At 45.3% G+C, this 1,031,427-nt stretch overlaps 4 protein-coding genes, 1 long non-coding RNA gene and 1 other non-coding gene across 18 annotated transcripts; 4 read left to right on the forward strand and 2 right to left on the reverse strand.

Moving 5' to 3' along the window:
• Nucleotides 1-352,074: 352,074 nt before the first annotated feature.
• Nucleotides 352,075-769,153, forward strand: TPK1 (thiamin pyrophosphokinase 1). 12 transcript variants are annotated; one of them, XM_084857754.1, is made up of 10 exons: nt 352,075-352,155; nt 359,539-359,605; nt 420,015-420,089; nt 492,151-492,220; nt 508,867-508,971; nt 536,181-536,253; nt 582,014-582,109; nt 610,537-610,683; nt 654,598-654,709; nt 767,789-769,153. In XM_084857754.1, the coding sequence occupies exons 2-10, from the start codon at nt 359,563-359,565 to the stop codon at nt 767,911-767,913; spliced, it is 846 nt and encodes a 281-aa protein (XP_084713880.1). In that variant the 5' UTR covers nt 352,075-352,155; nt 359,539-359,562; the 3' UTR covers nt 767,914-769,153. The 12 variants fall into 12 exon arrangements, with proteins under 12 accessions (XP_084713880.1, XP_084713881.1, XP_084713885.1 ...); XM_084857755.1 differs by lacking the exon at nt 767,789-769,153 and adding an exon at nt 657,116-658,151; XM_084857759.1 differs by lacking the exon at nt 610,537-610,683.
• LOC146344627 (uncharacterized) lies at nt 352,144-356,719 on the forward strand. Its single transcript, XM_084859807.1, has 2 exons — nt 352,144-352,619; nt 356,229-356,719. Exons 1-2 carry the CDS (start codon nt 352,144-352,146, stop codon nt 356,236-356,238), a joined length of 486 nt encoding a protein of 161 aa, XP_084715933.1. The 3' UTR covers nt 356,239-356,719.
• A 375-nt stretch (nt 769,154-769,528) lies between the features above and the next one.
• Nucleotides 769,529-774,793, reverse strand: SEC61G (SEC61 translocon subunit gamma). Of its 2 annotated transcripts, XM_084857767.1 has the most exons (4): nt 774,725-774,793; nt 772,575-772,674; nt 771,788-771,890; nt 769,529-769,669 (listed from the first exon to the last, which is right to left on the reverse strand). In XM_084857767.1, exons 2-4 carry the CDS (start codon nt 772,666-772,668, stop codon nt 769,660-769,662), a joined length of 207 nt encoding a protein of 68 aa, XP_084713893.1. In that variant the 5' UTR covers nt 772,669-772,674; nt 774,725-774,793; the 3' UTR covers nt 769,529-769,659. The 2 variants fall into 2 exon arrangements, with proteins under 2 accessions (XP_084713893.1, XP_084713894.1); XM_084857768.1 differs by lacking the exon at nt 769,529-769,669 and having other exon boundaries at nt 771,784-771,890.
• A 58-nt stretch (nt 774,794-774,851) lies between these two features.
• LOC146344629 (uncharacterized) lies at nt 774,852-778,974 on the forward strand. Its single transcript, XR_014792269.1, has 3 exons — nt 774,852-775,239; nt 775,606-775,764; nt 778,311-778,974. It is a non-coding gene; the product is annotated as an uncharacterized LOC146344629 (long non-coding RNA).
• A 616-nt stretch (nt 778,975-779,590) lies between these two features.
• LOC146344630 (uncharacterized) lies at nt 779,591-965,410 on the forward strand. The gene is given in 5 exon segments (XM_084859808.1): nt 779,591-785,921; nt 805,392-805,836; nt 812,206-812,208; nt 959,335-959,411; nt 965,288-965,410. Coding segments are annotated over 5 exon segments (6,873 nt in total). The 5' UTR covers nt 779,591-779,696.
• On the reverse strand, nt 833,726-833,800 carry TRNAP-UGG (transfer RNA proline (anticodon UGG)). Its single transcript has one exon. It is a non-coding gene; the product is annotated as a tRNA-Pro (tRNA).
• Nucleotides 965,411-1,031,427: the final 66,017 nt, after the last annotated feature.

The following is a 1,031,427-nucleotide window of genomic DNA, read 5'->3' on the forward strand; positions in this document are numbered from 1 at the left end:
CTGTTATCGACAGGTGCCCTAATATTTAATTTCTCTTTTGTTTTCTGCTTATTTTAAAAGAGAGAGAGAGAGAGAGAGAAGTCTTCTTTGGTAGCATTGCAAATTCCCATAAGAGCTTTGTTTTAATAAAAGAGAAAATTAAAGGGCTGCTGCAGGACACAGGTGAGCATCATGCAAAGTCACGGCTGGATATCCCTGATCAAATCCAATGCAATTATAAAGGGTGGGTGTTGTGGGGAGTGCCAAGGGGTTACGTCTGTTGATTATCCTGCTTGGCAAAAACTCTGCTTAGTGTTTGCATGTTAAACAGCTAAGGATTAAAGTGACAGCAATGCATTCAAAAGGGCCCACCTGCTCCATAATGCTTTGGTTTGCTTATACAGGCTGAAGGTTTGACCTTTGCCTATGAAATCATTTCTAACCAGTCTTGGCTGAAGCTGTGGAAAGTATGGCTGTGCACCACTTCAGCCCAAAGCTCAAGCTCCGAGTTGAAGCAGGGTGCTTCAAGTTGCTTTGGGCCACCTCCAAGGCAAGGTGGAGGAGGCACAAAGCATCATGAAGTGGGTCAGGTCACTCCAAAGTGCTTCAGTGTGATCCGGAAGCCCAGCCGCTGCACTGCCACCTCTCCCCAGCCCTCAGCTCCTTACCTCAGCTCCTGCAGGATGTATTTCCAGAAATACAGGGAGTTGCCATTTTAAAAATGGTTTCCCCCCCCCCAGAACAACAAGACAGCTGGCAGACTACAGGTCCAGGCAAGGAACTGGAGGATGGGCAGCATGGGGGGGAGGGCAAAGTGGGATTCGGATGTCTGAATCCCACTTCAGCTCCATAGGCTGAAGTGGGTCAGGGCCCCCGAATCAGCCCAAAGCAAATCAGAAGCCCTGAAGCGGCCTCCAGGGTGGATTGGGGAGTCCATGCACAGCCCTACTGGAAAGCCACAAGGATCTGCAATTTTCCTCACCCAATATAAAAACCATACATATGCTATTCCAGAAAGATACATGTTTTGAGACTACTATTGTCAAATCCACCAGAAGGAAAAGGGGCAGTTGGAGATGCAAGGCTTACCATGGAACCCAGAGCGCACACGATGCACAACAATGTCTCAGATCTATATTATTATTATTATTATTATTATTATTATTATTATTGCTTTCAGAGAACTTTGTGCTTTTCAGTGGCGAACATGACACATAATTCCGTCTAGTGGAGATGAAGGCTGCATTTAATGTGCAATGGTGCTTTGGATCAGAAGGGTGGAAACCAGTGGAGGCTGGTAGCTCTGATTCCAGTGGGCCTGTGAACCCGTGCTGAGTTTCAGTCAGAACCAGCCAGAACTCTAAAGGAGCTATCCAAGGTGCTGAATCTATCTTGGGGTATAGGTTTCAGTGCCTTGGATAGCTTCTTTGGAGTTCTGGCTGGTTCTGACTGAAACCCAGCATGGATTCACAGCCCCACTGAAACCAGAGCCACCAGCCTCCCCTGGTGAAAACTGCACATGTGTTTGGGTAACTGTTTGTGACTAGGATGCATCAGGGGACACTAGACAATCACCGAAGTATTCCTGGTTGCCTAGCAGCACTAGCCAGCCAGTTAGGGCTGGTTAAACAGAAGAAAGGGGAATCAGAGCAGGGGCTCTTCAAATGGATCCAGGACTCTGAGGGAGAAGGAAGAGGTGGGGCAGAAGCACAGGATAAAAGCCTGAAGGCTAGAAGCTCAGGGAAGGAAGGAAGATGGAGCTTGAGTCAAGAGGCTCAGGAGGAGGGGTGAAAAGAGCAACTAGAAGGAACTAAGACTGGAAGGTAAAGGAGGGGAGAAGAGTAGCTGAGCTTCCTTGAAGGCCAGGGGCCTAAAGCAGAGGAAGGGTTGCTAGCAAATCCAGAAGAGGCCTACCTATGCAGTCAGAAGCCCACAAGAACAGGTGGATGAGAAAAGACTTGCTTAATTCCCCCACAAGCTCAGGAACAGTCTGAACAGATAAGAACATGAGAAGAGCCCTGCTGGATCAGACCAAGGGTCCATCTAGTCCAGCATTCAGTTCACAGTGGCCAACCAGCAGGACATGAGTGCAACAGCAGCCTCCTGCCCATGTTCCCCAGCAACTGGTGTACACAGGCTCACTGCCTCTGTACTGGAGGTAGCTCATGGCCATCCTGACTCTGCAACTACTCACCAACCGCAAGCAGCAGTATGTAAGCAATCCCTCAGATTCTACAGCTACTGCTCTGGGGTTATACACTCCAAACCTCCAGCTACCTGCACTTCAGCTTGCTCCAGCAGCTGCTTACCAGCATTGCCCCGAAAGCGTCCATCCCAGTCCTGCAGCTACTTACCTCATGCTTGACTTACCTCATCCAGGACCCTGCAGATATTTACTGTTACTGATGGAGAGACTCTGAGCCTTATCCTGGAACTACTTACTACAGATACTGAGAGGAGATCCTGACCCTGCAGGTACTGATTTGACTGATAACAGGAACTAATAAAGTATATAATTGCTGCATTTGGGATGGGGACAGAGGGACATGTTCCCCTTGGCAGAGGGGGCACGCTTTGTGACACTGTTCTAAAGATGTGATGCCCTTTGAAAAGTAGTTCACTGTTATTCCCATTTCACGGATGGGGCACATAGGCTGTGGACAGATAAGAAACAAAAGCTGAGTAACATTGACTGTTCCAAGGCTGGAGGTAGAAGTGAGATTCAAACCCTTGCCTCCTGTCCAACTCTCGTATCCCTGTGCTACACTCACAGGGCATCCCCACATTTCTCTGCAAGGTGCCTGAAATGTGAGACCTTTAGCCAGGTTTGGTTCATGCCTTGGCTTATCTCTATGTGGCCGCTTTGCTCTGGAACTTGCCCCTTCCTCCAAGTCTCTCTGATTTCACCCCCCAAGGTAATATCTAGGAGTGCAAAGATGCTCACATATGAGAAGTGTCTTCCTTGTTTACCAGTCTTTGCTCTGACCGAGTCTGAAACGCATCCACGTGCTCTCTTTCTGTATGTGCCTCCTAGGCATAACCCCATCAGCAATCCCTTGTTGTGGAGAGACCTGGGTTCTGACTGTAGTACAGGGATGTCGAACCTCTTTCAGCCCCAGACTCAGTTCAACTGTAGAGAAACTCTCAGGGGCCACATTCCAGTGGTGGGCTGGGCTAAAGGCAAAGGGGGTTGGGTGAGGGAAATACCAGCATATTTTAGCTGGAGGGAGTAATCCTATGGGGACGTTTGTTGCCTGTCATATGTTTATGACTTATCACTGTTGAAATAAACACACTCACTTATATGCAGGTGACTGCTTGGCACTGTGGTCATCAAACGATGGACGTGCATTTGTGAAACAGTGTTAAGTCTGGTTCAACAGCCTCCCTGCAGGGATTGCTTTCTGGGGGAAGTTCTTTCTTTATCCAAAATATGACATTAAAATAGTAAGGGTGCAATCCTATGGGGATAGGCAGCTGCCTCCAAACTTGGAGGCTAACGCCTATCCAATGCACAGTGGGAGGAGCGAAGAGGGGATCATCTCCTCTGCACTCCAGCTGCACAGCATTTGCAGCTAGATGGTCAGTTTGGGCTGTCTAGCCACAGGACCTAGGAGCAGGGTGGGGGGAGGCCTGGTGACACATAGGAAGCGTCATAATAGCACTTCCACACGCCCTGTCCCTCCCTAACCCCCCCCTTTGCCCCATTCCATGCTGCTCTTCCAAGCTCAGAACCTAGGGATGCTCTGTGCTACCTTTGAGGCAGGGGGGAGGGGGAGGGGAGGCAGTTCTCTGGGAACCAACCTTGCAGTGTGGGCTCTGAGGTTGGTTCCTGGAAAGTGACTGATCCTCTGGCTGTCTAGCCACTGTCTAGCGGCCATAAGCCTGCACCCTAAAGCTCTTATATGCAGTAACTAAGCCTTAGGAGATGCATTTAGAATGGAGGGGGGACTGCACAAAAGCCAGGAAACCACCAAGCAATCAACGGTCAGGGGAAAAGGGGCAAGGTCAGGGGAGGGGTGTGTGGCCATCTGGGGGATCCCAAAGGGCTGGGTTAGGACCCCTGCTTTAATAGGATGGATTCCAGGCCCCTAAAAAAATCACATTGTGCCTCCGACCCACCAGCCCCATATTTTCTGAAAGGCTATAGGGGAAACACCAGTGGGCAACTTAACAGAACAGGGAAATGACTCCAAGAACACGGATTTATTTAACAAGGAGGGGGAGAACAGTGTCCCAGATTCTGAAAGAATTGTTGATTTAGCTTTTTCTGGAATTGCTAAGAAGGCCACTAAGAAATGGACAATTTAACTCTTTCAGAGCGCTATAGCCTATAAGATGTCTTGTTATGAAATGGATGACACAAAATGAAATGAAGGGAAGAACAACTGAATATGCTTAATGGGAATTAATTAAGAATTTGGAGAACTAGATGAGTAAAAAAAGAAGTAACAATTATGTTAAAGGGAATACAGACAAAGCCACAATCAGTTTCAGAGCAATTCTGGGTAACGTATCAACCTAATTGGAGGCACACTGGGGGCATCCAAGATGAAGCTGGACAGCCATCTGTCAGGGATGCTTTGACTTGGATTCGTGCACTGAGCAGGGGGTTGGACTCAATGGTCTTATAGGCCCCTTCCAACCGCTACTATTCTATGATTCTATTCTATGTGATTGTAATTTACATGTTTCACAAGGTGGTCTATATAATATTTATGGAAGGAAGGAAGAACCCTAGATGGACCCTGGGTCTGATCCAGTATGGCTCTTCTTATGTTCTTAAGAACCCTATTATGCAGGACCAAAAGGATATTTGAGTAATGATGAGACATAAAACTCTAATGGTCAAGTCAGAAGTTTATCTGATTTTTTTTTAGTGCATTTAATGTGTAACGGTGCTTTGGATCAGCAAGCTAAAAAATGCATCCATCATTCAAGGTCAAAAGTGTTCTTTAAGCTTGCTTATCAGTTAATAGTCAAGAATTAATGGTTAATAACTTTGTGTTAAGGAAAGCAAAAACACATTAACTAGATATATGTATGTTCTACTTATCGTAATAGTAAAAGTTGAATTAAGACTTGTCATCCAGAACTCCTTATCTAAATGAAATGTGTGTGTCTCCTTGTTTATGTCTAATCTCCTTAAGAAAGTTTAGAAACAATGAGAGTCTTAGGGCGCAATCCTATCTGGATAGTTGCCAGCCTCCGAAATCAGAGGCTGCCGACTATCCTATGCAGGGTGGCTGGAGCACGGAGGGCATCCTCCCCTCTGTGCTCCAGCTGCCCTGCATTTTTGCCTAGATACGCAATTTCACCAATCTAGGTGTGGCTTGGGGGGAGGGGCCTGTAGACTCGATAGGAAGCTGCGTAAAGCAGCTTCTGCAGTCTCCTCCCCTCCCAACCCCTGCCACTGCGCCCGTTTCCCCATCCCTATGCTCTCTTTATGAGTGGGAGACATAGCCAGCATGGAAAGAACCACACTAACTATGAAGGGGAGAGGGCAGGGAGGATGGTTTCTGAGAACCTAGGTCAGACCCCTGGCTCCGATCTCAGTTCCCGGAAACCGAGCAGTCCTATGGCCCTCTAGACAGTGTCTAGTGGCCATAGGATTGCTCCCTCTGAGTGCAATCCTATGCATTTGTAGAAAGAAAAAAGTCCTATAATACCCAGCATTCCCCAGCCAGCCATGCTGGCTGGGGAATGCTGGGAATTGCAGGTCTTTTTCAGTCTAAAATGCATAGGATTGCACTGTTGGACTGTGAGCCTTACTGATGGGACAGCTTTATGATGATGATGACGATGATGATATACATTTATATCCCACCTTTTTTCCTCCTTAAGGAACCCAAGGTGGCGTACATAATCCTCCTCCTCTCCATTTTTATCCTCACAACAACAACCCTGTAAGGTGGGTTGGGCTGAGAGTCTGTGACTGGCCCAAAGTCACCCAGTGAGCTTCCATGGCCAAGCAGGGACCACAACCCAGATCTCCCGACTCCCAGTCCAACACTCTCACCACTACACCACACCGACACTCTTACAGAGGAGATGTACACATGGCCCCTCCAAGAAATTCCTGACTTGTGTTGCGGATATCTTCCTCCTACAGAAAGTAGAGGAAGGAACTAGAGGATCGGCTATCCTTGACTTGATCCTAACCAATAGAGATGACTTAGTGGATAAAGTAGCAGTTACAGGAACTCTGGGGGAAAGCAGCCATGTTATACTTGAGTTCTTGGTTCTAAAGGAAGCAAAAGCCAAGAGTAGCCAAACGCATTCCCTGGATTTTAGGAAAACCCATTTTAATAAACTCAGAACAATGATAAGCAAGATGGGGGATACTTGGCTCAACAACAATACAAGCGAGAAGGATCTTGGAATTGTGGTAGATCACAAGCTGAATATAAGCCAACAATGTCATGTGGCTGCAAAAAAGGCAAATGCTATTTTGGGCTGCTTTAATAGAAGTACAGCTTCCAAATCACATGAAGTACTAGTTCCTCTCTACTCAGCACTGGTTAGACCTCATCTGGAGTACTGTATCTAGTTTGGTGCACTCCAAGCGGAGAGGGTTCAGAGGAGGACAACAAAGATGATCAGGGGACTGGAAACAAAGCCCTATGAAGAGAGACTGAAACAGCTGGGCATGTTTAGCCTTGAGAAGAGAAGACTGAGAGGAGATATGATAGCGCTTTTCAAGTACTTGAAAGGTTGTCATAGAGAGGAAGGCCAGGATCTCTTCTCGATCATCCCAGAGTGCAGGACACAGAATAATGGGCTCAAGTTACAGGAAGCCAGATTCTGGCTGAACATCAGGAGAAACCTCCTGACTGTTAGAGCAATACGACAATGGAACCAATGATCTAGGGAGGTAGTGGGCTCTCCCACACTGGAGGCCTTCAAGTTCAGGCTGGACAGCCATCTGTCGGGGATGCTCTGACTTGGATTCCTGCACTGAGCAGGGGGTTGGACTCGATAGCCTTGTAGGCCCCTTCCAACCCTACTATTCTATGATTCCATGATTCTATGATTCCCCCTTTCTCCTTCCTCCTGCTTGCATTGAGAAGGAGATTGTTTTAATATGAGGTAATATACTTCACAAGTATGTATAATACGCTCTGTTTTTGGAATGAGGTAGCTCTCATAAGCTGCGTAACACTTGTTAGTAGGGATGTCAGAAAAATCCACTGTGGATTCAAATGAGGCTACATTCTTTGGAATTCAGCCTCAGGAATCTGAAGGGGATCGGGACCACTTACATCCACTCCAGGAAGACTGGAGGTGGAACAGCACTCGGCTGCTTCTTGCCAGCCAAATCCATTCGCCGCCGCCTCCCTGTCCCTGCCGATTGCCATGTCTTTAAAAAAAAAAATTTTGAAATGGTGATTGACAGGATGTGCCCATAGACTTAGACTCAGATAGAGTCATGAATCTTGCATCTAAGTCTATGTGTCCGTCGGCTTATATGCAAGAGTCATGGCTCTGATTTGCATATAAGTCTATGGGCACATCCTGCTGATCGCCATTTATTTATTTATTTATTTATTTATTTATTTATTTAAGAAAAGACATGGCAATCGGCAGGGACAGGGAAGAGGCGAATGGCTCTGGCTGGCAGGAGGGATGGTAAGCAGCCCCCAAGCCAGTCCCCCCCCCCCAGAATCCTTGCGGAACTGCTCCAGAGGATTCCGGGGGGGGAGGAATGGATCGCCTCGCCCCACCATCAGATTCCCCACCGGAACAGACGGTGGGGAATCCGTACACCCCTACTTGGTAGGTATATGAAGCCTCTTCTATTGAACTAGTAGGATCTTGAAATTTTGATATTGATGTTTATTGAATATTTATGTTTTTAAAATAAAAGTGAAAAATATTTATAAAAGTTTCTCCCCTTATTAACTCTTTTTAGGTCAAAACCAAAATTGCACCCATCTAAAACAGTTCTTGGCATAGATGGTTAACTGGCAGCCAAAGGCTTCCGAAATACTCAAACTAGAAATCAATCATGCTCAGCACAGTCAAACATTCATCTAGGGATGGCACAAGTGTGTCAGGGTGGACACTGAGCCCATAGAATCCCAGAGTAGTTCTGATTCTGAGGAAGAGGAGTCACTCCTGGGACAGGAGTGCGCTCCTCTTTCCCAACGCCAACAGCTGACGGAGATTCCTCCCACCAGCATTCCTAGCTTAGATAGCAGTCCTGGGAGTGACAGAGCATGGGAAGCAGACTTGATGGACGTGCGACGCTGACGCAGAGAGCGGCGCCAAATGGAGGGTGCAGAAAGGAGGCGTAGTGCCCGGTTGGTGTGCAAACAACAGCTGCGCCCAGAGGATCCAAGGGAAAAGGGGAGGGACTCTCCCTAGTCCTTAAGTTCAGGGGTCTGCCAGTAATTCCCTTTCAAACGGGGACCAACTGTTCCAACGTAGGGCATAGATACTCTGCTGCTCATATCTAGTTGCTAACAATAGAGTTATTAAGTTGTAAAAGAGGAATAAAGCTTTGAAAAGAATCCCTTGGTCTGTGTCTGGACTTGGCTACTGGATTAGACTGAGAGAGGCCTCCAAGGAGCCCTTGACAAAGTGCCTGATTCAGTCCAGGAGTCCAGCGTCCCCCCATCCCCCTGAACCATACCTGCTGAGCCCCTGCCCTGCTTGATCCCACCCCTGTCCTCACCAAGCCACCAGCACTCACCCAAGTCCTGTCGGCAAGCGCCATTTTACAAAAAAAAAAAAAATGGAGATCGTGATATGTGCATATCTTGTTGTATGCAACATGGCGCCATGAATGGCCTACATGTGCAAGTTTTCAGGTAAAAATGGCCCATTTACACCTGTAATCTTGTGTATGTGGGCCATTAATGGCACCATTTTTCATACAACCAGATGTGCGCGTATCGCGATCGCTTTTGCAAGATGGTGATTGCGGCGCTCGAGGACGGGTCCTGGGTGGGTGCCAGTGGCCCAACAAGTGGCAGGGAGCTCAAGAGCAGGTCCAGGAGTGCTCAACCACAGGCAGGGGCTGGGTGGGCACCCAGAGAACCTGCATTCGTCACACAAGAAAGACGAGCAAGAAAAACCATTCAGATAAATGCCAGTCAAGAGAATGCCATTCAAGAGAATTCACAGATAGCATTCGAGAGAATTCACTCGATTAAAAAAGAGAGAGGAGGTGTCCAATAGAACAGTCATCCACAGATGAGAGACTAGAGTCCCTCAGACTTTCTGCTGTCACAGCATCCTGCACTGCTGATGGTGTCATTCCCTGGCTCTGGAACCTCTGCTCACTGGAGTCTACGTAAAGGCACATGGTTGCTGTTCTCTTCTCTACAGTCTTCCCAGATGGTTCTCTTTTTTCCTCATGTGACATACCTGCCCCAGGTTCTGCCTCCTTAAGCTTCCACCTGTTGAAACTGAAAACCCCCTCAGGAGGTCTGCCTCCACTTTGGTCAGTTGTCCGCACTGACACACAAAACCTCCACCCCTTTTTATTCTCTGGGTTAAGAGAGACACCCAATATACCTAATCAGTTCCCTCTACCCAATACAGGAGAAGCAACAAGGAAAGAGATGATCTAATGTTTTGGCACAATAAGCCAAAACAAACACATGGGATTTTGTATTAAAATCAAACAAATAGCATTTTATTAAACACAAGAAGAGTTACAACTTATTATTACTCAATCCATGCTTGGTCCTAACCTACCCTCCCCCTTCTAAATCCTGGGTCCCCAAACCCCACTATGTCGCTTCTTCAATCCCCAAGGCCCTCTCTGCCTAACTAACTGTCCACTCTCTCTTTTTATAACCTCAGAATTCTCACACACAGGAGTCCCTCCCACCTTTCACTCACTCTCAAATGTTCTTTTAACCCTAACTTACCTGGTTATACTTAACAATGCAAGCACATACATTAATATAACAAGCATAGGTTACACTCAGCAGGGTCAGCACCAGACTTGGGTTGGCCTTCAACATAGGCGGGTCCAGAAGCTGGAGCTAGTGCAGAATGCAGCAGCTCAGGTGTTCTCAGGAGCTGCCCCATTTCAGCGTGCAACTCCTTTACTGAGGGAACTGCTCTGGCTGCCTATTCACTACCAGGCCACGTTTAAGGTATTAGTACTCGACCTTGGGGGAGCTGGGGGTGGTGACGGCCGACAGGAAGCTCTGGCATGGGCTGGTCCATGAAGTCACGAAGAGTCAGAAGCAACTGAACGAATAAACAACAACAAACTAGTGTACAAAGCCCTAAACAACTTGGGACCAGGATACCTGAGAGAGTACCTCCTTCCTTACCCACCTGCCCAGTCACTGAGGTCATCAGAGGACATGTTTCTGGTGGTTCCACATGGACCCATGGCCTGGTTGAAGTCCATCCAGAGAAGAGCCTTCAGCATGGTGGCCTCCTTCCTGTGGAACTTGGCGGTCAGGCAGGCACCAACGTTGTGTTCCTTCTGGCACCTCCTGAAGACCGAGAGGCTTTCCTTGAGTGACCAGCTGAGGGTTATGAAATTCAGCCTTATTGGAATTTGTCTTTTTTAAATGTTTTAACTGTTTTAACGTGGTGTTTTATTCTTTTATCTTGCTGTTCACCGCTCCGAAATCATTTGATGTGGAGTGGTATAGAAATATTGTAAATAAATGAGTAACATATTGCCACCAATGCCCCCCCCTCCAGCAACCACCGCCCTGCGACACCCCCTGGTGTGACTTGCCGCCTGGTGGCAGCAGAGCCTCCACCACCTCTGCTGGTTACCTGCTTCTGAGCAGTAGCTCGCCTGTGGGCACCACGTGTGAACAGGAGATGCAGTGAAGTGAGCGAATGCTGACATTTTCACAGGGAGCTGTACATATTACCAGTGGGTAAAAAGAGTTTCCCCTAGTGAGAATGATTTTATAGCTGCTAGCCTTTGGCCGTACATATCCATCAAGCTAGACACATTTGAGGTATTTCTTAATGGTTCTTAAGTGGAGAGAAATGGGCAATTGCCTCTATAAACTTTGAGCAAACAAATCTTTTCCTGCTCCCTTCAAAATGTGATTATGGATCTCATCTATTCTGTCACTATTCAGATGGGACAGCATGCTCTCAAGCCCCACAAAAGGGGTTTTGTGTTGCTTCAGATTTATGGGAGAATTCTTCAGAATTTGCCCAGGCTCTGACAGGAAAGAAATCTACAAAAGAAGGGAGGATAAACTCTACAAAAGTGAAATCTACAAAAATGAAATCTACAAAAGAAGGGAGGATGAACTCAAGCCTTCAGATTTATGGGAGAATTCTTCAGAATTTGCCCAGGCTCTGAAAGGAAAGAAATCTACAAAAGATAAGAAGGGAGGATGAACTCAAGCCTGCAGATTTATGGGAGAATTTTTCAGAATTTGCCCAGGCTCTGACAGGAAAGAAATCTACAAAAGAAGGGAGGATGAACTCAAGCCTGCAGATTTATGGGAGAATTCTTCAGAATTTGCCCAGGCTCTGACAGGAAAGAAATCTACAAAAGAAGGGAGGATGAACTCTACAAAAGTGAAATCTAGAAAAATGAAATCTACAAAAGAAGGGAGGATGAACTCAAGCCTGCAGATTTATGGGAGAATTCTTCAGAATTTGCCCAGGCTCTGACAGGAAAGAAATCTACAAAAGAAGGGAGGATGAACTCAAGCCTTCACCAAACAACTAAATGAACTTTGATGATGATGATGATGAGAGAATAGAATAAGATCTTATGTTGAATGTTTAACAGTCCTACTGAAATTTGCATTTTTGACAAAGGCAAACCTTTTGTCAAAATATGCAAATCACAAAGAAATATAAAGCACAATCTTATGCATGTTTATACCGGGGGGGGGGGGACTCCTACATCTCTTACCATAGGTGGCCAGGAAATGCTGGGAGTTGTAGGAAGGTTTTTTCCTGTCTAAACATGCAGAGAACTGTGCCCTTAAAGTGTTTCTCACTGTTATTCATCCTTGGACCCCACACTAAGAGCTGCTCACAGAAAGCACCCAAAGGGGCTGTTTTTAAGGCTCTAGGGAGTTCCAGAGGCCCTCTCTACCTGCTTGTGTCCAGAACGTGGATGAAATATATTTATTTATTATATTTCATTTCATTTCTATACCACCCAGTAGCCGAAGTTCTCTGGGCGGTTCACAAAAATTAAAACCACAAAGTGCAGCATAAAACAATATAAAATATAAAAGCTTAAAACCACAATATAACAGTTCAATCAGAATACAACCTAGCAGCAATGCAGAGATTTAAAATATAGTTTTCAAACACCAGAGCTAAAAGATTAGGAAACTAAAATGCTAAAATAAAAGGTCTTCACATGGTGCCAGAAGGAGAACAATGTAAGTGCCAGGTGAACCTCTCTAGGGAGCTCATTCCACAGCCGGGGGGCCACAGCAGAAAAGGCCCTCCTCATGGTAGCCACCAGCTTCACTTCCTTTGGAAAAAGAAAAGAAAAATGAGGGAGCTGTCAATCCTATTGGAAAGTGTAGACTTTTTTGTTTGTTTGTTCACATTAGCAAAAATGAAATTAAAGAAGACTCAACTCTGCATGGGATGTATTGATATTTTTTTATTATTTAAGAACATAAGAAGAGCCCTGCTAGATCAGACCAAGGGTCCATCTTGTCCAGCATTCTGTTCACATAGTGGCCATCCACCTGTCGACTGGGAAGCCACAAGCAGGGCATGAGCACAACAGGACCCTCTCACCCATGTTCCCCAGCAACCAGTGTACATAGGCTCGCTGCCTATTTCTTTGTTTGTTTTGGTATAGTCATATTCCTTTGCACTCAACATTTTTTGCCTGTTAATAACTGTGAAAGGTAATTAGCAAGAAACCCTAGTCTTTTTGCTATGCATCCACATTTGTCAGCTCAAGTTCACAAGAAATAAAATGTTCCTTATTAGCCAAGGGAAATTCCTGTCCTGTTTGGCTTTTTCTCACAATACAGCTACTTGGTTGCAATGATCAGAATCACTCATCATTTCTATGCACTCATCTTGCCAGCTGTTCTTTTTGACTGGCATTTGTTCTGAGCCTTGATCTTTCGATTGGCCTTATCCTTCCACTTCTCCCCAAATAACACTAATGTATATCATGGTGTGATTTACGGAATGAACTTGGGGTCACTTCACACATGCGTCTGTATCTCTTGATTACATGATCCATGGTGACTCACAGCTGAATATGCTGAACTGACTCAATCCGTGCTGTGCCGAAAATTTCTCCCACATTTTTTTCAACCATTCTCATTCAATGTGATAGAAGATTAATTGCTTTTGAAAATAAATTCAATGTTGAAGAAATTTTGGAGAAATTCTCATGGGTTGGGTTTGGGTTTCTTGGGCTTCCCTTACTTAGGAGGTGGCTGAGGAGTAAACACAAGTGTCCTGTTATAAAACATCCTGAATGAGGCAAAACAATAGAAGTCTCTTTCATGGGGAGAGAAAACCTTCAGGAAATTGGAGGACAGATTTTGGCACTAACTCCACCTCATCCCTGGAGCCTGACACAACACCGTGCCCACCTGCTCTGCAGTGGATGCAAACTGGGGTCCAGCCTGCCAAGGCATTTGATGCTATTGCAGCATGACCCTCTCCCCCCCCCCAAATGTTACCAAAACAGAAAGAAGCTGTGCTACAAGCCCTGCTAATGGGGACACCTAGCTGGGAGAAATTGCTGACAATTTCTCCTTCCCCTGAAGAAATTTGGTGAAATTGTCTGCCAGTTTTCTCTGCCCACAACCACAAGTCACTTCCGCACAGCTCTAGACTCAATTGTCAGGCACTGTTTGTAGGTATCAGAATGCTCTGTTGATGGTGTTTGATCTGTGATGATTCAGTGAAAAACACAAGCTGTGCAAATCTATATATCAGTGGTAGGGAACCTCAGACCCAAGGGCCAAATCCAGCCTTCCTGGAGTTCCAATCTGGCCAAGATTAGCCATGCCCTTCTCCCCTGGCTCCACCCCCTTTCTCCCAACCACCAATAATTTGGTGGTTTCCTGGTTTTTTTGCAGCTTCCCCCCATTCTGAAAGGTTGAAGTGCCTCTCCTAAGGCTTAGTTCCTGGCAGTACAAACTTCAACGTGCAATGTACTGGTCCCTCATGGAGTTTGCCCCTACCCCGTTTGTCTTTCGCCCTGCCCTCTTTGCCTTCAGCCCTGGAATGTGGCCCCTGAGAGCTTCTCCATGGGGGGGAGGCGCCTCGTCCCTCCGGCCGCGAATCTTGTCTCCTGCCAGGACGCAAATGGCGGTGGCCGTAGCCGCCACCGTTTGCATCACTGCAGTCAGCCATGATAGGCTACGTAAATCCTTACGTAGCCTATCACGGCTGACTTTGGGGGGGGAAGCATGTACGCAAATGGCGGCGCCCATGGGCGCTGCCATTTGCGTTCCTTATTTGGGCATGTGTAGTCTACGTAAACATTTACATAGACTACAGCGAAAATAAGGGCAACGCTATTTGCGTTGCCCTTATTTTCACCGTAGTCTACGTAAATGTTTAGGTAGACTACACGTGCCCAAATAAGGAACGCAAATGGCGGTGCCCATGGGCGCCGCCATCTGCATACGCGCTTTTTTTTTTCACTGTGTTTTTTGAAAATCTAGCCATGATATGCTACATAAATCTTTACGTAGCCTATCACATTTGTTGTTGGGGGTTTTTTTTAACTTGGAAATGGCAGCGGCGGCAGCTGGTCAGAAGACCAGCCGCCGCCGCCGCCAAACCGCCGCCAAACCGCCGCCGGGAGCCGCCAGCGCCAGGGACATTCGACAAAGGTAAGTCCCAATCTGGGGGGGGGGTGGACCATTTCTCCGCCATTTTGGGGGGGCCGAATGCATTGGCATTCGGCCTCCCAGAGATTCATGGAGAAATTCTCCAACATCCCTAGTATTGTTATGACTTATCACTGTAGAAATAAGAACATAAGAAGACCATGCTGGATCAGACCAAGGGTCCACCTAGACCAGCATTCTGTTCACACAGTGGTCAACCACCTGTCAACCAGGAACCCACAAGCAGGGCATGAGCACAACAGAACACTCCCACCCATGTTCCCCAGCAACTGGTGTACACAGGCTCACGGCCTCTGGTACTGGAGGTAGCACATAGCCATCAAGACCAGTAGCCATGGACAGGCTTTTCCTCCAGGAATTTGTGCAACCCCCTTTTCAAGCCATCCAAATTGGTGGCCATCACTACATCCTGTGGTAGCGAGTTCCATAGTTTAACATATTCACTTATATGAAGGTCACTACTTGGTACTGTAGTCATCAAACAATGGACATGCATGCATGAAACAGTGTTAAGTCTGTCTGGTTCAAGTGCTTCCATACAGGGATTGTTTTCTGGGGTAAGTTCTTTTTTTATCCAAAATGTGACATTGAAATAGTAAATTATGTTTAAAATTCACAGTATAGATACTTTTCCCTCCCCCCGCCTTTTAACTTCTGTTTTGCTTCTTAGGTTTTTATGTTTATAACAGCTTGCAGTAATATGTCTTTTTAATTCCAACGTAGGCTTGCTTATAGCACTGAGACTAATCATCCAAGGAAAAGATACAATCACTGTAAATAAATTTAATGTAAGAAAATAATGAGTTCTACTAATTGTGTTCACCTCTGTAATTTAATAAAACTGTATCCAATAGATTAAAAAATTAGATTTTGTTTTCCCTGTGTAGCATATGCACAGATCATTAATTCCGAACTTCATGACACTGTGGGCACAGGTGAGCTCTAATGAATTATTGCACGACTAAAGTAAATTGCATTTTGAGTAAGACATAGCATGGTTTTAATCATTCCACCATGTCAGTTAAATACTTTAGTTAGTTTATTAACCTTCAACAATTAATGTGATATGTTATTGCATTGATGAAGTCTACTGTCTTTCAAATTTAAGCCACATTAACACAGGTTTTGTGTATATTGTTCTCTGCAATGGCATGCCAAGTTGCTCATTCAAAGATGTCAAAGGCACTGAAGATCAGAATCAATGTTGCTCATCACATGTGCAAAGTGCCTCCCCCCCACCGTTGATGCCCCGGAACAGAGTCAGGTAAGTGTTTCATACATCCCTACTCTTCATTGACTCCACAGAATTGCTGGCCAGCTCCATTCTGCCAGCAAAATGGCCACCATTGCCATCCATACCGCTGCTGGGGTGAAACAGGAAGTGATCTGGATGCAAATGGCATCCGTGACGCCATTTGCATCCCTGTATTTTCTCGTGACAGGCTACGCATTTGAATTTGCATAGATAGTTGCGTAGCCTATCATGTGAAAAAGCAGGTATGCAAATGGCAAATCACTTCCCGAATGGAGCTGCCAGAAGGAAGGATTCAGTCCGCCTGGGTCCGGGAGGCCGAGATGAGTACATCCGTTCTGCAACAGACTCCAAGGGGCTGAATTCAATGGAATTCAACCTCATTTGAGTCCATGGCGGATTCCGCGGACATTCCTAGCTCTACCCACCAAATGGATTCCTCTGACATCTCTGCTCCTATCTTCCTATATCCTTATTTCCTTTCCCAAACAATGTTCTTTTCCTCCATTGGCAGCTAGATTATGTAGCTCCACTCCAGTAGCCATATTTCATAGCTCACCAGAGTAAAAGCAGCATTTAAAATATATGCATACATGTGTGTGTGTGTGTGTGTTTGAGTTAGGGATGTACGGACTGTGTAAAATCCGCTCTGTTTGTGTTTCACAGATTGTCAGGTGCGTTTTGTTCTGTCACACAGATGGATGCAACTTTCTTTTTTTTCATCATGCAGAAAAATACACAAATAATTACGCCAGTATTTACCTAAGTATTTACGTAATTTACCTTAGTACATAACAGTTAGCATATTGGCCCCCATTTCATTCAATGTTTCTCAACAGAAACTTATGTATTTTCCTACAAATTTATATGCGTAAATTTTGGGAAAGTAAAAATATCGTCTGAAAGTCCACGGACTCCATGCGGCCTGAGGCTGTCACTCCGCAGTGGATTCCTCAGGTATGATCCATAGAAATCCGAGCTCATTTTAATCCATCTCAAATTTCTCCAGCATCCCTAGTTTGAGTATTAGCAGCTTTGAGCATTTAAGAATTTAGTTCTTTGAAAAGGTTGGAGCATTTTCCCCCTTTGCACAAGAAGCAAAAATAAGTCAAGTTCACTTGAAATGTTCACTTATAAGGAGAGACAGGTAGCTTTTAAAATATTCATAGTTTTTGCCTTGCTAACCATACTTTTCCAGAAAGTGCTCCCTCCCCCCATCCCTCACAGAACAGATTTAAGGCCTTTATTGCTCTCTTAACTCCATGAATAGATATAGGAAATATAAAAGCAACACTCTGACTGATCTTATTTAGCAGATTCTTCATCTCTTTGTCAGTGGCTGCTATCTTGGATTTTTCAGGTGCTTTGTGTGTGTGTGTGTGAGAGAGAGAGAGAGAGAGAGAGTGTGTGTGTGTTGGTGTTTTTTTTAAGTTATTTTAGACATTCAGAGTTGTTTGCAACAGCAACCTCAACCTCACCTTGAGTTGAGACTGTCACCAGCAGTAGATCAGTTGTTTGCTAAGACAACAGTTTAATCCTATGCCATGGCCCACTGCTGCAAGAGCGTAGCAGGATTCATGGTCCTAACTCTAGTACAAAAACACATCTGGTTGGTACCATAACGGCTAGGCATTTCTGTGCCCAGACAAGGCTCCAAATTCTACACCATCATCCCAGGACCAGCACCAGGCCAAGTTAAGAATTATTTCAAACTCTCAAAAGCCCTGCTAATGAAATTCCAGGTACACGTGATACAGACAGACTGCTTCTGCTCAGAATTCATTATCCAGAAAATGTGTTGGCTGCTGCAGTCCAATGTCCTTGGGGGTTGGACTCGATGGCCTTGTAGGCCCCTTCCAACCCTACTATTCTATGATACTATTCTATGATTCCTAAGTCTCCAGTTTTTGCCTCCTCCCCACCACTAGCAGTACTCAGTGGCTAAATGTGTCATGCTGTCAGGCCTAACTCCAGTGCTGCTGTGAGCCCTACGGTTTTGGAATCCGAATCAGATTCAGACCTAGAGCAGAATGATTTTGAACCCAGCCCAGTCATGAGAAGCTCAGGACCTGAGAGCTTGGCTCTGTCTGCCTTCCAATCTGGTTGCAGGCCAAAGAAGGAGGATACTCTCTGCCAGCCACAGCTGCAAGAGTCAATCTGGAATGAGGCCTCTGATTTACAACCTGGGATTGTGAGAACGGAGCAGGAGGAAGGTTTTGCACTGGAGTGTCACTCACAGGTGTCATCCGGTTAAGACATCAACTGAATAGGGCAGAACAGAGACACTCTCTTCAATGTAGTGCTCGCTTACAGGCAAGATTCCCCAGTCAGGAACTCAGGATAGATAGTAAGAAGGGGTTTTTTTAGCAGCTGCTCACCTGTATTTAAACTTGGTGCTCAGGCTGAAGAGCCTTTGCTGGGAACAACATCTTAAATGCCTGAAATGCTTTCTTCCCTGGCCTTATAATGGATCTTGAACTCTTATCTGCCTTGAACCCTTTACTGTTAAGGTTCTGTCTGGGAATGTGTTGCTGGACTTTGGACTCTGCGACTCTGCATGACTTCTAGCCTTGGGACTTTCTCTTGAACAAAGCAACATGCCGATAGTCTTTTGCCTATTCTATCTGGTTTATTAGGGCTGTAATCATGTAAGCATCGCCACGATACCTGGAAAGCTGGTCTCTGGAACCTGATCTGCTATAATAAAAGTTCTTGGTATTCTTAGTGATCTGTGTGAACATGACACAGCATGTCAGAAAGTCAGGCCTGACACATACTGTGTTAGGCTGCAGGCACAGAGGTTGCCACTGGTGTCATCCTGCCTGGCCCACTGCCCTCCCTAAACCTCTGAGCAAGCTGGTGTCTGTCTTTTCATCTACCACCTTGAAAATACAACTCTTCAATAATGAAAAAATAATTGGGTTCTATGATCCAATGATAGTCCTACTTACAGCAGACCCATTGCAATGAATGAGTTAGTCATGACTAACTTCAGTCCCATTCATTTCATTGAGTCTATTCTAAGTAGGACTAACATTGGATATAACCCTTTGATGGTTCTTTAATAACTTCTCACAAATGCATCTTGGATTCCTCTGTTGTCCTTTTATCCAGATGATGCTCATAGAACCAGTGGTAGCATTGCACCAACATTATACCACTGCAGCTGGTACATTTCCACCAGACTTGGAGCCGTTTCTAGTCAGACTTCAGCAGAAGCTCATAGTGCCACTGCATCAGCACTTACTTTCTGCTGTATCATAGAAGTCAATGTCATGGAGGGGACAAGGGCATAGACAAGGGGCATTGAACCTCTTTCAGCCCAAGGGCCAAATTCCATTTTGGAGACGCTCTTGAGGCCTGTATTCCAGTGGTGGATGGGATCAAGGGAAAAAGGAGTGGCCAGTGTGTTTTAGTTTAAAGCTCTTACTGCCAGCAGTAACTTGGCCTTAGGCGAGGCAATTCAACCTTCTAGAATTGGGAGGGCAGGGACTGCACAAAAGCCAAGAAACCAGTGGTTGTGTCACGAATGAACCTGAGCATGTGGAGATGTCTGACAGCTCAGATTCAGAATCTGAATGGGAACAGCCAGAACACAGGGAGGCAACCTCCCTGGTGAGCCCAGGTATGGTGAGACTTCCCAAGACCTTGGCACACAGATGGCCCAGCCTGAAGGCTCCCCCATTCCTCCACCATGAGAGAACTCAAGTTTTGGAGGGAGAGGAGGAGGGCAGGGGCATGACTTGAGGGATGCTAGGGTCCGTCGCAGAGCGAAGTGGGAAAAGTTAAAGGCAGCACTCAGACACTCTGCCTGGTTGGCCACTCACGGAAGCCAGTGTAGGAGGGAGTCACCCAAAGGGAGAGGCATCCCTGTGAAGTAAATCTGGCTGAGAAGTTCATGCCCAGACTGCTGGCAACTTCTCTAACTTCCACTTCATCCCTTCTATTGATATTAGAGATAGATGTGTGGATTAGCTGTTTCATTCCACATGATAGATGTGTGGATTAGCTGTTTCATTCCACATGATAAATGTGTGGATTAGCTGTTTCATTGCAGTCCAAGAGTTTCCTAGAATCTGCATTTGTAAAGAAGCTAGTCATTTACTAATAAAGTAGTGTAGCCCAAAGCCTTGTTTCCTGGAGTGTGTTGATTGTGAAGGGGGAGGTCAAAGGAATGTGACAGGTTGCAGGGGAAGGGGGTCTGGCCAAAAGAAGTTGATGTGGCCCTCTGGGGAACCCTGTAGGGGCAGATTTACTCCCCGGATCTGAGCTTCTTCACCAGTGTCCTAGATGGACCCCTCCGCATAATCCTTTCAGCACTTTGGCTGTTCCAGAGTTGGAGCCCTGCCTATACTTCTGCCCAGCTTTCTCACAAATACCAAGCTAGAGAGGGGGTTCTGTTAGCAAGTTGGCTTCCAAGAACAGCTTTGCACCCAGTGTTTTGAATCCTTCAATGAAGCTTCAGGCTCATATTTTACTTTTGTGTGCTCTGGCTTGCTTTTCCTGGCAGTCGGGATGTGACATTCTATAATCAGATCATAGGATTATATATCGACAAATCACACTGGCCATGTTTGCTTGGTTACATCATTCTAGATGACTCGCCTATCATTGGTTCACCGTTTTTGCTTGCTGGTGGGCCTAGCTTCAGTTCACTAAAGTGTTACTTGCAAAGCTCTGAAACACAGTGGAAACCATGGATGGGCAGTTTTATCAGCAACATAAGCTTCGGTAAATATTTAGTTCATCTCTACACATAAGTAATCTGAGGAAAATGGGTCTTCACTATGTTGTTTTTAATATGTAAGCAGTACTATACAGCAAGTCATTAAACCATCTCAAACAAGTTCCATTGCACTTTATTTTTCCTGCCTGTTTAGAGCAAGAGTCAACAACCTGCAGCTCAGGTTGCATGACAGATGCCAACTGGCCCCAAAGGTGCCATTTTGAGAGGGAAAGGGGTAGAGTACCCCCCACACACAAGTTTCAGACCTTGTATGATTATTCCTCAGGAGCACTTATATCCCTTGTTATTCTGTGGTATATTTAAAAAAAGTAACCATAACAAAAGCTCTTAAAAAGCACTCCTTTTTTGCCATTTAACCTGGATTATATCCAGGAGCAGTACTTTGACTGTGGCTGTCCATCTCCCACCACCAATATCTTGTTTTTTCCCCTCTGGGTACCCCTCCATGTACAATCTCAGAGGGAAAGGGGGTGTACATGAACAGCATCTATGACAAATGGATTTGTTAGCCAAGCTTTCTGGAGTATGGGCCACAGAGCTCTTGCCTGCCATTTCTTACTTTCAGAGCCAAAGTACGCATTATGCTACTCACATAATATGTAGTTCAGGGTTATCTTTTTATTTGCTCTAGTGTAAACACACATGGCCCTGATTTGGATTGGGACCACCACACTGGGAGAGAAGGATTAAACCTTTTCCCCACCACCACCTCCTCCATTTGCTTCCTGAAATTCCCCTCCTCATGGAGGGGTTGCTAACAAAAGAAAAAAAAGACTTCCATTAATGCCTAAGGAGATGTTATTATTTTGTCATAGACTTATACGTGTTCATATGTGTTCATAGGCTTATATGCAAGATTCACGGCTCTATTTTGCGTATAAGTCTATATGGGCACATCCTACCGATCACCTTTTTTTTTGTAAAGAAAGAAATGGCGATCGGCGTGGAGGAGGTGAACGGCTCCAGTGGAAGAAGCAGCCAAGTGCCATTCTGCCTCCAATCCTCCTGGAGCAGAGATAAGTGGTGCCAATCTGCCCCAGATTCCTGAGGCCAGATTCCAAAGAATCCAGCCTCATTTGAATCCGCAGCAGATTTCTCTAACATCCCTAGTTATCCCCACTATTCTGTGGAGGGAATTTCTGGAAGCAAATGAGGGGAAGGTTTAATCCTCCCCTCCCAGAGCAGACAAATTCATGGATGAGAAGGCTATCAATGGCTACTAGTCCTAATTAGGGATGTCAGAGAATTCCACCATGGATCTTGGCGAGGCCGAATGCCAGTGCATTCGGCACCCCGAAATCCATGGCGGAACAAAGCCCCCCACCCCCCCACTCCACGAAAGGCATGTGAAACGGAGCACTTACCTGCTGCCGTTTGCACTACTTTGCAAATGGCGGCCGCATCTGCGGCCGCCATTCGCTTCTTCATTATAGCCATGATAGGCTACGTAAATACGTAGCCTATCACGGCTAATGCAGGGATGCCATTTGCGGACATCTGGCTGCTGGGCAGCCTGCACAGGGACGCAAATGGCGGCCGCCATAGCCGCCACTATTTGCGTCCCTGCGGAGGCCGTGATAGGCTACGTAAGTATTTCTGTAGCCTGTCATGACAAAAAAAAGGGAACGCAAATGGCGGCCGCCGTAGCCGCCATTTGCGTTCCCCCTTTTTTTTTTTTTTTTGCTGTGATAGGCTACATAAATATTTACGTAGCCTATCATGGCAAAATACAGGGACGCAAATGGTGGTGGCTATGGCGGCCGCCATTTGCGTCCCTGTGCAGGCTGCCCAGCGGCTGGATGTCCGGCTGTGGGTGGCCCCGGCCTGCAGCTCCTCAGAGTCACCACGGAGCCGAGCCGACTGGGGAGAATTTCTTGGAGAGGGACGGAGCACCTCCCCACCCCACCGCGAATGTCACTCTTCAAAAAGGTAAGTGACTTTCGTACATCCCTAGTCCTAATGGCTATATGCTATCTCCAGTATCAGAGGCAATAATGCTTATGTACACCAGTTGCTGGGGAACATGGGTGGGAGGGTGCTGTTGCACTCCTGTCCTGCTTGTGGGTTCCTGGTCGACAGCTGGTTGGCCACTGTGTGAACAGAATGCTGGACTAGATGGACCTTTGGTGTGATCCAGCAGGACCCTTCTAATGTCCTTATGTTCTTAGCATGGTAGTCCTGATCTGTATTGGGACCACACTTGCGTAAATGAAATTGTAACCCTGAACTGCGCACTACATGATTAGCATAACATGTATTTTGGCTCAAAGCAGCAAAAGTAGTGGCTGGTCAGAGTTTTAGAGCTCCTTATATAAACGTTTTCCCTTTTCTAAAATGCATACATGTTGTTTTTCCATATACCTTCATAAGAAATGGAAGAGAAGGTGTTTTAAAAAAACGAAAAGAAAACTATTTTCCAACACCCTTTTTTCATCTTCTTTTCACTCCATTCATTGTTTATCCTTTGCCTTTTTATCTGCTAAACCTCCATGCATTCAGTCAAAGAGACGGATTAACTTGCAGCATAATAGGCACATGATTCAAAACCCATCTGATGTCAGGTTTGAAAGGGGGACTGGAGAAGTCAATTTATATGCCCAAATATAGAGGACCTTGAAAACAGAGTCAGGAAAGTGGATGATGTCATCTTGAGATAGTGTTTTTTAATCCAAATTCAGAGCAGGTGTGTGGATATGGGAGAAGAGGCTTACAAGAGAGGCTTGCTGTGCCAGGGCTTGCTTTGAAGCAGAGTGGAGTGGAGATGGGAACATCTCTTTTTGCATCCTCATGATCTCTAGCTCTTAATTCAGATCTGTAGGCTTGAAACTGATTGAGAATGGCCATGTACCTCCAATTGTTTGGGGGACAGCTATTCAGCTGACAGCCATCACCACAAGATGCAGCCTTTTTATTCAAATAAGCAAAAGAAAAATGAATTCTTCACTCCGGGAGCTTTCATCACACAACAAACATCTGTGGGTCTCTTTTTTTTATTTGCAGAGCTGTGTGATACCTGACCAATGTCTACCCAGATGGGGTCTCACTTTCCAATACAAGCAAGACTCCTGTTGTGTTGAGAGTGGCATGCCATGAAAATATATGTCAAACAGTAGATTTGGAGCAGAATTAATCAGGGATGGCCAGCTTCTGAATTCTAGGGCAGTCACTCTGTTCTTCAGACAGTGGTTGGGGGGACCACAACCTGGCCTTTTATAGGTGGTTCAGGCTTTAAAAAATAGAGAAAATGCCACCTAGCAGAAATAGCATCACAGTTATGGAGAACGTACATTTCGGAGTTATATGCAAACCCCATAATGCAGCATGATGTTAAAGTGTGGAACATTTGTTTATCTTGTGTAGTATATATGGCTTCTATGGGCCAGATAAAATTGCTTTGTGCACCAGATTTGTTCCATGGGCCACTGGTTGCCATCCCTGAGACATATAATAGCCAGAGGGTGGCTTGTGCTGTATTTTGGGAATTGAGACCCACCAAGGAGTAGACTTTAACAATGATGGCATTTGCTGTAGAACAGACCTGATCTATGGGCTTGGGGTCCCCAAATTATCTCCTTTGGGTCGAGGAAATTTGGCTAGCAATAATGATTTATAGAGCCAGCATTGGATCCCCAGAAAGCCTCTCCTAAAGTGTCTTTCTGTGCCACTTATACATCGCCATCTTTACCCTTGAACTGTCAGCTGTATTCTTCAAGGCTGTCATTACCCTCTCCATTTCTGCACAAACTAAATCTCATCCAGCTCGTTTTTATGCATGAAGGAAGATCTCTCATCTTACCCAGGCTTTCAACTCGCTATACCACATCAGCCTTTGGAATATATATCCTTCAAGATGATAGTGGTTCACCTTTACCAATATATAATAAATCCCTCCTGCTATCAAACTCTGGATTACTGCTGCATTGGATGCCTCATGTTTTGACTTTTATCTCAGTACTTCAGCTCTCAAGACCTGGAAATGATTAGACTCTGTCCACATCTAATAAATCTCCAGAGACCAGAACAATAGCTTGTTCCCTTTGCCAAAATGATGTTTTAACCCAGCATTAGGGCATCTTTGTGGGTGTCCTTCCTGGCAGTCACACAGTGTGCTACATGATGATTAACCATTTCTACATTAATTGAAGATTCAGCTTGTGCAATTGTGTATGAACAGGTCCTCTGTTATAATAATGGTTGTGATCCCAAAGGTACTTGGAATCTTCTGATGGTTTCTATCTTAGCAGCTGATGCCACAGAAGAATCTCCACTATGGGTGGCGGAGAATTTCTCCCCGAAACTTCGGGGGGCCGAGCGCCAATGTGTTCGGCCCCCCGAAGACGTTTCGGGAAGAAATTCTCCGCACCCCCCCCCCCGGGACGGGACTTACCTTTCCCGAATGTCCCTCCCGGCGGCGGGTCCGGCCGGCGGTTCGTCGGGTCTTCGTCAGGGGCGGGAGCGGCAGCCGGTCTTTCGACCGGCTGCCGCCGCCGCCATTCCAATAAAAGAAAAAAAAAACGCCCCCATGATAGGCTAAGTAATGATTAACGTATCCTATCATGGCTAGATCTGCAAAGTCAGCTGTGATAGGCTATGTTAATCGTCACGTAGCCTATCACAGGTGACTTTAAAAAAAAAAAAGTGCGTACGGCTAATGGCGGCCCCCATAGGGAGCCGCCATTCCCGTTCCTTATTTGGTCGCTGTAGTCTACGTAAAGATTACATAGACTACGGCAAAAATAAGGGCAATGCTATTTGCATTGCCCTTATTTTCGCCGTAGTCTACGTAAAGATTTACGTAGACTACAGCGACCAAATAAGGAATGCGAATGGCGGCTCCCTATGGGGGCCGCCATTTGCGTACACTCTTTTTTTTTTTTTAAGTCACCCGTGATAGGCTATGTGACGATTTACGTAGCCTATCATGGCTGACTTTGCAGATCTAGCCATGATAGGCTACGTTAATCATCACGTAGCCTATCACGGGGGCGTTTGTTTGTTTTTTACTTTTTATTTCGCGGCCGGGTGAGGTGAGGCGCCTCCTCCCTGGCCTGAATTTCGGCCGGGCGAGGCGGGAAGCCTCCCCCCCGGCCTGAACTTTGCGGGGAGAGCAGCGAAGCACCTCCCCCCCACCACAAAAAGCTGCGAGACCAGGTAAGTGACTTTCGTGCACCCCTAATCTCCACAGAATCAGAATCTGAATAATCAAGCATGGATTGGGTTCTGGCTCTGATGTTTCTATTTTTGTAACTTCCTGTCTCCACCCAGAAACTTGCCTGTGGGGGTGGGCCCAGAGGCCCACTGTGGCAAGCTCAACCTCCACCCCCATTTTTCTAGAAAAACCTTTGAACAAAGAACGTGGCCAGGCTAGACACCCAGATATACATCTCTATATATTCCAGGCTAACTCTCCAGCTTCATTTCCCTCCTCCCCCATTACTCAGCTTTCACAGAAGTACTATGAAGATACCAACCTAGAAGATACATGGCCAGGTCCTACCGCCATTGATTGGTCAGTCTGAATTTCCCTCACTGGGAACTGCCCAGCCCCATAGAACATCCTTTGACATCTTCCTTGGTCTTCACATGGAAAGCAAAGAGGCAACATCAGCCTAGCTATGCCAGGTAGTGCCAGGTATGGGCTTCATCCCTCCCCCTACCAGTAAGCTGTTTGGGAGAGTTACTCTTAGGATCTTGATAAGTAAGGCTTAGTGAGCTAGCTTGCGGCTTCATTTTATTTTTGAAAGCAACAAATCATTTTTTCAACCTCTCTCTGCCTGGTTTTTAAATAAATCTATTCAACTGGAGACTGGCATTGGATTTGGTTCTTTTAACTAGCCTGTAAGTTGCCACATCCATGCACTGGACTGCTTGTCAAACATCCTGGACCAGCCAGGTTGTTACTTGTTAAGGAGTTTAAAGGATGCAATGAAAAGGGGGCCTAAAAGCCAAAGACAGGAAGGATAAAGTTTATTAAAAAGACATGGCAATGGTGGAGGTACTAGCCAGGTTCACGCATAATGAGAAGCCACATGAGTGAATTTCCCCCTGGGACTTTTTGTTGCAGCCACCACTGCATTTTGGATATTCAGGGTGTGCCGTAGCTTCTAATTATGTGTGAACCTGGTGAGAGTGGGTTGTTGGGGTAGTTGACAAGCCATCCACAACCCCAAAACAGCCATGGGTTCTGGCTGGCTTGTCAACTACCACAATAACCCAGCCTTGCCAGATTTGCACATGTTAGAAAAAAAGGAGACTCCATAACCATTGGCGTCTCAAGTTACGTAAGAGCCCGAGTGGCGGGAAAATATAGGCGGAGCAAAAAGGGAATCATACTGACGCACTCATGACTAACGGCTTGGTAAGCTGATAGTGACTGTTTATTGGATATTAACTTAGTGAGCCGATGTACTAACTGTTTCATTGGTTACTGGTAAGAACAATAGAAGCGATATGATATAAAGGGCTTTTGCACACGTGTCTCGGGGTCCAGACTGCTCTGCACCCGTTTTGCAAAACGTTCAATAAAATAGTGTTGGATCCACTGCTGCCTGCCTGGCATTCCTTTCTTCTAAACCGAAAGCAAGGACTTTTTATCTAACAATTTGGTGCCGTGACTCGGATCCTGCTTCGGGGCGCGTCCCCTTCGCGCTGAGCCGAGGGGCCGCGGAGGAGAAGTGGCCACAGGCGGTTGTTTTATACTGCCTTCTCCTCACGACAGTGGCGGCAGAAGCGCCTGGGGACCAACGCCAGAGGAAGAGGGAGACGTGATCACTCCTTTTAGGCACCGGCAGTGGATCAATAAGCAGCTGGACGCAACTGCGGGCGGGACAGAAGAGGCTTTTGGGGTAAGTGAAACAGCTTACATTAGGGGATAAATGCGGGACGGTGGTGTGTTTGTGATTGTGTGAGACGCCTACGGGCGAAGCGAGTGAGGAGCCCCGATCTGCATTTCCTTACCCCGGAGACGGGCTAGGTCAGAGGAGGGCGAAGCGCAAGAATTGCTGACTGAAATTCCCACCGTCATGGGCGGGTCCCAATCTAAGTCTGCGAAGAAGTCCCATACGCCCTTGGAGTGTTGTTTGCGCAATTGGTCACATTTTAAGCAGGATTATGGAACTAAGATGACAAAGGATCGTCTTGTCTTTTTTTGCACCCGGGAATGGCCAATATTAGAACCCAAATGGCCACCCGAGGGGGCTTTTGACCCAACCTCGGTATCTGATGTGCGAACAATAGTAGCACAGAGGGGAAGTTGGGACCAGTTCCCTTATATTGATTCGTGGGCAACTTGTGTGCCCCTTGGCGGCAGGCCTGCTCCGTGGGTTGTTGAATGCATGTCCCTTGCCCTTCCCATGGTGGTCAAAAGGAAACCACCAAAAGAAGGACCACCCAGGGTCGTGGCCACGGCACCGGAGGACCTACTGCTTCCTCCTCCCTACGGGACAGCCGTCGCAGGGCGCTCGTTGCAACCACCACCCTCTCCTGAGGGGCCCGCCCAGCGGTTAGATGCCCCCGAGAAGGACCCCTCTCATGAAATAGTACCAGAGGACCCCACCCCTCTAGTTGAACGCCAGGACACTCTCCAAGATCGTCTATATTCCCTAGAGGAAAGATTGGAGGTCCTACAGAGAGAGGCAAAAGGGGGACCTAACTACAACCTGCGAAAGGACCCCCAACCACCGGTGAAGTTCACCTTCCCCATCAGAGAAGTCCCCGACCCTACCGCCCAACATCCTCAAGGGACGATGTTTGTTTATGTTTATTTATGTTTGTTTATGTTTATTTATGTTTGTTTATGTCCCATTCACGACATCTGATTTGTATAATTGGAAACAATTTAACCCCTCCTTTGAAGAGGATCCCGGACCACTCCTGTCTCTGATGGAGAATGTGAGGCTTACTCACAACCTCACATGGGATGATACACAAATGCTGTTAAACACCTGTTTCCTCAGCCAAAAGCTAACCATCCTTGCGGGGGCACGAGCCAAGTATAGGGAGGAAAATCCCCAGGTAACTGAAGAGGAGACGGCGGAGGTTCTGCCCACAGGGCGACCCAATTGGGGGGTGGCCACAGCGGCACATAGACGCTTACATGCTGTCTATTTTCAGCTCATTTTAGCAGGCATGAAGCAAGAGGCGAGAAGGGCCCCCAATTTGCAAAAAGTCCTGACTCTAAAGCAAGACAAAAACGAACCTCCTGCCGTGTTCCTCCAAAGGCTGAGGGAAGCCTTCGCTAAATATACTGACATTGACTTGAATGATCCAAATAATTTAAGGATCCTCACGACTCAGTTCGTGGGAAATAGCTGCCAGGACATCAGAAAGAAGTTGCAAAAAGTTGAAGGAGGGTTGGCAGCTGACTTAGGAGTTTTAGTTGAAGTAGATCAAAAGGTTTATGAGAGGCGAGAAGAAGAAGAAGGAAAAGAAAAAGACAAGAGGCAGGCCAAGCTCCTTGCTGCGGTTCTTAAACCTGACAAGGAGGGAGCTAGGAAGGGGAGGAAAGGGGGAAGGAAAGGATCTCCCCTGGGGAAAGATCAATGTGCCTTTTGTAAGAAAATGGGGCACTGGAAGCGTGACTGTGAGGCTTTGAAGCAGAAAGAGAGAGGGGAAAATACGGGAGAAGCGCAGAGAGTTCTGTATGAACAGGAAAGAGATTAGGACAGACCGGGGCCCGGCCCCCTCTTAGCCGTCTCTGAGGCAAGACGGGACCCCATGGTCAAAATAAAGGTTGGGGGCCGCTCCTACAAAGCCCTTGTGGACACAGGGGCCGCCCTGTCCGTCCTCCCCCTCAGTGAGCCCCCAACGGGAGGTGGGGGGTTCACCACCATAATGGGGGTCGAGGGAAGGGCAACCCAAGTGCCCCTCTCTCGTCCCCTGTTCACCAAGGTTGGGAAAACACACCTAGAACATGCATTTGTCTGTACCCCCTCCTGTCCGGTGGCATTGCTAGGGAGGGACTTATTGACTAAACTCCAAATTGAGATTGCTTTTACTCCTGACGGAAGGATGGAGATACGGCTCCCTAAACAGCAGAGTAGTAACTACCAAATGGCCCTTTTGAAGGTTGCAGAAGAATCCACCCCAGAGGCCACCGAGGACTGGAGCTTAATAGAAAACAGAGTCAACCCTCTAGCTTGGGCCGGGATTGGAGGGGCCTCTCGTGCCAAGTCGGCAGCACCATACAAAATTCCCCTCAAGGAGGGAGCAAGGCCTGTTCATGTGAAACAGTATCCCCTTTCCCGCCAAGGAAAGGAGGGCCTACAACCAGTAATAACAAAGCTCCGAGAAGAAGGCCGGCTCATTGAGATAATGTCCCCCTATAACACGCCCATCATCGCTGTGCCAAAAAGGGGAGGGGAGGGCAAGGGCTTTCGCTTAGTGCAAGACCTCCGGCTCATTAATCAGCAGATCGAGGCCCCCCATCCTGAGGTGCCTAATCCACACACCCTCCTTGTAGGAATTCCGGAAGAGCACGCCTGGTTCACTGTCATAAACCTAAAAGACGCCTTTTTCAGCATCCCCCTCCACCCTGATTCAAGGCCTTTGTTCGCCTTTGAATGGGAAAGCCCGGGGGGGGTCAAAAGTTCAATTAGCATGGACAGTCATCCCTCAGGGGCTGAATCTCTCACCAGTGGTCTTTGGCCAGCAGCTCCAAAAGGATCTCGAACCCTGGGTCCACCAGCATTCAGAGGTGCATCTCCTCCAGTACTGTGACGACCTCCTGATTTCAGCCAAGGCCAAGAATGCGTGCCTGAGTGGGACGGTTTCCCTCCTCAACTATCTAGCAGGGAGGGGGGTATAAAGTGTCAAAAGAAAAAGTACAGTTGGCCCAACCAACTGTAAAATTCCTAGGCTACCACATAACTAAAGGGACTCGGAGCCTAGGGCAAGAAAGAGTTGAAGTCATCCGTGACACTCCTGTCCCTAAGTCCCCCCGCGAATTGAGGGCCTACCTGGGGTTGACCGGATTCTGCCGACTATGGATAGCAAACTATGGGGAGACAGCGCGGCCGCTGTATGAGGCGCTGCAGAAAGATAGACTGGATAAATGGAAATGGACTAAGGAAATGAATAAGTCTTTTCTCAGTCTTAAAGCTGCTCTTGTGTCACCACCTGCTCTAGCCATACCAAATCCCAGCCGGCCATTTAGACTTTATGTGCATGAAAATAAGGGCATAGCTTCGGGAGTGCTTTGCCAGCGAAAAGGGCCCTCTTGGAGACCAGTGGGATATTACTCCAAGGTCCTAGATGTCGTAGCGCGAGGATGGCCAAGTTGCCTGAGGGCAGTAGCGGCAACGGCTCTGGTTTGCGCTGAAGCGGAGAAAATGACAATGGGAGGACCCATTGAAGTTTGGGTGCCGCATGGAGTGCCACAAATTTTGGGATCAGGAGGAGGAAGCAAATTTCTCAACCCAGCCCGGCATTCCCGATATGAAATAGGTTTACTAACAAACGAAAACCTCACTTTTAAGGCTTGCTCCAGCTTTAATATCGCCACACTACTGCCAACATTACTGGGCACAAATGGATCAGGACTCCCAGATCATGACTGCCTTGAAGTATTAGACCTAGACACCAGAGGCCGACCGGACCTTGAGGATGAACCAATAGAGGGAGCCAGAGATCTGTTTGTAGATAGGGGTGAACGAAAGTCACTTACCTTTTCTCGCAGCTTTTTCGCGGTGGGGGGAGCGCTTCGCTGCTCCCCCCGCGAAGTTCAGGCCGGGGGGGGAGGCTTCCCGCCTCGCCCCGCCGAAATTCAGGCCGGGGAGGAGGCTTCCCGCCTCGCCCGGCCGCGAATACGAAAGTAAAAAAAAAAAAGTCCCCTGATAGGCTACGTGACGATTCACGTAGCCTATCACGGCTAGATCTGGAAAGTCAGCCATGATAGGCTACGTGAATCGTCACGTAGCCTATCACGGGTGACTTTAAAAAAAAAAAAAGCGCGTACGCGAATGGCGGCCCCCATAGGGAGCCGCCATTCGCGTTCCTTATTTAGTTGCTGTAGTCTACGTCAATGTTTACGTAGACTACAGCGAAAATAAGGGCAACGCAAATAGCGTTGCCCTTATTTTCGCCGTAGTCTATGTAAACATTGACGTAGACTACAGCGACCAAATAAGGAAGGGGAATGGCAGCTCCCTATGGGGGCCGCCATTATCCGTACACACTTTTTTTTTTTTAAAGTCACCCGTGATAGGCTATGTGACGATTCACGTAGCCTATCACGGCTGACTTTGCAAATCTTGCCGTGATAGGCTACGTGAATCGTCACGTAGCCTATCAGGGGACGTTTTTTTTTTTTTCTTTCATTGCAATGGCGGGGGCAGCAGCCGGTCGAAAGACCGGCTGCCGCTCCCGCCCCGCTCTAACACCGGACGAACCGCCAGCCGGACCCGCCGCCAGGAGGGACATTCAGGGAAGGTAAGTCCCGTCCCGGGGGGGGGCGGGGGGGCAGAGGATTTCTCCCCGAAACTTGTTCGGGGGGCCGAACACGTTGGCGCTCGGCCCCCCGAAGTTTCGGGGAGAAATTCTCCGCCATCCCTATTTGTAGATGGATCTAGCTATATGCTGGATGGAAGGCGCTACACAGGCGCGGCTGTCGTTACTCTAGAGGAGAGTGTGCGTGAGGAAAGGCTGCCTCCTCATTTCTCCGCCCAATCCGCTGAACTGGTAGCCCTGACAAGAGCCCTGCAAGCCAGCAAGGGAAAGCGAGTAAATATTTATACCGATAGCAAAAATGCCTTCGCCGTTGTGCATGCTCATGGGCAACTGTGGAAAGAGAGGGGATTCCTTACAGCAAACGGATCTCCAGTGGCTAATGGCGGCCTAATAGTGAATCTTCTGGATGCCCTCCAGCTACCCTCACAAGTAGCTGTTGTCCACGTCCGAGCCCATGGGAAAGAAAAAGAGGAAAAATGGAGACAGGGAAACCAGAAGGCAGATGAGGCCGCAAAAAGAGCAGCCAGAGAGAGAATCCAAGGAACATTCCTCATTCTACCCAAAAGAAAAGAGCGCCCCACATACTCCCCTGCTGAGTTACGGATGGCACAAGAACACGGAATAAGTCCCTGCGATGACGGATGGATCCAGATGACAGATGGAAGACTGCTTCTTCCACAGACCCTGCAGAAGGTTGTTCTAGAGCAAGTTCACCATTCTCTTGGACACCCTGGAGCATCAGCCATGATCGACTATTGCAAGAGGCTGTTTGTCTCCCCTGGCTTAACTGTATGCGCCCACCGACTAGCCGCAACCTGTGAAGTCTGCCAGAAAACCAACCCTCCCAGGGCACCCCCTCCTCCAAAAGGAGGGCGACCATGGGCCTACTATCCTTTCCAGAGGGCGCAGATTGATTTTGCTGAGATGCCACCATGTAGGGGTTACAGGTATTTGCTTGTAATAGTATGTCAAATGACTGGGTGGGTAGAGGCGTTTCCATGTAGGAACTGCCAAGCTAAAACTGTTGTTGCTAAATTGTTACAGGAGGTGGTGCCCCGGTTCTCCCTGCCTGAAGTTATAGAGTCCGATCAGGGCTCACATTTCACCTCAGTTATTACACGGGGGCTGGCAGAAGCTCTGGGAGTAGAGTGGCATTTACATTGCCCCTGGAGGCCCCAGGCAAGTGGACAGGTTGAAAGAATCAATCGGAGCCTCAAGGAGACTTTAACCAAACTCCAACGAGGGGTGAAGCTCACTTGGGTTGAGGCTCTGCCAATAGCTTTAACGAAGCTTCGAAGGATGCCAAGAAAGGACATAAAATTGTCCCCCTTTGAACTGATGTTTGGGTTCCCGCCTCGGGTACACTGCGGAAGGAGGGAGGAAGTCAAGTGGGAGGTGGGTGATCAGATGCTAAGGGATCAGTTGACTTCTCTACAGTCTGTTCTTTCACAGCTACGAGCTTATTCCGTTCCGTTTCAGAGACTGCCGTTAGATGCACCTATCCATCTCTTCCAGACGGGAGACGAGGTGTTGCTGAAAAAGTGGAATAAAGAAGCTTTAAAGGAAGGGTGGGAGGGGCCTTATTTGGTGGGACCAACCAGCCACTCGTGTGTAAAGCTTGTGGGTTCTAGTAAATGGACACATTGCAGCCGGATAAAGCCATTTAAGCTAATATGTAATAGCCTATTACATAGGCTATGTAAATCGTCACGTAGCCTACCACGGGTGACTTTGAAAAAAAAAAAAAGCGCGTACGCAAATGGCGGCTCCCATGGGGACCGCCATTTGCGTTCCTTATTTTGGCACGTCTAGTCTATGTAAAGATTTACGTAGACTACGGCGAAAATAAGGGCAACGCAAATAGCGTGCCCTTATTTTCACCGTAGCCTACGTAAATCTTTACGTAGACTAGACGTGCCAAAATAAGGAACGCAAATTGCAGTCCCAATGGGAGCCGCCATTTGCGTATGCGCTTTTTTTTTTTTTTTCAAAGTCACCCGTGGTAGGCTACGTGACGATTTACATAGCCTATCACGGCTGACTTTGGAAATCTAGCCATGATAGGCTACGTAAATCGTCACATAGCCTATCACGGGGTCTTTTTTTTTTTTTTTACTTTTTGTTTCACGGCCGGGGAGACAGGGCGCTTCTCCCTGGCCTGAATTTTGGCCGGGCGAGGTGGGAAGCCTCCCCCCCTTGCCTGAACTTTGGGGGGAGAAGCGAAGCACCTCCCCCTCACCACGAAGCCAAGCTGCGAAAAGGTAAGTGACTTTCGTACATCCCTAAAAGTGGGTTAGATGAAACAACGATCTGGTGGATCCACAGTTGGCTACAGAATCGGACTCAAAGAGTGCTTATCGATGGGACCTTCTCAAACTGGGAAGAGGTAACGAGTGGCACACCGCAGGGCTCAGTCCTGGGCCCAGTGCTCTTCAACATTTTTATTAATGACTTGGAGGAGGAGGTGCAGGGAATGCTGATCACATTTGCAGATGACACAAAATTGGGTGGGATAGCTAATACTTTGGAAGACAGAAACAAAATTCAAAGTGATCTGGATAGACTGGAGCGCTGGGCAGAAAACAACAGAATGACATTTAATAGGGATCAATGCCAAGTTCTGCACCTAGGAAAAAGAAACCAAATGCACAGTTAGAAGATGGGGGATACGTGGCTCAACAACACTACAAGTGAGAAGGATCTTGGAATTGTTGTAGATCACAAGCTGAATATGAGCCAACAATGTGATGTGGCTACAAAAAAGGCCAATGCCATTTTGGGCTATATTAATAGAAGCATAGCTTCCAAATCCTGGGAAGTACTAGTTCCCCTCTACTCAGCACTGGTTAGGCCTCATCTGGAGTACTGTGTCCAGTTCTGGGCACCACACTTTAAGAAGGATGCAGACAAAATGTAGAGGGTTCAGAGGAGGGCAACAAAGATGATCAGGGGACTGGAAACAAAGCCCTATGAAGAGAGACTGAAAGAACTGGGCATGTTTAGCCTTGAGAAGAGAAGACTGAGGGGAAATATAATAGCACTCTTCTTCAAGTACTTGACAGATTGTCACAGACAGGAAGGCCAGGATCTTCTCGATCATCCCAGAGTGCAAGACATGGAATAATGGGCTCAAGTTACAGGAAGCCAGATTCCGGTTGAACATCAGGAAAAACTTCCTGACTGTTAGAGCAATACGACAATGGAACCAATTCCCTAGGGAGGTGGTGGGCTCTCCCACACTGGAGGCATTCAAGACGAGGCTGGACAGCCATCTTGTCAGGGATGCTCTGAGTTGGATTCCTGCATTGACCAGGGGGTTAGACTCGATGACCTTGTAGGCCCCTTCCAACCCCACTATTCTATGATTCTATGATTCTATGACCAAACTGGGAAAATTGGGAAACCTAGTAGACAGGCAGATAGCAGACTTTTTTAACCTTGTTATACAAAGTAGAATAAGAATGGGCTAATTAAACTGACATGAAGATTTGCTACTTTCCTTGGATTTTTTCCCGCTCTCACATTATTTAATTTAATGTAATGCTTCCAATTTCCTAGTCTTGCTTTTCTGTCAAACACACGACCCTGAGTGAAATGGTGATTAAGTTAAAGGTACTTGGATAAACACAGCTTTATTTTACACATTTCATAGGACAGTGTTATTGCACAGACACTAGCAAAAAAAAAAATAATCTTCGCTAGCACATCTCCATAAAATCAACACTCCCTTTCCCAGTTTTTTGGTTCTTAAAGATGTCACCAAGATTATAACATCTTGTTTCTGCTACTACCTTTTCTGTCTTCCAGTGACAGTCCATACTGAATCTTTTATTTCCAGTTATCTCCCCTAAATGATCTTAGCCGCCAGCCATCTAAAATTGTTGTAGAGCTCATTGCAAGAAGCACAACTCAGGGCTTTATGTGAAAGTGAAGAGCAGAAAAGTCACTGTCTCTTCAGCATGCCGTCTTGCCATTCAATTGCATTTTTTAAAAGCTTCACAAGGCAATTATCTTCAAAATTGTGGGAAACATATCAAGCCTTGCTTTTAAAAACCCAGCACTAGGGATGTACGAAAGTCACTTACCTTTTCGCAGGGGTGATTCGCGGTGAGGGGGAGGCGCTCCGCACCTCCCCCCAAAATCCTAACCCAGCTGGCTACACTCCGTGGCAACTCCGTGGAGCCACCGGCCGGGTGCATTCGCAGGCGTCTGGAGCCTGCGGACACAAATAGCGGTGGCTACGGCGGCCACCATTTGCGTTCATGTTTTTGGCCGTGATAGGCTACGTAAATATTTATGTAGCCTATCACAGCGAAAGACAGGGGCACAAATGGTTGCCGCTACGCCATTTGCACCCCTGTTTTTTTACCGTGATAGGCTATGTAAATATTTACGTAGCCTATCACAGCAAAAAAACAGGAATGCAAATGGCGGCGGCTACAGCGGCCGCCATTTGCGTTCCCTTTTTTTGCCGTGATAGGCTACGTAAGTACTTATGTAGCCTATCACGGCCTCCACAGGGACGCAAATGGCATCCCTGCATTAGCTGTGATAGGCTATGTAAATATTTACGTAGCCTATCATGGCCTAAATGGGGAAGTGAATGGCAGACGCAGATGCAGACACCATTCGCAAAGTAGCGTGAATGGCACCAGGTAAGTGCTCTGTTTCACGCACCTTTTGTGGGGTGGTGGGACGGGGGGCTTCGTTCCACCATGGATTTCAGGGGCCTGAATGCGCTGGCATTTGGCTTCACTGAGATCCATAGCGGAATTCTCTGACATCCCTACCCAAAACCACCATTCACAACCACCAAAAAACAATCCTTTATATAGAGAAATGAAATATATTTTGAGATGTCTTGGATAGTTTCCCAGGGGGGACAACCATAAGCCTCCTACCATTCAGGCTTCATTCACCAGAGGATTGAACTTTACCACTTCATACTGCAGGGAAATGACATGGCCCTGTCCTCATTGCCAAGAAAGAGGAAACACAACCCTAAGGAAGAGGACAAAAGAGGGCACAGATGTGCCTAACATTTGCATTTGCTAATTAATTTCCCTAACATTTGGATATGCTAATTTATAAGAATAGATGGAAATTTGGAAATAATTACTATCATTTCAATAAAAAATACAACACATCTCACTGTAGTGGAGAAGACTGTGACCAGGTGACCTGTGTGCCTGGTCTGCTGTCTGCTGTCCAGGTGTTGATGGACAACTTCAAGGCCCTTGCTCTCCCTGCTGTTAACATCATTGCTGGTTTTATTGTTGGTTTTAATTGTTGCTTTTATTGTTGTCTTTTACTGTTGTTTTTATTGTTTTTATCACTTTTAATATTTTTAACTGTGTTACGCATTGTATTTTTGTAAGCCGCCTTGGGAGGGCTTCTGCCCTGAAAGGCGGCCCAGAAATATTTTAAATAAAGAAATACTTATGGTTCTTTATTTTTTAAACCAGACTTGGACTGGACAGCCCTTCAAATAGAGGACACCTTTAAATACAGAATTGTCCACAGACAACCCTTCAAATAGAGCACTATCCTCTGTAAAGTAGGACACATGGGCACCGTAGTTTTAGTTTAGCCTTCTCTCTCATAGGATAGGCCCTACCATTAGGCAGAGTAAGGTGCTCTCCTCAGGCAGCTGATTTTGAGGTGTCAAGAAAAGGCAGCAAAGTGATAGCTATTTAATATAGTATTATTGTATTTGTACTGCCATTGGTGGGGAGAGACGCTTGTGGGATTTCCTGCCTCAGGTGCCAAAATAACTTGGCTGGTCTTGGGTAGTATGCCTCTTGACTTAGAGGGTGGAGTGCCATTTGCCTCAGGTGACTAAATGTCTCCCTAACAAGCTAGTTTTCCATCTATAGTAATATTTGTGTGTGTGTTCACATTCCATCCTGTGAACTCTCACAAGATATCTAAAGCGGTACAATGGGCCACATTATCTGCTGATTGTGAGGATTAGGCCTAAAACTAGGGGATCCTCTCTACTGCTCTATTTAATGGTATTCCAGTTCCTTTTATGGAAACAAAGCATTTCACTTTGCAAATGTCCTCGGGAAGCATCACCTGAGATATATAACCAGTGTCTTGAAACATTTTTCTTTATTAGTAGATAACAAGCCTTTTAAAAAGGAAAAGAGTTACGGTGGGACTCTCCACAAGTAGCAAGGCTTCAATTCATATGTTAAGCAGAGCTTTATTCTTCAGTCACTGGCACAAAACATTCCAGAAGACAATGAAAAAAGGCTCAGTCAACTCTGTCATGTGCAATGATGTTGACCGTATTTAATACGCAAGGAGACAGGAAATGGACAGTAAATCACCCGATTAAAGCCTAAAGCCACTTTTTGTTTTTACATTTATTGATTCTCCTTTCTAATTTTGTCTAGCTCTTTCAATCATCAGCCTTTTGCTTGCACTTCATGACCCAGAGACAAAGTAATAGACTTCTGCTGAACAAGAAGTTCAGTCTATAGGAAGGACTAGGAATACCATTATGTATGAAAGAGGCCACTTTCCAGTGAAAGGAAGGGCATATATTTCTTAGATGTATTTGAGGCTTGGGGGTGGGTGGGTGGCATTACAAGAAAGACTTTCAAATATTTCAACAGGTCTTTGAAGGCATGAGCCCCAGCCAGCATGGTCAGGGGTGATGGAAGTTGTAGTCTAAAACATCTGAAGGGCACCAGGTTGTAGAAGGCTGCTCTAACCACTCCTTCATGGGCTAAAATATATAATTTTAAGAAATATCACCTATAATCCATATAGAGCCCAAATCTCAAGCAGAGTTAAATGTGATTTCTATTGGCTTAAGCATACTGAACTCTTCATAGAACCGGGTTGTTCATCAAGTTACAGTTCTGCCATTTTGGCTAGGGAAGATTGAGAAAGTCATTCCATTGTTGTTGTTGTTGTTTTCCTTTCCTTTCCTTTTTTTTTTTTTTTTACAAATTTGCCTGATCTGTACATTCCAGAAGTGAGCTCAGGTTCCAACATAATTCACGGTTGGAAATCCGTGTTTCTGAGCCGTTGATGCATTCCACAAAACAAACAAACAGAAGTATTCATTAACGTATGCACATTTGAAAAATGGGCAAAGAAAACAGCACACATGGTAAAAATGCACACAGACACATGGGTATGCAAATGCATACATTTGAAAAATGTGCACAAAAATGCATATGCATTTCTGTGCAGGGAAAAAAAATCTTATGGAACCAGGATGGAATGAGCTTGGCAGTAGAAAAACAAGAACCTTGACAAAATTGTACTTGACAGATCCACCCAACCCTAACTGTGGCCTATACTGGAGATGTCCCAAAATATAATGGGGCAGTCCTAGTGTTATCTATATTCTGCTGTTTATTCACATATGTGTGATGGTGGAAAGCAGGCCATGTTCCTCCCCTCTGCCAAAGCCCAGTAGAGCAGCCAATGTTCACGCTAGTAGGGATCCACTGAGCCCTCAGCCAACCCCTGCCCCCTGAAGTGATTGCTGGAGTTCAGCTTGAGCTGAACTTGTGCTTCCCAGAAGGAGCTGTTGAATTTGAGGGAAAATTTGTGGGGGTCGTTTGACATTATTGTTCTGCAAAAGATAGGGGGTCCTGAATCCACAACTTCTGTCCTTGGTTGCAACACACATTAGGTTGGATCCAGATTTATGATGGATCAACTGCACTGTTGAGAGTGAACAGCCACATGAAAATGCTATCTAGAGAGTCAGGAGACCCAGCTGAATGGGGTGAGCTGTGGTATGGGCAGAAGGGGAGGATCCCGAAAAGACAGGCAGAGGGACTTTCCACAAGAGGAGCCCTTCCTTTTGGAGAAGGTCCCTTCCTCTTGAGGATCCTGGTTCCAACTCACAGAATGACTGAGTTGAGTCTTGAGAGTGTTTCTGGCTGAGGCTAACTCCTTGGGCAATATCCAATGGTGTCATTCCTCAAAGTCAAACAGCACTAGCAGAGCTCCTCCAAATCTTTGCATTGCTCAAGCAGTTGCCCATTATGCTTATGCAATGGGTTGTGCAAGCAGTTGTACAACTGGTGGCAAAATGGGTTATGCAAGCGGAATGCACAACCAGTCGCACAACCAACTGCACAAGAGTTATGCAGAACTACAACGGGTTGCACAAATGTAATGCACAACCATTTACCATGCTTCTGCAAATGTAACTTTAGTTGGATTCTCCTCTTGTGCATAGTTCGGAACCTAGTTTCCGCTAGCTCAACATCATTTGCGCTAACGGAATGACCCACTTGGATTCTACCCATTGTCCCAAGGCATGTTATTTAGAAACTCCTCAAGGCTCTTTTAATTGAATTGGAAGATTACTCACAAACACACCAGCAGATGTGGAGTTGAGGCCAGAAATTGCTTCTGGTTTTTCACTCCCTCCTTAGCAAGAACATGAAGGAGGCACTTTATGATCCAATTAGTGCCTCAAGGAACTCTCTAATTGCTTTATAAAGCAGTACAGCACAGAGGGGGGAAAAGACATGAAAAGAAACACAAGATGGTTAAAGTTTTGAAAAATATATGTAGGTATTCCTTTCACTGTGCTACCTTCTCACAGCAACCTCAGCAGGGGAAACCCTCAGCTGCTATCCTGTAAGGCCTTTTTTGACAAGTGTGCCATTGAGAGCTCCTCAGAAATATAGGGAACAGCATTATTTATCCCCACTGGGAAAATCTGTTCTCCTCAAGTTTCATCAGTAAACTCTTTTACCTTCCAAAAGAAGTTTCCTGTCAGAACGAAGTCTTCCAGTGCACAAGAAAGGTGCCGGAAGCTACATTGGTGATGCATGAATCATTGCTTAGTGGTGACCAAACTAAATGGTCATATTTTAAAGGTTATTTTGTAAGCTATGTTGAGTGTCAATTGTTATGCCCTCCAGTGCCATTATCCCAGACAGTACATGAAGAACAGTTTTAGTGTTGCACCAGTGAGAGGGCTGCCTTTCATCTCAAGACGTGGGGCAGTTTTTCACCACTTTTCTTCAGATTTACACATTGCATTTTTAAAAATATTTAACCAAACAAAGGGTGTGTGTGTGTGTGTGTGTGTGTGTGTATACACACACCCCTTAGAAATGTGTTCGGAAACAGGTGGGAAATACCAGGGGCATTCACCAGAGAACCATGCTTGGCTAGGGCATGCTGTTGAGTGCATACTCCAGGATGTGGAACCATCTGGCCGTGGGCCTAATTTGGGCCTGCGGGGCACCCCAATCTGGTCCATGTCACCTCCTGGGGCTTCTCTAGTGGGTGGAGCATAGGCTCCAAGCCCCACCCCCTGAAGGAATCCCCTCAGAAGACATCCCTGCTGCTGTCTCTGATCCAAAATTGGAGATAACAGCAGGGATTTCCTTGCTGGCGCACGCCAGCAGAGGAATCCCCACTGCCATCTCCAATCTCAGATAGCATTATCTCCAACCTCATGTTCTTAATGTCATGATCATGGCTTAATCATAACGCTATGCTCTGCATCCAAGGCCCTGTTTTGGGTGCCTCCTCCAAGGGAGGCTCAGAGGGTGGCAACAAGGGATTATATTTTATACGATCTATTTTAATGGTTCTATAGTGCTTCTATATGAGGCAGTATAGAAATATAATGAATGAATGTTCTTAATGTTATGTCATGGCGTAATGTTATCTCCAGTCTCAGATAGTGTTATCTCCAGATAATGTTATCCCCAGATAATGTTATCTCCAATCTTGGACAGCAATCTCAGATTGCAGATAGCAGCAGGGATGTCCGGTGGCCTGGGCCTGACCCACCTGAACCAGGGAGAGCAGCCATTCTTCTCCATGTGGGTGAGTCCCAATGCCCTTAATCCCCGCTGCTGTCTCTGATCTGTGAGATAGGAAACAGCAGTGGGGATTGGGGGCAGCCTGGATGGCAGAACTCACCAATGTTGGGGGAGGGAGAACAAGCACTCTTCCCCAGGCACAGGCGGGTCCCAACCCTTGCTGCCCATTATTCCCACTGCTTTCTCCAATCTGAGATCAGAGATAGCAGCAGTGGTGGGGGCATCATGGCAGGACTCTCCAGTGCTGGGGAGAGTGGCCACTCTTCCCCACATAGGTGAGTCTCAGCACCAAGGCTGTTCCACATTCCTGTGGTGTATGACAGGCTGGCCTGTATCTGTGCAGGGAAGATGTACAGTTCTGTGCCTCATTCCAGTGTGAAGAAAGAAGAAAAGAAAAGGGGGGGTAATTTCAGAGGGTGGGGCCATACCCCTGCCATGATGTCAGGTGTTGGGCAACACCCCCTGATGTCATCCGGCTCATAGGTGTGAGGGGGGGGCAAGCCACTCCCCATCCCAAAACAGTTCTGCACCCCCGGCATTCACTGTGACAACCTGATTTGCCACATACTGTGTTGAAAGACCATAAGTGCTGCCATTTTTACATGCACTTTATTGCTTGCTTGCTTGCTTGCTTGCTTGCTTGGTTTTAAACATTTACATATTGCCTGTGTACATTGATTCATTGTTGTTATTATTTAATACTTATAAAGCACCCCAAATGTTCTAAGTGTTGTACTGACATTGGAAGATGAGACAGTCCTTGCACACCCACAGGCTCACAGTCTAACAGACATGACACAAAAGGAAAAAAGGAATGGGGAAGGTAGAGGAAAATAAGCAGTGGAGAAGCTCCTTCTCTGTTTGATGGAGGAGGCCAGCCAGTCTCTCCCTTGCTATATTGTTCTTCCTGGCAGGCAGGAGGTGCAGCCTACCAGTGACCTTTGGTTTCCTGACTGATGATTAGAGATTACTTTCAGTTGTTTATTCCTAGACTTACCCAGTTCACAGTGCACAATCTTCAGTCCAAGCTCATACATGCAGTCATGTGTGTGTGTGTGTGGGGGGGGTCCTTCGAAAAATGCGTACATAAAACAAATACGCACAAAAAGCATTTTTTAAAAAAGTGTGTGCAAACACACTCTCTCTGATAAATGGGAGAAGATTGCATAGCTTTGAATGCACACCCAAGGATGTGCCCAAGTACATACCATGATATGATACGGACATAAGTTGGACTGATATATAATATAATATTATCCCAAACCTAATTTGCAACAGATAGCCTTTTTATTTATTTAATTGCACAGTATGTCATGTGCGGTTGTGCATCCTAGCTGCACACTCTCGTCTCCTGTCTTGGGTATCTTCTGACATTCATTGTATTTCTGAGAGCCAATTGCTGTGAAGTGGCAAGTGTTGGGGGTTTTGGCAGGTTTACTCGTTCAGGTGGTTCTCCTCATGGTCTCTTCCATTTCACACAGAGTTCGGAAGTACTTTTCTAGCTGCTTATATTTTTTATATTAAAAATTGGCTTTTGCCTGCACACCTTTGCAGTTGCGCAGAAGCGCACAGACCTAACCGCAGTATTAATTTTCACATGTGCAGAGACCAGGAAATGTAAAAATATATATATATATACAAATGGGGATGCAACACAGGATTTTGCAAAGGACACCTGATGGAGTGTGTCTTTCAGATGACCATCCTATTGTTGCAGTATGAGTACTCAGATGACAGCCCTATTGTTGCAGTATCAGTACTCACTTAAAGAAAATGTGGCATGTGCTAATGGAAGAAAGGATTTAAAATATCACAATAGATGACATTGTGTGCGCTACGACGTAAAGTTGCGCAAGAGGGATGTAGCGTCACCATGATGGGATCGTATCGATATGACACGAGGTGTAGATCCAGCCCATGAACTGGGCTCAGTAACGGGGCAGCTGCCACCAGTGAAGCTGTTACAGACATTCTCATCACAAGGTCAATATTTCTATGGTGGAATGAGCACGTCCCATTCATTATAAGTTGCTGTTCAAAGATTTGACTCCAAACTGTCAAATCCTTGCTTTCCTTTCAAATAAATGCTTTTCGCTCACTAGGGTTTCATTCCGCTTCTGCTGTCAGATGGTGTCATTTCCCATCTGGCATCAAATCAAACCTGAGGTCACATTCTGATGGCCCTCTCAACTATTCTAAATGAAACCAAATGTAAACAACCCTCCGTGCGGTCCACATGCACTATAGGAGAAGCACATCGAAGTAATTCAGAGCTAAGTAGAGAGGAAAGGTTATTTCCAGTTCCATTAGCAGCAACAAATGTTGTCTGTGAGCAGGGAACCTAATGTTAAATGAGCTTTTGGCAACTTTTAAGATTCTCCAAGCACATCTTTCACATTCTATTTCATAGACACAACTAGAAAACCCGCCCGGTTATTGAACTTGCTCTACATCTTCAGTCACATGTCCCTTGACATTATATGTTTCAGTCTATAAACCAATTTAGAGTATTTACCAAAACTCATTTAGGTCAAATAGCTTGACCTCTGGTTTTATAATGCCCAAACTAGGGATGGCGGAGAATTTCTCCCCGAAACTTCGGGGGGCCGAGCGCCAACGTGTTCGGCCCCCCGAACAAGTTTCGGGGAGAAATTCTCCGCACCCCCCTCGCCCCCCGCACCCCCCCCGGGACGGGACTTACCTTTAGCGAATGTCCCTCCTGGCGGCTGGTCCGGCCGGCAGTTCGGCGGGTGTTCGTCCGGGCGGGAGCGGCAGCCGGTCTTTTGACCGGCTGCCACCGCCGCCATTCCAATCAAAGAGAAAAAAAAACGCCCCCGTGATAGGCTACGTGACGATTAACGTAGCCTATCACGGCTAGATTTGCAAAGTCAGCCGTGATAGGCTACGTAAATCGTCACGTAGCCTATCACGGGTGACTTAAAAAAAAAAAAAAGCACGTACGGGTAATGGCGGCCCCCATAGGGAGCCTCCATTCCCGTTCCTTATTTAGTTGCCGTAGTCTACGTAAATCTTTACGTAGACTACAGCAACCAAATAAGGAACGCAAATGGTGGCTCCCTATGGGGGCCGCCATTTGCGTATGCGCTTTTTTTTTTAAGTCACCCTTGATAGGCTACGTGACAATTAACGTAGCCTATCACGGCTGACTTTGCAGATCTAGCCATGATAGGCTATGTTAATCGTCACGTAGCCTATCACGGGGGCATTTTTTTTTAAAAAAAAAACTTTTGAGTTCGCGGCCAGGCGAGGCGCCTCCTCCCCGGCCTGAATTTCGGCCGGGTGAGGCAGGAAGCCTCCCCCCCCGGCGTGAACTTCACGGGGGGAGCAGCGAAGCACCTCACCCCCACCGCGAACAAGCTTCGAGGACAGGTAAGTGACTTTCGTCCACCCCTATCCCAAACTTGTGTAACAATTGCTCCTTTAAAAAAAACAGCAACAACATTGCAACCCCCAAAGAATAGAGTTCTTTGTGATTCAGCATAGATGTTTAACATGCACCCATCTTTCCCAGTGATTTATTACATTGTCTTCTGGGCAGAAGGTCTGATCAGTAAGCAAACCACTTTGTCAGGATTCATGGACCCTGTTATAATGAATGCAGAAAGAATCGGTGACAGGGAGCCTAAATGAAAGAGAAGGGAAAGGGAAGCAGTAGCATTTGAATTTAAAAAAAAAAAAAAAGCAGTCACATGCTGAGAGCCTCCAGGTGCATGTCATTTGAGATGGAACAAAATGTAAGAAGAAAGGCAGGCCTGCTGCTGAAAATGGCAGTTGCCTGTCCAGCTCCTCATTTATTTCTTCACACAGTGCATAGTTAAACTATGGAACTCGCTACCACAGGATGTAGTGATGGCCACCAATTTGGATGACTTTAAATGGGGGTTGGACAAATTCCTGGAGGAAAAGGCTATCAACGACTACTAGTCTTGATGGCTGTGTACTACTGCCAGTACCAGAGGCAGCGAGCCTATGTACACCAGTTGCTGGGGAACATGGGTGGGAGGGTGCTGTTGTGCTCATGCCCTGCTTGTGGGTTCGCAGTTGACAGCTAGTTGGCCACTGTGTGAACAGAATGCTGGACTAGATGGACGCCTGGTCTGATCCAACATGGCTCTTCGTATGTTCACATGCATGTCCCCCTCCATTACCTGCAGTACAACATAATCACATAAACTGATGTTATTACATTGTACATTTTGTCACCTCTCTTTCACATCATCAGTTACAGATGGTGGGGGCAGGGACCACACAATAATGCTGTCAGAAGACAAGGTAAATTGTAGGACACATTATGGATGGGTGTTAGAAAAAGACTGTCCTCTTATTCTTTGACTGTCAGCTCTTTGCTGGACCTTTGAGCTATTAGCCATAACTATTGAGCCCACCGGACACACATGTCCAGTGGCAGTGTACATCCGCTAAAAAGGGAAGTCGTAAAACATGGTTAAGACAGTCACATAAGCATAATCACAAAAATAAACATGCCGACATTATCTCATTGTACATCTGCAGGTCACGCTTCTGCTGTGTCAGCTAGTAGCTCAGTCTGTTAAAATGTCTTATCACTAGCAAAAATGTATAGGGGGTGGAGGTATAAAAAGACTTATGCATGCTTAGCTCGGGGTCCAGACTGCTCTGTACCCGTTTTGCAAAATGACTAATAAAATAATGTTGGATCCACTGCTGCCTGCCTGGCATCCTTTCTTTCATCCGAAAGCAAGAACTTTTTATCTAACAATTTGGTGCCATGACTCAGATCCTGCTTCGGGGCGCGTCGCCTTCACGCTGACTGAGTGGCACGGAGGAGAAGTGGCCACAGGCGGTTGTTTTACACTGCCTTCTCCTCACGTCGGCGGCAGTGAAGGCGCTTGGGGACCAACGCCAGAGGAAGACGGAGACGTGATCACTCCTTTTAGGCACCGGCAGTGGATCAATAAAGCAGCTGGACGCAGCTGCGGGCGGGACAGAAGAGGCTTTTGGGGTAAGTGAAACAGCTTACATTAGGGGATAAATGCGGGACGGTGGTGTGTTTGTGATTGTGTGAGATGCCTACGGGCAAAGCGAGTGAGGAGCCCCAATCTGCATTTCCCTACCCCGGCGACGGGCTAGGTCAGAGGAGGGCGAAGCGCAAGATTTGTTGATTGAAATTCCCACCATCATGAGTGAGTCCCAGTCCAAGCCTGCAGAGAAGTCCCATACGCCCTTAGAGTGTTGTTTGCGCAATTGGTCACATTTTAAGCAGGATTATGGAACTAAGATGACAAAGGATCGCCTTGTCCTTTTTTGCACCTGGGAATGGTCAATATTAGAGCCCAAATGGCCAACGGAGGGGTCTTTTGACCCAACCTTGGTATCTGATGTGCGAATAACAGTAACACAGAGGGGAAGTTGGGACCAGTTCCCTTATATTGATTCATGGGCAACTTGTGTGCCCCTTGGCGGCAGACCCGCTCCATGGGTTGTTGAATGCATGTCCCTGGCCCTTCCCATGGTGGTCAAAAGGAAACCACCAAAAGAGGGACCACCTAGGGTCATGGCCACAGCACCGGAGGACCCATTGCTTCCTCCTCCCTACGGGACAGCTGTCGCAGGGCGACCACGCCTGTTGCAACCACCACCTTCTCCTGAGGGGCCTGCCCGGTGGCTAGATGCCCCCGAGGAGGACCCCTTTCACAAAATAGTACCAGAGGACCCCACCCCTCTAGTTGAACACCGGGACACTTTCCAAGATCATCTGCATTCCCTGGAGGAAAAATTGGAGGTCTTACAAAGAGAAGCAAAAGGGGGACCTAACTATAACTTGCGAAAGGACCCCCAACCACCGGTGAAGTTCACCTTCCCCATCAGAGAAGTCCCTGACCCTACCGCCCAACATCCTCAAGGGATGATGTTTGTCTATGTCCCATTCACGACATCTGATTTGTATAATTGGAAACAATTTAACCCCTCCTTTGAAGAGGATCCCAGGCCACTCCTGTCTCTGATGGAGAATGTGAGGCTTACTCACAACCCCACATGGGATGATACACAAATGCTGTTAAACACCTGTTTCCTCAGCCAAAAGCTAACCATCCTTGCGGGAGCACGAGCCAAGTATAGGGAGGAAAATCCCCAGGCAACTGAAGAGGAGACGGCAGAGGTTCTGCCCACAGGGCGACCCAATTGGGGGGTGGCCACAGCGGCACATAGACGCTTACATGCTGTCTATTTTCAGCTCATTTTAGCAGGCATGAAGCAAGCCGCGAGAAGGGCCCCCAATTTGCAAAAAGTCCTGACTCTAAAGCAAGACAAAAACGAACCTCCTGCCGTGTTCCTCCAAAGGCTGAGGGAAGCCTTCGCTAAATATACTGACATTGACTTGAATGATCCAAATAATTTAAGGATCCTCATGACTCAGTTCGTGGGAAATAGCTCCAAGACATCAGAAAGAAGTTGCAAAAGGTTGAAGGAGGGTTGGCAGCTGACCTAGGAGTTTTAGTTGAGGTAGCTCAAAAGGTTTATGAGAGGCGAGAAGAAGAAGAAGAAGGAAAAGAAAAAGACAAGAGGCAGGCAAAGCTCCTTGCTGCGGTTCTTAGACCCGACAAAGGGGGAGCTAAGAAGGGGGGGAAAGGGGGAAGGAAGGGATCTCCCCTGGGGAAGGATCAATGTGCCTTCTGTAAGAAAATGGGGCACTGGAAGCGTGATTGTGAGGCTTTGAAGCAGAAAGAGAGAGAGGAGAAGATGGGAGGAGCAGAGAGAGTTTTGTACGAACAAGAAAGAGACTAGGACAGACCGGGGCCCGGCCCCCTCTTAGCCGTCTGTGAGGCAAGACGGGACCCCATGGTCAAAATAAAGGTTGGGGGCCGCTCCTACAAAGCCCTTGTAGACACAGGGGCCTCCCTGTCCATCTTCCCCCTCAGCGAGCCCCCAACAGGAAGTGGGGGGTTCACCACCATAATGGGGGTCGAAGGAAGGGCAACCCGAGTGCCTCTCTCTCATCCCCTGTTCACCAAGGTTGGGAAAGCACACCTAGAACGTGCATTTGTCTGTACCCCCTCCTGTCCGGTGGCATTGCTAGGAAGGGAGTTATTGACTAAACTCCAAATTGAGATTGCCTTTGCCCCTGATGAAAGGATGGAGGTACAGCTCCCTAAACAGCAGAGTAGTAACTACCAAATGGCCCTTTTGAAGGTTGCAGAAGAACCCACCTCAGAGGCCAATGAGGACTGGGGCTTAATAGAAAACAGAGTCAACCCTCTAGCTTGGGCCGGGATTGGAGGGGCCTCTCGTGCCAAGTCGGCAGCACCATACAAAATTCCCCTCAAGGAGGGAGCAAGGCCTGTTCATGTGAAACAGTATCCCCTTTCCCGCCAAGGAAAGGAGGGCCTACAACCAGTAATAACGAAGCTCTGAGAAGAAGGCCAGCTCACCGGGATAATGTACCCCTATAACACGCCCATCCTCGCTGTGTCCAAAGGGGGGGGCAAGGGGTATCGCTTGGTGCAAGACCTCCGCCTCATTAATCAGCAGATCGAGGCCCCCCATCCTGAGGTGCCTAATCCACACACCCTCCTTGTAGGAATTCCAGAATAGCACGCTTGGTTCACTGTCATAGACCTAAAAGACGCCTTTTTCAGCATCCCCCTCCACCCTGATTCAAGGCCTTTGTTCGCCTTTGAATGGGAGAGCCTAGAGGGAGGGTCAAAGGTTCAATTAACATGGACAGTAATCCCTCAGGGGCTCAATCTCTCACCGGTTGTCTTTGGCCAGCAGCTCCAAAAGGACCTCGAACCCTGGATCCAGCAGCACTTAGAGGTGCATCTCCTCCAGTATTGTGATGACCTCCTGATTTCAGCCAAGGCCAAGAATACGTGCCTAAGTGGGACTAGGGATAGAGGAAAGTCACTTACCTGTCCTCGAAGCTTTTCAAGGTGGGGGGGAGGCGCTTCGCTGCTCCCCCCGCGAAGTTCAGGCCGGGGGGGAGGCTTCTTGCCTCGCCCGGCCGAAATTCAGGCCAGGGGGGAGGCTTCCCGCCTCGCCCGGCCGAAATTCAGGCCAGGGATGAGGCGCCTCGCCTCGCCCGGCCGCGAACTAAAAAGTTAAAAAAAAAAAAATGCCCCGTGATAGGCTACGTGATGATTAACGTAGCCTATCACGGCTAGATCTGCAAAGTCAGCCATGATAGGCTACGTAAATCATCACGTAGCCTATCACGGGTGACTTAAAAAAAAAATAAAAGCGCGTACGGATAATGGCGGCCCCCATAGGGAGCTGCCATTCGCGTTCCTTATTTGGATGCTGTAGTCTACATAAATCTTTACGTAGACTACAGCGACCAAATAAGGAACGGGAATGGCAGCTCCCTATGGGGGCCGCCATTATCCGTACGCGCTTTTTTTTTTTTTTTTAAATAAGGGCTATGCGTTGCCCTTATTTTCGCCATAGTCTACGTAAATCTTTATGTAGACTACAGCGACCAAATAAGGAACGGGAATGGTGGCTCCCTATGGGGGCCGCCATTATCCGTACGCGCTTTTTTTTTTTTTTAAAGTCACCCGTGATAGGCTACATGACGATTTACGTAGCCTATCACGGCTGACTTTGCAAATCTAGCCATGATAGGCTACGTTAATCGTCATGTAGCCTATCACGGGGGCAGTTTTTTTTTTCTTTTATTGGAATGGCGGCAGCAGCAGCCGGTCGAAAGACCAGCTGCCGCTCCCGCCCCGGATGAAGACCCACCGAACCGCCGGCCGGACCCGCCGCCGGGAAGGACATTCGGCGAAGGTAAGTCCTGTCCTGGGGGGGGTGCGGGGGCGGGTGTGTGTGGAGGATTTCTCCCCGAAACTTGTTCGGGGGGCCGAACACGTTGGCGCTCGGCCCCCCGAAGTTTCGGGGAGAAATTCTCCGCCATCCCTATATATAACTAGGGATGTCAGAGAATTCCACCGCGGATCTCAGTGAGGCCGAATGCCAGTACAATCGGCCCCCAAAACTCCATGGCGGAACAGCCTGCCACCCCCCCTGCCCCCCGCAGATCCCCCCCGGGATGAGACTTACCTGGGGCGGATGTTCTGGACAGCGGCGGCTCCAGCGGCGGATCCAGCGGCGGCTTCAGCAGCAGTGGCTGGTCTTCCGACCAGCTGCCGCCACTGCCGCCATTTGCAGTCTTCCCCCCCCATTCGTGATAGGCTACGTAAAGACTTACATAGCCTATCACGTCTGGGTTAAAAAAAAAAACATGTACGCAAATGGCGGCGGCTATGGCTGCCGCCATTTGGGTTCCCTATTTTTGGTTGTCTTAGTCTACATAAATATTTGCGTTATTTGCGTTCCCCCTTATTTTCGCCGTCTTAGTCTACGTAAATATTTACGTAAACTAAGACGGTGAAAATAAAGGGGAACACAAATAGCGTCTGCTACGCTATTTGCATTCCCCCTTAGTTTTGCCATCTTAGTCTACGTAAATATTTACGTAGACTAAGACAACAAAAATAGGGAACGCAAATGGCGGCGGCCGTAGCCGCCGCCATTTGCGTATGCGTGTTTGTTTGTTTTTTAACCCAGACATGATAGGCTACATAAGTCTTTACATAGCCTATCACGGCTGAATTCAGGGACGCAAATGGCGGCAGCTACAGCCGCCGCCATTTGCGTCCCTGCTAGGCAGCGGCCGGATGTCCGGCTGCTAGCGGAGCTGGCCGGCAGCTCCGCAGAATCCCCGCGGAGTGGAGCCGGCCGGCCAGGATTCCGGGGGGAGGGATGGAGTGCCTCCCCCGCCCAGCGGAACCCGGCGGAGCCAGGTAAGGGGGGGTTTCATACATCCCTATATATAACAATGTAATTTAAGGGCATTATACCAGTCAGAATGTTCTGCATGGTTTTTATGTGGATTTAATTGGTATCTGGGCCTATCTATTTTTTTCCTAACCACTATGAGCATTTTGCAAGGATATTTCAAGTAATGTTCTTCCAGTGTTTAATAATAATGCCTTCAAAAATAAAGGCTTCACATTTGGGAATGATAAAGATGAAGGAAGCCTTACCTATGCAGTAACCTGGACTTCCAGCAAATATGCAGTCACTGATAAGCAATATAGGTAAATGATTTGACAAGGAAGCAAGAGGCCGTTATAGTCTGTGCTGTGTTATTACCTACCTGGAAGATTTATTTGGCCAATATACTGACACTGAAGAAGCTTGAAATAGTGCAACAGGCCTAGCGTATGCTTCATTAGTATAGATGCTCCATTTTACTAGTGGGAATTTGCAAGGAGAAACTAAGCTAATTATTTAAAATGACAAAGCTGGTTGTGTGGTACTCTGTACTCATGATTTGTCATAGCTCCAAACGATTGATAGGACTGTCTAAAATAAATGATGAGTGAACCTACATTTTGGGAAGCTCCATTCTCTCACACACCCCTGAAACCACATATATTTCTAGGTATTGGTCCTTTTCCTGTTGTAGTATCCTCTGATTTGGGTCAGTTCAGAGCACCTGCCCCAACCTAGTGTCCTCTCAGTGTTTTGGACTTCAACTTCCATCAGACCCAGCCAATATGGCCAGTGGTCAGGAATGCTGGGAGCCATAGTCTAGACATCTGGAGCACATCAGGTTGAGGAAGGCAAATTTAGAGACTAAGATCCAAATAAATGTTTTAGGCCTCTTCGGCCAAAAACAACTTGGAGATTTTGAATATGGTCCATTTCCAAAGTAGGTTGTCACGCATAATGGGAAACTGCTGTTCAAGTTCTAATTCCCCCTTGGTGTGCAGAACTAATTGCAAGGTTCTCTGGATCCTGCCTGCCTGGATATTACAGATAATGATTTTCTTCTCTGAATGACTGCAGGTTGCATTTCTTTTTCATCAATTGATTGTTCTATTTCTGCTAAGAATAAAACTGAAAATCTTTCAGACAAAGATATGGCTGCTTCAGTCCTGTTGAAATCAATGGGATTTAAACACATCAAACCCTCTTTGAATGGCGCTTTTTAAAATAACATATACATTTATGTCACACCAAAGTTGAAAGAACTCATGAGCTCATTGTTATCTGAAATTTAAATCAATCAAATTTCTTCACACTTAAAAGCAAAGAAATGTCTGAAGAACACAGTTACCACATTTGAGATGCAATTCTTTATGTCTGTTTGCACAGAAAGTCTCATGTTTGATCATTGATATCACTGGTTAAAAGGGTGGTGTTTTTTTAGGATTGGGTAAGACCTTTTTTAGTTGGCATAAACAGAACTGAACTACATGGAACAATTGCCTGACTAGCTATACGGCAGCTACATATATCAATCACTGCACCTAAAGTTTAAATTACAGTTATAACATTGTTAAGAATATTGACCTGGCCATACCCTTTGAAGGCAAAAGCATCTTAATGGCTCCTTGAGGGGACCTTAATGGAGACAATTGGCAAGAACAAGGGTGGGCAACTTGTGGCCCTCCAAATATGTTGGCCTGCAACTCCCATCAGTCCTAGCCAGTATAGCCAATGGTGATGGATGATGGGACTTGTAGGCCAAAACATCTGGAGGGCTACAGGTTGCCCATCCTGGGGCTAGAAAATAGTTGGGATTGTATCCAATGGATTGCATACAATGTTCATCTAATTTGAGTCGCATTCACTTCAGTGGGTCTAATTTAAGTGGGACTAAATAACTAAGGGTGTAATCCTATACATGGAGGTAAGTAAGCCCCACTGAGTTTAATGGGACTCCTCAGTAAGTGTGTATAGCACTGCAGCTTAAAAACTAGGGCTGTGCACCACTTCGGCCCAAAGCCGGAATAACGAGGTGGAGAAGTGGGCTGTTTCTGAGGCACCTCATCTTGCTACAAAGCCGATCAGAACAGCACTGAGGCGTTCCAAACCAAAGCGGTTCACCTACAAGATGCCTCAGTTTGCCTCATATATTCGGAGCTCTTCTTAGGCCTTCTGAGCAGCCCAGACAGGCTGTCTCCGAAATGTATCAACTTGTGAAAGATCATGCCAGAGACACCAAATGTATCAATGTGAGAGAGGTCCGGCCACCAGGAGGGGCAGAAGACGAGGAGGGAGGAGGGAAGGCAAGAGGAGATGAGACACAGAGGGGGAGGAAGCTGAGGAGGAGGAGGGAGTGACTTTTGCTGTGAGTCAGCCTCCATTTGCTCATTGTGAGAGAGATGGTGTTACTGGAGAGGACTGTCTGAACGTTATTTGGCTAGAGCAGTGGTCTCCAAAGTGGGGCACAAGCACCCCAGGGGGTGCACAAGATGATCCATTGGGGTACATAAGCTGCCTGATAATTGAGCAGCCTCCCGCTGCCCTGACAAGCTGCCAGTGTGTGCAATGATGGGGATGGTGGCGGCAGCAGCAGGATGGGATGAGAGCCAAGAGGGAAGCTCCATGGCATTTTTCCCTCAGCTTCAGCCCTACCCTGCCTCTGCTGCAGCCACTGAGAGCAACTGCGCCGGTCTCTGCCAGACATGGTAGAGGAAGCCTTAACCCTTCCCAGTCTCCTTTGGCAGAACGAAGCTGAGAAGAAAGCACGTCTATGACAGCTATGTTAGTGTCTCCCCACCCCACCCTTCTGTAATAAGTTTACCATTCATTCTTGTTGTTTGTTCATTTAAAAATACAGAACATTTCACTGTAGCTGCTTATCTCCCCACCACCACCACCACCTTTTCAATTCTATCTCAACCATTAGTTTGCCCTTAGTTTGATTCTGTCTAGATTTATATTTATATAATCTTTCCTTTCCTTGTTCTTGGCTCCCCTCCACCTCCCCTTCTCAGTTTCTGTATTCCTTCCTTTCCCATTTTTTATCTCTTTCCCCAAAAAAACCCACACCTTTCTCTTCTGTTTGGATTATAGTTATCCCCCCCCCCACCCGGCTTGTTGTTTAGTGTTTGCTTTTCTTTGGCTCATGTATGCGTGTGTGTGTGTGTATGTGTGTGTGTTTGTGTTTGTGTTTGTGCTGTGTGGACAAGCAAACAGTCTGTGTCAATCGACTATACCCAGTCCATATTTCCAAAAACAGTGGGCAGAGGACTACACACATTAACAGCTAATATTTAAATAATATAATACTACACTGCATGTTGCAAAGCAAGCAAGCCCAATATGAGGCATCATTGGGGTCTTGGCAGGGGCAGAGGTGGGCAACGTGCTGCTGTGCCCTCCTGGCAGGGTTGCTGTGTTGCTTTCTGCTTTCAGACAACTGTCATTGCTCTTCATTCAGGTCACTGTGCCCACCTGGCAGGGTTGCTGTCTTTGTTTGCTTCTGGCCTACCAGCCAGTGTTTTCCCAGGAAATTCAGCCAAAGGGACCCTGAGGTTATTGGAAAGTAGTACTATTTGCACTTCAAAGAAACCTACAGCAGAGTTTTGGGACAGTGACCTCCTCACTGCTTCAACACCTAACTTAATTATCCCTTTATGAACTTTGGTTTGGATTTACGAGACCAGCACATTTTACCTGTGCCTTGCACAAAAACTAGAGGGCCAAACTGTCTGAGATTTGGCAGCTGGGATACCCTCCAGGGGGACTGTGGATTTCCCAACTTTCATGCACTTCCGTGCAAGCAGTGAAAAGTTATAGTTCTTTGCTTTGATTTCCTTGAAAAAATCAAATTTCACCTGCACCTAGCACAAAAACTCCTGGGCCACACAGCCTGAAATTTGGCAAGTGGACACTTCTCCAGGGGGGCTGAGAGTTCTCCAAATTTCATGTATGTATCGTGAAAAGTGGAAAAGGTATGGCCATTTGTGTTTTCCCATGAAAGTCAGTGGGAAAACACCAAAAACAAGTGACCAGGATGTCCGAAGCTCACTTTGGATGCAGATCCGAGTCCAAAGCAGCATCCGAAGCAAAACAGGGGTCTGTGCCCAGCCCTACTAAAAACACTTGGCTCCAGCTGACAGCTGCCCTGGAATGGGGAAGAAGAAGGGAAGCATACTCTGGCTTCTGGCATCAACCAAGGGAGCAAGGGGCACTGGGAGTCTGCACCTTCTGCTTCCCAGGAATAACATCAAGCCAAGGGGGAGACCAACCTGGCCCATCCACTGGGCACAGAAGGAGCAGTGGCAGGCAGTTTCCCTGACAGAAAGAACACTGGGCTCCTCTAACTGCCTGTTGCCATGGGGCTGCAGAAGGAAGGGGAAAGAATGCTCTGGTCCCATCCATTGGCCAAAGGAACAAGAGCTTCATTCAAGGAGGGATCCTTCTCTGGGAGACCCTGCCAAGCCAAATGAAGTGAGGCAGGTGGCTACCAGGAAAAGGGCCTTTTCTGCTGTGGCCCCCCGGCTGTGGATTGAGCTTCCTAGAGAGGTTTGCCTGGCACCTACGTTGTACTCCTTTCAGGGCCAGGTGAAGACCTTTATTTTTCCAGCAGTTTAGCACTCTTGTCTTTTTACCTCTGCTGTTTAAAACCTGCATTTTAAATCTCTCCATTGCTGCTAGGTTGTACTTTTATATTGTAGTTTTAAGCTTTCATATTTTATACTGTTTTAAGTTGTACTTTATCTTTTTAATTTTTATGAACTTCCCAGAGAGCTTCGGCTATTGGGTGGCATCAAAATGAAATAAAAAGATAAATAAGCAAGAACACCAGCAAAAGAGAAGATCAGCCTGGATTTAAATGCCCCCTTAGCTCACCACCTTGCTCTGGCCTTGACAAACTGTTCTCCCCACCATCACCCTCTTCCTTTTCCCTCCACTCCCCTTCTGTACTACCTATTGGATCAGTCTGGCCCTGTGATAAAGCCATCATTGTCTCGCCATTTTTACATCCTGGTATTGCCTCTCATCAAACAGGTTTTTCAAGCATTACAAAAATACTAGGTTCGAATCTCTGCCAGGCCATAAAATTCATTGGGTGGCCTTGACCAAAGTCATGATCTCTTAGCTGAGTTTAAAAAAGGATAGCTCTATGTATGTCACACACGCACACCCAAAAAAGAGTACATGATGATGATGATGATGATGATGATGATGATGAAGATAGATAGATAGATAGATAGATAGATAGATAGATAGATGTTGTTTATTCGGTCAGTCGCTTCCGACTCTTCTTGACTTCATGGACCAGCCCACGCTGGAGCTTCCTGTCAGCCGTTGCCACCCCCAGCTCCCCCTAGGTCAAGTCCGTCACCTCCAGAACATGATAGATATAGATAGATAGATAGATAGATAGATAGATGGATGCCAGAAGTGTTGGCCTAATTATCTAGAAAAGAAGAGGCTTATGGGAGATCAGTGGTTCATTGGACATGGAACTGGGGGTGTAACAGCTCAAGTTTAGGACCCTTTCAGGAGACAACTTGCTCCTTCTTGTATTTGTTCTGGAATTAGATGATTTGATTTAATCTAGGAGGAATGATGGGATTGTGGATTTATCTGTGCATTTTTAAAACATTTGAAAGGCTGCCTAGAGTATTATTGTTTGAGAAAAGCCTGGATGAATAAATAAAATTAGAACTCTGGGGATGAGTTCAAAGAGTCTCAGAACCGAAATTAAATTCAGTGCTGACACGTCCTTCTGCTGTGCATGGAAATAAAGTATTTCAATATAGTCATTCCATATCTGTAGGAGACAGCGGAGACACATTAGAGTACCAGATCAGGAAGGTTATATTAAATTACTCCTTTTTAAAAAATGCCATGGAATTAGCCAAGTTTTGCTGGGTTTTATTTAAACAGTATTAGACACACATTTTAAAATAGCAAAGTCTGTCCACTGTGTACAACTGATTTAATGCAAAGTCAATCCTTCTGGACCACAGTTGAGTTTCTCTCCTCCCCACCCCACCACAAAAAAACACCAATTGTAGCATGTCATTAGTCCACAACTCCTTTCAGAATTTCACAGAAAAACATAAGCAGTTGGAATCAGCAGACTGGAACCAGATTCTTGGGTAAACAATATCTTAATGTTTCCTTTTGTCAGCTGCTGTTTGTTAAAGTTGTATCAGCAAAATTGTCACGTTCTTTTGTGGAATATGCCTGCACAACAAGTATAAACCAGTTTCATGGTAATAGCTCCCAAAGTAGAGATCTGAGAACTACACTTCTGCATAGGGGGTTAGTGATCTCTAACAAATAATTCCAAGAACTCTTACAAATCTATAATTCCCAGGTTTCTTTATTGTCAGATATCCTAAAAATTAAACCAAACCAGTTTAAATCTGTAATGCCCACAGACAGAGATGTTTATAAAAGGGTTAAAGACCAATTTACAGATTCAGAGGTATGTAATAAATCCAGGTCAGGCAGCTGCTTTAGTTGCTAGTAAAATATGATAAATTTTACAACACCCCCTTACCCCTCTCTGTTAACAAGCATTGACTATGTTTCCCTCTAGCTTTCTGACCAAGGGCTTTTTAAGTTCTGTTTAAAAACAAAATTCAACAAGCTCCCTAAGTCAGGGATTGGATATTTTGATTGGATTCAAACTTAGTCATACTTACAGGAGACCTATTGATTTCAATGGATCTACTCCAAGCATGACTAAGCCTGGATCCAACTCTTCATTTTTAAATATCCAGTCTAAATTATTTGAACCATTATTTGACACAGTTAAATGATATAGCAAATTTTGACAGAGCCATGGATGTCATGTTGGTGAACCACAAGTTCCTCACTAGAGTGTTGGACTTGGACCAAGAAGGCTAGAGTTCAAATTCCCGGTCAACCATAAAGTTCAGTGGGTGACTCTAGACAAGACACAACCTCTTAACCTCACCTACCTATCATGGTTGTTGGGAAAATAAAGTCGGATATATGGTACCCTGAGCTCCTAGGAAGAAGGGTGGGATGCAAATGGGAGGGCTCACTCCTATGGGGATAGGCAGCCGCCTCCAAACTCAGAGGTGACCACCTATCCAATGCAGGGCAGGAGAAGCAGCTGTCTACCTGAATTTGCAGCTAGACAGCTGATTTCAGCTGTCTAGCCATGGGAAGGCAGAGTAGGGGAAGCAGCTGCCAGATGACACATTGGATGTGTCATACTGGCATTTCTGCCTTCCCCGCCCTGGAATGCCTCCAGGAATGCCCCATTTTTGCCACTCTGCACTCCTTTTCCTAGTATGGAGCATGGGGCCATTCCGAGCTGCCTGCGAGGCAGTGCGGGAGAATGGGGAAGGTCGGTTCTCCGGAAACCGACCTCAGAGCATGGGCTCTAAGGTTGGTTCCTGGGAACTGACCTCTCCTATGGCCATCTAGCTGCTGACTAGCAGCCATAGGATTGCTCCCTACTACATAAATATCTTCCCCTTCATGGATCACTGCCTTGTTGCGGCAAAGGGGCTTGCGTAACTCAGTGAAGCCATAAGCTATGCCGTGCAGGGCCACCCAAGATGGACAGGTCATGGCGGAGAGTTCTGACAAAATGTGGTCCACTGGAGAAGGAAATGGCAACCCACTCCAGTATTCTTGCCAAGAAAACCCCATGGAACGTATCAGAAGGCTAAAAGATATGATGCCGGAAGATGAGCCCCTCAGGTCGGAAGGTGTCCAATATACTACTGGGGAAGAGCAGAGGGTATTTCCAAGTAGCGCCAGAAAGAGTGAAGCAGCTGGGCCAAAGCCAAAAGGACACTCAGCTGTGGATGTGTCTGGTGGTGAAAAGAAAATCCGATGCTGTAAAGAACAATATTGTTTAGGAACCTGGAATGTCAGATCAATGAATCAAGGTAAGCTGGAGGTGGTCAAACATGAGATGGCAAGATTGAACATCGACATCTTGGGAATCAGTGAACGAAAATAGACAGGCATGGGCGAATTTAATTCAGGTGACCATCATATCTACTATTGTGGGCAAGAATCCCTTAGAAGAAATGGAGTAGCACTCATAGTCAACAAAAGGGTGGGAAAAGCAGTACTGGGGTACAATCTTAAAAATGATAGAATGATCTCAGTACGAATCCAAGGCAAACCATTCAACATCACAGTAATTCAAGTCTATGCCCCAACCACTGATGCCGAAGAAGCTGAGGTTGATGGGTTCTATGAAGACCTACAACACCTTCTAGAACTAACACCAAAAAAAGATGTCCTCTTCATCATAGGGGATTGGAATGCTAAAGTAGGAAGTCAAGAAATCACTGGGATAACAGGCAGGCAATGCCTTGGTGTACAAAATGAAGCAGGACAAAAGCTAATAGAGTTTTGCCAAGAGAACACGCTGATAATAGCAAACACTCTTTTCCAACAGCACAAGAGACGACTTTACACATGGACATCACCAGATGGTCAATACTGAAATTAGATTGATTATGTCCTTTGCAGCCAAAGATGGAGAAGCTCCATACAGTCAGTCAAAACAAGACCTGGAGCTGACTGTGGCTGAGATCATGAGCTGCTTTTTGCAAAATGTTGGCTTAAATTGAAGAATGTAGGGAAAACCACTAAACCATTCAGGTATGACCTAAATCATATCCCTCATGAATATACAGTGGAGGTGAGGAATAGATTTCAGGGATTAGACCTGATAGACAGAGTGCCTGAGGAACTATGGACGGAGGTCCGTAACATTGTTCAGGAGGCAGCAACTCAATCCATCCCAAAGAAAAAGAAATGCAAGAAAGCCAAGTGGCTGTCTGATGAGGCTTTACAAGTAGCTCACGAAAGAAGGGAAGCGAAAAGCAAGGGAGAAAGGGGAAGATATATCCAACTGAATGCAGAGTTCCAGAGAATAGCAAGGAGAGACAAGAAGGCCTTCTTAAATGAACAATGCAAAGAAATCGAGGAAAACAACAGAATGGGAAAGACTAGAGATCTCTTCAAGAAAATTGGAGATCTCAAGGGAACTTTTTGTGCAAAGACAGGCGTGATAAAGGACAAAGAAGGCAGGGACCTAACAGAAGCAGATGAGATTAAGAAGAGGTGGAAAGAATACACAGAAGAACTATACAGGAAAATCTGAATGTCCCTGATAGCCATGAGAGTGCGCTCACTGATCCTGAGCCGGACATCCTCAAGAGTGAAGTCAAGTGGGCCTTAGGAAGCATTAGTAACAACAAAGCTAGCGGAGATGACAGTATTCCAGCTGAGCTATTTAAAATCCTAAAAGATGATGCTGTTAAGTGCTGCATTCAATATGCCAACAAATTTGGAACACTCAACAGTGGCCACAAGACTGGAAAAGGTCAGTTTACATTCCAATTCCAAAGAAGGGCAACGCCAAAGAGTGTTCAAACTACCGCACAATTGCGCTCATTTCACATGCCAGCAAGGTGATGCTCAAAATCCTATAAGCTAGGCTTCAGCAGTATGCGAACCAAGAACTACCGGAAGTACAAGCTGGGTTTCGAAGAGGCAGAGGAACTAGAGATCAAATCGCCAACATTCGCTGCATCATGGAGAAAGCAAGAGAATTCCAGAAAAATGTCTATTTCTGCTTCATTGACTACGCTAAAGCCTTTGATTGTGTGGATCACAACAAACTGTGGCAAATTCTGAAAGTGATGGGAGTACCAGACCACCTTACCTGTCTCCTGAGAAACCTGTACGAGGGTCAAGAAGCAACAGTAAGAACCAGACATGGAACAACCGAGTGGTTCAAAATTGGGAAAGGGGTATGACAAGGCTGCATATTGTCACCCTGCTTATTTAACTTATATGCAGAGTACATCATGAGAAATGCTGGGTTGGATGAATCAGAGGTCAGAATTAAGATTGCTGGGAGAATTATCAACAACCTCCGATATGCAGACAATACCACCCTAATGGCAGAAAGCGAAGAGGATCTAAAGAGCCTCTTGTTGAGGGTGAAAGAAGAGAGTGCAAAAGCTGGTTTGAAACTCAACATTAAAAAAACTAAGATCATGGCATCTGGCACCATCACTTCCTGGCATATAGAAGGGGAAGAAATGGAAGCAGTGACAGATTTTACTTTCTTGGGCTCCAAGATCACCGCAGACGGTGACTGTAGCCATGAAATTAAAAGATGCTTGCTCCTTGGGAGGAAAGCTGTGGCAAACCTAGACAGCATAGTAAGAAGCAGAGACATCACCTTGCCAACAAAGGTCCATCTAATCAAAGCTATGGTTTTCCCAGTAGTAATGTATGGCTGTGAGAACTGGACTATAAGGAAGGCTGAGCGCCAAAGAATTGATGCTTTCGAACTGTGGTGCTGGAGAAGACTCTTACAAGTCCCCTGGACTGCAAGGAGTTCAAATCAGTCAATCCTAAAGGAAATCAACCCTGAGTGCTCATTGGAAGGACAGATACTGAAGCTGAAGCTCAAATATTTTGGCCACCTAATGCGAAGAGAAAACTCTCTGGAAAAGACCCTGATGCTGGGAAAGACTGAAGGCAAAAGGAGAAGGGGACGGCAGAGGATGAGATGGCTAGATAGCATCACGGATGCAATGAATATGAACTTGAGCACGCTCCGGGAGAGAGCGCAGGACAGGAAGGCCTGGCGTGCTATGGTCCATGGGGTCACGAAGAGTCGGACACGACTGAACGACTGAACAACAACAACAACACATACATATCTTAACAAGGACAGGGCAATTATAAGAACATTTGATCTCACAAATACAACAGAAGATGAAGTTCCAAACACTGCCTGCTACCCTTCCTCCTCCTGCAAGAAACACACACACACACCTCACTTTGGGGAAGGACACACAGTTGAAAGTAGCAGAGGGCTCTAACAAAGATGAGACAAACCCAGTGATGCTGGCAATGTCTTTTATCGCTGGGGACCATGGGCTTCGAATTGCAACCCCATGATCCCTGATCAGTATGTGGCAGTATCAAATGGTTGCTATGGCTTTTAAAAGTTGTTTTTAACTTTTTACTAAGTTTTTATTTGGTTAGGGCTTTTATTTTCTAAAATTGTTCTAAACTGCCTTGGTTGACTTCATAAAGGTGGTATACAATCCAGTAAATAAATATCAGAGAGATTGAAAGAGCTGGGCATGTTTAGCCTTGAGAAGAGAAGACTGAGGGGAGATATGATAGCACTCTTCAAGTAGTTGAAAGGTTGTCACAGAGAGGAAGGCCAGGATCTCTTCTCGATCATCCATCCCAGAGGGCAGGTTATGGAACAACGGGCTCAAGTTACAGGAAGCCAGATTCCGGCTGAACACCAGGAAAAACATCCTGACCGTTAGAGCAATAAGACAAGGGAACCAATTACCTAGGGAGATGGTGGGCTCTCCCACACTGGAGGCATTCAAGACGAGGCTGGACAGCCATCTGCCAGGGATGCTTTTGACTTGAATTCCTGCATTGAGCAGGGGGCTGGACTCGATGGGCTTATAGTCCCCTTCCAACCCTACTATTCTACGATTCTGTTATCATTTACAGCCAGCAAGTGGGCTGTTGGGTGTGACAGACAGACCACTCCTTGGCTTTAAATGATGGTAGCAGAATCATTTTTTTTCCCCACTGGAAATCATGGGATTTCTACCTGGGGCTGTAGTGGTAAATTTTGAAGTGCAAGGTGCTCGTCATGACATAGCCGGATCCCCAAGGAGAGCCTCAAAATGCAGGCAGCTGTGTTAATCCTCCCATATTGTCTCCTCCCATATCCACCTGTCCAGACCCTAAGATCATCTTCAGTGGTCCTTCTCCAGGAGCCCCTGCCAAAGAAAGTGAGGTGGGTGGTGACTATGAAGAGGGCCTTTTCTGCTGTGGCACACCACAGATGTGGAATGAGCATCCCAGAGGCTCGCCTGACCTTACATTGTGCTCTTTTTGGCACCAGGCATGTTAGTTTTTCAATTTGTTTTAAATAATGTATTTTAAATCTTTGCACTGCTGCTAGGTTCTATTTGGTTATTATTTTTCTTTTTTTATACTATAGTGTTAAATGTCTAAACATTTATATTGTATTTTATCGCCTTGTGTTTTATGGTTTAATTGTTGTCAACTGCCCAGAGAGCTTCAGCTATGGGGCGGCATAGCAATGTAATAAATAAACAATCCATATCAACAAACCAGTTCTAGGGGCTTTTCATCTCCTCTAGGAGCAGGTCTTTTGTGAATCGAATGGGTCTACATTGCCTCTTCAAGACCAAATGTACTTTACATTACAACAGGGAACAGTGTACTATTGCTGGGAAAATCCATCCCCTCCAACCAACTACTGTTAGGGATGGGGGAGAATTTCTCCCCGAAACTTCGGGGGGCCGAGCACCAACGCATTCGGTCCTCCGAAGGTTGTTCGGGGAGAAATTCTCCGCCCCCCGCCCCCCCCCCCGGGATGGGACTTACCTTTCCCGAATGTCCCTCCCGGCGGCGGGTCCCAGCGGCGGTTCGGCAGGTCTTCGTCAGGGGCGGGGGCGGCAGCCGGTCTTTTGACCAGCTGCCGCTGCCGCCATTACAAGCAAAGTAAAAAAAAAAAATCGCCCCTGTAATAGGCTACGTAACGATTAACATAGCCTATCACGGCTAGATTTGCAAAGTCAGCCATGATAGGCTACGTTAATCGTCATGTAGCCTATCACGGGTGACTTAAAAAAAAAAAAGCGCGTACGGCTAATGGCGGCCCCCATAGGGAGCCGCCATTCGCGTTCCTTATTTGGTCCCTGTAGTCTACGTAAAGATTTACGTAGACTACAGCGAAAATAAGGAATTTTTTCTTATTTTCCATAGGGAGCCGCCATTTGCGTACGTGCTTTTTTTTTTTTTAGTCACCCGTGATAGGCTACGATTAACGTAGCCTATCATGGCTGACTTTGCAGATCTAGCCATGATAGGCTACGTAAATCGTCACGTAGCCTATCACAGGGGCGTGGTTTTTTTTTTAACTTTTTATTTCGTGGCCAGGTGAGGCGAGGCGCCTCCCCCCCGGCCTGAATTTCGGCCGGGCAAGGAGGGAAGCCTCCCCCCCCGGCCTGAACTTTGGGGGGAGCAGTGAAGCACCTCCCCCCCACCGCGAAGCAAGCTGCGAGACCAGGTAAGTGACTTTCGTGCACCCCTAACTACTGTGAGGATTTTGAGCTTAGGTAAAAGCCTCACAGTAGCTGGTTGGAGGGGAAGGATTTTCCCAGGGAACAGGGATGCCTGAGGGGGGTGACAGATGACGTCAGCATCCTTGCTAATCAAAAAGTGTCGGTGCTGCCTCTCTGAGACCCCTGGCTCCATGATGCCACTGGGATTGTAGTTCAGCCCCATGATTCCTGTTGGGGAAAAAATATTTCCAGAGTCACTTGTGTGACGATTCCACATGCACATTATGTAAATAGTAAAGGACTGTATATATGTAAGGTGGCTGGTATGTATCTGGAATGATTGACAGGTGAGTGTGAGGCGGGATTTGGCAGTGTGGGCATGAATGACAGTTTGGCAAGTGGAAGAAAGGGGGAGTGGCTGAGTGAGAATGGAATGCAGTGTGATTGGTTGAGAGCTTGTGCAGAAAAAGGTGGGGAGATTGCTTCTAGGGAGTCAGATAAGTTTGGGAGTAAAATAGATTGGGAACAGCTAGAGAAGTCGGAGATGAGATTTGGGAGACAAGGGTGAGAACATCTAGTGAGATAGTCTGTGGGTTAGAGAGTGTGAGAGGTTTTTTTGAACATAGAGCTAGAAGCAATAGTTATATTGTGTCGTTTATAGCGTGGACTCATTTTAATCATCATCCCTGATATCCTTTCCTCAACCCAACCCAGTTCCTATTTCCAGTCCTGTTGTACCAAATAAACCTTCTTTGTTTTCAATTTTAAAAGACAGTTTCCTCTTTAGTTATTAGGAAGGGTTTCGTGGGATAGCGCCCATGAGCTGGCTGCTTGGTCTGTGCTACCAAAAATAAAGAAAGCGGCTCTAAAAGGGTTATTGGTGGCAGCAATTGAGAGAGTGGTGAAGCATCACACTACACAAACAGAGGGTTGTAGGTGAGAGTCTAAAGGTGGCAGTGTGAGGAGAGACACTGACCAAAGCACCTGACCTGGTGACTAGAAGTAGGATTGTGAGGTGGTCAAAAAGGCCTCAGGTCCTCACAACTTGCCTGAAGGAGGAGAGGTTCCTTTGTTGAGGCACTCTGCCTGTTGCTACCCTACCCCATTTCCATAGGCCGAGGGGGTTGTCTTTAGCGGGGGGGGGGGGAAGCAACCAGATAACACCTAGCGGAGGGCTGGGGGTTCCAGCAGAATCGAGGTGGGAGAACTGCGCCAACTTCAGTTACACTTGCAACAAATGAGGCAGTGGTGTTTACACAGTCATCCGCCCCTCCTTTGCATTCTCACCCATCACCTAGTTTTAGTTAATTCAGTTACTGAAATGAAACTGAGGGAGCAATCCTATGTCCCCAAGACAGCATCTGGGGCACACCGGATTTTCCAGTTTCTGGGCCCCAAGTTCAGAACCAGGGCTCTGACTTTGGAGTCCAGAAACCGTGCTCCCCTCCCCTTCCCGCTCCCCCTCATAGCTGGCATGGTTCTCTCCACACCAGCTACATATCTGCACTTGGAAACGGAGCATGGAGATGGGGAAAAGGAGGTGGTCCTGGGGGCAGGGAGGGGAGGAAACTGTTGAAGCCGCTTTATGCAACTTCCTATGCACCACGCAGCCTCTCCCCCTCCCCTTCTGAAGCTTCCCGGGTAGGCAGACAAAATCATCTGCCTAGTCAAAAATGCAGAGTGTCCAGAGCATAGAGGTGACGATCCCCTCCGTGCTCCAGCCACCCTGCATTGGCTAGTCATCAGTCTCCAAGTTTGGAGGTTGACTATCTCCATCAGATTGTGCCCTGACTAATTTAATTTTAACTGTTGTATTAATTTAGACTGAATATACATGCCTACTATCTAGTAGTATTGATACAAAACAAATATTAAATAGCAGATGCTGAAAGACATTCAGACTAATTTTAAATTATAGAAAGGTTTGGTTTCATGTGTTTTTTTACAAAAATAAAATGTTCTCTCATCTGATAGACACTTCACAAACGTTATTTGTTAACCACCTTTTCATTACAGAATGGTTCTCTTGAAAATGTATTTTGGAGTGCAAATAAATTGTGTAATTGTCTTAACCATGCAAAGACTCAGCAGTGATTCAACAGCCAGAATTGCAAAAATCTAGGGATGAACAAAAATCACTTGATTATTTTTTAGTGTCATTTCCAGCAGTGTCCAAAAGTGTGAAATACATTCAGTTCACGATCCCATTTACAGGAGGCAAACTGGGGGAGAGCATTCACCAATTTTTGGAGGTGGGTAAAAATTCATGAATTTTGGAGGTGGGGGAAGCCTATGATTTGTTTTGTGTGTGGGGGGGAGGGATTATATCTTGCTAGCTACCTGACCAATCTGGTAGCTGTGCTTGCTGGCCTGCTGCCTGTCAGCTGGCTACCGACCAACCAGCTTCCTTCCTCTAAGCATGTCCTGTGTACAGCATCCTTAGAAGAAGGAAGCTAGCCAGCAGCAGGGATGTATGGACTGTGTAAAAATCCACTCCGTCTGTGTTTCACAGATTGTCAGGTGCCTTTTGTTCTGTCATCTGCCCACAGTCGGATGGGAATATTTCTTTTTTCATCATGCAGAAAAATACGCAAATAATTACGTAAGTATTTACATAATTTACCTCAGTACGTAACGTTTAGCATATTGTCCCCCATTCCATTCAACATTTCCTCAGCAGAAACTTACATATTTTTCTACAGATTTATATGCGTAAATTTCAGGAAAGTAAAAAAAATCATCCGAAAGTCCATGGACTTGGCACCACCTGATGGGCTCCGTCCATGGCGGATTCTGCAGGTTGGATTCTTAGAAATCCAAATCCAAGCTCATTTTAATCCATCTCAAATTTCTCCAGCATCCCTAGCCAGCACCCAACCACCTGGTTGAGCAACCAGCCACCTAGCCTAATACATATCTAGCAGTATATGGTTTCCTTTCCCCAAACAGACAACAAAGTGTAGGGGAGTAGAAAGGAGCTGCTTTGCCATGCCACATAAGGTAAAAAGAAACCAAAGGATAGTGAAACTTTCCTTCCCCCACCCTTAAACAATTTGTTAATGCTGGCCCCTTCCCCTCCCCTGAAAGTCAGAGGGAGAAAGTTGCCGCTCCTCCACCTCATTTGATGGATGAACCCCACTCATTGAACTAGTTAACACATCTAGCCAAATCAGCTTGGTCATATATGCCTTGTACATGCATTACAAGACCATTAGCATGGAGAGCAGACAGAGGCATATGTACCAGCAATGTGCCCACAACCCACAACCCCATGTTGACAGGGAAGGTGTGCAGTGAGGGTGTAGTCATCTTCAGCTGAACATGGTTACAATCCTCCATGGGATCAGGAATCCACAGAGAGGTCAGGGATGGAGGGAGCTGGATCAGATGCATGCATCTCCATCTGCACTCCATACTTCCAGTTTTGTTACATGTGCATAGGGCGGTTATATCATGATGTCTTCATTAGAGATGGATGGACCTACCCTCGTCTGGTTTCAGCAGGGGCAACTGAGCCCCCACTTGAGCGAGCCCCCTCCCCTTGGACCTGCTTGAGCGCCCACAAGCTTGCCTAGCCGCCCGCACTCACCCTGTATCCCATCCGTGAGCATCCGCCATTTTCCCGAGCTTATTTTTACCAAAAAGGAGGTCTTTAAAATGTGCATATTTAAATATGCACAAATATGGGATGGGAAAGGTTGATATATGCAATATTATAGGTGTAAATGGGCCATTTATGCCCATTTGGGAAGGAAAGCCTAAAGCACCTGGGGGGGGGGGTTCCTAAGTCTGGACTGGAAGGGGGGGTGTCCTTGGCAATAGGGCTCAGAAACTTCCCATCAGCTGGACAGACTAGGGTGACAGCCAAGCAGAAATTATTTTCCTTGGGAATCCATGTAAAGAAGGGGTTCACCAGGAGGAAAGGTTTCCCCCCACCCTCCCAATCTCATAACAGTGACTTTGGGCCAGTCACTGACCCAACCTACCTAACCTAACCTACCTCACAGGGTAGGCCTAACCTACCTCACAGGGTTGTTGTGAGGATAAAATGGAGAGGAGAAGGATTATGTAAGCTGCACTGGGGTTCCTTGCAAGGAGAAAAAGGCAGGATATAAATGTAAGAAGAAAGAAGATGAAATAATATGAGAAAGAAGCATTAAGAAAGAAGAGAATATGGTGCCCAAGCACAATTTTGGAAAATGTTCTTCCCCACTCCCCATCATCACAATAGCTGTTTCCAACTGAAATTAAAAAATGAGATGTCCTACAAGAAGCAGATTTAGTGTGTGCTCTTTTTCAGACTGGCAAAAGGACATGAGTCTCATTTCATTCATTTAAAAAAAAATGATGCCATATATATATATATATATATATATATATATATATATATATTCAGTTTCCATCTGGGGCTAAGTTAAACCACCGATAGAGCAGAAACGTTGCCTTTGCCAATTCATCTTCACTTACTCTTTCTTCATTCAGCCTGTCGGACACTACTGGGAAAAGAAGGCAAAGCTGGAACATGACAAATAGATCCTGTGATTGCTTCCAACGTGCCACAAAAAGTAGCACAAAAATATCTTAATGTTTCCCTCTTTCCCTTCATCCTTCATTCAGCAGAGATTTGCTGTCACTTGTAGAGGTCACTGGCCTGCAAAGTAACCAAGGAAAGTGCTAAACTTTTTTCCTGGTTCTTCAAGTATGACTTTAAATAGCTGTAATATTTAAGCATATGTACACCAATGAGTTAATAATAGTTTCCTTTCCCCAGGGAACCCTGGGAACTGTAGTTCTGTGAGAACTGCTTGGGAACTCTAATAGAGTGCTCTCTACTCCCCCTCACCAAACTACAATTCCCAGGATTCTGTGCAGGGGAATCATGTCCGTTGTTGTTGCTGTTGTTCAGTCGTTCAGTCGTGTCCGACTCTTCGTGACCCCATGGACCATAGCACGCCAGGCCTTCCTGTCCTGCGCTCTCTCCCGGAGCGTGCTCAAGTTCAGTTTGTAGTACAGATATTCAAGAATTCACAGACTGTTCTGCTCAAAACTGTCAAATCAGGATCACTCTCCAATGGTCACAAAACCTTTAGAAGTTTGCAGAAAAACAGCACAGCTGAGCCAAGTAACGCACACCTGTCAGTTCCTTCCTTTTTGTTCAAATTCAGTAATACCAATGTGGGGTGGTATTTATAGGTAAGGTTATGGATAGATGAATCTAGTTTTTTCGATCTTACATTTAGTTTTCTCAAACTTTGAGACTATTTCCAGTCTCAAGTTCAGTTTGTCCTGCACTTTGAGACTTCTTTAAAACATTGCATGAGAATTCATGGCCTGTTTGTGCAAATTTCTCCTCAGACATGCATTTTTGTATGCATTTTGCTTAACATACACATTATTTGCAAGCAGTTTTCATAACATATTTGAACATTTGTTCTTCTAATATGCCCATTTTTGTGCACTTTTTTTGATTGGAGAACTCCCTTGCAAACTTCTGGAAAGTGTGAATTTTGAAAGATAGCTGAGTTTCAGTTCACATAGTGGTTTGAAATTGAGAAATTAGGTAAGTTTGCATTAAAATGTGAACTGAATGAATTTCTCCCCCATCCCTAGTTAGTGGCTGATAATTCTGGATCCCCAGGGCAATCCAAAAATGGAGACCCCCACAGTAATGCTAACTGGGAGAGGACATATAGCTTGGCCACCAAAGCTGTTGGATGAAAATATGGCATCAAGGAAAGATGACAAATGAAACTAGTTCATGAGGATAGATCTTTAAATATCAATTTGCTATGATAGTTAAATCTTTCATTCAATACAATTTTGGGGGAGAAGGATAGAAACCATAATTAGACTTTGATTTTTCTTGGGGTTAAGTCCACAATTTTGTAAGATGCCTGGTTTTGTAGCTTCAGCAGATTTGTGAAGTTGTCAGTTTATCCTGCATATGCTTTTGGGAAGCGTTTTGTCTCTTTGTTCTAAAAATAATCATTGGAATAGAAAGCAGGGGGAGTGACATGCTTAAAATTATACTCCTGCCAAATAGATACAAAGAAAAGCTTGTGGGAGATACAGCTAAAGGAAGATAAAATGTCATGCAGACGTAGATAAAGTTCATGAGCCTTGACATCACAATGCAAAGGGTATGACAGCTGTTCTGACCCAGATGTTTTATAGTGTAGATCCACAGTCATAACTTACTGCAGATCCAAAGGCGATCAGAAGCAGAAGTGAGCAGTATGAAAGCCAAGACACTGGTAGATAATGTCTTGCCATTGTTAACTTTATGTGAATTGTAATAATAGCTATTACATTGAGAGCAGCAATTCTCCCGTGATTAACTAGGAACAATTTATTAATGTGTATAGACCTCTTTGAAAGGTTCCAGGAAGAACTGTGTATTTCTGTAATCAAAGAACAGATACATTGGCTGGTTGCAAACTTGTCCTTGGACCTAGATTTGATCTCCTGTGATCAAGAGAAGATGATGTAGTAATTGATTCCTTCCGTGTGTGTGTGTGTGTGTGTGTGTGTGTAAAGCTGCAAAGCTGAAGTAAAAACTGTTGTAAGCAGGAACAAGGCATTCTGATATTATTTAGTTATTATTCATATTTTTAAAACACCCATTAAACAAGTTCTCTAGGCGTTGTAAAATTAAAAATCTAAAAAAATGCAATACCAACATCACAACCATGGGGCCAATCTACATTACAACTTTAAACTGGTTTCAAACTGGTTTATCTAAAGGGATCCTGCAGTTTCATGAGGGTACTGAGAATTCTTTGCTAGAGACCCCTGTCCCCTGCCCAAGCGGCCCCTCTTCCTAGAGCTACAATTCCCAGAATTCCTGTATTTGGTAGCTGTAATCACTAAAAACAGGTTTGAAACCAGTTTAAAGTTGTAATGTAGATTGCCCCCATGAAACAAGATGATAAGAATACAGAAGCAAATACAAAAGCCAATATGACTATACAAAAGCCAATCCACACCTGAACCCCACTTGAAATGGACTCAGAAAACCAATCTCATCCAAGACAGTCTGGATCTGGTCTGCCACCACTTGAGCACTATGCCCAAGAAGAGGACATTAGCCACTGGCCTATAATTATTGAGGACTTCTGGGTCCAAATAAGGTTTCTTCAGGAGTGGTCATATCATTGCAGGGGTGAGCAGTGCAGTGCCCGCAGATGGACTTGTGCCCACCACCACAACCCCCCCAATGCACCCACCAGACCCCTCACAACCCCATCTTCTCACCTCCTTCCTCCTCCGCAGTGGTAGCAATAGCAGCCAGAAAGTGGTGTAGCAATGGAGGGAAGACCTGTTCATTACATCTTGCCAGATGTAATCAGCCATGAGGGTAAGGATCAAGCAAACAAATGGTTGGCCAAACCCTATCAAGTACCTTGCCCACACCCTCAAGCCCCACAAACTGAAGGTCCTCCAACTAGGGATGTCAGAGAATTCCGCCATGGATCTCGGTGAGGCCGAATGCCAGTGCATTCGGCCCCCCAAAATCCATGGTGGAACGAAACACCCCGCCACCTCGCCCCACGAAAGCCACGTGAAATGGAGCACTTACCTGCTGCTGTTCATGCTGCTTTGCGAATGGCGGCCGCATCTGCGGCCGCCATTCTCTTCTTCATTATAGCTGTGATAGGCTACATAAATACTTAAGTAATACTTAAGTCGCTCAGATTTGCCATGAATTGGACACCACGATTAATGCAGTTCCATTGGTAGAAGCATTCAGAGCACCGTCTGGTCCAGTTCTATTGGATGAGTTTCAGTTATTGAGGCCTGAGGATGCAGACAAGGTGCTTGGCCAAGTCCGATCGAGCACTTGTGTGCTTGACCCTTGCCCTTCATGGCTTCTTAGATCAAATAAGGAGGGGATGTTTGGCTGGGTCCAGGAGGTTGTAAATTCCTCCTTGAGGGAGGGAGTGGTGCTGCCTGCTTTAAAAGAGGCGGTAATCAGACCACTCCTGAAAAAGCCTAACCTGGCCCCAGAGGATGTTAACAATTATAGGCCAGTGGCCAACATCCCCTTCCTGGGCAAGGTGCTTGAACGGGTTGTTGCAGGACAGCTCCAGGCATTCTTGAATGAAATGGATTATCTAGATCCATTTCAATCAGACTTCAGGCCTGGTTGTGGAATGGAAACTGCCTTGTTCGCCTTGTGGGATGACCTCTGCCAGGAGAGGGACAGGGGGAGTGCGACCCTATTGATTCTTCTGGACCTCTCAGTGGCTTTCGATACCATCGACCATGGTATCTTTCTGGATAGGCTGTCTGGGTTGGGAGTTGGACTGCAGTGGTTCTGCTCCTACTTGGATGGCCACCTCCAGAAGGTGGTGCTGGGGGATTATTGCTCTGTGCCATGGCAATTATGCCATAGGGTCCCACAGGGCTCTATTTTATCCCCCATGCTGTTCAACATCTACCTGAAACTGCTGAGGGAGGTTATCCGGAGGTGTGGGCTGGGGTGCCATCAATACGCGGACGACACCCAGCTCTACCTCTCTTTCTCATCAAACCCAGGTGAGGCAATGTCTGTTCTGAATCAGGGCCTGGACACGGTAATGGACTGGATGAGGGCCAATAAACTGAAACTCAATCCAGACAAGACGGAGGTGCTGTTAGTGGGTGGTCTGCCCGGCTAGGTGATATTCAACCTGTTCTGGAGAGGGTTGCACTCCCCCTAAAGGATCACGTTCATAGTTTGGGGGAGCTCTTGGACCCAGAACTGTCACTTGAGGCAGGTGAACTCAGTGGCATGGAGCACTTTTTATCAGCTTAGGCTGGTATACCAACTACGCCCTTATCTGGACAGAGATAGCCTAGCTACAGTTATCTGTGCTCCGATAACTTCTCGTCTGGATTACTGCGATGCGTTATATGTGGGGCTGCCTTTGAAAACGGTCTGGAAATTTCAGCTGGTCTAGGGGTGTACGAAACCCCACTTACCTGGCTCCACTGGGTTCCGCGGCGGGAAGGAAGCGATCCGGTCCTCCCCCCTGAATCCTTGATGGGGGGGAGGCTATCCAGTCCTCCCCCCCGGAATCCTGCCCAGCTGGCTCCGCTCTGCAGCCAGTCTGCGGAGCCACCAGCCAGGCCGATCTGCAGCACGGCCTCCATCCGCTGCCAGGCTGCTGCAGACAGAAATGGCATCCTGCATAGGGGATGCCATTTGCGTCCCCATGCTAGGCTGTGATAGGCTACATATATACTTAAGTAGCCTATCACAGCAAAAGCAGGAACACAAATGGCATAGCGGCCACCATTTGCATCCCTGCTTTAGCCGTGATAGGCTACGTAAATATATACGTAGCCTATCACAGCGTAGTGTAGGGACGCAAATGGCATCCCCTACGCAGGACACCATTTGCAGCTGCAGCAGCCTGGAAGACGACCCGGAGCCACCGCCGGAGCTGCTGCCGCCGCCGAAGCCACCACCAGGTAGGTCCATTCCAGGGATTTTGGGAGGTGGGGGGGGTAGTCCGTTCCACCATGGACTCCAGGGGGCCGGATTCTAAAGAATCCAGCCTCACTGGAGTCCATGGCAGAATTCTCCAACATCCCTAAGCTGGTCCAAAATAGGGCAGCAAGATTATTTGCAGGGACTGGCCAACAAGCTCATATTACACCAGTACTTTTCCAGCTGCACTGGCTGCCAGTCCATTTCTGGGCCCAATTCAAAGTGCTGGTATTAACATTCAAAGCCCTTAATGGCTTGGGTCCAGGTTATCTGAAAGATCGCCTCCTCCCATATGTGCCTGCCTGGACCTTAAGATCATCGTCAGCAGCCCTTCTCCATGAGCCTCTGCCAAAGGAAGTGAGGTGGGTGGCTACTAGGAGGAGGGCCTTTTCTGCTGTGGCACCCCGGCTGTGAAATGAGCTCCCTAGTGAGGTTTGCCTGGCACCTACATTGTATTCTTTCCAGTGCCAGATGAATACCTTTTTATTTTCTCAGACATTTTAGCATTTTAGCTCTTTAGACTTTTTGCTTTGCTGTTTTAAATCTGTATTTTAAATCCCTGCACTGCTGCTAGGTTTTATTCTGGTTTTATTCTGGTTGCATTGTTTACTGTGGTTTTAATGTTTTATATATATTGTATTGTTTTATTGTGTGCTCTTTGGTTTTAATTTTTGTGAACTGCCCAAAGAGCTTTGGCTATTGGGTGGTATAGAAATAAATAAATAAGCCATACCAGCTGCAAAATCCCTTAGAGCAGCCTTCCTCAGCCTGGCACTCTCCACATGATTTGGACTACAACTCTGAGCATTCTAGACCATTAGCCATGCTGGTTAGGGCTGATGCACGCACTGAAGTTTAAAACCTCTGGAAGGCTGCCCTAAAGCTCTCTGGAATCAATTGGAATCCATCAGCCTCCACAGCTGGATCACCCATCCCTGTACAATGAAGCAGCCACCATGAGTCTAAATTAGGGATGGTGCAGACACCTGGCTGGGGCTCAAAGCCTGGCAAGAAATCTCTGGCTCAGCCCCCCAAATGCAAGTCTGCAGCCCCTAGCACCTGCCCAGCTTGGCACACACTCACTGAGCTGGGCAAGTGCATGGGTGTCCGCTCCCTCAACAAGCACCATTTGCTATAAATGTTTGTAATGTTGTGGACATTGCTCCTTTAAGGCTCCCATTGGCATAGATGGGATATTTACGGAAAAGAATGAGCAGCCTTTTGAGTGGCAAATGGCACTTGACAAGGGAGTGGATGCCTGCGTGTCACTGCCAAGCACCCTGTGAACCACCCAGAAGCTCGCCCCGCACAGATCACCTGGGTTGGTTAAGTCCTGGGGGTTCGACGAGCGCTGCGCAGGGCAGGCACAGGGTGATCTGTCCATCCCTACTCTAAATCTCAAGGAGAAGTGATTTGACCATGACATATAAAATCCTTCAGTTTCAGACCATCCTCCTCCTGCCCAATAGAGAACATCCAATCTTGACTGTGATTTGATGTGTGTTAGGCCAGTGACATTTTGGGACAGCTGCATGGTTGTCTTGGTGGCCGTAAAGGGCAGTATCCAACTGTGTCATTCTGCACAAATGATGTTGCGCTAGCAGAAACTAGGTTCTGAGCCTTGCACAACAGAAGAATCCAAGTAAAATTGTGTTTGTGTAAGTATGGTTGTGCAAGCAATTTTTCATTATGCTTGTGTAACCCATTGTGCAACCCATTGAGCGACCTGTTGCACATTCTGCTTGGGTCACACAACTGCTTGCACCCATTGTGAAATGCGTTGTGCAACCCACTGTGCAACCAGTTGCACAACTGCTTGCAGAACTAGTTGCGCAAGAGTAATGGGCAACCGCTTGCGCAACAGATAGATTCAGCAGAGCTCCACTAGCGGTATTTGACTTTGCAGAAAGTCAACATTGGATGCTACCCAAAGTCCTTAACCACCCGAATCTGGCAACCTTGGCATGAATATTGCGGTCCCCTGGAAAAATACTCCTGGGGGGCCTCAACACCAACTTTGCTTGGTACACCAGCTACAATCACTCCTAGACATGGATAGCCTGGCTACAGTGATCCATGCACTGGTAACCTCAAGTCTCCCCTCCATGGATCACTGCCTTGTTGTGGTGAAGGGGCTTGCATAACTCAGTGAAGCCATAAGTTATGCCGTGCAGGGCCACCCAAGACGGACAGGTCATGGTGGAGAGTTCTGACAAAATGTGGTCCACTGGAGAAGGAAATGGCAACCCACTCCAGTATTCTTGCCAAGAAAACCCCATGGAACATATCACAAGGCTAAAAGATATGACACCGGAAGATGAGCCCCTCAGGTCGGAAGGTGTCCAATATACTACTGGGGAAGAGCAGAGGGTGTTTCCAAGTAGTGCCAGAAAGAGTGAAGCGGCTGGGCCAAAGCCGAAAGGACACTCATCTGTGGATGTGTCTGGTGGTGAAAAGAAAATCCGATGCTGTAAAGAACAATGGGGTCACGAAGAGTCGGACACGACTTAACAACTGAACAACAACAACAGACCTCAAGACTGTAGTGTTGCAATGTGTTTTACATGGGGCCACCTGTGAGGTTGGCCCAAAGGCTTCAGCTAGTGAGGTCAATTCCTGGAAAACCACATATCCTATGGCCATCTAGCTGCTGTCTAGTGGTCATAGGATTGCTCCCTGATTGTATATTTTATTTTATTTATTACATTTCTATATCACCCAATAGCCGAAGGCTTCTGGGTGGTTCACAACAATTAAAAGCATAAAATACAACATAAGATACAATATAAAAGTTTAAAAGTTTAAAACTACAGTATAAAATAAAAATTAAAGCCAAAATAAAACCTAGCAGCAATGTAAATATTTAAAATACAGGAACAGATTTAACACTGTGTGTGTGCATGTGCACGTATGCCAAAAATACACCACAGATATTTGAGGTTATATGTTTAACCGTTTTTGTCCCTTCAGGACCCAATAGGGCTAAAATTGATCAGAAAAGATCCAAAATGTATTCAAATAACTTTGGGAAGCATCACTGAAAAGATGAAAAAATGACAAAATCTGTAAATAATGGATAGGAAAAAAAATGTTCTTTAGATTTCACTTATGGATAAATTTTTTCATAAAGGCCAAGATGTCTTCTGCCTTCTGCATATTATACAACAGTTGTTGTTTTTTCTTCCTCCATTCCTCTGTCTGCGTGAAAAGGCAGTCATATTACACCTGGGGGAGTAGCTCAGCCCCAAGCCAGTTTTATTCCCCTCTCCCTTCACAGTCAGGCTTTGCTCTGCCCTCTCCATCCCAACCAGCAAAGCTAACTGAGCTGCTCTGCTTCAAGGAGTGCTCATTGATGCTACCTAGAACAAACCTCAGAGAAAGCCATCTGCCTGTTGCACATTCAAGTACACAGACCACATGAACTTCAGCAGAAGTCACATTTCCAGAAAGACCTTCAGTACTACTTTGGCTTTGGGGTTACATAGTTGACCATGTAAATCCTGGCCTCAACAGGACTTGGCATTTATGCATGTTGGATTTACATATCCCTAGGTACTCCTCCATTTCAAGTGAAAGAAAAAATTAGTGCTTTATTAGGATCTTATCTTTCTCATCTCAGAACTATAACAATCTGTAGTCCCTCGCTTGCCCAATGGTTATAAATTATAGTGGACTGCTAGAGTTGCCCATTCAGTCTAGATGTTAAACATCAGCTAAGTAGGAACAACTCTGGGGGGAAAAAGATATGAGTGAGACCGAGTTCTATTCATATTTTATATTGGAATAAAATGTTTCCCAATGAAAGATATTAGTCCATCTGAAGGTTCTCAGAGCTCAGTCCAACTCAACATCCCTTTTGTAAAAGCACTGAATTATAAAGGCAACCTGATACACTTGGGATATGCCAATAATGGAAGGGCCTAGTTACTCATTCAAGAACAAAATAACATTGTGACGAACATACAGCTCTATGAAGCCTTGTGAAATAGCAGCGGTTAGGTCAGGGAGAGAAAAATTCAGATAGATCTCTCTTGTATTTCATGTTAGGGTTTTTTTTCCCCCCTTCAGTAGCAGCCAGCAAAGATCAAGAAGGTGCCACAAACAGTGTTAGAAATTGACACAGCAGGCCATATTCCACCACGCTCTGTTCCACCAGCAATTGGTCAGATTTTCTATTAATTTACTTCTGATTTATGCTTATTGTACTATGAGAGAATGAAGCCTACGGTTACATCATCACTGCGAGCTGATGTAAAATCCTCTGTCAAAAACACAGGAGCATATACATAATTTAAAAGCAAATGCTTTTCTTTTTGTTCTTCAGGCCTACTGAGGCTCATCGAACAGACCCATAGAACTATTCTCTTTTGAACTGGGCCATTCCTACTCCCTTCACATGTACCCACATGTGAAACAACTTTCCAGGAAGCAATCCCACATTGCTGAGAAATGCAGGTGGCAGCTTTTAAATGTAGTACCTTCAGGCCCTGGCCTAACTCCACCCAACCAGGCTTGCCATTGGATCATCTCAGAAAGGAAAGAGTATAACAGGGCTTCCTGTTCCATTTTAGCCTTGCTTAAGCAACAAGGTCTTCCTGAGCCCTGGCCTGGTCCTGTATCTTTGGTTGTTCTTTGCTCCTGGCTTCTGGTTTGCTCCTTGATTCTGTCTCCCAATTTGTCCTAGTGCTCTTTTCTTTCTTCCTTTCTTTCACAGAAATTTATTATAGCATCACAAAAACACAAAATGAAAAAAGAAAGAAATCCCTTCCAAAATAAACCAGTATCACTTGATATTAACGAAGAGAGAGAATGGATGAACGTTATCTTGGGAGGTACCATTCCAGAATGTAACAAATGTTACCCATTTTTCAATAAACTTATTTTCCAGTGTGTGGTTTTCTTTCTAGTGTTCTTTGGCCCTGACTCTTTGCTTGCTCCTTGCTCCTGCCTCCTTATTTGCCTTTGGTTGTGGTGACTCGCTTTTTGGTCCTGACCCGTCGTATTGCTTCCCAACCTAATGTAGCTGACAGTTGCTCTATTCAGGCATTTGAAAATTCTAAGCATAGAGGGGAAACAGGACATGTGATCTGGCCAGTGGAAGCTGGTGGCTCTGATATCAGTGGGGCGATGGGGCAAAGAATCTGTTCCGGATTTCAGTCAGAACCCTAAAGGAGCTATCCAAGGTGCTTCGGAGCCACCAGCCTCCACTGGCTCTGGCCCAGCCCCCTCCACTGCCAACCTCCACCTGTTGACAGGGAAGGTCTGAAGAGAATGGAAGGTCTGAGAAGGGCCTGTGCAATCAGGATTCTCAGTTGCATGGAGCACCATAACCAATACAGCAAGAGAAATGCGCCTGACCTTGTCTGATCTTGGAAGCTAAACGGGGTCAGCCCTGGGTAGTACTTGGATGGGAGACCGCCTGGGAGTCAGGCTTCCTGCATTGATCAGTGGGTTGGACTCGATGGTCTTGTAGGCCCCTTTCAACCCTATGATTCTATCATTCTATGTTCAGCCACACTATTGCAGACTCTCTTCAGGCCTTCCCCTTCAACACGGGGAGGTCTGGAATGGAGAAAATGGAAGCTCCTGTGGGCCTCACTCTGACCAGCACTGGCCAAAAGCAAAAGGGGCGGGGCCCAAAATATAAAAGAATGCCAGCATATTTAGCTTGAAGCTCTTATTGTCAGTAACTAAGCCTTAGGAGAGACATTTCAAGTTTTTAGAATGGGGGGGGGGAACTGCACCAAAGCTGAGAATCCACCAATGGCTGGTTGTTGGGGGAAAGGGGTGGGGCCAGGGGAAGGGGGCATGGCCATCTGGGGAACACCAAAGGGCTGGATTGGGACCCCAGAAGGGCCAGATTTGGCCTGTGAGCCTGAGGTTCCCCACCCCTGCTGTACTACGACAAGTCCAAAGCCATAAGGGTTCCAAATAATCAGTACCAGTTGGTTGCCCACGAACACAGTTTGTGGAGAAGAATCCATGAAGTACTAGTGGATTGAAGTACTAGTTCCCCTCTACTCAGCACTGGTTAGGCCTCATCTGGAGTACTGTGTCCAGTTCTGGGCACCACACTTTAAGAAGGATGCAGACAAACTGGAGAGGGTTCAGAGGAGGGCAACAAAGTTGATCAGGGGACTGGAAACAAAGCTCAGTGAAGAGAGACTGAAAGAACTCAGCATGCTTAGCCTTGAGAAGAGAAGACTGAGGGGAGATATGATAGTGCTCTTCGAGTACTTGAACGATTGTCAGAGAGAGGAAGGCCAGGATCTCTTCTCGATCATCCCAGAGTGCAGGACATGGAATAATGGGCTCAAGTTACAGGAAGGCAGATTCCAGCTGAATATCAGGAAAAACTTCCTGCCTGTTAGAGTACTACAACAATGGAACCAATTACTTAGGGAGGTGGTGGGCTCTCCCACAGTGGAGGCATTCAAGATGAAGCTGGACAGCCACAAGTCACTTGACTTGGATTCCTGCATTGAGCAGGGGGTTGGACTCGATGGGCTTATAGGCCCCTTCCAACCCTACTATTCTATGATTCTATGAATCAAATCTAATGAAAGGTTTAACTTAACTGTGCTTATTGAAGCATTCAAAGTGTTACATCATTTGTCTTTACAAAACTTCCTTAACTACAATGTTCTTGGTGTCAACTCCAGGGAGCCACTGTAAGGTCCTTGTTCTGGTCCATCAACAACTGGAATCTTGAGGTTTGCCAATGAGCACACATGACTCATGGCAACATAGATTTTTTAAAGTTTGTTTGTTTGTTTGTTTATCCATCCTCATTTCATTTAATTTCATTTCTATACCACCCAATAGCCAAAGCTGTCTGGGTGGTTCACAAGATCCCTTCATGATTTGTTTACAGACCTTATGTTACTGGCATGTCATTGTACTTTGGACTGCACCTGTGTTTATAAAGCAGTACAGAGACTTTTAAATGTTATTTTGTTAAATGTAACAGCTAGAGGCTTCCTTTCTGAGCAACAACTAAACGTTGTCTGGGTGACTTTTAACTGTAGGTGTCTTTTAATTCCTTCATGATTTATTTACAGGCCATATGTTACTGGCATATCATTGTGCTTTGGCCTGCACCTCTGTTTAAAAAGGTGTACAGATACTTTTTTGTGTTCATATTTCACATTGCTCCTGTTTAATTATACTTGACATTTTTGATATTACGAATAAAACCTCATAGTACATTGTTATAGAAGTTAGCCTAATTCTGAAGAAGAAGAAGAAGAAGAAGAAGAAGAAGAAGAAGAAGAAGAAGAAGAAGGAGCAGCAGCAGCAGCAGCAGCAGCAGCTTTATGGACATAAATAAACTCCCAACTTTGAATTGTAGTGAAAATCGTTGTTTCTTGTGGAATCTGCATGTCACGAGCTTCCCAATGAAGTGTGTTTCATGAAAATCGGTCAATGGGACAGCAGTCATAAAGGGATAACCAACTAAATCCCAAATTTGAATTAAATATATAAGATCATCCATGTCCCTCCCTCCCTCTCCCCCCCTCTCAAATTGCACAAAAAAAAAGTGGGGGCTTAGCTTGGTTATGTGAGATCTCCCATTACTTGCAAAGGATCAAGAAGAGGATGGCTAAAATAAGGACTGAAGAGATGGAACAAAGGAAGAGGGAAAGATGAAGGGGGTGGGGGAATTTGCTGATTTTACTGACATATCCCAATCCTGTACTCTAGTATTTATCACTACACTGGAAAAAGATGAATAAAGTTTTAATAGAAAATACAAACCCCGGTCGATCATTTTTAATTTAGGGGGGAAAACACTACTGGGATTGTTTGACAATATTTATGTTCCCCTTGGCAAATCAAACTTTAAACTTGTCTAATATCCTGTTCTTATACATTTTTAAACCCTCTCTGAAAGATCTGATTACTTTGGTTTTGCATTTAAGCTGTCGAATTGCTGGGTTTCTTATTGATTTCAAGGTCTTGTTTATGTACTGTCATTATTAAGCTGACAAAATAAGTCAGCCTCCTGCAACTGGGTGCCTTCCAGGGGTGTTAGACTACTACTACCATTATCCACAGCCACCACGGCAATCGTCCAACACATTTGGAGGGCACTGTTCGGGGAAGGCTGAGTTATGTCCTCATTTTTTAAAGAAAAAATAAATGGAAGAGTCATCCTAATTCAGGCATATTTGGCTGCTATATGAACTCCTCTGCAATTAGATCTCACAGCAGAGGAACTACTGTAAGAAACAGTATGGGAAGTTAAAGTTGCCAAGGGGAACTTGATACTGGTGGTGCACAACAAAGGTGACCTCTAGTGTTTTCCTCTGCCGGCTGCCTCCTTTATTCTAACATATGGGACATAAGGAAAGGAAAGTCAAATAACATGGCGTGGGTGAACGTTGCTTGCTTCTGCTCAAAGTCTGACTGATTGCTGTCACTGAAGTCCAGAGGGAATTGTTTCTTGTGGCATCTGGAGCTCTTTACCCCACAGTCATCTTTTTGAAGTGCACATGATCTCTTCTTGTGGCCCTTTACAATCTGGATGACATAAACCAGGACTAGGCAACCTTTGGATATTTTGGAATACAATTCCCATTAGCCCCAGCCAGCCTGACCAATAGACAGAGATTGTGGGAGTTGCAGTCCAAAACATCCAGAGGGCACCACGTTGTCTACCCATGACATAGGCTGATCAGTAGAAGTGTTGGTATGAGTGCTGGTCGAAGACATTTCGCTATCTGAGCTGAAGGACAAGATGGCACCCTTTCCATTCCAAGCACACAAGCTGACCAGCCTGGCAGCTGCACCTTACTTTGACACTTGTAAGGCCAACATCTTCCATTGCACCTAAATGCATCAAGATAGCTGGGGGGGGTGCAGGGCAGGCCACATGGCACACACACCTCTGTCCTCTAATGACTCACTGCTGCACCTCACCACCCACAATATCTACCGACTGAGGTGGCCACCTCATTTTGTCTAACATTTTGTAGAGATGGGTGGAACGCTTACCTGCTGTTCCGGGGGGGGGGGGGTCCGCAGGGGGGAGAGGCAATCCGTTCCTCCCCCCGGAATCCTCTTCGGCCGGCTCCGCTCTGCAGTGATTCCGCTCTGCAGTCATTTGCAGCTCCAAAGTGCCAGCGATATGGCCGACATGCAGTATCACTGGCTGAAGGGGACTACTGCCTGAGGACGCAAATGGCATCCAGGATGCCATTTGCGACCATAAAGGCCTTAGTTTAAGGTAAATGTAGTCGTAAATGGCTGCATTTACCTTAAACAAAGGCCTTTACAGCCGCAAATGGCATCCTGGACGCCATTTGCATCCGTGCTTTTGATTAACACGATAGGCAACGCAAATATTTGGGTAGTCTATCACGTTAATCCAAATTTACAGCTGCATTTACCTTAAGCTAAGGCCTTTACAGCTGCAAATGACATCGCAGACGCCATTTGCATCCTCAGTCAATCTGCCCAGCCAGCGATACGGCAATGGCAGCCGTATCACTGGCGCCCCAGAGCCAGCCAGAGGGGAGGATCTGGCTGGCGAGGATTCCTCCTGGAGGTGCAGGTAGGAGATCTGATCCTCTGCAGACTTTGGAGGGCTGGATTCAATAGAATCCAGCCTCTGGATTCAATAGAACCCAGCCTCACTGGGTCCATGGAGGATTTCTCCAACATCCCTAACCTTTTGCTGGCACCTGATAGGACAGACGGTAATGTGTTATCAATCATGGCAAGGAGCACCATGTGTTATAGTTTATCATGCATGCCTCTCTGCTCTTATTTGCACATCTGTAATTTATCATCTGCATTTTCCCATGCATCATTTGCATTAGACTGCAGGTAATAGATTGGTAATAGAAAAAGAAATGCAAGAAAGCAAAGTGGCTGTCTGATGAGGCTTTACAAGTAACTGAGGAAAGAAGGGAAGCGAAAAGCAAGGGAGAAAGGGGAAGATATATCCAACTAAATGCAGAGTTCCAGAGAACAGCAAGGAGAGACAATATGGCCTTCATAAATGAACAATACAAAGAAATCGAGGAAAACAACAGAAAGGGAAAAACTAGAGATCTCTTCAAGAGAATCGGAGATATCAAGGGAACCTTTTGTGCAAAGACGGGCATGATAAAGGACAAAGAAGGCAGGGACCTAACAGAAGCAGATGAGATGAAGAAGAGGTGGCAAGAACACACAGAAGAACTCTACAGGAAAGATCTGAATGTCCCTGATAGCCATGATAGTGCAGTCACTGAACTTGAGCCGGACATCCTAGAGTGTGAAGTCAAGTGGGCCTTAGGAAGCATTACTAACAACAAAGCTAGTGGAGATGACAGTATTCCAGCTGAGCTATTTAAGATCCTAAAAGATGATGCTGTTAAAGTGCTGCACTCAATATGCCAACAAATTTGGAACACTCAACAGTGGCCACAAGATTGGAAAAGGTCAGTTTACATCCCAATTCCAAAGAAGGGCAGTGCCAAAGAGTGTTCAAACTACTGTACAAAATTATTGCGCTCATTTCACATGCCAGCAAGGTTATGCTCAAAATCCTACAAGCTAGGAGGTCAAATCAGTCAATTCTAAAGGAAATCAACCCTGAGTGCTCATTGGAAGGACAGAGACTGAAGCTGAAGCTCAAATATTTTGGCCACCTAATGCAAAGAGAAAACTCACAGGAAAAGACCCTGATGCTGGGAAAGATTGAAGGCAAAAGGAGAAGGGGACAGCAGAGGATGAGATGGCTAGATAGCATCACTGATGCAATGAATATGAACTTGAGCACACTCCGGGAGAGCGCGGAGGACAGGAAGGCCTGACATGCTATGGTCCATGGGGTCACGAAGAGTCGGAAACAACTTAACGACTGAACAACAACAACAACAACAACGGACTGGTATTTTTTTAAAATCCCATTTGCATCCTGCCCTACCTGTCAGGATCTCAGGTCAGTGTAAATGAATTTACCCCTTTTATGCTTACAATAACATTTTGAGATATGTTTGGCTGGAAGATTGTGACTGGCACAAGATCATCCAATGAACATCATAGCCGAGTACGGATTTGAACCCAAGTCTCACACCACAACCTGTACCAGAATGGCTCTGAAAGAATCAAAGAAATAACTCTCAAAAATCTTTGGAGGTTTTTTTCCCCAGGCAACCCCTTTACTTTCGTTCAGTAGCATACATATGCTAGCTGAAAAGGTGGAGTTGTTGGGATTTCTTCCTGTTTGACTGTAACTGAAATCAGTTAGACTTATTTCCAAGTCAAGAAGGTTAGGATTGGGTTTAGGATTGTCTGCCAGTGATTGTTGTCATTAATGAATATTTTGTCCCCATTTCTTTTAAAATGTTGCATATCATAGTCAAACTGTAGAAAGTAGGAAATGGGAGCATCTCTAACAATTAGTATGCAAGCAGAATATGGAAGTTCTCACAAGTCAAATAGGCAGATTATATGCCATGCTGAACTGGTTCCAAACTTTTATTTTATTCCTAGACAGAAAAAAAGGCTCTTGGGCTTATATGTAAACCCTCGGTGTAAGACAGCCTTAGAATCTGGAGAAATGAGAAAATAATTAAATCCAAAGTGAGCTTGTTTTCTAGGCAGGCTTCTCCAAAGTCACTCAGCTCTACAGTCATAACAAGTAAATTTACTGTCCCATCCATCATGGCTAGTGTGTGACCCAAACTGAGCAGTATTTCAGCATTGGCAAAAATGCAGAAGTGGCTACCATGCCCTTAAAGTTCCGAATAACTTCTAAAAGTACTGATATGTGGAGGGCTGGAGGGCAATAGAGGCTCTAAATATGCAATTTTATGCATATGTGGATAGAAAAAAAAGTCCTACAATTCCTAGCATGCCCGAGCTAGAGTTCTAGAACTTTTTTCTGTCAAAACATGCATAGGATTGCATCCTAACCATGTTTGGACAGGAAAAAAAGTCCTACAACTCCCAGAATAATTGGCTGGGGAATGTTGGGAGTTGTAGGACTTTTTTCTGTTTAAACATGCATATGATTGCACCCTAAAGCTCTGTGCGACTGACTTCTGAGTCAACGTGATGGAATTGCACAGTAAAAATGCAATTCAGTTTATGTTTCTCTTTAGACCATAACCAAGAGAGCTCCATGAGTAGTTGCCATTAATAAACATTGGTAATAGAGCTGTCATCAAATGTCAGCTAATGCAGAATGTCCAAGCAGAGTTGGAGGTACCTGTTTGGTCAACATCTGACAGATTCTGGGAAACTATAAGACTTTTAATTAAGGTGAGAAAATATCCTCAGTGGGTTTTTGTGTATTTTAGATTGCCACTGAATCCTGCCTGAAGCAAAATTCAGAGCAAATGTGGAGGCTGCTGTGAACAAAAATATAGGGGAATGTAAACAGTTTGAAATCAGTAAACTTTCTCAGGGGAAGGAGAGACACATCCCTGATTTGTCGTATCCATGGTGACTGATTTTTCAGATGTACGTCAGCTTCACCCACCAATGCCTGTGCTCAGCTGCCTCCTACAACCTCTTGCAGTGATCCCCAAATGTGACACACACACTTGAATGTTCACACATATTCGCACTCCCCGAGCAACCCTTACACAGCTCTAAGGATGTCACAGGAGTCTGTCTGAGAGGGGAAGTGTGGCAGACTCCCCCCTTCTCAGCCTCCTGGACTCCAGTCCACAGACCTCTGCACTAGCCCGACTTGGCGCATGCCGAGTTGGGCAAGCGTGGTGGTCCCCACTCCCTCTTCGAGTTGCCATTTTGTGCAAAAAGCCCTTTTATGTAAAAAGAACAAGCTGCCATTTTGCACAAATGGCGGCTCAGCAAGGGAGTGGGAGGCCACACACCACTCGCCAGGCAGCCCTGGGCCAGCCGGAGGTTTGTGCAGCACAGCGAACAGGGTCGCCCAGCTGGCAGGGGTCCATCAAGCAGCACGCAAAGCAGAACCAGGTGAGTTCACCCTTCCTGACACAGCTCTTTCTCACACCATCATTTGGAAGGCCGCTTTCCTTTTTAGCACAATCCAGGGGTGCAAGAAATAGTGACTTAAAGAAAGGCAGGTCCATTTTGTCTCTGAACATGCACAACCTGATTATCAGCCAAAGGTATCTAAAATCCCCCCCCCATTAAAAATAAAAATAGGAACATCACTTAGCAGCTAAGTAAGGAAAATGTTCAAACAAGACTTTGAAATCATTCAGGGATGAGGCAGCGGGGGTGGAGGGAGAGAACGTAGCAGTTCATTCAGTGTAGGGGAGTAATAACTTGTGGACATCATTGCCACAAGATGTGTTGATGATGGCCACTAGCTTAGGTAGCTTTTACAAAGCAAATTCATGGAGACAGAGCTATCTGTGGCTATTAATCAGTGGACCAGTTCGCACAACACAAGGGTGGTTAACAAACCACAGGGGCTTGTTAACCACCCCCGCACATGCAGATCACATTACAGCTGATTTCTCGAATTACCCTCCCTGGGCATGGCTTCTTGTGTTGTCTGATTATGGCAAGAGTGGCCTGTTGGAGTGGTTAACAAACCACTCAGAACCCATGGCCTGTTTTAGGGCTGTGGGATGGTTTGTTAACCACCCCAACAAGCCATCCTCACTTAGGGATGTCAGAGAATTCCGCGACGGATCTCGGTGAGGCCGAATGCCAGTGCATTCGGCCCCCCGAAATCCATCGCGGAATGAAGCCCCCGCACCCCCAACCCACAAATGGCACGCGGGATGAAGTCCCCGCCACCCCCACCCCACAAAAGGCATGCAAAACGAAACACTTACCTGCTCCCGTCCGCGCTGCTTTGCAAATGGCAGCCGTCCTGCGGCCACCATTTGCTTCCTCCTCTCAATAGCCGTGATAGGCTACGTAAATACTTACGTAGCCTATCACGGCTAATGCAGGGACGCCATTTGCGTCCCTGCAGAGGCTGTGATAGGCTACGTAAGTATTTATGTATTTACGTAATTATTTACATAATTATTTACGTAAGTATTTACGTAAATACTTACGTAGCCTATCACGGTGGGGGGAACCCCAGCATACGCAAATGGCGGTGGCTACCGCCATTTGCGTATGCTGGGGTTTTTTTTCCCCCTGCCGTCATAGGCTACGTAAATACTTATGTAGCCTATCATGGCGGGGGGGGGGAACCCCAGCATACACAAATGGCGGCAGCTCCCACCATTTGCGTATGCTGGGGTTTTTCCCTCTGCTGTGATAGGCTATGTGAATATTTACGTAGCCCATCATGGCTCAATACAGGGACGCAAATGGCGGCGGCTATGACAGCCACCATTTGCATCCCTGCAGGGCTGCCCAGCGGCCGGATGTCTGGCTGCAGGCGGCCAGAGCCGGATGGCAGCTCCGCGGCTTGGCCGCGGAGCAGAGCCGGCCAGGCAGGATTCCGGGGGGAGGGATGCAGCGCCTCCCCCCCGTTGAGGATTCCGGGGGGAGGGGCGGAGCACCTCCCCCCCACCGCGGATGCCCCTGCGTGGAGCCAGGTGAGGGATTCGTACATCCCTATCCTCGCTGGGTTTGGATGACACGAGTAGCCACAGTGAGGGCTTGAATTGGCGACCTGGCACCTATGGGAGCAGCAACCCTTCCCCCCACCCCAGGCTCAAAGAAGAATTCAGAGGGGAGGAAGCTGCATTCACTGAGCTATCATCTGCTACTCCAGGACATTCTAGACCTGGGAATGTGGCACTTTGGGGTACTCTGATGCAGTCCTCACTGCTGCCATGCTGTAGAACTCAGTGGCTGCAGAATCAGGCAATGGCCCTTTAAGAAACACAGACAGCTCCTCGGGTGAATTGGGTTAAGAGCAGTTCCAGGCCAGCCTTTAGAAGACCTCTGTATGTTGCTAAGAGAACAGCTCTTAGTGGTTGAATCCCAGGCAGTACCACCTGTTGGAAACCTGCATCACCTAACCTGACCTTGCCTTATTGGATGAGATCTTGCCTCATCAGACATTATCTTATTTTACCAGATATGATCCAGCCTTTTCAGGCAGTAGCACCACTGCAACCCAGTCTCCCATGGGAACCTTACACCAAGCTATGACTAGGGGTGGGTGAGAAATTAATTTCGGTTCATTTTTTACCAGAATTCCTCCAATTCAGAGCTGAACATGGATCCAACTGCAATCTGTAGTCTGAAACCCATACATTTTTGAGCTTGTGATGCAATCCACACAACAACAAACATGCATTCAAAAATGTGTACACTTGAAAAATATGCACATGCAGACAGAGTTCAGTCAATGGCTAAAAAATGTGCACAATTGATGCATACTTTTTAAAAAAATGTGCATGAACATACACATGAATCTTCATGGGGAAAGAAAGAAGCAAAGCTCTCAATCTGATACGGACAAGAGTTGGGACAAGCTTCAGGGTGAAAACTGGAGAACCTCAATGAGGTTTTGCTGATTCACACATCCCTAGCTATGACAAGAGAAGGATAGGCAAATGGGTAGTGGTGATGTAGCAAGGATGTTGGCCCATTCATGGGGGAGGGAGACACTTGGGGCATCTTCCTCCAACCTCAGATCTGGAGCTGACAATGAAAAGCAATATACCTCTGAATACCAGATTGCTGTGGACAGACAGACAGGGTAGAAGCATTTTATATTGATACTCTTCTCTCATAAGCTTCTCAAGATGAATGGCTGATCACTGTTGGAAACAGAAGGCTAGGCGAGGTGGATCTGGATCAGACCCAATGAAATTATCCTTACACTCTTTTGAGACCCATGGGACCTGTAAAAGGGATATCAGGAGAATTCATCAAAGGATGCAAAGAAAGAACAGTCAAAGAAATAGAAGAACCAAGAGATGACCTTGTACAGGAGGCATACACAGTGGCAAATCAAGGACAGTGTTGGGAGCAGCAGTGTCAAAAGCAGAAGATGAATTATAGAGGATGAGCATTATTAGAAGCCCTTGGATTTAAAGTCATTGGAAGCCTTGATGAGAGCAATTTCATTACAAATCCCTACTCCTTTCTCCATCCCACATAGCACTATTCATCTGTAGGTAATAAGAGTCTCTGTGTTAGCAGCCTATTGAATTAATTGACCACAAAAATCTGTTTTCTATCTAAGTATAATGACATTTGAAAATGGGGGGGGGGACACTGTTTACCCTTAAAAATTAAAATACAGCCTTTGAACTCAGAAAAGTAGTTATGATTTCTCATCGTAATTTGAATCTTCTCTCCCTGGAATTGTTTGTAAGTTTAGCTTTCCAAATCAACACTATTTAGCGTGTGTAAGAACACTCATCTTTCCTCCAGGGAAAAACAACTCGAAGTTTATCATTTGAAAACAATCTCTTTTGCCAAGTTTTTAAGAAAATGTTGAGGGGAAATACTTGAAATTTGGTACACATGAAGACAAGATTACTCACAAAGTGACAAAAGGGAGGCATGTGTACAGTTCCTCCTAGAAGCAATTGTGATGTTTCCAGCATATCCCGAAGACTGATACTTGGCAGAAACATTGTCCCAAACACTCCCACTATTAAATATGTATGAAAGGAGGACATCTGTAAGCCTCTTACTAGAAAGGGGGCAAGATATGTACACCAACTATGGATGGCATAGAAATCTGCTGCAGACTCAAATAAGGCTGGATACTCAAGAATTATTCTCAAATAAGGCCAGATTCTCACATCTAGTCCATTATATTTCCTGTGGGGTGGCTCTCCTCCATTCTAAATGGCACAATCGGCTAATGGTGGCCACCATTAGCCAATTGCAGGGAAAACATGGCTGTAAATTGCGTAGTTTACAGCATTTGCGGCCATAAAGCACTTCCTTCTATGTAAGACCAACATGGTAAGCCTTCAGGGAAATCTGCAGAGCCCCAAGCAGCCCAGATTCCCCCACTGTGGACCCCAGTGGACAGGACATTGGGGGGAGGTCATACTTCCCAAACTTCAACATGGTTAAGGTAATTCCGGTCCACTCAGAAAATTGACATTTGATAAGCATACAGCCCCAAACACGTTGATTACTAGAAAAGTCTAAAAAGAGAATATTTTTGCATCATCAAACATTCAAACAGTGAGATATAATTTTTGACTCATAACAGAGGCCCTCATAGCAACATAAAGCAAGCAAAGCAGTACCTAAGATCAATTATTGGCCTCTGGTTGCTCCATTAACTTTTCACACACTTCAATCAGAGTATAATTTGGGAGAGGGGGGGAATTCTGGTAGTAGCTAACAGTATTCTATCCATGCTTGCAGAATGAAATCATCATTTACTACAGGGGTAGAGTGGGTGCCACAGAAAGACCCACTCCTCTGTTTGCCATTTCAGGCCATGGATTCTGAAGATGCTCTGTGATGTAGATGCATTGCAGGATTCAACTATGCATCAGGTCTTGCACAGGGGTCAGTTTATTCAGGAAGCAAGATGGAAAGAGATCAGCACCATGGAAAGTTCTGAGTGGTGCTGGGGCTGTACACTAGATAGGGTTGTCTGTATGTTGCTCAAAAAAAGGATCAGAGCAACACTGAAGCCATATGTGGGTGTTTGCCTGGTCGCGTGTAGGGCTAAAGTGTGTTGGGGGATGTGGGCACACACATAAGCCCCATCCCCGGGGTCCCCACATGCCTGGTACTAGCAGTTACTACCAATAAGTTCCATCAGGTTGATGGGCGTAATGGACAGGGCCTTTAGAGTGGTGGTCCCTGTCATGTTCCTTTCACAATCAACACACCCCAGGAAACAAGACTTCAGGCTCACTACTTTATTGGTTAATGACTCACTCCTTAACAAATGCAGATTCTAGGAAACTCTCAGACTGCAGTAAAAACAGCTAATCCACACAATTATGAATATCAATAGAGGAACCGAAGTGGAAGTTAGAGACGTTGCCAGCAGTCTGGGCAAGAACTTCTTGGCCAGACTCGCTTTGCGGGGATGCCCCTCCCTTAGGGTGGCTCCCTCCTACTTTGGCTTTCACGAGTGGCCAACCTGTCAGAGCGTCTGAGCTCCACCTCTAACATTTCCCACTTTGTCCTGCGATGGACCTTAGCATCCCTCAAGTCACGCCCCTCGCCCTAATCCTCCTCTCCCTCCGAAACCTGGTTCTCATGGAGGATGGCAGGGGAGCTGTTCAGGCTGAGCCATATCATATGTCTGTCAAGGTCCTGGGAAAAAAGCCTTGCCGGTTCTGAGCACACTAGGGACTAGGGAGGGTGCCTCCCCCTGCTCAGGCTGTTCCCATTTTGAATCCGAGCTGCTAGACATCTCCACATGCTCAGATTCATTCCTGACAGCCCCATCCATATTGAATTCCCTTCCACGGGTATGCTTGGCTCCCCACCCCCACCCCCACCCATTTTTAAACAGGTCTTAAATACCTATATGTTCTGATTAATACTTGCCAGTCTATCCTCCAACTTCTGAAACGTTTTCTTTCTCTGAGGAGGAAGCTTCCATTTTTCTGCTTTATACTCAGGGCACTTCAGCTGCAATTCTTGATTTCTTTTGGTGGTGTTTTTGAGCTTACTTATTATTGTGAGGTGACCAAGTGTGGTTTTTCTTCTTTACTACACACCTCTTCATCTTCATCACTCTGCAGCTCCCCAGCTACCAATGCTTCCTGGTCTGGAAAAGCCATGGGGGGAGTTATCACATGGCATCTTACCTGGGAAACCAGGAAGGCTGCAGACCACTTTAGAGATGATTGCACAATGAAAGATAGGACATCCACACACCTCTTGGCCACCTTTGTAACTAGAGCTGTGTGCCAACGGCCTCTTGAAATTCTCCACCTTACTTGTGGGCAGAGAAATTTGGGAGACAATTTCACTGAATTTCTCCATGGGGAGGAGAAATTCTCACCAGTTTCTCCCAGGTAGGGCTCTCCATTGGCAGGGCTTGTAGCACAGCTTCTTTCTGTTTTACTAAGGGTTTGGGGCATCTTTGTGCTGCAACAGCATCAACTGCCTTGGCAGGCTGGCCTCCAGTTTGCATCCACCGCAGTGCAGGTGGGGGCAGTGTTGTATCCAGCTCCAGGGATGAGGTGGAGTTAGTGCTCTGCCAAAATCTGTCCTCCAATTTCCTGAGAGTTTTCTCCCCCCATGAAAGAGGCTTCCATCGTTCTGCCTCATTCAGGATGTTTTATCATTTTTTTGTGGTGTTTTTGAGCTTATCTAATCACAGCTAGCGTCCCAGGGTGCCCACATGTCCTGATCTGAAAAAGCCCTTTGGGAGGAGTTACCTCATGGTGCTTTAAACTGGGCTTTAATTGAAGTGTAGGAAGCTGAGTAGGCTACAGGATGCCAGAGAGGTGACTGTACAATGAAAAACAGGACACTGGTGCCCACTCCTCAGCCACCTCCTAAGTAAGGTAAGCCCAAGAAACCCAAACCCAGCCCAGATTTCCCCCAAAATTTCTTTACCATTGAATTTCTTTTCAAAAGTAATTTTTCTTCTATCAAATCGAATGAGAATGGTAAAAAAAAATGTTGGAGAAATTTTTGGCACAGCACTCTTTGTAACAAGATAAACACAATAATGCTGCCCCTCACCCATGAGAATCCCACCTACGTTATCTTTCTCCTTTGATTTTTTTAAAAGCCATTTCTTTTCCATCAAATGGAAAATTTAAAAAAAGCATTAAAAAGTATTTTTTAAAAAGCAAATGAAAATTTCAGCACAGCACTAAGTCAATCTGCTTTTAGCTGGTTAGGAATGCCGGTCTATATTTTGCTGTAGTTAATGCATAATGTAGTTAATGCAATTTCATTAAGCTGCTCTTTCATTATTATTTTTTAAAAAATATTTTATTATTTTATTTGTTAACTGCCTTGAGTGGACTTTTTGGCCAAAAAGGTAGTATAAAGTAATGAATAAATAAATGAATAAATAATCTTTTTCTCTGGCTTCTGCCAAAATATGAAAGCAAACTGCATGCAAGACATGTATACAGGGCTGAAGCTTTTGTTGACTAACCCAACACTCGCTACTAAGTCGCTTGCTACCATCCGTAAAACCATTCTCTAAAAGGCAGGATTTAGAAGGGTGTGGCTGAATTGAGGGCAGGGAGGAGGGGCGGCAGGAAGAAAGCTTGTATTTTGCTCAGATTGTTAAAAGCTAGCCCTTGAGTCAGAAGCTTCTCTGTTAGAAGGACCTGAAGAAAGTGAGGGCTGGAGAACATGATGAGGATCCCTGCTTAGCAGAGTGGAACAGCCATTAGAACAGTCAAGAAGAGAACAGGGAGAACTCCACCAGAGAGACACTGGAAAGCAAAGGACCTGAAAAAAGGGAGAGAGCCCCAAGGCAGGAATGAGCAGCCATCATAGGGTGGCCACTTATGAACTGCCAAGAAAGAGGACACACATCACACATAAAATGGCAAAAGAGGACAGTGTTCTGCATAATATTTGCATATGGTGATTTATAAGTGTCAGTACCAATTTAGAAAAAAATATATAATTTAAAGAGAAATATAGAAATCTCGCCATAGTGTGGAAGACTGTGACCAGGTACCTGTGCGCCTGCCTGTTTAGGCTATTGTCCAGGCGCTCGCTGTTGATGGGCAACAGTTCTGATGGTTCTTTATCTTGGACTGGACAGTCCTTCAAAGAGAAGTCATCTTTTAACAAGAGGATGAACTTCTGGGAGCTCTTCAAACAGAGGACTGTCCTCTGCAAAAGAGGACACATGGCCACCCTAAGCCATACCGGTAATATAGTTACCTGAAAATAAGCCCTAACATTTTTCCCTTGAACTTTAGAATCCTGGTCATGTATGGAAAATGGGAACTGCTAGCATGTTACGAATGACATAAGGTGTTTTTTTCCCCATCACAGTTGAAAGCTCTTTGGCCTTGGGACTGTTTAGATACATACCAGTGGGATAGATTGGCTTCTGTGTTTCACTTGAAGAGAGAAGCTATATTGTGTCCTTTCCCACTAAAATCAATGTGTCCCTTTGTCTTGTGGGGAGAGGGAAACAGAAGCACTTTAACAACACAAAGTTAGACAACTATATTAATACATTCCCACAGGTCTAGCAGTATGAGACTATTTCAGTCTTCCCCATCCGTACTTGAGAATGTGGATCTCTTGCCTCCTTAAGAGTCCCACCTTCCTTCTTTTAAACTTCCCTCCAAGTAATGTGGAGTTTAGGCTGCTGGTGTGTGGTGATTAACACTCTAGATACACAGTTTAACCACAACAGTTTACTGGTAAATTAAAGCAAACAAATAACAACTAACGGTATTTACACAATAATGCTGAGTGATACAAAAGGCATTAAAAGAAAATAAAAGTTGCAAAATGCAAGTTCCTTTACCCTAGCTGCCCTTAGACTTTTCTAGGCTGCTTCTCCCTGCTCACGCTTCAGACTCTCCTCTCATTTCAGGCTCTGGCTACCTCTCGCTCTCTTTATATACCCTCCTCCCTCAAAACCTAAAGTACTGCTTCAAACCTCTCACTGGATTGTCATTGGGGGCGAGGCGGGGCAGGGCTGTAGGGCCCTAGACTTTAGCCCCACAGTCCACCCAACTGGGGTGGAGGCTAAACTCCTTCTCCCAGTATCTGGGGCAAGGGGCAGGTTTAGTTCTCTGTCTACTCTGATCAAGATTGCAGCGTACTTACTTTCACCCAGAAAACTTAATCTGAACCATGGAGAACGAAGCCTGTTCCCATCTGCATAGTCTCATCTCAAGTTCTGTTTGAGAGGCTGCATCAATCTGGAGGCCTAATCCACTCAGGGCCCAGTCAAAACAGATTCTGGGGTTACCAGGATGGAACAAGACCACTTGTGGAAGAGAATGACTTATAGTTTATTGAATACACAGTTGTAATATGGATGCAGATATAAATAATACATGCGATAGAAAGCTCATACATGCCCCTCCCTTGGAGATCACAATCCCCTTTGATGGGTGTTGCATTGGTTCCTGGAATGCAACGGGGTACCATTCCAAGGTCCCATGGTCTCTGGGCAGGCAGGCAGGCAGGCAGGCAGGCAAGCACCCTTCCTCCTCCCAAAGTGAGATCAAAGAGCATACTAGCCTCCTGGATTGTATAGGTGTCTCTCAGTTCCACACCCTGTAACATAAATTAGGAAACAAATCACTCCCTTCAGGAGAAGGGGGGGTCAACTCCAGGTTCTAACAGGAGAATGAGATCATGCAGCTCAGCTATGAGATCTTCCTTCTGAAGCTCTAAATGTTTGATACCAATTATCTCATGTGCGAACCCTACTTAGTAGGGATGGTGTGAGCATCTGGTTGGGGCTCAAAGCTCCGCAGGTTACTGCCATCTCGGCCCCCCGGACACCAGTTTGCACACCCTCGAGCCTCCCCAATTTGGCATGTGCCGAGTTGGGCAAGCTTGTGGCTTTCCACATCCTGCCAACCCATTGCAGTCTCCTTGATGCATGGGGTTGGTGCATGGTGATGGGACTCCTGCCCACGCTGCCTCTCAACCTCTTGTGGCTTCCTTTCTCACAAAGAGACTGTGAAGGATGGAGCAGCAGTGGGGCAGTAGTCCCATGCCACCAGTCAACCCTTTGTTTACTTCTTGCAAGAAGGAGAGAATGAGAGGTTGGTCGACAGCGATGGGGCTCTGGCTGCTGCCATTTTGTGCAAAATAGTGGCTTCCAGAGCAACAGGAAGCCATGCACCACTTTCCAACTGCCTGTGGACCATCTGGCAGCTCGCTGAGGGCAGCAAATAGGGCTGGGAGGCTAGTGGAGGGCCAGCAAGCAGTGCATGGGTGAGCAGCAGCACGTTCATCCATCCCTACTATATAGTTGACTAAAAGCTGACCATTATGCTAGGCTATACATGTCTCTCTACACTCACCATGAGGTATAGGATGTGGCTGTGGGAGCTCACTGAACCCATCCCCATTCTTCTGGTATCAAACTCACTACAAGGGGCAACAACCAAAATTACACATGTCCTATTCAAACCATTTGATACATTTGTGATCTTACATTGTACAAGTGACTGTAGGGATGTACGAAAGTCACTTACCATTTCGCAGGGGTGCTTCACGGTGGGGGGGAGGCGCTTCGCATCTCCCCCCGAAGTTCAGGCGAGGGGGGGAGGCGTCCCGCCTCGCCCGGCCAAAATTCGGGCCGGGGGGGGAGGCGCCCCGCCTCGCCCGAAATTCAGGCCGGGGAGAAGCGCCCCGTCTCCCTGGCCGCGAAACAAAAAGTAAAAAAAAAAAACCCGTGATAGGCTATGTAACGATTAACGTAGCCTATCACAGCTAGATTTCCAAAGTCAGCCGTGATAGGCTACATAAATCGTTACGTAGCCTATCACGGGTGACTTGGGAAAAAAAAATCGCGTACGCAAATGGCGGCGCCCTATGGGCGCTGCCATTTGCGTTCCTTATTTGGTCCCGGTAGTCTATGTAAAGATTTACGTAGACTACACTGTAGTCTACGTAAATCTTTACGTAGACTACCAGGACCAAATAAGGAACGCAAATGACGGCGCCCATAGGGCGCCGCCATTTGCATACACGCTTTTTTTTTTTTCAGTCACCCATGATAGGCTACGTAACGATTTACGTAGCCTATCATGGCTGACTTTGGAAATCTAGCCGTGATAGGCTACGTTAATCGTTACGTAGCCTATCACGGGGTTTGTTTGTTTTTTTACACTTTACTTTGTAATGGCGGTGGTGGCAGCCGGTCGGAAGACTGGCTGCCGCCCCCGCCCCTGATGAAAGGCCGATGAACCGCCGCCGGGACCCGCCGCCAGGAGGGACATTCGCCAAAGGTAAGTCCCATCCCGGGGGGGCGGGGGGCGGAGAATTTCACCACCGATTTCGGGGGGCCGAATGCATTGGCGCTCGGCCCCCCGAAGATTCGGGGAGAAATTCTCCGCCATCCCTACAAGTGAGACCTGTAACAAAGTGTTGTAGCATGGAGTGTTCCTGTTCAGAGTTCCAGCCAGCCCTCTTCCAGAATATTCAATCACCACCCCTTTCCACCACCACCACCCTGCCAAAAAAACCATTAGTCAGGATTAGGGATGTACGAATTGTGTACCTTCCATGCCGCTTGACTTCCACAGTTTGCATCCAGTGCTCCGTTCCACTGTTCACAAGCTCCCGGAATTCTCCTCTTTTTTTCGCTCCAAAAATTACGTAGATAAATCCGTACCAACAAACGTAATTCCTGTGCCCAGCCGTGTCCGTGAGTCTGCATAACTTCCATCAGAATCACTATTTTTTCATGAATATTTACGTATTTTTTTCCCCCTGCCCTGACATGCAGTAATTACTTTCAGCCAAAACACTTCCTCTTCCTTGTAGGTGCTTCCCAAAAGAAGGCTCTCTTAGGTGTGCCTGGGAGATAAACTATTTGTTTAAAAGCAATGCTGTTTTAAAGAAAGACAAAAACATTTAAAATGACCACACCGGTCCTGGAGCTTAGCAGGGAGAATAACACATCGTGCAGGGCTCCAGGACCTTTTTCTTTCTTTAAAACAGTGTTGCTTTTAAACAAATAGTTTATCTCTCAGGCACACCTAAGACAGCCTTCTTTTGGGAAGCCCCTAGGAAGAGGAAGTGTTTTGGCTGAAAGTAAACTCCCTAATGAAGAAGGAAGATTTCAATTTAAAAAGAACACCCACAAACAAGGCGATAAGCACAATTCATTTTTTTAAAAAAAACAACTTACGTATTTATTATCGGAATATACTAACTTGCATTTTTATTTACGAAAATTTCACGACTCTGTGTGGATGACAAAAAAAAAGGCACATGACTGCTGGCTCCACAGGACCTCATGGTGCCATTCTGCAGAGGATTCCGTGGCATGGACTGAAGGGAATTCGATCCCATTTCAGTCCGTGGTAGAATTCTCTGACATCCCTAGTCAGCATTCTGTGAACTCTGAGCATGCTCAGTCCTTGTTGAGCTATTTGCTGGAGGTTTTCCTCAGGTTTCCCCAATGGTCTTTTGTACTTTCAGAAACTTTGGGTTCCCCATGTCTGCTATACATGTGCATGGATGGCGCTTCCTTGTGCATGGATGGTGCCTTTTTGGCAACAAAGGGATCAATACCTGGAGAATGACTTTGCTATTAGTATACAGTAGTGCTGGGCTGAACGTTGGGGCCAAAGACCAATGTTCTGCAGCCCAGCCCCCACAAAATGACCGCCCAGACAGCGGCATGTGATGAGGGTATCAAGGCAGTTAGTTTTCTGCCCCCCCCCCCATTCTGGTAGAGCAGACGCTGGCTCTGTGGGTGCCAAAGTCTTGGCTCCTATGCCAAAGGCTACTGTTTTTCAAGATAGTGCCTGTTAATGGGTTATTTTTTATGGGGAATCTACAGAACCAGTTGACCTCCAGTTTCGGTATTTGTGAATTTTGCATGGGTGGGCACTGGGTTTCATCTAGTCTATGAAGCTACAAAGGATTGTAGGGATGTACGAAAGGTACTTACCTTTCGTGGATTATGTTTATGGTTGGGGGGGAGGCGCTCCATCCCTCCGCCCGGAATCCTTGCCGGGGGGGAGGCGTTCCATTCCTCCCCCCCCCCCCGGAATCCTGGCTGGCCTGCTGTGCTCTGCAGGGATTCTGCGGAGCCGCCGGCCGGCTCCACCAGCAGCCGGACATCCGGCCGCTGGCTAGCAGGGACGCAAATGGCGGCAGCCATAGCCACCGCCGTTTGCGTCCCTGCAGTCAGCCGTGATAGGCTGCATAAATGTTTACGTAGCCTATCACAGCTGACTAAAAACAAAAAACAAAAACGCACGTACGCAAATGGCGGCAGCCATGGCCGCCACCATTTGCGTTCCTTATTTTGGCACATCTTAGTCTACATAAACATTTACGTAGACTAAAACGGCGAAAATAAGGGGAACGCAAATAGCGTAGATGCTACGCTATTTGCATTCCCCTTATTTTTGCCGTCTTAGTCTATGTAAATGTTTACGTAGACTAAGACGTGCCAAAATAAGGAATGCAAATGGCGGCGGCCATGGCTGCCGCCATTTGCGTACGCGCGTTTTTGTTTTTTTTAAGTCAGCCGTGATAGGCTATGTAAAGATTTACGTAGCCTATCACGGGTTTTTTTAAAAAATCTAGCTGTGATAGGCTACGTAAATCTTTACATAGCCTATCCCTTTTTTAAAAAAAAAACTGGAAATGGCGGCGGCGGCAGCCGGTCAGAAGACCGGCCGCCGCAGCCGCCGCCGAACCAACGCCGGAGCCGCCGCCGGAGCCGCCGCCACCAGGAAGATCCGCCCAAGGTAAGTCTTATCCTGGGGGGACAGGGGGTGGCAGGCCATTCCGCCACCAATTTTGGGGGGCCAAATGCACTGGCATTCAGCCTCCCCGAGATCTGTGGCAGAATTTTCATACAACCCTAGGATTGTGGGATCAACAGCAGCAGGCCCTGGCTATGCACTTGCAGCACAACTGTATGGGAAATCATAAAGCTGTCTCCAAACTGGCATAGGTATGCTCAAAGCATTGATGCACTGATAAGCCTAAGAAGCAGCCAGTGGTGAGGAATCAGAGAGAGAAGAGGAGCAGTGTGTGTGGAGGGGAGAGCATTGCTCCCCAGTCAGGATCAGAAACCTACTGGGAGAACCAGAAAACTCTATCTAAAGACATCAAAACATAGCACTGGAGGTGACATTCACCCCAGGGGTGGCAGTATCGACCCATCTCTAGATACATAGTGGAGAACAGGCACCCTATGGAGAGCAGAGCACAAACCACGCCGAAGATCTTATCATAACCTTCTTTTGATTGCTGAAGCACACAGAGAGAAAAGTTTTCGGTCAGCTATAACAGGTAGCTCAGGGCACCACAATCTGTAAGAAAAGGCGGAGGAGGAGGAAGAAAAGATGTTGATGTGGAAGTATCTCTCAGGAATGTTTTGCCTTTCTAAAAATAGCCCATATACTGGGGGAAAAATAGTAGTTTTTGTTACCAGATCCAATTCTTACATTTAAGTCTTGGCTCCTGTGCCAAAGACTACTGTTTTTCAACATAGGGCCTATTAATGGGTTATTTTTTATGGGGTCTAGAATCAACAGAGCCAATCGATCTCCAGTTTCAGCATGACTGTGAATTTTGCATGAGTGGGCACTGGGTTTCATCTCGTCTATGAAGCTACAAAGGACTGTGGGTTGGAGGGTGGGGTTACAACTTGCCACCTCTTTCTTTTTAAAACCTTCAGGTTCTTTGAAGAATCGAAGATCCAGTCTGCAGATGCTCTTCAGGGTCACGGATGAACAACATAGATTCAGACAGCAATTACAGTACTGCTCCTCAGGAAAGGTAGTGAACATAGGAGATGCTCCTTCCTTCCTGTATCCCTTCCTCCTCCTTTTGTCTCTTACTCATCCTTTAGTCTCTTACTCAACAGAAAAAGAGACCTGGGTTTTTCACTTCTTTTAGGGATGTATCCATGATAACTTCTCCTAGAGGCCACCATTTATGGAGGCAGGGCTGGCAACAAGGGTAGGCATGGTTGGGCACCTGTCAAGGGCCCACATCCCAACAGGGGCCCACTGACAAAAGCCCCCCTGGACTTGCCCCTCCTCTTCATCATTGTTCCCCTGCAATGGTGGTGGTGAGAAGGAGGAGCAGTAGATGCCACTGCCAACTTGCTCACTGGGTCCCTGCCTGTCAAGCAAGTGAATGGTAGCAATGAGGAGAAAGAGGATGAGGAGAAATAGCAGTAGGGATGAACAAAAGTCACTTACCTGGTCCCGCAGCTTGCTTTGCTGTGGGGGGGAGGTGCTTCGCTTCTCCCCCCGAAGTTCAGGCCGGGGAGAAGCGCCCCGTCTCCCCGGCTGCGAAATAAAAAAGTGAATTTAAAAAAACACACACACACCCGTGATAGGCTACGTAACGATTTACGTAGCCTATCACGGCTAGATTTCCAAAGTCAGCCGTGATAGGCTACATAAATCGCTATGTAGCCTATCACGGGTGACTTTGGAAAAAAAAAAGCGCGTACGCAAATGGCGGCGCCCATGGGCGCCGCCATTTGCATTCCTTATTTGGGCCCAGGTAGTCTACGTAAAGATTTACGTAGACGACGGCGAAAATAAGGGCAACACTATTTGCATTGCCCTTATTTTCACCATAGTCTACATAAATCTTTACGTAGACTACCCGGGCCCAAATAAGGAAAGCAAATGGCGACGCCCATGGGCGCCACCATTTGCATACGCGTGTTTGTTTGTTTTTTTCAAAGTCACCCGTGATAGGCTACGTAACGATTTACATAGCCTATCACGGCTGACTTTGGAAATCTAGCTGTGATAGGCTACGTAAATCGTTACGTAGCCTATCATGGGTGTGTTGTGTTGTTTTGTTTTTAATTCACTTTGTAATGGCGGCGGTGGCAGCCGGTCGGAAGACCAGCCACCGCCACCGCCGAACTGCCGCCGAACCGCCGCCGGGACCCAGCCGCCGAGAGGGACATTCGAGGGAGGTAAGTCCCATCCCGGGGGTGGTGGTGGAGAATTTCACCGCCAATTTCGGGGGGCCGAATGCGTTGGCATTTGGCCTCCCCGAGATTCATGGAGAAATTCTCCGCCATCCCTAAATAGCAGCCAGTGATAATCCCAGTGAGAAGGTAGACCTACTGAGAGAGGGGGTCTATTGAGGGTGCCTTGCCCATGGGCCCTCAAAAACCTGGAGCCAGCCCAGCACTGTGTGGAAGGCAAGGGGATCATTACCTCCCCTTTGACTTTTGGACAACATGTAGCACTTACATCTCTGCCCAACTATGTGGCTGAATGACTATTGTTACATCCAGAGTTAAATGGGCTGATGCATGAGGCATGCGTATCAAAGGCTCAAATCATTTTGAGCCCAAAGAGGGGATAACTTTGTCCCATATTAACACTGCTATGGTTATTGTGAGACTATATATAGAAAATAATCATAAGAAATGTCCTTAAAATATATGGTGCTTTATCATTTCAGCCTTGAATAGCACCTAAGACTGAGCCTGTTGATTTTCACCTCCCCAGAAATCTCTCCCTGGATACTGATCTAAAGTAGTGCCCCTGAATGCAGGTCATCTTTCTTGAGTCTCCATATGCCTCTTAAACCTGGTTGCTCTGCAGTTGCTGGAATTCTATCCAAATCTTGCCCATCTCATCTCATCTGCTCTGCCTCCTGTAGTGGATATGCAGAAGCCTACTGCAATCTCCAGGAGTTAGTGGTGATTGTGAACAGCAATTGCTCCTTTCATGCCTAGATCTCTTTTTGGGTCTGGGTTCTTTCAGTAGACAGCTATGCTTTTACTTTTTATTCTTGCTTAATTCAGAGTTAGCTATCTGGCTGTGATGGTATGACTTGGGAGTTTATTGTTTACCTCTAGATAGTCCTTGGCAGAATCTCAAGGTTGACCACCTGTTGAGAGAGTATCTAGGATGGTCACGTAATTATCTATGCCAGTTGCTTGCCACATGCTAAGGTTAATCATCTGACTTAGCAAGGAAGTATAAACATTGTCAAAGCTACTGGTGTGTAACAAAAATATGGGTGAGATTAATGTGATTATACAGTTATATAAGTCTCTGGAACATTCCAAATGGACAACCTCGATGTAGACCTGGACCACAGAAGATGCTACATGTTCGGCCATTTGCAGGAGTCTATTTGTTGTCATTCTCTGGGGGGTTCCTGGTGACTGAAGGGATGTAAGCATTGTAATCTTGCTCTGTAGATTATTCTTGATTAATACAAATCTTTAGCCTTCACCCATGAGTGCATTCATTGTCTCCGAATCCTAGAAGAATCACTGCCTCTTGAGAACACACTTCCCTCCCTCCTTACTTGTATGCTGATGTTATATTTGTTGAACTGACAAGCTAGGAATGTCCATCACTGGGAAATCTGGTTCTGTTTTACTCGACAGAGTTCTCTGACATGTACAACTTGATTTGTGTTTGGAAGCCAAGCTGTGGGCTTTCCCTCAAATTCCAGGCACTTTTTAGTGCATTGTTCAGTTTTTCTTTTCCAATTTGCACAAATTTCTGAGCAAGTCCAGAAATTACAGCTGAATTTGTGCAAAGTTGCACAAATTCAGCCATAATTTCTTCAAATTACTCAGAAATTTGCACAAATTGCAGAACCTGTAGGAAAAAAACTGCAAAATGCCCAGAAAATCTGCAAACTGGCCCGACTCACTGCAGACAGAGTTGGCCACCACAGGAGGAACCAGAACAAAGTCCAGGGGGCCAAACCTATGAAAACACATCAAACTCCACCCCCCAAATAGATTTCTCCAACATCCCTGTGATCAGCCCTGGGTTGCAGGATAGCTGAGGTCTTTCTCAGTCTGCATTTCCGAACAGATAATACATGATTGAAAGTTAGAGGAAAGTCTAACTGTTGGCATGATGCAGTGATGGAGAGGCAATTCCACAAGTCATGAAGTTGTACCCTAGACTGACCTGATGTTGCCATCTGCCATCACTGTTCCACAGCATTCAGTGCTTTTATGCATCCCCAGATTGACTCTGGGGTCCACATTTTGAGCTGGTGCAGGTCATGGTATGAACGAAGCCAAAGCAAGCACACACTCTAGAAAATCCGGTCACAACCTATTGTCGACATAACTCCTAATTAATTATCCCACAAGGCACTTTCCAGCAGGGTAACATGCTCAGCAGTTGACTAGAACCAATTATCAGAACACACGGTTCCCAATTTGTGGAAAGCTAGATTTATCACGGAAACTGTGGCTGGGTAACTGTTCCGCCTGCCAATGCACTTCATGCATAGCCACAGCTGTTGACTCTCCAGTTTTGCAGAAGGAAAAGAGGGACTCGTCACATCAGTATTCAGCTAATGATGGCTCCTTTCCTTAAACGTCCTGCTTGCCCATGGTAGAAAACAGATGAAACGACAAGCAACAGAATGTAAAGCTTTCATATACATGCATCTGGGCTACATCCTTACACAGTAGGGGTCATGTACCTGAATGTCTGTCACAGTCAAACATTTGTTTGACAGTTCCCCCTTTCACATACATGGAATAGCAAAAGCTTTAAGACAATAGATCATAGACTGAAGAGCTTTTTCTTTCATGCATAAAGCCCCAGTGGTGCAGTCCAACTTCTTTCGTAGGCATTACACTTTCAGTACTCAAAGGCTGCCTTCCTCAACATGGTGCCCTCTAGATATCCTGGACTGCAACTCCCATCATCCTCAGACTGGGAATGATAGAAGCTGCAGTCCAATCACTGGCCATTGGCCATGCTGGCAGGGAATGATGGGAGTTGCCATCCAATCTGGCTGGGGATGATAGGGGATGCAGTCTGGAGGGCACCAGGTTGGTGAAGCATGGATTATGGGATCCGGGAGATCCCACCAACAAATACGTGTGGTACAATCCAGTGGGTACAAATGTGCATAGAGCTCCTCTCTATTATTGCACTGACTTTTTCTACTGAAAAGTCACATTCGGCAAAGCCCAAAGTCGGTAAATAACAAAACAGAGAAACGAGGGAATTCCCTAAGAAGCCACTTTGTAAATCTTTCCAATGTGCAAGAGGAATTTGCTCAGATATATAAAAGTGTAACATAGGCCAATTTAATAAATATGAACTTTTCTTCAAATATTCATTTCAGCTCTAATATTAAGATGGTATACTGTGCAGCATCTTTATAGCTTTGTTAAGCATGTGAATTTTATGGGACTAATCCAGCTGAACATTGTAGGGGATTGCAAATCACAAAATAAAATACCTTTCAAAGATGGGAATTGCCTCATTGGGGCATCTTTTATTAAGCTATTGAAAGAAAGCCCAAGAATATAAAATTATTCTTTCTAAACGGTTGGAAGAAAACACTGGCATGGAAAAGATTGTGAGATGTATAATTTTTTAAAGAAAAGAGTTGAACAATTTCTACAAACTATTCCAGAAACTCATTTTAAATCACACCAGAAATCTACATTTGAAGATGATTTTTTTTTTTTAAAGGAGAAGAACAAAAAGCAAGATGAGTGTAGAAAAAGAAAATGTTAATTTGGGCTAGACCCCATCACAATTACTTTATTTCACTTGGGCAAAATTGCATTTAATCTGCTTTGCTTTGTAGAGGAAGATACTGGTATATTTTAATGGTGCCTTGAACTTTCTGTATAGTAACTATATTGTAATAGCTGCCATCTTAATATTAAAAGCTAATTTCCCTGATGATACAGCTTTCTACAAATCATATGGCTGACCTTGTGGAAAAAATAACTGAGATTATTTTTCAAAATTGTCCAGCATTGCATGAGCCCACGAACACATGCAAACATGCACACTCTGGTGTAGAATATATCAATAAAAAGGCATTTGTGTTGCGGTCCTCTGTTCACTACCTGGGATGCCCCAATGAACATAATGGCACTTAAGTCTGAAGTAAGGCCTCGGATTGTGCTCTTAATGATTCAGAAAAGGTATTAAAATCCTATGAAAAGAATTTCTTCATAGTGCCCCATTCTCTTCTTCCTCAACCGCCCAGAGAGCTTTGGCTATGGGGTGATATAGAAATGTAATTAACAACAACAACAACAACAATTACAACAACATGATGATCATCATCATGATCATCATTTAATTTATATGCCGCTTTTCCACAAAAAGTGCCCAAAGCGGCTAACAAAACAGCAATGCGACAACAAGAAAGCATACCGATTCATCATTATAATAGGACCCCATTACAATCATAAACAACTCATTTCACTGATATTAACATAACATTTCAGATTGATTGCAAAATAGGCAAAATCAAACATTGCAACACAATATCTACTGATAGAAATGTGGAGAACCACCAGAATCAATAGAGTTTCATTCCTGTTAAACTAGCACAATACAGAAATTTGCAAGATACTTGGATCGTAAAATAAAAAATAAAAAGTATTCTTACAGAACTCATGTATCTACCATGCCTATATTTCAATGGAAAGTAAAGCCTTTTTATTTGATGGCCTGCTGGTTAGCACTTATTCATTTTTGATCCATAGCCTGCTGTTTAATTATGTTTTTTGCTGTTGTTTTACTGCTGCTGCAGCGTACTGAGGCTTTCACTAGTGGTTTGTTGTTGTTTTGTATGTATGTCTATTTTATTACTCTCATTTTGTTATGTTATGTTCTCCTGTTATTGTAAACTGTTTTGGTTATTATTTTAATATCAAAACAGGATATATTAAATCAATTAAACCGTCTATCAAGAGCAATTAGATTGGTGGGCACTAGAGACAGGGTCTTTTTGGTGCTAGCTCCATGTTTGTGGCACTCCCTCCCAAGGGATATACATCTTCTTTACCAGCTTTTAAAAGGGCCTTGAAAAACTTTTTTGTTTCTGTCTACTTTTAGTTAATATTCTGGGTCAGGTATTCAAATTGTTTAAGATGTTGCTGTCCCTTTCTTATCTGTTTTATCTGATTAGTTATGCTGGGCTGTAGAGTGTTTTAGACTGTTATTTCTCTTTTGTAATGGGTTAGTTTTACTGTTGTAATTGCAAATATGTTATTTTAGTTGTATTTTTTAATTTTTTAATCATGTATGTGAGCTGCCCTGGGAAGGCTTGCCCTAAAAGGTGACATAGAAAAACTGGAAATAAATTAATACACTAACTAAGGCTGCAGTCCTACAGCTAGGGGTTTATGAACCCCACTTACTGTTCCTCTCCAGGGTCCGCTGAGGGGGGGAGGAGATCCATCCCTCCCCCCGGAATTCTCCCTGGCCAGTTCTGCTCCGCGGTGACTCCACGGAGACACCGGCCGGGGCCACCCACAGCCAGACTTAAGTCCACTGCTGAGCTGCTGCCGCAAATGGCGTCCGGCATAGGGGATGCCATTTGCATCCCTGCCCTTTGCCATGATTGGCTTAGGGATGGCAGAGAATTCCTCCATGGATTCCAGTGAGGCCGGATTCTTAAAATCCGGCCCCCGGGAATCTGTGGCAGAACAGCCTCCTGCCTCCCCGCCCCCCTGTGGAATCCCCCCGGGATGGAACTTACCTGGGGCAGATGCAGTGGATGCGGCAGCGGATGTGGCGGTGGCGGTGGCTCCGGCAGCGGCAGCGGCAGCTGGTCTCCAGGCCAGCCACGGCCAGGCTGCTGTGGCCTCCATTGGCGTCCTTGCAGCTGTGATAGGCTATGTAAGTATTTACGTAGCCTATCACAGCTAACCCCCCCAAAAAAAGGAATGCAAATAGCACCCACTATGCCATTTGCATTCCCCTTTTTTTCGCCGTAATAGCCTACATAAATATTTACATGGGCTAGAACGGCAAAAAATAGGGAACTCAAATGGCGGCCGCCGTAGCCGCCGCCATTTGCGTATGCTGGTTTGGGGGGGGGGTTAGACGTGATAGGCTATGTAAATACTTACGTAGCCTATCACGCTATGCTATGGCGGCCGCCATTTGCATCCACACCAGCCCATCTGCAGCCGGAAGTCCAGCCAGCAGCCCTGGCTGGCTGCTCTGCAGAGCCGCCGCGGAGCGGAGCCGGCCAGGCAGAATTCTGTGGGGGAGGACCGGATCACCTCCCCCCCATCGAGGATTCCGGGGGGGGCCTCCCCCCCACTGCAAATCAATTCTGCGAAAAGGTAAGTGGCTTTCGTACATCCCTAGATAGGCTATATAAATATTTACGTAGCCTATCACGGCAAAGAGCAGGGACGCAAATGGCATAGCGGACGTAAATATTTATGTAGCCAATCATGGCGAAGGGCAGAGATGCAAATGGCGTCACCTACACCATTTGCATCCCTGCTCTTTGCCGTGATAGGCTATGTAAATATTTATGTAGCCAATCACAGCAAAGGGCAGGGACGTAAATGGTGTCCCTTATGCCGGACGCCATTTTGTTCCACAGCCCGGCAGAGGATGGCTGTGGAATGAAGACTATGGACCCAGACCAGCTGCCGCCAGGTCGGTCCATCCCGGGGGGTTTTCGGGGGTGGCGGGGAGGTAGTCCGTTCTGCCACGGACTCCAGGAGCCCAGATTCTAAAGAATCCAGCCTCATTGGAGTCCATGGTGTATTTCTCCACCATCCCTACCTACAGCCCATCAGCTGGCCTTTGACGGACTAAGGATATAGTGGAAGTACTGCTCCATCAGCAGGGTAGCACCTAAAACTGCTGGAGGTGCCCTCAGCAGTCCCCGTTACACCAGCAGAAATCTCTGCCAGCATTGTTTTACTGCTGGTAGTAGGGAAGGAAAGGATTTTCCATGATCAGAGTGGCCACATATGAATCACCATAAAAGAGAAAATACATGAACCACCCCCCCATAGAATAAAAGAGGACACCGTTTTGCATAAAATGTGCATATGCTAATTTATATGTATAGCTGCAAAATTATAAATTATTTTTATAATTTAAAGAGAAATACAGTGCATCTCACCATAGTGAGGAAGACTGTGACCAGGGGGGTGTCTCCACGACTACGGAAGGAGAAGCCAATGGTGGCTTACCCGTATTTTTCAAGAAGCTGGCTTTGGGCTGTGCAGGGCTCCACAAATGAGTGCACCGCACCATTGTAAGTCCCTTCACAGGAACATACTTCCAGGTGCGGTGGGGGGATTGGAATGAACATCATCAGACTGTCAGGGGCTGATCAACCAATGCGAGAGGCTTCTGCCATCTTTCCTTACAGCTGACAAAGCTGCGAACGATCAAAGCTTCACATTAATTACTCCAAAGCAAACACTGAAGAAACACAGGTGCAGCCTTCTTTCTCCCCTGAAGCTCCCTATGCTATGAACTATCGAAGCTCCACATTAATTACTCCCTTACAGTTGACTAAAAAAAGCAGCTTCCACATAGCGCTTCACAGCCTTTAGGAGAGTTAACCCTCTGAATTCTTAAAGCACTGTGGCTCCAATCAGCCCCCTTTCTAATCCCCTTTCTCCTTTCTACTGAAGCTCCAGATGCTACAAAGCATCGAAGCTGCAAATTAATTACTTCCAAAAAGCAAGGAAGCAAACATCAAGGACACACAACTTCGACATCAAGGCTCCTAAATGTGTTATTTCGATGCATGGGAATCTCAGTAACTTCTGGAGCATGCATTTTGGGAACAAGCCTCATTGACCACAATGGGAGTTACTTCTGAGTAAACACACATATGTTTGTGCTGGGAAAGACAGGGACGGGAAACACAGGGACAGGAAACACCCCTTAACCGGGAAAAGGCAAACCCCTGGGCAGGGCTAGCATACTTGAGGTAAATGCAGGGGCTGGGGCACACAAAAACTATACCTCAGAGAACTCAACTTAAGGAAAAGAATCAGACTTAAAGTAGTCTCAGGAAATCTGTTTTTTTTGCAAAAAGCACCAGGGTAGCTGTGGGATGACCACAACATCATGTGCCCCAAATGACCTCAAAACAGAGCCAGCTCCCAGCAAATTAACCATGGAGACACCCCCCACCCACCCCAGGTAACCTGTAAGCCTTTCTCAGTCTGGTATCCAAGTGTTGTTGATGGGAAACTTCAAGGCCCAGCATTTTCTTGTCCTGATTCTTTATCTTTAAACTACACTACACATGTTTAGACACACTAAAGAAAACTCTTGCCTATGCATGTTTAGACAGAAAAAAATCTTACAACTCCCAGCATTCCCCAGCCACCATGGCTGGCTGGGGAATGCTGGGAGTTGTAAGGCATTTTTCTGTCTAAACATGCATAGGATTGCACCTTCAACCTTTGAAAGTTGGCAAACTTTCCCATGTTAGGTGGAGTGTACAACTGAGACCAAAGTAATCAAAATAATGAATTACTTCTGTAATACAAATAGTGATTGCAAATATGTCAAAGAATCCCCCATGATTAACCAAACTGGTCACCCATTTGAACAAGAAAACAAAAAAGAATGCATAAGTGAAATAATTGATTTACTGTTACTCACAGTAATTTCATTCCTGAGCACCGGGATCTGAGTCCTTAAGATGCTTCTCACAAAATATAATCTGCTTATTTATGATGGCGAAAGTCATTTTTAAATTATTTACTATTTTCAATCATTTATGACTTAACTTTACTAGTGAATATATAGTTGGATCTTGTTTGAAAATAGTATCAGTGATACTTCAACTCTGGCCTCTGAAAACTTTGATGATAAACTAAGAGTTTTGTTTTGTTTTTAAAGATATTTGGGTTGGATATTTCCCATGCATGCCAATACCATATAAGATAGCTTAGGGTGCAACCCTTTGCAGGTTTAGGCAGAAAAAAAAATGTGTAATTCCCAGCCAGCCTGCTGGGGTATGCTGGGACTTCCTGAACATTTTTTTCTGTCTAAACATGCATTATTCAAAAAGGCCATCAGCTTACACTAATTAGGGCTGTGCACCCCTTGGCCCAAAGCCCAAATTCTGAGCTGAAGCAGGCTGCTTCAGGCCACTTCTGAGGTGAGGTGGAGGAAGCATGAAGCAGCATGAAGCAGGTAGGGTTGCTCCAAAGTGCTTTGGTGTGCTTGGAGCGATCTGGAAGCCCAGCTACGCCACTGCCGCCACCCAGCCTCCAGCTCCTTACCTGGGCCTTCAGGATGCGTGCCAGCAGCCATCTTCTTGTTCCAGGGAGTCACCATGGCGACTCCCTGTATTTCTGGAAATAGATCCTGAGCAAATGGCGGCTGTCAAGCATGCAATATCAATGTAGTGTACTTGATGGCTTGATGGCTGCCATTTGCGCAGGACCTATTTCCAGAAATACAGGGAGTCACCATGGTGACTCCCTGGAACAAGAAGACGGCTGCCGGCATGCATCCTGAGGGCTCAGGTAAGGAGCTGGGGTCTCGCACTGCACGGCGGGGGCATCCAGGGGGATGAAGCGAGATTCAGCCATCTGAATCCCACTTCAGCTCTGGAGGCCAAAGCAAGTCAGGAGGGGGAGGGATCAGCCCCAATAATCGGGCCTACCTCGGAAGCCCCAAAGCGGTCTCTGGGGCTGATCAGGGGGTCCCTGCACAGCCCTAAGTCTAATAATTCCCAAACTCTTCAAATCCTGGGACTAGCAACTTGAAAGCTGTGAGCGCCCATGCTTGTAACATAATATTGTACACCAGGTACATTTTTGAAAATTTTGAAAGACAGATAGTACAATGCTATCCTAAATGTGTATAATCAGAAATAAGTCAAACTGATTTCAGTGGGGCTTTCTCCTAGGTAAGTAGGTATAGAGTTGCAGCCTTGGTTTTGCAGGTGGCTTGCAAGAAGCAGCCTTTGAAAGTTGTAAGGGCATGATGTTGCTTTGGAGGGATTGGTTCTGCTTTAAGAGTAGCATGGCTTCTCTGGGGCTGACTGTCTGTTCCTTCCTCTTGCTCAGCATGTCTATGTGTAAATGAACACATATTACAAAAATACTATCTATCTCCAGTACGCACCACTCATGAGGATATTGACTCTGTGATCACAGAAGGAGGAGGAGGAGCCTTTGACGCAGTATGATCTGAAGATATCAGCAGGCAAAACTCTTCATGACTGGTGACTGACCAGGAAAGAGATCTTGGGGTTGTGGTGGATAGCTCAAGGAAAATGTTGACTCAGTGCAGTGAAAAAGGCAAATTACATGTAGGGATGTATGAATCCCTTACCTGGCTTCATTCAGGGGCATCAGCGGTGGGGAGGAGGCGATCTGTCCCTCCCCCCGGAACCCTGCCTGGCCGGCTCCATTCCACAGCGAGTCCACAGAGCCACCAGCCGGGCCCATCCGCAGCTGGACTGCTGTCTGCTGCCAGGCTGCTGCAGCCGCAAATGGCGACTGACGTAGCAGCCGCCATTTTCATCCCTACATTAGGCCATGATAGGCTACGTATATATTTACAGATCACCGTACCTAAAAAAGGATATTGCAGAACTGGAAAAAGTGCAGAAAAGGGCAATTGAAGTGATCAAGTTGCTGGAGCAACTCCCCTATGAGGGAAGATTTCAATGGCTGGGATTGTTTAGCTTGGAAAAAAAAGGAGGGTAAAGGGAGACATGATAGAAGTCTACACAATTATGCATGGTGTGGAGAATGTGGATAGGGAGACATTTTTCTCCCTCTCTCATAATACTGGAACCCAATGGAGTCATCCCATGAAGCTGATTGGTGGGAGATTCAGGAGAGATAAAAGGAAGTCCTTCTTTACAAAGAGGCACATAGTTAAACTATGGAATTCACTTCCACAATATATAGTGATGGCCACCAATTTGGATGGCTTTAAAAGGGGGTTGGACAAATTTCTGGAGGAAAAGGGTATCAGTGGCTACTAGTCTTGGTGGCTGTATGCTACCTCCAGTATCAGAGGCAGTATGCTTATGTACACCAGCTTTGGGGGAACATGAGCATAGGGGTGCTGCTGCAGTCATGTCCTGTTTGTGGGTTTCCCACAGGCAGCCGGTTGACCACTGTGTGAACAGAATGTTGGTCTAGATAGACCTTTGGTCTGACCCAGTATGGCTCTTCTTACATTCTTATGAGATTATCATCACCGGCTGATATCTGCAGATTAAACTTCCCAGAAGCTGGAACCAGAAAAAATTGTGGCATGCATTGCTGGGAAAAGAGGAGAGTGTAAAGTCAGACTTGCTTCTAAATTCCTTGCCAAAATGTTGAGGAACTCAAAACATATCCCCCGTATGCTAATAATCAAGTTTTCTATTCTCATTTCTTTGTGATCTATGGCTGCAATCCTAAACATGTTTACTTGGGAGTAAGCACCATGAAACACAGAGGGACTTAATTCTGAGCAATCAAGCGTAGGCTTGGGCTGCAACGATAAGGCCATGATCCCAAGCATCCTTTCGCAGAAATAAATCTTTCTGAAATAAAGGGTGCAACAATCCTAAGCATGGCTGGCTGGGTAATGCTGGGAGTTGTAGGGAGTTTTTTTCTGTCTAGACATGCAGAGGATTGTGCCCTAAGAAAACGCTCTTTGAAGTAGATTTATATACAGGATATTATAGGGATCATGATATAAGTCTTAAGTATTTCATCCCCTCTGCATCTGTAGGAGGGGATCTCCGTAAAGTCAATCAAGACCACAGGGAACCTCCACTGTGCACAAATGCCTGGCATTCTACCATATCCCATATTATAATATCTCCAGCCATTACTGTGAATGTGAAGTTCTTCTACACGTCACATGGGGGACTCCAGTTCTTAGACCGATTGTGAAAGGGGGGATGTATGACGCCTACAAATGGGTGAGAATTTCATTTCAATATGGTTTTCATAAGAACTTACCAAGATTCACAAAGTTCTCTATAATCAAGACAAAAAGAACTTAAGATTTAAAAAAAAATTCAAATGTGGGAGAAACTGAAACTGACAGATTCATCTATCCAGACATAGTGCTTTGCACTTAAAAGCCTGGGTTTGAATCCCTGTGTATTTGACCATGTTTGTGGTGCTAAATGAGGATTGCCACCTCTTTTTTTCTGGCAAGCTTCTCATGTTTAACAGCTACATATATGGCAGGCAGGTACATCATGCTGGAAATAACTGTACCTATAGAATTTGGCTGGGGAAGATAGGTGAGAATTTCATTTCATGTTGTTTTTTATAAGGTTTTACCAACTACAGAAATTTCTTTGTATTTGGAAAGGAAAGAATTTAAGATTTTAAAAATGTGAATGTGGGAGAAAATGAAACTGATAGGTTTTCCCATCCCTAATGATGCCTATTATCCTTTCTTCTTTGTCTGGGGGATCAGTATGATTTAACTTGAGTGCTAGTTTTTTTAGGCACTATGCACATTATAAGTAACAGCGTCTGAATCCAACCTGTTGTTGTTATGGTTAAAACACCAAACAGAACAGCTTTGCAAAGTATCAGCTTTTCTACACAGGGCTGTTAATCCACTGTATCTACTTTCAGTTTCATTGCAGAACTGAGATCTGAGCCCTACACAAAGAGTGTTTCCTTTCCTGCTTTTCTGCTACATAACCTCTAGGTGCCACTGTGGTATAGTGGAATAGTGCAAATACGCAAGCATTTTGTTTCGCTTTCATAAATAATACTGCATTTTCCCTGCTTTAAAAAAAACTTGCTGAAAGAAAGGGCTCTTTAAAAATAGAGGTAGAACTAGAGGGTCATGACATCATCTAAAGAACCCGTAAACAACCATGAGTAGGGAATGGTAAGTGCACAATAAATGCCTCATGTAGAAAGGCTCATTATTTCAGGCCTACACAATTTGTACCCCATCAGTGCCTAGTGCATTCCACCAGCCACAGATGGCATCCCTCCATGGGCTCAATCAACCTCCTGTTTTTGCCGCCTGCCTGAAACTGCAAAAATTGGATATTATCAACTCTCTGGCAGACTACAACACATCACTGACAGTGGGCCGCATTCAGCATGGTGGTCCATATCTTGTGCAGGCTAGTATGCTCACTCACACACATGCATAGAGGCATTGCCTCTGATGATGCCATGGAGTGGAGATTCTTTTTATGCAGAGAGAATTATTCCAGGTTGAGAGAGAGAGAGAGAGAGAGAGTGTTTTCCTTTGAAGGTTGTTGAAACCCCATTCTAGGAGGACTTCAGAAATAATTGCTGTTTGAAATGCTGCTCAACCTTGTTTTGACGGTTTCTTATTTTTTAAGACACTGCATTTGTTCAGCAATGCAGAAACTATTGGGAGAGTTTTAGGGAATGTTAAATGCATGTTTCAATGTTGTTTTCTCTTGATGTAAGGGGCGGGGGGAATCCTTCAAGAACATTTGAATTTTACAATGCTCAGTTGCTCTCCAAGAGTGTCGTGTTTTGTTTGTCATTACCTGTATGTGGGTGGACGCAGCTCTCTGTGTGACATTAGAAACTATGGCAGTTGTGTTGCTAATCCATTTGGGCAGGATTAGGCTTCCACTGCTGTTTCTGGATAGGACTTAGAAATACATTGTCATGCAAGGAAGCCCCCCTGTGCCATGTTTGATGAAGCAGCCTTGGCTTTTAAGACACACATTTCCAGATGTTGAGCCATAACCTCTTTTATATGAGCCCAGGAATTCTGTGTGTAGGAGAATGTATAATCATCTCCATGATGTGTGAACACAATAGAATAAACCTGTGAGCATACCAGGACTGGCTAATTATGTGCTGTTTTATTCCTTGTTCTATTGTTCTATTGTTTATATTTTATATTTTTAATGTATTGTACACTGCCCAAAGAACCTGGGTGATTGGGCAGTTTAAAAGTATAATAACCAAACCTCCTGGAACAACTTCATGGCACCAACTCTTCCTTGTAATGCTGCACCAAAGCAATTAACCCTTACAGTGGGAACAAGTTACGTTTGTTACCCCAGCAAACATGGGGCTCCTAAATATGTGTGGCCTAATGGTAGGGGCATTTGTGGGAGAGAATCGATAGCTGGGAGCAGTGGTGGCATCACCCTTCCCCTACCCATCTGGGAAGAGGAGGCTGTAGGGGGAAAACATCAGACAGAGGAAGGATTAAGCATGACTTCCTGCCAGATAAGTCATGGCCAAGCGCCAACGTGTTCGGCCCCCCGAAAAAGTTTCGGGGAGAAATTCTCCGCCCCCCCCCGCACCCCCCCCCGGGACTTACCTTTGGCGAATGTCCCTCCCAGCGGCGGGTCCGGATGGCGGTTTGGTGGGTCTTCGTCCGGGGCGGGAGCGGCAGCCGGTCTTTCGACCGGCTGCCACCGCCGCCATTCCAATAAAAGAAAAAAAAATGCCCCCGTGATAGGCTACGTAACGATTAACGTAGCCTATCACGGCTAGATCTGCAAAGTCAGCCGTGATAGGCTACGTAAATCGTCACGTAGCCTATCATGGGTGACTTTAAAAAAAAAAAAAAAGCATGTATGGATAATGGCGGCCCCCATAGGGAGCCACCATTCCCGTTCCTTATTTGGTCGCTGTAGTCTACATAAATCTTTACGTAGACTACGGCGAAAATAAGGGCAACGCTATTTGCGTTGCCCTTATTTTCGCTGTAGTCTATGTAAAGATTTACGTAGACTACAGCGACCAAATAAGGAACGTGAATGGCGGCTCCCTATGGGGGCCGCCATTTGCGTACGCCCTTTTTTTTTTTAAGTCACCCATGATAGGCTACGTGACGATTTACGTAGCCTATCACGGCTGACTTTGCAGATCTAGCCGTGATAGGCTACGTTAATCGTTACGTAGCCTATCACGGGGGCGTGTTTTGTTTTGTTTTTTACTTTTTAGTTCGCGGCCGGGTGAGGCGAGGCGCCTCCTCCCCGGCCTGAGTTTCGGCCGGGCAAGGCGGGAAACCTCCCCCCCGGCCTGAATTTCGGCCGGGCAAGGCGGGAAGCCTCCCCCCCAGCCTGAACTTCGCGGGGGGAGCAGCGAAGCACCTCCCCCCCACCGCGAAAAGCTTCGAGGACAGGTAAGGGACTTTCGTGCTCCCCTAACCCAGAGTCAGCAATGGGGGACATGGTCTGGCTTCGTATTTAAAAGCTCCTCCTTCCTGTTCTTAGATTAGACACTGGGGGGTTATGGAAGTAAGACATTTTTCACATTCATCCCAGCTCAAAGGTTTTATTTCTTTATTATGTATTTATTTATTTAAACATTTTTATCCTGCCCTATATCATTAAGATCTTAGGGCGGCATACAGATAAAATCAATGTAAACAGTACAAAACAATAAATAATTTAAACACCTAAAAACATATTAAACTATTAAACAAGCTCAAACCAGTTAAAATCTAAAAGAATAAACAGTTAAAACAATGTGCTAGGGAAAGCACTTAGCCCTCAAAGGCTCTGGTAAAAAGCCACGTTTTTACTTGGTGCCAAAACAAGAGCAATGTCTGCGCCAATCGGGCCTCCAAGGGGAGGGCATTCCACAACTGGGGTGCCACAGCAGAGAAGGCTTTCTCCCATGTCCCACCATAGTGTATGTCTCATACTGGTGGGACACAGAGGAGGGCCCATCCAACAGATCTCAGTCCTTGGGCAGGCATATATAGGGAGAGGCACTCCCTCAAATATCAAGATCCCAAGCCACTTAGGGCTTTAAACGTCATCACCAAAACCTTGAATTCCAACCAGAAGTGTATTGGCAGCCAGTGCAATTCCTTTAAAACCAGTGTTATGTGGTTTTTATGGGGTGTTCCGGTCAGCAATCTGGCTGCTGCATTTTGTACTAGCTGCAACTTCTGAGTCGTCTTCAAGGGCAGACCCATGTAAAGTGCATTGCAATAGTCTAATCGGGAAGTTACCAGTGCATGTACTACTGTGGCTAGGTTATCCCTGTCCAGGTAAGGCCATAGCTGGCAGATCAGCCGAAGCTGGCCCCAAGTACTCCTGGCCACGGGGTCCACCTGCGGTTCCAGTGACAGGGATGGATCTAGGAGTACTCCCAAGCTACACACCTGCTCGTTCAGGGTGAGTGCAACCCCATCCAGGACAGGTCGCTTCCCAATTCCCAGACTCAGGAACGACCAATCCACAAAGCTTCCATATTGTCAGCATCCAGCCCATTATAGCCTCCAGGCACTGGTCCAGCACCTTCATCACCTCAGCCAACTCCAATGACAAGGAGAAATAGAGCTTAGTATCATCAGTGTACTGGTGACACCCCACCCCAAAACTCCTAATGACCTCTCCCAACAGCTTCATGTAGATGTTGAACAGCATGGAGGATAGAATAGAACCCTGCGGCACCCCACAGCTTAAAAGCCATGGGGTATATGGATGTACGAAAATCACTTACCTTTCGGGAATTATGCTGGTGGGGGGGGGAGGCGCTCCGTTCCTCCCCCCCCCCCCGAATCCTGGCCAGCTGGCTGTGCTCTGCAGGGATTCTGCGGAGCCGCCGGCCGGCTCCGCCAGCAGCCGGACATCCGGCCGCTGGCTAGCAGGGACGCAAATGGTGGCAGCCGTAGCCGCCGCCGTTTGTGTCCCTGCAGTCAGCCGTGATAGGCTACGTAAATGTTTACATATCCTATCACGGCTGACTTAAAACAAAAAACAAAAACGCGCGTACGCAAATGGCGGCGGCTATGGCCGCCACCATTTGCATTCCTTATTTTGGCACGTCTTAGTCTATGTAAACATTTACGTAGACTAAGACGGCGAAAATAAGGGGAACGCAAATACCGTAGCGTCTACGCTATTTGCATTCCCCTTATTTTCGCCGTCTTAGTCTACGTAAATTTTTACGTAGACTAAGATGTGCCAAAATAAGGAACGCAAATGGCAGCGCCCATGGCTGCAGCCATTTGCATACACGCATTTTGTTTTGTTTTAAAGTCATCCGTGATAGGCTACGTAAACATTTATGTAGCCTATCACGGTGTTTTTTTAAAACCTAGCCATGATAGGTTATGTAAATCTTTACGTAGCCTATCACTTTTCTTTTTTTTTTTTAACTGGAAATGGCAGCAGCGACAGCCGGTTGGAAGACCGGCCGCCGCCGCTGCCAGGAGATCCGCCCCAGGTAAGTCCCATCCTGGGGGGGGCAGGCCGTTCCGCCACCAATTTCAGGGGGCCGAATGCACTGGCATTCGGCCTTCCTGAGATCCGTGGCGGAACTTTCATACATCCCTAATGGGGTAGAACAGGAATCCCCCCAATACCACTCTCTGGAATTGGCCCTGCAGGTAGGAGCAGAACCACTGTAGCACAGTGCCCCCAACTCCCATCCCACAGAGCCAATCCAGTAAGACACCATGATCAATGGTGTCAAATGCCACTGAGGGATCCAGAAAGACTTAGACAGCGAAAATAAGGGGGACGCAGATAGCATCTGCTACGCTATTTGCATTCCCCTTATTTTCGCCGTCTTAGTCTACGTAAATATTTATGTAGATTAAGACGGCCCAAAATAAGGAACGCAAATGGTGGCGGCCATAGCTGCCGCAATTTGCGTACGCAGTTGTTGTTGTTTTTTCCCCAGGGCCTTCCGCGGCTGGAAATCCGGCTGCGGATGGCTCTGGCCTGGCTGGGCCTGGCCGGCTGCTCCACAGAGCTGCCGTGGAGCACAGCCGGCCGCGGAGGATTCCGGGGGGAGGAATGGAGCGCCTCCCCCCCATTGAGGATTCCAGGGGGGTGGGACAGAACGCCTCCCCTCCACACACCATCAACTTAATCCGTGAAAGGTAAGTGACTTTCGTACATCCCTACTTTCACCCAGAGCAGGTCATCAGTCAGAGCAACCAAGGCCATTTCAGTGTCGTACCCTGGCCTGAAACCAGACTGAAATGGGTCCAGATAATCAGTTTCCTCCAAGAAAGTCTGAAGCCACCAGACGCTCAAGCACCTTGCCCCAAAAGGGGATATTAGCAATGGGGCGATAGTTCTCACACACCTCTGGGTCCAGGGAGGGCCTCATAGGAGAGGATTCACTACAGCCTCTTCCAAGGCAGCAGGACAGAGCAAAGCACTTACCACTCCCTGGATCCACCCAGCCAGTCCACCCCTGCTAGATCGTATAAGCCAAGATGGGCAAGGGTCAAGCTTACATGTGGTGGGCCAGACTGATTCAGGTGTCTTGTCCACATCATCAGGCTGCAACAACTGAAACTGATCCCAGGAAACACAACCAGACGGAACATTGGACACCTCCCCAGACCCTGCAATAACTGTGGCATCAAGTTCTGAGCGAATATGAGCGACTTTCTCCTCGAAGTGCCTAGCAAACTTATCGCAGCAGATGACCAAGGGTTCTGATCCCAGTTTCTCTGAGCCTGAGCAAGATCCCAATAGACCCTTCACCACTCAGAACAATTCTGCTGGATGACATTTCGAGGATGAAATAATAGATGTATAGTAAGATTTTTTTGTCATCCTTATTGCCACATAATAGGCACAATGAAGAGCCTTTGCTAATCGTCGATCATACTTGCTCTGAGACCTGTGCCACCTGCACTCTAGCTGTCATCCAGCCTGTTTCATTGCCCATAGATCTTCTGTAAACCAAGGTGAATTATGGACTCCATAGCACCTGAGCGGGCACTTGGGAGCGATTGTATCGATGGCCCTTCCCATCTCACCATTCCATAGTGAGACCAGAGCCTTGACCAAATCGCCAGCCCTATCAGCGGGAAAATCCCACAGAGCATTCAGAAATCCATAGGATTCCATAAGTCTCCAGGGGCAGACCATCTTAATTGGTTCCCCACCGCTGCAGGGAGGATCTGCTACTGCCAATCCAAACTTCACAAGGAAATGATCTGACCATGACAACGGGGTTGCTGAAACACCCCCCAAAACCAGATCATCCCTCATCAGCCCAACAGCAAAAACCAGGTCCAGGGTATGTCCTGCCCCACAGTTGTCATGGTTGCCATGAATTCCCAAGCAGGTCCTGTCAGGATAGCCTTGGCATGGATGTTGAAGTCTCCCAGAACCACTGTCCTAGGGTTCTCCAACACCTCCTCCAAGACCATCCCAGCCAGCTCAGGCAGGGAGACTGCTGGGCAGCTGGGTGGGTGCTACACCAGCAGCATACCTGTTCTGTCTCTTTGGCCCAATACAAGGTACAGACCCTCAAAACTGGTACTAGGATGGATGGGTTTCCTCATGAGGGAGATGGAATCCTTATGGATGACAGCAACTCCTCCCCACCCCAACCCTCCAATCTAGGTTGGTGCTGCACTGAGTACCCAAGTGGACAAAGCTGAGACAGATCCACCCTGCCCAGCTCATCCATCCAGGTCTCAGTAATGCACACCAGGTCAGCCCCTCCATTCACAATCAAATCATGGATAATAATTATTTCATTACGGACTGACCTGGCATTCAAAAGCAGCACCAACAGAGGGTGGGCTGATAAGTACCATTCTAGTACCAGTTTTGAGGGTCTGTACCTTGTATTGGGCCAAAGAGACAGATTTTGAAGTACGGGAGAAAGACTGAAAGATGGGACTAGGGATGTATGAAAGTGACTTACCTTTCTGTGGATTATGATGATGCTGGGGGGGAGGCGTTCCGTCCCTCCCCCCAGAATCCTGGCCAGGGGGGGAGGCGCTCTGTTTCTCCCCCCCGGAATCCTGGCCGGCCGGCTCCACTCCGCAGCGATTCTGCTGAGCCGCTGGCCAGCTCCGCCAGCAGCTGGACATCCGGCCGCTGGCTAGCAGGGACGCAAATGGCAGCGGCCATAGCCACTGCCATTTGCGTCCCTGCAGTCAGCCATGATAGGCTACGTAAATGTTTACGTACCCTATCATGGCTGATTTTTTTAAAAAACACACGCGTACGCAAATGGAGGCAGCCATGGGCACCGCCATTTGCGTTCTTTATTTTGGCATGTCTTAGTCTATATAAACATTTACATAGACTAAGACGGCAAAAATAACGCAAATATCGTAGCGTCTACACTATTTGCGTTCCCCTTATTTTCGCCGTCTTAGTCTACGTAAATGTTTACATAGACTAAGACGTGCCAAAATAAGGAATGCAAATGGCGGCGCCCATGGGCACCGCCATTTGCGTAAGCACGTTTTTGTTTTTTTTTGTTTTTTTTAAGTCAGCCGTGATAGGCTACATAAAGATTTATGTAGCCTATCACGGTGTTTTTTTAAAATCTAGCCATGATAGGCTATGGAAATCTTTACGTAGCCTATCACATTGTGTGTGTTTTTTAACTGGAAATGGCGGTGGCGGCAGCCGGTCTGAAGACTGGCCGCGGCAGCCGCCACCGCCAAACCACCGCTGGAGCTGCCGCCGCCGCCAAGAAGATCCGCCCAAGGTAAGTCCCACCCCGGCGGGGCGGGCCGTTCCACCACCGATTTCCGGGGGCCGAATGCACTGGCATTCAGCCTCCCCGAGATCCATGGCGGAACTTTCATACATCCCTAGATGGGACAGATTTCAAATATCTGTCCTATCTTTCCCTTACCTGACACGTCCAACACCCAATGCCATACCTCCCTCTGGCCGAGTTTACCCCAATAGGGGCACCCTGTTTCTCCCCACTCCCCTGGGATTCACCTAAGCACATGTACAACTCTAAAATGATATAAAAATAATAACAAAAGGCCAGTACAGCCAGACAACAAACCAGGCCAGTAAAAACTGCAGCATCAACCTAAAATTAAAATAGGCCTATTCCCCCTCTCCCCTCAACCACACCACACTTATACAGTCACATCAGGCTGTCACCCAGGCTATGGCTAGCCTCTTACCCTACCCAATTGCCCCCACCCCTCAGCTCTCACCTAAGGGATGGTTGGAATTTAGCCTCCCCAGCTATTCCACACTGTCACCCTGGGATAGCTCACTTGCTCACCCAAAACATACACACAGCTCCTCAAGAAAGGAGAAGGTGCCCTCATCACTCCCTAAAGGGCCAACCCAACCAAGCACACACCCATTGATGCCACACCCACCACCTCAGCCAGCCAGTTGATATAGCTCCTTCCAAGAAGAGACAGGTGGAGGTGGTCAGCAACAGCTGGTTCAGTACCCAGGGGCCTGGTCCTGCAGGGAATGGTTGTCTGTCAGGTCCACAGTAGCTCTGTCTAGCCAGAAGTCCACAAAAGAGAGCAGTGCTGATAATAGTGGTGGCACCAGCAAGCAGCAGCAGGCACTCCCTCTTCACTGGGTGGTGGCTTCTCCTCCTTCTCCAACAGGTACTGGGTTTAAAGTGTTTCACTTCAAACTCACCCATTAGTCTACAGTGACTGCCAATAAGTTTACCAAAAATCACTAAACTATGCTACTTTTATGGTCAGTTGTCTAGCATAATCAAAGGTGCTGGAAATATTTTTGGAGGCTCGGCTATCCTCTAGAGCAGCCTCCCCCAATTTGGTGACAGCTAGGGATGGCAGAGAATTCTGCCACAGACTCCAGTGAGGCCAGATTCTAAAGATGTGAGACCAGATAGTCCATGATGGAATGGCCTCCCCCCGCCCGCCACCCCACAGAATCCCACCAGGACGGACCTACCTGGTGGCGGATGCGGCAGCAGCATCTCCGGAGGCAGATGAAGTGGTGGCGGCGGTGGCTGCAGCCACTGCCAGGCTGCTGCGGCCGCAAATAGCGGGCATCGTAGCGGCCACCATTTGCATCCCCACGCTAGCCCATGATAGGCAACATATATATTTACGTAGCCTATCACAGCTAGAGCAGGGATGCAAATGGCATAGGGGACGCCATTTGCATCCCTGCTTTAGCTGTGATAGGCCACTTAAATATTTATGTAGCCTATTACAGGCTAGAGTAAGGATGCAAATGGCATCCCTGATGCAGGACACAGTTTTCAGCCGCAGCAGCACGGCAGCGGGTGGAGGCCCCGCTGCGGGTCGGCCCAGCCAGCAGCTCTGTGGACTGGCTGCGGAGCGGAGCCGGCCGGGCAGGATTCCAGGGGGGAGGACTGGATCGCCTCCCCCCATGGAGGATTCCGGGGTGAGGAACGGATCTCCTCCCCCCACCTGCAGACCCCAGGGGAGCCAAGTAAGTGGGGTTTCATTAGGGGTGTATGAAACGCTGCTTACCTGGCTCTGCCAGGTTCCGCAGGTGGAGGGAGGAGATCCGTTCTTCCCCCCCCCGAATCCTGCCTGGCTGGCTCCGCTCCACGGCCAGGCCACGGAGCCACCGGCTGGGCCAGCCCGCAGCAGGGCCTCCAGCCGCTGCCGGGCTGGTGCAGACGCAGATGGCGTCCTGTGTATGGGACGCCATTTGCGTCTCTAAGCCAGCCCATGATAGGCTATGTAAATATTTACGTAGCCTATCATGAAAAAAAAAACAGCGAACGCAAATGGCGGTGGCTACGGCGGCCACCATTTGAGTTCCCTTTTTTTTCCGCCGTGATAGGCTACGTAAATATTTACATAGCCTACCACAGCAGGGAAAAAAGGGAATGCAAATGGCAACTGTCATAGCCGCCGCCATTTGCGTTCGCTGTTTTTTTTGTGATAGGCTACATAAATACTTATGTAGCCTATCACAGCTTCCACAGGGACACAAATGGCGTCCCTGCGTTAGCCGTGATAGGCTACGTAAGTATTTACGTAGCCTATCACAGCTATATGGAAGAAGCGAATGGCGGCTACAGATGCAGCCGCCATTCGCAACACAGCCCGGACGGCAGTAGGTAGGTGCTCCATTCCAGGCCCATTTCGTGGGGTGGGGGGTGGGGGGGCTTTGTTCTGCCACAGATTTCGGGGGGCCGGATGCACTGGCATTCGGCCTCACTGAGATCCATGGCGGAATTCTCCGCCGTGGCTAGGTTTCGTACACCCCTAGTGACAGCCGGATGTTTTGAATGACAACTCCCATCAGCCCAAGCTAGCACAGCCAATGGTAAGGGATTATGGGAGTTTTAGTCTAAAACATCTGAAGGCCACCATGATGCAGAAGGCTGCCTTAGAGCAACCGTTCTCAACCTGGTGCCCTCCAGATGTGTTGGACTACAACTCTCATTGTCCACAACCAGTACAGTCATTGGCTGGAGTGATGGGAGTTGTAGTCCAAACTGGTGGGGGACCAGTTTGAGAAAGGCTGCCCTAGAGTCATTCCTGTGTGCCATCCCCCTTGAGAATGCAGTTAGAATCTGAGCTAACACATATTATTGGAACGTAAGAATTTAAGGGGAAGAGGTCAATCATTTTTCTTTAGGCTGAATGTGAAGAAAGCTTCTATTTTTACTCAGTGGGTGATATCTTTCCTCCTGACTCCGGAATGTCTACACCATAGGCTTCACATCTATTAATTAGTCCACATTTTCCTATGTACCTGTGGCACCTCTGCAATGATTTCATTGCTTAGATGTTTTCACTGAGGGTCATAATGCAGTAAATTACAGCAGAAGTCTGTCTCATTTCTATGAAGCTGTGACTCCATGAAAATTCATGGGGACCATGCAGCAATACTTGACAAGTTCTTTGAAATACTGTACTGAAATCCAGAAACATCCTCTTTCTGAGCTGAGCGCTACAAACAACTTCCAGACAAAAGCACTATAAATCTTCCCCCCACCACCAAAAAAAGGCCCAAAACAGAACCAAAAAAACCCCAAATGCAGAAATGCTAGGATTCTGTTTCAGTGATGAGTTTAAAAACAAAACAGAACCATCATGTTGTAAATCCAGCTAATCTTCTTTTTGAAATGCTTTTGAATGTGAAAAGGCTCAATTGTGTTGCTCAGGCTCATTTTATGATGGGAGGCAGATGCATGTTCTGTGAGTTGTCTGCAAAAGACCACATGAATTTTAGGGGTGGAGTTGGGAATTTGAGGCCAATGGACCATGTGCAGCTCTCAGCCTAATTTCATACAGCCCTTCACCTGATTTCCAGAGCTGCCTCCAGGCTGACGGGAGCACCCTTGCTGCCTTCTGAAATCCTCAAGTAGCCAGAATCAACATGCAGACGATAGGCCTCTTTTCCAAGGCTTTATTTCCATTCAACTTAATGGCGCTTATAGATGCTAATTGCAGGAGCCTAATGAGGGAAACTTAAGAGAGCTGCCTAGTTGGGGTTCTAGCCTTAGTGAATCAGTTGATCTCCATTTGGAGGTAAAGGTAGGAAGCCTCTGAATTTCAGGGCTAGGAGGCGAAAGTCCACCTCTTTCCCGTGGGCCATCGGGGCACAGCTGTTGATGCCACGCCAAGCGGGCTGAGCACCTCCTCTCTGCACCCTCCATCTCCCGCTTGTCCCAGTGCCTAGCGTCCCGAAGCTCCAGTTGTCCCTCCCCCTCCCTGCCAGGGTCGCTACCACTCTCAGGAATGTGAGCAGGGAGGGGCTCTCCCTCCAGCGGCGCCTCTGAACAGCACGCGGGTCCCTCTCCCACAGTTTCTATCTCTTCCTCAGAATCAGAACTGCTTTGGGGCTCTATGGGCTCCGATCCAACCTTGACTCAGGCTTTGGAAGCCCCTTGGCAAGACACCCTCAATGGTCCCCCTCCACCAGTGAGTCTACTTTCTCACCAGCTGCTATTGCTCTTCCTCCTCTTTCTCGCCATTGCTACTTACAATTGATTGATTGATTGATTGACTGACTGATTGATTGATTGATAGGCAGACAGCTAGTTGGCAGTAGGGATGTTAGAGAATTCTGCCACAGATCCCAGGGGGGCTGAATTCCAGTGAATTCAGCCCCTCGGAATCCATGGCGGAATGGAGCCCCTCGCCCCTCCACCCTGCGAAAGCCCCACAAAATGGAGCCTACCTGGCTGTGGCTCCGGCTGCTGCCAGGCTGCTGTGGCCGCAAATGGCGGCCGTCGTAGTGGCTGCCATTTGCGTCCCTACGCCAGCCCATGATAGGCTACGTATATATTTATGTAGCCTATCACGGCTAAAGTGGGAACGCAAATGGCGTAGGGGTCGCCATTTGCATCCCTGCTTTAGCCGTGATAGGCTATGTAAATATTTACGTAGCCTATCACAGGCTTGCATAGGGACGCAAATGGCGTCCCCTACGCAGGACGCCATTTGCGTCCGCACCAGCCCAGCAGTGGCTGGAGGCCCCGCTGCGGGTTGCCCCAGCCGGCGGCTCCACAGCCTGGCCGCAGAGCGGAGCCGGCCAGGCAGGAATCCAGGGGGGAGGAACAGATCGCCTCCCCCTCCCATCGAGGATTCTGGGGGGAGGAACAGATTGCCTCCCCCCACCTGCAGAACCTGGTGGAGCCAGGTAAGTGGGGTTTCGTACACCCCTAGAACTTGGCAGTGGAATGTACTGCTCCTCCTTCCCACCACCACCACTGTTGCCTGAGCCAGGGTGAGAGGAGGGTGAACAACCAGGTTGCAATGGTGGGGAGGAGAAGCAACTCCAGGGGTCTCTTGTCAGCGGGCCCCTGCTGGAATATGGGCCCTTGGCAGGTGCCTGATCCTGCCTGCCACTAATGCCTGCCTTGCTCATTTCATGTGGGGCAGGTGGCACAGAGAGAGAGAGGTAGAGCGCTATGCAATTCCACAGTCCTGCCACCCACTGCCACCACACCACCACCACCTGATTGCCAGAAACGAGAAACCTAAAGGTAATGCAATTTTATTATGTATATTAGTATTTCTGTACTGCCCTTTTCATACTGCCCTTTTTGCTGAAAAGCCACCAAGGTAGTGCACAACAAATCCAAAGCAAAATAATAAATCCACAGAAGCAAAACGATAATCAATGAAAACATTAAAACACACACAGAAGTAATAGCATACTGTAAATAATTTAAAAGACAAGGATAAAGAGATGTATCTTAACACCTTTTCTGAAAGCCAGGAGAGTAGGACTCAGTTGTAATTTGGGGGAAAGTGTATTCCACGATTTGGGAATGACACAGGAGAAAGCCCTTTCCCACGTGCTCAACAAATGGATCTCTATGGACAACTGTATCCTCATAAAGCCCTCTCCTGCAGTTCTTAATAGCCGGTTCCACACTCCTCTGTTGTGTCAGTTTTTCTTTTAACACTGGTGTAATATGCAGGGCTGGTGCAGGTTCCCTCTGGATGCCAGTCCACAGACCCCAGCCCTTGCTCCGCTTGGTGCCTTTCCTTGCCGAGCGCCATTTTCCACTCAATTGGCTCGTTCTTTTCTGTAACTATCCCATTTATGCAAATAGGGGCCTTAAAGGGGCCATGTCCTCAACAGTACAGGTGTTTATGCCCGTAATGTTGCTGACACGGCCCCTTTAAGGCTCCATATCCTGCCGCCTCCCACTGAGCAACTGTGCTTTCCTCTGCTGGTGCCCAGCAGAGAGAGACCTGCTTGCGTGGCAGCAGCAGCAGGATGGGAACTGAGAGAGACGCGCCATGGCGCTTCCCTCTCGACTCCCATCCTGCTGCCTCTGCCACTGCAATGAGCCACCATTGTGTAACACAATGGCAGCTCGTTGGGGAAGTGGGCACATGCTCGACAGGTGCCCGCAGACCCCTGGGCAGCTCACACACCAGCCCAAGCAGGGCTGTCCGTCCAGTCTGGCGTGGGTCTGATGAGTGGAGGGTGAGGTGGCAACAGGTGAGTTTGTCCTTTCCTAGTAACATGTGTATAGCTCAGTGTGCCATGGAGCATCCTAGCTGCTGGATTCTGCACTAGCTACAGCTTCTGAACCAGAGGCGAAGGCAGCTTCACACAGAGCGCATTACAGTAGTCTAATGGCGAGGTTACAATGAGACTACCATGGATCACAGTGGCTAGCCTATCCCTATCCAGGGACAGGCATAGTTGGTGCATCAAATGATGTGGTAATGGCTGTTCTGGGCTGCTGAGGTCACCTGAGCTTCCAGTGACAAACATGAATCTGGGAGCACCGTCAAACTACATACTTGCTGCCTCAGAGAGAGTGCAACCCTACCCATAAAGTCTCTGTCATATCAGGATTCAGCTATTAGCCCTCATCCAGCCCATAACTGCATCCGGGCACTGGTTCAGAACATGCATGGCCTCTCCTGATTCAAATGTCACAGAGAAATAGAGCTGAGTGCTGTCAACATACTCATGCTGCCCCAAATCTCCTAATGACCACTCCTAATGGTGTCATATACATGTTAAACAACAGTGGGAATATAATAATGCTCTATGGCTCTCCACAGTTCAACTGCCAGGGAGCCAAGGCACCCAATGTTATCCTCAGGGCTCAGAACTTCCTTCAGGCTCACAGAGGAAAGGGGCACACGATATCGGCCACTGAGACTGGCAAGCAGCATGAAGCCTCTGGATTGACCAGCTCTTGTATGAACACAAGGAGTTTGGCCTTTTGTCCCCACTTGGTCAAGAGAGCAGTATCACTGGCCTGCTTGATTTCAGGCTCCAAATTAAGCTTCACCTTCACCTTGCCACAGCTCCAGCTCAAAACCTAGCATCAACTGTAGCCCTAGCCACAGCTTCCAGCTACAGCTCAAGTGTCTGACTCAAGCGACTGGTCCTAGAGATGTTGGGTATGGCTGTCGTGTTCCCAGCCTGGTCCTGACAGTGGCTAGGGTGGGCACTTATGAATCACCAAAAAAGAGGACAAAAGAGGGCAGCAATTCACATAAAATTTGCATGTGCTAATTTATATGTATAAATGCAAATTTAGAAATTATTATTTAAATAGAAATGCAATACATCTCACCGTAATAGGGAAGGCTGTGAATAGGTGACCTGTGTTCCTACTCAGTCTGCGGTCCAGGGGCCAATCTGCATGAACGATTTAGTGTGGGGAGAGAGCAGTTTGAGGTCCTTTGCAACACATGATGTTGTCACAAATGGACAGCCAACCAGCAGCTTCATTCTTGAAAAGCTACATTTTGGGAAAGTCCTTTTACTCTGTATTTTTTTTAATTAAAGCAGCTCCCAGGAGGTTCTGGTTCAGTGTGCCCTGTGCCCCCGCATTAAATCCTGGGCATGCCTCTGTGACGTGGCTGTGACCCAGCAGTCATGTGATCAAGGGGTGGGACTGCCCCTCATTAGTATCTAGCCTATGCAGTTGTTGCTTTCATCTGTGAGAGTAACTAGCCTGCCTGTCTCATTCATAAAAATCGTAACAGCGCTCTTTCTAGCATCCGGAATTGCGCAGTTGTTGTTGAGAGTAACTAGCCTGCCTGTCTAATTCTTAAAATTGCTACAGAATTCCTTCTAGCCTCCAGAATTGCACAGTTGATGCTGAGAGTAACTAGCCTGCCTGTCTCATTCTTAAAATCGCTACAGCGCTCTTTCTAACCTCCAGAGTAGTTGCTGTTGGCAGTCACAGTATGAAGCCTCATTTCCCATTCATAGGAGTGCACTGCAGTTGCAGGGGGGAGCCTGGACAGGGGTGGCGAACCAGCCTCTCCTATTCACTGAGCAGCACCTCCAGGCTTGATGACATTCAGCTCTCCTCTCTGACTCCACTCACCCACCCCTGAAGTTTCAAGTCCTGTGTGACTGGAAAAATGAGTTTTTGGGTGCGATATACTCTGCTTTTCTTGCTCTATGTGCTGCTGATGGACCAAAGTGACTTTAAGAAAGTTTGGATATGAACAGCAAGTGCTTCTGATTCTGTTGCCATGTACACATCCCCCCCAGGTGATAACTGCTGACAGGCAACTTCAAGGACCAGCTCTTCCTTCTGATGGTTCTTGTATCTTTAAACTGGACTTGGGCTGGACAGCCCTTCAAACAGAGAATAACTTCCAAATGGAGGACAGTCCTCTGGCAGTCTTTCAAACAGGGGACTGTCCTCCGTAAAAGAGGACACCGGGCCACCCGACAGAGTTCTACTATAAGTCTTAAGGTGATTAAAAATCATATTTGAGAATCTACTGGTCGGCAATTAGATTTTCAAAGTCCTTGTCCCAACAAGAATTTCTGCGATCTACACAGCTATTTCAAAAAATGATAATCAAAAGCAGTCTGCATTATTAACTCTTGTGAAATTATTTACATGTGTGCTGAATTTGTATATTTTACAGGTTCCAGTGCAGAAATGAGGGCAGCTTTTGCACAAATGGGCTTCATTGGCTCCTTTTGATTGACGTGAGGGCATCAACCTCTCCATCCTCAAGCGAACAAAAAGATCCATTTCATTCAGATCACGTGCCCATTTGTCAAAAATATGAGTCTTTCATGTGCTCCAGAAGTCATTGGATAGTCTGGTTTGTATGAGCAGAAATATCTGTGTCCACCCTCTGCTTTTCTGCAATGACAGTAATGCAAATAATTATTCCACTTCAGAAGCAAATAATGTCAGAAGCAAATAAGATCAAGGAAATTGTCATTCATACAGTGCCTTCTTGCCATCAACACTCTGGTTGTTCAAGCAGGCTTTTAAAATGGTAATGTCAGGAACTTTTGCAAAACTCTGGTCTCCATGGAACAAACAGAACATTCCATGGCTTGGTAACCAACTATATGAATGGGCGTTTAATGTGAGAGCCCTCGTAAAGACTAGTCCCATCAGTACCTGTGCGTTACACAGATCTCTGAGATAATCAGCTTTATGATTTTTTGTAAAAGAAGTGGCAGCACTGAAGATCAAACCAAACAATTATGCCCTAAGCAACCAGTATGACTTTGAATAGAAAATAAGACACTACATAAAAAGAAGACAAAATATATTTTAACCACTGTGGGAAGGTATGCCCAGCTGTCAGATGTAGAGGGTGTGTTTATTTTTGTGTAGATTATTGTGCTCGATATACTAGAAGTACTGAGAGGCGTAATGCACACATAACGTACATTCTGCTGGAATCGAAAGCTGCTTGTGCCACTGGAAATTGAGTTAGCTCATGCAAGGGATACACTGTGTTCTCCCTATCTGCCATGAAAATGGGCACAATCCAGCCAAAGTTAAATCTTCTAACTCGGGTTGATCTTGATGGGAAAATTAAGAATGTGCTTAACTCTCTCCCATTGAACTCTATGGCACCAGAAAAAAGTAAACACTTTTTGGATGGTGTTCATCAGTCATTTTCCTAAGCATGAGCTAGGAGTTCTAGGCCAGTTCACACATCTACATCAACATATGGTGACTGTCGTCCACTAGCAATCATGTTTAATCATGTTTAAGGCATATAAAACATATTATATCCTGGCTATGGATTGTATCCAATGTGAGTCCTACTTAGAGTAGACCTATTGAAATGAATAGGACTAAACTTAGTCATGGCTGGCAGTGGGTAAACTTCTTGTTGTTGTTTATTCATTCAGTCACTTCCGACTCTTCGTGACTTCATGGACCAGCCCACGCCAGAGCTTCCTGTGGGCTGTCGCCACCCTCAGCTCCCCCAAGGTTGAGTCCGTCACCTCCAGAATATCATCCATCCATCTTGCCCTTGGTTGGCCCCTCTTCCTTTTGCCTTCCACTTTCCCTAGCATCAGCATCTTCTCCAGGGTGTCCTGTCTTCTCATGATGTGGCCGAAGTACTTCAGTTTTGCCTTTAATATCATTCCCTCAAGTGAGCAGTCTGGCTTTATTTCCTGGAGTATGGACTGGTTTGATCTTCTTGCAGTCCAAGGCACTCTCAGAATTTTCCTCCAGCACCACAGTTCAAAAGCATCTATCTTCCTTCGCTCAGCCTACCTTATGGTCCAGCTCTTGCAGGCATAGGTTACTACAGGGAATACCACTGCTTTCACTATGTGGACCTTTGTTGTCAGTGTGATGTCTCTGCTCTTAACTATTTTATCAAGATTTGTCATTGCTCTCCTCCCAAGAAGTAAACGTCTTCTGATTTCCTGGCTGCAGTCAGCGTCTGCAGTAATCTTTGCGCCTAGAAAGACAAAGGGTAAACTTACCCTGAGTGAATTTTTTTTTTTACTTAGAAAGTAAAGAATTCATCCATGCAAGTTCAGACAAAGTTCTCCTTTAATGAGAGGTCTCATTCTGTGTGTATGAGCTTTTGTGAAGTGCAGTATCAATGTGAATCTTGGGAGCTATAGTCAGGAAACATGTAGTGTGGAATCATGATGTCCCATGTTATGTGCCACTTTCCTGACTGGTTGATTTTACATGGCCTGCTTATGTGATTATGTCATGTGATGTTTACTCATCGATTGCTGGTATATTGAGGAAAGAAGAAGGACCCGCAACTCCTCCTCCTCGCAGAGCCAGAGCTGTAGCAGCAGCAATGGTAAGGAAAGCAGTGATGAACAGCCCAGATCATTCAAGGATGAAACCAACTCAGCATATGCTCAGAAATGGCATTGTTTAGATGCAGACTGTGCCTGATCTGAAGTTTGCAATCAATTGCAAACAGAATTGCAAATTCATAATACATCGATCCAGGCTCGCTAAAAAGGTGAGTGTGACACTCCTGCCCTGGGTTCTACCTTCTCCAACTTCCACCTGAAGAAACTGAGAAGAAAACCCCCTCAGGACATCTGACTTCGCTGGGTCAGTTGTCCTCACTGACACACACAGTTTCATCCCCTTTTTCTCTCTGGGTTAAAAGAGAGACCCAGTATGCCTAATTGGCTCCCTCTACCCAATACAGGAGAAGTAACAAGGAAATATGTTTTCTAATGGTAGCACGATAAGACAAACCATGTGGGATTTTGTAGTTAAAAATCAAACAAATGGGAATTTATTTAAAACAAGATTATTATCATTAATCAAACTATGCTTGGTCCTAAGCTACCTGCCTATTCTACCCCTTCTAAATCCTACTCCCCAAACCCCACTCGCTAGATACAGCTTCATCAATCCCTAAGGCCCTATCTGATTAACTGTCAGCTCTCTCCTTTTAAAACCTCAGAATCCACACACACACAGAAGTCTCTCCAACCTTTCACTCCCTCCCAAATGTTCTTTTAACACTAACTTACCTGGGTCACACTTAACAATGCAAGCACATGCATTAATATAACAAGCCTTACAAATGGAGGAGTTTTGACCAATCAGCCAAATACTTACAAAATTTGGTGGCATCTAGTCACGACTAACTTAAGTCCCATTCTTTTCAATGGGTCTGCTCTGAGTAGGACTAACACTGAGTAGGACTAACAACCCTATGATTCAGTATACACAAAAGCAGCGTAGAGCTCCATTATGTATTGTGTTAGATTTGTGTCCTCTGATGTGCTTCAAGTAGTGTGCGTGGGGTCATGAGTAGCTCCCATCCAGGTACTGGCCAAGTCCAAATCTGGGTCATTCTCACATTATGCAGATGGAAATATAGGATTGCCACACTCAGCTGCAACCAATCATGGTGCTCTATATGCAGGGGCTATATGATGGATCTGTTTGCAAACAGATGTGACACTTTCACACTTTCCATTTCTAGGTGTACACTTATTGCATCTTCAGAAATACAATGTGCGAAGTTGGCCTTAGCACCATGCTCCTTACACCATTCTCTGAATTAGAAGTTAACCACAATACTGGATAGGTCCTATTTTCTACTCTATGGGACTCACAGCACTTAATGTTCTATGTATGAACAAGTCATCATCATACATATTTGGATTTCTGAAATAACTAGAGCAGAATGATGGAATTACCCACTTGTTTTCCAGTTCATATCCACTGTTTGCAGAATGGCTTTTCAGCTCTTCTCATGAACCCCTTCAAAATGTTAATGCACTGAAAATGGCTGCAGAAATCAGTGACATCAGTAGGTTACTGTGCAATTATATAGCAACAGCACCTTCCACATCTCCCTTTTTTTTTCACCCACATGACTTCATTCATAATGACAGCAATGTGACTATGTTATATATCAGCACTTAATATCACATAAAAAGCCTGCATATCAACACAAAATGCCAACATACTGCTATTTTCCCATCTCCCTCCCCAGAACCACCTATCCAGGTATTAAAAGTCACTGAGTGTGCTAGAGTTTCAGCTTAAGTACAACCAGATGCATGCTAAGATTTTGGCTGCAATTCAAGACAAACTTACCTAGGAGTAAGCCCAATTAAAACACAGTGGGATTTTCAAGTAAACATGCATAGGATTCTGCTAGACTCGTACTATTCAACATTTTAGGGTGCAGTCCCATGACCGCTATTCAGCAGCTAGACAGCCATAGGATAGGTCAGTAGGGATGGCGGAGAATTCCGCCACGGATTTCAGTGAGGCCAAATGCACTGGCATTCAGCCCCCCAAAACCCATGGCGGAATGGCCTGCCCCCCCTGCAGATCCCTCCTGGGACAAGACTTACCTGGGGCGGATGTTCCGGATGGCGGCAGCTCCAGCGGCAGCTTCGGCGATGGTGGTGGCTGGTCTTTTGACTAGGGGTGCATGAAAGTCACTTACCTGGTCTCGCAGCTTGCTTCGCGGTGGGGGGGAGGCGCTTCGCTGCTCCCCCCGAAGTCCAGGCGGGGGGGAGGCTTCCCTCCTCGCCCGGCCGAAATTCAGGCCGGGGGGGAGGCTTCCCGCCTCGCCCGGCCGAAATTCAGGCCGGGGAAAAGAGCCCCGTCTCCCCGGCCGCGAACTTCAAAAGAAAAAAAAAACGCCCCTGTGATGGGCTACGTAACGATTAACATAGCCTATCACGGCTAGATATCACGGCCTATCACGCTATTTGCATTGCCCTTATTTTCGCCGTAGTCTATGTAAATCTTTACGTAGACTACAGGGACCAAATAAGGAACGCGAATGGCGGCTCCCTATGGGGGCCGCCGTTAGCCGTACGCACTTTTTTTTTTTAAAGTCACCCGTGATAGGCTACGTGACGATTCACGTAGCCTATCATGGCTGACTTTGCAGATCTAGCCGTGATAGGCTACGTTAATCGTTACGTAGCCTATCACAGGGGCGTTTTTTTTTTTTTACTTTGCTTGTAATGGCGGCAGCGGCAGCCAGTCAAAAGACCGGCTACTGCCCCCACCCCTGACGAAGACCCGACGAACCGCCGCCGGGACCCGCCGCCAGGAGGGACATTCGTGAAAGGTAAGTCCCATCCCGGGGGGGCGGGGGGGCATGGAGAATTTGTCCCTGAACAACCTTCGGAGGACCGAATGCGTTGGCGCTCGGCCCCCCGAAGTTTCGGGGAGAAATTCTCCCCCATCCCTACTTTTGACCAGCTGCAGCTGCCACCATTTGCATTCTGGCCTTTGCTGTGATAGGCTACGCAAGTCTTTACGTAGCCCATCACGGCAAGCCAATTAAAAAAAAAAGGCATACGCAAATGGAGGCAGCTACGGCAGCTGCCATTTGCGTTCCTTATTTTTCGCTGTTTTAGCCTATGTAAATATTTACGTAGGCTAAAACAGCGAATAAAAAAGGAACGCAAATAGCGCCCACTACGCTATTTGCCTTCCACTTTTTTTGCCCTAATAGTCTACGTAAATATTTATGTAGACTAAAACGGTGAAAAATAAGGAACACAAATGGCGGCCGCCATAGCCGCCGCCATTTGTGTACGCCTTTTTTTTTTTTTTTTAACCCAGACATGATAGGCTACGTAAAGACTTATGTAGCCTATCATGGCTCCCTGGCTGGATGCAAATGGTTCCCAGGAACCGACCTCTGAGGACACACTCTGAGGTCTGTTCCTGGAGAACCAACCTCCACCAACTCCTCTGCTGCCTTGTAGGCAGCACAGATCAGCCCCATGCCCTGTGCTCAGAAGAGCAGCATGGAGAGGGAAAAGTGGGGCATTCCCTCAAGTAGAAAAGAACTACCTGAGAACCTGCCTGGGTATTAGGATTTTTGGGAGAGGCCCTCCTCTATATGCCACCAATGCCTGAGGCCCATTTAGCAGGTCATGAGAAAGGACCTTTTCAATGCCTGCTCTTGGACTTTGGGATGTTTAGCTCCCTCTTTGCTGCTCTTCCTTTGGCAAGTGACAGCCTTCTAGTTTAGACCGGTCTTTGACCTGCTGAGGTAACTGCCTAGTATACCTGCTGGTGGTTTTTATTGGTGGCTGCTTTGATCTTGCTCTGTTGTTTTAATCTGTTCTTTCTTTTTTCATTTTTGTTAGTTTAAACTGTGATTTCATTTGGGGGGTTTATATTTGTTTTATACTGTGCTGATATGTTCAGTGGAGGCTGATGGCTCCAATTTCTGCAGGGCTGTGGATGCATTCTGGGTTTCAGTCAGAACCAGCCAGAACTTTAAGGCAGCTAGCCAAGTTTCTGAACCTATTTTGGGGATTGGGTTTATAGAGTGCTGGCTGGTTGTGGCTGAAACCAGAAGGGATTCACAGCCCCACTGAAATTGCAGCCACCAGCTGCCACTGGATATATTATTAGTGTTAACCTCCTTCAGTCTCTAGTGTAGAAAGATGGGGTATAAATTTATCAATAAAGAAGGGAACAGAATGAAACAGAATAGAAAGGGCATGCAGCAAATAATCTTTGGTTTGAGAACAGGGGTGTTACGAGTATATGAGATGATTTATTGTTATTTATTTTATTTATTTTTACTCAAATTTATATACTGCTTTCCACAGTGGTATCAAAGCAGTGAAGATTTTAAAAATGGCATAAAAACAACAATAAATATAACAATACAAACAATACAATACAAATTAATCAGCAATAAAATCACACACTGTACTGTGTGCTACACAGCACAGATGGCTGGGTCACATTTCAGGGAAAGCCTATGTGAAAGGATGAGTTTTAAGAAGACATCTGAATGCCAAAAGTGTCTAATGTCAACTGGTAAAGTGTTCCAGGCTATCCCTATTTTCCTCTGTGAAATATTGGAGGGATATGAATTTGGCTCATGCAAGAAGGCAATTTTTTTTCCCCAGATAAAATGTGAAATGTCACACAAAAAATTCAGCACAGCTCAGGATAGAATAGTCTACCCTGAAGGGAATAAATGTGATTTTAATGCAGCAAGCACTCTGCAATATGGTTGCACCACAATGCAAGACGCCTTGAATAGGAGAGGAAAAAAACACAGGGTGAGTCATGTTCATCCGATCAGGTGCTCAGACCAAGTGAGCCTCCCTAAGCATTTTATTAATTCAGGTCGTAAGGTTTAATTAGCATATTACAGTTTGGTCAAATGAACTGCACAGAGATGCCAACAACAACAAAATCCTCAAATCCTAAAAATAGAAGTCCATAAATCTTCCTGCTGAGAATGGAGCGCACACGCTGTTACACAATGCCTGGTGGCTGGAAAATGTTTCCTCAGCATCACATTAGGATTCTAAAGAGTAGAGGAATGCAGCCAAACAGCAGAAATCTCTCTCTCCCTCCCTTTCTCCCTCTCATTGTTTCTCTCCCTAGAACTCACATCTTGGCACTGAGTGCTCATCAAGGAGCCCAAGCAGAGGAGCAAGAAGTGACATGACATGATCCAAAAAGAACACGAAGAGGAGGATGAGTACAAAAATGGGAGCAAAGTCTGACATGCCACTGTTTGTAGTAAATGAAAAGACGTAACATCAGTGGGTGGCAGCTACCTATTTCTATTTATTTTTCAGAGAATTATTACAGCAGTGTTTTGTGAGACAAGCCATGAATCCTTCTCAGTGCAGTAGACATTGGGACTCTACTGCAGGGGTGGGGAAACTCAGGCCCATGGTCCCCATCCGGCCTGCCTGCACCTCTGGGGTTCCCCGAATGGCCCTGCCCCTTCCCCACACTTCCCCCAACTCCCATTCATTTGGTGGTTTCCCAGACTTTGTGCAGTTTTTTCACCATTCTAAAATATGGAAATGCCTCTTCTAGGGCGTAGTTCCTGACAGTAAGGGTTTCAAGCAGTACTGCGCTGAAAATTTCTCCCACATTTTTTTTCTACCATTCTCATTCAACCTGATAGAAAATAAATTGCTGTCCAAAAGAAATTCAAAGGAGGAGAAGTTTCAGAGAAATTCTCATGGGGTTCTTGGGCGTACCTTACTTATGAAGTGGCTGAGGAGTAAGCATGAGTGTCCTGTCTGTCATTGTAGAATAACCTCTGTGGCAGCCTGTAGCCTCCTCAGTGTCCCGCACTTCAGTTAAAGCCGTCATGAGGAAGACGCCATGAGGCAATTCCTCACATGGGACTTTTTCAGTTCAGGAAGTGCAGGTGGCCTGGGAGGCTGCAGAGCAATGGAAAGGTGTGCAATAGAGAGAGAAAATACCCCCAGCACCCTCAGCCACCTCTCAGGGATTAGGGAAGTTCAAAAATACCACCAAAAGAAATTCAAAATTCTGTCAGAATAGTGGAAGCCTCAACTTGCAGGAGCAGTGCAATAAACCAAAAACCTTTGGAAAAAAGAAAGGACCTGTACTACAACTGCTGCCAATGGGGAGCCCTAGCTGGGAGAAACTAATGGAGAATTTCTCCTTGCCTAGGAGAAATTCAGTGAAATTGTTGTCCCGCCGCCCCACCCCATTTCTCTGCCCACAAATAGGCTGGAGAATTTTGAGAGGCCATTTGTGCACAGCTCTAGTTTTAAGCTACAACATGCTGATATTTTTAAATTTATTTTGGGCCCCACCCCTTTAGTTTTTGGCCCTGCCCCATTTGCCTTTGGCTCCACCCACCACTGGAATGCAGCCCCCAAGAGCTTCTTTGAAATTGAATTCAGCCCTTTGGCTGAAAGAGGTTCCCCCACCTCTGCTGTACTGGGTTATACTTAAGAAGCAGCTCATAAAACCCACACTGCATCTTCTAGCCACCTATTGGGCCTAGGAGCCATCTGAGGGGCAAGCCTGACATGGCTTTTTTGTTATGAAAGGCGGAGCAGCAGTGGGGAAGTCCGAACAACCTTGGAGCTGTATGGGTGGGGAGAGGATGTTTACCTCATTCTCTTCCTGCCATAGTCCTGACAAAAACCTGCCTCTCCAAAGCTGCTATTCAAATTTCAAGGGAAGCCTCCTTTGCTGCCAATGGGAGCTTTCCTTTAAATGCAAATAGCAGCTTCAGGGAGGAGATTTTTGTCAGGATGGTACCAGAGAGATAGAGCTAAACTTCCCCTTCCCACCCATCACAGTCCTAAGACTGCTTGAGGTTCCTCTCATAACTGCTTTTTTTTTTTTACATTAAAAAAATGTTTGTATTCACACAATTTGAATGGATGAAAGGTTTTTGGGGTTTCAAGCCTTTAGCACATTTCAGCTTCCACATAGCCACCACTGGAAATTGGTTGCACTTCATGCCCTCAAAGGAATATAAAAAATAAAACTCTTATGCTATAAATAAGACTCCATTTTTGTGGTCTTGTTAAAAAACAAAAAACAAAAACATAACCTACAAGGTGTGCAAATCTCTCTGAGAAGTTTCAATTAGTCATTCTGAAATTCTGACTGATGTCAGAGCAGAGCAGAGGTATTTAAGCAGGTACCTCCAGGTTTGCCAGGTTTTCATTCCATTAAATTTGGTGTGAAATCTCCCTCAGAAATGTCACTAATCTTAATAAAATGCTTTCAAGTTCAAATTCACCTTGAATTTCACTTTAGTGGAATTTGGCCGCAACTCTATAAGAACATGGAGCACAGAAAATTGCCTGGTGGTGCAAACACACCCTTAGACTCTGTGACTATGAAGTACCACAATACATGATATAACACATTTATAGAGAAGTGTGTCTGAATAGGTTATGCTTCAAGAGCAATTTGCATGACAGCTTCCTGGAAAAGCAAGTTATTACAGAAATATGGTTATTTATGTAGCATTTTAAAATGTATTGATTCATCTTTGTGAGAAAAAAGAGAGAAAGCATTAGAGTACCCAATCTTGTCAATAGGAAGTCCTAAAAAAAACCTATTTTCCTGGAATGTCCATCAGTAAAAGGAATGAAAGATGACAGATAATGTTGTTGCTTAGTAAGGCCTTGTATTATTTCTAAATTACTCAAGGACATTGGGATTTCTGGGAACAATGACTGGCCCAAAGAATATGGACTGGTGGCACTTAAATTGTTCCCCAAGTACACAGTCTCTATGAGGAAAGGTGTTTGCGTACACAAATTCAGCACACAGACTTAAATTATTCTCCTGAGCAGTCTTTCTAAAAGAGAGCACAGAGAACATTATCCAATCTACGTGATGAACCCTGGGGTTTACTGCATGAAGACAGTTACCACAGGGAGCAATTTAAACCACCTTCCATTTGGCGACCATATTGTAAGAACATAAGAAGAGCCCTGGTGGATCAGACCAAGGGTCCATCTAGTCCAGCATTCAGTTCACACAGTGGCCAACCAGCTGTTGACCAGGAACCCACAAGCAGGATATGATTGCAATAATACCTCCTACCCATGTTCCTGAGCAACTGGTGTACATAGGCTCACTGCCTCTGGTACTGGAGGTAGCACATAGCCATAAGGACTAGTAGCCATTGATAGGCTTTTCCTCAAGGAATTTGTCTAACCCACTTTTAAAGGCATAGTCTGAAGACACAAGAGGCAGACACCTTGCTGAAGCTAAGCAGGTCTGGGTCTGGTCAGTGCTTGGAGGGGAGACCACCTGGGAACGACATGTAGCAACCTTGAGTTCCACAATGGAAGAAAGGTGGGATATCAATGTAAGAAATAAATAAATACCACCCAAATTGTAGGGATGTCAGAGAAATCCGCTGCAGATTCAAATGAGGCCGGATTCTTTGGAATCCAGCCTCAGGATACCGCAGTGGATCGGGACCACTTACCTCTGCTCTAGGAGGACCGGTGGCGGAATGGAACTCGGCTGCTTCATCCAGCCAGAGCCGTTCACCTCCTCCCTGTCCCTGCCAATTGCCTATTTTTAAAAAAATGTGTTTTAAAAAAAATGGTGATCGGGAGGATGTGCCCATAGACTTATATGCAAATACAGCCATGAATCTTGCATATACGTCTATGTGTCCATATAAGTCTATTTTGCATATAAGTCTATGGGCACATGCGATCAGCAGGATGTGCCCATAGACTTATACACAAAACAGAGCGGTGAATCTTGTGTATAAGCCTATGGACACATAGACATACGCAAAATTCATGACTCTATTTGCATATAAATCTATGGGCACATCCTCCCGATCGCCTTTTTTTTAAAGACTTTTTTTTAAAAGGCAATCGGCAGGGACAGGGAGGAGGCAAATGGCTCTGGCTGGCAGGAGGGAAGGTAAGCGCCCACAAGCCAATTCCCCCCCCCCCAGAATGCGAGCTGAGCGGAACCGCTCTGGAGGATTCCAGGGGGGAGGAACGAATCGCCTCCCCCCCCAACACGGATTCCCCACCGGAACAGTAATTGGGGAATCCGTACACCCCTACCAAATTGGTGGCCATAATGCTATATCCTGTGGTACTGAATTCCATAGTTTAACTATGTGCTGTGTGAAGAAGTATTTCCCTTTATCTGTCCTGAATCTCCCACCAGTCAGCTTCATAGGATGAACCCTATGTATTCTAGTATTTTGAGAGAGGGGGGAAAATGTATCCCCATCCACATTCTCCACACCACACATAATTTTGTAGACCTCTTTCATGTCTCCCCTTACCCTCCTTTTTTCCAAGCTAAACAATCCCAACTGTTGTAACTTTCTCTCATAGGGGAGATGATCCAGCCCCTTGATCATTTTAGTTGCCCTTTTCTGCACTTTTTCCAGCTCTACAATATCTTTTTTTTAGGTGTGGTGACCAGAACTGTACACATTATTCCAAGGGTGGTCACACCATAGACTTGTATAAGGGCAGTATGATATTGGCAATTTTATTCTCAATCCCTTTTCTAATTATGCCTAACATGGAGTTTGCCTTTTTTTACAGTGGCTGCACACTGGGTTGATATTTTCATTGAGCTGTCCACCAGAACCCCAAGATCTCTTTCCTGATCAGTCACTGCTAGCTCAGATCCCATCAGGTTATACTTGAAGCTGGGATTTTTTGCCCCAACATGCATCACTTTACACTTGCTTACATTGAACTGCATTTACCATTTAGATGCCCATTCTCCCAGTTTGGAGAGACCTGTCAACCAGGTACTCAAAACCCTGGGCCAGGATGGATGAATCTGTCAGATTCACTTTTGTCCACATTCATTTAAAAAAAATAATCTCAAGTACTTTTGTCCCTAATATGGAGAACTTTGTGAATATGAGTAAATTCTTATCCAAATTTAACTGACTTTCTCACACATCTCTTGCAATCTCCCCAGAAGTATCTGTGTGCTTGTATTCCACCAGTGGAACTTGGACTGTTCTCCTAGGAATACAATGGGCTCTCCATACAAGCTTCTTCCCAGCAGAGCTAGCTGTGTATTGCAATAAGAAAGTTATTATTTATTGTTACAATCATATCCCACCTTTTTTCCTCCATAAGGAACCCAAGGCGGAGTACATGATCCTCCTCCTCTCCATGGTATCCACACAACAACAACCCTGTGAGGTAGGTTGGGCTGAGAGTCTGTGACTGGCCCAAAGTCACCCAGTGAGCTTCCATGCCCAAGTGGGGACTAGGACCCGGATCTCCCAAATCCCAGTCCAACATGCTAGCCACTACACCACACTGACTTTCTTTTTTTCTTTTTTTATCCTTCATTTTTTTGAATATATTTTTATTTATTTTATCTTTATAAATGAAATAAACAATACCAAAATTATCAACAACCTGATCAATACTACAATTTCCCAACAATACCATATTCTGATGAGGACACCACAATAACAAAGAGAGAAGGAAAAAGGAAAAGGAAAGAGGAAAGGAAGTGAAGAAAAAAGAAGATTCTTTCCCCCTCCCTCTCCCTCTCCTTCCCCTTTAAAGAATTAAGTTTAAACTCCAATACTCCCTGGCCTCCAATGCCATTCTATTTTAAAAACTATATCTATAACCATAACAATCTTACAGTTTAATAACCTTACATTTCAATATCATATCATCAATCTTATATCAAAGAAACAGGTCTACAATTCATTCCCAAAAGCCTATATTATTATTATTATTATTATTATTATTATTATTATTATTATTAATAATAATAAATATATATAGTGTTATATAATAATAAAACTTAATATAAACCTTCAACAGTCAGTAATATATTTTATACTAGATATATTATCTATTTTGAAATAAAAAATATAAAGAAAAGCAAGAAAAAATGAAAAATGAAAGAGAGTAGACGAATATATGCATAATCATTTATCTTCTGAGCTAGCCTGGATCATGTAGACTAAACACAAACAGTTAACAAAGCTTGTTTAAAGATTCCAGTTCATGGGGTTGTAACAGAATTCTCATGCATTTTTACGTTCAGCCATGCCTCCGCCATTTCATGATTTTGAAACTTCTTCATCTGACCTTCAGACACAATACAAAGTGTAGCAAGATATTTTAAGTAATATTGTAAGTTTATTTGTTTTGCCATATGTTTTGCTTTGATAAATTGCCTTCTTTTATTCACCACCTCTTTGATGGAGTCTGGAAATAACATAACTTTATCTTGTTTCCAGGAAAGGCATCTACCCTCTCTTGCCAAACGCAGGATATAATTCTTTGTGGAGACCTTTGCAAATTGAACTATGATTGTGTAATCAGTCCCTTTAGCATTTGGCACATGAAATGCCTGCTCAATATCAAGTAAATAATCAGATGGGATAGGGAGTATCTCATGCAAAAGTTTATCCACAAAAATAGGCAATTTTACATCATTAGACAGATTTTTTAACCCAATAATATGTACATTGGATCTCTTCATGAAGGCCTCCAGTTGAGAAATTCTGTGAGAGGCATTTTTAAAACAAATTTGTGTTGTAGTTTCATTTCCTGCCACTTGGTCTTCTAGCTCATTAATTTTTGTCTCCATTTTTTGCCATGACGCATTAATTAAATCTACAGCTCCTTGCAATGGGGTGATGGAATTTTGGATTAAATCCAACCTTTTGGCTTGCTCCGTAAATTGCAAAGATAAGGTCTTTATCAGAGTAAATAATTCCCCCATATTGTCTGTTCTCAAACCTTTTGACACAGGGGATGCGGGGGGAGTTGATGCAGGCAACTTTCTTCTCCCCAGCGCAGACATGTTTCTCTCAAACAGATCTTACAGGTGTTCTCAAATGTTCATTTCAGATGTTCTAAAATATTATAGAATCATAGAATAGTAGGGTTGGAAGGGGCCTACAAGGCCATCGAGTCCAACCCCGTGCTCAATGCAGGAATCCAAGTCAGAGCATCCCTGACAGATGGCTGTCCAGCCTCGTCTTGAACATCTTCAGTGTGGGAGAGCCCACTACCTCCCTAGGTAATTGGTTCCATTGTCATATTGCTCTAATAGTCAGGACGTTTTTCCTGATGTTCAGCTGGAATCTGGCTTCCTGTAACTTGAGCCCATTATTCCATGTCCTGCACTCAGTCTTCTCTTCTCAAGGCTAAACATGCCCAGTTCTTTCAATCTCTCCTTGTAGGGCTTTGTTTCCAGTCCCCTGATCATCTTCGTTGCCCTCCTTTGAATCCTCTCCAGTTTGTCTGCATCCTTCTGAAAGTGTGGTGTCCAGAACTGGACACAATATTCCAGATGAGGCCTAACCAGTGCTGAGTAGAGGGGAACTAGTACTTCCCGGGATTTGGAAGCGATGCTTCTATTAATGCAGCCCAAAAGAGCATTTGCCTTTTTTGCAGCCACATCACATTGTGGGCTCATATTCAGCTTGTGATCGACAACAATTCCAAGATCCTTCTCACTTGTAGTGTTGTTGAGCCATGTATCCCACATCTTGTAACTGTGCATTTGGCTTCTTTTTCCTAGGTGCAGAACTTGGCATTTATCCCTATTAAATGTTATTCTGTTGTTTTCTGCCCAGTGCTCCAGTCTATCCAGATCACTTTGAATTTTGTTTCTGTCTTCCAAAGTATTAGCTATCCCGCCCAATTTGGTGTCATCTACAAATGTGATCAGCATTCCCTGTACCTCCTCCTCCAAGTCATTAATAAAAATGTTGAAGAGCACTGAGCCCAGGACTGAGCCCTGTGGCACCCTGCTCATTACCTCTCCCCAGTCTGAGAAGGTCCCATCGATAAGCACTCTTTGAGTCCGATTCTGTAGCCAACTGTGGATCCACTGGATCGTTGTTTCATCTAGCCCACTTTGAGCTAGTTTGCGAATCAGGATATCATGGGGCACTTTGTCGAAAGCTTTGCTGAAGTCAAAGTATATGATGTCTACAGCATTCCCACGGTCTACAAGGGAGGTTACTTGATCAAAAAATGAGATCAGATTAGTCTGGCAGGACTTGTTTTTGACAAATCCATGTTGGCTTCGAGTAATCACGGCATTGTTGTCAAGGTGCTTACAAATGGATTGCTTTATCATCTGCTCCAGAATTTTCCCAGGGAATGATGTCAGACTGACTGATCTGTAGTTCCCAGGTTCTTCCTTTTTACCCTTTTTGAAGATAGGGAATACATTAGCCGTCCTCCAGTCACCTGGTACTTCCCCTGTCCTCCATGATTTCTCAAAGAAAATAGACAGCGGTTCTGAGAGTTCTTCTGCTAGTTCCTTTATTACTCTAGGATGCAGTTCATCCGGCCCTGGAGATTTGAACTCAGTCAAAGTAATGAGGTGTTCCTTGACTGTATGCCTATCGATCTCAAGCTGCAATCCTGCCCCTTCAGCCTGTACTTCGCCTTTGCCAGGGGGGTCATAGACCCTCTTTTGGGAGAAGACGGAGCCAAAGTAGGAATTGAGCACCTCTGCCTTTTCTTTATCATCTGTTATCGTTTTGCCATCCTTATTTAATAGCTGAACAACCATTTATTTCCTCTGCCTTTTACTATGCATGTAGCTGAAGAAAGCGTTTTTGTTGTTTTTAGCATCCCTCGCTAGCCTCAGATGGTTCTCAGCTTTAGCCTTCCTGACGCCATCCCTGCTACCTGCCTGTACTCTTCCTTTGTTACTTGGCCTTCTTTCCACTTCCTATATGTGTCCGTATTTTGTTTTCAGGTCATCTCTAAGCTTTTTGTGAAGCTACATTGGCTTCTTCTGTTGTCTTCCACCTTTTCTTCTTGTTGGAATTGTTTGTAATTGTGCCTTGAGAATTTCCTTTTTTAAAAGCTCCCACCCATCTTGGACTCCTTTTCTCATTAGAGTCACTTGCCATGGGACCTTACTGATCATTGTTCTGAATTTATTAAAATCAGCTTTCCTAAGATCCAGGGTACACGTTTGACTACACTTGGCTTTTGCTTCCCTTAGAACCAAGAACTCAAGTACAACATGGTCGCTTTCCCCCAGAGTTCCTGTAACTGCTACTTCATCCACTAAGTCATCTCTGTTGGTTAGGATCAAGCCAAGGAAAGCTGATCCTCTAGTTCCTTCCTCTACTTTCTGTAGGAGGAAGTTAGCCACATCACAAGTCAGGAATTTCCTGGAGGGCCCATGTTTTGCAGAATTTGTCTCCCAACAAATATCGGGGAAATTGAAGTCCCCCATTACTACTACATCATGCTTCCTTAAAACATTGGCTATTTGCTTTTCAAAAGTTTCATCCTCGTCTTCTCCTTGATTGGATGGCCAGTAGTAGACTCCGACCACCAGGTTCCTTTTATTCTTTGCTCCATTTATTTTGATCCATATGCTCTTGATGGGGCTACCAACCTCATCCTCCTGTATTTCTGTGCAGAGATATGTATTTTTCAGATACAGTGCAACCCCACCTCCCTTTCTGTTCCTCCTGTTCTTTTTGAACAAGTTATATCCTTCAGTTGTTGTATTCCAGTCATGAAAGTCATCCCACCAAGTCTCAGTTATACCTATCAAGTCATAATTTCCTTCTTGTATTAAGAGTTCAAGCTCATTCTGTTTGTTTCCCATACTCTGGGCATTAGTATATATAGACATCGAAGACCATGTGCTTCATAGTCTGGCTTTCTTCCTACATGTGTCTGAAAACTATTATTGGGCGCTATTAGAGCTGTTCTCTCCGTTGCAGTGCATGAGCCTATGTCCATTGTTACCCCCAACATTATATCTCCCTTCCCCGTAGTATTCAGTTTAAAGCCCTCCTGATGAAGTTCTTCATGCTGTGGCCAAACACATTCTTCCCATCCTTTGTGAGGTGCAACCCATCCCTTGCCAACAGCCCATCTTCCAGGAAGTATAGCCCATGGTCCCAGAATCCAAATCTCTCTCGTCGGCACCACCTTCGTAGCCAGTCGTTCACCCAGAGTATTTTTCATTCCCTTTCTATCCCTCTTCTAACTACTGGAAGGATGGATGAGAAAACTATCTGGGCCCCAAAGTTCTTGAGTTTCCTTCCCAAAGCTTCAAAGTCTGACGTGATCTCTTCGTAGCTCCGCTTGGTGGTATCATTTGTTCCCTCATGGATGAGAAGAAAGGGATACCTGTCAGTGGGCTTTATGAGTGCAGGCAACCTTTCAGTCTAAACCTTTCAGTCAAACTAAATGGATAAGTACAACCAGAGATATGTCGGTATACCATTGGAAGATGGGACTCCCAGGTCAGAAAATGGTCAAAATGCTACTGGGGAGGAACAGAGGATAAGTTCAACTAGCCCCAGATGTGATGACGCAGCTAGCTCAAAGCCAAAAGGATGGCTAGCAGCCGATGGTGCTGGTGGTGAATGATGAATCCGGTGTTCTAAAGATCAACACACCATAGGAACCTGGAATGTAAGATCTATGAGCCAGGGCAAATTGGATGTGGTTATTGGGGACATGTCAAGATTAAATATAGACATTTTGGGTGTCAGTGAACTGAAATGGACTGGAATGGGCCATGTCACATCAAATGACCACCAGATCTACTGCTGTGGACAAGAGGACCACAGAAGAAATGGAGTAGCCTTCATAATTAATAATAAAGTGGCTAAAGCAGTGCTTGGATACAATCCAAAATATGATAGAATGATCTCAATTCGAATTCAGGGTAAGCCATTTAACATCACAGTGATCCAAATATACGCTCCAACCACAGATGCTGAAAAAGCAGAAGTAGATCAGTTCTATGAGGATCTGCAGCACCTACTGGATAGTACGCCAAAAAAAATGTTATTTTCATTATAGGAGACTGGAATGCTAAGGTGGGTAGTCAAACGACACCTGGAATTACAGACAAACATGGTCTGGGAGAACAAAATGAAGCAGGACATAGGCTGATAGAATTTTGCCAAGACAACTCACTGTGCATAACAAACACTCTCTTCCAACAACCTAAGAGACGACTTTATATATGGATTTCACCAGATGGTCGACACCGAAATCAGATTGACTACATCCTTTGTAGCCAAAGGTGGCAGTCATCTATGCAGTTGATAAAAACAAGACCTGGAGCTGATTGTAGTTCAGATCATGAACTTCTTATTGCACAATTTAGAATCAGACTAAAGAGAATAGGGAAGACCCACAGATCACTTAGATATGAGCTCACAAATATTCCTCATGAATATGCAGTGGAGGTGAAGATAGATTTAAAGGACTAGATTTAGTAGATAGGGTCCCAGAAGAACTATGGACAGAAGTTCGCAACATAGTTCAGGAGGCAGCAACAAAAAGCGTCCCAAAGAAAAAGAAAACCAAGAAGGCAAGATGGCTGTCTCCTGAGACACTGGAAGCAGCCCAAGAAAGAAGGAAAGCAAAAGGCAACAGTGATAGGGGGAGATATGCCCAATTAAATGCAAAATTCCAGAGGTTAGCCAGAAAAGATATGGAATTATTTTTAAACAAGCAATGCATGGAAGCAGAAGAAGATAATAGAATAGGAAGGACAAGAGACCTCTTCCAGAAAATTAGAAACATCGGAGGTAAATTCCAGGCAAAAATGGGTATGATCAAAAACAAAGATGGCAAGGACCTAACAGAAGCAGAAGAGATCAAGAAAAGGTGGCAAGAATATACAGAAGATCTGTATAGGAAGGATAATAATATCAGGGATAGATTTGACAGTGTGGTCAGTGAGCTAGAGACAGACATCCTGAAGAGTGAGGTTGAATGGGCCTTAAGAAGCATTGCTAATAACAAGGCAGCAGGAGATGATGGTATCCCAGCTGAACTGTTTAAAATCTTGCAAGATGATGCTGTCAAGGTGATGCATGCCATATGCCAGCAAGTTTGGAAAACACAAGAATGGCCAACAGATTGGAAAAAATCAACTTATATCCCCATACCAAAAAAGGGAAGCACCAAAGAATGTTCAAACTATCGAACAGTGGCACTTATTCCACATGCCAGTAAGGTAATGCTCAAGATCTTGCAAGGTAGACTCCAGCAATTCATGGAACGAGAATTGCCGGATGTACAAGCTGGGTTTAGAAAAGGCAGAGGAACTAGAGACCAAATTGCCAATATCCGCTGGATAATGGAGAAAGCCAGGGAGTTTCAGAAAAACATCTATTTCTGTTTTATTGACTATTCTAAAGCCTTTGACTGTGTGGATCATAACAAATTGTGGCAAGTTCTTGGTGGTATGGTCATCTTGTCTACCTCCTGAGGAATCTGTATAATGACCAAGTAGCAACGGTAAGAACAGACCACAGAACAACGGACTGGTTGAAGATTGGGAAATCTATACTCTCACCCTACCTATTCAACCTGTACACAGAACACATCATGCGACGTGCTGGGCTTGATGAAGACAAGGCTGGAGTTGAAATCTCTGGAAGAAACATTAACAATCTCAGATATGCAGATGATACCACTTTGATGGCTGAAAGCAAGGAGGAGCTGAGGAACCTCATGATGAAGGTGAAAGAAGAAAGTGCAAAAGCTGGGTTGCAGTTAAACCTCAAAAAAACCAAGATGATGGCAACCAGCTTGATTGATAATTGGCAAATAGAGGGGGGAAACGTGGAGGCAGTGACAGACTTTGTCTTTCTAGGTGCAAAGATTACTGCAGATGCTGACTGCAGCCAGGAAATCAGAAGACGTTTACTTCTTGGGAGGAGAGCAATGACAAATCTTGATAAAATAGTGAAGAGCAGAGACATCACACTGACAACAAAGGTCTGCATAGTGAAAGCAATGGTATTCCTCGTAGTAACCTATGGCTGCGAGAGCTGGACCATAAGGAAGGCTGAGCGAAGGAAGATCGATGCTTTTGAACTGTGGTGCTGCCTGGAAGAAAATTCTGAGAGTGCCTTGGACTGCAAGAAGATCAAACCAGTCCATACTCCAGGAAATAAAGCCAGACTGTTCACTTGAGGGAATGATATTAAAGGCAAAACTGAAGTACTTCGGCCACATCATGAGAAGACAGGACACCCTGGAGAAGATGCTGATGCTAGGGAAAGTAGAAGGCAAAAGGAAGAGGGGCCGACCAAGGGCAAGATGGATGGATGATATTCTGGAGGTGACGGACTCGACCTTGGGGGAGCTGGGGGTGGTGATGGCTGACAGGAAGCTCTGGCGTGGGCTGGTCCATGAATTCACGAAGAATCGGAAGTGACTGAACAAATAAACAACAACAACCTTTCAGTCACGTCTCTAATCTGTCCTCCCAGGAGACAACATACCTGGCGAGTCCATGGGTCTTCACGACATACTTGGGTCTCAATCCCACGCAGCAAGGAGTCTCCCACTACTACCACTCTTCTCTTCTTGTTGCTGTAGGCCTGGGTTTCACCGCCTCTGTTTGACTGACCTTCAGCCTCTTGCTCATGTAGGTTCCCCTTTGATTCTTTCTCTGCAGGCTGCCGTCCAGTCACATCTGCAAGTACCTGGAATCGGTTCCAAAGCTCCACTGCATCCACTGATGCAGAGTGGCATCTAGTTCTTCTTCTCCTGTCACCCTTTCCAAGGAGTATCCTCTACTCCAATTTTCTTCACCTCAGCATTTCCCACTTCTGCCTCATCTTGCTGTTGTTCTTCAAGCTTCTGGTCTTCCCTTTGCTACTGTAGTTCCCCCATTCTGTCCAAGAACTCTTCGTGTTCTCTTATTCCCCAGAGGGTCGACAGTCGCTGCTCTAGTCCACTCTAGTCTAGTCGTGGGTAGTTCCCATGGGCATAGGAGACAGAGGGTCTGTCAGTGTTGTTTTATTATATTATTGTCTTGAAGTGGTATCATTTTGCTTTCTACTTTGCCATTTGAAAATAAGATCCTGGTTATGTTATCCCAGTGTTGGTGACTGCCAGCATTAAAAGATCCATGAGATCACTCTGCCAACATTAAAAAAACTCCATCTATCTAAAATGTCCCTTGAGACCATCTATGAGAACTAGAAGTATTCTCATTTAGAAAGTAATAAAAGGACAGAAGTCGCTACTGTTAACACAAAAACAAAACTGAAAACTAAATGTATTTGTGCAAATTTAAAGGCTAGGCAAATTTCCCCTCTATTTACTTCTGAGCCACTAACTTTGCAAAAATTTCCCCTCCATCTACTTCCTAGCCACTAAATTTGCACAAATTCTCCCTCCATTTACTACCCAGCCTTTAAATTTGCACAAATTTAGAGGCTGAGAAGTTAATGGAGGGGAAATTTGTGGCAATTTAGAGGCTGTAAATTGCAGGGAAATTTGTGTGACAAGGGTAACTACTCTGAGAAGGGACTGCGGAAAGGGAGGGGGAGCCAGTAATTCCCCTTTCTGGACTTGATGGAGAAATGTAGGGGTGAACGAAAGTCACTTACCTGTCCCCGAAGCTTTTCGCGGTGGGGGGAGGCGCTTTGCTGCTCCCCCCGCGAAGTTCAGGCCGGGGGGGAGGCTTCCCGCCTCGCCCGGCCGAAATTCAGGCCGGGGGGAGGCTTCCCGCCTCGCCCGGCCGAAATTCAGGCCGGGGGGAGGCTTCCCGCCTCGCCTGGCCAAAATTCAGGCCGGGGAGGAGGCGCCTCGCCTCGCCCGGCCGCGAACTAAAAGGTTTTTTAAAAAAAAAAAAAAAACGCCCCCGTGATAGGCTACGTGACGATTAACGTAGCCTACCACAGCTAGACCTGCAAAGTCAGCCGTGATAGGCTACGTTAATCGTCACGTAGCCTATCACGGGTGACTTTAAAAAAAAAAGCGCGTACGCAAATGGCGGCCCCCATAGGGAGCCGCCATTCGCGTTCCTTATTTGGTCGCTGTAGTCTACGTAAATCTTTACGTAGACTACAGCGAAAATAAGGGCAACGCAAATAGCGTTGCCCTTATTTTCCCTGTAGTCTACGTAAAGATTTATGTAGACTACAGCGACCAAATAAGGAACGGGAATGGCGGCTCCCTATGGGGGCCACCATTATCCATACGCGCTTTTTTTTTTTTTAAGTCACCCGTGATAGGCTACGTGACGATTTACATAGCCTATCACGGCTGACTTTGCAAATCTAGCCGTGATAGGCTACATTAATCGTCACGTAGCCTATCACGGGGGCGTTTTTTTTTTCTTTTATTGGAATGGCGGCGGCGGCAGCCGGTCAAAAGACCGGCTGCCGCTCCCGCCCCGCACGAACACCCGCCGAAGCGCCGGCCAGACCCGCCGCCGGGAGGGACATTCGCCAAAGGTAAGTCCCATCCTGGGGGGGGGTGCGGGGGGCGGGGGGGCGGAAAATTTCTCCCTGAAACTTGTTCGGGGGGCCGAACACGTTGGCGCTCGGCCCCCCGAAGTTTCAGGGAGAAATTCTCCGCCATCCCTAGAGAAATGTTGAAAGGGAGGAGGACACTGACAAGTGTCAATTCAACATTTATGAGCAAGAGGATTGCATTGCCAAGTGGGAGATATTGTCATCCCACCCCTTTGGTGCACTTTCTTTCTTTGCTGTGTGTGTGCGTGTGTGCGCACGCACGCACGCATGCACAAGAGCGTATGTGTGTACATGTGTGTGTGTGCTTCTGAATTGCTCAAATGGGTTCATCCTTTGTCTTACTATTATTTTTTTCCCCCTGGCCCTTCACAACTGTGTACAAATTAGCCTCTATGCAGTCTCGCCTTGTCAGTTTCTTTGTATGTTACCTACTCCACTTCAGTGCTCCTGTTGAAACAAACAAGGAAATTGACAAGGAAAGACTGCACATATTGGACTGCTGAATCTGTGGTCTTGCACACTTCAGAAAGGAGGAGTTAAAAAAAAATCAACTTGCACAAATTTCAAGATATACACACACAAACATCCAATTTCCACACCAAAAAACACCTTAAAATCTGCATATGGGATCGACTTGCTATAGATCAAGTCAATGCCAGTGGGGGGAAATGGAACAAAATCCGCCAGGGCTCAATCGGAAAAATTTGTAGAGTTTTCACCCCCCAAATGGAATTTTCATACATTCTTAGCCTGAAACCCTAGAGAGCCGTTGCTAGGGATGGCAGAGAATTTCTCCACGAATCTCCGGGAGGCCGAATGCCAACGCATTCAGCCCTCCGAAATTGCTGGGGAAATTCTCCGCTGGCCACCCGCCCCCCCCCCCCCGGGATGGGACTTACCTCGTGCGAATATCCCTCTCAGCAGCGGGTCCCGGCTGCCGCCGCCGCCGCCATTGCAAAATAAAAAAGGAAAGTAAAAAAAACACACACACACCCGTGATAGGCTACGTAACGATTTACGTAGCCTATCATGGCTAGATTTCCAAAGTCAGCCGTGATAGGCTATGTAAATCTTCACGTAGCCTATCACGGGTGACTTTGAAAAAAAAAAAAGCATGTACGCAAATGGCGGCACCCATGGGGCGCCACCGTTTGCGTTCCTTAGTTTGGCACGTCTAGTCTACGTAAAGATTTACGTAGACTACGGCAAAAATAAGAGCAACGCAAATAGCGTTCCCTTATTTTCGCCGTAGTCTACGTAAATCTTTACTAAGGAACTAAACTAAGGAACTAAGTTTACTAAGGAACTAAACTAAATCTAAACCAAGGAATGCAAATGGCGGCGCCCCATGGGCGTCGCCATTTGCGTACACGCTTTTTTTTTTTCAAAGTCACCCGTGATAGGCTACGTGATGATTTATGTAGCCTATCATGGCTGACTTTGGAAATCTAGCCGTGATAGGCTACGTAAATCATTACGTAGCCTATCACGGGTGTGTGTGTTTTTTTTTTACTTCCCTTTTTTTTTTGCGGCCAGGTAGATGGGGCGCTCCTCCCCGGCCTGAATTTCGGTGGTGAGGGATGGGGCGCCTCCCCCCTGGCCTGAATTTCGGCCAGGTGAGGCGGGGCGCCTCCACCCCTGGCCTGAACTTCGGGGGGAGAACTGAGGCACCTCCCCCCCACCACGAAGCAAGCTGCGGGACCAGGTAAGTCCCTTTCGTCCATCCCTAGCCGTTGCCAGTTAGTGTCGACAATCCTGGGTGATATGCACCAATGGTCTGACTCAGTATAAGGCAGCTTGCTATGTTCCTGTGGCTGTGCTGTCTCACAGGTAACTGGTCAGGACTTGCCTGTCAGGAGTGTGCGGGGCCAAAGCCAATGGTGGGTGGAGTCCAAACTGGTCTCCCCTTTTCTGTTTCTGCCACCTCCTTTTCTCTCTCTTTCTGCCACCCCGTTATCCCCCTTTCCTCTTCCTTCCCTCCCTCCAGGCTGCCAGGAAAGGGACAGATCATTCTGACTACTGATTGCATGCGGCAGATTTTTCCAGTTATACTGAGGTCTACATACAACCCGATTGCTACAGGTTGGCCACCCCTGCACTAAACACTCTTATAGTCATAAGGGGTGCAAACACACACACCCCTCAAAAAAAGCGTTCCTAAAAAAAGGTATGAGCAAATAGGCCTTCCATGTCTGATGAGGGAATAGTAAAGAAGCATTTCTATTGCCATCAGCTGCGTGGCTTTGATTAGAGAGATTCAAAGAAAAGGCATCTGTTCGCTCATGCTTGACTGTGCAGGGTGAACAGCGCACTTCAGGAGAAGTTTTGAAAACCATGCATTTTATCTCCTCAGGGCATCTTGCTACACCTAAAAGCCATTTGCAGTCTGGTTTGGTTCTTTTTTGGGAAATACGATTAAAACATCCCCTTCACCTTATAGACCTGAGACAGTTCCCTTTGCTGTTTAAAAGCAGCAGCCATGCTAGGGTTTGTCCCTTCCACTACTTTTCTCCCATGGCGTCTACTCCTAATAACTCGGCAATTTGACAGTCAAGTATGGGTGAATTCTTTAAAAGAAAACTAAAAGTGAATTGGAATTCTATGTTTTCCTTCATCTCCTTCTCCATCTCCTTCGCCTTCTCCCCAAAGCTCATTTCTGGTTGCCATTAAACTATGCACAGTCACCACTTAAAACAGCATTTTAATGAACATATTGGCTTAATAATGAGTGTCATTATTTCCTACAGTAGTCAATTCAGCAACTCTTGCACAATTAAATGTTTTCTGTTTGACAAACTAACTTAAACAAAACAAAAGACAGTAATCCATAACATCCATGTAGAGTCGACCCCACTTATAACCTACCCCAAACTCCTAAATAGGACCAGAATGAGAATATGTTAGATGTTACTGAAGTTACTTTTTAGTGTTGTGAAAACTTTCTTTGGAGTTTGTAACTGTTTCCAAACAGCATTCTCTTTTTTCTCATCTTGTAAAGCAGTATCATTAACAGCAAGGTCAAAAACAGTAACTTAGGGAGCAATCCTATGGCTGCTAGTCAGCAGCTAGATGGCCATAGGATATCTGGTTTTCCAGCAACAGACCTCAGAGATCATGGTCCAATGTCAGTTCCTGGAAAACCAATCTCCCCCAACTTCTGCGCTGCCTCACAGGCAGCTCAGAAAACCCCATGCTCCGTGCTCACAAGAGGAGCATGGAGTGGCTGAAAAGGGGTGTTCTGGGCAGCGTTCTCGGGTGGAGAGAGCATAAATCCCTGTACGACACATCCCATGTGTCATACGGCAGCCTCCTCCCCCGCTCAGCCCTCCTGTGGCTAGACAGCCATAATCGGCTGTCTAGCTGAAAATGCAGGGCAGGAGGAGCACAGAGGGAATGATCCCCTCTGTGCTTCTCCTGCCCTGCATTGGACAGGCGGTCACCTCCGAGTTCGGAGGCAGATGCCTTTCTGCATAGGATTGCGCCCCAAGTTGCTAACCAACCAGAAAAACAACAACAGTCTGGCTATTTTACTACTTTGGGGCCAGTGGCCAGAAAAGTCAAAGGCAAGGCCATCTGGTAGTAGAGATGTGCGAACTCACCCCCATCTGGGTTCTCTGGATGCCTGACCAGCCCCTGCCCCTGCTCGCTGGTCCCTGGACTATGCATGAGCCCCTCCCACACTCCGTGAGCAGCCCGCACTCACCCCAGTGGCCTGGTCGAGCTCTGCAGTTGCCATTTAAAAATAAAATAAAATGGTGATCGCAAAAATGCACATCTTTTTCTATGCACGAAAATGCACATTTTTGTGAATGTGCATCTTCTCACTCATAAAATGCGCATTTTTTGTGAAGGCACACATTAGCATCTGTGTGAAAATGTGCATTTCTCAGAAAATGCACATTTTTGCGCATAGACAAATATGTGCATTCACAAAATGCATGTTTTTGCATATGCAAATATGCATATTCGGGGAAATGCACATTTTCACATGTGCACAAATTTGCGCATTTTTGAGATCACCATTTTTTCTTTCTCATAAAACGGTGACCATGAAGCTGGACAAGGCTTCCGGGGTGAGTGTAGGGATGTCAGAGAATTCTGCCACGGATCTCGGTGAGGCCAAATGCCAGTGCATTCAGCCCCCCAAAATCTGTGGCGGAATGGCCTGCCACCGCCCCGCCCCCCTACGGATCCCCCCCAGGACGAGACTTACCTGGGGCGGATCTTCCGGGCGGCAGCGGCAGCAGCGGCTGGTCTTCTGACCGGCTGTCACCACCGCCATTTGTCTTGTAAAAAAAACAACAACAACGTGATAGGCTACGTAAAGATTTACATAGCCTATCATAGCTGGGTTAAAAAAAAAACGTGTACGCAAATGGCGGTGGCTACAGCTGCTGCCATTTGCGTTCCTTATTTTTGGCCATCTTAATCTACGTAAATATTTACATAGATTATGACGGCGAAAATAAAGGGGAACGCAAATAGCATAGTGGGCGCCATTTGCATCCCTTTTTGATTCACCATTTTAGCCTACGTAAAGATTTATACACTACACTATTTGCGTTCCCCTTTATTTTCATCGTCATAGTCTACGTAAATATTTACATAGATTAAGACGGCCAAAAATAAGGAACGCAAATGGCGGCGGCCATAGCCGCCGCCATTTGCGTAAGCGGGGGGGGGGTTCCCCCAGATCCCTCCGCAGCCGGAAATCCAGCTGCGGACGGCTCTGGGCTGGGCTGGGCCTGGCCGGCTGCTCCACGGAGCTGCCACGGTGCACAGCCGGCCGTGGAGGATTCTGGGGGGGAGGAACGGATCGCCTCCCCCCCCGTCGAGGATTCTGGGGGGAGGGATGGAACACCTCCCCCCCACCATCAACATAATCCGTGGAAAGGTAAGTGACTTTCGTACATCCCTAGGTGAGTGCAGGCCATTTTCCAAGTGTGGGCAGGGGGCAAGCAGGGGCAGGCGCTTGGTGAGTTGGGCTCATGGGTTTGGGCAGGAGCGAGTCCGCTGGGTTTCTGGACTGAATCAGGTGCCCACGCCATCAATACCTGGTAATCCCCCTCCCCAGCCCACAGCCATCATGGGGTTCTTTATGTTTATAGCTGAGCTGAACAAACTGCTTTTCAACTAGGAGCTGCCTTGAGACCCGCTCCAGCCCTCTGGGCTCCTGCCAATCAGCTCCACTACCTACCTTCTCTGCACTACTTTCCCTGGCCCAGAGTGCTCCCTGCCAGGTCTTCAGTAAGTATCATAGTTTTTATTATTATTTCATGGATTGAAAAGCCAAGTAACGCATTTACCTTTTACTAGGGAGGGAGGAGAAATTAGTTCAGTTTGCATTTTAATGCGAATTTACTTAATTTCACACTTTCAAACCACTATGCGAACAAAAACTTGGTTATCCTTTGAAAGTCGCTCTTCTCTGAATTTTGCAATGGAGTTCTCCAATGAAAAAATGTGTACAAAAATGTGTATATTGAGGGTAATAAGGTTCGAAATTGCATTATAGAAGGAGACTTGCTTGAAAAAAATCTATCAGGCAAAAATGCATATACAAATGCATATATTAGAAATATGCACAAAAATGCTTATGAATGTTCATGCAACTGTGTGTGTGCGCGCGCGCGCGCGCGCGTGTGTGTGTTTTAAAAAAAAAATTCTCAAAATTTGAGATGACCCGAACTTAACATTGGAAAGATGAGAAACTGAGAAAACCAAAACTGACCAATTCATCCATCCCTAGCTTTTACCTTTTGCTTTGTGAATGCCATACCATGGACATGAGTGTGAGCCCACAGACTGTGAGTTCTCAGGGGACAACCCCATCCACATGGAATTGACAGGATGGTAGTAACTGGTCTGCCCACAGAGTAGGTAAGGCAAGAAGCAGCAATTAGGTTGGGAAGGGTGAAGTAGCTTGGATAGCTCCAAGGCTGACAATTGCTCCAATATCAGTAAGAACAGCAGTCCCCAACCTTTTTGATGCCAGGGACTGGTCTCGTGGAAGACAATTTTTCCACAGACCAGGGGGGGGGGTTCACTGGTGGACTTCCGGCCGCTGGGACACCATTTGCATCCCTATTCTTTGCAGTAATTGGCTATGTAAAGATTTACATAGCCTATTATTTGAAGAACAGGGATGCAAATGGTGTCCGCTATGCGGACGCCATTTGCATCCCAGCAGCCGGAAGTCCACCAGCAGCTGGTGCTGGCTGGCAGCTCCACAGACTCGCAGTCACCGCGGAGTGGAGCTGGCCGGGGCCGGCAAGGATTCCATGGGGGAGGGAAGGATCGCCTCCCGCCCTTTCAGAGCCCTGCAGACCCAAGATGAGGGGATTTTGCACACCCCTGCAGCACAGTTGCTAACAGGCCACAGACCAGTACTGGTCCGCAGCCTGGGGGTTGGGGACCCCTGAGTAAGAAGAACCAGAATGAGCTCTTCTATCTTTGGGCAGGCCCTGAAGATCCAGCCAAACTTTGCCTTCCCAGAGTGAGAGGTACCTCCTCTGGCACTCTGTAGACCAAGGGTAGGCAACCTGGTGCCCTCCAGATGATTTTGAGCCACCACTCCCATATAGCCCACCCAGCATGGTTAATGGTCAGGGATTCTGGGAGTTGTAGGCCAAAACAACCTGAGAGCACCATGTTTCCTACCCCTGATGTAGACTGTGTAGCTCATCTACTGCTGACTCCTCAATCCCCGCATTTGTGTTATATCAAGTCTGGCCATGGTGTTGCCTTCTCTTCTGGTTCTTGATCTGACTCATTGTGTAGGGCCATGTCACCCGCCTCCTCTCAAAAGCTTCTCTCCCTCCCTTTTAGTTCCAATTTGTCCCAGTTCACAATCCTCACTTTGTACTCCCCTGTCCTCCCTAAAAGTCAAACTGGACATGATGGGTTATATCCAGATTTATGATGGATCAACTGCACAGATGGAAGTGGACTTCCCTACCCCTCCTTCCCATTGCAGCTCCTCCAACTCCCTGAAAATGCTACACAGAGAGTCAGGAGACCCTGTTCAATGGGGCAAGCAGTGGGAACCCCCCCAAATTCTGCAAAGGGACCTTCCTCTTGCAGAAGGTCCCTTCCTCTTGCAGAAGGCAGAACCTGGATCCAACTGATGATGTTTGTTTTCATTTATAAAAAGCAGGGGCCAAGGAGAGTATGTCTTCTCAATCTGGACTGCAGGAGAAGGGTTTAACCTTTGCCCCATGCCATTTCCTGCTGAATTTATTTTCCTCACCAGCTATTTGCCCCAAATGAAAACAGTTATATAATTAGAAACTTGTGTGCCTATTTGTTTTTCAATTGGGGCAAATAGCAGCTTAGCAAGGAGAGAGATGTTCGGGAGCAAATAGCACAATGAGAAAGTGTTGACCACTTCCCCCTGTGCCATGTTCCCAATCTGGTTTGCCCCACAACTGTTTTTGTAAAAAGAAAAAGACATCAGGAGTTCCAGTCATGAGACATCCCCTGTGTCGCCACATTTATTCTGACCCAAGTTGACCCCATGGAAGTGTGCATGGCAAATGTGCAAAGCTTTGACTTTCTCTGATTCTCATGCATGATGGCTCTCTTGTAATTGCATGGCTTAATTGAACCGAACTGACTCTATAAAAATGGAGTATGTGTCTGTGTGTGTGTATTCCCCAATGAAAAATGCACAGCATTTGACTTGTATATCTATTCCCATATCACTTGGACAACACTAAATTAGTTGTAGGATTTTAAACAGAAACGTCTCTGAGAATTTTCAGATCTGCTCTCATTTCAAAACATACACACTAGATTACAGTTTCCCTGTGTCTGAAGACCTGTAATGTGCAGAGTGCCTGCCATGCCAATATCATCATTCACGATCAGGCCACAAAATTATAGGTGCCAGATACTGGAGCAGGCATAAATGCAAAAGGAGGTGTACATTTTGTTTGGAAAGAAGCAGGTATGACTGCTGCACTTTAGATTCCCAATGAAGGATACCTCCCTTATTCAACTAACCTGTTTCAATGGCATGATGATTCTAAGCTATGGCAAATATCTCTAAAAATGAGTAGGTGCACCCAAGTGTTTTGCAATGAAGGTTAGCTGTCTGTAAGAGAAGTTCCAAAGCTGCAGATCTTGGCTTGTTATTTTACTTTTAAGAGAATGTTTATTCATTGGAACAAGCACACAACAGCTGGAAATGTAACTATTATGTGGCACAGAGTGAGAGAGCTGGATTGTTTTCCTTCAACGCCTCCTGCAGAACTATTTCTTTCCAAAGTTAAATTTATCAGCCTGGTTCTCAGGTTTTTGTTAAATTCCTGCATTCTGCTCTGATAAGTTTTTTTTTTGGGGGGGGGGTTGCTTGATTGCAAAAAGAAGAAGAAATCTTTGCTCTAAAATGGAAACTGGGGCCAAATATATCAGGATACCCCTGGATGAGAGGTTCCCATAATCCTGAATTGATGCTATACTACTGAAATGAAAGTATGGGGAACAGAAATACAGGTTGTCACTCCTACCCTTTGGCCAGAAAGCAAGCAGAATAGTATAGCTTTCCCAAGGATAGCTTCAAATATTGGGGAACAAAAGCAAGTGCATGAGTGATTCACAGATGTGCAATTGACAGGTAAGACACCAGTTCTTGACACTTGTAAAGTTTAGAATCATGTCTGAAGCATTCCTTCCAACCCTCACTTCCTGCCATGCACAACTCTTCTCTTTGGACATTACAGTGGAACTGTGAAAAGCAGATGTGTGAGAACAGAAATTCATTCCATTCTCATTGTAATGTGAATGTAACTAATTTCACACTTCCGAACTAACATGCGAACCAGTACTACTAAATTCTCACTTCTTGTGCAATGGAGTTCTCCAGTACACACACACACACACACACGCAAAATGTATAAAATGCATACATTAGGGAAATATTATCTATTTATTTATTACATTTCTATACCACCCAATAGCCGAAGCCCTCTGAGCAGTTCACAAAAATATGCACACAAAAATGTGTATTAGTGAAAATAGTGTTCAAAAATGCATTATATTAGGAGATCGTTTACCCCTGTCAAATAAGGTGAGTGAGTGACTACTAAGGACTAGGCCTTTTCAGCAGTGGCACCTCAGTTGTGGAATGAGCTTCCCAGAGAGGCTTGCCTGGCACCTATATTGTGGTGTTTTCAGCATCAGGTGAAGACCTTTTGGTTTCCCAAGCATTTTTAATTATCCAATTTTGTTTTTAAATGTGTATACCTTTTTGATCTTTAAATGTGCTTTTTGATCTTTCCCTGCTGCTGATTTTTACTCTGGTTTTAGTCTGTTTTAACCTTTTAAAGGTTTTATATTATGTTTTAACACCATGATGCTTAGGGTTTTAAGTATTGTGAACCGGCCAGAGAGGTTTGGCTATTGAGCAATATAGAAATGCAATAAAAATGTGTATATTAGGTAAAATAACATACAACAATATTAGGAGAAATGCACAAATAAATGTGGACAAATCTCAACCAAACAATTCTCAAAGTTCAGGACAAACCGAAGTTAAGATTGGAAAAATTCTCAAAGTTTGGGATGAACGAAACATAAGATTGGAAAAATGAGAAACAGGGAGAAAGCAAAATTGACAGATGCATCCATCTGTAGTTGTACCTGTTGGTAAAAGCCGTGTGAACCATGTCCTTTTCTGTCTGTGAATATTTCTGAACCCAATGAAAGTGAGAACTACTTTAAGCTTCATATGTAAAAACACCCTTAGCTTAAAAGGAGCTAAAAAATTTTTTATGTATTTGCAGAACAGTATATTGAGATGGCTTTGTCTGATGAAGCATCAAGCCAGGAAGTGATTGAAGTCTTCAGAAACAGGGACGTTTTATTTATGAGCAGTGAGTTTAATTCATAAGACAGATAGATAGAAAATCTTAATCACTTTGAAAGAACTGTCAAAAGAAAATGTTTGCTTTCCTTGTAAGCTTGCCTTTCATAAGTCTGCCCATGTACAGCAAGGGTGCCTTGCTGTAATTCTGGAAATAATTTGCAGTGACTGGAGACATCTCACTCTGAAAAGAAATGAATGAGTTGCCACCTACACATCTCATTAAAAAAAAAACCTAATAGGCACAGTCTGAAAAGTGACTTCTGAAACCATGGGGTACAATTTCATTAGCTACTGGTATACAGGCCCCTCCAGTCAGAAATTGCAATAGCAAGCAACAAAAACTTGACTAAAAGCTTGTTTCTTCAAGTGCCTCCACTCTCTGGTATGCTTCATGAGTTCATATTTTTGCAGGTGCCCAAATCAGGCCTTACATTTACAGGAACTGCCATCTGATCAAGTGAAGGAAACGTGCAAATGCAGCTATGCCACAAGAAGCTCGCTAAAAACATGTCCGGGCTGTTTTGTGCATGGCATTCCCACTTCTCCAAGCAGTAGCAAGTTCCAAGGGCAGGATAAACTGTCTGCTTTCTTATCAGGCAAGAATACTGGAGACTTACAGAGTAATTCTGTGTCTTCTTAGCGGGTGTCTGAGAAGTCATAGGATGGTGCAATCCCCCCCCCCCCGGCAAGCCAGGGTAGACAACATTTTGGGTCCATGGACACATTTGGCAATTTAATAAATTCTCCTGAGCTCCATGACAAATGGCTGCCATGGGAGTCATGGCAAAGGACAATAACTAGTGGAGGCTGGTGGCTCCGGGTTTCAGTCAGAAACAGTCAGAACTTCACGCCTTGGGTAGCTCCTTTAGAGTTCTGACTGGTTCTGACTGAAACTTGGAGAGAATTCCGCCCCTCTGACATCAGAGCCACCAGCCTCCACTGATAGGAAGCTGCCTAAAAGCTGAGTACAAGGCAGAGAGGTGGGGTCTGAGCCCCAACACCCTGAAGAACTCCTTTGAAACCCACAGTTTTCAGCATCAACAGAAATCTATTTCACAGCAATCCCAGATGTGGGTAAGAAAATGTGTTGTTTTGGATCCGATGTCGCTCTGGCAGCTTCCCCACGTGTTCTCTGTGGGAGCTTTCTCAAACAGCTTTTTAAAAGGTTGAAAAACCTTTTCATCTCCCCCCTGGAATTAAAAGGGGGGGGGCAAGGCAGCTCTGGATAACATCTTGGAGAAAAGTATCCCCCACGAGATAGTGGGGGGGCTGGATTCCAGGATTATCTTCCCAGAGCTTTACCAACACAAAAAGCTGTACTGAGACTCCTATTTCACAGGAGAAAACAGGGATGATGTGTTCTATAATAATATATGCTTTAAGAAATATCAACAACTTCTGAAGGATGATTTAACAAATGTTAACAATATTTGAGAACGTCTGAGGACCTGTAAGATCTGTTTGAGAGAAACATGTCTGCGCCGAGGAGAAGAAAGGAGCTGGCATCAACTCCTCCCACACCCCCTTTGTCAAAAGGTTTGAGAACAGAAGATATAGGGGAATTATTTACTCTGATAAAGGCCTTATCTTTGCAATTTATGGAGCAAGCCAAAAGGTTGGATTTAATCCAAAATTCCATCACCGCCTTGCAAGGAGCTAGATTTAATTAATGCATCATGGCAAAAAAATCGAGATGAAAATTAATGAGCTAGAAGACCTAGTGGCAGGAAATAAAACTACAACACAAATTTGTTTTTAAAATGCCTCTCACAGAATTTCTCAACTGGAGGCCTTCACGAGGAGATCCAATGTACATATTATTGGGATTAAAAATCTGTCTAATGATGTAAAATTGCCTATTTTTGTGGATAAACTTTTGCATGAGATACTCCCTATCCCATCTGATTATTTACTTGATATTGAGCAGGCATTTCTTGTGTCAAATGCTAAAGGGACTAATTACATGATCATAGTTCAATTTGCAAAAGTCTCCACAAAGAATTATATCCTGCATTTGGCAAGAGAGGATGGATGCCTTTCCTGGAAACAAGATAAAGTTATGTTATTTCCAGACTCCATCAAAGAGGTGGTGAATAAAAGAAGGCAATTTATCAAAGCAAAACATATGGCAAAACAAATAAACTTACAATATTACTTAAAATATCTTGCTACACTTTGTATTGTGTCTGAAGGTCAGATGAAGAAGTTTCAAAATCATGAAATGGCGGAGGCATGGCTGAACGTAAAAATGCATGAGAATTCTGTTACAGCCCCATGAACTGGAATCTTTAAACAAGCTTTGTTAACTGTTTGTGTTCAGTCTACATGATCCAGGCTAGCTCAGAAGATAAATGATTATGCATATATTCGTCTACTCTCTTTCATTTTTCATTTTTCATTTTTTCCTGCTTTTCTTTATATTTTTTATTTCAAAATAGATAATATATCTAGTATAAAATATATTACTGACTGTTGAAGGTTTATATTAAGTTTTATTATTATATAACACTATATATATATATATATATATATATATATATATATAATATAGGCTTCTGGGAATGAATTGTAGACCTGTTTCTTTGATATAAGATTGATGATACGATATTGAAATGTAAGGTTGTTTATTAAACTGTAAGATTGTTATGGTTATAGATATAGTTTTTAAAATAGAATGGCATCAGAGGCCGGGGAGTATTGGAGTTTAAACAATTCTTTAAAGGGGAGGGGGAGGGAAGGGGAAAGTATCTTCTTTTTTCTTCACTTCCTTTCTCTTCCCTTTTCCTTTTTTTTCTTTTTCTCTTTCCTTCTCTCTTTGTTATTGTGGTGTCCTCATCAGAATATTGTATTGTTGGGAAATTGTAGTATTGATCAGGTTGTTGGTAATTTTGGTATTGTTTATTTCATTTATAAAGATCAAATATATATATATAAAGAAAATGTGCTGTTTTCTAAAAGGGGGAAGGGGCACCAAGAAAGGTGTCCAGGAGTGCATTGGTGCCTACAGGTGTCACGTTGCCTACTCCTGCCATAGATACATCTATTAGGGCTGTGCATGGACCCCCCAATCCACTTTGGATGCTGCTTCAGATCCTCTGAAGTGACCCCTATCCACCTCGGATCAATTCGGACCCCCTCCACTTCGACTCGGATCAGAATCCAAAGCGAGATTCGGATATCCGGATCACCCATTTTTGGCATTTTCCCATTTGGCCTTGCATGGGAAAACATAAACAGACATAACTTTTTTGTGTTTTTATGACAAAGGCATGTAACTTGGAGACTTCTCCACACCCCTGGAGAGGAGGCCACCTGCAAAATTTGAGACAGTGAGGCCCAGTGGTCTTTGTGCTACATGGAGTTAAAATCTGATGTTTTCCACAGAAACTCTCAAAGCAAAGAGCTGTAACTTCTACCTGTTTCCAGACATGCACTTGACACCTCACTCTGTCCCAGCCCCCCCTCCAGGGCATTGTACCTCCAAAAGCCCAGGCAGTTTGACCTCCTGGCTTGTGTGCTAGGTGCAGGTTGAATCTGATATTCCCAGAAACTCAGACCAAACTCAGAAGGGAAAGTGTGTTGAAGCAGAGGTCACTATCCCTAACCTCTGCTGCAGGTTTCTTTGAAGTGCAAAACAACCCTTATTTGGAAGAATCACTGCCTCAGCCTTTCTATGGCTGAATACACACATTCCCTGGCAGGCAGGCTGGAAGAGGTAATTTTTTTAATCTGCTTTTGTTCATTTCTAGCACACACTAAATGAGTATTTTGAATGCATCTTGAATGAACACGGTCAGTGCCGAGGCCACAAGGGCCACTGATTTTTGAATGCTGGAAACCTCCACCTGGTGGACCCATCCTTCCCCCACCACATCTCCTCCGTGGTGGCTGGCCTAAGCCTCTTGGGGGTGAGAGACAGAGAGCTTGCAGGAGTTCCGGAGCCACTATCAGCCTCATGCTTGCCCCTGCTGCCGGCCTGCTGGGACTGGGAGCCTCTTCCCCGAGCAAGACCGATTGGTGCTGCCTCCTTAAGTGCAGGAGCAGGCTGCTGGTGCTGTCGTGCCCTGGCAGTTTCCCCCTGCTCAGAGACGCCTTGCAGTGGCAGCACACGGCAGTGCTGGGATCGGCTCCCAACTCAAAGTGGTCCCACGCAATGCTGGCTTGATGTTTCAGGGGAGGAGGAGACGCAGAGTGCCTGCCTTGAGTCTTGGGGGGCAACACACGAGCGGGGGGAGCAATGGAAGAGGGGTCGGGTGCTGGAGCCTCTGCCTGCTGCTGCTCCTCCAACACACCCTGGGGGATCTCCTCCTCCTCACCCTCCACCACGCTGAGGACGTCAGACACCTCTGAGCTAACGTCCATCAGCGGGCTCCCCTCTTCCACTACAGAAGGAGATGCTGCTCCGCCTTGGGCAAGGGTGCGACTACTGCACCTGCCCATGCCAGCCTCCTCGGACAGTGACCTCCGAGCACTGTTATTGGCCTCTGCGCTCTGCCGCCCTACTACACCGGGATGAACTATCTGGACTAGGGGACAGACAGCTTGCCTAATGGTGCTGCCAGTTATATGTGTCTCGTGCTTTTTCAACACTGTCTTGAAATTTGGATGTATAGTGTTGGTGGAACAACAGCCCAGCACGCACACACACATGGACACAGACACACAAGAGCTAAAGAAAAGCAGAACTACCTAAGCAAATTATGGGTGTCTTTAATTTATTGTTTTATATTTAATGTTCTTTTATGGATGGCAGGGTAACTTCAAGAAATACAGGACAACAGCGGAGGCGATAATTGCCAAGAGCGATTGAACAATAATTTACAAAACCCTTCTTTAATTTCTGTTTTGGGAGGATAAACACAGGAAAGACATAGATGGTTCACTCCAGCATGGGGGGGCAGGGTGCAGGGGAACCAAACACTACACACATAGGTTGCTATAATATGCCTTTCTTTAAGATTTTAGAAAGCAAGAAAAAACTAAATGCTAGAACATGACTTAAAGGGGGGGGCATGCCTATAAGTCAATGTTTGCTTTTAAAAATTGAAATAAGACTAGGTTTTTAAAAATCTAAAAGAGACAGAGTTGACAGACAAAAATGACAAGGAAATAGAATGGAGAAAGCAGAAGTGAGGGTCGACCTTAACCAACAAATGCAACCTTTTCCAGAGTCCAAGCGACATAAACAAACACAGGAATGGCACGGGAGGAGGGAGCGTAGCAGCAACGAGTGAGGAAAAGCTATGCTAGTTTGAAAAAATATGGAAAGGAGAGATGAATATACCTAATGCAAATAACAAACGAGTCAGAGGTAGAAAGAAACAGGAGAAAGCAGCTGGAAGGGGCAAAGACACTGTCCCAAAGGGGACGGACGAGCAAGGAACGAGGGAACAATCCCACTACAGCCACGCTGTTTCCTTATAATTTAAATATTGAGGAAAGCCTAATAGCGATCAAAAACAAAGAAATAGAAGGAACAACTCCAAGAAATGCACACGCGCACACACACATGACCATCTACCCATACACTAGCCCTCTCCCGAAGACACACCTAGCACAATAACCAAACACAGCCTTTCACTGAAGTATATATACCCCCTTCCTCCACCACTCTCTCTAATTGGAGACTGCTGGCATCAGTTCTGGCCAAGAGTTTCTTTTTGCCAAAGCACACTCCCCCTTCCTCCTGCATTCGCCATCCTGCCTCCCCCCACCTCCCTCTTCCTCCTCCTACCCTTCCACATGAGCTTTCAGAAGTTGATACATTTTGGAGACAGCCTGTCTGGACTGCTCAAGCATTAAGTAGAGCTCTGAATATACAAGGCAGAGAAGACATTTTGTGGGGGGGCACTTTGCCCCGGGGTGCCTTGGTACTTCTCTGACCCACCTTGTATCATGAGGATTTTGCTCTGAATAACTCCACTTCACCTTGTTATTTGGGCTTCATGATGAAGCAGTGCACAGCCCTAACATCTATGACCTTGGGAGTGGGAATCTGAGTGTGGATTTTCCCCACCCCCACCTAGGGATGTATGGATTGCATAAAATCCATTCCAGCTGTGTTTTGCAGATTGTCAGGTGCCTTTCATTCCGTCATCCATCCAGCAATGGAATAGATTTTTTCATTTCCAAATTTGCACAAATGCAAATTTGCAGAAATTTGCAGGTGCAAAATGCATAAATTCCCCCCAAATGCACAAATTCCCTAAAATGCGCATTTTCACACTTTAGCCTATGAGGGGAAATGCACATTTTAGTCAAGTTTTTTTTAAAAAGGGTATTTTTCTACAACAAAATTTGTGCAAATTCAGGAAAGTTAGAAAAATGGTCTGCAAGTCTGCGGAATCTGCCTGGGAGTAGGGATGTCAGAGAATTCCACCACGGATCTTGGGGAGGCCAAATGCCAGCGCATTCGGCCCCCCGAAATCGATGGTGGAACGGTCTGCCACCCCCCCACCCCCACCCCGGGATGGGACTTACCTTGGGCGGATCTTCCTGGCGGCAGTGGCCCCGGCAACGGCTCTAGTGGTGGCGCGGCGGTGCGGCGGCGGCGGCAGTGGCACGGCGGTGGCTGGTCTTCCGACCGGCTGCCGCCACCGCCATTTCCAGTTAAAAAAAAAAAAGTGATAGGCTACGTAAAGATTTACGTAGCCTATCACGGCTGATTTAAAAAAAAACACGCATGTACGCAAATGGCAGCGCCCATGAGCGCCGCCATTCGCGTACCTTATTTTGGCACATCTTAGTCTACGTAAACATTTACGTAGACTAAGACAGAGAAAATAAGGGGAACGCAAATAGCGTAGATGCTACGCTATTTGCGTTCCCCTTATTTTCGCCGTCTTAGTCTACGTAAATGTTTACGTAGACTAAGATGTGCCAAAATAAGGAACGCAAATGGCGGCGCCCATGGGCACCGCCATTTGCATACGTACGTATGTTTTTTTTCTTTTAAATCAGCCGTGATAGGCTATGTAAACATTTACGTAGCCTATCACGGCTGACTGCAGGGACACAAATGGCGGCAGCTACGGCCGCCGCCATTTGCATCCCTGCTAGCCAATGGCCAGATGTCCGGCCGCTGGCGGAGCCAGCCAGTGGCTCCGCAGAATCCCTGCAGAGCGGAGCACGCCGGCCAGGATTCGGGGGGGAGGGACGGAGCGCCTCCCCCCTACCACGAATGTCACCCTTCGAAAAGGTAAGTGACTTTTGTACATCCCTACCTGGGAGGGGGAAAGCCAGCCCGCTGCAGAATCTGTGGGTCAGAGTCATAAACATCCAAATGCATTTGGTTCCATTACAGATTTCTCTGACTTCCCTACCCCCACTCATCACAGCCTCCACAGAAACCACCACAGTGGCTTCACTTCCAAAGACACAACAGTATCCTCAGAAGAGGTCAGGGAGGGTGAAAAGGGGGCATTCTTGTGGGAAGGGAGAGAAGTTAGGAGGAGAGGCCTGGATCCACTTGATCGAGAGCTTCTCTGTTGTCATCCTTACCCACTGCCTGGTAAGGAGCTAGATGGGGTGAGAGACACATCTAGCGGATTTTTTCTTTTTTTTATAGGGAGGATCAGGAGGCTGAAAATACCTCCGTCCTCCTCCTGCCTTGCCTGGCAGTTGCTAGCAGGGCTTTGGATGGACAGAGGGCTCCGAGATCAGAACCATCTCTTTATCAGCCATCAATCCCTTAGGATTGCACCTTAAGCTGGCAAGCATCTGAACAGGTGGTTTTAGCCAGGAAGGAAGGATATGACCGAAGGCACATCTGTGCAGTGTGTAGGGATGTACGAACCCCCACACACACACTGTCCAGTCTGGGGGGGGGGTGTCCGCTGTGGTGCAATTCAGGCCACTTGGGGCCCTGTGGAGTCCTCCAGAGCCCTGCCGCATCCACTGAAGTTGGCAGAGCAGCTGTTTATGGCTGCATTTAGGTAAAAGTAAGTGCTTTACAGCCGCAAATGACATACAATACACCATTTACGGCTGTAACTTTCCTGTGATAAGCTAATGGCAGCCTCCATTAGCATATCACATTTTTTAGGAAGCTGGAGATGTGCCCCGCCAGAACTCCTCCAGACCTGGAAGTAAGTGTGGCCAGTACGCAGCGGACTCCAGAGGTCAGATTCTTTGGAATCCAGCCACATTTGAGTTCATGGCGGATTTCTCCAGCATCCCTAGCAGTGTGTATTTCTGAGTTTAGATGTTCTCAACCAAAATCATTGCTCAAGTTCTTGAATCCGTTATGCAAAAGCAGTCTCCAAAGGTTGGGATCAGGAAGTGAGCCTGAAAGACATGCTCTAAAACAGAGGCAGCATTCCACTGTCCTTATTCTTCCAAGATAAGCTATCCATTCTTCAACAGGGCTCGCTGGGGGCATCCTGCTTCAATATCGCATACTAATATCTCTGCTAAGGGCCCAAGACAGTTGGCATAATCATTTCTGGGTGTTCATGTAGTGTTCATAGGTCATACAAGGATTACTTTTCTATTCACTAAGATATTTCTTTCCATCCCCTGCTAAACATTCCTTGAGTCTGGTGACTTAGCATTTTAGGCTGGTGGGGGCAGGATGTGTAATCTGCAGGCAAGAACATCCATTCCCATGACCTATTGTAACTGGGTCATGAGACAAGTTTCTATCCCCTGTGATACATGGTTCCTTCACAGATGCTCTCTTTCTCTCTTCCTTCTTTTAATGCTGTTTAACATTCTGGTATATTCCCTGGCCTATTTGTTGGATTAAATATATAGCCTTAAGCAATGGAGAAAAAGCCGACACATTTCTCAGTGTAACCTTAAGATGTAATGTGCATTTATCCAAAATCGGTACCATTTTTCTTCTTTACCTGAGACATTTGTCATCAATCTTTTGAAGTGAGTCAAGTGGAAATCTAAGGTGTCATTCATGCATAATATTATACCCATCGCTTACTAGCAGCAAATGTTTCAAAGCAGCTAACTGAAGCCTTGGGCATCTTGTTATTACTAATACAACTTTCCTTTTGTGCCATACTTGTCATGTTAGTGAGGAATACACTTAAAAACGTATCCTTCACTCCTGGTGCACCGATTCTGAAACACACACACACACACACACACGCTGATCCCAGGGTCGCACCATAGATATTCAAGAATCAGTAGGAACAGTGAAGGCTGGTGGCTCCAATGTAAGGGGGAATGAATCCACTCTGGATTTGAGTCAGAACTAGTCAGAACTCTAAAGGAGCCATCCAAGGTGCTTCCACACCTTGGATAGCTCCTTTGGAGTTCTGACTGGTTCTGACTTAAACTTGAAGTGGATTCACCACCCCACTGACATTGGAGACACCAGCCTCCACTGGGTAGGAACACCACACACAGTAGCCCGTACACCCACAGATCGAAGTAACGTCCCTGTGCAGGGCTGATGCCAGAACCTGGCAGATTCAGGAAGCTGCCATGCCTCAGCAGGGTTTGCCATTCATGCCTGGTCTGGGGCAGGGGGCGGCTTTTCCAGCCTGGAACTCCAAACAGGACTGGGTGGATGCATCATGTCATCATTTTAATTTCTCACAATGCCCCAGGGAAGCATTATACCGGGTGCATTGTGAGAAATAAAAACGGTGGCTAGACCCAGCCACCTAGCACTGCTGAGAGTACTGCTACTGCCTGTTGCTGCTTGCCATTAGCTAATAGGGCCAAGGCCCACCTGAGGGTACTTTTCCCAGGGGTCCGTCGAACCTGGAGTGGGCCCTGTCCATTTGAGCTATACCTGAATTATCAGATGTGTTGCTTTGGTGTATCTAATTACTGCATTACACAACACACACAGCTTCTGCTCACTGTGGTCCCCCAAAAGTAAGAACATAACAACACTAGAACAGAAGAATTACCTTACTGGATAAGACAACGGGTCCATCAAGTTCACAGCATTGTCATAGACCATGTTTGAAACCCAGGCACTTCGACATAAGTAGAGGTGTCCTGGGACTCCAAGGATTGGAGAGTAGGGATGGCGGAGAATTTCTCCCCGAATCTTCGGGGGGCCAAGCACCAACGCATTCGGCCCCCCGAAATTGGCGGTGAAATTCTCCGCCACCCCCCTGCCACCCCCCGGGATGGGACTTACCTTTGGCGAATGTCCCTCCCAGCGGCAGGTCTCAGCAGCGATTCGGCGGCGGTTCGGCGCGGGCGGGGGCGGCGGGCGGTCTCCCGAATGGCTGCTGCTGCCGCCATTGCAAAAAAGAAAAACTAAAGTAAAAAAAAAAAAAAAACACCCGTGCATAGGCTACGTAACGATTTACGTAGCCTATCATGGCTAGATTTCCAAAGTCAGCCGTGATAGGCTACGTAAATCATCACATAGCCTATCACGGGTGACTTTAAAAAAAAAAAAAAAGCATGTACGGATAATGGCGGCCCCCATAGGGAGCCGCCATTCGCGTTCCTTATTTGGTCGCTGTAGTCTACGTAAATCTTTACGTAGACTATGACGAAAATAAGGGCAACGCAAATAGCGTTGCCCTTATTTTCGCCGTAGTCTATGTAAATCTTTACGTAGACTAGACGTGCCAAAATAAGGAACGCAAATGGCGGCGCCCATGGGCCGCCGCCATTTGTGTACGTGCTTTTTTTTTTTCAAAGTCACCCGTGATAGGCTACGTGATGATTTACGTAGCCTATCATGGCTGACTTTGGAAATCTAGCCATGATAGGCTACGTAAATCGTCACGTAGCCTATCATGGGGTCTTTTTTTTTTTTTTTTACTTTTTGTTTCGCGGCCGGGGAGATGGGGCGCTTCTCCCCGGCCTGAATTTTGGCCGGGCAAGGCAGGAAGCCTCCCCCCCTTCGCCTGAACTTTGGGGGGGAAAGCGAAGCGCCTCCCCCCCACCGCGAAGGCAAGCTGCGAAAAGGTAAGTGACTTTCGTACATCCCTATTGGAGAGACCCTCTCTCCCTGGTCTTTCTCCTCAAGAATCAGCCTGAGGCAGCCCCTCAGCTAGAGGAGGAAGTATTTTGATGGATTGTTATGCCTCCATCTCCTGCTCCCAAGGAGATTTCCTTGCCCATGTCATTGCTGGTCTCTCCACAACCAATGGAATAATCGCCATGTGACATCTCGAAAGTGGGCCTTCTCAGTATGGGCACTCATACTCTGAAACTCTTTTCCTCATGCAGTTCAGGAGGCAGAAAAGGATGAGTTTTAAATGCCTCCTGAAAATATACTTGTTTCTGCAAGGTTTTCCTGGCTTATATTTGATTATCATGATGCCACTCAATTTCATTGTCTTCTATTGTTGTTGTTTTAATTGTTTCATTGTTTCTGTTACTTATTTATCTTTGCTTGTTGTAGCTATAATTGAGTATATTAATAGTGATTTTTAATACTTTGGCATATAAACTGCTTAAAAACCAAGCACTATCCAAGTATTAATTAATTAACACTTCCAACACCCACCAGGCTTTCTTTCAGTTCCGCCCACAGCTCTCTTCAAAAATCTCACAATTGCAGAGACTTATAAACAAGGATTACCCCCTTTCTTTGCACATATGTATGAAGTGCCATCTACGAATGTGTCACATATCCAGCAGCAAACAGCTGAAAAGATTACCACATTGGGACATAAATGATGGAGAGATCTCCATATATAAATCCGAACAGGTTTGATTGGGGACATGGTATTTCAGAGCTTCTGCTTTTTAAAAAAAGACATGAAGTTGCAATTTGGCTCTGTGGAAGTGTGGGATTCTGCCTGTGTGAAGTCCAACTGCTTCTGATGGGACAGCTAAATATGGATTTGGTTGCCAATCAACAGATAGATCAGTTTACAAACACTGTTGGAGGGAGTCCACTTTTCATCCCTTAATATAGATGTTGCTGTATGACTTTTCTTCATGCTTGGACAATCTTCTCACCACCAGCCAAACAGCAGCCTTGCTGTGGCTTTTGTGTTTTATTTCTTGTTGTAGTGGGACTCCGTGGCCTTGCCCTCCCATCATTTCCAAAGTATCTCTTCTACTCCTCTGTGTCCTGGATAGGGGTGCACGAAAGTCACTTACCTGGTCTCGCAGCTTTTCACGGTGGGGGGGAGGCGCTTCGCTGCTCCCCCCGCGAAGTTCAGGCCGGGGGGGAGGCTTCCCGCCTCGCCCGGCTGAAATTCAGGCCGGGGGGGAGGCTTCCTGCCTCGCCCGGCCGAAATTCAGGCTGGGGAGGAGGTGCCTCGCCTCTCCCGGCCGCGAAATTAAAAGTTTTTTTTAAAAAAACGCCCCCGTGATAGGCTACGTGACGATTAACGTAGCCTATCACGGCTAGATCTGCAAAGTCAGCCGTGATAGGCTACGTAAATCATCACGTAGCCTATCACGGGTGACTTTAAAAAAAAAAGCATGTACGGATAATGGCGGCCCCCATAGGGAGCCGCCATTCGCGTTCCTTATTTGGTCGCTGTAGTCTACGTAAATCTTTACGTAGACTATGACGAAAATAAGGGCAATGCAAATAGCGTTGCCCTTATTTTCGCCGTAGTCTACGTAATCTTTACGTAGACTACAGCGACCAAATAAGGAACGGGAATGGCGGCTCCCTATGGGGGCCGCCATTATCCGTACGCGCTTTTTTTTTTTTTAAGTCACCCGTGATAGGCTACGTGACGATTTACGTAGCCTATCACGGCTGACTTTGCAAATCTAGCCGTGATAGGCTACGTTAATCGTCACGTAGCCTATCACAGGGGCGTTTTTTTTTTCTTTTATTGGAATGGCGGCGGCGGCAGCTGGTCGAAAGACCGGCTGCCGCTCCCGCCCCGGACGAAGACCCGACGAACCGCCGTCCGGACCCGCCGCCGGGAGGGACATTCGCCAAAGGTAAGTCCCGTCCCGGGGTGGGTTCGGGGGGCGGGGGGGCGGAAAATTTCTCCCCGAAACGTGTTCGGGGGGCCGAACACGTTGGCGCTCGGCCCCCCGAAGTTTCGGGGAGAAATTCTCCGCCAACCCTAGTCCTGGAGACTAAAGAGAGTGATGTGCCACAGACCTCTGAAAGAAACAAATTGTATTTTTGCCTGACAGATGTAACTTCCAAGACAGCATGTATTTTGCCATCAATGGCAGATAATTTTGATAGACGCTCCTGTGGGTAAAAATGCTTCCCATAATACTTCTAATAGATGTTATTGTATTTTAAACATACTGCCTGTCTTTGAATGACACTAGGCCCACTGTGAAACAACAGGTACAAGCAGGCTTCATGTGTGACACTTATATTTAGTTGCAGTGCAAAAGAGCTTTTAACATCATGAGTAAACAGTTCTTTTTGCTCTGTAAAAAAATGTGGGGTGGTGTCTTTAAACAATAAGAATACAGAGGGATTAAAACCCTGGCTTTGATTAAGAACTACTTTATGAACATTTTTTCCTCTGTTGTTGGCTAAAATAAAGGTTTTTGCAGCTGAAATCAATGGTACCATAGCAGCATGTGTATGTGGGGAGATCAGACCCTATGATGAAAGCTATGTTTGTTCTGGGAAGTATGAATTATTCTAATTCAGCCAGTATTATACATGAGCCATAATAAGCATTATGAGATCACTACAGACTAGGGGTGAACGAAAGTCACTTACCTTTTCTTGCAGCTTTTTCGCGGTGGGGGGGAGCGCTTCGCTGCTCCCCCCGCGAAGTTCAGGCTGGGGGGGGAGGCTTCCCGCCTCGCCCGGCCGAAATTCAGGCCGGGGGGGGAGGCTTCCCGCCTCGCCCGGCCGAAATTCAGGCCGGGGAGGAGGCTTCCTGCCTCGCCCGGCCGCGAACACGAAAGTAAAAAAAAAAAAAAAAAAGTCCCCTGATAGGCTACGTGACGATTCACGTAGCCTATCACGGCTAGATCTGGAAAGTCAGCCGTGATAGGCTATGTGAATCGTCACGTAGCCTATCACGGGTGACTTTAAAAAAAAAAAAAAGCGCGTACGCGAATGGCGGCCCCCATAGGGAGCCGCCATTCGCGTTCCTTATTTAGTTGCTGTAGTCTACGTCAATGTTTACGTAGACTACGGCGAAAATAAGGGCAACGCAAATAGCGTTGCCCTTATTTTCGCCGTAGTCTATGTAAACATTGACGTAGACTACAGCCACCAAATAAGGAACGGGAATGGCGGCTTCGTATGGGGGCCGCCATTATCCGTACACGCTTTTTTTTTTTTTTTTTAAGTCACCCGTGATAGGCTACGTGACGATTCACGTAGCCTATCACGGCTGACTTTGCAAATCTTGCCGTGATAGGCTACGTGAATTGTCACGTAGCCTATCAGGGGACGTTTTTGTTTTTTTTCTTTCATTGCAATGGCGGGGGCGGCAGCCGGTCGAAAGACCGGCTGCTGCTCCCGCCCCGCTCGAACACCGGACGAACCGCCAGCCGGACCCGCCGCCGGGAGGGACATTCAGGGAAGGTAAGTCCCGTCCCGGGGGGGGCGGGGGGTGGGGGGGCGGAGGATTTCTCCCCAAAACTTGTTCGGGGGGCCGAACACGTTGGCGCTCGGCCCCCCGAAGTTTCGGGGAGAAATTCTCCGCCATCCCTACTACAGACAAAAATCTGCTTGCATGAGATGCATTTATACTGTCAATGAAACAGCTGAAGTTAACCTGCTTGCACAGTTATATTAGGTGTTCTGAAAATACTATTATTAATAAGAAGTGTAAGTTTACTACACAATGGGAAAAATACGTTTCATATAACATGGGCTATTATAAATGCATGGTGGATTAAGAGTTCTATAGGAAGCTGCCTTAGACTGAGTCAAACCATTTGGTCCATCTAGCCCAGTATTGTCGACACAGACTGGCAGCAGCTCTCCAGGGTTTCAGGCAGGATTTCTTTCCAAGCCCTACCTGGTGATGCCTGGGATTGAACCTGGGACCTTCTGCGTGCCAAGCAGGTGCTCTGCCACTGAGCCACGGCCCCTCGTGGTTCTCCAAGGGCAGATCTGCATGTTCTGAGTGACATGGAGATGCCACTGAAAATATAGGGATGTACAAAACACTTACCTTATTCTGCTCCGGTGCATCTACGGTGGGGGGGAGGCACTCCGTCCCTCCCCCTGGAATCCTCCCCAGCCAGCTCCGCGGAGCCATCAGCTAGGGCCGGCCGCAGCTGGAGTTCCGGCCACTGCCAGGCTGCTGTGGCCGCAAATGGCGGCCTTCGCAGCAGCCGCCTTTTGCGTCCTTGCAGTCAGCCTTGATAGGTTACGTAAGTATTTATGTAGCCTATCCCGGCAAAGAGCACAGATGCAAATGGCATAAATACTCAAGTATTTATGGTGCCATAGCAGACTGCCATAGCAGAGTGTGCTATGGCGGCCGCTACAACGGCCGGAAGACCAGCCGGAACCACAGCCGCCACAGCTGCCGCCACCACATCCCCCTCATAGAATCATAGAATCATAGAATAGTAGGGTTGGAAGGGGCCTACAAGGCCATCGAGTCCAACCCCCTGCTCAATGCAGGAATCCAAGTCAGAGCATCCCTGACGGATGGCTGTCCAGCCTTGTCTTGAAGGCCTCCAGTGTGGGAGAGCTCACCACCTCCCCAGGTAATTGGTTCCATTGTCGTATTGCTCTAACAGTCAGGACGTTTTTCCTGATGTTCAGCCGGAATCTGGCTTCCTGTAAGTTGAGCCCATTATTCCATGTCCTGCACTCTGGGATGATCAAGAAGAGATCCTGGCCTTCTTCTCTGTGACAACCTTTCAAGTACTTGAAGAGTGCTATCATATCTCCCCTCAGTCTTCTCTTCTCAAGGCTAAACATGCCCAGTTCTTTCAGTCTCTCTTCATAGGGCTTTGTTTCCAGTCCCCTGATCATCTTTGTTGCCCTCCTCTGAACCCTCTCCAGTTTGTCTGCATCCTTCTTAAAGTGTGGTGCCCAGAACTGGACACAGTACTCCAGATGAGGCCTAACCAGTGCTGAGTAGAGGGGAACTAGTACTTCCGGGGATTTTGAAGCGATGCTTCTATTAATGCAGCCCAAAAGAGCATTTGCCTTTTTTGCAGCCACATCACATTGTTGGCTCATATTCAGCTTGTGATCGACAACAATTCCAAGATCCTTCTCGCTTGTAGTGTGGTTGAGCCACGTATCCCCCATCTTGTAACTGTGTATTTGGTTTCTTTTTCCTAGGTGCAGAACTTGGCATTTATCCCTATTAAATGTTATTCTGTTGTTTTCTGCCCAGCGCTCCAGTCTATCCAGATCACTTTGAATTTTGTTTCTGTCTTCCAAAGTATTAGCTATCCCTCCCAATTTTGTGTCATCTGCAAATTTCATCAGCATTCCCTGTACCTCCTCCTCCAAGTCATTAATAAAAATGTTGAAGAGCACTGGGCCCAGGACTGAGACCTGCGGTACCCCACTCGTTACCTCCCCCAGTTTGAGAAGGTCCTATTGATAAGCACTCTTTGAGTCCGATTCTGTAGCCAACTGTGGATCCACCGTTGTTTCATCTAGCTCACTTCGAGCTAGTTTGCTCATCAGGATATCATGGGGCACTTTGTCGAAAGCTTTGCTGAAGTCGAGGTATATGATATCTACAGCATTCCCATGGTCTACAAGAGAGGTTACTTGATCAAAAAATGAGATCAGATTTGTCTGGCAGGACTTGTTTTTGACAAATCCATGTTGGCTTCGAGTAATCACGGCATTGTTGTCAAGGTGCTTCCAGATGGATTGCTTTATGATCTGCTCCAGAATTTTTCCAGGGATTGATGTCAGACTGACTGGTCTGTAGTCCCCAGGTTCCTCCTTTTTACCCTTTTTGAAGATAGGGACAACGTTAGCCCTCCTCCAGTCATCTGGCACTTCCCCCATCCTCCATGATTTCTCAAAGAGAATAGACAGCGGTTCTGAGAGTTCTTCTGCCAGTTCCTTTATGACTCTAGGATGCAGTTCATCTGGCCCTGGAGATTTGAACTCATTCAAAGTAATGAGGTGTTCCTTGACCATATGCCTGTCGATCTCAAGCTGCAATCCTGCCCCTTCAGCCTGTACTTCGCCTTTGCCAGGGGGGTCATAGACCCTCTTTTGGGAGAAGACTGAGCCAAAGTAGGAATTGAGCACCTCCGCCTTTTCTTTGTCATCTGTTATCGTTTTGCCATCCTTATTTAATAGCTGAACCACCATTTCTTTCCTCTGCCTTTTACTATGCACATAGCTGAAGAAAGCCTTTTTGTTGTTTTTATCATCCCTCGCTAACCTCAGCTCATTCTCAGCTTTAGCCTTCCTGACGCCATCCCTGCAATTCTGTGCTATCTGCCTGTACTCTTCCTTTGTTACTTGGCCTTCTTTCCACTTCCTATATATGTCCTTTTTTGTTTTCAGGTCATCCCTAAGCTTATTGTGAAGCCACATTGGCTTCTTCTGTTGTCTTCCACCTTTTCTTCTTGTTGGAATTGCTTGTGATTGTGCCTTGAGAATTTCCTTTTTTAAAAGCTCCCACCCATCTTGGACTCCTTTTCTCACTAGCATTGCTTGCCATGGGACCTTACTGATCATTGTTCTGAGTTTATGAAAATCAGCTTTCCTAAAATCCAGGGTACGCGTTTGACTACACTTGGATTTTGCTTCCCTTAGAACCAAGAACTCAAGTACAACATGGTCGCTTTCCCCCAGAGTTCCTGTAACTGCTACTTTATCCACTAAGTCATCTCTGTTGGTTAGGATCAAGCCAAGGATAGCTGATCCTCTAGTTCCTTCCTCTACTTTCTGTAGGAGGAAGTTATCCACCACACAAGTCAGGAATTTCCTGGAGGGGCCATGTTTTGCAGAATTTGTCTCCCAACAAATATCGGGGAAATTGAAGTCCCCCATTACTACTACATCATGCTTCCTTAAAACATTGGCTATTTGCTTTTCAAAAGTTTCATCCTTGTCTTCTCCTTGATTGGGTGGCCGGTAGTAGACTCCGACCACCAGGTTCCTTTTATTCTTTGCTCCATTTATTTCAACCCAGATGCTCTCGATGGGGCTACCAAGCTCCTCCTCCTGTATTTCTGTGCAGAGATATGTATTTTTCAGATACAGTGCAACCCCACCTCCCTTTCTGTTCCTCCTGTTCTTTTTGAACAAGTTATATCCTTCAATTGCTGTATTCCAGTCATGGGAGTCATCTCACCAAGTCTCAGTTATACCTATCAAGTCATAATTTCCTTCTTGTATTAAGAGTTCAAGTTCGTTCTGTTTGTTTCCCATACTCTGGGCATTAGTATATAGACATCGAAGACCATGTGCTTCATAGTCTGGCTTTCTTCCTACATGTGTCTGAAGACTATTATTGGGTGCTATCAGAGCTGTTCTCTCCATTGCAGTGCATGCGCCTATGTCCATCGTTACCCCCAACATTACATCTCCCTTCCCCATAGGATTCAGTTTAAAGCCCTCCTGATGAAGTTCTTCATGCTGTGGCCAAACACATTCTTCCCATATTTTGTGAGGTGCAACCCATCCCTAGCCAACAGCTCATCTTCCAGGCAGTATAGCCCGTGGTCCCAGAATCCAAATCTCTCTCGTCGGCACCACCTTCATAGCCAGTCATTCACCCAGAGTATTTTTCGTTCCCTTTCTATCCCTCTTTTAACTACTGGAAGGATGGATGAGAAAACTATCTGGGCTCCAAAGTTCTTGAGTTTCCTTCCCAAAGCTTCAAAGTCTGACGTGATCTCTTCGTAGCTCCGCTTGGCGGTATCATTTGTTCCCACATGGATGAGAAGAAAGGGATACCTGTCAGTGGGCTTTATGAGTGCAGGCAACCTTTCAGTCATGTCTCTAATCTGTCCTCCCGGGAGACAACATACCTGGTGAGTCCATGGGTCTTCGCGACATACTTGGGTCTCGACCCCACGCAACTAGGAGTCTCCCACTACTACCACTCTTCTCTTCTTCTTCTTGTAGGCCTGGGTTTCATCGCCTCTGTTTGACTGACCTTTAGCCTCTTGCTCATTCTCATGCAGGTTCCCCTGTGATTCTTCCTCTGCAGGCTGTCCTCCAGTCTCATCTGCAAGTACCTGGAATCGGTTCCACAGCTCCACTGCTTCCACCGGTGCAGAGTGGCATCTAGTTCTTCTCCTAACTCTCACCCTTTTCCAAGGAGTATCCTCTATTCCATTTTTCTTCACCTCAGCATTTCCCACTGCCTCATCTTGCTGTTGCTCTTCAAGCTTCTGGTCTGCCCTTTGCTGCTGTAGTTCCCCCATTCTGTCCAAGAACTCTTCGTGTTCTCTTATTCCCCAGAGGGTCGACAGTCGCCGCTCCAGTCCACTTACTTTTTCCTCCAGCAGCGTGATCAACTTGCACTTGTTGCAGGTGTAGGCCATGTTGTTCTCCGGCAAGAAAACAAACATTGCACACACCTTGCAGGTCACCACCACTGGAGAGTCTTGTCCTTCCATAGCCTCTTTTCCCTTTTTGTGTCTAGCTTTGTGATGGTTCTAGACTAGCCTGTGCCTGCTCCTCTACTCAGTAGAGGTTAAAAGCAGAGTCCCACTGGTGTGAAAGTGTGTGTTACAAGACAAATAAATGGAAAAAAGTTAGTTAAAATAAAAAATAAAAATAATTTAAAAAATGTTAGGGGCCTCCCCCTTGACCTCCCCTGCTGAACTCCCCTGGCCAACTCCTGTTTGCTCCCCCTGTTCGCTCGCTCTGTTCGCTCGCTTTCTGGGAGCTTGCCTGCTTCTGTAGTCCCTGGACCAGCTGGAGCAGCTTGCTCTGCTCTGCTCTGCTCAGCTGGGAGGCAGGAAACAGACTGAAGCTTCCCGCCCAGTCAGCTGCTGGGAGTACTCAGGCCACACCCCTCCAATTCAGTTGGAGCTCTCAGAAGCACCTGGTGAGCTCACAGCTAATCAGAAGGATAAAGGGCAGCCCCCTGGGCTTCCTGCAACCCACTTACCTCTTAGCCTCTGTCTCCTTTGTCTCCTTTGTCTCTTCAACCACTGCAACTCCCCTGGCCAACTCCTGTTTGCTCCCCCTGTTCGCTTGCTCTGTTCGCTCGCTCTCTGGGAGCTTGCCTGCTTCTGTAGTCCCTGGACCAGCTGGAGCAGCTTGCTCTGCTCTGCTCTGCTCAGCTGGGAGGCGGGAAACAGACTGACCATCAGGGAGAAAGTGGCAGAGACATCTACTGCTCCTCCTTCTCACCACTGCCATTGTCTGGGCTGGAGCAAGTGGACACATAGGTTGCAATGGTGATGAAGAGGAGAAACTACAGGGGCCTCTTGTCAGTGGCTCCCTACTGTGGTGTGGGTCCCTGGCAGGTGCCCAACCATACCTACCTTTGATGCCAGCCCTGCTAAAGAGGATCCTTAGAACCAGAATTCCAGATATTGGCGCAGGTTAAAGCATATTACCTTAAGGATGGTGTCTTCTCATATGTACCTACCCAGACCCTGAAATCTTCATCGGAGGCTCCAAGTAAGGTATGGCATCTGGCTATGAGTGAAAGGACCTTTTCAGTAATGGCACTCCAGGTGCAGCATGCCCTCCCCAAAGAGGCCTGCCTGGTGCCTATGTTAATATCTCCTTGGCATTGGGTAGGAACAGGGGAGAAATTCGTTTGGTTTGCATTTTAATATGAACCAACCTGATTCCCACCTCCTGAGCTAACTTGCAAATCAGAAATCCTTCCCCAAACTAGGGATGGCAGAGAATTTCTGAGAATTTCTCCACGAATCTCGGTGAGGCCGAATGCCAACGCATTCGTCCCCCCAAAATTGGCGGTGAAATTCTCCGCCGCCACCCCGCCCCCCCCCCAGGATGGGACTTACCTCCTGCGAATGTCCCTCTCGGCAGCGGGTCCCGGCGGCGGTTCGGCGGTGGTTCGGCGGGGGCGGGGGCAGCAGCCGGTCTTCTGACCGGCTGCCGCCGCCGCTATTACAAAATAAAGTAAAAAAAAAAAAACCGTGATAGGCTATGTAACGATTAACGTAGCCTATCATGGCTAGATTTCCAAAGTCAGCCATGGTAGGCTACGTTAATCGTCACGTAGCCTATCATGGGTGACTTTGAAAAAAAAAAGAAAAGTGTGTACGGAAATGGCGGCGGCCCATGGGCGCCGCCATTTGCGTTCCTTATTTTGGCACGTCTAGTCTACGTAAATCTTTACGTAGACTAGACGTGCCAAAATAAGGAACGCAAATGGCGGCGCCCATGGGCCGCCACCATTTGTGTATGCGCTTTTTTTTCCCCAAAGTCACCCATGATAGGCTACGTGACGATTAACGTAGCCTATCACGGCTGACTTTGGAAATCTAGCCATGATAGGCTACGTTAATCATTACGTAGCCTATCACGGGTTTTTGTTGTTGTTTTTTTCACTTTTTGTTTCGCGGCCGGGGAGACGGGGCGCTTCTCCCCGGCCTGAATTTCGGCCGGGTGAGGCGGGGCGCCTCCCCCCCGGCCTGAATTTTGGCCGGGCGAGGCGGGACTTCTCCCCCCCCTTGCCTGAACTTCGGGGGGAGAAGCGAAGCGCCTCCCCCACACCGCGAAGCCAAGCTGCGAAAAGGTAAGTGACTTTGGTACATCCCTACGAATTTCGCAATGCAGTTCTCCAATCCAAAGTGCATACTTTCAGGAATACTGCATACAAGAATGTTTATATTTGCAAAAATATGTGTATATTAGAGGGGAAAATGAGTAAATTTTCATGCATGTAAAATGTGCTTTAATTTTCATGCAGGCTTTTTATATAATAAAAAAACCCATTCACAGACAAATGGAGAAATGGGATGGAATGAACTTGAAAAAATACAAATGTTATACAGGAAGTGAAACAGACAGACTGATTCATCCTTTGCACCAGGCAAAGACCTTTTTGTTTCCCCAGACTTTGAAATCTTTGTTGTGGCTTTTACCTTTGCCTTAGCTCCGCAGTTTTTATTCTCTGTTCTCTGTTTGTTTTGATCTTAATCTGGTGTTTTTTAATTATGTTTTAGAGAGCAATCCCAAGGGATTGACACTGTATGGATGGAGTACTCAGAGATCGGAGCCCTCTATCTATCCTATACCCTGCCAGGCAGGGTGGGAGGAATGACAGTGACGAAAACACCGCCCATTCCTCCTGTCAGCAATTTTTAGCTGGACGGGCCTCTGAGCTTGTCTAGCTGTCTGGTTTCTCTGGGGAAATGGCCAGGAATAGAGAGGCATGTGGATTCTCCACTCCCCACTCAATGGCATGTCCCCTTCCTACCCTGCCCAATCCTTTTCCCAAGATTGCATTAGCAATTTCAGAAGCCACCAGGGAGCTTACCATGGTGGCTGCAAGGTGTGGGAGGGGAGGGTCAAAATCTATTTGAATTTCCCCTCCCAAGGTTATAGTGTCTATGTCCTTGGGAGGGGAAATCATTTGTATCCTGTGGTCCCAGGGACACTCTCCCAGAGACCATAGATTGTTCTGTTAAAAGTATTTTTATTTATTTATTTTGAATGTGTTTGCTTTTTATCTTTGAGTTGCCTGGAGAACATTGCTTTAAGAAGTAGAATGGACTACAAATATCCTAAATAAATATCATATAATATCGATCTCACCAATCGCCATTGTGGATGACCTGTTGAAGCAGTTGCAGAAGATGAAGGAAACTCATTCAGAACTTGAAACAAATTTCCCATAATTAAAGTTTGTCCCCTGCCCCTCCCGGTCACAACAGCTAAGATCTCTGGTATTGTTAGGAGGATGCTGAGGACGCCACACATGCTAAATATGTTACTCTAAGACATATGTGATCAACATCTTTCTGCATGTGGCACTATCTTGGAGGCACCAACCCTCTCTGGTGCCACCGCTACTGCTTCCACCTGTGGGTAGCTTCATAGTGACCCTGAGTCAATCACTAAACATCCACCACAAGGATGACAGAAGCATCTGTGAAACAGGAGGTCACCCTACATGTATATGTGCATGTGGTAGTGGACAGGAGGTACCATCTGCAGGGATGCCCATCCCTGGGAAATCCAGTTCTTTTCTGTCTCGATGGAGTTCTGCATTGTGTATGACTCACCTTGCATCTGCAAGCCAAGCTTCTGGCTGTTCTCCAAACTCTGGGAATGTTTTTGTGCATCCTTAAAGATTGTGTAATTTGCATCATTTTCACAAATTCAACCATAATTTGTGCAAATTGCTCAGAAATTTGCGCAAATTGCAGAACCTTCTCTTTTTTAAGTGCAAAATTCCTGGAAAATCTGTGAACTGGCCCAACACACTGCAGATTGTCTCAAGCACTGCAGCAGCAACCAAAATAAGTTCCAGGGGGTAAGCCTAGGAAAACCCGTTGAACTCCACCCCCAAATGGATTTCTCCGACATCCCGAACCATCCCCAGCCACCTCAGACACAATTGCCAGCTTTTTCGTGATTGACAGCACAATCCTACACAGGTCTACTCAGAAGCAATGAGTCTGATGGAGCATGCTCCCAGGTAAGTGGGTGTAGGATCGTGGCTCTTCTAGCATTCCCCTGGCCTTCTGCTGCCAGAAGGCAGGCCCTTCATGGTAAGACCAACCTAGGTATAAATTTGCATTTCAGCACTTGATTTTGCTGCCCGTTCTCCATTTAAAATCAGAACGTATATGGCATTACAGCAGTCTGCTCCCAAATTATGAATGTACTTGCAATTTTAAATTATGAGTAGAAGCCCTGGAAGTATGGCAGCAGGCAGTGGAAGTGACAAACCAGTATTCCATTAGTTGCCCAAATTCATCATACTGTATACATGAATAAATTTCACTTAAAATGGTAACGTTTCATTCATGTTAAAAACACCACTAAGGTGGGTCAAATAAACAGAAACTGTTAAATGTCATTTTACATATTCATTTCAGGAAGGATACACCATCCATTTTTCACAGTTGATCTGCAGATTTTGCACTACTCAAAAGATGGATGTGGAGCCATCTGGAGCTAAATCTTGTTCAGGTGTTTAGCATCTAATTTAATAGAACTAGATTTGATATCCCAGCAGAAACCTCATTAAGGAAACGTAAGATTTGGAGATTCGAGTATCTTTGTTGCCTGTCAGACAGTGAGATGCATTCATTCTGAAGTCAGATGATGTTTCATCCATTGTCTCTTTTGAAGCATTCTTTTCCATCATCAGTAATTAATTTTACAATGAAATTCTTGCCTATCATTGTCAGTGTGCATTTCATAAAGCAATTCTCCCCCCACCCCCACCCCTGCCCACACACACACACACACCTTTACTCTTGCCTGGAGACAAAATTGAGACTGTTAATTTGCCAGCAGTTCACAAAATGAAAAGAGCATCTAAAGGCCCAATTTTTATGCTGCTATTATATGGTCTACCACTATGCCATGCTGGTAATGCCTGTAAATGCTGATCACATGGGTAAGGCAAAGTTGGTATGGGAAGTAACCAAGTCATTCACCCAAGCCTTCTGCTTTGCAGAAATTGCCATTGTGATGTATAACCAGAGCACATGGAAATAGCTCCTGTGAAGACACTGACATTTTGTGAGGTAAAAGTTTGATCTGTTCGACTGCTATGTTTCAGTGACTGAAGACAAAGAGGTTAACAGTAGAAGGGAAAAATGTGCGCCTTTCACTAGAGGCTTATGAGGCGTGATAGACTGTAAATTTGGTGTGCTGGTGGAGTGACAGTTACTCTTGCCATTCAAAGAGAAATGCGAGGCCAGGTTACTGTCTTATATACAGGACAGTTGGATCACAATTGGTGCCATCTGACTGGGGGATATGTAAACATTCTGAAGATGTCCATTGGTCCTCCTGAGTTTGAACAGAGGTGGTTTGATGGAATGTTGGCCACACCAAAGCTGAGAGGGTTCTGCCAGAAACAAATATAAGGAGCTGCTGAGAGGCATCTGAGAGAGTTTGCCTGGAAGAGTTTGTGAGGAGGTGTCTTCATGAGATGCTGGGAGCCTGAGGAAGACATCAGCCAAGAAGAAGAGTAGCTGCAAGACTGGGAAGCAAAGCTGAGAGCATATGAGACAGAAGCTGAATGAGGTCTGCAAGTGAGGAGAGGAGGCCTCCTGGATAGGGATGCCAGAGAAATCCATAATGAAATCAAATGAGTCCAGAATCTGTTAATCTGACCCATGGATTCTGCAGTGGACCAGCTTTTCCCAAGTCACACAGATTCTGTGGAGTTGTGAACCGGTTTTTGTTTTTGTTTTTTTGCTGTCCAAAATTTTATGTAAATTTAGTCATACAAAAATGTGTACAATTAAAAAAAACACCAGCTGAAAATGTTCATTTCCCCCATAGGCTAAAGCATGAACTCTTGCATGGGGGGGGGGGATTTGCTCATTTTTGTAAGTGCACATTTGCCCAAATCTGGCAAACTGGAAAAAATCGGATTCCATCAATGGGCAGATGATGGATCAAAAGGCATCTGACAATCTGCAAAATGCAGATGGAACAGATTTTACAAGATCTGTACATCCCTACTTCTAGAGTAGCCCTTGGAGGAAAGCGCTGAGCTGGTGGCAGTGGTCTGAAGACAGAGCAACAGCTGGACTAAACTGAAGACTTCAGGGGAAGCCAGGTGAACAGCCTTAAAGGTTCCAGTCTGTAGTCAAACTCTACTAGAGAAAAGACTGCTGTTCTCATCAAGCCCTCATTGCTAGGGCTGTGGGTCAACTGACATGGATCTTGATAGGGGAATAACCTGGTTGGTGGTAAGAATAACAAAATAGAAGCATTTTTTAAAAAAAATTACAATATAGAAACCTTGTTCTTAAAGTAATAGCAACCTGAAATAATGAGCTTTCTTCTTTGATTCCTTTTTAATAAAATATTCTTTATCTTTGTTTATTATATTTGTACCTCTGATCTGCTTGTCTCATGCCTAATGGCTGTAGACTCATCGATTTGTCTCATGCCTACTGACCAGATAGCTTAAGGAAAAGGGGCATATTAAATAAAGGGCTGCAGATGTATGTGGCAGTGGAAGGGAATGGTGTGATTGCCCAGTGGTGAGGGCTGATTTCCCACAAGTGGTGGCAATAGCAGTAGGAAGGCCCCAGCGAGAAAGGGTGCTGCTCCACAGCTCTGGACTGCAATGGCAATGGATAAATCAGGTGTGAGAGAGATGCAGGAGGGTATGTGGCTGCCCTGTCTTCTTCAACAGCCCTCCCCAAACTGGTGCCCTCCAGATGTGTTGGATTACAGCTCCCATCAGCCCCAGCCAGCATAGCCATTGGCCATTCTGGCTGGGCATGATGGGGGTTGTGATCCAACACATCTGGAGGGCACCAGTTTGGGCAAGGCTCTTCTTGGCTAACAGCTGCAGGTAATACCCATTTGTAATGCTTGCCTTCACAGCAAGCCTAGATTGATGTATTATGAATCTGCTATTAAGTTTGGAATTGATTGTGAGCTTCTGAGCATGAACAGTAAAGTGGTATACAGATTCCCACCCCCAAATTTTCAGTCATCCTACCACCTAAGACTCCAAAAGTCTCATTAGCTGCTTCCTTCCTTCATTGTCATCTCTGTGTACCTCTGGCTCCAAGGAGGAGGGCTCTGCGGGTTCATCTTCATACTGGCGATCTGTGACGGTGAGTAAACATCACATGACATCATCACACAGGCAGGCCTTTAAAAGCTTAATTTGGGAAACACTGACTGACATAACAGAATCCACGGACAGTAGCCATTTGCACTCTGCTCATAACGCTTCTCACAGTGGGACATGCCTACCTGGTGTACAGTATGGTGCACAACAGGCTGATGCTATTTGCACATGCAATGGGATAGCGAGCACAGAGCGCCACCACCGAGGTCATGGTCTCCCCAAAGTCTTCTTGCACTTGCTCCACCATCCCGCTGCAGGTGAGCTCTTTGATCCTGCAGGAAGTTGAACAGTTGAGCCCCACAGCACACAAACTCTTCAAGCATAAGCCACCCTGAGCTCCTTGGAGGAAGGGTGAGTTACACATTTGATATATGTAGGATAGGACAGATGGGTTCTTTTTTCTTCCACATCAAGTGATCCATACATTTCAACTGTTTGCTACATGTGAAAACAACTAATCAGAAAGGGGCCATATAACGTGGCAGCACATGACATCATGCCTCACTAAGCGATTCCGAACTGCAGCTCCCAAGATGCACCTTGATATTGCACATGTGCACAAACTCATACACACAGAATGAGATTTCCTATGAAAGGAGAACTCTCATCTGATCTCAAATGGACAAATTCATTACCATGAAGCTGATTTGGTGGGAGATTCAGGACAGATAATAGGAAGGTGTTCTTCATGCAGTGTGTAGTTAAACTATGGAATTTCCTACCACAAGATGCAGCGATCGCCACCAGTTTGGATGGCTTTGAAAGAGACACATTCATGGAGGATATCAGTAGCTACTAGACTGGCTGGCTATATGCACCCTCCAGTATCAGAAGCAGTATACCTATGTATGCCAGTTGCTGGGAAACATGAGTGGAAGGGTGCTATTGTTGCACTCATGTCCTACTTGTGGGTTGACCACTGTGTGACCTGAACGCTGGACTAGATGTCTAATCCAGCATGGCTCCTCTTATGTTCTTATGTTCTCAGGCTTCACCCTGTCCTAAGCCCTACCTGGTTCTTGCTGGTAGGCCATGAGAAACAGTGGAGGCATTTTTTGCCTTTTCATTCTTCCAAAAAAGAAATGTCCATTAGATGGGCCTCAGAGCCCATCTAACATTCCCTTTGTGCCAGGGGAATGATCAGGGGCTGGGATCCTCAGCCACTCCTCTTCTGCCCACCGTACAGCCAACACTCCCATTCCTCCCCCTCTACAAAACTAGGGTTGCACCCTCATAGAGCCAGCCACTGCAGAAACCTCCACAGTAGCAGAGAGGAACCAGGATGTGGACTCTGACTTTGGAAAAACTCCTCTGAGGTCGGAACTCTGTCCAAGAACCCATGGGTGGGACGGGTTCTAGACAATCCTCTCTAGGGACCACAGGATTGCTCTATAAGATATTTGATACTTTCTTCTATACCACAAAAAATGCACTGCTGGTGACATTTTGGCAATATGAAAACGTATTTAAATTTAATCAATTTTCTAAAGCAGTTGGCTAATCAACTAAAATGTATTTAATTGGTCAATAACCCAATATCTACTCTTCAGGTAGCAACATTTTCACATAGACTTCCTGGAACACTTCCTTTTCTTTCATGTGATGAGAAATGAAATACCAAGACCATGAGTGGAACAGCATTGGTATCACTTTTTTCATGGGGGCTTGAGCGAGCAGTTGGCATAATATATCCATAAACAATGTTTACCTTCAGTCTTTTTTAGATGCAATTCCAAGCAGATGAGCAATTTCTGAAAAGCAACCATTGGAGATGCACTTTTGCCTCTTCATCAAGGAGATATAAAAAAGCAATATATTGCAATATTTATTGCAGTGTATCACAAATATCCGCTGTGATCCAGTCGAGGCGCCTCTTTCCTCCATGGTACCGACCTTCAAAGATGATGATGTGAAAAAGCCCTAGATTTTATGACAGCTTAACTCTGAATACGTTACAACCTCTATATTAATATGTATTCCAAGCCCTGCTATAAGCTTTGAATATGAAGAGATGCTCTGTACCTTGTGCTTTGCAGTAAACTTTGAATATGAAGAAAAAGATGTTCATATGGGCAGAAGCGGGTTCTGACAATATTTATGAGAAATCATGTTCCTTCTACCTCTTCATCCACTGAAGGCATAACTCACTTTGTGTGTTCCATAAATTTGACATTTGCTAGATTTGTAAATCGAATCATTCACAATATAAAGACCGCACCAGGAAAATGATATATTAGGATACATCATCATAAAATGACTAGCATCTCACAGTTCCATAGCCAATTGGTATAGTTGAATTTGAAGAGATTTCTTCTGACATCAGTCTTGTAACTGCTGCTCCCTATCAGTCGTACAATGTCTCTGTTTAAATTTTATTTGCCTTAAGTGGATCTAAATGTTCTTTTTATGTTTACAGGTAAGGCTTCCAAGTCAGCCAGAGGGTTGCCAATTGATCACAATTATACTGTCTGGATCAGAATATAATCTTCTTACCCTGTTGCCAGAATAGGAGGTTGCAAAGGCAGAAAAGAATGAGTTCAGTGTTTTGGGTTATGGGGAAGTCCAAAAGTGTAAATAAATCTAGCTATCTAGCTATCCATCCAGCAGCGAACACTTAGCCTTTATTAAGGGGTACAGGTTTGGTAACCACTCTGCACTTGTTCAGAAGTACTCTATCCAAAGGTTCTCCCCCCCCCCTTTTTTTTTTTTAAGGAATAGAAGTTGGTTTCCTTCATAAATGAAGGTACCTTGTACATCCGCGGAGGCCCTGGGTTTTCTTTAAATAAATCATTCTCATTGGAAGAAAGGCACTCTTCAACTGCTCAGAGATATCTATGATGCACATAAGATAGCAACACTAGACAAGAAACATCCCAGAGTGCAGGACACGGAATAATCATCCCAGAGTGCAGGACATGGAATAATGGGTTCAAGTTACAGGAAGCCAGATTCCGGCTGAACATCAGGAAAAACTTCCTGTGAGAGCAATACGACAATGGAACCAATGACCTAGGGAGGTGGTGGGCTCTCCCACACTGGAGGCGTTCAAGACGAGGCTGGACAGCCATCTGTCAGGGATGTCCTGACTTGGATTCCTGCATTGAGCAGGGGGTTGGACTCGATGGCCTTGTAGGCCCCTTCCAACCCTACTATTCTATGATTCTATGAAACAGGTTCAAGATGCTAGATTCATCTTCTCTATCTATGGCATGCCTCTCTTTTTTCCTACCTTCACTTTCTTCACCTCCTCCCCACTTGGAGTTCTCTCATACCCCTCCTTTGGAGAACATCTATGAGTTGTGTGACCTGCTGCAAAGAGGGGAAGATTTGCAGCTGAGCATCATGGGCTGCCCATGACTTTGTGGCTAAGCATCTGTCACCAGCAAAGAGGGAAGCTGATGTCAGAGAAGCAAAAGGTCTTTCTGATGCATCTGCCACCACTTGAGTTGAGGCTGTTGGGCAAGACAGTTGGGGGCTGATGCTATGATCCTACAAGCATCAGCTGTTTTGCAATCAGCCAGAGAAAATGCAAAAAGGTGCGAGTGGACAACAGATGTACTTTATTATTTACACTGTTTCTATCAAGCCTTTCAATCTGTAGATCCACAAGCAGCTAACAAAACTTTTAAAAACGTTACACAAGTTGCTGTTTAAAAAACACACACACATGGCGACACAGACATGTGAAATACCATAACAGATACAGATACTGTTATGGTATAGGGGTACAGATACTTATAGAACCAACAGGACCATCAGCCGCAAAAGAATTAGCAGTGGTAGTCGCACTACAGATGAAAAGAAGCATTGAGTGAGACAGTGAAGCCAATGGACAACAGTAGGTAGCCTCTGTTCAACTGTTTTAAATAGCACCAGATGGAAGAAAATAAGGAAGTGGGGCTAGGGGTACAGATACCCCCCATGCATTTGAGGAATCCCACCCCTCTTTTACTGAACCTTCCTCCTATATGTTCAATTTTGATAACAGGGTGCTTATGTCCCCACGGATTCTCTTGCGCCCCACAGATTCTGTTGCACAAGCGGGACCCACTGCTGGCACAACAGAGATTTACTGCTTCTCACAGGAAGCCCCCAAATGAGCAGATGTGCTCATTGCTGGATCAGAACAGATCAACAAAGCTCCCTTTTGCAAGCTCTGCCGATCTAGCCCATTCTGGTTGCCCCCAGAAGTGCTAAATCTCTGTTCTGCAAGTGGTGGCGCTGTTGGATTCTGCCCGTTGTTTTTCATTGGAAGGTGTCAAGGTTCCCTTATGACCTGGACCCCCCAAGCAACTCCTTAAGGATCTCTTGACTCCTTAAGAGTCCCACCTTCCTTCTTTTAAACTTCCCCTTCCCAGTAATGTGTGGTTTAAGCTGTAGATGTGAGGTGACTGGCACTCTAGACACAGGGTTTAACCACAGCAGTTTACTAGTAGATTGAAAGCAAACAAATTACAACTAAAGGTATTTACACAATAGAGCTGAGTGATACAAAAGGCCTTAAAAAAACATCAAAGTTGCAAAACACAAGTTCCTTTACCCTAGCTGTCCTTAGACTTTTCTAGGCTGTTTCTTCCTGCTCACTCTTCAGACCCTGCTCTCACTTCAGGCTCTGGCTGTGTCGCTCTTGCTCTGGCTGCAGCCTTGTCTTTCTGACTCTTACTAGCTCTCTCCCTCTCTTTATAGACCTCCCTCCCTAAAAACCGAAAGTACTGCTTCAAACCAAAGAAATGAAACTTAACCGGAGAAATGAAACTGACACTTAACCGGAGAAATGAAATGACTCCTCTCAGGGTTACCCCCTCGCAACAGAAAACTCCAGGCCTCTAAGCCTGACCTTTTTTTTCCCTTTGCCTCTGTAGGCCTCAAACCTTCACAGAAGGTAATTATTTACCCCTACCCACCCCCCAAAAAAACCTGCAAATGGGCTCACATTAAAATATTTATTTATTTGTAACATTTATATACTGCCTTATCTGTTAAAAAGTCATCACTTTAAAACAATAAAACCTTGCAACAAGAAAAACAAAAATATTTAAAACACTTTAAAAATCATTAAAAACAACACATTTTAAAAGGCTAAGTTGAAAAGATGCATCTTCAAACCCAAGAAGGCCAAGAGAGTGTGGGCCAGCTGCAGTTCTTGAGGGAGTGCATTCCATAGTTTGGGGGTAACACAAGACAAAACCTTTTCACGCATGCCTGACAAGACAGGCCTCTGCTGGTAATGGGGCCCTCAAAAGGTCCTGTCCTGCAGAGCTTAATATCTGGAGAGGTTCTTAGTGAGACAGGCAGTCCATTGGGTAGCCAGGTCCTAATATTATCAGACTGGAAGGTCGGCAGGACAGCAGTTCGAGACCCGAGTGCTGCATGACGGAGTGAGCTCCTGTCTTCAGTCCCAGCTTCTGCCAACCTAGCAGTTCGAAAGCAAGAAATTGCAAGTAGATAAATAGGTACCGCCTCAGCGGGAAAGGTAATAGCGTTCCATGCACCTCGGTGTTCAGTCATGCTGGCCACATGACCACGGAAGCGTCTTTGGACAGCGCTGGCTCTTCGGCTTAGAAACGGGGATGAGCACCACACCCTAGAGTCGGACATGACTGGTTGGGGACACCTTTACCTTTATATATATATAACTGACAGGAAACCATGTCTCTGCTTGTTAAACAACAAAATGAGTCTGTAGTGGGGGTGGGGAATGTGTGGCCTTCCAGATGTTGTTGCTATCAGCCCTTGCCAGAGTAGCCAGTGGAGCTGCAGATTCCCCACTCCTGATCTATAGGCTGGATGAAAATGCACTGAGCCGTGCTTGCTAACGTTGCAAATAATTAATAATCATTTGTCAGCAGTGACAAAGGAAGCTGTGACAATTCTAGCTCAGGCAGGGGTGTGTGTGCTGATCTTCCTCTCAACTCGGCATGGGGACAGTGCAAGGCCCAGAGAGAGAGAGAGAGAGAGAGAGAGACGCCAAAGAGGGAGGAACTTAGGGCTTTAGCCAAGGGGGGTAGGGGGTGGAAGTCCTAAGATCTAGGAGCCGGACTTCTGTGATCCCACTTGTTATGTATTCTTGGGGGGGGGTACTGTGGGGTAGTTATTGTTTTGAACCTTGGCAGTTCCTGTAGTATTGGGAGTAGCAGCACTTGGTGGGGCTTCTGCTAAGGTCTTCACTTCTGTGTGTGAACTGTCAGTAAAGGACAGTTGTGTTTGAGGTAGGGATGTCAGAGAATTCCGCCACGGATCTCGGTGAGCCCGAATGCCAGTGCATTCAGCCCCCCGAAATCCATGGTGGAATGGCCTGCCACCCCCCCCACCCCCCGCGGATCTCCCCTGGGACGAGACTTACCTGGGGCCGATGTTCCGGACGGTGGCGGCTCCGGCGGTGGCTGCGGCAGCGGCGGCAGCGGCTGGTCTTCCAACCGGCTGCCACCGCCGCCATTTGCAGTCTGGTCGCTTCTGTTGTTGTTGTTGTTGTTTTACATAGATGTGATAGGCTACATAAAGACTTACGTAGCCTATCATGTCTGGGTTTTTAAAAAAAACGCGTACGCAAATGGTGGCGGCTACGGCCGCCGCCATTTGCGTTCCTTATTTTTGGCCGTCTTAGTCTACATAAATATTTACGTAGACTAAGACGTTGAAAATAAAGGGGAACTCAAATAGCGCCCGCTACGCTATTTGCGTTCCCCCTTATTTTTGCCATCTTAGTCTACGTAAATATTTACGTAGACTAAGAGGTTGAAAATAAAGGGGAACTCAAATAGCACCCGCTACGCTATTTGCGTTCCCCCTTAATTTCGCCATCTTAGTCTATGTAAATATTTACGTGTTTGTTTGTTTTTAAAACCCAGACGTGATAGGCTACATAAGTCTTTACATAGCCTATCACAGCTGAATACAGGGACGCAAACGGCAGCGGCTATGGCAGCCGCCATTTGCGTCCCTGCCAGCCAGCGGCCAGATGTCCGGCTGCTGGAGGAGCCGGCCGGCGGCTCTGCAGAATCCCCGCAGAGCGGAGCCAGCCATCAAGGATTCCTGGGGAGAGGGACAGAGCACCTCCCCCCCCTTCGCGAAAGATTCCATGAAACGGTAAGTGACTTTCGTACATCCCTAGTTTGAGGCCTGCTGGGTCTTGCAGTCATTCCTGCTATGTATACAACACCACTGAAACAAGGGGAAAATTGAAACCAAACTGTAAAAGGATATTTAGGCAGGCTTACTTCCCTGTGTATGTAGAGGATGTCCAGATGTTGTGACATTTACTGAAACCAAAAGCCCTGTTCAGGCATTGAACTGCAGACTCTATATATATATATATATATATATATATATATATATATATATATTCCTAGTTGGGCTGTGCACCTCTTCGGCCTGAGGCCCGAGCCCCAAGTTGAAGCGGGTCACTTCGGGCCTCTTTGTGCCCCTTCTGAGGTGAAGCAGAGGTGGCATGAAGTGGCCCGGAGCGGGTCAGGGGCTCACTGAAGTGCTCAGTGCACTTCAGTGCTTCGTCCCCCAGCCCAGCCCCCCCCCAGTGCCTCCAGGTCCTTACCTGAGCCACCTTCCCCACTGTTGCCGCACCGCCGCCTTCTCTGTCACCGCACCACCACCCTGCCACCACTGTGCCATCTTCACCACCGCTGCCACTTCCTGAGGCCTGGACATGCAGCGACTCTTCTTGCAGGAAGTCACCATTTTTAAAATGGCAACTTCCTGGAACTTCCAGGAGGTTGCCATTAAAAAATGGTGACTCCCTGGAAGAAGGCAAGTCGCCACATGTCCAGGCCTCAGGAGGTGGTGGCAGTGGTGGCAGGAGGTGGCGAAGACAGTGGCAGTGGGTGGCGGTGAAGAAGAAGAAGAAGAAGAAGAAGAAGAAGAAGAAGAAGAAGAAGAAGAAGGCACAACAGAGAAGGTGACATGGCATCAGAGGAGGGGGCGTCCCAGGTAAAGAGCTGGGGGGCTGCATGGGGGTGGGGGTGGGGTGGCAGTGGAGGGGCCAAAGCAAGGATCGCCATCTGAACACTCCTTCAGGTTCAGGGCCGAGGTGGGCCGGGGACCCCCCAAATCTGCCCAAGCCAGATTAGGCCCACCTCGGAAGCCGCAAAGCGGCTTCTGAATTGGATTGGGGGGTCCCTGCACAGTCCTAATTCCTAGATCTTTTCATCTCCCAGCTCCCACCAAATGCATTTCCCCTCCTCCCACAATTGTTAAAACAGTTTTTCCTCTCCCCAAAATAATTTAAGTGAGGAGTTGCTCCACAATGTTTTCCTCTCTCTACAGGGGATGGGCTGAGCCTGGGCCCCGTACAAGCGGCTTGTTTCTTAGCCTCAGGAGGCTGTGAAAGCAAGCTATTGTCTGACCAATCTCCAGAATTCACCTACATCTATATTTTCTCCTAGGAAACCTTAACTATGCTTGGGTGAAACCTTAGCTTTTGCTCAGCCCCACTAATTTCAGTGGGCTTCAGCACTGCTAACTCTCAGCTGGATTGTGCTTCCTGTCATGGGGTTTGCACTTTGAACCAGATGAAGACTGCTATCCTATACAAAATTACCCAGGATCAGTTCCCATTGGAGTCAGTGGAACTTACTTCTGAGTATACATACTTAGGATTTCATTGTAAGGTAAGCCCTTTTCAGATGTATTCCTCCATGCTTTCAAACACTGCATGGAGCAGGATCGTCCTCCCAATCTCATGAAGGATTGTAAACACAAAGAACCACCCTTCAGACTCAATGTGCAAAGGTCAGAGTGGTGTCAGTGGGAATGTGGATGCTGGAGGTGGGGCTGGCACATTCAGACCCACCCTCTCCATCAGTTGTTTGAACATGTGGGAGGAAAACTTCAGAAGGGAGAACTCATTCCACTTAGTTCCTATTGGTCAATGGTACTTAAATCATAGGTAACGTTTCACATTGATTTCAGTAGGACTTGTGGAACAACTTGGATCCAACCCAACATTCCCCCCAGTTGCATATCACTTTGTTTTGGTTTTAGATTTCAGTTAGTTAACAATGTATTTCTGAGCATCGAACATATTGCATTTTGCTTCATACATCTTTAATGGTTTCTTCCCTTAAATGAATTAATTTGGTTTAATGACTTCTTTGCGTCTTCTTTTTGCCACAGATACGAATCTCTAAGATAGCAAAAATCACAGTGTGAAGTGAACCGACAAAGCGGTGTTTATCATCAAAATGACCTGGCTACAGTCAGAAAACTCTCAGTGGTTTGTTGGAATGAGATATTTAACTAACAGAGGTCTCATTTAAAATACATGGTGTTAATGAAATAATTTCAATCTCCCCACCAGACAATCAACAAAAACAGCAGGGAAAGAATGGCAGAGAAAACTACAGGAATCCTATAGGCCTTTCATTCAAATTAAGCTCAACAACTTTTCCCTGTAATTGCTGGTTTCAGGAATCACTACTCAGTCCTACTCTCCAGACTTTCAACTAAGCTCAGTTGGGTTGTTGTTTTTTTCTTTTTGCTAGTTCTGATCTCATTAATCACAGTCTCCCAGCAGCCCTTGCAAAAGGGAGCAGGAAGAGGCTCCTGGTAGGCAGGTCAACAGGCTTGTGATTGGTACATAGAGACAGAAAGGTTAAACAGTTAGGTACATGGCTCACCTTTCAGTTTCACTTGGAAATTTCATTCTACATGTTGTAGAATGCAACATCTCTAGATGGATAAGTTTATAACTACATCTGCATGCAGCTGAGTGTTGGCTTTGGACTGGGAAGGATTTAAGTGGGAGTTAACTTTACTAGATTGAACTTTGCTGCAGACCACAGTATGTTTTATATAGGGGCTGTTGTTGATGCTAGAAATCCAAAAGGGCTACCAATAGAAAAGGTGTGGTTAACTTCCACAACAGCATTTTAAAGCATTATTTAATAACTAGCATAAAGCTCATGTTGCCATGGGCGCTAGTAGTCTGAGGCCAAAACAAACTGCAGATTGGCATTCTGGGTGCTGGGTAATAAGAAAATCCGACCCATTGGGAAGCCTGAGAGGAGGTGGACTTTTTAAGTTGCTGTGCCAGCAGATGATGTGGGTGATGTGCTCCTGACTCCATGGAAGAAGTGGCTCAACTAGTCTGGCCTGTTCTGTGCCTGCTCCATACACCTTCTGAGTCCAGGCTGGAGGAGAGCCAGGAGGAGGTGGCGCCGTTGCAGGGCCTGCTGCTTTTTCATTTTTAATGGAAGGAGAGGAAGGAGAGAAAAACCAACCAGCAGGAGCTGCCATCTTTTTATGGCACAAAGGCTTCACTTGCTAACATGGCAAGTAACACCATTTTTGCTTCTGGCGGAGATGGTATTCTTGTTAACATACTGTTTGGATATTAAAGCTTGAGCTTTGAATTTTTCAAAGTTTCCAGAAATTTTGCATGTCTACAATGGTAAAGCTTCAGTTTGAAACAAAAATGAGCAAAATTGGTCTGGTAGATCTCTAGAAATCAGCCTTACACTACTGTATTCTTATAGAGTTATTGCTTGAACTACACATGACCTCAGGATATCAATTATTCATCTCCTGATGTTTTTCTTGTTTATGGGAAATGCATGTGTGTGGGGGGGGCGCACAAAGTTGATTGTAACAGTGTACCGGGGGGATGGGATGATTAACACATCCCTGGTAGATCATTTTTGGGGATCAAAATGATTCCCAGATCCTCCACAAGTTAGTTGCCCACCCACAATGGGGATTTGAGGGGACTACCATGGATGGGGCAGCAGTTTTGATTGCAAAAATTGCTCACTAGGAAGGTCTAAATCACTCCCTCCCCCAGTTTCACTACTCAAGTCAACTTTGCAATCCCCTGAGCTAGCATTCTCCTAAAAAAGAAAAGAAAAATGCCAAGTAATTGATCATGGATATCCAAAAGTCATTTGTAGTTTGAGCCTGATTTTTATACCCCAGGGGTTGAACCCAGACTCAGTAATACTTAGAGTAGAACCAGTGAAATCAAAGGGATTTCAGTTAGTTGTCCCATTCATTTCCACAAGTCCATTGGAAGCATGACTAAGTCTGGTTCCAACTCAAGGGTTGCTATAGCACAAGTTGCTAAGTACACAATAACCTTGGAGTACATTGCAGGGTGGTTAAAACTTAAAACCCACTCTCAGTAGCCTCAGCCCCACTTTTAAACTTCAGTATTAAGAGTGCATTACATTACAAAACTGTCATTTGCCACTAACTCTCACCCACGGCTTCCACAACCTTCAATATAGGAATAATAACTAGAGAATGTATTTACATTCGCATTGGGAAGGCAATTTTTTAAATCTGTAAAGACAAAAATCACATTATTCTCATGAAAGTCAATCTGAGTAAGAAAAGAAAAGAAAAGAAAAGAAAAGAAAAGAAAAGAAAAGAAAAGAAAAGAAAAGAACAGGTTTGCCTCACTTTGCTTCTACCTTTTGTGGGCATCGCTGCCAGTTACAGCTATTCTAAAACCCTAGATTTCTCTATCTCTTCCTATGGGCAACTGTTACTTTTACCCTGCAGGAAGCAGCATGTGTATCTGTCTAGAAGTCTTCTAAAATCTGTCCTATGGTACTCCTTGGCACTTCCTTCTTGTATTCTGTATCCCTGGACCTGCCTATTTTGCTCTCTTTTCCCCCCTTTCTTTATTCCCTTCTCCTTGCACTGTCCTGTCCCTTCCGTTTGTCTCTTTTGCATTTTCAAATTAAATACATGTGATAGTCATCATAGGGTGGTCATGTGTTCACTTTTACAGAAGACAGTCCTCTATTTGAAGGGCTGCCCCGTCCAAGTCTGGTTTCGTGTGCAATCCTATGGCTGCTAGAAATTGGTTGGACCTCCCCTGCGCTCCTCCCGCCCTGCTCCTCCAAGTTCAGAGGTGGCCATCTATCCCTGTAGGATCACTCTCCCCGAAATAAAGAACCATCAGAAGGAAGAGCTGGGCCTCAAAGCTGCCCATCAGCAGCAACTGGGCAACAGACTGAGCAAGGCACACAAGTTACCTGGCCGCAGTCTTACACACTATAGTGAGATGCACTGTATTTCTCTTTCAATTATAATTATTATTTCTAAATTTGCACCTATGCATATAAAACAGCATATGCGAGTTTCACGCAAATCAGTATCCTCTTTTGTCCTCTTTTTTGGTGATGCCTGCCCTCTTTTTCAGCAGTTCACAAGTGGCCACCCTAGAGTCATGCAGATGACATGACCAGCTGCCCTATAGAAGCATGATCATGTCAGTTTGGTCTTGGTAGGGAGTAATTCTGGATAAGGAGGAATTTCAGAGTGTGAGAAAATTGGCCTTTGGGCTAAACCAGAATTCAACTCCTGACTGCTGGACTTAGGTCAGAATGACTCCAGAGAAGAATGAGAGAAGACAAAGACCATAACTGAGTGAGCAAGATTTTGTTTTCTCCTGCTTGTGTGGCTGGAGGGAGTCTGTTGCTTTCCTGCTGGCTCCAAAGTCCAAAGCTATGTCCATGTAGCTCAGGGGTGGGCAACTTGTGGCCCTCCAACTGTTGTTGGACTGTAGCTCCCATCACCCCTGGCCAGTATAGCCAATGACAAAGGATGATAGGAGTTGCAGGAAAGCCACACTTTTCCCCCTCCCTGATATACCTCCTGCTTGCCAGATTGAAAATTGAGGGGAAGGGGGCATTCTAAATTTAAAACCATCTGCAGGTTTTATCGTATTGGATTGTACTCTGACCCTGTAATTCATTTTCTGTGATTCAGCAAATGCCTCTGCTGTGGTGGTCTGGTTGTGGGGTGGTGGGAAATATTTTTGGAGGAGTGCACCACTATCCTTTGCTTACCCTCTCAAATCATCTGGGACCTTAAGGCTTCACTCAGGCTCAGAGGGAACTCTCTAAGGCTGGGGTCTCCTCTATCATGGTGCTCACAGTCACGTCTCTTGGCTACAGTTGGGCGCAATACACTTCCTGACCTCCAATTAAACAGGTTTTTTTAAAAAAAAAATGGCATGCTGCAAAGTGAAGTGTCAGCCTCCAGCACTATCTTTATTTCCAAGAAAGCCCCTGGGCCCTGCGTCTCTGACCCTCAACAGTTTGCTCTCTGCAAAATGAGTGCTGAAACAGAAAAAAAAGGTGTGTTCAAAAGAATGGTTTTGTATTTTGGAGCTCAGGTCCCCTCTCCCCTCCTCTGCCTTGTTCGTTAGGGTGTTGTTGTTTTGTTTGTTTGGCAAGTTACTTTTCTTTTAGTCTCACAAATTTGCCTTCTGGAAAATGCATGATTTGGGATCCATCAGGCCCAACATAGCAGCCATTTTGTGAGAGCATCCACAACACTCAACATTCCAAATGTGCCCACTGACCCAAAAAGTTTGGAGACCCCTGATCGATGGTATAACTGAGATCTCAATTGGAGCTCCTTTGCTACATAGAGGTGAGGCCTATATGTTCCAGAGATCTCCTGGCTTAATCTTAATAATAAATCAAGGGTCATTCCCCCTGCCTCCCCTGGTATTTTTAGTATAGTTAAATAAATAAAATTCTACAACAACGAAAGTCACCCTGAGAAACAGAATGTTTTATGTAGAAATGAATAAAAAAGTTCCATTAGTAAGCCAGCTACTTATTAATCTATGAAGAATGGATCTCTATGCAGGAACAGTAAAGAGGAAAAGTGTGGTTGGGGATACTGGGAGAGGAGTTCTTCTGTACTTTAGGGGCAACTTCCAAGGACACTCAGTTAGTTTACAAGAGGATTCAAACTACATGCACATTAGTGAGAGCTGGTTGTGAGTAAAGGGTGTTACTAGGCAAAGATCAGCATTGATGGGTTTTGTAAATTGATATTCATCTAGATATTCAATTAAAAGGAAAGTTTTTAATTTCCTTTTCCAAGGAAACAAAAGAGATTATCAGTGCAAAATTAATTATGGATTGGTCATCACTCAGGGTTGGCGTACCCCAGGAGAAGGCAGCTTATAGCCATGCTAGCTAGGGCTTCTGGGAGCCAAAATGTCCAGAGGGCCTCAAGTTGCCCACCCCTGGTGTAAACAAACAACAAATCACATGGTAAAACTTTTTCTGGACTGTACCGCTTCAGAGTGCAGGTGGGGGAATCTGTGTGTGAATGATCCACCACCCACCCAAAAAATCCATATACAGAGGAAAGTAGAAGATTACACCAGAAACTTTCCTCTGGACATCTAGAATTCTAAGAGAGCACTCCTATGGACCCTAGACACCATCGCGGGGGTGGGGGGATAGGGTAGTTCAGATTCCTGGATCCAAGGTCGGAGACAACACTCTGACCTTGCCTTGGACCCAGGAGTCTGAGCTCCCTTCCCCTTCCCCCTTGCAGCCAGCACAGAGAGAACTGCAAGCTGCAGGCTGCCTCTGCAAGCTCACAAAGGTGACCCCAGAGAGCAGGAAAAGGAGGCGGTTCTGTGGGTGGGGAGGGGAGGTGACCCGGGGTGGCTTACGAACAATTCTCTGGCTGCCCCAGTCTCTTTCCCTCCCAGTCTGTGACATCTCAGCTAGATGGGTGAAAACACTCGTCTAGCTAAAATGCAGAGTGGAGGAAGCAGAGAGGCAAAGATTGCCTCCATGCTCCTGCCACTCTGCATAGGATGCCTGTCATCCCCCAAACTCAGAGGCTGACAGGCATCCAGAATCCGGATAGGATTGCCCCCTCAGTGTAGGTATTTCAGTCTCAGAATTCCACAGCTGCATTCCAAAGGGCTATAGACTGGGAACAGTTTTACCATGTGCTTTTTTGCTTACATAGACTTTAAAGCCATCTGTGAGAAGTGCTTTAACTGAGACTTTTCCCTGATGTGCTATTTTTCTATTTGCTGGGAGGTATTTTCTGTTTCATGTTGTTGTTTTTTAACATGGAGACCATTCATAGCATGTCACACATCCTGCAGTAAAGGAAAGAGTAGCAAAGTTGTGATAAAGAATTGCTTAGGCATTAGTTGGGCACAGAGCAAAAAAGGTGACAAAGATATTCCCAGTTCTCTAAGCCATTTTCTTCCCACTCTAATCATGCTGTGCACTACACAAACTTATGAGTACTGTATGAGAGTTACTTCACAAGAGAGCAAATATAGTGGCAAGAAACAAACCAGTTCATTGTTCATTCTATTTGCAATGCTCCCCATATAGTTTAGAAATATGAAAGTCCTATGCAAGCATTCACAAAGCATGTAACCTCTACACATGAGGAGGGGGAGCAGGCATGAACATGCTAGCTCTCCCCCCACCCCAATTCCCACCGCCCTCCACAGATGATGGAAAACCATTCTAAATCTCTGGGAAAGCCTCCATGGATAGAAGAGGTCCTCCACTGCATACAGTTGCCGTGCCCAAATCAAGACTGGCTGAGAAGATTCAGTGGAGAGCACAGGCCTCTCCTGGCAACAGCCTAGCAATCTCCTTAGAAGGGCCTCCTTCACGATTTGAGAACTGTGATGATGAATGAACACTAATTCCTCTCAAGAACTAATTTTAAGCAAGACTTTCAAATCCTTGTTGGCTCTTTATGATTAAATTACGAATTTCAAGTTCTTTCACTATATGTCCTTCAAAATATTTTCCCCATGACTATGCATTTTGTAGGTCTGCCCTTGCCCTGTAATAAGGACACAAAGCTCTTGACCTTTTCTAGACCTCTGGAGAACATCCCATCATTAGATGACAGCTTTCTATTCACTTTGCCCCCTGAAAAGGCCAGAGTAAAAATAACTGTTTAACAAATCTTCTATGTCTCTCATTGTCTCCCTTTTTCTACTATCATTTTTTAGTGGACCAATTTTCTCCTTTATGGTCTGTCAGCCAGGAATATATGTGAGGCAGCCTTTATTGTTAGTTGAACATCCTCTCGGGAAATCTCGGCTTTTCCTTGTTATCCGACTAATTTTGAAAAATAAATGAGAATTTGTTTTGAAATAACAATGTTCTCAGACTTTTTTTTTACAACATATAACTGTGATTTCTGTTTCATTTGTTGTTATGGGTTGCCCAACCAGATCAAATGGTCCTACATCTCCAGCTCTGGCTGGAGACAATCATCATTTCAACTTGCTGAAGGTGGAATGATAGAACCATTGTTGTTTATGCACACTCATTTTTTCCTGTTCCACTTAGGATGGAAAGGAAGAGAGTAGTCACAATTCAGTCCGCAGACAGAAACCAGTTTCTTCGGAGAGAGTAGATATGACTAGTGATGCCACTGCAATTCATAATTAATTGGCTTGGTGGTCGATCACCCATCCATAATGTTCACCTTTTTAACGAGCTTGGACCAGCATTTTACGAATTCACTATTAAGTTCAGAATTGACCATGAGCTTCTGAGCAGGCACAGTCTGTATCTAAACAGCTCTTTCTGTGCATGTGCTGAGTTGATTGTATTAACCCTTTTCTTGCTTAGTGTAAACTGTGATGATGTCACACCTTTCCCTTACTCTCATTAGATCAGTTCTGAGTCATCGCTTTTCGTACAATACTTTCTTTTATTTTGTTCAGTAAATGTGTACTTTACTTACTGCTGCTGGTGTGTAGAGTGTAGGGATGGCGGAGAATTTCTCCCCGAAACTTCGGGGGGCCGAGCGCCAATGTGTTCGGCCCCCCGAAGACGTTTCGGGGAGAAATTCTCTGCACCCCCCCACCCCCCGCACCCCCCCCCCAGGATGGGAATTACCTTTCCCGAATGTCCCTCCCGGCGGCGGGTCCCGGCGGCGGTTCGGCAGGTCTTCGTCAAGGGCCGGGGGCGGCAGCCGGTCTTTTGACCAGCTGCTGCCACCGCCATTCCAATAAAAGTTTTTTTTTAAAAAAACGCCCCCGTGATAGGCTACGTGACGATTAACGTAGCCTATCATGGCTAGATTTGCAAAGTCAGCCGTGATAGGCTATGTTAATCGTCACGTAGCCTATCACAGGTGACTTTAAAAAAAAAAAAAAGCGCGTACGCTAATGGCGGCTCCCATAGGGAGCCACCATTCACGTTCCTTATTTGGTCGCTGTAGTCTACGTAAATCTTTACGTAGACTACGGCGAAAATAAGGGCAACGCAAATAGTGTGCCCTTATTTTCGCCATAGTCTACATAAATCTTTACGTAGACTAGATGTGCCAAAATAAGGAACGCAAATGGCGGCGCCCATGGGCCGCCGCCATTTGCGTACGCGCTTTTTTTTTCTTCAAAGTCACCCGTGATAGGCTACGTGACGATTAACGTAGCCTATCATGGTTGACTTTGGAAATCTAGCCGTGATAGGCTATGTAAATCGTTACGTAGCTTATCATGGGTGTGTTTTTTTTTTTACTTTATTTTTTTTTTTTTGCAATGGTGACGGCGGCGACGAACCGCCACCGAACTGCCACCAGGACCCGCCACCCAGAGGGACATTCGCTGAAGGAAAGTCCCATCCCGGGGGGGGCGGGGGGCCGGCAGAGAATTTCCCAACCAACTTCAGGGGGCCGAATGCGTCAGCGCTCGGCCTCCCGAAGATTCAGGGTGAAATTCTCCGCCATCCCTAGTTTTTACGAGGCATTTTCCGGAGGCTTTCTTTCACTGGGGCTGAGTTGTCCACGGAAATCCTCCATCTTTTCTGTTTATTGTCTGTGGAGGTCAGGTCCGGTGAGGTCAGGTGAGGTGAGATCAGGTGACTGGAAGTTACATGGGGAATCCCCACAAAGGGCTTTACTCTTACAGAGACCGAGGGCGCATGGAAAGGATTTTTCAGCAGGAATTACAAAGGTATTTACATAAGTTCTGGAGCCAGGGGGGGAAATAGGGGGGAATCCGGGGCAGGCGGATAGCGGAACAGGGCAGCCCTCAGCTCTGCAGCATCCTCGTGGAGCGGAGCCACTTCGCGAGGATTCCGGGGGGGAGGAATGGATCACCACCCCTCTGCGGATTCCCCACCAGAACAGATGCTGGGGAATCTGTACGCCCCTAGTTTCTAGACGAAATTCAACACCCTGTCTATACTGGTAAGCCAAGCTCTTATTTTAAATGTATATTCTGTATAATTATATTGAATTTGTAAATGTTGTACATGTTTGTGGGGAATTTTGGCTGAATGGGGTCTTCTTTTGATATAAATATGTAGGGTCTTCACTGGCACCAACAGCAACAGTTATTCCAACAATCGATTTTGTAACAAGGTAACACACATCCTTCCTTGGGCCATATAGTCAAAAAGAAAGAGCCAAAGGGAAGTTTCATAAAGCATCAAAGGTGTATTGAATTACCCTTTGAAACCAGCTGTACATGTGCACAGAGGCACTGTGCTTTTGGCTGATTTATCCACAGCGGTCCATGCTAGTGATGGGGGGACAACACACATACTCCCCCCAGATTGGCACTGGAAATCATGGTGGGGGGGACTGCTGAATGCCCTCTACAAATCCAGGAAAACAATCTGTTTCCTTCTGATGTGGATCAGACCCCTAATGTGTCACACCAGTGCAACCCCTTTTCCTGACACCCCCTTTTCCTGAGAACCCCCTTTTCCCTTCCTTACCAGGATGAACTAGAAGTGAGGATTAGCGGTACATCTTTGAACCACATTTCCTGTTGCTCCTGGGTCATCTAGACAGGACACGTTCATAGAAAATCCTGAGTGCCTTCTACAGAGATGCATGAGAAATCCATAATTCATTTCAGTTCATTTTTGATCAGGATTTACCCACTTTGCACCTTCTGGACTGAATATAAACTTGGATGCAATCTTCGGGATGGGCGGATTCTCTACCTGCTAGTCCGTGCCTGCTGGGGGAGGCGATCTGTTCCTCCCCCCAGAATCCTCTTCGGCTGGCTCCACTACTTTTGCCGTGATAGGCTACGTAGATATTTATGTAACTTATCATGGCTTGGCAGGGACACAAATGGTGGCTGGCGTAGCGGCCGCCATTTGTGGCCACAGCCCGGCTGTGGCTGGAAGTCCGGCCAGGGAGGATTCCGGGGGGGAGGGATGGATCGCCTCACCCCTCCCGCGGACCCCAGCGGACAGAGGTAAGTGGGGTTTCGTACACCCCTAGGGATGCCATTTGAGACCATAAAGGTCTTAGTTTAAGCTAAATGCAGCCATTTATGGCTGCATTTACCTTAAACTAAAACATTTACGGCTGCAAATGGCATCCTGGATGCCATTTGCATCCACAGTCAATCCCCTTCAGCCAGCAATACGGCATGGTGGCCGTATCGCTGGTGCTCCAGAGCCAGAGGATCCAGCCAAAGAGGATTCCGTGGGTAGGGATGTCAGAGAATTCCGCCACAGATCTCGGTGAGGCCGAATGCCAGTGCATTCGGCCCCCCAAAATCCATGGCGGAATGAAGCCCCCCCACCCCCCACCCTGCAAAATGGGTCCAGAACGGAGCATCTACCTGCTGCCATCCACACTGCATTGCGAATGGCAGCCGCATCTATGGCCGCCATTCGCTTCTTCCATATAGCCATGATAGGCTACGTAAATACTTACGTAGCCTATCACGGCAAAACTAAGGGAATGCAAATGGCGGTGGCTACGGCGGCCGCCATTTGCGTTCCCATTTTTTTTGCCATGATAGCCTAGATAAATATTTATGTAACCTATTACAGCAAAAAGGGAACACAAATGGCAGCCGCCGTAGCCACCAACATTTGTGTTCACTGTTTTTTGTGGTTTTATTCCGTGATAGACAGGGACGCAAATGGTGGCAGCTACTGTTGCCGCCATTTGCGTCCCTGCAGGCTGCCCAGCGGCCGGATGTCCAGCTGCAGGCGACCCTGGATGGTGGCTCTGCGGAATCTCCATGGAGCGGAGCTGGCCGGAGAGAATTTCAGGGGGAGGGACGGAGCACCTCCCCCCCACCGCAAATGTCACCTTTCGAAAAGTTAAGTGACTTTCGTACATCCCTATCCGCGGGGAGGCGGAGGTAAGTGTTCCATTCCGCCACAGACTCCAGGGGGCCAGATTCTTTAGAATCCAGCCTCATTGGGGTCTGTGGCAGAATTCTCCACCATCCCTATGCAGTCTGCAGTTGAAGTCTGTACATTTCAGAGCTTGCAATGTGATTTGCAGAACAACATCAAAAATGTGTTCAACAGCATACATAGATTTGTAAAATGCACATAAAAAATGCATCCTTTTGAAAAATGCTCACAAGTACACTTTAATCAATGGGAGAAGAATGTATACATTTCAAAGATGTGCACAACTGATGTGTACATTTGGAAAAATATGCACAAAATGTGCATGGATTTTCATGTGAAAAAGAACAAACAAAGCTCACAATCTAATTTGGACTCTAATTGAAATGAGCTTCAAGATAGAATTTGGAGAACTTTGGCAAGCTCAGGCTTTGCTGATTTGCACATCCCTACTTCTACAAGGAGGCTGTCCCTGCCCAGGTAATGTTCTAAATTAGTTGTAAATAGTGGTGTGCCAAAAATTTATCCCACATTTTTTTCGACCATTCTCATTCAATTTCATAGGAAAAAAATTGCTTTCAAAAAGAAATTCAAAGGAAGAGAGATTTTGGCAAAATGCTCATGGGTTGGGTTTGGGGTTCTTGTGCTTGCTTTACTTATGAAGCGGCCGAGGAGTGTGCATGAGTGCCCTGTCTGTCATCATACCATAACCTCTGTGGCAGCTGGTTGCCTCCTCGACTTCCTGCACTTCAGTCAAAGCCATCATGAGGAAGACATCATGAGACAATTCCTCCCATGGGACTTTTTCAGTTCAGGAAGTGCAGATGGCCTGGGATGGTGCAGAGCAGTAGAGAGATGTGCAGTAGAGAGAGAAAACACACACAGCACCCTCTGCCACCTCGCTGTGATTAGGTAAGCTCAAAACCTAAAAGAAATTCAAAATTCTGCCTCAAGTGGAAATGTCCTCAACACAGCTGATGCTGTTCCACTCACAGAAGCAGTGCAATAAACCAAAAACCCTTAGGAAAAAAAGAAAGGATATGTGCTACAACCCTGCCAATAGTGAGCCCTACCTATGAGAAACTGTTGGAGAATTTCTCCTCCCCTAGGAGAAATTCAGCAAAATTGCCCCCCCCTTTTATCTGCCCACAAATAGGCTGGAGAATTCTGAGAGGCCATTTGTGCACAGCTCTAGTTGTAAATACTTCGTTTTATTTGTTTGTTTTTGTGAAAGTTTGGATTGGGATCTTATATCTGTAAACAGCCATGTTTGGATTGTTATGAACTGAAGGCGGCGGGGGGGGGATGTAAATATGGGGGGGGGGAATCAGCAAGGCCTAAAGGCTCACTAACTGATACATCCAAAGTTAAATTTCCAAAATGCATAGTATTTTAAGAACATTAGATGAAATCCTTTTCATTTTTATGCCCTGTAAAAACAATTGCACTGTTATCAGCCCAGGACAAACAGCTACCCTTTCCTGTGGAAGCCAAGATATTTCTGCCTTTGGCCTGCATACCTAGTACACAGTCTCATTTCAGTTATAGAAAGTTAAAAAACAAAAAAAGCTGAATTTCAACACAGTACCAGAGGGAGAATTTAATGAAATGCAAATTCATATGATGGGACACAAATTGGACATTAGAAATGGTAACACAGAGAAACTAGCGGATGAATATTTCAGTCTCCCAGGACATTCCAGTTCTGAAGCCAAGGTCACTATATACATGTAAAAAAAAAAAAAATGTTTAGGAGGTAGGAAAAATATGAGGCTGCTGAACTGGAATTCAGCAACAGATTTAAAACTATTTCTTTTGACTCGAATAGCCTTTAGTTAAGTCACTGCAAGCAATCATTGTAATAACATAATAAATACATGTAATGTGAAGAAGAAGAAGAAGAAGAAGAAGAAGAAGAAGAAGAAGAAGAAGAAGAAGAAGAAGAAGAAGAAGAATTTACAAGTGGTATAATCAAATTGTTGTTATTACCCTCATCGAAGATCTGGCCAGAGGAAATAGATGTTTACCTTATCAGTATTTATTTTAGACATTGTCATTGGTCTAGACTGAGCCTTCAATGCCAACAAAGACAGCTGTCATCACCAGCATGGCCAGCGGCTTTCCACAAGGCTGCCATTTGCTGGCAAAAGCTTCAGCTATGCTCAATAGAATGCAGGTCTTGGATCCAGGATCTGCCTTCCATTGACAGAAGGAGTCTCCTCATGGAAGGTGCCTCTGCCTGACTTTTGGGGATCCCCCCTTCCCTCCACCACCACAGCTCATTCCATTTAGCAGGGCCCCCCCCCCCGACATTCTATAGAGCATTTACAGGAGGCTGGTGGGGCTGCTGTAGGGAGGAGGCGGAGGCAGGGAAGTTTGCTCGCACCTGCCCAGTTACATGTGCCTAAATCTGGATCCAACCCCAGCCAGGTGTACAATGCTGACAACTCTTGGACTTCCATAAGACAATGGCTCTATGGTTAAAGTTTCAGGCACGCATGCACTGCACACTGGGCCTGACATTTTGATTTGACACTGCTCCTTATTTCAAATAGCTGTAAGTGTGAAGACAGACACACACAAGCCCAAAACCTATGACTCCTCTGCAGTCTTACTAATGACTATTGCCACCACCAGCTAGCTGTGCCACCACTAGGCACAGTACCTTTCAAACGGCAAATGATGGTGGCTGTAGGAGCAATGTAAGACCCAAGAGGAATCAAAGAGATAACAAGGGATGGTGGCCAGGATATACAATGCAAAACATTCTCTTTATGAGGAGATTCAAAGGTTTGGATCTGAGACCCAGTTCAGATCATTTCCTTCCCTAGACAAAGTTTCTCCAACAGCCATTTTGTAAATTGTTTTCCCATCTCTGAGTAGGGTGGCCATGTGTCCTCTTTTATACATGGGCTGTCAGAAGACTGCTTTGAAGGCATCCTCTATTTATTATTTATTTGTTTGTTCCATTTATATCCCACTTTTTTTCCTCCTTAAGGAACCCAAGGAGGCATATTCCTCCTCTCCATTTTATCCTCACAACGACAACCCTGTGAGGTAGGTTGGGCTGAGAGTCTGTGACTGGCCCAAAGTCACCCACTGAGTTTCCATGGCCGAGTGGGGACTAGAACCCAGATCTCCCAACTTCCAGTCCAGCACTTCAGCCACTACACCACACTGGCTCTCTTTTTATCAGTATTGAAATGCTGATTTGAAGTCCCATTTGAAGGGCTGTCCAGTTCAAGTCTGGCATAAAGATAAAGAACCATCAGAAGGAAGGGCCAGGCCTTGAGGCTGCCCATCAACAGCACCTGGACAGAAGACTAAGCAAAGCACACAGGTCACCTGGGCCAGATCTACACCGCATGTCACATCGATATGATCCCATCATGGTGACACTATATCCCTCTTTTGCATTTATACCTCATAGCACATATACTTGTTGCAGTAATTTTGGATAATACGGAATAAAAAGTGGGAAATAACACTAGAAAAGTGGTGTACAGAATGCCTAATGTGCTCCAACAGTTATCAGCGCACTTCACTACCGATAAAAAGCACTAGTGTAGATCTAGCACCGGTCACAGTCATAAAATCATAGAATAGTAGGGTTGGAAGGGGCCTATAAGACCATCGAGTCTTCCCTACCATGGTGAGATGTACTACATTTCTATTTAAATTATAATTATTATTTCTAAATTTTCATCTAGCATGTGTACATTTCATGCAATAGGTGAGCTCTTTTTTGGCAATTCACAAGTGGCTACCCTATTGAGTATTGAACCACCTGGCTGCTTGATCGGGTTCCAGCTGGTTCTTTATATGTATCCCTCCTCCCTTTTCAATAGAGCCGCAGTAATTCCATTGACCAGGACAGGTAAAGGAGAAGGGTCTGTGTAGCCCACAATTTGCCTGGGGTGGGGTGGAGAGGCACAAAGCAGGAAGCCAGGCATGGTCTCAGCAACAAGGAGGAAGAGGGGAGGGAGCATTAAAAACACTGGCCCTCCCACCCAATAGACAAGGGAGGTCAGTTCAGCCCTGAAGACCACAGTCCCAGCAAGAATAGGGTTGCACCACTTGTAACTCAAGGAAGGACAAGAATAGACAATAATGAGCACAAAAAGGAGGAAATGACAGGAAGAGGGGGGTGGACTTTCTCAGAGATAAGAAGCTGCTGAAAATGAAAAAGTCAGAGGAAGGTCAGAAAAGATGATGAGAAAGAGGCTATGAGAGGCAAAAGAGCTCCCTAGTGAGGTTCGCCTGGCACCTACATTGTATTCCTTCTGGCGCCAGGTGAAGACCATCTTATTCGCCCAGTATTTTAGCATTTTAGCTTCTGGACTTTTAGCTCTGCTGTTTTAAATCTGTATTTTAAATTTCTGCATTGCTGCTAGGTTTTATTCTGTTTTTATTCTGGCTGTATTGTTATACTGTGGGTTTAATATTTTATATATATTTATATTGTTTTATTGTGTACTCTTTGGTTTTAATTTTTGTGAACCGCCCAGAGAGCTTTGGCTATTGGGTGGTATAGAAATGAAATAAACAAACAAACAAACTCCAAAGCCTTTCCTAGCTTTCTTTCAGAAGCCTTACAGTCAAAAGGGGTAAAATCCTGAGTGATGCTGTAACAAGCTCAAATGCTAATAAAAGCAAGAGAAAACTGTAATGGTATAGATTAGTATATGGGATGAATGGGGGTGGGGGAACAGCACCTCCAATAGTTGAACCAGAATGGAGGAGAAATGCTCTGATGCTGAGTGATGGCAGAAACCTTTATTAATGTAGCTCTACATGTTTTGGAGTAAAAACTCATTATTTAGGAGCTTGGAAGCAAACTGCAAATTCTGGAAGTAAGACACTTGCGTGCTTGCTCAGTATATGAAAAATCTTAGAGAAATAAAGGAACAAAGCTTTCCTGTTCTCTGCATTTATAAGGGCACCAGGACCAGCATGAAGAATAGGCATGGGCTGCCTTTACACTAAAGAAAAACCCTGCAGTCCTCCTGTTCTGGAGCCTTTCTGCATTTACCACAGGCTCCCAGACAGCGACCGTGGGATTGCTGAGAGGAGCAGCTTTCAATTTCCAAGGTTCCATAAAACTAGGGATGTACGAAACTCTTACCTGGCTCCGTGCCGGGCAATCCGCAGTGGGGGGGAGGCCCTCCGTCCCTCCCCCCGGGATCCTCCCCAGCTGGCTTCGTTCCATGGTGACTCTGTGGAGCCGCCGGCCGGAGCTGCCCGCAGCCAGACATCTGGCCACTGGGCTGCACAGGGACTCAAATGGTGGTCGCCATAGCCGCCACCATTTGTGTCCATGTCTTTAGCCGTGATAGGCTATGTAACTATATACATAGCCTTTCACGGCTAAAGACACGGATGCAAATGGCGGCAGCTACGGCAGCCACCATTTGCATTCCATCCTATTGCCATGATAGGCTACGTATATATTGACGTAGCCTATCACGGCAAAAGACAGGGGTGCAAATGGTGTCCCTGCGGGGGGCCCAATGTAGGGATGTAAAACAATGTAGGGACAAAACTCTTACCTGGCTCCGCACCCGGCAATCCACAGTGGGGGGGAGGTGCTCCATCCCTCCCCCCGGAATCCTCCCCGGCTACTACGCCATTTACTCCCCTGTCTTTTGCCATGATAGGCTACGTAAATATATACATAGCCTATCATGGCTAAAGACACGGATGCAAATGGCGGTGGCTACGCCATTTGCGTCCCTGTCCTGAGCTGTGATAGGCTACATAGATACTTACGTAGCCTATCACGGCTTGCCAGGGATGCAAATGGCAGCCAGCGTAGCAGCCGCCATTTGCGGCCACAGCCCGGCAGCAGCTGGAGCCACCAGAGCTGCTGCTGCTGCCGGAGCCACCGCCGGAGCCGCAGCCAGGTAGGCTCCGTTTCGCGGGGCTTTTGCGGGGTGGTGGGGCAGGTTGCTCCGTTCCGCCATGGATTCCGGGGGGCTGAATTCACTGGAATCCGGCCTCCCTGGGATCCATGGCAGAATTCTCTAACATCCCTAGCCGGACGCACTGGCATTCGGCCTCCCCGGAATCCGTGGCGGAATTCTCCAACATCCCTACATAGAACTCAATGAAACAGCTCCATCTAGTGGCTGTTTTAATCGCGTAACATTCCAAGTTAAAAAACATAGTTCATTAGGTCCTGATCTTTTTGAGATGAAATAAGCAGGAAATACCTCTGGATGTGCCCTGGAGGTTGACAACATCATGAAAAGGACCCACAAACATCCATGAGTGAGCAATCTCAATAGCAGGATAAAAGCTCTGTGTGAAGGAGCCCATGGTTGGGCACCTGCTGAGGGCCACACTTTAGCAGGGTCCCACAGGCAAGACCATCCCCCCGGACTTGCTCCTCCTCTTCATCAGTGCAACCTGCTTGTTCAACTGCCTCTCACTCTGGCCCAGGCAACATTGATAGTTTGAGGAACAGTAGATGCCACTGCCTACTTTCTCACCAGCTCTCTGAGATATGATAGTATTGATGATGAGAAAGAGGATGAAGAGCAATAGCAGCTGGTGACAACGGTGGTGAGAAGGTGGACTTGATGAGGGAGGGGGCCCAATTAGGGTCACTTGTCCAACGGCCCTCAAAAACCTGGAGCTGGCCCTGAAAGCCACATTCAACCAGTGTCTTTTAGAAATGCAGAGAATTTAAAAATGCAAAGTCTTCTGCTTAGCAGATTAGCATGTGATGTGCCTACACATTGGAGGTGGACCATGACCAACACACCCACCCCTATTATAGTCTGCAACATTGATTGAGGTGTACCTGTGGCCTGTCAAGCATGTTATGTGACTGCAGCAATGGCCGCACAAGATACCACTTGTGCGTAACTCCTCCTCCCTCTCTTCTGCCAAATTATTATGGAAACTTCAGTCTCATTTTAGTAGGCAGGTTGTCACCTGAATAACACTTTCTTATCTTGTTTTGAAAGACCTCCGTATTGTTTTGCCCTTTCCAAGTGCAAGCCCTTGATCCAAAAGGGCATGCCGGCCTTTTCAATAAAACAAAAGACGTCCCTTCTTCCGAAACTATCATTACAGTTTTGGGTTCTTGACAAACTTGATTACAGCTGTAAGAACATCTCATTAATTTAATTAGCAGCAAAGGGAGTTCACTTTTAGATAATTTTTAGTTAAGTAGAGCTAGATTTTATAAATAAGTGATAGATTTTTTATTGCCAAGAGCTTCTTTGTGACTCAATTTATGCAGATTAAATGATCCTTAAGGAAAATAAATCTTTCCCAACATGAGTGTCATTTATTAACATTCCTCTAACAATTGTCTATCATTACAGCAGCACCAGCTTTACTTGGATTATCTGTACCAGGGGTAGTCAGTGTGGTGCCCATGGGCACTAATGCACCCCTGGACACCTTTCTTAGCATCCACCAATGTGCCCTGCCTTTCCCAGTTGCTGTTGTTTTAATTAATATATTTTCTTACCAGCAGCTGGAATCACTGTGAAATAGGTATCTGTTAGTGCTGAAAACTGTGGGCTCAAAGAAGTTGTTTATTGTGTTGGGGCTCAGGCTGCATCTCTGCTTTGTATTCAGTTTTGGGGGCAGGTTACATGCCATTTGCCACACCTCCCATGGCAGCCATTTTGTGTTGGTGCCCTGGACAGTTTCTCAAATTGCCAAATGTGCCTATGGCCCAAAGGGTTGCCTAGCCCTGATTTACACAGTGACTATTACAGGAAAGCTAGACATACAGGTAGAATTTTAGGAAAACCTGGATGTTTTGGTTTCATTAAGCCTCATAAATGTATATCCATCCTGTCAGCTTTGTATACTCATCTGACTAGTAGGACTTTTTGGTTGTGCCCAATATCATAAACATAAACATGTTCGCTTTGGATGGCAGCAGTACTGTCAATTTTACGTAATTCTTTTCTTTACTCTGTGCATAAATAAATGAAGGAATTCACTACAGAAAGCTGTGATGAGGGCTTATACTGGTATACAAAGCTGACAGGTCTATGTTTATGATACTAAGTGCAAGCAAGCGTTCCTGCTTATCAGAAAATTCCAGCTGTATACAAAGATCGTTACCTTGTCATGGTGCTGGAGCTTGAGCACCTCAATGACGCCATGAGCTAAACCGTGAAGGGACACCCAAGACGGGAAGGTCATGGCAGAGAGGTCTGACTAAATACGATCCCTGGGGAAGGAAACAGCAACCCACCCCAGTATTCTTGCCATGAAAACTAAATGGATCAGTACAACCAGAGGTATGTCGGTATACCATCGGAAGATGGGACTCCCAGGTCAGAAGATGGTCAAAATGCTACTGGGGAGGAACAGAGGATAAGTACAACTAGCCCCAGATGTGATGATGCAGCTAGCTGAAAGCCGAAAGGATGGTTAGCAGCCGACGGTGCTGGTGGTGAACAATGAATCCGATGTTCTAAAGATCAACACACCATAGGAACCTGGAATGTAAGATCTATGAGCCAGGGCAAATTGGATGTGGTTACTGGGGAGATGTCAAGATTAAATATAGACATTTTGGGTGTCAGTGAACTGAAATGGACTGGAATGGGCCACTACACATCAGATGACCACCAGATCTACTACTGTGGACAAGAGGACCACAGAAGAAATGGAGTAGCCATAATTAATAATAAAGTGGCTAAAGCAGTGCTTGGATACAATCCAAAAAAAACAACAGAATGATATCAATTTGAATTCAGGGTAAGCCATTTAACATCACAGTGATCCAAATATACGCCCCAACCACAGATGCTGAAGAAGCAGAAGTAGATCAGTTCTATGAGGTTCTGCAGCATCTACTGGATAATACACCAAAAAGAGATGTTATTTTCATTACAGGAGACTGGAATGCTAAGGTGGGTAGTCAAACAACACCTGGAATTACAGGCAAGCATGGTCTGGGGAGAACAAAATGAAGCAGGACATAGGCTGATAGAATTTTGCCAAGACAACTCACTGTGCATAACAAACACTCTCTTCCAACAACCTAAGAGATGACTTTATATATGGATTTCACCAGATGGTCGACACCGAAATCAGATTGACTACATCCTTTGTAGCCAAAGGTGGAGGACATCTATGCAGTTGGTAAAGACAAGACCTGGAGCTGACTGTAGTTCAGATCTAGAACTTCTTATTGGCACAGCACAACTTAGAATCAGACTAAAGAGAATAGGAAAGTACCCACAGATCAGTTAGATATGAGCTCACTAATATTCCTAATGAATATGCAGTGGAGGTGAAGAATAGATTTAAGGGACTTGATTTAGTAGATAGGGTCCCGGAAGAACTATGGACAAAAGTTTGCAACATTGTTCAGGAAGCAGCAACAAAAAACATTCCAAACAAAAAGAAAACCAAGAAGGCAAGATGGCTGTCTGCTGAGACACTGGAAGTAGCCCAAGAAAGAAGGAAAGCAAAAGACAACAGTGATAGGGGGAGATATGCCCAATTAAATGCAAAATTCCAGAGGTTAGCCAGAAAAGATATGGAATTATTTTTAAACAAGCAATGCACAGAAGTGGAAGAAGATAATAGAATAGGAAGGACAAGAGACCTCTTCCAGAAAATTAGAAACATCGGAGGTAAATTCCAGGCAAAAATGGGTATGATCAAAAACAAAGATGGCAAGGACCTAACAGAAGCAGAAGAGATTGAGAAAGGGTGGCAAGAATATATGGAAGATCTGTATAGGAAGGATAATAATATCAGGGATAGATTTGACAGTGTGGTCAGTGAGCTAGAGCCAGACATCCTGAAGAGTGAGGTTGAATGGGCCTTAAGAAGCATTGCTAATGACAAGGCAGCAGGAGATGATGGTATCCCAGCTGAACTGTTTAAAACCTTGCAAGATGATGCTGTCAAGGTGATGCATGCCATATGCCAGCAAATTTGGGAAACACAAGAATGGCCAACAGACTGGAAAAAATCAACTTATATCCCCATACCAAAAAAGGGAAGCACCAAAGAATGTTCAACCTATCGAACAGTGGCACTTATTTCACATGCCAGTAAGGTAATGCTCAAGATCTTGCAAGGTAGACTCCAGCAATTCATGGAACGAGAATTGCCAGATGTACAAACTGGGTTTAGAAAAGGCAGAGGAACTAGAGACCAAATTGCCAATATCTGCTGGATAACAGAGAAAGCCAGGGAGTTTCAGAAAAACAACTATTTCTGTTTTATTGACTATTCTAAAGCCTTGGACTGTGTGGATCATAACAAATTGTGCCAAGTTCTTGGTGGGATGGGGATACCAAGTCATCTTGTCTGCCTCCTGAGGAATCTGTATAACGACCAAGTAGCAACGGTAAGAACAGACCACGGAATAACGGACTGGTTTAAGATTGGGAAGGGAGTACAGCAGGGTTGTATACTCTCACCCTACCTATTCAACCTGTACACAGAATACATCATGTGACATGCTGGGCTTGATGAAGCCAAGGCTGGAGTTAAAATCCCTGGAAGAAACATTAACAATCTCAGATATGCAGATGATACCACTTTGATGGCTGAAAGTGAGGAGGAGCTGAGGAACCTCATGACGAAGGTGAAAGAAGAATATGCAAAAGCTGGGTTGCAGTTAAACCTCAAAAAAACCAAGATTATGGCAACCAGCTTGACTGATAACTGGCAAATAGAGGGAGAAAACGTGGAGGCAGTGACAGACTTTGTCTTTCTAGGCGCAAAGATTACTGCAGACGCTGACTGCAGCCAGGAAATCAGAAGACATTTACTTCTTGGGAGGACAGCAATGACAAATCTTGATAAAATAGTGAAGAGCAGAGACATCACACTGACAACAAAGGTCCGCATAGTTAAAGCAATGGTATTTGCCATAGTAACCTATGGCTGTGAGAGCTGGACCATAAGGAAGGCTGAGCGAAGCAAGATAGATGCTTTTGAACTGTGGTGCTGGTCTGGAGGAAAATTCTGAGAGTGCGTTGGACTGCAAGAAGGTCAGACAGTCCATACTCCAGGAAATAAAGCCAGACTGTTCACTCAAGGGAATGATATTAAAGGCAAAACTGAAGTACTTTGGCCGCATAATGAGAAGACAGGATACCCTGGAGAAGATGCTGATGCTAGGGAAAGTAGAAGACAAAAGGAAGAGGGACCGACCAAGGGCAAGATGGATGGATGATATTCTGGAGGTGACAGACTCGACCTTGGGGGAGCTGGGGGTGGTGACAGCCGACAGGAAGCTCTGGCGTGGACTGGTCCATGAAGTCACAAAGAGTCGGAAGCGACTGAACAAATAAACAACAACAAAAAGGAACCAAAAAGTCAAGGTTATCAGAAAAGTCTACCTGTATACAAATCTGTGTTCAGGGATTGATGCTAGAAATGGCTGTCTGACCATACCTTGATTAGACATCCACAGCAGGAACACACTTCAGTGATGCCCCCACTTCACACTGAACAGAAGAACATTGACCCTGGCAGGTTTTAGTACCCTTTGGCTGTTAAATAACACATTACGTATCTGAGCCTCTGTCCTCTAATTTAGATTTCTCTTGCGCACATCTTCTAAGGTGTAGTGAAATCTGTTTCCATTTGCGGGAACCAAATGGTCATGGAGCTTCAGCTGCTGCTGGTAAGCATGCGCCATTGCATTTGAGCATGCTCGTTAAGATCATGTATACAGACATGAGAGGCAGATTAAAAAGAGGTGAATACTTTTGAAATATAGGTACTCCCAATCAATGTTCTCTTAGGGCAGGCTTCCCTAGCATGGTGCCCTGAAGATGTTTTGGAGTACAACCGCCCCTCATCTTTGATTATGTTATATACTTTTTTTGATTTTGTTATTTGTTTGTTTGTTTGTCCGTTTTGTTTTGTTAAAAATTGATTTAAAGAAATCTTCGACCATTGGCCATGCTGGCTGAGGGTTGTAGGAGTTGTAGTGCAAAACATCTGGAGGACACCCGGTTGAGGAAGGCTACCATAGGATATGACCATTAGAGGAGCAACTTTCCCCCCCCACCCCCAATCACAGAGTTCAAATCTCCTGAATCTCTGGAGAGCTGCTACCAATAAGAGTAGACAGCACTGCACTAGGTGAGCCAAAGATCTGACTTACACTAAGGCAACTCCTTATTTCTCCTCATTTCTTCAACTCAACCTCTTTTTCTGAACATAGGATCAGGTCCAGAATGCTGTTGCTGCCAAGCACAGTGTTCTCCACTATTTGTCAAGCCACTTTGGCTCCAGGTACCATCACCAAGGCCACTTGGGGACCTTTCCCAGGCCATAAGAGGCCTCTTCTCATCTCCCCACCCACTGGTCAAGTGGCAACACTGTGCACCAGACTCAGACCCTTTGGGGCCTTCCTCCCCATCCCCAGCCACATTGTCCAAGCAAGGTCTCATCAGTCACCAAGTCACCAGGTAGTTAAACCCCAACAGGCTCATTTGGTCCTTGGATCGGGATAGATATTTTTCTCATCACTGAGAGTGTGCTGCTCTACTTAGGGCTGCCAAATCTCCCAGAGTAGGTCCACATTGCTTGCTCTCTCCTCCACATATCCCATTTCCACTCTGCTTCCAGCAGCTGTGCAGTGCACCAGTGCAGCTAGCCAATCATGTTGCTCTTGGCCTCTTCCCCACCCCCACCTAGGGATGTACGAAAGTCACTTACCTTTTCGAAGGGTGACATTCGCGGTGGGGGGGAGGCGCTCCATCCCTCCCCCCCCCGAAATTCTGGCTGGGGGGGAGGCGCTCTGTCCCTCCCCCCCCAAATCCTGGCCGGCCGGCTCCGCAAATGGCGGCGGACGTAGCCGCCACCGTTTGCATCCCTGCAGTCAGCCGTGATAGGCTACGTAAATGTTTACGTAGCCTATCACGGCTGATTTAAAAGAGAAAAAAAAACGTGCGTACGCAAATGGCGGCGCCCATGGGCACTGCCATTTGCGTTCCTTATTTTGGCACGTCTTAGTCTATGTAAACATTTACGTAGACTAAGACGGCGAAAATAAGGGGAACGCAAATAGCATAGCGTCTACTTTGCGTACGCATGGTTTTTTTTTTCTTTTAAATCAGCCGTGATAGGCTACGTAAAGATTTACGTAGCCTATCACAGTGTTTTTTTTTAAAATCTAGCTGTCATAGGCTACATAAATCTTTATGTAGCCTATCACGTTTTTTTGTTTTGTTTTGTTTTTAACTGGAAATGGCGGCAGCAGCAGCCGGTCAGAAGACCGGCCGCCGCAGCCACCGCCGCCAAACTGCCTCTGAACTGCCACCAGAGCTGCCGCTGCCGCGAGGAAGATTCGCCAAAGGTAAGTCCTGTCCCGGGGGGGCGGGGGGGCAGACCGTTTCGCCACCGATTTCAGGGGGCCGAATGCGCTGGCATTCGGCCTCCCCGAGATTCGTGGCAAAATTCTCTGACATCCCTACTCCCACCCCAATTAATTGGCTGATTGCTCCTGGGTTCTCCTCTTCTCCCCCAACCCAGCCAGCCTACAGCTAATGAGTGGCAAGTCTGCTGACTTCCCACCTCTGACAGCTACTTCTGGTAGCCCAGATCACAGCAGCCAGTCCACAGCTAAAGCAAACAACAAGACAAAGCTAGAGAGCCCCTGCTGAGAGTGAGCAGCAACTGCAACAAAAGAGAGAGAGAGAGGTGGAGAGCTGCACTTGAACTAAGCTTCCAGTGTTCTCTTGGGCTTTGCACTGAAGAACTTTAGCCTAGCATTTGCCTTGTTTGTCCAGGGCAACAGGGCACAATTCAGAGATGAACAATGCATCCAACTTGCTCCCTTGTTCTCCTTTGCCTTTTCCTCCTCTCCTTTGAACATGAAAAAACGTTTCTACATCTGCACCTCTATTGCTGTTTGATGGGCTCCTTGATCTTCCCGAAGACATTTAATTGCTGTGTGCAGAGTACTACACAATCCACAGCTACATTATTTATCCTAAATATTAATAGTTACAAGTATTCCAACTGGGTTTAGATGTATGATCTGTGCTTTACAAAGGAGCCTTTGTCAGCTCTGATGGTACGTGGTAAACATCCATCCATCCTGGATTTAGGAGACACTTCAGTTGTAGTTAATAAATGTCCTTCTAATGAATCCAAGGCCGGCCGATTTCCCTTTTATAAGTGTAAGGGGTTTAAATGAAGTGCTTCTCCTTGGCTTGCTTGAAAATTCTTGTGATCTTATTGAAGCCACCGCCATTTTTTAAAGCCTTACAATGATGGGAGGTTTTTGTTTGTCCTACTGAATACTAGTAGTGAGGGGTGAGTCCCCAGGGTTCATATTGAATTACTTCAGAATAAGAAACCAGGGAGATAACAAGGGCTGGGGGCCTGGGATACACAATACAAAGCATTCGCTTTGTGAGGAGATTCTAAGGCAGTGTTAAGTTACTCCCGTCACCCTCCAATCAGGAAACGTCTCGGTTTATTTCCAAGTCAATCCAAATTCCCTCCTGAAATCAATGGGGAACAACATCTCTATTGATTTCAATGGGGAGATGTCAAGAGGCTGCAGCCCCCAATATGTCTGGTGGGTGCAAGCAGCAATCCACTGCTGAAGATCCTATTACCCCAAGAGTTGTCACAGGTGGGTTGGTCAATCAACAAAAAATGTGGACTTCACAGAGTCCCTAAATGCAGAGTCCCTATTCCGCTATACCACAGTGCCACCTAGAGGTTATGTCGCAGAAAAGCAGGAAAGGAAAAGCTCTTTGTGTACTCTACCCTACTCAAAGACACAAGAGGAAATCGCTCTTTCTTTCACGGTCACAATTAAATGCCGCATTTTCCTTGCTCTAAAAAACTCACCAGAAGTGCTTGTTAGAGTTAGACACAGAAGGAAAACTAGAGGGTCACGGCATTGTCTAAAGAACCCATAGACAACCATGAGTAAGGAATGATGAGCGCATGATAAATGCCTTGTATAGAAAAGCCCTAATGCTTCCCCATCATTTGAAGTGAGCATGACCAAGTGTGCCGCACTAGTTTCTGGACCCAAGCCTGGCAAACCTCACCAGCATTGCTACATACTAGAGAAACTTCTGAACTTCTCCTCATCCAAATGTTTCTCCAGATCTCAGAGTTCCAAAATGCCTGATCTTCTTTCTGAAGTGGTACTGAAGCAATAGGAATACTCCATTGTTCCTCCTCATTATTATTTCCACATTTCTACAACAGCACTGTGCATGCACAGCTTGTTGCAGTTTTCACATTCTTCGTGTCTTCCCCCTCCCCCCTCTACATCACCAAAGTCAATATGGGCTTTGAAAAAGCACTGGGAAAACCCCAGTCTTGATGTGACCATATGCAGGACTGCATCGAGAGGATTTCTGTGTGGCATTTTTACCAATGCACATGTGCAGCTGTGGGCACTGATAAAACGCTGTACAAAAGTAAACTGAGTGTAGTTATATGTATGGTTGTGGATGATTCACAGGTTTTATTTGTGTGCTTTTTTACCCATGTGCAGAAGTGCATGTATGTATATCAGGAATATAATATGACACAAAAAGATGCAGTTGAACATATGGTCGCAGTAAGATTGCATTTGGGGGGTAATATTTTATCAAGGCACACAAGGGCATTAGTAACACACAGCGGGAAAACGATGCCAATGAACAGAAGGAACTAGCCTGAGACAAACTGCTCATGCCCCAATTCCAGAATTAATTTTAGAAACTCTCCTAGTTAAGCTGGAATTCAGACAGAGTAGAATGTAGGGCAGGGCAAACTACCCGAGTGCTTCCTACATCAAGGTGGCCAGCCGTTAATTCTCTCCCAGCCCTAATCATTATAACTGCTTCTAAGATTTTACATGACCCCCAGCTGGAAGAAAAATAACCTAGAGGAGAGGATGTGAGTGGGGGAATGTTATGGGTTCAGCACCCTCCTACAGCCCCTCTGATTTCACCTGAAATCACTTCCTCAACATCCTCTTTTACAGATATTTATTGCTGATTAGTGATGGGGTGAATTAGCAATTGAAGAGGTTCAAAATACAAACTCATATTTTCTTGGGAGTGGGTGGGTGATATGGGAATGGTAGTCCAACACATCTGCAGGGTACCAGGTTGGGAAAGGCTGATATATTTCTGTCTCATCTTCTGCTGTTTGAAAGCACAAATAAGAGGCCAGTAAAAAGGTTGGTAACTCTGGCATGGGAAGAAATCCTCAGAACACACACCCAATTTGATAGAACAAGGGAAGCTGAGACATGGGCTGCCTTTACACTAAAGAAAAAAAACTACAGTTATCCCGTTGGGGAGCCTTTCCGCATTTACAGCAGGCTCACAGATAGTGACCGGTTACTGCTGAGAGGGGAAGCTTTTAATTTTCAAGGTTCCATAGAGATTAATAAAACAGCACCATCTAGTGGCTGTTTTAATAGCATAACAATCCAACTTAAATAAATAGTACATTATTTCCAGATCTTTTTGAGATGGAATAACCAGGAAATACCTCTGGATGTACCCTACAGGTTGACGATGTCATGAAAAGGACCCCCAAACTTCCATGAGCGAGCAATCTCAATGGCAGGATAAAAGCTCCGTGTGAAGAAGCCCATGCATAATCTGTCCTTCCTCCAAGGACCTAATGGCAGCACACCTGAGTGTTCTTCATCATATCCTCATAGCAACCTGGTGAGGTAGGTCCAGCTGACAGACAGTGCCCCATGGCTTCATGACACAATGACCCACCTCTCTCCAAATCTAGCATGTTCTCTTAGGGGGCCAGGTGTCGTCTTTTACAGAGGATAGTCCTCTATTTGAAGAGCTGTCTAGTTTAAAGAGAAAGAACCATCAGAACTGCTGTCCACCAATCACTAGCACCTGGCCACAGTCTTCCACATTATGGAAAGATGTTCTGTTTTTCTCTTAAAATGATAATAATTATTTCTGCATGTGCATCTATACATATAAATGTCAGGGTGGAAACTGAGCTGATAGAACCCCAGAGCAGTTCTGATTCTGAGGAGGAGCAGCAATCCGTGGGAGAGGAGCCAGCTCATCCCTCACAGGCACAGCAGCTGGCAGAGATTCCTCCTGCCGGCATTCCTGAGATAGATAGTGATCCTGGCAGTGAGAAAGTGTGGGAGGGGGGCTTGCTGGACACTTGACACAGACGCAGGGAGCAACGAGTGATGGAGGGCGTGGAAAGGAGGCATAGCACCCGTTTGGCGCGCAAGCAACAGCCACCTCCCATGGACCCAAGGGAAAGAGGGAGGATCTCTCCCTAGCCCATAAGTTCAGGGTCTTCAAGTGACTCTCCTTCAAATGGGGATCAACTGCCTACTCGGTGCATAGGCCACTTTGCTGTTCCTTGCTTAGTTGCTGGTGATCAGCATCTGAAAGAGTCATTAAGTAGTAAAAGGATTAAAGCCTTGAAAAGAATCCTTTCGTCTGTGTCTTGAGTTGGCTATTGGAGTCTACTGAAAGAGGCCACTAGGGCGCCTCCTGACAATAAATTATGCCACCATGGTTCTGCTTCTTCTCTAGGATGGTGTGTTCAAGATTCAGGGCTGTGTAGGAGGAACAAAACAGTCCACTTCAGTTTCCAGGGACAAACACAGGGGCGGGATAACAACATTGTTTAAAGGTCATATGCCTTTAATCACTGTGTGACACGTCAAGAATCAACCTGCAAAGCTAATCCGAACATCCAGATGAAGAAGTGGTGGGGAAAAAATTCACCTGCTGAATTTCTGTTTGTCACATAACCATTAAATGTACAAGACCCCTGTCAGACAACATGCTGGTGACCCTAATTAAGCCCATGTTGCTTAGTGGTAGGGGTGAGGGTTCTGTCACAGCACCAGCACTCTGTGTTGTTCCCAGAAGACAAAAGTATGCACAATGCTTCTCAGTACTTCCATTATCATTGCCTACAACTCCCATCAGCCCTAGCTAGTGTAGCCAATGGTGAGGGATGATGGGAGTTGTAGGCCAAATCCTCTGGAGGGCCACAAGTTGCCCACTCCTGGCCTAAGACATATGGCTGTATGAGGCAAAAAAAAATCAAAAGGGCGCCCACACCATCCATTATGGATGATTAAAAAATTGACAGTTGGCTGATCTCCACTGGGGTCTTTAAACATCTGCTGCCTGAATTGGGGCACCTTGCTGTGCTTAATGGTGGGGGCCAGCCCAGCACCCAATGAGAGTTCCTGGTTGAGCAGAGATATAAGCCAAGGCCTTCTGGATCATCCCATGTTCTTTAGAATCAGGCGGATGGGATAATCTTGTTTACGCCAAGAGCCTTCCTGGTTTCCAGTTCATTTCAGGGTGCCCTGCCTCCTTTGTTTTATGAAGCCTCGTAAACTGACTGGCTTGCATTCATGTGAAATAGGATGCTCTTCACCTGAAATAAGAGTCTCCATGCCCACACGTCCCCCTGAATAATGAGAGATGTAAATTGCAACTGGTTTAGGTATTCCAGCCACACTTTGCACTTGAGGTGAGCCCTTTGTCGTGCTTTTTCAGACTGCCATTATACACTCTTTGCCATGAGGCTGTTAAAGGCTCCATTGGCTTACCTCACAGCGGAAAGTGCTGCAGCAAGAGATATACAGGCCAGATTCCCCCCATAACACAGCAATTGCATAAACCTTGGAAACTTGTATTGTGTGATTAGCTTTGCACGAGAGTCCTCAAAATGGAGCCCCATTTGTGTCGCAACAGCAATCGTACAATGCTGTTTACACTGAAATAAATCATAATAAAATCCATTAACTGGGGGTCGGAAACAAAACAAAAATCCAATTTCCTTATTGTTTCCTTTTCAATTTAGCTCCTAGAGAACAATGAACCAGGCATCCAGATGAGGCAAGCTAGATTATAGAGGCCAAACCTTTGCAAGGCGCACAGCAATTTGGAGAACCTCAACAGTCGTCCTTTTGTGCAGCTTCTGAAAAGGCAAACAAGAGCTGTTGCCAGAGCATCCCATTCTCCTCTCTGAGCTTGGCACTTTTAGGGGAGGAGGCTGCCAAGCAACATGGCCTAGAAAATGCCAACTGTTACAAAGCAGATGTGTTTGCTTGGACCCACCGGCAGTCCTGCACTTCCTTGAAGAGGCACGCCATTGCTGTTGTTCTTGTGAATGGTGCCTACTGAGCAACACAAATCCATGCCCATTATAGCAGAAAAACCCATGGAAAGAATGGAGCTTCTTGTGGTTTGTATGTTTGTTTTTGAAGGGGAACAACTTATTTTATTGGAACAATGATAAAAAATATACAAAATAAAAAATAACTTATCATACAAATACATAATTTGTAATACACACTGTCAGGGGACCAGGTACACCCAGATTTGTCTGTGAAGCATGCACATGCACATGCACACACAGATAAAACCATAAGAACAAAAAGGTAAGAAAATAACCAGGGTTTAAATGCATCCAGCTAATTCCTACCTAGATGATGTCCCTGTTTTCTCTAAGTTCTTCCCAGCAATGTCTTACTGTTAGAGTTCTCAGCTCCCCAAACATTCAGCTTCTCTCAAGCAGCTCTCTGATTTTCTTTCTCTTTCTGATTCTTCTTTTCTTCCAGCCTTCCTCTCACTTTCAGCATTTCTCTCCCTCTGTCAATCACCTCTACTCAAAACTAGGGATGTACGAAAGTCACGTACCTTTCCACGGATTATGTTGATGGGGGGGGCCTTCCGTCCCTCCCCCCAGAATCCTTGACAGGGGGGAGGCGCTCCATTCCTCCCCCCCAGAATCCTCTGCGGCCGGCTGTGCTCCGCAGCAGCTCCGTGGAGCAGCCAGCCAGGCCCAGCCAGGCCAGAGCCATCCGCAGCCAGATTTCCAGCCACGGACGGCTCTGGGTAAAAAAAACAAAAAACAAAAACCGCGTACACAAATGCCGGCTACAGCCGCTGCCATTTGCGTTCCTTATTTTTGTCGTCTTAATCTATGTAAATATTTACATAGACTATGACGGCGAAAATAAAGGGGAACGCAAATAGTGTAGTGGGCACTATTTGCATCCCTTTTTGATTCACCGTTTTAGCCTACGTAAATCTTTACGTAGGCTAAAACGGTGAATCAAAAAGGGACGCAAATAGCGCCCGCTATGCTATTTGCGTTCCCCTTTATTTTCGCCATCATAGTCTACGTAAATATTTACGTAGACTAAGATGGCCAAAAATAAGGAACGCAAATGGCGGCGGCCGTAGCCGCCGCCATTTGAGTACGCTTTTTTTTGTTTTTTTTAAACCCAGCCATGATAGGCTATGTAAATCTTTATGTAGCCTATCACATCGTTTTTTTTGGGGGGGTTACAAGGCTACAAATGGCGGCGGCCGGTCGGAAGACCAGCCGCCGCAGCCATCGCAGCTGAAGCTACCGCCGGAGCCGCTGCTGCCGCCGCCGCCACCCGGAAGATCTGCCCCAGGTATGTCTCGTCCCGGGGGGGATCCCCGGGGGGGCGGGGGCAGACGGTTCCACCACAGAGTTCGGGGGGCCGAATGCACTGGCATTTGGCCTCACCGAGATCCATGGTGGAATTCTCTGACATCCCTACTCAAAACTGCCTTTTTGTTAGGGGTGTACGAACTCCACTCACCCATCCTCCCCCAGAATCCTTCCTGGCTGGCTCTGCTCCATTTCCTGGAGCCACCAGCTGGGCCTGTCCGCAGCCAGACTTCCATCCACTGCCACGCAATTGGCGTCTGGCGTAGTGGACACCATTTGCGTCCCTGCCCTTGGCCATGATAGGCTACATAAATATTTACATAGCGAATCACAGCCAAGGGCAGGGACGCAAATGGCATCCACTACACTGGACGCCATTTGTGTCCACAGCCCGGCAGCAGATGGCTGCGGATGGCAGCGGACAGACCCGGACCGGCCAGCGCCAGGTAGGGTCCATCCCTACCAGAAGTTGTGGGGTGGCGGGGGGGAGCAGTCCACTCCGCCACAGACTCCAGGAGGCTGGATTCTTTAGAATCCGGCCTCACTGGAGTTCATGGCAGATTTCTCCGCCATCCCTACTTTTTGTCCCAACTTTGTACACTTTAAAGCTAGCCTATTCTCTTGTAACTGACCGATCAAGAGCACTCACCTTTACCCTAAATTCCTTCATCTGAACTCCACACACATTTTTGCAAAGCCTCTGCATTTTGCAGAACTGAAACCTATCCTGCAAAATTTTACACACTTTGAAGACACAATGAAAACAAAACCTTTTTGCAGCTTTGTATGTCCCTGGGCATCTGTTCAACCTCCAGCCCACTCTCTTTACCTCTTCTGAAGTTCATCAAATGGTATTGAAGAAGTAAATATTTTTAAAAAAACTGATTGGCTGCCGTTTTGTTTCAAGATGGTGGATGAAATTTTCACTATGCCTGAAACCATCCCAGATAGAGGTAGAACAAATCCTCAAAGTTTCATAACAATTGGATGTACAGTTTTCGAAACCACTGAAGACATACAGACCAACACTTCCCTTTATATAGATAGATTAGAATATAGTTCTGTTCCTTCACACATAGGTAAAGGTAAAGGTGTCCCCAACCAGTCGTGTCTGAATCTAGGGTGTGGTGTTCATCTCCATTTCTAAGCCGAAGAGCCAGCGCTGTCCGAAGATGCTTCCGTGGTCATGTGGCCGGCATGACTGAACACCAAGGTGCACGGAACGCTGTTACCTTTCCCGCCGAAGCGGTACCTATTTATCTACTTGCAGTTTCTAGGGATGGACGAAAGGGACTTACCTTGTCCCGCAGCTTGGTCCGTGGTGGGGGGGAGGCGCTTCGGTTCTCCCCCCGAAGTTCAGGTGAGGGGGGGAGGAGCCCCGCCTCACCCGGCCAAAATTCAGGCCGGGGGGGGAGGCGCCCCATCCCTCGCCGGCGAAATTCAGGCCGGGGAGGAGCGCCCCGTCTCCCCGGCCGCGAAATAAAAAGTAAAAACACACACACACACCCGTGATAGGCTACGTAACGATTTGCGTAGCCTATCACGGCTAGACTTCCAAAGTCAGCCGTGGTAGGCTACGTAAATCATCATGTAGCCTATCACGGGTGACTTTGGGGGGGAAAAAAAGCGTACGCAAATATTGCGTACCTTATTTTGGTACGTCTAGTATTGCGTAAAGATTTATTTATTTATTTATTTATTTGGTATTGCGTACCTTATTTTGGTACGTCTAGTCTACGTAAAGATTTACGTAGACTACGGCGAAAATAAGGGCAACGCAAATAGCGTTCCCTTATTTTTGCCGTAGTCTACGTAAATCTTTACATAGACTAGACATGCCAAACTAAGGAACACAAATGGCGGCGCCCATGGGCGCCACCATTTGCATACGCGCTTTTTTTTTTTTCCCCGAAGTCACCCAGGATAGGCTACATGACGATTTACGTAGCCTATCACGGCTGACTTTGGAAATCTAGCCATGATAGGCTACGTAAATCATCATGTAGTCTATCACGGGTGTGTGTTTTGTTTTGTTTTTACTGTACTTTTTTATTTTGTAATGGCGGCTGCAGCAGCCGGTCAGGAGACCGGCCGCCGCCCCCGCGAAACGCCGCCGAAATGCCGCCGGGACCCGCCGCCAAGAGGGACATTTGCCGAAGGTAAGTACCATCCCGGGGGGGCGGGGGGCCAGCGGAGAATTTCCCCAACACTTTCGGGGGGCCAAATGCGTCAGCACTTGGCCTCCCAAAGATTCGTGGAGAAATTCTCCGCCATCCCTGGCAATTTCTTGCTTTCGAACTGCTAGGTTGGCAGAAGCTGGGACTGAAGATGGGAGCTCACTCCGTCACACGGCACTTGGGTCTCGAACTGCTGTCCTGCTGACCTTCCGGTCTGCAGTTCAGCGTCTTAACCACTAAGCCATCATGGCCCCAACACATACATTCAAACTAATGAAAATAATAAGTATCACTGAATATTATCCTGGAATGTATCATTCCAAACTGTAACCAAAAAACTAAATTTCTCAATAAATCTATTTTGAAATTGTGATTCTCTCTTGCTCTTATATAATAAGTTATTTTCATCATAATTGCAAGGTCCCATATGCTGAAAAACCAATCAGACAATGGAGGGGCAATATTCTTTTTGCAATGTGATGCGATGCAATGAACATTTTAGCTGCTGTCAACAACTTAATAACCATATCTACATCAAAGATTTCTACACACCCTTTAAAATAACTCAAAAGCACCATAAATGGATCCACTGGTATTTATAAGGTCAATATAATAGGGAATCAAAGCCGAGTATGGTTTTATTTTACCATAATGCCAAAAAAAATAGGCATATAATCTGCATCTTGCTTACCATACCTCTAACATTTATCATGAGTCAAATTATATATCCTCTTGATCATATATGATATAAAATACCATTGATGTAAATGCTTAAAGAAGTTCTGTTTTAAATACATCACTATCAAATTTGTCCCTATATTGGCATCTATCCATTGCTAGACCTCATGTGGTAGAAAGACTTGGAGATCTTTTCCCCATTTTTCTTAAAAATTAGGTGTCCGTCCCTTCTGTAGGTCCTTCAGCAAAGAAAGAAAGAAAGAAAGAAAGAAAGAAAGAAAGAAAGAAGAATGGAGCTTGTTTTAAAGATATGTATTATTCGGTCCAGGAGTTTTAAATATATATTTATTTGTACTGCAGAATGAACACGATAATTAAAAATAGGTGAAAATATTGGTGATGATAAAAAGCCATTCTACTCACCCATTAATATTTAGCATTTTTAGGCTACAATCCTATAAACACTTACCTGGGAGCAAATCTCAGTGATGTCAATGTGGCTTACATCTGAGTAGGGATGGCGGAGAATTTCTCCCCGAAACTTCGGGGGGCCGAGCGCCTACGTGTTCGGCCCCCCGAACAAGTTTCGGGGAGAAATCCTCCGCACCCCCCCGCACCCCGCACCCCCCCCCCCCGGGACGGGACTTACCTTCCCTGAATGTCCCTCCCGGCGGCGGGTCCGGCTGGCGGTTCGTCAGGTGTTCGAGCGGGGCGGGAGCAGCAGCCGGTCTTTCGACCAGCTGCCGCCCCCGCCATTGCAATAAAAAAAAAAAAAGTCCCCTGATAGGCTACGTGACGATTCACGTAGCCTATCACGGCTAGATTTGCAAAGTCAGCCATGATAGGCTACGTGAATCGTCACATAGCCTATCACGGGTGACTTAAAAAAAATAAATAAATAAGGGCTATTTGCGTTGCCCTTATTTTCGCCGTAGTCTACGTAAACATTTACGTAGACTACAGCAACTAAATAAGGAACGCGAATGGCGGCTCCCTATGGGGGCCGCCATTCGCGTACGCGCTTTTTTTTTTTTTAAGTCACCCGTGATAGGCTACGTGACGATTCATGTAGCCTATCACGGCTGACTTTGCAGATCTAGCCGTGATAGGCTACGTGAATCGTCACGTAGCCTATCAGGGGACGTTTTGTTTTTTGTTTTTTTACTTTCGCGTTCGCGGCCGGGCGAGGCGAGGCGCCTCCTCCCCGGCCTGAATTTCGGCCGGGCGAGGCGGGAAGCCTCCCCCCCAGCCTGAATTTCGGCCAGGCGAGGCGGGAAGCCTCCCCCCCCAGCCTGAACTTCGTGGGGGGAGCAGCAAAGCGCTCCCCCCCACCGCGAACAAGCTGCGAGAAAAGGTAAGTGACTTTCGTCCACCCCTACATCTGAGTAGGGATGTCAGAGAATTCCGCCATGGATCTCAGTGAGGCTGAATGCCAGTGCATTCGGCCCCCCAAAATCCGTGGCAGAATGAAGCCCCCCACCCCCCCGCCCCATGAAATGGGCCCGGAATGGAGCACCTACCTGCTGCCATCTGTGCTGACTTGCGAATGGCGGCCATGTCTGCGGCCGCCATTCACTTCTTCCATATAGCCGTGATACGCTATGTAAATACTTACGTAGCGTATCACGGCTAATGCAGGGCCACCATTTGTATCCCTGCGGAAGCCGTGATAGGCTACGTAAGTATTTACATAGCCTATCATGGCTTAACTAACGGAACGCAAATGGCGGCTACAGCAGCCACCATTTGCATTCCCTTTTTTTTGCCGTTTTAGCCTATGTAAATATTTACGTAGGCTATTACAGAAAAAAGGGGGGGGAACGCAAATGGCAGCCACTACCCCATTTGCATTCCCTCTTTTTTTTTGTCGTAATAGCCTACGTAAATATTTACATAGGCTAAAATGGGGGGGGAAGGGAACGCAAATGGCAGCTGCCATAGCCGCCGCCATTTGCGTTTGCTGTTGTTCTTGGGTTTTTTTGCCGTGATAGGCTACGTAAATATTTACGTAGCCTATCATGGCAAAATACAGGGACGCAAATGGCGGCAGCTATGGAAGCAGCCATTTGCGTCCTCCCTGCAGGCTGCCCAGTGGCCGGATGTCCAGCTGCGGGCGGCCCCAGCTGGCAGCTCTGCGGAATCTCTGTGGAGCGGAGCTGGCCAGAGAGAATTTCGGGGGGAGGGATGGAGCGCCTCCCCCCCCACCGCGAATGTCACCCTTAGAAAAGGTGACTTTTGTACATCCCTACATCTGAGTAGACAAGATTAGGATTGCAGTATGAGAGTGTTCCACTGTTTGGTTTGCTTCACCTATTCAAGGAGAATTTTCTAGACTGGTTAAGCAAAGGAATGAAGTTATTAGAGCTGTCAGAAACTATGCAGTGCTCCTGCGTGTCAGTCATCAGATACGCTCAAATGCTGACACTACTGGAAAATCATTGGATAGCAAATGATGTGAAGTATCAATTATTTGTCAAATACTCTCACACCCAAAGAATATTAGGAAACTACTCCTTATCAATGTCTGCAGAGGAGAATTTTGAAGAGGTTGTGTGGGGGTTTTGGGGGTGGGGGCGGACAAACTCAATTCAGCTCTGCGTCAAAAGCAAATGAAGAGTTTGGTCAGTAATCAAACTCCAGAGGCTGGCTGCATGTTGGCATAAGGCCAGGCTGTCGAACCTCTTTCATTTCAATCCAAGGGGCAAATTCATTTTTGGAGAAGTTCTCTGGGGCCATATTCTGGTGATGGGTGGGGCCAACAGCAAAAGGGGCAGTGCCAAAGATTAAAGGGACAGAGACAGAAATACTGATATATTTTAGTGTAATGCTTTTCCTGCCAGTAACTAAGCCTTAGGAGAGGCATTTCAACCTTTTAGATGGGGAAAAATGTACAAAGGCTGGGAAACCATGAAACAATTAGTGGGTGGAACAAAGGGTTAGGGCTAGGGAGGGGGGAGCATGACCATCTGGGCAGCCCTAGAGGACTGGATTGGGATCCCAGATGGGCTGGATTTGGCCCACAGGCTGAGGTTTCCCAACCCTGGTATAAGAATAACTCATGATATTACTGAATGTTTAAATACATAAATATACACTGACACAGGTTAAATACTTACATACTTACCGATCAATATATCTATACTCCTCTCTTTCCCTACTGTGTTGCCCCATATGAAAAGCCATCAAGGGTCACATTTGTTCAAATGCATTGTTCACTGCAGGGCAGTGGTTCTTGACCCTTCCCAAAGTAACCCAATGTTTTGTGGGTTTACATGTGGTTTGTAGCTAAAACTCCATTTCTGCATGGTTATAAAACAATTCAGTGGCAAGAAGCAGCCCTTGAAATAATAAAAAAAACCAGTAGATTTAAATTACAAGGAAGTGGAATTGGGTGAAAGTTAGGAGAATAACCCTAAATGTTACAGGAGTCCAGCAGTCCAATCAGGTGTGAAGGGATATTGCAGGATCCCTTACCTTGGATGTCTTGAAGAAAGGCTGGAGTGAGCTCTGTTGGGAATGCTTTAGGTTGCAATCCCAAATGCACTCACTACAGAGTAAGTGTCACTGAACAGAGTGGGACTTACTTCTGAGTAAAAATGTAAGATTGTACTGAACAGCAGAGTACCTAGATCCATGAAAAAAGCTGAAGCCTTTCAACAGTATGATTATAACCAAGGGGATTTCTACAGCTGAAATTAAATCTGAATGGAGAAATTCTCATGCTAATTTTCCTTGTTTGGAAAATTTGCTTGAAAAATATTCAAATACATATGATCAGAATTCACTTCCCTCCACCAACATTTCTGGTTAGAGGAGCTGTTATATCAGCCTTCTCCAACCTGGTGCCCTGCCCTCCAGATGTGTTGGACTACAACTCCCTGCAACCCCAGCCAGCCAGGAGTTGAGGAAATGGAATTGTATTGAGTTGGGCAGGTAGATAGTTCATTTCCTAAAATCCATCAGCAAGTCTAAAATGGGAATGTCAGAATCAAATTTCAGGTGTGCAATTTCAGACTTTTTGAAATTGAAAATATTGAATACAAATTGCAAAAATTCGCCACCGCCTTGCACAGCAGCCTGGGTTTCCTCAGCCAAACAGACTTCCTGTGAAAGTGACTGATGAGTGCTTACTATAAGTAGAATGAAGAACATTCACAGAAGTCCCACATGAAGAAGTCCCACATGGAGAGCTTCACTGTAGTCCAATCAAGGTATAAATCATGTATGTATGACAGTGGCCAGAATGAATGCAGCTGGCACACCAACTAAAACTGAGCAAAAGCATTCCTGGCCCCCACTGCCACCAGGGCAGCCAGCAGCAAGGCAGCATCCAGGAGCAAAAAACCTGATCTTTTAGGAGGGGGACCAACCTGGTTTCCAAAGCCATCACAAAACAACCCCTCAAATCCCTATCATGGCAAGACAACCCAGAAGGCTACCATTGTCCAAGGTGGGGGTGGTCAACTTGGGCCCTGCTGGATGTTTTGGCCTACAAGTCTCATCAGCTCTAGCCAGCAAGACCAACAGTGAGGGATGATGGGAGCTGTAGGCAATCTGGAGGGCCACGAATAGGGATGGGCAAATGAACGATGTTTGAGACCATGGAGATTCTCCAAACATTGTCTTGCTGCTCCTCTCGTGCCCTGTTCCCGTTCGTGTTTGTGGTCACTGCTCATTCTGCACCAACAGGAATCTTGTGCAGATTGAACAGAAGATTTGTGCAAATCTCAAATTTGTGCAAATTTCTTCCACAGACTAAAGCGGTGCTGATTCAGTCTAATGTGTTAAATCGCACAAATTAGGAAATTTGCACAAATCGAACTGGGAATCAGGAATGAGATGAATGCGAACATGTGTTTGGCAAGTTGTGAATATTTTTGGTGGACACCTGCTTGCATTCACAGCTTCAAATGGGGTATGCATGCCTACCCCTGGTCAATGGTATCAAAAGCCACAGAGAGGTCCAGAAGAATTAATAGGGACACCGCCTCTTCTAGTTCCCATCATAGATCACCAACTAGGGTGGACAGGGCTGTTTCCATCCCAAAACTGGCTCAAATGTCAGACCAAATTGGATCAAAATATGCTTCCATTCATTGCTTTGACTGCTCCCACCCAACTATTTTCTTTCCCTCCTCAGCGTATCACGAAATCCATTCCCTGTTCCCTACTGGATACAACAGTGAGCCAATTAACAGGTATTCTTCGCCACATTGTGCAAGGCAGAATCATTATTCACAGGCCACATTAAATCCCTAAAGTAAATTTCTTTGCCCCCTTCCCCCACCCCCACCAGCAGCATCCTTGAAACTGGTTCCCCACACACACATTGTTTAAATAATAGGTGTGCGATGAAAGGCTGAGCTAATTCGAGAAGAGTGTAGAAGAAGGGGACAATGTGGAGGACTCGGCAGGCCAAAGGTATCAAGAATCAGGTGAAGGGAACGAGCCAGCTAAGATGGAAATGATTTGTGTTTTTCAACTCTGCTCTCATTACCGTTAATAAAAGTGCCCTCTTTGTCATCAGCCAGAGTTAAGCGAATATACAGTGGAAATAATAGCTAGGGCTATAAAAAGCTTTTAGAAAATGATGGTGCCCAGGGAAAAAAGGAAGAGGGGGTTTTTTGTTTGGTTTTTTAAAATAGGAATCAGGCTTGATGAGTGAATGTGCGGCTTCTGCCACTCTGAAATACAGGCTCATTATGAATAGGATATTTTCGCTCTTTCCTACCCGTCTTTTCACACTGCACAATAGGGTAATGGAAGAAGCCTTGAGCAGCAGGTGAGGGGCTTGTGATCTCATCCGACTGGAGTGCAGAGTTGGAAGGGATTGTGAGTGTGTGTGTGTGTGTGTGAAAGTTCACACAATGCAAAAGGTTTTTCAGACACCGCTTTGGTCCCTTTTTCTTGAGAAAGAAAAAATCTAAATCCTGTGGGCTCAGCATTTCAGGAGTCTCAGAAGTATGCAGGAGCTCTCACAGGGGGCTACCTATCTGTATGTTTGCCACACACACTCACACATCCAGGTGCATTGCCTTAGTCACCGGGTCTTGGTCTTCTGCCCGGAGAAATGTCCCTGCTTGCTTTTATGAACAACACAGTAGTCAGAAGCGCATCATGAAATCACATACCGTTTTTATAGAACTGCTAACACACAGTCCCATTCTGTGTGATATAAAAAGATGTACAGCGTGAAATCTTGCCTTGGAAAACTTGTTTGGTTTTGCCAAGCCTTTGCATTTCATCATACCTTTATTAAGGATATAAGAAGAACTCTGCTTGGCAAGAGCAAAGGTCCACAGCCTCCCTTACTTTTCAAACAAGGCCCTCCAATCAAATTCACTGCAGCAGCAATTGGGACTATCAGAAGCAAACAAGCAAGTTAAGCAACTGTGCGAGTTTAGCAACAGGACGAGGAAGCCAGGGTGGTGAACTCTTCCCTCCCTACTCATAGTAAGTAACTAAATCAGTTCCCCACCTTCTCATAGTAAAGAACTAAATTTTCCAGGGAAAACACACCCAAATAAAAAACCAGTTATGAAGGTAGAAGGCTGATAGTGGGGGGGGGGGGGCAGAGGCTGTCAAGGGTATTGCACTGAGTGCCACATGTATGACTGTCTGCCTGCTGGACAGAGGTTGTGGGTGTGTGCTAAGTGTAATGAGCTCCTGGCTCTCAGGGAACAAGTTTGTTCCCTTGAGGCCAAGGTTGCTGACCTGGAGAAGCTAAGAGAGGCAGAGAGATTGGTGGATGAGACCTTCAGGGACCAATTAGCTGTGTCCTGCTCCCAGAATGACAGCTCCTCTGCTGTCATGGAGAATGTGGGTCTTGGGGAAGGAGGGCATCATTATGAAGAAGAGGGAAATGATCCCTTAGAAAGGACCCATGTCTCAGAAGATGAACAAATATCCTCTTGCACCAAGGATGTGCCTCCAGAGGGAGGGGGGCTTGTGGTAGTGGGAGATTCAATCATTAGACACATAAACAGCTGGTTTGGGATGGGCATGTAGACCGCATGGTCAATTGCCTGCCTGGTGCAAAGGTTGAGGGTATCATGTACCATCTATATAGCCTAGCAAAGAGTGCTGGGGTAGAGTAAGTGGTTGTGGTCCATGTTAGTACCAATGATGTGGGAAAATGTAGTTGTGAGGTCCTGGAAGCCAAATTTAGGTTACTGGGTAGGAGGTTGAAATCCAGGACCACCAAGATGGCTTTCTCTGAAATGCAACCTGTTCCACGTGCAGGGCCAGCTAGACAGGCAAAGCTGAGGAGTCTTAATGCATGGATGAGACAGTGGTGCAGGGAGGAGGGGTTCAGATTTGTTAGGCACTGGGGAACTTTTTGGGACAAACCAGGCCTGTACAAGAGGGAAAGACTCTACTTGAACCAAAATGGAACCAGACTGCTTGGGCTAAACATAGAAAGGGTGGCAGAGCAGCTTTAAACTCAACCCTGGGGGAAAGCCAACAGGAGCTGGGAAGCATCCAGTTCAGGTTCAGTCATCCCAAAGGGACGAAGATGAAAATGTTTTTGATTGCCCAAAGGTGGAAGGGGAGGAAATAGGCCAGGAGTACATGGTAGAACATAATAGCCAATCAAAGGGGCCAATGTCCCATAGCAAAAGATGAACACGCCAGAGGCATCTGGGGAGGGACACCACATATAGCTGTTTCTATGCAAATGCTAGAAGCCTCTGAGCCAAAATGGGAGCATTGGAGTGCATGTGTCAGGAGTGCCCTAGCGGCCTCTTTCAGTCTACTCCAATAGCCAACTCAAGACACAGACAAAAGGATTCTTTTCAAGGCTTTAATCCTTTTACAACTTAATGACTCTTTCAGATGCTAATCACCAGCGACTAAGCAATGAACAACAGAGTAGCCTATGCTCCAGGTTAGGCAGTTGGTCCCCGTTTGAAGAAGAATCACTTGGAGACCCTGAATTTATGGGCTAGGGAGAGTTCCTCCCTCTTTCCCTTGGGTCCATGGGATGCGACCGTTGTTTGCGCACCAAACAGGCGCTACTCCTCCTTTCCATGCCCTCCATAGCTCGTTGATCCCTGCGTCTGCGTCGAGCATCTAGCAAGCCCCCCTCCCGCACTTGCTCACTGCCAGGGTCACTATCTATCTCAGGAATGCCAGCAGAAGGAATCTCTGCCAGCTGCTGTGCCTGTGAGGGATGAGCGGGCTCCTCTCCCACGGATTGCTGTTCCTCCTCAGAATCAGAACTGCTCTGGGGTTCTATGGGCTCAGCTTCCACCCTGACATCTTGATTTTAAAGGAAAACCTGGATATAGTGAGCACTGCAGAAACCTGGTGGAGCAGAGAGAGCCAGTGGGATATGGTCATCTCTGGATATAAACTCTATAGGAAGGACAGGGAAGGGCATACTGGGGGAGGTGTTGCCCTGTACGTCCAAGAGGGCAGAGTGTCGAGCAAAGTAGAACACCTAAAAGGGGTAGGCTCTTCCACAGAAGCACTGTGGGTGACAATACCAGGCTCCAAAACTAATTTAGTGCTAGGAACATGCTGTCGTCCCCCAGACCACAATGCTCAGAGTGACCTTGAGATGGAAAACAAAATCAGGGAGGCCTCCAGACAAGGAAGTGTTGTAATAAGGGGCAACTTCAATTACCCCCATGTTGATTGGATAAATGCATGTTCCAGCCTTGACAAAGAGGTTAAATTTCTCGATGCCCTAAGCAATTGTGCCCCAGAACAGTTGGTCATGGAACCCACCAGAGGGGAGGCGACCTTGGATTTAATCCTAAGTGGTGTTGCCCAGGACCTAGTATGAGATGTAAATGTTGTTGAACCACATGAAAACAGTGGCCACAGTGCTACCTGATTTAATATATATTTAAGTGGGAAATTGCTCAGGAAGTCCAACACAGTCACATTTGACTTCAAAAGAAGAAACTTCTCTAAAATGAGGGAACTGTTGAAAAGGAAGTTAAAAGGGGGAGTCAAGAGGATTAAATCCCTTCAAAACACTTGGAGATTACTCAAACCCTCAATAATAGAAGTCCAGCTAAAATGTATACCACAAGCTAGGAAAGGTAGCATCAAGTCCAAGAAGTTGCCAGCATGGTTAACGAGCAGTGTTAAGGGAGCTATTAGAGAAAAGAGAGCTTCCTTCAGAAAAAGGAAGTCTTGCCCAAGTGACGAAAAGAAAAGGCAGCACAAGCTTGCATAAAGGCGACTCAAGCAGACAATAAGAGGTGCAAAAAAGCATTTTGAAGAGCATATTACTAACAACATCAAGGCCAAGAATAAAGAATTCTTTAAATATATGAGAAGCAAAAAAAATCAGCTAGGGAGGCAGTTGGACCACTGGATGACAATGGAATTAAAGAAATACTGAAGGATGACAAGGAGGCTGCAGAGAAGCTGAATGAATTCTTTTCATCCATCTTCACTGCAGAAGATATAGGGCAGATACCTGTGCCTGAACTGATGTTTTCAGGAAGGGAGTCTGAGGAACTGAGGCAAAGAGTGGTGACGAAAGATGAAGTTCTCGACCTTATTGATAAATTGAAAGCAAATGGGTCACTGGGCCCAGATCCATCCTAGAGTTCTCAAAGAACTCCAATACGAAATTGCTGAACTTCTAACCAAAATATGCAACATGTCCCTAAGATCAGCCTCTATACCAGAGGACTGGAAGATGGCCAATGTAACACCAATTTTCAAAAAGGGATCCAGGGGGGATCCAGGAAATTACAGGCCAGTTAGCTTAATGTTTGTTCTGGATAAATTGGTTGAAGGCATTTTTAAAGATAAAACTAGTAAGCATATAGAAGGACAAGCCCTGCTGAAAAAGAATCAACGCGGCTTCCGCAAAGGTAAGTCCTGTCTCACTAACCTTTTAGAGTTCTTTGAGAGTGTTAATAAACATGTAGACAGGGGTGATCCAGTAGACAACATTTACTTGGACTTCCAAAAGGCTTTTGACAAAGTCTCTCATCACCACAGATTTCTGAGCAAACTTAGCAGTCATGGAATCAGAGGACAGGTCCTCTTACAGATCAGTAACTGGTTAAAGACCAGAAAGCAGAGAGTAGGAATAAATGATTAACTTCTCCCAATGGAGGGAAGTAAATAGTGGGGTTCCACAGGGATCTGTATTGGGACCAATGCTTTTCAACTTGTCATAAATGAACTGCAATTAGGAGTGAGCTGTGAAGTGGCCATGTTTGCTGATGACACCATATTATTTAGGGTGATTAAAACAAAAAGGAATTGTGAAGAGCTCCAAAAGGATCTCTCCAAACTGGGAGAATGGGCCTCTAATGGCAAATGCAGTTCAGTGTAAGCAAGTGTAAAGTGATGCATGTCGGGGCAAAAAATCCCAACTCCAAGTATAATCCGATGGGATCTGATCTAGCAGTGACTGACCAAGAAAGAGATGTTGGGGTTGTGATGGACAGCTCGATGAAACTGTCAATCCAGTATGGGGCCACTGTAAAAAAAGGCAAACTCCATGTTAGGTATAATTAGAAAAGGAATTGAGAATAAAACTGCCAATATCATACTGCCCTTAATCTATGGTGAAACCACACTTGGAATACTGTGTACAGTTCTGGTCACCACACCTAAAAAAGGATATTGTAGAGCTGGAAAAAGGGCAAAGAAGAGGCAACTAAAATGATCAAGGGGCTGGAGCATCTCCCCTGTGTAGGGATGGATGAGCACCCCCCCCCCGTCTGGGTTCTCCAGGCTCCTGCCCAGCCCTTGCCCCCACTCACTGGGCCCCCAGCCTGCCCTCGAGCCCCCCTCTGCACTTGGTAAGCAGCCCACAACTTACCTGGGCCCTTCTGAATCTGGGTCCAACAGATTTGTGGACCGAAACAGGCGCCTGCACCATCCCTACCGCTATGAGAGAAGGTTGCAACAGCTGGGATTGTTTAGCTTGGAAAAAAGGAGTGTCAGGGGAGACATGACCAAGGTCTACAAAATTATGCATGTTGTGGAGAATGTGGATAGGGAGACATTTTTCTCCCTCTCTCAAAATACTAGAACCTGGGGTCATCCCATGAAGCTTTTTCCTGGGAGATCCAGGAGAGATAAAAGGAAGGGCTTCTTCACACAGTGCACAGTTAAACTATGGAACTCGCTACCAAAGGGTGTAGTGATGGCCACCAATTTGGATGGCTTTAAAAGGGGGTTGGGCAAATTCCTGGAGGAAAAGGGTATCAATGGCTACTGATGGCTATACGCTACCTCCATGAGGCAGTGAGCCTATGTACACCAGTTGCTGGGAAACATGGGCAGGAGAGTGTTATTGTGCTCATGCCCTGCTTGTGGGTTCCTGGTCAACAGCTGTTTGACCACAGTGTGAACAGAATGCTGGACTAGATGGACCCTTGGTCTGATCCAGCATGGCTCCTCTTATGTTTTACATCCATCCAGTTCAGAATTTTGCTCCCCACAATGGACAATAGGGTGACCACATCTTTCATTTAATAGAGGACAGTCCTTTAAGTGAAGGGCACCCAGAGGACTGCCTTGTAATTGAAGGAGTCCTCTATTTGAAGGGCCATCCAGTTTAAAGATAAAAAAAAGAAAAGAAATGTTGCTTCTCAAAAGCTGGCACCTGAACAGCAGATTGAAGAGGCAGGGACATAGGTCACCTGGTCAGAGTCTTCCACACTATGAGATGTACTGTATTTCTCTTTATGTTATAATAATTCTTTCTAAATTTGTATCTATACATATAAAATAGCACATGCACATTTTATGCAAATTGCTGTCTTCTTTTGTCAAATGGCAGCTCCTGGCCATGTTCAGCTCATCCCTCTGTTCACTCTCTTTCTTGTCAGACTCCTGCCTCAGCCTTTCTCCTCTTCCTGCAGTATTTTGGACCACTTCACCTCCCAGTGCCCATTTCCTAAGTCCCTCCCCTTGGCCTGCTGCATTTCCCAGGCCAACGTCTCATCTCCCTCTGCTTTCCTAGGCCCTTCTGCCTCTTACCAGAAATGGCTGAGTAAAGCAGATTGAATTCAGAAAGTGAAGGGCTTGGCAAACTTGGCTGAGTCATAAATAGACAGCCATCTGGCTCAGCAGCCAGAATTATAAAACAGCAGAGCAAATCAGGCCAAGCTTCTGGCAGAATGATACCACTACTCGTCTTTTTATACACAGGGGAACCCAAGATAAAAGGAAACTTATTTGGCGCCACCTGGCCGTTAGGTAATATTACGCGCACACGCATAATCCTGTTAACTGTAACCCTGTTTGCACCCAAGGCTCTCTGATGTATCCAGAGCCATTAATTACCGCTGCATCCTGAGTGCCCTTGCCATTGCACTTAATAAACCATCTTTGTCACTTGAAGCTCAGGTGGCCTCAGTCGCACGGAGTGCCTTCTGCCAACTTCGGTTGGTGGCCCAGCTATGCCCCTATCTGGACAGGGATAACCTGGCTTCAGTTGTCTATGCTCTGGAAACCTCCAAGTTAGATTACTGCAATGCGCTCTAGGTGGGGCTGCCTTTGAAGATGGTTCAGAAGCTGCAGCTCGTGCAAAATGAGGCAGCCACGTTGATATCAGGGACCAGAAGGTCCGAACATATAAGACCAACTGTGGCCTGCTCACATTGGCTGCCTATATGTTTCCAAACCCGATTCAAGGTGCTGGTTTTAACCTATAAAGCCTTACTTGGCTCAGGATCGCAATACTTGATGGAGTGTCTCTCCTGGCTCAAACATATCTGTACACTATGCTCAACATCTAAGGTTCTCCTCCAGGTGCCTATGCCAAGGGAGGCTCAGAAGACAGAAACAAGGGGGAGGGCCTTCACTGTGGTGGTCCCCACAATTTTGGAATGATCTCCCCAATGAGGGCCTTCTGGCACCAACATTGTTAACTTTTCAGCACCCAGTCAAGACTTTTCTCTTTTCCCAGGCATTTGGCAGGAATCAGGATGTGATGAGTTTTAATTGATCCTGGATTTGTTTTATGGTTTACGTTGCTGGTTGCTCAAAGTTGTTTTTAGATATATGTTGTCTTTGTGCATACTGTCTGTGTGTTTTTTACCTTTTTAAATTTTGCATATTGTATTTTTAATTGTTTTTAACCTTTGTAAACCGCCCAGAGAGCTTCAGCTATGGGGCGGTATAGAAATGTAAATAAATAAATAAATAAACAAATAAATCCTGCTTGAGGGCACAATCCTATGAATGTTTAGACAGAAAAAATGTCCTACAACTCCCAGCATGCCCCAGCTAGTCATGCTGACTGGAGAATGCTGGGAATTATAGGACTTTTTTCTTTCAAAACATGCATTGGATTGCGCCCTTACATATTCCGAGAACACATTAACCCTTAGCTTGCACCTTTATGTGATTCCCTGCCATCACTATTCCAGAACTGCCCGCTCTCCCTTTTTCTAGCCAATGGCATCAAGTTCAACCAATACCACACAAAAATTATTCTGCCTGTCCCACCCCTATCTGACAGTATGAAGCTCAGGCAGTCACTCCTGGAAGTTTCATCACCATCACAAAATCCTTTAGCACATTCTAATCAAAAATAGCTGATACGCAACAAACTACACGAGATGCACTACTGTATTTTGTACAGAACAACCAGTATTGTGTGAATAGTACTGCAGTTTCACTTCCAGCAGCAGTGAGAAACATGACCCAACGCTAGATCCAGAAACCTTTTGTCTGTTCTGGGATTACCTTTTTTCCCAAACAGCTGGATGCGGTTAACAGACATATATACTCCCTACCAGAGCAAACAAATTAGTAATCTAATCTTCCTCCTGTTTACAAGCTACTGTTGTAACACCACTCTCAGAGCACAGGGTAGATTATTGTCATCTTACAAGTATCTTTTCCCTTTGCAAAGCTGTGTTTAACAGGAGATACTAAATCTGTTTGGGGTTTCTAGGTTGTAGCAGCTTTACTTTAATTACGGTGCTTGCATTTCATGGAGATGAATGGAGGGAAAAGCCTGCAAATAAAACTATCTCTTCAAGATGTTTAAAAGGATCTGCCTATATTATATGAAGGACTGGGGGACAATCTAAATATTCATCCAAACATGCATAGCAGAGCTATGAATCCTTGGATCATTTACTTTAGTGTAAGCACACATTACCCAAATTTGGATTGGGACCATGACAGTCCGGGGGTGGGGGGGATTTAAGGTTTTCCCTCTCCCATCCCAAAATTCCACCATGACCACCACACTTAAACAGTGAAAAAGTGTCTTCATTGGAATCAGTTGAGTTCCCCCCCGCCTTTTTCCTCTTGTGGCAGGAGGGGGGTGGAATTTGGAGATGAAAATGTGATGAGGAAAGCTTAGATTCCCCCCCCCCCCGAGCACCATGGTGCTGATCTAAATTGGGGATGTGCAGTCTTTCACTGAAATAAAAGAGAGCCGGTGTGGTGTAGTGGCTGGAGCGCTGGACTGGAAGCTGGGAGATCAGGGTTCGAGTCCCCACTTGGCCATGGAAGCTCACTGAGTGACTTTGGGTCACAAACTCTCAGCCCAACCTACCTCACAGGGTTGTTGTTGTGAGGCTAAAATGGAGAGGAGGAGGATTATGTATGTCACCTTCGGTTCCTTAAGGAGGAAAAAAGGAGGGGAGATATAAATGTAATAAATGAATAAGAAAGTAAGTAAGTAAGTAAGTAATGCAATCAAGCATAGCTCTGCTATGCATGATTGGACAAACATTTAGCTTGGCCCTCAGGCAGTGACATGGTTTCCAAACTGCCAAAGAGACATCTTTGAATATGTCAACAGATCAAAGCCATGGTGTTGATGTGCTTGGTGTGTTAGGGCTCAAACCCCTGCCTTGTACCCCTGCCACTTGTCCCAGTGGCGGCTGGTGGCTCTGATTTCAGTAGGGCTGTAAATCCACTCTGGGTTTCATTCAGACCAGCCAGAACTCTGAAGGAGCTATCCAGAGTGCTGAACCTATTTTGGGAGTGGAGTTCAGCACCTTGGATAGCTTCTTTAGAGTTCTGTCAGGTTCTGCCTGAAACCCAGAATGGATTCACAGCCCCACTGAAAGCGGGGCCAACAGCCTCCACTGCTCAGTCCTCGTACTCTTGTCCCTTGTGAGTAGCCACACCTCCCATGCCATTCATGTTGTGGTGGTGCCCAAGGCAGTTCCTGAAATTGCCAAATATGCCCACAGGCCCAAAATGGCTGCCCACGTTGGAATAAGCCATTGATAAGCTGCTACCAGGTTTATGGGAGCCATGGAAAAGGTGCCCTCCAGCCTCCCTGAGAACAACCCTGATGGGGCCACTGTGAGCTAACTGGGATGGTGGGGTGGTGGTGAGCAGGACCTCATGGGCAACACCAAGGATGTGGGGGGGGGAGTTTCACACTTGCTTGGGACATGGGTCTTTATACATGTCTGCAGATTGCTTCTCTGTGTTCAGGAATTAAGCCCTTCAGAAATACAAGTGCTTTGAGGGAATTGAGCTCAAATGGTATGCTAGGGGGGAAAATTGCCCAGTGTGACTCTGGTCCTATTCCACCAGAGAACAGCCTGTCGTGTGAGTCCAGCAGAGCCTGGTCCTACTAGCACGCTAACCAAAATACAATGGAGCCAGGCAAGGGTAACTTTCAGGTCATTATGCCTGGGTGGAGGAACTGCTCTCATAAGGTACTCAGAAAGCAATGGAGAGAAGTCATAGTTTTCCAGAAAATAATGTGTTTTTTTTTTCCATTGAGATAAATATGCCAAAATAGCAATTAAAACACTAACCATGAGGCTTTCCCAAAGATAGGAGGAAGAAAGAGGGTGTCATGTCATGCCCCTGCTGGAGGAATCCTCCTCCTCTGAGGAGCAAGAACTCCCACAGAAGGATGACACCAAGAAACCACCCATGTCAGGAGATCTGGGGGAGCCTGGGTCCCCAAGGGAAATGACTGTGGGTCCATCCCTGCAGGAGGAGGGGAGCTCCGCCTCTGAGGTAGAGGCTGGGTGACCGCGTAGCCCGCAATAGCATTGTCACCTCAAGAGGCAGGCCAATAGGACTCCTTTGAGAAGGAGAGCTCAATTACAAAGGAGGACACTTCAAGAGCAAAGCATGCCTCAGGAGCAAGACCCTCCTCATGGGTAGGACATTTGCCAGAGGGCCTATAATGAACTGGGTAGGGTTCTGGAAGCTCTGGCTATAGCACCTTTTAGTCAGAGCTTACTAGCTGATAGAACAACATCTTACTTTAAGTTCTAGTCTGTTACCTTATTTCCCTGACTAGGTCTTGTGACCGAATCTCTGTGCTACTGACCTCTGGACCCCTGCTTTGCTCTGGTGTTTGGACTGTGTTCTGCTTGACTACTCTCCTGTGTTTTGAACTTGGGTGCATCTCAGACTTCTTCTGGAAGCCACCTATTTGCTTCATAATACTGTTCCTAGACCAATGCCTGTATCTTGACTACTCCTGCCTGATCCCGTGCTAGACTAATACCTCTGTGCTTGACTATTTACCTGCCGGGTGCATTTGCCCCTTATTTCCCTACCACAGAATCTGACCTAGCTAGAGCAGGTCAGTGCAGTTGTGGGGTGAGTGGGTGGCCACACTGTGCAGTATAGCTTTGGCCTGGATAAGAAACTGGGGGAGAATGGGAATAGTCATGCTAAAACCCAGCAAATGCAGGAAAATAGGATTAAAGAGGGACAAAGAAGCAGAAGGTAACTTCTCATTATTGCTTTATCTGCGACCGAAAAAGGAGGAACAATCCAAGGGGCACCAACAAGGAGCTTGCACAATAGGGGAAGGGCTGTTCAAGAGAGGGAAGAGCTGGTGGTCCAGAAGAGCAACAGCAAGAGAGAAGGGCTGGTGTGTACAGGCATTTGCAGATTTGAGTGTAGAGAGAACCTCACAAAAGGAGGGGGATGTTCCTAGTTGGGGACCTCAGGCACAAACAAAAGAAAAACATAAGAACATAAGAAGAGCCATGCACCCGCATTTGTGGCTAGATGTGCGTTTTTGTGTGTCTAGCTGCGGCTTCAGGAAGGGGGAGGGAACGGGCCTGGAGACCCAATAGGAAGCTGTCTAAAGCAGCTTCCACAGTCTCCTCCCCTCCCCGCCCCTGAGACCACCCCCTTCACCCCTTCTCTGTGCTCCATCTCTGAGGTGGCGGTGGCACGAAAGAACCACACCACCTACGAGGGGGCAGGGGCAGGGGTGGGGGGAGGTGTTTTGGGGAACCAAAATCAGACAACCTCATTTTCCAGAAATTGAACAATCCTATGGCAGCTGAGACGGTGTCTAGGCAACCAACCACAGGATTGTTCTCCCCAGGAAGAAGATGTATAGCATGACTTGCAGCAGATCGAAGTCTTGGCCTTTTCTCCATAGGAACATAGGGAGCTGCCTTCTACTGAGTCAGACCTTTGGTCCACCTGGCCCAGTATTGTAGACACTGACTGGCAGCAGCAGCTCTCCAGAGTTTCAGGAAAGAATTTTTCCAGCCCTACCTGGAGATGCTGGAGACGGAACCTAAGGGCTTCTGCATGCAAAGCAGGAGCTCCACCGCTGAGCCACAGCCTCTCCATATTTCCAGTATATGCATAACCTGACTGAGCGCTTGCAGGCATTTACTGTGGAATAGCCACACTTTGTTCACCCAATTTTTGTGAGGCATCTGCATGACATCATGAGCCAAACATCCTCCCCCGCCCCCACCCCAGGTTTCCCCTTTTAGCTTCCTCTTTTTTTCTCAGAGTTCAGAAAATTTGACTTTAAAAAAAAGAAAAATTACAGTGGAACAGCTGTGCAGTTTCCCCAGGTGTAGATGAGCCATCATCCAGCTGTTCAATACTGTTTTTGGCTGGTTATGGCCTGCATAGATTACTCTAGATATTTCCTTCTCTATGATCTGTCTCTTGTCTCTAGGAATCAAATCCATCACTTTTACTCTTCCCTTTCCAAATAGCAATGCCTTTGTATCTGTCTCTTTTCTTCCTCCCTTCCCCAGAATTGCAACCGGCGGGGCGGGGGTGCAATCATGACTGGGATTGCAAGGGGGGAGGGATTGTTTAACTCTTTTCCCCACACCATGGTGCAAATCAAAATCTCACACACCCCGCCGCAACATTTGGGGCTGGGTTTGCCCACCAGCTCCAGAATGCTAGAAGGCTGAAAGCAGAGTTCCTATTCCACTTGCAGCTTGAAACAAGACGGCAATGAGCAGGTGCTGCTAAATCACCCACATCTCTGGAAGCACCCTTGGAAAGTTATTCCCATAATCTAACATACTATATTCTTTGTTGGATCTTTACTGCACTAAGATTTCAGATGATGCCTTCTCAGTAGCTGTCAGGTTGTTTCTCGAAGGTTCCAATAAACCAACATTTATGTGTTTGTGGGTCTACTTATCCTGGTCCCAGGAGACCATTTTTGTCTGGTCTACTGGTGGGGATAGCAGAGGCAAATGACTTGGGGACAGTAAAATGCCTCTTGTGCAACTGTGATAAACATGTCATTACAGAGTTGTTCAATTTGCTACAGCAGCCCAAAACCCGAGGAGGCCTTTTATAGCTGAAAACATGATGTATTATCCTGGAGCACGACTGCTTTATCCTATGCCTTGCAATACGACTGACTACTGTTTTTAATGGCATGGTTATGGTTTGACGTTTCTGTGCTCTGTTTAAAAAGGAATTGCTTTTATTATTGAAATAACTTATAGTTAACCAATAAAAGTGTTGGTATTGATATACAGCACATTAATAATCCAGTTTTCAACTTGTCAGGGACATGTGTTGGGTGGGAGGAAGCAGGACAGATCCCCAAAGCCATAAGGTAGAGCTAGTCCCAGGAGCAGAGCTTGACATAAATCTTCCAGGGCTGAGGCCCATTCTCATTAAAGCACTCATGGTCTCTAGCAGGCAGAGAGGGGAGATCCACACAGCAAAGAACAGGTCTCCAAATACAAACAAATCAGATTCCAATATATGGCTTTCATGGGTTCTAGAATCCAAGACCTGGGAAAACAGGACCAGAATTGTTCCAGGAGACAAGGTAAAAAGACATTCAAATCCAGCAGTAAACCTGGCGGTCCACACCATCTCAGTGCCGACATCTGAAAGATTCCAGGACTTCTGATGCAAAACCGTCCTGAATTTTTCAGGAAGCTTGCTAAATAGTCCCAGGATCCAACCAGGCTGCAGCTGTTTGGGATCAGAAAAATACAGCCAAAGGACTTGATCCCAACACCGCCGCTGCATAGTAGTTTGTTTATTTTTGTTATACTTATATCGTGCTCTTCCGTTTTTGAAAACTCAGCGCAGCTTAAATGAAGAGGCACCCAGTGGATTCCCAGGCACTAATTAGGCCCATATATACATAATAGACGTTTATAAAATTATGAATTGTATGAAGAGGGTGGACAGAGAGAAAACGTTCTCCCTGTCATATCATGGCAGAACTTGGAGATCACCCAAGGAAGTTGATCGGCAGTAGGATCAGGAGATAGGGGTAGAATTATTACTTCATATAATGTATGATGTATGGAATTTCACTACCAAAATATGTGGTAGCTTAGATTATTATAATATTTCCTCTCACAACAGACCTGCATCACACACAGAGCTCCTGATGTTGTGGGCTGCTCCATTTTCTTTAGTCTTTTTGTGCACATGGAGCGGTTCCCTCCTTTGAACTGAATGAGGAAAGCATTATGAATAGAGGAGCCTCATAAGCACATCAGAACCTGTGCCCACAGCAACTTCGGTCTTTCTTTGTAGGAAATAGCCAACTTTTAGGTTGCAATCGTACACACATTTAGACAGAAAAAAAGTCAAACAATTCCCAGCATTCCCCAGCCAGCATAGCTGGCTGGGGAATGCTGGGAGCTGTAGAACTTTTTTCTGTCTCAACATGCATAGGATTGTGTCTTTATTTGCTTTCTGGATAAAGAGTTTCTATTAAAACAGCAACAACAACCACCCTATCTTTGATCTTTACAAATGCAGGGATATATGTGCATACATATGCACAAGACATGACACAGATAGGAACACATACATATAAACTGCAGATGTGCCAGAAAGTACCCTGAGGCAGGAGCCTCCAAATTTGTCCCAAATTTTGGGACAGGCAAAATCCAAGGGTATTTCTTCTTGTATTTCAGTTTAGGTGAAGTTCAGTGGCCACTCTAATTTACAACCTTGTGAACTTTCAAACGACTTTGCCAAGAACAAGCATCTAAAAAGTTACGCCACAAATGCACTCAGTTACAATCGTGCTCTGTGATCGCAACAGAGCTAGCTGTCAATATTCCTTTCTTCTCTGTTGGAAATACCAACCGCTTCACTATGGACATTCAGTTGGTGAAAAGTTCACTGTGGCATGGCAAGGTTCTCTTTCACTCTCTTTGCACAAATGTTCAGCCTCTTGCTGGCATTGGAATTTGTATCCATATGCGTGGAGGATTCAAACAAGAAATGTGCCTTTCAAAGCAAATGTGTAGTGTTCGCATCAATTAGAATGGAGTATACAAAGAAGCCTGCAGCTGAGTAACTGGCTGATGAGTTCAAATCAATATATGCCATTCAGACCCTTCATGCTGCTTTTTAGCAGTCTCAGCATAAGGTTGCCAGGTTGTAATGCTGCAGTGATAGCAGAAATTCACAACTGATAGAATTCCTTCAAGTGCCTAGACCAGAGGTGAGAATCTTCAGGCCTAGGGGCCAAATCTGGCCCTATTGGAGCCCCAATCCAGCCCTCTGGGGTTCTCCAGATAACCAGACCTCCTACCTGTAGCCCCATCCCCTTTCCTCCAAAACTGCTCATTTGTTGGCTTCCTGGCTTTTGTGCAGTTTTTCCCCGATTCTAAAAGGTTGAAATGCCTCTCCTAAGGCTGACTCCTAAGGCTACAATATGCTGGGTTGTTGTTGTTTTTAATGTTAGCTCCACCCCTTTACTTTTGGCCACACCCCCTTTGCATTAGGCCCTATCCACCATTGTAATGTGGCCCCCAAGAGCTTCTCTCAAATGGAATTTGGCCCTTGGGATTTTGATGGAGGATTAGCGGCTGTGCTGTCTGTTTTAGGAGTCCAATTGCTTTCAATATGTTCTGCTTGAATAATTGTAAGTAGATATTACAAAACCAACATCAGCCTCCAGAGTCCAGTGCAGGCCCTCACCACAAGTGAACAGATTCTGCAGAGAAGCCTCCACTGGAATTTCCTACCTTTTGGAGAATTGGGATGGCAATGTAAGAAGATGTTAGCAGATGAACAATTCTGCACAAAAGTGTTGTGGGAGGAATGCTTCATCTGCTTAGAACAATTGACATTATCGTGTAAATCTTGACTTCTAAAATTCAATATAAATGTATCTTAAAGAAATAAAATCTGACCTCTATTTAGCAGAATTTTGACACTGATGTGCTCAGACTGCTTCTTGGTAGCTAAATTCAACAAATCCAGAATGGATTCACAGCTCAACAGAAATTGGAGCCACCAGCCTCTCCTGCTGCCTTCTTACAATTTCATTGTTGTTTTTCTCTGTATTTCATCATTTCACTTGTAAGCCACCCTGAATATTTTTTTAATTGAAGGGTGGCATATAAATTCTTCAGATAAATAAATAACAGGCATCTCGAAGTGGGGATAAGAAACATCCATTTTGTTCTATTACACTGAAACAATCCATGCAATTAGTAGAGGAAAAATAAGGCCTATTTTTTACCCAACAATAAAAAAGCCAGATGGCTCCATCTGCAGAATATTTCCAACGTATGACATATGTTTCATTTAGTTCTTAAACTTAGTTCACAACCAAGGAGGAAGGGGGAAAATGCTTTTGTTTTATTCATAGCTTCTGTCATTGGTGTTTTTTAGAGTATTTTCAAAAAAACAGGTGAAGTGTGAAGTTATCTTTACAGCCTACTGTTATGCAGCATTTTAAGAAATGTGCAATATATTTGCTTTATTGTCCATCCCTGGCATTCTTTTCATAGCAGCGTAACTGAATCTTAGTTTTATTAGTGGCATTTTATTTGGCAGCAGCAAGAGTGGAACATATGTTAGAAACCAAATTTTTCTGGGAAGAGTATTTCTAATTTTAGGCACTGCAATCCCATAATTCTTTCACGTTCAGCAACAGTGACATTTGACCATGTTCTGCCACTGAAACTGGAGTACTTTGCTTGAAATATGGATACGAATTTAGCTCACGTGTTCATGGTTTTCAGGGGACTCCAAAACTGGTGACAACCATCAGCAAAGCTGTTGCTAAGATCACAAACCTCTGACTGGATATTATTAGTTGCACACATTTAATAGGTCTGTCACTATACAATAAACATGGAGTTTGAGTTCCACACAGAATTTCTAGCATTTGTAGGATTACAGGAACATAGGCAGCTGCTTTAAGCTGAGTCAGACCATGGGTCCATCTAGCCCAGTATTGTCAACACTGACTGGCAGCAGCAATCCAGGGCTTCAGGCAGGATTCTTCCCTAGCCCTAACCAGAGATGCCGGGGATTGAACCTGGGACCTCCTGCATGCAGAGTGGGGGCTCTACCACTGAGCTACAGCCCCTCCCACAACAAGCATCTCTCAGTTCTCCTGGTCAGGTTAACATGGCCTATATTGCTAAGATGCCATTAAGTAGGGGTGGGGAACCTATTTCAGCCTAAGGGCTAAATTCAATTTTGGAGAAGCAGTTCGGGACCACATTCCAGTGATGGGAGGGGCTGAAGGCAAAGGGGGTAGGGCCAAAATTAGCACTGTGCCAAAAGCAACTCCCACATTTTTTGACCATTCTCATTCAATTTGATAGAAGATAAATTGCTTTCAGGGGGAAATTCAATGGTGAAGAAATTTCGAGGAAATTCTCATGGGTTGGGTTTGGGTTTGTTGGGCTTACCTTACTTAGGAGGTGGCTTACAAATGTGTGAGAGTCTCCTGTTTTTCATTGTACAATCATCTCTCTGGCATCCTGTAGCCTCCTCAGCTTCCTACACTTCAATGAAAGCCCAGTTTAGGGCACCATGAGTAATTCCTCCCATGGGGCTTTTTCAGATCAGGACATGTGGGCAGCCTGGGAGGCTAGCTGTAATTAGGTAAGCTCAAAAACACCACAAAAATACATTATAGAACATCCTGAATGAGGCAGAACAATGGAAGCCTCTTTCATGGGGGGAGAAAACTCTCAGGATATTGGAGGACAGATTTTGGCAGAGCGCTAGCTCCACCTCATCCCTGGAGCTACACACAGCACTGCCCGCCCCCCTGCACTGCGGTGGATGCAAACTGGGCCCAGCCTGCCAAGACAGTTGATGCTGCTGCAGCACAAAAAAAACCAAACCCTGACCACCAAAAGAGAAAGCATCTGTGCTAGAAGCCCTGCCAATGGGGAGCCCTAGCTGGGAGAAACTGTTGAGAATTTCTCCTCCCCCTGAAGAAATTTGGTGAAATCGTGTCCTAAATTTCTCTGCCCACAAGTAAGGTGGAGAATTTCAAGAAGCTGTTTGTGCACAACTCTAAAATGGAAAGCATACCAACAGGCTTAGTAACTGGCAGTTGTCTTCTTCTGCTGGATAACAGCAGAGATTTATGGCTGACCTTATCAGTTGTGGATGCCAGGACAGACAAAACCCTAGCTGGGATTCCACAATTCAGCTGAGATGTCAGCAGAGTTGAATCACACAGCATACAGCTTCTAGAGACAGGTAGAGTCGGGGTCACAGTCCAAGGGGTCTAGGTTCACCAGAGAGTCCAGACTCTCAGAGAGCTGGATGGGCCAAACACTGGCGGGTGAATGTGGTTCCCAGCATAATTCCTGGGCCATTCTGAGTCTTTTGTTCCCTAGTAGCCTGACACCAGATGCTGGTACTGAGCCCTGTAGCTTCTGGATTCTGGCAGACAGCTGGCGTTGATCTTTCACTCTCATGAGCCCGCACTTGGATGGGGTTGGAGGAGCCTCATGTTCCCCTTCATCACTGCCAGACTCTGTTTGCAGGGCTTCAGTCGAGTCTTGCCTGCCCCCTGAAGGTAAGGGGCCTTGTCCTACATTGCTGCTAGTCCCTTGTCCCAGATCTGCAGGAACCTGCCCTTCCCCTTCATCCTCTGATGATGAGGAATCTGGGGGAGGCATGTCAGCAGTAAGAGCTTTACGCTAACATATTCTAGGGGGGCTGTATTTTTGGCTCCACCGCCTTTAACCTTTGGCCCACCCCTTTTTGGTTTTTGTTAGGGATGAGTCCTGGCCCACTGAGATTTTTGAGGACCCTGATTCTGAATCGGAGTTCAAACAGCTAGATCAGAGCACAGGGGAAGAACTTTCCCCAGAGCCCCAGGTGCCAGGAGAGATTCTTCCCCAGGCCTTGACAAACAGATGGCCCAGGCCAAGTCACTGACTCCCCCCACCCCACCATGAGAACTCACGTTTCCGAGGAGGGGTGTGACTTGAGAGACACTAGCGAATTGCACAAGTTGAAGTGGGAGGAGTTAGGGACGGGGCTGAGACGCTCCACCAGGATAGCCACTCTTAGAAGCCAACATAGAAGGGAGCCGCCCTAAGGGAGGGGCTTCACTGCGAGGCATGTTTGGCCATGAGCGTTCATGGGTAAACGGTTGGAAACTTCACTCCCCTCTGGATCATCTCCCCTAATAGAGAGCTGAGATTAGTCATTCAGACCCTGGGGCAGTCTGAGAGCTTTCTTGAATCCGCTTTGCAGAAAGGCTAGCCTTTAGCATAATAAAGCCGTAATAGCTTGAAGCACTGAGTCTCCATGGTGTTGATTGTGAAGGGGGAGGACAACCAATCCTGATACCCACCACTCGACTGTGGCCCCCAAGAGCCTCTCTGAATGGAATTTGGCCTTCAGGCTGAGAGAGGTTCGACACCCCCGCTGCATGCTGGGCGGGAGTGGCAGCTGCTGTGGCTGTTTCTCCTGAACTCCCCTTGGCCATCCTCATCCTCTTGAGGCAGCACAGCAGTGGGAGTGATGCTTGTTGGTAGGGATGGGAGAACCACCCCACGCGCCACTCGCTGGACCCCCACCAAATAGTCCATTCACAACTGTATGTTGTGTAAATGGCCGCTGTACAGCCGCCATTTACTTAAAATGTCTTTTACAGTAAAACAAAAAAACGAGCCACCATTTTTACACAAAATGTCCGAGAGGCCAAACGGCAGGGGGGGGGGATCTGCCAGACTCCACCCCCCTCTTGGACTCCCGCAACATCCCTCCTTGTTGCTGTCTGCCTTGCCTAGTTGTCTTCTCTCAGTGTGTCACAGACAGCACCACTGGTAAAGAGCCCTGACCATGCAAGCAGGCAGAGAGACAGCCAGTCCCAGCCACACACTCCACCAGGCATCACAGACAGGTGCACATGCATTGTTCTCTTCCAGTGTGTCCCATGTTCATGCCACTGCTACTGAATTGCAGTATTTGTTTGAGTGGGCAGCATGCAGGCGCCAGGTGGAGTAGTGAGCGAGGTGTTGGCGCACAGAGCTCTGTGTACAATACGCCCTACCCTGAACCACCTAAGCTAGGCTGCTGCACTCGGGTTCATTGGAAGACACACTTTCCCATCTCCAGTGTGGTGAAGTAATTGCCAGTCTTGGCTGATTACTGTGTGTGGAACAAGGATGTCGTCCCTTTCTGAAAGCAGTGAAATGTCTTGGGACAGCCCTGCTCGCCTCTGCCCCACTTCATTGGGGTTGAGGAAACTCACATTGGAATTAGACCATTTTATAGGGTGAGAGATCCTAAATGTAGCAGGGGAAAGTGGGGGAAGTCACCACAGGAATATTGTTTTGGCCAGCATCACCATGGCACACATAATGAACAGCTTGGCTTCCAGAGGTCTGTTAGCCTCTTTCATGGAAATCGTGAGTACGGCAAGCAACGTGGATTCCCAGCCCAGGTCAACAGCTTAAAAAATGAGCAACAGCTATCCTTAAAACAAAAGTGGGGAAACTATATTTACGTCGTAGCAGGAAAACTGTAAAAATGATGACTGTCAGATCTCTCTGTAGAGTTTTTGAAAATGCACAAGTTGGTGGCTATTTAATACAGAGACATTTCTGCAATTATGAATCATCTCTTCCTTTAATGAATCATCTCTTCCCTCTTTTTTATCCCTATAATCGCCCATGAGGCCATTTGCTCTACTGATACCAATCTCCTAGTTAAGTCTATGATTACCATCTTGGTTCACCATCTGTGCCCCTTTTCCTTGACTGTGCTCCATCACTAGAATTCCTTCCCACCTGGCTCCTTTTCTCTATTACTACCTTCAGGAGACACCTTAAATCCAACCCTGGCTTTGCTGACTGACCCTAATCCATTCCAAATCTGTAGACAGGTTCTGTATTCTCTTCTAAGCATTGCACAGAGCCTAGCAGATATGATCATATTGATGCTTAATATATATATTAAATTATCATGACGAAGAAATACATTATGATGAAGATTTTATTCATTACCAGATAGAACATAAATTCAGAAACATTTATAGAGTAATCAAATCAGGTAGAATTTAGGAGATCCAAAAAGTCTTCGTTTTTACTATTTTTACACCTGGAATTTTACCTCTTTACTTCAAGAGGAATTCTGCAAGGATTTACTATGGGAACAGAGGAATTTTACTATTTATCACTGGAAAGTTGCAAGGAAGGATTAAGCAAAATTCCTGTATGAGAGGTGGCAGAACAGCTCCACAGTGTCAGAGCAAAAAGACAGGAGTGGTATATATACCAGGCTGTTCCGCCACAGATTTCGGGGGGCGGAATACACTGGCATTCAGCCTCCCCGAGATCCATGGGGAACTGCCATCCCTAAATGTGCTTGGGGAAACAGCGCAACAAAGATGGAAAAGAAGTGAAGGCGATAGTGTGGAAACACACCCCAGGATCAAAGCACTGAAGAGGGAAGGAGAACATGTGGGCCCAAAGCTCATTTCCAACTGAAAAAAGTGTGACGTATTCAACCAGGAATATTCTGTCTGAATCAGGATAGTATTTGGGAGCTTTCTGTGCTTGGTTGGAATCTCAGCTGTGAATATTACTAAAGAAACTAAGGATGGCCTTCTTTTTCATGCAATCTTGCAAGACGGTGTTAAAGCAACAAGTCAATCATCCACAATACACAGTGCACCAGCAGATGTGGCATTTACTGCCCCTGTGTTCCTTTTCTTCTGAACAAAAGCATGTTGGAAGTCACAGTCAGTCAGTCCTTGGAAACAATCTGCTCCTGTGAAAGCTTCCCAATTCAAGGAACTGAGCCCGGAAAATAATTTGCACATTTAATTGATCACTGGTTGACTTGTTAGCCACTTCCTTTCATCTGTCCTGACTAGGGATGCTGGAGAAATTCGAGATGGATTAAAATGAGCTCGGATTCTAAGAATCAGACCTGTGGAATCTGCTGCAGAGCGACCCCCTCAGGCCCTGCGGAGTCCGTAGACTTTCGGATGATTTTTTTACTTTCCTGAAATTTACACATATAAATCCGTAGAAAAATACGTAGGTTTCTGCTGAGGAAATGTAGAATGGAAGAGGGGACAATACACTAAATGTTATGTACTGGGGTAAATTATGTAAATACTTACGTAAATATTTATGTAATTATTTCTGTATTTTTCCGCATGACGGGAAAAAAAATCACATGCATCTGTGGGCGGATGATGGAACGAAAGGCACCTGACAATCCGCAAAACACAGACAGAGCGGATTTTACACCATCTGTACATCCCTAGTCCTGGCCACCAAAACAAGGCATTACATTACTTATGCCATGGTTTAAAGCATCAATGCCAAGTTGTATTTGCTTATTTACAGCTTTTGCCAAGGAGAAAAATACATATACAATAAGAATGCTAAAGCATATAAAATGTTGGCACTATGAGACAATATAAAATGTCTGCAGTGTATCTATTTCTGTGAACTCAAAATCATCTTTGGATAACCATTTTACAGCACGTGCTATGGTTGTAGGGAGCCTAATGAAGTATTAAGTTAGAGCACCTATCTATGCAGGAAGAAACAGTGAAATGATGGGTGTTCACCCCGCAAATCAGATAAACTTTACTCAGACTTTAAAAAAATATTGTCAACACCAGCTGCAGTCTTTGAAACTCTTACAGCAATTGGCTATGGGAGCTCTGTTTTCAGTTTATTGAAATGAGCCTTCCTAGCAATGAGCTTGTCTGCTGAGGTGTTATGGAATATGTATGAGCATTCAACTTCTCAGAAGCTTAAAACACACACACACACATCGACACACACATAGGGACACATGGAATTGTAGTTCAGTCATGTCTGACTCTTCGTGACCCCATGGACCATAGCACGCCAGGCCTTCCTGTCCTCTGCTCTCTCCTGGAGTGTAATCAAGTTCATATTCATTGCATCGGTGATGCTATCTAGCCATCTCATCCTCTGCCGTCCCCTTCTCCTTTTGCCTTCAATCTTTCCCAGCATCAGGGTCTTTTCCAGTGACTTTTCTCTTTGCATTAGGTGGCCAAAATATTTCAGCTTCAGCTTCAGTATCTGTCCTTCCAATGAGCACTCAGGGTTGATTTCCTTTAGGATTGACTAACTGGACCTCCTTGCAGTCCAGGGGACTCGTAAGAGTCTTCTCCAGCACCACAGTTCAAAAGCATCAATTCTTCGGTGCTCAGCCTTCCTTATAGTCCAGTTCTCACAGCCATACATTACTACGGGGAAAACCATAGCTTTTGATTAGACGGACCTTTGTCGGCAAGGTGATGTCTCTGCTAGGGAGGGGGGAGAATTTCTCCCCGAAACTTCGGGGGGCCGAGCGCCAACGCATTCGGTCCTCCGAAGGTTGTTCGGGGAGAAATTCCCCGCCACCCCCCTGGAATGGGACTTACCTTTCACGAATGTCCCACCCGGCGGCGGGTCCCGGCAGCGGTTCGGCAGGTCTTCGTCAGGGGCGGGGGTGGCAGCTGGTCTTTCGACCGGCTATCACTGCCACCATTACAAGTAAAAAAAAAAAAAAAATGCCCCCGTGATAGGCTACGTGACGATTAACGTAGCCTATCACGGCTAGATTTGCAAAGTCAGCCGTGATAGGCTATGTTAATCGTCACGCAGCCTATCATGGGTGACTTAAAAAAAAAAAGCACGTACAGCTAATGGCGGCCCGCCATTCCCGTTCCTTATTTGGTCCCTGTAGTCTACGTAAAGATTTACGTAGACTATGGCAAAAATAAGGACAACACAAATAGCGTTGCCCTTATTTTCACCGTAGTCTACGTAAATCTTTACGTAGACTACAGGGACCAAATAAGGAATGCGAATGGCGGCTCCCTATGGGGGCCGCCATTTGCGTACGCGCTTTTTTTTTTCCAAAGTCACCCATGATAGGCTACGTAACCTATCACAGCTGACTTTGCAGATCTAGCCGTGATAGGCTATGTTAATCGTTACGTAGCCTATCACAGGGGCGTTTTTTTGTGTTTCTTTTCTTTTGAAGTTCGCGGCTGGGGAGACGGGGCGCTTCTCCCCGGCCTGAATTTCGGCCGGGCGAGGCGGGAAGTCTCCGCCCCAGCCTGAATTTCGGCCGGGCGAGGCGGGAAGCCTCCTCCCCCGGCCTGAACTTCGGGGGGAGCAGCGAAGTGCCTCCCCACCACCACAAAGCAAGCTGCGAGACCAGGTAAGTGACTTTCGTGCATCCCTAGTCTCTGCTTCTTACTATGCTGTCTAGGTTTGCCATAGCTTTCCTCCCAAGGAGCAAGTGTCTTTTCATTTCATGACTACAGTCACCGTCTGTGGTGATCTTGGAGCACAAGAAAATGAAATCTGTCACTGCTTCCATTTCTTCCCCTTCTATAAGCCAGGAAGTGATGGGGCCAGAGGCCATGATCTTAGTTTTTTTAATGTTGAGTTTCAGACCAGCTTTTGTACTCTCCTCTTTCACCCTCAACAAGAGGCTCTTTACATCCTCTTCACTTTCTGCCATTAGGGTGGTATCATCTGCGTATCTGAGGTTGTTGATAATTCTCCCAGCAATCTTAATTCCGACCTGTGATTCATCAACCTGGCGTTTCTCATGATGTACTCTGCATATAAGTTAAATAAGCAGGGCGACAATATACAGCCTTGTCGTACTCCTATCCCAATTTTGAACCAATCGGTTGTTCCATGTCCGGTTCTTACTGTTGCTTCTTGACCCTCGTACAGGTTTCTCAGGAGACAGGTAAGGTGGTCTGGTACTCCCATCTCTTTAAGAATCTGCCACAGTTTGTTGTGATCCACACAATCAAAGGCTTTAGCGTAGTCAATGAAGCAGAAATTGACTTTTCCTGGAATTCTCTTGCTTTCTCCATGATCCAGCGAATGTTGGCCATTTGATATCTAGTTCTTCTGCCTCTTTGAAACCCAGCTTGTACTTCCGGTAGTTCTCGGTTCACATAGTGCTGAAGCCTAGCTTGTAGGATTTTGAGCATCACCTTGCTGGCATGTGAAATGAGCGCAATTGTGCGGTAGTTTGAACACTCTTTGGCATTGCCCTTCTTTGGAATTGGAATGTAAACTGACCTTTTCCAGTCTTGTGGCCACTGTTGAGTGTTCCAAATGTGTTGGCATATTGAGTGCAGCACTTTAACAGCATCATCTTTTAGGATTTTAAATAGCTCAGCTGGAATACTGTCATCTCCACTAGCTTTATTGTTAGTAATGCTTCCTAAGGCCCACTTGACTTCACTCTCGAGGATGTCCGGCTCAAGTTCAGTGACCGCACTATCATGGCTATCAGGGACATTCAGATCTTTCCTGTATAGTTCTTCTGTGTATTCTTGCCACCTCTTCTTAATCTCATCTGCTTCTGTTAGGTCCCTGCCTTCTTTGTCCTTTATCATGCCCATCTTTGCACAAAACGTTCCCTTGAGATCTCCAATTTTCTTGAAAAGATCCCTAGTCTTTCCCATTCTGTTGTTTTCCTTGATTTCTTTGCATTGTTCATTTAAGAAGGCCTTCTTGTCTCTCCTTGCTATTCCCTGGAACACTGCATTCAGTTGGATATATCTTCCCCTTTCTCCCTTGCTTTTCACTTCCCTTCTTTCCTCAGCCACTTGTAAAGCCTCTTCAGACAGCCACTTTGCTTTCTTGCATTTCTTTTTCTTTGGGATGGATTGAGTTGCTGCCTCCTGAACAATGTTACAGACCTCCGTCCATAGTTCCTCAGGCACTCTATCAGGTCTAATCCCTGAAATCTATTCCTCACCTCCACTGTGTATTCATCAGGGATATGATTTAGGTCATACCTGAGTGGTTTAGTGGGTTTCCCTACGTTCTTCAATTTAAGCCGAAATTTTGCAAGAAGCAGCTCATGATCTGAGCCACAGTCAGCTCCAGGTCTTGTTTTTACTGACTGCATAGAGCTTCTCCATCTTTAGCTGCAAAGGACATAATCAATCTGATTTCGATATTGTCCATCTGGTGATGTCCATGTGTAGAGTCGCTTCTTGTGTGCTGGAAAAGAGTGTTTGCTATGATCAGCGTGTTCTCTTGGAAAAACGCTATTAGCCTTTATCCTGCTTAATTTTGCACACCTAGGCCATGCTTGCCTGTTATCCCGGTGATTTCTTGACTTCCTACTTTAGCATTCCAATCCCCTATGATGAAAAGGACATCTTTTTTTGGTGTTAGTTCTAGAAGGTGTTGTAGGTCTTCATAGAACCCATCAACCTCAGCTTCTTTGGCCTCAGTGGTTGGGGCATAGACTTGAATTACTGTAATGTTGAATGGTTTGCCTTGGATTCGTACTGAGATCATTCTATCATTTTTAAGATTGTGCCCCAGTACTGCTTTTCCCACCCTTTTGTTGACTATGAGTGCTACCCCATTTCTTCTAAGGGATTCTTGCCCACACTAGTAGATATGATGGTTACCTGAATTAAATTCACCCATGCCTGTCCATTTTAGTTCGCTGATGCCCAAGATGTCGATGTTCAATCTTGCCATCTCATGTTTGACCACCTCCAGCTTACCTTGATTCATTGATCTGACATTCCAGGTTCCTAAACAATATTGTTCTTTACAGCATCAGATTTTCTTTTCACCACCAGACACATCCACAGCTGAGTGTCCTTTCGGCTTTGGCCCAGCCGCTTCACTCTTTCTGGCGCTACTTGGAAATTCCCTCTGCTCTTCCCCAGTAGTATATAGAACTACTTCCAACCTGAGGGGCTCATCTTCCGGCGTCATATCTTTTAGCTTTGTGATACGTTCCATGGGGTTTTCTTGGCAAGAATACTGGAGTGGGTTGCCCTTTCCTTCTCCAGTGGACCACATTTTGTCAGAACTCTCTGCCATGACCTGTCCCTCTTGGGTGGCCTTGCACAACATAGCTTATGGCTTCACTGAGTTACGCAAGCCCCTTCGCCACAACAAGGCAGTGAACAGAGGGAGAAGGAAGTAAAGAGTAGGAATCATTGCAATGTTGGTCAACAGTTAGATTTTTATGACAGAGGTGTGTAGATGGGATGTACAAGTACGGTCTGTATACAAGTATTGTGTTGTGTATGAGTACTGTGAATAAGTGTGTCTGTGCCTAGGGGTGTATGAGAGAGAGTGACAAAGAGAGGATATTACATACACAAAAACACATCCAAGGCATAGCTAACCATTCTATGCATATAACCATTTGGTAAGCTGGTCATCTTCCAAGTGGTGAAGGAAGTCTTCGCACACTTTTGCACCTGATCAGAAATCCAAGGATCCAGGGGAGTGGTCAAGTTCTCCCTACCACTTGGCAGGACAATTCAGGGTGCAATCCTATGCATATTTAGACAGAGAAAAGGCCTACAACTCCCAGCATTCCCCAGCCAGCCATAGTGGCTGGGGAATGCTGGGAGTTGTAGGCCTTTTCTCTGTCTAAACATGCATAGGATTGCACCCTCAGTTGATCAGTTTACCAAGTAGTAAGTTACACCTCAGCAAATGGTTCGCCCAGTTCTGTTTGGTATAAAGATACAAACCAAATATATCTATGAAATGCTTTCTCATTTCTTGGACATATAAAGCAACTATCCCAAATGAGTATGATGTAAATAATGGATATGTGATGAATACATGATTAACAATCCAAACAGTTTGACTTTTTTGTGTGGTTCTCACATTCAATTTGCTATTATTATTATTATTATTATTATTGAATATCAGTTTATAATTAATGGATCAAGCTATTGCTCTCACACTGCCTTATAAAGGGCATTTCCAAAAGGTGCTGGTATTATTATATCCTCTGTTTTGTCCAATCATATGGGCAAACCCTACAGACACTGAATACCGCTCCTTCATTTGGATGTATTAAGCCTTTTCTGTGTAAATATTACCATGAGGCAAACTTTGCAGAGGTTATTTTTAGTCCACGGTACTTCTCTTGGCATTTCTTAGCTGTTAGATTTGATGTGCAGCTGACTGAATGCCAGATCATGCTAATGTGCTCTGTTTTGCCCTCTAATGTTTTTCTGCCATTGAGTTTTTAAAGCAACAGACGCTCTCAGGTACCATTCTGTTAGAAAAGTGCTCATTGCTAATGTATCCCCTTGACATTGCTTGTACATCATTAGTTTCTGTGCTTAGCCTGTTGTTGTTGTTTTTCTGTGAATGTGACAGAACAAAAAACTGACTTATGGAAGGACAAATATGCTGTATGATAGCAATATTACAATATTTATGTAGCACTATACATCTGCAAAGTGCTTTGCCAGCATTAGCCAGTTTAATACAGCAATTAAGCATTCCAAACTTGAAAATAATTTGAGGGGGCAGGAACAAGAGCTGACTGAATAGTCCATGCTACAGTTCTCGAACTGTGAATTAACACTTTAAATGGTCGATATTAACCCCACCCCACCCACCCACCCCATTGATTTTAGTCTTCTTAAGTTTGCTGTTTCTAAGGAAACCACTGCAAGTGTTTGGGAGATGTGAATCTAACAGATCCACTGTGAAGGGCAGAGAGACTTGCAAGGGGCTGTCCCCAAGTCAAAACTCAGGATCAGGCCCAGAAGAAGTCACCTGCCATTCTGCATTAGGGATGGACAGACACAGCATTTGGTCTTGCTCAGATGGTTGTTTTTTGTTAAGGCCAGCCGCGTTCCGTCCCATTTCCACACGTGCTTGTATTTTTGACACTCCATACAGAAATTTGTATTTTTTGTAATGCTCGCATGAATGTACTCATTTTTGGATGCATACACCCATTGACTAAAGCATGTCTGTGTGCATCTTGGAAATGTGTGCATTTTCCTTCATTCATTTTTTCAAACGTGCATGTTGCCGAACACTTCCCCCCACCTCCGGGAGAAAGCATTGCAAGCTTGGAAATGTTTGGGTTTCAGACATGTGTTCAGGCCTGCAAGAGGTGAATGGGGTTAATCTAAACTAGGGCTGTGCACGGACCCCCTGATCCAACTTGGAAGCTGCTTCATGGCTTCAGAGGTGGGCCCAATTCGGGGAGGTGGGCCCGATTCGGCCCCGAACCCAAAGAGGGATTCAGATGACAAACCCCCCTTCGGGTCTCCCCAATGCTCCTGCACAGCCCCCCAGCTCCTTACCTTGCTGCTGCCTTCTCCTCCTCCTCTGTTGCCATGGTTGCCTCCGACAACAACAAGGCCGCCTCTGCTGCCTTCTCTTCCACCACTTCTGCCACCTCCGCTGCTGCCTTATCCTCGCCACCGCCTTCTCCGCCGCCAGCTCCTGAGGCCTGGACGCACGCTGACTCTTATTGTTAGGAGTTGCCATTTTTAAAATTGCAACCTCCTGGAAGTTCCTGGAAGTTGCCATTTTAGAAATGGCAGCTCCTTGCAATAAGAGTCAGCATGCGTCCAGGCCTCAGGACCTGGCAGCAGCGATGATGGCAGCAGTTGCGGAGACAGCAGTGGAAGAGGAGGAGGTGGGTGGCTCAGGTAAGGACTTGGAGGTACCAGCGCGGCTGGGCCGGGGGTACCGAAGCTCTGAAGCACACCGAGCGCTTCAGAGCCCTGACCCGCTCTGGGTTGCTTTGTGCCCCCTCTGCTTCAGAAGGGGTTCCAAGTGACCCAAAGCAGCCCGTTTCGACTTGGGGTTCAGGCCTCGGGCCAAAGTGGTGCACAGCCCTATTAAAAACACATGAAAAACACCTTGATTAAGCCAAGTCTTCACACATCCCTGTTCTGCATGTGGAGGGTTGTACACTTTCCTGGCTGCAAACAGAGTGCAAAATATCAGGGCTTTGCTTTCTTACTGGCAAGTACCCCGCCCCAGTGGAGGCTGGTGGTGCCAATTTCGGTAGGGTTGTGAATCCATTCTGGGTTTAAAGGAGCTATCCAAAGTGCTGAAACTATTTTGAGGATTGGGTTCAGCATCATGGATAGCTCCTTTGGAGTTCTGGCTGGTTCTGACGGAAACCCAGAATGGATTCATTGTCCCACTGAAATCGGAACCACCAGCCTCCACTGCCCCTCCCTATGCACAGCTCCTGAAAAGCTCCTGTGTAGTCCTAGAGGCCTCTGAGGCATCCAGCACTCTGGGCAAAACATACTGGATGTGTGAGCAGTGGCACAAAGATAATTTGCTTTCACAATGTGCCCAATGTATCTTCTGGAAATCTGACCCCGCAGTCAGTGGGGCATGCAAAAAAGGGAATGGGGTCAGATTTCACCAAGATATGGATTGAAGTAGGTTGAAATAACACATTCAGCTGGTATCCATGTCTGTGGAAGTAGGTAGGAGAGTTAGGGTAGCCAACACAAAGAATAGCAACTCAATGACACAGCGGAAAGGTACAGACTGAGGGAGCAGCTACTAGGAAGTGACTCAGTTTAACAGTACAGTCAGTGACAACCCTGGTGCAAGCTCTCTTGCTGCCTAAGATGGGAGAGAACTCGCACCGCCACATCATTCCCCTTCCCGCTGCCACTGCATCACCTGCCACTCTCTTCCCCCATCTTCCCCACTCTCATGCCCCCCTTACCTTTGCCACTGCCTGCCCTTTGTTTACCTCATCATGTGGAGAGCTGCGTGTCCAGAAGAAATGGTTGTGGGGGTCTCAGAGCTCACCCGGGTCTAAAGATCTGGGTGTCAGGGTGGACACTGAGCCCATAGAATCCCAGAGTAGTTCTGATTCTGAGGAAGAGGAGTCGCTCCTGGTAGAGGAGCGTGCTCCTCTTTCCCAGGGCCAACAGCTGACGGAGATTCCTCCCACCAGCATTCCTAGCTTAGATAGCAGTCCTGGGACTGACAGAGTGTGGGAAGCAGACTTGATGGACGTGCGTCACCGACGCAGGGAGCGGCGCCAAATGGAGGGCGCGGAAAGGAGGCGTAGTGCCCAGTTGGCGCACAAACAATGGTTGCGCTCAGAGGATCCAAGGGAAAAGGAGAGGGACTCTCCCTAGTCCTTAAGTTCAGGGTCTGCCAGTGATTCCCTTTCAAACGGGGACCAACTGTTCCAACTTAGGGCATAGGTACTCTGCTGCTCATATCTAGTTGCTAACAGTAGAGTTGTTAAGTTGTAAAAGAGGAATAAAGCTTTGAAAAGAATACCTTTGTCTGTGTCTGGACTTGGCTACTGGATTAGACTGAGAGAGGCCTCCAAGGAGCCCTTGACACCGGGCGAGCTCTCATGAGATCCCCGCAGCCACTTCTTGTGGGTGAAAGGAGGGGGCGGTAAAGAGGCGAGACACATGTATATGGTATAAAACTTGTATATTGGTATAAAACAATAAACTTCAAACTTTACTGAAACCTGCCAAATGGAAGACCTAGGTGGTCCATTCACCTGTGCTAGCAACTAGCCAGGCAATATATTGGGCCAGCTATTCTGTGCCTGCTGAGTGGCATCTGTAAGAGTGCCACCCCTCAGGACTACCCCATTTAAGGAAGGGAGGCCTTCCCCTGTCACCTGCTCTTGGGCCACAAAACACAAAGTGGATGAGATGAGTTGGCCTCGCAGGTAACCCTTATCCCCCCTCTGGGGCTGCAAAACCCTGAGCAGGAGGCCACAGGTATCACCTGTCACCGAAATGGTGCCTCAGAATGCTTACCATCCCTGTTCCCACTAATGGTTCCCACCCATACCTGCTAATGAAATGTGACCAAATTGACCTAACCGTCAAATCGTACCTAGATCTACATATACAATACTCCTGCCCCACTTAGGGTGCAATCCTATGCATGTTTAGACAGAGAAAAGGCCCAAACCCCCAGTATGCCCCAGCCAGCATGGCTGGCTGGGGTATGCTGGGGGTTTAGGCCATTTCTCTGTCTAAACATGCATAGGATTGCACGCTTACAGTGTGAAATAGGCAAAAAATCTCATAGCCCCAGCCAGTCAGACTATGAGCCCAAAATTCCTACTTGGGCCCTCAAAAGGATGACCAGCACAGCCCACAGTGAGGGGACCCTTCAGGCTAAAACACCTTGCAAGCTCCTCCCCCAGCTGGTGGCACCATCTGGCAAACACCAATGGGGTTCACCCTCCCCTCTTCCTCACCTGGCCCCCGCACCAACCTCCCCATGGCCAGGCAAGCTGGACACGGTGAGTAGGGATGGCGGAGAATTCCGCCACGGAATCCAGTGAGACCGGATTCTTTAGAATCCGGCCCCCCGGAGTCCATGGCGGAACAGAACAATCCCCTCCGCCACCCCACGAAACCTCCCCAGGACGGGACCTACCTTTTGTCGGCCGTCCGCATGGTACAAATGGCGGCCCCGGTCTGCAGCTGCCATTTCCCTCGCTACATTAGCTGTGATTAGGGGTGACAAAACCCCACTTACCTGGCTCTGCCAGGTTCTGCAGGTGGAGGGAGACGATCCATTCTTCCCCCAGGAATCCTCAATGGGGAGGGGGAGGCGATCCATTCCTCCCCCCCAGAATCCTGCCCAGCCAGGCCACGGAGCCGCCAGATGGGCCAACCTGCAGCGGGGCCGCCAGCCGCTGCTGGGCTGCATCGGACGCAAATGGCGTCCTGCGTAGGGGATGCCATTTGCGTCCCTATGCAAGCCTGTGATAGGCTACGTAAATATTTATGTAGCCTATCACGGGCCGGCGTAGGGCCGCAAATGGTGTAGGGGATGCCAGTTGCATCCCTGCTTTAGCCGTGATAGGCTAAGTAAATATTTATGTAGCTTACCACAGCTAAAGCTAGGGATGTACGAAAATCACTTTTCACGGATTATGTTGATGGGGGGGGAGGCGATCCGTTCCTCCCCCCTGGAATCCTCCACGGCCGGCTGTGCTCTGCTGAAGCTCCATGGAGCAGCCGGCCAGGCCAGAGCCGTCCGCAGCCGGATTTCCGGCCGCGGAGGGCTCTGGGGGAAAAAAAAACCCAAAAACCACATACACAAATGGCGGCAGCTATGGCCACCACCATTTGCATTCCTTAGTTTGGGCCGCCTTAGTCTACATAAATATTTATGTAGACTAAGTCGGCCCAAACAAAGGAACGCAAATGGCAGTGGCCGTAGCCGCCACCATTTGCGTATGCCTTTTTTTTTTTTTTTTACCGAGACGTTTTAGGCTAAGTAAAAACTTACGTAGCCTATCACATCTCTGTAAAACAAAAAACAAAAAATACTGCAAATGGTGGCGGCGGCAGCCGGTCGGAAGACCAGCTGCCGCCACCGGAGCCGCCGCCGCCGCTGCCACCGCCGCCCGGAAGGTCCGCCCCAGGTAAGTCTCGTCCTGGGGGGGGATCCACGGGGGAGTGGGGGGACAGGCCATTCCGCCACAGATTTCGGGGGTGGCAAATGATCCATGATCACCATGATCCATGGCAGAATTCTCTGCCATCCCTAACTAAAGCAGGAACGAAAATTGTATAGGGGACGCCATTTGCATCCCTGCTTTAGCTGTGATAGGCTACGTAAATATATACGTAGGCTATCATGGGCCGGCGTAGGGACGCAAATGGAGGCTGTGATGATGGCTGCCATTTGCGGCCGCAGCAGTCAGGCAGCGGCCGGAGGCAGGTAGGCTCTATTTCATGCGCATTTTGTGGGGTGGGTGGTGGGTGGGCTTCACTCTGCCATGGATTCCGGGGGGGCCGAATGCGCTAGCATTCAGCCTCACTGGGATCCATCGCGGAATTCTCCGCCATCCCTAGCTGTGATAGGCTACATAAGTATTTATGTAGCCTATCACGGCAAAGAGCAGGGACGCAAATAGTGTCCGCTACACCATTTGTGTCCCTGCGTTGCTGTGATAGGCTACGTAAATATATACATAGCCTATCACAGCCACACAGGGACGCAAATGGCAGCCGCTATGGTAGCTGCCATTTGCAGCCGCAGCCCAGCAGCGGACGGAGGTCCAGCTGCAGGCGGCCCCAGCCAGCAGCTCCGCGGACCCGCCGCAGAGTGGAGCCAGCCAGGGAGGATTCTGGGGGGAGGGACGGATCCCCGGAATGGAGCCAGGTAAGTGATCCACCCACCTCTACATGTGAGGCACTTCCAGCTGCTTGGCTGTCTGTACGACAAGGCAAACAGAAGGCAGCAAATGCCATGGTAGGAGAGCGGCTGGTAGGGCTCTCCACAACACCCACTCCAGGCAGTGGGGTCATGCTGGCGGGCCCTCCTGGGGGGGCAGGGAGAGTGGGGCACTTCACCCCTCTGCAACCTGATGCAGGTGCCTCACCCTGCTTCGTGGCAGGGCCGGCCTTTGTCAGTGGTGCTGCCAGGTCTGGATCTTGGAGCCAAAACCTATGTTAAGCTGAATGGGTCCCAAGTTGTGCAGACCTGATTGACACAAAATCTTTCAGCAACATTTGGAAGACATCCCGTTAGGGTGGCTCCTTATGAATCACCAAAAAATAGGAAACGCATCACCAGAAAAAGAGGACAGCTGTTGGCATAAAAGGTGCATATGCTGATTTATATGTATAGATGCAAATGTAGACATTGGTGTTATAATTTAAGTTGGAATACAGAACATCTCACCACAGTGTGGGAGACTGTGACCAGGTGAGCTGTGTGCCTGCCTGCTCCACCTGCTGTTCTAGGTGCTCACAGGCAACAGTCAGTATAGTTCTTTATCTTTAAACTGGACCTGGAGAGGACAATCCTTCAAACAGAGAATGCCTTCAAATGGAGCATGGTCCTCTGGCAACCCTTCAGATAAAGAACTCTCCTCTGTAAAAGGGGACCCATGGCTACCCTACATTACATAAAGGAATGAAAGGCCAAAGATTCAGTTGTTGCTCTTGTCTTCAGAGAGGTGAGGAGCTGAGTCAACCATTCTGGATCTCTGTTTTGCTGCCACCGCCGATTAATATTGCTTTATAAGCTGATCTTTCCATAGTCTCATCTAGGTTTAGACAAACCTGGAAATTACCTATTTGGTAAAATATATACATCTGCCATTGAGAGTAACTGATATACGAGACCAATTTGAAAAGCTCAGGCCCACTCCAGTCTGTAGCCATAAATAATGAATAATGATTTTTCCTCCCCACGCCCCCATCTCCTTATTTGTAAATCTGTGATGTGGCTTTGGCTAATGATTCATCTATCCTCTTTACAATCCACTTGATATGTGAGCAAACACAACAGTGAATTGCACCATAAATTGCTTTAAATCCCAAATCAGAAGATCAACTAGGTCGATATTACAAATAAAATGTGTCCAAGGCTTTCACTAATTACAGTGAGTATTTACCCCTTCCACACCAACGTGAACATTCCAGATCACGCCGCCTTCTGTCCAGCACTTCAGAGTGTAGTTACTGAGGAGTAAGGGAAAGGCACTTTGCACATACTCAGAAACATACAGTATTTCTTTTTGATTAGGGATTGGTGAACTCACCTCAGCCCACGTCACTCACCTGTCCCTTGCCAGCCACCCAACCCTTCTTGCTGTGCATGGTGAACTTCCAGGCGGTTTGCGGGCACCTGTCAAGCAGCACACAGTGTCCTGTTCCTCAGCCAAGCTGCCATTTTGTGGAAAATGGCAGCTCAGCCTTTTCCGTAAAGGGTGATTTTACATAAATGGTGGCCATAAATAGGCCCATTGATGCAACATTACAGGCACAATATCAGCCTTTATGGAAAAAGCCAAGCTGCCATTTTGAACAGAATGGCGGCTCAGCAGAGCAGCGGGGACCACTGCACTTGCCTGACTCTGCACAAGCACAGTGGTCCACAGTCTGCCATCTGGGGGGCCAAGCCAGCGATAAATCGCTGAGCCTCGAGTGAGTCGAGTCCCAACTGGACGCCCATGACATCCCTACTTTTGCTTTTCCAGCACTGAACCCTGGAAGTAAGTCCTAAAACCTTATCCTAATCAAGCTCTGTCCCTTTCCCGCCAGGTCAAAAAGCAACATAGGTAGTCTTAAGTATATAAATCAGGAGTGGGATGACTTTTATCTTTCATGGTCAGCTTACTGTAAAAAACAAACAAACATGGAGTCCATGTGTTTACAGTAAGGTAGAAGTGATACTCAGGATCGCTTACCAGTGAAGGCATCATTAAGTGGCAAGAGTGTTGGACTGGGAGCTGGGAGATCCGGGTTCTAGTCCCCACCTGGCCATGGAAGCTCACTGGGTGACTTTGGGCCAGTCACACACTCTCAGCCCAACCTACCTCACAGGATTGTTGTTGTGAGGATAAAATGGAGAGGAGGAGGATAATGTAAGCCGCCTTGGGTTCCTTGCAAGAGGAATAAAGTCGGGAAATAAATGCAAAAATAAATAAAATAAATATTGTGCATTCAGACCAAGGCCCACGTACTCTTGTGTTCATGCAAGAATCCCAAGAACCAGAAGGTGCTAGACAAGGGAGGAAGGCTCAGCTTCTTTCAGCCCAAAGGCTAAATTCCATTTTGGAGAAGCTCTCAGGGCTATGTTCCAGTGGTGGGTGGGGCTGAATGCAAAAGGGGTGTGTGTGGGCAAAGGATTGGGACCAAAAATACCAGCACATTTTAACTTAAAGACTCTTACTGCCAGAAACTAAGCCTTAGGGGAGGTATTCCAACCATTTAGAATGGGGAAGGGGGGTGGGGAGAGAGAGAGAGAGACTTGCACTTAAGTCAGAAAATCACCAAAGCATCAGCAGTCAAGGGAAAGGGGTTAGGGTCAAGGGGCATAGTCATCTGAGGAACCCTGGTGGCAGGGGGGCAGATTCAGCCCCCAGGCTTGACACCCCTGAATTATGGTGATCACCTCACTCTGCCAAATGATGGAGCCGGACCTTTCAGAAAACTCACAATATAATGATTTCATGTCTCAGGTGAGTCCTCTTAATAGTTACAGGGTATGGGGAAAAATTTGCCATGAGATGTCATTTTCAGCAGCATCCTTATAAGAATGCTCAAATTACCCCCTGACACATTCATTGAGCACATAAGATGAGGGAGTGGGATTGCATTCGCTGCGTCCCCCCCCCTCCAACATTGATGCACCCGTTGGCCAGACACCCCAGCAGCCTTGCTTGCATGGGTGCATGTGAATGTGCGTGTTTGTGTATGAGAGAGTGAGTGTGGGTGGCTACCCGCTTTTTGTTTTTGCCATGGCCACTGCTGACCTGCCCCCACTGGAAAAAAAAAAGGCTAGCCATGAGGAAATGTGGCCATCAGGCTAAAAAATAAAGCTTCCCAAACCATGCTATAGCCCATTCCTCTGTGTGTGCACATCAGGATCTGTGGACCGGAAATCGAAAAATTCCAACATTGGAATTAGACATGGACTATAACCAGGGATGGGCAGACTTCAGGCTTGCAAGACTGACCTTGTTTTTACAGAGCCCAGTGGAAAAGACATATACTTCATAATAAAGAATTCTGAGCCCAGGAATTTATTTTGAGTATCAGAATGGAATGGTGCTCTCAATCCTTCCATACAAAAATCCACTCCTGGTTACCCCAAGCTTTGTTCATTTTAGCGGTATAATTTTGGGTGGTATTGGGGAGTCATTGCATTGCTCCTATGAGATATCCTTGCCAACCTCCTTCAAATCACCCAGATATCTACAGGCCGATCTACGTTGTGCCCGCCATCGCAATGAATTCAGTGTCCCGTTGGGTTAAACGCTCTTGCATTAAAACGTGATTATTCACACTCACCCATTTTCCCCATTGCAGTGCTTCATCAAATGAGCAAGCTCAGTTCACACTCGACTGCTGTGCTGTTTTCCTGCGCGCGCTTGTCTGATCTCGGATGCTAAGCGGGGTCGGCCCCAGTCAGTAGTTGGATGGGCGACTGCCTGGGAATCAGGCTTCCTGCATTGAGCATGGGGTTGTTGTATCTCCTCAAATGAGATTAAGTTTTACCCCCTCCTATCCCCCACTCTGGATGCGTGTGTTTTTAAAAATTCAGGCGTTATCCTCGCAGAATTGGGGCTTCTCTGCAATTTTTTTTCCCCTAATTGAGGCATGATCTTCGAAGCTTAGAAGTTGTGAAGCTTCACAGCTTCGTAGCTCATGCCTCAATTAGGAAAAAAACATCACGGAGAAGCCCCGATTCTGCGAGGATAACACCTTAATTTAAAAAAAAACATCCTGAGCAGCAGATAGGAGGGGGTAAAACTTAGTCTCATTTGAGGGGATAGAACAACCCCCTGCTCAGTGCAGGAAGCCTGATTCCCAGGCATTCTCCCATTCAAGCACTGACCAGGACCGACCCCGCTTAGCTTCTGAGATCAGACAAGCACACGCACATCCAGCCCTTTCTTTGTTGCTGATCAAATGGGGGCGGCTGAGGAAGCTATGTGATCAGTAGCCGGAAGAAGACATGGGGCTGTTGAGAGCTGTGATTGGACAGGAGGGACATACAAACACCACCACATATGGACAGGCAGGGGAGGGGACTACAACTGGATATGGTAGAGAAGGTGGAAAATCAGAGCACATTAAGGAGAAATACCAGGATATTGGGGTATTGAAAGCGGGAGCACGGAAGTGGGAAATTCCGGTTCCAATTCAAGGCGGCTACTGTGTAGTGTGAGAGGTGGGCGGTGAAACCTCATTGGAAGCGAAAAAAGGCGGTAAGTGTAGATCCAGCCGAGCCTACCTCTAGATCCAGATCTATCTTCTGCCCTGATTTCAGAGTCATTCCTAAAACAAGCCAAACAGAGAAAGAGGTGAGTGGGAAGAGTTGTTATGGCCAGATACCCCTCCCAAGTATTTCCTGCCTCTCTGCAGCTTCCACGGTTAATGTAGTCATATGTGTGGCTGCAGTGTTAAAAGGGCTGCTGCTGGAATGATAGGGCTTCCAGCTTTTTGCAGGATCATTTCCTTCCCTGAATCACGATGCCTCCCCCCCCCCGCATCAGGAATGTGCTCCCTCAGGGTCTGCCCCCCAAGTTTAAGAACCACTGCTCTAACCACTTTCATTCTGAAGTCATTTCATGTAAGCAGCTGGGCCTACTCTAGAGGGATTGTCTTGGTAAATTCTTCTTTACGCCTTCCTCATCTCTCCATCACATAAAGCTGGTTTGGGGGTAGAGGATATACTTTTCCAAAGAACGTAAAATATATCTGTTCCAATCTTTGGGAAGACTTGGACTTTCCTAATCTATGAACTTGAAATAAAGATTCCACCTCCAAGTAGCAGAGGGAAGGATAGGGAGGTAGGGAGATTATAAATATTTTTGTGTTGAAGCCATTCCATTACATACATGCATTACATACATGCCTCCTCCCATATGTGCCTGCTCAGACATTAAGATCATCCTCAGCATCCCTTCTCCGTGAGCTCCTGCCAAAGGAAGTGAGGTGGGTGGCTACTAGGAGGAGGGCCTTTTCTGCTTTGGCACCCCAGGTTTGGAATGAGCTCCCTAGCAAGGTTCGCCTGGCACCTACATTGTATTCCTTCTGGCACCAGGTGAAGACCTTTTTATTTTCCCAGGCATTTTAGCTTTCTAGACTTTTAGCTTTGCTGTTTTAAATCTGTATTTGTAATGGCCCCAGGAGTGTAACCAAGTCACCTGTAGTTTTACAGGGGCCTAGAGATCCATAATGCTTTGCTTAGGTTCATTATTGGTGCAATTTCCTTGCTAGTGGGTCTCTGAGCATGTGAGATGAGTCAAAGGTCGATAGCACGGCCTCAGCACATTCCATGCTAACAAAGGCTTATCAGGGCCTAGGATGTGCCTGAGAAGTGAGGCTATGTTTATGCCGAGTTACAGGTGGCTGTGCTGGGAAAGTTCTGATTGTTTTCCTTCCGAATAAGCACTGTTTATGCTAGAAATGAATGCTAATTTACGCTTGCTTCTGTCTTGCTACCTCACTGCTGACATGTATGGTATAAAACCCATTTTACCCCATGGCTCTGGGTTCAGAGAAGCTGTCTGATCCAGCCATTGGGTATGCCTGTGTGCTGTAAGTACTCAATAAAGTCTCCTTGTAAGCAAACCTGGATCTGGCTTATCACTATCTTGGCACCTCCACACCTTAGCAGCCCATGGCCGGAGCATACAGTATTTTAAATCTCTGCATTGCTGCTAGGTTTTATTCTGGTTTTATGCTGGTTGTATTGTTATATTGTGGTTTTAATGTTTTTATATTTTGTGTTGCTTTACTGTGTGCTTTTTGGTTTTAATTTTTGTGAACCGCCCAGACAGCTTCAGCTATTGGGTGGTATAGAAATAAATAAATAAATAAATGCATTAAGAGAACTAAAGGGTACAGAAAATAGCTATGTTTGTTGCTACCTGATGACTAAATAGCAGAAGGGTTTCTTAATGTTAAGCCAAGCCTACACAACTGGTGACTCACCAAGCTGAATGAAGCCCATAAGGAGGTGGGAAATCCTTTCTCTGTCAAGGATATATTCCTTCAAAGAGAATCTGTTGAGGCAATGGAGAGAGCACATGGTGATGGTGGTTAGGGACAGAGGCAAAATGAGGCAAAACCACCCCTTTTCTCTCTTTCTATGTCCTTTTCTCTAAGAATGCAAGGAGAGCCCTGCTGAATCAGACCAAGGGCCCATCTAGTCCAGCATTCTGTTCACAAAATGGCCAACCAGCTGTCAACCAGGACCTCTCTCTCTTCCTGCCCTTCTTTCTTTCCCTCTCTTTCTGACACCCCCTCTATCTCCTTCCCACCCCCCACTGCGGGACAGATTGCTCATGCCAGAGGTCTAAACTGATTGCTTGCAGAGGACTTCTGAAGTTAGGCCAAGGGTCATAGGTTGCCCACCCCTGCCATAAACAGGGGTCAAGCATGGGGGAAGGGTACACTTTACTGGGGCCCAGATGTCTAAGGGGACCCAACCCAGGCTGTAGCCCCATTGCTATGAGGAAAAATTGAGACTAACTTGTAGATCATGCTTGAGGAAATCCGTAGAATCTTATTTCACTGTATCTAACTATTGTCCATTTCTTATGAGGTTTTCTGGAGCCAATCAGAAGCAGTGTAAGAGCAGGATAAGCAACATTCTGACCAGTGAGTTGCTGGAACAGACCCTTCTCTTGAACTGAGAAGATCTGCTTGTGTAGTTAAACTAGGACTTGATGGTGGAGAGGCAGAGAGATTTGTGCTTCCCTATGTGACATGGTCTCCCCAGGAATCACCATTCTCAGAGTTCCTTGTGCTTAGGCAGGAGGGAGGCAGTAAGCACAATAATAACCATGTACATTAATCCCAAGGACAGTGGGAGCCAAAGCTGCTGGTAGGATTTACAGGCCCCAAATGTGTGTGAGTAAATGTCTAGTTCACACACATACATGGTCACACACACACACATACGTATACACTCAATACTGCCATGTCTGGTTAAAAGTGCAAGATAGGCAGCCAGAAGCATAAGGAGGTTAAAGAAAAGGAACTAAAAGAAGCTAAAGGACACTAGTTAATTATCCAGTTTTTCCAGACAGACAAGACCTTTCTGCAGTGCGGCTGAGGACGCAATACACTAACTAGAGAATATATACAGACTAATGATGAAGAAAAGCTGCAAGATGGATCATACAACTTCAATCTAAAGCTTTCAAAAGATAATCAGGTAATATCACAATATGCACCACCACATTAGGAAGGTAGTTTACAAAAAGCAGGCCAACGTAGTGCCATGTTATCCGATCCATGTTTTTTCAAAGATCAAGCTTGTGGCCTAACACGTAACAGATTTTATCCGTCAAAAAAATTGTTCTGACATTTTGACTTTTGAAGAAATGCAGAGGCTAACAAAGTCAATGCCCAAAGACCTTTGTGGGCATAATTTTCCTGAATTTCTTCTCAGATCTAAGACTTCCAACAAGAGGCAAGAAAGGTTAATCCACCTAAGCTGTTTTGTCTGTTAATTGTGAACTTGCAAGAGAAACTGACTTTGGGGAGATAATTCATGATTTTACAATGAAAAAGGCAAGAAAAATAAAGCTTTAAAGTGATTTGCTCTTTTTGTAAAATGTTTGCACCTACATTGGTCCATTAGAATTTTTAAAAATCGGAACATCAACAGGATAATACATTTATTGGGACCAACCAGAAAGTTACAAAACAGCAAACTTTATAGGATTTTTCTTCAGGCTGGATGTTATGTTAAACAAAATTGCAAACAAAAAGAGAGGTGTTTGGGGTCATGGTTTAACAAAAAAAAAAAAAAAGCTCCTATGTGGCCAGCGGCCTTATTTAAAAAATGAAGAAAATGTGGTTTCAGAATTAAAATAGAAAAATTTCATGCCTCATGAGATTATATGGATGGGATGGGATTCTGGTATGTGTGGGAGGGAGAGGGCCCCTTGTTTGTACTGGGCCCCCCCCCCAAATGATGTTTGGTCCCTGGCTATATACCATATGTTGCTGTCTTCCAACTCCTTAACAGCCCTCTGGTTTTTGCAGTCCCAGGCAGGAAGTTTACCGAACACATTGTGGACTGCATGCGTTGGTTTGGATATATTCTTAATTGTTACATGTATATCCCTCCTTTACCACAAAGCTCAGGGTAGAGCACATAGGATTCCCTTCACCTCCTCAATTATTATTCTCATGAGAACTCAGTGAGGTAAGTTTAAGCTGAGACATAATGACGGGTCCAAGGTCATCTAGTAAGCTTTTTAGATAAATGGGAATTTGAGCCCAAATTTCCCCATCTTATTCTATCCACTATACCACATTGGTTTTCTTCAGCTGATGGGTCACTTAATGATTGAACCATACCAAAGGTCAAATGACACTGGCTTAGACAGGAAATGTGTAATTTGCCTCACCCATCTATTTCCTGCATGGTCATATTTCCTGAGTCTGAGCCAAGCAGCCATAGGTTCAAGGGTCCAAGACTTCCAAGGTGGTCAACACCAACAGAGACCAGGCAAAGGGCAAGGTCTCAACAGTCCAGGTCATGGGAAAACAGGTTCCAAGGCAACACGGCAGACAAGGGGCAGGCAGAAAGAGAGTTAGAGTTCAGTCCAGAGGTACTCACACCAGGAATCAATCAAGGAAGCAGTTCTTAGTTAAAGCTGGATGCAGGAAGGTCTGGTCAACATTGTTTCAAGAAACTCTCAGCTTTACACTGCTGTTTTTATGGAGAGGCTGTCAGAGCCATACCCAGGCCTCATCTGTGAGCTGTTAGTGACTGCAGCTGAAAATGTCCTCCTGGTGAGTAAGCCTCCTATGTACAAGTAGACATTTTCTCACAAGGAGGCTTCTGGCTCAGTCTAACACTCTTTCTGAGTTCCTGTCTTTTCAGGCCGTGTCTCTCCTGAGGGCTTGGGGGTTTTCTCTGCCTCCCCTTCTGAATTAGAGTCCTTGTCCTCCACAGGGGATGCCTTCATGGTAGTCATCCCTGAGGGCCTGGGCTCTTCCTGGTCTACTGGCAGATCCTTGGCGTTGCTGGTGGGGGGTGGTTCCTGGTCCTCCAGCTCTCCGGGGAGAAGTCTTCAAGCAGGGGCATGACATGCATATCAACATTACTATAGCAGTGTGGAACCAAGCCACAGGGAGGCAGCTCCCACAAGTAACATGAATCAGGCCTCAGAGATTTGCAGCTGTGAGTATTAGATTACTAAAATCCCACTGTATTATAATTAGGGCTGACCTGAAACTACTGAAAGTGTTTACAAAAATTATGAGCAGTATTGAAAACACACACCTCTTTTTGTCATTTGTTTTTTACACTCAGTATCCATGTTTGGATATCAAGCTACACAAGGGGTAGGCAAACTGGAGCCCTCCAGATGTTTTAGACTACAACCTCTGTAATCCCCAACCATTGGTCACACTGGCTGGACCTGATGGAGGTTGTGACCCAAAACATCAAAAGGGCTAAACTGCAGCTCCAGATGACATGAACTAGCCCAGGTTTCAAGGTGACTTGTTTCAAACAAGCCATAATTAAAATTAATTTGTTGGTTTCGGCAACACAACAAACTGTGGTTACGCAAAATGGAAGCAAAGCTTCCAAATTCCTCCTTGCAGCTTCACTGGAAAAAAAACAGAGGCAAAAATTCAGGTACTGGAGATCAGGGGGGCTAAGTCAGATTTCCACTGGTTATGGAATGGAACCTCAATGCCATATCCAAGCCTAAAACCAGTAAAAATACTAGTGAGATGGCAACATTATTGTTTTTCATGTAGTGTGTGGCTGCTGCTCACAGATCTTGCTGCTCGGAAGACCACATTGCTGCACCTATGAACAAATGTAGCCATGGGTGAATGTGGCAACGTACAACTTGAAAACGGGGGAGGGTGAAAGGAACCAAGTTGCTACAAGTGAAGTCCCATCAGACACTGCAGGAAAGCACTCCTCTGGCATTTGCCCACTGCTTCTTTGAAAAGAGGGCAACAGCTCTTGAGATGAAGTGTGAACTGCACCAAATATTTGCAGTATATTCTAGGGCAGCCTTCCCCAACCTGGTGCCCTCTAGACGTTTTGGACTTCGATGCCCATGAGCCCCAGCCAGTGTGGCCAATCATTGGGAATGTTGGGAGTTGTCATCCAAAACATCTGGAGGGGATCAGTTTGGGGAAGGCTGTTCAAGGGCAAATTACAGGAGAACAGCTAATATAGATATACTCTAAGGGTGCCATTTCTGATTTAAAAAAAAAAAACAAGTGGCATTAATCAGTTGACCCACCCAGCTCTGCCCATCCAGAATTCTTTCTGCTTCAGGATCATTATCACAGTTATCATGCTTATGCTATCCTGAGGGGGGCGGGATCTCTTTATGTGCTCTGTTGCTTAAAGGGGGAAAGGATAAATTAAGAAAGTTATTTCTTTAGAGGAAGAAATAAGTATTTATTTAAAGGAATAAATAAGTGTTCATTATAAGTAGTGGGGAAAACATCTGAACAGAATTGTTCTTATTCCAAGCTCCATCACATGAGGCAAAAATCGCGCCCCTTTACTGAGCTTTCTTCTTGTGAGTTGTGACGTCCTTCCAGAATCACAATGGGCACAATACATGTTCCTCCCCCTTTCCTCCCTGCTTGTTTTTTTGGCTGTTTTCTTTGTGGAAAGTTTCATATGTTCTATTTACACAGCCAGGAGATGGCAATGCAACATAGCCACAATATCACATTATCTAGGAGGTACGCTTCCTTCACACGCTTTTTCATAGTGGCAGATATTTGTTGCTATATTTTCAGTGAGTTAAATTATTGTGGAATAAATCCAAAATACAGCGGGAGAGGCACCGGAGGATGACGACATCATGAAATTAACCTGCAAACTTCAGTGAGTAACTGATCTTGATTCCGCTATGAACGCTCCATGTGAAGGAAGCCTCTATGCATACATTTTTGACGCTCCATAATTCACAGTCACTAAGGTACAGCTAGACGCTTGGGCTTGACAAGTGGGCTATAGACGGTCCTGTAGGTTATGAAGTGAGGAAGCCACTGTTTTATCCATTCATTTATTTGAAGCCCCACTTGGAAATCTGGAAATCCATTCCTGTCTCATGAAGAAGTTGATGAGGCCCTGGGCCCACACAGCAAAGGGAGAAACAGCAGTAGAAGATGAAAAACTTAAACTGGAATGGAACCCTTAGTCCATGTACGTACATGTTGATTTTCCCTCTGTGCAATGGGAATCATAATGTTTCTAACCTTCCATTCATGCCCAACTTATCTCTTTAGCTTTCAATAAAACCCAGTCTGTTCCACAGTGCCATCTAAAGGAAGAGGAGGCCTTGATCTCCTCTGGATTAATTAGGTGAGGCTATAAACCCCTAAACCATACTGGACCAAATTTGGCATCTTCCCAGTACTCCCTGCAGAGTTTTCTTCAGCTAATGAACCAGCGGCACCACATGGAATGGAAGAGATGAGGAGCAGCAGAAGCTTTGTCTTTTTTCTCCAAGAGCAGAGCACAGCATGTCCGTCAAACAGCCAGTGGAGCTCATTCCTAAAAAGAATAGCTGGACCCAGCTGCTTTGAAGGCAGCTATTTCTCCTCCCAAGCCATATTGCAGAGATAATTAGTGTCTTGGTATTCTTGGGCATGTATTATCCACTGATTGAATTGTTTTATTACCTATCCAAAGGTCACCACACAGAAGCCGTTGCAATTAAAACACTCAGAAAGAAGATAAGTAAAAATACAACTTGTGATACAGCATAAAATGTCTCAATGTCTCCTTTTAAGCTCCAGAGCTTGAAATTAAACAATACACAGAGTTGCCGCTGAAAATGGTATCCCCATGACTAGTTCTCCCCAGATCCTTGGTAAAATCTGCTGAAATTCAATATGACATCACAATACTACATGACATCACAATACAATGTGACAGATGATACATTTCCCTGCCCCCACCAGCACTGGCCAATGATGTGGAACAGGAGTGGGGAAACTCACAGTAGGATGCTATCATGTCATGGGGTGAGTTTCACTAGACATGACAGGATATCAGAAGAAAACTAATACATGGATACCATTTTCAGGCCAGCCTTCCTGTGCATCCACTTACACCCTAACAATTAGCAAAAGCAAGGAAATCAGAATGCAGCTTCTAGTTTACTTGTCCAACCAATACCATATGCCTGACAAAACTTTTTGTAAGTCTTCACTCGCCTCTGGAAGAGATGGATGCAGGTGGTGTTCCATATGGTGGGAATTCCAGAAGGTTGGTACAACCAATGAAACAGCCCTCCTATGGTTAGCCTTTAAATACATCTTCCAGATAGATGGAAGATGTAGAAGGACCTCTCCAGAAGATCTTAATGGGCATGGGAGTTCATATTTCTGGAGACGTTCATGAAGATACAATAGACCCAGATGAATGTTTTCTTTGGATGGTCAAACAACCTTTTGTCCCATCCTTTAAGTGGTCAAGTTGAAGTATATAACTGTGAACTCTGTATTGAGCACTTGGTTGTTTCCAAGCTAACAGACAGCCATTGATCCTTTTCTCCAAAACAATACATACTTTGGAGCAGTAATCTCATAATAACAATAGTGTTGGGGGGGTACTTTTTGAATCAGATCCAGCCATACTCTTCAGCAAATCATCTTCCCATCTAACCACAGTCAGCTTCATAGATAATAAATCTCCTTTCCAGACATTCAACCACACAACCCAGCAGATGTTAATTCCTTTCTTATGGTTTCACGGCGACTGTCTTATGGATATTCCATACAGGTAAAATAAGAATTAGAAAATAACTGGGCATTGATCATTATAAGAAATAGCTAAAGATCATAATAAATTTAAATGATCAATGCTACTATAATTTAAGGAAGAGAGGTACATTTCAAAATACATGACCATCATATTTTGCAAGGAAATTTAAAAGTGGATTGGAATGCCTGTTTCTCCAAAGCGACCTAAATCCAATAGGTGCCCATTTCTCATTATGATAGGTTTTAAGCCCAGCTGTGAACATGTTCTGCTGCCTGAGGTGGGTAGATAATTTGTGATCTGGGGAGCAGTCAAACACTGGTAGTACTTGATGTTGATTAGGGACGGTTGAGAAATTCACTCTGTTGAGTTTTTTTAATGGATTTACCTGATTCATGTCTTCCAGACCTGAACATGAACTCAAACACAATTTCTGGTAGGAAATCCATACCTGCCCAAGCTTGCAATGTATTCTGCAAAACAAAAAAATGCATCCGTTAACATGTGTGCATGACAAAATGCACAAAGAACACTGCATACATTTCAAAAATGCGCACAAACATACTTTAGCCAATGGGTGCATGAATACAAAACTGCAAACTTTTGAAACATGCATACAAACATCACATACATTTGAAATATGTACACAAAAATATGTACAAATCTACATTTTGCAAATGTAGGGGGAAGCAAATGGAACTGGGACAGAACAAGCTTGGTGGTTGGGGGGAAAAAAGAACCTTGATGAGATCAAGCTTGACAGAACTATCCATCCCTAGTGTTGATGGGCAAAACACACACACACACAAAGTTTCTATAGAATCATAGAGTTGGAAAGGACTTCAGAGATCATCTAGTCCAACCCCTGCTCAATGCAGACTCTGTATTCCAGAATGCCGCTACACCATCCCTGACAGATGGCCGTCTATCCTTTGCTTAAATATCTCCAGCGAAGAAGAGCCCACCATCTCCTGAGGCAATCTGCTCCACTCCTGAACAGCTCTCACTATTAGGAAATTTATCCTAATGTTAAGCTGAAACCTCCTTCCCTGCAATATCCATCCATGGGTTCTAGTCCTGCCCTCATAGGACTTGGTGTCTGGACCCCTCACCTTCCTGGTTGTTCTGCATGTGCTCCAACTTGTCAATGTCCTTCTTAAGATGGGATGCCCAGAACAGGACGCAGTACACCAAATGTGGCTTGAGTGATGAATAATAGAGTGGAACTATTACTTCCCGTGATCTGGCCACTAAGCTTCTGTAAATACAAACCAAGATTGCATTCGTTTTCTTAGCTACTGCTAAGAAAGGATTAAATGGAGAAAGCCTCATATATGCCACCCTGAGCTCCTTTACTTTCTTACATTGGAATGTGGACATTCTATAGCTCTTGTCATACCTTCTCCATGTGTAGAGCAAACATGAAGAAGAGAGAGTGGGATTGTTCCACTGGCCCTGGCCCTGGCATCACATTGCAGTGTACATCCTGCTGGCTCCACTGTGATTGCCACACATAGTAACAACAGGCTGAAAAGGGGCACCTAAGGGTGTATGTAGGTGCTCCCCATGATCAGGAACTCTGAATGTTTTAGGCTTCCCTTAAGCATATGGAGCAAAGATAAGGGAAAGGGAACAGATCATCACACCAGCTCAACGAATCCATGTCAGAGGCTTCCCTATCACTAGCCCACTGCAGTATAGATGGTGAGACAATTGTTCTTCCATGTATGAAGGGCTAAATGTGTTTGTTTTGTTTTAGATTCACCTGAGATACAGCCAGACCACAGAAGTAACTCTCTTGGAGATTGTTTCCTGATTTAGGCATGGTGGAGAATTTCCCCTGAAATTGGTGGGGAAATTCTCCACTGGCCCCCCGCCCTCCCCCGGGATGGGACTTACCGTGGCCGAACGTCCCTCTCGGCGGCGGGTCCCGGCGGCGGTTCGGCGGTGGTGGCAGTGGCGGCTGGTCTCCCGACCGGCTGCCGCCGCCGCCATTGCAAAAAAAAAAGTAAAGTAAAAAAAAAAAAAAAACCTACCCGTGATAGGCTACATAACGATTTATGTAGCCTATCACGGCTAGATTTCCAAAGTCAGCCGTGATAGGCTACGTAAATCGTCACGCAGCCTATCACGGGTGACTTTGGGGGGGGGGGGGAAAGTGTGTACGCAAATGGCAGCGGCCCATGGGCACTGCCATTTGCATTCCTTATTTTGGCATGTGTAGTCTACGTAAACATTTACGTAGACTACGGCAAAAATAAGGGAATGCTATTTGCGTTGCCCTTATTTTCGCCATAGTCTACGTAAATCTTTACGTAGACTAGATGTGTCAAAATAAGGAACGCAAATGGCGGTCCCCATGGGAGCCACCATTTGCGTACACACTTTTATTTTTTTTTTCAAAGTCACCCGTGATAGGCTACGTGACGATTTACATAGCCTATCATAGCTGACTTTGGAAATCTAGCCGTGATAGGCTACGTAAATCGTTACGTAGCCTATCACGGGTGTGTGTGTGTGTGTGTTTGTTTTTTCTTTTCTTTTCGCGGCCGGGTAGACGGGGCGCTCCTACCCGGCCTGAATTTCGGCCGGGCGAGGCGGGCGCCTCCCCCCCCTCACCTGAACTTCGGGGGGAGAACCGAAGCGCCTCCCCCCCACCGCGAAGCAAGCTTCAAGAACAGGTAAGGGAGTTTCATCCATCCCTAGATTTGGTTTCATAGGGCATCTCTACACCAGCCTAAAATCCTGCATTTAAAATGGGGCTTTCTGCTTCCGTTTTAAATGCAGGATCACAATGACTCCCTTTTTCACATGCTTCCTTTTCCCCCACCCCTTCCCCCTCCTTCTCCCCCCCCCACCCTTCCCCCTCCTTCTCCCCATATCTGAGTCTTCCATCTCTCATTGATCTCGCTCCTCTTCTTGCCACTTTTTCTCTTTTCACCGAGGAAACTGAAGCGGAACACAACGGGGTAATTTGATAGCTCATTATCTGCTATCTATTTAAAAATGGAACAAAGGGCATTTAGTGCAGGAGACACCTTGAATGATCACAGCGTCATGTAAAGAGCCTGCAAAGTTCCATGAAGGAGCAATCTCAATCGCAGGATAAAAGCTCCGTGTGACGGAGCCCTTAGACACTGGAATCCTAGGTTACCCACTGCCTCTCAGCTTTCCTTCTTCATTTACATTTCCTACAGCTTCTCGCATTTCCACTGCCTTCCGGTGGATACTTTTCCGTTAACATGATCATTTGCCTGAGAGCCAGGAATGTTTCCTGCAAACGTAAAAACCAAACATTTGAAAGATGGAATTCATCCACTAATATTGTACCAAAAGTGTGTATTGCATGCTTATCTAGCCTTACAAATGTGAATAAGAATGCATGAATGCTTTTATAATCCTACATCATATCATATACGGCATTATCCTTTTTTTCTAAATCGCATTTACTAGTAAACTGGTAGCTTTTAACTTTTTGTTTCTGTGCTATCTTGGGTAGCTCCTACTTTATGTATTGTTTTTTACTCACGACCATCAGTAGAGCATTTATACCTCTCAATGACAGATGAGCATGTGTGGCTAACTAAGGAGTACATGCACAGTCAAGTGAATGCCATTTCTTGCATGCTTCAAATGTAAGAACATTCCTAAATTGTTTGCCAAAGGACTGCCTCATAAATACTCATGACAGTACCACTGAATCTGGAAGGGAACACCTGGGTGAAATTTACCGATGATACAAAACTGCATGGGAGGCATCACAGGGGTAGAAAATGACCAGAATATTGTACAGAATGTGGGCCAAACCACATGTTCTCCCCTCAGTCACTTTTCACTGCAATGTGGCAAATGCATATCCATAACCCCAGTGTGTGTGTGGGGGGAGTGGTTGGGGGAGTTTCTTGTTGTGGGGGAAGACTTCAACAGCACACACCCTCCTGTTTGTCCGCTGCTGATCACAACCTTTGTAGGTGTTCAGCAGTGCCCCAGGTTCCCAAAACTGGGTCTGCCACCAAGCTGACTTCAGCCCAATACACACAGGGGTATTTAAAATGTTACATGGGGATGCGGTTTCTAGCAACACTTATGAGCAGGAGGACTTAAAGTCATTTCTAGAGGTCGTAAAACACCTTTCTTTTTGAGCTGGCATTTGCTAATCAGGGCCCCCATTGGGTATGGTTCTTAAATGTTGACTTTATATGTCTGATCTGTTTAAAAGCGGGATGCATGACTCACGACCCTTGGCCTCTCCCAGTGTGGCCCATGGAGATGTTGAGACTCCCCCCACTTCCCCCCCACACACACACACACATACACAGCCAAGCTGATCAGATGAACTGCGGGGGGGGGGGGATACAACATTGTTCTGGTCTATTAGCAGTGCCTGGACAGTGAATTTGCTGTGGGGGTTGAGCGAGGCTTTTGTTTGCAAGACCCCTGTTTTCCTGATGCTAGTAGCAGTGAAGAAACAGTTTTCTCCCTGGAGATCACTAAATCCTCTCCCAAACCCCCAGCCATACTTTAGAGCTCAACAGGCCTCAAAGAGAGATTTAATACACCCCATCCCTGTGTGCCAAGATGTGTGCACATGTGGGGGAGAGTGTTTGTAAGGGGGGAAGCGCGTGTGTGCACCTGTCTGTGTGTGAGTGTGCATGTGGGTGTGGGTGTATGCACATGCATGCACATATGCATCCCCTGGCCCCCATCCAACACTGAATTTGGCCCTTGGGGCCAAAAAGGTTGTGAACCCCTGGTTTAAATACATACTCAAATAAACAAAATAAGTAGATGGCCATCATGTTCACTCCAGAATGTATGAGAACAGGGGAATACTAGTACATAGAAGCCCCTCTGGATGCAGTGTCTGTCCACCAATGAAGGGTCAAACCAGAACTCTTTCTTATGTCCTTCTTTGTACCTCTCCTGTGTACCTTATATTGCCTTTATTTGGATCAGGACCACCATAGTTTGAGAGAGGAGAGTTAAACCCTCCTTCCCCAATTGTTTTTTTTTTTTTCAAAAATCCCCCTTAGGGGGGGTTAAAGAAGAAAACAACAGTCCCCTGAAGGTGGGGGGAGTGAAGGTTTGAGGCCTACAGAGGCAAAGGGGGAAATGGTCAGGCTTAGAAGCCTGGGGTTTCTGTTGGGAGGGGGTAACCCTAAGAGGTAGTTTCATTTCTCCGGTTAAGTGTCACTTTCATTTCTCCTCTTAAGTTTCAGTTCTTCAGGTTTGAAGCAGTAGTTTTGGTTCAAGGGAGAAGGGTAGGGGTGCACGAAAGTCACTTACCTGGTCTCGCAGCTTTTCGCGGTGGGGGGGAGGTGCTTTGCTGCTCCCCCCGCGAAGTTCAGGCCGGGGGGGGAGGCTTCCCGCCTCGCCCGGCCGAAATTCAGGCCGGGGGGAGGCTTCCCGCCTCGCCCGGCCAAAATTCAGGCTGGGGAGGAGGCGCCTCGCCTCGCCCGGCCACGAAATTAAAAGTTAAAAAAAAAAAACGCCCCCATGATAGTCTACGTGACGATTAACGTAGCCTATCACGGCTAGATCTGCAAAGTCAGCCGTGATAGGCTACATAAATCGTCACGTAGCCTATCACGGGTGACTTTAAAAAAAAAAGCGCGTACGCAAATGGTGGCCCCCATAGGGAGCCACCATTCGCATTCCTTATTTGGTCGCTGTAGTCTACGTAAATCTTTACGTAGACTACGACGAAAATAAGGGCAACACAAATAGCGTTGCCCTTATTTTCACCGTAGTCTACGTAATCTTTATTTATTCCTACAAATAAGGAACGGGAATGGCGGCTCCCTGTGGGGGCCGCCATTATCCATACGCGCTTTTTTTTTTTTTTAAGTCACCCGTGATAGGCTACGTGACGATTTACGTAGCCTATCACGGCTGACTTTGCAAATCTAGCTGTGATAGGCTACATTAATTGTCACGTAGCCTATCACGGGGGCATTGTTGTTTTTTTCTTTTATTGGAATGGCGGCGGCGGCAGCCGGTCGAAAGACCGGCTGCCGCTCCCGCCCTGCACGAACATCTGCTGAACCGCCGGCCGGACCCGCCGCCGGGAGGGACATTCGCCAAAGGTAAGTCCCATCCCGGGGGGGGTGCGGGGGGCGGGGGTGTGTGGAGAATTTCTCCCCGAAACTTGTTCGGGGGGCCGAACACGTTGGCGCTCGGCCCCCCCAAAGTTTCGGGGAGAAATTCTCCGCCATCCCTAGAGAAGGGTAGATAAAGTGCCAGAAAGACAGTAAGAGGGAGAGGCAGCCAGATCCTGAAATGAGAGCAGAGTATGAAGAGTGAGCAGGAAGAAGCAGCCAAGAAAAGTCTAAGGACAGCTAGAGTAAAGGAACTTGCATTTTGCAGCTTTTATTTTCTTTTAATGCCTTTTGTATCACTCAGCTCTATTGTGTAAATACCTTTAGTTGTGACTGTTTGCCTTAAATCTACTACTAAATTGTTGTGGTTAAACTCTGTGTCTAGAGTGTCAATTACCCCACGGCTACAGCCCAACTCCCCACTTTACTGGGAGGGGGAAGTTTAAAAGAAACAAGGTGGGACTCTTAAGGAGACAAGAGATCCTTAAGGGGTTGCTCAGGGGGTCCAGGTCATAAGTGGAAACTTGGCAGAGGGATTTCAAGAAAAAATGTGGGTGGGGGAGGTTTAACCCTCCCCTCCTGGAACACAGTGGTCCCAATCCAAATCAGGGTCACACACGCTTACAGTAGAGTCAAAAAGCCTCAGCTACAGTACATGCTATGCAATTAGCATAATGTGTAGTTTGACAATCAATCACTCCACCAAAACAGCTGTTTTGAAAACAAAAGGGCATTGGGACTATATTATATTGTTGCTGTTGTTCAGTCGTTCAGTCGTGTCCGACTCTTCGTGACCCCATGGACCATAGCACGCCAGGCCTTCCTGTCCTCCGCTCTCTCCCGGAGCGTGCTCAAGTTCATATTCACTGCATCGGTGATGCTATCTAGCCATCTCATCCTCTGCCGTCCCCTTCTCCTTTTGCCTTCAGTCTTTCCCAGCATCAGGGTCTGTTCCAGGGAGTTTTCTCTTCGCATTAGGGGGCCAAAATATTGGAGCTTCAGCTTCAGTATCTTTGCATATAATGCAAGTATTCTCTTAGATTCAGGGATAGGGGGTTTGCAGCCCTCCAAATCATTTTGTACTATGACTCCCTTCATCCCTAACCACTAGGCATGGTAGCTGGGGCTGCATCTAAAGGGCCATTGGTTCCCCACCCCTGCTTGGATTTGGAAAGAGGAAATCCACAGCGCAGGATCAACACATGAATCCTGATGCCAGTCTTTTTTTTTCCCTATCCGTAGCATGAATTCTTTTGCAGCGCTCATAGTTACCCTCCATTAGACCAATTTTCTTCAAGGTTACAAGATGAGAGCTGAAATTTCATTCATCTCAGCAGGCTAATATGGCTAATACAGATTTAACCTGCCTACTTCTGTGAGCATCTCCTGTCAAACTGTTATCCCTCCTCTGGGCAAGAGCCTAAGCAACACCACAGTGACATCATATGCCAAAATATCTTACTTGGAGAGCTGAGTCTTCAGCATCACTGCTTAATGAAGTAAGTCATCCAGTCTGGCATGCCAAAGTGTAGGTCAACAAGCGATATTAGGAGCGGCAGGAAGAAATGATCTTGTTATCCTATGCCTGTTGCATTTCTGGAATGATATCATGGCTTGGGAGTTGGGAGGAAAAAATAACATGTCCGAGGGCTTTGAGCAGTGCCCATTCCAGGTTTTTGAGAGCTCTCAGGCAAGGCTCCCTCAATGGGGCCACTCCCTCAGTGAGTCTACCTTCTCACTGCCATTGTCACCAGCTGCTATTGCTCCACGTTGTCTTTCTCATCACTGCTGCCGCTTGCTTGCTTGACAGGGAAAGAGACGGTGAGCAAGCCAGCAGGGGAGTCTGGGGTGCTCCTCTTTCTCACCACCACCATTGTCTGGCAAGAGGCAGGTGAACAAGCAGGTTGCAGTGGCGAAGAGAAGGAACAAGTCCAGGAGACTCTTCTCAGGAGGACCCTGCTGGGGTGTGGGCCCTTTGCAAGTACCCAACCATGCCTACCCTTGACACAGGCCCTGACTTTGAGAAAGTTGTTGTTGTAATTTAGACTTTGATCTCAGTAGGTCAGGTTGGGTAGCAATACGCAAAATATCAAGCCACATAAAAATAACAAGGACTTATCAACACACACACACATCTCTTTTCTCTCTTGTACTTGATAGTTGGCCTCAATACATGTCTCTCTTAAACTGAGTTCTTAATCCCACCCAACTTCCAAACTCACCTTGTGATTACGGCCTGTAACCCCTTATGATGAAGTTCAGTCGAGGACAACAGACTGCCTGTTGACCCATGCTCCCCAATCCCAGTGGTAGCATCTTGAAGGAAGAACCATGGGGAGAAATATAGCTGCCCTGGCATCATTGGAGCCAGCCTCCCAGAAGCCCCACAGACTGGTCACAGTTTGGCTCAGCCAGTTGCTTATGCCTCATCGGGACTTCTTGCACCTCCCTGTCTTTCCTCAGACCTCAGCCTCTTCTCACTCTGTCATTCCTTTGAATCTGTCCCTGAGCTTCATGGATGCCCTGAATGCCTATTCTCAGCCTTGTGTGTTTTCCTGCTTCCCACCTCTCTGGGCCAGATCATGCTTTACACCAGGGTGTAGAACCTCAGGCCCAGGGGGAAATCCAGCCCTCCTGGGGTACCAATCTGGCCACCCAGATCCCCTGGCTCAACCTTTTTTCACTGATGACTTATCATTTGGTGGTTGCTCAGCTTTTCTCTGTTTTTTTCACCCTGATCTAAAAGGTTGAAATACCTCTCCCAAGGCTTAGTTACTGGCAATAAGAACATTAAACTAAAATATGCTGGTGTGTATTTGGTATTTTTGGCCATGCCCATTTTGTCTTCAGCTCCACTGACCACTAGAATGCAGCTCCAAAGAGCTTCTTGAAAACTGAATTTGGCCCTCGAGCTGAAAGAGGTTCAACACCCCTGTTACAGCCAGCCATCCCACTGGATTTGATCTCTGTTTTGGCTTTGATCTTCTACTTACTTCCTCTGACAGATGCTTTTGACTGACTTGCTGTCTGGAATTTCACCCCAGACCTGTTTAGATCAAGCCCTAGGATGAATCAACCTGCCTCAGTATTAGGAGGGGGGTCCAGACATCGTTGTCTTCCATTTGCAATCCTCCTGTGTTTTCCCACAGCTTCTTCCATCTTTTTTTTTCTGTCCGCAAAAGAAATCTGTTAAGGAGAGAAAGACAGAATAGCTGCACAATTCCTTTTGATTGGTAGCACTAGGATTCCTCATTCAGGAAGCACCCCTAGCCATTTTTTGGCTTGTATGTGGGCTCAGTTGAGCAAGGGCCACTGAATCTGTGCTGGTTCCTCACACCCTTATGCTTTTCACATATACTTCTTCCTGCATGTTGAAGAGTTCCTGTGTGTTGAAGCAATGTCTATGAATGGATTCCTTTCTGAGGCCAGGAACCACGCCCATAGACTGGAAGAGCCATTGTGGTGCTACAGGCATTGAGTCAAGAGGTATCCAATGCAGCCCATTCACATGTTCCCAAGGGCATTCCTTTACATCTCTTTAAAGCTTGACATTGAAATCCTTATCTGATCATCATTCCATATTGATATAAAAACAGAGCAGAATAAGAGGAGACTTAACACAGTGGACTTAACAAGCCATGATGAGATGAGTTAAGAATGTCACTGAAGAGGATGTGAAATCTAAAAGAGCCTTTCCTCTCATAGGCAGAAAATGTAATTAAATATTTTCCCCAAAGCAGCAACAAATGAGGTCTCTAGCAGGTGTGCAACTATTGTGTTTTCATTTTTAAAAAATAAAGTCCATCTTTCAGATGAAATCACATGAAAGGGAGACCAAATGCTGTAATTACTAATTTACATTCACCAATCATGGTTGTTAGGATAGGAAGCTTAGATGAAGAACCTTGAAAAACATTGGTTTTGGCTCTTGTGTAGAGTTGCATAACTTAGCTTATCTTAAGCTTCTCCATTTGTTATGCATCTCTTTTGGCCCAAAGTTATCCCTGGCTGGAGGTCTTGCCAAGTTGTCAAAGCTGCATCTGGCTGTAAATTGTAACCAATTCAGTGATACCGGTTGGTGCAAACCTCTGTGTGGGTGCATGATAATCCACATGCTTGCATAACTCCAATAACAAAACTGAGTGATGGGAGTAAGAGAAGAAAGCGAACGCTGCCTGAGCCCATGTGGTCTGTACACATGCAGAGAGCATTCCAAAGTGGATGTTACATTTCATTCCAATCCTGAGATCCGTGAGTGCTGAGTGCTCTGACCCTTGAGGGAAAGGTGTGTCTACCCTGAGCCCCCCCCCTCCTCAAAAGGGTTAGGGGCATCCATTTAGGGAAAGAGAGAGGGCATCCCCCATTTCAAAGCACATGTGATTATTCCGCAGCAACACCTATATTTCTGGACCACGTTGCTGGTTCTATTTACACTACATGACTATGAGTAGAAATGATGAAATCGGCCTATGACATCAGGGTGTACATGCTAAAGACACAAAGCCCTGTGCATAAAAAAGGAAGGGGGAATACTGACCTGTGGCTATATAGTCATTGTCAGGTATTTAAACAGTGAGCACAACTAATATCCTTTAAAAGACATCACTTTTTACTGTTTAAGTATGAACCAGGAGCTGAAGTCTTGCGGAGCATCTTCCCATCCCACCCTTACTGAAATCTCTTTGTCATCGCTTACCAAAACCTAAGATAGCAGAAAGGAAAAGGATAGGGTTCATGTGCTATAGTGACTTGTGTGGGAGGGGGAGCACTTACACATCACCAAAAAAAGAGCACAAAAAAGGGACACTGATTTTTATAAAATTTGCATATGTCAGTTTACATGTCTACTGCAAATTTATACATAATCACTTTAATTTGTTTAATTTTTAATTTTCTTTAATAATTGTATTTATTAGAAATACAACACATAGTGACCAGGTATACCTACTCAGTCTGTGTACTGTTTCTGGTTGTGGGTTCTGCAGAAGCCCTGCACTGTAGCCTGGGTTACAGAGATCTGCTATGGATCAGATCTTGAGCAGGGTCCAGGTTAGGTCAGGTTGTTCAGGTAAGCATGATGGGAAGAGTTCAGCACCATGGAAAGCTCCAAGCAGTGTTGGGCTGGAAGTCAGAAAGAGTTGTCTTTGACTTGGTTCACACGATCACTGCAGCCAACCATGGCTTATTTAAGCCACAATGATATCTACCCATAGTAGTTGGGTAAAATCCAACATAAAGTCTACTTAGAGTAGGGTATAAATGAATAGGACTTAACTTCATCACCACTAGCTTAAGTCCTATTGATTTTAATGGGTCTATTATGCATTTATTTATTACATCTCTATACCACCCAATAGCCAAAGTTTACTCTAAGTAGGCCTTATGTTGGATTTTACCACTACATTTACATCCACACATATAAATTAGCAGATGCAAATTTTATGCAAATCAGGGCCCTCCTTCTATCCTATTTTGGTGATGCATTTCCTCTCTTTTTGGTGAGGGGTAAGTAGCCACCAAATCCTCATACCATCTCCTGCTCACCCGGACATTACATCTCAACCTCTGCTAGAGGATGAGTCCACAAATCAAGGATGGTCCTGGGTGGTGTCATTTTTAGGCTGCAGCAAAGCTAGGCAGAGTCAGCGTCTGCCTAGCTTTGGTGAGGCACTGCAGGCTTCTTGGGTGTGGCGACACTTTGATATTTTATGTATATATTTATTACATTTCTAAATGGCCCATTAGCCAAAGCTGTCTGGGCAGTTCACAAGACAAAGCTTAAAACCATAACATACAATAACATAGTAAAACATAATATAAAACCATAACTTTAAAAGAGAATAAAACCAAAGTAGCAACCAGGATAGAAGCCAGCAGCAGTGCAAATTTCTAAAAATGCACCAGCAGAATTTTTAAAACTGAAGGGCTAAAAAGCTTGGGAAAAGAAAAAGGTCTTCACCTGGTGCTGAAAAGACCACAATGTAGGTGCCAGGTAAGCCTCTCTGGGAAGGTCAATCCACAACTAGGGTGCCAGCAATGAAAAGACCCCCTCCTCAGTAGCCACCTGCTCATTTAGCAGAGGCTCCTGGAGAAGGGCCAGTATCAGAGGCAGTATGCCTATGTACATCAGTTGCTGGGGAACATGGGTGGGAGGGTGCAGTTGCACTCATGCCCTGCTTGTGAGCTTCCTGTCAACAGCTTGTTGGCCATTGTGTGAACAGAATGCTGGACTGGATGGACCCTTAGTCTGAACCAGCCTGTCTCTTCTTATGTTCTTATAATCTAAGGGTCCAGACAGGTATATATGGAAGGAGCTGACCCTTTAGGTAACCTGGCCCCAAGCCATTTAGGGCTTTGTAAGGTAATACCAGCACTTTGGATTTGGCCCAGAAATGGACTGGCAGCCACTGCAGATCATCAAGCACAAGCATAATATGATCTTGTTGGTCAGTAACAATCTTGCTGCCCTATTTTGGACCGGCTGAAGTTTTGGGACAGTTTTCAAAGGCAGCCCTGTGTACAACACATTGCAGTTTGTGTATGTATGCATGCAGTCTTTGCCAGACAAATCCCAATGCAGAAAGGGCACTCTAATAGAGTGGTCATTTATGAATTGCCGAGCAAGAGGAAATGCATCACCAAACAAGATGACAGTGATTTGCATAAAATTTGCATTTGCTAATTTATATGTATCGAATTTAGAAATAATTATTATAACTCAAAGAGAAATACAGTACATCCCACCACAGTGTGACCTGTGTGCCTGCCTGTTCAATCTGCTGTTCAGATGATGGGCAACAGTTCTGATGGTTCTTTACCTTTAAACTGGAGTTGGACAGGAAAGCCCTTCAAACAGAGGATAGTCCTCTGGCAGCCCTTAAAATAGAGGACCTTTAAAAGAGGACTCATGGCCACCCCACAAAGGAAAGTTTGAAAACCATGTCCTTAAAGACCAGTCCTTCAAAGATCCCCTTTTCCCCTTGAGTTATTTTGCCTCTTTATTCAAAATGCACTTAGCTGTGATGATACACTTCAGTACAATATTGGAAAGAACACAAAGTCATAACTCTGAAAAAGACCATAACAGCGCTATTTTTAAAAGCATTCACTAAGCATCAAAGGTGGAAAGGGGACAGTCAGTGTGATGGATGACATCTGCCTGTCTCTGCTCCAGCAGAGAAGTCATACTTATGAATATATAAGTGAGTGATCATCATAATTCAAAATCATAGGGTGTATGTTTACATATTTGGAAAACGTTTCAGCTGAAAGGGAAACAGCTGAGTAGCACTAATTGCTTACAGCCATTTCCTGATAAAGGGAGACAGTCAAGAGAAGGAGGAAAGTGGTATGACTAATAACTTGCAGAGCTGTGCCCAAAAATTAAAGCTGCTAATACAGTATGCAGTTAATATAATGCCGGTGGTAGAGGGAGGAGGAAGATCCAGCTTTTCATAGTACAAAGCAATGTGTAGTTCAGGGCAGGGATGAGGAGAGACTAGATCCCCAGATGTCTTGGACTTCAAATCCCAGCATGACCACAGGCCATACTGGCAGAGACTTCTGGGAACTGAAGTCCAAAACATCTGGAGATCTACCTTTTGCCCACCCTGGTACAGAGAACTACTTCTTAAGCTGCCATCTCCTTTCGGAGGTCAGCTATCATTACGGCAATTTTTGTTTTTGACACCACTGCTCTGAATAGTTGTACAGAAGTACAGCTTAACCATTCCCTCAAATTCTTTAACCATGATGTTCATCTTCTTCCTATTGATCTTTTCCCTTCCATTTTCCCTTGTATAATAAATTGGAGTATTGTGTATTTTTCACCTTGGATAATATGACCAAGGTGTTGTAACTTTCTTCTCTTGATGGTCTTTACCAGTTCTGTTTTTGTTTGCTTACTCTGCATAATACGTTCTAATGTGCTATTCAATCAGTCCACGGTATTTTCAGCATGCATCGACATATCCACATTTTGAAGGATTTGATTTTCCTCAGATTGCTCTTTTTAAGTGTCCTAACCTCCACTCCATAAAATTAGACAGACAGACAGACAGACAGATGGATTTATCCAGTTAGCACCTCCCAGATCCAAATGCAGACCAAATTCAATTTGCAAGCAGGAATTCATACATTTTTGAGCTTGCAATGTGTTCCACACATACTCACAAAAGTGGTCAACAACATGAGCACAGTTGAAAAATGCACAAAAGAAAAAAGCATTTATAGTAGCAAAGTAGCTCTGTGGTAGCAAAGTCAGTAGTATGGCATGGCTGGAGGTTTCAAGGTCAACATTATTAGAGCTTCAGTCTGCCTAGTAAGGTGATAGCACTCCTTTCTTAGGCAAGGAAGTAAGCAGGGCCAGATGTTTTCTACCTTGTCAGTAGTGATGATGGAGAAATCTGCAACAGATTCAAATGAGCTCAGATTCCTATGAATCCGACCTGAGGATTCCGCAGCAAACCAGCTTTTCCCCAAGTTGTGAGGATTCCATGGACTTCTAGATCATTTTTTACTTTCCAGAATTGTATGGAAATTTAGTTGTACAAAAATACCCCCCATCAAAAAAAAACCAACCAGAAATGTGCATGAAAATGCAGACCGGGGGGTGGGGTTTTGCATTTGAGCAAAAGCGCATCTTTGGAAATGTGCATTTGCACAAGTATGCATATTCCAATGTGCATGCATGTTTGGGAACTTGAGAAAAATCCAATTCCATCAATGAGCAGATAATGGAACAAAAGACATGGACAAGCCGCAAAACACAGACAGAACAGATTTAACAGAATCCATACATTCCTACTTGTCAGTGCCTATGTAGTTATTCATATTTCACTGAGCCACTTGTGTATAAGAACCAATTGATCTTTAATTCATTGGTTCCTAGGGAGCTGCTCTCAGTGGAGGGAGCTCCTACAAAAGACCACTGCAACAGTGGTGAACATGAATGGTTTGATTGTAAAATAAAGCAACTCCTTTACTGTCCTTGAAGTCTGAGGTGGTGAAAAGCATGTGGCAGAGAAGTGTTTTTTTCTTTTTTTAAATCTTACTGCAGAGAGTTTTCTCCCCCACCCTTTTTTTTAATGTATTACTATCTGCACTAATGCAAATGCCTCCTGTTGTTGTTATTTTCATTTCTATACCACCTCATAGCCAAAGCTCTCTGGGCAGTATGCAACAATTCACAAAAAATACAAACCACAGCATTATACCGCATTACATGACACAACCTTATAATAAAACATTGTCTAAAAAAAAATTAACGTACAACATTTAAAACAAATTCAACAGCGAAAAACAATTTCAGTATTGAAGGAAGCATAGTTAAACGGTTAGGGAACCTTTAAAACAATTTAAATAACTCAAAACTCCAGTTCTGGTACTGGAGTTTCAATAATTTCAGAAGGGCCCACACATGCCCTTCTGAACAACAGTGCTTGAAACTCTGAAACCTATCAGATACGTTTGTTGATTGAGGTCTTTGCTGCCTGTGGATCAGGGATCTGTCAAAGGCTACATTCTGTCATGGGTAATCTGTCAGGGGCCACACCTCAGTGGTAAACAGGGCTATACCCAGCAGTTGGCAGGGCCAGAGTCAAAAGTGGGTAGGTCCCCCCTTTCCTCTTTCTTTTTCTGCCACCCCCTGTTCATTCTCTCCCTCTTCCTTCCCACACAGTGGGCTACCTAGGAAGGGACAAATCGCTCTTGCCAGATGTCTGAGTTGGTTTAATTCAGAGGATTTTTGAAATCAGGCTGAGGGCTGCAGGGTGCCACATTGAGAGAGAGAGAGAGAGAGAGAGAGAAGATTATGCCAATAGCAACCCCCTAATCATTTTCAGCCTAGTTGGTTCAAGCTATTGGGATCCTAAGCAAATCACATGCAAGTAAGCATGTGCATAGGACTGTAGATAAAGTCTGTTTCAAAAGTCCCTACAGGCACAATCCTATGCATGTTTAGAGAGAGCAAAGTCCTACAATTCCCAGCATTACCCAGCCAACATGCTTAGAATTGCACCCTAAGTCTCGGGGTAATCCGTTGTTTGTTTTAAAAGCCATATATGTGCTCTTTTGTTTTAACGCTGGGGTATGTTTTTGGATATCCACACCATTTTTCTGGAATTATTGACACTGACAACATTTCAGACATTCACTAAAACAACACACAGCTGTCCCAGCTATTGCAGACAAGTCAGGAGGTCAAGCAGGGCTTTTAAAAAATGTTGCGACCTTCCTTCAGTTCCCTTTAAATATTCCAAACCTCACAAAATAGAGTAGTTATCAGCTGCTGCCACCCCAACTTTCCCAGGCATATGGGGATGCCTCAAATGTTATAATAAAAACCCAAAATGTGTCTGTCGGAGCATGGGCAGGCACAGGGAATCCAAAACCAATAATGTAGTAAAGTAGAAAAAGAAGTTAAATTTTAGGCACTCAGTACAGCAAGCTAATCCACATACTTCTTTTTCTTGTATTTCAGAAATTGGCTAAACCAAAGCAGTCTGTCTTAGTTTCAGCATGGTGTGTGTGTGTGTGGGGGGGGGGTATTTGCTTGTTTAGAAATTTGCTTGTTTAGAACAGAGGTGTGGCAGACCTCAGGCTTCGGAGATCTAGGGTTGGATCCAGGATCTTCCTTCTGCCAGAGGAAGGGACTTTCTGAGAGAGGAAGGGGTCCACTCATGGAAGGGTCCCTCTGCCCAGTTTTGGGGGATCTCCCCTGCCCCCAACAGCTCACCCCATTCAGCGGGGTCTCCTGACTGTGTAGCATTTTCAGGTGGCTAGAAGGAAGTAGGAGGTGGGGAAGTCCATTTCTGCCAGTGCAGTTGATCCAGAATAAAGGTGGATCCAGTTCCTAGAACTAACCAGATCCTTGTGCAAAAGACATACACTTTGAATTAAAAAATTCTGCGCCCAGGAATTTGAGTACCAGGACTAAACAGAGCTCACAGTCCTTCCACACATAGAAATCACACTCTTGGTTACCACTACCACCTTGCTTTCTTCATTTCAGCAGTATACTTTGAGGATGGGGGGTCATTTTGTTGTTGCCATTGGAGTCAGATAAATTGGCCAATCTACTTCTAATCATCCAGAGGTCTACCAGTAGATCCCAATTTACTTTCTGCCCACCCCTGAGTAAGACCATTCTAAGAGTTAAACATCTATTTTTCAAAGCCTAGCCCAGGAAGAGGAGGTAAATTTTGGCATCCACTTTTGCCCAAGTACATGTTGTCCAGAGCAATGAAGCAGGAACACAGAAGTATCCCACATCAGAAAAAGTCCTACTCCAAACTGGTTTTGCATATCTCTCTGCAGTATCTTGGATTGTGCCCTTTAATAAGGAAATGTGTTGGTGATGGGGTGGGGAATTCACTACTTCCCTGCTGATGTAGACCAAATAATGCTTTGTATTAAGGCAAGATGAAGGGCTTGTGAAAAGCCAACCAACCATGGAAACATATCCTAACAAAACTCCTCCTTTCCTCATTCAAATATGGGGTAATTTGGATTAAGCATTCTGAAGTACTGCACTATTACACAGAACTACCACATTTCTCTTTAAGTCTGCTCTCTGCCTCTCTAAGGGACTTGTGTGCCTAATAAGTGTTGGAAGCAAATCAGAGTAATTGCTAGATGATGATGATGATTTTAATGGGGGTAGGGGTTGACAGCAATCATTGGGTTGGATCCAGACATAGTCCTCCTTAGAGTAAATCAATAGAAATCAATGCTAGCTATGCCTTATTTCCCACTGATTTCAATGGGTCTACTCTAGTCTCTTTGTGCCAGCAGCTGTCGGTGCAATCTGAAACCTATTTTACACTTATCTTGTGGTATGTATGGCCTGTCTCTTTAAGAGAGACGTGATTGCTTGGAGTTACTCCTCTCCCTGGGTGGCTGGAATTGTTCAGTCTGTTGTTGCTTCTAGATGGTGAACAGCTCCTTGCTGTTCTGCTGCTGTAGCTTAATAAAAGTTTCCTGTTGCACTCTGGAGCCCTGTTGCTTCCTCGTCTTAGTGCAGCCACTACAGAAGTAGGTATCCTTATCCATAACCCACAGCAAAGAGGGGAACCTTACATACTTGAGTCTAATCTGTTTAAGGGTTTAATCCTATGCATGTTTAGACAGAAAAAAAATGCATGTTTAGATCTCATGGCTGGCGGGGACATGCGGGGAGTTGTAGGACACTTTTCTGTCTAAACATGCATAAAATTGCACCCTAAGTCTGCCAAACATCTCCTGAACCCCACAGTAAGGTCACAATCCTATGCAGATAGGTGGCTGCCTCCGAACTTGGAGGCAACCGCCTATCCAATGCAGGGCAGGAGAAGCACGGAGGGAATAATTCCCTCAGCACTTCTCCTGCCCTGCATTTTCAGCTAGATAGCCAATTTCGGCTGTCTAGCTGCAGCAGGAGGGCAGAGCAGGGGAAGAGTCTGTTGGATGACACGTTGGATGTGTCATACAAGCATTTCTGCCCTCCCTGCCCTGGAATGCCCCCAGCATGCCCCATTTTGGCTGCTCCACGCTCCTCTTGCGAGCGCGGCACAGAGCTGTTCCTTGCTGCCTGCAAGGCAGCGTGGGGGGGGGGAGGTCAGTTCCCAAAAAACTAGATATCCTATGGCCGTCTAGCCACTGACTAGCGACCATAAGATTGCTCCCTAAGACTGTGACAACCTGTAGAATTTTGGGCCTCCATCACAGCCAGCTTTTTTTCTCTTCCTCCACTCCCTGCCTGCCACACCTTTATATTGTAAAATATTGTAAATGGTAAAAAAAAAAAAAAAGTATACTAACCATTTTTAGTGCATTTAGTTTTTCCTGTTCCACTTCTATTCACATGAACAGATATGAATGCTCATTTTAAGTGTAATATATACCAATACAAATATTTCAGGTGCAATCCTACACCCACTTTTCTAGAAGTAAGTATCATTTAATTCAATGGGACTTTCTTCTGAGTAGACATGTATAGGATTGCACTAAACAACAGTGAAGAGGAGGAGGAGGAGGAAATATGTATATACAAGCTTTATGCTGAGACCAAAATGGGGCCTGGGACACTTTTTTGCTTTTGGACTGATACTGGCCGAATTTTGGAAATCATGGCAATTACTGGCCTGGTTCTTGACTGTGTTTAATAGCATTCAGCAAAATTAAATGATGATCATATTGAGAAATATGGCTTGTCTAGGGCTCTCACCCTATGTATACTTTAATTTGGTTATTTGAAATATTATAATGTTGGCTTTCCACAAGGGTGGCTCTGAAAGGAAAAGGAAAAATAAAAGCAAAAGCCAATAATCCCACATAAAATATCAACATTCATAATAGCAAAAAGAAACTAGACACACAGAAAACAACATAACAGCTCCCCAGCAGCTCTCCTTTGCCAAATAACTTCTGCCATTGAAACGTCTTACATCTTTTCCAGCAGGGCCAGCCCTAGTGACGGGAGAGTGAAGTTATCGCCTCAGGTATCAGATGCTGGATCAACTGCAGTGGTGCCCCACCACCACCACATTCCTCCTGAGACCCTTGGTCATTCACTTCCTTCTGTTGAGGGACAGAGCTGTGTATGCCACATGCCCTGAGGAGAGCCCCCTAAACTACAATAGAGTGCTGCAGCATGGAATAAGATTCAGCTGGCAGTCCAGTGGGCTTCTCTACCTGGCATGGGTGGGAGGCACCATCTTGACCTTTTCCTCAGGCAGCAAAATGTCTTCAGTCAGCAGGGGGAGAACCTGGGAAAAGAAAGGAAAAATCGGCGGCTGCTGCTCCCTTCTATCCTTCATATGGCTTGTTCTATTGGTTTTTAAATGGTATATTTCACTGTTTACATACATTATGGACAGTGGTGTAGAAATGCAGCTAAATGCAGACGGACACACATCCTGGCCTATGCTGATCTTTGATATATTTTAGCTCTACTACTTTTGTCATTCATCCACAGTGCTGCTATTGACATGAGGACCTGCAGGATCAAGCTCTTGATGCAGGAGCATCAAGTAATGTTTCTAATTATAATAATTACCACCATTTGCAGCTTAACATGTTGTGATTTCCAGTGTTAGGTCCTGGTGATTTCTATTAAGATGTGGCTGTTAATTGGACAATTAGTCCTTGCTGAGAGAGTAGGTCCGATTAAAAGAGATCCCAGCTGCAAATGGGGAAGGACTGAGCCAGACTGAGTAAAGGCAATGGGTGTGGGTTATCTTAAGAAAACTAGTTGTTATTCATTTTGAAAAGTCCAATAAAATGTTATATAAAAAGAGTAAAAATGAGAACAACAAAGCCAGCTGATATAAACATCTGTCTGATTAAATATTATCTAAGCATTAATGGTTAAATGCTTTAGTACATTCAATAAGATATGGAGTTGTTGTATTCAAGAGAAACCTTAATGAAGTAATGCTGATTTTTAGAACAGATATGGATCTAGCCCTGGGGTGCTATACTACATTAAGATGACTGATTTTCTGTATATAGGCAGATCCTATCCTATATAATTGCAGAAATTGAGATTTCACCCATCTCCTTAGAGCAAACAACACAAAGTGAACAATCCATGTTTTCCCTGTCCAAATCAATTCAATCAGTGTCAAGAGGAAAGCCCTGCAATGGCAAATGTGAATATAAAATTTAGTTAACATAGATCTTTCTCTCTTTCTCTCTCTTGCAGATTTCACCTTTCGATGGTTTTTCACTGCCTGTTGCAAATGATGGTTTCTTCGTATAATGACACCTCTACTCATTTTAACAAAATATCAAATTCCTATCTCCCTTGATGACTGAGAGGTGAATAATATGTTTGCAGTACTAAATGGGCCAGGTATTGCTTACCTACAACAATCAGTTCCGTAGAGGAGTCTGCTCTGTTTGAGATTTCTAGTTTCTTTGACATTATGCCTTCCCTGAGTACACTCTTCCCTGTCCTTTCTACAGAGTTTATATCCAGAGATCACTATACCCCACTGGTTCGTTCCATTCCACTAAGTTTCCATAATGCCTACTACATCCATGTTCCCTTTTAAAATCAAGCACTCCAACTCCCCTATCTTAACTTGGGTCTCTCTACAAATGTCTCTGACATGTGCACTTTCCCCTGCTGCACTTTGGCCTCTTTAACCTGGCTGTGATGTCCAATTTTACACTCATTGCATAGTTTTATCCCATCCCCACTGGGCAATCAGAAATATTTTCATCCCCTAGGGATTATTTATCTTGAAACAGATGGAGAATGAAATCAGGGAGGCATCCAAGGGAGAAAGTGTTGTGGTAATGGGTGACTTCAGGCTTCTCTACACCAGGCTTTTTATCCTGCAGCTTTACCTGGGCTTCTGCTTCCAGATTTTTGCAGGATTAAGATTGGCCCTTTAAATGTGCTTCCTTTTTTTTCTTCCAGGGATCTCCTTTATCTGCAAGTTCTATATGTTTCATTATACAGCCACAAGATGGCTCTGTGGTATAGCTGCTGGTATAGCACAGCTCTGTCATTACACATTGAGATTCAAATTGCCATTTTTAAATAGCCCATCCCCATTACAAATAAACCCGTGGAAAAAGTCACAAAGCATAGGAGAGGCTCATGTTGACAATATCATGTACAGGACCTGCAAACTTCCATGAGTAACCAATGTCAATTGCAGGATAAAAGCCTCATGTAGAGAAGCCCTTCAGTTACTCTCACATAGACTGGGAAATGCATGCTCTGGTCAAGACACAGAGGCAAAATTTCTAGATACCCTAAATAACTGTGCCCTAGAACAGTTGGTCATGGAACCAACTAGAGGAGAGGTGACTGTGAAATTAATCCTAGTTATAACACCTAAGTGTTGTGAACATATAGGAAACAGGACTGCAGGGCTATCAAACTGGACAATTGCCAAAGGAAGTCCAACATAGTCACATTTGGCTTCAAAGGAGAAAACTTAAAAATGTGAGGACTAGTAAAAAAAGAAGTTGAAAGGGAAAGTCAAGAGGATCAAATCCCTCCAGAAAGCTTAGGGGCTATTCAAATCACAATAACAGAAGTTCAGATCAGAAAAGGTACCAAAAGGGTACTAGCATGGCTAACAAGCAGCTTTACAGAAGCTATTACAGACAAGGAGGCTTTCTTCAGAAAGTGGAAGTCTTGCACAAAAAAGGGAGTATACAAAGAACACAAATTTGCACACAAAATGCAAAAAGAGAATAAGGGGTGCAAAAAGAAAAAAGAGCCAAAAGAATTTGGGGAGCATAATCCAAAAACATTTAGATTAAAAAAAAATAAAATCCTAAATACATCAGAAGCAGGAAACTACCAATGGAAGCAGTTGGGTTAACAACAAAGAAGTTAAATTTTTGATAAAGATTAAAAGAATGCAAAAAAACTGAATAAATTGTACGTGTCTGTCTTCATGGCAGAAGATGCAGGGCAGATACCCATGCCTGAACTGACTTTTTCAGGATGGGAGTCTGAAGAACTGAAGAAATAGTAGTGACAAGAGATGCAGTTTTAGTCCTTACTGACAGATTAAAAATTAACAAGCTACCAGATCCAGATGATATCTTCCCAAGGGTTCTTAAAGAATTCAAATGTAAAATTGCTGACCTAACAAAATTGTGTAACTTGTCCTTAAGATTGTTCTTTGAACTGGAGGATGGAAAGCAGCCTATGTAGCACTAGTTCTTTAAAAGGGATCTGGGGGGATCCAGAAATTACAGGTCAGTTAGCTTAACATCTATTCCAGGTAAATTGGTGGAAAAGGGCACAATCCTATGGGGATAGGTGGCTGCCTCCAAACTCAGAGGTGACTGCCCATCCAATGCAGGGCAGGAGAAGCATGGAGGGGATCGTCTCCTCCACACTTCTCCCGCCCTGCATTCGTGGCTAGACAGCCAATTTCATCTGTCTAGCTGCAGGAAGTCAGCGCGGGGGCAGCAGCGGCCAGACGACACATAGGATGTGTGGTACCAGCATTTCCGCCCACCCTGCCCCCAGGAATGGCCTTTTTATGCCACTCTGCACTCCTCTTCTGAGTGCAGGGCCATTCCATGCTGCCTATGAGGCAGCGTGGGAGGTGGGGAAGGTCGGTTCTCAGGGAAGCGACCTTTAGGGATGTACGAAACATTTGCCTGGTTCCGGTCGGGGCATCCGCTGGGGGAGAGGCGCTCCATCCCTCCCCCCGGAATCCTCGATGGGGAGGGGAGGCAATCCAGTCCTCCCCCCCAGAATCCTGCCCGGCCACCTCTGCTCCATGGCAGCTCCACGGAGCAGCTGGCCAGGACCATCCACAGCCAGACTTCCAGCCGTGGATGGGCTGCTGCAGATGCAATTGGCGGCCGCTGTAGCGGCTGCCATTTGCGTCCTTCCAGGCTGCCGTGATAGGCTATGTAAGTATTTACATAGCCTATCACGGCATGCCCCCCCCAAAAAAAGGCGTACGCAAATGGCGGCAGCTACAGTGCCTGCCATTTGCATTCCCTATTTTTCGCCATTCTAGCACACGTAAATATTTACGTAGGCAATTACGGCCAAAAAAAAAGGGAACCGTAAATAGCGTAGTGGGCGCTATTTGCATTTCTCTTTTTTTTTGCCATAAAAGCCTATGTAAATATTTACGTAGGATAAAATGGCAGGGGGGAAAAGAACGCAAATCGCGCCCACTATGCTATTTGCGGTTCCCTTTTTTTTCACTGTAATTGCCTACGTAAATATTTACGTAGGCTAGAATGGTGAAAGATAGGGAATGCAAATGGCGGCTGCCGTAGCCACTGCCATTTGCGTACACAGGGTTTTTTTGGGGGGTAGCCGTGATAGGCTACGTAAATTCTTACGTAGCCTATCACAGCCGTGAGGACGGCAATGGCGGCCACAGCAGCCTGGCCGCGGCCAGCCAGGAGACCAGCCGCCGCCGGAACTGCTGCCACATCCTCCCCAAGTAAGTACCATCCCAGGGGATTCCGTGGGGGGGATGGGGGGGCAGGAGGCTGTTCCACCACGGATTCCGGGGGGGCAGATTCTAAAGAATTCTGCCTCACTGGAATCCATGGCAGAATTCTCTGCCCTCCCTAGCGACCTTGGAGTGCGGACTCTGGGGTCGGTTCCCGGAAACTGATATATCCTATGGCCATCTAGCCACTGACTAGCAGCCATAGGATTGCTCCCAAACATTTTTTAAAAATTAATCTTTTATTGTGAATTTTGTACAAAACAAAACAAACTGAAAACATTACAAACCCTAAAAAGAAAAAAAAAGTGAAATAAAAATACCAACAACATATTCAAAATCCTCAGTTTCTAATGTTACAATATTCGGGGGGAAAGGGAAGGAAAAAAAGGTTACACATAAACTTCAGTAAAAGCAGATCAAATATCCACAGATAAGTCCATTTGCAAGTTACGCCTATATACCACTCTTTCAAATGTTGCTAGTGTTGTTAAATCTTCAGTCCATTGCATTATAGGCAGTGAGCTTTTATCTTTCCAATATCATAGTATCAGCCTTTTAGCAACCAAAAGGGCGCGAAAAATCCATTTACACTGACCATGTGTTATGTTCCAAGAAGCAGGTAAGTAATTTAAGAGAACATTTACATCAGTAAATATTAAAGAGCTTTCCAATACGAAATGTATCCATACAATGACTTCCTCCCAAAAGGAGGTGGCCATTGGGCATTTCCAAAACATGAATAAAAGAAGCATTGGCTGCATTACACCACCAACAATTAGCCAAATTTGAGAAGCCTTTACTAAAGAGATGTTGTGGCATCCAATTAGACCAAAAACAAAAGCTATTGCTGAATAAGGCATAAGCGAAGATCCATTGAAATGTCCAACACAAACCTCAAAACAGCAGTCCATTGATTAAGCAAAATAGGACATTCCAATTCCCTGTTCCATTCCTGCTGTAAACCACTTGTGTCATATTTATTTATTGATAATAAATGTTTATAAACATGAATTGTAGATCGATACATCTGATCAGCTTTAATAAGTATTTCCAATAGCGAAGGAGACTCCAAGGCAATAAATGCAGCAGGACCGAATCTAGATACCAACAAATGTTTCAATTGAGAATACTGCCATTCTGCTGAAGCTGGCAGCTCCAAGTGATCTAGCAAAACTGAAAATGCCAAAAACTCATCATCAACCCTCACTAATTGATCTAAAGTAAAGATCATCTTATCTGTCCAGGTCCGCCATAAAAACATTTTCTTGCCAATTCTTAAATCTGGATTTCCCCATAAAGTCAATTTGGCATGGGAAAATGGATCAAACTGTAATTGACATGACATTATATGCCAGACTTCCTTAGCTGCCAAAATTGTGGGAGGAGCGTTGTCTACCTTAATATGCCAAGAACCTAATGCCATCCATTTAAAGAGAGGCTCCAAACAAGAAGATTCCAATACTGACCATGTAGGAACATCTAATTTGAGTGGGAAAGACCAAAATTTAGTAGAGGTCAGCAAACAGGCCTGATGGTACATAGTTAGATCCGGAAAACCAAACCTGCCTTCATTAATTGGAAGCTGCATCCTTTTTAAAGATATTCTTGGTGGAGAGGAACCCCAAAAGAATTTATGAAACAAAGCACTGAGTTTTTTGAAATATTTGCCAGGTATAAGTATAGGGATCCCTCGTATAACATAAATAATTCGAGGTATGGTATTCATCTTAACTGTATTCACCTTACCCCATAAACGCAACTTTAAAGATGCCCATTTATCTATATCTAGTGAAATATCATTAATCAACTTATTTAAATTTAAACTAACCATCTGAGATATATCCCTAGGAATAATTATTCCCAGATTTCTCCCAAACATGATTAAAGATTAAATTGTTAAGCATGTCGAAGGCCAAGCCTTGCTGAAGAAGGATCAACATGGGTTCTGCAAAGGTAAATCCTGTCTCACAGCTTTTGGGAGTACTTTTAGAATGTTAATAAGTAAGTGGATAAGGGTGATTTGGTAGACACTATATACTTGGACTTTCAAAGAACTGTTTATAAAGTCCCTCACTCCTGGGTAAACTCAATAGTCATGGGATAAGAGGATGGATCCTCTCATAGATAGACAGTTGGTTAAATAGCAGTAAGCAGAGAATAGGAATTAATGGACAGTTCTCACAATGGAGGGATGTAAGAAGTGGGGTTCCCCAAGAATCTGTATTGGGACCAGGGCTTTTTAACTTGTTCATAAATTACTTATACTTGGGAGTAAGCAGTGAGGTGGCCAAGTTTGCCAACGACACCAAATCATTCAGGGTGGTAAAAGCAAAGAGGGAATGTGAAGAGCTCCAGAAGGATCTCCCCAAAATGAATGAATGGGCAAATGCTGTTCAATGGCAAAAACAAAAAAAAATCTAATTTCATATATATACTGATGGCGTCTGAGCTGACACTGACTGACCAGGAAAGGGATCTTGAGGCCATGGTGAACAGCTCAATGAAAATGTCCATCCAGCATGCAACAGTTGTGAAAAAGTCAAATTCCATATTACGGAACATTAGGAAAAGGATTTGAAAATAAAACTTGCAATACCATAATGCTTTTATTCAAATCTATAATGCAGCCACACCTGGAATTCTGTGTTCAGTTCCAGTTGTTGCATTCAATAACGGTGTTGTAGGGAGATGCATGCCTCTCTGAATATGAGTTGCTGGAGAACATAATTGGGAGGGTGCTATTGAGCTCATGCCCACCTTGTGGGCTTCCTGGTTGGCCACTGTTGAACAGAATGCTGGACTCAATAGGACTTTGATCTCATCCAGCATGGCTCTTATGGTTTTATACAATGTATGTTTCTCTGCCTCCACTACATTTTATTGGCTGCCACTGCTGTTGATGAGAAAACAAACATAATGGCAAGATGTGGCATAAGTTGTATCGCACATTGTTCTTTTGTGGGGGGGCGGGGGGACAGTATTCAATCTTATGTCAGCTTCCACCTGCTGTCTGAACTGGTACAGTATAGAAGTTGACCATGTCAGCCGCTTTCTGTGAGAACTAGGTCAAAATTAATGGATAATTGGCTTCAGGTGTACAGGGACCTCAATGGAGCTAATATAAAAAGTTGTGTTTCAGTATGAGAAAAATAACAGGTATTAATGCTGAGGAACATTATTTGCTTTGCCATTGTTGTTTTTAGTTTTACAAAAATTGTTATTAAAGTTCTATACATCCCATTCCAGGATAGTGTTGAATAAATACTCCACAGTAAATCAGGACAATTATTTTCTCAGTTGCACTTTTCAAACTGAGACACTGGCAGTTCAATCTGTGCATGCTTACTCATAAGTAAGTCCTATTTTGTTTGTTTGTTTTGTTCTATACCGCCCATTAGCTGAAGCTCTCTGGGCAGTACACAACAATTAAAACCACAAAGTACAGCATAAAACAACATAAAATATGAAAGCTGAAAACTACAGTATGAAAGTACAACCAGAATAAAACCTAGCAGCAATGCAGAGATTTAAAATGCAAATTTAAAACAGCAGAGCTAGAAGACTAAAGTATTAAAATTCTGGGAAAATAAAAAGGTCTTCACCTAGCGCTGAGAGGAGTACAACGTAGGTGCCAGGCGACCCTCTGTTGTTCAGTGGGCTTATTTCCAGGTCCATAAACTTTGGGCTGGTTTTCATATGTCAGTCCATCATTTGGCTAGTGTGTGACTGAATCATAACTAGGGATATGCATTGGCCCCAAGAAAGATTCAGTTTGAATCCTGATTCAGAAAGCTGCCTAATTCAGCAGATTCAGGGGCTGCCCAATTCAACTTGGGGACGAATCTGAATCTTGATTCAGAAATCCAAATCTTTGGATTAGACAACCCTGATGAAATCATCCATTGCAAATAGAACGGAGAGCTGTCAGTCACAAAACTACACCCGCCTCTTCCCCTTGACGATTCCCCTCTTATAAGGAGAGCTTGAGGAGAAGTGTATCAATTTTTGTAGCAACATTGTCTTGGTCCCTCCCAATTCCTAATGAAGCTTCAGCAAAGTCTGGATGTTGCTTCTGAGGAGCCCCATGTTGATGCAGACATCTCCTAAATCTTTCAGAATCAGCACAATTCTGTTTGGGATTTGGCTTAATCCGCAGCACCACCCACCCCTACCCCTGTCATAACAGATCTAACATTTCAATTTAATAAACAAAAGCTAAATTATACTTCCTCCAATTATCTCTCATTTATGAGATCTTGGCAGTGTGCACATTTTTAGCAATTTATTAATCAGCTAAACATTTGAGTGAGTGACAGTGCTAATAATTATCCAAGGAGAGGCCAATGTGAGAAGATCAAAGGAACAACAACCTGCTTGAACCATGATAGTTATTTTTATTTATACCAGGAGTTGTTTTGGGGTACAAGAAAGCTGAACATTAAAGCTTCCTTGATGAGACATGTTTTGAAGAGCTCTGAAGGAACATCAGAGAGCTGTGAGAGGAATGGTCACTGACCATTTATTTCCAAAGTTTTATACATCTGTGATTCATTAACATTTTTTTATCTAACAGCAGAATTATTCACATATACTGTAGATCCAATTAAAATCGGCCTAAATGGCCTATCTCCCTTGAAATTACTTCTTTAACTATCCTTTTGTAACCAATTCCTGCATTCAAGGGATGACAATATGTGGCATTTTAAAATCTTTGTCTTTAATGATGCAAGTTGCATAAACAAAACCATAATTCAGAGTGTATCCTTTTGAGAACTTCAGAACAACTTTGGAGCGACTTTATTTTCAAAGAACTATCAGTGCTATAAGATAGGGCTTCCTTTTGCTGCCGTGGCCTTCAGATGACCACTACTGAAGAGGATTTGCATACACCACCAAATATTCTGCATTTTCTTAAGTAAAAACATTCTGCGCCATGGTTTTGATGCACTAGACCCACATGGGATGTACAAGTGGGGGCCCAATTCACACTTCAGCCCTGGTTGAAGGTGTGTTGGGCTTTTATACCCTTCTCCAGTTGCACAGAGCCTTCAGTGTGAATCGAAGGGCACGTACGTGCATGACTACGTAAGCTGGCTCAGTTGAACACAGACAGTTACACGTGTCGCCTCCTCCCAGTTCACTGAAGGCTCTCCATATGGAGAGGAATAGTAGGAACACAGGAAGCTGCCTTATATTGGGTCAGACCATTGCTTCATCTAGCTCAGTATTGGTTACTGAGATAGCCAGGCTCCTTCTCCTGGCTCCACCCCATCCCCCCCACCACCACTCATTGCTTGGGAGTTTCCTGGCTTTCGTGCAATTTTTCCCCCATTCTAAAAGCTTTAAGCTTAAAATGCATTGGTATTTGGGGGCTATATGGCCACACCCCTTTTGCACTTGGCCCTGCCCCTTTTGCCTTCAGTCCCACCCACCACTGGAATGCAGCCCCCAGGATCTTCTCTGAAATGGAATTCAGCCCTCAGGCTGAAAGAGGTTCACAAGTGGTGCGCTGAAAAAAAAAAATGTCGACCATTCTCATTCGATTTGATAGAAGAGAAATTGCTTTCAGAAAGAAATTCACTGAAATTCTCAGGGGCTGGGTTTGGGTGTCTTGGGCTGAATCTACACATAGCAGTTATACCGTTATCATACTGCAGTGATAACTATTGGTGCCCAATGGTGTCATGATGTGCACCAATAGTTATCATTGCAGTATGAGAACGGTAAAACTGCTATGTGTAGATTCAGTCCTGGGCCTCCCTTACATAGGAGGTGGCTGAGGAGTGAGCACAAGCATCCTGTTTTTCATGGTACAATCATCTCTCTGGCAGCCTGTAGCCTCCTCAGCTCCCTACGCTTCAATTAAAGCCCAGTTCAAGGCATCATGAGGTAATTCTTCCCTTAGGACTTCTTCAGGTCAGGAAGTGCAGGCAGCCTGGGAGGCTCGCTGTGATTAGGTAAGCCCAAAAACACCACCAAAAGAAATTCAACATAAATGACAGACTGTCCTGAGAATGAGGCAGAACAATGGAAGCCCCTTTCATGGGGGAAGAAAATTTTCTGGAAACTGGAGGACAGATTTTGGCGAAGCACTGGCTCCACCTCATCCCTGGAGCTTGACACAACACTGCCCTCGTCCCACACCTGCATTGTGGTAGATGCAAAATGTGGGCCGGCCAGGCAACAAAGTTGATGCTGTTGCAGCACAAAAACCCTTACCAAAAAAGAAAGAAGCTGTGCTACAAGCCCTGCCAATGGGGAGACCTACCTGTGAGAAACTGTTGAGAAGTTCTCCTTCCCCTGGAGACATTCGGTGAAATTGTCTCCCAGATTTCTCTGCCCACGAATAAGGTGGAGAATTTTGAGAGGCCACATGCACACAGTTCTATTCAGTACCCCTGGGGTCTGCAATGACTGGCAGTGGCTCTCCAAAGTAAAAAAAAAATGAAGATTTTCTCCTAACACTCAGATTTCAGCTTCAGTCAGTCCCGTAATTGCATTCAGTTACTCAATTGGAGAGGTGGGGGTGGGATTGTTACTGTTAGTGTTACAGTTCTAAAGAAAATGTACTTTAAAGTTAGCCTAGCAACAGCAAACATTGAACATGTTAAACAAAAGCAGAAAAGAGAGTCAAAAGCAACAGAAGAGATCTAAACTTTCTCAGTGGTAACTGAGGGGATGGAATGGTTCTGTCATAATCCTACCTGCCAATAGGGGGCATTTCAGTCCCTCTCAAGGATTTCATCTAACTTTAACAGACAGAGCAGGGGTCTCCAGTCTTTTGGAGCCTCTGGGTGCATTTTGAAATTAGAGAAACTGTTGTGGGCACTCTCACAAAATGCCTGCCATGGGGACCTTTCCTAGTCACAAATGACAAGCTGAGTACAAGGCAGAGGTTGGTTTCGAACCCATATACCAAGCCACCTATGTAACCCCACAAAGTGCAACAAAATTCCATTTCACAGAAGAAAAACATGATACTCAGAGAATCCCAGCCCCCAAAAAGCACACAGGTAAAGCTACCCACTGTACATCCCAAATAAGAAACACACATTTGCTCCTCAAGAGCAAATACATGGGCCAAACTACCCCAACTCACCCCCAAAACCAAAAACACAGGCAACGACATGCCCCCCTAGTTGCTGCTCCCCCCAGGTCCTCCAAACTCAGCAGGTAGCAGCAGGGTCACCTTTCTTTCCTTTTTTTAAAAAATGTGGGACCACAGGAACTCTTCAGAAAGCAAGGACAGGGCAGCTGGAGGCTGGTTCTGCTTTCTAACCACCCATGGTAAAATCGTAATATTTTTAATTAAATAATTTTTAAAATTGGGTAGTGCAGGGGGCTTCAGCAGACCCCCAGGGAGGCATATGGAGGTGCTTGGACACCTGTGGGCACCACACTGCCAGCCCCAAAGCAAGATGAATGATTTTTTTCTGTAGCTCTTGATTAAGCAACTGTTGACAATACACTAGATTCTGAAATTTAAGAAAAATCCCTCCCCTGTCTTCTCACAGTAAATCCACACACACACACACACACACACTCCTTCCAAGGGGAGCATACCAGCTTGGGTGCTATTGCTTGAAGGTGCTCCTCGTGCCTGCACACAGGTGCATCCAAAACCCTCCTCCTGGCCTTTCCCAATCCCAAGGGAAGGCCAGAAAGGAGAGTGGCCTGTTTGTAGGGTGGCCATATACATTATAAGTAGAACATCATATGTGACCCAGGGTCTATAATAGTCTTTCCCAACCTGGTGCCTTCCAGGGGTTTTGGACTACAATTCCCAGCATTCCTGACCACTGGCCATGCTGGCTGGGGCTGATGGGAGTTGGAACCCAACAACATCTGGAAGGCCACAGGTTTCCCATCCCTGGGCTAGGGTGTTGGATAAGAGTGGAAGATCCAGCTTCAGATCCCTGTTATGTAGGAAGCTACTTTAGAGGGAGTCAGGGCATTGGTCCAGCTAGTTCAGTATTGTTTGCACTGACTGACAATATGGTTTCAGACAGGAGCCTTTCCTACCCCTACCTGGAGATGCTGGGGACTGAACGTGAGAACTGAATACAGAAAGCCAGGGTCAGCCCAAGACATTTTGCTGCCTGAAGCAAAGAACAACATGGCGCCCCCTCCCATGCCTTGTATGAAAGCTAGCTGGCCTGCCAGGTAAATCTGTCTTCCACATGGATGATGGGACAGCATCCTGCACTCCACCTGAAGGCAGCAGGTTTACTTAGAGGGCACAGAGCAGGCTGCACGGAACACAGGTTTTTCCTCCAACACCTTGCTGCCAACCTCCCAAGATCTGCCACCTGAGGCGACTGCCTCACTTGGCCTAATGGTAGGGCCAGCCCTGTAAACATGTACTCTACCACTGAGCTGCAGCCATTCTCTAAAGCTTCTTGGGTGGCCTGCTTGGGCTAGTTGCCCCTTCTCAGCCTAACCTACTTCATAGAGCTATTGTGAGGATAAAATGGGGAGGGAGGGACACCACATAGGCTACTCTGAGCTCCTTTGAAGAAGGGTGGGATAAAAAAATAATAAATAGCTGGAGTTGCCAGGGATTGAACCTGGGGACTTCTGCAATGCCCTAACTGCTCTATATGGCATGGGAAGTTTAGTCCCAATGCTATCAAGCATATCATGTCTCCTTTTAACAAAGTTTATCAACAAATATATGTGTACAAGACAGTTAAGCTTCATAAATGATGAGCAAGGGTATTATTAGGAAAGGGCTCACCTGGGCACGGGCCCCGAATCTTTTGAGCTGTCCTAATTGCCTTTTTTTTTTTTACATTTTCCCATTGACTTGCATTGGAAAATAAAAATGGCCATATCTTTTTTAGTTTATATGATACATTCATGCAATTTAGAGGATTGGTGGCCCCCATGGAGCTGATTGAAGAAGCCAAATTTCAGGCAGTTAGGTCCAGTGGCTTTTGTGCTAGTCACAGATAAAAATTGCTATTTTCAAGAAAATCTGTCAAAGCAAAGAGCTATAATTTGTTTGTGCTTCCACATATGTGCATGGAATTTCGGGACCTGGAATCCTCATAGAGCTCACTGAGCCTGCCAAATTTCAGACAGGTAGGCCTAGTGACTTTTGTGCTAGCCAAAAGTAAAATTTGCTTTTTTCAAGAAAATGTGTCAAAGGAAAGAGCTATATATATATATATATATATATATATATAGTGCTTCCACATACGTGCATGGAATTTGGGAACCTAGCAGGCCCTATAGAGCTGACTGAACTTATCAAATTTCAGACAGTTAGGTCCAGTGGCTTTTGTGCTAGCCATGTGTAAAGTTTTCTTTTCTCAAAGTCTAAAACAAAAAGTAAAAACTGTCAAGTCATCCAGGGGATTAGAGATCCTAATCAGAAGGTGTTTAAGGTGAGCACTAGGAGGTCACTATCCCTAATCTCTGGTGTAGGAGTTTTCTGAGGTGCAAAAAACCTCTCCCCCCGCCCTTTTTCTTTTCTGCCCTTACATGCCCACTGTTGTGAGCTTGCCTGCAATTAAATTTTGAAGAGGGAGAAGGAAGGAAAGAAAGAGCTCCATGTGAAATACTGGTATTTCACACAGCATCTGATTTTACAGCCCTGAACTGGAACCTTTGGATTCTGCAGAAGTTTAGTAGCTTCAGTACAGCAAAGGATCCAGTCAACCTCCACAAACTTCTTTCTCCCCCTCCACTTTAATTTCTCCTAAATAGCTGTAGGACTCAAACCACCCCAAAGGGAGGGTTAGGACTATGTGGTGTCATGATCTAGAAACTGCTGGGGCTTTTAAATAGGTTCTACAGTTTTAAAAAAAGCTAGGAAAAGCCCTCAGTCACCTGACCTCATAACATTCATTTAAGTACATGCAAGCCTTGCAAACCCTGCACAGCCTCCTAAATTCCTCTGAAGTACTACCTCTCTGAAAGGAGCCACTTGGCTTAGGGAATTCTCTCTGCCCCCCACCCTCACACACATTTCCAATCACCATTCCTCTTTTCTTCTTCCCTCCCTATCCTGTTCTTTCTTCCTTTCTCATCTTTATTCCACCCAGAGCATATCTTGGGGAATTCTTAAAGAGAATTCTCTTCGGTGGGCAAGGAAGTTCTGAACTGTATTTGACTTTATACAAACAGACAAGAGGGTTGGTTTTTCTCCTCCTCCTCACTCAAGTCTTTGAGAAGAGTGGGTTCACATGGTTAGAGAGAAACAAATCTGGGACTGTTTTGTTCGTCAGTTGCCATTATCCAGCAATAGGAAGGGCTGTGGCCCAGTGGTAGAGCACATGCTTGGCATGCAGAAGATCCTAGGTTCAATCCCCAGCATCTCCAGGTAGGGCTACGAAAAAATCCTGCCTGAAACTTTGGAGAGCTGCTCCTGCCCGTCAGTGTCAATAATTCTGGGCTAGATGGACCCAGAGCCTGACTCAGTATAAGGCAGCTTCCTATGTTCCTATGAACAGAAAGTTTTAATTTTAAAAAATAGGAGTTTGGGGTTTGTTTTTTAAGTGGAGGGGAGATAAATATTGCTAATTTATGCAATCCTATGTATGCCTACTCAGAAGCCTTGTTATGTTTAATGAGGCTTACCTTCAGGAAAGTGTGCATAGGATTCCAGCACAAGTTACTTTTGCAAGGAGGTTTGCACCTTGATATTCTGCATGTTTAAGTCCAGAGTTGTGAGCATGGTACTGCAGGCTTAATACAGTGCCTACCCAATTCCATCTAATGAATTGACTACCCTTTCAGCTCAGTCCTATGCATGTTTTGTCATTTGTGTGTGTGTTTTTCACTGTGCATGAACTCTAGCTTCAGTGGTGAGGGAAAGGCACTTAGTACATGCTCAGAGTTTCTCCATAACTTAACCCTAGTTTTGAAAACAGACTCATTGGCTGAATCCTGGTGAAGTCTTGGCACAAATGAAGTTATGGGGAGGAAGATACAATAAGAGCTTGTGCATAACAAGGAGGTGGTAGAGAGGAGTTGCACAAAACAAGACACCTGTTTTTATGAAGAGTTGCTGGAGGATGGTAGGATGAGGAGGGAATCTTGCATGGAGGGGAATAGAATTGGTAGGGGGAGAATGTAAGTGCTCAGTGGTGAAAGAAAGACATTCTGCACATGCTCAGAGGCACTCTATATTTAAGAACATAGGAAGAGCCGTGCTTCATCAGACCAAGGTCCATCTAGTCCAGCATTCTGTTCACACAGTGGCCAACCAGATGCCCATAGGAAACCCACAAGCAGGACATGAGTGCAATAGCACCTTCCCACCTCCTGCTAACATTGGTGAAATGTAAATAAATTCTAGTAATTCTAAATTTGCATGCATGTATATTCTTCAGAAACTTTGCAGTTTTTTTGCCTGGGGGAGACCTCTAATGATCTGTGCATTTTCAAACAAATTTATCCAAAAACGATTGGGGAAGGGGTGAATGGAAGGGAAAGCAAATCACTCCTTCCCCCAAATTGGAGAACTCCCCTTCCATATGAACTGCTGCACCTTTCCTTCTGAAACTTTGCTGTTTTCTTACTTAGGGACAACTGTAGGCTGTCTGTAATTTTCAGAACAATTGTCCACAAGGAACATAGGGAGATAAGTATGTCGTCTTTTGGAGAAGTCGAAATGTCAAGGCCATCCTTGCACAAAAAACCTTGTGGCTAGCATTCTGAAAATTGGCAGACATGATCTCCTCTGATGGGGCAATGAATCCTGACATTTTTATCCAATTCTTCCAAGGAATAAAAATGCTATTGGCAGTTCCCTTTAAAAGAAAATCAAAATATAAACCCTGCACCTATTTTTCTGACATTGGGCAGGTGTAACCCCCTTCTAGTGGGCTACTATGCCTGAAATGATCATCTCTTGATCATCTGACCAAGAGAAAAATGTTAACAGGTGTTTTTTTTTTTCTAATTTCCCATGGTAGTCAACAGGAAGTATAAAGATTCATTTTTCCAAACATTGACTCAGGTTTGGTGCTGAGCTGAAGTGGTCCGACTACAAATTGGCCAGAGTAGAAGCAGGATGTTTTCCAAACTGCTGAATTGGGGTCTGAGTTGAAGTGGGGGGGTCAGTGCACACTTCTTATGTATCTATGTATGTGTGTATGTAATCTATACACACACCACACACACACACACACATTAAACATGCGCTTAGACTCGTGTGTGTGTGTGTGTGTGCGTGTATATATACAGTATATATATATGTATATATATATATATATATATATATATATATATATATATATGTTTTTGTTTATTCATTCAGTCGCTTCTGACTCTTCGTGACTTCATGGACCAGCCCACGCCAGAGCTTCCTGTCGGCTGTCGCCACCCCCAGCTCCCCCAAGGTCGAGTCCGTCACCTCCAGAATATCATCCATCCATCTTGCCCGTGGTCGGCCCCTCATCCTTTTGCTTTCCATTTTCCCTAGCATCAGCATCTTCTCCAGAGTGTCCTGTCTTTTCATTATGTGGCCAAAGTACTTTAGTTTTGCCTTTAATATCCTTCCCTCAAGTGAGCAGTCTGGCTTTATTTCCTGGAGTATGGACTGGTTTGATCTTCTTGCAGTCCAAGGCACTCTCAGAATTTTCCTCCAGCACCACAGTTCAAAAGCATCTATCTTGCTTCGCTCAGCCTACCTTATGGTCCAGCTCTCGCAGCCATAGGTTACTACGGGGAATACCTTTGCTTTCACTATGCGGACCTTTGTTGTCATTGTGATGTCTCTGCTCTTCACTATTTTATCAAGATTTGTCATTGCTCTCCTCCCAAGAAGTAAACGTCTTCTGATTTCCTGGCTGCAGTCAGTGTCTGCAGTAACCTTTGCGCCTAGAAAGACAAAGTCTGTCACTGCCTCCACGTTTTCTCCCTCTATTTGCCAGTGATCAATCAAGCTGGTTGCCATAATCTTGGTTTTTTTGAGGTTTAACTGCAACCCAGCTTTTGCTCTTTCTTCTTTCACCTTCGTCATAAGGTTCCTCAGCTCCTCCTCGCTTTCAGCCATCAAAGTGGTATCATCTGCATATGTGAGATTGTTAATGTTTCTTCCAGTGATTTTAACTCCAGCCTTGGCTTCATCAAGCCCAGCATGTCACATGATGTGTTCTGTGTACAGGTTGAATAGGTAGGGTGAGAGTATACAACCCTGCCGTACTCCTTTCCCAATCTTAAACCAGTCCGTTGTTCCGTGGTCTGTTCTTACCGTTGCTACTTGGTCATTTTACAGATTCCTCAGGAGGCAGACAAGATGACTTGGTATCCCCATACCACCAAGAACTTGTCACAGTTTGTTATGATCCACACAGTCAAAGGCTTTAGAACAGTCAATAAAACAGAAATAGATATTTTTCTGAAACTCCCTGGCTTTCTCTGTTATCCAGCAGATATTGGCAATTTGGTCTCTCTATATATGTGTGTGTGTATATATATATATATATATATATATGCAAATTTGTGTTATGGGCCTGTGCCCCAGATCTTTTAAGAACCTAGCAATGCCCCTGGATGAGAGTGTTACATTTCACTGGTTTTAATTCTAATTTTTGGGCTTGCTTTACTAGAAATCCACTGGGCTGGTTTCAAAGAGATTAGGAGGCAAATAGTTAGAGATGTCACATTGTCCTAAATTAAATCTCCATTTCATGAGATTTAAGTCAAAGCCATTTAATTCAGAGGACAGGCACCCATTTATACTTGCATGATCACAGGGACAAATGGAGGCATTTACACTGGTGCTTTTCTGTGAAAAACCTTTGCCTTCTGTACACTGTACATATCCCCCCATTAGTGCATTTAACAGAAATGCAAGATGTTAGATAAGAAAGCTGGCATTTGTGGTTTAAATTTGAATCACCCAGCACTTTGGAAATTAAGCTCATGAAAGATAATGGGGCTGATCCATAGAAAGGACTTCAGTTGTACGGCCAGAGGTGACAGGCTATTTGGTGAACAATTTACTGAGTGTCTCCTTTCCTAACCATGGGCATTGCAAGCTCATTCTATTAACCTTAATAGGTTTGCTTTCACAGTGTTTTACTTGGAAGATTAAAATGTAAACTCCATCATATATGTCAGCCGAAAGGGAACCTAAGCCAGAAAACTGAAAAGTGGATGCATTGCATTCATCAGGTGTGTATGTGGAGGGTATAATGGTGGTTCCAGTAAGATGAAGCATGTTTCCTTGGTTTATTGTTATATAGTCAAACCATCAGTGCACGTCACATTTCATTCCTAAGAACATAAAAAAGAGCCATGCTGGAGCAGACCAAAGGCTTTGTCCAGCATTCTCTTCCCAGCTGGGAACCCTATGAGAAGCCTACAAGCAGGACATGAGAGCAATCACGTCCCTCCATTCATTGTTCCCCAGCAACTGGTACTGAAAGGCATGCTGCCTCCGATACTGGAGGTAATGCATAGCCATCATGACTTGTAGCCATTGATTGCCTTATCCTCCTCCTCACATTGGATTGCTAGACACCAATTTACCTGATGGGCCAGTACAGGAGAATGAAGACTTATAAGGCGGGTTCGCATGATCACGGAGGGAAAATAAGCCATGGTGGCTTATTTTCCCTCCCTGCACATGCCTCCTAATTAGAATAATTACCCTCAGTGGGCAAAGATTGTCGTGACGTCCAAACCTGGTGAGGGTGGGTGGCTGGGGAAGTTTACCAACCACCCTGAAACCAATTCAGGCTGGTTTGTAAACCATCCCACCCATCCACCCTCACCAAGGTTCAGATATCACAACAACCTGCACCCGGCAACGGTAATTACGATAATTAGGTGGCTCGCAACTGGCATGTGCGAGGAGGTCAAATAAGCCACTGTGGCTTCTTTTCCCTCCATGATCGTGTAAACCCAGTCAGAAACCTGGTTCATACGACACAACAACCCACCATGACTGATGGTGGATTGTTGTGTTGTGCAAACCCAGTGCGTTCTCTACAGGATGGGTTATTTTTCACAAACCAGCTACTCTGAGAGAACCCATGGCCCAAACCCAATTGTCAGTGTAGTTAGCAAGTGAACAACCAACCCATGGTGGCTTATTCACAGGGTGGCTTAGTGTGATGTGTGAACCTGCCCACTCTTTTGGTCAGTATGATCTCCTAGTCTACTTTCAGTCCCACATGGAAGAGATTATATGCCCTAGTCCTTCCTGTCTCCTCTTCCATACTATCACTCTGCTAAGGCAGAAGGCTTAGGTCTGGAATCCCTAGATCCACTTGCTATCTCTACACAGAATGTAGAAGAGAAAACTCCTGTGGCAAGAAAAACTGGAACTTTCTTTGCTGTGGTTTTCCTAAAACAGTGGTTTTCAAATTGTAACAACACTGGGGTTTATTGGGACCTTTCTGAGGTTCCTAAGGATGAAACTACACATTATTTTAATAGTGTAGGATGTAGTTGAGCCAACTTTTTAAAATATACTTTTGAGTAACAGCGTGAAGCCCTGATTTAGATTGGGACCAGCACACACCAAGAGGGGAGTTTTAAACTTCCCCTCCCACTTGTTCACTTCCCAAAATCACACACACACACACACACACACACACACAGTGCAGGGAAGAGAGACTCCAATGGAGACTTTTCAAAATTCCCTTGCAGGGGGCAGAATTTCAAGTAGTGAATGGATGGCAGAGGAAGGCTTAAAACTTCTGTTCCAGTTCACAATGGTCCCAATCTGAATCAGGGCTACATACAGTTATTCTTAAGTTACGGGGAACAATCAGGCTCAGCTGCATGCTATGCAATTAACATGTTTGACCCACAATGGGATGATTAGTAATACGAGACAGGGGCCATTGAAAGATAAGCTTGCCCAACACTATAACTGTTCCGCTGAAATGCACAGCAACAGGGTATTCGGTTCACGTGGCACAATTGATGAGGTCCAATTAGGGATGTCCAGATTTTGTGAAATCTGTGCCATGTGTGTTTCATGGCTTGTGCAGTGTTGTTCGTTCTGACGTCTGTTCACAGACCAATTCGATTGTTTTTCCTTGTTGTGCAGAAAGATACACAAATAATTCTGTGAGAGGGTTCGCAACATTTTATGTAATTTATGTTCGTACATAACATTTAGTGTATTATCTCCCATTCCATTCCCCCCTGTGTATATTTTCCAGGATGACATATGTCACAGCAGAAACTTGCATATTTTCCTACAAATAAATTTGTATAAATTTTGGGAAAGTAAAAAAGAAGATGCGAAAGTCTGCAGACCCAGCACCAGAGTAGACCAGTCTGCAGCGGATTCTGCAGGTCAGGTTCTTAGAAATCCAATCTCATTTTAGTCTGTCTCGAATTTCTGCAGCATCCCTAGGTCCAATACATCGAGCCAGTTCTAGCACATATTTCAGAACCTTCTGCAACACTTGAGTTCCACAAGAGACAAGTCAATATGAAAAGAGTTCCTCACAGAAAGGAAGTGAGGAATCCATCATCACAAACCAAGAGGTATCAGTGATGGCTCCAGGTTTTTGAGGGCCGTTGTGCAAGACACCCTCAATGGGCCCCCTCCCTCAATGGGTCTACCTTCTCACTGTCATAGTCACCAGCTGCTATTGTTCCTCATCCTCTTTCTTATCATTAGAGCAGGTGCAAGCCCGCCCACACAGCTGCCGCAACCCACTACCATGGCAATGTAGGCAATCTCCAGAGTCACCTCCCCGCCAATGCCTCTCTCTGAGAAAGGACCACTCAGAGTGAGGCGTTTGGGCAGGCTCTCCAGTGTGGCCACCTGCCTATGTCTTACTCAGAGTGACTCATAGGGTATGTGGCAGCTGCAGATGCTCCAGAGAGTGCAACAGCTGCTTTCCTGTGGCAGCATTTGCTGCACCAGGGGAGTGGCCAGCAGGGCTCTCCAGAGCACCTGCCTGCCCTATGCCTCACTTTGAAGGGCATAGGGCGGTGGTGGCATTGGGAATCCCAGCAGCAGGCGCGTCGGATCTGCCGCCCTTCCCAATTTGCCACCTGAGGCAATGGATTCACCCTGCCTCATGGGAGGGCCAACCTACTCATCATTGCTACCCCTTGCTTGCTTGAGAGACAGTGATCCAAAAAGAGAGAGCTAGTCTCGAGATGCTGAAAAAAAAAAATGTTTCGTTCTTTAAGAAGCCCTTCTTAAAGGATAAAGGTACTTTTCCAGCATCTTGAGACCAGCTCTCTCTTTTTGGATCTATTTTAGGTGCTTTCCAGTTCTCTTATACTTGACAGGCAGAGAGCCAGTAAGCAAGTAAGTAGTGATATCTGCTGCTCCTCGCTGCCATCACCACCACCACAATTGCCTTGGCCAGAACGAGAAGCAGTTGAACAAGCAGGTTGCAGTGGTGAAGAGGAGAAACAAGTCTCGGGGGGTCTTGTGGGCATCCTCAGCAGATGCTTGACCATGCCTACCCTTGACGCCAACGTTGATAGGTATTAGAGTCAAGGCAACTGAAAGGTCATGAGAAATCCCTTCTTGTAGAAAATGTCTTCAAGTCATCCATTGCTTCTCCCAGCATTCTTTCGGACCCCTTCCAATATGCACCGGTATGGGGAGGGATCTAATCTTACATGCCTGCCTGCAACAGTTGTGTGGTCTGTTAGGAAATGATGACCATGAGCAGCGATACGAGTCATACGTTACTGGAGCATCATGGGAGCCATAAGGCAACCCTGTTCTGCTCCAGGAGCAGCTGTAGAGGTTAATCACATGGGTCATTGAATGACACATGTTTTCCCCAGGCCTGCTTCAGTCCTCCGCTAGAGGCTGGTGCAGATCCTGGATACATGGTCCTGCCCATTACTTTTGCTCTTCTAATTCCACCGCTGATTACCAAAAGGCCTCTTCCCATTCTCCCTTTCTTCTCTCCTGCAGCTCCCTCTCAGAACTTCATAGTGCCCTTTTCTTTCTCTTCCTTCAAACCCCAGCTAAAAACATTCCTGTTTCATGAAGCCTTTGTCTTAAACCTTCCCCGTCTTAATCCCAATGAACCCTGACTAGCTCACTTTATTCTGTAAAAACAATGAAGAGTCTTGAAGCACCCTAAAGACTAACACATTTATTCTGGCTAGGGATGTACGAAAGTAACTTACCTGTGCGCGGATGTAATTCGCGGTGTCGGGGAGGCGCTCCGTCCCTCCCCCCGGAATCCTCGATGGGGGGGAAGCGATCCAGTCCTCCCCCCCCCCGGAATCCTGCCCAGCTGGCTCCGCTTTGCGGCGGCTCCGCGGAGCAGCCAGCCAGGGCCGGCCGCAGTCAGAGTTCCGGCCACGGACGGGCCGCTGCGGATGCAAATGGCAGCCGCCATTTGCGTCCAGCCAGGCTGCCGTGATGGGCTACGTAAGTATTTACGTAGCCTATCACAGAAGGCCCCCCCGAAAAAAAACAGCATACACAAATGGCGGCGGCTACAGCGGCCGCCATTTGCGTTCCCTATTTTTTGCCATTCTAGCCTACGTAAATATTTACATAGGCTATTACGGCGAAAAAAAGGGGAACGCAAGTAGCATAGTGGGCGCTATTTGCGTTCCTTTTTTTTTGCCATAATAGCTAATGTAAATATTTACGTAGGCTAGAACGGCGGGGGGGGAAAGGAACGCAAATGGCACCCACTACGCTATTTGTGTTCCCCTTTTTTTCACCATAATAGCCTATGTAAATATTTACGTAGGATAAAACGGCGAAAAATTGGGAACGCAAATGGTGGCCGCCATGGCCGCCGCCATTTGCGTACGCTGTTTTGTTTTTGTTTTTTGTTTTGGTTAGCCGTGATAAGCTACGTCAATACTTACGTAGCCTATCACAGCTGCAAGGATGCAAATGGCAGCCGCAGCAGCCCAGCCGCGGCCAGCCAGGAGACCAGCCACCAGAGCCACCACCGCATCCGCCGCATCCGCCCCAGGTAAGTTCCATCCCGAGGGGATTCCGCAGGGGGGCGGGGGGCAGGAGGCCGTTCCGCCACAGATTCCGCAGGGGGGGCGGGGGGCAGGAGGCCGTTCCGCCACAGATTCCGGGGGGCTGGATTCTAAAGAATCCGGCGTCACTGGAATCCGTGGCGGAATTCTCTGCCATCCCTAATTCTGGCACAAGCTTTTGTGGACTCTAGCCCAATTTGTTAGTCTTTAAGGTGCTACAAGACTCTTTGTTGTTTTTGCTGCAATAAATCGTACAAATGAATTGATCGTGAATAAGAAACAGCTACTCCTCTGCAAACTGCATTATTCCATGTTACCCTTTCTTCTTTGCTCTCCTTTCACTCTGTAGTTTCTCTACCATTGAAATTTAGTTTGTAAGCTTCTTGGGGCAGGGAACTATGTTTGTGCTTGTGCGTGTGGTAGCTAACCATGGTTCTGTAGTTTTCTAAATTATGGGGTATTATAGCATGCAAAATCTTTGTAAAAGAATTCAGTGTCTCTAAATGGGTGTCAAGGGCTCCTTGGAGGGCTCTCTCAGTCTAATCCAGTAGCCAAGTCCAGACACAGACAAAGGGATTCTTTTCAAAGCTTTATTCTTCTTTTACAACTTAACAACTTTACAGGTAGCAACTAGATCTGAGCAGCAGCATCCCTATGCCCTAAGTTGGAACAGTTGGTCCCCGTTTGAAAGGCAATTACTGGCAGACCCCTGAATATAAGGACTAGGGAGAATCCCTCCCCTTTTCCCTTGGGTCCTCTGGGCGCAACCGTTGTTTGCGCACCAACCGGGCACTACGCCTCCTTTCCGCGCCCTCCATTTGGCACCGCTCTCTGCATCTGCGCCGCGCATCCACCAAGTCTGCTATCTGTGCTGGGTCACTCCCTGGACTGCTTTCTAATCTAGGAATGTTGGTGGGAGGAATCTCTGTCAGCTGCAGGCCCTGGGAAAAAGGGGCGCGCTCCTCTCCCAGGAGCGACTGCTCTTCCTCCGAATCAGAACTACTCTGGGATTCTATGGGCTCAGTGTCCACCCTGACATCGGGCAATGAACAGTGGTCATTGTTCACTTTGGGGACCTATTTTAAGAAGGAATAGACGTTGCTTAATCAAATTTGATCTGGTCTGAATATGTGTTTAAGTCAAAGAGTTATGATCGATGCCTGATTGTGATATTAAAACCACACAGCCCACGTTGGCAAATTTCACAAAGCTTAAAATGCCTTAAATCCAGTTCTTAGTCACAATAAATTCATTTTATTAGCCTGGTATGATGATTGCATTCTATATTTATGTCAAAGTATATCCTTTCTCCTTACTAATCTTCCTGTAGCTCCTCCTGCCTAATTTGTTATGGTAATGCTTAAGTAGGGTGTTAATAACATCTATGCATTCTGCACAAATTAACCAAATAACTCTAGCAAAATTAGCTAGGCATTAATAGAACCATTTGTCTGAAACATGGCCACAAATTCAAAAGCTGGTATATCCTCATTAAGTCAGTCACATTTCATAGAACTGAGGGGCAGTGCTAGCATAATATGGTTTCCCTATTCTTATGGGACAAGTGGAACCTCAGGGAGACCTGAAAGTAGGGATGTCAGAGAATTCCGCCATGGATCTCGGTGAGGCCGAAATCTGTGGTGAAATGGCCTGCCAGCCCCCTGCCCCCCCGCAGATCCCCCCTGGGACGAGACTTACCTGGGGCAGATGTTCCAGGCAGCGGTGGCTCTAGCGGCGGCGGCGGATGGTCTTCCGACCGGCTGCCGCCACCACCATTTGCAGTCTGTGTTTTTTTCTCCCCCCCCCCCATAGACGTGATAGGCTACATAAAGACTTACGTAGCCTATCACGTCTGGGTAAAAAAAAAAAAAAAAAGTACGCAAATGGCGGCGGCTATGGCTGCCGCCATTTGCATTCCTTATTTTTCGCCGTCTTAGTCTACATAAATATTTACGTAGACTATTACGGCGAAAATAAAGGGGAACGCAAATAGCGTAGCGGGCGCTATTTGCATCCCTTTTTGATTTGCCATTTTAGCCTACGTAAATATTTATGTAGACTAAGATGGTCAGGATCCAGTGCAGTCCCTGCAAAGCCATAATACCAGCAATTGTTCCAATCTCCTACCAGTATTCTCCGGGGGGGGGGGGGTGTGCATGATGGCTCATGTCATGTCATGATTGTTTGTCAGCCAGCTCACAGTGGATCAGATGCAGGAGGGAAGAGACCGTGCGTGTGCACGTGTGCACGCACACGCGCGCGCGCACACACACACACACACACAGTCTTGAAAAGTAGGACTGCATATGTATACAATACAATGTATACTTAATATATTATATGCTTGTAACATGGTATTCTCACACTATGTACACCACCTTATTATCTCATTAAAGATTGCTGCCGGAACTCCCCCACCACATTGCACATTGCTGAAAGTTCTTCTTCGCTTGCTGTATTCATTTACTTTGCAACTGTCTGTCATGCGCCAGTTTCTAAATCAGAGCATGATAATTCCTTAACTATAACAGTCACAAAGTTTAATCTCCCAGTGGATTCAGTTATGTTTATTACAGTCAGTAGAGGCTGGTGGCTCCAATGTCAGTGGGGCTATGAATCCGCTCTGGGTTTCAGTCAGAACTCTAAAGGAGCGATTCAAGATGTGGAACCCTTAGATAGTTCCTTTAGAGTTCTGACTGGTTCTTACTAAATCCCAGGCTGGATTCACTGCTCCACTGACATAGGACCCACCAGCCTCTACTGGTTATAGTGTTGCCCCACTTCTGAGCAGTGAGGAGTTTCAGAGGCAGCATTTTTTGGTTCTAGTTTCCTTTGGCACTGGAGATTTATAGGGTCATCTTTGTTTTATTTACAAATGTTCTGTACATTTTGGAACATCTTTTATTTTCAGACAGTATAGTGGCAGCATAGTGGAAGCAAAAAAAAGGCACTCTTTCAACAGGTAGCAAATATTCCAAGGGAGCCCTTTCACCTCAAGGTGCCTTCAGTGAACTCACAGTTCTCTCACCCTCTGGCCCATTTTGCACATAATGAGAAGCCACCGTGGATTAATTTCCCTGCAGGGCTTCTTGTCATGGTGGTGGCAGCCATTTTGAATATTCAGGGGTGCGCTGTAGGTTCTCATTATGTGCAAACCTGGAGAGGGTGGGTTGCTAAGACGGTTGACAAGCCACCCACAACCCCAAAACAGCCCATGGGTTCTGTGTAGCTTGTCAACCATACCAACAACCCACCCTTGCCACTGGGTTTGCATGTACTGAGAAGCTGTGGCAGTGGGCGTTTGGCTCACCAACCTGGCACCCACAGGCACCACAACCTACCATGGCTAATAAGCCACAGTGGGCCGCAGTGATCATGCGAACCAGGACTCTGCCTCTCTGTATTCTCCATACTGCCAAAAACTATTTTTCACACACAGACCTACAGAGCACTCCGTGGAGCCCCCCACCCCCACCCCACAGTGCGCACTGTAGTGGAGGCTGGTGGCTCCAATGTCAGCGCAGCCGTGAATCTGCTCTGAATTTCAGTCAGAACCAGGCAGAACTCTAAAGGAGCTATCCAAGGTGCTAGCTCCTTTAGAATTCTGACTGGTTCTGACTGAAACCTGGAGTGGATTTACTGTCCTGCTGATATAAGAGCCACCAGCATTTACTGGTTAATTGCCCATTGGGGCAGACTTTGTCAGTCTTTAACCAAAATTCACATTCTTCTGTCAAGGCCCTGGACACTCATTCCCAATGATCGTGCTAAGCAACCCCATGACACCAGTTAAGATGCCCCAAGATTCTTTGCTGCTCTTGCTACAACAGACTAACACAGCTATGTATTTATTTATTTAATGTATATCCCACCTTTTTTCCATTGTGAAACTCAGTGTGGCTCCATGGGGTTCTCAGGTGGTCTCTCCTCCAAGCACTGACGAGACCCAGACCTGCTGCTTAGCTTCAGCAAGATAGCTGTCTCATATGCCTTCAGACCATGCCTGGGACACCTACCCCTCTGGTAATGGTGCTTTGGTGTTCATGAACTGGCATTGTATAGCTGCCACAATTGAGAGATTAAGGGCACAATTCTATGCAAGTTTAGGCAGAGAAAAGGCCTTCAGCTCCCAGCATTCCCCAGCCAGTCATGCTGGGGAATGCTGGGAGATGTAGGCCTTTTCTCTGTCTAAACATGCATAGGATTCCGCCCTAAGAGTGCAATCCTATGCATGTTTACTTAGAAGTTAGCCTCAATGAATTGAATTGGCCTTACTTCCTGGTAAGTGTGCATACGATTGCAGACTTACCTGGAAGTAAGCCCCACAAACACAGTGGGACTTACTTCTGAGTAAACATGCATAAGATTGTTTACATGTTGTTAATTTCTAGATACTTAGGTGGGCAGGGGCACAACAAGCTCTAATGTGCAGTTGCCATGCTGGGAATTAGGGAATTAAATTTCAGGAGAGTAGATCTGGTTTAAAAAGTAGGAATAAATACTTAACCACATTCCAAAATCTACAGAAAGGCAGTATCTTTATTAGGGCCAACCCAAATGTCACAAAATAGTGAGCCAGTTTTTCCCTTCTTCAGAACACTTGATTAGATTGGGTGTTAAACAAAACTTGGGATGAGGGTGTTTTGGGGAGTGGTGGTCTGCAGTTGTAAGCCTAGGGTAGAGTCCTGGAGGAGACTTGTAGACTTAGATTGCTCACTTCCCTGGGATTAAGTCCTATTGACCTCAGTGGGACATACACCTGGGTAGACATGAACTGGATTGCACCGTTAATGAGATTAGCCTGTTAATTGCTAACACATTTCTGGTTGTACCAATGCTGTTGGGATGAAGAAAGAAACAAGCAAGGCAGAGCCCCCATTTAAAATACATATAGATAAAATCCAGCTGTTACTCAGATCACTCTCCAGCTCTAGGCAAAACAACAGCAGAGAACAGATGTAAAGAAAAAGAACCACAGTTGACTTTTATATTAGCAAAACTGGAGATTAATTTTAGGTGGTGCACTAGATAAAAGGGCAATAGGAGCCAAAATGAGTAGCATAACCTAGCTGTAACTGAACACTAGTGGGTGATGATATGTAACCCACCCCACCACTCCCAGGTAAAATGTACTTATAAGAGGTAGCTCAGCAATAGAATAAGCTGCCTGGGAAGGTTATGACATCTTCCTTCTTAGTGGTTTTTAAAGAGAGTTGAAAGATATAGGTAATCCTGTTTTAAGAAGATGTTGAACTATATTAGTGGGGTTTCTCCAGGGGGTTCACATGATCACCCCACATACTGGCTTGGTTCACACCACACGCTAATCCACACTCGGTGGTTGAGTGTGGGTTGTTCTTGAACCATGGGTTGTTAGTTGAACTGAGGGTTAGCATGTTGTCTGAACCCAGGACATTTTACACAGGGTAGCTTGTTAACCATGCAGTTTAGCTTCTTTTTCTCAAACAAGCCACTTTGAGAATCCATGGTTTGTTGCTGGGTTGTTCAGGGTAGTAACAAGCCACCCTGTGGAAAATGTCATGGGTTCAACTTCAGACAACACACTAACCCACAGTCCAGCAAATAACCCACAGTCAACCAGTATGGGATAGCATGTTGTGTGAAAGCACATAGGAAGGAAGATTGCATTGCTGCACCGACTAACCCATCCTCCAATGGTGACTTCATGGCCACACATCCCAACACTCGAAATGCTTCCCCACTGTCCATGTGTTTGGTCAACATGGGAAAGGGCTCTATATGCATACTGATGTGAGCCTGTAGAACTCCTCCACTTGAGTTGGGGGGGGGGGCTGGCCCAGTCAGGATGCCCTCTTGCACAGAGCCCTTTCCCATACTAGCTGAACACTCAGATGGCAGGGAGACTGTTTTCACCATGGATGGCACATATCAACAGCAGAGGGCATGTGGCCCTGCAACCCCCCCCCCCATGTGGGTGTAACCCTCCCTTATACCAGTTTTTTTTTTTTAAATGAATTGATTTGATTTGTTCCCTGCCTTTCCACAGGAAAAAAAAAATGATGCTCATTGAGAATATGGCAACATTTATTTGATAAGCAGAGTGGTTGGGGTACACCTCACTTTTTCAAAACAGTTGTCCTATTCTAGTAATTCCCAAACTGTGTACAGGGGAGCACTAGAGTGCCATGAGAGAAGCAGTAGAATACTGTGAGTCTGAGAAGTTCTCCTCCTCAGGTTTGAAAGCCAGCATCTGTTCAGACCTCCTCCTTCCTGCACAGACTTAATGTGAGGAAAAGACAGCAGGGTCATGCCCACTACATCCCACTGGCTTTTCCTCCAGACCAGAACTCCCTATGGAGAGATGGTTTGAAGAGGGTCACTGTATTGATCAGGGGTTCTTATTCTGTCAAGGCCCAGTCGAGATAGATTCTGTTGGATTACCAAGATGAAACAAAGCCACTTGTGCCAAAGGATGACAGTGTATTGACAGAAAATGGGTGCAGAAAGAAATATGCAAAGAAAGTTCACACATCTCATCCTCCAGTGAAGCTGTCACAGCTGAATGTCTATCTGGGTCCCCAAGACAGACGAGAAGTCATTCCTAGGGCAGGAGAGGACAGGGAGAAAGGGTTTTTTCCTTCCCACGTTAAGTGAAACTTATCTCATCTCCTAGGAGCTGACATCATCTAGCTGACCAAAACAGCTTCAAGGTCAAGCTGTGAATTACTAGCCTGTGTGAACAGGCTTCTTAATTAACTATAAAGCTGTCAGCTAGGCCAAAATACACCAGAAAATGCAAATTTCTTAATGCTAGTAAGATCTGACAGCAGCACTGGGAACGATATGTCCCAGCACTGCTGGTGCACAGCCATAACATGCCAGACCTCTCCAACCTCCTTACATATATCCTGACTCTGCTGCTACTGGAGCAGCAAGCCAAGTGTGTGGAAGGAGGCAGGTAGGTAGATGGGGCTTGGAGGCTCACTGGGAGGGTGGTGATAATGATGACACAACTGGGGGCATGATAGGGTCTGAATTGTCCTGGAATAGGCCTGGAAAAAACAGAGCTTTTTCCCAAGTTTTGGGGAGTTTGGTTGTTCTGGCCCAATTCTGACTTGGAACACTCTTTCCACTCCCTGCAGAAACCAAGATGGTGGCCTCCTCTGGAGGTCGGCAATTCTATTTCTTACCCCTTACACCGGGGCTGGGGAACCTGCAGCCCTTCACATCTCATTGGACTCTAATCCCATCAGTCCAAGCGAGCCTGTCTGATGGTGAGGGATGATGGGAATAGTAGTTCATCAACTTCTGGAGAGCCAATTTCCCCAGGCCTGTCTTACACATTCTACAAATAAAATGTTTGCGATGTGAAGTGCGCCTCCTCCCATTTTAATTCATTTAAAAGTGTTCCTCAGCTCTCAGAAGTTCAGGAAACACTACACTACCCCAGAAGAAGCATTTTATACCTGTAAGAATGTTGTCACACACACAAAAAAAGGCCAGGGGGTAAAAGGACAAGTGAGAAAGGCAGACAGGTTCCTTATCTTGATGAGTTTATCAATACAGAAGCCCTTGTTTGTACCAGAGGCCTTTTGAGAGTCCTTCTGTCAGCCTGCTCACCCCTGACTGATTTCTGGCATGATGAATCTTGCATTACTTTAACTAGCTGTAGCGAGGATACAAATTGTGCTCACAAAAGTAGCTGGCAGGTCATCAACCACTGCACCCAAGCTGCATTGCATTAGGAAAGAATTCAGCAGGAAGAGGTACAAGCAAAAGGAGGCAGCGTCTCGCCATGCGCTGTATTCTAGTTTATTGGCTGCATTACTGTTTTTTTCATCAAGTTTGATTCTCCGTCTAAGAATTCCTTCTCTATGGATTGGGCTTCCCAGTCGTAAGACTGGTCAGAAAACGCAAAGAGGTGGTCTAAGCAGAATATGGTTTTATTACAACGTTAGTATTGAACAAGTACTGAAATTGAGGCCTACCACCAGAATCTTTCATGGCTGCCTCATCAAGCCAAGCTTCTGGAGAGAGAGAGAGAGAGAGAGAGAGAGACCTAAATAATAACCTGGGTGAGAACTACTCCAGGTTCTAGTGTGCTGGAATTGCTAGGTAAACATTGGCGTGCATGTCTAAATATGACAGTATATCTGAGGCGTTGAACTTCAGGCCCACAGGCCAAATTTCAGGGACTTCCCAGATGTTTTTAAGAAACATCAACCTCCTTCCCCCAACCACTGACCATTTGGTGATTTCTTGGCTTTTGATCTCCCCCCCACGCCCATTCTTAAAGGTTGAAATGCCTCTCTCAAAGCTTAGTTACTGACAGCTTTAAGCTAAAATGTGCTCGCATGTTGGCCCCACCCGTTTTGTCTTTGGCCCTGCCCACCAGTGGAGTGAGGCCCCCGAGAGCTTCCCTGAAACAGAATTTGGCTCTCAGGCTGAAAGAGGTTCAACACCCCTGTAGTCGATTATGTCGATTCATCCTCCATCATCAACTTTATCTTGCTCCGTAATGGAAAGGGCCTATAACTCCGTGATAAATCACATGTTTTGTATGAAGAATCCCTGGTAACCCCTGGCAAAAAAAAAAAAGGATCAGGCAGCCAGGCCCAGGCCCAGCATCAGCACAGAGGGGGAAATGTTGGTGCTGATACTGTCATCTTTTCTTTTTTAAAAAACACCTCTTTTGGAGGTGGGGGCCTCGATGCTCTGAAGAGAAACACTGAATGAAGCACCTGCAGCTGCCACCTCCATCTTTATTACCTCAGAAGGCCTCCAGGCCCCAGTGTAGTGTATGTTGAGGCTCAGAGGAAATTTGGGCCAATAAAGATGGTGGCAGAAGCAGCAGTAGCAGCTTGCTCTGCACTTCTCTGCTGAGCACTGGCGACCATTCCCATCTGGCCTGGTATTCTTACAGGGGCAGAGACTGCAGGCAGCGGTGGCAGTCACTAGCAGTGCTCAGCAGAGATGATGGAGACAGAGATGGTGTACAGCATCTGTTCCTGCTTGTGAGGATTTGGCTGGGGTGGAGTTCAGGCAGAACTGGTCTATAGGGAAAACAATTGAAAACTTATGTAGCTGGGGAAGACTCTTTTCCTTATCAGGAATCGTAACCAAGCATATTTAAATTAAGAACCTTTACGCAATCTCCAACTACTATTTGAAGAGTGACATTTTATTCCCTTTTGTAAATCATTCCCCTTAATCTTAATAATCCCCCTTAATCTTAATTTTTGATCATTTTGAAAGGTTGTCTCTAGTGGTGATGCCAATCCCATACCTGTGCCACAGGAACCAGGCTACTGTGTTACTTTTAGGTACAGAGGATTTGTTTTGGTGGCAGCAGTTAAAGCGGTTTTATTGTTCAGGCAGCATTCCCTAATGGTGGGGTCTAATTGGGAATTTTATTAAAAACTGTAGCAGTAAGTTCTTTTTAAAAAAGGAACATAGGTGGGATAACCCACGTGTTCTTTTCTCACATGTGGTAGCCGTGGTGTCTTTCTCTCACATGTGAGTTTTACAACTACATTCATCGACTGCTACAGCACTGAACCAGAACAAGCCCAGGAACAAAGGACAGTACAGAACAAAACCCAAACTGTCAAGAAAACTCATTTTCTTTGCATATTATGATGTGGTGACTCTGGTCATTTGTTGGAAAACTAAGCGAGGGGCATCCCTAATTGTCTACCAGTAAAAGATACATTAGATCAATAATTTTAATAAGGAATGGAAGAAAAACTATGCCAGGTATCTTGCAGAGAGGATTAAAAAAAAAAAATCCTCATGGCTTCAAAACATCCAGATACATCTCTAGGCTCACAGAAAAGTCTTCCTATTACATATTTTTAGAAATCATTTTGGGGGAGTAAAGGCCAGTTAGCAGTATGTGTGAACATCTTGCTGTAAACATTTTCTTCATCATTCTAAAAGAAAGTATTTTGTAATCCAAAATTGTTTGATTTTTCAGAAAAACAGAAAACAGTCTTTGCACGCACCCCCGGAAAAAACAGGGTCCCCCCCCCCATTTTTCCAGGCCTTCACATCTCTGCTAGCACCAGTCCTGCAAGGTAGTAGGAAAGACCTCTGCTTGAGACCCTGAGAGTAGCTGCCGGTCAAAGTACAGAATACCAGGCTAGGTGAACAAACAGTCTGGCCTAATCTAAGGCAGCTTCCTGTATTTGCATCTTCCCTTACTATCGTTTATTTATGCAGCACTTTTTAAGTGATTTTAAAGTTGCATGCTTTACACAGTAGACCCTGACAACAATCCTGTGAGCTGGCTTACTGTCATTCCTGTTTTACAGATGAGAAACTGAGGTTAAGAGATCATAGCTTGCCCAAGTCCACAAACATCTATGGGATCTAGTTTCAGGCTGCCATAGTGATAATCTCCTCCCCTTAACTGCTGGATGTTACCGTCTGTCCCTCAGTTAAGGGGAAAGAGTGTGTGTGGGATCCCAGATACACCTTCCTTTGCACACAATTGACAGTGATGCAGAAGGTGGTATAAAAAAGGCTCTTTTTTCCGATCTAGCTACCAACCCCCAAACCGCATTAAATACTTTCAATCTCTGTCCCTGCAACCCTTTACTTATATATCTCAGAAAGGGAAGAAAAGCTGAGGTATAGATCTGTGTTAACTACCGCCAGGTGCCCTTTCTCCTCTCTTCTTTTGACTGTTACTTGAATTAATGTGGCTTTTCCCAACAAAACAAAGCCATTTATATGTAACATGAAAACAGAAAACAGCAAATAGCCATAGCAGCATATAATATCTTTATTAAAAAAAACCAATAACCCCCCTGCCCCAGCAAAGACACTAGCTAGCTTTAGGGAATGATAAAAGAGGGCACCACTTTTTATATGATTTTGTAACATTTATTAGTTCTGTAAATTATAGTGCACATTCCTTGCAGCCCCCTTCATTGCATAGCATATTTTGGAAAGCTACAACAGAGAACTGTGATCTTGATTTCTCCTCTCCATGATTCTGTACTATTAACATTCCTGTCATGAGATTGTATTAAGCTGTACTTTCTCCTTTAGTTGATATTCTCTGTGTTTTTCAATTTTGAGGGTATGTTTGTTTATACCTAATTAAAAAAAAAAAAAACCCAACTGTAAAAATCTATTTTCTTAAAGAGTGGATGCTAAGCACAACCAAAAAGAGGGAGGGAGAGAACCAGCATTGTTGGTTATGATGGAAAGCCCAAGTCTGCAGTTTGCACATGTTTGAGGGCCAAACTAGATGTATGGGGCAACCGCATGGATGTTTGCCCCATTCATATATACAAAGGGCATAGGGTCTATTCTTTACATAAAAAGGAGAATGAGGAGGCAGGGAGTAAAATCCAACACACAGACTGACACTGCTGGCTCCAGGTTTTTGAGGGCCCTTGGGTATAGCACCCTCAATGGGCCCCCTCCCTCAGTAGGTCTACCTTCTCATGACCATTGTCACCAGCTGCTATTGCTCATCATCCTCTGTCTCATCATTGCTTTCACTTGCTTGTCAGGCAGAGAATCAGGGAGCAAATAGGCCTGTGCACCGATTGCCCTTCATCACCACTGCTGTTGTCTGGGGCAGAGCGAGAGGCAGTGAACAAGCAGGTTGTAATGCCGAAGAGGAGGAGCAAGTCTGGGCAGCTGTTGTCAGAGGGCCCCTGAAGGGGTGTGGGCCCTCAGCAGCTGCCCAACCATGCCTACCCTTGACACCAACCCTGCACCGCAACCCCATCTTACCTCAAGCTGTGCTCCAAAGCTTAAGGCTATGTGCTCCATAGTTTTAAGCAAACCCCTCTGTCTGTTTCATTTCTGGCATCAGAACAGGGCCAGAGAAAAGCCACATAAAAGCAGTGGAGCGTGATAAGGTTAGGTAAGGGGTAGGTTTTGCTCCCCTCCTCCACACACACTCCATTCTGTGGAAGGAATACGCCCCCTGCCCCCGCTTTGTATGTGACTGGGACAAACATGTGTTTAATGTACACTCCGATGCCCGACACATTTAGTTTGGCCATAAGTGGAAGAGAGGAAGTGATACACAGGCTTGATTAGGTCTGGAGGAAAAAGGTCTCAAGTTGCCCCAAAAGCTACTGGGCTGCGTGGTTGCTCTCCCTGTGAAAATAATGACTGCTAGCTTATATATTTTGAGGAGAGAGCAACCATGCTTCTCTGTTCCTGTCCCTTTTTGCCACAACCTGAGACCTTTTTGCTCCAAATGAAGGATGGACGAATCTGTCCATTTCGCTTTCTCCCACATTCAAAATTTTAGAATCTCATGTTGTTTCCATCCTGTATATGAAGATATTTGCAAATTTGAGTAAGTTCTTATTGAAAAATGAACCAGAATTTTCATCCATCTCTACTCAAACACACCCTCACCTAATCCATGTTAGTGTAGTACCTTTATTAGGCCAACCAAAAGATCACCAAAAATGTGCAAGCTTTTGAGACCTCCAAATCTTGTCATCAGGCAAGACGTTAAAAAAAGCAAGTTTACGTAACATCTTTTTCTTTCCATCTTAAACTATCAGAGTGCAGACTTGGCCTTTCTCCATCATGCCCAATGAATGTCCTCCTATCCCCGCCCCACTTTTCCTGGCTTTTGTTTTGTTTTGTTTTGCTTATCATCTGTTGTGATGAACTGCTCACTTCTTTGAGACATTTTCGCTGATCATAATAGAAGTATTTTGCTGCTGCTGCCTTTGGATGTTTTCTTCTAGACAAACACGGCAACCTGCAATTTTCATCTGCTATGGAAATAGCTGCTGCCATTTGACTCCTCAAGCCATGCTCCTTTGCTGCCCTCTACTGCAGAGCTGTGTATAATTTTCCTACATTGTTAAAATAATGACATGTTTCACCCCCACCCTTCCCAAAGTCATGCCAGCAAGACAGAATTTGTTTGATCTTGAGAAGTGTAATGGAATCATAGAGGGGGAAACTATCACACCATTGCTACTGAGACCATTATAAAGACGGGTAGTAGTAACTGTAATATTTCACACATGTCAATTTCAGTGATCTTACAATAACTCTATAGCAGAGATGGGCAACATGTGCCCCTCCAGAGGTTTTTGGCCTACAACTTTCATCAGTCTTAGCCAGCCTAGCCAATGGTGAGGGATTATGGGAGTTCTAGGCCAAAACCTCGGTGGGGGCCACAGGTTGCTCACCTGTTGTTTATAGGATAGGTCAGTCTTATTTATTATCTTCATACTGTAGATAAGGTCGCTATTTTTTTCTTTTACCAGTCTCTGCTCCTGTGCCTTTAGCAGCTGCTAGATCTGTAAAGATATGCAGATGATAACATTTGTCGCTGTGCAGTGAAAAGCTTCACCTGTTGATTTCTGCAGATCAAATTGTTGTTAAAGGCACAGGGGTATGCCAGGTAGACTTTTCCTGGGCAGTGGCAACCCCAGTTACAGGCACAGGGGGGGCTGACACTGAAGAATAGCACCTTGCCTAAAGCCACTTTATGGGAGGGGTGAGATTTGAACTGGGAACCTGGCCTGTACTCTTAGTCACTAGGCTCATTAAGGACACTGCACTTATCAAATAGCAAAATTAAAAAGGAATATGACCCATAAATATCATCCTTGCTCTTTTTATAGGCTGTAACATTATCTTTGATTAATTTGTAATGCATGTGTGAAGCACTGAGTTTGGAGGCCTGTGTGATACAGTATGAATAACTGAATAGAAAACAATGGTGTTGGTGGATTAGATCTTACAGGGTTTGCAGATCTGAAGCTATGGCCCTTACAAAAGATTAAAGGATTTATTTATTTTTTTAAGCCAAAGGCATGGGAGTATGAATGGCTGAGGATGAGTACAATGCAAAAGCCCCAGATATGTAAGCCGAGGCAAGCCACATTAAGAGACGAGACACAAAGCTGGGAGCTGACTCTTAAGTTATAGATGCAAGTTAACCATATGAGCAGGGCAGCATCCCGTACTTGCAAAGCCAAATTATCTCTGACTGAGTAGTTTCTAAAGTGTGTGCTGAGGCATACTACTATGCCACCAGAGAACTACTAGCATGCCATGAGAAATAAATATGTAACTGAAGACTCCTGTGAGCACAAACTACTAATTTACAGAGGGGCCTGCTTGCTGCATCTCTGCATGGTTCGCTGATCTGCCCTTGCCTCACATCAGCCTCTTCTGAGGTGCATAGTTCTGTGCTGTCTCTGCACTAAATGTGGTTGGAACATTCGGTCTCTTCCCCAACCAGGGTGTCTTCAGATCTTTTAGACAACAACTCCCATCATCCCTGTTGGTCACAGTGGCTAGATCTGATGAGAGCTGTAGTCCAAAACATCTGGAGAGACCCAAGTTGGGGAAAACTGCAATAGAGACCCAGCAGAATCACCCACTCTTGAAAGTGGGTGCCTGCAGTGCCTCTGCATGAATCCTTGCTCTAGCTTTGCCTCCTTCTGGGAAGGAAACATGCCTGGAACAGCGAGTTATATTGAAGCACAGAAGGTGGGCTCCTCTGCTGTGTGGTGAGAGCATATGTTTTTGGTTATAAGAATGAAGCATGTCTCCAGTTTTAACTTGGGGAAAAGAAACTGCTTTAGCTATCAGAAATTTGGAAAGCTCTCAACTCTTCGAGGGGAAAGAGGTCTGAGTTGCCAGAGCATATCCGAATGTTACCAGAAGCAGGGCCAGTTTTAGGAGGATGAAACCTAGGTGACCACCTGGGGCACTGGGCTTTGGGATGGGGTACTGGGCTTGGGACTTCTCACAGACTGTCCACTCAACTAACTGAAAAAAGTAATACAAAGGGTTCATATTTAAACTGCCTAGTGTGCTGTGGTTTACTGAATGCGGATCTTTGTGGTTTTTATTTTATTGGTTTATCTGTAATTTTGGGGTTGATCCTACACATGTTTAGACAGAAAAAAGTCCTACAGTCCCCAGCATTCCTCAGCCAACCATGCTGGGAGTTGTAAGACTTTTCTCTCTCTCTAAGCATGCATATATATAAGCTGCTTACCTATGGAGACATATAAATAAATCTTAACTAACCAACATAGTATGAATAAATATAGACCTACGGGCAGGCCCGGCCTGAGGCATGTTGTAGCCTGAAGCAAGCCCCTCCCCACTTCTTTATCTTCTGGCAGTGGCAGCTGTGCCACTGCCTAGCCTGACCTGCTTGGCAGCCAGCTAACCCAGCAAGCTGTTCCCACCTGCTCACCTCCTGCCCACCCGACCTGCTTTGGCAGCCAGCTGGCTGGCCAGCCAACCCAGCTGGCTGCGCTTGCCCATGTGCTGTTATTGGGGCACGCATATGTGTGCCCGCCTCGCTGCCACTCCCACCCATCAGCTGCTTCCACCTTGTGCTGCAGCGGCGGAGCGACTGGGAGAGGTCAGCCGAACTATCTCGGGAATTCCTGAAGTACCACAAGAGGGCCGGGCCTCTCGCAAGTTCCAGGCCTCTTTGGCAGACATCTTCCAGAAACCCTGAAGCTTGGGGACAAGGTGAGAGCAGCAGAGCAGCTAGCAAGGGGGCGAGTGGGAGCCCTGTCCCCAAGCTGTGGGGCTTCTGGAAGATGTCATCCAAAGTATCATGCGAGTTCATGAAGTACCACTCTCATGAGAGTTCCGAGCCTCTTGCAATATTTCGGCCGACACCTTCCAGAAGCCCTGCAGCTTGGGGACAAGGTGGGAGTGGTGGATCAGCCAGCAGGCAGGAGAGGGCAGGCGCAAGCCCCTGAGCAGGAGCAAGCAAGTGGTCCTGCTGGCCTCCTGCATGGCTGGCAGGACCAAGAAGCTGCAGGCCCTTTGGTGGGGCGCAATTCGCCGCTCTTCCCATATTCTACCGCCTGATGTGCTTTCATCAGGCTGCTTCATGGTAGGGCCAGCCCTGCCTACAGATGCACACATGCAATTCAATCATCCTACATCACAACGATAAAGCATGCCTGCAAATGGTTATCAAAATTGTGAACTGGACTATAAATGTAATCACAAGTAAGATACTCAAATGTTGAACTAACTGGGGGGAGGGGGGGCAGCACCAGCAGGGCTGGCCTAAGACATTTTGGTACTGGAAGTAGAACAGTAGATGGTATCCCCAAGTAACTGTACACAGTACCCAAGACCAGTCAAATTATTTTGGCGCTTGAGGCAGAAGATTGTACACATGCCTCTCCCGCTACCTGGCAGTGACAATTTACAAGAATAATAAATAAAATTGCATACAAATGTATACATTCTCCAGTGTATCCACTTGCTAGCTGAAAGGACTTTTTGAAGTGAACATTCAAACACAAAACTCCCCATCTGCATTCTTAGGTGGTATAGTCCTATGAGGACAAATTTCATGTGGTGTTAGCTCAATGCTCATGTGGTACGGCCAAGAACACCTACCATGGCCATGCTATGACATCCATCTTCAGCACAGATGTGGGGTAAAGACTTCAGATATGCTGCCCAAAAAATATCCAGCAAAGAGGCACTATAATCCTACCAAGACAGTGTCCTGCAAATACAGGAAGTTATTAATCAAGAGACATATGAGGAGTGTTAATCAGTAAGGATAGAAGAAAACATTAGCATGCATAAGCATTTATAGGTTCCACTATCTCTGTTTAAGCATCCTGAAAGTGTTTATTGCTGGTCTCCAATACAGTAAATATTCATTAAACAAGCAACAACTGGATAATTAAAATGACACCTATTTTACATTAATTAGTTCTCACAAAAACATCTTATCTAATTACACAAAAACAAGGAGAAACACAAAGGAAAACATTTGGTAAATGTACCATCCAATTAATATCAGCAACTTTTACTTACTTATGCAAAGCTAAGGCTGCAGGCCTGTGGACACTTATAGAGAACACAGCAAGACATACTTCTGAGTGAACATGCATGGCATTGTGCAGTAAAAGCACAACTGACCATAGAGAAGGCTAAAATCCTAAACACAAATACCTGAAATTCTGTGCCATTGATTTACTCCTTAGGCTTGCTTGTGAATAAAGGTGCTTAAGAACGGTCTGGAAACTTGCTTTTTTGATGCCTAGCAGTTTCATAGGAAATAAGATTCCTGATCATTTTCCATACAATGGTCAAAGCACAAATCAGTTATTATGTAATGGGAATTTGAACCTGGGTCTTGCCACTCCAGTCACTACATCACACTCTGAACATAACAGAAGAACATAAGAAGGGTCATGCTGGATCAGACCAAGGGTCCATCTAGTTCAGCATTCTGTTCACACAGTGGTCAACCGGTTGTTGACTGGGAACTCACAAGCAGGGCATGAGTGCAACAGCACCCTCCCACCCATGTTCCCCATCAACCTGGCACTGGAGGTAGCACATAGCCATCAAGATTAGTAGCCACTGATAGCCTTTTCCTCCAGGAACTTGTTCAACCCCCTTTTAAAGCCATCCAAATTGATGGCCATCACTACATCCTGTGGTAGCGAATTCCATAGTTTAACTATGTGCTGTGTGAAGAGGTCCTTCCTTTTTTCTGTCCTGGATCTCCCAGCAATCAGCTTCATAGGATGATCCCAGGTTCTAGTATTTTGAGAAGGGGAGAAAAATGTCTCCCTATCCACATTCTCCACAGCATGCATAATTTTGTTCTACATGTGTGTATAGTTTGTAAAACATGATGGATATCCTTCATCTCAGAACTCGACAACCCCATAAAAACATTTCGAAAAAGATTCACCAGAGAAGAAGAATTAGAAAATGGAATTATGCCAGCCTTGTTAAAAGTGATCAAAGAGACATTTCTCTACAAGGAGAGGATAAAATGCAAAAAAAGGCAATGTGTACAACTTTGGGGTGGGGTAGGGTAAGGTGGATAGAGAATTTTAAGGCTGCAGTCCTATTAGTGCAGGGGAGAAGGGCCATTTTTTGACTGAACCTTGCTTTTCATCATATATAAAGTGTTTTGTTTTTTACATTCTTTTATGATTTTGAGGTGCTGAATCCAAATCTGAAGAGTGCCACTCTTTAAACCTTGGGCAAATGCCACAATTTCAAATCTGAATTTCTTTCTAATGTAGTAGATCAAACCTTTTTGTTTATCTTTTATACTTCATTTTAGTCAACTGCATGAGACTCATCTCATTTGGATTATAAGCATCTCAAAATTATTTCAGAATTTTGAGGACATTGATCAGTGGTGGATCCAAGGATACTGTTGCGGGGGGGGGGGGCACTTTTCCGGGAATGTTAATTATGTTGCCCACTTTCAAATAAAAATGCACAATTCCAATAAAATACAGTAGTTATTAATGCATTAACAATTTTAGATGGTATTTTTAAGCATTAGAAGGTATTCTCATTACTAAATTTAACAATTAAATTACTATAGTTATTTCCATTATTAATTTTAAGTAGCAGCACAAATATCTTCATCACTGTCGTCCAGATCATCATGTATGATTCCATTGCTGTGTTCATCTTGGCAAGTGCAGAATGATGGACACCTTAATTGGACCTTACTGCACCCACATGCATGACTACAACCATTGGTGCATGAACATCTGATAAGATTCAGTACCATGTTCAGTGCTAGAGTGGACCTCATGGCAGCTTGCAAGGTGTGTACTCCTCTGTTGTCATCGACAAAATCTCCCATCCAAAATCCAGAGGGTCCATGGGAGGTGAACTAATGAGATGGGCAGACTTTCATGGTGCTGTTTGAAGGTGTGCTCATTTATAGTGTTGCTACAGTGCACCAGGTGTTGGAGACAACTTGGAAAGCGTTGGCATGTTTGTTACTGTTTTGTTTTGCAGGCCATATGCTTCTTCCACAAATGAGCACTCAAGACTTCTGTCAAAGTCTCCTTTCAGCTGTATAGCTCAGCAACGAAGGTGTCACACTGGTTCATTACAACTGTTTCTTCTGAAGCAGGGTTACCAACAGCTTTAAGCATCCCTTTAAACTTTTGGAGAACGTTCAGCATTTGGCCTTTACCAGTTCCAGCAAGAGATGAGGTTGTGTCACAACCAGTTAGCATGTGGGCAGCTAGCATATCTGTTATATACAGGTTGTGAGTTTGGCTCAACAATACTACAAGCGAGAAGGGTCTTGGAACTGTAGATCACAAGCTGAATATGAGCCAACAATGTGATGTGGCTGCAAAAAAGGCAAATGCTATTTTGGGCTGCATTAATAGAAGCATAGCTTCCAAATCACGTGAAGTACTAGTTCCCCTCTACTCAGCACTAGTTAGGCCTCATCTGGAGTACTGTGTCCAGTTCTGGGCACCACACTTTAAGAAGGATGCAGACAAACTGGAGAGGGTTCAGAGGTGCGCAACAAAGATGATCAGGGGACTGGTAAGAAAGCCCTATGAGGAGAGGCTGAAAGAACTCGGCATGCTTAGCCTTGAGAGGAGAAGACTGAGGGGAGATATGATAGCACTCTTCAAATACTTGAAAGGCTGTCACAGAGAAGAAGGCCAGGATCTCTTCTCGATCATCTCAGACTGCAGGACATGGAATAATGGGCTCAAGTTACAGGAAGCCAGAGTCTGGATGAACATCAGGAAAAATGTCCTGACTGTTAGAGCAATACGAGAATGGAACCAATGACCTAGGGAGGTGGTGGGCTTTCCCATGCTGGAGGCATTCAAGATGAAGCTGGACAGCCATCTGTCAGGGATGCTTTTCCTGCATTGAGCAGGGGGTTTGACTTGATGGTCTTATAGGCCTCTTCCAACACTACTATTCTATGATTCTATGTCAATTACTGAATTTGGACCCACAACATTCTTTCATTGTAATTGGTGTTAATATGCATTGGGTATATACAGTATACATTGTAAGCCAGCAGCAGCGAGACATCAGTGTCATCACACCTTACTCATATCGGACGATCTGTGGCATTTGCTGCCTCCCACACGACTACGTCCACAATATTAGGTCAGCTTCCTCATGCGTTGTTGATGGGCCCCATAACCCAACATTAACTTCCACTGGTTGTGGCTCTGGACCAGTTAAAATCAGTCTGTGGGTTTCGTTGACATCAACATTCATTAGTGCATCAGCAATCAATGTGTTTTCATCTTCAAAGAGTTCAGTACCACTTCTCCTTTTGGCAGTGAAGCCAGAGAGAGTTGGTATGGCCTGGAATTTGTTCCCTGTCATTTCTTTCATGTAGGAGCTTTGCTACTTTTCTCATAGTAACTGTCAAACACTACACGCATGATGGGAGTTCATTTCAGTTCTCGCTCTACCATCGTGTACATTTGCGCAGTTGTGGCTGCGCTGGCCACAACACGCACCAGAGCATGGCACAGCCATCATGAATAACTGTGTGGGGTAGAGGTGGTTTGTTCAAGCACTTCTTGTGACAGCAATATTTCCTTTGAGCACACTCTTTGGTGTCTGCCGCATATCACCATCTTCACTGAAGGGAGCAGTAGGCACTGGGGCAAGTCCATGACTAAGTATATCCTCCGTGTTGATGTCGCGAGATGATGTGAGCAATCCCACTGTGTGAGCATAAATCAGAGTATGCTCCACAACCACTTCATGACTACTTACTGCACTTAGTTTTGCAGATTTGGTGACTGCCATTATTGTTTAAATTTTTATGGTAGTAGTTCCATGAAAACCAGAGGGCTAGTTGCTCACAAATTTACTATACTGACTACTCTCAACAGCTACTGCAACATGCACATTTAAGAAGCAATTTTTCAGGATTTGGCCACTGACTATGTTTACTGAAACATTCACCAGGTGACAGGTCACAACATTCTCAAAATTCCCTTTCTTCATGTCCTCCAAATCTTTCAAAATCTGACCCAAAATGTGTTGTGACAGGGCCCAAACAGCCAAAGTCAACAGAGTGAATCCAATTATGCCTCCAGGGCCATGACCATATCGCATGTATGTTGTCTCAATAAACTGATCAGTTCACAGCCCATTCCAAATTTCTTTCTTGTGCCTGACTATGTGTTCACCCACCATGAACTTTATAAATAGCTCTCGATCAAGTTTTTGCATAGTTTTCAAGTAGTAGGACTCATACCATGCATCGTTGAAGGAAATTACAAAATTCTATTTTTATAAGAACAATCATCAAAATTATGTAAGAACAGTGTAAAAACCTTACATGATGTGAAATGTAATATTGTGAAATTTTCCCAAGGTTTGAAGAGTGGCACTCTTTAAACCTTGGGTTTAAATGTAATATTAAAATCAAGGTTTAAATGTAATATTGTGAAATTTCTCCAAGGTTTACAGGGTGGCACTCTTTAAACCTTGGGTTTAAATGTAATATTAAAATCAAGGTTTAAATGTAATATTGTGAAATTTCTCCAAGGTTTACAGGGTGGCACTCTTCAGATTCAGGTTCAGAGCTTCAAAATCATATAAGAACAGTAAACAAAATTATATATAATGAAAAGCAAGGTTCAGCCTGCTCTCCCCCAGACTATATACATACTTACATGAGAGCAAGTTCCATTGAACTCAATGGGATTTACTTCTGAGCAGACATGTATAGGATTGTGCTGTAAAATGTCATTGAAATAGATCATATCTGTTCACAGATTAAACACTAAAGAAATCAGGGAGGCTGAAATGTCACTGTAAACCCACTCTGCAGACATGGCCATCTCAGTGGATTTAAAACACCTGATATAAATTTTCAGACATGCATACCAGCAGCAGAAGACTCAAAAAGCATTTATTTAATAATGATATTTAATAATAAAAGTTATTAGATGCCTTTCTCAGAAAAAGACTCAAAGCATCTTACAACAGGGATTAAAACATGCAAAAAATTAAAACAGCTAAAAGCAATGAACAAAAAATGTGAAATCGCAGCAACCTATCACTCAATGACTGGGTTTACACAACAAGCCACAGTGGGTTCTTCTGTTGTCTGAACCTGGACCACTTCCTGCAGGGTGGCTTATATTTTGTGCCCTGGCTGATTCCCATTTGCAGTAACCACAGCAGAGAGGGGAGCCACGAAAGGGGGGGTATAGATCTCTCTTAAAAGCACTTGCTGGTGACTTGGGGAAGTGTGGAATAGAACAAGGGCACCCACAAGCATCAGCCCAACACTTAAAACTCAGGATCACCTTGCTAAAGGGCCGATCTGGTTCCCATTTCCCAACCTGTCACTGTAAACGGCTGTGGAATCAGCCTATACGCAGTCTCAACTGGTCCATTTCCCTGTATGTTTCATACTGCACTTCCTTCCCTTTGACAGGTAACACATACAAGGGCATTGACAAGGCCAGGCCGTATATATTTGACATCCACAAGTGTGCACGTGTGCAACTGTGAAAGACTGACCATTTTTTAAAAAAAAAATTACGGACATTTGTGCGAATTCCCGGGGCCATAAAAAAAAGCCGGGGAATGAAAACAGGGTTGCGATTGGAGCGGGGAGGGGCAGGCAAGCTGGATTCTGCTGCACAGGCCCCTGGGATAACAAGTGGAAAGGGGGAAAGCGGGGAAGAACAATCCACGGTGGGCCGCATCGTCTGTCGGGCGCACAGTAGGTTGTTCCGAAAGTAACCCACGCTGCGTAGCTTCACTGCAGGGTGGCCTGTCGCACGGTGTGAGCTCACCCAGTCTGAGGGGCAGCCCTGCTGAAAAGAAAAGAAAAAGCCTTCAACTTCTACCCCTCCGTTGAGGACGAACTGGAGTGACTCATGATACGGGTACAGAGCTGTGGCTTCATGATTCGGTCACAACCCGAAGGTTTAACACACCTCTGACTTCTCTCTCTCTCCCTCTCACACACACACACACGCTGCTACCACGGAGCACCTGATGGCACAGGCGCACCCACCGAGGCAGACGTCGGCAGTAGCCACCTGCTGCATAGGGTGGTGCGTGGGGGGGAGGGGCATTTTGATCAGGTAACCCCGCCCGCGCCCCTCTGTGAAATAGTTGCCCTCCGTTCCGAGGCGGGCGTTTCCCTTGCGTCGCTGGGTTCCTTGCTCGTTTCCACCTTCCCCGAAAAGGGCCCGATTCGCCTTCCTGCTGGAGAATCGGGTCCCTGCCGGTGGCTGTCGCCGCAGCTCGAAATCGATCGCCGAGCCGCGGATCAGGGTGGCGATCGATGCGATCTTCTCGCTCCCTCGCCTAGCTGCCTTCCAGGCGACGTCCCGGACACGGCGGAGCAGGCGGAGAAAGTGCGTGGCGCTGTCTGCTGCGTGCATGCCGCACCAGGTACCCCGCAGGCAGGAGCACGCTCCCCTTTTGCTTCTCGGGCCCTCCTCGGTCTTTTTTGGGGGGTGGGGCGAGGAGGAGGAGGAGGAGGAGGCGGCAGCAGCCGAGGCGCGGCTGTTGCAGCCCGATCGCCTGTGCGTTTACTCGCAAGTAAGCCCCTCCCGGTTCCCTGGGGCTTTCCTCGCCTGCAGAGCGTGCGCACGGGATCGCGGCCTGAAGGAAGAGTTTCTCTTCCCGGCTCACGTTTCCCGTGCAGGGCGGCTGCTCCGCGTGGGCTCCGCATCTCCTCCTTCCTCCTCGGCGTGCCGGGGGAGAGGGCAGCGCGGCGCGGCTGCTAAGAGCGTGGCGCGCTTCCGTCCCCCTTGTGGGTGGTTGATTTCCACAGCGGGCTGGCGGGGTCGGGCTCAGACCTGCCGGGAGGTTTCACGCACGCCTCCTCTGTGGCGCGGGAGCCCTGATCGGGTGTGTGTAAGTTAGATCATGGGAACAGTGCAGGGTGAAGGGTTAAGCATCTCTTCTTCCAGGGCAGCTGCCCGAGCGAATTAATAGCCTCCTGTGGTTGCGCCCGAGTCAACGAAAAACACCAGGAGACCTGGTCATGGGTCTTGTCACAGACATGTGGGTCTTGTCACATGTAGTTTGGTCCTTATGATGTGTCTTCATGGAAGCTTCCTATGCGGGTTCCCTGGGTGTTTTCACACCAAAGAAGAACCCCCTCCTGCAGTTTCCACTAACTCTGTGGAGCCACTGGGGTGTAGTGGTGCGAGCGTTGGACTGGGAGTCTGGAGATCCAGGTTCTAGTCCCCACTCGGCCATGGAAGCTCACTGGGTGACTTTGGGCCCGTCACAGACTCTCCACCCAACCTACCTCACAGGGTTGTTGTTGTGAGGATAAAATGGAGAGGAGGAGGATAATGTAAGCCGCCTTGGGTTCCATGCAAGAGGGGAAAAAGTGGGATATAAATGCAATAAATAAATAAATCTGGGTTCAGTTCACAACTCTGGGAGTTTTTCCTGCGCTGTATCATTCCTGTTCTTTTGGGGATTTGAAAGAATCCACTACAGGGACACATCAGCGTGACAAGATCTGTGTTTATCACATGAACATACGAAGGGCCCCGTTAAATAAAGACTTGTTTGTAACCTTTTGCCAGTCATGAGGGTGTGATGGCTTGTACTGCTTGGGAAAGGGGTGAGAAACCCATCTGTTTACTCTGTTGACTAACATGGGAGGGATGCTCATACTCGGATTTGGCAGAACTTGGTTTTGTCACTAATTTTGAGAAGATTAAAAATCAAACTGGTATATTCAGACATCAAATCAATCTGACATCACTGCCCCAGTGTAGGTGATATTGTTCAAATGCCTTCTGGTTTCTGTAAGGCTGTGGCCAACAATTAGTTTTGGAAGAGGGCCATGGGCCATTTGGACAATGGAGGGAGGAGGGCAAGGGTCTGTGTTCCTCTCCCCCAAATTATTTGCTGCCAAGTCAAATGCCTACTGCTCATCCAAGTCTAGGTCTGATGCTGGCAATAGGGGGGCTGGATGAACAGATTTGGCTCAAAGGCTTCCAGCTGCTGACACCTGTGGTAAATACTAGAGCTGTGCACAAATGGCTTCTCAAAATTCTCCCGCCTATTTGTGGGAAGAAAAATTGGGGGGACAATTTCACCAAATTTCTCCTAGAGGAAGAGAATTTCTCCAACAGTTTCTCACAGATAGGGCTCACTATTGGCAGGGGCTGTAGCACAGATTCTTTTTTTTTTCCCCTCAGCGTTTTTGGTTTATTGCACTGCTTCTGTAGTTGGCAACAGCATCAACTGTGTTGAGGCTTCCACTTTTCTGAGGCAGAATTTAGGATTTTGGGGGGTTGTATTTTGAGCTTACCTGATCTCTGCAAGGTGGCCGAGGGTGCTGTGCGTGTTCTCTCTCTCTATTACACGTCTTTCCACTGCTCTGCAGCCTCCCAAGCCACCTGCACTTCCTGAACTGAAAAAGCCCCATGGGAGGAATTGCCTCATGATGTCTTCCTCATGATGGCTTTAAATGAAGGGCAGGAAACTGAGGAGGCTACATGCTGCCACAGAGATTATTGTACAACGACAGGCAGGACACTCATGCACACCCCTCAGCCACCTCATAAGTAAGCGCAAGAACCCCAAACCCAACCCATGAGAATTTCTCGAAAATTTCTCCTCCTTTGAATGTCTTTTTAAAAGCAATTTCTTTTCTATCAAATTGAATAAGAATGGTCGAAAAAAATATGGGAGAAATTTTCGGCACAGCACTAGTAAATGCATTAAGGGAGCAATCCTACCAGGATTATGCGGGATAGGCGGCTGCCTCCAAACTCGGAGGCGACTGCCTATCCAATGCAGGGCCGGAGAAGCACGTAGGGGATCGTCTCCTCTGCTCTTCAGCCGCCCTGCATTTGTGGCTAGACGGCTGTTTTTGGCTGTCTAGCCGCAGGAAGTCGGAGCGGGGGAAGCGGCTGCCAGATGACTCTTTGGATATGTCGTATCAGCATTTCCATCTTCCCTGCCCCAGAACACCCCCAGGAACACCCCGTTTTCGCTGCTCTGTGCTCCTCTTCTGAGTGCGGAGTGCAGGGCCACTCCGTGCTGCCTACGAGGCAGTGCGGGGTGGGGGAGGTCAGTTCTCAGGGAACCGACCTCAGAGCACAGGCTCCGAGATCGGTTCCCCAAAAGTGACTTATCCTATGGCTGTCTAGCCGCTGACTAGTGGCCATAGGATTGTGCCCTAATAGTAATAATAAAGCTCCTTGATATTCTGCATTTGTATGACCAGTTAATAAGCAAATTTCCCCCTGATTTTTCTTGATTACTACCTGTCCATATCCCTTCATCATATATCCTCCTGTGTTCTCTGTTAAGATGTCAAACATCTGTCAACCTGCAGCTGTTTTGCTTCAGTACTGGATGGGATGTTGTTGCATCCTAAAGTGCCCTTGGTTTGAAGCATTTGTTTTTACAGTTGCAGAATTAGGAAGACAGCAGTTACTCATTGAACACTGCATACTGAGATGTTATGAGTTAGAAGTAGGTCTGGCAGTGCCTGGCAGTGTCAACGGCGTGTAACCCTGCTCAAACTGGCTAACACAGGCCACAAATTACATAGTTCAAAATCTTTAACCTTTTGGGCTCTAAAATCATAAAAGCTGCTTTAAAAAAAGGTGTGTGTGTGGTGGTGGTGGGGAGAGACAGACCAAAATTACATAGGGTATTTTATCACAACAGATGGAAATAAATAACTCGCAGCGGGTATTCGTCAAAAAGTAAATTTCCAAATTTTACAGTACTTATCCAAGGGGATATGCACCGTATACACAGAGAACGGGCAGAGGGCGGGGACCTACAAGAGGAACAACAAATATCCCATAAAGGTCCTCTGTTCCCTCTAGAACATTGAACTTGAAAACCTCTCCTCTTGCTGTTACTGCAGCTTGGGCCTGTACTCTGGAAAAATTGGATGGTGGTGGGAAAAAAAACAGTAGAGGAGGGAACCCCCCAGGTTCACAGTAGATCTGGCTACGTGTGCTTACAGTAGAGTAAAAGAGAAAGGTAACTTTCAGCTACAGAATTAGCATAACGTGTAGCTTGGCTCTCATTTCTACTTTTATAGCAATATTTTTTTAAAAATTCTCTTCACAATGTCACTAATAGCAGCTTCTATCAAGAAGATCCTATTTCTTTATTTTGGGTGGGTGGGTGGAGGAATTCATCCTTGTAATATTAGGGGCAAGTCTCAGTAAATCCCAGCCACAGGTCTTCTTCCTTATGTGGAGTTTCTTCTGCTGCTGGCTGGGCTGACTGAGGTACTCCCCTTTGCAGGTGATGCTGTGGAAGCAGGTTCAGCAAAATTACATGCACTGGGAAGGCTGGTCTTAACGTTTTAAGAACAGTGACAGCCACATCATTTTGCTGTTTGTTGTGTGCTTCTTTGAGGCTGGAGAACAATCGGGTTTTTTTCTTTCAGGGGTCGTGAAGCGGTATGATCACTGCTTTTGGTGTGCGCACTCAAGTCACTGTCATCTCTGTTCACATATCTGCAGGTTTTTGTAAAGCTTTCAAACCTGTTTGGCTAGAGAGGGCAGTGCAACCGAAGAAACGAGGATGTACGCTTTGGGCAACCATGGGTCTGTTGTACCACCTCCAGCGTTTTTAAAAATTACTGACTGTCTTCAGCTACAAAACATCCAGTGACCAGACCACCATTACTGAAGAGGGTACTTGGCTTCGTGGTTGGATCAAATATGACAGTTCTGACAAAGACTGTTGCTGGGGTGTGGGTGTGTGTCCTTCTCTCTCTGACCTGGTTTGTGTGTAATGAGAAGCCACCTTGGGTGAATTTCCCTGCAGGGCTTCTCGTTGCAGTCTTGGCTACCATTTTGAATATTTGAGCCGTGGTGAGGGTGCACAGTAGCTTGTAATTACATGCAAACCCAGCAAAGGTGGGTTGTTGGGGTGGCTGACAAGCCATTGAATCCATTGGCTGTTTTAGGGTTGCAGGTGGTTCCTTGTTAAGTGTGAATCAGGCCACCCTCTCTCATATTTATAATAATTATTAGGCACGGGCCAGGGAATTGCTTCTGTGCAAGTCACAGGCAGATTGGCAAGTACAGCTTTGGTCCTATAGCTGTAGGACAGGGGTTAAGGAGTTAGTAGATCTCCAGATGTTTTGGACTTCAACTTCCAGCATGCCTGACCATTGGCCATGCTGGCATGGGCTTCTGGAAGTCCAAAATATCTGGAGATCTACCTTCCACCCACCCCTGCTGTAGGTGATTGCTTGAAATGAAGCTGATTTCATCTCAGTCATCCTTTGATTTCAATCAAGCCTATTTTCAGAATTCACATTGTCCTAGTATTTATTTATTACATTTCTATGCCACCTTTTAGCCAACACTCCTGGCTAGATTCTGTATGCATATCTACTCAGAAGTAAGCCCCATTAAGTTCACTCCCAGGTAAGTATGTATGGAACCTAATTGATAATTGTTTCTGTAGACTGCATTAATGTGCTTAATTTGTTGCTGTTAGTTTTTTGTACCCTGCCTTGAGCCACTGGATTGATGGCATTAATAATAAATTTTAAAAACCCGAATGAATGAATGAATGAATGAACTGGGGCTTTTGACCAATGATTAATATTTTTTATTTTAAAAATTGTGTGCTGGGCCTTAGGCTTACTTATAAACAATACCTCTCTGAGCCGGACGTTTTTATATTAAAGCTCAGGAATATGTGAACATCATCTGCTTACCTGAGAGCAAAAGGGATGCCTCATGTGTCCAGAGATATTCTTCTCTTTATTCCAGAGTTGAGTTTTAGCATACGGTGTATGTTTGGGGGCTGATGCATAGTTCAAATTAAGCCCTGCTTTTGCCAGAATTCATCCTGGTAGATTATGTCCATGGTGAATAATATAATAGAATATTGTATTTGTTATTTTATGTTTGTGTGTGTGTTTTAAATTTTTTTTTATCTTTAACAATGCAAATAATTACTCTCACAGGTGAAGGCAATCCAGTGGTAGTTTATTTACTGTTATTTGTTTCTTACTTACTTTTTTACCCTGGTTCTTGGCTGCTCATATTCCCCCAAAGCTGCTTACAAATATCCATAAACTACATTGAACAAAACACAATAAAGTACAATTAAAAAGCTAAAAATCAATCACAGAATAAAATAACAGGATGAAGGTGGAAAATAACTATTGATGCCATTAAAACCGAGTAAACAACACAGGATTTTCTAAGAAGAACGGTTATGTAGCTCACTCCTGTGTAAGTTTACTGGGAAGTAATTCCCACTGTGTTTAGCGGAACGTACTTCTAAGTAAAGATGCATAGGCTTGAAGCTGCTGTAATGCTGCAATTCTGTGTATGTTTATTCAGAAGTAAGCCCAACAGAGTTCAATGGGACTTACTCCCAAGTTCAGTGTGCATAGGGTTGCAGCGCTACTCCTTGAAATAAGTCTCATTGTGTTCAGTGGGGCTTACAGGCATGCATATGGTTGTAGCCTTGCTGTCAGGAGTGCCCTGGCGGCCTCTTTCAGTCTACTCCAATAGCTAACTCAAGACACAGACAAAAGGATTCTTTTGAAGGCTTTAATCCTTTTATAACTTAATGACTCTTTCAGATGCTAATCACCAGCGACTAAGCAAGGAACAGCAGAGTAGCCTATGCTCCAGGTTAGGCAGTTGGTCCCCGTTTGAAGGAGAATCACGAGAAGACCCTGAACTTAAGAAGCTGCCTCAGACCAGGACTGGCTGTTTGTCCATGTAGCCTGGACTTCCCCAAGCTGGTTTCTTCTAGAAGCTTTGGACTCCAACTCCTGTCAGCCCCATCCAGGCTGCTGGGAGTTGTAGCCCCAGATGTTTGGAGAACACCATGTTGGTGTGAAACCCAATATTGTCTACCCTTGGGCGGATGTTTTCCCCATCACTTGCTTTTTCCATCACTTGAGGTCTTGGGCAGATGTCTTTCCTATCACCTGCTCTCTGATTATGTTAAGTGGAAATGCCGTGGATTAAACCTAGGAGCTTCTACTGCATGCAAAGCATGTGTTCTACCGCTGAGCTATGATTTCTCTCCTAAATGGGGCCTGGAAAACTCTGTTGTTTGGGAATTGGTGTGCACAGCAAAGGGTTGTGTGTCGCTCATGGCCTCAGGCTGCACACTGGGGATGCTCAGCCACAAGGGGCAGTGCTGAATGAACATTCAGCATCATGCGTCCGTCCATGCATGTGCCTGAAGTTCACAACCCAGCAAGGGAGGTACAGGTAGAAACCACTTTGTTTGAAAATACGTCGTCTCGACAATCATTCCTCTTTTTACAATGTACTCTTCTTTAAAGAGAGCTGTAAATTACGTGGTTTGTACAACCTTTGTTATTTTGCTTATTATTCAGTTTTGACTTTGGGTGGCAACTTTGCTTCTATAAAAATCAATATTTACCCATTAAAAATTGAACCCTCCCAAGCTTGGCTCATTCATTTGGCTGCTTCCCTGCTCCTCCAGAACTCAGCTTTTCCAGTCCCATGAACTGTGTGTCGCACTATCTGTCAATCTGGCCAATGCCAAATGTACTTATAGATTAATCTCTTCACACTGCAGTGCGCTTTTTGCCACCTGCTGTACGTAACGGTCCATGGTTCCGTATAAATCAGCTTTAAATGTATTTATTTTAAAATCAATATTTGTGTGCGCCTGCCAATTTGGGGCAATTTCTGAATTGAGCTTTCACGGGAGTATTACACTTAGAATATAGCTTAAATATAATTAAACATTGAATTAATAAGCAAGGTGCATGCGGTGATTTTTAATACTTTTGTTTTGTTTTGTTTTGTTTCATTTTAGTTTTAAAAGCACAACTAAGCTGCTATGGAGCGTGTGTTTACTCCACTGGAATGTCTGCTTCCAACCGGTATCGTACCTACTGCTTACATTTCCTTTAAGAATGTTTTTGTTGCAAGTGCATTCCTGTATTACCACGTTAAAAGGATGCTTGAGAGATCTGATGGGCAGTGATGGTGGTATGTAACATTTGCAAAGAGTAGTAGTTCAAGGCCGAGTCAGACTTTCATAGCATATATCCATAGTGATGAATATAAAACATAGACAGGGAGTTTAGAAATTGGCATGATCGTGTTCAGACCAGAAGCCAAAGAACATGGCCACTGATTTGGGGTTTAACTCAGAGAACCTACCTTTACCGTTACATTACCAATGCACCAGGAAGGGATGCTACCATTGAGCCAACTGCCCCAATATTCCTGGATCTGGTCACTGTGGATGAATGACAGGACCAGAGAAGGAACAAGGTAGAAAGCACAGTGGCAGTAGAAACCTCTACCATATTGCTACCAGTAAAGGTGGTTTTTTTGGGTTGCGACCTGACAGCCCTACCATGAATACAGAATCTGTATTTTTTTTTTTTTAATGTATTTCTATACCACTTTTATGAAGTAAACCAAGGTGGCTTCCAACAAGTTCAGAAAATAAAAACCACAATGAAATAAAAACATAATGAAACATTAAAAACAAACTTGAAAACTGTAACAGCAGTGTAAAAAGCCAAGCGGGGACCAATTGCAAGTGCAACTCCAGAGGAAATGTGTTCCAGATTGAGGGGGGGGGGCACATAGGAGAAAGTCTTTTACCACATGCCCTGCGAGCGGGCCTCTCTGTAAGTGAGGGGGCCTTCAAAAAGGCATCTCCTGCTGATCTTAGTAACAGAGCAGGTTCCTACCGAGATAGGTGGTCCCTCAGATAGCAAGGCCCTAAGCAGTTTAGGTTGGGGCACAATCCTATCAAGATAGTTGACAGCCTCTGAAGTCATAGAGCGGTGACTGTCCCATGCAGGTCGGGCGGAGCACAAAGCAGATCCTCTCCTCCGCATTCTGCCCACTCTGCATTGTTGGCTAGATGCGCGTTTTTGCGCGTCTAGCTGGTACTTTGGAGAGGGGGCGGGAACGGGCCTGGAGACCCTGTAGGAAGCAGCATAAAGAGGCTTCCGTGCGCTCCTTTCCACCCCACCCCCAGGAAACCCCCTTTTCACCCTCTCCACGCTCCATTTTATGAGCACGGAGAGGCAGCCGCAGCAGTTCTCACCATGCAGGCAAGAGGGGGAGGGGAGTGTGGTTTCCTGGCTCTGAGCTTGGAGCGCTGTCACTGAGTTCAGAGCCAGGAAACAGAAAAATCTAGCCAGTGTCTAGTGGCAAGATGATTGCTCTCTTAGGGTGCAATTCGATGCATGTTTAGACAGAAAAAAATCCTACAACTCCCAGCATTCTCCTCCAATTAGCCATGGTGGCTGGGGCATACTGGGCGTTGTAGGACTTTTTTCTCCTTAAACGTGCATAGGATTGCACCCAGAGGGAGCAATCCTATGGCTGCTAGTCAGCACCTAGACGGCCGTAGGATATGTGGTTTCCGGGGAACCCACCTCAGAGCCCGGCTCCAAGGTCAGTTCCCGGAGAACCGACCTTCCCCTCCTTCCGCACTGCCTCGCAGGCAGCGCAGGATGGCCCCCTGCTCCATGCTCGGAAGAGGAGCGTGGAGCGGCCAAAACGGGGCACTCCGGGGCGGGGAAGGCGGAAATGCTGGGACGACATATCCTTCGTGTCGTCTGGCAGCCTCCTCCCCCGCTCCGCCCTCCCGCAGCTAGACAGCCGAAATTGGCTGTCTAGCCGCAAGTGCAGGGCAGGAGAAGCGCGGAGAGAAAGATCCCCTCCGTGCTTCTCCTGACCTGCATTGGATAGGCGGCCACCTCCGAGTTTGGAGGCGGCTGCCTGTCTCCGTAGGATTGTGTCCTTAGAGTTTTAAAAGGTTAAAACCAACACCTTGAACTGAGCCTGGAAAACAGTTGGCAACCAGTGCAGATTTTTCATTATTGGGATGATGGGATCACAGTACTGTGCACAGCTTAGCAGGCTAGCTGCCTCATTTTGCATCAACCGAAGCTTCCAGACACTCTTCAAAGGTAGCCCCACCTAGAGCACATTGCAGTGATCTAACCGTGATGTAACCGAGGCATGGATAACAACTGTTGCCAGTTGTTCCTGTGGACCCGTGGAAATCTAAGCTTTCCTTAAAAATAGATGAATATGTGAATTAGTTTCTGGTCCCTGTGTCCAAAATACTTGCCCTTCATATTCTTCTTTCATGAATGTCTGTTTTATTTATTTGTTACATTTACATGGCACCTTTCCTCCAAGGAGTTCAGGGAGGCATGCATAGAGCAACCCTATCTTCACATAATGACTTCACTGAATTCCTGAAAATAACTTCTTGTCTGAAAGGGGATTTGAACCCAGGTCTCTGGTCACCCCCACTCCTCCAATTTCCCAGTTTCATTTGTAACTGGACTTGGCAAATCATACTCTTTTTCTGAAAGATCAGAAAACAGCTTGGTTTCTTTCAAGCCCAGTTACGAGGCAAATAGGAACCCTGCCACTCCGAGGTTGATATCTTCAAGCCATCCTTTCATCTGCTGTGAGATTTCACACCTTTCTACTTTCCTCCAACCTGCATATGAAGATGATTCAGGGACTGCAATTAGTCCAAAATACAGCTGCCAGACAGCTGGCCAGGACCAGTAGGGTGGAACGTGTCTCGCCAATTTTACAAACACATTGATTGGCATAATTCACAGTGATCATAGAACAGTAGGGTTGGAAGGGGCCTACAAAGCCATCGAGTCCAACCCCCCTTTAAGAGTGCTCTTAAAGCCCTATACAGCTTGGGACCTGGGTATCTGATGGACTGCCTGCTCCCACATGAACCTGCCCCATAAGTGAGATCCGCATCTGAGGCCCTACACTGAGCGCCCCTGCCATCTGTTAGGTGAGTGGGAACCTGGGAACGGGCCTGGCACCCAGTCTATGGAACAGCCTCATCGGGGTGTGATGTGATCAGAATGAATGACTTGCAATGCCAGCCAAAGACCTTCAGGAAACCCAGGCTTCCTGAAATGTTCAGTTCTGAGGATACTGCTGTCTGACAATTTTATTATTTGTATTTGTGCTGTTCTTTTAGTATTCCTTGCATTTCAAACATTGCTTTATTTGTTCTTTATTTTTAATTTATAAGCTGCCTTGGGAATATTTATACATCAAACGTCCAGGTGAAACTGTTTTACTTTAATAAAAAATCCTCCCACTGAAGGTGAAGCTCCAGCCACTTCTCGCTTGCCCACATACCTTGCTGCTATTTTGGGGAGGAAGGCAAGTTTCTCTTTCTCTGTACCTGGCACTTGAAGCTGCTACAGCAGCTTGTCGGGGGCCAAGATAGCTGAAAAATGAGGTTTTCCCAGTGCCCCAGATGTTCATCAGGAGTTCTGGGGAAATTATATTTCCTAGTACTCCTGGTGTCTGGCTTGCTGAACTACACCAACAGGGGGCACAAAATAGATCTTCTTTTCCTGCCATCGCTATTACCAGTACAACAGGAAGGTAAATTTCTGGTAGGAAGGAGGTTGGAGGAACATTGGGAGTGAATGCGAGGAAGGGGCTAAGTTCTTCTTTGGCACAGATTAACATCTGAGATGGAGAAGAACTTGGGAGTTGTAATGCTTGCTTCATACTTGCAGCGAACGTTAGAGGTTGCCGCAGTTCATATTCCATGCCAAGGAATAGAAACTTCTGCTAGAGTTCAAGTCCAGCACTCTGCTCACAATACCGTACTGGCTGAAAGGTCAAGCACTGATCCTTGCCAGGTCTCCAAGGCTAGAGACACCTCCGTGGTATGATTTTGGCATTTGCTGATTCAGAGAAATGTTTGATATTCTTCCGCTTGACTTCAGCTGAGTTACGGTTTTAAAAGACCGTTTTAAAAGACCGCTATTTTACACACATCTGAGCTATTGATGTTAAAAGGTTTTTTCACTCCCCCATTAGCATCTGTCAATCCATTGCCCTCAATTAAATGATCCAGAGCCATTTAATGGTTTGAAAGAGAGCATGTGCTAGGCAGCTGTCTGTAAACCTGAAAAGTTTTTTCTACTAGAAAAAACATTTTTTCTTCTCTTTTCTGCTGCTTTCCTCGGTACCACTTCCTTACACATTACCATTCATTTGTGTCCTGCTTGAAACCAAGGTCACCTGTTTGCCCCAGGAATTAACAAAATGGTTTACCATTAACTGCAAAAGACTTTGTTGCACCAATGTATGCAGGGGGATTATGAATCTTCTGCACTGAAACATCATAGAGGAGCTATAATGAAATATTGTGCAAAACGTTTGGGGGTAGATTGTAACAATTCTGATGGCCCAGGCAGAAATACTTGGTTAGAGTGTTGTCTTGCAAAGCAGCAACAGTCTATGTATATTAAAGCTCTATGATTTGAAATAAATAAATAAATAAATAAGTAAGTAAGTAAGACAGAAATCAATGGGTCTTAAGTAGTCATAACAAACTGCACACATTGATTTCGATTCTTCTGTTTGCAAAAAGAAAAGCAGTCATGTACCCATCAAAAGGGAATATGAGATAGCCACAACTGTTCTTCTCAACTTGGGGAGAAGACAACAGTTTATTTGTGATTTGTCTTTAGGTAGTTCCATGATTTTAAAGCTTACGAGCACTGTGATTATAGAATCATAGGGTTGGAAGGGGCCTACAAGACCATCGAGTCCAACCCCCTGCTCAGTGCAGGAAGCCTGATTGCCAGGCGTACTAACCAGGACTGACCCTACTTAGCTTCCGGGATCGGACAAGATCAAGCGCATCCAGCCCTCAGCACAGCTAGGGATGGACGAAAGGGACTTACCTTGTCCCGCAGCTTGCTTCACGGTGGGGGGGAGGCGCTTCGGTTCTCCCCCCGAAGTTCAGGCGAGGGGGGGAGGTGCCCCGCCTCGCCCAGCCGAAATTCAGGCTGGGGGGGGAGGCGCTCCATCCCTCGCCGGCGAAATTCAGGCTGGGGAGGAGTGCCCTGTCTCCCTGGCTGCGAAAAAAAAAGTAAAAACAAAAACACACACCCGTGATAGGCTACATAACGATTTGCGTAGCCTATCATGGCTAGATTTCCAAAGTCAGCCGTGATAGGCTACGTAAATCGTCACGTAGCCTATCACGGGTGACTTTGGGGGAAAAAGAAAAGAAAAGCGCATACGCAAATGGCGGTGGCCCATGGGCGCGGTCATTTGCGTTCCTTATTTTGGCACATCTAGTCTACATAAAGATTTACATAGACTACGGCGAAAATAAGGGAACGCTATTTGCGTTGCCCTTATTTTCGCCGTAGTCTACGTAAATCTTTACATAATGAGAAGACACCATGGGCGATTTTCCCTGTAGGGCTTCTCATTACGGTGGCAGCTGCCATTTTGAATATTTGAGCCATGGTGGCGGCATGCCATAGCTTGTTGATACGTGCAGACCTGGCAAGGGTGTGTTGTTGGGATGGTTGACAAACCACCCAGAGTCCATGGGTTGCAAGTGTCTTGTCAACCACCCCAACAACACACCCTCACTGGGATTGCTTGTAACAAGAAGCTACGGTATGCCCCTGCTGTGGCTCAAATATTAAAAATGGCAGCCACCACAACACACACACACCCAATTCACCCACAGTGGCTTTTCATTACATGCAAACCAGGTCAGTGGGTTTTTGTTTTGTTTTTAATCATCGATGCTGATGAATTCACAGTCCCTAAAAGTGTATGTTGTCATGTAAACTCTCAATTTTTTATCAAACAGCAGGGCATTGTTGGCTACATTCTGGTGGTCTGTAATGAACTTACTCATAGGTGGGCAATCTCTGGTGCGTGTGCCACACATGAGACAGGAAGGGAGCAGGTTGTGGCACTCCTGGAGGGCCTGCTTTGACGCAGAATGAGATCTCCATTCCTGCCCGGCTGCCATGTGCTAATGTCTGTGCCCTGGCTAAGTAGACTAAAGGCAGAGCCTCAAGAGAGCGGGACAACCCTTCTCATACTTTGAGCATGACTTGTGGCTCATTTGTGAAAAGAGTTGTCCATCATTGGACTATAATGCAAGGGTAGGCAACCTGGTGCTGTCCTGGAGATTTGGACTACAACTCACATTATCCCTGACCATTGGCCATGCTTGCTATGGCTGATGGGAGTTGTTGGTCAAAGCATCTGGAGGGCACCTGGTTGCCCACTAGTGTGTTCAAAGCACACAGGCTGAAGATCATGGAATCATAGAATAGTAGGGTTGGAAGGGGCCTATAAGACCATTGAGTCCAACCCCCTGCTCAATGCAGGAATCCAAGTCAGAGCATCCCTGACAGCTGGCTGTCCAGCCTCGTCTTGAATGCCTCCAGTGTGGGACAGCCCACCACCTCCCCAGGTAATTGGTTCCACTGTCGTATTGCTCTAACAGTCAGTGAGTTTTTCCTGATGTTCAGCCAGAATCTGGCTTCCTGTAACTTCAGCCCATTATTCCGTGTCCTGCATTCTCGGATGATTGAGAAGAGATCCTGGCCTTCCTCTCTGTGACTACCTTTCAAGTATTTGAAGAGCTGTATCATATCTCCCCTCAGTTTTCTCTTGTCAAGGCTAAACATGCCCAGTTCTTTCAGCCTCTCCTCATAGGGCTTTGTTTCCAGTCCCCTGATCATCTTCGTTGCCCTCCTCTGAACCCTCTCCACTTGGTCTGAATCCTTCTTAAAGTGTGGTGCCCAGAAGTGGACACAGTACTCCAGATGAGGCCTAACCAGTGCTGAGTAGAGGGGAACTAGCACTTCACATGATTTGGAAGCTATACTTTTATTAAAGCAGCCCAAAATAGCATTTGCCTTTTTTTGCAGCCACATCACGATTGGCTCATATTCAGCTTGTGATGGACAACAATTCCAAGATCCTTCTTGCTTGTAATGTTGTTGAGCCACGTATCCCCCACCTTGTAACTGTGCATTAGGTTTCTTTTTCCTAGGTTCAGAACTTGGCATTTATCCCTATTCAATGTCATTCTGTTGTTTTCTGCCCAGCGCTCCAGTCTATCAAGATCACTTTGAATTTTGTTTCTTTCTTCCAGGGCATTAGCTATCCCACCCAATTTTGTGACATCTGCAAATTAAGCTCTGGAGTCTTGAGAAGGCGAGCATAGATGTCACAGCCCCTCTGCAGTTAACTTAGCTTCCCTGGTGTCACAGAGGGCCTGGGCAGGGCAGCTGATGCGTTCACTGGGCAAGGCAAGAGATCCTTAATTCAACTCTCAAGCTCTGTGAGCAACGTCTATTGAATTCAAAGCACATGTTTATTTATTTACTTTATTTTTTTTATCCCTCCTTCCCCCAAGGAGCTCTGGGCAGTGTACATGGTTCTCCCCTTCTCATCATAACAACCCTGTGAGGTAGGTTAGGCTGAGAGATGGTGAGTGGCCCAATGTCACCCAGTGAGCTTTGTGACTGAATAGAGGGGGTTGAACATGGATCTTCCTGGTTTTCACCCAGCACTCTAACCATTACACCACACTGCCTGCATGCAGTGGGTTTTTGAATGATAAATCTTTGGTGCAGATTAATTTAGTAATTTTAGAAGCTTGTGATGAAAAGAGACGGAGGACACCTAATCTGTATATGATGGGGATGTGAGACATGGGCTAGCGTTGGCGAAGCTGTAAGGGGTAGTTGTGTCAACCCAGTGGGCTTCAATGGGATTCATGCCTTGGCTGCCCCCTTTTGGTTAACCAATACCAGTTCTTATCGTTATCCTGATTAAATCTGCTTGTTAATTTTTTTGCAGTATAGGGGGGCAAACATTCACCGTTTGCACTTTTTGGGACTCAGCTGTGAATTAAAACAGTCATCAGAATACCTTTTAATCCATGTAAATTTGGGAGAAAATTATATATTTTGCCCTGCTTGCAAAAATTGGTGTGGATAACAGTAAAAGATGTTGGTGCCAGAATTTAATGGAAGAAGGGTTGTTGTTTGTTTGTTTGTTTTGCAACATTGAATTGCCAGTTACAAATGCCATCAAAATATTCCACCATTAATTATCTGTGGCTTCTAAAAAAACACACATTCAAAATTGTTTAAGGAAGGTGTTGTGTTGCCAGTTGCACTGATTGAACTGCTCTTTGTAATACAAATTGTAGTGCTGTATAATTATTAATAGAACCATCTGGGGGAGAAATGGGATCTTGGCTGACCTGCAGTTGCACCGAAGACACTTTTCGTGCTTACATGATTTTAACAGTCCTTACAACGGCCCTGTAAGGCTGTATTATTATACCTGCATTGCACATAGTGAGGCTAAGGCAGAGAAAACAGCAACTCGTCTTAGGACATTTTAGCTAGTGCCTCTGTTAATATTTGAACTGGAAGATTTGAACTGAAATCGTCCCGGAGAATGTCTGTTGTTGGGCAGATTAAAAAACAACAACAATAAATGCAGAAATTCTCAGTTCACACTAGTAGCTGTTAAGCTACACCAGAAGTGATGGTTGATCATTAGCCAATTATATGGCAAATGAATCTGAAGGTAGCTGTCAGTGTTGTGACCTTATATCAAAAAGAAAAATGGCCATTCAGACCCCATCTACAGTTTTGTTGTCCGTCGGGACAAGTGGCACATAAACCTGGGGATTCAGCTGGCTGAGTCCTTTTCCCCATGCTGAGGAGAGGCACAGAATAAGTGAAAATGGGCAGGGGCCACGCCCCCTGATGCCATCCGGCCTGCAAAGGGCCTGGGGGAGGCAGCCTAGCCCTCACCCCACAGTATTCTTCACCCCTGATGTATGGACATTGAGATGAGGATCTTCCAGCTTGCGGTGAGATTTCTCTTAAAAACTGGCCATGTAAACTGAACCTTAGACAGTCTGAACACCACGATATACTGTTCTGACCTCCTCCTTTGCTCCTTTGTTCTGACCTCCTCCTTTGCTCGGCCCCAGAAATCCTTCCCTATTCTTTATGGAACTGTATTCTCCTGACTAAAGTTGCACCACATCACTGGTGTGGCTTTTGAATAAAAACAAATGGGTTGCTTTTATTGCCTTCTGGAAGAGCTTGGAAGAGTTAGATGCAAAGCATCAGACCTCCAGTATTATTAAGTTCAGAATATCAATATGAGTTAGCTTCTGTGACATTTAAAAGATCTCTGCAATACAGTTAATTTTGTGCGATTGGAAGTTGTAGAACTTGGATAGATTAAAAGAGGAAAACGAACCCTGACATTCTCAAAATTAGTTTGCAGCGACTGAAGTGACGCTGAAGATTAAATTTGAGACAGTCATGTACTAAGAGCAGGATCCTGAGGAAAGGAGCAGACCCTTCATTCACACTGCCACCCGTAAGTTATGTGCATGCTTAGCACTTCCTAGGCAGAGTCCCTTAAATAGAAAAGGTGCAATGATGGCTTCGTCAAAGTTAATAGCAAAAAACTTCTGACTTTATTAGAGTCAAGGTGCATGATGAATAATACTGGCACATTGTTGTTACTTCACCTTGTTAGCAATTTTATGTGCGGGGGGTGGGGGGGAGTTCCCACTTCAAAAAGAGAGAGAATAATGCCTGCTTTATCATTCAACCTCAGCCCTTGCTTGAATTCTGTAGAATGGGGTAGAACATGCGGTTCCTGTGGGCACCAGTGCACCCTCAGACACCTTTTTTGGCACCTGCTGAGGTGCCCTATCCCTCCCACTTTTTTCTTTAAATTAACACATTTTCTTACTGGCCATTGTCATCACGGCAAAGCAAAGTGAGGTGCCTCCAGCCGCTACCATCTCCATTTTCCACAAATGCCTCTAGGGCTCAGAGACTAGCTTGTGCACCCAACAGACGACCAGGGTTGTCGTGGGTTGTTTCCCTTGCTCCTTCTGCCTCGGTCCTCCAGCTGGCTCCACCCAGCATCCCAGGGGACTTGGCAGCAGAACCCATCTTGTCTGCTGCCTGCCAAGTCACTGGCAAGAGGCAGTGCCAGTGCCTTGGCCAAGATTGCTTGGGAAGAGAGTTTCTGTCACTCTTGCTGAGTGGCTTGTTGACCGATGCACTTTACCCATGATGGGTTATGTGTGGGCTTGACATTGGCAGTTCACAACAATTACTTACCTGTGGATGATACCAAGATAGCAAGATGATAATGGTATTTTCAGTTGAAATATGTGTCTGATTCAGCATTATGTTACCTATAATGTTTATATATTCTGCGGTGGTAATCTTTGACCTTTTCAGATAAGGACCTTCCTTTAACCCTACCCTTCAACATGGGAGCCATGTTTCAGTGTTAGCAATATATGTCTGCCTTTCTGCTTCTCTCTCTCTCTTCCCCTCCACTTCCTTTTATCTCTGTCCACGTCTGCTGTCTTTTTGCTTTATCTTCTCTTTCCCCTTCTCTAATTTTCTTTTTTAAAATTAAAAACAGCCAAAAGAAAATGGTGGATGTACCCCTCGTGCAATGCACCTTAAGTTGTCCTGCAACTAGGGATGTCCGGCGCAGGGAAATCTGGCCCTCTTGGGGCTTGATGGATTTCCCCAGAGCCCCCAGCTTGACTTGGATTTATGAGCTGAGCTGCAGGCTTCCCGTCAGAACTTGCAGGTTGCCACCACTGTGGGAACTCTCCCAGTATCCTTACACTGGCAGTGGGGCAGGGGCAGTGGCAGTGGCTGCCGCTGTGCGCACATCTCTGGTTCTCTTTGCAAGGGCACCAGCAGGGAGAACCAGAGACTTGCGCACAGTGGCCAGCACCACAATTGCCCAGCAGCAGCTGTGTGCAAGTCTCTGGTTCTCCCTGCCGGCACCCCTGCAGGGAGAACCAGAGACTTGTGCACGATGGTAGCGGCAGCATGAAGGGCAGCTCCACAGCTCCTTCCTTCCCTACCACCGCTGCCCCTATCGCCCACCGGCCGCTCTGCACAACTCTCTTGCTCTCCTGGCCAGTGCCCAGCAGGGAGAGCGAGAGAGTTGTGCAGCGCGACCAGCAATGGCGGTGACAGCAAAAGTCGAGTCGGGCCAGCTTGTGGACAAGGGAGCTGGAGTCCAGCAGGGCCAAGCTGCTAAAAGTTCAGCTGACTTGACCCTCCAGACGGATTCCTCCGACATCCCTACCTGCAACCCAAGGTTGTGTAAAGTTCCCCTGCTTCGTGACCAGGCAAATAGCTGTTTAACGGCTAGTCCACATAGTTTAGCTAGTTCATTAGCTGTATTTGCTATTATAAATGCATTTACCAGGTGCATTGCAAAACAGTGTAAAGTCTTCACATCTGTGTTGGTGGCCAATCCCTAATCATAGCTTAGGTTAGCCTTTTCCAATTTGGTGCCCTCCAGATGTTTTAGATGACACCTCCCAGCATTCCTGACCATTGGCCCTGCTGGCTTAGGCTGAGAGGAGTTGAAGTTGAAAACATCTGGAGGGCACCTGGTTGGGGAAGGCTGGTTTAGGTATTCAGAAATAATACCTAACCATGGCTAAAGAACACAAATTGGGCCACTGTGGAAATGAATGCAGCTAAGCACATTCAGAATGTGTACAATGGAGATCATCTTCACAGCTAGTAGGCAAAAAAATTTGATCAGGAACACATTAGCTCCTGTGCTTTTTCCCCATTTGCTGAAAGCTTGATAACCTTCCCAATATTGCCGCAAGTTTATTTTCCTCCCTAAAGAAATATACTGCATTTATCAAATCAATCTGGGGGTTTCGACGCAAAATTCTACTTTGAAAAGCGATTATGTGCACATAGCGTCTATCTTCTCACTGAATACTGAGGCTCCATGTATGAATCCATTGTCAAAATCACTATCTTGAGGAATGAAAGTAATCTGTTTAGAGCTATGCTGATGGATGCTACTAAACGAGAAGTGTTATTTTGCATGGAACATATTGTTTAGTTGATACATTTTTTGTCTTTCACAGACACCCCTTCTATGGCTCTTCTCCCCGTTCTTTCACTTGTTGTTTTTCTTGCCACTCTCTCTTTTCTATTATTGCCCACCTAGAAAACTCTGTTTACAGGTGCTGTTTATAGGAAACTCCCCCTGGACTGTGGTAACAGCCTCCTTTCTCTACTTAAATACAAGAGCTACTGTGCTCACATCTCCTTCTGCCTCTCTCAGCCGGTAATTGAGTCCTCAAGAAATGCATAAATTGGGGTCGGGGAGGGAGAGAAACCTAGAGTCAGAAGCAAACCATTATTCGCACTTCAGTCCCGTTGAAATCAATGTAAAAATTAGATGTGACCTGTTGGTTTTCAGTGGGGCCTCTGTGACAAATGTTGCCTCTGTTCAGCCCCTATATTTGAGGTCACGTATACAGAAAGGTTGCAGTATAAACTTGGTACCATATGCCGAGAGAACCTCACAAAAGCAAATAATAAAGTTTGCAGTTCTCTATCATCATTACAGTTAAGGCTGTAAGATAAACTAAAAAAAAACAGCCCAGTAGTAGTAATTGTATTTGTAGAATTCCCTTTCCCCAAGGAGCTCAGGATACCTTTTTGTACTTGGGAACTGATTCCTGAATATTGTTTTTAATTTTATTTTCACTGATTTAAAATTATCTTTTTTTTGTGAATGGAGTCCATACAGCTTTTGCTGGCAAAATACACAAGAACAATGGCCTAGTAAGGATCGGACTCGCTTTGCATGTATCTTGCCAGCAAATGATGCATTTTCTCCATTCGTAAATGGCTCATGTGTTCTCGAGTACAAATGGTAACATGTGAAATCGGACTTAAAATTCTACAGAAAACCCCAGGATTAATTTTTTGACAGTGGCTGATAATGTAGACATCCTAGAAAGAATTCGTAAAACCATCCTCTTTCTTATTCTTTTGAAAACGTAGAGGACAAATGTGGCAATTCCATCATTATTTGGTACGGAGATCTCCTTGGCTGATCCCTTTTTCAGATGCTTCCCTCTCTGCAGTACATGACTTTGGGTCCTGCCGCTGTTTAACTCTTGCCTTTTATCACTCCTGAATTTGTTTTCATATTCATGTCTTATTTTTCATTTCACTTTTAATTAGTTTCATTATATTTGATGGGAAAATGTTTAGTTTATCTCCACTGTTAATAGCCTAATTGTTTCTCTTGCCTTAAGTAATATCTCGTTAACTTTATAAGCCATCTTTTCCACATCATCTAGAGAATTAATTTCCTGTGCATGGAGTTGTATTTAGTCTGCAGCATTTTCCCCCAAACTTTCCTAATTAGCATTTTTATAGCTGCATTGGGTTTTTTCCTTAAGAATTAAGCTTCTGAGGAGACTTAATAAAATAAGTATTATCAGTTGATTATCTCCTTTTAACACCTCTAGAAAGCCAGAAATTGGTTTTGGGGGAAGCGTTTGCAGAATTAAGAGATAGTTTTTAAAATGTGGCAGAGAAATATTGGAAATAAGAAAGTAGTTATTTTATAGTAGTATATTAATCTCTTGTTGTCTGATATAGTCATATGTGTTTTCCGTGGAAATTAGGCATGTTCAGGCATTTTCCCCCCTTTGTAAGTATTTTAGTGCCTTTTGGGGGTTGGATTTGTCAAAAGGAATGATTTCTCATAGGACCACAAACAGATGTTACTCGCAAATGAGCTTCATCACTTGGAATTCTCCTCAATTGCGAAACAATAATTATCTTTGTTCTTAAAATCTCATGATACATAGACACTGGAGCAAACACCAGCAATAGCCCTGCCACCTATGATGGTTAGCTTTCACAATGCCTTACTTAGTGAATAAGCAGTGATGAAATCATGAAGGTAGATATCTGTCATGTTCCTTTGGCCTTCCTCATGCACACACACAAGAGAGGCTTCAGTCCAACGCCTCTAATTCACAATCAACAGGTTCATTACAGATGCACATCCTCGAAGACTCTCAGGCTACAAAGGAATAACAACAGGGGATCCAAATGGGAGTTTGAACAAGGACTTGCTGGCTAGAATAACTTAGGGAGGGAAACCCCTCCCTTCCAGTGATGCTTCCCTACGTCGACCCTCACGCATCGCCAACCAGGTTGACCGTCTGAGCTCTACCTCTAACTTTTCCCGCTTCGCTCTGCGCCACAGTCTAGCATCCCTCAGGTCACACCCCATGCTCTCCTCCTCCTCCTGGGTTCTCGGGGGGTGGGGCGGGGGGCTTCAGGCCCAGCCATCTGGGTGTTAGCATCCTGAGAAGCACGCCTATCCATATCTGAACTCATTCGGGAAGATGCCTCCCCCAGGTCTGGCTGTTCCCTGTCTGAATCTGAACTGCAAACTATCTCCATACGCTCAGAATCAATCCTGACAATATCCATATCAACATTATTTCAGGCCTGTACAACTACACTACTACAAATCAAATTCCCTGGGTTGACCCCAGGTTCTAGTATTGAGCGTGAGGAAGATATCTCTCTCTCTCAGTCTCTGAATTGTAGAAGAATGTATAGTGCAATACTCATTTGAAAAACACTTTTCATCTTTGGGGAGTGCTGCTATTAAACATTTTTCAAACCTCAACTGCTCTATGAGAGAAAATGAAAATAGCACTTCTACAACCCAGAAGCCTTCGCAAAGCGTATGGGAACCCTTGTAACATTCATCTGACTCCTCTTGAGCTATTTCAGTTTGCTCCGCCTTGGAAAGAGCTTTATTGCCAAGTGGTTTATGCTGCATGAACATGCAACCCTTTAAATAGTGGCGTTAGTGATAGGCGGCGACTACCCATTTTTGTAAGAGGCATTTTGTGAAATTCTAGTATTATGCATGAGGGAGGGGAAAAAATCTCTGTCTATTCTTTCCTTCTGAGCTGAAGAAGGATGTATATTGCAATAATATTTTAAAAACACAAACCAAACACTTTCCTTTTGATTCTCTTTGATCTCTCAGGATGTGAGGAGGCATCAGGAGTCGCTGTACAGTCCCCTAGGTGTTTCTGGTTGCTTAGCAGCAGTAGCTAGGGATGTCGCGAGCACAGTTCGGGGTTCGGGAATTCGTCAAGCAACCCCCGCTCACGACACCCAAACTGTGCCCGCCGAGACGCTGCCCTTGTTTGCCCCCCGCTCATGCCTGCTTGAGCTCCCCAGTACTCACCATGAACCCGTTTGGTGAGTCCCGCCATTTTCACGCCTTCGATTTCTGTGTAAAAAAGGAAATTTTAAAAAATGCACATATTCAAATTTGCGCAATTTGGAGCTGGGAAAGCTAAATATGCGCAATATTAGAGGTATAATCCCTCCAATATTGCACTTATTTAGCTTTCCCAGCTCCAAACTGAGCATATTTGAATATGCACATTTTTTTTAACTTCCTGTTTTATGCAGGAATCAAAGGCGCGAAAATGGTAGCACTCACCGAACGGGTTTGCGGTGAGCAGTGGGGAATTCACCGAACTCATGGGTGGCTCAAGCGCAGGTTCACGGGGATGCAAGCAGGGGCGCTGCTTCGCTGAGTGCCTGGAGCACCCGAACTAGGGGGAGTTCTTACATCCGTAGCAGTAGCCAGCCACAGTTAGGGCTGGCTAAACAGAAGAAAAGAGAATCTGTCCAGGGGCTCTTTAAATGGGTCCAGGACTCTGACGGAGGAGGAAGAGGTGGGGCAGAAGCACAGGATAAAAGCCTGAAGCTCAAGGAAAAAGGAAAGAGGGAGCGGGAGTAAAGAGGCTCAGAATGAGGGGCTGAAAGGAGCAACTAGAAGTAAGGAGGACTGGAAGGTAAAGAAAGGGGGAAGAGCAAGAGGGGAAGAGCAGCTGAGCTTCCTTGAAGGCCAGGGACTTAGAGCAGAGGAGGGTCTGCTAGCAAACCCCAAAGAGACCCACCTGTGCAGTCAGAAGCCTACAGGAACTGGTAGATGAGAAAAGACTGGCTTTACTCCCCAGTAAGCTCAGGAACAGGTCATCCTGACTCAGTAACTACTCATCAGCCTCAAGCAGCAGTATGTAAGCAGTCCCTCAGATTCTACAGCTACTGCTTTGGGGTTATGCACTCCAGCCCACAGCTACCTGCACTGTAGACCTTCAGCCTGCTCCATCAGATATTTACCAGCATTGCCCCAAGAGCGTCCATCCCAGTCCTGCAGCTACTTGCCTCATGCCATGACCTGGTATCCAGGACCCTGCAGATACTTACTGTTATTGATCAAGAGACTTTGTGCCTTATCCTGGAACTACTTACTACAGGTGCTGAGAGGAGATCCTGATCCTGCAGCTACTGATTTGACTGATCCTGTGCTGTAACAGGCATTAATAAAGTCTATAACTGCTGCATTTATATGACCCCCATAGTTACTTAGGATGGAAAGAGGACAGAGAGACATGTTCCCCTTGGCAGAGGGGCCACATGTTGTGACACAGGAGCTTACAGTACCATTGGTCATGGTGTCTTTCTGGATTATTATGCAGGGGCTGTGGTGTAGCGGCAAATGTCCAGGCAGTTATCATAACAATTCCCATCGCCATGACCCCAAGGAGAGTTTTAAAATGCAGGCAACTGTGTCAGTCCATATCTATATATGTTTGTGTGCCTATGTGTATGTGTGACCTACACACCAAAGAGCTGTAGTACATAGCATAATATCCAATTTATCCAACACCCCCTGCCTTTTTAGGCGCTTTTTTGACTTTTTTTCATTTTTCCAGTTTCCCTCCATTTTTTTCCCCTTTCACATCTCTAGGAAGGCATTATGTGTTCTGCAGCCAGTGCAAGAAGCAGCAAATGCAGTCTCTCCTCACTGATCAAGCTAGTAAGCTTTTACAGGGGTCAGAGAGTACCATGTGGCCAGCTTTGTGTTCAGAGGCTTCCTTGGTGATGCAGTTAGTCTCCCTTGGCAACACTGAGTGGTGCTCTGTGTAGGCTGAATCCTTACCTGACATCCCTCAGGGTGCCAATTCAAGACCAACTCCAGGCTTCTGTCTCAACACTGCTACACCTGTGATGGCTCCACTCCACTCCATTTTTTTATTATTATTATTTTTGTTGTCGGAGTGAGATCATGTCTTCACTTACACAAGGCAATAGGAGCAGTGGGCTCGTGATAGCCTGCCCTCGACATGTCACAAAGTCGATATGGGGTTATGTCTGTGCTTTATGGAAAAACAGCAGTGCTGTGCAACTTTGGCCACATAAGAAGCTACCTTATACTGAGACAGACCATTGGTCCATCTAGCCCAGTATTGTCAACACTGACTGGCAGCAGCTCTCAAGGGCTTCAGGCAGGATTCTTTCCTTGCCCTACCTGGAGAAGCCGGGGATCAAACCTGCAACCTTCTGCATGAAAAGCATGTGCTCTATCACACTGAGCTATGCCCCTACCCCTGTGGTATTGCCATGGCAGGTCTGCTGGAGCGCATTCTGCTATCTCCTACCTGTGGATGTACTTGATAGTACAGCTCTGTCCTAGTTTGTTTATTTATTCGATCATTTCATTTCTATACCTCCCAATAGCTGAAGCTCTGTGCAGTTCACATAGTTGTTTGATGCTATGGAGGCCCAAATGAACAACCGTTTAGTTCATCCCCCCCCCTTTTTTTTTTTAATCTTGGGGAGTTTTGAACAGTTTTGTCTTCATTCAGTGAGGGGCTTACTAGGACAATGTTTGAAATCGCACACATGCACGCACCCCGTGCCCTAATGGAGAACAGCACTACCCCTTTGCTTTTTGCAAACTCCTCTGGATTCTTTGCACAGAAGATTCTGTAGAATGGAAGGCAGTAGAGTTAGAAGCAAAGGAAAAGAATCTGCCCTTTCCTGAACCCTGGCTTATTCTAGCAGTGGTGTGCTCTTCCTTCATTTCAAAAAAGCTGAAATAAACATAGAACCAATGAGAGCAAATCTTGGAAAGTGTGGAATGGGATGTGGGGAAGAATGGTTTAATTGTAATTCCCGATAGCATACCCACATGATGCCTGAGCTTTTATTATTTAAAGCGTGCATGTGTGTGTTCTATAAATAGTGTCAAAGATTTCAAAACCAATTTTAATATACATATGTATATGGATAGAATAATTGACATTTCTCACTTCAAGATGTCATTAAAATAGGCAGTTTGGTTTGCATCTCTCACTTTTCTCATCGGACAGACTGAGAGAGAGACCATGACACTTGTTCATTGAACATCTCTATATCGAAATGTAAATATATTCATAGTGGAACATGTCACCACAATGGTCTGACTCTTGAAAACACTTCTATGAAATGTGCATCTCAGGAGACTTAATCAGAGCATGGAGCTATGTACCTTTGAGTTAGTTACTGATAGGAGCTTCATAGAGTGAGATGTAAGGTGCACTCCTATGCATGTTTAGACAAAAAAAAGTCCTACAACTGCCAGCATTCCCCAGCTAGCCACGGCAGGAGCAAAACAACAGAGAAACATGTCAGGCAAAATGTACCATCTTTGTGAAATCCCAAATGCGCAAATGAAAATAGAGATGTACAAAATACAGCTGTACCAAATGGACAAAGACCATTTCTTATCTGTTTTGCCCACCTCAAAATTGACATTTTTTTAGGGATGTACAAAAGTCACTTACCTTTTCATGGAATTGATTCACAGTGGGGGGGGAGGCGCTCCGTCCCTCCCCCCGGAATCCTCGATGGGGGGGAGGCGATCCGGTCCTCTCCCCCGGAATCCTGCCCGGCCGGCTCCACTCCGCGGCAGCTCTGCGGAGCAGCCGGCCAGGGCTGTCCGCAGCCAGACTTCCAGCCGCAGACAGGCTGCTGTGGATGCAAATGGCAGCCGCCATTTGCGTCCAACCAGGCTGCCATGATAGGCTACGTAAGTATTTACATAGCCTATCACAGCTGGGCAAAAAAACCAAACAAACAACATACGCAAATGGCGGTGGCTACGGCGGCCGCCATTTGCATTCCCTATTTGTCGCCGTTTTAGCCTACATAAATATTACGTAGGCTATTACAGCAAAAAAAAAGGGGGAACGCAAATAGCGTAGTGGGCGCTATTTCCATTCCTTTTTTTCCCTCCGTAATAGCTTATGTAAATATTTACGTAGGCTAAAACAGCAGAAAAAAAGGAACGCATATAGCGCCCACTACACTATTTGCGTTCCCCCTTTTTTTTTTGCCGTAATAGCCTACGTAAATATTTACGTAGGCCAAAAAGGGCAAAAAATAGGGAACGCAAATGGCGGCCGCTGTAGCCACCGCCATTAGCGTACGCCTTTTTGTTTTTTGTTTTTGGCTTGGCTTGCCATGATAGGCTACATAAATACTTACATAGCCTATCACGGCAAAGACCAGGATGCAAATGGCGGCTGTGGCAGCCGGTCGAAAGACCAGCCGCTGCTGGAGTTGCTGCCGTCCGGAACATCCGCCCCAGGTAAGCTTTGTCCTAGGGGGAATCCGCAGGGGGGCAGGCCATTCTGCAGCAGATTTCGGGGGCCGAATGCCAGTGCATTCGGCCTCACTGAAATCCGTGGCGGAATTCTCCGCCATTCCTAGTTTTGGTAGTATTTTGGGGATGAGGTGAAATAGTTTTGCGGGGCAGACAATTGGAGTGGCTGCCATTTTGTTTTTCCCCAAAAGCCCTGCTCTGGGGTGCTTTTTGAATTTCAGGAAATTCAAAATGTCTGTCACCATAAAACAGACCAAAAAATAGCCAACCCATTTGCCACTTGTTGGGGTCTCCCATGAAAATTGCGGGAGGGGCTATTTCATGGAAAGGTTTATCCTCAAATTACTGCATCACTTTCATGAATTTTTGGTTGAATCGTTGTTTCACTTTAGACTTAGCTACAAAGGGAAGTTGTTACACTTCTAGATGGTACACAGAAATGATAGATACTCCACCTGGAATGAAATACACTATCTACAAAGTGGTCCTTCATCAACTCATTGGGAAACAGAGCAATCGAGTATCGACAGAAGTGATTAAGGAACTATTTGATGTATCTTGCATGCAAATGTATTTCACTATGTAATGGAAAACGTGATGCTGGTGCAGATTATGTAGATCAGAGGAGACAATTCAGCATTCAGTAGTAAACAAATGGTTCAGGCATGCCCTGTATGAAGAACAGTGATAAAACTACAACAGCTAGCAACATTTACCCTCAAAATATAAAGCAGATCTCTATTGGGGAAAATAGCTAAAAATGTGGGGCAAAATTCAGCCCTAGGCATGAATACCCCAATCTCCCCTTTGGTTTCCTTGCGTGCAGTGGCGCTGAGAGCAGGCCTCTGGAATGGCATTTCAGCATTTTGATTAAGTGATAATGAGGGGAACAAAATGTAGCACAATAACGTTTGAGTTATAATACGAGAAAATATATTCAGAGCAGGCACTTCTTGTTCTCAAAGATCTGAAACTTATGTTTTATAAATCAGAAATAATTTCCAACCTGCATATATTGTGCCTTTTAATGGCTTGGCAGAATCAAGTAAAAAGTTCAATTTTCTTTTTAATTGGTTCACATAATTTACTGTGGAATGTAAAAATTAAAAGAAAGAATCCACATACTAGTGAAGTCAAAGGCATATTTACTATTGAATGTAAAGGCTTAGAGATTAGACCCTAAGAAGCTGAGGGACTTCAAAGACTCTTGGGGCAGTGGAAGCGGGCCTCGGCTTTCCTTCTCCCCCAAGTAATTGTGGAGGGGAGGGAGCTGATGGTGGTGGAAGAACAGTGAGAACAGTTCCTTGCCCCCTTCTAATGTTCTGTTTGTATGGGAGGGCTTTGTGCGTGTATAGCCCTCATTGGGAAGGTACTGATAGGTTTTTGTTTTTAAAATCTGGCTTTTTAAAATAAACACTTGGGGGGGGGGTTGAACATCTAAGCAGTGCCTTTGTATTCACAAATCCCTGTTGTAGATCATAAGCTGAATATGAGCCAACAATGTGATGTGGCTGCAAAAAAGGCAAATGCTATTTTGGGCTGCTTTAATAGAAGTACAGCTTCCAAATCACATGAAGTACTAGTTCCTCTCTACTCAGCACTGGTTAGGCCTCATTTTGAGTACTGTGTCCCATTCTGGGTGCCACACTTTAAGAAGGATGCAGACAAACTGGAGAGAGTTCAGAGGAGGGCAACGAAGATGATCAGGGGACTGGAAACAAAGCCCTATGAGGAGAGACTGAAAGAACTGGGCATGTTTAGCCTTGAGAAGAGAAGACTGAGGGGAGATATGATAGCGCTCTTCAAGTACTTGAAAGGTAGTCACAGAGAGGAAGGCCACGATCTCTTCTCGATCATCCCAGAGTGCAGGACATGGAATAATGGGCTCAAGTTACAGGAGGCCAGATTCCGGCTGAACATCAGGAAAAACTTCCTGACTGTTAGAGCAATACGACAATGGAAACAATTACCTAGGGAGATAGTGGGCTCTCCCCCACTGGAGGCATTCAAGACGAGGCTGGACAGCCATCTGTCAGGGATGCTCTGACATGGATTCCTGCATTGAGCAGGGGGTTGGACTCGATGGTCTTATAGGCCCCTTCCAACCCTACTATTCTGTGATTCTATGATTCCATGTCTGTAGGTGGCTCCAGTTCACTCTGCCTTACTTATTAGCATGGGTTCACCAAGTTAGCTATTAGAGGGAGTAATGGGGGGCAGGGGGAGAATAAACACAGGCCATGTCTGCACTTGAATTGACTTCTGCTTTCTGTATATTTGCTGCAGTTTGGCCCACATAGCTTACAACCCTCTAGTTCTTTTGCATTGCAAAGGCATGGTGGTGATGTTCTGTGGGAGCTAGACAGGGCTATAGAAGCAGGCTTGAGAACAGATGTTCATCTGCTCACCTGTGGTGAGTCAACATTGAGCCCAGTCAAGAAAAGTTTATAGATGTTGCTTCCTTTTTTTCACCTTTTCATACAACAGTGATTGACACCAGTATATTCTGCATGGGTAGGATAGTAAGAATTTTGCGTGAAAGTCCCTTTTCAAGACTTCTTTGCAAAACTGTGCAAGGGCATGGTGAAGCCCATGTGCACTCTGTGCAATAATAATAATATAGGCCACAAGGAAATACAAATTGTATCAAGAAAAGTGAAATTCCACCACACGCAAAACATATGCAAATCTAGTACATTTGCATGTTTTGCTTATGTTGCATAATGTATGCTTTTTTTTTTTTGTAGTCATGCAGATGGGGAAAGAGGTCTGTGAACTTCCCCCCAGAACAGTAGATATGCTATTCAGCCTTGCTTCTAGCTTTTAGGAATCCAACAAGCATTGGTTAAGCCCCTGGTCAACAGTTAATTGTAGCAGGAGCTATTTTGGACCTGAGCAAGGGCTTCTGGGCCAGCAACATTGTCTCCACCCACTGATTGTCCTCATTTCTACAGACATCAAGACATGGACAAGGGGCTCTTTAACCCTCTTTTCATTATACATAGCAACAGAGGCTTTGGCAGAGACCTCCCATTACTACACACATCAGTTTCTCACTCTAGGCCCTTTCACCATTCCCCCACACTTAGGTTAAATACATGGGGGGTGGAGTAAGACCACAGCTGCTGCCCTCCCAACATCCACACAGCTATATGCACTCCATGCAACTGCAAACCCCAACTGTGAGGGCTGCTTGCATACATACAGCTGTATATGCGTATGTGCCCCGTTGCAGATGTCTTGCTGAAAGTGTGGCATAAGGGGGTGCGGTCAGCATGGCCCAGCGATGTCAGGGGCAGGGGCAGCAGGCAGAGTCCGTCTCCACAATACGTTTAACCTGTATGTGGGAAAAGGTACCAATGGGCTTCTGAGACACAGGTGAAGATCTGTTTAATCTCATCCTCTACCCAGTGTGAAAAGCTCTAGCAGAGCTGTACTGTTATGCGCCTCACCTGTGTACACTGGAGTCAGAGGAGAGTGGATGGGTTTTGTTTTTAAGTTATATGAACGATGGTTCTGTAAAAAGTTGCACCTCCCAAGTAATGAATGCTTGACAGATATGCCTGTATTTTGGAGCAAAAATTATTATTTGAAACTTTATAATTCAAAGCTAAGACAAAATACTTTCTAAGCAAAGGGCAGTCCTGCACCTCTTTCTTGCAGGCCATTGATAATGTGAAGCAGCAACAATGTCTTGTTAATCTTCAGAGATGTACCTGCCTGCTGGATCACACCAAAGGTATCATCTGGTTACCACATCCTGTTCCTTAAAAATATATATATATATTGTGAAATTTCAACTAAGTAAATAAAAAGAAAGAAAGAATACACACAGAGAGAGATTTGTATATATCCATATCAGTGAATATGTATGAAATGCATATATATGAAAATACAACTTTCTAGCAATCATATATAAGTTTCAACAAAAGCGGGCCATATAGCCATTCAAAGGCTTCGATATCCATTCGACGGTGGCATCTATATGCCACCCATTCAAATGTTAAAAGCATTGTAAGATCCTCAACCCATTACATTATAGGAGGTGTTTATCCTTCCAGTGTTATAATACCAGTCGTTTAGCTGTCAAAGGGCACGGAAAATCCATTTACGCTGACCATTTGTTAATATCCAAGAAGCGGGTAAATAATTTAAAAGAGCATGGACATCAGTGAATATTAAAGACTGTTCAAACACAAAATGTCTCTGTGTAATAACCTCCTCCCCAAAAGAAGCAATTACTGGACAGTCCCAAAACACGTTTAAAAGAAGCATTAGCTAAATTGCACCACCAGCAATTAGAAAAATTAGACAAGTCCTTATTAAAGAGATGCTGTGGCATCCAATAGATACAAAACAAAAGTTTGTGCTGAATAAGACACAGCCTAAGATCCATAGGCATGACAGGTACAGACGCCAAAGCGGCGATCCATTGATTACTATTAGCCAAAACGGGACAATCCAGTTCCCTATTCCATTCCTGCTTAGAACCTTGTATATCGTATTTATTCGCCAATATCAAGTATTTATAGACATGGATTGTGGGTCACTTTGCCTCACCAGCCTCATTAAGTGCTTCCAATAACAGTGGAGACTCTGAGGCTGTAAAAGCAGCTGGGCCAAACCTAGTTACTAACAAATACTGCAGTTGCAAGTGTTGCCACTCAACCATAGCTGACAAATTGTATTTGACATGCAGGATAGAAAACGACAAGAACCCACCCACTGATCCAGAGTAAAAATCGTCTTATCTGTCATTGTCCACCACAAAAGCATTTCTTTACCATTTTGTAGATCTGGATTGCCCCACAACGTCAATTTAGCACAAGAAAATTGATCACAGCATACTCAACATGCCATTAGATGCCACACATCTCTAACAGTAGAAACAATGGGAGGTACCCTATCAGTTCTTGTATGCCTGGAACGTAATGCCGTCCATTTAGAGGGAGCAACCAGAGAAGAAGATTCCTAAACTGACCAAGGCAGAAGATCCAATGTAAACACATCCTGTTCCTAAAGGTGGCCAGCTAGATGCACGGAGTGTCGTGTCGTCCCTGCCCCCCCCCCAGCTTCTCCTTTATTTAATGATGCCGGACTCATAAACTGTGGCACCCTCCTTAGGGAGACCTCACATGCAAAGGTAAGGAGGGTACAGCTTCACTCACATCCTGCTCATCCTTGTTCCTGGCCACCTGTTTGAATGGCCAGACTCCAGGGAAATCCTCCATAGCTGATCCCTATGCTGGCCTCAAGGGCAACTTCACAGGCCAAGAATGCTCTGTGGGTTCCCTTCTTGCGAGACATCCAGGTTTCCTTTGGCTAGGAGCTGTATCTCCATTGCCTGAGCACTAGAGCCATAACTCCGTTTTGTGCTCTCTGGGGTTGTTCCTGTGGCTTTTTCACGGCCTGTGCCTTCTCTCTCCTGCTTCCGGGTGCGGCGGGGGGTATCACACAAATTTATTATATAGTCACAGATCCTTTCAATTTGGTGTGTGTGTATGTGTGTGGGGGGCTCTACTGAGTGGGAGAGGGAGGGCCTTTTCTGCTATGGCACCCAGACTGTAGAATGAGCTCCCTAGAGAGGTTCGCCTGGCACTTACGTTGTACTCCTTCCAGCGCCAGGTAGGGATGGCGGAGAATTTCTCCCCGAAACTTCGGGGGGCCGAGCGCCAACGTGTTCGGCCCCCCGAACAAGTTTCGGGGAGAAATCCTCCGCACCCCCCCGCCCCCCGCACCCCCCCCCCGGGATGGGACTTACCGTTGCCGAATGTCCCTCCCGGCGGCGGGTCCGGCCGGCGGTTCAGCGGATGTTCGTGTGGGGTGGGAGCGGCAGCCGGTCTTTCGACCGGCTGCCGCCACCGCCATTCCAATAAAAGAAAAAGAAAAAAAACGCCCCCGTGATAGGCTACGTGACGATTAACGTAGCCTATCACGGCTAGATTTGCAAAGTCAGCCATGATAGGCTACGTAAATCGTCATGTAGCCTATCACGGGTGACTTTAAAAAAAAAAAAAGCACGTACGGATAATGGCGGCCCCCATAGGGAGCCGCCATTCCCGTTCCTTATTTGGTCGCTGTAGTCTACGTAAAGATTTACGTAGACTACGGCGAAAATAAGGGCAACGCTATTTGTGTTTTAAATCTGTATTTGAAAACTCTGCATCGCTGCTAGGTTTTATTCTGGTTGTACTTTTATATTGTAGTTTTCAGCTTTCGTATTTTATTTTTTTTATGTTGTACTTTTTTATGTGGTATTTTTTATGCTTTTAATTTTTGTGAACCGCCTGGAGAGCTTTGGCTGTTGGGCGGTGTAGAAATGAAATTAAATATGTAAATACTAGGCAGAGGTGTGGTTCAGTCATTTTAGATCCTGGAGTTAATGGTCTTATGCCCTGTCGCTTTAGACAGCCATGTGTATTATTTAAGTTGTAATGCACAGAACTAACATTTCTCCCACGCACCCACCCACCCACCCACCCACCCACCGCAATTCCATGCTTTACAACTTCTTCTACATTCCTGATACGTTGTAGCCCTGATTTAAAGCAAAAACATATACTCTGAGCATGTGCAGTGTTGCATTTTAAGCTCACTTAAATCAGCACTACCATGACTACAGGCAGCGGAGGCTGGTGGCTCTGATTTCGGTGGGGCTGTGAATCCATTCTGGGTTTTAGTCAGAGCCACCCAGAACTCTAAAGAAACTATCCAAGGTGCTGAACCTATTTTGGGGATAGGATTAGGGTTCAGCACCTTGGATGGCTCTTTTAGAGTTCTAGCGGGTTCTGACTGAAACCCAGAATGGATTCACAGCCCCACCGAAATTGGAGCCACCACCCTCCACTGACTACAGGAATACAAAGGCTGTTTGGTGACCAGTGTCAACGCCAATGGGCCCTGGTGCTAAAGTCAGGCCTGTTTGTCACTGCCCCATCACCTGCTGCTCTCTGTATGGCCTTGAGGTGGGTGACCCTGTGCTATGGGGCCCTGGAGCCCCAGCTGTATGACTGCCCCCAGAATAAGGTTCCCAATTCCATGATTTCTCCAAGCTGGAAGTGGAGGCTGCAGCAGGAAGGAGGAATAAGTGAAAATCTCCTCCCCGCTCCCTTCTCCGGTGGTAGTGTCCCATGAGCAAAGTTCTTCTACGGGCAAAAACCAGCATAAGTCCTACTTAGAGTAGACCCATTGAAATGTATGGGAATTGTTAGTCATGACTGACTTAAGTCCCATTCCTTTCAGTGGGTCTACTCTAAGTAGGACTTAGATTAGTTTTTTCCCTAGATCCCCAACCCAAACTAATTTCAGCTAGTTTTAGCAAAAGCATTTTTCCCCTTGTAGTGTATGTCTATGAGAGAGCGAGAGAGAGAATACAGAAAAACTATTTTGTGAGCTGAAAGAATTCATTAGTTTAATAAAGCTTTCCACAAACCACCAGAGTTGTTGGTTTTTAAAATATCATTAAAATATCATAATATAGCCATTATGAAACACGCATTAGGCATCTAATGCAAGTCCTCTAAAGTGAAAGTGTAGCTCTGATATAGTTTTAGGTTGCGAGAGGAAAAAAGAGAAAAACAGAAACACTGAGAATTCACCGCAAGCAAGTAAAATTGATGCTTTTATTGAAGGATAAAGAAAAGGTGGTGGAGTTAATTGCATACACTTCCAAGTCACTTTAGAACTAGCGGCAGGAAATTAGCTGTTGTGCGAAAACAGCATGAAGTGTAATTCAGAGCAGCTGTCTAATTTATCAGCAAGAATAAACTGCTCATGTTCTTAAACTGTACTCAATTACTCCATCCACCTTTTTTTGACCTGTTCAGATGGCTAATATTTGCTTAAATGTAAAAGAAAGTTTGCTAGCCTTTTTTGAAGTAAGCCAAGAAACTCCTTCAAGCCTTCTCTTGTAATATCCTTTTCATTGGTGTCTGAATTTATATCCAGTTTTGTACCGATAGTGACATTCTTCACTTAATTACATTTTTATTTTATTCTTCCTCTAAGGAGCTTGGGGTAGTGTATATGGTACCCCCACAATGTATCCTCACAACGACCCTGCGAGGTAGCTTAGGCCAAGAGATGACCCATTGAGCTTCATGTCATTTGGGGATTTGAACCCATGGGTTTCATAGTATTCTGTGATGGAGATAAAATCAAATCATAGAGGCGATCCAGTACCTCACCACATCCTTTTCTTGCCCTTCAAACAAGCAGAAGTCTTTACCCATGGCCGTTGACTTCTGCATGTGCTGCACGGTGCATGCACATTGCCACATACAAGGGATAGGCCAGACTGAGACTGTCCCTTTAATTTTTAGCGACTAGTTTCAAAATATTGCTCAGCGGGTCACACGCAGTACCCTGCCAAGGGATTTTTATGCCATCTGAACTGACCACAAAACGTTGAGATAAAACTTTTATCTTTCTCTTGTGGTCGACAAGGAGTGTTCCTCAAGTACTCCGCTGGGATGTTTTCTTCCGCTCTGGCCCAGCCTCTCTCCTCAGTGTTTTGTTTTTAAGTTGCCTCTATTTTCAGTCTACGTGGCAGTGTGACAGAGCAAAAGAAAACAGAATTAAAAGGAGTTCCTCTTCAGTGCATGTACACATTTTGTATACGTTCCCACGGGAAAATTCAGATTCAGGATCGTTCTTCCTAGTGTGTGTGTTTTGGAATGCTGTTTCTTTTAACAGTCTCAAGGAGGTCTTAATGTAGAGCATGAGAGGAGAATGTCCAGCCCAGAGGCTTAACCAGGCCCTTGGAGGTTCCCCGTCCAACCCATGGAGCCTCCATGGATTCCTCCAGGGGGAGGAGTTTGGCCTCCAGCAGAGCCAAGCAGGGGATGTGGGTGGGCAAAGCATCCCTAGCTGAGCTGCTGGTACCTGCCACTCCACTGTGGTTTCGCTCCCAAGCATGGATGAAGAGTCCCTGGTTCAGTTGGTGGCTGGAGCTCTCCTCAGTGAGGTGGGTTTTCTGGAAAAAAAAATGTTCCAGTGCAAATTAGGTCAATTTGCATAGAGTCATTTGCATCGGAAGATTATCAGTTTGCATCGGAAAAACACTAGGGAGTGACCAAATGTAGGATGTTTACCAGGCCCGGCCCTAGGCCTGCTGCCGCATCAAGTGAGGCGGCAGTGCTTTCTTCCCCTGGTGCTGGAGCCACCGCCGCGCTTCTTCTGGAGGAGGAGGGTGGCGGTGGGGTGTGTGTGTGTGATTTCTATCAGCACCACTGCATAGTCCGGGGAGGTTTTACACTTTCCTCCCCGGCACAGTCTCTCCAACCACCCCACCGCCCCCGTGCTGCAATTTGTGATAGGAAAATAGCTCCCATTGTTGTCGGTGGGAACTTGTCTTTCTGTTGCTAGTTGCGGTGTGTGTGTGTGTGGGGGGGAATTCTGGGGAAGATTGGGGCTGGGGAGGGAAACATAAAATCTCCCCTTCCTTGCATGCTGCATCCCAATAAAATCGCCCCCACACTCTCTTTAAATTGTGTGGGGAAAAGCAAGCAAGAGACCAAGGCAGTATGGGGGGAGGGGACATTTTCCAGTGCCCATTTCCTGCACTTCCTTCCAGGAAAGTGTATATAGGATTGTAGCCTAAATCTTGTATTTCATGTGTCTGCTTAACTGCCAGTTTGGGGCAGAGTAGATGCAGTGGTTATGATGAAGAATCAAATTAATGCTCATTACAGGCAGAACTCTCATAATCACACAAGCTATGGGAATGTAGTTAGCTGAGAAATATGCATAACTATGTAAAATCTCTTGGTGACTCACTTGCAGCTCCCAACCCCTCCCACTATCTCGCATCACAGCCACAGCACAAGACCCCCAAAATACTTGCACTGATTATTTTTTACTCAAATCATTGCTTCTTTGTTTTGCAGAGCTGGTTTACATCATATTTCAGGCATCTCATTCTTGCAAATTCTTGTTCATGTTGAGTGGTCAGGCGATAAGTGTGATGTGGAGGCTGGAGGGAAAAGACATGTACACGATTACAGCTCTCCCTCTGTGAAGAGGAAAATCATAAGATTAACTGTTTTTAATTGTGGGAGAGGAGACACAATCTCACTGAATTTCAACATCCTTATTAGTGTAATGCCTTTACTAGGTCAAGTACTGCACTAATATGGATTATGAAATTTTTCTTATCGCCACCTTTGCTTTTTGTGTGACTTGGAGAATCTCACTAGAGTCTCCTCTTCGACTTAGACAGTTTACATGAATGGAGCATTCATAATAGTAGTTCTTGATGAGTGAACAATCTAAGTTTCTTGTATCTTCCCAATCTTGAATCTTGGTAGCCCAGCAGCCAGCTTACCACTAAACAAGACAAAGCTAGAGAGTCCCTGATGAGAATGAGCAGTTACTGCAAAGAAAGAAAGAGAAAGAGAGAGAGAAAGAGAGAGAGAGAGAGAGATGGAGAGACGTACTTGAGATGATTGGGAGATGCCAGTGGTCCTTGGGCCTTGCAGTGAAGGACACTGGTCTAAAATGTTGTCTAAACTGCTTTGCATTTATAAGGTACCAGCTGCTGCAAGTTGGGAGCCTCCGTAAATTATGTATGTATGTATGTATTTACAATATTTGTATACTGCCCCACACAGTGGTGTAGTGGTAAATTTGGAAATTCAGGAGCTCATTGTTACAGTCTGCAAGGGCAGTCCAGAAATTTCAGGCAGCTGTGTCAATCCATATCAACAAAACAGTTCTAGGAGTTTTCCTCTCCACCAGGAGCATGTCTTTGGTAAAGCAAGTAGGTCTTAATTGCCCATTCCAGACCAAGTCATCCCAAACATTTTGCATTCCAACATGGAACAATATATTGTTGCTTGGAAAATTCATTCCCGCCACAGCTACAGTGAGGATCGCAGGTAAGCTCAGAGGGAACAGGGCAGTCCGAGGGAGGTGGCAGATGACATCAGAGTCCCTCCTGATGAAAAAGTGCTGGGGCTGCGTCCCTGCAAGCCCTGCCTCCACTACACCACTGGCCCCACATCCAAAGATTTTGGAGCAGTGAACAGCAGATGATGAAAAACCTTCTGAAAATAGTCATGAGAAAACCCTGAAGACTGTGGTTTCCCCTTTATTGGCCACAGCCCAAAGCCTTACCTGGTTTTGGAATACCTCTCTCTTCAACAGAAGGAACACTTCACTTATGCATGAAGGTTTTAATTCCATACAGAAAGTATTTCCTGGCTCATGGAAGAACGAAGTCCCACATGTGCACCAAGTACACCTGTATGATCAGAGCTTTTTGATCAAGGACTATTTCTCAGCTGCAAGAAAGCTGCATGGTCATCATGGGAAATACAAAAGAGAATTCCAGATTACAGCCCCATGTCCTGCCTAACCTTGATGCTGTTTCCATTCATTATGAGATCCTGCGTTCTCAAACTTTATTCTTCTCAAATTGTAAATAACATTATTTGGCAGAAACAGAGGAATGATGATGAGTTGGAAGCTGTACCAAGAAATAGGGAAAAAAATGTTTTTTAGTTATCCATTAACGTGCACGAGCTGTTATAGTCTTCTCCGGCATCTATCAAGAAGCTAGCTGGAAGCAGCAGAGACAGTAAACAAAGTATGCTGGAAGAAAATCATCCCTCATGGGGGATCGTTTTTAAAGTCTCGGGGAAGTGCTGTCTTCAAAAGACAGCATCTTCAGTTCCTCCTGGTATGCTGGAAATGCAAAGTTGCCTTTGGGAGTGGAAGCTTTGCTTTGTAGGCAGTTGTGCAGCTGTTATTTCAGGCTATAATCCTGATAACTGATGTTCAGCTGTACTTGTCTCTGTTCTCGTGCATTAGCACAAACACTCACTGGTTTGTCGAGAATCCTATTTCCAATAGAAGGGCACCTGTTCTTACATGAATCTCAGGATCAGAAACTCTCTGTGAGTCCCTCAGTAGTTTGCCAGTTTGAGCTTGTAAACACAAGTCAGGAAGGATCTAACAGATTAACTTTAGGCACTCCCAAGCCCTTGGGAATTTGGATTTTCATGGCGTGGCACAAACTGCTTCATGGCATACTGTTTTCATGACACAGCACAAAGTCTTCTCAGTATCAAAGTGGGTTGCCATGTTTGCTGATTGAGAAACACACGTTCCACATTCTCTCGGGCGTGTTGAACTAGCTCTGTGTCTTTTTGGATCCTGGGTATAACTCACAATAAGATGACCCACAAACTTTCTTTTCAAAGGAATGTTAATGTGCACAAGCACATTAACTCTCAGGGAGAGACCATAGGTAGTGCACATACCTTGTATGCAGAAGGTCCCAGGTTCAATACCTAGCACCTCCAGTTGAAAGGATCAGATAGCAGGAAGTGGGAAAGTCAAGTCTCCAATCTGTCTGAGAGCTTGGAGAGCCACTGTCAGACAGAGTAAATAATGCTGGGCCAGCTAGACAAATAGTCTGATCTAGTAAAACAAGTTCCTACGAAGCAGGTTCCAGAAGTCTTCATTTTCTAAAGTGAAAGTTGTACACAGATAGGGGTTTCTCTTTAGATGTCTGCAGTCCGTGCATAGATTTGGAGGCAGGGTGAAGATCGTGCCCTACATCCTCTACAAGTGAATGATCCCCATGGAAATAAGTTGTGAAGAGGGATCTAGGGGCAGTGTCTAATGTTGATGTCCCCCAAACTCAGACACTAGTGGAGCTCCGCTGAATCTTTCCATTGCACAAGTAGTTGCCCATTACACTTGCAAAACTGGTTGTGCGAGCAGTTACACAACGCGTTGCACAATGGGTGCAAGCAGTAAAGTAACTGGTTACACAAGCAGAATGTGCATCCCCTTGCACAATGGGAATGCACAACACGTTGGTTGTGTCAGGAGCGCCCTAGCTGCCTCTCGCAGTCCCTTCCAATAGCCAACTCAGGACACTGATGATGAGGAGTCTTTCCAAGGCTTTATTCGTTTATTCCTTTATGACTTTTACAGATACTAATCACTAGCGACTAAACAAGGAACTGCACTGAGGATAGATAGCAGAGTACCCTAAGCTCCAGGTAAGGCAGTTGGTCCCCGTTTGAAGGAGAACCGCGGGAAGACCCTGAACTTATGGGCTATGGAGAGATCCTCCCTCTTACCCTTGGGTCCTCGGGATGCGACCGTTGTTTTAGCGCCAAACGAGCGGAGCACCTCCTTTTGGCACCCTCCATCTGTCGCCACTCCCTGCGTCTGTGCCAAGCGTCCAGAAAGCCCCCCTCGAGCACTCTCTCACTTCCAGGGTCACTGTCTCTCTCAGGAATGCTGGCAGGAGGAATCTCTGCCAGCTGCTGTGCTTGTGAGAGATGAGCGAGCTCCTCTCCCATGGATTGCTGTTCTTCCTCAGAATCAGAACTGCTCTGGGGCTCTATGGGCTCAGTTTCCACCCTGACATGATCCCTGCTCCCATGAGGGCCCCCCTCATGCTCCTCCCCTGGGGCTCCGGGTTTGTGGGGCTACAGCTGGTGGAAACGCCTCGGCAGCAACTGAGCGTGCACATTTTCCGTGGGTTCCCAGGATTGCTCATCTGGCCCGTACCCCTTCCAGTCCACCAGATATTGCAGGTGGCTGCGAGAAAGGCAGGAGTCCAGAATCTCCCCAACCTCAAATCCCTCCTCCCCCTCCACTAGCACTGGTGGCGCGGGGGGAGCCGGCCGAGCGATAAGGGTCACCAGAAACCAGGGGGGACAGCAAGGGCCGATGAAAAACAGGATGGACCTTCATGGAGGGGGGGAGAGCTAGGCGAAAAGCAACAGGGTTAATCTGGGCCGTAATCTAGAAAGGCCCCATGCGACGAGGCGTGAGGTTCTTTGCGGGCAAGTGAGAGGGGAGGTATTGGGTGGACAACCAAACCCAGTCCCCCAGTTGCAGAGATGGACCCGGCTGGTGCCGCCGGTCCACAGAGGCCTTGTAAGCTGGCTTGGCTTGCTCGAGGGAGTCCCGTAAGAGGTGGTGTACCACTCGCAACTCCTCTAAAAACTCATGGGCCACAGGCACCGAAGAGGGAGCTAGGGTGGACGGGAAAGCCTTGGTGTGGTAACCAAAATTGGCAAAAAAATGGAATTTGGCGGGTGAAAGCATGGCAGGCATTGTTATAAGCAAATTCTGTGAGAGGCAGCAAGGAAAACCAGTCATCTTGCTGGTAATTGACATAACAGCGCAAATATTGCCCCAGAGTCGCATTGGTGCGCTCGGTCTGACAGTCCGTCTGTGGATGGTGGGCGGAGGAAAGACGGAGCGTCACATGGAGAAGCCCAAGTAGCTCCCTCCAGAAATGGGCAATGAATTGGGCCCCTCTATCCGAAATGAGACCCTCAGGCCATCCGTGGAACCGGAAAACATGTGCCAAAAACAGCTCCGCCGTCTCCCTGGCCGTGGGCAGCCCAGAGCGGGGGATGAAATGGGCCATCTTAGAAACAAATCCACCCCCACCAGAACAGTGGTCTTACCGTGTCAGTGAGGCAAGTCAGTGATGAAGTCAAGGGAGAGCATTTTCCAAGGTCCTGAAACTTGGAAACTGCTTGGAAACACCCCAGGCAGGGGGTGAAGCAAGCCTGTGGGCTTGCCTGAGGGGGCCTTCGCCCGCTGGCAGGTTGGGCAGGAGGCGACATAGGTCTTGACGTCCCGACACACACGAGGCCACCAAAAATCCCACGTCACTCCGTGCAGGGTCTTGGCGAAGCCAAAATGCCCAGCAGTGGGGGAGTCGTGGCACTGATGGAGGACCTTCTCACGGAGGGGTCTAGAAGGCACATAGACCTGGCCGGAATGGTAAAGCAGGCCACCTCGCAAAGAGAAGGGGGTAGACTGGGGAAGGGCAGAGGCTAGCCCCAATTCCTCCACTTTTGTGTGGACAAAAGCATCCTGAACCTGTTCAGAGTGAAGGAGCTCCTCCCAAGAGCGAGGCACCGCAGCTGCCACCAGGCTCAGGAGGGGAAGAATCAGAGGGGGGGGGATTCCCCTCACCCCCTGGCTGGAGGTCAGGCTTATGAGAAAGAGCATCTGCTTGTAGGTTGTTGGAGGCTTTCACATGGCAAATCTTAAGGTGGAACCGGGGGGAGAAAAGCGACCACCTAATCTGCCGCTGGTTTAAGGCATGGGCTGTCTGAAGAAGTTCCAGGTTGTGATGGTTGGTTCTCACTTCGACTGGGTGCTGTGCCCCCTCCAGAAGATGACGCCAGGCCTCCAAAGCGGACTTGATGGCCAACAGGTCCTTCTCCCAGATATTATAATTCCTCTCAGACATGTTCAGCTTCCTGGAGTGGTAGGCGCAGGGTTGCAACCCACCGCCCGCCTGATCTGGCTGAAAAAGCACATCCCCCACCGCAAAGTCAGAGGCATCAGTTTGCACTACAAAAGGCTTCCTCAGGTCGGGATGTAACAGGATCGGCTCAGAACTAAAAAGCTTCTTAAGTTCCTTGAAAGCCTGTTGGGCAGATGCCGTCCAATGAAAAGGAGATTTCCTGCCCTTAAGGAGGTCCGTGAGAGGAGATGTCAGCCGAGCAAAGCTGGGCAGGAACTTTCTGTAAAAATTAGCAAACCCCAGAAAACGTAGCAAGTCCTTCTTGGTGGATGGAGCCTGCCAGGGAGGACAGCCTGGACCTTTGCAGGATCCATCCTGATACCATCAGCTGAGATAATGTAGCCGAGATAGTACAAAAAGGTTAGGTCAAACACACATTTCTCCAGCATGGCATAAAGATGGTGCTCGCGGAGGTGCTGGAGGATGGCGGAGACATGGTGCTGATGGGCGTGGGGGTCCTCAGAAAATATAAGTACATCATCGAGATAAACAATGAGGAAAGTGTCCAAATAGTCCCGGAAGATGGCATTCATAAAACGCGAAAACGTGGGGGGGGGGGCGCAGGCGAGCCCAGACAGCATCACTAAGTATTCATATGCTCCGTACCGGGTGCCGAAACAGGTCTTTCACTCATCCCCTTCCTGGATGCAAATTAGATTGTAGGCGCCACGCAGGTCCAACTTTGTGAAAATCTTGGCTTGCCCCAGGAGCTCCAGCATCTCTGGTATGAGGGGGAAAGGATACTTGTCGGGGATCAAGACCGAATTCAACGCTCGGAAGTCATGCACTGGGCACAGTTCTCCCGATTTTTTGCGCACAAACATGATAGGGGCGCAGGTGGGGGAGGAGGAGGGGCGAATGAAGCCACGGCTGAGGTTTGTGTCTAAAAACTCCCGCAGAGCTCGAAGTTTGGCTCCAACATTGAATACAGCCGGCCAGCAGGGATGGTTGCCCCAGGAATGAGGTTAATGGCACAGTCAAAAGGGCGGTGAGGGGGGAGCTGGTCGGCCTACTTCTTTTCGAAAACATCCTGAAAAGCCGCATACTTCCCTGGGAGGATCACGGTAGCTGAAGAACTGCCAGAAGCAGATGAGGAGGGGGAGGAAAGGGTTAAGGCCTGGGCTGGGACTGGTGCCTCGGTTGGGAGGCAATGCTCTCGGCAGTAGGGAGATGAGAACTCCACTTGCTGAAGCCCCCAAGAAATCTGAGGATTATGCTTAGAGAGCCAGGAAACACCCAGCACAATTGGGTATTGGGGAACCTTGGCCAAGTGAAACTGAATCTGCTCAACGTGGGACTGGGCGTGCAGAGTGAGCAGAGCTGTATTCCAGGTCACCACGCCTGAAGAAAGGGGATGCCCATCGATGGTCTCCACTGCCAAGGGGGCAGGAAGAGGCAGCGTAGGAATCTTGTGGAGGTGAGCGAATGTTTCATCCATGAAACTGGTCGTAGCCCCAGAGTCCACTAAAGTGAGGGCCTCCACCCCACCCCACTGGGAGGAGCGGAGGTGAACATGCAATAGCAGATGGGAGGGTGACGGGGGATTGCTGAAGGCACCCACCTGGTGGGGAACCGACCCCCACACTGGAGACCCCCAACAGGCTTGGGGGGCAGCCTAGTCAGGCCTGGGGGCGAGGAGGAGAAGGAAGGAGAGGAGGCAGTGGGGCTGCAGTTCTGGCACGGCAGGTTTTGGCAAAATGTCCCAGCTTTCCGCATCGAAAGCATCGGCGCGCCGCGCGCCGCCGCTCTAGTTCCTCCGGCGACAGCCAGGCTCGGGTAACTCCCAGCTGCATCGGGGTCTCCTCCGCCCCCACCACAGGGGCGGGGGAGGGGGCAGGAAACGGGGGGGAATGGGAGGAGGGAAATCTCAGCCCCCAGCGCCCCGCCGGGTGTGCCAGCACCCCTCCAGCCGACTATCTATTTGGAGGCAGGTCTGGATGAGATCCTCCAAAGTACGTGAGGTAGGCATGCATGCCAACTCATCCAAGATCTTGTTGTTCAAACCATCCAAAAACTGAGCCACCAGCATGGCATCATTCCATTGTAAATCCTGCATCAGCAAGCGAAAAGTTGTCGCGTAGATGGAAACTGAGTCCATGCCCTGCCTGAGGCAGCGAATCTCCCGAGAAGCCGTCTGCGTGCGCAGGGGGTCACTGAAAAATCTGGCCATCGCTGTCATGAAACCTTGATAGTCCCCGAGCAGGGGGTCATTTGCGAGAAGAAGTCCTAAAGCCCATTTAGCTGCCACGCCTGAAAGTAGGTTAATGATAAAGCCCACACGAACCTGTTCTGTCATGAAATCCTCAGGTCAAAGGCGCATACAGCTCCGATTGGGCCCGGAAAATCTGAAAAGTCCTTTCTCACCAGAAAACTTCTCTGGCAGAGCCACCGGGCACTTGCGGCGGGGGGAAATCGGGTGTGGTAGGGGTTGAGCCACAGCTTGCAGAGCCTGTACGGCAGTCGGCAGTTGAGCCACTTGATCACGAAGAGCCTGGTTCTCTTGCGCCAGAGCTTGCACCACCAGGTCCCTGGCACCCTCCATTGGGCAGAAGCAGTAGATCTTCTGATCTTTAAAAACACCCAAAGAGCGTCATAGTTTTTCTTTGCAATTTGGCCACAGGGTCAAAGGTATGAATGAGGAACACAATAAACCCATTAGAATCTTCCCTGAATCAAGTGTACTTAACAGGAGATTAGGTTTATTGTTTAACATACACAATGGACATAAAGTTGCAGTCAAAGAAATAAAAGGGGGAACATGGTAAGTTTAATACTTGCTGTAGTTGACAGGCATTTATTTAATAGTATTTATAGACCTCTACATCTAAAAAATTCCCTGAGCAGTGAGCAACAATAACAATGTCAAAATAAAAAAGTTAAACATATTTAAAATATAGCAATTATACCAATAAAGCTGTGGCTGGACTTTCAGTCAGGGAAAATTGCTTAAATAAGGGAGCAATCCTATGGCTGCTAGTCAGAGGCTAGACAGCCATAGGATATCTTATTTTCTGGGAACCAACCTCGGAGCCCATGAGAACCAACCTTTCCCCCACGGAGAAGCCCTGTGCTCGCAAGTGGAGCATGGAGCGGCCAAAACGGGGCATTCTAGGGGGTGTTCCAGGGTGGGCAGGGCAGAAATGCCAGTATGACACATCCTATGTGTCGTCCAGCAGCTTCCTCCCCTGCTCCACCCTCCCGCAGCTAGACAGCCAAAAGCGGCTGTCTAGCAGAAAATGCAGGGCGGGAGGAGTGCAGACAGAATGATCCCCTTCGTGCTTCTCCTGCCCTGCATTGGATAGGCGGTTGCCTCCGAGTTTGGAGGCGGACACCTATCTGCATAGGATTGCGTCAGAATATCTTGAGCACTTGCCCCAAACTGCGCAACATTGGTGCATGCTGAACACAATCACTTGGCAATTTGGTATGGCTTACATGATTACTAGAGATCCTTAGCAAGGAGCAGTTACAAATCAAACTGCCTTGCTGCCTCCTTGGCGGAAAGTGCTGCACTGAATTCAGTGAGCACGGTTTTCACTAGCTCCAAACTGAAGACACCTTGGCTTGTAACAGCCTTGGCTATATTCCTGTGGGAAAACTCAGCTGGGAACTAGTCTAAGGACAAAATCCTTGATCCATTCCAAAGGTAGTGCCTCGACCACTCCATATAAAACACAGGGCAAGGGATGTTCAGGTTTTCTTTGCAGATAGACACTTTTAGAATGTTTTGCCAGTATCTGAAGTTAGCAGAGATGTGCAGTTAGAAGCAGATATGCCACTAGCCACTTGGTAATAGAAGTACTCCGACCCATTCAAATACAAACTTTACAGGATTATATTTCTCTCACACAACATAATACAGTATTTTTCTAATTCTACAGGAAACCTCTTCAGGCATAATTGTATATCTATTTAAATACCCTAGTTTCTTTGTCATTCCTTCTTAGGGTGGAGTTCATCTTGTATTGAACTGTTTTGATTTTTGGTAATTCAGGGCTGTCCCGTTTAATCTGGGTTCTAGTCCCCACTCGGCCATGGAAGCTCACTGGGTGACTTTGGGCCAGTCACAGACTCTCAGCCCAACCTACCTCACAGGGTTGTTGTTGTGAGGATAAAATGGAGGAGGAGGAGAATTATGTATGCCACCTTGAGGTCCTTGGAGGAAAAAAGGCAGGATATAAATGTAATAAATAAGTAAAATAAATAACTATAAGGACATTGTTAAACTCCTGATCGAAACAGATCTAAAAATTATGACCTTTAAACCTGAAGGTAGGTATCCGAGAAAATTGAAACATTTCAAGTTCCTGCAGTTGTTTTTATTATAGTAGCGCTTGGTGCCAAATGAGGCATTTTAATAGCTTTTTTAATGCTGAAATTGCTGGATTTTTTTTAGTAAGAGTGAGATAATTGGATTAAATTATTCATCTGTGTGACTGCAAGAGTGCATTTAGAGTTTAGTTGATCTGTTGTGGGACTAAGTTCAGATTTGTTTAAAACAACCAGGTTGGAAAAGTTTTCTGGGACAGTTCAATATTTGGTCATCAGATTATACTGGCTGTTTGGTACTCTGATGAAGAGGAAATTAGAACAATCATGTGTGTGTATATGTATGTATGTATGAATGTATGTATTTGCAGGCTGTGACTCTAGTTTTATGTTTGGGTTCTTCCATTGATTTTAACCACAGATTCTCAACTTTTATAATTAAATTGCTTAGAACATATCTCTCTCCTCAGATAATTATTTTAATTGGTTCCTCATTAAAATTAATCTCTTAATTTTAAAGAGATTACACTGGGAACTAGTCTAAGGACAAAATCCTTGATCCATTCCAAAGGTAGTGCCTTGACCACCCCATATAAAACACAGGGCAAGGGATGTTCAGGTTTTCTTTGCAGGTAGACGCTTTTAGAATGATTTGCCAGTGTCTGAAGTTAGCAGAGATTTGCAGTTAGAAGCACATCTCTGGACTTCTACAAATCAAGAAGTCCCCAGTCTGAATCTTGCCTCTTCAATGAACTCACTAGGGCCCCATCCATATGGCACCACTTTGACCCCCGCACCCCGTTGCAACTGCGCAGTAAAGCGACTTCGAATCAGCATGCCCTGCAATACACTTCTGAGGTACTGCGTGCTTCCCTAACGGACTCGCTGTGCCCCCTTTTTTGTTGCTATTATACTGAAATACACAGCTGTGCAGTCCCATGAGAGTGGGGGCGCGAGACTTCAGTGGCGGTTTTGTATTTGAGTGGCTCTGCTGTGTCTTTCTGTCCCTTTTTAGGTAAAAAGTGGGTGTTTTGTGCTCCTTTATTTCCGCACCATCAGTTTGCCAGTTCCCCAGCGTGAGACTCTTGCGATGGTTCACACTCACAAGTATGAGTGGTACATGCCTAGCCATCGCTCCAAAATGGTGGCTGGAGCAATGTTGGTCCTCCCCCAAGATCCCCTGCCCGGCCTTTGGGCACTGAGTCCAAAAGCAACTGTTGTGAAGATATGAAGCTGATGTCAGGGTGGAAACTGAGCCCATAGAGCCCCAGAGCAGTTCTGATTCTGAGGAAGAACAGCAATCCATGGGAGAGGAGCTTGCTCATCTCTCACAAGCACAGCAGCTGGCAGAGATTCCTCCTGCCAGCATTCCTGGGATAGATAGTGACCCTGGCAGTGAGAGAGTGCTGGAGGGGGGCTTGCTGGACACTTGGCGCAGACACAGGGAGCGACGACAGATGGAGGGCGCGGAAAGGAGGCATAGCGCTCGTTTGGCACGCAAACAACAGTCGCATCCTGAGGACCCAAGGGAAAGGGGGAGGATCTCTCCCTAGCCCATAAGTTCAGGGTCTTCCCGCAGTTCTCCTTCAAACGGGGACCAACTGCCTTACCTGGAGCTTAGGCTACTCTGCTATCTTTCCCCAGTGCTGTTCCTTGCTTAGTCGCTAGTGATTAGTATCTGAAAGAGTTATAAAGTAATAAAGGAATAAAGCCTTGGAAAGACTCCTCATCGTCTGTGTCCTGAGTTGGCTATTGGAGGGGACTGCAAGAGGCAGCTAGGGCGCTCCTGACAGCTGCAAAAATGTGCGAAAGTGTGATTAAATACATGAAAACACCCCTCTGTGCCTCTGTAACTGCGCAGCTGCGAAGGAATGGGGGGAGGAAAGGGGTGTCACAGAGTGATGCAAGCACTACGCACGCTTACAATACACCCACCGCAAAATGCAAAGTTGGTTTGGGGAAGGGACAAAGAGCTCACAAGTGCAGGGAAACCCATAGCAAATGAAAAACGTCACAGCAAAGCGACTCCTTGGAATGCCGCATTTTCCAGGCGAAAACCACAGATGGCTGCGAAGTCACGACTGAGTCATCTATCACAAGGGAACTCGACTTGCACCCGGCCCGGAGTAAAAGCCGGGTGTAGATGGGGCCTAGGTGTCCCTAGGCAAGCCAGTCTCTCTCGGCCTCAGTCTCCCCATCTGCATGATAAGTATTATCATTATCTCCTGTGTGGTTAGAAGCTCTTGAGAAGAGCTGAAGCAGAATCTAAGTGGCAGGTGAAGGATCTGGATTACCCAGTGAATATGAAAGAATCCAAGAAGACAAAGTGAGGCCATGGTCAAGATGAAGCCAATATGATAGGAGAACAATCAGGCAGTGCTGAGAGATGGAAAAGCAAAGCAGGGCAAGGGAACATGTAAACAGATTAAGTAAATCAAAGAGCAAAACTAGCACGGTAATGCCTGGGCTTGATGCCGTTAGGTAGACAAAACCCATGGAATTAGGAATGTCCAAAGGTGCTTCATGATTGGAAACAACTAACATCTCTATTATAGGGATGGGGGAGAATTTCTCCCCGAAACTTCGGGGGGCCGAGTGCCAAAGTATTCGGCCCCCCGAAGTAGTTTCGGGGAGAAATTCTCCGCCCCCCCCCCGGGATGGGACTTACCTTTCCCGAATGTTGCTCCCGGTGGTGGGTCGCAGCGGCGGTTCGGCAGGGCTTCGACAGGGGCAGGGGTGGCAGCCAGTCTTTCGACCAGCTGCCGCCGCCGCCATTCCAAGAAAAAAAAAAACGCCCCCGTGATAGGCTACGTGACGATTAACGTAGCCTATCACGGCTAGATTTGCAAAGTCAGCCGTGATAGGCTACGTAAATCGTCACGTAGCCTATCACGGGTGACTTAAAAAAAAAACGCGTACGGCTAATGGCGGCCCCCATAGGGAGCTGCCGTTCGCGTTCCTTATTTGGTCGCTGTAGTCTACGTAAAGATTACGTAGACTACGGTGAAAATAAGGGCAACGCTATTTGCGTTGCCCTTATTTTCGCCGTAGTCTACGTAAAGATTTACGTAGACTACAGTGACCAAATAAGGAACGCGAATGGCGGCTCCCTATGGGGGCCGCCATTTGCGTACGCGCTTTTTTTTTTTTTAAGTCACCCGTGATAGGCTACGTGACGATTAACGTAGCCTATCACGGCTGACTTTGCAGATCTAGCCGTGATAGGCTACGTAAATCATCACGTAGCCTATCACGGGGGCGTTTTTTTTTGTTTTTAACTTTTTATTTCGCGGCCGGGCAAGGCGCCTCCTCCCCGGCCTGAATTTCGGCCGGGCGAGGCGGGAAGCCTCCCCCCCGGCCTGAATTTTGGCCGGGCGAGGAGGGAAGCCTCCCCCCCCGGCCTGAACTTCGGGGGGAGCAGCGAAGCGCCTCCCCCCCACCGCGAAGCAAGCTGCGAGACCAGGTAAGTGACTTTCGTGCACCCCTACTATTTAATATATTTGAATGCTGTTCTTGGGAATAGTCAGATCAGAGCTCCAAACTGCCTATAAAAACAAGCACTCCATGTGTCTTTTGGCAGCAGAGCTGAGCTTCCCCTGCCTGGTCTTTCTTGAGGGAGGGAAAGGCTGGGCAAGAGGAGGGAGACCCCTGGCTGTCTTTCTTGCTGTGGAGCAGGAAAGGTCAGTGGTGCTGATTTGTCTCTTGGCCTTGGCCAAGTATGTGCCGTACAATCCCCAGTCTTCCTCCGAACTTGGAGCTGGGGACGGTGTGAGGATCGCTATCCAACTGCCCATACAATCCTCACTCATCTCTCCAGTGTCAACATTGGGAAGAAGGCTGGCTGCTCATCACACTCGCCAGTGGGTGGTGCCACACTCGCAATGGCGAGCGGGTTTATTGAAGCCTTCTCAGAAATAAGGCCAACTGTGTTCACTGGGGCTTACTCCCTAGTAAATGTTTTTAGAATTGCAGCCTGAATTTGATTAAATTCTATTCTAGGATTAATTTTTATTCTGATGCTGGGATTTTGTGTGTTTTTGGTACCAGCCCAAGCCTTTGGAATTGGGTTGCTTATGCATCTAAATTTAAATAGATACGTGAATGAATATGTAGATCTGGTAATCTACACCACTGAAACATTAACTACTGCTTGCGTCCCAGTGTGTGCGTGCGTATGTGAGTGTCTGCGTGTGTGCGTGAGAGAGGGAGGGAGAAGTTACTGTGAAAACAGCTTGAACAAATAAGCAAAAGTATTTGGTATGTGTGGTCTTAAGTGCCAGATGAGGGATTTATAACCAAAGGAACACTTTTCAGTGAAGCATGATGAACAACAAAGACACTGACAGTATTAAGTGCCGGAGTTTCTCTTTCCTTCATTGATTTTTATTGTGTTTATTGTATGGCTCCCAGGCATACTATTTTCATTTTCCATTAGTACAACCAATACCTTCTCTGGAGAGTTAAGCTGACAAAAGTAGCACCCATTTCATTAAAAATGGCTCCCTCTTCACATAACACAGGCTGTGATTATTAAAAAATAAAAGTTAAAAAGGAAGTTGACATTTTTTATTAGGCTTCAAAGCTATTAAGTTTTAAATGCCATTTATTAGTTTTTTCATTAAATGGGCTTTTCCTTTTTAAATCCTTGACTAGAGTTTTACCCAGTGCTGCCTTTTCTTTATGTTTTTGTTTGTATTTGTGCACATTTTTAAAAAACGTTTCTTTTTACTCGACTGTCAAGGAATTGAAGGTTTTCTGGATTCTCTCCCCCCACCCCACCCCAAACTAATCAAATACGGAGTTTTCCAACACCAGCAGTGTTCACATTATATTTTTACCACTCAAACTGTATCTGGGAGGAGAGTGGGCTTTTAGTCCTTCTCTTGCTTATTCTTCACTCCCCCTCCCTATGGTGTGGAAGGAGTGAACACCCAGCAACTGTTCATATAGAACATAGGATTATGCTTATCCTTCAATCCCAAATCTGGTGGAAAGTGTTTAGAAAACATGAAAGACCTAGGGCTTTCTACAACAACCTAAAATCCTGCATTTAAAACGGGGCTTTCTGCTTCCGTTTTAAATGCAGGATCACAACTGACTCCCTTTACATGTGCTTCCTTTTTCCCCTCTCCCCCCCCGCCCCCCGTTATCTGAGTCTTCCATTATCTGTCATTGATCTCGCATCTCTTCTTGCCGCTTTAACTCTTTTCGTGGAGGAAACTGAAGCAGAACACAATGGGGTAATTCGATAGCTCATTATCTGCGATCTATTTAAAAACGGAACAAAGGGCATTTAGTACAGGAGGGTCACAGCGTCATGTAAAGAGCCTACAAACTTCCATGAAGGAGCAATCTCAATTGAAGGATAAAAGCCCAGTGTTAAGGAGCCCCTATTCAGGTGTTTGCCTGAAAATGCAAGCTAAGTTTAGTTCAGTTTATTGCTTATTAAGCAATCAGGCTATACACATACAGACACTTAATAAAATACCACTCTTGTACAGGGAATGATACCAAAACAAAAAGTATTAAGGATGGTAATTATTAAAAAGCTAATCAAAACATTCCCTAGGGTCTATTAAAACATTTCACAGAGTCTGGACAGTATTTATTGACTTACTAAAATATGTTAGCAAGCTTCATCTTCTATGCCTGTCAATAATGTTCATTTCTCCCAAGCCCGTTGGACAAACTTGGCAGTTCTATAGGATGTATAGTAATCTGTACCAGCCAGTAGAAATAAGGTTGTGCTTAGAGAAGATTTGTGACTGAACCCAGCTATTAAGGGCTCAAGATGTTGCTTCCTCAGTGAGAGCAAAGAATGAGGAGTGAGGTGGGGCGTACTCACAGGCCCTGCCCTCAATATGCAGTTTCCTCTTCAGACCTCTGCACATGCAGCATGAAGGTCTCTGGAGAGGGTTTCCAAGTGTGTTCGGCTGGACATGGTTAGAAGCACTTAGAAACCCTCTTGAGACCTTTGTGCTGAACACGTAATGATGAGGAGCTCCCCACTGCATGTGGGGACATTGGTGGCAGGGTTTGCAGTTGTGTTCCCACCTACTGCACACTTTTAGCCCTCATGTGTTCAGGGGCTAGGATCTCTTGCTTCAGTGGTTCCCTTCTTTCTGAAGGGAGGAGCATGCGACTGTGCAGTTGAGGTTGAGGATCACTTCCCATCTATCCTAGGGTACAATTCTCAGGGGAAAATATCATGTGAACAGGGCTTCCGTGTAGCTTTTAACAGAGGAGTGGGGAGCCATCTGGCAAATTCTGCATTTAACCTCTATTTTATTTCCATATGCCAACTCAAATGAAGTTACTGCAGGGTTCCAGCTTAGCCATCTCCTTGAGATGTTAGTCTTGCATAGGCAAGGATTTTTTCTCCCATGTGGGGGAACATTCAGCCATGCAATGGACTTCGAAGTGGTACATTCCGCAAATAGCTTTACCACTTCTTTCTGCAAACAAGGCCTAGAATTGTCAACTATAAGGAACGGAAGCCAGAGAATCACAGTGAGTGAGGGTGGCCATTCATCCTACTTTACAGAGGACAGTCCTCTATCTCAAGGGCTGCCAGAGGTCAGTCCTCTATTTGAATGGCTATGCAGTCCAAGTCTGGTTTAAAAATAAAGAACCATATTGCGAAGGTCTTGATGTTGCTTGTCAACCTGGACAGCAGACTGAGCAGCCACACAGGTTGCAGTCTTCCCCACTGTGCTGAGGTGTATTGTATTTCTATTTAAACGATAGTAATTATTTCTAAACAATTTATACAACATGCATGCTATGCAAATCACTGTGCTCTTTTGTCCTCTTTTTTGGTGATGCATTCCTTCTCCTTTTCAGTGTATTGGTGGCCACCCTACATTGAAGATGCTAACATGTTAACTAGAGAAGCAAATGTTGACGTTACATCTAGACTGAAAGGGCATTTGACTAAGCATTTCAAATAAGTTGGGAGCATGACTGGCACTCCTCAGAGTGATTTATGACCCTCATGCAAAGAGACAGATGTGGCATCAGAAAGACAGCCTTGTGATCCACTCGACCACACACTGCTAAAATTAGCTACGATATAGGGAACATAGTTGTTCTGCTTTGCTTTTCAGGTTGCTAGCACTTCGTCTGTCCATGTAACCAGTGAACCATGGCCACTGGCTCCTTCAGTGTGGGGAGAGAAAAGCCACCTTGTTCTGAGCTGAGAGGAAAATTAAAACAGCGACTTGTGGGAAACAGGGCAGGGCAAGCCCTGCCCCCACGCCCGCCACTTGCTTAATTACCCGCAGTGCATTGCGGGTTGCTGTGTCATCTAAACCCGGTGCATGGCGCGGCGGGGGTGGCTAATTGTTGTGCAAACCCAGCCAATGAAAGCCTTGCTAAGGAGTACTCAAGCACACTACTCCATAGCATATCTAACATTGTGGATCATATTGCCAGTGTGGTGTAGGCATTACAGTGCTGGACTAGAACTGACGGGGGACCTGGGTTCAGATTTGTGCTTGGCCATAAAACCGACTCTGTGACCTTGGGCTGATCATTGTTTCTCAGCCTAACCCAGCCTTCCCAATCTGGTACCCTCCAGACATTTTGAATTTCAACTCCCATCAGCCCTACCCATTGGTTAGGAATGCTGGGGGTTCTAGTCCAGAACATCTGGAGGGCACCAAGTTGGGAAGGCTGGCCCAACGTATCTCACGGGGTTGTTGTGAAGATCAAAAGAGGAAGGGAGAAGAACCATGTATGCTGTCCTGAGCTCCTTGGGGAAAGGGCAGGGTAATCAATCAATCCATTGCTCGTATATCTACTGAAACAAACCCTGGTTTTAACCTATAAAGCCTTACACAGCTCAGGACTGCAATACCCGACAGAACGCCTCTCCCAACCTGAATCTACCCATGCACTATGATCAATATCTGAGGCCTTCCTCTGAGTGCCACCCCCAAGGGAGGCTGAGAAGGTGGCAACAAAGGAGAGGGTTGTTCTGCTTTGATGGCCCCCTGACTGTGGAATGAGCTCCCTCTCCTCCCTGAGGTCCGCCTGGTGCCAACACTGTCAACTTTAAAGACCGCCATCTCCTCCAGGCATTCAATGGCATATGATGGGGCACCTTTGTCTAATGTTTTGAACAGGTCTATTATGGAAAAATTGTTTACTGCAATTGTTTTTTAGCTACTTTAAATGTTGTGTGTTAATTTTTTTAGCCTGTTTTTATTATAATGTTGTATTTTGTATTTTTTATGAATTGTTATAAACTGCCCAGAGAGCTTCAGCTATGGGACAGTATTAGAAATGAAAATCATCATCATCATCATCATCATCATCATCATCTCAGAATACATTATATTATAATTTCCAGAGGGGTAGCCCTGTTGCTCTGTTGCAGCAAAAGCAACACAGTCTTGTGCCACCTTAAAGACTAACACATTTGCTATGGCCTAAGCTTTTGTGGACTAGATTTCACTTTATAAATATATATACCTAAGCTCAGTCTTCCCCATCCTGGTGCCCTTTAGAAGTTTTGGACTACAGTGCCCAGAATTCCTGTCCATTGGCCATACTGGCAGGAGTTGATGGGAGGTGAAGTCCAAAACATCCAGAGGGGAGGAGGCTGGGAAAGGCTGCCTTAGCCCCGTGGAGGCATTTGGTAGCTGAGGGTGCTGATCACGTGAAGGGCCTATTGAGAACCCCTGGGCTAGCCTTGCCAGCCACATCTTGCCAGCCACATCCTCCCCCGCCACACACACACATCGCCACGGATGTGCAATTGGCATTAGTCTCAAGGAAGCCTAGTGTACACATGTATGTATTTAGTGTTCCCTCTGCAGGGCTGCCCCTTCATGGATCACTGCCTTGTTGTGGCAAAGGGGCTTGCGTAACTCAGTGAAGCCATAAGCTATGCCGTGCAGGGCCACCCAAGACGGACAGGTCATGGCAGAGAGTTCTGACAAAATGTGGTCCACTGGAGAAAGAAATGGCAACCCACTCCAGTATTCTTGCCAAGAAAACCCCATGGAACGTATCACAAGGCTAAAAGATATGACGCCAGAAGATGAGCCCCTCAGGTCGGAAGGTGTCCAATATACTACTGGGGAAGAGCAGAGGGTATTTCCAAGTAGCGCCAGAAAGAGTGAAGCGGCTGGGCCAAAGCTGAAAGGGCACTCAGCTGTGGATGTGTCTGGTGGTGAACGGAAAATCCGATGCTGTAAAGAACAATATTGTTTAGGAACCTGGAATGTCAGATCAATGAATCAAGGTAAGCTGGAGGTGGTCAAACATGAGATGGCAAGACTGAACATCGACATCTTGGGAATCAGCGAACTCAAATGGACAGGCATGGGCGAATTTAATTCAGGTGACCATCATATCTACTACTGCGGGCAAGAATCCCTTAGAAGAAATGGAGTAGCACTCATAGTCAAGAAAAGGGTGGGAAAAGCGGTACTGGGGTACAATCTCAAAAATGATAGAATGATCTCAGTACGAATCCAAGGCAAATCCTTCAACATCACAGTAATTCAAGTCTATGCCCCAACCACTGATGCCGAAGAAGCTGAGGTTGATCGGTTCTATGAAGACCTACAACACCTTCTAGAACTAACACCAAAAAAAAAGATGTCCTCTTCATCATAGGGGATTGGAATGCTAAAGTAGGAAGTCAAGAAATCACCGGGATAACAGGCAGGCATGGCCTTGGTGTACAAAATGAAGCAGGACAAAGGCTAATAGAGTTTTGCCAAGAGAACACGCTGATCATAGCAAACACTCTTTTCCAACAGCACAAGAGACGACTCTACACATGGACATCACCAGATGGTCAATATCGAAATCAGATTGATTATGTCCTTTGCAGCCAAAGATGGAGAAGCTCCATACAGTCAGTAAAAACAAGACCTGGAGCTGACTGTGGCTCAGATCATGAACTTCTTGTTGCAAAATTTCAGCTTAAATTGAAACACGTAGGGAAAACCACTAAACCATTCAGGTATGACCTAAATCATATCCCTTATGAATATACAGTGGAGGTGAGGAATAGATTTCAGGGATTAGACCTGATAGACAGAGTGCCTGAGGAACTATGGACAGAGGTCCGTCACATTGTTCAGGAGGCAGCAATGCAATCCATCCCAAAGAAAAAGAAATGCAAAAAAGCAAAGTGGCTGTCTGATGAGACTTTACAAATAGCTGAGGAAAGAAGGGAAGCGAAAAGCAAGGGAGAAAGGGGAAGATATACCCAACTGAATGCAGAGTTCCAGAGAATAGCAAGGAGAGACAAGAAGGCCTTCTTAAATGAACAATGCAAAGAAATCGAGGAAAACAACAGAATGGGAAAGACTAGAGATCTCTTCAAGAAAATCGGAGATCTCAAGGGAACGCTTTGTGCAAAGACGGGCGTGATAAAGGACAAAGAAGGCAGGGACCTAACAGAAGCAGATGAGATTAAGAAGAGGTGGCAAGAATACACAGAAGAACTATACAGGAAAGATCTGAATGTCCCTGATAGCCATGATAGTGCGGTCACTGAACTTGAGCCGGACATCCTCGAGAGTGAATTCAAGTGGGCCTTAGGAAGCATTACTAACAACAAAGCTAGCGGAGATGACAGTCTTCCATCTGAGCTATTTAAAATCCTAAAAGATGATGCTGTGAAAGTGCTGCACTCAATATGCCAACAAATTTGGAACACTCAACAGTGGCCACAAGACTGGAAAAGGTCAGTTTACATTCCAATTCCAAAGAAGGGCAATGCCAAAGAGTGTTCAAACTACCGCACAATTGCGCTCATTTCACATGCCAGCAAGGTGATGCTCAAAATCCTACAAGCTAGGCTTCAGCAGTATGCGAACCGAGAACTACCGGAAGTACAAGCTGGGTTTCGAAGAGGCAGAGGAACTAGAGATCAAATCGCCAACATTCGCTGGATCATGAAGAAAGCAAGAGAATTCCAGAAAAACATCTATTTCTGCTAATAATAGCAGAACCCTATTCTAATCAACCCTGAGTGCTCATTGGAAGGACAGATACTGAAGATGAAGCTCAAATATTTTGGCCACCTAATGCGAAGAGAAAACTCTCTGGAAAAGACCCTGATGCTGGGAAAGACTGAAGGCAAAAGGAGAAGGGGACGGCAGAGGATGAGATGGCTAGATAGCATCATCGATGCAATAAATATGAACTTGAGCACGCTCCGGGAGAGAGCGCAGGACAAGAAGGCCTGGCGTGCTATGGTCCATGGGGTCACGAAGAGTCGGACACGTCTGAACGACTGAACAACAACTGCAGGGCTGGGAACCCTGATTAATCAGGGTTCCTGTCCCATGGAGGGAGTCCTGCACATATACACATGGCCCTCTTCAGACTAATTTAGGTCATGCATTGGCTAGGGAGCATGGCAGCATCTGTGTCAATGTCTAGGGGGCAATGCTAGCTGGTGTGTTCTTGATAACCCGTCCATGCATTTGGTGCCCTGTGCATGCTACTACATGTGTGTGATTGGAGATGATTAGCAACTGGATGCATACTTGAGTACACCGTGAGGCTTGGCACCTTGGCTACCAAAAGCCTGAAGAAGGCTCATGCATAACCCACTAACTCATTTTCATGGCTTTGGGTATTCTTTCTGTGATGACCCAGCGCAAGCATGGAATTTAGTATCTTCCACAAAATATAGCGCTCTGAGAATGTCATCTTTAGCTCCACCCATGAGCAAGGCAAGATTTCTAGTGGTTCAGAGGATTGGGAGGCAACTCAGTGCCAACTCTTATCTGTAAAGACCTGGCCGGATTCTGTTTCTTGTTCATGCCAGAGTGGGACTAAATGTTGCAAACTGATTATGGTATGCAGAAATAGAACACTGGAAAATATGCTGAGGGTTAATGATCCTCTTCCTCTGGCTTTGCAACTTCATGTTTTTAAGTCTCAAGTGTAGTATTTTGCTACATGTGTAGGATTGGAGTTGCTTGGTCATTGGATGTTTACCTGAGTAGTACTGTGAGGCACTGCAGTCTGTCTTAGCACTTCACCTGCTGTGTTGTGCCTCTTAGTTTGTTTTAGTCCAGTAAGAGCAAGTCGAAACAGCCTTCCCTAATGTTATTTGTTAGATTATTTCTAACAAGAGCAATCAGCATCATCCACCTGGAAAATACAAAGCCAAGGAAATCACAGAATGTATAATAACCTCTGAAGCTAAAGTAAAATAAGGAATGCATGTAATATGACTCTGAATTTCAGAGAAAGATCTTGGAATTAAAAACATACACTTATATATTCCCCGTGAATATGATTTGTAAGATCCATGTAGCCTGAAGACCAGTACATGGCAAGGGGCAATATATGAAACATTTATAATGATGTAAATATTTATGAAACACCTAGAGTTGCTCAATATAATGGGGAGAAGACAGGATAGCTGCCACCACCACCAGGCCTTCCCTGTGGACTTCTGCCTGGCAGACCACCAGTCCCTTCAGGACCAGGCCCCCAGGTACGGAGCCAGCTGTGCTGCTCCACCTGCCCCTCCCTGGAGGGGCTACATAAGCTGGCTGGCTGAGGTGGCCTGGGAGAGCCAGGGCCTGCAGGAGAAGCTGCTGCCGCCACCGCCACCGCCACCACCACCACCACCGGGGAAGAGGCGTGCTTGCTGCTGCCGGGCCTGCTGCTGCTGCTGCTGCTGCTGCTGCCGCCGCCGCCACCACCACCACCACCACCAGGCCTTCCCTGTGGATTCCTGCCTGGCATTTTTAAGGGAATTTTAATTGTTTTGTTTGTTTGTTTTATTTTGTTGGGGGGGATTTTGTTGTGTTTTTAGGGGTGGGTAGCCTGCCTGATAGGTGGGAGTGAGGGGGCATGTGTACACCTGATGGAGGCAGTGGGGGGAGTGTTGGGGGCCAGAACATACCGAGGCTGGGCGGCAGGCGCTGGCGGAGCGCTAGGGGCAGGCCATGCAAGGTAAGGGGAACAAGGGAGAGATGTGTAGTATCTGTCCCCCGCTCCGGGCCTGTCCAGAGCCAAAGGATGGCTGGGGGAGGCGTGACCCCATCTTCTGGCCTTCGTTTGCTGCTCTGCAATGCCAGGTCTTGTTACCCAGAAAACCTCCCTCATCCATGACATGATCCTGGATGAGGGTGCAGACCTGGCATGTATTACGGAGACCTGGCTGGCCGAGGCTGCTGCTCCAACCCTTGCAGCCATGTGCCCAGCCGGATTTTCGTATGCACAGCAGCCGAGGCCTGGGGATCGGGGAGGGGGAGTGGCTGTTATCTACCGAGAGTCCTTGGTCTTTACCAGACCCCCTCTCTGGGAGACCAAGGTTGCTGAGTGCATGTACTGGAGGTTGGGCCCGAAGGGCAGTCTGGGGATTCTGCTCGTGTACCGTCCACCCCGCTGCACGACTGACTCCCTGGCCGAGGTGCTTGAGGTGGTCTCTGATGTGCGTGTACAGTCCCCTAACTTACTGGTGTTGGGGGACTTCAACGTACATTCGGAGGCCATCCTCACAGGAGCACCTCGGGACTTCATGGAGACCATGGCCTCCTGAGAGCTGCACCATATTCTAAGTGGGCCCACCCATGTAGCCGGTCATGCACTAGACCTTGTGTTTGTTTCTGGAGAAGCGGGGAGTGATCTGGAAGTCGGGGGTATATCCACCACCCCCTTGTCATGGTCAGATCACTATCTGGTGATGTTGGACTTCTCGGTTCCACAACCCCTCCACAGGGGTGGAGGACCCATTAAAATGGTCCGCCCCAGGCGTCTTATGGATCCAAATGGATTCCTGAACGCGCTTGGGGATTCTCTGGGGCACGCCAACGGCCACTCGGTCGAGACCCTGGTGGGTGTCTGGAATGCCGCAATCACTGGGGCTCCGATCAGGTGGCTCCGAAACGCCCTCTCCCCCTGAACAGGGCTCGGACTACACCATGGTTCAATCCGCGGTTACGAGCTCTGAAACAGGAGGTGAGACGGCTAGAGCGCCGGTGGCGGAAGTCTCGCTCCAAAGACGATCAGACACGGGCTAGAGCTATATCTTCAGCCTATCACGTGGCGGTGAAGGCAGCAAAAAAGGAATATTATGCTGCCTCCATCGCGTCTGCAGAGTGCTGTCCCAGGAGGCTGTTCCAAGTGGTCCGGAGCCTGGTCGGTCCTGTGGCTCTGGAACCACTGGAGCATTCTAAGGCCTCCTGTGAGGCCTTGGCAAGGCACTTTGCAGATAAAATTGATCAGATTAGGTGTGTTACTCTGCACGCTGTGGATACAGTTAGTGAGCAAGAGGCGGCCTGTGGCAAACCGGTTTTGTGGGATCGGTTCCAGCTTCTTCCTCCTGATGAAGTGGACAAGGTGCTTTCATCTGTAAGGCCGACCACCTGCTTACTTGATCCTTGCCCATCTTGGCTCATTATGAGCTGCAGAGAGAGACTGGGTGAGGGGATCAAGGCGGTGGTGAATGCCTCCCTTGAGGAGGGAGTGATGCCATCAGCCCTCAAGGAGGCAGTGATAAGACCGCTCTTAAAGAAGCCCTCCTTGGATCCTCAAGTTCTGAACAACTTTCGCCCAGTCTCAAATCTGCCATTTTTGGGCAAGGTGATTGAGCGGGTGGTGGCGGTGCAGTTGAAGGCACACTCGGAAGAAACTGATTATCTAGACCCATTTCAATCGGGCTTCAGGCCTGGGCATGGGACAGAAACGGCCTTGGTCACCTTGGTGGATGATATGAGGAGGGCTCTGGATAGGGGTGAATGCTCCTTCCTTGTTCTCCTCGACCTCTCAGCGGCTTTTGATACCGTTGACCACGGTATCCTCCTGGACAGCCTGGAGGGGTTGGGCATTGGAGACACTGTATTGCGGTGGTTCCGGTCCTTCCTCTCCAGCAAGTACCAGAGGGTAGCACTGGGAGAGGAGGTTTCGGACCCGTGGCCACTCACTTGTGGGGTGCCACAGGGTTCCATCCTCTCCCCGATGCTATTTAACATCTATGTGAAGCTGCTGGGGGCTATCATCAGGAGGTTTGGGGTGCATGTCATCAATATGCGGATGACACGCAGCTCTACCTCTCATTCAAATCTTCACCAAGGTTGGCCGTAGAATCCCTGTCCAAATGTCTGGAGATGGTGAGTGGCTGGATGGGGAGGAATAAGCTGAAGCTGAACCCTGACAAGACCGAGGTACTTTTGGTGGGAGACAAGAGGAGGCTGAGGGATGTTGACCTGGTGTTGAATGGGGTACGGCTACCCTTGAAAGACCAGGTCCGCAGCCTGGGGGTCATTTTGGACTCCCAGCTGTCCATGGAGGCTCAGGTGTCAGCTGTGAGCCGGACAGCGCTGTATCAACTCCATCTGATAAGGCGGCTGCGCCCCTTTCTTCCCGACCATCTGCTCCCATCGGTAGTACATGCCCTGGTCTCCTCTTGTTTAGACTACTGTAATGCGCTCTACGTGGGGTTACCCTTGAAGACGGTTCGGAAGCTGCAGCTGGTACAGAACGCGGCGGCTCGCCTGATTACAGGCAGCCGCCGGCGAGATCACATCACTCCAGTGCTGAAGGAGTTGCACTGGTTACCAGTTGTTTTCCGGGCCAAATTCAAGGTGTTGGTTTTGACCTTTAAAACCCTATATGGTTCCGGCCCAGCCTATCTTAAGGAGCGCCTCCAGCAACACCAGACAGGCAGCTTAACAAGATCAGCCTCGGATGGCCTTCTCTCTGTCCCATCAGCCAGGACAGCTAGACTGGTGGGGACGAGGGAGAAGGCCTTTTCTGTGGTGGCCCCCACTCTGTGGAACTCCCTCCCTAGGGAACTCTGTCATGCCCCCTCTTTAATGAGCTTCCGTCGTGCATTAAAAACGTGGTTGTTCAGGCAGGCATTTGGGGTGGGTTAGGGTATTTAAAAAAAAAATGTTATGGTAGAATTTTATTGTTTTAAATTGTTTTATGGTATGTTGTACATCGCCCAGAGTGGCTGGGTGACCAGCCAGATGGGCGATTAATAAATTTAATAATAAATAAATAATAAATAGCTGTTGTTAACGTTGCTATGGCGTTGCATAAGTGATAACATTTGGAGACAGTGAAAATAATGGCTAATGGCACGTTGGTGTAAGCAGCTTCACAGGGAGTTTCAAAGAAGTCCATTTCAAATTTCTCTTAAACTTAGTTTGCATTGTTAGATTAATTTAAAAAGAAAAGGGTAAAAATGATTGGCTACTTTTCAGAATATCTGCAGATTATGAGATATGTATATGAAAGTATCTGTATATAAAAAGTATACATACACAACAGATTGTCTAAATTATCTGTAAACTGGAAGATATCAGTGACAGAAGTCTTTAACTCAAATGGTTATGAACTGTTCTATGATGCAGTCCTTAAAGAGCAACCAGTTCTATCCTGTTGAGACCTGGTGCTAACACTTGGTAAAGTCCATTTTGAGAAAAACAGGCAAACATGTTTTGAAATTATACACACACACAACATTTTTTATTTCAATAAGTTAAATATTTTATATTTATAAATATATATTTAATGTAAATATTCATCTCATCGCAGTATTTTTCAGCTGCCCTTCAAAAACCAGTTCCCCAGGAAATTGGCATGCCAGCTAATGCTGTTAGCATTGTGCTCAAGTAATTTATGCTACAGCAACATAATTTACATTAGGGGTTTTACCTTGTTGGATACTGCCCTATATGTTTAGGGAAGTGAATTGTCCTGACCCATCTGAATGAGCAACATTAGGTTTTTGATTGCTGAGAATGTGAAATAGTTTTATACATATTTTGCTAACATTTCCCAAGAAGCTTTTTACAACTGTGCTACCCATGAAGTTTTTCACATTATGTAACATTGCACCCAAAAATAGCAAGTGTTTTATGGGGTGAGAGTTAATTTTCCTTTGACAAATCAGATGTTGGCTACCACCAGAGTCTGCTCTTGCATGTTCTGGGGTCATTCAGCTAAGATGGGCAAACATTTTTGCTAGGTGAAAATGAAAGTAAACATCATAATACCTATCTGGTTAGCTTTGGATTAGGTTAAATTAAACAAGGTCAGAAAATCATTGATGAAAATCCATCTGTGATGACATGAAACTTATATGCTCAGTCGTACTTTCCTTTTCAAGAGTATGGCTAATGTGTTCCATCATTGCAAATTGTACTTGATATATCCATTCTGCTTAGGGAAGATGGTGTTTTTAAAATCTTCTCTTGCTTTTATTTATTATAATCAAAGTTGATTACATCATAAGATTTCACAACCTGGCATACACATTCAAAGCTCCTTTATACATTAGAAGAGAAGAAATCATAAAATACCTCAGAAAGCTATATAACTCTGGATGAATGCCCTAGGAATCCAACCCTGTTGGGAGCAGGTTCTCTGCAGTTTCTGCCCACATACAGGATAATGTTGTCATTAGTCTAACTTCCCAGATGTCTGATGGGTACAGAAATGTAAACTTCTCCTCAGTGTGAGGGGTCAGACTTGCATGACTTACAACCAGCCAACCAGCCATTCAACCATCTCAGACACAGGCCACAAACAGGATGGCCAGACATTCTATCAGTAGGATGGCCAGATGTTCTGTTTTATAGAGGATAGTCCTGTATTTGAAAGTATCCTCTGTTTGATGGGCTGACCAGTCCAAGTCTGATTTAAAGTCAGCTTTTTGCAGTCTCAGGCAAACGCCAAAACCAAGAGATGTGTTGAGTCTCTGGGAGGCCTCAATACATGGCTGATGGGCTATGGTCAACTTTTGTTGTTGTTCAGTCGTTAAGTCGTGTCCGACTCTTCGTGACCCCATGGACCATAGCACGCCAGGCCTTCCTGTCCTCCGCTCTGTCCCGGAGTGTGCTCAAGTTCATATTCATTGCATCGATGATGCTATCTAGCCATCTCATCCTCTGCCATCCCCTTCTCCTTTGGCCTTCAATCCTTCCCAGCATCAGGGTCTTTTCCAGTGACTTTTCTCTTCGCATTTGGTGGCCAAAATATTTGAGCTTCAGTTTCAGTATCTGTCCTTCCAACGAGCAGTCCGGGTTGATCTCCTTTAGGATTGACTGATTTGACCTCCTTGCAGTCCAGAGGACTCATAAGAGTCTTCTCCAGCACCAGTGGTCAACTTGGTAAATCACAAATTCTGTAGGCTATGGACAACCTGCTCCCTTCCACATAATTGTACGCTCACCTCAGTATGTTACCCCATGGTAAACAGTTGTCTGAATTCACTCTCTGTGTTGTACCAAAGGAGATATTGGTTACCAGTATTATTCTCAGGAGAATAGAATTGTATACCTCCCATGAGAGAGATTCACAACTTTTTTTCTTCTCACATTTCAAAGAGTTGTGGAATGCAGAAGCATGAGTGCAGTCATACATCCACTTCTTGCTGCTTGTACTGCGTATTGTAATCTTTAAGTGTGCCCAGAGATAATAGAAGAGTGAGTGAGAAATCCATGTGAGGTATAATTAAAAATGTGTCAGGGATCTGCTAATATAAAGCATGAAAACATGTGATTCAAGGTTCAGAGAACCTCTGAAGTTTAAATAGAAAAGTACACTAAATTGGTACTTATACTCTTAAAATCAGAGGGTATACTGAAATATGCATTTAGGGAAGCAAATCCTGTGTGTGTTTCGTGTGTGGTGGTGGGGGGGGGGATGTAAAAGAGAAACTCACATTTTAGGCTTTATATCTGTTCCCCTTCCACTTCAGATTTATTTTTTTCTCCTCACACTGCAGATGGCTAAATCTGCTCAGTCTGCAAAAGAAGCACATCATAAAAAAGAAGCAAAAAAAAAATATACACTTAAAACACTCAGAGGTTACCTCAGGGAACAACTTTTTCCCTGTGTACCTCAGCAATTGTGGAGGTCAGAAATATATTCTCTTAGAAGAGTTTCACATACACAAAGTTCTAAAAGTTGTCTTTGTATTATTGGTGAGCAATGCAAAAGGCATTTATTGTGGCTAAGTGTGGTTTTTTGGTAGTGCTCCAGCTGCAAAGCATCAGTGGCAATATCTGAGTTTGGAACACTTGGAGGCCAGGAAGTTTCATGAGATTTAACCTCCTGCTGTTGCATTACATCCTTAGAAATAGGGCCAGTGCTGATGTAACATTTCCTAATCTCTTAACCATCACTCCCTCATACTCTCTCCCACATGAATTTCCTTTCCTGTCCCCTTTCAGGGTAAGCCAACATGTAGTATTGTGTCTACACTGATATTAATGCTAACCGTGAGCTCCTTTAACTATGATTTGCAAATAACCTTCAGCCTCTGGTTTAAAGTGAACCAGAGTAAACGTTAGTGCAAATGTCATGTTGCATGTGCTTAATGCTGAAAAGGGGAAAGAGACTGGGGAATTGTATGGGAAAGAGGAAAACCGAGCACTCAGGCCTATGGGGTGGTCCTGATGTCCTGCAATCATGGAAGCTTTACTTCTGCCCCTGATCTTATAAGGAGCAATCATACCCTTCTTGGTTGATTTTTCTTTTGGGGGGTGCACCATTCCAGATGTGGTCTCTTCGGGGTTTGGGGCAATTATACCAGTGTTTCCTATTCAACTGGAAATGCCTCGCCTGTGCATCCAAGATTTGCATTTGCCCTCTTTGTGGCCGCATGACACTGACTGCTTATAGTCATCTTGCAATCCACCCGAACGCCAATCTCTCTCTCTTCCTTGTAGTTTTGAGCCAGTCAGCTGGAGGCACGCAATCCAAACTGCTGGTTGTGGGATAAAACCCATTCCCCGTTTGCTAATTGCACTTGTATCTCCGCTCTAATCCAGAGAGCTCAGTGCAGCATGTTTAGCCTCACAGCAAGCTTGTGAGGTGGGTTAGCCTGAGAGATAGTGACATGCCCACTTTCATTACTTGAGTTTCATAGATTAGTGGGGATTTGAACCTAGGTTTCTGAGATTTAGGATTGCCTAGGATGCTCTAGCTGGTGCACCACACTTCTTATCCATCCCATGGGTTTAGAGAGGCCATTGAATATGAAACCAGAAGAAGATATCTTTCCCATTATCCAGCTTCCTGGCCAGCATCAGCAGGTAGAGTGTGGGATTTCCACAGCCACAGGAAGTATGTACTGTCATTTTGTTCAATATTCTCAGGTTTAAAGGTGGCTACGAAGCTTTAACTCTTTTCCTCCTCTTCCTCTTCCTCCTCCTCATTATTATTACTGTTGTTGTTGTTGTTGTTTATCTAATTCACCTATTTATTTAGTCTGCCTCTCACACATTTGGGGACCAGCAAACAAATATTTCCCTCTAATACTGAACTCAGGTGGTTGACTTCCAACAGGAATGGAGCCACGTTGGGGCAAATGGAAAACAAGAGGGAGATAACAGCATGCTTGGATGATCCTGAGGTACAATTTTAAAAACCAGACAGGCAAAGGGGGCAATTCCCCTCACCTCCAAATGACCCAATGAGAACTAAGCAATTTCATTGGCCTTCAGGAGCCAAGGAATATTGATAGTCAATTGGAAAAGAAAACTGGGAAATTAAGAGGAGTGGGAGACAATGAATTGATCTGTGTGGGCCCTTTACAGGTCATAGCAGGGCTAGGCAACCTGTTGCCCTCCAGATGTTTTGGACCACAACTTGCAGAATTCCTGACAATTGGCCATGCTTGCTGAGGTGATGGTAGTTGTAGTCTAGAACATGTGGAGGGCACCAGGTTGCCTATCCCTGGCTCAAAAAATCCTGGAGGAGAAGGCATGGCTGGCTGACTGGCCAGAGCCCTGAACAAGGAGGAACAACAGGAGCATACCTGTCAGGGGGTGAGGAGGATGCGCTCCAGCATTTTGTTGTGGGTCCCATTTGTATATCTTTAATAATACCCTCCAACATGTCACAAGTCAAGTGGCACCTGTGTGTTCTTGTGGAACAGTCCTGTTCTTGTACCGAGGGACATGGTTCCCCCTTGTACATCACTGGAAGCACTTGTCTGCTTGCTGTATGCATTTACTCTGCATTTACTCTGCAACTTGTAGGGCATTCTGGGAAATCTACAACGTTGGGCACTTTGCAGCAGCTTGCTACAGAGCATGGCATGTTTGCCATCTGCCTGCAGTTGATGCTAAATTCTCCAGGGGGAGCAAAAGGTGTTGGAGGCCCACCAGATGGCACTTTGCTGAAAGGACAGTCAAACCTGGAATCAGCTCCATCCCCAAAGCTAACCCTAATGGCCCAGACATCGCAGCAAACTGGATAATTAACCAGAACGGTGATAGCTGGAAATCTAATCATTCGGGAGCACTTCTTATTTTCCTTTTGATTACATACACTGATCTCACACATGTCACCTGAATAGAAGTGCCATGAATCCCTCCTCTGGTTTTAGACTGAATGTCAAGAAATTAGTCAAAGATAGTCAGAAGACTTTTTGCTTTGCTTTCTAGTAATTATATCACTTCATGCAAAGTGGCCTCCTCTCTCCACAATCATATTGTGGTTTCTGGCTGTGTGTTGACTGGAAAAGGGGTAGCAGGAGAATATTAAGTATTGAAAATTAATTACCAATATCATCTCTCTTGCAGAAAACCTCAAGATTTGCCTGCTGATCCTTAACCAGCCTTTGCACAAAGGTCATTTACATCATCTGTGGAGCAGAGGTAATAATAACTCCATGCATCTCTCCATTCCCTTATTTGCTGCCTGACTTAATGTGCTTTCTGTCCAGTAGTTCTCCACACAAGCAGTTTCAACTAGCAACGTCAGATGCTCAGGATTTGATTTGAATTGGGGACCTAGCTCTCCTTGAGGTGATAAACCTGTGTCACTTCAGAATGCAGAAGGGTCCCTCATGGTGAATGTTCATTCATAGGGCATCTCTACACCAGCCTAAAATCCTGCATTTAAAACGGGGCTTTCTGCTTCCGTTTTCAATGCAGGATCAAAACGACTTCCTTTTTCACCCACTTCTTTTTCCCCTACCCCCTTCCCCCTCCTTCTCCCTGTATCTGAGTCTTCCATTATTTTTCATTGATTTCACTCCTCTTCTTGCCGCTTTTACTCTTTTCATGGAGGAAACTGAAGTGGAACACAATGGGGTAATTTGATAGCTCATTATCTGCGATCTGTTTAAAAAACAGAACAAAGGGCATTTAGTGCAGGAGATGCCTTGAATAATCACGGCGTCATGTAAAGAGCCTGCAAACATCTGTGGAGGAGCAATCTCAATCGCAGGATAAAAGCTCCGTGTGAAGGAGCCCATAGTAAGCATCATTTGTACATAGAAAACAAGTGTGTCCAGGACAAGGCTGGTCTGGCACCAGGAGTGGCCCTAGACTAGCTGCCAGCAACTGGTGCCGTAGGCAAACCATGCAGTCGGCACCCCCAAACCCCAAGGGCAGATCTAGGCTGAGGGTTTTGGTAAACTGGGAAACATTTTGCCAGTTTACCAAACATTTCCCCTATTTTCCATTTAGAAAATGGCAAACCTCCACCTTCAGAAGCAGAAATATTATCATTTATAATAAAACGCACCCCAAATTTTTTTTAAAAAAACTAAGCACTGTATCAGCACAGAAGGTCTGATAAAAACAACGAAGGAGATGAGCACAGCTCTGGAAGAAGGATCACTGGAAGAAGGGTCCCGGTTGCATCCACGGGGCGACATGATCAACAAGGTGCCACCAGCCCTCTGAGGGCAAACGAAATGGCTGCTCTCACCTGGCCTCTCACTCCCTGCCTCCAACTGGGAACAGCAGCAGAGTAGGAGGATATCCTGCATCGCCTGATGGAGGACCAGGTCCCAAAGGTGGGCAGATGGGCAGCCTAACTTAGCCTCATTATCCCCGGTCGGTCCCTCGGTCACCTCCACAGTGTCAGTCATATTCCCTCTGTGCACACACAGGAATTGAAATAATGACATCTTTGTTCTTTTATTTGTTTGTTTTTAATTTGTATTTTCCCCCTCAAATTTGGCATCCCACTTAAATTGGAGCCCTAGGCAACCACCTAGTTCATCTATATGGATGGTCTGCCCCCGTCTAGCATCCTTCTCCCCATCATCTAGCTTTCTACCTTAAGAGAATTGTGGGGGGTGGGGGTATGGAAAAACTAGGATTCAGTCATATGGGCTTCTACCTGTACTCTGAAGTGGAACAGCCCAGATATAGGTTTACCAGCTTAGTGAGAAATAGGCCAGAGAATTATTTCCTTCATTGCCCGACATCTCTAGTGAGCTGATTATGCAAATTCTGCATTTCTTATGTCACTGAGTACTTTATGGACTGATAAGGTCTGAATGCGCTTATGTGGGGAAAAGACTCTCAGGAGTGTTTGCTTATTAAGTTTGTAATAAACTATTGTGGATCGATGCTGCATTTATAATTTAGGGAATATGTGTTTCTGAAAGGTCACCAACAGAGTATGCTGGTTTAATTACAATAAAAAAGAGCTTGTAACCTTTTATCATCAACACTGGGAGTTGGCTTTTTTTTCCTGTTGGAGATCTGTATGATTTGAATAAGCAATGTAGGGAGCTCAGAGTCTTCGGAGATATATAAGTCATGAGAGGCTTGAAGCTATTTCCTCTTTCCATGGGAAAATCAATGCTTGGTATGAATTCTTGCCTCCGAGATTCGTACAGTATTTCAGAGCTGAGCCAAAAAACCTATTTCCAGCAGTCATTTATTGAGTTTCCAATAGCTAGACAAAATTGAGAGTGGGGCGAAGTAGGATTTTCAGAGTGATTAAAAAAAAAAAAAAAAGCTGGCTTGTTGCGAGATCTGTTTATCAGAGCTGTTTATGGAAGTTCGTGTAATGTTGGGGCTAAGGCCCTACCTGCTGCCTTCTTAGGCTGCAGCCCCCATAATTTACTTAAGAACATGCCCCATGGAACTTAGCAGGGCTTAGTTCAGAGTAAGTCTGCATAACATCAGACTGTAATAGCATGTGCTGTGAGTCAGAACACATCCAGTTCAAATTTTAACTTAGCCATCAACTTCCTAGGTCAGGGAAGGTATGAACTCTTGGCACCCTTGGGCAATTGCTGAGGCCTCAGGTCCCACCAGGGCCGGCCCTACCATTAGGTAGAGTGAAGCACTTGCCTCAGGTGGCAGACGCTGGGAGGTGGCAGCAAGGTGTGTTGGAGGAGAAACCTGTGTGCCACGAGGCCTGCTGCGCATCCCCTAAGTTCGTTAGCTTGATGTCTCCAGGTGTGGTGGAGGATGTTGTCCCAACATCAGTGTTGAAGACAGATTAATCTGCCAGTCTGGTCGGCTTTTGTACACGGAATGGGAATGGGTGCCATCTTGTTCTTTGCCTCAGTCTTGGGCCAGCCCTTTGTCCCACAGCTGATGCTTGCTCTGCACCTCCATTAAAAAAGAAATCCAGCCCAGCTGTCTGAGCAGCACCAGCCAGCTGGGTCTAGCTGCCATCTAAATTCCCCACAATGCTGCTGACAGAGCAGCATTGTGAAACTTTAAAATGGCAGCTATCCTCAGATCCCTGCCACCACCAGGTAAGTCACAGAGACCTACTGACAGGAGAGACTCCACCAAGGGTAATTTTGCTCAGAGGCCCCTCAAAACTGGGATTGGCCTGGTATTAGGTGGCCTTGGGAGAGTCATCCTCTGTCAGCTTCACTCCCCTCACTACACACACACACACACACACACACACACACTTGCAATATGAGGATCACAAGATCCTGACCATGTGTGTGTCTGAAACACCTGACACCTTGCCCACAATTTACAGAAGCAATTAAGAGACACTGACAGAGAGGCTAAATGTACCTTAGCATAAAACATTAGCATTGGAACAGTGAAATATAATATTGCTATGACTGAGAGCCAAAAGAGACATTACTTTAAAAACGTAGCTAGCAGCAACATTCCCCCTGCCTTTTTACTGTAGAGGACCCTATTGTGGGGGTATGGGGAGATTTAACCCTTCCCCTCTGCTATGGGCCCAATTTGGCCCAGAGTATGCCTAGAATTGCAGCTCTAGACCATTAGGAAGCTCCAATAGTTAATTAGTCTCTGCTGCATTTTAATAAAAGCAGTGTTGGGAATGTGGTTAACCCCTTATTATCAGGACTTCTGGAGGATCGGAGTATAGTTTGTAGAGTTCTCTGCAAGTTGGTGGTGATAAGTTGAGAAATAAGGGACATCTGTCGTGCACTAACCATGGTTAAGCTAGTGGGCCTGTATAGGCCAGATCTACACCTTGTGTCATATCATTAAGATCTCATCATGGTAACGTTATATCCTTCTTGCGCGTTTATACTTCTCAGGACACACAATGACATTTGTTGTGGTATTTTAGATAATGTGGAATAAAAAGCAGGAAATGACACTACAGTAGCGGTGTATTGAATGTGTAATGTGCCCCAACAGTTATCAGTGCACTTCAATACCACTGTAAAGCAATAGTGTAGATCTAGCCTAGGTGAGGGAGATATGCATAATTCTTTACCATTTTAGAGGCAGGATATGCTGAACAAAAAACAAAATCTTGTTTGTTTAAAGAATTAGTAATTCGTCTTCCGTATTATTTAAAAACAGGGGGAAATGAATAATTAATAATTATCTTTGTGGTACTTTGAAGTGCTGAACCTGGCTGATCTTTAGTTCATAGTAAAAGAACAATTGCAACAGAGAATTGCTTTGAAGTGCTTGAGAAAAAGCCAAATAGATGATTGCAGCAAAAGTAGATTCTTTTTAAAAAATGAAGACCATTTCAGTGCTTTGTACTATTGAACTAGGACAGAAATCCCATTAGGGACTTGTATTGTTCAAAAACAGTTTTGCTATATGGAAGTGCTTGATAGTTGCATGTGTCCTGTTGCTACCGGGTTTTATTGAAGATGCTTGGAACATGCTGCTGATTGAGAATGATCAGTGCAAAAACGGAGGCAAATAGTGAGTAGGGACCTTCTCCATTTTAATTACCTTATTGTCATCAGTCTTGGAAACTGCAGTTCTAATATTGTTTTTTTCCCTTAACTTTGGCCATATAGTGGCTTCAGACTCATAGATGCAAAGACTCTTCAAGATAAAAGGACAAAGAAGGAAAACTGTATCTTTAAGCACAAACTGGAGAGAGTACCAGCATTGTGCTGTCAGGCTAAAAATAGAGAAGAATTATGGGACTAGTGCAGATGTAAAATTAACCAGTCTCTCATTTATGCTTAAGAGGTTGGGAGCATCCTTCAGCCTCGTTCACTCTTGTCCCTTCCTCTTCTCTTGCATGTGAATTTTCCCCTGTCTTTCATATTTTGGGGCCAACCATTGCAACCTCATCGACATTTTTGCTCTCCATGGTTAGCTCCAAACAACCATTTGCAACTGTGGTCAGAGGTGGGCTTGCAAAGTGTGGCTAAGTGTGCTTAACCAAAATGCTAATGCCAGCTTAAAAGTTAACTATAGTTAACTCCAAATATGAAAGTGAGGAGGGAATTTTTGTGCAAGAGAGAAGGAAATAGAGTATCTGTTTGCGGTGTGCTCCTGGTCTTGTTACAATGTTTAGGAGATCGGGCAGCATTACTTCTGTGCTGGACAAAAAGTTATGGCAGCTTTCTAAGAGGTTTAGCCTTCCACTGCCCAAAGCTGGTTGCCTTCTTAGATTACACTTCACCTTCATTGATGTAGCCTTCCCCAACCTGGTGCCCTCCAACTGTTTTGGGGTTCAGCTCCCATCAGCCCCAGCTAGCATGGCCAATGGTCAGGAATTCTGGGAGTTGTAGTCCAAATCATCTAGAGGGCACCCGCTTGGGGAAGGCTGATGTACATGGATGAAAAGAACCCTTTCTCTTGAGCGTCTTATGCAAGTCTTTTATGCCCCGCTAAAGAGTTGCCTCTCTTTATAGTGAGCTGTTTTATGGAGAGTCTTCATACTGGTGCCACGTATTCTTGGTGGCCATGCTGGCATGGAGCCCCTCCATGCTACTGGAGGTATTGTTGCTCAATATCCGTTGTTGATTTATTCCTGTCCTTGAGAAAAGCACAAAATCTCTGCACTTATTTCAACACTGGTTGTGGCCTAATGGTTTTATTTGCATCTTTAATAGCTTTTTTGAACATGGATTGCTATTTTATGGACATTTTGCTATGCTGTCAACACTAGACCTTTAAGAGGTCTGATTGTTTTATAACTTTGGTGCTAATAAATGAAGAACTTAATCATGGAATGTTTAACTAGGTTGTAATAGTTGTGACTTTATTGAGTTTCTTGACGGATAGAGTACCTTTCGCTTGTATGGTCCCTCAAGGAAACCTTTCAATAGATTTTAATTTAAAGGGTTTTATTTATTTGGTTGTTGGTGTTTTGCTCACAACAGCTGACCATTGTATGAAGAAAGCCTGGCTGCACTGGATGCTACTTCCTCAGTGCTATTGCACTGAGCAAGGGGGTGAAATCTTCCTCTCTACTTGGGTTACATGCTGTCACCTATGTGATCATCCCATAGGCAACGCAAGATACATTTTCAATAGCTCCATAAATATGCCAGATGTTCAGGAAAAAAAATGGAGATGAACAAAAAATTAAAAATCAACAAACAATGAATTCTGAGTCCATCACAGGGGGTGTTATGGGGAAGGCTCAAGCTTGCTGGTAGAGCACATGCTCAGCATGTGTAAGGTCCCATGTTCAATTACTGGCATCTCCAGTTAAAGGAACTCACGTAGCAGGTCTGGGAGCAACAGAGAGCCATTACCAATCAAAATAGATCAGGGGTCCCCAGACATATGGGGTTAATTCATTATTACACTTATCTATATCCTGCCTTTTTTTCTCCAAAGAGCCCAGGTTGGCTTACTTACTCCTCTCCATTTTATCCTCACAACCCTGTGAGGGAGATTTGGCTGAGAGTCAGTGATTGGCTGATAGTCACCCAGTGAGCTTCCATGGCCACGTGGGAACTAGAACCCAGATCTCCAAAGTCCCAGTCCAACACTCTCACCGCTACACCACACTGGCTCTCTTGGTTGGTGGACACATTTGAAATTTTTGAGAGAGTGTTGTGGGCACTCTCACAAGATGGCTGCCATTGGGACAGGGCTTGCCCATTTATAAAAATGGCTACCATGGTGGACATGGACAGTCACAAAACACTCATTTCCCAGATGGCAAACTAAAAGAAAAATAACTTGCACAAAAGAAACTTAAGTTCAAGGCAGAAACTGAGTACAGGGCCACCAAGGGAGGTGTCCATATTGGTTTCCCTGAGCACCACTTTGGAAACCCCAGAAGTATACAGTACTGGGCTTGATAGATCAGTGGCATGTCTCAGCATAAAGCAGCCTCCTATAGTCCATGTTCAATATTACCATATAGTAACTGTGTACAGTATCAGAAAACGCTACCCTCCTTCTGTAATATGTAAAACTTCATCTAGTATGACGAAGAAGTGGAAACACACTATGCAGCATGGATCTGCGCACAGAGCACATTGCTTCCAAGATTTTCATGGTGTTGCCAGGCACGTTACCGGCTTGCTGCTGTTATCATCTGTCATGATAGTGCCACCAGCATGTGGGACAAGCAAGGATAGCATGGGGGTAATGTGTCTTGCATTGCTTAGAGCAGCCCTCTCAGAGCTTCCACCACCCCATAGGATGAGCGGGGTTGCTTTTCCTAGTCACAGGGCTCACAACAGTGTGTGGGTGCTGACGGGGATGCATTCTGCATGATGCAGGAACGCATGGAGACACAGGAAATGAGAAGAGGGAAGAACAGTAGCTCTGCCCCTTAAACCACCACCCGTTAAAATCTACAGGCTGCTATTAGCTCTTCCTTTTATACTGTTGTTTTCCCCCTACAGGGAGAAGGTTTTTCTAATAAGTTCTGTCATCCATTGGTACAGGGGTGGGGAACCTGGCTCTCCAGATGCTGTTGGACAGGTCAGGCATGATTGGACTTGTACTCTAGCAACAGCTGGAGGGCCACAGGTTCCCCACCCCAGGTTTTGAAAGATGTTCGGGATTTTTGAGGCGGAAGGATGGAAGACTGAACATTTCCTTGCAGATCCGATATCCTCTTCTGCAGTGTGAATTTATAGAAATATCCACCCGAAGACAGCCATTTCCCCAAATGTGAAGCCATGCCTTCCATTTTATGGAAAATCCAGAACTCTGCCCCAAATCCTACTGGAATCCTACTGAAATTCAGAGCGAGTGAGTAAGGATTTACAAAGATCACCCGATGCAGCAGGTACAACTGCTAACAGATGCATAGGAGTCCCAGAAGCTTCCTTACTCCCCTGCTTGAGATAGTGTTACTACTCAAGGGAATAACAGAAGCAACACCATTGTGTTCTCAGGGTCCATCCCTGAGAGCTGACGGGGAGGGTGGAATACTGGGAGGCAACATTAACTAGAGTCTCCCATAGTTGCAAGGAAGACTCTGTGCACTGTTCTGGGAGCTGATCAAGAAATATATTACATGTCCTCTTTTGAGTGGAAGAGAACGAAATGTGCCTCCAATTTTAACTTGGAAAAACCTGTGCCTCAGGTATCAGAAGTTTGGAAAATACTGATCTAGAAACATGCAAATGTCTTCCATCCCATTGACCTTTTCCTTGGAAAGGGGGGAGCAAGATGTACTTGGCAGGATAAAATAAATAGGTTGCTTTTAGCAGTGACTTTTTGTAGTAGGTGATTTTTTCTTCTTAAAAAACCCTCCAAATCTCTTTCATTGTATTGCCTCCTCTTTACATGTGTAGAACTGGAAAAGTTTGAGTGTCTATATATTACTTAGCACTTGTTAGCACTCTGATGCTCCTTTCATTTGCTTTCTAAAAATCTTTCATGGCAGAGTTTCCTGTGAGGACGGGGAGAAAAGCTGGAGGAAGTATTAAATGCATTTGGCTCACATGGTTCATCATCTTAAAAATGTTCACTGCAAACTTCCTTTGCCATTCTGGTAATTTAAATTACAATGGCTTGGCTCCAGAATTAGGACTCCTTCACACTGAGCTTTTATCCTGCAATTGAGATTGCTCCATCACAGAAGTTTGCTGGCTCTTTACATGACGCTGTGATCATCCAGGGCGTCTCCTGCACTAAATGCCCTTTGTTCTGTTTTTAAATAGATCACAGATAATGAGCTATCAAATTACCCCACTGTGTTCTGCTTCAGTTCCCTCTGTGAAAAGAGGGAAAGCGGCAAGAAGAAGAATGAGAACAATGGCAGATAATGGAAGACTCAGATACAGGGAGAAGGAGGGGGGAAAGGAAGTGCATGTAAAGGGACTCAGTTGTGATCCTGCATTTAAAACGGAAGCAGAAAGCCCTGTTTTAAATGCAGGATTTTAGGCTGGTGTAGAGATGCCTTTAGTCATACTCAGAGCAGACCCATTGAAAGAAATGGGACTCTAAGTATGACTGAGTCTGGACTGTATGGACCGTTCTCATGCCAGCATCATCCAATTCGATGGAAGGCAAATGCTAGAGTAGATAATAGCTGCATGATCTGGCTTATCTATCTGATTGGAATGTTTATGTTCTATTGATGCAACATGGGAACTAACAATGGTGGTACTGGTAGTGAACTTTGTAGTGGCAAACATAGTTCAGATTTAAGGTACAAATCTGGCCCCAAATTATGATTCAGTTGAGTCCAGATTGGGACTAAATCTAAAGTAAACATTTCCTTATTATTATATGGTAAAAGTTTATTGTAATTAGCAGCCAGCCATTACACAACTTCACATAGATGTATTACATCCATCCACTTGGCCTTTGCACGCATGTGCAAGGCTAGTACAAGAAATTTAGCAGTTCTAAAAGTTACATATTTGTTAAAATCATTCAATAAAAAACATAGGAGTGCTTATCAATGGGATCTTCTCAAACTGGGGAGAGGTAACAAGCAAGATGCTGCAGGGCTCAGTCCTGGGCCCAGTGCTCCTCAACATTTTTATTAATGACTTGGAGGAGGAAGTGCAGGGAATGCTAATAAGATTTGCAGATGACACAAAATTGGGCGGGATAGCTAATACCCTGGAAGACAGAAACAAAATTCAAAGTGACCTTGATAGACTGGAGCGCTGGGCAGAAAACAACAGAATGAAATTCAATAGGGATAAATGCCAAGTTCTGCACCTAGGAAAAAGAAACCAAATGCACAGTTACAAGATGGGGAAAACTTGGCTCAACAATACTACAAGTGAGAAGGATCTTGGAATTGTTGTAGATCACAAGCTGAATATGAGCCAACAAGGTGATGTGGCTGCAAAAAAGGCAAATGCTATTTTGGGCTGCATTAATAGAAGCATAGCTTCCAAATCCCGGGAAGTACTAGTTCCTCTCTACTCAGCACTGGTTAGGCCTCATCTTGAGCACTGTATCCAGTTCTGGGCACCATGCTTAAAGAAGGATGCAGACAAACTGGAGAGGGTTCAGAGGAGGGTAATGAAGATGATCAGGGGACTGGAAACAAAGCCCTATGAGGAGAAATTGAAAGAACTGGGCATGTTTAACCCTGAATAGAGAAGACTGAGGAGAGATATGATAGCGCTCTTCAAGTACTTGAAAGGTTGTCACAGAGAGCCCAATTCCTTAAGTGCGATTAAGTGACCAAGCGGGATTACGAGGCTCCGATGAATTGCCTTAGGAGGAAAGTACTTCACAGCTCCGTTATAGATATCCTGTGGGTTACAATGGGGGCTGGTTTCTGTCTTTGTGTTTACTGCTCTCTTTCCCACAACAAACCCATTACTGTCTCATCAGAATTAACTCCCATTGTGGTCAATGAGGTCCTCTGGGTTAAAATGGGGGGCTGGTTTACCTCTTTTTGTCCCCCCCCCTTTCCCAGCACATGTATGGCTACTCAGAAGTAACTCCCATTGTGCTCAATGAGGCTTGCTCCTGAAATGCAGGTGCATCTGGACTTTCAGGGGAAAGGAGAAAGAGGGGGAGAGGGGGGAAGCCTCTCTTCACAGCAAAGCTGATTCCTCTTTAAAAATCCAGCACTCCTCCATTAGCTTCTCCTTCTGTTGTCCTGGAAACATGGCGAGGAGGCCGGAATGCTGGTGAGGTAATCAGACCCAACCCAGACTCCGCTCAGACTCCACTCAGCCATCAAGAACATAATTCAATTAGAGCTCAGTGGAAACAGCACAAGAGCCCCAGGCTACAGCAATGATAAGCTGGGTCTTTAAAGGCTGTAGGAACAGGAAAAGGAGAAGATGTAATTGGGGAAACAGCGCAAAGTTGCAAACAAAGTGAAGCTGATAGCGTGGAAACACGCCCTTTGTCTCCAGATTGAGATGGATCTGAGTTGAGTTGGGTTGCTTCTGTATTGAAAGACCATTCCAGCTGTTAGCGGGCTACCATTTTTCAGTCAGAGAGCGTTTGAAATAAAAGTCAGTGTGGCTGCCCATTTTCATAGGTTACTTAAATGCAAATGGGCAGATATATGGAACGCAGTTTCCGCTTTATTATTACTGTCTGTACAGCAGAAAGGCATAAAGCTGTCTTCCCCCTTTTATCTGCTCAACCTGACATCAAACCTAACTATGTTCTCATTAGTGTTCAGCTGTCATGTACAGCGGATGAACTTATAAACTTGGTTCTGTGCAAGGCATTAAGGATCTCAGCGGCATTCCTCCTTCAAGCCATTGGGACTGTCTCTGGAGCCAGCAGTGCATTTGCATCCAGAGCACATCACTAATACAGGAGTGAACATTTTCACTGTGCCATTGCAGGAAGGTAGGCACATGGATCCATTCCAGCTATAGAAGTTGGTTTTCTTGCCACAGACGATATTTTGTAGAAAAAGGAGACTCGCATACCTTGCCTTGTGGTGGGAAGTTCCAGGGCAAGCTTCTTTGCAGGTCTGCTTTCCTTCTAACGAGATACAGTGAACTCTGGAGGGTATCTTTGTAACGCGGTCTCTTTCTTTGGAAATACACAGAGCGCATTGGAAGTAAGCCCATGCTTCATGCAGGCAGTGCAGGTGCCAATCAGGTCATCAAGGAGGGACAGCGTGTGCCTCTCTGCAGCACCCTCCCCATTCAGCAAGCTCCCGCTGAACTCCCAGCTCTCTGTCTTTCTATATCCCAGTTCAAATTGCAAGCTGCTTGCTTTTCTCCTGCCACATGCTGCAAGCTGTGACATCAAGGGGCCAATTTGGCAAGGTCAGGTGACCCCCGTGTGGGGCGGCGCAGGCACTTCCATCTTAAAGCTCCCAGGTGCAAGAGTAGAGTTATCTTCCCTGGCAGGGACTGGGCAAAGATAATGAGAAAGCAAAGGGCTGAGCGGAGAGAGGAGCCTTCAGGGAAGCAGCAGCCCTGCCAAGGAGGAAGTGGGCAGTCAGCTCTTCCAGTCAGTTGTCCCCTTGAGCCTGAGGGAGGCCTGCTCATGAGTAAGCCAAGGGAGAGCCACATTTAAAAGACAGAGGAAGGGGGATGGAAGGAACTTTGTGGCTCTTCATGGTCAGAGTGAGTGTGTGTGCCAGGAGTCTTAGAGAAGAAGGAAGGAACTGGGTAAGGATAAGCCCTTTGTTCTCGCTGAGGCCAAAAGGAGCCAGTTCTTGCCCCTCCCCCCATCCTCACACATTTCAAAGATAGGGAAGAGAGATTTCCATCTATGACCACTAGACCTTCTTGTTAAGCTCCTGATCTCTGGCTCCTGATCATCGTCACATTTGTCAGAACCATAGGGGTCCCCAACCTTGTGGGGCTGGTGGGCACATTTGGAATTTTGAGAGAGTATTGTGAACATTCTCACAAAATGGCTTCCAGGGGGCTTGCTCATACATGAAGTGGCTGCCACAGTGGGCATGGGCGGTCACAAAAAAACAATTCCCAGAAGGCAAACTGGCGAGAGTAAAAGAAAAGTAACTTTCCCAAGAACCTAAGAAGAAGGCAGGGTTGGGGTCTGAGCTCCAAAACCAGTCTCTGAATCCAGATAAAGATGGTGCTGTAGTCATTATGTTCTTTTTTTCTCCTTTTCTTCTTTATGGGCTTGTTTTTTGTTTTATTGAAATTCACAATAAAAATGAGTAATAATAATAATAATTAATAATAGATGGTGCGGGGGGGGGGCAGCACTTTGCTTTCCAGCGTGCCAGCCTCCCAGTTAAATAATAACAATCCTTTTTTAAGGGGAGCCTTGTGAGAGGTGAGAGCAGGCACATTGGAGCTCATGGGCATCACGTTGGAGACCCCATAGGCCATTTAACACAATCAAGGCCATTTAACACAAGGCGTCCACACTCAGAAATGTGTCAGTTACTTCCTGTGTCTGTAAATGATGATATAATAGACTTTCAGAAAGGTAATGTGAGATTTCAGGGCTCTCTTTCCTGAAAAGCATAGGCCTTGGAAACACCACAGTAAATTTCATGCCGTTCAGAGAGAGAGGGGAAGAGTCATACAGTTTTAAAATGATTCCCAAAAAGAAACACAGCAAAGTGTTCTTTGGCACCTTGAAGGCTAGCCATTTTCATTGTGGTACGTGCTTTTGTGTGCCGAAATCTCTCTCCCTCATCAGATGTATCAAGCAGATCGTGAAGGAGCTGGATTTTTTTTTCTTTTGTTGTTTTTTCTACTAACATGACGATCGTTCTGGCATTTGTCCTGGGAAGGAATGTTTTGTTCAACATTTTCTTCCACCACTGCTTTTGGTTTTCCAAAGCCTTGACCAAAGTATCAGTTGATCTAACAAGTAGCACACACAACAGAACTACACAGAATGATTGAAAATCTTTCTTTGTAAATGTATGTATGAACTGGATGTATAAATACACTCCCATTTGTGGATTGGTGGGTAAAGGAATTAATTTCAAGAAGATTTAGGCATCTTTGTAAATCCAAGCTGCAAAAGACGTGGACACATTTTCGTACAGTGTACAACCCTTGGCATTTGGTTTTGATTCATACCTGAAAGCTATTAACAGAGCTACCATCAGGCTAAGATACAGATGTCTCTAAAGAGCAACTGTGGACTTTTTTTCCCTTGTACTGGTTACTGAGAAGTATACAAGGAATAACGTTCAACATAATTTATGCCTCAACAATGTTTATGGACATTTGGGGGGCAATAAGATAAGAGGCCAACTGCTTGCTGCACCAGTGATGTTTCTACGGGATTGTACAACCGTATATTCTTCACGTTACCTCATTTTGAGGCACAGTTTGTTAGGTACCTCTAGTCTAGAGAATACGGTAGGGATGGGGGAGAATTTCTCTCCGAAACTTCGGGGGGCCGAGTGCCAACGCATTCGGCCCCCCGAAATCGGCGGTGAAATTCTCCACCGCCCCCCCGGGATGGGACTTACCTTTCACGAATGTCCCTCCTGGCGGTGGGTCCCGGCAGCGGTTCGGCGGGTCGTCAGGGGTGGGGGCAGCAGCCGGTCTTTTGACCGGCTGCCACCGCCGCCATTACCAGGAAAGTAAAAAAAAACAAAAAACCCCGTGATAGGCTACGTAACGATTAACGTAGCCTATCACGGCTAGCTCTCCAAAGTCAGCCCTGATAGGCTACGTAAATCGTCACGTAGCCTATCACGAGTGACTTTGAAAAAAAAAAAAAAAGCACGTACGCAAATGGCGGCCCCCATAGAGCGCTGCCATTTGTGTATGCGCTTTTTTTTTCTTTCAAAGTCACCCGTGATAGGCTACGTGACGATTTACATAGCCTATCAGGGCTGACTTTGGAGAGCTAGCCGTGATAGGTGAGAGCAAGCACATTGGAGCAGGCACATTGGTGGGGGCTTTTTTTGTTTTTTTTCACGGCCGGGTAGACGGGGCGCTTCTACCTGGCCTGAATTTCGCCGGCAAGGGATGGGGCGCCTCCCCCCTGGCCTTCGGGGGGAGAACCGAAGCGCCTCCCCCCCACCACGAAGCAAGCTTCGAGGACAGGTAAGGGACTTTCGTCCATCCCTAGAATAGGGATATTCTTTCTGGAAGCCACATTCCTTGGTCACATAGCATTTGATGGAGCCACTGAAGCAACCAGGGACCCATCTACATGGCACCACTTTCACCCCCCCCACCCCGTCGCACCTGCGCAGCATTTCAGCTTCAAAGTAGCTCCTGGTGGTATACACTCATGGTTTATTGCGCACTTCCCTAACAAACTCCGCTGTCCCCTTTTTTTTGCCATTATACTTAAATGCGTAGCTGTGCAGTCCCATGAGTGTGGGGGTGCAACACTTCAGTGGCTATTTTGTATTTGAGGGGCTCTGCTGTGTCTTTCTGTCCCTCGTTAGGTAAAAAGTGGCTGTTTTGTGCTCCTTGTTTCCGCATCATCAGTTTGTCAGTTCTCCAGCCTGAGACTTTTGCAATGGTTCGCACTCACAAGCGTGAGCAGTACGTGCTCCGAAATGGTGGCAAAAGGGATGTTGATCCTCCCCCAAGACCCCCCTGGCTCTTGGGCACTGAGTCCAAAAGCAGCCATTGCGAAGATACAAAGCTGCAAAAATATGCGAAAGTGTGATTAAATAGATGAAAACGCCCCTCTGTGCCTCTGTAACTGCGCAGCTGCAAAGGGATGGGGGGAATAAAGGGGCGTCACAGAGTGATGCAAGCACTATGCATGCCTACAATACCCCCACCGCAAAATGCGAAGTCGGTTTGCAGAAGGGACAGATGGCTCACAAGCATGGAGAAACCCACAGCAAACCACAAACATCGCAGCAAAATGCTTCCTTGGAAATCTGCATTCTCCAGGAGAAAACCACAGATGGCTGCGAAGTGGCAACTGCGTTGTCTAATCAAAAGGACATCGACTCGCACCCACCCCGGAGTAAAAGGTTCATGTAGATGGCCCCCAGGAGGATCGCTGCTTCTACCCCCTTTTGTTTGGCTTCTGCCTTTTTAGTTTTTAAAGAATGACCAGGAAATCTGAGACTGGTGACATTACACAAGCCACAGTCAAATTGTGGCCCCTCTTCTGTCCTGTGCAAACAGCTCCTGCTTGTTGGTTTCCTTCCTTGATAAGGAACTGTGTGTGCAGATCTGAAGTAGGTGAGCAACACGATGTGCTTCTGGACATGAGGTTTCTAACACTTTATTAACCTTAGAAATTCATATTACAAATCTTGTACTGTCCATGAAGGCTCACATTTCTGTCCACGTTGCAGTGAAGTGGAGAACAGGTCCACTGGACCACATTGTCTTCGGGTGTGCACACACTTTTGCATATGACTATGGCTTAGTTCCCAGAAACAGCAGATGGGTCTGGACTGCACCACTTCAGGCTGAAGATGGGGGCTCACTAGATTAAATGCTCTTTCCTACCAAAACATTAATAATCCTTGTTTGTAGAAAACTAGAAACTAGGGTACTAGCCTAGCCTGAGATGCTATGTATAGAATTTTTATTTTTATTTTTGGAGGGAGGGAACATTGCATCATGTGAGCCCACACCTGCAAACACAGGCCTACTTCCTCATTTGCTGTTTTTGAAAACTGGGCAATTGTTGTTTGTTTGTTTGTTTGTTTGTGCCCAGATCCTGATGCAGTCCTAGTTCTCACAAAAAGCAGATGAGGAGGTAAACCTGGTGGGGGGCTCACATGACTGAATGACTGACTAAACACACACACACACACTGCACCTGGAAAACTAGCATGTCAGGGAGAAGTCTAGGCTAGAAATCTTCTCCCTGACTTCTAATTTTCCGCATGCAGGGCAATTGTTTTGTATTTTGTTTTATTTTATTTTATTTTATGTTATTTTATTTTTATTTATTACGTTCTTATACTGTCCAAGAGTTGAAGCTCTCTGAGCAGTTCACAACAATTAAAACCACAAAATGCATAATAAAATACAATATAAAATATAAAAGCTTAAAACTACAATATAAAAGTACAAGCCACAATAAAACCTAGCACCTGTATGGAGGAGCATTCAGTCATGTGAACCATCTTCCGCAGTCAAGTACTAGAAATGAGAAACAGGCTGATGTCTTCATCTGTAAGAACTAGACTAATGTTGTATTGCAGGCAAATGGTAAATCCTGCTGTGTGGCATAGTGCTGTTTGACATGTGGCATGAGCCTGGATTAGCAATTTCTTCAGCCACAGCCACCTTCCTAATGTCACACAAAAGCAGGTGAATATGAGTTTACACCAAGACATATAGAGCCAATTCACACATGACATAGGGGCAAATACAGGTGTACACTCAATAGGGAACTGCAGCTAAACAAGGTTTCCTGCCAATGAGTATTTATTATGTCCACATATTTATTTCATTGGCAAGTAACAATTTTAGGTGTACTGTTAATGTCGGTCTACCCTGAATGAAGCAGATTGTGGACATCTGCTGCGGACATAATATACTTCAACTTAGCAAAGCTTTCGACAATGTGCCCCATGATATCCTGATGAGCAAACTAGCTCAAAGTGGGCTAGATGAAACAATGATCATGTGGATTCACAGTTGGCTACAGAATCGGACTCAAAGAGTGCTAATCAATGGGATCTTCTCAAACTGGGGAGAGGAAATGAGCAGGGTACTGCAGGGCCCAGTCCTGGGCCCAGTGCTCTTCGATATTTTTATTAATGACTTGGAGGAGGAGGTGCAGGGAATGCTGATCATATTTGCAGATGACACAAAATTGGGCAGGGTAGCTAATACTTTGAAAGACAGAAACAAAATTCAACGTGATCTCAATAGACTGGAGCGCTGGGCAGAAAACAACAGAATGACATTGAATAGGGATAAATGCCAAGTTCTGCACCTAGGAAAAAGAAACCAAATGCACAGTTACAAGATGGGGGATACGTGGCTCAACAACACTACAAGCGAGAAAAATCTTGGAACTGTTGTCGATCACAAGCTGAATATGAGCCAACAATGTGATGTGGCTGCAAAAAAGGCAAATGCTATTTTGGGCTGCATTAATAGCAGCATAGCTTCCAAATCCCGGGAAGTACTAGTTCCCCTCTACTCAGCACTGGTTAGGCCTCATCTTGAGTACTGTGTCCAGTTTTGGGCACCACACTTAAAGAAGGATGCAGACAAGCTGGAGAGGGTCCAGAGGAGGGCAACAAAGGTGACCAGGGGACTGGAAAAAAAGCCCTGTGAGGAGAGACTGAAAGAACTGGGCATGTTTAGCCTTGAGAAGAGAAGACTGAGAGGAGATATGATAGCGCTCTTCAAGTACTTGAAAGGTTGTCATAGAGAGGAAGGCCAGGATCTCTTCTTGATCATCCCAGAGTGCAGGACACGGAATCATGGGCTCAAGTACCAGGAAGCCAGATTCTGGCTGAACATCAGGAGAAAATTCCTGACTGTTAGAGCAATACGATAATGGAACCAGTGATCTAGGGAGGTAGTGGGCTCTCCCACACTGGAGGCATTCAAGACGAGGCTGGACAGCCATCTGTCAGGGATGCTCTGACTTGGATTTCTGCATTGAGCAGGGGGTTGGACTTGGTGGTCTTATAGGCCTCTTCCAACCCTACTATTCTATTATTCTATGATTCTCTTCTCTTTTTTTGTCAAAGTAGTGTTTTGCTAATGGAAATTCTATGCAGCCATGACCAATTCTACCTTTCCCTGGCAAGCACTGGGCTTCATATAGCTAGAAACATCTTTTCAATTTCTTTTTAAAAGACTTATAAAAGTCTTGAACAAAATTTGTGGTAATGCCTCTTTAAAAGTGCTTTTTAAGTGTTCAGGGACTTCTCAGGGTCCTTAACACAACCTCTTCCTAAACAGCTCTAGTCTAGTTATCGACTATTTTGATAGAAAGAATCATATTTCCTAGTTTACAATGGCATAAAACAAAATTAGAAATGCATGATGGTGTTAAAAAATACCCGGGCTGGATCTCAGCAAATGCCCTTTGTTGCTTGGCTTCAAATAAATTCTTTTCATTGCGTAGCTTTTACAGGAATTTGTCAAAAGGAAAACCCAGTGAAAACAAGCCAACCTTAGAACTTAGGGTGTTGGTTTTTTTAAAAAAACATGTTCCTAAAAATGTGCATGCATCTTTCCTTCTTTAGAAAATCAGGTGGGTATTTTTATTTCCTTGTTTTTTGTTTTCTTACATATTACCACATGAACTACAGTGCCCTCGATTGTTGGAAGTGCACCAAGTTGTTATGCTTACTCTATCTCTAGTTCCTCTAAATTACTCTAAATATGGAATGCAGAGCTATATGACAATAAAATACAAAAGCCAGTTCTCCTTTTCAGAAGATGGGTGAAGAACAGCTATCTTGACCAAAAAGAAGTGGGCATAATCCAGCCAAAACTATGCACTTAGGAGAGTTTTGAATATGTGTCTAATGATCCCACTGGAACTTATTATTTATTTACAACATTTGTATACCACTCCACATCCAGACAGATTCCAGAGCGGTGAACAATATAGATAGGATAAAAGAAGAAAAACACCGTGTTAAAATAATTACTATTTTAAAAAGAAACAAGAGTTCTCAGAAAACCATGGCTGGTCACTTGAGGAAGGCTCAAAGAATCTAAAGGATTTTTAAAAGCTTAGTTTTGACTGGAGCGTGTGCCCAGTATTTGGCTGCAATTAGGGATGTCAGAGAATTTCGCCACGAATCTCGGGGAGGCCGAATGCCAGCGCATTCGGCCCCCCGAAATCGGTGGCGAAACGGTCTGCCACCCCCCCCGGCCCCCCACCCCGGGACGGGACTTACCTTGGGCGAATCTTCCTGGTGGCGGCGGCTCCGGCGGCGGTGCGGTGGCGGCCGGTCTTCTGACCGGCTGCCACCGCCGCCATTTCCAGTAAAAAAAACAAAACCCCCCCAAAAATGATAGGCTACGTAAAGATTTATGTAGCCTATCACGGCTAGATTTTTAAAAAATACTGTGATAGGCTATGTAAATGTTTACGTAGCCTATCACGGCTGATTTAAAAGGAAAACAAACGCACGTACGCAAATGGCGGCGCCCATGGGCACCGCCATTTGCGTTCCTTATTTTGACACGTCATAGTCTACGTAAACATTTACGTAGACTAAGACGGCGAAAATAAGGGGAACGCAAATAGCGTAGTGTCTACACTATTTGCGTTCCCCTTATTTTTGCCATCTTAGTCTACGTAAATGTTTACGTAGACTAAGACGTGTCAAAATAAGGAACGCAAATGGCGGCGCCCATGGGTGCCACCATTTGCATAAGCGTGTTTTTTTTCCTTTTAAATCATCCGTGATAGGCTACGTAAACATTTACGTAGCCTATCACGGCTGACTGCAGGGACGCAGTCCATTTGCGGACCCGGCCGGCCAGGATTCGGGGGGGGAGGGACGGAGCGCCTCCCCCCCGGCCAGAATTTCGGGGGGAGGGACGGAGCGCCTCCCCCCTGGCCAGAATTTCAGGGGGAGGGACGGAGCGCCTCCCCCCCACCTCGAATCAATTTCGTTAAAAGGTAAGTGACTTTCGTACATCCCTAGCTGCAATGAAGAACAGGCTTGTGCGAGGAAATAGTTTTTTGTTTCTTTACACTTCCTAAGAAGACAGTTTACTGAAAAAGGAGTGGTGATGTGAAGATAAGGAAGGCTTCCCTTTAAAAATGTCCTTTCCTCCTTGACTAAGGAGAAGATATTTCAGAAATGGCTATGCAAATTGTAAGAAGGGTGAATGAAAGAAATGACTTGTAATTCAATAAAAATGCAGAAAGCTTCTTTTGCAAGATCTCTTTCACACTGGCGCTCTTATTAATAATATTTAATCACTCGCTTTGGCATTTACACACTGATTTTTGTTCCACTTCCTTGATTTCATTAGTGCTTATTTGCCATAATTAAAACCCATTGCACAGGATCATAAGGGAGGTGAATGCAAAAGATAATATAAATGCATCTAATCATGTAGGCTTTCAGGTTCTATTTTCCAGTACACAGGATTGCTTTGTTACTGTGTCTTGTAGATGACATTAGTATATTACACTGAGTGCACTGCTCATATACAGGACTGTGGTTAATAAATGTGCTTTCAGAAAAGATTGCAATTCAGATCTCAGAGTATTAACAGGAACATCCTCTAGGTGAATAATGCTTGACCTAGTTCTACAGGCAAGAATCGCTGTTTTTTTTTTAATGGGCATATCTATTTTTATTTTAATTTAAAACATTTTTATACTGCTCTCCAATCATATTCCCCAGGATGCTTTACGATATACATACATACATACATACATATATAGAGAGAGAAAGAGAGAGAGAGAGAGTTTGGAATATTGAGCCTCATTTTTGTACTAGATCTAATGCTTTATTAGATCTAAAGCTTTATGTTCTTCCCCTCTACTCAGCACTGGTTAGGCCTCATCTTGAGTACTGTGTCCAGTTCTGGGCACCACACTTTAAGAAGGATGCAGCCAAGCTGGACCTGGTTCAGAGGAGAGCAACAAAGATGATCAGGGGACTGGAAACAAAGCCCTATGAGGAGAGACTAAAAGAACTGGGCATGTTTAGCCTTGAGAAGAGAAGACTGAGGGGAGATATGATAGTGCTCTTCAAGTACTTGAAAGGCTGTCACCGAGAGGAAGGCCAGGATCTCTTCTCGATCATCCCGGAGTGCAAGACATGGAATCATGGGCTCAAGTTACAGGAAGCCTGATTCTGGCTGAATATCAGGAAAAACTTCCTGACTGTTAGAGCAATATGACAATGGAACCAGTTACCTAGGGAGGTAGTGGGCTCTCCCATGCTGGAGGCATTCAAGATGAAGCTAGACAGCCAGCACTGGGGAAAGATAGCAGAGTAGCCTAAGCTCCAGGTAAGGCAGTTGGTCCCTGTTTGAAGGAGAACCACGGGAAGACCCTGAACTTAGGGGCTAGGGAGAGATCCTCCTTCTTTCCCTTGAGTCCTCGGGACGCGACCGTTGTTTGTGCGCCAAACGAGCGCTACGCCTCCTTTCTGTACCCTCCATCTGTCGTTGCTCCCTGCATCTGCGCCGAGTGTCCAGCAAGCCCCCCTCCAGCGCTCTCTCACTGCCAGGGTCACTATCTATCCCAGGAATGCTGGCAGGAGGAATCTCTGCCAGCTGCTGTGCTTGTGAGAGATGAGTGAGCTCCTCTCCCATGGATTGCTGTTCCTCCTCAGAATCAGAACTGCTCTGGGGCTCTATTGGCTCAGTTTCCACTCTGACACATAGACATAGCTGGTCTCTTTTTTGCCCTGTTCTACATCAATAAAGCCTAGCATTATAGATGAGTTATACTTTAAAAAAAATGTTACTAGAAGTTACCTTTTTGTCAAGTCCCTTTGGACTTTCTGTTCCTGAGGTGTAAGATATATGTGATCCACAGAAAGAGAGTTTAACAGCCCTATAACGTATTTGTAAAATCTATTTGAGGAGAAGTGGGGTGAGCTGTGAACCTGTTGTGGGCTAAGTACATTTGTACAGTCAGCATGATAGATTGCATTTTGTAATGGATGATGGGAACATGGCAGAAAAATCCCTTCACTGGGCAAATGAGACCAATTTTCAGGCTCTTTCTTATGTTACAACTGCAGCATGACATGTTTGCTGCTCAGGTAATATGAGACACCTTGGGTCATGTGGGAGGAGCTCTTTCATGTGAAAGCCAATTTGGTCTTTACCCCTTCAGACTGCAGATGAGATTCCATTATTACTGTTCTCACATGTAAAAAACCCGCAACAACCCACATACACAGAAAACTCCCTGCATGTAGAAAACCAGCACACCAGGGACTTGAGAGAGATTTAGCATAGTCTTTTCACCAGTGTGCTTGTTTACTACTACATACAGGAGCGTTTTGCAGTGTTTTCAAAAATATGTACCCCACAGTCTGAACTGGTAGATGGAATAGCCTTCTATCAGACACGGTATTTTTCTCTGTGTGTGGATTTTTAATATGTGGGAATATTCAAATATGTCAGTTCCCACCCATGTGCAGTGTGAACTGATATAGTCCAGCAAGAGCTGTGCCACCTGATTCTCCTGCTCAGGCACACTGGTTCTCAGTTGGAAACTCTGACATGGTGTTCATTTAGAAGAGAGCATTACTCGTTAACTCCCTCCATATTCCTGACTGTTAACACAAAGGTTCCTCCACATTCTTTTCCAGTGGTCCAGTCTTTTCTTTAAAATCTCTAGTCCAGGGGTACACAACTGTTTTTGGCCCGGCAGCCACATCAGGCATCCACACATGTGCACGTTTGTGCAACACACATGCTCACATGCACGCACAAACAGACACTTACCAAGCCTGTTGTTGGAAAGTTTTCTCCTGCTAGTGCTGGCGCTAGCAAGGGAACCTCCTATCTCTTGGTAAAGATCAGATATAACGGAGGAGTTTCCTTGCTAGTGCTAGCAAGAGAAAAACCCTTCCCTTGTCACTGATCTCTTGAGAAATTGGAGATAAGAGGCAGAATCCAAAGGGGCACTTCTGCCCCCACCGATTCTCTTCCGCCTCACCGCTTGCGCAGTGGTGGTTTAACAGTTCTGGGGCGACCCGAAATGAGCGGAAATGCTCGCTTCTGGAAGGAAGCATGCCAGAGGAGCTTGTATAAGGGAGTTCTGACAACCTGCGTCCTTCCAGAAACGAGCATTGCCACTCCTGTTGGGGCTTCCCTTAAGAAGCGCTAAATCTCCCTTGCCTAAATGGTGGGCCCCACTTGCGCAATGCAGTCAGCAGGACCCACCAATTGCATAACAGAATCGGTGGGGTGTAAAAGAATCAGCGGGGTCATAAGCACCCCAGAAATGGGTTTCCTTGCTAGCACTAGCAAGAGTAACCCCCTCCTTATAAGAAAATCCCTTCCTTATCTCTGAGCTCTCAACAGAGATTGGAGATAGTGATGGATTCCTTTGCTAGCACTAGTGCAGGAAACCTGGGGCAGTGCTGTGACAATATTTCCTGTGGAGGTAGATGCAGGGGGTCTGGTGGGCTGCCAGACTTGGCTTGGCAGGGCCAGTCCTTTTGCACCCCTGCTCTAGTCTGTCAAACCTTTTGAGAGATCAGTAGACTTCATTATTGAACCATATGCCACCAATACTCCTAGTTATATACAGGACACAACTGATTTCCTGAGGAAACTATGATCCACTGATAATCTTCCATAAAAGCATAATCCTAGATACCATGGATACTGAAGATCTTTGCACCAACATCCCCCACAGAGATGCACTACAAGCTATCAGGAATGTCATTGCTAATGGTGTTCTTAGTCAAGAGGCACCTAAGAGGTTCCACCAAGACTTGTAACTTTCACCCCACCTGAGCCTAAACCAATCCATGCAACAGGTTGACTTTCTGAACAGTAGTGTGCCACTACGTAATGGATTATAAGCACCACTTGCTTATAATCTGCTGACTGCTGCACAAAATTACATGCTTCCAGCTTCCACCCAGGATACGCTGCTAAACCCATTGTCTACAGCTAAACCCTATAACCACATCTGTTCAGACTTATCGGTCAGAGACACACAACGATTACATCAGGCATTTCTCAAACCATAATGCCTGCTCAACAGAGAAAAAAACAGATCAACAAAGCCAGAATGATATCCAGGAATAATGTACTTCAGGACGAACACAGAAGGGAAAAACGACAGAACACTTACAGCTCCCATTAAAAACCACTCAGACTTATATCAACAATGATCTTCAACCCATCTTGAACAATGACACTTCACTCTCACAGGCCTTGAGTGAAAGGTCTGTGTTTGCTTACAGACAGGCCCCCAACCTAAAACAGGTACTTACCAACCACAACAAGCCACATAAGAGAGATATGGATCCTGCGGCAGACCCAGATGCGAATTCTGTCCACTTTGGCAACATGGTGATGAGACCTAATAATGTCCTCCACAACATCAGGGGTTCATGCACCTACTCATAATCCAATGTGATATATGCCACCATGTGCAAGCAATGCCCTTCTGCATAAGGCAAGCAGTCCAGTCGCTACACAGTAGAATAAACAAATCCAAATCTGTCTTCAGAAATGGTACTATGTGCTGTTTTTTCTCTCTTGCACTGGCAGTGGTGTTGTCACCACTGGCTTTGGCAGCCCCTCCTGGTAGCCGTTCTTGGTGTCTGCCATCCCCCCCGCCTGCCAAATGCCAGGGCATTTGGTGGGAAGATTAGCATCCTCCAGGAGCTCTCTTGCCACCACCACTAGGTACAAATGAGAAATGAATGGGAAGGAAAGTTTGTACCAAAATGCATACCCATTTGTACCTCAATGCATTTGTTTCATAGAACCATAGAATAGTAGGGTTGGAAGGGGCCTATAAGACCACTGAGTCCAACCTCTTGTTCAATGCAGGAGTCCAAGTCAAAGCATCCCTGACAGATGGCTGTCCAGCTTCATCGTGAATGCCTCCAGTGTGGGAGAGCCCACCACCTCCCTAGGTAATTGGTTCCCTTGTCATATCGCTCTACAGTCAAGAGTGGAACCATTCAGTACGCTGCTTCATTGGTTTCAAAATGAATGCACTCCCCTAGCATATCTTGGCAGAAAGGGGGAACAGCAGGACCTCCCAGTTTTGATGAGCAGGGAGTGGTGAATGCATCCAACATAAAGGCCTACTTCAACTCCTCTTACAGCACATAGTTTGGGAAACACTGTTTAGAATGTTACATGAAGGATCATCTCCTTCCATATATACCTAGCTGGATCCTAAGATCATCCTCAGAATCCCTTCTCTGGGTGTCCCTGCCAAATGAAATTAAGTGGATGGCTTCTAAGGAGAGGGCCTTTTTAGTGGTGGTGCCCCAGTTGTGGAATGAACATAACATAAAATGTAAGAAGAGCCATGCTGGATCAGACCAAGGGTCCATCTAGTCCAACATTCTGTATGCCCTCCCCAGAAAGGCTTGCCTGGCCTCCTATGTTGTGGTCTGTTCAGCATCAGATGATGACCTTTTTATTTTCCCAGCCTTTTTAGTCCTTCAGTTAAAAAAATTATATTAGAGTATTTTTAGATCCATGCTCTACTTCTGGCTTTTACCCTGGCTTTTACTTTGGTTTTATTCTGTTTCAAACGGAAGGTATTATGGTTTACCATGTGATTGTATTTTACGGTTTTATGGTTTGTTTTGTGAACTCCCCAGAGAGCTTCAACTATTGGGCGGTCTAGAAATGTAAGAAAAAAATAAACCAAAGGACAAACACAGGCCTAGATTTCTGCCAGTATTGAAATAGACTGCAAAACAAACAAGAATTGAGATGCAAAGGTTACAGAATCATCATTACCAGGTTGAGTAGTTACAGGACGAAAGCAAGCATACACTAAGACTTATCTATCTGTCTGTCTGTCTGTCTATCAATCACCCATCTGGCTGGTCATCCAGCCACTCTGGGCGATGTACAACAATAAAAACAGTTCATACCAATGCTTCATCATGAAGCCAGTGTGCTGTAGTGGTGTCAGATTCCTACTGGTGAGGCTCAGGTTCAAATCCTCACTCAAGCGTGAAGCTTGGACCACTCTCTTTCAGCCTAATCTACCTCATAGGGTTGTTGAAAGAATAAATGTGGAGTGGGGGTGGGGAAGGGAAGCCATGTATGCTACCTTGAGCTCCTTGGAGGAAAGGTGGGATATAACTGTAAATAAATAAATATGCTGACCCAATACTGCTCTGGTTGTGTGAATCAGTACTTGTTCAGACGTCTTGGAATCCTTCTTAGGAGCTCAGATGTTATCTGCCAAGCATCTAAAACATTAGGATTTGGTGAATGAAATTGCATGCTATCGCTACATTAATGTCTTCCTTTTTAAAACTAATGAAATGAGTTAAAAACCAGTTGCTAGTGCTTTGCTGAAGATAGGTGTGTTAAATTCCTGTTGCAAAGCTCCTCTCTTCAACTCCACGCCTCTGTGAAACAATGGCAGGCCAGGAGGATTCAAAGTGAAACACGAACGAGGGAGGAGAGGAAGAAAATCCTGTCTAACTTTTTTAAAAGTCCATGCGTCTTAACAGTCAAAAATAGCCATAGAAAGCAAACAAGACAGCTAATTGTTTGTTTCTCTAAGGGAAGGAGCTAAACCCGGAATTAATTTGGCTCCGCTTGTGAAGCAATCCGCTTGCTCTGCTTAATTCTGGCAATTAAAGAAGTTTTCTCAGACACAATTAACATGTAAATCAGCCACGGAGTTGAGGGGCACGCGTGGAGGACGCAAGTGGGACAGACGGAAGGAAGGCGAGCAAGGGGGGTCTCTCCTCTTGCGCCGTGCCGCCTTGGCCGCTGGGGGTGCTGGCGATCCTCGTGGCCGGAGTTAGCAGCGTTAAGATTAGCGGCAGCCAGTAGGTTTCCCAGGCTGGGGGGGGGGGGGCTGGAAAGCAGGAGGATTAATTTATGAGCACTGCTGGTGTTGCTGCTCTTCACCGGGCTGATTGGAAAGAAGAAAGCCAACGAGAGTGCTCATTTTTCAATTCCTTTGAAATACCCATGCACCTGCCTCAGCAGGCAACTAGGAAATTCCTGTCTCCCTACTGGGCTGATGTCCACCATCTCAAGAGCCATTTGGAGCTTGCTGCGAAAGTCTGAATGTAGCCTGAAGCTAGGAGAATAAAGTGAGTCTTTTAATTGTTCTGGATTTTGGTTTCTGAGTGAAAATGTAAAATTAGCTGGTGGGAAGAGGAGTGCTGTGGCCTTTTCCTTTGAGTATGGGCTGGCAGCTCTTCTCAGAGGACTCAGCTTCTAAAGGAAACAGCTCTCCCTCCTCAAAAACCCCCCACACACAGGCATTGCTGCCTCACTCCCTAGCCCTTGGCAGCCTGCAAAGTGGCTTTGAACTTTCTTTTCTTTTTTGCTTAAGAAGCAGTTCTCAGTTTTCCACCTTGGGTATAAACATAAAGATAGAAGCAGCCTAGCAGTAGGCGAAGTGCAAAGCTGAAGTGCAGCCAGCTAGCGCTCTTCAAGTACTTGAAAGGTTGTCACAGACAGGAAGGCCAGAATATCTTCTCGATCATCCCAGAGTGCAGGACACTGAATAATGGGCTCAAGTTACAGCAAGCCAGATTCCAGCTGAACATCAGGAGAAACTTCCTGACTGTTAGAGCAATACGACAATGGAACCAATGACCTAGGGAGGTGGTGGGCTCTCCCCCACTGGAGGCATTCAAGATGAGGCTGGACAGCCATCTGTCAGGGATGCTTTGACCTGGATTCCTGCATTGAGCAGGGGGTTGGACTCAATGGGCTTATAGGACCCTTCCAACCCTACTATTCTATGATTCTAGGAGAGAAACTCCTATAGAAACTGTGGATCCAAGATCCTGCTAGGGACCTGTGAGAAATTCACTCCACTGAATAGTTTTTTTCAAGGGATTTACCCAATTTGCACCTCAGTGCAGATGAAATGGAATTTGCAGTTGGAAATCTGTACATTTCTGAGCTTGCGATGTAATCCACAAAACAAAAAATGTTCTGAAAAGAAAAATGTGCACATTTCCAAAATGTGCGCAAACATTTGGGGGGGATGCATGTGTCCAAAAACGAATGCATTTAAGAAGGTGCACAAAAATGCATACATTAATGTATATGAATTTCCATATGGATTAAAAAAAAAATCACAAGCTCGTGCAGATATGGGACGGAATGAGCTTGACCTCAAAAACCTGACTATCTTGGCATGACCGAGATTGACAGATCCGTCCATCCCCAGAACTCGCTGTTGCAGCTGTCAACAAACACAAATTGGAAAAGAGGTCATAAAGGGTGTGGATGTTGGTTGCAAGTCGGTTTACCAACTAGCCGTTATGTTCTTGGTTGACCAGTAAAACCATGTTCTTCTGTCAAGTAATCATACTGGAGTTTGCAAAGTTAGTATATTAATTCTTCCAAATTCTGCTCATGACTCACAACATTCTTCCAGGCTCCAATCATAACATTATCAATTGGCTGGGAGACAAGGAAGAGGAGGAGCAAACTAAATGTGCTTTCAATCTTATACACACTTAACTGGGAGTAAGTCCCATTGAACCCAGTGAGATGTACTTTTGAGTGAACATGTGTAGGATTGCACTGTAATTCTGTTATTTGATTACTATGATATTTTATAACTTCATGTTTTTTTAAACTGATCTATAGAATATTTATTATTTACTTTTTCAATGTAGTGCTTTTTTTTGGATGTTTGGGTGGTTTTCCAGCATTTTCAGGTAACTTACATTTTAAACTGTAAGTTGCCTTGGGGGCCTTTCTTGAGCCGATAAACAGCTCATAAATAATTTTAGAAATAAATACAATTTCTTCCAACTCTCGGTTCCAAGGTACGGGCTGAGGGCACACAAGGTATTGCCAGTGTTTGGATAGAAGACTACTGGGAACCCAATGCATGTCACCTTGAGTTCCATCTCAGAAGAAAGGCAGAATACAGATGTAATACAATAAATAAAATAGAAGTAAACCACTGGGTTCTTTGCTGGCCCTTCTTGTCATGGTTGCAGTTTCCTGGCCCATCTGAATAAAAATCTGTCAACCATTACTTGAGCACCATTTATAAGTTGTGCTGCGTCTAGAGGAGAATTGATGGATACACCCCTTAAATATAGATTGATATGTGTTTATTGCTGTAGAAAAAGGATTGTGAAATTTGTCCCATGATTTCTGCATTTTCTGCTTTTGTACCTTTTCCTTTGGATATCCATGGGAACTCAATGGAGCATCTCGGGTATCCTTGCATTTAAGAACTGTGGAAATAAATTAGATGCGCCCCCAAATGCAGATGATGCATTTGAGCATCCAAATGCAGATGCTGTTTCTTTCAGTGGAATGATCACTGGCTTTTCATGGGATGACTCACCTTGTGTAAGAGTTTGTGCACCCACCTGCTGATAATCCCCCACCCCCAACAGTAGGTAAATCGGATAGAATCAGACAAAGTGGGCTTAAGATAATTGTCCACACCAGCAGAAACACAGTATTGGGAATTAAACCCGGCTGAATTATTAGAGCATTCCTAATTATGACAAATGGAAATTATGAAGAATACCTGTTGAATGGTGTAATGTGATTAATGAAGGAAGGATGTAAAATAAGTGTTTTCTTTAATTTTACTTCTGCTTCAAAAATAATAATTGAGCCACAATTATTCTTCAAGGTTATTTAGAAAAAAAAATAGTATTGTAAATGAACACAGTGTGTTAATTCTAAATGAATACTACTTATTTATTTATTGTAATTGATTGTGTGTTTCTTTGTATAGGTAATTATATTTAGCTGGAATTGTAATGCAAAAGTTGGACATAAAGGGGGGGAGGGTAAAAAGTCGGTGTCTCTAGTTGACAGGCAGTGCAAGGAAAGGGGAATGGCTTGGGAGATTGAGAGAAAGTAAGCAGCAAAAATGCGAGGAAATCCACAACAGGATTTTCAAAATCACACGAAGAGTCTCCAAGGTTTTTCTTAATGAGCAGAACACGCGAGGTCGCCTCACCTCACAGCTCATCAGAGTTGTGCATTAATCAGTTAATAAGGTGTGTTCTGTAGTGCCTGAAAGCTTTAGTAAAGCAGTTTGAAACAATACATTGACAGTTTCTGATTAATTGTTTCTTATTAGTGAGAAAGCTGTGTCATTAAGCTGTGGCAGGTGTTCTGGTTCACAGGACCCCTGATGGATTGTGGGTACCGGGGCTATGTCAGGCCTAACTGTGACTGAGAGAGACAAGATGTTTTAAAGGGCAAAGTAGACTTGCAGTAGACCAGCAAAAACTGGCAGGAACATCACCAATGCAGTGATGCTGGCATCCCATTGGTATCTGGTTTTATTTTTGTTTCAAGTGGATTTACTTTTCTGTGCGTCTTTTAAGCCTGTAAAGCTTAGAAGATTTTAATAATAAAACAAAATCAAAGAAATAAATACTCGTGGATGTGAGTATATGTGGTTCAATGCTAAGTAGACCTAATTAAAGGTCTAATTTTATGATTCCAATTGAAATGAGGCTTCTGTTGCTCAACTGAAGTGCATAAAAGAACTTTAGATGGTGCTTGAGCCACGTTTTACGTAATTTCCCATTTTGGATCTGAACCACTTCGCCGCCACACATCTCAACAGCATTGGGGTCCATTTTTATCTTGCTTTTCTGTGTCCTGAAGGAAGCTTGATACACAAAACACACAACAGCCCTAAAAATAACCATGAGAAAAACCCTGCAGAAAAATCAGTAGCACATATGTACAAACCCATTATTCCATATCAACAAAACAGCAGTAATTCAGCAACCCTGGCATTTACTGTCAAAAGTCTGGAAGAATAAGTAGGCCTTGCGTTTCTCCCTCTAAAAAACTGAACAGGAGGGATGTATGGTTCTATAATCTTGAAACTACAGGTATAAAGGCCTTGCTTTGTAGATGTCCTAACCTTGTAAAGAACTTGGGGTTTGAGGCAAAATCTAACTCTGGTTCCTGGATCGCTGTCGGAATACAGCGGTCCCCAAGAATATAGAAGTTGGCTATCCTTGAACTAAAGAAAAAATGTAAATATAATGGAAGAGACTTGCTCAGCCTAGCGTTTGGGCAGTGTACCAAATGCCTTAGGAGCAACATAGCCACTGTGAGATGCCAGCAGAAATTATGTCTGTTGTCATTTGTGTTTGATCACTGAGAAGTGGTGAGACTGAGGTTTGCACTTTTGATGGATCATTATTTTTTTCCTCCTCAGAGTTTTCCTTCTCCCAGATTTATGTTATCGTTATATTTATTACAACCATCAATGTGTTAAAATGTTTAGTTTTATATCAGTGCATTGGATATTATGTAATTGAATGGCTACTTGCTCTCTTTATTGTTCTACCGAAGGCAAATCTTCTTTTTCCCCCTGCTTGTATCCTAACAATAAATGTCATTGGCCCTTTATTTATTATATCCTTGGTACAGCTTGTTGGGAAAGCATCCTCACTTGTTAGTACACATCCATCTTGAAATTCATGTACTGTATACAATATCACTGTGGGCTTTGTGCCGTGCACCGATAAAGCCAACTTCTAAATGCTTTCTGCATGGATTCCTATCATATCTTCCTTTATCTCCATCTTTGTTATAGTCATTGTTTATCGTTATAACTGATTGATGTCAAAGTTCACCATCTTTTCATTATCTTTATGCAGATACACTGTAAATGCTTTGATACTATAATATCCCCCCAACTCCTGCCATGTTTCTGCTCAGTTTGAAGTAGAGTGTCTTAAGAAATCTTTTAAATATTAAATTGGTAAAGTACATGAAAGAAAAGGAAACTTGAGGTCCATTGGGACACTGTTGTCCTCATGGAGCTTTTTGTGGGAGCATTTTACCCAGCTTTGCTATGTCCACACACACAAATTAATAGTTCACTTATCTCTGAATACGAGTTACAGTTGCTAGCTGACCAGGGGTTGCAGGGGGTAGGGGGAACTGGCACGGCCCACTTCTGGGAATTTAACAACAGGATGGTCTGCAGAAATCAGCAGATGAAGCTTTTCACTGCAAGGAGATAAGTTTTATGCTAATATTTCATTAGCATTATTCTCCATGTTAATGCCTACAGATCAAGCTGTTGTTAAAGGGACAGGAGCAGGGACAAATAAAAAAAATCTGGCAACTCTAATATCAGTGTAATTTGTGGAAAATCCTGGGGAAAAAAACCATTTTCAGCAATCAAATATATGAAATCCTTCCTTACCTGTTCACCTGGAGGCAGTTTATAATCACCAGAGGCAAGTACTAAATGATTTTACCACATGCTCCAGCACATATTTTACCACAATCTGCACCAGAGAGTTCATCCTGGGTTAGGTTAGTCATTGGTATGGACTCCATGTATCCTTCTGTTGTCTTTGTTTTCTTTTTGCAGACACATTGTACTGCACATCAGGACTACCATTTAGGGAACAGTTTCAGACTACATGCTGTTGTTTGTCAGAGTTTCCTGAATTTCTGGCCAGCTCAGTCATTCTTGAAGGAACTATTGTTATAAACAATTAAATAGGCCAGTGTACTAAGTATGCATTATAAAGTCCAACATCTCTTTTGCTTAAAAAAAAAATTATATATAAAAAAAGGGTGGGGGAGGTTCACCTGCATTGATAATATTTGTAATGGTTATCAACCATAGCAAATGTTTCTAAAATACACTGGGTTTTGGTGTATGTGTTTCTAATTTAGTCTTGATTATATGCAAGAATAGGCCTTTGCTGAGATTCTCTTCCCTCTCCCCCAGAATTGGAAATGGTGCCCCATCTTCACATATTCCAGAATGTAGCTGCTGTCAGACTGCAATGTATGAAGGGACCATCTGAATGACAGCACTATACACTGGGCTGTGTAGCCTGTTCAGAAATTTGCCTTCATACGTTAGCCCTACACATACAGGTTGAGTGGGATCGCACCTACCAGCCCTACCTACAATACCATATGCCCTGCCACCCCAACATCTGCATGTTGATCCCTGGGTTGTGCTGTTGTCTTGATTACATGGAGTGCCTATGCATGAACAGCTGTTTACACATTGATGCCCCTTTGCAGTTGTCCACACTCACTGCATGGTCATTGGAGTATGTGACCTTGTGGGCACAGCCCCACTCCATGACTAGGGTTAATGCATGGAGGAAAGTATCTTGTGTAGATTGTTTTTTAGAGCTTGTGTAGATTGGTTTTTAGCCTGTTGTTGTTTAGTCGTTCAGTCGTGTCCGACTCTTCGTGACCCCATGGACCATAGCACGCCAGGCCTTCCTGTCCTGCGCTCTCTCCCGGAGTGTGCTCAAGTTCATATTCATTGCATCGGTGATGCTATCTAGCCATCGCATCCCCTGCCGACCCCTTCTCCTTTTGCCTTCAGTCTTTCCCAGCATCAGGGTCTTTTCCAGAGAGTTTTCTCTTCGCATTAGGTGGCCAAAATATTGGAGCTTCAGCTTCAGTATCTGTCCTTCCAATGAGCACTCAGGGTTGATTTCCTTTAGTATGGACTGATTTGACCTCCTTGCAGTCCAGGGGACTCGTAAGAGTCTTCTCCAGCACCACAGTTCGAAAGCATCAATTCTTCGGTGCTCAGCCTTCCTTATAGTCCAGCTCTCACAGCCATACGTTACTACTGGGAAAACCATAGCTTTGATTAGACGGACCTTTGTCGGCAAGGTGATGTCTCTGCTTCTTACTATGCTGTCTAGGTTGGCCATAGCTTTCCTCCCAAGGAGCAAGCGTCTTTTAATTTCATGGCTACAGTCACCGTCTGTGGTGATCTTGGAGCCCAAGAAAGTAAAATCTGTCACTGCTTCCATTTCTTCCCCTTCTATATGCCAGGAAGTGATGGGGCCAGATGCCATGATCTTTGTTTTTTTAATGTTGAGTTTCAAACCAACTTTTGCACTCTCCTCTTTCACCCTCAACAAGAGGCTCTTGAGATCCTCTTCGCTTTCTGCCATTAGGGTGGTATCGTCTGCGTATCTGAGGTTGTTGATAATTCTCCCAGCAATCTTAATTCCGACCTCTGATTCATCCAACCCACATTTCTCATGATGTACTCTGCATATAAGTTAAATAAGCAGGGTGACAATATGCAGCCTTGTCGTATTCCTTTCCCAATTTTGAACCAATCGGTTGTTCCATGTCTGGTTCTTACTGTTGCTTCTTGACCCTCGTACAGGTTTCTCAGGAGACAGGTAAGGTGGTCTGGTACTCCCATCACTTTAAGAATTTGCCAGAGTTTGTTGTGATCCACACAATCAAAGGCTTTAGCGTAGTCAATGAAGCAGAAATAGACGTTTTTCTGGAATTCTCTTGCTTTCTCCATGATGCAGCGAATGTTGGCCATTTGATCTCTAGTTCCTCTGCCTCTTCGAAACCCAGCTTGTACTTCCGGTAGTTCTCGGTTCGCATACTGCTGAAGCCTAGCTTGTAGGATTTTGAGCATCACCTTGCTGGCATGTGAAATGAGCGCAATTGTGCGGTAGTTTGAACACTCTTTGGCGTTGCCCTTCTTTGGAATTGGAATGTAAACTGACCTTTTCCAGTCTTGCGGCCATTGTTGAGTGTTCCAGATTTGTTGGCATATTGAATGCAGCACTTTAACAGCATCATTTTTTAGGATTTTAAATAGCTCAGCTGGAATACTGTCATCTCCGCTAGCTTTGTTGTTAGTAATGCTTCCTAAGGCCAACTTGACTTCACTTTCTAGGATGTCCGGCTCAAGTTCAGTGAGTGCACTCTCATGGCTATCAGGGACATTCCATGAATAACAACGGTTTTCACTATAATTCAGTCTGGAGTTTATGTCCATAAAGCTTTAAAAAAAAAGAATTAGGCTGTTTTCTTACTATAAAGTTTTGTTTTTAATATCAACAAAGTCAAGTAGAATTAACAAAATAATTAATTGCAAATTGGAGCAAAATGAAATATGAACAGAAAAATGTTTTTGTACACTTTATAAACAGAGGTGCAGGCCAAAGTACAATGAGATGCCAGTAACGTATAGTAACGTATAGCCTGTAAAGAAATCATGAAGGGATTAAGAGACACCTACAGTTATTGCGAAGAACAGTCTCTAGCTGTTAAATGTAACAAAATAACACTTAGAAGTCTTTATACCTTTGGTATATATACCTATAGACACAGGTGCAGGCCAAAGTACAATGAGATGCCAGTAACATACAGCCTATAAATGAAACATGAAGGGATCTACGTTGCCATGAGTCATGTGCTCTCATTGGCAAACCTCAAGATTCAAGTTGTCGATGGACTAGAAGAAGGATGTTACAGTGGCTGCCCTGGAGTTGACACCAAGAACATTGTATTTAAGGATGTTTTGTCAAGATAGAAGATGTAACACTTTGAATTTTTCAATAAATGCAGTTAGTTAAATCTTTTGTTAGATTTTATTTTTCTCTGCCAACTGTGTTTACGAGGAACCAACTGGTCTGCTTCATGTTTTAAAGTACATAGAGCAGGTTGGCAGCCCACGGCTTCAGTTTCACCCCAGGACCTCCCATTTGTCCCCCAGCATTGTCCTTAATCTCAGGGAAACCTTAGGATGAGGCTCTGGCACTGTCCTTTATATACCGAATGGAGAGAATTATGGATTGTTCTGTGGTTTGTGGATGTATGATGCAATCAGTTTTTGTGATATCCTTTGGTTTTAAAGTTTAAACAAATAAACCAAACTGGAAGGAAAACCCAAGGAAGCAGAAATGAAAAGATGAAATGCTTATGGGAAAATTCTGACTGAGTCCCTATATGTTTTCAAATGTGCTGGGAAAGTTAAAGAGCCCTTTGTCTGTGTCTCAAAGCAAAGGGCTGAGCTGCTTCATTAGGCTGGGAGGGTTCTCTCAAAGCCTCTGTTGTTCATACTGGGGAGGAAGAGGATAAAGAGGCCTTTTTTATGTGCCTGGAAGTGTATAATAAGGAGAGATCTCTGGCAACATCCCTGTTGTCATTGACACTAGTGAGGAAGAGGTTAAAGACCCTTTGGCTGTGTATTGATTTCTGCAGGAATGAGTCAGGGCACAGAGCCAATTACCAGCTTGTTGCATTCAAAATACAGCCTCTTTTTCAAAATGAATTGCTGATCAGGAGTTTTTAAGTTAAAAAAAACCCTAAACTGATAATGAATCCCTCTTTGGAATTTATTCACCTGACTATAACTATACTCAGTATGTTAGGGGTTTTTTTATTGTACTGGTTTCTTTTAAGTATGCAAGCCTGAATATTTGAAGATCAAACTCTTTTGTTTTTTAAAGTGCCTTTTACAAATCATGTACTACACGAATCTGTAAATTAAGCTAAAAAGTGCTAACCAGAACAAATGCCAAAATCATTAGCAGTCAGTTAACCTTCTGTGCCTCTCTCCAAATTTAATTGAGGCTCTGGAATCAGCTAGCTCTCCGTGTGCTGATATTAAGAAACCAAAGGAGCCCAGGAGAAAGCAGAATGGCAAGGGGAGGATTGAGTAAGGGAGACAGATGCAAAGAGTAAATACCCCACATTTACATTATTACTACAAGCTGCTCAATCCAGCCATTAGATATGCCAGTGGAAAATGCCCTAACCCCGGCACCAGCTTGTCTGGCAAAAAGGGGGGGGGCGTTGTGGGCAGGTGGGGTGAGAAGAGGTGGCTGCTGCCTATTGGGTGCCCCCCCCATGGCACCACCAGGCAGGGGAGGTGTCAGCAGAGCCCTCTTAAGCTCTGCGCCCCTCCCAAACCAACTCTCTTGCTCTCGTGGCTCCCTCCTGCCCTCCCTTAAGCAGTGTGGGTTTTTGCCGGTTGCCCTTATGGGGGCCATGTAGGAATTTTTGGCTCACAGTTCAATTGGCCTCCTACTGTGTGTATTTTGCTTACTTCACACTGTTATTGGGGTGGGGTGCATCCAGTAGGCGAATATGGCCCAATCTCTCATAGGTCACTTTCCAGTTTGTGGCTAGGACAGGCAAAAGCAGAAAGAGATTAGGGATGGTGTGCATGAAGAGGCACCTTATGGTGACAGGAGACGCCTGAAGCCCCCCAAACGGGTTGTGCGGCTTGGCGGGGGGATAAGGGTTGCCTGGGAGACCAACCCTCCTCACTCACCCAGGTGTTTGGCGGCACCAGGAGGGGGTGACAGGGGAAGGTCTGCCCCCCCAAAAGGGACAGTCTGGGGGGGGGGGTGGCGAGATCGACGCCACCCCTCAGGCTGGGTGTGTTTTCGCCCAAGAAGTGCCAGCTAGTTGCTGGCACAGTCAGCTGTCCGTCCTAGGTGCCCCTTTGTAGATATTTTCAATAAATGTGGCCCAATTTTCAACCCAAGCCTTGTTGTTTGACTCTTCTTTGACCCATCTCTGCTCGCAAGGAGACTTAAAAAGGATGGTCCAAGAAATGCACCCAGACCTAGATAGGTTCTGAAGGTAACATGGTGGGACTTCTTAATAAGTACGTGGGGCCATGGAATTTTATGGGCATGTTGGATATAAGGTATGCTAACATTTAATTAATTTAATTATTAAACATTTATTGCCCTTCTGTCTGAGACATACAAGGTGATGTATTATAAAAAGGTATAAAAAGATATTAAAAGCAATAAAAGAGTAAGAAAAATGTAAAACAAATAAAACAAGCTTCTCCACCTTAATTATCCCAGAAATAGACCTGAGAGTTACAGTTTCCTTCCAGATACCTCCCTGCTAAGTCTCCCTACCTCCCAGCTTATGCTATGAGCATCATACTGGCTAATCAGAAGACTGAACGTACTTGGTAAGGTGTTGTGGCTAATTACGGTGGCTGTATTTATTTATTATTTTATTTATTTAAAATATTTCTATACTGCCTTTCAGTGCAAAAGCACAGGGTGGTATACAAAATCCATTAAAGCAACAATTTAAAAAAAGATAATGATAAAAACAGAAAAATTGATTAGACTAGGTATTAAACTTCAGCAAATGCCTGGGTAAACAGATGGGTTTTTAACAGGTGTTGGAACACCATCAAAGATGGCGCCTATTGTACGCAGGTGGAGAGAATTCTTGTCTTGTCTCCAGACAAGATGGAGGTACTGTGGGAAACCAACTATTTCAGATGGAGGTTTTCAACTGGTCTTTGATGGGGTTGCACACCCCCTGAAAGACCAAGTGCATAGTCTGGGAGTCCTCCTGGACTCTGAGCTAACTGGGGAAGCCCAGGTGGTTGCGGTGTCCAGGAGTGCTTTTTACCAGCTTAGGCTGGTACATCAATGATCTATCTGGAGAGGACGGATCTTGCCTCAGTTATCCACACACTAGTCACGTCCAGGTTGGACTACTGTAATGAGCTATATGTGGGGCTGCCTTTGAAGACGGTTCAGAAACTGCAGCTTGTGTAGAATGTGGCTGCCCGAGTATTGGAGGGAGCGAGGCGATTCAGTCATATAACCCCTATACTACACCAGCTGCACTGGTTACCAGTGTGTTTCCGAGCCCTATTCAAAGTGCTGGTTTTGACCTTTAAAGCCTTAAACGGTAACATATTGGCAGCTGATGCAGTTCTCTGAACAAAGGTACAACATTTTCATAGTAGGCTGCTGTACTGCCTGGATCACAGTGGCCAGATTAACCCTATCCAGGCACTAGCCAGAACTGGTGAAAGGCACTCCTACTCTGGTTCAAGGAGTACACCCAGACTGCAAACCTGATCCTTCACAGGGGAGTGCAACCCCATCCAGAAAACGTTTGATGCACTAATTCAGCCTTTCCCAACCTGGTGCCTCCCAGATGAGTTGGACTACAACTCCCACCATCCCTCAGTCAGCATGGCTGGCTGGGGGTGCTGGGAGTTGTAATCCAACACATCTGGAGGGGATCACGTTGGGAAAGGCTGCTTAATTTTAACAACTCAAGGAAATGTGCATGATATGCTGCCTTGGGAGGGCTTCTGCTCTGAAAGGCGGCCAAGAAATATTTTAAATAAATAAATAAATATGCTGACAACCCCTCATCTATTTCAACATTGTTCAACTCTCTTTCACTGAGATTATCGGAGCATCTTCAGTTTCACTGTCACTATTTATGAGTTCCTTATCACACTGATATATATATGCATTTCAGTGACATGTATGTATTTTCTCTCACATACTTTCTAGGGATAATCACCTGAAAACATTACAATTTTGAAACTGCCAAGCTTTCCAAGTATTGCATTTGCAATTGACACCCATTGGTTGTTACTAATAAGCTTATAAAACAGATTCTTTCCTTGCAGAATAATGAAGCACTGGAAGATTTTCTACCCCACATCACTGCATCCATCCACAGTATCTCCATCTTGTCAGGATTCAGCCTCATCTTATTGGCTGTCATCCAGTCCACCACTGTTTTGAAGCACTGATCTACGACCTGTACAGTCACACCTGATTCAGATGTCACAGAGAATAGAGCTGGGTGTCATCAGCATGCCCCAAATCTCCTAATGACTACTCCCAATGGCTTCATATAAATGTTAAACAGCATTGGGGACAAGATGGTACCTTGTGGCACCCCACAGGGCAAATACCAGAGGGCTGACATCCAGTGCTACTGTAACACTGACCCCACAGGTAGGAATGGAACCACTGCAATACAGTGCCCTCCACACCCCAACCCACCAAGCTGGTCTAGGAGGATACCATGATCAATGATATCAAAAGCTACTTGGAGATCAAGGAGAACCAACATGGAGATCAAGGAGAACAGAGTTGTACATCCCCTGATCTCTCCCAATAAAGGTCATCCACCAGGGCAACCAAGTTGACTCTGTCTCAAACCCAAGCCTGAAACCAAATCAAAATGAATCTCAAATGGGTTTCCTCCAAGAGAGGCTGGAGCTGAGTGCCACGGAAGCTCACTGGGTGACTTTGGGCCAGTCACAGACTCTCAGCCCAACCCACCTCACAGGGTTGTTGTTGTGAGGATAAAATGGAGAGGAGGAGGATAATGTAAGCCGCCTTGGGTTCCTTGCAAGAGGAAAAAAGGCGGGGTATAAATGCAATAAATAAATAAAATAAAAATTCTTCTGGGTCCTGGGTGGGCTTCTTCAAGAGCAGATGCAGTACCACCTCAGCCAGCAGGGCTGTCACTGGGCAGCAGGGTGGACAGTACATCAGCAACATCCCCAATCTGTCTCTTTGGCCCAATACTAGAGACAAACCCCCGAAGCCAGCCCCCAAATGGAGAGGCTTCTTGATGAGGGCACTGGTATCCCTATGGGCCATAGCTACTCCCCCTTCCCCCCCACTTCCTTGGGCTGGTGCCCCACTGAATAACAAGGGGGGAACAGCTGAGTCGGATCCACCCCCCTTGGCTCACCCATCCAGGTCTCAATAATACACATCAAGTCAGTTCCCCGATCCATGATCAAGTCATGGTTGAGAGTGGTCTTATTACATACCAACCTGGGATTAAATAACAGCACCACCAGGCTAAAGGGCCTGATGGTAGAGCAACCAGGCACCTGGGAGATGAAGAAAGGGTCAATAGGAACAGTGGCCCTATTCCAATGGTATAAATTATTTCAATTGCTACCCTTCCTCACCTCATTGACAACAAACAAGCCCCCACCGCAGCACAGGAATGGCAATTACATCTCTGAGCTGCTCACGGAACACCATAGCATCCATATAACAAGTATTTGTTTATTTTTATGTTTTATTTCATAACTGCATTGGAAATAGCCATTTTTAAATAGTAATATTATAGTCTCTTTGAATACCTTTGTATTATACATTAGGAGGAATATAGCTAAACTAACATTTGGCTCTGCATTCAGCAAAACCATAATCTTTTTCAAATCGTACAGTCTTGGCTGAAGAGATGTAGTAGTGGCAATCAATATTGGGGGGTTTTGCTCCCAGAGGAAATTTATATGAAATATAAGCTAGGTTTCCTCTTCCATTTAAGCAAGATGCTAATCTTAAATGCTTAGATGTAGTGTATGCATGAGCACGCACGCGCGCACACACACGCACACACACTATACACACACACACACACACACAAACGTAATAGCATTTATCTACTGGAGATCTCTGCAGATTTTATTTTGCAAGCAGTTTTGTTTCAGAGAAATTAATATGTGGACAAAGGTGAAATAAGCATTTATGAATAAGCATAGAAGTAGATACAAATGGGGTCTTAAGCAAGGTGCCCTTGGGCATGGCTGTGTCCTGTCCAACTTGGTTCAAGGCACCCAGAGGGACTAAAACTAGAAAGGGATGTACAGGCAAGGGCCTGGCAGGTCAGGTCAGGCCAGGCCAGGCCAGGCCAGTGTAAGGGTACTGAATAGCCAGGCAAGTTCAATCAGGCAGGGTCTTCCAGGACCTTGGCTAGCTCCCAGTTAGCTGAGATTAAACCAGAAGAACTGTTGACTCAGCAACAGTCAAAGGCTTTTTGAAGCCTTATAAGGCCAGCAACTCAAGACCTGCAGTTAACTCCACCCGCTCAAAGAAGTAGTTTGTTTCTTAAAGGGCTACTGCCTGATTGGTAGGCCCTGGCTCCTACGGGATGGGGGTGGTGAAGGCTGTGATGGGGGCGTGTCTTCTTCACCAGAGGAGTCAGGTAGCAGCACCTCCTCTGGTCTGGGAGTTCCTGGCCTAGCAGGGACTGGATTAAGGGAGGGAGCCTCCTCTGCCTCTGAGTCCTCTTTGAAGCCAGAGGAGAGGTCAAGGCTGGGGAACATGACAGGGTGTGCCCACAGACACCTCCCTCGGTGCCTGCCAGTGTCCCTGCCCCTCCTGGTGGTTTTAAACAAAAACAACAACTTCAAAAGTTATTTTTAAATACTAAAAAATAACTGAGAGGCCAGCATGCTGCAACACAAAGTGCCACCCTCACAGGGTTGCACCATGCTTATTTCCAATAATGCTTCAGCACCCCATGTGTGGGTATTTTGCCTGTACTGTGTGTGTGTGTGGGGGGGGTTGCCTGTTCTGTTTTAATATACTGTATGTATTAGTGGGTTTGTTTGTTTTATTGTGGTGTGTATTTTGCCTGGAGTGTGTGCATGTGTGTGCACGTGCGTGTGTGTGGTGTTTCGGCTAGATTTTGTGTGTGTTAGTTGCTTTAAAAAAAAAATGGTATGTGCTTGCTTTGCTTGGTTTCCCCTCCTTCCCATCCCATGTGCATATCTCTTTTGCTTGTGGGTGGATGTTTCTCTGAGCACCAACAGTTTGCCTTCTGTGAAACAGGTATTTTTTTGTGCTTGTGGGAGCAAATATTTCATTTGACATTTGGGGTGCAGATCCCACCTCTACCTTGTTCTCAGTTTCTTGGCCTGGGTCCTTGTCTTTGAGCCTCATCAGTTTATGAAATGGGAGTCAGAGCAGAAAACACAGTGTTCAAAAGATTGGTTTTATGTTTTGGAACGCCAACTTCATATCTGCCTTATACTTAGGCTCTTGGTGAAGTTACTTTTCTTTTAGGCTCACCAGTTTGTCTTCTGGGAAATGAATGTTTTGTGACTGTCCGCACCCACCATGGCAGCCGTTCTGTGAAGGGGCAAGCCTGCCTCATGGCAGCCATTTAGTGAGAGCACTCATGCCCATCAGCCCAAAACAGTTGCGAACCCCCGATAGAATGGCATAGATGGTCGCCAGTAGATTGACAGAGGAGACAATCTTTTGCTGAAGAAGTTCTGCAGACCTTTTTCTTTACCCCCTGAAGAAGGCCTAAAATAAGAAAAAAGGCCGAAATGTGTTGGGCTTCTTATAATAAATTCTGTGCTGCAGCCTGAGAACCCGTTTCTCTTCTTTGTGATCTAGATGGGCGAAGACCACCGTGAACAACTTGAGAGCACTATCTGCCTGTATGCAGATGAGTAGTGTTGAGCAGTGGCCAGCAGTTGACTGGATAAACTAAAGCCAACAGCGTGGGCATTTGTGTAAGGCCCACAAAAAGTGAAAGCTAGTTAGTGAGGCTTTTCTAGGAACCAAGGATCTGATCAATATTTGTCCAGGTTTAGTGAATGTGCCTGCCTCAGAGCTAGCTTAGAGGTTGTCTTAAGTAGAACTGATTTTTACTGCACTCTCCTGCCGTAGCAGCAACTGCTCACACTGAAAGAGAGACTCCACTAGCAGAAATAGTCATATGAGCAGCAAAGGTTGAATCACTGAGCTTTAGTACACCTTTGCAAACAACCATGTTCAGTGCACACACACATGTTTGTAATGGATAAATTCTGGCTTGTTTATGTGACAAAGGGTTAATTGGAGGCTGATTTTTTTAAAAACGACCTTGACTAATTGGGGGCGGGGGAACCGTTGATTGTTTCTGGAAAGATGATTGTGTAAGAAACATTCACAAAAGCTGGTAGAACTCAGAATTCTCTGTAAGTGCATAGAAAAAGTAAGCAAGGGTAAGCATATGAAAGACCTCCTGAGATTTCCGTCTCATGTGGTTCAAGTTTGCAACACTGAATAAAAGACCTTCAGAAAGAATCTTGAATAGCTGTAGTTGCATAAACAAACTCATAGCTTGTGGGTGGGAAAAAACAACCTTATGATTATAAGCTTGATAACCTTTGGGGTCTGACACTGATTATGTCTTGGACATAGCTATGAGGAGGGCTGCAGCATGTTGACCTTCATATTTGGTCAGGTTTATTTGGCTGTTTGTATTTATTTTCTGGCTGTTCTTCCATTTTCCCCTGAGCCCTTAGGCCCCTCCATCACAAAAGGTCTGGTTATGGATCTGTCTGTGCCGTTCAGCCTGATATCAGATACCTTTGCCAGTGAGGACAGTTTATATAGATTGAATGTCTGTATTATCAAGCATTCTGGGCCTCAAACCAGAGGCCCTTCAAATTAGGCACTGGCTCCCTGATCCTTCCTGTGCTGTTGGCCAACGGAGGAAACTGCAGACTGTTGAAACACTAGCACAACCACCCAGAATCCTCCTGGTTGTCAAGTGACTGCAGAAGGCCAAGCTCTCTGGTGCCATTGGATAAGATAAAGCAGGGATAGGCAACTTCAGGAGATCTGGGGGGCATTTTTACTCCCTGGGCCCAACCCCTGCAGGCTGCAACCCCCTTCCCCTGCCCACAAATGCCAAAAATGGAAAACATAAAATAAAATGTGCCTGGAGTAGATGCAGAGCACTCAAAGGGTCAAAATTAGCTTACAAACAAGCTAATTTTAACACTTCTGGAGCTCCATAATAGCCCCAGATGCCATTTTGCTTGTGAAAATGGGGGGGGGGCTCCTAAATTTGAGGTGGTGGTGGTGGCTGTACTAGGGGCCTGCTGGGAACACATGTAGCCCTTGGGCCATATGATGCCAACCCTTGATATAAAGCATCCAGATATGCTGACTTCCTTAGCCCTATTCAGGCGCTATTGGAACTGTTAAAATTCAATACGCGAGTAGGAATGGGGTTGAGTCAAGTAGCCCTGCCCCCGATACCATGTCACTATGTAGGTGTGCCCCAAAGCATCCACTCATACAGCAGCAGGGAGGCCTTCACACATACAGTTGTAAGTGCATAGGCATCCATGAGATTCGGAACCCTGATCGCGCAGGGTTCCACGTTGTGTGGAGGCCTCCATGTTTGCAGTGGTACATGTGAAATCCTCCCTGCTACTGGCATTCATGCTGTACGCATGGATGCCTTTGGGTGGAACTACGTACATGGTGATGCAATAGCAGGGACTTTGCTACTCGGAGTGTCCCCGCTGCTGCTCATGTGGGGACCTTTAACAGTTACAGTAATGCCTGAATAGGGCTCTCCAGTCTGGGCAGTTCATTGCTAAGGGAGGCCACCAGGTTCTCCTCCTGTACTGCCAGACATCCGGCCTTTAGCCTGTGGCCTGTTTTTTGGCACAACGTAGTTGTCCTCCTATGAGCCTGAATGCCTGATAACTATGCTTATCGTAAAAATATTACTTCTTTTAAATTCTGAAGTCCTTGAGGAAGATATTTTTTGAAAACTCGATCCAAAGCAAATGCGAAGTACATTTGTGTGTTAATTTTGCATGGGTTTTTTTTTGAAGTTTGCGGATAACTTTCTCCTTCCTTCTCTGATTAAGTAAAAAAAAAAGAAAAAAAAGCAGTTAATGCTGATGCTGCTACTGCACCTGCACTACCGTTGCTGTTTATGGGAAGCAAAGTTACAGCTGCCATAAATATAGAGAACTCGCAGAAGAGGAGGAGGACATGGTAGTGGAATAAACAATTTGTTTTCATGTGTTTGGGATTACCGCATAACTCACAAGTGTCAGAGGGAAGTGGAGTTTAATGGTCATCCTTAGCACATTAAAAAGAAGATAGAATTCCGTACTGAAAGGCTCTTTGTGTTATTCTTATGCTAATGCCACCTTTAATTTAGAATTATGATGAAGCAACATCCTTTTATCGCTCAAGACTTAACTAATATGATAGGTTTTGAAAAAATAATCACATGAAGAAGAATTTCAAGCCAACCTTGAAAACAGGTCTAAAGTCAGGCTCAACGTTTGCTTTCATTACCACAACAGCAGCAGGTTTGTTTCCAGTGAGAAGCAAAGGTTAATTCACATAGAACGTTATTGGCCTAAGGTCTCAGAAAGAGCAGATGAGGTGGCAAAACTATTTTTTGGACTGTACCCAGTGGAGGCTGGTGGCTCCGATTTCAGTGGGACTGTGAATCCATTCTGGGTTTCAGTCAGAACTAGGGATGTTGTTGTTCAGTCGTTCAGTCGTGTCCGACTCTTCGTGACCCCATGGACCATAGCACGCCAGGCCTTCCTGTCCTCCGCTCTCTCCCGGAGCGTGCTCAAGTTCATATTCATTGCATCCGTGATGCTATCTAGCCATCTCATCCTCTGCCGTCCCCTTCTCCTTTTGCCTTCAATCCTTCCCAGCATCAGGGTCTTTTCCAGTGACTTTTCTCTTCGTATTTGGTGGCCAAAATATTTGAGCTTCAGCTTCAGTATCTGTCCTTCCAATGAGCAGTCAGGGTTGTTGGACGGTGTAAAATCCACTCTGTCTGTGTTTCGTGGATTGTCAGGCGCCTTTCATTCTGTCATCCACCCACAGATGGATGTGAATTTTTTTTTCATCATGTGGAAAAAAATACGGAAATAATTACGTAAATATTTATGTAAGTATTTACGTAAGTATTTACATAATTTACCTCAGTACGTAACATTTAGTGCATTGTCCCCCATTCCATTCAATGTTTCCTGCACAGATACTTACTTATTTTTCTACGGATTTATATGTGTAAATTTGGGGAAAGTAAAAAACCATCCAAAAGTCCATGGACTCCACACAGCCTGAGGGGAGCCCTCCGCAGTAGATTCCGCAGGTTGGATTCTTAGAAATCCAAGCTCATTTTAATCCATCTCGAAGTTCTCCAGCACCCCTAGTCAGAACCAGCCAGAACTCTAAGTGATCTATCCAAGGTGCTGAAACTTATCCCCAAATAGGTTCAGCTCCTTGGATAGCTCCTTTAGAGTTCTGGCTGGTTCTGACTGAAACCCAGAAAGGATTGACAGTCCCACCAAAATCAGAGCCGCCAGCCGCCACTGACTGCACCATTTCAGACTGCAAGAAGAGGCTCTTGTGATTAAATGATGTTTCTTTTTAATAGAAAGAAAGAAGCAGGGAGAAAGCTTCTAAAATCCTCCCTGACATTTAGTTTTCTATATGCAGGGATTATATTGATTGACTGGGAACGGGGGAATAGATCTTAAGTTTCTGAATGTTTCATATTTGTTGCCTCCTAGTGGCCAGAAGGCAGTTGCTTTGTTTGTTTCATTAAACTTCCAGTAAAATAGTTAATAACAACTATCTTAAGAAACAAAACAATCATAAAAGTATTTTAAAACAGTTATACATAATGGTTAATGTAATGTCAGGATTGTTAATATCAATAATCCCCCCATATACTCACCTTCCTCCCAACCTCAATAAGGCATACTTTAAAAACAAAAAAGAACATGCTAGGTAGATCAATTCTTATTAAAGATACATCGCAACAATGATCAGTGTATTAAATCTAAACAAATAAGTACATAAAAACAAATACAAATTTAAAATATTTTAAAAGACATTAATTAAAAATAGTAAAAGAAACATTGAAATGTGTTGGAGTCTTGATTAAGGAGGAAGAGAGAAAGAGATGTCATTTCCATCTAGTTTAGCTTAGTTTGTTTAGCAAAGTAAGATTGAACATACTCCCAAAGTTCTGGCTTTTTCCAAGACGGATGGTAGACTGAGGCATGGGTGAACTCGGAACAATATATGATTCAGTTATTACCCAGCATTTCTGGTGGGGCTTCATATATTACCGTGTATGTTCAATTACATGGGATCCTATCTCCAGTCTGAAGTCCAAAAAGAGATTTATCACCTCATCTGTTGTTTGTGCAAACTAGGGCTTGAAAGTACAGGGACAAGGTAGGTACAGTAGGTGCAAAGAAACAAATACCTCAGCCTCACCTCCTTTAAAGGCTTGTTGTGAGCTCATTGGAGGGTGGGATAAAAATGAATGAATTAATTAATAATACAGTTGCTTCAAGTATCTCCAAGAGATAGAATCATAGAATAGTAGGGTTGGAAGGGGCCTACAAGGCCATCGAGTCCAACCTCCAACAGATACTAACAGTTAATCAAAATGGTTGCCTTTGCTTCCAAAATGCATGCAGCGCACCTACATCTTCACATCCCCCATCTTTCTAATAGGCCTTTTGTTCACTGTTTACTTTTGGGAATAAAAGCCAGTGAACTGAGATCTTTTCTACATTTTGTGCTCACTTGCCTCTTTGTGCATACTTTGAAGTCTCTGATACACTTTGTCACATTGGAGGCCTCAGAGCAGATGAAGGGATGTTATACCTTCTCATCAACAATATCACCAGCAATTCAGCACACCAGAGGTCGCCAGACATTAGAAGTGATGTAGTCCTATTGGGTAGAATGGGATATGTTGCACCCACTTTTCATGTATTTCTGGAATGGGCCCTGTTACCAAATGTTTTCGCTAACATGCTTATGTGAACTCGCACGTATACATGTGTCCCTGACAAACCCAGAAATATAGGGATCTTTTACACAGGCATGGAGCATACACAGTAGATCTTATACTGTATGTTGGCCAAAGTGGGGGAAATTAGCTCCCTGACAAAGACTGGGAGTAAATGATACGAGTTCAGTTTAATTCAATGTATTATTTATTAACAATATTTATATAGCACCTTTCCACAAATATCACCAAAGTGTTGACATTTTTTCCATAATTTTTTACATAAAGAGTAAGTCTTGATTAGTATACTAACCCCTAGCACTGGACCAGCAGACTATTTCTAATAATAAAGATAGAAAAAGAAAAGATGGAGGCAGGGAGTGGTGATTCGCCAAATAAGGAATTTGGGGGGGGGGCACAGGGAAATGGTGCCTCAGGGCTTGGGAGATGAAGCGCAATAGGTGGTCCTTTTAATGGCACAGAGTGAACCACGTGAGGGACAGAATAGTTTTAGAGCTTCTTCCCCAACTTGAATCCAGTCTGAAACCATGCTTTCTAGTTGGGGCAGAAGTATTTCCAAACTGGACTTTGGGTCCACCGTTTCTGGTAGATTCCAGAGCTGTTTTGGACATGTCTGAGAGTTGGGTGCAATGTCACTTGAGCTGATTCTGGCTCACGTCCCACACCTAGAAGTATCTAGGACAGTTTTCCCCAACTTGAACTCCTCACCCAATGGCCAGGAATGCTGGGAGTTGTAGTCCAAAACATCTGGAGGGCACCAGGTTGGAGAAGGCTGAGCATGGATGCTGCAGGTATGGTGAACATAAAGATGGGAGGAAGCCACGTGCAGACTGAGGAACCTCACTGAGGCCGAACTAGGGCCTCTTCTTGCTTGCTCTGAGGCCTTTGATGTAACAAGGGGTGTCGGAGACCTTGGAGCATGCACAGAGAAGCCTAGCTGTTTTAGACCTCTCTGCACATGGCCGGAGTAGATTGTGGAATCCATTCTGGATGTCACAAGCCACTCCAGTGCTGGATTCCTTCTATGTTGTTGTTCAGTCATTAAGTCATGTCCGACTCTTCGTGACCCCATGGACCATAGCACGCCAGGCCTTCCTGTCCTGCGCTCTCTCCCAGAGTGTGCTCAAGTTCATATTCATTGCATCGGTGATGCTATCTAGCCATCTCATCCTCTGCTGTCCCCTTCTCTTTTTGCCTTCAATCTTTCCCAGCATCAGGGTCTTTTCCAGTGAGTTTTCTCTTCGCATTAGGTGGCCAAAATATTGGAGCTTCAGCTTCAGGATCTGTCCTTCCAATGAGCACTCAGGGTTGATTTCCTTTAGGATTGACTGATTGGACCTCCTTGCAGTCCCGGGGACTCGTAAGAGTCTTCTCCAGCACCACAGTTTGAAAGCATCAATTCTTCAGTGCTCAGTCTTCCTTATAGTCCAGCTCTCACAGCCATACGTTACTACTGGGAAAACCATAGCTTTGATTAGACGGACCTTTGTCGGCAAGGTGATGTCTCTGCTTCTTACTATGCTGTCTAGGTTTGCCATAGCTTTCCTCCCAAGGAGCAAGCGTCTTTTAATTTCATGGCTACAGTCACCGTTTGCGGTGATCTTGGAGCCCAAGAAAATAAAATCTGTCACTGCTTCCACTTCTTCCCCTTCTATAGGCCAGGAAGTAATGGGGCCAGATGCCATGATCTTAGTTTTTTTTAATGTTGAGTTTCAAACCAGCTTTTGCACTCACTTTCACCCTCAACAAGAGACTCTTTAGATCCTCTTCGCCTTCTGCCATTAGGGTGGTATTGTCTGCATATCTGAGGTTGTTCATAATTCTCCCAGCAATCTTAATTCCGACCTGTGATTCATCCAACCTGGTGTTTCTCATGATGTACTCTGCATATAAGTTAAACAAGCAGGGCGACAATATATAGCCTTGTCGTACTCCTTTCCCAATTTTGAACCAATCGGTTGTTCCATGTCTGGTTCTTACTGTTTCTTCTTGACCCACGTACAGGTTTCTCATGAGACAGGTAAGGTGATCTGGTACTCCTATCTCTTTAAGAATTTGCCATAGTTTGTTGTGATCTACACAATCAAAGGCTTTAGCGTAGTCAATGAAGCAGAAATAGACGTTTTTCTGGAATTCTCTTGCTTTCTTCATGATCCAGCAAATGTTGGTGATTTGATCTCTAATTCCTCTGCCTCTTTGAAACCCAGCTTGTACTTCTGGTAGCTCTCAGTTCACATGCTGCTGAAGCCTAGCTTGTAGGATTTTGAGCATCACCTTGCTGGCATGTGAAATGAGCGCAATTGTACGCTAGTTTGAACACTCTTTGGCGTTGCCCTTCTTTGGAATTGGAATGTAAACTGACCTTTTCCAGTCTTGTGGCCACTGTTGAGTGTTCCAAATTTGTTGGCATATTGAATGCAGCACTTTCACAGCATCATCTCTTAGGATTTTAAATAGCTCAGCTGGAAGACTGTCATCTCCGCTAGCTTTGTTGTTAGTAATGCTTCCTAAGGCTCACTTGACTTCACTCTTGAGGATGCCCGGTTCAAGTTCAGTGACCGCACTATCATGGCTATCAGGGACATTAAGATCTTTCCTGTATAGTTCTTCTGTGTATTATTTCCACCTCTTCTTAATCTCATCTGCTTCTGTTAGGTCCCTGTCTGCTTTGTGCTTTATCTTTGTCCTTTATCTTTATCTTTGTCCTTCACTGCCTTGTTGTGGCGAAGGCGCTTGCGTAACTCAGTGAAGCCATAAGCTATGCCGTGCAGGGCCACCCAAGACGGACAGGTCATGGCAGAGAGTTCTGACAAAATGTGGTCTACTAGAGAAGGAAATGGCAACCCACTCCAGTATTCTTGCCAAGAAAACCCCATGGAACGTATCACAAGGATTCCTTCTATACTCTGCCAAAACTTGTCAGAGTAGAACCTCCTTCAATTGGCTAAATGCTAAACAAATTAATAAAGGAGGATGCAAGCTATACAAAAATTGACAAAATTCCCTTGGTTTCATTTGCCATAAAAGTTGGGTTAGCTTTTATGTTGTAAATGTATTTTCTCCCCTTGAAACAGATAACTTATTTTAGTAATAGAAAAATAACCCTGTTTGTTATCCAGAATGGAAAATAATCCCAGCGGGGATACACGTAGCATATCATACAGTAATTGAATTCTACTTTAATATGTAATAGAAGCTTAATACTGTTTTTGAGATTTTACTACTGGGTTATCAAAAACAAATTTGAGACTGAACAAGCTGACTGATGTGGCTATAAGCCATTTTATTAAAGAGTGCATTACAAGACCTCCATCAAGTCTTAATAATCACGAGCAGGCTCTTTTTAATTATTTTTAATGTGTTATTTTTGTAATTTCTTTACATTCTTTTGTTGTATGAGTCTGATTTCCTTAATGTGTTTTTTGTTGTTCCTTTAAAAAAAGAAGAAGAAGGTGTGATCAAATCAACATTATGATGCCTTGATAGTTTTGGCTGCTTTTGTAATATTAGCAGATTCTGATGAATACTGGTTCGCCCTTCCTCTAATGCCCTGGACTGTTAGTAGAATATTCTGATGGATGTCTAAAATTCCTTTCAGATTTTGCAGTCTTGTATCAGTTCTTATCCCTAGTTATTATCAACAATTTTGTGTTAACTGAACTCCCATCAGATCCTGCTGCTTGTCAGGGCGAGGTTGGGGCCAGGTTGGAAATTCAAACCAAATCTAGTGAGGGGAAACTGGTTATATTGTTATGTTGTATTTTAATGTGAACTGCTTAAGAATGTTAATATATTAAATGGTACAGAAGTATTTTAATAACTAAAAATGCATACATAAACTGGTTGCAGAGACTTGAGCTGGATCCAGAAGCTGGCAAAATTGTGCAGCAGGCAGAAAGTGACTAATCAAAGGCAGAAGGCCAAACTCCTAGTATTTATACCTGTTCTGGCCAATCTAGAGGCTTCATACTACTGGCCAATAACAGAGGTGGTGGGTGTATACCACTTTGTGTTGTGTGTGTGTGTGTGTGTGTGTGTGTGCCTGAGGAAGCCTCTGAGGCTAGAGCACTGATATTCTTAGTATCTTCCTATCTAGGTAGAGGCTATGTTCCTGGAACCATATGGACTAAGGCTGGGACCTGGCCAGATAGATACCTGAGAATATCAGTGCTCTAGCCTCTGGGGCACAATCTCAAAAACGATAGAATGATCTCAGTACAAATCCAAGGCAAACCATTCAACATCACAGTAATTCAAGTCTATGCCCCAACCACTGATGACTAAGAAGCTGAGGTTGATCGGTTCTGTGAAGACCTACAACACCTTCTAGAACTAACACCAAAAAAAGATGTCCTCTTCATCATAGGGGATTGGAATGCCCAAGTAGGAAGTCAAGAAATCACCGGGATAACAGGCAAGCATGGCCTTGGTGTACAACATGAAGCAGGACAAAGGCTAATAGAGTTTTCCAAGAGAACACGCTGATCATAGCAAACACTCTTTTCCAACAGCACAAGAGGCGACTCTACACATGGACATCACCAGAAGGTCAATATCGAAATCAGATTGATTATGTCCTTTGCAGCCAAAGATGGAGAAGCTCTATACAGTCAGTCAAAACAAGACCTGGAGCTGACTGTGGCTCAGATCATGAGCTTCTTATTGCAAAATGTCGACTTAAATTGAAGAACGTAGGGAAAACCACTAAACCATTCAGGTATGACCTAAATCATATCCCTTATGAATATACAGTGGAGGTGAGGAATAGATTTCAGGGATTAGACCTGATAGACAGAGTGCCTGAGGAACTATGGACGGAGGTCCGTAACATTGTTCAGGAGGCAGCAACTAAATCCATCCCAAAGAAAAAGAAATGCAAGAAAGCAAAGTGGCTGTCTGATGTAGGGATGTACGAAAGGGACTTACCTTGTCCCGCAGCTTTTTTCGCGGTGGGGGGGAGGCGCTTCGCTTCTCCCCCCGAAGTTCATGCGAGCAGGGGGTGTCTTCCCGCCTTGCCCGGCTGAAATTCAGGCCGGGGGGGAGGCTTCCCGCCTCGCCCCCGGCCGAAATTCAGGCCGGGGAGAAGCGCCCCGTCTCCCCGGCTGCGAACTTCAACAGAAAAGTAAAAAAAAAACACCACCCCATGATAGGCTACGTAATGATTTACGTAGCCTATCACGGCTAGATCTGCAAAGTCAGCCGTGATAGGCTACGTTAATCGTCACGTAGCCTATCACAGGTGACTTTAAAAAAAAAAAAAGCGCGTACGCAAATGGCGGCCCCCATAGGGAGCCGCCATTCGCGTTCCTTATTTGGTCGCTGTAGTCTACGTAAAGATTTACGTAGACTACAGCAACCAAATAAGGAACGCGAATGGCGGCTCCCTATGGGGGCCGCCATTAGCCGTACACGCTTTTTTTTTTTTTTTTAAGTCACCCGTGATAGGCTACGTGATGATTTACGTAGCCTATCCCGGCTGACTTTGCAAATCTAGCCGTGATAGGCTACGTTAATCGTCACGTAGCCTATCATGGGGGCGTGTTTTTTTTTTACTTTTCTTGGAATGGCTGCCGCCCCTGCCCCTGTCGAAGCCCTGCCGAACCGCCGCTGCGACCCGCCACCGGGAGCGACATTCGGGGAAGGTAAGTCCCATCCCGGGGGGGGGGGGCGGGGGGGAGAATTTCTCCCCGAAACTACTTCGGGGGGCCGAATACGTTGGCACTCGGCCCCCCGAAGTTTCGGTGAGAAATTCTCTGACACCCCTAGTCTGATGAGGCTTTACAAGTAGCTGAGGAAAGAAGGGAAGTGAAAAGCAAGGCAGAAAGGGGAAGATATACCCAACTGAATGCAGATTTCCAAAGACTAGCAAGGAGAGACAAGAAGGCCTTCTTAAATGAACAATGCAAAGAAATCAAGGAAAACGACAGAATGGGAAAGACTAGAGATCTCTTCAAGGAAATCGGAGATCTCAAGGGAACGTTTTGTGCAAAGATGGGTATGATAAAGGACATCTTTGCACGTGTCGGGGCTTGCCCCCAAAAGCCCAATATGGTTGCACACAATAGGGGATGCAAGTGGACCTGGCCTGGTGGGGCTGTGCTCATGTGGACCGGGGCCCTCTGGGGCTGGCCATGTGCACAGAGCCCCTATTGGATACTACCATCTGAACCAATCTGACTAGACTCCTTCCAATAATATAGTCTATAATTCGGATGTATTAGGTGAAGCCTTGCATGAGTAATGTATTATCTACGGAGAACTTTGCATTTTGCCTCCTTTATATTATTGTTGATTGATAAAGATGCGAAAGAAGTCCAAATACACTGCCAATCATCTTTTTCCAATGACTCGCCTAAGTCTGTCTCCCATGCCTGCACGTAGGATGGCTTGTCATCCAATCTTGGCCATTGGAGAATTTTATAAATAGATGATATCAAACCTTTATTTGAAGTAACATCTTCTATTAAAGCTGCAAAAGAAATAAGTGAGCACCTGGCTACCTTCTAAATGTGATTCGGGCTAAGAAAGTGACACAGTTGCAGATACTGATAAAAAGACAGCACAGTTGGTTCAGTTCTTTTCAAAACATCTGCATAGGGGAGAGGTTCCCCTTTATCAGATATTTTTTTAAAAAAGCTATAAACGTTTGCTGCTATCCAAGCACAAAAACCTCAGGGATTGGTATGTGCTGTCAATTCTGGATGATGCAACACTGACATTAATGGAGACAAGTCAGGAGCCAGTCCCCCCACCCACCCCCCCAATGTTCCAAAGTAGGTATAGTGTCTGTAATCACTGGATGCTCAAAGATTCACTTAGGTCAGTCACAATGTCTGACCCATATCAAGGCATCAACTGCTTGTTGTTCTATGAGTGTCCACTGGTCCTCTGAGGAGAAATGCATCCATCCTATAAGAAATCTCAGTTCAGCAGCAGCATAATATAATTTGGAACACAATTCTAAATGCTGGCTATGGCATGCAAGGAGTTGTAGGACTTTTTTCTGTCTAAACATGCATAGAATTGCAGCCTTAATTTATTCTGCCAGGCAAGATTTCAGGCCTTTTAGATTTTGAGGTTGTTAGGCAGGTGAGGAGCAGACCTCTTAGGTATGCTGCTGTTTTATGATGTGACTGTAGCTGGATTCATTTAATGATGGTTGTGGTTATTAATTTTTGTAAACTGCCTTGAGCACTTTGTTGAAGGGGAAAGGTGTCCTAGAAAAGAATTAAAAATACGTAAACAAAAAGCAAAAAGTATTTATAGCATCCTAGAAAGTGCTGCCCTTAACAGTTGCCTAGGGAGTTATCTTATAAAGCCAGCCCTTGACCAGATGGAGCAAATTCTGACATACTTTTTCCATACCCTATCAGATTTTGTTACATCTCGCTACCTCTCATCCTCTGGACCAGCTGTAGCAAGTGCTGATGGATGGATGCCCTGCAAACTCTGTCAGACTTCACTAACTCACACCTGTTCTTCTTCTCTGGAACAGGATAATATTTCTGGCAAGTCTCATAGATCACTGCCAAGTTTTTTTTCTCTCTCTCTCTTTTCCTCTCTCTCTCTCTCTCCTCCTTTTCTAAAACCTCACACTTTTTCTCATGCTCCTCCATAAAAAGTATGCAATAGTGACGAGCACATGACAACAGGTCAGAGGTTGCCACATATTGACTGGCTTAGGAGACATCTGTCAAAGTTTATAACAATTGGCTTCCACTGTGCAATAGGTAGCCACATCTCACAGAGATTGAAAATAACTTTTTGATATCTTCCTTAAGCTCTGCTTCAAAGATTAGGTTTTCTTAGGTTTACCCCTAGGATTTTTTAGAGTCCACCTAAAAAGGTAATGAGTGAATGAGACAAATGTGCACTTTGAAATACATGTATCATACATATATATTTGATGGCGACCCAGAATTGGACAGTTCTCCAAGTGTACGATCAGTGTCACACCTGGATTTCTGCCATGGAGTGGCCCTGAGACAAAAGCCCTCTTCTTCATGTCTTAAAAGAATGTGTGAGGGGAGGAGAGCTCCAGCCCTGCTCCACAGTCGCTTCTGTCACCCTGCACATGTGGAGGGCGTTAGTCAGTGGAGGCTGGTGGCTCCGATGTCAGTGGGGCTGTGAATCCAATCAGGGTTTCAGTCAGAACCAGTCAGAACTCTAAAGGATCTATCCATGGTTCTGAACCCATTTGGAGGGTTAGGTTCAGCACCTTGGATAGCTCCTGATTGGTTCTGACTGAAGCCCAGAGTGAGTTCACAGCTCCACTGAAATTGGAGCCACCAGCCACCACTGGCAATAGACAGTCAAGACTTTCACAATTAAGAGTCCTGGAAGATCTGGGTTTTTAATCGTGTAGAGAGCCTCCATGGGTATAGGAGGTTCTCCTGTTCAGACTGTCACCTTCTACACATACAGGGTGATGATGTGATGTTGGAGGGGGGCAGGGCTGGAACGCTCCTCGCCTTACACATTCTTTGAACGCATGAAGAACACATGAAGAGGGCTACTGTTTTGTCAACGCTGCACCAACAAAAGGAGATCAGAGTTCTGCATCTGTCGAAAATAAAAGAAAAGAAAGAATTCTGTGACCTGTTGAAATTACATATGTCGAACAAATCTGCATACACTTGCTTATTTTACTTAAGTATTTAATGGTGCAATTCTATTCCTGTCTACTGAGGTTACGTGTGAATGGGACTGCAGCTGATGTCATGGAGAGGGAGAGGCAAGGAATTATGGCCAGGCCAACTCAAGATACTTTGGTGCTAGAGATGGGAAATCTAACAGCTCCCTGTCCTGCATTGTATGTGCTAGCACTTCTTCGTAATTGGTGCTATACCCAAATCCATGATTTACTGTTGCTATGCCTCCTTCCCAGTCGTCATGTCAAGGAGCCCATTCTGAGAATATGGTGTAGTGCAGCCTTCTCCAATCTGGCACCTTCCAGATGTGTTGGACTATCATTCCCAGCATCCTCCAGCCAGCATGGCTGGCTGGGGAATGATGGGAGTTGTAGTTCAACACACCTGGAAGGTACCAGATTAGAGAAGGCTAGTGTAGTGGACTTGGCAGGGTAGAACTGGATTTAAATCCCACGTAACTACAAAGCTCAATGAATGGCCTTGGAAAAGTCACTGCCTACCTATCTGCCTAACTTACCTCATAGGATTGTTGTGAGGATAGACATGGGGTAATTTCATGCATATTCCTCTGAACTCCTTGTATTGAACAGAGAGTAGAGAGCCAAGGCAAGCTATAAATGAACAATGGAAATGTGAACTAGTAAAGTCCTTTGCACTTCTTCACCACTTTTCCAAACACCAGCAACGTAACAAGCTTCCAAACGTTTTATAGAACACAGTGTAAAAGGTCCATGTACCTGTTTACTTTTTAAACTTGTAAAAGAAAACAGCTTAACAGCTAATAAAGAGTAGATAAAAGGGAATATGCTGCCATTCATCGTAGCAGCAATACATTTGGGCCTGCAGGAGGCTAAAGGAAGAATAAATAAGAATGCCTCAACTGCCCTTTCCCCCCACGGCTATCGATTTTGATTTGCTAAAAGAGCACCAAGAACAAGAAATTCTTAGGCAGAGAGGCTGGCTGTTCAACCAAATTTTTAAAACTCTATTTCTCTGCCATGAGGACGTTGATAGATTGAACTGCACACAATGTGAGCATATCATGGACTTAAAAAAAAAAGAAAAAAAGATGGAAATGTAGCATTTGTGTTCATTTCTTCAGAAATGTCGAACCTTTACGAGAAATGGCAAAAATATGCTATGAGATATAGATATAGATAAAAATGGTATGGCCATAATAGAAAGCCCTTTTGAACTTTAAGGCAAATTATATGTACCCTTGAAGACCATGGTTGGAATGGTGGATGTGTACTAATCTAGTACAGTCTCACAGGACTGTATGACCTTGGAATACACATGGGATGTCTCTTGACTGAAGCACCTCCGTCTGCATGGTAAGCTAATCTGTTAGATGCTTAGATGAGAAGTCCTCTCTCCAACACGTTAGGCTCCCTTTACATGTCTTGTTAGCGTTGTGGGTGCTTTGCCTCTGCACTTGCTCCCCAACTGGTTGTGCCGTGCGTAAGTGCTTCTTACGCTTAATCCATTGCTGCCGCCATAGTCCTGCTATGTCTAAAAGCTTATGATCCTATGATTTGTCCTGAGCTGTGTTTATATATACCACACACAAATCCTACCACACACAAGCCACAATTGACTGATATCTGCAGGGGCCAGCTGTTGCTTGCATGGTATGTAAATGCTGCTCAGGGTGAACCATGTTGGCTGAAACCTTTACATAGATCCAGGGTGGTGTGGAAGAAACCACGGAGGCAGCAGAGTCCTCGCTTCTAAAGGTGTGTGTAAGGGAGCTTTTCATGTGAAGGGAGATCTTCATTCAGGGTCACACAATCACCACATACATTTTGAGGTACTACAGCCCTTTGAGGGGACTGGGCCAAGTGAGAAACAGTATGATTGAACTATCTGTCAGATTTAGCATGAAGCAACTCATCACCATTCATGTCTGATAGTTCATGGTTCAGAAAACAAACACCTTGTCTCTCTGTGGGATTCTTTTAGACGGGACATTTGAGCCCATCTACTTTTGATTCAGACACCCTTGTCTTCTCTCGAGGGAATGCCTTCCATATGTGTGGAAATTGTGATGGCCTCAGCGGTGGTTTTTCCAGCTGATGCTTTGGTCTGTTTCTGCTTCCATTTTCTCAAGGTGTTTACTGGGATCTTGAGCAGGATTGCTGGGGGGAGGTGAAAGCTTCTCTCTCTCCCGCCAGAGATCCTCATCAATAGGGATGTGTGACTCAGCAAACCTCGAGCTCGCCAAAGTTCTCCGAATTCCTTCTTGGATCTCGTTCCAACTCAAGTCCGTATCAGATTGCAAGCTTTGTTGTTTTCCTTTTCGCATGAAAATCTGTGTATTTTCGTGCGTATTTTTCCAAATGTATGCATCAGTTGTATGCCTCTTTGAAATCTACACATTGTTTTCCCATTGATTAAAACATATTCGTGCACATTTTTCAAAAGTAGGCATTTTTCATGCTCATTTTCCAAATGTATGAGTGCCGTTGAATGCATTTTTTCGATCTGCGAATCACATTGCAAGCTCAGAAATGTATGAACTTCGACCACCGATTGCTTCTGAGTCCGTGTTTTGTCCAGAAGGTGCAAACTAGGTAAATCCCGATCAAAAACGAAGTGAAATGAATTTCTGTTACATCCCCTCTTATCAACAGTGATCCTGCTGAAGAGAGAATGTGTGTGTATGTACTAGAGTGTGTATACTTGAGTGAATGTCAGCACACTTGAGAGAGAGTGTGCTGAAGTGTGCCTGCGTTTTAGATTATGTGTGCATCTGAGTGTGTGTGCATGCACGTGCAGGTGCAGCCCCTGACTTGTTGCAGATCTCTGCATGTGAGTGAGGGGGGTGGGCCAAAAAATTTGCCCACCCCTGTCCTAATCTTTTCTGGAAGGCCTTGTCTAGATTTAATCTTGTGTGGCTCACTCTGCACATATGCTGTTAACGAAATAAATAATAAATTAATCCTGCTCCCTCCAATCCCTGTGTACTACATACTTAGTTTATCCCTCAGGATAGTTGCACCGAGTTGCCCTGAAGGTTCACAAATGCCCTTTCCAGGACTTTCCTCTGATGTTCTCACTGTGTCTCCTCAACTCTTTTTCTCCCAGACTCTGTCCCATCTTAGAGCTGCTTCACACTTCCTGTGGCAATCGTGTTTGCTGTGGCTACACCAGAATTACATTGGGTTTTCCCACAGTAAATAGAGCAAGTGTTTTCTGCGCTCTTACTGATCAGCTGTTTTACCACACATTTGCAGTTGGCATGTGGTAAAATCCTACTTGGCAGGACGATATAGACAAATAAGCTACCCTGGGATGAGAGAGCTCTGCCTGAGTAGTTTGTCCAGTTGTATGGGCTCCAGGAGACACATGTTGACATCTCCAAACATGCAGGGAGTACACGCCAAGGAGCCCTCATTTGCTGCAGCACCTGCCCATGCCATATTCAGAGATGCATGTCGTGCCTTCACTTCACTTCACTGTTACCAGCATAGCAGCCTAGGCCACAATGTGATGTGCGATGTGAATTGTGAAGAAATGGCTAAAGTGACCAAGCTACTTCTCCCACAGTGGATTTAATTCACAAGGTGCACCTGATCAAAATATTCAAGGCTGTTGTTATTTATTGACGGCTAGAATGATTAATCACTCATGCTCTTTAAGCAAATTCTCTGTTGTAGGCGTGAAGGAGCATGATCTTCAATTGATTGTAATGGTTTTATGAGGCAAATATCATAACAGCATTGCTGCTTCTAGTAGCTCTATGTCCTTTTATAGAATTGTTAGAGGAAGTATACAAAAATCAAGTTATTAGACTATACTTAGCAATGAGCTGAATTTTGGAGGCGGCGGGGGAGGGGATGATATTGCAGGAAAACCTTTACGTTGTGAAATGCGCACACACCCTTAGCAGCAATTGGCCAGTGGGGAGGGTGCAAAACTGGAAAGCATGTTCACCTCTTCAGAGTGAGGACAGGAAACATTGCCTCCACTCTAATTTGGCTTTGTGATGTCATCGGATTTGGCTGCATGGTTGTGTCAGAAAGCAGGTAGCAAATAGTGTGTGAATATAGTAAGTGGGCAAGGGGGATTCATGAAACCTCTCTCTCACACACACACTCTTAGGTGAAATTTTGTTGCAGTCCTATTTTTATACATCTCGTAACAGGATGCTCAGGGATATATACATACAGATATTCCTGGGATAGGTTTCTTGTGGCTGCATTGCAGAGCAGCCGGGGGGCTTCTAAATACAATGTTTTACTTAATGGATAATTATGGTCCAATTTGAAGGCCCCAGAAGAGCAAGGGAAACTTTCCTCTATATTTAACACAGTTGGATTTGTGGATCCGAAGGAATGAGAACACTTCAATGTTGAATATGCCTGGAAGGCAAAATCATACAGCTATGCATTAGGTAGTCACAGACCAGCTGTTGTCCATGAAGAATCTTTAAATTTACTATTTGCAAATGGAACCAACTTGCAGAGTAATTGAAACCTGTAGCGTAATTGAAATAGGCAGTTTTGAGCTGGCAGAACTGCATGGGGATTGGGATGGTATGTGTCTGACTTCACATAACTTTGAAAAGGAGTTTCCTTGCTAAACTGGGATTTTGAGTCTGCAAGAACATGATAACAGTTAAAAGGTGATCTACACATTGTGAAGAATGAGGTGGTAGATTTCTCCAGACTACGGGTGATGCGTGTGTGTCATATTTTTGCTCCCCTTCCCTGCATAGAGTAAACTAGTTCATCATGGAGTGCACTACTTTAAACCTTTCATCCTGATTTTCTAGTTTACTATCTGTAAGGAGCTGGGGATAACTGCCTCCCTAGTAAAATAATACAGTCTAGAATGCTACTATTCATTCTTTATAATGTTTAGATTTGCTGTCAGTGATGTTCCTACCCTGCATGACCTTCTATAATAAGATTATCAATTTGCTTTCTTTGTATTGGGTTGACTGAGATGATCAGAAAAGGAATTAAGTGCATATCTACCTTCCACATATATTGAAGCCAGTTTCCATTTTGTTTAACGGTCGTCATTAAATGAAAGCTTTCGTTTTATGCAAAGGTTGAGAATTCTTTATTAGAGATCCCCAGCCCATTGCCAGAATACCAGGTCTTACGGTTCCTTGACCAGAAATTCATGACAGTTAAACAGATCTGAAATTGTTTTAGATTTTCAGTGTCAGGATCATAGTAATGGGAAAGAGGATTCATCAGTCTCCAACAATAACATATCTTTTGTGGGGAGTAGGGGATAGAAAGTGAAGTCTAGCCATTTCACCCTTCTATTTCAGCATAGCTTAGCAAAGGAATTGCTATATGTAGTGCACACATACTAAGTGTTATTACTTGGGAAAAGCAAAGGACAATCATATTTATTCATTTCTTTATTTAGTGTTTATGCCACCCATCCTCCCAGGTGCTGTGGGCGGTATACATGATCCTCTCCCACACTCCTGTTTATCCTCACAACAGCCCTGTGAGGTAGGTTAGGTTGAGAGAAAAAGAGACTGGACCAAAGTCATGCCATAAGCTTTATGGCTGAGTGGGGATTTTTTTAAAAACTAGTTTAGAACATCAAACACACATCACTGGAAGAACAGGTCACATAAAGTTTCAAAATTATCTACAGATAATTGGGAAAAAAATCAAGTAATCAAATAGAAAAAAAGGAGGATTAAGATAATAGTTACAAATAAATGAATTACGTAGATTACAGAATTCTGACTGTAACACTTAAGTACTGAGAAACAAAATTGTATGTTGGGTTATAAACAATTACTTCTGCTGCAATTAATACATGACAAACCAATTTACAATACATTCATCTCAGTTTTGTCTTTTTTCCCCCATGACCCTTATAATAATTGGTTAATTTTGCTGTAAGTGCAAGATCCCACGTCTAGCCATTCTCTTGAACTGGCAGACTCCAGTACTTCACCGACAGAATCCTAGCTGCAGTAAAAAAAATTATGATATTCTTGAATTAGGCCATCGATGTAAGTCAGAAATAGGGAAGAGCAATGGATCTGAAGGAATGGGATATCCCCTCTCTCTCTCTTTCTCTCTTCAAAATCTGTTTTACTAAGCAGCATTCCATATATATATATATATATATATATTCCTTTTCTTTTTTTGACACTTCTATCCTGTGGGATAGTTGTTATTTATTGTATTTATCAGCACTGGTGCCATGTACCAGCTTGGCATTTCTTCTCTGCAATGGCCCCACACCTTTGGAACGAGCTGCCATCAGAGGTCCGCCATGCTCCATCATGGCAGGCTTTTAAGAAGGCCTTGAAAACATATTATTTTACCTTGGCCTTCTCCGATATGACTGCTATTGTTGCTGGTACTGCTGTTAACATTGCTGCTGGTTTTATTCTTGGCTTTTATTGTTGTTTTTATGTTTTTATTGCTTTTAATATTGTAACTGTTTTTATGTATTTCATTGCTGTGAGCCGCCTTGGGAGGGCTTTTGCCCTGCAAGGTGGCCAAGAAATATAATGAAAGAATGAATGAATGAATGAATGAATGAATAAATAAATAAATATCACAATTCTCTATAATTGTCATATTCAAAGAAAATGCATATCCTTTCTTTCCCTAAGTTTCCCCATATCTGCATCGTTATGACCAGGGAACTGGACCCCAGGTCTCCCTGGTATGCGTCTGACATTTAACCTCTAAACCACAAAGGAAGTCTTCAGAATCTTGAGGTGGAATACTCTGCTTCATGAAACGCATGCAAAGGTTCGAGCATTGTAAAATCTGTAGAGGTACCTGACAGTGTCAAAAATATCTGATGGGTAGGAAATTGCCAGGACTTGTCAGCACTCCAAGTATCTTCCTATCATATTCAGAAACACACTAACTCCCAGATATGGTGTTTAGAGGATGTTTGCAAGAGCTGAGGAGATAATTGCCCATTGCTGATGTCTGACTTTCCTAGTGACCTTCTTAAGAGTACACATTTTGTATCTGAACTCCCCTTAAAACATTTTCCATTTTATTGTTAAATCTACTATGAGTCTATGGAAACCAAGTGTGATGAAAAACAGTCTTGATATCCATAGACCCAGGCACTCTTGTCAATGAATTGCCCATTTATGTTCTCATTGGTGGGGCTATATGTATTCTCCACTTCTATGTAGGCACAGAAATGCAGTCTTGGAAGCTTTTCACTGTTGTTTTAAAGATCACTTTGTAGCCCTTTTGGCTGTGAAAAATGTGAAATCTTGGACGATGGTAATAAGAGAGGGGAATGAAGTAGGGATGAACAGATTTTGTTAAATTTGTTCCATCTGTGTTTTGTGGATTCTCAGGTGTCTTTCATTCCATTGTCTGCTCATTGATGGAATCAGGGGGGTTTTACGGATGTATGAGAATTTTGTTCCTTTTACGTAAATGTGCATTAGCACAAGGGCGCACTTGCGCTAATGTCCACTAGCACAAGTGCGAATTTGCGCAATCCTTCCCCTAAGTTTAAAAAAAAAAAAAATCAGTCTGCGGGTTTGCAGAATCTATGTGACTTGGGAAAAGCAGATCCACTGCAGAATCCACAGGTCAGATTCATAGAAATACAAACTCATTTGAATCCATTGCAGATTTCTCTGACATCCCTAGGATGAAGTAGGCACAGAAGGTGGTAATAGGTGAGTTGTTTGATGTGGGGGCTTTATTGAGATTTCCATATATATAATGGAAGCCAATTCTCCACATTCCATACCACTCTCCCAACATTCTGCCATTCCTGGACACCAAGAAATGGAAGCTAGGATTCAGCTATGTAGATAGCTTGGTTCGTAATGGTTTTCTAGTGTTCTAGCTGAAAAAGGCTTCAGTGACTTGCATTATGTCGTCTGTATGCATGTTTCTCTTCCACAGTGGTGTAGTGCTGAATGTTGATATGCAGGTACTCATCATGGCAATCCCTATAGCCACACCCCCAAGAAGTGTCCAAAAATACAGGCAGCTTTGTTGATCCATATCAACAAACCAGTTCTAGCAGTTTCCATCTCCACCAGGAGCAAGTCTTTTGTAAAGCTAGTGGGTCTTAATTACCCATTCAAGATCAAGCCACCCCAAAATACTTTGGATTACAGCAGGGAACAATATGTTGTTGCTAAAATTCATTCCCCCTCCCTTCCACCTACGGTGAGGATTGCAGCTAAAGTCAGAGGCAGCACGGGAGTCAGGGGGCTGGGGGCGGGAGGTGGTGGCAGATGATGTCCGTATCCATGATAATAAAGAAGTGACAACACTGCATCCCTGTGAGCTCCAGCTCCACCACACCACTGCTCTTCCACCCATCGATATCCCTTCTTTGGATTCCTGTGTAGGAGCTTAGTACATGGCCTGTTGTCATCACTGGTAGAAAAAAGAAGAAGCAAGCCAAGACCCTAAGAGTTCAGAGTGGGTCCAGAAATATTCCTCAGTGTATCATGGATTGAAAGGCTTTATAGCACATTTCATTCTTTGGCTCTGTCAGCATTGTTCAACATTGACATTTTATCAGTTCCCCCTCCCTCCCTCCCTCCCTCCCAGTTAAAAAGGATCTGTAACACTTGAATGTAACCAAGAAATAGACCCTGAAACAGAGCTATGCAGGTAGGATCAGGCTTGGGTCTTAATGGCTGAAGACCCCCACCCCATGACACACACACACAAGGGATACCTTAGTGCTACACACACCTTCCTTGTTGTTATGATGGGCATTTTGTTAGTTTATTCCAAAGAATAAGTTGGCAATTTTAAGCGCTTTGTCTTCCCTTATTTCTCAGTTTACTGACATTTCTTCCCTTCCTTTTTATTATTTACCTGCCCTTTTTACCATGTTCTCCCTATTCACTTCTCAAATTCTTTCCCAAACTAATGATGTGTCCAGGGTGCAGAACCATGCATTGCAACGAACTATGAGCATATGAAAACTGAATGAGATCTGAAGGGAGAAATTGCCTCCTTCGACGTGCACTGCAAGAACGTATCAGCTCTATAAAGGCCACTGATGAGAAAAAATATACAGGCATATGTGAAGTGAGCAATAGAGTAGAATGTACCCTGTCAAGGAATTAGAAAATATATTCTAGAAAACAATTCTATGTGAGCTAAAGGATTGTGCTTGCTGTAGTATGGTAGCCACTTGCAACTTGCACATTTTAGTCTCCAGGTAGCTTTTCAGTTAAAATCTTTCATAAGAAAAGCAAGCTGTCTTGGATTATATTTCAGCAAAGTATCAATTGGGTTAGATTTGTTCAATTTATGCATTGTAATATTCCAATCTGCCTCTAAGAAAAATGGAATAATACGATTTTGTTGTTATGAGTTTTGAGAGTTCAGAGAAAGAAAGTCATAATTGACAATAGAGTTGGGGATGAGTCCTGGGGTAGGCGATTTGTAGTGAAATGTATTCTGCAGTGATAAGAAACTGTCCTTTCCAATCATTTGCAGTAGAGTTAATGCACTCTGCATTATTAAATGAAAAGTGCGTAAACAAACAACAGCAGCAACCAGATTTGCCAGTTTGCAGTTCGTGCTCAGTTCAATTTAAGAAAACAAATCAAAGTAAGGAAATCTGTCGGAACTATTTAAACAGTGTTCAGCCCACCTTTTTGTTGTTGCCGAAAATCACAATAGTTAATCTGCCCGCAAAACCATGTCAGACTGAGGAGGAGAGGTAAGGGAGGTATGCTCCCCTGGTATCTTGCAGCTTGTCTCTCAAGCTGCCACCATGGCTGGGCAATGGAAGAGTGAAACTGGAACACTTCTTCAAGCATGACCCAGTCCCTTGCTTAAGCTGTGGTGGTGGTCTGCATCATGAGCAATGAAACAGATTGGGGAGGGTTGTCAGGGACTGTGACGTAGGCGGAGACAGTGCACCCCTGTGTGCTCTGCTTTCCCTATCATCTGTTCTCATTGTACTATGAGACAGAAATCAAGAAATGGTTTCTCTGTATGATATTTTGGGCTAGATTGTAGATGGGCAACAGGGCCACCGTCAAGGGTAGGCATGTTCAGGCACTTGGCAAGGGCTCACACCCCAGCAGGGGCCCACAGGCAAGACCCCCCCAGACTTGCTCCTCGTCTTCACCACTGCAGCCTGCTTGTTCCCCTGCCTCTCACTCCAGCCCAGACAATGATGTTGGTGAGAAGGAGGAGCAGAAGATGCCACTGCCTACTTACTCACTGGTTCTCTGCCTGTCAAGCAAGCAAGTGGTCATAGCAATGATGAGAAAGAGGAGGAGGAGCAATAGGAGCTGGTGAGAAAGTGCATTCACTGAGGGAGGAGGCCCAGTAAGGGTGTCTTGCCCAAAGCCACTCAAAAATCTGGAGTGATACTGATAGGCAGTACCGGGTTTGCTGGCTGTGTGCTTCTTTTGAACCAGTGCTGTGCTTCCCATAGGCTCCTGTTTGAATCCCAAGAATCCCAGCTTCCATTTTAAGAGGAGTCTAGCTCACTTAGTTGTGAAGGAGGGTTTACAAATAGCATAAACACTAAAAGATCAGAACCAGGGAGACGGGTAAAGAGCTGTATGATTGTACGATTGCTGCTGGCTGATGTTCCATGGGTGAAGCACAATCCCCTTAAACCAAGGCTATACAACTTATGACCCACCAAGTTGAGGACAGTTCAACCATCACTTATGGTGTTCTCTTGGAGACATATTGTTGCCTCTATTTTTGCAGTCCTGGGAAAACAGTAAAAGCAGGAAGTTTGTCAAGCCCAGGGTTTAACAACTTGCAACCCCCAAGGGTGCCCTGATGCCCCCCCATTGCTGCCAAATTCCCTGCCACTTGTACTCTCTACTCCCTTCCCCAGAGATTTTCATACAGATCACTCTGTTTCCACTCCTGCTAGCAGTAAGAAAAGAGCAATCTTTAGCCAGATTGCTACTGTTTATGCATGCATGTGTGTGCACATGTGTAGGTCCTCTGACCCCCAAGCCAACATCACATGTCCCTCTTGGGGCCAAAAAGATTATGCATCCCTGATCTAGGCCCTGGCTGGTGGGTTGCATTCAGTTGGGCGGCTGGTGGGTTGCTTTCAGTTGGGTGGCTGGTGGATTGCTTTCAGTTGGGCGGCTGGTGGGTTGCATTCAGTTGGGCGGCTGGCGGGTTGCATTCAGTTGGGCGGCTGGCGGGTTGCATTCAGTTGGGCGGCTGGTGGGTTGCTTTCAGTTGGGCAGCTGGTGGGTTGCTTTCAGTTGGGAGGCTGGTGGGTTGCTTTCAGTTGGGCTGCTGGTGGGTTGCATTCAGTTGGGCGGCTGGTGGGTTGCATTCAGTTGGGCGGCTGGTGGGTTGCATTCAGTTGGGCTGCTGGTGTGTTGCTGTCAGGGTGGAAACTGAGCCGATAGAACCCCAGAGCAGTTCTGATTCTGAGGAGGATGAGCAATCCATGGGAGAGGAGCCAGCTCATCCCTCACAGGCACAGCAGCTGGCAGAGATTCCTCCTGCTGGCATTCCTGAGATAGATAGTGATCCTAGCAGTGAGAAAGTGCGGGAACGGGGCTTGCTAGATGCTCGACACAGACGCAGGGAGCGACGAACGATGGAGGGCGCGGAAAGGAGGCGTAGCGCCTGTTTGGCGCACAAGCAACGGCTGCCTCCTGTGGACCCAAGGGAAAGACGGAGGATCTCTCCCTAGCCCATAAGTTCAGGGTCTTCAAGTGACTCTCCTTCAAACGGGGATCAACTGCCTACTCAGAGCAGAGGCTTCTCTGCTGTTCCTTGCTTAGCCACTGGTGATTAACATCTGAAAGAGTCATTAAGTTGTAAAAGGATTAAAGCCTTGAAAAGAATCCTTTCATCTGTGTCTTGAGTTGGCTATTGGAGTCTACTGAAAGAGGCCGCTAGGGCGCTCCTGACAGTTGCATTCAGTTGGGTGGCTGGTAGGTTGCATTCAGTTGGGCGGCTGGTGGGTTGCATTCAGTTGGGCGGCTGGTGGGTTGCTTTCAGTTGGGCGGCTGGTGGGTTGCATTCAGTTGGGCGGCTGGTGGGTTGCTTTCAGTTGGGCGGCTCACAAGATGTGCATGCCCACCATAGACCTTTGCTGAAAAGTGGTAACCTTTGAGTGCACTTTTTTCTCTTCAAAATTCACAGAGGGCTCCCAAATGTTTCTCATTTCTCTGTGATCATGAGAATAAAGGATCCTTCTCTTTATTTTATTTTTCTGGAACAAGTTTCCTCAACGCAGTTTGGGAAAGTTTCTTTGCTTTTAAAATCCATCTGATGGAAATTCTGAATGGCAATTAAAATCACTTTTAGCAGGGGGCATTCCATCATACTCTTAGCTTCTTGTCTTCCTGGTGTCAGAAATCAATAATGCTGCTTTGGGGGAAAAACAAAGAACCAGGCAATGAAGAAATAAAAAAGTCACATTCAAAACTTGGAGTTTGTGCACACTCACACTGAATTATTAAACAACCTAATTTCAAAACTTCAGAAATACCATCAGTGCTCGAACTACATCTACATCTCACTGTCAGGCTTAAATAATTTCTTACAAGAAAACATCTGCAAGTCATATTTTCAAAGCTTTTTAATTGTCATTCTGTCATTTTTGTTATACCTTTGTTACACTTTCACTAGTGTACTTATGCCTCTTTTGTAAAATAGAAAAAATCTGTTAAAGATTCTATCTGAAAGTTGAAGAGGTGAAGGGAAGGGGGAGAAAGGCAACAGTTGGCAGGAGGATATATTTCCATTTTGTTTGTATTTAAAATCATTTTTAACCCCCCCCCCCCTTAAGGATGGAACTCTCTCAAGGATGGACATAATAGAAGCATATAAAATTATGAACAGTGTGGAGAAGAGTGGGCAGAGAGAAAAGCAATTCCTCTTTTTCCAAAATAACTGAAAATAATTAAGTTGATTGACAATAATTTCAGTATAAACAAAATAAATACTTTTTCACGCGTTGTATACTTAACAGGAAATTCAGTACTACAAGATGTCTTGATGTTTAAGAAGGTGTGGTGTTTCTGGGGTTCTTTAGGGAATACTTAGCCCTGTCTTTGTCCAGGCATTCTTGGGGGGTCAGTAGATAAATCAGATTAAATAGGTGTCCGGTGCCTCCAGCTTTACCACTAGGACAAAAATCCTCATTACCCAAGGAATCAACAGTTACCACCATCTACTGGGTTAAAGGGCAGTAGATGTTAAGGTATTAAAGTGGAGAGATCTAACTGGGGTGCCAAGTTACAACCTTGGTGGTTTCCAATCTCTGATAACACAGCTTTCCCAGAGGGTTTATACATTTCTCCAGTGACTAAGCCAAAAGAAACCAAGGCACCTGCCCTCCCCCCTGCTTTCTGCAACATATCAAGCCTATTTTAAAGTAGGAGTCTGGACAGGTGGTGACACTACAGAGATGGAAAGTGGTGTCCAGTGTGGTGCTCTTGGTGCCTGCCAGGCTCCCTACCCCTCCTGGTTTTATTTTATTTCTTAGAATTAAGAAAAAAATGTTTTGAACTGGGCAGGTTGCATGCATGCTCCAAAGCAAAGTGCTGCCTACCGTGCCATCTTTATTTGGGTTCAATAGAGTGGTTTTGTGTTTTGGAGCTCAGATCCCACCTCCGCTTTGGACTTAGGTTCTTGGGCAAGTTCCTTTTCTTTTAGTCTCACTGGTTTGTCTTCTGGGGAATGAGCATTTTGTGACCAGCCATGTCCACCATGGCAGCCATGTTATGAATGGGGAAGCCCCCCATGGCAGCCATTTTGGGAGGGTGCCCGTGATACTCTCAAAATTCTGAATGTTCCCACTCACCTAAAAATGTTGGGGACCCCTGGTGTAATGTGTGAAATGAACTCACTGTGTCCCAGGATACCTAATCATGTCAACAGGCACCCATGTTTATAGCTTTTTACAACTATTGCCTATTGAAGATTGTAAGCAATATATATCCAAGGTGTGTGTGTTTATGTAAGCCTCTCTTTTGGCTAGCAAACATATATATCACTACAGTATTGTAAGGAATAGTAATAATGTGCAGAAATGAATTATTTCTGAGATCCCAAGGACATTGCGCAGTAAGGTCATTATCGATAATGCATTCTCATATTTATAATTCTAAAAGGCATTAAGTAAAATTGCTATTTTGCTATTTTCTCATTTCCCCATTCACATTTGAAGTTTAGAATTTTTACCCAAACAGTACCGCTAAGTGATGCCAGAGTCTTGATATTTATAATATCTATTGTTTAAAAACATCCATAACAACCAAGCACGATTTGGTCCACAGCTGTGGAATATTAATTTAATTTATTGAGCCCTTTGCCTGTCAGTTAATTGTCCACTACTTAGCTGGAGAACCTTTGCCTCTGATTCATACTGGTGTGAATCATTAACTTGCTGGAAAAAGATCAGCACCTTGCAAATGGTTTTCTAAATAACTTTTAAAGTATAGAATGATTGAAGTATTACGAGTAAATATGTGGAAGACTACTTGAAATCTAGTTACTGTAAGACAAACATTTTAATTTGAGTTATCACAGATTGCTCCTGCCCTGGATGAGCAGCTTCCATGAGCTACCCAACTTTATCCTGGTGATTTCAAGACATAAGATGTATTCCAGATAACCTCAGAAAATATCATGGGAGAATAATGTACTGTATAAGTGCAAGGCTATGCTGGAGTGCTGTGCAATTTAATTAAAACATATCTGAGATCTGATGCATATTTGAAGCATGTTTGAAGTTGGGACAATTATTACTTTCCACTATCTGTCAGAGGCGGAAATGAAAGCTTCATGCAGTGCCACAATATCTTAGTGACAATGCCATAGGCAATGTGAAAAGGGCAAGGAACTGCCAGGAACATTTCAACTCTGAATCTACGTTTCCCTTTCTGGGAGATATAGAATTGAATTCTTGGTGCTTTTTATAGCAGTGCGTTTTTATGCATTAATTCACGTATGACTATGTGTGCATGCGGTGGCTCATTCATGATTTTTGTTAGGGCTGCAGTTGATTAATCATTGCAATTTTAACTAATCAATTAACTGATTTACATATGACCAAAATCTCAATATATTCACTTCCATTGTAGGTGACTTAAGTGATATCAGACTTATAATTTATTAAAGCCAGGAAGTAAATGTATAGAATAGAAAAAGGGAACAGGAAAGGTTTCATAGTCACTTCAAAAATGGGAAGATTTGGATACTGTGCCACAGAATTTTGAACACCTTAGGCCAGACTTCCCCAACCCTGGTGCTTGCCAGATGTTTTGGACTACAGCTCCCATTAGCCCCAGCCAGCATGTTTAGTAGTCAGGGATGTTGAGAGTTGTAGTCCAAAACATCTGGAGTGCACCAAGTGAAGGGAGGCTGTGTTTGGCAGATCAGTGCAGCTTTGCGGTTTCCTTCCCCTGCCTCAAAATGATATCACTGATATCACCTCACAGTGGTGGTGCCATGTTTATGGAACTCCCTGGCCTGAGGGGCCCATCTGGCACCAATATTGCTCTCCTTTTGGCTCCAGATAAAGACATATTTATTCTCTCAGGCTTTTTAATGTGTTTCAATATATTTTCTTTTTAAAACATGTTGCTATTATATTTTTTTATGTGCATTTTATCTTGTTTTTGTAAACCACATTGGGAGCTCTGCCATAAGGCAGTCTTTAAATTTAGTAAGTAAGCAAGTAAATAAATAAATATTCTGGAGGTCCTGGCTGTGCCATGTTGCAAGAAAATATTTCCATGTAAATAAATTCATTACTCGGTTATGATGGCAGCTTCTTGACAGCTTCTTCCTTTCCTTCCAGCTGTTCTGAGAGCATGTGCCGACGGAGGTGCTAATCGCCTGTATCATATCACAGAAGGAAACCATGAAAGGTACATTCATAATAATCTGTTCTGATAATTTTCCCCCTTTCATCTTCACAAAGAGTGTTGATGAGCTTGCATTTACAACTTTCTAAGAATTCCCTTTGCTCATCTGTTTTGTTTGACAGACGTACACGTTATGCACCGCATGGAGCTGCTGCCCCACCCCCTCTGTCAAAATGGCGTCTTCATGACATGCTCTTCTCCTCTTCCTCGTAACATGTAGGGCAGCCTGCCCCCAACCTGATGCCCTCTTGAGTGTTCGGCCTTCCAACTCCCATCAGCCCCAGCTAGCATGACCAATGGTCAGGAATGCTGGAAGCTGTAGTCTCAAACATCTGGAGGGTACCAAGTTGGGGAAGGATGATGTAGGGTCATTTACCCAGGGTCCTGATGTCATAGTGTTGTGAGTTCCCCATTCCCACCAGCAGCTGTCTGTGATGGGGAGCAAGGGGCAGAGAAATGCACAACATGATGACATCACAAGGCAGAAAAGTAAAACTTTTCTGCCCTTTGATACCAATAAATGGTAAATTCTCCCAGTGGAGAGGAGTAAATAGTGGGGTCCCACAGGGATCTGTATTAGGACCAATGCTTTTCAACCTGTTCAGAAATGATCTGGAATTAGGAGTGAGCAGTGAAGTGGCCAGGTTTGCAGATGACACCAAATTATTTAGGGTGGTTAAAACAAAAAGGGGTTATGAAGAGCTCCAAAAGGATCTCTCTAAACTGGGAGAATGGGCCTCTAATTGGCAAATGTCGTACAATGTAAGCAAGCATAAAGCAATGCACATTTAGGCAAAACATCTCAACTTCAAGTATAGCCTGATGAGATCTGAGCTAGCGGTGACTGGCCAGGACAGAGATCTTGTGGGTGTGGTGGAAAGCTCAATGAAGATGTTAACCCAGTGTGTGGCTCCTGTAAAAAAAAGGCAAACCTCATGTTAGGCATAATTAGAAAAAGAATTGAGAATAAAACTGCCCATATCATACTGCCCCTATACAAATCTGTGGTGTGACCACACTTGGAATACTGTGTACAGTTCTGGACACCACACCTAAAAAAGATATTGTAGAGCTGGAAAAAGTGTAGAAAAGGGCAACTAAAAGAATCAAGGGGCTGGAGCATCTCCCCTATGAGAGAAGGTTACAACAGCTGGGATTGTTAAGCCTGGAAAAAAGGAGGGTAGGGGAGCACATGATAGAGGTGTACAAAATTATGCATCGCGTGGAGAATGTGGATGGGGAGACATTTTTCTCCCTCTCTCAAAATACTAGAACCCGGGGTCATCCCATGAAGCTGATCGGTGGGAGATTCAGGACAGATAAAAAGAAATCCTTCTTCCCACAGTGCATACACTTTAGAACTTTCTACCACAGGATGCAGTGATGGCCACCAGTTTGGATGGCTTTAAAAGGGAGTTGGAGAAATTCCTGGAGGAAAAGGCTATCAATGGCTACTAGTCCTGATGGCTATGTGCTATCTCCAGTACCAGAGGCAGTGAGCCTTTGTACACCAGTTGCTGGGGAACATGGGTGGGAGTGTTCGGTTGCGCTTGTGCCCTGCTTGTGGGTTCCTGGTCGACAGTGATGGCCACCAGTTTGCAGTGATGCAGTGATGGCCACCAGTTTGGATGGCTTTAAAAGGGAGTTGGAGAAATTCCTGGAGGAAAAGGCTATCAATGGCTACTAGTCCTGATGGCTATGTGCTATCTCCAGTACCAGAGGCAGTGAGCCTTTGTACACCAGTTGCTGAGGAACATGGGTGGGAGTGTTCTGTTGCGCTTGTGCCCTGCTTGTGGGTTCCTGGTCGACAGCTGGGTGGCCACTGTGTGAACAGAATGCTGGACTAGATGGACCTGTGGTCTAATCCACCATGGCTCTTCTTATTTTCTTATGTACTCCACATCATGGGGAAGAACTCTTCGTGGAGTTGCCATTTTTGTAGTTCTGCTCTTTGATTCAAGTGGTAGCATCAAATCGCTACCAATGCATCTTCCTGTTTTAACACAGCCCAGTGGACTCTCAGGAGATAACTGCACTCAGAAGATTCAGCCAGCCAGAAACATTGGTTCAATGTAGAGATGCTACAGCCCATACTGTTAAAAATAAACAAACACCAAAGCCCAAATATTTAATTGGTTGTTTTTGAAGGAGCTATTTCTTCTTCCCGAACTGAGAAAGGACTTGTGTAATGTTCTTTTCCCTGATTACTTGTGAAGTTAACAAGTTCCTCTTCTCTCTAGAGATGGATGCTTCTTACTTTAACAACTTGTTATAGTCTCGTTCTTTTCTCCTTCAATCTTTATATGATGAGACATTAACTGACAGGCTTAAGGCACAGGGAGAAAGTATAGTAGATGATGATAGGGAAGGTTAGCAATTGCTATTCCTGAGCCTAGCTCTTAACTGCTAAGCGATTTTTTTATTCCATGCTAACCCTTTAAAGTGTTATTTAAATCCTCATAGAGAAATACAGGTAAGGAATCACAGCTCTTATCATCCTAGTACTCTGTTTTGCATAATCACTCTCAGTGTAGCAATTATGGGAATGATTTGTGCAAAAGAAGTACTGTGCCTATGGAGGGAAAATAACCCTTCCCCCCTCCTGCATTTAATAATTTAGCATGTCTGTGTAATATTGCAACCCTAAAAGTACAGAGCCTCTTCATGGATCACTGCCTTGTTGTGGCGAAGGGGCTTGCGTAACTCAGTGAAGCCATAAGCTATGCCGTGCAGGGCCACCCAAGACAGACAGGTCACGGCAGAGAGTTCTGACAAAATGTGGTCCACTGGAGAAGGAAATGGCAACCCACTCCAGTATTCTTGCCAAGAAAACCCCATGGAACGTATCACAAGGCCAAAAGAGATGACACCGGAAGATGAGCCCCTCAGGTCGGAAGGTGTCCAATATAATACTGGGGAAGAGCAGAGGGTATTTCCAAGTAGCGCCAGAAAGAGTGAAGCGGCTGGGCCAAAGCCGAAAGGACACTCAGCTGTGGATGTGTCTGGTGGTGAAAAGAAAATCCAATGCTGTAAAGAACAATATTGTTTAGGAACCTGGAATGTCAGATCAATGAATCAAGGTAAGCTGGAGGTGGTCAAACATGAGATGGCAAGATTGAACATCGACATCTTGGGAATCAGCGGACTAAAATGGACAGGCATGGGCGAATTTAATTCAGGTGACCATCATATCTACTATTGTGGGCAAGAATCCCTTAGAAGAAATGGAGTAGCACTCATAGTCAAGAAAAGGGTGGGAAAAGCAGTACTGGGGTACAATCTTAAAAACGATAGAATGATCTCAGTACGAATCCAAGGCAAACCATTCAACATCACAGTAATTCAAGTCTATGCCCCAACCACTGATGCCAAAGAAGCTGAGGAAGACCTACAACACCTTCTAGAACTAACACCAAAAAAAGATGTCCTCTTCATCATAGGGGATTGGAATGCCCAAGTAGGAAGTCAAGAAATCACCAGGATAACAGGCAAGCATGGCCTTGGTGTACAAAATGAAGCAGGACAAAGGCTAATAGAGTTTTGCCAAGAGAACACGCTGATCATAGCAAACACTCTTTTCCAACAGCACAAGAGACGACTCTACACATGGACATCACCAGATGGTCAATATCGAAATCAGATTGATTATGTCCTTTGCAGCCAAAGATGGAGAAGCTCTATACAGTCAGTCAAAACAAGACCTGGAGCTGACTGTGGCTCAGATCATGAGCTTCTTGTTGCAAAATTTCAGCTTAAATTGAAGAACGTAGGGAAAACCACTAAACCATTCAGGTATGACCTAAATCATATCCCTGATGAATACACAGTGGAGGTGAGGAATAGATTTCAGGGATTAGACCTGATAGACAGAGTGCCTGAGGAACTATGGACGGAGGTCCGTAACATTGTTCAGGAGGCAGCAACGAAATCCATCCCAAAGAAAAAGAAATGCAAGAAAGCAAAGTGGCTGTCTGATGAGGCTTTACAAGTAGCTGAGGAAAGAAGGGAAACAAAAAGCAAGGGAGAAAGGGGAAGATATACCCAACTGAATGCAGAGTTCCAGAGAATAACAAGGAGAGACAAGAAGGCCTTTTTAAATGAACAATGCAAAGAAATCGAGGAAAACAACAGAATGGGAAAGACTAGAGATCTCTTCAAGAAAATCGGAGATCTCAAGGGAACATTTTGTGCAAAGACTGGCATGATAAAGGACAAAGAAGGCAGGGACCTAACAGAAGCAGATGAGATTAAGAAGAGGTGGCAAGAATACACAGAAGAACTATACAGGAAAGATCTGAATGTCCCTGATAGCCATGATAGTGCGGTCACTGAACTTGAGCCGGACATCCTCGAGAGTGAAGTCAAGTGGGCCTTAGGAAGCATTACTAACAACAAAGCTAGCGGAGATAACAGTATTCCAGCTGAGCTATTTAAAATCCTAAAAGATGATGATGTTAAAGTGCTGCATTCAATATGCCAACAAATTTGGAACACTCAACAATGGCCGCAAGACTGGAAAAGGTCAGTTTACATTCCAATTCCAAAGAAGGGCAACGCCAAAGAGTGTTAAACTACCGCACAATTGCGCTCATTTCACATGCCAGCAAGGTGATGCTCAAAATCCTACAAGCTAGGCTTCAGCAGTATGCGAACCGAGAACTACCGGAAGTACAAGCTGGGTTCCGAAGAGGCAGAGGAACTAGAGATCAAATCGCCAACATTCGCTGCATCATGGAGAAAGCAAGAGAATTCCAGAAAAACGTCTATTTCTGCTTCATTGACTACGCTAAAGCCTTTGATTGTGTGGATCACAACAAACTGTGGCAAATTCTTAAAGTGATGGGAGTACCAGACCACCTTACCTGTCTCCTGAGAACCTGTACTGTTCTTGCAACAGTACTTGCAACCTGTACTGTTGCAAGAAGCAACAGTTAGAACCAGACATGGAACAACCGAGTGGTTCAAAATTGGGAAAGGAGTACGACAACGCTGCATATTGTCGCCCTGCTTATTTAACTTATATGCAGAGTACATCATGAGAAACGCCGGGTTGGATGAATCACAGGTCGGAATTAAGATTTCTGGGAGAATTATCAACAACCTCAGATACTCAGATGATACCACCCTAATGGCAGAAAGCGAAGAGGATGTAAAGATCCTCTTGTTGAGGGTGAAAGAGGAGAGTGCAAAAGCTGGTTTGAAACTCAACATTAAAAAAACGAAGATCATGGCATCTGGCCCCATCACTTCCTGGCATATGGAAGGGGAAGAAATGGAAGCAGTGACAGATTTTACTTTCTTGGGCTCCAAGATCACCGCAGACAGTGACTGTAGCCATGAAATTAAAAGATGCTTGCTCCTTGGGAGGAAAGCTATGGCCAACCTAGACAGCATAGTAAGAAGCAGAGACATCACCTTGCCGACAAAGGTCCGTCTAATCAAAGCTATGGTTTTCCCAGTAGTAATGTATGGCTGTGAGAGCTGGACTATAAGGAAGGCTGAGCGCCGAAGAATTGATGCTTTCAAACTGTGGTGCTGGAGAAGACTCTTACGAGTCCCCTGGACTGCAAGGAGGTCAGATCAGTCCATACTAAAGGAAATCAACCCTGAGTGCTCATTGGAAGGACAGATACTGAAGCTGAAGCTCCAATATTTTGGCCACCTAATGCGAAGAGAAAACTCTCTGGAAAGGACCCTGATGCTGGGAAAGACTGAAGACAAAAGGAGAAGGGGACGGCAGAGGATGAGATGGCTAGATAGCATCACCGATGCAATGAATATGAACTTGAGCACACTCCGGGAGAGAGCGGAGGACAGGAAGGCCTGGCGTGCTATGGTCCATGGGGTCACGAAGAGTCGGACACGACTGAACGACTGAACAACAACAAAAAGTACAGAGACATATATTACCCAAAAAATCCTGCAGCTGACTTTATTTTTTCAAAAGCCTTGGCTCTTTCTTTCTCTTTGGCATTTTGATTTTATACTTTGGTGTTGCCTAAAACAGACTTAGATAGACTGTATGTCCTGAACTGACAGCTGATTTCTTAACAGAACTCGGATTTTGAACAGAAGGGCCAGCAACATTGGTTCCACGCACTGAAGGAGTGGTGTATTTTAGGCACCTGTTGAAGACCCATGTCTTTACCCAAGCCCTCCCTGAATGACTGTGTTGCCCAGTTAATTTGTTTACTAATTACTGTGCTTTTGGCTTTGGTTTTAAACACTGTAAGTACTTTAACTAATTTTTGCATTATGATGGATTTTAATTTCCAGTTTTGTAAAACACATAGAGCTATCTTTAGATATGGTAAGCACTATATACATTGGTTAAATAATAATAGTAATCATCATAATTCATGCACAACTCAAGAAACATGCAAAAGGCTCATTCAAGCCCTCCTCTCAGGGCTAAACTACACACCATGTTAAATACGAAGTGTGCAGCTGATCCTCACCATTTTGTTTATCTTTGTGTAAGGAGGACACAGGGGCCCAATCCAGATCAGGACCATCACACATGGGTTGGGGAGGTTTAACACCTTTCATTCAGCCACTCCCCCACCCCCTACGAATTCACCTCCCCCCACTGTGGAGACTGAAAAGGGGGGACCCTCCATTGGCACCAATGCAGTTCCCCCTTGTTTTCATTCTTGCAATGGGGTGGGGGGGGAGGGTCTGGATGGAAGGTTTAAGCCTCAACTACCTGAGCATGGTGGTCCCCATCCAGATCGGGCCTCCGCATGTGTCAAGGTTCCATTTATGACCTGGACCTCCTGAGCAACCCCTTAAAGATCTCCTGCCCCTTAAGAGTCCCACCTTCCTTCCTTCCCCTTCCCAGTAATGTCAGATTTAGGCTGTAGACGTGGGGTGATTGACACCCTAGACACAGAGTTTAACCACAACACTTTTCTAGTAGATTTAAAGCAAACAAATTACCACTAAAGGTATTTACACAATAGAGCTGAGTGATACAAAAGGCCTTAAAAGAACATCAGAATTGCAAAACGCAAGTTCCTTTACCCTAGCTGTCCTTAGACTTTTCTAGGCTGCTTCTTCCTTCCCACTCTTCAGACTGCTCTCCCTTCAGGCTCTCGCTATCTCTGCTCTTACTGACTCTCTCACTCTCTTTATATACCCTCCTCCCTCAAAACCAAAACTAGTGTTTCAAACCTGAAGAAATGAAACTTAAGTGGAGAATTGAAACTGACACTGAACCCCAAGAAATGAAATTACTCCTCTCAGGGTTACCCCCTCCCAATAGAAAACTCCAGGCCTCTAAGCCTGATACTTTTTCCCCTTGCTTCTGTAGGCCTCAAACCTTCACAGCGTGCTTACACTAAGGAAGCAATACTATCAGAACTTGGAGGCGGCTGCCTATCCAGTGCAGGGGGGGCAGAGTGGGGAGCGGATCTTCTCCTCTACACTCTGGTCACCCTGTATTCGCTGTGGGACTTCGGAGCGGAGGGAGGAGGCCGGACGACACATCAGAAGCATTGTACCGGCATTTCTGCACTCCCTGCCCCTCCCCACCCCAGAGAACATCCCCTGTGGCCCCGCTCCGCACTGCTCATCCAAGTGTGGAGCCCAGGGACGATCTGTGCCACCTATGGGGCAGCGGGGGAGGGGAGGGGGGAGGTGGTTTTTTGGGAACCAAACAATCCTATGGCTGTCTAGCCGCTGTCTAGCAGCCATAGGATTGCACCCTAAGTTAAACAAAATGGTGAGGATCAGCTGCATGCTATGTAGTTAAAATAGCATATACATAGTTTAGCCCTGAGTGTGAGCATAGAGTCCCTGGCTTCTCTAGCTGTTCGCACCAAAGAGCCAAACAGGAGTGATTCAGCCACATGGACTACTTTCCTGGCTCGCTCATGGAAAGCTATTTAAAAAAAAAAAAAATCTGGTTTACCATGACAGCCTAATACAGCCACTGTTTTTTTCTCTGCTAGTAGCAAGACAGTGATGTGGAACAGGCTCTGGAAAACCACATGGCAGTGTCAGGAAATGGAATGTTACTGCGCATTATGGAGAGGGATTTCTTGCCACAGGGATGCCATTTTCAGTGGTGGTTTTCATAAACCTAATTCCATTGAAAGAGCAATTGAGAAACAACTTTGGGATAAAATAAAGCAGAATAAAACCATAAAGAATTGCTTTTGAGTGTAGCTGGTTCAAATATGTCCTTGATTTCATCTCTCTGCTGTCCCATGTCTGACCTGAACAAATTTTTTTGTCTCGGTATATCTCAGTTCAGCAGTTTTAGGGCAAAGGTGAAGGTAATAATAGTACTTTTATGACGCACAAAGTAGTTTGGATTAAAATGACCGATGCCAATAGCATGTAACAGAATATAAACATTAACCTTTCATCTCCCCTACACCCTGCTATTATTTTATCTATTCTTCAGTGCTCAATCAAAAATCATACAACTTCAACTTTTGATTAATTTCTGACATTCAAAATAGTCAAATTTGATTTTAAGCAAATGGATTTAAATATTGTGAAATGCAGGTTTTGCTGGTGGAGATCAAAAGTCATATTCCATCTCTCTCTCACACACGGGGGCGGGGGAGAGTCCCCCATTTGGAGCATGTCATTGGTATCATTTTGATTTTTCAAAAATCTTCCTGTTTTATCATTTGTAACTGTAGTTTTAAACTCAGAATAATTTCTCCTACATTTGTTTCTGGTCTAGTTCCTGTGTATGCTGAAGAAGTGATTTTCCATAGGCTTGTAGACACAGCCTATATATGCCTACGCTACTCAGTCATCTGTGTATAAACATTCCCATTGACAAAGGGGGAAAGCAAACACCTGAAACAGGAGAGAGAGGAAAAGTATTGAACAAATACCTGGAAAGGAGAGAGAGAGAGAGAGAGAGAGAGAGAGAGAGAAGGATTGAATTAGTCCATGTAGTAATCTGCTTTTCTCCAGTTGGAGAAAATCACACTGTAACTCACATCTTCTATCGTCCTTTGAAGATACCCACCACTTAGTGATATATTCTGCTAAACAGGAGGATGTGTGTGTGTGGTGCTTATGGTGTTCTATTTCATTTTATTTTTATATTGTTTTTCTACCTCTAGGCTCTAGTTTTATTTTTATACTGTTTTTCTACCTCTAGGCTCCATATGACTTTAAACAATAATAAAATACAACTGAGATAATACTATCATTAAAAATGAGAATATTTAATAAAATATTAAAGGATAAAGTAAGATGGCTTTTGAAAATAGAACATAAGAAGAGCTGTGCTGGATCAGGCCAAGAATCCATCTTGTCCAGCATCCTGTTTCAATAATGCCTGCCAGATACAGCCAGGAAGTCCTCAAGCACTTCTGCTATTGATGTTTAAAGCCCTTAGATGGCCTGGATCCAGGGGATCTAAAGGGCTGTCTTCTTCCACATGAACCTACCAATTTTTGAAGATCTGTCTTGGATGCCGTGCTTTGGGACCCTTCACAATTTGAAGTACAACCCAGAGTTCCCCAGGGTAGGGCCTTTTCTACAGTGGCACCAAGACTTTGGAACTCCCAGGGGGAGTTTGTTCTGCCTCATCGCTGTTAGCTTTCCATTGTCAGGTAAAGGCTGGGATATCCCATAGGGCTTTGGGAGTCCTTTGAGTGTAGTAGAAGGACTTTTTTTTTTTTTACTCTGGTTGTGGTACTGGGCATTTAGCGGTACCGGGCTTTTTGTTCCACTGGGTTTATTGCTGTTCTGCTGATTGGGCTTTTTATGTTTTTAATTGTCGTATTTGATTTTAATTAATGTGAGCTGGCCTAGAATGCCTTTGGTGCAAAAGGTGAGATATAAATATTGTAATAAAATAAATAATGAATTAAAGGGAAGGTGCCACTGCAGATAAGGCCCTGGTACTGTTGGCTGTTGTTAGCTGTTGACCTAGTTTTTGATGAAGAAGACACTTCGAGCAGTGCCCCATTCATAGATCTTGATATACAGGAGGTTCATACCCGCTGATTACAGTCAATGAGATTTACTTGCACCAGGTGTGCAGAGGTCTGCTATATATGGCAGCTCTCTGAAGCCTTGTGCATGCAGGGGCTTCTCTCTTCTGCGAGCAGTATAATTATGGTGTGTGCAGTGGATTCTCATCAGTATCCTGTCCTGTGGATCCTTGAGACTCGGGGCGGGTGGGGGCGGGGGAGAAGTGATAACATATGATATTACTCCGATCAAGGCAGGAAGACAATAGGACCTTAGATAGCTCCAAGTGGGTCCTGCTGGCCAGAACTACCTTCCTATAGGACAATAGGAGAATGTTGACTTAGCAGGGAGCTAAAGCCAACCGAAGCTTTATGTAGGCCATCAACACCTGTAGCATGGTGAGCTCCATCCCTTCTGGAGGAGGTGACTGGATTGTTAAAGGACCCTCATCTGATTTTGTAGTCTGAGACTTCTGCAAGGCTGGGGAGATGGAAGTTCTGCTGGGGACACATCCTCTGAGCCAGAGGAGGAAGGAAGGGCTCTGTCCTCTGGTTGGGAGGGCCCTGAAAAAGACACTGAGTGTCCTACCCCTGTGGAAGTAGCCTGTGCCTCATCCTCATCAGAATCCTATGCTGCACACTGAAAGGCCTGAGGGCTGGGGGGTCATAACAGTCCCTGTGGATGTGAAGTTTCCCTTGTAATAGAAATGAGCCAGAAGTGCACATTGACCTCGGCCCCTGTGCTTTGCACACTTACCTAGCAGGATATGCAATCTGCTATCCGACATATGGAATTTATTTTGGTAGTCAGCAGTTCTGTTCAAGAAACATAATACCTTCTGCAGACAGAATCAACTAGGAAATAATATTTTAAATAACTTATGTTATTTCAAAACTAATTAATGCATACTATACAAATATCACTCCTATGGTATAAACATAATGATGTTAATTGAGTTCCCATAACTGTAAATACATAATTCAGGTTAAACTAGAGCGTTGTATCACAAGTGAATAGTCTGATTCACTCTTCGCTGACTTGGCACTTTATGCACTCTTATCTTAGTTATTATAAGATAATATTATATCATCAAAGTTCAGTTTTTGTACAATAATTCCAGCAAAACTTTGTTATTTGCCTTTAAGGAAACTAAGCCTGCTGGAAAGATTATTAATTTACTTCTGTAACGTATTCCCCTTCCTCTTGTTTCTCAATGCAGTTTTATTAAAGGCTTGTCTGCTCAGAGAACACTGACAAATTAATTAGATTCCCCCCTTAATTCCAGCTAAGTCTCCTCCTCCTCCTCCTCCTCCTCCACAAGTTTCTCTCTTTTTTAAAAAATTCAGAGCCCTTGTAGTATCATAGTTTATGAAACTCATGCAAAAATCCACATATTATTAAATCCAGATACATTGCTGTCAGCATCCTGGCATAATACAGACATCTCTGTATACCATTGGGATATCATTGTCAATATTTTTATGCATTTTTTTTAATTGTCCAACGTTCTCCTGCAGAAGTTTGTCTCCCTTGGCCAGTCCCCTGACAGTGGAATCGGCAATACCTGCACTTCCCTTTTTGGGTTAAACTGCACCTCACAACCAAGATGCTCCAACTCCACCATTCCTTTTGGCTCCAGACCACTGACCTCTTACTTCATTGGGGAAATTTTCATCCTCCACAAAACCCTTGTTGAAGACTAGTTGTCTTCTCCATACTTTGGTTGTATTCAATGATAGCATAACGCAAGTCCCATTCATTTCAATGGGTCTGCGCTAAGTAGGACTAACGCTGGATACAACCCTTTATATTTTGAGGCAGAAATACTTTGTGACTGAACAGTAATTAACCCCATGGTTCAACAGCTTTGGTGTGCACACACAGAATTCCGCATGAGCAGAGGCTACCCCATTCTCTTTACTGCTGCAGAGATTTCCTGGTGTGTAATGGGGATGGACACAGGAAGCATCCTCCCCGATATGCAGAACTCTTGCACATAGCACTTTGGAGCCTGGCAGCATTTTGGATCCTGGCCTGTGCATACTGTAGGACAGCCTTCCCCAATATGCTCCTGGTGGTTCCACATGGACCTATGGCCTGACTGGAGTCTACCTGGAGAAGAGCCTTCAGTGTGGTGGCCCCCTTTCTTTGGAACTCCCTGCCCCTGGAGATCAGGCAGGCACCAACACTGTGTTGATTCTGGCACCTCCTGAAAACAGCACAGTTCCAGGAAGCATTCCTTAACTGACCAGTTATGGTTTCTGTTGGCATTCTGTTTTTTAAAAGCATGATTTTAATATGATGTTTTAATCTTTTTATTCTTTTACTATTTTATCTTTTATGTTCACCGCTCCAAAATGTGGAGGGCACCAGACTGGGGGAGGCTGCTGTAGGAGGAGATTTTGAAAATTCATATTAACTGTTAATTTATTTATGAATATTTCTGAATATTTATATACTGCCTCCTATTTTAAAATTCCTGGAGCAGCTCACAACGTATCACAAAATGATACATCATTAAAAGCAGAACAGCAGTTAGACAACTTAATGGTCAGGAAAAGCCAGGGTAAACAAGAAAGTTTTTAATAACTGTTGAAAGCCCACGATCATTGGTGCCTGACATATTGTGGATTGTCACTAATGTGCAAATCCTTTGCCTTCTTTGCCCTCTTAAACAATCCTTTCAGGTAGGACGTGATTTTCCATTTTAAATGTACAAAGACGGCTGAATGGTAGTGGCCTGTCCCAGGTCCCCCCAGTGACTGCCCAAGAATAGTTTGAAGGCAGGTCCCCAAGTGCAATTCATGTTTTTCTCTAGACTGCGTCTGAGGCTAGTTCCCACATTACACTGTTATATGTGGAAATCTGCTCTCATACAACACAGGGTAGGAAATGGAGACTGGAATTGGTTTCCCAGTGTATGCTTTAGGAATATACCACCACCTCCATCCCCCAAATGCCCACTTTAGAAAATAGGAGAGTAGAACTGTATGTATAAAAATGTAATGTTGGCGTAGCTACACATTTGCCCAGGTATTGAAATGAATGAGGAACTTTCCTTCTTTCTTTCCTTCCTTCCAAGTTGTCTGAATTGGTTGTTCTTATATAGTGGCTGCAAACAAATGACAGTTTAACCACTTATTACGCCTTTGATGGGGCAAGCTAACCTTTGGTCATGCTAACCTGGGGGAAAATAGTCCCAGTGACATTTCAGTTTCAGGTCAGTGCTGCTTGGGACTTGCATTGCCTGGATTTAGTTCTTTCACTTTGGCTAGCATTAAGAGCACCTAGTTGTTATGGCCTTGCTTATGGGAAGGAGTAACCTCTCTCCCCTTCCACATGGTTTATTATCACTCCCTCTTGATGGTACAAGAGTAAAGAGAGGAAATAGGAACAGACTGCACATTGTTATTGATTGTAGATTTTGTGGTTGTAAAATGCATGTAAGGTGGAAGATGAAGGCTAGGAGAAACGCAATTACTGTCACATAATTCTCCTTTCTGTGTGTCTTCCAAAGAGAGCCTTATTATAAACTTAAAAGGCACTGGAGTGCTGGCGTTTGAAACACATCTGTCTGTGAAGTTCCCATATTGAATCACACTGACCTTGATTTGATAGGAGAACATGGGAAGAAATGTTCATTAAACCCAGAATATCTATTATTATTGGCAATCACATGCATTAGTAGGATATTTATTATTTCATTTTAAACAGTTCTACACTGCCTTTCCAAAGCCCATAGTGGTGCACAATCGAACAGATAAAGACCATTGCAGGCGTTACATAAAATAACGCAATAGTTGAGGCCAGAAATAACATACCACCTCATGTTGATGGATGCAGGAGACTGGACTGGCTAACCGTTTTTCTGCTTTATCCATAGTGAAATATTGGTGTCTCTTAAACTCCACTTGGAACAGCACCCATCAAATATGTAAGAGTTAGTCTGTATTTTCAGTAACTAAGGGTGCCATCCTATACATGTTTAGACAGAGAAAAGGCCTACAACTTGTAGCATGCCCCAGCCAGCCATAGGATGGTGCCCTAAGGCTGCCAACCTGCATACCATGAGTGCACAACCTCTGGCCCGTCGGCCAAATACAGCCCCAATGGGATCCCAAACTGGCCCTCCAGCATTCCCTAGAAGGCCATGCCCCTTCCCTTGGCCCCACCCCCTTTCCCAGGACTGCCAATCATTTTGTGGTTTACTGGCATTTGAGTGGTTTTTCCCCCATTCTAAAAGATTGAAATGCCTCTCCTAAGGCTTAGTTCCTGGCAGTAAGAGTTTCGAGTTAAACTATGCTCATATTTTTGGCTATGCCCTTTTGGCCTTTGGTTCAGCCCTCTTTTGCCTTTAGGCCCACCCACCACTGGAATTAGGCCCCAAAGAGCCTCTTTGAAATTGACTTCAGAAAGAGGTTCTGCACCCCTGCTATATGTACTTACCCGGGAGTAGTTTACATTGAACTCAGCAGAAATTACTTCTGCGTAGACATGCATAGGATTGCATGGTAAGAAACTGAACCCATGGCAGGACAATGCAAACAAAGATTGAAGTGCCTCTCCCGACACAAACCTACCCATACACTACGCTCAACATCTAAAGTCCTCCTCCAGCTTCCTACTTGGAGGGAAGCTCAGAAGACCGCAACAAGGGAGAGGGCCTTCTTGATGGTGGCCCCCCTATTGTGGAATGATCACACCAATGATGCCCACCTGGCACCAACATTGTTATCTTTTTGGCGCCAGGTTAAGACCTTTCTCTTCTCCCAGGCATTTGGCAGCATATGATAAGTTTTAATTGATCCTGAATTGTTTTATGGTTATGGTTGCTTGCTTGAGATTGCTTGTTTGAAGTTGTTTTAGATGTGTTCTCTTGTGCATATTGTCCATTCGTGTGTTTTTTATGCAAATAGCTTTTAATCTCTGTATACTGTATTTTTAATGTTTTTAATCTTTGTAAACCACCCAGAGAGCTTTGGCTTTTGGGTGGCATAGAAATGTAATAAATAATAATAATAACAACAAAGAAACAAGATTAGGTTATATAATAGAGGCAAGCTCTTTTCTTTTTAGTTTGAGTTCTGTGGGACAAAATAAATGGGGACACTTGGAACACAGCCTGATGCCCCCTACAAACCTTCCTGCCACACTGTCACTCTCGTTTCCATCATAATGATGGGCTTGGTGCTAAATTAAAGTGAAAGCAGGATCAGCCATGCTGCCTTTTGAAAATATGGTCTCTCATTACTAGAGACTATGAAAATTGCATAGAGACTTTATTTCAAGTGCTAGCAACATTTAAGGGTTGGGGTATAGCTTTTAATAGCTTTACTGCAAAAATGGATTTCAAAACAAGTGGCTTTTGTGTTCTCCAAATCATGGTGTTTAAAAACTGCAAGCGTAAGTAAAGGTTAGCTCTCGGCATCAGCAGGCATTTATTAAAATGAGTAGGTCAATCAAATTGTTAAGCTGTGTAAGCATCTTAGAGGTATGCAGATTCAGAATGAAGTACAAATTTGGCAGTGATGAAAGATAAAATGGCAAGTACATTTGCTAAGGATTTATTGTTGCATTCTTGATATTAAAGGGCAATATAACAAACAGTCCACGAGAATGCATTTATCTTTAATTATTGAGTGAGCCAAGATGATATATGACTTGTCAGTTTGTTATCAGCTGCTCTGAACTGAAGAGCTAACAGTTATCCCTGAATCAGTTTAGAATTAGGAGAGGAACCAAGATCACTCCCAGATCACCATGTCCTCCCAGATCACATACCACAAAGATAAATTCTGAAGGATACATTGCTGACAGCAGCTGTAAATGCTATTTTATAATTGCTAGAGATGGGCACAAATGGCCTCTTGAAATTCTCCACCTTACTTGTGGGCAGAGAAATCTGGGAGACAATTTCAACGAAGTTCTCCAGGGGGAGGAGAAATTCTCAAAGTTTTTTCACAGGTGGGGCTCCCCATTGACAGGGCTTGTAGCACAGCTTCTTTCATTTTTGGTAAGGGTTCTGGGGGCATTCGTGCCACAACAGCATTAACTGTCTTGGCAGGCTGTCCCCCAGTTTGCATCCACCGCAATGCAGGTGGAGGCAGTGTTGGTGTCTAGCTCCAGGGATGAGGTGGAGTTAGCGCTCTGCCAAAATCTGTCTTCTAATTTCCTGAAAGTTTTCTCCCCCCATGAAAGAGGTTTCCATTGTTCTGTCTCATTCAGGGTGTTTTATAAGTTATTTTTGTGGTGTTTTTGAGCTTCCCTAATCACAGCTAGCCTCCCAGGCTGCCTGCATGTCCTAATCTGAAAAAGCTCCATGGGAAGAATTACCTCATGGTGCCTCAAACTGGGCTTTAATTGAAGTGGAGGAATCTAAGGAGGCTACAGGTGGCCAGAGAGATGATTGTACAACGGTAGACAGGACAGTCATGGACACTCCTCGGACACCTCCTAAGTAAAGTAAGCCCAAGAAACCCAGCCGCAGCCCATAAGAATTTTTCTGAAATTTCTTCATCACTGAATTTCTTTTCGAAAGCAAATTTTCTTTTATCAAATTGAATTAGAATGGCTGAAAAAAATGTGGGAGAAATTTTCGGCACAGCACTACTAATTATATTTACTTAGAGGCACTGTTTACAGTTAAATTGATTGATTAACTGATTGATTTGTTACATTTATATCCTGCCTTTTCCTCGAAGGAGCCCAAGGTGGTGTACATGGTTCTTCTCTTCTCGATTTATTCCTCACCACAGTCCTGTGAGAAAGGTTAGACTGAGAGTCAGTGACCAGCTCAAAGTCACCCGGTAAGCTTCCTGGCTGAGTGGCGACTAAAATCCAGGTGTCTCCCAGTCCAACACTCTAGCCACTATACTACACTGTCTCGCATAAAGTGCATTCCTGATCCACTCCCGCAAAAACCACAACCCAAGAAGTCAGAGGGTTGTGTGGCTGTGTGTGAGGAAAACAAGCAGCCCGATCAGTCTAAGATGGGAGTACACATTGTTAGTTACAGCGTTGGAGATGTTTGAAACTGAATTGCTTTGATGGCTGAATGGCTGTGACTCCTGAAGTACACAACACAAATTGCTGACTGTTATCAGCAAATGTCACTGTTATGTATACCAAGGGGTGTTATAGATTAAAGCTAGTGCTTTTCGGCCTTGGGAGGCCCTCACAGGACACATCACTAGATGGACTAGTGATCTAGCTGATGGGCACCAATGTGTCCCCAAACACCTTCCTTGGTGCCCACCAAGACACCCTACTCCTCCCAATTTGTATTTAACAAATATTTTTATATTTTCTTACTGGCAGCTGGGAGCCTAGCAACTAGCAACTGCCATCTTAATTTCCCATGAATGCCTCTAGGCAGGTTACTGGTTCTTTGTGACTGGCTGCCATGGATAAGCAAGGCTATTTTATGGTTTTGCACCCAGGACAGTTTCTCAAATTTCCAAATGCACCCATGAGCCCAAAAGGTTGCCTTCCCCTTCACTAAAAGGCAGCTCCATATGTTCATATCTTTGGCACAGCTGACCCACAAGTGGGCAACCAAGATGACTCCCCACAACCCATAATGCTTACTGAACAAATAGCTCCATGTGATTCAAGCAAAAATACTGCGTACAAACTGTGAGGAAGAACAGGTAAAAGAGTGGATTTAGACTCTTTGCTTAATATACTCCCATGAATGTTCAATGAAATTGATTGCAAAGTAAGGAAAAGGTCAAAAGAAACTTCTGAAGTTTTCAAATTATATGAGAGTTTATAAAAGACTCGCTCTTGGCTTTCACAAAATCCAGTTTTGTTCCAGGCAAAAAACTACTGACAGGCTGCTAATTCCTGCATATATTATAGACTGACACTACAATAGATTAGGTGATTCCTACCAAGTATGCAGAAAACTGCGAATTCCCAGTGAGTTTAGATTTATTTATTTATTTATTTATTTAGTGTACTTTTAAGCTGCCCAGTAACAAAAGTTCTCTGGGTGGTCTACAATACATTTAAAAAGATGACATTATTTAAAATTCTGCTAAGCAAATTTGATAGGTTCAATTTTCTTTTTTATGATATTTTAATTCCATTCTCTTTGCCACTTAAGAAATACAAGTTGGAGAGGGGTTGTAGCTGTATCACAGAACACATGTTTCGCATATATGAGGCTACGGTTCCTTTGAAGGCCCCCTTGCACTTCCCCTCAATGTCCCAAGGCTGCTCCATTATATAGAATAACAATTTATCTTAGATATTTTATATGATGTATTGAAATGCTATTCAGATTCCCTGGGGATGCTCTTTATTATTAAGGTTTATTTTTTTATTTATTTACAACATTTGCATACAGCTCCACATCTGAACAGATTCTGGAGCAGTGAACAACAAGAGATACAATAAATAAAAGATAAAAAGAAGAAACATGATATTAAGATTATTCTTGAAAAAACAGAGTGCCAATAAAACCAAGGCTGGTCAACCAAGGAAGGCTTCCTGGAAAAGAGCTGTTCGTAGTATTGCTCAGATAAAAGCTCTAGCAAACTGATTTCTGCCATTGGGCAGTCTCATGCCGTACGTTTGGGATGCAGATCAGGCTTGTGGCAATTTCCTCATTACCTTGGCAACATCGTTGAAACTCTCCTGTGGCCAGTTACCAGACTATATCAGTAATAGTGTGGTCCAGGTTACTACAATAGAGCAGGGGCTCAAACCTGAGTGGTCATACCCGAATCTAGATTTTGGGGTTCTCCAGCCAGAGCCTGCAAGATCACATTTAGCTTGATCTGAAGCCTACAGCGGAAAAGGCGGTTAGTCTAAGGGTGGGGAATCTCTTTCAGCCCAAGAGATTGCGCCGTAGATATTTTACGGTGCAATCCTATGCATGTTTAGACAAAAACAAGTCCTACAACTCCCAGCTTCCCCAGCCAGCCATGCCTAGGATTGTGCCCTTCATATCTGCTTTCATTGTGATCACATCATTTGCTAATATACAACCCATTTAGGAAGCTTACTACTGATGTGATGCATAGCTGAAGTGTAGACTGATTTTTAAAAAATCCTAGTATATTCTAACTTATTCACTCAGGTTTACCCAATTTTGTTAACTTTACAGAATCCTAACCTTCTAGATCATTATTTCCTCACTAGCAAATGAGCACAAAGGACTTTTGATTTACTTTGGCCTAATTTAGCAGGTTCAGCCAAAACAGGGTAGAACCACCCAGTTATGCTCTAGAAATGGTTCCGCAGACTAGGCTTTTCATTCATATCTGTGCCAAAAATGCTTTCCCCTCTCCGTCTCTCTTCCACACATGTACACTGGCCCTCCAAGACCTACACACATTTGCTCTGTCTTTGAGCGTAATGGGTTCCAAAATGTTCAGGCAGTGGGTTTAGCAACTCTGGAAACATCTGGAAGAAAATAAGCTTCACTGAACATGTTGAAGAACCACTTAGTGTGGCAACATAGCTCACCTTTTCACAACAAATGTACACAATTTCATCAAAGCATCAGATTTACACTATTTGTGAACTTAAACATAGTGATCATGTGATGCAGCCCATGTACTGCATGTGCAGCCAGTTGAAATAATGTGTCTATCTGAGCATAGTAGAATACACAATGGCTGGGTTCTGATAATCAGCGAGGAAGAGAAGCCACAGTGGCTTCTTTTCCCCACCTCGCACATGTCACTTATGCACCCACCATTTCCCAAATTACCCTCGCCACAGCGCAGGTTGCCATGTTGCCCAAACCATGTGAGGTGCATGGCAAGGCTGGCTTCCAAACCACCCCACAACCCATGGCTTGTTGTAGGGGTTACAGGGTGGTTTGGAAGCCATCTCCACCATGCACTTCACCAGGTTCGGATGACACGGCAACCCGCACCACAGCGAGGGTACTTAGGGAAATGGTGGGTGCACGAGCTGCACGTGCCGGGGGCAGGGAAAAGAAGCTACAGTTAGGGATGTATGGACTGTGTAAAATCCGCTCCGTCTGTGTTTTGCGGATTGTCAGGCACCTTTTGTTCCTCCATCTGTTCACAAACAGATGCGAATATTTTTTTTAATTGTGCAGAAAAATATGCAAATAATTACATAAGTATCTATGTAAGTATTTCCATAAGTATTTCCATAATTTCCCTTAGTACGCAACATGTTTCCTCAGCAGAAACTTACGTATTTTTCTACAAATTTATATGCATAAATTTCAGGAAAGTAAAAAATATAATCCGAAAGCCCACAGACTCCGCACGGCCTGAGGGGGTTGCTCTGCAGCAGATTCTGCAGGTTGGATTCTTAGTGTTGGGAGCACCCTAGCTGCCTCTAACAGTCCCCTCCAATAGCCAACTCAAGACACAGACGAAAAGGATTCTTTCCAAGGCTTTATTCCTTTTACAACTTAATGGCTCTTTCAGATGCTAATCACCAACGACTAAGCAAGGAACTTCACTGGGGTAGTTAGCAGAGTAGCCTAAACTCCAGGTAAGGAGTTTGAAGGAGAGGAGCAGGAAGATTCTGAACTTATGGGCTATGGAGAGGTCCTCCCTCTTACCCGTAGGTCCTCGGGACGCGACCATTGTTTTAGTGCCAAGCGGGCAGAGCGCCTCCTCTCGGTGCCCTCCATCTGGCACCACTCCCTGCATCTGTGCCGAGCGTCCAGCAAGGCCCCATCCCCCGCTCTCTCGCTTCCAGGGTCACTCTCTTTCTCAGGAATGCTGGCAGGAGGAATCTCTCCCTGCCGCTGTGCCTGTGAGAGATGAGCGAGCTCCTCTCCCACGGGTTGTTGCTCTTCCTCAGAATCAGAACTACTCTGGGGCTCTATGGGCTCAGTTTCCACCCTGACATTTAGAAATCTGAGCTCATTTTAGTCTGTCTCGAATTTCTCCAGCATCACAAGCTACAGTGGCTTCATTTTCTCCACTGATCATCCAACTAGGGATGTATGAAAGTCACTTACCTTTTCGCAGGTGTGATTCGCTGTGGGGGGGAGGCGCTCTGTCCCTCCCCCTGGAATCCTCCCTGGCCAGCTCTGCTCCACGGTGGCTCCCTGGCCAGGGCCGTCCACAGCCGGAGTTCCGGCCGCGGCCTGGCTGCTGCGGACAAAAATGGTGGCCACCATAGCAGCCGCCATTTGCATCCTACCAGGCTGTGATAGGCTACGTAAGTATTTACGTAGCCTATCACTACAAAGAGCAGGGACACAAATGGCAGCCGCTACTCCGTTTGCGCCGCTGCTCTTTTCGTGATAGGCTATGTAAGTATTTATGTAGCCTATCACGGTAAAGGCAGCCACGCAAATGGATTATTTCAGGTTATTAAACTTAATTGCTGAAGCAGCGCGGAGAAGCCCCATCCTCCATGCTCAGAAGAGGAGTACGGAGTGGCTGAAAAGGGTCAGGGCTGGGGAAGTTCTGGGGTGGGGAGAGTGGAACTGCATGTACGACACATCCTATGTGTTGTACAGCAGCCTCCTCTCCTGCGCCCCCCCCCCCCCCCGGCTAGACAGTCAAAAACATCTTAGCAGAAAAAGCAGGGCAGGAGAGGCACAGAGGGAACGATCCCCCCCCCCATGCGTCTCCTGCCTTGCTTTGGATAGGCGGTCGCCTCTGGAGGCGGCCGCCTATCTACATAGGATTGTGCCCTAAAGGGTGTAGCATATAAGCAACAGATTCAAGCTGGTTATCTGTTCCACACATTTATCCATCATTAACATTAGGACAGAGAGAAATGGGTACCTGAATGCAGAGCGTACTAAGGACTTTGGGACCTGGAGACTGAGGATCATCCCATGATTGTAGCAAGAGCTAATAGGATGTCAGAAAAGAAGATGGATATGGTGCTGAGTGGTAGAAAAGTCTATTTTTAAACAGCTACCTCTATGAAAGAATGACAGGACTGGTGAAGAATGGTTTCTTTGCAAATTCTGTCATCTTATGGCCAATTTATATGTAACATTTAGCCAGTGATTTGCACATTAAACAGCTTGAGTAGTGGCTTGGTGATGTGAGCAGTCTAATGTATGAGGAGAGAACCTGCACAATAATATGGCAGCAACTTCTGTGAATAGAATAGCACATTCTCAAATTCTCACACACAGCCCTATCCTAGAGGATTCTGGACAAATCTAAAAAGTTGGGCACCTCTGTCAAATACTCCTATCTTTGTGCCCTGGAGCAATAGCCTTATCTGATCTGGGTCCCATCTTTAACTCCAATCCTGCAACATAGAACTTAATTGGGGGGGGGGGGTTACTGTATAAATCTCTCTCCATCTCTTCTGCACTCTCTTTATCTTTAACACAGGGGTCCCCAACCCCTGGGCCGCGGACCGGTAGCGGTCCGTGGCCTGTTAGCAACCGGGCCGCAGTAGGGGTGTGCGAAACCCCCTTACCTTGGGTCCGCAGGGGTCCGTGGGGGGGGGAGGCGATCCTCCCCCCCCCCCGGAATTCTCACCAGCCCCGGCCGGCTCTGCTCCGCAGCGAGTCCACAGAGCTGCTGGCCAGCTCCGGCCGCTGGCAGACTTCTGGCTGCTGGGACGCAAATGGTGTCCGCGTAGCGGACGCCATTTGTGTCCCTGTTCTTCAGGTAATAGGCTACGTAAATCTTTACGTAACCGATTACTGCAAAGAATAGGGACACAAATGGCGTCCGCTACGCAGACGCCATTTGCATCCCAGTGGCCGGAAGTCCACCAGCGAAACCATCCCCCCCCCCTCGGTCCGTGGAAAAATTGTCTTCCACGAGACTGGTCCCTGGTGCCAAAAAGGTTGGGGACCGCTGCTTGAACACACTTGAAACTGCAGAAGAAAAGGGTGTCCTGACCCATCAGTTGAAGCTTCATGGCCTAGAGCGAATCTTGCTCCCTCTCTCTAGCTGAGAAGCCTCCCATTTTGCTTGACAGTGACGTGTGTAACACAAAAGCTTTGATACCCTTTTAATCCATCAGAATGTGATCCACTAAATGTCACGGCCTTGCCTGCTTTGTATCTGTGGTCTGATTTTTCCACCGTGGAAAGAAGATTATCAGTGGTGAAATGTATACACGTTCTGTCAGAGTTCAAAACCTGTGTGGACTTTTCATGAATGAATGGGAACTATGATATTTACGCAATTGCACAAATGTCAGAATTGTGCAATTCTGCTGCTGCTGCTTTTACCTAGGCCCCTGCAGTTATAGTTTTATTATGCGCCTTGTTATATTTGCTATTATATATAGTGCAAGCAGCTTTGAGTGTGCTCTATGGACAGGAAAGCAATGTATAATTAATTTATTTCCAACAGGGATTGTGAAGGAGAATATCCCAGTGGATTGTGTCCTTAGTGCATGCCAGTAACTAGCATGCAGAAGAATAATATCGGTATAGATGGAGGGTGTATAAACATTAGGGCTGTTTATATTAACACCCTCACACCTTGATGGGGGAAGTGAGATTGTGCTGGCAAGCCACAACTGTTCAGTGCTGAGATGCTTATTGGCAGGGTTGGTGCAAGGGTAGGCACGGTCGGGCCCCTGCCAGGGGTCCACCCCCCAGCAGGGTCCAACTGACAAGAAGCCCCCCACACACACACTTGCTCCTCCTCTTCACCATTGCAACCTGCTAGTTCATCTGCCTCTCACTCTGGCCGGGACAATGGTAGTGGTGAGAAGAAATAGTGGTATTTGAATACCGCTTCACACCTTGGATTGCTCCTTTAAAGTTCTGGCTGGTTTTGGCTGAACCCCGGGGCAGATTCACTACCCCGCCGACATCGGAGCCTCCAGCCCCCACTGAATGTGTGTATCTCTTTCAAACTGAGGGGGAATGTGGGGCCGCTGAAAGGCGTTGACAACAGATACACCAGCATCTGCAGCACACAGTTTATGGGCACCGGCCCCCCGCCCCTCTCACAAGTCCATTGATTGCATGAGGGCATTTGTCCGAACAACTGTATTGTTATCAAGTAGCATTGCAATGTGTAGGATGGCACCTCTTTCCCGACATTTCAAATGAGACATCTTTTCAAACGCTGCTCTAAGTATGAACATTCAAAATAACAGCTTCGGCATTTGACTTGCTTTGTTCTGGGAACTATGAGAAGAATGTATGGGAAACGATGATGTTCATTAAACTTCGAATAGGAAGAGGTGTCCTTTGTAGAAGGCAAGTTTTATTGCCAGTAAGTGAATGATTGAGCTTGCATACGTAGACAATGTTCTGGCCAGGCCAAGAGGCCAGTATTAATCCATGCTCCTAAATTTTTCAAGGACTGACTGAGTGAAAGCATCCACCATGTTTTGTGAGTCCTTTTCTTGGCCTTGTAAAAAGGTTGCAAATGATTTCCATTTGGTGCCAAATAGTATGAAGTTGGCACCAGGTCCTTTAAGAAAATTCTGAGAGCTGGAATTTCAGTGCTGCTTTGCTTTTCTTTGCACATTCTCCCTCAGCATAATTAGCCTTTCTACTTCCCTCACTGCAGCTGCACTGATTGTCAGCCACCACCAGATAGATGCTTTGTGAGCATTCCATGATGTCACAGTCACTTAGCCAGTGGTTGTGGGGGGTTGTAACATGCAGCCCCCCCCCCCCGTGTGTGTGTGTGTGTGATAGTATTTCTGAGTTACACATGTGTGTACCAAACTGCTTGCAGGTCCACATCTATCTTGTACACAGACTAGTGAATATAAACATATCTCCACATCTTAGTATTTTATCCATGGGCATAAATTTTAGAAGCATTCTCCTGTACATTGAGAAGGCCCCTTATGCCAGCTGTAGTCATATGCACAGTTACTTGGAAATAATTTCCACTAGAAATGAATGAGAACTACTTTCCGGTGAATGTGCTTAGGACTGCACTGTTAATTTAGGTTGTATGCTACATGTCTTAAACCTTGTTTATTAAGCAGTGATCCATGTCTCATTGCACACTTCTACATTTCATTAAATCTGAGGCAAAATTTCCCCCTGGAACAATATTGTTAATATTCCCATTGGCTTTGCAAATGTGCAGAAAGGCCCCAAGGTCAGAGTTTCCTTTGGAAAGGATAATTAAGTCTGAAAGAAAGATATTATGTGGTAATTAAATAGTAATGAGTAAGAAGCCAGGTACGAATACAGTGTGTGACATGGTACCAAACGGCAAAGCTGAAAATACCTACAAATTTAGTATTTTATTACCTTTTCTATTATAAAATTACCCCTGGGTGTCCGGAGTAATTTTTATTCTTTCTCAACTTGCGTCTGACAGAAAAGGAATTGAGTGGTCAGCACTCTGCCATACATATATGAAATCATAATACATCTCTAGAGGAGTTCAAGGAACTTTAATAACATTCCTGACATATTTAAGAGAACTTTCATGAAAATTGCTGTGGCTCTCAAGCTGGGGAGCGCCTTGTTCCAAATCAGACTGGAATGTGCTACTTAAATGCAAGTGCATAGAGGAGAGATGACTTGCATTTTCACCTTGTAAAAAATTTCACATGAAATTATACCGTCGCATTTACCGCCCTTCTTAAGAGCCTCCACATCATTTCCTTCATAGTCCCTGATGCATTGGGATTTAATATTTCAGCATTTGGTGAATATATTTGGCACAAGCTTAGCAAAGAGAAAATGGTTAATCTAATGTGGGTTTTCTTTTTCCCAAATCAAGGGTGTAAATCAGCTCTGAAATGACTCACTTCCTAGTGCCCAGAAATCATATTTCATTCTGTCTGGAACTGTTGACGTCTCAACGAATTCTTCATTAGCATATCTGAAACATAGTACATAGTTCAAAAAGCTTCCATTAAGACTTAATGATTAAGTAGACATTTTAGCTTGTACATTTTTCCACTGGTCAAAGTTTGTCTCTAATTTACCTTAGCATTTGCTTCAAATCTACAAAATTAAAGATACTTTTCAATACATCAACACAGGATAGGCCTTAGAATGGATCAGTCAGTTTAGATTCCACATGGGATACCATATCCCTATCCCTAATCTCTTTGTATGTCATTTTAAAACAAGCTCCACTCCACAGCAAGAGGAGGGATATGCTTGATTTTTATTTACCTTGGGTCTGAAAACACCCACACTTCCATTCATACATTCTAACAGGTGATGCTGAAATAACAAGAAATAATGCTCTCCTTCCCCATCTAGAACATTCATATGATTCGATAGCAACATAAATGCAATATTTTTCAGTGGAGACAGACACACTGCAGCTGTCATCAAGTGGTGGTCTTGTATGTGTGAATCGGGCTGCTGAAGTGGATGGGGTAGCCATAGCTTTTGTGAACCTCCTGTGTTATTACACAGAACAGAACTGCCATTCTGAGCTATCTGCATTCAGATTTGGGGCTTTTTAGTTAGCCATTTTTCATTATTAAATCTTACACTAATGTTCCCATAGGTGGGAATTGGAGTAGGCAATCAGGAGTGCAAAGGATGAAAGAGCCTGCCCTTTTGAAAGGACAGCCCCCTTTTCCTACACTTCATGCAAAGAGAAATGTGAGGCTAGGGCTGTCAGAGAATTCCGCCACGGACTCCAGTGAGGCTGGATTCTAAAGAATCTGTGGCAGAACGGCCTCACCACACCACACCACCACCCCACAGAATCCCCCCGGGACAGAGCTTACCATGCGACAGATGCGGTGGCTCCAGCTGGTCTCCCAGCCAGTGGCTGCCGGGCTGCTGCGGCCGGCATTTGCGTCCTTGCAGTCCGCCGTGATAGGCTACATAAGTATTTACATAGCCTATCACGGTAAAGGCAGCCACGCAAATGCCCATTTGCATGCCCATTTGCAACCGCAGCAGCCCGGCTGCAGCCGGAACTCCGACTGCGGCTCCATGGAGCTGACGCGGAGCGGACCCAGCTGGGGAAGATTCCGGGGGGAAGGACAAAGCTCCTCCCCCCCACCGCAGATTGCCTGGCACGGAGCCAGGTAAGACTTTTGTATATCCCTATGTGTATTTCACTTTAATTGTTTTATATCTTTTATTGCAATGTAGAGGTACATCTGTATCATTAAGTTCTAAGATGTGAACTGTCAGACAAAAAGTATATTAATTTTATCCATGGAATAAGCTGTCTATAACAGTACTTAAGAACATCAGAAGAGACCTGCTGGATCAGACCCAGGGTCCATCTAGTCCAGCATTCTGTTCACACGGTGGCAAACCAGCTGTCGACCAGGAACCCACAAGCAGGGCACGAGTGCAACAGAACCCTCCCACCCATGTTCCCCAGCAACTGGTCTACACAATACACAAACTGGTGCTCACAGCCTCTGGTACTGGAGGTAGCACATAGCCATCAAGACTAGTAGCCATTCATAGCCTTCTCCTCCAGGAACTTGGCCAACTCCCTTTTGAAGCCATCCAAATTGATGGTCATCACTACATCCTATGGTAGCAAATTCCATAGTTTAACTATGCGCTGTGTGAAGAAGTCCTTCCTTTTATCTGTCCTGAATATCCCGGAATGCTTCCTGTAAAACTTTATATTTTAATGCTTCGATATGAAGCAAAGTGTTTCTAAAGATTTTTTTAAAATGCAGTCTTGTAAACTCAAGCTGACAAGAAGCGGTATATGATATTTTTAGGAATAATGAATTCTCCTAAATATCTACTATGGATGCTAGGACAGTGTCAAAGATTTGGACAGTCCACATCTTCAAGACCGGACTCTTTAACCAAGGGTATCGAACCTCTTTCAGACTGAGGGCCCCATTCAATTTCAGAAAAGCTCTCGGGGGCCATGTTCTGGGGCTGAAGGTGGGTGGGGCTGACGGCAAAAGGGGTGGGACCAAAATATTAGAATACATTAGCTTAAAGCTCTTCCTGCTGGTTCTGAAGTTTCATGGGAGGCATTTCAACCTATTAGAATGGGGGAAAAACTGCACAAAAGCCAGGAAACCACCAAAAGATCAGTAGTCGGGGAAAAGGGGTTGAGGTCAGGGAAAGGGTATGTGGCCCTCTAGGGAACCCTGGAGGGCCAGATTGAGACCCCAGTGGGGCTGGATTTCGACCTCCAGGCCTGAGGCTCAACTAGGGATGTGCAAACCCACCCCCATCCAGGTTCTCCAAGCACCCGCCCAGCCCCTACGCCTGCTGACCAGTCCCCAGACCCCGCTCGAGCCCCTCCTGCATTCAGCGAGTCGCCTGCACTCACCCCAGCAGCCTCATCAAGCTCCCCTGATGCCATTTTTGAAAAATAAAACAGGGACTGCAAAAATGAGCGTATTTGCGTATGTATGAAAATCCACATATTTTTGCAAATATATTTTCAAATGCGCATTTGCAAAAATGTGCATTTTGCGCATATGCAGATATGCACGTTTTTGCCATCCCCTTTTTATTTAAAAAAAAAATGGTGACTGCAAGCTTGACGAGGCCACCAGGGTGAGTGCGGGCTGCTCGCTGAGCGCGGGAAGGGGGTGAGTGGGGGCAGGGGCTCAGCGAGCAGGGCTCAGGGTTGCGGGCAGGGGGTTCTGCCGGATTACCAGACGGAATCAGGCACCACACCATCTCTAGGTTCAACACTCCTGCTTAAAACCACTGAATTCAATGGGGACTTCTTTCTGAGTAAACATGCACAGGATCAGGCTTCCAGAAGCTGATTCAGCTCCTTAATCAAAGGGACATGGAGACCCATTTTCAAAGGGCTAAAAAGACATGGACACACACACACACAGAGGTATGTACCATGCGGTTCATATTTTAACATTTTCAATATTAACGTACCAACCACGTGGAGAGCTACTTGTCTTTATGTGTAGGCTGCCTTTACATTAAAGAAAAATCTCACAATCCTCCTGTTGTGGAGCCTTTCTGCATTTACAGCAGTCTCCCAGATGGCCACGATGTGATTGCTGAGCGGGGAAGTTTTTAATTTCCAAGGTTCCATAGAGATCAATGCAACACCTCCATCTAGTGGCTGTTTTAATAGCATAACGATCCAACTTAAATAGATAGTTCATTATTTCCTGATCTTTTTGAGATGGAATAACCAGGAAATACCTCTGGATGTGCCCTGGAGGATGACGACGTCATGAAACTTCCGTGAGTGAGCAATCTCAATAGCAAGATAAAAGCTCTGTGTGAAGAAGCCCACCATCTCCGGTCATAGTAAGAGTCAGTTGTTACTTGTGCTCTCCCACATTCTTGGATATGGCTTGCATGGCAACCAAGAGAATATGGTTAAGTAGAAATGGCTGATGCTTCTTCTTCTCCCCAGCCCCACTCCTATTTCATCCAAGGGACTAGAGTCATCCCCTCCTGCTCATCCTGCTTTCTCAGCATTTGCCAAAAACTGTGTCCAAGCCATCCCTGTGCATTTGTATCACATGTGTCAAATTCCAGCACTCATCAACCATTGGTGAGTCAGCCCTTTGCCCAAGCCCTAAAGTTGCCTGTTGTATGGAGTGTGTAGAGGTTTAAACTCATATCGGGGAACACCTAAAGAGGGCAACCTATGGCCCTCGAGAAGTTTTGGCCTACAGCTACCATCAGCCCTAGTCAACATAGCCAAAAGTGATGGGAGTTATATTTTAAAATATCTGGATGGCCATACGTTGCCCACCCCTGACCTAAAGGGTCTGATAAGGCTCTTTGGTTTATGTTTGACACTCCTGCTTGACATAGTAATTGTTACTGAAACACAAAGAGCGAAAAGAATAAAAAATAACATTTAACTACAGTATTTAATATTTTTAAAATTAAAATAATTAGATGTTGGGTTGTGTGCGAGTGTATTTAAAGACATTTTAGGCATATTGACCTAAATACTGGTAGTTTCATTGACTCGAACAATATCAATTGACACGCGCATAGAAGTTGCCATAGTAGTCAGTGTTATGTAAGCACTGCATTTGTAAAGCAAACTAATACTGCATGCGAGGTGCCAGATGTGGTTTCCTTTTACAACATTCATCCCCAAGGTAAGAAACTACAACAGAAGCTTTGCATTTACAGGGCTGTGCTGTGAGGTTTTCTGAATACTAATATAACATCACAGATATGTGGGCGACCTGTTAATAATAAATTGCAAGACAAGACCTGAACAGCAAGTACAACCTGCTAACAGTCAGAGATGGGCAACAGTGAGCAGGAACCAGGCAAAATATTCTCCTTTGGAAAATGCCAAGACAGTCAACCTGTTTTGTCATGTATAATCTATAACTTCATATTATGCGTATAGGTCATACACCAATATCAAGGCTATAGAACTAGGAATGAAAAATAATAATAGCCTGGCTTCTTGGAAATATTCATAATCTCAGTGAGATTGAAAATAGGATGCAGGATTCCAAATGAGTGATTCTCCCTACCTGAGACAGAAGCAGCCTTGTTCTCAAATGTTGTAATCAATCATAAGCTCACTCCATGTGAGATGGTGAAACCCACTTCTCAATCACAGGTCTTCCAGTAAATAGACTACATTTGGGAAACATTCAGGCTTAGTTTACATGTTACAGTGGTATTATGCAGTGTGGTGTAGTGGTGAGAGTGTTGGGACTGGAGCCGGGAGATCTGGGTTCTAGTCCCGACTCGGCCATGTAAGCTCACTAGGTGACTTTGGGCCAGTCACAGACTCTCAGCCCAACCTACCTCACAGGGTTGTTGTTGTGAGGATAAAATAGGGGAGGAGAATTATGTAAGCTGCCTTGGGTTCCTTGCAAGAGGAAAAATGCGGGATATAAACGCAATAAATAAAATAAATTCTCACCGCTCCCTAAATGAGGAAAGAGAAGCTACTTCAGGAGAGATATGTGTTAGGCCTAGCCCCGGAGCTGCCATGAGTACTATAGTTTTAGAGCCAGAATCTGATTCAGATCTAGAACAGGATGCCTGGGAACCCAGTTCAGTCATGTCAAGCTTGGGACCTGGGAGCTTAGCTGTGCCTTGGTTCCTATGAGGAGGATACTCCCTATCAGTCACAGCCGCAAGAGGCAGCCTTGAAGGAGGCCTATGATTTACAGCCTGGGAATGTGAGGACCATGCAGGAGGAGGACTCCACAGGGGATGGGGGCTCAGGGATGTCTCCCAGGCTATGGTGCCAACTGAAGAGGGCAGAACAGAGATGCCTACTCAGACATAGTGATTGTTTATGGGCCAGATTCCCCTGTCAGGAGAGACCATCAGAAGGGGAGCTTTAGCAGCCCCTCCCCTGAATTTAGCTGGTGCTCAGGCTGAAGAGCTTTTGCTGAGAACATTGTCTTCTTAAGGTGCAATCCTATGCATGTTTAGACAGAAAAAGAGTCCTATAATTCCCAGCATTTTCCAGCCACCATGGAGTTGCTGGGAGTTGTGGGCCTTTTTCCTGTGTAAACATGCATTTGTTTAAAACATGGGTTGTCAGGGCTGCCAGAGAGGGAATGAGTGTGCTAACTCCTGCGCACCCCCCACCACTTCTGCTTTGAAGCAGCTTTACTCCGCAATCCAGGAACATCTGGGTTGTTTAGGGTTAAACAACCCAGAGTTGAACCCAACACTCACCCATAGTTTGTTGTTGGGTTAGAACTCTGAGTTAGTTGTCCCTCAGAAATCTCAAGTTCCAGGTTTGGATGTCAGATTGAACAATCCAGGGACTGGGCATTCTGAGGCTGTTGATCAAAGCTGATTGAAAGCAGAAGCAACAAGTGCAAGAAAAGCAGTATGCTTGTTCCCTTGCTTGCAGCCCCACCAATTCATGGGTTGTTTAACACAGGTATTACCTGTGAACCAGGCTGTCAGAATTTTGCTGGACCTGAGAAGTTCTGCAGCTCCACCCGGTGGCCAGATATAGAAGGTCCACACTGCAGTACTTGCAGGATTAAGCCCTAGGCCTGCAGGTGCTCACCCCTAATGCAGACCAGCTGGGAGCCTCAGAAAGCCCTATAAAGAGCTTCCTCTTCCCTCCAAGCTCTGCCATAGCAACATGAGTCTTTGTAGTGGTGTTGTTTGTGTCTCTTGTTCCTGACTGTGCCATGCCTTTGCTGATCCTTGACCCTGGCTTGTTGCTGATTATGCCTTTGCCTCTGGCTCTGCAGCACCTTGCTGGCAATTGACCATACCCTGCTCTGGACTCTGCCGTTGCCTCTGGCCATGCCACAGCTTGTCTGTACTCTGCCTGTGCTGGTGCTGCCATGTGTTGCCAGTGTTTTTCCCTTGCCTGAGGAATCTTGGCTCACTGCCTATCTCCATCACCCACCCCCCTCAGTATTCTAGTTGAGGACACCTGTTGCTCACATCCTGGACCTGCCAGAAGTCAGTATGTACACTTCCAGCTACCAAAAGTCCTGCTTCTTACTTCTTTCCCTTATGCAGTCACACGCTTTGAAGCTGAGCTCTTAGCCACTACAACAGCCATATCATCATCTCTCTCCTTTTCTTCCAGATTGGTGTTCTCGTTTTAGTTGTTTCTGAAAAGGATGGCCTCAGAGACCAATTCAGATATTATGTTTTGGCAATTTTTTTATGATCTTCCCCCACCCCTGGAATATAACTGAAGGGTGGTGTAAATATGTTTTAATGAAATAAATATGAATAGCACAGCTTCAGTGTCTAGCTGGTTATTCAGACTCTTCTCATGAGTTAAATAGGTGTCTCAAATTAATTGGGGCAGTTGATTTGTTTTTATCCCTATATTTTAAAAATGCAAGTGGTAACACTCAGAGCTTTAGTAATGGAAAGTGAGGGCATATTAGAAGTATGTCCTGGCCAAAAGAACCCCACCAGCAGCAGCAAAGGTGGGTTTGTGGGCATGTTGCCACCCCCATCCCCCAAATGGTCTCATACTCTGAAAGTGGGGGGGGGGGGAATTAGTTTGAAATCATGATTGTAACATGTCAGGTAAATATTGCAGCACTTATTTCCTATTTTACAGTAGCAACAGTATATTAATTTTTTTTTAAGTATGTTTTTCAGACCTGTTTCATTCATATATTCATATACCTATGCATGGGTACTCAGATATAGATCCTGCTGTGTTCAGTGGGGCTTACTCCCAGGTAAGAGTGCACAGGATTGCAGCCTCAGTTAATAAATCATATGAAGTTTAGTTGATGGATCAACTGAAGCTACACTTTTCCAGGAGTAAATCCAATTGAATTCACAGTGGGACTTATTTCTGAGTAGGCAGGCATAGGATTGCACTGTAAGATTTCTTTATTTGGGTGACAGCTTTACATTTTTGGCAAATGCAAGTTTGCTGTCATGTAGATGTGTGGTGGGAACCTGCAGCTAAATTTGGCTCCTTGTCCAGCACCCATACCTGTAAGATATGCACAGTTAAAAACAGGTTTGGTGGGTGCGGGTTACTTGTATGCATAAGTCAAACAGTCCACAAGGTTAACATCATGTATGTAGGACCCCTGTCGGTGACCTCTTTCTTTGGCTTGAAAAAGAAAAGCACTGTATGAATTCTGCTGGGTAGGGGGAGCAGAAAAGCAGCAGGTATAAATCTGAACCCTGAGGAATGGCAGAGCCAAAATCAATTAGGGAAGAGAGTTTTCCTTACAGTGCCTGACTTATTGCAAAGAGGAAACCTGAAGCTGTTGCTGGTTGTTGCTATTTTTTAACCAGCCGTAAGGGATTTTTCTCACTATATTTATTAAAGATAGAGTATCAACACATACCCTTATTTTTTCTTTGAAAATTTCTTGTCTTCGGTGTAAACATTTATTTTCCCATATGCTTTTATGTTTTGTAGGAGCTACTGTAACTTTTAAGTTACCACTTCAGTGTAAGCGGCAACTCCCATTAAACCAACTTACGTAAGGGTCTGAAGAAAGGAACACTTTGGGTGTTCGTTAAGCTTTCCTCTAGAACAGTGGTTTTCAGACTTTGTTCTGGGGAAACCTTCAGTTCCTTGAAAACCTCTGTTCCAGGGTATTTCTCCCTCAAGCTGATGCTTAGAAGTCTTTCCCACTTTACCTTTGGACAATACCTGTTTATGCTCCAGATAGTGTAGACAGAATGCTACATACCAAGCATGGAAAGCATAACGAGAGAATGCAAAATCCACATGAAATAGGCAAGAACCTTAGGCATTGCCAGACCAGATGCTTCAAACTCATTTAATAGTCATGCCCTTCTGTCAGTAAAACCAAGGAATGTCAAGGGGTGCTAGGAATATCTTTTCAGCATTTCTACAGATTGCAATTGAAGTCCCAAAATTCTTGAGGTGGGGGCGGGGGATGTCAGTTCAAAAATGTAGATGTGTCCATTGTTTCATTGCAGATGAGAATTGAGCCCGTCGGAGCTTTCAACAAGTGGAAATATTTCCAAGTGTTTTATTTTCTGAGGAGTCAGCATTTTTCTTAAGCAGCATTGATGCATATTGATGTATGCTACTAGACAGGTGATAGATTGACACTGACCTCTGCATTTGTGGAGAAGTAGTAAGTAACATACCTAAGCATCCTAAGACTCAAATCAATAGACCTTTGCCATAGTGTAAGCGTTTAGTTAAGAACATCTTTGATAAGGCGATTGAAACAACTCTCAGTAAGCAAATGATTTAAGCACAGATGCGTTGCATTAAGTACAAGGGTAAGTGTAATTTAAGTTAATGGAAACAACGTTTTTCTTTAAACAAGGGTTAAGTTAGTATCTTAAGGAGAAGGTAGTACACTGAATCAGGGTTCCCCCACTCAAGCCTATCGAATAATATCTATATAGTAGATGTCAGTTGTTCAAGCATTTTATGTATATTAATAATCTCGTAAATTATTTTCTGATCATGCCTCCAGCTATTTAACAAACAAAATACTGTTCAAGTGACATTGTGGTTCGGTCTTTGTGTACTCATTTGTTTATTCCCTCAAGGCAGTTTATATATGGGGTACATCAGTGTATAACTGTACAGTGTAACCGCTACTGGGATGTATCTAAGATCTGCCTTTCAAGAGAGGAAGGGCTCCACTCACAGAAGGTCCCCCTGCCTTATTTTTGGAGATCCCCCTTCCCCACATACCACAGCTCACCCCTATTCAGCAGGGTCTCCTGACTCTCTGTGTAATATTTTCAGGGGGCTGGAGGGGCTGCCACGGGAAAGGGGGTGAGGAAGTTACTTCCATCAGCGCAGTTGATCCAACGTAAATCTGGCTCCAACCCTATGTCAATGAAGGATGGGCTCACACATGCAAGTTCCAGTAATTTGCTTGATGTGAATGATCATGTGCATGTGTATATATCCACGTAGAGAAATATTAGTGCAAGCCATGTGGCCATTTCTCCATTCACAGCTGTATTTTTTCCAGACACTCTAAAAATGAGAGATTGTCTCCATAATCAACCACCAGAATTATGTGGACATTTCTCCATGTCAAGGAGAAACAAGGACATTTCCAGGAGAAATAAGTCATCCACCATAGTAGTCTACTCAGGCTATAGAACATTTTTCATTGAAGACCATAGTAATCTGCATGCCTACTGCATGGCAACCCAAAGCCCCTGATTCCACCTCTTTGGGCATTCAGTAAACCAGACTCCACATGTCATGCTTCTGGGAGCAAGAATCAACCCTGTATGTGGGAAGGAGCCATAGCTCAGTGGTCATCATCATCATGGCGATCACTCGTGACCCGTGATCATCATGGCGATCACTCGAGTAAGATTGTCTTCCACAGATAGAGTCTATATAGATAACTCTTTAAAAGGATTAGACAGATTCATAGAAGATAGGTCAATCAACAAATTAATTTCTAGCAGTGGGTCTGCAGGTGGCTGTAAAGGCCGATTCTGGATCTACACAGCCCCCCACAGTGAGGACAGTTTTCTAGGTGGAAGGCGGTCATGGTGAGGGTTTGCTTGACGTGCCTTCTGCTGAGCTCATTTCTCCCTTTCGCTCTGTACTCGTGCTTCTTCAGAGTCCATAGTGCCTTTAATATAGGCTGACCTCCAGTTGGAACGCTCATGAGTTACAGCTTCCTAGTTCTCAATGCTTATGTTACTTTTTTTAGATTAGCTTTAAGAACATCTTTAAATCTCTTTTGCTGTCCACAAATATTCCATTTTCCATTCATAAGTTGGGAATAGAGTAACTGCTTTGGAAGACGACAATCACGCATTCGAACAACATGGCCGATCCAGCGAAGTTGATGTTGGAGAATCATTGTTTCAACACTGGTGGTCTTTGCTTCTTCCAGTATACTCACATTAGTCCGTCTGTCTTCCCAAGTAATTTGCAAAATTTTTTGGAGCAGCGTTGGTGGAATTTTTCGAGAAGTTGGGAGTGGCGTTTGTAGATGGTCCATGTTTCACAGGCGTACAGTAAGGTTGGTAGTACGATGGCTTTGTAAACAAGCATTTTGGTCTCCCTGCGAATGTCCCGATCCTCAAACGCTCTACGCTTCATTCGGGAGAATGCTACAGTCACAGAGCTCAGGCGATGCTGAATTCCAGCGTCGACGTCGGCTTTTGTGGAGAGATGGCTGCCAAGATAAGAAAAGTGATTGACATTTTCCAGCATCACACTGTTAAGCTGGATTGATGGTGCTACAGAGGGATTGGTTTGTGCTTGCTGGTAAAGCACTTTGGGTTTTTTGATGTTAAGCGAGAGGCCGAGCTTTTCATATGCTTCTGCGAAGATGTTTAGGATGGTTTGGAGATTTTCCTCTGAATGTGTGCAGGTTACGTTATCATCAGCATATTGAAGTTCTATGACAGAGGATGTAATTACCTTACTTTTTGCTTTCAGCCTACTGAGATTAAAAAGTTTTCCATCTGTTCGATATATGATTTCTACACCAGTGGGAAGTTTCCCTTCAACAAGGTGTAGAATTATAGCGATGAAGATAGCAAACCTTGTGCTCAGTGGTAGAGCACTGAAGGTCCCAGTTTCAATCCCTGGATCTCCAGTAAGGGCTAGAAGAGAAATCCTGCCTGAAACTCTGTAGAGTTGCTACTAGTCAGTGCTGACACTATTGGGCTAGATGGACCAATGGTCTAACTTGATACTCATGAGGAAGTGTGGAGGCCAGGAAGTGGGCAGCAAGGAGGAAGGAGCTGGGTGAAAGTGAATCCAGCTGGGTTGGATTTCTCCCTACCTTCCCCCTCAGTTTCCACTCAGTCCACACGTAGCAGCAGTTTTCATTACTTGCCACTGCCCCAAACTGGCAAGTGAGGGCAAAAGATAGGGAAGAGGAGATGGGTCCAGAGAGCTGGATAGAGCCTTTAGTCTCAATACAGCATTTGGTCATTTGAGACTTCAACACTTCAGGCTCTGCCTTCTATACAGCCTGCTTAAATCAGACTACATTATTTACCTAATCACTGGGCTTTTGAACAATCTAAGTGTTAAGCATATTTGTAATCAATTAAAAATTGACATTGCCTTATGTTAATTTCCCCTTGTTCAGGAATCTAACTAAGGGTCTGTATATCCAAATGGCCATTCATTGATCTTTCCCCTTCTTCCCCAAAAGACATGCAATGCAAACCTGGGCATAGACTTCCCATTTTCATACTTTCCTGAATCTATCAGCTCCCTAGTTCAACACTTTTGACTATGCTGTCAGAATGCTAAGTACCAGCAAGGGCTTTTTTAAAGCTTGTTATATCTAGATCACTGTATATCTTAACCAGAATTCAATAATTCTGCTAGTAGCTCACTATTGTGATCAATGGTTCTGTCATGTGCATTAAAGGAGTGCTCATATAGATCTAAACATATGAAATTCATAGTGGGGAAGCCCCTAGGTGGTTTGGAATTAAAGGAGAAAGAGCAAAAGTTGAATGAACACATTTTAGATGCTTTCATACAGACATACTACTTGATCAGGGTAAACCACAAGAAAGCCAGAAGCCCCTGGAAATGCATGGTCACGAGAAATTGTATTTTTGTGTGGAAACTACTTATGGCTCCTTAAAATCCTGGGGCATTATGGGACACAACATAATCTAATGCAGCAGATTTATGTTGATGGGGTCAAGGTTCTCAGCAAAGTTTAAAGGTCTTCTGGATTGATTCAAGATTAAACTGCAAACAGCAACAAAGCAGTGCATTTTAAAATAATTTGTTGCATTTCACACACCATAGTAACTATGGGTGAGGACCGAGGGAGCATTAAGGCAGTAGTTTTGATGGGGTCTACACATGCACAGGTGTGCACACTGTGAGCCAGGCTTCACAATTTTACACAAGACACACATTCCAGTGACAGAATGTAGGTTCAGCAAAGGAATCATGGATACAATGAATCATCTATAGTGAAACTGCTGATCCCAGGTTGAAACCATGGTCATACGCAGGGCTCGGGGGGTGAGAAGGAATCAGTCCTTTCATGTCCCCATTCAGTGACACAACAGCCTTGGAATAAGCTGAGCTCTTTTCTGGTTTGTTTATTTTTTGGTGTGTGTTGCCTGACGCAACACAGAGTAAGATCTGAAGTATTCATACAGATCTTTCACATGGACCAACTGCAATTCTACTATATCATTTCATGTTTGAGGGGAGGGATTGCAAAAGTTCCCCTGTACCAAAATCTCCCTCTACATAGCAAAGTAGCATGTCATGGTAAAGACTGGGATACAGCCCTTTTTCCTGACATGCTAGCTTCATGAAGAGGAAGTCTTTGACAAGGGGGAGCATTCAATCATGATGTGGTCTACTTTCAGTGATATATCTGAATGGACAGTGAACCATAAGAGTGCAAGGATAAAAATTACCATGAAGTTTCCTAGTCTGGTCCACCATAGAAATCAGATTGCCAGACCCAAGGCAGCTGCTTCCAAATTAGACAAGGGCCTCTTAACTGAGGCTAAAAAAACAACAGAAGTCTCATGGCATCTTAAAAGACTGACTAATTGTACTCTTTCAGACCATGGATTCCGATGATGCTCTGTGATTTAGCCTGAGTTGCAGGGTTCTGCTTTGGTCCAATCTTTAGCAGGGGCCAGTTTAAGTCTGTTTTAGCAGCCTCAAGCTGCAACAACGTGGGAATGGCTGTGGCAGCCAAGTGTTCTCAGTGCCAGAGTCCCAAGATGGCAAGGCAACCTCCTCTGGACACAGAGGAGCTGACCGCTGGGATCTTCCTGGGGCACTGAAAGCCTCATGATTCCTTTCTGTGACCAAATGCTCTTCCTGAGTTCTTAACTCTGGAACCTCCTCAGATGACAAGGCGTTGGGATCCTCTGAGGATGAGGGTCCAGGTCCATAACACTAGTTTGATAGTCAGGAGCCTACTTTAGCCAATGTGTTCTTTGGACAATGAAGATGATGGGTTTTAATATGCACATACACATAAAGAGATCTATAGGTGGGAACTGTTATGAAAAGAGAGACTAAAAATGAGCCATGCATGCATCAAATGAGATTTGCTCACAAGGGGTGGACAAAACCTTAAATGGAGACTGAGTCAGGCACACCTATTCCTTGTTAATTTGCACAATAGCATAGGTGAAATCATGACTGGTGGTAGTGATTTGACCAATTTAGATCTCCATTCAAAAGAAATGTTGTCCAATCTGTCTGTATGTGAACTGCAGTTCAGTAGCCTCACTAACACAGGTAACCTCACTTAACATGACGACTGTTCTAGGATTTAGCTGCAGCAGTAACAATGAATTTAATCAATGTGATTAATATATTCTTTGGAGATTTAAAAGGTGAACTTCAAAAATGCCCACTGTGAAAAGATGTGTAATGTTGATAGCCCTTTAAAAAATAATTTTTGTGCATCTCATGATTGATTACATGCATTTAAAGATGACCTTCCAAAAATAAATGAGATGTCTGTTACTTAGTCAACTGTTACTTTCATTAAGGAACCACAGAATGGTATCTAAATATTAGATTGTGTGGTATTTATTCTAGAGTGGTGGTAGATTGATTAATTCATCAGTTAAGAGCATGAGACTAACTCATCTTTAACCATTTGGCAGCCCCACTCCTCTATACCTGAGAGGAGGAACTTAGTTGCCACACTCCTGTGGATCCAGCCCACATGAGTTCAGTAACATTACAATGCAACAGATCATGGCACTTCCCATACTGGTGTTCTCCACCCTTTATTTGTACCATTACTGGAGTGGTGTTGCATAGACTACTGTTCATCTATTCATCAAACTATCCATCCATCTATTCTAGTATTGTCTATTCTGCCTGGCACTGACTCTCCAGGGACTTAGGCAGAAGTCTTTCCATATATCCCTATCCCTATCTATCTGTCAAACTGGAAGCGCCATGGATCAAGGGGATCTTCTGCATGTCAAGTGTGTTCTTTACCACTGAACCATTACACTCCTACCCAGTATTGGATGGAGTCATGGATGGAGTCATGGTGTAGAGCCGCCTTCCCCAACTTGGTCCCAAATTGGGACCCTAGCAGAGTTAGAGTTGGCCCACAGGCCTGAGGTTTCCCTCCCCTGGTCTCCATGATGGTGGCAAAGGGCTTACATTGCTCCTCGACACACATTATTATAGTATAACGGTAGCTGCATATATGAATGAGAGTTTAGCTGGTGAGATGAATATCGGGAAGGCAGAAGAAAGTAAAGAAATCTTCCCTGGCATTGTCCTGCTACATCTTGTCCTTGATTTAATCAGGAGTGGGAACTGTCCATTAGATATGAGGGAGAAAACATAGAATTTGGCTTCTCTGTTATTATCAGCAGTGGGAGTTTGGGCTGTACTCTTGGCTGCAATCCAGACATGTTATTTATTATGTTTGTATACTGCCCTTCTTCCAAGCTGCTCTGGGAAGCAGTCATTGGCTTCCTCTGATTTTATCTTCCAAATGGCCCTGTGAAGTAGCCTAGGCTGACAAATGGTGACTTGGCCAAGGTCACCCAGGGTTCTCTGTGGCAGAGTCGAGATTTGAAACCCAGATATTCCTAGTCCAAGTCCAACCCTCCATCCACCAACCCACTCTGGCTGTATATATAGAATATACACAGTAACACTGCCGAGAGAATCCACAACTTTCAGAGTATATGTGCAGATGTCCCACTAAAGAAGCTGAGTCATGCCAGTTGGTTTTTAAGTAGAGCCTCCATGCAGAATCTTGTACATCACACTTTCCTTATGTTTTGACCTTTTTCTGCATGCATAATACAGTGTTCTACAGTGCTTTCTATAGAATGTGCAATGGATCATTGTAAGTGCTAATTGGGGGGAAAATAGATTGCACAAGCCATGCCAGGATTCATAAAATTTATAAGTTGATATAAAATACCAAGTGAGGTGATTAAAGTAAATTAAATACCTCAGCACCACAGTTCTTGTGTTGTTTACTGCAAAGATGACATATATTTAGGAGAGATGCCATTAAAGGCTTAAAGCTGAATAAAATGCCCACAGGTCTTGAAGGATTTTTGTTTGTTTGCTTGTTTGTTTGCAGGCATTATGAATCCCAAACATGATGCATCATTAACTTTTAGGGGTAATTTTTACTGGCAACAACAAAGAAGAACAAAGTTACAAAGTATCTCACCCAAAAGAGGGGGGGGGAAACCCATTAATTTCTCATGGGCCTAGATCTAAAGGGTGTTGCATCATCTTCCACACATGTATGCAAGGGGTTTTTCAGCCTCTCCCTTCCACAAGCAGCCTCCTCTACTCCTCAAAAAGCCACCCGAAGGCTGTGATACCCTCTGGAATGGCACTCCAGGAGGTTTGAGTGGCTGCTACCGGAAAGGAATATCCGCAAGCCAATATTTATGCACCTTCCTCTTTGGATCTGGTCTGGCAGTGGCATTACGGAAAACTGGCAGCCCAACTGTAACAATTACAGTTATTGGGACAGGAAATAGTTCTCCTGGTGGTTCCACATGGACCTATGGTCCATCTGAAGTCCACTCAAGAGTGGAGCCTTCATTGTAATGGCTCACTTTCTGTGGAACTCCCTGCCTGTTGATGTCAGGCAGTCACTGATCCTGTTTTGCTTTCGGTGCCTGCTGAAGATATTTTTACTTAAGACTTCCCTGATTGACCAGCTACGGTTTTATTGATATAATAGGTTTTAAATATTCTAAATCTGTATTTTGATTCTTTATCTTTCTTTTATTGTTCACCACTTGGGAATCTTGCTAGATGCAGAGCGGTATATAAATCCTGTTAAATAAATCAATAGCACTTAAAGCGAAAATATTCCACAATTTCGCAGTAGAAAATAGGTTAACCCAACCTTTCCTTATTCTGAATAGTTCTAATCTAGAGTGTTGTTTAGAGAATGAAAACCAAATCAAGTGCTCAGACGCATGCCATGTTATTTAAATAACTAATTTATAAAAGACAGTGTGGCTAGATAGGGAGCTAACTGATAACCGATTCCTATTGGACAGACTGAAAGACAAATCAATCCTGATAACTACCAGCTCACAACAGCTCTGTTGGCTCAGGGATGATCAGCAATTGCATAGGGTATTCAGGATTTTCAAGGGAAAAGTAGACGCATCATCTGTTTATGATGCTTGCTTTTGAACACCGGGAGCCCAACAGTATCCCATGTGTTACTTCTTCAGTGTACCCCTCAGTTTGGAATTGCATTCAATGGCAAAAAAAAAGCTTCACGGCAAAAATATTCCATTAAGTGAAGATTTGAAGCATAAGTGTGACAACTAAAATGCAAAAACAAAAAAACCATCCAACCCTGAGCAATTGCTTCATTGCTCACTTTTGCATTTCCTTGCCGCTGGGTATTTTAATTGTCCTGATCTTAAACCTTAATTTGGCACTTAATGTCACTGTTGAAATCCTCTGTGTTTTTGGAGTGTCAGAACCTAGTAAACCATGCTTAAGTATTGCAAAATGACGCAAGCTGGGAAGTTCTCTCTTGCTGTGGAACGTATTTATTTATTTATTTATTTCTATAGCCCAATAGCCGAAGCTCTCTGGGCGGTTCACAAAAACTAAACCCAAAAAGCACATAGCAGGGTTGTTCAGGTGTAATGCCAAATCATAGAGAGGTGCTTCTCTCTTTTTAGCCTCAGTGAGGGGAGGGTGAATTTAGGAAATCAAGCATCTAGGAGGGGAAGTTTTCAACCGCCCCTATTTGTGCACGGTGGTCCTGATCTGGATAGGGGGCTGTGCACTTACTTATAAGTAAAAAAGGAAGAGAGGGTAAGTAAGCTTCACACTATGTATTCAACATATCATGTAGTTTAGCCAACAAGCTGCTAGGAATTGTACCCTTTGGTCCATGCACCAGTGCATTATGGGTTCATCCATTTCATTTCAACCCACTGACTGCAGTCTGAGGGGCAACAACTGCTGTCTTTAACTCCAAGTAGCTGTAAGCTTTTGTTTGAGCAGAAAGGTAGGCTAACAAAATTTCAACTCATTTTTACACATGCAACTTCAACTTCAGTTCCAAGTGTTCCATGAGGGGAAAAATAGTAATTTCATCAAAAAAGAGAACAGAGACAAAACATTTCTGCATGTACACAGTGTGGGGTGGCAGAAATAGAAGTTCTGCTGTAGATTTTCTTCATGCATTCCATAAAGTGTTCTCGTATGTGGAGGCAATCTCTCTAGTTTCTTGCAACCCTGGAAACCCCAGCATGAAGAATAACCTAATTGTTGTTCTGCAGCCTTTTCAGCTCATCTACGGTAGAGTTATAGGAAAGCTAGCCCTGTCTGTGACAGGAGAGATTCCTTCCTTCCCTAACCATCCCTGATGAATACACAAACATTCCTAGACACCATGAATTATAAAACGGATTGGGGATAGAGTGGAGAATCAGTTAATAAGATTCTGAGGGACTTCCTGACTGCAGAAACACTGTACCCTGAGAAAGAATTGTGATACCTGCTATAATCTTCATTCATTAAATATTTGCGAGGACGAACATTATATATGCACGAGTCCAGCTGATCTCATTCGCAACTGCATGCAAATGATTACATCCTAACTAAGGCATCAGTTTCTTAGAAGGTTAGATTTGAAATTTAGATCCATTCATTTGAAGTTAACTTTGGATATAGATGCTGCTGTTTCAGTTTGCATACCCTGTCCCCCACCGCCCCAGCTCAGAATTCTATTCTCCTTCTTTCTCACCTTTTAAATTTAAAGAAGATAGTTTCATTTTTTTTTAAACTAAAAATTGCTTTTCTTTCAGCTTTTTGCCGGATTATATCAGTGGGGACTTTGACTCTATTATGCCTGAAGTGAAGAAGTATTATACAGCTAAGGTAAGTAAGGTTTTTTTTAAGCCAAAGAACTAACATTTCCTGGAAAACGTCTTTAATGCTCACTTGGCTAGGGCTTTGGGAAAATATATCACCTTATAGCATTGATTTTCAAACTGTATTCTGAATAAGGAACTCTGAGTTCCTTTGAAACTTACACATCAAGGGAGGGATGGGTGAACCAGCCTAGTATTGGTCCATATCACTTTTGCATATGTTCATCCATAAGTTCATTCTGTCTTGTTTCTGCATTAATCTTTTGCGACTAATTTCCTCGTTCACACGTGCATGTGAGCTGCCTGATGAATGCAAAACTGTTGCAGAGGCTTGGGGCACACACGATAGAACTGAAGTATAAAGGTTTTTAGTTTTACCATAAATATTTACAGAACGGAAAAGATAGAGTAGCACGCTATTCCCCAGCACTGGACCAGCACGCCATTCCTAATAACAGTAGGGATGTGCGAATTAGCAAAACCCAAACTTGCCGAAGTTCTCCGAAGTCCATTTTGAAGCTTGTTCTGACTCAAGTCCACATCAGATTGCAACTTTTTTTTTACATGAAAATCCATGGGTATTTTCCTGCATATTCTTCCAAATATATGCATCAGTTGTACACATCTTTAAACTGTACACATTCTTCTCCCATTGATTAAAGTGTATTGTGCGCATTTTTCAAAAGTATGTATTTTTTCATGCATATTTTTCAAATGTATGCATGCTGTTGAATGCAATTTTTTTGGTCCGCAAATCACATTGCAAGCTTAGGGATGTATGGACTTCAACCACAAATTGCATCTGAGTCCTTGTTCAGTCTGGAAGGTGTGAACTGGGTAAAAAAAAAAGACCTGGTAAATCCTAATTAAAAATAGACTGGAACAAATTTCTCAAATATCCCTAAATAACAGCGTTAGAGTAAGAACAATGAGAGGCAGGGTGTTTTGGCTTGCCAAATATGGAGCAGGAAAGGTGCTATGGAAATGGTGAAGGGGGTTTGGGGAGGCCTAAGTGCAGTGGGAAGACCTCAGTTTTAGTGACATGGGGTTGGCCATGCAAGGGGCAGATTGAGAGTTATATCAGGAGACAAAGAGGGAAGTAAGGCCAGAATGAGTATATTTACCTTGTTTCAGAGGAAGGACAGATAAAAGGAAGTATTTCTTCACACAGCACATAGTTAAACTATGGAATTCGCTACCACAAGATGTAGTGATGGCCATCAACTTTGGTGGTTTTAAAAGGGGGTTAGACAAGTTCATGGAAGATAAGACTATCTATGGCTACTAGACCTGATTGCTGTATGGTACCCCCAGTATTGGAGGTAGTATCCCAGTTCCTGGGGAACCCTAGAGGGAGGGTGCTGTTGCATTCATGTCCTATTTGTGGCCTTCCCAGAGGCAGCTGATTGGCCACTGCGCAAACAGAATGCTGGCCTCAATAGGCCTTTGGTCTGATCCAGCACAGCTCTTCTTATGTTCTTATGTACCTGGATTACCTGTGTGTAACTATGGCTTTTCAAGTACTCAAGTCAGTCTAGAATGTTCTGGATATCTGATTACTGTAATCTGTTTCTGCTATTCACCGTCCATCTTAGGAACAGATAAACTCCATTAATTTGAATTTGTATGCTTCACACGCTTTTTGTTTATGCAAGCAACTTGGCCAGTTGTAAGTGATGCAGACTGCCGACACTCCATTTCAGTTGCAACATCATGTTGCAAACAGCCATAACCATGGATTTGCAGACTGGAAGTTCATGAATGCCCATTTTTGAAACAGAGACAGAAATAATGTCATCAGGTTCCAAGAGAGGGTTTGCAAATTAAGAGGGAATTGATGAGTTTGAATTTGTACTGCTCCATGCTCATATTTTCAGGATGTGAGCCTCAGTAAGTAACCAGCAGAAACTCTGGAGGAATCTTATGCAAGTCTGACATGTAAAATTTTTCAAGTGCCCAAAGACACATGATGGGATTACATAACTGTAACATTGGAACAGGCCTCACTTTTACCATGGGTACTTACATCAGTTATATCCCGGAGTGCTTACTGATACTAGCCTGGCTTCTTATGCAACCCAGTATGGTTACTTTTGTGAGCTAGTGCAGTGGTAAAGAGACTGAGCTGCCAACCAGAAAGTCCCAATTCAAATCCCACTTCTGTGAACTCAGTGCTTGGCCTTTGGCAAGACACTATACAGATAACAGTACTGACCTACCTTACAGAGTTGTTGGAGGCATAACAACAAAATAGTGTTATTTAAATAGTGGTTAAAGTGCTTTGAACACTTGAAAGTGCTATATATCAGCACTGAATGTTGTTGTTGTTTACTCTTGGCCCTAATCTGCCCTCTTCTTTATACTGCAGCAGTTCCAGGATTAATTCAAAGGGATGTCCTTGAACAACCTGACAGTGGGACATCCCACCACTCCCCACTTCAAGGATCCTGTGCAGTGCCACAGAAGATGCTGGGACTCAGCCCTCAGATTACGCGCAGGCACACTCCATCCAAGTTTTTATCCCAGCATCTTCTGTGACTGTCACATTGGAAGGGATCTTGGAACACACCTAGGAAACACAGTTCATTGGTGTCCCAAAAATATAACCGTCCCAAGCAGCCAGTCTGATTGCTTGTGCAGTTGAGCCAGCCCTTCCAAACCTCATTCTTTTTATTTTTATTCTCTCCCTCCCCCCCTCCCTCCCTCCCTCCCCCCCTCCCTCCCTCCCTCCCCCTTCAGTAAAGCTTCCAGGGTACTTTTCAGGCTGATGGTGAGATGCAGTTCATTTGCATCTAGTGATTACGAACACTGACTTTACTATTTACAGAAATCTTTGAATTTGACTAATTTGAGAAATGTGCATGTGCTAGCTTACATTAAATATTTGCCAAACAAACAAACAAACAAAACAGCCCACCAGATTTGTTTAGCAAATTGGGAAAAGCTTTTTCATTTCATTTCTGATTAAAATCAAGAACTCTAATACAAACTGATTAAATTAGAGTGGAAGTGATAGAATAGGTTGCCTGGTATTCAGTTAAGTTATATATGGGTGGCTGTTGCCTATGCTAGAAAAAGGGAGATGATTAATGGAATAATTGAGAGTGATTGCCTAAAAAGTTGACTATATTTGCTTGAACCAGGAAGTAATTTTGAAAAGTTGTTCATGTCTGAAACTTTAAAAACCTCATAACATTCAATCTTCTGAGTTCATTTCATGCTGACCTTTTACAGATATACTCAGTAAAAGCATGAAATGCCCACATACAGTCTGATAAATACAGCTTTTTCAGAATGTTTAAATGCAGGGACCTGCTGTTTAAACTGTGTTAAGGCACAATCTTATGCACATTTAGACATAAAGAAGTCCCACAACTCCCAACATTCCCCGAATGCTGGGAATTGTAGGACTTTTCTCTGGTTAAACATGCATAGAATTGTGCACTTAGTTGAGCAATCGAGATGGAGCAATGTATGTGTCAGTGGAGGCTGGCGGCTCCAATTTCAGTGGGTTTCAGTCAGAACCAGCCAAAACTGTAAGGTTCAGCACCTTGGATAGCTCCTTTAGAGTTCTGGCTGGTTCAGACTGAAACCCAGAGAGGATGCACAGCCCCACTGAAATCAGAGCTACCAGCCTCCACTGATCTGGATGTGGAGTTAATTACTATCAGTTGGCAAGCTGAAGACTTAAATGGAAGACGATATTCCACTGGTTAAGAAGAGTTTTAAAGGCCACATTCTGTAAGCATTGAATCAAGGATTACTAGTACTAGTGGAGTACTATTTCCCCTCTACTCAGAACTAGTTAGGCCTCATCTGGAGTACTGTGTCCAGTTCTGGGCACCATACTTTAAGAAGGATGCAGACAAACTGGAGAGAGTTCAGAGGAGGGCAACGAAGATGATCAGGGGACTGGAAACAAAGCCCTATGAGGAGAGACTGAAAGAACTGGGCATGTTTAGCCTTGAGAAGAGAAGACTGAGGGGAGATAGGATAGCGTTCTTCAGGTACTTGAAAGGTTGTCATAGAGAGGAAGGCCAGGATCTCTTCTCAATCATCCCAGAATGCAGGACACGGAACAATGGGCTCAAGTTCCAGGAAGCCAGATTCTGGCTGAACATCAGGAAAAACTTCCTGACTGTTAGAGCAATATGACAGTGGAACCAATTCCCTAGGGAGGTGTTGGGCTGTCCCAAACTGGAGGCATTCAAGACGAGGCTGGACAGCCATCTGTCAGGGATGCTCTGACTTGGATTCCTGGATTGAGCAGGGGGTTGGACTCGATGGTCTTGTAGGCCCCTTCCAACCCTACTATTCTATGATTCCATGATTAAACATAGTTAAGGACTTCATGCTTGCCTTGTGCTAGTTTCATACTGTGATAAGCTCTCTGATTCATAACTGTTACATATGCTGTGGATTTCAGCAGCTACTGATGTAAACCTGAATTTTATTTTATTTTATTTTTAGTATTATTGTTTTGTTCTTGATTGTTGCAGTTTGTGTCTAACTGCAGCATGTGGTCTCTTCTGGATTGAACTTCAGTGATACACTTCTTCATTAGCTCCTTGAGCTAAAACTGTCCAGTCCTTGCAAACCTGAATACTATGGACAGATTGGGAGGAAAGAGGTCTGGCAAGCAATATGGGATTGAGGGAGAGAGTAGGAAACAAAGAGGCAGGCAGAATGCAATCCAAGATCAAGATCCCATAGAACTAAGATGGTCAGATACAGGTTTTTCAGAACCCTGCACAGGTCATAGGAAGCAGAAAAATGAATGCTTATATACTCCCTAGACCAGACTACCCTCAGCTTCTGCACCCTTGCTGAGGGGATGGTATCCTTGCCCAGGACCCCTCAGGGACTGAACTCTCCAGTAACAGTGGCTTTGAGGAAGCACCAGAACTAGTCCCTGGTCATTCTGAACTACGGTCCACTGCTTTGGATCTCATATTCCAGGGACCCCAACCCTTTTTCGAACCATGGATGTATTTGGGAATTTGAGATACTGCTGTGGGCACCACCACAAAATGTCTACTCAGTGGATCGCCGCTTTGGTGTTTACCTTTCACGTCTATGGATCTTAGGCTGCATCTTAATCAGCAAAAACTTTTGCTTTGTGTCTGCCGGACACCGCAACGTCTCTTTACTGCGGGATTGTCTAATTCTGCTCATTGCTGGCAGTGCAATACAGTTAATGCTTCTTTTAAACATATGTTTGGGCAATGTCCATTCGTTGCTGCTTTTTGCAGGGAGGTTATTACACAGAAAAATGGTGTTCCGGAATAGTCTTCAATATTCACTAATATACACACTCTTTTAAATTATTCACCTGGAAATTAACAAACGGTCAGCATAAATGGATTATCTCTATCCTTTTGACAGCTCAAAGACTTATATTACAACATTGGAAGGATAAACACTCACCTCCTATAATGCAGTGGCTTGAGGACCTTACAACACTTTCAGTATTTGAAAGGATGGCATATAGACGTCACCTTCAAATAGATACTTATTTGGATATTCGGGCCACTTTTCTTGAAGCCCCACGTATAATTGCTAGAAAGATGTAACCATTTCATACAAATCCACGTATGTATATTTTTAAAATGACGAATATAAAAGTAAGACATAAGAACATCAGAAGAGCCCTACTGGATCAGACCAAGGGTCCATCTAGTCCAACATTCTGTTCATACAGTGGCCAACCAGCTGTCAACCAGGAACCCACGAGCAGGGCATGAGCGTAACAGCACCCTCCCACCCATGTTCCCCAGCAATTGGTGTACATAGGCTCAATGCCTCTGGTACTGGAGGTAGCACATAGTTATCAGGACTAGTAACCATTGATAGCCTTCTCCTCCGGGAATTTGTCCAACCCCTTGAAAGTATTTTCATGTGCCCATGAGCACCACATTGGGGACCTGCAGGCACCATGGTGCCCATGGACACCATGTTGGGGACCCCTGTCCTATCTTATCCATTTAACCCCCAGGGGGTGCCACTGCCCCTTGACTCCAAGGAGTGGACCTTGGACCTCTCTAGCTGTAGCTTCCACTTGTGAGCTGCCTTGCAGGGTTATTGTAAGGGTTATTAAGATGGTGTATGTGTGTTTGTGTGAAGTGCTTCAAACTAGTGCTGTGCCGAAAATTTCTCCCACATTTTTTTAAACTGTTCTCATTCAATTGGATAGAAAACATTGCTTTTGAAAAGAAATTGAAAGGAGGAGACGTTTCAGAGAAATTCTCATGGTTGGGTTCGGGGTTCTTGGGCTTACCTTACTTATGAGGTGGCTGAGGAGTGCACATGAGTGTCCTGTCTGTCACTGTACAATAATCTTTGTGACAGCCTGTAGCCTCCTTGGCTTCCTGCACTCAGTTAAAGCCAGCATGAGGAAGATGTCATGAGGCAATTCCTCCCATGGGGCTTTTTCAGTTCAGGAAGTGCAAGTGGCCTGGGAGCCTGCAAAGCAATGGAAAGATGTGTAATAGAGAGAGAAAACACGCACAGCACTCTGGGCCATCTCACAGTGATTAGGTAAGCTCAAAAACCAAAAGAAATTCAAAATTCTGCCTGAAAAAAGTTGATGCTGTTCCCACCTACAGAAGCAGTGCAATAAACCCAAAACCTTGAGGAAAAAAGAAAGAACCTGTGCTACAACCCCTGCCAGTAGTGAGCCCTATCTGTGAGAAACTATTGGAGAATTTCTTGGCCCCTAAGAGAAATTCGGTGATGTCCCCAAATTTCTCTGCCCAAAAATAGGCTGGAGAATTTTGAGAGGCCGTTTGTGCACAGCTGTGCTTCAAACAATAAAAAGGCATCAAATAAATATGAAGTATTACTACTACTACTATTGTCATAGAGAAGAGACTAAACCATATCCTGCTACTACACTACAAATGTCAAGAGTTCAGTATTGACCAGAACTAGAAGATGCAACATTGATTGAACCAGCTGGAGGAATAGTGACTACAAGGGTGGTGAAGATGGTACAATAAAAAAAAAAATGTTTAAGTAATAACTAGAACACTTCGGCTGGATCTACACTTGCTGCCTTTTTTCGCTTCCAATGAGGTTTCACTGCCCGCCTTTCACACTACACAGTAGCCGCCTCGAATTGGAACCGGAATTTCCCACTTCCGTGCTCCCGCTTTCAGTACCCTAATATCCCGGTATTTCCCCTTAATGTGCTCTGATTTTCTGCCTTTGCTACCATATCCAGTCGTAGTCCCCTCCCCTGCCTGTCCATATGTGGCGGTGGTTGTATTTCCCTCCTGTCCAATCACAGCTCTCAACAGCCCCATGTCTTCTTCCGGCTATTGATCGCATAGCTTCCTCAGCAGCCCATTTCCTTAGCAACAAGCAAAGGGCTGGATGTGCGCGCGCTTGTCTGATCTCGGAAGCTAAGCAGGGTCGGTCCTGGTCAGTGCTTGGATGGGAGACCACCTGCGAATCAGGCTTCCTGCACTGAGCAGGGGGTTATTGTATCCCTTCAAATGAGATTAAGTTTTACCCCCTCCTATCCCCCGCTCTGGATGTGTGTGTTTTTAATTCAGGTGTTATCCTCGCAGAATCGAGGCTTCTCTGCGATATTTTTTTTTTTTCTAATTCAGGCAAGATCTTCGAAGCTTCGAAGTTGTGAAGCATGTCTTCTTGTCTTCTTCCAGCTACCGATCACATAGCTTCCTCAGCAGCCCCTGTCTCCTTAGCAACAAGCAAAGGGCTGGATGTGCGCGCAAACCTCTAAGCTTCGAAGCTCATGCCTCAATTAGGAAAAAAAACATCACGGAGAAGCCCCGATTCTGCGAGAATAACGCCTGAATTTAAAAAAAAAAACATCCAGAGCAGGGGATAGGAGGGGGTAAAACTTGGTCTCATTTGAGGGGATACAACAACCCCCTGCTCAATGCAGGAAGCCTGATTCCCAGGCGGTCACCCATCCAACTACTGACAAGGGCCGACCCCACTTAGCATCCGAGATCAGACAAGCGCGCGCAGGAAAACACCACAGCGCTCGAGTGTGAACTGAGCTTGCGCATTTGATGAAGCATTGCAACGGGGAAAATGGGTGAGTGTGGATAATCACGTTTTAATGCAAGAGCGTTTAACCCGATGGGACACCGAATTCATTGCAATGGCGGGCACAATGTAGATCAGCCCTTCGTGGTAAACAGACACACCTATAATATACAAGTTTGACCACTAATGTGCAGCCCCTTGTTTCCTGGCTATCATGAAGGATGTGTTTAGGAAGGGCCTATATTCCACTGTTATCAGTACCACTGCATCCTGGGATGTTAAGTGTGGGTGGAGTTACAGAAGCAGCTGCTTACTACACATTGTCCATTCGGTTAAATGCACATATGGAAACATGGTCGCTGCTTGAAAAATGTAGCACTCCAGTGAGACTTAGGGGCTCAATCCTATGTATTTTTAACCAGAAAAAAGTCCTACAACTCCCAGCATTCCCCAGCCAGCCATGGTGGCTGGGGAATGCTGGGAGATGTAGGACTTTTTTCTGTCTAAACATCCATAGGATTGTGCCTTAAATTCATCTGTAGTCTCTAGGGAATAACATCCAGGACCATCAGACCCATTGCGGTATTAATGAATACATTAAGCTACATGTAGCATTGTTATTAATATCCCCTTATTCAAAAACCCCAAAGCTAATCAGTGGATGCATAAGTTCCTTGTGAACCTTTAAGTCAACTTGCTTTTCGTTCAGATATCAGCAATATTATATGAAGATTATATAGCAGCTAGTTTTAGTCTTTGGACAGAGTATCAATCATATAAGTGGTGTAGAGGGCAAATGGTATACACTTGATTATTCTTGATTCCTGCTTATCTTTCCTGGTTATTATGTAGAGTAGGGGACTTAAAGAGTAAAGCTGCTTATGAATAAAGTTTAATGGGAGGTTTTTCACTTGTTGATTTACTATCAGTGAAGTATTAGAAGTGTTTTGCTGGAGGAGTCTTCCATTGGAACCATTTCTATTAGTCTATGTCTAGCCTATTGCAGAAAGAAAACCCCAAGGATACTTGTGGCACCTTAAAAACAAACAAATTTCTTATGGCCTTCATGGACAAGAGTCCACTTCATCTGATGCATGAAGTGTTAACCTAAGTTGGCAGGTACATGTGTATATACTTGCACATTCGGCAACACAAATCAAACACAATTGTAATTAATAGCAGATAGCCTACTATCACTTGCTGAGCATTTTGTTGAACATGAGTTCTGAATAGGGATGCTGGAGAAATTAGAGGTGGACTAAAATGAGCTCGGATTTCTAAGAATCCGACCTGCAGAATCTGCTGTAGAGCAATCCCCTCAGGCCACGCTGAGTCCGTGGACTTTTGGATGATTTTTTTACTTTACTGAAATTTACTTATATAAATGCATAAGAAAATATGTAAGTTTCTACTGAAGAAACGTTGAATGGAATGAGAATGGAATGGAATGGAATGGAAACACTAAATGTTATGTACTGAGGTAAATTATGTAAGAAAGGAAAGGTTCCTCCTGTGCAAGCACCGGGTCATTACTGGCCCCTAGAGGGACGCCACTTATGCTGGCGTTTTCATGGCAGACTATAGCAGGGTGGTTTGCCATTGCCTTCCCCAGTCGTGACTACCTTTCCCCCAGCAAGCTGGGTACTCATTTTACCGACCTCGGAAGGATGGAAGGCTGAGTCGACCTGAGCCGGCTACCTGAGACCTGGCTTCCGCTGGGATCGAACTCAGGTCGTGGGGAGAGTTTCGGTTGCAATACTGCCGCCTACCGCTCTGCGCCACACGAGGCTCTTAAATTATGTAAATACTTACGTAATTATTTATATATTTTTCTGCATGACAAAAAAAAAAATACACATCCACCTGTGAGCGGATGACAGAACAAAAGGCCCTGACAATCTGCAAAACGCAGAAGGAGCGGATTTTACACAGTCCTTACGCCCCTAGTTCTGAAATGTCCTACACTTAAGAATCAATGGTGGGTTCCCAAAATGAAGCTAATTCTCACTTAACTAAGTGGAACAAACGAATTTGCATCCCATGTCTTGAATTCCAGTGCTCTCTTTTTTGTTTGAAGAGGTTCAGTCATGAACTGATTCCATTCAATTTCCATTTCAGATTAAGCTGTCACTGTTTAAAACATTTTATGGATGTAATTTGCTTTCATTGCAATGCTTTCCAAATTTTGGTATTACAAACTAGCAGAAAAGAGTGCCTTTAAAAAAAAAAGTAAAGCTGGATTGAATATGGATTGAATAGGTTGAATATTACTTCCCCACTTTCACAGCCCCATTTTCAGGCTGCAAAACTGGAGTGGAGGAGAGGATTTTGATTATTTTCTCAGAAAAACTCAGAATTTTCTGGGGTAGAGAGGCTTACCAGGAAAGCAACACCAACAGAACCTTCTTTGTTAAACTTAGGGTGCAATCCTATGCATGTTTAGACAGGAAAAGTGTACTGTACCTACCACTGATACTCAACAAAGTCCTACAACTACCAGCATTCCCCAGCCAACCATGCTGTAGGACTTTTGTAGGGCTTCTTTTCTTTAGTTATAATACTTGTTATAGTACAAATTCTGAGTGTGAAGGAAGCTATCCATCTGTAAGTAGCAAAAAACAAAGCAAAAAACCTAATAACGTATGATTTTATATATTATGCTTCATAATGAGAGTACTGGTTCCCCTCTACTCAGCACTGGTTAGGCCTCATCTGGAGTACTGTGTCCAGTTCTGAGCACCATACTTTTAAGATGGATGCAGGCAAACTGGAGAGGGTTCAGAGGAGGGCAACAAAGATGATGAGAGGACTGGAAACAAAGCCCTATGAGGAGAGACTGAAAGAACTGGGTATGTTTAGCCTTGAGAAGAGAAGACTGAAGGGAGATATGATAGCACTCTTCAAGTACTTGAAAGGTTGTCACAGAGAGGAAGGCCAGGATCTCTTCTTAATCATCCCAGAGTGAGGGACACAGAATAATGGGCTCAAGTTCCAGGAAGCCAGATTCTGGCTGAACATCAGGAAAAACGTCCTGACTGTTAGAGCAATACGACAATGGAACCATTTACCTAGGGAGGTAGTGGGCTCTCCCACACTGGAGGCATTCAAGACGAGGCTGGACAGCCATCTGTCAGGGATGCTCTGACATGGATTCCTGGATTGAGCAGGGGGTTGGACTCGATGGCCTTGTAGGCCCCTTCCAACCCTACTATTCTATGATGAAACATATGCATGATCTTTTCTACATGTATTAGAGTGCAGTAATACATCCGTTGTGAGCTTTTTAGCACTTTTGGTTTTTTGTATTTCCAGCTGTTGCCCTTGGGTTGTTGTTGTTGTTGTTGTTGATTACTCTGCCCTTAATATACCTGTACATTTGAAATCATTTTGATTTCAAAATGATACATGTATTTCTTCCACCAGGCAAAATGGGGAATAATTACGTTAACCTAAAATTAAAGTGGAATCATGTATTCTGATGGCATATTCAGTGGATGCATCCAGTGGAACAGGACTGGAACAACAAGAATCTCTGCTAAACTATAGATTTACATGTGGCCTTGTGAAAATCGCCTTCAGTCAGCCTCATTGCCACATCTGAAAAATGGACAGTAAATGTGGCAGATCTCACTGGGTTTCAGTGAACACAAAACAAGCGTATACATAAAAAGCATGTTGGTCATGGGAAGAGCAAACCAATGGCCACTAGACACTGTTCGAAGGACCATCGGATTTTTTGGTTCACTGGCTCTGAGCTTGTAGACTGTGCTTGGAGCCAGGAAACCATGCTCCCCACTCCCTTCCCTTCCCCCTCGTAGCCTGCGGGAGGAGAACCGTGACGGCTGCCTCTCTGTCCTCATCAATTGGAGAAGGCAGAGGGCAAAAAGGGTGTGTTTCCAGGGGTGAGGAGGGGAGGAAACTGCAGAAGCCCCATTACATTGCTTCCTATGGGGTCTCCAGGTCCATTCCAGCCCCCTCTCTGATGCCCAACTAGACGTGCGAAATCGCACATCTAGTCAAGAATGCAGGGCGAGCACAGTGCGGAGGAGAGGATCCCCTGCATGTCCACCTGGCCTGCATTGTATAAGCGTCAGCCTCTGAGTTCAGAGGCCAACATCCATCTTGATGGGATCGTGGCCTAAAACTGTTTTTATATATGTCAGACACTCTTGACAAGTGTTTCTACTGACCACCACCACTTCCAATTTCATGTTAGTTGATGCTTCCCACTTCCATTTAGCTCCTAAATGTTTCCTCTCAAACTTCTGTCCCTGAAGTGGCATTAAAAGTCAGAATAGAGATATAGTTGTATTATGCTCCACAGCTTTCTTCCCTTTGATAATTGAATTCGAATGGGAGATGAGACTCCAAATGAAGATGCAACAACGGCAAAAGTGAGCTACAGTTTCCTCTGTCCTCTGAGATTGTAATAAAATGCAAGCACTGCGGGCAGGAATGGAGCACAGCAATCTTTCTACTTTAAGCTGGTGTGTTCTGAGCATACAAATTGCACCCAGTGGGAATAAGTAAATATGTTTAAATGTCAGAAGAGGCCTCGTGGAGACTTGTTGTCAGTCAGCGTAGAAGGAGCAAAATGGTTATAACATTTAAATCTGGACACTTGGGGACAACCTTCTTGTCAAGCCGAAAGTAGTTGCCATCTTCGAACAGCTCTTCTTACCTGAGGCTTAGTTGATTCAGCAGCATGCCCATTGACATAAGTGATGTGAGAACTGGAGTGCCCTGTCCTGTCCTGTCATTCTAGTCATGGATTCACCTTCATCAGGAGGTGAAGTAAACCTTTTCTCAAGCAGGCAGTGCATTCCACAAGCAAGATAACAAGCCATCTTTTCATTGACATCACGTTTATCCCATTGAACCCGGTGGAACCCTGTCTGTACAAAGAGAGTACAGTGGCTTAGGCTGCAATCCTATACACACTAATCGGGGAGTAAGTCCCATTGAAATCAATAGGGCTTATTTCCGAGTTGCCGTACCTAAGATTGTACAATTAATGTGTGTGTAAACTGTAGCTTTAGAAGACAGAGCGATGTTCTGAACAGAATTCTTCACTCATATATAACACTCGGGGGTGGGCAACTTGTGGCCCTCCAGACATTTTAGCCTACAAGCCCCATCAGCCCTAGACAATGGTGAGGGATCATGGGAGTTATAGGCCAAAACATCTGGATGGCCACAAGTTGCCTATTCTGGCTACATCCAGTAAAACTGCTCGTGGGGGAAAAACACAGTAAAATATAGCCCTGTGTCCACTGATGTTAGCTAATATTATTGTGTAATACGTAGTCACTATAATAGGTGGAGTGCATATGATTTATTTTGCAATGGTAATTTTTCAGTAACAAAACTATTAATGAAGAGGGTGCCAAGGAAAACTGTTGTGGGGGCTGAGATGCATCTGCACAACTCTTTCCCAAAAACAGTAAGCCTGCCAATCTAGAGTTCATTAGGGAGGAGGGAGAGGTGGGATCAAATCTATTATTATTTCAGTCAACATATACACATAGCCATCACTGTCTCTCCTTAAGCAGCTGGATTAAAGCTTTCTTTTTATTTTAAGGTGTGCTTTCTTTGCATAACTCTGGCAGCTACATCAGGGGAGAGGAACCATATGTGCCGTGGCCCCAGGTGTCATGCTGCCACCAGAGTCATCTTCAAAGGAGGAGCCAGAACTGTCAGAGCCAGTTGGCCCCTCAGGAGATTCTGGCACTAGCCAGGGCAGTCTGGGACCCTTTGAATCTGTCTCCTAGAGAGGTGGAGAGTTCAGCTTCTGAGGCAGAGGAAGATGCTGAGCTGCCACGCAGTGTTAGGGTTGTATCTGAGCCCATACCGTCCCAAGGCAGCTCTGATTCTGAGGAGGAGATACCATTCGTGGGGGAGGAGCTCTCTCAGACTTCAGAGGCGCAGCTGGAGGGGGAGCCCCCCCCCCCCCCCGCTCACATCCCTGGGAGCGACAATGACCCAGGCATGGAAAGAAAGGGACAACTTGAGCTTTTAGATGCAAGGCGCAGGCACATGCGAGAGATTGCAGGAGCTGAGCTTAGGCACTCAGCCCGATTGGCTCGACGTCAACAGCAGCGCCCCGAGGCCCCACGGGAGAGGGGGAGATCTTTCCCTCTCACCCTTAAGTTCAGAGAGTTGCCACGTTTTTCCCAAACGGAGATCAACTGACGTCCTAATCCTTAGAGACCTCTAGATGGCTGTTCCTTTGTAGTTCCTCTGAGTCTCAAGCAATTATCATCTGTATGCTTCATTAGGCTGAGTGGAATTAAAGCCTTGGAAAGCAGCCCTTTTGTCTGAGTGTTGATTCTGGCTATTGGAGGATTCAGTAGGCAGCAGGGGGCACCCTGACACATAGCCCTTGAGAATTCCAGCCCCTTAAGGTCCATGATAGGATGGTGGCCAGGCGAAGGAGTGCTTGCCTACTGAATAGCACTCCTCATGAGGAGGACGTCTGACAAGCCTCTGACACGAAACAGCCAAGCACTGCATGGGGTTCTGTAGCTTTAGCGACATATATCAGCTCTCACTAGTAACTTGAAAGCTGCTGGAAACAACGTTTCCACTAGTTCCAGTATCTGCTACCTTGCCTCCTGTGCCTTGCCTTGCGATGGGTGCTCCGTGCTACTGACCCTGGACTGTTTCTTGACCTTGCTTCTGAACTGAGTAATGTACCTGACTGATTTACTGTGTTTGACCTCTTGCCTGCTACCTTGACCACTCCTGCTGTTGCCTGCTCCTTGTTGGATGCCGGCCTGCCTGCCTGCCTGCCTGCCTGCCTGTGTTCTGACTTCTGCCTGGATTTTGACCACTCTTGCCTTCGCCTAAACCTCCTTGGACTGAAATCTCTGTGCTTGACCATTTGCTTGCCAAATTGACTGTTCTGTTGCATTGTTCCCTGTATTTGCTTTCAAAGAGCCAAGACTCAGTCTAGAGCAGGTCAATACGTATGTGTGGTTCCTCATCATATTAAGGCACGAATAGAAGCTTGCTTCAGTTCTCTTTGACCTCTCCTTGAGTTGGGTAAAGCATATTTATAGGCAGTACTAGACTAACTGAAGGCCCTTTTTAAAAATACAAGTCTCCTTGCTGATGATATTTGACCATTTACTTGCTTTTTTTTTTACTCAAGGAAGAGGCACAATATTAATCTGGTGGATTATTTGAGTTGTGTATGTATTAGAATTGATAGCATATGGTTTTATTTGTGTTTTGTTCTGACTGTTACATGCATGCCCATTGGAATAGTTATTAAGGGCGCAGTCCTACGCATGTTTAGACAGAGAAAAGGCCTACAACTCCCAGCATTAATGCTGGGAGTTGTAGGCCTTTTCTCTGTCTAAACATGCATAGGATTGCTCCCTAAATTACTGGAGTTGTCTACATTTTATTTGAATATCAGTTGACTTATGAGTCAGAGCTTTTATGCTGATTCATAGGTATATATTTTAAGATGCAAAGATACACATCTAATACGTCATGCATTTGTTTTAATTCTTTAGTCTTACATTTTTACTTGCATCATTAGTAGTCTTCGACAGTGTATTCTTAGTTATGTTGGGACAAGTTATACAAGAACACTGTCTTCTCCAGTTGTACTGCTTGATACCAGAGGCTGCAGTGCATATCTGTGGGCTTCATCACACGGAGCTTTTATCCCACGATTGAGATTGCTCCTTCATGGAAGTTTGTGGGCTCTTTACATGACGCTGTGACCCTCCTGCACGAAATGCCCTTTGTTCCATTTTTAAATAGATCGCAGATAATGAGCTATCAAATTACCTCGTTGTGTTCCGCTTCAGTTTCCTCTGTGAAAAGACTTAAAGCGGCAAGAAGAGGAGTGAGATCAATGAAAGATAATGGAAGACTCAGTTAAGGGGAGGGGGGTGGGAAAGGAAGCGCATGTAAAGGGAGTCAGTGGTGATCCTGAATTTAAAACAGAAGCAGAAAGCCCCATTTCAAATGAAGGATTTTAGGCTGGTGTAGAAATGCCCTATGACTACACAAGCAAAGGCGAATAAAAAACCCCAGTCAGATACTTTAAGCATCACATTTGGCCCTCACTGTTTCCGTTCGGAATTTTGCATGTGGAAAGACTGCACATATGCAAAGAAGAGCAATACAGAAACAAAAGGACAAACTGAGATTAATTGAGAAGTGACGAAGTGCTGGTGCAAATACACCCCAGCTGTAGTGGGAGCTGTGCAAATACATTGCTGTAAACAGTGCCAGCTCTAGGTTTTTGTGGCCCCTTGAGTAAGACACACTCAGCGCCCTTCCCCCCCCCCATGAGTCTACTTTCCAATGCCATTGTCACCAACTGGTATTGGTCCACATCCTCTTCCACATCATTGCTGCCACTTGCTTGCTTGACAGGCAGAGAGCCAGGGAGCAAGTCGGCAGTGGCGTCTGCTCCTCCTCCTTCTCACCACCATTGCTGTCTGGGCCAGAGCGAGATGCAGGTGAGTAAGCAGGTTGCAATGATGAAGAGGAGGGGCACGTCCAGGAGGCTCTTGCCGAGGGCCCGCACCCCACCTGGGACCCACTGACAGGTGCCTAGTGGTGTGGACCCTTGATGCTTGCCCAGACTGGTACTGCTCCCATTCCTTTCAATGGGCCCTACACAGGAGTTTCTCAGCAGGTTGTGCCCAAAATTGCTTTGTTTATGGCCTGCTGGTACACCACCTCCATTCGTTTCCTGGTGCTTAACGGTGCTCTATGCAACTAGGACTGCAACAGTGGACGAAACGACAGCCTCTTTATCTGATTCAGGGGGGTTGTTAACCTTGGAGAAGTATCAGAATCATCAACATTAAAGCTGGGTTCTATTACATCTATTATTTTGAAGAATTGGACTTGCAGTCCTTGATTTAAAAAAGAAATAGGGCTTGTTCTTCAAATTAAGAACATGTAGATGAATCCTTAAAAAGAAAGAAGGAAACATCTTTGCATAGGGACCATGGATTAACAAAACGTAAAGATTAAAGGCACAGTTATAATGAGCAAATAGCTCAGAATTCAGAAGACATAAAGTGGATGATAAATTATCAAAAGCATTGTACGGGAGTGCCAGATAGTTAAGCAAGGGAAGGGGAAAGTGCCACTTCGGTAAAGCCAGATCATGACAGCACTCAGATCAGTTCCTCAGATGGTCATCTAGTGCAGTATGTCCTCCCAGAATTTCTGCTGGGAAGATATGCGGGCATGGACTTTACCCATGCAGATGGCTAGAAAGTTGGGATTAAAAGGAACAGTTAATAATCATCCAGGCTGACTTCTGTTGCAAGAGAGGGTGAGTGATACCTCAGTCATTTGTATCCCACCCTTCCTCCAAGGTGCTCAGGGCACTGTGCATGAGTATTCCCATTTTATCTTAATAAAAACCCTGTTAGGTAAGTTAGGCTTAGAAAGACTGACTTCTCCAAGGCCATACACTGAGCTTCATGGCAGAGTGGGGGGTTGAACCCAGGTCTCCCCAGTCTGTCTCCTGCATTGTCTCTGTCCAGTGGAGGGTGGTGACTCCTATGTCAGTGGGGTGGTGAATCTACTCTGGGTTTTAGTCAGAACTCTAAAGGAGCTATCCAAACAGCTGAACCCTATCCCCAAAATGGGTTCAGCACCTTGGATAGCTCCTTTAGAGTTCTGACTAGTTCAGGACTCACCACCCGACTGATATAGGAGCCACCAGCCTCCACTGTCACTATCAATACCTGTAATAGGTGCTCACCTAGCTTTCCCTATTAAAACAGGTAGTATATTCTTTTAATGAACCGCTTTTATAGATCAGGATCAGGAATTAGTCAACTATTGCCCCCGATTAGCAGAAGTTGATCCTATATGGGTTACTGAATAATTAACACATGTATAGCATCTAGCTTTTCTTCACAACAACTTTGTGAGGTAGGTCATCATACTTCCCATTGTCTAGATGGAGTTCTGAGGCTGGGACATGGTGAACTGTTCAAGACCAAGGCTGAGCAAGTATTTACCTGAGGATATGTTGGCCTTACATACATTGCCAACCCACATCCTGAAACTGGAAATGAGCAACCCTGTGAATGAGAATATATAGCACCTTGCACAGTTGTGATGGTGTTTCACCCACCACTTGTCCAAAATCAGTAAGAGCATTATATACTTCTTACGTTAACCATACTCTAACCAAAATCCCAGTGACTACAATGTGGATTTGGCTTTGATAAACAAGAGAGGACTTCAACAAATTTCATCATTTAGTTGCTGTGTCAAGATCAAGTTCTTTTAGTGATGATGATGATGATGATCTTCCTCTGAGGCTTGCTGAGATGAAAGATGGGAGGAAAAAGTTTAAATCTTGATCCTGAAACTTCACAAAACCAGTCCTTTAATGGACTAGACCTGCAGCATATTTGCAAAGCCTCATTAGAATGCTGGTCACAAGCTTCATCTGCTGTGCAGGAGAAGTGAGGCAGAGTCTGAACTAAAGATGGAGCAGAAGAAGAACAACATGGAAGAAAGACATCGGGGAAGATAGAAGAAACAATGTGGACTGAATTGCTGTGCTGTGATGAAATTGGGGGAGACAAAAGCTTTCACAATTATCCCAGAGTGGTGAATTATGGATTGTGGTCCTGGCTTCAAGCTTACCAAGAGCCTAAACAGTTGTGAGTGGAGGTATGTGGCATAGGCTCTGTCTTCTTCATGGAGTGCCACACAGAGTGTGAATATCAACTGATGGGAAGGCCTTCTTTCAGCTATTAACAGACGACCCTTCTTGCAGGTGTCTGCTGTTAATACAGAACACTGAAATCATGGGACATTGTCATGTGCATTGGTAGTTCCTAGTCATCCTGCTGACATTTTAGTGGAATTCTGCAACTCATCAAACCCTCGCTAGGCCTATCAAGCTCATTTGCATGTGAACAACAGTTGTGGAATTTATAAAGGCTCAAGGAACCTTCAAGTAAGTAGTTGAGCTCCTGTCACTGTGAAGAGGCAGAAGCAGCTATGAGTTAAACTTGAATGGATTGTTTCCCAAGCCTTGACATGTTAAAATGGTAATCACTGCTTATTAAAGAACAGTAAACATTAACAATAAACAATAAGTACCAGTTCCCACAGCATACTGCTAGTAAGAAAGCAGAGCCTAAGTCACACACTTCACCTCAGGACTGTTCAGGTTCTCTGTAGGCTTGAGCCAGTTTAATGGCTCCTTGACGGAGGCCCTGCAGGTTAACCAACTCTTCTCTTTGGCTTCCAGAATGCGTTGAACACGGCATTAACTTCCACTGCATGCTCTACCCAATCTGGCAAGCCCTGTAGTCCTTCCCAGACTGACCCCTCTATTCTTGGACTATGGCTTCTCTGTAGGCATCAGATGCAAACAGGAGAGTATACACATTAAGGTGAAGGTGGGTAGGAAACGTTTCTTTTATCTGCTGCTATAGCACTGGTATCTTTGTCCTTTACAAAATGCTACCCCAGGCAGCCATCTAGGATTGCTTGGAGCAACATTGGCAACATGGAGCCCACAGGCCATAAGCACCACCCTGGCTTGTTTTGTGACTGCCCATCCAAATGCCACCGTTGTTGAACCGTGGTGGCAAAAAATGCTGCATTTCTGCTGTAAAACAAGGTACACGGTGACCATAAGCCTTGTTTTAATGACAAGTCATGCCCTTCTGGGAGCACAATTCACTTTTAAAACAAGGTGTGCGCTCACTGTTTAAAATAAGAGAAATGCAGCCTTTTTGCTGCTGCTGTGCTGCCAAAATTTAGGGGCAGGTGGGGGTCAATTCTGGTGGGTGCTGGGGAGCACAAATTGGCCCCCGCACCCTCCAAAGTTGTCCACCCCTGGCCTAGACTCTAGGATTGCCCAGGCCCTAGAGGAAAGGCTGACATGAGTGTTGAATAGAATATTGGTCTTAGGCCAAGGAGATCTGTGTTCAAGTCTTAACGTAGCCATGAATTTTGGCCTGTTGATCATGTACTCTTGGCCTAATCTATCTCACAGACTAGTTGTGAGGATAAGATAGGTGTGCCCCCCCACATGCGCCAAAATATAAATGTGATAATTAATTAATTAATACATTCTGTTTATTTGTTTAAAAACAAGGGTGGGCAACTTGTGGCACTCCAACTCCCATCATCCCTCTCCATTGATTATGCCAGCCAGGACTGCTGGGAGTTGCAGTCCAACAATACCTGGAGGGCCAAACGTTCTCCATGCCCTGGTTTAAAATCAATGGCTGTCAAAACACAGAAACAGAGAAAGCATAGTGTTTGCTTTTCCAATTTCACATGCATTGTCAAAACCTGTACTATTTGTTGAGGGGACTATGGGTTCTCTTATCTAACAGGCAACATGAAAATTATCAGGTAACTTTTAATTCTTGATGAAAGTTTTAAAGAGATGGAAAGACTAATGCAGCTTCATTGTCAAATTTTGGAATGAAGGCTGGCACTTAGAAAGAAAAACATCTCAAAAACTGAATTAATAGGATATGCTGTAATTGAAAGTAAGTAAATATCTGCGTAGTCCCACCATTTAATTTTCATAGGGATGTTTTAGCATATAAAATAATGTGCCATTTCAGGTTAATTTCTGCCCTGCAGAACTTCATGCAACACTCTAATGCTGACTAATAATAGCAATTTGTCATGTGAACCTATCAAAATAATTGGCTTTGCTTCATCGGTGATAGCTGATCAGTCTGCATAGCAATACCTTCTGTCACCAAAATGATATACAGTAAGTGCACAGATGTTATTTACGGCATCCCACTAATTCTTCTTATATTATGGGCTGTATTTCTTCCTGTGCACAATCAGCTTGCTCTTTTTAAAATGAGCCCTGCTCAGGAACTTCAAATCTTATTCGAATTTATGGGAATAAGTGGGTACTTAGCCAATGCTTTAAATCATATTTCTTTTGGAAGTGTATAGGAATTAGTAAAGTTTTAAATACTATTGGACTGAATGATGGCAGCAAAATACCATCCAAAATGTAGGAAATTCCTATTTTAATTAGAAAAGCTTCTTAATGGGATACACAGAAATATATAATTACAACAGCAATAGGCAAATGGTCAAGCTCAAGGGCCTCAGCCAACTTTTTAAAAATTAACATAGAATGTACATCATTTATATAGCCTTGATATTAGTGTGATGGGCACCAGACTGTGCAAGACATAGCGTTCGATCCTAGGGATGGACGAAAGTCCCTTACCTGTTCTCGAAGCTTGCTTCGCGGTGGGGGGGAGGCACTTCGTTTCTCCCCCCAAAGTTCAGGCAAGGGGGGGAGGCGCCCCGCCTCGCCCAGCCGAAATTCAGGCCGGGGGGGAGGCGCCCCATCCCTCGCCGGCGAAATTCAGGCTGGGTAGAAGCGCCCCGTCTACCCGGCCGCGAAAAAAAAACTAAAAAAACAACAACACACATACACACACCCGTGATAGGCTACGTAACGATTAACGTAGCCTATCACGGCTAGACTTCCAAAGTCAGCCGTGATAGGCTACGTAAATCGTCACGTAGCCTATCACGGGTGACTTTGAAAGAAAAAAAAAAGTGCGTACGCAAATGGCGGCGGCCCATGGGCGCCGCCATTTGCGTTCCTTATTTTGACACGTCTAGTCTACGTAAAGATGTACGTAGACTACGGCGAAAATAAGGGCAACGCAAGCGTTCCCTTATTTTCGCCGTAGTCTACGTAAATCTTTACGTAGACTAGACGTGCAAAATAAGGAACGCAAATGGCGGCGCCCATGGGCCGCCGCCATTTGCATACGCGCTTTTTTTTTTTTTTTTTCAAAGTCACCCGTGATAGGCTACGTGACGATTTACGTAGCCTATCACGGCTGACTTTGGAAATCTAGCCGTGATAGGCTACGTTAATCGTTACGTAGCCTATCACGCGGGTGTTTGGGGTTTTTTTACCGCACTTTTTTTTTTGCAATGGCGGCGGCGGCAGCCGGTCGGGAGACCAGCCGCCGCCCCCGCCCCCCACGAACCGCCGCCGGGACCCGCCGCCGAGAGGGACATTCGGCTACAGTAAGTCCCATCCCGGGGGGGGGGGGGGCTGGCGGAGAATTTCCCCACCAATTTTGGGGGGCCGAATGCATTGGCACTCAGCCCCCTGAAGTTTCAGGGAGAAATTCTCCCCCATCCCTATGAATCGATCTTTGTGGTGGGCTCAATAAAAGGCTTGCAGTGGCCAGTCTTGGGCCTGGTCTACACATGTATCAGAATGAGGTGGTAGAAATGTGAGGTGGTAGAATGGACTGTACCACTTCAGACCGCAGGTGGGGAATGTAATCTTTGAATGATCCCCTGTGTAAAAATAAAAAATCCCTGCAATTTAAAGAACAAACTAGCCCAGCAGGAAAAGGTTTCTAGCCTAGCATACACCCTCCTGTGCTAGTTTTCTATGAGCAGGGTATTAAAACACAAGCACACATAAAAGTGCATTCAAAAGTATGATTTCCCCCAAATGCAGACTTAGTTCATCTTCAGGGGTCCTTCTCCATGAGCCCCCACCAAAGGAAGTGAGGCGGGTGGCTACCAGGGCCTTTTCTGCTGTGGCACCCTGGTTGTGGAATGAGCTCCCTAGGGTGGTTTGCCTGGCACCTACATTGTACTTTTTCCAGCATCAGGCAAAGATCTTTTTATTTTCCCAGGAATATTAGCCTTTTCGTATTCTAGTCTTTTAGCTCTGTTGTTTCAAATGTGTTACTGTATTTTAAATCTCTGCATTGCTGCTAGGTTTTATCCTAGCTGTAGTTTATACTGTAGTTTTAAGCGTTTATATTTTATATTGTTTTTATGCTGTACTTGTGGTTTTAATTTTTGTGAACCGCTCAGAGAGCTCCAGTTATTGGGTGGTATAGTAAATAAATAAAGTGACACAGTACCTTCTGCTACATCACAGTATGCTCAGGCCATTACATACCAAAACACAAAATAAATGTGACATTGAAGCATGTGATATTTCAGTTTCTTGCTACTTTTGAGAATAAGGGTGCAATCTTATGCATGTTTACATAGAAAAAGCCCTACAGCTCCCAGCATTCTTACAGCCAGGACTTTTTTCTGACTAAACATGCATAGGATTGCACCATAAACGTGTTTTCCTTCTTAGGAACCTATAGGTAAGCATTTGATTCAAATTTGGTAGACCTAGTAGCATCTGGATTTGGCCCATGGGCTCCCAGTTGACCCATCCCTGTTTTAAAGCAAAGGACCTTGTGATTATATTAACAGAAGCACTTAGTCCATTTGTACTTTTCTTAAATTTGTATACATAGTCTTTTTCAGACAATTTAAACTTACAATAAAGAAACACATTCCTACTAACCAAATTATTTACATGGATTTGAAAGATGTTTTCAGAGTTTTTATTATGATCATCATTATTGCTCCTCAGGAGGTCTGTTAAACTAGGATATATTATTTTGCATTTGATTAGATTGCATTTAGATAGCAATTTCAGTAGCTAGCTGTCACTTTCAGCTAGCCTTCTCTACTTTCATTATTGCATCTTTGTTATGACAACAACACAAAAGATTAGGAAAGAATGAAGTATAGAAGAAAAATGTAATTGGTATCAAGCAGAATATTCAGGAGTGTCATGGAATGGTGGTTGATGGTTATGCAAATATAAAATGGCAGTATCTTCATCTTATTGTCATAATATTTCCTAGCAATCATAACAGACCAGTCCTAAGCCCTCCTAAGCCTCTTGGTGGAACTTAACTTTGGCTGGATTATGCCCAATATTTGTCTATGTTTGCTGTGAAATGCTTTCATTAAAAAGTGAAGCATTTGAAAGGGAGAGACAGTCTTTTTGCTTATTCTTTTTCTGTGCAGTTATTTAAACCAAAGCAGAGACCTCTTTAATGACCCCCTTTTAATGGGAATATTTACTAAGGTAAAAAGTACTCACGTTCAGTGGGGCTTGCTTTGTTTTCCTTTGGCAGAAAATAATCAAAAGCGTTCAAGATTCTTTTAAACCAATCATGGTGTCTTAATCACAGGGGCACCTCGGGACTTTATGGAGACCATGGCTTCCTGGGAGCTGCACCCTATTCTAACTGGGCCCACCCATGTAGCTGGTCATGCGCTAGACCTTGTGTTTGTTTCTGGAGAAGCGGGGAGTGATCTGGAAGTCGGGGGTATATCCACCACCCCCTTGTCATGGTCAGATCACTATCTGGTGACATTGGGCTTCTTGGTTCCACAGCTCCTCTGCGGGGGTGGAGGGCCCATTAAAATGGTCCACCCCAGGCGTCTTATGGATCCAAATGGATTCTTGAACACGCTTCGGGATTCTCTGGAGCATGCCAACAGCCACTCGGTCGAGACCCTGGTGGGTGGGTGGAATGCCGCAATCACTGGGGCATTAGATCGGGTGGCTCCGGAACGCCCTCTCCCCCTGAACAGGGCTCGGACTGCACCATGGTTCAATCCGCAGTTACGAGCTCTGAAGCAGGAGGTGAGACGGCTAGAGCACCGGTGGCGGAAGACTCGCTCCAAAGGCCATCAGACACGGGCTAGAGCTGTATCTTCAGCCTATCACGTGGCGGTGAAGTTAGCAAAAAAGGAATATTATGCTGCCTCTATCGTGTCCACAGAGTGCTGTCCCAGGAGGCTGTTCCAAGTGGTCTGGAGCCTGGTCGGTCCAGTGGCTCCGGAACCGCTGGAGTATTCTAAGGCCTCCTGTGAGGCCTTGGCAAGGCACTGTGCGGATAAAATTGATCGGATTAAGAGTGTTACTCTGCACGCTGTGGATACAGTTAGTGAGCAAGAGGCAGTCTGTGGCAAACTGGTTTTGTGGGATCGGTTCCAGCTTCTTCCTTCTGATGAAGTGGACAAGGTGCTTTCATCTGTAAAGGCAACCACCTGCTTACTTGACCCTTGCCCATCTTGGCTCATTATGGGCTGCAGAGAGAGATTGGGTGAGGGGATCAGGGCGGTAGTGAATGCCTCCCTTGAGGAGGGAGTGATGCCATCAGCCCTCAAGGAGGCAGTGATAAGACCGCTCTTAAAGAAGCCCTCCTTGGATCCCCAAATTCTGAACAACTTTCGCCCAGTCTCGAATCTGCCATTTTGGGGCAAGGTGATTGAGCAGGTAATGGCAATGCAGTTGAGGGCACACTTGGAAGAAGCTGATTATCTAGATCCATTTCAGTCGGGCTTCAGGCCTGGGCATGGGACAGAAACAGCCTTGGTCACCTTGGTGGATGATATGAGGAAGGCTCTGGATAGGGGCGAATGCTCCTTCCTTGTTCTCCTCGATCTCTCAGCAGCTTTTGATACTGTTGACCACGGTATCCTCTTGGACCGCCTGGAGGGGTTGGGCATTGGAGACACCGTATTGCAGTGGTTCTGGTCCTTCCTCTCCGGCAGGTACCGGAGGGTAGCACTGGGACAGGACGTTTCGGACCCGTGGCCGCTCACTTGTGGGGTGCCACAGGGTTCCATCCTCTCCCCAATGCTATTTAACATCTATGTGAAGTTGCTGGGGGCTATCAGGAGGTTTGGGGTGCGGTGTCATCAATATGCGAATGACACGCAGCTCTACCTCTCGTTCAAATCTTCGCCAAGGTTGGCCATAGAATCCCTGTCCAAATATCTGGAGACGGTGAGTGGCTGGATGGGGAGGAATAAGCTGAAGCTGAACCCTGACAAGACCGAGGTATTTTTGGTGGGAGACAAGAGTAGGTTGGGGGATGTTGACCTGGTGTTGAATGGGGTATGGCTACCCTTGAAAGACCAGATCTGCAGCCTGGGGGTCATTTTAGACTCCCAGCTGTCCTTGGAGGCTCAGGTGTCAGCTGTGAGCCGGACAGCGCTGTACCAACTCCATCTGATATTGTGTCTGCGCCCCTACCTTCCCGACCATCTGCTCCCATTGGTAGTACATGCCCTGGTCTCCTCTTGTTTAGACTACTGTAATGTGCTCTATGTGGGGTTACCCTTGAAGACGGTTCAGAAGCTGCAGCTGGTACAGAACGCGGCGGGTCGCCTGATTACAGGCAGCCGCTGGCAAGATCACATCACTCCAGTGCTGAAGGAGTTGCACTGGTTACCAGTTGTTTTCTGGGCCAAATTCAAGGTGTTGGTTTTGACCTTTAAAACCCAATGCGGTTCCGGCCCAGCCTATCTTAAGGAGTACCTCCAGCAACACCAGACAGGCCGCTTAACAAGATCAGCCTCAGATGGCCTTCTGTCTGTCCCATCAGCCAGGACAGCTAGACTGGTGGAGACGAGGGAGAGGGCCTTCTCTGTGGTGGCCCCCACTCTGTGGAACTCCCTCCCTAGGGAACTCCGCCATGCCCCCTCTTTAATGAGCTTCCGCCGCGCATTAAAAACGTGGTTGTTCAGGCAGGCATTTGGGGTAGGTTATGGTATTGTTATGATGTTTTTAATGTAGAATTTTATTGTTTTAACTGTTTTGTTGTTGTACATCGCCCAGAGTGGCTGGGTGACCACCAGCCAGATGGGTGATTAATAAATTAAATAAATAAATAAATCACTGTCTTTGTTATGTCGAGCAGCCTGGGGCCCACTCAGTAGTCTAGCAGATCCGACGGTGAAGCCAAGCAGGTATACTGTCTGCTAGACTTACTGACAGAGGCTATCCCAGGTCTCAAACAGAGGTCCGTCACCTCACCTGTCAGGGCTGGCCCAAGGCATTTTGCTGCCTGAGGAGAAGGGCAAGCTGGCACTCCCTCCCCAGCGCATATCCAGATGCTGACTGGACCTGCCCTTGAATTGTACTTCAACACTGACAATGGGGCAGCATCCTCCACTACACCTGAGGTAGCATGCTAGTTGGGGGGGGGGCAGGGCTGGCCTTAGGGGTGGGTGAGCTGGGTGGTTGCCCAGGGCACCGAGCTGAGGAAGGCACCAAGCAGAACTGAGAGGGGCACCAAGCTGAGCTGAGGGGGATGCTGAGCTGAGGGGGCACCAACATCAAACCTGCACCAGGCCCTGAAAACCTGGGTAGCCCTGCAAAGGTGACCATGGGAAGGCACCAAAGGCACTCCTTCCCTGGGGCACTATTCATCCTAAGGCTGGCCCTGAGGGTGGGGGCAGGTTGTATGGCATACACCACTCTGTCCTTACACTGCTCTGGAACAGCCAGAGAGCGTATGAGAATAGCCAGGAGGCTGCCACTGCTGTCCCCACCCTCCAGCCTCTACCACCTGAGGTAGTTACTTCATCCTGCATAATGGTAGGGCTGGCCATGTCACCTGTCCAAAACGTCATGGCTGAGTGTGGATTTGAACCAAAGTCTTATTGCAATCCACTAGTCTACCCACAGCAGCACCACTATGTTTCATGCTGAGTGTAAATAGAAATTTGTGTCGAGATAAAGTCTGTGTGTGTATTGGTGGCATTCCCCCTTCATTCCTCTTACAAATTTACCCCTGCATGTTGAAATAGAGATGCCACCATGGGAGATTCAGCCCTTTTAGGTTAAAATTTTATTTACTGGTGCCATGTCTGGATTTCACAGTGAACTCCATAGCAATGAATAACCATGGGAGGGGAAGGTCTTTCCACTAGGGATGTATGAAACTCACCTTTTCATGGAATCTTTCGCGGTGGGGGGGGAGGTGCTCCGTCCCTCCCCCTGGAATCCTCGACGGGGGGGGAGGCGATCCGGTCCTCCCCCCCGGAATCCTCGACGGCCGGCTCCGGGCCGTCCGCAGCCGGATTTCCGGTCGCGGACGGGCTGGTGAGGACGCAAATGGCAGCCACCGTAGCGGCCACCATTTGCATCCAGACAGGCAGCCGTGATAGGCTACATAAGAATTTACGTAGCCTATCACGGCTAACCCCCCCCCCCCGAAAAAACCAGAGTATGCAAGTGGCGGCGGCTATGGCGGCCGCCATTTGCGTTCCCTATTTTTTGCCGATTTATCTTACGTAATCATTTACGTAAGATAAAACGGCGAAAAAAGGGGAACGCAAATAGCATTGTGGGCACTATTTGTGTTCCTTTATTTTTCGCCATTCTAGCCTATGTAAATATTTACGTAGAAAATAAAAGGGTAAATAAATTTTATTTAAAAGGTTTATTTACGTAGGTTTATTTACGTAGTAAATAAAGTAAAGGTTCATTTACGTAGTAAATAAAACGGTGAAAAATATTTTGCCGTTTCATCTTACGTAAATATTTACGTAAGATAAATTGGCGAAAAATAGGGAATGTAAATGGCGGCCGCCGTAGCCGCCGCCATTTGCGTACGCTGGGGTTTGGGGGGGGGTTAGCCGTGATAGGCTACATAAATTCTTACGTATTTTGTGCAGTTTTTTGTGCAGTATTTTGTGCAGAGCCAGTGTAGTGTAGTGGTGAGAGTGACGGACTGGGAGCCGGGAGATCCAGGTTCTAGTCCCCACTTGGCCATGGAAGCTCACTGAGTGACTTTGGGCCAGTCACAGACTCTCAGCCCAACCTACCTCACAGGGTTGTTGTTGTGAGGATAAAACGGAGAGGAGGAGGATAATGTAAGCAGCCTTGGGTTCCTTGCAAGAGGAAAAAAGGTAGGATATAAATGCAATAAACAGACAAACAGACAGTTTTTTTCTCATTCTAAAATGATTGAAATGCCTCTACTTAGTTACTGACAGTAAGAGCTTTATGATAAAATATGCTGGTATTTTGGCCCATCCACCAGTGGAATGTGTGCCCTGAAAATTTCTCCAAAATGGAAATCAGCCCTCAGGCTGACAAGGTTCAGCACTCTTGCCCTACACCCACTCATAATGAGAAGCATATTCTTAGAGCATCTCTACACCAGCCTAAAATCCCACATTTAAAACAGGGCTTTCTGCTTCTGTTTTAAATGCAGGATCATGACGGACTCCCTTTACATGTGCTTCCCCCCACCTTTTCCCCCTTATCTGAATCTTCCATGTATTTCATTACACAGCCACTAGATGGTGCTGTGGTTTAGCGCCTCTTATTGCGGCTTTTCCTCTTTTCAGAGGGAACTCAAATCACTGTAATTTGATAGCTCATTATCTCCGATCTTTAAAAAAGGTGGAAGAAAATTCATCATCTAAAGGACCCACAAACATCCATGGGTCACCAATCTCAATAGCAGGATAAAATCCCTGTGTGAAGAATGCCTTAGTGTTACATAAAGAAGACTGACTTGAACAACAAAAATGGTAACCTTATCAAAAGAGAGATTGATAAGAGACGTTTTCCATAAAATCATGTTGACTCTCCAATTATATTTTTAGTCTTGATAACTAAAGTGCTAACACCAAAGACTAAGCCATGTAAGTCTTAGGGGACTCGCAAGGCATTCAGCACTGGTGTTATGAGGCTTAACGTACTAATGTGAGCAGCGGGAGAAGTTCCAACAAGAAGGGAACCTACTTTAGTATTGTTTAATTTTGAAATCTTATGGCTTTGATCAACAGCTTATTTGAATGTGAGTAGTCACTGGGGATTTTATCTTACTAATTTTGTTTTTGCATACATTGATCTTTTTTTCCATCCATGTAACTCCTAAGTCCTTGACAGATTCAGTAGTTAAAGGTGGTGGAGGGTGGGAAGAAGAGAATTCTTTATTAAGTACAGAGTTAAGGCATGAGGTCACTGGCTCCTTTATAGCACAAAAAAGCAAGGATTTCTGCCTTCAGCAGCCAGCATGGAACCCTTAACGCTGCACTGCCAACTTTGCTTTGGTCTGTCTTGGTGTCAGACAGTGATGCCAATTACACAAGCGTACGTTGCAGTTAGGAGTTTCCGACTGAGGAATACTATCACAAATGATCTACTGCAAATCGAGACTTTATATTGCTGAAGCCAGCCTTTCCCCAACCTAGTGCCTTCCAGATATGTTGGACATGCTTGTTGGGAGGTGCTGGGAGTTGTAGTCCAACCAGTGGAGGCTGGTGGCTCCTATATCAGTAGGGCTGTGAATCCACTCTGGATTTCAGTCAGAACTCTGACTGAAATCAGAGGCTCCTTTAGAGTCTTCCTTTAGAGGAGTTTCCTCAGAAGTAACTCCCGTTGTGCTGAATGAGGCTTGCCCTCTGAATACCCACATCAGAATTTACAGAGATCCCCCAGAATTGAATACAGAGTTTAAAGCACTGATTCCCTGAAGCCTGTAAAGTGCTTTACTAAAGGTGTGATTCTCCATGGGTTGGTTTATTGTCTTTGAAAGTAACTAATTCACACCTCCATTACAGTGGTCCTGCACAGCATCAGGTTGCAATGGGGGTTGGTTTTCCCATCCTTGTGTTTACTGCGGTCTTTCCCACAGCAAACCCATTAGTGCCTATTTGGAAGTAACTCCCATTGTACTCATGAGGCTTGTTCCTGAAATTCCACTCGGAGTTACTGAGATAGATTATCAAGACACAGGAGGAAGATTTTATCAAAGGAGAAAGGGGGAGCCTGGATGAGGGGGGGAAGCCTCTCTTATTGGTTGAGCAGCCCCTGCCAGTCAGATGACATTCACTCCAAACCCCCACCCAACCTGGAAGTTGTTTCGCAAAGTGACTTAGAATGGTGCGATTCATGTGCCCGTGGAGCCCCGCATGGACCAAAGCTGGCTCCTTGAAAAATATGGGTAAGCCACTCCTTCCTTTGCCTTCTGTTGTCATGGCGACAGGGCCATGGAAATGCAATGAAAGTCATTGGATATTTTTTTCAAGGAATATGTTTCCTGATCCTGCACAACAGACTTTGTCCTATAATGTGGCAGTTTCTAAACTTTATGAAATGCCTCCCCATTGTAAACATACTAACTCCACTGTGCTTTTACCCTAAACTAGAGATCTCTCTGTGTGCCCCTGCCCAGTTCTTACATCTTCTTCTACCCACAGAGGTCCTCTGCCATCTTTGTGCTTCATGAATCTCCCGCCCCTGCTCTTCAACATCCCAGCCCCAAAACCATTTCATCTCCCACCTGAAGTAGCTGGATCCATAACACCAGCATGCTTGGGTAACTGCCAAGGCTCCACTGCCCCAGAAGGGGCCACCCCCACTGACGCCTGCCCCAAGGCTCTAGCTGCAAGCCTGTCTGGTGGCAGCAGTAGGCAACCATTTTAATTTCCTACAGTGCCCCCAGTGTAGTGTCATTCAGGGTTTTCGTGGGAAATTTAAATGGCCACTCCCAGGAGAAGGGGCTATTTCAATTCTTCACAGTGCCCTGGAGCAATGCCACATGGGGGCACTGTGGGGAATTAAAATAGCTGCCCACTGAAGCCAGTTTCAGATAGTCTGTTACCAGGGCCCCACCAGAGGCCACTTTGCCAAGGTTCTCCTGAAGCCTGGAGCCAGCCTTGAATGGATGATTCATTACCCCCTCCTCCCTCCTTTCAGTGATCTCATGGATGTTGTGGCTGACAGATGGAGAGCATCTCTACACCAGCCTAAAATACCATATTTAAATGCAGGATCATGATGGACTCCATTTGCATGTGCTTCCTTCCCCACCTCCTTTTCCCCCTTATGAGTCATCCATATGTTTCATTACACAGCCACTAGATGGCGGTGTGGTCCAGCTCCTCTTATTGCGACTTTCCCTTTTTCACAAGGGAACTGAAGCAGAATTCAAGCTGGGTAATATGATAGCTCATTATTTCCAATCTTATAAAAAAAATGGAATAAAGGTCATTTAGTGCAGGAGACGCCCTGGGGGTTCACAAGATCATCTAAAGGGCCTTCAAACTTCTGTGAGTCACCACTCTCAATAGCAGGATAAAAGCTGCATATGGAGAAGCCCTGAGAAAGCCTGAGCCTTGGCTGTTTACATGCATATTGCACACTGTCTGTGAGCAAGGAGCTCTATAGGAGGTTTTAACCCAGCAAAGATCTGGGAGGAGACTCGAGATCCTGTATGCATGCTTCAGCTATCTCTCTTCCTGGTTCAGCAGTTGCAACCAGAGCATCCCCCTCCTCCTGAGTAGACCCTGGTGAAAAGGGTCTCCTGGCTGCCAGGCAGGCGTTCTGACAACAATTCTGAGTCTCCTGCCTGGTCTGCCATCACCTGTGCTCTGGAGAGAGGCGGGGGGAGAGTTGGGAACCATGGTGTCAAAGAGGTTCTTCAGGGGCCCCGGCAAAGCATCACTGTGATGGGGCTCCTCAGGCTGCCCCACATCATCTGTGGAAGTGGGGTTTGCTGTGAAATCTCAATCCTCCTCCAAAGAGGCCTCCCCTAGGTCTCCAGTCTCCCCATGCTAGGAACCTGACACCAACAGGGATTATTTATTTATTTAAAACATTTCTATCCCGCCCTATATCATTAAGATCTCAGGGTGGCATACAGATAAAATCAGTGTAAACAGTATGAAACAATAAATAATTTAAACACCTAAAAACATATCAAACTATTAAACAAGCTAAAACCAGTTAAAATCTAAATAGGGATGTGTGAAACACTTACCTTGCTTCGTTCCGGGGCATCCGCGGTGGGGGGTAGGCGCTCCGTCCCTCCCCCCAGAATCCTCCCCAGCCGACTCTGCTCTGCAGCGACTCTGCAGAGCCATCAGCCAGGGCCAGCTGCAGCCAGAATTCCGGCTGCTGCCGGGCTGCTGTGGCCGCAGATGCCGGCCGCTAAGGCATTTGCATGGCTGCCTTTCTTCGTGATAGGCTACGTAAATACTTATGTTGCCTATCACGGCAAAGAGCAGGGGCACAAATGGCATAGCGGCCGCCATTTGCGCCCCTGCTCTTTGCCGTGATATCACGAAGAAATGCAGCCACGCAGATGGTGGCCGCTACAACGGCCACCATTTGCAGCTGCAGTGGCCAAGAGACCAGCCGGAGCCGCCGCATCCGCCACCGGAGCTGCCGCCTCCGCCTCCAGGTATGCTCCGTCCCGGGGGGATTCCACAGGGTGGCGTGGGGGGAGTCCGTTCCGCCATGGATTCCGGGGGGCCAGATTCTAAAGAATCCGGCCTCACTGGAGTCCGTGGCAGAATTCTCTGACATCCCTAAATCTAAAACAGTTAAAACAATGTGCTAGGGAATGACCCTCTGCTTTTCCTAGTATCATACACATATCTTCTTTAGAATGATCTGGTGAGAGAAACTGAACTCGAAAGTTTTGTTCCTTCCGATCCTTTATGTATTTTGAAAGTTCATGTAATAATTATAGTCTTTTAAAGCAAAAAAAAAAAGGAAAAAAGAGTGCCTTTGAGAAAGAGCACTTGATGTTGGCTAACTCTTTCACTGCTGCAACTGTCACAGTAAGTATATGTTATTAAAAATCCACTGTCAGCCAGAAGCTAGATGCTGCCTCGGGGGGCGTGGAGGGGAGGGAGTTACTTACTTTGAAAAATAACACTTCAAGGTAGGGAGGAGGAGGAGGGAACGAAGCAGCATCTGTTGAAGTCAAAAGTTGCAGCTATAGAGGGTTGGGACAGGCAGTTGTCAGATTTGACAAGTTCATGTAGTTTTGTTGGAGGAGATGTGTCTATGTTTTCCCATACCTTCACTGGCTTTATTTGATGCCAGTGGCTTTCAGACTTTCTTCCTTCAGTGCAACCATTCCAGATCAACAGGTCTGCTGAAATACCCCTGCACATCTGGGACATGTTCTAGGTGCAAACTCAGGTCAAGTGGGAAGCTGGCCAGATCTATTTGTCCCACATGAACTTAAAATGTACCCTAGAATACAGCTAATCTCCTTATTGCATGGAAGAATCAGTGGCAGTGAGCAAACTGACTTTCACAGAAGCTTTTCCAGCATTGCTCATGTTCATATGCATGAACTCCTGCTAAACTTCTGAGGCATCCCAAAGTTCCTTGGAAGACAATTAGAAAACCACTGACCGCATTTGCATGTCACACTAAACTGATGCTTGCATGCTTCCACTCTCCTCCTCCTGTGTAGGTGGGAGTAGAGCTGTTCACAAATGGCCTCTGGAAATTCTTCACCTGACTTGGGGTCAGAGAAATCTGGGAGACAATTTCAACAAAGTTCTCCAGGGGGAGGAGAAATTCTCAACAGTTTCTCCCAGGCAGGGCTCCCCATTGGCAGGGCTTGTAGCACAGCTGCTTCCTTTTTGGTAAGGGTTCTGGGGGCTTGTGTGGTGCAATAGCATCAACTGTCTTGGCAAGCTGGCCCCAGTTTGCATCCACTGCAGTGCAGGTGGGGGCAGTGTTGTGTCCAGCTCCAGGGATGTGGTAGAGTTAGTGCTCTACCAAAATCTGTCCTCCAATTTCCTGAGAGTTTTCTCCCCCCATGAAAGAGGTTTCCATTGTTCTGCATCATTCAGGTAGGGATGTACGAAAGGGACTTACCTTGTCCCGCAGCTTTTTTCGCAGTGGGGGGGAGGCGCTTCGCTTCTCCCCCCGAAGTTCATGCGAGCGGGGGGGGGGGTGTTCCCGCCTCGCCCGGCTGAAATTCAGGCCGGGGGGGGGGGGAGGCTTTGCCTCGCCCCCGGCCGAAAAAACAACAACAACAACGCCCCGTGATAGGCTACATGACGATTAACGTAGCCTATCACTAGATCTGCAAAGTCAGCCGTGATAGGCTACGTTAATCGTCACGTAGCCTATCACGGGTGCCTTTAAAAAAAAAAAAAGCGCATACGCAAATGGCGGCCCCCATAGGGAGCCGCCATTCACGTTCCTTATTTGGTCGCTGTAGTCTATGTAAAGATTTACGTAGACTACGGCGAAAATAATTTTAATTTTTAATTTTAAAATTTAATAATTTTCGCCGTAGTCTACATAATCTTTACGTAGACTACAGCGACCAAATAAGGAACGTGAATGGTGGCTCCCTATGGGGGCCGCCATTAGCCGTACGTGCTTTTTTTTTTTTTTAAAGTCACCCGTGATAGGCTACGTGATGATTAACGTAGCCTATCACGGCTGACTTTGCAAATCTAGCCATGATAGGCTACGTTAATCGTCACGTAGCCTATCACGGGGTTTTGTTGGGTTTTTTTACTTTTATTGGAATGGCGGCGGCGGCAGCCGGTCAAAAGACCGGCTGCCGCCCCCGCCCCTGTCGAAGCCCTGCCGAACCGCCGCTGTGACCCGCCACCGGGAGCGACATTCGGGAAAGTTAAGTCCCATCCCGGGGGGTGGGGCGGGGGGCGGGGGGGTGGAGAATTTCTCCCCGAAACTACCTCAGGGAGCCAAATACGTTGGCACTCGGGCCCCCGAAGTTTCGGCGAGAAATTCTCTGACACCCCTACATTCAGGGTGTTTTATACATTATTTTTGTGATGTTTTTGAGCTTCCCTAATCACAGCTAGCCTCCTGGGCTGCCTGCATGTCCAGATCTGGGGGGGGGGGGGAAGCCCCATGGGAGGAATTACCTCATGGTGCCTTAAACTGGGCTTAGTTGAAGTGTAGGAAGCTGAGGAGGCTACAGGCTGCCAGAGAGATTATTGAACAATGAAAAACAGGACACTTGTGTAAGGTAAGCCCAAGAAACCCAAACCCAACCCATGAGAATTTATCTGAAATTTCTTCACCATTGAATTTCTTTTCAAATCAATTTCTCTTCTATCAAATTGAATGAGAATGGCTGAAAAAAAATGTGTGAGAAATTTTCAGCATAGCACTAGGTGGGAGGATATCTACAGAAATTTTCACTTCTGCTTTTAGTTAACCATGGCTTGCTGCGTCATCCAGACCCAGAATTGTAGTTAACACTATGTTTACTGTCAACAAGCCAGCTTTGGAAATCATGGTTAGAAACTGGCATGTTGAAATTGACCAGTTAGTGTTTACCACCATTTGTTTTCCCAAAAAACAAACCACAGTTAAGTAAAAATGAATATAAAAGCTTCCAAAGTCCTTCTGGTCATGCAGGCGGAAGAGGGGGACAGGGAAGGGAGAGCGCATGAGTCCACGGCTAGCCAGGATTCATTCCTGCTCATGCACATTACACGAAACCATAGTTTAGCATATTGTGCGAGTAGCGCCACTGTGTCAGTCCATCAGAATGTACTGATATGATTTGTGAGCTCATGGAATAATTTTCTCATAGTGAATCCAAACATACTTTTTTCCTAACTAATTCATGCAGGGATTCTTCCTTGTTAGGACTTTTTGTAAGGGGCTTTCACATTATATGTTGGTTCCACTTAATGCAGGGGTGAGGAACATGTTGGTGGACTACAACTCCCATCAGCCCTAGCCAGCATAGAAGGTTTCTGACCTCAGAGAGCAGCCAAGGAGGGAGAGGGGGGTTGGAGCTCCGATTCCACCCTTCAAGGTCAGAGCGCTATCTCTGACCTTGGATCAGGGAATCTGAAATATCCTATGGCCACAAAAACTAACAAATCTATGTATAGGCAGCTGGCCCAGTAAAAAAAAAAAAAAGTAGACTAGTAAGTTTTGTGGACTCATTTCTAAGATCTAAGATGAAATGGGCTTCATCTTCCTTTAAGGCAGGGATGGGGAACATGGGGCTCTCCAGATGTTGTTAGATTGCAACTCCCATCATCCCTCACCATTGGCCATGCTGGCTGGGGCTCATGGGAGTAGCAGTCCAACAATGTCTGGAGGACCACACGTTCCCCATCTCTACTGTCCCCATCTCTACTGTTCACTGGTCTACCACTCAAAATGTGCTCCAGTGTCACCAGTTTAACCAGTGTCACCATTTAACAATCCTATTTATTGTTCATTAGATTCTGCCCAGAATTTTTTACTACTGAGATGGCAACCTGGGGCACTAGGTTACTTCAGCTTTTCTGCGTACGGAATGCTACTGCCTTCTGTCTGCAGAGGCCAGATCAAATCTTCAGGGAAGGGATAAGAAACACAACTACTTCCTGAGAACAGCTTCAAGAGTGCTGATGGGACTTTACATCTTTTATTTATAAGCAGTATCTATAAACTGGTTACTTGTGAGGTTACACTGGAGCAAAAAAAGGCTTTGGGGAAAAACAGTCTTTATTTTTTAATCTGGGAAGAAAAGAGTGATCTCCTTGTCATTCTCCTAGTTTCAGCAGATTTTGTTAGTCCTGAAACACCAGCTGGTCTTATTTTCATCATTTGAAGTCCAGCTATTACCTAAAGTGGTTACAGGTGAAGGACTGTTGGGCTCAAGAACCCACAGGTGAATTTATAAGGAAGGGCAAAAGGTTGTCTTTAAACAGTTCACACATTTTACCAATTCTCTCTGCAACCATAAAGGCTTCACGCCAGAGGTGGGCAACTTCCAGGATTCCAGAGGCCAATTCCGCCCTCCCCCTTCTGAAATTGCTGCCAGATTTGCCACTGAAATGTGGTAGCTTGGCATTAAAAAAAAAAGCCACATGCACCTTGTTTTAAAGGCAACTCATGCTCTCTTAGGGTCTATGGGAGAGTAAGGATAGTATCCAGTGTTAGTCCTACCTAGAGTAGACCCACTGAAATGAACGAGGCTTAAGTTAGTCATAACTGACTTAATTCCCATTAATTTCAATGGGTCTACTTGACATAGGACCAACATCGGATACTACTGTATGTGCACATTTTTTTGCTGCCACTCTACCAAATTTCAGCAGCAAATTCAGCTGCTCAGCAGGAGGTGCAGAAAACACTGCCCGTGCCATGTGTTCACCACCCCTGCTTTACACAGTGCTTTTCTCCTAAGCTTAAGTAGGCCACAACCATAGTCAAGAGTACATCTTATGTGGACAACCATAAGGCTAGTTCTTATGCTGTACAGACACATCCCATGCTACTTCTGCATAGCCACACATTCCCCTGCATTGTAACTGTTGAGATGCAGAAGCCATGTGGGTGGGTGGTGCAATTAGGCCCCAAGCCAGCATCCTCTCTCCCTGGACAACAGCATCAACACAGGCAGCTACTGTATCAATCTACTTTCCCACATGTCTTTTGCATTGTAGACAATACTGGAGCAAGGTGGGTTGCAACCAGGGCCAGCCCTACCATTAGACAAAGTGAGGCAGTCGCTTCAGGCGGCAGATACTGGGAAGCGGCAGCAAGGTGCTGGCGGAGACAGCTGTGTGCCATGCAGCCTGCCTTGCACCCCCTAAGCTAGCCTCCTGCCTTCAAGCATGGCGGAAGACGCTGTCCCATTGCCAGTTGAAGAAAAATGCAACTGACAATACATTTAGCTGTTGTACATGGAATGGGAGGGGGCACCATTTTGTCCTTTGCCTCAGGCAGCAAAATGTCTTGAGCCGGACCCGGTTGCAAACCACACAACCATGGCGACCATGCCTCCCAGGTATGGCAGGAATGAGTCCATAATGTGTTGACTGGCAGATTGTGATATCAGCAACTGAAAAAAATGGCAACATGATAACAGAAATTGGCATCAGCATGTCACATTTCTTCACATAAACATGAGCGCGTCCATAGCTAAAAATGGAGTGGAGCTACACATATGTAAGAAAACACTGCACCATAAACCAGTCTTTAAAAACTTACAGAGCATTTAGATGTAACGGAGATTCTGAGAATTCTAATAAATATGCCGTAATCCTGAGAAAATTACTCAGGATGTTACTCACTGTTAGTAGTATGGGATGATGATATTTGCAAGTCAGGATTTAGCTGTCTTTTCTGCTGGCAAATGTTACTTTACTTTTTTGCATTTCTGGACCTATACTCTTAAAAGCTGCCCACCTTTGTTTTATTAGCCTTTCCTAAGCTGTAAATGGTATGTTCAGACTCACAATATAGGGGTCTTTTTTGGACTGGTGAAAACCTAATTTTCTTATCAGTCAGTACAGTGCAAGGTAAAAGTATGAAATGAATCATAGATATAGATAGAGCCTGGAAGCCTTTAAAGAGACCTTGAAGTGGTACGTAAAGGAACCTCTAAATCTAGCAACTGTGGTCCTTATTATAATTTATGATGCTATATAGGTGTTTTGTATCCTTGAAATCTCTTTGAATGGCGATTTTATATGGTGGTCATACTTCACTATTCCTTACTCAGCTCTTTGGCAGAAGCTTAGGGACTGTTTGAGCTCTGAATTAAGAGACATGAACTTGTGCATTGCTCCATTTTAACGTGATCTTGACACCTATAACTAAGTGCAGTATAAGGGGACCTGGATTTTTTTAAAACAAGAAATACGGAAAACAAACTCACGGAGCTATAGAAAAGTTACGGGGGTGGGGGTTGCCCTCCCATTCAGAGACATTCCATGGAAGTTGAGCTATTGGTAGGGGATTAGTCCCAGCAACGTGCTAGATGAAGGATGCTGCACTTGCAAAACAACAACAACAACTTCTGGCTTCAGGGTGTTGCCACCTCATGGACCATTTCAGATGACACCCAATTCACAGGTGCCCAAGTCTGGCATCAGCAAATAACATGATGGGGCAAACACCAAGGCCCATAGACGCCAGCAGAGTGCAGTGCTGCTGATACCTGCCTGTGCCCTGGCCTGGCTGGGCTCTCTTACATTTGTTGTTGTTCAGTCGTGTCCGACTCTTCGTGACCCCATGGACCATAGCATGCCAGGCCAATACTGAGAGGAAAATCGAGCAGGTGCAGCAAAGGACCAACAGAGCCATCCTTTTAATCCCTCAGCACTGCCCTCAAGGAAGTGCTGATCCAGAGGAATGCTACATCTGGGAAATGGGGAGAGATTAAAATGGCTCCAATTAGATATTTGATGGGGGGGCAGAATGGGGGGGTACAGGAAAATGTGGAATACACGTTCTTCCCACACACAAACACATCTTCCAAAAATCCCTGAGGGAAAAATGGGAAAAATGTTTTCTTAAGTTGGGGGTTCTCCCCATTTTTGGGGGGGTCCCCCCAAACCTTCACATGTCTAGTTCTGATGCTCCCTGCAAACACACCATGTTCCTCTCAGCACAAAGTTGAAAGGAGAAAAGGTTCTTAAAGAGGCCTACCCAGCTTGGTGCAGCTGCCTGCAGTGGACCATGGACCTCTTTAAGAATTTGCCCCAAATAATAGCATAGTTTAGCTTAAAGCTATTAGGGCCAGTAATTAATCCTCAGGAGAGGCATTTCAACCTTTTGGAATGGGAGGAAAACATGCAAAAGCTGGGAGACTGCCAAATGTTTGGTGACATGATTGGTGATTGGGCAAAGGAGGGTGGGCCAATGGGGCATGGCCAGCTGGGAGACCCCAGAGGGCTGGACTGGGACCCCAGTTGGGCTGCATTTGGTTCCTGAGCCAAGACAGGGTTCAACATCCCTATTATAAAGATTTGCTGCAAGTCAGTGTGGCCATGGGCCTCTTTAAGAATTCTTCCTCCTGCTACTCGGTGCAGTGAAGTGCTCTGAGAGGCTGCAGCAAGTAAGGGAGCCATGTGTTCATTCTCTACACAGTGCCTCCAGTTTAGCATTGCTGTGCAGCAGCCCATGTCAGGGACACTGGAGAGGGATTAAACAGTCTCTTGGAGCTCCTCTCAGGACTGAGCTGAAAGGGAAACTGTCATTAAAAGGGCCCACTGAGCCCAGAGCAAGCAACTTCATGGGGCTAAATCGGCCCTTTTAAGACTGCTTTTTCCTCAGCGCTGGCAAAAGCACCAAATGACTGCAAAGGAGCCATCTGTTTCATACTCCTGCAATGTCTCTGATGTAGCATTGTTCCGATGTAATGCTATGGTGGAGGCATCAAAAGGGTATCTTGTTCACTGCACCTACACTTTGCTTCTCTTTGTGCCTGTCAGGTTTCCTGATCCCCCCAGCACACTAGGCATTCTGACACCGGACACCGAAATCAAAATCAGTGAGATTTCTTTATTGCAGGAAATCCCACAGCAAAAGCTAAATGGTTACACTCTTCAGAAATCATATGGCTGATGGTCAGTACCTATAGGCGCTATGCCCATGTGCAGAGTGCCTCCAAAAGCACAGACAATGATGTATCCAAACAGAGAAGGCTTCAGGCAATGAAGACAAGATGTTCCTAGCAAAGGCTCTTTGCCTTGGATCAGCTTAAAAGCGGAAGGTGTGACTATAAAGCACCCCCTCAGATCCCTTGACAGACAAGAGCCTTTAGCCTTTCAGCGAGGCCCCTGTCTAAACAGGGCGTCAATGCTCAGCCCTCCAGCAGTGACGCTTCAACCTGGGCGACCCTTTGGCAAACCCCACCCCACCTCTCTCAGGTTCTCATGGACAACTTCCAGCCTCCCTGCCTGCCAAGGCCAGACCAGCAGGTAGACAGGGACTTGGGTGACTCCCCCTGGTTCTGCTCTGGGAACACTGAGAGAGTTAAACTCATACAGACTCTGACATTCCAGAGGCTGAATAGGCCCAAGCCCTTCCAGGCTACTTCTAATCAAATCCTGGCTATAACCTCCAAGGCCCACTGCAGTGCTGAAGCTGGGTCCTGACAATGCCACTGCTTGTCATGTCCCCTGGTTCTGAGGCTCCACATTACCTTGAAGAGGAGGACTCAGATTCGGGTGGGTCACAGATCACCTTAGTTCAGGGAGAGCCCTTGGCACACCTTTCTATACCTTCCCAGGCTGAGGATGTAGCTCTCCCATCTGACTCTGACTCCCCTGCAGTTTCTCCTGTCAGAAACAGAGCAGAAACAGACACTGGCCCTTTAAGAACTGTAGTCAGAATCTAGCAGAGGTGGAGCCACTGAAAGAGGAGACCCTGCCAGCCTTCTTAAGGCCTCAGTTGACTGCAGTCCTTCCCTGGGACAACCGCTCTTTATGGGGGAGTAATCCAGCCAGCACTTCCTGGTGTGAGCTATCCAAGGTCCTGATGTGACCCAGAACAGACAGTGAGCTTGGTGTTGCAGCCTGCTTCCTTTGAGCCCTACACCTAGTCAGGACACTGCTTGCTCTGCCCCCATATTCTAGTACGTCCACCAAGGGCAAGGCCATTTGGGCCTTCTTTACTCCACCCAAATGGATAGCTGACAGCGCTGTAAATATATTTGCATGACATGTTTGGGAAGAATAATTGGATTTTCTAAGGATGAGTACACACAACAGCCTGTGAACCTCATGTCTTCAGAGGCCTGCAAGTGACTGCAGCAATAGCAGCTGTCGGAACTGACAGCTACAGGAACCCACAGGGAGCCCCATTTCAGCCCTCTGAGTGCAGCAACCACTCATACACCTGCCTTCTGGCCGCACACATTTCCTGCTTACAGTTTTGTGAGTTGCACAAAGGGAAGAAGTGGTTATTTCCTTCTTTGTGTCTGCTGTAAGAAGAAACAGACACTTCTGGCTAAGTGAATGCAGAAGTGAGCAAGCAGCAGGAGGGTGCATGGAGTGGGCTGGAAGGGGCCTCTCCACAGATACCTGCAGGTACCGTATCAATTCTGATAGCTCCTGCTACAGTTACCCAGAGTCCTCTGAACACATGGTTGCTGCTGGTTCACAAGCTGCTGTGTGTACTGTGTCCATCCTTAGTGAGACACGGAGAGGTGGTCACTAGCATTTAGAGACAAGCTCAAGGCTCTGTCTCGGTAAGGTGAGGAAAGGGAAAGATGGGTAGATTATTCATATTGGTCATAAAATTCCAGTCCTCTTCACTTTGATTGATTTAAAGTATGTATAAATTGCTTTTCTGCCCATGGGGACCCTGAAAGTGATGTACAATTTAAAACAATACAATAAAAACAAATCAAAAGCAGAGATGGAACTTTATTCAAAACAAGCCAAAGAGCAGCATTAAAATCCTAGAAAGCCTGGCAAAACAGTGCAGTTATGCTTGCCTATCTAAATCTTGATAACGATGGAGACAACCTGATCTCCCTAGGGAGGGAGTTCCATAGTCAGGTGCTGCTATAGAAAAGGCCCTGTCTTGAATACCCACCAACCTAGCTTCTCTTGGTGATGGGACATACAACAGGGTCTCTGTGGAAGATCACAAGTTACGGGCTCATATAGGAGGAGGCAGGCTTGCAGATATTCTAGCCCCAAGCCATTTAGGGCTGCATAACTTAAATCCAGTAGCATGAAATGGGATCAGAAACAAACTGGACGTCAGTGCAGTTGGTTCAAGACTGGGGTTATGTGAATAGTGCTATGTGTTGTTAATTGTGACAGACTCATGGCTGCCATGGAAGCCCTGAAATTCTGAGCTGCTCCTAATGAGGGAGGCCTCAGCACGAATATTAAAATCCCCCAACACAATCAGTTTGGGGAAAATCAATACCTTTACTAGCTCAGGCAGGGAGCAGCAGGGTGGGCAGTGCACCAAAAGGATCTCAGTCCTGTCTCACTGCCCTTTCACCAGGTGCACACACTCAGTTCTTGGAGATTGCCAGACATGGTACCTAAAATAGATATACCAACTACGCCCTTATCTGGACAGAGATAGCCTAGCTACAGCTATCTGTGCTCTGATAACTTCTCATTTGGATTACCGCAATGCATTATACATGGGGCTGCCTTTGAAAATGGTCCAGAAACTTCATCTGGTCCAAAACAGGGCAGAGAGATTGTTAACGGGGACTGGCCAGTGAGATCACATTACGCCAGTACTTTTCCAGCTGCACTGGCTGCCAGTCCATGTCTGGGCCCAATCCAAAGTGCTGGTATTCAAAGCCCTAAATGGCTTGGGGCCTGATTATTTGAAGGATTGCCTCCTCCCATATGTACCTGCCTGGACCCAAAGCTCATCTTTAGGGGTCCTTCTCCAGGACTCCCTGCCAAAGGAAGTGAGGGGGGTGGCTACCAGGAAGAGGGCCTTTCCTGCTGTGGCATCCCAGCTGTGAAATATGCTCCCTAGAGAGGTTCGCCTGGTGCCTAGTTTGTCCTCCTTTGGTGCAAGGTGACAACCTTTTTATTTTCCTGGGCCTTTTAGTGCTCTAAGTTTTTTAGCTCTGCTGTTTTAATCTGTATTTTAAATCTCTGCATCGCTGCTAGGTTTTATTCTGGTTGTACTTTTATATTGTAGTTTTAAGCTTTCATATTTTATATTGTTTTATGTTGTACTTTGTGGTTTTAATTTTTGTGAACCACCCAGACAGCTTCAGCTATTGGGCGGCATAGAAGTGGAATGAATGAATTAATGAATGAATGATAAAATAGGGAGATGGACTCAGGATAGATCACTGCAACTCCACCTCTGCATCCATCAGATATCACCTGCTCCCATACTCAAAAATCTGGCAGGCATTGTTGGGTCAAACCGAACTCCCATCTTCACCCAAATCAGTTTTGGACACACATGCCAGGGCAGCTTGTACATCCAGGGTCAGATCCTAGATCACATAGTTCTTCCTGCTCAGTGACTTGGTGCTAAGCAGCAGCATGGTTTTGTTTTGTTTTTACTAGAGCAGCCAAGAATCTGTCAGCTGGGTAGTAAACTGGAACGAGGGCTGTCAAATTTAAATGGTCACTCATACAAGCAAAGGTATTTCCACTAAGACTTTATTCCCCAAATATCTCTATATTTGAAGAAAAAGAGTAGTCCGTTATCGTATTTTCCATGCCCTTCCATATTTTGCAGACAAAACTAGAGGCACATTTCTAACACCTCACTTCTCATACACACTTGAGCAGAAACCCTGGCCAAACAGTACATCTGTACTCACATAGGACCCCTTCGCACTGAAGCACAACAGGGGATCATGTGGCCAGTTTACATCTTGGTGTGAAAGTGTGCTTAGCTCCGGCCATTCCACTCCCCCTTCAAGTATTCACTGAACACTTGGGGTGGATGGTCTGAACACTAGGGTGGCCACTCATGAATCGCCAAAACAGAGTACAGCAATTTGCATAACATTTGCATGTGCTATTTTATAGGTAGAGATGCCAATTTAGAAAGAATGAGTATAATTTCAAGAGAAACAGAGTACATCTCACCATAGTGTGGAAGACTGTGACCAGGTGACCTGTATGCCTGTCCATTCAATCTGTTGCTCAGGTGCTAAAGGGTTATAGTTCTTATGGTTCATCTTTAAACTGAAATTGGACAGGGCAGCCTTTCAAACAGAGGACTATCCTCTGTAAAAGAGGGCACATGGCCACCTTACACCCCTACTGTTTCAGATTGCTGATCAGAAGGTTCTCCACTTGCTTTATGCAGTATTCATTGACTCTGCAATAACCCCTCCATAAACGCCAAGAGGGTGTTTATTTTGGTTAAACTAGAAAAAATAGGAATATCCTTCACTACAGTAGTGACAGATCAAAACCAGCCTCTGCAGCTGCAGCATGTGAAATGACAGGCTGTGCACTGCACAGAGCCTTCGTGTTCATGTGTCCGCATTTAGATGTATGTGCTCGAGACAGTACCTCACCACACGCCACCCTCTCTGAGATGTAATTTCTCAAGACCCGGGAGTATAAGCTGAAACCTGAAGAATGGCAACTCCAGCAATTTGCATGAGCAACATTTTAACAAGGCATTCCAGAGAGGCAGAAATCGGGACAAAACGGGGGCTGAGATTTTCCAGGGACTGATATCAGAAAATAGGGGCCATCCCTGGTATTGTTGGCACATATGTTCTCCTTCTGGACACACACACACACACAAATATTGCAAGCTACTAAGACAAAAAGAGATCTTCCGACATGTGGCACCCTGGAAGATAAACTCATTGATATAAAGCAGCCTTCCCTACCTGGTGCCCTCAGATGTTTTAGACTACAACTCCCAGCATTCTTGAGCCACCAGCCATGCTGGCTGGGGCTGATGGAAGTTGAAATCCAAATCATCTGGAATTGCACCAGCTTGGAGAAGGCTGCAATAAAAAAAGTAACAGATAGTCTTGTAAAGGAGTCCAGTTAAAGTCTTTGAATGTGAAAAGAAACAATTGCGCTTGTTCCTGAAGTTGCAGGATAATTAACTTTTGCCCTCCCCTTTTTGTTATTTCATTGCCTCTTCATAGGGATGTGAGCTCATAGAGACCCCAGATCAAGACTTAACCGACTTCACCAAGTGCCTTCAGATACTCCAGCAGAAGATAGAGAAGAATGGCTTGCAGGTAATGCTAGCAACCCTTCCATACATAGTTCGTGGTGATGGGTCTTTCTCCCAGTGGTATCACAGTGGCTGTTATAAGTTTGCAGTGCTTGAAAATGGATGTCGGAGTATCTTACTGTGCGTTGTGAGGAATATATACATTTTGCGAAGTCAAGTGATGTCACGTGGCTTAAGACAGAAAAAAAAAAAACCCAAGCAAACGTCAGTTGCTGAGAAGACAGTTCTTATTCTTTCGTGCTACTGAGCCTCCAAGGCTGCCAAAGAGTGATCAGAGCTGAATGTTCATCTTCCGTTCAGATATTCCACTTGGGTATGCTCTCTTTCAAACATTGTCTCTTCATGCCTCTCTTCTGAGGCCTTTGGGCAATCAAAGGCCTCACGCAGCTTCCAACGGGTTGCGTACGTGTCAGATGCCACAAGCCGGGGGCCCTGCAGATGAGGCACTCGCTCCTTACTCCCGTTGGGACTGCTGACTGAACTACAGGCAGCCCAAGTTGGGATACAAGCAAGACAGGCCAGAACGCTCTTGGGCCTGGGAATCAGATGGCCCTGGAGAGCCATCCTGTGCTGTCCAGTTCTGTCGTTTGTTATACTCTTTCAGTCTTGGCAACGTATCGCCAGTGGAGGCAGGTGGTTCCAATGTCTGTGGGGTGATGAATCCGCCCTGGGTTTCAGTCAGAACCAGCCAGCACCTTGGATAGCTCCCTTAGAGTTCTGACTGGTTCTGACTGAACCCCAGAGTGGATTCACCGCCCCACTGACATCGGAACCACCAGCCTCCACTGCCCATTGTTGAGGGATGGCACCAGAGAATTACTGTTTCCCTGCCTGCTTGCCTGTCTCACACCCATCTCCATGTCGTCCCCTCCAGTCATGGCATTTGCCTTTGCAGCAACAAAACATTTCAGTCTGACACATTTGCTCTTTCATGCCAGCTCTCTCCTTGGTGTCGCTCTCACTATTAGACCATAGGACTGTTTGCCACATAAAGCCAATGGAGAGTTTCCTTGGCGGACAGGAATGGCTGACTCTGCTCACGTCTGAGGCCATTCAAGGACAATGTAACAATGTATACTCTTTGGCCCACTCTGTTGATGCACATGCCTCAGATTCATGAGGGCATCTGTTTTCATCCAGACATCTTGTTCCTCATGCTCCTTCTGTTGGACTCCAAAACTGTGTTATGTCCCCGACCCCCAATGTTTTAGAAGCACCTCACATAGATGGAACTGATGGAAGAATAATAGCTGTAACCTCCCTGCTCTTGCAGCCCATGTCTTTTATACCTCATTGAACTAATAAATAAACAAACAAACAAATACTTGTAAAAAGATCATTTATTGAATTCTATACCCCCCCCCCCCAAACTGGCAGATGCATTATGGTGGTTTACAGTCTTTAAAAAAGAAAACAGAAAACCTGAAACAATAACAAAATAACAACCCAAACAATAAATACAACAATGAAAATATAAAAGTATCAAAACATTAAAAATATTAAAGATTTAGCAGTAAAGTTAATAACCATAGCAACATATTAAATATTAGATGCCTGCTGGAATAGGAAGGTCTAAATGTATACAGTAAACCACCTAGAGAGTATAGAAATGTAGATGATGATGATGATGATAAGACTTGGCGCCCAAATGTATACAGTGACTACACCAGGAGGATCTCCCTGAGAAGGGCATTAGAACATAAGAACATAAGAAGAGCCATGCTGGATCAGACCAAGGGTCCATCTAGTCCAGCATTCTGTTCACACAGTGGCCAAGCAGCTGCCCACGGGAAACCCACAAACAGGGCATGAGTGCAACAGCACCCATTCCACAGATGGGGGCCGCTACAGAGAAGGCTCTTTCCCTGGTAGCCACCCATCACACCACTGTAGGCAGCAGCACCCAGAGAATACCCTCCAAAGTTGATCTTATCAATCAGGCAGGAACGTGTGGGAGTAGGTGCTCCTTCAGGTGGACCGGTTCTAAGTGAATCCTCTCTTAGGGACAGCACATATGAACTTCAAGTACAACAAAAAGGACTCAGTTTGCCAAAGTCCTGCTGCCTTGTGGATTGCTCATTCTGTGGCTCTATAGGTTGTGAGTTCATGAAAAGGTCTCCCCAGAGATTTATAAAAGCACACTATTATAACAAGAACAATGGAAGCCACATAATCCGCTGCAGTGTTTCAACAATACACCTTTCAACATAGTCCTTAAATCTTTGAATGCTTTGATCTGGCTGTCATTTCGGTAATCATGCAATACATCGTTAGGCCCAATGATGGATATTGCACTCCACAAATATCTGAGCTTTGAAGCTCAACAAGGCTAACAGGAGCCGCATGAGGGAGAGGGAGAAGTATCTCGGGGGGTTAGGGGGAGTAATTGTGCTGAATGCATGCCACAATACACAGTGTAACGTTTCCGTTCAATTATTTCGTCACACTGCTGCACGTAATGGCAGGTGTGGGTAACAGCTTTGAATTCCATGTGAGCATGCGGCTTTTCCAAAGGTGCAAACAATGGAAAGGGCAAGTTTGCTCAAAACAGAAGTGCTGCTTGTTTGTGCTTTGATGCTTGTCTCTCTCCTTTCAGACTGATTGCTCCAGAAGATCCTATCATACATCAAATCCTTTTTGACCTTTTTTTTATATTTGCCGTAAGGGGATTGATAGAGGTTTGTCACTGCTTTGGTTTACCTTAGATAATACCACTCAGGTGTGAAGCCTGAGCTTAGCTCATATATTCAGTTGTACTGAAGTCTTCTTCCAGAAGCAAATGTTAGGGACTGATTTCGTTCCAGAAACACGGCACAGTAAAGCACTCTTAAAGGAGGAACATCTGTACACAAACATACGCGCCACACAATTTGTACATTCACTGTGGCCATGTGAAACATCTGCTGTCCCTGTAAAGCAGCAGTACAAAGCTTGTGGTGTAACTTTCCCCAAGAGCTCAGTGTTGCCCGGTTATCCACTTGGAATGCTCACCCCAGAACCTCATCATACTTGTCTCCCAGTCCCCCCCCCCCGGAATTCTCTTTTATATAACAAATAATCCTGGGGCTCTAGGTCTACTGTGGCAATGATAGACCTAGAGCAGAAAAAAATTGCTGTCTTTCCAGCCATCCAGCACCCCCTCCCTCCCTCCCTCTCTCTATGTCTCTGACTGCCATACTTCCCTCCCCAAATCCGTTGGCACTAAAGTCAGCACTGCCCCAGGCAAGTCTAAATTCTTATGCATTTGTGTGCAAGGATGCCAACGATCCCCCTTCATGGATCACTGCCTTGTTGTGGCGAAGGGGCTTGCGTAACTCAGTGAAGCCATAAGCTATGCCGTGCAGGGCCACCCAAGACGGACAGGTCACGGCAGAGAGTTCTGTCAAAATGTGGTCCACTGGAGAAGGAAATGGCAACCCACTCCAGTATTCTTGCCAAGAAAACCTGATGGAACATATCACAAGGCTAAAAGATATGACGCCAGAAGATGAGCCCCTCAGGTCGGAAGGTGTCCAATATACTACTGGGGAAGAGCAGAAGGGATTTCCAAGTAGCGCCAGAAAGAATGAAGCAGCTGGGCCAAAGCCGAAAGGACACTCAGCTGTGGATGTGTCTGGTGGTGAGAAGAAAATCTGATGCTGTAAAGAGCAATATTGTTTAGGAACCTGGAAGGTCAGATCAATGAATCAAGGTAAGCTGGAGGTGGTCAAACATGAGATGGCAAGATTGAACATCGACATCTTGGGAATCAGCGAACTAAACTGGACAAGCATGGGCAAATTTAATTCAGGTGACCATCATATCTACTACTGTGGGCAAAAATCCCTTAGAAGAAATGGAGTAGCTCTCACAGTCAACAAAAGGGTGGGAAAAGCAGTACTGGGGTACAATCTTAAAAACCATAGAATGATCTCAGTACGAATCCAAGGCAAACCATTCAACATCACAGTAATTCAAGTCTATGCCCCAACCACTGAGGCCGAAGAAGCTGAGGTTGATGGGTTCTATGAAGACCTACAACACCTTCTAGAACTAACACCAAAAAAAGATGTCCTCTTCATCATAGGGGATTGGAATGCTAAAGCAGGAAGTCAAGAAATCACCGGGATAACAGGCAAGCATGGCCTTGGTGTACAAAATGAAGCCGGACAAAGGCTAATAGAGTTTTGCTAAGAGAACACGCTGATCATAGCAAACACTCTTTTCCAACAGCACAAGAGGCAACTCTACACATGGACATCACCAGATGGACAATATCAAAATCAGATTGATTATGTCCTTTGCAGCCAAAGATGGAGAAGCTCCATACAGTCAGTAAAAACAAGACCTGGAGCTGACTGTGGCTCAGATCATGAGCTTCTTGTTGCAAAATTTCGGCTTAAATTGAAGAACATAGGGAAAACCATTCAGGTATGACCTAAATCATATTCCCTATGAATATACAGTGAAGGTGAGGAATAGATTTCAGGGATTAGACCTGATAGACAGAGTGCCTGAGGAACTATGGACGGAGGTCCATAACATTGTTCAGGAGGCAGCAACTCAATCCATCCCAAAGAAAAAGAAATGCAAGAAAGCCAAGTGGCTGTCTGATGAGGCTTTACAAGTAGCTGAGGAAAGAAGGGAAGTGAAAAGCAAGGGAGAAAGGGGAAGATACATCTAACTGAATGCAGAGTTCCAGAGAATAGCAAGGAGAGACAAGAAGGCCTTCTTAAATGAACAATGCAAAGAAATCGAGGAAAACAACAGAATGGGAAAGACTAGAGATCTCTTCAAGAAAATCGGAGATCTCAAGAGAATGTTTTGTGCAAAGACGGGCATGATCAAGGGCAAAGAAGGCAGAGACCTAACAGAAGCAGATGAGATTAAGAAGAGGTGGCAAGAATACACAGAAGAACTATACAGGAAAGATCTGAATGTCCCTGATAGCCATGATAGTGCGGTCACTGAACTTGAGCCGGACATCCTCGAGAGTGAAGTCAAGTGGGCCTTAGGAAGCATTATTAACAACAAAGCTAGCGGAGATGACAGTATTCCAGCTGAGCTATTTAAAATCCTAAAAGATGATGCTGTGAAAGTGCTGCATTCAATATGCCAGCATATTTGGAACACTCAACAGTGGCCACAAGGCTTGAAAAGGTCAGTTTACATTCCAATTCCAAAGAACGGCAACGCCAAAGAGTGTTCAAACAACCATACAATTGCACTCACTTCACATGCCAGCAAGGTGATGCTCAAAATCCTACAAGCTAGGCTTCAGCAGTATGCGAACCGAGAACTACCGGAAGTACAAGCTGGATTTCGAAGAGGCAGAAGAACAAATGGCCAACTTTTGCTGGATCATGGAGAAAGCAAGAGAATTCCAGAAAAACGTCTATTTCTGCTTCATTGACTACGCTAAAGCCTTTGATTGTGTGGATCACAACAAACTGTGGCAAATTCTTAAAGATATGGGAACCACCTTACCTGTCTCCTGAGAAACCTGTACGCGGGTCAAGAAGCAACAGTCAGAACCAGACATGGAACAACCGATTGGTTCAAAATTGGGAAAGGAGTACGACAACGCTGCATATTGTCGCCCTGCTTATTTAACTTATATGCAGAGTACATCATGAGAAACGCCGGGTTGGATGAATCACAGGTCGGAATTAAGATTTCTGGGAGAATTATCAACAACCTCCGATACGCAGATGATACCACCCTAATGGCAGAAAGCGAAGAGGATGTAAAGAGCCTCTTGTTGAGGGTGAAAGAGGAGAGTGCAAAAGCTGGTTTGAAACTCAACATGAAAAAAACGAAGATCATGGCATCTGGCCCCATCACTTCCTGGCATATGGAAGGGGAAGAAATGGAAGCAGTGACAGATTTTATTTTCTTGGGCTCCAAGATCACCGCAGATGGTGACTGTAGCCATGAAATTAAAAGACGCTTGCTCCTGGGGAGGAAAGCTATGGCTAACTTAGACTGCATAGTAAGAAGCAGAGACGTCACCTTGCCGACAAAGGTTCGTCTAATCAAAGCTATGGTTTTCCCAGTAGTAATGTATGGCTGTGAGAGCTGGACTATAAGGAAGGCTGAGCGCCGAAGAATTGATGCTTTCGAACTGTGGTGCTGGAGAAGACTCTTACGAGTCTCCTGGACTGCAAGGAGGTCAAATCAGTCCATCCTAAAGGAAATCAACCCTGAGTGCTCATTGGAAGGACAGATACTGAAGCTGAAGCTCAAATATTTTGGCCACCTAATGCGAAGAGAAAACTCTCTGGAAAATACCCTGATGCTGGGAAAGACTGAAGGCAAAAGGAGAAGGGGACAGCAGAGAATGAGATGGCTAGATAGCATCACTGATGCATTGAATATGGACTTGAGCACACTCCGGGAGAGAGCGCTGGACAGGAAGGCCTGGCATGCTATGGTCCATGGGGTTACGAAGAGTCGGACACGACTGAACGACTGAACAACAAATGCCAACGATCTCCTACCTCATACAGGGAATCTCAACTCTTGTTCTGTATTTTCTCACAGGCTGGCAACACTACCCTTGGAGTTGCTGTGCCATATGGATTATATGAAATGGCACTGTTGGAAAAATAACTGTTGTACCAAAACATTAATACAAGAAAGAAAAAAAACTTCCTTATTTATACCGTCCTTGTAGGACCTGGCTAAGCCTTAATGGGGCATGAGGGCAGAGTGTTGAACCCTCAACCGGCTTTCTATCTTCTCCCCTAGGAGAAGGTAGTCTTCTCCTAGCTGGGGTAGGGGCGCACGAAAGTCACTTACCTGGTCTCGCAGCTTTTCGCGGTGGGGGGGAGGCGCTTCGATGCTCTCCCCGCGAAGTTCAGGCCGGGGGGGGAGGCTTCCCGCCTCGCCCGGCTGAAATTCAGGCCGGGGGGGAGGCTTCCCACCTCGCCCGGCCGAAATTCAGGCCGGGGAGGAGGCGCCTCGCCTCGCCCGGCTGCGAAATTAAAAGTAAAAAAAAAAAAAAACGCCCCCGTGATAGGCTACATGACGATTAACGTAGCCTATCACAGCTAGATTTGCAAAGTCAGCCGTGATAGGCTACGTAAATCGTCATGTAGCCTATCACGGGTGACTTTGTACGAAATGTACAAAGGGATGTACGAAAGGGACTTACCTTGTCCCGCAGCTTTTTTCGCGGTGGGGGGGAGGCGCTTTGCTTCTCCCCCCGAAGTTCATGCGAGCGGGGGGGGGTGTTCCCGCCTCACCCGGCTGAAATTCAGGCCGGGGGGAGGCTTCCCGCCTCGCCCCCGGCCGAAATTCAGGCCGAGGAGAAGCGCCCCGTCTCCCCGGCCGCGAACTTCAACAGAAAAGTAAAACAAAAACAACGCCCCATGATAGGCTACGTGACGATTAACGTAGCCTATCACTAGATCTGCAAATTCAGCCGTGATAGGCTACGTTAATCGTCACGTAGCCTATCACGGGTGACTTAAAAAAAAAAAAAAGCGCATATGCAACTGGCGGCCCCCATAGGGAGCCGCCATTCGCGTTCCTTATTTGGTCGCTGTAGTCTACGTAAAGATTTATGTAGACTACGGCGAAAATAAGGGCAACGCAAATAGCGTTGCCCTTATCTTCGCCGTAGTCTACGTAATCTTTACGTAGACTACAGCGACCAAATAAGGAACGGGAATGGCGGCTCCCTATGGGGGCCGCCATTATCCGTACGCGCTTTTTTTTTTTTTTTTTAAGTCACCTGTGATAGGCTACGTGACGATTTACGTAGCCTATCGCGGCTGACTTTGCAAATCTAGCCGTGATAGGCTACGTTAATCGTCACGTAGCCTATCTCGGGGGCGTTTTTTTTTTCTTTTGTTGGAATGGCGGCGGCAGCAGCCGGTCAAAAGACCGGCTGCCGCTCCTGCCCCGGACGAAGACCCGACGAACCGCCGGCCGGACCCGCCGCCGGGAGGGACATTCGGGAAAGGTAAGTCCCGTCCCGGGGGGGGGGCGGGGGGGTGCAGAGAATTTCTCCCCAAAACTTGTTCAGGGGGCCGAACACGTTGGCGCTCAGCCCCCCGAAGTTTCGGGGAGAAATTCTCCGCCAACCCTAAGCTGGGGTCATTTCTGATATTAGGGCCTGGCTGGGGGTGGGAGGGGGGGACCTCAGGAGCATGGTGGATAAAAACTATTTTTAAAAGAACCCTGTCAAGAACCCCATTTTCCTTCTATGTCTCAGCAGTCTGTGAGCTTCCATTTTGCCAGATTACAGTGGCACATAATGATGCACCACCTGCATGTGAGTTATCTAGAAAGGCCCCAAACCTCAAGGTAGGCCCAGACTCAGTTAATTGGACTGAGTGATCTCAGCTGCATTCCTGTGAGAACTTTTACCACCCCACTTGGGGCCTGGGAAAACTGTCTTAGCCAGCCTGTGATTGGCTGACAGGGATCTCCTTGCAGTTGCCAGGGGTGTGAGCATAAAATCAGGGAGGTGATAGCGGCCCTTTGTCTTCTTCGCCTTCTAGCTTTGCTTTGGACTCCATGTACAGTATGTCTGTCCAGTCGTGATCTATGTGAAGACCCTTGCTTAGGTGCCTATAGACAGGTTTAGGTAGCCCTTGTTATTTTCCCACTGTAGTATTCTTTCCAAACATTACTCTGGTTTGGTATGCCTTTTTATTCCCCTTTCCCCCTTCCCCTATGTAAATAAACTTAACTCCTACCTCAAGTATTGGGTATACTTCCTTCCAGGTAAGCCTTAGTACTAAGTCCAGAGCCTTCTGCTTGATTATTGCTGCTTGTTTAAAGCTTCAGGCCCAGGGCTTTGAAATAGAGGGTGCCAGCTTGGACCCTTATTTCTTAAGCCATAGGAGTCTCCTGTAAGGTCTGAGATTCCCCTGGCTCAGGCTGAGGTAGACGTAAGGGGTAGTGGCAGCCTACTTTGGTAACTGTTTGTCCCTTCCTACACTGCTAGGAGCTAGGGCAATCCATTCCCCCCTTCACAAACCTAAAGCCCAGCTTTTTTTAAAAAAAAGAGGTAAATACTACATTTCTCTTAAGTAATAACTAGGTTAATATTAAACATCTGGATATAAGCATGTTAGCCCTAGAGATAATCTCTGAACTGAATCAATGCCTCCACACATACATTGGGTTAAAGGAGGCTTTTCTATGTAAATGAAGAACCAATTCAATTCAACCAATTTGAAAAATGTCACGCTATCTAACAAACACAGGCATTTCACTTTCACCTGATGAAAATAAACTGCTCCAGTCTGCTCAGTAGCTATCAGACCTGACTTCTACCTGTCGGTCATGGGCATTTCATTTTTTGTTTGCAACAATGAAAAGAAGACAAGATGGCAAAATTAACCAGCACCTGTATTCCTGTACTTACCTCGCAGACTCTCATGGGTGCTGGTTGTACAGAAGACTCTGTGGGAACATTGTAAAGACATTCCCTCTATTGCATTAAAAGGCAACTTGTGGCCCTCCAAATGTTTTGGCCTACAGCTCCCATCACCCCCACCTAGTATAGCCAATGGTGTGAGCTGATGGGAGTTGTAGGCCAAAACATCTGGAGGGCCACAAGTTGCCCATTAATGTAGACTGTTTTCAGTGAAACAAAGAGATGCAAGGCCTGGTTGTAAGGGTGAAACATCTATGTAAATAATACCCTACGTAGTTGTAAATTAACATAGCTCAGTGTTCATATATTTCCTAAAGAATGTTACAAATCTGAAGTATCAATTGGATACTTGATTTAAATCAGTGATTTAAATCAACCTTTTCCCCTTGCTGAATTAAATCAATCCACCCTGCTCAGGGGACAGATTTCAAAGAAAACAGTGATGGGCAGGATTCAGCAACACGCACACACACTCCATGTGCACACACACATGATCCTTTGGTCATTATAAGAACTGTGCCTGAATTGCTTTTCCCCTCCTCCCTCCCTTTTCCTTTTGTGTCATTCTTTCAGAGTATAAGCCTGAGGGCAGGGACTGTTGTTGTTGTTGTTGTTACTGGTTTGTACTGTAAGTTCCCCTGGGAACCTTTTCGACTGAAGAATTGGATAAAATGCTGCAAATAAATGAATAATTTTAAGTTACCTCCAAACCTCACAGTATATATGCAAACCCACTTTTCCCTACCAGCAACCCCCTGTTTTGGCCCCTGGGTTCAAACTGATGGGATTATTTAGTATTGCTGCCTTCTATTGGAAAGGCAATTAGCAGAGTAAAAACAAAAGGCAAAACAGAACGAGCATTTACCAGTCCCACATGCATACAGACTGTCTTAGGATAGTAAAAAGGAGACTACGCTCTTCTTCAGTGAAAGAAAGCAAAACAGTTTGCTCACAAATATTCTTCCACATACAATGCAGGTACAGCGTAGTGTTTGTTTCCAGAGGAGTTTGTTTGGTTGATTACACTGGCAGGAGAGAGAGAGCAAACACATTTGCTCCCAGCAATGTTGGAAGTCGGGCGGGGGGAAGAGCAAAAGGAAGAAATCACAGGAAACCACACTGTAGGCTATAGAGATCCTAAGGCTAGCTGTGGTCAAAATTCCCATGAACTAGCTAACTGCAACACTGCCCCGCTTCCAGTTCCTTGCAGACGAGGTTGCAGTATTCCCAACACAAACAGTAGTGGGATAGATAAGTAGTGGAGAAGAATGCCAGGCCCCCAAAGCAGTGCTTCCTGCCTCCACATTTCCTGTAAGGAGGTAAGGGAAATCCAGAGAACAACCTAATATAACAGAAAAACAAGAGCTGGGAATTATTAAAGGGGGGAGGGGAGGAAGCAAGAGGAGCAATTCAGATGGGTATCCGATTTATGGCATGTCCCTAAGCCACACAATAGGAGAGGAAGGGATCCAACGATGGAGGGGTCAATTAGACTTGCGCAGATCTGTCTCTGGCTACACAGAATGGGCTGGGCCGCAGCTGTCTCCATCACTCCTCTGGCTATAGAGCTGCTGCTAGGTGATCGCTGTGTGGAGGCAGAAGGTGGCTGCTGCACCTGCCACTCTCCCCTTTGGATGGTTGTTTTTAGACCCTCTCTCTGTGTCATCTCAGTCTCCTTTTCCTCCCTCGAGGGCACAATCCTATGCATGTTTAGGCAGAAAAAAAATCCTACAACTCCCAGAATCTCCCAGCCAGAATGGCTGGCTGGGGGGATGCTGGGAGCTGTAGGACTTCTTTCTGTCTCAACATGCATAGGATTGTGCCCTGAATCTCTTCAAATAACCATCCCCAGAAGGCTCTCCCAGGGCTTCTCCACACTGAGCTTTTATCCTGTGATTGAGATTGGTCACTCACGGAAGTTTGCGGGTCCTTTAGATGACGCTGCAAACCTCCAGGGTGTCTCCCGCACTAAATGACCTTTATTCCGTTTTTTAAAAGATAGGAGATAATGAGCTAATCAAATTACTGTGCTCGAGTTCTGATTGAGTTCCCTCCATGAAAAAGGAAAAGCCATAAGAAGAGGAGCTAGATCAGTGAAACATATGCAAGACTCAGAGAAGGGGGAGGAGGAGGGGGAAAGGGGAGGGGGGAAGGAAGCACATGTAAAGGGAGTCCGTTGTGATCCTGCATTTAAAACAGAAGCAGAAAGCCCCATTTTAAATGCGGGATTTTAGGCTTGTGTAGAGATGCTCCCAATCTCCTCAGACCAGACCTTCCAGTCCCCCCTACAGCAGCTCCAAGGACCAAAAAGGGCTGGGTGCTCCAGGCAGTGGGCCATGTTTCACAGGGTGACAAATATGGTTCTGGTAGACTCTCGTTTAAAGACATGGGACTGATACCATCACATGTAGTTAAGTCTTTCTCACCCTTGATTCTGTCTTGATCCTTGCTACTTCCTGCAGCATCCATTTTACAGTAGATTACGGCATCAAATTGTCAGATCAGAGGGTTTTATTATTCCAGTCAAGCCACAGTGTAGTGGTGTAGTAGGGAACTTTTTTAAAAAAAACAATTGTCTCCATTAAATTTCTCCCTGGGAGCAGTGGGGTATTTTATTTTATTTTTGCTTTATCCCTGGCTGTGCTGGATTCGGCTGCAGTTCTTTTCACTCCTGATTCAAAAGCTGCTTAAGCTCAGAGGGTCCAAAGTTTGATGAGACCTTTGAAGAGTGTTGCTTTTCAGACAAAAGCCAGGTTAGTCTAAATTTGGAGCTTTGGAAAATCTCTTTGGTGACAGTTCAAAAGCCTTTGACATTACACAAAAGATTCACATGCATTCCAAGTTACAGTTAGATTTTCATGCAGATATGCTACGAAAAAATAAAATCCTGGTACAAGACACTCTAGGAAAAAAGACATGCAGCAAGTTTAAAATGAACTATGACAGAAGGAAAATAGTATAGTATTCTATGGTATGTTCCTTCAGAGGAATCTTCACTTTAGTTGATCTCATCCTTTCTTGTTGGTGAAAGCCTTTGAGAGTGAATTGGTTTAGACTTAATTCTTCTGTCTTTTTAGTACTTTTATTACACTCATTCTTGCAAGTGGAAACTTGCTGCATACAAGTATGGTATGTTCTTGTGTATGGGATATCTTCTATGTGTGCTTTCCCCCTTCTTTCTCTCACACTGTCCCATTCATTCACCCACACATCCATTCACACTGGTCACACACACCACTGACGTACTTCTTCCATACATACACAGCATTGTCACATACAGCCTAACAGTTGACCAGCATTGTAATAGTGCTGCCTTCTTTCTTCTCCACTGCGCCCCTTCTGCCAACAGCACGTAGTCTTACTCCTAGGTCACGTATGTTGAGAGGTTTTTTTGAACCTCTGAGAAATTGGAATGCTGATGAAGATTCCTTAACACCTCAGTAGCTGAGGCAATAGCTAATGAGGACTTATTTCTGTCAATTGAAGCTAGAGCTCTCATAGCCAATCACTATGGATGTTTGAAAAACTGTAACCTGTACTTACATTAGGCGTAGTTCCCTTGTTGACTTTGCAGGTACATTGGCAAAAAATATCTGCAAATCTACATGTTCTGTTCTTTAATTTGATACCTCACTCATTTCTCTACAGCCACCATGCGCTTAAAAGATAGGCTGACCATATGTACCATTTTAAACGGGACAGTACCATTTTTTTTTCATATTTCCCGACCATCCCGTCATTTTAATATAAATGTCAATTTTGTCCCGTTTTTAATTTTTTGTAAAAAACTGAACGCGTTTATCATAAGGCTCTATGCTAATCAATGCGTGCAGTAAAACTACTGGTGTGACGAAAGAGGACGTTCCATTTACTTTATCCAGTCAGGGCCAGGCTTCTCGAGCTAATGACGATCAGACACCGCCCCCTTGCTTGTCTGCAGTGGTGGGGAATTCAAAGAGGCAGTCGCTAAGCCCCATTCAGCGTGTGGGAGCCAGGAGGGTGAGTCTTATTGTTATTTCTACCATCATTCCGCCCTTAGAGATTCTTTCTCTAATAAAACTTTTGTTATCGTCTTACTTTTTCATGAATACAGAATATTACATAGCCCTGTCCCGTTTTTGTCATCCCAATATCCCGTTTTTGTCTCAAGGAAATATGGTCAGCCTATTAAAAGAGCACTGTTCATTTTGCACATTGGTATGTTCTTACAGAAGTAAAAACTGCGGCACGGTGGGTTAAGTGTCATTCCCTTTATGCACCTTCATTCCAAGAAAGAGCTGACAATTGATACCTTAGTGCCAAATCAAGGTGTGTGTGGGGGGGGGGGGGGCTTGCCATGGAATCATTCTTCACTCTTGGGTTTCATTGCAAACCACACTGTTTATGAAGAATAACACAACCCACTGCTGTATTTTGTCACTGCTCTCCTAACAAATTAAATCCTCTCCCATCAGACAATAAGGACAGGCTGGGCTATCAAAAATGATGGGCTACCATCATAAAAATGGAAGTGAAGGGACACAGAGAGGGGAGAGAAGTCCTCTGTGAAGGCGCCGCCAGGTGACCTGGAACAATATCATGTAAAGATTAATGGAATCAGTGAGGTGACAATGAAACTGATTGAAGGCCATCATCTTGGATATGGTGACAAAGTAACATCTATCCTTCTCTGAAAGCTTTCATCCCCATAGAGAGTCAGGAGGGTAGGACTGTGAGCCAGCAATGTGCTCTACCTCTGATTATGCATACCGGGTTGCTAGGGAACCAAAGGTTGAGAGCTTTGATGCAGATCTTCCAGGTGTGCAGCCAACACAGACAGTGATGAAAAAGACCCCACAATTTTATTTCAAATGTGTGGAATACTGAAATAATCATTAAAGTTAAATTGCACTGGTGGATGTGTGGAACGTTGCTGCAATGGGCATAGGTGGGCTCATCCTCACCATTTGCTTGTCTGATTAAAGAACATGATTGCAGGAGGAGCACTTAGCCTTTCGAGAACGTGGTTACAAAAAAAGAATAAAAAGGCCATTATGAAAAGCTCACAGAGTGGTTCAGGCAAGAGAACAGGGGCTTAGGTCAGTCGTCAGAGGGATATCACAGGGTACCGTTGAATATATAAAAAAATAAGGTCGCCAATACCAAAAATGTCCCAGATCCCCCCCGTGCTTTTCCTGCCCTGCATTGGATAGGTGGTTGCCTCCAAGTTCAGAGGCGGCTGCCTATCCGCATAGGATTGCACCCTTAACAAAGTGTTTAACATTTGCTGGATCATGACTACTTATATTAATTGAAAGCTGAGAATCTCAGGATACCAAATTTATGACCTACACAGAATGGGTTGGATCCAGATTTAGCCATGATTAGAGTAGGCCCGTTGAAATTAATGGGGAAAATTAATCATGACTAACATAAGTCTCATTGAATTCAGTTGGTCTACTGTAAGCATGAGTAAATCTGGATCCTAGCAGATATCTTTAAAGACCACACATCATCTACCACTGGTATCATGCTCTTTATCCTTTGATGATATAAAAAACGTTAACTCTTGATTGCTACAAATGGTCTAAGCCTGTAATGTTTAATCAATTAATTGGTTAGATTAATCCTTTCAAAAATCTTTTAAGCCTTGATCGATTGGGCAACAGATTTTTTAAAGTATTGCTCTGAATTCAAGTACTTATTAAAAACTGCCGATGACAAGCACCATCTCAAAAGAGACATTCCCCCTTTTCTCTCACATAGGAGGGGGATTCCTCTTCTAAGATCAAGCAATTTAAGAGAAGAGTTAAGGCTTTTTTGAGTTTACTCATGGACAAGAGTACAAAAATTAGAAGCAATGGTTCCCACCTTAACATCCACATGTATAAGCAATAAGGACTTTCTACAGATTCACCTATTGTGTTTGCTTACAACATAAGCTGCTGGAACCTTCACAATTATTTGGTCTTTTAGCCTCAGTCCTCTTCCTCTGCAGGTTGGAGCAAGGAAACACTGAAGCTAAGGGCAACAGAGCTAAGCTGAAAGTTCTCAGAGGAAATTTTCAAACTCAGTGTGTGAATGGATGGGTGGGGAGGGGGAATGCAAACGGTTTCACAAAACCATACCACCCCTACTCTTTTCTTCTTCTTCTTTTGCTGCCATTACAACTGATTTGATCATTCTCTCTATTGCTGGGTGACATCTTACAAAATGTATTTTTGTTGCTCTACACAAAGGCAACATTGCTTCCCAATCCTGCCCTCTCTTTGACTGTTTCCATATTGAAGCCAAATCAGAGTGATAGCAAAATTAGGAAGCAATGCTCCTTTCCTTCACTCTGATATGACTTCAGGATGGACACCATCAGACTGGCATCCAGCAGCAAGCAGAGTGAATGATACCACCAATAAGCGGGGTGAAAACTTTTTAAAGGAAATTCATGAACTTACATGAGACGTCTGTGTGCTGGGGAAGTATCATGTCAAAATTAACTTTTCTGCATCTCTGTAATATTTAGCATTTACTGTGCTGTGAAGCATTCAGAGCTTAAGTCCTATTGATTTCAGTGGGTCTACTCCAAATATGACTTAACACACACACACACACCCATGCACACAGAAAGTAATCCCTACACCAACCCTGTAAGATAAACTGCTTTTATAATTATCCTCATTTTATTATTACTCCCATAGTTTGTCCAATGGTTAGAGAAATGCAGTAGGAATACAACAGATTTGCAATGTAGTCCAGAACTGGGGGGGGGGGGGTCGGGTTACATCAGGCCTGAGGCAGAGTAATTTATGACAACTATGCTCCAATGACTTACATGCAGACACAAAGATAGATGAAGATTCTAATTGCAACCAGAAAACAGGTATTATTTATTTCTTTACAATCATTATTTTAAAATTTTATTTATTTATTTGTTTGTTTTAAATAAAAATATTTATTTAAAATATTTCATGCCCACCTTTCAGAGCAAGGGCCCTCCCAAGGTGGCATACAACAATAAAATACATAATAACAACAGATACAGTAGTAAAAACAGTAAAATCACAGTAAAAGCAGCAAACATCCTTAAAAAAACAGCGAACACCAGCATAAAATGAACCTCACACAACAGACAAATGGACCTACAATCCAGTCTGATAAAACCATCAGGGGAAGGCTGAGTAAAATAGTACTTTTTCAGGGCTTTCTTAAAAGCCTGCAATAATAGGGCCTGACTGACCCCTGATGACAACCCATTCCAGAGGTGTGGGGCCACTGCAGAAAAGGCCCTCTCTCATGTAGTCGCCCACCTAATTGCCCTCAGAGATGGGCAAATGAGAAGTGCCTCTCTTGCTATTCTTAAAGAGCAGGCAGGGTGATATGGGTGAAGGCGGTCCTTCAAGTAACTTGGTCCTAAACCGTTTAAGGCTGTAGTCTTTTGCGTATCTCTGGCATTTCTTCGTGAACCCCAAAACTGTATTGATACGGGAGGTGGGGGGGCAGTGGCGGTAGCATAAACTCTTTTAACAAAGGAAATCAAAGAGCACAGGATATTTTGTTTATTTGTTTATTGGTATGCACATTACAATAGTTAAACCATGAATAGAAATAATAAAAATACAAAATTAAGGAAAGAAGAAAAATGGCTTTTCGGTGTCAGATAAAGATCTTTTTGTTCACCTAGGCCTTTTAAATATCTTATGTAGTCTGGGCCTCCCTGTTTTAAAATCTGTGCTTTAACTCTGGGGGTGCTGTCAGATTTGCTTTCTATTGTTGCATATCTGTTGTTTTTATTTTATGGTTTTATGGTTTATTTTGCATCTAAATTGTTTTCATGTTTATTTGTTTTAAGCTGACCAGAGAACTTTATGTTAAAGGGAGGCATACAAATGTAATAAACAAATAAATAAATAAAATGAAGAGCAAAAAATAAAAGGAAAATAAAAATACAACAGAGAGCACAATATCAACAGGATTCTGTTGAACATGGGGTGCATCTAGATATATATCAAGAAGAGGATTGCTTGAGTAAGCTGGTACATGGATATTCTAGGAGTGCACGAAAGCCACTTACCTGGTCTCGCAGCTTGCTTCGCGGTGGGGGGGAGGCGCTTCGCTGCTCCCCCCGAAGTTCAGGCCGGGGGGGGAGGCTTCCCGCCTCGCCCGGCCAAAATTCAGGCCGGGGGGGAGGCTTCCCGCCTCGCCCGGCCGAAATTCAGGCCGAGGAGGAGGCACCTCGCCCGGCCACGAAATAAAAAGTAAAAAAAAAAAAAAACACCCCCGTGATAGGCTACGTGACGATTTACGTAGCCTATCACGGCTGACTTTGCAAATCTAGCCGTGACAGGCTACGTTAATCGTCACGTAGCCTATCACGGGGGCGTTTGTTTTTTTTTTACTTTTATTGGAATGGCGGCGGCGGCAGCCGGTCGAAAGACCGGCTGCCGCCTCTGCCCCTGTCAAAGACCTGACGAACCGCCGCTGGGATCCGCCGCCGGGAGGGACATTCGGGAAAGGTAAGTCCCGTCCCGGGGGGGGTGCGGGGGCGGGGGGGTGCGGAGAATTTCTCCCCGAAACTACTTCGGGGGGCCGAACACGTTGGCACTCGGCCCCCCAAAGTTTCGGGGAGAAATTCTCCCCCATCCCTAGGATATTCTCATTGCACAAACATCCATTTTCCATCCAGTTCGGATGGTTTGTATATTTTTCCAAGAAGATTCTCTGTCATATTGATAGGACAAATTGTGTCAGTTGTATAAGGAAAACATATTGTTTGATTTTTTATTTGATTTGATTTTTACCCTCACCTTTCTATCAAGAAATGGCACTAAAGGCAGCTTACAATCATAGGAAGTTAAAAAAAAAAAACTAGATTAAAACAATAATAAAAAAATATTGTTTGACTTTGAGCTATCTTTCTATAGGTAGGGATGTTGGAGAAATCCGCTGCGGATTCAAATGAGGCCAGATTCTTTTGAATCCAGCCTCAGGAATCCGCGATGGATCGGCACCACTTACCTCCGCTCCAGGAGGATTGGAGGCGGAACAGCACTCAGTTGCTTCTTGCCGGCCAGAGCCGTTCGCCTCCTCCCTGCTAATCGCCATTTCTTTTCTTTCTTTTTTTAAATGGCTGTCGGCAGGATGTGCCCACAGACTTATACGCAAATAGAGCCATGAATCTTGCATATAAGTCTATGTGTCCATAGGCTTATACGCAAGATTCATGGCTCTATTTGTGTATAAGCCTATGGGCACATCCCGCCAATCACCATTTTAAAAAGGGGGGGGGGAGAAATGGCGATCGGCAGGGAGGAGGTGAATGGCTCTGGCCGGCAAGCAGCAAGGTAAGCAGCCCCCAAGCCGGGCTCCCCCCCCCCTCCAGGCGCTGCTCTGGAGGATTCTGGGGGGGAGGAACAGATCACCTCCACTCCCCATGGATTCCCCACCGGAATGGATGGTGGAGAATCCATACATCCCTATCTATAGTTCAGTACTTGAGGTGCATTGAGCTGCCTGTGTACCCCCTGTAGAAGGTTAAAATACTTCTAAACAAAGTGAACGCCTAAGATTCTTTGGTAGGTTACAATCCAGGTTTTGTACTAACAAGAATTAGTACAGGAAAATCTGTTTGATCCATTTTTCATTTTTATTAGAAATATACTTGTAGCATCACATTAAAATATATTTTGCATATAAAAACATTTTTAAAAATGTTATACGTTAAACAGAGCTTTGCTAAAGATTCTTAGTTATTAATAGCTTAACAAGAAATAGAATTTCTTAGACATTTCTTGTTCTTATATTTCTAGTCTTAACACTTTAAAAAAAGGAAAGATCTCAAAGTACTAAGTTCCCTATTCAATACTGAATAGGCTATTCAGCTGACAGGGCACAGGCCTAGTGAGCTTCTAATAAGAAGCTCCCACATTCTAAAATAAGAACATATTTTTACTTTTTTGTGTAAAAATTACTTCATAACTAATATCCACCTTTTTGATGTGTATAACTTCCATAATCTTTTTTTGTTCATTAATTGAGAAGCGAAAACTTTGAGTACATTTTTGTCCTGGAATTATACAGTCTCATACCTGTTCATTACATAAATAACTTTTTGGTCCAAGTGATAGGGCTTCAAGGGCGCAATCGTATGGGGATAGGCGGCTGCCTCCAAACTCGGAGGCAACCACCTATCCAATGCAGGGCAAGAGAATCACGGAGGGGATCATTCCCTCCGCGCTTCCTGCGAGGCAGCACAGAAGCGGGGAAGGTCGCTTCTCTGGGGACCGACCTCAGAGCGTGGGCTCCGAGGTCAGTTCCTGGAAAACCACATATCCTATGGCTGTCTAGCTGCTGACTAGCAGCCATAGGATTGCTCCCTCCATCAGCATTTTCTCTTTGGATACCACCCAGGTCAACTTAACCACTATTTGTATCCCAGTTACCCAGAATTCATTGTGAACCTGCATGTGTCTCTGTGTTGTCTTCCCTTTAATACAAGTTACTTTATTACTTATTTACATTTTCAAATTCTTAATTATTCATCATTAATATTTGGCATTTGCATTTCATAATAAGACATCTTAAATTGTTTTAAGAGAGGTGGGTTTGCATTTTTTCCATAGTCTTCCCAGCATGTCCAATAAGGCAAAATCAGCTATTTCCTAAAATCCAGGACAATACGTTAAAATACCATTTAAAAACGCAATAACAGAATAATGCAATAGTTCTGCTTTATTATGGTCGGATGCTAAAAAGTTGTGATGCTTTAACTATACAGCTGCTCCCACAGCTGTATAATAAATCCGAATCTGTTCATTCCAGTCTGTGGCCAGATTGAAAAAGCAAGGTATACAAGAAATATATTTTTTTAAAAAAAATAGAGCAACAAGGTATATATACAAAGATGTATGGAACTGTGTATCATCCATGCTAACAAATCAAAAACAGGTTAACTGAGCTCTCAACTTAACTGCAACAGAAAAAAACTTAGCAACTTTTCCAGGGAACTACAGGAATGGTGTCAGCTAAACAGTAAGATACATAAAACATATTGTCTTTTCCAGGAAACCTGGACAGTAAAGGTACAATCAGTTCTCTTCTAATATCCCAGTAGATATCCCAGTAAGATAGGAGCAGGAGAAAGGTCAGTCAGATGACTGTTCATTGTGTGATTCTTAATTTCTATTTAGTGCCTGTTAATAACTGTGATAGAGCATATTAGAAACACATAGATAACAGCTTCTTTTCACATGCATCACTCTTTAAACTACTTTTGCCCCTGTTTCATTTGCACCTTCTGCATCAATACATATTTTCTGTGATTCTACAGCTAATACCTTCTTCATTAGTAAGCTATCCACACAAGAATGAGAAATGCTTGCTGCACCAATTAGCACAGAAGCATGTTGTTTAACAAGCTTATAAACTGTTTAAAACTAATTGTCCCTTCCATTAGTCCCTTTAAGAAACAGAACTGAAAAGCTGTGATGATTATCATGTATTATCAGCTTTTGTTCCCCATAGTTAGCGGGTGTTGCAGACCCTCCCTTTTCTTAGTTAGGCACTGTTTTACGACTAACAAAACATTTATCGTTTGGACAGGTGGGGTGTATAAGCAAACCATGGTGCTCCTCCCTTTACAACGTTCCAAAAATATGGCCCTTTCAGCAAAAACCATGGCCCACATCCCGGTCATTTTTCACTGCGACTATTTCAGCCTTCTCTCTGGTCTTCCTTTGTTTTGTCTTGATCAATTAACATCCATCCAGCTTTGTGCTGCCCAAATTACTGACCTTTCCCTTCCTTAAATCCTTACACTGGCCTTCTGCCCACTGCCAGATCCTGTTCAAGTGGGGTAAAGGGAGACATGATAGAGGTGTACAAAATTATGCATGGTGTGGAGAATGTGGATAGGGAGACTTTTTTCTCCCTCTCGCATAATACTAGAACCTGGGGCCATCCTATGAAGCTGATGGGTGGGAGATTCAGGACAGATAAAGGACTTCTTCACACAGTGCATAGTCAAACTATGGAATTCGCTACCACAACATGTCGTGATGGCCACCAATTTGGATGGTTTTAAAAGGGGGTTAGATCAATTCCTGGAGGAGAAAGCTATCGATGGTTCTAGTCCTGATGGTTATGTGCTACCTCCAGTGTCAGGGGCAGTATGCCTGTGTACACCAATTGCGAGGGAACATGGGTGGGAGGGTGCTGTGGCGCTCATGCCCTGCTTGTGGGTTCCTGGTTGACAGCTGGTTGGCCACTGTGTGAACAGAATGCCGGACTAGGTGGACCCTTGGTCTGATCCAGCATGGCTTGTCCTATGTTCTTATGTGTCTCATCTTACCTTCAAAATCCTCTACAACCTTTATCCCCCCTCATTTCTCCCCTTTTTTTATACCAACACATCCCTGCCTATGATCTTTGCACATCCATCTCTACCTTCCAAAGGTCTTCTGCTCCCTACTTTCTCCCCCTTAGACCTGGAACTGCCTCTCAGGATGATTCTGTGATGTCACCTCCCTTACTCCCTTCAAAACCCTCATCCTCAGACTGTGAAGCCTTTGAACAACACTTTTGTCACAATACTGTATTGCAGTGTTCCTCAACCTGGTGCCCTCCAGATGTTTTGGACTACAACTTCCAGCATTCCCAGACTTTGGCCATGCTAGCTGGAGATGATGGGAGCAGAAACATCTCTAGGGCACCAGGTTGGGGAACCTGCCCTATTGTAAGCCAAAGTACATGTAACTGAAACAATTACATATTTGCCCCCTGCCTTTATTTCCCTGGCCTTCCTCTTTTGTTTCTTTTCTATCTATTCTTAAATTATAAGCCCCCTAGAGTAGTGACTTATCACTAGGGATGTTAGAGAAATCCGCTGCGAATTCAAATGAGGCCGCATTCTTTGGAATCCAGCCTCAGGAATCGGCGGCGGATCAGCCCCACTTACCTCCTCTCCTGGAGGATTCTGCACGGGACGGCACGGCTGCTTGTTGCACTGGGAGCCCTTCGCCTCTACGCCGATCGCCATTTAAAGTGCAGATTTTGAGTGTTTGTACCTTGTGTTGGGTATCTGGGACAGATTAGGGATTCTGTTGGTGTACTGCCCACCCCGCTGCCCATCAGACTCCCTGCCTGAGCTGACAGAGGTGGTCTCAGACTTGGTGTTGAGGACCCCTAGGATGATGGTCCTGGGGGATCTCAACTTCCATGCCGAGGCCGCTGTATCCGGGGCGGCTCAGGACTTCATGGCCGTCATGACAACCATGGGGCTGTCCCAACATGTCATCAGCCCAACGCATATAAAAGGACACACGCTTGATCTGGTTTTCTCGACTGGGCAGGAGGATGGTGATCTGAAAGTGGAGGAATTAACATCTGTCCCTTTGTCATGGTCAGATCACTTCCTGCTGAGGTTTAGACTCCTGGCAGCCTTCCCCCTCTGCAAGGTTAGGGGACCTATTAAAATTGTCCGCCCCTGGAGGCTAATGGATTCCGATGGATTCCAGAGGGCTCTGGGGGATTTTCCTGCTGGTATGGCTGGTGCTCCTGTCGAAGCCCAGGTCGCTCTGTAGAATTCAGAGATGACTCAGGTGGTTGAAATGATCGCGCCCAAACGCCCTCTCCCTCTGAGCAGAGCCCAGCCAGCTCCTCTGTATACACCTGAGCTGAGGGCAATGAAGCAAGAGGGGAGACGGCTAGAACGCAGGTGGAGGAAAACGTGTGCTGAGTCTGACTGAACACAGGTAAGAGCCCACTATCAAGCCTACTCTGTGGCAGTGAGGGTGGCAAAGAGACAGTTCTTTTCCACCAGCATTGCATCTTCTCAGTGTCGTCCAGCGGAGATTTTCCGAGTGGTTCGCGGCCTGTTACATTCTGGGCCAGGGAGAGAGACGGTGGAACCCTCGGTGGCACTCTGTGATAAGTTTGCAAGGCACTTTGAAGATAAAGTCACTGAGATTTGTCATGAATTGGAAATCACCATTAATGCAGTTCCATTGGTAGAGGCGTTCAGAGCACCGTCTGGTCCAGTTTTATTGGATGAGTTTCAGTTACGGAGGCCTGAGGATGCAGACAAGGTGCTTGGCCAAGTCCAGTCGACCACTTGTGTGCTTGACCCTTGCCCTTCATGGCTTATTAAATCAAACAAGGAGGGGATGTCCGGCTGGGTCCAGGAGGTTGTAAATTCCTCCTTGAGAGAGGGAGTGGTGCCTAGGGAGGTCAGAGAATTCCGCCACAGATCTCGGTGAAGCCAAATGCCGGTGCATTCGGCCCCCCGAAATCTGTGGTGGAACGGCCTGCCCCCCCACCCCCCCCACGGATCCCCCCCAGGACGAGACTTACCTCGGGCGGATGTTCCAGGTGGTGGCGGCGGCTGGTCTTCCAACCAGCTGCCGCCACCGCTATTTGCAGTCTTGTCGGGGGGGGGGTTATAGAGACGTGATAGGCTACGTAAAGACTTACGTAGTCTATCACATCCCAGTTTAAAAAAAAATGCATATGCAAATGGTGGCGGCAGCCGCCACCGCCGCCATTTATATTCCTTCTTTTCCGCCGTCTTAGTCTACGTAAATATTTAAGTAAACTATTATGACGAAAATAAAGGGGAACGCAAATAGCATAGTGGGCGCTATTTGCCTCCCTTTTTGATTCACCATTTTAGCCTATGTAAATATTTAAGTAGGCTAAAACGGCGAATCAAAAAGGGACACAAATAGCGTCCACCACGCTATTTGCGTTCCCCTTTATTTTTGCCATAATAGTCTACGTAAATATTTACGTAGACTAAGACGGTGAAAAATAAGGAACGCAAATGGCAGCGGCCGTAGCCGCCGCCATTTGCGTACGCGTTTTTGTTTTTTTTTACCCAGAGCCCTCCGCGGCCGGAAATCCAGCTGCGGACGGCTCTGGCCTGGGCCTAGCCAGCTGCTCCGTGGAGCCGCCGCAGAGCAGACCCGGCCGTCGAGGATTCCGGGGGGGAGGACCGGATCGCCTCCCCCCCCAGTCGAGGATTCCAGGGGGAGGGACGGAACGCCCCCCCCACCATGAACATAATCCGCAGAAAGGTAAGTGACTTCCGTACATCCCTAATGGTGTCTGCCGCTTTAAAAGAGGCGGTAATTAGACCAGTCCTGAAAAAGCCTAACCTGGACCCAGAGAATGTTAACAATTATAGGCCAGTGGCCAACACCCCGTTCTTGGGCAAGGTGCTTGAGCGGGTGGTTGTAGGACAGCTCCAGGCACTGTTGAATGAAATGGACTATCTAGATCAATTTCAGTCAGGCTTCAGGCCTGGTTTTGGAACGGAAACTGCCTTGGTCGCCTTTGTCAGGGTGGACACTGAGCCCAAAGAACCTCAGAGCAGTTCTGATTCTGAGGAGGAACAGCCGTCCATGGGAGAGGAGCACGCTCATCCCTCCCAGGCCCTGCAGCTGGCAGAGATTCCTCCTGCAAGCATTCCAGACATAGATAGCAGTCCTGGGAGTGAAGGAGCGTGGGAGGAGGGCTGGCTGGATGCTCGAAGCAGACGCAAAGAGCGACGAGCTATGGAGGGCGCGGAAAAGAGGCGTAGCACCCATTTGGCGTGCAAGCAACGGTCACGTCCAGAGGACCCAAGGGAAAAGGGGAGGGACTCTCCCTATCCCATAAGTTCAGGGTCTGCAAGTGATTCTCGTTCAAACGGGACAACTGTTTCCAACCCAGGGGCATAGGTTACTCTGCTGTTCATAGCTTACTCGCTGGTGATAGAGTTATTAAGTTGTAAAAGGAATAAAGCCTTGAAAAGAATCCTCTGTCTGTGTCGGCTACTGGAGTAGACTCAAAGAGGCCGGCTAGGGCCCCCTGACAGCCTTGTGGGATGATCTCCGCTGGGAGAGGGACAGGGGAGTGCGACCCTGTTGATTCTCCTGGACCTCTCAGCGGCTTTCGATACCATTGACCATGGTATCCTTCTGGATAGGTTGTCTGGGTTGGTAGTTGGAGGCACTGCACTGCAGTGGTTCCGCTCCTACTTGGATGGCCGATTCCAGAAGGTGGTGCTGGGGGATTATTGCTCTGTGCCATGGCAATTGTGCCATGGGGTTCCACAGGGCTCTGTTTTATCCCCCATGCTGTTCAACATCTACATGAAACCGCTAGGGGAGGTTATCCGGAGGTGTGGGCTGAGGTGCCATCAGTATGCGGATGACACCCAGCTCTACCTCTCTTTCTCATCAAACCCAGGTGAGGCAGTGGCTGTTCTGAATCAGTGCCTGGGCACGGTAATGGACTGGATGAGGGCCAATAAACTGAAACTCAATCCAGACAAGACAGAAGTACTGTTAGTGGGTGGTTCATCTGCCTGGCTAGGTGATATTCAACCTGTTCTGGAGGGGGTTGCACTCCCCCTAAAGGATCACATTCGTAGTTTGGGGGTGCTCTTGGATCCAGAACTGTCACTTGAGGCACAGGTGAACTCAGTGGCACAGAGCACTTTTTATCAGCTTAGGCTGGTATACCAACTATGCCCTTATCTGGACAGAGATAGCCTAGCTACAGTTATCCATGCTCTGATAACTTCTCGTCTGGATTACTGCAATGCATTATATGTGGGGCTGCCTTTGAAAACAGTCTGGAAACTTCAGCTAGTCCAAAACAGGGCAGCAAGATTGTTAACAGGGACTGGCCAGTGAGCTCATATTACACCAGTACTTTTTCAGCTGCACTGGCTGCCAGTCCATTTCCAGGCCCGATTCAAAGTGCTGGTATTAACATTTAAAGCCCTTAACGGCTTGGGGCCAGGTTATCCGAAGGATCGCCTCCTCCCATATGTGCCTGCCCAGACCTTAAGATCATCCTCAGCGGCCCTTCTCTGTGAGCCCCTGCCAAAGGAAGTGAGGTGGGTGGCTACTAGGAGGAGGGCTTTTTCTGCTGTGGCACCCTGGCTATGGAATGAGCTCCCTAGTGAGGTTCACCTGGCACCTACATTGTATTCCTTTCGGCGCCAGGTGAAGATCTTTTTATTTTCCCAGGCATTTTAGCATTTTAGCTTTCTAGACTTTTAGCTTTGCTGTTTTAAATCTGTATTTTAAACTCCTGCACTGCTGCTAGGTTTTATTGTGGTTGTATTGTTATATTGTGGTTTTAATGTTCTGTATATTTTACAGAATATATTTTAAATTGTTTTATTGTGTGCTGTTTGGTTTTAATTTTTGTGAACCGCCCAGAGAGCTTCAGCTATTGGGTGGTATAGAAATGAAATAGATAGATAGATAGATAGATAGATAGATAGATAGATAGATAGATAGAGGCAATCGACAGGATATCCCCATAGACTTATACGCAAAATAGAGCCGTGAATTTTGTATATAAGTCTATATATCCATAGGCTTATACGCAAGTTTCACGGCTCTATTTTGTTTATAAGTCCATGGGTGCAACCTGCCGATCGCCTTTTTTTTTTTTTAATGGTGATCGGTGCGGAGGCAAAGGGCTCCAGTTGATTCAGGTCAGCGGCCCTCAGCTTTGCCGAACCCTCGCAGAGTGCAGCCACTCCGCAAGGATTCCGGAGGGGAGGAATGGATCACACACACCCCGTGTGGATTCCCCACTGGAATGGATGGTGGGGAATCCATACATCCCTAACTTATCGCACCTGCATTTTTAAAGTGCTATGTACATAGATGGTGTTACGTTGTCGCTAATAACAACAGCAAAGTAATAGATGGAGGAAGGACTTGTATATTGCAAGGACCTGGGGGCAGGGGCGGGGTGTTTGTAGAAATTGGATCTCCTTGCAGGATTGCTGTCAGTTGAAGGCACACGGTGTCAAGAGGTGATGGGGAAGTTTGCGGCTTCACTGCAGTAATACCTCCAAGTGCCGTGCTTTAGATTTACCCACAGAATTGCACACATTCACTTATATGGGTGGAAGTTAAAAGCTGCACTCGGTGGAACCCTTCAGGTGGAGTTAAACCTCCTCACCCTTGTTACCTCAGCCGTGGAGTATCAAACCTGCTCCACCCTGCATTGTTTCCTGGTTTCTGTTTCTTGGTCATAGTCCTGTGATGGAATGTTGGGAGCTTGCTTTTTAAAATCTTTATCCTTAAGAAAGAGAAATAAAATGTTCTGTACTATTTCCAAACAAGGAGATGTTTGGAAGAGGTAAAGTATATCTCTGTGGCCAAGCGCTTTGAGCTTTTCTTCATGAGGCTGTTAATCGGCTGTTAGTCCACTGTATGTTCTTTTGGTTTCATTGCAGAATTGAGATCCAAGCACTACACGAAGAGCGTTTCCTTTCCTGCTTTTCTGCTACATAACCTCGAAGTGGCATTGTGGTATAGCAGAATAGCACAAATTTGTTGTTGTTCAGTCGTTTCCGACTCTTCGTGACCCCATGGACCATAGCACGCCAGACCTTCCTGTCCTGCGCTCTCTCACGGAGTGTGCTCAAGTCCATATTCATTGCATCAGTGATGCTATCTAGCCATCTTATCCTCTGCCGTCCCCAGGAGGAAATGGTCCTTTCTTACGCTTTCAGAACTAAATGCTGCATTTGTCCTGCTCTAAAAGATCTCTCTGAAAGTGCTGGTTAGACACAGAAGCGTAACTGGGGAGTCACAATGCTCTCTGAAGAACCCATAGACAGCCATGAGTAAGGAATGACAAGTGCGCAATAAATGCCTCATGTAGAATATTTATTTATTCATTTCTATACTGCCCAATAGCCGAAGCTCTCTGGGCAGTTTACAAAATTTAAAACCACAGAGTGCAGCATAAAACAATATAAAATATGAAAGCTTAAAACCACAAAAACAGTACAACCAGCCCTTCAGCTCTCCACATCTTCCAAATTCTCCCACCATTGTGCAAATTTCTTCCTGAATCATTTCTATAAGCTCTCCGATGGCCCCTGAAACTATTTTTTTGCATCCTGCTCTTTTTAATGGAAAGGTGGGATGTAAATTAAATAAATTGATGGCTTCTGGTTTTATTTGAAGGAAAAGCAGAAAATATGCTCTGTCAGTTGTATTTGCCAACCTTACTCCAAACTTCTGCCTGCTTACCTTAATTAGCTTTTTCTTTGTTTGTGTTTCTTTTAGATTGACGTGATTGTAACTTTGGGTGGACTCGGAGGTCGCTTTGACCAAATCATGGCATCTGTAGAGACTCTCTTTCATGCAATTAAGATAACCCCCTTTCCCATCATAGTTATTCAAGAGTGTTCCCTGATATACCTACTTCAGCCTGTAAGTAAAATGAAGCCTAAGGTGTTTGGGTTTAAAAAAAAAACAGCATAAAGATCCTGGTTCTGTTGGTCGTACAAATTTTGTCGTCTTTAGTAAGAATTATGACTATTACAGTTGGGAAATCAATATATAATGTGAAACATAGCCAGTGTGTTGGTTCTATCTATTCAGGTTCACAGCCTAGTGACTGACTCAGAAATAAAGACAAAGGACCTCATAAAGCCAAAGTTCAGTTCTTTTTTGAAGTCCCATTAATTGCAATGCAAGATGTTCACAGTGCAATCCTATACATATCTCCTCAGAAGTAAGTCCTATTGAATTCAGTGCTGCTTACTCCCAGGTAAGTGTTTATAGGAATGCAGCCTTAGGCTCATGTTTAATTCTTCCATTGAAATCAATGGGACTCAAATAGTGCTTAGGCTTGGCTGGATCATATCCAGATTGTACTGTCCAACCTTTCACATTGACTCTTTAATTTAAACACAGAAGCTAAGCTGAACCAGCTTTTCTAACAGTTGCTTCTGTGCTGCTTGCTCCCCAGCTTTATAGACTACAGTCAAAATTACCTTAAAATACCAAAGGGGGAGGGATCACCACGACAACAGAAGGAGAAGCCAATGGTGGCTTGCCCGGATTTTTCAAGGAGCCAGCTTTGGTTCACGCAGGGTTCCATGAACGAGTGCACTGCAGCATTCTAAGTCCCTTCACAGGAACATACTTCCAGGTAGGGTAGGGGGACTGGAGTGAACATCATCAGATTGGCAGGAGCTGATCAACCAATGCGAGAGGCTTTCCCATCCTTCCTTACAGCTGACAAAGCTGCGAACAATTGAAGCTTTGAGGCTTTGCATTAATTACTCCAAAGTAGACATTAAAGAAACACAGGTGCAGCCTTCTTTCTCCCCCGAAGCTCCTGATGCTGCAAACAATTGAAGCTTCGCATTAGTAACTGCCTTACAACTGAGAAAGCAGCTTTGACATAGCACTTCACAGCCTTTAGGAGAGTTAACCCTCTGAATACTGGAAGCATGGTGCCGCCAACCAGCCTACTTTCTAATCTCCTTTCTGCTGAAGCTCCCGATGCTGCAAAGGATCGAAGCTGCAAATAAATTACTTCCAAAAAGCAAGGAAGCAAACATCAAAGACATGCAGCTTCAACATTAAGGCTCCTAAATGCGTTATTTCAATGCATGGTTATCTCGGTAACTTCTGGAGTGCGCATTTCAGGAACAAGCCTCATTGACCACAATGGGAATTACTTCTGAGTAGACTCATATGTTTTTGCTGGGAAACACAGGGATGGGAAACACCCATTGACCAGGACCATGGTGAAAGGCACACCCTTGGGCAGGGCTAGCATACCCGAGGTCAGTGCAGGGGTTGGGGCACACAACAACTATACCATGGAGAACCCAACTTAAGGAAAAGAATCAGATGTAAAGTAGTCTCAGGAAATCTGTTTTTTCTGCTAAAAGCTCCAGGGTGGCTGTGGGATGGCCACGACGTCATGTGCCCCAAATGACTCAAATTGGAGCCAGCTTGCAGCAAATCGACCGTGGGGACAACCCCCAGGGTTGCACATGTACAGTAATGCACATTTGAGTGGCATTGGAGCTCGTTGGACCACTTATGGCAGTGGTACACATGCCAGTAACGTTGGCCGCCGATGCATGAAAATAAACGTTTGAGGCAGATAGCCGTGCCCTTGCTTTTTCTCATTTGAGAAGCCACTGAGAGGGTTACATTATTTGGCTCTGGGCCAAATCACATTCCCCCCACTCACCCACCCAATGGATACTGCCTGCAGTATATCCCACCTTGGCTTTCTGTCCCTGACTCCATTCACAGATCAGCCCTACATGGAATATAGTTGCTGGCCAGGGTAAACACATTAAAATACAAAAGTAAATTCTTTTTCTCAGTTTATGAGACCCTCATGGTTTAAGAAGGATGTTCTGTGTAGAAGCTCCTCTGCTATTACTACGAGAGATCACTGTTATTATCATTTGCAGAGCTGAAAAGCTACTAACATCTTTTTATATATAAACTGAAGGAGGTAATTTTGATGCAGTTTGGATTTAGGGAGTATTTACATGTAAACAATTTGCCCACACAGATTGACACTGCGAATTAAATTTAGATGACTTTGGGGAAGGCCTCTTTTGAAGCATCTCAGCAAGTTGGCAGTGCCCAGTTCAGAACATAAAATGGTTGCTGTTATTACGAAGTTGCATTAAAGCATCTAAATGGTTTTTGAAATACCAGCGTTTAATATTTGTGCAAAGAGGTCATTTGAAGCAATAATGAAACCATTAACAATTTTACAAACTCGCTCTGCCTCATTATTAATAATTGTGTGTTATGTGCTGCTATTTAACTTCAGAATGCCAGGCACCTATTTTGTTTAGCTGAAAGTTGTTTACCCTCCTCTGCTTTACTCTGTTCATAAATGTGCTAATAAGGAATTTTCAAGTTGATCTCATGATCATCTAAATTTTATTCCAATTGTCATCCTTTTTAGGGAAAAAAATGCTTTTAGCCCCCCTGGTTGCAGAATGAGCCTAGGAATCATAACTAGATGTAATTTGCGTTGGTTGACTGAAATCAGAAACTAGCCTAAATATCAGCTTTAAGAGGTGGAATTGTTTCAATATGTGCTGATATGTACGGCAGTGCAATGGGAGACCCTCTACACTGACCACAGCTACCCGGCTATGTATGGTGGCTGTTTGCCAGCTTTGGGATGCCCAAAATAACTTGGGGCTGCGGGAGGCAAATTGGGAGGGTCACAAGTTGTGGAGGCCTGATGTGCAGGAGGCTCCAGCGCATGGATGGCAAAGTGAAATGAGAGGGTCATGGTAAAATACTGGAACATTTCAAATCCAGTGAGTGGTAGGCAATACAGGGAATATAGATAAATAGTGTTACAGGCTAGCACAGCCTGTGATCCACTAAGCTGAATGCAGCTCACCAGCCAGGTATTTATTATTTATTTATTTACTACATTTATATACTGCCTTTCTGCCAAAGAAGACAAGTTACTGTATAACACAATGCTGTACAACCTAATCCACATGGCACAATGAGATCTGAAGCAAATTCAGATGCCAAGATGTCCATATTGTTAGATCAGCCTTCCCCAACCTGGTGCCCTCTAGATGTGTTGTACTACAACTCCCATCATCCGCATGAAGCTCAACACATCTGGAGGGTTGGGGAAGGCTGTGTTACATAACGAAGCTGGATAATGACCAGGTGGAATGGTCACTGCAGGAAGGCAGTTCTAGGAGGGGAGGAGCCAAAGAGCAATTGGTCCTAGCCCAGCCAGTGGAACGGCCCTTTCCATTTCAGCTTCCCCTGTAATGAAACCAAATAGACTGGGTGTGACAGAAGTGTGGAATGGCTGCTGGTATAAATGTGGCCTACCAGGTGCTTGAGAGTTCCCCTTGTTTTGTTTCTTTTTCTTTCAGTAGTTGTAGGTTTATTAGGAAAACTCAGCCATAGGCCATTGTGTTATACACAACTGAATGCAAAGAAAAACCATGGCAAGCAAAAAATACAACAGCAAATATTTACAAGCATCTTGATGTTCAAAGATAAAGCCACACCTGTTCCTAAAAACGTTATTTGTAAGGCTGCCACACAATTAAAGAACTCTTCAGTTGATTTTTTGCCATTCGAGGCAGGTAGGGCGGCCACTTCAGCATCACTAAAGGACACAGATATGCATAAAATTTGTATATGCTAATTCACAGGTATAAATGCGAATTTAGACATTATTATTATTATTGTTATTATTACAATAGAAATACAATGTCATGGTGGGGAAGACCGTGACAAGGTGACCTGTGTGCCTTCCTGTTCAGGCCGCTGTCCAGGTGCTAACTATTGATGGACATCTTCTAGGCCCAGCTCTCCCTTCTGACGGTTCTTTTATCTTTAAACCAGACTTGGACGGGAGAGCCCTTCAAACAGGGGATGCCTTCAAACAGATGACAGTCCTCTGGGAGCCCTTCAAACATAGATCAGTCCTCTGTAAAAGAGGACACATGGCCACCCTAAGCAGGCAGCAAAAGCAGGAAGCCTAGCGGGCCAGTGTACATGTCCCTTGAGCTATGTTTGGCTCTGTAGGTCATAGGTTATATCGGCCTGCTGTAGATTATTTTCTTCCATTTCTTCAGGCGTGGGAAGTTCAGAGAAGCTTAGTTTCCTTGGGAAGAGAGAAAGTATAAGGGACTTTTAAACAAAACTGGGCTTATTTAAAATGTGCAGGTTGCAAAGAAATGATTGGGGTATAAAACATCAGTCCAGGCCTAGGAACCAACTAGCTTGCTTTGGCCGCTGAACTTACAAGGACAAAAATCATGCTTGTCAAACTTCCTTTTCAGAGCTTAGGGACACAACAGACATTACTTTAAAGATGTAGCTAGCAGCTACATCTTTTTTTTTTTTTTCATTCCAGAGTAGGTCCATGGGGCCTTGTGCCAGGACCCTATCATGGGGGGCAGGGGTTCTTAACCACACTATGGGCCCAGTTTGGTTTGGAGAGACCACACCTGCAATTTCTACTGGACAATAGTGATCTATTTGCTGTATGGATCATTCTAAATGGACAGTGGTAGGCTCAAGTCTTTTCACTTACGTGTGGAGTACAATTTTGACATGGCAGATCAGTTAGACAAGTGATAATTTGAAGCTTGCTAGACATATTGCTCATGGCATAGTAAAACTGTTCTTGTACGATTTCATAGGAATAAGTTCCGCCACCCCCAATCCTACAGTTAGAAAACTAGAATGTCAAGGGGAAGGCTAGGATAGAACCCTTGTCCTTATCAGATTTCCAGATGTTTGCAACTGGCAGTGGCTTCTGGGAGCCAAAGCCTCAAGCATCTGGATATCTACCTTCTGCCCACCCCTAATCTAGATTTTAATATGGTAGAGGCTTGGCCATTCAGGTCACATTCCTATGTATATTTAGACAAAAAAAAGTTCTACAGCTCCCAGTATTCCCCAGCCAAGCTGGCTGGGGAATGCTGGGAACTGTAGGACATTTTTCTTTCTTAAACATGGATAGGCTTGCACCCTCAATCATGCAGTACCTCCACCTACAGTCTAAAGTAGAACAATCCAGGGTTTTATCCTGTGATGAACTGTTTGGCTAAAGAGCTTGCTTGAATTGGCTCTTAGAAAGCATTTTAAATTGTTCAGATGAAAGGATGTTTAATGGATGCAGGGGGGTTCCTCACTCTGCCACATTCTACTTCACAAGAAAGGAAATGTAGAGAAAAAAAATGTGTATGTGCAGATGAAAGCTTGATTGTGTGTGTGTGGGGGGGGGGTTAAGCTTCAACCAAGGACATTTTTCTTTGAAGGAATTCTTGATGTGCTCGGCCATTTAGGCTAAAACAAATTTAAAAAGCAGAATTATGTGCTAACATCCTCACTAAATAATAATTACGGTAATATTCTGAGTGATGAAAATGAATCATTAATAAGATAGAATCGCTATTTATGAGCAAGCGGCACACAGAATAATAGGCTCAAGTTACAGGAAGCCAGATTCTGGCTGAACAGCAGGAAAACTTCCTGACTGTTAGAGCAATATGACAATGGAACCAGTTACCTAGGGAGGTGGTGGGCTCTCCCACACTGGAGGCCTTCAAGACAAGGCTGGGCAGCCATCTGTCAGGGATGCTCTGACTTGGATTCCTGCACTGAGCAGGGGGTTGGACTCGATGGCCTTGTAGGCCCCTTCCAACCCTACTATTCTATGATTCTGTGTAACAGCCTGTACCCTTTTATGCTCAAAATTCAACTAATGTCAATTACCATTAGGCTAAACTTCCTTGAACACCAGACCCTTCAGAGTCATGTTTATCATTGCTAGCCATGGTCAGAATGAATGGTTCAAAGTTTCATGTACATACTTTCTCATTTTCTGCTACCATGCTCCTCAGGAGTACAGAAACATTACACTCCGTACACTGAGCATAAGTTACCTTTTATCTGTGAATTTTACAACAGTTTGTAATACAAGATAGTAGGATTTATGGCCAAGAAATAAGGAGATGTCCAAGAATTAATGGGGCATGGGTTTTACATTATGCCAAGCTGAGTTCAGTGTAACCCATGCAAGATTTCAACACTGCGGCGCAAGCTATTTCTACTTGCACTTGAAAATCCATTATGGACGCATATTTTTGTCAGCTATCTAATGCTGCAGAAAGGATGTATGGAATGTTTCGGCAACCCTTTTCTTCCTTGCAACTTTCTTGTGTGTGTCTCCTCTTCACCACCATCTTCACAATTCTCGTTGTGAGGTCCATCCTGCGTTTTTCTGTGACCCGGGAAGACCCTGGCTCAGACTCACCTCAGACACAAATGCACTAGGGTGGCTGCTACTTATGCCGCTTCATGCCCTCTCCCCCTGCCCCGACCCCCCAATTTGCAATATAGGGATGCTATTAGCCCACTTTGCTTGGTTGTTGGAAGGATTGCTGCAATCATGTATGTGAAGCACTTTAAACATTTGAAATGTGGTATATAAATGCTAAGGATTATTATTCCTATTATTGTTGGTGTTTTTCTTATTAGCAAAATGCCCATCGTTATTGTGGAAAGGGTGCATATATTCCCTACCCAATGGCTCCCCCATGCAGAAGAGGGCCAGGGCATACTTTGTCAGGTGCAGAAAGTAGGCTTGGGGACAGAGACTTGGCTCCAGAGAAGTCCATGTGCACTTGCGAAGCACTTCTGCATATTCACGGGGGTGATTTGAGGGGAAGCCACTCAAAGGGGTGTTAAAGGCCTCCCCCCCATATGCAGAGGTACGGCATCGTACCATTCACTGTTGTCCTGAATAGCTACCATTCACTTCCATAGAAAGAAGTAAATAGGTGCACTTTAGGAGACCACTGAGGCAGGGGTTATTATTAGGACATTATTAGGGACTCTGGATCCCTGCAAAAAGGTGCAGAGTACAGTTTGAAAATAGAAATTGGAATGGAGAGCCTGGGGGCAAGGTTTCTCCTTGGATCCTGACTACTCCAAAGAATAACACTGAGAGAGAGAGAGAGAGAGAGGCAAGGGAACACAGCGAAAGGAAGCATGAAAGGGAAGCTTGTTAAATGTGCCTGGGACCTTGCACTGGCTTGAGACCCTGAAATCCCTCAGCACAATGCCCTGGGCTCCCAGCCTACCCCCCAATCTCCCCCACCCCCGAGCTTAAAAGACAGCAGTTCATAACAGTGACATCGCTTTTGCTCCCACTGCAAGGCCTACCTGGCCCCCTGAGTTTCCGAGAGGCCCGCAGAAGGTCAGTGAATTGCAGTCACGTGCCCAGTACAAGAAGTCCTTGGGTGTCCCAGGCAAGTCTTTTGAGCTTGCACAGTGATTGGGCTGCACCAAAGGCATGGAAGCCATCTGGAAAGCCACAATGAGTGATTCACATGAGGTGTCTATCTGGGTATACGGGGCAACAGATCAATGTGGGCATATGTGGCCGTAAGGTGGTGCAAGAAAGAGGAGAACTCTGGTCCTAGAGATATGAGTATGGCACCAGAGGAGGAGAGAGAGAGTGCTAGGAAGGATTTTGAGGAATGAGCTGTGAGCCAAGCGAACTCTGGTTACTCGGTCCATGCTGGGTCCCTCATTCAAAAAGTGTGCTGGGTGTTCAGAATTAAGGGCAGTTATAGACTTCAGGTTGGGAGCATAAAAGAGCAATAACTTTGTGGGGAGTCAGGATGGGGTAGAACAATAGTCAATAGCTTGTCTCTGGACAATGACAGGAAACTTTCCTTTGGATTCCTGGCTACTTGAATGAATTAAAGAGAACCGACTAAGCAATAGAAAGCCATGCTTCCAAGGGACAATTAGGTAGACTTACTCGAAACAAAAGGGTACCACCACAATGGCCAGGTGGTGCTTTCCCCTGCTGATATAACTTGAGGTGAGGACGCATCAGGATTGGACCACCTGCATACTGCAGAAGGGCAACTCAATTAAGGCAGAGGACATATAGGTCATGAACTTCAATTACAATGAAGGCAGGCAGCCTAGCACACTAACTTCAGGATCCCCTTGCTCTTAGTTGCCACAAGACCCTTGGTCATGCAGCCTTTTCCAGAACAGAAGACGTATCTGACAAGATGCTAGGATGGTGTCAAAAATCGAGAATCCAAACCACATGTGCACAAGAGCCATCATGGCTGAGCTTCTCAGTAACAGCCATGAAGCTCCCTGTGTGACCTTGGATCAGTAGCTCTTTTTCAACCTAACGTAGGTCACAGAGTTTTGTGAGGGTAAAATGAGAGGTGGGGGGAGAACCTTGTATACCACCATGAACTTCCTAGAAGAAAGGTGGGATATTAAAAAATTAAAATAAATTAGATAAAATAAGCTAGATGAGATTCCATCCATGCCTGGAAAATGTAAATCGCAAGCGTGGGCCCCCTATCCAGATCAGAACTGGTGGGGAGGTAGGGGGGGCTTTAACCCTTTGCCTACTGCTGCGGTCCCAGTCTAGTCAGACCGCACTCCATATCTTCCATTTGTATCAGAAGAAAAGCTTCCATTTCAGGGTTTAGGGTTTAAGATTTTTATTTTTTATTTTGCTTTGACAAGCAACCCCATTTCAAAAATACTATGACATGTGGCATGAAGAGCTGCTAATTGAGAAGCACAGGTCCGAAGTGTCCTTGCATATGTGGGATTAGGTGCATGGTTTGTTGGGTCCAATAAATTTTCTTAATCTGTTGCTTCTGAAACAGATTGAAGGAAATGAAAAAGCTCCTCATGAAGAGAAGAACATTTCAATAACCCAATCTGATCAAAATAACTGTAGGAGATTATTACGCAGAAAATAAATTATTTCTTAAGCTACATGGATAAAATTGGATTTATGCATTGCTGCAATTCTGCGCCCAGGTTTCATTGAATTCAGTGGGATCTGCCTGTGCATACTGTATATAATAGCAAGATTGCATCCTAGAAATACAGTGGCTGCAATCTAAGGCACAGTGACGTCAGAATGAGTCCTAATGAACGTAGTGGGTCTGGCATCAAGTTAAAGAGGCAGAGGTTCAGGTAAGCCATGCTTTATAAAGCTGTAGTTTGTGGTGAGTGTATTCTCTAGTTATATATTCATGGATACTTGGTGCATGTGGCTATCGTGACACAGTAATCTAGATGGATCACAGACATGCAACTACCTTTGTGCCAAGTGAAACCTGCAAGAAAGAAACAAAACCCTCTCCTTGTAAATTAGATGTTATCATGTTAGGTGTACAAAACACTATTTATCATCCCCCACCCCCCACCCAACTTCTCCCCACAACCACCAAATCCGCAGTTATATTCAGAGCTGCATGGATTTTTTTTTCCCAGGCACATTTTATCTAGGAAAGAAAGAACGTTTTAACTTGTTTCATCATATACCTAATAATGTGTTTCCAAGAAATGAACATGTATTTTTGAAGAGGAAGTTATTAAACATAATGTTGTAACTGTTCTGTATAAAGGAATAAAATGGATGGTTGGAAACGCATGCCTAGAGTACAGTTATAAGTCATGCAGAAGCAGAAACCTGCAATACTCTTTTATTACTGTTCTAGGAAAAACAAGATAATGATATCTGCTACTTACTATGTACTTCCTCATTTAAATGATTGCCCTTGCCAAATTGATCAATGCTTATACTGCCTTTAAAAGGTGGCTCCATTTTATCACATTTAATTTGTGGGCATTTTGCCAGGAGGCACCGTAAACTATAGACTTTGCTACAAGATTATTATGATGGTTTTCAAGCTTTCTACCTCCAGTGCAGTCTTACCACGTTGTCTGCTAAGGAACTTCTGCATGTTGCAGAGGATTCTGGGGCATGTCCTAGGCAGGACACATGCTCATTTCAGATGGGGCATTAGCCAGGCCTTTGGGGCCCCACTGTTGCTCTGTATGCACTGAGTACATGATCTAAGATGCAGCAAACATTCACTTCCTAGGGTGGCCATATGTCCTCTTTTATATTATTATTATTATTATTATTATTATTAAATTTATTAATCGCCCATCTGGCTGATCACCCAGCCACTCTGGGTGATGTACAGCATACAATAAAACAGTGTAAAACAATAAAATTCTACAATAATAACATTTTCTAAAATACCCTAACCCACCCCAAATGCCTGCCTGAACAACCACATTTTTAATGCACGACGGAAGCTCATTAAAGAGGGGGCATGACGGAGTTCCCCTTCATGGATCACTGCCTTGTTGTGGCGAAGGGGCTTGCGTAACTCAATGAAGCCATAAGCTATGCCGTACAGGGCCACCCAAGAAGGACAGGTCATGGCAGAGAGTTCTGACAAAATGTGGTCCACTGGAGAAGGAAATGGCAACCCACTCCAGTATTCTTGCCAAGAAAACCCCATGGAACGTATCACAAGGCTAAAAGATATGACGCCGGAAGATGAGCCCCTCAGGTCGGAAGGTGTCCAATATGCTACTGGGGAAGAGCAGAGGATATTTCCAAGTAGCGCCAGAAAGAGTGAAGCGGCTGGGCCAAACACGAAAGGACACTCAGCTGTGGATGTGTCTGGTGGTGAAAAGAAAATCCGATGCTGTAAAGAACAATATTGTTTAGGAACCTGGAATGTCAGATCAATGAATCAAGGTAAGCTGGAGGTGGTCAAACATGAGATGGCAAGACTGAACATCGACATCTTGGGAATCAGCGAACTAAAATGGACAGGCATGGGCGAATTTAATTCAGGTGACTATCATATCTACTATTGTGGGCAAGAATCCCTTAGAAGAAATGGAGTAGCGCTCATAGTCAACAAAAGGGTGGGAAAAGCAGTACTGGGGTACAATCTTAAAAATGATAGAATGATCTCAGTACGAATCCAAGGCAAACCATTCAACATCACAGTAATTCAAGTCTATGCCCCAACCACTGAGGCCGAAGAAGCTGAGGTTGATCGGTTCTATGAAGACCTACAACACCTTCTAGAACTAACACCAAAAAAAGATGTCCTCTTCATCATAGGGGATTGGAATGCTAAAGCAGGAAGTCAAGAAATCACCGGGATAACAGGCAGGCATGGCCTTGGTGTACAAAATGAAGCAGGACAAAAGCTAACACTCTTTTCCAACAGCACAAGAGGCGACTCTACACATGGACGTCACCAGATGGTCAATATCGAAATCAGATTGATTATGTCCTTTGCAGACAAAGATGGAGAAGCTCCATACAGTCAGTAAAAACAAGACCTGGAGCTGACTGTGGCTCAGATCATGAGCTGCTTCTTGCAAAATTTCGGCTTAAATTGAAGAACGTCGGGAAAACCACTAAACCGTTCAGGTATGACCTAAATCATATCCCTTCTGAATATACAGTGGAGGTGAGGAATAGATTTCAGGGATTAGACCTGATAGACAGAGTGCCTGAGGAACTATGGACGGAGGTCCGTAACATTGTTCAGGAGGCAGCAACGAAATCCATCCCAAAGAAAAAGAAATGCAAGAAAGCAAAGTGGCTGTCTGATGAGGCTTTACAAGTAGCTCACGAAAGAAGGGAAGCGAAAAGCAAGGGAGAAAGGGGAAGATACATCTAACTGAATGCAGAGTTCCAGAGAATAGCAAGGAGAGACAAGAAGGCCTTCTTAAATGAACAATGCAAAGAAATCGAGGAAAACAACAGAATGGGAAAGACTAGAGATCTCTTCAAGAAAATTGGAGATCTCAGGGGAACGTTTTGTGCAAAGACGGGCATGATCAAGGACAAAGAAGGCAGGGACCTAACAGAAGCAGATGAGATTAAGAAGAGGTGGAAAGAATACACAGAAGAACTATACAGGAAAGATCTGAATGTCCCTGATAGCCATGATAGTGCGGTCACTGAACTTGAGCCAGACATCCTAGAGAGTGAAGTCAAGTGGGCCTTAGGAAGCATTAGTAACAACAAAGCTGGCGGAGATGACAGTATTCCAGCCGAGCTATTTAAAATCCTAAAAGATGATGCTGTTAAAGTGCTGCATTCAATATGCCAACAAATCTGGAACACTCAGCAGTGGCCACAAGACTGGAAAAGGACAGTTTACATTCCAATTCCAAAGAAGGGCAGCGCCAAAGAGTGTTCAAACTACCGCACAATTGCACTCATTTCACATGCCAGCAAGGTGATGCTCAAAATCCTACAAGCTAGGCTTCAGCACTATGCGAACCGAGAACTACCGGAAGTACAAGCTGGGTTTAGAAGAGGCAGAGGAACTAGAGATCAAATCGCCAACATTCGCTGCATCATGGAGAAAGCAAGAGAATTCCAGAAAAACGTCTATTTCTGCTTCATTGACTACGCTAAAGCCTTTGATTGTGTGGATCACAACAAACTGTGGCAAATTCTTAAAGTGATGGGAGTACCAGACCACCTTACCTGTCTCCTGAGAAACCTGTACGAGGGTCAAGAAGCAACAGTCAGAACCAGACATGGAACAACCGATTGGTTCAAAATTGGGAAAGGAGTACGACAAGGCTGCATATTGTCACCCTGCTTATTTAACTTATATGCAGAGTACATCATGAGAAATGCCGGGTTGGATGAATCAGAGGTCGGAATTAAGATTGCTGGGAGAATTATCAACAACCTCCGATATGCAGACGATACCACCCTAATGGCAGAAAGCGAAGAGGATCTCAAGAGCCTCTTGTTGAGGGTGAAAGAGGAGAGTGCAAAAGCTGGTTTGAAACTCAACATTAAAAAAACGAAGATCATGGCATCTGGCCCCATCACTTCCTGGCATATAGAAGGGGAAGAAATGGAAGCAGTGACAGATTTTACTTTCTTGGGCTCCAAGATCACCACAGACGGTGACTGTAGCCATGAAATTAAAAGACGCTTGCTCCTTGGGAGGAAAGCTATGGCCAACCTAGACAGCATAGTAAGAAGCAGAGACATCACCTTGCCGACAAAGGTCCGTCTAATCAAAGCTATGGTTTTCCCAGTAGTAATGTATGGCTGTGAGAGCTGGACTATAAGGAAGGCTGAGCGCCGAAGAATTGATGCTTTCGAACTGTGGTGCTGGAGAAGACTCTTACGAGTCCCCTGGACTGCAAGGAGGTCAAATCAGTCCATCCTAAAGGAAAATCAACCCTGAGTGCTCATTGGAAGGACAGATACTGAAGCTGAAGCTCCAATATTTTGGCCACCTAATGCGAAGAGAAAACTCCCTGGAAAAGACCCTGATGCTGGGAAAGACTGAAGGCAAAAGGAGAAGGGGACGGCAGAGGATGAGATGGCTAGATAGCATCACGGATGCAATGAATATGAACTTGAGCACGCTCCGGGAGAGAGCGCAGGACAGGAAGGCCTGGCGTGCTATGGTCCATGGGGTCACGAAGAGTCGGACACGACTGAACGACTGAACAACAACAACAAATGACGGAGTTCCCTAGGGAGGGAGTTCCACAGAGTGGGGGCCACCACAGAAAAGGCCGTCTCCCTCGTACCCACCAGTCTAGCTGTCCTGGCTGATGGGACAGACAGAAGGCCACCCGAGGCTGATCTTGTTAAGCGGCCTGTCTGGTGCTGCTGGAGGCGCTCCTTAAGATAGGCTGGGCCAGAACCATATAGGGTTTTAAAGGTCAAAACCAACACCTTGAATTTGGCCCGGAAAACAACTGGTAACCAGTGCAACTCCTTCAGCACTGGAGTGATGTGATCTCGCCGGCGGCTGCCTTTAATCAGGCAAGCCGCTGCGCTCTGTACCAGCTGCAGCTTCCGAACCGTCTTCAAGGGTAACCCCACGTACAGCGCATTACAGTAGTCTAAATGAGAAGAGACCAGGGCATGTACTACCGTTGGGAGCAGATGGTCGGGAAGGAAGGGGCGCAGCCGCCGTATCAGATGGAGTTGATTTTATTTATTTATTTATTTATTTATTTATTTATTGCATTTATACCCCGCCTTTCTCCCTCTCGCAAGGAACTCAAGGCGGCTTACATTATCCTCCTCCTCACCGTTGTATCCTCACAACAACAACCCTGTGAGGTAGGTTGGGCTGAGAGTCTGTGACTGGCCCAAAGTCACCCAGTGAGCTTCCATGGCCAAGTGGGGACTAGAACCCGGATCTCCGGGCTCCCAGTCCGTCACTCTCACCACTACACTACACTGGCTCTCACTGATACAGCGCTGTCCGGCTCACAGCTGACACCTGAGCCTCCATGGACAGCTGGGAGTCCAAAATGACCCCCAGGCTGCAGACCTGGTCTTTCAAGGGTAGCCGTACCCCATTCAACACCAGGTCAACATCCCTCAGCCTCCTCTTGTCTCCCACCAAAAGTACCTCTGTCTTCTCAGGGTTCAGCTTCAGCTTATTCCTCCCCATCGAGCCACTCACCGTCTCCAGACATTTGGACAGGGATTCTACGGCCAACCTTGGTGAAGATTTGAACGAGAGGTGGAGCGGCATGTCATCCACATATTGATGACACCGCACCCCAAACCTCCTGATGATAGCCCCCAGTGGCTTCACATAGATATTAAATAGCATCGGGGAGAGGATGGAACCCTGTGGCACCCCACAAGTGAGTGGCCATGGGTCCGAAACCTCCTCTCCCAGTGCTACCCTCTGGTACCTGCCGGAGAGGAAGGACCGGAACCACCGCAATACGGTGTCTCCAATGCCCAACCCCTCCAGGCGGTCCAGGAGGATACCGTGGTCAACGGTATCAAAAGCCGCTGAGAGGTCGAGGAGAACAAGGAAGGAGCATTCACCCCTATCCAGAGCCCTCCTCATATCATCTACCAAGGCGACCAAGGCCGTTTCTGTCCCATACCCAGGCCTGAAGCCCAACTGAAATGGGTCTAGATAATCAGTTTCTTCCAAGTGTGCCTTCACCTGCATCGCCACCACCCACTCAATCACCTTGCCCAAAAATGGCAGATTTGAGACTGGGTGAAAGTTGTTCAGAATTTGGGGATCCAAGGAGGGCTTCTTTAAGAGCGGTCTTATCACTGCCTCCTTGAGGGCTGATGGCATCACTCCCTCCTCAAGGGAGGCATTCACCACCGCCCTGATCCCCTCACCCAGTCTCTCTCTGCAGCCCATAATGAGCCAAGATGGGCAAGGATCAAGTAAGCAGGTGGTCGGCCTTACAGATGAAAGCACCTTGTCCACTTCATCAGGAGGAAGAAGCTGGAACCGATCCCACAAAACCGGTTTGCCACAGGCCGCCTCTTGCTCACTAATTGTATCCACAGCGTGCAGAGTAAGACACCTAATCTGATCAATTTTATCCGCACAGTGCCTTGCCAAGGCCTCACAGGAGGCCTTAGAATGCTCCAGTGGTTCTGGAGCCACAGGACCGACCAGGCTCCAGACCACTTGGAACAGCCTCCTGGGACAGCACTCTGCAGACGCGATAGAGGCAGGATAATATTCCTTTTTTGCTGCCTTCACCGCCACGTGATAGGCTGAAGATACAGCTCTAGCCCGTGTCTGATCGCCTTTGGAGCGAGACTTCCGCCACCAGCGCTCTAGCCGTCTCACCTCCTGTTTCAGAGCTCATAACCGCGGATTGAACCATGGTGCAGTCCGAGCCCTGTTCAGGGGGAGAGGGCGTTTCGGAGACACCTGATCGGAGCCCCAGTGATTGCGGCATTCCAGACACCCACCAGGGTCTCGACCGAGTGGCCGTTGGCGTGCCCCAGAGAATCCCCAAGCGCGTTCAGGAATCCATTTGGATCCATAAGACGCCTGGGGCGGACCATTTTAATGGGTCCTCCACCCCTGTGGAGGGGTTGTGGAACCGAGAAGTCCAACATCACCAGATAGTGATCTGACCATGACAAGGGGGTGGTGGATATACCCCCGACTTCCAGATCACTCCCCGCTTCTCCAGAAACAAACACAAGGTCTAGTGCATGACCGGCTACATGGGTGGGCCCAGTTAGAATATGGTGCAGCTCCCAGGCCATGGTCTCCATGAAGTCCTGAGGTGCTCCTGTGAGGATGGCCTCCGAATGTACGTTGAAGTCCCCCAACACCAATAAGTTAGGGGACTGTACACGCACATCAGAGACCACCTCAAGCACCTTGGCCAGGGAGTCAGTCATGCAGTGGGGTGGACGGTACACAAGCAGAATCCCCAGACTGCCCTTCGGGCCCAACCTCCAGTACATGCACTCAGCAACCTTGGTCTCCCGGAGAGGGGGTCTGGTGAAGACCAAGGACTCTCGGTAGATAACAGCCACTCCCCCTCCCCGATCCCCAGCCCTCGGCTGCTGTGCATACGAAAATGCGGCTGGACACATGGCTGCAAGGGTTGGAGCAGCAGCCTCGGCCAGCCAGGTCTCCGTAATACATGCCAGGTCTGCACCTGGATCATGTCCAGGATCATGTCATGGATGAGAGAGGTTTTCTGGGTAACAGACCTGGCATTGCAGAGCAGCAAACAAAGGCCAGAAGATGGGGTCACGGCTCCCCCAGCCATCCTTTGGCTCTGGACAGGCCCGGAGCAGGGGACAGATACTACACATCTCTCCCTTGTTCCCCTTATCTGGCATGGCCTGCCCCTAGCGCTCCGCCAGCGCCTGCCGCCCAGCCTCGGTATGTTCTGGCCCCCAACACTCCCCCCACTGCCTTAAAGAGGACAGTCTTCTATTTGAAGGGCTGCCAGAGGACCGTCTTCTATTTAAAGGCATCCTCTATTTGAAGGACTGCCTAGTCCAAGTCCAGTGTGAGGATAAAGGACCACAAGAGCTTTTGCTCATCAACAATGAACACCTGAACAGGTAGGCACGCAGATCACCTGGTCACAGTCTTCCAAACTATGGTGAGATGTACTGTATTTCTATTTAAATAATAATAATTTCTAAATTTGCAATCATATTTCTAAATCAGCACATGCAAATGTTATGCAAATTACTATCCTCCGTTGGCCTCTTTCTTGGTGATTCATAAGTGGCCGCTCTACTCACCTGTATCTGTGCATTCCAGGGCAAGATCCATAGTAGCATGTCTTTCAGGGAAGATAGTCCCCCTTTACATATAGTTTCAAGTGAGGAACCTTAGAATTCCCTAGAACACAGTTTAAAACCACTGGGTTGGAAGAACAAATGATGCTTTGCAAATCCTGTGATTCTGATAATGCCAACATGTATCCCCCCGCCCCCCGCAGCCCAATCCTATGCACATTTATTCAAAAGCAAGTCCCATTTGACTTCTGTTGGATTTACTCTCCAATAAGCACTGCAGCTTTATTTGTATAATGGGTTGAGTTGTCAAGGTTCCCTTATGACCTGGACCCCCTGAGCAACTCATTAAGGATCTCTTGCCTCCTTTGGAGTCCCACCTTCCTTCTTTTAAACTTTCCCTTCCCAGTAATGTGGGGTTTAGGCTGTAGACGTGGGGTGACTGTAGGGATGTACGAAAGTGACTTACCTGTTCGCGGATTCTGTTTGCGGTGGGGGGGCACTCCGTCCCTCCCCCCGGAATCCTTGACAGGGGGGAGGCGATCCGGTCCTCCCGCCCGGAATCCTGCCCGGCCGGCTCTGCTTCCGCTGGAGCCTCCAGACTTCCAGCCGTGGACGGGCTGCTGCGGACGCAAATGGCGGCCACTGTAGTGGCCGCCATTTGTGTCCTTTCAGTCTGCCGTATTAGGCTACGTAAGTCTTTACGTAGCCTATCACGGCAAGCCAATAAAAAAAAGGCGTATGCAAACGGCGGCGGCTACAGCAGCCACCATGTGCGTTCCCTATTTTTCGCCGTTCTAGCCTACGTAAATATTTACGTAGGATAAAACAGCGGGAAAAAAAGAACGCAAATAGCACCCACTACGCTATTTGCGGTTCCCTTTTTTTTCGCCGTAATTGCCTACGTAAATATTTATGTAGGCTAGAACGGTGAAAAATAGGGAACGCAAATGGCGGCCGCCGTAGCTGCCGCCATTTGCGTACGCTGGTTTTTTGTGTTTTTTTTTTTATTATTGGCTTGCCGTGATAGGCTACATAAAGACTTACGTAGCCTATCACGGCAAAGACATGAATGCAAATGGCGGCCGCAGCAGCCGGTCGAAAGACCAGCCGCCACCGCTGGAGCCACTGCCGTCCGGAACATCCGCCCCAGGTAAGTCTCATCCCGGGGGGAATCCACAGGGGGGCGGGGGGGCAGGCCGTTCCGCCACGGATTTCAGGGGGCTGAATGCCAGTGCATTAGGCCTCACTGAAATCCGTGGCAGAATTCTCCGCCATCCCTAGGTGACTGGCACTCTAGATACAGGGTTTAACCACAACAGTTTACTAGTAGATTTAAAGCAAATAAATTACAACTAAAGGTATTTACACAATAGAGCTGACTGATACAAAAGTCATTAAAAGAAAATCAAACTTGCAAAATGCAAGTTCCTTTACCCTAGCTGTCCTTAGACTTTTCCAAGCTGCTTCTTCCTGCGCATTCTTCAGACTCTGCTCTCACTTCAAGGTCTGGCTGTCTCTGCTCTTACTGGCTCTATCACTTTCTTTATATACCCTCCTTCTTCAAAACTGAAACTACTGTTTCAGACCTGAAGAAATGAAACTTAAGTGGACAATTGAAACTGACACTTAACTGGAGAAACAAAACTACTCCTCTCAGGGTTACCCCCCACTCAACAGAAAACTCCAGACCTTTAAGCCTGACCCTTTTTTTCCCTTTGCCTCTGTAGGCCTCAAACCTTCACATTAGTATTTACAGATGAAACTGAAAAATGGGGAGAGGAGGTGGGGAGAAAAAGAGAGTTTTTATCTGGGGTTGGAGAATATCGTTGAATATTTTCAAGGTAGGGGGCTTACCTGGACAAGTGGTGGAGGCATTTTTGTTTTCGCTTTATTAATAACTAGTGAACAGGCCTGGCTTCACATGGTTGGAATAGCCCTTAATTTGATACAGCAAAGCCTTCAAGCAAAGCCACATAGCTGTCAGAGTTGGACACAGTGTCTGCCTTGACTGAGTGAAACCAGGCCTGCTGGCACCCCTAGACACAGCCCCTGCCATGGTGTACCCCTAGAGCCCCCTGAGGGAGGGGTCTGTTCACTCTATTCACCTGAGAAGGAACTGCCCCACAGCTGAGGGGGACTGGGATACCATATAGCTCTGTCTCTTGGCCTGCGAATCTCCCCTCACTTCAGGCTGATGGACGGCAAAGTTATGGGCTGGCTTGGGAAATCTGCCCCTGTGACTGATGATGGTACACGAAGACATTAACATTAATTAAACAAAATATCCCCAGTATGCACACTCCCTAGGTCCTCTTAATATGCATGCCAAGTTTCAGGTGTCTGGGTTTTAGGGACTTGGCACTACAGACAGATAGACAGGCACACATCCTATGCTATTATTATAGATATTATCATGTACATTATGAACACATTAATATCTGGGGCAAACAATGCAATAATTTAATAATAGGATCTTGTAAAGAGTCAGAGAAACTTGGCGGATCCAGGGCAGTGGAGGTCGAGGGACAGTACAGGGCCCCAACGACTGACAGACAGGTTTACAGGTACAAAAATAAGCTCTCTCTCTCTCTCTCTCTCTCTCTCTCTCTCTCTCTCTCTCTCTCTCCCCCTCTCTCTCTCTGAAAATGTTAGGTGAACTTCCACACTACAACTGAGATTTGGCCTCCAAGAGTGTATTTAGGTTGTTATGCTGGATAATTATATACAAACCTGTTCCAATCAAGCTGTGCCTGACTTTATGCCAATAATTTCAAAGCCATTATCTACAGGGTTTATGCAAGAGCTTACTTAACTTCAAATATCAACTGCTCACTGATTAATGGCCATACACTTGTATATATCATGTTCGCCGTTTGAACATAGCTTGAAACCTTTAAATCGAATGAGAAGTTTCTGTTGCATTCCTTTCAACTGTATAAGGGACCATTCATTTATGGCATATTTTTTTCAGTACTTTCAGATGTCAATGGAGGCAGGGTGGATTTGTCTTTCAGGAGAGTTTAAAGACATTCATGTTAAAGTAAAATAACACTAATAATACTTAGCATTTATACAGTGCTCTAGAGCATTCAAAAGTATTTCACATCTGATAAGCCTGACAACAAACTTGTGACGTAGGTCAGTCATAGGGTGGCCAGGTGTCCCACTTTATAGAGGACAGTCCTCTGTTTGAAGGTGTCCTCTATTTGATGGGCTGCCCAGTCAAAGTTTAAAGCTGAAGAATCATAGGAAGGGAGAGCAGGGGCTTGAGGTTTTGCATCAAGAGTTAGTATCTGGACCCCAGATTGACCAGGCACGAGTACACCTGGTCACAGTCTTCCCCACTGTGGTGAGATGTCTTTTATTTCAATTTAAATTGGAGTTATTCTAGATTTGCATGTATATATCTAAATTAGCATATGCAAATGTTATACAGATTGGCATCCCCTTTTGTCCTCTTTTTTGGCCACCCAAACTAAGCTTAGAGATGATGGCTTGCCTAAGGCCTCCCAGTGAATTCACTGGTGAGGTGAGATTCGCATCAGGGATTTTTCAGGTCGCACTCTAGTGTAGTCTAGTGACCTGTGCATTTGAGCATCTCTACACCAGCCTAAAATCCTGCATTTAAAAGGGGGCTTTCTGCTTCCGTTTTAAATGCAGGATCACAATGAACTCCCTTTACATGCACTTCCTTTCCCCCCTCCCCTTTCCCCCTCCTTCTCCCCCTTATCTGAGTCTTCTATATGTTTCATTGAACTCACTCCTCTTCTTGCCGCTTTTTCTCTTTTCATGGAGGGAACTCCAGCGGAACACATGCAGGGTAATTTGATAGCTCATTATCTTCAATCTATTTAAAAACAGAATATAGGTAATTTAGTGCTGGAGATGCCCTAGAGGTTCACAGCATAATCTAAAGGGCTCACAAACTTCTGTGAGTAACCAATCTCAATCACAGGATAAAAGCTCCATGTGAAGATACCCTTATCTCCTCTCTGCCATGAACTCACTAGGCACCCCTAGGCAAACCACTGTCTGTCTGATTCAGGCCTTGTTGCCCAACCTTCAATAATAGGATAATTATCTACTGTATAGGGTTATTGTAAAGATTACTGAGGAGGCAATCCTATGCATGTCTGGACAGAAAAAAGGGCTACAACTCCCAACACGGCTGGCTGGGACATGCTGGGAATTGTAGACCTTTTTTCTGTCTAAACATGCATAGGATTGCACTCTGAGATAATGTATGTGTTGACTACCTTGAACACCCTAGAAAGTGTTATAAAGATGATGATGGTGATGGTTGTTCCTTTAGTCTTTCTTCAGTATCTCTACCTTTTTGAAGGGAAAGGAAAGAAATATGGAGGTGGATGGGGAAATTTGTACTCCATTTGGCCGTGGTGATGCCTAACATTCTGTATCAATGGAAATACTTAGCCTTGCTGGTTGAAACTCCAAAGGGTTAGTGGTTTTCTTAGGAAAGTGAAACTGAAAGTCATGTGAAACCTTTGGTTAGTAGCAGTTAGGTCTTCTTTCTCAGTGAGTTGTATCAGCAGAAGTTTATGCTGTGCTTGTTTTGCCTACGTTTGATATAAAATAAGAGAAAAAGTGTCCTCATTTTCAAGGAACCTGTTCTGCTGGATCTCGTCTGCAGCATTACTTTGTCTAGTGGCTGCTCATGCAGATGTGCTGTGAATACCCACAAAACCTTTGGTATGTTTTAGAACCACGGAGTTGTAAGGGACCTAAAGGTGTCTTCATTCAGGTCCCCCTGATGTCAAGCAGGATCATCTTTCCATACCCCCCACCCCACAACCTACCCTGCACCAACACCATCCAGACCACAGTGTGCTACAAGGCAGCAGAGAGCAAAGGCATCCCACCATCAGCAAATTGCTCCTGATGACCCGAGCAAGTGAGGAAAGCCACATATTGTACAAGAAGCCAACCAATCACCCAGGTTCATTAGATAGTTGGATCGTTGAGGAAATTCCTTCCTGAAATATCAATATGATTTAAATAGAAACAAAAGAAACTTTCTTCTACTGAGTGACATCAGTCGTCTGTCTAGTCCGCTCCTGGCGGCTTTGATTGGCAGCAGCTCTGTGGGGATCCAGCCAGGGACTTGAGTGCTGGAAATGACAAGTATTGAACCCAGAACAGGGATGTTGAAAATCAGGCCTACAGGCCAGATCTGACCCACCTAGGGTCCCGATCCAGCCTTCCAGGGTTCTCCAGAAGGCCCCATCGCCTTTGCCCTGACTGCCAACCATTTGTTGGTTTCCCAGCTTTTGCGCAGTTTTCTTCTCATTCTAAAGGTTGAAATGCCTCCCTTAAGGCTTAGTTATTGGCTGTAAGAGATTGAAGCTAAAATATCCTGGTGTTTTTTGTATTTTTGGCCTCCCTGCTTTTGCCTTTGGCCCTGCCTCCTGTCGCCACACCCACCACTAGATTGTGGTCCCTGAGAACTTCTCCGAAATGGGAGTTTGCCTTCAGGCTGGAAGCACTTCAGTGCCCCTGACTAGAGTCTTCAGTGTGAAGTGTGTGTTCTGTTGCTACTAAAGCTACGGAACCTCCCTAATAACCCAGTCAGATCCTGAGCATGAGCAATATATTTGGCTGAAAGATTCTGAACAAGAACAAAAGAAAAAGGAGGTTCGAGCGTTTTGTTCCAAGCTCTTTTAAAACACAAGTCAAAATAACTTTCCCCCACCCGCTCCAATAAAAGAGAAAGGAAATAAGGCAGGAGCAGATCAGAAAGTGGAATCAATCCCATGGAATGTTAAAAGCAGGAATTCTGCAGAATAAAATGCTATTTTTAACTTTGAAACTTTCAGCTATTAATGTAATGTCCCAAAAGGCAGTTTAACACTTTGACCATGACATTCAGGAACGCCTTTGATGAGATGTGTGTTTGGTAGCTCAAGGCCAGAGATAATATCTTATGATATCTTGGGTCTTTCTCTCACCCCTTGTTCTCTGGCACAAGGTTGAATTCTCCCCTGCTTTTTTTTTTTTTTTTTTAACAAAAACCTGCCCGTTTCTTTGATGAAAATTGCCCAAGGAAAATACATTGCTTATAAGAAGCAGTCTAAGTTTTATGCAGTGGATGTGAAAATTGCCAAAACTGCAGAGATGAAAAGAAGGAGTAGTTCTACCTGTTCTATGAAAACAAAACTCTGTTGGAGGGACCTGTTCACATACAACGGCGGGACTATCAGTTGGGCCAGTAAGAAGCAGGCAGTTGTGGCCGTGTCTTCCACGGAAGCAGAATATTTGGCACCAGCCAGTGCATGCAAGGAAGTGATTTGGCTCAGACAATTATTCACGGACATGGGACTGGAGAACACGCAAGCCACAGTGCTATATGAAGACAATCAGGGGTGCCTAAAGTTGGCATCAAGCAAGAAACTGAGGCCACGGACAAAGCACATTGACGTGAGGCATCACCTGATAAGAGACTTAGTAGAGCAAAGGGGATTGAACTGAAGAATATCCGTCTAAAGAAATAGTAGCAGATGTGCTGACAAAGCCTCTGCTGGGGGAACTGCACCAGCACCACCTGATGGGCATGAGATTAGTACAGTGACCCATTGCCCTCGAGAAGGGGTGTTGGAGGGACTCAAGCCATGAGTCACTTAACCTGGACTTGAAGGGTTAATATGTACCTGAGTCAGGTGGGAGGGGATCTCTGGGAGATCGTATTGCCTTTTCCTCGTCTCCTCCCCCTACTCTCCTGTTTTTCTTCCTACTTCCTCCTGCAAGGGATGCTGACCATGAGGCTGACCTCAGCCAACTTACCTTGGGATGTAAGCTTGTTATATCTCAAGTAAAGTCTGTTGTTAACCCACCACTCGAGTGTGTTTTGTCTACATCTGTGGCAACTGACAGGGGGATGATTCAGACTTCAAACCCCATGTGTAAAGGTTAAAAGATCTACCCCCTTCTTTCCCCAAATATATTTTGCACTCCACCTTCAAAAAATGGCCCCGAAGTGCATTTTTTCACATAAACACAGCTGAAACGGATCCTCAGCCAAGTTATTGACTTAAAAACACACCCTTTGAGGCCTGAATGGCTTAGAACTGAGGTCTCCAAGATGGTGCACGTAGGTATCAATGTACGCCTCTCTTGGCACCCAACAGGCTCCCTGCCCCTCCTGATTTTTTTTTATTTTATTAAGATTTTTTAAAAAAAATGGGAGACTGGCATGCTGAAAAATGAAGTGCTGCTCTGTCCAGCATCATCTTTATTTGGTTTCAAAAGAGGGGGTTTGTGTCTTGGAGCTCAGATCCCATCTCTGACTTGTAGCAAGTTACTTTTCTTTTAGCCTCATCAGCTTGCCTTCTGGAGAATGGCCGTTTTGTGACTGGCCATGCCCACTGTCGCAGCCATTTTATGAATGGGTAAGCCCCTCCCCATGGCAGCCATTTTGTGAGAGTACCCAAACGTTCCCACCAACCCAAAAAGTTTGGGTACCCTGGCTTTGAATCAACAATGATCTTTTCCCATGTATTTTCTGGGGAAGTAGTAAACTATAGCTCCCGTTTCATGTTTTGTGAGTTTACCCTGGGGCAAAATGTCAATGGGTGGGTAATTTCAGTTTGGAAAAATTCAGAGCTTCTGAACCATCCATACATCTGCCATGTGTTTGGCATCATTTTGACATTGCATGAAGCATACATAGGTAGTCTCCAACCTTTTTGGGCCCATGGCTAGATCTGGCATTTTGAAAAAGTGCCCTGGACACCGCCAGAAATTAGCTGCTGCAGAGGGGTGGACGGCCAATCAAAAAATGTTGGGAGTGCCCCCCCTTATCTGTGTTTGTGTATGTGCATAAATGTGCACCCTGTATGTGTGCTCCTCACTCTGACTTCTCTCTAGATCTTCTCTCTCTCTCTAGATCCTCTCTCTTCTGTCCCTTTCTCTTTTTCTAGTCCTCCCTTCGGTCTGGCTCCTCGCTCTTTCGCTCTCTCTCTCTCTCCACTCCTGGCTTCTCTTTACTTCTCTCTCTCTCCCTCTCTCTCTCTCACTGGCTGAGTTCAGATGATCACGGGGGGAGAAGCCACTTTGGCTTCTCTTCCCTACCCCACACATGCTGCTCATGTGAACACCATTTCCCTAATTACCCGCAACGTGGCACGGGTTATCGTGTCATCTGAACCCAGCAAGGTGCTCAGCGAGGGTAGCTTCTAAACTACCCTGCAACCCATGTGCACCTCACCAGGTTCAGATGACATGATAGCCCACTCTGCATCGCAGGTAATTAGGAAAATGGTGGTTGTGCAAGTGGGATGCGTGGGGTGGGGAAAAGAAGCCTTGGTGGCTTCTTTTCCTCCTGTGATAATCCTAACTCGGCCTCTGACTCTTCTTTTCTTCCTTTTTTCCTTCCTCCCTTCTCTCTGGCTCTTCTTTCTTTCTTTCTTTCTTTCTTTCTCTAGCTTTCCCTCTCTCTGACTCGTCTTTCCTTCCTTCTTTCCTTCCTCCCTTCTCTTTGGCTCCTCTCTCTCTCTCTCTCTCTCTCTCTCCTTCCTTCCTTCCACCAAGGACCCTCTTGCCCAAGGGTCTTTGATGAGGATGGACTTCACACACACCCCTCTAGCCTCAGCAGGGTTTTTCCCCCCACCTATGCAAGTGAACAGAGGAATCACTCCATTCACTTGCAGAGAGGGGAAATAGCTTGACAGGCACCTGGTGTAAGCATTCTGCACAGATCTCTGGATCAGGACTTTAATGTGAAGAATAGGTGGCGCTTTAAATAATGCTGCACCTATTCTTCATGGAAAAGTCTATAATTTATTTATTTAGTTTTAACGCCTGATCCAGAAATCTGTGAGGAACACTTACACTATCAATGCTTTAAGATACTAGAACCTGCCATTAGGAATATTTAGCTAGCCATATGGATTTCAACTAAGGACAGGTTCTAGTATTCAAAGTTTGGTGCTGTAGCATGGGAAAGCAAGAAGTAGTTCTGGAAAAGGCGGGCACCTTTGCCTGCAGAAAATCCCAGTGCTCAAAGTGTGAAGCCATCAGTGCTGACTGTATTGCCCATGCTGGTACTGCAGCAGCCACTGTTCGCTGCCTGGCCCAGCATGAACTGACACATGGTAACATACAACCAGGAGCACCTGAAGTATCCTTGGAAAACAACGGCTCTGCTCCCTCTATAACACTCCCCTGTTCAAAGTGGAAAGCCGTAAGTAAAAGTTATACCATTCTGTCTTGGTCTTGCGATCTGCCACTGTTCACCATGTGAGCTGATGGGAGCAGGGTAAACTGAACCCTTCTGTGTATGTACATGGCATTGCTAAAACACTGCATCAATTCCCTTTTTAAACATCCATGTGCATTTGTTCTGAGACGTGCACAAAAATGCCACCTAATTACATATGGGGGGGGTGAGTGAGAGAGAGAGAGACAGACAGACAGACAAACAGACAGACAGACAGACCCCTGTTTAAGACACCAGAAACATATACCCAAACCACAATGAAATAAATGGGAGTCGAACAAGAGCAAACTTTTGCCCTTGCATAACTCCCATTTGCCCCTTTAGGGCATGTGTAGAAGTGCCCCTTGACCTCTGCTAAGTCTCTCCGCTAGTTCCATTCAGCAAAATTATGACTAGGTGTGCAAATTACATATGCATTCTTACTTCTTTATGACACAGGGATGCCATTTGTATATTTAACATTGAATAACACAGCTCCCACATGAGGACAGCAACTCTGTGATAGCCATCTAATCTTATTACAAAAATGTACTATTCCGAGTGGTATTTAATACATAAAAGACCAGAATGTGAGGCAAGTACATTTTAATTTTGAAATACTTACAGCCACCAGCTCCATTCCTCCCCTATAATCTCAAACCCTGTAACTTTCTTCAAAAGATACATCAAATAAGTATGTATATGCAAAAAAAAAACCCAATCCACAGTGGGGTGTGCAATTTTAATGAGCAGTTTGCTCATGAATGTGTTTGAAATCCATGTGACTTCAAAGCAGAAACAGGAGCATGCTCTGAAAGTCAATATACAAAAGCTGCTATGCACCACAGGTGGGAGTGAGCTCCAAGATTGATAGCCTCCATGCTTTATTTGAATAGAAGCCCAGGCACTCTGGTGTGTAGGCAACACAGCACTTTCAGCTATGGCAAGGAAACATGTGGAATTCCAAATACCTATCACACCATGTTTAACGTTGCAGGATGCAGAAGGTACTGAGAAAACCAAACCAGCCTCATACATGTGCAGATGGGGTGCAAGTGAGGAGCATGATGCGCTGATGGTACTCTACCATGCTCTTATGCAGGCTGCCCTTCAGTCCAATCAGACCTTTTCTTCAGAATGTTCCCAGTTCTATAAACAGAAATTATTTCTTACAATCAAATGTCTTAAGCAGAACTTCAGAACTTAAGGGCGCAATCCTATGCATGTTTAGACAGAAAAAAGGCCTTCAGGTTCCATGCCATGGCTGGGGCATGCTGGCAGTTGTAGGACTCTTATGTCTAAACATGCATAGGATTGCACCCTAAGTCCAGTTTCCAAGATCAGGGTTGTTGTTGTTTTCCAGTATAGAAAAATCTACCCAGTTTTATTTTTTAAACTTCTACTCTATTTTTCTGCCCAGAATAGTCTCTCCAACACAGCCAAAAAGAATTGATTAAAATGCATTTACAATACAAAATAAGTGTTGACACCTAAAATCAAATAACCAATGCAAATAATGGAAGATGCAGCAGGAACAGAATCAAGCAGTTGTCTCTGACTTAGACTTGATGGGGTTTAATACCACTTTTATTACCACCTGCAGAATTGGCTGTTCATCCAACCCAACTCACAGATCATATGGACTGCCATGTATCAAGATTTCTTGGGAAAAGCTTCAGTGTATTCAGCCTCAGCAAAACCCTGGTCACTTCTGAACACCTGTTCAGAGACATCACCTCAAATCATGGACCCAAGAGGAATTAAAAACAAAGCTGGCATCATCAGCTGGGGATACTAGCCTCCATAGACCACCTAAGACATTTTGGTCGGTGCCAAGACAGAAAATCCAAATGGCTCCCTCCTAAATCAGAAATGTGATATAACAATCTAAGGCCTAGTAAACCTGTCTGTACCAAAGATGGGCTGGATATCCCCACCCCACCCCCAGCCCTTTCTCAGGACTGTTCATCCTCCATGAAAAGAGGAGTATGAGGCAGCTTGCGTGGGGTGGGCAAATTCTAAGAGTTTTCATATGTCGTCATCTTTAAATACCAGATGGCCGAGGATTCCTTCCTTCCTTTATTTTAACTCTGCAGCCTGACGACATTCCTGGAACAGAATGCCCCTGGGAACAAGGCTGCGTCACACAGGCTCGGCTAAAATGACTCAGCTGGCAGAACTGCTAGTTTTCTATATGCATGGGAAAATGTGCACCGCATTCAGAAAGAGCATTTTACCCTGTGAGTCCTCACTTGCTGTCTTAATTCATACAGTTGAGACACAGGCTCCAAGGGAACCCAGGCCTATACAAGTGGAACCCTGAAAGAAAATCTTGCAGTGTGGAGTGCTCCTGTTCAGGATTCCAGCCACCAGGCAACCATGTCCTCCTCCATGATACTCCATTCCGTTGCCCCTCTCCCTGGCTTTCCACTTTTCCTTCCCAGCAGTCAACATTCAGTGCCCAATGAGCAGTGGAAGCTGGTGGCTCCGATGTCAGCGGGGCAGTGACATTTGGAGCTCCTTTGGAGTTCTGACTGAAACCCGGGGCGGATTCACTGCCCTACTGATATCAGAGCCACCAGCCTCCACTGCCAATGAGTAGGCTCAGTCTTCATTGAGATATTTTTAGATTAAAAATTTGTTGTACTTCTACAAACCTTGGGCTTCCCCCAAGCCTGCTGATATCTCCCTCTTATGCTTGGACGGTGCAGCTTCGGCTACAGAGGTGTCTACACTCGGCAGGGATGGCCCATGATATTTTGCTGTGTGAGGCAAAGAATAATATGGTGCCCTCTCCCATTCCATTTATAAAAGCCAACTGGACTGTTCCTTCATCACTGATAATGGAACAGCATCCTCCACTGCATCGGAACGCAGCAGGTTAGCTTAGAGGGCAGGTTAGCTTACAGGGCATGGGTTAGCTTAGAGGCCAGCGGGTTAGCTTAGAGGGCAGGTTAGCTTACAGAGCATGGGTTAGCTTAGAAGGAAGGTTAGATTACACGGCATGGGTTAGCTTAGAGGGAAGGTTAGCTTACAGAGCATGGGTTAGCTTAGAGGGCAAGTTAGCTTACACGGCACGGGTTAGCTTAGAGGGCAGCAGGTTAGCTTAGAGGGCAAGCCATTTTCTCCGGAATACCTTCCACAGATTTTGTATGCCAGCAAGACTTGCTGTCGTGTAATTTGTTTTGCTTTCCTTTGTTTCCCTGCACTGGATCACAAAATCATTTCTGATAGCCTGTGGTGATCTCCTAATATAGCACTCTAATTCTGTAGCAATAATTCATCAGTATTATGGCTATGATGATAAATGAGATGCCAGGAAGAAGCTAATTCTGCTTTAGGAGGTTTTTGCATTTTTGAGAAAATGGTCTGTCCCTGTGCTCCTATAATACATCCAGTAGAAAGGTCACCATGAAGTAGGTTAGGGTCAGACACATGTTTAACAAGGCTGGGATTTTTTTCCCCAAGCATCCAATTCAAGTATGTTTTTAAAATATGGTTTAAAATGAGCGTAATGATCTTATGTAACTGTGCTAAAAGATTTTGCATACTCTGACTTGGAACAAAATGCTGTAAAAATAATCAGGGCTAATTTCTAAGCATTTAGAATTGGGGTGTTAGGGGCAGTATCCAACTATATCATTCTGCTAGCACAAATGACGTTGCGCTAGTGCAAACTAGGTTCTGACCTATGCGCAAAAGGAGAATCCAACTAAAGTTACATTTGCCCAACTGATTACACATTATGCTTATGCAATCCATTGTGCAAGCGGTTTCACATTGCACTTGCACAACCCATTGCATATTGGGTTGCACAAGCATAATGTGCAACCGCTTGCAAAATGGAAAGGTTCAGCGGAGCTCCTCCAGCGCTATTTGAGTTTGTGGGACAACACAGTTGGATATTGCCCTCTGTCCCCAAACTGGGTTTTAGCCCTGCATTATAAGATTTCTGATTTGGATTTCCTACAGCAATGTGCATCTTTCTTTGTATCTTGTCTTGTGTCAGTCCTTTCCTCAGTAACATCACACATTTCATGTCTGACATAAATCTATTCAGAAAAAAGGTAAGCATTTTAATTTAATATGTGTTTATAATCAGGCTTTGCAATAACCTCTGCATAACCTATACATCTTCCACACACTCGGTTAAGGTGGATTGCATTGTTGTAGCACTGGGGTGCTATATAACTATGAGTTCCATTCTGAAGGCCAAAACCAACATTATTTTAAATTTGTGCCTAGCAGCTATGTCTTTTTAAAAGCATTTACTCTAGAAGAGGTGCAGGGGCCACGATCTGGTTCTCAAAAGCCCCATACCCCCCACTTTAGAGTCCTGATCTGCACTGTGGCCCCTGCTCCTACTCTAGAGTAAAAATGAGGGTGGGGATAATATCGCTGCTATACACACATTTATAGTAATGCCCTAACTGTATGAGCGGAAGTTGCACTTATAGGTGCAGCAGTATGGGAGCTCCTTCCCCCATGGTGTGATCCAGTATGGCTTCACGTACTGATGGAGTTGGAAATATCCACACAAGTGGCCCTGTCCACATGATGAAGTCATTCACATGCAACTCCATGCAACCGCATCACAGGGGCGCAGCTTCCCCAGTGCTGCAGCTATGTGTAAAGAAGGCTACATGTTCTGTGGAGCAGCATGGAGAAACAATGGAGGCAGGGGAACCATGTGACCGCAGGCAACATTTGGATGGGGCCTTAGTTCATTCAGCTTCGTTCATTTTTTTGTAGTTTGGATCTCAGTCATATGTCTAGTTCTCATTGAGGTAATAAGCCTATTTCTCAGCTACTACTTGAAATTCTATGTTGATGCTCCTAGGAATGACTGCTTCTCCATTCAAACAGTTCCCTCCACAAAGAAGACTAGGTGTTGAGAGAAGGGCCAGTCACCTGACATATGGGGGAGGGGATGTGCAGGGCTTTGGGGATGATTTCATTGTTGTGAACTTCTCATCTGCACTCTGCAATGGTACATCTCAATGGTACATGGGATGTACATGGTACAATAGCACATCCCAAAGGTACAATGGTACATCCCAAACTTTGGGTTACTACTTCAGTAAGAATTATGCCATAACAAGATCTTGTTCTCACTCAGTCACTAGCACAGGGGCAGGCAACCTGTAGCCCTTGGCTAATTTCATGTGGATCTCTGCATGCAATCAGTTCAAGCCTCTGGCAAGAGTTCCTGGAACCCCACTGGGCAGATAAGAAAAGGGAAACAGAGAGAAAAGAGCTGACCCATCCACTTTTGGCTCTGGCCCCGCCCACCACTGGCTTCATCCCCACCACCTTTGACATGTGTGCCAAGGCAGAATACCCATAAGGGACTGTTGTCCTTGACAGAAAAAAGATTGCCCAGCCCTGCATTAGCGAGTTCTCAGACAGAAAACAGGTACAGGGAAGGACTTGATGCATCTTTGATGGTCAGCTTGGACTAGGGCAGGAAGGTACATTTGGGGCTGGTTCACACAGTACAACTGCCCATCATGAGTTAATTTACCCTTGAGGAGCTACAGCATGGGCCAACCACCATTATGAATGTGCAACCCCCAGCCGGGGTTGTCATGCTGTGCAAACCCAGCCAGTGGGGATTATTTGAGGGTTAAACAACCCTCACATAACGCTACAACAAATGGTGGGTTATACAAGGGTTGTTTAGCCCTCAACTAATCCCCACCAGCCAAGTTCTCACAATGCGACAACCTCCAATTGGGGCTTGCATATTCATAATGGCAGCTGGCACACACCACAAGTCCTCGAAGGTAAATTAACCCATGATGGGCTTCCGTGTCATCCAAACCAGGTCTTTAGGGCTTCCCGGTCCCATGTATGCAATCAAATAGCAGTTGCTAAAATCTGAGCTATTTTTTTCCTGTTTCTGATGAGTGTTGGGAGGAAAAGCTCAAATTCAAGGTACATCGTTATGAGGAAAACCTCCAGAGACATTTTTTCTCTCTCTATTGGATTTAATGCCACTGTGAAGTAAATGAGTTATGAACTGAACTCTTAGTTCAGTTGCCACAAGGCTCATCTTTCCAGCTATCTATACCATTTTGCTAGTCACAAATGCCATATTTAATGAATAAACCTTGATCTTTTAGGGATTTCTAATCAAAATAGTACATTAATATGAGCAAAAAATAAATATGGAGCTATTCGAACAAAGCATGTGGAAGCTCAGTCTTGTTTTGAATGAAACACTTTTAAAAAAAACCCTTTGGATGTTTTCCTCATAAGGCTGAACTTAAAAAATTGATCCTTATTTTCCATCACCAGACATGAAATGAAAATAGAAAAAGAACTGAATCAATTTTTCTGATTGATCGAAGTTTTTCCCAAAAAAGGTTTAATACGTTAAAAATCGATGCAGCTGCATTATATAACATGATTTTTATCAGCAATAGCATTAATTAAAGCACGGTCATACTTGGATTCAGAAGTTAAAATGTTAAAGCTGTATTCAAGTGATCCACTTTGGAGGTTAGAACATAAAAGAGAATAGCTAAACCACCTTGGCTTTGTTTTTTTGCTTTTTAACTTTAAAGCTTTGGGGTACATCTGCACCCATTCACATCAGCTTACCCTGTGCCAAACTGAGGCATCATATCTGCACTACGTTAAGTTGGACAGCAGGTTACATCTGTTGCACAGGTACACTGGTGGATCAAGATTGTAGACTACTATGGCTGCTGGTAGGATACACTATGAGGGTATGCACTATGGGGGACCCGAGCAGTGTTGGGATGTGATCTACCCTCACCAAACTGTTTCTTCAGTGCAACCTATGAGAACAACATAAGAAGAGACCTGCTGGATCAGACCAAGGACCTATCTAGCCCAACATTCTGTTCCCACAGTGGCCAACCAGATGCCTGTGAGAAGCCCACAAGAAGGACATGAGTGCAAGAGCACCCTCACACTCGTGTTCCCCAGTAACTGGTGTACATAGACACACTGCCTCCAATGCTGGAGTTAATATATCGCCATTATGACTAGTAGCCATTGATAACCTTATCCACCATGAAAGTAATGCCCCTTTATTTATTAATCGCCCATCTGGCTGGTCACCCAGCCACTCTGGGCGATGTACAGAGTGTATAATAGAACAGTTTAAAACAATAAAATTCTACATTAAAAACATCATTTTCAAAAAATACCCTACCTGCCCCTTCCACTATCAGATGTGATTAAAAAAAGGTAAAGGTGTCCCCAACCAGTCGTGTCCGACTCTAGGGTGCGGTGCTCATCCCCGTTTCTAAGCCGAAGAGCCAGCGCTGTCCGAAGACACTTCCGTGGTCATGTGGCCGGCATGACTGAACACCGAGGTGCACGGAACGCTGTTACCTTTCCCGCCGAGGCGGTACCTATTTATCTACTTGCAATTTCTTGCTTTCAAACTGCTAGGTTGGCAGGAGATCAGATATGATTACCTGTTACCTTTTGACACAGTAAAGTCCTCAAGAGATTGTCTGAACATCTACTTCAAGTCGTAGATATTCCTTATGTATATACCTACAAGTGTTGAGAAATAGCATTTACCTCATGAGGGCACTCGTGTCGTGAGTTGTCAAGCTTTTCCTCTGAGTTGTTACATGTCAGCTATGGGGATGGGAGTGGTACCTCCTTAACAAATATTCCTATGTGAAAGTGGCAAGGGGCCAAGAGCCCATCGTCTTCTGACACAGAGGAGCTTCCTTTCATTGTGACTTACTTGTTCTTCTCTGCCAAAAAAAGCCAACTGTCTCCAGAGGATAAGCTGACAGTGGTCATGCTGGTACTCAGAAAGCTGTAAGGGGAAATTCTGCAAGTGGCTGAAGCGGCTTTCAGAACTGCTAGCACTACAGAAACCTGTAGGCCATTTGTGTTAGCCTTCACGTGCCCAATGGCATCTGGGTGACTGTATGGCTTGCGGTGTGAGCCACCTGCAGAAATTCCCCTCACGGCCCTCTCAGTACCAGCACTCCCACTTCTCCTGTAGGTAGGGATAGGGCTCCTCTGGCCTGAAGACCAAATTTGGCCCACCACGCTGGCCCATTGGGCCCACAGGGCCTCAGCTGAGGCCTCTCCCTGGAGCAGCACCCCCTCAGAAGGCAGAAGAGCAACTGAGCCCCAGCTCAGTCACTTCCCTCCTCCATCGCCCTCCCTTCTAGTTGCACCCGGTCCTTGTTGGCAGGTGAACAAGCAAGCAGCAGCGGGGGTGCTGGCATCAAGGGGGCTCAAAAGGTGAGCGTGCCCATTGTCAGAAATCCACTCAGGATGCCACAAAACCTAGGGATGGCCCCCCTTTTTTTTGATAAACAAGGATGATCTAGGGGTTGTAAGCACAAATCTGTCATGAGGATTTCCGTCACCTTCCTATTTATATACCTCAACTTGTAGCGACATTACATACTTGAATATCAAATATTGCCATCCATAAGCTCACTGTTCCTCTAACACACATACATACGTGTAGTCAAATATTCCCTGACGCCAAGCTGCTGAGATCCTGCTGGAAGATTCACCCTGCAGCCCACTTAGCAGAACTGCTTTTAAAAGCACTCACCTGGAAGTAATTCATATTGAACTCAGTGGGACTTACCTCTGAGTAGATATGCATGGGATTCCCACTGTTAACTTCATAACTGTAGGCTGACTGGTGTTTCAGGATTAAAGCCAAAGAGAAGGCCTGCCCAGTGAATTATTCCACAAAATTATTTAAAGTTACATTTTTGAAAAAAAAAGTTACTTTGTTGTTTCTCAATAACTATTTTGTTTTTGTAATTAGCATAAATATTAAGCCTGTTTATGATTTTAACCTATTACTTTGTTCTAATAAAGCAAATGTTTTATTAATATTTTATAATATAGCAAATGTTTTAACAATATTTGATCATTATTTGACAATATTTGACTAGTCATTTGACCAACCCCTTTTTGATACTGGTTGTTGTATCCTGTTAATGATTACTTTGAGTTTTGAAAGCTTTGTCCTGGGTGGGAAAGAAAAGAGAAGAAGCATGGTGGACAGAAAAGGGAACTGCAGTTATGGCCAGGAATGGAGCTAGAGAGATAACTCGTGAAGTGGTTTTGGGGAAATGCTAGAATTTATTTCTTATGGAGGAAGGGGCAGACCCAAAACTGGTCAAATTCCCAAACCTAATGCATTCATTTAAATTCATAGGCCTGTCACATCCTGAAATCCAGGACATCTGTTGTTGTTGTTGTTGTTGTTGTTACTCATTTCTATACTGCCCAATAGCCAAAGCTCTGTAGGCGGTTCATAAGAATTACAACTCACCAATACAGATAATAAAAACATAATATAGAATCTTTAACATACAAAATTTTAAAAACCATTTCAAACAGCTAAAAAAACCCAGTTACTTGATTTAAAAAAAAACTGACATAAATGTCCCATCATATGCCGTCAAATGCCTGGGAGTAGAGAACAGTCTTAACCTGGCCCCGGGAAGATGACAATGTTGGCACCAAGTAGACTTCAGTGGGGAGAGCATTCCATAATTGGGAGGTCACCACCAACAAGGCCCTCTCCCTTGTTGCCTCCCTCTGAGCCTCCCTAATCAAACAAACATATTACATTAAATTAAAACCTCATCAAACTGTCCACAGCTCTTGCTGACTTCCAGAGCAATCCTATGCATGTTTACTCAGAATTAAACAGCACTATGTTCAATGGGCCTTACTCCCAGATAAGTGTGCATAGGATTGTAGCCTTAACTCTGAACCCCAAAGGCCAGCCCAAACAGATTGGTCTAGCAATGCTTCCAAACAATGCTCATTCTTGGACTTTGGTGAGTCTGTAGTATTAGAGAGTTCCATAGTCGAGGGGAAGCAATGGAGAATGCCTGTCTTTGCACCCTTGCAGTCTAAACCTGATGCATATATGGTATCATGAGGAAAGCTCCCTGGATGAATGTTAGAGAGTGTAAAATGTATATCGGGCCTCCGCTTTTGACACCCTAGTTCCTTATGCATAATAACCCTGTTACCTTTTAAAGCTCTCTGCTAGTATTGCCCTCGCCTGTTAACTTTTAAAAGATTCTGATTCTGAATAACTGCATTAAATGTATTATTTAAAATACTAAGGGATATGTCTTGCTGTTAATTATCTCCTCGCCTTTTCCACCAGAGAGCTTAGCAATGAGAAATATTCTCTTTGAATGCAAAAAAGAAGGGGATGGCAAATTCGCTCAGAAACAGTGAGGAAATCTCTAGCTATCTGCAGATGTCACATTTGTAAGAGGGTATAGTCAAGTGATTTCTTTGGCCTGTGCATCTCCCCTGGCCAAATACACTTGGCCAATGCAACCAAAGGGAGATCATGGCTGGGTTCACATGTCACTTTAAGCCATGGTGGTTTATAAACCACTCACAGTAGCTTATAAATCACAATGGTTTATCGTGTCATCTGCGAGTGGTTTTCCCCAATCACTGTGGCTTATTAAGCCCAAATAAGCCACCCTGATAAGCCATGGTCTGCAGTGAGGTTAATTTAAACCAACTTGGCTTATCGTGTCATCTGGTGTTCCACAGTGGCTTAAAGAGTAGTTTAAAGATTGCCTATAGAGTTGCTTGGCAAGAGCAGTCAAAACTGCTGCCACTACTTTGCTCCAGGTATCAAACTCTGTTTCCAAGGTCTGCCTAACAACACATTGCACTCTGGGTAGGGAAGGTGAAGAGGGTGGGAAGCGAAGGGAATGAAAGTGTAGCAAGTGGTCGGTTTCTTATCACTTTTCCATGAAAAAGGAAAGTCATGCAATTATCCAGTACAGTATTTGGAGGCTCCCCATAAGGAGACCCCACATATAAAATTTCGCCCCATTCCAGCAAACTGTCACCTTTTGGTGCCCATGGGTGGGGACAAGGGAACAGCTTTGAAAACTGGCTGGGAAGTGGGTGGCAGCAGTGGGAGAAGGGAGAGGGCACAGGAAGGAACACCTTGAGGATGGAGGAACCTCTAGTTAGGTGGGCCAGCGGGGGAGCAGAAATGGGCTAACAATTGGCAATGCGCCAGTAATGGTGGGGATCCAGCAGAAACAAGAGACAGAAGAATACACCCCGAGCATGAGAGAGGCCAATCGCAGAGATGCAGGTGATGTAGCAATGGCACAGGGGACAGCGGGTTTTGGTTTCCAATGCAAAGGAAACTGGGATACCATCCTGGCCAAGCAGGGGACTGTAGCGGGAGGAGGGGCAGGAAAAATAAACTATGCACAGTAGCTCATTTGCCCAGTCACGCATGGGATACAGTAGCTTATAAGCTACTGTGAGTGACTTATAAACCATCATGGCTTAAAGTGATGTGCGAACCCAGCCAATGTTTAAGAGTATGGTTGTCAGTTCTCACATGCTCTTGGAAAAAGAAGTGCTTTTTACCTGTTGTCCTAATTCCTCCTTTACTCTCGTTTGCTAGCATGTTATATTTGGCCAGTTATACCATACCCAGAGGCCTTCTGCTGACGTTCTCTGTGGTGTCCTGTCAGAAAGTATGTCTATACACATTATCAAATCACTGAGCTTCATCTAGATCAGCTTTCCCCAACCTGGTGCCCTCCAGATGTTCAGGACTACCTAGTCCAACAAATATGGAGGACACCAGGTTGGGGAAAGCTGATCTAGACCCTTACCAGACTTGCCTTTCTTAGTTCCATTGCCCCCCATGGACTTTCCTACTTTTTTGTATGGCCATAATGGCACTTAGCATTTATATATCATCCCACTACCAAAGCACTCCATATTCATTGCCTCAGTAATGCTTAAGACTCTCACTGCCCCTGGTAAGGAAGGTCAGTATTATTACTGAAGCTGAGAGATGGCAGCTTGCCTACAGCAACCCAGGGGCTGTCTTCACGGGGGATTTCCTGCAGATTGGGAGCGTTTTGAGGTCGTTTGCAGCACATGATGTCACGGCCAGTGTGCTGCCAACCAACAGTTTCTGTCTTGAAAACCTGCATTATCTGAAAGTCCGTTTCCCTCCCCCCGCCCAGTTAAAGTGGTTCTGCTTCAGCATGCTGTGTTCCTCTGCATTAACTCCTGGGCATGCCTTTGTGACATGGCTGTGACATGGCAGTGATGTGGTCAAGGGGTGACCACATCACTCCCCTCGCATTCACTCATTTTCCACATTGGCACTACTATCCCCAGGGAGAGTAATTAGAGTAACTACAGTAACTAGCCTGCCGTTCCGACTCATCAGAGCACTATTGCGCTCTGTTGAGCCTTCAGAATCACAATGTACTTCCTTCTCACCAGTGGGGGTAACTAGCCTCCCTTTCCCCATTGAGAGCCATCATTATGCACTTCTCTGATGTTTACCTGTTGTTGTGTTAATTCACCTCTCTGATGTTGTGTTACTTCCCTTCTCTGGGCACTTGTCTGATCCTTGCATTACTTAGCTGCTTCTCTGATGTTAGCATTACTTTGCTTCTTTGATATTTGCTTTACTTCGGGGCTTGTCTGATTCTTGCATGTTGCTTCACTTCCCTGCCTCTTGTTGAGTTGCTTTGCTTCCCTGCTTCTCATTGTATTGCTTCACTACCCTACTGCTTGCAGTAAAAACGGCTTGGAAACTACAACTCTGCGACACTTTTCTGGAATCGGGCAAAATTGGTGGGGGCTGCTCTCAGGGGAAGCCTTCAGATGCTGCAAGCGAGAATCGGTTATTTTGGCTTCGGCACGTAAAAGTGTGCACATTGGGAAAACGGGCGGGAGGAGCTCTAACTCTGTGACAGTTTGCTGGAATGGAATTGTTAGTTAGGTACTCTCCATTCATAATAATGTACTGGGTGGGGGGGAGAGAGCCTGGACAGGGGCAAGAAACAGGCTTCTTGCATTGGCTGAGCAGCCCCTGGCAGTTTGATAACATTCAGTTCTACTCCTCACCTCCCAAACCCAGAAGTATGTTCCTTTGAAGGGCTGTGTGACCCGTGAAGACTGTATTTTAAAGGTATGGTACACTTAGCTTTTCTTGCTTCGTGTGTCCCTGACGGACCAAAGCCGATACCATTAAAATCCAGTTCATACTCCTACGTGCTTGTCATTCTGTTGGCGTGAAGATTCCCCACCCCCAGTGAGTCCATGGCAGAGGAGTTTGGAACCAGAAACTTCCTGGCTCACAGCTCAGTCTTTAGGCTGCAATCCTGAGCATACTTACTAATGAATAAGGGCCATTGAACAAGAGAGACTTACTTCCAAGTAAACAAGCGTAGCACTGAACTGTGCTGCCCTGGTCTCCATCATGCATGTGTGGCCTAATCCAAGCCAGTGTAGTATAATGGTTAAGAGTGTCAGAATGAGACCAGGGAGTCCTGGGTTCAAATCCCCACTCAGCCATGAAGTTCACTGGGTGACTTTGGGCCAGTCACTGACCCTCAGCCTAACCTGCCTCACAGGGTTGTTGTGAGGATAAAATGGAGAGGAGGAGGAGGATCATGTATGCCTCTTTGGGCTCCTTGGAGGAAAAGGTGGAATATAAATGTAACAAATCAGTAAATTAAATTAAATAATCCTATGCATGTTTACTCAGAATTAAGTCTCAGTTAGTGCAGCAATGCTTACTGCATGGGTTGGATTGCAGCTTTAGCTATGTAACCAGCCTGCCTTATTGCAGATGGTGACATCATTCAAAAATGACGGTCAACCAGGTTTGCTCAGATCATGCTTCATTTCCACATCGACAGGGAAATTTGAATATCGGTGAGGCTGGCCTTAAGGGGGGTTTAAAAACAAAGCTTTTCCTTTTTCATAAGATGCATGGCATAAAACTATAGTCTGTTTTTCCTCCCTTAAAAAAAAACATTGAAATTAACATTCCAGAGCACTCAATGCTCTTGTGAGAGGGGAAATGAACCACTGCTGCAGCATTTATTTATTTTTTAAGAACAGTCTACTTGCTGTTGAAACTCTGTATTGTTTTTCACAACTTTGTTTAACCAATGAAGAAAAATCTTGGCCAGGATCCAAACAGCCACAAATTCAGTTCTGGGAGCCTGATGGGGCTCTCCGCTTTGTTTTTGCTGAACAGCAACTTGGCATGCCACGCGGCAAACTACTTTGTAAACTGAGGGGGCTTTCAAAAGCAGCTTGTGCTATGGCATGAAAGTCGGCTGTTCAAAGATGTCAGAAAGTCCCAGCGGCTAGTGCAAGCCCCCTCGTGAGAGCCTAAACAGCAATTCAGCTCCGAGGCATTGTTTAAACTCGTACTACTGTGAGCTAAATGTTTGTTTGTAGCGTTTTAATCACACCCATCAGCCCAAAAGGCTCCCGGACCAGCTTGCTGATCCTAAGATGAGTAACAAACAACACAGTCTCTGTTCACAGGACTATAGTCTAAAAGACACAAAAGGAGAAAAGGGAAGAGGAGGGAGGAGGAAAACAGTCATGCTCAGGCACCAGTTTTTAATGTACGAAGTTCTTAACGCAAGCATCAAGAATAGAAACAGTTCAGGGAGAGGAGGAGTCCAGTGGAGCTGGTCTCACAGCAGAGATGATGGAGTAGCCCTGGTTTCCACCTCTCCCTTTTCTGTGGCTTGATGGAATGGCTGCTCCCAAGTAGGGATGTACGAAAGTGACTTACCTGTTCGCGGATTATGTTTGGGGGGGGGGGGTGTTCCGTCCCTCCCCCTGGAATCCTCACCGGGGGGGAGGCGCTCCATTCCTCCCCCCAGAATCCTTGAACAGCCGGCTGTGTTCCGCGGCAGCTCCGCCGCGGAACACAGCCAGAGGCCCAGCCAGGCCAGAGCTGTCCGCAGCCGGATTTCCAGCCGCGGAGGGCTCTGGGTAAAAAAAAAAACTGCATACGCAAATGGCGGCGGCTACAGCCGCCGCCATTTGCGTTCCTTCTTTTTGGCCGTCTTAGTCTACGTAAATATTTACGTAGACTATGACGGCGAAAATAAAGGGGAACGCAAATAGCGTAGCGGGCGCTGTTTGCGTCCCTTTTTGATTCGCCGTTTTAGCCTACGTAAATCTTTACATAGGCTAAAACGGCGAATCAAAAGGGGACGCAAATAGCGCCCGCTATGCTATTTGCGTTCCCCTTTATTTTCGCCATCATAGTCTACGTAAATATTTACGTAGACTAAGACGGCCCAAAATAAGGAACGCAAATGGCGGCGGCCGTAGCCGCCGCCATTTGCGTACGTGGGTTTGGTTTTTTTTAAAACCCACCCAGCCATGATAGGCTATGTAAATCTTTACGTAGCCTCTCACGTCTTTTTTTTTTTTTTTTTTTACCAAGACTGGAAATGGCGGTGGCGGCAGCCGGTCGGAAGACCAGCCGCCGCAGCCACCACCGCCGGGAAGATCTGCCCCAGGTAAGTCTCATCCCGGGGGGGATCCGCGGGGGGGCGAGGGGGTGGCAGGCCGTTCCGCCACAGATTTCGGGGGGCCGAATGCACTGGCATTCAGCCTCACCGAGATCCGTGGCGAAATTCTCTGCCATCCCTTCTCCCAAGTAGGGATGCTGGAGAAATTCGAGATGGATTAAAATGAGCTCAGATTTCTAAGAATCCGACTGGCGGAATCTACTGCGGAGCGACCCCCTCAGGCCGTGTGGAGTCCGTGGACTTTCGGGTAATTTTTTTACTTTCCTAAAATTTATGCATATAAATCCAAAAAAACTGCTGAGGAAATGTTGAATGGAACGGGGGACAATACACGAAATGTTACGTACTGAGGTAAATTATGTAAATACTTACATAAATATTTACATAATTATCTCCATATTTTTCCGTGCATCGAAAAAAAAAATGCATCCGTCTGTGGGCAGATGAAGGAATGAAAGCCTGACAATCCGCAAAACACAGACAGAGTGGATTTTACACAGTCCGTCCATCCCTACTCCCAAGTGGCAGCTGAAGGGGAGGAAGAGCCAAATCGACCTGTCTCTCCCTCCGCTGTAGTATATGCTTCTCTTACTTTTCTCTCTTACTTTTTAATATACATTTCAATGAAGATTTTCCCCTTTCTGTCCTAGTACAAGTCCCTGTGTATTTCCTGTAGGTGCATATGGCATCTGCAATTGGGGCTGTGGGGTTACAGTTGTGATGCCAACAAAGCATCACCACATTTTCATCAGTTTCCCACCCTAGTTTCAACCCACTGGCATCCCAGTGGAATAATCCTAAAATACATGATAGAAACTAGTCTCTCTCCTAGGTTTTCAGTCATGCTCAGTGCAATAGACTTCTCTTACAGCTATAAAATAAGATACTTAAATAATAATAATAATAATAATAATAATAATAATAATAATAATAATAATAAAAACACATGCATTCAACAATATTTTCCCAAACCTTGGAGAATTTTAAAGTGCTGTTTACATGACCTCACTTGACATGCTTAGAATTGCTTTGATCTTGGGCAATGGGCGGTGGTGGGGAATATATAAATCTCTGTGAGCCTGAGCTTTTAGTGGGATTCAGTGGAGGCTGGTGGTGCCGATGTCAGTGGGGTGGTGAATCCGCTACGGGTTTCAGGCAGAACCAGTCAGAACTCTAAAAGAGCTATCCAAGGCGCTTCCACCAGTCTCCACTGGTGAGTTTTATAATAAATCTAAGGAAGAGACCTGCTGGGTCAGATCAAGGTTTCAACTTACCCAGCATCCTGCTTCCAACAGTGGCTACTCAGATCTTTCTGGGAAACTCACAAGCTGGGTATGAAAGCAAGAGCCGTCCCGCATTGTATTCCCCACCCCACCCCTCAGCAACTGGTATTCAGGGATATGATGCCACTGAACCCGGAGGTTCGATTTAGCTGTCATGCCTAATAACCCTTTATAGATCATGGATTTGACTCATCCCCTTTTAAAGTCGTATATGCCTAGTGCCCTGTTTGCCTAGTCTGAATGCCTCCAACTGGCCAGACCTCACTGCTACCCTGTTCTGCACATATACCCCTTTCTTGGATCCTGGACATGACAGGACGTCCTCACACTGGTTGTTGCAGCCATTCACAAAGCAACTTTATTTGATGGCTTATTTTACATAATGCGGGGGCTGGCGACCTCTTTTAGTCTGGGGGCCAGATTGCCACCCAGACCAAGCCAGCAGGCAGATGATGTCAAGGTAGCTGGCTCCTGCCCCTCCCATGATGTCATCCAGCCCATCTCCAGCCACTTTTCCCTTCTATTTTTAAAGTTCATTTCTTTTTCTGTGCTGTACAGAGAAAGAGAGTTGGCCAGCTCCTGCAAGCGCCAGCTGAGTTAGGTACCTCCTCCCTGCACCACTGATGTCCGAACTGGGGTGTGGGAAGGAACTTGGACAGTGCTTGCAGGACCAGCTCCTGCAAGTGCCGGTTGAGTCTGGAGTAATCCCCGTGTTATCTCCAACCGCAGACTAGAGATAACAAAGGGATTCCCCTTTCATGTTGCTCATCCATTAGCCTTATAGGAGGGGCCCACAGACTGGAGATAAAATTCCTCTCCCCTGCCTCTTCCCCAAGTCTCCAGACCAGGGGGTGGGGTTTGGGGAGGAAAAGCAATACTCCAGCAATACTAAGACAATCTTCCAATTGATTTCAGTTAGACTTGCTCCCATGTACACTTGCATGAGTTTGAAGCACAGTGTGTTCCATATCAGAATTTAACAGCTCAGATTTGCTTCATATCTATATCTCTTGTTTTGCCTAAAGGTTTGTTGCTTGCATGATGATGCATTTCCTGATTAGTTCAAGCTAAAACAAAGTTCCTTCTGTGTTGCAGGGAAAGCACAAACTCCATGTAAACACAGGACTGGAGGGCAAGTGGTGTGGCCTCATTCCTGTTGGGAGTTCTTGCGACTGCGTTACCACAACAGGCCTGAAATGGAACCTCGGTAAGTAAGGCTTTTTGTACCCAGGGTGGCTGGATAGACACCATCTTTTCTTCTTTTTAAGATGCTTTCTAGATCAAGGGTGGGTGACTTCTGGCCCTCCAGATGTTTTGGCCTACAACTCCCATCAGCCTTAACCAGCATAACCAGTGGTGAAGCATTATGGGAGTTGTTGTTGTTGTTGTTTATTACATTTCTATATCTCCCACTAACTGAAGCTCTCTGGGCAGTTTACAAAGATTAAAAACATTAAAAATACAAAATAAAGAGATTAAAACCTATTTACATAAAAAAAATATGAACAGACAATGTACACAAAAGAAACATATATCTAAAACAACTTCAAACAATCTCAAAAGCAAACAATCATAACCATAAGACATTCCAGGATCGATTAAAACTTATCATAAACTGCCGAATGCCTGGGAGAAGAGAAAGGTCTTAACCTGGCACTGAAAAGATAACAATGTTGGCACCAGGCGGGCCTCATCACAGAGGTCATTCTATAATCTGGGGGCCAGCACTGAAAAGGCCCTCTCCCTCGTCGCCATCTTCCAAGCTTCCCTTGGTGTAGGCAGCCAGAGGAGTTGTAGGCCAAAACATCTGAAGGGCCACAAAGTTGAGCACCTCTGTTCTAGATAATGGTAGGGCAGGAGGGGGGGGGGTGTCAGGGAGGACTATGTGGCAATTATTTATTTCTAGTTTACTGTGTAGTTCCAGACACTATCCTATCAGCCAATGTACTCACATGGGGAAATTGCACTTTGCCTGAAAACAGGAATAATGGAATTCTTTCCTCTGCCAGTTAGGGATGTCGGAGAATTTCTCCACGAATCTCCGGGAGGCCGAATGCCAATGCATTAGGCCCCCCAAAATTGTTGGAGAAACGGTCCGCCACCCCCCCCCGGGATGGGACTTACCTTGCGCAAATGTCCCTGGCGGCGGCGGTGCGGCGGCAGTTCGGCGGCGGCGGCCGGTCTTCCAACCGGCTGCCGCCACCGCCATTTCCATGTAAAACAACAACAACAACAAACGTGAGGCTATGTAAAGATTTACATAGCCTATCACGGCTAGATTTTCAAAAAACACCGTGATAGGCTACGTAAATCCTTACATAGCCTATCACGGCTGACTTTGGGGGGGGGGGAAAGCGCGTACGCAAATGGTGGTGCCCATGGGCGCCGCCATTTGCGTTCCTTATTTGGGCACGTGTAGTCTACGTAGACATTTACGTAGACTACGGCGAAAATAAGGGCAACGCAAATAGCGTTGCCCTTATTTTCGCCGTAGTCTACGTAAATGTCTACGTAGACTTTGTTGTTGTTGTTGTTCAGTCGTTCAGTCGTGTCCGACTCTTCGTGACCCCATGGACCATAGCACGCCAGGCCTTCCTGTCCTGCGCTCTCTCCCGGAGCGTGCTCAAGTTCATATTCATTGCATCCGTGATGCTATCTAGCCATCTCATCCTCTGCTGTCCCCTTCTCCTTTTGCCTTCAGTCTTTCCCAGCATCAGGGTCTTTTCCAGGGAGTTTTCTCTTCGCATTAGGTGGCCAAAATATTGGAGCTTCAGCTTCATTATCTGTCCTTCCAATGAGCAGTCAGGGTTGATTTCCTTTAGGATGGACTGATTTGACATCCTTGCAGTCCAGGGGACTCATAAGAGTCTTCACCAGCACCACAGTTCGAAAGCATCAATTCTTCGGCGCTCAGCCTTCCTTATAGTCCAGCTCTCACAGCCATACATTACTACTGGGAAAACCATAGCTTTGATTAGACGGACCTTTGTCGGCAAGGTGATGTCTCTGCTTCTTACTATGCTGTCTAGGTTTGCTATGTAGACTACATGTGCCCAAATAAGGAATGCAAATGGCGGCGCCCATGGGCGCCACCATTTGCATACGCGCTTTTTTTTTCCCCCCCAAAGTCAGCCGTGATAGGCTACGTAAGAATTTACGTAGCCTATCACGGCTGACTGCAGGGACGCAAATGGCGGCGGCTACGGCCGCCGCCATTTGTGTCCCAGCCACCCAGGAGGATTCGCAGCCGGAGGGACAGGGTGCCTCCCCCCCAGCCAGAATTTTGGCGGGGAGGGATGGGGCGCCTCCCCCCCCAGAATTTCGGGGGGAGGGACGGAGTGCCTCCCCACCGCGAAGCAAGCTGCGGGACCAGGTAAGGGACTTTCGTCCATCCCTACTGCCAGTAAATCCATTACTGATGCTGGAGTGGTATGTGTAATTCGACATGTATTGAACATTTAAGAAGGCTCGCAAATCAGGGTGTTGCTAGGCAATTAAAAGATTTGGGGGCCAGACCCCTAGGACACAAATCTGCATAAACTTTGTATAAGTTGATCTATATCCATGTATGCAAAGGTAGAGATAATTACTAGAATTTATTTAACTTTCACAGGAGGCAAAGCCAGTCAATTAATTTTGCATCTAAATCTCAGACAGCATAAACTCCTCAAGTAATTCGCACCCTGCTCCAGATCATCCCACACCAATGGAAAACGTTTTCTCTAAGCTGAATTTCTATGCAGGGAGATATTTGGGGACAATGTAGGGGGTGGTTGTTGCAGCATGCAAGGAAGGAAGAGTTACCCCTACACTCTCTAGCCACAATCCCTCTTGAAAATCACCCTCTGTTTGGCAATTAAGCTAAAGAAGCCAATGGACACTAAGGCTCTGAGGAATAGATTTGGGGCCAGGGCCCCACGGGCTTCAGGCCTAACAACACCCCTGCCTACAAGCAGGATTGGGACAGCCGTAGCCCTATTCACCTGCTACAAGCAAAGCTATGTCTCATTCCTATGAACCATGGCCATCTCCTTTTAACCCTGCCCCAAGATCAAGAAATTTACTTGGGCAGACAGAGGCAAAGAGGCACCCTCAGCGCCCAGCACAGCACCGATTCCTGTCATGGAGAAGGCCACTTGGGTTCCCACTCACATGGAGAAGACCAGCATCCATGTATTTGTATGCACAGAGGCCCCCTTCACACTACTGTTGAATATGTGGCTGCCAGGGGCATTTCCAGCAGATGCAGCAGTGGTGGGGACGTGGCCTGCAAGTACAGTCCCGCTATCCCACAACAACTTTTACAGAATGTGTTTGTGGGGGGGGGGGGTCAAGAGGACTTTTGTAAATTTACAATTTGTGGGTGGAGGGGAGGAGGAGACACAGGTTCGATCTTTATATTTTCAGTCATGGGGGTTGCGGGAATGGATTACTTGTATTTAAACTTGCAGCATTGCAGCAAGAAATATGTTTGTCTCCTGAGAATCCTGAGAAGATTTGTTGAGGTCATGATACATTACCTACTCATATACATTATTTTTCAAAGAGAGCAGGTTTCTAAGGCCTAAACCTCATACTTCATAAGCCGTAAAATTGACAGGCAAATAATAGAGCAATAGAGATTATTAAAAGCCCCCCTGTTTGCCCTGATCTGCTTGTTAGAAGTCATTTGTTTGTTTCTCAATTCTGGATAAATATATGGTTGAAGGTCCTTTTTATCTCAGAATGAAATTGGTACTTGATAGTCCAAAAGCAAAACAGAAAAATAAGAAGCTAGCTTCCTATGTCTTTTCTTTGTTGTGAAAAAGCTGTGGGGGATATATCCATGATTTTCAGCTCCCGATTTACTGCATATTCAGTGTTGCAGATAATTATCCCACACAGGCAGCAGTTTTCAGGACATTATTGCCAAATCTGCAGAGAGTGGTGACGGCAGAGGGAGAAAGTTGTACACTTGGATGCGCTTTTGAACCAGTCGTGCATGTGACGTGCAGCACTGATCAAGATCTGCAGGATGCTGCTTTTGAATGGGGAACATGGTGTGCAATTTAGGCAAGTCCAGATGAGGATAAATATACAGTGAGCAGCGTTGCTTCCAATCGAATGAAGACACAAGGCAGTATGTGGGATGAATTGTAGGCCCCAACTTTACTTGATCTGTGCTTCCTTCCAAAGTAAAGACTAGGAAATACCATTCTCACCAGTCACTTTGAATGGGTGACACCCCCTGGCTCAAACACCAGATCAGTACAAGAACTGGTCCTTGCCCTTTACTGCCCATACATGTGAAAGGTATGCAGAGGAGGAGGCCGTGTCAGCATCATTAGTCTCTCAGCTGCTAAGTCCTTAGGTGCCCAAGTCCAAGGGGTCTTCCTACTCCAGGTGCCCTCTGGCCAATATATAGCCATGAGAAGTTGTTTGGGGTAATCCTCCTTTCATCAAGGTGTTCACCAGCATCCACTATGTCTCTTCGTCTTTCAAGCCCACTTTGAACCAGCTGGTTGTGATCTATTTATATGGGGAAAGCTTTATGGCAAATGAAGCCCTTTCTTTCTTTTCTTTTCTTTTCTTTATTACATTTTTATACTGCCCAATAACTGACGCTCTTTGGCAGGTCGCAAAAGTTAAAACAACATAAAACACAACAACATGACATGATACAAAACTTTTAGAAGTTAAAAAATTACAGTATGAAACCAAATAAAAGCCCATTCTTGACCCAACTGATGATGTGACAGTGCAGTTTAGGTGGGAAAGAAACTGACTTCCTGTGACTAGTGTAGGAGGACCCAAAACATCCTACTCAGTCTCACTGGTGACCAGCTAATCCTGCACTGCCAGAAGTTGGGGGTGGGGGGAGACCTACAGGTGGGAACCACAGCTGGAGGAAAATGTGGCCACCTTAAACAGCCACAGCCATGCCCGTCACTGATTGGCTGTGCTGCCAACACCGGCAGCCGTTCAGCCTTGTCCTCCCTTGTTGTCTTCCATTTCTTCTAAGGCAAGGGTTTTGAACCTCTTTCAGCCCAGGGACCGAATTCAATTTTAGAGAAACTCGTTGGCTGCGTTGCACTGGTGGGTGGAGCCAAAGGCAAAAGAGGCAAGGTCAGAAATACCAAGAATGCCAGCATAAAGCTCTGACAGCAAGCAATGATGCTTTAGGAGAAACATTTCAACCTTTTAGAATGGGGGGGGGGAACTGTGCAAAAGCAGTTGGGGACAAAGGGATGAGCAAGGTGGCACGACCTTCTGCGGGAACACCAGAGTGCCAGATTTAGGCCTCAGGCCTGAGGTACAACCACCCCTGTTGTAAGAGGTTAGGATGGCCCCCTACACCTCTCCCCAAAACAGGGCAAAGGAGGACATCAATTTGCATGAAATTTGCATGTGCTGATAAATGCACATTTTGAAAGAATGACAGTAACTTAAATAGAAATGCAATATAACTCACCATAATGGGAAAGACCAGGTGACCTGCGTGCCTGCCTGCTCAGTCTGCTGTTTAGGTGCTAACTGTTGATAGCCAGCTTCAAGGCCGCTGCCTTCCTGGCTTCTTATGGCTCTTTATCTTTAAACCAGACTTGTAGCCTTTCTACATGAGGCTTTTATTCTGCGCTCATGATTGCTCACTCATGGAAGTTTCCAGGTCCTTTACACGACGTCCTCTGGGGCCTCCCCTGTGCTTTGCAACTATTATCACGGGGGGGAGGGGTTCTGACGAGGAAAGTCTGGTATATCCTGAATGGCACCATGAAACCCTCTGTGTGTGTAATAGGGATGTCAGAGAATTTCGCTACGAATCTCGGGGAGGCCGAATGCCAGCGCATTTGGCCCCCCGAAATCGGTGGCGAAACGGTCTGCCCCCCTGCCCCCCCCCCCCCGGGATGGGACTTAGCTTGGGCGAATCTCCCTGGCGGCGGCGGCTCCGGCGGCGGCTCCAGCGGGGGGCAGGGGCGGCCGGTCTTCCGACCGGCTGCCGCTGCTGCCATTTCCATTAAAAACAACAACAACAACAACAAAACGTAATAGGCTACGTAAAGATTTACGTAGCCTATCACAGCTAGATTTTTAAAAAATACCGTGATAGGCTACGTAAATGTTTACGTAACCTATCATGGCTGAGTAAAAACAAAAAAAACACAACCACGCGTACGCAAATGGCGGCGCCCATGGGCGCCGCCATTTGCGTTCCTTATTTTGGCACATCTAGTCTACGTAAACATTTACGTAGACTACGGCGAAAATAAGGGCAACACAAATCGCGTAGCGTCTACGCTATTTGCGTTGCCCTTATTTTCGCCGTAGTCTACGTAAATGTTTACGTAGACTAGACGTGCCAAAATAAGGAACGCAAATGGCGGCGCCCATGGGCTGACTGCAGGGACGCAAACGGCGGCAGCTACAGCCACCGCCATTTGCAGACCCAGCCAGCCAGGATTCACGGCGGGAGGGATGGGGCGCCTCCCCCCCTGGCCAGAATTCCGGGGGGGAGGGACGGGGCGCCTCCCCCCCGGCCAGAATTTCGGGGGGAGGGACGGGGCGCCTCCCCCCCACCTCGAATCACATTTCATCAAAAGGTAAGTGACTTTCGTACATCCCTAGTGTGTAATTGTGCCATTCCTCTGTACCACAGCGCCATCTAGTGACTGTATATGTTGTTCTCCTTCCAGCACCAGACCTTTCTATTCTCCCAGTATTTTAGCATTTTACCTTCCTAAACTTTTAGCTCTGGTGTTTTAAATCTGTATTTTAAATCTCTGCATTGCTGCTAGGTTTTATTCTGGTTGTGCTGTTAGATTGTGGTTTTAAGCTTTCATAGTTTATATTGTTTTATCCTGCACTCTGTGGTTTTAATTTCTGTGAACTGCCCAAAGAGCTTCAGCTATTGGGCGGTAAGTAAGTAAGTAAAACATATAAGAAAGCGGGGGGGGGGGGGAGAGACGGAAAAAAGTACATGTAAAGGAGCTGATCTTAATCCCGCAAAGAATCTGGAAGCAGAAGCCCCAGTAAAGGTGTGAGGGAAAGACTCATGTAGAAATGACCTTGGACTGGGCAGCCCTCCAAATAAAGGATGCCTTGAAACAGAGTACTGTCTGATAGCATTTCAAATAGAGGACTGTCCTCTATAAAGCAGAATATATGGGCACCCTAGGTTGAGGCAAAATTCACCCCCCCACCCACCCACCCCAAACTGGGTGGAGGAATGCAAATGGTGCAGTTTGGATACTTCCTTTGTCCTCACACAATTGGGCCTCACAATTAGTCATCTCATAATCCTGCTAAGATTGCATGGTCCCATGCGTGGCTGCACGCGAACTGGTACTGACGGGCAGGGGGCAAAGGGTAGTGTCAGATTACTCACTTTTATTACTTGCTTGAGGAGTACTGCTATGGCGTTTTATGCACTTTGCCATAATCCAAAGAGCCCTGCAACTTTTTCCATGTGCTTGAGAGTGCCACCCACCCCTCCGACCCTAAACAGCATCCCCTCCTAGTTGCCCGCCAACTAATTTGTGAAAGGGAAGGATTTGATCTCAAAATCAGTTGTTATTGTGGCAGAGGATGCTGTCATGCTAAATAAAGAAAAGTCAGAAATCCCATTGGACACACACTAGGGCTCATTTAAAGTACTTCTTGGCTCCTGCCACCTTTCCCCCCATTAATTTTAGTACGATACATTGTAACCCTACATGGGCTGGGCTGCTATCCTAAGCCCGCTTCCTTGGGCAGGGGTGGGGAATCTCAGGCCCAGGGGCCAAATCTAGCCCTCTTGAGGTCTCAATGGGGCACCCCAGGTTTCCCCAGATGGTCCTGCCACATCCCGCCCAACCACCAATTGTTTGGTGGTTTCCCGGCTTTTGTGCAGTTTTTCCCACATTCTAAAATGTTGAAATGCATTTCCTATGGCTTAGTTTCTGGTAAATAAGAGCTTTAACCTAAAATATGCTTGTATTTTTGGCCTCACCCCCTTTTCTCTTTGGCTCCACCCACCATTGGAATGTGGTGCCTGAGAGCTTCTCCAAAAACGGGCTGAAAGTGGTTCCCCAGCCCTGTCCTAGGGAGTAAGCCCCATTGAACTTACTGAAACTGACTTCCATGTAGACATATTTTAGGATTGCGCTGCAAAATGTCATGCCTAGTAAATCCATCTGGCTAGGTCACTTCTGATTTTTAGAGGTTTAGTTAAAAGTTTGCTGTCTAGGACAGTGTTTGGGTTGCTGAGAGGCTATGGATGCTTATTGCTACTTTTATTGCTGCTCATGCTTTTTATTTCTAGATACTGTGTACTGGAATTGCAATATTTTACTGTAGTTTTAATAATGTGGCATATAAAGGCCTGACAACCCAGAGTATGGTTTGAGTATGGGTTGCCAATGAATCGTGGGTTGTTCTTGAATCATGGGTTGTCATTACGTGGAAACCTTGCACTGTGGTTTAACTATGGGTTGTTAATCATGAACAACCAAGGAAGAGAACACATGGGTTGTGAAGTCTGGGTTGTTTGTGGTTAACAACCCATTGTTAAACCATAGTGCAGGGTTTGCACATGACAGCTCATGATTCAATAACAACAACCCAGGCTCAACCCATACTCTGGGTTGTTGTTACGTGTGAACCAAGTCAAACTGTACATAAAAAGTTCGTGTGTGCGTGTTGTTGTCTGTCTGTATAACTTTGAGCTGCTTTGAGAGCCCAGTAATGCAGTATATACATGGTGATGATGATGATGCACCCTGTCCCTGAACCCTTAGGAGGGGATGGAATACTAAATCTAAATAAAGTAATAAAAGTTGATGAGAATAGTAATCAAAACTGAAATCTATGCACTCTCCCTCCAGCAATTATCCAAAGCGAAGCTGGATGACTTGATTACATGTCAAACTCTGCAGAAATCAATAGATGTTAGTTCAGTCTGGCCTTTAAAAAATGTGTAATACACGTGTATAAAGTAGGTTTCTCTGTTTCCATTTTGTGGGCAGAAACTTTGTATACCCAATGCCTAACCAGGTTTTGATTTTGTGACATATTTGCTTTTCGCTTTCCTAGGAAGTGTATTTGGTGTTGTCTTTATATTCATGAAAAGTTGTTTCTTGGAAGGTAGAAGCCAAATCACTCTAAATTTGTGATCTTTCCAACACAGAAAGCAAACAAAGGAAAAAACACAATGAGAAGATATATTATAGAGGCAACCTATTATGATTCAATTGGGATTTTGAATTTTGTTCACCAGCGATTTCTTTTATTAGTCAAAATGAAGTGTTTGGGCTTGACTTGTGTAATACAAGCACATGCTCCAACTGTTCCCATTTAACAGGAACATAATCTATTTCCTGGTAAATGAAGGTCCCAGTTTCTATTTGGATAGGTTGATTGGGATGCCTTTCTGATCTTGAGAAACACCTGTTTTTCCTCAAGGTATTGCCATAAAAATGACTGAGATAATTTTGTCCTTTCAGGGTGCCTTTTGAAACTTTTTGTTACTTTGCACACACATGCACTACTATTGCTGTTCTTCATGTTTCAGCCCCATCTTCCAGGTTTCTAGAAATTAAATCTCTTGGTGAAGGACAGATGCAAATTCTCTCTAGCCAACATGTATGCCTTTGGAAGCGCATGGACACAAAGTTCCACGTACCACACAGGATGCCATTTTGCATCCTGCAACTGGTGAAGTTTATTCTGTAGTGTCAAATATAACAACATAACAACAGGCAATTGTGTTGCTTTCTACTGTGTCTTTTAGCAAAATTGGCTTTTAAATCATGGCAATCAGACCCAGGTGGGTCTTATTTATTGTTTATTATTTATTAATTTACATACATACACACACACATAATTTCTTAGTTGCCAGTGTGCTACATCTTAGGCCCAGGGCCCAAATCTAGACTGTCTGTGGTCCCAATACAGCCCTTTGGAGTCCTCCAGATGGCAACACCCCTGACTCCACCCCCTTTTCTCTGACCAATCATTTCACGGCTTCCCTGCTTTTGTGTTGTTCTTCCTCCCATTCTGAATGGTTGAAATGCCTCTCCTAAGGCTGAGATACTGGCAGTAAGAGCTTTACGCTAAACTTTGCTGGTATTTTGGCTCTGCCCCCTTTGCCTTTGGCCCTGCCCACCACTGGAATGAAGCCCCTGAGAGCGTCTCTGAAATGGAATTCAGCCCTCAGACTGAAATTGGTTCAACACCCCTGCTCTAAATTAGGGATACTGGAGAAATTCAAAACGGATTAAAATGAGCTTGGATTTCTAAGAATCTGACCTGCGGAATCTGCTGCGGAGCATCCCCCTCAGGCCGTGCAGAGTCTATGGTCTTTTGGATTTTTTTTTTTTAATTTCCCAAAATTTTTCACATATTTATTTGTAGAAAAATATGCAAATTTCTCCTGAGGAAAAGTAGAATGGAATGGGGGACAATACTCTAAATGTTACATACTAAGGTAAATTATGTAAATTGTTACAAAACCTCTTGCATAATTATTTGCGTATTTTTCTGCATGACAAAAGAAACAATTTGCATCTGACTGTGAGCGGACGATGGAACAAAAGGCGCTTGGCAATCCACGGAACACAGACAGAGTGGATTTTGCACAGGCCATACATCCGTGCTCTAAATAGTTGTGCCATTTCAGCGTTCTATGAGTAAAAAAAAAACAGACGGAAAGAAAGAAAGAAAGAAAGAAAGAAAGAAAGAAAGAAAGAAAGAAAGAAACTGAATACAGCAGGATTTGTCTAGTTTCTGCAGTCACAGGAACTGCTACAGGAGAAATCTGTGGTCCTCCTGTTCACATATTGTATTTGTCCGTATGGGTGCATATGTGCATTGGCCTCAAGGAGAAAACTAAGCATTACATGCAAATGCATGCAAAGAAGAACCAATTCTTCTTTCTGTGCTGTATCCTCATTGGACTAATTCCTAATGTTTTACCAATTCCTAATGTTTTTAATAGAAATCAGATGCAGGAGGGCGTGATTTTGAGCAACTGAGTGGTAGTGGAAGGGAATGCTTAAACTGGGGTGGGAAACCTTTTTCAGCCCAAGAGCCAAATTCCAATCCAGGAAAGGCCTCGAGGGCTGCATGCCATCTGTGGGCGTGGCCAAAGCCAGAGCGGGCAGCAGCACAATGTGATTACTACTGACTGAAAGCCTACTTAGAAGTAAGCCGGACTAGGCTTCTGCATGTCTGCTCAGAAGCAAGCAGGATAAGCCTCTGCATATCAGCTCAGTAGTAAGCAGGGCTGAATCACTCAGCGACACTTTCAGATAGGATCCCAAGTGCCATGTCTCTGCATATCTTCTCACAAGTAAGCAGGACAGCCTCTGCATGTCTACTCAGAAGGAAACAAGACCCAGCCCGTCCACAGCACTTCCAAATAGCATCCAAATGCGAAGCCTCTGCATGTCTGCTCAGAAATGAGCAGGGCAAGCTTCTGCAGGACAATTCTCAGAAGTAAGCAGGACTGGAAAACTCAGCAGCCTTCCTCTCTGGCCCTGGCTCCTTTTCCCAGTAGGGGAAAGGTCTTACCTCCTCAGCCGCTGATGGGAAGAGGACTTCCCTGCTGCACAATGACAAAGGTTCCCTTTCTCACTGCGTAGCAGGGGAAAGCAAGAGCTCCCCCCCCCCCCCATACACCCAGGAGAGGGGTCAGGGCCTAGACAAGAAGCTGGTGGGCTGGATGGGGGAACATCATCATCCATCATCATCATATTTATATGCCGCTTTTCCACAAGAAGTGCCCAAAGCGGCTAACAAAACAGCAATGCGACAACAAAAAAGCATACCAGTACCTCATTATAATAGGACCTCATTACAATAATAGACAACTCATTTCACCTGTACTAACAGAATAACATTTCAGATTAATTACAAAAGAGGCAAAATCAAACATTGCAACACAATATCAGTTCCTATCTTTCAGTAGAGTGTAAACCAAAGCCCAATAAACTAAATCTTTCCTATGCATTAAGGCCTTGATAAACACTACAAACCGCAACAGCTACGCCAGGAAAACAAAGTCCATAAAATAGCCACCAGATTTCTTGCAGCCTGCGGCAGCTCCCATGCTCCACTCTATCATGCTGGTGAAGTTCTCAAGGCTCCAGCAGTGACAAGGGTGGTGGTGTTCAGTCTCTTCCCCTGAGCTCTGGATGTTTCTGCTGCTCTTAGGCCAGAAGTTCCCCATGCCTAGCTTAACCCCTTTTCTGCCAACTGTTTTTTCGTTCAGATTTCCCCCCAGCTGCGTTCCTCCATGCAGGGTTCCAGATGCATGTATAAAAGAAAAGGCATGCATTTGGACCTCTGTAGGAAGAATGCAGTTCATAGGGTGTGATTTGGAGCGTGCGCGCGCACACACACGCACACACAAGAGCTGGCAGGGAAATGGTTAAGGACCCCACCCCCACCCCTACCATTCCACCAAATCATGTCCTCCCTAAATTGCTTTTCATGCCGAAAATGGCTGACAGAGTTTCCCTACATGCATTTGTGTGTAATATTAAGTCATATGGCCCTAAGACTGCATATTTCAGTGGAGAAGGATAAGGCCGTCAGCCCTAATGTCATGGCCGCAGTGAGCACCCAAGCAGCTCCAGATATTTTTGTACGTGTCTTTTGGGGACTGATCAGTTACTGCACAGTGAGGCCTGTCTAGGATACACTTACAGGAAGAAGGATGTTGCCCTCCTGCCGGGCTGATGCCATGTGTTCAGAGAGCCAAGACGGTCATGGCAAACCCTTCCGCTCTTCCGTCCACCAACGCAAAGAATTCTCACTTATCAAACCAGGGCTGAACTATGAACTATGCATGCCAGGGGTGGGGAAGCCGTACCCCTCTGGATGTGGCTGGACTCCAACTCCCATCACCCCCAGCCAACATGGCTAATGATCAGGACTGATGGTAATTGGAATCCAGCAACATCGGGAGGGCCACATGTTCTCCACCCCTGGTGTGCATTTAACCACTTACATTTGCAAAAAAGCACTTCACTGATGTGATGTTTGGGTCAAATAGACCTCCATTGTCATAGTTCTTTTAAAAATGAGATACATCTGACAGTTTAATATAAAAGTACTTTACAGTATTTGTATCCCACCTTCCTCGCATGATGGCGTGGAAGTCAGCATTTCATAGGGTTTGCAAGCGGTCTCCTCTCCAGGCACTGCCCAGACCCTACCTAGCTTCAGCAAGATTGCTGCATCATGTGCCTGCAGAGCACGCGCAATGATGATGATGAAAGGAATAGCACTATTATGCAGCTCCAGCAAAGGGAGCGAGGGCTCCCTGCCTGTGCCAAGTACCATGGGATGAATGAGAGGGCAAAATGTCCCTCCCTTCCTCCCACTGCCACAGGAGTTATACCAGCAAAGTAAGCAGGCAGATGGTTGGGTAAGCAGGAGGAATGAAGGCAAGTCGTTGGTTGGATGGAAGGGAGGAATGAGTTGAGTGCTTTTCTAGCTCAGATTAAGATCCTAGCCAGAGAAGAACTCAAGGGGAAGTGATGCTCGCCTTGTTTTTGCTGTGAGCCTTCTGGGCCACTGAGGGTCATGTTTTTGACACAAAGAGTTGCAAGGCTTGGCAATAACTGTAGTGGACCATATTCTCTAAAGTTAGAAAGTTTGAAAACCACTGTACTAGGGAATTGGTGGAGGTTTGAGGATGGTGAGTGTTTGAATCTGTGTAGTCCAAATTGATCTCAATGGGGCTTTCTGGATGAAAGGTTACACCTGATACCACTGTATCCTTGCATTTGCTGCTTTTGACACATCACTAAACGTGCTCCAGGAGCACCCTATTTTGAGCAGAAACATGGCTGTGGATATATAGTATATGAGAACCCAATCTGACTGAAGGAAATCCTTGTACTTCTGCTAGTAGCCTTCTTCTTACAAGTCACGGACATAACATACCAGGGAAGCCAACTCCTTTAGGCCCCTGCAGAGGCATTGCTGAAACACGATTCAGGAATGCAGGTCAGTGAAAAATTGGCTAGATGCTCATTTGTCTCACTACTGCAAATGCACTGCATTATTTTCATATTTAAATAGCCCAAATCAACCCATAATGAGTGGAAGGTGTCTTGCTGTTGAGAGGTGAAGGGTATGACTCACAGGGCTCCTTCACACAGGCTTTTATCCTGCTATGGAGATTGCTTACTCACAGAAGTTTGCAGGTCCTGTACATGACACAGTCCTCCTCCAAGGCAGCTCCCGCTCTTTGTGAGCTCTATCGCATTGTTTTCCATGATGACAAAAGTCTGGCATTTTCCCTCCTCCCACGATGGAGTTGATGTAAATGAGGGTATACTGTTTAAAGTTGCTTTACTGCAAAGTACATAACAGCACCACCTGGTGGCTTTGTAATGAAACACGTAGACCTTATTGAGAAGTTTAGTGTGTTTTTTATTTTAAAAAAAAGCTACATGGAAAGGACCCGGTCTAATCCCACAAAGATTCCAAAAGCAGAAGTCCTGGTAAATTGCAGGATTTTTAGCCTTGTGTGATGAAGCCCACAGTCTCCTGTGCTTCTCATGCATTTCCTCAAAGGCTCTGAGCCACTCCCCCTGCAAACAAGACAGATTCACTCCTGTCCGTAAAATTATGAGATGGGAAGGGTACCTACGCTTGTCTTCGTGCAAGAAAAAAGCTAGAATCTTAGAATTGCAAGGAGATGTGTAAACTTCCCACGCTGTGATGTACTAACATATTTTGTTGAATGTGTAACCCTCTTTGGATCTGAAACAAAGAACAAGATGGGACAGAAATCAAACAAACAAATTGCAGATAAACTATTTCCTTATAATTTTTATATGCAAATTGCCTCTCGGATTTGGAATTGTTATTGCTGAACTTACATGCCACTCTTCAGGATCATTAAATTAAATTGAATTAAATTAAAACACTAAAAATGATTACAATGATAAATAATGGAAATATTATGCATCGATCTCCCGAGGAGGCCCACCTGGCACCAACACTGTTATTCATTCAGTGCCAGGTTAAGACCCTTCTCTCAGGCATTTGGCAGCGTATGATGACATTTTAATCAGGTCCTGGACTTTTCTTATTGTTGATTATTGTTTAAAATTATTTTAGATATATGTGTGTCTGTGCTGTATTATATGTGAATTATTTTTAATGGTTTTAATCTTTGTAAATGACCCAGAGAGTTTCGGCTATTGGGCGCTATAGAAATGTAATAAATGAAATGAAAATAAATAAATAAATGCAGTGGAGCAGAAATGATGCCTCTGTATGAAAAAATCTTCATAAGAGGGATATTTTATTAGGTTCTGTGGTAATGGTCAAAGACCTTGGTTTTTCAGGCTCCTTGGTCTGGGTCAGTGAAGGAATCACCAGAAACATGGATACCAGAGCTCCTGTGAGAGGTGCCAGATTGACCCTGCATGAGAAATAGCAATACCCTCATTGATACATTGGTTCTATATTTTCTCCAAAGTCTCTGAAGCATCAGGAATGGGGAATTGCGGCTATGATGCAATACTACAAGACTCTTTGTAGTAAATAGACATTGTTTGCCACATATGAAAGAATGCTATACACATTAATATAACACATGTTTTATTGGCATGTGGTGATGCAGAAGGGCTGTAGTGGATCACATATTTGATTTATATGTAAGGGCGGTATAGAAATAAATAAATAAAATAAATAAATAAAATTTAGACAGGAAAACCCACTGCACAAAAAAGCTGGTGGTTTGAGTAATACTAGTGCTGTGCTGAACATTTATCTCACGTTTTTTGACCATTCTCATTCAGTTTGATAAAGGGAAATTGCTTTTGAAAAGAAATTCAATGGTGAAGAAATTTTGGAGACATTCTCATGGGTTGGGTTTGGGTTTCTTGGGCTTACCTTACTTAGGAGGGTTGCCATCTCTTTTTGCCTCATCTTTAATGATTGTGTGGCAGTCCTCTCCATGCTATGATATTTGGCCGGAGCAGATAGGTGAGGATTTCATTTCAGTTCATTTTCGGTAAGAATTTGCCACAATCCACAAAGTTCCTCATATTTGGGAGAGAAAGAACTTGAGATGTAAAAAAACCAAAAACCTGAATGTGGGAGAAAACTAAAACTGACAGATTCGCCCATTCCTATCAGGAAATTGATCTCTTATAAATACTCTACTATCTGCAATCTTTTTCTACACTGACGTGTTTTCTTTGGGGAATCTGCCTGCAAAATTACTGAACAGATTAGCAGCAACTAAGTGAAGTCTTCAGAATACGATCATGCAAAACTAAATGGCACTTTATAGGCACTCATTATTGCAGTGTAGCTTGAATAAGAGTTGCTGGGCATCATCTGGGTGTGCAAAGAACAATGGAAGGGTTGTTGTCATGAGGCTTTCCCTCTGGGCTTCCCAGAGGCATCCGTGCCTGATTCTTGGCCACTGTTGGAAACAATACACTGGACTAGATGTGCCCTCGCTCTGATCCAGCAGGGCTCTTCTTAAGTGATGTAGCATCTCTTCTGATTGGCTTTCTACTGAAGGGTTCTGTTTGTGAGGCAATTTTCTAATCAGCTGCATGAACATTCATCAAAAGGAAGACTCCTAATTTTGAAGCAGAACAGCTGGAGATCAACCACATGAGGGAAGTTGATCAAGCCAATATATGAAAGGAAGACTTTTTTTTTTTTTTTTACAAAACTCACAAAAAACAGATATTCATTACACAAAGCAGAGGTACATTGTCAAAGAACATTATCAACACATTATTTATCAAAAGGGTTTTTTCCCCTATGTTCTGATCATGCCTTTATTATCACATGTTGTCTCTAATCAAATGCTGATTTGTGGATGTGAGTCAGTACTTCAAAAAGAATGTTTTAAAAATCCATAGTTAGCAGCTCTGAAATTGGCTAGCAATTGCCAACAGATTAAAATCTCCTGTTTGCGAAATATTGTACTGTTTGCCATCATCAGCCGTTTTCACAGCAATAATAAATGAAATTATCTGATGTTCCAGGAAGCAAGATGGATCGCTCAAGTCCTTATTGTTTTGCATCACTTTCAGATGCGGAACGTTTGTTTCCTCCTCTTCTCCACAAATTTAAACCTTAACAGTATGGCCTTGGTGTCATTACATTGAAATGTAGTCCCTTCCTTTAGGTTCAGGGCAGACAAAAGGAGATTCTCCACAGCATGCATAACAAATGTATATAATTCAGAACCAAAGGATATGATGGCCACATTTTAGTTGGCCAGTAGCTTAGTTGGCTTTTAAAAAGGCACAGTCAAATTTGTGGAGTAAAGGTTTGCCAACAGCTACCATGATTTGCCATAATGGTTCGTTGGAGCCTCCATGTTCCAAGTCATTATACTTCTGAGTACTTAATACTGAACAACAGAGGAAGGGTTTCCTCCTCTTGTGAGCTTTCCAGTGGCAACTGTATAGGTGACCTTGGAAATTAATGCTGGGCAGATGGACTTTTGATATTTCAAGGCAATTCTTATGTCTTTACTATCTTGTTGATGAGTAATTCACTTACAGAGCAATCCTAACCCCCTCAGATACCCACCTGAGGGGAGGGGTTAGGATGTAGCGGGGTGCCCCTCCACTGCCAGAGAGGAGCTCCCCAGAGGCCCCCATTACACCTGCAGAATGTTCCACAGGCATGAATCTACTGCCAGTGGTATGCCCCGAAGAGAAAAGATAACAGAAGGAATCAGATATGTTTCCTGGAATATGCTGTGCCTCTATCAACTTTATTAACAAGCAGGATGAGAGGAGAAACCCAACAAGAACGCATGGAGAACTGTGGAAAGATGCATTTTAACAATCTAGTTGAACACTAAACCCCCTTAATGAGTTTTTATTTTATTGCAGGACACACACACACACACACACACACACACGTGGACTTAATGATTGATGAACATGTTGAGGGGAGGTTAATTGGAAAATTTCTTGCATATCTGTTATTATATCACATTAAAATGTATATATCTATATGTTTTTCAAATAGGGTGTTCTAGGGCAAGGTCAAGTCAAAGTTGACCCTCCATTCCCCTGAAAGGGGCCCAGATTGGAGCTGCTGTAGCTAATTGCAGCCCCACTTCCATTGGTCTCCACCCACTGGGGGAGGAGAATTCCAGTTTACAAAAAGTCACCCCCTCCTGCCCCAGCCAGTGGGAGCTAGGGATGTACGGACTGTGTAAAATTTGCTCTGTCTGTGTTTCGCAGATTGTCAGGCACCTTTTGTTCCATCATCTGCCCACAGACGGATGAGAAATTTTTTTCATCATGCAGAAAAATACGGAAATAATTATGTAAATATTTATGTAACTATTTACGTAACTATCAGTATGTAACATTTAGTGTATTGTCCCCCATTCCATTCAACATTTCCTCAGCAGAAACGTATGTATTTTTCTACGGATTTATATGCGTAAATTTCGGGAAAGTAAAAAAATCATCCGAAAGTCAACAGACTCCACACAGCCTGAGGGGGTTGCTCCACAGAGGATTCCACAGGTCAGATTCTTAGAAATCCGAGCTCATTTTAACCCATCTCGAATTTCTCCAGCATCCCTAGTGTGAGCTGGCCAGGCTTTGGAAGTGGCAGGTGATCCACTACTTTATTTCCCCCCCACCCTCCAACCCCAGGTAGGATGGTTCTGACTTATGGCTTTTCTGCCAATGCACCCAATGCAGCTTACTGTTTAAAATGATAGTTGTAACATGATAGACATTATACAGAAAAGCCAGGAAACTCAGGGGCGGGAGCCAACTGAGGTACCAAATCAAAATGGGTAGGTGGAATGTTCACTGCAGGAAGCAGTTAAGAACAGAAGAGCCCTGCTGGATCAGACCAAGGGTCCATCTAGTCTAGCATTCTGTTCACACAGTGGCCAACCAGCTGTTGACCAGGAACCCACAAGCAGGACGTCAGTGCAACAGCACGCTCCCACCCATGTTCCCCAGAAACTGGTGTACATAGGCTCACTGCCTCTGGTACTGGAGGTAGCACATAGCCATCTAGACTAGTAGCCATTGATAGCCTTCTCCAGGAATTTGTCCAACCCCATTTTAAAGCCATCCAAATTGGTGGCTGTCACTACATCCTGTGGTAGCAAATTCTATAGTTTAACTATGTGCTATGTGAAGAAGGACTTCCTTTTATCTGTCCTGAATCTCCCACCAGTCAGCTTCATGGGATGACCCCGGGTTCTAATATTTTGAGAGAAGGATAAAAATGTCTCTGTATCCACATTCTCCACACCATGGAGAGTCCATTGGGCTGTGTTAAAACAGGAAGATGTGTTGGTAGGGATTTAATGCTGCCACTTGAATCAAAGAGCAGAACTACAAAAATGGCAACTCCAAGTAGAGTTCTTCCCCATGATGTGGAGTACATAAGAACATAGGAAGAGCCATGGTGGATCAGACCAAAGGTCCATCTAGTCCAGCATTCTGTTCATACAGTGGCTAACCAGCTGTCGACCAGGACACCACAAGCAGGGCACTAGCGCAACAGAACCCTCCCACCCATGTTCCCCAGCAACTGGTGTACAAAGGCTCACTGCCTCTGGTACTGGAGATAGCACATAGCCATCAGGACTAGTAGCCATTGATAGCCTCGGAAGAGAGGAGCCAAATGGGAATTGGTTCCACCCAATCCTACGGAAGAGGCCTGGCAGGCTAGCTCACCTCTTCCTCTGATGCAGAGGAGGTGGAACAGCTGCAGTTCCCTTTGAGTGAGTTATAATTTTAAAGATGTCTGCCCCACTCTAATTAGGGCCCATATACATGAGGAAGTAGCTTTCTGCATGTGCATTGCCACCTTAATAAAGAGCCACACAAGTACACAGGGGATCATGTGTATTTCCCAGGCTAAAAAGACTGGTCCAGGAGCAATTTATTTACTTATTATTTAAATGTATAAACCACCCTTCATTCACAGGATCCCAAGGCAGTGTCCACAACATAAAAAACAGACAACAAAACCAATGTCAGAACCATACAGTTACCCACTAAAAAGCAAATTAGACAACAACAACTCTTCAACCAGCAAACCAAATAACAGTCAATTCAATTTAAAATTATACACACACACACACATATACCGCTCCATATCTAGAACAGATTTCGGAGCATGCATGAACACAAGAAATAAAACAGTAAAAGAATAAAAAGATTAAAACACACACACACATTCTAAAAGAATCAAATGTGGAAAATGCTATAATGCCTGGGGGAAAAGAAGCATTTTAACTTGGTGCCATAAAAGAAAACAAAGTTGGCATCCATCATATCTCTTTTGGTAGGGCATTCCAGCATCAGACATCACCACCCAGAATGCCCTCTCCTTTGCGGATACATAATGTATCTCTCCCGTTGATGGTATTTGGAGAAAGGCCTCCTCTGATGATCTTAATGCACGGGCAATCACCAAAACCTGTGATTCAGATTACATCTTTCTCTCCTTGTCTTTGAATAAGTCAGGGGTGGGCAACTTGTGGCCCTCAGGATGTTTTGGCCTACAACTCCCATGACCCCTTCCATTGGCTATGCTGGCTATGGCTGATGGGAGTTGTAGGCCATCTTTAGGGCCACAGGCTGCCCACCCCTGGAATAGATTATCAGCACTGACTGCGAGTTTGGATCTCTTTGTTATGTTTAAGGAGACCATCACAGTCTCATTTTAGGTTAAAACGTTTTATAAAGAATCTTTTTATACATGTGCAAAAGTCCACAGATAGAAGGACATCTGAAGAACACACCTTTTTTTCCCTCTGTATAAAGGTATTAGTGATATCCCATGTAATCCTTAACCTATTTACTCTAAAGGTGCCTTATTCAATTCGGTTCATTATTTGGTCCAATCCAGCAAGGCAGTTAATGATATGTTCATCTGTATACTACATTTTTAAAAATCTTACTTGCAGTTCTCACATCAAATGATGACATGGAAAAATAAGATGCCTCTTTAGTTTGGTGTTCTTTTTTTCTTATATCTATACCCATGGTTATATTACAGCAGTACATTTCTGCTTCCCTTAAACAGTTTGGGACCAAGTTACTTGAAGGACCGCCTTCACCCATATCAGCCTGCCCACACTTTAAGATCAGAAAGAGAGGCCCTTCTCATTTGCCCACCTGTGAGAGCAGTCAGGTGAGAGGGCCTTCTCTGTAGTGGCCCCACACCTTTGGAACAAGCTGCCATCAGAGGTCCCCCATGCTCCATCATTGCATACTTTTAAGAAGGCCTTGAAAACATATTATTTTACCTTGGCCTTCTCTTGATATGATTGCTATTTTTGCTGCTACTGCTGTTAACAATGTTGCTGGTTTTATTGTTGGCTTTTATTGTTGGCTTTTATTGTGTTTGTGTTTTTACCGCTTTTAATATTTTTACTGTTTTTATGTATTTTATTGCTGTGAGCCAACTTGGGAGGGCTTCTGCCCTGAAAGGCGGCCAAGAACTATTTTAAACAAATAAATAAAATTCCCCAACCAACTGCCGAAAGCTGCTTTTGTGTAGCGACTTCCATGTTGGTGGCAAATCACAATAATTTCTTCATTTAAATCAAAAGGAGGGAAGGATCTCTCTCTTTCTTTGATTTCATTTTAGAAGCATGGTGCACAGTCTCACTAGCAGAGCATACTACAGATACAGGGGTAACAATGGGCAATTAGTCATGAAATCCCGAATTACTGATAGCTTTCCAATGTCGTTTTTAGAAGGTTAACGTTGTAAACTAATCTGCGATTCTGACTTGGTATACTTTACATATTGTGTTAGGTACTGCAATTAGACTACAATTTTCATTGGTCACAGGCTTCAGGGGAAGAAAAACCCATTGTTTGACATACACTGCCATCTACAGAAGAAGCTCTGCAGCCTGAGAACACCGTATAGCATGCCTGCTGTTTTTTACTACAGTGCAAATGACATCTGTGGTCACAGTGTGTGATGAACCTGCACAGTCGGAACATTTATCAGCTGCATCGTCATGGTCAATAAATGCTAAATTAGAATCTATAAAGTGTGTTTGTCAGTGTACCCAAACACACTATGGAACTCTTTTTATGCTGTCAGGAACCAGAATGAAAATCATTAATTGTTTCAGAGAACCCTGGGGCCCGACCTTACAGCTGTAATGACGTGTTTAATTGTAAAAGTATCCCCTTTATGCAGGAAGGGCTGGCTATGCTGCCTGCATCACTTTGGGCCTCCATCACTTCTTAGCAGCAAGGAGTGCCAGCAAAGAGGACAGTCTCATGGAGGGGGACTTATTTCTATCCTGAACATGCTGATGCTGAAGGGGATGTAGAGGGCAGGTGCAGCAGGCAATGTTTACCTTCAGTTTAAATATATATTTTTATTATTACAGTGGTAATCTCCCATTGACTGTGGGAAATTAAAGACAGATAAATGGAAATGCTTCTTCACACAGTGCATTAAACTATGGAATTTGCTCCCACAAGATGTAATGATGGCCACCAACCTGGCTGGCTGTAAGGGGAGGGTAGAGAAATTCATGGAGGAAGAAGCTATCAGTGATGCAACTAATCATGATGTCTGTCTATTAGCTACAGCAGAGGTGGGGAACCTCTTTTAGCCTGAGGGCCAATTCCAATTTTGGAGAAGCTCTCAGGGCTCCGCCTACCATTGTAGTGGTAGGCGGGACCAAAGACAAAAAGGGGTGTGGCCAAAAATACAAAAAATACCACCTATTTAGCTTAAAGCTCATACTGCCAGTAACTGAGCCTTAGGAAAGGCATTTCAACCATATACCATGTACATCTACACCTAGGAAAGTAGACAGTGTGAATATTAAGTTGAATATTTTCTCTGTTGTTGAAATAATAGATGAACCCTACAGATCTGTTGGAGATCACTGCTTCTCTGTGCCACCAGGGCTGGTCAGCAGAAGGGGGAAGTAACTCCAGGAAGTTTGAGCTGAGCCACCCACACCATGGCCCAGAATCCTCCTGATTCAAGAAGTCAGGTGACCCCAGAGGGCCAATGCAATGCCACTGGCTGCAATAAAGCTCCTGAATATGTCAGATTGACCCTCAGTCTGGGCCACTTTTAGCTGGGTCAGGTCACCAGGTTTTCTCTCTGTGCCACCAGTGTCCTAGTTTTTGGTCTCTCTGCCCAAGGTGTTTGCCCATCTTTGGGCCTGGGCTGTTGAGAAGATCTTTGCAATATTGGTAGTTTCAGCAGAGATAGATTGGTGAGCCATGTGTAATTGTCAAACACAGTGCAAATTACAATTCATGTTTTGTTTTGTTTCGGGGGGGTGCGTGTGTGTGCATTTTGTGATTTTCTTAATCAAAATTAAACCTGAAAGGGGACAGAATAAGTACGATTTGCAGCAGCATTTTAGGATAATTACATTGTGGTAATCGCCGGCATTTCCATCTTTAAGTAAAGTAGTTTGGAACTGCTTAAGCATGGCAGTTCCTGCAGCCTGAGATTAGATAAATGGTAATTGTAACTGATGAATGATTGATGATGGCTATATATGTTTGCTGCTGTAGACCCTTGTAAACGATTCCTTCCCCATCAAGGATGGAAGCCTGTAGGCAACAAGCTGCCTGCACAAGGATCAGAATTCGAAGCACAATCCTTTTCAGAGCATATGGGGTGTGGAAGCTGGCCTGGGGATACTCTCAGGGAGAATCATGATTAATTGATTAAGTTTGCCATTGAAGTGAAGGTGTTCAGTTCCCCCATAACATCAAGATAAATGTTAAACCCAGAAGAGCTCAGGAATCATATTGACAGAAGCAGCATAGGAGCAGGAGACAGCCGGGTTTGGAAAACTCACATGGAGAGGTTATTAAACTCTGTTGAATGTAATAACTTGTGTGCACTTGTCTTGGAAATCGGTACTCTCTGGTGCTGTCTTGCCTTTCCACCTGGGGTGTTTGCCTGTCTGTTATTCCAATGCGGAGAAAAAGGGAACTTAAGATTCACAGGGCATAGGTCTTCCAGACAGGACTTTTATTGTGCAATCGCCTAGCCTCATTCATGGAATTGGGGAGGGGGGAGAAACGTTGCCTTCCAGTTGTAACCTAACCTTGCCATGTTTTCCCACGGCTTCTTTTTCATTTTCATTTTTCATTTTTTTTAACTACAAGTGATCCATTAAGGAAGGAAAGACAGAATAGCTGCCTTCTGATTGGTAATGCTAGGAGCCACCCATCTGGAAGCACCCTGGTTACAGGAGGTTTCCTCTCTCCAGGGAACCCTGGGAACTATAGCTCTGTAAAGAGGGTTATGGATTTTCAGCATCCTCAACAAACTGCAGTTCCCAGAATTCTTTGCAGGAAACCGTGAGAGTTAAACTACTAGAAACCTCATATGAGTTCTGCTGGATAGACATGACCAAAGTATCATAGAGCTGAAAGGATCCACTGGATCACCTCCTAGTCCAATTTTTTGCCCTGAGACAGGACTTCCTGGAGTGATCAAATAGGGTAGTCTTCCCCAACCTGGTACCCTCCCAGCATTTTTGACTGTTGGCCATGCTGACTGGGGCTGATGTGTCTTGAGGTCCAAAAGATCTGGAGGGCAACAGGTTGGTGAAGGCTGAAATACTGGAAGGGCCCATTTCATTTTGTGCACATGCCAGTAATCAGGCCTGCCACAGTCTCTGGAGGCCCAGACGTTGCTTACAGTACAAAAAGAAACATTGCATCTGCCCAGAAAGTATGTTATGCCACATTTCAAGAAAGAAACACTCAAGGTGATGAACGGGAAATTTAAAATGCAATTAAAATGCTATTAATAAAGAACAGTGAAACATAATAAAGCATGAGACCTAAAACCATCAATAGGTTCCTTCCCGACCATCTGCTCCCATTGGTAGGACATGCCCTGGTCTCCTCTTGTTTAGACTACTGTAATGCGCTCTACGTGGGGTTACCCTTGAAGACGGTTTGGAAGCTGCGGCTGGTACAGAACGCGGCGGCTCGCCTGATTAAAGGCAGCCGCCGGCAAGTTCACATCACTCCAGTGCTGAAGGAGTTGCACTGGTTACCAGTTGTTTTCCGGGCCAAATTCAAGGTGTTGGTTTTGACCTTTAAAACCCTATATGGTTCTTAACCTATCTTCCTTAAGATAGGCCCAGCCTATCTTAAGGAGCGCCTCCAGCAACACCAGACAGGCAGCTTAACAAGATCAGCCTCGGATGGCCTTCTCTCTGTCCCATCAGCTAGGACAGCTAGACTGGTGGGGACGAGGGAGAGGGCCTTTTCTGTGGTGGCCCCCACTCTGTGGAACTCCCTCCCTAAGGAACTCCATCATGCCCCCTCTTTAATGAGCTTCCGCCATGCATTAAAAATGTGGTTGTTCAGGCAGGCATTTGGGGTGGGTTAGGGTATTTTAGAAAATGTTTTTATTGTAGAATTTTATTGTTTTAAACTGTTTTATTATATGTTGTACATTGCCCAGAGTGGCTGGGTGCCCAGCCAGATGGGCAATTAATAAATTTAATTAATTAATTAATTAATTAATTGAGGAAAAGCAATGAAAACCAAAATTCAGCAGCATTTAAAGATTAGAAGTTAAACAGGCCCTATGCCAGATATTAGAGGGAAAGGAAAAATGTATGCAGTACAGTGTTTCACTTGGAATGGGGAGACCTAGGTGCAATTGTTTTTTTATCTTTATTTTATTTTCAGTTACAACATTTATATATCGCTCCACATCTAGACAGATTATTCATTCATCATTGGGGCCACATTATCATGCTGATGACTTACTGACAGTTGAGCACATTTCATGACTCAAATATTAATTTCACCCTTGCTTCTCTAGGGCAACCTTCAGAGGAACATAGGAGGCTGCCTTATACTGAGTCAGACCATGAGTCCATCTAGCCCAGTATTAGCGATACTGACTGGCAGTGGCACAGGAGTTTTTCCAGCCCTACCTGGTGATGCTGGGGATTGAACCTGGGACTTTCTGCTTGCAAAGCAGCCAAGCAGGGGCCCTACCACTGAGCCACAGCCTCTCCAAGAATACTGGCTCATAGAGCAGCCTTGCCCAACCATCTGTTGCCTGGTGCCATCCATGTGTGTTAGAAGTCAACTCCCACATTCTCTACCAGCATGGCTAATGGCTATGCTGGCTGGGGATGATGGGAGTTGTCTTCCAACACATCCGGACAGCACCAGGTTAGGCAAGGCTGCTCTCGTGTCTGAGCCAGTATTCTTTGTTTCGCTGTAATTATTGGCATAGCAGGAGTTGACACTGGCAAGAACTGTAAGTATGCCAAACATACTGCACAAATGGGTGTGAGTATAATCCTATGGAACATAGCCTATGTCCTTTTGAAGTGTTTTGGAGAAATCCAGCTAAGTTAAGAAAATTGGCCATGTGCGGCAAAAGAAAAAGAAGACAGGCCCACAGCAAAAATGTTGTGGGTAATGGGAGAGAATTATGAGATCATATTTAGAACAGGCAATGCTTGTGAGCTTTGACAGTTACTGTGTAATCTCTTTAGCAGTGAATATTTAGCAAATAGATTTCATGTATAATGGGGATTGCATTCAAGCAGATGGAAAGCTTATTGGAATTTCATATTTCTATATTTGTGTGCTCAAGGTAACCTTTCCAGGTTTGCCTAGAAAACCTTTCATGAGCTGCATATATCTTAAGAAAAACACGTAGATCTGAGTGAAAAAGGGGCTTTGCTTTAAAATCTTTGAATAAGCTGCCTGGCTGCAGAACAAACTCCTTTTTTCACACTTTCACTGTGGCCATGAAGATGAGAAAATAAGCTTGTTTTCTGTGCTTTTTGGAGAGGGGGGTTACCCAGCTTTGTGTTTGCACAAGGTTCTCTCTAGTTTTAGGGCTGTCTCTCACATTGGCCTGGTTTGCATATCACAACAACCCAGGTTTTTTTGAATACATGAATGTGCTAATGCCCACAGTGGGGCCAGTCTAAACCATGGTGATGTGTTTGCCCTGAACCAGGAACTTTGCCTTGTCTCTTCCCTTCCAACAAGCCGGAGTTGGAACCCAGGGTTATTGTGACCCTGGATTGTTGCGATGTGGGACATGGGCCATTATGCAGCAAACCCCTGAGACGGGGAGGGAACCACAGCCATCTTGTCTCCCAGAGGAATGTACCTGCATTGCGTACATGTTTGCAAATATGTTTGCTGCATTCACACTTAAGGTTTTTTGGTGGCCATGTCAAACGTCTTAGACAGACACCTGAAATATAATGCAGGAAGTCAGTGCCGACTCCATGTTTCTGAGGGCCCTTGGGTAAGACCCCCCATGGGCCCCCTCTCTCGGTGAATCTACCTCTTTGTTGCCATTGTCACCAGCTGCTATTGCTCATCATCCTCTTTCCCAACATTACCACCACTTCCTTGCTTGACAGGCAGAGAGCCAGGGAGCAAGTAGGCCTTTGCGCTGACTGCCCTTCCTCACCACCACTGTTGTCTGGGCCAGAGCGAGAGGCAGTGAACAAGCAAGTTGGAATGCCGAAGAGGAGGAGCAAGTCCAGGGATCTGTCGTCAGTGGGCCCCTGCTGGGTTCTGCACCCTCGGCAGATGCCCAACCATGCCTACCCTTGATACTGGCCCTGTAGCAATGTAGGGCTGAATTTATTTCTCCTCAACAGTTCCCAACCATGCCTAGCCTAGATGCCATCCTTTCATGAAATGGCCCCTAAATGCAAGAGCAGTGTGAGCCCAATTTGTTGGTCCGTCACAGGCCTGCCCCTTTATTGTCCTCATTAATTTCAGAAAGCACTTATTTGAATTTTTGTTACTCAGTCACACTGATGCAGATCACACACCTGATGAAGCGGACTCTAGTCCCTGAATGCTTATGCAGGGTGTATTGAAAACAGGTATCTTGCTTCTGGAGAGGAAGCTGTCTCATGGCCTATAATGTATTTTACTGGTCTCTAAATTCTCCAGTTTGCTGAGTCAAAAAGTGTCTAAGCAGATGGATTCTAAATTTGGAGTGGGAACTATTTGGGTGTTTTCTCCCTGTGCAGTCTGTTGTTATGGTTTAGTTCTGAAATTATTTGAAAATTAAGCCAGGAAGGATCTCTGGTCTCCTTTTGAATACTAATTGCAAAAGTGCACAGTTTTTCCATAATACAGGCTCAGTTGTATTGACACGTTTTAGCTCAAGATTGGTTTGCATCCTGATTTACTGCAACTTTCTGTTTTCTTGCATAAATGCCTGCAAATCAACCTTTCAAGTCATCTCTATACTTTGTTCATCCAGCTGCCCTAACAAAAAGGAATTGGAGATTCTATCATGTTTGTGTCTTTGCTGAGAAAGCAATTGAGCAAATATAGAGAACAGATGTGACGGGAAATAAAAAATGCAGTGGAGATGCATACATTGAGAAATGGTTCTTCAGAATTATCTCTATATTTGGCACTTTATTTAACTCCTGAAATGTATGTTTTATGTTGCTCTTTTGTTATGCTGTGAGATTGGTAAAACCTGTACGCCCACAGTTCTGAAGGCTTCTTCTCACATGACATCTTCATATATGCAGGTCCAACCCTTCCATCTGCATAGGCACATCTGATCATCTGCACCCTGGATTCTGTTTCTTAGCTACAGCTACACTGTGATGCTAGAGCACCATGGAATCATTCAGATAGATAAGTAGGTAGGTAGGTAGAGTGTGTTATGGTTTTATTGATATTGTTCTATTGATATGAGTTGTTTTGGGTCCCCCAACCATCTGGAGCAGATTCTGAGGGCAGGGGGTGAGCTGCGGGGTTGAGGCGGAGTTGCCCCCACCCCATTCCCCTGACAGATGCTGTTCCATCAACAGGAGAGCTTAATTGGATATGACCCTGTGGTTTTTTATCCTAAAAGTATCTTGGAGTAGACAGCTCTCATGCAGAAGAGCATGAGCAGCAAGTGAGACTTTGGTACAGGAATATCTTTCTCACACTCTAGCAAGTGACCGTTTCTTCCTGGCTTCTGGTTTCCAGCATCAGCCCAGTTGAGGTTTCATAGGCAGCCTTAGGGATGTGCATTAGTACCAGGATTGCTCCAGGGTTAACCCCTTCCCCACAGTTAGGGGGCAAGTTGGGGGCATGGTCAACCCAACTCACAGTTTATAGGTTTGGGCAGGGTACACATTTACCAGGGAGTAAGTCCCACTGATCTCCATTGAGATCAGGGGAACTTACTTCCCTTTAAGCTGGACGTGGTCAAACATGAGATGGCAAGATTGAACATTGACATCTTGGGAATCAGCGAACTAAAATGGACAGGCATGGGCAAATTTAATTCAGGTGACCATCGTATATACTACTGTGGGCAAGAATCCCTTAGAAGAAATGGAGTAGCACTCATAGTCAACAAAAGGGTGGGAAAAGCAGTACTGGGGTACAATCTCAAAAATGACAGAATGATCTCAGTACGAATCCAAGGCAAACCATTCAACATCACAGTAATTCAAGTCTATGCCACAACCATTGAGGCCGAAGAAGCTGAGGTTGATCGGTTCTATGAAGACCTACAACACCTTCTAGAACTAACACCAAAAAAAGATGTCCTTTTCAGCATAGGGGATTGGAATGCTAAAGTAGGAAGTCAAGAAATCACCGGGATAACAGGCAGGCATGGCCTTGGTGTACAACATGAAGCAGGACAAAGGCTAATAGAGTTTTGCCAAGAGAACACGCTGATCATAGCAAACACTCTTTTCCAACAGCACAAGAGGTGACTCTACACATGGACATCACCAGATGGGCAATATCAAAATCAGATTGATTATGTACTTTGCAGCCAAAGATGGAGAAGCTCTATACAGTCAGTAAAAACAAGACCTGGAAATGACTGTGGCTCAGATCATGCAAAATTTCGGCTTAAATTGAAGAACGTAGGGAAAACTACTAAACCATTCAGGTATGACCTAAATCATATCCCTGATGAATATACAGTGGAGGTGAGGAATAGATTTCAGGGATTAGACCTGATAGACAGAGTGCCTGAGGAACTATGGACGGAGGTCCGTAACATTGTTCAGGAGGCAGCAACGAAATCCATCCCAAAGAAAAAGAAATGCAAGAAAGCCAAGTGGCTGTCTGATGAGGCTTTACAAGTAGCTGAGGAAAGAAGGGAAGCAAAAAGCAAGGGAGAAAGGGGAAGATATATCCAACTGAATGCAGAGTTCCAGGGAATAGCAAGGAGAGACAAGAAGGCCTTCTTAAATGAACAATGCAAAGAAATCAAGGAAGACAATAGAATGGGAAAGACTAGAGATCTTTTCAAGAAAATCGGAGATATCAAGGGAACATTTTGTGCAAAGACGGGCGTGATAAAGGATAAAGAAGGCAGGGATCTAACAGAAGCAGATGAGATTAAGAAGAGGTGGAAGAACTATACAGGAAAGATCTGAATGTCCCTGATAGCCATGATAGTGCGGTCACTGAACTTGAACCGGGCATCCTCGAGAGTGAAGTCAAGTGGGCCTTAGGAAGCATTACTAACAACAAAGCGAGCAGAGATGACAGTATCCCAGCTGAGCTATTTAAAATCCTAAAAGATGATGCTGTTAAAGTGCTGCACTCAATATGCCAACAAATTTGGAACACTCAACAGTGGCCACAAGACTGGAAAAGGTCAGTTTACATTCCAATTCCAAAGAAGGGCAATGCCAAAGAGTGTTCAAACTACCGCACAATTGCGCTCATTTCACATGCCAGCAAGGTGATGCTCAAAATCCTACAAGCTAGGCTTCAGCAGTATGTGAACCAAGAACTACCAGAAGTACAAGCTGGGTTCCGAAGAGGCAGAGGAACTAGAGATCAAATCGCCAACATTCGCTGGATCATGGAGAAAGCAAGAGAATTCCAGAAAAACGTCTATTTCTGCTTCATTGACTACGCTAAAGCCTTTGATTGTGTGGATCACAACAAACTCTAGCAAATTCCGAAAGAGATGGGAGTACCAGACCACCTTACCTGTGTCCTGAGAAACCTGTACAAGGGTCAAGAAGCAACAGTAAGAACTAGACATGGAACAACCGATTGGTTCAAAATTGGGAAAGGAGTACGACAAGGCTGCATATTGTCACCCTGCTTATTTAACTTATATGCAGAGTACATCATGAGAAATGCCGGGTTGGATGAATCACAGGTCGGAATTAAGATTGCTGGGAGAATTATCAACAGCCTCAGATACGCAGACGATACCACCCTAATGGCAGAAAGTGGAGGGTGCGAAAGCTGGTTTGAAACTCAACATTAAAAAAACGAAGATCATGGCATCTGGCCCCATCACTTCCTGGCATATAGAAGGGGAAGAAATGGAAACAGTGACAGATTTTATTTTCTTGGGCTCCAAGATCACCACAGACGGTGACTATAGCCATGAAATTAAAAGACGCTTCCCTTGCTCCTTGGGAGGAAAGCTATGGCAAACCTAGACAGCATAGTAAGAAGCAGAGACATCACCTTGCCGACAAAGGTCCGTCTAATCAAAGCTATGGTTTTCCCAGTAGTAATGTATGGCTGTGAGAGCTGGACTATAAGGAAGGCTGAGCGCCAAAGAATCGATGCTTTTGAACTGTGGTGCTGGAGAAGACTCTTACGAGTCGCCTGGACTGCAAGGAGGTCAAATTAGTCCATCCTAAAGGAAATCAGCCCTGACTGCTCATTGGAAGGACAGATACTGAAGCTGAAGCTGAAATATTTTGGCCACCAAATGCAAAGAGAAAACTCCCTGGAAAAGACCCTGATGCTGGGAAAGATTGAAGGCAAAAGGAGAAGGGGACGGCAGAGGATGAGATGGCTAGACAGCATCACCGATGCAATGAATATGAACTTGAGCATACTCCGGGAGAGAGCAGAGGACAGGAAGGCCTGGCGTGCTATGGTCCATGGGGTCACGAAGAGTCGGACACGACTTAACGACTGAACAACAACAAGGCATGCATAGATTTGCACTGTCAATGTATTTAGTGACTTTTATATACATAATGTTGGTGATATTCTGTTATTTTATTGATAATTCATAGTGCATGTACAAGTATGTTGTACACTGTTTATGGTATTGAAAATAATTCCATTGCACATGTTTTATTCCTTTCTTTTGGGGAGTGGACTTTTTTTCCTGTTCTTTGGCCAGATGTTGTTATATCTAATCTCATCCCCTACCTTTTGTTGCTGTTTAGTATCAGAGAGGGGCTTTTCATTGGTGAGGGCAGCATTCAAAGATATGACATCCCCCACCAGCAAACTGAAGTGGTACAGTCCAGAATTTTGTCACCTCCATCTATCACCTCATCCTGTGTAATATGTGGATCAGCCCTCATGGGTTGAATGTTTCTCATTTTGAGGAGCAACGCTGCTACCAAAAGCACTTTCTAACTCTCAATTAGTTGTGTGCCTGTCTAGTCTTTTAATGTTGTCTGCGCTTTGCATAAATCTGGAATAATCACTTGGGCAAACTCATAGGTCATTGATCTCTCCTTAATAAGGAAAATTGACCATAAAGTTCTGTTCTAAACATAGTAGACAATCCAACATTTTATAGAGAAAAATATTTTTTTAAATGAAGTGTTCCCTGTAATTAAACATCATAACTCTGCTTTATACGTGTTTAATAGGCATAATAATATTTACCTGCTGCTTTTTTCAGGAGCATTAGAAGCTTAATTAGTCTCTATAAACTGTGTTCAGGCCTCGGAGTAAGGAGCACTATAGTTTGCAAGAGTTACTGACGTTGGCATTTTATTAATCAGTACTAGGTATGGGTTTAGCACTAGCATTGCTCCAGAACAGTCTTCAGTAGTTCTGTGAGAATGCATCTTTATTAAGTTTAATTTGTCTTCCCAGCTCTCTGAGTTCTGTTTTGCTGCCCCGCCCCCGCCCCCACCATTAATATGATTTGTTTTTTTAGAAAGCTAAAAGCATTTGGCTGAGAATAATTTTTAATGTGGGCTATGTTGGTTGAGCTTTAATTGTCTCCCAGCAAAGTAGAGAAATAAAACCCAAGTCATTTGAACTTGCTATAAAATCATGAAGAGGAATGAAGACTCCTCCCCCCTCACTTGCTCTTTCATAAGAGTAGAACTCAAAGTGGTTTAATGAACTTGTGGGAGATACTGCATTGTGTTCCGTTTTACATTTTTTCTTGGTCTTCTTGAAAACACGCTGGGTGCTGCAATTGTTCAAACCTGAAATGCAGAACAGACTCTGAATCTGCACAAGAATGTAAGACTGTCATGTTTCTCTTTGTTTCTACTTTCTGCCTACTCAGGGACCTGTGGTTTTGGCCAGAGCAAGAGACAGATCTGAGTTGCAGTCGGTCTTGCGGGGTTAGTCATTGGCTGGGTTCACACAACATGCTAACCCACACTCAGTGATTGAGTGTAGGTTGTTGTTAAACTGTGGGTTGTCATTGAACCATGGGTTATTATTTTGTCTGAACGCAGCAAATTGTCTACAGGGTGGCTTGTTAACCATGCAATGTGGCTTATTTTTCTCAAACATGCCACCTTGAGAACCCATGGTTTGTTGTTGGGTTGTTCACGGTGGTTAACAAGCCACCCAGTGTGTTAGTGTGGTGTGTGAACACAGCTATTGCTTCTTTGTCCCACAATATGAGGTGTGATCTGATACCTGTAAGATTTACCAGTGACAGTCTGCAATCACCATTTTGAGACAGAGTCTATACTGCAGACCGCACGGCCATTAGATCTGGCTTAATTTTTTAACTTTTCTCTTTCTTCCCCCATCCCCTGCCTCTTTTACTTCTTAACTTGATTAAGAGTTCTAAAGCTTGCTCAACTTTTGGCGGCATTTTGGTTGGTCCTAATAAAAGTATTGACTAACTGTGGATTTTGAATTCCCCCCCCATCCCCCCCGCTCCAGATTCAACATATGTTCAGCATTTTCTTCCCCCTTTCGTTTGATAACAATTGCAGGAGTTGAACTGGGATTTGACTTTGAAACAAAGGATTGAGTCCTTGAACATGATTTCACACTGATATCTTAATATTTAATGGACAATCAGATTTAGCCACTTACACATTGCCAAACATGCTGGGCCTGCCCATACTCGATGACTTTTGGGTACCTATCTGGTCTTGTCCATCTGTTTTTCCAGGTTCCTGGGTGAGTATTGTAGTTTTTAGAATGCAGGATGTAGATCACACATGCCTTAGTCACATCCAGATTAGAGTAGATTACTGCAATGCAATCTGTGCGAGGCTCTTGAAAAGTGTCCGGAAGCTGCACCTGGTGCAAAATGCTGCAGCCAGAATAAATTCTGGTGTCCGCTTTTCTAACTGATCTTTTTAAATTTGCACTGGCTTCCAGCTTATTTTGGGGGCAATTCAAAGTGATGGTTATTGCCCTTTAGGCTGCAATCCCATACCCATTTACCTGGCAGTAAGCCCAACTGAAAACATTCAGGCTTACATCTGAGTAGGCATGTCTAGGATTGCACTATTGAAGTCCTAAAACAGGGGTGCAGAACCTCAGGCACAGGGGCCAATTTTGGCCCTCCTGGGGTCCCAATCCAGCTGTATAGGATTCCCCAGAAGGCCACGCCCCCTCTCACCTTGGGGCAACCACCTGTTGTTTGTTTGTTTCCCTGCTTCCTGCAGTTTTCCCCCCTTCTAAAAGGTTGAAATGCCTCTCCGAGGGCTTAGTTACTGACAGTGAAAGCTTCAATCTAAAATATGCTGGTGTTCTGGGCTCCATCCATTTTCCCTTTGGTCCCGCCCACCACTGCAATGCAGCCCCTGAAAGCTTCTCCAGAATGAAATGCGGCCCTCGGGGTGAAAGCGGTTCTGCACCTGTGTCTTAAACAGTGTGGGACCAGGATATTTGAAGGACTCCCTCTTCCCATGTCAACCTCCCTGTTCACTGCAGTCATCTTCAGAGGCTCTGCTCCGTGTTCCGCCACCAAGGGAGGTGTGGTTAACGGAGGCCTTTTTGGTGGAAGCACCTCAGTTGTGGAAGCCTAAGGGAGGTTAGATACCAATGGCTCAGGCACCCAATTCCATCCAGTAATCCGGCAGAACCCCCCCTGCCTGCACCCCCGAGCCCAGCTTCATGCATATGCAGAAACGCACATTTTTCTGCATATGCAAATATGCACAGTTTTGCAGTTGCCATTAAAAAAAAAAAATGGAGACCACAGAGCTCAACGAGGCCACCAGGGTGAGTGCAGGCCGCTCACCAAGTGCAGGAGGGGCTCAAGCGTGGTCCGGGGACCTGCAAGCAGGGGCAAGGGCTAGGCAGGCAGCCAGAGAACCCGGACAGGGGTGGGTTCTCACATCCCTAAGGTTAGATTGTCCCTTTCTTTGTTGCCTTTTAGGCAGACAACTAAGACATTTCTGTTCCACGAAACATTTAGTGAATATTAATCTTGTTTGTTGTTGCATTCATTTTATCCATTTTATCTTGGCTTGTTGTAACGCTCTCCCTTTTTTTAGTGGGCTTTTTAAGGCCAGAAGGCAGGATATAAATGTTTTTTGTAAACAAGCAAGCAAATTGGTATTGTCCACTGTCAAGAGATGTTCGTATATTGTGGGGCTTGGCTGTGGGGAGCCAGGAGAAGACGCTGCCAGTCACTTGCCAAAGTGGCTGCTGGGAGCTCGCTCTGCCTCCTTGCCAGGAAGAACATGCATAACAACTGCCAGCTGCTCTCAAGGTAGCTGCCATATGGCAGTAGCTGCTCTGAAAGTGTTAGTAGAATATTTAGTAACATTCTTGGCGTTTTTCGTATAAAATTTTAAACACTTGTATAAGCTGCTCAGAGACTTACGGACAGAGAACATATATCGAAATAACTTTTCTCCTAGTGCCGCCATTGCGGTATTTTCTTATTTCTTTATTTTCCTACTTGATGCCAAAAGGCCATGTTGTTTTTCCCCTCCCTGGGTTGGTCTACATTTCGCAAAGGTGCTCCATCATGACATGCTCTGCAATTTCCTTCTCACTCTTGCTCTCTTACCATACAGATAGCTCCACCATGGTCACATGCAGGCATGAATGCATTTATCTTGTCCATCCTATTGGTCCTGCTTCTCATTCCATCTGGCCATCTAATTGCCTCCTTTAAAAAAAAAAACAAAAAAACGAGCAAGCAGCATGCCAGAAACGTACCGCGTAGCTAGCTAAATATGTTAAAAGTGACCAGGTTTGGTATTTTAAGAAAACCTCTCATTTCCTACTATATCTAGATTTGCCAAGTTTGTATGATATACCCCTATGTTTAAAGTCTTATAGATACGTCGCTGGGTGTCAGGCAGATGGCAGAACAAGTGGGTTGTGTTGAGGAATTAAAAAAAAATTTTGTTTTGTTTGTTTATTTGTTTATTTATTTTTGGTTTTCCAAAGTTACAAAGCAGGATGCATAACAGCAGTATACATATAAAGGCAGGCATTAATAGTCACTGTCCAAATCATGGATTTAAAAGATATTGCTATCACTTTCATGCACTGCTTGTGAACTTCCAGAAACGTCTGGTTGGCTGCTGTTGGGAACCATGTGCAGGACAACATGGAGTAAAGGCAAGTAAGGGAGACATGATAGAGGTGTACAAAATTATGCACGGTTTGGACAATGTGGATAGGGAGACATTTTTCTCCCTCTTTCATAATACTAGAACATGGGGTCATCCTATGAAGCAGATTGGTGGGAGATTCAGGACAGATAAAAGGTAGTCCTTCTTCACACAGCAGGCACATAGTTAAATTATAAAATTCACTTCCACAATATATAGCTATGGCCATCAATTTGGATGGCTTTAAAAGAGGGTTAGACAAATTCCTGGAGGAGATGGCTATCAATGGCTACTAGTCCTGATGGCTCTGTGCTACCTCCAGTATCAGAGGCAGTATGCCTGTGTGTACACCAGTCCTGCTTGTGAGTTTCCTGTAGGCAGCTGGTTGGCCACTTTGTGAACAGAATGCTGGACTGGACATACCCAATAGTGTAGTGGCAAATTCAGAAGTGCAGGGTCCCTTCATGACAGTCACAGCCATGTCCCCTCACAGCCACGCCCCCTTCTAAGATTATATAACCTTGTAAGATATACAGCCTTCAACTGGGATCCAAAAACAGTGCAGCTGAGAGTAAGGCAGGGGTATTTCAATTGGATGTCTGAGAAAAACTGCAGGGGTGTTAAAATCTTTTTCACTCACTCACTCACTTACTCACTCACTCAAACACAAACATTTTAGGTTTTCAAGATATGATACTCTATGGAAGCTTCACCCTCTCAACTCAGCCCTCATGGACAGATCCCTTCTCATTCAAACAGTCCCCTTGCACACTCCCTTAGCACCCCAACATTACCCGTTAGCTTTCCCTAAGCTCCTTCATTAGATCTCTCCCCTCCCCCTCCAACAGAAACATCCACACACCCAGCTGGATTGAGCTACACACACACACACACACACACACACACACACAGAGTGGTGTATTGGTAGGTTTGGAAATGCAGGAGGTCATTGTGACAGTCCCCAAGGGCAGTCCAGAAATTTCAGGCAGCTGTGTCAATCCATATCAACAAACCAGTTCTAGGAGTTTTCCTCTCCACCAGGAGCATGTCTTTGGTAAAGCGAATAGGTCTTAACTGCCCATTCCAGACCAAGTCATCCTAAACACTTTGCATTCCAACATGGAACAATATATTGTTGCTTGGAAAATTAATTCCCCCCACATCTACAGTGAGGATCGCAGCTAAGCTCAGAGGGAACAGGGGATTCTGAGGGGGGTGGCAGATGACATCAGAGTCCCTGCTAATGAAAAAGTGCCGGGGCTGCATCCCTGTGAGCCCTGCCTCCACTACACCACTGGATGTACCTCTGGTCTGATCCAGCAGGGATCTTCTTATGTTCTTATGATCTTGTTCTGATCCAGCAAGTTGCCTCCACATCCTGGAATGAAGACACATATGGTATATATGGATTAGTCAAGGGCCACAGCTTCAATATAAGGTTCAGGGATCTGCAACAACCAGAAACATGTCAGCAACACCCTTAACACTGCCCAGCCATGCAGATTCCCAAACTTAAGGTGAGAACTGAGAGGACACATCTCCCACTGTCTACCTCACATGATCTGTGCTTTTCCTTGCTCACTCACCTTAAAGGTGTGTGGAGGAAGAACCTGTCTGCTTCATCCTACCTCAGCTGGAAAGCGATGGATGGCATGAAATAGGCAGGTTTCCAGGGTAGCTTCCCTCCTATATCCTCTTGAACCAGGTGGCTGTGAGAGGTTGGTCGGATAAGCAACCCACCGCATTCAAGAAACCCCAGGGTCCTCACCAAGGCAGCCTAGCCTTAAATCTGTCCCTGCCCATTCTGAACTTGCTTGGTGTGGCCGGCACAGGCTAACGCCATATCAAACTAAATTGTGCATGGTTGCACCCCAAAATGTTTCTCCAGTGTGGAGCACACAAAAGGAGGTGTTTCCTGAAGCTAATTGTGGTATCCCATAAAACTTACTGTTCAGTCCCAATCAATGACCAGGTTAATCCCACGCTGCTAGAGCTTGGGTGGGTAGGCCTCACTGCCTATTTTGCCAAGATGCTGCTGTGAAGGAGAGGTGATGCCCACCTATTGAGGCTGGATGCAATACCCCCCTCTCCCCATAATTGGCCTTGTGATCCCTCTAGTTCTGGGGCGGGCCAAATCCACCTTCACCCATAAGCCACAGGCCAGGGGAGCAGCATTCTTCAGCATGAGAATGTTCACGCTTTTTAATTATTGGTATTTTATCAATCCAAGGTGTTCCAAATAGTTAAGATCTCTCTATCCTCTCCCCACCCCTCCCTCCCTCCTTCCCTCCCTCTCACTCTGTGTTTAGTAATTTATTTACGCATCCAAGCCAAATAGAATGTAGCTCCACAAGCAAGCAACTCAGAAGCATTTGACCTTGCAAGCTCTCCAACAGGCTTTTAAAATCACTCTTTCTGTGAATGCATTTGGTTGCATAAAGCAAGGGTTCTCTTCCACATTTCATTACAATTCAAGTGGATGAGGCGACACAGCTATTTGCTGTACTACTACACTTTGAGGGCTGCATTTGATGTTTCGTAAAACAAGCAAAGAGGATGAATGGAACATGTTTGCATTGTTTCCACTTAAGTCTGCGTCTTCAGCTGTTCCGCATTCTGCAGGCAAACGTTTCCATTTGAAAACATGCTAAGTGAGAGCTTTGCTGATAAGTAAGAAAAAGGACATTATTAACAGTGCGATCCTGAGTCCCTTTTAGTCCCTGGGAATAAGCTGCACTGAACGCCATGGGCCTTAGTCCTGATTAGACTAAGATTAGTCCGGATTGCGCTGTCGGAGTTTGAAAACCAAACACTTCAGTATTCTTCTTTCATTATGAGGCCTAGCTGTGGATCATGCAACATCGCTGGCACACCCTGAGAATCCCCATATAATGGGTTGTGACAGGAAGCAGAGATGGCAAAGAAGAGAGGTGGAGTTACAGGCACAGTTGTCAGGGAAGCAGAACTGACAAAGCTCTACCCTGCTTTTCTTTCTCAAACTCCCTACCCATTTCCCTGAGAGAACTCGCATAAAGGAATGCCTGTCCTTATACTCTTTGTGTACACTCTATGTGTACACTCTACCCATTCCCCTGAGGGAACTCACATATAGGAATGCCTCTTGTTATACTCTATGTGTACACTCTATGTGTACACTCTACCCATTCTCCTGAGAGAACTCGCATATAGGAATACCTCTCCTTATACTCTATGCATTCCTCATATAGGAATGCCTCTCCTTATACCCTCCTTGCAGTGCCTCTCCTTACACTCTCTCCTACCCATTCCCCTGAGGGATCTCGCATATAGGAATGCCTGTCCTTACACTCCTTACATAGGAATGCCTCTCCTTAACACTTCAGTATTCTTCTTTCATTGTGAGGCCTAGATGTGGGTCATGCAACATCGCTGGCACACCCAGAGAATCCCTATATAATGGGCTGTGACAGGAAGCAGAGATGGCAAAGAAGAGAGGTGGAGTTACAGGCACAGTTGTCAGGGAAGCAGAACCCCACTCCATCCCACTTTTCCTTCTCAACCTCCCTACCCATTCCTCTGAGAGAAATCCCATATCCCATATAGGAATGCCTCTCCTTACTTGGACATAGGTTGGCAGGTCTTCTTAGAACTTGGAACAAGATACTTGTTGGGGAAGGGGACAGGACTGTCTTTGTTGGCATTTTCATACTGATGTGTGTGTGTTTTGGTCCCAATCAGTGTTGTAGTGGAGCCAGGGCTCACAGGGTCAAAGCGCACCGGTTTTTGCTTAGCAGGGATGATGATGCCATCTGCCACCCGCTCAGGCCTCCCTGTTCTCCCTGAGCTCAGCTGCCAGCCCTTGCAGTGGCTGGGGAGAAAAAAGGATTTTCCCAGCAACAATCAGTGGAGGCTGGAGGCTCTGATATTGGTCCATTCTGGGTTTCAGGCAGAACCAACCAGAACTCTAAAGGAGCTATCCGAGGTACTGAACATATTTTGGGGGTGGGGTTATTTATTTCAGTTCGATACTGTCCAATAGCCAAAGCTCTCTGGGCAGTTCACAAAATTAAAACCACAAAGTACAGCATAAAGCAATATAAAATATGAAGTTTAAAAATATCAGATAAAACTACAACCAGATAAAACCTAGCAGCAATGCAGAGATTTAAAATACAGATTTAAAACAGCAGAGCTAAAAGACTAGAGTACTAAAATGCTGGGAAAATAAAAAGGCCTTCACCTGGATAGCCTGAAAGAGCACAATGTTGGATAGTTCCTTTAGAGTTCTGGCTGGTTCTGAGTGAAACCCGGAATGGATTCACAGCCCCACCCAAGTAGGAGCCACCAACCTCCACTGGCAACAATGTATTGTTGTGAGCTATCCCTGATGCAATCAATACAAAGTATTTGGGGGTGGTTTGGTCTTGGCTTGAGCAGGCGATCAAGACCCACTAGCTTTACAAAAGATCTGCTCCTGGTGGAGATTAACACTGCTGGAAGTGGTTTGTTGATACGGATCAACACAGCTGCCTGCGTTTTTGGACTCTGTTGGGCATGTGACTGTTTGGTAGCAATTAAATCTGTTGACCCTTTCCCATCCCTCTCTGAGACTGTAGTACATGGGAAGGTTGGACCTGAGTAGCCCACATCTCCAGTCCAGCACCTTGGAGGTGCACCAACATGCGCACACGCAACTTGATGGCTGAGCTACCTCCAGTACCAGAGGTAGCATTTGCCTATGTACATTTGCCTGTGTACACCAGTTGCTGGGGTTGGGTGGGAGGGTGCTGCTTGTGGGAGGGTGCTGCTCATGCCCTGCTTGTGGGTTCCTGGTTGCCAGCTGGTTGGCCACTGTGTGAACAGAATGCTGGACTAGATGGACCCTTGGTCTGACCCAGCAGGGCTCTTCTTATGTTCTTAACTCCTGTGCAGGCATTCTCTCTCATTCACTTCTCTGGGAGGTAACCATCCCATCCACTGGAGAATGGAGAAGCCCTTGTGGTCAGGGCGGATCCATGTGCGCATCAGATGGCAAGCAGTTGCTGGATCAGAACAAGCACTCTTTCTCCAGACATTATGACGTTCACTCATACAAGGCATCACTAACAGTTATTACCAAATCAGTTGGGCCAGCTGCAAAGGGGCTTGTGTGCATAAAATGGGGATGAATTTAAGTTTTTATTACCATTTTTTAAAGGTATTCCTGCCATCCACCGCAGAATTATGATAAAACTCTTTTGCTGAGCATTAAATATATGAGAATGTGAGGGTAAGCACAACAGCTTGGATTGCCTTCTGTTTCCTTTTCTATTTATTTAGCTTATGATTTCCCAGCCCTTCATTCTTAATTTAATAACTGTGCATTCACTTTGGTGTTACTAACCTGCCTCTCATGATTGTGCTGCCTTTTGCAGCTACTGATCTCCATTTTCCCTTGACTCCAAGACGTCTTGACTCCAAGACGGTGAGGTAGAATTGCAAAGCAAGTGAAAATTAAAACAGAAAGGGTCTCGGAACACTTTTTTAAAAATTGGAATTATGACAAAACAAAAGGGAGTAAACCCAACAAACAAGAACACCGATAGCAAGAATGTAAAAAAAACAAGAATAAAAGCATAATCCAATCACAATAACTGTTCACAACATCACTGATGTTTTAAAAAAAAGTTTTGACACTTCTGTTTCATATATACATATTAATATAAGTAGACTAGAGCTGTGCAGAGAGACCCTGATTTGCCTTGGAGGCTGCTTGGGGGGTTCCAAGGTGGCCCTAATTTGCTTCGGGCTGCTTTGGGGGGGACCCTGACCCGGTTCGGCCTCCAGAGCCGAAGAGGATTTTGGATGGCCAAATCCCGCTCCCCACCCCCACCACATGAGCCCCCAGCTCCTTACCTGGGCCCTCGGGATGCATGCTAAGAGTTGTCTTCCTGTTCCAGGGAGTCATCGCTGCTGCCGCCGCCAGCTCGTGGGCCCTCAGGATGTGCGCCGGCAACCTTCTTCCTGTTCCAGGGAGTCGCCATTTTTAAAATGGCAACTTCCCTATATTTCTGGAAATAGATCCTGTGCAAATGGCAACTCCTTGGAACAGGAAGAAGGCTGCCGGTGTGCGTCCCGAGGGCCCAGGTAAGGAGCTGGGGGCTGGGCAGTGGCAGCAGCGCGGCTGGGCTTCCAGATTGCTCCAAAGCGCCACTGAAGCACTTCAGAGCAACCCGACCCACTTCGTGCCACTACGTGTCCCCTCCGCCTCACCTGGGAAGTGGCACAAAGCGCCCCACTTAGGCGCGGAACTCAGGCTTCGGGCTGAAGCAGTGCACAGCCCTAAAGTAGACCATACATCTAAATCAGCATCCAGACAAAATTGACCACTGTAAGATATGCATTCAAATGCAGCAAGAGCAGTCCACTGAGTAACAGGTGGTAAAGGGTCCTTGAACACTTAGCAAGGCTGACTGATTTATCTATAAGGCACCATCAGTATACACAGCGCCTGACCGAGTTACATAAGCAAAAACAGACAGGCCCGTGATCCAAAGAGCTCACAATCTAAAATAGACAGTGGGAAAAACAACAGTGGGAAGGGAGGGGCAGGCAAGGGTCGGAGAAATGAATGCAGGCAAAAGGTGGGTTTCAAGGAGGAACTCGAAGGAAGAGAGAGATGTTGTCCCACGTACCTGTCTAGGGGGACTGTTCTATGCATAGGGGGCAGAAAAGGAGAATGAACATGCTGGCTGGGATGAGACTTGCAGTCCATCACATCTGGGGGCAGCAGGTTGGGGCAGGTTGGCATAGAGAACAAGAGAGATTTGGGCAGGAAAAAATGCAGGATGCTTCAAGAACTTGGAAACATGAAACTAGTAGTTTTCCATCCAGTAGTTTCCATCTAGAGCCGATCAGTTGATGAATTCCCTGTGGGAATTCCCATGCATGAATAAATCAGTGTTTTAAGGAAGTGAGTAGTCAGCATTATCTATAAATCTTTCTGCTGTCAAGTTAGTGTTTTTCTACTCTTTACACTGTGCTTCTGAAGGTGTGCCACTCTCACAGAGTTACCCTTATCATGCAGGCTTTTAAGAAAATAAATAGCTGGTGTGTGTGTGTGTGGGGGGGGTGATCTGGATCAGGACCCTGGTGGGGTAGGGGGGCTTCAATGCTTTGCCCCCTGTGCCTGCTATTTGTATGGGGGGGAGCTGTAATTAAGTCCAATGGGAGCTTCTCCCCCCACTCCCATGCAACTAGTAAGTGTGGGAGCTCAATCTAAATCAGGACTGCAATGGGGGCAAGGGGTTGAAATCACCCTACTCAACACGACAGCATCCCAATCCAGATCAGTCCCACTCGCCCCCCCCCCCCCCAAGCTGGCTTTTTTGTTAAAGCCTGCATGCTAGTATGTGAGAAATATTTCCCAGGGCAGAGTCGGAAGGCACATGAGGCAGCCACCTTGCTGAAGCTAAGCAGGCCTGGGTCTGGTCAGTGCTTGGAGGGGAGACCACCTGGGAACCACATATAGTCACTCTGAGTTCCACAGTGGAAGAAAGGTGGGATATAAATGTAAGAAACACATTAAATAAATAAATAAAAATATCATATCTCCTTGAGCCCTGTATAAACAGGGAGTGCTGGTGGTCCTGGCTGCCTAAGGGGTATATGTGAGACTTTTTTGCAAGTGCCTTTTTCTCGCCATTTGCTTACACATCACATTTTCAAGTGTACACTTAAAACATCTTCAGGCACAGTCCTACTGACATAGATGGTTGCCTCCGATTTCCTCTGAAGTTGGAGGGGACCGCCTATCCAATGCAGGGCAGCTGAAGCACGATTTTGGGCGTCTAAGTGCAGCTTCGGGGAGGGGGCGGGAACTGGGCTGGAGACTGCATAGGAAGCTGTCTAAAACAGCTTCCACAGTCTCCTATCCTCCCCACCCCCAGGAACACCCCATTTTCACCCCTCCGTGCTCCGTGTTACGAGCACAGACAGGCACGAAGGGGCAACCACGGTTCTCTCCACCTCGGCTATAAGGGGGAGGGGGAGGGGAGCGCGGTTTCCCGGCTACGAACTTGTAGCGCTTCTACAAGCTTGGAGCTGGGAAACTGAACAATCCTATCTCCCCCAGACACTGGGGTACAGCTCTCTCTGGGGTACAGCTTAAAAAACGTGATGTGTGAATCAGCACTTAAACGCCCTAGCTAGAATTGAGCCTCTTCAGTTCACAAGACAGAAGTTTTTTTCTTCGAACTATTCCACTTGCTTGTTTAAATGCCATACAATTTTAAAGGTCCATAATGTAATCTAAACTACTCTAAAAAATCTAATTATCTTGAGTGAGCATTTTGTTAGCGACAGCACTCAATGCAGGGATAAACCTTTACAGATAATTTCCAGAATCTCCTTGATTCTCTCAGCACTTTATGTAAAATGGATACTTGGTTAAATCTATACAATATTTTATAACGTGTTCTTTTTAAAACAGCCCTTGTAATTAAGTTTCAGCAGGTGGCTTGCCTTTTAGTTTGGATCTTTCTCTAGAACAGGAATGGGTAACTTCAGGAGGTCTGGGGAGCATTTTTGCCCCACAGACTCCTCACCCCCTCCTGCAGGCTGCAGGCTGCCGGGCAACCTGAAAATTATGTTTGTAAAAATCTAGGGGAAATGGTGTCTGTAGTACTACAAAGCACCAAAAAGGTCAAATTTAGCTTGTCTGCAAGCTTAATTTGACTCTTTTAGGACTCTGTAGCGGGTATGGAGCCCTACAAGGATCGAAATTACCTTGCAAACAAGCTAAATTTGACCTTTTGGGTGCTCTGTAGTGCTATGAATACCATTTCCCCCCTAATATCTTTGGCTCCTTTACACATCTTAATATCAGCTCCTTTACACATATTTTTCCCCAGGGATTTTCTTTCTTTGCATTTCTATATGTTCCATTACACAACCACTAGGTGCTGTGGAATTGCACAAATACCCCAGAGTTTCATGCCACCATTCACAAAAATACCAGACTTCCCTTGTTCGGGGGGGGGGAACCCACCATGTTATAATGGTTACAAAGCACAGGAGAGGCCCTGGTGGATGATGATGTCATGTAAAGCACCCATACACTACTAAGAGTGAGGAATCACCCATGAGTGAGGAATCACGAATGCACAATAAATGCCTCATATAGAAAGGCTCAGAAAGTGGAGATGAGTTATGTTTGGAGATGGTGGAAGGGCAAGCAGGCGCAATCCCATTTCCACCATGGGTTTGATATACACACACATTGACATTTTATAAATGCAGGTAAGGGCACAATCCTATGGGGATAGGCGGCCATCTCCAAACTTGGAGGCAACCGCCTATCCAATGCAGGGCAGGGGAAGCATGGAGGGGATCGTTCCCTCCGTGCTTCACCTGCCCTTCATTTGGGGCTAGACAGCCAATTTCAGAAGGCAGAGTGGGGGAGGAGGCTGCCAGACAATACATAGGATGTATCGTACCGGGATTTCTGCCTTCCCCACCCTGGAACGCCCTCCGGAATGCCCTGTTTTGGCTGCTCCACGCTCCTCTTGCGAGCGGGGAGCGTGGGGCCATTCCATCCTGCCTGCCATTCCATGTTGCCTGCGGAAGAGGGGGAAGGTCAGTTCTCCAGGAACTGACCTTGGAGCGTGGGCACCAAGGTCAGTTCCCAGAAAACCACATATCCTGTGGCCGTCTAGCTGCTGACTAGCGGCCACAGGATTGCTCCCTCCATGTTGTAAAAGCATTTCCACCCAAAACAGTAGGAACATGGGCTTAGTCTCCATTTCTCCTTTTCATCCATTACGAGGGAAGCTACTGAAGTTCTGAAGTAGTGTCCAGAGTAGGGATGTACGAAAGTCACTTACCTTTTCGCAGTTTGGCTTCGCGGTGGGGGGGAGGCGCTTCGCTTTTCTCCCCGAAGTTCAGGCGAGGGGGGGAGGCTTCCCACCTCGCCCAGCCAAAATTCAGGCCGGGGGGGAGGCTTCCCGCCTCGCCCAGCCGAAATTCAGGCCGGGGAGAAGCGCCCTGTCTCCCTGGCCACGAAACGAAAAGTAAAAAAAAAAAAAAGACCCCGTGATAGGCTATGTGAAGATTTACGTAGCCTATCACGGCTAGGTTTCCAAAGTCAGCTGTGATAGGCTACGTAAATCGTCACGTAGCCTATCATGGGTGTCTTTGAAAAAAAAAAGCACGTACGGAAATGGCGGCGCCCATGGGGCGCCGCCATTTGCGTTCCTTATTTTGGCACGTCTAGTCTACGTAAAGATTTACGTAGACTACGGCAAAAATAAGGGCAATGCAAATAGTGTGCCCTTATTTTCGCCGTAGTCTACATAAATCTTTACGTAGACTAGACGTGCCAAAATAAGGAACGCAAATGGCGGCGCCCATGGGCTGCCACCATTTGCGTACACGCTTTTTTTTTCCCAAAGTCACCCGTGATAGGCTACGTGACGATTTACGTAGCCTATCATGGCTGACTTTGGAAATCTAGCCGTGATAGGCTACGTAAATCGTTACTTAGCCTATCAGGGGTGTGTTGCTGTTTTTTTTACTTTAGGTTTTTTTTTTTGAAATGGCGGCAGCGGCAGCCGGTTGGGAGACCGGCCGCCGCCCCCGCCCGCGACGAAACGCCGCCGAAACGCCGCCGGGACCTGCCGCCCAGAGGGACATTTGCCGAAGGTAAGTCCCGTCCCGGGGGGGGGCGGGGGGCCGGCGGAGAATTTCACAACCAACTTCGGGGGGCCGAATGCGTCGGCGCTCGGCCTCCCAAAGATTCGGGGAGAAATTCTCCGCCATCCCTAGTCCAGAGGCAGTAGTGGGCTGGATGAGGGCTAATAAATTGAGATTTTAATCCAGACATGACAGGGTGTTCCTGGTCAGGAGGCAGCCAGACTCGAGTAGGAATTCAACCTATTTGGGAAGGGGTAGTATACTCTTTGAAGAACCAGATACTCTGTTTTGGAGATGCCTGTAGACCCAGCTTTGCACCTGGATGCTCAAGTGGCACCTGTAGCCAGGAATCCCATTGCCTATTTTAGGCTGGTATACCAACGTCATCCATTCCTGATGAGGTCAGACCTGGCCATCATGACTCAGGCCTTAATTACTTCTAGACTGTTTTTAGCAATGGCAGATCTGTTGAGTCCATTTCTCCAGAGTTTCTCCTTGTTCCACCTCCAAGTCTCTTCCACACAGATGCTTTGTTTTTTTACAGACCCTTTTGGTGTATTTTTTTAAATGTGCCCATTTTTTATACTCAACTACCCATTTTATGTGCAACCACCCAATGCATTTTTACACGTTTTTGAAATGTACACATTTTTCTCTGTGCATTTTTCAAATGTGTGCATTTTGGGGACATGTTTTCCTTGGCCTGTGGAACTCATTGCACATCCAGAAATGTATGGATTTCTGGAAGCAAATTGTGTCTGATCTGTGTCCATTTCTGGGTGGAGAAATCCACAAGAATTATCAGACAGAGTGGATTTCTCACACATCCCTTATTGCAATGTGCTCTACATGTGGCTATCTTTGAAGAGGCATTAGAAACTGCCCTTGGTCCAGAATGCAGCAAAGAGAATGTTGGTTGGTGCTTGCTCACATCATCATATCACACCTGTCCTGCAAGAGCTGTGCTGGTTACCAGTGTAATTCTGGGCACAATTGAAAGTGTTGGTGATTCCTTTCAAAGCCATAAACAGCTTAGGTCCAGGATACCTTAGAGACAGCCTCCTCCCATATCAGCCTGCCTGCCCACAGCCTAAGATCTGACAGAAAGCCTCTACTCTGTGCCTTGACTATGACTTGACTGATGGGGATAAAAGAAAGGGCCTTTCATGGCAGCACCTAAATTGTCAAACTCTTTCACCTGTGAGGCTCATTTGGCCCCTGCACTTACACGGCTTCCCCACACGGAGCTTTTATCCTATGATTGAGATTGTTGACTCATAGAAGTTTGCAGGTCCTTTAGATGACATCATCAACCTCCAGGGCATATTCCACGCTAAATGACCTTTATTCCATTTGTAAAAAGATAATCAACTATCAAATTACAGTGCTTAAGTTCCACTTGAGTTCTCTCGTGAAAAAGGAAGACCCACAAGAAGAGGAGCAAGACCACAGCGCTGTCTAGTGGCTGTATAATGAAACATATGGAAAACTCAGATAAGGGGGGAAAGGAGGGGGAGAGGGAAGGAAGAGCATGTAAAGGGAGTCTGTCATGATCCCGCATTTAAAAAAGAAGCAGAAAGCCCTGTTTTAAATGTGGGATTTTAGACTGGTGTAGAGATGCTGATAGTATTTCATCAGATGGCAAATATCTTTCTGTTTCGGCAGGCTTCTGTTTTATCAGATAGATATGTCTTTAATTCAATGCCTCTGCATGCACTAGAAAGGCCAGGTTTTCATATAAATAAATACATTTTATATGAATAAATAATATAGTTAAAAGCTTTCATTCCTCATCTGGATCCCACCATGATTTGGGGCATCTTTGTTGTTGTTGTTCAGTCGTTCAGTCGTGTCCGACTCTTCGTGACCCCATGGACCATAGCACGCCAGGCCTTCCTGTCCTGCGCTCTCTCCCGGAGTGTGCTCAAGTTCATATCCATTGCATCGGTGATGCTATCTAGTCATCTCATCCTCTGCCGTCCCCTTCTCCTTTTGCCTTCAGTCTTTCCCAGCATCAGGGTCTTTTCCAGAGAGTTTTCTCTTCGCATTAGGTGGCCAAAATATTGGAGCTTCAGCTTCAGTATCTGTCCTTCCAATGAGCACTCAGGGTTGATTTCCTTTAGGATGGACTGATTTGACCTCCTTGCAGTCCAGGGGACTCGTAAGAGTCTTCTCCAGCACCACAGTTCGAAAGCATCAATTCTTCGGCGCTCAGCCTTCCTTATAGTCCAGCTCTCACAGCCATACATTACTACTGGGAAAACCATAGCTTTGATTAGGCGGACCTTTGTCGGCAAGGTGATGTCTCTGCTTCTTACTATGCTGTCTAGGTTGGCCATAGCTTTCCTCCCAAGGAGCAAGTGTCTTTTAATTTCATGGCTACAGTCACCATCTGCGGTGATCTTGGAGCACAAGAAAATAAAATCTGTCACTGCTTCCATTTCTTCCCCTTCTATATGCCAGGAAGTGATGGGGCCAGATGCCATGATCTTCGTTTTTTTAATGTTGAGTTTCAAACCAGCTTTTGCACTCTCCTCTTTCACCCTCAACAAGAGGCTCTTGAGATCCTCTTCGCTTTCTGCCATTAGGGTGGTATCGTCTGCATATTGGAGGTTGTTGATAATTCTCCCAGCAATCTTAATTCCGACCTGTGATTCATCCAACCCAGCATTTCGCATGATGTACTCTGCATATAAGTTAAATAAGCAGGGTGACAATATGCAGCCTTGTCGTACTCCTTTCCCAGTTTTGAACCACTCGGTTGTTCCATGTCTGGTTCTTACTGTTGCTTCTTGACCCTCCTACAGGTTTCTCAGGAGACAGGTAAGGTGGTCTGGTACTCCCATCTCTTTCAGAATTTGCCACAGTTTGTTGTGATCCACACAATCAAAGGCTTTAGCGTAGTCAATGAAGCAGAAATAGACGTTTTTCTGGAATTCTCTTGCTTTCTCCATGATCCAGCGAATGTTGGCGATTTGATCTTTAGTTCCTCTGCCTCTTCGAAACCCAGCTTGTACTTCCAGTAGTTCTCGGTTCGCATAGTGCTGAAGCCTAGCTTGTAGGATTTTGAGCATCACCTTGCTGGCATGTGAAATGAGTGCAATTGTGCGGTAGTTTGAACACTCTCTGGTGTTGCCCTTCTTTGGAATTGGAATGTAAACTGACCTTTTCCAGTCTTGTGGCCATTGTTGAGTGTTCCAAATTTGTTGGCATATTGAATGCAGCACTTTAACAGCATCATCTTTTAGGATTTTAAATAGCTCAGCTGGAATACTGTCATCTCCGCTGGCTTTGTTGTTAGTAATGCTTCCTAAGGCCCACTTGACTTCACTTTCTAGGATGTCCGGCTCAAGTTCAGTGACCGCACTATCATGGCTATCAGGGACATTCAGATCTTTCCTGTATATTTCTTCTGTGTATTCTTGCCACCTCTTCTTAATCTCATCTGCTTCTGTTAGGTCCCTGCCTTCTTTGTCCTTGATCATGCCCATCTTTGCACAAAACGTTCCCTTGAAATCTCCAATTTTCTTGAAAAGATCTCTAGTCTTTCCCATTCTGTTGTTTTCCTCGATTTCTTTGCATTTTTCATTTAAGAAGGCCTTCTTGTCTCTCCTTGCTATTCTCTGGAACTCTGCATTCAGTTGGATATATCTTCCCCTTTCTCCCTTGCTTTTCGCTTCCCTTCTTTCTTCAGCTACTTGTAAAGCCTCATCAGACAGCCACTTTGCTTTCTTGCATTTCTTTTTCTTTGGGATGGATTTCGTTGCTGCCTCCTGAACAGTGTTACGGACCTCCGTCCATAGTTCCTCAGGCACTCTGTCTATCAGGTCTAATCCTGAAATCTATTCCTCACCTCCACTGTATATTCATAAGGGATATGATTTAGGTCATACCTGAATGGTTTAGTGGTTTTCCCTACATTCTTCAATTTAAGCCGAAATTTTGCAACAAGAAGCTCATGATCTGAGCCACAGTCAGCTCCAGGTCTTGTTTTGACTGACTGTATAGAGCTTCTCCATCTTTGGCTGCAAAGGACATAATCAATCTGATTTCGATATTGACCATCTGGTGATGTCCATGTGTAGAGTCATCTCTTGTGCTGTTGGAAAAGAGTGTTTGCTATGATCAGCGTGTTCTCTTGGCAAAACTCTATTAGCCTTTGTCCTGCTTCATTTTGTACACCAAGGCCATGCTTTCCTGTTATCCCGGTGATTTCTTGACTTCCTACTTTAGCATTCCAATCCCCTATGATGAAGAGGACATCTTTTTTTGGTGTTAGTTCTAGAAGGTGTTGTAGGTCTTCATAGAACCGATCAACCTCAGCTTCTTCGGCCTCAGTGGTTGGGGCATAGACTTGAATTACTGTGATGTTGAATGGTTTGCCTTGGATTCGTACTGAGATCATTCTATCGTTTTTAAGATTGTACCCCAGTACTGCTTTTCCCACCCTTTTGTTGACTATGAGTGCTACTCCATTTCTTCTAAGGGATTCTTGCCCACAATAGTCGATATGATGGTCACCTGAATTAAATTCGCCCATGCCTGTCCATTTTAGTTCGCTGATTCCCAAGATGTCGATGTTCAATCTTGCCATCTCATGTTTGAGCACCTCCAGCTTACCTTGATTCATTGATCTGACCTTCCAGGTTCCTAAACAATATTGTTCTTTACAGCATCAGATTTTCTTTTCACCACCAGACACATCCACAGCTGTGTGTCCTTTCGGCTTTGGCCCAGCCGCTTCACTCTTTCTGGCGCTACTTGGAAATACCCTCTGCTCTTCCCCAGTAGTATATTGGACACCTTCCGACCTGAGGGGCTCATCTTCCGGTGTCATCTCTTTTAGCCTTGTGTTACGTTCCATCGGGTTTTCTTGGCAAGAATACTGGAGTGGGTTGCCATTTCCTTCTCCAGTGGACCACATTTTGTCAGAACTCTCTGCCATGACCTGTCCGTCTTGGGTGGCCCTGCACGGCACAAATTTTCAGCTATTTAATTTCTTCTTTCTTCTTTCTGTCTTCTTTCTTTTTCTTCCTCTTTCCTTCTTCTTCACCATTTTGACTTCCCTTCTGAGTCACCAAAATGCCTTTGCCTATGCCTGCCAAATCTTGTAGATGCCTGTATGTCTCCCAGGTCTGAATTGCTATATAGTCTTTTCTGTCTTGACCATCCTTCTGTGATGAGCAAATTTCGTACTCTTATCAAGACGTCCCACACTGGAACAATGTTTTGTCAAAATATCTTTTAGAGCAATCATATTGTATATTCCAGTAAATAATTCATAGACTGAGAAGCTAAAGCTACTAGTGCCACCTGTTTTCGCATTATCTGGTTGATTAGGTAGTTTTCATTTATAGCCTAATTGATTCCCAAAGGCTCCAGATGAGTTCCAACAATTATACAGAGCCTCATAGTCTAAGGATATTTTCCAACATGAGACTTAATGTGGCTCTCCTTTCAAGTGGCATTTATAATGAGAATTTAAAACCTACAACACTGGCTGGAATGTGTACTGCTTTACAAATGCCTCCCCTCAGCTTTATCTTCCCCTTGAACAATGATCAGCTGTAAACAGCAGGAGAGGTGCTCAAAGGCAGTTTCAACCTCACATGTGAAAACATCTCTAGGCTTTGAACACACAACAGCTCCTGTGAGCCTTAGAAGCAATACTGAGAAGCTGCTGTTGCCAGTGGTGCTGCGGTGCACACCTTTGTTTTCTGTGTCCTGCCACCAACTTTTGCTTAAACTGGTTTAGTAGGTTTTCATAACAATTCTGGCTGTATCTTGGAAAAGCTCAGATTAGCTCCTAGGCACATGATGAGTAGTGCTGCATCTAGCCCCTGGGAGCATGGTCAGCGATACGTTCAGTGTATCTGACTGCAGTAAGCATGCCCCGCCCTCCATGCCTGCAGCTATTTGTTTATTTGTTCGAAAGGATGAGTGCAGAAGATCACCTTATATGCTCAAGTGCAAAAGAGTGACATTCACTAGACCCAGAAGCAGCTTGTGATCTGGTCTGGCCAGTTTCATCTGTCCATTGACTTGTGGGGGGAAAGGGGAAGAAGTTGCCATTAGGGCTTTGGAAAAGGGAGCAAAGAGGCTTTTGCTGCCTGGGGGAGCAGAGGGGCAGGAGCTGCACCCTTCCCACACTTCCTTTAGGTTTGTGCAGTTAGTCTACTGCTGGTGGAGTAGGACTAGCTTCGCAGCTGTGGTTAAATGGATGTCATTCCTGGTGCTTTGTAGGCATCATAGGGACACAGGAACTGACCAGCCTGGTGTCCTCCAGATGTTTTTGACCTCAACTCCCATCAGCCCCAGCCAGCATGATCAGTGGTCAAGAATCCTGGGAGTTGTCACCCAAAACATCTGGAGGGCACCAGATATTGGGGGAAATTGGTCTACACTGATCAACAGAAGGTCTTCAGAGTTTCAGACAAGAGTTTCTCCTCCACCACCATGCGTACTGTAAAAAAACCTGAAACTCTGTAATATTCCATGCATCTGATGAAGTGGGCTATAGTCCAGGAAAGTTCATGCCAGAATAAATTTGTTAGTCATGAAGGAGCCACAAGATTTGTTGTAGTTTTTTTAGACAAGAGTTTTTTCCAGCCCTACCTAGAGATGTAAAATTTCCAGAAATGTTGAGGCCATGGGGAAAAAAACAGGGTTTTTCCCTTTTGTGGGGAGGGGGGAACAGAAATTTGGGGGGGGGGATGAAAAATAAGCAATACTTGATTTTTTAGCACTCTTTACAGATCTAAAATCACTTTGTTGCTTTAAGACAGCCTTCCCAACCTGGTGCCCCCCACATATTTTGGACTTCAGCTCCCATCAGCATCGGGCAGTATGGCCAGTGGTCAGGAATGCTGGACACTGTAGTCCAAAACATCCGGAGGGCACCAAGTTGGGGAGGGCTGCTTTAGGAACATAAAGCAGTCTTTCGGTTCCTATAGTTATTTTATGTATAACGTAGTTTGCTCATAGAATTATCATTCTGTTTTAAAACTTTTAAAGGTAAACTCAGTTAGTAAATTTGTAATTATTGTCTGACTAGATTAGAACTACGTTAAATGTCTGCTACAGCATCAGAAACGCAAGACTCTATAGAACAAAACCTAAACAGTCAAGAGTGCACATTTACTGTCAAAAATGCACAATGGTGACTCACATGTTGGGAAAAGGAGCATAAATGTCTGTCAGTAAAATATACTTCAGAGCAATAATTGTAATAAGGAATGAAAGAAAGAAATATGCTGGGAATCTTACAGAGAGGATTAAAAAAAATTTTTCCCCTTGGCTTTATTATTCCAGACATTTTACATCTCTAGACTTTCTATAAAAAATCTTCTTATTAAATAGTTTTTAGAAATCATTTTGGGTGGAGTAAAGGCTGGGTAACAATATATAAATACTTTGTCTTCAATTCTAAAATTTCATAATCCAAAGCAGTTCAATTTTTCCAGTTTTTTCAGGGGGGAAAAAACGGCTGGGGGGGGGAACCCAGCATACACAAATGGCGGCAGCTACCGCCATTTGCGTATGCTGGGGTTTTTCCCCCTGCCATGATAGGCTATGTAAATATTTACATAGCCTATCACAGCTCAATACAGAGACGCAAATGGCGGTGGCTACAACAGCTGCCATTTGCGTCCCTGCAGGGCTGCCCAGCAGCCGGATGTCCAGCTGCGGACGGCCGGAGCTGGCTGGTGGCTCCGCAGCTTGGCCGTGGAGCGGAGCCGGCCGGGCAGGATTCCAGGGGGGAGGACCAGATCGCCTCCCCCCCGTCAAGGATTCCGGGGGGAGGGACGGAGCACCTCCCCCCCACTGCGGATTGCCCAGCGCGGAGGCAGGTAGGTGTTTTGTACATCCCTACATCAAACACATCAAAGGAAACGCAACCTGAAGAACAAAACTGACACAGCCGCATGCACGTTCACCTAGGAATAAGCTCTCATTGATTTCAATGGGTCTACTTTCTAAGTATGATTAAATCTGAAGCCAAACCCTGGATTGGGGGCTTGTTGTTCAGTCGTGTCTGACTCTTTGTGACCCCATGGACCATAGCACACCAGGCCTTCCTGTCCTGCGCTCTCTCCCGGAGCGTGCTCAAGTTCATATTCATTGCATCGGTGATGCTATCTAGCCATCTCATCCTCTGTCATCCCCTTCTCCTTTTGCCTTCAGTCTTTCCCAGCATCAGGGTCTTTTCCAGAGAGTTTTCTCTTCGCATTAGGTGGCCAAAATATTTGAGCTTCAGCTTCAGTATCTGTCCTTCCAATGAGCACTCAGGGTTGATTTCCTTTAGGATGGACTGATTTGACCTCCTTGCAGTCCAGGGGACTCGTAAGAGTCTTCTCCAGCACCACAGTTCGAAAGCATCAATTCTTCAGCGCTCAGCCTTCCTTATAGTCCAGCTCTCACAGCCATACATTACTACTGGGAAAACCATAGCTTTGATTAGACGGACCTTTGTCAGCAAGGTAATGTCTCTGCTTCTTACTCTGCTATCTAGGTTTGCCATAGCTTTCCTCCCAAAGAGCAAGCGTCTTTTAATTTCATGGCTATAGTCACCGTCTGCGGTGATCTTGGAGCCCAAGAAAGTAAAATCTGTCACTGCTTCCATTTCTTCCTCTTCTATATGCCAGGAAGTGATGGGACCAGATGCCATGATCTTCGTTTTTTAAATGTTGAGTTTCAAACCAGCTTTTGCACTCTCCTCTTTCACCCTCAACAAGAGGCTCTTTAGATCCTCTTCGCTTTCTGCCATTAGGGTGGTATTGTCTGCATATCGGAGGTTGTTGATAATTCTCCCGGCAATCTTATTTCCGACCTGTGATTCATCCAGCCTGGCATTTCTCATGATTTACTCTGCATATAAGTTAAATAAGCAGGGTGACAATATGCAGCCTTGTCGTACTCCTTTCCCAATTTTGAACCACTCGGTTGTTCCATGTCCGGTTCTTACTGTTGCTTCTTGACCCTCGTACAGGTTTCTCAGGAGACAGGTAAGGTGGTCTGGTACTCCCATCACTTTAAGAATTTGCCACAATTTGTTGTGATCCACATAATCAAAGGCTTTAGCGTAGTCAATGAAGCAGAAATAGACGTTTTTCTGGAATTCTCTTGCTTTCTCCATGATCCAGCGAACGTTGGCAATTTGATCTCTAGTTCCTCTGCCTCTTCGAAACCCAGCTTGTACTTCCAGTAGTTCTCGGTTCACATAGTGCTGAAGCCTAGCTTGTAGGATTTTGAGCATCACCTTGCTGGCATGTGAAATGAGCGCAATTGTGCGGTAGTTTGAACACTCTTTGGCGTTGCCCTTCTTTGGAATTGGAATGTAAACTGACCTTTTCCAGTCTTGTGGCCACTGTTGAGTGTTCCAGATTTGTTGGCATATTGAGTGCAGCACTTTCACAGCATCATCTTTTAGGATTTTAAATAGCTCAGCTGGAATACTGTCATCTCTGCTAGCTTTGTTGTTAGTAATGCTTCCTAAGGCCCACTTGACTTCACTCTCGAGGATGTCCGGCTCAAGTTCAGTGACCGCACTATCATGGCTATCAGGGACATTCAGATCTTTCCTGTATAGTTCTTCTGTGTATTCTTGCCACCTCTTCTTAATCTCATCTGCTTCTGTTAGGTCCCTGCCTTCTTTGTCCTTTATCATGCCCGTCTTTGCACAAAACGTTCCCTTGAGATCTCCAATTGTCTTGAAGAGATCTCTAGTCTTTCCCATTCTGTTGTTTTCCTCGATTTCTTTGCATTGTTCATTTAAGAAGGCCTTCTTGTCTCTCCTTGCTATTCTCCGGAACTCTGCATTCAGTTGGATATATCTTCCCCTTTCTCCCTTGCTTTTCGCTTCCCTTCTTTCTTCAGCTACTTGTAAAGCCTCATCAGACAACCACTTGGCTTTCTTGCATTTCTTTTTCTTTGGGATGGATTTCATTGCTGCCTCCTGAACAATGTTACGGACCTCCGTCCATAGTTCCTCAGGCACTCTGTCTATCAGGTCTAATCCCTGAAATCTATTCCTCACCTCCACTGTATATTCATAAGGGATATGATTTAGGTCATACCTGAATGGTTTAGTGGTTTTCCCTACGTTCTTCAATTTAAGCTGAAATTTTGCAACAAGAAGCTCATGATCTGAGCCACAGTCAGCTCCAGGTCTTGTTTTGACTGACTGTATAGAGCTTCTCCATCTTTGGCTGCAAAGGACATAATCAATCTGATTTCGATATTGACCATCTGGTGATGTCCATGTGTAGAGTCGTCTCTTGTGCTGTTGGAAAAGAGTGTTTGCTATGATCAGCGTGTTCTCTTGGCAAAACTCTATTAGCCTTTGTCCTGCTTCATTTTGTACACCAAGGCCATGCCTGCCTGTTATCCCGGTGATTTCTTGACTTCCTACTTTAGCATTCCAATCCCCTATGATGAAGAGGACATCTTTTTTTGGTGTTAGTTCTAGAAGGTGTTGTAGGTCTTCATAGAACCGATCAACCTCAGCTTCTTCGGCCTCAGTGGGTGGGGCATAGACTTGAATTACTGTGATGTTGAATGGTTTGCCTTGGATTCGTACTGAGATCATTCTGTCATTTTTGAGATTGTACCCCAGTACTGCTTTTCCCACCCTTTTGTTGACTATGAGTGCTACTCCATTTCTTCTAAGGGATTCTTGCCCACAATAGTAGATATGATGGTCACCTGAATTAAATTCGCCCATGCCTGTCCATTTTAGTTCGCTGATTCCCAAGGTGTCGATGTTCAATCTTGCCATCTCATGTTTGAGCACCTCCAGCTTACCTTGATTCATTGATCTGACCTTCCAGGTTCCTAAACAATATTGTTCTTTACAGCATCGGATTTTCTTTTCACCACCAGACACATCCACAGCTGAGTGTCCTTTCGGCTTTGGCCCAGCCGCTTCACTCTTTCTGGCGCTACTTGGAAATACCCTCTGCTCTTCCCCAGTAGTATATTGGACACCTTCCGACCTGAGGGGGCTTACTTTTGAGTAAAGAAAAAGTAGAGGGACAGTTGCACACTCTGAATTTAATGTAACGTGCAGTTTGACCCTTAGTTCTGATTCACACAGTGTCTCTTTTTTCCATGCAAGCGGTCCCTACATTCCCTGAACGCACTTGGGTTGACAAAGAAACGTATGAACCACAATGTTATGGATATCTTCAGCATCAGTTCTCATGTACACCAGTTGCTGGGAAATCCTGAGAAATGCTACTGTGTTCTGTTGGTTTGTGCATTATTATTCTCCACTCCAGATGAGCATATGCTCCACTTATCATAAGAACATAATCAGACCAAGGTCCATCTAGTCCAGCACTCTAGTTCACACAGTGGCCAACCAGCTGCCAGTGGGAAGACAACAAGCAGGACAGGAGTACAATAGCACCCTCCCTGCCCATCTTCCCCAGCAACTGGTGTACGTAAGCATACTGCCTCTGATACTGCAAGTAGCATATAACCATCAGGACTAGACGCCATTTACACCCTTATCCTCCCTATATTTGTGAATTTATTCTTCCTCAAATGCATGCACCCACCCTTTGATTTTTCGCACAGCACAAATATGGCAGAAACATTGCACTGTAAACCCATCATGAGCAAAAAACGCATGATTGGGGGAATCCCTTGGTCTGTTTAAATCTGTATTTTAAATATCTGCATTGCTGCTAGGTTTTATTCTGGTTGTGCTGTTATATTGTGCTTTTAAGCTTTCATAGTTTATATTGTTTAATGCTGCACTCTGTGGTTTTAATTTTGTGAACTGCCCAGAGAGCTTCGGCTATTGGGCAGTATAGAAATGAAATAAATAAATACATAAAATAAATAAATATTTTCCCCCCTGGACTGTACCATTCAGATCTCATGTGAGGGATCACATGCTTAAATGCCCCCCTATATTTAAAAAGTCCCTTCACATTCTCTGAGGAGCTTTCTGCCTGGTGGGATCCTTTTGGATGTGCAGAGTGGGTTGTGTTTCGCTTTGTTTTTGATATAGGGGATCATTCCAATTGCAGTTCCCCACCTGCTGCTGGAAATGGCACAGCCCAGCAAGTGCTGCGTGATATGATTCTTCTGATCACGTGCTTCAACTCTACATCTGATGCTCCCCACTTGAAATCAGCAGTAGAGGAGTATGCATCATCCAGTATCATTGCCTATTCTCTGCAGGCAATCTGCTTTATTGTGTTTATAAATATGTTCTTAATGTAATTAATGATCAACTTTTCAAAACAATCGTTAACTTGTGCAATTTTAGAGACCAAACAAACCACAAGGGAGCACTCCGCTGGCATTTCCAATGCAGCAAAGAGAAAGCAATCCACAACTAAGGGGTTTTATTCAGGGGCCGGTGGGGTGGGCAGAGGAGGGCGAATGTCTGGAAATCATTGCAATCAATTATGGATGCTAATTCTGATTTTTAAAGGTCATTTCTGCAAAAACCAAGATAATGCAGTCTTTAACTGCTGCTTTGATTTGTTCGAGCAGAAGGACAATTAATTGCCCATGCTTAATAGCAGGCCTGTTTGGACTCCCCTCTGTTTAGAAATCAGTGTTGTGTGTTGATTAAATGGCTACTGAGAGTGCCAACTCTTTTGGAAAACCCCCTCCTGGATTCTGAGAAATATGGACAGGAACGGGGGGGGGCAGGGGGGATGGTAAAAGATGGGCAACGACTACTGTATTATTTGTATGCAAAATGGAAACACATCCTGCTTTTCCAAGCACCTCTAGCCAACTTTCCTTCCTTCTCTTCTTCCTTTTCTCTTATTTAATGTTTGCCTTCCACCATCTGTTGGAGGCATTTGTGTATGGTTTGTTTGTTTTACTTACGGGATCCATGAGGAGTAGGAAGAGGTAGGAAGCCCCAAAATTCACAGGATTCGGATGCCTGTTTGGTTGGTTTCCCTCCCCCATCATTTTCAGCATTACAGGAGAGTACTGAGTGATGTCTGTGTGATAAGCCTGCACAACTTGTAACCCTCCAAACAGAACACAGCCCCCTGAGACATGAATGGTGAGCTTCTAGGTACTGGACAACTGTACTCTCCACTTGTGGCTTTTGTTTTTTAACAGTCCCAGGCAGAAATAAGAAGGAAGTATCAACACCCCCCCCCCCCACAGCTGCATTCAGCAGGCCCGCTAAATCAATTCCCTCTGTCTCTTATTAGGGACAGCTAGAGCTACAATCCCCAGTGAATGTCATGGAAAGCCTTAAAGAAAAAACAACCTGAGGGTTTATGTGATGTTTCTTTAAAAAATGCCAGAGTGAATGTTGGCTCGAGTGAAAAGGTGCCACACTGTTTTTGCCTTGCAGCATCCTTACTGAGCCAGATGATCACAATGGTGATTTGGAGAAGCAACCTAGGAGAGGAAGCAAGCTGTGTTTCTTAGCTGGTGGCTTCTTTAGCACATTTGCCAGCTGACAATTAATTACAATGTCTGACGCTGAGAACTGGCCAAGGACCAAAGCCACACGCTGTACATCAAATGCCAGCCGAGATTTACAGAAGGAAGCAATGATATGCCACTGCAGAGGCAAGCTGTAGCTGTGGACTTCTTATCTTTCTCATCTGCTCTTCCAGTTCACTCCAGAATCTCTCACAAGCCCCTTTGCCAAATGCCCAGCAGTAGCATTCACTGCTCAGACTCTAAATCCTCTTTATGACTGACAGCTGAGTGTCTGAACTGATTCCACTGACAAGCTTTGTGTTTCAGGCTCAAACCACACATTACTTAGAGTCTGTTTCCCTTTCTTGTTTTTCTTTACTTTAAAGTAAGTTCATGGGCCTCGCTTGGATCAGGATCATTGCATGCAAGGAGGGGAGGCTGAATCCTTCCTTCCCCAACCACTTCCTTCTAGGAACAAAGGCAAGCTGCCTTATCCTGACCCTTGGTCAATCTAGCCCACTATTGTCGACACTGACTGGCAGCAGCTCTCTGAGGTTTCAGGCAGAATTCTTTCCTAGCCTTCCTGGAGATGCTGAGGATTGAACCTGGGACCTTCTGCACACAAAGCAGGGCCTCTACCACTGAGCCACAGACCCTTCTAAAATCCTCCCCACAGTGCAGGAGCTAAAGAGGGGGGAAAGCCTCTATTGGTGCCAATGGAAGCCTGCCTGCCTGCCTGCCTTCCTTTGTTACATTTATATCCCACCTTTCCTCTAAGGATCCCAAGGCATCATACATGTTCCTCCTCTCCATTTTATCCTCACAACAACCCTGTGAGGTAAGCTAGGCTTAGAGTCAATGACTGGCCCAAAGTCACCCACTGAGCTTCATGGCCAAATCCAAGTCTCCCACGTCCAAGTCCAGCACTATACCACACTGTCATAACTGTGGACACCCCGTGGAGGCGGGGTGTCCAGGAGGGACGCAGCTGGGGGAAGGATTAAACCTCCCTTCCCCATGTCCAATGGTCCCAATATAGACTGGGGCCATAGACTTACTTTAGAGTAAAGAAAAACAAGAAAGGAAGCTGCATGCCATTTAATTAATGTAAGGGGCACTTCGACCCTCAGATGATACAAGTCCTAGCTGTGAGATATGATACAAAACATCACTTGAGGGTGGGCTCCAGTCTCAGTCATACTTTGTGTAGACCCATAGAAATCAATGGGGTCTAACTTAGTCATGGCTCACTGTTCCGGCCAGCGAGGACAGATCTAGGTAGGAGAGCATTTCTCAAATCTTCCCCAGCCTGGTGTCCTCCAGATGTTTTGGACTGCAAGTCCCATCATCCCCCTGGCCCTGCTGCCTGAGAGTGATGGCAGCTTTAGTCCTGACACATCTGGAGGACATCAGGCTGGGGCAGGCTGTTCTAGTGTCGTGATCCTGCCCTAGACCTCTTTCAGCAAATCCAAAGTTATAAAAGTCAAAGAATGGTGAGCGGCTCTCTTGGCAATGTCCATTCCCAAGATTTGTGCCAGGGCTTGCGGTCCACAGCAGATCTCAAAGCCAAGGTACAAGTCTGTAGTCAAGGATGGAGAGTGGAGCTTTTAGGGTTGACTCACACAATCTCATATACAATCCATTGCTTGATTACTCCTAACTTGTTGACTCTCCGCTGAATGTGTTAGTTACCTTCTTTGAGGAAGAAAACACATTGCTTTTGAAATGATATCAGCTGATATAAAAATCCTATGCCTGATGATTAAGCTGTGATGGATCATTTAGACATGCTAGTTAGCAGAGTCAATGGATGATGAATGAGTGATGCCTGCATTCAAGCAGGCACCCACACAGAGAAGGATGCACGAAGCTTGACTTTAAATAGGAATGTTTTTTAAAGCATTTAAACATCATGGGCTTTTAAGCATCATCACACAGAGCATTTATCCTGCTCACTTACAGAAGTTTGCGGGCCCTTTGACATCATGAACCTCCAGGGCGTCTCCTACACTAAATTACCTTTATTCCAGAGATAATGAGCTATCAAATTACCGCACTTGAGTTCCCTCCATGAAAAAGGAAAGCCGCAAGAACAGGAGCTTGATCAGTGCAACATATGGAAGACTCGGAGAGGGGAGAAATGAAGTGCGTATAAAGGGAGTCCATTGTGATCCTGCATTTAAAACAGAAGCAGAAAGCCCTGTTTTAAATGCGGGATTTTAGGCTGGTGTAGAGATGCTCCATGTTTACAATGTTTACCTATCAGCAAAGGTTGCTGTGGACCATTGTTAAGATGATGAAATGATTAGAGTCAAAATTGTGTGTATTTTAAAGACTTCTACCCCAGCTTTCAATCAAATGATCTCCAAGGCAGCTGACAACTAGGGCTGGTCCTGCCATTAGGCAAAGGGAGACAGTCACCTCAGGCAGCAAATGATAGGAGGCAAAACAAGGTGTTGGAGGAGAGTGCTATACACCGTGCGCCTACTCTGTAATCTCTAAGTTAGCCTGCTAACTTCAGATGCAATGGAGGACACTGTCCTATCACTAGTATTGAAGGCAGATTCATTGCCCAGTCCGGCTGGCTTTTTGTACATGGAATGGGAGGGGCGCCATCTTTTTCTTTGCCTCAGGTACTAAATGTCTTGGGCCAGTGCTGCTGACAACACATAAACAGTGTGATCCTACTTCGTATGTTTCCTTGGGAGTAAGTCCCACTGTGTTCAGTGGGGCTTACTCCCAAGTGTGTTTAGGATTGTAGCCTAAAATATACACAGAAGTACCCAGCCACCTTTGTTCTTTTGATTGATGGGATTCCTACTACTTCCTGTGGCCTGGAATGATGGAACGTGCAGCCCAACACATCTGCAGTCTTGGGGCAACTGTAGTTGGAGCAAAGTTCTTACTGACAGAGAGGAAGGAAGCAGGTTCCTGCAGCTGCTCCCCTGTCTGATGGTTGGGGTCAGGTTGGTCTCCCCCTTGTCATGGCATACTCCCTGGGAGGGTGGTGAGGGCCCACTCTACACAGAAACGGTATGTGAAACACTTCCTAGTTATATCTGGCTTTTCCAGAAATTGCTTTGGTCCATCAGCAGCACGCAAAGCAAGAAAAGTGGAGTATACACTACCTAAAAACCTGCTTTCACAGGTCAAACTGCACTTGAAACTGCCTTACTTTGGGGTTGGGTGAGCGGAGCCCCTCCAGTAGAACTGAACATCAGCAACCGTGTAGATGCTGTTCAGCGAATGGGAAAGGCTTCCCCACCCCTCTCCATGCCCCCTTGCTCAGGGAAGTTTAGTGAAAGAGATGAATTATGTCCCTGTAGTTTACCCCACACCTCTCCCCATTTGTCTTCATAAATGTGCTCCGTTCCTAGAATGGTTACATTGATGGGAAGCTGCGCTCTGCATAGTGCAAAGTAAAACAACAACAGTGGAGAAATGCCCTATATCAAAAGCACACCACTTAGAGGTAGTGAGAGAGTGAAACAGCGCTATTGCGAAATAGTGCTACTGTGATATAGAGTAAAGTAAAAGTAAACAGAGAAGGAAAGGGAACAGAAAGGCTGGGGATGGAGGCAAGCATCATCTGCTAAAGTTGCCTACTTGGAAGTAGGCAACTTTAGCAGACGGTGCTTGCCTCCATCCCCAGCCTTCCTCTGTGTGAGTAGGGGTCATGAGGGGGCCATCAGTTGTTAAAATCAGTACGATTTTCCCTGCAGTAGAGGATGAGTTACTTCCAAGTAGGGATGCCTAGTTTTAAAATGGCAGGCTTGAGGCTTGCTTGCTGAGAAAGAGTGGCGAGTTTTTTCATCCCAAAAGCAAGCAGTTAGCCTCATTGAACAGAATGTGATTTACTTCTGGGCAGATATCCGTCCAGTTTCAACAGTTGTTCCTTGAGGCAAAGAAAGGAGAGAATTGAGAAACAAAGGGAGAGGAAGGGCATTGCAGGGATGAATGAAAAGCTACTCTCAAGGGGGGCATCAACATTTCCTTCATTTTTTTGCCATTCCGTAAGCCTTCGGAGGTGCGATAGAACAATGCTGCATGGAGAATTTGAATTTATTTATTTTTACAAAGGGAACCCAAAAGCAACCTTTTGACTTTTTCAGTAGTAAGCCTCACTGAAAATAATGTGATTCACTTCTGAGTAGACATGGTTATCCATGTCACCTCATTGTTCCTTGAGGCAAAAAAATTTAAAAAGGAGAAAGGCGAGAACTGGCCCCATTCATATTCAAAGGGGTGAAGATATGGCGATATGCATCCCCACCCCCCACCCCAGTTGATGGTCAGTGAAAGGAGAAGCCAAAGGTGAACTCCTTCCATTCCTTCGCCCTCCCACTCCTTGAGGCTTCCTCTCCTCCACTCTCTTCACCCCCCACCCCCATGAACAATGAACTGCAGTGGAGGATGAGTTACTTCCAAGTAGGAAGCCAGTGTGGTGCAGTGGCTAGAGTGTTGGACTGGGAGTTGGGAGATCCGGGTTCTAGTCCCCACTCAGCCATGGAAGCTGACTGGGTGACTTTGGGCCAGTCACAGACTCTCAGCCCAACCTCCCTCACAGGGTTGTTGTTGTGAGGCTAAAATGGAGAGGAGGAGGCTTATGTTCACCACCTTGGATTCCTAAAGGAGGGATATACATGTAACAGATAAATAAATAGGTAGGCAACTGTAGCAGATAATGCTCACCTCCATCCCCAGTCTTTCTCTGCATGATTAGGGGTCATGTGGGGGCCAACAGCTGTTAAAATCAGTAAGGCTGTCCGTATCTGCACATTTGCATAAGTGCATACCTTCGCACTTCCATAACAGTGCAGTTTGAGGCTTGCTCTCCACCACTCTGCCCGCCCCCGCCCCGTGCAGTGAATTGCAATAGAGGATGAGTTACTTCCAAGTAGGGATGTGTACTTTTAAAATGGCAGGCTTGAGGCTTGCTCTCCACCACTCCCACTCTGAACTCCTGCATTCCATGGATATTTATAACAACACCCAGAGGAATTATCCCGACCCCTCTGCTCTTGTACTCGGCAAAGTGCAATTTGAAGTTCCTTCCAGGTAGACATGACTCTGTTCTCCCTGCACGCGCTACCTGCCACTTCCTTCTCACCAATCAGTGTTGCTCCAGCAACCTGCAGCAAGGGCAGTTCAGCTCACATGAGACTACCAAATGCGCAGAAACCACCGCAACAGGAAAATCCATCAGAAAACCAGTTTCACAAAATCCAGATTTTACAGCAAGAAAAAGTGGGCTGGCTACTGAGATGGGCATGCGTCGTCTACCACAATCATCTTTGGGGTGCAGTAAAACCAGAGTAAAAACCCCGTGTAGATTCCCCAGGGTTACAACTTCCCAGTAGTTCTTGTTCCTCTGGCTGTAATGGAGGCCAGAATGTCTAACCCCCCGCTTTGCCAGTCTCCAGTGCAATCCTCATTTCTGCAGCCCCATACCTCAGAAAAACTTCATTTTGTGCTACTTAAACTAGGAAATTGGGATCATGTTATATATGTGCAAATGAGCACCCATTCAGCTTGACACTTACTTACGCCAAACCTTGACAGTATAATGGACAGTGATGGGCATATAATCTTTGCAAGTTGGAACTGTTTAAATGTGCCAAATATTGGGGGGTACAGGGCTTTTGATTCTCTCTTTTTCTTTTCTTTTTTCTTTTGCCTCTGAAAAAGTCAGGAGACTCTCCAAAACATCCTCCAATGGAGGATCCATGACCAGTTCCAGAGGATGGCAAGGCTGGGTATATTTGCTAGGACTCCCAGCATTGGCAAAATGCCCCCCCCCCCTTTCAAAAGAACTAGTATTATAACATTGCACAGGGTGCCTGAGAAGGTTAGAGGCAATGTCCTGGTTCCCACAAACAGCAGGTCAGATGGAAAAGCTGTATCTGGACTGTACCACTTCACCTGCAGGTGGGGGCTCATAGGGTGGTATCCAATGTTAGAACAGACCCATTGAAATGAATGGGACTCAAGTCATGACTAACTTAAGTCCCATTCATTTCAATGGGTCTACTCTAAGTAGGACTAACATCGGATACTACCCATATGATCCACTGCCGTTCCATTTAATAAAAAAAAAAAATCTGTGTGCACAGAAAACTAATGCATCAGGGAGGAGAAACCTTGGATCCAGACCCTGGACCACAGGCACTGGTTTAATAGCTTATTTAAATATCACTGTCAGCTTGCTAGCCTTGTATAGTGAGTGACATGGAGCAACGCAGCTTTAGCTATTAGCCATTTTTATTTATCTATCTATGAGTTTGTTTGTTTGTTTATTTATTTATTTATTCAATTACATTTCCATACTGCCCCATAGCCGAAGCTCTTTCAGTTCTACTCCTAAACGAAGTGATTAAGCTCAGTTTTGTGGGTGTGGGAAATCAGAAGCAATTTTGCGGGTGTTTAATTGGAAGTAAGCCCCAGGGCCACCTTAGCAGGTATGTTTAGGGTTGCAGCCTTAATCATACCAGCAGAGGGACTTTAGGCAGCTGGATGTTCCTTAATTTCTGATCTAAATGAAACATCCTTGTATGAAACTGGCTAGCTCTACAGCAGCCTTCCAGCTGCTGCTCTCCAGTTGTGCTAGAATGGTGGGAGTAGCAGTCCAGCACATCTGGAGGGCACCAGGTTGGGGGTGGCTGCTGTGGTGCATCTTCTCCACATGTGGAGGTACAAAGCTGTACTATTTGAGGGGGGAATTTAGGCCACCCCGAAGAACCATGTCTCTGAATAGGGAGGTTCTTCAAAGCCAGAAATCCCTGTTCGTGGAAGTAGGTCTGGGATTTTTAGAAATCCCTCCTCATAGGCCACGTCTCCCCCTTTCTCTCTGAATATGAAAAGCACATAGGAATAGATTTAGCCTAATTTTCTTTCCGACATGCCAGTTTACCATGTGCAGTGAGCTTTTCACAGAAAGGGAGTATTGGAATATGTGGTCTCCCACTTGCAGACTGATTAGGTGTAGTCCAGGAAGGACTATACTGTGTGCAATTTCTGTACACTGAAATTTCCCCCCAGTCATATGCACAGATATAGCAACAGACCAGAGAAGTGGCAAAATATCATATTTCTTTCTTCTCTCCTTGATTCAGCTTCCAAACTTCGTGGAGAGTCAGTTGGCTTGCCAGGCTGATGATTCTGTCGTAGATAAATAAAGTTATCTACGTAGAGGGTTTGTTTTGTTTTTTAGCAAGATTGCATTCTGTATTAATAATGTCCCAGGACACATCTGTCCTTCTGGAGCAGGCATCCTCCCAACTAAACATTCATCCTATTCCCTAAGTGATTTCTCAGGAGAAGTATTTCCACATCTATTTGTAGCCATTTCAGAGACAGCCACCAAATTACAGTGATCTGAAGAACTAGTGCTTTTCTATATGAAGCTTTTAACCTGCACCTTCACTGCGGGTTCTGCTTCCAGATTCTTTGTGGGATTAAGATTGGCTCCATTACACATGGGTTTTTTTTTCCGGTTTTCTTTCTCTGCCTTTCTATATGTTCCATTACACAACCACTAGGTGTCCACTGTAGTATAGTGGAATTGAGGAAATACACAAGAATTTCTTCATCATCATCATTGTCGTTGTGGTTGTTATCATCATGATCATGATCATCATCATTATATTTATACCCCGCCTTTTTTCCTCTTGCAAGGAACCCAAGGCAGCTTACATAGTCCTCCTCCTCGCCATTTTATCCTGACAACAACCCTGTGAGGTAGGTAAGGATGAGAGTCAGTGACTGGCCCAAAGTCACCCAGTGAGTTTCATGGCTGAGTGAAGACTAGAACCCAGATCTCCTGAGTTCCAGTCCAACACTCCAACCACTACATCACACTGGCTCTCATGCCGTCATTCACAGAAATACTGGACTTTTCTCATTAGAAAAAAACAAACCACTAAAATAGCGTACAATAAAAGCCTCATGTAGAAAAGCTCTCAATCAGCAAATAATTATCCCCTCTTGATGGCTGAATGCTGAAAGGCTGATGAATCTCCTGTTTCTCTCTCCCAATCCCTCTCCCCCCTCCCTCTCCCTCCTATATGCAACTGGCCCCTATTAATTTATCTTTAAATTCCATAAATACTGAGGATTCCTCTAGATCCAACTTTATATTTCTAAGCAGGACTATGAATAAACGTTAGAAGGGGCCAAGGAGGTATGAATCCTCAATATTTATGGAACAGATCATTAGGTCCTGGGCTTGAAATAGGAGGATGGTTTACATTTATAGAACTGATTACTTTTCTGCTGGTCTCCATCTTCCTGCTGTGGCCACGGACTGGCAGGAACAGGAAGTGGCAGATACACTACCTAAAGAGCTCTAAAACCCCATATACAGATAGTGGTCACAGTGGGGCTGAGGAGCACAGGTGTGCAGGGTAGATATAATGGCCAAATCCCATATCTGAGGAGGTATTAAGCCACAATGAAGGAGAAAACTAGCTCTCTTGGAGCTTGAGAGCATTTGAGACTTTTTATGTTAGGAGGAAAAAAGGTGACTCGTGCAGACATGAGAATGGTTTCTACAACTATAAATGGTGTTGGGAAGGGGATTTGTTTTCTGCTTGTCCCATGATATTGGGGTTACCCCACATCACTCACTGGCAGAATACATGCTTTGCATGCAGAAAGTCCCATGTTCAATCCACGGTGTCTCTGTGTAGGACTAGTGGGAAAGACTCCTGCTTGAAATCCTGGAGAGCTGTCGCAACTCGGTGTTGACATTACTGAGCTAGATGAATATAAGAACATAAGAAGAGTCCTGCTGGATCAGACCAAGGGTCCATCTAGTCCAGCATTCTGTTCACACAGGGGCCAACCAGCTGTTGACCAGGTACCCACAAGCAGGGCATGAGCACAACAGCACCCTCCCACCCATGTTCCCCAGCAACTGGTGTACATAGGCTCACTGCCTCTGGTACTGGAGGTAGCACATAGCCATCAGGACCATTGATAGCCTTTTCCTCCAGGAATTTATCCAACCCCCTTTTAAAGCCAGCCAAGTTGGTGGCCATCGCTATATCCTGTGGTAGCAAATTCCATAGTTTAGCTATGTGAAAAAGTACCTCCTTTTATCGGTCCTGAATCTTCCACCAATCAGCTTCATAGGGTGATCCTGGGTTCTAGTATTTTGAGAGAGGGAGAAAAAAGTCTCCCTATCCACATTCTCCACACAATGCATAATTTTGTAGACCGCTATCACTGCTCCTCATATCCTCCTTTTTTCCAAGCAAAACAATACCAGCTGTTGTAACCATCTCTCATAGGGGAGTTGCTCCATCCCCCTGATCATTTTAGTTGCCCTTTTCTGCACTTTTTCCAACTCTACAACACCCTTTTTTAGGTGTGGTGACCAGAACTGTACACAGCATTCCAAGTGTGGTCGCACCATAGATTTGTATAAGGCAGTATGATATTGGCAGATTTATTCTCAGTTCCTTTTCTAATTATGCCTAACATGGAGTTTGTCTTCTTTACAGTGGCTGCATGCTGACTTGACATCTTTATTGAGATGTCCACCACAACCCCAAGATCTCTTTCCTGGTCGGTTACTGCTAACTCAAATCCTATCAGGCTATACTTGAAGTTGGGATTTTTGCCCCAACATGCATCACTTTTCACTTGCTTACATTGAATCACATTTGCCATTTGGATGCCCATTCTCCCAGTTTGGAGCTCTTTTTGGAGCTCTCCACAATTTCACCTTTTTGTTTTAACCACCCTAAATAATTTGGTGCCATCGGCAAACTTGGCCACTTCGCTGGTCACTCCTAATTCCAGATCATTTATGAACAGGTTGAAAAGCATTGGTCCTAATAGAGATCCCTGTGGGACCCCACTATTTACTTACCTCCATTGGGAGAATTTACCATTTATTCCTACTCTCTACTTTCTGTTCTTTAACCAGTTACTGATCCATAAGAGGACCTGTCCTCTGATTCCATGACTGCTAAGTTTGCTCAGGAGTCTTTGGTGAGAGACCTTGTCAAAAGCCTTTTGGAAGTCCAAGTAAACAATATCTATTGGATCACCCCTGTCTACATGTTTATTGACACTCTCAAAGAACTCTAAAAGGTTAGTGAGACAGGACTTACCTTTTCAGAAACCATTTTGCTTCTTTTTCAGCAGGGCTTGTCTTTCTATATGCTTACTAATTTTATCTTTAATAATGCCTTCAACCAATTTACCCAGAACAGATATTAAGGTAACCAGTCTGTCATTTCCCGAATCCCTGCTGGATCCCTTTTTGAAAATTGGTGTTACATTGGCCATCTTCCAGTCCTCTGGTATAGAGGCTGATCTTAGGGACATGTTGCGAATTTTGGTTAGAAGATCAGCAATTTCATATTTGAGTTCTTTGAGAACTCTAAGATGGATACTATCTGGGCCCTGTGATTTATTTGCTTTCAATTTATCAATAAGGTTGGGAACCATCTTTCGTCACCACTATTTGCTTCAGTTCGTCAGACTCCCTTCCTGAAAACATCAGTTCAGGCACAGGTATCTGTCCTATATCTTTTGCAGTGAAGACGGATGAAAAGAATTCATTCAGCTTCTCTGCAATCTCCTTGTCATCCTTCAGTACTCCTTGAACTCCATTGTCATCCAACGGTCCAACTGCCTGCCTAGCTGGTTTTCTGCTTCTGATATATTATAAAGAATTCTTTATTGTTGGCCTTGATGTTGTTAGCGATATGCACTTCAAAATGCTTTTTTGCATCTCTTATTGTCTGCTTGAGTCGCCTTTATGCAAGCTTGTGCTGCCTTTTGTTTTCCTCACTTGGGCAAGACTTCCATTTTCTGAAGGAAGCTCTCTTTTCTCTAATAGCTCCCTTAACACTGCTCGTTAACCATGCTGGCAACTTCTTGGACTTGGCGCTACCTTTCCTAGCCTGTGGTATACATTTTAGCTAGGCTTCTATTATTGTGGTTTTGAGTAATCTCCAAGCATTTTGAAAGGAATTAATCCTTTTGACTCCCCCTCTTAGCTTCCGTTTCACCAGTTCCCTCATTATAGAGAAGGTTCCTCCTGTGAAGTCAAATGTGACTATGTTGGACTTCCTGAGCAATTTTCCACTTAAATATATATTAAATCTGATAGCACTGTGGCCACTGTTTCCAACTGGTTCAACAACATTTACATCTCATACTAGGTCCTGGGCGACAGCATTTAGGATTAAATCCAAGGTCACCTCCCCTCTGGTCGGTTCCATGACCAACTGTTCTGGGGCACAATTGCTTAGGCCATTGAGAAATTTAACCTCTGTCATGGCTGGAACATGCATTTATCCAGTCAATGTGGGGGTAATTGAAGTTGACCATTATTACAACACTTCCTTGTCTGGAGGCCTCCCTGATTTTGTTTTCCATCTCAAGGTCACTCTGAGCATTGTGGTCTGGGGGACAACAGCATGTTCCTAGCACTAAATTAGTTTTGGAGCCTGGTATTGTCACCCACAGTGCTTCTGTGGAAGAGCCTACCCCTTTTAGGTCTTTTAGTCTGCTCAACACTATGCCCTCTTGGACGTACAGGGCAACACCTCCCCCAGTACACCCTTCCCTGTCCTTCCTATAGAGTTTATATCCAGAGATGACCATATCCCACTGGTTCTCTCTGCTCCACCACGTTTCTGCAATGCCCACTATATCCAGGTTTTCCTGTAAAATCAAGCACTCCTACTCTCCCATTTTGGCTCGGAGGCTTCTAGCATTTGCATAGAAACACCTATACGCGGTGTCCCTCCCCAGATGCCTGTGGCGTGTTCATCTTTTGCTCTGGGACATTGGCCCCTTTGATTGGTTATTATGTTCTACCATGTACTCCTGGCCTATTTCCTCCCCTTCTACAACAGCTGATAGCTAAATGGAACAGCCAGATACAGAGGCAGTATACCTTTGAATCTTAGATGCTTAGCACAAACAAGGCAAACCATCACCTTTATTCCCTGTCTCTAGAGGCAGCTCTATGGTTTCTGTTGGAAAGAGAATGCTGCACGAAATGGACCTTGGTTTGATCCATCAAGACAGTTCTTAATGTTCTTAGGTGCCGGCTGTGTTACGTGTGGCTAAGAATATGTTAATTATGTTTTAATGCAAGTCAGAGTTGCGTCCATGGGGATTATTCATAGGTTCCTGTCACAAAATGATCATGCAATCCCATATGCTCCCATATACTATTAACCCCAAAAGGTGCATCAGATACTCCCAGCCAGAGCAGCATCCCATCCATGGGAAATAATTATTGGTATTCTAATGCACTGCATCACATCATATCTGCAAGAGTGATGGCCTGTACCATAAAACATGACAAGACTAATGGAGCATAACACAGATTATCACAACTTTTACAACAATGGTGATCATAGAGAATGGGCTGTTCTGCACGCACATGGTGCTGTTATATTGGGAAGGGCCATAGCTGATTGGGTGAATGCATGCTTTGCTTGCAAAAGGGCCTCGTTTCAGTCCCTGGCCATCTCTTACAAAATGGGGTTGGGAAAAGAGCTCTGCCTGGAAATATTCTTAAAGTGTGAATGAAAAGACACCAGAAACTGGGTGGGAGGGGTGAAGATTAGGATGAGAGACTTAATGTGGAATGGGATTGTGCACTAGTACAATGGAAGAACCTAGAAAGGGAGCAGGGAAATAAAAATCAGTGCTCACAAACGCTTAGCATGGATGGGATGAGGGCACTTCTGCTGCTGTAGGTCTGTCTGCAGATTTTAGGAAAGGGGAATAGGGATGAAGTTGGTGGGATGAGAGGGCCCAGTAGACATTGGTAGGATTCTACCCTGTAACTGTCATGGACCAGGACCCCAAACCCTCATCCTCAGAAGAAGAGACTCCTGAGTTAATGGGTACAGAAAGGTGCCACAAGGCTTCCACCTCCTCAGGACCCAGTTCCCCAGGAAGACCCCAGGGGCCTGCCTCCCTGCATCCAGAGGAGGTTGCATTGCCTTCCTCAGATTCTGAGGACTCCAGCCATGAAGACACAGCCATCCTCATGTTATTGCTAGGGATGGACGGACTCACCTCTGCCCCCACCAGGTGCTCACCAAACTGCCACCACCTCCCGCCCTTACTCACCATGCTGTGCAAGCCGTTGAGCAGCCTGGCAAGTGCCTGGCCCCCACCTATCCCCTTAGTGAGCCCCTATTTTGCGTAAGAATGGCGGCTCCGGTTTTTCCGTAAAAGTAATGTTGTGTAAATGGCAGCCATAAAGCAGTCATTTATGCAAAATTATAGGCGTAAATGAACTATTTATGCCTGTAATGTTGTGCAAATGCCCCCTTTACAGCCACCATTTACACAACATTACTTTTATGGAAAACCCCGAGCAGCCATTTTTTCACAAGATGACGGCTTGATGAGGGGACATGTGGTTGCCAGGCACTCGCAGACCACACAGCACTCGGCAAATGGCCCGGGTAAGTGGTGGCTCGGTGAACAGGGTCCAGAAGGCCAAGCGGGGGTGGGGGAGTCCACCGGACTGCACTCCCCTCTCAGGCTCCTGCAACATCCCTAGTTGTCACAGCTTGAAGCTGCTAAAACAGTCCAGGACCCTGTAAGAGAAAGGGCCTCAATCAGTGCTGAGGCAAGATTAACCACCCTAAAGGAAGCCAAACCCCTACTTAAGCCCTCAGTCAGGATCTGCTGCTTATTGGAGCAACACATACAGACAAGCTTTTTTGGTTCCAGTCCCACTTGGAGCTCTCCATGGTGCCATCGTGTTTCTGCCTTCCTGGAAAACCTGAGGTGTCCAAAACCTTGGTAATAGTGGAGCCCTGTAACCCGGACCTCACCAGTGCCAAACAGTGCTAAGCCCTCACCATGACAGAGGCTGAACAGAACAGTAACACAGAATAGCTGAAAGAAGTCTCTTGGAAAGTTAGAGGGGTGGAAACTGGGGTTGAAAAGGGAATAACAAGCACTTTTGTTGAAATATAATATAGTGGCCTAAGGGGGGGGGGGGGAGACAGAGTTTGAGTTTGAGTTTTTGTTTAGTTCAGCTAAAGGAACAGGCTTCATGCTGTTGTTTTTATTGTTAAGTCAAGATAACTCCCAGCACTAGTTTGTAAGGACTTGGGGAAAAGACCTTGGATATTCTATAACACAAGAAGAATGTGCTTGGATTTATAAAAAGCAAATCTTCCATCAACATTAATGTCAGTTGATGTGAAGAAAAAAAATCAAGATGTGATAAAAAAAAATATCAGCAGTATCTCACTCCACATAAGTTAAATCAGATTTATCTGCTGGAGACGTACTGATGTGTATGCAGACTTCCCCCCCCCCCTTTCTTCTGGGACTGCCCTATTGTCTCTGCAGTCTGGGGACAAGTACTAAGAACCGTTCAAATAACAGAATACAATATTGTTATGGATCAAAAAACGTCTTGCTTTGTTGTTGTTGTTGTTCAATCGTTCAGTCGTGTCCGACTCTTCGTGACCCCATGGACCATAGCACGCCAGGCCTTCCTGTCCTGCGCTCTCTCCCGGAGTGTGCTCAAGTTAGCCTTGTGATACGTTCCATGGGGTTTTCTTGGCAAGAATACTGGAGTGGGTTGCCATTTCCTTCTCCAGTGGACCACATTTTGTCAGAACTCTCTGCCATGACCTGTCCGTCTTGGGTGGCCCTGCACGGCATAGCTTATGGCTTCACTGAGTTACGCAAGCCCCTTCGCCACAACAAGGCAGTGATCCATGAAGGGGCTTGCTTTGTTACCTACAAAATAATATGTTTCTAATTGACTTAGACACGGTATTGGCCTAACTAACAGTGGCAAAAAATTGTTTTGTGGAAAATTGGAAAACCAACTGTGCTACTACTCCTTCTGAGTGGCTTAAGAAGTTTGGGATGTAGCATTGTACCAAACTGTAGTTGTACCAAACTGATTAATTTTTCTAGATCGTATTTTAGAAACCAAACAGACAGGTTTGTAGAAAGATGGACCCATTTCATAATGCACTAGAAAGATAAGCTTTGTGATAATATCCTGTCTTGGATTGGATCCAGATGTATACTGGATAGATTGCACTGGTGAAAGTGGATTTTCCTGCCCCCTCCTTCCCATGGCAGCCTCTCTACCCACTATATAGAAAATGCTATAGAGAGAGTCAGAAGACCCTGCTGATGGGGCAGTGGAGAGGATCCCCCAAAATTTGGTAGAGGGACCTTCTGAAAGCAAAGCCCTTCCTCTCACAGTAGGCAGATCTGGATCCAATCCCTTTTGTTTAATTTTTTCTTGTTGTAATGGACTCTGTCTGTGTCTCTCTGGGCTTCTCCACAACAGGCTTTTTATCCCACAACTTTACAGGGGCTTCTACTTCCTGATTCTTTGCAGGATTAAGATTGGCTCCTTCACATGCACTTCCTCTTTTTTTTCCTGGGGATTGCCTTAATCTACAAATTCTATGTTTTATTATACAGCCTCTAGATGGCGCTGCTGTTATAGCGCACCTCCCTCCTTACATGGACAAATTCAAATTGGGTTTTTTAATAACTCATTACCTCCGTTTCAAATAAAGCTGTGGAAATTACTAGGGATGTACGAAATGTACTTACCTTTCCGATCCAGGACGTCCGCGGTGGGGAGGAGGCGTTCCATCCCTCCCCCCGGAATCCTCCCCGACTGGCTCCGCTCTGTGACAACTCCACGGAGACGCCGGCTGGGGCCACCCACAGCTGGACTTCTGTCCATTGCTGGGCTGCACCAGCTGCAAATGGTGGCCTCCGTCGTGGCTGCCATTTGCGTCCCTGCAGAGGCCGTGATAGGCTACAAATATATTTACATAGCCTATCATGGCAAAAGGCAGGGACACAAATGGCGGCCGCTACGCCATTTGCTTCCCTGCCTTTTTCTGGGATAGGCTACGTAAATATATAAGTAGCCTATCACAGCCTCCGCAGGGACGCAAATGACGGCTGCTACACCATTTGCATCCCTGCCAAGCCGTGAGAGGCTATGTAGAGAGCTTTGGCTATTGGGCGGTATAGAAATGAAATAAATGAAATAAATAAATAAATAAATAAATAAATAAATAAATAAATGTAAGTAGCTACGTAGCCTGTCACGGCCTCCACAGGGACGCAAATGGCGTAGTGGCCACCATTTGTGTCCCTGACTTTTGCCATGGTAGGCTATGTATATAGTTACGTAGCCTATCACGGCTTGGCAGGGACGCAAATGGCGGCTGGCGTAGCGGCCGCCATTTGCAGCCACAGCCTGGCAGCGGCCGGAAGACAACCCGAAGCTGCCACTGGAGCCTCCGCTGCCACCAGGTAGGCTCCATCCCAGGGGGATTCCACGGGGTGGCGAGGGGAGATTGCTCCGTGGTGGAATTCTCCAACATCCCTAAAAATTACTGGAAAGCACGGGACAGGTGCTGGAGATTGGTGATGTCATGTAAAGGACCTGCAAATGCCCATGTGGCCAATCTCGCTCGCAGGATAAAAGCCACATGGACAGAAGCCCTCTGTGTGTGTCTCTGTATGGTTTTTTCTCCTCCCCATTTTTTTCTTCTTTTACATGATTTAATAAAATGTAGCATTCTGTGCAATGGTGTTTTTCTGCCTATGAATTGGACACCAGTGGCCAATCAAATTTTCCCCTCCCCACTGCAACTCCCTGTGTCCCTCCCCCCCAAATATGCTCCAGGGGGGTGCTGCAGTGGAGAAGGGAGAAGGGAAACTCCCATTGCACAAGTGAAAGCCCGCTCGCACATAACTTTGGATTTCGTCCACTCATTTCTTTAAAAGGAAGTAAACTGATAATGGGCGAATCCCCTGCGTAGGTTAGTAGGAGGGGGATGGAGAACAAGGTAGGTAGCTAACTTACTTTGACAATCCAGACAAGATGGAGGTCCTGTTAGTGGGTGGTTCATCTGCCTAGCTAGGTGATGTTCAACCTGTTCTGGAGGTGGTTGCGCTCCTCCTAAAGGATCAGGTTCACAGTTTGGGGGCGCTCTTGGATCCAGCGTTGTCACTTGGGGCACAAGTGGACTTGGTGCCACGGAGCACTTTTTATTAGCTTAGGCTGATATACTATCTGTGCCCTTATCTGGACAGAGATGGCCTAGCTTGAGTTATCCATGCTCCGATAACCTCTCATCTGGATTACTCCAATGTGTTATACATGGGGCTGACTTTGAAAATGGTCTGGAAACTTCAGCTGGTCCAAAACAGGGCAGTGAGATTGTTAACGGGGACTGGCCAGTGTGGTCATATTATGCCAGTACTTTCCAGCTGAACTGGCTGCCAGTCCATGTCTGGGCCTGATTCAAAGTGCTGGTATTACCATTTAAAGCCAGGTTATCTGAAGGATCGCCTCCTCCCACATGTACCTGCCCAGACCCTAAGGTCATCTCAGGGATGCTTCTGCAGAAGCCCCTGCCAAAGAAAGAGGGCCTTTTCTGAGGTGGCACCCCAGTTGTGGAATGAGCTCCCTAGCGAGGTTCACCTGGCACCTATGTTGTACTCCTTTCAGTGCTAGGTGAAGACCATTTTGTTTCCCCAGCGTTTTTATATTTTAAGCATTCTAGTCTTTTAGCTCTGCTGTTTTAAATCTGTATTTTAAGTCTCTGCATTGCTGCTAGTTTTTATTCTGGTTGTACTTTTATACTGTAGTTTTAAGCTTTTATATTTTATATTGTCTTATGCTGTACTTGTGGTTTTAAGTTTTGTGAACCTCTCAGCTGTTGGGCTGTATAGAAACGTAATAAATAAACATAAGAAACCTAATAAGCTACTGCATATGAATGGCTCCTTGGGGACCGCGGTGGCTTAGTGGTTAAGACGCTGAACTGCAGACTGGAAGGTCGGCAGGTCAGCAGTTCGAGACCCGAGTGCTGCGTGACGGAATGAGCTCCCGTCTTCAGTCCCAGCTTCTGCCAACCTAGCAGTTCGAAAGCAAGAAATTGCAAGTAGATAAATAGGTACCACCTCGGCGGGAAAGGTAACAGCGTTCCGTGCACCTCGGTGTTCAGTCATGCCGGCCACATGACCACGGAAGCATCTTCAGACAGCGCTGGCTCTTCGGCTTAGAAACGGGGATGAGCACCGCACCCTAGAGTCGGACACGACTGGTTGGGGACACCTTTACCTTTTTATGAATGGCTCCTTAGGCCTTTCTTTTGTGTCCTAACAGACGCGCATACACCGCACAAACTTCAGAAAGCCAGTCGCTTCCATTCAACCAGAAGAAATGTCGCAAATCTGATTTGTGCATGTTTGCATGGAACATAACTTAGCCAGACTGTCGCTGAATTTTATAGGCACAGAATTTGGATCTGTGCCTATAAAATAAGCTTCCCCTTATTCATTTGCACATGGGTGTGAGCTATTGGTCCTTAAATCTATCACACGGGCCTAGTGCTGAACTGGCAGGTTCTAAACTCATGATGCATGTAAGCATCGGAAGTCTAAGTGGAGTCATTCTTGTGACTTCAGAAATCGTATTGGTTATAATTTTTCCTGCCTTTCTAGTCCTGCAGAGGTTTGACTGCTGGTGGCCGTGGTGCACAAGTAGCTGGCACAGGAGCGATAAAGACACATAACTAAAGGCTTCAGTACATTTTTGGAAGGCTCCTATTTGTTATATTATGATTCAGTAGTGCCAAGATGTCTATGCCAAATACAGGCATAATAAAGAATAATTTTTTAAGGATTATATTAATGCCGTGATGAATTATCACTGGTTTGTAGTTGTATTACAGTCTTGCATGAAATAAAATGCTATATACCTGTACTGTTATATGAGAAGTAGAGGTCAAGCAGCCAAGATGAGCATGTGCACACAAACTCCCAGAGTTCTCTGTCATTGTCTCTGTCCTTGTAAATTGACAGCTATACTGCACAAAGGAGGAAGAGTGAACTGGAGACTCTGGCTAAGTAGTGAGCTCTGTGTTGTCATCACCACCCTTCATCCCCTTGGAAATCCAACAGGCGGGAGCAGAGTCCAAGTATGTGGGGCAAAGGAGAATACAATTTACTGGGGCCTGGAGATCCAGTGGGTCCTGGCCTGCAACCCCATTATCATGCTTCGGGAACGGGCACGGGGGGATTAGGCTAAATTGTGGATCACATGTCAGGATATTTATGAAAATGTATTTCCTGGGGTTGGATCCAGGATCTGCCTTCCACAAAAGGAAGGGCTGTACTCACAAGAAAGTCCCTCCACCTGATTTTTGAAGATTCCACCCGTTCTCCCCACACCACGGTTCACCCCACTCAGCGGGTCAAAAAGTCTTTCTGGAGGGCTGTTTGGTCAGGCTGGCTGGGGAATGCTAGAAGTTCTAGAACTTTTTTCTGTCTAAACAGGGATAGGATTGAGCTCTAAGGTGTTTTGTTAAGTAATTAACAACATAGTGGATCAATTGAAGGATCTTCTGTATTTTTCCTCTCTCTACATCATTAATTTCATTTGTATTTCAAGGTACAGAACATACAAATAAGGCAGATTACATTTTTGTTACAGTAAAACTAGCATTAAATCCACACTAACACTATTGACTTTACTATAATAACTTTTCTTAATCTATAAATTCTGCCAAGGGAGCAGTAACTATGGAATCCTTGCCTTGAAAAGAACGGATTTTGCAAAGAACAAATGCTAACACGTCACCATGTTCCAGTTTTAGACACCAGTGTCCAAGAAGGGTAGATTTAAACTGAAGAAACTGTGGTTAAAGCATGTGAGAATGCTGGTCAGAACGGAGAGCATAACTTACGAATAGTGATTAAAGGAGACTCCTGTTAGGGGGCAATCCTATGGATATTTAGACAGAAAAAAGTCCTACAGCTCCCAGCATTCCCGAGGCAGCATATCCCAGAAAAACTACTTCAGAATCCCACACCAATTTTTAATTTTAGAGACATAAAGAGAGACACTGGTGTGGGATTCTGGTACCAGGAGGTTTTGTTCTTCTGTTTGTATTCCATATATTCTACAAGAGAAGGCCCTTCTCTCTCCCTCCCTCCCTCTCTCTCTGTCTCTCTCTCTCTCTCCCCCTCCCTCCCTCCGTGTGTGTGTGTGTGTGTGTGTGTGTGTGTGTGATTCCACATCCTACCTCAACCTGTGTTTCAAACGTGCTCTCAGGGATGTCATGAGCAGTGATGTCAGCCCATAGTAACTTCACAGTAAGTTCTGAACCATAGTTCCAGAACATTCCTGTATAAACCTTTGGAACCCCTGTGGTTTCTGTTCTACTTCCTCTCCACTGCTATGGAAATGGGAAAAGGAGTTGCCCATACCGAGTATGAAAGTTTTCATCTTCATGTTGCTTTAAAAACAAACAAAAAAAAAAAAACAGCTGTTTCCTTGCATAATGTGAATCCTTAGCCACCATTGGCAGCCAGTGGAGTCTGGAAGACCCCACTGCGGTGTTCTTGCTTTCCTGGCCAGATGGTGCCAACATGTGCATTCCCCAAGTGTCATTTCTGTGTGTGCCTTTGCATTCTCCTTCCAGGCTGTCCTTTTGTATTTCATTCATCAGTGTTCCGTTAAATGGCAGAATACATATTTTTCCCTTCCTTGCTCAATTAGATAAAGAGGGAGAGAATTCTGCTGTAGAATCACATTGTGTAAGAAATCCTTCCTCGGTAGTGTGTTGTTGTGATTAGCTTCACTTTATTCTAATTATCTAAGCTTGGACCCAGGAGAGCCCTTCTGCTTACATGGGGAGGGGGCTGATTTTCGCTGATTTTTCCCTGCAGTCCCCATGTAATACTGAACGCTATTCCTGGGCGACTTCCCATCCTCAGGAGCGGCTTTTCCGGGAGGATCTCGGGAAGCTGCAGCAGATCAAAGTCATTGTTATTGCTGCTGCTGTTGTTATTTATGTTGCATGTAATCCCCTCACCATGGTATCCTCACAACGACCCTGCAAGGTTTGTATAGGCTGAGAATGATTCCCAAAGTCACCAATGGCATATAGAATGATAGAGTTGGATGCCTTGTAGGCTATCTAATCCAATCACTGCTCAAGCAATGCAAGACATCCAGAGCGATGACACCGCCAACAGATGGCTGTCCACCTTCTGCTTGAAGGCCTCCAGCAAAGGAGAGCCCCTGGTTCCATTCTCAAATTGCTCTTACAGTTAAGAAGTTTCTAATATACAGACCGAATCTACCCTCCTATAACTTAAGCCTGTTAGATCTAGTGATAGGTGAACTTACCCTAAGAGACCAATCCTATGGCCCCTAGACATCGTTGGAGGGGGCATAGGATTGCTTGGATTCCCCCCTTCCGAGGTCGGAGAAAGCATTCCAACTCGGAAGGGGGAGTCGGAAATCCAACCCTCCCTCCTGCTCGCAGCAAGCATGGAAAGAACCGTGCTGGCTGCTCTCCGAGGTCAGAAAAGTGACCTCAGAGAAGGGGGAAAGGGAACATTTTGGTGGGCAGGGAGGGAAGGAGACTGAAGAGGCCAGGATGCAAGCTATCCCAAGGCCTCCCCGTCCTCCTTCCCTCTCCCTCCGAAGCACCCCAGCTAGATGGACAAAAATGCCAATCTAGGGGAAATTGCAGGGTGGGAGGATGGGGAGGCGAAGTTCGCCTCTGCTGCTCCTCCTGCCCTGCGCTGAACAATCAGAAGCCTCCATGTTTGAGGGCTTCCGATCAGCAAGGGAGCAATTGATAGGATTGTCCCTAAATGAATGTATTTCCTCAGAAAGTAAGTTCGCCTTGAATTCGAGATCTCATTCTGTGTATATGAGTTTTTGTGCATGTGCAGTATCAACCTGCATTGTGGGAGCTGTAATGTGTCATGACGTCATGCGTCACCCCATTATGTACCCCCTCCCTCGTTTCCATGTGGCCTTCCTACCTGATGTAGGAAAAGATTAAACCAACCAACTCAGCACATGCACAGAAATGCTGTAGTTTAGATACAGACTGTGCATGCTCCGAAGCTTGCAAACTATTCCGAAATTGCTATTTTGTAAGAATCATAGAATAGTAGGGTTGGAAGGGGCCTACAAGTCCATCGAGTCCCCTGCTCAATGCAGGAATCCAAGTCAGAGCATCCCTGACAGATGGCTGTCCAGCCTCGTCTTGAATGCTTCCAGTGTGGGAGAGCCCACTACCTCCCTAGGTCATTGGTTCCATTGTCATATTGCTCTAACAGTCAGGGAGTTTTTCCTGATGTTCAGCCAGAATCTGGCTTCCTGTGATTTGAGCCCATTATTCCGTGTCCTGCACTCCGGGATGATCGAGAAGAGAACCTGGCCTTCCTCTCTGTGAGTACTTGAAGAGCGCTATCGTATCTCCCCCCCCAGTCTTCTCTTCTCAAGGCTAAACATGCCCAGTTCTTTCAGTCTCTCCTCATAGGGATTTGTTTCCAGTCCCCTGATCATCTTTGTTGCCCTCCTCTGAACCCTCTCCAGTTTGTCTGCATCGTTCATAAAGTGTGGCTCCCAGAACTGGACACAGTACTCCAGATGAGGCCTAACCAGTGCTGAATAGAGAGGAACTAGTACTTCCCGGGATTTGGAAGCTATGCTTCTATTAATGCAGCCCAAAAGAGCATTTGCCCTTTTTGCAGCCACATCACATTGTTGGCTCATATTCAGCTTGTGATCGACAACAATTCCAAGGTCCTTCTCGCTTGTAGTGTTGCTGAGCCACGTATCCCCCATCTTGTAACTGTGCATTTGGTTTCTTTTTCCTAGGTGCAGAACTTGGCATTTATCCCTATTCAATGTCATTCTGTTGTTTTCTCCCCAGCACTTCAGCCTATCAAGATCACTTTGAATTTTGTTTCTGTCTTCCAAAGTATTAGCTATCCTGCCCAATTTTGTGTCATCTGCAAATTTGATCAGCATTCCCTGCACGTCGTCCTCCAAGTCATTAATAAAAATGTTGAAGAGCACTGGGCCCAGGACTGAGCCCTGCGGTACCCCACTCGTTACCTCTCCCCAGTTTGACAAGGTCCCATTGATAAGCACTCTTTGAGTCCAATTCTGTAGCCAACTAAGGATCCACCGGATCGTTGTTTCATCTAGCTCACTTTGAGCTAGTTTGCGAATCAGGATATCATGGGGCACTTTGTCGAAAGCTGTGCTGAAGTCGAGGTATATGATGTCTACAGCATTCCCATGGTCCACAAGGGAGGTTACTTGATCAAAGAATGAGATCAGATTTGTCTGGCAGGACTTGTTCTTGACAAATCCATGTTGGCTTCGAGTAATCACGGCATTGTTGTCAAGGTGCTTCCAGATGGATTGCTTTATCATCTGCTCCAGAATTTTCCCAGGGATTGATGTGAGACTGACTGATCTGTAGTTCCCAGGTTCCTCCTTTTTACCCTTTTTGAAGATAGGGACAACATTAGCCCTCCTCCAGTCATCTGGCACTTCCCCCGTCCTCCATGATTTCTCAAAGAGAATAGACAGCGGTTCTGAGAGTTCTTCTGCCAGTTCCTTTATGACTCTAGGATGCAGTTCATCTGGCCCTGGAGATTTCAGCTCATTCAAAGTAATTAGGTGTTCCTTGACCATATGCCTATCGATCTCAAGCTGCAATCCTGCCTCTTCAGCCTGTACTTCGCCTTTGCCAGGGGGGTCATAGACCCTCTTTTGGGAGAAGACTGAGACAAAGTAGGAATTGAGCACCTCTGCCTTTTCTTTGTCATCTGTTATCATTTTGCCATCCTTATTTAATAGCTGAACAACCATTTCTTTCCTCTGCCTTTTACTATGCACATAGCTGAAGAAAGCCTTTATGTTGTTTTTAGCATCCCTCGCTAACCTCAGCTCATTCTCAGCTTTAGCCTTCCTGACACCATCCCTGCAATTCTGTGCTACCTGCCTGTACTCTTCCTTTGTTACTTGGCCTTCTTTCCACTTCCTATATGTGTCTAGGGATGTACGAAAGTGACTTACCTGTTCGCGGATTCTGTTCGCAGTGGGGGGGCGCTCCGTCCCTCCCCCCGGAATCCTCGACGGGGGGGAGGCGATCCGGTCCTCCCCCCGGGATCCTCAATGGCCAGCTCCGCTCTGCGGCCAAGCCGCAGAGCAGCCGGCCAGGGCCGTCCGCAGCCGGATTTCTGGCCGCAGACGGGCTACTGCAGACGCAAATGGCGGCCGCCATAGCGGCTGCCATTTGTGTCCAGCCAGGCAGCCGTGATAGGCTATGTAAGAATTTACATAGCCTATCACGGCTAACCCCTTAAAAAAAAGCAAAACCAGCTACGGCGGCCGCCATTTGCGTTCTCTATTTTTCGCCTTTCTAGCCTACGTAAATATTTACGTAGGCAATTACGGAGAAAAAAAAGGGAACCACAAATAGCGTAGTGGGCGCTTTTTGCGTTTCTTTTTTTTTCGCCGTAAAAGCCTACATAAATATTTACGTAGGCTAGAACGGTGAAAAATAGGGAACACAAATGGCGGCCGCTGTAGCCGCCGCCATTTGCGTACACTGGTTTTGTTTTGTTTTTTTAGGGGTTAGCCGTGATAGGCTACATAAATTCTTACGTAGCCTCTCACAGCTTGAAGGACGGCAATGGTGGCCGCAGCAGCCCGGCCACAGCCAGCCAGACCAGCCGCCGCCGAATCCACCACATCCGCCCCAGGTAAGTTCCATCCTGTGGGATTCTGCTGGGGGGGGCGGGGGGCAGGAGGCCGTTCCGCCACGGATTCTGGGGGGCCAGATTCGAAAGAATCTGGCCTCACTGTAATCTGTGGCGGAATTCTCTGCCATCCCTATATGTGTCCTTTTTTGTTTTCAGGTAATCTCTAAGCTTTTTGTGAAGCCACATTGGCTTCTTCTGTTGTCTTCCACCTTTTCTTCTTGTCGGAATTGTTTGTAATTGTGCCTTGAGAATTTCCTTTTTTAAAAGCTCCCACCCATCTTGGACCCCTTTTTCTCGTTAGAGTCGCTTGCCGTGGGACCTTACTGATCATTGTTCTGAGTTTATTAAAATCAGCTTTGCTAAAATCCAGGGTACGCGTTTGACTACACTTGGCTTTTGCTTCCCTTAGAACCAAGAACTCAAGTACAACATGGTCGCTTTCCCTCAGAGTTCCTGTAACTGCTACTTTATCCACTAAGTCATCTCTGTTGATTAGGATCAAGTCAAGGATAGCCGATCCTCTAGTTCCTTCCTCTACTTTCTGTAGGAGGAAGTTATCCGCCACACAAGTCAGGAATTTCCTGGAGGGGCCATGTTTTGCAGAAATTGTCTCCCAAAAAATATTGGGGAAATTGAAGTCCCCCATTACTACATCATGCTTCCTTAAAACATTGGCTATTTGCTTTTCAGAAGTTTCATCCTTGTCTTCTCCTTGATTGGGTGGCCGGTAGTAGACTCCGACCACCAATTTCCTTTTATTCTTTGCTCCATTTATTTTAACGCAGATGCTCTCAATGGAGCTACCAAGCTCCTCCTCCTGTATTTCTGTACAGAGATATGTATTTTTAACATATAGTGCAACCCCACCTCCCTTTCTGTTCCTCCTGTTCTTTTTGAACAAGTTATATCCTTCAGTTGCTTTATTCCAGTCATGAGAGTCATCCCACCAAGTCTCAGTTATACCCATCAAGTCATAATTTCCCTCTTGTATTAAGAATTCAAGTTCGTTCTGTTTGTTTCCCATACTCTGGGAAGTATGTTTCCCATACTCTGGGAAGATAGCGATCCAAGTGCACTACACAGGAGAGCATTACAAATGCATGAGTTTGGACCAAGGAGCCAAATAATTATGAAATTCAGTGGCATCACTAGTTAGACCTGGTCTAGATCTATGGAGCTTCATGGGTAGAGCAGGGATTGGGATTTGAGTTTGCTGACAGTGGCCTTTTGGTGGTCTTCTCACAGCTGGGCAGCTTGTGGCCCTCCAGATGTTCTTGGGCTGCAAATCTCATTATCCCTCACTATTGGCTGTGCTGGCTAAGGCTGATGGGAGTTGCGGTTGAACAACGTCTGGAGGGCCACAACTTTCCCACCTCTCTCTTATCACATGGGCTGCCCCAATCAAGCTCTGGGGACCTTTCCTGCTGAACATAAGGTGGATTCTGGCCCGCTTGCACTTGCTGCCTATATGCTTCCAAGCCAAATTCAGGGTGCTGGTTTTGACCTATAAAGCCCTACACGGCTTGAGACCACAGTACCTGATGGAACGCCTCTCCTGGCACGAACCGACCCACACACTACACTCTGCATCTAAGGCCCTCCTCTGGGAACCTCCTCCAAGGGGGCTCAGAGGGTGGCAACAAGGGAGAGGGCCTTTTCAGTGGTGGCTCCCCATTTATGGAATAATTTCCCTGATGAGGCCTGCCTGGCACCAACATTGTCATCTTTTTGGCTCCAGATTAAAACTACCCTCTTCTCTCAGGTATTTGGCAGTGTATAATGAGTCTCTGGCTGATGGTTTTAAATTGTTTTAGATATTTGTTGTTGTGTGTGTTATTTGTTCTGTGTTATGGTTTTATATTTTATATTTTTATTTTATATTTTAAATTTTCATATTATATATGAATGGTTTTATATTTTATATAATGTATTTTAATGGCTTTTAATTTTTTTTATTTTTTTTGTGAACTGCCCAGAGAGTATAGAATAAATGGGGCGGTATAGAACTATAATGAATGAATGAATGAATGAATGAATGAATGAATCACACAGGTGCTTACAGAGCAATGCTTGTGGGAAATACAGAAAAGCATATTTCACATCGCTGATATAGAGCAGACATTGTTTAAAATGAAGGAGAGACAGCAGAGACAAACTTGTTTACTGCTGTGATCCTGTGTAATTTCCCCCCCACCCCATCCTCTCCCCTAAGTAATAGATTGCAACATCCTGACAGAACAAATGGCCCTCATCTAAAGATTAATAGACCTGTGCGTGGATATTTCCACAGGTGTACGAGACCCGAGTTCTTCTATATGTCTTTGCACTGAGGTGTTCCTTATCTGCAGATACCAAGATCTCTGAAAACTCAGATGATTATTGAAGAGGGCACTAGGCAATTTAGAGAGATCACTGTCTTCATATGACAGAAACTTTGCAGCAAAGCACCATAATTTATGATGATAAATTGCAGCTGTCAGAATGTCGAGATCACTTCGTGGAATGTGTTTCCAAGCTCACATTTTGTGTTTAGGTGGTGGTGGTTCCTCCATCCCTCTCAGGAAAGCAGTGCAAAAGCATTGATAGTCTTCCCCCCGCCCCGGAAAAAAACAACAGCATGGCACGGCTAGGGGCAAGTGAATCCCACTTTGCCTTAATGCAGAGACAAAATGAATTCTGTCCTTTTGAAAAGACAGCAGCAGCAAAGGGGGAGACCATTCCAACTTCCAAATTTGCTGATGAGTTTAGAAGCCCAGTCCTCCCCCCTGCTCCCCACTTTTTTTTTTTAAACAAATGTTTATCAGCGCCTGAATTGTATGCTTCTTCTTACTTGTCGAATATGTCACGATTTTCTTTTTCAGGCATGCAAGAAGCAATAAGTTAGTCAGTTAGGGTGGCCACCTTGCGACCTAGACACTGGACCTAGCTCATTGAAAGCACTATCCTATGCATGTTTAGATGGGAAAAAGGTCCTACAACTCCCAGCATTCCCCAGCCAGCATGGTTGGCTGGGGAATGCTGGAAATTCTAGGACTTTTCCCCCATCTAAACATGCATAGGATTGGGCCCTAAATCTGCCACTAAAGCAAGAGAGAAGGCAACCACTGCCTCTTCCCTCTACATTTCTTTTCTGTCCCTCACCCCTCATCTATTGTGACAGGTTGCCCAGATATGCTGCACAGCAGGTGAGGGAAGGGGCCACATGATGCTTCTGCAGATGGAATGGGCTGGAGTCCCTAACCTTTTTGGGTTGGTGGGCACATTTGGAATTTGGGGCAAGTGTTTTAGGTGCTCTCACAAAATGGCTGTCATGGGGAGGGGCTTACCCATTCGTCAAATGGCTGCCTTGGAGGCATGGGTGACTAGGAAACATCCAGAAAATAAACTGGTGAGACAGAAAAATAACTTGCCCAAGAAGCTAAGTACAAGGCAGAAACAGGGTCTGGGCTCCAAAACACAAATCCATTCTTTGGAACGCAAAAGAGATTGGTGCGGGAGGGCAGACCTTCACTTTGCGGCATGCCAACCTCCCCGTTTTTTAAAAGTAATTTTAAAAATCATAAGAAATAAAATCAGGAGGGTCAGGGAGCTGAGCAGGCACCCACAGAGATGCAGTCAAGCACACTGGGGCCCACGGGTACCCTGCTGGATACCCCAGGGGAAGAAGAATCGCAGCTGCCTTCTCTGCTCCTTTGGTGCGAGGCTAAAAGGGCCATGTCCAGGATACAAGGTTGCAACCATATCAAGTGTTCCCATAAGAAACTCCTTGTGTGCCTGAAAACGTAGCACAGGATTGTTGATTAGAACGCATAGCCTTGACAAAGTCATCAGGACTGCTGCTACACCGAGTGAGTATCCATCCCTGCTTGTGTGGCTGAGAGTTAAAAGTCTAAATCTTCTCGAGCTACATTTTCAGACCACAGTAATGACTCAAGCTTGGATAGCGTTAGTGGCTAAAGCTGAGACCGTCAGAGGGAGGGGAGAAAGAAGCCTGGTATCTTTCCATGTACCTGGATACCATCCTGGCTGAGAACCCCCTGCCCACAGCGGCGGTATTTTAATTTCTGGGAGCCACTTTGAGGTGCAGAGTTTTGGCTGAAAAGCAGAATAAACATAAAAGTAGCACACTAGGGGTGCAATTGTACACAGGTTTACACAGAAAAAACATGCTCTGTCTAAACATGCATAGGATTGCGCCCTAAGTTAAATATATTTAGGCATTTGATATCCTGTTCTTCAATCAATCAGTCAATTAATATTCTTCCTCGTGAGCTGTGCTCCAGAAAGGCTCAGTTCAGGGGTGAACTAGAGATTTTGGGAGAGACACAAAGCTACTGCCACTCTGCCTCTTTTTGATGGCTCCTCCTTGTAACATCTGCTACAAAGTCCATCCTCGAGACATGTACCTTCCTGCTCCAGCCTCACATCACTGGCTGTTGGCAGCTCTGTGTCTCTCATAACATCTAATTCTGCCCTCAGCTGCAAGCACATAATTCCCTCTCAGCCCCCTCATCTGCAATATGGTTATATAAATACTGGCCTACCTTATAGGGTGGCTGTATTATATAATCTGTCAAATGGTATTCAATAAAAATCATTTTAAATATTGTTCATTACCGATTAGACATATTCTTCTCTAACATATTATTTCATGTACTAGAATCATAGTCATAGAACTAGTAGAGACTCAGGGAGTTTGTTTTAACTGAATTTTAATTGTTTTAATGTTGTATTTATACTAGTGTAGCTATATTTTAAGCTGGTTTTTAAGGCTTTTTGCCTAGAAAAGCAGGATATAAATACCTAAATAAATACATTTTACAACATACCGAATTTGTATCATGCGTATAAGCTGGGGCGCTGAAAAATGGGGGGGGGGAGACTATTACTTTTAAATTTGTATTACTTATATTTCCCTAATTTTATTCATCTGTCAACCATTGCTACAGTATCATTCCCCCTGCCACCAGGTGTGGTCATTAGGTCCGAAAAGCTGTATAAAAATGCTTTTATAAACAAATGAACAAATAAATAAGCGGGTTGGTTTTTTGTCAGTAATGATCACCTTTCAAATGGAAGATCCATACTGCAATTCGATGCATTTGGGGAACAGACTGGACAATAGCAAAGGCTTTTGACGGGCCTCCTGATGGAGTAGCCATCTCTCAAGCATGGGGCTATATTTAGGTTCTTCAGGGCCAGAATCCTTCTAGTCAGTTCAGACTTCCTATCCATCCCGTTGATCCCAGCAGGGTGGATGGAAAGGACTATCATCGCTGTGTCAGAGAGATAATGTTTGTTCTACAAGACAGCGTCACCCTCCATTTCCTGCCTATTCGGCTTGACCTGATTCGCACATAGAAGGCAAGAAGACAAGTACTTTTGAGAGACTTACTGTGGCCCTCTGGGGCAAAAGCTATCAGGTACTTCAGCCTTCCCTAACCTGGTGCCCTTCAGTTATGTTGTTTTTTCCCACCTCAAATCTACTGCTGCATTTTCCCTTGCAGGCCAAGAGAGACCGAATTAAACAATGCCCAACTTGCATTCCAGCCCTCCGCCTGAACCTGGCACTTTGACAGTTCATTTCCGGCTTAGAAAGGCCTGCCTCGTGTTGCACGTTAAAGACACTTCAGTGTGCCACTTCAGCCTGCCCTGCCTAGTCCAACTCTCTCCTGCATAAATTATGAAAATTGGGTAGACAGGTCTAATTTCCTGTCCCTTTTTCTGCAGTTCTGTTTTGCATAATGTATTCTGGTATTGCTCATCGTGGAGCTCTGCAGGGCAATGCCCCACTCTCACCCCCTATCCCTGGAAGCTTTATTCAGCTATCCCTCTGGTCTCTGAGCTTTCTGTAGGCATTGCCCTCATGCTTTCAGGCATATCTCTGCAACCATAAGGGCTAGTAACTTGCCCTTTTAAATGAAATGAACATGATATATGTTTGCAGTGGTGCATTGGTACTCAGTGTATGGATACGTATGTTTGTTAATGAGTATTTTAAGAGTAAATCCGATGTGTTTTTGCCTGTAGTGGTATGGAACTTGACAATCCCCTTGTTATTTAGTTTTGGATGATTACATCTTCTGTCACACCTAGCTGAACCATCAGCGAGATTAATCAAATCGCCCACATTTGCATTGCAGCAAGTGTTTTATCACTAATTATCAGGACTTCAGTGACTCTGACTTCTTGGGCAATTTACTAGAAGCTAATATCTACCAGAGAAGGAGATTTGGGGGGGGGGGGGCAGACGGGAGAGATTTCAGGCAAGATTATGAATGTCCTGGTCTGTAAATCAGGACCGCTTGACAGGAACTCACTACAGCCCTAGAAAAATATGCCTGAGGAGCTGATTTCCTTACTTTTCAATTGTGCCTGTCACCGTCTTTTAACCCCAAGTGCCTGAAATTAGTTGGCGTTGACAGAAATCCAACTAATTTCTAGCACTCAGGGTTAAAAGACCCCAACAGGCTGTAATGCATTTGATTTAGTCTATGATTGTTTTTTGCAGTTTTATTGCCTGATCTCTGGGCTGTCAATTCCCCCCACCCCTCTCCCTGGTTTTACCTAACAATGTTTAAAGAGTAGGTCAGCCCTGCACTTTTCCTCTTCTTTAGACTAGTTTATGGCTAAATTGGAGGTCAGCCTCAGGTCCTCCATGCTCCAGGATTGGGCAAGGCACTGATATACATCCCAGAACCTCTGTGTGTGACTGCCACCCTTCGTCTTGAAAGCGTGTTTGAAGGCTGGAGGTGACATGCAATTGATGGCAGTGTTAAAAATGTCATGTGCTTTAGCATGGTGTACCAGTACATTAATACAGCCATGTATTAAGATAAGCCATTTCAAACAATGATTTTTTAAAATTTAACCAAGGAATACAGTATGAATAAATATATATAGCAGCATATTAAAGCTGCTGTATGACATTCAAGGGCCAAGGAACTGGTCAGGATCTGATCCTTTACCATTAGCGCAAAGGCCTTTCATTCTACTTGGCCTAGCTAGAAAAAAACTTGTTATATCTCTGCCAAAGTGGTTTTCTGTAGAAAAATGGGGAGAAGGAAGACACTCAGTCCTTCAGGTTAACACAGCCCGTGGGAATACGAGATCTTCTTGAATTCTGGCACTAGGACGGAAGCCAATTTGCAAAACTAACCAGAAGAAAGTTTTAAATGTCACATTGAAAATTACTGGGGATAAGCATGTGCTCATTGCTTTCTGCTGGAAAGCGGGGTCACTGAAGGGAGGCCATGTGTCCTCTTTTACAAAGGACAGTCCTCTATTTGAAGGGCTGCCAGAGGAGTGCCCTCTATTTTGAAGGCATCTATATGAAGGCCTGTCCAGTTCAAGTCTGGTTTAGAGATAAAGAACCCCCAGAAGGGAGAGCTGGGCCTTGAAGTTGCCCATCAACAGCACCTGGGCAGCAGAGTGAGCAAGGCACACAGGTCACCTGGTCACAGCCTTCCCCACTGTGGTGAGGTGTACTGTATTTCCATTATCTTTCAATTATTTTAATTGTAGCAATTACTTCTAAACTTGCATCTACACATATAAGCATATGCAGATTTTATGCAAATATGTGTCCTCTTTTGTCAGTATTAATATTTTTCTACACACAAATACAGAATGAGGCTAAAGAACACTTCCGTAGCATTTTTTTATTATTATTTTATGTATATGGACTGGATCCAGGATCTGCCTTCCACAAGAGCAAGGGATCTTCCATGAGAAGAAGGGCTCCACTCACGGAAGGTCCCTCCAGCTGTTTTTTTGAGGATCCCACACACACCACACCTCATCCCATTCTACAGGGTCTCCTGACTCCCTGTGCAGCATTTTCAGGGGGCTGAAGGGGCTGCATGGGAAGGACTTGGCAGGGAAGTCCACTTCAGTCAGCGCAGTTGATCCAACATAAATCTGGATGCAACCCTCCATGAACATTCATAGATGCTGATGAGCTAATAATGCATGACCTTTTTTAAGAAACAACATTATCAATATGTTATAATGAGAATCATGTAGAAATATCTAACTCTCGCCATACAGTCCTATGCATTCTTAACTTAGAAGTAAGTCCGACTGTCTTCAATGGCAATTTACTCCCAATTAGTCAGTGTGCTTAAGAATTGTCAGGTGGTGATGGTGGTGGTGGTGGTGGTTTATTACATTTCTATACCGCCTAATAGCCAAAGCACTCTGGGTGGTTTACAATATTATTTTGACAATCATAGTGTCATCAAAGTCATTTTTGTATGGTTACATGTAACATTTGGACTGAGTGATTGTATATGAATAAATATCTTTATATTACAATGGATACATTTCCTGCATTGTAGAGTTCCACTTATTGAATTGGGTTTCAGGATTTATTTTGAAAGCCTGTTTGGATCCTTTCAGAAACACTGAACTGATGGTATGATTAGGTTTGTTGAATCACTATAGGGCTTGTTTACAGACATTTGTTCAGTCTGAACCAGTGGTTCCTACAAATTCTCCCTGTAGTGAACATCTATAGGATTTTGAATAAACAAGTCATTAAATAAAAAGGCACTGTACTGACTTGTAATTGGAAAAGCAGAGATGCTAGAGGTATGTACATAGCACATTTATCAAAAGGATGACTCTTGGGCTTAATGAAGTAATAAAATGAAAAAAAAAACATTAATGCTTAATTGTGAGGTAGCAGATTAGAACAACAGGTTCGTAACATCATGTTTTAACTCAACCTCATCCAGCTAAGGGATTACTGTTTATTTTTGTGTCAGAAACAACCCAAAATCTGTGTGTAAAATGATATTAGTCCATACTAATAATTGCACAAAAGGCAGTACTGAAAAAAGAGGGAATCCTGAGGTTCCTTTTCCCTGTTTTTTCTTTTCCACATGAGTAAAAACAAGTTGTGCTGGATCCAGACTAACTTGTCCCAGTGGTTACAGTAGGTCTACTCTAACCATGGATAAGGGCTTCTTCACACAGAGTTTTTTTTCCTGCTATTGAGATTGCTCACTCACTCACGGAGGTTTGTGGGCCCTTTAGACAATGCTGTGAATCTCCAGGGCGTCTCCTGCACTAAATGACCTTTATTCCATTTTTTAAAAGATCAGAGATAATGAGCTATCAAATTATCCCACTTGTGTTCTGCTTGAATTCCCTCCATGAAAAAGGAAAGCCACAAGACGAGGAGAGAGATCAATGAAACATATGAAAGACTCAGAGAAGGGGGAGAAGGAGGGGGAAATGCGGGGGAAAGGAAGCACGTGTAAAGGGAGTCCGTTGTGATCCTGCATTTAAAAAGGAAGCAGAAAGCCCTGTTTTAAATGTGGGATTGTAGGCTGGTGTAGAGATGCTCTAAGTCTGGATCCAATCCATTGACCCTAATCCAGCTGTGTGCTCATTGTGTACAGTAGCTAGTGGCTTGGGATGGGATGTACCTTTCCACCTGCAGCAAAACAAACAAAACTCATCCAGCCAGTACAATGGAACTAGCGACAGTATCCAACAATGTCATTCAGCTCATGCAAATTCCTTTGTGCTAGTGCAAGGGACCTCTAGCACAACACTAGGGATGTACGAAAGTCACTTACCTGGTCTTGCAGCTTGCTTCGCGGTGGGGGGGAGGCGCTTCGCTTCTCCCCCCGAAGTTCAGGCCGGGGGGGGGAGGCTTCCCGCCTCGCCCGGCTGAAATTCAGGCCGGGGGGGAGGCTTCCCGCCTCGCCCGGCCGAAATTCAGGCCGGGGAGAAGCGCCCCGTCTCCCCGACCGCGAACTTCAAAAGAAAAAAAAAAGCCCCGTGATAGGCTACGTAACGATTTACGTAGCCTATCACGGCTAGATCTGCAAAGTCAGCCGTGATAGGCTACGTTAATCGTCATGTAGTCTATCACGGGTGACTTTAAAAAAAAAAAGCGCGTACGCAAATGGCGGCCCCCATAGGGAGCCGCCATTTGCGTTACTTATTTGGTCCCTGTAGTCTACGTAAAGATTTACGTAGACTACGGTGAAAATAAGGGCAACGCTATTTGTACGATTACGTTTTGTAAATTTGTACGATTACGATTTGTACGTACGTTAATCGTTACGTAGCCTATCACAGGGGCGTTTTGTTTTTTTTTACTTTTCTTGTAATGGCGGCGGTGGCAGCCGGTCAAAAGACCGGCTGCCACCCCCGCCCCTGACGAAGACCTGCCGAACCGCTGCCGGGACCCGCCACCAGGAGCAACATTCGTAAAAGGTAAGTCCCATCCCGGGGGGGGGGGGGGGGCGGAGAATTTCTCCCCGAACCTTCGAAGGACCGAATGCGTTGGCACTCGGCCCCCTGAAGTTTCAGGGAGAAATTCTCCCCCATCCCTACAACACCAATAGCATTAGCTTCCATGATGGGTTTTCTGGGCATCTATCTTCCTCCCCAAAGGAAAGGGCTGCCCTCCGGTACCATCTTTATTTGGATTCCAAAGAGCGGTTTTGTGTTTTGGAGTTCAGACCCCACTTTTTCTTTGTACTTATCCTCTTGGTCAGATTCCTTTTCTTTTTGTCTCACCAATTTGCCTCCTGGGAAATGAATGTTTTGTGACTGACCATGCCCAGCATGGCCGCCATTTTGTGAAAGGGCAAGCCCCTCTCCACCATGGCAGCTATTTTGTGAGAGCACCCCCTTCATTCTGTCAAAATTCCACATGGGCCCACTGATCCAAAAGGGTTGGGAACTCCTGATCAAGAAGCTGTCTCTCTGGGAAGAGAGTCCACCAATTTATCTACCCTTGGGCTCAGGGAAGTGAGGGCAGGAGGGTGTGATTGGCTGACTCTCCAGCCACCGTTTCCCTTGTCAAAATTATCCTGCCAGAAGCTTTCTGCCCCTCCTGCCTATGAAGTTCCAAATGTGTGTTTGTAGAGGGGAAGGGGGAAGGGACCCACTTTGAGAAAGGGGGAAATTGCCCATACAGACTCCACTACTTCTCCCATCCTGATCCCCCTCCCCGCCCTCTCCAAACGTAGCTTTTCTGATTTTAAAAGGGCACCTGCATGTAACGTGCAGTTTGCTTGTCGGGCCTTACTCCTTTTGGAAGTCAACATGACTTCATACTGCTTATTTCTGAGAATTGCTGCTTCCCCATATTATAGATTAAATCAGTTGGGTTGCTTTTGCCTTGTTCCTTTCCAGGCAGGCTTTTTGTGACGTGAAGACAAATAGATGAAGGAAGGTGAGGTACTTTGATACAATGCTAATGAGGCCGATACAATGATCTTAGATAAGTACTGTCACCTCAGTGCACTGATAAGGGAACGCTGCTTCCAAGGAGGATAAAGATCAATGGAGCTGCTTCCCTAACAGGAGTGTTAACGGTCTTGCATAGTTGCCTGAGGTTTAAAAAATAGATCTGTCTGGAGGAGAGAGCAACTCCAGTGTTTTTGGCTGTCTATAGCAAATCAATCCCCATCCCACCCCCGCTACCCAGCCCCGCCCCAAAGTAGTATTTTTCCACTCCAAGATGAACAGCCCATAAAACATAGAGCTCATACTTAGCTGGTGTGCATACATTTATTCGTTTCACTTTCCAGTGAGAATGTAATGCCATGTTTCCATAAATTCCATTATCTTCTCAAAAGTAATGGCACAATTTATTCTCGAAAGCTCCACAATAAGGCTCCTTGTTATGAGGTTTAATTTGATCCGAAGCTGCTGTGCATAATCAAAGCTTTATGAGCCACATTATAGACCAGCAGAGAATGGTCCATGAGGCAGAAACATTCAGCCAAGCGTAATGGTGACAAGATGGCAATCGAATGGTGGACAGATGTCATGCATTTGCTTGAAGTAAATCCAGACTAAACATTACCACATTCCTGTGATCTTTCTATTTGTTCATGGCTGTGGTTTGAAAAAACTGTGTTCCATAGAATCTTGGGGTTCTTTGGAAGCTCACCTGGGATTCCTCAGTGAACAAATAAATCATGGTGGACAAGCTTGGATGAAAGATACAGGGATGTCTGACTCCGCAAAACCCAAACATATCAAGGTTCTTTGATTTCCACCTCGAGGCTTATTCCAACTTGTGTCCGTATCAGATTGCAAGCAGGGGGAGGGGAGGTTGCACAAACATTCATGCATATTTTATGTGCATTTCCCCAAATGTATGCATCAATTGTACACATTTTTCTGTACACATTTTTCTCCTATTGACTAAAGTGCATTTGTGTGCATTTTTCAAATGTACACATTTTTTCATGCGTCCTTTTCAAATGCACACATTTGGGGAATGCATACTTTTTGTCGCGCGAATTGCATCGCAAGCTCAGAAATGTATGGACTTCAGACTGCAGATTGCGTTTGGGTCTGGGAGGTAGATATTTTACTTAGTTATTTTATGTATGTATTTATTTACTACATTTCTATACCATCCAATAGTCAAAGCTCTCCCCCATCCTTACTGAAAGACTGCTTAATGAGTAGCAGCAATCTTCCCCAGCAGTGTGTAGTGACAGGAGGGTGTTGGGGGCATTTTAGGGTGCATTCTCAGTACATATGGAGCTACGCTGAAGTCCCAAGCGCTCGGCTGGTGCCTCGCATGAACAGAGTTCACCAAGGAACACTCCCAAGAACTAGGGATGTACAAAACCCCTTCCCTGGAGTCCGTGGGGGGTCCACGAGGGGGAGGCGATCCATCCCTCCCCCCGGAATCCTCGCTGGCAAGCTCCGCCCTGTGGCGAGTCTGCGGAGCCGCCGGCCAGCTCCGGCCGCTGGCAGACTTCCGGCTTCTGCCAGCCTACGGACGCCATTTACATCCCTTCTCTTTGCTGTGACAGGCTACGTAAATATTTACGTAGCCTATCACGGCAAAGATCAGAGACGCAAATGGCATAGCGGACACCATTTGCATCCCTGCTCTTTGCCGTGATAGGCTACATATATCTTTACGTAGCCTATCACGGCAAAGAGCAGGGACGCAAATGGCGTCCGCTACGCCGGACGCCATTTTCTTCCACAGGCCAGCAGCAGACGGCAGCACACGGACCGGATCCGGACGGTGGCAGGTAGGATCCGTTCCGGGGCAACTTCATGGGGTGGCAGAGGTGGGTGGTCTGTTCTGCCACGGACTCTCATTGGAGTCCATGGCAGAATTCTCTAACATCCCTACCAAGAACCCTCTGCAGTGTGCAGACACATGCAGGTTGAAAGAGTGAAGGTAGAGCATTTGCAGACCTGTGCTGTATGTCATATGCACAAATCAGATCAGGATGATGCATCCCAAGCCAACCAGTATTGGACCCTAGCAAGCCCCCCTTTTCATGTATCTGGAGGAGTGGAGGCTGCTTTGTCATGTCTGTGTTATTTATTTCATTGCTCCCTTTTTGCTGTACAGTTGAGCACAAGTAACATCACCAAAAATCAGCTGTGATGCCACCAGTGAGAGAACTGGACTGTAATTATCATCTTAATCTGGCTATATATATATAAATCAGACTGTTCTAATCTTAATATACACAGAAGCCATTCCCCCGCAATTCAGTCACATTCCAATATGAACACAACTCAAGATGGCACATAGCAGCAGACAGGATACCGTTCCCAAGTGCTCCTTTACTTCTTCCCATAGGCGTGAATAGTTGCCATTCACTCATATATGTGTGCAACCACGGGGGGGGAGGGGGTAAAGTGATGCACTTGAGTACAGAGTTACAGTGAGGACAAAACCTGCTCTTCATGGATGGCCAAGATCTCACTGTCAAGGATCCCACAAGGGTATTAAATGCGTCTCTGTGCAGGGACGCACCATTCACACCCATGAATGCGCATACACGGCCCCTGCAATGTGCAGGCCCTTGCTTCAGACACACACATATATTACCCATCATAATGAGTATTTTGCTAGTTAGAAAATAAAACAGTAAAGTGGAGTGCTGCTAGTCTTCCAGTACTCGGTGAACTGCAAAGAAAGGTGGTGCAATACTCTCTAAATGCAGATCTTGCTCCTTACGCAGGATCTTTAGGGAATTCCTCTCTAGATAAATTGTAATAGGTGAGAAAATTGTAATTCAGTATTTCACTTTACTTGTGTTTCAAGTTATTGATCTTCATTTTTCTATTGTTTTATAATGCACAAGTTCCCTCAGTGGGAAAGACGGACGTTTGTGTTAATTTTAATGAAGCTTTTAATAAAATATTGTTTCTGATATTCCAATATGCGGGCTTGAAGAGCCTTTTTAAAAAATAAAATACAAAATTCTAACTCATCTACCTATATTTTCAGTAATGGAAACAGCTAGAGCAGGGGTCCCCAACGGGGCTTCTGAGGGCACAGGTGCACCCTCGAGGCCTTTAATTGCACCCCTGTGCTGGTTTCTATGTACACAAAGCATGCCTGCTGACTTCTTGGTTGCTCTACATTTTTAAGTCTATGGACCTGGTTTCTATATAACTTTAAGTCTATGTACCTCGAATTGCTGTTTTGACAGTCCCCCTTGCTCTCTGAGTGGCCAAAGCAGTAGGTTACAAACTGGTTTACTTACTCCCATTCTGTGCCTGCTAGGAGTGGGTGTGAGTGGTGGGTGGCTGTTTTGGAAGGGAAAGGTAAGCGTTCCCCTTGAATGCAAACCAGCAGTATGGCGATGGGACCAAGTGGGCTGGGGTCCTTTCCATCTGAGAAGGGAGCACAGGCAAAGGGAGGGCATTTCCTGCCTGCTTGCTCACTCTCCTATCTGCATTTTGGGGGTGAGGAGGATGGTGCTTAGTCTCCGATGCTTTATTTTTGTGTGCTGGGTGGTGCAGTGCTTGTTCTCTCTGCCCTTCTGTTTGTTTCTTGGGGGTAGGTGGGCAAAGCAGTGGAATTTCCAGCACATTCACTCCTCTGCCTGCGTTGCTTAATCTCCAGGGTTTTGTGTTTGGGGTGGTGGTGATTCGGGGGCATTTCCCATTTTCCCCCATGGCTGCCTGCCTTGTGTTTACTGAGGCACTCTGGATGTGTTTGGTGCATGTGGGGAGCAGGTGCAAAGTTACGGATTTTGCGGCAGGCTCGCTCACACGCCTTCACTATTTTTCTTCACTGCGCATGCTAGAGTTCTGGGCTTGCTGTTTGCCCCACCCAGCTCCTTTCATTTGATTTTTGTGGTGTGTGGCAGCAAAAACCTTTTATGGGGGAGGGGGGAAGTCAGAACCTTTCCCTGCTTGCTTGCCCACCTGACTCCTTTCTGACCTGACACTCACACCCCCACAGTGGCCATTTTGTGAGTAGCCACACACCCCGTGGTGGCCATTTTCTCACTGGTGTCCATGGCACTATGTCAGGATTCCAAATGCACCCACAGGCTGAAAAAGGTTGGGAACCCCTGAGCTAGAGATTGACTTTACATATTGCAGGAAGAATTAGAGACAACCTAATGGAGAACTTACTGCAATAATAATATTCCTTGATCCCCTGGAACAGTGTGGGGTTCTGAACTTTGAGGTCATTCAGCATGAATCTTTGCACATCTGTATTAAGTTTTGTGGATCTTCAAAACCAGTACAGGATTCTGTACTGGTTTGCTACTCTAGAGCACAGAGCTGGTCTTTAAGCGGTCTTTCATCCATGTTCAGTCAGATTTGTCCCAAGTTTTCTTCCAATGACACTCTAGCTGACATCTACCACATGATATGTATGTATATCATATATATATGTATATATATATATGATATCATATCATATATATATGTATATATATGTATATACATATATATATGTACACTAAATATGTAGGTCTTTCAAGTTTTTTTAGGGATGTCAGAGAATTCTGCCACGGACTGAAATGGGATCGAATTCCCTTCAGTCCATGCCACGGAATCCTCTGCGGAACGGCACCACGAGGTCCTGCGGAGCCAGCAGTTATGCGGCTTTTTTTTCATCGTCCGCAAAGAGTCACGGAATTTTCGTAAATAAAAACGCAGGGTAGTATGTTCCAATAATAAATACGTAATTTTTTTTTAATGAATTGTGCTCACCGCCTTGTGGGTGTTCTTTTTCAGCTGAAATCCTCCGTCTCCATTTACTTTCAGCCAAAACACTTCCTCCTCCTAGGGCCTTCCCAAAACAAGGCTGCCCTAGGTGTGCCTGAGCGATGCACTCTTTGTTTAAAGCAACGCTGTTTGAAAGAAAGAAAGAAAGAAAAAAAATTAAATGACCATGCCGGTCTGGAGTCTTGCACGAGGTATTATTCTCCCTGCTAAGCTTTATATTTCCACATCCAGCGTTGTTGTTGACGTTGTGAGGCTAAAATGGAGAGGAGAACCAACTCTGCACATGTCTACTCAGAAGTAAGTCTTATTGAGTTCAATGCTACTTACTCCTACACATGTCAGCACCTCACTTGCCCCCAGCTCAACTTTGTATTTCCACATCCAGCTCATGATCAAACCTCCCGTTAGTTATCTCACTGGGTGACTTTGGGCTGGCCTCTAACCACTACACTACACTTCTGTTATGGAACTCATGAAAAAGAGACAGTATATAATGGAAACCCCTTCATGGATCACTGCCTTGTTGTGGCGAAGAGGCTTGCGTAACTCAGTGAAGCCATAAGCTATGCCGTGCAGGGCCACCCAATATGGACAGGTCATGGCAGAGAGTTCTGACAAAATGTGGTCCACTGGAGAAGCAAATGGCAACCCACTCCAGTATTCTTGCCAAGAAAACCCCATGGAACGTATCACAAGGCTAAAAGATATGACGCCGGAAGATGAGCCCCTCAGGTCGGAAGGTGTCCAATATGCTACTGGGGAAGAGCAGAGGGTATTTCCAAGTAGCGCCAGAAAGAGTGAAGCAGCTGGGCCAAACCCGAAAGGACACTCAGCTGTGGATGTGTCTGGTGGTGAAAAGAAAATCCGATGCTGTAAAGAACAATATTGTTTAGGAACCTGGAAGGTCAGATCAATGAATCAAGGTAAGCTGGAGGTGCTCAAACATGAGATGGCAAGATTGAACATCGACACCTTGGGAATCAGCGAACTAAAATGGACAGGCATGGGCGAATTTAATTCAGGTGACCATCATATCTACTATTGTGGGCAAGAATCCCTTAGAAGAAATGGAGTAGCACTCATAGTCAACAAAAGGGTGGGAAAAGCAGTACTGGGGTACAATCTTAAAAATGATAGAATGATCTCAGTACGAATCCAAGGCAAACCATTCAACATCACAGTAATTCAAGTCTATGCCCCAACAACTGAGGCCGAAGAAGCTGAGGTTGATCGGTTCTATGAAGACCTACAACACCTTCTAGAACTAACACCAAAAAAAGATGTCCTCTTCATCATAGGGGATTGGAATGCTAAAGTAGGAAGTCAAGAAATCACCGGGATAACAGGCAGGCATGGCCTTGGTGTACAAAATGAAGCAGGACAAAAGCTAATAGAGTTTTGCCAAAAGAACATGCTGATCATAGCAAACACTCTTTTCCAACAGCACAAGAGGCGACTCTACACATGGACGTCACCAGATGGTCAATATCGAAATCAGATTGATTATGTCCTTTGCAGCCAAAGATGGAGAAGCTCCATACAGTCAGTAAAAACAAGACCTGGAGCTGACTGTGGCTCAGATCATGAGCAGCTTCTTGCAAAATTTTGTCTTAAATTGAAGAACGTCAGGAAAACCACTAAACCGTTCAGGTATGACCTAAATCATATCCCTGATGAATATACAGTGGAGGTGAGGAATAGATTTCAGGGATTAGACCTGATAGACAGAGTGCCTGAGGAACTATGGACGGAGATCCGTAACATTGTTCAGGAGGCAGCAACGAAATCCATCCCAAAGAAAAAGAAATGCAAGAAAGCAAAGTGGCTGTCTGATGAGGCTTTACAAGTAGCTCACGAAAGAAGGGAAGCGAAAAGCAAGGGAGAAAGGGGAAGATATACCCAACTGAACGCAGAGTTCCAGAGAATAGCAAGGAGAGACAAGAAGGCCTTCTTAAATGAACAATGCAAAGAAATCGAGGAAAACAACAGAATGGGAAAGACTAGAGATCTCTTCAAGAAAATTGGAGATCTCAAGGGAACGTTTTGTGTAAAGACGGGCATGATAAAGGACAAAGAAGGCAGGGACCTAACAGAAGCAGATGAGATTAAGAAGAGGTGGCAAGAATACACAGAAGAACTATACAGGAAAGATCTGAATGTCCCTGATAGCCATGATAGTGCGGTCACTGAACTTGAGCCGGACATCCTAGAGAGTGAAGTCAAGTGGGCCTTAGGAAGCATTAGTAACAACAAAGCTAGCGGAGATGACAGTATTCCAGCCGAGCTATTTAAAATCCTAAAAGATGATGCTGTTAAAGTGCTGCATTCAATATGTCAACAAATTTGGAACACTCAACAGTGGCCACAAGACTGGAAAAGGTCAGTTTACATTCCAATTCCAAAGAAGGGCAACGCCAAAGAGTGTTCAAACTACCGCACAATTGCGCTCATTTCACATGCCAGCAAGGTGATGCTCAAAATCCTACAAGCTAGGCTTCAGCAGTATGCGAACCGAGAACTACCGGAAGTACAAGCTGGGTTTAGAAGAGGCAGAGGAACTAGAGATCAAATCGCCAACATTCGCTGCATCATGGAGAAAGCAAGAGAATTCCAGAAAAACGTCTATTTCTGCTTCATTGACTATGCTAAAGCCTTTGATTGTGTGGATCACAACAAACTGTGGCAAATTCTTAAAGTGATGGGAGTACGAGACCACCTTACCTGTCTCCTGAGAAACCTGTACGAGGGTCAAGAAGCAACAGTAAGAACCAGACATGGAACAACCGATTGGTTCAAAATTGGGAAAGGAGTACGACAAGGCTGCATATTGTCACCCTGCTTATTTAACTTATATGCAGAGTACATCATGCGAAATGCTGGGTTGGATGAATCACAGGTCGGAATTAAGATTGCTGGGAGAATTATCAACAACCTCCGATATGCAGACGATACCACCCTAATGGCAGAAAGCGAAGAGGATCTAAAGAGCCTCTTGTTGAGGGTGAAAGAGGAGAGTGCAAAAGCTGGTTTGAAACTCAACATTAAAAAAACGAAGATCATGGCATCTGGCCCCATCACTTCCTGGTATATAGAAGGGGAAGAAATGGAAGCAGTGACAGATTTTACTTTCTTGGGCTCCAAGATCACTGCAGACGGTGACTGTAGCCATGAAATTAAAAGACGCTTGCTCCTGGGGAGGAAAGCTATGGCCAACCTAGACAGCATAGTAAGAAGCAGAGACATCACCTTGCCGACAAAGGTCCGTCTAATCAAAGCTATGGTTTTCCCAGTAGTAATGTATGGCTGTGAGAGCTGGACTATAAGGAAGGCTGAGCGCCGAAGAATTGATGCTTTCGAACTGTGGTGCTGGAGAAGACTCTTACGAGTCCCCTGGACTGCAAGGAGGTCAAATCAGTCCATCCTAAAGGAAATCAACCCTGAGCGCTCATTGGAAGGACAGATAATGAAGCTGAAGCTCCAATATTTTGGCCACCTAATGCGAAGAGAAAACTCCCTGGAAAAGACCCTGATGCTGGGAAAGACTGAAGGCAAAAGGAGAAGGGGACGGCAGAGGATGAGATGACTAGATAGCATCACCGATGCAATGAATATGAACTTGAGCACGCTCCGGGAGAGAGCGCAGGACAGGAAGGCCTGGCGTGCTATGGTCCATGGGGTCACGAAGAGTCGGACACGACTGAACGACTGAACAACAACAACATATAATGGAAAGTTCTTTCTGAAGCAGTCACACTTGTACAAACGCAGCATGAAGGGAAAGATTAGCAAGCTTCTCTTTGAGTAAAAAGCACACTCTGCACATGCTCAGGGAATGGACAAAATGAGGAATAAACATACCAGGGAAACAGCTGGATTGAGAGAGAATCTCCCCTCCCCGCCCCCATATACACACACACACACACAATGGACGAATACAGTTCTTCATATTCCCTGGTATGTTTAGCACAGAGCACTGGCTGCAAACCGCGGAAGTCAAGCGGCACCGGAGGTACATAATTCATACATCCCTAAGTTTTTTTTCCCCTGCCTTTTGCTTTTTTCCACTTCTTCATGTCGGCACGGCACATGAAAAATACTTCCCTTCCCCATGCAATCCAGTTTACACCAAGAGCCTTTGCCCCATAGCTTGCTCTCTTTTCTTATGCTTCCTGGTCTCATAAGCTAGGTTGAAAGAAGTGAACTGCTTGATCAGTAATGTGCTTCATCTGTCATCTCAGCCCCTGGTGGTCATATGTGGTAATCCTGGCCATTTTAGAGAAGTATTGTTTGGAGAGCAAACATACTTTCAAGAGCTCTCCACGCATGTGGGCTAGAAACTTTTTAAAAAAGTAAAAGACGAACATTTCGGTACTAATAAATAAATATCCAGTCACCCATAACATGGTTTGTTATCCATGAAAACCATCAATTTAACATCTATTTAACATTTACATGAAACCATTGGGGAAGTCATCCAGAGGTTTGAGCTACAGTGTCACCAACATGCAGATGACACACAACCCCACCTCTATTTTCCACCTACTGATCCCAGGGAGGCTGTGGAACTCCTGAACAGGTGCTGGGAGGCAGTTTTGGGATGGATGAGGGTGAACTAGCTGAAGCTTAATCAAAAAGGACAAAAGTACTTTGGGTGGGGAAATCTGCTTATCTGGATGGAACAATTCAACTGGTATTGGATGGGCTGCATTCCCCCTGAAGGACCAAAATTCGTAGTTTGGGGACCGTCAGCTCTGTCTGTGGAAGCACAGGTAGCAGCAGTAGCCAGGAGAGCCTTTTATCGACTTTGGTTGGTACAGAAGCTGTGACCCTATGTAGGGAAAGCAGACTTGGCCTCCATTACGTATGTCCTCATTATATCCTGACTTGGCTACTGTAAAGTGCTCTATGTGGGGCTGCCTTTGAAGATGATGCAGAAACTCCAGCTGGTACGGAATGCAGCTCCTTGAGTCCTTGTTGGGACTAATATGATGATCAGATCATATTACACCAATTCTGTATCACTGCACTGGGTGCAAGGCAAAAAAGATAATCTTTGGCAGTCCTACTTACTGGCCACTAAGATCAGTAAGGTTGGCAGGCATTAGAAAGAGGGCATTCTCAGTGGTGGCCCCTACCCTGTTGCATTTCCTCCCAAAAGACATATAGGTGGGCCCATCTGTCACTGCTTTAAAGAGGGTTTTTGTTAGTTGGTTTTTTTGTTCATTTGTTTTAAACTCATTTGTACTCTGATTTTTAACTGAAAGTGTAGGGTATTTGCTGCTGATAAATTTAGCAATAAATGTAAAAATGAAATGTATTGGAATTGGTTTTGTTTAAAATTGCTTACATTTAATATGGTTTTATTAATTTTTGTATTATTTTTATTCTGTAAGCTGCCTTGGGAAGACTATGGTCTTGAAAGGCAGCTAAGAAATGGCTTAGATGAATCACCAACCAATCATTCGGGATAGTTTCATCAAAAGATGGTCCAAATGGCCCACACTCAAGTTACAGCTTTAGCCCCCTTCAGACATCCCCCCTCCATGAATTCAGCTCAAATGAAAAGGGTAGTGGAACCACAAGTACTGGCCATACAAAGGCCCGCCAACACCGCCAGAAGCGCCAAGCACACAAGGCTCCCGATCGTGGACAGGATCATGACCTTCAACGGAATGTGTGTCAGCTTCTCGGTAAACCTCCCCCAGCCTCACAGAGGTCTGGGAGTGGATCCCAGCGGAGGCTGGTGGCTCTGGTGCCAGGGTGGTGGTGAATCCACTCTGGGTTTCTGTCAGAACTCTAAAGAAGCTACTTTGGATAGCTCCTTGGGACTTCTGACTGAAACCCGGAATGGATTCACCACCCCATTGACATCGGAGCCACCAGCCTCCACTGGCAGACCCTTCTCCCTGCTGCATTCGGAGGGATTTTTGGAAGGGGGCTTTTGTACACTATTGACATTGTGCCATCACTTTAAAAAAAGCGTGAGCTGGAAAGTTCCCAGTTCAAGTGTCACCTCAGTCATTGGGTACCTCGGGGCTGTTGTAAAGGTGTGTGTGAAGCATCATCATTAATTTCCAGTGAGAAGATTTATGACGAGGGAGGAGACTTGTCACATGGCACGCCACCCAGAGCTTTTCCTATAGCGCAGTGATGGGCAACGTATGGCAAATCTGGGTGAACTCTTCCCAAAAAGGTACTGAAGCAAAATTCTCACCCATCCCAGGTGAACAGTCCTGTGCCAAAAAGCGATTGTTCGTTAAAGGCATAGGATAGGCTTTGCCTTGCCACTTCATTAATTAACCTTGGCCATGGGTGTTTGTTTTCTTCAATTACACCAGTTTGAAATGTTTGCTGGGTGGGAAATCACTTGTTGACATGGAATTAGGTGAACTGATAGTCCTGTTTCATTCCTGTTTTCACTCGTGATAAGAACGGCTTGGAGGGAAAGATGAACGGCGCCACCTACTGTACACAAGGCACTGTTGCTGGACTGATTTTATTCAAGTGACTAATTTCCCATTGTATTTTAGCCATCATTTAGCCCAGCTGTGTCCTTCCCCCAGAGAGAAGATATTTGGGGGGGGGGGGTGTTCCCACTTGCAAGCAGACCACACGTTTTGTATCTAATGTACCTGCGTTTAGATGTGATCTCAGTATGAGGAAGACACCAATTGTTTGTGCTGCAGCCACAAAACTTTAAAACGAAACGAGAAAGAAACACCCCACATTTTAACAGCTCAATTATATGAACCGGCCTTGCACTGCTAGATTGCAGCTGGCCTTCCTCAACCTGGTGCCCTCCAGCTATGTTTTCCTGCAAGTGCCACCTTTCCAGGCAGGCTAGGGACAATGGGATTTGTAGTCCTCCCCCCTGAAAAACAAAGGCACTTCTTGCCAAGCTGCCGCTAGCCCTGACAAGATTGAAGAAAAGCCGGCGCAATGGCGCGTTTGCTTTCCGAATATTGAAATATGTGCGGTTGGGGAACTGTTGCTGAGGAGCTCAGCCTTGCTGCTGTTTTAACTATCCTCCGAACACCTTGGCTCCAAAATAAAAAAAGCATTTTGCTTGGGGAGGGTGGACCAAACAGAGGCCTGCGGAGCCAAAGAAAAATAACATGTACGTGTCGTCTTTGTTTTGCAGCAGGCCTTTGTTCTGGCGAGGGCCACATTCCCTTCAGGGCAACTGTCAGAGGTCACATGGCAGCAATGGATGCGGCACTCCCTCCCCATTCTTCCCCACCAAACAGGCTGCTGGGCGAGAGAGTGATAGCGCTCACCAGAGGACTGAATGATGGCTTGCGAACGTTTGAAATTAGGCCAAAGGCTGCATGCTGCCCCCGTTTTACAGCATACCCTAAGCAGAGTGCCATATCCTTAGTGTTTAAAGCGGTGCAAGGTTTCTGGCTATATGCAGATGCCTTACTCTAAGCCACATGTGAGAAACCCATGGCCTGCAAACAGCAGGCAGCCCTCAGTGGCCTTTCCTGTGGCCAGCCAATGCCTTGGTTGCTGCCTGCTGAAGTCTTCCCCCCAACATACACCATCCCCACCACTATCCATTTTCTTCCTGCCACTGATAACATTTCCTACACTGATCTCCAGCTCCCTTGACCCAGCCATCTCCAGAGGGCCAATGGGTGCTAAAGTGTTATCCAGCACCAAGAAGCTGGGATTCCCCCACACTTCCTAGGAGGCTTAGTTTAAAAAAAAAAAACGCTCAGTGTGGGTGTATGCACAGGGCAGGGATGGAAATCCCCAGACCCAATCCAGCCCTCCAGGGGTCCCAGAAAGCTACGCCGCTTTTCCCAAACCACTGCTCACTTGGTGGTTTCATGGCTTTTGTGCAGTTTTTTCTCCTCTCTAAAAGTTCGAGTGCTTCTTCTAAGGGTCAGTTACTGGCAGTCAGAGCTTCAAGCTGTCCCCTTTGCCTTTGGCTCCACCCACCACTGGAATGCAGCCCCAAGAGTTTCTCTGGAATGGATTTCAGCCCTCTGACTAAAAGAGGTTCTGCACCTGTGGTGTGAAGTGTCAGAGAGACAGAGAGAGGTGTTGGGGGATTTTTTTTTCACCATGGTCCCTCCCACCAATAGTCCCTGAAAGGTTGCCCAGCCACAAAACCCCTGTTGCATCCAAAGTCAGCTTAGACACCCTATTCAATTTTGGTCCAGGCACCTATGGCAAGAGAGCTAGGAACCTAGGTCTTTTCAATTTTGCACACTATCAAGAACATAAGAACATCAAACGAGCCCTCCTGGATCAGACCAAGGGCCCATCTAGTCCAGCATTCTGTTTACACAGTGACCAACTGTGACCAGGAACATGAGCAGGACACGAGCGCAAGAGCACCTTCCCACCCATGTTCCCCAACAACTGGTGTACTAGGCTCACTGCCTCTGGTACTGGAGGTGGCACATAGCCATCAGGACTAGTTGCCATGGATAGCCTTTTCCTTCAGGAATTTGTCCAACCCCCATTTAAAGCCATCCAAATTGGTGGCCATCTCTACATCCTGTGGTAGCCAATTCCACAGTTTAACTATGTGCTGTGTGAAGGAAAGGAAGGAAAGGTTCCTCCTGTGCAAGCACCGGGTCATTATTGACCCCTAGAGGGACGCCTGCTTACGTTGGCGTTTTCATGGCAGACTATAGCGGGGTGGTTTGCCATTGTTCTTCCCCATGTGAAGGACTTCCTTTTATCTGTCCTGGATCTCCCACCAACCAGCTTCATAGGATGACCTTGGGTTCTAGTATTCTGAAAGAGGGAGAAGAATGTCTAACCTAGATCCCCTTTGTTCTGCAAGGAGCTGCTCCCCCCAAGCCCCAAAGTTGCACGAAAGCATATGAAGAGTTCCTCTGGGTTCTCCTCTCCCCAAGAGTTCCACTCGCTGCCGGCCATCTGGAGCTAGCTCTGCTTCCCCTCCTACACCTCTTCCCTCAGTCTCCTCTCCCAACTCGGTTTTTATTATTTTTACTTTGATTTGGTTCAGGATGCACAGGAACCGCATCATGTTCCCTCTTGAAGCCTGTACCTAAGGGAGCCTTGTAGCCTCATGGGCAGACTTCAGGCTTGCAGGATCTATGTTTGTTTTTACTAGAAACCCGAGATCCACCAGCCAGATCCTGGCACAAAAGACATACACATAGAACTAAAGTATTTATTTTGAATACCAGAACTGAATGGAGCTCATGGTCCTTCCACACAAAAATGCACTCCTGGTTACCCTAATCTTTCATTTCAACAGCATAATTTAGGGCTGGGGACGGTGTATCATTTTGTGGCCTGCTACGGTTAAACAAGTGGGAGTTAAAAATCCTTGCTGATCTACAAATTACCCAAAGATCTACTAGTAAAGTCAGATCTACTTTCCACCTGGCATAGATGTCTTCAGGAACTTTCAGAGTTCCATCTGCCCAGGTCCTCATGCAGATTATATGAGCACCTCTGGTGGTCTGGAACCAAGGAAGGCCTCCTGATCCACAAGCATCCCTCAAAGAAGTGACCCTGTGAAGGTTTGAGGCCTACAAAGGCAAGGAAAAGAAAAAGGCCTAGAGGCCTGGGGCTTTTTCTTGGGAGGGGGTACCCCTAAGAGTAGTTTCATTTCCCCAGTTAAGTTATATTTCTTCCAGTTTGAAACGGTACTTTCGGTTTTGAGGGAGAAGGGTATATAAAGAGAGCGAGAGAGCTAGGAAGAGTAGAGTCAGGAAGTCCAGAGCCTGAAGAGAGAGCACGAAGAAGCAGCCTAGAGGAGTCTAAGTACAGCTAGAATGAAGGAACTTACATTTTGCAACTTTTATTTTCTCTTAATGCCTTCTGTATCACTCAGCTCTATTGTAGAAATACTTTTAGTTGTGATTTGCTGGCTTTAGTTTACCAGTAAACTGTTGTAGTTAATCCCTGTGTCTGGAGTGTCAATCACCCCATGTCTACAGCCTAAATCCCACCTTACTGGAAAGGGGAAAGTAAAAGGAAGGTGGGACTCTTAAGGAGGCAACAGATCCTTAAGGAGTTGTTCGAGGAATCCAGGTCATAGCAAGATTTGTTGCTGTCATAAACATGTTTCCTCTCCTGCACATATGAAGGGAAGTGATATCCAACAGAAAAAGGTGTTAAGCTGCTAGTCCACAATATGATGTTTCAATACGCCCAAAAGGCCAGTTTAATGGGCATTTAACTGGGGGACAGCACCAGTGAGTTCCTGGATATGGGTACCCTCTGTGTCCTCATCCTTTACATCACCACTTTTAAAAAGACATGTCTGGGGAATTGCAATGCTAATTAGTTGTACGGAAAAAGAAGTGGGGCTAAAGAGATCTTGAGTTCTTAGATCAGTTTTATGGACATTTGCTCCCTGGTCAGCAGCTCATTTTTAACAGGAGTCATTCTCTGAATTGTGTAACGCTGAAGGACCAGCAACACTGGCTGGAAGCAAGCGGAGCGCTGCACGACACAAGAGAAAAAGGACAAAGCCTGCTAGCACAAGAAAACCGTTTTGGGGGGAAAGAAAAAAATATTTTTAAACCTTTTCAACAGATCATTTTGTTGCACTGATTGGCTTTACCCTTTTATCGTTTCACTTCCACATGAGCATAGATAAAGGCAAATGCTTCTTAACCCTCTCCTCCCCAGGGAGAGCAAACACTCTGCCATTGTTGCACATGGCTACAAAGGTGATAAATAATAAGGGAGAACCATCAGCAGCTATACTGAAATCTGGATGAGGCGCTTCGGAGTGCCAGCCTGAGACCTTGGCTAATGCATCTTGGGCACACAAATCTACTACACTACAGGCTTTCAATGGGCTAACAATCATTGCCTCTTCCAGGGAACCCCGAGAATTGCAGCTCAGTTAGGCAGAGTTCACTGTTTTGTGAACTCGAAACTGGCATTCCCAGGGTTCTTTGGAGGAAGCCATAATAAAAATGTTTAACACCACTATCTTAGATACATACATACATACATACATATATATATATATATATACATACACACACACACACACACACGCTCTAAATGTGGGAGGAGGGATTTTATTATCTTGTCATCATGGCTGTAGTCATAGGCATACTTATTTGGCAGTAAATTCCACTGAACATTGAGGGCCTTATATTTGAGTATTAATGCTTAGGATTGTGCTGTAAGTGGCGAAGGGAGTAATCCTATGGTCTTCAGACAGCGCCTGGGGTGTCATAGGATTTTTTGGATTCCTGGATCCCAGGAATCTGAGCTCCCCGCCCCTTCCCTTCCCAGCTGGTACAGAGAACTGCACTGGCTGCCTCTATGAAAGGGGGCAATTCTGTGGGCAGGGAGGGGAGGAGACCAGGGCGGCCAGCTTACGAAGAGTCCTCCAGCTGCCCCAGCCCTCCTTCCCTCCTGCTCCACAGAGCCCCAGCTAGATGGGCAAAAACATCCATCTAGCAAAAATGCAGGGCCAGAGGAACGCAGAGGCGACAATCACCTCCCTCTCTGCATAGGATGATCATAAACCTCTGGATTCAGAGGCTATGAAGGTGTGAGGCCTACAGAAGCAAAAAGAAAAAAGATGAGGCTTAAGAGGCCTGGAGTTTTTTGTTGGGAGGAGGTATCCTTGAGAGGAGTAGCTTCACTTCCACAGTCAGTTTTGGGGGAAGAGGGTATTAAAAAAAACCAGAGTCAGGAGACCAGAGCCTGAAGAGGGAGCAGGAAGAAGCAATCTAGAGTGGTCCAAGTACAGCTAGGGTAGAGGAACTTACGTTTCACAACTTTTATTTTCTTTTTAAGGCCTTTTGTATCACTCAGATCTATTGCGTAAGTATCTTTAGTTGTGATTTGCTAGCTTTAATTTATCAGTAAACTGTTGTGGTTAAACCCTGTGCCTAGACTGTCAATCACCCCATGCCTATAGCCTAAACCCCACGTTATTGGAAAAGGGAAGATAAAAGAAGGAAAGCAAGGAATCTTAAGGCGGCAAGAGATCCTTAAGGAGTTGCTCAGGAGGTCCAGGTCATAAGGGGAACCCTGACAGGGGCTTATGATCATCAAGGGCCAAACCCATAGGATTGTGACCTAAGAGTATTAACATGCTTATATCTATTTCTTATGTTAAGAGTACAAATGCATCAAGCTCCAGGAATTCTTGGATTAACCTTTCTATTTCATTGCTTGCAGATGGAAGCATTTTAAGGTTTGGAACACTCGTCAGCACTTCAAACACTTGCGATGAATCTGGGGTTGTGACTGTCAAAACTGACAAGCCTTTGCTTTGGACAATGGGCATCAAAGAGTGTGCTTAAAAGACTATAAATCACCTAATTTTGTTCAGCCCAAGGCTTAAAGTGACATTCCATCGAAACTGCCAACCACCAATGAACTCAGTTACAAGTCATTCATTGTAGTTTTACAAAGCTTCAAAATTTTATGCATTACCTTAATTTTATGCGGCTCCAGCCTGTAGCATGCCTGGGCTTTTATGATTTTTATCGTTGTTGGAGCAATGCTATATTTATATGATTTTTCTAAGGTCTGAAAATTGGTATATTTCTGGATATACTGTGTACAGGGTTGTTTTTAAAGAGGGGGAGGGATGGTAAACCTAAGCAGATATACAGTATCTCATAACAATTATTTATCACTTAAACTTCCTCAAAAATTGGTATCTGCCTTCAGCAACATGCCAACTGGCGACTGCATGCATGTATACTTAGGCCAAGTGTGCATGTCAGGAGCCAAATAAGGCAAGAAGGGCGAACACAGACATGCAACCTCCACAGTGCACATCTGTGTTTAAGCAGAGAGCCTTGCTGAATTTATCTTCCCCAGCCCCAAGGATTTGTAATAAAGCGCCAGGTTTTCACTAAAGAAAACACCCAGTAAACCCTGCTGGTATCTACACAACAGTACTTCCCATCCTCCAGCCCTTGTCCTGGTCACTGAAAGCATGGATATCCTCATGCTGTGGCAGATGTAAACATGGCTGGCTCTGATGAGCACACACCCTTGCCACCTTGAGCGCCATTTTTCTTGGCCAAAAGGCAGGGTACAAATCAATCAAATAAATAAAGATAAATTAAAAGGGTACGAGAAAAGACAGGCACACATTGAAAATGTGTGCCAAGGATAGGGGAAGATGGGAAGAATGCCTCCTATATAGGTGTGTGTGCGCGCACACACACACACACACACACACACACACATATAATGGGGCAAGGTGCATATGGTAGCTTTGCAAATATTCATAAATGAGGTTGTCAAAGATATACATGAGACTAAGGATTGTCATGACTGTCACTGGGAACAGAATTAATCTACACCAAATCCCATTGATTATCAATTTAAGCAGCACTGTTAGTATGTTAATCTGCCCTTGCTTTAATCTACATGAACCACTGTAACAAATTTTGAGCTTGAAGCACTTCATCCTAATTGCCAATTTAACTGAATATACTATTCACAAAGAAAGTCAAGTTAATGCCACGTTGAAATCAAGTGTTATGCCAAGTCTTGCATTTAATAAAGATTATTTTTAAAGAGTAGGTTTGCTGGTTATGTTTTTGCTTCTGACATCACATGGGGGAGCTAACAGTTGGGACTGCTTTAAGTTTGGAGTCAAACATAGGAAGGGGGAATTTGTCAGTGCCAGACATCTTCACTGGCAATCTAGAACTAAGTTCGTACACAAAAGTTATGATATCTAGATTTACACAGAGCTCCTATGCGCTGCTCAGTTTATTCTAACATTGATGCTCCGCAATATCCCTGAAGACATGAGACATTTCATAAGACACTATCTGACCTCCTCTCAAAGCTTACCTCTCATTTACCAAAGATAAAGCTTTAAGAGTCTGTGATAAAAATTAATCACAGTTAGTCTACATGCGCTTGCGTTAACCAAACAGGATACCACGCCAGTTTTACTTTAAAACCTGATTTATATTGACAACTTGTAAAAGAAGATCGAGGTAAATTATTCAGTCAGAAAGCCCACACCGTTCTCCTAAGTGACCATGCACAATATGAAGCAACACTTCTTCCTGATGCATTCAGCCACCCCTGTAAAAAAGAAAAAGACACAGTCAACTACATACCCTGCAATGTGACATTTAGTTATATTACTACTCTGCAGTTATATATTACTTAAGAGATCCTATGTAGTCATTACTCAGGAAGTAACAATCAGAGGTGGAGAAAAAAATGGGAATACAAATTATATAGGAGCAGAGAAAATTAGGCATGGTCAAATCACTGCTCAACTGAGCCCAAAGTCTGGATTTGTATTTTTTTTAAAATAGCAAGCTGCACAGCAAAGGAGAGTCACAAAGACAGTTTGTAATATGGCATGGTAGACAGCCATTCCAAAGGGGGAGGGGGGGAGTCAAAGATCCCATTGGCTGAATGCAAACCTTCACCTAAAATACTACTTTGGATCTCAGACCTATGGCTGGATCAAAAAAGTATTCAGATGTGGCTAATTCTAAGGTATACTTCAAATGTAAATCAAAAGCTGTCTTCACTGTAGCAATAGCACAAGTCCCTTATCACTGAGAGCCTGGTCACACATTGGAATGGACTCTCTACTGGCATAGTAGGGGAGCAATGCTTGCTTACCCCCACTACAACGTAATGTGCAAAAGAGACTTAGAGCCCGGGGGGGGGGGGGGGCTTCATAGACCTTGAGTTGCTCAGGCTCCCCTAACCATACAAAGAGAGGCCCATTCTGGCAAGTGAGTGAACCTGCCCATGATTAGCACTATTTCCTTGCACATGACAAAGCTGCAAGAAGTGCTTTGGGAATCTTGTAGAACAGGGATGGGAAACCTGTAGCCCACCAGATGTTGTTGGATTCCCAACTCCCATCATTCCCAGCTAGCATGGCCCATGGTCAAGGACAATGGGAACGGCAGTCCAACCTCATTGGGTGGGCCACAGCTTCCTCACCCAATTTAGAAGTTTACAATAACAGAAAAAGGTGATAGCAACTATCTCCAAAAATGGATACACTGGTGACACCTAGCTCTGTTTGTCCTTCACATTAGAATCAGGTGAGATGATGGATGTGCTGGACCAGTGCCTGGAATAGGCAAAGGGCTAGACAGCTAATGAACTGAAACCTGGTCCAGATGTGCTGGAGGTGTTGCAAGTCAGTGGCTCAATGGCGTCAGGAGGTGGTGTTCAGCCAACTCCGGACATGGGTTGCATTTTCCTTCTAGGAAGCCATTCACAGCTTTGAGGTGCTGTTAGATCCAGCCCTTACTTTAGATGCTCAAGTGGCATCAATGGCATGAAGAGCTTTTCCAGCTTAGGCTGATGTACCAGCTATAGCCCCTCCCTGACAAGGACAGACTTGCCAATATCATCCATGCTCTTGTAACATCCAAGTTACTGAAAGACCTTTACTGTGAGGTAATTATGCATCCTCCTGCCCTTGAAGACAACTTGGAAAATTCAATTGATTCAAAACACAGTAGCTGATTTACTGACGGGATCTGTCATTCTGACCATAACACACCCACTTAAAATATGTAAGGGTTCCCAATGTATTTCCCTGCTTGATTAAAGGTGCTGATTTTTATAAAAATCCTAAATGGCTTGGGACCAGGGTACTTAAAGGACTGCCTTCCCCCATATGAACCTGCTGCAATCAAATTTCATTCAGGATCTCTTATTTGGGTGGCACTAACAATGCAGCAATCAAGGACAGAGCCTTTTCAGAGGTGGTGAGCTGGCTGTGGAACACCCTTCCTTAACAGAAGTACAAAATTCAGAAAACAAGTTAAGATCTCTCTGTTTACTGCCATGGTGTCTTAGGAGTTCTAAAGTTTAATTAATACTCTCTATTTTAGAATCTGAAATACCTTAATTGTGTGTGGCTGTTTGTTTTTATATAAGCAGCTTTGGATACTATTTTTAAACAGAAAAGCAGCCTAGAAATATTTTAAATCAATCAACGTGATACAGAATGTATGGTGGAGACTCTAAGCAGCCATCAATGCTACTTTGAGAACATTGGATCGACAATCTTAAGACACTGTGGTGAAGGGGGACTGGTTTGTGTACCTAGAGAGAATAGTGAGTGTTAGCATAAGTTGCAGTATGGCTGCCCCCCAAAACCTTAGGATGTTCCTCACAAGTTTTTTAATACTAGTAACTTATTTTGCCATATTTACTTACACAATGATGTTGTTGATTGGAATATGGATCAGTTTTACAAAGAAACCAATAAATCCCATTATTGCAAAACCTATTGCTGTCGCCATGGCGATCTTCTGAAATTCTATAATTAAAAAAAAACTTGTCAAAATGCAAGTGACTAACACTTCAGTTGATGGTGATTTGAAACAACATGCGCTCTTAAGTGGATTTGAATAGGTATAACCAGTTACCTTTTTATCTGTAGCCAGGAATATATCCTTGAACAATTGAACTACAACATTTTTGCAATCTCAGATTTAAAGCTGGTACACTAGGGAAGTAGGAAGCTAGCACCTTTTTATTTTATCCCAGCCAAAATGGCCAACTTGGAATTATGGGAGTTGCAGTCCAACATACCTGGAGCACACCAGGTTGGGAAAAGCTGCTCTAGAGTAAAAGATGTGCTCACCAGTGACAAGCACATGTCTAGACCCTTGCTCAGAATCACTCTCCTCACCCTACACCCCGCCCCCAAACTCCACCTCTAGCCTCCCATAGAGCTCTTTGAAATATGAGCTCAGCCAAACGTATACCTGCCAAAGAAACATTTTATGTTATATGGCTCTTCACAAACACAATCTGAGTGCAACATGAGCCTCTTCTGAAAAACTGACTCTTTCACCTACAAAATGAAAATATGAGACTGAACATACAAATCTGACATGAACTCATAATGATTATCTATAAACAAAGCTTGTTTCTATGCATTTTGTTAATGACATTACTACATAGTACACACTCAGTTTTTCTTCTTGGATTACTTTACCTTTCCTGTCTGGCTTTGTGCATCTTTTAACAAGTCTGATGGAATCTTTCACAAACTGCCGGCTGGGTTCCACAAACTGCATTACTTGATCCATGATGAACTGTAAGAAAAAAAAACATGAATATACCAACTTGTTAAGTGGTTCTGTACCATCATTCCAAATCAGCTCAGAAGCTACCTTCACCAGAAATTATAAAGCTGAAAAGCAAATGAAATGACAAGTGCATAATGTTTAATGTGTCTGGGGCTTAGCTTTTGGAAAAACACAAAGGTGTGTTTTTCCATGATGATGTTAACTTGAAGTCTGAGGAACTCTGGGGTGTTTAGCATGAGAAACAGGTTATTTTTTTCCCTATTCGCCAAGTCCACGTACAACGTATTTTTAGAAACTTCCAACATTCCCCTCTAACATGTGTTGCACCAGTATATAGTGCTCCTTAACACAGCTGAAGACATATTACTGTAGCAGCAATGTCAGCTCCTAGTACACCCATCCCAACCTCAGAAAATTCTACTCTTTCCAGTGCCTTTTTATTTTCCCTGGAATTTTAGCATTTTAACGTTCTACTCTTTTAGCTCTAACGTTTTAAATTTGTTTCTGTATTTTAAATCTCTACATTGCTGCTAGGTTTTATGCTGGTTCTACTTTTATACTGGATTTTTAAGGCTTTATATTTTATATTGTTTTTATGCTGCACTTCTGGTTTTAATTTTTGTGAACCGCCCAGAAAGCTTTGGCTATTGGGTGGTACAGAAATGTTTTTTTAAAAAATCTGAATCTCTTACTGTGTTTACCGTCATCAACTATGGCTAACTCTGAGACTTCCACATCTGTTCCCTGCCTCCTTTCATATTCCTTTTAGCAGTTCAAAACTTAGGACAAAGCTGCAATACATTTGGGGAGGAAGCAGAAGCACTACATGCACAGTCGGCAGGATTAGGGGGGATGTATAAAAGAAAGTGGTGTTGTAATGCCTTAAATTACACAGTTAAATAAAAGAAGTCTCTACCCCACCCGTATATACATCTGATCTCTGAATTCTGAAGCTGGTTACACAGGTTAGCAGAACACATCATCGCTCTTGCTTTAGGCCCAGAAAGACTGGCAATCCTTGGAAAATGTTTAGCATATTCACACAATATTTAATCAGGAATACAGTATGCACAATGAGCAGAGGGCCTGAATGTGTGTACAATGTATCACGCAATGGGACATGGTTTGGATTTTCTTACTCTTCCACATCTGGGGTTGGATCCAGACTTAGTGAAACTTACAGCAGACCCACTGAAATTAATGGGACTTAGGTTAGTCATGAACAACTCCATCCCCACCCATTTAAATGGGCATGCTCTAAGTATGACTAAGTCTGGATCCAAGCCCCACACTTTTTGAGGAAGAAGGAAGAAGAGAAGACAATGATGATAGCAATACCTGTGTCTCCATCACATGGTAGGTCAGGAGTTGGCAGCCTGATGCTGATGAGAGTTGTAGTCCAGAACATCTGGAGGGCACCAGGTTGCCTATTCCTCCATGGGGTGCTACATACAGGAGGGGCACTGTCCCACTGTTTTTCCAGATTAGATACTGGGAAAACAAACACTTCTCCAGGTCCCTCTGCCTTCCGAGAAGAGGTAAGCGATAGCTTACCTCCACTCTGGAATGCTCTCCCTGGCACCAGATGAAGACCGGCTTTAGTAGCCTAGGCGTCTAAAAACATTTTTATACAGCTTCAAGCTGACACTTTACTTTTATCTCATTCACACTGTTAGATTGCTTTTTATGTATCATTAGCTTTCACTTTTAACTTTCTTAACCATTCCAAGGGGTTTTACCTGCAGAGAAGCACGGAAATTCGTTAATAGACCAAAAGCCGCAGTAGCCTAACTGCCAAGGGCCTAGCCTAGCATCCATGCCACTCCCGCTGGAAGCCCTGGCTGGCCCTTCCCGCCAGATTTTGGGCGCGGGGGGGAAGAAAGTTGGGAAAAGTCGGGAGCGGACTGGCCGAGGTTCCTTGGTGGCAAAGGAAAGGCACTCTGCATATGCCCAGAGGCTTAAAACTGTTGACAACAGCGCAACCCCGGTGACCGACCCTTGGCACCGCCATTCCCTCCCTTGCCCCACACAGACGCCCGCGTTCGCCCGCACTCACCGATTCTCGGTGGGGCGGCGCGACTCGCCCCGGCCAACGCTGCTCCTAAAGACACGTCGCAACTCGACCGAGGGACCCGGAACCGGAACCGGAAAAGAGAAACTCGGCCGGGCACGCCCGCGCGCTCAGAGACGGGTTTCCTCTCCACGAGGATGCAGTCTCGAGCGTTGTCGCACGGTATTTCCGGTTCTCAAGCGCAGCACTTCGACTATATGTGCGGGGGGGGGGGGGAGTAAGGGAAGTAAAGAGGAATGAATGTTTTTGCACTCAACGCATTTCGGGGCCACAGGCGCCCTTTCGATGCATTCTTTGAAATAATCACCCCTCTCCCCCCCCCCAAGTTTTTTAAAAAGAGTTGGATAGGGTGTCTCTCTTTCTCGCGGGGCTTTTGTGCTTTTTAAAAGCTCCCAAATATGGAATCGTTCAGCAATGAGAACTGCGGAGAGGGAATGTTCTTTACCGGTTGAATTTCAGAGAGCATTTCTACACCAGGCTAAAATCTCGCAGCTTTAAAGGTATAGGACTTGCAGTCTTGCTTTTCTTGCAGTGATTTGAAAGCGTCGCCTCTTTACCCAGCACGGCAGGAATATAAAGCTACATATGTTTCGGAAACATGTTACTCCGGCATGCCTCCTGTGCCTTTGAAAGGCATCGGGGCGAGCACAAATTCCACCGGTGCAGCCTTCCCCGATACACCCATGGGAACGGCCGCACCTGTTGAATTTCTTCTGCCCAATCACAGCTGCACGAACATTCTGCTTTCTACGGTATAGGCAGCTCTTATTTCGGACGCAGAGAGGTGGGGAAAGCAGCAAAAATGATCAGGTGAGTTCTGCGGGTAGACGATTGGATTGTCACTCTTAACTTTTCTGTCTCTATAGGTGCCCCAGCCATACTTACCTTTCCAAGGCAAAATGCAGGAGGCGTTCATCACCATAGAGATGAAAAGGGATAGAACAGCTCCACTTTGCGTCCGTCATAGAGATACTAATGTAGAAGCTCCTCCTGGGCAATATCGACTATTAATTGAATACTCGCAGGTCAGTCTTCGCATAACTCTCATCTTTACCTATCTCTATGCTTAGGATGTTGTTTTATTGTTTTGTATGCCCACTTATTCCATTCTATTGTCTGAGGAAGAAATGCACAAACATTAAATTTCTCCCCACCACCACCTTTTAAATATATATATATATATATATATATACACACACACACACACACACATATATGCACACGCACACACTATCTATATCTATCTATATATAAATGTATCTCTTGCACAAGGTGTCTTTTGGCCACATTCACTCACTGCCAAGAAATGGAATTTTATTTGTATTTGGGAATGTGGTTGTTTGTGTTTTTATCGGTCGCAACAGATACTCTTGGGGGCAGGGTGTGTGTGTGTGTGTGTGTGTGAAAAACATGAAAAGATTAGGAAAAGGTCAAAGCATGTTTTTGAATCATGTGAAAGAACCCACACTTCAGTTAACAAAATAAGCCTTGAAATGTGGGGTTGCTTTTTCCAGCATTTGAAATGCTGTTACAAACGTTTTTGTACCATTTCATATCCATAGACAGACAGACACACTTTAATTTAAATAGAAATACAGTACATCTCACTATAGTGTGCAAGACTGACTAGGTGACCTGTGTGCCATGCTCAGTATGCTGCTCAGGTGCTGCTGATGGGCAACTTCAAGGTCTGCCTCTTCCTTCTGAAGGTTCTTTAAACCAGACTTCAACTAGAGGACGCCTCCAAAACAGAGGACAGTCCTCTGGCAGCTCTTCAAATAGAGGACTGTCCTCTATAAAAGAGGAAACATGGGACAGTATCCATGGTAGTCCTGCATAAACTAGACCCATTCACTTAAATGAGTTTGTGGAGGAGTACCATTGGATACTGCCCCTATGAGCTCAGCAGGACTAACTTCCATTAGGCTCCCAAAGGGATTAAACAGAGAGTTGTCCAGGGTGTCTTCCTCACCCACATAACAGTTTGATAGAAATTCTCTCTATAAGGGTTGAAACAGGAATTACTTTAAATCTACGTCCAGCAGCTACGCCTTTTTTTCTTCATTTCTACCTTAGAATCGGTGCACAAGGCCCAGGCTGGATCTTAAAAGCCCCTTATACCCAAGCATCTCACTATGGGCCTGTTCCAAGGCCCCTATGCCTACTGTAGAGTACAAATGGAGAAGAAAAAGATGTATCTGCTACATACAGTTTTAAAGTATTGTCTGTTTTGGTCCTAGATGAGTGGTTAAATTAGGCCACATTTCAGTCTCTTTGCAAAGCAGACTTAAAATAAATATAGTTTCATAATAATTTCTCTTATATAGTTTCCATTGCTAATGATAAGATGTTTAGAAATGCAAGTAGTGTGTGTGTGTGTGTTTGCAATGGTTACCCAAGAGTAGGGACGTACGAATCTCTTCCCTGGCTCCATGCAGGGGCATCCGCGGTAGGGGGAGGCGCTCCGTCCCTCCCCCCGGAATCCTCCCTGGCCGGCTCCGCTCCGCAGCGGCTCCGCAGAGCCGCCGGCCAGGGCCGGCCGCAACCGGAGTTCCGGCTGCGGCTGGGCTGCTGTGGCCACAAAAGGCGGCTGTTGTAGTGGCCACCATTTGCGTCCTTGCAAGCAGCCGTGATAGGCTACATAAGTATTTACGTAGCCTATCACGGCAAAGAGCAGGGACGCAAATGGCGGCCGCTATGCCATTTGTGCCCCTGCTCTTTGCCGTGATAGGCTACATAAGTATTTACATAGCCTATCACGGTAAAAGCAGCCATGCAAATGGCGTAGTGGCCGCCTTTTTCGTCCCTGGTCTTTGCCGTGATACGCTGCATAAATACTTACGTAGCCTATCATGGCTGCAAGGACGCAAATGGCGGCTGCAGCAGCCCAGCTGTGGCCGGCCGGGAGACCAGCCACCACCGCCGCTGCTGCCGGAGCTGCTGCCGCCACCGCATCTGCCCCAGGTAAGTTCCATCGCGGGGGGATTTCGCGGGGGGGTGGGAGGCCGTTCCACCATGGATTCTGGGGAATTCTCACTGGAATTCTCACTGGAATCCATGGTGGAATTCTCTGACATCCCTACCCAAGAGAGTCAGTTTGATGCAATGGATGCAATTTATTTATTCATTATTTATATTTATATTCCACTTCCCTAGTTCTCATATATTTCTGCACATAGAAAGCTAACAAATCAGAGGGAAGGTTTCTAGTCTACTTTCTCCCTGGCATTTGATTCTATGTGGATGGAATATTTATTTATTTTGTATGGAGGAAGCACATTCCATTTTGTGAGCCCCCCACTTGCAGTCTGATGTTGTTCAACCCAGATTCAGATTTCCCGTGACGGACAATAATACTAGGCCTCTGCCTGATGGGAACCTGGCAGCCAAAAATAACAGAAGTGGTATGCAAGAAAAAGATTGCAGCATTTTGGATAGTTTCTCTGCATTTAACAGCACTCACATCTTCTTGGTCTGCAGCTAAATAATTGGTTCAAACATGAAACATCTTTAGGGCTAAAATACGCTCCCAAATTAGCAGATTGTTTTGTGTTATATTTCTTTGAAACAGATACAAGGACTTCCAGTCGGAGCCAATGTTGCCCTCGCAGCATTCCGCAGAGCCTCCACAGGACGCTATCTCAAACAGCTTTTTAAAAGGTTGAAAAACCTTTTCATCTCTCCCCTGGAATGAAAAGGGGAGGCAGGAGCAGCATCTGGATGAAGTTTTGGAAGATAATCCTCTGTGTGAATTAGCAGGGGGGCTGGACTCCGAGACTAGTCTGCCAGAGCTTAATCATCGCTCAAAGTTGTTTTGAACCTCCTATCTAATTAGGAAAAATTAGGGCTGATGTGCTCCTTTGTAGTTTATGGATTAAGAAATACCAACAATATCTGAGGAATGGATTAAGAAATATCAACAGTATCTGAGGACCTGCAAGATTTGTTTGAAGGAAGGATGGTTACATCAAGGCAAAAAAAAGGATCTCTGCCTACCCCCCCCCCCCATACCTCCCTTGGCAAAGGTTCCAAGAACCAAAGATACAGGGGAGTTACTTGCTCTGATAAAAACTTTGTCTTCGCAATTTGCCGAACAGGCTAAGAGGTTGGATACAATTCAAAATTCCATCACTGCCCTGCAAGGGGCTGTAGATTTAATCAACACTTCTTGGCAGAAAATGGAGGTGAAGGTTAATAAGCTGCAAGATTGGGTGGCAGGGAATGAGATTACATTCAAAAAAGAAAGAAAAAATAAACAGATACAATTTCTCCAAATTACACTATGCCAGTGTCCCACATTGCATGATAGCCTTATTGTTCCCCAATCTAGTGCTCAATTCCACTGCTCTTCTAACAGTGCCCATCTGTCAATCTCAAGGAGATAAACATGTTATACTGTTAATACACACTACATTTATTTTGTTAAAGCATGTACCAAAAACATAATGAGGCATACCAGCAAATCATGATGTTTCATGGTTTTCAGGCAGAAACATCTAAAGTCACTGGGGAATTTCAGCAAGACAGCAAACTGCAATTTTTTATCTAGTGGTGTAAATATCTTCCTCTTTTTGGCTGCAAGCATTTTTTGTGCAGGTGAAAAAGCAGTCAAAATCTCCTGCGACTCACCCCAACTGAAACACAGCAAATAAAGAAGAGAAACATCTTTGTTTGTTGGCATTGCACTAAGTAAGAACTTGCCTCAAAATTCTGTTGATGATGTGATGGATGACATCACAAAATCTTCCTTTGTTGGTGGGGCTCTCAGACTGACTTTTAGCACATTAAGTAGTAGTAATACATATAGGAGTAGGACCATGACAGAGAGGAATTATGAGGGCCATTTTTCATCAGGCCGCTCATTGGCGTAACAACTAAATCCTCTCTCAAGTCAATTTCCTTACATTCTTCCTTCCCTTTAACTATTTCCTGTATCAGTTCATCCTTTTTCCTCCTCATGGAACCAAGGAAAGCTCACAGTGACACGCCAGACCAGGGTAAGTCTGATCTCCACTATGCAAATTCCGAAGATCGGCTCTTCCTTCGGGAGTCATTAGAAAACATAAATGATTCCTTATCAATTACTCTGAACAATGTCTGTGTAGGTGAGGCTGGTGATAAGCTTCTGGAAGATGGAAGCAAAGAGAACAATTTGGAGACCTGTTGTGAGGAAATGATGGAACAATATCAGAATGACATTCAAGAAGTGGGATACAGAGGCCTGCAAGTAACTGATGAGATGAGAAATCAAATCAATAAACAGAACAAGGAGGCGTTTGAAGCCCTAGTTAAAGGTGAACTTCAGAAAGCAATTGACTTGTTCACCAAAGCAATTGAGCTGAATCCATATAACCCTTGTTCCTACATTAATCGTGCGAATGTCTTTATGCAGTTGCAGGATCCAAATGCTGCCATTAAAGACTGTGATGTAGCCATTGAACTGAATCCCAAATCAGCAGAGCCATTCAAATTGCGAGGGAAAGCATTCAAGAATTTGGGGCATTTGAGAGAGGCCGCCTGTGACCTTGCGTTTGCTTCCAAATTAGAATATGATGAAGAGGCCAATGCTGTGCTAAGAAGATTGAAGTTAGGGTTTCAAAGGATTTCCGAGAGGCAGGCAAAGTGTGCCCTAAGATATAAGGAAACTGAGATACTGGAGAAGATTAAGAATGCACAGACATCTTTAGAGGATCTGGAAAAAGATCAGAGAGAAAAAGACTCCAGCACACAATTGGAGAGTGAAGTAGCAAAAGATGAAGAGGAGGAAGAGATCAAGGTAGGTCATGATGACGCTTTCCAAGAGATGCCAGAAGAAGATGTGGAAACAGCTGAGATGTGGAAGCAGGCAAGTAGAAAAAAGAAAGAAGCCTTTGCTGCAGTGGAGAAAGGTGAATTAGGAAGAGCCATTGACTTATTCACTGAAGCTATCGAATTAAACCCCCGGCTTACCAGCTTGTACATCAGCCGAGCCAGCACCTTTCTCAAGCTTCACATGCCAAATGCTGCCATAAGAGATTGCAACCAAGCCATTAAAATAAACCCTGATGCAGCATTACCATACAAGTGGCGTGGGGGGGCATTTCATCAGCTGGGTTACTGGCAGGAGGCTGCTAAAGATCTTGCATTGGCCTGTCAGTTGGATTATGATGAACATACCTATGCCATGCTGAAGGAGGTAGAAGCAGAGGCCCAGAAAACCATGACATGTTGGGGAAAGCTTGAGGAAAACTGTAACACAGGAGAATTTAAGGAAAAAATGGATAGGATGAAGGAAGCTCCTGTGGTCCAGAGGAGAATGCAGACAAAGACACCCCAAAAGAATTCTGAAACTCAAGGAACTGTTTCAGAAGAACAGGAGAGAAGTAAATATAAAATCTCTAAAGAAAAGAAGGTTCCGTATAATCATTCCCTAAACCACAACACATTTCATCTTTGTTTTCAAGAGGAACAAAGCGAAGCTTATGCTACGTATGCTGCAGAACAGGAAAGAAAGCCTCTTATAGCTCATGAAAAACATGAAACACCTAAAATGCTGGATCCAGGGACTCAGGAAGGAGCAAAGGGAGAGCAAAAATGCATGAATAAATCAGACAGTGAGGAAAGTGAATTGGAATTTGATACTGAAGAGGTGATTGAGCCAGATGAAGATGTTCCTCAAGAGATGGGGGATGAAAACTTGAAGGTAACAGATGAAATGCGGAAACAAGCCAACAAAAAGAAGAGAGAAGCCTTTGATGCAGTCAATAAAGGTGAACTTTTAAGTGCTTTAGACCTGTTCACTGAAGCAATTAAGCTCAATCCACACCTTACCATCTTATACGCAAACCGAGCCAGGGTCTATCTGAAGCTTCAGAAGCCTCATGCTGCAATCAGGGACTGTGATAAAGCCATACAAATCAACCCTGATTCTGCACAGCCCTATAAGTGGAGGGGAAAAGCACTGCAGCTCCTTGGTTACTGGCAGAAGGCAGCTAAAGACCTTTCCTTGGCCTGCCAATTGGATTATGATGAAGAATCCTATGCCATGTTGAAGGAGGTACAACCAAAGGCTCAGAAAATTGCCAAATTCTTGAGGAAGCGTGAGCAGAAGCATGAGGAAAAGAAGTATAAGGAGCTATTAGATAGAATTCAGAAAGTGTGTGAAAAATGTGAAAGACCTCAAACTATCCAAGTGGAGTTAGAAAGAGAGCACAAGGGAGCCATGGAAGACAAGAGGGAAGCTTGGGAGCAACAGAGAGTCAGGCAAACAATGCTGAGAAAGCAAGAGGGCACACCCTGGGAGGAGCTGGAGAGAGATCTAAAGGAAAGCATAAGGAAGCAATACAGATCTTTTGAGAAGGAGACTGGGGAACGGGGAAATTTCCAGCAGAAGTTACTAGAAGAAAAAGCGAGTCTTCAGCAGAAGGGACTGAATTACCAGGGAACAGTCCACCAGAAAGAGCTAGAGGAACAGTTGAAAGCTCTTCAGCAGGAACTAGAGGAAAAGCTGAGAGCTTATGAGGAAGAGCTGGATGAAGATGAGAATGCTTGGCAAAGAGTATTAGAAGAACAGGAAAAATCACAGCAGAAGGTACTGTATGAACAAGAAAGAGCTTACAAAATAATTCTAGAAGAGCAACAGACAGCCCAAAAGGAGGCTCTGGAGGAACTTGCACAAGCTCAGCAAGAGGCTCTGGGGGAACTAGTAAGAGCTCAAAAGAAAGCCCTGGGGGAACAGGAGAAAGCTCAGCAGCAAGCCCTGGAGGAACATGAGAGGGCTCAGAAAGCTTTGGAAGCTTTGGAAAGAGCTCATAAACAGGCACTGGAGGAACAGAGGAAAGCCCATTTGGCTGCCATTGAAGAACAGGAGCAAGCGCAGAAAAAATCTCTAGAAGAAAAGAAGATGGCTGAGGCAACCCTTAAAGAACTCTTAAGATTTCAGAGACAACTCCAAGAAGAGCAACAGAGGGCTGAGAGGAAAGCAATGGAAGAAAGAGAGAATGCTCAGCAGACCCTAGGAGAATTAGAGATTGCTCAGAGGAAGTCCATGGAGGAACTCGAAAGAGCTCAGAAAGCTCTGGAAACAACTCATAAACAGGCCTTGGAGGAACAGAGGACAGCTCAGATGGCAGTCATGGAAGAACAGGAGCAAGCACAGAAAAAATCTCTAAAGGAAAAGAAGATGGCTGAGGCAGCCTTGGAGGAACTCCTAAGGACTCAGAGAAAGGTCCAAGAAGAACAGGAAAGGGCTGAGAAGAAAGCAATGAGAGAAAAAGAAATACTTCAGAAGGGCCTAGAAGAATTAGAGATCGCTCAGAAGAAGGCCCTGGAGGAACAGGAGAGAGCTAAGAAAGCTCTGGATGCTCTGGAAAGAGCTCATAAACAGTCTATGGAAGAACAGAAGAAAGCTCAGATGGCTGCCATGGAAGAACAGGAGCAAGCACAGAAAAGATCTGAAGAAGAAAAGAAAATGGCTGAGGCAGCCTTAGAGGAACTCCTAAAGACTCAGAGGAAGATCCAAGAAGAACAGGAAAAGGCTGAGAAGAAAGCAATGAGAGAAAGAGAAATACTTCAGAAGGACCTAGAAAAATTAGAGATTGCACAGAAGAAAGCTCTGGAAGAACAGGAAAGAGCTCAGAAAGCTGTAGAAGCTCTAGAAAAAGTTCATAAACAAGCACTGGAAGAACAGAAGAAAGCTCAGATGGCTGCCATAGAAGAACAGGAGCAAGCACAGAAAAAATCTCTAGAAGAAAAGAAGATGTCTGAGTCAGCCTTGGAGGAACTCCTAAAGACTCAGATAAAGGTCCAAGAAGAGCAGAAAAGGGCTGAGAAGAAAGCAATGAGAGAAAGAGAAATACTTCAGAAGGACCTAGAAAAATTAGAGATTGCTCAGAAGAAGGCCCTGGAGGAACAGGGGAGAGCTCAGAAAGCTCTGGATGCTCTGGAAAGAGCTCATAAACAGGCTATGGAGGAACAGAAGAAAGCTCAGATGGCTGCCATAGAAGAACAGGAGCAAGCACAGAAAAGATCTGAAGAAGAAAAGAAAAAGGCTGAGGCAGCCCTGGAAGAACTCTTGAGAAAGGTCCAAGAAGAGCAAGAATCAGCTGAGATGAAAGCAATGGAAGAAAGAGAGATAGCTCAGAAGACCCTAAAAGAATTAGACATTGCTCAGAAGAAGGCCCTGGAGGACTTGGAGAAAGCTAAAAGAAAGGCCAAGGAAGAACAGGAAAGTGCCATGAAAGCTCTGTACATTCTGGAGAAAGCTCATAAGCAGGCACTGGAGGAACAAGAAAAAGCACAGAAAAAATCTCTAGAAGAAAAGAAGATGGCTGAGGCCACCCTGGAAGAACTCTCAAGGGCTCAGATAAAGTTCAAAGAAGATCAAGAAAGGGCTGAAAAGAAAGCAATGGAAGAAAGAGAGAGAACTCAGAAGTCCCTTGAAGAATTAGAGATTGCTCAGAAGAAGGCCCTGGAGGAACAGGAAAGAGTTCAGAAAGCTCTGGAAGCCCTAGAAAGAGCTCATAAACAGGCTCTGGAGGAACAGAAGAAAGCTCAGATGGCAGCCATGGAAGAACAAGACCAAGCACAGAAAAAATCTCTAGAAGAAAAGAAGATGGCCGAGGCAGTCTTGGAAGAACTCTTAAAGACTCGGAGAAAGGTCCAAGAAGAGCAGGAAAAGGCTGAGAAGAAAGCAAGAAAAGAAAGAGAGAGAACTCAAAAGACTCTTGAAGAATTACAGACAGCTCACAAGAAGGCCCTGGAGGAACAGGGAAAAGCTCAAAAAGCTCTGGATGCTTTGGAAAAAGCTCATAAGCAGGCATTAGAGGAGCAGAAAAAATTATGGAAAAAATCTCTAGAAGAAAAGGGTATTGCTGAGGCCGCCCTAGAAGAACTCTCAAGGGCTCAGATAAAGTTGAAAGAAGATCAAGAAATGGCTGAGAAGAAAGCAATGAAAGAAAAAGAGAGAGCTCAGAAGTCCCTCGAAGAATTAGGGGTTGCTCAGAAGAAAGCCCTGGAGGAACAGGAAAGAGCTCAGGAAGCTCTGGAAGCTCTAGAAAGAGCTCATAAACAAGCCCTGGAGGAACAGAAGAAAGCTCAGATGGCAGCCATGGAAGAGCAGAAAAAATCTCTAGATGAAAAGAAGATGGCTGAGGCAGCCTTGGAAGTACTCTTAAGGTCTCAGAGGCAGGTCCAAGAAGAGCAGGAAAGGGCTGAGAAGAAAGTAATGGAAGAAAGAGCAAGAGCTCAGAAGACCCTTGAAGAATTAGAGATTGCTCAAAAGAAGGCCCAGGAGGACTTGGAGACAGCTCAAAAAAAGGCCAATGAGGAAAACAAAAGAGCTCAACAGAGGGCCTTAGAGGAACAAAGGAAAGCCCAGCTCGCTATGGAAGAACTGGAGAGAGCAAAAGCCAAGGCCTTAGAGGATCAGCAGAGAGCTCAGAAGGTGACCTTTGAAGAACAGCAGAGAACTAAGAAGATGCTTACTGAACTAGATGAAGCACGAAGAAAGGCCTTGGAGGAACAAGAAAGAGTACAGAGGAAGGCTCTAGATGAACAAGTAAGAGCTCATCATGCTATAGAGGAACTGGCAAAGATTCAAAGGACAGCTTTGGGGGAACAAGAAAAAGCTCAAAAGATGGCTCTAGCAGAACAGCAGAGAGCTGAGATGATGCTTAAGGACCTGGAGGAAAGACAGAGAAAAGCTTTGGATGAACAGGAAAAAACACGGATGAAGGCACTTGAGCAACAGAAGAGAGCTCAACTTGCTATGGAGGAATTTGCAAAGGCTCAAAAGGCAGCTCTGGAGGAGCAAGGAAAGGCTGAGAAGAAGGCCTTCGAAGAACAGAAGAGAGCTCAAAAAGCCATGGGAGAACTGGAGAAAGCAAGAAAACAGGCCTTGGAAGAAATAGAAAGAGCACTGAATAAAGATCCAGCACAAATCCAGGAGCCTGTTCTTAAAAAGATTAATGAGGCATGCAAGACAATACTAAAAATAGGTGCTAATGAACCAGACATTGCTCAAAAGAAAGAGCAGGACATAGTTCATAAAACAATCTGTGCTGAGCAAGGAAAGACTCCCAAAAACCTGGAACAGACAGAACCCCCACAATCTCAGAAGATCACAGGGAACGACAAGAATGCACGAAAACACTCTGTTTTGGACTTTTTTCCAAATGAGTAGATTCCAGAATTCCGATCCAGTGTGAGGGTTAGAAAAAAGATGAGCTGAATTTGAAGGTCATCTGCAGGTATTGTGTTCATGAAAGTAAAACTGGGAAGGAAGGAATAAAAGGAGAAATGTTTCTATTTTAAAAGGGTTTCCCATATAAAGAGCATTTCCCCCCTTTAGGATTAAAATAGCTCTAGCCACACAACATTGGGTTTGGCACAGATACCCCAAAACATACAATGTTTTTTCCTGACATGTCATAAGGAGTGCCTCAGGGCTCAGTCAGTGGACAGGAAAGTAGAGGTGAAGCCTCCAGTGGTTGGCTGCTCCTCCATCAATGCCAATATAAAATAGTAAGCGCCTGACCTCTCCGCCTGCCCCCACCCAACCCGCAAATATTTGACAGATCCTTAGCAAATTTGCAATTGTCCAGATGTTTTAAACCAGGGGTGCAGAACCTCAGGCTCAGGGCCCAAATCCAGCTCTCCCGAGGTCCCAGTCTGGCCCTCTGGAGTTCCCCACAAGGCCACATCCCTTTCCACGTTCCCCCAACCACTGATCATTTGCTAGTTTCCTAGCTTTTGTGCAGTTTCCCCCCATTCTAAAAGGTTGAAATGCGTCTCCTAAGGTTTAGTTACATATAGTAAGAGTTTTAAGCTAAAACATGCTGGTATTTCTGGCATTTCTCCCACCACTGGAATGCAGCCCCCAAGAGCTTCTCTGAAACAGAAGTTAAACCTCAAGCTGAAGGAGGTTCTGCAACCCTGCTTTAAACGTTGTCTGGCCCTTTAAAACTATTATAGATTTCTTTCCCTATTCAAATATTAAATGTTTCACCACCACCACCATCAGGAAGACAGATATAGAAAGAAAAATAATATTTTTTTGGATGTGAATGAATAAGATATTCAAGGCAAAATCAGGAAACTGATAAAATAGAACGACTGGCTTTTTAGTTTGAGTACTTTCAAATGTCATGCCGATTCAATCAAAATTTCAAGCATTTCTTTGTTTAAAAAAATCCATTACACATAAATCCCATTATTCTTATGAGGCCTATGGAAAATAACTAGTCTTTTCCCTTTGCTCCTTTCTTCAATCTATATGAGGTGAGAAACTGATAAATGCCTGATGAATCTCCCATTTATATTGTTAATACTGTTTCTATGGTGTGAAGAGAAGTGTTTTGATATATTCTTCCCAAAAGCAGAAGTCAGAGGAACAGTACTGTAGCACAGGGGTGGGCAGAAGGTAGATCTCCAGATCTTTGGGACTTCAACTCCCAGAAGCCCCTACCAGAATGGCCAATGGTCAGAAATGCTGGGAGTTGACATCCACGGCATCAGGAGATCTACTTTCTGCCCCTGCCGCTTCAGGGGAAACAGATTCATGGACAAACTCCTTTGAAAAGGGCAATGTTGCAGATCCAGGGATCTTTAAGCTCATGGGGAGAACAGATATGGTGTTGATATCAATGAATTTCCACTGAGGTTTTTGAGATAATCCACCTGGAACAGATTTCAGATTTCTAGGCTACAAAAATAGGGTGCTTCCAGATGATGCTTTTATTCTCTGCCTCATGCATGGAATTTTACAGGGGGTCCAGATGACATTGTTGTACCCCCCCCCCATTTTCATACTGCTCTTTCCATCTTTGTTCTTTCCCCAGAACATCCATCATGGAGGAAAAGATGGAATAGGGCCACAATGCCTTTTGATTGTTAGCATTAGGAGCCCTCTGTCTGGAAGCACCCAGATTATTTATTATTTTATTATTATTATTATTATTATTATTATTAAATTTCTTAATCGCCCATCTGGCCAGTCTCACTCTGGGCGATGTACAACAGTACAATTTAAAAGAGTAAAATTATACATTAAAACATTGTTTAAAAATACCCTATCCCACCCCAAATGCCTGCCTGAACATCCACGTTTTCAGTGCGTGGCGGAATCTCATTAAAGAGGGGGCATGGCGGAGTTCCCTAGGGAGGGAGTTCCACAGAGCGGGGGCCACCACAGAAAAGGCCCTCGTCCCCACCAGCCTAGCTGTTCTGGCTGATGGGAAAGAGACAAGGCCATCTGAGGCTGATCTTGTTGAGCGGCCTGTCTGGTGTTGCTTGAGGTGCTCCTTGAGATAGACTGGGCTGGAACTGTATAGGGTTTTAAAGGTCAAAACCAACCTTGAATTTGGCCCAGAAAACAACTGGTAACCAGTGCAACTCCTTCAGCACCAGAGAGATGTGATCACACCGGCGGCTGCCTTTAATGGAATCAAAAGACAAAGTCTCAGGATGTTGAAAAAATATGTCGTTTGGTTCCAAGGAGTAGCCCTATGCATTTCAGCCCTGAATTATATAAATGGGCCTTCTTCGGGGGTCAGTATTTCGTCTTGGAGACTATCAGTGTAGGGATAACGCTACATATTTTTTCCAACAACCAGAGTTTGTCTCTATTCCATTGGGCATTTTGGATGTTCTCCAGTTTTGTTTGACTGTTTTCTTTTCTGCTGAAACTCCCCTAACCTTATCTGTCAGGGAGTCCCATTGAACTCAGCAGGACATGCTTCCAAGTAAACTTTGTTAGGATGGGTTACCATTTTAGGACTTTTATTTTATTTCTTTGATCTTTATCCATAATGGTTAAGAAAGGAGCACCTTTGCACATCTTGCAATAGAAACATTTCACCATTGAAGCCAGATTACTTCGACTGAGGGTTGCCAATTAGCCAGGAAAAAAATGGCCTGGCCTGCTCCTGCGTCTTTAAGCAGAGTTGTTGTTTCTTTAATACAGAAATCAATAACTGAAGCTTTTCTTTGCATTGAGTTAAACATTATCACCTGCTAGTTGCTGCAGGTCATTAAAGGGACAGCTGCAGGAGCTAGTTCAACAACTGACAACTCTGTTACAGGAAATGAAAGCAGGGAACTCCTAAGCTAAGTATCTCTAGATACGACGAGACACCATCCTGAGACCAAATATGAAGGTTTAGAATTTGACCCTAGAGCAAAGGCTAAAGATAATTTATAGACTAAGGAAGAACTCAGAAAGTGCTAATAAATAGGACACTACAAGCCACCAGGCATTTCACAGTTCATTTAGGAACAAAAATGCTAAGAGACTCATAGAATCATAGAGAATCATAGAATAGTAGGGTTGGAAGAGGCCTATAAGACCACTGAGTCCAACCCCCTGCTCAGTGCAGGAATCCAAGTCAGAGCATCCCTGACAGATGGCTGTCCAGCTTCATCTTGAATGCCTCCAGCGTGGGAGAGCCCACCACCTCCCTAGGTAATTGGTTCCATTGCCGTATTGCTTTAACAGTCAGGGAGTTTTTCCTGATATTCGTCCAGACTCTGGCTTCCTGTAACTTTAGCCCATGATTCCGTGTCCTGCACTCTGGGATGATCGAGAAGAGATCCTGTCCTTCCTGTCTGTGACAACCTTTCAAGTACTTGAAGAGTGCCATCATATCTCCCCTCCCCTCTTCTCAAGGCTAAACATGCCCATTTCTTTCAGTCTCACTTCATAGGGCTTTGTTTCCAGTCCCCTGATCATCTTCATTGCCCTCCTCTGAACCCTGTCCAGTTTGTCTGCAAACTTCGTAAAGTGTGGCTCCCAGAACTGGACACAGTACTCTAGATGAGGCCTAACCAGTGCTGAGTAGAGGGGAACTAGTACTTCTATTAATGCAGCCCCAAATAGCATTTGCCTTTTTTGCAGCCACATCACATGGTTGGCTCATATTCAGCTTGTGATCGACAACAATTCCAAGATCCTTCTCGCTTGTAGTGTTGTTGAGCCACGTATCCCCCATCTTGTAACTGTGCATTTGGTTTCTTTTCCCTAGGTGCAGAACCTGGAATTTATCCCTATTAAATTTCATTCTGTTGTTTCTGCTCAGCGCTCCAGCCTATCAAGATCACTTTGAATTCTGTTTCTGTCTTCCAGGGCATTAGCTATCCAGCCCAATTTTATGTCATCTGTAGGGATGTTGGAGAATTCCGCCATGGACTCCAGTGAGGCCGGATTCTTTAGAATCTTGCCCCCCGGAGTCCGTGGCGGAACGGCCTCCACTCCCACCCCCCAAAATCCCCCCTGGAACAGACCTACCTGGCGGCGGATGCGGCAGCAGTGGCAGCGGCTCCGGTTCATCTTCCGGCCGCTGCCGGGCTGCTGCGGCCGCAAATGGCGCCGTCGTAGCAGCCGCCATTTGCATGCCTGCATTAGGCCAAGATAAGCTACGTAAATATTTACATGGCCTATCACGGCAGAGAGCAGGGGCGCAAATGGCGGCAGCTACGCCATTTGCGCCCCTGCTCTTTGCCGTAATAGGCTACGTAAATACTTACGTAGCCTATCATGGCTTAATGCAAGGACGCTAATGGCGGAGCGGAGCAGGCTGGGGAGGATTCCGGGGGGAGGGATGGATCGCCTCCCCCCCCCCACTGCCGAAGCCCCAGACTGGAACCAGGTAAGGGATTCGTACATCCCTAGTCATCTGCAAATTTGATAAGCATTCCCTAAGACTCATTGGGCTTCATCACACAAGGCTGAAATCCCGCATCCTTACCGGAGCTTTCTGCTTCTGGATTCTTTGCGGGATTAAGATCCACTCCTTTACACAGGCAGACACATGCTTTGAATCAAGGATTTCCTTTCTCGGGAAGCTCTATATGTTTCTATATATTTCATTTTACAGCCACTAGATGGTGCTGTGATTATAGTGTAATGCCATCATTACACAGACGATAGATCAGATAAACTTCCTTATCGTGTTATCTCTGATCTTTTAAAAAGCGGAATAAAGGTCATAAACCAAGGGAGGGGCCCTAGAGGTAGACAATCTTGTGTAAAGGACCTGCAAACTTCTATGAGCAACCAATCTTGATCACATGTTCATTTGAAAAGCTTAACATATGAATACTTCCCTACCCCACAGGCTGTACCCTGATACCCTAGTTGGGATGCTAGAATGGAAGAGTTGGATAAGAGTGGTTTAATTCTAATCAGCTATTTCATTTGGATGATGGAGGGGGTTTTGCCTTCCCTCCAGATTCCCACAAAGAATTTCAACCTGATCCAAATTCCTAGCGATAGGAGTGATCTTGCAGTTAGGGGAGTCTAAAATATAAAAAAAGCCGACCCCCATTTTCACTTGGGCCCTGATCCCTTCAGATTCAGGGTTGGCTCAACATGGGATTCACCCCCGCTGCCAGCCAGCTTTACCTGCCCAATTCATCCCTTCCCTTGCAAAACTAGAAAAACAAAACCCTTGCCATTTGTGCAGGAAACGGGGGCAATTGGCACTGAAGAGGTCTCTCTAGAGCAGGGATGTGGAACCACTTGTAGCCCAATTTCAATTTCTCAAAAGCTCTCAGGGGCTGCATTCAATGGTGGGCACGGCCAACAGCAAAAGGTATATTTTAGCTTCAAGCTCTTACGGCCAGGGACTAAGACTCAAGTGGCATTTCGACCTTTTAGCATTTCAGCCTTTTAGAACTGCACAAAAGCTGGGAAACCACCAAACAATCCGTGGTTGGAAGAAAGGGGTGGGGCCAGAGGAAGGGGTACAGATGGGCCATCTGGGGAACCATGGAGGGCTGCATTGGGACCTCACAAGGGCCAGATTTATCCCCCAGGCCTGATGTTCTGCACCCCTGCTCTAGAGAAAGGAGACGCATTTCCAGCCTCTGCTTAACACATGAGTCATCCATCATTGCGGTGTTTTGTTCTGTTCTGAAGTCTAAATTGAATCAGGAGACAGAGGAAAAAACAACACGCATATGCAGTGGATCATAGGGCTTAAAATTAACTATGACCCTTCCTCTGATAATATGCTATCATTGTGTTTTCTCAAGAATTAGACATTTGGGACAGCATTTTTCCAATATTAGTATCTATTATCTTTAAGCTCCTGTATTGTGGACTGGATATATCTTGTCTACTTTATGCATTATGGACAGCTGCTTTTCCTGGATAGAAACTGGCAACCATTTCTCATTGCTGATAATGCCTGAGGTTATGGAGGCACTCTCCTTATCAGCTAGAATAGAGCTTCGGCTATTGGGCGATAAATAAATAAATAAATAAATAAATCCTGTTTCTTGAAAGAAGACTGCGCTGTGTTTATACTGTTATGTTCCAAATATTGGCTCTAGGTGGCACTGTGGTCCAGTCGTCAGCAAAAACAACAATAATAGTGCTCCCTTCAACCTCAGTATGATGGTACAGAAGTAACGTTCTACCAACTATTAAAAGCAGATCGGAATTGCTTGTTGTTAAGAATGAATTGATCTTTCTAGAGTGCAAATGTGTGAACACACACGTTCCTTGCCTGTGTCATTTGTCCTTCCTGAACCCAAGTGGAGCTTCCCCAATGGGTTTAGCCTAGGGTGGCCATGTGTCCTCTTCTATAGTCCTCTATTTGAAGGGCTGCCAGAGGACCGTCCTCTATTTGAAGGCATCCGCTCTATGAAGGGCTGCCCTGTCCAAGTCCGATTCAAAGATAACTATCAGAACTGTTGCCCATCCAGTTAGAACCCGAACAGCAGTCTGAAAAGACAACCGCATAGGTTACCTGGTCACTATCTTCCACGCTATGGTGAGATGTCCTGTATTTTTCTTTAGATTGTAATTATTTCTAAATTTGCAGCTATATATATATATTAGCATATGCAGAATTTATGCAAATTGCTTTTTTAGTTACGTATTTCTTCTTTTTTGGCAATTCACCAGTGGCCTCCTTAACACAGCCATCCACTGGCCCTGAAATGTCTACCCACAGCTCCAACTGGCATATGCCTAGTCTAGAGTAAAAATTGGGGAGTGGGGTCGGGGAGAGACATAGCTGCTAAATAAGGATTTAAAGCAGGGGTGGGCAACCTGTGGCCCTCCAGAGGTTTTGACCTACAACTCCCATCAGCCCTAGCCAGCATAGTCAATGGTGAGGGATCATGGGAGCTGTAGACCCTAACATCTGGAGGGCCATAAATTCCCAACCCCTGAAATTAATGTGTGTTTTTGGGGAGAAGACAAACTGGCAGAGGAACATCACAGAGGTGGACCATCATGGCTGTGAATAGTCACAGAAGATGCAATATGGCTACTCCCTATTTGGGGGTTTTTATGGTGAATTTCACATTCTACCCCACCAACCCCCCCACTTTGCCCCCAATATGTTTTCTGAGTGATACTTCAGCCTGTCCCTAAACTTAATTTTGGCTTCTTCTAAAGCTTCCTTAGTTTCATGCCTTGATTTCCTGGAGTTCCAGTCAAATCCAATCTCATCATTTTCCCCAGCCCTGCAAAAATTCAGCCCTGCTGATTTTCCCCCCCTAATTGCTGGACTGTTCTTATTTCATACTGTCCCCTTGTCCCCACAGTCCAGACCTGCAGGGTGCTTTAAAGGTAAAGGTAAAGGTGTCCCCAACCAGTCGTGTCTGACTCTAGGGTGCGGTGCTCATCCCCGTTTCTAAGCCAAAGAGCCAGCGCTGTCCGAAGACGCTTCCGTGGTCATGTGGCCGGCATGACTGAACACCGAGGTGCACGGAACGCTGTCACCTTTCCCGCCGAGGCGGTACCTATTTATCTACTTGCAATTTCTTGCTTTCGAACTGCTAGGTTGGCAGGAGCTGGGACTGAAGACGGGAGCTCACTCCGTCATGCAGCACTCGGGTCTCGAACTGCTGACCTGCTGACCTTCCAGTCTGCAGTTCAGTGTCTTAACCACTAAGCCACCGCGGCCCTGCAGGGTGCTTTAGTCTGTGCTTATTCTGTCCAATTTACATAGCTCAAATGGACAAGCGTGGGCTGTGCATTCTGCTCGGCTAGAGTCCCACACTTACTGCAGCTACCCAGGGCATAAAAGTAATTCCCACGCTCCCAGTGGTCCACTAGAGTGCTGAACCAGGAGCACAAGAAGGAAGCCAATGTCTGGGCACGCCTCCCAATATCAATGCAAATGTTTCTGAATGCAAAACATCTAAAATGACTTACAGATCAGTAATTCTGAATTCTGGATGTGCACCTTTTTCTGCATTTCCAGCATTTAATGTTTAAGGCAGCTGTGTTCTAACTCAGGAAAGAATTCACCATTTTCTGATGTTTGAAGCTTTAGCCTTGAAATGTGGATGAGAAATTCAGCATTGTGTAAATGGAGTTAGTTGCTATGGCTTTTTATTAAAGCCTTTATGCTGTGACCAGCTGTTTCCTCGTTCTTTACCAGACTGTAAAACTGTGTTTTTAAAAAAATAGCTGTGCAATGTCTTTGTACTGAGAACTGAGGCTGCAATCCTTTGCCCACTTACCAGAGAGTAAGTCTCATTGCACTTAATGTAGTTTATGTCTGAGTAGACGTATACAAGTTTGCACTGTGAATGGCTCAGAATGAAGCTACTTGGTTCTCAGCTGAATCCTACAGTAAATGGATCATGTGCAATAAATGGATCAAGTACAATACAATAAATGGATACTAAATGGATACAATTCAATAAATGGATCAAGTACAATAAGGGAGCAATCCTATGGCAGCTAGACAGCAGCTAGACTGCCATAGGATATGTTGTTTTCTGGGAACTGACCTCAAAGCCCGCACTCCGAGTTCGGTTCCTGGAGAACTAACCTCCCTTCACTTCTGCACTGCCTCAGAGGCAGCGTGGAATAGCCCCATACTCCGCGCTCGCAAGAGGAGCATGGAGCAGCTGAAAAGGGGCGTGGCTAGGGGTGTTCCGGGGCGGGGAGGGCGGAAATGCCTGTACAACACATCCTATGTGTCGCACAGCAGCCTCCTTCCCCACTCTGTCTTCCTGCAGCTAGATAGCTGCAATCAGCTGTCTAGCCAAAAATACAGAGCGGAAGGAGCATGGAGGGAATGATCCCCTCCGTGCTTCTCCTGCCCTGCTTTGGATAGGCGGTCGCCTCCAAGTTCGGAGGCGGCTGCCTACCTGGATAGGATTGCACCCTAAATGGATCAAGTACAATAAATGGATCGTGTACAATTTTACACTGTGACTGCCTCAGAATGAAGCTACTGAGTTCTCAGCTGAAGCCCTATAATAAATGGATCAAGCTTAGAGAATGCAGAAGACCTAGAACCACAGTCCAACATATTGCTAAACATACTTAAGTCCACTGAGTAATTTCAATCAATGGGCAAGGGTTGATTGTTATACATTGTTATGCAATTTATTTATCGTATGGGACATTTACATCACATTACAATAAAAACACAGACCATAATAAATATGAAATGTAAAATATAAAATATAGACAGGAATATTACAAACGTATGTCTAGGTTACAGATATAGTTCTTTACTTCTGTTGTCACAGCCAGGAAATCAGCAAAGTCTCCACTGTAGGCTCGGTTTTGACACTCTGTCCCTATGTGTTGGATGGTTTGTTTTTCAGCCCCACAATCACAATTTGATGATGTTGTTTTGCCCCATTTATAAAGGGCATCTGTACATCTACCATGACCTGTGTGAATTCAGTTCAAGGTTGTCCATATCGCATGGGGCTGGAAAAACGTGGTTTTTCCAAGATGCAGGGCAAGCTTCGGCATTGTGGAGGGCACTTTCCTAGCCAATGTTGTTTCCACATGTTGTAGATATTGAAATCATCTTCTAGAAGAGCTTTAGCAGTAGAAATGGCTGGATGTCTCGATCTTAACCTGTTTCACTCCAAGTAGGTTACATCTAGGGATGTACGAAAGTCACTTACCTTGAACGAAATTTGATTCGCGGTGGGGGGAGGCGCTCTGTCCCTCCCCCCGAAATTCTGGCCGGGGGGGAGGCACCCCATCCCTCCCCCCTGAAATTCTGGCCGGGGGGGAGGCGCCCCGTCCCTCCCGCTGCGAATCCTGGCCGGCCGGGAATGCAAATGGCGGCTGTAGCCGCCGCCGTTTGCGTCCCTACAGTCAGCCGTGATAGGCTACGTAAATGTTTACATAGCCTATCACGGCTGAGTTTTTAAAAAAAACAAAAACGCATGTACGCAAATGGCGGTGCCCATGGGCGCCGCCATTTGCGTTCCTTATTTTGGCACATCTAGTCTACATAAACATTTACGTAGACTACGGCGAAAATAAGGGGAATGCTTTTTTTTTTTTTAACTCAGCCATGATAGGCTACGTAAACATATATGTAGCCTATCACGTTTGTTTTTTTTTTAACTTGGAAATGGCAGTGGCGGCAGCCGGTCGGAAGACCGGCCACTGCAGCCGCCGCCGCCAAACCGCCGCCGGAGCCGCCGCCACCAGGGAGATTCGCCCAAGGTAAGTCCCATCCCAGGGGGAGGGCAGACTGTTTCGCCACTGATTTCAGGGGGCCGAATGCGCTGGCATTCGGCCTCCCCGAGATTCGTGGTGAAATTCTCTGACATCCCTAGTTACATCATTTAATACTGGTAGCTGGAGATGGTCAATAATCTTCTGGTATTCTTGAAGAAGGGCACTCTTTCGTCTTGCATCCGGAGGTGGTATATGGCTCAAATCAGGCAGCCAGTATGTGAGAGTAGATCGTATCGTCCCACTAACAATACGCATTGACTCACGCAGTTGTGTATCAACCTTTCTCGTGTGCGGTCTATTAATCCACACTGGGGCACAGTACTCTGCTGCTGAGTAAACCAGACCGAGTGCAGTCGTTCTCAGCATATCCACTGTCAAGCCCCAGCTAGTGCCGCATAGTTTGTGTAGAATGTTATTTCTGCTTCTCAGTTTGGCAGCAGTGCTCATCAAGTGTTCTTTATAGGAAAGTGTCCTATCCAGTGTGACCCCAAGATATTTGGGATGCATGTTGTGATTGAGCCGGTTTCCCTTAAATTGAACGTTGAGCTCTCTGCCTGCTGATCTATTACAAAGGTGGAAGCATGTTACTTCCATCTTTGTTGGATTGGGCTGTAACATCCACTTACAGAAATATTTATCCAGTGCGTCTAGATGGGAAGTGAGGACATCTTCAGTTGTCTCAAAGGATTTATGTTATGCCGATGTAGAACAATATAATGAACTGTGGCCAACATATAACAGTATAATGAGCTGCAACTCCCAGGTTCTGCCAGACTCTGATGAGATGCCCCACCACTACCAAAAAGACCCAGCCCATGATAGAAATAAACAAATGAAGGAGTAGAACGACATGTAGATAGGGGTTGGCTTGGTTTGTAATGGTTCCTGTTTAGTCCTATTGAACAAAGTAAATGGGCAGCAATATCTGAGACATGGTTGAGAGTGGTACAGTCTCCTACCACAGATACCAGGATTACTTACATTACAGTCAAGAGTTACCAACCTGGTTTAGGTTTATTGTTTTCTCAGTATGTTAATTAATTAATTGATTGATTGATTGATTGACATGTATACCTTGCCCCATCCCAATCTTGGGAGATCAGGTAAGATAGTCAATAAAATACCCTATGAAAACACAATACAATCCATTCAGTCAACTTAAATATGGAAAATGTCAGCCCTCTGGCATAGCTTTACCCAGACTCCAAATCTTAGTCAAGTGCCAGGGTGGAGCAGTGATTCGAATGTGAGACTAGGGCTGGGAAGACCCAGGTTCAAATCCCCACTCTGTCCTGTAGCACCCTAGGTGACCGTGGGCCAATCGCTGTCTTTCAACCTAACCTACCTGTCGTGGGGATAAATTAAGGAGGAGCATGAACCATGCCCACCGCCTTGAGTGCCTTGGAGGAAGGCTGGAACAAAAATGCAATAAATAAATACAAAAACAGCCCAAATAGATACTCGGGATCCAGATTGTATGAAAGCTCAGTTCAAGGGGTTGGCCTTCCATAGGGAGATAAGCATGTGCTTAGAGATAAACAGAAATATGGATGGGATATTTCCTCTTCACAGTGCCCCACACATCAATGGAAGCCTGTATAGAATGCAGGCTTCCACTGAAGTGTAGGGCGTGGCAAATATACCTACAAGGCATACTTGTATTTCCTGAGTCTTAGATGCACCTAGTCAGTGCACCCAACCCCCAAAGCCAAACAATGCTGTAGTATTCCACACGTTAGTGCAAGGGATGAAGTCCATGTGACAGAAAGCTCTATGGAACTCCATACAAATACCATTTCCCCCTGCTTCTCATTCCTCTGATGCTGCAGTAGGATAACTACACTATATTTATTCATTTCTGAATTTATTACGCTTCTATACTGCCCGATAGCCAAAGCTCTCTCAGATGTTCACAAAATTAAAACTATAAAATATGACATGATCGAACATAATATAAAACCTTTAAAAGTTTAAAACAGAATAAAACCAGAGTAAAAGCCTGCAGCAGTGTAAAGATATAAAAACACAACAACACATTTAAAAAACAAAACTGAAGGACTAAAAGCCTAGGAAAATAAAAAGGTCTGGACCTGGCACCGAAAAGACTACAGGTGAGCCTCTCTAAGAAAGGCATTCCACAACTGGGATGCCACCATTGAAAAGGCCTTCTCCTTAGTACACTAGGAATTGGGGAGCTCTTCTGTGGAAATGGTCTGGATCTAAATTGCATCATCTTGAATAATTAGGACTGCAATCCTAGAGCTTTTCTACATGGGGCATTTATCATACGCTTGTCATTCCCTGCTCACTGTTGTTTATGGTTCTTTTAGAAGATGATGTGACCCTCCAGTTTTGCTTCTGTTTGTAAACCTCACTCACCATGAGTTTTTTTTTAGAGCAGGGAAAATGGGGTATTATTTCTGATGACAAAAGAAAACACTGTTTCCACTTGTGTTTGCACTCTTCCACTATTCCACAGTGCCACCTAGAGGTCATGTAGTGGAAAGCAGGAAAGGAAATGCTCTTTGTGAAGTGCTTGGATCTGAATTCTGCGATAAAACCAAAAGGAGATGCAGGAGATTAACAACCTTGCGTAGAAAAGCCTCTATTCAAATTTACCTGGGAATAAGTCTCATTGAACTCAGTGGGAATTACTTCTGAGTAATGCATGTATTGTGCTGTAGGCTTCGATCCTGTGCATTGTTACTTGGCAGTAAGTCCCACTGAACACAATGGGATTTACTTCTGAGTCAACATGCATAGGAGTGCACATAAAAGCTATCTTTTATTTTTAGAAAGAAAAGCCAACTTAAATCTTTCCCTATTCCTTCTGGATTATGCTAGCAGACTACAACCAAACGAACAGCAATGGACAAGTATGGCTTTCATTCTCAGCCCCACCAATCAAAATTTTCCCTCATGAATTAAAATGGCCTCTGCCAATTAAACAACTAAATCTATAGTTGATTAATCTTCTAATTAAACCAGTTCAAACCTGAAGGTCTAATAACGCTTGCAGCAATAATTTCTACAGTAATGACCGAACTGCTTTATTTCATGTGGAGTAACATATTAGGGTGACATGAAAAACGGTATATTCTTTTACTCGAAAGGAGAAATGTTATGTAAATCAAGCCTTAATATTTCTTACAGGCTAATGACTTCCACAAAGAAAGTCAGAGGACAGGGAAATGAATATTGCAGTTATCACCGTTCTGGGATTTTATTCCCGTTAGTGATCAGCTTGACATCTGGAGAAAAATTTGTAACAAATACAATGCGATGAATAATTGCAGCTGATTGCAAAAGATTTGGTCAAGGTGCCATTGCTGGAGATTAATTTGGGGGTGGGGGGGTTCAGAATGATGAACTGTGATGCAGTCAGACAAGATAATCCAACTAGTCGCTTCCTGGCCCCATTATCTATGTTTCTTCTGTTATGGACTAGTGCTTTTATCACATCAGCCAATTTCCTTATCTTCTTTGACAGTTTGTCATTATTTGTACTGCTAGTTGGTTGTTACAGCAAAATGTCAAGGACTGTCCTTGACACCCTGTTATTTAAGACCCTCGTTGGCACAGTGTGGTTAATTTTCATGGGTTTTTCTTCACTACCCTCTTCACAGCAGCAAAAGGATCGCATCGTAGCATTGTAACCTGTACAACTTGCTCAGAATCAGGTGTATTTAAGTAGGTTTTTAATTTCCCCAGAAGAGTTACATTCCATAGAATGTATCAAAACTTATATATTAGGATGAGTGAGTTCCCACACTACATCTTGGGGTGGATGTGTGTCCTAATCAGGAGCTTTCAGAAACGGTGACTGCCTTCCTTTGCATTTCCATACACTTACGGGGACTATCCCATTCCAACATCAGATGGTGCTGGAGAAAGAGGGTCTCTCAACCTTCAGGAGCAGCTATTCGAGGCTTTTGCTGAACTGCAGTTGGCCTGAAATGTCCCCTTGCATGGGCAGAAGCTCCTCCGTGTGTCATAGGAAGCTGTAGTCAACAGACACATGCTCAACTGTATTTAGTGATATGGGTTGTTCATAGACAGTGCTGGCTCCAGGTTTTTGAGGGCCTTTGGACAAGACCCCCTCCCTCAGCAAGTCTTTCTTCTCACCACCGCTGCCACCAGCAGCTATTGTTCTTCCTGCTCTTGCTAGCACTTGCTTGCTTGACAAGCAGCGAGCAAGTTGGCAGTAACATCTACTGCTTCTCCTCACCACCACCACCTCCTCACTACTACCAGAGTGAGAGGCCAGTGAACAAGCAGGTTGCAATGGTGAAGAGGAGGAGCAAGTCCAGGGGCTCTTGTCACTGGGCCCCTGCTGGGGTGTGGGCCCAACCATGCCTACCCTTCATGCTGGCCCCATTGAAAGAAATAGATGTTCTCTGTATTGCCCCAACAGGGCACCTACCAGTTTCCTGACGTGTAAAATCGCTAAATGCCACAGCAGGACAGTATTTTGGTGATGGGTGAAAGTTCCTTTGAAAATTGAGGAAAACATAAGATTAGGGACTTATTTTGTGTCTTGCAAAAGTAAAGTAAAGGGGCACATCTGCAGCGACAAAAGCCTTCCCAGAGTGCTGGTTCATTATTTTGCGTCAAACCAGGAGTGCGGAAAACATGAAAATATGACGCTTTGGCATGTATTTTATCACCATTTAATTTGCACATGTAGAATCTCATTAGGCTTTGGTTATTTCCAAATGGTTAAACCTGGATTTCCTGTATCATTTGTTCTGTGATCTACTAGCAAGGTACCCCCAATTCTGAAACAAAAAATTCAATGAACATCACCAATTTTAAGCTGTCAGATTAGAAAGGGTGGGAGGGAGCTCTCAGGAGCCTTCAGATGCTGCACTGGAGAATTGGGGATTTTGGTTTCTTCAGGGAAATCAGCACATGGGAAAATTAGTTGCTCTCCATTCATAATAATGTAGTAACAGCGGGGAGCCTGGATGGGGGTGGGAAACAAGCCTCTCTCATCGGTTGAGCAGCCGCTGCCAGTTTGATGACGTTCAGTTCTACTCCCCCTACCCCACCCGGAAGTATGTTCCTTTCAAGCGCTGAAAACCAGATTTTAAAGGTACGCTACACTTCGCTTATCTTGCTTCATGTGCCCCTGACGGACCAAAGCTGATTCCATGAAAATCTGGGCAATACTCCAATGCACTTCTCATTCTGTTGTCATGAAGATCCCTGCCCAGCCTTTGGTTCTCAATGGCTTTCTGCTTCAGTAGCACATTTTCAGACCCTTAGTGCTAATTTGTACATTAAATTTCAGTGTCGAAGTATTCCGATTTGGAAAACTGTTCCATTACATACATATCCAATGCTCTCTCATCCAAAGAAAACTAAATTTGCAATCCTCTACACACTCACACTTAGCTGGGAGTAAATCCCACTGAACTCGGCAAGAATTGCTTTTGAGTAGATGTGTAGAATTGCACTATAAATCTTGTACTGCTGCCCTGAAACTTCTTACTACTTGGGGAAAGGAAGACTGTTATAATAATATACAATCAGTGTGTACTACTAACTGGTTTGGCAGATATACAGGTGATCCTGAAAAATAATCACATATGGTCTGACACCCTGGGGGATGAGGGACTGCACCCTTCCCTCACGGCACCCCTAATTAGAGCGTTGTTGGATGAATGTTAGTCCATCATTAATCTGGAACATGCAGAGAGCCAACTCAGCAGCCCTCAAAAGTTTCTGGCACTGCTGAACTTTTACCAAGCTCTAGAACAGTTTTCAGGACAATTCTTCATTCATCACAGGCTAGCTGTGGCTACCTGAATACCTTGCTAGAATCATAGAATCGTAGGGTCGGAAGGGGCCTACAAGACCATCGAGGCCAACCCCTTGCTCAGTGCAGAAAGCCTGATTCCCAGGCAGTCTCCCATCCAAGTACTACCCAGGGCTGACCCTGCTTAGCTTCCGAGAACAGACGAGATCAGGCGCATCCAGCCCTTTGCTCGGCTACCTCATACGGGATGGGCCACGGCTCAGTGGTAGAGCACCTGCCTTGCATGCAGAAGGTCCAAGGATCAACTCCACATCTTGAGGTAGGGCAGGAAAAAACTCCTGCCTGAAACCCTGGAGAGCCGCTGTCAGTCAGGGCCGACAATACCAAGGATAAGGCAACTTCCTATGATCCTAACTTCCTAGAAACATTTTGTCTTGTTTCCCTTGTACTAAGATCACATACAGATTGTTTTGTCTGGAACCAACACAAGTTTTAAAACCCTCAAACCATATAAACTCTCCTTTAAACAAATCCATTGTTCTGTGTGTTTCCATTCCCTTGCCGTGAATATCTAGCTACACATCCAAGAAAACCGCTTCACAGTGGACGGTTTCTATGTGCAATGAAAACACAAGGAGCAAAAAGGCCGTCATTCACCAAAGAAACAATGAGGCCAGACATGGTTTCTAAGTGTTTGGTTTCAAAAAGAATGCTGGCTGTTTAGCAGCTGTGGTTGTCTGTAGTTTCTGTCTAATGATTAAGGGTGGTTCCAGATGGAGGGTGCCAAGCGCTTCCAATCAAAAGCCATTGTGCAGTCATTCCATCTTCCCACCCTTAATTAATTTTTTTAAGTAAGAAAAAATATGGAAGAAGCAGTGGGAAAACATGGCAGGGGGAGGTACAAGTGGAAGATGATGACATCTATAAACACACACACACACACACACACATTCTGTATTTCAGTATGGGAACTACACAAAAGCCTTGTCTGGCAGCACTTTAAGTTTGATTTGGGATAATTGCATGCTCTTGTTTATTGTTTTCATACTCTTGTTTATTAACCAGTCTTTTCACTGGTTATGTGAACCTCTCTCATTCCTTTTTTTCTGTACAGAAACAGTTATTATTTCCCCCCCCCCTTTTTTTTCTTCATTCAACATAAGGCTGATCTGCTCTTTATGAATTACTGCGTATGAAGTGGCTGCAGGGACATAATCATATGGAGGAAGTTGTATCTGACCTGGCACATCTAAGGACAGAGGTTGCTGCCTCCAAGCAGCAAAGCACCGAAATGTGGGTGGCTAAAAAATGTGATGTTGTGCTCATAAATTGCCATGGGAAAGCAGTGTCATATATCCATGGATGAGTGGGTCAGATGTTACTTCCTGCATGGATTGCTCCTCAAGCTGCAGAGCAACTCATAAACATCTGAACTGGTCCTTTCTTGTAAGGCTATAGCATGTCTGGGATTTATTTTCATCTGTATTAGCTTTAGATAAAATAGCCAGAGCAGCATTTATTCTAGGCCTTGGAGGCACCCCATCCTGGGAACCTTCTCCAGTCCTCCCTGCTTTCCATTGCTAAAATATCTTCTCTATTAGATTCTTCATCATTCCTCACCTTACTGTCCTCACCTCTACACTTATTGGCTCAGGGTTTCTAGTCTTCTCTGATCATATAGTATTTGGGAATAACTATTTAGTTACTTTGGGAGGAAAGCTATGGCCAACCTAGACAGCATAGTAAGAAGCAGAGACATCACCTTGCCGACAAAGGTCCGTCTAATCAAAGCTATGGTTTTCCCAGTAGTAACGTATGGCTGTGAGAGCTGGACTATAAGGAAGGCTGAGCGCCGAAGAATTGATGCTTTCGAACTGTGGTGCTGGAGAAGACTCTTACAAGTCCCCTGGACTGCAAGGAGGTCAAATCAGTCAATCCTAAAGGAAATCAACCCTGAGTGCTCGCTGGAAGGACAGATACTGAAGCTGAAGCTCAAATATTTTGGCCACCTAATGCGAAGAGAAAACTCTCTGGAAAAGACCCTGATGCTGGGAAAGACTGAAGGTAAAAGGAGAAGGGGACGGCAGAGGATGAGATGACTAGATAGCATCACCAATGCAATGAATATGAACTTGAGCACGCTCCGGGAGACAGCGCAGGACAGGAAGGCCTGGCGTGCTATGGTCCATGGGGTCACGAAGAGTCGGACACGACTGAACGACTGAACAACAACAATTTAGTTACTAGTTACTCTGGAGGGCAGGGCCTTGCCTTGAACCTTCTAAAAATAATAACCTGCACATTAGGAAAAATCTAAATCTACTATAACAAGCACATGTCTGTCAATCCATTTTGTTATTTTTAGCTACAGATCATTACAACTTATTGTATAAATACTTGGCACATATTTAGCCAAGTATCCTGTGAATTTGCCATAAACAGCTAGAACACAATGAAATAGGACCAAATTAGACCTACTGTAAAGTTAAATAACCCAGATAAAAAAGAAAAAAATACAGCAACCAACACATCAACAGGAAATAATAAAAAAACAAATCATAAATTATACAAGTTCTACTCACAAATGAAAGATTAAACAAAATCCAACCCACATATAATCTCTAGAAATATACAAAAGTGGTCAGTCAGAAATCAGACTGTCTGTGAACATCAGTAGAAAGTAGAACAGATGAAAAGAGAAGATATTGGCCATTCTAGTACCAAGAAGAATAGTAATAAATACATAACGCCTTGCAAATATTACAAGCTTTAGCTAGGTGGCAGTATACTTCCAAAAGCTGACCATGCTGGTGGTTACATCAAGCAAAACATGTCTGAGACCCACTGATGATGAGAATAGCAAGATAAGATCAAGATAGAAATCGTAGTAGTTTACTGGAAACTTATAACCGTTCCTTTACATTACAAACCTGCTACTCCTGTCTCCAGCCAGTCAATATTTACCTTGTAATGATCAGCAGAATAAAACATTAACCTGCTTTCCTTCTTCTTTAGCCTGCAGAAAAAATAAAATTCTTATGCTAATATGTAACAGACTAGTTTTGATCATGGGCTACATATATTACAGTTTGGAGTAAAATATGGCGTTTTACTGCTGTTCTCATGATGTGGCATATATTTGGACAAATATCCAGATACCAAACATGTGGCATCATTTTGTTCATGAGAGCAGCATTTTCATGCTTAACATTTATGAGATTAACTTCAGTGCAAATGCATATATATATATATATATATATAGAGAGAGAGAGAGAGAGAGAGAGAGAGAGAGAGATGTCTTGCCAACACGGTATCAAGTTCAAACCATGATTTCCCCCCTCATCTGGCTCCAGGAACTGTCAGGGTTTCTTTTTTCCAAAAATAATGTCATGTGGTGTTAGGTCAAGTGAGATGACTGTCACTCTAGGCCAGGGTTGGGCAAACTTTTCCAGGTGGATGGCCACATTGGGGGCTGGGGAATCCATCGGGGGCCACGTTGGTGGCTGGCGAATCCATCAGGGACACGTTGGTGGCTGGCGAATCCATCGGGGGACACGTTGGTGGCTGGCGAATCCATCGGGGGACACGTTGGTGGCTGGGGAATCCATCGGAGGACACGTTGGTGGCTGGGGAATCCATCGGGGGACACGTTGGTGGCTGGCGAATCCATCGGGGGACACGTTGGTGGCTGGCGAATCCATCGGGGGACACGTTGGTGGCTGGCGAATCCATCGGGGGACACGTTGGTGGCTGGCGAATCCATCGAGGGACACGTTGGTGGCTGGCGAATCCATCGGGGGACACGTTGGTGGCTGGCGAATCCATCGGGGGACACGGTGGCTGGAGAATCCATCAGGGCCACATTGGTGGATGGGACTGGCAGCAGGGCAGTGGCAGGTGGGGTCAGGACAGATGGGACCACACACACACACACACACACACACATTAACTATTCCTCCCACTCTCATGCACCCTTCACACACATGCACCATTCACAGACACACACATCAGGGCTGGCATCAGTGGTAGGCATGTTTAGGCAGCTGCCAAAGGCTCACACTCCAGCAGGGGCTCACTGTCAACAGCCCCCTGGAGTTGCTCCACCTCTTCCCCACTGCAACCTGCTTGTTCACCTGCCTCTTGCTCTGGCCCAGACAATGGTGGTGGTGACAAGGAGAAGCAGTAGATGCCACTGCCTGCATGATCACTAGCTCTTTGCTTGTCAGGCAAGGAAGTGGTAGCAATAATGAGAACATGAGGAGCCACTGGTGACGGTGGCAGTGAGAAGGCAGGCTCATTGAGGAAGGAGGCCCATTGAGGGTGTCTTGCCCAAGGGCCCACAAAAACCTGGAGCCGGCACTGACATGCATGCATATCCATTCACACAAACAGACCACAGCCTCCTCCCCCAGTGATCCTGATGCACAATGCTCTTGGATGTGTTGGGATAACTCGGGGGTGGGAGAACTGAAATATTGATCCTGATGAAGATTGCTGTCCATACGTTGCCAATAGCAGCACCAGAACATCAATCTGTTCCCTGCTGCCCAGCCGATGGCCGATCAGCTGGACAGCAGGGAAAAGTGGGCGGGGCTCTGCAGGGCACAGATTGCCCGCCTGTGCCTAGACTTTTGGATAGCTCCATAGTGTGAAGTTACTTGCTTAATATCTGTAATGGCCTTTGATTGCTAATTATTACAAACGACTAGACACATCCCACTTTCTTTGGCAGGCGCTTCAAGACACAGCGTGGTATCTTTTAATGAACTCAGTGAAAGAGAGTGATAAAGACTTGAGTTCTGTAGCCAGCTTGGAAGAAGAACCATTGGCAATGTAAGGTGGTGGTGGAGCCAGCATACGCTCTTGCTTTTGGAGATCTGTTGCTGCTTTCTAGACCAGCACAGTCTTCTAGATATTCCCCAAACACCTTGGAATATCTACTGCTTGCGGTCGTGGGGAGCACAGCAGAAAACAATGATACACCCTATTAAAGCCCTATTAAAACATCAAACCTTACAGTCCCTTCTGGGCCTCCCCTCTCTTCTGTTTTAAAAATGAAGTCTAGTTAATACTTGAAATCCTTGCGTTTGGCATGAAACGGACTGGACGTAAAACCATTCCTTTTCCTTATCATCTTCTTTTCTATCTTAACTGGAAATAACTGGAACCAGATTCCTTTCGCTAAATTATTGAAGATAGAGGAGGCATTTGAATCTTTGTATCTTGGTTTCTTCGTTTTGAGATACAGAACAGTGTCCGGGGCTTGCGTGCAAAACAGAGGCTCTGCAGTTCTTCTACTGTTTTGGTTTCTTTTTAAACTACAGGTTTATATTTGCTTCTCTTTTATCAGATATCTGGACATCTCAGTTGCCAACAGATTTTATATGAGGACTCATAGAGCTCTGACCTTAAGTGGTTTAATTAGTACATTAAAGGTGCAATTCTATGCATGTTTAGACTTTAAAAAAAGCCCCCAAACTCCCAGTAAGGATTGCACCCAGTGGCATTCCCACCTATTCCCAGTGAGAATACCTCTTCTCTAAGGCCTTTCTCACCCCAAGCAGGAAACACCTTCCCCATACACAATCACTCTGCCACCAGGACCTTTAAGGCTCAGGTCCAACCCACACTCAATCCTCTATCTGTAAGGACACAATTATAGTATCACCTATATTGTTTCCTTTGTTACCTTCCCCTTACATAGCCAAGAGCAGAAGGCGTAGGATTTGGTTAAACAAATATACTTAATTAATTAAAGCAAATAAGTTGTTGAATAATAAACAAGTAACTCTTAATGGTTCTTTCAATGTATGTTCCCTCATACACAGTACTCTAAATCACACTCTCAATCACTTCACAAATCACTACGGACCTCCCTCTCTCCCTCATTTCTCAATCCTAAAAATCTTATCTATATCCCTATCTCTGTTCTAAACCCTGTCTGACTCACACAGCACAGCACACTGTTTATATAGCACCTACTTTACCCCCACTTCATTCACTCAAGCAATCATCACCCATATGCAGATCCACCACTCTTCTTGTCACTCATCTCATTCTCACCCTAGAACTACACACCATAAAATACAGAGATATAACTGGAATACATAACCATAATCATAGACTTATAACAGGAACATATTATTATGCTTACAAACGCCATATATAGAGAGATGTGTAACATCACACACCCTAATTAGCTGAAGCTATAGTTGACTAACTGGTGAGTGGCCATTTTAATTTTTTTTTTGTTCAGTCGTTAAGTCGTGTCCAACTCTTCGTGACCCCATGGACCATAGCACGCCAGGCCTTCCTGTCCTCCGCTCTCTCCCAGAGTGTGCTCAAGTTCATATTCATTGTATCGGTGATGCAGCCATTTTAATAGGTGAGGATAAATCTGAGTTGGTGTGGACTGTAAGTTAAGGGTACATGTGTTTGAGGGAAGCAGGTTGCAGGCTATTTTTGGTTATATTGAGTTACTGTAATTGGAAATGAAATACAGTATTACAGATGGCATTTTTCTCCTAAAAATGGGTGAGCCTGTTTATTTCTTAAATTGTACGTTGTCTTCAGGGCTGTATTCATTCCACAGGAGTACAGAAAAAACATCAAAGCTTTCCTAGATGCAGTTCTTTTTTAAAGAAGCCGAGTCCTGTTTATCTTACACTTCCTTCAGTATCTCTAAAAGCCATTTATATTTTGGTAGCATGCAAATGTACCTAAATCAGTTAAAAGGCAAACAATGACTCAGCTAAGCCTAACATTCTTTTAATCAGTGGACAGCTCTCTTCCTTAGCCAACCCACTCATGTCCAAGGGTTGCTATAGGCTACCAGTCAACGCTCTCTTCTGGAATTTAACTTGACATTGGTGTCTGGATTTATCATGACCCACTCATTTCTACACATTTCCCAAATGCTCCACAGCAAAGAAACAAATGCAGATGTCTGGCAGCAGATAGGATGATGTGATCCATTCTTGATCAAATAGTCACAGACAATGTGTATTTAGAAGAGAAAGATTCCAAGGAAGCCTTGAATCATAAGTGCCAGAGGTGAGTTAGTGAGACAGACGTTTCAGTGCACCATCACTCTTCCCTGAGCTATGGCTATAATGACAGTGCAAAGGCCAGGTGAAAAAAACACACTTCAGAACAAAATGTTTTTCCTAGAAGTCTGTCAAAACCTCTTGAGATATTGTTTCTGGAGACATGGGTGTCAGTCCCATGTCCACATATAGAGGACTAATCCAGATGTTATCATTACAGCAGAGGTGCAGAATACCAGGCCTGGAGACCAAATCTGGTCCTCCTAGAGTCCCAGTGTGGACCTCTGAGGGAGACAATAAGTGTCTGAAATGCAGCATCACAATACAGTAAATAAGGGAGCCATCCTATGGCCGCTAGTCAGCAGTTAGACGGCCACAGGATACGTCAATTTCCAGGAACCAACCTACCCCCTCCCATGCTGCTTCGTAGGCACTGCAGAACGGCCCCGTGCTCCGCACTCGGAAGAGGAGTGCAGAGTGGCAAAAACGGGGCATTCCTGGGGGCGTTCCAGGGCAGGGAAGGTGGAAATGCCAGTACGATACACCCAATGTGTCATGCAAAATCGGCTGTCTAGCCACAAATGCAGGGCAGGAGAAGCGTGGAGGGAACAATCCAAGTTCGGAGGTGGCCGCCTATCCCGGTAGGCTTGCACCCTAAATAAATCAACATATATGAGAATTTAGGGGGGGAAATTGCCCCAGTGTGCGTCACTTTGTACTTGCTTGCATTGAACAAACTTTGCCATTTTGATGCCATTTCCCCCAGTTTGAAGATGTCCTTTTGGAGCTCTTTGCTGTGCCTTTTTGTTTTAACCACCTTAAATGATTTGGTGTTGTCAGCAAACCTGGCCATGTCACTGCTCAATTCTGCATGATTTATGACCAAATTTAAAAGATTCTATGATTCTAATACAATTCCCAGTATTCATCCCTCCATTGTGAGAACTGAACATTTATTCCTGCTGTGTAGTTTCTGTTCTTTAACTAGTTAATTGATCCATTAGAGGATATCTCCTCTTATTGCATGACTTTGCTCAGGAGTCTTTAGGAAGGGAGTTTGTTAAAAGCCTTTTGAAAGTTCAACTAAACTATATCTACTGGATTGCCCTTAACCACATGTTTGTTAATATTCTCAAAGAACTCTAAAAGGTTAGTGTGATAGGACTTACCTTTGCAGAAGCCATGTTGATTCTTCAGCAAGACTTGTCCTTCTATATGCTTGATAATTTTATGTTTCATCATCCTTTCCACCAATTTACATTGAACAGGTGTTAAGCTAACTGGCCTGTAATTTCCTGGATCCCTTTTTAAAAAAATGGTGTTATGTTGTCTACTTTCAAACCCTCTGGTACAGAGGAACATGTTACATATTTTTGTTAGAAGACCAGCAGTTTCACATTTGAGTTCTTTAAGAACTCTCAGATGGATATCATCTTGACCTGGTGATTTTTAAAAAAAATTGTTATAAGGTCCAGAACTTCAACTCTTGTCACCCCCATTTGCCTCAGTTCCTCAGACTCTCTTCTTGAGCATATCAATTCAAGCATGGATATCTGCCCTACATCTTCTGCAGTGAAGAAAGACACAAAGAATCCTTTCAGTTTCTCTGCAATCTCTGTATTACCTTTTTATTCTTCATGAACTTCCTTGTCACCAAACAGTCCCACTACTTCTCTAGCCGGTTTCCTGTTTCTGATGTATTTAAATATGTTTTTTTAAATTATTGCTTTGTTATTATTATATTATTTTTAGTGATATTCTCCTCATTCCCAACTGAGACAAAATCTAAGTACAGGTAACTGCATATGTTCACATTCATCCTCTGTTACCATTGCCTCTTCCTCGCTCCTTCCCTTCCATCTATCCATTGATTTCCTTGATATCTTGATATCAGCCAGTGTGGTATAGCGGCTAGAGTGCTGGACTGGGAGTTGAGAGATCCGGGTTCTAGTCCCCACTCGGCCACAGATGGAAGTTCACTGGGGGACTCTGGGCCAGTCACAGACTCTCAGCCCAAACTTCCTCACAGGGTTGTTATTTGAGGATAAAATGGAGGAGGAGGGGGAGTATGTATTCCGCCTTGGGTTCCTTAAGGAGGAAAAAAGGCGGGATATAAATAAATAAATAAATATCAAAATGTAGATTTAAAACTCCTCAGGACAATGATCTGCCTTTTTTTGTTGCTTAAGTTACTCTATATGGGAAAATAAGGGTGCAATCCTACCGGACTAGGCAGAAGCATCCAAGTAACCACTGCCCTGCTGGGCTCTTTCAGGAAGGGCAGGAGGAGTGATGGAGCCTATTTTCACCACACTGTCTTCCTTTCCTGTATTTTTTCCTGGGCTGGCATCTGAGCTATGTCACACTGCCAGGGGTGGGGATGATAGCTGAGAGACCTGTGAATCCAGCAGATCCATGGCCTCTCCTCCTCACTCCTCTCCCCACCCACTGGCACACCCTCTTTCCTACTTCCCTGTCTTCTTCCAAGGTCACAATACTAACCTTGACAGAGGAGCCACAGCTGAGCTTTCTGTAGCAGCTGGGAGGGATGCGGGGCGGGGGGGAATCGGAGCAGGGAATTCCCTCCTGATGTCATAGCTCTGTCTACGTCCCTTGGGGGAGGGATCCATCATACCCTATAGTCCTTCTGACACCCTCCCAGGGCCCATAGGACCAACTCTAAATTGTTGGTAGTGGTGGTATTTCTAGTATACATAAGGGAACATCTGTTGACCATGAATTCATGTAAAATTACTGGGTGTGCACTAATTCCCATAATGCAGAAGAGTCCTCCTTCCTACAGTAGAGAGATTTCCCAAGTAGGAAGCAACATCCATGTGGTTAACACCTTCACTAACAAAACAAAATCACCATTTGTTCCTTGCAAGTCATCTGCAAATAGTCTTTGTTTCTTGCTTCATGGCTTGCGTACCTTGCCTTCATGATCATGACAAATAGTTGGGATTGCAATCTGATGTGTTCATTCCTCTTCCTGTTCCTACAAGTTATGCACAGCCAACATTTTTCTCATTTTGGCATTCCATCTCCATGGAATGGAGGTTCTATAGGTTTATCATCACTTGTAAAATGAATTGGTCTCCAATCATTGCTTTTTGAAAGGAAGATGACAACAGTAGTTTAAAAACAAAAAGAAAAAGCAGGGAGGGATAATTAAGAAACCCTGAACTTTGTTATTCTTTGAGCCTCTCCTTTTTCTCAGACGGTAAGTTTTTTACATTTGTAGATTAATCAACAGAGGGAGCAATCCTGTGGCCACTAGTCAGTGGCTAGATGGCCATAGGATAGGTCAGTTCCCGGAGAACTGACCCCCAACCCATCCCACACTGCCTCGCAGGCAGTGCAGATCAGCCCCGTGCTCTGTACACATAACAGCAGAACGTAGCGGCGAAAATGGGGTATTCCAAGAGGTGGGACGGGGAGGTCAGAAATGCCGGGACGACACATCCTATGTGTTCTCCGGCCACCACTTCCCTTGCTCCAAGGTCCTGTGGCTAGACAGCCGATTAGCCACAAAAGCAGGGCAGGGGGAGTGAGGGGGAGATCTGCTCCTCACCACTCTTCCTGCCCTGCACCGGATAGACGGTCACCCCCAGGGTTGGAGGCAACCGTCGATCCACATAGGATTGCTCCCTAAAGTTTTTACTTAGCAGGGTTGCAATTTAGGGACATGTCTCTTTATTTTTGGAGCTCCTTGGGTTTGGGGTGTTACTGTAATAGGGTTTGTTTTTGGAGCTCTTTGGGTTTGGGGTGTTACTGTAATAGGGAATGAAAAAGAAAATATTACAGAGGGTCTTTCTGTCTAATAATGAGTGGTTGTTTTTTTGTTCGTGAAGAAGGTATGCTGAGATACCCCAATTAACATAACGGTAGGATGGAGTCGGATAAGCACTGGGAATTGGCTGGTCCAAGTGAAAGGAAGCAGTTTATCCATTCTATTCCTTTTCTTATCCAATGGTCAAGATCATATGGAGGGGGAGGAGGAGGAGGAGGAGGGAGTGTGCTTTGGTGAATGGGAACTCCAGGGCTGAACCTAAGCCAGCAGTCTCCAATCAGAGACAGTGGTGGAGGAGGGCGGCAGTATATACAGTTTGGCAAAAGGCTGCATTTGTTCATTGCACGAGGTGATTGGTTGGGAGAGGGCTGTGTTTGTTTGGTTAGATATGGGGTGTGTGCATGCACTCACTGCAGCTTCTTTTTATATTCCTTCCTTCTCCATTCAGAACCTTCTTTTCTAGAATATAAAAAAAAAAAACACCATTTACTAGTTAGCTTCTTCTTGGCTTGTTCCTTCACTCCTCCCCGCCCCCACTGCCATTCCATTGTTCATTGCATGAGGTGGTCTGTTGGAACATGGGAGAGGGCTGTGCTTGTTTTTTTAAGTTTGGTTAGATCTGTGGGGTGTGTCTGTGCACTCACTGCAGCTTCTTATTCCTTTCTCCTAGTCCTTCTCCATTCAACTCTGTCTTTTCTAGGTTCTTAAAAACAAACATTTACTTCTTGACTTGTTTCTTCACTCCCCCCCACACACACCCTTTTTAATTATTATTCAACCATTTCGTTTTTTCTTTCTTTCTAAATTCTAAAATGAAGAAATATCACTATAGCAGCCTACCCGTGCCTTGCCATATTGTTTGCCCCCCCCCCCCCACGTTCTGAAGTAAACTGTTTCTTTTCTGGCTTGATGCTCAAAAAACATAAATTAAAGAAAGGGGTTTTTTTTTCCTATTCTTTGCTTGTTCTTCACTCTTTTCCACCTCACCCCACACTGCTGCCCTCCTGTATTTCTTGAACTGTATGTTTTCCTTTTAAAAAATTAAATATAAAGTAATAAATAAAACCCTTTTCTTTGCTTGTAGATTGTTCTGTATTTGCTTTTCTTTTGCTCTTGTGTGTGTGCGCGCGTGTATGTGTGTGTGTGTGTTTGTGTTGCGGTCAAGAAAAGCAATACGTCCACATTGCAATACAGTGGGCAAAGCACCACACACATATTATTTATATTAACTTATTATTCCAATAATACTCCACTGTGTGGCAAAACAAGCCAGACCAATATGAGGCATCTTTGGGGTCTTGTCAGGGGCAGAGGTGGGCGAGGGTTGCTGTGGTGCTTCCTCCTTCTGTCAGTCCAGCAGACAACTGTCATTGCTCTTCATTCAATTCAATGGGCCACTTGTGCCAACATGCTAACTTGATTATCCATTTATGAACTTCAGTTTGGGTTTCCGAGAACAGCACATTTTACCTGCGCCTTACACAAAAACTAGTGGGCCAAACTGTCTGAGATTTGACAAGTGGGATGCCCTCTGGAGGGGCTGTGCATTGCCCAACTTTCATGCACTTCTGTGCAAGCAGTGAAAAGTTGTAGCTCTTTGCTTTGAGAGCTTTCCTTAAGAAAAACAAATTTCACCTGCACCCAGCTCAAAAACTACCAGGCCAAATTACCTGAAATTTGGCAGGTGGACACCCCTTCAGGGAGCTCAGATTTCCCCAAATTTCATTTATGTATCATGAAAAGTGAAAAAGTTATGTCCGTTTGTGGTTTCCCATGCAAGTCAATGGGAAAATACCAAAAACAAGTGATTCGGATGTCTGAATTTTGCTTCAGATTTGGATCCAAGTTGAAGCAGATGGGGTCTGAAGCAGTCCGAAGTGAAGTGGGGCCACTTCATAAAGTCCGAAGCGGCATCTGAAGTGAAGTTCGGGGGTCCGTGCACAGCCCTAGTTCATAGCACCTTTCTCCAACATGACACCCTCCAGATGTTTTGGACTACAACTCCCATCATCCCCAGACAATATAGCCAATGGTCAGAGTTTCTGGATATAGTAGTCCAAAAGATCTGGAGGGAACCATGCTGGGGAAGGCTGATTTGTAGCAATTCCATTTCTTCACCAGGTTTCCCATCCATCTACCTATAACTGCATATATAGCTGCAAATATCTTGGGTTGGGTTTTAGACACAGATTTGGGTCTACTAGTGTACCACTCCCTTGGTCACCACGAAATCCATGGGGCTGTCTTAGTATATATATGAGTCAACACTCAGGTCAGATCATGAGCTTGTTTTCATGTTCTTTTTGGATTAGGCTAGGGAGTTAACAGAGAGATTTAGAATTACTCCTTTGACATGGGCCAACTATTACCTGATATTTATGATGCCATCAATTTCTGGTCCCTACAAGAGCAGGGGGACCTATTTGTACCATCCAACCCCAGAAGCAGATGGATCTTACTGGTTTTCAAAATGCCCAGTCAGAGATATTGCATTACTGCTAAAAAGGATCACCATCCTGACAAGAGATCTGGAACAGGGAGGCTGACATGGGTCTTTGACACAGTGGGACTCTTAAGGAGGCAAGAGATCCTTAAAGAGTTGCTCAAGGGCTCCACGTCATAAGGACACACACACACACACACACACACACACACCAGATGTCTCAACAGCTTTCAGTACCATCAAACATGGTATCCTTTTGGTCAAATTGACTAGGATGGGATTTGGGGACACTGCTTTGTTGCATATTTACCTCCACCTGTCTGGTGGATCCCAGACCCATAGGAATAATTCTGTGGGGTCCCACAGAATTCTGTTACATTCCCTATGCTTCTAAACATCTATTTGAATCTGCTGGAAGAGGTTGTTGTCTGAGGATTCAGGCTATTAGTATGCTGATGACAGACAGTTATACCTCTCCTTTCCTCAAATCCCAGTGAGGTGGTAGAATCCCTGATTTGGAGCCTGAAATCAGTAATGTGCCAGAGAGGTGGGCCAATAAAATGAAGTTTAATCCAGATAACACAGGTGATGGTGGCAGGTGGATCCTTAGACTGAGTAGATGGATGGCTCTCTCTGGGCAGGGTCACACTCCCCCAAAAGAGTAGGTTCATTCTGTGTATGTGTGTGGTGGTGGGGGGGGTCTCATCAAGAAGTTGCACCCACATGGTAACCTCTCAATTAGACCACTGCAATGCACTCTGCATGAAACTGCCATTGAAGACGGTTCAGAAACCACAACTAGTCCATAATATGGTGGCCGGAATTTCAACTTGAAGAGGCTAATGGGATCACAGGACACTGGTCATAAATGATCTACACTGGTCAGCTATCAGACCATTTCTGAGCTCAGTTCAAAGCCAACAGTTAACCTGCTCAGACATAGGCAACCAGGTGCCCTCCGGATGTTTTAGACTACAGCTCTCATAGCCCCAGTCAACATGTCAGGGAATATGGGAGTTGTAGTCTAAAACATCTGGACAGCAACAGGTTGAACATCCTGTACCTGACCTAGAAAGTTGGGTTCAGTCCTGCATCATGATCCCATGCATTAATCGCACATGTGAAAGAGGACTATACTTTGCTCATGCTCAGAGAAATAAGTCTTTATTATCCTACCTTTTAAGTAGTTATGGATGTCTTCCTCCCCTTTCTAGCTAAAGGCTTTAAGCAGGAGTGGGCAACTTCAGGGAGTCCAGGGGCCATTTTTCAACCCCCTGACTGTCCCCACAGGACGCATTCTTGGAGGCAGCAAACAAATAACTTGTTTCCCACCGAAATTGAAAACAAAGTAAATTTGTCATTTTTAAAGGTCCATAGTGGTTTGCAACTGAATTTTGGCAGCAAACTGCATGCCACAGCATGGCAAAGGTAATTTTAGTGGCGCAACAGCAGAGGACACAGAAGAGGACAGGGGGCCGTATGTAGGCTGGGCGCTGTATGCTGCCCCACTACTGCTCGAAGATGATGCAGGTGACCGAGAAAGTGTTATTCAAAGACCCTTGGAATAAATGCAAAGTTTTCTGGATAAATTTAATAAACATTGCCCATTGACCTCAGTGTAGAGTCAAAGGTTTCCCCTGTGTCCTCAAAGCAGCCAGAAGTGTGCCCCATGATTCTTGACAACCCAGGCTGTGACATCAGAGCAGCACAGCCAATGGCAGCTAGAAGGTATGATATTTGGGTTCTGGACATACTTCTGGGAGTATCTAGTAATTTATTTATCCATTTAAAAGAAAATGCATGCTACCTTTTTGCCATAGTTGGCATTCAAAGACCCGTTGTGACACTGGAGTTAGACAAGTCTTTTGTGTTTTGCTTCGTGGGCTCCTGTGAAAGCATGAAGACACTGCAGTTCCTTCTCAGGCCATTTCTACTTCAGTTTTTTGTTGTTCAGTCGTTCAGTCGTGTCCAACTCTTCGTGACCCCATGGACCATAGCATGCCAGGCCTTCCTGTCCTGCGCTCTCTCCCGGAGTGTGCTCAAGTCCATATTCATTGCATCAGTGATGCTATCTAGCCATCTCATCCTCTGCCGTCCCCTTCTCCGTTTGCCTTCAGTCTTTCCCAGCATCAGGGTCTTTTCCAGAGAGTTTTCTCTTCGCATTAGGTGGCCAAAATATTTGAGCTTCAGCTTCAGTATCTGTCCTTCCAATGAGCACTCAGGGTTGATTTCCTTTAGGATGGACTGATTTGACCTCCTTGCAGTCCAGGGGACTCGTAAGAGTCTTCTCCAGCACCACAGTTCGAAAGCATCGATTCTTCGGTGCTCAGCCTTCCTTATAGTCCAGCTCTCACAGCCATACGTTACTACTGGGAAAACCATAGTTTTGATTAGATGGACCTTTGTCGGCAAGGTGATGTCTCTGCTTCTTACTATGCTGTCTAGGTTTGCCATAGCTTTCCTCCCATGGAGCAAGCGTCTTTTAATTTCATGGTTAGGCTCCAAATTAAACAAGAAAAGGCCAAAACGTGGTATAGTATGTTGAACTACTTTCCAAAAAAGGGTTAAAGATTGTTGGGGGAAAGTTCTATGGGAGCAACTAGTCAGGTGTGAGAATTGTGAATGATCCCTTTGTTTATGACAAAGCGTCCTTTGACATCCTCATCTGTGGATGTCAACATTTCTGAGATCTCTTGAATCCACAGGACAAGCAGATGGAATAGATTCAGAAGAGGAGGAAAACAGGCAGTACATGAGGTTCAATGCTCTCACAGCTTGCCCTATTGGCAGGGCCTTTGCTAGTTCCTTTACAAACTTACATTGGCTTTATACCAGTTTAGCTGTCATGGCTTCACTTCAAAAAATCCTGGGAATTGTAGGTGGTGTTGAGAATTCTCTATTTGAGCCTTTCTCCACATTGCATCTTACAATACAAGTACAGTAACAGTAATGTGGAAGCCAGTTCTACAGTTTGGCTGTTGTTAAGCCTGTCCTCAGTCTGCCTCCGGCTTTAAGCCTCCATCTGATGTTTGTATTTCAACTTCGTTCAACTGGAAAAGTTAAACTTCATGTTCAGGGCTTAATTTGAACCTGGGCTCACCCAGGCTTATCCTGGAAAGCTGTTTTAAGTTCGAGAGCTCAGTCCTGGAATATGCGAAGTAATGAGAACCAAGGGACTCCTTTTTCCCCTCACCGCTGAGTAAACCACAAGCAGCCCCCACACATCTGGGATTTGCAGTATGGTTTCCAGGGCAAAGAATGTAATTTCCAGGGAAGCTTGAACTCTGGCACCTCTTGCTTTAGAAAATAAGCACTGCTTGTGACTCCAAAAACGGTATGCAAGTCAGAGAAACTTCAGATCTGTTAATGATATTCAACAGCTTGAACATTAAGTCATTCCTGGGGGTTTTTTAGAAACTGTGCGTGGGCTGAATCATATTCTAGAAAGTTCTGGTTTAATACAGATTGCTTTTGTGTTTTTTGAGTTCCAGATCAGGGATTGTTTTTTTGTTTAATTCTCTTTTTTTAAGTGTGTTTTGTGTGTGTTTTTAACTGTAAATGATTCCCATTTTTGTTAGGGAATAAGGCCTTGAATCTTACATGATAATCTGGAGGGTTTTGTGCATGCTTGTATGTAAACCAAACAAAAGAGAGTTTAAGATGTATTCTTCTTGGTCTCTTGTAAAATAAAACACCATCACAATTGTGTCTTAAAATTAGCAGCTGTGCTGGAAAGGATCAGGAATTTTCAGCTCTGATCTATGTATGCATACCAAACTTTTAGTTGGTTAATTATCTGCTCCTTAGCTTGTTATCCAATTAATGAATCAATTCGATTTAAATAGATTTGAACTATATGGAATAAATGAATTGTTTGGAACCCAAATTATCACTCTATGTATCTGTTGGGAATGTGAGATTCTACAGAAGGTTATGATTTCACATTGCTTCTGGAACAATACTGACACATGCTACTTTCTCCACTGTCACAACTCTACACCTTGGTCTCTGCTGGGGGCCAGGAGGTAAGTACCCATGTTGCTGTTGCTGTAGTGGTCAATGGCTTAGACTGCAGGAAAGGATCTAAGGTGGGGTTGGGAAACTGTGGCCTTCCAGATGTTTTTAGCTACGGCTCCCATTAGCCCTAGCCAGCATAGCCAGGAGTGAGAGACCATGGTAGTTGTAGGCCAAAACATCTGGATGGCCACAGGTCTTATCCTCTTCCCACATATCTTGTTCTATTAATGCAGCTATTGTTGTGTTGTTGCTGTTGGTTCTATTGCATTTATTGCTGATATGTTTAAACTTTGTTTTTATTGCTTCTTTATTTTTTTTAAGCCACCTTGAGCCTTGGAGAGTTGGGGTATAAAGGTTTTAAAGAAATAATACTTGTGCATGTCCACACACCCCCACCCAATCCCCACCCCTGATCCCATGACACCTGCTGCCAATACTTGGAGGTGAGGCTCCATACTTGGGATGTTTCCATATGGAGAGCTCCTAGCGCATTGTGCAGCTATTCTGTCTTTGTTTCCTTAATGGATTTTCTGTGGTAAGAAAAAAGATTTGCAATTATGATTGCACACTATTGTGCGAGTGTACAATAAAAGGCTTGTCTGGAAGCTCCTCTGGTTTTACCCTTGGTTGACAGAAGAAATCTACCAGTTTGGGGGTCAAATATGCCCCAAGAAAAACATAAAAATAAAACATGTGAGGGACAGTATTAAGCCCGACACCACTCACAAGTTTGTTTGCTTGTTTTTTAAACACACTTTTACTTAGAACCTTCCTTTTTCAGTAAAACAATATAGTTACAAAGGGTCAATAATACTCTATAATATGAAGTTCAAACCCCTTTGGTGTGCGAGCATCTAATTGACTCCACAGTTTTCTAAAACATAATTTGCCATTAGTATGCATTTAGCATAATTGTAACAGTACAATAATAATGAGTTGTGAGTTATCTATAACAACTTTTTTTTTAAACAGAACTTGTAACCATAGCACACAGTATTTAGGCAGCCAATGCACAGTTACCACATTTCACAACTGCAGGAGCTAGGTAGACAAAACAGTTCCTGCAATTTTCCCTCATAATTGCATAGACTACAGAGATGACACCTGTTCCTTTTCTTGGTGTCAGCAGCAGCAGACCAATTTTGAGTCTGCTTCTCACCTCACGACATCACAGGCAAGCTGGCTACATTTCTATACTCAACCCATTTCTATAGGGTTTGATCAACTCTAGACCCAAGTCTACTAGGAAGATACAACTTTTGGGATGTTCACTCCATCATGGATTGTTCAGCAGCCAAGCAATATAAGCACTGAATGTCTATAGGCAATGTCTACCATTTGGAAGGATATGTGGAGACCATCAGAAGACAGGCTTCTACACCACTTTTACTTTTATTATAGTACAACAGCCTTCCCCAACCTGGTGCCCTCCAGCTATTTGGAACTACAACTCCCAGCATTCCTGACAATTGGTCATGCTGGCTGGGATTGATGGGAGTTGAAGTCCAAAAATCTGGAGGGCACCAGGTTGGGGAAGGCTGTAATACAGAATAGGGATTACTCCAAGGTGAGTGGGTATAAGATTGCAATCTTACTGTCACTATAACTCTGGACTAACTGGTGACAAATATGCCCAAGGATACCCTCAGCAACACATTTTGCAACGAATGTTCTGAAAACAGAGAAAAGGGTAATCCAAAGATATTTGATTGACATTAGGACTGGCCACCTGAGGGTGCAGATTGACTGCAGAGATTTACAAATGCAAAATGACCCCCACAAAAGCTGAATTAGTAAGTCTTGCTCAACATGAAGTCTGCAAATAGCTACAGTGCCTTATTCACCTCCTTTGACTTTTCCACATTTTGTTGTGTTAAAACCTGGAATCAAAATGGATCTAATTAGGATGTCTTGTCACTGATCTACAGAAAATAGTCCATAATGTCAAAGTGGGGGAAAAATCTACATATTTTACAAAATGATTTACAAATTAAAAAAATGAAAAGTCTGTATTGCATAAGGATTCACCCCCTTTGCTGTGACACCCCTAAATAAGCTCTGGTGAAACCAACTGCCTTCAGAAGTCACATAATTAGTTGAATGGGGTCCACCCATGTGCAACTCAAGTATCACATGATCTCAGATTAAATACACCTGTTTCTGGAAGGCCCCAGAGTCTGTTGGAGAGCATATCTAAACAAACAGCATTATGAAGATCAAGGTTCTATCAAAACAAGTCTGGGATAAAGTTCTGGAGAAGCACCAATCAGGTTTGGGTTATAAAACAATATCCCAAACTACGAACATCCCCTGGAGACTTAAATCCATCATTGCAAAATAGAAAGAATATGGCACAACCATAACTCTACCTAGAGAAAGCCATCCACCAAAACTCAGTGACCGGATAATGAGGGCATTAGCCAGAGAAGCAAGCAAGTGGCCAATGGTAACTCTGAAGGAGCTGGAGAGATCCACAGATGAGATGGGAGAAACCGTCCATGCACAACTATCACCCAGACGCTGCACAAAGCTGGGCTTTATGGAAGAGTGGCGAGAAGAAAGCCATTGCTGAAAAAAAAACCATATTAAATCCCATTTGGATTTTGCCAAAAGGCATGTGGGAGACATAGCACACATGTGGAAAGGGGTTCTCCAGTCTGATGAGACCAAAATTGAACTTTTGGCCTTACCACAAAATGCTGTGCGACGTAGGGATGTGCGAACTCACCCCCATCCGGGTTCTCTGGACTCCTGCCCAGCCCCTGCCCCCGCTCGCTGGTCCCCAGACCTTGTTCAAGCACCTCCCATGCTTGGTGAGCAGCCTGCACTCACCCCAGCTGCCTTATCGAGCTCTGCAGTCACTATTTCTAAAAAAAAAAAAGGCAATCGCAAAAATGCGCACATTTTTGTATGCACAAAAATGCGCATTTTGCAAATGTGCATATTGTGATGTGTGAAATGTGCATTTTGTGAAGGCACACAGTGTGCATATGAAAATGTGCATTTTTGTAAAATACGCATTTTCGCGCATACATGAATATGCGCATTCGCAAAATGCACATTTTCATGAGTGCACAAATTTGCGCATTTTTGTGATCACCATTTTCTTTCTCAAAAAATGGAGACCACAAAGCTCCACAAGGCTGCCAGGGTGAGTGCAGGCCATTTGCTGAGCACGGGCAGGGAGCGAGCAGGGGCAGGGACTGGACAAACAGGGCTCGGGGTTGCAGGCAGGAGCAGGTCTGCCGGATTCCTGGACTGAATTGGGCGCCTGTGCCATCCCTAGTGTGACGCAAAGCCAACAGTGCTCATCACCCTGAGAACACCATCCCCATGGGGAAGCATGGTGATGGCAGCATCATGCTGTGGGGATGCTTTTCATCAGCAGGGACTGGGAAACTGGTCAAGACCAAGGGCAAGATGGATGGAGCCAAGTACAGGGCAATTCTAGAGGAAAACCTGTTTCAGTCTGCAAGGGACCTGGTACTGAGGCAGAGGTTCACTTTCCAGAAGGACTAAACACACAGCCAAAGTTACACTGGAATGGTTTAAAAACAAGAACCTGAATGTCTTAGAATGGCCCAGTCAAAGCCCAGGCCTCATTCTGATTGAAAATCCGTGGCAAGATTTGAAAATTATTGTTCACCAGCGGTCCCCATCCAACCTGCCAGAGCTTGAGCAATTTTGCCAAGAAGAATGGGCAAAAATTGTAGGGATGTCAGAGAATTCCGCCACGGATCTCGGGGAGGCCGAATGCCAGCACATTCGGCCCCCCGAAATCGGTGGTGGAACGGTCTGCCCCCCCGCTCCCCCCGGGATGAGACTTACCTGGGGCGGATCTTCCTGGCGGCAGCGGCTCCGGCGGCAGCTCCAGCGGCGGTTCGGCAGCCGGTCTTCCGACCAGCTGCCGCCGCCGCCGCCACCATTTCCAGTTTTAAAAAAAAAGATGTGATAGGCTACGTAAAGATTTACGTAGCCTATCACGGCTAGGTTTAAAAAAAAATGTGATAGGCTACATAAATGTTGACGTAGCCTATCACGTCTGACTTTGTTTTTTTTAAAAAAAACGTGCGTACGCAAATGGCGGCGGCCACGGCCACCGCCATTTGCATTCCTTATTTTGGCATGTCTTAGTCTACGTCAAGATTTACGTAGAATAAGACGGCGAAAATGCGGGGAATGCAAATAGCGTAGCGTCCACTACGCTATTTGCGTTCCCCTTATTTTCACCGTCTTAGTCTACATAAATCTTGACGTAGACTAAGACGTGTCAAAATAAGGAACGCAAATGGCGGCGGCCGTGGCCGCCGCCATTTGCGTACGTGCGTTTTTTGTTTTTGTTTTTTAAGTCAGACGTGATAGGCTACGTAAACATTTACGCAGCCTATCACGGCTGACTGCAGGGACGCAAACAGCAGCGGCTACAGCCGCCGCCATTTGCGTCCCTGCTAGCCAGCAGCCGGATGTCCGGCTGCTGGCAGAGCCAGCCAGCGGCTCCGCAGGATCCCTGCAGAGCACAGCCGGCCGTCCAGGATTCCGGGGGGAGGGACGGAGCGCCTCCCCCCCCACCATCAACATAATCCGCGAAAGGTAAGTGACTTTCGTACATCCCTAAAAAATTGCAGGATCCAGATGAGCACAGCTGGTAGAGGCCTACCCCAAAAGACTCAGAGCTGTAATTGCTGCCAAAGGTGCTTCTCAAGTATTGACTGGGGGGGAGGGGAGTCCTTATGGAACCAACAAATGCCAGTTCATTTTTGTTTAATTAACCTTTGTGCTACAATACAAATATTTTGCACCTTCAAAGCATTAAGTATGTCGTGTAAATCAAATGGTAAAAATGCCAATTAAATCCATTTTAATTCCAGGTTGTAACACACCAAATGTGGAAAAGTCAAAGCAGGGTGAATACTTATGCAAGGTACTGTATGTTGGGGGGTGGGGGAAGCAGTTTTGCTGGGTCTACTGTATTTTTGTCCTGTCTGCTCCTTTCTTATAAGAAATGGAAAGTCATGAAGAGTAACTAAATAACTGAGGATCATTTTGCAGGGTCACTTTGACCCTCATGCGCAGGATTTTCCAGTTTTTACAATCATTTCAACAGGAGCAGAATTGACCACAAAAGCTGTAAGAACCCCCAACCCCAATCAATTTGTCACTAAATGGAGGAGGAGGGACCCCAGACATTGCATGGCAATTCACACCTCACCATGGGGTGTAGAAGGCTGACACAAACGCTCTTTTGATTATTTTTTCAGCATCCTTGAGGTACATTTGACCCCACTTATCGATCAAAACACTCTTGCCCATCACCTACCATAGTCACCACCTAGTTGCTACCATTGCACCTCCATCCTGGCTCCAAGTTCCTCAATATGGCAGTTCCCCTTCCACACCCTCTCCAACATTACAAAGCTCGATTTTATTTTCTAGTAAAGAAGCAAAGGCTATGAACTCCTTCCCAGACACAACGTGCTAATTCTGCTGTGAGTTCCGGTGCTGAGGCTTACCAAAGCGTGACTCACTTCGGTGGAGTGGTTCTTTTGAGTTCAGGCTTTTTGGTGAGTCAGACTCTTTATTACTCTTAAGACTGCACATCTCTTGGTCTTCAGCAGCAGCAGACACTATGGATATGAACTTTGTCAAACTATGGACTACCACATGGAAGAAACGTTTGACCTGAAAGATATTAAGTACCACTAAGCATCAGCAGTTTTCAGTTTCCTTTAAGGTGTGAATGAGAAACATAGTGCTTTTTCACTCTGATAGCAGCAATTGGGGAAGGCCTCTACTTCGAACAAAATGAGTGTGTAATTTTCCTTGGATCTGAATATGATCCCCTTTTCAAGTGGCGGTATACAATAATCCAGCTCTGTCCGGGGTGACCTGCCCACCTGCAGATTCTCAGCTCATCAGCGAATTCTTCAGATAGTCCCAAGTCGGTCTCTCGCTCTCACTCTCAGCCTCAGATGCTGATTGAACAGGCATTAGAGGGGGGCAAAAAGCAAGCACACAGCAAATAGTTAGGGGGAATCTCTTCTCCCTGAACCTATTCTGTCTCGAAATCCAGGGTCCCCAACATGGTGCCTACAGGACACCTCTCCTGTGGCCCACTAGACTCCCTGCCACTTCTGATTTCTTAAAAACATTTTAAAAGAATTTTTAAACTAAAAATAAAAAATACCAAGAGTCTGGTATGCTGCAAAGTGAAGTGCCAGCCCCCAGTGCTGCCCCATCTTTATTTGATAAATGCCTCTGGGCCGCATGTGGGCTTCAGAGGCATTCTGAGAAAATAAAAATGGTGGATGGCAGCAGCCTCCTGGGAAACGGGTGTGTTGACTGGCCATCCCCACCATGGCAGCCATTTTGTGAATGGGCAAGCACCCATGACTGCCATTTTGTGAGAGTACCCACAACATGCCCTCAAAATTCCAAACATACCCACCAGCCCAAAAACATTGGGGACCCTTGCCCTGCATCAATATTTTAACTACATTTGGGTTCCTAGCTCCAGAGCAAAGTGGTGAGGCAGTGAACTGCTGTGAGGAGTTAGCCAGTCAGAAATAAAGCCCCTGCAATATCTCATGGAATCAACACTCTGCGAGGCCCAGAACAATAAAGTATTTATTTATTTTTAAGATGGAGTACTATTTTGTATATTCATAGAGATTTCAATGGGATGAAATTATGTATATAATGTGGATGATGATGATAATTAGTAGTACATATAAAGTGTTCTTATTGTATTCAAAGTTCTTTGTATTTTACTATCTCAGTAATCACTTAAAAATCCAGCAAGACAGGTCACTATTGTTATCTCCATATTAAAGAAGTACATGGGGTGCGGGGAAATTACTCAGGGCTTTTCCACACAGAGCCCCTTTTTTGAGGTTTGGCAGTATCTGTACTGGGCCTTATTGCCTGTGGTTTGCAACCCAGGATCCACACCAAGCTCCCTGGCAGGGTTCCCTTATGACCTGGACCTGATGAGCAACTCCTTAAGGATCTGTTGCCTCCTTAAGAGTCCCTCCTCCCTTCTTTTACCATCTACTTTCCTTTAACATGGGGTTTAGGCCACCAGGCATGGTGTGATTGCCACTCCAGACATAGGGCTTAACCACAACAGTTTACTGGTAAATTAAAGCTAGCAAATCACAACTAAAGGTATTTATACAATAGAGCTGAGTGATACAAAATGCATTAAGAGAACACAAGTTCCTTTATTCTAGCTGAACTTAAACTTCTCCAGGCTGCTTCTCCCTGTTCAGGCTCTGGTCTCCCCAACTCAACTCTCACTGGCTCTCTTCCTCTCATTAAATACCCTCCTCTCTCAAAATGGAAAGTACGATTTCAGACCTGAAGAAATGAAACTTAACTGGTGAAATGAAACTGAAACTGAAATGGGGAAATGAAACGACTCCCCTCAGGGATACCCCCTTCCAACAAAAACCCCAGTTCTCTAGGCCTGACTTTTCCTTGCCTCAGTAGGCCTGAAACCTTCACACACCCTTTTCTCGGTGGCTATGACAGGATTTTGCATCCACACAATGGGGACAGTCCATGACAGAATGTGTCAAGGTGTTATTTCCTTGCCCCTCCCCTTGCTCTTTACCCCCCCCCAGTACTTTTTCTCTATTTTAGGCATTCCCATTGGTGAGTGTAACTTTCCTGCACATACTGCTTTTCTTTAAAAAAAAAAAAAAAGTTCTTTAATGGAAGTTCAGTATTTTGGAATTCCTTAGTTTAGAAATATGGACCACGCAACTCTCCTGTGTCTGCTAACTTCCTGCTCAGTTTCCCAGTAACCATGGCTGCTAGAAAGGGGGCCTACTGTCAGGCAGCTGAGAGCAGACTGTGCTTTGTCTCTCTGTGCTTTGTAAAAAGAAAGCCTGCACGCACGCACACGCACACACACACCCCATCACAAAGTTGTTTTGCACAATGTTATTATATTTTTATTTATAGTCTTTGCACCAGTCTGTTCTTCTGAAATACCACTAACGTACATTTATATTTAGGTATTTTTAAAAATAACTACAGCGTTAAGCGGGCCATCTCAGTACTGTGTTCCAGGAATAGAGCAGCAAAGGAAACAAACAATGAAGTGGCTGCTGGTGCCATTCTGAACAGCTCAAGGGAGATTGCACCTGCGGTTTGCAACCCGCGATCCACACCAAGGCCCTCTTAAGGCTCCCATTTGCATGGATGGGATACTTACAGAAAAGAACTAGCAGCCATTTGAGTAGCAACTGGCACTCCATGAGGGAGCGGATGCCTGCACGCTGCTGCAGAGCACCCCACGAACCACCCCGCACCACTCCCCTGGCTTGGGTAAGTTCTGGGAGTAAGCACTGCATGGGGCGGGCCCAGACTGATCCGTCCATCCTTAGTTCTTCTCGAATACCACTAACATCCTTTTTTTTTTTTAAGCCCCAAAGCAAGCTACAGAGTTAAGCAGGTGATTTCAATTCTAGTGCTAAACACACTGCTTTGGGGAGCAAAGCAGCAAAAGGAACAATTAATTGTGTTGCTGCTAATGCAATTTGAAGGGGCTGCAGGACTTGGCTGTACAACAGGAAATACACAGCAAGCCATCAGGAAAGGAGGGGCATCTCTGACATGTCATCCACCTCTCCCAGGGAAAGCTCCTCCCAACCTGCTCCCATTCTGCCCTTTACTGTCCACACCTCAAAGAAAATGTGCAGCTGTTCTGCTCTTTCCCTCCTTAACGTATTTTCTGCATTAACTCTGGAGAATTGCTGGGAAAACACGGGCGGATTACAAAAGGACATCATCGTCTGAATCACCCGTGAAATGTGAGTGAATGAGCCATAATGATTCCTCAATAAATCCAGGTTGGGAAAAGCCCTGAGAGATGGTGTTTTGCCTGGGGGCAAAGGAATGTAAATACCCTGAGGGCCCCTCCCTTTGTGCCAAACACACAGAGAAGGTGTTGTTTGGAGGTGGAGGGGAAGGGTGTGTTTAACCTGTCTCCTGCCAGTCACTTTCCCTCTGAAACTTCTCACTACCAAGCTGTTTTTAGCAATGTCTGGCATTCAGATCCCTCTGTGCAAAGTAAACATAGATCCAGAACACTGTGTGGGGAGGGTAAAAGCAATGTGGGGTGGATTTCAAGGTTAAACAGGCTGGCAGGGGAAGGGTTGAGCATTCTCTTCCCTTCTCCTCCTTCGTGACTTCAGTCAGAGTGTCACTGAGGCCACCTGGTGAGTTCATGGCTGAGGTGAGATTTGTTTAAAGCCAATTTGGATTTTACAAAGGTTTGGCTCTATTTTTTTTTGTGGTGTGGCTGCCATGGGGGGAGCAGTAGGTGGTGGTACTCCCTCTCCAGCTTACTAGTTCACGGGCAGGCTGCTGGCTGCTCTGAGCGGTGCTCCAGTCAACATGCCAAAACTGGCTAGCACTGCCGCCTGAATTATGCTAGCCTATGCCATATGCCCATCAGGAGCAGGGCTGGTGTAAGGTAAGACAGCACTGCCGGTGAGTTCATATGTATGAGCCTGGAGCTCTGCTCAGCCCTACTGCCAGAATGCTAGGGTGGCCATTTATGAATCGATGAAGAGGAAATGTATCGCCAAAAAAGAGGACCCCAATTTCCATAAAATTTGCATATGGTAATGCAGATGTACAAATGCGCATTTAGAAAGAATTATTATAACTGAAAGAGAAATACTGGATATCACACCATAGTGCGGAAGACTGTGACCAGATGACCAGTGTGCCTTGCTCAGTCTGCTGTCTGGGTCCTGTTGATGGGCAACTTCAAGGCCCAACTCTTTGGTTCTTTATCTTTGAACTGGACTTGGACTGGGCAACCCTTCAAATGGAGGCCGACTTCAAAACCGAGGGCAGTCCTCAGTCAAAGAGGACACATGGCCACACTACGAGGGCATTCCCCCAGCCGTTCTACAGGCAGGCAGGCAGTCTGCCCCGTGTCAGCAACAGCAGTGACAGCTGAGCCTGAACTCACCAGTCCCGCCATCTTAATTACAAAGCCCCAGTCCAACATTCACACATCTGGGCAGGGACGGCATAATTAAGACAGTAGCATCAGCACGTTCAGGCGCATAGACCCAGAGTGCCGCTCACACTGTTTTCCCCAGTCCCTGCTCACCACTGCTGTGGTCAAGCTAGTGGCAGGGTGGCAGTGGCAGCAGCCACCACCCAAGCAGTGGCGGCGGCATGTGCCTGAGTATGCTGCATGCTGGTGTCAGGCCTCACTTTCCATTTTGAACTCAGGTACAAAAGTTATCTAATTGCAAGTGGCAAAGTATCTGTTGGCCAGGTTTTTGTGCAGGAAACATAGCCATTGAGTGGGAAAGTGTCAGGCCTCCACATACATATGTATTTCAGGCCAGCTAGCCATTTAAAGATGCAGGAAAGAATAGTGCTGTTCATACTTTGGTACTGTTGTATTAACATTCCAAAAGCAAGGTGTGAATTGCCCCTCTGTGTGTGTATATATATAATTATAACTGTGTATGTTACAGGATCCTTTCTTCCACCCACCACTAGGCAGAATGCAGCTGGATTAGGCCACAGAGCTTAAACTAAAGCACCAATTACAGTTTTCTATTGATCAATAATAAAAAATGCCTTCTTTTCTTATGATTGTATTTTTTAACAAGACAGAGGTGCATGTCTTACCAATGAGATAGTCGAATGGGATTTTACGCTTTAATCAAATATTGTTATTGGGTGTGTCTTGCTAGAGAATAGCTTTTGATATATAGATAAAAATAATGAATGCACAGGAACCACAGGGTTGATGGTGTTTATTATTCTGTAGTTACTTAGGTGTAATCCTATGGGGATAGACGGCTGCCTCTGAACTCAGAGGTGACCGAACCGACTATCTAATGCAGGGTGCACGGCGTGCTGAGGGGATCTTCTCCATGCTCTGGTCAGCTGCATTTGCAGCTAGATGGCCAATTTCAGCTGTCAAACCAGGGCACCTCAGAGTGGAGTGGGGGAGGCCAGACGAAACATAGGAAGCATCATAATGGCACTTCCGCCATCCCATCCCCTCCCCACCCCCAGGACCCACCCCCTTTTCCCCCGCTGTGCACTGCTCTTCCGAGCACGGAGCCGGGGACGAACCGCACCGCCTATGAGGCAGCAGGGAGGGGGTGGGGAGGGGTTTTTCTAGCAACTGCTGTCGGAGCACTGGCTCTGAGCTCAGTTCCCTGAAAATGAAAAATCCTATGTCTGTCTAACCGCTGCTTAGTGGCCATAGGATTGTGCCCTTAATTAGCAAACTTTCATGAGGCTGTTGAAGAAGACCTTGATCCAGCAGTTTCCAAGCCAGCTTTCTGTTTCCAAACTTGTTTAAATATTAACTGTACTGGGGCTGGATAGTCAGAGAGAAGTTAATGAACTAATTGGCCTTGAATAACAGAGCTGTCACTTTCAATTGGACCTTAAACTTGAGCACAAGTTGTTACCATTTCTTGCTAGCTCAGCATGTAGCCTTTGAAATCATCTGATAGTTTTGATCCCTAAACTTGAGCATATCTACACTGCAATTTGAAAGACAAGAAAAGCTAAAGTAGTTCAATTGTGGTGGTGAACAGTTTGAATAGTTTGTAAAGATGCATATTGTATTATTTTATTTTAAAGGACTTTTGTCCTTGGGACTGTTTATTTGTCCTTGGTTTGATACGTTACCATTCTTGCATGTAAATATTAAGATTTTTTAAAAAGTGGTTTAATTCCTGTGGCTTCTTCGAAAGTAATCTGGGAACTAGTTTTTTGAGGGTGCTGAAAAACTTTGTTAGAAGCCAACTAGCCCTTATACCTTATACATAAGTCCCTGAGTTGGGAGTCATTACTATTAAATAGGTTTTGAATTGTTTGAAATGTTTAGTATAGGCATACCCATATAGGCTGCCTTTACATTAAAGAAAAAATCCACAGTCCTACCATTGTGGAGCCTTTCCGCATTTACAGCGGGTGACCATGTGATTGTTGTGTTGAGAGGGGAAGTTTTTAATATTCAAGGTTCCATAGAACTCAATGAAACAGCAGCATCTAGTTGCTGTTTTAACAGCGCAACAGTCCAGTGTATTTTAACACTTCATTATTTCCAGATCTATTTAACATGGAATAACCAGGAAATAACTCTGGATGTGCCCTGGAGGTTGCCAACATCATGAAAAGGACCCAGAAACTTCCGTGAGTGAGCAATCTCCATAGCAGGATAAAACCTCTGTGCGAAGAAGCCCATAGTTTTCAGTGGAAAGGTGTTTCTTTCCACAAATGCCAATGCTAACGTTGCCTCCTTATAACACGAACTTTAAGAATACATGAAAGGAACCTGACAGGACTTTAATTTTGCCCATAGGAGGGGAGCAAGGAGACAAAAGGAAGAATGGGGTGAAAGACATACTTACCTCAGAGGATTTAAAGATATGGACAGCTTCTTTAGGCAAGGACTTGACAGTGGACGTTGGAGAGCTGCGACATAGTAAAAGCAGACACTGTTGTTCCAAATGCTTGACATTTTCGTGGATCACAATAAAAACGTTAATAGTGAAAACAATGGCCTTTACTAAATAACTTACATGGAAACTCTAGGCCCACCTGGGGTTCCAATCCGTCCCTCCGGGGTTCTCCAGATGGCCATACCCCCTTAGCCATGTCCCACCCCCTTCACCCCAACCACCAATCATTTGGTGGTTTCCCAGCTTTCGTACAGTTTTTTCCCCGTTCTGAAAGGCTGCAATGCCTTTCCTGAGGCTTACAGGCAGTAAAAGCTTTAGGCTGAAATATAAGGGCATTTGGGGGCTTGCCCTTCTGTCTTTGATCCCACCCGCCACTGGAATGAAGCCCATGAGATCTTCTCCAAAATGGACTTCAGCCCTTGGCCTGAAAGAGGTTCTGCACCCCTGCTCTATGCATTCAAACTAGCTGGTGGAGCACAGTCATTATCTGGACCCATTTCAATTAAGCTTCCAGCCAGGATATGGAACTGGGTCTGCTCTGGTCACTCGGTGGATGACCTATGCCAAGAACTGAATGGGGGAGTATGGCTCTCTTGGACCTTTTGGTGGCTTTTGATACCATCATCCATGGTATCTTTCTGGAGCACTTTTTGGGGATGGACCTCATGGGCACTGTATTGCAGTGGTCCTGATCCTTTCTGTTGGGTTGCATCCAGAAGGTGGTGCTGGGGGACTACACTTCGGCACCACAGCCTTTGGCCATCTAATGGCTGTCTAGCCCATTGGGTTGCACGCTTTGTGTTTTAGTATGGTTTAAATCTTTTTAAATGGTTTTTGTGATTTTATGGTTTTGTTGATTGCATGGATTTGCTGTACCAAACTGGCATGATGGCTTTCTAGAAATAATGATAAATAAAATGAATAATAAGTACATTTTCAAGGTTTATATAAACACAGAGCAAGTAGAAACGCTGACTGCTATATAACTTTAAAGGATGGTGGCACCATCACTTCAGCTCTAGGTGATTTTGAGAGGTGAGACTGGTTGGCTGTGTTTTGTAATTGGATGAGCAAAGTGCTTGAATGGAACAGGAAATGCAGGAGAAATAGAATCGGATTAAACCACAAAGCTTAATCCTGTGATATGCTGAACATTCAGCTTCTTGTAACTTAATCACGGAGACCCACCTCCAGGTGTGGAATTGTGGAAGAGGAAATGGTTGCACTTTAATAATAACACAAGATTCCAGCTGGAACACACACAAAAAATGGGGTTTATTTTTCCATGCACTAATAAAATGGGCACTGGCTTTTCATCACATGAAATGCATTTTTGTCTCGCTGCCTCCTTTCTCAAATTGGCTAGTTTGATCTTGTTTTATAGAAATACTGCTTCTAGGATTGCTTCCAAGTTCTCATAGCTCTCCGTGCCATGGCTCACAGGCTAGTGAGGATTCAAATTACTTTTTCAAGGCTACATGTCATTCTGAAACACTTTTACAGATTTTGAGTCTGGATTTACTGTTCCTTCAAGTTAGTGGCCAGACAGGTTGGTTGGAGTTGAAGGCTGGAGAGACAGATGTCAACCTTTTTGGAGGGGTTGAAGGTGGTTTCAGAGGGCCATCAATACTGTCTATGTTGAGTACAGTAAAAATAAGTTAAAAGGTTTGCCAGTTTGCATGTAAAACATGTTTGACCAGAGATGGCGATGGGACAAAATAAATGTGTGTACAGACACTAAAGGCCATGATGTCTCTACTGAAAAACCACCCTATGTGGATATTCCTCATTTTACAAATGTACACAACAGTCTCAGGCAGGAGATACTCAGCACACCAGACAGGCCATAATTTGCTAGGGCAAAAGTACATGCAAACGTCATGGATAGATTAGCTGGCTAAAGATCACTGGATTAATCAATTATAATTTATGTAGTCAGGTTGCTGTACTATTATAAATTTACAGGTTGGAAGACAATAGTCAACCCTGGCAGGAGAATTACCAACACTAAACCACAGTGAGTATTTGGAAATGCCAGGGATTGAACCTGGGACCTCTTGCATCCAAGGCATGTGCTCTACCACTGAGCTATGGTCTTTCCCATAGAGGGTCAGATGCCACTGATACTCACTCACTCACTCACTCACTGTTTCTCAGGCTCTTCAAGTAACAGGCATGCTCTCCAGATTAGTGTCTGGCAATCCTAACAGACAATGCCAATAATCATGACCACTGGGAAATTCTTATTCCCAGATAACAGGCATGCACAGAACCTTTGCTTCCAGCACCCAGGACAGCTGGTTTACCTCTGCAATCTTTTCCCCTCAAATCAAAGTCCCCACATGCATCCCACCCCACCCCCATGGTTACACTCCACACTGGGATTATTCCTTGCCTCCGTGGTTGCCATGGGCAAATAGATTTTGATATGGGGAATATTCAAAGCAATCTGTGGAGAAACATAGGCATCTAATTCTTTTTCCATCTGTCATTTCCATGCTTCAAATGCCTCCATGCCTCCTTAGCAGGGCCAGCATCAAGGGTAGGTATGGTCGGGCACCTGTTGAGGGCACCCATGCCCACCGACAAGAGTCCCCTGGGCTCAACCCTCTTCTTTGTCTTGGCAACCTGCTTGTTCACCTGCCTCTCATTCTGGTCCAGACAATGGCAGTGGTATGAAGGAGGAGGAGCAGACACCACTACCGACTTGCTCCCTGCCTGTCTGCCTGTCAAGCAAGCAAGTGGTAGCAATGATGCACAAGAGGATGAGAAGCAAGAGCAGCTGGAGTTGAATAGGCAGAAGGAGGGGCCCCATTGAGGGGGCCTTGCCCAAGGGCCCTCAAAAACCTGGAGCAGACACTGCTCCTGAGCAATGTTTCCCACCACAGGGTTTCAACCTGGAAACTTTGGGCAAGGGAAAAAGCTTAGGTGCCCCCACTCCTTGCTTCTCTGTTCTCAATCATCCCTTCTTAAAGCTGCTTTTCTAAAAATAAAAACAGCATTGGCCTCTAGTACATTCATGTATTTATTAATACACTTTTATCCCACCATTCCACCAAGGCATTCAAGGTGGAGTCCATGGTCCCCTCCGTTTTAGCCTCACAACAACCCTGTAAAGTGGGTTAGGCTGAGAGGTAGCAACTGGCCCAAGATTAACCAGGGAGCTTAACCTGAGTCTCCCCAGTTCTAATTGGACACTCTGACCACTACACCACACTGGCATGTGTGGATAATGTGCCATTAACACACACACACATACACACACACCAGCTGTGCAATAATGCATTATAAAATGGCTATGCACATGCATAATGCAATTGTGCATAATGTGCAAGTATTTCTCAATGTCATGTGAGAGTGTTCCCCACATATAACTCAGGGCTTATCTGCGCATGAGTTCATCAAAGGATGGTTGGAAGACAGTGTATTTGAATGTTCCCCACATCATCTTCCTGCCCATGGAAAGCTAGAAAGTTATGAAAAGGGTTCTTTCCAAGCCTTCTTCCTCACAAATGCAGGGAGGATTTTTGGTTTTGGTTTTTTATGTTTTAGCATTTGGGGGGTGGGGAGGCATTTAAATCTGCAGCCCCGCATCTGCAGTCTGAAATGGTATGCCCCTGGGAGCTCTGTATCTTGTGATGATGAACTCTCAAAACCCTGCTGAACCACTTGGTATCATATCTACACGCCAAGCAGCCAGCTTTACTCCAGTTTAACTGTAATGGCTCCCTCAAAAGAATTCTGGGAACTGTAGTTTGGGTGAGCTGCTGAAAATTCTTTGTGAAGCATCCTTAGCCCCTCCTCCCTCACAAAACTTAGCCCTGCTGAAAGGCCTCCCCCATGAAGACTGTTCTTTTCTCAGCTGTCACCACCAGCAGCCATTCTAGCAGGCTGTGACAGAGGGAGATGAGAGGGGAAGCGGAGCCATTCCACCAGCCCTGCTGAAAGGCTACTTATTTTTTTTCCTCTTCCCTCCCCATACCTTTTTCCTTGTCTGTCATGTCTTTTGAGATTGTAAGCCTGTGGGCAGGGACTGTCTTGTTTTATAGATTCCATGTAAGCTATTCTGGGAGCCCTTTTGGCTGAGGAGCAGGATAAAAAAATACTTTAAGGGTACAATCCTGTGGCCTCTAGTACATTCATGTATTTATTAATACATGAATATTAATGAATAGACAACAACAGTGTCTAGACGGCCATAGGATTTTTCTGTTTCTGGGAACTGAGCTTGGAGCCAGTGGTCTGAGCTCAGTTCCCAGAAACCCAACTCCCCGGCCTCTCCTCTGCCACCTCGTAGGAGGCACAGTTCATCCCTGGCTCCATGCTCATAAGAGCAGGGCAGAGCGGCTGAAAAGAGGGTGTTCCAGGGGTGGGGCAGGGATCGTGGAAACGCTATTATGATGCTTCCTATGTGCCATCCAGCCCCCCCCCCCCTGCTCTGAGGCACCCCGGTTAGACAGCCGAAATCAGCCATCTAGCAGCAAATGCAGGGTGGCCAGAGCGCAGAGGAGATCGCTTCCACGCTCTGCTTGCCCTAAATTGGATAGTCATCTGCCTCTGAGTTTGGAGGCAGACGACTATCCCCATAGGATTGCACCCTAAATAAATTAAGTAAAATACATTTCCCAGAGTTCTCTAGGAACAACTGTTATACTAGTTTAAGTCTGTAGCATGGATATGCCCTCAGAGTCTCACAGCGTTCTGGTCTTTTTCACATGTAACCAACACTCCTCAGTGATATTTTTAGACATAATAAGGTAATTGTAGAAATGCCCCTTTGTTGTGAATTCTGAAATGGAGACAAGAAAAATGACAAGTATTGGATGTCACAAGGAAATCAATCGTTAGAAAAGGTTACTTGTTTGAGTTAAAATATGCAGAAAGAGTTAATCTTCAAAAATTGTCTTTTAGTGCTTCGGGGTTACCAGGGAGCAGTTAAATTTAGTTCTCAGTGGTTTCTTTTAATTTTAAATATTGTGATTTATAAGACTGAGCTGCTGTAAACTCGGAATCCATCCAGTCATGTTGAAGCCTGTGTATACTGCGGCAACTTTTGGCAGAGTTCTACCTTGGGTATTTAATCCCACACCTGGAGATGCACCTGAGGCTGACAAAGAGAGGAGAAAAATCCTTAGCCTGGTTCCCACACTCTTAGGAACAGCAACCTTTGGCCCTCCAATGTTGTTGGACTCCAACTCCCATAATCCATGACCATCATCAAGGCTGGCTGGGATGATAGGAGTTGAACTCTGTGCACAATTGAGAACCCTGATGAGGTGCATGGCGACATAGGGAGCGAGACCAGCATGCATGGCCCTGACCCACTACATACTGAGCCTTCACGCATTCAAGCAAACACCTGAATAGGGCTAGTGAGACAGCTTGATTGGTACAGTGCAGGGGTGCAGAACCTCTGGGTCAGGGGCCAAATCTGCCCCACCTGGGGGCCAGATCTGGCCTTCTGGGGTTCCCCAGATGTCCACACCCCCTTCACCTGACCCCACCCCGTGTTCACCAACCACTGATCATTTGGTGGTTTCCTGACTTCCGTTCCCCATTTTAAAAGGTTGGAATTAGAACTGCGCTCACATGCGCTCTTGAAATTCTCCACCTTACTTGTGGGCAGAGGAACTGGAGAGACAAGGTCACCAAATTTCTCCAAGGGGAGGAAAAATTCTCAGCAGTTTTTGCCAGCTAGGGCTCCCCAGTGGCAGGGCTTGGAGCACAGCTGCTTTCTTTTCTCCTAAGAGTTTTGTTTTTTTTTCATGCTGCAACAGTAACGGCTGTCTTGGCAGGCTGTCCCCCAGTTTGCATCCACCACAGTGTAGGTGGGGGCAGTGTTGTGTCTAGTTCCAGAGATGAGGTGGAGTTAGTGCTCTGCCAAAATCTGTCTTCCAATTTCCTGAGTTTTCTCCCCCCCCCCCGCAAAAAAGAGGCTTCCATTGTTCTGCCTCTTTCAGGATGTTTTATAATTTATGTTTGTGGTGTTTTTGAGCTTACCTAGGGCTGATCTACATTGTGCCCGCCATCGCAATGAATTTGGTGTCCTGTCAGGTTAAACGCTTTTGCATTAAAACGTGATTATCCACACTCACCCATTTTCCCCGTTGCGGTGCTTCATCGGATGTGCGAGCTCGGTTCACACTCAAGCGCTGTGCTGTTTTCCTGCTCTTAAAGAGGGAGGCTCTCATTGGAGGATCAGAAACTCTTCCTGTTTCTGCTGATTCCACGCCCACCATGCTCACAGCTCTCAATGGCCCCATGTCGTCTTCCGGCTACCAATCGAATTTTCAAATCTTCAAAGATCATGCCTGAATTAGAAAAAAAAAAAATCGCAGAGAAGCCACGATTCTTTGAAGATAACACCTTAATTTTTAAAAAAAGCCGAAGCGGGAGATAGAAGGGGCTAAAACTTAGTCTCATTTGAAGGGATAGAACAACCCCCTGCTCAATGCAGGAAGCCTGATTCCCAGGCAGTCGCCCATCCAACTACTGACCAGGGCCGACCCTATTTAGCTTCCGAGATCAGACAAGCGCACGCACATCCAACCCTTTGCTTGTTGCTGAGGAAATACTGAGTGCTGGGGAAGCTATGCGATCAGTAGCCGGAAGACAACATGGGGCTGTCGAGAGCTGTGATTGGACAGGAGGGAAATACAAACACCACTGTATATGGACAGGCAGGGGAGGGGACTACGAACAGATACGGTAGTGAAGGCAGAAAATCAGAGCACATTAAGGGGAAATACCGGGATATCAGGATATTGAAAGCGGGAGCACAGAAGCGGGAAATTCCAGTTCCAATTCGAGGCGGGTACTGTGTAGTGTGAAAGACGGGCGGTGAAACCTCATTGGAAGCAAGAAAACCCATAAGTGTAGATCGGCCCCTAATCACAGCTAACCTCCCAGGCTGCCTGCACATCCTGATCTGAAAATTTCCTATGGGAGGAATTACCTCATGGTGCCTTAAACAGGGCTTTAACTGAAGTGTAGGAAGCTGAGGAGGCCACAGGTGGGCAGAGAGATGACTGTACAACGAAAAACAGGACACTTGTGCTCACTCCTCGGCCACCACCTAAGTAAGGTAAGCCCAAGAAACCCAAACCCTACCCATAAGAATTTCTCCAAAAAATTTTCACCATTGAATTTCTTTTTGAAAGCAATTTCTGTTCTATAAATTGAATGAGAATGGTCAAACAAAGGCGGGGGGGGGAGACATTTTCAGCACAGATCTAGTAGAAATGCCTCTCCTAAGGCTTAGTTACTGGCAGTAATAGTTTTAAGCTGAAATATACTGGTGTTTTTGGCCCCTCCTCTTTTCCCTTTGGCCCTGCCCACCACTGGAATGCAGCCCCTGAGAGTTTCTCCAAAATTTAATTTGCCCTTGGGCTGAAAGAAGTTCAGCACCCCTGGTTAGGGTGCCAGACTTGGGCTGAGGAGACCCGAATTCAAATTTCCACTCATCCACAAAGCTGACAGGGTGACATAGGGCCAGTCATAGCTTAACTTATCTTACAGGGTTGATTTGAGAATAAAGTTTCACCTGAGCTCCATAGAAGAAGGGTGCATGTTGGTTTGAGGAGCAGAAACAGTGGCAACTTCCAAATGTCTCTTGAAAATATTTGTTTACACGGGCTTTCCCTGACCTGTAAAGGACCATGACACTGCCCTGTTTTATTGTTGTCTTTGCTGTCATGTTTTTAATTATTTATTACTTTATATTGTTTTTATATTGCATTATATATGCATTTTAATGTTAACTGTGTAGAGATTATGATATTAAATGGCAGAGAAGTATCATAGATATTTAACAATTACTGAAACAAATATAGTAATACTTTTTAAAATAATGACAAACAGCAGAGACATGACTGGGATGAGAGACATTCTGAGATGTTTAACAAGCATCATGTGCAAGTCAGTACCTGCTTAATCACATACTGACTTTCACATGAATAGACCTAAAGAGGAACATGACGGGATAGGACACAGAATGAAGTCCAGACTGTACCATGCCTTATATAATTGAGGTGCTTTTTAAAATAATCAGTTATGGTGATGTTGCAGTCAGGTACAAATCATGCAAGGGGAGAAATGGAGCCACGCCTCTCTCACACATTTTCCTGAGCTTTTCCCATTCAGTCCTACTGGGTGAATTCTAACAGACAAGATAGGAACTGGCTTACCAATGGTACCTCATTTGGAGTAGCTGTTACTAGCTTACCACATATGCATTTCTAGGTAAGGGATGGTTCACACATTATGCAACCTCCAAGCAATTACCTTGGGAATATGAGGGGTGCTGTTGGTCTCATGTCAGGGCCACACTTGCATGGAGGGGTGTGGTGTATCCACCTTCCCCCACTTGTGGTTATTATCTCATCCCCACTCCGCATGAACATCTCCACAGCATCAGGTACAAATTCTAACTCTAGAATCTTGATACCTTTATATTCCCTCAACCTCTTCCTTTAGGGAAAACCAGAGAGCGCGTGGGGGTGGAAGGGATCCAACCATAATAACCTCAAAATCCACTACAGACGTGTTTTTCTCGTACTGCTGAGAAAAACCTTTTCTTTTACAAACCTTTAAAATGTCGCTGCCACCACCCTCCTCTTCGCTAGGAGAGAACCTTCAGTTTCTATGTATGGCTATGTGGGTGTAGATATGGTAACTCTGGCTTAGCACCTCCTTATTATAATCAAACCTTTCCCCTGCTAATAATGACACTGAGAATGACATCGTTTGTGTTAACAAAACAAAAATTAAACTTCATTTACAAAGGATAAGATTTTTCAAGTCGGTTGGTGTTACATGTGGTAAAAATTACTTTTTCCTGTTTTTATTAAATCCTTGCCTACTCTACCCCATCTAATAATAGTCTTTAAAATAATAAATAAACCTCCCTCCACCTCCCAGGGAATCCATCCACCCCCACAGCTGGAGCTCAGCATCCTCCTTAGCCCTCAAGCAGCCAAACCCTATCTCATCTCTAAAGACAAACCCAGCTCCTGTTCATCTCCCTCTCTCCCAACAGAAAAACCACACAGCCAATCAGGAGACAGTATTTAAATGCTGAACATTCCGATTCCCCCCTCCCCCTGCTTACCAAAGCCTTAAAGAGACAAGACATGTTATAATATATCAGCCATGCAAATAGATGTTAAAGTAGACAGTTAAACAATAAAGCAATATACTGTTTTGTCACAAGGGGCATGAACCCAAGTTTCCATGCAGATCAGGGGTGGGGAACCTCAGGCCCGTGGGCCAGATCTGGCCCTCCTGGAGTCCCAATCCATTTCCCCAGATGGCCACGCCCCCTACCCTGGCCCCACAGCCTTTCACCGGACTGCCAGTTATTTGCTGGCATAGTATCTTCCCCCATTTGAAAAGGTCAAAATGCTGGTAGTAAGAGCTGTATGCTGGTATTCTCAATGTTTTGGCCCCACCCCTTTTGCCCTTGGCCCCACCCACCACTGGAATGCAGGCCCTGAGAGCTTCTCCATCATTGACTTTGGCCTGTTATGTATTCTAGCGGGGCGGGGTACTGTGGGTCAGTTTGTTTTGCACCCTGGCAGCTCCTATAGAGTTCAGAGTAGCAGCAGTGGGTGGAGCTTCTACTAGGTTCTGCAGCTCTGCGTGTGATAAATAAAGGACAGTTGTTTTTCAGGCCTACTGAGCCGCATGGTCATTCCCTCTACATATACAACAGGCCCTTAGGCAGAAAGTGGTTTCCCATCCCCAATTTATGTGCTGTAAGGCTGACCACCAGGACGTTCATGATTGCAGTGGCTCAAAAAAAGTGCAGTTGCCATTGTGGAAATCACTCTCTGCTTTACTCCAGAATCATGTGGAGGCATTTGTCCACACTTACAGTGCCTCCACATGGGTGCGGCCCAGCTGCAAGATTGACAGAGGTCTTGTGCATTCCTGAGTCGTGTGTGCGAACAGCCATCATGTGTGAACCAGGCCTAAGTAATAAGTGATACCTGGTTACACAGACTGGACCTGAACAAAAAGTGATGCTCTTCTTTCTTATTTAATACAGGGGCATTTCAACATCATAGGCCAGAACTTCAACGTTCCCAAGACAAAACTCAGCAACATTCTTACAACTGGAATGAATTTATTCAGGAAAACCAAGACATAAATTTAGGCACTTAAGAAAAAACATAAACTGAATCCATAGCCTAGTTCTCACTGAGCTGGTGACCTCACATGAGGTCTCCCACTTCAAACTGCAGGTGTGTGCTCACATGACTGTATACTCTTCTATACATAAAAATTAATAAACAATGCCTGTGCATAGAAAACTAGGATGTCAGGAAGAATAGGATGGCATCTTCCTAGGTTTGGCTAGTGTCCCATATAAGGGAATGTCTCTAAGGATGCAATCCTATGCATGTTTAGACAACTCCCAGCATTATACAATTCTAAAAATCACTACCCTGATACTTCCTTTTCAGTGAGAGTTAGGCCTATACCTCCAACACAACTTCATAACTGGACATATACAACAGAAATCTTGTTCACCTCGCATCTAACTACTAAAACTTTGAGTATGCTCAAAGAAAAGAACTGGAGCAGTTCTTTTCAAATGATCAGAAAGCAGTTGGGTTCAGAAGGACAGAGAGAAACCAGGGGGTGCAGAAGTCTCAGAATTCTGCATAAATGGCAAACCTGTCAGTAATACTTGCAGAATATTATGAGAATTTTTCCTCACTAATCCCTAAAATAACACCCAGTGTTTGATCTCTCTGGTTTGTTTTTATAAGGCATATAACGTGCAGAATACTTCATTCCATTGTGTGCACTCTTTAAGTTCAAGGCCCAAGTAGGGTAAATAATAAAACATGCAGAACAAAAAGAAACCCAGACACTTTCCTCTGTAGAGCCAGACTTGGTGTCATGTTGCAATAGATTTCAGGCACACTACCCTGCTTTTGTGTGCTTTTAATATCATGTAGGACATTTTGAAACCTATAGTACACTTTTGTTTACTCACCCCTTTTCTCTTTTTCTGCCACCTCCTTATCTTTATTTTTCTGCCACCCCCTTTTCACTCTCTCCTTCTTCCTTCCCACACAGTGGGAACACGCCACTCTTGTCAGAGGCTTGAACTGATCACATGCAGTGGGCTTTTGAAATTAGGCTGGGGACCCGCTGGCAAAGAATGGGCGATTTTCTTATGTACCACAGCACCAGAGAAAGGGTTAAACGGCCGTCCCTCCACCTACATAGAGTTCCAGTCCAGATTGGGGGATCCTGTGGCTGCTATTTTTTAAAGAACCCACACACAAGCAAACAAAGATACACTTTTATATCCCACCTTTCTTCCATCATGAAATTCAACATGGAGTTTATGCAGTTCCCAGGTGGTCTCCCACCCTGGGGCTTACCTATACCTGGTGCTTAGCTTTAGCAAGTTGGCTACAACCTGCGCCTTCATACCACACCCTAGGTCCTTTGTAGTATGCTGTTTCCTCTAAGCTTGCTGGCGAAGATCCATCTTTTTTAAAAGGGGTGGGGGAAGAAAGAAATATTGTACAATGGATAATATGTTTAGGTACCTCACCAGTAAGAACTGATCACAGCTGTGTGTGTGCTGCAGTTCCATGGGTGTACCAAAGATAGAGAACCCCAGATATGGTGTTGGATGCAGAATTCATCTTCCTGAGAATTTCAGCCACAATTTATTGTATGTTGTTGTTGTTGTTGTTAAAGCATGTTTCTAGCCCTTATGGTTGAAATATTAAGGGGGAAATATGGGTTTCCCAAAGCTATGGTTTCCTCATAAGGCTAATTCAGTGGTGGGAAGGCACCTTGGGGGAAGAATCAACTTGCAGGAGGGAGAGCTTCACCCTTCCCACTAACCCTCCCCTGCTCCCCAAACCATTTTAAGTCACTTTTCCACCAACGTCCAGTCCAAAACCTGAAGTAACATCAGCTAGGGGAAAAACATTCTTAGGAAACATTTGCAGGGGAGAGTTGGTGGGTGCAGGAGGGGTTAAGCACCCTCCTTCCCTATCGGCCCCTGCAAATGCCCCTACTCCACATTCATGTTATATCCGCAAGCTCCGGTTTGGGAACCCACAAGTGTCCATCTTACATGATTTCTTTCTCTTTCCTACAGTAAAACTTTTCACATGGTGCACAAGAGGGTTGTGTGCCTCTGATTTTTTTTGTTTTGTTTTCTGACTCTGACAAAAAGTGTGCCTAACCAGAGGTTTAGGAAAACCTGGAGAGGAACAAGGATCCGCACCCCCAGGGCAGTACACAGGGCATGCCTGTCCATGCTGGAACCTGTTCCAGGCTCCACCACAAATGCCATGTAATTCTCTTTCAGGTCAAATCTTCAAATGGCCAGATGAGCTCACATTCTTCAGAGAGAAACAGAATTGTTCGTTTTTTAAAGCCTCTCCAGCCAGTCTCGGACAGACACAAGAGCACATGCCTGTCAATTAGTAGAAGAAAAACACACTTCCCAGCAAAGTAAATCTTTGCTCGATTTCACAAGCTGACCGACAGAAAGTAATTAGCTCTGTCAAGGCTGCTGCATTCACAGACTTGTGAAATTCCATCACGGGATAGTGTGGATTTAATTTCTCAAGCAACTAGCCCATGGCTTTATTTCAAAAATTTTATTTTTGGAAAGGATTAGATTGAGGAAAAGGCTACCAGATCTATCACCCTCTTAAAGGTTGCCCAACTGCTGCAGCACCTGGAAAAAAAGCAATTGATAATAATAGGCTTCAAGATGCAAGATGGTCTGTTGACAGTAGGGTGGCCACTTATGAATCACAAAAAGAGAGAACAAAAGAGGATACAAATTTGTATTATCTTTGCATATGCTAATTGATATGTATAGATGCTAATTAAGAAATAATTATTATAATTTAAATAGGAATACAGTACATCTGGCCATAGTGTGTGGAAGGGCATGATCGGTTGTCCTGTTGCCTACCTGTTCAGTCTGCTGTTGATGAACAACAGTTCTGATGGTTCTTTATCTTTAAACCAGAATTGGACACGACAGCCTGTCAAATAGAGGAGGACACCTTCAAATAGAGGATGGTCTTCTGCAGCCTTTCAAACAGAGGACTTTCTTGTATAAAAGAGGCCACATGGCCACCCTATTTTGCTTTAATGAACAGGTGTACTATCCTTTTGGGGATGTTAAAAAAACAACAACAACAACTCTCAGCAGCTAAGACATGCCAGATCAAGATTTCCCAACAGTTTGCTAGGGAACTCCTTGCCGCTTGTCTTTAAGATCTCCAATTCTGTTCTGTTTTAAACCAAGCATTCCATGACCCAGTTGGTTTATAGAATAGTTTCACTGATTTCAATGAGATTTGCAAAAGACTAACTTATATCTCATTGATTCCAATGGGTCTATTTAATTATGACTAAATCAAACCCAGGCACTGCCATAGTATACCATGGTATCAAGTCGAGTATCCTGTTTCTAACAGCAAGCAGCCAGATGCCTCTAGAACGGGATTCTTGACACTCCTACTCACAGGCCAAATGTGGCCCCTGAGGGTTACCCATCAGCCTGCAAGCTTTTTTTGCTATTAGCTCCAATCACTGATCAGAGATAAGAGGGTATTTAAAGGCAATTAACCTTTAAATACCCTGCAAAGAATCCAACTGTTGCAAAGATTTTGAGCTGCGCATTTTGTAGGCAGGAGAGCTGTTGTACAGAACTGAGGTATGCATTTCTCAGGCAGGAGACCTGCTTACTTGTGAATAGTAGGGCTGTGCACCCCTTCAGCCTGAGGCCCAAACCCCGAGTCAAAGTGGGCCGCTTCAGGCCACTTTGTACCCCTTCCAAGGCAAAGCGAAGGGGGCACGAAGCAGCCCAGAGCGGCTCAGGGGCTCACCAAAGCCCCTCCCCAGTGCCTCCAGGTCCTTACCTGAACTACCACTGCCTTCTCCGCCACCGCACCTCCACCCGCCACCATCTCCTGAGGCCTGGACACACAGCGACTGGTCTTCTTCCAGGAAGTTGCCATTTTAAAAATGGCGACTCCCTGCAAGAGAAGTCACTGCACGTCCAGGCCTCAGGAGCTGGCAGTGAAGGCGGCCGCGGAAGCAGCAGCGGTGCGTCACTCCCACTGTGAATCCCTGCACAGCCCTAGTGAATAGACATGCAGAAGCCTTGTCTTCTGAGTAGGCTTAAAATGGTAATAATCACATTTGGCCCTGCCCACTCTGCCTTTGGCCCCACCCACAAATAGAATGTGGCCCCCGAGCACCTTTCCCATTTTGCAATTTGGCTCTTGGGCTGAAAAAGGTTCCCCATCCCTGCTCTTGACACGCATAAGCAGGACATGAAGGCGATAGCTTCCCCCCTGCTGTTTGTCCTCTGCACTTGGTTTACAGGGGTATACTGCCTCTAAACATGGAAGTTCCTTTTTGCTATCAAGCCTCATGGATGTTCAGACTCACCTTAGCTAGTGGCCGTCACCACATCTTGTGGCAGTGAATTCCATCAGCACATTATGTACCACATACAAAGCAGTAGAGCAACCGTTTCTCTACAAAGCGTTGGCACAATCTGCCTTAACCGCTTTGCAAGAGCGATTGCAATTTCAATCTGTGAAAGAAGAGTCAGTTTTGCAGAAAAGCCTGAGAAGCAGCCCTGACTAGTTCTAGAGGTCCAGCACCCACGTAGCCTGTTTCACCCTGGAGGATCTCATACTTCTTTTAGAGTAGTGTGTCAATCCTGTACCGACTTTACTCATCACTACAATGTTCCACCCTTGCCTTTGGGGGAGAACTTGACTACTCTTCAGTCACGCACAGCTAGATTATAAAATAGTCCAGGATAATGAAGAAGGACATCATAGCCAACTATAATTTGGCGTGTCTGTTAAGGAGGGCAAGGAGGGGCCATCCCCCCTCCAGTTTTCAGACCACAGTATATTTTCTTCAAAAACACCTGTATCCATAGCCAACTCAGTGATTCTACACACCGGGTGACAATGGTTATAAAATAATTCAGTGGGTCTATGTACTAGGTCCACAGTCACTCACTTAGGGTTCAATCCTATGCGTGTTTAGACAGAGAAAAGGCCCTGGCTGGGGCATGCTGGGAATTGTAGGCCTTTTCTCTATCTAAACACACATAGGATTACGCCCTTAATCCATCAATCATTTACTGTTTTAGCCAATGACCAGCATAGGTGCACAGTCCAAAGGCACAAATATCGCCCCTCCCCTTTTTAAGAGGGGAGGGGCGATATTTTATCTATGTTGATAACATTGATCTAGTTTTTTCATATTATTAAACATAGTCACAATAAAAGTACATTTTAAAAGGTTTTGTTCTGCAATTTAGTCTTGAATATACCCAAGAGCAGGCTAGCTTTAAATCCTGCTTAAAATCTTGCCCCACCCCAGAAATCTGGATGTGTACCCCTGCATAATTGCAGGAAGAGATTATCGGTGGATTTAGCTCTCCTCAATGAAAATAGCGCAGGAACACAAACCTTCAAAGCCAGCCAAAGAGTGGCAGAACCATCTTATATTACATAGGTATTGCTCAATTGTTTGCCATCCCTCCTACATATAGAAAGTGGGGGCGGGGGGAGCCCCAAGGCTGATTGAAATAATCAAGAACTGATGTGCAATAGCCCTCACATGCCACTGTGTTTTCTAACCTCCACCAAGGATGCCAGTTTAGATTGCATTAAAAGGGCAAAGAGATTTCAAGCGTGGAACAAGATACTCGGTAAAGTTTAGAGCAGGGGTGAGCAACTTGTAGCCTTCCGTATGTTTTGTCCTACAACTCCCATGATCCCTCACCATTGGCTATTCTGACTAGGGCTGATGGGAGTTTTAGGCTAAAAATCTGGAGGGCCACAAGTTGCCCACCCCTGCTTTAGAGCCCATTCTTATTTACATTCAAGATAAAATTGCTAAATTCATACCATTACCTATTTTGTGAGATTATTACAGCTGTCTGATGGTAGCTGGTTTGTGGGGGGGGGGGTGGAATTAACACAAATCAACTGTCATCATTTGTAACCAACAATGGGAGATAACAGGGACATGATTCTTGTCACTTCGGTTGGTCGCATGAATTACTTCAATCAAAAGTGGTTGGAGTTGCTGGGAAATACAGTATTGTCACATTTGGCCTTGAATCCATCAGCCTGGAAAGGAAATTGGAAACCAATGAACTGGTAAGCAGTGAGGCCACACAAAAAGGTGGCACTGAAATAACTTCATCTCTTTTTGTTGCATTTCCAAATCCCCCACTGTCATCCGTATGGAAAAAAAGTTACGATGGTTCAATAGACTATCAGAAAAGTTATCAGTAAGGCAACCAACAATACAGAATGGAAGTACAGACAAGAGGTGGAAGAATATGCCACCAAGGATGTGTCAGCAGTAGTGAGAAGATCTGAGATATTTTGCAGCCAGGCAATGAATATTGTCCCAAAACGGGTTGATGAGGAGGGGAGAAGGAAGGAACTGTCCAGAAGTAAAACAACAAGACATTAAGGCCTGGTTCAGATACTGATTAGCAGCCACACAATTGCTTACAAGAATGTGGAAAGTTACCAGTGGGCTTATGGCCCAACTGGGATCACATGTTCCAGCAACTGTATGAACTTTCACCTCCATGTAATAATGAGACACATGGCTACCATTATTTGCATGACTGTGGTGTCCTTTTCTCATGCTGCTGCAAATCACAGCAGAGGTGTTGAACCACAAGCTCATGGGCCTAATCTGGCCCACCTATGTTTCTAATCCATCCCACCAGGCTTCCCCAGATGGCCCCACCCCCTTCCCCAGGCCCCACCCCCTTTCCCCAACTGTCAATTATTTGGTGGTCTCCTGGCTTTTGCACATTTATTTCCCATTGTAAAAAGTTGAAATGCCTCTCCTAAGGCGTAATTACCAGCATCAAGAGATTTAGGGCACAATCCTATGCATGTTTAGACAGAAAAAAGTCCTACAACTCCCACAGTGCCCCAGCCAGTCTGCCTTCTATCAATCATGTGGGCACCAGCAAATATCTGAACTGGGTCTTAATTCTGGTTTCGAGTAAATATTCAAGAAGTATAACAACTCTGCAGAGAGACCCCAAATGTTTGGCATATCTCCTTGTCTTTCCAGCCCAGTGTCTTCTGACTTGCCTTGATATTTTGAAATTCCAACATCCCCTTCGTTGTCTAAGGAGCAGACCAAGAATGACCAGGGGTGCTTCCAGGTGGAGAGGTCCTAGTGCTGTGCTAACCATCAAAAGCTGTTGTGCAGCTATTCCGTCTTTTCTTCCGTAATGGATTTTTTTGTGGTAAGAAAAGATGAAGAAGTGGTGGGAAAATACAGTAGGGCTACAAGTGAACAATGACTGCATCTGGATCCATGAACGAAGGAGGGCAATAACACAATAAAAGCCTCACAGGAAACATCCCAGAGCTGTTTGCTGGATTCCCAATAGTGTGTAGAGAGACCCCACTATGTGTAACCCTATGCACAGAAATCTCTCTGCACATTCTGATGAACGTGGCAGGTCAGGGGTAGGAGCCTGTCACATAATGCCACTCCCCCCCCCCATGTATTCATTTTTGTTGTTGTTGTTCAGTCGTTAAGTCGTGTCTGTCTCTTCGTGACCCCATGGACCATAGCACGCCAGGCCTTCCTGTCCCCCGCTCTTTCCCGGAGTGTGCTCAAATTCATATTCATTGCATTGGTGACGCTATCTAGCCATCTCATCCTCTGCTGTCCCCTTCTCCTTTTGCCTTCAGTCTTTCCCAGCATCAGGGTCTTTTCCAGGGAGTTTTCTCTTCGCATTCGGTGACCAAAATATTTGAGCTTCAGCTTCAGTATCTGTCCTTCCAATGCAAATCCCTGGAAAATGTGCATGCTACCAAAACATTCCTGTCTACTGTGAAGCCCAGTTAAGCTGTTTTGTTTTCCCCATCCTCTGCATCTTGTGGTATGTCGGGGGGGGGGGGTGCTTCCTCCAAAAGGGGGCAACAAATTCTGAGATGGGGGAAGAATTGTGTTCTTCTCTCCTAAGAGTTTTCCCAAATGCAACCCCCTTTCCTATGCCATACAGGTGACCAGGTCCTTTCACTCATAAGAACATAAGAAGAGTCATACTGGGTCTATTTAGTCCAGTACTCTGTTCACACAGTGGCCAAGCAGATGCCTATGGGAAGCCCACAAGCAGGTCACGGAGCACAATAGCACCCTCCTGCTCATGTTCCCCAGCAACTCGTATTCAAAGGCATAGTGCCTCTGGGACTGGCGGTAACATATCGCCATCATGACTAGTAGCCATCAATGGCCTTATCCTCCATTAATTTGACTAATCACCTTTTAATGCCATCCAAGCTGGTTACAGCAATCAGGAAATCCAAGGGAGGGCCAGAACCTGTTGTCTCATGGGTCTGGAGCAGGAAGTGTCAAGGCTATAGGCAGCTGTCAAAGGTGAGCTGGTCAGGTCAGAGCTGAGGATCTCACAGAAACACACGAAAGCCAGGAAGGCCTTGTTGCTCACGCAAAGTCTCAGCCTGAACAGAAAGCCTGTTGTAGGCCTTCCTGTCCAGGAGGGCCCAATGGCCAGCCTGGGTGGGCAGGGCCAGTAGTATAGGGCCTGAAAATACTTCACAGCCATGTTTTAAAGCTGCAGTTCTGATAACTCACCGCATGGGGCAGCTGAACACAGAACTGATCATTTCTGGTTCAAGCACTGGCAGCTCCTGAACTCAGCTCCCCTTTGAGAGATTTCTAACGCTTCTGGAATTCTGGCACCCCAAACAGCTGCCAGTGCTGCTGATTAGGTTGGGCCAGCCCTGCTGTGAAGTGTTCCTCTTCCAGTTTTGAATTGTTACCAAATATGTATCCCATCATCTCTTTTCCTTTCTTTTCCTTCTGCAGAAGGCAGACAGGCACAATCACCTTTCAGATCTACAGCCAGTGCCTCTGGGATCATCCACTAACCTTCTATTACGCTAAACCGGACTCGGCAAACTGGAGCCTGAAGCTAATTTTGGTCCAACAGGCATTTATTTTGGCAACATGGCACTCTTTTATTTGGCTCGGTAATGAGGAAAATTGGAGGGTGATGCCAATCTTACTGTGAATATCACAACCCATGTCTGGCACCTTCCCTGACGGATGCTTGGTTAAGCAACAATATATCGACATATGATTCTGATGTTGTATGCCGGGGTGAGCAACTCATGGCCCTCCAGATATTTTGTCCTACAAGTCCCATCAGCCCAATAGTGAGTGCTGATGGGAGTTGTAAGCCAAAACACCTGGAGGGGCTCTCCTGTTGTACGCCCACTTTATTTCCATACAGCACTGGCTTTAAAACTGTGTTCCAGGGAATGCTGTGGTTCCTCAGAGCTTCTCGAGTTCCTTAGTGAGAAGTTCAGTAAGGGCAGACAAGCTTCCCAGAAAGACAACTGGCCCACCATTAATAAGCTAACCCTGCAAAAAGCAGTGGTGGTGGGGTGTGTGGGGTGTTCTTGGCATGCCATGGCGCAAGAACATGGAGGCGCACTTGGCCCAACAACATGGAGGCCCAACAGGACTAGCCAGTGTCCTACATCAATCAAGTGTGCACCACAGAACTTGCCCCCAAATCCTTTGCGATGTGCAGGGCTTCCTTGGAAGAAAGATCAATGGAGAAAGAGTTTCTTGGAGATAGAAAGTTTGAAAACCACTGGAAACAGACAAGTACTTTCTTGCTGGTTTTCAAAAGGCTTTTTGTTTTCCTTGACATCAATTTCAGATATTATTACCTTTCATGGGTGATTAATGCACAATGATGTCATGTGCTCTTGAACTGTAATTTAATGGTGCTAGTTTATCTTCAGGTCAGAGGGTTAGTTTGTCTGGAATGAGCTCCCAGAGGTTCAGGCAGTTATCTGATTTGCATCCAAGATTTTACAGGAAATATATATGCAAGGCTGAACAAAATATAACCACATAAAAATGCGTTATGGAGTTTTGTATTCCCTGAACTCTGACTTAATACAAGCTGAATCCACTGGGATGTTATCCTGCTCAAGACCCTTTGAAACAAATGGGAGTGCTACCATGCCCTGAGCAACTCCCATTTAGTTTGATGGGTTTTGTTGGAACAACTTCCCAGTGGCTTGTGCCTGTAGTATAATTGGATTTGGACTGAAGGTTATTAACCAGTTCTTGTAAAGTGGGCTTCTTTATTGTCTATTGGAACATAGGCATGAAATAAGAAATGGGATCTTTTCCTTTATTAGTTACCCAACAATAACAACAACCAAAACTGGCTTTATGTTTGAAAAGTACCTCCACTAAAATAAGTAAGACATATTGCTGGCATATTTCTTAATTATGTTCTTTCCCAGTGTCAGTTTCCATATTTTTAGTCTCCACTTCTTCAAACCCCAAAGATTTTAGAATTTATTTATTTATTTATTTATTTATTTCTATACCGCCCAATAGCCGAAGCTCTCTGGGCGGTTCACAAAAATTAACATAGATAGATAGACAGACAGACAGATATGGAAGGGCTACAGCTCATTAGAATTGCTCTGTAGGGCCCCATGTAGCACAGCCTTCTCCTGCAGGTCTTTTGGATTTCAACTCCCATTAGCCCCTGACCAGATGGCTAATGATCAGGAATTCTGGGAGTTGTACTCCAAAATGCCTGGAGGGCACCAGGTTGCAGATGTCTGATGAAGTGCATATCCTGGTATTCCACATACATATCTTGAAGTGCATATCCTAGTATCACACATGCATATTCTGAAGTGCATATCCTAGTATCCCACATGCCGGCAGTGGTGCTATTCCTTTTGAGCTGTTGCTAATTATATTTTACTAATAAATATTTCAATGAAAAGAACAACCAGCCATTTTGCTTTGAAAGCAATGCAGGACATCAAGTGGTAAATATAAATACGAGCTGAAACCTAGAACTTTTGTGGTGCAAATGCGTGATGGGGGGTGTTCTTGAGGGGGAAAAGTTTCACAGAACTGCTTCCCCCAGTTCACCTTCTTCACTGCCGTGTGTTTCATCATCTTGGAGGTGGTGGTGCTCCCATTTGACAGGCGCCATTTTCCTCTCCCTCCAGGATTCCCTAGAATAAGAGCAGAAAGATCACCCACATTTTTCACTGGCTTCATGATGACGCTATGTCATCTAGAGTGGGGACGCAGCACCTCTTTCAGCCTGAGGGCCAAATTACATTTCAGAGAAGCTCTCAGGGACCGCATTCTGGGGGGGGGGAGGGGAAACGGGAGGGGCCAAAATACCAGGATATTTTAGCTTAAAGCCCTTACTGCCAGTGACTAAGCCTTGGGAGAGGCATTTCAACCTTTGAGAATGGAGAAAAAGCAGCACAAAAGCCAGGAAAGGAGATGGGGCCAGGGGAAGGAGGCATGGCCATCTGGGCACCCCTGGATGGCCGGTTGTGGCCCCCAGACTTCAGGTTCTGCACCCTCTCATAAAACATCATCATGAAGCCAATCAGAATGATGGTAATGCTTCCTGCCCTCACTCTAGAACAGCCAGTCAGGACTGCTGTGAGCACCATCACCAGTGCCAGTAAGTACCAAATGCCACCCATAACTACATGTGAAGAGGGTGTTGAAGCTGGATCAGGATTTTGGATCAGCACTATCAAATGAATACAGCATACAACTGGTGGGGAAGAGCCCTCAGCAATGTGCAGAAGTGGCAAAAGGGCTCAAGGGTGGATTCTTAAGTGTTGGAATAAGGCTACAATCCTATACTCACTTACCTGGGAGTTACCCCCTTGAACTCAGTGGGACTTCCTTAAGAACATAAGAAGAGCCATGGTGGATCAGACCAAGGGTCCATCTAGTCCACTATTCTGTTCATACAGTGGCCAACCAGCTGTCAACTGGGAACCCACAAGCAGGGCATGAGCACAACAGCACCCTCCCACTCATGTTCCCCAGCAACTGGTGTACATAGGCTCACTGCCTCTGGTACTGGAGGTGGCACATAGCCATCAAGACCAGGAGCCACTGATAGCCTTTTCCTCCAGGAATTTGTCCAACCCCCTTTTAAAGCCATCCAAATTGGTGGCCATCACTTACAACCTGTGGTAGCGAATTCCATAGTTTAACTATGCACTGTGTGAAGAAGTCCTTCCTTTATCTGTTCCTTCTGAGCAGACAAGTCTAAGATTGCGCTGTAAGAGCACTGCGAGTGTCTCTGTTTTTCACTGTGTCATGTTGGTGAGTACATGGCAGGCCTGCTAGTGGTAAGCTTTGTGACAGCAAAGTCTGCAGTCCCTTGAAATCAGATTCTCACCACACGTTCATCAGTGTGGAATCCAAACACAACCAGCATGACGAAAGAAGATACACGTGGGAGAAGAACTTCCATTTAAATGTGAAATAGTGCAGATAAAATGGCCACCGGTTTCAGTTCTTACTGTTTTATCAGCTTGATGTCTAATTTCCACACACTAGTCTTCTGATAAGCAGTTATATCAACATTATTGCTGGAACTACAGCCTTCATGTTCTAGGCTGCTGGAAGAACTGAAGGAACCTTTTGGAACAATCACCACAGCCAGAAATTCATATGAACGTACCTTGCTTTGCGTCAGACTATTGGCCCTTCCAGCCTTGTATTGTCTTCCCTGATTGGCTATGGCTCTCGAAGGTCTCTAGCAAAGGCCTTCTACTTGAGATACCTTTAACTACAAATGCTGAGATTCAGTGGAGGCTGGTGGTTCCAATGTCAGTGGGGCGGTGAATCCACTCCGGGTTTCAGTCAGAACCAGTCGGAATTCTAAAGTAGCTATCCAAGGTGAAGCACATTGCCAAAGAAGAAGGATGTCATCACCCAGAATGAGGGCAAAAGACAACACCAATTTTGCATACCGTTTGCATATGCAAATAGGTATGTATAACTGTCAGCTTTAGGATAATATCTACCATTTAAATAGAAATACAATACATTTCACCATAGTCAAGAAGACTGACAGGTGTGCCTATCCAGTTGGCTGCACAAGCGCTTACTGTTCATGGGCAACTTGAAGGCCCCTGTTCTCCCGTTTTATGGTTCTTTATCTTTAAACCAGACTTGGACTGGGCAGCCCTTCAAATAGAGGACATTTTCAAGTACAGGATGGTCCTCTGCCAGCTCTCCAGAGTAGAGGACTGCACTCCCTAAGGTAGAAAACACCTACTCTAGGAAGCATTATATTAATGGGGAGAGTGGCACACAGGAAGGTTAATCCCTGCATGCTGTCCTCCCCATGAATATCATACTTTGTACAGCTCACTCCAAAAACTGCTTGGTGGGCTGTGGGAGCCCATTTTTCAGGGGGGAATTCAAAATGGAAATACAGCAGGGGCCTAGACACCCATGGGAGGGGCTCTACTGAAGGCCTCTGTGGGGGGGGGGAGTATGCCCACATGTGACACAAATTGTCTAGGCAACCCCTGCATTCTGGAAGTTCCTTTATCCAAGTCTACACTGGTGGATGAGCAGGTGCTGCTACCTGGAAAATGTCTCTGCCACACAACTGCCAAACCATTGCAGGCTAAGTCTCTAATTGGTGATTTTCTACGAGTCCCCTGCCTGGACGTGCCTTTACCGCCTGGAGGTAATTCTAAGCCAGTGACAGTTTTCCACTTCCAGACCAACATACCAAAGCTCAACAAACATGCACCGGCAACATCTTCCCCACTGATGTACAGATACCAGCAGGGCACCTTGAGGATCATACACTGCTTCTTCCTTTGGAGCAATTTGCCTATTATCCCCATTTTAATCCTGGGGTGTGTTTGCCCAAGCATTTCTTTGATGCTTTATCAAGTGGGGTTGAATCTAGTGTGCCCTCCAGCCAGATTTAGTTTGCATGCCAGTTCATTTCAGGATCAATTGTCCTGTGGTGGTTGGTTCTTCCCCTCCTCTCTACCCACGCTGAATGCTGGGGAAATCTATCCCATAGCCATCCAAAGACGGATTCATACTTTCCATTTTGCACCTGGATAGGTACATAACATTCCTGATTCATTAATTATCTAGCTTCCTTTTCTCTTACTCATCTCTTCATTGATCTTCCTAATCGACTTCACACTCAGGGATGGGCAACTTGTGGCCCTCCAAATGTTTTGACCTACAACTCCCATCAGTGCAAGCCAGCATAGCCAATGGTGAGGGATGATGGGAGCTGTAAGCCAAAACACTGGGAGAGCCAGAAGTTGCCCACCCCATGTCTAACCTGAAAGCCAGGATGGTTTAGGTATCTGTTTAAATGCTGCATGTTGACCAGGGAGACCTGAGTTGGGGTTGGATCCAGATTTAGTCATTCTTAGAGGAGAGCCATTGAAATCAATAGGAGTCATGACTAAGTTACATCTCACTGATTTCAATGATTCTACTCGAAGTATGACTAAATCTGGATCTGATCCATTGAATCTCTACTTGGCCATGAAACTCACTGAGTGACATTGGGCCAGTTAGTATCTCTCAATCTAACCTACCTCACAGGGTTGTTGTACAGATAAAGTGTGCTAGCCCCCAAGTAGAACCTTGACCTGTTTACACAAAGGGTTACAGAGAAATGTGTTTAATAATAATTACTAGCAGAAATGCCCAACAAAATCGTGTGTGTGTGTGTGCGCACGCGCGCGCGGTAAAAGGACATTGAGAGCCAGGCCATCCAGTAACACCAGTGGAGGGCATGTTTTGGCATTCTTGCAGCTCCGTCCCTCTGGTACAATGTTTTATTTTTTGATACCCCTGGATCTCACAACCCCTGGAACTGCTAGGCACTCAGAATCAAGCCTGCTTCTACTTGTTTAGCTCTATCCCAGACTCCATTCTTGGTCATGCTAGAGTGTGGCCAAACATCAAGAATTGATTTTTTCATATATAGATAAAACACCTTTGCTACTTTTGTTCACTTTTGAACAGAAAAGGGGGAAGATGCATAAAGTATCCCATATTACTTCACAGCTTAAAGAGATCTGGACATTCCCCCCCCCCCTTACGATGTTATGAATTAATCAGAAAAGAAAATGAAGGACTCAGCTTTTTGTGAATTATGCAAAGCTCCCAGTGGTTCCCAAAATGCTGTTTCTCAGTGTTTTCAAAACTGTATAGCATAAAGGTGTGAAAATTGAAGCCATAATTATTACCTGGTAGATAGTTTTCTCCTTCTAGCTCTCCTGCAGTCTTGGCATTGTACTTTCCATTATTGTCATCATCATCATCAAAGTCAAACAGTGCATGTGCTTAATAATATTTCTAAGAGTATACATTATTGATCTCAAAATTCATGGCTTATTTGTACGAAAAGATACTAGCCCAACTCCAGTCACACTTGGTTGTATATGATAAGTGTACAGTAAGGGTAATAGCCTTTATGGAGTGCATTAGTGTGTTCAAAGCACTTCACATAGACTTACAATAACCCTGTCAAGGAGTGCCTAGTTCATCTTCACTTGCATTAAATGTATAAATATAAAATTAATATATAAACAAAGTTCACTGGAGTTAGGGCCGCACTTAGGAGCAGGTGAGCCATCCTAAACCATCTGGGCTTGGCGGTACCAAGCTCAGAGGTGTCCCTGTCATGGACTATCTACTCAACTATCCACTCAGCTGCTGAAACAAATAGTATAAACAATTCCTATGGCATGAATAAATGCACATTCCTTCAAGATTTATACAACAGAGATAAATCATGAATGTAAAATGCATCAATTAAAAAAATACATTCAAATGGTCTTGCAAAGTTTGGTACAGTGTGCTGGGGATCATTAAAGCTAAATTGTAATATTATGTTCCTTTTTATGCTGTACCCACTCATCTGAACTATGTATAAACTGCTTTCTACCCATGTTTGCAATAACATTTTTTTGTTTCTTTGCACGATACCTGAGAGATATCTCACACACACACACTTCTTGCTGACGATGATGTGATCTAAGATGATGTGATCTAAGGGTGTTTCTATGCGAGTGATTTGTTGCACACTCGTGACTGGGCACACATGGACATTTGCGGGTCCTTTTCACTAGGAATGTACGAAAGTCACCTGTTCCCGAAAGCTGATTCGAGGTGGGGGGGAGGCGCCCCATCCCTCCCCCCAAAATTCTGGCCAGGGGGGGAGGCACCCCGTCCCTCCCCCCCGAAATTCTGGCCGGGCGGGAGGCGCGCCATCCCTCCCGCCGCGAATCCCGGCTGGCCAGGAATGCAAATGGCGGCGGCCATAGCCGCCGCCGTTTGCGTCCCTGCAGTCAGCCGTGATAGGCTACGTAAATGTTTATGTAGCCTATCACGGCTGAGTTTAAAAAAAAAACAAAAAACCACACGTACGCAAATGGCGGCGCCCATGGGCACCACCATTTGCATTCTTTATTTTGGCATGTGTAGTCTACATAAACATTTACGTAGACTACGGCAAAAATAAGGGGAACGCAAATAGCGTAGCATCTACGCTGTTTGCGTTCCCCTTATTTTCGCTGTAGTCTACGTAAATGTTTATGTAGACTACATGTGCCAAAATAAGGAACGCAAATGGCGGTGCCCATGGGCGCCGCCATTTGTGTACTCGCGGTTTTTTGTTTTTTGTTTTAACTCAGCTGTGATAGGCTACGTAAACATTTACGTAGCCTATCCCGGTATTTTTTTAAAACCTAGCCGTGATAGACTACGTAAATCTTTACGTAGCCTATCATGTTTTTTTGGTTTGTTTTTTTTACTGGAAATGGAGGCGGCGGTAGCCAGTCGGAAGACCGGCCGCCGCCACCGCCGAACCGCCGCCGGAGCCGCCACCGCCAGGGAGATTCGCCCGAGGTAAGTCCCGTCCCGGGGGGGCAGGGGGGCAGACCGTTTCACCACCGATTTTGGGGGGCCGAATGCGCTGGCATTCGGCCTCCCAGAGATTCGTGGAGAAATTCTCTGACATCCCTATTTTTCACAACATCATCAACCTCCAGGATGTCTCCTGCACATTTCCCCTTTTATCCCGCTTTCAAAAAGATCAGAGATAAGCTAGTAATAAAATTTAATGGCACCATATCAGCAGTGTGTAATGCCGGCGTAGTGCTGTGAACTTGCCAAGGAAGAACTTTCATCGATTCATACCATGTGCCTGCCATGAAAATGCTTGAGCACATTTTTCAGTCGCAGGCTGATAGGAGGGAGAAAAGGGTAAAATGCCTCCCTGCAACGAAGGGAGAGAAATCTGATCCCCCACCAGTTCAGAATCAATGTCCTCTGTTGATTCGGACCACCCCAATAAGTTCAATGGGGCTTACTCCCAAGTAAGTGTGCTGAGGGTTCCAGACTTACAGCACAATCATATGTCTACTCAGAAGTAAGTCCCATTAAGTTCAATGGGGCTTACTCCCATTGTGCCTAGGATTGCAGACTTACAGCACAATCTTACATGTACTCCAAAGTAAGTCATAGCTTTCCTGGGGGCTGTGAGGAAATAGTACAGCACAAGTTAAGCGACTTGTTAAGCAACTTACCAAGTTAAGCGACTTAACAAGACTCCCCCCCCCCCGCTCCCTGCTCCTTTGCACACATACCAGGGAGGGAGGGAGGTGCTCCCTCGATTCATACCACATGTCTGCTGTGTAAAGGAGCCCATCCTAATCCTAAAGAAACTGACAGCAGAAAGCCATGGTAATTATGCAGGGTTTTTTGCATAGTGTAGAGACACCCTACGTTTCTGTATCTGAAGAGAGACTGCAGTTTTGGAGAGACTGACAGCGGTGGTGTAGTGCAGCCAGAGTTCACAGGGTTGAACAGCCAGGGGCTTTTGATTCTCGGGGACAGTGACATCATCTGCCACCCCCCTCAGACTTCCTAGTTCCTTCTGAGCTTAGCTGCAATCTGCACAGTGCCGGGGGCAGGGGGGGGGAATGGATTTTCGCAGCAACAATAAATCGTGAGCTATCCCAGTTGTAATACAAAATATTTTCGAGTAATGAGCAATTAAGACCCTTAGCTTTACAAAAAAACTGCTCCTGGTGGAGATGGAAACTTCTTCTAGAAGTGGTTTATTGACTTTGATATACACACACACCCTCAATACAAAGAGAGGCAGAGATGTATAGACATGACCCTGTTTTCCCTTCTTATGTTCAGTCTATGTACAAAGTTGCTTTGTGTCACAAAACAAGATATATCACTTCTAAACAATTAAAAACCTCACCAGGCTGGGTTTGTTGGCTTGTTTTATTTATTTATTTATTCATTCATTTATAAAGCACCTTCTACAACATTACTTTGGATGAAGTACAGATAAAAACATCAGAATAAAACATCAGAAATAAAATACATCCACCCACCCAATATTTCTTCAGGCTCCCCCAAAGTGACCAGTTTTTCCCCCCACTCCCTCTCATTATTGCTCTTAGGGCCCCTGCACTACCAATCCACATTATTCTGCCGTCTCCATCAACTTAAGTCAAATACTGCCCTCAGGACCCCCAGTCAATTCCTTCAAATATTTCCTCAGGAGCCCTCTCACTAACAATATTAATATTCCCCTCACAAAACACCCACATGACACAGACACCAATCTCCATTTTTTTCCTTCAGGTTCCCTCAGGGACAGTCCCTCCTCGGTGTTCTCTGCTCAGGTTCTTGCTGCTGTTATTACGCATTATTCCTCCATTTTCCCATTCCAAAATCACTAGTCCTCATTATTTCCTTCAGGGCCACGCCCTCCATGCCCCAAACACACACTAACTCCTTTATTTTCCATAGCTGTCCAACTACTTCCCACAAAATATCTCTTCTTTCCACTAGTATCTCCTCACTCATCTGTCAGGATCTCCCCAAGACATAAACAATTACATGCAATGATTCTGGCCTTTTTATGGTTCCATTTGCTTTCCACTTTATTGCACTGAAACTCAGAAGGGGCATCTGAAAGCTGAACTACAAGTGGATATCTGATAGACATTAAATGCTCCATTGCTTCAGTCTCTGGCATTGTCTGTGTTTATAGCAGCATGGGTTATGGGAAATTGTGTAATTACATTTTTTACAACTTGATACAGCCTGAATTTTGTTGGGGGGGAAACACACACATCAACAAATGTTTCTATGTATTTTCTTTGTTGCAATACCCAGTAACCATTTTGGATGAATGATGAAAATGATGTTATTTGTAAATCGAAATTAAATTGATACTGTAAAATGTCCTTTGCTTAGGCTTCCTGCTGTAAATTTGAAAGAATGCAGGGTTTGCCCGTGCACTTTGCATTTGGCTCCACAAACTGCTGGAATTGAACCTTCTCCAAAATCAACTTTGGCCCTTGGACTGAAAAAGAATTGACACCCGTGCCCTAAGACTTGGAGCCAAAGCCACTGGGATGTATTTTATGGGATACTATGATATATTTTACTTTTTGATTTTGTAAATCCCTTAGAGATATTTTTAGATATGGTAACCAGTATCAAAATAGATTAAATAAATACAATACTAAATATATGTGTTTATAGTATAGTATAATATAGATTACTGCAATGCGCTCTACATCGGGCTGCCTTTGAAGACGGTTCAGAAGCTGCAGCTCGTACAAAATGCAGTGGCCTGATTGATAACTAGGACCAGAAGGTCCGAACATATAAGACCAACTCTGGCCCACTTGTGCTGGCTGACTATATGCTTCCAAGCTCAATTCAAGGTGCTGGTGTTAACCTATAAAGCCCTACACAGCTTGGGACTGCAATACCTGATGGCATGCCTCTCCCAAAATGAACCTACCCATACGCTAGGTTCAGCATCTAAGATCCTCCTCCAAGGGAAGCTCAGAAGGTAGCAACAAGGGAAAGGGCCTTCTCAGTGGTGGCCCCCCCATCTGTGGAACGAGCTCCCCAATGAGGTCCGTCTGGCACCAATATTGTTATCTTTCTGGCGCCAGGTTGAGACCTTCTCTTTTCCCAGGCATTTGGCAACACATTATGAGTTTTAATTGGTCCTGGATGTGTCTTTAATAATGACTGCCTGTTCAAAGTTGTTTCTAGTTATATGTTGTTTGTGTATATTGTCCGTATGGTTTTATGTAAATGGCTTTTAAACTTTTTATATTGTATTTAATGTTTTAACTTCTGTAAACTGCCCAGAGAGCTTCAGCTATGGGGCAGTATAGAAATGTTAACAACAACAACAACGTGTCATACTGCGTTTGTTTGTAGACTTCACTTTGTCCAGAAAAAAAGTGTTTGAAGCTGACTGGAGAAGATTTCTGCATTACACACACACACACACACACAAACACACATATACACACACTGGTATTGGGACACTGGACTTTCAAACACTAAAGTCTTCTGCTCCAGTATCATTTTTTTTAAAGTCTTAGCAACCTTCTCCAGTCAGCTTGCTTTCCATCTCTTAAGTTGGTATGTGTATAAAGAAATAATTTATTACAAAAGACAATCTTAAGCAAGAGTGTATTCCCAGAATCACTTAATATGGAATTTAATTTACCTTCCCTGTTAAAGAATCCTCCTGAGTGTGCACTCTTGCTCTGCAAATATAAAGCAGGTTTGTGGAACGCAGGATTTGAGGAAAGAAAGGAAAAAGTAGACCATTTAAGGCTGAAATCAGCCCTACTGTCCTCTACAGAGAAGCATAACTGAAAAAAGGCAGGCCCCTGCCTCCAAGAATTTCGGTCTAAATTTCAAGATCAGGAAAACCTTGGGGAGTATGATTTAAGGCATGGGTGGGCACCTCTTATTCTGTCAAGGGGCTCATTCCCTCCTGGGTGATCTGTTTGGGCCGCACATCAGCGGTGAATGGGGCTGAAGCCATCACTCGGCAGGGATGGAGGCAAAAATGGGTGGGTCACCCTTTTTCTCTCTCCCCCTCTTCCTTCCCACACAGCAGGCTGCCAGGGACGAGGCAGATCTAGGGTGGTCTAGGATGGCCAGGTATCCTCTTTACAGACTTCTATTTGAAGGGCATCCTATATTTGAAAGCATCCTGTTTGAAGGGCTGTCCAGTCCAAGTCCAGTTTAAAGATAAAGAACCCTCAGAACTATTGCCCATCAACAGTTAGCGCCTGAACAATAGACTGAACAGGCAAGCACAAAGGTCACCTGGTTACAGTCTTGCACACTATGGTGAGATGTACTATATTTCTCTTTAAATTATAGGAATTATTTCTACATTTCAGTCTATACATCTAAATTTGCATAAGCAAATTTTATGCAGACCGCTGTCCTCTTTTTTGGTGAGGCATTTCCTCTTTTTTGATGGTTCATAAGCGGCCATCCTAGTCTGAACTAGGGATGGGCGAAAGTCCCTTACCTGTCCTCGAAGCTTGCTTCACGGTGGGGGGGAGGTGCTTCGGTTCTCCCCCCGAAGTTCAGGTGAGGGGGGGAGGCGCCCCGCCTCACCCGGCCGAAATTCAGGCCGGGGGGGAGGCGCCCCATCCCTCGCCAGTGAAATTCAGGCCGGGTAGAAGCGCCCCGTCTACCTGGCCGCGAAAAAAAAGTTAAAAAAAAAAAAAACCACCCCCGTGATAGGCTACGTAACGATTTACGTAGCCTATCATGGCTAGATTTCCAAAGTCAGCCATGATAGGCTATGTAAATCGTCACATAGCCTATCACGGGTGACTTTGGGGGAAAAAAAAAAGCGCATACGCAAATGGCGGCGCCCATAGGGCGCCGCCATTTGCATTCCTTATTTGGTCCCTGTAGTCTACATAAAGATTTACGTAGACTATGGTGAAAATAAAGGCAACGCTATTTGCGTTGCCCTTATTTTTGCCGTAGTCTATGTAAATCTTTATGTAGACTACAGGGACCAAATAAGGAATGCAAATGGCGGCGCCCTATGGGTGCCGCCATTTGTGTACGCGCTTTTTTTTTTTCAAAGTCACCCATGATAGGCTACGTAACGATTAACGTAGCCTATCACGGCTGACTTTGAAGATCTAGCCGTGATAGGCTACGTGAATCGTTACGTAGCCTATCACGGGGTTTTTGGTTTTTTTTTACTTCACTTGTAATGGCGGCGGCGGCAGCCGGTCGAAAGACCGGCTGCTGCCACCGCCCCTGAAGAAGACCTGCCGAACCGCCGCCGGGACCCGCCGCCGGGAGGGACATTCGTCAAAGGTAAGTCCCATCCCAGGGGGGGCGGGCGGGCGGAGAATTTCACCGCCGATTTCGGGGGGCCGAATGCGTTGGCACTCGGCCCCCCGAAGTTTCGGGGAGAAATTCTCTCCCATCCCTAGTCTGAACTGAAAGCATGCAAAGGGCTTTTGAAATTAGACTAATGGTCACATGAAATTAGGCCGAGGGCTGCATGCAGATTGCCCACCCCTGATTTAAGGCAAGCTTCTCTTTCATTTATTGTTTTAGATTGCCTTTTCACCCCCAGAAGTGACAGCAATCATGGGGGGGGGGAAATGTAGTTACAGTAATGATTATGCCATTGTTGGCCCATTTGATTTGGTTTCATTTGAGGCATGAATAGTTAAGGCAGAAAGGCCAGTGCTTCATTTTATGCTTAGGAATGGGAATGGATGATGCAGAGGGAGAAGGTGCCAGAAGGTTCCCAGGAAAAATACATCAAGCCATCAGTCGCTGCTCATATCTTTTTGTGGCAAGCATCACTACTTCCTGGCCGTCTCTTGCCTGACCCTTGGCAGGAGGTTTAGCCTTCTTCTGAGAGAACAACTGAGACAGTGTTTTAAATAAAGTTCTGCAAATAGAAAGAGGTATTAATTTATGTCTCTGTTTATCATCCTGTTCAGTCACTCCCTTATTTATTACATGCCTTCAGCTTACTTAATTGGACTTTGAGGGATTATTAGTTCTAGCGAAGCGGTTACTGGAAGATGTTAGAAAAAGATTAAAATCCTCTATCCCCACCAGAGCCTAAAGCTTGTTAATATGTATTTAAAAAAAAGAAAAGAAAAACCACCTCCAAGCCAAAGAAGGGGAAAATCAATCCAAAATTAATAAGGTAAAAGTGCTTGCCTGCCAGTTCTTCATAGGATATTATTTATGATCCATCACAAGCATGGTAAAGGTCTCTATTCCTCATTTAGAATAATTCCTCTGTTCAAGTCAATATTTGGGAATGTACATATACCAATACATAAAGTGAATAGGTCAAATTCCTTGAGAGCAAAGAAGTCTCTGTAGAAATACACATATTATAGTAGAAATGACCTCCCACATACATTTTATGGAATGTAAACATTTGAAGTGTCCAGCCAACTTTTCCCCAAGCTCAGTTTGTAAAAGTGCACAGGCAATACTAGCCCAGTATTGTTGACAGTGACACTGACTGACAAGAGCTTTCCAGGATTTCAGAAAATCCGAAAAAAAAAAAGTGGCCCTACTACGCTGAGTCAGACCCTTGGTCCATCTAGCCCAGTATTGTTGACACTGACCGACGGCAGCTTGAGCTTTCCAGGATTTCAGGAAGGACTCTTTTCTAGCCCTGCATGGAGATGACAGGGATTTGAGCAAGGGCCTTCTGCCTGCAAAGCAGATGCTCTACCACTGAGCTACAGTCTGTCCCCCTTGAGCTGTGGAATTCATTATCACAATGTGTTGTGTGTTGGCCACCAGTGTGGTTGCCTTAAAGATGGATGGATGGATGGATGGATGGATGTTAGATAATGAATGGGTATTACCCGTAAGATGCTAGATGGAGTCTTTGTGATTAGAGACAATATTCCTCTGCTGGATACTGATCCTGGATACTGATCAAGAATGATGGCACGGTTCTTGTATCACGCCCTGCTCATAAGCAGTGCCAGCTCCGGGCTTTGGAGGGCACTTGGGCAAGACACTCTCAGTGGGCTGCCCTCCATCAATGTGTTTCCAACATCGCCGCCATTTGCTGCTGCTGTGGCTCCACTTCCTCAGCATTGCCGCCACCTGCTTGCTTGATCAGGCGGAGAATCAATGAGCAAATAGGCAGTAGCATTTACTGCACCACTACCACCATTGTCTGGGCCAGAGTGAGGGGAGGGTGAACCAGTGGGTGAAGAGGAAGAGCAGTTCCAGGGGGCTCTTGCCACTAGGACCCACTGCAGGGGTGTGGGCTTTCAGCAGGTGACCAGCCATGCCTCCTCTTGACACCGTCCCTGCCTCTAAGCTCCCAAGGCATCTGGTTCACCACTGTTGCAGATAGAATGATGGACTAGACCAGAAGTGGGAAGCCTGTGGCCTGAGGTTTTCATGCACCCTTCTTTTCATGTAGCCCTAATTTCATGCAGCCTGCAGAGATGAGGTGGCACAGAGAGAGAGCAAGAGAGAGCAAGAGAGACAGACAGACAGACAGACAGAGTGAGAGAGAGAGAGAGAGAGAGAGAGAGAGAGATGGAGTGGCACAGAAGGGGCAAAAGTGCTATATAATCAGCAAAGTTGCAAACCCTACCCACTTTTTGTCTCTAGTTCCACCCACTGCTGGCTCTAACTGACCTCCAACAGATTACCCCCAAGCACGTCAAAAGAGGGGGAAAAGGTCCCAACTCTGGACTAGATGGACCCTTGGTCTGATCTAGCAAGGGAATTCTTATGTTCTTATGAGTAATGGCACTACAACTTTCTAAGGTAAATTCTGAACACATAAAGACTGCTCTGCAAAACAGGCGAGAGGTATAATTCCCTGCCCTGCAAAGTCTGTCTGTAACTCCACTAATCTCCTGCCTTTGTACATGAAGTCTGCAATCGATGTCTTAAATCCATTTCCATGCTATAAGCTCCATTGTATGTACCCCCATTTACCCCTCTTTCTTATTCTTTTTTAAGTGTTGTGAAACATGTTATTCTGTTATTCAAACCAGACAGAGACACAGTTGCTGTTGAGGGTGGAAGTGGAAATTTTAGGGAGCTGTGGATGGGTTGGGGATACTGATTGGTATTATTTTGCTGTATTAAAATGAATAAACACTATAAAGATACAAAAATTCACTGTGGAGAAATAGCCCTTTCTCTAATCTTGAGGTTGGTTATTGCTGGATAATGAACAGAAATAGTCAATTTGGCAGTCCATGTCTAAAGTAAGGCAGGGTCGAACTTGCAGATTCTTGAAAGTTTGGCCCAAACTTAGAGGCAGAGGCAAAAGACGATGGAAAATCACCTCCCTGCTAGCCAAAGTGAGTGGCTGAATAAAGCAGACTAAATCCAGAAAGTTAGAGGCTTGACAAACTTTACTGAGCCATAAACAGTCCTGGCTAAGTAGCTAGAAGTTTAAGGGCACAACCCCATGCGTGTTTAGACAGAAAAAAGTCCTACAGCTCCCATGCTGGCTGGGGCATGCTGGGAATTCTAGGACTTTTTCTGTCTAAACATGCATAGGATTGTGCCCTAAATCAGCAAAGCAAAGCAGGCCAGACCTCTAACAGAATAAAACCACTACTACCATAGAACATACTGAACATGCTAGTACTTTATACTCAAGAAACCCAGGCTAAAAAGGAAACAGGACTCCACCCTACCCAAAAATGCCTCCCCAATTTTGTGGGCTGTGAATGGGGTTGTGAAATTGGGCAAGGGCATTTCAACTGAACCCCAAATGTTGTCTTGGAATACACATTGAGACCCAAACACAATCATCTACATTCACTTGTACATTAGTAGATAATTACAAAGACACCATAATCCTCCAGTAATATACATTACTGTATGTGTATAATAATATAATATAATATAATATAATATAATATAATATATATAATATATGGAATTACTTCCATGCTAAATAATGGAATTCACATACAACACGAAAACATGGATCATTAAAGGAGAGAGGGGTTATTTCAGGCAGAAGGGGATGCAAATGAAGACATATACATTTTATTTGTAAGGGTTTGTACTGGAGTTATATTCCCAGAGTGCTCACTTCTCCTACTAGTGCTAAAATTCTGTATATCTTTCAAAACAAAGCATAGGCCTGACATGACTACAGACCTTCATAGGATGTTTCCACATGACAGCCTATGAGTGCAGTTCAAAAGTTATCTGGAAGGAAATTCCCAAGACAAATCAGTATATTACTCCTTCTTGCATTTAGCAAACAATGAGTATTAGTCAGAAAGTATTATCCATATTCTGAAAGGGAGATATTCCTTGGAAGATGTGCAGCAGAAGTGTCTGAAAAGCCCACATGACTTAGGTCAGCAAGGACAAGAAGAATATGAACTAAGCTTTTCAGCATAAATTCGTATATACTCAATCCATGCTAGGGGAAAGCTAAACCAAGAACATTCCTTAGATAGCAAAACCTTTTCTCTCCCTAAATGATTTAGAGCATCCCTACACCAGCCTGAAATCCCGCATTTAAAATGGGGCTTTCTGCTTCCATTTTAAATGCAGGATCACAATGGACTCCTTTTACATGTGCTTCCTCCCCCCCTTCCCCCCTCCTTTCCCCCCTTATCTGAGTCTTCCATGTATTTCATTATAGAGCCACTAGATGACACTGTGGTCTAGCACCTCTTGTGGGTTTTCCTCTTTTCATGAAGGAACTCAAGCAGAACTCAAGCACTGCATTTGATAGCCCATTATCTCCAAACTTTAAAAAAATGGAATAAAGATAATTTAGTGCAGGAGACACCTTGAAGGTTGTTGACGTCATCTAAAGGACCCGCAAGCTTCTGTGAGTAACCAATCCCAATAGCAGGCTATAAGCTCCGTGAGAAGAAGTCCATAGACCGAAATGCATGGTCAACATCAAAATTACAATCTTTTCTCTACTTGAAGTTGGTATGTGCGATGGGTGCAACCTTATGAAACAGCTCTATCTTTCCCTCTCCCACACATTCTAGTTATTTATCCATTGTCTTGACAATCTCAAAATGCTGATTACTTCATTCATTTTCCAGTTGTCTCTAATGAATAATAAGCTACATATCCTTCTTTAGAGAGCCAAACTTATAGTTAGACTTGTTTGGAAATATTTAGGGATGGCAGTAGGGATGGCAGAGAATTCGGCCACGGATCTCGGGGAGGCCAAATGCCAGTGCATTCGGCCCCCGAAATCGGTGGCGGAATGGTCTGCCCCCCCCCCGCCCCCGCCCAGGACGAGACTTACCTGGGGCGGATCTTCCTGGCGGCGGCGGCTCCGGTGGCGGTTCGGCTCTTCCGACCAGTTCCGACCAGTTCTTCCGAATTCCGGCCAGCTGACGCCGCCGCCATTTCCAGTTAAAAAAAAAAGACGTGATAGGCTTAGGGATGTACAAAAGGCACTTACCTTTCGCGGATAATGCTGATGGTGGGGGCCGCCGCCGCCGGCGTCCGCAGTCAGTCCCCTTCAGCCAGCAATGCGGCATGGTGGCTGTATCGCTGGCAATCCAGAGCCAGAGGATCCAGCTGAAGAGGAATCTGCAGGGAAGTGGAGGTAAGTGTTCCGTTCCTCCCCCCCGGAATCCTGGCCAGCCGGCTGTGCTCTGCAGGGATTCTGCGCCAGCAGCTGGACATCCGGCCGCTGGCTAGCAGGGACGCAAATGGCGGCGGCCATAGCCGCCGCCGTTTGCGTCCCTGCAGTCAGCTGTGATAGGCTACGTAAATGTTTACGTAGCCTATCACGGCTGACTTAAAAAAAACATGTGGCGGAACAGCCTGCCCCCCCGGGACAAGACTTACCTTGGGTGGATCTTCCTGGCGGTGGCGGTTCCGGCGGCAGCTCTGGCGGCGGTTCGGTGCCAGCAGCGGCCGGTCTTCCGACCGGCTGCCACCACCACCATTTCCAGTTAAAAAAAAAAAAAAAGTGATAGGCTACGTAAAGATTTACATAGCCTATCACGGCTAGGTTTTTTTAAAAAAAACATGATAGGCTACATAAATGTTTACGTAGCCTATCACGGCTGACTTTCCAAACGAAAAACAAAAAGACGCACTGGCATTCGGCCTCCCCAAGATCCGTGGCGGAATTTTCGTACGTCCCTAGATAGGCTACGTAAAAATTTACGTAGCCTATCACGCTATTTGCATTCCCCTTATTTTCGCTGTCTTAGTCTACATAGATCTTTTCGTAGACCAAGACGTGCCAAAATAAGGAATGCAAATGGCGGCGGCCGTGGCCGCCGCCATTTGCGTACGTGCGTTGTCGTTGTTTTTTTAAGTCAGCCATGATAGGCTACGTAAACATTTACATAGCCTATCACAGCTGACTACAGGGACGCAAACGGCAGCGGCTATGGCCGCCACCATTTGCATCCCTGCTAGCCAGCAGCCGGATGTCCGGCTGCTGGCGGAGCCAGCCGGCATCTCCGCAGAATCCCTGCGGAGCACAGCCAGCCAGCCAGGATTCCGGGGGGAGGGACGGAACACTTACCTCCACCTCCCTGCAGATTCCTCTTCAGCTGGATCCTCTGGCTCCGGATTGCCAGCAATACGGCCACCATGCTGCATCGCTGGCTGAAGGGGACTGACTGCGGATGCAAATGGCGTCCAGGACGCCATTTGTGGCCATAAAGATCTTAGTTTGAGGTAATTACAGCCGTAAATGGCTGCACTTAGCTTAAACTAAGACCTTTACAGTCGCAAATGGTGTCCCGGACACCATTTGCATCCCTGTTTTACGTGATAGGCTCCTCAAATATTTGTGTAGCCTATCAGGTAAAACAGGGATGCAAATGGCATCCTGGATGCCATTTGCGGCCCTGTTTTTTCACCCGATAAGCTACGCAAATATTTGTGTAGCCTATCATGTGAATGAAAAGCAGGGATGCAAATGGTGTCCAGGACGCCATTTGTGGCCATAAAGGTCTTAGTTTAAGCTAAATGCAGCCATTTATGGCTACATTCACCTTAAACTAAGACTTTTATGGCCACAAATGGCTTCCTGGATGCCATTTGCGTCTGCAGTCAGTCAATACCCCTCAGCCAGCGATACAGCATGGCGGCTGTATCGCTGGCGCTTCGGAACCACCTGGCGGCTCCACAGAATTGCCATGGAGCAGAGCCAGCCTAAGAGGATTCCGGGGGGAGGAATGGATCGCCTCCCCCATGCAGGTGGATTCCCCACGGACCAGCAGGTAGGGAATCTGCCCATCCCTAGAAATATTCGTTAGCCTTTTCAGATGACCAAGTGAACATGTGAAATGGAGGCTGAGATTCAGACATGCTCTCTGCATCAGGGCTATGCACAGGAAAATAATCTGTTCGGAACCCACCTTGTTGGCTCAGATATGGAACCACTTCAGCTTGGATACTGAGGCTGATATCATGCTCTACTTTGGATCCAAAACAGAGCCTTGCCTCTCTTCCTTTTCCTAAACCAAAGATGCATTCCCCATTGACTATAATGGGAAAATCAAACAAACACATCTAACTTTTTTAAATTTTACATTCGAATTGGATTGGCTTTGCAGGCATTCTAGCTCTTTCTGAAGGAATGACATCTGCCAAATGTCAGTCAAATAAGTGCAGGGAGGTTATTTCATGCTTGTCATGTTTAAAATTTGAGGTTTTTAAAAAAGGGATAACCTCCTCCATGGTTTTGTGGACAAATTGCATGACCATGACCTAGAACATAAAGGTAACCCTAGGTAATTTCCCTGATTTTTTTCAGAAGGATAGGTGCAGGAGTTAGGGCATTACAAATAACAAACAGTATTTTAGGCTTGATGTGAGATGTGACACTTTATTGAAATATATGAGTGTGCACTGTAGGGCTCGGTGCACACTAATAACAGTGTATGAACAACAAAGACAACCTGCAGACACAGAAGGATCCAGAAACACAATATGCATAGAAGTGGCCACCTTCTATGTGCACAGAAGTGACCATGTGTTAGCAATGCACATTCCCACCAGCCCTGTCATGCTTTCAGAACCAAACACCTGCACAGGATTTCTGTCAGACAGATAGTCTCCCTTACACACACACACACACACACACACACTCACCTACAAAGATATCAGTAATACTGAAAAGAGGAAATCAGATGCTACTAAGGGGAGAATGGGAAGGGAAATGAATTTCCTACAAACTAACACTCAAGACAGACATAAACAAGAGTGAATTAAAAATATCAGATTCAAGAGACTGGATGAAATTTTAGGAAAAGTTTGGTCTGGATTAAGATAAGGAAAGGTCACACAAGGAGAACAGTCACAACCACTCCACAAACTCTTCCGATGCTGCAAGGAATGGACAAAGGCATTTTGCTGCCTGAGGCAAAGGACCAGGTGGTGCCCCTCCCCATTGCCCATACAGAAGCCAACTGGACAGGCAGTTCGCAGGGTAGTATCTTCCACCACATCTAAGGCAGCAGGGGCCCAGGACAGGCCGTGTGCTATCCAACAGATGAGAATGGCTGGGGAGTTCAGGAGAAAGAGCTGTAAGGGACACCACTGGTGCCACTGAGCATCTGCTGCCTGAGGCAGTTGCCTTACTCTGCCCTATGTTAGGGCTAGCCCTGGATGCTGCCTGCTACTGCTCTTAAGAGTGAGGCAGATAACTTGCAAAGAGCAGATAATTCACTGAAACCACTTCTGATATGTTCCATCAATGTTACTATCCAAACCACTGCAACTGGAGAGCCCTGGTAAAGTCATTCACTGATTGGAAGCTAGAGCTGTCAGTAGGGATGTACGAAAATCACTTACCTTTCGGGGATTATGCTGATGGTGGGGGGGGGGAGGCGTTCCGTCCCTCCCCACGGAATCCTTGCTGGGGGGGGAGGCGCTCCGTTCCTCCCCCCCCCGGAATCCTGGCCGGCCGGCTGTGCTCCACAGCGATTCTGCAGAGCCGCCAGCCGGCTCCGCCACCAGCTGGACATCCGGCCACTGGCTAGCAGGGATGCAAATGGCGGCAGCTGTAGCCGCTGCCGTTTGCGTCCCTGCAGTCAGCCAAGATAGGCTACGTAAATGTTTACGTAGCCTATCATGGCTCATTAAAAAAAACACACGCGCGTACGCAAATGGCGGCGGCCATGGCCGCCACCATTTGCGTTCCTTATTTTGGCACATCTTAGTCTACATAAATGTTTACGTAGACTAAGACGTGCCAAAATAAGGAATGCAAATGGCGGCGGCCATGGCTGCCGCCATTTGCATACGCGCTTTTGTTTGGTTTTTTTAAGTCAGCCGTGATAGGCTATGTAAACATTTACGTAGCCTATCACAGTGTTTTTTTAAAACCTAGCTGTGATAGGCTACGTAAATCTTTATGTAGCCTATCACTTTTTTTGTTTTTTGTTTTTTTTTAACCTGGAAATGGCGGCGGCGGCAGCCGGTCAGAAGACTGGCCGCAGCCGCCACCGCCTCCAGGAAGATCCGCCCAAGGTAAGTCCCATCCCGGGGGGGGGGCCGTTCCGCCACCAATTTTGGGGGGCCGAATGCGCTGGCATTCGGCCTCCCCGAGATCCATGGCGGAACTTTCGTACATCCCTAGCTGTCAGTCACAAAATTACACACACACTCTCCTCTCCTTTCCGTTCCGTTCCTGTCCCCACTGCCTGGCAGCTTCCTTTAAGAGAGCTTGGGGGATGTTAACAGATGGAACACATTGGAACAAAACAAAACAAAAACACTCCAATGCAAATCCAAACTCTCAGGACTGTCCCACTTTGCCTTGGACCAGTTCAGAGTCACCTTGGATTGGAGGCAGTCTGAGAGCTTTTCTACATGAGATATTTATTGTGCACTCATCATTCCCTGCTCATGTTTGCTTACAGGCTCTTTAGACATTGTGAACCCCCTCCCCAGTTTAGCTTCTGTTTTTAAAGAGCACTTTCAGCGAGGGTTTTTTAGAGCAGGCAAAATATGGTGTCATTTCTGAAAGCGAAAGAAAACACTTTTCTACTTGTGTATTTGCATTGTTCCATATAACAACAGCACCTAACAACAGCAGGAAAGGAAACACTCTGTGTAGTGCTCAGATCGCAACACACTGACAGTAGATACAGCGGATTAATAGCCTCATGTAGAAAAGCCCTGAATATCTGTGGAGCAGATTACATTGCCTCTGATTCATGCTTTGTCTGAACCAAACATACAGCCCTAATCTGCATGTTCATCTGACTGTACAGGACAGCCCTCAGGACCATCTCCCATGGTCATCCAGCCTTTGTGCCCAGTGTGGCAGGGCAATGGACAGGGAGGCAGGGAAAGAGGGGGGAGAAACCCTCACTCCTCTCCCTGCATGCCCCAGTTGCTGTTTCCACCACTTCTGCTCAACAGTAGTGCAGAACCTCAGGACTGCAGTCCCAAACCAGCCCTCCGGGGTGCCCAAATGGACACACCCCTTCCCCTAGCCTCTCCCCCTTTCCCCCAGCCACCGTTCATTGGGTGGTCCCACCCCCCATTCTAACAGGTTCAGAGGCTTAGTTACTGGCTGTAAGAGCTTTAAGCTAAAATGTATTGACATTTTTGTTTGTTTGGCTTTGCCCCTTTCTCCTTTGGCTCCACCCACCACTGGAACACAGCCCCCAAGAGCGTCTCTGAAATGACATTCGGCCCTTGGGCTGAAAGTGGTTCAACACCCTTGGCTTAACAGATGAGCGAAGTGAAGAAGATGGTTGGGGCAGGGCCGGGCTGGGACTGGTGGAGCGAGCAGGTGGGGACTGTCTGGGTGGGATGTACAGTGAGAGGCCAGGGAATCTGGGAAATTCAGGGATTAAAAAGATTGGCTCTCCTTTGAGACTGGCTTTTATGAACCTTTGACATTCATTTCTGATCCTGAGCTTAGAGACCTGAAGTAGCATACCAACAGATATCATGATTAGACCTGTGCACACATGCACTCTTGGAATTCTCCACCTTACTTGTGGGCAGAGAAATTGGAGAGACAATTTCACCGAATTTCTCCGGGGGGGAGGAGAAATACTCAACAGTTTCTCCCAGTTAGGGCTCCCCAGTGGCAGGGCTTGTAGCACAGCTGCTTTCTTTTTTCCTAAGGGGTTTGGGGGTTTTCATGCTGCAACGGTCTCAACTCTCTTGGCAGCCTGGCCCCCAGTTTGCACCCACCAATGCAGGTGGGACAGTGCTGTGTCTAGCTCCAGGGATGAGGTGGAGTTAGTGCTCTGCCAAAATCTGTCTTCCAATTTCCTGAGTTTTCTCTCCCCACCCCCCTAAAAAAGAGGCTTCCATTGTTCTGCTTCATTCAGGATGTTTTATAATTTATGTTTGTAGTGTTTTTGAGCTTCCCTAATCACAGCTAGCCTCCCAGGCTGCCTGCACATCCTGATCTGAAAAATCCTTATGGGAGGAATTACCTCATGGTTTTTTGGTGCCTTAAACGGGGCTTTAATTGAAGTGTAGGAAGCTGAGGAGGCCACAGGTGGGCAGAGAGATGACTGTACAATGAAAAACAGGATGCTTGTGCTCACTCCTCGGCCACCTCCTAAGTAAGGAAAGCCCAAGAAACGCAAATCCTACCCATGAGAATTTCTCCGAAATTTCTTCACCATTGAATTTCTTTTCAAAACCAATTTCTCTTCTATCAAATTGAATGAGAATGGTCAAAAAAAGGGGGGAGAGAAATTTTCAGCACAGCATTAACCATGTTACAAATAAATTAAATGCCAAGCCAGAGAAAGGCATATTAGACCAAAGGCCCCACTTTACTTGGCCAACTACTAAAAGATATCACAAGAGAACGTAGGCTCATCTCCACAAGATGAAGATCTGACAGTATACTTTGTATAGGTCATCTGTTTCCTTGCAGCCCCAGTGTCACACTGCCATCTGCCTTGAGTCAGGGAAATGCTCAAGGGGAATAAAGCGTAATTCCAGATATGGCAGGCTGCCCAGTGCATTAGGTCAGCTTGAAATGTTGCACTTTTAGATGCTTACACATTCAAGAGGCATGATCCTTTGGGAACATCTGTTGCACACAAGCCCCACTAAAATGAATAGGAGTTCTGCAAGAGCACAGCTGGACTTTTGAACTCCCATTCATTTGAATGGTGCTTGTAATAGTCAATGTTCCTCACGCATTGCACCAGCTGTCATTTGCAAAGGCCGTTTTCAGAAGTCACCCAAAAAGATTAATTAAGGAGGGCATCGTAGGATGAAACGATATTGTTATCTTCCCGCCTCCTCTTTTTTACTATTTTTTTTTTTAGAAAAGCCCATAATTTATGCTACAGATGAGTTGAACCTTCCAGTCATAGCAATAAGGTTTAATAAAATATAGATCGACCTTGGATGATGGAAAATTGTGGGTTACAGCATAGACTTAAGCAGTTTTCCCAGTCATTTCCTCATTCCTTGACTTCAGTGGGATTCAAGCAATCTCATTGTGTGAAAGACTGCAGTTTTAGCATCTCTGGATCCCTAAAATCTGGCAGCATAAATAGTTTGAAAATTTTGCTACGGCTAAAATGTTGCCCTCCAAGTTTCTAATTTAAAAGCCATTTGTTCTGAAAAATATCAAATCTTTCCAGATGACTTTGTCAAAAGGCAAAACCACCATGTGGCTTCACTTGTATAGAGAGCCTGCTATTTGGTCCAATGTAATGTTTAGACAGGAGAAGAAAACATTCACCGCTGCTTTTTATTATTTTAATTTATTGAATACCTTGGCTTCAGAGGACTGACCGCCTTCTGGGGGCAATGCATCAAGAACAGAGGAGCAGGAATCCATGTGATTTGCTCATGTTGGACAGATCACAGGAGGTGATGAACAATCAAAAGACCCATTCATACAGCCTTTGTGTTGAACCTGGGGGAGGGGAGAAGGAGCTACATTTTGCCAGGTTGCTCTACAGGCCAACTGCAAGAGGCTGCACAGTGTTTTTCACACCTCCAAGAGAATTGCGGGTCCGCCATTGTAGCATTACCACAATGCTTTTTCTCGTTAAAGCAGGCAGACAGCTGTTTATATATGATTCTCCCAAGAATAATATTCAGTTCGCTTCAGCTCAAGACCCACAGTCAAAGATTTGAAGTGAATATGTAAAATCCAGCTCTTCTCATCTCTCTGCATGCTTCCTTGTCATTAAGAACACCTTCTATAGATTTGCATTTCCAGGTGGACAAATGGTTCTTTTTCAGTATAGCTAAGAAAGGAGCTGAAACTGTCCAAGTAGACACTGTTCGGTATACTGCTATAAAGAAAAATCAGGTCTCACAGAAGGCAGACCAGCCATATGTTTCCACCCTATCAGCTGGGCTTCACTTTGTTTGCAACTTTGTTGCGATGTTTCCCCAATCGCATCTTCTCCTTTTCCAGTTTCCACAGTGCTTAAAGTCCTGGCTTATCATCGTCGCTGTAGCATGGGGCTCTGTGCTGTTTCCACTGAGCTCTAATCGAATTATTTTCTTGATGGCTGGGTGGAGTCTGAGTGGAGACTGGGTTGGGTCTGCTAACCTCATCAGTGTTCCCACCTCCTTGGCCATGTTTCCAGGACAACGGAAGGAGAAGCTAATGGAGGAGTACCGGATTTTTAAAGAGGAATCAGCTTTGCTGTGAAGAGAGGCTTCCCCCCTCTCCCCCCCCTTTCTCCTTTCCCCTGAAAGTCCAGATGCACCTGCATTCCAGGACCAAGCCTCATTGAGCACAATGGGAGTTACTTCCAAGTAGCACATATGCTTGTGCTGAGAAAGCGGGGGGAGAACACAAAGAGGGAAACCAACCCCCAGTTTAACCCACAAGACCCCATTGACCACAATGGGAGTTACTTCTGACAAGACAGTAATGGGGTTGTTGTGGGAAAGAGAGCAAAACCACCCCCCATTTTAACGCACAGGATCTCTATATGGAAGCTGTGAATGAGTTATGTCTTAAGGCAATGAACCAAAGCCTCAAGATCGTGCTTAATCCCATTTAAGGAATTGGGCTTAAACGTGTGCCATTTCAATTGAGGGGGGAGTTCTGATGTAGGCATTCAAAGGCAAGCCTCATTCAGCACTATGGGAGTTACTTCTGAGGAGACACTAATGGGTTTGTTGTGGGAAAGAGAGTACACACAAAGACAGAATCCAGCCCCCATTGTAACCTGCAGGATAGCTACAACAAAGCAGCAAAGTACTTTCTGCCTAAGGCAATTCATTGGAGCCTAGCTTGGTCACTTGAACTGCATCTAAGGAATCCAGCTTTAATGTGTGCCATTTCAATTGAGGGGGAATCTCAGCCTCATCCACAGCAATGGGAGTTACTTCTGAGGAGACACTAATGGGTTTGTTGTGGGAAAGAGAGGGAAACCAGCACCCATTTTAACGCACAGGATCTCTGTATGGAAGTTGTGAATGAGTTACAACCTAAGGCAATGGACTGAAGCCTCGAGATCACGCTTAATCGCATTTAAGGAACTGAAGGCTTTGATATGTGCTGTGTCAATTGAGGGGCTTCTCTGTCATTTCTGTGGTCATTGAGGGGGCAAGCCTCCTTCAGCACAATGGAAGAAACCACTTCTTGATTGGGGTCATGGGCTGTGTTCTAGTTAGGGATGTCAGAGAATTCCGCCACAAATCTCGGGGAGGCTGAATGCCAGTGCATTCGGCCCCCCGAAACTGGTGGCGGAACGGTCTGCCCCCCCCCGGGACAGGACTTACCATGGGCGGATCTTCCTGGCGGCGGCGGTGGCTCTGGCGGCAGTTTGGCGGCGGAGGCGGCCGGTCTTCCGACCGGCTGCTGCCACCTCCATTTCCAGTTAAAAAAAAACAAAAACAAAAAAAGTGATAGGCTACGTAAAGATTTACGTAGCCTATCACGGCTAGATTTTTAAAAAACACCGTGATAGGCTATGTAAATGTTTACGTAGCCTATCACGGCTGATTTAAAAGAAAAAGGGAAAAAAGCGCATACGCAAATGGCGGCGCCCATGGGCGCCACCATTTGCGTTCCTTATTTTGGCACGTCTTAGTCTACGTAAACATTTACGTAGACTAAGACGGCGAAAATAAGGGGAATGCAAATAGCGTAGACGCTACGCTATTTGCGTTCCCCTTATTTTCGCCGTCTTAGTCTACGTAAATGTTTACGTAGACTAAGACGTGCCAAAATAAGGAATGCAAATGGTGGCACCCATGGGCACCACCATTTGCATACGCGCATTTTTTTTCTTTTAAATCAGCCATTATAGGCTACGTAAACATTCACGTAGCCTATCACGGCTGACTGCAGGGACACAAACAGCAGCGGTTACAGCCGCCGCCATTTGCGTCCCTGCTAGCCAGCGGCCGGATGTCCGGCCGCTGGCAGAGCTGGCCGGCAGCTCCGCAGAATCCCTGCGGAGCAGAGCCGGCCGGCCAGAATTTGGGGGGGGGAGGGACGGACGGAGCGCCTCCCCCCCGGCCAGAATTTCAGGGGGAGGGACGGAGCATGTCCCCACCACCACAAATGTCACCCTTTGAAAAGGTAAGTGACTTTCGTACATCCCTAGTTCTAGTGCTTGTTTTCAATGATGTTTTAAAAGTTGGTCCCTCGGCATCCTGCTCCAAAACAGCGATGAAACTTCCAGAAAACAGGGAGGGAAAGGGTTGGGTCACCGAGGTCAGAGCAACACACCCACAAAGGCCGGGCTATACGCCCCATGGGTAGGACTATGATACCGGACCCAGTGCAATTGTGGAAACAGGTCAGTAATGGAGCCACAGTAAGCTGGAAAAGTTGAACTATAAGCAGTCTCAGAAGAAGCGGTTTTTCAGCAATAAAATGCGGGGCTGGTGCTGATTGGTCACGATGTCATGGAAACATAGAGACCTCACCACGCAGCCAGGAGTAAATCGCTGGTGGAAACACAGCCCAGGAAAGAAGATAAACTAGGGTGACCACTAATGCATTGCCAAAAAAGAGGGGAAATGCATCACCAAGAAAGAAGGCAAAGGAGGACAGTGATTTGCATAAAATTTACACATGCTAATTTGTATGTATAGATGCAAATTTAGAAATACTTGCTACATGGGCTGTGGATAGGCATCTCAAGGCCACTGCTCTCCCTTGTTATGCGCGCTCTTGTTATGGTGACCTGTGTGCCTGCTCAGTCTTCTGCCCAGGGGCTGTGGACGGGCATCTCAAGGACTCTGCTTTCCCTTGTTATGGTTCTTTATCTTTAAACCAGACTTGGACTGGAGTGGTCACCTCTTCAAACAGAGGACTGTCCTCTGAAAAGCAGGATACATGGCCATAACTAAGCACAATTGGGCTTACCTTTAAAACTAGGAATGTATGAATCCCTTACCTGGCTCCGCGCAGGGGCATCCGCAGTGAGGGGGAGGCGCTCTGTCCCTCCCCCCGGAATCCTGCCTGGCCGGCTCCGCTCTGTGGCCAAGCCGCAGAGCCACCGGCCGGCTCCAGCCGCCCGCAGCTGGACATCCGGCCACTGGGCAGCCCTGCAGGGACGCAAATGGTGGCTGTCGTAGCCGCCGCCATTTGCATCCCTGTATTGACCCGTGATAGGCTACGTAAATATTTACATAGCCTATCACCGCAGGGGGGAAAAAAACCAGTGTATGCAAATGGCTGTAGCCGCCGCCATTTGCATACGCTAGGGTTTCCTCCCCCCCCCCCCGTGATAGGCGATGTAAATACTTACGTAGCCTATCACGGCCTCTGCAGGGACGCAAATGGTGTCCCTGCGTTAGCCATGATAGGCTACATAAGTATTTATGTAGCCTATCACAGCCAGGAAGAGGAGGAAGCGAATGGCGGCCAGGACGGCCACCATTCGCAAAGCAGCGCAGATGGGAGCAGGTAAGTGCTCCGTTTCACACGCCTTTTGTGGGGTGGGGGCGGCGGGGACTTCATCCTGTGCGCCTTTCATGGGGGGGGGGCAGGGGCTTCATTCCGCGACAGATTTCGGGGGGCCGAATGCACTGGCATTCGGCCTCACCGAGATCTGTCGCGGAATTCTCTGACATCCCTATTTAAAACAACTTCCTTCTCCACACAGCTCTGCCTCCTATCTTGGGGTAGAGATTCAAGGGAATTCTGTGAACGCACCAACTGGTGGGTTCTGAAATGAGGAATGGTGATCCACAGGACACCATGCTAGACAAAGATATTGAATATCTGATTTATTTTTATCCACTCCTTTTATTTCATTCATTTATTACTAATATTAAAGGACGTAGAGTTACTTTTTAAAATCCCTCCTGCCTACAAGGAGTTCATGTGAGGCACATGATTTCTGCCCCCACCTCCAATTTTATCCTCACAGCAGCCTACCTGTGAGGTAGGTTATGCTGAGGGTTGGTAACTGGCTCAAGGTCACCCAGTGAACTTCACAGCTAAGCAGGGGCTTGAACCCAAGAGTCTGACACTCTACCCACTATACCACTCTAGCTGCTACACCACAATGATGTAGTGTTCTGACTGGTTCTGACTGAAACCCGGAGCAGATTCACAGCCCCACTGACATTGGAGCCACCAGCCTCCACTAGATATGTCTTTTCTCCCATACATTTTATATACAGAGATATATATGAGAAAGAGAGATGACAACGACTCTTGGTGAAAGAGAGGAGTATTAAGTCCTCTAATACTCTCCATTTTTGAAGTGCTAAGATTTGAAAAATGCCCACATCTTTACAAACGGAACTGTCGGAAACAGCAGCCTCTGCGCATCATGAAATGTAACACCGAGAAAGTTGCTCTAATTGGCAATCTTATCAGAAGGGATTCTAGCACCAGCAGCCTGTCAAAATCTGAGTTTACTGGCAAATAAAAATCACTCTGTAGCAGGAAAGGTTGCACTACAAACTCCTATGAATTTTAGATATATCTTCTTTTGAAGATTTTATATATGTATAGCTGCATTCACAAGATGCTGAAAATAAGGTCTTTGCATGCTACGTAATGTTTATAAATTGCCAACGGTTACAGATAAAATCAGGCACCTACAAGTTGTATGCACATTGCTGGCTTATCTCCCCAATGTAAACTTCATTCATTATAGCTTGCAAGACGTTTTTCTAGTTCATTAAACTGCTCTGAAGACAAGTACAAACAGGTTTTAAGACTTGAGCTCAACTTTATTATTATCCAAGTTCTTATTTAATAGTCAAAGGAGGGAGGGAAGCTTTCTTGTTCCGTCCACTGAAACTTGATTATATAGCAGTTGGAAAAAACAAACCAGCCTCAAGGAGACAATATTTTCACCTGGGCAAACTTGTACAAATCTGACTAAAAATTTCCAGCGTTGATACTTGAGTACTCTTTTAAGCTCACTAGGCCGGGTTGCTTCTGATGCCCTAGGTTTTGGACACTGAAGGTATTTCTGGAAAATATTACAAACTAATTGTCTAGCGGTATGTCCCTCAATACGAAACCAAGCAGCTAGCATTGTGCAAATTGAAGTTCCATTTCCAAAGACTCCTTAAATCATCTGGACTACAGAGAAGGCCTTGATATCGTGCTCATCGAAACCAGCATTGCCACCAACATCTAGTGAAAAGAGAACTACCAGGCTGTAGCTCCGTCATTCTTTCCACTTCCACCCCTCCAGTTTTTCATTACATTTGTATCCTGCCCTTTCTCCAGGGCAGAATACATGCACTGAGTCCTCACAACAACTCTGTGAAGCAGGTTAGGCTGGAAGCAGGTTAGGACCGAGACCATCCGCTGAGAGCTTTGCGAATGAGCAGGGATTTGAAGCCAGACTCCCTCTGCCCAAGTCTAGGGTGGCCACTTATGCATCACCCCCTGCAAAAAGAGGACACAAGAGGATGGTGATTGTCGTTGTTCAGTCGTTAAGTCGTGTTCGACTCTTCGTGACCCCATAGCACGCCGGGTCGTTGTTGTCGTTGTTGTCGTTGTTCAGTTGTTAAGTCGTGTTCGACTCTTCGTGACCCCATAGCACGCCGGGTCTTCCTGTCCTCCGCTGTCTCCCGGAGCGTGCTCAAGTTCATATTCATTGCACTGGTGATGCTATCTAGCCATCTCATCCTCTGCCGTCCCCTTCTTCTTTTGCCTTCAATCTTTCCCAGCATCAGGGTCTTTTCCAGGGAGTTTTCTGTTCGCATTAGGTGGCCAAAATAAGACCATCGAGTCCAACCCCCTGCTCAGTGCAGGAATCAAAGCATCCCTGACAGATGGCTGTCCAGCTTCATTTTGAATGCCTCCAGTCGTGTGGGAGAGCCCACTACATCCCTGAGTAATTGGTTCCATTGTTGTATTGCTCTAACAGTCAGGAAGTTTTTCCTGATGTTCAGCCGGAATCTGGCTTCCTGTAACTTGAGCCCATTATTCCGTGTCCTGCACTCTGGGATGATCGAGAAGAGATCCTGGCCTTCCTCTCTGTGACAACCTTTCAAGTACTTGAGGAGCGCTGACATATCTCCCCTCAGTCTTCTCAAGGCTAAACATGCCCAGTTCTTTCAGTCTGTCCTCATAGGGATTTGTTTCTAGTCCCCTGATCATCTTCGTTGCCCTCCTCTGAACCCTCTCCAGTTTGTCTGCATCCTTCTTAAAGTGTGGTGCCCAGAACTGGACACAGTACTCCAGATGAGGCCTAACCAGTGCTAAGTAGAGGGGAGCTAGTACTTCATGTGATTTGGAAGCTATACTTCTATTAATGCAGCCCAAAATAGCATTGGCCTTTTTTGCAGCCACATCACATTGTTGGCTCATATTCAGCTTGTGATAGACAACAATTCCAAGATCCTTCTCACTTGTAGTATTGTTGAGCCAAGTGTCGCCCATCTTGTAACTGTGCATTTGGTTTCTTTTTCCTAGGTGCAGAACTTGGCATTTATCCCTATTCAATGTCATTCTGTTGTTTTCTGCCCAGCGCTCCAGCCTATCAAGATCACTTTGAATTCGTTTCAGTCTTCCAGGGTATTAGCTCTGCCGCCCAATTTTGTGTCATCTGCAAATGTAATAAGCATTCCCTGCACCTCCTCCTCCAAGTCATTAATGAAAATGTTGAAGAGCAGTGGGCCCAGGACTGAGCCCTACAGTACCCCGCTCGTTACCTCTCCCCAGTCTGAGAAGGTCCCATTGATAAGCACTCTTTGAGTCCGATTCTGTAGCCAACTGTGGATCCACGTGATTGTTGTTTCATCTAACCCACATTTAGCATTTTATGATGTATTTTATGGTTTTAATTGTTGTGAACCACCCAGAGAGCTTTGGCTGTTGGGCAGTATAGAAATGTAATAAATAAGGAAAGAAAGATAAAGAACCATAAGAATGGTTGCTTATCATCAGCTGTCACCTGAGCATTGAACTTAATGGGCAGGCCCACATTTGAATGTATATCCTACAATCATGAGTTTTGTCTGGATCTTTATTTAGATATATTGGCTGCGTATATTAATGGATATATTTGAAAAAGTAGGGACAAATCTTTATCTTTCTCCTTTTTATTAATGGTGTTGTAAACAGTTATTGTGAATGGAGATGCCTTTTTGTCATGGTCTTTCTTTATCTTTTATTGTTCCTTTTTCTGTTGCTGTTTTTGTTTTGTTGTTCCCCTTTCTGCTTTTTGTTTTTGTTATAATTGCAAATAAAAACATATATTTTTATAAAAGCCAGGCACACAGGTCACCTGGTCACAGTGTTCCACAGTATGGTGAGGTGCACTGTATTTCTATTTCTGTTATAATAAGAATGTCAACATTTGCATCTATGCATAAAAATTAGCATATGGAAATTTTATGCAAAGCACTGTCCTCTTTTGGTGATGGATTTCCTCCCTCTCTTTTTTGGTGATTCAGAGGTGGCTACCCTATTTGCAAGCTTCATTGTCAGACTCTTCAGAAATAAATATACCTTGCCAGCCATGAAGCTTCCAACACTTGCCTATCCCACCACATTCAGACATGCACTCACACAAGACCCCACCTATTTTTCCTATGCTTTAATTTATGGTGTACCTTCAAATTAATACCTCTCCCTCAGGAAGAAGGCAGACCAACTTTGGGTTTTGGTAGCTGTCAGACTACATAATTCAGAAGAACCAATCATTTAAAGCTGGTTGACAAGGAGAACAAAGAGATCCATAACTCCTACTGAGGAACCCGTTCAATGTAGTCTGCATTTTTGGCCCATGGCCCTTATGTGCCAGATATCATGTCTGCTCTCCCTCCCTCCCCCCTCCCCGCCCCCATTCTTAGTGCATTGTAAATGTTCCATTCAAGTACAGACATGTGCTGATAGAAGTGCATAAATATTCCTTAGTTGTGCCTTACAGACCAAGAGACAAGTTGAAGCCCTTCTGATCAATGAGCCCTCAAAATATGTCAGAAGCTTTTTCCTGCATTGCAGGGTACTTCCCTGATGGGTAGGGGTGTACGAAACCTCACTTACCTGGCTCTGCTGGGTTCCGCAGGGGAAGGGAGGCGATCCAGTCCTCCCCCCGGAATCCTCAACGGGGCGGGGGAGGTGATCCAGTCCTCCCCACTGGAATCCTGCGTGGCTGGCTCCGCTCGGTGGCGATCCGCAGCAGGGCCCCCATCTGCTGCCAGGCTGCTGCGAACGCAAATGACATCCTGCGTAGGGGACGCCATTTGCATCCCTACACTAGGCCATGATAGGCTACATATATATTTACGTAGCCTATCACGGCTAAAGCAGGGATGCAAATGGCGTCCCCTACGCCATTTGCGTCCCTGCTGTAGCCATGATAGGCTATGTAAATATTTAGGTAGCCTATCACGGCTAAAGCAGGGATGCAAATTGTGTAGCGGCTGCCATTTGCGTGGTACTGAGTACTGACCCGAGGTACTGACTCAGGTACTGAGTCCAAAAGCAACCATTGCGAAGATACGAAGCTGCAAAAATGTGCGAAAGTGTGATTAAATAGATGAAAATGCCCCTCTGTGCCTCTGTAACTGCGCAACTGCGAAGGGATGGGGGAGCAAAGGGGAGTCACAGATTGATGCAGGCACTACTCACACCTGCAACATACCCACTGTAAGATGCAGAGTGAGGTCGGGGAAGGAACAGACGGCCCTCAGCAAACCCAAAGAATTGCAGTAAAATGACTCCTTGGAACTCCGCTTTTTCCTAGGGATGTACAAAAGTCTTACCTGGCTCCGTGCTGGGCAATCCACGGTGCGGGGGAGGCGCTCCATCCGTCCCGCCGGAATCCTCCCCGGCCGGCTCTGCTCCGCGGCGACTCCACAGAGCCACCGGCCAGGGCTGCCCGCAGCTGGACATCCAGCTGCTGGGCTGCACAGGGACAGAAATGGCGGCCGCCGTAGCCGCCGCCATTTGCGTCCGTGTCTTTAGCCGTGATAGGCTACGTAAATATATACGTAGCCTATCACGGCTAAAGACACGGACGCAAATAGCGGCGGCTACGGCGGCCGCCATTTGCATTCCTTCCTATTGCCATGATAGGCTACATATATGTTTACGTAGCCTATCACGGCAAAAGACAGGGGCGCAAATGGTGGCAATAGGAAGGAACGCAAATGGCAGTGGCTACACCATTTGCGTCCCTGCCCTGAGCCATGATAGGCTACGTAGATACTTATGTAGCATATCACAGCTTGCCAGGGACGCAAATGGTGGCCGGCGTAGCAGCCGCCATTTGCGGCCACAGCCCGGCAGCGGCTGGAGCCACCGCAGCTGCAGCCATGTAGGCTCTGTTTCGTGGGGCTTTCGCGGGGTGGTGGGGCGGGTTGCTCCGTTCCACCACGGATTCCAGGGGGCTGAATTCATTGGAATTCGGCCTCCCTGGAATCCGTGGCGGAATTCTCTAACATCCCTACTTTTTCCAGGCAAAAACCACGGATGGCTGCAAAGTCGCGACTGCGTCATCTATCACGAGAGACCTTGACTCGCACCCTCCCTGGAGTAAAAGCCCAGTGTAGATGGGGCCCAGATGTCCTCCATATGTTTGGGACTACAACTCCCAAAATCCCTGACTATTGGCTATTCGGGATTGGATTATGGCAATTGTGGTCCAAAGCATCCAGAGGGTAGGGATGAATGGACTCACCAGTGTCTGGTTTTGCCAGGCACTCACCGAACCACTACAGCTTCTTGCTCCCCCTGGACCTGCTTGCCAAGCCTCCGCGCGCACCCGGACCTGCTAGCTGAGTAGCCTCATGACAGCTGAGTGGATCCAGCAGCCGCCCATCCTCTTAGCAAGCCGCCATTTTGTGTAAAACTGACAGGGATTTCCAGGAATCTAATGTTGCATAAATGGTGGTTGTAAAGGGGCCATTTACGCAACATTACAGGCGTGAATGGACCATTTACGCCTGTAATGTGCATAAATGGTCCCTTTACATCTGCCATTTATGTAACCTTGGATTTACAGAAATCCTTGAGCTGCCATTTTTACACAAAATGATGGCTTGCTAAGTGGATGGGTGGCTGCTGGACCCACTCACTGGGCGCATGGCTGCTCAGTGAGTGTGTCCAGGTTTCTGTAGGGGCTTGTCAAGCGGGTCCAGGGGAAAGAGCAGGAGGGTGAGTCCACAAGATTCCACCCCCTTTTCAGACTTTTGTGACATCCTTACCAGAGGGCACCAGGTTACCTACCCCTGCCTTATACTGATCCTAGGAGGGGCATTTAGGGGTCTTCCTCCCAGCTGAAAGGTTGCAGTTTGCAGGTTCACCAAACACATTTGGTTTGGTCCAGATTTACACTGGATCAACTGTGTTGACAGAAGTGGACTTCCCCGCCCCCTCCTTTCCATGCAGCCTTTAAAGCCCCCTGAAAATACTACACACAGACTCAGGAGACCCTACTGAATGGTTTGATCTATGGTATGAGTGGAAGGGGGGATCCCCCAAAATTGGGCAGAGGGACCTTCTGTGAGCAGACCCCTTCCACCAGTGGAACGTCCCTTCCTCTCACAGAAGGAAGCTGGTACATCTCTTGCCCACACCAACAAGACAAGATGGTGAACAGATGATCTCTCAGAGGTGGGGGACATTATTATAGAATAGGGGTGGCCAGCTTGTGGCCTTCCAGGAGTTGGACTGCAGCTCCCACAATCCCTCACCATTGGCTGTGCTGGCTAGGGCTGGTGGGAGTTACAGTCCAACCACATCTGGAGGTCCACACATTGACCAGCCCTCTTATCGGTGATGACATAAGCAGGTGGAAAAGGAGCTGCTCTTGAAACTTTGAACCCTCACATTTAAAGCCACTTGAAACTGTATGAGAGTGGGACCTGAAGATATCACAAGTCACAATAAAAATACTGTTATACATTACATGGCTTCTGTAGATGCAGCACGGTTATCCTCTGGTCTAAGCTGGCCTTAATCAGCAATGGATGGGGGAGACTTGAAGCAATTCTGTCATAGAAAGCCTGATAAAATGGCAAGCAGCAGCATTCTACGTTCAGAAAGGGTGCTTGGTTCCAAGGCATTTGCTCATAAAAATTCCTAAGTCTTTTTTCTTCTTCTTTTCTTTTTTCTTTTTGGAACAACATAGGGAAATAAAGCAAGCAAACTTGGCAGGTAGCCAGAAGAAGGCTGGGTAATAACTGGAAGAACAGCGAACAAAATGGAAAACATGACTCGATTGGAGTGAAACAGATTTCTTCCTTATCCTCCAAAAGATGATGATATGCCAATTTGTTTCCGTGTCTTCCTTGTTTCTCCCCAGTGTTATCTTCCCATTGGGGAGGAGAAAATAAAAGAGGTGGATAGAGATGCCTAACACTGACAGATAGATCAATGGGAGAATGTGGACTAGGGCTCTGCATTTTAATCCTTTTTTTTAAAGCCCAGTTGTCCTTCTATATAGCCACACCTCATAAAAATGTTTGAGCATGATCCTAGTAACAGTGAGGTCCTTTAAGTCCCATTGTTTTAAATGAGAGAGCAAGTCAGACACATCATTAACAAGAACACGTTAACATCACATGTCAACAAATGCTATTACCAAAAATCTCACCTCTGTCCTGAACTCACCAGGTGGCCTTAGGCAAGCCACGGTCTCTCCCTCAGACCAAGCTGCATTTTTTTTTCTCTTTCTCTCAGAAGTTCAAAGTAGCACACAGTCTTCTCCCCTAATTTTATCCTTAATGTTATAGGTGGCATTGAGAAAGGATGATTGACTTATGGTCACCAAGTGAGTTTCATGGCTGCATGGGGATTCATACCTGGATCTCTCTTCTCCCAGTCGCACATGCTAACCCTACACCACGCTGGCCCTCAATATGATAACTAAACTGATTTATGATTTATTCCCAGGTTGTTGTAAAGGTGTGGGTATACGTGTGTGTGTGTGTGTATGAATGTGAGGCACAGTTAACTGTATGCAGGCTAGGTTTGTGTTAGTGCTGTACCGAAAATTCCCCCCCTTTTTTTCGACCTTTCTCATTTAGTTTGATAGAAGAGAAACTAGGGATGTACAAAACCCCTACCTGGCTCCATTGAGGGGCATCCACGGTGGGGGAGAGGCGCTCCGTCCCTCCCCCCGGAATCCTCGACCGGGGGGGGAGGCGATCAGTTCCTCCCCTCTGGAATCCTGCCCGGCCAGTTTGCAGAGCCGCTGGCCAGGCCGATCCGCAGTGGGGCCTCCAGCCACTGCCGGGCTGCTGCGGCTGCAAATGGCATCCTGCGTAGGGGATGCCATTTGCGTCCCTACGCTAGCCCGTGATAGGCTACGTATATATTTACGTAGCCTATCACAGCTAAAGCAGGGATGCAAATGGCGTCCCCCACACCATTTGCGTCCCCGCTTTAGCCGTGATAGGCTACATAAATATATACGTAGCCTATCACGGGCTAGCATAGGGACACAAATGGCGGCTGCTACGACAGCCGCCATTTGTGGCTGCAGCAGCCCGGAAGCAGCCAGAGCCACTGCCACCTCTTCAGCTACTGCCGCTGCATCCGCCACCAGGTAGGTCCGTCCCGGGGGGATTCCGCAGGGTGGTGGCAGGGGGAGGCCGTTCTGCCATGGACTCTGGGGGGGCCGGATTCCAAAGAATCCAGCCTCACTGGAGTCCGTGGCAGAATTCTCTGACTTCTCTAAGAGAAACTGCTTTTCATAGTGAAGAAATTTTGGAAACACTCTCATGGCTTGGGTTTGCGTTTTTTGGGCTTACCTTACTTAGGAAGTGGCCAAGGAGTGAGTGCAAATGTCCTGTTTTTCACTGTACAATCATCTCCAGCAGCCTGTAGCCTCCTCAGCTTCCTTCACTTCAATGGAAGGTGTCATGAGGTAATTCCTGCCATGGGGCCTTTTCAGATCAGGAGGTGCAGGCAGCCTGGAGTGGAAGGGCAGCAGTGATTAGGTAAGTTCAAAAACGCCTCAAAAATAGAATTATAAAACACCCTGAGAATGAGGCAGAACAATGGAAGCCTCCTTCATGGGGGAAGGAAACTTTCAGGAAACTGGAGGACAGATTTTGGCTCAGCATTAACTCTACCCCTTCCCTTCTACTATATACAACACTGCCCCCCCACACACACACACACCTGCATTGTGGTGAATGCAAAATGGGGGCCAGTCCGCCAACATAGTTGATGCTGATGCAGTACAGAAAACCCAAGCCCCAAAAAGAAAGCAGCTGTGCTACAGTCCCTGCCAATGGAGAGCCCTATCTGGGAGAAACGTTTGAGAATTTCTCCTCCCCCTGGAGAAATTCAGTGAAATTGGCTCCCAAGTGTCTTTGCTCACAAATACGGTGGAGAATTTTGAGAGGCCATCTGCACACAGCTCAAGTTTGTGTCTGTACAGCAAAGCTTAGCCAAGTTAAAGCAGAGAGTTGAACCTCTCTCAGCCCAAGGGCCAAATTCAATTTCAAAGAAGCTCTCTGGGGTGGGGGTGCCTTCCATGGTGAATGGGACCAAAGGCAAAAGAGGCAGGGCAAAAATGCCAGCATATTTTAGCGTAAAGCTCTGACTACCAGTAATGAAGCCTTAGGAGAGGCATTTCCACCTCTTAGAGTGTGGCGGAAAACATACAAAAGCTGAGAAACCTTCGAATGGTTGATTGAGAAAATGGGGTTGGGCACAGGGAAGGAGGAGTGGCCATCTGTGGGATCCTAGAGGGCTGGATGGGACTACAGGCAGGCTGGATTTGGCCTGCAGAACTGAAGTTCAACTCCCCTTAGCAAAATGATGAAATCTTAGGAATTCTGGGAAATAGGGTTGTGATGAGACAGTGCTGGGAATTCTCCCTGATAGATTCCTTCCACCACTTAAATAATGACTATTTCCAGGGTTTGAACTGGAAATGCTGGGATCTTTGGCAGAGGCGTGGCATACATACGGTCGATTTTACACCATGCTTCAACAAAATGAGGGAATCCGCTTGAGAACACTGACCCTTGAAACATCGATGTTTTGCTTTACCATCAATATTTACAGAAAAAACGTGATGTATTAGTACGTCAGTACACCAGCATGAGACTGGCAGACTATTCCTAATAATAGTGTTACATAACTTTTTGGCCTGCTCCAGCCGCTCAGCAACACAGGTTATTTTTTTTCAGAGAACACAGGTTCCAGTTTAGGAACACAGCAGATGCTTTATTTGTTCTTCTTCTGGTACACAAACTAGGTCCCTTTCTCATTCTCTTCAGGTCTGGGCAACTTGTGGCTCTCCAGAGGTTTTGGCCTACATCCCCCAACATCCCTCACTCTTGGCTATGCTGGCTAGGGCTGATGGGAACACAAGAGCCCTGCTGGATCAGACCCAGGGTCCATCTAGCCCAGCATTCGGTTCACATAGTGGCCAACCAGTTGCCCACAGGAAATCCACAAGTAGAACATGAATGCAACGGCACCCTCCTGCTCATGTTCTCCAGCAACTGCTGTACGTAGGCTCACTGCCTCAGATAGCAAAGGTAGCATATAGCCATCCAGACTAGTAGCCATTCATAGCTTTATTCTCCATGAACGTGTCCAATCCCCTTTTAAAGCCATCCAAATTGGTGGCCATCACTAAATCTTGTGGAAGTGAATTCATAGTTTAACCATGTGCTATGTGAAGAAGTACTTCCTAAATCTCCCACCAATCAGCTTCATAGGATGACCCCACTGGGTTGTAGTATTATGAGAGAGGGAGAAAAGTGTTTTCCTATCCACTTTCTCCATACCATGTTTAATTTTGTACACCTCTATTATGTCTCCCCTTACTCGCCTTTTCTCTAAGCTAAACAATCCCAGATGTTGTAAGCTTGCCTCATAGGGGAGTTGCTCCATCCCCCTGATCATTTTAGTTGCTCCTTTCTGCACTTTTTCCAACTCTACAACACCCTTTTTAGGTTTGGTGGCCAGAACTGTACACAGTATTCCAAGTGTAGTCACACCATAGGTTTGTATAAAGGCAGTATAATATTGGCAGTTTTATTCTCAATTATTTTTCTAATTAGGCCTAACATGGAGTTGGCCTGTTTTTTTACAGCAGCCACACATTGGGTTGACACTTATCAAGCTGTCCACCACAACCCCAAGATCTCATTCTTAGTTGCTCACCGCTAACTCAGATCCCATCAGGCTGTACTTGAAGTTGGGATTTTTTGCCCCATCGCGCATCACTTTACACTTGCTTACGCTGAACCACATTTGCCATTTGGATGCCCATTCTCCCAATCTGGAGAGATCCTTTTGGAGCTCCTCACAATCCCTTTTTGTTTTAACCACCCTAAATAATTTGGTGCCATCGGCAAACTTGGCCACTTCACTGCTCACTCCTAATTCCAGATCATTTATGAACAAGTTGAAAAGCATTGGTCCCAGTATAGATCCTTGTGGGATCCCACTGTTTACATCTCTCCATTGGGAGAAGTTAACCATTTATTCCTACGCTCTGCTTTCTGTTCTTTAACTGATCCATAAGAGGACCTGTCCTCTGATTCCATGGCTGCTAAGTTTGCCTTGTGTCTTTGGTGAGGGACTTTGTCAAGAGCATTTTGGAAGTCCAAGTAAACAATATCTATCAGATCACCCCTGTCCACATGTTTACTGACACTCTCACATTTAAAAGGTTAGTGAGATATGATCTACCTTTGCAGAAGCCATATTGATTCTTTTTTAGCAGGGCTTGTCCTTCTATATGCTTACTAATTCTATCCTGAATTGTACTTTCAACCAATTTACCTGCAACAGATGTTTTATGCCAAAACTTCTGGAAGGCCACAAGTTGCCCACCCTTGCAAATTCTTCCCTCAGGCCTCTCTTCTTGAAACTCCACCAATCCACACACAGGCCTTCTTACTTCCAGAACTCTCTCTGGCTTTCTGGGCCTGCCTCTTCACAGACAATTTTCCCACTAGGGGCTGCCCTTAAAGATACCTGAAGCATACACTGACTTTATGTTACTCTAGCAACAGGGCAAGAAGCTATACTTTGCCAGAAAAGGAGCCGGGACACTCGAAAAATTGTGAGACAGGGACTGGGAGGCGATGCACAACAAGAGGTCCTTTGAGTTTCATTCAAGGGATGGGCTACATGAAGAGGAGCCTCCGCCAACCTGGTGCCCTCCAGATGTTTTGGACTACTACTCCCATCAGCCCCAGTCAGCTTGGCCAATGGTCTGGAATGCTGGCTTTTGTAGTCCAAAACATGCGGAGGGTGCCAGGTTGGGGGAAAGCTGGTTCAGAGCAACTGCCAGAGAAGGAGGAAGAAATAGTCAACACAGGTATATCTACCTTATTTCAGAGGAAGGGGAACACAAAGGACTTCATTTCCTTGATGGCCACAATCACATGGAGACCCACCTTGGGCACAGGCTATCCCGGCCTTTATCTTGCATTGGGATACAATGGGGTAATCAGCTCAGAACCTTCAGTCCCATTCAAATCAGGCTGACATAGGTGAAGACGGAATGGCTGGCTACGCCATTATTAGGGATGCAGTTCAAAAACAGAACTGGGAATGGAGATCCCTACACAACCTTTTCAGTTGTACCACCTGGGCTAAAGAGGAAGGAGGAAGAGGAGGTGGTGGTCAGTTTCTCCCTGCCACCTGGACTGGTTCCCCTTCCTGCTAGCTAGCATGCAGCTACCCATGGACTTCCCAAGCACTCACAGCCAATGTGTAAGTCTGAGGAGAAAGGCGGCTCGAAGGCGCCTGACCTAATCCAGCAGCTCTTCCTTGGCCCAACAGCGAGACGGAGATGGGGCCCTCTGAGGATTTTCGGCCTGTTTCAGTGTTACCAAGCAGCTGCATCGATATTGCACTGGGGCCTGGGCAACGTGTAGATCCCAGAAGGGAACCCCTGTGCTAATAGGCCGACATGTAACCGCAGTCAGTACACTGTTTCTAAAACCAGCGACTGGGGTGGGGTGATTGGGGGCAGCAGTAGTGTCAGGGAGGCATGTGGGGGCTGCAGATAACACCTGGGGGGGTTGTGCACTCCCCTGCCCTAGAGCAGCATCGCTCCTAAAATCCTGACTAATCTGAGGGAAACAACGAACACAGAGAGGCAAGGGAATTTAGGGGAAGGAGACAAGAGAGGATAGCTAGCTCCACGTAAGTGTGTATACAGATGCATTTGGCTGGGGACCTGGAAAAACTTTAGCACAATGCCTGAGGCTCCCAGCTTGTCCAGAGAAAAACCCCATGAAGCTTGATGTCACTAGCCTGAACAGCCCCACCACTCCACTTTGATATACAGTTCCCCCAAGAGGGTAGATCCAAGAGGGTAGGCCACCAGGATCCACAGCCCCACAAATGTGGCTGCACACACAAGATGGAGGTCTCCTTCCCATATCATGCCAGCTCCGGGTTTCGGAGGGCCCATGGGCAAGACACCTTTATTGGACTCCCTCCCTCAGTGAGTCTACCTTTTTACCACTGTTGTCACCAGCTGCTACTGTGCCTCATCCTCTTTCTCATCATTACTGCTACCATTTGCTTGTTAGGTAGCGTAGCGAGCCAGTGAGCAAGTCGGCAGTGGCATCTACTGCTCATCCTTCTCACCACCACCGTTATCTGGGCCAGAACAAGAAGCAGGTGAACAAGCAAGTTGCAATAGTGAAGAGGAGGAGCAACTCCAGAGGATTCTTTCTAGTGGGTCCTGCTGGGATGTGGACCCTTGACAGGTGCTGAACCACACCTATTCTTGATGCTGGCCCCATCCTTATGACAGGGCAATGGATCTCTATATGGGCATATAAGCCAGCAAAGTGGTGCAAGCCGGGAGAAAGGATGTCTGGCCATGGAAATGTGGGTTGGGCATGAGAGAAGGAGAGGGAGCATCCTAGCACTTTCCCTCTCCTTCTCTGATCACAAAGAACAGACTGCGACCCAAGTGAACTGTGAACCCCAGGTCAGTCTTGGAGCTGTGTGGCAGAGTGTCTGTCCACACTGGGCCCCATGATCAAAAGCATGCAGGGTGGCTGGTCTCCAGGGCGCTTATAGACTTCAGGCTGAGAGCACATAGGGGTAATGATTTGGAGCAGGCTCAGGATGAGGCTGAACAAAGGATGCACTAGTGTGGCTCTGGGGATGAATAGGAGCCTTCCTTTGAATCCTCACAACTTGACGGAACTAAAGCTTGCTGGCCAACCGTCCCCAAAGCCATGCTTCCACGAGACAGGTAGAGGTTCTTGAGAACAAAGTGGCACTTTAACCTGCTGATCTATTTTAAGGTGAGGTTGCTTCAGAACTGGACCATGTTCCACTAAGGCCTTAGACTGGCCAATTTAAAGATACTCCTGGGTTGCTTGACCTGGTAGTCAGGAAGGCATCTGCATGTATGCAGAGTTCCTAAGCTTTACACGCTGCCGGAGGGCCACTTCTCTTAATTCATTTAAAGCAGAGGACATACAGGTCATGAACTTCAATTACAAGAAAGGCAAGGAGCCTGGCGTGCTACCGTCAAGATCTGCTTGCTCCTAGCTGCCATGAGGCCCTCGCTCATGCAGCCTTTCCTGGGGTGGGGGTGGCATTTTAGCCAAAATGCTCAGGTGTTGTCAACCCAGATGCCAACTACAAACTTAGCTGAGTGTCTCAGTACCATAAAACATTTGAACAGCATGGAGGGCAAGTATTGCAAAGAGCAGCTTGTGAGGAGCAAACCTTACCACTTCCCCTGCACAGTTGCCCAACCTGAAGAAAGATCACTGCGGTGATGAGGAAGGTGTAATGTTTATTATCTCACTCCAGTGCAAGCTCTAGCCCCACAACCTTTAGGATCAGGACTTACTTTTTAAAGTTATTTACATGTCTAGTAGACAAATTCCTGGAGGAGAGTTCTAGCGGCTACTTTGAACCTTCATGTTTAGAGGCATTACTGTTCCCTGCCAGATGCTGGAGACAAACAGTGAGGGAAAGCTCTTAGAGGCGTATGTATTTATTTTATTTATATAGAACTCAGGGTGGCACATGGAGGGTTCTTGGCCAGGAGGTCAGTCAGGTCACCCATCCAGGCACTGACCAGACTCAGGGCTGCTTAGCTTCAACAAGCATGCTTCAGACCATAGTTCTGGCTGCGCTTTGGAACAGAATGGTGGACTCCTAAGGTGCTTCCAGTTAGTGGGCTCCTAGCACTAGCGATCAAAAGACATTGTGCAATCTTTTGCCTCCTTCACAGATTTCATTTTTGTGGGTAAGAAAAAAGCTAAAAGAAGCAGTGAGAAACATGGGAGGGTTACAAATGGAAGATGACAACATATGGACACACACACACACACACACACGTAAAATTCCATGAATGAGGCAGGGTGATGGCACCATAACAGCCTCATGCGGAAGCACTTGTAATCTGATCTAGCAGAGCTCTTCCTCTGTCCATAACATTGTGAGCTGTAGAAGTTCTCAGATGGTACAACGGTTCCTAGTTGCTTTCCTGTGAAAGATCATCTGGTGTTTGAGACAATTATTTGCACAGGACCCATCCCATTCTGGTTCACTTCTCTACTCACGGTTACACTTCCGTAACCTTACATAACAAATTGGGAAGGAACAGTAAGTAATTATGCAACTAAAGCCTGGCAGACAGTCTGGAAATGAACTGTGGCCCTCCAGTTGTGAAACGCACTTGCTTGCAGACTGCAGTATTAAATCAACAGCAGCAACAGCACAGTTGGTCCCTGGTGATGCTGAGGACAGGGAGAAATTGCTGAGCAAATAAAACTTCCAACTTTCTTTGATGTTCAGAAATTATTTAAACAGTGGAGATGGTTTTCCCCATTCTTTGAAATAAGTTTAACAAGTCACCTGCATTATTATGCAAAGTGTAAAGGAGCTGACCTTAATCCCGCAAAGAATCTGGAAGCAAAAGCTCTGGTAAGGACGCAGGATTTTAGCCTCGTGTGATGAAGCCCTAACCATTTCAAGGCTTCTCTTGCTCTCGTTTCTTACAGTCCTGTATGTTTAAACCGGACTTAGACTAGAAAGCCCTCCAAAAAGAGGACTGTCCTCTGCAAAGTAGGACACATGGCCATCCTATTTGACCCCCTTGCTTCAGGAGGACTGTCTGACCGTTTCGATTTCTAAAAGTGCTGCGAGAACAACTATACATTTATTTGTTCATTTGTCTTATTATTAATAAAAAAGGAAACTCTTTCCCCCCCCCCTTTTTAAGTGCAAAAGTTTTAATGCCCGTGACTGACAGTGAAACCACTTCTAGATCAGCCAGAATGCAATTCAACCCTTCTCATAACCATAACAGGCCACCTTATAATGCCACATGGTTTAGGAATGCTTCTGAAATTCTCATCTGAATTTTTCCTTGGATTTGGGAGTTCTGAATTAGTCTGTTATGTTTCTAAAATGGAACTGATGCATTAGGAAGTTTCCATAGTACTGCGTGTAGTTTATGTTAACGTTTCTGTCTTCTGTACTGGACACTGTGGATGAACAGTTTGCCACAGCTGTCAGTTCCTTCATGTCTCTTTCTCCCCACTCCCTTCCCCACCACTATATCCACAGCAATCTTCGTGTGACTGTACACAAGGTTGTTTCAAGAATCTTGTGTTGAGATGTTTTACCAATGTGCAACAGCACACGATCACATCAGCAAAACAGTGCACAAAAAGAAGCTTGATGTAAACTCAGGTATGATCCCATCACAATTGTGTGTGTGCGGGGAGAGGTGTGCACGCAGTGTTTTATGTGCGTGTGTGTGTGTGTGTGTGTGTGTAACCTTGACAAACTGCTCAAGAGGGAGGGAGTGGCTTTGTGATTGATACAAGGGCCAGTGAATCAGCTTGGTGCACAGACAACTTGGGCTGCAAACTGAAAGAACAGGTTTCCCATGAGGTCAATCTGCAGAAAAAGTTTGTACATGTGATAAGCGCAGCAAGTGTGCTTGTCTCATAGCATGCTGACCTAAATCAGGGGTGGAAAAATCTGGGGATCCTGACCTGGCCATCCAGGATTCCCCAGAAACCCATTCCCTCTTCTCCTGGTCCCATCCCGTTTCCTTCAACCACCCTGTTTCTCCCAATCCCCAATCGTTTGGTGATTTTTAAATTATTATTTCATTTATACCCCACCTTGCAAGGAACTCAAGGTGGCTTACATGGTTCTCCTTCTCTCCATTTTATTCTCACAACAACAACCCTATGAGGTAGGTTAGGCTGAGAGTCAGTGACTGGCCCAAAGTCACCTAGTGAGCTTCGTGGCCGAGAGGGGACTAGAATCCCGATCTCCTGAGTCTCAGTCCAACACTCTAACCACTACACCACTCTGATTTCCAGGCTTTTGCGCATCCCCGGCCCGCATTCTAAAAGGTTGAAATGCCTCTCCTAAGTGTTAGTTACTGGCAGTAAAAGCTTTAAGCTACAATATGCTGGTATTTTTTTTATTTTTGGTCCCACCCCCTTTGCCTTCAGACCCATCCACCTCTGGAATGTGGCCCCTGAGAATTCTTCCCTCAGGCTGAAAGAGGTTCTGCAATCCTGACCTAAACATTAAAACCCGCTGGAGAATCTGTCTCAAACATATACCCTGCAGCTGTCGGCCAATGACCTCTCACTTTAACTCTTATAACCCACTTAGATCTGTACATGAAGCATCCACATTTCTCCTTTGTGGTTTATGGTTTGTGTGTCATCATGTGGTTTCATCTAGTCTGTTGGAAGTCTCTTTGTTACAGGAATTTTGCATCAGCATAGAAGCCAGGGTATTTTAAACAATGGTTCTACAATAATCCCAGTGATGTTCTTTTTACTATCATTACTTAACATCATATGAGAGTATAAAAGAAAATAACTCACTGTGATGAAGTATTTTGGCTACCCCATAGTCCGTTAGATCTCTGAAGTTAAATCTGGCAACTCTAATTGTCTACAAGCACATGTACTTCTTAGATATTTTAGCAAAATTTTAATGTTTGTTGTCTCCCTTTCTTCTTATGCAAGCTGCCAGGGACAATTTTGACAAACACAAGCCCCAGATGAAAGTGATCCTGATGAATAATGCTGCTAATTGTGCTGGAAGTATCCAACTACTAATCAGTGCAATAGCACTAAGCTGCATGAAGCTTCGAGATTACTGATCACAGCAAACACTGATTCGCTACTTGTTTTTATGATTAGGGTTGGGACAGAATTCCACCCTGGCTGAAATCATATCCAAAACTTCAGGGTTCCAATTTGGGCAGAAACATTTCTGGCACAGATCCAGAAACCACAGCACAGTGGCAGGCTCTGAGCCTATGGTGGAAATAGCACATCAGGCAGACTTGGCACAGACTGGGGACACCCCTTGATATGCTACACCAACCTTGGGTGCTCAGAGGCCTCTGATATCATAAGGGCGCAGAGCCTTTATCCGCAGCACCACTGTGCACTGGAGGCACAAGTTATGGACGACGTTAAATTGTGCTAGGCTTCTTTGCACATGCTGGAGTTTTCAACATCATGAGGGAGCGGTAATGATGCTCTCCCTTGCAATGGATTGTGGAATCCATTTTTGATTCTGCCACCTACATTGGAGGTTTGGTGGAACGGGTTGATTCCATTCTGCACTGCAATCTTTCTGGCACCAGATTTAAAGACTTTCCTATTTGCCAAGGCATTTTAGATGAAATGTTCCGTTTGTTTTTAGGCTTTTCATCTTTTTAAAAGTCTGCTGAGTTGTTATGTTGTCTTCTGTCACAATTATTTGTTGTTTTAATTACACTGCATATGATTTTATTTATTATTTTTATTACATTTATAATTTATTGCAATTTATAATTGCAAGTTCCTCTTGCAATTATATATTTTTATATAAATAAATAAATATATATTTATTGCAATATATAATTGCAAGTTCCTCTTGCAATTATATATTTTTATATAAATAAATATATATATATATTTATTTATTGCAATTTATAATTGCAAGTTCCTCTTGCAATTATATATTTTTATATAAATAAATATATATATATATTTATTTATTGCAATTTATAATTGCAAGTTCCTCTTGCAATTATATATTTTTATATAAATAAATATATATATATTTATTGCAATTTATAATTGCAAGTTCCTCTTGCAAGGAACCTGAGGCAGCTCACATAGTCTTCCTCCTCTTCATTTTATCCTGACAACAACCCTGTGAGGTAGGTTAGGCTGAGAGTCAGTAACCCAGTGAGCTTCCATGGCTGAGCAGGGACTAGAGCCTGGATCTCCCAAGTCCCAGTTCAGCACTTTAGCCACTACACCACACTGCCTCTGATTGTATGAATAATGTTATTCATACTTTTGTACACCATTCTGGAATCCTCTGGATGAAGGGTGGTTAAGAAATATTTCAAATACATAAATGCACTCCATCAACACGTCTCTGAAACAATGCAAACTAGGGCTGCCACATTTTTCGAGCTCCTGCTTGTGTGCCCTTAACAATGTGAAGATATGAAGAAGATCAGCAAGTGAAGTGTTTTCCTTTTTTTCAACTTTATGCCAGCGAAAAGCTTCATCTGTTTACTTTCTTTACATCAGGCTGTTGTTAAAGTCACAGGAGCAGGGCCAGAAAAAAAATGTGGCAACCCTAGGCCTTGTTTGCACAAACAGCAAATGAGATGGTTAAAGTGTTCCACTTCAAACTGCAAGTAGATAATAGTATAACTGAATATTTCTCCATATATTAAAAAAAAAAACTTTACCTCCACAAAGAATACTAGATATCAGGGAGAAGAGGTCTAGCTTAGCTTTCTCCCTGACATGCTAGATTTATTAACATAAACACACATTCAAAATTTTAAGTTATTGTCTTACTTAAAATGACAAATATCCACCCCACTAGTTTTGCCAAACATTTTTTCAAGCAGCTGCTATAAACTGTGCCTTTAACAACAACTTAACCTGCAAGAATTAGCATATTAAGGGCGCAATCCTATGCATGTTGAGACAGAAAAAAGTCCTACAGCTCCCAGCATTCTCCAGCCAGCCATGCTGGGTGGGGAATGCTGGGAGCAGTAGGACTTTTCTTCTGTCTCAACATGCATAGGATTGTGCCTTACATTTTTCATAGCATGGTGTTAAACATGATCACCAGAGGGATAGACGAAAGTCACTTACCTGAACCCGAAGCTTGCTTCGCGGTGGGGGGGAGGCGCTCCGTTTCTCCCCCTGAAATTCTGGCTGGGGGGGAGGTGCCCTGTCCCTCCCTGCCGAAATTCTGGCTGGGGGGAGGTGCCCCATCCCTCCCCGCCGAAATTCTGGCCGGGGGGGAGCGCCCTGTCTCTCTGGCCGTGAATCCCGTTGTCCTGCTGGGACGCAAATGGCGGCAGCCATAGCCGCTGCCGTTTGCGTCCCTGGCCTGCAGTCAGCCCTGATAGGCTATGTATATCCTTACGTAGCCTATCACGGCTGACTTTGAAAAAAAAAAAGCACGTATGCAAATGGCGGCACCCATGGGCGCCGCCATGTGCATTCCTTATTTTGGCACAGGTAGTCTACGTAAATATTTACGTAGACTACCCGTGCCAAAATAAGGAACGCAAATGGCAGCGCCCATGGGCGCCGCCATTTGCGTACACACTTTTTTTTTTTCAAAGTCAGCCGTGATAGGCTACGTAAGGATTTATGTAGCCTTTCACGGTGTTTTTTTAAAATCTAGCCGTGATAGGCTACGTAAATCTTTACGTAGCCTATCACGTTTGTTGTTGTTGTTGTTGTTGTTTTTACTTGGAAATGACGGCGGCAGCAGCCAGTCGGAAGATCGGCCGCCACCGCCGCCGCACCGCTGCCGGGAGCCGCCGCCGCGAGGGACATTCGCCAAAGGTAAGTCCCATCCCGGGGGGTGGCGGGGGGGTGGCGGACCGTTTCTCCACCAATTTCGGGGGGCCAAATGCGTTGGCATTCAGCCTCCCGGAGATTCGTGGAGAAATTCTCTGACATCCCTAGATCACCAATTAAACTTTTGCAGATCAGGCCTTGTTAAAGACATAGCTATGGGGCGGGGTGAAGTGTAGCAGAAAGGTGGGATACAAATGTCTAAGGGCACAATCCTTTGCATGTTTAGACAGAGAAAAGGTCTACAACTCCCAGCATACTAAACATGCATAGGATTGTGCCATAAATGAATGAATGAATGAATGAATGAATGACTGTAAGTAAGTAAGTAAGTGTTGGCAACTATAACAAACCCCCTCCCCACCCATTATAAAATATTTCTTGCTGTGGTGTAGTACAGGATTTAGGATTTCCAACAACAAAAGAATTGGAAGGCAGATTGTGAGGCAAGGCGTTATGACTCTGTGAGGCCTCATTTACTGTAAAATACCCACTTGAAAATATTTCACTGGTGTTCAGCTGGTTTGAACTACACATGTCTACTGGGAAGTGTGGCAAAGAAGCTGCCGCCGCCACCACTGTCACCACTGCCTCCCCAGTACAAATTCACACAAATCCTTCCATTCCCCTCCCTCTCTGGGACAACTAGTGCATTGCTGAATCCATCTTTCAGATTTTCTTACACTGCATATTTTAAGAATCCATACTGGAACTTGTTACAGCCTGTCCCTGGTGAAACAGTATATTTCAGTATTATGGTAATAATAGCATGTCGTTCATTTTTATGCCCAGTGGAATATCATTCAGCATTTAAAGCTGAAAAAAGCCACAAGGATGTTCTTACTCTATTATTACACACATACACACACACACACACCACCCTGCCTTCATGCACAAGGTTATCTGAGGAGCAAATTGGTGAAATTGAGCTTTCTATAAACAGCTAACCAAGTTCTATGAGGGCTGAGCTTGTACATTCCATGCAAACATGTATAACAAAACCCCTGTGGCCACTTCTTCTAGGGCAGGGGGGTTGAACCCGGGGCCAGCTCTACCATGAGGCAGAGTGAGGCAGTCACTTCAGGTGGCAGATGACAGGTGGTGTGGAAAGGGCAGCAGTGGCAGACCCCTTGCCGTTCCCCCCTGTTGGGAGACAGAGTTGTGTGTTCCTCACAACCTGCCCTGCACCCCCTAAGCTACCCTGCTGTCCCTCTGGTGAGGTGGAGGATGCTGTCCTTTCCCCAGCATAAGATTCAGCTCCCGGTCCTGTCGGCCTCTGTAGGTGGAAAGGGCAGGTCACCATCTTGTCCTTTGTCTCAGGAGCAAAATATCTTGGACCAGCCCTGGCTGAACCTCTTTCAATCCAAGTGCCAAATTCCATTTCGGAGAAGCTCTCTGGAGCTGCATTCCAGTGGGGGGTGGGGGAGCTAGTGTCAGAAAGAGCTCTAAACATGTACTCATGTATGCATGTGGAGCTCTTCTTTCCAAGAGGTGAATTGTCTCCCCTTCCTTACCCCCAGATTTTGTTCTGCAGCATCCCCCCCTCCCCACTCCCATACGATCTAATGCAGAGGTGGGAAGAAAATGCTGTGGGGAGGCTGGGGTAGGGGGCAATTTTTCTGAGCCCTCAGATTGGCCTAGGGAAATTATCGGAATGTTTCCAGTTTCAGAGAACTTGCTCATCTAAGGTTTCCGAATGGTCTTCAGGGGCTGCCCCACATGCAATGTGTGGCAATAGTCAAAGCAGGACATTACAGTGGCCAGAGTGTCCCTGTCTAGAAGCGGCTGTATCACCTGGGGCACCAGCCAAAGCTGGTGAAAAGTGTTTCATGCTACAAGACCACTTGGGCCTTCAGAAATAAAGCTGGTTCTAATGCTACCTCCAAAATAGAAATGGGAATGCCCAGAGAAAAACTAGAAACATTCAGGTGGAACTTTTCCCATATTTTCTAAGGACTCCCCCCATTTTTCCCCCAACACGAAATTTGGGCAAACACTGGGAGAAAAACCTGGTTTGTTGTTTTTTTTTAATTGAATGAGTGAATTTTTTTTTATAACAAGGTTTCTTTTGTTGACTAAAAATGTGTGGTGTCTGTTTTCAACGTTTGCTTTTTTCCTACTTCTCAGTCACAGTAGACATTGGTGGGCAACATGGACATGCAATCTGACCTGGTAGAAGGCAGCTTCCAGTGTTTCTAGACCACCGTGCCCCAGGGTGGGTCCCTCCAGACGTTTTGGCCTGCAGCTCCCATCCCTCCTCTGATGGTTGGGCTTCTCACTGGTATCTCCTTCCAAAGTGGGGGCAGGTACTGTGTTTGGGGTGCCATGAGGAGAAATGAAAGATCTCTGTCATTTGATCTGTGATGGCTCATGCACATAACATATGCAAGTCAGCGCTAGATGCTGCAGCCATCAGGTCATGAACATGCCTGTGTGACCTGGCCCTTTAACGCCTCTCTCTCGGGCCAGATTCATCCATGCAGTTGGCAGCATCATGACAGCCGCTTGAAAACGCTTGCGGAATGAACTTCCTAGAGAGGTTCGCCTGGTACCTATGTTGTGCTCATTTCGGCGCTAGGTGAAGACTTTTTATTCTTCCAGACATTTTAGTTTTTTAGTTTGTTTTTATCTAGTACTGCATTTTAAATTTCTTGCTGTTTGATTATTTTATTTTTATATCGTAGTTTTAAACTTTTATATTGTATTACATCATCTATATTTTATTGTTTTATATTTTATCGTTTTAATTGTTGTGAACCGCCCAGAGAGCTTCAGCTTTTGGGTGGTATAAAAATGTAATAAATAAATGCATAAATAAAATAACAACAGAATGGTGGGTTTAGGCGAGGCCAGGGGCGGGGGGACCTGTGGCCCTCCCTTTGTTGATGGGCTATCCTCCCATTAGCTCCAGCCAGTCTGGCTAGTGGTGAGGCATGATGGGAGTAGCATCAGTATCTGGAGAGCTATAGTTGCCCCAGCTCCGGTTTTAGGCCTAAGGGTTCCCTAAACTGAAATAACAGCTCATGCAAATGTACCCCAACCATGACTTAAGGGGCTACTGAGCTGACTTTGAGAAAAGAATTCAGTTTGATCTTCCAGCTGTTTTATTAAAAAGAAAGAAAGAAAAAAGATTCATTTGAAGTCTGAATGCCTGACTCATTTCACTTGCTGAGTTCATAAAGGGTTCCAAGAAAAACAAGAGCAGTGCCAAAGCATAAAGACACGGAGGGAGTCCCTAAAATGGGGGGGGGGGGGCTGCAGAAACAAGAGGCTTGGCAAGTGTGGGCTGGTAATCCTGGGAAATAAAGCCATTTGTTTATCTAAAAGACAGGGACAGTGTAAGCTAACAAAGTTAGAACTTCTCCTGTAATGAGCTTTCAGTGCTATTTTAAGCTTTAAGTAAAGAAATGTGTTTGCCTTTCTTAAGAGGCAGCAAAATGCAGCATACAAGTGGGGATTTGGTTGTGGAGGGCTGTCAATAGATAGACTGGAGACAGATGTGCCATCCTTAACAACAGGAGTTGTGGTACAGTCTTCATGCCATCTGGCATTTATATGTATTTGACATATACATTCATTCTTCACTTTACTCTGCTGTCAGGGTAGAAACTGAGCTGATAACCCCAGAGCAGTTCTGATTCTGAGGAGGATCAGCAATCCGTGGGAGAGGAGCCAGCTCATCCCTCACAGGCACAGCAGCTGGCAGAGGTTCCTCCTGCTGGCATTCCTGAGATAGATAGTGACCTTGGCAGTGAGAAAGTGTGGGAGGGGGGCTTGCTAGACGCTCAACGCAGACACAGGGAGCGACGAGCGATGGAGGGCATGGAAAGGAGGTGTAGCACCCATTTGGCACGCAAGCAACGGCCGCGTCCCGTGGACCCAAGGGAAAGAGGGAGGCTGTCTCCCTAGCCCATAAGTTCAGGGTCTTCAAGTAATTCTCCTTCAAATGGGGACCAACTGCCTAACCCAGAGCATAGGCTACTCTGCTGTTCATTGCTTAGTCACTGGTGATTAGCATCTGAAAGAGTCATTAAGTTGTAAAAGGATTAAAGCCTTGAAAAGGATCCTTTCGTCTGTGTCTTGAGTTGGCTATTAGAGTGTATTGAAAGAGGCCGCTAGGGCGCTCCTGACAGCTTGGTCCCCATTCCTCTTTTTTCTCTCTCTCTTCTCCTGCTGCCCAATGGAGGGTGCCAGGGACCCGGCGGTGCAAGCTCTGGCGCAAGAGAACCAGATTCTCCATGATCAAGTGGCTCAACTGATGACTGCCGTACAGAATCTACAAGCTGTGGTTCAACCCCCACCACCTCCGATTCTCCCCCACTGCAAGTGCCCGGTGGCTTTGCCAGAGATGTTTTCTGGGGAGAAAATACTTTTTCAGATTTTCTGGGCCCAATCGGAGCTGTACGTGTGCCTTCGAGCTGAGGATTTCCTGACAGAACAGGTTCGTGTGGGCTTCATCATTAACCTACTTTCAGGCGTGGCAGCTAAATGGGCTTCAGGACTTCTTCTCGCTAATGACCCCCTGCTCGGGACTATCAAGATTTCATGAGAGCGATGGCCAGATTTTTCGGTGACCCCCTGCGCACACAGACGGCTTATTGGGAGATTCGCTGCCTCAGGCAAGGCAAGGACTCAGTTTCCAGCTACGCGACAACTTTTCGCTTGCTGATGCAGGATTTACAGTGGAATGATGCTGCGCTGGTGGCTCAGTTTTTGGACGGTTTGAACGATGAGATCTTGGATGAGTTGGCACGTACGCCTAGCCCGCCTACTTTGGAGGACCTCATCCAGACCTGTCTCCAGATAGATAGTCGGCTGGAGGGGTGCCAGCAGACCCGGTGGGGCGCCAGGGGCTGAGATTTCCCTCCTCCTATTCCCCCCATTTCCTGCCCCCTCCCGCACCCCCCACCCCTGCGGTGGGGGCGGAGGAGACCCCGATGCAGCTGAGAGCTACCCGAGCCCCACCACCGCCAGAGGAACTAGAGCGGCAGCATGCTGAGCGCTGATGCTTTCGGTGTGGCAAGCTGGGGCATTTCGCCAAAACCTGCCACGCTAGACCTGCAAATCCTCTGCCTCCCCCTCCTCTCCATCTTCCTCCTCCTCCTCCTCGCCCTCAGGCCTGACTAGGCTGCCCCCCAAGCCTGTTGGGGGTCTCCAGTGTGGGGGTCAGTTCCACACCTGGTGGGTGCCTTCCGCAACCCCCCCCCACCCTCCCATCTGCAATTGCATGTTCACCTCCGCTCCTCCCAGTGGGGTGGGGTGGAAGCCCTGGCTTTTAGTTTAGAAGCTGGTCGGGGGCTACAACCAGTTTCATGGATGAAACCTTCACTCTCTTCCACAAGATTCCTACCCTGCCCTTTCCTGCCCCCTTGGCAGTGGAGACCATCGATGGGCATCCCCTTTCTTCAGGCGTGGTGACCCGGACTACAGCTCCGCTCACTCTGCGCACCCAGTCCCACGTTGAGCAGATTCAGTTTCACTTGGCCAAGGTTCCCCAATACCCAATCGTGCTGGGTGTTTCCTGGCTCTCTAAGCATAATCCTCAGATTTCTTAGGAGCTTCAGCAAGTGGAGTTTGCGTCTCCCTACTGCCAGGAGCATTGCCTCCCGATTGAGGCGCCAGTCTCAGCCCAGGCCTTAACCCTTTCCTCCCCCTCCTCGTCTGCTTCTGGCAGTTCTTCAGCTACCATGATCCTCCCAGAGAAGTATGCGGCTTTTCGGGATGTTTTTGACAAGAAGGAGACCGACCAGCCCCCCCCCCCCTGCCCATTTGACTGTGCCATTAACCTCATTCCGGGGGCAACCATCCCTACTGGCCGACTGTATTCGATGTCGGAGCCGGAACTTCGAGCTCTGCGGGAGTTTTTGGACACAAACTTCAGATGTGGCTTCATTCACCCTTCCTCCTCCCCCGCCTGCGCCCCTACCATCTTTGTGACCAAGAAATCTGGAGAACTCTGCCCAGTGCACGACTACACAGCCCTCAATTCAGTCTTGATCCCTGACAAGTACCCCCTCCCCCTGATCCCTGAGATGTTGGAGTGCCTGGGGCGAGCCAAGATTTTCACAAAGTTGGACCTGCGTGGTGCCTACAATAGGATTCGCGTCCGGGAGGGGGATGAGTGGAAGACCTGTTTCGGCACCCGGTACGGAGCGTATGAATACCTAGTGATGCCGTTTGGGCTCGCCTGCAGGGGGGCCCCCCCACGTTTTCACATTTTATGAATGCCATTTTCCGGGACTATTTGCACACTTTTCTTATTGTGTATCTCGATGATTTACTTATATTTTCTGAGGACCCCCACGCCCATCAGCACCATGTCTCCACAGTCCCCCAGCGCCTCCGTGAGAACCATCTGTATGCCAAGCTGGAGAAATGTGCGTTTGACCTAACCTCTTTGGACTATCTTGGCTACATTTCAGCTGACGATATCAGGATGGAACCTGCAAAGGTCCAGGCTGTCCTCTCATGGCAGGCTCCATCCACCAAGAAGGACTTGCAGCATTTTCTGGGGTTTGCTAATTTCTACAGAAAATTCCTGCCCAGCTTTGCTCAGCTGACATCTCCTCTCACAGACCTCCTTAAGGGCAGGAAATCTTGTTTTCATTGGACGGCATCTGCCCAACAGGCTTTCGAGGAACTTAAGAAGCTTTTTAGTTCTGAGCTGATCCTGTTACATCCCGACCTGAGGAAGCCTTTTGTGGTGCAAACTGATGCCTCTGACTTTGCAGTGGGGGCGGTGCTTTTTCATCCAGATTGGGTGGGCGGCGGGTTGCAACCCTGCACCTACCACTCCAGGAAGCTGAACATGTCTGAGAGGAATTATACCATCTGGGAGAAGGAACTGTTGGCCATCAAGTCTGCTTTGGAGACCTGGCGTCATCTGCTAGAGGGGGCACAGCACCCAGTTGAAGTTAGAACCGATCATCACAACCTGGAACATCTTCAGACAGCCCATGCCTTAAACCAGAGGCAGATTAGGTGGTCACTTTTTTCCCCCCGGTTCCACCTTAAGATTTGCCATGTGAAGGCCTCCAACAACCTACAAGCAGATGCTCTTTCTCATAAGCTGGACCTCCAGCCAGGGGGTGAGGGAAATCCCCCCCCTGATTCTTCCCCCCCAGAGCCTGGCGGCAGCTGCAGTGCCTCACTCTTGGGAGGAGCTCCTTCACTCTGCACAGGCTCAGGATGCTTTTGTTCGCACAAAAGTGGAGGAATTGGGACTAGCCTTTGCCCCCCCCACTCTACCCCCTTCTCTTTGCGATGTGGCCTGCTTTACCATTCCGGTCGGGTCTATGTGCCTTCTAGACCCCTCCATAAGAAGGTCCTCCATCAGTGCCACGACTCCCCCACCGCTGGGCATTTTGGCTTCGCCAAGACCCTGCACGGAGTGACGTGGGATTTTTGGTGGCCTCGTGTGTGTCGGGACATCAAGACCTATGTCACCTCCTGCCCAACCTGCCAGCGGGCAAAGGCCCCCTCAGGCAAGCCCACAGGCTTGCTTCACCCCCCTGCCTACCCCCTCAGGACCTTGGAAACTGCTCTCCCTTGACTTCATCACTGACTTGCCTCCCTCACATGGTAAGACCACCATTCTGGTGGTGGTGGATTTGGTTTCTAAGATGGCCCATTTCATTCCCTGCTCTGGGTTGCCCACAGCCAGGGAGACGATGGAGCTGTTTTTGGCACATGTTTTCCGGCTCCACAGATGGCCCGAGGGTCTCATTTCGGATAGAGGGGCCCAATTCACTGCCCATTTCTGGAGGGAGCTACTTGGGCTTCTCCACGTGACGCTCCGTCTTTCCTCCGCCCACCATCCACAGACGGACGGTCAAACCGAGCGCACCAATGCAACTCTGGAGCAATATTTGCGCTGTTATGTCAATTACCAGCAAGATGACTGGTTTTCCTTGCTGCCTCTCACAGAATTTGCTTATAACAATGCTTGCCATGCTTCCACCCGCCAAACTCCATTTTTTGCCAATTTTGGTTACCACCCCAAGGCTTTCCCATCCACCTTAGCTCCCTCTTCAGTGCCAGTGGCCCATGACTTTTTAGAGGAGTTGCGAGTAGGGATGGGGGAGAATTTCTCCCCGAAACTTCGGGGGGCTCAGCGCCAACGTGTTTGGCCCCCCGAACAAGTTTCGGGGAGAAATTCTCCGCACCACCCCGCACCCCGCACCCCCCCCCGGAACGGGACTTACCTTTGCCGAATGTCCCTCCCAGCGGCGGGTCCGGCTGGCGGTTTGTCGGGTCTTCGTCAGGGGCAGGGGCGGCAGCCGATCTTTCGACCGGCTGCTGCCGCCGCCGCCATTGCAATAAAAGAAAAAAAAAACGCCCCCGTGATAGGCTACGTGACGATTAATGTAGCCTATCACGGCTAGATTTGCAAAGTCAGCCGTGATAGGCTACGTAAATCGTCACTTAGCCTATCACGGGTGACTTAAAAAAAAAAAAGCGCGTACGGATAATGGCGGCCCCCATAGGGAGCCACCATTCCCGTTCCTTATTTGGTCGCTGTAGTCTACGTAAATGTTTACGTAGACTACGGCGAAAATAAGGGCAACGCTATTTGCGTTGCTCTTATTTTCGCCGTAGTCTACGTAAACATTTACGTAGACTACAGCGACCAAATAAGTAACGTGAATGGCGGCTCCCTATGGGGGCCGCCATTTGCGTACGCGCTTTTTTTTGTTTTTTTTTAAAGTCACCCGTGATAGGCTACATGGCGATTTACATAGCCTATCACGGCTGTCTTTGCAGATCTAGTTAATCGTCACGTAGCCTATCACGGGGGCGTTTTTTGTTTTTTTTTAACTGTTTAGTTCGCAGCCGGGCGAGGCGAGGCGCCTCCTCCCCGGCCTGAATTTCGGCCGGGCGAGGCGGGAAGCCTCCCCCCCCGGCCTGAACTTCGCGGGGGGAGCAACGAAGCGCCTCCCCCCCCACCACGGGAAATCTTCGAGGACAGGTAAGTGACTTTCGTCCACCCCTAGTTGCGAGCGGTACACCACCTCTTACAGGACTCCCTCGAGCAAGCCAAGACAGCCTACAATGCCTCTGCAGACTGGCGGCGCCAGCCGGGTCCATCTCTGCAACTAGGGGACTGGGTTTGGTTGTCTACCCAATACCTCCTCTCTCACTCACCCGCAAGGAAGCTCGCGCCTCGCCGTATGGGGCCTTTCCAGATTACGGCCCAGATTAACCCTGTTGCTTTTCGCCTGGCTCTCCCCCCCTCCATGAAGCTCCATCCTGTTTTTCATCGGTCCTTGCTGTCCCCCCTGGTTTCTGGCAACCCTCATCACTTGGTTGGTTCGCCCCCACTGCCAGTGCTGGTGGAGGGGGAGGAGGAGTTTGAGGTCATAGAGATTCTGGACTCCCGCCTTTCTCGTGGCCGCCTCCACGGAAAATGTGCATGCTCTATTGCTGCTGAGGCACTTCCACCAGCTGTACCCCCACAAATCCAGGGCCCCAGGGGAGGATCATGAGGGGGGGCCTCATGGGAGCGGGGATGATGTCAGGGTGGAAACTGAGCTGATAGAACCCCAGAGCAGTTCTGATTCTGAGGAAGATCAGCAATCCATGGGAGAGGAGCCAGCTCATCTCTCACAGGCACAGGTTCCTCCTGCCGGCATTCCTGAGATAGATAGTGACCTTGGCAGTGAGAAAGTGCGGGAGGGGGGCTTGCTAGATGCTCAATGCAGATGCAGGGAACGACGAGCGATGGAGGGCGCGGAAAGGAGGCGTAGCGCCCGTTTGGCGCGCAAGCAATGGCCACATCCCGTGGACCCAAAGGAAAGAGGGAGGATCTCTCCCTAGCCCATAAGTTCAGGGTCTTCAAATAATTCTCCTTCAAATGGGGACCAACTGCCTAACCCAGAGCATAGGCTACTCTGCTGTTCATTGCTTAGTCACTGGTGATTAGTATCTGAAAGAGTCATTAAGTTGTAAAAGGATTAAAGCATTGAAAAGGATCTTTTCATCTGTGTCTTGAGTTGGCTATTAGAGTGTACTGAAAGAGGGCGCTCCTGACACCTGCATCCTTCGATCAGGTGAAAGGTATATTGGTGGAGGAGGTAGCTTCCCATTTTTCCAATGTTAAGTTTGGTTCATACCAAAATTTAAGAATTTTCCCAGTCTTAAATTTGATTCTCCCAGAACATAGAGCTATATTTTTTTCTTCAAAAAAAGTTTGCATGAAAATTAATATGCACTTTTCCACACAATTTTATTTTATTATTGATTTATTTTATTTCTATACTGCCCAATAACCAAAGCTCTCTACATAGCTCATCAAAATTACAAATCATAACGTAACAATTTTAATGTATAAACTTTAAAAAGAATTAAACAGATCAAAACAGTTAGAGTGAAATACCAGGACCTGATGAAACAACTGACATTTGCCTAAGATACATATTTTTTGCAAGCAAGTTTTCTATATAATGGATTTTTGAACATTATTTTCATAAATATAAACATTTTTGTGTGTACTTTTTGGTTTTCAAGAACTCCATTGAAAAATGAAGTGCCAGTTTCAGCGGATAATTGGTTTGTGTATTGGTTTGAAAGTGAAGAATTAGGTAAGTTCACATTAAAATGCAAACCAAATGTATTTCTCCCCCAGCCCTAAAAAAAGTGTCAGTGAGATGGAAAAAAAGGAAAACCCAGAGCTGGAAGGAGAGAAATTTGGCTGTCTTGAACCTCTAACCACTTAAGGTGCAATCCTATGACAGAAAAAACCATCCTATAACTCCCAGCATTCCCCAGCGAGCACTGCTAGCTGAGGAATGCTGGGAGTTGTAGGACTTTTTCTCTCTAAACATGCATAGGATTGCACTCTTAGAGTATCCTGGAAGTAGGTATGGTTGGCTGGAACTCTGAGAAGAAGCACTCCTGTTAGGAGGTGAGGATGCAGTGCAACATTTTGTTGAAGCTTCTCTTCAACATTTTGTTGAAGCTTCACCATTGAAGGCTCTGCTGTAACTGCAATTGACTGTACACCCTGCAAAAGCCTGTCCTGGAGTGGCTTCTGAAGTAGGTGTGCTAGCAATTGACCATAGCACTTCCGTTTCTATTTATTTACAAGCAAAATGTCCATAATTCTGATGGACAAGCTGTATGTATGTGTATTTCAAGGGCTGTGGCATATGCAGAGCCTTTCTGTGCACAAAGACACACTTCACCTCCATACAGGATTGCTATCAGTGAGGCCTGGACACCAAGAGTCAGGGGTGGAAGGCAGGTTTTGCTCTTGCTATTCCATTTGTTCCCAAATGCAGAGTGTTGGTATGAATGGTGGCCATTTCTTTTATGGAAGATAATTCAGAGGGACTCTCAAGGACACCAATGGGATGGGATGGCTAAACCCACTCCCTCGCCTTGTGACCTAGACATTTTCTACACAAGACATTTGTTGTGCGCTCGTCATTTCCTACTCACAGTTGTTTATGGGTTCTTTACACAATGACGTGACCCTCCAGTTTTGCTTCTGTTTGTAAACAGCACTTTCTGCCCCCCCAAAAAAAAGATTAGCAGGAAAAATGGGGTATTATTTCTGATGGCTAAAGGAAGTGTGATTTCTTCTAGTGTATTTGTGCTATTCTGCTATACCACGGTGCCACCTAGAGGTTATGTAGCAGAAAAGCAGGAAACAAAACACTCCTCATGTAGTGCTAGGATCTCAATTCTGGGAAGAACCTGAAAGCAGAAGCAGCAGATTAACAGCTTCAGGTAGAAAAGCCCGTAGTGTCTACATTGTGAGAAGGGCAAATTCTGTCTATTCTCAACAGTGTCCCCAACAGCGTTTCTTGGACATGCTAACACATGTCAGAATGCTGAGAACTGCCTTAGAGATGGATGCACATTTTATTTTTAGATGCTGGCCCTTTTAGGGTTAAATCTTTTATCACTCAAGAATATTGATTAGAAAGTTTAATATCACTTTAGATCTGGTTGAAGTTATTATAGAATAGCAGGAACTCAAACATATTCAACTACACTGACAATCTGGATAGGCAGATATGGGGGAGATTTAGATGGGGTGATTCAGAACGTATGCACAAACTCAAAAAATAAAGAAAGGACATCGTCAAAAGGCAAAATCGGGATTGTGATTTACCAGGTGCCAGGAAATATATACTGCTGCTATTTCTGGGAAACCGAGACTATTGAAATATACATGGAGATGAGAATTAGCATAGAATGAGAGTCTAGCAGGACTTTAGCACCAGGTCCAAGAAGGTCTGAACAAAACTGTGTGAGGGACTATGGTTCATTATCATGGTGTGGCTGTGGACTGATTCACAAACATGCATTCATTTATTAAATGTATTTCTTAGCCTCCTTTCAAGGCTGGATCTTCCCAAGGAGACTTACAATATCAGACAACAAAAAAAAAGTATCAAATTATAAAAGCATAATTGTAGAATACCCCAGTTAAAATAAAGTACCCTTTCAAATATCTAGCAACAGCAAAGACCATAAAACCTTTTCAGTTAAAAGCCAGAAAGAACAAGGCCCCATCTAGATGGGAACGCTTTCCAACGCAATTCAGTTGAAAACCACATTTTCCTGCATTCGGATTTGCTCCTCCCATGACACACGCAGCCAATTAAAGCAGATTATGCATGAGGAAAAAACCCGCTTTAGCGTGGCAGAATGCATGAGAAACAGCATTAGTTCACGCATGTGTGGGTGGAGTCTTGCGGCATCAACAAGTCATTAAACTTAGGCGCAGATCCGCCACAGCAGATAAGCAGAGATTCAAAGCAAAAGGCATCAACACACTTCCTTCTTTAAAGTCACCCAGCTTAGCTGCAGGTCTGCTGTAGTGGATAAGCAGAGATTGAAAACAAAAGGCATCAACAACACGCTTCCTTTTTTAAGGGCACGATCCTATGAGGATAGGCTGCCGCCTCTGAACTCGGAGGTAACTGCCTATCCAATGCAGGGCAGAGCAGCATGGAGGGAATTGTTCCCTCCACGCTTCTCCTGCCCTGCATTTGCAGCTAGACAGTGGAGCGGGGCAAGAGGCTGCCGGACAGCACATAGGATGTGTCATACTGGCATTTCCACCTTCCCCACCCTGGAATGCCCCCCAGAACACCCCATTTTGGCCGCTCCGTGCTCCCCTTCTGAGCAGGGAGCGCAGGGCCATTCTGCGCTGCCTCCGAGGCAACGTGGAAGGGGGGAATGGACTGGTCAGTTCTCCGGGAACTGACCTCAGAGCGCGGGATCCGAGGTTGGTACCCAGAAAACCACATATCCGGTGGCCATCTAGCTGTCTTCCTCCAGTAATTAAACATGTGCAAGTCCGCTGCAGCGGATAAAGGGAGATTGAAAAGAAAAGGCAAAGCAATCCCCAATTCCCTATACCTCTCTTCCCTCCTGTGCTGAGTAAGTGCAATTGAAGACAATGTGATTTACTTCTGAGTAGACATATTTTATCTGGGCTTTTTCCAGCTAGTTGTTCCTAAGGATGTCGGAGAATTCCGTGATTTCACATATCGCGTGAAAAACCACAGACGCAAATGGCATAGCAGATGCCATTTGCAGCCGTAAAGCCCTTAGTTTAATCTAAATGCAGCCATTTATGGCTGCATTTAGCTTAATCCAAGACATTTACGGCCGCAAATGGCGTGGCGGATGCCATTTGCATCTGGAGACAGTCAGCCTCAGCAGCGATATGGCAATGGCAGCCATATCGCTGGCACTCTGCAGCCAGCCAGCAGCTCCGTGGAATCACTGCGGAGCAGAGCTGGCCGGCTAGGATTCCAGGGGAAGGGACGGATCACCTCCCCACAAGGGCGGATTCCCCGTCAGAACGACAGGTAGGGAATCTGCTCATCCCTAGTTTTCCTTGAGGTCATTAATCTTATGTGAATATGCGTGGACGGGGATTTTAAAAAAGACATCCCTAAAGCAAAAGCAAAGAGAAACAAAGATCAACCGGGTAATGCTGTGTGTGTGTGTGGGGGGGGGGGGTTACTGACTTTCTCGGGAGTAAGGGAGTAAAGGCTCATTTGGGAAAAAACAAAACATGATCAGTGGAGGGTGGAGCCACTTCTCTCCTCGGGTCCTCCCTTTGCTGATGCAACTTCCTCTTCCTCCTTGCAGTGCTGCTTCCCCCAGCTGCCACCAAAGCCAGTATCTCAAATTGAGGTCACACAGACTCCCAAACCACACTGAGGGCTTCTTCACATGGAGCTTTTATCCTGCTATTGAGATTGCTTACTCACAGAACTTTGCGGGCTCTTTAGATGACGTCGTGAAATTCCAGGGCGTCTCCTGCACGAAATGACCGTTATTCTGTTTTTAAATAGATCGGAGATAATGAGCTATCAAATCACCCCGTTGGGTTCCCTCCGTGAAAAAGGAAAAGCTGAAAGAAGAGGAGCTTGATCAGTGAAACATATAGAGGACTCAGAGAAGGGGGAGAAGGAGGGGGGAAGGGGAGTGGGGAAGGAAGCGTGTGTAAAGGGAGTCCATTGTGATCCTGCATTTAAAATGGAAGCAGAAAGCCCTGTTTTAAATGTGGAGTTTTAGGCTCCTGTAGAGATGCACTGGAGAAGGAAATGGCAACCCACTCCAGTATTCTTGCCAAGAAAACCCCATGGGACGTATCACAAGGCTAAAAGATATGACGCCAGAAGAGGAGCCCCTCAGGTCGGAAGGTGTCCAATATACTACTGGGGAAGAGCAGAGGGTATTTCTAAGTAGCGCCAGAAAGAGTGAAGCGGCTGGGCCAAAGCCGAAAGGACACTCAGCTGTGGATGTGTCTGGTGGTGAAAAGGAAGTCCGATGCTGTAAAGAACAATATTGTTTAGGAACCTGGAATGTAAGGTCAATGGATCAAGGTAAGCTGGAGGTGGTCAAACATGAGATGGCAAGATTGAACATTGACATCTTGGGAATCAGCGAACTAAAATGGACAAGCATGGGCAAATTTAATTCAGGTGACCATTATATCTACTACTGTGGGCAAGAATCCCTTAGAAGAAATGGAGTAGCACTCACAGTCAACAAAACGGTGGGAAAAGCAGTACTGGGGTACAATCTCAAAAATGACAGAATGATCTCAGTACAAATCCTAGGCAAACCATTCAACATCACAGTAATTCAAGTCTATGCCCCACCCACTGAGGCCGAAGAAGCTGAGGTTGATCGGTTCTATGAAGACCTACAACACCTTCTAGAACTAACACCAACAAAAGATGTCCTTTTCATCATAGGGGATTGGAATGCCAAAGTAGGAAGTCAAGAAATAACCGGGATAACAGGCAAGCATGGCCTTGGTGTACAAAATGAAGCAGGACAAAGGCTAATAGAGTTTTGCCAAGAGAACACGCTGATCATAGCAAACACTCTTTTCCAACAGCACAAGAGGCGACTCTACGCATGGACAACACCAGATGGTCAATATCAAAATCAAATTGATTATGTCCTTTGCAGCCAAAGATGGAGAAGCTCTATACAGTCAGTAAAAACAAGACCTGGAGCTGACTGTGGCTCAGATCATGAGCTTCCTGTTGCAAAATTTCAGCTTAAATTGAAGATCGTAGGGAAAACCACTAAATCATTCAGGTATGACCTCAATCATATCCCTGATGAATATACAGTGGAGGTGAGGAATAGATTTAAGGGATTAGACCTGATAGACAGAGTGCCTGAGGAACTATGGACGGAGGTCCGTAACATTGTTCAGGAGTAGGGATGGGGGAGAATTTCTCCACGAAACTTCGGGGGGCCGAGCGCCAATGCATTCGGCCCCCCAAAATCGGCGGTGAAATTCTCCGCCACCCCCCCGCCACCCCCAAGATGGGACTTACCTTTCACGACTGTCCCTCCCGGCGGCAGGTCCCGGCAGCGGTTCGTCGGGTCTTCGTCAGGGGCAGGGGCGGCAGCCAGTCTTTCGACCGGCTGCTGCCACCGCCATTACAAGGAAAGTTAAAAAAAAAAAAACTACCCCCGTGATAGGCTACATAACGATTAACGTAGCCTATCACGGCTAGATTTGCAAAGTCAGCCGTGATAGGCTACGTTAATCGTCACGTAGCCTATCACGGGTGACTTTGGAAAAAAAAAAAGTGCATACGTAAATGGCGGCCCCCATAGGGAGCCGCCACTTGCGTTCCTTATTTGGTCCCTGTAGTCTACGTAAAGATTTACGTAGACGACGGCGAAAATAAGGGCAACGCAAATAGCGCCTCCCCCCCACCACGAAAAAATCTGCGGGACAAGGTAAGTCCCTTTCGTACATCCCTATTCAGGAGGCAGCAACGAAATCCATCCCAAAGAAAAAGAAATGCAAGAAAGCAAAGTGGCTGTCTGAGGAGGCCTTACAAGTAGCTGAGGAAAGAAGGGAAGTGAAAAGCAAGGGAGAAAGGGGAAGATATATTCAACTGAATGCAGAGTTCCAGAGAATAGCAAGGAGAGACAAGAAGGCCTTCTTAAATGAACAATGCAAAGAAATCGAAGAAAACAATAGAATAGGAAAGACTAGAGGTCTTTTAAAGAAAATCGGAGATGTCAAGGGAACGTTTTGTGCAAAGACGGGCATGATAAAAGACAAAGAAGGCAGGGACCGAACAGAAGCAGATGAGATTAAGAAGAGGTGGAAAGAATACACAGAAGAACTATACAGGAAAGATCTTAATGTCCCTGATAGCCATGATAGTGCGGTCACTGTACTTGAGCCGGACATCCTAGAGTGTGAAGTCAAGTGGGCCTTAGGAAGCATTACTAACAACAAAGTTGGTGGAGATGACAGTACCTCAGCGGAGCATTTAAAATCCTAAAAGAAGATGCTGTTAAAGTGCTGCACTCAACATGCCAACAAATTTGGAACACGCAATAGTGGCCACAAGACTGGAAAAGGTCAGTTGACATTCCAATTCCAAAGAAGGGCAATGCCAAAGAGTGTTCAAACTACCATACAATTGCACTCATTTCACATGCCAACAAGGTTATGCTCAAAATCCTACAAGCTAGGCTTCAGCAGTATGCGAACCGAGAACTACCGGAAGTACAAGCGGGGTTTCGAAGAGGTAGAGGAACTAGAGATCAAATCACCAACATTCGTTGGATCATGGAGAAAGCAAGAGAATTCCAGAAAAACGTCTATTTCTGCTTCATTGACTACGCTAAAGCCTTTGATGGTGTGGATCACAACGAAGTGTGGCAAATTCTTAAAGAGATGGGAGTACCAGACCACCTTACCTGTCTGCTGAGAAACCTGTACGAGGATCAAGAAGCAACAGTAAGAACCAGACATGGAACAACCGATTGGTTCAAAATTGGGAAAGGAGTACAACAAGACTGCATATTGTCGCCCTGCTTATTTAACTTATATGCAGAATACATCATGAGAAGCGCCGGGTTGGATGAATCACAGGTCGGAATTAAGATTGCCGGGAGAATTATCAACAACCTCCGATATGCAGATGATACCACCCTAATGGCAGAAAGTGAAGAGGATCTCAAGAGCCTCTTGTTGAGGGTGAAAGAGGAGAGTGCAAAAGCTGGTTTGAAACTCAACATTAAGAAAACTAAGATCATGGCATCTGGCCCCATCACTTCCTGGCATATAGAAGGGGAAGAAATGAAAGCAGTAACAGATTTTATTTTCTTGGGCTCTAAGATCACCTCAGACGGTGACTGCAGCCATGAAATTAAAAGACGCTTGCTACTTGGGAAGAAAGCTATGGCAAACCTAGACAGCATAGTAAGAAGCAGAGACATCACCTTGCCGACAAAGGTCCGTCTAATCAAAGCTATGGTTTTCCCGGTAGTAAAGTATGGCTGTGAGAGCTGGACTATAAGGAAGGCTGAGTGCCAAAGAATTGACGGTTTCCAACTGTGGTGCTGGAGAAGACTCTTACGAGTCCCCTGGACTGCAAAGAGGTCAAATCAGTCAATCGTAAAGGAAATCAACCCTGACTGCTCATTGGAAGGACAGATACTGAAACTGAAGCTCAAATATTTTGGCCACCTAATGCGAAGAGAAAACTCTCTGGAAAAGACCCTGGTGCTGGGAAAGATTGAAGGCAAAAGGAGAAGGAGACGGCAGAGGATGAGATGGCTAGATAGCATCACCGATGCAATGAATATGAATTTGAGCATGCTCCGGGAGAGAGCGGAGGACAGGAAGGCCTGGCATGCTATGGTCCATGGAGCAGGGATGGTGGAGAATTACTCCACGAATCTTCGGGAGGCCGAGTGCCGACGCATTTGGCCCACCGAAATTGGTGGGGAAATTCTCTGCCGGCCCCCTGCCCCCCCCCCCGGGATGGGACTTACCTTCGGCGAATGTCCCTCTCGGCGGCGGGTCCCGGCGGCGGTTCGGCGGCGGTTCGGCAGAGGCCGGTCTCCCAACTGGCTGCCACCGCCGCCATTACAAAAAAAAAAAGTGCAGTAAAAACACACACACACACACCCGTGATAGGCTACGTGACGATTTCCGTAGCCTATCACGGCTAGATTTCCAAAGTCAGCCGTGATAGGCTACGTAAATCGTCACGTAGCCTATCACGGGTGACTTTGAAAAAAAAAAAGCGCGTACACAAATGGCGGCGCCCAATGGGCGCCGCCATTTGCATTCCTTATTTGGACAGGGGTAGTCTACGTAAAGATTTACGTAGACGACGGCGAAAATAAGGGAACGCTATTTGCGTTGCCCTTATTTTTGCCGTAGTCTACGTAAATCTTTACGTAGACTACCCCGTCCAAATAAGGAACGCAAATGGCGGCTCCCTATGGGGGCCGCCATTTGTGTATGCGCTTTTTTTTTTTTTCAAAGACACCCGTGATAGGCTACGTGACGATTTACGTAGCCTATCATGGCTGACTTTGGAAATCTAGCCGTAATAGGCTACGTAAATCGTTACGTAGCCTATCACGGGTGTGTTTGTTTTTTTTTAATTGTACTTTTTTTTCGTGGCCGGGGAGACGGGGCGCTCCTCCCCGGCCTGAATTTTGCCGGCGAGGGATGGGGTGCCTCCCCCCCCAGCCTGAGTTTCGGCCGGGTGAGGTGGGGCACCTCCCCCCCTCGCCTGAACTTCGGGGGGAGAACCGAAGCGCCTCCCCCCCACCGCAAAGCAAGCTGCGGGACAAGGTAAGTCCCTTTCATCCATCCCTACCATGGGGTCACGAAGAGTCGGACACGACTTAACGACTGAACAACAAGAGATGCTCTGAAGCCAGCACAACGAGAAAATCCATCATAAAAGGACTTTGCAAAAATGCGGGTTTTATGGCATGAAAACCCGAAGTTGCTGTGGAGAGAGGGGGAACATCTTGTGCCATGATCATGCGTGAGGTGCAGTAGCACCAGCATAAATTCTCCATGTAGATGGGGCCCAAATATGTTTTTAAAGCCCTTTTAAAAGCAGCCATAGATGGAGCTTGCCATATGTCTCTCAGGAGGGAATTCCACAGGGTAGGGGACAACATCAAGAAGGCCCTCTCTCTGGTGCCAACCAACCTCACTAATCTTAGCGTTGGTCCAGTGAGTAGGGCCTTCAAAGAATATTATTAAAGCATGGGCAGGTTCATACAGGTGTTGGCGGTCTTTCAAATAACCTGGACCCAGTTGTTTGGGGCTTCTAAGGTCAACACTAGCACTTTGAACTAGGACCACAAACAGACTGGCAACCAGTGCAGCTAGTATGGTACTGGCATGGTCTTATATGGTATAATATGTTCTGACTATCTATCCCCAACTTGGATGTGAGCAACATCCTTCTGTACCAGTGGAAGTTTCTGAGTCATCTTCAAAGGCAGCCCCACATACAGGATATTATTGCCATCTAGTTTCGACTAAGGATGGGGGAGAATTTCTCCCCGAAACTTCGAGGGGCTGAGTGCCAATGCATTCGGTCCTCCGAAGGTTCAGGGAGAAACTCTCCACCACCACCCCGCCACCCCCCCGGGATGGGACTTACCTTTCACGAATGTCGCTCCCGGCGGCGGGTCCCGGCAGTGGTTCGGCAGGTCTTCGTCAGGGGCGGGGGCGGCAGCTGGTCTTTCGACCGGCTGCCGCCACGGCCATTACAAGAAAAGTAAAAAAAAAAACAACGCCCCTGTGATAGGCTACGTAACTATTAACGTAGCCTATCACAGCTAGATCTGCAAAGTCAGCCGTGATAGGCTACATTAATCGTCACGTAGCCTATCACGGGTGACTTAAAAAAAAAAAAAGCACATACGCTAATGGCGGCCCTCATAGGGAGCTGCCATTCGCGTTCCTTATTTGGTCCCTGTAGTCTACATAAAGATTACGTAGACTACGGCGAAAATAAGGGCAACGCTATTTGCGTTGCCCTTATTTTCGCCGTAGTCTACGTAAAGATTTACGTAGACTACAGGGACCAAATAAGGAACGCGAATGGCGGCTCCCTATGGGGGCCGCCATTTGCGTACGCTCTTTTTTTTTTTTTCCAAAGTCACCAGTGATAGGCTACGTGACGATTAACGTAGCCTATCACGGCTGACTTTGCAGATCTAGCTGTGATAGGCTACGTTAATCGTTACGTAGCCTATCACGGGGCGCTTTTTTTTTTTCTTTTGAAGTTCGCAGCCGGGGAGACGGGGCGCTTCTCCCCGGCCTGAATTTCAGCCGGGCGAGGCAGGAAGCCTCCCCCCCCGGCCTGAACTTTGGGGGGAGAAGCGAAGTGCCTCCCCCGCACTGCGAAGCAAGCTGCGAGACCAGGTAAGTGACTTTCGTACATCCCTAGTTTCGACATAACTAGGGCATGCATAGCTGAGGCTGGGTCTGCTTTCTCTAGATAGAATTGCAGCTGACCTACCAACTAAAGTTGGTAAAAGGCGCTCCTGACTACTGCCTCTACCTGTGTTTCCACAGTCACTGAAGAATTTGGTGCACCCCCAAACTACAGACTTGGTCCTCCAGGGGAAGCACAACCTAAAACAATGCCAACTGAATCCCTCTATCCAGATAAGCAGATTTCCTCTCCCAAAGTACTTCTGTCTTGTCTGGATTAAGCTTCAGCTTGTTCACCCTCATCCATCCCAAAACTGCCTCCAAACAGCTATTCAGGAGTTCCTGAATATTTAAATTACTCAGAGCTGGTTCCAACAATTACAAGGTGGTTTATTTGCACAAAACACACAAGCAACCTACCCCCTGCACAATTGCTGTAAAGTCTTTGTGCAACTGTAGAGAATTCTGGGTCACATTTGAGAGTATATGTCAAGGGCTCCTTGGTGGCCTCTCTCAGTCTAATCCAGTAGCCAAGTCCAGACACAGACAAATGGATTTTTCAAAGCTTTATTCCTCTTTTACAACTTAACAACTCTACTGTTAGCAACTAGATATGAGCAGCAGAGTACCTATGCCCTACGTTGGAACAGTTGGTCCCCGTTTGAAAGGGAATTACTGGCAGACCCCTGAACTTAAGGACTAGGGAGAGTCCCTCCCCTTTTCCCTTGGATCCTCTGGGCGCAGCCGTTGTTTGCGCGCCAACTGGGCACTATGCCTCCTTTCTGCGCCCTCCATTTGGCGCCGCTCTCTGCGTCGGTGTCGCGCGTCCATCAAGCTCTGTCACTCCCAGGACTGCTATCTAAGCTAGGAATGCTGGTGGGAGGAATCTCCGTCAGCTGTTGGCCCTGGGAAAGAGGAGCGCACTCCTCTCCCAGGAGCGACTGCTCTTCCTCAGAATCAGAACTACTCTGGGATTCTATGGGTTCAGTGTCCACCCTGACAGTATACTCTCAAGATTCTGCAGGCTGCACACTTGGCCTATCAGGTTTAGCTTCTGTCACTCAGCGTGATGTGACCTGACAATGTGCCCATCAAACAGGGGTACGCTGACTTCAGTGCTGTGTGGCCCCTTTGGTTTTGTTTTTTGTTTTTACTGGAATCCCTGTAAATGATGTGTTTCCCTGATCCAATGATGTGTTTTAAATTTCTAAAGCAAGAGTAAATATGTATGATCTCTTCACCGTTAAGGTGTAACACGCTGGTACGAAAACAACAAAGAGTCTTGTGGTACTTTAAGGGCTAACAAATTCATTCTGGCATAAGCTTTCATGGACACTGTCCATTTCATCAGATGCAAGACAGATGGAAATCTATCAACCTCATGAAGACCCTTGATTATTTTTGCTGCCACAGACTAACACAGCTATCCCTCTGGAACTGGAAGTGGTTATTGCTACTAAGTGTTACTGAGTATGAACTCTTGCTTAAGAACATAAGAAGTCAATTGGCAGATCAGATCAAGATGCACCAAGACTAGCATTCTTTCCCAAAAGTTCAGCAGCCAACAGACAGTCCACTTGAAACTGGCCAGTGGTCCACCAGTAGACCACAATCTACCTTGAGCTACCAGCAGGACACAATCTACCTTGCCCTAGAACAGGGGTAGGAACCTGTGGACCTCCAGGGATGCTGTTGGAGTCCAACTGCCATGAGCCCCAGGGAGCATGGCCAGTAGTCAGGGATGATGGGAGTTGTAGTCATCCAGCATCATTTGAGGTCCGCAGGTTCCTCATCCCTGCCCTTGGACATCCCCTTGTGGCTTGATAATGATGCACGAGCAGTCTTTTCAGTGGCGTTGTTTGCCATTACTGATCTGCTGAAGGATCGCAGACAATCCCCCAAGGAACCACTAGGAAAATTAAGCCAGCTTGAAAACCAATGTCTTAAGCCAGTGGGATTGACAAAGCTTTCAGCTGCATCTTTCCCTGTTGGTTTAAAACTGACCTGGGCTGCACCCCAGCAGCTAACACAGTAAGAAGGGGACAGCTGTTAGTACAAAAATGACAAACATGCATTATTGGTAATGGCGACACAGACGACCCAGGTCAGTCAGCATGTCATGTGCTGCAGCTGTGCAAAACTACCCTAAGGTGACTTTCAAGAGCAGATGTGCCAGTGAAATAGTTTGTAGATAGCCGGCTTAGCTGTTATCTAGCAGTGACATCCAATCTCACTTGCTTACATAGTTCATGGCTGTGAATGCTTTTCTGTCTGGAAAATTCCATGCTCCCCACATCCCTCTGATGAGGGGCTCTCTTTTTAGTCAGGAAGTTGATGCTTGCTGATGGCTCCTGTGAGACTCAGCTCTGAAAAAAAATAAAAATAACTCATCCTTTGGCAAACGCTGCTAAAAGTAATTGAAATAAGATGTCTGTGAGACCTATTGCTTAAGGTCCCTTGTTAAGGACTCATGAAATACCGTGTGTTACATGCCTCCTTTATGATGACAATGTTCTGTACGGTATGGGTTTTACTGTTAAAAAACAACCCCAGACCACTGAACGCTGGAATATATTTTTAAAACATGTAGCGTTCCATTAGGTTCAGGAATGAGTTGCCGGTACTACAATACTTCATTGGGGTAGGTAATATGAAGGTGGCATAAAGAAAAATCGTGGTGGATAGTAATCAATGATGTTTTTAAACAATTAAGTATCAGTTTCCTAATTAGATACTTTTAAACATTTCTTTTTAAAAATATGATCTGGTTTAAAATGGAATCTGAAATTAATACATTACAATCACATTTATGAAAGCCTACACTTAGGGAGCAATCCTATGGCCACTAGACACTTGTCTAGAGGGCCATAGGATATGCTCTTTTCCAGGAACCAACCTTGGAGCCCACGCTCCGAGGTTGGTTCCCAGAAAACTGACCACGCCCACCATCCACGCTGCTTCTCTTTCTTTCTTTTGCAGATTCTTCATTTTAAAAACCAAACATTTAGTACTTAGTTTGAGTTTTCTCCCTCGTTCTTAGTCTCCCCCCACCCCACTCTTCTGTAATAGGTTCCACCTTTCATTCTTCTTGTTTGTTCATTTAAAAAACCAGAAAATTTCACCATAGTTGCTTTGCCTCATTCGTTAGCTCCCCCACTCACACCTTCTCAGTTCTCTTTCAACCATTAGTTTGCCCTTACTTTCATTCTGTCTAGATTTATTTATATATATATATATATATATATATATATATATATATATAAATATATATCTTTCTTGTCCTTGTACTTGGCTCCCCTCCACCACCCCCTTCTCAATTCCTGTATTCCCTTCTCAATTTTTCTCTAAAAAGAAAATTAAAATTAAAAACCCTTTTTTCTTCCATTAGGATTATAGTTAGTGCCCCCCCCCCGCCCCTGCTGTGCTTGTAGGTAGTTCAGCGTTTGCTTTTCTTTTGCTCTAGTGTGCGCGCGAGTGCGCACACATGCTTGTGCTATGTGGACAAGCAAACGGTGTGTGGCAAAGCAGTAAACACAGTCCACATTTCAAAAAACAGTGGGCGAAGTACTACACACACATTAAGAGCTATTATTTAAATAGTAGACTACACCGTGTGGCAAAGCAAGCAAGCCCAATATGAGGCATCATAGGGGTATTGTTGGCAGGGGCAGAGGTGGGCGAGGTGCCGCTGGGACTAGCAGCACTGGTAGGCAAGCTGGCTCTCCCCCAGTCCAGATAGCGCGTCCTGGTGTAGCAGGGCAGCAGAGTGTGGAGGCCAGTCGCAGTGCCCAGAGGTCACTGTTTGAGGAGGCTGGTGCAGGCAGCAGCAGTAGCACTGTTGCTGAAGGAGCACCATCTCCTTCTGTGGTGGAAGAGGGGAGCCTACTGATGGACTTTACATCAGAAGCATCTGATGTCCTCAGTGTGGTGGAGGGTCAAGAGGAGGAGATTGTCCAGGGTGTGTTGGAGGAGGAGCAGCAGGCAGAGGCTCCAGCACCCGACCCCTCTTCCATGGTTCCCCCTGCTCATGTGGTGACCCCTGAGACTCAAGGCAGGCAGTCTCTGTCTCCATAGAAATGTCAGGGCAGCATTGTGTAGGACCACTTTGAGGTGGGAGTGGATCCCAGCACTGCCGTGTGCTGCCACTGCAAGGTGTCTCGGAGCAGGTGGACACAGCCAAGTCACTACACCACCAGCAGCCTGCTCCTGCACGTAAGGAGCAGCACCAATCGGTCTTGTTCGAAGAGGCCCCCACGTCCCAGCAGGCCGGCAGCAGTGGCAAGCAAAAGGCTGGTAATGCCAGAACTCCTGCAAGCTCTCCATCTCTCACCCCCAGAGGCAGTCCACCATGGAGGAGATGGGGGGGAGTTCAAGTCAAAAAGGGTAGTCTTTGTTTGCTTCCTGCTGACCAGTAGGGGTGGACGAAAGTCCCTTACCTGTCCTCGAAGGACGTTCGTGGTGGGGGGGAGGCGCTTCGCTGCTCCCCCCGTGAAGTTCAGGCCGGGGGGGAGGCTTCCCGCCTCGCCCCGGCCGAAATTCAGGCCGGGGGGGAGGCTTCCCGCCTCACCCCGGCCGAAATTCAGGCTGGGGAGGAGGCTTCCCACCTCGCCCGGCCGCGAACATGAAAGTTTTTTGTTTTTTTTTAAACGCCCCCTGATAGGCTACGTGACGATTAACGTAGCCTATCACGGCTAGATCTGCAAAGTCAGCCGTGATAGGCTACGTCAATCGTCACGTAGCCTATCAGGGGGCGTTTTTTTTTTCTTTTATTGCAATGGCGGCGGCGGCAGCCAGTCGAAAGACCGGCTGCTGCTCCTGCCTCACTCGAACACCCGCCGAACTGCCAGCCAGACCCGCCGCCGGGAGGGACATTCGGCGAAGGTAAGTCCCGTCCCGGGGGGGGTGCGGGGTGCGGGGGTGTTCGGAGGATTTCTCCCCGAAACTTGTTCGGGGGGCCAAACACGTTGGCGCTCGGCCCCCCGAAGTTTCGGGGAGAAATTCTCCGCCAACCCTACTGACCAACCAGTGTTTTCCCAGGCAATTCAGCCAAAGAGAGCCTGAGGTCATTGACTGTGATTCTGAGTAGTACTAGGGGAAAGGGGTTATTTATTTTGCACTTCAACGAAACCCACAGCAGAGATTAGGGATAGTGACCTCCTCCTAATCACTGCTTCAACACCTAACTTCTCTGATTATCCCTTTATGACCTTTGGTTTTTGTTTCTGAGAACAGCACATTTTACCTGTGCCTAGCACAAAAACTACTGGGCCAGACTGTCTGACATTTGGCAGGTGGGATCCCATGGGGGCTGAGAGGTCCCCAGATTTCATGCACTTCTGTGGAAACAGTGAAAAGTTATAGCTCTTTGCTTTGAGAGCTTTTGTTGAAAAAATCAATTTTTAACTCCATCTAGCATAAAACCTACTGGGCCAAACTGTCTGACATTTGGCAGGTGGAATTTTCTCCAGGGGGCTGAGAGGCCCCCAAATTTCATGTATTTATCATAAAAACTGAAAACGTTATGGCTGTTTGTGTTTTCTAGTGCAAGTCAATGGGAAAATGCCAAAAATGAGTGATTTGGATGTCCGAATCTTGCTTCGGATTCGGATCCGAGTCAAAGCAGATGGGGTCCAAATTGCTCTGAATTGAAGCACGGCCACTTCTGAATCAGCATGTTAAACAAAGCGGGGGGTCTGTGCACAGCCCTAATATACAGCATTGTAAATGATATAATGTAACGTACTGTATTCATTACTGCGAGCTCTGTACTGGACCCATGGTCTGACACCGTCTTCTCCAACTTGGTGGCCCATAGATGTTTGGGACTTCAAATCCCATCAGTACCAACCAGCATAGCCAGTGGTCAGGAATGCTGGGAGTTGTAGTCCAAAACATCTGGAGGGCACCAGGTTGAGAAAGGCTGGTCTAGCAAGTAATATGTGCTAATGTCCATAAGATGCTATCATGTTTCTCACCAAGATCATCCACAGAACGGATATGGATGATCTTGCACTCCCTTATTGGCCTCCAGCTACCTGCTGTCTATTCTGTTCTCAAATTATTCATATTTATGACTGTCAACAATGAGAAAACACTTTGCCCAGTAATTACCAGCCCTTCTTTATGGAAAGTTCTGAACTTTCTGGAAAGTTCATCACCTTTGAGGAAGTGATGTTGTTTAGTATCCTTGCATGTGTACCAAGAAAGCCAAACAGAACTTTGATTCCTGTCTCAATCAGATATCATTCTACAGTACATATGGGCTACATGACCAAATGGTTTGGATTATGCTCACAAGTTAGATATGGCGGGAGTGGCAAATATCTTTCAGCCCAAGGGCTAAATACAGTTTCAGAGAAGTTCAGGGAGGGTGTAGCATTCCAGTCGTGGGCAGGGACTAAGGTAAAAGGGGCAGGAGCAATGGGAGTAGGGCCAAGGGAAGGGGGTGCGGCTTTCGGGGCAACCCCAGGTAGGCCAGATTTGCACAAGAACTTGAGGTTCAACATCCAATGTAAAGGGTCTGTTTAGTAACAAACCAATATAGTAACCAGGTAGTTGTGTATACTTACTCAGGACATACAGGAGTTTCAAAATGGGAAACTTGATTTAAATCATAAGAACATAAGCACATAAGAAGAGCCATGCTGGATCAGACCAAGTGTCCATCTAGTCCATCTAGTTCACACTAGTGGCCAACCAGCTGTCAACCGGGAACCCACAAGCAGGGCATGAGTGCAACAGCACCCTCCCACCCATATTACCCAGCAACTGGTGTACATAGGCTCACTGCCCCTGGTACTGGAGGTAGCACATAGCCATCAGGACTAGTAGCCATTGATGGCCTTCCCCTCCAGGAATTTGTCCAACCCCCTTCTTGTTGTTGTTCAGTCGTTCAGTCGTGTCCGACTCTTTGTGACCCCATGGACCATAGCACGCCAGGCCTTCCTGTCCTCTGCTCTCTCCCGGAGTGTGCTCAAGTTCATAACCCCCTTCTACAGCCATCCAAATTGGTGGTCATCACTACGTCTTTTGGTAGCGAGTTCCATAGTCCAACTATGCACTGTAATTGAATAAATTAAATAAATCAATTGTTCAAAATCAAAACCTTTCCTTTGGTGATTTGAAGCGGTGATTTAAATCATCTTGATTCATATCAATCCACCCTGAAGCTTTGTTTATGAAAGCTGCAGAGAGTTAGCCAGCCTCGGTCCTCTTCAAGGCTTTCTTTTGTTTGCACCTCCAGGATAATTGGGAGAAAGACGTTCATGTAATGGCACACTACAAAACTGTCTTCATCCCCTCTCTTTTTTTCATCACAGTTTTAAGTTAAATTGAGACAATTTTTTCTTTTGAAATGGCAATGTTTAAGAGCCAAACTAGAAGTTGCACTAAATAATCGACAGCTGGGAAAACAAACAACAACGAAAAACAGTAGCTACATGTCTATCCCTCGCCCCCAGGCCCGCTTTCCCCCTTTGTAACATCCAGGAGAACTGGATGTGCCATTTCATTTTCATCCAGAGCATGATGCACAATGTGGTATATCCCTAAGCCATATTGAAATTCCACTTCACATGTCCTGTTGCAAAAGGAACAGATGGAGAAAGACGAAGAAACGGAGCAATTTCAGTTAGGCTTTAGTGGTGCAGTTTGATCATATTTGACTCTGGGCTTAATAGCCTTACAATCTCCCTGCCCCTGAATTTAATGGTACTACACTGGGTGTGGGGTGGGGGGCAGTTCTTTAGATGGCAATATGTGTAACTTCATATTGTTTTAAGTTGGGGCAGGGGGACTCTTTAGATGGTAATGTGTATTACTTCACTGATTCCAAAAAATGGTAAACCAAACATGCTGCACTCCTGCACATGCTGCCCTGACCATAACATGGATAGGTTTGAGCACATGGGGCCAACCATTCTGGAATTCATCTATGATCTTGTGAACATGTCTACAAAATGAGATGCCCACCATGCCTCCATGGAGGAGGATGTAAGCCACCTTGGGTTCCTTGCAAGAGGAAAAAAGGTGGGATATAAATGCAATCAATCAATCAATCTTTTAAATAAAAGAGTAAAGCAAGAAATATTGGCTCATCCCTTGAGTGTTTGGGGTGGGTGGGGGGTTAAGACTCTAGGGATGGATGAAAATTTTGTTCAGTTCCTTTTTAGATAAGGCCCTACCATAATCTGCAAATGTCTTCATAAACAGAATGGAAACAAATTGAGATTTTTAAAAAATCAAATGTAGAAGGAAGCAGAGCTGACAGACTTATCTGACTAGCCCAGAGGCTTAGCTCTTAAAAGTCTGGCTTTGAACCCTTGTGTATCCAACTATGTTTATAGTACATCATTAGGGTTGCCACCTCTTTTTTCTGACAGCCTCTTCAACTTTAACAGCTATGTAGCAGGCAGGTACAACATTGTCATCTCCCTGCTAGGGATAGCCATTATTATTAATATTATTATTATTAGTTTATATCCCACTTTCTTTTCCTCTTACAAGGAACCCAAGGCAGTGTACATTCTCCTCCTCCTCTCCGTTTTATCCTCACAACAACAACCCTGTGAGGTAGGTTGGGCTGACAGTCTGTGACAAGCCCAAAGTCACCCAGTGAGCTTCTATGGCCGAGTGGGGACTAGAACCTGGTTCTCCCAGCTTCCAGTCCAACACTCTAGCCACTACACCACACTTGCTCTGAATTCAACAGGTGCAGATGGCTGGGGATTTTCTTTTGGTTCATTTTTTAAATAAATATTTGCCGAAATTCACACGTTTCTTCATATATGGTGGGCAACCTGTGGCCCTCCGGATGTTTTGGTCTACAACTCCCAAGATCCTTCACCATGGGCTATGCTGGCTAGGGCTGATAGGAGCTGCAGGCCAAAACATCTGGAGGACTGCAAGTTGCCCATCCCTGATATATCAGATAGAAAGAATTTGAGTTGTTTTAAAAAAAAAAATGAATGCGGGAGAAAGCAAAACAGACAAACATATCCATCTGTATATGGCACCAGATTAAAATTTCAGACCATGTTTGATTTGGATCTTGCTTTTAGCAGCCTGCATCTCCTACTGCTACATCTCCTACTATATATCCTCCTGCTACTCTTGGCTGCGTATGTAGGTGAAAGAAAATGGCACAAAGGGGTATTCATCATGTAAATTGTGTCAGAGAATTTCCTCAGCTTAGGCTTCAGTGCTTTCAAAAGTGCAGGCCCACTGCTTTCTTTCTTCCCCTACTTGGAGAACCCTCCGGGACTTGAACTCAGCCTGCTCCATCTGAGTTGGCAGCTGTTGAAATCAGACAAGACATGTGGCCAATTGAATCACCTGTCATGTTGATTGATGGCACTTAAAGGTCATTTGCTTGTGACTCGGAAGGGTTTCGCTTGGATGCTGCATGCTAAAAATAAAAATACGTTATTACTACAGAAAATAATAATGAAATGGAAGGCCGCTCCAATTGTAGTGTCTGGTAATGCCAAAGGATCCAGTGTGGTGAAGACTAAATTGTGCCAGCTAATGGAAGATGTCCCAAGAGAACTAGTGTGGTGTAGTGGCGAGAGTGTTGGACTAGGAGCCAGGAGATCCGGGTTCTAGTCCCCACTCAGCCACGGAAGCTCACTGGGTGACTTTGGGCCAGTCACAGACTTTCAGCCCAACCTACCTCACAGGGTTGTTGTTGTGAGGCTAAAATGGAAGGATTATGTGCGCTGCCTTGGGTTCCTGAAAGAGGAAATAAGGCGGGATAGAAATGTAATAAATAAATAAGATGGCTGAGTGAATCTAGAATCACAACCCCTCAGTTCTCATGTATGTTCCTACTTGCCCTGAATATACAGGCAAGGCTCATGATTTCATATCAGCAATGTGCAGTCTATGAATAGCATGTAAATGTCCTCTTTTTTGATGGTGTGGAAGTGGTCCCACTAATGTACCGTAGCTGCTGACACTTGCTTGTTACACACACTCTCTGTCTGTGTATAAATGCATCTAGATGGGGTATAGCCTGGTTGAGTGCGCCCCTTAAAATAAAAAAAAACCTCCCTGCAAGTAGAAAACTAGCATATCAGGTAGGAGGTTTGTAGCCTAGCCTTCCTCTTGTTCTTTCTATTCTTTCTCTGTGTGTGTCTCCCATTGCTCTCCACAGGACACTCTCCCACAGGTACAGGATCCATCCCACACCCCATTGCATGCAGGCCACAAGGCAGGCCCACACCATGACCAGGACGCTCCTCTGCGGGGTTGAAAAGCTACTTGCACCAGGTGGGCTCCTGCACCCTCACAGTCTCCATGACACATGCAGCTCAGTTATGCAATATGAGCTGCTGCCATAAGGGACACTACTCCTGCTCCCCTGCTGTCTGTCAAGCCACTGTTGAAAGCGCAGGACCCTTGCTGGGGTGACTGCTTGCCCCTCCCCCCGCCCTCAAATGCTTCTTTCCCTTTCACCTCCATCCTCATGCTGTTCAGGAAAGGCTTTGACTTTGCCACATATAGTTGTACTATACTAGAGATTCCTTTCCCCCACCCCAGTATTTTCTGACTTCAGCTGGCTCCAGGACAGGACTCTGACGACATGAGGGGCCCAAGGGTTGTGAGGAACCAGAGTAGGGATGGCAGAGAATTCCGCCACGGATTTTAGTGAGGCCGAATGCACTGGCATTTGGCCCCCGAAATCCGTAGCGGAACAGCCTGCCACCCCCCCGCAGATCCCCCCTGGGATGAGACTTACCTGGGGCGGATGTTCCGGGTGGCGGCAGCTCCAGCAGCGGTGGCGGCGGCAGCTGGTCTTTCGATTGGCTGCCGCAGCTGCCATTTGCATTCTGGCCTTTGCCATGATAGGCTATGTAAGTCTTTACGTAGCCTATCACGGCAAGCCAATAAAAAAAAAAACAACACCGGCGTACGCAAATGGCAGCGGCTATGGCAGTCGCCATTTGCGTTCCTTTTTTATTCGCCGTTTTAGCCTACGTAAATATTTACGTACGCGTACGCTGTTGTTTTTTGGGGGGGGTTACCCAGACGTGATAGGCTACGTAAAAACTTACGTAGCCTATCACGGCTCCCTGGCTGGACGTAAGTGGCAGCCGCTACGGCGGCCGCCATTTGCGACCGCACCAGCCAGTCCACGGCTGGAAATCCGGCTGCAGACAGCCCTGGCCTGGCTGGCTGCTCTGCGGAGCTGCCACGGAGCAGAGCTGGCCATCGAGGATTTGAGGGGGGAGGACCGGTTCGCCTCCCCCCCGTCGAGGATTCCGGAGGGAGGGACAGAGCGCCTCCCCCCCTCCAGCAGACGCCGCCACCAGAACAAGGTAAGGGATTTGTACATCCCTAGACCAGAGCTCTCAGGTGCACTGGTGGGTAAGGCTGTCAGAAAATTTGTCTGGGGGGTGGCGTTTGACGTGACTCCTAGGTGCAGCCCCCCAGACTCTGTTTCAGTTCCTTTTGTGGCTCTCAACTCAATCTGTGCAGAGTGGGGCCAGTTTGTGGATTTTCTGGGCGTTTTGTGCATTTTTTCCTCTGGCCATAATTTGCGCAAATTGTTTATAAATTTGTGCAAATTGGGGAACCTGCAAAAAAAATGCACGAAGAAGTTCCTGGAGTTCAAGGGAAAGCCCTCAGCTCAGCTTGCAAACACAAATTGAGCCATGCATGTCATGGAACTCAGTAGAGTCCAAAAAGAACCGGCTTTCCCAGCAACGGAGATCCCTCCGGGTGGGATGGGTGCTGCTGTCAGGGTGTGTGAGGCAGTCAGTTGATGTAGCCAGGGGGGAGAAGGAGAAGGAGGGGGAGAGATGTGGGGTTGGATCCAGATTTGCATTGGATCAACTGTGCTGGTGGAAGTGGACTCCCCCTCTTCCTTTTTCCCACGACAGCCCCCAGAAAATGCTACACAGAAATCAGGAGGTCCAGCTGAATGGGCTGAGTTGTGGTGGGAGGGGGCATCTCCAAAATTCAGGTAGAGAGACCTTCTGCCAGAGGAGCTCTTCCTCTTGCAGAAGGCAGATCCCAGATGCGAGACCTTATATTTTTCCATCTCTATCAGTGAAGGGAGGGGGTAGCCCCATCCACACCTTGATGGAAGTGTGAGATATAAATACGAGAAATAATAAATAGAATTGTTCTGTGGCTCTACCATTTCAGAGTGCTAATGGGGTATAGCCTGGCTGGATGCCCCCTCCTTAAAAAAGACCCCCTCCCTGCATATAGAAAACTAGCATATCAGATAGGTTTGTAGCCTAGCCTTCTCCTCATCACATTACTTATCTGTGTGAAGTGATTTATTTTTTTAACAGAGCTGTTCTACTTTGTGACCCTACCACCACCACCTACAGCACACTTTGCCAGCCTGGTGCCCTCCAGATGTTTTGGACTTCCATGCCCATCAGCCTGAGCCAGCATGGCCAATGGCCAGGCATGCTGGGAGGTGTAGTCCAAAACATCTGGAGAGTACCAGGTCGGGCAAGGCTGACCACAGTCTAAAGTGGTACAGTCTTGGACCATGAAGGCTGGTGGCTCCACTGTCACTGGGACAGTGAAGCTGCTCCAGGTTCTGGTTAGAACCAGTCAGAACCCTCAATGAGCTATCCAAGGTGTAGAGCTCTTTTTTAAAGTACACTCTATGCTTGGTTGTTTTTCTTACCCAAGAGCTCCTTTCTAACCCTTGGATAGCTCCTTTAGAGTTCTGACTGGTTCTGACCAAAACCCAGAATGGATTCATCACCCCACTGACATCAGAGCCACCAGTGTCCACTGGTCCTGGAACAGTTTTACCAAGTCATCCGCAGCTTGTATAGACCAGGCCAACGAGAGGACTTACGAATCAACAGTGCACGTTTCTTTAATCCTTTTAACCTTTGAACTTCAGGTGTCACATGCATCAAATACAGGCTCTGTTTACTTAATTATTTTATTTTATTTTTTGCTTGAAGTGGGAAGCAGTTAGATCATCGGATGATTTATCACCAAAAGAAAAGAAGCAAAATGGAAAGGAGAGCCATGCAGGGGTATCCACACATCAAGAATTCTAAGAACGCCCCATGGGAGGGCACAACAAGCATGAACACCCGTTCTTTGAACACCCTTTAAGCCCAGGGAATGTACAAGTTGGCAAAATTACCAAGAACTGAAATAATTTACTGAGGTGACCTGAAGCATTGATGGGAAAGTCGGAGCAATTCCCTTTTATTGCCATTTTTGGGAACACCTATTAAAATGTCTGAGATCCTTAGGACTAGCTGCAATTCAGGCTGTAAAATGAAGACTGGCGAATCAAAGGGCTCCACTTATTCTAGGAGGCAGGATTCTGATGCCAGCTTGCAAACAAGTTAGCCCCTGAGATCAACTCTACACAAAGATCGACAATTAAATCGGTAGCCCTCCCATACATACATATATATACATACATGCACACACATTACACAAGTAATATAAAAATGGAAAAGTTACACTGGGAAAATATTACACTGGGCTGGCTCAAGGGTCTGCTTTCTGCTGATGAAAGGGCTCTGCTCACAGAAGGTGCCTCTGCCAGATCGCAAATTAAAAAGGAGAGTCAATGGGGTAAACTCCCTTCTACAGGCTGGGAGGGAAACAAAATGCACCACCACCCCAAACTTGGAAAATAGCTCAGTTCCTTGTGAGTCCACGTCCATGCCACCTTGGATCTAGGGATGTACGAAACCCACTTACCTTTTCACGGAATCTTTCGTGGGGGGGGATGGTGGGGAGGCGATCTGGTCCTCCCTTCCGGAATCCTTGATGGCCGGCTCCACTCCACGGCCAGGCCACGGAGCAGCCGGCCAGGGCCGTCGGCAGCCGGATTTCCGGCCGCGGACAGGCTGCTGCGGACGCAAATGGCAGCTGCCATTTGCGTCCAGCCAGGCAGCCGTGATAGCAGCCGTGATAGGCTACATAAGAATTTACGTAGCCTATCACGGCTAACCCCCCCCAAAACCCAGTTTGCCCACTACGCTATTTGCGTTCCCCTTTTTTTCGCCGTAATAGTACGTAAGACTTTACGTAGACTAAAACGGCAAAAAATAAGGAATGCAAATGGCGGCCACCGTAGCCGCCGCCATTTGCGTACGCCTTTTTTTTTTTTTACCCAGACATGATAGGCTATGTAAGTCTTTACGTAGCCTATCACATCTAGGTAAAAAAAAAAAAGACTGCAAATGGCGGCCGCAGCAGCCGGTCGAAAGACCAGCCACCGCCGAAGCCGCTGCTGGAGCTGCCACTGTCCGGAACATCCGCCCCCAGGTAAGTCTCGTCCCAGGGGGGATCCACGGGGTGGTGGGCCATTCCGCCACGGATTTCGGGGGGCCGAATGCCAGTGCATTCAGCCTCACTGAAATCCATGGCGGAATTCTCCGCCATCCCTACTTGGATTTTATTGTGGCCCTGATGCTTTTGCTGGGAGCATAAGGGTGTCTGATTCATCCCACTCCACAAATTTCAGTGAGCCTCAGAGCTCCACCCTCTGACCCACCATCATGGGAATGGAGAAAGGGAGGGTAGTTTCTCCCCCTTACTCCACTCTGGCAGCGGGCAAGCTGCTATGGCTACAAGGCAGAAAGCTAGAGCGCTTGAAAATGTAGTCTTGGAGTGAGAGGGGTGGGGGCTGGAGATGAGTGGGCAGATGGGATGGAGGAAGGGAGGGAAAGCTCAGGACCATGCACCAAATCCAGCCCACTTGGGATCTCCATCTAGCCTTCCAGGGTTCCCCAGATGGCCCCACCCTTCCTTTGGCCCCACCCTCGTTCCCCAGAGCACCAATAGTTTGCTGGTTTCTTGGCTTTTGCACAGTGTTTTCCCCTACTCTAAATGGTTGAAATGCCTCGCCTAAGGTTTAGTTACTGGCGGGAAGAGCTTTCAGCTAAACTATGCTGGTTTTTTTTTTTAGTTTGGTCCTGCCTCTTTTGGCTATGGCCCCGCCCATGACTGGAATGCGACCCGCCCAGAGCTTCTCCAAAATGGAAGTTGGCCCTCAGGCTGAAGGGAGTTTGACCCCCCTGGTTTAAGTTCTTCTCTAGCTTGAATTAAAATCTGAGCTAGAGAAGAACTTTTGGAGCCATAACGCTGGCCCTGCCTTTCAGGTGAGCCTTACAAACCATCAGAATTCAAGGAAGGAAATTCAGCAACATCATAAGAGTAAATGGGAACACTCTTGTGTTATCTATTATTAGCCCCCTTATGCTGTTCACTGAAGAACGCATGGAGGGGCTGTCCAGGATGAGCAACCCAGCCCCCTGGAAGCTCATGTTAATGCTAACCATGGCCCCTCACTGATGCTCAATTGGTGTTAATCTGAGCAGGCTCTACACGTGCACAGATATAGTGGGGACACCTGATTGACCAGGGTTCCAGTCCTCATGAAGGGAGCCCTGTGTGCATCTCTCCGTAGGTGTGAGGGGCTCCCTTCCAATTGAAACCGCTTGCACAGTGGCCAGGGGGCGTGGCTGGTGGTGCATCAGAGTTTGGGGCATGGAGATGGCTGGCATGTTCTCAAGAACCCCTGCGTGCATTTGGTACTCGCAAGTACCAAATGCATGAACAGCACTTATGTCAAGTTCAATTCCTCACATTCTGTCACACACCGGAGCGACCAAGACACAGAACCAAGGACAGGGCTATGTGCATGGGAGCAAGCTTGATTCTTGATGGATGAGCTCCACAAAGGCAGGGGACAGATTTAGCCACTATCTAGGGTGCTTGAATGCACATCTTCACTTTCTCCTGTATAAGTGAATAGTTGCTATTTACTCCCATGGGGAAAAGGGACTGGCTGTATTTCGGGGAGAATGTTGTGGTGCGCACAAAACCAACCCTCCAGCCCTGACATTGGGTGGCCTAGCCCACACTGACAGGGAACCCGTAGTGAGATGCAATAACACACTGCTACCCTCTAGGGGGGCTTGCAATATACCCGCCTTCCTTCCCCCAACACCATCCATCAAAATGACAGGCATTAAACATTTAGGCATCTCGCTAGTACTAGAATATAAAATTAAATGAGACTAATCAAGTAGAGACCCGTCATGGTGTAGTGGTGAGAGTGTTGGGCTGGGAGCCGGGAGATCTAAGTTCTAGTCCCCACTCGGCCATGGAAGCTCACTGGGTGACTTTGGGCCAGTCACAGACTCTCAACCCAACCTACCTTACAGGGTTGTTGTTGTAAGGATAAAATGGAGAGGAGGGGGATAATGTAAGCTGCCTTGGGTTCCTTGCAAGAGGAAAAAAGGCAGGATATAAATACAATAAATAAATCAACTCCTTGCACTCATCTTATTCATTTATCTATCTTATTTTTGTATTTATGGAGGTGTGAGAACAAATTCATTTATCTATCTTATTTTTGTATTTATGGAGGTGTGAGAACAAATGACACAGTTAATAGTTAAGTGTAGCTGGAATACTAATAATGTCTTTGAAATGTAATAATAAAAATGAAAAAGAAAGCTAGGGAGAAGTAACAGTTTTCAAACAAGTAATAGGCTTTCATTTTCTTCTGGGATATTTGCAGGATGTGTATTCTGGCAAGACCTGATTAGTCCAGAAAGGACTTCCAAACTATATGCCTTTGTGCCAGATTCTGCATAGAGTAATGGATGGTGTGCTTGATCATGGATTTCTTTGGATCACATTGAGGTAAGTTTGAATTTAGCAGCACGTGGGCTAAACATTTTATTTATTTTAATTCTAACTTTATTTATTTAGATTTTCTTTTGGCTGAACACATCACAAGAGCATGGAGTATCACAAGACCAATACTTTTAAAAGCAAAGCCAATTTAAAAACACAAACTAAAGAATAAAATCCCATGGGCACAAACTGCCCCATACTAGCTTAAAGCAGAACATTCCGCAGAATCATGTGGTGTCCTGGGATTTTAGACTGCAAGGGGTCACCATTTTAGACTGCAAGGGGGTGGTCATGTTTGTGAATAATCCCACACATAAAGAATTCTCTGTACATGGAAAAGTAGCAGCTGAAGGGGAAAGGTTCTATCCCCCCTTCTTCCTGATACGCCCATTTTCTACGTGCAAGAGATTTTAATGTAGGGAAGCCTCCAAAGCACAACCTCCCTTGCAACGTAAAGTGGTATCGTCCCACAAGAAGTCCCACTGTGGGATTGTACCCTGATGCTGGGAAAGATTGAAGGCAAAAGGAGAAGGGGACAGCAGAGGATGAGATGGCTAGATAGCATCACCGATGCAATGAATATGAACTTGAGCACGCTCCAGGAGAGAGCGGAGGACAGGAAGGCCTGGCGTGCTATGGTCCATGGGGTCACGAAGAGTCGGACACGACTTAACGACTGAACAACAACAATCATGAAAATACCCCCACCCCACCTCCCTGCTGAGCTGTAATTTTTTGTTGTTGTTGTTGTTCAGTCGTTCAGTCGTGTCCGACTCTTCGTGACCCCATGGACCATAGCACGCCAGGCCTTCCTGTCCTGCGCTCTCTCCCGGAGCGTGTTCAAGTTCATATTCATTGCATCCATGATGCTATCTAGCCATCTCATCCTCTGCCGTCCCCTTCTCCTTTTGCCTTCAGTCTTTCCCAGCATCAGGGTCTTTTCCAGGGAGTTTTCTCTTCACATTAGGTGGCCAAAATATTGGAGCTTCAGCTTCAGGATCTGTCCTTCCAAGGAGCACTCAGGGTTGATTTCCTTTAGGATGGACTGATTTGACCTCCTTGCAGTCCAGGGGACTCGTAAGAGTCTTCTCCAGCACCACAGTTCGAAAGCATCAATTCTTCGGCGCTCAGCCTTCCTTATAGTCCAGCTCTCACAGCCATACATTACTACTGGGAAAACCATAGCTTTGATTAGACGGACCTTTGTCGGCAAGGTGATGTCTCTGCTTCTTACTATGCTGTCTAGGTTGGCCATAGCTTTCCTCCCAAGGAGCAAGCGTCTTTTAATTTCATGGCTACAGTCACCGTCTGCGGTGATCTTGGAGCCCAAGGAAGTAAAATCTGTCACTGCTTCCATTTCTTCCCCTTCTATATGCCAGGAAGTGATGGGGCCAGATGCCATGATCAGGGAAGGCTGCTGTAAAACATTAAGACCGGCATCAAATGGGCTGCAAGCAAATCACTGTGTGACTAATTCTGCACACTCAGGGGAGCTTTGGATTTCAGATTCCCATGCTGCTTATCAAGCCATTTTGAAATTCACCGGAGTTTCAAAATCAGTGTGTGATATGAAGGCCTGCTATTCAAGCAGGAAGGGGGAAAGAGTCGAACGTCCTCTTTTAGGCACACCCAAGCCTTTGGCCATGCGGAAAGCAGCTCTCTGGATCATGGCCTTTCAGAAACAGGCTGTAACCCGCTCCTTCCACCACCACGCTCCCCTTGACACACAATTTTAGAAAACCCATATCTGAAAAAACACATGGAACACAGCAACAAAACTTCCCCGACCCTCTCTTCTCCACTCATATCCCCGCCCCCACCCCCCACCACACTTTTGCCGATACTATCTGACAGATTTGAAAAGTATGTCAGAATCTATAGATTTGTTTTGAGGCCAGATGGGGCCATGATCATGTCCAACGTCCTCCATAAAATGAATGTAAAAATGGCCTTTTATTTATTTGCTTATCACCGCCACCAGCTATTCCAACAGGGAAAGGTGGGGGGGGGGGAATTCTACCAGCCCTGCTGAAAGACTACTTAATTTTTTTCCCTCTTCCCTCCCCATCATGTTTTCCTTGTGTGTCATATCTCTTTAGAGTATTAGCTTGTGAGCAGGGACTGTCTTGTTTACTGATTGCACATACGCCACTCCAGCAGCCTCTTTGGCTGAGGAGTGGGATCAAAACATACAAACAGGGCAGCGAGACTGTTAATGGGGACTGGCCAACAAGATCACATTACGCCAGTACTTTTCCAGCTGCACTGGCTGCCAGTCCATGTCTGGGCCAGATTCAAAGTGCTGGTATTAATATTTAAAGCTCTAAATGGCTTGGGGCCAGGTTAACTGAAGGGTCGCCTCCTCCCATATGTGCCTGACCGGACCCGAAGATCATCCTCAGTGGTCCTTCTTCTCTGTGAGCCCCTGCCAAAGGAAGTGAGGTGGGTGGCTACCAGGAAGAGGGCCTTTTCTGCTCTGGCAACCTGGCTGTGGAATGAGCTCCCTAGAGAGGTTCGCATGGCACCTACGTTGTACTCCTTTCAGCCCCAGGTCTTTTTATTTTCCCAACATTTTAGCACTCTAGTCTTTTTGCTCTGCTGTTTTAAATCTGTATTGTAAATCTCCACATTGCTGCTACGTCTTATTCTGGTTGTACCCCTTATGTTGTAGTTTTAAGCTTTCATATTTTATATTGTTTTATGTTGTACTTTGTGGTTTTAATTTTTGTGAACCGCCCAAAGTGCTTCAGCTATTGGGTCATATAGAAATGAAATAAGTGTGTTTAAAAAAAAGTAAATAAATAAATCCAAGAACTTCCAGTTGAATTTGACGACGGGCTTGTGCCTACTGTGGCCATGGCCTCTGCTTTCTTGTCTCATGCCGGCAGTGAATGTGTCCTCAACATGATGAATGAATCGTCCTAGTCATTCGCAAATCCTGTAGTTTCACTTGCCGATGCCCCACAAAGTTTGCACGCAAAACAGCTTGATCCATAAACCGCAATCACAGTGGCTCATGAAGAAAGCAACCATTTTCAGTGTTGAAAGAACAGCACTGATTGAAAATTAATCATATTCTTGATAAGGGCATTCCTGGGGCTATTAGGTTACTGTAGAGAGCTACTGTGTTGTAGAGATGGTCAAACACCAGAGCTGTGCATCAAAAATCCCTGGTTCAAATCTAATCTCTGCCAGGAACTCTCTCAGCCTCAGTTCCCTTTCCTTTTACAGCTGGATGATGATAAAAATGCCCTACTTTATAGGGTTGCTGTTTTTGAAGGATTATTGAATTAAATGTAATAAATCCTTGTGTGTAAATGGTTTCTTCCGCTTCTGAAGCTCTTGGTCCACTGTTCGTATTGTTTTCATTATTTGTATTCTTTTAAATTCTGTTTTTAAGTCACAAAGGCTCGGTTTGCATGATCATGGTGGCTTAAACAAGCTACAGTGGTTTGTTTAAGCTGCAGCAAGTGCCAGCATATGCCAGGCACCATTCGCCTAATTACCCACCCAGGCACAGCTTGTCGTGTTGTCTGAACCCAGGTTTCACCCTTGTTGGATGGGGAAACGACCCGCAAATAACTCAACAGGGCATGGGTTATTTGAGGGTTGTTTTCCCTTCCAACAAGCCATGCAGCCCAGGTTCAGATGTCACAACAAGGTGCACCTAGGTAGATAATTAGGCAAATGGCATCTGGCATGCACCGTGGCGTGGCTTAAACGTAGTTTACGCTGTGGTGATCATGAAAACCAGGCCTCTGTGTCACAAAAAGAAAAGCTATACATGTAATAAGAAATGGATAATAAAATAACGCACATGAAGCATTTAGAATAATTTCAAGTGCATCATCATCATCTCCAGTACATTCTGGTCATTTGAGACATAAATTGGGGTATAAATGGACAAAAGAAATAACAATAATTTTTCAGTTTACTTGTTCCAGCTCTTTGTAGTTTGTACTGGCCCATCATTCTAACCCAGAGAGTTAATGGTTAACTGGTTAATGGTTAACAGAACCAGGGTTTCATCATCTATTTTTTGTTTGCCCCGGGCCTATCAAGAACCAGAGTTCTTTTTAAAAGTCCATTTCCTGGAATGCAGCAATTCCTTTAGACCACAAACCAACAATGTTTAACCTGGGTTTGTTTCCACTAATGGAGAAATGGACATAGGACTGTAAAAATCTGATGAGCTTAACAAGCGGGAGACTGAGACAAGATATAATTGCACTCTGCAAATATAATACAGAGTAAGTGGAGTGGTTGAGTGGAGAGAGATTGTACTAAAAGAATAATGCACAGCACATATAAGATGAAGATGATAAAGAGGTAGATGATAGATAGAAAGATGCCAGTTCCCACATTCCATTACACAGTGTGATCAAGAGACAGAGTCAAGGATAAGGCTATGAAATGAGGCTATATATTTTTACAATTAATACTTGACAACCACATAATATGAAACAATATTACAGACAAAGAAATATCACAAAACAAAATATTAAAGACATGGTATGAAATCTGATGGTAAATATATATCACAATCCCATAGGTTTGGGAATGAACAGACTTCACCTGTTCAATTCATTTCTTATGCCAAAGGCCATTCCAGACAGGTAGGCCTTAGCACCCACTCTCTCTTTCTCATGCACACGTGCACACGTGCACACACACAAACACACATACACACACATAAATGTGGGAGCCATTTCCCTGTAGTATGATCCCACTTCACTGGAGAAAGTGTGTGAATTAATCGATGAGCTCAATCGATGAGCTCAACTACATGGGTCTTACCTATTCATTCAGCACCCTAAGAACCAAAGTTCTGAAACACTCCCCCCTCCCCAAATCCTTCCTGAAACCTAGTCTGAAGAAATTCACTGTTCCTGTCACATCGTGGCCAGCCCAGATGAGCAGGACCAATTCCCCACCCTCACCCCCCAAATACAAACTGATAGAAGGAGGAAGGGGTAAAAGTAGGGGAAATGAAATATTTTATTGGGCCACTCCACTCAGTAACATTCCATTTACTTTCTCTCTAATAGGTTTTATTGCTGGTGAGAGAATGGGAATATTTTGATTCTCATGTAATGGTTTCACAGGCAGAAATGGAGACCGTATTCAGGCGACATCCATAAAAACCATTCAAGAAGTACTGTGCTGCCTATGCTTGCCAGAGGACCAAAAGGAAGACATGCTCCAGTTGGGTTTTTAACCAAAATGTTTGGTGTAAAAGCCAGAATTTGGGGCTGGTTGCCAGAATATTTTGAGGAAATTCAGCATTGGTGTTTTCGTGGTGTTAGGGCTGGTGTGAAGTTCCTTCATCCTCTCTCTTCGCAATCAACACACTCTAAGATACCAGGCTTCAGGCTCACTACTTTATTAATTAACTACCAGGTTCTTTACAGATGCAAATTCTAGGAGACTCTCAGGCTACTGAAGAAACAGCTACTCCACACAATTGCAAATACCAATAGAGGAGCCAAAGTGGAAGTTAGAGAAGTTGCCGGCAGTTTGAACAAGAACTTCCCAGCCAGACTAGCTTAGGGGGGATGCTCCTCCCTTACAATTGCTCCCTTCTACGTAGGCTATCACGTATAGCCAACCTGGTGGAGCGCCTGAGCTCCACCTCTAACTTTTCCCTCTTCGCTCTGTGACAGACCCTAGCATTCCTCAAGTCATGCCCCTCACTCTCCTCCTCCCCCGAGACCTGGGTTCTCATGGAGGAGGAAGTCGGGGGGCCCTTCAGATGGAGCCATCTGTGTGCCAAAATCTTGAGAAGAACGCCTTGCCATATCTGAGCACAATAGGGAGGGAGCCTCCCCTGGTTCTGGCAGTTCCCATTCTGAGTCTGAGCTGCTAACTATCTCCACATGCTCAGATCCATTCCTGACAGCTGGTGCCAAAGGTCAAGCAGCTGCTGAGGCCCACCCTCCTGCAGGGGGGTCACTGCCAATTCTTGGAGCCTCCTGGCCCTGCTGCCACGCCACTTTGCTGTTGCTGCCTATGTAACTACCCTCTCTGGGCCAGTTCACATTATCACCACAGCCCATTGTGGCTTAAACAAGCCTTGCATAACCCTAAAACAGCCCATGGGTTATGCAAGCGTTGTTTAACCCGGAGAACCCGGTGAGGGTGGCTTATGCAAGGCTTAAACAACCCACACATGAGCCACCCTTGCCAGGTTCGCAGGACACGATAAGCCACGGCAACTGACTGACGCAACTTGAATATTCAAAAGGACAGCTGGCATGCACCACAACCCACTGTGGCTTAAACAAGCCATGGTGGGCAGTGGTGAACTTGTGAACCCAGTCTCTGAGTGTGCAAGCAGTGACAAGGATGAGGAGATACAAAAGCATCCCCTGCACTCTCCCTTTGGACAGATGGGCAGATTGGGCCTACATGGAAAGGGTAAGTGAATGGAGGGTGGCCATGTGTCTTCTTCTATAGAGGACAGTCCTCTATTTGAAGAGCTTTCCCATCCAATTCCAGGTTAAAGATAAGGAACCCTTAAAACAGTTGCCTATTCACAGCTAGCATCTAGACAGCAGACTGCATAGGCGGGGACACAGGTCACCTGGTCACACTCTTCCTCACTAAGGTGAGATGTACTATTTTTCTCTTTAAATTATAATAATTATTTCTAAATTTGGCTGGGGCATGCTGAAAGTTGTAGTATTTATTTCTGTCTAAACATCCATAGGATTGCACTCTTAATATTGTAAGTTTCTAATCAGATGGGAGAAGATGAATAATTTTTTTTAATGAAAAACTGCTTGAAATTAGCATATGCTAATTTTATGCAAATGGTGCCCTCTTTTGACCTCAGACGTTTTTAAAATCACGCTGGCAATTTTAGTTATATCTAAGGGCAGCATTTACATGGTTTGTCCCACAAGGCAATATAAGATATGTTAGCAGGGCCACAGTCTAGGTGGCCTTTTTTGAAAACAAATATTCACAGATCTTCAATCTGGGAAGCAGCTTGCTGGGATAAAGATCTTACAGACAGATCTGAATTCGCTTGTTTAGATTGCTCTGTTTTTCTTGGGCCTCTCTTACCTCTCATGTGGCTGCATGCATACATGCTGGATGTTGTTTATTAAGGCAGGTGAATTCCAGTTCTTTGTCAGTGAAAGACATCAGGACATTTTCCCATGTAATAAAATATATCTCATGTGAAGCATAAATCAGATTAGAATAGCGCCCAGGGTGCCTCTTCATAAATCAGTAATGGCAACGGGGCGTGGGGGAGGACTATTTCACCCTACCACCCACCCCTCCAGCTCCCAAGTAACTCTTTTAAGTCTTACTATTAAAAACAAAAAAAAATGTGTTGCTTTGAGGCTTTCCTGAACTCTTTTATCAAGAAATCCAAAAGCACTTTCTTTTTTCAGAAGGGGGGGGGGGATTCAAGCAGTTTCCCATATTTTAAAAAAAGGGATTCATCTTCTCCCATCTGATTATAAACTTAGGGTGCAATCCTATGCCTGTTTAGACAGAAAAAAGGCCTGCAACTCACAGCATGCCCTAGCCAACCATGCTGGCTGGGGCATGCTGGGCTTTGTAAGCCTTTTTTCTGTCTAAACATGCATAGGATTGTGCCTTTACAATATGAAGGGCGCTATCCTATGCATGTTTAGACAGAAAAAAGTCCTGCAACTCCCAGCAAGCCCCAGGCAACCAATTTTTTTAAAAAAATTGTAACCCATCAAAGCTATACATGGTCTCCTACAAAGCCCTTGTAGATCGTTAATTCTACCAAAGGGATTTTCCTCCAAACATTTAAATGCATAATGAAAACAAACTCTTCCCCCAGTCCACACCTCCATGCTAGGTTAAAAAGTTGTTTTATTGTTCTTACCCTTGATACTCAGTAGACATTTGGGTTGTAAACACTCACCATTATCAATACCAACCTCCATTGATAATGGTGTGTTTACAACCAAAATGTTTACCAAGTACCAAGTCAAGAACAACAAACAACAACTTTTTAAATTTAACCTAGCATGGAAGTGTGGATTGGGGGGAGAGTTTGTTTTCATTACGCATCTCAATGGTCGGAGGATATGTATCTCCTTTGGGTTGTAGTCTTATCAGTTATGCTCTCAGTGATCAGAAGCCCCCAGACTCAGTGGCGGACGATCATGTAACGCAGAGCAGGAGGGGCGACGGAAGTGATCTTCACCTCCCCATCCACTTGCTGTGCAGATTTCGCTAGATAGTTCTTTCCTCGCTGGCTACAAGGGGACAGGGGATGAGTGGGGGTTGGATCTCCAACTCCCCCCTCCGAGGTCAGAGAGCTGTCTCCAACCTCAGAAGGAAGATCCAAACAATGCTATGGTCCCGGGGACACTTGCCCAGGGACCATAGCATTGCTGTCTCCATGGATTTAAACACTGGGTGATCTGAATGTGGCAGAATTTTATTCATACACTCAAGTGGTTCCTAATGTTACTAAAAGGGTGACTCACCCCACTTACTCAAGCGTTAGGAAGTTCCACAGTGGCTTCTTTATAGGGACTGTTGCCTTGTAATGACAAAGCTTACTGGAGACTTATGGTGCCTGTAACATCTGGCTATTTGCAAACAAAGAAACAGAGCACATTAGAAGCTAGCAGACTTGTATAGGAGGCAGCCCAATTTGGGTTGAGCCAAGAGGGAGACATTTTTGGGGAGAGAGACATTTCTGACAGCAGTTAAAAGCAATGAGTGAATGCTAAGGATCTTTAGGAAATAACATTGCAATGGAAAGGGGGTGAGCCTATTCAGAGTGAGGGCAATGCCATCCAGAACACATTGCCCTCGGCCTGTATCAGCCTTGCCTTCAGTGGTGTCATCACTTAGCCAACTTTAATTGACTACATAGTGCCATGACATCGTTATGTTCACTATATGATCCCTGATTGGGAAAAGAGAAACTTGGGGATGGGGATGGGGCAGCACCAGAGCTGCAGCAGGAGGGAAACAATGACTATGAACACAATTAAGAGTTTTTGAGGAAAACATTCTGCCCCCTAAAATGGGATGGGCAAACATTTGGCGTACAGTCCTAATGAAGCACAACTCCAAATCCTACATCAGATTTCCAAAAGGCAATGGTTGAAACCTTCCCTCGGAGAGCCGGAATAAATCCAGGTTAACTAATTCTCCAACTAAATCTCCGGTTCTCTCTCTCCTTTTCCCCAAATTCTAAGTGCTCTGAGCAATTTCGCTGAGCATTTCTACACCAGTCTAAAATCCTGCATTTAAAACAGGACTTTTTGTTTCCGTTTTAAATGCAGGATCACAACGGACTCCCTAAACACATGCTTCTTTGCACCCCTCCCCTTTTCCCCTCCTCCTCCCTCTTATCTGAGTCTTCCATATCTTTAATTGATCTCGCTCCTCTTCTTGTAGCTTTTCCTTTTTCATGGAGGGAACTCAAGCGGGGTAATTTGATAGTTCATTATCTCTGATCTATTTAAAAATGTAATAAAGGTCATTTAGTGCAGGAGACGCCTTGGAGGTTCACGATATCATCTAAAGGGCCAGCAAACTTCTGTGACTGAGCAATCTCAATAGCAAGATAAAAGCTCCATGCGAAGAAGCCCAAAGTCTCCCTTTATTCCAAAAGCTCGAGAGATAATTCCTGCCATTAAAGAGCAGTGGCCTTTTTTGTTAAGTTGGGGCTCACCCATATTGCATCAGGTTAGGCAACTGCCTAGTGACAGGCTCAGTCACAAATTCACAATAACTGGCGGGCGGCCAAACTTATTGGCATGATCCCAATGTTTATGATACCTCTCTCAGGTAGATCATTGTTTCTTTAAAATGTCAGTGTGAATTGATAAAGTTCTCATTCTTCAGGCTTTGGCCCCCTCATTTGGTTCTCTAAAAGTTAAATCCCTGAGCGAAGGATGCATGCATCTAATGCCTAGGGCCCTTAAAGCAGAGGTGGGGAACCTTAGGCCCCAGGGCCAAATTTGGCTCTCCTGGGGACCAAATCCAGCCCTCCAAGGTTCCACAGATGGCCCTCCCCCCTTCCCCTGGCCACACCCCCTTTCCCCAACCACCAATCTTTGGGTGGTTTCCTGGCTTTAGTACACTTTTTGCCCCATTCTAAAAGGTTGTAATTGGTGCTGTACCGAAAATTTCTTCCACATTTTTTTTTTTACCATTCTTATTCAATATGACAGAAAATAAACCGCTGTTGAAAAGAAATTCAAAGGAGGAGAAATTTCAGAGAAAATCTCATGGGGTTGAGTTTGGGGTGCTTCTGCTTACCTTACTTATGAGGTGGCTGAGGAGTGCGCATGAGTGTCCTGTCTGTCATCATCAAATAATCTCTGTGGCGGCCTGTAGTCTCCTCAGCTTCCCACACTTCAGTTAAAGCCATCATGAGGAAGGCGACATGAGGCAATTCCTCCCATGGGGCTTTTTCAGTTCAGGAAGTGCAGGTGGCCTGGGAGGCTGCAGAACAGTGGGGAGATGTGCAACAGAGAGAGAAAACACACACAGCACCCTGGGCCACCTCACAGGTATTAAGCAAGCTCAAAAATACCACCAAAAGAAATTCTAAATTCTGCCTCAGAAAAGCGGAAGCCTCGACATAGTTGAGGCTGTTGCCACCTACAGAAGCAGTACAATAAATCAAAACCCTTAGGAAAAAAGAAAGGAGCTGTGCTAGAACCCCTGCCAATGGTGAGTCCTATCTGTGAGAAACAGTGGGATAATTTCTCCTCCCTTAGGAGAAATGCAGTGAAATTGTCCTCCCAATTTCTCTGCCCACAACTAGCCTGGAGAATTCTGAGAGGCCATTTGTGCCCAGCTCTAGTTGTAATAGGGCTGTGGTGGCTTAGTGGTTAAGATGCTGAATTGCAGACCGGAAGGTCGGCAGGACAGCAGTTTGAGACCCGAGTGCTGCGTGACGGAGTGAGCTCCCGTCTTCAGTCCCAGCTCCTGCCAACCTAGCAGTTTGAAAGCAAGAAATTGCAAGTAGATAAATAGGTACCGCCTCGGCGGGAAAGGTAACAGCGTTCCGTGCACCTCGGTGTTCAGTCATGCCGGCCACATGACCACGGAAGCGTCTTCGGACAGCGCTGGCTCTTCGGCTTAGAAATGGAGATGAGCACCACACCCTAGAGTCGGACACGACTGGTTGGGGACACCTTTACCTTTTTACCTTTTTTACCTAGTTATAATGCCTCTACAAAGGCTTAGCTACTGGGAGTAAGAGCTTTAAGCAACAACATGCTGGTGTTTGGGGTTGTATGTGTGTGTGTTTGGGCACCACTCCCTTTGACTCTGCCCACCACTGGAATGCAGGGCCTCTCTGAAATGGAATTCAGCCCTCTGGCTGAAAGAAGTTCCCTACCCCTGTTGTAAAGACAATGTACCTCCCCATGTGAGTCAGGTGATTCTCCCCTCTCCATATCCCCACAAGGAACCAAATCAGAAAGAACTACAGATTTACAAAGAAGGGTACCTGACCAATGGTGGGGTAAGGGTAGGGAAGCAGTTCAGTTGGGTTGCTATGAGGTTGCAGCTGCACATTTGTGAAATGACTTAAAGAGACATATATTTGGTAGGCATAACATGTAAACTAGATCTAAAGGCAAACCTACATCACAGACCTAAACTGCTTTAACGCTCATTTCTTCTTCCCAACTGCAAGGAACCCTGGGAATTAATTATAGGTGGGGCTGGGATCATTAACAGAGAATTCTGTGTACTTCACTGAGCTGAAATTCCTAGGATCCTTTGGGGAAAGCCGTGTCAATTGAAGAGGTAAAAAAAAAAAAAAAAGCAATACATTTTAGTAGTGCAAATATACTCCAGCTTTCTTTTTCTCCCTGACATGTAAGATCTTGACCAAATATACTGAATATTTGTAGTGATAAAAGGTCTGCAACAGTTAATTCAAACAGATGTTTTAAAAAAGAAAGGAAGGAAGAAGAACTGCATGTATTTTGGAAGGAGCCATGTAATTTTGCTTAGGATAATAGTTTTAATTACATTTACCTTGCCCAACCAAGATTCTAAAGCTTTGATGGCTGTTCCAGAATTTTTATCAACCATCAGCTTCTGCAGTATTCTGAACTTTGTTTTTCTATTCTGTGATGGAGTGTGTGTGACATCTTTTAAAGAATCACATTCTTTCAGAATGGAGAATGAATTTCACTCAAGATTCAGAGGCCGAGATGATACAATCATGACTTCTCTAAGAAGTTCAGTTTTGTCCTGTATCTACATTTTCTTAGCAGGCTGCTCTATGGCAGGGCAGGCCTTGCACCCTCCTGGCAGCCATAAGCATGCCATCGCCCTGCCTCATTCATGGAATTTTACAGGCATTCCAGATGTCATCACCTTCCACTTGTAACCCTCCCATCAGCAGGGCTGGTGCCAAGAGTAAGCATGGTCGAGCATCTATAGACAGCCCACACCCCAGCAGGGGCCCACTGACAACAGCCCCCTGGAGTTGCTCTACCTCTTCACCATTACAACCTGCCTGTTCACCTGCCTCTCACTCTGGCCCAGAAAACGGTGATGGTGAGAAGGAAGAGCAGTAGATGCCACTGCCCACTTGCTCTCTACCTGTCAAGTAAGCAAATGGTAGCAATGATGGTGAGAAGATAGTCTCACTGAGGGAGAGGGTCTTGCCCAAGGGCCCTCCAAAACCAGAGCTGGCACTGTTCCCACATTTTCCCACCACCTCTTCTATGTTTTTTGTCTTTCCTTGGTAGACAACCTGGTGGAACATAGGATGTTCTTCCTTAAATATGTTAGGGGAAAAGCCCATGGAAAATCAGAGCTTGTATTGTACGTGACAGAGCTTCTGTCATGTACATCCACAGAAAGGTTAATTGCTAAAAAAAACACACACACACCAACTCTAATAAAGATCCTTGGACTTTACTTATACTGCTAAAACTTTAAGCACAAGCAGCTGGTGGGGGAAAACATATTTTCTACAAAAATGTGGGTAAAAGAGCAAGCCCCCTTTTCTTCCATCATGCGTTTCCCAAACTACCCCAACATATTTTGGATTATGCAAAATATGGATTCATTCCTACTTTCGACAGAGGAACATTAAACGCTCTCTGAGGCACTGAGCAAGAGTGCACCAGTCACATTTCTCGCCACTGGACCCTTTGTCCGTCTACATGTTTCCCCATAGAAGACAGTGGGCTGGTTCGCACGATCGAGCTGCCCACCGTGGCTTATTTAAGCCACAGTGGGCTGTGGCATGGGCATTTTGAGCATTCAAGCCGCCATCATGGCTTGTCGCGTCATCCAAATGTGGTGAGGGTGGGTTGTTGGTACAGCTAACAACCCGCCCACAACCCTAAAAAAGGCCATGCGTCTCAACCTGCCATGGTGGGATGCCATGATCATGCAAACCCGGTCAGTGTGGTCAGCCAATGAGCAAAAGGAATAAAAGGCAGTATAGATGCATGAGCATCCCAAGATTTGAGGGTCAGACTTCTGGGAGCATGTCGGCTGGGCATTTGCAGAAGCTCCAGCCATTTGCGAGTCCCCAATTCGAACACTTGTAAAAGACTCAAAGGCGCCTCTGCCACCCCTTTTCCCTGCCCCACTCCGCAAAGGCCCAGCAGGGTACTGAGCAGAGGCAGTGCTGACAGTATCGAGCCCTGCTGCTGCTGCTGCCTTTTCAGGATTTGGTTAGGGGTGTCTGCAAAACTGAGCGCAAGATGGGAGACACAGGGGCCACATCCTTACTCCATACCTAACTAGGCTGCTAAGTGGGACCAGTTGATGGGATCGTGTCTCGCTGGTGTTTATACGGTGTAGCAGGCTGGATCCAACCCAGTCTGCTCGCACAATGGGACACCCACATGCATAATGGGACTTCAGGGCCCTCTCCTCTCCAGTGTTGCCAACCCAAATCTGCTCTGGAGGGTCCCCCAGACTTCTGGAACAGATTTGTGGGTACATGGGGGGAAGGGAAACGACTCCTTTGGATACAACACAATTGCTGTTATTCCATTTCTGAGCACAATTCAAAGTCCTGGGGCTTGCCTTTAAAGCCCTGCCCATCTTGCAACTTGAGGTACCATCAGGATTGCCAGCTCATGCTTGAATTTGCCCATACATACAGTGAGGTCATTTTCAGAGGCAGCCTTCTCAGTGGCACCCCACCTTCAGAATCCTCTGCCCAGGTAGACTCAGCCGGTGTCATCTCTGGTGCCATGTTGAAGACAAGGTCTTTTTATAGTTCTCCAGGCTTTTAAATCTCTGGTGGCATTAGTTTTATATTCCAAATATATCTTGTGGTTTTATTGTGGTCTTGTTGTTATCTGTGTAAAGATTTTATTGCTTTTTTAAAAATTGTTTTGCTAGCCGCTCTGGAAATACTTGTTTTGAAGAGCAGGGCGTAAATCTGTAAAATAAATGAATGAAGAAATACATACCTCTGAGCTTTTAAAAGTTCAGCATCTTCAAGTTGATACATGTTACCCTAGATACATTTGGGGAGTTGTATGTCCCCTCAAAGCTTCCTTAAATGTCTGCATATGCTGATCACCTCAGTTTATTTTCAGCGGTGTAAATGTACTTACTCCTCAGCCAAAAAGGCTCCCAGAATGCTTTACATATAATCAATTAAACAAGACAGGCCCTGCCCTCAGGCTTACAATCTAAGAACACACAATCTAAAAAGGAATGGGGAAGGGGGGGATTTATTATTTTAGCAAGGCTGGGAGAACAGCCCTGCTCTCCCTCTCACCTCCCTCAGTACAGCCTGCTGGAGTGGTGCTGGTGGTGACAGTTGAGTTGAGGAAGAGTTGTTCTTCTCCACAGAAGGAAACCTCTTTCAGGATCTGTGCTCTGCAGGGCTATCCCTCTGCTAAGGACCTACCCTAGACCTATTAGCACTCTAGGCAAGGAGCATCTTTGGTGTTTTCCCTCCATTAGTTCAACTTTTCAATTACTGGGTTTCTTATCGCATCTGTAGCCCATTTCAGGACCTTGGTGCACAATTTGCATGTATGATTCTCCCCTTTCAAATAAGATGGGAGGGGTTGTAGCTCAGTGGAACAGCACCTGCTTTGCATGCAGAAGGCCCCGGCATCTCAGGCAGGGCAGAAATCCTGCCTAAAACCCTGGAGAGAAACCTTGAAACCCCACTGCAGTCAGTGTCGACAGTACTGGGCTAGATGGACCAACGGTCTGACCCAGTATCAGGCAGCTTCCTATGTTCCTAAGGTGATACATTTGCGTGCTCTACCATCAAGACAGTTGATCTATTCAGAGTCATTTGAACTCACATCATTTGTTGAATGAGCACTGATTTTGTACATTTCCCCGAGAAGGAGGAAGATGAGCCAGCTTTACAAATGAAAATGAACTGTTAGCGCTATTTATACAATAATCTGTGGCAGGTATGCACTGCGCTTGGCAGCCCATAATGCGTGCACTTTGATGGTGGCCTGTACCCAAATCCAGCACTGTCTGTTTTCTTTTGATGGAGCATATTAATATTTATGTGTTATTTGTTACATTCATATCCTGCCTTTTCTGGAAGGAGCCCAAAGTGGCGTACATGATCCTCCTCCTCCTCCTCTTCATTTTAGTTTCACAACCACCCTGTGAGGTAGATTAGGCAGAGAGTCAGTAAATGGCCCAAAGTCACTCAGTGAGCTTCATGGCCAAGTGGGGACTAGAACCCAGGTCTCCTGAGCCCCAGTCCAACATTCTAGCCACTACACCACACTGGCTCCATAATAAGACATTGTTATTAGGTACAAGTTCATATTAGCCACGTTTTTCCTCTTAAGAATCAAAATCTTAGCAGTTAGCTTCCTGATGTTAATAGTGACTCTTACTGATTCACTGATGGTTTCTGGCAAAATATTGCATCAAACAGAGCATTGCATCCAATTTGTTGTTCAGATAATTTGTTGTTCAGATAATTCATTTGATGACGAATTATATGTGTATAACTCAAGCGTGGGTTTTCCTTAGTCAACCTCTAGACGTTTTGCTACAGTACATTTAGAATGACCAAATGCTGAGTTGAATAAAACCTAACACACCTGGCTTGCCAGGCTGCCCTGCCCATCCTGTCTACACTGGGGTTCGCCTTTGGCCAGGAGCATTATGTATAGACACAACATAGCACAGTGAAATTGCTCATAACTGTACCTAGTCGAGGACGGGTGAAAGTCCCCAGTTTAATGTACTGCATTGCAAAGTACTTTGGTATCTTCTTTTTGCAGATAAGGCCCATGCAGCCATTGCTTCAATCTCTATCGCTACACAAATGTAAAAGCTATATTGGCTTGAATGCTTATTTGGATTACAAATGCCTCCACTTCACTCTCTTTCTTGCAGGAACAATAAGAAATTTACATCTATAATAATAAAAGAGGATGTCTGTCTGTCCATCCATAGCACCAAGTCAGTGAAACCAAGACACCTGAAACCTGGCATGAATATCAAGGGGATGCTAGGCGTGTGCACCTCAGGGTTGTTGTTGTTTTAAAAAACACACACACATTTATTCCTTTCAATTAATTTAAACGAAGGCAAAAGGAGAAGGGGAAGGCAGAGGATGAGATGGCTAGATAGCATCACCGATGCAATGAATATGGACTTGAGCACACTCCGGGAGAGAGCGCAGGACAGGAAGGCCTGGCGTGCTATGGTCCATGGGGTCACGCAGAGTCGGACATGACTGAACAACAATAACAATATGGTTGAAGCCTGCAGTAACATCTTCAGCCTTCAGGGGAAGGCCTCCTTAACCAGCCCATAGCTTCGCAGTCCATAGTGTTTGGAGGCAGGGCAGATTAGTAGGTCAAGGACAGAGTTATATGCCTGCCCCCCCATCAAGCGAATGGAGTAGACATGCCCCTCTATTAGGGGGCTATGGGGTACACCATGGCAGGACCCATGCCTAGAAGACATGGCGTCATTCAGCTGGGCAGGCACAATGTGTCCAACTCTCACAGCTGTGTAAGTTTGCCTGAATGCTTTGCTGTATCAAACTAAACAGTGGAGGCTGGTGGCTCCAATGTCAGTGGGGCTATAAATCCACCCTGGGTTCCAGTCAGAACCAGTCAGAACTGTAAAGGAGCCATCCAAGGTGCTGAGCCCTAAGCCCAAATGGATCCAGCACCATGAACAGCTCATGTAGAGTTCTGACTGGTTCTGACTGAAACCCAGAATGGATTCACTGCCCCGCCAACATTGGAGCCACCAGCCTCCACTGATTCCAACATTGTGAAGCCAGGTCCATTCACTAGTGAATTATATGCAAAAGGCTCAAATGGAATTAAGCATCACATGTGAAAATGTCCTTTGTATGCACAAATCCTGGGAATAAGGCATCATGACAAAGCATGAAGAGGCCTAGCCCTGCTCGATGACAGATCCCACAGGACCCAAAATGGCTCGGACTAAGTGCTACACATCTGTGTTAGTACACCTGGCAGTTTAAAGGCACCAAAAAGGAGGTAAGAAACACAAGAATTACAAGACTGGGGTTTTTTTCCCCCACTGTCATACCTCAGAACATGAGATTCAGTCATTTTGTTGATTGTACTGTTTGCAGCATGAGTGCTCTTGATGAGAAGAATGAAGTATGTCAAAATTATTTAGAGCAGGGGTCTTTGGCCTTTCTGGCTTGGTGGGCACATTTGGAATTTTGAGAGTGTGTCACTGGCACTCTCACAAAATGACCCCCATGGTGAACATAACATCCAGAAGGGAAACTGGTGAGGCTAAAAGATAAGTAACTTGCTCAAGAACTTAAGTCCATGGCAGAGTTTGTGTTCAAAAACACAAAACAACTGTTTTGAACCCACAGTTTTCTGCTCCAATACTCATTTCAGAAGGCAAACTGTGATGCTTGGAGATGAGGAAATTGGCCACGAAAACAGTTCAAGGCAGAGGTAGGGTCTAAGCCCTAATGACAAATCACGTATTTGCCTCCACAACATTTCACAGAAAGCAAACTGGTGATGCTCAGAGAAACACACACAGGCAAAGTACATCTGCACACCACACATCCATACCCCCAAATCCCCAGGCAAAACGAACACACACACACACACACACACACACTTCCAGGAAAAACACACACCATGCAAAAACAAACCAGCCAACCATATAAGAAAGACAGAAAAACTAACAGAGTATTCACAAAATATATTTTAAGCTAAACATTTCAGCTTCTGCCCTCATCAGTAGCTGTGCTGTTAAATGGGTATCAGGAGTGTGTATGTTCTCTCTCTCTCTCTCCACATACATACACACACAGACAGAGAGAGGGAGGGCACACACAGGGCACAGGCAAAGCACCGTTCTTGCTCGCCACGACACCTCCTACCACCTCAGTTTAGCTTTTTCTTGGTGGCTGTGCATACTTCAAAATTAAGTGCTGGACTGCAGCCATTTTTATTTCCTAAGAATGGGTCCCAGAGGCATTCCTGGAAATAAAGATGGAACTGGAGGCCAACCCTTCATTTTGCAGTATGTCAGTCTCCCAGTTAAAAAATAATATATATTTTTTCAAAAAAGAATGTGTTTTTTTTAAAGACTAAAATAATAAAATTAAAATCAGGAGGGGCAGGGAGCCCAGCAGATGCAAAAAGAGGTGCCCATGAGAGACCATCAATTTAGAGCAGGGCTGGGCAACTTTGGGAGGTCTGGTGGCCATTTTGACCCCTGGATTCCCCCCCGCTGGGTGCCGGTGGGGGGGGAAGGCACTCGTAGTGGCTATAGAGTACCAAAAGGGTCAACATTTGCTTGCAAATAAGCTAAGGTTGACTCTTGCAGCACTTTGGATGCCTCTCCCCCCGCGAAGGTTTTTAATGAATTTGGGGGGCAGCAGGAGTGCCCACAGGCTGCAAGTTGCCCACCCCTGATCTAGAGGATAAGGCTCCATCCTTTCCTCTTACACATCAGACAAGCCCTGTTGGCCACTAGGCCCCTGCTAGTAGAGCAGCTTGGATCAGCCACAACACAGGTCATGTTTGTAACCAAAGTACAGTGAAGTTTATTGAACTCTGGTGGACAAAAAAAAAAGAAGACCTGAGCATGGGATTTTATTTTTTTTATTCATTACATTTATATCCCGCCTTTTTTCCTCCATAAGGAAACCAAGGTGGTGTACATAAACCTCCTCCTCTCCATTTTATCCCCACAATAACCCTGTGAGGTAGGTTGGACTGAGAGTCTGTGACTGGCCCAAAGTTACCCAGTGAGCTCCCATGGCCGAGTGGGAGATCTAGAACCGAGATCTCCCAACTCCTGGTTAGAGCCAGTGTACTCTAGCCACTATACTGGCTCTCTGTGGATTCTGAACTTTGGATTGTGCTAAATGGTTGCAGAATTCCTGGAATACAACCCACAGCACTCTGCGAGCAAAGCTGTGATGTGTAGGATCAGGCCATCCATTGTTCAGAGATAATATGTAACAGATCTTCCATCTGTGGCTGAGATCTGCAAAATGAGTTTTCTAATCTCAAGCACCATTTGTATAGTTTATCTTAGTTAATCACATTTTAATTTCCTTGTGTCGGATGTATACACTTTCTAACTTGATTAGCTGGACCCAAATTTTAACTTTGCTTCCTGAACAGATTGCTGGATCATAAATTTTAATGCTATTGTTGACATGAAAGGCAAATTTCCTGTGAGCCCAAATTTAATAGCTGCATCTTCAGGGTACCGTTTGTTAAAGATACTTGTTCCTTGTGGAATTTCCATTTTCCATCCCCCCTGCCCGGAGGATATATTTGTATTTATTTATTATATTTCTATACTACCCAATAGCCCAAGCTCTCCATTTATGCTGAATTGAGTTGGTTGTTTCTTACTAAACTGCCCTATTGAAAACAACCTTGAGATGTTCTGGAATGTGAAATACATATGTATCTTATATAATATATATTTTATATATATTATATGCATATATGTATCGCTCACACAGCATAGCTGAATTTTTAAGCTTGCAAATAAAACAAAAGGTTTACTGTCTGTATTGTATTGGAAAATGGGAAATCTAATAAACTGTTAATAACAAAACAAAACAAAAACCCAAGTGAGCATTGGTTAAACCATGAATCTCAAAATGTGAGGCTGGGGTTGCAGGATATTAATTATGACGTCTCTAGCATTTTTCAGCACACATCTTGCTGTACAGTTCATATGCTCCTCTGAACCACCCTGTGAAGTAGGTTCGGTTGAAAGATGAGCTGTGTATGAAATGCCATCTCTCTAGGGCAAGTGTCCTCTGTCTGGAACCACCTTCTGACAAAATTTGAGAATCCCGGTTTTAAGGTGTTTGCTTTTCCATCTTCAAGAAAGGAACACAGTGGAGTGTGCTATGATGCGTAGTGCTGAGGAAAAATGTTCATACCTGGGAAGCAAGGAAAACCAGGTAGAGTGCAGCAGGCCCACTGCAAGAGTCTGCAAACACTGTATGACTTCCAGATTGTGTGTAGAGAAACATGACGTTTTAAAGGTTTATTTTAAAGAAATATATCTTAGGGAGACTCTGCAATAGAGCCCTTTCATTTGTGAGGCACCACGGTGCCAGGATGTCCCCCCCGCCCCAAACACAAATGGTGCTTGGTGGGCACACGTTAATGAATACGGTGCAGTATCTGCTATGTCTATACTGCAATCAAGTGCCATACACCAATGCATAGTGTTATCAATGCAGGAGGAGGAGTTTGAAAGGTCATGTGAATGGAGATGTGGCACAAATTTGCATTACAAAGTGACACATGTTGCTTTGTAGTGCTTGCCTTGCATTAGAAGTAGGAGGGATGGTTGCAAGTTGAGCCCTGCTGCCTCAGGGCTTTAAAAAAAAAAAAGTTTAATGCACGCACACCAGCAAAAGTCCACATTACTTTAACCAGAGAAAAGTGGGGTTTGTGTGTGTTTTTCACACAGTGACTATATAAAGCCCACTTCTATGCTCTCTTCTCCCCCTCTCCCTAGACATACACTCCAATTCTACAAACCAACACAAAAGCCAATGCGCCTCTCTGTCATGCAACTCCTATAGCAGGGGTGCAGAACCTTTTTCAGCCTGAGGGTCGAAATTCAATTGTGGAGAAGCCCTCAGGGGCTGCATTCCAGTGGTGGGGGTGGCCAAAGAAAAGGGACTGGGCCAAAATACAAAAAAAATACCAGCATATTTTCACTTATAACTGAACCTTAGGAGAGGGCTTCCAACCATTTAGAATTGGGGAAAACCGCACAAACATTGGAAAACCACCAAATGATCAGTGGCTGAGGGAAAGAGAAGTGGGGTGGCCTCTGGGGAACCTCCATTGGGACTCCAGGACCACAGGATTTTGTCCCTTGGCATGAGGTTCCCGTAGTGTTATGTTCTTAAGCACCATTTCCAGTTCCCTGCCTGGAGCCCTTTTTACCCGGGAGTAGACACCACTGAAGTCACTGTGACTTACTTGTCAGTAGACATGTATAGCATCACATCATGAGACAGTAGTTTTTTAAGGCAACAAAATGAAAAGGAAAAGGGGGTAATTGGGAAGGTTTGAAATGACATTCCAAACTTTATTTTTTTCAAAGAAGGCGGCTGGGGGGGGGGGAACAATATTGATCTCCATCTCTGTTTCACTGGGGAAGGCAGAGAGCAGGAGAGAGGTGAGAAAGTTGGTGAGAAAGACCGATCGCTGCGTTTCTCCTCCTCCGAGCTGCTGCTGTTTTGCTTGGGGATCGCACAGGTGCATGGCCCCACAAGCCATTTCGTTTTATTTATTTTTTGACAGTATGTTTCAATGTGCACCTACAAAGTTCCATATCTATGCAGGAACAATTTAATAGGAAAATGTATTACTCACAGGTGCAGAGCTCTGTACATGCTGTCTGGCAAATACTGTTTTTAAAGAACTAAATGGCTGATGATGCTCCCCCATTGATGTAGGTCAGCAAAAAATGAAGGACATGCCCCTAATTCCTCCCCACAGAGCCACCCCGCCCACTCCCCCCCAACCAAAAGTGAAAGGTGAAGGCAGAAAGAAAGTCTGCTGAACTGTTTCTGTAGGATAAAGCCACTCCCCCCAAGATATGTTACAGTACTACAAGGTTAGCACACACCAGAATTTTTACCACACGGAAACTCCAGGACAGAAAAAAAGACCAGTGATAAAAGTAGTCTGAAGAAATCTGGGATATGAGGGCAGGCATAATGTGAGAATTGGTTGTGGAGTGTCTCATGTTCCTCAGAAGTGAGCCAAGAATTATAATGATGAAGGGAAAACCCATGTGTAGATTGAACCCTGGTCATTCTTATGATTGAGAATATTTATTTATCTACTTGTATTTATTTGTTAAATTTATACACCACCTTTTTTTACTCCAAGGAGCACAAGGTAGCTTATAATGATCCTCCACCTCTCCATTTTACCTTGACAACAACCCTGTGAGGCAGGTTAGGCTGAGAGTTAGTGACTGGCCCAAAGTCACCCAATGAGCTTAATGGCCAAATGGAGACTAGAACCCAAAACTCTTGAGTGCCAGTCCAACATTCTCACTGCTACATTGATGAATAGTTCATGAATGAACTTGACACACATCCCCCACAAAATCAGAATTCACTCATATACAAATTAGTGCTGTGCCAAAAATTTCTCCCACATTTTTTTCAACCATTCTCATTCAGTATGACAGAAAATAAACTGCTTTTGAAAATAAATTCAAAGGAGGAAAAATTTCGGAGGAATTCTCATGGTTTGGGCATGGGGTTCTTGTGCTTGCCTTACTTATGAGGTGGCTGAGGAGTGTGCATGAGTGTCCTGTCTGTCATTGTACAATAATCTGTGGCAGCCTGTAGCCTCCTTGGCTTCCCGCACTTCAGTTAAAGCCATCACGAGGAAGACTCCATGAGGCAATTCCGCGCATGGGGCTTTTTCAGTTCAGGAAGTGCAGGTGGCCTGGGAGACTGCAGAGCAGTGGGGAGATGTGCGACAAGAGAGAGAAAACACACACAGCACCTTCGGCCACCTTTCAGGGATAAGGTAAGCTCAAAAATACCACCAAAAGAAGTTCCAAATTCTGCCTCAGAAAAGTGGAAGCCTCAACACAGTTGATGCTGTTGCCACCTACAAAAGCAGTGCAATAAACCAAAAACCCTTTGGAAAAAAGAAAGGACCTGTGCTACAACCCCTGCCAATAGCGAGCCCTATCTGTGAGAAACTGTTGGAGAATTCCTCCTCTGGAGAAATTTGGTGAAATTGTTCATCCAATTTCTCTGCCCACAAATAGCCTAGAGAATTCTGAGAGGCCATTTGTGCACAGCTCTAATACAAATACTTTTTTATGATTAAAAACACACAAAATATTATTTTAGAAATCAGTTTTTCTTGTCTGTTGAATATTTTGAATACCTAATAACCACAACCAACAGCCTTAAGGAAGGCATGCCCCTTACAGAGTTCATCCATTGCTTATGGTTATGAATTGCTCCTCAGCCCAGTCATAGCTGAATAATTCATAGTCTTAGTCAGCAACTGACAGTCACTGGCCCAAGTCAGGTCCCTATACGTGCTGCTTCCCCTTCTATTTTCTAATCCTCAGATGGACATAGGGAAGGAAGAGAACTATGGCGATGACAATGGGATTTGCCATATAGAACAAGAAATGTTGGGAAATGGAGGTTCAGATATTTGGGGAAATTAGCTGGGAAGAAGTTGCAGACAGGACTAACAATGAAGTAATTAACTCTCCCATTGCTCACTGTTTCTCCCCTCCAAATTATATCCTCTAGCCACTTATATGGCCCAGAGTTAAGCCTGTATCACAGGGGTGGGGAACCTTTTTTCCTGTTGTGGGCTGTATTTCCTTGAGGGTAGTCGTTAGAAGTTGCATGCTGACAATAGGTGAGGCCAAAGCTGTGGGTGGGGCAGAGGACAAAAGTGGGCGGGGCCACCTTTTCTCTCGCTCCTTCTGCCCCCCCGCCTCTTTTCTCTCTGTCTCTTCCTCCCTGCCCAGCGGGCTGCCAAGGGAGGGACAGATTGCTCTTGCCAGCGGTCTAAACTAATCAGTTGCGCAGGGCTTTTGAAATCACCCAAGAGTTTTGGGATTTGGGTTTGAGGGCCACAGGTTCCCAGGCCTGCTGTATCATATGCTGTTCCCAGCTGATACAGACTGACTTCTGAATGGCATTGATAAAATATGGTAGAGGTTTTCAGCTGGGGTGGCAGGAGGGGTTACTTCCAGAGTTTAATGGTGGTTTTAGCTGACTTGCAACATGTAGGCTGACAGTGGGTAAACACTAGTGATGTGATGTCTTATACCCACTTTTGCAGTTCATGCACTGGAAAGTATCGTGAGGTTTTTGCTATTTTTCCTTCTGTCTTCAGTTAAACAGCAGTAGCATGCATGTCTGCACTCCAGTTATATCATACTAACTACCCATTCTACTCTTCAAAGGGATTGTGGAGAGAGGTGCCAGCCCACATTACCAGTTTTGGCATCTCCACTGTGATCTTAGGTACACTTCACAAGGGTAATGCTCTGAAGGGCTTCCTGGCCTTGGAAAGGGGCTGTGGGAGCTGCTACTGCAAGGGGAATACTGAAAAGTTTCTGTGTAAGAGCAAAAGATCTACTACCAGACTGTTGACTGGGGCTGGTTACAGGGAGCATTCAACTCCCTTGTTAAAACAGCTTCACTGGCTTCCAGTCTGTTTCTGGGCACAATTCAAAGTGCTGGCTAGGACCTATAAAGCCCTAGACGGCTCCGGTCCAGCTTAACTGAAAGACCATATCCTCCCTTATGAACCTGCCCGTGTTCTGAGATTTTCTGGGGAGGCCCTTCTCTCAGTCCCACCACTGTCACTGGCACGTTTGGTGGGAACCCGGGAGAAGGCCTTCTCGGTGGCTGCCCCATAGCTGTGGAACACCCTTCCCAGGGAGGCTAGGATGGCTCCCTCCTTGACATGTTTCCAGAGGCAGACTAAAACATTCTTGTTCCAGCAGGCCTTTGGGACATAGTTGGAACCTGGGGGTAAGCTGCTAAAATGCTGTTTTAATGTTTTAATATAATTTTAATTATATTGTTTAATTTATATTTTAGCTTTGTAAATGAAAATTGTATATTTTCATACGTTTTAATTGTTTTTTAATTTTTGTAAGCCGCCTTGTGTCCCAGTACTGGGAAAAAAGGCGGGGTATAAAGAAGAAGAAGAAGAAGGCAGGCCATTTTCCTAACTTTTCTTCACAGCTGCAATCTCTTTGCAGCACTAGCAGCCGTTACTTATTATTATTAATTAATATTGTTAATTATTGTTAATTATTATTAATTAATTATAACTAATTATTATTAATTAATAATTATTATTAATAATAGTTTATATTAGGCCACTCAACACTATCGTCTAATATAAACATGAGACCAGACAGTCACAAAAACATGCCTATCTAACATTCCATGTGCCTAGCACCTTGTTTCAACCAGGGCCCCTCTGCATGAGCAACATTAACATGCCCCAAATCCATGGCCTGTGTGTGCCATGCTAACACCATATGTCCAGAAGACAACCTGGTTTAAATAGGTTCCTGACACATGGCAAGTTTTAGAATAAGTTGGGGCCATAAGAATTACATGAACACATCTCAGTTATTTAAGAATGAACTGAGCGGAGGCTGAGAAGAGAGAAAAGATGTCAAATGCGCCCTCGCCATGTCTGTTTGTCAACTTGCTCAGCCTTGGAACAAAATTGCTTAACAATGCAGAAGAAATATTTATACTTGGACAGCTTTTATATACAAGCTGATACCACAGCAAATTACTTACTGTTGATAGATACATTTCCAAGATGATGTCAGGGGAAGCTGGGCAGGGTAGGGAACCTCTGTTTCAAGGTTAGTAATAGAGTGGTCGTTACCAGTGACCTCATCAGTTGTTTGGCCTTGCGGGCATTGTAAGAAAACTATGTCAAAATTAGACGCTCTCCAGGAGAGGCAATAAATCAGCGTAACACAATCTAAACATTGCTTGGAGAGTTTTTAAAGGGGGGTGGGGGAAGAACACTGCATAAATTACTCCTTTCATTGACAAGGCTTTTAGGATAACTTCATAAATCTATACAATAAGTCAGCATTCCACCCCACACCCACTCCAGACAGTCTAGCTTCAGGAACTCTTTCCACATCAACACAGCTGCTGAGAAGCCCTTGCATCTCTTCCATAGAGTCACTGTACATTGCAGAGGATCTTGGGAAGTGTTCTAGTTCAGTGCCCAGCCTTCTAAGGAAGGACTCAATATTTCTCTGCCTGAACAGAGAATGGAGCTCAGGGTATACTCAGTGCTTGCCTACGGCTGCTTCTTCCAGGATAAGACTAGTAGTGGGGTCTTCCAGAGAAGGTTGTCTGCCATGGTTGATCCTCCAAATGACGAAACCTGAATAAGCTTCCTAGGAACCCCAGTGTTCCACAGAACACAGTTTGGAAAACATATTATGTTACTAAATTCTTTAGTACAGGAAAATGAAGAGAAATCCAGGAGCATTCCTGTCTATGCCGAAGGCCCGGTGAGGAAGGTTAGGATGGGATCGGAGTGTTTCTCTATTAGTGGAGAGGAGCTCCACCAGCACAGCAGTATGTTCACTGCAGAAGTCCCCAGTAAAGTCACCATGCCTCCAAAGCCTAACCCAGCAAGGCAGCCCAGAAGGATATCATAGTGGATGGTAACAAAAGCTCCAGAAAAACCAATAGGGTTGTACTCCCAAAGCCCTTTCCCCAGTGGAAGACATCCACTGGAGTAGGCATGGGCAACTTGTAGGCCTTCAGACAATTTGCCCTATAACTCCCATGGTCCCTCATCATTGGCAATGCTGGCTAGAGCTGATGGGAGTTCTAGGCCAAAACAGCTGGAGAGCCATAGGAGGCTCATGCCTGCGTTAGGGTGACCCAGGCTGTCTCTGTCTCAAACTCAGGCCATAAACCAGACTGAATAGATCCAGATCACAGCCCTCTGCTAGTGCTTATCTACTCCTGTGTAGGGCTAAAGTCGGAAGGGATGTGGGCATGCACTTAAGCCCCACCCCCCAACATCTCCATGCATCCAGATGCTAGTTAGACCTTCGTGTGTTGAGCCAAGGGCTCTGTAAAAGGTTCTGTAAGTGCATTCAGCTGAAAAGCAGGGCTGTGCAGGGACCACTTGACCTGCTTCGGAAGCTGTTTCAGGGATTCAGATGGCCAAAGTGGTCTCTCTCCCCCCTCCCCGCCTAACATGCCACACGAGCCCCCTGCTCCTGACCTGCACCCTTGGGATGGGTGCCGTCGGGCTCCATTTTGGCGACTTCCTCTATTTTTGTAAATTTAATCCTGTGCAAATGGCAGCCGTAAGGCCATCATGCATGCAGTATTATAGGCATTTACTCCTGTAATGTTGCGTACATAACGGCCTTATGGCTGCCATTTGCACAGGACTTAATTTCCGAAAATAAAGGAAGTCACCAAAATGGCAACACTCTTGAAGAGCCTGATGGCAGCCATCCCAAGGTAAGGAGCATGCGGCTGGGTGGAGAGGAGCATGTGACTGTGCGGAGGGGGGGGAGACCCAACCCACTTCAGATTACTTCCAGCCAATCCCAAGCTGCTTTGTGTGAGGTCCAAAGAGGCCGGAAGCACCCCACTTTGGCTTGGAATTCAGCCAAAGCAGTGCACAGCCCTACTCAAAAGGACTTACAGAGCTCCCATGATCAGAAACCTTGATAAGGCAGAGTTCATGATCACAGAAGCTGTAAGTGTGTTCAGCTGGACACGCTTACAGAGCCCTTTTCAGTAGGGCTCTGCAGGGACAAACACACCTGTTCAGGGAACCCCTGACCCGACTCGGCCCTAAACTTGAAGCAGGATTCGGATGGCCAAATCCCTCTCTGGGCCCGCCGACACCCCTGCGCAAACCCCCAGCTCCTTACCTTGCTGTGGCCGCCTTCTCCTCCTCGGTTGCTGTCGCTGCTGCCACCACCTCCACTATCACCGCCACCTTCTCCTCGGCCCCCGCCTTCTCCTCTGCCTCCATCACTTTCCCCTCTGCTGCTGCCGCCTCCACTGCTGCCATCATTGCCGCCTCTACCTCCTAAGGCCTGGACATGGGCTGGCTGTTATTGCAGAGAGTTGCCATTTTTAAAATGGTGGGAGCTGGCAGCAACAATGATGGTGGTGGCTGTGGTGGCGGCGCAGCGGTGGAGGCAGCGGCAGAGCTGGCCGCGGCAATGATGGCAGTGGAGGTGGCAGCAACGGAGGTGGTAGCGATGGTGATGGATGGCTCTCAGGTAAGGACGTGGAGGTGCCGACATGGCTGGGCCAGAGGTGCTGAAGCTCTGAAGTGCATCGAGGCACTTCAGATAGCCCCTGACCCACTCTGAGTCACTTCGTGCCCCCTCTGCTTCACCTCAGAAGGGGCTCAAAGTGACCCAAAGCAGCCCTCTTTGACTCGGGTTTGGGGCCAGAATTGGTAGACTCAGTACACAGCCCTACTTTTCAGACCTTCACACTCAACATGCAGAGATCTCTAACCAGCAGATGGATCTCTAACCAGCAGATATGGGGATATGCAGGGCAGGGCAGGGCATATGGGCCCTATGTGCAAGCAGATGGACTCCTGTGTAGGGCTAATGGGTATCCTGGAGTTGAGAGGCTACTCCTCTCTCCAGCACCTTGCTTGGAATGGCAAGTTGATAAAGAGAAGACTGAGTCTGGAGAAGAAATACATTTAAAACTGGAAGTTTACTTAAACAACTTAATTTAAAAACTATCATGGCACCTACTATTCACAGAAAGAGAAAACTGGGGAAGCTTCTCCTAGCTCCATCATTCAGGGAAGGGTAGGAAAGAAAGGGCTTCCTTCTAGGCAAATAAAGGCATATACCAATACAAAAGGCAGGCGGGGGTGGGGTGGGAAGATGAATTACCCATTGGTTACTAAACAATGCCTACTATCTCCTCCCTAGCCACTGGTGGAGTGGTTCATTCTATTGATCTCTGACCCTCAGAGTTATCCCAAAAGACTTAGAATGCAAAGTCAAGTTAATCCTTGCATGCACATTCATCTCCTCCCCCAAACTCCTCCATCCAGAGTTATTCTTCTGTTGTCATTCTTCCAACAAGTCGGACATGTGGAAGCGACGAGGGCAAAAGAAGAGGGTGAAAGTGGGACACCTTTATCCTCCCTGCTCCTCCAGAGCTCTGCATTGCCAAGAGTCAAGGGCAGGGCTTCCTCAGTGGTGGCATACATTTAGCATCTGAGCAGGGAGCTCTCTTCAGTGGGCAACATTGACATTGTACCAGGGTCAACACCTCAAGGTCATTGTTTTTGAAAGGCTTTGAGGGGGCTGAGAAAGCTTCTGTTAGAGGCCATGTGTTTGGGGCAGGAAATGACCTGCCTCAGAATTAGGGTGGCCATGTCCTCCTTTATGGAGAACTGTCCTCTGTTTGAAGGGCTCTCTAGTCCAATTCCAGTTTAAAGATGTCAAGGTTCTACTTATGACCTGGACCCCCTGAGCAACTCCTTAGGGATCTCTTTGCTCTGAAAGAGTCCCACCTTCCTTCTTTTAAATTTCCCCTTCCCAGTAACGTGGGGTTTAGGCTGTAGACTTGGGGTGACTGACACTCTAGACACAGGGTTTAGCCACAACACTTTACTAGTAGATTTAAAGCAAACAAATTACAACTAAAAGTATTGACACAATAGAGCTGAGTGATACAAAAGTAGGGGTGCACGAAAGTCACTTACCTGGTCTCGCAGCTTTTTGCGGTGGGGGGAGGCGCTTCGCTGCTCTCCCCCCGAAGTTCAGGCCGGGGGGGGGAGGCTTCCCGCCTCGCCCGGCCGAAATTCAGGCCGGGGGGGAGGCTTCCCACCTCGCCCGGCCGAAATTCAGGCCGGGGGGGAGGCGCCTCGCCTCACCCGGCCGCGACATAAAAAGTTAAAAAAAAATGCCCCCGTGATAGGCTACGTGACGATTAACGTAGCCTATCATGGCTAGATCTGCAAAGTCAGCCGTGATAGGCTACGTTAATCGTCACGTAGCCTATCACGGGGGCGTTTTTTTTTTTTTAGCTTTATTGGAATGGCGGCGGCGGCAGCCGGTCGAAAGATCGGCTGCTGCCCCCGCCCCTGACGAAGACCCGACGAACTGCCGCCGGGACCCGCCGTCGGGAGGGACATTCGGGAAAGGTAAGTCCCATTGCGGGGGGGGTGCAGGGGGCGGGGGGTGCAGAGAATTTCTCCCTGAAACTTCTTCGGGGGGCCGAACACGTTGGCGCTCGGCCCCCCAAAGTTTTGGGGAGAAATTCTCCGCCAACCCTATACAAAAGGCATTAAAAGAAGATAAAACTTGAAAAACCCAAGTTCCTTTGCTCTAGCTGTCCTTAGACTTTTCCAGGCTGCTTCTTCCTGCTCACTCTTCAGACTCTGCTCTCACTTCAGGCTCTAGCTGTCTCTGCTCTTACTGGCCCTCTCACTCTCTTTATATACCTTTCTCCCTCATAACTAAAAGTACTGCTTCAAACCTGAAGAAATGAAACTTAAGGAGAAATGAAACCTGACACTTAACCGAAGAAACAAAATTATTCCTCTCAGGTTTACCCCCTCCCAACAGAAAACTCCAGGCCTCCAAGCCTGACTCTTTTTCCCCTTGCCTCTGTAGGTCTCAAATCTTCACAAAAGATAGCCTTAAGAACAGTTGCCAGTCACCATATAGCAACTGGACAGCAGGCTGAGCAAGGCACACAGGTCACCTGGTCACAGTCTTCCAACTATGGTGAAATGAACTATATTTCTATTTAAATTATTGTTATTATTTCTAAATTTGCATCTGTACATACAAATTAGCATATGCACATTATGCAATGGAAATGTGTTTCCTGTTTGGGGGTGATTCATAAGTAGAGATCCTGCTCAGAATCCTGCCCTTTTGTGGAACTCTGCACCTTCCCTTTTAGGTGTCCAGAGCCCCCAAGGGGGTCTGTCCCGAAGCGGGGGATCTGCCTCTTCCAAGCCAACATCTGCCTTATCATTTGCTTAATTTGTATTACCTGAAACTTTTTTTTTTTCTGCACCTGGAGATTTGGGGTAGAGCTTCCAGGTCGTTACTGTCCAGTTTTCATTCTCATGTCCCTCACCTGCAAATGAAGTATATTGCAGAAATTAGCTTCTGGTATTGCCAGAATACAGTGAATGAAAAATCTGATGGCTTGTTTTCTGAATAGACTGTGTTGAACTCTGTGCTGCATTGTCACAAGTAAGCATCTTAAGGACTAGGAACTTGGTATCAAGCTATGGCAAAAATCTCTGTTCACTTCATTCTACAACTTACAGCCTAACACAACAGATGTTAAAGCAACTCAGGGCTTTCATAAAATCATTATATATATATATATATATATATATATATATATATATATTTCATGATCCTAAATTTCAACAGTGATTTATCAGTACTTCCTTTTCCCTTTAGGGTCTTGCTGCAGAAGTCTCTATGCTCATAAAATCCTGACAGAATAATTAAGTATTAGTAATATGAAGGAATGGCTGTAACTATGCAGATGTATTTATTTTAATAAGCATGGACTGAAAGAGAGCGGGTTCATTTATTGAACACTGAAAGCAGTTGGCTGTCAGTCTGCATAATGGGCTGGCCTGGAGCAACGTAGACTTCTTGGAGAGCCAAGCAACTAGTGCAAGCTGTTCTTTCAAAGGGGTTATAAAGTTCACATGTGATTTGTCCACGTGAGACAGTTAAATGGGTGATTTCTCAATGAAAGCTAAACAGTCTTTAAGTTTTCCTGATTGCCTTACCCCTCTTCTCCACACGTGTCTAGATCCAACAATCACTAGCAATTAAAGAATAGCTGAACTTCAGTGATTATTAGACATTTCACGGTTGGTTTCTAAATGAATACCCCAGCCATGATGCAAGTCAGAGTGCTTTCATCAGTAGCACAAACCTGACTGGTTAACTTAAGAAGACACATTGTGAAGATGTCACTGTGTGACATAATAGAATATCCCTGACCACAAAGCAGGGTTGCCACTGATTTGGCCTAACATGAAACATCGAAGTGAATCTATTAGTTTACCACAGAATTCCATAGCAAAAGAACAGGTCTGTGACAATTTCTTCAACAAAATTAATTAGATGCCATCCATGGTGTGAAGTGCCAAAATGTGCTTCTTTCACATTTGCAGATTTAAAAAAAAAAGAAAGAAAGAAAAAGTCAAGGGCATTTAGTTACTACAGAACCATTTGACTTTCACTTATCAATGGGATCATCAGACCCATAGTCAGAAATTGCCAGGGCAGGAGGTAGTAAGTTAATATGAAACAGGAACAGCCTAGACATAAAGTGTGATATGCAGTAAGAACTTTAATTTGAACATATTTTAAATAAAGTTAGATTTAAATTATGTCAGTGTCGTTATGTGTCATCCCAGAACCGTTGCATTCATTGAGAACACCACCAAGCATGGTGGCTACTTATGAATCGCCAAGAAAGAGGAAATGCATCACTGAAAAAGAGGACACCAATTTGTATATGCTAATGTATATACAGAGAAGCAAATTTAGAAAGAATTATTATAGTTTAAATACAAATACAGTCCATCTCACCATGGTGTGGAAGACTGAGCAAAGCACACAGGTCCCCTGCTCACAGTCTGCTGCCCAAGTGCTGTTGATGGGCAACTTCAAGGCCCAGCTCTTTCTTCTGATGGTTCTTTATCTCTAAACTGGACTTGGACCAGACAGCTCTTCAGATAAAAGACACCTTCAAAATAGGGGGCAGTCCTCTGGCAGCCCTTCAAATAGAGGTCTGTCCTCCGTAAAACAGGACACATGGCCACCCTATGCAATGAATTGTTTTAAGTGATCACTTTTCTGGCAATGGGAATTACAGGCATGGTGGCCCTGATCTGTATTGGGACTACAGGAGAGGGCAAAGACTTAATCCCCCACCCCACCCCACCCCACCCCACCCCACATGCTAAGATCCTGCTCCAGATCAGGCCCCCTGTGCTTACTTTAGAGTTAAAAGCCAGACGGACAAAAGTAGCTACTAACTACATATTCAAAGTGCCATGTTGTCTGGCCTTGAAAAAAGGGTGCAAGTCTATTTTTTACTGGGCAGTTGGGAAGGATACTGCTGGCATGTTTTTAAATCTTCTACAGCAACAGCACTAGAGACATCTGCTTTGTAATGAAAGGAGCCTGAAATATCCCTGTGGAGGCAAGAGCCCTGACCTGCTTTGACTGTAGCAAAGTCTAACGGCATGGAAGCCAGCAAACCTTCAAGCTGGTTATCCAGTGGGGCTCAGCCTACAACAGAAGTGGCCTAAATCTAGGTATGGACAGACTCATCTCCATCCATGGCATGGGGGAGCTCAACGAGCTGCCCCCCCCCCAGCTCACATGGCCTGGACCCACTCAGCAAGCCTCCCTGCTCTCCAAGCTGGACAAACTGCCCCTCCTCTGTGCTCCAAGGACTCCACCAGTCAAGCCCTTGTGCTTTATGCCGGATTCCTTGGCACGGCATACACCCCCCCCCCAGAAGTGTTCTAGCCTCCTCCTCCTCCTGAGGAGGACAGGGCTAGAGTGCTTGGGGGTCACTGAGACCCCTTCTGCCCACACCTGTTGTCAAGGGCTTCCTTAACAGCCAGCAGAGGCAGGATGAGTCCTCAGCGATGCTCCCAGCTGCTCGCTGACCTCTGGGACACTCAGCAGCCAGGGCAATCAGCTGCGTGAGCAAGGTCCAGGAGGCCGGTCCAGGGTGGGGGGGAGGGATCTGTCAGGCTCCACCCCCTCCTCAGACTCCCACACTATCCCTATCTAAGTCCAGGCAGAAGTCAGAACATAGGCAGCCAGTCAGACAAAGAAGATCAGGCAACAGCAGGAGTGCTTAAAATAACAGGCAAGAGATCAAACACAGGAAATCAGTCAGGTACGTTACACAGTCCAGCAGCAGGATCATTAGGCAGTCCCAAACACCAGGAAACACAGCATCAGTCACAGGGCACAATTCAGGAGGCAAGGTGCACAGCAGAGATAGGATGGACCAAGTCATTCCAATGCTAGCTGTGTTCCCAGTGAAGGCTTTTAAGCCCAAAGCGTGCTGCACCCCACCCAGAGCTCAGCAGCAGTAATCAAGCATCCCTTTCCAGAGCCTTACTCCTGAGGAGCCCCTTTCTCCTGAGGAGACCTTTTCTGGAGCCAAGCACTCCTTTCCCCAGGAGCCCTATTAGCCGGTCACTTGACTCTCCTGAGCAGAGTCCCATTCCCCTGCAACCATCTCCCCCAAGGGCTAAGGCTCCTGTGGGTGTGGTGGCAGTCCGTGGTCCGTGGTGCCCAGGGCTTCTGCGGCCTCTAGCTCTTCCTCTGAGGAGGACTTCTCCAGTGGGGGCATGACCCATGGGTACAGCATGAGGACTATACCTGGTGCGGGGACATTTTCCTGAAGAAGCGTTGAGTGCTGTAAGCATTTTGAGTAGCAAATAGAACCCTCTGACAGCCTTCATGATTTGAAAATGGGACAGATGATTCTGAATTGGAGGGTGGATTTTGTTTTTCTTCTTGATCAAAAATGCGGCACCTAGTTCTTCCAGATCATCTGTTTTGAATTAAGTTCTGCATCCCCACCTTAGCTCCAAGGCTAGCTGTTAAATTAAATTGAACTGGCATTCTTGTTTCTAACCGTAAAACTTTAGTATTTGAGCTAATTATCACCCTAAGAGCCTGATACATCCCATGTTAGAAGTAAATCTCACTGACTTTTAACAGTACAATTCTGTACATGTTCACTCAGAAGTAAGCCCTGTGGAGTTCAATGGGATTTACCCCCCAGGAATGTGTGTATAGGATAGCCACCTAATGGGGTTTCCTGTAGGAGTGCCAATGTTTGCTTTTAAAGTAATGTTTCCTGCCTTGAGCTTTCTGGATCGGCTGAGTGAAATAAATGTATTTCACTTAGGCCTAGGCCTTGGGCTGTACCATTTCAGACTGTGGAAGCGGGTTCCTGTGATATAATGCTCCTCCACTGAAAGGAATAAGAAAAGATTCTTCCGATATGGAGACAATAAGTATGTTAGGAACAAGGCCCCTTGTCCCTCACATCTAGTTCTCTATGCACAGGGAATGTTTAGGTATAGAGGAGCATCAATCACTTGAGTCCCTACGAGGTAGGGTGGGCACGTGTCCTCTTTTACAGGGGGCCTGTCAGGAGTGGGCCCAGCATCTCTGCAGAAGCCTTTAGAGAGGCTGTGGGAACGGACTCAGAATCTGATGAGAAAGGGTGCAAAGAGGTGGGGGAGGAACCAGAGATTCAGGGAAACAAAGACAGAGAAGAATCTGTCCAGGTGCCAGCTAATCAGTTGGAGCAAAGCCCAACCATAACCTCTCCATCTGCGCGCACACAGCAACCCACAAGCGGGGGGGAGGTGGGCGTGACAGATGCAAGGAGCAGATGTCAGGCCAAGAGGGAGGAGTGGCTTTGGGAAGTTAACAGTCCTACAAAGTTGGCCCATCACAAGAGGTCTCTAGGGGAAGACCCTCCCTGGGGGTGGGACTAGAAAAGCCTCTCAGGTTCTGTCCTGCAGATTGGCACCAGATTTGCAGCAACAACTATCCTAACCGTAGTACATCCATCAAAGGAATCTCCAGTCTATTTAGCATTGTATGAGTTTAGTCAGGGATATTAGTGCTAGATTGCCATAGGACCACCAGGTCTGTAACCTGAACTGCTGTTAGACTGATTGATTCGCATAATAAAGGCTATGCACTTGGAGATTGACTTCTTTGACTACAAAGACACCTGGAAAGCTTAGCACTTTACAGGGTCATCCTGTATTTGAAGGTGTCCTCTATCTGAAAGTCTGTTCTGTCCAATTCTGGTTTAATGATAGAGAACCATAAGAACTGTTGCCCATCAGCAGTGAGCACCTGGACAGCAGACTGAACAGGCAGGTCACCTGGTCACAGTCTTCCACACTACGGCAAAATGTACTCTGTTTCTCCTCACATTATAATAATTGTTTCTAAATTTCATCTATACATTTAAATTGACGATTGCAAATTTTATGCAAATGTGTGTCTTCTTTTGGGGGCTGGTGATGCATTTCCTCTTTTTTGGTGATTCATAAGCGGCCACCCTAATCTGGTGTGATCCAGGCCAGAGACGTGGGTTTACATCCTTAAGTGTTGCTTGTGAGAACTAGGCCTAAGATTTGCAAATTGCTACATACATATATGAGCCCTGTGCCAAGATTCTGACACACTCAAGCATGAGCAAGAAACAGAACCCAGAACTAGGCACTTAGGAAAGGACTTGAAACTCAATGGCTGGGCTACCAGAGGTGGGGAGCAGGTTTGGCCCCCATCCCAGTGGTGTCCCTGAGTGCACCCTTTTACTTTCTTCCATGATCAAGTGACATCTATTGCCTATGGAGAACAGTAAAAGACTGCACAAATTCTGACCTCCATCCCTCAGACTGAGTGGTCAGGCTTTGCTGAGAGGGATCTCATCTCACAGGCCCATACAAACACTTTCCATTATAATGTTCACTAGTAAATGATAGCTAGTAAATTCTCCCCTTCATGGATCACTGCCTTGTTGTGGCGAAGGGGCTTGCGTAACTCAATGAAGCCATAAGCTATGCCATGCAGGGCCACCCAAGATGGACAGGTCATGGCAGAGAGTTCTGACAAAATGTGGTCCACTGGAGAAGGAAATGGCAACCCACTCCAGTATTCTTGCCAAGAAAACCCCATGGAACGTATCACAAGGCTAAAAGATATGACGCCGGAAGAGGAGCCCCTCAGGTCGGAAGGTGTCCAATATGCTACTGGGGAAGAGCAGAGGGTATTTCCAAGTAGCGCCAGAAAGAGTGAAGCGGCTGGGCCAAAGCCAAAAGGACACTCAGCTGTGGATGTGTCTGGTGGTGAAAAGAAAATCCGATGCTGTAAAGAACAATATTGTTTAGGAACCTGGAATGTAAGGTCAATGAATCAAGGTAAGCTGGAGGTGGTCAAACATGAGATGGCAAGATTGAACATCGACATCTTGGGAATCAGCAAACTAAAATGGACAAGCATGGGCGAATTTAATTCAGGTGACCATCATATCTACTACTGTGGGCAAGAATCCCTTAGAAGAAATGGAGTAGCACTCATAGTCAACAAAAGGGTGGGAAAAGCAGTACCGGTGTACAATCTCAAAAACGATAGAATGACCTCAGTACGAATCCAAGGCAAACCATTCAAAATCACAGTAATTCAAGTCTATGCCCCAACCACTGAGGCCGAAGAAGCTGAGGTTGATCGGTTCTATGAAGACCTACAACACCTTCTAGAACTAACACCAAAAAAAGATGTCCTCTTCATCATAGGGGATTGGAATGCTAAAGTAGGAAGTCAAGAAATCACTGGGATAACAGGCAGGCATGGCCTTGGTGCACAAAATGAAGCAGGACAAAAGCTAATAGAGTTTTGCCAGGAGAACACGCTGATCATAGCAAACATTCTTTTCCAACTGCACAAGAGGAGACTCTACACATGGACATCACCAGATGGTCAATATCGAAATCAGATTGATTATGTCCTTTGCAGCCAAAGATGGAGAAGCTCCATACAGTCAGTAAAAACAAGACCTGGAGCTGACTGTGGCTCAGATCATGAGCTTCTTGTTGCAAAATTTTGGCTTAAATTGAAGAACGTAGGAAAAACCACTAAACCATTCAGGTATGACCTAAATCATATCCCTGATGAATATACAGTGGAGGTGAGGAATAGATTTCAGGGATTAGACCTGATAGACAGAGTGCCTGAGGAACTATGGACGGAGGTCCGTCACATTGTTCAGGAGGCAGCAACGAAATCCATCCCAAAGAAAAAGAAATGCAAGAAAGCCAAGTGGCTGTCTGATGAGGCTTTACAAGTAGCTGAAGAAAGAAGGGAAGCGAAAAGCAAGGGAGAAAGGGGAAGATATATCCAACTGAATGCAGAGTTCCAGAGAATAGCAAGGAGAGACAAGAAGGCCTTCTTAAATGAACAATGCAAAGAAATCGAGGAAAACAACAGAATGGGAAAGACTAGAGATCTCTTCAAGACAATTGGAGATCTCAAGGGAACGTTTTGTTCAAAGACGGGCATGATAAAGGACAAAGAAGGCAGGAACCTAACAGAAGCAGATGAGATTAAGAAGAGGTGGCAAGATTACACAGAAGAACTATACAGGAAAGATCTTAATGTCCCTGATAGCTATGATAGTGCGGCCACTGAACTTGAGCCGGACATCCTCGAGAGTGAAGTCAAGTGGGCCTTAGGATGCATTAGTAACAACAAAGCTAGCGGAGATGACAGTATTCCAGCTGAGCTATTTAAAATCCTAAAAGATGATGCTGTTAAAGTGCTGCATTCAATATGCCAACAAATTTGGAACACTCAACAATGGCCGCAAGACTGGAAAAGGTCAGTTTACATTCCAATTCCAAAGAAGGGCAATGCCAAAGAGTGTTCAAACTACTGCACAATTGCACTCATTTCACATGCCAGCAAGGTGATGCTCAAAATCCTACAAGCTAGGCTTCAGCAGTATGCGAACCGAGAACTACCGGAAGTACAAGCTGGGTTTTGAAGAGGCAGAGGAACTAGAGATCAAATCGCCAACATTTGCTGGATCATGGAGAAAGCAAGAGAATTCCAGAAAAACATCTATTTCTGCTTCATTGACTACGCTAAAGCCTTTGATTGTGTGGATCACAACAAACTGTGGCAAATTCTTAAAGTGATGGGAGTACCAGACCACCTTACCTGTCTCCTGAGAAACCTGTATGAGGGTCAAGAAGCAACAGTAAGAACCAGACATGGAACGACTGATTGGTTCAAAATTGGGAAAGGAGTACGACAAGGCTGCATATTGTCACCCTGCTTATTTAACTTATATGCAGAGTACATCATGAGAAGCGCCGGGTTGGATGAATCACAGGTCGGAATTAAGATTGCTGGGAGAATTATCAACAACCTCTGATATGCAGACGATACCACCCTAATGGCAGAAAGTGAAGAGGATCTCAAGAGCCTCTTGTTGAGGGTGAAAGAGGAGAGTGCAAAAGCTGGTTTGAAACTCAACATGAAAAAAACGAAGATCATGGCATCTGGCCCCATCACTTCCTGGCATATGGAAGGGGAAGAAATGGAAGCAGTGACAGATTTTACTTTCTTGGGCTCCAAGATCACCACAGACAGTGACTGTAGCCATGAAATTAAAAGACGCTTGCTCCTTGGGAGGAAAGCTATGGCAAACCTAGACAGCATAGTAAGAAGCAAAGACATCGCCTTGCTGACAAAGGTCCGTCTAATCAAAGCTATGGTTTTCCCAGTAGTAAAGTATGGCTGTGAGAGCTGGACTATAAGGAAGGCTGAGCGCCGAAGAATTGATGCTTTCGAACTGTGGTGCTGGAGAAGACTCTTACGAGTCCCCTGGACTGCAAGGAGTTCAAATCAGTCAATCCTAAAGGAAATCAACCCTGACTGCTCATTGGAAGGACAGATACTGAAGCTGAAGCTGAAATATTTTGGCCACCTAATGCGAAGAGAAAACTCTCTGGAAAAGACCCTGATGCTGGGAAAGACTGAAGGCAAAAGGAGAAGGGAACGGCAGAGGATGAGATGGCTAGATAGGATCACTGATGCAATGAATATGAACTTGAGCACACTCCGGGAGAGAGCGCAGGACAGGAAAGCCTGGCGTGCTATGGTCCATGGGGTCACGAAGAGTCGGACATGACTGAACGACTGAACAACAACAACAACAACAACAAGTAAATTCTAAATGTAGTAGTCATCGCAGTAGTAGCATCAGCAGCAACCAGTGGTGCAGCTACGTACTTTTAGACCCTGGCCTTGGGGGGGGGTACTTTAGATAGTCTTCCCCACAACTGCCATTCCATGATTTACAACTGCGCCTGCATTCCTGATAAGTTAGAATGTTTGCCAACCATGATAAAAGAAATAGTCCGAGCATGGGCAATTTTGCATGTGAAGCTCACTTAAATCATAGCACCATCGTGACGACAGGAAGCACATGGAGTTGGCTTCTGCTGCCCTGCTGATGCCCTCATCACCTGCTGTCCTTGGGTAGGGATGTCAGAGGAATCCATTTGGGGTGGAGCTTGATGGATTTTTCCCAGCTCAGCCCCCCGGATTTTGTTCTGTTTCCTGCTGCTGAGCCCACCTCAATCTGTGTTGAGTCGGGCTGGTTTGTGGACTTTCCAGGGTTTTTTTTTTCTGGTGGGATTTTGCGTATTTAGGGGGATCTTGAACTCCGTGAAAGTATTGGCTTTTTTTTTTTATGGCCACTGGTCTTGCGCAACTCCGCAGAATCACAATTGCAAATCTGGTGGTGAACACTATGTAGCTCTGCAGGCATGTTCCCCTCCTGTCAATATCCTTGTCAGTTTCATCCTCTCATTACCTCATTGGGGGTGCCCTCAGTTGTAGGACACTGGGGTTTTGGCCCACCATCCACCCCTAACTGCACCACTGGTAGCAACATCAGCACTCTGAGAACTCCACAGCTGCTTCTGCTTTTCAACTGTCCAGCCAGCTCCAAAACTCTTTCGGCTTTCTCTTTCCCCCAAGTATTTTGGCATGCAGCTTGCACTCTGGACTGGGCAACCCATTTTCTCCATCACCTACTCCAAGGTCCCCTACGCGTGACTCTGAGCTCACCGTGCAAATGGCCAAGGCAATCTGCTGCACCAATTGCCCATTAACTAGCGTTCATAGCGAGTGGCTAAGCCATGCCAAAGCTAATGGGAGTCTTCGAATTACAAGACCGCCGAGCCATGCCAATATTTTTGAAGTGAGAGAAAACTTGGCACAGCCTCCTTGTGCACACTTACATGCACACACACCTCCCTTTGTTCAATGCCAGCATACCTTGGACCTCAGTGCTAACGAGCAAAGATTTATTTCATGCAAGTACTTCGCCAAACAAATGTCCCAAGGCATTTGGGAATGTATGTTACTAACGCTTGGGATTCACAGTATTAACATATGGCTAAGGATGTTGTGATTCTCATACTCTGACTAATCAAGTGCCATTTATGGGGTTTGGCTTTGAGTTCAACTTTAGATTGGTTTTACATAATCCAGATAAATGCTTGTCTTAGTTAAGACAGCAAATCATCTGATGTCAAAGCAACACTATTGGAACTCTGTTTCCTTGTAAAAATGTAATTATTCTAACATGGTGTTTTTATTCTTGTATCCTACCCACTATTCACCACTCAGAAATCTTTTGGATGTGGAGCGGTATACAATGTATTGTCCATAAATAAAAATAAATACACTCTTTGTTTCCAGCCTTGTGGGTTTCAAAATGGGATGCCAGCATCTTAGTTACATAATCTGTACATTTATCTGTATGCCACCCTGAGATCATAATGATATAGAGGGGGATATAAATGTTATAAACAAACAAACAAAGTCCTACTTTACAGAAGACAGTCCTCTATTCAAAGGGCTGTCAGAACAGTCCTCTGTTTTAAGGCAACCTCTATTTGAATGGCTGCCCAGTCCAACTCCAGTTATAGATAAGGAACCATACGAAGGGGGAGCAGGGGATCTCAAGCTGTCCATCAACTGTTAGCATCTGGACAGCTGACTCAGCAGGGAGGCTCAATCACCCAGTCTTCCCTACTATGGGGAGATGTATTGTGTTTCTATTTAAATCACAGTAATTATGTCTAAATTTGCATCTATACAAAATCTAAATTATCAGATGGAAATCCTATGCAAATCGGTGTCCTCTTTTGTCCTCTTTTTTGGCGATGCGTAAGTTGGTTACATCCACCTAGCATTTGCTGAACCTCAGGTAGGTACAGTGGGTTGTTATAATTGGTGGTGAACTGTCAACCAATGAAGTGTGAATTCATGAAAAGTGCTTTGAGACCATGTTTGTGAAACATATGAGAATTTCTGAACAAAAAATATCTAAGGGTGCAATCGTATGGCTCCTAGATAGTGGCTAGATGGCCACAGAATTTATTGGTTTTCAAGAACCAACCTCGGAGCCAGCTGTCTGAGGTCGGTTCCCAGAAAACGGCCTCCCAGCCCCCTCCTCCGTTGCCTCATAGGCGATGCAGTTCATTCCTGGCTCTGCACTTGGAAGAGCAGCACAGAACAAGAGGAAGAGGGGCGTTCCTAGGGGCAGCAAGGAGAGGGGACGTTGCAAGTGCTGTTATGACGCTTCCTATGTGCCATCTGGCCTCCCCCCCCCCTCCAAGCCACCAATCAGCTGTCTAGCTGCATGTCACAATCCTTCGACCTTCCCCTTCACAATCAACACACTCTAGGATACCAGGCTTCAGACTCACTCATTTATTAGTTAATGACTAGCTTCCTTACAAATGCAAATTCTAGGAAATTCTCAGACTGCAATGACAACAGCTAATCCACACAATTGTGAATATCAATAGAGGAGCTGTAGTGGAAGTTAGAGAAGTTGCCAGCAGTCTGGGCAAGAACTTCTCGGCCAGACTAGCTTTGCAGGGATGCCCCTCCCTTAGGGTGGCTCCCTCCTACATTGGCTTCCATGAGTGGCCAATCTGAGCCCCACCTCTAACTTTTCCCGCTTCGCTCTGTGATGGACCATAGCATCCCTCAAGTCATGCCCCTCGCCCTCCTCCTCCCCACAAACCTGGGTTCTCATGGAGGAGGGAAGGGGGGGTGTTCAGGCTGAGCCATCTGTGAGTCAAGGTCTTGGGAAGAAAGCCTTGCCATATCTGAGCTCACTAGGGAGGGAGCCTCCCACTGTTCTGGTTGCACCAATTCCGAATCTGAGCTGCTAGACATCTCCATTAGGGGTGTACGGATTCCCCACCGTCCGTTCCGGTGGGGAATCTGTGGGCAGGGAGTCAATCCATTCCTCCCCCCCAGAATCCTCCAGAGCGGCTCCGCTCCACGAGGATTGCACAGAGCCACGCCAGCTATAGGGCTGCTTACCTTGCCAGCCAGAGCCATTTGCCTCCTCCGAGCCGATTGCCATTTATTTAAAAAAGAAAAGAAAAGGTGATCGGCAGGGTGTTCCCATTGACTTATGTGCAAAATAGAGCCATGAATCTTGCGTATAAGTCTATGTGTCCATAGGCTTATACGCAAGATTCACAGCTCTATTTTGTGTATAAGTCTAGGGGCACATCCTGCCCATCACCATTTAAAAAAAAAGAAAAGAAATGGCGATCGGCACGGAGGAAGCAAACGGCTCCAGTGGAAGGAGCAGCCGAGTGCCATTCTGCCTCCAATCCTCCTGGAGCAGAGGTAAGTGGTGCCGATCCGCCGTGGATTCCTGCGGCCAGATTCCAAAGAATCCGGCCTCATTTGAAGGCTCAGATTCATGCTCACACGCTCAGATTCATTTCTAATATTGCAAATGCATGACAGCCACAGCGCGGAGGAGAAGATTCCCTCTGCACTCCACCCACCCTGCATTGGATAGCCGGTCGCCTCCAAATTCACAGGCAGCTGACTATCCCCATAGGTTTGCACCCTAAATTGTCCTTTCTAATTTGAATGCACAAAGTCATGGGGTTAGATCCTGTATCTGCCTTCTGCAAGAGGAAGGGCTCTACTTGCGGAAAGTCCTTCTGCCCAGTTTTTGGAGACCCCCCCACAATCAAAGCCCATCCCATTCAGCAGGGTCTCCTGACTATACATGTAGCATTTTCAGAGGGCTGTTGGGGCTGCCATGGGAAGGAGGTCGTGGGGAATTCCACTTTCATCAGCACAGTAGATCCAGCATAAATCTGGATACAGCCTATTATTTCTTAGGACTTATAGACACACTACATATCTCAAGTTCTTCAGGCAGGTTAAATATAAGAGGGAGTAACCCTAGACATTATCTGAGGGGCCATAGGATACTGAGGATTCCCACCTCTGAGGTCAGAGACAGCACTCTGACCCCCTCACAGCTGGCATGGAACCACACCAGCTGCCCTCTGAAGTCAGAAAAGTGACCTCAAGGAGTGGAAAGGGGATGTTTCAGTGGGTGGGGAGGAGAGGGGAGGAGACCAGAGAGGCCAAGGTACGAGCTATCCTGAGCCTCTTCCAGCTTTCTTCCCTCCCTTCCAAAGTGCCATCACTACATGCGCAAAAAAGCCCATCTAGCAAAAAATACAGGGTGGGAGGACAGGGAGGTGAAAATCACCTCTGTCACACTTCCCACCCTGCATTGGATGATCGGAAGCCTCCAAGTTTGGGGGCTTCCGATCATCGAGGGCACAATCAATAGGATTGCGCCCTAAACACATAATGTGGATAGGATCAGAGAGGCAGGGATCAGGGCTTCAGTCTACAGTAGAGTAGGAAACACTGATTTGGAGGAATCTTTGGCTTCCTACATGATTCCTTCCCTTAAAGGAACCATGTAGGAAGAATAAGGTAAATGCACTTATGGGGAAAGGTAAATACACCCAGGATGGATACTTTACCTTGGATTGCTTATGTTATATGTGAGATTCCTTTATCTATGCAAATATTTTCATAAACTCAATCCCTGCCGTGAATATCTTTGAAAACAATGTACCTTCCAATTAAAGAAGGTGGGTTTGGCTTTTTGAATCTTGCTTTATATCATCAGGCCTATTTGTTGACCTGTACTAAATTTTGAACTTTTCCATTGAGCTCAGATTTTCCACCTTGGTCAATTCTGGAATCTTCTTGTCTGGATTCTGTCTCTAAATTGATGGCCTTCGTTTCTTAGCACATTAAAACAGATAGGGTTCCTCCAACAGTTAGAGCTATTAGAGACCTGTGGCATATAATGTTACATCAATTACATTTGGATACATTTTCTCATTCTAAATTGATTCTATGGGGAAACACAGATTTAAACATTAAGGAAATGTTTTTGAGGTGGACTTGGATGGATAACTTGATTCTTACCTTGGATCCACTAGTAGGTGCTGATGATGAGTTTTTGTCATTCTCGGCTTTGTATGCCAAAAGTGATTTGCCTGCTACAGCTGAATGGCAATACTTGCAACTGCAACATTTGTTAGAATCTAGGTTTAGCCCTGCCACTTTTACAGCTTCAGTCTCCTTCACTACTGGAAGCACTTATTGAGGCTGTTCAGTTATACCAACCCACGATCTATGTTTATAAATACTTATTACTGGTGAATAAATATGATATATAGGGTCTTAAGCAGGAATGGAATAGGGAACGGGATTGTCCCATCGTGCCTAATCAATGGATCGCTGCTTTAGCATCTGTATCTGAAGCAGCTATGGCTCTCAGGTGACACCTTATTCAGTAAAAACTCTTGTTCTGTGTCTATTGGATACCACAACAGCTCTTTAATAAGGATTTGTCTAAGTCGGCTAATTGCTGGAGGTATAAGACAGCTAATGCTTCTTTTAACCTTATGTTCTGGCAATGCCCCATAGTCGTCTTTTTTGAGGAGGAGGTTATTATATGGATATACGTTGTATTAGAACACACTTTAATATTTACTTACTTACATGACCTTTCAAATTATCTATGTGCTTCCTGGAAGTTAACGCACGGTCAGCGCGCAAATGGATTCTCCGCACCCTTTTGACAGCTAAAAGACTGATATTACAACATTGGAAGGATAAGTGCTCACCTCTTATAATGCAATAGATTGAAGACCTTACCACACTTTCAGCATTTGAACGGGTGATGTGTAGATGCCTGCAAATGGATACTTATTTGGATATTTGGTCTGCTTTTGTTAAAGTTTATGTATAATTCGAAGAAAGCCATATTTTCATATTCACATATATATGAAAATTAGAAAGACTAACAACAGAGTATTAAAAATATAAGCTAAACGTTTCAGCTTCCGCCCTCATCAGTAGCTGTGCTGTTAAATGGGTACTAGGAGTGGCAGTTTGGAATGCCTAGAGATGAAAGTTCCTTAGGAGGAAAAAAAGAAAAGAAAAGAGGTATGATTGGTGTAATGATTACGAATTGTCCTACAGATTAAGGCCATTTGGACTAAGAGTTCTGAGCCTGTAAATCCAGAAATTTCCCCTTTTGTCAAGCATATCAGGGTCTTTTGTTTGTTCTATTGGAAGCAACTGTAAACCCAAGAGACTATGTGCAGGACAGTTGAAATGTCTTCTAACAGGCTGCTCCAGTTTTTAGGTAAGAATTGCAGCTTTGTGGTTATGGAATCCTGCTCTTAGGTTGTTTTCCCTTCATATTGCATGCGACATCCTTTCTTTAAACATGCAGTTAAATAAATCACATAAGTATAAGTGCATGTTAAGGGCTGTCTAATGCAATAAGTTTTGTTAGTAATTGTGCTCCTGAAAGAAGTAGTTTCTTGGAGGTAACTGCAGGTAATGCAATACATTGATTTACAATGGTATGATCCTGGATTGCAAATACCTTGTTTAAGTGCAAGTACAGCTACTGATGAGGGCAGAAGCTGAAATGTTTAGCTTAAAATCTATTTTTAATGCTCTGTTGTTAGTCTTTCTAACTCTCTTATACATTTTACCTTTAGACTGACTGCATCTACAGTGAATCCAGGGCCTCCTTGTTGCTTCGCTGTTGTGCTGCTTTAGTTTAAATCAACCTCTCTGTCTCTCTGTCTCTCTCTCTCTCTCCATTTCATATGTGTTAGAAAAAGAGACTCTATAACCGGTTGGCGCCTCAGTCACGTAGAGCCCAAGTGGTGGGAAAAATGTAGGCGGAGCAGAAAAGAACCGCAGGTTGAAAGAACCAATCGGAGTCTCAAGGAGACTCTAACCAAGCTCCAGCAAAGGGTAAAGCTCACTTGGGTTGAGGCTCTGCCAATAGCCCTAACAAAGCTTTGAAAAATGCCAAGAAAAGACATAAAGCTGTCCCCCTTTGAGCTAATGTTTGGATTCCCACCCCGGGTACACTGCAGAAAGAGGGAGGAGGACAATGGAAGATGGGAGATCAAATGTTGAGAGGCCAGTTGACTTCTCTACAGTCTGTTCTTTCACAGCTACGGGCCTATTCTGTCCCGTTCCAGAGATTGCCGCTAGATGCCCCCATCCATCTCTTCCAACCAGGAGATGAAGTATTGCTGAAAAAGTGGAATAAAGAAGCTTTGAAGGAAGGGTGGGAAGGGCCCTACCTGGTGGGGCCAACCAGCCATTCATGTGTAAAACTTGTAGGTTCTAGCAAATGGACACATTGCAGCCGGTTGAAGCCATTTAGACGACCCCTGCCTCCTCCTGTCACCCGGAGAGAACAGGAGGACACGGGCAACAGTCCTCTGCTCCCTGGCACACCTCCGAAAGCTGTCAGGGACACAGGCGAAGAAGTCATCCAGGAGCCACAATCGCCTCTTGTTTATAAGTCCCAACACCTAGGAAAGGCCAAAATCCGACTCAACCGAGCTTAATAAAGTAGACACTCCCCGCTAAAATGGGGAGGCTCTGGGTCCTGATATTGCTTACCCATGGGGTAATGGTAATGGGGTTAAAGCAATCTTGTTGTCAAGAAGGGGGAAACACGGTCTTCAGGACTTCTCTAGGGGCAGAATATTATAAGTCCATGAAGTCTATTACTTGCTTAGGAAAAAAGGTTTTCGAAATACAGTTAACCAAACTCTACACCTATTATACTGGTACTCGGAGAAGCCAACTACCGCTGGGGGCCAAAGTTTGTCTCACAAAGGGAGGGCAGTGGGGATTAGATCGCTGGAGCCCGCCACGGGTCTATCAGACTATTAAGCAAATAGCGAAGCAAGCCAGGTTAACCCCTGCAGCCTGACACACGCCCTTAATAAAGATCCCAGAAATAGGGAAGTGCCCTGGAAGGCCAGATTAGGGATCCCAATAACGGAGGAAACTGATAATGTATGGCTAGAATGGGTAAAATATACCGCCAAGTAATTAAATAAGTCTGATTGTTTTATTTGTGCTGCAGGAAGATCGGTAGCAAAGGTACTGCCTTTTCCTCTAGGATGGGACACTCCTTCGCTCCTTACTTGTGTGATCGGTTTGTTCCAGCACCCCAATGCATGGGGAGAGGAGGAGTGCCAGACCCTCAATAGATTGTACCCTCCCCTCAAAATAGAGAATCGCGTTATACCCCCCGTGGCCTTTGTGCAACAAAAGAATCATGCTGGGTGTATACATCGAAGTTCTACAGACATGAGTGAGTCTGTAGGAAACCTAACAGACAGATGGGGATGTGCAAATTCCACCAGCTTTAAGAATGATTCTCTCTCAATCCCACGGGCTGACCTCTGGTGGTATTGTGGGGGTCTAGAGTTATATGAAGTGTTGCCCTCCAATTGGTCAGGAGTCTGTGGGCTAGTTCAGCTGGCAGTCCCCTTTTCTACTGCATACCACCCAACAAGAAGAACTGGCCGATTTTGACAAAAATGGTCGGAAACCCCCTTTGACAGTCAAATATAAATTGACTCTATAGGGGTACCCAGGGGAGTACTGGATGAGTTCAAAGGGAAAAACCAAATCGCTGCCAGATTTGAGTCGACCCTATTCTGGTGGGCGACTATTAATAAAAATGTAGATTGGATCAATTACATTTATTATAATCAGCAAAGATTTATAAATTATACTTGTGATGCTGTAAAAGGACTAGCTGAGCAGCTAGATGCCACTAGTCAAATGGCATGGGAAAATCGGCGTCTTCTTGACATGATGTTAGCAGAGAAGGGAGGAGTATGTGTTATGCTATGTGGACGGTGTTGCACCTTCATCCCCAATAACACCGCCCCAGATGGCACGGTGACGAAGGCTTTGCAAGGTCTCACCACACTATCCGAAGAGTTGGTCAAAAATTCGGGGATTAATAACCCCCTGACTGTGTGGTTAGAAAACTGGTTTGGAAAGTGGAAACACCTGGCGGCCTCGGTTCTAATCTCACTCGTAGTAGTGGTGGGGGTTTTAGTATTATTTGGTTGTTGCATTATCCCCTGCGTCAAAGGCTTATCCCAGCGATTAATTGAAACCGCTCTGTCGAAACAGATGCTCTTGCTTTATTGTGCTGAAAAAGAGACTCCGCTTTCAAACGCTTTAAGACGTGAGTAAAGACTTAAAGGAGGGAATTGTTAGAAAAAGAGACTCCATAACCAGTTGGCGCCTCAGTCACGTAGAGCCCAAGTGGCGGGAAAAATGTAGGCGGAGCAGAAAAGAACCACATTATGACTAACGGCTTGGTAAGCTAATGTGCTGACTGTTTATTGGTTACTGGCTTGGTAAGCTAGTGTGCTGACTGTTTATTGGTTACTGGCAAGAACAATGGAAATGATAAAGTATAAAAGGCTTTGCACATGTATCTCGGGGTCCAGACTGCTCTGCACCCATTTTGCAAAACAATTAATAAAATAGTGTTGGATCCACTGCTGCCTGCCTGGCATCCTTTCTTTCAACCAGAAGCAAGAACTTTTTATCTAGAATATGCATGCATTGATAGTGATATATTCAAATCTATGTAGCTACATTTTTTTTCTTTCCCTCTGTTTTGTTGTGTTTTGTTGAAATTTCACAATAAAAAAAAGAAAAAATAGTTCCCTTCCCACACACCCCTTTGGTTCTGCCCCTAAGGTTCTTGTTTGTGTGTTTCTTTTGTCTTCTCTTTACCAAACACACTGCCCTTTCATAAAGTTATGACGTTACATTTCAACTCTGCTTCTGATTACATTCTTGGATCAGGGGAAGAAAAGCTGAACAGCAGGCTCAGTTTCCACCCCAAAGCATTCAGCATCCTTCTCATTCCAGCTTGGATGTCATTTTTGTTTTAGGGGACTCTGATGCCTCATACAAACACTTAACATAAAAGGAAATCATTTGTGAAAAATGCTCAAAAGTCAAGCTAGAGTTGCAAACTCTGTGGCTTCCCAAGAGGCTAAAAATATATCTGTAATTCAAGCTTTGCCAGGCACTGCATGGCTTTTCGATACCTGTATGATTTAAACAATATTTATGTCTGAAATAGCCATTTATATGAAAAGGCTCGTGAAAATTCTGAAGGCATCTCTTACCACACTATATTCAACTTATATATTATACATTACAGGTGAATGGTCTCATTTTTCCTTTTCTAGTTGATGCCTGAGAATGAAGTCAGTTTTTCCCTATTACCTACTTACACCTGGCTTTTCAAAAGCCAGTTTGCATTCCTTAAATATGCACAACCAATCTCCAAAATGTGCACTGGCATATGGATGTCCCTGGTGAATAATGGCCATTGTTCTTGATGGCTTAGAATTTCAGTAAGAACAAGTTATTCTGTGTGCTTTGGGTTTGGGGAGTCCAATTCGAAATCACTTGTAGGGACAATTTTTAGGGAGGGACAGGGAAGAAAATTACACATCCCACCCCCCTTGTTTCAAAATATACAGATTAGATTGAATGGTGCCCTTCTGTTTAGGGTAAGAATCCTTCTGTGAATGGAATGGCCTTGGATCGAGCAGATGCTCTCCCTAATGCAGGGGTTCCCAAACTCTTTGGGTCGGTGGACACATTTGGAATTTTGAGAGAGTGCCATGGGTGCCCTCACAAAATGGCTGCTGGGGGGGGCTTGCCCATTCAAAAAATGGTGGGTATGGCTAGTCACAAAACACACATTTCCCAGAAGGTGAATGGTAAGACTAAAAGAAAAGTAATGTGCCCAAGAGCCTAAGTACAAGGCAGAGGTGGGGCCTGAATTCCAAAACACAAATCCACTCTTTTGAACCCAAATAAAGATGGCGCTGGAAGGCAGAATTTTGCTTTGCAGTATGGCAGCCTCCCAGTTTAAAAAATAATTTTTAAAATCTTAAGAAATAAAATTAAAAAAACCAAATGATTGGTGGTTGAAGGAAAGGTATGTGGCCATCTGGAGAACTCTGAAGATTTGGCCCTCAGGCCTGAGGTTCTGCACTCCTGCTATTGGTCTTGTAGGTCGACCCCAGAGGTGGTGTACAGATTAATGGGTTCCCAGTTTTAGCTATGGTGGCTTCTGATGGCAATGCTGCCATCTTCCTTATGGCAGGCAATGTAAGGGGGTGGGGATTTGCTGGTTTCCAGGAACAGGAAGGGGGAAAGCCCTTTCTTACTAAAAGCCCATCAAATATAAAACCTACTAAAGCTCGTAAAACCCTCCAATCCCCTGTGTACAGAGCCCTTGTAACATAAATCTAAAGGTTTGTCAAAACATTTCAGGTCCCAGCCAAAGGAAAGGTCTGGACAAACATCTGTGGAATCAGCCTGGCTCTGTGTGATACCCCCACTTCTAGCACAACCACACATTTCAGCTCAGATTATGCATTTGGAAGACGAGTGTGTGCCATTGCTACAAGAAACATAGGCCCAAATTCAATCCATCCACTGCTTGGAGCCTGCCATCCTGCTGTTGATTCTGTTTGATTGACTTTGGTGTAATTGCACTTTGGAAGCTGAGGTTTTGGTCTGAAGCCTGCACTAACATCCTTTTCAAGTGCTTACCTTAATACAGGTGTGTGTGTGTGTGTGTGTGTGTGTGTGTGTGTAAAAAGAGGGGGGGAAGAGAAGTGTTTGCATGTGCACGCGCACACGCACACGCATGTGTCAATCTCAGGTCCCTGCTGTGTTGCGTGTATCTTGTTCCTCTGTAGCTTCAATAATCCTGGGCAGGAAAACCTTGTGGTTTTTCTGATATGTGCACAAATCATTGGAGAGACACACTGGCCTGATGTATTGTGGATATCACAGTTAGACCATATGGTGTCAATCTGGGGGGAGGGGGTGCATGTCTGCAAATGTGACTGAGAATAGTAAAGGAGCCTCCCTCCTCCCCAAATAAAACACACCCACACAATTCAGTTCTTTCATCAAATATACCATAACCCTCTTTTGTACATTCTTTGTAAGCACGGAAAAGTAGTTAAAATAAATCCCGGCGTTTTAAGTTCTGCAGCTGGAGTATGACATTAGCTCTACCAATATTGGTTTCATTGGAGGCCAGAGCTTCAGTTTCACTAAAATTTGTTAGAGTATTTTGATCTTGGTTTCCTGAAAGCAGAAGCTTTGGCTAATTTGGGGAAATATATCTCACAAGCCAATGTATTTGCATTCAAATCTGCTTGTAGCGCCATTAACATCAATGAGACCAACCCACTGTAGTCTATAGATCACAATGAGGACTCTGCAGTACTTTCAAAAACTGTCTGTCCTAATTGTATTTTATCCTCCTTGGATACTAATGTAAACCTCAAATCAAATCACTCCACATGTGTTGTATAGTTGACCCAGGAAGTCCAATCCTGTCTCACAGTTATGCAGATATGTTTTGGTGACCAGGACTGGTTTTCTTAATCAGATGTCCTTATTCTTCTTGTGTCCATCTTCATTTGTAATCAATTTTTATTGTAAGTTTCAACAAAACAAAACAGACAAACAAAAATTAAAAGATCGCAAGTGTAATTATATGATTTAAAGGCCTCAGTTTCAAATATTACAACATTCGGGGGAAAGAAAAAAAAGGAATAGATTACACAGAAACTTCAGTAAAAGCAGACCAAATATCCAAATATAAATCCACTCATGACATGAGTGGCACCTATATACCACTCTTTCAAATGTTGCTAGTGTTGTTAGGTCATTAGTCCACTGCATTATAGGCGGTGAGCTTTTACACTTCCAATATTGTAGTATCAGTCTTTTAGCAGTCAAGAGGGGGGCATATGCATTAGCCTCCCCTTTGCCTCATCCCTCTCCATTCTCCTTTCTTGAGCTGCCCAAAGCTCAAGCTTTTTACTTTTTCACCGTTTCAAAATTTTCTGCATGTACTGCTCAAGGTTCAGTTTTTTTAAAAATGAGCAAAATCAGTCTGGTAAAGCTCTAGTAATAAGCTTTACACTACTGTATTCTTATATAAGATTCTGCATGTTTGTCCTGCTACATCATGTTTTTCTCCATGGATCCCTTTGGGGTCAAGGTGCCATTTATTGAGTTTTAGCTGACTTTAGAACATGGAGGACCCTTGGGTAAAAAATGGATAAAGAAGACAGAAGGTATAGGGAGAAGAATATATAATTTGAGAAAATAAAAACAGGTAACATATATCCTCCAAGGATCCACAGAATGCGTTCAACGTGTCTTTTTTCTTCTTCTTCTTTGCATGCCTGAATTTGTCCTGTTTTTCTGAATAAGAATTTCCTGTTTAGGATTTCTTAGTTTTGCTTTGCTGATTCAGAAGATCTGGCCTTGACCCAAATATGCCTCAAACTACATGATTCTATGCTACTTGGATAACAATCTTTAGAATTACGGATTGTGAAACTGGAAACTTTCTGTGTTAGATCAGGAAAAGGTACTTACATTATCATGGCAGTTTAGCTCCTGTTTATGATTATGGATTGGATTCAAACTTAGTCTTACTTAGAGTCCCATTGATTTCAATGAGTCGACTCCTAAGTATAACTACACTTGGATCTAACCCTGTGTGTTGTTACCTACTCGGATCACCTATTACTACTCCTACAAATACAACTACTGCTACTGTTACTACTACCAGTCATCACCATCACCATCACCATCACCATCATCTGGTCTTCTACCAATGGCCTGTTCTTCCATTCCGCTTACTCTGTGTGGTTTTATCAGTGGATCATAGAATCATAGAATGGTAGGGTTGGAAGGGGACTACAAGGCCATCGAGTCCAACCCCCTGCTCAATGCAGGAATCCAAGTCAGAGCATCCCTGACAGATGCCTGTCCAGCCTCATCCTGATTGCCTCCAGTATGGGAAAGCCCACTTCTTCCCCAGGTCATTGGTTCCATTGTCGTATTGCTCTAACAGTCAGGAGGTTTTTCCTGATGTTCACCCAGAATCTGGCTTCCTGTAACTTGAGCCCATTATTCCGTGTCCTGCACTCTGGGATGATCGAGAAGAGATCCTGGCCTTCCTCCCTGTGACAACCTTTCAAGTACTTGAAGAGCGCTATCATATCTCCCCTCAGTCTTCTCTTCTCAAGGCTAAACATGCCCAGTTCTTTCAGTCTCTCTTCATGGGGCTTTGTTTCCAGTCCCCTGATCATCTTTGTTGCCCTCCTCTGAACTCTCCAGTTTGTCTGCATCCTTCTTAAAGTGTAGTGCCCAGAATTGGACACTGTACTCCAGATAAGCCTAATCAGTGCTGAGTAGAGGGGAACGAGTACTTCCCGGGATTTGGAAGCTATGCTTCTACTGATGCAGCCCAAAATGGCATTTGCCTTTTTTGCAGCCACATCACATGGTTGGCTCAGATTCAGCTTGTGATCGACAACAATTCCAAGATCCTTCTCGCTTGTAGTGTTGTTGAGCCACGTATCCCCCATCTTGTAACTGTGCATTTGGTTTCTTTTTCCTAGGTGTAGAACTTGGCATTTATCCCTATTAAATGTCATTCTGTTGTTGTCTGCCCAGCGCTCCAGTCTATCAAGATCACTTTGAACTTTGTTTCTGTCTTCCAAAGTATTAGCTATCCCGCCCAATTTTGTGTCATCTGCAAATTTTATCAGCATTCCCTGCACTTCTTCCTCCAAGTCATTAATAAAAATGTTGAAGAGCATTTGAATAAGATTTCAAACTTATTTATCTATTTAAATATTCTTACCCCACCTGTCCTGAAACATTAGAGGCAACTTTCTACTCTCCGGGAACCCTCTCTATATTGACTACAATGTCTGTTGTAGAAAATCCTGGGGTACAGAAAATCCTGGGGCAGGTTCTCGGTGCCCGCCAGATGTTTGGGACTACAACTCTCAGCATTCCTGACTATTGGCCATACTGGATGGGGGCTGGTGGGAGTTGTAGTCCAAATGGCTGGAGGACACCAGGTTGGGGAAGGCTGCAGTAGGGTATGGGGGGCTTCAATGACAAGGTGGGTTTTGAGGAGGGATTTGAATGAAGTAAGAGAGAGGCACATCACACAGGCATTTCTGGGAGGCAGTTCCAAGCATGTCGGACAGCAAGGGAGAGAGGGTAGAGACTCCGGAGTCTTCTGAGGGAGTAGGAGACATCTGGACAGTGGAAGATGGTGGGGCTGAAGGAACAAAGATCACAGGGAGGGATGTATCAGGATATAAGAGTGGGAGATAATGGGGCAGAACAAAACCATGGTGGGCTTTGAAGGTGAGGACAAGAGGCTTTCCTACATGAGGTTTTTAACCCATCACTTTACTGGGGCTTCTTCTTCTGGCTTCTTTGTGGTATTAAGATTGGTTCCTTTACATTTTTTTCCCCATGGCTTTTCTTTCTCTGCCTTTCTATATGTTCCACTACACAGCCACTAGGTGGTGCTGTGGTATAATGGAATTGTGCAAATACACCAGGGTTTCGTGCCACCATTCACAAAAATACCCGACTTTCCTCCTTAGAAAAAACCTGCTATAATTGTTGCAAAGCACAGGGGAGGCCCTAGGGGATGACGATGTCATGTAAAGCACCCCCAAACTACTGTGAGTGCGGAATCACAAATGCACAATAAATGCCTTGTTTTAGAAAGGCAGAAGGAGTTTGTGCTGGATATGGACGTGGATAAGAAGGCAGTGTAGGGATTTAAGGAAGGGCATCATGTAATCAAAGTGATGAGAGGGGTGAATGATTTGGGGAGTGTACCTATAGAAGAGAACATACTCGGGTCTTAGAGTATTTTCGTGAAAGTCTGGTTATTGACAGATTAACAAGCTGAGATGCACTACAGATCTTCAGAAGGCTCAGCAGGAATTGTAAGCTATATGATGAAAATGAAAATGTAGCCTCTTGTAAGCAACCCCCAATTTGCAGCATTTTGCTTAGTCGGGATCAGATTTCATGCTGGGACAGAAGCGTTCATTAATAGATTTTTCTTTCTTTCAAGAGACACTTGTGATCTGGAACTGCTCCAACCAATGTATCATCTCCCTTGACCTGGATACATTTAAAAACTAACATTCCTGAACTATTCAGATGCTCCACTAGCCTCTGACTGCAACTTGATTGCATTCAAGAAGCTCAAATATTTTTGCATACATTTGCTACTCTTACTCCATCTTCTGCAAAGCATGTTTGTACAGGTGCTGGGATTGCACCCAGAGGGTCTGAACCTGCATAATGAGTGAATATGTGGAGGTTAGTCCATCTGTCAATTGTCTTATTAATAAAAAATCTTTCTTGTATATTTAACAGCCTAAAAACTGGAGATACATCTGATGATGTAGGTTCCTGCTTACGAAAGATCATGGCACAATTTCTTAATTTTTAAGATGACACCAGACTCTTCGTCATTGTTTTTTGCCACAACAGACTAACATGATTAGCTTTTTCAAATTAAGCCCCCAAGTATTGCCCGTGCCTTGTCTGTGAACCCCTGGAATCTATAGATATCTCTGCATCAGCTCCTCTAGTTTCATTTCCTTTAATTTCACATTGTCCCTCATTGTTTGTTTATCATTATCCAGGTGCTCAACGTTTGTTTGTTTGTTTATTTATTTATTTATTTTATTGCATTTATACCCCGCCTTTTTTCCTCTTGCAAGGAACCCAAGGCGGCTTGCATAACCCTCCTCCTCTCCATTTTATCCTCACAACAACAACCCTGTGAGGTGGGTTGGGCTGAGAGTCTGTGACGGGCCCAAAGTCACCCAGTGAGCTTCCATGGCCGAGTGGGGACTAGAACCTGGATCTCCCAGCTCCTAGTCCAACACTCTTGCCACTACACCACACGTTGCACATTTCCTATATGTACTTTATGTGTTTCCTCTTTCCTTTCCTTCTTGCGTGGCTATTTATTTTGTTTGTAAGCATACGGGCAGGCTCTGGAGGCTTTTATTCTGTAGCCCAGTTCAGAAGTCACATTCCCAGACTCTGACAGACCATGATTTATTGGATTGGAAACACAGGGCCAGCCCAAGACATTTTGCTGCCTGAAGCAAAGAACAAGGTGTGCTCCTCTCATTCCATGTACAAAAGCGGACTGGACGGGCAGTTAAAACTTCCACTGGCCATGGGACAGTGTCTTTCACTGCACCAGAAGGCAGCTGGCTAGCTTATGGGGTGCAGGGCAGGCCATGTGGCATACAGTTCTCTAGCATCTTACTGCCACCTCACAGCATTTGTCGCCTGAGGCAGCTGCCTCACCTGCCTAATGGAAGGGCTACAGCAAGCAACAATCTTGAGCACTCCCTCTTCCCCTTTCTTCCTTCCCTTTTGAACCCAGTTTCATAGAAGATTTTGTTAAACCACAGTTTGCTGTGGCATCCAGACTGGGAAACTGTGGTTTGAGTGCCCCCCACTAACCAGGACTGCAAACCAGTATCAAACTGGGAATGTGATGTCTGAACTGGGCCACTGCTAGTATTTTAAAACTTCAGGGAGGGGTTAATAAACAATACTGTGGGCCTGATCCAGTGTCTATTCACTAGATGCACAGAACAGTCCCACAAACTGTCCCATAAACTGGTGGTAAACCACCCTGGAATCACTTTCTGATAAAGGGTGGTATAGAAACCTTTAACGTACAGGGGAGCTGTTAACCAAGGGCAGGGTAGGCAGGCAGAAGAGGCTCCCATGGACAGAAGGAAAGAATGCAGCAGCAGCCTCCTTAGACTTTGTAGGATCTGAGTGTTTAAAGTGTTTCACATATATGAATTATCTCTGTTATCCTTACAACAGGGACACTGAACCTTTTTCAGGCCAAGGGATGAATTCAATTTTGGAGAAGCTCTCAGGGGACGCATTCTGGTGGTGGACGGGCTCAAAGGCAAATGGAGGCAGGACCAAAATACTAGTAATTTTTTTAAAAAAAAACAACATATTTTAGCTTAAAGCTCTGGCTGCCCATAATTAAGCTTTAGGAGAAGCATTTCTACATTTCAGAATGGGACCGGAGGGGGGGGGGGCTGTGCAAAAGCAAGGAAAACGACTGGTGGTTGGGGGCAGGGGCATGGCTGTCAGGGAAACCTCAGAGGTCCAGATGGAGAACCCAAGCGTAGGTCTGAGTTTCTGCATTGTAATACTGGCATGTAGAGCGGCTGGGTGTTTTTTTTACTGTTTTTGCCTGCCAACTCTGTAGCCTGGTGAAACAAACCATGAGCAACCCACGGTTCTGGGTTCACATGTAACAACAACCCATGGTTTAAACAACCCAGAATTCACAACTCAGCAACAAACCATGGACTCTCTTTCTGGGTTGTTCATGGTTAACAAACCATGATTTGTTAGCATAGCTGAATTCACACATCACAGCAACCCAGAATTCAACAACCCATACCATGGGTTAGCATTATTTGCATACCAGGCCTCTCCCTCTGAATCAAGAACCACCAAGTTGGAAGGGACCCCAGAGATCATTCAACCCAGCCTCATAACAATAAGATGAATACATACAACTGTGTACCAAGTGGTATCTTACCACAGTGTTCATATAACAACCACTTGGTAGGTCTTCTGGAGTGTCCTTCGAAGCATGAGAATTATCTTACCAGTCCCCTGCTTCCTTGGATTTCTGATCAGGTGCAAAATTGTGGTAAGATTTTCCTCACCATTTGTTAGGGCAATCAAGACGAAGAGCTTACCAATATATGAACACCATGGCAAGTTACCACTTGGCCATCCATACCTACCAATACTCTGACCTGAAACCGGGTGTACAGGAGCTGGTTATGGTTACCATGTCGTGATGGGAAGGCATTTTGCACATGCTCTGAGTGCCTCTCTTCAGAGTAGCCTGGTGCTACTTTGTTATTGTTTGGAACCAGCCGACGACCCTTTTAACCCTTTTATATTTTTGCGTCTATGTTGTGCTTTTAGTGGTTTTATCTCCATGCTATTTTTAGACTTTATTGTGAAGCTTGTTTTAGTCTCTGCTGCTTTTAATTGATTGTTGGTTTTAATGCATTGTTTTATTGTGTTGTTTTTTATTTGATTATACGGAATTTGTTTGTCTTTTTGTAATCTTATGTTGCCCTGAGAGCTATTAACTTTAGGGTGACTTCTAAATCTTAGAAATAAATATGATTTCATATGTTCCTGAGCCCTGGTATCAAAATCCCGCTCCTTTTAAGAGGTGGGGTATCTATGCTCCTGGACATTCCAGCAGGGACAGAGGCCTGGGGCAGGCAGGGCAAGCATCCCCAAGAGCCATTCTCTCACCTTATAGCAGGAATACAAAACCTCAGACCTGGGGGCCAAATCTGGCCCACCTGAGATCCCAGTCTGGTCCTCCAGAGTTCCCCAGATGGCCCCTCCCCCTTCCCCAGGCCTCTCCCCCTTTCCCCTAGCCACCAATCATTTGGTGGTTTCTCAGTTTTTGTGCAGATTTTTTCCCATTCTAAAAGGTTGAAATGATTCTCCTAAGGCATAGTTACTGCCGGTAAGAGCTTTAAGGTACAATATGCTGGCCCTGCCTTTTTTGTCTTTGGCCCTGTCCACTTCTGGAATGCCACCCCCAAGAGCTTCTCCAAAATGGAATTCAGCCCTGAAAGAGGTGCAACACCCCTCCCTTATTGTATAGAGTAGCCTTCCCCAAACTGGTCTCCTCCTGATGTGTTGAACTGCAACTCCCATCATTCCCAGCCAGCCTGGCTGTCCATTGTAAAAGTCAAGCATGGTTACACCTGGTTAGGGGTTTGGGGGGAACCAAGAACTAAGAGTGATAAGCCAAACTATAATAGCACCTGATGGAAGGATACCAAGGCTATGAATGGTTTGGCTTTGTACAAAGAATGGAGGTGGAAGAAATAGCAAAAAGAATGTCCCAGCGGGGACATAACTGAGAGATCAAGACACAGATGTTTGACCTTTTCTAGGAAATGTCTGTATAATATTTGGAGTCATGGATTTAATGCATAGGGAAGCATTATGGGATAAGAGAAAGATCTGGCTCAGGTCGTGAGAAGTTAATGGAGTTGGTAACTGCAAACATTTGCTTATGTCTGACAGATGTATTGACAGCTATTAAAGTTCATGTAAAATATTGATTGTGTTTTACCCGAGGCCAGAATGAATAACTTAATGGATACAATGCAAAGAGCATAGGCCTTTAAAGTGTGAGTATTTGTGGAAAAAAACCAAATTAAAGTATGCTGAATGTCAAGGTTATGAAAAAAAAATATTGAGCCATTTCTCTGTTGCAGTAATTTCAAACTGTGTCAACCCTGGGATTCCTTGGAACCTTATCATGGATTCCTCAATGAGAAGATTAATAATGCTAACAAGCTTCCTTAAAGACAGCTAGTATTCCCCAGTAATGTGCAATCCCAGAGTAGTGTTCTGGATGTTCTAGACAGGGCCTAGTTCACTTCGGGTAGGGGTGCAGGACTTCTTTCAGCCCAAGGGGTCCAATTCAGCTTTTTCGCCAGCTATAGCCTCTCCTGGACAGGGACAGCTTGGCCATGCCGCAGTGGTACAGGCATTAGTAACCTCAAGACTGGATTGCTGCAACGCGCTCTCTGTGGGGCTGTCCTTGAGACTGGTCCGAAAGCTGAAGCTAGCACAGAATGCAGCAGCTTGGCTGTTGTCAGGATCTGCCCCTTTCCATCATGTAACTCCTTTGCTGAGGGAACTGCACTGGCTGCCTGTTCGCTACCAGGCCAGATTTAAGGTGCTGGTACTAGTGTAAAAAGCCCTAAACAACTTGGGACCAAGATACCTGAGAGACCGCCTTCTCACTTACCAACGTGCCTGATCACTGAGGTCATTGGAGTGCACGTCACTGGTGGTTTCACATGGACCTATGGCTTGAATGGAATCCACCAGGAGAAGAGCCTTCAGCATGGTGGCCCCCTTCCTGTGGAAATCCCTGCCTTTGGAGGTCAGGCAGGCTCCAATGTTGTGTTCCTTCTGGCACCTCCTTGAAGACACTGTTATTTCGAGAGGCCTTCCTTGCGTGACCTGCTGCGGTTTATTAAGTTCAGAATCTGTTCTTTAAAAACGTTTTAATTGTTTTAATAATGGGGCTTTTATTCTTTTATCTTGTTGTTCATCACTCCAAAATCTTTGATGTGGAGTAGTATATGAATATTGTAAATGAATAGAATGAATAAATAAATAAATTCAATTCCAGAGAAACTTTTAGGGGTCTTATTGCAGTGATGGCTGGGGATTAAAGCAAAAGGGGCAAGGCCAAAATTACCAAACACACCAGCATAGTTTAGCTTAAAGCTCTTGCTGCCAGGTATTCAGCTTTAGGAGAGGCAATTCAAGCTTTTAGAATGTGAAGAAAACCTGCACAAGAGCCAGGAAACGACCCAATGATTGAGGGTTTGGGGAAAGGGAGTTGGGCCAGGGGGTGTGGCCATCTGGGGAACCTCAGAGGCTGGGGTTGAACACCCTTGACACAGGGTTACAACATAGGCAACATGAGTTGAGATCACCTCCTATAACAAGCACTAGACTTTTTTGCAACACACTGATTCTGCAGCAGATGTGCATGGATTTTTGACAGACAAACTGACATAGAAAAAGTTTCCCGAAGGCGAGAAATTTGAAACCTTCTTCTCTATAGTTTCCATCAGGATCTTCACACTTGAATTGTTCTTCTAAAGTCGCAGTCCCATGCATGTTGACTTGGAACTAAGGCTGGGCATTGGCATGCAGCAGAATGCAGTAATAGAATGGACTGCACCACTTCAGACAGGGATTGCCCTGCCATCAGGCAGACTGAGGCATCACCCTAGGCAGCTGGTTTTGGTTGCCATGGCAGGGCAATGAATTGTACATGAAAGCTATTGTATGTATTATTATTGTGTTTTTACTCTCAAGGAGATGCTTGTGAGATTTGTTTTAGCCTCAAATGCCAAAAAGAACTTGGCCAACCTTGATTACTTTGGAGGAGGGGGGTGCCAGCGCTGACTTCATATGATGACAGTTGGACATGACTGTTATTGAGCACACTCAGACATTCACACCTCCCTACAAATAGAAAAACAGCACATCAGGGAGAAAGGTTCTAGACCATCCCTTTCCCCATTTGTTGGCTTTCTATTTGTACTGGTTTTTAAATATACAGGATTATATTTTCATGTTTTGTGCAAATGTGATAACACCAACACATTTTGGAAGTGAGTCTTTGATGAACATAATAAAATTGTGCATGGTCTGGATAGGCCTGGGAAGGAATTTTACCCAGGAGTACAACTGGCCATTGTGGCCTGGGGTTTGGGGTTTGTTTGTTTTTGTTTGTTTGTTTTTTGTTTTGTCTTCCTCATAGCAATCTTTTTTGATATTGCTGTTTTTGAAATTATTATTATTATTATTATTATTATTATTATTTACAATATGTGTATACCACTCCACATCCAGAGATTTCGGAGCAGTGAACAGCAGATAGGATAAAAGAATAAAAACACCATGTTAAAATGATTTTTTAAAAGAAACAGAGTTCTGATAAAACCAAGTTCTGATAACCGTGGCTGGTCACTCAAGGAATTCCTCCTGAAATAACAATGTCTTCAGAAGGCACTGCAAGCAACACAACGTTGGCGTCTGCCTGACCTCCAAAGGCAGGGAGTTCCATAGGAAGAGGGCCACCACACTGAAGGCTCTTCAATTTGATATTGGTATTTTCTCTGTCACATCTATGGGGCTGCAGTTACCTTTGTCACAACTTTGACATAATGAATAAAGGTCACTAGGGGCATTGGGTAGGGTCCTTAGCCAAGAGAGAGCAGGAGTAGGCTTTCATTCCACATGAAGAGGCTCCCTTAAGGGCCTTAGGGATATAAACATGGACCAGCCCACTGGAAGGTTTGGTGCTCTCACTTTGCCCCCTGGTGATGGGGTGGCAACCATTGGAATGGCTGTGGCTACTGATAGATCAATCTGTCCATTTCAGTTTCTCATTTTTCCAGTCCTGAACTCTGAGCATTTTTTAAACATCACGTGAACAATCTTCTCCCCTTTTTTGCACGTATCTTCTGATACATGTTCCATGGGGTTTTCTTGGCAAGAATACTATAACAGTTTTGCCTAATATATATATTTTTGCAAGATTTTTTCTTAATATAATGCATTTTTAACATTATTTACCTAATTTATGCATTTCCACATGTATTTGTTCCTGAACATACACATTTTTGTACATATCTGACGGCTGGATAACTCCACTGCAAAATCTGGAGAAGTGTGAATTTTGATGAACAAATGAGTTTTGGTCTGCACAGTAGTTCAAAAGTATGAAATTAGGTAAGTTCGTTTAAAATGAGAACCAAACAAATTTCTCCCTCATCCCTACCTGTGCCCTCCTTCCACCTTCTAAACATGACTCAACTGGCAGTCATTTCTGTCAGCACTTGGGTTGACAGAAACCAGAGTCCTGCCCAGTATGCCATGCCTTTGCCTCTATGAAGCTGTATCCAAAGACGCTGTGGCCTGTGTTCCGCCAAGAACCTTGTGTCTGGTATGTTCTTTCCCACCCATCAGTCCTGCTCCTAGCGGGGAATACAAGCATTGCTACTCATTCACATTGCCGTTGTACAGGGTTTTGTGTGTGTGTGTGTTTCGGGGGGGGGGGGTGTTAAGGAATAGAATGTCTTTTGCACAGCTTAATTAGCTGTTCTTTTTGCAAATACCCTTTTTCAGCTCTCAATTTTATTTGACCAAAACTACATGTACATCAAGAGTCGCTGCTAAAACATCTTTCTGCCAAAACTACAATAAAACATGAGATTCCCCATCTGCAGTCTGAAATGGCTCAGTCTGTTCTACAGCCTTATCCTGCTGGCATGTGTGGGCCAAGCCTGCACAGACTTATCAAATCCTTTGCTTGTCACATCTTTACAGGCACCACTTACACTTTGGCAGATCAATATTTGTGAAATTGGCATTGTTCAGGTTTCTGAGCCCACTTATATTCCTTGGGCTCTTAATATATTATAGTTCCAACACACACACATAGATACAGATATAGATATACATACAGATATAGATAGCTTCTATATCTGTATCAATCCTCAGACAGAGGGTTGTCTGTCTCCAGCTCCTTAACAAATGAATGTTGGCACTCAGCAATCTGCTTCCACAAAGAATGTGCTTTTACAGCAAGACCACCAACAGCGCACATGTGTGTCCACCAAGCCACAGACTCTGCGAAAGGAAACCAAATAATTGGGATTGAATTTCCAATAGAACTCGACATAGACGGAGGCCCCATGTTTCAAGAATTATAGCAATGGCTTCTTCTGAATGTGTATTAAAGCCTTTTGATCAATCTTCAAACATGTAATTGGGCAAGCTAGGTTGAATATATTTCCAAATTTGGGGCAGGGGGGGGCTTTACAGAAGTCGCATGTTTATGAAATGTATATTTATGAATATGTCATTGCTCAGTCTCCCTTCGCTAAAGTAGTCTTTATGTCACATTTCTCATTTACCTAGGGAGGTGGTGGGCTCTCCCACACTGGAGGCGTTCAAGACGAGGCTGGACAGCCATCTGTCAGGGATGCTTTGACTTGGATTCCTGCACTGAGCAAGGGGTTGGACTCAATGGCCTTGTAGGCCCCTTCCAACCCTACTATTCTATGATTCTATGCAGGGGTTTTAAATAATGTAATTAATGGTCCAGTCCCAAGAACTACTGCATCAGCAAATGAATGCTTTCTATTGAAAGTACTGACAGGTGCAACAGCAAACCATGGATTGGATCCAGACATATACTTAGAGTAGGCCCATTGAAAGCAATGGGACTTAAGTTAGTCATGGCCCACTTAAGTCCCACTGTTTTCAATGGTGTACTGTAAGTATGACTAAGTATGGATCCAATCCCATGACATTATTCCTTCATCGTACACCTGTTATTCTGACATTCAGGGCAAAATTAAACATCAGGCTAAATATTCTATGAAGTAAAACCTCAACTAGGCTGGAGATCCAGCTTTCATTGTGTACAGATACAAGAATTTCCGATGAGCAATGGCAGTGACTTCTTCTTCAACACTACTGAGGCACTGACCCCATTCCAGCAATGGTGGTCTGACAACTGGGTGAATAGAACAGGAGAAAGGACAGCCTCATTCCCATGGTATTTTGCTAATTCCTACCCTAGTTCCCAGTTGTAGTCCAGGACCTGCCATAGACTCCCATAAAAAATAGAGAATCTTGAAGTTTGTATGTGTTTCAGGCCCATGTAGGAATGCATTTAACTTGGATAGATATGCTATTGTGGTGCATGAATTCTGTAGCTGCCATTTTCCAAGATGGCTGACACATGAGTGGAGATATGCAATAACTGATGAATGAATGCATGTAGAAAGCTCGTTTTGGCAGCAAAATATAATCAAGAGTAGTAGAAGTACCATTACTCATCACTGTTACCACCTGTATGGCCTAGTAGATAGAATGCCAAACTAGGAGCAGGAAGATCCAGGTTGAAATCCCTGCTCAACTATGAAGCTCACTCAGTGCCCTTTGGACAGTCAGCATAGAATCATAGAATAGTAGTGTTGGAAGGGGCCTACAAGGCCATCGAGTCCAACCCCTTGCTCAATGCAGGGATCCAAGTCAGACCATCCCTGATAGATGGCTATCCAGCCTCATCTTGAATGCCTCCAGTGTGGGAGAGCCCACCACCTCCCTAGGGAATTGGTTCCATTGTTGTATTGCTCTAACGGTCAGGAAGTTTTTCTCTTAGACTAACCTAACTCACCACATTTGTGTGAGGATGGGGCAGGGGGCGGCAGACACGTACACCAACCTGACTTCCTTGGAGAAAGGACAGAACAAAAATGAAGTAAATAAATATTTATTTAATAACATTAAATTAGAAACTATATTCGAACAGCACTGTTAACTGATAAATGCAATTAAATTTGGGTTTGTTATTTAAGCTGTCTTGTGACACAGCATTCCACACTTGTGTAAATTAGAGCAAATGACTGAGAATCTCTTGCATTTGCACATTCCTATGTGGCACGTTTTGCACCCATACATGGTCATCCATTCTTCTGGTAAAAGCATACGGCACTTTCATTGTCAGCTTTTTTTCAGGGTTTATGTTTCATTTTAAAAAATAACCATCAAACTGGGCACAATCTAGCCAATGTTAAGCACTTTCAGCTCCATTTACTTCCAACAGGACAGGTAAATAAATGTGTTGTAAAACTCCCTTTGACTGAAATTAATGCAACTTAAAAGTCACAGGCTCATGCCCACTGTTCATGTATGTCCTATCCACACTTACCATGAAATAAACAAATAATTGAAATATGTGAAACTGAAATAAACAAATAATTGAAATTAATGGGACTTTAATTCATGATTAGGACTGAGCTAGAGCACAGGTGGGGAACGTTTTTCAGCCCATGGGACAAATTCAGTTTCAGATAGGTTTTGGGGAGCTAACTTACAGTGGTGGGCAGGGTCGAAGGCAAAAGGGGTGGAGCCAAAATATGGACATATTTTAGCTTCAAGCTCTTACTGCCATTAACTAAGCCTTAGGAGAAGCATTTCAACCTTTTAGAATGGGGAAAAAACCTGCAAAAGCCTGGAAGCCCACAAACAATCAGCAGCCAATCAATGGTTGGGAAAGAGGTGGGGCCAAAGGAAAGGGGCATGGCCATCTGGGGAACCCTGGAGTAGGGATGGATGGGCTGTGTAAAATCTGCTCCATTTGTGTTTCCGGGATTGTCAAGCGCCTTTTGTTCCATCTGCTCGCAGACAGATGTGAATTTTTTTCCCCGTCATGTGGAAAAATACACAAATTATTACGTATGAGGTTTCATAAGAATTTACATAATTTACCTTAGTATGTAACATTTAGCGTATTGTCCCACATTCCATTCAACTTTTCCTCAGCAGAAACTTGCGTATTTTCCCACAAATACATATACATAAATTTCAGGAAAATAAAAAAAAAATCATCCGAAAATCCACAGACTTTGCGCAGCCTGAGGGGGTCCTCTGCAGCGGATTCCGCAGGTCAGATTCTGTGGAATCTGAAATCTGAGCTCATTTTAGTCCATCTCAAATTTCTTCAGCATCCCTACACTGGAGGGCTGGATTGGGATCCAACGAGGGCCAGATTTGGCTCATTGGCCAGAGGTTCCCCACCCCTGAGCTAAACTTTGTAGAGGGGGCTGTCTACTGAGCCCCATGCCTTTGCTATGCCTTAGCTCAGGTACTGCTTCAAAGTACTGCAAAAACACATTGCTAAGGCTGGACATCTGACAGGTCATCGCTTAGGCTTCCCTAAAAACTGAAAGCAACATTTCTGAGAACATCTACGAAGTTTTCTGAGTTGTGGTAATGCTGAAAATGTTGTGACAGAGCCTGAACTCTTGTCTGTTGAGTGTTGCAAATGTGAGCTGTTTAGCTGACTTCCCACAAAGACTTGTTGCTCTAAGGAGAACAGATGACCGTGTGTCAAGTGGTTAGCACAGTCTTTGGTGGTGCACAGACTTAGCAGAGCACGTGAGGTGAACATTTGACAAGTCTGTTTTCTACATTTCGTTTTGCACGTCTTCTGAATGCTGAGATTGAATTGGGTTGCTGTGAATACTTGTGGAGGAACGTCTTCCCGCTCCAAACATGTGTGGTCATGCATGGATAAAAATACCCTTCCTAGCCAAAAGCACTTAACTGAATAAGAAAAGCAATGAGTTCATGGGAAAATTACATGAGTACATGAAACATTTAGGTGGCTGGATAAACTGGATTTATGGCTCTCAATGTAAATATTGTTAGGGGTATCTCTAGTGATTGCAATCCTGCACCAAGATTTCTGTTTATTCACTATGCAAGTGATAAAAAAAGATCTTACACTACTGAGAGATATTTTTCCCATTTCACAGATATAGCACTAGTCAGTCTCTCTCTCTCTCTCTCTCTCTCCCCCCCCCTCCCGCCTCCCTTACACACAAACTAGGAACGTCCCAGAGCTGTGTGAACCATAAAAGCTGGTTAATGCATCTGATTCATCACTTAATTCTGGTATATCACATTTGCAAGTCTGAATGATCCATTAAAATCACAGAATTTCAAAAGCAATTCAGCAAAAGGTTCACTGAAATCCACTAGGTTTATGTTCATTACACCTGTCATGGTCCATGACTTTCAGTGAGACCCCTATGCATGTGGACCCAGAAATAAGTTCTGTTGCATTCAATGGGTAGTACTCCAGTCTCTGAAATAAGTGTGGATTGCATCTTTTGCTTTTGCTAGATTGTGCCAAATATTTCTAATTGGAAAGAGTTCATACATTGAGGGTGAAACCTATTGAGTGTTGTGTAATCAAGTTATTGTATGTATGTGTGAACTAGCTTAAATTTTCGCACATTGGTTGCATTTGTATATAATTGGTATGTTTCATCTCATTTGTTCAATAGCATAATTAGGTATGATGGACTGCATGCATCTACCCTTACACTCTTCCCTGTTGGGACAATCTGGGGGCTTATCTTAGTCACGTGAGAGCACCAAAACAACTCTACTGTTATTTATAATATAATATATAAGCCAGGACTCAGCTGTGGCACCTAGGATTTTTGTAAAATCGGTTCTGTCTGTGTTTCATGGATTGTCAGATGCCTTTCATTCCATTGTCTTCTCATGGATGGAACTGAAATTTTCCCATTTCCCAAATTTGTGCAAATGCACAATTGCAAAAATGTGCAAATCCCCCCCAATGCACGAATCACCCCCAAAATGTGCAAATCCCCTCAAAATGCATGTTTTCATGCTTTAACTTATGGGGTAAATGCACATTTTTAGCTGGGTTTTTTTAGTTTTATGTATTTTTCAATGATTAAATTTGCATAAAATTCTGAAAAGTTAAAAAAAAAAAAAAGAAGAACACACCACTCCACAAATCCATGGAATCTGTGCAGCTTGAGAAAACCAATCTGATGTGGAATCTATGGGTCGGATTAATAGTAATCTAAACTCATTTGATTTTGCTGCAGAGTTCTCCAGCATCTCTAGGGGTACCTCCTCAGCTGTAGGTGGCCACCTGCAGGGGTCCCACTGCCAATCCCTTGAGTCTCCTCCTCCCCCTCGCAGTCACTGCCAGTTCACCTGCCCTCTCTGAGCATGCAAGCAAGCAGTGACAAGAGTGAGGAGATGGGGCAGCATCCTGCACATGGCTTGCATTCTCCCTCTGGGCAGTTGGGCAAATCGGGTCCAGAAGGACAGGGCTACAGAATGGGCAGTAGCTGTGAGGAGATGTTGTGCCCACTCAGCGCAGGGCCCACTGAGGACATCTTAGTTTTATTTATTTATTTTACAACATTTGTGTACTGCTCCACATCCAGACAGATTCCAGAGTGGTGACCAATACAAAAAGAATAAAAATACCATGTTAAAATAATTACTATTTTGAAAAAGAAACAGAGTTCTGATAAAACCGTAGCTCGTCATTCAAAGAAGCCTTCATGAAATAACAGTGTTGTCAGCTGGTGCCAGAAGCAACACAACGTTGGAGCTGACTGACTTCGAAAGACAAGGAATTCCATAGGAAGGGGGCCACCACACTGAAGGCTGTCCTCATGGTTGACTCCAGTCAGGCCATAGGTCCATGTGGTCAAAGGTGCGCTCAACCCTGAAGCTGGCACTGTTGGCCACACTCCACTCGGGGACTGCGTGAAGTACTAATAAAGATGTGAATGCCTTTGAGCATTTGTGTTTGGAACATTTGGTGCATTTCCCTCAAGCATAAACGCATCCAGCCTGTAAACCAGCCTTCCTCAATCTAGTGCCAGACAGCAGCTCCCATCATTCCAGCCAGCATGGGCGATGGTGGCTGGTCATTCACAGCCAACGGCCATGCTGTCTGGGAGCTGTAGCCCAACACATCCAGAGGACACCTGGTTGGGAAAGGCTGCTGCTCTAGACCTTGGGGCTTACAACTGCAAGCTTCTTTCCAGGGAAGATGGCAAAATGTCTAGGGCTAGGCAAGCCCGAGTCCTGGCATCCCTCATTTAAAAAGGCTGGTGCTAACAATAATGCCTCTCAGAGATGTTTAGTCTCTCTCAGTTCTTCGAGAAAGCTAAACATTTTCCCAGCTAGGCAGCAAAGAAGAGATAGCTGGCTCATCACAGAGGCTCAGGTTTTCTCAAAAGGACTCCCCATCTCAAGTAGTGTCGCCAACAGAAAACTTGCCTGCGTGTTGCCCGGCTTCACAAACAAGACTCCTGAGCATTTCTCCTTCCTTTCCCCGCACCTGGGTCTTTCCTTGGCTCTTCTACCTTGCCCATTGTTGCCTGGGCTCCTTAGCTGCATGTGGCAGCCAGCTCCCACCTCCTTTGGGAGTGCCGTAATTACCTGCAGAAGGAGTAGCGAGGCTAGCCAAACTTCCACCCCTCCATGGCCTCTCACAGCGGCAGTGTCAATGATTTATGGAATGGATTGTTGAATGACTGTCAGTTCAAATTCTCTCCCTTCAGGGCTGATGATCCCTATTAGATGAGTCAGGTCGTGATCTCGGGGAGGGGAGGGGAGGGGGATTTGGGAAGCAGCAAAATTCCCACTGTCCCCAGGTCAGTAGCAGTAGCATTACCCTATATGATAGGAACTTAGGGTCCATTGACGTTCCCCAAGGGTGGGCAACATGTTGCCCCCCCCCAGACATTGTTGCATTGTAACTCTCCTCATCTCCCACCATTTGCTATGCTGGCTAGGGCTGAGGCAAGGTGCAGTCCAACAACATCTGCAGGGCCACAAGTTGCCCACCCCTGACTAGGGATGTGCGAATCAGCCGCACTTGAGCTTGCTGAAGTTCTGCGAATTCCTTCTCGAAGCTCATTCCGAGTTGAGTCCATATTAGACTGGGAGCTTTGCTTTTTTCTTTGCGCATGACATTTTCATGCATATTTTTCCAAGTGTATGCATCAAGTATATGCTTCTTTGAAATGTATGTGTTCCTCTCCCATTGATGAAAGCGTATTTGTGTGCATTTTTCAAAAGTGTGCATTTTTCCATGTGCATTTTTCAAGTGTAGACATGCAGATGAATGCATTTGTTTGGATCCACAAATCACATTGCAAACTCAGAAATGTACAGATTTTGTCCACAGATTGCATCCGAGTCCATGTTCAATCTGGAAGGGTAAATACTGATCAAAACCAACTAAAATGCATTTCTCATACATCCTTACTCCTGACCTTCCAAAATCCCAATTTTAAAAAAGTGATTGGGGAAACAATGGTGAGAGATGTATTAGATACACGCATTTGGACAGAGATAATGAAGAATGTTTTGAAGAGTTCTTTCCCCAGCCTCGGGGTCCTGCCTAGTCAGTGAGGAGATTTTCTGTTTGAATACTCAGAAATTGCAGCACAACTGTCTACATTGGACACCAGGACGGAAGCCTTGATTTACAAACACAAAACTCCACTTCATGTTTTACGCAATTTACTGCTACTAATACTGGTGTGTAAGAAGAATACTTGTCGAGGAAGCAAGTGCTACCACTGTGTTACAGACTCCAAGAAATACCTTTTGAAAGTCTAAGCAAAGAGGCCCTAAGGCATGCCCATTCTTGCTACAGAAGCTTTGTTTAAAAGCTCTCTATGAAATTATGCAGCAAACAAGAGGAAAGTTCAGTAGGAATAGTAAGACGGTGGTTTTGTTTGTGGAGAGGGGCGGGGGTTGAATGGCAACAAAATAAACAAGACAGAGAGAGAGAGAGAGTGTCAGGCCTAGAAACAAAAAAAAGGGGGGGACAAATGAAAAAGAGTTGAATTCTGGACCCTTGGGAGATCTTTTGGCTAGTTAAGACATGCACATACATCACTAAATTACTCTATATTTGATTTTGGCAACTGAGTGAATGAGTCATCTCCATTGAAAAGCTTTGCATCTGAGGTGCAAGAAGGAAGCTCTGTGTGTGGTATTACATCTGTGATGGTCCGTTTACACACACAAAGTCCTCTCTGGATATTTGCAGTCATCAAATGCTGAACATGCCTGTGTGTGAGAACCAAGCCTCCGATGTGTTGCTACCTGGAGAATGCCTTCTGCTGTTTATACATTCGTACACTGATTATATTCCAGGCCTTTTAAAAGTACCACTCACAATACACTCTAGACTACTTTGGAAAAATACAAAGTTTAAAGAAGCTTTGTTCAACACAGCTTGCAGAGTGTTTCCTTTAAAGAAAACCTCAAATGTTTTCATTAAGGGCCCATGTATGTCAGTACAGCTTGGATATGCAAGAGATGCAGCACTGTAAACGGATAAGCTTCTAGGGCAGCCTTCCTCCAGATGTGTTAGACTACAACTCTCATCATCCCCATCAGCTGAGTATGGGGACCACCCCCATGAAGTCTCCCCCTTCCTCGTCGCCAGTAGCAGGCATTCCAGCAGGCCGTACAGAGGGAAATGAGAGGAGAAAGAGGACTATTCTGCCAGCCCTGCTGAAAGACTATTTTTTTTCCTCTTCCCTCCCCATTACTTCTTTCTTCTGCTCTATCTTTTTAGACTGTAAGCCTGCAGGCAGGGACTTCATGCATACTGCTCTGGGAGCATTTTTGGCTGAGGAGTAGGATAAAAATACTTCAAATAAATGAATGAATATGGCAAAATTTGTGATATAGTGGGTTCCTGGGGCTCATCAGGTGCCTAGAGAAAAGATGTTTGGCATGGTTGGAAGATGAGTTCCCACTGCTTTCTTCAATTGACCAGAAGAGGGTGGGAAGAAGCAGGTGGGATCCGAAGCCTTCAGCAATTTCTCACTGCCAACCCTGGGCTTTTCCACATGAAGCATTTATCATACTCTCATCATTCCCAAATCATAGTTATTAATAGGTTCTTTAGATGATGTCATGACCCTCCAGTTTCACTTCTGCATTTAACCAGCATTTTCAGTGAGTTTTTTTGTAGAGTGGCATTTAATTGTGAAAACGAAAGAAAGCAGAATTTCCTCTTGTGTGTTTGTGCTATTCTGCTATACCACAGTGCCATCTAGTGGCTATGTGGTGGGAAAGCAAGAAAGGGAATTCTCCTCTTGTGGTGCTCAGATCTCAGTTCTGAAACAAAACTGAAAGTAGATACAGCAGATTAACCGTGGATTAACAGCCTTGTGTAGAAAAGCTCCCTGAGAAGGACTTCACCTAAGAGGAGCTATTGGAGGCTTCTTCAGACCCTTATTTTTTCATGCAAAGCTAACAGTCGGACCAAAGGACTAAAGGATACCTGATCAGGAACTTGGTAGCCACGTGGGACTCGGGGGGACTGGGGAGGATACAGAAACATTTGAGTGTTGTACTACTCCTTATAGGCTAACAGGCTTCTCTCATCAGACCTGAGGTGACCTTAAAACATGAGCTCTTTTGTAACTTAAGAGACCTGATCAAGGCTGAATCTACACATAGCAGTTATACCGCTATCATAACATTATCATAACTTTTGGTGCCCATTGGTGTCATGTGTACCAATAGTTATGATAATGGTATAACTGTTACATGTAGATTCAACCCAACCTTCTGTAGCAAGAATGCCATGACAGTAGCCTTTGAGGCCATGTGCAGAGAGCCCGCACTGTCAAGTGAAACCCATGGTCTGTCCCGGAGCCACCAAGGAAAGATATACAGTACTTTGCATTATTGCTTCTCAATAAAATTAAATTCAAAGTGCCAATAGGAGGTGTGGCGACTCTGGCAAGCGGGGTGGGGAGAGGGGAAGAATGAACGATATCAGGGCAATGAAAGGAAGAATAAGAATCAGAGAGAAATGGGGACTGGTTGTGTAACAGTGGCTGCAGTTTTACAGCACAGACCTATGCGTGTTTTTGAGCACACTCCTATGAATGTTTAGACAGAAAAAGGTCCTACACCTCCCAGCATTCCCCAGCCAGCCATGTGCCTGAAGTCTCCCTGTATTCAGAAGGGTATGATAATCCTAAGTAGGTGTGCATAGGATTAGGAAGCCACCTTAAACTGAGTCAGACAGTTGGTCCATCTAGGCCAATATTGTCGACACGGACTGGCAGCAGCTCTCCAGGGTTTCAGGCAGGATTTCTTTCCAAGCCCTACCTGGTGATGCCTGCGATTGAACCTGGGACCTTCTGCGTGCCAAGCAGGTGCTCTGCCACTGAGCTATGGCCCCTTTAGATTGCAGCCTTGGGATGCAATCTAAAGCCAACTGAATTTAGTGGAATTTACTTCTGAGTAACCATGCATAGCACTGGGCTATTAAAATCCCAAACCAGTCACTGGGCGGCACGAAAGTTGCCCCTGATTCTGCATGTAATAAAATGGAGCTGTAATACCAGGGCCAGCTTTTTGTCTGTGAGGACCTGTGTGTCAGTAGAACATACAAGTGGGACTTGCAGTAGATGTTGCAGTGTAACCTCGCCCCCCAGATCTCCTGCTCAGGGTTCTAGCAAAGCGGGCACCCATGTTCTCCATGGGATACTATAAACTGTAAGAGACTCAAGCAGGTCAATTCACCCCCTCCCGGTTTTCTACTTTTCTTTTCCAACTGACACTCAGTGTGCTCATAGAGGCCACTGAGCATGCTCAGTCATCATTGGGCTGGTTTTTGGGGTGGGGAGGGGTTGCTAGCTTCACTTATTTTAGAAAATGTTTTGTACTACAGCATACCTTCATCTGAGCTCGCTGATGCCTCCCTTGCTGCCTTGAGTGCAGACAAGGCTCCAGTCTTGTCTGCACTCAACCAGCTGAACTTGTGATTAGAGAGTATTATTACTCTCTAATCACAATGGCCACGATGGCTTTGTAGGCCCCTTCCAACCCTACTATTCTATTCTATGATTATTAAGCAAGATCTACATAACATGATTAAACAAAGCCTGAAGCATATTGAATACATGTTTTAACAAAAAGAACCATGACCTTAAATTCTTGGGAACCAGGAAAACCCTGCTTAATGTGATCCTTGTACCTTAAATTAGTTCACATCTCCTTTTAGGGAGGTTTTACATATTACAAAATTAGCAGGCACTAATGCATGTTCAGCACATGTATCTTTATTGTACCCATAAGATATGAGAGGGACATACAACATTCTTTTGATCATATATATCCTGTGGTCTGGTTCAATACACACACACACACACACACACACACACAATTTATTTATTTATTTCTATGCCATCCAATAGCCGAAGCTACATACATGCACGTCGCTTCATTGTCATCCCGATTATTCAACACTTGATAACTGGCAGCTTATTGGGTGAATATATTTGTGTGTTCATAATATTTTAACTCCTCTGTGCCAAGCCATCATTATTCTCACATGCATGAGTGAGAACGATTCACCGTGTGTGCCACAGTAAAGACTACAAAATCCACAATGCAAGTGAAATACTTTTGCTTGAATAAAACTTCCGCAGCCTTTATCTGAAGATGGCAATTGACAATATTGAAGGAATGGCAGCACAAACAAAATCACCCCAAATTAAAATAGGCAGACAGATTTCCCAGAGAAAATAAATCCACATCTTGAGGCTAAAAAGCAGAATTAAAAATGGAATTTCACCCCGGAGTATTACACATGCATAGTTAATGTTATATTAAGATCAGATTGCTCAAACTGACTGCCATAGTACAATAGGCTTTGTAGGTGACCCACTGGTGAGAAACTGGTTGTGATTAATAATTTGAGCTCTTGTGGGATAACTCTGTAGGTGGGGAGGTTTGAATTGCATGGAACCATCTGGTCTTAGTTCTGTCAAGCTTCCTTCCACAAGTTGAGCTGATATTAATCATTTCCTTATGAGAAACAGTTGTTGCTTCTTGGTCTTGTCTCAAGACACTTGAGAATGGTTGAGCCAAGAGCAATAGTTTAGCAGCATGCATGTACATGGGACCACGCAATTCGGTGCATAATGGACAACATGTCAATGATCATTAAATGTAATAGCCAATCATGGCTTTTGTGAATATTGTTTGTCCCTCGAAAAATCTGTTTTCCAGACTAGCCTTGACTATATGTATGAACAGTGTCCAGGGTTCGGCTGAACATTTAGGTTCATCTGGGAATTTGAATGTACACTACCAGAAAGTTGGGGTGGGTGGCTCAGTTTATTTCCAATCTATGTCAATTTTATCTGTGTCCAATCATAAGTCCATTCCATCCTCTTCTCCGTAATTTTAAAAACAAAATGTATAAAAATGTGCATCTAAATTGTATGCATTTTCCTGCATAAAATATGCATTTTATATGCATTTCCCCATAAAATATGCATTTGTGCATGAAATTTCCCCTAAAATATGCAATTTTATCCATTTCCCCCATATACGTATATGCAATTTTGTATGCGTTTTTTAACTGAGAACTGCATCACAAAATTCAAAGTGTGTGATCTGAAGGATAACTGTGTTCCGTTTCCATGTATTAATACAGGAACTGTGAATTAAGTCAGTTCACTTAATGATTTTTTTTTTTTTAAGCAGACTGAATGAAATTCTGTCCCAACCCTACGAGAAACAACCAGGTCCAATCTTGAGGGCTGGTTCACATGTCACAAGGATGGTTCATAAGTCACAGGGGCTTGTTAACCACCCTGCGCATGCTGTTTGCGTGCCGGCCTGATTTACATAATTATGCTCTCCGAGCATGGCTTCTCATGTCGTCCAAGGCTGAATCTACACATAGCAGTCATACCATTACCATACTGTTATTATAACTATTGGTGCCCATTGGTGTCATGTGCACCAATAGTTATGATAACGGTATGATAATGGTATAACTATTATGTGTAGATTCAGCCCAAACCTGGCAAGGATGGTTTGTTGGGGTGGTTAACAAAATACCCATAAACTCATGACCTGTTGTAGGGTCGTGGGTGGTTTGTTAACCACCCCAGCAAGCCACCCTCGCCAGGTTCGGACAACATAAGAAGCTGCACCAGGGGGTTGAATTGTCACCCTGGTGCCCATGGGCACCACAACCCACTGTAAAAAATAAGCCATGGTGGGCTGTGGTGATCGTGCAAACAGGTCTTGTCAAGGCTGATGCTGCCATTAGACAAAGTATAGCAGGTCATGTCAGGAAACATGTTTGCTCTGTTAAAGAACAGCAGATAGTCATTTAATACATGCTTAATCATATATTTGCTGTTCGTATTTTCCAGCTTTTCTTCCTCCTCTTCACGGAAAATTTTACGACTGCTGGGGTGGGGGGATTGGAGCGGGGGAGGGAGCATGTCTCTTCCCCTCCCTCCTGTATTTCACACCACACAGGAGTACCTAGAATTCTGGACAACTCACTAATTCAACATACTCTTTGGCTATCTGTTATAAACAAATGTGCTTGCGTGCTAATATGCCTGCCAAAAACACAGATCCCTTTGCTTCAAGGAGTGGAGAGGAGTGCTTGTTTGACCTAGATTAGTGGAGTTACGATGTATTAAAAAATTACAAAAAATGTTCTTAAAATGTATTGCATTTTTGCAATCTGATCTTGAATATATATCCAAGGGAGTGTGCTTTTGAATCTTGCCCTCCTCTTGAAATATTTGCTCCCCACCACACAAACACTCCATACTGAAATTGTGCCCCTGAGGACCACTTCTCAAACTTTCACACTGGAAGATTTTATGAGATGCTGGGGGGAGGGGGCATCCTTGAAGCAAGGCTCCTGGAGATCAGGTTTGCCTCCTGCACCAGAGGTGCTCTGTCTCCACTGCAAGCCCGTCAGGCTGAACTCGGTGCTTCGAGGGCGCTGTCTAGACTGCAGTATCCATCTGCCTGAAATCCAGTCAGCTGACCTCAACGGCCAATCTGCATCCACCAACCCTTATAGAGCTCTGCCTTCAACACTTGCTCCTCAGTCAAAACAACTTGCCACTTGTGTGAAGGCCTACAGGCCTGCTCCTTGACCCTGATTGCTGCCTCAGAACTTGACCCCCACTTGGTGTGTGTGTGTGTGTGTGTTTTACAACACACCTGTTTTGGACTCTCTTAGTCTTCTATTATTGCCTCAGAACTCGGCCTCTGGGTTCTGGTACTTGCCTCTCTGGAGCCTAACCCTTGACAAGGCCTGACAAATTCATACTAGTGTACATAGGTGGTAGTGACTTTGTCAGCATATTGTTTTCATCTGGATAATATGTATGAAAGTTTATTGGCATGTCAACTCCAACAAATTGTTGACATGCCAATTTGATAGATAGACAGATGGCTGGAAGATGAGGCTGGCATGACAATTTCCATATTATAATAATACTTAACATTGTATTGCACATTCAAGTGTTCAAAGCACTTTACATGTATTATCTAGTTGTAATCCTTACAACAACCCTGTGAGGGGTCAGCATTATTATCCCCTTTATTGCAGATGGCAAGAGTGAGTCTGAAAGAAAGTGACTTGCCTAAATCCACCCTGTGATTTCATAGCAAAGACAAGATTCAAACTGGGGATTTCCATACCTCAGTCTTTCAGCCCTTACATTACACCTGCTCTCCTATGTACATCCTCATATACAGCTGTGTGAAAATCTAACAAACCCCAGAGCAATCTAAACTAATGATTCTCTTAATATTTCTGTTTTGAAGTATTGCTATCTGATCGGCGCAAGTGTCTTTTGCTACGCTATCATCTCAATCTGAACTGGCATCTAAGAAACAGAAAGCAAATCCCAAAACCTAGGCATCCCATTGTTATCTCTAGGAAACAGGTGCTGCAAGTTTTAGTAGTTCTTCAAACACCTGTTTGAACTGGGGCAACAGTGAGCCAAAATAAATTAATGTGCACACCAGCCTTCTCCCACCTGCCTTCCAGATGTTTTGGACACAACTCCCAGCATTCCTAGCCATTCCCCATGCTGACTGGGGCTGATAGGAGTTGTAGACCAAGACATCTGGAGGGCACCAGTTTGGGGAAGAGTGCTGTACACTATGAGGCCTCTTTCAAACCACCTCCTGCTCCCTCAAAAGAAAGACTGTCTGCCTCCAGTCAGAATATATCGATCAAGCCATCTCTTCCTCCCATCTCTCTCCACCCACCATGATCCCCCATCATTCACTCCAGAGCCTGTTGTAAACTGATGCTACTTTTAAAATCTCAGTGGTAAATCACTGTGAATGTCCTGTCTTCAAACAAATGCAACAATTTTACAGCTGAAATAACTTGGCACGAGCAATTCTATGCTTGATTGACGGTGCCACTGTGCACCCTTCAAAGAGAAAGCTATGAATTCCCTCTCTTGAGAGAGAGAGACAAAGGCCCAGTTCTGGTCACACTGTGCTCCGTGTGCATGTACAGGGGTCACGTCACGTATGTGAGCAAATTTAATAAGCAGTGACTTGGCAACACTGAGCAGGTTCTTTACCTGACAGCACTATCTCATTCCTGCCAAGAATATTCTTGGCCCAAGAATATGCAGCCAGTATCTTCAGGCTGTGTCCTTTGTTAACAGGAAGCATGCCCCCACAAGTCACACCAGTGCCTGAAAACATAACAATGGAAGAATAAATAGATATGATTATGTTGAATAAAGGAATGGAACTACATGGGGGGAGGCAGAGTGCAGATGCCATAACATAGGTGCTGGAGTACATCCAACCAGTGCTGGCTCCAGGTTTTGGAGGGCCCTTGGGCAAGACACCCTCAGTGGGTTCCCTCCATCAGTGAGTCTGCCTTCTCACCAGCACTGTCATCACATGCTGCCCTTCTTCCTCTTCCTCATCATTGCTACCACCTGCCTGCTTGCCAGGCAGAGAACCAATGAGCAAATTGGCAGTGGCACCTGCTGCTCGTCCTTCATAGTGCTACTGTGGTTTGGGCCAGCCCAGAGCATGAGAAGAGTGAAAAAGCAGGTTGCAATGGTGAAGAGGAGGATGTCAGGGATGAGTCTAAGCGCCTTGAGATGTCTGACAGCTCCAGTTCTGAATCAGAGTTGGAGCAGCAGCTAGATCAGAGGCCAAGGGAGGGACCCTCCCTAGTGAGCCAAAACGCCGGTGGAAGAGAGTCCTCCCAAGACCTTGACCAACAGATGGCCCAGACTGAGTCCCTGCCCCCTCCCTCCTCCATGAGAATGCAAGTTTCCGAGGAGGAAGAGGGGCATGACTTGACTCGACAGATGCTAGGGCACAACACAAAGCAAAATGGGAAAAGTTAGGGGCAGGGCTCAGACACTCCACGCGGATAGCCACTCTTGGAAGCCAATATAGGAGGGAGCCACCCTGAGGGGCTTTACTGCAAAGCTAGCTTGGCCAAGAGGTTCATACCCTAAACTGCCAGCAACTTTCTCTCCCTCTGGTTCATCTCCTCTGCTTAGAGATTGTTAATTAGTTGTTTAGAGCCTGGGGGCAGCCTGAGAGTTTTCCTTGAATCTGCATTTGTAGAGAGACTAGGCTCTAGCAAAATAAAGTCGTATTATCCTGAAGCTTTGTCTATTGTGGTTTTGATTGCAAAGGGAAAGAGGATCCAGTTCTGACAGCGGAGCATGTCCCAGGCCCAGGGGCTCTTGTCAGTAGGCCCCCTGCTAGGGTGTGGGCACTCAGCAGATGCCCAACCATGCCAATCCTTGACACCAGCCCTGCTGCCCTGCACGGGCCAATGATGTAACTGGCCTACACTCACACTGGGCTCTACCAGCAATCTCCAGGTGCTTGCATTGAGGTATCTGCACTGTACAACCACAGCCTGCTTTCTGCCCCTGCCACCACCCAGAGGCACACTCCAATAACACTCCCCCACCCCAGTCACCACCCAGCAGTGGCAGATGACCAGTGTACTTCACCACCAACACAGATTCGCCACCACTGAATGGGCAGTATGAGCCACTGGAAGCCACTCAGCAGTACCATCTCTTCTCTCCAATGTAGTCATGTGATGGAGTAACACCATCGCCATCCATTTGCTCTGTAGGCTGGGGTGTGCAGCAATGGATGTACAGCTACTGACCCCAACACAGTAGCACAGTTCATGATGTTATGGCAGTACAATGCCACGGTACCCCAACCTTACCACAGATTTGCTGGAGAGGATCAGGCTTTATGTACTTTGGGACTTTATGTAATGTAAAACATATGCAACGCAATAAGCCTAATACCTCACATGAGTAAAATAACAAATGCAGTAATGCAGGCATATTCTCCGTATTCACAGTCACATATAACCAACAAAAGTCATACACACACACACACGTTATAAACACTTCATGATACTTCTGAACAATTGCAGCCATATGGAAACAATAATTAGATCAAAATTGGTGCAGAGCATCATATTGTATCAGTCCACGATGTGCTCATTTATACAATGCAAACTTATTGAGGTTTAATACATTAAAGGAAAAGCTTGCATTGCCCTGCCTGTTTTTAAAACTCCACAGTTAATGGTTTGGATCCGTCATGTCATAATTAGAATAGATTCATTATTTTCAGATTTTCCACCCTCGGGGAACCCGTTATGCACTGATTCCACTGCCTAGGAACTCTCCCCATGTAGTACAGAACCCCAGGCTGTTACAGAAGATTCTGGGGGTGGGGCAACATTCCTGGTGCACTGTGCACACTTAGTTCAAGTAGGGTATGGGCGAGATCCATTGGGCCTTGCTGTTTCTCTACATGAACTGACAGTGGGTTGTATCCAATGTTAGTCCTACTTAAAGTAGACCTATTGAGATAAATGGAACTTCAGTTAGGGTGCAATCCTATGGGGATAGTTGGATGCCTCCAAACTTGGAGGCGACCGACTATCCAATGCAGGGTGGGTGGAGCGCAGGAGGGGATCTTCTCCTCTGCATTCTGGCCACCCTGTATTTGCAGATAGATGGCCGATTCCCGCTGTCTAGTCAGGGTGCCCCAGAGCAGGAGAAGGAGGCCAGATGGCGCATAGGAAGCATCATAATGGTGCTTCCACCATCCCCTCCCCTTCCATGTGCAGAGCCAGGGATGAACCATGCCACCTACAAGGTGGCAGGAGAGAGGGTGGGGAGGCAGTTTTCAGAGCGCTGGCTCTGAGCCTGGTTCCCAGAAAAAGAAAAATTCTATGGCCATCTAGCCACTGTCTAGCAGCCATAGGTTTGTGCCCTTAGAGACTTAAGTTATATCCAATGAGTTGTATATTCAATATTGGATACAACTCATTGGATATAACCTAGTGTGCCCTAGAACAAGAGTGGGCAACTTGTGGCCTGCTGGATCTTGTTAGACTGCAACTCCCATCATCCCTCACCATTAGCTATGGGAGTTACTGATGGGAGTTGCAGTCCAACAACATCTGGAGAGTCATAAGTTCCCCCCCCTCTTGAACATAGCTAATACTCCACTGCAGCTGTGCATTGCAAGGTAAAATTGGCCGTGTAGGCAAACTAAATGCCAGGGAGCTTGTCTACCATTACAGATCTTTTCATTGTGGAACTTCTGATAAGCTTCTAAGGATCCCAGTTTGAAAAGCCCTGCTTTAGAAAATGCTGATGCTTTAATATGGTGTGTGTGTGTGAGTGTGCACATGCACGCCAATAGTGGGAATGAAGAGAACTCAGAACACTCACAGCACTCTCCTATATTTGTTTACTCAGAAGTCAGTCCCACTGAGCTCACTGGGAACTCACTATTACATTTCTTTAGGATTGTACCCTCCATCACTAAATATGGCACAATAGATTTTGACTCCACTATGAAAGCTGTAGAAATAATTTAACAATAGGGATGAGCCAAAACAACCATTCATTTCCAGTGTGTGTGTGTGTATGTGTAATAGCCACCCCCCAACCCATAGCATATTGATGAAATATAAGGAATCCTTAATTCATAGGGCTGGTTCTCACATGTATGTCCATTGCTTATTGCCACATCATGGCAAACTGCATCTGTGAATGAGCCATCACAGATCAGACAGAATGTTCATGTCACTGCTATGCACAATGCTTAGCCATGGGCCCATTCAGCTGCAAATCATCAAGCGCTGTCTCATCAAGTGTTACACAGACATGTGTAAACTGGCCCTTGGTTAATAAGCTCCAGATAAGAACTGCAGCTGTTTGATGGGCTTCCAGTTCTGTGCTCCAGTCCCAGCAGTACTTTCTGTCCTTTCTAAATTGAGTCTTGATGCTAGACTAAGAAGTCAAGTGCATCAATCATTGACTCCCCTCTGTTTCCATTCATTGTCAGATGAGTTACAAATGTGTCCTCACTCGATGTGCCTCACCTTCACAATCCACAAAGAAAGCCTGCACAGCTGATGTAGGTTCTCTGCCTGTCCACACCACAGATGTCACGAATGAGAAGATGCATATGTAATGCTGTCCACACAGGCAGAAGAGCAGTGTGGGAATAAAACGTCCTGTGCTGCTCCATGCCGGCTTTGCGCAGATTCTGCTTTGCACACTTGCAGTTGCACCGTAAGGCCCAATGTGCACTTGCCTAGCAGCAGCACAGGACTACTTCCCTGGGACTTTTTACCACAGGTCTGTGGAACCATACAAGCAGGGCTAATTGTGGACCAAAACAGACATTACTTCAACAGCCGTCTAACAGCTACAGCTTTCTTTCTTCATTTTTACTTTAGAGTAGGTTCAGTGGCCCCAGTCTGGATCAGGACCCTAGGATGGCAGCGGGGCAGGGGGCTTTTAAGAACCAGTTGGAGGGTGTCTACTCTACAGTAAAAATGAAAGGAAGACATAGCTGCTAGACCAGGCGTCTCCAACATTTTTGGGTCAGTGAGCACATTCGGAATTTTGAGAGAGTGTCATGGGTGCCCTCACAAAATGGCTGCTATGGGGAGGAGTTTGCCCATTCATAAAATGGCTGCAATGATGGGGATGGACTATCTCAAAACACCCATTTCACAGAAGGCAAACTGAAGAGACTAAAGGAAAAGTAATTTATCCAAGGGCCTAATAACGAGGCAGAGGTGGCATCTGTGCTCTAAAACACAAAACCACTCTTTTGAACCCAAATACAGATGGGACTCGAGGGCAACACTTCACTTTGCAGCATACCATTTAAAAAATAATATTTTTTCATTATTTTTTTTTAAAGTAAAAATCAGGAGGGGCAGGGAGCCTGGTAAGCACCAAGAGAAGTGTCTGCACTCTGCAGGCACATTGATGCCCACAGGCACCACCATGTTCAAATGTGCTAGACACACATTTGAAGTAATGTCTGCTTTGGCCCTCTGTGGCTCCTTCCCACCCAGCTGTCACCCTTGATCCCAGCTGGGCAATTACTCAGTGCGGGGAGGGGAGCCTATGCGATTAGCCCTAGCATGCGATTCCTTGATCTAAACGGCCTAGAGCAGCCTTCCCCAACCTGGTGCCCTTCAGATGCTTTAGACTAGAACTCCCTGACCATTGGCCATGCTGGCTGGGGCTGATGGGAGTTGTAATCAGAAACACTGGCAGGAACCTGGTTGGAGAAGGCTGGTCTAGAGCTTTGTGGCAAGAAGCCATGGGAAAGCAGTATGGATCCCTTACCTGGTTCCGGTCGGGGCATCCACTGGCGGGCGGGATGCGATCTGTTCCTCCCCCCGGAATCCTCGATGGTGGGGAGGCAATCCGGTCCTCCCCCCTGGAATCCTGCCTGGCTGCTGCCAGCCAGGCTGATCCACAGCAGGGCCTCCAAACGCTGCCGGGCTGGTGCGGATGCAAATGGCATCCTGCATGGTGGATGCCATTTGTGTCCCTACAGTAGCCCATGGTAGCCATTTGCGCCCCTGCTCTTTGCCGTGATAGGCTACGTAAGTATTTACGTAGCCTATCATGGCAAAGAGCAGGGGCGCAAATGGCATAGCGGCCCCCATTTGCGTCCCTGTTCTTTGCCATGATAGGCTACGTAAATACTTATGTAGCCTATCACGGCTGCCTGCAAGCACGCAAATGGTGGCCGCTACAATGGCCATTTGTGGCTGCAGCAGCCCAGCAGTGGCCGGCCGGGAGACCAGCCGGAGCCACCGCCACTGGAGCTGTTGCTGTTACTGGAGCTGTCGCTGGAGCCGCTGCCGCCGCCAGAGCCACCACCGCCACATCCACCCCAGGTAAGGTCCGTCCTGGGAGAATTCTGCAGGTGGCGGGGGCGTTCCACCATGGATTCCGGGGTGCTGGATTCTAAAGAATCTGGCCTCACTGGAGTCTGTGGCGGAATTCTCTGACATCCCTAGAAAGCAGCATCCATGCTGCTTGCAATATTTCTAGACTTATGACACCGAACTTCAAGTGTGGGAAACTTCTGAATATATATCCCCAGTATGCGATTGTCTGACAGGAGCTCTTGAGAGCTAATTGTGTTCTTTCTCTCATGTGACACTAACTGTGGTTATTACTGATCCAGCCCAGAAGATGGGTCAATACAGAAAATCAAGTAGTAACATCTCATGCTGTGTATATATTACAACTTGAGAAGCTGGTATTTGTAATATCCTGCGAAGTGGTGGGGGAATTTTACTGCATCCTCATTTCCCTGGATTTCAGAACAGGTGCGAATGTGTGGGAAGTGTTTCCAAACCACTTGATGATAGGCTAGTGCATGCAACTGATTCCCCAGGTTGTTACATGCACAGCATGGCAACTTATCAGTTAATAAATGGGTTCTGTATTTATCCAGTGTCAATGGACCAGAAAGAGAGAGAGAAATGTGCAGAGAAGATATTCTTCAAAATCCATTTCAAAGCTTAGCAGACAACATAGAATGCCAGTCCCTTTACATTTTGAGATCAAACTCATGGGACATGCCATCATCTCTTAACATCTTGTTTTGTGACAACATTCTTAACAAGGACATCACTGATGGAACACTTATTGCAACTCTGACACTGCGGACTGATTAAGAGATTGGTGTTCTGGCTGGATATCCTTGTACCTTGGAACATAAGAAGCAGCCAAAAAATGCCCAGTGGTGCAGCTAGGGACTGGGGCCAAAGACTGGATCTTCAGACCAAAGTCCAGAGCCCCACAGCCCAGGGGTCCCCCAAATAACCACACAGACAGTGGCTGATGCAGAAGCAAACTGTGTTTTATTTCTCTAGTCATGATGGTGCTGTGGTTTAAGTGAGTTTAAAATGCAACACTGCACATGCTCTGACAATTAAAAAAAAATTAAATCAGGATTGGCAAACAGTTCTGTTGCTCTTTGTTCTCTTTGGAAATAGTGTCAGAGAGCCAAAATCCCAAAGTCAGTATCTCCAGTAATTCAGTTTATAGTTCTAGGTAGAACCTCAAAAACAAACTCATCTTCATGTTCTGAAACGAAACTTCAGGTTTGTCCTAATCTCTAAATGTCCATGTCAAGCATTCTGGCTGTATTCATATCATATGATACATATCAGGAATGTAGAAGCAATTTCAAAGCATAGAATGGATGTTGGAAAAGAGAAGTGTGTGCTTCACAGCTGAAGTCCAGGGTCTAAAATTACCTAGCTGCACCCCACTGAATACAGCCAGAATGCTTGACATGGACATTTAGAGATTAGGACAAAACTGAAGTTTCGTTTCAGAACATGAAGATGAGTTTGTTTTTGAGGTTCTTCCTAGAACTATAAACTGAATTACTGGAGATACTGACTTTGGGATTTTGGCTCTCTGACACTATTTCCAAAGAGAACAAAGAGTCTTGTATCACCTTAAAGAGGGAGGGAGCAATCCTATGGCCACTAGACACTGTCTAGAGGGCCATAGGATTTTTCAGTTTCTGGGAACTGAGCTTTGAGCCAGGGCTCTGAGTTTGGTTCTCAGAAACCGCGCTCCCCACCCCCTGATAGCCAGCGTGGTTCTTCCCGTGGCAGCTGCTTCTCCATGTTTGGGAACAGAGTGCAGAGATAGCAAAAAGGGGGCAGCCCTGGGAGAGGGGTGAGACCATGGAAGCCTTCTTATGAGGCTTCCTATGCACTGCACAGCCTCCTGCCACCACCACTGCTCTGACATCCCCAGCTAGACGTGCAAAATCATGTATGTAGCCAAAAATGCAAGGCAGCCCAAGCACGGAGGAGAGGATTCCCCCCATGTTCCAGCACCCTGCACTGGATAGGAGTCAGCCTCCAAGTTTGGAGGCTCACGTCCATCTCCATAGGACTGCTGCGCCCTCAGTTTGTTGGTCTTTAAGGTGCCACAAGACTCTTTGTTGTTTTTGCGGCACCAGACTAACATGGATAGCCCTCTGGAAACTGTTTCCCAAGAGATGCACCTTGGCACCTATACTACTTTTGTCCAGGTGCCAAGTAGACACCATTTTTATTATCCCATGCCTCCCATATCTGACCAGAGGTTTTGTTTTGTTTTGTTATACTGTTTCTGGTTTTATTGTTCTATGGGATGTTTTTAATTGGTGTCTTTTTTAATGCTTTGGTTGTTTTTCTGGTTTTCATGGTGAGCTGCCTTGGATTACTAATTGGAAAGAATAGACATAAATCTGTTTTATGTATGTATGTCTGTGTGTATGATATGGAGAGAAAAGTGGCATGTGATTCAGTACAACATTTCCGCTGAACATGACATAAGATAACACTAATTAAAAGATTATCACCCAAAGAGTTGATCTTTGTCCCATGCCCTTTGATTCATGCAAAGTGAGGCAGTTGGTGCAATACAATGTTGCAATTCAGAACAATATTACAGTTTCCAGCTAGATAATATAAGTCTGTCTGTCCAAGATAGTGTAACTATCATAAGAACAGAAGAAGAGCCCTGCTAAATCAGACCAAAGGTTCATCTAGTCCAAGATCTGGTTTCCCACAGTGGCCAACCAGCTGCTTCTGGGAAGCCCACAAGCAGGAGATGAAGACAGCAATAGTGATCTACTGTTGTTGCTCCCCAACAAATGGTTCTCAGAAGCATACTGCCTCTGAATCTGTGGGTTGCATAACGCCATCATGACTAGCCACTGATCTTCCATGAATTTGTCTAATGACTTTTTAAAACCCATCTAGTTAAAGTTATCTATTTATACCACTAGGGTGGCACCATTTTGAAACAGAGGAGATTCTGGTGGGTTCATCTTTCAACATGTGCTGTATAAATACACTACGGGCACAATCCTATTGAGATATTTGGTAGCCTCCAAAATCAGAGGCTACCAACTATCCAGTGCAGGGCAGATGGAGGACAGAGGAGATCCTCTCCTCCACACCTCGCCTGCCCTGCATTTGTGGCTAGACACACATTTTTGCATGTCTAGGTGCGGCTTCAGGGAGGGAAGGAAGGGGCCTGGAGACCAGATAGGAAGCTGTCTAAAATAGCTTCTGCTGTCTCCTCCCCTCCCCAACCAACCTCCAGGAATGCCCTGTTTTCACCCTCTTGAGTGCAGAGACAGCAGCGGCATGGAAAGAACCATGCTGGCTACGAGGGGGAGGGGGAGAGGGAGGGGAGCACTGTTTCTGGGAACCAAGGATGGACTACCTCAGTTCCCCAAAACCAAAAAATCCTATGGCTGTCTAGACAGTGTCTAGTGGCCATAGGACTGCTCCCCCCATAGCAGATTGTTTGCTGACATTTTTTTTCAGTTTTATAATTGTGAATTTTAACAAAACCAAACCAACAGAAAACATAACAAAACCAAAAAAAGTAAAAAAAAATAAAATGATGAGCTGCATGGTAGCCTTGTGTGTGTTGCTCTAGGGACCCCACACACCTACATTTTGTAATATTTCTGTGAATCCTTGACCTATGCTACTCAAGGCTCTTATAAGTCTGGTGTGATTGGCCCAAGTGAAGCAAAGGAAAGAGTTATGTCTATATGACACCACTCCCTTTCACTATACATACTAGAAGAGACTTCTCCTGTAGAAGACTAATTGTATTTTTATTATGGGAGAATAACAATTTCTATGGGGAATTGTCTTGGACTTGCAGGAAAAAAAAACAATGAAGAATTTCACCCAGGCTAGATCCATATCTACCCTAAAAAGAAAAAGAAATGCTTCACCTTGGATAAACAGTGACAAAGTTATTTTCTTTATAACTCTGAATCAGGTACTAGAATATTTACAAGTAGCAATGATATGAAAGATTGGACATAGTATCCATATCTTTTTCACAGTTACTCTTTAGAATGAATTCAGACAGTCAGTTACCAAGTTGTAACTTACCGCAACATGCATGTAAACACTTGGTAATCCACGCTGTCTCCATTGTTCTGCTGAGTTCTATACATCATGTGTGAATTTATAAGAAAATGTGCAGATAAAATGGTCATCTGCATCCACTATTTGACTCCTTTTTGTACCTGACACTTCGAAATTCCCTTGTTACATATTGATCTTATAAATCCAAGGGTTTCCCATTATGGACCCAGTTCACCTAAAGTTAGTCATGATTAACTTAGGACCCATGGCTTTCAACAGGATTTAGTGTGACTAACTTCAGTTGGATCAGGGCATTTTCCTGCAGAAAGTGATAACTCCATTCTCTTACATGAGGTTGTGAATGGAGTTTTTCATTTCTATAGCTGACAATCGGGTTTTGCACTCACAGATTTCAGGAATGTCCAGCTGTTATATATTAGTGTCTCTATACATGCACTGATTTTATTTGAAGACAGAACTGATCTGGTTTTCATTGATTTTTGTTTTGGTAATCTTTGTTCTGGTATCATTACAACTCTGTACAATCAGCAAAACAACAGCTTGCACTAATAAATCATTGTCCTTCCTTAAAGAGACAACTAAATCAACACAGGCTCTGGCTTCTTTGGGGAGGCACAGAAAGAATTCAGTATAAGGTACAGCCTGCTCCGACTGCACCTTGTTTAAAAAGACTGAATTTAGCTGTTGATTGATACCTATGTGGTGTCTGAATGTATTTCCCTGCAGCGAAAATAGCAAATGGGAGGGGGAGATTTAGACAGGGAACATGGTGCAGGGAAATTAATTAATTAATTACATGTCTATACCACCCAATGGCTGAAGGTCCTCAGCACCTCTTCCCCAATTTTATTTGGGACAGTGTGGCTGCTTTGAATTTAAAAAAAAGAAAAGTGGAGGATCCAAACACAGATCTCTCTTTGGCCTATTTGAGAAGATTCATTTGATTAACATAGGGTGACCATGTGCCCCCTTTTTCAGAGGACAGTCTTCTATTTGGCAGCCTTACCAGTCTGCCCTCGGGTCTGCTGCTGCTGCTGCTGAATGCCACGTCGGCCCAAAATAAAATCTCCCTCATCCATGATTTGATTGTGGATGAGGGGGCTGACCTGGCATGTATTACTGAGACCTGGGTGGGGGAACTGGGAGGGGTCACTCTCTCCCAGCTGTGCCCTCCTGGGTACTCAGTGCAGCACCAGCACCGACTTGAGGGTCGGAGGGGGGTTGCCATGGTCTATAGGAATTCAATCTCCCTCTCTAGGCTTCCTGCTCATTCAAGTGCAGATCTTGAGTGTGTGTACCTTGTGTTGGGTACCCGGGACAGATTAGGGATTCTGTTGGTGTACCGCCCACCCCGCTGCCCATCAGACTCCCTGCCTGAGCTGACGGAGGTGGTCTCGGACTTGGTGTTGAGGACCCCTAGGATGATGGTCCTGGGGGATCTCAACTTCCATGCTGAGGCCGCTGTATCCAGGGAGGCTGAGGACTTCATGGCCGCCACGACAACCATGGGGCTGTCCCAACATGTCATCGGCCCAACACATATAAAAGGACACACACTTGATCTGGTTTTCTTGACTGGGCAGGTGGATGGTGATCTGAAAGTGGAGGAATTAACATCTGTCCCTTTGTCATGGTCAGATCACTTCCTGCTGAGGTTTAGACTTCTGGCGGCCTTTCCGCTCTGCAAGGGTGGGGGACCTATTAAAATGGTCCGCCACTGGAGATTAATGGATTCCGATGTATTCCAGAGGGCTCTGGGGGATTTTCCTGCTGGTATGGCTGGTGCTCCTGTCGAAGCCCAGGTCGCTCTGTGGAATGCAGAGATAACTTGGGCGGTTGACATGATCGTGCCCAAGCACCCTCTCCCTTTGAGCAGAGCCCAGCCAGCTCCTTGGTATACACCTGAGCTGAGGGCAATGAAGCAAGAGGGGAGATGGCTAGAATGCAGGTGGAGGAAAACTCGTGCTGGGTTTGACTGAACACAGGTAAGAGCTCACTGTCGAGCCTACTCTGTGGCAGTGAGGGTGGCAATGAGACAGTTCTTTTCCACCAGCAATGCATCTTCTCAGTGTTGTCCAGCGGAGATTTTTCGAGTGGTTTGTGGCCTGTTACATTCTGGGCCAGGGAGAGAGACAGTGGAACCCTTGGTGGCACGCTGTGATGAATTTGCAAGGCACTTTGAAGATAAAGTCACTCGGATTCGTCATTAATTGAACACCACGATTAATGCAGTTCCGTTGGTAGAGGCGTTCAGAACACCGTCTGGTCCAGTTTTATTGGATGAGTTTCAGTTATTGAGGCCTGAGGATGCGGGACAAGGTGATTGGCCAAGCCCTATCAACCACTTGTGTGCCTGACCCTTGCCCTTCCTGGCTTATTAAATCAAATAAGGAGGGGATGTTCAGTTGGGTCCAGGAGGTTGTAAATTCCTCCTTGAGAGAGGGAGTGGTGCTGGCCGCTTTGCGTTAGATGTGGGGCTGTCTTTGAAGACAGTCCAGAAACTTCAGCTGGTCCAAAACAGGGCAGCAAGATTGTTAACAGGGACTGGCCAGTGAGCTCATATTACACCAGTACTTTTTCAGCTGCACTGGCTGCCAGTCCATTTCTGGGCCCGATTCAAAGTGCTGGTATTAACATTTAAAGCCCTTAACAGCTTGGGGCCAGGTTATCTGAAGGATTGCCTCCTCCCATATGTGCCTGCCTGGACCCTAAGATCATCCTCAGCGGCCCTTCTCCATGAGCCCCTGCCAAAGGAAGTGAGGCGGGTGGCTACTAGGAGGAGGGATTTTTCCGGCTGTTGAATGAGCACCCTAGTGAAGTTCACCTGGCATCTACATTGTATTCCTTTCAGTGCCAGGTGAAGACCTTTTAATTTCCCAAGCATTTTAGCTTTATAGATGTTTAGCTTTGCTGTTTTAAATCTGTATTTTAAATTCCTGCACTGCTGCTAGGTTTTATTGTGGTTGTATTGTTATACTGTGGTTTTAATGTTCTATATATTTTAAATTGTTTTATTGTGTGCTGTTTGGTTTTAATTTTTGTGAACTGCCCAGAGAGCTTCGGCTTTTTGGCGGTATAGAAATGAAATGAATGAATGAATAAATAAATAAATATTTGAAGAGCTACCTGAGGACTATCCTCTATTTGAAGGTGTCCTCTGTTTAAAAAGCTGTCCTGTTAATCCCAGTTTAAAGATAAAGGATAATCAGAACTGCTGCCCATCAACAGTTAGCACCTGAACACCAGATTGAGCAGGGAGGTACACAGGTCACAGTCTTCTGCACTATGGTGAGATTCTGTTTAAATTATATTATTTCTAAACTTGTACCTATACTTATACAGCACAAGCCAATTCTATGCAAATCACTGCCCTCTTTTATCCTTTTTGGATGATGCATTTCCTTTTCCTTGGCAATTCGTAAGTGGCCACCCTATTAACAAAGGTGCCAAGCAAAGAGGTACATCCTGCTCAGGCTGATCCCCAGCACTTCTGCTAGTGCAGTGCACACAGGAACTCAAAAGAGGACAGAGTGGCAGGGTCTCTAAG

The sequence above is a fragment of the Heloderma suspectum genome, chromosome 5 (assembly GCF_057233095.1).
Source record: "Heloderma suspectum isolate Gila_16-S chromosome 5, 16-S_ref, whole genome shotgun sequence".
NCBI classification, from domain to species: Eukaryota; Metazoa; Chordata; class Lepidosauria; order Squamata; family Helodermatidae; genus Heloderma; species Heloderma suspectum.

Excerpts from the sequence above, each read along its gene's own strand:
- LOC146344627 (XM_084859807.1), top strand. The coding sequence starts at position 352,144 with ATGCCGCACCAGGTACCCCGCAGGCAGGAGCACGCTCCCCTTTTGCTT.
- TPK1 (XM_084857754.1), top strand. The coding sequence starts at position 359,563 with ATGGAGCGTGTGTTTACTCCACTGGAATGTCTGCTTCCAACCG. Across the intron at positions 508,972-536,180 it reads GACCAGCTCAAAGTCACCCG|CTTTTTGCCGGATTATATCA; the intron begins GTAAGCTTCCTG and ends CTTTTCTTTCAG. Across the intron at positions 610,684-654,597 it reads TGATATACCTACTTCAGCCT|GGAAAGCACAAACTCCATGT; the intron begins GTAAGTAAAATG and ends TCTGTGTTGCAG.
- SEC61G (XM_084857767.1), bottom strand. The coding sequence starts at position 772,668 with ATGGATCAAGTAATGCAGTTTGTGGAACCCAGCCGGCAGTTTGTGAAA. Across the intron at positions 771,891-772,574 it reads CACAAAGCCAGACAGGAAAG|AATTTCAGAAGATCGCCATG; the intron begins GTAAAGTAATCC and ends TTTTAATTATAG.